This window comes from Platalea leucorodia (genome assembly GCF_965183815.1).
Source record: "Platalea leucorodia genome assembly, chromosome: 7".
Classification (NCBI taxonomy): Eukaryota; Metazoa; Chordata; class Aves; order Pelecaniformes; family Threskiornithidae; genus Platalea; species Platalea leucorodia.
Window position 1 is genome coordinate 47,801,628 of NC_138829.1, and position 1,153,433 is coordinate 48,955,060.

The following is a 1,153,433-nucleotide window of genomic DNA, read 5'->3' on the forward strand; positions in this document are numbered from 1 at the left end:
AAGACCTCTAATTATCCACAGGAGAATATGGCATAAAATTGCACTGTACATTACTAACGATTAACTTGCCCTTGTATGTTTCTATTAGAAGTGATATATATTGCTTATTCTTTTTCTGTTTCTTATGCAACTACCAGTGACAGTGGCTTGAGATTAGATTGAGACTGTCTAAACACTTTGCATAGTTCACCAGAAATATTTAAGATGATATCCGCTGTCCTTTTGACTTAACCTGGTCTGAATTCCAAATCAATAATCAGAAGGTAATTTTTTGTGTCCATCTATTTATGCTATTTTGTACTGTTACAGGTGGGAGAAGATAACCTCCTAGTAGGGAAGATTTGCTTGCTAGTTTTTTAAACCACACCATGGATATGACTTATCTTAGTGACTATTCGTTCTGTTTTAAGACTATTAATTACCTGTATTTGCATGCACACATAAACTTTGTCATAAGTAAAATTTTATGTCAAAAGCAGAGATTTGCACCTGTCCACTTGTGTACGAAGAAACTGTTCCTTGACAGGTTCTACAAACTATCAGTCTTATGGGTCAAGTTAATCCATACTAATTGCACCAGTGATTTTAAGGGAAGCACATCCTGATGATGCTACTACTGTAACAATCTGATGGAGACCCATTGCCATAAATTCCTAGGATTCCTATGGTTGTATCTTTCTCTGCCTGGGCTCTCATCTGCTTTGTCACTAAAAACAGAGTATTGCATACAGCTACTGCAAAGCTAACCCTTGCCATCAGACTGCTCAGTTTCTCCATCTGGTATTTTATGTCAATTAACAAATTAGAACATGAGTGACAGACACAGAAATAATAATTACATCCTATTTTCCCTCTCTCTGGAAGGGTTCAATTAGTTTGTAATGAAAGTGCATACACTTTAAAAGCACTTTGATCATGTTAGCTAGATGATCTTTCCAGTATCTCTACAAGGTAGCAATTTCACTTTGTTTACTCATTTTGCACATCAAGAGACTGCCAAAATTGGGTGTCTTTCTCATGGCCTCACACAAGGTATGGGTAAGTGATATGTAGTCTGCAGCGGCTTGCTTATGCATTGAGGGCTTTATGCTACCCATGCTAAACTTAATAGTCAAATTTCCAGGGTACGGCCAGTGGCATTACAATGTAAGTTTGACTCAAAGATATATAATCCTTGCCCTTTCAAGAAAGTTTTGCAGAGTTTCTGTGTACAGTTGTTTGTTCTTGTGTGTAGTTTCTCCTTTGCTAGTCCTTTACTTTGGTTACCTCTGCCTTTCTTCAGTTAAAGCTCCTGGATTGCTTTAAAAGCAAAAGGTCCAAAGTATGGTAAATTCAGCAATATTCTATATCTTGTCTTCTCTGTTGTAACAGCCACTTTGTCTAACTTAACTCTCATTCAAAGGCAGCAATCTTGTCTACTAAATGAGGAAGACATTCATCTGAAGATCTGCAGGCTATATGCATCTTCTCTGAACAAAGGTAAAGATCAGGATGGTATTGGGAAGATAAACCAGGAGGACTAGATGTGTACTCACTGAAACTCACTGTTTCAGAGGAGAACTTCAAACTTGGTCTCTAGCCTTCCCTTAAACAATCCACTCTAGGATCCCAACTCCAGACACCAAAAAAAAGTTTTCGCTGGTTCGTTTAAGAAGCTATGTGCGGGGAACTGAAATATGGCCAGGGATTCACCATAAGAAAGAGCTCCTTTCAGCCTTCTCTGTAATGCCCCCAGTCCTTGTCACTGTCTAGTTTCTCTGTCAGACAGATTTAGTGCAACGAACTTATAACTCTCGGTGAAGAGACCAGGCATAAACCTTCCAGTTTGTTGCATGATGGAATTACTCTGTTGTAAACGAGCAATGAATAAATGCACTAAAGGAAAGCATCACTTTTTGTGGGTTGGTATAATATACAATAAAAATATATAGTTCCCCAGTTATAAAATCTATCAAAGTTTTTCAACAGTCCCATATTTTTCACATGCCTTCACAACTGCGAGCAGCTGCCTCTACATATGTTCCTTGATTTTATGCCCACATGACAATGGCATCAGAGCACTCCTAGCTGTGCAGACACATTTTTTATCCACCTCCAGCCTTCTGTTGCTGGGACGGTAAATGCATTTGATGGAAGAGGAATGGGGGCATAGGGGTAATATAGAGTATGTGGCACAAAGCCTTTGATGGAGGTTGGGAGGATTAAATCATAGATGTTTCCTACCCGAACTGTGGCACAGTATCCTTATGAAGCATTCAGTCAAATATATTCAATCTGGCAGGCCTGGTTTATAAGAAGGCTCATTTATCTTTCATGATAGGGCCACAATTTTATATAGTGGCTTTCATCTGAAGTTCCCAAAATAATTAAATGGATTTGCTATAAATGAGGGCCACTTCTGTCATAGCTGAAGCATAGTCACCCCCATAAAAGAACTCCGCAGATGCTTTGTAGTGGAGTATGTGGGTATACAGGGGGTATCCTCTTTCAACAGTGAGGAATTTGGGGACCCCTCAGTGGTGTTTAGTATGCTCCTTACTCTAAGAGCCATCAGAGGCAGTTAGAGTGAAAACAGTGCTTTTCAGGTCTCATTCACACGTTTTTAGTAAATAGACACAGTCCTGACTAGAGTGGTTCCTTCAGATTGTTGTGTAAAGAACAAAAGTCACAGCAGTTAAGGACTAGAAGTGAAGGCATACTGTCATCTGCAGCAGAAAGTAGTGGGCAGAATGCAAATAGTTATTGGAATTTAATTTGCACAGTTTGGTAACATCCTCTTCTTTCTTTTTTAAGGAAAAATATTAAGTAGCCTGCGTAGTTTCACAGGCAGGGTTGACATAATACAAAAATGCAACTATAAATTATTCTGCCTCAATCTTCCTAATGTTTTCAAGTTTCCTATTAACTGATCCTACTTAATTTGTAAACTTTGATGTTTTAAGAGAACAGAGTTAGCATGCCATGCTGTGTCTAAGACAAATATCTGAAAAAAGGAGGCCTTCATTTAGGAAAATAATCAGAGTAATTATTTAAAGTGTTATACAAAACCTGGCTACAATTCCAATCCAATATCAATTACTTCTTCCCATGTTTCCAAATCACTGTAATTTCTAGGCTCTAGAGAAAAAATGCTGATTAATACTTCTGGACCACTGTAAACACTAAACACAACTGGCCCCTCATGACTCAACAATATGAACTCAGTAGGAGCTGAAGGACTTTTCCTGCTGCTGTCCTCCATGATGGCAAATTCAGGGCTTTGTCTAGTTGAGTTTTAAACAACTGAAGTAACGAGTTTCCACATATTTCTTCTTGAAGATAATCAGAACCTAATAGATATCTCCAGTAGGAAGTATCTCCTGAAGTCCAGCCAAAACTGTATAGCTCTCATCTGTTGACAAGGCCAGAAAAAGTGGAGTGGTTTTGTCTGTCTCTCTTTGAGCATCAGACAAGTAGACATGCTTCCTTGCACTCTTAAAATTATTTTAATCCCTGCACAGAGAGGCAAGAGAAAGCAGCATTACTCTAGCAACAGAACAGGCTCAGACCCTAACAGTTCTTATGGTGGGCATACAACCATTCTCTTTTAGTCAGACAGCTTTTGGTAAGCTTAATCAGAAGCAGGGACAGATGAATTAGGGCAGATATGTCTATCACTATATCCTGTATGATACAGGGGGTTAGAACTGTTGGGGAGTTTATATTTCACAGTGTCAGGAGAGCACATACTCTGGCATTTTGTATTGCTCCACTGAGTTGGGTTCCCATGTGAATTCTGCATCAACAAAAGGCTGAGCTGGGAGCGAGTAACATCAGCACTTCTCTCCTGCGCTGTCTTCCTTTGCTTAACCTTGCCTTTGCTTAGCCTTGTCTATGGATGAAACACAGCAAAAGCTCATCTGAATTTCATATTTGTGACATCTACTAGACTGAAATTACATCTTGTCATTGAGTTTGGATGGATAGAGACACAGAGGGTGGTACAAAGCATATAGAGCAGTAGGAGTTGCTGTAAGCCAAGGAAATTTTCTGCTAGTGTTCTGTGGCTGAGCGCTTGTCTTTTTAAGCTAGTGGAATAATAGAAAAAGGCTGTATCCCAGCACAGGTCCATTATGGCAGTCCCCTCAATAAGTGTATTTTTTGTCTAACAACTAAATTCATCCCCCCTTAGAGAAGCCCTACTTAAGGTTTTAATCATGAAAACACATCCAGATGTCTGCCAATCTTTGTTGTGTGTTTATCTTAAAAGGAGTTAAGAATAAAATGAATTAAGGGAAGAAAAAACTTGGTAGCACAAGAATCCCATTTAAGTTACTGCAATTGAATCTCATCTCCTGAGCTAAATAGTGCAGTAATTAAAGCAGTATTTACAATGCAATAAAGACAAAGCTAATTACTGGCAAATGTGAGCTAGATGATGCTTTTTCTCAGGGAAACTAGTGAAGGATCAGGCCAGAACAATAAATCCTTCAACAACCTCATTTGTTAATTATCTTCCTAATCCTCTTGCTTGTAATAATTATCTAATTTATTACCACCAAACAGGAAAGCAGTGTGAGGTGAAATGACTGAGACAATCAAGTGAGCTAGAGTTTGTAGGCCTAACTCTGCCAGCTGCATGCAGGATCCAGGTCTATAGGAAAGTGATTTTGTGTATTGACTAGTGCCATGACAGTTGAGACTGGGGCAGAATGTGTCAGAAGGCAGAGGCTGGGTCTTATAGGGCTGCATATTGGAGAGGGCTGTGAGTTGCTGTTACACAGCAGACATTCATGGAGATCTTCTTAGAAGGCCTTTCTACCACAATTAAAATCATGGATTTCTTAGCTACACTGAGTTTAAAGGTTTTCAGGGAAGACTGATAAACCAGATGACTCTACCAAGCAAACTGATTGATAGAAACTATTTTAAGTATATAACTAGCCCCTAATTACATATGGTACATTGCTTTTCAAAAACCACACCAAATAAACTGCACATGGAGAATATTACAGTCCCATACAGATGTTGTCTTCAATCCTGAAAGCAGCTTGTGTGCATTAATGTGGCATTGCGTGTAGGCTAACCAGTTCTGCCTATCAGCTGAATTTTATTTGCGAAGGTGCAATGCCATGGTGACATGGTTATATAGCATTAGATGTTGGTCTGTGCTAGCCACAGTACCCTTGTACCAATTTCCACTACATGTAAATCAGACAGGACTTGGGAGAACAGAAGGCAGAGATCCCCATCTCTGGAAATCAGTGTGATGACTTAAGACCCACAAGTATGTATTTAAATCTCAGTAAAAATCTAAAATGAAAAAGGAAACACAGGGCAAATTAGGAAGAGAATTACAAAGCAACCAAGAAACATCCCCAGCAAGATGGTTTTGAGTCATGCTTTTGAAGCTCCTGAGAAAAGCATGGAGTTGGTTTGTTATCAGTCGCTGCCCCTCAGCCCCAATCACCTCAGGCACGTGCTGTAGCTGTCAGTCACACGCCTGAGGAAAGCTTGCAGCTGGTGAGAGATGTCTGCAAATGTGAGGCTGAGTGGGACCTGGTGGTCACAGATGGTATCTGGTACAGTGCTCAGGGAAGGAGTAAGAGTGGGAACAAATAAAAATGGAATTAAAATAATTTTTACAGGTCTGAGAGCTGAATGACTGATTCTTTCCCTGAGCTGTGCAGACATACCGGGGCAATAAAATATATTTTCTAGGGATGACATGCCAGCAGTGAATCACCGCTGATGGTGGCTATTTTATTCTTTTCTGCTTTCTTAGCCCCACAACATTATTACCCTTTTGCATTGTCAGATATTAAAATCATATTAATGATCAGGAACTGTATTAAACTGTCCAAAAATGAAATAATATGGTAGCACATTTGAAGGTTAGAGACAGCCCTTGGGTGTAATTCACTAAACCATAATCTACCTGCCTGGTGCTCTGCAGATGAAGCAGAAAGCATTGTTTCTGTGAAACTAAATATCGCTAAGATATACACTCCCCCATCTCCAAACATGCACGCAAACAATATTCTGTACACCTCAAGCTGCTGTTGAAGCTAGACAGCTGGAAAAGGGTAGTCATCCAACCACAAACCAGCTTAACAGATGGTTTTCTTCATTGCACCATCACAGTCTTCCTTAGCACAGCCATAAGGAGAAATGTGTTGCTCCTATTACATGCAAAGGTATATAAAAGGGGGGAAAATAGTTGTCTAATGATCAGAGAAAGAATTAGAGATACAGCCCATTCCCGCAGCAAAAGAGACAGTTACCAGGAGCAGATTAGGAGCTATTTGAGAAATGACTGAAACCCCCTAGAAGGAAATATTTTACTGGAGGTAACAAGACTCGCAGCCAATTCTGACTATTTGTGTTCCATAAAAAGAGATTTCTGTGCCCCTGCTCTTATATTAATGAAACAAATATAATTACGGTTTATACTTACTCCTCTCTGTAACACAGGTGAGTTGTTAATCTAGAGTCCAAAGAAAATATCACTCAATCAGGCCCTCATGGAAGGGTTGTACTGTGATGTGTCATAAATCACATAGCAAGGTGGTGCCCAAATCCTTCCTGAAATGTTATTATCTAATTTTGTCATCTCTGAAATGAAAAATATCTTATCTGGCAGACAATAAAATGAAGACAACTTTATTAATTATGTTTATAACACAAATGAAGCAAAAACATTTCTCCAGAATTTAAGTTTATGCTAAAAGGGCCAATTCATTTTGTACATGATTGGGAGGGCACAGTAGAGGGAAAAGGCAGGAAAGGAAAAATAACATTGGAATATTTGCCCCCCTATCTTGAGGTTTTTTTAAGCTCCTGCTCCTTCATGGGTCTGTAAAACTGAGTGACAAAGCCTGTAAGAATGAAATATTTTACAAATAAGGATATTTTACAAAAAAGCTTGATGCTACCTACAGACCCTTATTAGGTCTCATTGTTGTACAAGATCACAAGTTCCACAGATGCTACCTGTAGATAAGCTTGCCACTACATTACTGATCTACAAATAATTACATGATACTTTCTAAGTGACACTTAAAATGACAGAAATATTCATTATCATCTTATTTTTGTAATGTGGAGGTATAAATGTGTGAAATGTATTTCTCTGCAATGAAGCCAACTGCAGAAAAAGGACAGGACATATGAGGTTCACTGTAGAATTCAGAGACAAGAGACAAACTTATAAGTAAGGAGTCAGGACCCTCCCTATACTGAAGATATACAAACTTTGACAGGAATGACTTCTATGCATGTTACGCTACATTTAGCATTAGATATTTGATGTAAATAATCTAGACAAAGAACATCATCAACTGTCAGGACTACTTCCAGTTGCTAAGTCAATGAAAGTAATGTATGAGCATTTGAGATCAAAACTGAGAGCACAGTACTTCAGTAAAAAGATTTGCTAGTTAATTGTGACAATTCTTTGTGTGGCAAAACAGCATTTTAATTTCACTTTTCTCTGTTCATCAGAGTGCCAGCCAGAGATGTATTTCTTCAACTAAGACACTCAGCTATTCATGGATAAATACTACAATGGATAGTACACAGGCCTCTCTGCACTTGCATTAATCTTTTTGGCAGTATTGGTACTACACCTTACTGAGACAATATATATTTTTCTGAGTGAAAGATGTCGCAAAATAGCTTTTTCAGGCTGAGTTGCTACCATTCTGTGCTGTTTCCTACACCTGTCAAATCTATCAAATTGGTCAACACTTGTGTCTGCCTGGGTACTCGTATCAACCTGATACTTGTATTGACCCTGGGTCTCCAGTACAATTGGCTCACGCTGGCTAGCAAAAAATGCAGAAAATTCCAGCAGCGCTCTTTTTGTTCATCAATAAAGTCCTTGATTATTGTGTAGCTGCTATGGTGAACCCCATGGAAAAAAGCATTTATCTACTATTTCCACCTCTTGTACCATGGGCAGCTTCTGTAAATCTGGAGTTATTAAAAGACACATCCCCTGCTAATAGAAGATTGTGGTATTATGGTTATGCTAAACAGAGATAAGCATCTTAAAAAAACCGAAGTGTATCACTTTTTAATGAGGAAGCATACACGTCATTATATACTGCAAGTGAGAGTCAACCACAGGTTATGAGGTGGAAGATTTATGTGCATTAAGGCAAGGATCTCCATTGTTCTGTCCTCTCCAGGAAACTTTATTTTATGAAATCTCTGAGATGGCATATACTGCTTAGTAGATGTCAAATACATTTGCTTTCAGTAATCTCAAAATACATTTAAATACTTCTAAAAAATAATTGTCCTTATGGGTAAACTTTGCATTTCCTAGCTGAAAATGAGAATTTTAATTCCAGCTTCATTAGAACACTTAGAATGAGAAAAAAATTACGTTGCTTTTCTGTTTCATGCAGATAATTGGACTAAATACTGAAGTACTACTACAGATATTGTTTGGGTCTTAATTGGGCTAAGCTTTCACTGAGTTCAGTGGGAGATTAAAGCCTCAGTTCTGAAAATGTCATCTAATAGCATGTATACAGCAAATGGATGGTCTTGTAAGTATTTGTAAGATAGGTGCCAGAGATACCAGCCTATGTGTTTGATTTCTGCTTCATTTCTTGCTGTTGAACGTCGTGCTTCAGTTAAATATACAAATATTATTAATATATGAAACAGTTCATAGTTAGAGGGATATTAATAAGTCATTCCAATTAATGAAGGATCATTTGCGATATAACAGCATTTGCAGATTAGGTTCAGGGACAATTTACCTGTCTATGAGGAGTGAAAACCCCTCACATAGTCTTTAGAACTGCAGGAGGATCCTGGCAAATCAGTTCACCTTTTGGCAAAAACCCGACATTGAGTGCATGCTTCCCAGTCAGGATTAGGGTGCTGGGAGAGACTTGCTTACACCATGTGAAAGAGCATCTCTGGGTGGTGAGGTCCTAGGCAGCAATGAACAGATCTCAGGGACATTTAGTCTCCCACTCTGCCATCAACAAATTCAACAACCAGGAGGCTGGTGGAATAACAGTGGGATGTATGTAGAGAAAAAAGCACCATATATATTAGATCAAACACCCATTCTAACTGATAGCGCCTGGAATATTTTGAATGAGACATGCCTCTTCTGCCTTTGAGATCATGGTGTAATGCTGTTTTCTGCAATCACCAGAGTAATTAACACTGGTTGATGTAAACTCTCCCAATGTTTCTGCTGTATTCACAATTCTGTTTTTTTACCCTTTTCGGAATGGTTCATTGGCAGACACTGCTCAATAGCTGCTGCATTGCACCCTGAAGTAGCTTCTTTTCAACAGTGTTTGTTCAGTAGTTAGTTCAGGCCCCTACAAACATCATTTACTTTATAGTGAACAATTGGTATCTTTTGGGATGACAGCAACAATATAAATCTGAGCTTTCACTACTGTGATATTTGAGTCAGAACTGTCCTGTCTTTTGAACATTTCATTTTATGCTGCTTCTCTTATCATTATCAACTAATACTTTTCTAGTTACATTTTGCTTTTAATAAAAATGATTATAAAATAGATAGAAGTTATAAGTGCCAAATGACCATTTTTCCTATGTGCTAAAGCTCTCCATAGTTGTTTCCTCTGTGGGAACATAACCTGGAGGATTTTTATGTTGCTTTGAAATTCTAGGTCTTCCTGATTTGAAATTAAAAAAATATGTAAAGATCTCATTCCTGTTTAGTTCAATTTAGACAGGTTCAATGCTCTATTGAGCAATTCAGCATTCAACCTCAGCATTCAGAAGGTTAGGGCTTTGGTGTAAAGGCGACTCCAAACGTAAATGTCATTTCATCTTCCTGAAATATACTTGCAAGCCATGAGTTCTGTCAAATATATAGTGCTGTGTCTCTCTCATGAATCAGTGTTAACAAAACATGATATATATAAAAAAGAAAGGTATAATTCTTTGCCTGTCACATGCTTAGGAGAGAAAGCAACACTGCATGAAGAGAGGCCTAAATAGAGTACTGTTTGCCTGTGCTGTCCTGAATCTGTTGTATTTACCAGCTGCCAAAGAAATTATAACAAAAAATATAATTAGTGGCTCTTCCTCCCGGTTGGTATGTTTGCCTTTTGTCAGCAGCAAAAGGCTGTAGTTGAGACACAAACCCTGATCTTGATACAAAGAGGTGCTGTCAGCTCTGCTGTTTGAGCCTTTTTTTGCTTAGGAGCCATGTGGAGTTCATCCCAGCAGGAGACTGTGCTTCACAGATTTTGCAGGTAACATCTGCAAAATTGCTAAAAAACCAAATAAAACCAGACACGTTGTGGACTCCCCTCTCTCTCTTTGAAAAGGATTCCAGGGGGCATTCACAGCTCAGTTGGCCATTTTGCACAAGCACAGTCATCCTGGTGCCATGTGACCTGCAACATCTGTTCCTTCACCAATTAGACCATTTCTTAAGGATAAATTAAAAACAATTCTAATTAAACACTATAATGGAACTATCAATCTGTGTTACTGAGGCAGAACAAGGATGTAATTAGTTATTGATACAAAAAGATTTGTTTAAACTAGTTTGGTTTGCTGTCAGCCACCACAGGCTTTAAGTGAGCTTATACAGAACTTGAAAATAACCACCACTGTATCCTTCTTTTAGGCTAAAGATACACATGGGAGCAGATTCTTGTAAACTGCCCAGTCAGTTGTTCCATGTTCCTCACTATTTTAGAAAAGAAATTTGCACATTTACTTGTAATATTATTTCTTTTGACTGACAATGCATTGCCTCCACTTTTCAGATGATCTATTTAACATATATTATATTCACCACTTCACTGTATGAGCAGCCTTTTCTTTAATTATTTTAAGAGCTAGAGAAGAACTCTTTATAATTCAATGTTTACCAATCATTGCTACCTCTGTTACTAGAGAAAATGCCATTTTAAACCCAGATGAAATCCTGCATAACCAGACTTAAAAGGAGTGTGTGGGGGAAACATGATGACAGGGGAGGTGGGAAGGTTTATCTGAATGGGAAATGAATACGAATGTCTCTTCCTTGTAACACACAAGTCTAGTGTTTTTTTTGGTGGGGTGAACTGTGGCAAATGCACACTTTGCAAGCTTATTACAAGATTGCAATGATCAAAATCAGAGGTCTTACCAAAAAAGAGCTACAGAAATAGTTTGAAATGAGCTAGCTTTAGTGAATCAGTGGTGCATTTTATTCCATTTTCATTTAATGGTCTTAATTAGTTTTCCTTCAGTATTTGCCCTATAGCTTTCCATGATCTTATGGTAAGACTAGTCCCTATAGTTACCCACATTATGCTGCTTGAACTCTATTAAACAAAAAGAATTATGCTTACTCCTCAGATATTGTACCAGTTCTGAAATTATAGATTTTTATAAAACTGCCAAACTTGCACCATTTTTAAATGCATGCCTTCTGCATGCATCTACAGCACTCACAAGGGCTGGACTGTTCATCAAGGAAAGAAGGAGAGAGATTCTTCCAAGACTAGACTGGAAATAGTTTGTAATCTCTGCTGTAATTTGTGTCTTCTCACCCACTTCTGCTTCCCAGGCAGCAGAAGTGAGTTCTAACGGAAGACATAGATATTGCAGTAGTGTAGCAAATTCATCTGAGTTGATCTAACCTGGGAACATTATTTTTGCCCCAAATATCAGAGGATTAAACAAAAGGGGGGCATAACCTGGTAGTATTTTGTTCCTCAGTAAATAAAAAAAGCTAGTCAAAAAAGTTATTTAAAAAAAAAAATTAAAATAATCTTGTGTTTTGAGGTTTTTGCCTGACTGTTGTCATACGGATTTTATGCAACATTCAATTTGCCAGGTTGTCCATAAGGAGTTTAATAAAAATTTGGACATTTAGAAAATACAAATATAAAATTCTTTTGGAATAGATCAGAGAAATGGTTTGTAAAATGTAGACAGATGGGATTATTTTGTTCTAATGTACAGTACACCTCTACTGAGATGAACACTGTTTACTCCTCAGTCATATCCTTAATGGAAAGCAAAACCAGCACCAGACCACTGTTGCATGGAGTTGTTTCTTCTGCTACCAGAGAACAATTCACTTCTCTTTGTACAACATGGAGGGCTATTAAAAAGCATCCTTCCATCAACGTGGATTTATTCAGTTAAATCAAGACCAAACTGTTTTCCTCATATTTCTCTCTGTCAATCTGAGGGAGAATTACAGCTAATGTGAGAAACCTTTTCATTCCCAACCCCACTTTTGGCACAGAGTCTTACCTGTAATCCACATATAGGAAGCCAGAGAATGACAGATGCATCATACTAGATTTGTGGCATGGTCAAATCACCAGCCTGTTCACTGGTGTTCATCTATAAAACTGTCAGATGGTGACCACTCTGGCCACAGACAGCATAGGCCTGATTAAAAAAAAATGCATCTACAAAGCAAAAGGCTCTTGTTACCTTTTTTAAAAATCAATTCCACTGCTCAATAGCTTGTTTAACCCACAAGTGTTCCCGTCTGTGGGCACAATAGCAATTGCTAACACATTAAAAGAAGAGCATGTCCCTGATACAAGGCCAACAAAGACCCTACTTTATTGTATTTTTCATTTTGTTTTGCATTCCTCTTCCTTCAGTGAGGCTTAACTCAACCTGTGTAGAAAAAATGACATGAAAAAAGGTCTACATATGGCTTAGATCGAGACAAAGATTTATGGCCTTATCATTGCTTTTTATAATTTAATTCTCTGAAGTTCATTCTCACTTCTTTCAGGTCTCCATGTTCAAGAGTAAAAGGAAAATTTCATGCTGGTAAATTTACTCTGTCACAGTTTAATCCTTAGGCTGTGATGAGAAATACTAAAGAATAACCAACCAGCTAATGTGTCTCAGATATCATTTGTTTTATTCATATGAATACATTTATGCAATAAAAACTGTGTTTTTTCCTGCCTACTAGAGGATAGTTGGAGGAGCATAATAATCTCTCACATTAACTGTGAAAACAGAATCTAAGATCCTTTCTTTTTACTCAGTTTCTAGGTATAGTTTGCTATACGATTACTTTCAAATTTATAATTGTACTTGGAGACAAGAAAATAAGGGATCATCTCACAAGTCACTGCAGAGGGGGTGCTTGAAAATCTCTGAAGAATGTTAAATAGGTCAGAGTACAAGAGTTACATGCGGACACGAATTTACACATTTTGAGGGGGGGGGAATAGTCTGTATCAAAATGATATTAGACCACTTGACATCTTTTAGAGTCAAGCCTTCCAGGAACAGCCAGCCGGTTAATGCTAGAGGTCCAGATTTTTAGAAGCTGATGAGATTCTTTTGTACTCATTCCTAGTTATACTTTCATGTACTTTCTTGTGTTTTTAAGGAATGTTGATTTTGCTATTTTAGACTCTTACTGCACCTACTATTATTTTGCATAGAGATAAATTATGTTTGCTGTCCAGAATTGACTGGACGAGCAGCAGAGGAATTAATTCACACATGCTAACTAGCTGTACAGCTATGCCTATGTGACTTACGTGACTAACATGCTTCTACTAACATGTTTTGTGCTAGCTTCCTTGCATATTGTGACAAATGTGATGTGCTATTGTCCCAAGGCCTACAAAATGGTCTCCATTCAGGTATTCATAAGGCAGTGCTTGCTGCTTACCAGAACTGGTGGATGGAGATTTCAGAGGCTTAAAATACAATGTGAATGGCACAAAGAAGCTACAAGTGTTATTTCCATCAAGCGGCTATAAGTATTAGTCTAAATTCTCCTGCCTCCACCTCCTGCATATTCATCTGTATTTCGGGGCTCATTTGTATTTTATTCTATAGAAGATGAAAAGAGCAAGCAACTGCAGCTGAAGGTTTTGAGCAATTCTCTGCCCACACACACTGATAAATAGACTTTTCTTCACTAAACAAATTTCCTATATTTATATTGTTCAGGGCTTCTCTGTTTAGAAACATAGAGGATATACAGCCCTAGAAAAACAATACTGCCCTTGTTGGAACAGGGTATAAGTTTCATAGTTGAGTTCTGTTCCTTTACTAACTTGTAGAACTGTAAGTTGTAGTAGACGGAGCAAAACGTCAGACCCACTGGGGACTTTGTTAGTGTTTACAGTCAGCTGCCATTATCACATTCCCTGCTTGTTTTACCACTACTACAGCCTAAACTAAGAAAGACTAGTATTTTGGAAAGTACCAGTTCAGGTAAAAAGCAAAGTACAAGAAAAGAAAGATAGAAAATCACAGATCTGAGGTACTACTATACTGGAGCTATTGCTGAGTGTCCTGGGCCTTCTGTAGATGAGAACAGTTTTCCTTGGAAGGATGAATAAATAGAAATAAAAATTTGTCTATTGCTCAGTGGCATTTTTTCAGTGGATATTTTCTCTTTTTTTCAGTGCTGGGCTATCTTCATTACCTGCAATGTGATTGGCAGATAATTTCAAAGGACGAACTATGAAATGCAATGCTGACGCTGGGAATTCTGTGATGACCCACACAAGCCCTAAAAAATGTCGCCATACAAGCCTGGTAAAAAATGTGCTATGAATTAGGGTCTGTAGAAGTACCATGAGGTGTGCTCTTGCAACTATTATTTATTGCAAATCAATAGCGTGGTTGGAACATTACAGAACATAGATGAAGTGATAACACTTGCTACAGTGAGGTTAGAGTTGAAAAGACAAGTGATTATGTTGCAGACCCACAGTCTAGTGGGTAGCCAGAAGATAAGCTTACTGCAGATTGGTACCATTCTTTTTCCTGAGATACTGTCACATTAGAAATAGCTAGCTAGATTAGCTAGATAGCTAGAACTTAATTATTTGGCTGATAATTATAACAGGACTGTACAGAATAGTATGTTAAGTAGGAGGTTGAATTCTGTATTAGAGGCCCATTTTTGCATAATTCCTTAACAACTGATAAATTATTAATAGATACCAAAAGCATGTTATAGAGAGGAATAGCAGGGTTGTAGACAGTTAAGTCCTCCAGTTGGAAATACAACAGATTATTTTAAGCCATAGTTCTAAATAGTGAGTTGGCCTGTTTGGCTTCGTATCAATTGAATAAACATCCTGTCCTCTTGTTTGCTAAAGTACTGGAGTTTTGCTTTGGTAATTTTCTGTATACTTTCCATTGACTTTGTAATGACTTACAAGGGAACGATAATAAATTTTGGCCCGCAAACTCTAGTGAGAATAGGGTAAACTGGTGATTCAGGCAGTTCAGAGACCTTTTGTATTAAGGATCACCTACAAAGAACTGCAAGTGTAGCCTCTATTCTATTGTCTCCCCTGGAAAGAACACCAGAAGATCCTAGAGCAAAACTTGGCTGCAAAGCTGCCAGGAGTATAATGTATGTTGAGTTATGATTACCTTATGAGACTTCCTCTGTGATGTCTTCCTGTAGAATATATGGGAATTTACGTGAAAAATCCATGGCAATTTGGCATTTGACGTTCATTTGCAGTTTAGAATTCTATTCTGAGAAGGTAATTTGCTGTCATAAAGCAAATTCTACACTTGAGATAAGTACAACCTACTCCCACTTACTTTAGACATTATCTAAGCCTCAGTGAAATGAGTGGATATATTTATACCATATTGAAAAAAATTTGGATGAGGTCCTCCTGTTCCTGCAAAATTCAGAATATGAACAGACTGAAAGGATTCTGATTTAATTTCTCTTTAATTACTGACATCCTTGTGATAGCACACCCTTCTCTCCCTTGACAAAACAACCAGGAAGACATGCAATATGTACTTGAGTTCTCTGCAAATAAGGATCAGGCCTGTTAGTGCTTCGATTGGAAATGATCTGGAAGATCATGTTTCCAAGTACTTTGGTGCTTCACTAACATTTTGGCTTATAGTCAGGGGTGTTTCAAGATCATCAGCCTGCTTTGTACTCTGATATGTGATTAAAACCTTTACTATGTACTCTGATATGTGATTAAAAAGGGAATTCTTGTAAAATCTATCATATAATTTCATGAAGACAAAGTTCTTATATATTTTTTCACTCTTCCTACAATTCTGAAAGAGGATGTTTTAACATTGTTGCTATTTATTATGACTGTAAGAGTGCCTTAGGGGCCTCACCTCAGATCTAGACCCCATTGTTTTATGCAGTGTAAAAGTACTTAGTATTATTTTGCACTCCTTGTCTTAACTTGATATCTAGTACTGTCTTTACTGTTTAATATCGTACATATACCACACCTGAAATGGCTGTTTTCTAGTACTTGTTAAAGTAATTTCCAGACATATGGTTTGAAAGTGCTTTGGAAATCCATATGAAGGCATTGTATAAATCTGACATCATTATAATTTATTTATTTTGGAGATACTTTTCAGATAATTTATAAAATAAAGGTGTAAAGTGGGTTGAATTGCAATACTGGGTTTTGGCCTGGCGTACCTAGCCATTCACAATATGGAAGTAAGTTAATTTTGTGTTAGTATATAGCTTTAAAAATCCCCAAAGATAAGTCACACTGAAGCACTCACCACTTCTTCCAAGACAGAAAAATAAATCTCTGCTTCTTTCAGTCTGCTTGCTTCTGATGTCTCTGCAGTAAATATGGATCAGATCAACTAGTTGCAGAGAACAGGGCACAAAATTTCCTTTAATTCCTGTTTTAAAAAGAAATCTGCTTCTGTGGAAAAATTATGTGCCCTGGAATGCATGGAAAGTAAAATGCTGAATTTCTTTTTGAAAAATGCTTCTCTTTCTTTGCCATCACATTTCTGATATGTAAAATATATCCCTGCAGAGCACAGAACAGAAAAGCCTGCAAAGTACTCTGGAGGAGACTCTGCTCCACAGGTTTTTTTGGTGCAGACTCTGGTAGAAACTGTCTGAGGCAGATAAATGTAAGTGGGAGCTATGGCACAGAACTCAGCTAACAAACATCTAGGCTCAACAAAGAAAAATAAGTTTCTTAATTATATGGGATGGAATGCATAAGGGTTCTCACAGAGGAAATGTTTTCTGTCAAACCTTTATTACTTGAATTATGTAACTGGTTTAGATTAACACTTGATAACACACTGGAAATGAACTGTGTATCTCCTCAAATTTCTGAGAGACCTAATTCTCACCTCAGCTAGATTCCCACTGAGGTGAGAGGAAGCTTTGGTGTTACGTGTATGTTGCCAAAAGAAAGGCCCTGTTACTGCCTTATTTATTTAAACTCTTTAGCTCAGAAGAACAGAAGAAATGTATTAAATATAAAAACTCTAGTTCAGTGTAAACGCTTCTGTATTATCTGGAAATAAGAGGAAAAGCTAATTATTTTTAATGTGAAATTTTGAAGCAGAGCACTCTATCTCATTTCTTTTAAATGATGTTAATACCTAAATCCCACATAAAACAAGAAAATAAATCTAAGCAATGTTATGATATAGTAAAATCGATATTGATTATTAGGAGTAAAAGTGCTTTATGAGAAACGGTAACAACCTTTTAGGATCTCTTAGGAAAAAAACTAGAATAAATTACTACAATCTAATCACCTTTATAAATAACTAAAATTCTTTAATGGAATTTATGTTGTCAGAAGAGCTGTTCCATTTAAGCACAGAGCAAACAGCTGCTGCTGCTGCATGCAGCTACAGAGCATGCGGAAGTGCTATGTTAACAATCTACCGTTCTGATTAACTGAAGCATTTTTTCACAATTTTGCACTTTGTCTTGAGCCTTCTACCTCTTTCTGTCTAACCCAAGAGTACGCCCAAGCAGCCTGAGAAAGGTGGGGAAGTTCATGTGGATCAGCTCCCCTGGAAGTGGCCTTTGATAACACTTGAACTAATAAATTAGGAGCATTAGGCAATAAATTGCTGTTTGTAAATGTAGCTTGTCCCTTTGCCCTCCTTCTGTATAAGGAAGCCTGGAATGTCTTATTTTGAATGGTGCGTTACTTTTCTTTAATATATCTGTTAGAGAAGATAAATACATTAGAGAAGACAAATCAAAGAATTAAACCTTGCATTTGGACTGGAAACAGTGAGAGTTGCGATGGCCATTTTTTCCTGGGAGAGCTCAATAGTGGCTTTACACTGATTTCTAAGACAGTTCCATCTGCACATATGAACTTTCCCATCACTGGAAAGTGTTCAAGGTCCAAGCTGTCATCCCTGCTCAAACTTCAGGTATGTCAGGCCCAGACAATTGAGTGCTTAAAAGCCATGACCTTGAACTCAATTCAGTATTTTATAGTAAGCAATTTTACTGAGCAGAGGACAAATTTGATGTGCTTTCAGTAGCCTGTGTTGCTAGGGAGACATGTTACAATACTCTACAGTATTAGGAATGTAAGTGCGCAAAGGCATTGTGCCTTGGTCATCCTATAACTATCATTCAACGAAGAGGTGAGGAAGGTATGAACATGAAATCCCATTTCTCACCCATTCTAATGTGACTATTTGGAGTCTGTTTGGCAGACGTGAGCCCTTTTGCTCCAGAGCCCTGTGATTAGTTGCTAGTTAAAAGTTGCTCCTAAATAACTTTTTCAAAATCAAGTATGAATTATTTTGTTCCGTCCAGTACTCACAACAGCCAGAGATGAGGGTTGGCTGCAGTGCAATGTTATGTCATAGAGAGAGAGATTCAGGCTGTCCCTGAACCAGCTCATCCAGAATGGAGCTGGCAGTAAAGCACTCGAGCTAGTTAGTGCCACTTTGCCCATCTTCACTCTAACCACTGAAGCCTAAAGAAAAAGCTGTGGAGGGTGTCAATGTGACATATGAAATACTGATATTACAGGGCATTTTGCCTTACATACTTCTGACAGCATTGCTGAAGTTATGAAATTCTGAAAGAGTAATCATCTGTATTATTTATAGCAAAAAAGATCTTTGTTATTTTTACTGAAATGTTGTAGGATAAATTGAATATTCTATAGAACTGTTGTTTACCTTCAGTTACAGTCTCTGCTGACAGGACCAAATACTTATCTGTGGTTGAAAAAATGATACATTTCTTCTAGTTTGTTATCTGCCTATACTGTTTGTATATATGCACGCTTAGAGATGTGCACAAGAATGCATAGAGCTGCAGGTACGTCAGTGAAAGCTGAGAGGGCCGAATAGGTGTGCCATATTGCACATTAATACCAGGTACCTTCTGACTGGCTTTTCAAACCTCATGTAAGGATATCCTAACCTTGTGAGCTGCTGTAAGGAAATATGGCCACAGTATGTAACCAACCCTGGGGCATCATCTGGTGTATAGACCAAAGGCTCATTAATTAGTACTGAGACTATACCAGTCCTTGTGTTGTATATCTACACTTTGGCTCATTACAGTCATGGGCCAAGAAGAGGAACATCTTAAATAGTAGAGGAACATTTCCAGATTTTGAAGGGTCTTGCTTTTTCAGGAGTATAATTGAGTCAAATTACATAAGAACTGATTAAAAAAAGGAAGCTAGTTTTCTTTGAAAATGCCATCTTAATAAATTCAAAACATTTTTGGAAACAAATAGATTTTTTAATATTTTTGAATGAGAAAGTAGAAGATGATTTCTTCAGATTTCATTCTGGTTTTACACTACTAAAATAGTTTTAAAAAATTTACGTAAGTAATGTGCAGAGCTTAGTTTTAACTTCATAGCTTACATATTATTCCTCTAGACTTTTAAATTATATGAAAATATTTGTCTTAATTTTATAATGTGTATAATGCATTATGTTAAATTGCGTATTGTACTTATTTTCTCTTAAAATATTTCAACAAAGTAATGAAGTATGATTGAATGATTTCAATTTTATTACAAGTGTTTTTGAACTGTTGGCTTTTAGTCCTGACACTGAATTAGATAAAAATGGAACTTGTGGAATTTTCTATGAAATGGAAATGATGTCTTCCAACCCGCTGTATAAACGACAGATTTACATATGAATGGTCTACTGGTAATAAATGAGAAGGAACTGAGTCAATTAATATAAAGCTGCTTCAGTAAAGACCTTAAAAAAATCAAAAAGAATGTTGAAATCCACACCAAATTTAAGGGGGATCCTGCATTAAAATTTTCAGTGTGGGTAATATTTATAGAATCATAGAATCATAGAATAGTTTGGGTTGGAAGGGACCTTTAAAGGTCATCTAGTCCAACCCTCCCCTGCAATGAGCAGGGACATCAACTAGATCAGGTTGATCAGAGCCCCGTCCAACCTGTCCTTGAATGTTTCCAGGGATGGGGCATCTACCACCTCTCTGGGAAACCTATCCCAGGGTTTCACCATCCTCACCATAAAAAAATTCTTCCTTATATGTAGTCTAAATCTACCCTCTTTTAGTTTAAAACAATTACCCCTTGTCCTATCGCAACAGGCCCTACTAAAAAGTCTGTCCCCATCTTTCTTATAAGCCCCCTTTAGGTACTGAAAGGTTGCAATAAGGTCTCCCTGGAGCCTTCTCTTCTCCAGGCTGAACAACCCCAACTGTTTCAGCCTTTCCTCATAGGAGAGGTGTTCCATCCCTCTGATCATTTTTGTGGACCTCCTCTGGACCTGCTCTGACATGTCCATGTTTTTCCTGCGCTAAGGGCTTCAGAGCTGGATGCAGTACTCCGGGTGGGGTCTTACCAGAGCAGAGGGGCAGAATCACCTCCCTCAACGTGCTGGCCATGCTTGTTTTGATGCAGTCCAGGGTATGTCTGGCTTTCTGGGCTGCAGGCGCACATTGCCGGCTCATGTCCAGCTTTTCATCCACCAGTACCTCCAAGTCCTTCTTGGCAGAGCTGCTCTCAATCCCTTCATCCCCCAGCCTGTATTGATACCAAGGATTGCCCCGACCCAGGTGCAGGACCTTGCACTTGGCCTTGTTGAACCTCATGAGGTTCACACAGGCCCACCTCTCCAGCCTGTCAAGGTCCCTCTGGATGGCATCCCATCCCTCAGGCGTGTCAACTGCACCACTCAGCTTGGTGTTGTCTGCAGACTTGCTGAGGGTGCACTCGATCCTGCTGTCTATGGCATTGATGAAGATATTAAATTGATTAAGATATTACATTGATGAAGATACTATGCTCTACATACATACACTTGTCTCAGGTTTGGTACTGTTTTGTTTTGTTCCTCAACAAACTGAATCAGAACAGGCTGCATCCCACAGTCCTGATTTGTAATTCCCAAGTAATAATCCAGCCTTGAAAGGACAGGGAATATTCTGCACCATCAGCTTCAATCCATTTAACTGAGCAGGGGGTCACAGACAAGTAAGTACCTCTCAGATGCTATGATGCAGACTCAGTGATGGAGTTTGGAGATAGGTCCAGAGATAGATCACCGGTAACACTACATGCAGACTCTTAATGTCTCAAGCTGTGGCCAAAATGGCACTGCTGAATAGTATTACCAAGGTTGGATCCATGCCCAACAGATACTTTAAGCATATTAGTAAAATCTTGAGTTAGTTCAGATGTCATTTCTGCAGTAAATACGTATGATTTCATGCTTACACATTTTGGACATCATTGCTTTTATGAGCCAATTACTTCAATGGCAAGTAAAAATCAACACTGGATCTGAAATAGGTGCACCAAGTGTACATGTGTGCACATATTTCTTAGACAAAGCAGTTTAGCCCTTGTGGCATAATAAATATAACAGTGAACTCCATTGGAAAATGTGGGGATCAGGCCCATCTGGGCACCTTATATAACAAGCTTCTCCTCGTGGACTTTTTTCCACCTTCCCTGAGAGGATGCTGTACATGGTCATCGTGCCTGAAAACCTGCCCTCATCCACAGCATCATAATGCTGTGCGTTTCTGAACTACCTGTTCATTGTGATGCATATGATGCATTCAGAGCCTCCTATGTTTTCTGAAAAGCAGAGATTAAAAAGAATTAAAAAAAAAAAGATAGGTAAATGCATCTGTAATTTTCTAAATTCCAAACTGTATTTGCTGTTTTCTAGAGTAAGCAGACATTTGAAGAACACGCAATAGAATCTTTTACCCATTTTAACAGTGTCATCACTGTCTGGATGCATACAACAAATCTCAAATCAAAGGATTTTACTTAGATGAAAGTGTAGTTTGGCATAAATGAGATTACATGAATATCATGTTTCAGAATTCAATAAAAATCCTGTTTCTGGGGAATTAATTTGCTCTTGGAAGCTTCCAGGTCTATTTTTGAGTAAAAGCTGAGTCTCATTTTGCTTACTTTTCTTCTCGTGGCAAAGATGGCAAAAAAGAAAATTAGTACCTTGAAGTTACAATGACCTTCACACAAAAAAATACTTATAATAGCATTTAAATTGTTGATGACTTTCATAATTGTCTTTTTTATTTTATATAATTTTGCAATTACTTTATTATAAAACATTAATCCTTTCTTCACTTTTAGATGGGTCATTATGCATAATATTGCATATGAGTAAGACTTCAGTGGGTCTCAAATACTACATTATTTCTGTGTCGTTTTGATACTCAAGTTGGGTTCACTGAATTCATAATTGGGAATCTCCCATACGTTTTCAACATTAGTCTCAGTTGAAGACAGAGTATCATATTCTGGAAGACTATTGAGCTTATTATTTTTCATTTGATTTCTCTGTAACTATGAAGTATTTAACTTAGGTCAACAGTTTTATCAGCAGAATTGCCTCCTTACTACCCTTTTTTTCTCTCTCTAGCCCTGCTAAGTGAAAGACAATTCCCATCTGGAAATTGTTCCATATCATGTGTTAGAAGAATTGGAAATAAGAAAGAATACATTCATAGTCCCGTTCCTGTTGGACAGACAGTCATAGCACAAGCTGCCTACTCCTGAAACAAAAGCTGACCTTCTTCTTGGTGGTGCTGGCAGAAAGGTCACAGTCTCATTTGTCTCTAAGTCTAAATCATCTTTTCATCTTCAGCTGTAGGTCAGTGCATTAAATATATTCACATATTTGTAGGATTTCTTCAGCATTCCTAAATGTGCGTGAGCTCAAGTAAAATTGCATCTGTGTCTTCCACATAACATACTGGTTTGCTCATGATTGCAGCCAGAGAGAAGCACTAGTGTCTACAAGAGGAAGAGAGCAGTGAAAGTTCCACCTCCAGGTCCTAGGATGAAAAAAAGAGACCACAGCTTGTTTCTCAGATTCCTGCAAAGGAGAAAGCCTATGTCTGTTATAGCCCTGTCTCCTGAGGATGACAGTGAGAAAAGAAGGTCTTCACTGCATCAAGCAGAGGACAAGTCCCCCTGAAACTGGTATTATCATCAGATGGGAAGTGCTGTGCAAAAATTAAACATGTTCCATGAAAAAGGGTAATTCACACAGTTGAAGTTTATACCCTGAGGCAAAAGGTGAATATATGTGTATTTCACATAACCACCACGTTAATGCTATCCACTGAAATATCTAGGTGTCTTACTTCTAGCTAAACTTCACAGAGCTGTAATAACACAGACAATACAAAACAGTGGTGACTGAAAAATTGGAATTATGTTCCAAAGTACCTGATGTGCTGTAAGTCAGTTCAGTCTGGCATCTTAAAGCAGTTTGTGAAGTGTGTACCAGTTTATTAAAACTATGTTTATAACATCAGTTTATGTTTTCAACATGACAAAGTCATCTCCAATTACTTGGAAAAATGAGTATTTATAACATGCTCTACTTTTTGTAAAAGAAAATCCCACTGGGCAGTCATTGCTATGACTTCTTTATTATGGCCTCATCCACAACGTGACATGTGCAATGTTCATCAGAGGACAGTGCAAAGCTGTCCACCTCTCAGAATTAATGCTTAATTTTACAACCCGGGTGTTCAAATTAAATTGCATTGATTCCTTCTTTGCCTTCGGCTGGGGCTGCACGGCTAGAAAGCACGTCCCCTGGGTGGTGGATAGGGGATCCCTCTCTGGAGGGTGCACCGGATAAAATTGAAGAAGGTGCCGTGAACCAACGCAGCCTAAGGGAAGGCCACCCTGACACAAAAACCACTGGCCCTCCAAGTCATGGGGGTTGGGCAGGAGGCCAAGTACCTCCTCCTGGAAAAAAAATAAAAAGTTGCAGAAACGACGAGCATCAACTCGGAGATGGAGAAAATCAGTAATGAAGTGAGGAGGAGGAGATGGAACTGGATCGGTCATGTCTTGAGGAAAAAACCAACAGAAGACTGTGCTATGGCCCTTGGGACTCCAGAGCACGCAGCCGCAGACCGATCGAAGTGGAAGAACGATGTTTGCACCTTGTGTGCCTTCTGGCACTGAGAGAATTCAGATTCAGATTCAGATTCAGATTCCTTCTTTGACTTCTGCATTAAAAATTACCTTGAATGGTTTTAGCATAGTGACCCAGAAAGGTTTAAATCTAAAATGAATGACCAAGGGTTCAGCTGTAGTTCCTGTCATATTAGGAATTATACTGAAAACGCTCTAAGACCCTCCCTGTGAGTTTGGAAAAATCTTTCTAATGACACCTTGTCAAAATCCTCATTTTATTCTTACTAGTTTTACATTAAGTTGCTGTCTGCTGGAAACAAGTTTCATCACAGCAGGAGCGCAAACCAAGGTTTATTTCAGAAACCCCAAGCAAACAGAGCTGTCACATTTCTAGAAATAGGTGCCCTTCTGCCACTGCCCCACATCTTCTGTGGGTGGATCTCTGCCTGCATCTGGAGGGCAGGGGACAAGTTTCAGGCACTGTTGGTGGCACGGGCTGGTAAGAAAAACTTTGAACTACAACACAGTCTGCATCAGTCTGCATGGGCTGTCAGAGAGTCAGAGCCACGTCAGTGTCACAGCCTGACTTGGCAACAATATCATGTGACTGACAGTCAAGTCAGCCCGTCTGCAGAGACTGTGTGTTGCCTGAGCGAGTGCAGAATGCCCTTCTGCAATGCCAGCACCAACAGTCTGAGCCATGAGCAATGTTGTGGTCAGGGAGATCCCAGCCGGCTCCTTAGGCTGGGCACCCGGAAGACACTGGGGATACAGTGGCCGTAAGGGCTGAAAAGGGGATGCCTCTTAGTGAATTACCCCTTTAATATGAATAGTCACCGCTTCGCTTCTGTGGTATAGCCTAACCACATTCTCCCTTCTCAGTCAAAACTTAATATTTAATAGAAATAATTTATGTTACAAATATTTATGTAAATTATTGATTAAACTAGGTAGTGGCATCCAATCAGCTTCAGCTGCTGTTTGGATTTATGCAGCTCCTTTGAAATATTTGTATTACTGTTTCAAGAATCAGTAAAACAAATTCTTCATATATATGAAGAATATGCTCATATGTTTGTATGTTTTGAACCTGGGCTGCCATTGCTTTTTGTGGGTCTTGCCTCATTAAGGAATTCTCAACAAAACAGCCAACTTTGTATCCGTTTTGTCCCTCCCCTCCAGAGACTGGGTAACCTGTCTCTTTTTCCTTTTCATTATGGGTCTATCCAGAGAGAGAATCTCCACAAAGACAATGGGGAAACATCATACAACACCACCACTTTATGTTATCTTGGGCATCCACTGCATAGGAAATTCCATATCAGGATAGAACAAAGAATATATAGCAAAGAACTGTATAGCCACCCTCCTTTCTCTGAAAGCAGCCAGCGGGAAATTGCTAAGAAAGTGCACAAGAACAAGGCAAAAATACAGTAATTCTGCCTTCCAACCTGCAGTATCCTGTGGTTTACTGAACTAGATCTTTGTATCTAGTGTGTATGTTGTTGGTTAGTGGCTTCCATACTAAATCCATACTGAATTTTTTGTCTTGTCCCTCCTGAGTTGTCTACTTCCAAAAATCCTGAGATTTCTAGAATTCTAGAATTATAAATTTCCAGTAGTGCGGGTGATAAACCAGGTCTCATTGGTTCTGTTCTGTAGGTTCCTAAAGAAATCCGACTTCTGTCTTTTTATTGCTATTTATATCACTCCCAGTCTATTGGTGAAAACTTCACTGAAAACTTTCTGAATTATATATGCCTCTAAATAGCTCCCAATATCAGGTGCATAACATCTAGCAAAACCCCCAGATTTGAACAAATGGCTGTATATAATATTACCTAGTTGCAGTCTCTTGGGGAAGTAAGAAAAATGATCTAGAATGAGTACCAAGTTTTGTAGTTGACAGAAACAAATCTATGCCTACTTTGCTTCAGGAAGCAATTTTTTCATTTGAGACCAGTGTAGCTTTTCTGCTTTATTTTTGGCATTTGTATCATGCCAAGCCAGTATCTTTAGTGTTATTATTTATAAAAAGTTTCTGTACCTTTTTTAAGATTTTTAGTCCCTCAATGACCTGCAAGATCCTTTTTTCATTAGTTTGCTCCAATAAGTAATGTATAATGACCAAAGTAACATATCACCTAGGACTGGAGCTTTGATTTGGGAAATGACCAGCCAATCTGTGCTAATAGCCTAAATTATTTCCTGAAAGTTTTTAACCTGACCTGTTGTTGTGCAAGTCACTGTGCAAACTGGCATCTTTTCACATGGTTATTTTTAGTTAAGTATGAATTTCTCACCTCTGTTCCTTTTTCTTGTTTGTAAGGACGGTATTGATGATGACCTCAAAATTATCAGGATTTGTCTGTGCAGCTCTCGGTAATAACTCCAAGGTATACTTTTTCATAGACTTTTCTCTGGTTTGGGGTTGTTTGTTTTTTTTAATCTTTAACGCAACAGCCCTCCCTCTCCCCCAAGACCTGGCTGGTGTGTCTAGATGTTAGCTTTCTCCTGGATAAAAATGTCACTAAATCTTTTTAATGTCAATACTGTAAAAAATGTTTTATATTCCAAAGAAACAGCTCATGGCCCAAAACAAATCCAAACAACAGTCTTCAGTAAGTCCCTAAAGGAGTGTTAAATATTCTGAACATGTACACTGATCGTATAAGGGCACAGGCTAATGCATTTATTTTAGATAGTTGTTTGGCATCAGCCATATGGTCCAAATTTTCATCCTTGTTTGGTTATTGAAACATATTTTCTTTTCTACATCTTTATTCAATGCTTTTGGGTCTCTGTACTAGCAAAGCATTCTGTTAGTTTCTTCCTTTGCATTAATCAAATGTGTCTTCTGTGGTGGTTCCTCTATTTACAAGTCAAGAAACCTATTTAGTTTCTCTTCACCCTCAACTTTCAAGCAAAGGAAATTCAGGACACAAACTGTAGATTGGTTGTGCTCTTCTAGCTTTGTTCTTTATTCCATTGAAAACTTCTTTATTCCCTGGAAGCTGACCTCTAACTCCTCCTCAACTGCACACAACTGAACTCTATGCTGTGTGTTTATTGCTTAACAGGGGTAAGCTGGCCCCTGTATGACCTAAGTTTTAATTTTATTTTCCTACTGCTGGGTTCTTTCAGCACCATCTTGTTTCTGGCTACATATTGGGTGTGTCTTTAGGTTCAAAACCTCTTACAGGCTTAATTTTTGTGAAATCAATACTCCTTAAATAAAGGAGTAAATAAATACTGAAATAAATACTCCTTAAATACTCCTCATGATCACTCTGGAGCAACAGGAAAAAAAATCACGTACTAAGTGAACTTGTTAGTGTCAGAAATCATACAACCTGTTAATGGTCTTCCAAAACCTCATTGCTTCTTGATGCAGGCTTGACTGTTGCCACTGTATTCCAGACAGATTCAGCTCTAAAAATTTCAACAGCTCTGTTTTTCCATTCAGTATAATTCTCTTTACAATTTATTTGCTTCAGACACAATGCAGTGCTTGGTATAAAATGCCTGAAAGATATCAGCCTTAACTGCTTTTGGATATTAGCACTTGCGTTCCTACAGCCATTCTTCAAACTTTTGTGTTTGGGGCTACACAACTTAAAGGTATTATTCCCAATATTATACAAACTATGTTGTGCTGTGAGAAAGAGGTAGACACAAGGTATTCCTCTAAACAGAAACAAAGGGTGAGAGATCATTATGCTGCAGAGTCCTCCTGCTCCTTGAAGCTCTCAAAGCTCTCGAAATTAAATTAGAATTTAGAAGAAGAATATTAGAAGCTATTTCACATTGCTCAAATATTTAATGATATTCTTTTCCTTTTCACATCTTGGATTCTTAATCTTCTCCTATGGTTGCTAAATGCCTTCCTGACCTCTAACTTTGACCCTTCTCTGAAGTCTGTGCTCCTAATTCTGTGCTACAATACCTGGATGATTAATTGGCTTGTCAAATAAATCACTATGTGCACTCAGCTACCATTATTAATCAATTAATCACTTCAGCAAAGAAGATGTTAATACTATTCTATCACCTTCAGACAATTCTAGAACTGAAACAGGGAGTGGACTTGAGCTTGCATTCCAACCTGACCCTGCACATGCACACCAACAGCAATATAAAACACTGATCATTGATAATTTGGTATTTTTGTAGAGATTTGGATTGGAATCAGGCCACCAATAGTAGATGACATTAAGGCCTCTTAAAAAAAAAAAAGCGCTATTGCATACTTCTCTGCCTGGAGTTGACCAATGACATCATCACTCATGGTGAGAAATGAGGGTCACAGTGGCATTATGGAGATGAGCAATGTCTATGAGCAATAGCCATCGTCATTGACACAATATCATTATATCAGAGGGATGGCCCTGAAAGTGGCTTGTTTGACCTTTTGGAGGCGGACCTTCTTGTCTTTTAGCTTTCAGCTCTGGGTGCAGCAGGATACCTGCTCAAGGATCCTTCCTGTTTTTTGCTTTTTCTGAACTTTCTTCCTTGCTCTAGTCACTGCTTAAGCCCTGCTTTTGCCTTGATGCCTTATTTCAGCTCTGCATCAGCTCTTGGCTCTTCTACTCTATTCACACTCGTAATCCACCCCCATTAAGGCTAATCAACAATTAGAATGTTACAAAGATTTATTTACAGGGAACTAATTCTTCTATTTTGCCTTAAAATGAAATAAAATACTCAGAAATAGATTCCCCTCCTCCCCCTGAAAAGTAATTAGGCTTATTCTTATGTTACGTGTATTTGGAGATGAGGAAGTGAAATTTATGGGTTATACAGGTTCACAGTAAATCCACTGACTTCAGTGGCACCAGGTGAGATTTACACTGTAGAGAGAGAGAGTTTTAAACTATGGACTTTGTTTCCATTCAAAATCAGAGGGAGGCACAGGAACTGTTTAATCTATCTTTTGAGCCAAGTATCTCCTCTCAATTACACCAGTATAGATCTGACGTAGAGGGTTTGGGATGACAAAATGGTTACTTCAGATTTAGATGGGCTTAACCGGCAGCAAGTTTTGGCTCTTTGTCTTCTTTTGTGTATCTAGCAAATTACACTTTTACTAGGAAGATGCCTACTGCATTTTGGTGTATGTGCTGGAGGAACAAGAGGCATATTGCTTTGATTCATTTTTATAACCCTTCCTAAGAATGTTACATATTTCTGTATTTCTATTTAGCCTGACTTTTTACAATTCTCAAGAGGGTGTATGAAATTTCAGAAGAGAGATGTTGAGAAAGACATTTCTGAAAGGCTGAGTCTTTTCCACTGAACAGCATTAACTTTGATATTGCAAAAGAAAAAGTAGTTCTATTGATTTTCAGTAACTTTTTCATCCTCTAAGAATAAAAAGTGCATAAGAGTTCCTGAGGTAGCCAGATACTTTTATTAATAGCAAACATTGAACTATAGAGTTGGTGCAAAAATATGTATTGCCTATTTCTTTTCAATAAAACAGAGCTGGAGGGATGGATATGTGTGCACGGTAGATTGGGGGTGGTTGGGGGACACTGGTTTGGATGCAAGAAATAATAGTAAAACTAAAACAAAGAACATATTTTATGCTGAATGACTGAAGTGTCTGTACTTGACTCCACTCTTTAGTAAATGGAGTACCAGGAAACACTCTTCTTGACCTGAACTGACAAATCGCAATTGAGTCGATAGTATGATCATACCCACATTATAAAACAGATGCTTTTGGATTCTTCAGTGCCTGGTTTGGGACTCTTAAGGTAGGAATAGGACAAGTGCAAGAAATTGGTTATAACATCCCTTTTATTTAAAAGCTGAGACACACAACTTTTCTATTATTTAAGGCTGAGACAGACCACGTTGCATTTGCAGTTTGACTTGCCTTTTTTGTTTATTTGTTTCTACCATAAACTTGTGCCCAACCCAAGGCACCAGCAGCACAGCACTGCATTAGAAACTCATAGGATCTGCTGAGGCAATTGTATTAGCAGCATACAAAGAACAGAACTGACTGACAGTGCTTGGAGTCAGCACCAGGCCTTAGAAGACCATCTTTAAGAATTCTTCTAACCACTTCTTGGGTCCTGATGGTTTCTTCTGCCTACAGAGCACACAACATGAAGTCTAAGAATCCCTCAATTTTTGTGATGCAGAAAGATAAGATGGTTTCACCGTGCTCCCTCAGGCACGCTAGACCAACTGCAAATAACTTTCTGCCAATTAAGAAAAAATAACAACAATAAATACATAAATAGAATGACTCCTCCCAATTAAATAAATAATAAACAAGCTCCAAGGGCAAAGGTCTGTTTTGAAGACTGATAGTAAAATCCTACTGGCAGTGTTGGGGGGAGAATGTTAAGAGTTGTGCATATTTTTCTTTTCTTGAAAAAACCTTCAGAGCAATATTATTTAGGCTATAACATGAAGCATGGAAAAGCTAAATAATACTTGATTGACTTGGAAAGACTTTAATTCAGCTTTTCTTTGTAATATAGGTATGCATTATAGAAGAATCTTTGATATATATTTTTTTCTATATAGGACCTTTGCCTCATTTGATATCCAGAATGAGTGCAAAATGGTACAGATTCAGTGTTACGCAAGGAACCATGCTACTGACATTTTCCTCCGTCTAAATTCTTGATTTATCAGCTGGAACAAAATGCTCCTCATGTAGCTTTTCTGCATATCATATTAGATACATGAGAGAGAAGTAGATACTGGGATGTCTACTGGAGTGAGTATCTGCTGCATTCCAAGGCTTTCAGCTGTGTGCACTGATCTTAGACTGCGGGGCAGGAAACAATATCCTGACTCCTCTAGACCTTTCTGTTCTCTCTCACAGTGCTAGTTATTTCTGAGGATTTCTTATATCAAGGGCACATATACATGCTATGCACTGCATTCATTCTTTGCAAACAGGTAAGAGAGTCCACACATAGCAAATTAGCTCAAAAGACATTGCCAAAGTATTTATTGACCTGATTTTTCCAGTTGCTAACAAGGTAACCTTGTCTTATTTTCATATAAGAAAGCTGCCACCTTACATGTCAGCTGGGCCACTGTGCAAGACAACTTGTAAATGATACAAGAAAATTTAAAAAATATGAGCATGCTAGAAATACAATCATAATAAGATAAGAACAAAATAAGAAATTTAGAAGATAATAGAAAAATGAAACAAAAACCTGTCCATTGGGATTACTTGGGGCTGATAAAATATAGTTTAAGAGTCTTTATAGATATAACCTGAATAGAGATTCCTTAGAACCCACAGAAAAGACTTTGGGGAAAAACCCCAACTTTTTAAAATGGATCCATTCTTTTTTTTCTACTAACATTTAATTTTATAAAGATTTTTCTAAGCTATATTGATAAAAAATTCATTACAATCAGTGATTCCCTGTGGTTTAGATGAAGCAATTTTGCATTTATCATTGTTAACCCAACGTGTTCAAAATGGTACACCAGGCTACAGAAATCATTACTCTTGAAAATGGGGCAAAAGATGACCTCACTACATGACCTCATATTACTACTCCACCTCTTAAGGCAGAATCAATGAGAGCTTAAACATTCCTGGGTAGAAACCTGTCCAGTTTGCTCTTAAAAACCTCCACTGGTGGAGAATCCATAAGCTCTCTAGACAAACTGTCCTACTACTTACCTATCCTTACAGCAGAAGGTTTTCTTAATGTTTAACCTCAATCTCCCCTGATGCAATTTAATCCCATAAAACTGGTTTAAAAATCATGAGATTTTAAAAGTAATATCCCTTGGGATCTTTATATTATTTGACTTCTAGTGTTTGATCCTTTCAGATTAACCTTTCCAAATGTCTCCTAGCAGCCCTCAGAACTTGAAGCTTAATTTCTGGGGAAAAAAAAAAAAAAAGAAAACAAACCAAAAAAACCCCAAACCCTGAAAGTTGGATTTCTTGTAAAATAATATAACTCTGTAAACTGGGATTTCAAGAAAAAAGCACCCAAAATTGCAGGGCTTGTAATAAAAATGCAAGAGCAAGAAACTGTCTGTGAGAAATACATGATGGTTGGTGTGCAAGATTCTGTTAGTCTATGTCAGAATTAGCTATGCATTTGTATAAATGAATACAAATTTAAGGCCTGGTTCAGGGCTCCCTTAGACTGGTGAAAATAAGGTGAAGCATTGTTAAAGTCAGTGAAGCGTAAACTGATGTAAGAATGGATCTCATCTTTAAGAATGCAAAGTTGTTTTTCTTGTAAAAGAATGACTTTTTAAGATGTTTTCTATGAACTGTTTCCACTAAAAAATGCAAGGCAAAAATAAGCATACTGTGCATGTTTAACTATTATTAAACCCGATCAGCTGGAACAAACAAATTTGGGGCTAGATTAATTTTGAAAGCATTTCTAATGTTAACTAATGTGTGTTCCTGAAACCTGTTTATTAGACAGCATTAGTGGAAAGAGGTAATCTAACTCTGCTACATCTCTGGGAAGTTATATATCTCTTAAGTTTGTTCTCAGTACATTTAATTACAACTTTAATTGTTTTAGATAAGGGAGAAAAAATTTTTAAAAATCAAGTTTCAATAGCACTTGAAATATGCAATTGTTAACCTGATTAAAGGGCTGTGTCTCCCAGTCATGCATTCATTGCATTGTTAGGGAAGTAAATTATCAGTGTAGTGCATTTCTCTGATTTTAGCAATCCCTCAGCTCATTAGTGTTGTGTGCAATATTTTCTTTATCTGACATAGGACTGAAGATGAAGGGCTGTAAAATCCTTAGCTGCACTTAGATCTTCTTATGCCAAAATTACTTTCTTGTGCATTTGCTCCTGGCTGGTAGACTGCAAGCAGTTCTTTCAGATGCTAGGACACTGCTGCTACCATCCATGCCTGAGTTACTTGGGAATTGGATTACTGCAATACATTGTACATGGAAATAAAGCATAAATCAGATAAGAGGCAGAGCTGGTACAGGAGGCACTGAGCTGAAACATGGGTACTGTTTTCCAAGTGCAATACAGATGATTGGTTTTGACCTATAAAGACTCCTGTGGCTTCAGATTTGAAGACCAGAAGGACTTTGCAATAATGTCACAGCTGCAATCAGCAAACATGCTAAAGCACCCTTGTTTTAAAGGATCTTCCATCAATGAGTCCTCAGGGAGGCATCCTGACTATCAGCTACCAATCCATTGATCTTCAGGACAAGCTGCAACCCATCTTTTCTGCCATGCAGTAGATGCCACTAAGGTACAGCAAAAGAAGGTAAAGGGAGGTAACAGACTAGGAAATGGAAAAAAACCCCCAATTGTTTGTCTAGTTTTGCCACTGACATACAGGCTGGAGAAATCATTTCCTTCCTTGTGCCTCTATTTCCCTCCATATCATTTGCCTATGCAACTAAGGCCAATTATTTGACCATCTACAGCTGTTATTTTTACTTTTAGAGTGGCTGGAACAAAAACAGTGATAGGAGAACGTACACAGACACTCCTTATAGAAGTTTATCCTTCGTTGACTGAACCTTGATGCTCTTTTGCCCCAGTACCTTTTCCTTGAAATATATGCTCCTCCAAACGTAAATCTGACACAGCAAGGAGTGACTGAGATACAGACTGAGTTTATAAGATTTGATATCCATGTTGGACTGCTCCAGTAAACAACTGGTCTGATGCACTTTCCATGGTACATCCTCCCAGCTTCTGACAGTCAATAATCCAAAGACTCCGAGTGCCAGAGTCTGTATCCTGACCTGTGTGGTTTTTTGCTATTTGACTTACCCTCAACACAGTTCTGGACCCCTTTTTGGAAACATTCCTGCTTTTGGCTTCCACTATGGCCTGAGAAAGAAAAACACAGTATATGTTAGTACATGTTGTTAGAAACAGTACTGCCTTTTATTTGTTTTAAACTTCCTGCCTGATAATTTCATTGGGTCCCCTCCAGTTTTTTCTTTATAAGAAAGATAAATAATTCTTATCTTTTAACTTCTCCCTTTCATGATTTAATAGACTTACATTATATTTCCCTATTACTCATCTCTTTCTCTAGCTGAATAATCTTGTCTAACATTTTTTTTTTTGTATGAAAGCTGTACTTTTTTCTCTGTCTTCTCAGATTCTAACAGAACTCAATTACTTACAATGAATTTATACAAAGCATAGTCGCATCCCTGTGGGAGCATTATACAAATGGAGTAAAGCCCTGGTTTTGGATCAGGTCTATGCACATTACAGTAACAAAACCAATTATGATACAAGCCAGTGTTTGTATGTATGCCAGTTGATAACACTAGGGTCGATTAGACTTTGGTTTCATTCAGACCATTTTTGGAAGACGATGTATTGAGTTTTGTTCACATTAGTGCACACATTTCTAATAGATGACAACATTGCTGTGAGCTCTAGATCTTTGCTTTAAAACTAGTGTTGATATAAATCCAAATAAATAAATGAAATAAGAAATAAATTATTTTCCTTTCTCAGTCCTCAACAAAGTGCTCTGTTGTGCAAATTACTAAAATGCACTGATGTCAAGGTTTAGTTATTCTGTGGAAGGGTATTTATTCTACAGAATCCAAACTCTTAAGAGGTGTGCCATACAGCCTATACTGTGAGCACCACGCACAGGGGGATATTTTGGAAAGGAAGTTAGTGACCTGAAATTCGTGCCAAAGAGTCTTTCAGATGAAATATGACTTCACTGTAAATTTTTGCACACTTTTGACCCCCTTGAGGCTTCCCCAATACCAGACTTTCAGAACTGCAGAGTTAGTTAGAGAAATGTGGGAGTTGTCTTTGTGCTTCATGCTTACCAGAATTAAAGAAATCAGTCTGAATGAAAGGCATAACTGACCAAGATAAAACCTACCAGGTAATCCCACTGTATGAAGATTCTAAACACACTGCAAAACATGCACACAAGTGTGAGTGCCCACACACACACACAGAGGCATGTGCATGGACACATGCACACATATAACACGGGACTACATGGAGAAGGGGACGGGATTACAAAGTGTGACAGTCTCATTTTGTGTTATAGTAAACACTCATTTTTCATGAAGACATACACCTAAGCTGAAGGTCCAACACAGCCAGTATGTAAAATGAATATCTGTGTTCCTTACCAGATGCCTAGCATAGGAATATGCTGGAAAGCAGATTTGATTGCTAATACCCTGCTGTGTCTCTTGTCTCTACCCAGTAGCTTATTTGAGAGTAAAGGCATAAAGGAATAAATACAGTGCCTGATGTTCTCCCTGTGTATTTGGCTCTTTCTTAGCAGTGATTCAGAGTCACCAGCAAAACATAACCCAAACAAAAGCAGATGCTCAAAAAGGAAGAGTATGATTGATTTCCATAAAATGTTCTAAATGTTTTTTTTCTGCTGGAGCATGCCTGTGACCTATACCACATAATAAGCAAAGAAAAAACTCAGGCATCACAGGTCAGGTAACCATTTCATTGATAGTATTAAACCAGTAGTCTTGCTATACTGCATTTATTCATAGACCATGATGCATTAATTCCCTTTTTGCTGGAGATGTCCACTTTAAATCAGGCATTAATAGATTGCAGGACTGCCAATAAAGGACTGCCAGGCTGGAATGCCTTCCAAGCATTACTTTCCCATTTTGTGTTAAAATAAAATAAACCCTGCTATTCTCACAAGCAACTCGCTGCTCTGGGCCACTAGTGTCTCATTAGTATAGAAAATTCAAATACTTGTAGTGATACTTCATTCTGGACTTTGTTTGTTCATCTTGTTTCAAAAAAAGCAGAGCAAAAATGACCAGGACTTACACTTTATCACTCACAACAATATGACAGAGACCAACTTCTTTGACATTAAACTAACAGGGAAACATTAGTCCGGAAAGACCCCAGCAGAGAAGTGAAACCCCTTCTCTGCTGGAGCTATTAAAAATAGTGAGGCAAAACTTGATGTACGCCAACCTCCTTATGTACAGGCACACTCCATTTGTTATGAAAAATAGCCCAATTATGCTCCATTTCAGCATGCAGAAAAATGATCCAACCACATAACCATAGATAATAAATCCAACATGTATAAATGGTCCCAGTGCAATTAGTTGCTAGACTGAGGTAATTTAGCCCAAAAGAAAACTAATAGTTCTAGCACTCACTGAAGAGAGATCTAAGACATTGGTGTAACATGACTATATCCTAGTTCAAACCCCATTACTGAGAGGAGCAAAAGAAAAAGAAATGGATTTCTTGGTAAATGTGTGACACAAGCAGAAAAGCTCCTAGGTAGCATAGGTAGACAGGAGAAAAACCCCTAGCCTATTTGCTTGACATATCCTTCAGCCCTCAGAATCACAGCTGGGCAAAGTGGATAAAGTAAAGGCTTCCTGAAAGGGCCATTGTTTTAACCCTTAAGCTTCCAGTCCTCCTCCTCACTTTTCCCAGGTACCTGTGGCCTTTAACTAGCAGAAAGCTAGGCTGCTAATCTGAGGTTATAAAGCAGTTCACATCCTAAAGCACACATGGCATTGCATTCCTATAAGTAGAAGCTACCCTTTCAGTTCTGGGTCTCAGCAACCATCCAGCTCCCTATAATGAGCTAGGAGCTGAAGTGTGAGCTGGCTTCTCTTCAAGGATAAAAATTTCCTAAACTGAATAGCAAAATGAAGGATGCCAGAGGTTTTATGATGTGGAAGAAGAAAGGCTATTACGGTTTATTTCTGGCTTTCTTACACAGTTTGTCAGTCACTGATGTGAGGTGTTCTCTTACCATTTTGAAGATGCTTTCCTGCCTAAAGATTCTTTTCTGAAAAGGAAAATAATATGAAGTTTGAATATGAAAGTGGTCCATAGTCATATACGTTATGAGTTAAGATTACTTCCACTTAACAGGCAAGAAAGGAATAGCCTGAAAAAATAATGGGTGCCGTACTGCACAGCAGAGTTGAATTAGACCTTATGTTACATGGTTGCCAGTTCTGCAAACCATGCTCAGCAGAGACGCATTGTTGACAGCATAACAAACACTGCAGAGATTAGAGTCTTGTTAAAGTAGCAGAGATATAATTCTCTATAAAAAAAAACAAACCCTGACATCTGGATTATAAAGGAAATGTGACCAAGTGATAGATTCTGCAAAGCATGGAAGAACTAAGAAAACTCTCATGGCCTCTCCTGTCTGATACGGCTCTTGCTGCTAAGTGACAGGAGATGACCTAATGTATTGATGGCTGTAGACCTTTTGCCATATATCTGAGAGAGCCAGAAATAGAATGAGACAGAAAAGAGCCCATCTGCTGCATGTTGATCAGGTAGACAGAGGAGGTCTGATGCTTCTGTTTAAGTCTAGTGCTTCTGAAGGCACACATTTAATGGTTCTGATCTGCTATGACCCCCTGGAGAAACATTGGCATTTCTGGGCAAGCACTTATAGCCATGCTTTTTATGTTCTGTCCCAGTGCAGCAGTTACAGTAGCACATCAAATGCTACCAAGAACTTGGATTATCAGTGTTTGAAAAATGCGTAAACTTTGCCATTTATGACAGGAGTGCAAGTGGTGGACATGTGCAGAGAACTGGAATGTCATGGAACAAAGTGTGCTGAGGTGCTTGAGTTAGCCATAATTTTGCCCCTGAATACTTAGTAAGAAGTTCTAATTCCCTTTTGCTGTAAAGTAAAACAGACTACAATCCAAGCTATTGTATGCACCTTTGAAAAGTGCTATATGTAATAGACTAGCTTCATTGCTGATGACCTCTGTCTGTAGTATTTCCACGGAAGGCAGGAGAAAGCTCAGTCCCCTTTTCTTTCAACTTCATTTAAAACCAACATTAGAGATATTTTTTTGTACACTGCATTGAAAATGCCTCTTGATTGTCCCATCATGATGTAGTTCCCATGGATGCAGTAGAAAGTAATATCTTCTAAATTAGTGTCTTAGCTCATAAAATTTCACTCTATAAACATTCTGTATTCCTTCTTACTCCTGTTGAGAACTATATAGATTATCCTGGTAAACTAGGTGGATGTACTTTAGCACTATCGTAACATATTGCAGCACTTTCACACAATGGCCATTGTGCTTCTCTTCCTATTTGAAATTTCAGTATCCTACAGGGAATTGGAGCTTGGTTTCTTTTCCTTCAGGAGTGGAAAAGTGCATTGGGCAAAGGAAAAACAGCAATAGTTAAGACAGTGCAGGTCACATGACAGGTGTAGATCCCATTGGGAGAGTACCTGTCTGGTAAAAAAGGAATGTTCTCCATGCAGTTCAGTACTCTTGCAGAAGCCCAGATAAACACCTTTCTTTCACCTTTGACATTTCACATTCAGGGATCCACTTCAAGGCTATGAATTAAGTGTGTGTAATATAGCACTTAGGAGCTTGATGTAAAAAGCTATCTTGACAGATACTTCCACCCCATACATGACAGCTCCTGTTTTGGTCAGTTCATTGAGACTGAACCAGTAGTCAGTCTTCATAGACATCTGAGCCTCTGCAGATTGAAATACAGACACAGTTTAGTAGCAGAAACTGGAACAGGCTTGAATCTCTGCAGATGGGGTTCAAGGGACCGATAGGCTAGTTATGTGTATACCAATGTGTTTTTCTTAGCATACGTGCTGCAACTTTTTGTACCTAACAGTGGCTCAATTGTGTTGTTTGTTGACGTTGGATGCTAGCTTCAGTGTGCCGTTACTTACATGAAACAGTTGCAGACAGACTCCACACACAGCATCTCTTTAATGCTCCTTTTTTGTCATTTGTTTTTTGCTATGCTGCTGCCTTGGCCCTTATCACATTAGTTATATCACACATTCCACTGAATTTATGTGGAGCTACTCAATGAGAAAAACCAAATACATCACAAAATGTATTTAATTCTCTAAGATTAGCTGGATTTACTATGAGTTACATAGTCCAGTCATTTTTCTATTGCCTCCATTTACACAATGATCTCCTGTATTACAGAGTTCACAATTTAATCCTAGTGTCAAAGGAGAAGCTGCTGCCCGAACATTCACACACCATTCAGGGAGTCACACACATACCACCCAAGACTTTAACTGCTAGGACCGGTTGCAGCGGGCAGCTCCATTGAGCTGACAGGTGCCCCTTTTCAACTCCTCATTCACACACATGCTCACCTTTGGGCGCTTCCTCTCCCCTCAGGCTTGACTCTAGGTTTCCCTGAAGCAGAGTCTCCAACACGACATATGCCACATGAATTTATTGAGTGGTACAGCGGTGAAGAAGAGCTCGAGCTAGATGCCTCCGGAGAGGGACCCCAAACAAAGAAATCCCTGGGCAATTATACCCTTACTATTTAAGTTCCCCTCCCCTCACATGATGGTTCGGCCTAATATTGATATTTAGGTGTGGGGTCTTCTTGTTCCTCATTGGATCCTTTCTCTGTCTCCAGACAGGACATTCCTTTTCTTATCTTAATAGATGCAGCTTCTGCGGATGGTTGTGACTACCTTATCTTTCTGGCTTGCAGTGGTTTCAGGGCCTTCCTTCATGTAGCTATGTAGAAGTTCAGCATACGATCAGCATATCTAGGTGAAAGTTCACAGCTTGCAGTCTAAGGTTTCAACAGGCCTTGCTCCTAATGCTATGTATTGGATTCTATTTGAGCTAGAAAGTGACTTCTAGAACACTAGAAATCAATGGATAATCTTTTGTTGTTTTGCTGTTCTACATATTGAAAAATGTTGGTAATGAGAAATATTCTCAAGATTTCCGGAATTATTATTATTTCAAGCAGAATTTTAAAAGTATATAATTAAAGGAGACATACTGTTTTGCAGATAGTTATCCTCTGGGTGCAGATCTTTTCTCACTAGTTTCCGATGAACTTTGAAGTTCTTATCTTTGCAAAATGAGCTTTCCTATTTCACAGAACATGTAGTTTTACTGGAATAGAGCTTTGTTCTACATATATTTTTAAAAAAAAAATCCTTCTTTTCTGTTTGAATTTGCAACAAAAAGTCTACAGTTTTTCTATTGACTGACAGCTAGAATATTTAAGGAGAATAAGAAGCATAAATTGATACCTTACCAGGCTGAACATCTTTAAAAATTAAATTTGTTATGTTTTTTAGTCATCTGTTGTGATTTTTGGGAGACTTCCAAATACCACACTCTGATGGCACTCTGTGCCTCTCTCTCTCTCTCTCAGTGGCACAGTTTGACTCAAATATCCTTATTCTAAAATCTTTTGATGTGAACTGTGATAATTGAAGTTGTTTGTGCTGTATTAATCTAGGAGGCTACAGACCAAAACTGCCAGGATGTGAGATCGAGCTGACTTGGAAGAAATGAATGCTACATGACCAGCTGCCAGAATTGCCATAGAGGCATTAGGACTACAGGCTATGAATATGCCCCATCTGATATTTTTTCTTGTGAGGCAGAAGCTGTCATAGAGTTAGTTGTGCTGATTCATGTCTAACCACTTTAGTGTTCTTTTTCTCATAGTATTTTGTTCACAGACAGACTGACATCCTTACAGTACAAACTAGGACTACAGCCTCTTAAAGGCACTGTTGTGGAGTTTGGCAGAACTTCTTCCATGCTGTTGATGTAAACAACCTCTGTCATCTGCCCTAAAGTCCAGTTAACACTTGGGGCCATGGGATATTATTGTCACCTGGGCTGTAAAGTTCAGTTTTCCTCTGTGGGAAACCAATAGTGTCTAGCATCACAATGTTAAAAGGAAGGAGTATCGATCTTCATTTCAGTGCTTACTGCACCTAATGATAAGCAATTGTCTGAAGATGCAGACAGCTTTTAGGCAAGTTCTGAACTTGCAAAGGTTGCAGCTGCAGTTAACCAGATTCCCAGATTCCTATAGAAATACAAGAAGTGTTGCAAATAGCTGAATCTCTGTAACTAAATTATTCCTTTTGGCTATCTGAAAGTTTTAAAAATTAGGAAATGATACCTCTGGTCAAAATGCTAAGCACATTTTCCAGAATTTCATGGAAAACTGAAATGTTTAAATATATTTGGTTTTGAGCTTCCAAAGCATCAGGGAAAAAAAAGCTCTTTTGGAATAGAAACAAATTTGAATTAAAAATATCAACTTAAAATTGAAAAATTAATGTTTAATACTGAAACCTGAACGTCAATGCTCTGATTATTTTTTCTTGCAGCAACTTGATAAAAATCAACCTGAATTTTCATTTTTTCAGAGATGAAAGAGCCAACGTTAGGTTTTTCAGCCAGGTGTTCTTCTAGTTTTATAAATTGAAGATGATAGTATGATTTGGGCCCATGTAAGCTTGCAATGTATCAAAAAGCAACTGGACAGCTCTATGGAAGAAAAATTCCCTAGGGACTATTAAAAATAAAGTCTCCTGCATTGGCTCAAAAAGTATTCAAGCCAACCATCAGGGCCCTGAGGGCATTAATAGGCCTTAATAAGAGAAATCAGCCTCACCTGGGGCTTCTCCCATACCCCTTCCCAGCGCTTAGACCCAGGGGCTCTACTTAAGCTCACCCTGGGGCATTCAGACCTTGCCTGAACTATGATGGAGGAGTGTTTGTCTCCAGTTTAGCCCTAGATGTGCCTAGTGTAGTATCCTCTTGCTTGTGATTTGTCCTTATCAGCCTGGCCTTGTCACTGTGGACCTGCATGGTGATCACCGGACTGAGTCTGATCCTGGTTACCCTCATTGCGCCTGAACTGTGGGTTGAATTTCTGAGTTGGCGTTGGACCTGTCTCCACACTGTGGATGTGCCTGCTGGACTCCTGGTTGAATTGGGCTGCTGTCCCTGGCTCTCTCTTGCTTGGGTGCTGTGGGGCTGGGTCCTGGCTGGGGAGGTCCTTGACCTGCTGGCTGTGGTATCATGTTCCCAGCTTCCTACCCTTGTGCAGCAGCTGATCCTTGCTGTGTCCTGACATCAGTGAACACTGGATGTTGAAAATACATTAATGGCATCATAAATAAATTTTTGTCCTTGTACTCTTTCCCTGCTATCTTCCATTTTCTATGGTCAAGAACAAGCTATTGCACCAGCTGCACCATTAGTCTAGCTTTTAGTATTCCTGTAATGTAACCAAACAAAAGTTAAGGAGCAGTTAAGTGGCAGGTAGTGTTGTCCTGCTTTCAGTTAATGCTGAAGTCAAACATGGCTCCACTTCAAAGCCAATTTAGGCTGAAGAAAATCAGTCAGGCTCACAGACAGACACCTGGAACAGCAGGCAAAAATTTCTTATGTTTCGTGCAAGATCCGTGGCTTGACTCTAATCAAAATTTCTTTTGATGGGTGGTGGAAGACAACAGGAAGGGAATTATCCTCTTCGATGACTTGGGAAGCAGCATTTGGATGAGATACGTGTCCCCTTCACAAAATCAACAGCCACTGGAAGCCTCTGGAACCTCCCCTTTATTCCCCATATGGTTTAATCATTTAAGCATTCTAACTTTTAAAAATGTTACAAGAGGTCTTTCTTTGTGCTTTACATTACCTAAATTTTTCAGTACCTTTTTTTCTTTCCTTCCTTCACCTTCAGATGGGAAGAAGCTGTTGGAGTGAATACCTGGAAACAGTAAGATATACCGAGGCAAAACTGAAAAGGCTTTTCTTACAAGGCAAGTCAATGAGTAATTTTATGGTTGAAGTGTTTAAATATAAACCTCTATATCTGGGGAAATATTGATTGGGCTAGACTATAAAATCTTATTTTACTTGAATGCACTCTTATTTTTCACAACAGCTCCTTTAGAGACAACATAGTCCATGTACGTTCATTAGTGAAAGCTCTGTTAGAACCCTTCCTTTCTGGGAGGACATGTCGGAGAGTAGTGACATTGTCTTAAAAAACACAGCTAATCTGCAGAGTCAGCTGGGTCCTGCACACTGAACATCAGCTGGGGTCACAAGAATCCTGGATGAATGCTAAAAATCAAAGCTTAATAGATCCAAACAAAGGCATTATGGTATCATTGATGAAGGAAATGCCCATAAGTAATAGAATACAGAAGTTTCAATCACAAACATTTATTAATAATATATAAATCCCCACTCTGCTGGTAATAATGGAGCCTATAGAGACACTTTGCTAGTATCCTGGGCCTTGCTGAAAGAAATTGAAATTCACATTAAATTTTGTTGACCTAGGATACAAAAAAGTCTATCCATCATCAAGATTGCAGCTACTTTAAACATTTCATCAAAGTATTCAGAGTTTTGTCTTCAATTATTTAGTGTCATTTCCAAATGCCCGTTTCCATCAATTCTTTTCACTTTTTCTTTGGTGTTTTTCCTTTTATTGGTCCTCTACCCTCCTCCTCCTTTTTTTTAAACAATAAAATTAAAAGACAAAAATGGTAGGCATGCAATATAAATCAGGAAAGGCCCTTGTAACAGAATTGCAATCAAGGAAACAAAATGGTTTTTTGGGAGGAAGATGAATCATAAAAGACTTCTCACATACAAAATCTAGGAGAAAAATTAAAATATATTCCTTTCTTTTTTTAGAAATCACACCAAGTTGTTAACTTCCCATTCAGACAACATGACAGCTGTGAAATGTGACAGAATGGCCAAGAGGTAGGTGAGCTGGGGGAGCCTACAGGAGATGTGGAGTTGGTTGTCTTTGTGATCAGAGTTACTTCATCATGAAAACACTGGGGTGACATTTTTTGCAAGTTATCCTACTGACAATTCTCTAGTGTATTTCCAGAATTCCCAGAGAGCTTAAGTATGACTTCAAGTGGCCTAGAATATCTTCCCTATCAATTGTCTGTAACCCTAGGACCTTTGCCCCAGAGTTCATGTGTTTTCTCATAGGACTGAGCTCATGTGGGTAGCTAGTGCAGTTCATGAGAGAGATTTAAACAAGCCCATTTCAAAAGACGAAACCTTCCAAAATAGTAAAATCTAATGTAGTAGTTTTGATCACTTTGGTAGGACAGCACTGCCTGTAGTTTAAGAAAGGAGGAAAATGGGGAGATTTCAATTGATTTTTTTACACTTTCTGGAACTGGCCTTTTTGTACCCATTTTTGTGTCCTGGTCTCCTCCTTGCTAATACAGCAAGTCTAATTCTCTGTATTCTCTCTCTCATACAGACCTAATTCAATTTGTTTCCCTGGGAGAGCTAAGCACTCACCTTATTCTATTTCAAAACTGAAACTTAAAGGATTCATCGAACTGCATCTGGGTCTGTGTTTCTTGACCAGCCCCACGATCCTTTTCTGTCTCCAGGAGCAACACAGTGAGAGTTACAGATCCAAAAAGGATGGCCTAAACTCTGAGTTTTATTTCTACATATCTATGTTTATCTATCTGTATAATGGTGTGTGATAATGAATTAAGAAATGTGCATTCCAGGCTGAATATCAAGCAGTGGGTGAACTTTTCAAACAGCATGTTTTAGAAAACTATTTGCCTGCGTTTACACTCACCTAAAGTATTGCTTTAGAGTGATTTAATGTTCTATTAATAAGAGTAATTTGTACAAGAACACCTCTCCCTCCTTTGACTTTTGGATTATTTAGTATTGCTCTAACCATTTGAAGTCAGCTTTTCAGGTTCCACCATTGTACATCTTCTGAATAAATCTCCAGTTCAGTGGGGTACTCAGAAGGCTAATGCAGGCTAATTCAGAAGGGTTTAATCAGAACAGAACAGTTAGAGCACCTCTTCTCTTTCATATTGCCTCATCTGCAAATGTCCAGCCTGGTCAGCTTATCTTTCATTACACAGCCTTGAGCCGGCAACCTGTCCTGATAACATGCTTGGGCTGAAAGGTCAGAGGATAAGTCTAAGATGTAAGTGACTTCTGCAGCGTTTGGCTAGTGGGGTGCTGCATATGGTTTCAGATGTAGGACTATCTTACAAGACAGACTACCTTGTAATATCCAACCTCCTTCAAATCTGGAACTTTAGGCAATAGATGGCAGTGTTGCACTAAAAACTTTGGCTGGCAAGGGAAGGTGACTTCAGGGTCCTGCTAATCGTACCCTGTATCACTGCCGCAAGAAAAATGCACCTCCTCCATCCTCAGTGCACGCACCCCCCGCGATCCCCACTCCGCCAGAGCTGGGAGGCTGCTTTGTGCCCCTCCCTGGGTTCACTGCCTTCTTCAGTAGCTGCATCAAGGGAGAAACAGGCTCATCCCTTCTCCTCTCTCCTTTTGATCTTTTTTTTGTTGTCTGATGATTAATAGCTCCGTGTGAGTAATAACAAAAGAGAAAAGTTACTTGTGTGTGCTGCTGTTATTGAATAGCAGAGATTAAATGCTGCGTGGTGCTGAGTTTCCTAATGAGAGTATTTACTCGAATTTGTTTCCCTCTGTTGTATGTGTATTTTTTTATGCTAGTAGAGAGACTCCATTAATCAATAGATTTTGCAAGGGACTATGCATTTTAGCAGCAAATTGTCAGTTACAATTCTTCGCTACTTGGTTTGTCCTCCAGCGCTGTTTATTTCATTGTTCCCTATTAATCAAAGTAGCGGAGGTGAGGACAGCTAGGAAAACTTGTGCTGGATGTTTCTGTTCATTCATTTATGCTGTGATTTGTTAGTCTTCCCATCCCTCAGAGCCTTCCTGCACTTACTCAAGTGGATCTATGTCATCATCCCTAGGGCCACGAGAAGAAAGTGCTGATTTTTAATTTTTACTGAGCTGAAGTCTCAATTTTTTAGTTACAACAATGAAAGCCTCTATTTTGCAGTTTTGAGTGGTTCTGTACCAAGATGTTAAAAAATTGAAGCTCACAGCCCCCTCAAAGGCAGGTCAGCCTTGTCTAATTTGGCAATGGAAGCAATAAGGCATGGATGTTGTGTCTTGTCCAAGGTCACACAGCAGCTCTGTAGCACAACAGGGACTAGGACACAGACTCCTCACCTCTCCATTTTGTTTCTTCTCATCTTCTTTCCCCGGATTTAGTCACCAGACTGCACTAGAAAACCTGATTTTCAAGTAGAATTAAATCTTAAAAGCTGCAGGCAGAATGCTGGTTCAAGTCCCAGTGATAAAAACAGTCATTGAGCGATGTTGATCAACTACATTTCCCAGATGGAAAGATGACATTTCCCTGATCAAAATTTCTCCCTTTATAAGAAAGACTTCAATGGTTTCTTTACATTCTTACTGGCTTTCCAGATGCTTTATTCCTTACACTCTCAAGCAGCAAGTGCTGTAAATGAAGAAACTTCATTAGTGAAGTATGGACAAAGTTCAGATTCTTGAAACAGAATAGTCATACCAAAACATCTTAGACTTTGGGCTTTAAGCATTTTTGAAAGGTGATTAAATGCCATGGTTCTTTATTCAAAAAGAGAGCTGACAAATATATTTTAGGTTAATCAAGAACTCAATAATTGTGCAGTGGTACTTTGCTACCATTGTTATTTCTCTCTTGACTTTGTGCGCTGGCCTCAGTCCTTGAGAACAGAGGAAATATAACAGCTCACTGTAACTGTCCGTTTGGAAATTGCTTTGATGTAGCCCATGAAAAACGTTGTCTGGGCTCCTGCAATGTTATTGCTCTCCAAATCCATCAGAAACAGATTGAACAAGGATGACTGGTAGAAGGATTCAGATGCATAGCTGTGGAGAGAGACTTATGGTATCAAAAGAAAGTATTGTGCCGAAAGCTACCGTAGGCCAAAGTTCCAACAAACAAGAGTGTGGAAAGATTAGAGTGACTGAGAGAAACGTATACCTGTGAATATGTTGAAGTTTGCAAATCAGTATTTTCACCCATATTTTAGCCCACTTTTTCCACATCTGTGACCTCCAGTTCTGACATATAAAATCATGTGAAGCAACCAGTGCTACATGACTTTTTTCAATCTGTCACAAAGTAGGCAGCGTAAGTATTTGTGATCAACCAGAGATTAACAAAATTTAAAAGATATTAAAAGTGTTCAAGTATCTAATACAATTCGGATCAAGATCTTCTTGCAGGTAATCCCCAAGTGGAAAAAAGCCTTGAGTGTATTAATCATTGCAAATTACTTGCTCAGCTCTAAAGGCTAGGGTGAAAAGCTACCAACATGGCTTGGTAAAGGAAGCATTAGAAATGTTTGGAAAAGGGGAAAAAAGAGGGGAAAGGAGAACACTGTGGAGTTGTTACTGCTTGTAGGGAAATAACCAAAATGTTGTGTCTATGTGTACAAGTTAAAATGGCTTTTGACAAGTGTGTTAGGAAGGAAGAGGAGGATAGAAATGAAAAATATTCATAAAAGAAAGAGATGAGATTAGTAAGGCTCTTCTAATGTCTGATCTATGGAGCTGCCTTTAAAAATTATATTTAATGATGTACCAAAGAAAATGGAAGAAGAAACCAGAATCTGAAATGAAATGTCTTTTATAGCTCTTTAGGAAAACTAGGGAATAGTGTTTTTTTCTCATTGCCCTAAAAAGCCTGTCCAGCTAAGTCCTGAAGGGCAGTGGGTCTCTCTGAAACTACTTTTGCCTTTCTTCATGGCCAGAGTGATTGTTTAGAATTGAACTGTAAAACCTACTCAAAATATCCTTTGCCACTGAAGTCACTAGCAGCATAGGAGCTGGAATGCTGGTTTAGACAAGATTCTAGTTTTTCTGTCTCCTTTTCAGCGGTGATCAGTAACAGATGCGTCAGAGAAAGACGCAGGATACTTGTTCAAGCACTGTACGCTGTAGTACATGCACAGTGCAAAGTTCTTTTCTAATCCAGGGCTAGCTAAAGATAGGCTTATGTCCCGAGGAGTGCAGCTTGAAATTTATAATATCTAGTAGCACTAAGGATATTAATCCATTTTTATCCTACCAGGTTCTTTGAAATGTAATGTTAAACATGCCCTGATTCTCCATACCTGCAGTGGGGCTATTCATTAAAAATTAAACAAATGTGTATGTTTGTAGGCTGGGCCTGAGGTCTTTGAGAGATCAGAGCTTTGGAAAGTCGTTCTGCCATAACTGAGTTAGAGGCTAAGAATAATAAAATGGATATTAAGTTGCAGAGTGGCATAGCAGCCAAGGAGAAAAATGGGATTTTGCACAGTATATGTTCTGGCAAGACCTGCCAGTCTGAGCATGACTGTAAGAGTGTATTAAATTTCTTAGCAATATTCCAGAAGTTACTTTCCGTGTTATCTTGTATCAGGAACTATCTCAGATTCCCCACCTCTGAAATAAAGAGCCACCTGTTCAATTAGTGAATTCCTTTTTGTGAAGAGTTCTGATAAACAAGAAGTGCTTCATATTGGCAGTAAAGGCTACAGAATAATCATCTAGGAGATTTTGCTGAAGGTCACATTGATTTAGTCATTTACAGCCAAACTGGACAACACAGAGGATATTGTTTTCTCAGCAACACTGGGATGAAATACATGGAGGATCAGAACAAAACTTAAGCAATCAAATGTTGTTTGGAGATGCTAAATGGAATCGAGTTGAGGCATAGGAATTGTGTGGCATTTTTATGAAATTCACAAAGATTGTAGGGAAACCCAGCCAACAACTAACCTAGAATTACTGAACTTTTTCTTTCTTCATCTCCATTAATGATCATGGTAATATTAGAGGGTCTAGTGATTGGACAACAATTACTGTAGGAAGAAGAAAGAAACTTGAAATCACTATTGAGCAGGAAACAAACATTTACATTCATCTTGAAATACAATCAGTTGATGTCTCCACTAAAAAAATGCCTCTTCTTATTGTGTGTCTAGAGATCTAGTCTTACATTCCACATTTCTGTCTCTTTAACATTTGATTTGACAAATCTAAAGGAAAACTGAATGGTACTAGCTGTGTAGTGGCAGTAGCTATTGACAGCCAAAAAGTTAAACCCAGCTATTCATGTGAAACATGAAATAATAACTGTCAAAATCTCTTTATTCTAACATTGAATCGGGGCCTCAGGCCTTCTTATTGTAGGCATATATCTCACTTGGCTATATAGCACTAACAAAAGACTTTGTATACCCTACAGGTTCCTTGCCACTTTGCAAAGCATCCAGGTACCCTGCCACCTCCTCTTCTCACCACTGAAATTCTTCAGAGGTACACACTGCACCCTACCCATCTCTAATATAATTTCATGCAGTATAAAGAAACACTGCTAATCTGAAATACCTTTCTTCAGGACAAACTGTACTGCAGTGTTCCAGACAGGTCACTGTGTTTCTGTCCCTGCCTGTTAAAACACACATAGTGAGTGCCCATTTCTGCGAAAGACAGGTTCTATAGGTGTAAGGATGTGGAGTAAAAAACAAGGATAAAGACATCAGTTATATAGCTAAATCCATGATGCTGCCTTTTTCCTTGATTAATGCTTTTGAGGTCTGCCAGTTCTTGACACTTATTTGCCCTTGGAAAAGAAAGGTGGCTTGATTCTCTCACAACAAAAATGCATACATGCAGAGATAAAAGAAGTGTGATGGATGGTAACACAATACCAGCCATTTTCACCCATGCCAGAGAGATGAATCTTTACCTTAAGATAAGACAAAACTGTAAGTTTTCTGGGATCAGTCCTTCCTGTGTAGCCTGGAAAATGTCTACCACAGTGGAAGATGCCTTCATGGCCTGAACACAGACTATAGTTCTGCTATTCAGTTTCAGCTATGATTGTTCAATTACATTTGATATAACATTCATTTACATATATGCAGGAGGTGGGGACTGTATTGCAGGCAGAAAACCCAAACATACTGTGTCAATAGCATTTAGTAAGTCAGTTAATAGCCTCATTCATCACAGACTGATTACCAACAATGTGCTTTTTAGGTTCGAATGTCTGACTAGACACAAAGCAAAGCGCAAGAAAACTGTCAGATCTCTTGCACAGTTTACAAATGCTCTGGTTGCTCTTTTGCAATTCACTAGTTTACAAAACTGATGGACAAGTGTTGTGATGTGAAAGGTGAGAACAGATGTGCTCATGGAACTATGGTTCAGGTTTGCATGTGTAATTTCTGGCTTGATCCCAAACTTCAAGGAAAAATACCTGATTTATGCTTCTACCTTACACCCCCTGAATGAGATGTACCTTTTCCAAAGTTTATTTTTTTTTAATCAGTACTCACATATATTAAAGCAGGCTTTGTTTATCACTGGCCTGTACGTGTTCTAGTACCTTGAAGTCCCAGTATGAATGCTGAGTGATTCAAATCATAAGGCAGCTAGAAACTTCCAGATGACATTGTTATATAAAATAAGGGCAATTTTTGGTCTGACATAAGTAATCATAAGAACTGTATCAGAAAGCATTGCATATTACCAACGGTAATGTATTTTCCCACTAATAACTAAGAGAATGATAGGACTGTCTCTTTTAAAAACAATGCTAATTCTGTTGCGGAATTTTATCCAATGTTGCAGCATTTTATCCAAGAACACAGACAGAAGGTGAAATTATCACAAATTGCATTAAAGCAGAAATCAACATCTGTGATATCAGCAATTTTAAAAATAATGATACTTTTCCCCTTTTTTGAAAAATATCACTTTCAAAATGTTAATGGTCAATAGAATCCTATTTGATTAATAAGTATGATTATCTCTGGTTTTACAACTGGAGAAACAAAAATCTTGAGTTTCATGCAAATCACTGAACAATGCTACTTCTTCTTATGCAAAGAAGAGCCCATCACTCTGCTTCTTGACTGCGAAAAAGACTCCGTGGCACAGAGATTCCTATATGAGAAAATAAATCTGTGGAATTTATATTTCATCATGAAATTAGCCTAACTATAATTTCTGACTTCTGGGTAAATCAGCTTCTGGCAGCAGATTTCATATTTCATATTTCTACTGCCCCTCTGTTTGTAAGGCTCACCTTTGAAAGCAGTTTTGCTAACTGAAATACCAAAAGAGACAAAAACTTGGCCTGAAGCACCCCAGAAGACACACATCTACTTCCCCAGTGAGTTTAGAGGATTCTGTGTCATAATCTGAGCCAGTGGGGTTTTGATGATTGAGTAATCCTTCTTAGCCTTGTATCCTGCAGGGAAAGGGGCTTGGAACAACATCTAACAGCTCACAGAAACCAAAAGACTCACTCAAAGGCAGACAAAGCTGTTCTCTCAAATACTTCTCTTTTCTGAAGTTCTTACTTTTAGAAGAACAGAAATGGTATATTAGGGCATCTAAATCACATTCCTTCATGTTGGTCCTCTTTAAGTTGTATAGAAATTCTTGAAAGAGGAAAAGCTCGTAATAAAAGATATAGTGATTAGAATGCACTATAATCCAAAATAGTAAAACCAATGCATTGCAAACATGAGTGGAGAGGAACAAGTGATAAACTGAGCTAGTAGTATAATATTTTACAGCTCAGATTCAAAATCTATAGATTTCCCCAGATGAAGTGAACAGTCCCATGTGTCCTTGAGAAGCTATACATTGGGGTTGTATGCGCTTCTTTTTCTCTCTTCCTCTCCCTGACTTTTTGTCTTAATTACATACATTGTTTTCCTTTCAGCATTATTAAGGATGGAAGAAGTTCTGGCTCAGGAGCTCCTAGTGTTTATTAGTGTTGCACTTCAGATTCTGGCATGGTCCTGAGAAGAGGTAAGAACAAGTCATAAACTTCCTGCTTGTATCTGGAAGCAGTTTAAGAGTTTCAGAGGTGAGATGCAAATTTAGTTTCTTTCCGTTTTCACCCAATCTCCCCAAAATGCTAGGGGAATCCTTCAGGAGACTTATTACTGGTTATTAAATTAAATTTGGTTATTAAAACAAAAGGATGCAATGAAGGAAATCTGCCTTCAGGGCTTGCTTGCAGCCTTTTGACCTTTTTGAATGAACATATTCATGTTTTGCTCTTAAAAATAGAGTTTATCAACAGTGTAACCATTAAGCTTATACTTGGTGAAAGACTTGCTGGTAAAACTTTTACATTAAGTATTGTATTGCTGACTGATGCCTGCCTCAGATTTTCATTCAAAAAAACTTAAGAAAAACAAAACAAAACATTCAACAACTCCAGAACCTGTTGATTTATTGCCTAAGCTATTTTTGATTTACAGCAGTTTTCAACTGAAAATTAGTTCTGCTATTGTATATTGCAGCTTGAAAGTTAGCAAAAAAACTTTCAGAATATATAAGAGGAAATAGTTTCAGATCAACCCTCCTTAAATAAGAAGACATAGCTCCATATCAACTCTCCTTATAAAGGGTTGTCTATCCATTTTAAATATAATATTTTATCTACTTGTTTGTTTTTCTGGAGAATATTTATACTAACATGGCTAATTATTAATGGAAATTAGTGGTCAGAAGACAGACTTCTATTTAAAATGATGAAAATTTTAAATTTTCAGGAATTGCTGAAAACAGCAAAACTAACATCCTAACTTTTAGCCTAATGTAGCAAACATGACTATGGTAAATATAGAGGTATCCAAAAGTGTCTCGGTATGCTAGAAATGCAAGAGTAAACACCAGTAAAGAGAGAGCAGTAAAAGCCACAGTTTGGAAAATACTGAGTGTGTGTTTCTTAGTATTAAAAGAGGTAAGAGCAATTCTTTTATTTATGTTGTATTCAGGTACGTGGGACTTTTTATCACATATTAAGAATTTACATAGATTGCATCAAAGAAATGCTTAACTGCCTCTTCTCTACTAAAACACAGTACAACACTGACTAGTTTTTGTGATTGTGAAGAAAAGTTTGAGAACAGAATCCAAGGGCAGCTGAAACCGAAATGCAAGCGCTGTGATTTTTTTTGTCTCAGATATGTTAAAAAGCAGCTCTAGGTGAAATGGTACTGTGGAGGTATGGTGCTTTGTCCTTGGAGCATAAACTTTGGCTGTGTTCTTACAGGGCCCTTCCAAACACAGGAGGAGAATACTGCACTGGCCAGCCAATATGGCACTTCATAAAAGAGACAAATTGAAAATCTCAGAAAAATATTCACTTCATGTTGAATCCAAAGAAAAATGCAGAGAATGGAAATATTTGGGGATACCTCCCGCCTCCCCTCCCCCCCAGTAAAGCAGAAAAATCTCTTCGGGTCACCTTCCTGACATTTCCCTTATAGAAAACAAAATAATTTGTGTGTTTGTATTTTAAATAATTTTTAAAATTCTTTTTGCAACAAAAGAATTGTTGAAAAGTTTTATTGTCAAATGCCCATCAAAGCATTTCAACAATCCTAAAAATAAAGGAGTATTTCTACATTCTTAACATATTTTCCCCATTTATTTGAGCTGAAAATATTCACAAAAGTTAACCTGAATTTTGCAATTTCTAGGGGATTGGAACTTCATTTTACTGTTTGTGCAAAAATGTCATCGAACCATAGTCTATAGCCTTGTATTCTAAAAAGTGGTTGCAGCCTGTCCTCTGCCAGCAAAGCCTGACATGCCTCATATCAAAGTAAAGGAATGCCAAAATGGCTGAATTAACTACTTACAACTTTCTAAGATTAAACAAACTCTATTTACTGAAAAGCAGAACAAATCATATTCAGGAATAATATAAATGAGCAGTGGTTTTCTTCATTTGTGAGATGCAACTAAAAGTGACTGAATTGTGCCTAAAACTACTCCAGTGTGTGTGTCTGAGGAAAATGCCATTGATTCTATTAGAGTTTTCTTAGCACTTTCTTCCCAGTTTGATGTGTTTAACTATAATATATATCTAGTTACCTGTAGAGGTTAACAGTCACTGACAATCAACCAGTGCAATCCTGTTGGTTGATTTTTTTCCACATTGAAAATACATCAATATTTCAATGAAATCTAGTGGGAAAAAACTATCAATCAATCAGGTAAATTTTTGCAAATATGTTCTCCTTTTTTGTACACACAATTCTACTAAATAAATGGTATGAAATCCTGTCCCCTAAACCTCAGCCCTTCTCCTTATAATCACAAGGTCACATTTCTTCCTGAACTTCTGGCCTTTCTCCAGCCTCATAAAAGTGGACATCTTAAGCAAGTAGTCTGTACTTGCAGGTGTAAGATCAAACTTCCATCAAAACCTGTAGAAAATGTTGGTAAAAATACCATTCCTTTAATAGCAAAATTGGCAATTCTGCTGGCTGCTAAGTTTCATTGGCAAGAATTAACTGAAATAAAGCTTGAATACATGGCATATATCAACAACAATGTAGTGTAATCAGAAATACAAGCTAAGGAAGGAATGTCCAGATTAAGTTGTTAAAAAACCCCCATATTTCTGCACAGCCTTTGTAATTGCAGTGCTCCTATTATCCTGGACATATCTGACTGACTGATTCATTTTCATTAAATGAGGCATCAAAAATTTCTCATTTAGTAGCAGAAACACATCTTGAAATTTAAATACAAATACCTTGATGCTCATTAGCAAGTACACTTTGTTACATAAATTGTTAGCTACTCCACATAAATTTTGTAGATGAGAATTACCGAACTATATTTGTTTGTGCATTCTACAAGGAACTAGATATTCATATTTAAATTAAAAAATGTGTTAATTAGTAATTTGATCTAGTACTTCACACTTTCTTCAAATCTAGAAGTTTACAACATCCCATAAGGTCAATAAGTATTAATATCTTTATTTTATAGAATAAGCAAACGAGGCAAAAAAAAAAATTAGCTATAAACATAACTTCTGATGAACTCAGCTCTCACATTGGTATCTTCTCTTTCTCTACTTGACCCCACTTACTATATTTTGATTGGCAAGCTGAGTTTTTTGAGTGAAATAACTTATCACTCAAGTTACAGCTAATATGTGTGGGGCAGTGGCTGTAGTTCAGATCTCCTAATGTTTCATTCCAAGGAAAAAATTAGGACCTTGTCATTTGCCATAGTAGGTTTGAATTCTCCATGTGTTTCTATAATAAAGAACACACAGTTTTAACTAGCAGGAGAAAATAATTTATGAACATCTGAGGAAGAAGATACAGTCAGATGTTCATTAGTATCCTCAGAAACACACCTCTCTGCCCAAGGGAACCACAGAAAAAGTGCACCTCAGTAAAGCTCCTGATTAAGTGTTGTGAATAAAATGAAATATGCATGCAATTTCTCTTTCTTAAGCTGCTTTTGGAAATCCCCAAGATATCCTACCAATGGCCAGAGGAAGTTTACACTCTGTATGTTTTGGATAAAGAAGATCTGATTTAAGACATAAATACAGGATTGTTTATGTCTTTGTTCTGAAACAAAACGTATTTGGGAAAAAGGCTGAATAGACAGGCACAATGGATGAGTAATTACTGTTGGTCCTACACTGCCTTTTACAAATGGCATCACCTTTATCCGCTATGCCTGGAGAAAGCATCGTTCTCCTTTCATTGTGAAAATGACAGGGAAAATAAGTGGTGACTCAGATGCCAGAGAAATCTGTTCTAAATATATCTTGTCAGAACAGTGCATATTAGTCTGAGATGTGGGTGCATATGTCTCTTTTCCTCTCAACATTCTTTCTAGTCTACAGTTTTTCTACAAAATTAGTGCAGAAGCTCCCACTAAGTATTTACAACATCTTTCTTTTATGGAAATATTTTTTAATTGGGATATTGCTCCACCTAATTAATGATTAAGCAAAGAAACATTCCACAGGCCAATGACTAAGAAGTAGTCTGGATAGTTTTACAAGTAAAAAGTAAGTGGACCTACTCCTGATATACATTCGTAGCACAGTAGTCATTGATCCAAGCACTGTACAAATCCTGTATGAAATTTTAAAACCAATACCCTCTAAGAAGAGCTTAAATTTCAAGTAAAGAAGATGTTTCTGTCTCAGTGTCTTCTACAAAAAAAGCTTAATGATTTGACCAAGTTCATCTAAGAGTTCTCTGACAGCGAACTTTGATTTTTCCATTTCAAGTTTGACTTCTTAAAGCACAAGATAATACTCCATCTACAAGTAACACAAGTGCAAATTTTACTCAGAAATTAACAATTTAAGATGACTTTTCTCCCTAATGAACACTTTCCCAGGGGGCAAAGGGGAAAATCAAAATGCTAATTAGATTAACATTCTTACATATAGCTAGAACCTAGAAGCAAACAACAGTCCTAAGTGTGACCACTTTGAAGTAATTTTCTTGTGTTTAGCATGTTTGTTAAAGGTTACAGGAATCCAGGGCACAGCTCTTTTCTTTTTTTAACAATGATTTAGGGAATTAGCTAACAGTGGAGAACTTGTTCTGCTCCTCTTTTTCATACACTGAGTACCACTGCATTCTCTGAGCAGTGTCAGTGATGCATGATGCTTGAATTAAATGCCACCTTGGCTGAGGCCATATGTCTCAGACTAGACATTTAGAGATATAACCATCCTATTCACTTGTGCAGTAAAAAAAAAAAAAAAAAAAAAAGAAATTATCTAGTTAGATTTAAACGACAGATTAATGTTAGAATGTGAGTGCTGATTATCCTGAACTTCATTGTCAAATTCCTAACTTTACTCTTCTGGTGAGCTTACTTATGAGAGGAGAAATGCTGGGCCCAATTCCAACCATTTTTATACCAGTAAAGTCCATTTGTGGAATTTCAGCTGTCTAAATCTAGTGAGAGAATTATCTCTTCATACATGTCAGTTATTTAGTATTTGCTTCTATCAAGACTATATTCTCAAGCACATCACTGTTATTAATTATATTGCAATAGCCAGGCTTCCTTCAATGTCGTACAGCACACACTGATTTGTCACCAAGTTAAGGGTTTCCTCTTCACTACAGTGCTTGAAGGAGTGAAGAGGTTAATTCATAACTTCTTGACAAAGAGCACCCTGCATGATTTAAGATCAAGATCCCTAGGGGATCTTTTCCCTTAGATTCAGAGGCTTATCTTTCTTCCTTTGGGCAGGAGGGGGCTCAGACATGCTCATGTAGCTCTGCAGTATTTTCCTATCCAAAGTTGCTTTCTGCATACTGTGAGAGTCTGTGGGGAAAGAAGAGGTGGAGTTCCCTGAAGCCTGAGGAAAGGAAGAGGTTCAAACTTCCCACCCTCCAGATATGCAGGATGTGACAGATATGGGCTGGGCAGCCCAAGCTTCCATGGCCTTTCAGTCGTGACTTCGGTGGCTGTGGACTTGAAAGCATCTTTAAATCATCCTGGAATCCAGATTATGGTCACGGAGACGAACAGAACCCAAAGGAGGCCTTTGAAAACTCTCTGCACCTTCTTTTTTATCCCCTTTAATCAGGTGAAATGAGAAGATATGAATTTATCATTGATTTGCAGGTAGCCCTTGGATATTCCTTTGCCAAGTAAGACAATTTTAAACCTGTATTGATGACTACACTCAGTAGAAAGGCTAGATACTGCACTGACATAAGAAGAAAAGCCTTTCACACCTCCTCACTGGAAATGAAGGCCTACTTGAATGACAGACTAAGGGTAATTTGCCCTAGTTTGCCTCAGTCTACCACTAAATTTGTACGAAATAGATTTCCTGAAAATCCCTGTATTCACTGGGTTGTTCACTTTTACTTTTCTTATTTACTACACCATTTCAGTGAGAGACAGAATTATTTCCAAGTGATACACTGACATGGGTACTCTATGTAAATATAGAGCCCTAACCTGACACTGCACAAACTTGTCACCTGCAGTTGCAGTAAATGCCCGTGAGGAGCTGTCACCCTGCAGCTCTGTTAAACTTTGTGTGTGGGTAAAAGTGTGTACAGACACTTACTGACCATTGCGTCCTGATTTGTGGAGATGCTTAGAGTCAGAGGGTAGTATCTTATTCTGATGACGAATGATAGAAAGACCAGTGAAAAAGAGGTGGAGACATTTCTGCACACACGCAAAGGCTGACATACTATCCATAAGTCCTATCGCCTTTGTTCCTAATGATATCTGCCTACCACCATCGATATTAACCTAGTCCTCATTTTAGATTGTCTTTAATATATCTCAGGTATTATAGGGATGCTCAGCTACAGCTATACAGCTTGAGAGATATATTGAACTACTATTTTTTATTTTTCAGTCATTTAAGACAAATAGAACAGCATTGTTTTGGTGGTTTTTATTTTAACAGCCATAGGAGGTCATAGAAAGAAAGAATGATCCCTGATTTGAAAAGGTTTGGAAGGCTTTTAATCATCTTCCTCTGTGGGATCTAAAGATTATTGCAAAAAAGGACTATGGAGTTGCATTACTATTTCTATAACAACATTATGTCAGTATTAATCACAAAGAGTAATAGTTAATGGAGAAGAAGGCTCTGAGTATTGAACAATTTCAGCCTTGTTTTGGAAAGTATAGTTGGCTTTTGAATGCATATATATACACACACGTACACAAAATAAGACATTTTAATACTCACACCTTTTAATTCCACAATTAAATAATCCAAAATGTATGGGAGGTTGTCATGACAAATGCTTCTCATTCTTCTAATTTTCCTATTTCCTATCTTCCTTAGCTATCCAAGAATAAGTGCAGCTGGACATGGAGAATAGCAAAGAACAGTACATTTTCCCAGCTTATTTATGTACTGCAGAAAACTTTCCCATATAAAAATAAATAACAAAATTAATAGACCCATAAAGGCTTTGTGAAAAACCACAAATTAGGAAAAAACAATCATCTTCTCTGGTACTGCTGTTTTAAACCTGTGTGAAGTTCCCTCTAAAGCAGGGAGAATTTTTAATTTCTTTTTCTGCATCACAATGCTACTTAAATGCCTGGGAGTTGAGATAAGGACTTTGTTCCCAGAACTGGCCATTGGTAACATACAGTCTGTGCCCGAAACCACAGGTTAAAATAATAGACTGGGGAAAAAAAAACTGTTACTATTCCTCTTTGACAGAAAAGAATTAATTTATCTGTCATCAGTCATGAACGCTGCAACAGAAACTGAACATAAGTCTTCGTGCTGTGATTCATTTTTCTGGTCAGACAAAGAAGGGAAAAAACTTGCAAATAAAGGCCTGAAAGTACTGGACTGTGTTACTTGGAGTAATCAGGTTTCTTCTGAGGGAACTGCTAGAAAAACTAATTTCAGTGTAACATCAAGGATTCTCTGAAATCAATGAGTGTTTTTCCATTTAGAAATCAGGATCTTTCAATGGGTGAGTGAATATATGTATGGGAAGGAAAATATTTGGGCAAATGTTAGAGAATTTCTCAAACTCTACTTAATATAACTTTTTTTGCCTTCATTCCTTTGGGACAGAGTTTAGTGCTCAAAGTTTCTTAAACATTTCAAAGTTGATTCTTTAACGGTTTGTTCTTTTCTCATTTGTATATGTTAACAGTCCCACTGCTGTCAATTGGTACAAGGTACATGGAGCAAGATATGTTTCCAGTGCTGCCCAGCATGTTACAAAGTTTATTGTTAAAAAGCCAGCATTGATCCACTGTAATTGAATCTCAGATAATATTACCACTGGATCAATGGTTGACATTTTAGTGACAGCCATAAAACTCTAGCACACTGTTTGAGAAATATGTTGCTAACCCCCTGTTCTGGGCAAAGTATATCTCAGAAACTATAGTAGTTACCTTCAGATAACAAAGGTTTTTTTTTTTCATCTAATTACTGTACAGACCTTTAGAAGTATTAATGCTACATGGAAGAGTGGCACTCAGTTTTACCACTGCTGAGAACATCTTCAGTCCACCTAACTATATTACTAAAAAAGATTTTTGGAAGCAAGAAATACTTCATGGAACCATAGCTGTTAAGGAAGTCTCCTATTACTGAGATTAGAACAAGAACTTCACAGTGAGCAAGTTGTCTCACAGCTATTTGGACTTGCATAATTTATGGCAACAGTGTTGGAAACATCTAGGGATGGTAGGTGCTGGGGATAAGAGACCTGAGTAAAGGAACCATGCTTCAAATCCAATGCAGCAATTCTTTAATTCTTCTACTGTGTTTATATTTTAAAGGGAACTCACTGATTTTACAGACATTAATAATTCTGGCATTTACAACCAGAACACCTAAAACAGGGTGATAAAATCTTATGTATCAGAGTATTTTTACAGGTAAAGAGGTAAGGAGTAGTTACTCAGGTGAAGCAAAATGACCTCACATTAGAACATAAGATAGATAGTAATTATTGCTATTGGTGAAGACAGAAACATCAGACTTGATAGTTCAGTGACCTGATAAGGTACAAGAAATTATATATTCCAAGAGTTTATTAAAGAACTTAGATCTTTTCATAATATGTCAAGCTTAGCCACTGTTAGGTTCTAGTGACTGGGAAAATGAAGAAGCAAATCAAGAGTCTTTGTTATCCATTCAGTTGTACCTGCATAAGATTTCATTTCATTTATACCATCCCTTTATCACAGCAAGAAAACAAAGAAACAAACAAGCAAAAAAGCCAACAAGAACCATGAAATAATAAAAGGGTCACTCTGTAAGTATGTCATATTTGTGATTGTGATACTCCTTCCAATTCAACCAGTAGTCTTAAAATACAACTACTGTTTGCTGGAATAAAAATCAAAGCTGCAATAAGAAAGGCTGAAGTGCTGCAGAGTAGGAGAGTTTTGCTGCTAAAGAGTGCCAGTGATCATTTTTCCTGTTTCCTATGAGTGAATTTTCAGTTCTGGTAATTGAAATAATGATACTGTCTTTGTGTTCACCCAGTTAACAGACCCCACAAGAGATGGGAACTTATGTGATCATCTGCCTTGTTTTTTCAGAATGGATTGCAAAATATTCTTCAAGGCTCAACTATTATCTAGGCTAGAAAAGAGAATGCAAAACATTTGCGTCTTTTTAGAAATCAACACTGGCACCCACTGAGGGACAGAACTAAAATAAAGGTTTGAAATGTAACATCTGAGTCTCCCTTTCCTTCTGAAACTACACTGTCTGATGAGATATGACACTGATGTCTCCTAATATTGACTGAGAAGCAATTTCCAGTAACAGTAATAGATTCATCTTGACAACGTGTTATTCAATGTCAAAACCAAGCCCTTGGCTCTATCTGGAGGGGACTTTCTGCTGTTTTGGGAAATCAGCACCAGAGAGAGAGTCAGGGTTAAAGTGGGTGTAAATGTGTTTAGCAGGCTGATCTGGATGTTCTGCCTTATTAGTTCTCCCTTTGCCTCAACAGACTGGAACAGTCAGTCTCATGTGATATGGAAAATCCTTGTGCACATAGAATCCGCTAAATATGGAGAAAAACTGGACACAGTGCTGCAAGTGTGGTCTCACATGTGCTAGAAGGAAATAATCACTTCCCTCAAACTACAGTCTTGCTAACACTGCTTGGTATGTGGCTGGCCTTCTTCGTCTAAGTCACTCCTAACTCATGCTCAACTTGTTATTCATGAGGACCCCCCTGCCCATTTCTGCACAGCTGCTTTCTAGCAACTTGGCATGTAGCCTGTGTTGTTGCTTGAGGTTATTATATCTGAGGTACAGGACTCTGCGTTTGCCTTTTTTGAACTTCATATGGCTCCTGTCAGCCCATGTCTCCAGTCTGTTGAGGTCTCTGAATAGCAGCTGTATACTCCACTGTATCAACAGCTGTCCACAATTCATGGACGTGCTGAAGGTACACCCACCTCATCATCAATATGAGTAAAAAAGATGATAAACACTATCAGCTCCAGTACTGACCCCTGAGGAATGCCAAAAGTAATGAGCTACCAGCTGGTAGGGGAAATAACTGACATAACAAGCAGAGAATCAATCCATAATTCATTGTAAAACTTGTGAATTGTGCCAATAGAAATGTCTTGAAGTTCAGGAAGGAAAAGTGCAAAATTCTGTATTCAGGGTAACCCCCTGCATCACTGTGGGCTGGGAACCACCTGGCTGAATAGCAGCCCTGCTGAAAAGAACCTGGGGCTGATGGTGGACGTAAGGTTAAATATCAACCAACACAGCAGTCTCACTGTGAGTAAAGGAAACCACATATTAGACTATGGGGGATGAGGGGACTACAGGGGATTAGGGGACTATAGAGGACTCTTAGGGGCTATATGCCCATAATATATAGGAAAAGCGTGGCAGGCAGACCAGGGGAAAGTATTAGCCCCCTCCACTCAACATTGGTGATGCCACACCTGAAATACTGTGGCTAGTTTTGGCCCTCCACTTCAGGAGGGGTGTGGAGACACTGGAGAGGTTCCAGTGGAAGGCTGAGAAGATAAGCAGGGGACTAGAGTGCATAACTTATGAGGAAAGGTTGAGAAAAACTGGGTTTATTTAGTTTGATGAAGAGGAAGCTAAGGTACAATCTAATAGCAACATGTAACTATCTGTGCAGTAGTTACAAAGATAATGAAGCCCACCTTTTCTCATTAAAGCCAGTATAAAAAGGGGCAAAAGCCACCAATTGTGTCTTGGTATGTTCAGGCTGGACATTGGGAGAAAAAAAATCACCAGGAAGATAGATTGCACTGGGAGGAATTACGCAGAGAGGCTGTGGAATCTCCATCTGAGATTTTCAAGACAAAGCCATGGCTAGCCTGATCTAGTGTTAAAAATAGTCCTGCTTTAGATGGGTAGTTGGACTATATAACCTCTCAGAGGTTAATTCCAAACAGAATTTCTACAAGTCTTTAATTTTCATCACACTGTAATTATGAAAGTGTATTTTCCTTCTTAGTGTTCATTACTATAAAACTGGCAAAATGAAGGGTGCTAATGGGACTTTCTAGGTCACATACCAGTCTTGGAAATTTGCAAGGGCAGGCTGACCTTCAGGGAATTCTCCGGAAGAGGCTATATCTGCTATTTAAGAACATAAAAAAAAGACAGACTTCTTCACTCATCACATCTAATTCTTATTATCATAGGTAACCATGTAATGACTATATTTGACAGATTTGCTGTCTTTATTAACTGAAGATACTGTCTATACTGAACTTCTCACAGGTACAGTATTGAGGTCTTCAGGATCACTGAGACAGGAGCACAGTTCATAGAAAGTAATACTCTGTTCTTAAGACTCTGCATGCCTCCTAAATCTGATGGATTTGCTTTCTGTTCCTGTTCCTGCATAGACAGAAAGTATTCTAGTTAAAGACTTGTGGGATAATTGCATTTCATTCATTCATAGTGAGTTTGGTTTCACAAAGGTTTTCCCTGGTTTTTTCCAGGGAACCAGGTTCCTTTTGCAGATATTCAGTGGTTACTTGCTCCTTCTTTGCTTTCTGAAGGGATGTTTCAGTATCTCATAAAGCCATTAATTCTTCCAAAGTTTCCAGGCATTTCTAAAAAACAGTCTTATAGGTGAATGTCTTACACTGGAGCTCAACATAAACACTATACCCAGATTCAAAACAAACTCACAATTTAGAAGAATACAGATCTTAGTCCTGATTAACCTTCACAAAAGACTTTTTCATTTTAGAATTCAATAGCAACAGAACCCCTGTGCTGAATACCATTTACTTGGAGAACATTTAAATTCTACATTTTTCATCTGAGGTTCAGTGTTGTGATATCTCACTTTATATGAAAAATCTAGAGACTTAGTTAAATGACTTGGTGCCACGAAGTATGTCAACATAAAAAGTTCAGCTATACACAAATATAACAGGATTTTTACTGCAGGGACCAAAGAGTCTATGATATTTACCACACAGCAGTCTAGCAATTCCAGTTTTTTATTTAAATAAAAACAGAAATATAACTTAAAAATTGAATTTTGTATGACACTTAGATTTTCCAGTGACAGATCGAGTGAGAAAATAGAAAGACAAAAAACATTATTTTGCTAATAGTTACACAGCCAGGTAGTATTGCCTGTCATAGGAACACACCAGGTTTACATACTTGGTTTAAGCTTAAAATAAAACAGCAAGAGAAGGAAGCATTTTTGCAAAATAATAATAATAAAAAATATTCAGTTCTCCCTCTAATCCCTTGATGTGCATTTACCCCCCAAAATTGTGAAAATACATGAGAAAAAAAATCTAACAGAACAATTTAGGCAAAGAATCTCAAGAGGATGACTAGTCACCTCTGTTGCTGTGCTTGTGTCCTTCAAGTATTTGCTACAGATAGGTGATAAGTAACTAGAATACAAGGCTAATAAAACCTGTGTTATTTACTCTGTAATGCAACTGTTCTTTCTGGGGCATATTTTCTTAGAAGATTGATTAGTCTATTTATTGTGCAAGCTTGAAAAATGCAAAATGATTAGTCACAGCAATTTTTTTAATCCCCTTCTTTACATCAACAGTGGCATAGTCCTCTTGGTATTGCCTATACTGGTATGAAAAGTAAATTTCACCCACCAGCATATAAAAAAATCTTGAAGGGCAATTTGACTGCATTATAATGAGGACTGGGAAAGAATAAAGCTTTCTGCCTTCACAGTGACTCACAAAGTTTAAAGAAAGTTCTACATGAGAGATAAAGGCTGCTTAATGCACAGAATATTGCTAGGTAGATTAACTACAACTCCCTTTGCGTCCCAGCCTGCTTAAACTGAAAAGAGTGGCAAAACTCTGATTAACTTCATGGTATTTCAGCATGAGCTCACACAGATCCAAAAAACTGCTGACAATGTATCTATGTGAGTGTTGTGTAGTGAGCACCATTGGGAGTATGCAGGAACTGTGTAAACTGTATATCTGAGATTGGAATTTCTCTGAAGTATCTACTTAAAATACTGGGGAATACCTTCTTAAATTTTGCCCAATTTGGTTTTCACAGGTGCAGGAGTACTTACGCTAACTTAATCTGGAGTTGTGTTTTCCCTTCACATCTAAGGATCAGCTAGCTATACTGGTTTTTGTCTCTCAATATCTTTTTTACAAAGTAGGAACCCTGCATGACTATGTTTTGAAGGCAGCTAGCTAAGCTGTATCTGGAATAATAAGGCAAACAAATGCACTCCTATCTGGAAACCATATTCAAATGCTCATCATTTGCCTAGGAAATCCTACCAACTCTGGTGATTTAGGACTTTATTCAACAGTTGGTAAACAAAGAGATAACCAAAGTGCTTTTCATCCCTTCGTTTTCCTCTTTGGGCTGACTGGGAAATGAATGCTTAAAGATGTCATAAGGGCAATCTGCTTTCCAGACCTGTCATTCCTCTCAAGCCAGAACTTTGAACTAGTAAACTTCTTGCAACAATATTAGCAATACTTATGCAAGCGAGTCTAGAAGCAGAGTCTAAAAGAAGTATCATCAGGTGATACTTAAAAAGCAACTACTGAATTAATTACATGTAACTTAGTTTCTGTTCGGAAAAAATACTACTTGCATTTTCACTGATATGTTTTCACCTAAAACGTAAGTATGGAGTAAATAAAAAATGAATCCTTTGCTCATTCCTGGAAGACAGAGTTACAGGAGTTGTGACCTGTACTGTGCCTTAAAAATTATGACTGTTGCTTATCTCTAAGCGTCTATTCCAAGCAGCAGAAATACTATGGCTGGGCTATGGAAAGAGAAAGGACCTAATGACAGCAAAGTGGGCTAGGTCCTGGAGTATTAATTTTGCTTTAAAACCAGGAAGATATCTTACAGTAGATAATAGCATAGTCTGGCACTCGTTAGTGCCTCTTTCCAGCTCCATTCAGTTTAATAGGCTTTGTTGATCAAAATATTCCCCTAATGATACAGAGAGAGAAACAAGAGGAAGTGCCATGACATGGCTGAGCCTGATCCCACCAGGGGTTTTGAAGAAAGAGACCAATGCCTTAAGCAAGCTGACACAGCACACAAATGGAGCTTTAGTAATTTCTGATGGCTCAACGTTTGGAGTTGATCTCAGTTAACAATGGTGAAGATAGCAGCACTGAAGTCCTGTGTCCTGTCCCTGTTCATTTATATAACACCAGGATAGAAATACATTGGCATTGTAATGCATATCCTGCTTAAAGGACCCAAGCATTTGACATCCACTTCTGTGAGCCTTTTAGAGGGCAGGAGCACAGACTACTACTCAGTGCACAAGTAGGATAAGGAGCTCCATGCATGATTTCAGCTCTGCCACTCCCTTTTTACATGCTCTGACCTTGGACAAATCATGTTAACTTTCTCTGCTGATATTTAACTTTTCACAGGTACAGTGAGAACCTTGTAACAACACAGCTACAGTCAAGTGTACAGCAGTCTTTTCCTTCATGAAAAAACCTCAAAACTTCCTTTCAGATATGGGTAATAAAGACAATTTCTGACAGTAAAACAAGAAAATCCCTTGAAAGTACAGTTTGATAGGAATTTACAACTTGCTTGATGATTCATTTGAGAGATGAAAGCTTTTTTTATTATAGGAAAAAGTGAACTTAAAAGACAAAACTACTGAAAAATAAACCCAAAAAGCCTTAGTCCATGGCTTCCTCTTCTTGAGTTCTAGAAAATAAAATATTCTGAACACTCCTCTTATCAAGGCCTCTTAAATGGAATAATTTAAGGGAAAAACAAACAGCAATTGTATGATTGTAAAGAGAAATTAGCATTTTGCTGAAAAGGAATGGCAATTAGCAATGATGACATTGTGATTTATACTAATTGAGATTAAGTCAGACAAAATGGCAACATTAGTAATCATTTGAAGTACTGTATTACTCATTATACTGTGCTTTGTAAACATCTCTCTTGAAATTAAAAAGTAATTAGTAGCATTTTAGTCATTTAATTCACTATAATTAGGATTTTAGGGAAACTACAGCCCTGCTGTTGGAAGCCTTTAAGGTTTTGAATTGAGGGAATGTTTTTTTTTTTTTAAATCAGCTTTTAGTGAAGGCTCATTTTCTGTAGTCCACAGAGGCAAATGGTATCACTGGAAGTAATAGGAAGGTATTCATTAGAGATGGCTTGGAACGGACATATGCATCCATCTTAATGCAGTGATGTGAACTGACTGGCTTAGAGAAATGCTAAGAGGATTGCAGAGCCAAATATAGATCTCAATTCAAAGTCAGTCTGGACAATGAATAAGCAAAGTTGTTACTTCCAAGGGGAACTAAGCATGTTCAGTGTGAAACAGGTTGTTATCCGAGCAGAACATGGGACACAAAATTATCCTTCTTAAGTAACATCCAGTAAAAGGAGACACCCAAGTCATATACCCACGAAGTGCTTTAAACAGCCAAGCACTCATCTCTGGGGGCAGTGTCTGTGTCTGCAGAACTAGCTTTCTCAATGATAAAAAGATACATTGTGTGCATATGTGTATGGTGTATGTGACACCCACTAGTGTGGCTAGTCAACTGGTTCAAGGAAGGTGTGAAGCCCATACCCTAATGTATCCCATTAACCTTCATAGAACCTCCTCTTGCTTGTGCTTAATGGCAGTGCATTAACAGACTGTGAAAAGACAAAAATGTTCCTAGTTTGATTTATCCACGCTGTCTATCTACTCAAATAGGTACCTGGAACAATTCTGAGCTTCCACCAAAATCTATGTCAATGTCTATATAGCATTTTGATTATACACATTCATAACTAAAGTTCCTTTGTATTCACACTGCTAAGCTACAAGCTCAGAAAGAGGCCTGAGGGAAAATTTTAGAGAATGTTACAGGACAAAAGTCTGTACTACTCACTTATTTATCCTGCCTTTTTTAGAACACCTTTCATTTGCCATTGACACAGAACATGTCAGGGACTATCTTGGAAAGACCCTTGGTCCTCTGATATCACCTCAATGGCGAATGAGATCCCACTATTTTACACGTGGATATCCAGATGGAAGCTACCATAATAAACATCGGGGCATTAGCTGACACCAGAGCTGAAGCATCTGGCACCAACTGCTTCAGTCTTTTAGTGGATGATAGCTTCAGCCCCTAACCACTCCTGTCCAAAACTGCTAGAAGACACACCTTTGTGCATCCCAGTCTGATGGTTGGTTGGTTTCCTCAAGGATGTCTATGATCAGGACATATTCAGTCACTTCAGGTGACAAGTTAGTCACATTTCAGGAAGGACGAATTTACAGAAGGTTGATAAAGGTATACTTTATACCAGACTTTATTCCCACTGCAAGTTCCCAACAGGCTCCTAAAACCACATCCATACAGCCTATGCTGGCTTCATGTTTCTCCCTTCTGTTGTCTTATATCAGCCTTGAGAATGTAATGGTCTCTGTTAGCTGTAACAATCTGGAAGATAGGGCTGGCCAGAGCAGGATAATTATGTTTCGTGAAAAAATTTTGGAAATTTGAGATCTGTTTAATTCTAATGCACAAAACCTCATCTGTGTACAAAAGAGAGTGGGAAAATACAGAAAATACAGAAAGACTAGCCTACTAACAGCCCAGTGGCTGCAGCACTGCAGGAATGCTGGTTAAGGAATTCAAAGCAGGACCTTGAAACCCAAGTGCTGCACATCTGACTCAGACCTTTTGGTTTAAGGAGACAAATGTTTATTTTTCTCAGTCGTCTCTCCTGTTGGGGCTGTTTCAGTGGTGCTCAATAATTTAGCACTTACTGGGGCAAGAAACTGACTCACTACTCTGAGTCATACACATGGGAGGGGAGAAGAGTTCAAGATTTGCAAACTGGGACTTTAACAGGTCTCACTATTGTAACTGAATGCCTGAACAACAAAACTGTTGTTTAACAGGTCTGGCCCTCTTTCTGTCCCACTAAAAATTATGTAAGAAGCTCCAGATCAGTAACTTCTGTTTCTAGCAAAAGAAATAAATATATCATTTGAGTCGAAACTACAACCAGCTATACTGAAAACACTGTGATCTCAAAGTATATTAAGTTATATTAGGAAAAGAAAAACTAATTGTAGGATTGTGGAAAGACAAAGGAGCTGAAAATCTAGTTCTGTCTGTCCCCACAGGAGCATTAAACATGGCTCCGAAATGACGATTCAGCCCCACTCTTCATTATAAAATAATCACAATAATGGAACAGCAGTGGTTACTATTTTCTCTTTTTAGTTTTTAAAATGAAAATAGTGCTCGAGACATTTGTGTAAAGTATATTTGCCACATCTATATATATGTTTACTTAGTGAAGCATTATAATTTCTTAAAAATATACCCAAAAAGCATCATGGTAAGTGCCTCTGACATAAGTAAAACACAAATTACAAAAAACAGATTTATTTTTTTTTCACAGATGGGTTGCAGAAAAGGAGTGGCAGAACAGGGTAAGACTGGAGGGGGGAAAAGTGCCTGTCAAGCTGGAGGGTGTCTATTTTGACATGACTTCTAAATGTAGAAACTGGATTTTAGCAGCAGATTCTTATATTTGGAGCTGTACAACTGAAGTTGTGGCAAGCAGAGAAAATAATTTATTCTAAGAATCCATACTCCTTCTCTTTACCAACTAGATTGTTGTCACATTCTCTACTCTTAATTTTCAAAAAGTCATCTGCAAGGGTTACTACTACTGATCTACTTTTCACTACCCTTTTATAGGTCTTTAGTTCATTCTCTTTGGTCAAATCTCAACAGTTTTGTTCTGTCTCTCAGTCTCCATGTCTCCTTTATGCAATCCTTGCCCAATTTTCCTCCTTCTTAGCTTCAGTGTATTTTTAGCTATGGGACAGAGTGGAAGGAAAAGAGTCTAATCTGTGGGGCTCCCTAGTGCTGTGATCACAATCTTGTGCTACTCTCATTTTAGATGTGATCCCTTTTTACACTGCTATTATACCTTTATTGTTTCTTCACAAGTATTTTTTTTTTTAATCTATCTAATCCTGCAGTTTCATTCCTCATTCTGAAATCTGCTCTCAGATGTCTTGTCATCAGTTTAAAATGTCACTTGTGCAGAATCAGACTCTTAATTAATAGTTGGTTAGAAATTTTACAGTGGGCTATTATTGCAAAAAGGAAAGTAAGGAAGGAAACAGTACTATGACACCTATTTTTATACCTGAATTGATTCTGATACCTATAGAAGCGAAATGACGTGGCATATGTTAAAAATGAAAGGTTACTCTTCTTTCTTCTGGCATTATTTTGGTTATTGTGGCTTTAAGCCATGAAAGAATGTCCCTCTGCCAAGGGACTCTTCCATTTACGGCAGATGTCTACCTGATTTTGCAGCAGTCACTGGAAGTGAGATAAGAAGTTGACCCAGAGTGTTTTATACATATCTGCAGGATTTCGTAGGAAGCCAGGAAGACTGGGTAGCAGCCCAGGACACTGCAAGGAAGCATATTTAAGCAGATTTATAAAAGGTTTCAGTGTCAGAGGCTCCTTCTATTGCTGCATTCTTCTGGTTAAAGGGATATTAGGACATGTTTAATCCCCATAGAGAAGGTAGAGCTTGCATGGGTTGACTATGTATTAGTTACATAAACAGTTTTGTCCTGATTTTGATATTGTTTTGTTACACCTAAAAGTATAGACTGACTTATGCATACCATCCACTCTATTTATTATTTAGATTTCTTTTCTGCATTATCTCCTACTTCAAATTAATTTTCCACGTTTTATTTCTTTAGATGCTTGGTTTTTACCTCTACATCTTCTCCTTTGTGTTCATTTCCCACCCAATCACTTAATTCTACTAGGTGGAACACAAGATTTACAACTTGAAATCAAGCTACCCCATCCACCATGTTCAAGTAGCTTCAGAATTAGAGAAAATTAATCAATCTATGTGTTTTCTTAGTGTGAAAGAACTATTGAAATTCTTCCTGATTCTTCTGAAAGATTGCCTTTCTAGAAAAGAGATACAAAATCTGTAAAAGTTTGCTGCTCTTATGTATAGTAAATAAACAACCACACCACACAGTTGCAACCAGCTTTGGAAAGAAGATTCATATAGTATGGATGAAATCTGTCTCTCTGTTAATGTGTGCCTTATGCATCTGTGAGAATGTGCCTGTCTTTAGCTGGAGGGCTTTATATAGAAAAATAATGCCAGGAAGACAAAGGTTTTATGATCCATCAGGGTCATTCCTCAGGATAAAGAATTTGGTAGTTAGCATATTGATACTGCATTGGAATTAATGAAGGTTGACATGCCACTTTAATTGACACCATTTGTTTCTGTAATCACTAGTGATTCTACTGTCCAAATTGGTCTACTAGTTCCTCAAACTCCATTAAAACACCTCCTTTCTGCAGCACAGGTAGTTTCTTTTCTGCTTTTCCTTCTTATGCTAAAGGCAATAGTCATTGGCAACTTACTATCTAAATAATGAATATAGAGCAGGATGGGCCCCAGCTCACTCAAGGCTTTAATGGTCTTTAAGTCAAACTATCTGTTTCCTTCACAAAAGCAGTACTCTTGTTATTGTCATTATGCCAATTAACCAAGGGTTCACCTTTCTTCCAGTGCTTGTGGGTAAAAGTGCCAAACCCATTTAGCAGCTGCCAAATATGCGCAAACACAGAGCACAAATAAATACACAGGTGAATGATACTGGAGTACTGGGAACTCACCTGAGAAGCTGCAGATCAATGGCATAATATGAGGTTAGGGGGACTGTGAATCTCTCTTTAACAAAATGCTATTTGTGTTAATTTTAAAAAGGAAACCAATAGCTGGTATGTGATGATAGCTTTGGGAGGGATCCTAATGTCCCCCTTATATTCCACTCCTTTTATGCCTAATTCTTCTTCCTTAAGGAAAGTTCTTTATATTACATCTGCCTTCCTTTATGTAAGAAGAGCTGGATACAATCCCTAAGTCAGGAAATTTCTAGGTCAGCTCTGCTTTACTTCTGTCAAGGAATAAATTGTGTCATCTGTATTCCAGTCGGTACACTAGTCTCTTTTGGTTTGAAGTGAACAAGGCTCCCCAGGCAACAGTTATTAGAAAGAGACTGGGCGGTACTCTTTCCATGTAACTTTACAACAGATGCCCCCAAAAAAGCCAACTTTGTCTTGAAAAAGAGTTCTAAATATGACTTGAGGATGATATGCGTATGACAAGATTTGGGTCTTTAAGAAAATAAGGGAGTGGGCTGGATTTGAAAAATACTCCATTTCAAGTCCTAAATTACTATTCTAAGAAAGATTGTAGTTATTTCTTTAGAACAGCCAATTTTATGAGACTTCCATTATACTAAACTTCTATTTTTGTTACCTATAAAATTTATTGTTAGTCTACTGAACATTGTGTAATTACTCTGCAATTACAGTGATGTTAAAAATTGTAAACCAGGCAATTAACCTTATGACTACAGGAGTGTGTAGTCAGTACAAGTAGCAAAACATGTTAGTTCAGAATAATGACACTGCCATGTACTGAGTATGAAACTCATGGGATAATGACGAAGAATTCATTTCTGTAGTTAACCTCCCTGTTACATGAATTAGCTGCAATTACTGATATAAAAAAATGTATCCATTATATAATTACATAGCAGTTGAAGAAAAAAGATCTCATAAATTTAAGATTCAGGGACACACTCTTGCAACCTGATTTACCTAGTAAAGCCAATTAATCTCCTTCTATAGGCAACAGAAAGAGAATCCCCTTCCTGAGAGCCTTTTTAGGACCTTGCCACAGTTTAGAAGACTGGGGCTCTATGTTTCTGTCTTAAAATTTCAGAGCAGAGAGATAGGTGGACACAATGTGTACTATTTGCATATGTGCTCGTTTTGGCTGGGATAGTTTTCTTCATAGTAGCTGGTATGGTGCTATGTTTTGGATTTGTGCTGAAAACAGTGTTGATAATACAGAGGTGTTTTTGTTATTGCTGAGCAGTGCTTACACAGAGTCAAGGCCTTTTCTGCTTCTCACATCACCCCACCGGCAAGTAGGCTGGATGTGCACAAGAAGTTGGGAGGGGACACAGCTGGGACAGCTGACCCCAACTGACCAAAGGGACATTCCGTACCATATGAAGTCGTGCTCAGCATATAAAGCTGGGGGAAGAAGGGAGGGGGAGACATTTGGAGTGATGGCGTTTGTCTTCCCAAGTAACCGTTACGTGTGGTGGAGCCCTGCTTTCCTGGAGATGGCTGCACACCTGCCTGCAGATGGGAAGTAGTGAATGGATTCCTCGTTTGCTTTGCTTGCATGCACAGTTTTTACTTTACCTATTAAACTGTCTTTATCTCAACCCACAAGTTTTCTTACTTCTGCTCTTCCAGTTCTCTCCCCCTTCACACTGTGGAGGAGTGAGTGAGCAGCTGTGTGGTGCTTAGTTGCTGGCTGGGGTTAAACCACAACAGCATAATAAGACCAACAGCCCAGATCACAATGTGCTGACTGTTGGTTCAGTGCATTCACAGTAGATTTGTACTTTGATTTCTGAAGGACAAGTAACTTAGTCAAAGCTCTGCCTTGGCTTATCTGCCTGGCATGGAGACATCTCAGAGAAATGATGAATCTTCTCTTCTTCCTTTCACAAAAATGCAAAGCAGAATGAAAGGATGTGTCTGGAAATTCCAGACGCATAGTAGTAGTAAAAGAGTCAGCTACTGACCCCTAGCTCAGTTATATGCTTCAGGAGATAAAAATTTTATTCATTTGGTATTAATTCCTTCTAGTATTCCATGAAAAAAAAAAAAAAAAGCAACACAGAAAAGCTGAAAGAATTTCTCCCATGGCAGAGAAGCCAGATCTTGGAGCTTACAATTGGATATGAGCCCTCTTGCAATGTGCATGGGTTCATGCCAGATCTAAGAAGTAACAGTACAAAGCTGTCAAGGGTTTCTTCAGGAAGTCTGGCCCACCCATTGCAGAGTAATGTTCTGTTATTATCAGTAAACTATATATGGTGCTTTGCTTAAAAAATGTCTCTCCACTGTTTGAATAGAACTACTGATACTAGTACAGCACAACTGCAGCTGCTAGCATTTCTCCTCTGTTCCCAAGTCAAAATCTTCTCATAGATTAGGAAGTCGTGTTTGCTTTGTTAACCATAATTAGAAAGGTAAACTACAAACAAGTAATTATATTTTGTCTCCCTAAGTTCCCTCCGAAGTTTTAATTTCTCAATTGCTAGTTTGAAGTATTCATGGTGTTACCATGTACTGTTGCACAGTTATCATCCTTCATTTAATTAGCAGCTGCTTTCTAGTCATGAGTAAAGCTTTACCTTGTATGATATAAATAATAAATAATATGTTCGTTTAAAATAAAACACAAATAACACCAAGTACTCTTAATCAGTAGAATGCAAACTATTTTCCAAAAGAACTGCCCTATTTTTCTCTTGAGGAAACTAAGTCACAGACTTATGAAATGAATTCCCATGATTTTCAAGAATGGCAATAATAGCAAGTGGCAGATCCAGGAAGAGAAGCCCTCTCCCTTGAGTTCAGGGGCAATGCTTTGTTCACCAGTGTTCATTATAAAGGTATAATATAAAATACTCTGTTCAAAAGCAGGAGTAAGTGTATAAATCTTTGACAAGAAGAAATATTTAAGAAAAATAGAACTTTACCAAATCCTGAATCCTCCTTCTCTTGCCCGTAGTCAATGAGGGTAGCAACATGCAAAGTCAGTCATTCATTTTACATTAAGTATGCTGTGCTTTTGATGGCAAAAATTATTTGAAAGAGGTCTAATCCCTTAATAATCTAGGAACCTGAAGGAAATGAATATTTAATGTGGTCTCTTTCTAATCACAGTGGAGATAAGAGAAGGAAGAAGCTTTTCTGTTTTTCACAGACAAGAAACTCCTCAATCTTAAAATTCCTTTAAACTTTTTCTACTAATCCCTACCAATCACAAAACAGATCACTGAAAACAACCTCTAACAAAGATATTTAGTCTCTTCATATTATGGACTTCCACTGAGTCTCTTTAAAATATGTAAGTAAAAAAGAAAGGAGCCCATTATACACTAATTTAATAACTGCTAATGGCAGAAAGCCCACGAGGGTTAATTAGTTAGGTGGATATGTAGGATTAAGAACAGATAGAATAAAAGAGTGGTAAATTTGAAAATATAACCAAAGGTGTCATGAGGTGTACATAGTCCCCTGAAGATAAAAGTTAATAGGAAAAAAAGTAGGAAATTGGACTTGGGAATTATGAGAGAGAAGATAAAAGGGAAAGGCAGGCCACAAACTCTTAAGCTACATAGGTGATTAAAATAATACTGTGTGAAGTATGTCAGAGGAAGCACAGTCCCAGAAACACACTAGTAAGAAGTAGTAAGAAATTACTGCATTGAAAGCCAAAGATTTAGGAGAATAAATGCAAAGAAGAAAGCTTGCCAGGAGGGATTCTGTGGAACAAACAATTTCAGTTGAATGCAAAGTCAGAAACTATATATAAAAACGGCTACAGAAAACTCAAAGATAACTGTATTAATATTCTAAAGGATATAACTTGGTTTTGGACTTACTGGAATTGTATTTTTGGTAAAATGGGTAAAATAAGCACTGCTTCCTGGAAAAACTGAAGAGAATGGGAAATAATTAAATTAAAGTTCAGAAGTAAAAAAATGTAGATGAGAAGTACTTTGAAATTTTACTTACTCTGGGACACTTGGAGGGAAGTACACAGGCTAACTAACAGTCACTGAAGTTCTTTAATGAATGACTTAAAATAACATCCTTGACTTGGAAGATATTTGAAAACTGATAGGCCAAAGATTATGCCCCCAAAATACAGGTCCTTAGAGAAGGCCTAAAGTATTTTAGCTTTGGCAAGGTCCCTGTGTAGAAGGGTTAAGGTAAGCAGATGGGGACTTTTCTCTAACACACCTTTATTCTAGATAAGCACTGCTTCGCTTTATGAAACTTGTTCAGCTATGAAGTAGTCTTTTCATTATCTTGAAAAGCATGCATTAGCCCTTTGCGCAAGTTGAAATGAGCTCAAGTCTTCTGGGGATCTGCAATGGAAAATCCCATCTAGAGAAAGTTAAGTCGAAGTTTCTTCCATAGAAAACTAGAGACCTGAAACTTATGCATGGAACCTTCAAAAAGGAAGACGACATTCAAAGACATGGTTAATTGTGACGCTGAACTATGGGAATGCTGGAGAAAAGACATAAACCAGTGAGCACAGAAGATGAAAGGTTGGAGGAAAGCAAATGGTTGTTTTTGGAGGTAGGATATTACAGGAAGGTTTGTGACACGGCACAGATGGACTGGAGAAGAAGACATATGAGACAAATGAGAAAGAAAAACTGAAGAAAAAGAAGTTCTTGAGATAGCAGTGGCAACTGAGCCACTTCAAAATCAGAATAAGAAAGGAGAAAGGTAAAGAAAGGACAAAAAGGGCACAAGTGCTAGATTCCATCTGCTTCGCATAGGCCATACCTTCTCCTTAAGAAGCCATCTCCCACTGTGAGTATGCAGTCTCTTTTCCCAGTCTACTCTCACAGAATTGTTTCAGTGGCAAAGGGAATGTCTCTTTTCAAACTTACCATGCCTTGGAGCTCAGCAGCTAGGAGACAATACAGAATTTATTACCTTGCCCTCTTGTAAAGCCACAGCAGTTCACAGAGTCTGATTGACTTTATTTTAGTTTCATAGCAGGACCTAAGATAAACAGCGCATAAGCTGTTCAAGGATGTGCTGGGCTTCTTGCTTGTTTTCATATGTTATATTGATTAAAACAGCAGCAGCAGCCTCCCAGCACAGCCCCTTCAGTCAACTGCTCAACGTAGTAATGACTTGAAATATATGAATTACTGGCCAAGAAAATACATACCATGGATGGCAGATGAAGAGAAATTGTATTTAATAATTTTCAAATATATTTTCTCTCCCTTTCCTACTGCCTTTTCTGTTCTGTTCTAGGCCGTTGTACTATGCAGCTCATGTGATTATCTGATTAACTAGCACAAGCAAACTTGGTACTTGCCTTTTATTTCTTTTAATTCTCAGAGCAAATACAAGTGGTTTTGAAGTAAATAAATCATTGCTTTTATTCTTCAAAATAAGCTAAGGCTTGCAGACACTTATTTACCTCTTCTCCTGTTTGCCCAGGGATAAAAAAGGCAACTTGGGACAGTCCTCTGATGGACAAGTCATTAGAAGTCCAGTAGAAGACAGAGGAACAAGTTAGTCTAATTTAAGAAGTAATTTCCATATCTTTATTACTGCACTGTGATAAAAAGGTGTAGATACTGAAAAGAAGGTGTTCAAAGAGCCAGTGGAAAGACTATCAAACAGAAATAAGTAAATCATGGAAAAGAACACTTACACTTTTCATAAAAAAACCCTTTTCTTAAGAAGATATGACAACTGGAAAACATCAACCTTGTAAACTTCTTCTGAACACTGAATAACTTTCTTAAGTCTAAGATTTAGTTGTCTGGAAGCTGTTTTTTCCAGCCAGCTGGAAGGGACTACCTTACCCCTCTCCCTAGAGTCCCACTTCTTGTTCACTTTTGCAGTGTCACTTTTGATTTATCACCTGCTAAAATGGTGGAAGAATAGAATGCAGTTCCTGAGGCCAGAATCAATACATGTTTCATGCTGAGTGGCAATAGAGTAAAACTTTGGGGAACAAATGTCTCCAAAAATGTTTGTGTTGGAATGGTTTGCTTATTGTGAAGTACATTTTCATCTTCAAAATGGGGTTTTGCTAAATGCATTGAAAAACTGTAGTAAAAATTTGTATAAGATAGCAAAACAATTTTTAAAATCAGGGAGATTTTAAGAAACCTATAATATAGAAGGAAAATATTGTGTGAGTGTTTTTAGGAAACATTTTCAACTATTTTATTTGTATCTGTTGTTAAGCTGTGAGAACCATAGATGTGTTTTTTGATGAAAGCTTTATAGGCGTTACTGTCATAAAAGTCCAGCAAAAGTACAAAGTGCAAAATCCCTCTTCACTGATTTTCCTCCCATAACTTGCAATACCATACCTTTTCTGGGCCAACACCTCCAGGGACTCTCCATTAGCAGCAATATCAAGATTCAATGTCCCTACCTCTATTATGCACTCTGCTCCAATTAAGCCTTCTCCTATCTTTGCACTTCAGTAAAAATGGAAGCCACTACATCATTTAATGTTTTTTGCCTCAGTGACATTTCTTCTGTGTAATGCCATCTACAGAGTTCCTATATGTTTCCTTGTCTTTCCCTCATCTTTTACATATGCAATACAGTCTGAAAACTCTTTGTAAGAACTATTCTCCTTGGATCATATCTGAGTCAAACTGGTGAATGGTTTCAGTTCGTCTTTCAGCTACATGAACTATATTGGTTAACTTGCTATATTGGTTAACTTGCTTTCCCAACCAATTCTTTACATATGAAACGAAACAAACCCATTCCAGTATTGTTCCCTTTCTTTTCCTCTTCTTCTGTGGGTTACCTTCATTGTGTGTTTCCAGATCACAAGAATTTTAGAAGAGAGGTCTTTATATTTTTGTAATTAGTACTGGGCATACTAGAAGCTCTTATAAATTAATAAAAAGGAAATAGAAGTTCAATCTTTTTACACAACTGAGAATATATAACCATATGTTTTAATTCCTTCTCCAGAGAGATAGGGAGAAACTAGGATTGAACTAAATGTCATTAAAGTCTCAGTGGATTCATCTGCCAGAACGTATCCTTGTATGTGTACATATATACATATATGTATGTTTCCCATACATTTCTACCCAGATGTAGTATTTGAAGTGAAATATAAATCCATATGCTAGTTTCTAAATCTCAGGAGATTTCACAGACAAATTGATATCTAAAGCCCTGATAGAGGTGAACCATTATGATGTACACTCATAGAAGGATCCCGTTTGAGCAAGAACTCAAGAGGAGCTACAGTTGCATTAGCTTTTCTATGTACTATCCTATAGCATTTGACAGGCACAGAGAAAGCTCAAGACATTCCAAATTTAGATGACAGACTGAAGGAGGGAACCAAATCAAGTTGCAAAGCATCTTTTTAGTCCTGAAACTTTAACTGGGGTTGTTTAGTCTGGAGAAGAGGAGGCTGAGGGGAGACCTTATTGCTCTCTTCAGCTACCTGAAAGGAGGTTGTAGCGAGGTGGGGGTTGGTCTCTTCTCCCTAGTAATGAGTGATAGGAAGAGAGGAAATGGCCTCAAGCTGTGCCAGGGGAGGTTTAGGTTACACATTAGGAAAAACTTCTTCACCTAAAGGGTAGTCAGGCATTGGAACAGGCTGCCCAGGGAAGGGGTTGAGTCTCCATCCCTGGAGGTATTTAAAGAACGGATAGATGTGGTGCTCGAGGACATGGTATAGATGGACTTGGCAGTGTTAGGTTAACGGTTGGACTTGATGATCTTAAAGGTCTTTTCCAACCTTGACGATTCTATGATTCTATGATTTTACTTCTTCTAGTTTTAAATAAACTCCTTGAATAAAAAAGCTTCTTAGTGGGCTGAATATCATCCCTATCAGAAAATCTGTGAAGCCTGTGCTCTCTAAAAGGCACTGCATGGATGATAAAAATGAATCATGGAAAAAAAAAGTCTTTACATGCAAGCAGCAGAAAGCATGACTATTTTAATTTCTAAAGCAGAACTTACAAAGTATCTTAACAAAAAAATCCATAAAATGTACTATCTATTTAATTCAAAAGCTCTATACTAAGAAACTTATTTAAGAATAAAAACTTTTAATAAGCAAGGTCTTTGTTTTGAAGTGCACAGACTAACCATCCTAAAGCTCAATGTATTACATGAATTCTCATGTAATTCTCATATTACATTCTCATCTGCTGATGTTCTCATGTTTCGAAGGCCATGCCAGAATACTACTTCTCAATCACCTGGGTATAGTGTGTCTGTTGTAGACCAAAGGACAATTTTAAGGTCAACAATAGACTAAAAGGGAGGCCAGAAGTCTAATCTTAAATCATAACCTGCTTTGTGCAGCTAATGGTGAAAGGATCCTTTAAAATTCTTGAAAATAAAATCAAGTTCCTCAGTAGTATTTACTTTTCAATCCAAAACCCCAAAATGGGCTCAATTTTCAGTTCTGTTTTTTTGAGGTATGACAAAAACCTCATTCATTTCAAGAAAGATGATAGTCCAGGATGTTAAAAATGTGGTTTACCTAGTGAATTTAGCTCTTACTTTGAAATTCAACATGATGGATGTCTTAGAAGACTCATAGCTTTTAGAAGGATGCTTCAGTTTGGGGCAGGAAAGCTCAGGACTCCATCATAAAATAGTCTTATAATTTGGATAAATGTTTGGATCATAGCTGTCATAGAACATGCAACTGGTTCTACTTCATTGATCATATATTACTGCAAAGAAAGATGGATAGATGCAATTTTGAAAATTAATATTATGCGACGTGTTCAGCTACCTATGGCAGAATAAAGAGGAAAAAAACCCTTCCAAATGTATAGAACTTGTAAATTAGTCCTTCTCCAAAAAAACTGTTACTGCATTTGGAATAGAATATGGAAATAGATGGCATAATATATATTTTGTTGCTAGTTTAATGCTTCAGAGTCTGATTCTAAGTGATATTAGATAGTCACCATATACTCATGACACCAAAGAGAACCAGAAATTCATTCCCCACAGTTTGATTTTATTACAGTCAAAAGAACATGTACCCATGAAAAATAGCTGAGTTCCTTTTGAAATTATAGTCTGTTAAAGAAAATCTAGAGCCAGAAATCTATCTGTCAAATTTAGTGCAATAGCACATGATTATTACTTTAGCTAATGCATTTCAGGTTGCCACAGCCAGTTAATACAAATATTCCCAGTGCCAAGACTACCATGTTTTACATAGTCAATGTTTTATTTACCTGCAAGGGAGGAAGAGGAAGAAAGAACAAAAGCATAGAATAGAATTAATATTTTTTCACATAGAGAAAAAATCTTATTAAGATATTAAAATATAAAGAATTCATTAGTAAAAATGAAGACCATGTATAAATACTCAAAATCTTAAAAAACCTTGAGGGAGGTGATTCTGCCCCTCTACTCTGCTCTGGTGAGACCCCACCTGGAATACTGCATCCAGCTCTGAGGTCCTCAGTACAAGGAGGACATGGACCTGTTGGAGAGGGTCCAGAGGAGCACCACAAAAATGATCAGAGGGATGGAACACCTCTCCTATGAGGAAAGGCTGAAAGAGCTGGGGTTGTTCAGCCTGGAGAAGAGAAGGCTGCAGGGACACCTTATTGCAGCCTTTCAGGACTTAAAGGGGGCTTATAAGAAAGATGGGGACAGACTTTTTAGCAGGGCCAATAGCAACAGGACAAGGGGTAATGGTTTTAAACTAAAAGGGGTTAGATTCAGGCTAGATAGAAGGAAGAATTTTTTTACAAAAGGGTAGTGAAACCCTGGAATGGGTTGCCCAGAGATGTAGCAGTAGTATGCCAGTAGATGCCCCATCCTTGGAAACATTCAAGGGCAGGTTGGATGGGGCTCTGAGAAACCTGATCTAGTTGTAGATGTCCCTGACAATTGCAGGGGGGTTGGGCTAGATGACCTTTAAAGGTCCCTTCCATCCCAAAGCATTCTGTGATTCTACTTAATCCAAATATCCTTCAGCATGCCATACTAACCATCTGTCTGCCCTCATGTGCCACGTGCCTCCACCATCAAGCTTCGAAAACAGCCATATGGAGCCAAACTCTGCTCAGAGGTCCTGGAGGCAGACTGCACCTCCAGCTGCCACTGCTGCATTCCCTGTATAACCAGTATTACCATCCTGTCAGGTCTGCCACTGGGTCAGCCTTGTCCTCCTACAACCAAGGTCAGTCTTAGATATAGGACGCAATAGGAATCAATGATTCAGCTTTCTCTTTCAAAAATACCTTTGAAGAAGAAATGAAGAATGCAGTTGTTGGTTATGCGTGGAGACACACTATGTTGCACTGTGCCTCAAGGAGCCCAAACTTGGACACAGAACTCCAGGCATGGTCTTCTCAATTGCTGCATGGAAGGATCACTTCCGTGGACTTCCTGGGTTTTTTTGCTGCCAGGGTGCACTGCTGGCTCTCATTCAGTTTGCTGTCTGCTGGAACACTTATGTCCTTTTCTTCAGAGCTGTTTCAGACAGTCAGTGCACAATTTCTGTGCAGGGTTATTTCTCCCCAGCAGCAGGACTTTGGATTTGCTTTTGATGAACTTTTTGAAGTTCCTGTCAGTCCATTTTTCCAGCTTGCCCATGTCATTCTGAATAGCAGCTGCTCCCTCCAACTTGCTGTAACCCCCAAACTTGCTGAAAATACAGTCCATCCCATCATCCAGATCATTAACAATGACAGTCGCAGTATTGATTCCTGAGGGTAATCCCAGTGAGGTCACAGGTCTGCAGCCAGTTTCTTGTTTGTTCCATATGCTATGAACATTAGTGTACAGCTGTTTGAAATCAGTCCTGAATCATCCTGCTTTTACAAGGGATGTGTGAAAGCCTGCCTGTTCTGCTGTCCCCCAAGACAGAGCTGCCCTGTCCCTTGTTCCCTTACTCCTCTTCAGGTTATGGTAACCATTCCCTGGTTTATCTAGTTTGAAGTCCTCCTCACTAGGTTAGTAAGCCTGTTTGCTCCCTAAATTGGCTACTGAGTAGTCCTTGCTCCTTAAAGAGTCTGCCTGCGACACCAGCTGTGCAGCCTGATGTTGACCCACTGGATATGCCTACTTCCATTTGAACTTTTCCCCTCACCAACAAGATTCTTAAGAGGACCACCAGGCCACCTGCTCTTCACCTCACTCTTAGAGCTCTGCAGTCACTCTAGATGGACTTCAAGTTAACCCTGGCAGCATTGCTCGTACCCATACAAAAGCACAGCAAACGTAAGATTTGCCAAGCCTCACTAGTATTTCTGCAACTTCCCTGATCCTGGTCCCTAGCAAACAGCAAACCTGCTGAGACATGAGGTGGAGCCTGCAGGTGCATGGTCCCCTAGAGCACGGAATCTCCAAAAACCATCACTTGCCTTTTTTCCTTTGTGCAGGAACCAGAAACCAGCCCCTAGGGCTGCAACACCCAGAATCCCAAGGTGCCCTAAGCATCTCCTAGCCAGGCTAGAAGTAGAGCCCAGAGCTGCCATGTGCACTGTAAGCACCAACCGCGTACTGGTGCCCTGTATGGACCTTGCCCTGCCACGTGAACCCCAAGAGCTGTGCCACCTGCCTCCCTCATGCACCACATTTTCTACGTAGCCCCAACAGCCACAAAACTGGCACCCCCGCCAGCAGCGTCCAGGTGGTGGCTCTTTTCTTCCGAGCCTACCCCCTCGCTGCTTGCAGCTGCCCCCACCTTTCCTCCCCTGTGGGTGGCAGCCCACTGGAGCTGTTTCTGAGTGGCCATAGCCTCGGGGCAACATGGAGGAGCCTCACAAGGGAGCTTCTAACAACTGCTGAGGTGTGCTGCCCCAAATACCGGACATGCAAAGTCCTTAGGAACCAACCTCATACGAGGTGGAGACTGTGGCGAGAGAGGGCTGGAAAAGACACGCTACTATGGATGGGCTTGTGAGGGGCAGCTGGTACTGGTTCCTGCCTCTTGTGTGCCACACACCTGCCAGGTATGAGCAGGCTGGTGGGTGGCCCATCTGGGGCTGCTCCTAGCTACCTTGTGAGCCTGTCACACCTCTTCTGTGCCAAGCAGGAGCTCCTGACTTGCTGAGGAAACAACGCTTCTGTGAAGCAGCGGTGTTGGATAAGGCTCTCAGCTTTTTTCTTCCTGAATCCTTGGCCCACCTTAGTGCATGAGTGTAGGTTGGCTCCTATCTGCCCCATGGCCCCACTGGGAGCACAGACTCCTGCCCCCTCTCTCTGCTGGGGTGCCATCACGGCCAGCTGGGTCCCCCCAGTCATGACTGGGTAGCCTGCAGGCTGCTGGGAAGAGCCACCCTGTGTGGCATCTTCCTAGATTTTCTGGGGAAAGGGAGATTTTTGTGTCACTCTGTGAAATCACAGAGATGCAAGAAAAAGGGAACTACAAGGGAGAAAAAAGGAAAAGCACGAGAAGGTTTCTTGGGAGAGGATGTGTAATTGCTATTTTACTAAGGAATGTGTAAGACCAGAAGGCTTGTTTCCTGGTGCTTCTGCGTGTTGATTCTGAGATTGCAAGAGGGAGTAGGGGGGAACAAAGTCTGTTTTGTCACTCCATGCAATGACATTTTGAAAAGTCATTTATTTTCTTCATTAGTAGCTGCCCTTATGAAACGATGATTGTTCTGTTGTTGAACCTGCCAGTTTAAATTTTATACATCCAGTCCAGCAAAGGATTTCATTTTTAGACAGAAGTGTCTAGGCACTCACTGGTCTTATCTGTGAGTATCTGTTGTTCAGTATCTTACAGAGACAGGGACAGCAGCTATTTTTTTTATTTTTTTTTTTAACATGGTGCACTTTCATTTTGCTGGCAGAATTCTAATCTTCTGGGCCCAATTAGGTTCTCACCTCTGGAGAAGTTTGCTTGAATCCTCAATCATCACCATCTCAAGAACAAAGTGAAAGGACTATTGAAGTGACCTGACTTAGTCTGAGGATTTGTCAGCAGCTGAAAGGGACGCCTATTCTCTCAGGTCTTGGTCACTAAAAGTGTCAAAGGCCAAAAACCTGTTTGTAACAATTATCTTGTTTTCATATACAGTATATTCCAATTTGGATATAACTTCGTCATTTAACCTTACAAATTATGTTCTGCATTTCAGTCTCTCACAGAGTTTTCAAAGAAGTTTCTGTGACATTAATGATTGTATGCTATGAGTGACAGTGTTATTACAAGCTTTACTATATTCAGGGTATATATGCATATATATTAACTTAGTATAACACCATTCCCTTAATTTGCAAAACCTCACGTAGCCCTCCCCATCTCCATATCAAAAGTCTATTGATTTTATACTGGAAAATATAGTTGGTTTAGTTTATAAAAGCTTGTTTGGATTAAAAAAAGATATTTGTTTGGCATATGTTCTTGTCCCAAAACTATTGAAGCATTATATTAGCAGCACAGTTCTTATTTATCTATTCTTATATCCATTTTATTTATCTTACTTATCCATTTTTTTCTGATTTATTCATTTTTCTTAACTATCCTGTTTTTATTAATGCTGATGCTGTTTGTCTTGATAACACAAAAGAGCATCTCCAGAATGGTCAGATAGAAAGGAAGAGGAATGAAGATGTTTTAAAAGGAGCACAGAAGTTTAACACCTCAGTAGAGTGGGGACCTGTACTGGTTTGGGCTGGGATGGAGTTAATTTTCTTCATAGTAGCTTGTATGGGGCTATGTTTGAATTTGTGATGAAAACAGTGTTCATAACACACCAGCATTTTAGCTATTGCTGAGCAGTACTTGCACAGAGTCAAGGCCTTTTCTGCTTCGCATATCACCCCACCAACGAGTAGGCTGGGTGTGCAGAAGAAGCTGGGAGGGGACACAGCCAGGACAGCTGACCCCAGCAGACCAAAGGGTTATCCCCTATCATATGATGTCATTCTCAGCAATAAAAGCCAGGGGAAAGAAGGAGGAAGGGACATTCAGAGTTACAGCATTTTTCTTCCCAAGTAACAGTTACACATTGATGAAACCCTTCTTTCTTGGAAATGGCTAAACATCCGCCTGCTGATGGGAAGTAATGAATGAATCTCTTATTTTGCTTTGCTTGCTTGTGCAGCTTTTGCTTTACCTATTAAACTGTCCTTATCTCAACCCACAAGTTTTCTCACCTTTACCCTTCTGATTCTCTTCCCCCTCCCATTGTGGGGAGTGAGCAAGTAGCTGTGTGGTGCTTAGCTGCCTCCTGTTTGGGGTTAACCCAAAACAGGAGTTGTTTTAAAAGGAGCACAGGAGTTTAACATCTCAGTAAACTGTGGAATCAGTACAAGATTGGACCTGAGAATACTAAAGCAAGTTCTTCCTAAAAATGATCAGTAGTGAAATACCTAATACTGACATATAAATGGTCATTTTTATGTTTCAAAGTTAACAAGCAGTAAAATGAATGAGGCAGTTTAAGTCTTGCAGAGACTGCAGTAGATTATCAGCAGAATTTGAATTAAAAAAATCTATGTATTAAAATATGTAATATATCTATTATGCATTCTGCAGGTGTTCTTCAAAACAGGAAAGCTATCAACATAGTTGCTATGTTCTGAACTATTATTCTTAGTGTGAATCATGAATACTGTGATTAAGTGTCTTGCCAACAACTTGAAAAATATGCAGGCCTGTTTACATCTTACAAATAGAGATCTTTTTTCCTTTCAGTGCCTCTCTTCATCAGTTCAGTTAAACTGCAAGATTGGATTTTATGGATCTGTAGTTTACCAGAATCTAAAGTATTATGTAAGAATTTTGTTCTATTTTTGCCAATGTCTCTGGCTAAAGATCCAGGTTATCTTCATTACAATTCCTGGTAGGATTTTTTCATAAAATACTCCATAACAAGAAAATTTCAAAATGAAGTGTTCTTTGGAGACCTCATAGTCTCCAAGCCCTCATTAAATTCCCATTTATACAATATGCTTCCCAGCCACCAGGGTCACTTTGCTGTGAAGGTACAGCACAAAGGGAAAGCAGTAAATCTCAGTGAATATTTCACAGCCCTGTCTGACAATTAAAGTTTTAAATGGCATCTTCTCTGCCTAGCCAATAAAATGAGACTCAGAAGGCAACTGCAGGACAGCCCAGATAGAATGAGCCAACTGCTGTCTCATATTATTTCACATTGAAAGAAAAAGCACATACTAAACTGAAAGACAATATGCATTATTATGGCACCCAACTGTGTAGCAACAAAAAGTTCTATGGAGTTCTGTTGGCTAATAAGGCAAAATATATTTAGGAACTAATTTCAAATATACTGAATTTCTTTATCTTCTAAGCATTCAGAGAATGACAATCCATTTTCTTTCTGTCTTTTTGAGAAATGCAGTCTGTTGCTGAGGATCCTCTCTCTTACTATGAAAGGCCATCATTGAATTCAGTCTGGACAATCTCTTCAGTGCTTCCATTTTCCATTAACCTGGGAACAGGATTATCTGGTATTTCCAGCCAATTTTAGAAGTTTTCAATCCACTGATCATGCTAACAGTTTTTGTCATAAGTATATATCATAAGTGACATTAGAGTCTCAGAAGCTAGAGGGCTGAGTTTTTTCTGGAAAAGCACTTTTGCTCCTTGCATTTCTGATTCTTAAAAAATCTACAGAGAACTGTGTCAATGCATCTCTGTGTTTCAGCACAGAAGGAAGATAGCCCAACATTGTATCCAAGAATTTTGTATCCAGATACTTTTCAAATACTAGCTAATTCTCATATCTTCTGTAAAACCTAGAGACATTTTAGAATACCTTTTGAAAAATAGGGAAACTAGGGTGGAAATTCTGGAAGTGGTTCAGCAAGTGTAGAAAAAGGAGTCACTATCACATATAGGTGGATGAATATATGAAAGATGCAAAAATCTTAACTTTATTACACAAAAATGGTAAAGCCACAGGTGAACTCTTAAGGTGCTAGTAATGATAATCCACCTGTTATTTATTCCAGGTATGGTATTAGTTATTTCTTATTTAGAGACCATTTATTAACTCCTGTCACTGAATATTATCTTGCTACAACAGTAGTCCATATGAATTAGTAAAAACAGTTATTTATCAAGTGAGAACTTGAGGAAGTCAAGAAGTTCAAAATTTGCCTATTTAGAAAAATAAGTGATCAAGTAAGGCAGTCCGAAAATTACCTGCATGTGTCTTGACAGGCTTAAGAGAACTTAAAAATAATGATCACTGGTATTATGAACAGCAGAAATGTTAAGAGTTATTAAATATTCTATGGCGATTGTTCCTGTGATGGCCCACTTGCAAATTGTGTATCTCCCGTCATAAACTTGTCTATTTAAGCAAATCCATTGAATCCTCAAGGCATGTTAAATTTAAAAGGTTAAATGAAAATTCAGTTTTCAGCAATTATTTTTGATAGTAATATTGTATTCCAGAGTTTCCTAGCTTTCTTTAATGTGTTGCTTGATTGTGTAATAAGGTATCACTCTTTGGAATGGCAAAACCCAGTTATTTTCCTAACACCACCAAGATTATGAAATAGTCAATAAAGCACTACCAGATAGTGCATGCTATTAGCTTCACATACATGATTCATTTCATATATATGTGCTCCTAGCAGTGATGATTGTAGCCATATTTTTGGAAAAGCAATCAAGCACTTACTTACATTAAAAATCAATAAATAGTGTCATGAAGTGGTATTTTTCATGCAATCTTTATGACCACAAGCACCTAGGACTCTTTAAATCCTTTGAAGATCCGTTTTAGAGTCAACATACTCTTTCCCTCTCCCTGCCACAAACTTTGAAAAAACCCTGAAGAAGCAAAAGGGGACAGGAGGAAGAAAAGGAAGCACATATTCCCATAAGAGATATTCTAGTTTTTACCATCTTGTCTCAAAGGATTAATGGCGCATACTGATAAGTGTAATACATATCTATGTATATTTGAAACACCAGAGATAACATATACTCTTGAATTTACTCTGTGTTTCAAACTCCATGACAAAGACATGCTGCAGAGACCAGATGTGTGCTGAGTCCCACCTGCAGTGGACCCCAGTGATTGATAGAGGCTTAAATGTCATGAAAAATGAGTCTTTTTCTTCATCCAGTAAATCTGCAGAGAATGTTGAAAAACACCGTTCCAAAAATTGTGAAACAAACAAACAAACATAGTGCTGAAACAGACAGGATATTTCTCAGTAGAAATAATTAATGATTTCTTTTAAAATTATGCTTCAAATGGTGAAGTTTCACTCATCTGCATACTATGACTCAGAAAGTCCAGTAGACTCTGAACTGTCAACGCTTGCTGAACCACCAGACACAAGGAATTCAGGAGACAAATTTAAATATGGAAGTCAAACCACAGTAGTTTAGCATTCTTTACTTGCAAGTTTATTTAAACTGGTTTGACCCTTAATTGTTGAAAAACTTATTACTGCTTCTAGTTGTGAAAAAATTGGAAAAATTTGGTAAAAATTAGGAAATATTATTTTACTTCATTTTAACCCAAAAAGGCATAGGCATCAAGGGCATCTGCAAGCCAAGTGGCAGGCTGACACATATGCAGGGACTATTCCTCAGTTGTCTTTCTTTATGCCCTTTCTTCATGTAATGTCACTGACTACATGGATGCTCCAGAGCAAAGTAGGAGCTAATTAAGTGCTCATCAAATGTTTCTAGGGCAGACCTTTCTCTACCTCATTCCAGCAGCATGCTGGTGTGATATATTAGAGGATAATAAATATGCTAGGGAACAGCATTATTTGGAAAGAATGCAGCTAAGTTTGTTCTGGTGGTGTTGCATTAACCATTTATTGACACTTACGTATGAACTTTTATTTACTTAATTCGGGTTTTTTTCTTGTGCGCTGGACTTTTACAATAACTTCTTCATGTGCTCGATTCAGCAGCTTTTGGATTTTCAGAGCTCAGGGAAATATGTCAGAAAAGACTCCTAAGGAGTATTTTTGTTCTTCTTTAGTTTTCTTTGTATAGAATATGGAAAAACTTTCTGGCAAAAACCATCTCCTCTTTGAAGGTGGAAAAACACATTTAGTCTGACACTATAGGGTCCCGTGCTCTTGCAATATCTCAAGTTTATTTTAACAGTTAGACCAGGAAATTTTTTTTAAACTTTTTTTTCCCCAATCCTCTGCACCTTTGACAAGCAAGACTCTAGAATTTGCTTTACTTCTCCATTCCCCAGTGGTAGTTCCTATGATAAATTAACTGATCTAAATTTCCTTACCATAGAGGCTATGACTGTGTTAAGCACAGTGTCCAGTCTCGCAGCCTGACACTTGGCGATCACTAAATCTGCCATCTCTAAGCAGAAAGTAAAGGCTATCATTGTCATTTAGTGTGACTTTAAGTCAGCTGAAGTTGTTCCTGTGTGAAAATGCTATCTTTTGGGAACACTCAGGAACAGTTGGAGAGACAGAAGAATTTCTTTGCAAAATGGTTAATCATTACTGCTTTTGCTTGCCTTTGAGCATTTGCACAAATAATTTGGTAATTCGCAGATTTAATTGCTTTCTGACACTGAAGATTAAGTAGCCTGCCCTGCTCTCCACTCTCAGAGCCATTAGTGTGCATGTCACCAAAGTCAACTGAACCCATTTCAGTACTATTTCTCATCTATTTCCCTTTTACTAAGTGAATACTCCAGGATGCCTAAGAACAGAGCACATCTCAAGGGTTCCTAAGGCCCCTTTTTGTCTCTACTGTCTACAGTAGATAATTTCAGGACAATCACACCCAGTTCTTTTACTTTGGAAGATATTATTCATAGTAAAATGTAATCAACCAACATAGTTCACAAATTTATCAGTGCTCAATATTTTTTTTCTGACACAGTGGCAATAAATTCTAATTACAGAAAGCATGACAGAATCACTTGAACATAGAATCAGAAATCAAATTGTGCAGAATTCAGCTACAGTGTTAAAGCCTGTGAACTCATGTGGGTTTTTTAACTTTTCTTTAATTTCTCAAGTCAGGTGTGACTATTTTTACCTCTTATATACCCTAGTATTTACAGTCATTTACATGTTATTTTGATCAGTCTTGAAGCCACTAGAAGCTGAAAGAAAAATGCTGCTTTTTCTGAATTTCTGTGGTTTTCTTATTGGTCTGAAATTCCTTATTACAGTGGTTATACCCACATATATACCCCTATGATGTGCCATGCTCTTTCATATTACCTAATACATGTACTGGAGTTGAATATTGACTAGCTAAGTCTCTTACAATCAGTTATTGTCTATGTGGTGTCAAATTATACTATAACAAGGGCTATTTTCCTCATTCTGAAACATATCAAAACACAAAGTATTGAAACAAGTACTTTCCACTGGAACAAGACACCATAGATAGTGGTTTAATTTAACTCTCCAAAAGCCAGTTTGAATTTGCACTAGGGAAAACTATGAAGGATTTATTATTTCAATGCATCATTTAAAGTGGCAAGGGCAAAAACAACAGCAACAAAGATATTCTTTGCTCACAGACAGAAGGGCAAAATTTGATCAATTTTTATTATTTTTTTTTCCCCTTTTGTCTCCAAGGTGGGTAAGTGATTGCACCCTGGGCTTGTTAAGGAGGGCTGTGGATGGTGAAAATGTACGTGGATTTGGAAAGTAAACAAATTAATGGAAGAAAAATCCATCTGGAACTTTTAAATACAAAATCTCCTTCTCTAGTTGCAAAAGTCCCCAAACGGTAATCTGCTGGATTCTGGAAGAATATTCAAAGCATTCCTTCTCTTCTTGCTCTGATGTTATGCTCTTGCCAGAATACTGTGGATTGTTTTGTTCAAAGAATGCTGGTTTAAAGAGGACCAACTGTATTTTCCACACACTTACAAATGACCTGGAAAAGGAGAATGAATAGTAAGGTGACTAAGTTTGCTCATGACACTAGATTTTCAGAATAGTATAAATGAGGACCACCTTCACAGAATGACAGACTTTATAAAACTCAGTGGGTAATAAAATAAAAAATGAAGTTTAATGTAGATATATATCAAATAGCATCAAACAAAAATAAGACTTATCTTCATATGTAAAATGATTGGTTCAGAGCTGACCATTACCACTTGGGAGTAGAGATCGTAGGGTTATGACTCACAGCTCCATAAAAGCATCGGTTTAGTATTTAGCAATTGTGAAAAAGCAATCAAATGTTAGAAATTATTGGAAAAGAAATAGAGAACAAAACACGGTTTAACTACTTCTTGAATACTGTGTGCATAATATAGGAAACAACACTCTGATTGTCCTGTTCTTACACTTTTCTCTAAGCATCTTTGTTGGCCTCGTGGAAGAGAGGACACATAATTAGAAGATGTTTTGGTTTGTCCCAGTAGTTCCCCATATTTATGATGTTACGTTTGGATATTTAGATTAATTCACATAGACAATTACTTAAATTAACCTCAATGAGCAATCAAGAAAATTGTTGGCACAAGTCACTGCAGTAGTTAGTAATGTAATGAAGAAATACTGAAACTCATTTTTAAATAAGCGGTAGAAATTTTCACCCTGTACATGCTGTCTGATTAATGTGCTTTGACTTTAAGTTCATAAATCCTCTGTCTTCAAACTAGGCACAATTACAGTATAATGCAACTTTTTTCTGTTTTGTACTTTTGAACTTTTTTGAGTTCAGGTGTATTAACTATCTGACTTGTGACTGTCCACTTTGACTCATCTGTTGGAAGACTTTCATATTAGAACTTTCAGCTCTGCCAAATGTTGCCCTCACTATAAGAGCAGCAGCATGTGGCCACTGTCCTACCAGTCAAGATAGAGGCTGTTGGCTAGCGTTTGCCTAGTATGTTTGGATTTTGACAGTCTCTTTTGACAGAGCCCTATGTCTGGGCTTTCCTAAATTTAAGCCAGTTTTCAAGCTAATATTGCAGTGTAAATAATTGGATAATACAGACTTCTGTGCAAGCTTGACTATGAGTTAACATGATAGCAAGGGCACATTCTTTATAACCAGGAAAAAAGATTGCTTTTACATTGCCAAACTCATGCTTTAAACTATAAACATAAAACTGGAGTTACCTCCCAAAAAAGCACCGCATTGTTAATAGATGTATTATAAATATGGAAGCTTTTACCTTTCATTTTAGACACTGTCAAAGGCAGGTCATAGGCATGACAGATATATGGTCTGATTCAGGATATTCTTCTCTGTGAAATATGAAGACACATTGCTTCCCTATCCCACCCACCCACCTGCAATGGTCTCTAAGAAGGAGGAATAGCAACACTGTAAGAAAAATACCATGCAGAGCATTAGGAGATTCAGCTGATGTTAGTAAACAATAGTTTGCTTTGTTCCTACTTATTTCATACACTAACATGTTTAAGGCTGTTGATTTTGTCAATAAACGGATGATTTGATATTGTCTTTGATGTTAACAACCATTTTTATTTTGCTCACAAAGTTATAATATCACAAGAACTCAAAGATAAAATTTCAACCTCTTATGTGCAATTGGGTGTATAATCCCTCCATTATTATTCTGATTATTATTCTTATCCTGTCAGCTTCTTCACCTTGAGCTAATATGACATTTCAGTGCTATGGGAAATCAATGGGGCAAAAATTTCTCATGCTACCACAATTACTGTTGATTTAGGTACAAAGACTAAATATCAGATAGATAGTATGGACCAAGAGATTAAAGAAAAGAAAACTCATCTGTTATTGGATATTTGCTAAGTTGTTTGTAAAAATGGGTGTGATCTGTAGGGAAGAAAAAAGCTTGTTTATTGATTGCATGTAACCTGAATAAAACTTACTTTGAGCATAATTAGCTGTAGCCCTGCATCTGATACTGGCTGCATACTTCAGACTTGACCAAAGCTTTATATTGTCTTCCACTTCACTATTTACTGCCTGATTGTACATGTACATGTAAGTGTATGCTTCTGTTCCTCAAATCCTTCCATTAATTTGATTTTGTAACTCTTGTCATCTACTGACAGGAGGCATTGTATGCTACAAATAATATCCACATTCTGATCAAGAAGATAACCAGCCCTTTTGCCTGAGGAGGGAAGAAGATACGAGGGAAGGAAACTCCTTGATCAGACTGTTTTTCCATTGTCCCTCAAAGAAATTATGTAATTATAGTAAACAACAGAAGAGTTAAGGAGGGTGAGGGTTGTAAGGTGGAAGAAATTGCATTTAGGAATTATTTTTTTGAGATCCCTCTATTGTTTTTATTTGTTTTAGCAGAATACATTCTCGGAGGACCTTACATCTTCTGAGACTTCTGGTTTATATTTAGTTTAGAAAAATAAGATTAAACAGCATTTTAAATGTCATTTTCAGACTCTAGGTTTCCGATGGACTCGAAAAGTGTCAGAATAGCTGGAATAAATTTGGGTGAGTTTAAAGAATAAAATTTCTGACTAAAGATTTTTGCGAGCCCTTAGTTAAACATAAGGGGCTAACAAGAGAAACAGGATGCCAAATGAATAACCCCTGGAGAACCTTTTCCTCTGGTCTGTGGCTGAGGGGCCTTGATTTCATTCAGCCAAATTTTATATCTACACTTAGGGTTGGCAGCAAGACAAAGTGTAGAGCTGCAGTTGTAGTCAGGTTGTAAATCGACTTCAATGGGAATTCATAGGCTGCCAAAAAATTGTCACCTGAGCCCTTTTTCCATGGCTGTGGGTCCTTGAGATAGATTCAGTCAAAGCCAGGCCCTAGTTTTATGGTAATTATCAGGATGGCGACAAGCCCATGGCCCAGAGAAACAAATTCTCATCTGTCATTTCATTTTCAACACACACTTTCCCTTGAGAGCCCTCCTGCAACCTTACTGCAACTGCAGCACCAGACTTTGTCTCCTTCCCAACCCTTGTCCTAATCCTAACCCAGTGCCCGTTGGCTGAGCCTAACCCAATAACTCCCAACTACTGCTCAGAGGGAAGACATCTCAGGGGACAATTCTTTTTCAAACTTAACCTGTCCTTTAGGGAGAATGGTTAAGGCTGGCATTTATAGTTAGGGTTTTGAAGACACAAAGTCTAGTACATAAAGACAGGAAGTGTACTATTTGGCTTAGTAATATCCTTGAAGAGGTGACCTAAACTCTGTAAGGTCATGTGGTTAATTGTGTATCTGCCTGGATTATCCCTTTCATTCTTTTACCCTGTGTTTCCTATCTTCATTTGTTCTTGTGGTTTTTCTGGAAGCTGTTTAGGAACTCCGTCTATGTGTTTGTCTGTGTATTTGAAAGAGAGAGAATCTGAGAAACAGTAAATATGGAAAAACCTAGAGATTGTCTCTGACATTAGATTTATTTCCATGTAACTGCATCCTAAATGAAAAATATAATACCCCTTTTCTCTTACCAGCAGCTAAGAATGAGATTTTCTTCTCCATTTTGCCATGCAAAAATTTTTTTCAAGGTGAGAAATAAGATTTGTCCAAACTTGACTTGGAGTTTCCATAGTTCCTTTTTCATTCTTGTTGAATGTGAGCTTCTATGGCTATCATTTGTTAAATATTATTTTGGAGATGACCACAGTGGAACTGGCAGGGAAAATTGTCTCTCCTATTGCTCTACAGCATTTAGATAACATTTAATAAGGTACAACTGATTTTTATACACAAAGTAATTATCTGATGGAGGTCCATGGAAATACCCTTTATATGGATCAGTATAGTTGGACATGATAGAACCCTATGCTAACACAAACTTTTACTGTATGTCTAATAAACCTTCAGTACTTTAAATTTGAATAGTTAATCATAGCAAGAAATTACTTTTTAGAGGACTGCAGGTAGTACAAATGACAGAAGTTCATATTTCTGAGGACTGATTTATGTTATATAAACATAGTAAAGGTAACATGTTCCCTATGTATCTAGCAAAAGGAGTGCTTCCTTTCCTGAAGTGCAGTTTTCTGACACATTTGCTTTTAGAAAATTTTAGATTTTTTTAGAAGAGACATCAGTCTTCTAAAATGCTTCTGACATGTTTCTTATTAGTCACTGGTTTGGCGAATTGCCATTCCCTTCTTCTCCCTTCCTTCATCCTTATATAGAAGGCTACTTCTCTGTTTATTTTTCCTGTTGGAATGTAAAGAGAATGAATTTACACCAAGAGAATGAATTTCATCTCCAAGTGCTATAGCAGTCCTCTTCATGACTAGAAAAGAAATTGTGTCAGGAAATGACTATCACAAATATATTGCCTACCTGAAAACTCCAAGTGGCATCAATTAATGAAACGACTCAAATAAACATGATGGTTATTAACATTTAATGCAGGCTAGCAAGGAAGGACAGGAGCTTCCTTTCAAAAAGAACTTATTTTGGCTTTCATGCCAACTGCTGTCCGTAATCCATTATTGCCAGTGTTCCCTTCTGAGTCTGCTAATCCTAAACCCATGAATTGTTACAGACAGGTGAGCTATTTAGACAAAACAGCATTACACACAAAAAAGAAACTAACCACTTAATAGGTGTTCAAGATTAGGCCAGAATCTCAGCAGATCAGCAGTGTAGTATGAAAAGTGATCAGAGTATCCGTAAATCCAGGAATTAGTACATGAATGGAATACTTGAAATCTTTGCTTTTATTATAAATGCTGTTCAAACTCATATTTTGATGTAATCATGTATATGAGAGCAGACAAAGTTAAAGATGTTGTTTGTTCTGCTTTCTCTGAATGAGGCAGAGATAAGTAGGATTACAGGAAAATAAGAATCTGTACTAGCTTAGGTGTAGAAACATTATTTATTCATATCTTATATATTGGTCTCTACTGTCTGCAAATTTGGGTTGGCTACTTAATGGAATAGAACCTTCTCAAAGCTGACCCGTGTACTCCATTTGGGTAGATATCCTGATTTATTTCAATCTCTTGTTCTGTAAAAAAAAGACATGAAGAAAAGGTACGGAAGAAAATCTTGTTGATGGGTTGTCATCTTTCTTAGCTTTCCAGTACTCTGTGATATTCCTATGGTACTGTAACATTACATTTTTTTTTCTTCCTCTAATTTAACATCTCTTTTTATTATGCAGTTTATTCCCTAATTAGCATAAGATTGTTCTCTAAATATTATAATGCATTTGAAAAAGCACAAAAGAAAGTGATTCAACTGGTGGAGACACATCAGAAAAAAATAAGCCTCCCAAGATGCACTTCATCCTGCTTCAGATAAGCTACTTAGTTGTCACTCTTTCTTTCAAGTTTCCCAGCTTGATTTCAACACCCAGTATAAATAGATAACCTTGGCATATCCTCAGTAATTAAGCAATGGAAGATATTTTCCTTTTATCATTTTAGCAGCATATGCTACCTTTAGGCCATCAGAAACTGAAGGGGCAAACAAGGGTGTTAGAGATTTCCTTACTACAGGAGAATTCAAGCACCCCAGAGTGATGCATGCTGAGAGGCAAGACAGAGACTGGGCTCAGAGATGACAGAGGTAGGAGGGAATATTTTCATAGTATGTGGTCTATAGAAATCCTACCTTCCAGGCAGCCTCTAGATGACTATAAAACTACCATAAAATTATAGCAAACCTCTGGTCTATTCTAATGTACAGAAGTGGCTCCTGCAGGTCTAAGCCTGTCAGAATTTGAACAACATAAATATAATTTGATGTTTCTTGTCATTCTGTGTTCTAACATCATTCAGGTGGCAAAGATAAAAAGAATACAGGAACTTCAGGGTCTGTGTCTCAGTTTTTTGTTTCTACTCATCATTTTGCTACTGTGAAGGTGACAACTGTGATTTTTTTTTACTGACATTAAACATTCACTTTTTGTCACAAATATTTGGAAAGTGCAAGTAAGTTCCTCCTTTTGCATTCTTATGTTTTCATACTTGGGCTGGCTACATTATTAAATAACTGCTCATGTGTTTTGAGAACAGTGTGCATTCCTTCTTGCAAATCACAGGGAGAATTAAAGTTTTAAGCTGTCACCTTAGAAACTCTCAAATGGGTTTTTAATCAGGGTAATTGCCAGCACACAGAAGCAGTCAGAAGAACTACGGCACCAAAATGCTTTAAAATGGAGAGAGTGGAAAATTGTCAGTCAGGAATTTGGCTGTAAAGATTTCTTAACGAATGCGCTTGTCCAAATATGCAGGACCTGATCCACCAAACACAAAGTTGCACCAAATGTAATCATTAAACACTTCCTGGGGGAAAAAAAAAGAGTATGTGATAGCCCCTCTGAGTGTTTCATCTCAGCTACTTGCATTTTCAGTCTCGTTAAAAGATTAGTTGTAATATTTCCCGTTACATGATAAATTAGGAAATGGAAAAATCAACAGATTACTGATATTTTTTCTTATGCTAATCCATTTGTCTGACCTTCCTAGTACACAGATATCAGCATTTTCCCCCAGCAGCCCTGATTCAAAAGTGGATTAGAGACAAAGCACCAGAGTTAAGAACCCAAAGCATCAAACCAGAACATTTATCAACTAAACATCCCTGTGACCTTGCCCCTCACAGAATGCAAGTCAGTTCATTACATGTCTCAGATAGGAACACAGAGCGTATACTTTACTCAAGATCAACAGTGTGACCTGTGAAAAACAATGACATTTATAATGGAGCCAAAGGCAGAGGTTTTTATATTTTCCAGTGAAATAACAAGCTAAAATTCAGATGTCAGGATTAATGTAGGGGTATGATCCTCTCTCTCAGCAGCCACAAAATCTCTCGGGAAGTTTTCTCTGATAAGTACCTGTCTGTCTCAAGATATGAACAAAGCTGGAACAGCAGAGCATTTGCAGATGTGTTTCTATCAGATATTTGATGTGCAGCTAGAAATTAGGATAAAGGAGTAGTATTAATATCAATGACAATTTGATTTTCTCATTGTCTGCATACCTGCACTGCAGATGGGAGTAAGGACAAGATGGTTTTTCTGCATCACAAGAAATCAAACCATTGCAACTATTTAAAGAGTACACTAATTCCTGTTGGATATTTGAATGTTACTTCTCAGGCAGGTAACTACATATTTTTGGGACTACATCTGCTGTTCGGAAGAACAGCTTTTTTGACTCTGAGAGTGGTGATCTCTTACCTTCCCACCTATTGCGAAATCCAAAGGCAATGACACATAACATCTATTTGTTTTAAATGTGAAGTATTTTATGAAGAGCGGAGAAGGACATTTAGCAGCTAGGTTAGGACTCTTGCCAAATCATTTTACTACATCTCTGAAGTTAAGTATTTCTCTCTGTCACTGGGTCTTAGTTTACTGAGAGTAGGAGAATAAGGGAGAAAAATAGATACATGAAAGTAAAGGAAGAGTCTCTCTACTCCTTGGGCTTCCACTCAGTGGGTGATGACAATTTTGTAATGACATCTAGTTTCATATTTAAGTTGTAAGCTGTCTATGTAAAGGGCATCTTTTTTTCAGTGTTTGCAGCATCAATGCAAATTTATTCATGAAAATAACAAGTGATAAACAGCTAAGACATTCGAAAGGAGCAGAGAAGCTAGTCCTGCTGATTATCTAGTGTCTGAGCTAAAATCTAATGTACATCCCTTATTTTTAGAAAATTTCTTTAAAAAGGAGATTTTCTTTGAGAAAATACCAGCGTGTGTACTTGATCTTACTTAATTTCTTTCATATTGTACAAACACGCACAGATACCCCTTAGCATCATCAACCTTTCTTTACATTCTGCATTGCTTGAGGGCACACACAAAGACCTCACAAAATCACCTGATGTAAATGCTGCTGAACTGTCCTGATACTTGCATAGCTAGAGGCAGAGTTTGACAGTAATGGACTGGATGATAAACTTTAATGTTTTCACGCTAAACCATGCTGCCAAAGGTGTTAAGATCTTCTGGGATCTGTATTATAACAGTCTATAATGGCCATGTCAGAGGCATACACATTCTCTGATGTCATAACAGATGATTCCGGCTTTAGCAGCTTGCCGGTAATAAGAATATGAACAGAAATACAAAAAAGATGAGCAGAGGTCAGCAGACTTGACCTATAGGTGCAGAGTATCACCACTGTTCTTCACATTATGCCTGAGGGAGCTGTTCAAGTGATTTAATTAGATGCGTGGGTATATGCAGCATCATAGAATCATACCTCTGAGATCATCGAGTCCAACCTGTTAACCTAACTGCCTGGTCCACCTCCAAACCATATCCCTAAGCACCACATCCACATGTTTTTTTGAATACTTCAAGGGACTGCGATTGATTGTACCACTTCCCTGAGCAGTCTGTTCCAATGCCTAACCACTCTCTCCGTGAAGAAATTTTTCCTAATATCTAATCTAAACCTGCCCTGGCACAACTTGAGCTCATTTCCTCTTGTGCTATCACTCGTTACTAGGGAGAAGAGACTGACACCCACCTCGCTACAACCTCCTTTCAGGCAGTTGGTAGAGAGCGATAAGATCTCTTCTCAGCCTCCTCTTCTCCAAACTACACAACCCCAGCTCCCTCAGCAGCTCCTTGTATGACCTGTTCTCCAGACCCTTCACCAGCTTCGTTGCCCTTCTCTGGACACGCTCCAGCACCTCAATGTCCTTCTTGCAGTGAGGGGCCCAAAACTGAACACAGTATTTGAGGTACGGCCTCATGAGTGCCGAGAAGAATTAGAGAAATCCATTCCATGTCTCCATTATACTCAAAAGTTATGCAGTCATTTTAGGTTACATTTTTCTCTGCAATCATTTATGAGGTGAGGTCAATGAACAAGAGATGGGTCAAAAGCATTTTTACCACCAGTAAAACAACAAAAGCCTCCTTTTTCACCCGCATTTGGGCACTGTGTAGAAATATGAAATTTTCCCAATTTCCAATGTTTGAGCTAAACAGCACAATTTAGAGATAAGATTGCTGCAGCAGAATCTGGGATCTTTTGAAATAGAAAATGCCATATCCCAAGGGTAATCAAATACATTCTTCAGAAACATTGAAGTTAAAACAGCACCCCTGCCACAGATAATCTCCAAAAAAGTGAGCAAACTGATAGAGGCAAGTATTGCTTTTTAACTCTTATCTGTGGCTAGAACTGGCTTGTGGTTTAGGTAAGAGGGAAAGTATCTGTGAAAGTATGAAGTTATACATTCGGCGTGATTAGCCCTGCTTGATAAGCAGGGCAAAAAGCAAGCTTCCTTTTTCCTTATGCCTCCCAACAGAGGGTGCATTTTAGCATCTCAGCTGCAGAATTGGTTTTTGGCAGACTTGTTCAATTTTCTTGCCTGTGCCAGCTGTCTCTAGCACCCATGTGGACTGGACGGTATGAGCAGCCAGTACTTCCATATCTTATTTTCCCAGAAGATTTTCTGTCCCTGGAGAGTCTCCAGGATGGATTTATTCTGCTAGAAGTCTATCTTATACTGCAAAACAATGTAGAATGAAAATAGCCATATGATGACGGAGCTGCATAACTCAGGCTTTGAATGCTTGTTCAAGCAAGCTATGGTTCTTGGTCTAATTCATGTAGTCTACAGAATGCTGACTTAACACCTGGTGATGAGAAAATATTCTCTATAACTGGTAGTTCTCCAGCTATCTCTATTGGAGGTTAATGACAGAACAATAACCCTCCTCCTGGCACTACGGGGATAGTACTTTTGGTGATTATCCCAGACATGAAGAGGCTTCTGTCTCACTGCATGGACCAGATTGATTAGTGTAGTTTTTTATTAGCTGATATTTGTAGAAGGGTGATGACAGAGAAATTCAACATTCCTTCTCCCCTGACTATATGTATTCTGTCTTTGGCTATAAACATTCAATAGTTTCCCTGTCTAGGAATCTGTTTGCCCTTACCTTTTTCCTCTCTCCGCATTACAAATCTCTCAGTGTACAACACTGTACTAGTCTGTGTAGACCATTGTGGGCATTTATCAACCTCCTGGCAATTTTGCAAGTAAACCATTGGCTCAAAGACACTTAATGCATATTAAAGAAAACCATAAAATTTGCCATTTTATTGTCTTTGTGAGGTTGAAATTCTAAGTCCACAGTACCACAACAGCCTCAGCACACAACAAGACTCGATGCTAAAAAAATCAATACACACTATAATTTGCCTAAGGCATCCCAAAATAAACATGCAATTGTTAAAGCTGGTAATAGCTGAGCTCTAAAATCAGAAACTTCCTCTTCCATCAGAGGGGAAGCCTGGATATCTCAGCATTCACTCAACCTTTTCACTGAGATTCATCACTTAGCAGCTTGTGCTTGGTAGAAGGCTGACACTGTATGTTTACATCTGAATTAAGCATTATAGCAGGGAAATACATGTACATGAAGGAAAGACTTTATTTTGGGACAGGAAACCTCTATTTTAGTCATGTATGATTGTATGTCTGATTGATTGTTCTGATTGAAGTCCTCACAGTAGCAGATTCTTTGACTATGTTTGACTTAGTGTGACAACCATACATCTGTGTTCCTCTTGTCAAGCTTCTCCTGTGGCCTGGAATGCAAGAAGGTAGATCAGGACATCTTTAATAAAAAGGAATAACTCCTTGGTATACAGGGATTGAAAATGCCATCTGTCTCACTTCTGCATATTCAAGTGGCTCTATAAATGCAGGATAATGTAGGTAGTCTAGTGACATTGTAACATTTGGTATTCCATAGCTAACCTTCCTGATATTAAGGTAAATCTCTCAGTCATTATTGCTCTCCTTAATGCTTAGTTCCTCAAGTATTTACCCTATTAGGAAGAGACTGGAAATACAGAACAAAACCCATGGGCAAGTAGAGAAACTAAAGAATAAAATTTCATTATTTTTAGTGTTGTTTTTTTTTTTTAATGTGGTTCTAAAGTCTCTGTAGTATCATAGATTGTCTGCTACTAATGTAATTGTACAGTGTACACAAACAGCTGCTTATTCTGGTCTCTTGAAACCATCAGCTTTTCTCTTTCTTTTCGCTACCTCACCTTTACTTTCTCCCCTCTCACACTTCTATTCTCTGAGGGAGTAAAAAACCACTGTTGCTTTTCCAAAGTGATTGGCCACCTCTGTATCATCTCAGGTAAGTTACTAGAAGCAGGTGAAAAGAAAAGTGTTGTAAAACGACTTGCATGTGCTTGGTAAAATAAAACTTGTTAGTGGGGTATATACTTAAGAGACTACTCTGGACAATTTTCCCCACCTGTTCTGTTTCCACTCTCACACTCTCAGACACTTGTAGTAAACAAATACTTATCAAGGTGCTTACAGGTGCTTGCTGTTCTCTCCCGCAATGTTAGAAGAAAGATGGAATATTCTTGGGCAAGGGCTCTGGCCTTGCTATGTGTTCTTCCCCTCTGTGTCCCTGACAGCTGGACATAAAACCATCAAAACAAAAAGGCTGACTAAATGATTTTCTAAGGCTCAGTCCTATCAGGAGGAGTTTTCTCAGTATCTCCAGCAATAGCAAAATCTACTCTTTGACATGGCATTTTGGACGCTGTCCCTACTTCTCATTGCTTTATGAATTTTGGCTCACTCAGCCAAGTAAACACTTCTAAGATAGCCAGATTATCTCTTTTGTGTGCTCCAACAATTAATAACACAGTCAACTAAATCTCCTAGTCTTAATTCATTCAGAATGTCTTTATTAAATGAAGCAGATAAAAATAGTTGAGTAGACCTGACATTCTCTTCTCCCATTAAAAATTAATGTTTAAAAATGTCAAAGATTTCTATCCTTACTTTAGCAACACATAGACATGATAGAGCAAGACAAAGTCAGGATTAGCTGTCATGAAGCTCAGTGCTTCCTCTATTTTAGATTTATAAGAAAGAAACAGAAAAAAGAAAACTGAACTTTGTAGGAAGCTTGTTAGAAACTTTAGCTTCAATATAGAGAAGACATTTATTGGGTATTTGAGAAGTTGGCATTTTTTAAACCTGGTTTAGTTTTGCTAATCTATTATTTTAATAATCTAATTTTCTTCTTAGTTCTCAACCATAACTTTAGGAGAGATGACTTTACCCCAATTGGGATTTCTTCTTACTTTCTTTTTTTTTTTTAACTAAAATAGCGGTAAACCTAGTAATACAGGGAGAAATATAAACTGAGACTAACTCCAATTTTCAAATGAAATGAAAAACTAATTTCTTTGAAGTATTAACTTCCATTGCATTTATTCATGATTCTTATTAATTCACAGTATTTATGTAATTTACAATGGCATCCTTCAGTAGTTAGTATTAATTATTGAGATTTATATTCCATAAACAAGAATGCTTGTATTACTCTGTACTGCAGCTTACATCCCCTAGACTTCTGATTTTTGTAGCTGTACCTTTAAGTACTTTGCATGTGCTTGGAAACATGGCAGTTCTTTCCCAGTGTACACAGTAACATTCCAGAGCTATTCAAAGCACCAATTTGATGGAAAGAAGTGAAAAAGAAGAGGAAAATTAATATGCTTGTCATTGGAGCAGTTTCCAACATATTTTTCTACAAAAAATCCACAGCGTTATGTTTTATCACAAAGATACCTTATATAGAATTGTATTATCTTAACATCATCTTAAAACATTATATAAATACACAGCCTCTATCAGATCTCCTGTACCATTGCTTGTGGTCTCGTGTCCAAATGATATTTGGCCTGTTGGAATAGAATCATGATCGAGAATGAGAATACCTGCTGTTTAATTACAGAAGAAGGGGCTAACATCAAGACTAGCCAAATGGAACATAGGCTGGGGTGAATGATGGCCTGAGTGGACCTTTACTTTCTTTACCTTACCAGTTTATTGATTTTATCTATCATCTTACCTCCTACTGACCTGAACACTAATTTTTCATCCTGAAGACAGAGGCTTGGATGTGAAATTCCTTACAAATAGCACAGAGAGTTCTGAAATCTTTTTTTCTTGATATCACCTTGGAGACAGTTTGTGCCTAATGAAAATGTATTGTAGGCCTTAATGTAGTAATCACTATCAGAGAGTTGCACATTTTTAATAATTTAAAGATGTCATTTAAATATTATCTATCCTCTGTGAATATTTGATGCTCATTAAATATTCCTTGGAAAAGTGAAAATAACACTTACATTTGTTAAAGGATTTTGGCAGCAGTAATATCACCAGAATGTTTTTCATTTCTCCTAGAATTAGTAATATATTCTCTTTCTGCAGGCCCATCTCACCCCTAAATACTAGAAAGATATATTCCCAAAGATGGAGGACAAACTATCTGGAAAAGGTCAGAGGCAGCAGAATCAGAAGTAAAGCTACAAGGGAGAACTATGGGAAATATTTCTGTCCTATTTCTTCTGTAAGAGAAGTCTGTTGTGAAATTCTACATTAAGAAAATGTGTTCTGTGTTCCAAAGGGCTACAATGCCTAAACAAAACAACGCCCCACTTCAGACCGCGGAATATTTGAAAAATGAGATAAAGGAACAGAACGCAGTGGTCAAAATCATTATGAGTATTCCATTAATACCATTCTCTTCTCCTTCCCTCATCCCACTGTTGGAGATATGCGAGAAATAAGACAAAGGGTGTTAAGGCAGAGGATCTTAATCAACCTCTGTAAACTGTTAACAAGACCTGGCCTGAGAGAAGAAACAGGAGTACACCACAAAACCGTCTAGCAAGGAAATACCAAGATAAGCATGAGAAAACAAGGCTGCTGATAAAGCTGAAGTGAGAATCACTTGAACCATGAGTGAACTATCCTAATTAACATAGTCAAAACCACACCTCCAGCAATGAAGACCCCAGCCCAAGCAAAGACCCTTACCCACTGAGCATGCTCTGCAAATTTAAAACACACTGTACCTTTATGTGGAGACAAGGCTTGTGAGAACCAATAGAAGCAAGGATGAATAAGTGGAATTGTGAAAATACTGATAACAGCTACTCAGAATGTATAAAATGTCACTGTATGTTAACCAGGGTGTGCTAGCTTTGTGGAGTTACCACCTAGCACCCATCTCTGTGCAGACATGAAATAAACAAGTATCTCAACTCTGTGTGATATTCGGCTTTTTGCACACCAGGTAAAAGGACCCAGCTTTTTTTGGACAACACCACTATACACATGCATGTAGATCTGTAACAATTGCTGTGTAAATCTGATTTATATATATATATTTAGGCCTGTTAACCTTTTGTCTCAACAATTTTTGTAGCTCAAATCTCCACGGGATAACTGTTTTAAAAAAAAAAGATTTTTATTTTGTCATTATAAAATGTATTGCCCTTGTTGTATTCTGACGCTATGTCAAAAGGACTCCATTTAAATTTACATAAAGTTGTTTATTATGTTGTGTAGGGCTGATGTGACCTCTGTTCATTCCTCTCTAATGATAACAAAAAAGCAGTAGTTCTCCCATTGCCTGTTCAGTTACTGACATCTTTTCTACTGAATTATTCATCTGCCCTCTGCTTTTAAAATTGCTTTCTCATGATAGATCTCCATCCCAAGCAGAGTAGCAGTGTTAAGAATTTCTTAGGTGTTCTATCAGTTAAGGTTTTTTCCCTTTTAGAGTCTCGAAGAAGCTGTAACAAGCTTTAATACTCGCAGTCATTAGCTGTGTGTCTTGGGTATGCAAACGCAGCAAAGCTGCTATTACTCTCATAACCTTTCCTGCAGGGTCTGTAATGTGAGTTAACACTTAGTTATATTAGTGAAGTCAGGGAAATGGTATGTTTACCACTGCAACTCAGGAAATTTATGTTTAAATGTCAGTTATTAACATGGTCATAAACCTTCTTTGCAACGTCAAAAGATGGCATTTATCACCTCAGGAGAAGGCTAATTAAGCTAGAGGACTTTGTTTAAATTCTCAAATAGCTTGTACTGTGTGAAGATCCCTTATGCATAATCCATTCTGATTCAAAATGCTACAGGAAACAAGAGCAAGGTAGAGACAGGACTGGAGGAGCAATGGGGCCATGGATTAAAGGCACATACATTATTCAAATTTTTATCTGATACTGGCTTCAGTGGAGAAGTGAATTAAAAGTTTTTGAGCTTTCATTGTTAAGATATGAAATAGAGTCCCTCCTGCCTGGAGAGGTAGGAGTGTCCTGTCAGAATGGTAATCAGCCAGTATGAGTGAGGTATATATGTACTAGAATTAAGTGAATACCAGCATGACCTTGTTCTCCTTATCACTTGATACATAACAGGCTGAGACCACAGAAGGCCTTATTTTTTTTTTTTTTAAGGTACCTTTTATCACTCATGTTTCTGAAAATCATGGCTGTGTTTGTTCTGCATGTATGAATATATGAGTAGTTGTGGCTCATAACTTTCACCAGTGAGTGTTCCAATTCTGATGTGATGCTGGAATTGTAGCTGCAGTGAGCTGTACAAAGGCTTACTTATGGATCTGGAAAAGAGAGGGGCAGTCCCAGAGTGAACACAGGAGTCCTATAGCAGTAAGAAGAATCAGAACCTGTGCTGGGCCCAGTACCCGGAAAGGACAAGAGATACCACAGTTTTTAGAGCAAGAAACTGCAGATAGTGAAGAAGTCAGACATTAAAAATCTTGTTGATAACATCATATGATACAGTAGCTTTAGTAGAAAAGGCAAACTAATAATTTTATATGAAGTAGACCACCAAATTTTTAAAGGAGCTGTAGAAATGTCTGGGTTTCTGACAAGATCTGGGCATAAATTGACCTACCACCTATACGACGGGTTTTGAAGCAATACCCTACCTAGAACAAAGAGTTGAGAATACGCAGATTTATTTATAATAGAAAGAAGCAAATAATCCATGGGATCATATTCTGATTAACAAATAATTATTCCTATTGGGAAGGATATATATATACACAGATGTGTACATACAAGTGTATGTATATGATATATATGCTTAGTTTGGGTGGAATACTTACCGTAATTCAGATTTTCCTGCCCCTCCTATAGGGCACATCCAGTTGCAATGACTGTCAGTGTTGATGCGATGTGAAATCAGACCAATTCTGTTACAAGAAAAGAAGCTGAATAATGCACATTTGGGAAGGTACTGTCTCTTGGACTAGGTTAGGGGCAAAAATTGTTAGATCATTGATGCTTCAAGGTAGTGTGTAAATATTTCAGTTAATGCATTCATTGAACTATAACGAGAGTTCTGTAGGATCACACTTAGGGTGAGGGGGAAAAGGAGGGCTTTACCCACCAAGAAGAAACAGGCAGGAGGGTCCTGCCATTTGACAAAATAATGCAATCTGGGGATAACTAAAAGAAATGAGAGGGAAAAAGTAAAGGAAAAGGATATAAATTAATTCTAAAGCTCAGTAAGGCAGTGAAGTTTCCTGTGTTTTGAAATAAGATTTCAAATGGTTGCAAATATGAGTCTAGGCTGGGAATTCTTTCATAACTGTTACCTTTGCCCTCCTCATAAAGATACCCTTCTTCTGTGGGAAAAGCATAACTTTCCTTAAGAGCAGCTGGAACTATGGATGAAAATGAGTGCTTTTCTGACATATTCTGAGATGACAGCAGCTGTTCACTATACTTTATTATGAGTTACAAATAGGTAACTCTCAGTGATAAGATCTATACTAGCTAGTAATTTGGTTCAGTAGCAGAAAATCAGCAGACAAAAAATGGTGTTGAGGCCCCTACACCAACATTACAGACAGTCTGGGGGTCTTACTCAGGACTAGATCTATTCTTTTCTGCTGGATCAGTCGTCTTCAACATGCATATGGATTGAAACTATCCAAAAGACCTGTCTTTGATTGTGACCCTGCTGTCCCTGGGAAGGGCTGAAGAATGTTTGGTGCAGACTCAAACCAGAGATTCTGGTTTAGTTCCCTCCCAAAAGAATCTATTTAACATGTATCAGAATTTCTCTGCAAAGTGAACCAATACAAGATAAACTGCGTTAAGTGAGGGATTTACTTCAAAAGCACACTATCATTGCACACTAAGGCAACTGATGTAGCCTAGTCATGCACTACGTGACATGGGCAAATGCTATGACTTTCACATCCAAGTTGAAAGCCTCAAAATCTCTCTTCTGTCTTTGAATATAAACCTTGTGAGTTAGTTGAAGGAATGACTGAAAGAAGGGGCTGATAAAGGCAAACAAATCTTACACAATCATTTTCTCATTTTGACAATGTTTTTCCAGCTTTTGTGCTGTTGCTGACATAAGGGAAAATGAATTGCAAGCTAATTGAAGAAATCCTCTTCATAACTCTTCTGTGAATAACATGTTAAAGAAATCCACTCCAAGTTTTAGTCTTCTGGAGAAGACTAAGAACATTATTTGGTGCTGTTTGGATGCCCATACCACATAGGCGAGATCAATAATGCGGATAATTATTTTAATACTGAGCCATAAAATATTAACTCAAAGAGCAATTCTGTTGGGATAGATTTCCAAATCCTTTCACTGCTGCCTTTTTCAAAGAATTATTTTCTATGTTAGTTCATCTGCAATTTAACACATAACTGCTACAAGTAAATGAGCTGTAACATGCCTTCTTTCCCATTACGTTTGTCCAGAGACATTTCTGTTATCAAAAAGTTTCTCTCTACTGGGTATTACCCCTACTGTAAGGAAAAAAAAGGGAATTTTGTTTGGTCACAGTGGCTTCTTCTGAGAAAACTGATTTTTCCACTTGGATTGGAAATAAAGCATGTGTCTTCAATTGTTAGTAATAGTTCATGGTATAGAATATATATCTATATATAGATAGCACCAAAGACATACTAATGCTCTTCCAACATGAAAAGGTCTTTATCCCAACTTTATCCCAAATTGCATTTAGAGGCTTTTTGGGGAAAAAATATAGCCACCTGGAGCTACATATTAGGCATTCCATTTTGTTCTTCAGCTACTTCATCGTGGTAATACTTAGAATCTCTGACTGAAAAAAAATGCATTAGCAAATAGAGCTAAAGGCTTTTTACTAGCTCATGTTGTTCTATCATGGTTCTAGTATAGAAGAAGGAATCAGATGAGTATTGTGTTTATTAATCAGAATGCTATAGATTTCCTAAATACTTCTGAAAGATGATACTTTTTTAAAAGTTTATTTCACTTCTTGCAAAGCTTACAACTTCTCTGCTGAAAGAAATGAGTACTCTTCAGAATACTACATAAGGAATTAGATGAATACAGAGTGAGATGCAGCAAAGCTGGATGGCACCACTGCACTCCTGGTGATATTACACTGCTGGTGCTCTCTCCTCTCACCACAGGACAGGGAAGGGGAAGGCACAAGTGTATTATCTCAGCTGTTGTGATAGATTAAGCCTGACATGCTGCCAAATCTTATGTGTATTAATAAGTTTCTCTCACTGATCCCCAATGGCAGTCAGATGGGTTCATTGGTAGATTGTGGTGGACATTTAAATGTTTGAGCTGGGCAATTTGAGATGAACTGCCATGATTCATTAGCCCTGTTGAAGGAACAGTGCCAGGAAGTATCTGGCTGATGACTTAAGAGACACCTAGTAAGCAGAATAAAACCCCAGCTCACTCAGCAAATCTTGCAGCAGTGCTAAGGGGTCTAAACCCAATGACCAATACTGCCACTTGTAATAAGTCAGGAATTAAAAGCTGTTGTTATTAGGGACTTAAACTTAAAGGCTGGCAAACAATATGCTTCCAAATCACAATCTATCACCAACTGACAATGACTGCCTCCCCCTTGCCTGCAGGGTGTATCTGTGTGTGGAAACAGAGACTGAAAGTTGATGAATTACTGGTTATAGGAATAAGCTGTTCCTAATTTTTTTAAAAATGTGTTTCTTCAGTCTCCCTGCCTCCCTTTAAGGAGCTCATCGTTGACAGCAATGCAGAGCTGAACCAGTTTGCAGGTCTTAGTAAAAACTATAGATGGAAGGGTCAAGGTGACAATGGGACGACTGACTGCTTTTGAATCCAGCCTGTTTTCTTTCACCTTATGTGTTGTAAGCAAAGGGAGTTCAATTGTTTTACCTTCTTTAGTTTCTCAGGTAATACTCAGAATCTTCAGTATGGAGACAATAAATCCTTATACAAATTCCTAGAGGTTTTGCTGTCCAGTAGGTTGACTATCATGGAATGTTGTGTTTCTATATTAAAAAAAACCCAACCAAACACACATTCTCTGCTAGAACAAGAAGAATGCTAAAACTCTGGGGGAGAGGAGATGGGAGATTCTTGCATGTATCATATTTGATTTATAACTTAACATAAGGAGAAGCAGATACAAAATAAGGCTATTCAGAAAGACAGCTATTAAGAACTTTGCCATTCATGGGCAAGAACTGAGAATCAGCTTCTGTATTGTACTATCTACTGTTCCACAGATCTTAGTCCTGCTGAAATATGATCTGTTCTTTATGAAGGCATGCTTTTTAAGAGACTTTTTTGTTGTTTCTTTTCTGGATAATCAAAGCTCTCAAGTTTCTTTACCTGTCATTGTAATTACAAATGTATTTACATACTTCTGTGAAGAAATGTATGAACCATTTTTACCCAGTTCCTTCTAAAGATCTGTAATTAACTCTTCTTTACCACCAGGACTGAATCTACTGGCTAAAGGTGAACCTTCATAAGTTTACAGTTGTTCTTTTCCAGTCATATTTTCAGGACCACTTTGTTCTCTTCATTCTGCTGCTAGTAAGGCCTGCCATGCATTGTGGATTGCTGTCAGATGATCTTCAAAGACTATAAAATAAATAGTATTCCTTCAAAAATATTTTCTTAAATCTCTTATCTGTCATTTGTTCCCTCATATGTATGCATTTATTAAAGACCTGTCAGAATGAATGGTTAGAGATGTGATTATTATTTAGCCTGTTTGGTGGAAGAAAAAAGCAACTAAAAATACCTGAGGAGCAAATCAAATGCAGTAGTCTTTCATATTTGGATACATACTTAGGTCATTAGAGGAAATGAATTTTGTGACCTTTCCTACTGCTATCCTTTGCTGTGCAGAGTTCAGTATGAATGACAGTTTTTGCTTTGAAAGTAAATTGAGTAAGTTAACAATAGGGTACACAGCTGCCTGGGAACCATGGTGCAGAATAACAGAGGGCAATGACAGTCAGGAATGAAAGGCATTTGCAAAGCTACTATGGACAAAGGTATAATTATGTTGCATTATGATTCTTTCGTGCATCTCCTAGTCTGTAAGTGCAAATACACCCATTTGTCTTGTCCGGATAACGCTTCGGTTTGAAAAGCCTCTTAAGGAGTCCTGTCATCTATCATCTAGCGTTGTAGCACGATGATTTTGTATTTAATACCTTTCAGTGTTACAAAAATGGAGGATCTAATTAAGGCTCTATAATGATGGGTGTGTTAAAAAATGTAGTATAGAACAATTTTAAATCTTTATATTGTAAAAAATATACTACATGACAAAATGCAAATCACAGTGTAAATATCTGGAGAAATCTTTGGGGTTTTAGGTTTTTTTTTTAATAAATGAATAGATACAAATATTTTCTTGTCAATTTATCATTGGATTCTCTACTTTTTGGTGTTTTTTCTTGCAAGAAATCAGACATACCTTGGGACCCATGTTTTCATGGACTTTTTTTAAAAATGCTGATTCTTACAATATCAGCATACAGGCTAAAGAACAAATGATAATTTTTGTCCAGAAAAAAAACCAAAACAAGCAAAGTAAAAATGTGTACCAAAGACTGTGTGTTTCAAAACAAAATTCCCCAAAGTATAAAATGTTTGACTCTGAGATGTCCTGCTTATTGATGTAATTAATACAACAGCGTATAAGGTCAGTGCTAAGGTGTTGGATTAAAATTCATGTTTGATAACACTGGTTATCTGCTTTTTAGTATCTCCTCTAGGGGAAGAGAACCTTACATATATTATCAATTAGTGATATAAACAGTAGGAAAATAGAAAAGAAAGACAGACTTTCCTTTAACTTATTCTATGCAATCATGGGAAATTTTAGGTTGAATGGGCATATATCTAGGTGCCATCATACCTGTGATTAGATACAATGTTAATTTATCACATCTGTGTGAAAATCTGACATACTCCAGAAATCAAAAAAATCAATAAAATAAAGTTAATCCTGTTCTTTTATATCTGCAGTCAGGAGTGTGAAGGAGGTTTCTGCTTGATCATCAGTTTAATTCAGATCAGATCAGAAAGAATCAGAAAGAATCAGAAAGATTACCCCCGATGGTTGCTTTAGGACATAATTTGATAGTTTTGAAACTAGTTTCTAAGGAAATAAATGTTTGACTTTCAGACCACACCAGGGTAACTAAAACTGATTTTTACCCACTTTAGCATTCTCAGGCAAAAGACTGGGGATGGAAATAGCTTATAAAAATCAACAAATTCTATACCCTGCAGAGGTGGTATTTTTAGACCATGACACTTCATAAGTAACTGCTTAGGAGAAAAGCTTGTAGTGATTCTGGGTTTTGTACAGAGGATCCACTGTTCAGGACTGTTAGTTCAGAAGACCAAGAAACCATGATAAGCATCTACAATTTTGAGCTGTAGGCAGAAGTGGAAACACTCCCTTTTGGGACAATGACACTCTTAGAAAATCATAGAATAGTTTAGATTGGAAAAGACCCTTAAGATCACCAAGTACAACCATAAACCTAGCACTGCCAAGTCCACCACTAAACCATGTCCTCAAGCACCACATCTATGCGTCTTTTAACTACCTTCAGGGATGGGGACTCAACCACTGCCCTGGGCAGCCTGTTCCAATGCCTAACTACCCTTTCAGTGAAGAAGATTTTCCTAATATCCAATCTAAACTTCCCCTGATGCAACCTGAGGCCATTTCCTCTAGTCCTATCGCTTGTTACTTGGGAAAAGAGACCAACCCCGACTTTGCTACAACCTGCTTTCAGGTGGTTGTAGAGAGCGATAAAGTCTCCCCTGAGCTTCCATTTCTCCAGGCTAAACAATCCCAGCTCCCTCAGCCACTCTTCATAAGACTTGTGCTCTAGAACCTTCACTAGCTTCGTTGCCCTTCTCTGGACGCACTTCAGCACCTTGATGTCCTTCTTGTAGTGAGGGGCACAAAACTGAACACAGTATTCGAAGTGCAGCCTCACCAGTGCCGAGTACAGAGGGACGATCACTTCCTTAGTCCTGCTAGTCACACTATTTCTGATGCAAGCCAAGATGCTATTGGCCCTCTTGGCCACCTGGGCACACTGCTGGCTCATATTCAGCCAGCTGTCGACCAGCACTCCCAGGTCCTTTTCTGCTGGGCAACTTTCCAGCCACTCTTCCCCAAGCCCATAGCGTTGCATGGGGTTGTTGCGACCAAAATGCAGGAAAAAAAAATTAAATAAAGAGATGTAGAATCCATTCCTCATTCACAAGGTGGGTTAGTGAATGTGATTGATAGCATTCATTTAGACTCTGGTTTTAGATACACTGTGACTAGGTCAAGTTGTACAATCTGTATTGCACAGAAAATAAACATGACTGTTCAGGATCAGAACACATAAAACTGTTCAAGAAAAATAGATTAATGGGTCTTACTCTTCCCTAGATAAATGGAGTACAATTTGGAGAATACTCCTGATAATCCAAAGGACTTCCTGTTTTATTCTCTTTCTCCTACGTATAGGAAATATGAATTCATGTATAGGCACAAAGGGGCTAGTTGTGGTTTTTTTTTCACATGAACTCATAACATCCATCCATCCAAAATCTGCCACTTCCTCTATTCATCAGTTTTGCCTTTTCATGCCTGTTTTGTACACACAGTCACTCGGAGTGAGCATAACTCCTCCATTCTGAGGGTTTTGTTAAGTTATGTAGAAGTGGGCATAAGTGTGGCTTGTACAGAAAATACATAGTAAATGGTAAAAGAAGGTAGGACTTTTCATCTCTTCCAAGGTGTCTGTTACTTTGAAAGCAAGTATAATGTCTTACATCTTTTTCTCATTCTTTTTTCTTTCTCACTTTCTGATCACCTTTTTATGAATAGAGAAGAAAGTTATTTATGAACATCTAACTAATTTAGTTTTGATTTGCATGTAAACTTTTCTGTTTTAATTTAAATCAATAATTGCTTACCACATGTCTGACTGAACATTCCAAAACTGTTTTGCAAAACAAATCTGTATTTGATAGTTTGAAGTTTGAAGTTTTCTGACCATCAGTAATTTTTTGGGAGTGTCCTGCTAAGCCGCATAACAGTAAATCAAGATTCTTTGCCATGGTTGATTCCCTCTGTCAGAGGATTTAAATCACATGTCCTGACTATGCAATAGTATAGATTTGGGCTGAAAGATGTAAATGTGTTTAATAAAATCCATTCAAATCCTTTTTGTAGGCCTTAGGATTACTAAAAGCAAGACAAATCCTCCTCTTAAATGACATCTTAAGATCTCAAACTCTGTCTGTTACAATATTACCCTTAGTATATACAATTCTATTTTATTCAATAATGAGCCCAGCTAGTGTAGGTACTCACTAGCAATGATTAGATGCACTCAGAACTCCTCAGATTTGTCATTGTTTTTTTGCTTCTATACTTGCAACAGTAATAATGTTGTTTCTTTATATTCAGTGACAAGTATTTGCGGTTTTAGAGCACAGGGGTCTGGTTTCTATTCTTGTTAATGAAGTTCCAGATGACCATGAAGTGCTGCAGAGTGACAGCTGTGAAATCCTAGGTGGCCACAGATTCATTAGAATGCAAAATAGTCAGTAATAGGGCACCCAATGTGAATAGTCTTTTTTTGTCTTAAAAGGTACTAGATCTAGACACAACTCTGTCACCTACAGTGTCAAGAAATAAAAAAAAAGGTTTTTTTTAAAGGAGAATACTGTAATATCTAAGATCCACTGACAGCTGTTTCAGTTATGTTTCAATGTAAATATTTTTTAAAAATCACAAGTGTTAAACTGAAGTAAAAAATTACCTTACATGTCCTATGTATGAAAAGTGCTCAAATTCTAACTGTACACTGGGGTGAAATAAACAAGTCATAATGGTTATCCTTTGGTAATCTTTAGCTATCAATATAATGATTAAGGCTGTAAATCACTAGGTATTGTGTAAGTATGTATTTTGCCCATATAGCAAAGTTATATACTAATAGAAAATTGTTGGAACTAATTGCTGATTTCCCTCACTCAAAAGCCATAATCATAAAGAAGGTACCCTCAAATTTTCCATGTCATATTGCACAAATTTAAAAATATCTCTGTAATTACTGTTTTCCAAACAGAGAAAATCAGAAAGAGATGTCAAAACATTTACTAGGCTTTAATTTTAAAAAAATAAGCTATTGCTTTATGGTTTTTTTTAAATCCTGTCTAGCTATTAGGGTTTTCTTTAATTTTCACAGTGCAATGACAGGATAGGGACTTCTCATGCTGTGTAACCTAATGTCAGGGCATTGAGGGCAATAACAGCCCATACTGGCCCTGGAGTCTCCCCCAACCCCTGATCATGGACCAGGAGTCCCGTTTCAAAACAGCTCAGGGCCATCAGTCCCTGTCCGAGTGATGCCATAGGACTGAGGATCTCCAGCTCCACCACAGCCCTGCCCTGCCTAGCCATGGGCCCTGCTGAGATGGGCCCAACCTGTAGGCTCACATCCTAGCCTGGTCTCAGCCCATCCTCACCCTCATGGCCCTGCCTGGCCATGCTGGGGCTGGGGCTGTCATGGCTTTCCCTCACCAGGCCTGATCCTGACCCCACCTGTGGGCTGACATCCTGGTCTGGCTTTGGCCCGTCCTCGTCACTGTGAACTTGCCTGATGATCTGGACTCCTGGTTGAACCTGGCCACAGTCTCTGGGTCTGCCTTGCTCACCTTGCACAGGTACTGTGGGGCTGGGCCCTGGCTGGTGAGGCCCTTGCCCTGCCAGCCCAGGGATCCTCTGTGGTCCCTGGCTCACTGTCCGTCAGGGAGCAGCTGGCTTTTGCAATGCCCTGACACCAAAAGCCAATTGTTTTTTAGTCATTAGCTTTGCAGTACAGGTGATGTTTCAGTGCTTTGTTAAAAAATTGATAGGCTTAAGTGTATGCTTTAGGTGAAGCACGTTTGAGTATGTAATTAAAATAAGGATGTGTTTATGTTGTTTCCTGAATTAGGACAGTAAAGAGAAGTCAGTCATGGCTAACCAAAGAAAAGTTATTCCTAAGAAAGCAGCTGACCATATTAAATATACAAGAAGATACAATATATGTCTTCGGGCTATACTTACGTAATATACCATTATTCATTTATTCTGATTTAGGTAAAGAAGGGCCCACTGCTCGTTATTTTGTCAGTCTTAACAAAAGTATCCTTACCACTCCAGCACAAAGGAGAACAGAATTGTTATTCTTACATTTGAGACAGAGAAATGGGGACAGGGAAATGAGGTGTTGGAAGGTTGAACTAAATCTAAACTAGTGGATCTGGGAATGTATCAGAGTCCCTGGTCCAGTTAAGTGTTCATTCTACTGACCACCACTTGGATCTACCTGCTGTCATGGGAGCTGTGGGTTTCCACTGGAAAGAAACACAAGTGTGCAAGGGACTTCAAGAGTGATTTGGTGACTAGGACAGTGTACCAACTATGACATATAATCACTGCTAGATACAACCACAAAGTCTTTGGTAAAGTCTGAAGTAGATGTCTTCAAAGTCAGAAGACATCTGCTCCAGTTACTAGACCATTCCTTTTGCTGTTTTATTAACATTATGCTCCATCTCTTATGACAAAAAATTAAATGGTCAGCTGGATTGTTTAAATTACCCTAAATGGCGTTGTTTCTATGTTACAGTATAAACAGTGATATCATTATTCATGTTAAATAGTACCTTGTGTCAATGGCAGTTATTGAAGAGCTACACTGTGAAACTGAAAAAGCAGTATAAAATCCTGTACCACCTTGCCATTTCCAAGTCGTCCTAAACTCTCATTGGATCTTCCTTTTCTATCTCAATGAAAAATACATGACTCCTTCATGCTCAGAAATTAATCTGCCCACCTCACAGTGGCTACCACCTCTGAGAGAAGCTATGCAGTTTTTGAAGTTTGACAATTTCAACAAATTTCAAATCAGGGAAGAGGAGGGGGTAGGATGGTAATTTTTGTGTTCTTATCTTTGTGTTTGAATTTACAGTCACATCGAGTGAACTTCCCTCTTTCTTTCTCACTCAGCATCTACATATTATGAATTACGTCTAAATACCAAAGTGTTATTTAATGTAGCCAGAAAAGAAAGGAATGAATGATAGCCCATTATTGCTTTACATCCAGACATCATTCTCAGAGTTCAGGGCTATTCTTTTAGCCATGCCACAAGAACTACACAGGCACGAATAGTTTTTATAATCCCCTTAGGCAATGCTGAAACTATAAACATGATGGGAATGAAGTCTCACCGTGTGTATCTAATAGCACCAAAGAGAGTAACTAGAATTGGTGCTGACACAGCATTCGGCTTGTATTAAAGGTTTAACATATACACAAATCCCCTTGGCTGCTTGGTTTTAGGCATTTAGATCATTAGGAGAGGCTGTGTGGAGGGACTGTCCCAAAATACATGCCAGTGAGACGTCTACTGGTGCCATAAAAGCTATACATACCGAGGCGTTTTATTCAGTTCTGGACAGGGATCTGGGCAAATAACACTGGGAAAATTCAGGTACACATATGCCTAACTCTTGTTTATGCAGTAAAGGGACAGCATGGAACAATGAAATGTATACAGAAGTAATGCAAAACTATATGAGATAAGTATATATACACACATACATATGCACGTATCTGTGTGGGTACTACTTAAGTTTTATGAAATCTGTGTACATTGACACACAGTTTCAGTCCCATACAGAACTTTGCTTTCCTCCCAGTTAACAGATGTAAGACAGGAAAAACACCACTGCAGTCAGAAGTTACAGAGGGATTTAATGAAATCGAAAGTATGAAAATTAGGCCCTGAAAAATAGATGTAGTCATACATCAGAACTTCTCTCTTTTATTAATTACATTTAAAAATTTTGTTACAAGAAACATTTTGTTACAAGTGAAAGATATTCTAAGAATTCTACCTTAGAAATTTAAAATAATTTTCAGAAAATATAGATTAAAAAAATATTAAACTTATTCTAAATGTTACCTTCAAACAGATCATTTCTCCTTGCAAATATTTCCACTGAACAGTTTTCACTGGATTTTCTTTCTTGTTTGGATGTACACTACATGAGGAATAGCTTCTTTTCTTCAGCGAAATTTGTCTACCTGCTAGGAAGTCTAATTCGTTTGATAAGCGTTCAGCAAAATTAGTCACTCAACATTGAAATCTCAGGGAAAGCAATTTATACACTCACAGACATAGGACTTACAGAAAGTTTGCCAATAACTTTTGTGGGTATTTGTTCAGATTTAGTGCTAGCATTTCTTACTCTTCTGCTTTCCTAAATGAAGATTTCTTGATTTCAGCCTCTTTCCTGTGGAAAATTTCTCCTATTTCTAACATTCCTCATTACTTTCAGTTTCTTTGTTTAGTTGCTAGTTTATCTTTACTATCAATTTTTGTTACTGGAGTTGCTTGAGCATTCAAGTAATAAGCCTCCCACTGTTTTTTTAAATTACTTCTATAATTCATGTTTTTAAGCAATGTTAGCCATGTCTTAGTTAACCTGTAAAAGTGAGTTCTTACTCCTCCCTACTCCCTTTGTTTGATAATATAAAACCTAAACTCAATACAGCCCTGAATCAGGAGTTCAGGTTTTGTCCCTAATATAAATCACTGTCACCTTGCCAGCCATACCAGAATATTCCTGTCAGATTGAATTATCAGTAAATTGAGGGTCAGACAGGTTTATTACTTAATATTTGTATTATAGTGCATACTGCTTAATGATACTTTAGCCTCCAACAGTTCCCCAGGCTTTAGTATATCCCACTTTCCTCAGTTTGTATGTTTCCTGCTAGCCATCAAATGTACTTAAGGATTAGCATTTAAAGCTTTTTTCTATATTACTGATAATATTTTCTATAAAAGAAAGATATTCAGAGAATGAGTGCATAACTGTGTACCTAACTAAAATTCTCTAAGATGTAGATAAGAGGAATTCAGTAGAAGTGTATACAAACAGTGCTTCTGGTGAATGATAGAAATAGGTTTTTTATGATTATTATAAGTATCCCCACTGTGACAAAGCATCCAATTTAAAAGACTAGTAACAAAATAGGTATAACATCTGAGTATTAAAAAAATCACAGTCAAGAAAATTGAAGAACTTTCCCTCTTTCCCATGAAAGTTTCCCTAGATCCTGTATGACATCAGTGTCTCTGGTGGTAAAAAGCATCTAGAAAGGCAATTAGCCGACTGTGAATTTCCTGGAAATGGAGGAATCCACAGGGAGCATAAAGAGACTGCAGCTCCCAGCAGAGGACATATCAGCTCATATTGTAGCTCTCATGAACCAGAATGGCTACATTTTGGGTCCAGGCAAGGAAGAGAATTTCAGACAAGAATCTCTTATGTCACAGTGTTGAAAGTACCTAGAGTGTCATAGCTTTCACCTGAGACAGGCCATATTTCAGAATCAGCCTTCTCTGTAAGGGTTGTGACATATTTATTAAGCATCTCTTAAAAATCTTATTTCTGTGTAATTGCTGCCAGTGTTTTTTAAGCCTCATTGCAAAGACAGAGCAGGGCAGGGAAATCAGACTCACTGGTGACAGCCTGCATTAAATAACAAGAGCTAGTAGCTAGCCTTATACTCTCTTTGTTGTTTAGGACTAGGTTTTAATTTAAACACTGCTAAACAATTTTGGAGGATCTCTAAAACAATGCCATCATACCTGCTGGAAATTGAAATCCGGTACACAATTGCATCTTTTTTATTATGTTGTCCTAATTTGAACCTCATATTTTCCAGTCCAACTTCTACTTCTTCCCTCTGAGAGCTTGTGGAGTCAGTCCACATTGACAGAAAGACCCAAAGGTCAGTTAAAAGAAGAATGAGAAATTTTTCTGGAAAACATTTCTGCAGTCATTGTCTACTGCAGTCACAGACTTATGCTCTGGGGAACACAGCAGTGCTCTGCCTCCAGGGCTTTCATCTCAGGAGAACCGTTAAGAACCAGAATTGATCTATGTGATTTTTTTTTCCTTTTTTTCTTTTTTTTTTTTTTGACCTCTATACACCAACACTGAAGGGTTCTTCTCTTCATCCTTTCTAAGACTACCCCCTTGAACAAGTCTTGGTCAGTTTTATCCATCAGTGGGTAACTCTTAGATGATGCTTGGGTAAAAATGCTATCGTGTAGCAGTAATGGAATGGTTATTATGTCCTTAATTTCTTGCAGCTCAAGCTGCTTCATCCCACCTCAACTGATTCACAAGTGCAGATGTGGAGGGACAGCCATGATCTTTAAATATTCCTTCTTTTGAGTCCAATATTGCCTACATTTTCCTGTTCAAAATTTATTCCATTTTTATAATTTTAAATTTCCAATGGCATTCAAACATTTCCTCTTTAAATTTGTATCAATCCTGGCCATTTTGTTCTAAAGTTCTAGATGTCTCATAGTAGCTATACTTTGGGAAAGCTCTTGAGTTCCTTAAACTTTTCAAATGTCTTAAATTGACAAACTTATGCTAGAAGTCTGGTAAGAACAAATCCTCTGTGAGAGCTCAGATACTCCTGAAAAAGTTCTGTTCTTCCTGTCAACAGTGTGCTCTATTATGTCCATGAAATAGAATCATAGAATCATAGAATCGTTTAGGTTGGAAAAGACCTTTAAGATCATCTAGTCCAACTGTTAACCTAGGACTGCTAAGCCCACCACTAAAATATGTCCCTAAAGAAACAGTCAATTATATTGTCTGGGGTAACTGAGGAACTGAGAAAGCTTAAGTGACCTTCTCAAGGACACAGTGTGAGTCTGTCCTAGTTTCAGGACTAGAAATAGACATGCAGATCTTAGCCCTATGTATTAAACCTTAGTTATAGCCCAGCTGTTCTGAGTAGAGGGCCTTAGAAAGCCATGTCAGTGAGAACTTTTGAATTCAAACAATAAATAAACGATCATCAAGTCTCAGCTAAGATCCAAATTCAGAGGTTTTATTGCCAGTGTTACTGTCCAGGAATAAAGGAAAATGCCTGCATTTTATGTCATAAGGGAAGTTTATAGATCTGGCAGCTAAAAAAGAACAGCTTTTGATTTTCATACATTTTGGATGCACACTGGGATCATAGTGAGAGAACTAAAGTAGAGTTGGATTAGGTGATTACAGAAAGCTATTTATTTATTAATGATAAATTGTTCAAAGATAGGGCTGGAAGGGACTTCAGGATGTCATTCAGTTCAGCCATCCTGAACAATGTAGAGCAGATAAACCTGCACTATCCCATGGTGGGTTATAAACAACAGTCAAATTTATTCTTAAAGGTAGCTAGCAAAGGAAATTTCGTATCCTGTCTACTCCTTCTGGTAAGCTCCTCATTCTAGTGCTTCACTACTGTTATAGTTAGAAAGGTTTCCTAAATATTACTTACTACAAGTTGAAGCTATTTGTAATCACAATCACACTGTCAGGTTTCTAAGGACCTTTAGGTTTTCAGAATGGAGGAGAGGGAGTCTTTCAATATCTGTATGTCAGTTAAATTTCATGCAGAATCACTAAGCAAAATTATCCTTCTTATGCCTTAATAACCCTTGAGGATGAAGTACCATGAGGGACAAGGTCATGGTGAAAACTGTAATTATTTCCTACAGCTATTGATTTTATGTTAATGATTTTAAATGATGCATATAGCTTACATCTAATAATCTTACCTAGAATAGCAGGTGCTGTTTTGAGCTTTCTATGTCACTTGGGAGGAGGTTTCTTTGGACAGATATCAGTGTGTCTACATTGCTTATTGCAAAGGTTGGTGTGTGTGGGAGAGGGAGCTCAATATCAGGTCAAAGGAAAAAAGGTTTTTCAAATAAAGATTCCAGTGGCTGAAGGCAGTTTCTCCTAGGAAACTCCCAATACAGAGCTCATCCCTGAGGTGTCATACATCAGGATTCCTTTCTTGTTTGCATATCTTCTAAAGGCCTAGCCACGGAAAAATATATTTCTCTAAATATTCTAGTATATATTATCTTACTGATGTTTATCTTAATGACTTCGAAACTATGAGCTATTGATACCGTCTCAAGAGATTGTGTATTTCGCAGTCTTTAAGGTGCAAGAAGAAGGCAAGAACAGATATATTCTATGTGTTGTGAATGTGTTGATTTTGCGACTCACAAAGTCTTCCCAGCTATCTGTAATTTAGATGAGCACCATGTTTATACTCTGAATGATTTTACAGTGTTATTTTTTATTGATAAAAGCTATAAATCTGGGTATTCTACCTTAGAGAAGCAACTCTTTTCCCAGAAGAGCGCGAAGAGATTCTCTGGAAGTGTTCATGCTATTATAGTTTGTGTATATCGCAGATGATGGCTGGAGTTTCACACAATCACATAAACTGCTATTGTAGTTCTGTCTTTTAATGTGTTCAGGTAATAGCCACTAATGTGGGATCTTCTATAAGTTAAAAAAAAAAAAAAAATCAAAAAAGAAAGGGATCTTAATTTGTATATAGTTCACATTCACCAACCTGCACCAAAACATTACAGGATGAACAGTCTACCAATATTAATAAGGATTGCTCATCACAGAGTATCTTGCCATGCTCCAAAGGCACACAGAGTGTTTTGCACTACATTCATGACAAGGCTGAAGATCACTTTTTAATTTACAGGGTTTGCAGTTGCCTGCATACATTTAGTCTCATTCTGCATTGACCACATCTATCACCTTGATATCTCTCTTGATATATAGTTTTTATTCTAACTGAATCCAGAAAATACATATTTACAGTAAATACTCTGCCTTCCTTAGCTGTGGTTGAAAGGATTAGCTTGACCAATGGAGTGAAACTTTCTCACTTTCTAAGAGATTTGATTTGTCTGCAACACAGATGGAACAGACTGGCAGGCAGTAGCAAGAAGAAATTTTCTTCATTTGCTGCCCATGCTGTGCCTATTGGAAAGACTAATATGGACTTCAGTCACTGTATCTGTCAATCTCACACTTCACACCAGTTCACAAGTCAAAAGAAAGGAAGTAAGTAAATGAAGCAGGTAAAAAGAAAACATTTTGGAAAATAATGGGGATGGGAGAAGAAAGCACTTGAAATGATGAGGAGAATTCCAATGTACTGATTACTTACCTGCCAGGTTTTTACTCACTGGGTGGTCTTCACATACAGATGCTATAGCTGAAAATATTTTTAGTATCACTTGTGCTTTGCTTGTTTTTTTTTTCCCCACATCACCCACATTTCAGTGTCTGTATGTCTCTCCTTAATGACTTAGTACAGTTTAATGTCTCTGCCATTCTCACTAATCATCACCTCCAATTACTAATGGCACCAGGTCTCCCTGTGATTTGCCCTTTGTGGCCAGCTACTTTTAATTTGGTCTGCAGCAACTGCAAAAATAGCAGAGAGCAATTACAGAGCAGACTGATGCTTAGCTATAGACTTAGAGGTGCATTATTTTTGGTGGTTTTAATCTTTTTTTTTCAATTATTTTTTAATAATTCGGGAAATAATTTAGAGATATTATAACTCCACTCTGATTTAATCTGCCACTAGAATGAGAAAACACCCAAGTTTTATATGAAGCTTTTTAAACTGATGATCAGAAATCCAACAGCCTGAATTGCTATTCTAGACACATATTATGAACCTTTTATGATACTTTATTTACATGACATGAAATAATACTGCTGCAGTGTTTATGTGAATAAATGTTAATCAAGGAGTAAAAAGAGTTTTGATAGAAACTGTTCGTTAACAATCATGAGGCTTTCTTTGTAGCATTGTTACTAGATTAGACTGCTACTAACCTTTGGATGTATAGTGTCTGCTAAAACCCCAGAAGACAATATTAGGAAACCACATGGTGTGAATAACTGATATTAGTTCTCATGGAAATGTAAGCATTTCTAGTATGTACTATGACTGTTATTTAGTGGTTTAAATAGCACAGCAATGTTGCATAATAATTTCAGACAAGGAGAGAAAGAAACTTGTGTAAAATTCAAACTGCAGAGAAAATTTACTGTAGTTTTACTCCTGTTTTTTCTAGTAGCCTTACATTAGTAAATATACATGTAGTAACATACATGTAGTAACGAAAAGGGCACATGATCTTTACTAAGCAGGAGTCACTAGGTAGGTCAGTGATTCTTTGCATCCCAGGCAGAACAGCATCAACCACATAAGGATTAATGTAGTACTTAAAGAAGGAGTAGACAAGTATGACTTTAAATGATAGATCCTTCTTTGCTCATGCCTCCAACAGATTTGCTTGGAAGCAAAAAACACTACTCTTCTACTTTATAAGAGCTGGCTTTCCGTTTTGCTCCACAAGTGTAAGTCCTACCAGTTTACTCCCTCACGTGCATGCACACGCAGTCTTCCTTTTGTACTTTAGTGTGACAATGGAGATGCTTAGATAATTTCTGCTCATTGTGTCATAGATATTTCTATGGTCTGATATTTTCTAAGGCCAAGCCTGAAGGTCTTATAACCACCACCTCCAAAACTAGTCAGTGAAATGCTGGCAGTAGTTTCCTTTCTTTTACTGAAAATTATCTTTGATCCATCCTTTCAATGCCCTGTTATCTGTTCAAGGGAATAACCAGCCTACTCTCAGAAATGGCTGTGATATGTCAAGGCATGCTGACAATTAAGTCTGAAGAGCAGTAGTCAAGCTGTGGAGGGAATGCAGAACCAGAAATAACAGATAAGGCTGCAGGTTGTAGTTCAGATGCAGTAAGATGACTTTTGCAACATGTTTACAGGCAAGGAATTCTAATGGACCATGTGAGAATTCATTGCTAGTGTTCCTGAGAGAAAAATGTGCCTAACTCCTTGCCTACACAATGCCTGCCTAAAGCTATAATTCTGATTCCTTTTAAATAAAATAAAATAAAAAAGTAATGGACATTATCTCTTGGAAAGCAAGTCAATAACATCATGTGGCACTTGTGTTAAATTTTTATCAGTCTCTTGCAAAAAACACTGCAAATGAGATCAAATAATTATCTGCTTTCAAAGCGCAGTCTGTAATGCCTAGCACTTTTCATTATTACAAAAGCTCTTATGAGGGAAACAAAGTCTCTGCCAGATAAGAACCAAACATAATTCTTCAGTTATTAAGTCCTAAACTAAGATGATGCTTTCAATAAGAGGATATTAAAGTGCATCAGGTGATGGTAGTAGGTGATATATGTATATGTTCTTGGGCACCCAATAAGCCTCAGACACTGAGATGCTACCAAATAACTTTGTGTATATGTCAGGTGATATTGATCTCCTCCTTACTTGAAATAATGCAAGTGAAATTTTTAATATATATTTTATAAAGATTTTAACACTCTGAAAGGTACTGAGAATATTTACCATACCTACAGGACATTACAGTTGTGTCTTCTTATGTATATAAGACGACTCTTTTTGCTTCTGCCTTGAAGGTGCCAAACTGACGACCTTAAAGACTCCGAGCTCTAAGCACTCCTTTGCTGAACAGCACAGAACAGGCAGAATTACTGAAGGCTTCATTTGAACTGCATCACCATTCCTCTCAACTTTCAGCCTCCAGGGATCTGCTTTAAGTAGTAGTAGTGGTGCACATTCATAAGGATGTCACTTTTGGTAGAAATTTTTATGAGAATGCCTGAGGAACTAGTTTATTTCATGTAAACTATTGAAAATATCTCTGACAGCAGCAGCCTTGGCTACTTGTATGGTTTTGAATATATTAGCAGAGGCATGTTACCTAGAAGGACATCACGTAGCACAGAAATACAGACTACTATACCCGCTCCTCTCTAAAAATTACCAATACATTCTTGTAATATATAACCCATTTACTAATTTTTGAGTATTCAAGGCAGGACACTGATTTAGCTGCAGAATTCTCAGTGCACTAAAATACATGAATCTTTAAAAGAACTCTGTCAAGAAATGTAACCACTAAAATTCTGAATAATGCTAAAAAATAAATGAAGAAGTGGGCCATTGCTCACAAAATCCATTATAAATTGAAATGCTTCCCATTTTACTTGAACCAGGATTAAATTTAAAGTAGGGAGATTTTTAATGTGTTTAAACTTCCTGCTTCACTTTGAATCAAATTTCAGTAGTCTTACAAACTTGTCCAAAAGTGAGAGTACAGACAGTGTATTTAGCCAGTTTTGTCTCACTGAACATCTGCTTTACTCATCCTGGCATGATATAAACAATGAAATACGAATCAGCCTTTTAAAACTATTTTTGTTTCAAGAAATATTTTTGGAGCTTGGAGAGAAAAATACATGAGTGGGAAACCTTGTTTTCTGCTAAGGTGCAATAAGATGTTTAATGAACAGAGAATATTCCTTGAAATTTGATGCTTTATATGCAAAAGATCTGTCGAGATAAACAACATCCACTACTCTCCCCTCATCCAGCAACCTAGTCACCTTATTGTAGAAGGCTATCATGTTGGTTAAGCATGATTTCCCCTTCGTATACGCATGCTGAGTTCTTAAAAATTAAATTGACTAAATTTAATTTTTTATTCAGCTGGCCTACTGACCAGATCTCCAGTGGGAACTGCCAGGAGAAACAGTCAATATTTTGATGACTCACAAAAAAATCCTGAGCTGGAGAACTTTTAAAAGGCATTTATCTTTTTTTTTGTTCATTTTTCCTGATTAGGAGGTCTATAGCGTATACCCACTACAACTGCACCCATGTCAGTCTGCCCACTAATCTTGACCTGTAAAATCTCTATGAAGTACTAAAACATTGAGCTATCCAGATTCATAGAAAATCCAGTTTTGTATTTCTTTCCTTATTTGGACTTCTTTCCTCATTATTCCAGTAATTTTGTTCATGAATGTGATTGATAGCTGACATAACATTAATATCTCACAGTAATAGACAGGCTTGCCAATATTGAAAGGATCAATGGCCTGAGGATGCAGACTAGGTTGAGGTGGTCAAACATTTTTAGTACTACTGATATTCTCCTGAAACCCTGAACTATTTGGTCAAAAGTACAGAGAGATATATCAAAGAATTTTAATTGCAGTCAGTCTGTTATTCATAGATTTACCCTCTCCTGGGCATTCTTAGAAGCTGACTACATTTTTTTTCAAAGTCCACAGCTGTACTTCAGTTGGTTCACCAAATCATTTGGGAAGTTCAGCAGAGTGTGGCTTAACATTTATCAGAAGAAGAGTATTAATATACCAACACTTGTCTGGCATGAGAAGCCACTTCGGCTGAAGAAACGGTAACACATTTAGGCACTGAATCCTCAAGATGTGCAAATGAAAAAGGGAGAATTAGTGCAGATGAGTAGAGACTAAAGAAGGCTAATTCTCAGTTAAAAGAGACTTGTTAACACATCACTCACTGATTTTACAAGTTAGAGGCAGAGCTTGAAGTAGAACTGTATCAGCTCTTCTTCAAGACTGAATTTATATGTCTAAGAAAGAGAAATACTAGTGTGCATTTCCAGCCATTGGGAACAAAGTAAGCAGTGCTGCAGTGACCCAATATATTCTTTAGAATATAGAGGAAACCAGTGTAGTAAATAAGTTAATAACTGAATGCATTGATATATTAACAACTCATCCTATGAAAATTAGCGAAATCATATAAAAGAGATGGCAAGCACCTTGGAAGTCATTGTCTCTCCTCATTGTCAGAAGGCAGGGCCTATATCACTCCTGACAGAAATTCTTTGACTTGTTTAAAACCTCTCATGGTCTCCAAGCAGACTAAACTAGTGCTCACTATCCTTACCATTGAAACATCTAGCACTGACATAGTCTCCCTTGATGTTTTACAATTAGTTTATGTACAGCCTCCTTACAATCTGTGATAGGCTCATATTCTATTTCTCTCCTCACAGAATTCAGCTACTGTATCTGATTATTTTCACTGACCTTTGTTTTCTCCACATGTCTGCTTCCTTCTTAAAATCTGCAAAACTAGATAGGACTCTTGGAAAGGGCAGCTTTACAAGGGTAGAGAGGGTTCAAATCATTACTTCATACATGTAACATAATATTTCTGTATATACTTCCTAGTGTGATGATTATTCTTTGCAGCAGCATGATCTTGTTGGCCCATATCCCACTTCTGAACCAGTGTAATCCTTAGATTGTTTTCTATAGAATTGCTGCTCACCTAGTCACTCTGCAATAGCAATAATTTAAATACTCTATAGTGTGTGTCATACACTTCTGTTTTCAGCATAGCATTGGCAGGCTGCAAAAAGAGCCTTATCTATTTGCCCTTCACTGAGGACTTTGGTAATGTTTATACTAGGAAGAATCATTAAATTGTTCCCCTTATGATAACTAGTCAAGATTTAACTTCTAAATCCTTGTTGCTGATCCATCTCTAAAGGATTTATTTGGCTTTCAAAAACCATTTAGCTTTGGGGATTAACTAGTTTCTTCAAATTGTACTTTGTGTTTTTTGTACAAAAAATGGTGGGAATATAAAGAAAACCTTCTGCACTGTCTGTACAGAAGCACTGTACAATTTGGAGAAAAATGGAACTAGTAAGGCTGTACTTTAAAACCAATTTTACATAAAGGCATTGAGTTTTCAAGTTGCTAGAGTAAGAGCTGAAATGATAGGTATCTGCTATATACACAAATGACAGGAGGGCATCAGTGATGAGCTATCTTCATCACTCCCTACTTATATTTAGTGTTCTTCCTAGCGGAGAAAAGTATAATTGTAGAAAAGACTTTTTTCAGTGTTGCATCAGTCAGTCTGAGAGGTTAGATTTCTTACATGCTGTGTCCCACTTAGCAGTTTGGGACTCCTTCCACTTGCTGGCTTGATTCAATGATTGTCAATCACTTTTTCTTATAGCCAGTAACAATAAACATGATTGTGGTTACAATTAGCTGCCAAAGCCTGGAATGGTAAATACATGGGACTAGAAGGAAGGCGAATACTCAGAAGAGATCAATTGAAACATAAATTAAAGAGTTAGGACAAAAGCAATTACTATATTGAGGAAAAAACTAAGAGCTCATTCAATAGTAGCTGATTTTAAGGAAGCGTTGTACAAAACACAGAAGTAAAGAAATGACAAACAGGATGGTTATCCAGTGACCAGATGGGGTATGAAGCATGGGGGAAAGAAACCTATCAAGTTAAATTTGTGCCAGGAAATCAGCTTTCCACTTGTGTTAGAACCTCACAGATACCACTGTTGTTGATTTTTTTCCTTAAGATATTTGGACTAGGTATTACTGACTGCATCCAGCTTATGAGCAACTCTTTTCTTATAACAATGGGCTTCAAGTTATATGCTGATTTGAATTTCCTTTAGTATCTTGTCAAATCACTCATTTTTTCACCATTTCCTCATCCAAGATCCAGTACTTTCTATAACAACATTCAAAAATTACAATATCAATTTAAAATTATATTGATTTTGGAAAATAAAATAACATTTTTTCCTTTCTTTTTTGTACTAGATAATTACTCTGGATCTTAAAAAGAAATCTAGGATACTTATTTCATCACTTTATTGCAGAGTCTGTCTTAAAGACCATTGCAAGACTTCTGATGGGAATGTGAGATTTTTCAACACTTGTGTCAGTTTTTGCAGCAGCTTATCATTGCTGCTGCTCATCTTGGGATCTTTTTAATTTTATCATCTTACAAACATTCCTGAGCTAAACAGTAAAGGTGATTTCCTAAATACACAGGTTTTGTAATTCCTTCCTTGATTTTCTGCAGCAGCCTACTGAGGATTACAACTCATTGACAGAGAAGACTCTTGTTAAGCAGAAACTGTTCCTTTCAGGCATGCTGTTAAATCTTTCTCATGGCTGGGTCTAGACTCCATTTTTTAGATCTTTTTCATGAGCAGTGTGGATAAAATGGGGATTGAGTCAAAGGGAACAGCAGTGCAAAGGCTGTTGCTAGCTATGCACTGTTACAATGACAAGTATTTATTTGGCTGTCAGTGTAATGTGCTGCTTTAATAGTCATTTTCTGTCTTCTCCAAGGCTACAGCAGAAAAGGCATGGGATGGATGGAATAAGCCCATGGTCTGGGCATAGTCTATTTAGACTAAATAAATGTAAGCAGTGGTAACAAATGGGAGACAGATGAGGGATGAAGGAGCCTAAACAAAAATGGAAGTAGGACCAGTTTTTACAGCACCAAATTCTAATTTGGGAAAACTAAGTTAAATTTTCTGTCTTTGTGGTGGGTTAGTCTTGGCTGGATGCCAGACACCCACCAAGCCACTCTCTCACTCTCCTTCAATAGGACAGGGAGAAAATAAGATGAATAAGCTTGTGGATCACAATAAAGACAGATCAATTACCAGTTACCATCACAGGCAAAACAGACTCGACTTGGGGAAAATTAATTTAATTTATTGGCATTTTAAAATATAGTAGGATAGTGAGAAACAAAGACCAAACTAAAAACACTTTCCCCTGTCCTTCTTCCTAGGCTCAACTTCACTCCTTCATTCCTGACTTTTCTACCTCCTCCCGCCCTGAACAGCACAGAGGGATGGGGAATGGGGGCTGCGGTCAGTTCATAACACTTTGTCTCTGCCTCTCCTTCCTTCTCATGCTCTTCCCCTGGTCCAGGATGGGGTTCCTCCCACAGGACACAGTCCTTCATGAACTGCTCCAATGTGGATCCTTCTTCAAGAACTGTTCCAGCATGGGTCCTTTCCATAGGCTTCAGTCCATCAGGAATGGACTGCTCCAGCATGGGTCCCCCAGGGATCACAGTTACTGCCAGAAAACCTCCTCCTGTGTGGGCTCATCTCCATGGGCTGCAGTTCATGCCAGAAGCCTGCTATGGCATGGGCTTTCCACAGTCTGCAGCTTCATTCAGGGCATGTCCACCTGCTGCAGTGTGGCATCCTCCATGGGCTGCAGGTGGATATCTGCTCCATCATCAACCTCCATGGGCTGCAGGGGGACAACCTGTGTCACCATGGTCTTCCCCATAGGCTGCAGGGGAATCTCTGCTCCAGCACCTGGTGCACCTCCTCCTCCTTCCTCACCTTGGTGTCTGCAGGGCTGTTTCTCTCACATTTTTCTCACTCTTCTCTCTCACAGCTGCTGTGCAGCATTTTTTACCCTTTCTTAAATATGTTATCACAGAGGTGCCACTAGCATCTCTGATGGGCTCAGCTTTGGGGACCCAAATGGGGGAACTGGCTCTGTCCAACACAGGGGCAGCTCCTGCTGTCTTCTCACAGAAGCCTTCCCTGCAGCCCCCCTGCACTCCTGGTGCCAAAACCTTGCCACATAAACCCAATACAATCTTGAAAAAGATGTTATACCTCAGTTCTTACTGAATTGAAGTTAAAAGTAGTTCTCTGCTTTTTAAGGTATTTATGGAACTAGGAAGTAGGAGATGCCCATATGCTAACTAAGAAGCAGCAAGCTATTTTTACAACAATGGCACATAATTTATTTTCCTGAGGACTGTGGACATACTATTATGGTATTTAAACCTTTTTGCTTAAAATACCTCTCAAATTTTATTGTTATCTATATTCTGTCTATAAGAACCATTTCAAGTAAAAAATTGCAAAAATCAGTTGCTACAGATAAAAATCCTACACATGTAAGACTTTTTCCACTTCAGATGTGAACAACACAAGCATTAAAAGCAGGCCTTCAAATTAATATTATAGCTTAGGTTTTTTTTGTTTTTCACAAAGTGTATAATTGAACCTTTTTTGATCTCATTTTCCTTTTATTTACTTCAAAATGATAAAAAAATCAAATGCTACTGGATTCTTCATTTCTTCCACCTGAATGATATAATCACTGTGTGCCACCACAAGGTTTAAGGAAGCAGATGCAGCAGTTTCCATACGATGCTTGTATAGCTCTGAAACAGTAGGGAACAAACGGTGTTGACAGGTAGGTCAAGTCTATGAAACTTGTAAAACTTGCCCTCAAGCATTGTAACCAAATATAGAAAGAACTCACATATTTGACAGTTATTTTTAAAGATTCTTACAAATTCCTGTAATGTGAGTCTTGTTACCTTTGAAAGCAGATAAAAAGTGGAGAAAGACGGCCGTACACACAAAAAGCTTCTTCCTCTGCTGGACTTCTAAAACTGACACCATGTTTTGCAAAAGATTGATGAAAGATTCTTCCACTTCACTATAAATGGTCTTGCCCTGTTTAAAATATGCTTTTATGCCAAACAATTCACTGAAACTGTGAGAACTGTGTGGTCAATTAGGAAATGTAAGACACTACATCCTACCTATAGAGAACAGGGAGGGGTTTCTGGTTCATATGTGCTGCTTGGAGAATAGAAGTCAGCTGGCACTTATCAAGGAACTTTCTCTTGTTCTTTCCTGTTGTATATTGTCTAAAGTTTACTATCATATTTTTAAAAAGGTGACTTGTGTCAAGGGTTTACAAATCACCAGGGTCTCTGTTAACATGTCGGCACTTTCCAGCTGTTTTTCTCTTACTGAAGGACAGGAAGTAATAGCTATGATGTAGCTATGATAGCTTTGTGATACCTGTTTTCCACTTGTGGCCTCTATAAAAGAAAAAAGTTCTATTGCCTCCTGTAAGAACTGAATTGGGCAGTTAATATTTCCAATAGCTACAGCTGTAGCTGTAGAATTTGCATGACCTATCATTCCCCGCTTGATGCTTTATCATCTATATCTATACACATCCCAGTGCAGCTCAAAGAAACAAAAGCAATTTGAATTCAGTGATACAGAAATTGAGTGATTTATGCAAGATAAGCACCAAAAAGCTTTGGATGCTTTTCCAATTCTTTTTGTCTTTGTAATCTCGGACTGTACATGTTACCCAGGAAAAGGTTTTCTTAAGATTGTTGAGTCCTGTTTTTTTGTGGACGAGCAGAAATAACAGCTGTTTGTGTGAGTAAAACTGATACAGAAAAAGTCAACCAAGTTTGTTGAAGAAGGTTATGTCAGAGTTAGGAGATTAATCATTCCAGTTCCAGAAGACAAGTGATTCTTAAGAAATTCACCATGTTCCACATTATATGAGTTCTATAAGTTTATGCAAGATTGCTGTCAAGGGAAACTGTGAATATGCAGGTCTATAACATCATTTGTTTCTTATGCAAATTGAGGACAACACATCCCAGCAGTACATGCAAAAGTAGATTTTGCTGCTCTAAGGACTCAGACACAGAAGGAGTTTTGCAGTTTTGCAGACCTTGCCCAGGATTGACTGAGCGTGGTTTTTGGTCACAATTGCCTAAGGCAGGCTCCTGCTACACAGCAATGCTCCCTGTCAGCATCCCGTAGGACCTGGAATTTATTTTACAGTCTTGTTATTTGCCATCCTAAGCATGTGTTTTCAGTTGCTTAATGCCTAAAGCTGTTTCCGTTTTAATGTTGCATGGTTGTCTCACCATACTGGGAAAAGTGAGGCTTCTGAAAATTCAAGGCACTTCTTTTTACATAGGTTCAAGTGCTTCTCTGTCCCAGGCTCTCACTGCATTTGTGTGCATCTGTTTCTTTGCTACATGAATTACTGAAAATGTCCAAGAACAATACAATTAAATAGTTTTAAAATGTCCATGTAAACACAATGAAGGAAATGCTTGAGAAGAAGTGTATCTTGGAAATATTTTTTAAGTTCCTCCTGTACTAAGCATTTTACAGAATAAACAGAGACATGGCTGTTGCCCCAAGGAACCCTGTATGTTTTGCAGTCTTAATATGAAATGAGGAAAGGATGGAATCAGGACATTTAGTTTATATTTTGGCTTCAACCCTGCTGTTCACTTGGTTAATGAAGTCAGTTTTCTTTGAAGAAAAGAAAAACATTATACCAGTTATTTTTCTATCCTTAGCTAAGCAACAAACTCTCAAGTATTTTTAGGAACATGTATATGACAATAGCCTCCAGATATGAAGGCTGTTAACAAGCTGACATGGAACATTTCTGCTTCTACGTGATACAAATGGAAGTAGTGAAATGAGACTGCAAGAATATGAATACATTTGAAAAAAAAAATTACAGAAGAAGCAAATATGACCAAAAAGAAAAGCACTAATATGACAGTTAAACCAACTGAGACACCCTCTGAATTCATAAAGGATTTTATTATGGTGAAACCAGAAGCCCTATATGATACTATCCTAGTTTAAGCGTCATGTCAAAAAGAACATGTTAAACAGAGCTAGTATGCTCACTAACTTTTCAAGATGATGATGACGGGTTAATTTTAAATACAGACATATTGTAAATGGGTGTTTTCAAAAGCCATTCTGGTCAGAAGAATAACCATGTGAAAATGCCTTTCTCCAGCAAAACAGGTCTACATCCTCTATTTAATTTGACCTATTTTCTTTTGCATCTGAAGTATATTTTTAATAATATTTACACTGTTTAACAATTAAAGATTTATTTATAGATCCTATTTTATTTTTAGCTAGGAAATACTCAGCAAAACTGTAGACTGAAATATATGTGAAGACATTAAGGTTCTAATTATATGACAGAAAAAAACCTATATGAACTTATTGTTTGAAAATCATGAAGAGGTGATAAAGTTGATGAATTTCCAAGAATTCAGTAGAGTAAATATGAACTACTAGCAAGCCACCAGCTTTACATGACAAAATGGGCAATCGTCTCACTTCATGTGCCATGGAACCAAAGAAATGCCATACTGATTATGCTGACACTGTGGCTATGGAAATGCTTTGAAAGGTGCATCAGATCAGGACCTATGTGGAGAGATCATTTCCCTTGTACATCTGGACAGCTTCCAGGGGTTAATTGTTACGGAATTGTTATGAGACTTTTTAGCAGAAGTTGAATCTGCACTATAATGTCCAAGAGCTACTGAGGGAGCTATCCTCAGTAAATTTCTCTAATCCCATTTTTAGCTCACATATATTTCTGTGAACATAGGAACCTAGTGCAATGAGTTCCATGGATTAATATGTATCACACAAGAAAGTACTTGTCTTTCTTGTCAGTAGTACTGTTTCCTGACAATGTTCCTGAGAGCCCTCTAGTTCCTATGCTGCTGCCTTCTTTTTCTGCTTTCCTTTTATAATTTGCAGGCATCTAGGACTTAGCCCATCCCAGCTGTCTCTTTTTCAAATTGAATGGTTTTATTTAGTCATTCCTCATATGGTAGCTCTTTCCTACCTGAATTATTCTTCTTATCCTCCTCTATATCATCTTTGGTTTTACAATAACATTTTTAAGATGAGATACCAGAACTGCATGAATATTCACAATGTAGAAACATCTGGCACAAAATGATCTAGTTAAATGTTCTGCTTTGTTAGAATTTCCTCCCTAAAAATACTATGATTTGAAAAATCAAACCACTGCACTTCTCCAGAATACAAGGAACATGCCCAGTGATGTTACATTTGGTCACTTGTTTTAAAAATAGTCACTTTGTTAGCTACATGGGAATTTAAAAACCAAAGAGTTACCATTGCAAAAATTCATCCTTTATTTAATTTCATTGCCCTTCTGAGCTTCGGCAAATAGCTTAAGGATTTTGTGACTTTGTGAATGGCTGCTGTGATATAATTGACATGTTAATTCTGAAGCCTAATGACAAGGTAAGCAAAACTGTTATACTACTCACAGTATGTCATTGTAGCAGAAATACTGAGATGCATTGTTAATATGAAAGAAGACAGTACACAAATCAATATTCTTAATTCTCCAAGATCCATTGTAAACATAAGATTCTATAAGACATCTACTCTGGTGTTTTATATTCCATTTAAGATGTATTTTTAAGACATTGCGTGATTTATTTTCGGCAGGTTACGCATGTGTCCTGCTTCAGCTGATCTTTTGCTATTTGTTAGAATTTTGTTAGCTGTTTCTCTAAGCATATATTTTAATACCTGCATAGAAACCTCTGCTTTTCATAAGCATTGTCATTGAAAATGTTCATTCTTAAAGTGTTTCTGACAAAACAAGGCAAAGTATAGAAACTGTTTCAGCATCAGTGGCATTACTTCACACATGCCATGGACATTAGTGATACGACAGCGATATCATGTATGAAGTGTGCTGAGGTTTGATTCATTCTGTAATGATGTTTTGGGTAACAATTTCTTCTGCCACCTAGCAGTTCAGCTGTTAACTCATACAATAAAAGTACAACATTTGTTTTGGGGAGGAATAGAAGGGAAAAAACCTATGTGTTGCTCACAACACTTATGAGCACTGAGAATGTGGTTTGTAGGTTTTTCCTGTCAATTCCTGGATTGTGGTTTACATTCATTGTCTCTCTGATGAAAACATACTGAAAAGCCATTTCACAGAGACAGTGACAATTGGTTTTGTATGCCACCATTGCTGCCAAAATACACTGCAACCCATCAACTCATTTTGTATTGAGTTGCCTATAGAACCAGTGTGGTCTAGCAGATATGAGTCAGCTGACTTTGCGATCATGTAACATTAAATGCCTGTTTTTCAGCAGAATAAAGTAAAATATCAAGCTGATCTTTCAAACATAAACTTTTGTCTTTTCAGTAGAAACCAATTTGCCAACTGATTTCAGTCATTGGGCTACTGAAAAACTTTTGCTAGCTGCAATTTATTTATAATTGTTGCTCACGAACATTCAGTATTTGACATACATGTTGTAGCAAGTAAATTGAACAGCTGAGATGATAGATAATTTTGCAAGGCAGCTGTATTATCTGTATTGAAAGGTAATCAAGTAGCTTACAGAAAAAACAGTCCTTGATTATATATGTTACCTTTGGTATAAAAAGATCCTATGGCTTGAAGTTTCCTTCCATTTATTAAGATCAAAGGTGAGATGTACAACTGTGTTAAATTGCATCCAGAATGCCGCTGTCACTGATGGCTCACTGAGTAAATGAAAACATGCACTGACAGAAGACTCGATCTTGGACAAATAAGAATTCTTAAGCTGCATTAGCTCATCTTCATCTGTCAGTCCAAGGTCTGGCCATCCTTGTCTCTACTGTCAGTCTAGGCAGACATATTTGTCTGACCTTAGCAGATTGCCTGTTATCTGACTGTTGAAGTATTCCTAATATTGAGCTTTTCCTCCACTTTTATTACTCATATGCCTGTAGCCCCCAGCAGTGATCCTTCCCCACGTATGTTTTTCCTCTTTAAGTTTCTTCTCCTTATACTTTGCATAACAGAAGTACTGTGCATTCCTTAATGGACGTTTATAATGAAGTCCAGTGAATTTCAGTTATGAAGTAGTCTTTAACTAATCTTAGGCTGAGATAGTTATCATGGGATGTTCTTGATCTTTCCACTTTAGAGAATAATTCAGAGCTGGGTATCTTGGGTTCAACTGCTATTTAGCAGAAGAGGAACGAAAAAGTCATGAGTAGTTCCCTTGGTTTACAGCACCAAAATGTCAGTTGGCATCTTGACCTAAAATCAATTCCCAGGTTCGTTTTTTTTTTATTGTTTTTTATTGAGTTTTTTTGTTTGTTTGTTTGTTTGTTGTGTTTTTTTTTTTTTTATCATCTTCCCTGTAAGGTCATATACATGGTTCAGGCTGGATTGAAATATTCTTTGTTTCTATGTGCTCCTTCCCCTTCTCATCCAGAGATAATGTTTCAGTCACACTCAGCTTTTACCCAGTGTTCAAGCAAAGTTCTTCTGTCTGGATTTTCATATTCTTGAATATGTTTGCGTAAGGATATGGGCAGAAGTGTGTCTCTTTTAAAAGAAGAGACATCTAAATTTAACAGTCTGCACAAGATTTAAGCTCCTTCATTACCTAATGGGTAATTAGAATCCTAAACAAAACAATCCAAGTAAGGAACCAGCCTAATTCTGGAGAATCTCTTAAAACCACAGGAATTGGATTTGCATATGCTTAAATCACCTACTACCTATCTGCTAAGATAACATTCAAAGACCACAATTGTACAGAATTCTTTGCAGAATCTCACAGTTAAGAGATGATGTAGATGAAATAAGCTAAGTACTTGTTGTAAACACTGATTATTTTATAGAAACAGACTCAAAATCTTATTTCTGTCTATGCTATTTGGAGCAACTTTGGTCTAAATACTCCAGTCACGCAGTTCCATGTTGCAACAACCATGAAATTGCAGTGCACCAAGTTGCTCTTTCTCAGCTTCTGTTAGTAGGACTCCTATTTCAAGATTTTCATATTCACAAACCAAGCTGTGACATGCAAAACTGTTTACCCAGTGCTTTCAGGGAGGCAAGAGATGATGCCTTTTGTTTTCTTGCACCAACAAATCAGAAATACCACCACAAATCAGAAATAAACTTTTCTATTTCATAGCTACACACTGAGGGGTAGCTTTGAAAGTTACTGCAAAATGCATGCAGAGGTAGAGGAAGATCTATGTACTTCATCTGAAACCATTTTCTATATAAATCAATATTTATACATAGCCCTATACAATTATAGAGTCTGGTATCAATGCAGTTGTAAGTATGGGATATAAATGTTCAGAAAATTAGGGATTCCAATCTGCAAATTGGTGGAGCATGGGTGACAAGTAAATTGACAAGAATTTCTCTTCCATTTAGTTGAAGGGGGGATAGTATCTTGTGACTTTCCTTTCATTGTCTCAGAGAAATGTCCAAGATATCTCTAATTATAATAGATAATTATGTCTATCTAGTATCTGCTTCATGCTATGACAATCAGATCATGTCTTATTTTGATAAATTTTGCATACTAACATAAGCTAATGCTAAGCATTCTACAAATTATTTTAGACCGCAGCAGTTAAAAATAATCTCTTTAAGTAAATGGTCCGCGGTGTTTGCCTTTTCTGTTCATTGAAGATGCTTGAAGTTCATAGCTGCAAAATCATTTGTGAAAAAGTCCTATACAAAATAAGTGCTACTCTAATATTAGGAGATACTGGGGCTAAATCAGTAATGAAGTGGTTCAGATAAAAGACCAAAATGTTATGTTCTATCCTTAATATTATTTAGCAATGTAAGGTGCTGAATTTCTTCATTAGCTTGTTCTGCCATCTGGGAGTACCTTCCTTCTCTCCTCATTGTATATAGCACCAGAGGAGTGCAAGATGGTTTACAGACAGCAAGGAAAAAGACCTATTTTAAGGAGTTATTTTTTATTTTTATATATATATATGTAAAACATACATATAAAATATAATGATGCAGAGTATTATTTGAAATCAGAAACTGTTTCTTAGGAAAGACAGGAGATAGTTCTGCGTAAAATGATTTATCTCTATGCCATGTCTAATAGGGGCCAAGCAAAAATTGTCAAAGTAAAATGGAATCTGAAAACCTCATCATCTAGTTACTATTAGATAACATTGACGTAGCAAATTTGAGGTTTTGCTCAAGTTGGTTTTTAGAAAAGATTTTAAGGAAAGTGAGGGCACTTGTGAAACACTGTTAAGGAACTAGTTCTAAGTTTATTATCACACAATTCTGTTTTCCTGTGTACATTCTGTCTTAGTCCACCTTTTTTCTACTATCTTGTTCACCTTTCTTATCCCCTAATCTTCATTTTCCAGAACAATTATCTTTTAGTAGTATTTGTAGTCTGATTAGAGCCTCTAAGTGTTGACTTGCTCTGAAAGAAACATATTTTCGTTTCGTATATACCATATTAAGACAGTAGTTATCAGTGTGTACTTTTAAAATAGAAGAACATATTGAGTGGAATTGTTTGGCAGGCTTTCCTGGATTTGCTAGTCTTTAATTATTTCATAAATGATGCTATGATAGGTTGCTTAATGAACTTTTAAGTGACACCAAATCCTGGGAAGAACTACAGGTAAATTGGGAAAGGGACTACAGTGCAAATGATTTGCATAAATTAGGGACTGTGAGAAAGTTAATGAATATAGACAGGTACACCTGTATTCCTGTCAAGGAGAGAGCAATAAGAATGATCAAAGATCTAGAAAATAAGACCTCATGTAAAGTGCAAGTCCTGAAATAGTCTAGAAGAAAAAAAGAAAGAGTGAAGATATTACTGTCAGGAATTGCTACAGAGGAAAAGAATAATCTGTTCTCCACAACAAGAATTAATGAGCTTAAACTGTAGCAAGTATTTCAAGGTAGATGATATTTTTTTTCTAAGTCCAAGGAAAGCAATAACTGCAACAAATGGTCTGGAGAGACCATGGAGTCTTCCTCATCAGGTGCTATCAAGAACAGGTTAGAAAAGCACTTAAGAAGAATGATATAGGCACTCTGATTATTCCATCGGTGAATGAATTAGAGGACCTGTGAAGGTTGTTTTCTGCTTTGCAATTTTACTATCAGACATTAGCAGAAGCAATACCTGTCACTTTTCCCACTTCTTGTGCAGTCCTCCACATTTTGCTTGGTAACAACTGTAGAGTCCTGAAGATAGTGCTGGGAAAATGGAGGCAGATTTCAAACAATTTTGGTTGGAGAATTTGGGACAGGTTTCGGGGATAAATCTTGGCCTTTGCAAACGAAGTACTAAATGTAGAATGATGTCAGCTAGATATTAACATTGTAATATGAATCATATCCTCTCCTAGCAGTGCCATTCATCAGTGCTCACACAACAGAATGAAATATTGCAATACATTGGCTTTGATAGCCAGTCTTTGTGGCCTAACAAGTGCCAAAAATCTGTATTATTTTTTCCTCTTAAGTTTGATGTATTTACAAAACACTTTGAAAAGCTAAATAACAAAAAGCTTCTGAGTGCTTAGCAATTTGTTCCTCTAAGAAGAGAGAGCAGGTTTAATGTTTCTTATTTGCAGTAATATAGCACCAACAAATAGGAAGCAGAAACAATGTCAGCTTAATGTCTATTACAAAGAGAAATGCAAATGGAAAACTCCTTTCCACTGCTGCCGCCCCTACGGGCAAATGCCAGTGAAATAGATGTCAGGTCAGGCAATCAGTGATGATATTGATCACATTTTGTGTTGTTTAAAGACAATAAAAAAGAAAGGTTTCACCTCTTGAAACATTCATGTTGAGTTAGGTAAGCTTTAAAGCACTGTAGAATTATGAATTGTACAGCTCCAACCTTTCTTTCCTATCCTCTAATATTGTTTAATTCTATACAGATCTGTTTTGACTTTGGGTAGGGTTTTTAATTATACCTAAAAATAAACATTGTAGGAGTGAGTGAGTGTTATTGTGGGAATTCAGCAGAGACAAAGAAAGGAGCAAGAGGATAGCACAATAGAGATCTTGATAGAGTTTCTATTATCAACCCAAAAAGAAGCATAACTGCAGCTGGAAATTCTTGCATTTTAAATTGCACAGGCTGCTTCATTATAGGTATGATTATTTTCAAAGAGTGTAAGGTTTCGATCGATCTTTAAACAGTCTGCTTAGCATTTTACATGGGACTATTTGACTGTATTCAAAGTAGAAAAAGTAGTTATAGACCTGAAGAACAGAATGTAGTCAACAGCTGATAGAAAAATCCAGAGAAGTTTATTCTGGTAAATATAGTGATCCGCTTTCTCAGTGAGCATTAAACTAGATAAACAACATGTGATCAATAACAATACCACCTAATGAACAATTAGAAGCCCAACCCCTGTGATCATAAAGATGCTTTGGCTGCATTTTCATGAATAGTACAGACCAGACCTATGTCTTGGGAAAAGAGGAAAGTTAATTCTAAGTAGTATTTCGTCTTCTCTCTAATTTCACTTGAAACTACTTCTGTCGTCATATTTGATACTAAATTTCAACATATATTGTGATGTAATAAACAGCTGCACCACAGATGTACTGCAATTTACAGAAGGATGAATTGAAGTGATTTTCGCACTTGATAGAAACAAAAAGTTTTACATTCATTAAGCAACCTCATGCTACATCAGCCTCAAGGGAAACTTCATCAGAGCACCCATTAGGATGTCGCTATAATAAGGTATCATTTACAAATCTTGGGAAACAACAAAGGATTCCTTTTTCAAGAGATTATTCTATTCCTGTTTGTCTATAAGTGATATTCAGCGAGGACCTTTTGCATGACTGTGCAAAACAAAACTGAGTTGCTTCAGCGAATGTTGGTCAATCATTTCTCACCAAGAATATACCTCCTTTCCTTTAGCAAATTTATGAAGTTATAGCATCATGAAAATGCTGAACAATGATATTCATGGGGACTGAGCAGGAAAACAAAACATACATCAGTAGTATGTTCTGCTAGTATCAGATGGTGGAAGTTCTTCAGTTAAATTGTTTTTGTTTTTTTTTTTTTTTTGGCCTAATCACAGCAAGGTATGACAGTCTGCTTCAACAGTAACTACTTTTTGACAACTGCTGAGGGATTGCACACTAAAGCCTCTATATTTTCCAAGTACCAGCTGAAATAAAGATGATTTGTCAATAGCCTTGAAGCCAGAGGTATCCATATTGCTATTTTAAAGATTAATCTTATTTTTAAAAGTTGACTAATAAGATAAAACTTTCATATATGTAATTTTATGCTTATGCATAGACCTATAATTTTTGTTAGAGATAGTCTTTGCACCAACATGTATATAAAGGATATACAAATTATTAATTCCATGGTATTGGTTCACAGGGATGATTTTGTAAATATGGCAGTGATATTGGTTTGGATTTATATGCAGTCCTTAATTACTGCCCAGTTTCTAATAAAAACAGTGGTTCCATACACTGAAAAATAAGATAGAAAGGAGAATTCACCATGTGTCTTATTCATTGGGGATGGCTCAGGGTATGAATCAAATTCCCACAAAACAGTTTGAGATTTGATAATTAAAGCTGATACCTGGGTGCATATATTTATGAATATTGAATTTAAGATTCTATAGGAAACCTTAGATGAGTTATTTCTGAAGTTCTGTGTGCTGTGCTTAGTAAATATTTCTGTAAGGCTGACTTTAGAGTTTTGTTTGTCTTTTTTCTTGTTCTGACTTTTAATATATAGTACGAACTTCAAATTCTTTAGAATAGTGGACACTTGTAAATACACATTTACTGCCTTAAATATTTTGCTCTTCTAACAGGCAATAACTTCAAAAGAAGTTATTAGATTTCCTAGAGATCTACCCCAGTTTGACTTGAGTATAATTTATTTTTATATCATTGTCTGATACTTAATCTGAAGTTATTCTCAGCTACTCTTTCTCTTTCCTTGTCACAAATGTTTCCTAACTAGAGTAACATTACAAAGCAGCGATTTGAATAAAGAAATAGATTCCAAAGCATTTATTCACAAGGGATTACCTGATATAAAATAAAAAAGCAACAGGGTAATGAAAGATGGAAAAATGCCTAGAGAAAAAAATATGTATTTTGCTTCCCAGGCTGTGAACTACTAGGAATATATGTAACGTCTCAGGTAGACTAATTGTGTAAGATAGTTTAAGGAAAGACTCCATTCCAGTAGCTTTTGCCATCTAAGACAATATGGCCTATTAAGAGGCCAATGGAAACCTTAAAGTCACCAGGAAACCATTGCTGAAAAAAATTTATTTTCACGCTTTTGCAAGCATCCGTCATGAAAGGCTTCTTATGTGATATTTTTATGTGAGGTTAAGAAATTTCCCTTATTCCTTGTAACTTTTCCTTTTTCCCGCACACACACTTAAAACAAACAAACAAAAATCCTTACTCCCCACCTCTTCCTATCAGGGTTCATCATTCCCATGAGAAGACAGGAGGGCCTTGGTCTCTTGTCGGAATAAAAAAAGTTGACTCTCTCTTTTTCTCTCATCCTTCCTACACATATGCAATGTCTTTCAACATCTCTGTGCTATGCACAGGTAACTGATGACCTTTTGTGTTCTATGATCAACACAATTCTAAGACATTCATAGCAGTCCAGAACCTATCCATGCCATACCTCTGTCAGTGTTCTAAATCTAAACTGACTTGCACACCAAAGAGGAAGCTCCAAACAATACAATTATTTCTTTGCCCCCAGTCTCTTCCCAACCTGTGAACTTCAGAATTTTTTGAGACTTCTCTCAACTGAAAATGCCAAACTCTGCTGCATGGATGTTCTCCTAAATATGGCCGCCTGTATGCATTAGTATTGTCACAGGTCTGTTGGAGTGTGCATATGACTGTGTGCCAGTCAAGGGGGGCTGGGGGGAAGGACGGATATTTTAATTGGTATTTGCTACAGATGAAGCTTCAAAACTTGTTGCAGCTAGTTCTGTCCTAATTTAGAATCTTTTGTTGCACTGTGGCTTTTTTCATTTGCTCACTGCCCACAAGAAAGTAGCATTCTTATGCTCACCTGAAAATATCTTTCCAGTGATGTGGATATGATTAATGATTTTGACTAATACTCAGGTTTACCTTTTTTTTTTTTCTTAAGGTGTCAGCTGACTTGCAGTTTTGAAATTCCAATGTAGCATTTCATGTATATGATACATATGACTGTCTTGCTGTGTGACAGTTTCAATTGCATTTTGGCTTGGTGACTTTTTAGAAAGACCACATATTGGTCTTGAAGCAGGTCCAATCCCCCACACACAAACATGCTGTTTGTTTTAGAGGTCAGTGAGTCTGCCCATGGAGTTTAAAGCATGGTTACTGCTTTGCAAAATTAGAATTACTGTAGTTTGGGTAATACTTGGTTTAGACTATTCCTCTGTTCTGAGGTTTTGAGTATAGTTATCTATGGTCCATAGTATCATTTGTGGATTCAGCACCACTATTTTCCTTAGTCTTCCTGCTGTCTTATCAGGCTTTGTGATAGATATCTGTGACACAGAGGGAGAGACATAACAGTCAGTAATTGCCAGTTGGAAGTCTATGTGATTCACAGTTCTATGTAAATCTACTGCTTGTCAAATATGAATTTCATGTACCTCAGATGCTGCCATTTATTATGTTGTATGTTCCTGGGGGCATTGCTGTACCTGATTGTGTGTAATGCTGTCCCGGTTTCAGCTGGGATAGAGTTAATTTTCTTCCTAATAGATGGTATAGTGCTGTGTTTTGGATTTAGTATGAGAATAATGTTGATAACACACTGATGTTTTAGTTGTTGCTAAGTAGTGCTTGCACTAGTCAAGGTCTTTTTAGCTTCCCATGCTCTGCCCCGTGCACAAGAACCTGGGAGGGAGCACAGCCAGGACAGCTGACCCAGACTGGCCAAAGGGCTATTCCGTACTGTATGACGTCATGCTCAGTATGTAAACTGGGGGGAGTTAGCTGGGGGGCAGGAATCGCTGCTCGGGGATGTGCTGGGCATCAGCTGGCGAGTGGTGAGCAATTGTGTATCACTTGCTTTCTATATTATTATTGTATTGTTATAATATTATTATTATTTTTATTATTACCATTCTATTTTATTTTACTTCAATTATTAAACTGTTCTTATCTCAACCCACGAGTTTTCTGACTTTCACCCTTCCAATTCTCTCCCCCATCCCATTGCAGGGTGGGGGGAGTGAGCAAGCGGCTGTGTGGTGCTTAGTTGCTGGCTGGGGTTAAACCACAACAAATGTTTGTTACTTTTATCTTCCTTGGAGGGCAATATAAGATGCTTCTCTGAGTCAAACTCATGAGATGATAGTGTCTCTGTAAATGTCCTTTTCACCTGTTATAACACCTTATGTACAGTATGTGCTGCATCTAACGTCATATGCTGAATGAGTGGTGGAGTGGTATCTCATAAAAGATTGGTCAGAATTGATATAAGCTGTATATTTTATTCTTTCACATATAACAGATATAACAGATGTTAACAGATATACGCTAACATACTTTTACCTTTTCCTCACCAGTGATGAGTGGTCCATGAGAATGGGATAGTATGCTGTGTTTAGGAGCTCTCAGGAAAATATTATTCCATCATTCATGAATCTTAGATTCAGGGTCTGTAAATTTTTATGTCTAGACCATATAAGAGCCATAGCTAAAACAGACCACCATGCTGTTTATTTTCTTTAACTTTGTTTCACTCTCTATGAAACTAAACAGCCATCACACACCCCAAACATTTACAGAACTGATAAGATGAGCCCAGACCTGTTCCCACTGACTTCTGTTGAGAAGTTTCAAACAATGCAAAATACCGAGTTTGAGCAGAGAAAAATTACTGTTTCATGCAGGTAGATCATTGCCATGAGACGTTTATTTCTTAAACTACCTTTAAGATTAAAAGCCCATTGACACTGTTTGAAAGTTCATCAAGCAAAGAGTTTGAAAAAATTTATAATGCGGTATTAATCCTTATTTCTTATAGCTGGAAGGCTGTTATGGTACAATAAATAACAATAATTATTTTGTACTGTCTTGTCGGAATGTGTTTTGCAAATACATTACTTTTAGTTATGCTTTAACAACAAAGGCAATGTTTTTGACATCAACCACCGCTTTATGAAATGGAATTAATATTAGACAAAATAATTTCCTAATGGGTTCTGATACAGCAAAATTCTGTTTATGCCAGAATATGAGGTGTCTTAACTTCCAGTTACTTAGAACATGCTTCCCTGCAGTTCTTATGATGCTCCCTGTTAGGAAACACATTTCTCTGGGGAAAAAATGTAGATCTGTCTCTTGGCCATTCCCATTAGCAATTTATGTGACATAGAGAAGAACAGATAAGGATTTAGGAACGATGGTGAAAAATCAGCTCTCTTATTGCTTTTACTGACTTGAAATTAGCCCATGAGCTGTGATTTGGCACAAGATTTGTTTGGATACTTAACTCTGTTTTTAGCCTATGCTTCACTCTATATTTCAGGACTTAAAATTTCAGCTTTGTTGTAGATTTTAATTGTATCCTGGCTTTGTCTTTCATTAAGTCAATTTCCATTTTGTAAAATAGGACAATAATAACGGATGAAGTGATCCAAAATTAATCACAAGTTTAAATAAAATCTCTATCTCTAAAATAAAAAATTCTCACTCTAAAAATGCTTTTTGCTCTGTTAATATAAACTGCTTATTAAAAAATTAATATTTGAAATGCTATCTTCCTATCACTGCTTGTCTAGGTCTGTTTAATATAAATATATATGTCAGAATGGATGAACCTTTATTTTTGAACTACCTAGGTATTGCAGTAAAAGAAGCCATTCAAGACCTAGATAGATTAAGACCTTAAACACTGAGAGTTGTTGTTGTCCTTCTAAGTCCAAAACCGGTGTAGATCAACAGTTTTTGATGAAATATTGTATTTTAAGAGAAATCAGTTTGGTGGAAGGGCTAGGAAAGTAGAATGGAAGCCAGTAGATTCATTCTGCTGAGGATGTGGGTAACAGGGGTTTTCTGGCTGCTTTCTCTACTGTCTTAAAAGTGCTGTAGTTCTATGATTGTCTGAAAAAGAAAAGGTGATAGAAAATGTATACAAATGCCATCTAGCTAATTAATTGTTAAACTGCAGGCTGTTTTGTAGGGCAAAGGCAGAAAACTGATTTACCACCATACTTTTCTTTTTTTCACTTTGAGCCCACTTTTCTAGGAGAAAATAGATTTTGTGAGGACAAAGCAGATGTGTTGTGAGCTGCCTCCTTGAGAACTAATAAAGCTTCTTAAGATTGTATTGAGATGCCAATTGTCACTTTTTCTAACGGAAAATGGGTTTTAACTTCTGATTTATGTGAGCATTTACATCAACAAGTCTGCTGGGCTTGTTTACACAGTCAATGTGCACTTAGAATGTGGCCTTTTGTGAATCCATGCAGAATGTAATAACTGATAAGGACATTAAATCTACATAACAAGTCTCACTTCTGCAATGTAATAAACAGAAAATTGGTACTTAAGGTGTTGTTCTGGTTGTCACTTTACGCATAACACCTCAACATTTTGCTGCAGTAGCTAAAGGAAACTCTCATGTTTTTTTTCCAAAAGCACAAATATATGTATTATTAGCTGGTAACCATGGGAAGCCCGTAAAACATAGTTAAGTAGTCTTCCATCCTGAAGAGGGTAGTAGTACACACAGTTAACATGTAAAAATGGTAAGGACCATTTCTTTCGCAAGAAATGTTCTGGGATGCATGGTGACACTGTGAGCATAATTGTCTTATTTGACTGCATGATTATGTCTAAAAGAAATCAAATGAAGATAACGGGAGCTCTGGTGGTTGTTAGAACTGGGGAAAGGAATCATCAGCATGTCTATTTGCCATAGACCTCAGCCTTCTGATTCCTTTTATATGTACATTAATTTACATCTGAAATGAGAAATTGGGAAGCTTGACGCTTTCTACCTAGAGAGTAGGCACTTTTACATTCTGACTACCCTGAAACATCAGCTTCTTGCTTGTTGCTCTCATTTTGAGCCTTCCCTGGAACACTTGTGACTTTACAGCTTGAACAGTTTGGCCTGCCCCTGGAATCCCAAATCTTGATGGTGGAATGTGACAACAGTTTTTTCCCTAAATAATCCTATCATACTTAAGGGAAGTTCTTGGCAGTGGCTTGTCTCTAAGTAATTCCATCACACAGAAATTCTTGGCAGACAGTCCTTAAAAAAAAACAGAAAAACTTAGTTTAAAATATTAAACTAAATAAATAATATGATCACATTAAAAAAATAAAACAAGAAAGGATTAAGTGAAGAGAGGGAAAAGACAGATTTGATGATTGGATTTTTTCCATTGTAAATTAAAGTACAGCTGCTTGGGGCGGAGGCATGATGCTGGGTTCTTCTTGCAGTAATTAGAAAGGCAGTGCTGCCAAAAACTGTTTTCCCATCTGCCACTCGGTTTGTGGGATGTTCCTAAAGCCCCTCTCAGAAGGCTGATGTTCACTGATCCCACTCAGCCATGAAACTGAACCTGCAGCACACATTATATCAAGAAAACAACCCTAGAAAAATAAACTGGGAGAGCAGTTCACTCTGTAGTCACTTCACAAACTATCTGAAAATCTCAGAGAAAGCGAAGCCTTGATCCTGAAAAGAAAAAAGCATTGTCAATGTTAGTGGTTCCCATAGAGAGGGAGGAATGGTTGCCCTTTCAGCCAACCTTTAAAGCGTTGCATGGCATTTTTTGATCTTTTTCTCTGTTTTCAGTTGCTTTAGTAACAAGTTTAGGATGTTTTGAAATCAGCCAGATTTTGGTTTTGGAAAGCTGTATCTTGTTTTTATTTTCAAAAGGTCAAGATTCAAGATTATAAAGAAAAGGTACTGATTAATTTCCATTTTTGTGATAGGGAAATGATGGGAATGAACCGAGTTTGGTATTGGTTGCGGAAGAGTAATAAGGGAGAAAATCTCTCCTGTTGGCACATATAATCTTAGAAATGTCTAAGGCCTCTTTTTCTGCAAGTGCAGTGTCTTCTGTAATACAACTCTTATTAGCTATTCTGATTTTATATATGTTAGAAGATGAAATTTCTGTTGGATCACTCAGTTGTCATACTGATTTCTATATTTCCCATATGGATTAGAACCACTTAATAAATATTCAGTATGTGGAAGTTAAACTAATCACTTTTAACATTAATATGGTATAATGAAGCAAAGGAATATTCAATCAATGTTATATATAATACTTCCATGTGTTTTTTTGTTGCACATGAGCTTAAGTTTTCTTATATGTAGGGTATTGATTTTTTGAGAGACTGATATGGAGGGCTATTATTTTTTAAATCTCTGATAAGCAGAGATTTCAGATATTTCAGAGTCATAAAGAAAATGCCCTATAGTTCCTTAGTAAAACTAATACTGAACTCCATAAATATTTAACTCTGTGAATAGTATAAGGCCTTCTAATTTGAAATGTAGATTGTTATTGATAGATTTTAAGCCAGATGTAGTAGGTATGAATCTAATGGTGTTACTTAAACACATTTTTACCTGGTTACCATTACAGTTTTTCACGCACAAAGTTGCAACAAAATATTTAACTCTGTTCTCTAGCATGGACAAGTAAACCCGTCCGGTACTCATGCCAAGGTGGTCTCTCAGCCTATATGGGACATTCAGATTTTGCGGTGTGTGACAGTTAGTTACACTATTTGGAGCTTTAAAGGAGTGATATGTCCTCACAGTCATCTCCAAATGTTTCAGCACTCTGCAAGTAAATAGCTAGCAGCACGTCATCCTTCAAGTCAATAGCTGATTGAACTCTTTAGTTCTGGTAAGACACATGTTGATCCTGAACCACCCATTGAGTGAGCTGGCAGAGCTTACCACGACAGGCACAGCTCTTAGTAGAGCAGTGGGAAGAGGTCATTGAACAGCATGCTCATAGTCATGGCTTGCTAGCTGCTTTTGGAAACATTTCCTTAACATGTCTGCTATCCAGCAGCACTATTTTTGTCTGTTTCTGAGCCTTTTTGGATGAGCAGATGAGTCCAGCAGCTCAAGAGTAGAAGCAATCCTGTGACCTTTGCTGCATCACATAAGCACTACCACACACATAGCGCTCAGTATTACGAATACAGAGAGACAGAGAGAATAAACTTCTTTCAAACGGTGGCTGAAATCAACTATGCAGAATGACAAAAGTAAATGTATTCCTTTGGCCTTTCTTACTTCCTTTTTGCTCACATCTGTGCTACAGTATAAGTCACATGGGTAGACAGAGCACATCATTAACTATAGCTATACCTTCTGGTAAATCGTAGCCTCCATAGGTAAATACGAAGAACTTCTTGTTATTGAGCAAGTGAGTATAATAACTGCACAAAAGAAATATTTGTAAAATGAAAAACATCTAATCATAATTAATAATTAGAATATATTAGTACAACATGCTTAAACGTGTCATATACAGACAAGAGGTTCAGTTGGATAAATATTAATAACCGCAGTAACATTGTAACAGACTAAACATCTAAGAGATTTTATGATCTGAAGATACAGTGTGTATTTGGGAGGATTTCTGAATTATTTTAACAGGTTTGCTACCAGCTCCCTACAGGATTCTTGGCACATCAGCTAATATCTTTGAGCTTCAGTTTACTCCCATGCTAATGATGAAAATCAAGCATATTTAATTGTTCTGAGAATCACACAGAGCTCTGACATAAACTGAAGGTGCAACACTAAATGCACAGAAAATAATCTTTGTCTGTCTATATGGCTATTAGACTGGCTGTTACAGAACTTACTGGATACTTGAAAGTGGTACAGTGTTACAGAGCATGCTACATGTAATAAAACTGAAATAAAGTGTGGTTGAAAAAAATGAGATACACTTCATAGCAAAGTGTTTTATCATTTGTCACAATGGATATGACATGAAAGAAAATGTTTACAGTACATATTGCAAAAAATACAATTTTGCCAAACCAGCAGTAAAGTCAACCCAAAATTAATCTCCACTCATGATACGGAAGCAATGCAACATGAATATATGTTGCAGAAAAGTAAGAACACAAGAATGCAGGGTGGCTTGATTTATGACATAAATAAATGTAAAGCGTATTAGTAAGATTAGTTTATAGGAATGTTAGCACAAATCAAAATATGCATTACCAAATTGGATTGCTTGCTGCACAACAGAAGAACAGCAGTCTAATAGAGAAGATATAGTATGTCATAAAAAAGTAGAGTAGTTTCCAAGTATTATATAAATATATTGATATTATTAATAATAGGGTAGTGCAGGATCTTGTGCCTGTTCTTATTAAACATCCTCATTAATAATCTGAACCAAAGGGATAACATTGTTATTAATGAAATTTGCTGCTGCTGCTGACTTCATAAAGTTGCAAACACTCTAAAAGGCTCTTAAGGCACCTGAAAAGACTAGGAATAAGAACAGAAATTTAATTTAGAATCAATCTGGGAAAAAATGTGTTCTACAATTTTGCTGTCTTCACTGCATAATTAACTGAAGTTTAAGAATTCCTGAGACATACATAAATACAAACATGTATATGAAAGGCATCCAAAAATGTGGCTTGAATTGGAGAGAAAAGCCTGTGAAGCAGGAACCTTAAACTGTAAAGTGTGATAGAAGATCCTGTTGAAAATTATTTTACAATGCAATACGGATAGATTTCTGATGTATTTTGGGCTGCACATACATATGTACCATATAACATGGCAGGAATGTGTTTATCTACAAGTCTATGGCACCATAAGACCCCTACCTTCAATATATGTATACCATCAGAGTCATGCTGAAGTAAATGATTTGGAAAAGAGGATATGATTTTTGGATATTAAGACATAACCTAAATACAGAGTTATAAGTTAAGTAAATTGTTCTAGGGAATCTGCAGAAGCACAAATCCAAGCAAGCAAGCAAAAAGTTCATAGAGCCAGGAAAGTCTAATCTGTGACAGAAGTCTAAAAAATATAGGCAAATTTCCATAGTGCTTTTAAATGACAAAGGGCAAATCTCTATTTCAGTCACAGAAGTGTTAAATGTGATGGTTAAAACTTGGGTGTTCTGTATGGTTATATGGTCTGAAGCCTTGACAATAGAGATTTCTTTACGTGGAAAAAAATCTCTCATGAGAAAACAGGGAATCATATCATCTGGCACAGTAAAAAACAAATGACAAAATAATAAAGAGTTTGAAAGCAACAATCCTTCGAGTTGTAAAGATAGCTCAGTAGGTTATGATGGACTTAGACAACTTCCCCAGCTTCCATAAATATCATCAATATTTATACCCATCAATACCAACTATCTGCCAATATCTGGTATGTTAAACATATTACTGATAAAGTATGTTTTTTTTAAAACTTCACCGAAATAAGCCACACATACATTTGTATTTTCAGTTTTTCATAAAATTAAAATAAATTATGATATCTTAAAATACTGTATGATAAGTATCAAAGCCATTTAAATGATTTGTCAAGAGTTCAACAGGAAATAATCACATATTTCATAGGAAATATTCAACTGTTATTTTCCTTTGGCTTAGATCTGTGCTGTCATTACAGTACAATGCATGATATGAAGAATACTGATTCTCACGTTGCACCAAAAAGTCAGTATGGAAACCCTCAGGATATATAAACAATATCTTCACAAGTACTCTGGTTCATTTTAAGAGAAAGGATATATCTGCATCCCTTGCAATGCTATGAATATCTCAGCTCTAACTCATATCAGTTTGAGAAGCTAGTTAAGTCTTCAAGTATAGAAATTATAAATGTGAGCATTCAAAACCAGCCATTTCTTAAAAATCATAAATATCTCCTGCTGAGCTGCTGACAAAATAGTTTAACTGCTGTTAATGCTATAGGGCCAAGAGAAAGGAAGGCATCCACTGGATTTTATTCTTATGTGTTATCAAAACCAATCAACTGAAGAGCCTTTTTCACAGTAAATAATTTATTTGCTGAATTAGGCACCCTTCTCATGAATCACGTTAGACAAAATGTGTTGAATGTTCTCTACATATATGTTAAATCCATAAGTTGCCAGTTATGCTGACTTTGATGCAGTTCTGTTGCTGGTTGCCTATGTCATACTGAGTTTTTTTCAGTTCTTTAGTGCTGGACAAGTGAAATTTTCCTTGGGCAGTGTGAGCATTTCTGGTATTAAAATAAATTGTATGTTGTAAACTGACATTGCTTGCACGTGAATAAACATTGTAATGCCAAGTTTAATATTCAAGTACAAAAGCCATATACATCACTGTTTCCAAAACAGAGATGAAAAAGTAAACCAAGTTTGTGAAACGTTCATAAATGTTTTCAAGCCTCTCAATTGTGTTGCAGTAATTATGACTGCTACATAAATGAACACACCTTGCTCAGCAGATCAGAAAAACATTTGTAGATCAGGTATTAGCAGGTTGAACCTGGAAGTTCCAAGGAAAGTAAAAGTATAAAATTCTACAATGTCATATTCAGTCTCCCACTGCACATAAAAAACAATATACTGGCATTCATGCTAACAGTAACTACTGTAGTATTTTAGGTAAAAGAGTATATGTCTCTAAGGGATTATACACTCAGTTAATTAGGGATCAGAATCAGGAATAGGTTCTCAAATAATTTCTGCTTTTCCCCGCAAGATAATTTCAGAACTGTCAGTAATATAGATGAATAACAGTAGCAACACTATCTGGCACTAATTATAGCACTTATCCATACTGTGATAGTAAAGATTGCCTTCTGTAATGGTAATAGCTAACATTTGAATGATGCCTTTTATCTCCAAAAATCCCCAAATACTCTACAAATTAGAAATCTGGTCTTTCTGGGTATATGTAAATCCTTGATGAAGAAGGTCCAGGACAGAAGGACTATAGCTTTTTTATCATCTATATGTCTGATGATCCTGTAGTCTTTATCTAGAAGCCCACATCAATTTCTGGAGGTTAAATTACTCAAACAGAAAAAAATCACTGGGACATCAGGAATAAAACCAAGTGTGCAAACCACATCTCCAAACCCCCAAATATTTACTTATTGATAAAAAATGTTCAAAACATTGTACTTTGTAATGGTATTTCTTTTTACTTCCTCCATCTTTGCATTTCTTTCATAAATGTCATTTTCCTTTACCCAGTTACTCACATGTAAATATACAAAACTCACATGTAAACATACAAAACTTGTAGCAGAGGCATGGCTTACTACACATATTGTTATACTTTTTACCAGTATTAATTGTACGATTACCACTCAAGGATAAGTCCCATCAATTACCTGACACATTTAGAACTGGGAATTTGGTAAACAGAAGTTCTTCATTCATCATAGAAATGTGGTAACTCTGAGCTAGCACAGAGGTTAGGAAAATATATAAATAAGCTATTTTTCTAGATTGAAATAACTGAAGAGAAATGGGCTATTTTATCAGGCTGAATGTGGTTACTAACAGTGACATCTGGGCAGTGTGCTGTGACTCAGACACATACTCTTATGAATAGGTTGAGGGGCCTTTACTGGTCCCAAGAAGGGAGAACATCTATTTTCAGGCTCAGCTGTAACTCAGTGGTGCTGCGAGTGCCTGTGAATGGTACATTTCTGCACAACTGGTCTTCATTACAAGCATGGTTATTCACCTTGCTAGAGGAATGAAAGCTCATTTTCGACTTAGCATTTTGTAATGTGGAAGAGATAAGACTTTACTTCTGATTTATCTTTTTAAATGTCAAACTATATTTTCTTCATCAGCCAATAAGCTTTCATATCGAGGAAGAAAATGTATTCATTCATTGCAGATATGTTAACACATAAGTAGGGGCTCCGAAATTCTCAAAGATCTCGAAAGAAAAGCCAGAAGTGAAGTGTTTCCGAATTTCGGCTTTAATCGGGATGCTAACCCAGCTTTAGCACAGCACTGAGGTACATTTTTGAGATCAGTTTACTTTGATGGAATATAAGCACCTGCTTAAATTGAAACACATATTTAAATAAGCATCTGCTTAAGTGATTTGCTGAAATGGAGTTTCCACTACTTTCTCTGGGAGAACCTTTCTGCCCTTCTCAGCAGCAAGCATCAATAAAGAGGCCTGATTACATTATACAATGTGTAACAAATACTGTTTAATGCTGACTTTTTAGGTCATCACTGCTGGGAACAGCAAATAGTTTTTACTTTGCCAGGTGAGATTAATTTCTAAATAAATGAGGCTGCAAAATACCCTACACAGCACCTGTGGGCTGTTCTGCTCCTATGACTGGAGAGAAAAAAAAATAATAATGCTTTTTTAAAGCTTCCAGTTTGAAATATGTTGCAATATCTTTTGTTTATTTTCTCGCATTAAAAAAAAAGAAAAATCCCAAGTAGAAAGATTATAGGTAAACCAATGTGCAATAATTTCTTCTTGTAGCTCCACTTTAAAACAAAATGCTGATTTTTTTTCTGTCTGTAGTTTTAAAATGTGCTGACATGGATGTAAATGAAACGTACAAATAGAGGAAGACTGACCAGCTCTCTTGAGAGCAAGCTGCTAGTTTCCTCTAAATACCTTCACTGTTAGGAGCTTTGTAAAAAGAAAAAGAAAACCATAGTAAAGCTTCAGAGATGTATTTCGAATCGGGAGAAAAGAAGCAGGCTTTATTAGCAAAACCTGACAGCTGCCAATACAAGTAAACTAGAGCTAACCTACTGTATTCAAATTGAATGGTGCCTAATATGAGTCTGCTTTGACAATCAGTGAAAGTTATTCAATTATAATTATACAACAAATACTATGTATGTAAAATGTTTTGCTCTGGCAGTTTTTATGCATTTCTTCAGCATTGCTACCACCTACTAGTATGAGTTTTTTAGAAGATCTTGCTTTGAAATGAAAGGGGCATTGTGAAAGAGGCTGACAGTGGTCTGGTTGCTGGTTTGGGATCTTCAGATAGGGTTCAGATCCTCTTTCTTTCATAGACTGCCTGTGCAGATAGGTCCATTACTAGATTATGCTGAAGTTCCCTTTCCGCTAACAGGAAGTTACTGTGCTTCCTTGAGTTATTGGGCTATTATAAATCTATAAACACAAAGCTGCTGTTCCAAAAACAGGGAAAGAGAAGCCTGATGGAGATAAAGAGGATAGAGAGGACTGACTGTCTTTCTATGGGCTGAATACACACTAGAACCAAAATGGTCTACTTTTAGGACAGATTCATCTCTTACCATTTCTAATCCATCCCCAGAAGAATCTGTTCTACTGGTGAAAACAACAGCTGCATGACTACTGTCAGCCCATTCAGACAGCCTTACCAAAGGCCAATGTTACAGTTAGGATTTAATCAGGGTTTCTCTGCTAAAATGTATTTAGCTCTGTCATACGAAATTTTAGTTCATTGCAAAAGAATGTTTAGGACCTCCCTAAAAACTTCAGTGATGTATACAAGTATAAAAAAGTTGTAATCCTTGTAGTCTGAAAAATTCAAGTATGAGTCAAATGCATCCAAGTGGGGCAGGAACAAGAAAACAGAGAAAAATACTTACAAATATATATTTCCAAATCTCAATTTGAAATTAAAAAATTTGGGGGTAACTCACCTGAAAATTTTGCTTGGAAAGAGTATAAATCTTCTATTTAACACATTGCTCAGTCCTGTATCAGAACACCCATTCTAAAATTAATCCTGTGCAATAAAACTAAACTAGAACCCCAGAAAGTGTAGTTCTCCAGTTTGTAAAATATCGGAGTTTGTAAAATACCCAGAGAGAATAACCAGTTAAAACAGTAGAAGGAAGACTGGAAGGCATTATGTGTTTCATGGCAGCTGGCATTTCAACTAATTATTTTTACAGTATACTGTTAAAAAGTTTTTATACTAAGAAACTATGTTTGTTCAATGTCATTTACACAAAGGTAAATCATATTGCTTTTTTTTGTACTGTTGATCCATTGGAGGCATGTAGACCATTTAGATTTTAACTTCCCTTCCTGCCCCCTAATCAACTCTGGTACACCAGAAGGTATTAAAGTTTCTGCAGAAAATCAGTTTCCATTTGCTGACCAGTTGGAAAAAAAGTGGGTTAATTATTTTTATTCTGTTCAGTAGATGTTTTCATGGATTCTGCTACATGCTTTGTTGAGACACTCTATCCCTTTAATGATGGGGAAGAATAGAATTAGTAGAGAACTACTTCTGCTCCTCTCCAGTTCCAAACTAGGGGACTGACCTCTTTCACAAGTACCTGATTTTCCAGAGGTGGTTTGTGCAACAAGTACTTATATAAGTTGAATATCCTCTTTGACCTTTTTTATCATGTTGTATGACCAGAATAAAAGTAGAATTAGGAGAGAATTCTGTGAGCAGGGCCCATAAGTGCCTGAACTCATAATCAAGATCAAGAAGGTAGATGTCTGCATTTTCAGTTGTATGATTAGAACACAAAATTGCAGTTTTTGTGGATAGAAAAAAAGATTATTATTTTCACTGTCTTGATTCTTGCTACATTTTAGCATAATTTCAAAATGAGATCAAAATGTGCAAGTCAAAAAAAGAGAAATAAGGAGAAACTCATCTGTTTCTTTGAATCCCTTATTAAAACATGTGGATGTGAAGAAAAATGGCCTCCTGATCATCTGAGTGTTTCATCATTGGTGCTAGCACTTTCTAACTCTACAGTCATATTTATAGCTTTGCAAGATTTTTGAAGAACCTCATTAATCGCTTTTCAAGCACAACAGTGCATGACTTTTCCTTCTGGAGAATGTGGTAAGAAAATTATCATTTGCAATAGGAGAAATATGGGACCTTCTGCAGTCAAAGATTTCAGCAGCCATGTTCATCTGTGGCATAGATTTATCCTGCTCAGAGCATTAGTAATTAACATGGTGCTGTGAATAGCTGCAGGTCTGGACAACTGCAGAAGTTTTCAGCATTGCCAAAGGTTTTGCTGAAGTCTTCTATGGTATGCATTTCAGATTGCATATGTAATGTGGTTACCGTAAAGACATTTTAATGCATTACATGTTTTCTAGTCAGGTATTAAGTCTCTGACACTGAACAATACTCAGTGTTTCAGCAAAGGGAAAATAAATTCTAATGTATTAATTTGTGATCTAAATCATGAGATCTGGCAACCTGTATTACTATCATGCCAGTGCTGTTACCTCTCAAAAATCCCCAAATCCCAGCTGTAAATATTTGTGTTGAGTACACTTTGATTTCTCTACTGCCTTAGATTCCGAAAGATCAAAGCACCTTCCTTTTTTTCTTTTTTTTAATCTGTCTGTGTTCATCAAAATAGGCTGATGAAAGGCAGTCTGATGAACTGGTTGGTTTTGGAGGATGTCTTATGGTGCAGAATCTAATACTCAGGGTTGCTTTTGGTTGTTTGATTACAACAATGAAATCTCAAGGCTACAGGCTGCAAAACAAAGTAAGCCCGTTATAACCTGCTGCAGCAATGTTTTTCTCTCTGTGCAAGTGCCGAAAGAAATATAAATGCCTCAGCAGGGTGCTGACTTTGAAGCCTAACAAATAATTATTAAATTGTCCAATCACAGTACTGTTACTTTCCCTGCTGTCTTTTATCTGATACTTGGCTTGTAAAGTGTCTTGGGCAAGGACCATTACACAGCTGTCCTATAGGCAGTAACCCTTGATCATAGGATATACTGCAGTAAAAGTGTGAATTAAAAGTGTGAACACCGCAATAATAAAGAGAAGGGGAGACAAGGGGTTAAGGGTAGTATTTTTTTTCACTTAGTTGTTATGAAGTATCTAGACATCCACTCTCCCTCTATAACCTAAAAGAGAGTAGTTCTTGGCTTACTACAGACTATAGATGAAACCAAGACAATTAACACAGATTGGAGCCTATTGTTAATAAGGCTAGAGGTAAATGAAGTGAAGTGTACCCAAATGTAAGTTTCAAAGCTTCTGTCTGTAGGTTTTGTTTAGAAAGGATCACTGCACTAGGAATGCTACTGTAGTTTATCAGTGGTAGCTCATCACAGTGCCTGAAGAGTGAAGAGCTGAAATTGCTAAAGCTTGAGGGACCCAATTTTTTTTCTGTATGATACTCTACTCAGCAGTGACAAGCAATTACCTCTGTGTTAGAACTTTGGAAAATGCAAATTCAAAGTAAGAGGATGAGGTTAAAATGCAGAATGATCTTATGTTCAACTAAAGGAATAATTTAATCCTCATAAGTTCAGTGATAACACAAAACATCACACGAGTCTTATTTCCTTTTACGTTTTATAAATAGCTGTTATAGCAAAATGAACTCTATAAGACCATTTGTTTATATATTTCTATAGTCCGCCTCTTCTCATTTTCATTTAAGAAAATATAAGCCTAGCACCTCACATATCTTCAAAATGAACTTCTAACTCAGAATCAGATTGCTCTATGCAGAAAAGCTATCAGCAATACAGAAAAAACCTTACTCATCTATCCAGTATTTGCGCAGCTGTATTTATAATCTCATGGGTTGTATTGTGTGTATGATACAATTGATTTCTTAGCCAGGATATATTATAAATCACTGTGGTGAAGACTGCAACTCTCAATTTGTCATGGAAATTAATAAACTATTTAATTCTGAGCACTGATAGTTCATTCAGATAAGCACCCCATACATTAGATCACTTTCCATTGCCATTAGTATATATAGTATCTGTTTCCTTCCTGCCTCCCTGCCTTTCTCTCACTGTCTCTCTTCCATTCACTTTTGTTATGGGGATAGGTAAGCAGTTTAAAGTATTCATGGTATATGAGAACAACACAATGGCACTTCAGATACAAAAGCACTCCACATTTGTAGATCTTGTCTCACAGTTCTGACTCCTGAATTACCGAAAGTTCTTACCTTAATGAGTTCAGGATAAAATCCAAACTCTGCTTCCTCTCTTCTGCCCAGTAAATGTATATACTTTTCATATAAGGATAAAACTCTTAACAGATTTACTTCCTTGTGGAGGTAAACATCAAAACTCCACAATTACTGGAGGAAATAACAGGAAATTGAGATTTCAGACTGCTTTCTCAGTCACAAATGCTCAATTCAAATATTCATGAGTCTATGAGGCAGATAAATTTTTCTGCTATGTTATAAAGTATGTCTCTGATCTTTCCTTTATGTATGCATGCAGCAGACATTTACTGTCACTTTGTGACCTAGGCAAAATTATTCATTTCCACTTGAACCAGCTGTTTTAAACTATTTTTGAACATTGCATTTACGAAAGGAAATAAAACATTTTCTTTTTTACATTTTTTAAAAAATGTGTCATGGAGTAATTTTTACACTGATAACTTTTCCTTTGATTGCCTGGATTTTCTTCACCTGAATGAAAGGCAAGTGTTTTGAGAAGCATAAAAGTCCTTGACTCTATCTTTGTAAGCCCTGGGAGGCATGAGTGCTGCTTGCCTTTTTCCAATTGTTTGTTCTTTCTTTGCTATTTCTTTCTGCAGTGTTTTGACTGGAGCTTCTGTGCTTTTGCTGAATCTCCACCCCTCTTGGGACTCAAGATGACATGAAATTGCGGTTGCAATGCTTTCAGGTAAGAGCATGAATCAGTGTCTGAAACTCTCATGTTCAACTCTGAGGAATCCAACAGGAATACTGTGATTCATGTTACAGAACATGCCAAATAAAAATCAGATGCTTGTCATGATGCTGCATTAACATTTTGTGACATTGTGCTGCTCAGAAATAAAGCAAGTCAGCTATGTCCCTGTCCAGTGCTCATAAGAACAGGTATTCTAATGAACTTATCACTGTAGCACCGTGAAAAGTGGCTATCTCCCCTTGTGGCTTTCAAAAATAATTCCATCTTTCTTACAGGAAGATAACTTTGAGGAAAAAAATGAAGGTAGCTCCTTTTTTTCCTTCACACAACCAATTCAGCAGAAGTTCACCTCTAAACTGAAGCACAATTTTATCTATCTCCCATCAGGCTTCCCTTCTCCTGTTTTTGGAACAGCAACTTGGTAGTTTTTTATATAATTCTCTTCCATGTTTTACCAGAATATGCTTCCTTTCATTTGTTAATAAAGGTCAAGGCCAGTGTGCCTCTGGATTGCATGCTAAAGCCTCAGAAAGTAAGCCTGACAATGCAGTGTGCCTGAGTCTGATCAATTTGACCTGTGCAATGGCATGTACTTACTCCCTTCATCCCCGAGAACTGGTAACTGATGCCCTAAAGATAGCCATTTGAGTGTTGTCATTGTTTACTTTTATCATTTTGTCAACCTGCTTCTCTTTTGTGCTCGAGTTTACAAACAAGTCCCAAAATGTCGGAAGAAAATCCCTTGTAGAGGAAGTAGAGTATTTTCACATCTGGGAGATATTATGAGCATAAAATCATGTAAAGCTGGAAAACTAATGAAAGATTGAAATATAGTTAAAAACAAAGCATTCTTCACTTTCTTTGATGATAAATATTTTAAGAGTAGTTTCAAACTGGAGTTTTAGGTGGATCGTTGCTTTCTGCAAATCAGCTTCCCTACACAAGTAGAACATTTGCTCAAAAAATCTTTCTTCTTGGTAGAGTACCTCAGTTCTTTCACTCTCTACTAATGAAAAAGAAATCAAAATAAAGGCTATGCACACTTGGGGAGTTGATCTACTATTAAAATCTTGAAAGAAATTTTATTCATAAAAGCAAGAAGCAGCTTCTATTTGCTCTGTTACTGTTACAAAATGGTTTATGGCCAATGTAATTGAAGGCCCATACCAATCATTAAGAGCCTATCTCTCAAACTAAACAGTTCTGCATACGTAAGATCTGTCTGGGAAGACCAAATAACAGCTTGAAATTAATGATTTAGCTTCTAGTGGTGAACTTATGGTACTTTTAATAACATCTAAGCAAGACTGCATGCAAAAAAGTGGAAAGGTGTATCTCATCACTTCCTTTTTCCAAGTTTTTTGTTAGGAAAACCACTGCTGGAATATGAGAGAATTATTCCCATGCCCTAAGTGACATCTGATACTAGATGACATTTTGCTACAACATCTGCTGACTTCTTGCTTGAAAAGGTTCGCACTCCTGGATTCAGGGATGTATCTGAGGTGAGGCCACTGGTGAGGCCGCACCTCGAGTCCTGTGTTCAGTTTTGGGCCCCTCACTACAAGAAGGATATTGAGGTGCTGGAGCGTGTCCAGAGGAGGGCAACGAAGTTGGTGAAGGGTCTAGAGCACAAGTCTTATGAGGAGCGGCTGAGGGAGCTGGGATTGTTTAGTCTGGAGAAGAGGAAGCTGAGGGGTGACCTTATTGCTCTCTACAACTACCTGAAAGGAGGCTGTAGTGAGGTAGGGGTTGGTCTCTTCTCCCTAGTAACGAGTGATAGGATGAGAGGAAACGGCCTCAAGCTGCGCCAGGGGAAGTTTAGGTTGGATATTAGGAAAAACTTCTTCAATGAAAGAGTGGTCAAGCATTGGAACAGGCTGCCCAGGGAAGTGGTTGAGTGTCCATCCCTGGAGTTATTTAAAGAACGGATAGATGTGGTGCTCGAAGACATGGTATAGATGGACTTGGCAGTGATAGGTTAACAGTTGGACTCGATGATCTTAAGGGTCTTTTCCAACCTTGACGATTCTATGATGCTATGATTCTATGATTCTATGATGGAAAGGTGCCATCTGCAAGACACACACCTTTTACCAACAGTGTGTTTGTAATGCAGTTGATTGGACTTTTAATTTCTTGTAAAAATGGACAGAATTAGAAACTCATAAACAGCTTCCCTTTCATCTTCAGTTATCTGGAAATAGATTTATTTGCTGAAAAATACTATATAGTTCTGTTAATGAAGCCTTAACATTCCCACGTTCTGCTACTCATTTTAACTGCACAAAGCCTCATCTTGCAATATGTGCAGTAAATTTTTTGAGTTAAATCTCTTGAGCACTCGGTTTGACCAAAATATTAGGCTTAAGAGGCTAAGGCTGGAGCAGAAATAGCCACGTTGCTGCCCTAGGAAAAAAGATGACTGGTGTCTTCCTCCAACAGAGGTGGTTTGCACTTCTGGCTGTTCTCTGACCCACAGGCAATTTGGAGCAAAGGCAGAAGGAGCTTCTCATGGATTCATGGTTCTGGCAGTGACAAGTGTCCTGTTCTTGGCCACCATTTTTTCCCAGAGACTTATCTGAGCACTTGAAAGTGTGTAGCACAGGAGCAATGCAGCTCAGAATGATGGAAATGGCAGCCAGGAGCCCTCTGTCACCATCAGAATAATTTATCTAGCTTAAAGTCTGCTGCCAGACACCATCTCAAGAAAAATGGCATTCAAGAGCAAGTGGAGGGACAGGTAAGTAGACCTAGTTGACCTCCTATAACCTCATATAACTCATATAACCTATGAGTTACAGGCTGAGTGTGCCCAGTATTAGAGTAGGTGCTCATTTTCCAGCCAGCACAGAACTTATTTCTAAATCACTTTTCCAAGTGTTCTCTTCAGTTCATGTTTAAGTCTTTAAGAAGAGCTAAGAAATAAAATTATAAATTATCTCTCTCCCATGGGAAATTTTGCTATTTGCACATTTGTTTTCATCAAAAATCAAGCTGAAATACTGAAATACCAGAATTTCTTGTGAAACAAAATGTTTTGTACATATTTTGAAATGATAATATTGATATATCCCCTTTTCCCATAACATTAAGCTATCTGACTTGCTGTGTTAATCTAACTGGAAGTCCTCCTTCAGCGGGTTACAGACATGGGATCAGAAATACAGACATTACCCAGAGGCATTGTGACTACTTAGGCCAATAAAGAGTCTGAAGGTAGACTGACCCCAAAATAAACATTTTTGTTTGCTTTTCCTGATAGAGAAGTGAGCAGTTTGCAAATTTTGCTGGAAATGTTATGCTGTGGAGGCCTACATTTTCCATGAAATCATCATTGTTATGGAAAACTGGCCATTACTTACATTTATAACAAATATCAGTTCTGACCTGAAGAAATAATCATTTATATATTATCACCTTACTAGCTTGTTCATAAGTCTACAGGTGTATATCCGTGAAATGTGCTATGTGCTGATTTAGGAGTACCCAAATAGGCTTCAGACATGTTTGAAAATGAGATGCAAAGTTGGATGTCGATGAGAGATGATGCACAAGGACAAATTAACTAACAACTGCAAGTTCAAAAGAAGTTTTCAATAGGTCCCGGTGCATAATAAGTGTGGTAATAAGAAACAAGACAGTCTCTATATTCATTCACTTCATTACTACAAATGATAATTGGACTTTTTTTTGACAGACAATTTTCCAGGTGTCCTCACATTATTCTTACAGCCCTATAAGAGGGAAAAATGTGGTAGTCATCACTAACTAGCCACTATCTAATACTAATGTAAAACTAGGTTGGTTCTAGACCAGTCCCACTGAATACATAACTGCTTGATGTTAAGCAGCTGTGTAAGTGCTTTGCAACTTAGGGCTCATAAATGGATTTTTACTAGTAATTCAGCAGTAAAAAGAGTCTTAAAGTCATTATCATGACAACTAATCATACATTCTCTGCAATACTTGGTGATTGTCGCTTATGCCATTGCCTTAAATAACAATTATATGTATACATAAGTACATACACACACACAACCAATGGGTTAATCTTCCAGACTGGGAAAGTGTTTAAATTCCCTGGCTGCAAAATGCCATTTTTAGTAGGGTATGTAGAAACTGTCTTTAAATGAATGAGCCTGTTTCTGGATATCAGAATCCAAATGGGAAATGCTATTTAGCAGTTAGAATAAAAGGTCTATATGGTGAGGAATATATTAGGCTGCCTCACAGTGACTGAGCAGAGATAATAGGAGATTATATGCATGTAGAAAAAGTAATTTGCAATGGGCCTTGTAACACTTGTAGCATGTGTCTGAACAGTCAGAACATGGTAGAATGGTTCTACCTTTCCTTGTTTAATAAAAGATGTGCTCCAGGCATTTGCCTGACTGAGCCTTGTGCAACTATATGTTTGCTGACTCTTCTGCTCTACTGTTCTATTTAGGTCAGGTTATTTCAACAGTTGCATTAAACAGTGTCAGATTTCTTTGAACATAGAACATGCATCTTTAGCCAAATTTCTGAAAATAGCAATTCTGGCTTCTCAGTTTTGTGACATGCTCTGCACTGTTTCATTTGACTCTCAGAAATAAAATTCTTTGAAATCAGTGACTTTTTAAAAAAATATTCACCAGTATATTTGAAGGCATGTTTCATAGGGTTGGAAGATGGAGATCTAAGTTAGTTGCCAAAAATAGAAGTGAATAAAAAAGGTTTATCTGTCTTTGTCAATGCTACAATATTAACAAACTCGGCAGCTTCCCTGGGGATAGCCTGTTTGGGACTGAGACATTGAGTGAAACTGTGAATTTTTCACAGTGTTGCTAAACATATAACAAAGAAAGCCACTCTGACAGCCAAGCTTCTGTCTCCAGACATTTTTTCTCAACAGATGATGGCCTGAGCAGCCAGCTGGACTTAAAGTTAGATCCAGATTTTCAAAATTCAAGAGTTGTGAATCTGAAGATTAGTTACAGCATGTTATTGAAATAGTTTTATTGATGAGGTGGTGCTCCAGATGCATCAGAGACTGATTCCATCTTGTCTTTTGTCCAAAGAAAAAGAATCATTGAAGAAATTGAACACATGGAGTTATGACAATAATTCCATCAGTACCAAGGTGGTGCCAGAAATTTTCTCACAAAAAAGAGAAAAAACATGACAGGGGGCTCTCTGCCAACTGTGGCAGCCTGCATGTTTCTCTGACCTGCCTATGGAGAGGGACGCTTGAGTTGTGGTGCTTAATCGTCAGTGATTCTTTCATGAATTTTGGACTTTTTTTTAAAAAAAAAAAAAGTTGCTTACAAGCCCTTCTTGAGTTTGAGTTCTCTTCAGAAAACAACAGGGAAACGAGGTACAAAGTACCTTTCCTGATATGGACTCATTCTATTTTCTGGGTGTTAAGAAATAGAAGGATATTCAGCTCAGTTTTATCTCTCTTAAAAATAATGTTTTCACTCACCATATATGTCAGAGTGTTGTCTTCAATAACCTGGATTCAATATTGTCTAATTCTGTGCTACTTCACACCAATGCAAAGGGAGAGCATAATGCCATGAGATAAGAACAATAGTATTTTTCATATACATTTACACTCTCATTGTAGGAGAGTAAGTGATAACATATTGAGGGCCTTAGTGCAAATTTCTTTCTAATCTTATACTTTCTTAAGAATGAGCTATATTTAAAGATGCGTTAAATCTTAATTTTGTGTGGCCTTTTCCTTCTGTCATTATTTTCCATCTGTTGCTAGTTAATCTTTGCACAGTTCTTTGGAAGAGCAAGCACCAAGTCTTGTTTTTTCTTTCCTTCTATGTGAGGAGAAAAAACCTGACAGCCCTGTACATAAAGATGAATGAATGACTTATAAATAATTCGAGCAATGACTGCTGCTGTTTTATCATTCAGTTATAACCTTTTCATTGACTAATATGGAATTGCAGGGAGCCCTGTATATAAAGAGAGCCACGTACCTTCATCTTCTTTAAGCAGCAGAGGATCTAACTGCTAAGTATATGTGCATGCAGATACAAAGAACTATGTAAAGACATAGAATATGCCCTAGGTGACTTGCCTAGGCTTATTGGCTTGTCATTTCTTTCAGGTAGGGTAGACGTCAGTGAACAGTGCCGTGGAACAACAAACACAACAGGAGAACATTTCTTGGAAGAGAAATGGAGAGGAAAACAAAATCTGGTTCTTCTGCTGTGTGGGGAAAAGCTGATACCAGTGTAGAAGGCCTTCTCCGAGGAGATGACATGATGCTGGTGGAAACTGGTGTTAACTGGGGTGTGAAACAAAAGGGGAATAGAAAGAACAGGAGGTAAATTAAGCGTGACCAAGCTGGTGTAAAATTGTTTCCTGAGCACCATGTAATGGGGGCTGCTCACCACCATGGGTTTGCTGCCGGGGGTGCTGAGGTTGCTGTGACTTTATTGCTTATGCAGCAATAAAAATCAGGTTTTGGGGGAAAAAACACATGTTCATCCAAGACGGCTTCCTCTCTCAACTGGCCTCTTGAGTGTGATGGGTGATGGTGTGTTTTGGGGGCTCTTGGATGTGGTGCAGGAGATGGATGCTAGCAAACTGAGAAAGAGCAAGGTAAGTAATATAACGGTTGGATTTGATGATCTTAAAGGTCTTTTCCAACCTAAACAATTCTATGATTCTATGATTCAGATAGCTCAGTCCCCACTGACCACAGTAGACCTGGCAACTCGTTATGTCTGTTCTACAGGTGAGGAAACTGAGATATCAGGATGACATTAGCAGGGAAAAACGTTTTGCATCTCTTGAGTGTTGAGCACTTCTGTTCATTTGGCTTGAGGTTTTTTGCGACAAGCAAGAATGAGAGGCTACTTTTGAAAATTGGATTAGCACTTGCCCTAAGATTTTCTGTACTATCATCTCTTCCTCTCTCCTTGAATAGGCAGACTACCTCTGAGATGCAATTTGGGGGCAACCTTAAAAAATCCACATTGTGTTAGTAGTAAGTGTCACCAAGCTTTCTCCAATAGGAGTAAATATTAGTTACTGAACATGAACAATGCCAAAGGAATTTTCATTGTGATTAATCGTGTGACAGCAAATAACAGAAGAAGCATTAATAGTTTGCTTCTTGTTATCAGGGATTACTGTTTGTACAGAATGGCAATTTGTCAGGGAATGACCTGGGCAGGACTTAACAGCAAAGCTCCAGAAAGCATGTTCATATGATAAGGAAGCTGCAAGTATGATGGGCTTTTCTAGTGGGTCAGATTGTAGCACTTTGCTGGGCAGCATGCATAGGAAGGAGGTTTCTTATGAGTCCCTGATGAAGCAATATGTCATAGGCTGCCTCAAAATCAGATTTGGGAGTCAGTCACACCATAGTCATTATCACTACTGATTTTGAAAGATCCAACCAGCAAATCTCAAACAAGAGAGGAAGTTCATGAGCTGCCATGCATCTGCAGATAACACTTCCTGAAGACAGGCTCTGCAAGCTATTTTAGCTATAGCTTGTCAACTGGATACTGAAAGAGGAAGAGATATTTTATACTTCAACTTTGAAGAAGGTTAAACATGGCTTTTTTTCCTTTTCTGGTGTCCATGTCCTGTTAAAATCTTGTAATGTACTGTCTATTCTTTTCTTTTTCTTTTTCTTTTTCTTTTTCTTTTTCTTTTTCTTTTTCTTTTTCTTTTTCTTTTTCTTTTTCTTTTTCTTTTTCTTTTTCTTTTTCTTTTTCTTTTTCTTTTTCTTTTTCTTTTTCTTTTTCTTTTTCTTTTTCTTTTTCAATAAATTCTGTTACTGTTTTTATTTTCACCTGGCATGAGAAAAGGATCATTTCAGGTTCCATGGCTGAAATCAAGTCACTCCTCTCTTGCAGATATCATTGTTCACTGAAACGTTAGTAGACTGTCATTCTATTACATTTCCCCGGAGTACCCAAAGAAGAGCAAAATGCAGCTCAACTGAATGGCATAGGCTCTTTTAGGTACTGTACAGTAGTGGCCTGTAGAGATAGCATTACTCAGCATTACCCAGGAAATTTCATGGACCTGTCACAAGAGAGGCTGTGAACCGCAAAGGTCACAAATTACTTTGTACCACCAGATAATCCTGGAAAATACAGGTGAGGGAGGTTGCAGTTCCCTTAGTTTCCTCCACTGTCTGCAAGTCAACTGTACTGCAGGAAGAGAGTGAAATATGAGACTCGCATTTCTTCCTTTCCTCCCATTTGTTTTATCAGGTATAACATTCAGCTGTTCAGGCTTCTTCAGTGACAGTGGCACTTACAGAAGGCACAACCAAGACAACAGGGAATGGAAGTTGTTACCTGGTCAAAACTGTGTAAATGAATATACTGAAATCATATTCCTCTTGTCAGTACAGCTGCATAGAGGCATAAGAAAATTTTGTCCCAACTAGTGGGAAATAAATATTGGAACAATAATCCATTTCCTGCACTGATACAGAGATATATTGCCAATACTTTGTTTTCACTGGGAGGTATTGAGTCCTCACAGAAGTTTGTTATTGCTTGATAGGAGTTCAGATTTAACCTGATACTAATAAATTTTGATTGCATCTGTTGCAGAAACTAGCTTTCCAGTGCTTTGGGATTTTAAAAGAAAACACTTTAGGAATATACTTGCCTCCCAAATTCTACTTTGCCTCCTTTTTTGTTTCAGCAAGTATAATCTCTGTGGCAGACACAGTACTGAGTTCTTCCACAGGGAGTTTCATGGCGTAGCTAGAAAAATTTCTAAGAAATGCAAAGTCTTGACAGCTATGTCATGCATAGAATCACATAGGTCATTGGCTTCTTCAGTCTCATTTAATAATGCCATGTCCCTTACACATTTGCAACAGTCTGCTTTGATAGCTATTACAAGCCTTTAGGTGCCAGATGAATCTTAGGAGGGCTGTACTTGCCAATTTTTTATGGAAAACACTTCATTTCAGCAAGCTGGAAAAGTCCACTCCCTCTCTCCCAAAAGTATTATTAATTGGCCATGCTTTGGCATGACAACATGTGCACAGAGAAGAGAGCAGAAGCTGCTGAGAAGCAAGAGCACTTTGTACAAGTAATTCCAACCTTTATTCCTTCACGTGCCATGAAGGAATGAAAAAAGGGGGGTTTTGTACACACAAATTACACAGACTCTTGGAGTAGTTTGGTAAGATGGTTATAGATATTCCACGGTATTCTTTTTTGCTTTCTGTAAGTTAAAACCTATACAGAATATCTGTCCTCTCTGCTCTGCTCAGGTGTCTTCTGTCAGAAAGCAGTTGTACAGAGCCATGTGATAGGGAATCCTTCCTGAGGATAGTATGGCAGTATACCAAGGCACATATAATGCTCAGTTTTCCATACCTGTGGCTTGGAAATAGTTAGTTTTTACCATTAGATTGAGAAAAAATGCATCCACTGAGCTCTCTCACCATGCCTTAGACAGTCTGTGTTAGGAAGGTTCCTAAGAAGGTCTGAACTTGTCTGCAGACCTTACTAGGGGAACATGATAACAGAATTATGTCTTGGTTTGCTTACCTAGTAATGATTCAGTCCTCATGGGGGTTTTATGGGAGTCGTTGGGTCTATTTCTTTGAACAGTCTCTAAGAAGTTATGCTTACGGTACACTGATTGCATACTTCTGAAGATCACTGTTCTACTGGAAGTCACCCTCCAGGAATCAAGCAATACAATTTTTATTGCTGTGAGTTAAATTACAATAGTGTGAATACTAAGCACATCTTCATGGACCCAGAGCTCTGTCAGTACAGATATTGCAGCAGTTGTCAAGCATAATTATATTAAGTATATATTCCAGCATTTATTCCAAGTCTAACCACTCTTTGTCTTTTACTTTTATAGGACTGTTACATGTACTCTGTGACACTGAAACAGACTTAATCAAAACTTCCTCTCCTCACTTTGGGGCAGCCAAACAACATGTTCTAAAATTGCAGATACTTGCATGCAAATCTTCCCCAGCCTCTCTGATTTAAAAATCTGACATGAGAAATCTCCTCTGATATCAGTTCATGAAACTTTAGTTCTAAAACATTTCTTTCTCATTCTGTTTACATCCTCCTGTTTGTAGTAATGGACAATACTAAAAATATAGCATATGAAAAATTAAATTAAATTTTTAAATATACACAAGAATACCTAATGGGTTGAAGATAGCCTTGGGAAGTCATCAGTTCCCACGTTTATGAAACTAGATAGTGACTGTCACAGCTCAGCTGCCAGAGATGTGACCTTTTGCCTCATTTTCACAGATCCTATTAATTATTTGAAATTGATGTGAAATGAAGATGCTCAGATGTATGTTAAATCTGGACATGCATGGCTTAGACTATGTGTTCTCGAATGGAGACAAAGACTGTGCCCTAATTTTTATCTATTAATGATGGCATTTTTGTTCCGCTAACTCTAGTCAAGAATTTGGAATTTGGATCCTCTATTCTCTTGTATAAAATATGTGATATTGTCCATCTTGTTTATAAAATAGAGCTGATGAGCTCTGTCAAAACTGAGTCATACAGATTAGTAAAGCATAAAGTGTCATGCTCTGGTAAATGACAGTGGTAAAATAGCTTTGCTTTTTATTGATATTCCACTACTCTGAAGCAAAATTGCTATTAAGCAGGAAAATGAGAAAGGTGGTTTTCCCCTCCCATAACTTACTCCACTAGGCAGACATCAACCAAGACCAATAGAGAGGCTTGGTTCGTAAACTGAAGTTTATGATGCTTTGTTCACTGGCAAAAATTGCATGGTGCCTTGAGATCTCTTGATGATGTATGTGCAGTGAGTGTCACACTGTTTCTTAGAACTGATATCATACACAACATACATAGTACTGTGAGGAGCAGGTGAGGCACAGAAGCACAGTGCTTCTAGGCTTGTGGCAAAACAGAAAAGGGAGAGGGATAGTTAGCATATAGAGGACAAAAGGAGAATTGAAATAGTAACAAAGTAAATAGGAACTGACTCATTTTTCCCATCTCACATTTTCAGCTATCTAGTCTTATGGGTGTGACCTTATAGACATAAATGTTAATTTCACTGTCCTGAATACTCTTCTTCTTTCCTCATCTGTCATATGGGTACCAAATGGAGATATAGACAATAGATAATGATCCATGCAAACTCAAAGTTAGTGTCACACTGAGCATTTTAAATAGAGGGGCTCAGATATTTCAGTTATGTATGCAGAATTTGATGACATGTAACACAAAACAGAAGCTTAGCTGAAGATGCAGAGTGGAAACCTCCAGACAAATAAAGTCCTATTAAACAAAACTCACAGATTCAGCCTGATGATGTCTTAGTACAGCTCAGGTTAATTTTCTCAACTTGTGGGTAGCAACTACTATTGGAACAGTGAAATGCAATCAGGACTGGGGAAAGTGAGTTTCTGAAAATTTTGCTAGAACCTAATATCTATTCTTCTGCTCTGCCCTTCAGGATTAAATGTTCTCTGATAATCCATTGTAAAGCATACACACTTGAATTGTGCATTCTTGTCAATGACATTTCATTCTTATTTAACAATTCAAGGGGGTTGCCAACCTGAGAATGATGAAAAAAAAGCTGTCTTGAGTCACTAGTACCTCTACCTACTGGTGACAAAAGACAAAGTAAACAGCAGGTAAAAGACAGGGTGCTTCATTTAATACACAGTTAGCCTTGAAAGTCTTCTCTATCCTTGCCAAAAGGCCATCATTCTATAACTTGCAGTTCTTGTGAAAACAAACAAAAATATTTGTTTTCTTTTCCTGAAAGACTGCACAACATGTTTGGCCTGTCAGCTAACACTCTTTGGAACTGAAATATGGCCTTAAGCACAAGTATATATAGATTAAGCAAGACACACCTTCCCTTGATTATACTTTGTGTCTGTCATAACAAAGCAAGAAGATTTTTACTGTTGAATTAGAAAATAAAGTAGGGTTTGGGGGAGCTGAGTTAGTACATTTTGACAAATCTCTTCTTTCTTATGCCAACTAAAGCATCACAATATAAATTAGTTGCTTGAAACTGCTTACTACCATAATTAATTCTGCTATGCTCTAGGGTCAGAAATAACTGTTTTATAACAGTTGCAAATCAAACTGTTCTGCCATAGAAGTAGTCACTTGCCAAGAGACCATGACACCTCATCCTTTAGATGGATATTGCTTAAAAACACCCCCTTTTATTTGTCCCTGTGAGGCTGAATGGACATCCACTATAAAATTGTACTGAGGGAAATGGGAGTTGAATCAGCAACACTTTTAACAATGCATAACCTTTATTATTCTGCTCCCAGGAGCACTGAAATTTGCATGGCTTAGCAAGTTGCAAGCTGTAATGACAGCACTTAGAACGAATATCAGTGGCAGCAATAGAGATCCAGTGAGAAGAGCAGACATAACCCAGCTTCAGAACTTACAGAGATATTGCAGAGCTGTTCAGCACCTGGCTAACAGCCCTTAATTCATTAGGTATTCTTTGTAAGATACCATTCTCCATGCTAAGGCTATTTGCTTTTAATATGGATGTAATGTGTAACACTATCAGGAAATCCAAGTGATCCAGCCATTACATTTTCAATACTTTCTATCTTCACTCCTATGCTTTATCCAGTTGAAAGGTAAGAGGAAAAACATGCTGTGTGATAATGTAACTACATCTCCAATAAAAAAAAAATTCCCTAGCTCTAAAATAGTGGTACAACGTCTCAGTTAGTAGGTATATCTTTATATGAGCAGATGCATATAGAAAGATAGTCTGGTTACAGTTAAATATCTTTAAATCAACCTAAAATACATAAGTATTTTCTCTAGCTAAAATACTTAAGTATTACTAATATGTATAAAGTAAATTTATTTCATAGTGATGTTCATTAGATGGTGAAATAATATTTAGCATATCGAAAATATATAGCATATGAAGTAAAAAGTGAAATAAGTTTTTTTTTGTGGCTCTGTTAAATAGATTTTAAAATTTGTTACAGCAATATATTCCATGAGAATATTTTGCACTTACCTATTAGCTGAGCCTTTTTGGATTTCTCATGGTGAATAGGGCAGGCAGATACGTGTATGTGCAGGGTATTATTTTCATTTGATCGCTGGGCAGGCTTGGTGGCATTGTACACTATTTTAAACATTGGAATAGTTTTCACCAGTATTCTTTTCTGACACTGAAAAGTCATAGGAACTGATAGGAAAAATCCTAGTGCTTTGCTTGGGGATAATAAAATATGAGATGTGCAACCTGTGATGGTACATTCAAATACTGCATTCTTTCAGAAAGAGATGGTCATGACCAGTGGTGTATCAGTTTACCATGTCTAAATGTTATTGGGACATGGTAATCAGGTAAAAGATCACTGACTGCATCTGATGACAGAAGGGAACTGGTGATTATAAAGGTGAGAGGAGGATGGGTAGAGGAGAAAGAAAAGAAGATGGCTGCAGAGTAGAGTGATGTCATTGGCAGAAAAGCACTGGGGTCAGCACATCCTGCCAAATAAAGCCGTATTCCAAAATCCAAAGATAAACCCAAGTTATGAGGTAAATGAAGTAGTGAGATTGTGTTTAGTATTCTTACAGCCACCTGGGGTTTGTACTGTCTCAAATGAAGAACAGTGTATGTTTGAAACCAATGAAAATGAAAACACTTTCACTGTCAGGGAGCAGCAAGGGCAGGGGCCCTTGTGGGGTGAACAGAGAGTGGCAGTGTGGCAGCACAGGGTGCCCTCCCTCCCTGCCAGAGCACCTTGAGCACAGCAACTGCTGATGGTAGCCAGGGCCATCTGGAAGCCCTGATCACCTGGCAAGTCTGCAGTGACGAGGCAGTTCTGATCTCAGGCTGGGAAGTCTGGCCCCCAAATGGGGGGCACAGGCCAAACAGAGGCCCTGCTGCCCAGAGGCCAAGGTGAGAGCTTCAGCTTAAGCAGCTCCCAGGGGAATGGGGGGTCAGCCTTGGCTGAGGCATGTTCTAGTTCTTTCTTTCAAGGCCACTAGCTGCCCAGTCTCTGTGTTGGCCCTGAGTCCTCGAAGCTAAACTCTGAAGAGAAGAGGGATGTGTTCAGGGTCCTGAGACTTTGAGGTCTCTGAAGTGTTAACCCCAACCCAAATTCCTCATGTATGGTGCTCCAGGAAGAGGCATGTTTGCAATATGGAAGCTTTTGGGGCCTCAGCTGTGTTAGCAGAGCCAACAGCACAAGGCAGCAGTATTTGACTTCCTGACAGGGTATCATACAAAACCTCTGTGCCAAAGAGCTAGTGTGGGGAGAGGTGAACTAGAGATTGGCAATGACTGGGGTCAAAGTTTCCCAGGTAAGAGAATCAAACACAGAGGCCTACTGACCATCCTGTTTCAGGAGCTCCACATGGGCTGCAGCAGCTCATTACAGATCTTAAATAGTTTTCATGAATTATTCTGAGTCACCCAAATGCAGATGATTCTTGTTTTGCTGACATCAAATAATGTCTAATACAGTGGCTGCACAGAATTAAAGGACTAGTCAGTTGAATAAGAACTTACAATATCAGACCTTAAAGGTCTTATTCAAAGTCAAACACTAAGTCAGTGAGAAACTGAAGAAACATAATCTATTTCAGGTGGTGCCATGGAAACTAAATGCCAGTTTATAGAAAGACTGTATGGTTATGTATGGACATAGCAGGTCCCACATGAACCCTCTAGAGTCTGTATAAAGGAAATCCAGACTGATAGGGGCCGGTGGAGTCTTAACTTTGCTTCTCACGGTGACTGAGCTCACGCAAGTGCCATAGTAATCTCCTGTCTGCATAGACCAATTACACAAGTCACAGGAGAAAGATGGAATAAGGAAAGGATTGTCTGACAAAAGCTGTGTCATTATGTCCTTCCTTGTAACAAAGGCAATGTGACACAGCCAAAATTAGCTTCAAAGGAGGAAAAGAGTAAGGCATAGTAACAGTATGTGTCAAAATGGAGGCAGATGAAACAAGGCCTTATGATTGACCTTTGAATTTTGATAAAAGTGATTTTAATGGAGCAGTGAGAGCAGAAGGTGGACTGGTGATTTTACCAGGATTTTTTTTATAAATCTACTAAGTAATAAGAAGGCATAAGAAAATCCGTTTATCTTGAAACTGGTAACTTAGCTCCTTTCAATCTGTTAAAATGTCAAGCAATGGATTCAGATTCTTTTACTTGGAACTATAGAGAAAAAAGGTCAATGAATTAGCAGTTAGATGGTATGCACTGTCCAGTAAAAATAAGCCAGTACCTAAGTTAATAGAATGAAATACTGTTTTTCTATTATAAATTGCATTCTCTAGCAGAAGAAAGTAAATAACTTCAGTGTATCAGCCTCTGGAATACACCCAAATGTTGTTCTTTAGCTAAGGCATTTATCACACTGAAAGGATAATTCAAAGCAAGGTCCCTAAACATGTACAGGTTAGGTTTTCATTGACCTTATAATCATTTATTATTAGGAATTATAATGAATTATTATATTTAGAGTAGGTATACAATGAGAAACTATATATAGACTAAGAATCCAGTTTGGGTTACTGGAAAATATTATAATAAATAAAAGTTATTAATAAAAAGCAATGTGTAATAAATTATGGTAGGTTGAAATGTAATTGTAGAGCTTTGTGGATATTGGGCTGAATTTAAAGTTACGTGTACTGGAAATTTAATGACTCCTGACGTTTGAACAGGGCTGCACTAATTAATCAATTGGTAATTACAACTGTGATTAACAGCTGTGATCATGATTGGTAACAAGTATTGATTAATTCCCCAATAATTCTGGCACAGTTTAGAATAAGAAGCACTTTGCAGGATGCAGGAAGCATGATTAACAAAAGCAATAATAAAAACACTTCACTCTCATTACAGAGCTGTCTCGGAGGAACAAGATTTGTGAAGGTGGGAAACCTAGGTAGATTTGCCAAGGTAAAACAGCATTATGCCAAAGATTGTCTTAATGAAAGAGAATTATTGGGAAAAGTGGGTACATTTTTTCATAATGATAAATTTGCTCCAGACTTACAGTCATTATGTCCCCACTACTGAAGTCTTTTTTCATTACAATAGCATGTTCATTTTCAACTGGACTCAGAAACTCTTTTTATTCCCATAAAAGATAACATTTATACACTTTCCAAAGTGCCATATGAATAGTGGCTCATTATATACTCCTACAAAGAACTACTAATGAAGGGAATGAGGAGAAGAAATATGCATCTGCTAACCAAAGCTGACAATTCCATTTTGTGACAATGATGTCTTCAATTTTTATTTTCTTTGTTCCACAGCAGAACTGAAAAGAAAGCTTTTGAGAATGTTTGCAAAAAGCAGGATTATGCTAACATTTCTATTCAGAACCAAAGTCTTAGTTTTATATTGTCAAAAAGAGGTAGATCTGTATGTCATCTACTGGCTAAGGCATTGACATGTACAGCAGGAAGCCAAGGCTCCTATTCCTTTACAGTCAGTACAAAGATTTTCATCTGAGGCCACTGTGGGCCAGGTGCAGAATGGACTTGAATTTGGATAAGTGCATTCTGAATCCGTTTCCTAACCATCATAGTACAGAAAGACTTCTGGTTAGCAAAAGAAAAAAAAAATCAAATACTACTACACTACTATTGTTAATGCTGAAGAAGATGCAGATGAAGAGAAAAATATTTTTGAGTATGTCGTTTACTGCGTATCAACTTAAAGCACCATTCCTTTCTACTATGAATTAAAAGTAAGTATGAACTGTTATATTTCCCATCTGGAAAACTATCATCAGTGACAGGATTTTTTTTTCAGTGAGCTTCTATCACTAGGAAAAAAAAAAAAAATTAAAATCAAGGACTTCTCTCCCAGCTCCATAATCTTCCAATCCAAATCAGAACAGAGACTTCTGAGTCAAAATAATTTCAATACTCTCAACTCTCGCCATTTTATTGTGATCTTTATTGTTTATTATGATATTAATGTTTCGACTCTGGGAAGTTCAGTCAACTGAATATATGAGAATTTAATAATTTAAAAGGAAAACTTAGTATTTGCTAAAAGGAAAATGAGCTTATTCACTCTCTTGATTTTAAAGAATAGTGTGAATGGCATGGGTGGATGGCAAGGCATGGTTGACTTCTAAACATCTGAAATCAAGAGACAACACATCAAAAAAAGTTTTAGTTCTAACTTTTAAGCCTATCCAATGATTTCTGAACATGCCTCACCATTTCAATCATGTGCTGATTCTCCATTTCAGGTAATTTTGAGAAAGAAAATCTCTGCTCCTGGAGGTCTCTTGTGCCTCTGTGAACCCCTTTGTCTCTATACAGTGCTCCTTCAATTTTAGTAGACTTACATAGTGTGCTGTTTGTACTACCCTTTAAGATGGCCAAGGCCTTGCCAATGCTCTCCCCCACCCCAGACTGTTTTTCTGCCATACTTATTATGATAAGCAGTATTAGGTGAAGGAAGGAAGGAAAGGAGGTAGGTGGGGAAACAGAGAGAGAGAGAAGCCTCAAAGTTTAGCTGTGGATTTTTAACCTCCCTGAAGTTCTGTGTGTTTGGGTTTGAGCAGAGTTCTCTTTCAGAATACATAGCAATCTAACAAACAGAAGCAAAATGTCCTTTTAAAATGAAATTGCAAACAAAGCAGGAAAAAAATTATGACAATAAAATAAGAATGTGATCTGAAAAATTACCAAAAAGTTTAGCAAAAAATGCAGCACAATGAACAACACATCCAAAGCTCATAGCTGTCTCATATAATATTTGTGATACCAAGAGGTAAGAATTAAGACACTTAAAGATCCATTTTAGGGAGTATCTGTACCTGAAAGTCATTTTGAGACCAGTACCAAATTCAGAAAAACATATGACTGATTTTGCCAATAGGACAAAGGACTGAATTTTCTTTTTCTTAAAATATATTAATTAAGGTTGTTAAACAAGGTATGAACGTAAGAAGTGAACAGATGCTTTTATTCCACGGAGTCCAGTTCCATAACTCTACCCTTCTATCCCAGTAACTTTTCAAAGATCTGTCTTCCTGGTCTTTGTTTCTCGCTGCTTCCCACCCTTGATGGGTGAATACTTTTTAAAAGACTATAGTGACTCATCAAGTCTAAATGGCGTGATGCACACATTTTATGCCATTCTTTAGCTGCAGCTAGAGACTGCAGACAATAATAATAATAATAATAATCTAAAAAGCTTCATGTTGTAAATGTAAATAGCTTTCCCTAATGTTCTTTAGAGCATAAAAATGCTAAAAAGCACTTTTGAATTGTGTAGTGCTGCAAAGAACATTTGTAACATCAGTTGAGAGGAAGTCATTGTTCTTTTCCAGAGTTTTACACATGCATGAAGCCACCATCCTGCTGCAGGTGATATCAGATGTTATAATCCTTGTCAAGGATACATTGTTTGTGCCATCTGGTTACCGATGACTAGAAAGTACATTTTTTTATATATATATTTGATAGAAAAGGGACTCCAAGGTGCTATACAAAATGCTGAGTTAAGTATCAACCACAGAGCAGGCAAATATGCCATTAGTCTGTTAAAGATCACAAGGGACCTGAGCATGTTTACTTCTGTCCTCCACTCTCTTGCTTATTTTCAGGACAGGCTTAACTCCAGTTATAAATCATATGACTCCTTCTCTTTAGCTGATACCATCCTCACTTCATGTAGTTTGAATACAATTTTGCAACATGTTCTCTCAAACTTTAGGCTGCCTACCTCAAGTATGTCTGAAAACAGCACAACTCCTTGGTAAAAATTGAGGGCAGGATCTATGTAGTCATTATTTCAGTAGTAAAAATCAAAGTAGTGTTTGATAATTGTTTTTATCTCACTCTGAAGTATAGCTCCTGGTACCACAGATTACCGCACTGAGAACTTTCTATGGTAATATGTAGTTAGAGTTGACTGATGACATAAGAGTAAAAATTGTAACTTTTTTTTAAAGATTAAAAGTTGACTCTCAGCAATCCTCAAGTGTTACTGAAGTAAATAGAACAAAACTTTGACTGACATAGTTACATATTAAGGACATTCCAAAAATTCCTACAGAAATATGGAAGGTCAAGAAATCGTATTGGGTTAATGTCTAGGGATATATACTGTACAATAAATTTCTCTCAGGTGATTAACACTTTTTCTGCCTCAAAATTCTTAATTTTAATCAAGACTTTTTCACATGTAGCAGATATTTTGCCACCAAGGCAGTTTTAATGATACTATGCAAGTACAAGTTGCTACATTTAGACTCTCCTTAATGAAGTCTATATTCAAAAACTACCAAACACTGTCAGTCTTCACATCTGAGATCATGTAAGTGACGGTACAGTATCTAAAGAACTAGGAATCAAAAGTAAAGATAGTTAGTTCCTTTATGACAAATGCATTTTAATCAGAAATTTTGATTTTTCAAAAAGAGAAAGGTTCACTGAAAAAGCACTGCTTAGTTTCCTGCAAGTTTGCATGGGAGTCTGGTTTCTACTGCAGCTGGGATTCTGTTGTCTGTGGCTCACATGGTCATCTGCAAAACTTAAGCTCTAGGTATGGGCCAGGGGTCCATGGTCTTTGTCAAAGCACCTGAAAGTGGTTAGAGGTCTGTCTGAGATGAGGCTCTGCAGGTTATCAGGTTTTTATCAGGTTTTCTGCCTTTGGGATCTGAGCTATATCTTGGAATGGGCAGCTAGGATGTGCGTCACTCTGGATCTGATGACCTCAAGATTTTGAAATATTCTAGCTCATTTGTAATCCAGCTACTATCTCAGGACTTGTTGCAGGGTTTCTACTCCTTTTTCTCCCCATTAGCTATGGGGAGTAGCTTGGAAATTAGAAGTACTGGAAGGTACAGTTGAGATTGAAGGCCTTGGACTTTGGGTTCCCACACTCCTTTTTTGTTTAAGTGAAGCTTCCGGTGCAATATTTCTATAATTTTGTTTTGAATTTTATTTCTCTGTAGTTGGAAATTTTAAAAATTCCTTCTATTCCTTCAAAACATAGACAGCTTTATTTCCTAGAAGGCAGAATTTTCTTGCAGGGCAGACAACCACTCAACTGGCTCTGCTCATGAAACCTGAGTTCTACTTTCACCACCTGTATAGGTGATCACACCTCTTTTTGTTTCAGTTTCTTTATTTCTAAAACTATATCTATAATAGTCCTGCTTTTATTTAAACTTTTTGAAACTGATATCCTAGAGCTGAGCTAAATACTGCTTGTACGACATCATAAGTGAGCCCATTGCACTACATGTATGAATATTTGAGGATGAATTCAGGTTCAGATTCAGTCTGACAACATGGGGATCAGATTTCCTCGATACAGATAAGTTTCAGTGTTTTGGTCCTCTAAGGAAAGAAACAAACTAAATACCCTGCTTAGGTTAAGTGTAATGATTGCTTAACGTGCATCAGAAAGGTTCAAACCAAAAAGTACAGAGGGTTCAGAGGCCATATAGCTTCTATAAAAGTTATGAAAATATCTGCATATTCTAGTGAGCATAACTGATGATTTGTTGCATGGCAAGGTTTCTTACTATAAAAACTAAGTCTCATTGAATGACTTCTAGCACTATTGCAAGGAACAAAGTGAATCTTTATATGTTCAAGTTTCATTATTCAGTGGTCCCTTGGAATCTTTTTCCTTTCATCTGAGGGGTTATCACATCCTTTTCTATATCATTTCCATCCATCTTGCATTGAAGCGAAGAAAGGAAGAGGAGGGTGAGGGTGATCACCTCTGTGTCAGATATATGCAGCAAAGCAGCTAAACTTGGCCAAATCCATAAATCCTCCCCCTTAATAAAGCAATTTAATATCCCTGCAACAGGCAGAATCAATCAGAGTGTGCTTTCATATGCTAATATCTAGAGACTCACTCTTCCAGAAGAGACATGGTAACAGGATCCTTACACACAGCAGAGGGGAGAGGACAACAGGTCAGGAGGAATTATTAGATCTGAAAACATTACAATTTAATGAATCATTATACAGTTGCCCTGTGACCACCAGTAAGAATTCCAGGCTATGCTATGATTTACCATGCTTGAGAGACCTTGTTATCTAGTTAGTGTTACACCCAGAAAACCTGGATCAGCTTCTTTTCTAGTAGGTCTATTTCCCTTGCCATTATCTGATTTTATTTTTATTAGTCAAATGGGTTACATCATACTGTTTAGGATTTATTTACCCACATGGTGTATTGTGTACCATGTAGGAGGCACATCAGGTTCAAATGCCTTCTACCTTTGCTCCAAGAGAGCTTCAGAGGACAAATCTGACTCTTCCTCAGCAAGTGACTGTAGGAAAGCAGATAGTGTGTTCATGCATCTGAGGATGTACTTTATGGAACCAATCTAATTAAAACTCTGTCCAGAAACAGAACAGACAATTTCATATAACATTTTCTTAATTTGTCTTTCCCTAGTATCACAAAAGTCTGCACATTTGCATTTGTTATCATCTTAATTTTGTGTAATTAAAAACGTGAAATATATTTTTCTCTTTAGCAAGTGTGTAACTTTACTTAGGAGTAGCATATGAATACCGTTTATCTAGCCCATAGGTGCCAAGAAACTGTAGTAGTGCTATGTTGTCTGCATTATAATGATGTGTAGGCAAGACGTTACAGGAGAACTTTTCTTTCAAATGCTGATTTGAAACAAAACGGACAACCAAATGTTCTGCACTTCACCCAGCTCTTGCGGTCATTTGCAATGTAAGAAGAATCAATGTGAAAAGATATCTAGAACAGACCAAATGCTTCAAAGGGAGAAAACATAAGCAGCTGTGGAAACAGAACATAGAAAGGCAAGAGACTTGTACACATATTGACAAGATCTACCTGTAAGGAACTGTAAGATGTGTGGTGGATCAATCTCATAGCTATTTCCTTGGGAGAAAGCAAACTTCATCTTGCTGACAGGATGGCAGGAAGAAACACCAACAGAGAAATTGCGTGAAGGTTTTCTTCCTGGAAGATAGTCTATCTCAAAAGAAAAATTATTTACTGTTCTTAACCAAAGCCCCTCTTTTGTATGTCAGAAGATAAAATTGGAAGTTCCTCATATTTGGGAAGTATTTCTAAACACTGAAATATATCTGTGTGTTTCAGGCATTAAACTTTTACTTAGAGACGTGTCAGAAAACATCATATACCTATAAAGGTGTTTTTTTTTTTTCTTAACGCTTTTAAACTATATAGGGATCATGATCATCCAACTCAGTTCCTGATTCTGCCTACAGTATGCCTATTGTGACTTTTTTTACAGAAAAAAAACCCCTTATGATAATTAAACTCAAGAATTGATTAGTGAGAGAGAAACACCATGAGTGATGTTCTTAATATATGGCATGAAAGAGGTGATACAACAAAGTATTGTTATTTTCTAAAGCTGGTGGTTTATTCAGATGAATGTGATAACCACAATAATATCTACTGCCAAACAGTGGAAGTTTGCAGGCATCTTTTAAGTGAGGAAACAGCACTGTGATTCATTGTCAACTGGAAACCTACAGGGAGATTCATGAAAATATCCCATCAAGCTTTCAGTAGATAGCACTAGAGGTAACAGTTTAATAAGAATGCATTTAATTTTTATGATGCTGTTCAACAAAACCTTCTAATTACCTCACAACCATGCAGTTAAAATACATTAAAAACAATAAAACTGCTCAGAGTAATACATAATTAAAATAGTCGATCAAATTAAGAAGGAATGACTTTGGGTTTCCTGAAAAAGTAGATGAATCTGTGAACCTTCTACATAGTTCTTTAATGGCTGTGATGATGACATACATTCCACTTATATGATTCCTTTGTGATTCTGTGGACATTAAAGTTCTGTACTTACTTTCCATGAACAAAGTTAATTTAGCCCCTGACTAGAACTTCTGAAAACATAAAACACCATCTGTTTAGCTGGTAAGAATATAGACTATTAGTCTAGAACAGGAATGGAAATAGCAATCTCCCTTCTTTTGACATTATTGGCCAAAAATTTTGGAATTGAAGCACCTGAATTTGGACAACATTGACATTAACTGTAATGAAACTTAACTGTTATGGAAATGCACCTTTTTAACAGACAGGTGTCAAAATCCTAGATTTCTTTTGCCTTTTCTGCTTTCAACACAAAACTACCAAGGGAGCAGCAAGGGTGCTGCCCCACAAGGGAAGGCCAGCTGACAGCGAGGCAGTGCAGGGACCTCCCTGACAAGGGGACCATCCCATGGGGGTCCAAGGTCAAGCCAGGGAGTCAGGTCAACAAAGCAAGGCCAGGACTGGCAAGGTACATGGCCAGGCATGGCATACCTACAGCGTAGCTCAGGCAAAGACCAGGGGTCAGGGCCTGAGCTCAGATGCTGGTCTGGAGCCAAAGGGTGTAGGGTGCACAGATGGAGGCTCAAGGTGGGGCTTCTCTCAGTTTTTTCTCACAGCTTAGCTGTTGCCGCAGAAGCCTGGTTCAAGGTACACTGTAGCAGGGCAGACTCCAAAGATTGTGATGGGAGAGGGGAGAAGTTGCACAGGAATACTGAAGAAGAACGCAGGTACAGGCTGGTCAGGGCAATTAGACTCTGTTGATGCACTCAGGGCTTTGAAAAAGACCATCTCAAATGTCATGCCAAAATGTAGCTTGAGGACTTACAAAGATGGGCAATAACTCTAAATCAGGAACTTCCTATGCTTCATCCATATATTTACCCCTAGAAATGAGGGAGAATAAAATGAGCTACTGTGACTTTAACTTCTGTAATAAAATTAAGTATTGCTTAAGATTCACCTACGTTCCCATTTTAATTCATTGGTGGCTGTTTATAGTCTTCTTTCATGCATGAGCAGTTAGATAGAGATATATGTCAGTGTTTAATTCTCCATGTGACTAAATGATCATAATATAACTTATTCTCCATGATACAGTGGTGTGTCCTACTGAATCTCTGAAGTGAAATGCATGTCCACAGAGAAGGATTAAAGTCACAGAATCACAGCATCGCTTACGTTGGAAGGAACCTCTTGAGGTTATCTGCTCATGTCCATTCAGGAATCAAATACCTTACATTTGCTTTCAAACAGCATAAATCTAAGCAATGATGTTTTTCCTTAGGAATACTTGTTTCTTGGTTATTTTTTGTCTGTGCAAGGCTCTACTTTTATTTCTGTTCTTAGTTTTATTCTATTCCCCATCCCTTTAAGAGAATTCCAATGGTTTTTTTTCATCTATGCTAGGCACCCAAATGATGAACCATCCATCTTTCCTCTGGGAGACTCTTCTTTACACTTACACAGTTATGATGATTTTCTCAATAATGTTCCTAAAGTTCTCTTCACTCAATTTCATCCCATGAATTGTAATATTTTTTTGGGAGGAACACTTTGAAGTTATATTCCCTTCTGTCAGATGCTTCTGACATGTCATTCCCAGCTTCCCAATATAACCAGGAAGACATTCAGCATAATAGCCAGCTGAAGGGCTTCATACAAATTCATTTAGAAGTACTTTCAGCTGACTACTTCAAATAATATTCTCTCTGTTTAACTAGGATGTCTAACATCAAGCAGCACTAGAGCTCAGAATTTGGCCCTGTTGTTGTAATAAACTTTCTTCAGAAAAATCACCTTTCCTGTCTCCCCCAAATTACAGTTGTTATTAGAATTCTCTCTAGTTTGCCTCATATTTATTACCTAAATAAATGCAAAAGAAAGTGTAAAATAGGACAGGATATCAAGCAGGGTATTATTTTAGTAAGAAAAATAATTCTCTTAACAAAACGGTGATTAAAAGTATTCAAGAATGACTTCTGTGCTGAATAGAGCTGAGCCAATAATGTATATAAATTTCCCATGAATTTTCATTCATATTTTCAAATGGATTCATATATTCATGTGCCTTCTCCTCTTGAGCTCACTTCCACATACATTTGTGGAATTAAACCGAAGTAACGTTAATTTCCAAGTTGTGCATATGACAATGTACAGAAGCAGCAGATTGCATTGACCGTGGGATTACTGCTTGTACAAATGCTTGTATAATCTCTGAGCAGAAAAAGCCACCACAAAGCACAATTAACAATTAACAATCTTCATTTTACATGGGAGTGGGTGTATATATACACCCTACTGAATTCTTATTTGTCTGTGTTCTGTTGCTTTCATATCATGTTCGTAGAAAAATGAATTTGTATGAGTAATGTTAATAAGGAATTCTTGCTCTATGGTTCTGTCTTTGGACAAATGTAAAAAGGTAAACGAGAAAAGAGCAACAGAAAAAAATGGATACTGGCAGCAACTGAAGCCAGGTTTTGTATTTATGAGATGTTAAACTGGCATAATTGCAGCTAGAAAATTAAACAATGCCTTGACTGGTTTTGTCTGCTGGACTCAGAACTGTGTGTGGGGAGCTCCATCCAACCTCAGTGCAAGGCAACTTTGCAATGCCTCCTTCTCCATCCTCCAGCTCAGGTCCTTCATCAAGCCATTACCCTCTTCAAATCCACCAGCTGTTTTCTGGGCAGGGAGAGCAGCACTGCTAGAGTAGAGGTATTAGGCGGATGATAGCTCAGGACAGAAACACAGGTAAGGGAAAGATGTGCAGTCACAATGCAGACCAATGAAGAAAAACAGGATCTGGCAAAATCATAAAAGGTTTATGAGACCATAGCACGGGACTTCTATTAGAGCTACAATCTTGCATGTGTGATGCGGTGACTGGTGTGATGACATCAGCAAGTATTAACTTTAGTGTAATTTCTTATTGTACGCACTCAGAATCATGACTCCACTGCAGTATCAGTAAGTCATTCATAGCTAGTTTTATCTTCTGTATAGGAACTTTAGTTTGGTTTAGCTTAGGGTGCTCCCAAAGTAATGCAAGTTAAACTGGAAAAAAAAAGACATACTAGAAGAAGTGAGACTTTTATCAAGATAACTCAAGGGCTTTATTACCCCCATACCTTAAATTTTTGTAACTTCTGATATAGGCAATATCATCCTGAAAATGCCAAAAGTCCACCAGTGGGTATGTTTATTTGCATGCAGAACACCATTGTATTGTTCATCATTAACATCATAGAAGGATCCCATGAAACACACCAAGTTTCCTATAGGGCTTTTTGCATTTTTACATGAACAATTTACTTAATGATGTCACACAGCAATGCTAACTAATTACATTTTTAATTAGTTTCTGGAATTAAAGTGGGTTATGTTTAGAACTTATTTAATTAAAATGGGCAAACTATATTTCATGTGCATAATGTAGATATTCTCAGAACTTTCCACTCTTTCCTCTACCACAGATATAATTAATAGGAAGGTTTTCAGTGCATTTCCAAGAAGAAAGAGCAAAATATCTTTTTCCTTTCTAATGATAACCAGCAGCCTCAGCTCCTTGCACTTTTAAAGTGGGTAGGTAAGGAATGTTTATTATTCAGCACAATATGCCACAGTGCATGTTTCTTATCATTACAGCATTATAGGACCAAAGAGTTCCTAAATAGTATTTGCTTCCTGACAACTTTATTCCATGATAATATCCTTTTGATGTTGGGGCTGTGCACAGCTGAAAGAACCCCTAGGCTATCTCTGTACTTCCAAAAGTTGGTAAACTGTTCCTGGAGAATATAAATAAATAAATAAATAAATAAATAAATAAACTAAATAAACAAAAAATGCAATGAAATTAAAGGTAAAATTAAATAATTACTGTATTCATTTGACTGTAACAAAAGCAAAAAATATAGCTTAAAGGTTACAAGAGAATCACAAATGAAGAATATTGTCCCACAGATTCTTTTCTAACTGTGTATAATTATACTAAACCCCTGAAGATATCCATGAAAAGCACTTCAAAACTCGTGACTTATCATTCAAATAATATAAAGCCTACTTTCCTGAAATTCTGAATACATCCAGCTCTTTCTGAAGGCAAAATCAAAAATATTTTGTATAAAACCCCTTTTTGTACTGCAAAGACAGAGACTTTTTAAAATCTGTCATTTGTCTTGACTTCAAGACCAATATTATTTATCACCATTTTCAGAAATGTTCAAGCACCTGTTAAAGGAAAAAGGACAAGATTCATGTCCAAATGTGTTCTCAAAGAAAGGACCTGATTCAAGGCATGTTAAAATTACTAAGGACTGCAATTATCTTGTGCACAAGGGCATTCTGTGCAAGGCTTTGCAGTCTGTGACCTCTGTCTCCCACTTGTCTGTGCAGTCTCTGGTCCTGGAATTCCTTTCATAGAAATCAGGGCACAATGAAAGAGGAGAGTAAGTGGCATATTTCTGGGTCCACTTCTAATAAAAATTTGGGAAGTGTGTGAGGCATGATCCCAGATTGCCTTTCCATGAAGCACCCACAGAAAATCTGTAGCTAGAAAGACTGTCATGTACTTGGAGTGACTCAGAGTATGAAATCTCTACCCTCAAAGGCCACAATGCTACAACACTGTATTGGCCTAAATGGGGCCAATTTTTATATCAGTTGTAGAACATATCTGCTGAGGTAAAACCATGTGAGGTTATGTGCAGTTTAACAGTTGCCACCCTCCAGGAAAGAAGTGTGTGTGCCTCCCTAACTGGCTATGTGATTCTTACATATAGAAGGAAGTCTGTGTAACAAGAAAGGTTGTTACGATGTGAGACTTAAACATTGTGAAAGTTGATTTACCTTAGCTCCTTGGAAGGCCCCTTAAACTGTGAGGTACGGTGATCATCCCAAATGGATGGAAATTAACACTATAAAGGCAAATACTTCTGTTGTACTGCTGTTGATTTCAGAACCAAGCATTTACAGCATTTAAAAATAATTTACACATAACTTACTTGGCTTCTGGTTTAGCTCTTTTGCATCACTTTGTATGAACACCCCTAGGAATTTTTCCCCACACAAAAGCTAGCAAGCAGCTGTTATTCATGCAAATACACATATTCACAGGCAAGACAGGCTGCTTCAGCTGATGATTTAAAATAAAACCCTGCATTTCCTGAAAATATTCTCTCTTATTCCATTAAGTATAGAAAAGGCAGCTTTTTCTTTCCTTTTCCCTTCCCTTCCCTTCCCTTCCCTTCCCTTCCCTTCCCTTCCCTTCCCTTCCCTTCCCTTCCCTTCCCTTCCCTTCCCTTCCCTTCCCTTCCCTTCCCTTCCCTTCCCTTCCCTTCCCTTCCCTTCCCTTCCCTTCCCTTCCCTTCCCTTCCCTTCCCTTCCCTTCCCTTCCCTTCCCTTCCCTTCCCTTCCCTTCCCTTCCCTTCCCTTCCCTTCCCTTCCCTTCCCTTCCCTTCCCTTCCCCTTCCCCTTCCCCTTCCCCTTCCCCTTCTCCTTCTCCTTCTCCTTCTCCTTTTCTTTCTTGTCAGTGCTTTGTCCCCAGTGAATACTAAGGTGCCTTCTCTCATAAAACAGAGGAGCAGATCAATGCAGTGTCTTCATTTGTTGTCTTTGCATTTGTGATTATAGCAAACCTAAAAGTGTCTTGGGGCAGCCTCAAAGCTTGCTTTCTACTCAAAGAAAAATTGCACAAGACAAAAAAATGCCTTTGAGGTTTAATTATCCTTCTCCATTACCTCTCACTAGAAAGAAATGTACTGTAGCTGTGAGTTCTTCCATAGCCAAACTACCTGTACTTATTGCTTTTTTGTTGCCAATGGTAAATAGGTCTTTAAAAATTAATTGTTCCTGCTGCCTTCTTTTGCCCATTCTCTCAAGAGTTTGTTTCTTGTGCACAGACATGCCAATTTGGTGACGTAGCCTGGGAAAAAATTCATCTGATACTCCCTACCTGTGTTTGTCAGTTGAAGTGTTCATGTCCGATGCCTGATTTTTCTCTTACAGGCATGGAAGCCTCAGTTATGAAATGGTTTTCTGACCCATCAGCTGTTTCTTTCATTGGGCATCAAATTCTTCTTTCCTTCTTGGCTGCCTTATTTCCTCTTCACATCCTGTTAAAATAAAAAAAAACCAAAAAAAACCCCAAAACCTGCTACGTTTTTCTTGAATTTTAAAGTGGCAGCCTTTTGCCTGACAAAATAAACATATTAGAAAAAAGCTTCCATCCTCTCATCTTCTGTGGAGTTGCCTGAGTCACCTTAGGAACAAAACTGTTAGAGGGGCAGTTTAGAACAAGCTATGTCCTCATTCTGTGATGCTGTTGAGTGACTGATACCTTCTGGTCCTTCTCCATCTGGTACTTTTAAAAATTTTCCTGAACATACCTTATTTAACTACACAGTTCCCACAGGGCAACATTTGCTTCACCTGCATAAATGAAAAATGAAATATGAAAATCGACCCTGTCGCATTTTGAGAGTCTGATGTAGCATTTTTCACTCCCACTACATTTGCTATTCCAGCTGACTGGAATCTTTCCAATTTTCTGCATAATTTGAGGCTCTTGAAATTACTGCATATACAATTATATTTCCAGCCACATTATACAAGGCCAGGACAGAGGCCTCATTACTGGCCTGGAAATGGAGCGTTGATCTTTGACCAGTTTTCCAGCTGTTATCATAGCTTGTGATACAGAGATGCAGAGTGTTGCACAGTGTGTGCATTGTCAAATTGTGAGAGGACTGACCTCACCACCAGGATTTACCAAACATAATTACCACATTTCTACAAAATAAATTCTGTGCAGCTTTATGAGGCATAAATAAAGGATATATGTTCTCCCACAGGTTTACTGAGAGAGCAGCTGACTATATCCTATGTGGTCTTTCTAGAAGTGTCTTTCTGTTATTATAAACTAGCACTAGCAGCCTTACCTTCGGCTGGGGCTGCACGGCTAGAAGGCGCGTCCCCTGGGTGGTGGATAGGGGATCCCTCTCTGGAGGGTGCACCGGATAAAATTGAAGAAGGTGCCGCGAACCAACGCAGCCTAAGGGAAGGCCACCCTGACAGAAAAACCACTGGCCCTCCAAGTCATGGGGGTTGGGCAGGAGGCCAACTACCTCCTCCCAGAAAAAAAATAAAAAGTTGCAGAAACGACGAGCATCAACTTTCAAAAAAAATGAAATGGCAGGGATGGAAAAAATCAGTAATGAAGTGAGCAGGAGGAGATGGAACGGGATCGGTCATGTCCTGAGGAAAAAACCAACAGAAGACTGCGCTGTGGCCCTTGTGGACTCTAGAGGGAAGAAGAAAGCGGGGTTGCCCAAAAACGACCTGGCATCGGATCGTGGAGGTTGAGAGGAATGGTGCAGGCTGGAACTCTTGGGAAGCGGCACGGCACGCAGCCACAGACCGATCGAAGTGGAAGAACGATGTTTGCGCCTTGTGTGCCTCCTGGCACTGCGAGAATTCAGATTCAGATCAGACTAGCAGCCTTAAGAAATCTATAATGCAGTCACAGGCAACAGAAGTCATATGAAGTAACTTTCTGCCATAATTTTCATTCACACTGAGAGTTTTAATGATAGATGACTTCATAATCTACAAATGTCTTAAGACATGCAGAGCAATCAAAGAAGAGACATTAATTAACTTTGTTCAGTCATTTTTTCCTCGTACGCTTGATTTTCTTCACCTGTAATATTAAATGTAGAGCTAAGAAGACATTTAAGGTCCTCAGCCCACCAGAAAGATGATGAAAAGCTGAAGCAAGTCACAGCTCAGGCAGATTATAGCAGGAAAATTAAGGTCTGGGTTTTGAACCCTTTTCTTACCCCTTTTTTTTTTCTTTTTGGCCAAGAGCTAGTGCGATCCTCTCCAACTGCTTTTGACCTAATTGGTCTTTCCCTACTTGTGGAATAATTTTGCCCTTTGCTGGATGATTTCCAGCCTCTTCCAGCAGAAGTAGCTGAATTATATATGCTTGGAGGGAGAAATGAAATGAAAATGTCTAGTACTATAAGAAACAGCAGCATGAAGAAAGGAATTTTACCTTAGTGTTTATTAGTGTACAACATAGTAGTGATAATTTTTGTTTTGCTAATTAATGACAGCAACTTTTTGAAGTGGAACGGAATAATGAAAGTTATTGAGCTGTTTTTGTCCATGGTTCTGAGGCTGTTTGAGTATAATTATCTACTGAACAGGAGAGCTGGCTGGGGTAGAAACAAACTAAGGAAGGTGTCAGGCCCGTGGGGGTACTAATGGCCCTGAGTGGCCCCACCTGGGACCCGCACCCTACCCACGACCCTGCAACCCCTTTCAACCTTGGCCCGGGACACTACCATCTCTCTTAGGGCAGAGGCTGGTGAGCACTGAGGGCTGTGGTGCTGCCAGGAGGGGCTGGGTCCTGTCCCAGGTCCTGGTCCCAGGGTGGCCCTATGTTCATTGGGCAGGAGCGGGTGAGGGCTTGTGCTGGTAGGGGGCCTGTCGAGTGGCTTGCAGAGGGCAATGCACAGTGGCTGAGGGAGGAGCAGAAGCGCGAACCAAGGCTTTAGACAGCCATTTTCATTTAGTAGCTCTTTTCGTTTCCTTAACCTATTGGTTTGATTATGTTGATTTTACAGTACTCCTCTCAGAAACAAATGTGTTCCAACAACACTTGATATTTTAATGTTTCGGAGACAATACATATTTTCTGGAGGGGAAGGGATAAACTGTAATGACTTCCAAGGTTTAATATGACATTCTGCTACTTAGTGATTACTTTCTCTATTTATATAGTGCCCAGATATACAAACCCCATTTGTAGCTCAAGTACATATATCTAGTTGTATTGTTTCGATCTTGCCTCACAAGAATGGTGGTTGACAGCGAGTGTCAATTTTCAGAAATGTGTTGTCTGTCTGTTTTCTTTTTGAAGAACAAAGCAAAATGCTGTTTGTTTTGTTTTTTTTTTTCCCCCCAAGCCAAGCATAAAGGCTTCATATTTGTTTGGGACATTAGTTTCAAGGAAGGATGGGAGCCCTGTGGAATTAATTATGAGGCAAAGGAGAAGCATCGCATAAAGAACTTCTTTTCTTGATACCCTTTACCATGTGTTCTTCAGTAAAGAATAATAATTTCAGAAGTCTTGGCTGGAAAATGGGTTATAGTGACAGAAGAGAGTAGTTCTTTTATATTTGCCAAGGAAGATCTTGCACCTGAACCACACACCAACCGCATCAATGGAAATACTTTTAATTTATGGCCTCTTCTGTCAGTGTTGTATAGAAAATGTGGAATGATAGCATAAGATTGAGGAAGAAAGATAAAAGGAGACTATTAAAAATGGACTGGTTAAAAGATAAGCTATGTACAAACACTGTGTCCACCAAAGTAGATGAAGAATTATCTGTTGTGGTTTAATGAGGTTTGGCTATCAGTAACAGAGATTTAGGATAAAGATCTAGCCTGCATATCAAGGAACCTTCCCAACCATAGAAATTTTTTGGTTGTGGAAAACTTTAAGATTTTTCTCTCTGTGGTCTTTTAAAATCACATAACAATAGAAACTGTAACTTTTGGAACAATTTCTTCCTATGTTTAGGAAAAGTGATATGTTCTTCAATAACACTTTTCATGTTTAGCTTCTAGGTTATTTCTAAGCACTTGGTAATTTTCAAGGGTGCTGTTAATGAGTGTACTGGGCTGGGGGATCTGACCGTAGTGAGTCTGTAGCTGTTTCATTCAGCTGCACTGTGTTCTAAGATTTTGTGTGTGCTGACACCTCTAATGAGGTGAAAGAAAGAAAGGAAGGGTTTGTGCTTAGGTGGCACAGGTTAAGACATAAAAAGGTACAGTGGAAGACTTGCAGATGCCAGGGATCACATGAACAGTCAAGGCTGCTTGTCAAATTCTTTCAAAGATGAGGTGCAATATGGATCTAGTCTTTACTGTGATGGTGGAGAATCTGGTCAAACAGAATGCCTTGTATGATAACTGCTCTCAAAAGCACTTGTAACTTTTGTTTCACTTAGGCATAGGGATTATTCTCTTGATTGCTGGTAGTGACCATTTATCTTCAGTGCCTGTTGATAATCACCTGCTGCTAGTAAAGATGCAGTTAGATTAAAGGAATACAATGGATTCTTTTCATTTGGTCCTATGAAACTGTGTGCGGATTTATATTGACAAACACACTTGCATTGGTTTGTTCTGCTCAAAAGTCAAAGTGGGTAGGTGTAACCTAACTCTCATCCAGGAGTCATATGTAGTACAGTGCCTGAAAAAATATATCTTATTTAGAATTTTTAAGTACCCTGTTAGAATACAGCAGAGGAAATGCATATTCTGGCCACAGTGTTCTGATAATGTGGGTGTATATGGCTTCTGGACTAGAGATAGCTCACGCTAGCCAACTGGAAATGCAACCAGAAAGAATTCATATCTGTATGCATACCTTATAAGCTCTCTGTCTTTAGCTGTCCTTAAAAGTCCCATCAGATTACTGAATAGAGGCAACAATTAATGTATCAAATATTGATATCAAAGACACTGAATCTTAATTTCAGGTTAGAGACTCAGCTGTTTCACCTCCTGTTTCATGAATTATCAGCAAAATAGGGTTCCATTTTGCTGTTACTTTGCTGAAGGGGGAAGGGATGGTAGAAGAAGAAAGAACCAAGTGATTATAAAGAATGTGCAGCACAGATAGTTATAGTGTCTGCGTATGTGTACATGTCTGTGTGCATCTTCTGGCTTCTAAATTCAGCCAAACTGTATGCAGGATCACTGGGGAAGTAGAGCTTCATAATGTTATTTTTATGGACTGGGTTTTGTAACTGGGCTTGTGCTTAAAAATGCATAGAGTATATAGTGTATACAGGATGCCTGAAAAGTATTAACTTTTCCAGAAACTTCCTACGCCATGTTAAACCTAATGTAAACAATTTTGGCTTTCGCATCATCATTTTAAATGGATATAATTAAGTATTTTTCAAAGGAAAATACATGCTGATCTCTGCATAGTATTAAATAATTAAAATGCACATCATTGATGAAAACTTTGTGATGGAAAATAATTTTACCAAAGCAGATCAAATGAGCACATCATGTCTCCCTTGTAGTAAGTGTATCCTGCTCTTTGAATTATTCACCACTATATATCTATATGTACATAAAATATACATGCAGTAATTGTACAAAGCAGAGCCTGGGTGAGTCTGTTGAAAGCATGCCTGGAATATGTTCTGTGTCCAAATCTCAGATCAAGCACAAAGCATACTTAGCTCTGTGTACTCCATGGTAAGGATTTTCCTGAAAATGACTGAGTGCTCCAAGCTGTGGTGAGAGGTATAATGGCATGCCGTATGTGACTGGCGCTTGGGGAGAACTCAATTGAGCTAGTATGAAGGGAGCAAAGGAATACTGTGTACTGCTCATCTTAGCCTTGTTATCATGTAAAAATTTTGTTATGTAAAGCATTGAAACAAAAAATGGTGAAACACAAGTTTAACTCGACTTGCAAACACCCACCCATCATTGTTGGCAGGCAGGTAATGTTAGTCACTGAGACAAGCAAACTGGTTTAAGAAAATCACATATGTATTGCATTTTTATCCTATTTTACCTCTTTTTTTTATTTGTCCTGTGTTTGGAGTTAGCACTGTGAGCACTCTCATTCCCTTTACTCCCTCTTGCCTTCCTTACTGAATCTTCATCTTCAAAATCCTAGCTCTCCAGACTTTCATATGTACAGAATGCTATTGCTAGCTTCATTCAGGATCTCCTTTTCCACTCTAGTGCAAGAAGTATGTTGAGGCCATTAATTTCTATGAGAATGTACTTAGAAAGCTGGAAGGAGTGGAAACAAGAGAGGCCACATCCAGAGAATACAATGTGGACGTCAGTTATGGGAGGTTAGTGTGCTGTGGAAACCTGTTTTGTGATCCCTCATTTGTATTTCTAAAACTCCTCTCTAAGCATAGCACAGAGTCTTTAGGTGAGCCATTACGTGATCTGCCTCAAATGTCCTGGATAAACATATGCAAGTATCTAATCTTTCTGGTGTGGAATCATGTCTGTAAAATAGGGATGATAATATTTCTTTATCTTGTAATGAAATTGCAGAGTTCATTAACATCTTTGAGGTGGTTGTGCACTTCATTAATAGGAGCTATCTAAGCATGATGTGAACAATTACGTTGCTTTGCAGATTGTTTCTTTTTAACATGTTTCATCTGATTATTTTAACACTCTGTCTATATCATTTAAAATTGTCTGAAATACAGCTTATATGAAACAAATCATACAAAATAGTGATAATGAAAGTACTCTCAATGCCCTTTTCTGCTAGCATTCCGAAACAGCTAGGATAGACTTGTAGCTGGTATGAATACCAGGCATTGCAGAAGGAATTCTGTTATTCTCGGGAAGTAACACAATTTTTCCTGAAACCACAAGGTTTGTCCATGTTTTAGATAACTGTCCTGATGTTCATATTCTGATATTCTTTGAACTTTGAACCCTGAGGTTAGCCAACCAATGTACACTGAGTACTGGAAAAGTAATGCTTAATAGCTATGGTAGTTCACTGAGTCTAAGGTGATAATCTATTCTTGTTTGTATCGATAAGCGTACTAAAGATGACCTTTCTGTGCCTCAGTTTCAACACTGTAGTGAGAAACAATGGGAGTGACTTTACAAATTACTTTGAACAGTACTAAACAAAACTAGGAGGTCTTACTATTATTGCAGTCTACTATGATAAGTAGAAATACAAAGCTGCTTTTACTTTGATACTGTATCTTCTAGATGAGCACTCTGCATTGCATATAGATAGTAGCTAGCTGGTTTGTTTTCAGCAGCCTTATACAGCCATAGCTTAAGCAGACAGGCTGTCAGGAAATAACTCTGTTGACTTGTTGAAACAAGTGGCAGCCTTTCCCAATGCATAGGATACATTTATTCTTGGCTTTGCCTAGCAAATCTAATCTCTGAAAGAAAGATGGATAAACTCTCCTGGGTTGTGTAACCTCTTGTAAATATGCTTTAAATTGAGCAGATGTTAAATTGTCATGCTTGTACTGCCATATGTGTATGAAACTTTGTGGCACGCGTGACAGTATGCTCCAGCAGCAGAGCTAATGGCATTAGTAACACAGTAGTCAAACAGCCCTAAAGTGGAAATAACAAAATTGCTAACAGGGATGTGCGAGAGGCTGATCATTTTAAAGCAATCCCATCTCACGTGACATAACAAGGCTACACAGTTTTAGCCCTCCTTTAATTTCCTGCTTTTCTAGGTCTCACCAGTAAAAGGGTGCATCATAAGAAGCAAGACATGTCTTGAGGCTTTTTCTTAAGCAAGGAAGAGAAAGTCTTATTCCCCCCAGACCTACAAAATAACAGGAAGATGCTGACCTTGGTAGCTGTGAAAAGGAGTTTGGGTAATACCACAGTTACTCAGTTTGAGTCATTCTAAACTAAGTAATTCTAACAGGACACTTGAGACCACAAATAGAACTACGATGGTCTGTCAGATGTGGATATAGAGGCAAAAGTATCTTCTGTGCCATTAGAGACACTGTTTAGTGACAGATAATGCTCAGAAACTTGTTAATGGTGAAATGTGCTCTTTGTACTTAATTCTTGTTGGTTTTTTTGATCTGCATCAGTTTTGCAGTCAGCTGGGAATGATGGCATCAGACTGCAGGAATACCAAAGGAAAGCAGACAAAGTCCAAACCATCTAAATGCAGCCCATTAATTCTGACTCAGCAGGCTTAAAACCAGCAGTATTTTTGTCCCTGCTAACTTGCCCGATCTAGCCATAACACTCATCACATTAGTAGCTGGATGCCTTCCTGATGTCCCCATTATAGATAAATCATCCTAACTTACACCTTCTGACACATAGTCATTGACAGCATGACAATTGGTGGGAGGCAGTGTTGTGGCTTGGCAGCTGTTAGATCTGCCACTGCAAGGCAAATTGAATAGAGCTAGTTTGTAAGATTTTGTCAGTGATGTTTACAGATTTGATAAAGATCAAAGAGAAGGACAATGAGTTTTATGCTTTGATGTTTTTTTCAGTCCAAGCCCTTTGTTTTAGTATGAATCTGCAAAGAATTTGAAACCTTTCCCTTAGACTTCCTACAAGCATGTGGATAACGAGAAGTAAAACTTGTCTCTGAGAAGGTGGCAATTTCATTCTCCTCAGTCCATGCTTGGATTCTGGCTGTCTGCTATGAGAGCTGTCAGACAGCTGAGCATCAGAAACATCTCATGGTGGCCATACTCATGATAGGCAGGTACCGCATGTCACCTTCACTTTCCCTAGTACAAGGGGACAATGTCATGAGGAGTGTCAGTGAAGATTTATAGCCCATTGAGATCCCTTTTTCTCTTTCCCAGGAGCTAATGTAAGCAATAAAGTACACAAGCTCATGGAGCTACATAACTCTTTTTGTCAGCTGTGTCACTTGGATTCAGTATATCCCTTACTAGGTGACAGGAGTGTCTGCTGTTGTGTGGTGACTGTTCCAAAAAAACAAACATAGCTCTCACCTCCTTGCTTACCACAACCCAGCAAAGCGAATCAAATCTTTGCACACTAGCAAGACAAGTCTTGCAGATACATTAATCTATTTGTCTTACCTCCTGATTTCAGAGTTTTGCTAGCAAGTTCTGCTTCTTTTGCTTTCATGCATACTTTCTATTTTTTCCTTCTTTCTCTTTTCCACTCTCCAGGTACAGAAGAGGCAAAGTGCTGTCAAGTCATCTGTAATTCTCGACAGCATAATTTCCTTAGGTCAAAAGCAAAGCAGTGTAACTCTGAGAAAAGGTGTATTCCCCTCATTTCCATAATGGTGAAGTGAAAGTTCCAAAGAGATTTGTCACCTTCACGAAATAAGAGCTTGTGATGAGTGTTTATATAACTTTTTATTTAACTTTTTTCAGTGGTTTTTAATATTTTTCAGCACTATTGCTAGCATAAACACCTTTTTAATCTTCGTGTAAATTGCAAGGTCACACATGTGAGATTAATGGGCATGTGAGAAAAGTAATTCAGTTATCCACTATTGAAAGTTGGGGCAAATTGGCAAGTGTGTATGTATTTCCTTTTTCCTGAAATGGAGTGAGGTGCTGCCTATCATAAATCAGCTTCACTGAAAATTAGGAGAGGGTCTCTTTACTTGTGGGGAGTTGTGAAAGAGGAGAATTATGCTGGGGAAAAAACAGTTATGATGTGGCAGGTGTTAGCATTGCTATGGGTAAACTAGTTTTGGAAAGTTCATTTCTGTCCTAGTTGTTACTGCAGAGATTTGAGTAGCTAATACTTAGGTGACCGGAGCTTTGTCACAATATTGCGCAGGCTGACAGATGACTTTGTGCAAGAAAGGTTTTCTGCTTTCTTGATGATATTTCAGGTGACATTTATTAGTTAAGTAATAACACAATGCATTTATACAGGAAATACCATCTGTGGGAAATTATTCATAGAGCTGCACAGCAGAATCAGTTATTTTTTCCAACAGAATCCATGCTTACTACATTGTCCAGAAGTTAGGTATCCTTGTTTATATCTAAAGGGGAAGAAGCAGAGAAAAAAGTTTGTTGTTAACCATAGACAATGGGTGGGTAAAGGAGGAAGTATGCTATAACATCTGGACAGATGTCATCTTAATACAAGAGACTGATGTAACTGGTCACATCTGTTGTCTGGAAAAAGTGCCTATTTTTGATCTTTGTTAACAATCTGGGCTTGAGAAATTCAATAAGAATAAGATGCTTCAAGGCTATTTTCCCTAGATCCGGAAGATTCATGAGAAAATTCAATTAGCCAAGTCTATTCTCTGGCCTTTTAGACTATACCAAACTCATAAACACTTCTAAAATATTTTCATCCTGTAATATCTCCTCTTCAGTCTCTCTGCATGTATACAGGCCCTTTGCATCTCATTACTTTGTTTGCCTTGAAGCAAGACTGAAATTTTTAGCAAAGGCTGAAAGGTGAGATTTTTTTGAGGTAATGAAATCTGTGTCCAAAAAAAACCCAAAGCAACTAGAAAAGGTTTCAATTAGAAAAATTAATGTGCTGTATGCTTAACTAATTATGTCAGGATTTTTGTATGGTTTCTTTTTAATCAAGCACCAGCTAGAAAGCTGTGAGCTACTGCCTTATTTTTCCTTCTCCATTTAGCACTTGAAGGAATGGAAATTAGAGTTCTAATTTTGCTTTAATTTTATTGGTTTTTTTCTTGTACTCATAATTAATATATTCTGTACTGCAGGATGGTGAAATTTTATGTTCGTTATAGAATTAATTAAAGTCAGATTAAGTTAATTGATTCCCCCCCCGACCATCCCTGCTGTGATAACACTTTTTGGGGCATTTTGCCACTAAAACATCATTACATTCTCTTATTTACTCTGGAACTAGGTAGGAACTTCTCCCTCATCCTAAAAGAAGAAATGCAATTGCACTTATTTGTTTTCAGTTCCAGTAGATCTACTCAGTTTTTCAGTCTTGATTAAGACTCGGAAAAGTGCATGAGTCAACCTGAAAGCCAACTTTTTACTTGGGGTTTTTTTTTTTTTTTTTTAGTTTTTCCTGACAGAGTCGTCCCAGGTATTGTCTAAGAGCTCTCTGATCCTACTGAGAGGGATACCTATGTGTAGTATAAGTAAATCATGTAACTCAGTAAAGAGCTTCCACAGTGACTCCATGGACTGCTCCCCTCAACCTCTCTGCTCATCTCTCCCCTTTGTAATTCCTGGATGAAGTTCAAAAGCCTATGTCAAAGAGATGACTATACCACCTCATTGAAATTTGAACATTTGCACTACTCACTGCAGGGAGATAACAGTCCTGATTTCATTGTTTTACTCCAAGCACAAACAGAATCTACCATGGATAACAAGAGAAGTAATTAGGATTGTTGTAAATGTTTATGGGTTAAAACATATCCAAATAAGAAAAAAGAGAAAAGAATATTAACATTCCCTACAGAAATGTAAATTGAAGCACTGGAGTTCTTATTTGACTCCAAGACTGGGAAGAGCAAAGACTAAAAACAGAATGTGCAAGTAATGCATCTACTTTTACAGTGTGAAGTTCAAAAAGCAAGTGAGTAAGCACTTCTCATGATATGATGGTGTAGGCAGAAAAGGCAAGGCCAAAGTCTTAGAACTGGTGTGCCTTACAAGTTCCATACTGAAATGAAGTCAGTGAGCTGTGGCTACTCTCTGCCTTCTAGAACTGGAGCTGTTTAGTACATACGTGAAGCTGTACTTTCCCAAACAGTATGATGTTTCCAGTATGACAATATCATAAGGAAAGATACTGAGAATAAAGATAATAAACTTAGAATTCTTAGAGTATTAAATTACATCCCCAGTACAATTACCCAAAGTTCTTCACAAGTAAAACACTTTTTCTTTTAACACAATTCTTTTCTGTTTAAAAAATTAAAAACCAGCTTAAAAATATTTAATGAAAGGGATGTCACCTGCTGCAACATTAGCAAGCACTTCCCAGCTGTGATTCTTCTGGAGCTGTTGATGTGGGGAAACTGTTTTCTCAAATTATTATATTTGTACAGTATCCACCTTGTAGTTTACTTGAACATTTTGTTGAAGGTGCATTTCTTAGGCTTTTTGTCTTTGCCTTCTTTGTGCTGATCTTTATATCCTTTTAATAAGAAAGTTATTCTGCTCTGCATTTGCCAAGGGAGTCATGCAGGTTCATTCTATTTTGTTGAAGTGTCTTTTCTGTTAGAACAGCAGATAGCTATCTACTAATTAAAGTAAATGGCACACATTAATGGCTCCATGGTGCTTTGTTTATTTCAGATTGATATTTCTTGTGCAGCTATTTCTCCCTTTTGATAAGGAAGATATTTGTGCCCTTCATTTACTTGTGTAGCATGTAATGTTTACTCTGTTATATGGAATATCACTGGACTATGGTGAGATTAGTGATCTTTGACCTGTTTTCTCATTTCTGACGCTGGTTTCCAATGTGACCTGTGTAAGTCAGTGACAAGTAATTGCCACTTGCATTGGTAGTTGTGGATATTCAATACTGCTAAAAAAAGCTACTGAGATAGAATTTTAAGGTGTTTACATATTTTAGTACAAATCATGCTAAAATCACTGGGATAGTTAAGCATCCTAATTTAAGCTTGCCTAGCTACCTTATAAAATAAATACTATTAGAAACAATGCTTTGGTGCTGCTTTCCAGCTACTGAGTTGTGAAAATAATCCTCCTTATTAAAATGGTTTTCCTAGTGAGGTTACTAAGGTGATGAGCTACTTTGGAATAGCCAGTTTCATCTTCATAATTTTAACACTTACTACACTGCTGTTTCAGAGGCAAATATGATGGAAGGTGTCATGAGTTTAATAGGCTTTTCATGGTAACTATTAGTCAGAGTTGACAAGGTAGATGTATTATTAGTCTGTCAGTAAGTACTACAGACCTATTAATAAGTAAGTTTACTTCAAAGGTATATTTAGTATATTTGTTTCAGGACATTAAAGAACCGTGATGAATCTGACATATTTGGGAAAAATAACTTAAGCCTACCATTCTAAAACTTATTCTGGATGACCATAGGAGTGTTTTACTGACATGATCGCAACTAGAATACTGGGTTTTCTCATTTCTCACCAGCCTTCAATGTCTTCACTTTGCAGACAGGCAACTGAAGTTCAAAGTGATTTGCTCAGTCTTAAGGAAGTCTTTGATGAACAAGAGTTTCAACATAGATTGCCTAATACTTCCTTACCTCAGTGTCTCATATCAGCATGTGCAGGTACCCTTAAAAAAAATTGCCACTACCATTAAGTGTATTTCCATTTATTAGTCTACCTTTAATTGGGTGTGATGCAAAAGTGATTAAGTTTTTAGTTGCTACAGGGTGAGCTATAGCTTGGAAATCCTGACACTGATTTTCTATTCCTAACCATTGTGTTTCAGAAAGGGATAAAATCTGGAGACCCGCAAGATTCATAAATAACAGAATTTCTTAACTGATCCCAGCTCTGTCAGGTCCTGATTGCAACTGTTTCTCTTCAGTGTACTTGTGTTTCTTCCCCATTGCTAGATCACTACCTTATTGTAGTGAATCTCTTTTCTACTATTATTAGGCTGGGAGACACCTGACAAACCTGGCTAGATTCCAGAACTGAAAGAAATAACTCCATGCCAGCAACTCATCACAGCGTAGAATGAAAGGAAAATATAACACTGTCAAGGCATGAAAGTCTAACAAGTCTTCTAAACTTACATATTGAGATTTATATTCTCTTTTGATGTGGATACAAATTGTCTGACACGCTGTTCCTTGTTCAGGTGATCTTGATGAATGTAGCTAATTGTTCTACTGCTATCTGTTGCCAGTTGCCTAATAAGTCTTCATAAAATACCTGTGCTGTTACCCTTTTAGCCTTTGAAAGGATGCTATAAAGTGAAACTATTAGACTCACCCTTTGAGGTGCCACACTGAAGACTGATAACTAACAATACAGTATTAGGTGAAAGAAGCATTAGAGCTGCTAGCAGGAATGACATCAAGAATTGGGGAGCTTTTATTTTTTATACTTTAAAAATGATCAAACTCTTTGGGCCAAGAGGGAGGTAACAAAGCTTTTCTCCTTTTTTCCTTTTCTTCTAGCAGTATTCCTACCTGATTTTGCAAGGCCTGGAAGGTTTAAGGGGGAAGGAAAGGAAAACAGGTTAAACATGCTGAGGACTAAGGATAGGATTTGGGTTTTGTTTGTACTTCGATGATGCCAAGGTACAGCTGAGCCTTTGGTTTTGATTTAGCCTTTTGGACACAGTCAGAAAGTTCTCTGAATTAAGGTGTACTAAGGAGATTACTACTAGATCAATCCTGGAAGAGTTAAAAATAGTTCTCTAAGTGGGTGCTGGTACAGAAAATAAAAAAGTAGATCTCAGAAGAACTTAGATCTGCTCTTTAGAAGATTGATGATGTTCTCTTAATAAAAAAAAAAAAGGCCCTTTTATTCAGATGTTACAAGGCAGGTGTGAATCAAGTCAACAGAAGGCTGCAGAGGGAAATCAATGCTACTATGCTGGTCAATAGATTAGGAAACTAAAATATGCATAATAGTTAAATTAATTCTCCAAGGCCTTTGGTCTATGAGGATTTCAGGGGAATTGCATGTAGTTAATGAATTACCTGAAAAGGAAACTAGGGACTACACAGATTCTATCAGTATATTTTAATAACAAGCCAGGGCTTACAAATGCCCTAAAATTTTTCAAGGAAAAAGCATATGTAAGTAAAGGACCTCATTTGACAGGTATGTGAAGACTACTCAAACCTGTCAATATTTCCTTGGAAGATTTAATGATAACAGCAGTAATTACTCAAAGTAAGTTTTTTTTTCTCAAGTTGCTTTCTACTACAACTAAATTGATCTCCAGCCATAAAAAGGATTGTTTTAAATACTAATCATTACATTTGGTCTTTCTGGATTTTCTGTAGCTAAAATGAGCTTGATTTTTAAATAGATATTTTGTATGCACCCATGACTTCTGGACATTAGCCTCTGGATGTACATAGCTGAACAGATAGACAACAGCTCCAAATAATACAAGTATTGACTCTTCAAGGTCATGATGAAGGTATTTTCAATGGCACTATTCCCAGTGTAAAATTTTGTCAAATAAGAGGCTTAGAGCTTATCTTTTCTGTTAATATAGATATATTCTTTTTTGGTCCTATCTAGGTATTGACCTTGGTGATTTTACTTTCTGGGAAAACTGAAGTTTATTGTCTTTACTGTGTTTTTACCTCACATATGTCATTTCCAGAGGTTTAAAAAGAAAAAGCTACTTTTTAAAGTAACAGAGCCTTTCATTTGCTAAAGAAAATCTTCAAGAATATCTCATTAACTTCTGAAGGGGCTCACTGGCTTTGTAGAAGTTATATGTTGACAGATTTTTGGTTTCAGATACTGGAATCTCAGAAACTTTCAGATAAAGAAACATAAAAGTTAGCCTGCAGGTATTTATAACTAACAGGGTGGCTTTATCTAGATTGCAGCATCCCAAATAATATTTGACATTTCTGTAACACATTCTTGATTTATGAATCCTGAGAACACCTCAGGAAGGTAGGAGGATATTAATCTCCCCATTTTTATACACTTAGAAACTAGGTCATGTTATTCATTTATTTTATGAAAAGATTTTCCTTCTCTTGTTCCACAATGATGTACATTTTTTTTGAACTGTCAGTCAAAACAAGGTGTAAAGACCACATTGCAGGACAAATGGTGTATAAATGGATTTTGTAAATTCTGTCATATCTATGCAAACATGACAAAAAAAGGCTTGAAAGTGTGGATGGTTTAAACACAGCATGGTTCACAAACTGATAGAAGATCAGTTTTGTAAATGTCTCTCAGTTGCAGCCATCTTCAATGTATTGCATCTGGAAGTTAAAACACATGAGAACTTTTCTCCCACTGGAAGTTAACCCCATTTCACTACAGAATGGGCCAGAACTTGGGACTATGGTAAGTCAAGACATGCAAATAGGTGCTTTTAGCACTGTTTCACAGCTCTAATTCCAGTGCTGCTGTGTGCCAGAGTCTAACTGTTAGAGAAGCCCAAGGGCTGCCATGGTCACAGGAATGAATAAGCATAAACTAAGTATGAAATAGCTGGCAAGTTCTTATCTTAGCTCCATATATGCAAAGTGAGCTCCTTCAATGAAATGATCTTCTCAGAACTGATTAAGATGACATGTGCAGCTATTCTAGGCACTTAAACACTTCTTTCCTTTGTAACCTATATTCTGTTTTCGTCAATGAGAGCCTTATGTGGGCATGCAACTTTTTCTACTGGCTTTACAAGAAGCTAATAAAAGTGTAGCAGAGTAATTTTGTATTATCTGGTCTTATGTCAGGTTGTCCTTAACAAATGTCATTCTCCTTTAACAAAATACAGGCCATGGATATAGCATCTTTCTACCATTAAAAGGACTGCTTTGACAAAACAGTTACTGTCACTGTTTTGTCACGCTTAATCACTGATTTAACATCAGTGTGGCCAACTGACCATGCTAATAGGATTTACGCATAAGTTGAAGAAATTTTGTTCTTTTCTATATTCTCACTAAAGAGGATCTGAGCACAGCTGCCAATGCAACAGCTTGTGACCTCCCTGTTGCACAGACCCTGATCCAGGATATTGGCATCTTGAAAAAATCCTAATATGTACAGTAAAATTTAATGATACAATGAGTACAAACAACTGTCCTCTTTGTTGTCGCCTTTTCCATGGAGCATAAGTGAATAGGTCTGGAGTGCTGGAGCATCTATCTATAAAGGAAGTCCTTGACCAGAAATGCCAAAGAGAGAAAAAGACAGATTTTTTTTTAATATTTAACTTTGAGAAATCCTATCATTTAAAAGTAAAAGAGGAGCAAGGATATAAGCCATCTACTAATCGAGTTGATAAGAAGCCTAGTGGATATCAGAGATAAACAGCTTTATTGTGTATTTATCTTGTAGCGAGCCTGAATTTTATCCTTACTGACTTCTCTTTCTACATTTATCTTGGAGTTTCTTTACAGAACAAAAGTTTATTGAAAGCTCTGTAAGGTTGCACAGTTCCATAACCTGCTGGGAACTTTTTGGCATATCATTTAAACATGTGGACGTACAAAGTGTAGAGCCAGGAACTGAACAAAATCAATGAAATTCAGTCCAAGAGGAATCAGATAAGAACAGTGCAGATTCTAATGTTTGAAAGAGGAATGACTCTGAGTGCCAGCAGCTGGTGTATGGGTGCAGCAACCCTTTCTTATTGGTGCTCCAGGAAAGGTATTCTGAGCCCTGGAACAATGCTGCTTATGGTATAATGGACTGTAATTTAAATCATCTTGCTAGGGAGACAAATGGAGCCATCAAGAGATGAAAAACCTTGTCTTTTTATACCCACCCCCAAGGTTTTGGGCAAGCTGAAAACTGCATAACTAACGTTTAGATTCTGTCATATGACACAGTCATTAAAAGTTAGGGCAGGTTAATTAGAATGGTAAGCCAGCATCTGGGGAAATCTAAAGGCAACAATTAATGTGCCCTAAAGCTGCTGAACATCAGAGAAACAAAACTCTTTGGTAGTTGTTAGTTTATTGCCTCCTCACTCTGCTTTTGACAGAGCAGGGACAGCTACCTTAGGCATCTCAATGTATGACTGTGTGTTCTAACATGGCTTTTATCACCATCATTTGGAGCCCCATAAGGGCATGGAACCATTTCTCGTGATGTATTGTGGAGTAGTCATAACCACCTTGAGGTGACTCTGAGGGCTGAAGCAGAGGTAATGAGACAAGGCAGGCTCATTTTCACCAGAGCTCAGGGAGTGGAAGACTAATTAGTTGGAATAGTCTCCCCTTGGACACTACTTTAAAAGGCAAAATATGTTGAAATAAAGTCTCTCAACTTTATCCTTCAGTCTCAGTGGCCCTACGTATTAGGCAAATAAGTGTTACTTTCCTGATTAATCAAATAGGCAAAACCAAAGTATACACATTATGTAGAGTTAGGTTATGTATTTTGGAGGGATCAGGGTTTAAACTTACCATTGTGACTCATAATCACCTATATTTCTCGTGTTGTTTCTGCTATAGCAAAATGACAGCACCATGGTGGCCTTCATGCCATGCTGACCATGCTATTCAAGCAGGATGGATCTTGCTTGTTTTCCCAGTGGATGCAAATTTTTTCCAGCTCCTGTGCCATGAAGACTTGGTCAGCAGCTACACTTCAGATCCAAGCTTAGTAGTGAAGTTCTTGCAGGGTATGCAGAAAAATTCAGACCTGATGTTGTGTTATTAATATTTATACTTTGGGTTTTATATCTCTTACTACTTTTTCCCTCTCAGTTGAAGACCTGTCTTTTCACTATGCCAAGTGAAGCTCTGCTTCTGAGTTTGCAGAGCTTTCACAGACCCTGGGGCCAGCACAGATAGTGCTAACTCACAGTGACCAAGTAAGCTGAACACAGTAACTGCTTAAGGAGCTGAGATGCAGAGTCATCCTTTGTTCAATTAAGCATTTCTTCCTATTGGAGCTCTGTCGAATTCCTGAAAACTTATTTGCTTTTTCATTAATTTCTTAATTCAATTGCATGGCCTGAAATTTTCTTTCTGGGACGAGAAAGCTCTTCCTTACATGCCATTTTGAGCTTTGGGGACTCTACCAGTTTGTTTACTGCTTGTAGCAGCAGCCAGCTTCACTCCTGTTCTTCCCAATTAAAATACACAATGCTTTCTATGCTTTTTCATTTCTTCCACTGTTCTGTACAATGGATTTCTCTTCTGATTCTAATGCTTCACATTTTCATTCTTGAATTTGCATTAATCTTATGTTTTTCTTAAAAAAAAAAAAATATCCAGCAATTCATAGAATCGTTTAGGTTGGAAAAGACCTTCAAGATCATCAAGTCCAACCATAAACTTAACACTGCTAAGTCCACCACTAGACCATGTCCCTAAGTGCCACATCTACATGTCTTTTAAATACCTCCAGGGATTGGGACTCAACCACTTCCCTCAGCAGCCTGTTCCAATGCTTTCAGTGAAGAAATTTTTCCTAATATCCAATCTAAACCTCCTCTGGCACAACTTGAGGTCGTTTCCTCTTGTCCTATCACTTTTTACTTGGGAAAAGAGACCGACACCCACCTTGCTATAACCTCCTTTCAGGAGAGCAATAAGGTCTCCCCTCAGCTTCCTCTTCTCTAGGCTAAACAAGCCCAGTTCCCTCAGCCATTCCTCGTAAGACTTGTTCTCTAGACCCTTCACCAGCTTTGTTGCTCTTCTTTGGATATGCTCCAGCACCTCGATGTCCTTCTTGTAGTGAGGGGCCCAAAACTGAACAGAGTATTTGAGATGCGGCCTCACCAGTGCTGAGTACAGGGGGACGATCACTTCCCTAGTCCTGCTGGCCACACTATTTCTGATAAAAGCCAGGTTGTATATGTTTGAGGTTCTGCGAATTCCATTTACTGCATATATGGTTGGTTTTCCTAGTACAGATGAAATTTTGGCAGGAGATAAAACGAGAATGTTTATCACTTGCTCCTTCTGAACTACTAAATGATATGTACACTTAAATAAGCGGTTAAACTCCTTTGGGAGCGCCATATTATAATTTGTCTCTGCAGATTTGTACTCTGAACACAAAGTTTCTATATTACTAGCCAAAAATTAAGTAGTTAGTAACTAAAAGACAAGATAACTCGTACTGGGTAATAATGTTTTTGTGCTACCACAACTTTTATAATTTTGTATTAACTTATTTATTGAGGGAATATTTAGGATGAGAAGTGTGATCCACATTAGCACTCCTAAAACCAAAAGATTCCTGGATATGTTTAAAACTTTTGGTGCTGTTTTGAGTTGCGCCTCTAAGATATTAAAAGCCCAGTGCACCAAATGAAGTGTTCCAAATTTTCAAAACTAAGTCAAGTCAGCATTTTTTCCTCTGCAGATCTACTGTTCCACGTGTTGTATGCAGATCCACAACATGCACAGGTTCCTTCACAAATAACACTTTCCATTGAGGTTGAGCTGTTTCATTGCAGTGTTTGGCAGTGCATACATTTGCCCTGCACAACACTTCAGAATAAGCTGAAGAACAGTTTGTATAGCTGTAACATACAGGTAGTTCTTATAGCAGCTGTAACACCTAACTTGATTAATAAGCTGGTGATGGCAACAAAAGCAATGGGTAAGGGCACCAGATGGTTTTAAGAATGTCTAGGGAATCTATATTAGCTTTTTCTGTTATCTGAGATAACTGGAGACCACGTGGCCTCCACACATCCTTTGCAATCTAAATTTTTCTGTGTTTCAAAACTAGTCTGTTTCAACTGTTGGTCTGATGTAAGCATTCATGTAAAATACCTTGAATACATTCTTATATGCATTTAGAACTTCAAGTGTAAGTTCTTAGGGTGTTTTCTTGTTTTTCAGAGCTTAACATGGTATTTTTCAGTGTTAAATGGTAATAACCACAACTATAAACTATAGGCTTCCACTACTGTTACTACACCCACTTGCATCCTGCCTCTTATGTAGCATTGTCCAAACAGTCCTGGAAGCAATCACAAGTGCCAGAGCTGCACGGCTGCATGTCATCAATATTCACGTTCCATAGCATGTGATAAGCTTCAGAGGGTTTTTTTTTGTTGTTGTTATTTGGTAGCTTCCTTTCAGTCTTTACATTAAGATAAATCATTCTTGTGTCTAGGAACAATTCACAATAAGTTTTTAAAGTATTGGCGATGAGAATACTCATTCTTGTTTTGTTTCTCTGGTAACTACTGCTCTGAGGTAACTAAAATAACTTTCTAGGCAAAATTGGGTCTTTAGTAAGCTGCAGCTTTTCAGTAGTCAAAGTCATCATATGCGGAATGTTCAAAACAAAATCCACACAGTGGCTTAGCACCTTTTTTGAAACATTTTGCTCTTTCCTTGACTTTTAGTCCTTGATAGGGACTGATGGATTTATGTGCTGAGCAGCAAGTGCAAGAAGCAAATGTAGAGGATCCCTTGAGCTCTTGCCATGACAAATTAGTGACTGTGAGCTCTCAATATGATCTCCTGCAATAAGCTGTTTCTAACTTTATCCACCACATCACAGACTCTGTGCACTATGGAATTTAACATCTCAGCCCTTTAGCTGGTATCCCTGAGCAAGTCAAAATGCCAAAAGACTATTATGTGTAATTCTTGATTTCTTATCTGCTATATCCCAAGATTATTGAATCAGCAAGCAGATGAACTTTAGTTTGTGACCCTTTGGCGTGATTCCAGGTACTGTAACATCTGAGATGATTTGCGAGGCATTTGTACATTTTAAATATGGGGAAAAATTCTCCAAACAACTACAAATTAGCTGAAGAACAGAAGGAAAAAAATCCATGAATTATTTACAAGAGAGCATATGCTCCTTCCTATTCTTTTTTGCACACATGACTTGTCAAACACCTTTTTTTAGACATTTGGAAGCCCTGAGGAAAATAGTATTGCTGCAAATGTATGTACATCTAGATGTATCTAGGCAAAGCCAATTGCAGCACAGTAAAACCTCCAATAAGATACATCACAGAGAGAATGTGCACATTGTGATTACATGCTTAGGATTGATGGTTTTCTAATGCTACTTAATCATGTGTCTGAATCTGTGAGCGTATACTGAGGGAGCTGTACATAAGGATAAAGGTTTTCACACAAGCGTTTGGTCAGAGAACTGCTAACTATCATTATTTGTGAATATTAAAGAAGTTTTTCCATTTTCCATTCCATTTTGTGAGGGAATAACATTATGTCGTTTCTTTTCTCATTTGGGTAATAGTTTTTTTATAAGTGTTAAATAATCTGAAGTTCCTTAAAGACTTAGGCCTAAAATTCAGTGCATTGCAAATAACATTTAAAGGGACACTGTAAAAACCACCAAAAAGTCACAAATTTTCCTGGAGAATCGAAAGCCTCACTTCCTTTTGCACAGAGGTTTCTGACTTATTTTTTTCTGTTGTTGTTCAGCTTAGCCTCAAAAGATTTATCCTGATATATGTCCACATAACACAATGCAGTGCTGTACTAGGGTCACCTGAATTATCTGTGGGACAGGCAGCATGAAACAAGCCATAACACGGGATAAGAGAAACTGTCCTTCATCCTTGAAGCAATATAGCTCTATGTTAATTAGCTGTGTCTCCTAGCAGAGTGTTTTTGAGCCAGCTCATTTGGCACCAATGTAGTGTCTCTGTTTGATCCTCAGCTCATGCTGTAGACATGCCAGTTAGGTATCTTTGAGAATTTCACTTTTAGTCCCTTGTGCTTCAGGTTCCCAGTCTGTAAAACAGAGAAGGTAAAAATGGAATAGTACATTTTATCCTTTGGCTAACTGCTCTTTCATCTATTAATGCAGAACTTATGTAAATAAAAAACATTGTTGTAAAAAAAAAAAAAAACACACACAAAAAAGCTCCCAGATAAAGGCATTGTAGCCATATTCATCTGTAGCAAGTTTCTCCACAGCTGCCCAAGACCTGTCATCATCTTTCAGTAGATTTGCCTTCAGCAAAACACTTAGATTTTTCTGCTTCTTTTCTGAAGGCTTTGTTGTGTGTGCCAGTAATTACAATTATTCTAGTAATGACAGCCCTTTAAGAGACATCCTAGAGTTCTCAAAGCCTGCTAACATAGCCAACAGCCATCATAGCACAAGCACCACATGTTAGCTTTCCCAAGTGAAATGTCAGTCAAGTTCCCTTCTTGCAGTTTACCATTCCGTCTTAGGTATGTGCATGCACATGTGCACACACGTGCACACACAAATTCTGGGAATTGACAAAACAGACCCTTTCTGTTAGGTGTCCCAAAAGAATTTCACAGCAGCGTTCCAGGACACATATCAAAACAAGTCCCAAATTTCCCTCTCTCTGGTGGCCACCTGCTCCACCTGTTTATTGTGGCCTGCATCTGGCTTGGGGAAATGTAGGGACTTGGTTATCAGTCAGAACCATGCACGCTGCACCTGGCAGCTGGTTTCCTAAAACTTGGAGAGCTGTCTCCAATCTATTGGTAAGCATTTGTTATGATAAAAGTGCTGACATAATTGCAACATGAAGCATGTTAAAAGTGTCAAATAACATCAAGAATGTGAGTCAAATGCTTTTGTAAAAAAAGAACAAAAAATTTTTGTGATGCTTTGATTCTTCCTATCCAGTATTAAACAGAAACAGTAAGTGGTCTTTGGGTAAAGCTGATTTCAGATTCTGTTGCAGAGCAAAAATATCTTGTAATTTTTGCAATGACATTGCAATTTCATAGAGTTTTTCTAAGGAAATATCAGAATATAAAATCATTAATTTTCATGTTTCCATGGATCACTATAGATAAAAAGCAATTATTAACCTTGTTCTACAGAGGAGTTGGCAGAAATAATGATGTATCTTTTTTGCAAGTAAGATTGTTTGTATGAAGTAATTGCTATGTAGCAACCTAACTTCTTCATGAAAATAATTACCATCTTATTAAAGTGTGAATAATTTCTATATAAAGTAAATAACTCATTGCTAAGAAAATTTATCAAAACCATTCCATGGAGTACTGCCTTACCATATTTGTGTAAAGAATTAGGATGCTTTAGTGTTTATCTGCAGCTTAAATGAATGTTAATGCTTTATGATCACCCCTTTCACTAGCCACTGAAGAAAACAGATATGTATTTGTACAGTACTAAATTTTTATAAAACACCTCCCACATAAACGTTTTATGGAAGTTTAGCCATTTATTCATAACTCTTACAACTGTGCAAATCCAGGGCAAAATCATAGAATCATAGAATTGTTTAGGTTGGAAAAGATCTTTAAGATCATCAAGTCCAACCGTTAACCTAGCACTGCCAAGGCCACCACTAAACCATGTCCCTAAGCACCACATCTGCACATCTTTTAAATACCTCCAGGGATGGGGACTCTCAGCAGCCTGTTACAGTGCCTGACTACCCTTTTGGTGAAGGAATTGTTCCTAATATCCAACCTAAACCTGCCCTGGTGCAACTTGAGGCCATTTCCTCTTGTCCCATCACTTGGTACTTGGGAAAAGAGACTGACACCCATCTCGCTACAACCTCTTTTCAGCTAGTTGTAGACAGCGATAAGGTCTCCCCTCAGCCTTCTCTCCTCCAAACTAAACAACCTCAGTTCCCTCAGCCGTTCCTCATGTGACTTGTTCTCTAGATCATTTATGAGCTTCGTTGCCCTTCTCTGGACACACTTCAGCACCTCAGTGTCCTTCTTGTAGTGAGGGGCCCAAAACTGAACACAGTACTCGAGGTGAGCTCACCAGATCTGGGTACAGGGGGACAATCACTTCCCTAGTCCTGCTGGCCACACTATTTGTGATGCAAGCCGGGATGCCATTGGCCTTCTTGGCCACCTGAGCACACTGCTGGCTCATATTCAGTCAGCTGTTGAGCAACACCACCAGGTCCTTTTCTGCTGGGCAGCTTTCCAGCCACTCTTCCCCAAGCCTGTATCATTGCATGGGCTTGTTGTGACCCAAGTGCAGGACCTGGCACTTAGCCTTGTTGAATCTCATACAGTTGGCCCCGGCCCATTGATCCAGCCTTTCCAGATCCCTCTGTAGACCCTTCCTACCCTCCAGCAGATCAACACTCCCACCCAACTTGATGCCATCTGCAAACTTACTGAGGGTGCACTTGATTCCCTTATCCAGATCATCAGTGAAGATACTGAACAGAACTGTCCCCAATACTGAGCCCTAGGGAATACCACTCGTGACCAGTTGCCAACTGGATTTAACTCCATTCACCACAACTCTTTGGGCCTGGCCATCCAGCTAGTATTTTACCCAGCAAGGAGTATGCTCGTCCAAGCCGTGAGCAGCCAGCTTCTCCAGGAGAATGCTGTGGGTGACAGTGTCAAAGGCCTTACTAAAGTCCAAGTAGACAACATCCACAACCTTTCCCTCATCCACTAAGCAAGTCATCTTGTCATAGAAGGAGACCAGGTTAGTCAAGTAGGACCTGCCTTTCATAAACCCATGCTGACTAGGCCTGATCCCCTGGTTGTCCTGTATGTGCTGCATGATGGCACTCAGGATGACCTGCTCCATAACCTTTCTTGGCACCAAGGTCAGGCCTGTAGTTCCCCGGATCCCTCCTTCCAGCCCAGTCATGTTTGCTCACCTCCAGTCAACTGGGACCTCCCTGGTTAGCCAGGACTGCTGACAGATGATGGAAAGTGGCTTGGTGAGCACCTCTGCCAGCTCCCTCAGTACCCTTGGGTGGATCCCATCTGACCCCATAGACTTGTGAGTGTCTAAGCGGTGTAGGAGGTCACTAACCATTTCCCCTTGGATTATGGGGGTTTCATTCTGCTCCCCATCCCTGTCTTCTAGCTCAGGGGGCTGGGTACCCTGAGAACAACTGGTCTGACTATTAAAGACTGAGGCAAAGAAGGCATTAACTACTTCAGCCTTTTCCTTGTCCTCTGTCAGTATGTTTCCCCCCCATCCAATGAAGGATGGAGATTCTCCTTAGCTCTCCTTTTGTTGCTAATGTATTTGTAGAAACTTTTTTTTATGTTTTCCATGTTTAAATTGTTAGAGAAAACCTATACAGAAATTATGTGACTGTTCATTTGGGGGGAACTCTTTTGGACTCTACAGACCTTCATGATTTTCAGAAATGTAAAACATTGGCAACTGCAAGAGAATTTAGGCAAGTTCCAAAAAATTCACTTCAAGATGTCTCAGGTTAAATATAAAAAAGTAGAGACTTCCATATACTAGAAATGGCATAAGTGACTTATCCAAAAATATACAATAGAATTGATTTAAACTGAGAATAGTTCCTAAGTAAGTGTTCTGACTCCTTTTTGTACACCTTGAATTAAAACAGTTAGAGTTTTCCTTCCTCTCTTCCTGAATGACTCAGTAAAGAGAAAGAGAAGCATGTTAACTGAGAAAAGAAGGAAGACCAAGATTTACCAATGATGAAAGCCACCTGCAGTCATGACACAAAGAGTCTGAACTTAATCAGTGTTTTAATGTTCAGTGCATCAATGAATCATACATACTGCTCCTAGCCCCCTTTTATTATGTTTTATCCTAATCTACATTGGTAGATTGCTGTGCTTTCCACCAGTGCTTTCAAACAGATCAAATTTATTTCAGACTAAGGATTACTAGTGAAACAATGGTGAAAGTAAAATCTCTGTGAGCGAATGTGGAGTCCTGTGTTGCTCCTGGAGAAGTGTACAGCATTCCCAAATACAAAATAGCATCCAGCTTTGGAGGAAAGCAGACAGTTTCATATGGGCACTCACCATAAGATCAAAACCATACTGGTATGCAGAAGCTATATATGCGTACCTTGGACATGTGATGAGAATCACTCTAAGAATAAAATTAAGGAGAGGTATTGGGCCTAAATGTTTTGGGGAGTTTTAACAACACTGAAATAGCTTGCAAATTCATCTTGATTTTTGTCAAGCTCTTCATGTCACTTTTACGGAAGCCTACATATAGAGATTTTATCCATGCCTACATATGGAGATTTTAACAGGAAATAACTGAGTGAAGGATCTAAATGTAACTAAATGGTCCAAAATAGTTTTTCCCTTTCCAGATTTGGCAGAATTCCCTGGTAAAGGGAGACTTTATGCTGTATGAAGAAAAACAATCAGAATTGACAGAAGGTTAGAAAAATTTAATTATATAGTTCTAGATAAAGTCTAAGATGCAATACATGGAGTTGTGTCACAAGTTGTAAGATAGCTGTAAGTTTTGGTAACAACTGTGACACTGAACAGAAAGAAAAAAGAGATGACTTCAAACTGTACAATAGAAAGTAATTTAAGGCCTTTTGGTCATCAGGGGACGCTTTGGATGGTTCCAGTGTAACTGCTGTGATTTTCTGCATTTCCTTAAGGCAGAACTTCCAAGGTTAGATAATTAAGTTTGCAAATGTTGCAAAAGACAGCTTAATGTCAGTCAGCACATCCAAGTGGAATTGGATTTGTCTTTCTAAGCAAGGAGCTTAAACTCAAAGTGGTACTCAGGCACCTTTTGATTATATATGTCTCTAGTGCTTGTTTTTTCAGCAATGATAGGTAGGCAACTGGTATGAGTAAAAAAGTGCAGAGCCATCGATCTTGTCCAAGGATATCCTGGAAAGCTTGCCTCTATTCTTTCCTCTCATTTAAAATCATGCAAGACTGGAAGGTAGCAGAACTAAGCAAAGGAAGATAAATACTTCTCTTCTGAAAGCTAGAGGTATCTGAGGAAGGGAGTTAAAATAAAAGTAACTTAGTTCACTGTGGAGCAGCTGTGAGCTAACACAAAAAGACTGGATCTTCCTATAAGGAGGATCTGAGACGATCAGAAACAGAGAAGACTGGGTTCTAACTCAGTCTTTTTGGTTATATCTGCATTGCTGTCTCAGAACATGCTCAAAGTCAAATTATCAGCCAACTTGTATTAGTATTTGCAAAAGTGTCCTCCTGGCTGGTCCTGGGGCATCCCATTTGAAATTCCCTGGAGGAAACTCAAGCTGTATGCTGTACAGCCTCCACTGTCTTGTGATGATGCCAGACAGAAAACATAAGCTGGGACCCCTCCTTAGAGTATACTACGTTCTTCACAGAAGGTAGTTGGCATGATTTGTTATACTAGTGAATGGGACTCTTGGGTGGTCTGAATGAAGGGTGTCTACAACAGCAGTTTTGATGCCCGGGGTGGAATTTTTTTCTGAGAGTTCTTTTATATTGCCAGAAAGGTTATTATTTCTATTATTGTTATCTAAAGTGATGTTATTACTGCTTCTTTCCATCAACCAGGATCTGAGGGAAGAGGAAGCGGAAATCTGTGGCAGAACCTCTAATGCAAGTCCATCTTCACCTAAGAGTAAGCTTAGAAAGTTCTTATCTTCCTCAGTATTTTAGAGATCACTGTAAAGGTTCTTTAGTGAAGGAGCAATTATCTTATAACAGAATGAATTTTCAATTTATGCAGTGCCAGTGCAGTATTCCCATCAGAAGATCCTAGCATAACACAAATAATTAGTATTGTGCAATTGCTTCCATTCTTGGATCCTTCTGTTTGGGTTTTTCAGCATTCTGACCCGTTGGCTTTCCATTCTGTTCCTGCTTTGCTTCTTGGACTTGATATACATTGATTGCTTGGCTTGCAGGGCCTTAGTCTGGCTTCTAATGCCACTCATGCTGTGCCTGTAAGAATGGTGTCTTGCTGCTTCCTTCCACTCCTGACCAAGACTGTGACTCTTAGTTCCTGCTTCTTTCTCCAACCCATATGAGACCAGTAGGAATTACAATCACAATTCCAGAGACAGTAAATATTTCATTCCTATACTGTCTTTCATGTTTCTTAAATAATGCCTGTTGCATTAATAATTCCAGTAAGAGCTTCCAAATCATAGGCAAGTAAGTTTTGGGGTTTTATCAGTTGCTTTCTTTCCCACGCTCTTTTAATTAACATCTACCATCCAGTCAGGCACATATTCTACCATTTTTGTCAATTTATGCTGAGATGAGCATGTAAGCTTCCTAAACACTTTAATCAATAATTGTGAATTCTGTTACTTTCTCATGCTTTCCAGTTAGGTATTTTTCTCAGTCGTGTTCATATATCTCCATGTACATTTCCGGTTGCTTCACTGAGCTTCATACTAGACTCAAACTTCATTTTTGTCAATCCATGGTGACTTTTTATCACAGTTCTCTCCAGAAAATCAGTCAAACGTTATTCATTTGTCACTATATTTTTCTCATCCTTATGCTCCAGCTCTCTGAAAAAAGGCTTGTCATTTTCTAACTACTTTGCTTGTAGTATTGTTGCATCTCTATGTATGTCTTAAGATTTTTTGACAGAACCAAAAGTTTCTGCTTAATTTCCTTTCAAGGTGCTGGAATAAAATCTTAAACTAAGATTTTTTTTTTTTTTTTTTACTTCCTGCAACTCTTATTACTTGTCTGCTTCATAGTTCCCCATTCTTCTCCAACAATTACGCTTCATTATATTTTGCCTATAGTGTTTCCCACTGATGCCTTATGTCACAGTGGTTTCATTCCTTTTTTCCATATTTTCCCAGTTTTGTCATCTTCAAGTTGGTACACCAGTACAGATTTCACTCACCTGTGAAGTATTTAATTATCCCAGAAGTATTCAGTAATATTTCTGTGAATTAATATTCTTTTTATTCATAAAACTCCAGGTAGCCTTACCAATTTAATCAGTATCTTATATGTCTTTTACACTGTCTATATAATTCTGTTCCCTTCCTGTAGGTTGGTATTTTCCAGTTTGTTTGCATCAATAATGTATTTTAAAGTAAGATACATAGAATCATAGAATCATAGAATGTCCGGAGTTGGAAGGGACCCACAAGGATCATCGAGTCCAACTCCTGTCCCTGCATAGGACAACCCCAAAATTCACACCATATGTCTGAGGGTGTTGTCCAAATGCTTCTTAAATGTTGTCAGGCTTCGTGCTGTGACTACCTCCCTGGGGAGCCTGTTCCAGTGCTCCACCACCCTCTGGGTGAAGAACCGTTTCCTAATGTCCAACCTAAACCTCCCCTGGCATATCTTCCTGCCATTCCCTCGGGTCCTATCATTGGTCATCAGGGATAAGAGATCAGTACCTGCCCCTCCATCCTTGCCTTGTGAGGAAGCTGTAGACCGCGATGAGATCTCCCCTCAGTCTCCTCTTCTTCAGGCTGAACAGACCAAGTGTCTTCAGCTGCTCCTTGTACGGCTTCCTCTCTAAACCCTTCACCATCTTTGTGGCTCTCCTCTGGACACTCTTTAGCAGCTTTGTATCTTTTTTGTACTATGGAGCCCCAAACTGGACACAGTACTTAAGATGAGGCCACACCAGTGCAGAGTAGAGTGGGACAATCACCTCCCTCAACCGGCTAGCAATACAGTGCTTGATGTACCCCAGGACATGGCTGGCCCTCTTGGCTGCCAGGGCACACTGTTGGCTCATGTTCAACTTGCTGTTGGCCAGAACCCCCAGATCCCACTCCACGGGGCTGCTCTCCAGCCTCTCATTCCCCAGTCTATATGTACATCCAGGGTTGCCATGTCCCAGGTGCAAAATCTGGCACTTGCCCAAGTTTTGGCATTGCTGACACTGTACTTGCACAATTACTCTTCAGTTATCACTTTTATTGCTGTGTTTTGAAGCTGTATATGTTAAAAATGTCATTTTTTTATAAAGCCAAATTAGATCAATTAACTGTACTTCAAAAAAGTTATCCTGTTTCTTTAGGCAATCTCTTCCTCTAGCTACCACCTTTTTTGGGATATGACATTTTTCACACTTCATTATGTTGGATTCCTCTGCCTCATTTCATTGCCACCTGCATGTATGTGTACAAAGTGGTATCAGTCCAGTATGGATTCCAACTGTAGAGATGCACTTCTGAATTTAAGTGCAGCACTGCTCTTAATTTCAGGATCTTTTATTTGTTTGTGAATCAACTGTAGTTAGACTGGTTCTTGTCAGAGTACCAGGTTTAGGTTTTGTAATTCATATACTGGATAAAGAAGACTTTGATTTTTTTTTCATGGAACACTTTCACTAACACCTTTCCTGCTGATTCTAATAACTGAGGCAAAGTTCACCAAATACCAGAGAGAACATAGCTGGACTTCAGGATAAAGAAGCCAACAAGTATTATTGAGGGTAATGAAGAAGAAGAAAACATTAGCATCAGTAAATATGAACACTAATGCTTTGAAACCCACTCACATATCTTAGGGAAGAGACTGAAAAGACGCTGAGGAGGCTGCTGTGACAGATATGGGGGCTTCAGGAGATTGACTGACAGGTTGTTATGAAGGATTATAATTGAGCTTGATGGCCTAGTAAATGGGAACCAAATGTTGCAAACCATGGGGAAAGCACTGAAATAGTTGGTTTATCCAATTTCTTCTTGTTTGTCAGGGTAGCTAGCAAATTGCTGTCTAATATGAACTAACTCCATGTGTTACTAATCAGAATTAATACCAAAGCCAAATAGTTACCTCCTATAAGGGTATGAACTCATCCTTCTCTAATATACTTTGTCTCTCTAAGGCAAAAAAGCAAAAACTTATATATGTGTATGTATACAAGGCAACTAAGTGAACAATGATTTCTTCTAGGGAATTAAGTTTAGTATGTCACCAACAGAAAAATGTATAGTTCTGAACTTTAAAAAAAACCTAACCAGCCAGAAGGAACAACACACATTAAAATAACATACCTTAGATCCAGCACTCATGAGATAAAAACTGTCAGGGGATGAAATTCCATTCCACAACAGACATATCCCTTTCAGAGTCATGCTTCATCATGTGTGAAAGTTAAATCGGTATATTTTACATTTTTCTGTTAAAAAAAAAAAACAAAACGTTCCTCTTGAGCAAAATATTTTAGGATCTTTGCACCATCATATGACATAACAGAATATCAAAGTATTTTAAATAAGTGATTTCAAAATACAACCTGACCTGTCAGGATGGCTTTCCTCCAGAGCAAAAGGTTTACATCATTGATTCTGTTTTGCACAATAGGTAGTTGCTTTAAGTAGAAGCATACATTCTAATGCCATGTGGTTTCCTCAAAGTGTTAACACTCAGCTCTACCAAACATTACAGAAACTCAAATACAGTGACAAGCACCATAAAATTGTCAAGAAAGGAAGAAGCTATAAAGAATAGGCAACAGAGGTATTTCAGCATTTTCCTATTAGATGAACCTGTTAGGAAAGACTGTGGGCTAAACATTGTTTGAGTGTAAGCAGAGGAAGAATCAGGTTATAAAAACTGTTTTTAAAACTCTCATGGTGTTCCGAATATAGGCTTTATCTTTTTTTTTCATTTAAATCACATATCAAAGGCAGATTTCTCCTAGGTTTTTTTTCCGTATGGGATCACTGAATATGAACACAGGATTCTGCCTTTGTGTGTTTTTGAAGTTTCTGTGAGTCTGAATCCTCCTTCCAACTTAAAATAAATAAATGAATGAATTCTGGAAATATCAAAGTATTAAATTTGAAATAATTTTTGAAAATGTGATTTTGAGGATGATTGATCTAGGAAGAGACAGATGATCAGATGAAAGAAATGTGTTATGATTTCTCATCTCATAATTTTTTAAAAAAATCAGTATTGGAAAACTAGTGTAACAGACATCAGTATTAGACTCTACACTTGTAAACCTTATCCCTTTCTTCTTACGCTCATTTATGTATGATATTTTGGTTTTGATGTTTAATTGAATGTTACATGAGCTGCAAAAACTTTTGAGATGTAAGAAAAATGCAGGAGACAAACACTTGTCATTTAAAAGTGTTAACACTGAATTTTAATTGTGGCTTCCTCCAGATAAGCCCACATGCTGCTTGTTTAACTGTGACTTTCAAAATACTAGAAATGTACCATGAACTGAGGTTTTATCCTCTATACTCATTTATAAAATTAGTTCATAGCATCTGATTCATCTTTGAGGTTTTAAATACAGCCAGATGAAGCTACCAATTCAGCAAGTTTCTCCAGAAATAAATTTTAATTGGAATGAACTGGGAATGAGATGGGATGGGAAGGACACATATACTGGTGCTTTTTTGTTTGTTTGTTTATCCCAGCCGAAACCGGGACAGGAGACTGGCAACCTTAATATTCTTGTTTACTTAAAAATCTGTGACTTTTCTAATCTAATGACTATGAGAGAAAACTTTTGGATCCTATGGTTATACCTGTGCTGTATTACCTGATGTGTTCTTTAAGTTGAAGGAATCTTCCACTGTCTGTGTCAGCCATATTGAAGTCTGCCCTGTGCACATAAAGTTGCCTAAATAAAGTCTTTGTGGGGATGATGTATTTAGTCATTGGGAAAAGTAAGGAAGAACCATTTATATGAGCATATTTTTGTAAGAACAAGCATATACAAACCATTTACATTACAACATACACCTAAAAAATTGAACATATTTCCAAAGTCATACCCTCTCAGGTAAATATACCCATCCAAGGAATTGCCTAGTGAATTTTGAGGTGAGTCAAGGTTTCTTTAAAAAGATTTGGTTTCCCCTGAAACAAAAGTACAAGTATCAACTGTATGCAAAACCCTAGCTTTGTTTCAGAAGTCATTAGTGTCTGAAAATGAACATGCAGACTGGTACACAATAGTAAATATGGATTTACGGGGGGAGAAAGGGAGGGCGGGTTGCAGTTGTACTTCCCCTCCGTTAACTCTGTAACAGGGTCTGGACAGCTTTTCAGCCTAATATAGTACAACATTAGGTCTTGATGACAGGTAGTGATTCACTTTTCAGAGTACTAGAGTAGCCTGAGTTATAAAACATTGACCAAATAGTTGATGCTAAGAAAGCTTGTTTCTTTTACATGCAAAGCTTCTCAAATGTTTGTGTATTTTTCTTTTGTTGTATCCCTACCTAGCAAAATCTAATCCGAAACCAAGTAGAAGGGTTATAGCTCTGTAAACCGTATACAATAGCATCATGCTCATATATGTTTACAAATCATGTCAAAGACATTGCTATAATTAAACATCGCCCAAAATTTGTGAGTGGCATCACATTACTCACTCAGGTATTTTCAGGTATTAATGAACAACTAGCAACTTCATTTGTGAAGCTGCTAACTAGCTAATATTGTCTATCTGTAACTAAATAAGGTAGTATGAGGTGTGCCTGCTCTCTTCTTTGCTTTATCTTTCTCTTGTAGTTTAAAAGAAAACAAGTTGGTCTTTTTTTTTCTTATCACTTTTGACAAAAATGCAAAAATGCTGATATTTCATCTTTTTGGAAATATATTGTATACTCAGCTCTTTCCCAGCTGATTTCACATCTACTCTCCTGAAATGTTCTTTATGGTAATACAGACTACTGCTTGTGCACTTACCATGTCATTCTTCAGTGCAGTGTATGTCAACTAGCTTTTTCTCTGTAGTCTGCAAAAAGCAGTATTTTGATAGTGTCTGAAATCAACCTCTGTGTGTGGTTTGTTTTTTTATTTATTTATTTTATTTATTTATTTTTACATTTGGAAATGGAGCAGTATAAAGCACTGGCTCTTCCATTCATTCCAGACCTTTTGCATTTTTTGATGAAGCACTTGGTCGATCACTTGTTTGCTTATTTGCTGATGATGATTATCTAATGGGGTTAACAGCTTCCTAACAATTGGATATAGCGCTTTCCCGTTTGGTGTATTACTATTCTATATCGCTTACTATTTGTCAGGTAATTAACTTTTAATTACACTGTTTAAAGCAAAGGGCAACGTTGATTGGAATACAACCTGGCAGACAGAACACACAATGGAGATATGGAAGCGGGCTTTTCTCATCTGAGTTTGTTTTTGCAGCAGTGTGGGGCAATCATCAAGCACCTGGATACTGTAGTCATAACAAAACATGCTCTTGGGATTTTTAACTTAATTTTAAAAATCATTTAGCTTCAAGCAGCATTACCAAAATGATAGATCTGAAACTAAAGTACTCTTTTTAACTCCTCCTCTGTTTAATCATAAATGGAAGCTCTATAAATTTCCCCTTCTTTCCTGTCATAGCTTCAACCTGCCTGGGAGAGAATGCCTCCACTGGTGAAAGTAATTTCTTCTCTGATTCTGTCTTTCGGTCCTTAGCTAACCTGCTGAAATTGCTAAAGGACACTACCACGTTATTCAGAAAAGGATTTTCTTCCGATACAAATGCTTTTTCCTTGGAAACTGGTCCGAATCGATCAACTTTTTCAACTTTTTTAAACACAGTGAACAAGAATATTATTGTAATATTACTGTAATATTGTAATATTATTGTAATATTCAGATTAATTCTAATCTGAACCAACCCAAATTTCCAAAGCATTTTTCATGATCAAAACCAAAACCTTCTGATTTGTAAAAAATACGAGCAAGCAATATATATTACTGGGAGTTTTTGGTAGAAAACTCCAACCAAAAAAACTTAGACAAACATCTAAGTCTTTTTAATCTTCCAAACACAAGATATTAATCATCCTTTTGGTCCAACAGAAACTGGTTTTGTTGTTTTTTCACTGCTTTGTTAGCTCTATTAATTTGATATAAAATTTAAAAATACCTTCATATAATAATTAATACATTGTTTTCTACTTGAAGACATGATAAGCTAGAAGACAGATCATCTCCATAGAATCAAAAAGTAAGCAAAGCCTGGAGGTAGTTAAAAAAAATCCTCACACCATACTCCTTGTGTAAGTGGAAATCTGGTCTCGAGCCAGGTAAACAGGAATTTCACTAAAGATCTAAACAGAGAAAATAATTTCAGAAAAGTGAACAATCCAAAATGGACCAATTACAGGGTTGTGATTGCCATAGTTACTTATGTCTGGCAACAAACCGGTAGCTGAAAGATATACAATTATTTCTAAGTCCAATGTTGACAAATGCTTACAGGTCAAAACTGGTAAAACTTGCCTCTGTTTTTTCTGAAACCTGATGACAATAGCAAAAAATCCCATTACAGACCTGTCGGTCATAATAAGATGCATTATGCTCAAGTGATGTAAAAAACACAAATAAAAACATTCAAGAATAGCTACAGAAAATGAAAGTGTCTTCTGCCCACATAGAAGCCCTTTCTGCCTCACCCATGTCTGTGCTAATGAAAACATATTTAAGAGGTGGGGTATTATGGAAGCAAGTTAAAGAAAAGAACTTGTCAGTTTGATGGAAGATGTTATTTGTGAAACAAAACCAAAACATGATATAAATTGCAAGTACACCTAACTCAGGAAGGGTCAGCCCTGCATGGGTAATAGGTATACTGTATATGGGTAATAGGTATATTTCTTCTAGTTGATGTAAATAACTTGTTATCATTCCGGACTAAAAGGTAACAGAAGATTGAACCAGAGGAAATGGCTGTGTGGAACATGTCTTTTATAATACTTAACAAATATATCTTGCTGTGGGTGAGAAATTAAATTGTTCAGTATGGCCTAGCTGACATCATCTTGGAAAAAAAGATTTTTTCCTATGTGAAAAGTATTGTGGAGTTTATCCTAGCTTTACCACAGAAGAGCAAGTCATTCAGTCATTTGCTGGAGTGTTTGAACATTAGTCATCTATTCCCTCTTTGATGTGTGAAAGTCAGGTCAGGCTGGTCCTGAGCCTTGACTTTTATGGTTACTAGTAGTACTTAGATGGATTCCCAGACTTACTTCTTCCAAAACAATGCAAGACTCTACAAGACAAGTGATAATATTTTAGAACTGATTCCTAGTTTGTATGCAAGACTGATGTACTGATTTTTCACTTGTTTACAAGTTTGTAGAGAACCTGCTTCCTGATTAAAAATCTGAAGTCCTGCTGAATAAATCTATTGATTTTATCACAAGGCTATGCTCTGTGAATGTTCTTGATTTAATGGTTTATCAAAATCCATCATAAAGTCTTTGTCAATATGAAAAAACTATGTACAGAGTATAAAAGAAAGGAGGGGAACTATTTGTTAACAGAAGTCAGTTTAGAATGGATTTCAACTTACCTGGGGAGAGTATTCACATACTAATGAAAAAACTTATGAAGACAGAGCATACAGATAACTGATATGAAGATGCATCTCTGCTATATTTTTGGTGTAAGTCAATCAGGAGAAATATAAGTAGGACTCAAATTTTTACTGCCATCATAAAAATTTAATACATAATTTGCTAGACACTTTCAATCATATGAGAAAAACAAACAAACAAACAAACAAACAAACAAAAAAACAAACCAGCTTTCTTCAAACTTAAATAAGAAAAGGCACCTAAACTAACACAAAACCATTAGAGTAAATAACTAGAAATAAACTTCAGTTAGGCATATTTGCAACTTGCAACTGCAGGTTTAGTTTTATATATCCTACCATTGCCATGTTTCAAAAGGCAATAAAATCTTTTCCGTGAGAAAAAAAAAATCTGTTTTTAAAATATATGCATTCTGTGTGTGCATAATTATTTTAATTACAACTGATCTTTCAGTAACTGTGCTAAAAAAACACCATGAAATACAGGTAAACCTAATAAAAGACAGTAAGACTGTATTCCCGCAACTGTCCTTCTCAAAGTCAATAAAGACTTCAAGGTAGCTGGCACAAATGTTTGAATTAAAAGGAATGCCATTGGAAGATAGGAAGTTTTGCTTGGATAAATTCTGTTGTTTATCTTGGCAAAAAAAAAATCATAATATTACTTTTCAAAGATATTATTTATCTCATCAAAACTAGCATTAATTTTATGTTTTCAGTGGGAATTTGGAGAACTCATGGGACGTGATCCACAGGCCTTAAAAATCAGAATAGTCAGACCTTAACTTTCAGCTTTAAAATAGGAAGTTTTCTGTTCGCCTTGCACAGTCACATAATGTTAACTGGAAATTTTAGGGCCTGCTTCTCTTTTATATTTGTATATTTAGTATTGTTTAACTCTGCCAGAGAGCCTTAGCAGGTGTCATTAAAATTCCTTTCTGTACAGGAAATGAAGAGGAGTTGTGTGCAAATCTTATTCCACTGGCAATATGCAAGTATATTATATACTTTGGGTCTTTCTAAAAAAAAAGTTTGTTGTATTTATGATTGACCCAGCAACTTCATTAGGAAGTAACATGAGCAGATGGCTATTAGAAAATGAAAGACACCAAGACTAAAAAACTTATCTGAATATAGAAAAAACACCTGGTTTAATTCTTGAAAAAATACTTACCAGGAGCCAGCTCCACGGGTGGTGAGCAGAGTGTCAGTTAAAGATAAGCAAACACAAATGCTGAGCTAAGTACAGAGATACAGATCTTAACTGTCAGAACGTACAACAAAAATAGTTTACTAAAATGTCTACAATGTTTTCCTGCTGAGTTAAGTCCTGAGCACAATCCTGCAAAATTAATTGTATTTCTAATTTATACTTCTTTTTAAATGAACAGAGGCATCACAAACATAAGAACATTTTATCTAAACCCTCTCCCAGTGTTAGGGATTCATATCATCACACAGCTTTCCTCTGAACAGCTGTGTGCTGAAGAGCAAAACTACTTTGAATTTTGTCTATCATTAACTGTGTGAGGCAACCTCAGCTGAAATCAAAGCAGTGAGAGTACAAATATGCCTCTGACTAGTCTGGCATGAGCTGAAGTGAGAGGAGGGGACACTATTTCATGACATAACCAATCAAAGGTGTTAGCAGGCCCTCTCTACAGCAAGTCTCCACTCTGGTACTTTGCCTATGCAAAACTCTCTGTGGTCAGGGAGATATGAAGGCGTGAGCAACTAGAAATCCAGTAACCAAATAAATATCTAGATAAATCAGAGAAAATTTTTTAAAGATAAACTAAAAATTTTTGTAGGGTAGGACTAGGAAATTTGCTGGAGGAAGAACAGGTAGGTGATTTATGGGTAAATCATATGGGAGAAGGAACGCTCTTTCTGACAAATATTTCATATAATGAATGTCAAGCAAGAAAGGATGGTTATATAAATATGTCCACTTTTCTGTATTTTAAAATACCCTACTGAGTAGGCTTGGTGTGTTCTGTGAGTTATACCTAAAGATACTTAAAAACCTTTCCTGCTGTATATTAAAGAGTAATAAATAACTTGAGGCAAAGTTTTAAGAAAAAGGTTCTCTGCACTTCATTTTTCTGTTTATTGGATTAGATGAATACTTAGCACAAAAATAAAACAACAACAAAAATAAAAAAATGCCTGTGATATTTGTGACTTTTAACTCAGTAAACAGTAGAAACATAGCAGCTAAATTTAAAGACAATACTAGTACAAGGGAAAGCTGTGTCCATTCCCCACAAAAGCAGCAATTCTGACCTCCCAAGACTGCCTTGTAACTGAGGTCAACTTTGGGTGCAGATTTTGTGTGGGAAAAGCAAGTACCACATGAAGTGTTGGTGGATCTGGATTGAGTTTCATGAAACGTGTCATTTCGTTGAATGAATATCAGTGAGGGATCAATGCATAAGGTGCATCGGGTTGATGAATATGCCAACTTTAAATTGAAATGGAAAGCCGAAGTCTGGATTGTGCTGTCACCTTAATATTTTTCACAAGATGAGGAAGTCTCAGGTTCATGTCTCAGGAAGCCTCATGTCTCAGGTTAAATCTCTTTTTGGGGAACCTGCATCCTACTTTCATAGATAGGATATACCAATACTAGTAGCTATTCCACTTGCTAACGCTCAAAATCCCCAGCTCACCTTTTTATTTTAAATACATGAACTTGCCCATTTTAACAAAGAATTTGTAAAGAAAAGAAAATGGCATGCTGGCAATGAAAAGTATTTCTATCTTTCAAGCACTGAAAGTTCTCAGTTTTATTCTGCCCGACAATTTGACATGAATGGGATGGAGATACTACAGTGGATCGTCTCCTACCTCTGGGTAGAAATCAATCATCATCACTAAATATTATAGATCAATTCATTTCAGGCACACATTCTGCATGTTATGAATGGGTTCCCCTTTAAAAGGATTTGATGGCCTGGGTTTATATCACAAAAGTGGATGTTTTACACTGTTTGAGTTCCATCAGTGCTAGCTTGGTGGAGCAGAATCACTGTTCTCATTGATAAAGTAGCGTCAGGTCAGCATTAATCTAAAGCAAAGCAAGGATGAGCCGAACTAGGAAGCAAGGAGCCAAACATGCCTCATTCATCCTCGAACCGTTCAAAGTTCAAATAAAAACTTGGATGCAACTCTTTTGCATCCTGCTTGCTCGAGGAAGGACTAAACAAAGAATTCGAACCAACACATTCTTTACTTGTTCACCTTCAAAAATAAGAGTTAAATTATATAGGATTGACTTTTGCCAGAATTGCACCTGGAGGGGCAGGGCACTGAGCACACCCTTCCTCTCCTGGGGGTCTGGCTGTGGGGCCCAGGGCCAGTGCAGCCCAGAGCTGCTCCCTTCCCCCGGTGGTCTGGGGGTGAGGCACCCCTGGCAGCACTGTGGGGAGGCCTGGGCCAGGGGAGGCTTGTCCCGCAGGAGCTGCTTTAGGCCAAAGCTCTAGTTCTGGAGCTCCCATTCCTGCTGCCTTGCAGCTGGGCCACTGCTTGGCCCTGGGCTCCTGGTCTGGACCCCAGAACTGACCTGCGATTATCATAATCTTTAAAGATTAAGACCAACAGAACTGTTCCCAAATTATATGAGGATTCGTACTTGGCAGAGGAAAGAAATTGAGAAAGAGCCTTTGTTCTCCGTCTCACATACATATTTTGGTTACAGGTTTAAATGGCTCTAAACATTTCAAAACTCCTAGGTTTACTAAGACATATAGGTACATTGCAAAAAGGGCTTTAAAGCATTCACTTCAGACTTCGGATGGAATTATAGTATGCATCAGGCTTTTTCATTTTGTCATGTCATTTTTAATCCCAGTACAGCAATGAAAGTGGTATGGAGCATCACTTTAGGATCTGGGGACAGTTCTGAAAAGAAACCTAACAAAAACTAGTTGTTTTTTTTTCTACTTAAACTGGTCAGGACTAGGCTGGCACACCAACTGTATGGCTATGAATCCCATGTATGTGTCTGGAAATCCCAGATCAGCAGCTAAGAGAGGACCGGATCTCCAGCCATAAACTGGGGCTGAAAATTCCAAAGATCAGTAAAGAGACTTTTAGCTCCAGAGCTGTGCATTGGATTTGATCGCAAGCAGTGGAAAGGGAGCAGCAGCTATCAGGAGTCATTCTACAGTTATTCCCTACATGCCTTGTGCAGCACTATAAGCCATTATATAAGTACAAGTATTAATATTAGGTGTATCAGAGCACTCAAAATTAGATTTGTCATGATACATAAAAGGGGAAGTGAGAATCGGGATCTAACCTAGCTGCAGTTTAGGAAGTAGATATGTCCCAGGAGGTGTTCGCCATATGAATGTTCAGCTGATTTCCGTTTCCAAAAATGCCCTGTGTTTCCTTACTGTCAAAGTCTGTCTGTGCTAGCTTAGTTGTTGCTGTCTTATATACGCAAAGAAGCCAAGCACTGCAATATTATGAATTCAGAGATGATTTACCCACACTGCCATCTACAGAATGTTACACAGATCAGCAAATTATGAGAGATGTTATGCTAACAGATGTTCTCTTTTTCTTTTTTCTTTTTTTTTTTTTTTTTTGGACTGTACCTCACTCGCCTAAGTTTTTACATGAATTTATAATGGTAAACTACAATGATGTGCTGTGAACACCTTTCCAAGTGTTACTGCCTAGCAGTCCTACAGCTCATTTCATATTATTAAAGTCTGGTTTTTGGCTGTTGTACATTTTGCTGCAACTTTCCCAGTTTCCTTGCGTTACATCAGGTCATAGTGTGTTACCTTAATGCATAGTCTGTTACTGCACAGTACTGTAGTTCAATGCACAACTCCAAGGTCCACTGGAGCTCACACATTGCTGCCTATCTATCTGGTTAGTTATCCTGTGAAGATCCCAATGAACCGCGCTTTAGTCTAATTGTGATAATAGTACTGACATATGTGGCCCACTTACTGAGCAGCTGAGAAACTCCAGTTAAGTGCGTTTTTAGTGTTTGGTCACTGGCTGGTAGATGCAGCTCTGCTGCTGCTCCATTCAGGACCCAGGCAACATTTAGAACAAGTAGAAGAAAAAGCTTCAAACTGTTTCCTTTTCATTCAAAGTACTGCACTAGGGAAGCAATAGCAAAGCATGCAATCTCATCAGCAAGACTTGGCAGTTATATGGGGGATAAAGAAGGCTGAAAAGTATTGTGTATGTTCAAGAATTCTCTAAATATACTATAAAAATACTCCACTTGTCATTCTTAATGATTCTCGGCTGCCACTTATGGTGATTGGAGCTCCATTTACAGTTTTTTTCATTTGAAAGCATTTCAGTCTTGGAACAAATTGAATTGAATAGATCACAGAGAGTTCACATTTCAAAGTGCTGAACAGAAGCTTCCCCGTTTTGGATGCTTTTTGTAATTCTTCACTTCTGCCAAGATTTTTCCCAGGCACATAATATACTGTGTTGCTGGTATACAAAACTTTGACTTCTGTAAATAAATAGGCCACAGGAGGAACTGCTATACTCTCCTGTTTGAATGATTCATGTACATCCAGCAGTAGGAAGTAACATAGTATACAGAATCTTGCAGAAGCAGCCTGTGTTGCTGGCACAACAATGGGATGGGATACCTACCATTGAAAGATAATGAGATTTCCTGTGAGCTGAATATATATGGTAAGCCCTCAGGATTCAGTAAAAGTGTGAAAAGTAGACAGAAGATTATGAGAAGAAAGAAAGATGAAGATAAACTTTTAAACTTCAAAAAAGTGCTTAATTTTGAGAATTTACAATACATCCTCCAGAGAACTGTTCAGACATTGTTTTTCAAATGCAGGAAGTATTACCTCAATCTTGATCCATCACTCTCCCCTGATCTTTTCAAAGGCTGCAGGATTTCTTTCTGTCCCCTCAAGAATAAATAAAAGGAATGAAAACAAAATCTTCTCTGACTTTATGCTCATTCTTAGATGCCTTACCAGCAGTCATCTTTTGAAGCATATATTGTCAGTCTCTCATTTTAGAAATGACGGAAGTTGTTCTTGTGGTGACGTTCATATTTTGTTTTGCAAAGAAAAGCAGCCTTCAAAGATTCTAACACACCAGCTTCTTACAAAGGTATATAAGAAAACCCACTGCAGTCAACAGAGAGCCTGACACTGACTTTAGAGGGCCCCATGTGGACCAAGGCCAGTGGTTAATCTGCTGTGAATGGATGAGGGGGTTTGGGAAACAGGAACTTGTCTGAACAGTCAACCAAAAGTCAAATCACATTGTTTTTAATTAATTAAATGTGAAATAGTTAAACAAATTTTTGTGTTCCCTTTTTCCCCACTCTCTCTAGAAGAAGTAGTCCAGGAGTACACTTTGAGAAGAAACTGTTCTTCTCATGCTTTGAGAAGCCGAAGTGCCTGTATTTCCTTCCTGATGTAAGCATCACAGGCATGTTTGTAGCTACATTTAAAAGGACTCTGGAAAGATCTGTGGGCTAAATTGTTTAGAGACACCCTCTGCAAGTATAAGCTGACCTTACTCTAATTAGATAATTTTTTAGCAGCTGAAGATCAGGGAAAGGAAAAAGAATAATTTATTTATCCAAAGACTAATTCATCACTAAAAGACCTTTCAAGTGGAAAAATGTTAGGAAAAGTCTATATGATTTCTATAAATGTTTTTATAAAAATATTCAAAAGCAACTTTTTAAAACTTATGTTTTGTCAGTTTTAAAACAGAATGAAAGTGAAACATTTTATCAACTATACGGAAAAAAATTATTTTGAGTCTCTCCAGGAGGAATTTATTTTACTATTTTTTATTTGGATTTGGAACTAAAAGGTCAAAATATCCATATTTTACAAGCAGGCAGAGGCATCATAATAAAAAAGCATCTTAGAGTGTTCCTAGAAGGTTACATGGCAAAGTTCAGATCCCTGGAAAGGCAGCGAAACCCAGGAATCAGATGCACAAAAAAAAAGGGATCAGATCTCTCTCTTCTGTCATGTCTTTTAATTTTTATATCTGTTCTCAATCCCTCAATTTTTGAAGCTTCTTTAAAAACCTCTTGTAAAAGTTGTTTCCTTGATTTGAAGAATGGTAATGGCAATGTTATTGGAAACTTTTAGTGGGCTTTTTAATGATTACTAGTAGCAATGCCTACAAATGGTAATCCTCTTACAACCAAAAATAGATATTTTTAGTCATACACTGGGAAATGAAGCAGCAGGCAAGTGATTTAAGTGATTTGCCTTTGGATCCATGTATAGCTGAATTACAGACTCATTCTCTAATTTCTGTGTTACATTATGTTGGATCACCATGTTTGCTGGACAGCAGTTTTTCCATGCTGTGTGCTACAGAATGTTTCTGGGTTTGGCAAGGAATGTTCCCCATGTCATTCTCCTAATAAATGCATAATCAATAAAACAATTCAGTTGTTTATTCTGAAGAATATTAGTTATTTGCTTGAATAAGCAGTTCTTCCTAGAAGATATTTATAACCTCCCAGAGTCCAGCCACTCACTTCATTTCTAAGGAACCTAAAAAAAGAACAGAAATCTCTTATGGAAAATGATGAAAACAGCCTTTTTTCCCAAATTCTGCTTCTTCACCTGTCATCTGTGCGTTACTCAGTTAGGACAGCTGTTTTCAGGGCATGAGGAAAGAGCTTGATTACCAGAAATAATTTTATTTTTTTCATGATAACAGAGTAATTAATGAGTTATGTGGTGACTTAGCAATAAAAAGATATTTTGAAATAAAGGGTGTTAATCAACAGAGTAATTTTCATATTCTGGAAAGCTGCACTTTCTCAAGGAGAAAAGATTCTGAAGAATCCATCACATGGATTTGCTGGGCTTACTGTTCCAGCTTTCCAAAATAAAAATTTTCACCACAGGCAATATTGGTGAAAAGGATAAAAAGAAGATGTGTATTTTCCTCAAAGGGCATCTTAAAGTTTGTCATATAATGGAAATGTACTTCTTTCACAGAAAAAAAGTCAGTTGAGAAAACTGTTGACTTTTTTCTTTACATAAATTCAGAAGGGCTGGCTGATTTTCTTTCATAAGAAATCTGTCATAAGACTATCAATATCTTATAACTGAGAAAGTCTGTAGTACTTATGAAAGGGTTAGTGGTATTATACACTCATCAGCTTAAATGATTTTAATAGGATAATTTAAGGCAAAAGCAGAATTAGACCCTTGGTATTCAGTCATGGTGCTAGATCATAGCTCATCATTGCTTCTGATCTTCATTGCACACTCCGATCCCACAGCAAGTACAATGACACTTGGTCAATTCCATTCCCCAAACATCACTGACAAGAGCCTCGTGTCAGAGTATTCTCCATAAGTGACAGGCAGAAAACACTGACTATTACAGCTGGAATAGCAGAGCCACTTCCAAGAACTGGGAAGGGAAAGCAGGACGTTCCTGTTAGTGCCTTTTCCATTCCTTCATTCTGAAAAAGGTAAAGGAACCATGATATGTTAGACTGCTGGAGCCAATTTTCATCACTGGTTTTGCTTTGCCTAGTTCCTTGAAAACAAGCTGGTTGCTGGGGAAAACTTTATTAAAAACACTGTGAGATTTTTCTTCTGACTTTTATTCTGACCTAAAAATGCTACAGAGATGAGATAGAGAAAGCTTTAAAAAGCTGGTTTATTCCCCCCTCCCTCTTTCCCATCACACATATACTTTTCCCTGATTATTCAGATCTCTTCTGTGTCTTCAGAACTTGCTTTCTTGTGAAGGAAAAGGATGCACATCTGGAGCATACAATCAGTATTTTGATAAGGGCACACAGGATGGATAGACAAATAGGCTCGTCCCTGATACTTCTTCGCAGCTTCTTTCTTTTTCTCCACTGTACAGCAGAGGCATTTCACAGAATCTACTCTAAAAAGAGCTAAGTGATTTGGAGGTTTGTTTTATCTTCTTTTTTTCTTTTTTTTTTGGCTAATAACAAACTTGCTGGAATCAGCAACCCCAGACTATTTGCAATGTCAAAATAAGTTCCCCATGTCATTTCATCTGATTACCAAATAATGGTAATGAAGGATAAAGTCATAAAATAGGAAGTGTTTGGATTTTTTGTTGTTTTGCCAACGCTAAAGATAAAACATTTTAATTTTAAACTGTATGGACTTCCTAATAGCAGGGAGGGCAGAAACTGTCTAAGTGAAAATAAGAAAAGAAAACAAGCTACATTGTGTTCATATCAAAAGGTGTGTTTTTTTTTTAAGTTTGTCTGCTGAACTAAAAAAATCAATTATTTTCACAGCTCTTCCTGAAAAGCAGTATCAAACAGTAATTTTCTGACTGAACTGAACTTTTCCCACCATGGAAAAGCCTTAATAAATCCTAAAAAAAGTGGTGGTTCAGTATAACACCAAGACCATCCCTGGAGGTTTTTTGACAAGGCTGTGAAACACAATTCCCTGCCTGCTCTCTCAGTGCCCAAAGGCGGACCGTGGACGTTACCATTTTTCAGCTGCAATTGCAAGGATTTCCTGGCACAGCTCAGCCAAAATGGCCATGTGCCCAAGAGGGGGTCTGTGGCGGTGGTCACATCAGGTGCGGATAGTGAATGGCGAGAGCAGCCCTGTGCTCAGGATGGGCAGGCAGCCTTCAGATATGTGTAGAAGGAAGCTAATTGTTGTCTCTTGGACTCCTATCATCTAAGTCACAGTTTAGGACTAAAGAACAAATTCTGTCTTTTCCAACCTGTGCTTTGGCTGTGGCTATTGGCTGTTTTATCTACATGTTGAGCTACAAGCCATGCATAAGCTGATGCTGCTTATCAATCTACATTTCAGGCACTGGTGTGACAAGACATGGGCACCTGGTCACATAACAGCTAGTTATAATTGTGGGGAGACTGAGGAGGAGAGGAAAAAGAGAAGTGATTCAATTTGTGCGGACTGAGCTTTATTTGGTTTCAATAACCAGTGGTTACCAATAATCACCACTTTGTATCAAATGTGCTTCACTATGCACTTCATATAGATGGTGGTTGAATGTTAAGTAAATAGTGAACAACTATGAAGAATATCAATATATTAGAGTACCTCAATTATGTAGAACAGAATTTAGAATCATATTTTACTAATTTGGAAACTGTCACAAAATTCATTTAGAAACTCTTCTTAGCCTTACTTTTTTCAAGTGTGCAATGCATGCCTGGGAGCTACTTTCCTCTGGCTCCTTCAGCACCACGGGCATAAAGAGTAACCACTACAGCACTTATCGTGGAAAGCGTAGTCCAGATTTACATTGATGCTGTCCACTGGCTATGTGCAGTGCAGGCCTGGTAAGGATCTCAGCAAGTCATAGCAGTACGAGTCCCCCATCTGGCAAAACAGCATCCCTCCGTTAAGCCCATTTTGAATATCAACTTCTTCCCAGAGAAATATTTCCACAGCTTTAAAAGGAAGAAGTTCAGAGACAGCTGAATTTCAAAAAATGGCAGTACTGTATCAAGTACTGAAGACACATCAAAAATCTTATTCATCCTCCATCCACACCAGTGGTTACACTTGAACTGGTTTATCAGCTGCTAAACACTTGCTGGCTTATTGCTGGTCTTCACATATACTGCTGCTGTTCACCATCCTGTCTTTTGCTTGAAAAAGACTCCCAGTTGCATCTTCAGTTTGTGAATCTGCTGATTTAATGCTAAGCTTATATTAAAACTACAAGGTATATTTTGAACTGTTTTAGTGTTAAGCAGCTAGCTTTAGGTGAATTATCCATGTAGCAGTTAAGGCTGTTCTAAGGTCTGCCCTAAGCTGGATAGGCGTGTTGATCTCACACAGTAGTTAAAGCATGTGAGTGTTTCTAGGCAACAGCCCACCCTGAAGTGATGTCTCCAGCATCACAGCAAGCTGCTCTGACCTTTCTTGCCCAACGACTGGGTGCTGACAGGCTGGCCAAAGCCTCGTCCTCAGTGTGCACCTGGAGTGAGGCTGAATCCAACCACAGTCACTACTGCCCCATATAACAACCGCATTAGGTAATCCAGGAATTTTGTAGTGGAAACAGAAATAAAATCCAGGTGTCCAGACTGAGAGTACTGTGCTTTACCTACAAGATCACACATACTTTTTTCAACCACTTATAAACAGAGCAGACTTTGTAAGAATATAAGTCTGGTTGGCATATGGATCTCAAAGGACAGCAAAGTTTGGATCTCAGATTTGAACTCAGGGCTGCCTAGGGTTATTAAAGTCCTTTAGAAATATTAGGGGTACTGAACACAGCACAGAGCACTGCTGTGGCTGTTAGTCACACCACATGTTTTCTATTCAGAATTCAGCATACATTTAATCTATCAGTTCAGAGACATGCTGACAACAAAGAGTTATTTTCATCTGACAGATTAATTTGTCTTTTATTACCTCTTCAGAAAATCCTACACTGGTATCTCATCTTCTCTCTGAATCATCCAGAGAGTACAGGGAATTGGATATATCTATGGTAAACGGTTGCAGAAATCTAGTTTAGAGCTAAGAGCCATCAGAAAAACGTGACTGAAGATGTTTGTATAAAACATTGAGAAAAAAAGGCACTGGAATGAATAGAGTTGTAGGAAAGCCTTTTCAGGTCTGTGTACCCCTCAGTGATATTAGATGACATATTAAAAGACAATCCTAAATTCTCATAGGCATTAGGTAATATTAATGTTGTTTATGGAAGTTTATGAGGGCAGGACAGCAAACACATGATGTTAAATTTTACCAGAAAGTAGGAAGTTCTTCTTCAGAGTCGTTTGTGTTTCTGTCCCTGAGGAATGGGCTACCTCTGAACTGAGGAAGATGCGACATTCAAGAGTGTGTCTTCAATGGGTGCTGTTTAGTTTCATGAATAGAAATAAAGAAACTATAGTATTAGTAGTACAGTCATCAATACAGTAGTACAGACAATTAAAGCCATCAACACAGTATACAGATCTAGAGACAGCAACACTATAGCAAGCAAAATAGCCCAGTCAGGCCTCTTTTTTCTCACACAGAATGCTGTATGTCTGTGAGATTTGCTAATGTACATACTGCATTATGTCCTTCAATTCCTCTTACAGTGCACTGTGGTGCTGTGAACTAATTCTTGCCTTCAGCTCCAAAGAAAAACAATTTAGGTAGCAGTAGTAATAAGAAGTAATGCAGAAGTAATACTTTTACATAGCTTCGTCAGCAGTCTAGGAACCATCAGGACGAAAATATGCAAGTTAGGAGACAAAGTATTTTAAGAGCTTCTAAGTCTCTGGCTTCTACTACAACTTATTGACAAATTTGGCCAAATATCCATGACCACGGCCTTAGGCTGCACCTCAAGATTGCTAAAGCTTTTCACACACAGTACTGGAGGCATCAGTTCACATAAAAAGTGTCTAATGGACCTGTGAGTGCACTGCTTTAGGGTTGAGAAGTGCTGAAACAAAGCAAAATCAGTGCCTAGGCAGCACTACTGATTCCCGGTGGCATAGCATGCACTAATAGACCAGAATCGTGGTGTTGCATAGAGAGAGAGAGTTGGAGAGAGGAGAACAACTTTATTAAAGATGACTGCTCCTGTGAGAAGAGAAGAGAAGAGAAGAGAAGAGAAGAGAAGAGAAGAGAAGAGAAGAGAAGAGAAGAGAAGAGAAGAGAAGAGAAGAGAAGAGAAGAGAAGAGAAGAGAAGAGAGATTAGTGGAGCTGCTGACTGTGCACAGAGAGAACAGATGTTGGAGGTTAATGGAGCATTAATAAAAGAAAGAAAATCAAAGTCTCCTCATACCTGGTATGGTTATTTTAGTCAGAGGATTCTTTACAGAAATGCACAAGGTTTAATCGTAGTTGAAATTTGAAATAAGACACTGCATGGCCTTGTTTAGCATAAAGGGTTTCAGCAGAGCCATACTAAGCTCCAGGATTGCCCTCTGTGAATTTCTCACTTAAGAAGTATTACCTGCTGCCATTGCTATCAACCTTATTTAACTGTAATCATCATTTCTCCGAGTATGAATAAAGTTTGGAACCCTCCTTCTAATGAATTATTTTGTATAATGAGGATAACAGATTAAAAAAGAAAAAGGATACTCACTTTAAAGAAAAAAATATTTATGTAATACATAAATATATCCTGTGTTTATGTGGTACAGTTACAAGGCACATAAATTAACAGCTTGTTTGCTGTTTTACCAGCAGTAAAGGACAGAGATAAGTGTTTTCAAACTGATTTGTATAAATGACTTTCTCTGGTACTAATAAAGACCCCACCTGACACTGTAAAGATATAACTTATAATGTCAGGATTCTGTTTTCATTTGATAAAGAGACACTTAGGCCTGTGAGCTCCCAGACTCTTTCCGAGAATAGTTTAAAAATCACCATGCACACTTTATTGCTAGCGAAAGGAACTATGTGCTGACAGACTTAAAAACTGAAATCAATTTCTTATTGAAAGAAGCCTCAAGGTAGTGGAAAAAGATAGCAAAGTATCCTCAGGCTGCCCAACTGAAGTGTCTCAGACTCCAGCCTAGCTAAGTGGCCATATATCCTGGCTTTTCAGTTGATACTTTCTCCCAGGAACTGTTTTGGGTACTCTGGAGGTGTTCAGGATTCCAGTTCATTAGTGGAAGGTTTTTGTTTTGTAGCTACAAACTGTTGTCTTTTTGCTCCACTGAACATTAATGATTCTTCTTCAGTGTCTCATGAAAAATTCATTCAGACACCAGGTTAGTAGGAAAATTCTGTATGCTGAGAAACAGTAACAGTTGAGTTATGGCAGGATGGCCATAGTGGTGTTAGAGCATTTGTTTTAAAGGCACTTCTTCATGACTATTGCATTCATTTGAAAATATCACCCAAAGTGAAGTGGGTTTTTTTGTTTGTTTTTAAAAAGCCTTTCCTGAGTAGTAGAAAAAAAATAGGCTCATTTTAGTATGCGTGTGCAATGGTCGGTCTGCCTGTGAACCATGAGGCTAAAAACTGAATGAATGAAACTACAAGCTGGGTATAGACAATGGGGTGTTGGTATTTAGCTTGCTTTAGAATTAATGTTTAACTCAGATGGTACAGTGATGAGCCCAGTGTAAAGTAGAAAGAACGTGTTTGTGCTGTCAATGTATTTCTCCTCCCTTCTCAGTCCAGAGCCTTGGTGCCCATATTGTCTCTTCTGCACATATACCAGATTGCTCCCAGGTTCCTTCTGGAGGGACCCAGCTTGGCTCCTGCTCGAGAAAAGTATGCATAACTCACAGGACTGTTTTCTCCAGCATCAAGTCCAGATAGATTGTACAAACATGGATTATAGTGACTTTACTTAGCCCTATGTAGGACAGTCTTCTGGTGTCATCCCAGAACACTTGCACACAACACACAGCCTCAGCATGTTTTAAAAATACCACTCTGATGGCTGCAACTAAGCCTTCTTTTTATTTCTGGCACTTGGCAATAGAAGCACACACAAACACACAGATGGTAATCATTCTGCCTCAGGGCCATCAGGATGCCTTATGGGGCCCAGAGTCTCCAGGGCCGAGTGTAATGCTGTATGGATATGGGCAATCTACTTGCACTGTGAGAACAAGCCAGGCTGTGCCAACCGGCCTCAGTCCAAGAACTCACTTTCTGGTGAGATCAGCAAAGACAGTTTGGATGTAATATAAACCACTCTGTGCTTCTCATGTTTCTTACACTAGCTAAGCCATCAGGTGTGAGCATGTTTGCATGTGATGTATATATATAAAGTTACTGAGGAGATGTGTACTCAACAGCTATGGACAAACTGATGATAATTTGACATTTCAATTTTATTTCTTGCTGAATTGGCTCATCTAATAATATCTTCATTCAGAAGGAGCTTGTAAAAAGAAAAAGAAAATATTAGCATGATATTTCTGCCTGTTTCTCTTTTCAGTTGTATTTGGTTTCATCTGGGATCTTCCATATGACTTTGTTGTGCATCATACAAGAATCTTTTCAGTTCTGCTTGTTCTGCCTTGCTCATTACTAGGGTATATAATCACTTTTTATTCTTGTTTTTCAACAATTTTCCATCAACTTTCATTTTTTCTAATCACAGCTGAAAATAAATAAGGATAAGTTCTCAGTGACTTCAGTTGAAGGCTGCCAACTGATGACAGCTGAGGGTCTGGCCATTTTACTCTCCATGGCTTGCCTTTAAACTCACAGTTCCTCTGCCATTATTTATTGTTTAACAACTCCCTCACTGTTTCTTTTAACTCTAAATATTTGGGGGATACAGATTGCAAAAGAAAAGATACAAAAAAAGATGTTGATGTTGTATTGATGTGAATTACCTGATATACTGTGCCTGACAAATATTTTTTATAAATCTAGGTTTAAAACATGAATACCAAGCTAAACATCTTATGTTGCTGCTGAACTTCTCTTGTCTGTGAAAAAGCCCCCAGATGTTTTTCCTTTTTTGCTTCTGATGTTCCTTTCTGAGTCTTGAAGTGTTCTTCTGTCAGACATGCCTGTTTAAACACCTTAACTAATTATGATTCTAAGACTTTCAAAATGAATTGAGAAATGAATTCTTTTTTTCTTTTTAAATTAGTCTTTGAACTGTAGTTATTCTCCCTCCCATGGAGAGAGAAATGTTTATAATTTGTTGACATCTCAGTCCCAATATGAGAGAGGAAAGGAGATAGATAGTTGCTCAGTATATATAAACTCCTAACTAAATTGTGATATGTTGTAAGAAAGACAGCAGTCTGCAAGTATTTCAAGAGTATAAAAAACAACAAAGAAAATGAGTTACAAATGTCTGGGTGTCTAAGTGCAGATAACAGATTGAGAAAAGAAAAATCTAAGCTGAATAGTTACAGAATTTTCCTAAAAGGGAAGCATTCTAGACTGTGAAGGGAAGAAGCAGAAGCCTCATCCCTTGGGGCTTTAAAAGCAAACCAAAGCAGAAAAAATGTTCAGAAATACATTTTTGTGAAAGGCAGATGTATCTCATAAGGTTATTTCAATGAGGAAACACTTTGGAGAAAAACGCTATTAGTAGAATAACAAATAGGATTATTTCGTAGTGCTTTCCACATGTAATTTCAGGCTGTCTTTTACTAACAGACAGTGCTGTAAACTGAATGTTATAGTGTCCTCTATACAAAAGCAATTTATTTTGTTTTGCTCTCACACCCTCCATGGTAATAATGTAGGTATTGTCAGATAAACTAATGGTCCCTGCTATTTCCATCTCTGCACTAACTAATGTCAAATCCTTCAGAAGAGTATAGACTGCCACACTGGGCTAGACCAGGATCCTGTCTCAGAGAATCATCAGCAGAATATTTGTTTCAGAATATTTAGGGAGGATAACAAGAAACCACACAGCACAACAGTATGAACAGTCCCTTGAGACACGGTTCCATGTCCTGTTACCTGAGCTGGCAGCTGCCTCTAGACCAGAAGAACGAGCAGGTGAAAATAATCTTTTCATGTCCCTGATCTGATATCAAGTCTCACAGTTGATAAGTATGAAAACTTTCATTCTGTTAATTCTAACTGCAGATATGAATCCTATTCATATTAAAAAGGAATGATCCTTGTTCAAAACTTTAAGGTAATTTAGCTCAAATTGTGTATTTTTTGTATTCTTCCTACTTTTAGTGCTCAATCTCATGATAAATCTTAATTATCAACTACAGCACAAAAATATTTTGCATTATATGTTTCTTAGTGTCAGCAATATCTTTCAAAAGAAGGTATTATATATAAAAATATATATAGTGTATGTATGTGAACATATGGTCAATAAATGAAGCAGAGACTGCAAAGAGGCAGGTAGACAGCATGTGAAAGATGATTGGTAAATTTAAGACTTTCATATGTCAGACTTTAATTTTTTTTTTTTTCAGATAATAGTACCCATTAGCAAAGAGAGGAGATGATAAGAAAATAAGTGGGAAATTATATGAATGATGGAGACAGTTTAATTTTTGCAACTGTCATTTCAATTCAGACTTTGGACTCCCATATTTGTCTAGTTACTGGTGCTCGCAGCTCTGTATCAAAAATTGCACTGAATGATCAAACAGACAATCCCAGGTGTACAAAATTCCCCAAGAAAAGACTTAAATTTTTTGTCATGCCATTTCTTTTACAGGGAAGTAAAACTGTTCAAAATAAACTGTGCTACGTAATATTATGCTAACCATTACAAATGCTAGTAGTTACCTGTAGCATATATGACTTATGAAATACTTTCCTTTACTAGTGAATTAAACAGTGACCTAGTTATCTTTGCATGCATATCGTGGTTGAAATATCAATGATGTGTCAAGCTGATAACATCTGTGTAATGCAGATGACTTTTCAGTAAATTCCTCCAATTGCCTTAGCCATTGCTGTTCCCCATTTTTAGCAATGATCAGTTTTTCACTGAAAGCAGAACCTCAAGCATCATCATATAAACTATCACATTTTACAGGATTGTCAATGAAAAGCAACACCAACATTCTTGCTATACAAAAGCTTTAAAGACAACAAGGGATTTTGTACACAAGTAGCAGTGTTAGAACCTCATCTGGGCAAACTGTTGGGTAATTATATTCTTTTCACATAAATCTTCTTGCATTTGGCCAGATACGCTAGTCTTAGTCACTTCCTGTCCTAATCAGTTGTTCAGAGTGGTTGCAAGAAATTAAACAGCTGCTGTTTTCTGCCTGCCATATTAAATGGCTGCATTGCATTAGTGGATGCAGTCATATGTTTCACCCACTCACTCTCTCCAGCTCTGTTTTTCATTGTCTGCTACAGGGAGATTTTCTCTGAGAACATGAGGGAGAGGTGCATGTTTAATTTTCTGAAATGCCAGGCTCCCACAAGTCCAAAATGAAGTCCCCATATTTTTTTTCAGTGTACTTTGGCTTCCTATCAAGATGGAAGATTGTGTATAAATGCGAAATTTATTATCACATTTGTTTCAGCAAGAAATCAAATAGTTATTAGATGGTCTGCGACATAGTCCTGGCAGCTGAAAGGAGGCAGTGTTAAATAAAGATGAATTCTCAATCTCTCTTAGTTTAAAATTACTTTTTAGAAAGAAAACTGCAGATTCAGGAAAAAAGTTTAAACTGACTGTTAGTTTTCTCATATGAGCTCATACATCAACTGTGACGGAATGGAGCTGGCTTGGTGGAGTGTATCATTAGAAGAGTCTCTCACATATACTTCACTCCTCCAAAATGCTCAGCTGATTTTCCACCTGGCACTGGAAAATCACCACATAGGGAGTGATTACTGAGAAAGAGTGGGAGAAAAGAAGACATAGTGCTGTGCCACTCTTAGGTTTTTGACAGAGTGGTAGGAAATGACAACAGAAGGCGGTTAAGTAGAATAAAAAAATTAAGAAATGAGAAGGGGCTGTAAGGAACAGTTTGGATTAAGGACTATCTGAAAGCTGATATCTGTATTGTCATTCCATCCACTTCACACAAAAGGGCTTCACAAAAGCTATGGAGTACAGACACAATTGTTCTATATGTGACTGTCTCTAATGAAGATATTATAGCTCAAAGTATATTCCATCACAATTTCCCCAAAGTCAAGAGACTGCCATAAACTTCCTTACAGGGAACTGTAGCCAAATTCCTTCTACTGTTCACATACACCCTCTTGATATGAGTGTAATTAAATGTAAAGAACAAACAACACAAATGTGGATCATGTCAAGATTGGTGAACTTGACCAGTCATGGTGCTCTCACCACAATCATCAATTACGTTTTGCCTGTACTATGGTCATGCCTAGGACAGCTTAGTTCTGTGTGAAAATGAATTTTCCTCCTTGAAGATTATTCTGGTAAATTGTGCTACAAATGACATAGTCTGGTACAGCTACTGTGGTTCTTCAGGGGAAAAACAAAACCATGTTCACAATAGCGAAATCTTGCTGGAAGTATCTGTTACAAGATGTGACTCCACATCTGTGCCTGTAGAATGGATAGTATAACAAAGAAGAGAAGGAGGGCACTTCTCAGTTTAAATTGACACAGTGAATCCCAGAAAGCCTATTTCAACAAGATTCGATGACTCCAGGACAGAACTCTTACGACTACATTTCTAACTTTCTCTTACTTTCCACTCAGTCATCAATACTTGCAGTATTTATATACCTTTGCTGTGAGTAGGAGCTGATAACTTGGGAACTCCATGTGGGCTTCAAAGTCAGGCCTGTTGAAAGTCTGCATCTGCGACCTGAAAGCAGTGCTCACATAAGTTGGCCTGTTTGAGCACATGTTGCCCACAACAAGTTCTGCTTCCACATCAGAAATTCAAGTTTCTGCTGAAGCTTGCATGTATTTTAGATTCAACAGTTACAGCTGGCTGATGAAGCACCACTAAGCGAAAAGGTATAGAAAGGCAAAAAGCTGAGAGCAGTAGGAGGAATTTAGAGGCAGAGTCTCAGAAGCAGATGAGGGGGCTGTCAGCACAATTAAAGTTGAATTTTTATTTAAGAAAACCGATAATATTTCAGAAGTGAGGAGTTTACTCTCTTTCTGCTTTGCTTCCCCTCCTTCTTTTATCTGCCCTTTATAAATCCCTTCTTGCAGACTCCAGTGAACAGGAACAGGAACTCCAGGAACAGACTCACTTTTGCTCTAGCCTTTTAGCAATAAGGCTAGCAATATGAATTGCCAGTCACATCAGGCTATTGTAGTAATCCTTTGTAAGAAGAAATTGGACCAGTTTTGTAGGTCACATCACTTTTTTTAAAATGTAACCCAAGCAACACACTGTTTTATGCTAGCATGAAAACACAGACTAAAGCCATTAAACCAAAATGACAATTTGGTGGATGGAACCGAGTCAGACAGGGGTTGGAGACAAAAGATGATTTCTCCTGTTCTGTCTTTAATTATGAAGCATCAGTATAAAATCCTTTGTAGCAAGTTCAATGAGAAAATCTAGTGGGATTAGCAATTAGCACCACCAGGGTCATTTTAAACACTGCATCATCCACACAGTGCCTTTGGGGTTCAGAGAGGGAAATCTGAGTTCTTGTTCATTGTTGGAGTCCCAAGTGGGGAAATTAGCAAGTAACACATACTCATACGCAGTACCACCACTTCACAATGAGCCAGCCTAATAGCCCACTCACTGAGATGACATAATATGCCAGCAAGAGTCTGCTCCTAAAAGAGACATTGCTGTGGCTGCTGCTGTTGCTGCTGTCCTGTTAAAATAACATGCAAGGATAAGAAAGAGCAAAGTAACCCAACATGCCAAGCAGTAAAGTGGGATACAAGTTTATACCTTTAACAAAAGTTTTCTGGAGCTTCTTCACTGGTAAAGGCTTTACCCAGATAGACAAATATATCTTCTCCTGTGCAATAACTTATCATGTACAAATGTGATATCCTAAAATTAGAAAACAGAAACTTTGTCTTGGCCAATCCATGGTGGTGGAAACATGAAATTTTTGATAATTGTATAACAAAAGATGCTATATAGGACTGGCAAAGATCTAATATTTTTCTGCTTTTCTAAGTGGGATTTATCAGAAGCTGAATCCCACTTAGTCCCTTATTTGGATAGAAGAATTTTTAAAAACAGTGGAGGTATTTCACAACTCTCGGTTTCTTGAGTGTAAAACTACCATGTAGCATTTAGGAGTCCAGGATTGCTGCATTTCAAGGATTGAATACAGGGAGAATCAAGGGGATATTCTAGTGTAGAGACCAGAGAAAGAAACAGATATAGCCTTGATTCCCTCCAATTCTAGGGCTGCCAAGGGTCAGTGTGACAGCTGTGATAACATCTTAATTGGCAGGAGATTTTTGTAGTGCTGAACTGTAGAACTTCCTGCATGAAGACTGTTCTCACTGTAAAGGGTCTTGACTTGCCCCTTTTATCCCCTTTATACCCCACCTGCAAAAGCAGTTCCTGGACCTTCTGGTTGGTCTTGGTAGGGAGGGGAGAGACCGCATGTTTCACATTATCTCAGCCACAAAGCATAGGAAATTGTAGTGTTCTGAATACAGCTGTCATCTGTAGTTACACTTAGCAATCTTTGACATCAGTTTCTAGATATAGATTATCCTAAATGTTGAATCAAACAGATTAGGGATGCTAGAAATTGTTCCAGTGCAAGTGTTAGTTCTTTGAAATGTCATTTTCAGCCATGACATTTGAGTTTGCTTTTGCTCTAGGATCATGACACATGCTATAAAAACTTTTTCTGAAGAAGGAGTTATGGAAAGAGGATGGGAAAGTGCCAGTTCTTCTGAGTCTATCTGTCTCCCAGGCATGCATATTAGGGCATTTTTTCTTTTGTATTTCATAGGTACTGTCATCTTTTTCATAATTATCTAGTTTTGTTTCCCAACTAAAAACACTGTTGTTCTAGCGACCAGGCAGTAGGATATGAGGAATTAATTAGTGTGGAAAGTAGCTGGTGGAGAATAAATGCAGTGACATTGAAATTAAATAAATGGTGCAGGAAGAAGAAAATAAAATGAGAGTTAAAAAACCAGTAAATCTTGCACAGGAAGCGAGCAGGGCTATTGTGAATGGGTCCAAATACTCCCTTATAACTTCTGTGATGACTGCAGGTGGTAACAAGGTAACATTTTATGGTTGCCCTCCTGACCTAGACATAAGCCAAACATTAAGGAGCTATTTGCAGAAATTGTCTTTCTCTTGAGGCTCTCAGCTGCCTCTCCGAATGCTTTGTCCCTTTCTCCTTCCTTCACTTTCTGTTCATATAGGCCAAGATGATGAGTTTTATACCCTGCGATGCTCCTCTGTAGAATGTCAGCCTCAAAAATTCAGCTTGAAAGTTTCTCTTCCACCCGTCTGTCTTCTTTTTTCTGTCTCTGGGTGACATTTGGCATATTGGCTGAGGTCTCCAGGCAGCTTTGTGGCAGCTCCAGACTCGCCTAGGGCAGCTGGCTAGAGCAATCAAAGGGGACAACTGGGCTGTTTTGTCCTTGTTGAACGTCGGTTTCTTTAAGTCACCTTTGGGTTCTGGGAATTTTCAGAGCAGCTTTTTATTTGTGACTCACTTGCATGCAATCTTAACGTTGGATGAATGAAAGCAGATTTCAAAGAAACCTACAGTTTTCTTTAGTTCTTGAAATGTGCTCTCCCTCCCCATCCTCCAATAAGCAAATAACTAAATGGAAGAGACTTTCATCTTGGAAACAATGGTGGTTCTTTTTAGTGACGTGTTCTGTTCTGTTCTGTACTGGAGAGTCAATAAATGTTCTCCACGTTTGGAAAGGGGAAATGTCAAACTGCCTTTGTTGACAGCAAAGAGCATTTTCAGCAGAAGTGAAGCAAATTTAGTATACTTCTTATGTGGAAGACCTAAGAAAGAAGAATGTGTATAGATTAAATTTTTGTGATGACGGTGAAGTTGCACTGTCTTGCCAGATGATTGTCTTCATCTTTTATCCTAGCTTACTATCATCTACTCACTTGCTTGTTTCCTTGACATAAATACGAGTGACACCAATCTTTCCAATATACAGTTTCTAAGATAAAATTTTTCAGTCTCTTTGTATTCTTCCCTTAACTCCTTTTCCCCTGTATCAAACTCTTCTTTTTTTTTTCTGAATAAGAGTTGTTGTTGTTTTGCCTTCACTCACAAGATCTTTTCCTATTCATCCACTCTGTCTCTTTGGACTACCACATCTGTTCTGTCCATGATGCTCAAACAGCTGCTCCTTATGCCTACTGTTTTATCCTGCACCTCATGCCCCTTAGCCTATTCCATCTGAAATGACCTCTGAAGCTAAAGCTCCTTGATCCTTTGCTCTAACTGGATAGGAGGCAGGATGGTGACTGTTGTGAGATAATCCTAGTTCCAAATACCCTGAAGACCAGGCAGCCAGCATTTGTCTTTTGCCGAGAGCCTAAATGCCAGAAAAAGACCTTTTCATGCAGAAAATCAAAGTACAGAAGCATTCTGCTGACCATCTCTTCTAATCTCGGGGGTAACTGTCATAAGAGACAGCTTTGTCACCTCTGCCAGTTTTCCAGGAACAAAGCATTTCTGTGACCAGGGAAATTCTTTGGATGGATATGTGTCTCAGTGTTTCAAGGTGTCTTTGTCTTCAGTTATGTACTGTTTCAAGGCAGACACTCAGTTTATGACTGTCTTATAAACTCAGAGGATGAACTCTGGATTTTGCCATGGGCTTTAAGTAGACTTGCATAGTACAGTCTACCTCTGCTGAGATGTTCTCAGGTTCTGCAGGAATCTGGCCTTTAATCAGAGCTACAGTTACTTTATTGAACTCCAAAACATGCACAATAAACCTTTTCAGTATTTATGGAGTACAGTCTCACAACCTACCTTAGGGTTTGTAGCATTTTGAGAACTGGTTAGTAGCAGAAAATCCACCAGCCATGGTGCTCATTTCTATTTAAAATGTATTTAATCTATTTAAAATGTATTTGTACTTTAAAGAGATCCTGATCTCACACAGTGAGATGTCACCCAGCTACCTCACCTTCCAGCCTGGCAGCCCCCAGCGTTCCTCAGGACACTTCAGACATCCAATATACACCAGAAAGTAATCAGTTATGGGTACATGAGCCTCTAAGCTCCACTGAATATCACAACCTGAAATGCAAGACATGCCTGCTAGTTGTATTTTTGTAATTGCTTAAAAGCCCAGTACAGTGTTACTGTGTGTTCAGAGTGCGCAAAATCATTAGATGAGACATGACAAACTGCTCAGTCATTCAGCCAGAGGTATTAAGGGAGCTGACGATAGTGTACTTCAAAGGAAGGATTTTCCTTGAGTATCTAAGATTATCTCTCTGTTAACAATGAAAACTCTCCCAAGGAGAGACTGAAGCCTTTGCAGGGTCCAAAGGTGAAGGAAAAGAACGTTGGTAAAGGCAGTAAAAATATTAACTGGGAATAGAAGTGGAGATTTAAATTGAATAAAAAGAAGTTCCAGTAATCAAGTTTACTGGTAACTTCCCTGGTAGTTGAGTTCATCAATGGAAACTAAGATCTGCACTCCTATTGTCCTATTTCAGCCTAGTAAAAAGCCAGGCCTCTTGCTTCTACAGAGAGAAAATAAATAAATAAAAATGTTGTTTAGGAAGCCCTGTTTTTATTCACTCTTACATACATGCTCTGTTTTTAGAGCAAATTATATACCTTTAGTCAATAGAACAGCACCCAAAACCCATGTTTGCAAGTGCAGCTGGAAGGATGTTTTTTGTTCAGAAGGGTGATAAAATCTCAGTGAATCCCAAGGAGCTGGTTGTGCTTCCAAGGACAGGCTGTAGCCTGTTTTCACACATCATGCAATAAAAATAAAAGAAGTCAATAAAGCAGCCAGTTGGGGAAGGAAGAGCAAGGCTTACAAACATGAGAAAATGTGATTTATCAAAGGAGACATGTGCAAAACAGAGTCATCTTTAAAAATTAAAAAAACAGATCAAAATAACTGAAAGAGACATTGTCTTTATAAACAGTATACTTCAGATAAAAACAGTAGTGGGTTTTTTTTAGACACATTAGTCAGTTATCTCCTGAGGGGCAAAATTCAAATTTCCTTTCATTTCAGGTACTTCCCACATTTCCATTGCCATAGAAATTATGATTATTGGTTTTCCCCTGGCAAAATCTTATTTATGAATATTTCTAAAGGAATTAAACATTTTTCTTGCCTCGGCAAAAATGCTGATTATTCCCATTTCAGATGATTGTTGTTTGCAAATGATTCACAAAGACTAGTTTTTCTGCCTGTTCTAGTTACAATTAGTTGTATTGTAGTTGTATTATTCAACAATTTTAAGCTCTTTTTCAGCTTTTAGCAAGTCTACAAACATTGTATCCAAATACCTTGCTTAAGTGTGTTCTGTGGGCTTTTCTTAAGTTACTTCCACTATACTTCAGGTAGGTAGTTCTTAGGATTAGGAAATGGTCTTTAACGAACCCACTTTTATCTGCCTAGGCAGTAGGGAAATGGGAGTGGGTTGGAGAGCATTGTAGAATTACCTGAGTGTGTATTGTTCCACGTATCACTTTTATTAAAACTAAGGGACTCCTACAGTTGTTTGGCATCGTGTGCAGTTTCAGTTTTGACCTCCAAGATGCTATTCCTTCAAAGTAATTGCCTGGACAGGAAAGTTCCCAGCTGAAATGTTTTCAGTTAAATCCCTGTTTAGCTAATTTAATGTTTCCTGGCCTGACTCAAGTGAGGTGTGGCTTTTTGTTGCCTTTTTTTTTTTTTTTTAATATATCAGGAAAAAATTACTCTTACAGTTTTGCATAAATTGCTTCCTACTTTAATGTTCATGATTCTGTTTGGATTCTGATTTCACATGTGCTTTTTCCGAAAATCAGTTGCTTAGCTGTGCATAGACAGTGCTGACAAAAGAAATTGTATTACTTAAGGGAAATAATTTGTTCTGTGACATTTATGCAGTCTTTTCTCATAAAGCATGATTTCTCACAAGAAGTGTGACATATTTCAACAACCAGTTGATTAAACACATATGAGACAAGAAACAGAGTGTCGATTTTCTTGCTGCAGGTTTTTGACCAAATGGGAAAAAGGAGATTTTTCATCAGCGCTCAGTACTGGTAAGAGTTTGCATCATTTTTGCAAGAGTCAAGCTGCTCTAAGAAAAAATCACAAATACCTGAGCAGAGCTATTTTCATGCTGAAGGTGGCAGTATTGAATACAGACACCATCCAGCTCACTGCAAACTAGCTCTAGGTCAGCAATCTTACCACAGCTCAAGGTTTTTGATGGAAAAAGCAGTGGTGCATATTAGAGAAAAATGTCCAGATTTGCTTTAAAATGCTGCTAAACTGAGGAGCTGACATGGGCTACAGTCTGGCTGTGCTGAACTGTAACTACTTCAGGAATATTAATAAGGTCAAAGCAAACAGCATGAGAAACTAAAGCAAGAGTTTCTCCAAAATGCCTTGCCTTGCGGAGGTAGAAACTACGTCTCAAGATGTGAAAGGAATTTAATGCGTTATTAATCCTAGATCATACTGATGAATGATGTTAGAGGAACCAAGTAATGCCAATTGAGACAAAGGGTTTTCTGGTGTGGGTATTTGGATCCAACACACTTTTGTCTAGATTTATGAGATGAAGAAAAGTTTGACTGGTAAGAATGATCACTAGTGTCAGTGACTACTAAGCACTCTCTCGTGACAAAAATATGCTCTCTATTGTGGATCCAGTTCAAATATGTGAGATTAGATACAGTTTTGCTTCTGACTACTGTTCTGATAAGGCGTCAGAAGAGAACTCTATGGTAAAGGCGGAAATCAAGTCACCTGTAAAGGAATTTGGCAGAGAAATAAAGAAATGTCTGAATTTTCCTGGTGGCATGTTTTATTGCAGTGCACCAGTGTACATCTGTAACTAAGTCTTGCACACGTGTAAATAGGAAACTTGGTTATTTGACACTTAAATTGTCAGTCTGGCTTACCAAGATTCTTAATACTGCACAATGAACAGAGACATAAATTAATCCCTCTGTTGTTGTGTGTCAAAGGCACTGGAGAGGCACTGGAGTTTTATGATATATTTCATTAGAGCCCAGATAATGCCAGCTACTGACATTCAAAAAACAGAAAGAACACTTTCATCTTGGCAAGAATGGCATTTTGGGAAAGTTATTTTCTTTGCAAAAGAGAAGCAATCAGGTGAACCAATTGACTCTCATGTCACAGACCTCAAAAACAAAAATCAGCTTTGTGAATAGGAACACTTGTTAGGATGAAATAGTTTGTGTTATATTTGAAAACATGATCAAACAAGGGTTAAGAAATAGATGTGACAGTGTAAAGTAGGGATATTTGCCAGACTTGTAGAAAATATGCCTCCATAAATTCAAGTTTTAGTGTGCTTTGGAGAGAACTCCTAAACATCTGCGCAAAAATCTGCATCTAAACCTATAAAATGAATCACCATCAGTGGCCACATTTGCCTACAACAAATATGGAGTCATAACTTGTTACGAAATTTCCAGTCAAAAGGATGCATTGCCATATATATCCTAACAGCAACCATTTTTACTAGAGCATGGTTCTCAATACCAGTTACAAGAGATGTAAAAGCAAGATATATCTATAAATACAGAAAATCCAAGATGTGATTTTGGAAAGAATTGACAGACTTGATCACTGAAAGTCTGAATTTGTCTCAGAGATTTGAGGATATGTACCTTACTAAAGCCAAAGGAGAAACCTACTTTCTTTCCACAAAAGTTTGCCTATTCTTCAGAAGCTCTACCAAGTCCTTGATGAGACATTGCTGTAAAATTTAACTTAAGCTGTTTGTGGATGAGGGTATTTATGTTTAGGAAATACAGAGGTTTTTTGCCCGTCAACTGTACCTCAACACCAGGTACAGTAGGAAAGATTCTTCATCAATAGCAAAATCGCATATAAAGCATGTTTATCAGTCAGTCAATTTTAAATTAAAAATAAAACAATCAAACATCTCCAGCTTTAAGAATTTCTTGCATTAGTCAGCAGCAAGTAGAGCAGCAAGTAATGAGCCAGAAGCACTTATGGCAAATTAAGACATTTAGAAGATCTCATTTAAAAAAACCTACGTCTCAAAAAATCACCACTGTTTAACCAGATAACTGTGAGGGATATGAACTACCATCCTCAATACTGTCTTATCTGTCTCAGAAGCAACAGATGCTTCAAAAGTTATTACCTGCTAAGTGGAAAATTACAGACCAGATGGAGCTAATTAATTTGCAATTAAAAAATTGCCACAAACCAAATAATATAATTAATTTTCTGCAAGATATGGTTATGCAAAGGATTGGTCTGCCACTTTTAAGACATCCAAAGCAGTCATAACAGTTACATAAGCTGATGGATGCTATGGAGCTGGATAAGCACCTACAAATTCCGATGTGCAGTAAATTTGGATGGGAAATTGCAAATCTGGACAACAAACTTTCAAAAAGCTCTGAAACTTGGTGTTAATCTGGCAGCTTTTTGATCTCAGCTGAAACCTCTGCTTGGAAAGAAAAAAAGTAAAAGTTTGTCTTTGCAAAGCTACAAGCCAAGTTACAGAATTATATTTTCAACTTGGAATGTGCATTGTTACAACTTATGTGTTTTTCCAACTTGGAATGTGGATTTCTACAACTTATGTGAAGCTCTGAACCATGCAGGAGCTTGTGCTTCCCTGTGAGATTCCTGTTGCTCTTGTTTTGACTCCTCAATGTATCAAAAAAGCTTTCTTGCTGTAGACATGCACAGCAAAGACTCAAGTGAATAGAGAAGGGGACTCAACCTCCCAGACTTCATTAATAAACCTAGAGCTATTTTGAGCTTTTTTTCATGTGTGTATAAGTGTGCCTATATATCTATGTATGCATGCATATGTATAAATTAAAGTTTCAGGATCAAACCTTGCTGCATAGCTTTAAAAAAGATATTTTTATCCCCTTGATTTTTGCTCAGTTTGGATATTTTTCATACAGAAATAAATTCAGTCATGTTTGTGAAGCCATGTAAAACCCTGCTAGCTAAACCCTGTGGGATAGAGAGACGAAAGACTTAAGCTATTTCTCCTAAGAACAATGTGCTCGGGACTTTCATCTTACCCTTTATTCAACAGCATCATCACTTTTTAACATGAAAGAAATAAGAAAACATCCCCAGTCAGCTAATGCACTTCACACTTGCAGAGACCTCCTCTCGAAGGCAGACAGAAGTACAGAATTGCTACTGCTTCTCTCATCACTTTTTTGCACAGCTGTGGCAGCTACTTCACCACAGTGCACCCTGCTACTGGGCACTGGTGAGTCATGCTGTCACACCAGGGCTCTCTGGCCACTCCTAGGAGCTGGGGAAATCAAAACCTCTCCAGAGACTGATCACAAGGCACCACACACAATAAGTGCATCTAACAGAATAGGGAAAGAGAAGTGAAAGGCTAACATGCAAACTCTTCAACTTAACTAGGCTCTTTTTTTGATGTAAACATTTTTGTAGATATCAATGGGACCTGGCAAAACCTCTGGATATCATGCAAAGTGGGAGATAATCTGAATAGCAAAAAACCAAGCCAAACCAAAAACCCCTAAAGTAGCAGAAATTCCTGAATTAGGGGTCCTATGTTAGCAAAATTTGCAAAATGGCTGTTACACATATTCTTAAAGCTGTAAGAACCATTAGCAAAACATGGAATAACGAAGGTATGGCCACACTGTTATCTGTTGTAATTTCTTGTATAAATTTAAATAACTTCACAGATAATTCAGTTGCTTTTCACTTCTGTGTTATGGATAGTAGTATAAAAGCCTTGTAAGTGCATAAACACAAGAAAACCTTTGAAACTGCAGCACGTAACACTTCATGTTCCTGTATTTGCAATTTATGTTGTACCTTCTTTTCATGGCACCACATAGTAGCCAAGAATTCCGTGTTCTGCTGCTGCAAGGATGTTACAGACTGACTCTACTGAAGGGAAAGATGTATAGGTCACTGTACTGTACTGCATCCTTTGTAATGTTGTTCTTAAAAAAACAGTGTAGTTAACCTTCACCTTAATTAAAAAAACAGTGTAGTTAACCTTCACCTTAATCTTCATTTTCTTTAGCATCTTTGAGAATAAGTGGGTGTGAGAGTCTATCTCACTAAATCCTGACCACAGGCTGTGGTCTAAGGACAATCTAAATCTTCTTGGGAAATACCAAAGGGCATTTTGCAAGGGTGGAAAAAGACCTGACCCAGAGATTCATATGCAAAATCATTATTTTGTAGAAGTCTTCCCCCAGAAGAGGTACTTGGGGGACTTTTCAAGCACTTCAGTTCACATAACCTTACTTACAGGGAAAAGGCAAGAAATAGCTAAGAGAAGATTTAAAGTATTAAGGATTGCAGGATCTTAGGATCACGGTAAAACTAGGCATGAAGATGTCTCAAATAAAATTTCCCAAATCTGAAATGTTTACACTTTCTGACTGCTTTTGAAAGTGTTGCTATGTCTGAAGTTCTCTCCTTCTGCCTTATCCTTTAATAGAATAATAGAGACAATATCTGCCTCACAGTGGTATGTTCATACACCCAAATGCAGTTTAAATAGATGGGAATTAGTTACAGGAAAAACCTCTGCAAATTTTTGAGTGCTCTTTATGGCTATTCAGAAGCATTTTTTTTTTTACCTGATGTTTTCAAGAACACTTACAATGTATTAGTCATTATTTTAGTCTTATTAATCATGTACTGTAACTATTAATTTCCTTATTTAAGAAAAAAGAAAAAACCACAACACCATAAAGCTTATTTCCAGGTGTTATCCAGTGAATCCAAGGAATAATCTCAGACAGAAGCTGATGATTAAGTATCAAAATAAACAGAAATATTGTAATCAATTTTAATCATGTATGCTTCTTATCCAACATTAAGGTTTTGGGTTTTTTTTCCCATTTAACCCCCTCAGCATATTCTGAATTAGTGTATTAAAAGTGGAATGAAAGATGATATACTCAGTAACCAAATATGAGTAGGACATTTCATCTTACTCTGCTCTCTTGCATTCCTCTAGCTCAAGAACAATACAACACCTCAGAAACTTTGAATGGACCTACGTACCCAGAACAGACTCCAGTGATTATTTTCCCCCAGGTACCATTTAGTAGGACGTATGTAATGATATATACAGGAACCACCTGTAATAATTCTGAGGATAAACATGCCATACTCATGACAGCTAAACTTCATAAATGGGCCTATCAGATTTTAAACTCAGAACCATTGACTCAAAACAATGAAGGATACACTTGAGTAAACAAAGAAAGAAATTGTTTTGTTTCAGGACTAAAGCTGTTCTAAGTGTAGCTTGGTCAGACATGACAAGAGCTAAAACAGCAACTTGTGACAAAATCAGACCTGTTCTAACACACCCATCTCTGACCTTCAAGAACTTCATTCTGCAAGAAAAAAGGAATATTCTGATCCCAGTCATTTTAGAGGATTTAGATGAGGATTTATCCTCTAACACATCCTCAGCTAACAGATCCATCAAGGATGGCCTCTGAGTGAGCCCATCATCAGGGAGCTCAATGGTAAAGCAAACTAAATAGAGATCTGTACCCACCCTGGTGTTTCTGGACTCCAGAACAAACACTTAACCTCAGCTTTCTAAAAGCTTATAGGAAATATTTGGACTATGTATATCCTTTTAAAAACATTTAGAGAAGCCTTGCTACTAAGCCTTAATCAGTTTTTCAAGATAACCACTGATGAGATTCTGCATCTCAGCTGAAGTTCCCTTATTTCCTCTTTTCATCTTATAAGTGGCCACTTGCCAGCACTCTTTTGCTCTTGGCCAGTCATGTGGTGATGATTAGCTGACACTGATGAGCTATTTCTTTCAGTCCTTTTGCCCAGGACTTCCCAGCTGAGACAACTTTAAACAGAACAGAAAGAAATAGGTGAATTATTTCAAGAAGTGGGAAAAGAAAATACATTCCTGAGTTTTTTGTTTATGATCTTCCTTTTGCAACAATTGTATTAATTTAGTTCCATTAAATGCATATATTGGAGGCCATGCCTGCTTATTTATGATTTTGATAAGAAAAAACATCCTGGAAAGTCAATGACAGAAATAGAATTGCAGCACAGGATGAGGGAAATACTTGTCAAAAGGAGCCTCTAGAGGTCAGTTAGTCAACCGACAACCCACTCAGAGCCAGAATACTGTCAACATAAGATCAGCTCATCTTTCACAGGATCTCAGGATCTGTGTTCCCACATTAGCAATACATCAAAAATGGAAGAAAGGCAAGGGCTAAAGAGATGGAAAATCCTTCAGCCGGTCTTATTCTTTCCCATTTGGTACTGTGTGCATATCCGTTCCTTACAGACCTAACTAAATTTGTAGACAGAGAGGTGTCATGTGTTAATATTCCTGACAGAGGTGGAAGAATAACTGGGATGTTCATTTTGGTGGCTGCCCATCCTTAAATCCATGATCATAAATCATAGATACCTACACTGAAATTATCAGTCTGCATTGTTTTTCCTACCACCAGGGGAGTGCACTGTTTTTTTCAAGTTAATACAGATTCAGGCTCATGAATTCCAAATTTTCAGTGTGTGATGAGAAAGAAATCTTACATCTTAAACTAACAGGAACTGATAACTGAAACACAGGAATAGAACTGTGGCTAAGTAATAATGCATTTTTTTCCTGACTGGCACTGATTTCCTTTATGACTCTCTCTCTTTATGCCATGCCATAATGATGAAATTAATGTCCACCTTCACTCTGTAAAAGGTCAGTGTGTCCAGACAAAGAACACCCTGAGGTGAATCTGTTCTAAATTTATTATCAGGCTTCCTGAGAATCTCAATTGTAGGATCCAAGAATGGTCCTGAAGTCAAAGGCAAATCTGAGCTAAATATTTTCTCCTACATATTGAAGACTGTCACAGATTTGCACCTCTGAGTGTTTTGTTCTATTCACAAACTGTTCATCATCTCCACGAGTTACCCCAGTTCAGCTATAACTTTTTATTGCCCCTGTGTAAGGACATGCACCCCAACTTCTTTGACTCTATGCGTAGACCTGAGCTCCTTAATTTGGTGATCCCTCCAGGCTCTGCAAAGAGATCCAAAGCCTTCACAGACATTTGGATATCATCTGGGCATAATATATTTTTACACAAAGCAGCATTTACTTGTCATCTGGACAGAGAAGAAACGGTCCTGAGCAAAAATGCCTTTTTGTCAGAGTCCTGGCAGTTGCACAACACAATTACTACAGTACTTTCCTAAATCTATTCCTCCCTCTCTCACTCTCCTGCAGTTTCTTTCAAGAGCTGTCTTTCACATGATTCATCTGATCAGCGGCACAAGGCCAGTAGATGTTCGGTTATTTCTGGAAAGGTGTTTACCTCAGGTTATTGCCTCATTCAGTTTGTGAACAGCCATTTGGCTCTAGGTTTAAATGAAGAACCCAAAGCAGTATTTTAACCCATTCCTCTTCTTAGAAGTTGTCCTCTAGGGCAATTAGCTGTGGCAATTATTGTGTGGCAACTGCTCTACTCTACATTCAAACATCGCAAAGGATTCTTAAAGTCAACATTCTCAAATGCCAAGAATTGCTAAACAGACAATGCTTCTATAATTGGTTTGATTATTTTGTGTATATAAACCCAAGAAGTTTTCAGATATTACAATTTCTGGAGAAGCTGAGGTTGTTTTTTTAGGGAGCATATATATGGAAAATTATGGATAAAGGTAAATCAAAAATTTATATCTCATCTGGTGATTAACAAGAACTACACATTTGAGTTGGGTGACAGCATCACTTGCCCTGGCTTTGGGTGGTTCAAATGGAGATAATGCTTTAAGTGAGCTGCACATGCTGTATAAATTTTCCACGCAAGATTAAATATTTTTTGTAAATAAATACTCTTGTAATGCTTAAACAAGTAGAAACTTTCAGAATTTGACTAATACTCACTATTATGTTTTGCAGTATCCTATAACTTCTTACAGAAGCATAAGAGGAAACCTGGTTAGGGAATGGCACATTGTTAGAGCAGGACTCTTCAGTCTCTCCAGCTATAAAAATGATTGTAATAAGGATAATTCTTTATTTGTGGGGGAGTGCAGAGTGGACTTTGACGGCATTGCAAAGCTTAAGTGAATTTTTTTTGGCATGTCAGCTTGTTGAATTGGGAGAAGGAAGAAGAAGAGGCATTGATGTTGTACGAAGTATTCTTATGATTTTTGTAGTAATTTATTATTTATCACCTGCTATGTGCATAAAGGTTTTTTCCTACTCCACCTGGTTTTGCCCTGTAATAGTCATCAGCCTCCAAGTCTACAATTGTTCATGCAATATTAACATTCATGATCTTGCCAAGATGTTTAGAACAAGAAGCCAGAATACACTTGCACACTTGTACACATCAGGGATGGCATACTTTCAGATCACAGAGGCATTATCCCAAGCATATGAATGCACTATGTAAGCAGAACTTGAGGGATTAGCAAAACTGGAGAACTTGGCTGCAATTGACTGTATGAATAAAAGGTTAAGTAAAGCCGTTCCAGTAATTTTTCTCAGCATAATTACTCAATGCACTGCATTTCACAGGGTGGAATGCTTTGAGCAAGACTGCTTCTGAATTGGAGCTGTAGTTGCAGTTCAAGGTGATTTTTCTTTCAATAGAAGCCAGTATATTTACAGAAGCCACAGAGATGATATATAAAGTTATGTTTAAAATCTTACCTTGTATTTGGAGGCAGAAATATGAGCCAGATATTTTAGAGAAGGGAGAAACACATCTACTGTTTGCCTGAGAGCAAGCTACATGAGTATTATTGTAATTATAGCAGATATTATTTTTCTCATGTTTTACATCCAATGGAATCATTGGATGAACAGCTTCACTTCAAGCAATATCTGCTAACTGATGAGAAATGTCAGCACATATAACCTAGGGAGCTGTGAACCATGTAAAAAAGAGGTATTCCCATTAAAGTACAATGAGGTTGGATCTAATCCTGCAAGTGTCTGGTGAGGCTACAGCCATAACACTGAGCGTTTCAAATTCATGGAAAGCCAAAAAAATACAAGAGGCTTGGCATGAGAAAGGGTGTTTTCACTTTAAAAGTCATTGAAAGTTCTAATTATACTTTTCACTTTTATAAAATTATAAATCAGATGATCTCAAAAGGCATTACAATCCCTGATGTACTTAATCTCATAATGCCCAAGAAATAGAAAGCTTCTTTAAATTATATTTTCCAGGGCTTACGGGAAACTGTTAGCTCAGCCAAGCATAAAACCAGATCTCCTTACCCTTTTATCTGTGCTTCAGTCATCGAAAAAACTGTCTAACTAATGGCTCTCACATTCTCATTTTATTTTCTTAATTTTCTCTTCAATGAGATAACTGGTCTTCTTAACAGGCATCAAAAAACTGTGACCAAACAAAGCCAGCAATTAATTTGCTGGAAAACCAGACTAGTTCTCAGCTAGATCTCACTTTTTCAAGTTTCTTTATAAAAGGTTTATGCTCTAATTAAAATAAATAACAATAAATTGCAGGAAAATATTGACTTCTTTTATTTGTTTAAGAAGCCAAACATAATGAATTTCATATTTATTCAGTGAAAACTCGCATTCAAGTAAATCTTGGGTGACTTCACTGAATTTGATTGCTGGAGATCCTATATAAATTCTTAACTAAATTTCTCTTTATTTTTCTTTTTTCCCCTTTTCTTCCCACCTTCCCCCCCCCCCCCCATCAGTGCCTTAAGGAGAATATTCTTTCTTACCCTTCCTTTCTGTTTCACAGAGAGAAACAGAAGAGATTACATCTTTTTTATGGTAAGAATAGATCTTCTTTAATACATCTGGAATTTCTCCTTTGTGTCTCAAATCAGCAGAATTTGAGAGCCATAATGAGAAATAACAAGCTGAAGTTTAAAGATAAATGCTTCAGACATAGAAACACGTGTCCCACTGTCAAAAGCTTTCAATTCCCTGAGCAGCAGAATTGAAGGTGAGGCCTGCTAAGTTCTGAGTTGCAGTATAGATCCTTTGTGGAAAAAGGGAGAGACCCAAGTAAAGAAAATATATAGACAGATCAGGCAGATTTAAAGGAAGAGGGAAGCTGACTGTGCCTAAATATAAATGTTGAGAAATAAAATCAGAAGAAAACAAATCTCTGAAGGAGGAACAAACAATATTTTTTTCTTTCAAGTAAATTAATATAATAATAGGAATAGGTTAACGAGTCTTTTTTTCCATTTACAGGTGAGATATGAATACTGTTGGTAATCGAGATACAGTCAAGCTGTTAATTGTTATTACTTTATTGATAGGCTGTGGTGTAGGTGGCAGATGTGATTTCATGATGTATTGAGTTATTTTCATTACATCTTTCATTCTCAAGGGATGATAAAATTTGAAAATGCATTTAACCAACACATTTGAACCTCAGTCGTTTGGGAGCAATAACTGCAATTTAGGTTAGCTGTCTGCATTCTGTAACTTGTGCAAAAATTCCAGGAAGGACAAAAGAGGTTTAAAAGGGACACCTATTGTAACTGCCAGTCCTAATGTCAAGAAAGTACAAATTTTTCCAGTGTGTTTGTCTCATGACTTTCTGTAAGTCATCCATATCACATTGAATAGGAATTAAATGCTGTAGTTACAAAATCTGTGGTGTTTATCTGAAAACTGAAAGCAAAATTAAAGGCTGGTGTTGTTTTGGTAAGCCAGAAAGGGTAGCACGTACTATGTGGAAAAGAATGTGCACCCTCAAGGAGAGCAAATCTTTTTGCTGTGAAATCTGGGCCATTACTATTGCTATGTGTTACAAAGGTGTTTAATTTCTGACAGATGCTAACTGATAGGTTGCAGCTTTTGGTGTCCATATCTTCATAACACCAGAAACAGTCTGCTGCCTGAAAAATTTTCAATGCAAAAGAACAAAAATGAATATATAATTTGGATAAAGGTAAACACTGAGTATCAATAGGGATCAACACAGGAATATTAGCTTGAACTACTAGGTTGAACATAAAAGGAAGAAAAATTAGGATGTATTTCATCAAAAAATACAGTCTAATAGTGAAGTTTTGTTAGACTGTGGAATAGTCCAATGTGGCAGCAATGGATCTATATCAGGCATTGACAAGTAGCCAGGATAAAGTAGCAGAAGTAAAACTATAGGAAGCAATTCTTTATTTATAAGGTGATGTAACCTATTTGTTGATTTCTCATTTCCAGAAGTTCTTTCAAGATTTCCTGGAGCTTGAGCTTACAAAAAGTCTTGTCCTATCCACTGTGTACTGCACATGTAACATCCTGGTTGACTTCAATAATTCATATTAATTCCATCTCTAGCAGCTCCTTTGCTTCCTATTGTTCCTGAATTGTTGGCTCATTGTTTTCAACTGCTGCCCATTTGCTATTGCAAGTGTTCTCCTACCCTTGTGACCTTGGCAGGTAGTGAACACTTTTGAGGAGCCAATCAGACTTTTACAGATTTCCACTGAAGAGGCACTGGAGTAGCACCTTATCAGAGAATGCTAGGTGGACAAGCCTTACTATTTTATTATGCTTTTTCTATACTTGTTTTGACACAGAGAGACCTTTGTTCATACAGCTGATACAAATACCTACAAGGAAAAGTGATTTATGTTTAATTAAAATGCTTTCTACAGCTTGACTGAGCGTAAAAGTCTTTCAAAAATACAGCCCCCAAATAAGGACTCTAGGGAAACATTTACAAAATGAGATAAAAAAAGCACAACACGATTACTTAGTAAACCAAGTTACAATTTAATAATTCATGCCATTCCTCTGTGCCATTAATTGAGATGAGGAAGCAGAGATGATGACAAAGTGTTTTGCAAAAGCCTTCAAAATGTACACTTTGAGCTTTGCTGATATTTCAGCTTTCTGTGTGGGTCAACAGAATCAATGCTTTGAGGATCAGTGCATCCTTATCCTAGAAATTATCTTTTGATTTATTAACCATTCAAGCTAACTCCCAACTCTAACTTCTGTAATTCATTAGAGCTGTAATTTTCCCCATGATTTGTCCCAGTATATACTTCAGTTTCACTCTTTCCCCCTTGGTTCACACTCTGTTGAAGAACATGACCTTTTTTTTCCTTACATCTTTACCTATATTTGTATGCTCCTATAAACCAGCATAGAGTGTGAAACCACCTGTCATCTGAGTCTAATCATCACCAAAATGCAAAATATATACGCTGCTTTATCCACATTTTCCCATAATAAAAACTAAAAGATCTACTTTCTCTGTTTCACAGGTGCAGAAGAAATTTGTCAGGTAACAAATCTCGCTAAACCCAGTCCCAGTTTCCCCATTTTGACTGCTGAACAACACTACTTGTCTTTTAGTATTAAATACACAATGTCATGCTGTTCCCAACTGGCATTACAGATATGTCATCATTAGTTTTGAACAAGGGAAGCATGGTAGCTGGTTAAGGGTCTGAGATTACTAGTCTACTATGTATAATATTCTGGTACTGGAAATAGAGCTGATTGATTGATATGTCCTGGCTGATGCTTTGTTTCTCATTATACAGTGGGTTAATCATGTGATGTCAAGCATGATGGAGGAGAAGAGGAAAAGTAGACTCATTTTTGCTCCTCATGGTATGTTTTGACACTTCAAACAGAAAAGATAGCCAGAAAATATACTTTTATGTCATTTGAAACAACTATGAATTCAGTAGGGATTTACAGGACAGGAAAACAGTGAATGCTTGTCATATTTGTGTGTAGAATAAGGCTTCATACAGAGGAACAATGTCAGGGGAAGACAACTATTCATTGAAAATCCAACTCCTTTTTTGCCCGTTAAGTAAATCTGAAAAGAAATGGGAAGTCTTGTTATGGTACTATTTTAAACTGCATTCATATAAAACTACAGAGGGCTTATGGTAAAGGGATTATACACTGAAACTGTAAGAACAAATACATTTATTTAAAAAAATGTTTTTTACACCATTTCACTGTAGTTACCTATACTTATTTTATGAGTGGTAAGAGCACAATCAACTCCCATCTTGAGACTGTAAGAGGTCGCACTCTTGAGATTGCAAGAGGTTGCACCAAGCATAGTAACTCTGCCACAATATGCCTCACTGTGTCCTAGTTTTCTGATTCATCTAAATAAAACAGTTATTCTCAATGAAGTTTAGGGTGAATCAATGTCTGTTAAGAAGAATTTTCCATCAGCCTTAACACCGTAGTGTGTTATTGCTGTTCTTTGTCACTGTTTTCTTTCAGCCTGCTGGTAGTTGGCTGTGCTCTGTGGACAGTTGTAATACAAGCGTTAGGATAAATATGAATGGAGAATGGAAAAAAAATCTGGGTGTGGAAGGCTCTGAAGAAAATGATGGCAGGGAGAAGCTAATGAAAATAGCAGGTGTTGATGATACCAACATTAGCAGGTCAAGATCCCGGCAGAGGGGAGAGAAAAGGCAAGGAGTAAACACTGATGACTCGCAGCAGTGGACAGGATGGAGAGACTAATCACTCCCTAATTAGGGAGTAATCAACCTAAAAAAAGCAGGAGAGATTGTAAAGTCTTACTAGCTGACATCGCTTGTTTTCTTTCTATCACAAAAAATGCTGTACAGATTACTTGGATACAATCTTCTTGGTTTCATGATTGATGGACAGGCTATTTGGATGCACATGTGTAGTGCTGGGAGCATGTGGGTATAAATGTGTGAATGGTAGTGAAATCAGTTTTGTTTCAAAATGAAATTATCCTCTCCCTCTTCAGTATAGCTTATTGAGCTTTGCTACCCTGTTGCTACAACGCTGCATTGCAGTTTCCTACAAGTCAATAGCTGTCAAAATACAGTAATATAGCTAGGCAGTGTATGTCATTAAGATGGAGGGCTGGGCAAAGAAATCTATCCCATAGAATTAAAGAAAATACCAGTAGCAAAGGTGTGAGTTTATCACTTATGCTGCAACAGCATCACTAAACTATTTTCTTTCTCCCCATGTTGAGCTTGCCTCTACCTTCCATTTTCTAACGAGCAGGTACTGTGTCACATACAGTCAAGTTATGTTTTGTGGCTGAATGGCAAACATGCTTTTTCTCCTAGAACTAGTGAGGAATATGTTAAGAGTCTTAAACATCATTATATTATTATAAAAGCTTTTCATTCCCATTAAGGTCTGCTCCTCATTTTTAAAATGCATTTACAATAACTGATTTGTATCTTGTTCATTTGAAATAATTCATCTGAGATTGAAAATAATAATAATAATAAATAGTGGCATAAATGACACTTATTCTTTAACAGGTTTACTACTACAAGGCATTGGTCTAAATGGGCTTCAATGTATTATTGATTTTCTATCATTGCATTTTCTAAAAATAGAATTATGATTTATTTTATTTTTCTCATCATCTTATTTGTGTTATAGCTCTCTGAAATCAAAAGTGCCTTACACTATGGATCTCTATTTTCTTATATTGCTGTGGTAGCATAAAGCTTTCCTTTGCAGCTCAGACTTCTAACTTACTATCTCTTACCGAGCTGTATAGAATTGTTACATGGGTTGGCAGAGCCAAGTAGCAGATCCAAATCAGCTAGATGAAGGTTGACAGAAACAAAGATGGAACAAGGAAAAATAGGGGGCAGGAGAGGACAAATAGAAGGACTGAAGAAACATAACATCACCATGTAGCAGTGACAGCTGAGGATTCAGAGTCCTGCAATTTCTTATTCTACCGTTGATTTGCTGTGTGAATGTCTTAAACTCCAATAGGGTGTTGGTGGAAAAGGATCCCAGATTTTCATTTTACACATCTCCCTTACAATTCAGACGGGGGGTGGGGAAGGATGACCAAAATCCATGTCCCAGATGATAGATATATTAGCCAGTTAGATATAGCTTTGCCTGCCTGTTAACCTAGTACGAAGAAACAGACGAGTTAAACCTGGTATCCAAGAAGGTTGTAAACATGAATTCCTAAAATGCTGTTGACTATATTGGTCCTACCCTAGTAATTAAACAAGATTAATCTCTGGGTCATCTGTATTTAATAGACAGCTTTTAATATTAAAATTGTAGAAAACATTTACGTCTAATGACACTTATTAAAGTTTTTGCGGATACCATAAGCCAAGCTGCACATAATTTTTTCTTATTTTTTTCATTTCATGCATGTAAGTCTTCTCTAACTTTTCATCATCTTCTTGGCTTTTCAGATTTATCTCAAAATGACATCTTATTGTCATTCAAACCCATTTAATAAGCTGGGAAAAACCTCAACTGAGATTTATAATTGTCATCATCAACCTTCTAAATAAACATCTGACAGGAAAAATGTTAGCCAGAAGACTGGAAAGTGAGGAATGAAAAAGTTCCTGTTCAGACAGCGGAGGAACACATTAATCAGTCCCTTTGTGTGCTTTTCCTCAGGTCTAGTGCATACCACCATCTAGTGGCTCTGAATATGATACAGAAAATGACACCTAACTTTAATATAATTTGTTTTGATGTTTGAAACTGAAAATCCTCAAATAAACTTTTACAGGAACCATTATCGGTAATGTAACATTTCCTGCAGTGTTACAGTCCATCAGAATATTAGAATTACGTGTGAGACTGCAGACTGTCTTGGCCTTGACTAATACAGAAGTGCCCTGCCAGAATACAAGGCAATGGAGGCAGGAGATAAATATTCCCTAATGCTGTTCTTCTCTCTTCTTGGCACAGAGAGCCACTGAAACAGAATATATAACACCAATCTATAGAGGGAGAGAACTTCTGCCTTTAATAAAGGGGGTTGCAAACACATCTGAAATTAGCGCTAATATTGTGTGAGTTGTGTAGTCAATTAGAAAAAATGACTTTGTGTCTATGTCAGAAGAATTCTTTTTCAGAAGTGTTTCTGTGGTGTTTAATGGTAGAACTTTCTGCTGTAGTATAAGGCAGTAGGTAAAAGCAGTGTTGTAATGTGGGGTCTGCAATTATGGACTTCAAGATCCGAGGTAAATGGCAGCTCTTTGGAATCAGGTTAACCAAAACTGCATACCTGAGCATAATTTAAAGTGTATGAGCTGTGTAGATCCTGAAATTCTTTCACGATCAACAAGGTTTTACATAACAGCAATAGATGTTTCCCTATGTAAAGGTTGTTCATCAAAGTCTGATCTTGAATTCAACAATGCAAAAGTAATCTCGTTAGACCAGATGCTGAACTGTACATATGGAAGTCATGGGACAGAAGATGGGGACAAGACAAAACTCAAAGACTAGATGCTGCATTTTTGTTCTGTCAGTCAAGTGGTAAATTATAATTTCTTCTTGTCAGTTCAGACTACATTGGACACTACAAATGCCTCATTCAAGAGAGCTGGCTAGAAGAGTGACTGGAGGCATTGTTCCACTGTTCAGTTAAGCGTTTCGTGTGGTCCAGAGACAGGAGTTAGCTTGGCAGGTGAAATTCCCATACATATTGATAAATAACCTTACATCATGAAAGTGGGCAGAATGCTGAACAATAACTAGGGAGCAGAAAATAAAGTAAAAGGAAGAGATGAGGAAGACATACAAAAATAAAATGAAGGTCAGATGGCCTCTGTCCTGTCTAAGTTCATATCTGTCAACCAGTTAAAGATTACTAAGTTGTTCATAACATTCCAACAAGCTCAGGCCCTCTTCCATAATACATTGAAGTCACACAAGCTTATTCGGAGACATATTTATTAATGACTTTGCTCAAACAAATGAACAAAACATTACAATAAAAACCATGACCTACACACTCCTAGCAGTGTGTATATATTTTATTTTGTGGATGTTGTCAACAACTCCTACCTACAACTATTTGTCTGTGGGAATCATAGGCTGCGGCTGGACATACCAGCCTTTATTTCCATTAGTGGCAAATACTCTCTGTGGTGATAATGGAATAATAATAAAAAAAGAAGTCAGATGGTCTTCTATGCTTTATCAGTTAGCTTTTCAGAAAGCAATTTTGGAGAGAATTTTCCTATCAGGATCACATGTAGATTTGTGAAACAAGCGTATTTTCCAGCAAAACCCCTGTTCTGCATTACATTTATCTAATTTTTTGCAGTTTCCCCAGCAGAAATCTTCAAAGATGCTTTGACCAGTGCCAGATATCCTGCTGGTTACTCATAAAAAACACAGTTTAGGAGAAGTGTTATAATAGCATTTTAGCCAATATTCTCTCTCTCTCTGTCAAATTATTTTTGGTCCTTTTCAACACACTCAAAAGAGTTTAATATGTGATGGAGGTTGTGACAATGTGTTTAATACCTAAAACTGTTCATATTAATAGTGGCCAAATCAGCAATTCAAACTTCTTTGAACTCTTGGAAGTTTCTTACTGTAAGGTTATTGCACAAAAGGAAGACATAAACTTTGAATACATAAGAAAGAGTAATTATTAGAAGAAAATAAATTATTTTACTACTGTGCTTATCACTCATGAAAGTAATATTAAACATGCCTTTTTTAAAAGAGAAGCAGTTGGAAAGAGTGAAGAAAATATAGAACTTGAAGAATGAAAGGAATAGAGAGAGAGTAAAAGAGGTCATTTGTTTATATTATTAGGGAAAAAAGCTGAGAGGTGATCAATAACTGCAGATCATCTTCACTGACAGGAAAATACTAGATATTGAAGAAGGTCTACAGTATAGTCCAGACACGTGCAACAAGAAATTATGTCTATAATTTTAAGAATTAAAATTGGAGATATGGCCTGCATCTTTAGCTGTGAGGGCAATGAACCGTTGCAAAACATTACTTAGGAAAATTGTCCATTCTTCACCACTTCAATAAAGACCCAAATTATTGGGCTGCAATCAGGAGTGACTGGATGGAATTCAGTGGTCTGTTAGACAGGAGGTCTGATTCAAATGATAAAATCGTGTTTTATTGACCTTAAAAATCAATAAAAGGTTTGTAAGTTTAAGCCCTAAGAATCATAAAGAAAACTAATCATGCAAATCTGATTTGTCTGTATTATGGTGAATCTTCATACTGAGAAAAAGCATCAGAATAACATAGTGCAAAAGGAACATTCCCTTTTGCTGCTGCTTCTACCTGTCTCCATATGGTCACAACTCCGGGGCTTGTCATCTTATCTATTTCTTCATGACATATAAGAGTTCTGGATTTGACCTGGAAATAGTTATTTACAGTCAAACCTAATGCACTGGAATTAAGTGCAGTGTTTCCAGTCACTAGATCCACAATTTGTGGGCATTTGTTATTAGCTCACAGCAATACTCTGGCAAGATGGGGTGGAGGGGCAAGGTGGGGGTAAAGTGCTGAGTACTTACTTAACTTCATGTGTGCAACCATAGTATTTGCTTCTGATACTGCTTCAATCTGCATCATACCACAAAGCACATCCCATGCCAGCAGCAAAGCAAGTGCTGTCCTCTATTAACCCATCAGTAGAGTACTGATCCATTAGATAACTCTATTTACAATATAAAAGCACACTGTATTATAAGTGGATAGAAACTATCTCCTCCCCCTCCTTTTTATATGACTGCTTCAGCAACAGTATAAGAAGTTACACATAATAACACAAATTTGGGGTGGGGGGTGCTGCATATGGCTGCAAATGTATGATTGCTTCTGTTTAAGTCCTGAAGAAACCTATCTATCTGTGATGCTCATAAATAGTTATAGGGGGAGAAAAAGGCATTCCTAATTTCATTCCTCAGGAGACGGGGAGAGAGATGACTTATAAAGATAATCAAATAGAGAAGGATCAGCCAATATTAGCATCCTGACTAATAACACAGAGATTGACCAAAGAGATTTAAACACTTCAACACACCCTGGAAAAGAAAATCCATTTTTCTGATAACAGTTATTGAAGTTGAGCTATTGCAAAACATAGTTTACAGAATGAATGAGTGACTACAGCACAGGAATGCAAAATAATTTAGTATGCAATATCTGGAATGGTCAGATGCCCTTTTGGGGCAGATCTTGTTACCCAGCAGTTCAGTGGGTATCTGTAATACCAGTCTTAATCATGAAAGTCAAGATCTGTTTCCAACCTATTTGCCCTGATAGCAAATTAGTTATTCTTCAGTGACTTCTTTTGTAAACTGTTTTGCTCTATTCAAGGTATGAAAAATGTTTGGTAGGATCACAATATTCACATTCTGCTGTGCAGGTGCTTCTTACAAATCTATATCTAGTGTCTTTTATTCACATGAAGTAAGTTCTTATTGTTTAGACTGTTTAGACTCCAACCACACCAAAATCAAATGGACTACGTCAATTCAGGGCACTTTTTACATATTACATGATTTTTTTTTTTTTTTGTCTCTGATAATTGCACTAACTCTGCAGCACAGATAAATGTGTCAAACATTGATCATCCTTAAAAAAACTCCACAGAAATGTTAGACATGAAATAATTTGCACCTCCCATTGACAGTTGCACTCATTTCTTAAGCATTCATGCACTTTAAAAGCAAGATATATGGCTAGTTTTGAATTTGAACAGTACCTTCTTTGCTTTTGGGCCCAGCTACATGCTACAAAGTGCGTCAACCAACAAATTTAAACAAAGAAGATTTTGCACTGGCTGCAAAAAATTATTCAAGCAAATATGGTGGCCGTAAAAATGCTTTATCTTTAGTCAGGGCAGTGGAACCATAATTACTGAGCAGCCACCAAAGACTAAATGTACTCTTAGTCTAAACAGCTGATTTCTAGTTGCCAAGACTGTAAGAATCTTGCCAATTTATATTTGATTTTAATTTATGATGAATATCACAAAATATCCCTAAAAATCCTAGCTTTTGGTAAGCTAAAACTCACCTCATCAATAGCCTATTTGATATAATGCACTAGAATGATATGAATCATCCAGATACAGACCGGGTTTTTAATTGCACAAAAATCCTGGCTCATCACAAATGATTCATAGAATCATAGAATGATAGAACACCAGGTTGGAAGGGACCTCAAGGATCATCTGGTCCAACCTTTCTAGGCAAGCGCACAGTCTAGACGAGATGGCCCAGCACCCTGTCCAGCTGAGTCTTAAAAGTGTCCAGTCTAGCAGAGTCAACCACTTCCATGGGGAGATTATTCCAATGATTGACTGTTCTCATTGTGAAAAATGTACCTCTCATGTCCAGTCGGAATCTCCCTGGGAGTAACTTGTACCCATTGCCCCTTGTCCTCACCATGTGACTCCTTGTAAAAAGGGAGTCTCCATCTTCTTTGTAGCTCCCCTTGAAGTACTGGTACATGGTGATGAGATCACCTCTAAGCCTCCTTTTCTCAAGGCTGAACAAGCCCAGTTCTCTCAGCTTATCCTCATATGGCAGGCTTCCCAGACCTTTGATCATCTTGGTGGCCCTTCTCTGGACCCCCTCCAGCCTGTCCACATCTTTTTTGTATAGTGGGGACCAGAACTGCACACAGTATTCCAGGTGTGGCCTGCCAAGCGCTGAGTACAGTGGGATAATGACTTCTTTATCTCTGCTGGCGATGCCCTTTTTGATGCAACCCAGCATCCTGTTGGCCTTCTTGGCCGCAGCAGCACACTGTTCACTCATGTTGAGCTTCCTGTCCACCAGCACCCCCAGGTCCCTTTCCACAGAGCTGCTCTCTAACCAGGTGGATCCCAGTCTGAGCTGCACTCCTGCATTATGTTTTCCCAGGTGCAAGACCTTACACTTGTCCTTGTTAAACTTCATAAGGTCTCAGCCCACTCTTCCAGCCTATCCAGATCTTTCTGCAGGGTGGCTCTCCCTTCCAGAGTGTCTACTTCCCCACTCAGTTTGGTGTCATCTGCGAACTTCATCAGGCTACACTTGATCCCGTTATCCAGATCACTTATGAAGATATTGAATAGTGTTGGGCCCAATATCGATCCGTAGGGAACCTCACTTGTGACGGGTTGCCAGTTTGAAAAAGAGCTATTTAAAACCACCCTTTGCATGCGGCCTGTCAGCCAATTCTTCACCCACTGCACAGACCACTTGTCTAGGCCATAACACATCAATTTCTCCAGGAGGAGGCCGTGGGGAACCGTATCGAAAGCCCTGGAGAAGTCCAGGTAGACAACGTCCACCGCTCGCCCCATGTCAACCGAGCAGGTCACTTTATCATAGAAGGCCACCAGATTTGTCAGGCATGATGTGCCATTAGTGAAGCCATGTTGGCTTTTCCCAATCACGTGCTTCATTTGACTCGTGATGGCCCCCAGGAGGATTCGTTCCATAATTTTCCCGGGGACTGAAGTAAGACTGATGGGCCTGTAGTTACCCAGATCCTCCCTTGAGCCCTTCTTGTAGATAGGGGTAACACTCGCCTTCCTCCAGTCCTCTGGGACATCCCCCGATCTCCACGACTTCTCAAAGATTATGGAGAGTGGGCCTGCAATGACATCAGCCAGCTCTCTCAACAACCTCGGGTGGATGGCATCAGGGCTCATCGATTTGTAGGGGTCAAGCTCCTGTAATAATTCACATACTAACTCCTCCTTCACTGATGGCGGGTCTAGGTTTAGATCATCCTGGATTTTCATTCCCAATGCCTGGGACCCAACAGTGTTGGTAAAGACAGAGGTGAAGAAAGTGTTGAGAACCTCTGCCTTTTCAGCATTGTTGGTGACTGATTCACCTCTGCTGTTTAACAGCAGGCCTATGTTTTCCTTCTGTTTCTGCTTGCAACCTACATACCTGAAGAACCCTTTCTTGTGATTTTTGACATCTCTGGCCAGTTCCAATTCAAGATGAGCTTTTGCTTTTCTAACTGCATCTCTGCACATTCTGGCAATGCCCTCGTAGTCCTCAGTGGATAATCTTCCACTTCTCCATCTCTGGCACGCATCTCTTTTGGTTTTGAGCAGACCCAGGAGCTTGTGGTTGAGCCAAGGGGGCCTCTTGCTCCACTTACTTCCCTTTCTTTTATAGAGGATAAACTGGTTTTGTGTTTCCAAGAAAAAGAAGAAGAACTGAGCAGGAAGAGTGCTGAAGAACTCGCAGCACTCACTAGCTCCTTTATCCTCCATGGAAGCTTCCCATGGAATCCCTCCCAACTGAGCTCTGAGTGAGCTGAAGTTTGCTCTTCTAAATTGGTATGTTTGGATTAAATGTTTTCACCGCATTTATCAGCAGGTTTAGTCAATACCCACAAAAAATGCCATCACAAGGACCCTCATTTAGGGGACACTTTTGCATAAGGTATTGATGTTTAATTTGGGGAAAAGGAGCAATCTCATGTTTCTTCAGTTTCTATAACAAGGACAATTTTGGCCATTCATAAATGCCTTAGGACTGAAGAGCAGTGTGGAGGTCCATCACCCCACTGTTTCTTTGTCTTGCGCCGGATGCAATGACACGGGGCAAGTTTTACTGTGTTTTTCTGCTGCCTACCTCTCTTTTGTCTAACTCATTATCTTTGGTCTTGGCTCTAATTTTGCAATGTCATTTTCAGTTAGTGGCAGTTAAGATTTTTTCAGCTTTCTGGAGCTTTATTGCCATATTAATGTATCCTTACGATGTCTTAGTACATTTTGGAATTTTACCACAAGTATTTAAAGAGACCTCACGTTAGTTTTATATAAAATGGAATGATTCATACAGAGTATGCATCTGTATATATAAAGCTATGTGTATAAAAATTGACTGATTAACAGAACTTTTGGAACAATATGATTTTGTTAGTTTTAGCATGATCTTCTGTTGTTCTGGTTGTTGTCTGTCTGGTTACACATACAAGAACAGGGATAACCCTACCTTGTCAGGAGTTTAATTATTTTCTCATCCATACTTGGTTTTGAAGCTTACTGGAGCAAAGTACTGTGGGCAGCGCAGCTGTCACCATTGTCACTGTAGCTCTGAATACAGTAGTCCTGATTCCCATTGTAATGCAATTAATCTTCTGCTTTGCACTAATGGATGAACAAGCATATTTACTGCAGCATAAAATCCTAATTATTTCCTGAACAGATGCATAAAGGGAATTTAAATTAATGGCAAGTGACAAATGTGATAAATGTAGATAACATCTTTAAATACTAACATTCTGAATTGCAGACATTTTTTCAATACTCACAGTTTCTAAACCTTCACAGGATGTGTTTTTTCCCTGTAATGAAGCTGTCTCACAGACAGATGTTTCAGGCACCCAGTAACTCCCTCTGAGGACACCCCTACCCAACCGTAGGTTCTGTTGCATTCACCAAGGTTGCAGTCCTTGTTTCTCCAGTAATGTGTTCAGAGTCCTCCTTTCATTCCAAGTCCATTGCTTTATAGTCATGCAGTATTTCCTGTCAAAAACTCATAAGTGAGGTCTTCGTCCTCCTCTCATTAAACTGGCTTAAAAATTTGTGTGTTACATAGAAATAAAACAGATTTGGGTTTGTTTACAAAATTCTTTACAAAGTAAGATTCCTAGAAGACCATATGCAGTGGTCATACTAGCAATGTGAACTTTAAGAATGTAGTACTTAATATTTGCCATGTCTCCAGAGAAGACTAACCTAAAATTTAATCTTCAAGGCTTCCAAGGACCATCACTACGTGATGTACAATTCTATCTCATTCACAGAGCACAGACATATTCTAGGATCTGGACACAAAGAAAATGTCTTCTGCTTCTCCAGATCCATCAAGGTCTGACTTGACTTGACAAAGCACCTCTTTGTATGTCATGTAGCTTCTGAATTCTTTTCAGGGCAAACAAATGTATTTATTCACTACTTTATTTTAGCAGAACAGCTAAAAGCCTGTTAATGAATGCATCTTGCAAGCTATATCCCTTGACAAAACAAGGGTAGTGTCTGGTCTGTGCAGCTGTACTAATGCTCTCATAAAAATCATAATTTTTTGTGGGACTAACAGCTTTCAAATTTTTCATATTGTCCCTGTTCCAATTTTCCTTTGCAGTTATTCCCATCTTCTTTCATTCAGTCTAAGGTAGCCTTTGAGATATCCGTGACCCCAGAGCTTCACATAGCTTTCCTTTTTTCCCAGTATCCACTAATTTTTTCCTCACTCTCTTAGCTCCCCTTGTCCTCTTGATACTGCATTTCCATGTCATCTTTGTTGCTTCCCAATTCTTCTGTCTTCTGTGTCTGGCCACATTACTGCTCTATCTTGCCCACTGCTGTTATCAGCTCCTGACAACTCCTTTCTCAAGTGTACATTAGATTCAGATATCAGTGTAATGATACAGCAGGGACTCCAAAAGTGCTTCAAATTAGATTTGAATGAATATATTAAAATGAGCTCTCTCTTTCTCTCCGTACCAAGGGGGATATTAGGAGAAACTAGGACAACTAAACGTTTACCACTGCCTGGAAATAAACAGTACAGGCAGCAGAACAAAAGTGCAGACGAATACAAAGGGAACTCAGTGTAGTGTACCCGTAGAATGAATAATATAAAAACCTAGGTTTAAAGCAGAATATATTTAATTGTCATAGAACTTTGCTAGAGGCATTCAGGCTTCTACCTGTTAGCAGTTAACTTCTGCGCTTAAGTATGAAGGTTTATATACTAGTAAATTTTTATCATGTCTAAATTCTCATTATCCATGTAAATGTATAATTTTTTATTAATTTCATTTAAGCTCTTAAACTCAATTATATCCTGTGGCAGAAAGTTCCACAGGTTAATTATGCATCATGTTTAAAAAATTTCTCCTTTCATCAGCTTTATATTTATCTCTTAAAAATCCTTTATGACCCTATTGCAATTTATGTAATTTCCTAGAAATTGCCTTTCTTGTACTCCAGCTTTGTTTTTTTTATTTTTAATTTTCTCAAGAGCAGAAGAGTTTGACAGCTTATCTTTTTTATTATTTTAAACAAAGCAGCTCTAAAATAATTAAAATATGTTAGACCAATGTCAAAATTTTTTCTTTGACCTCAGGGTCACCTGACAGAACACCTTCCAACATTTTGTTTGAGAAATAGAACTAATCCAGAATGTTATCATGCAATAAAATGTAATTTCTGAAACAGACACTTTGTGTAGAGGAAATAACTCTTCACTCAAACTATCGTGCTTGTTAGCCAACTTGAAATTATGCTAATTTATTTTTTTCAAGCTGAAACTGCAAATCATGAGTAAAATAGCAATAAAATCACCTTGTTTCTCAAAAGCCTAGCCAAACCAAAAGACCATGAATGCTATTAGGAGAGAACTGGATCACTACAAACATTTAATCAGGTTGTGGAAATATATTTCTCAGGCTATATTTTCCAAATTTAGAAACACCCAATGTGCAAAGATAAAATCTGGGGAGAAAAACTTTATGGAAGTAGTGTCTTTTCTAGCTTTTTAAGTATTAGGTATAGCCATATACATAACCTGCTGCCTTTTGCAGAATCATTGACTGATACACTCAGTGTAGTGGAAATGTATGTTCTAGATATGAGAAATCAATGTTGCCAAAATACTATTATCTTTCTAGTCCTCTGTTTCCTAATTCCCATCTTCAGAAAAGCTTATCAAAGGAAACATTCTGACATATTTAATGATTTAACTCACTTCTGCCTGATTAATGCATTCAAACCTTTTTATTCCAGTCTTTCCATATTATTTCTGCTATGTTATAGCTGCTGAAAGATTGTGGAGCAAGCACAAGACTGGCCACAAAAACATCACCTACATCAGAATTGTTCCTTGTGCTTCTTCAGGCCCATATGTAGATCTAGTAGACACAACAGGAAAGTTTGTAATATTTATTAGACATGGAGCTCCAACACAGTTCTGCAAGAGATGTTAAGCTCTTCTTTACTTTGTTTGCCCTGAGCAGAAAATGGAAGTTCCATTTTGTTTGACTGAGTTCCTTCCTAGCACAAAACTCTGTAAAAGGGCTGGTGGAATTTCGCTTTGCCAAGAAAAACAACTGGATTTGCTGAATCATTTGTCATCAGGATGACACTTCCCTCCATCAAGCCTGCCCCAATGTCTGTAGGGTACTCTATAAACTTGGAGAGGTAAAGAGAAACAAGTAAGGAGAGGTAGCTCTTGTGGCCTTCATCTTCTACATACATAAAGGAATAACTCCTCCTTGACTGGTCCCATTTGATCTGGAACTGTGGGAAGAATCAGTCTGGAAGCTCACTGGCCCACCACTTCTGTGACTGACACATCAAAGAAGAGTTTCAGTTCAGTTCTCCAGCCTTGCCAGTTCTACAGTTACACAAATACAGAAAAAGAAATCCTTAAAAATGAGCTGAGACTCAAGTTTCATGAATCCATTTTTCTGATACAAGTTCCGTGGACTGAGTTTTATGAAAAATGCAAGAAGAATGAAAACGGATGGGAAGGTTCATTTTTTATCCATCTTTCTGTGTAGCTTTTCCCAGTCTCTGTAGCCTCTGCTACACAAAATTCCCAAACAACTACTAGGGTATCTGAGATGTGATGACCTTCTTCCTTTTACCTCTATTCTGTATAATTACAAGTAAATTCTGGAATGTCATGTGCCACAGCTCACAGTTTTTTCAGCACAAATCCTCAAAGAATAAGTATCATGCCTTTTGGTATAGTGCTTAATTGTGGATGCTTCACTAAATCTCACTTGGTAAAATAACAGGAAGTTTAATGCATCTAATTTGGTAAAATTTACAGTAGACTTACTAGAATTTAAGCCTGGCCTCTGTATAAAGTAAAAATATTTCTTAAAAGTAGAGTAATATCAGTAATTCTATGTTGGATTTGTGGAACTGTAGGCACAAGGAAGTCATCTGTCCTCCCTATAGTCAGGCTCAGACTATGACAGACCTGGGAACAGAACCAAGTTTTCTGATGTGTGATCCCAGTGACAATATTGCCTGCGTTCCTTGCATGCTTTGTAGTGCTCTCAGGCTTTTGGTGTTCAAGGAATGGTGGGTGAGACCTTTCAGACTGCAATTATACCTAGAACAGAGTGCTGAAAATATGTGACACAGTTATTTTCTCTTAGTAACCTGTCTCCAATTACTAATTGTAAGGAACAGTGCTGTAAATAAAATATTTCAATTTGAGAGAAATTTTTCATGATAAAGTTTTTCTTTTTACTTCTATTAATATAAACTTTAAAATGAAAGGTCATGTCAATATTAAAAAAAAAAGAGAAATATCCTGTTCCAAAAAGATTAGAATGAAGCAATTTCCCTTATGAAGAAGCCTTTTTCACTTTTCCTTAAGAAAATGCCAGTCAAATGGACATATTCATGTTAATAATGATTCATGTTCTCTTTTTAAACAAAAAACTATTTTCTAGAAGAAAAAGAAACCAGTTTCACTAGTTCTAATAAAGATTTTGTGTTTGAGACTTGGATAGACATTTCAATAATTCACGAGGTAAAATAAGATCCAGTTAATTCTAGCTTAGTGGTTGTGTCCTTCAAAGCTAAAGGGAGGAAACTTGTTCAGTCACAAAGTCAGAAGACAATTCAAAGGTACTCTAGCAAGTATGTGCATAGGTGAGCAGCTGCTTTGTACAGGTTTGTTTTCTGATCATAAATATACTTTAAAACTACTCTCCAGTACACTGGGCAGTTACCAGTTACAGCACTCTTATCACTTACAGCTGAACACAAAAGGTTGTGATAGACTGGGGGTGTCAGAATAATCTCATTTCAGATGGTGATTTTTACACAACTCGGATTGTGCTACATGACACTCTGTAGCATGATATAAAGGAACAAATGTAAAGTATTCATTACGTGTTATAACTGAGTGAAAGTGACAGCAGGTTATGAATAGACCATATTGCCACATACAAAATCTTTCTTTACTGTAAGTGAAGATTTGCCATGGCCCATTATGGATCCGCCTGCACTGAGGGACAGCTGTGTATTGTGGCACAGGTGACAGTGGTGTGTCTTTGATCATCCACAGCTGGAGCTGTTGGTCCTGGCTAGAGCATGCAATGGCTTTTTTTGTGGCCTAAATGCAAAAACCTTTCTTTGGGAGAAGAGGAGGGACTCTACTAGTGCCAGTGTGGATTTTGGACTTGGTGGTGCCATAGTATGGCTTTGGGAGACCAGAAGGATGGTCTAGTGCGAAAGGTCCATTGGTGTGGATACAGCCAAAGACCATATTGTTCTACTTCAATAGCTCACAGGTGACTCAGGGTAGCCAGTACAGGAAAAACCTTGGTCAGGGGCACTTTTGGTGGCAGCCTTGCTTCAGGCAATTTCAGGACTTGTCATGAAATCTTGCAGTGAAAAACTCTCTAGGGAACCAGAAGAACTGCAGCCAGTGCAAAAGCTGCAGAAGTAACCTAGGAGCTCAAATTTTCTCTCAGGCTGGCCAGCTGATCATAAGTTTTCATGGCTCCCAGTGTCTGTCTTTTTCTGACAAATATAAATATGTATTAGAGCACAATTTCAGAACTGAAGACCCCACTGAAAGAGAAAGGCTGTAAGTCCCCTAGTATCTTGTGAAACAACTCTTCTTTCTCAGAGACAGATGGTAGAACCTTTCTGTGCTAAGCGTCCAATATCAGCCTTAACTGTCTTTTTTATTCATCTGCCCTATGATGACAGCTAAGAAAAGAAGTTATTCATGTAAAAAGATGCCAGCACCTGACAAGCAAAATCTGTAGCTTATTAATAATTAAAAACTATTTCCATGTTCTTTTACTGATGGAATATTTAATCATTTGTTCAGTCAATACCAATGTCTCATTTATTATTCGTTAAAGATAAATACTGTGTAGTGCTTCTGGATTGAAATATGTTACACCAAGATTATTAAGCACACCCAGAGTTGATTCATTATTTAGAAATTGATTAAAATTTTGTACAGAATTTAATGACTTAAATAACCCTCTAGACGTTTAACGTTAACAATAAGTTTTATTTAAAGATTGGTTATGTGAGCACAAGCAGTTATGGGGAAAAAAGAAGCTCTCTGACCTGAGTTTAACAATTAAACAGATCATTTTGGAGAGAAACACATCACTCATACCAGGCCTGCCTCACACATCCACAATGACTTATATTTCTAAAGTGAAAGTACATACGCACTTGCTGTGCTGTGTCACCATAACCTTGTCACCGCTTAGCCCAGTCCCCTGAGGAATCAGCAGGACGCCTCTCCATCCCCCCAGTTTTTACCCCCTTCACATTGGGTTACTTGACTTTTTTGAAGGGACTCATGTATGATTTACGGAGGTTGTGCTGTACCTCTTCTTAGTCTGTATCCTGAATAAAGCCAAAGATCAGGGAAGGAGAGATTCATCTCTTCACATCCTGTCAGTGGTAACTTACCACCTGAGGAGTATAAGGAGATGAGATACTTCTTTCTTCTCTGCAAGTGGACAGTCAGCCTAGCAGCAAAAGGTCTGCCGTTTCTCTCTCTAAAAGGGTTTCTAACTTGACTGGTAATGACTAACTACTAAGTGAAACCAGTTTTGAAAATGAAAAGTCTTTGATTGTTATAGCTCCCTAATTGCTGGGGCAAACCTGGAGGCTGCAGCCCAGGTCAGGGAATTGAATTTACTTGAGGAGACTAAGAAGAGAATAAGTCGTTACCTGAGTGGATCAGGTAACAACTGTGGTATCTATTGCTTATAATTTAAGATTATAGATCTCTGGCTAGAGTATGTTATGCAAAAATTTTGGAAAATATAAAAAGTTCTGTTTATTAGTTTTTAATAAATAAACAAAAAATAACTTGAGGTAACAAAAGAAAAAGTGAAGATTTTTCTGTATTATTTCCCTTTCAAGCTTATTATTCAAGGTTTGGAATTCTTTTCCTTCCCTTCAAATAATGCAGGACTTCCCAACCTCACTAAAAGAAATTTTTCAGGTCATTCTTTTCTCAAATATGGGGAACAGCTTGAAACAGTTCAACTACCCAAAAATACATATTGTAAGAACTTACAGGCTGTAAGGGTCATTCATGTGGGTACCATATGCTTTCATTCAGCCTCTGGTAGACCATAATTCCTGAAGTACCTTTATTTCCCCATGTTTCTCAGTTAAACACATGCAGATATTGGTGTTGGACAAGGCACCAGAGGAGGGAACCTTGATAGATCATAGATGTCCCCTTCGTCCCCCTCAGAGGAGGTATAACAGTGCAGAGAATAAAGTATTTATTAAAATTCAGAGATATCCTCTCCCTTTCTGGCTCATCCACACTCAAGGGGATGCATCTCCTGGGTAGATTTCCTCCTCCCAAAAGCAGATCTTCCTTTTTCCCTTGTATACACATTGCTGAGATTACTGACGTATGCATTTTCCATGGATGTATTTTTGGGAGAAGGAGGATATTTCTCTGCACATTTAAACCATACTTTATTCCATGATAGTGCGTGTAAATTTCAAACAGGACAGGCAGCAAGGTTTTGGATTAATCATTGAAAAAGCAGTCCCCTAGTTGTTTGTGCAACAAAGCAAGGGGTCCCCTGTGTCCTGTAGCAGAGCACCAGGGCTGACAGGAGTGATGGAGGGCGCTTCGTTATGGAAAGACTTGGTGGAAAATGGAGGCTTGAGGAGAAGGAAGTTTTCTTTTAGAAAAGAATGTAGCCTTCGGCTGCATCCTAACAAACTAGACAATTAACAGTGGGTGCCCTGCTGTGGGAAGGAGTAACACCTTCTCATCTGTCATATGAGACAAGTGAAAATAACTCCTACTTCGTAGGTGTCCACAAAGGCTTGTCACAGGCTTTACCCTGGAAGCATTTCCTCATTAAAAGTGAAGGGTAGAGACAGAGTGTAAATATCACCACTTTTCTGTAGTTCTGCCTGATGTTGGCTTTATTGAATCAGAGCCCTGCTTTTCTTTAAATTCAGATCCCTGGAAAGGGAGGGTTTCTGAGCTGAGAAATGCTGCTTGGCTGTTGTGGTTTATCCTGGCAGGCAGCAAAACACCGTTCGCTCACTCCCTCCCAGTGGGATGGGGGAGAAAATCAGAAAAATGATAAAACTCTTGGACTGAGATAAAGACAATTTAATAGGACAGAAAAGGAAGGGAAAATAATAATAATAATGATAAAAGAATATACAAAACAAGTGATGCACAATGCAGTTGCTCACCACCCGCTGACCGATGCCCAGCCAGTTCCTGAGCAGTGACCATGCTCCCCTGGCCAACTCCCCCCAGTTTTTTTGTTCAGCATTACATCATGTGGCATGGAATATCCCTTTGGCCAGTTCGGGTCAGCTGTCTTGTTTGTATCCCCTCCCAGTTTCCTGTGCACCTCCAGCATCCTCACTGGCAGGGCAGTATGAGAAGCTGAAAAGTCCTTGAGTCTGTGTAAGCACTGCTCAGCAGCAACTAAATCATCAGTGTGTTATCAACATTATTCTCATGCTCAATCCAAAACACAGCACTATACCAGCTGCTAAGAAGAAAATGAACTCTATCCCAGCTGAAACCAGGACATTGGCATTGCTGAGAGACAGTGTGGGACTGGATAGAGCAAGGTGAAATTCAGGAGGAAACGTGATCCAGTGGTAAGCAGACGATGAAAGTGCTAGGTCTGGGGAGGTCTTCAATGAAGACAAATTTGCTAATTGTTATAAATCTGAAATATCTATCAGCATGTTTCTAAACACATTGTAATTAAGATTACGTTACCTATGCCAATCTCTGTAATTAATTTCTTTATGTTAGAATTATAGAAACCAGAAGAAAATTGTGTGACTACAATATAATTAACATAAGCAATCACATTAAAAAGACACTCTTGTGTCCTCCAGGACCAAATCTTGGGTTTAGGTAAAGATTTTTTTACTGTTTTTTTAATTTCTAATAAAACCTAGAAAGGTGTTAACTCCTTAGTGACAAAATGATTTCTGTGTTCCAAAACAATCTGAATTGTTCCCAATGTGTTGTTCATATGGTATATCAGAAAGAAAAAGAGTCACTAAAAAGATAGAACTTTGACACTTTTAGGTTTGACTTTTAAGTAGCTTTTAGTGAAGAAGACATAACCGGCTAGGCAGAAGGAAAAAAGAATTTAAAATAAAGAAATCTTTGGAAATGTAGAGTAGATTGTGTGCTGTAGAAAATTCTGGTAACTTGAAAGCTTTGCACTTACAGAGACCCATCTTAAAGATTAATCACATCAAGAGAAACACTTTCATCTGAAAATGACTTTTCTGGGTCTATTTATGACAGACATCATGGATCAAAATAACTGAAAATATAGTTAAGGAGATTTTCAGTGGAACCCAGAGCCAGTATAGGACTTGAAAATTATTTGAAATCTTTTATGTGTTATAGCTGGAATTTTTTTTTTTTTCCATGTAATTTTAAAGAGAGACATGCTTTCTATCAGTTCATAACTGATCAGTTCACTAGCAAGAAGACAGAGCTTTAGGGCTTTGTACTGTTTGGCATTTATTTTGCCTTTATATATATTGTGAGAAGTGTAATTCCATTAATAGCAAAAAAGGATGTATTTTTAAAAAATGTATTTTTTACATTCTTAGAAACAAGAAAATAAAGCAATGAAGACATCCTTCTCTTAATATGATGAACTGTTCAAAAGCTTTGATTTCAGTTTGTGGCTACAGCAGAAACTAACATATTATGATTTATATGTGTATCTCAAAGATGCTCAGAACATGTGATGTGACTAATTTAGTACTGCTGTCAGACATCTATTGCGACTTCACCCAGATCTGAAAACTGCTAGTTCTGGGCACAGTGCTTACACTCCTTACTGGTCCTACTGTCTCTGGGAAATATTTTTGCTGGGTAGGAATCTTTATTTTATTTATCAGTCTGCAAAGTTAACAGTTTGTTAAATATGTTTTTTAATAATTTTCATTATCTCATTGAATGGTAATGATAAGGTTGAGTGCTTATGGGTAAAGATCAGGGGGAAGGCCAACAAGGCAGATATCCTGGTGGGAGTCTGTTATAGACCACCCAACCAGGATGAGGAAACGGATGAAACATTCTGCAAGCGGCTGGCTGAAGTCTCATGATTGCTAGCCCTCGTTCTCATGGGAGACTTCAATTTACCAGATCTCTGCTGGAAATACAATACAGCAGAGAGGAAACAGTCTAGGAGGTTCCTGGAGTGTGTGGAAGATAAGATAACTTCCTGACGCAGCTGGTAAGCGAGCCAACCAGGGGAGGTGCCCCGCTGGACCTGCTGTTTACAAACAGAAGGCCTGGTGGGTGATGTGGTGGTCGGAGGCCGTCTTGGGCACAATGACAATGAAATGATAGAGTTTTCAATTCTTGGAGCAGTAAGGAGAGGGGTCAGCAAAACCACTACCCTGAAATTTAGAAAGGCAGAAAGGCCTGTTTGGGAGTCTAGTTGAGAGAGTCCCTTGGGAGGCAGTCCTGAAGGGCAAAGGAGTCCAGGAAGGCTGGACATTCTTCAAGAAGGAAATCTTACAGGCACAGGAGCAGGCCATCCCCATGTGCTGAAAGACGAGCAGGCAGGGGAGAAGACCGGCCTGGCTGAACAGAGAGCTTTGGCTGGAACTCAGGAAAAAAAGGAGAGCCTACCACCTTTGGAAGAAGGGGCAGGTGACTCAGGAGGGCTACAAGGATGTTGTGAGGTTATGCAGGGAGAAGACTAGAAAGGCGAAGGCCCAGCTAGAACTTAAACTGGCCACCACCGTTAAAGATAACAAAAAATGTTTTTACAAATATATCAGTGACAAAAGGAGGGCCAGGGAGAATCTCCATCCTTTGTTGGATGCGGAGGGAAACATTGCCACAAAGGACAGGGAGAAGGCTGAGGTACTTAATGCCTTCTTTGCCTCAGTCGTTAATAGTCAGACCAGTTATCCTCAGGGTATTCAGTCTCCAGAGCTGGGAGACAGAGATGGGAAGCAGAATGAAGCCCCAATAATCAAAGAGGTAACAGTTAGCGACCTGCTACTCCACCTGGATGCTCACAAGTCTATGGGGCCAGACGGGATCCACCCAAGGATACTGAGGGAGCTGGCAGAGGAGCTTGCCAAGCCACTCTCCATCGTTTACCAGCAGTCCCGGTCAAGCAGGGAGGTCCCAGGTGACTGGAAGTTAGCTAATGTGACACCCATCTACAAGAAGGGCCGGAAGGAGGATCCGGGGAACTACAGGCCTGTCAGCCTGACCTTGGTGCTGGGAAAGGTCGTGGAGCAGATCGTCTTGAGTGCCATCACACGGCACGTGCAGGACAATTGGGGGATCAGGCCCAGTCAGCACGGGTTCATGAAGGTAAGGTCCTGCTTGACTAACCTGATCTCCTTCTATGACAAGGTGACCCCCCTAGTGGATGAGGGGAAGGCTGTGGATGTTGTCTACTTGGACTTTGGTAAGGCCTTTGACACTGTCACCCACAGCATGCTCCTGGAGAAGCTGGCTGCTCACGGCTTGCATAAGTGCACTCCCTGCTGGATTAAAAACTGTCTGAATGGCTGAGCCCAGAGAGTGGTGGTGAATGGAGTCAAATCCAGTTGGCCTCTGGTCACGAGTGGTGTTCCCCAGGGCTCAGTATTGGGGCCGGTCCTGTTTAATATCTTCATTGATGATCTGGATGAGGGGATTGAGTGCATCCTCAGTAAGTTTGCAGACGACACCAAGTTGGGTGGAAGTGTCGACCTGCTGGAGGGTAGGAGAGCTCTACAGAGGGATCTGGACAGGATGGATCAATGGGCCGGGGCCAACTATATGAGATTCAACAAGGCTAAGTGCCGGGTCCTGCACTTGGGTCACAACAAGCTCATGCAATGATACAGGCTTGGGGAAGAGTGGCTGGAGAACTGCCCAGTGGAAAAGGACCTGGGGGTTCTGGTTGACAGTCACCTGAACATGAGCCAGCAGTGTGCTCAGGTGGCCAAGAGGGCCAATGGAATTCTGGCTTGTATCAGGAACAGTGTGGCCAGCAGGACCAGGGAGGTGATAGTGCCCCTGTACTCGGCACTGGTGAGGCCGCACCTCAAGTACTGTGTTCAGTTTTGGGCCCCTCACTACAAGAAAGACATTGAGGTGCCGGGGCATGTCCAGAGAAGGGCAACGAAGCTCATGAAGGGTCTGGAGAACAGGTCTTGTACGGAGTGGCTGAGGGAGCTGGGGTTGTTTAGTTTGGAGAAGAGGAGGCTGAGGGGAGACCTTATCGCTCTCTACAACTAGGTGAAAGGAGGTTGTAGCGAGGTGGAGGTCAGTCTCTTCTCCCAAGTAACAAGTGATAGGACAAGAGGAATTGGGCTCAAGTTGTGCCAGGTGAGGTTTAGATTAGATATTAGGAAAAATTTTTTCACGGAGAGAGTTGCTAGGCACTGGAACAGACTGCCCAGGGAAGTGGTACAACCACAGTCCCTGGAAGTATTTAAAAAACGTGTGGATGTTGTGCTTAGGGACATCCTTTCCAACCTTAATGATGCTATGATTCTATGATTCTAGTAATCTTACACTTTGTTATAGAATGTGGAAAATTATTATAATAGTTTATATATACTTAAATATTTCAATATAACACAATGAAATTAGAAGGTGGCATTGAAATAATACAGTCTTTTTTCCCCCACAATTTCTATATTACATCTTACTCAAAATCATAGTATGGGAATGTGTGTGATATAAATGGGTTTCCTCCCTGTCTTTATTTTAGTTGTAAAAAGCATCTTCCACTAACTGTGTGGGATTTCCAGTTTGGGGACTGACCATTTTTCTTGCCTATAACTGTATTGATCCCTGTGCAGTTCAAAGTCCTAGAAATGATAGTTATAAATTCCATGAGGAAAACACTAGAGGCTGCCTGCACTTCCCTCCTATGGAAGAAAGATAAATGATCAACAGGAAGTGTAAGGTTTGAGGTCTTGATATTTGGTGGGTTTCTTTTATTTGACTCTTTTCCTGGCAAGGAAACTCCTATAGACAGGACTGTACAATGAAGAAAGACTAAAGGAAACAGAGATTGTTGCTGGCTTAAACCATTAGAAGATCTTTTTCAGCTCTGAGGCAGGGATTTTACTCTCCTAAAGGATGAGGAGACAGTGATTTAGATGGCCAGTTTATTCAAACATACTGAATGGTTTATACCTGAAAAAATTTTATAGCGTTACCATCACGTAAGTTATCATTTAGCTTGGCGGTGTAACAGACCTGTGAAAAATAGTCTGCAGGGAGTCTTCTTTCTGACTGATAATGGACACAGTGGACCACAGTTCTGGATCTTCTTCCAGCTTTATTTGTTGGGAATCTGTAAGAAGCCAAAAGACAATTGAGCATGCAGAATTTCATAATTCTGCCTAAGGCAAGCTTCTTCTTTATTTAAGTGTCATAGTCCATCAGAAATTCTTGACCACAGTATGAAAGGGTCAGATAGTAATCTTTTGGAGGCAGGGGAATGAAGACCTTTCACAAATGCATTTAAAAAAATACGATAAGTTGTTTTTTCCTTTTCTAAATTTGATCACACACTGTTATGCTGTAACCAAATTACTGGGAGGCTATTCTTCCCTGGGGAATAATAAGCTTACAGACCTTTCTGTCTCTAAGATCAGGGAAAGTCTTAACTAGGAGAGAGATCATCATATATACATATATATATATATGTGTATAATTTCTGGCATCTGAACTGAATTTGCATTTCAGCCTCTGAAGGCCTTATGGTTTGTGTCACCCACAGCTGGATCATTGTCAAGTGGAGTGAATAAGTGATGAGAAACAAGAGTTTTGCCTGCCTGCATTTGCTATTGACTTGCTGTGTGACCTTATATTTAATATGTGGGCCAGTATTTTCAAAATTATTCCCTTTTTGTTTTTTCTTTATGTAAGTCTCTGCATGCCCTACTGGAGGTATATATTAAAATTAAATGTACATTGGCTTGTGAGCTTGATTCTTCCCTTTACTATATGATTGCCTGACACATAAGATATCGTTAAAGCAATCTCTGACTCTTCTGTGTCAGTGGACCAGTCCTAGTAGAAAACATGCCTAATGAACAAGTCCAAATGAAATTTTCTCCAACAGCTTGCTACTGAAAGCATTCAGGTGTGTAGGGGTGTGACTCAAGCTTAAATGTCAAAATTCTCAGTTTTCCGTTAATGCCAAAGATTTTCCAGGGAATATCATGCCTCATCCAGCTCCAGACAGTGCTGGCAAAGGGAAAACTGACTTTCAGTATTTCAGTCGTGCTCACCTTCACACATGGAATCCATGGGATGAAAGCTCCCTTTAAAGGGATAGCTCTCAGTTTTCCAAAGTTTGTGAATAAACACTGTGGTGAGAGTGATAATTACATTTCAAGGATAACAGAAGTGCAACAGTTGGATGAAGAAACAGGTGATATTACAACAGAAGTTTATCTTAACAGAAACTCTATTTTAGCAACAAACCTTAATGCCCTATTGCAAGCTTAAGGGCCAGCTCTGTGTATGTCCATGTCAGTTATTCACCAGCGTTCAGGTGATTGTAGGCAATCCGACATTTCTCCTCTCTGCCTGAATGCTTTCCATGTGAGATTTTGTGGTAAGTAGCCAGTAGCCAGCCTTCCCAAATCCCTGAAACAGCTTCAGACTGTGCTAACCTCTGTGGAGCTGCGGAAAGCCCATCTGTTCATTCATTCAGTCTTCTGACTGTGGCAGATTAGCTGTGATGAGCTTTTGTTTATAGTCTTCCTAAGGTAATAGGTTGGATGTTACCCTTGTGTTTATATTGTTATTGCAGGGGGTTGCAGTTATAAATTTAGGTTCACTTCCTTTGCAGGCAGTTGTTGGCAGTATGATGTTAAATGGAGTCTAACTGCAAAATAAATTCACCTAGAAGGACCTTTTTTTTTTTTTTTTAATAAATTGAAATATACATTTAGAAATAGATCTTCATAACATGGAATTAGTTCACAGAACATCTGCTTACGGGATGTTACACATCACTGAAAAAAGTTATTTAACAGAAGTACTTTGCAGAACTGTATCTGATTTAGTTCTAGATCAGCAATGAACATTCCGATGTTGCCAGATACTTACTCTTTGATTGTGTATTTTCTTTTATTTCCTGGTGTCCAATCTGTTCTCCTGCAAGTTTGACATCAGTAAAACTTGGGCAGACTCAAGAAGGTTACTTGTCATTTGCAACAGTATGAAGTAAGAATTGGATCTTTACTGTCCAAAACATGTACAAGAGTCCTATCAAAATTATCTCTGAAGGGCTGCTGTGAATACTAGAGAAGATAAATATCACCTCTTAGGAGAAATCTTGCAGTTATGAGAATCCCATGCCAATTTACCCAAGATGCTGAGACATTCAGGCAAAGTTTGGGATAGTTATCTAAATCAAGCTGTTGTGGATTATCTCATGTCTCTCTATTCATTACTGATTCACCCTTAAATTTAAATGGAGCTTGTTCCAACCAGCTACTTCAGCTTTTGTTAAGAGTGATCTGCATAACTGTTATTTTGCTGTGCCCATTTTTCTCTAATAAAAGAACGGTGTTTAATTATTGCAGTTGAAATGTCTCTTTTTATATCATTTTTTTTTTTCTCCCTTCACATTTTTGGCTTATCACCACTGATATCATTTCAGATGACAGCCCCTCTTTATAATTTTGCTAATGCTGCCAAAGTCCAGTGAATTCATTGGCTAAGTACCAACAGCCATATTTCTTCCACTAGGTGCTACCTTTAACAGTGAAATCGCTAATTGGTGCTTCACACAACCCCTCTGCCTCAAGCATGTTAGCACTTGTTAGGTGGATAAAGTGATATAAAGGAGTAGGGTACAAATTACAGGGAGCTTGAAGGCTTTTCCCTTTTTTTTCAAATATTTTTGTTCTTTAGGAGGTGAAGCTCTGGGTTATCTGTGTGAAGAAAATTCATTCCTCTCTTGCAAGATCTTTCAGTCAAGTCATAAATTACCTCTGCCTGGCATTGTTGGGTCTCACCCAGCTCCTATTTAAAATATCTCTAAAAGGTGCTTATCACATCATGGCCTAGATTATGCTGAGGTGATTTCACTACCAACTTGGGAGCTACTTTCTTATTGCAGCCCATCTGTACCCAGTCTTGTACTAAGGATCTTATTGAAAGCTTATGTTTTGTGGATTACAGTTTGCTGAATGAAATCAGAATGCAACAGGCACATTCTGCATTTGTTTTTAAAAGGCTGCAGTCTGCTGCTCTGATCTTCCATATGATCATTTTTCTTCCTGTATTGAAAAAATGAGAAGTTCCAAAATTACAGAACTAGAGGTATGGAATAAAAAGTTGTTGACAAGCTCTACATTTTTGTAGTGATTTGCGACATAAGCCAATATGAATGAACAGAAATTCTGTAACTGCTTCTTCCAAGGTCTCTTGAACATTACTCTGAAACATGGTGTTGCTTCGCACTGGGGTCAGAGCTCTTGGCTACGTGGGAAACGGATGCAATCCACTCCCTTTGTTTCTGTGTTTCACCAAATGGATAGAAATGTTGCTGCTTACTGTAATGAGAGCACAGGCAAGCCAGATACTAAAATGTCACAACTGTTCCATTCTTTGAAACAGTCAGCTACACAAGTTTTCACTGCAGAAGTACATCTTGGGGGAGTACTGGAGGAAACACTGAGGTACACAAATTAATTCCACTAGGATTCCTAGTTAGGCCACATACAGTTTACTTCTCTACTACTTTACACCTTGAACAATTAAACTCATTCGCAAAGAGCAAATGGAAAGTAGATATAAAATACAGCTGTTCTACCCCCGGCAAAATCTTATACATTCTGTGCAGAGGCATATTACAAATGGCAAAACAGCAGATAATTTAGCCTACACACTTTACGAAACTATGTTTCAAACTGAATATGAGACAGATGGTGTTTTCAAAAATCTAGACATAGCTCTAAAATCTCCTAAGAAAAACCATCAGATTTATAGGCAGGATTCAGAGAAATTATAGTGAAGTATTGAATAAAGTATCTGTTTGTCTAGCAAGTCTTGACTGAATATTAATTCTACCATAGTTTTTTAGTTATGTATCAGCAACTCAAAAAAAACACAAAGAAGGCCTCAAAAAAAGCTTCCACATTTCAGTATCAGCTTAGAACTGCTGAGTAACTATACAGGTATTAGCATCAGCATGAATGCCAACTATTAGGCTTGTGCAGTTACAAATTTAAATCAATCTGAAACAGAATAGTTTACAGTAGTTCTGAAATGGCTGCTTGTGACAATGAGAAACTGGCATTTTTAGTCGTTTGCTGTAAGTGATTTTAAATCTTGATCACTGTGTTGTTATTAATTAAACAGTTTTTTGAGACATTCTAATGGACAATTTTAAAAATAGAAATACAAATTAGTTTTACCCATATGCCATTAATTCCTTACCCTTTCCAGGTTGTCATTGAAACTATCCCTGTCTACCTCAAACTGTCAGCCTGCATACTTTTTCTGAGGCCAAGGAACAGCAGCATTAACAGTTTAGTGATAAAGGAATACCCAAACAAGAAACATTTCTCTTCTTGATTCTTCAACAATTTTTTTAACTGCTCTGCAGATTATTAGCAGGGGTGATTGTCAAGGCTGTGCAAGTGACTGCAAGTGTGGAGGATGTACTACGTATTAGTGACTGAATGAAAAAAAGATGGGTAGAAAGGTGCTTTAATTCTGTCACTAATCAAAAAGTACTTCTACGCTATCATCAAGTCATCTCTTCAGCTTTGTTTCAATAAGGTAAACATTGATTCTTTTTAAATTTCTCACTGTAAACCATTTCTCTAATCCTTATGTCATTTCTGAGGTTCTTTTCTCCACCCTTTTTTTTAAGATCTTCTAAATATGTGAGAGTCTGAATACATATCATTTTCTGGTTTTCATCCCGTCAATCACATACAATCATGCTTTACTTGTGCCCACTACAACCTGTTCATCTATCCAGGGACCGTAATAGCCCATTGGACAAAACTGCATACTAGAAGCTCACCTTGAGTTGTTAGTCTGCTATGCTCTTTTTATGTTTACCTGATTCTTAAGATGAGGTTCTCATTCTATGCATTTGGCTGCCTTTGCTGGTTTGTTTTCTATTATTTTTTTTTTTCCTGAAATAATGTATAACTTTAGTTTTGACTGCATTAGAACAATGTCTTTAGAATGTTTAACTCAGTAATTCAAGCAAATTACTCAGTCCTTATTATTACTTAGCATTTCCTATGTTTTTTTTCCAACTTGCAATTTTCATTAGCAATTTCATGCTTTCCCTCATGTCATTGACAGAAACGTTAAAAGCAAGAGCATAGTAGACGCATAGTGTCAATCCGTGATTGAGCCAAGGAGAAACTCCCTTCTTGAATATGAGTATCATACTGAGAACTGTTTTTCAAGATCTTTTAGGTAGTCTTTATTCTAGATAACATATGTTTGTTGATAGATTATAGCAGTATTTTTTAATCAAGTAGCTTTGGCAAACATTTTTAATGTTTATTAGATGACTATAGATCTTTTACTGAGTACTTACTGAGATCTCAATCCCAAGATACTGTCGTTTATGATCATGTGATGCAAACTCCTCCCTCCTCTCCACAAAAAGCATGGTCTTTCTCTGACTTTAGTTGTGCTTTTATGGTAATTTTCTTAAGAAAACACAGAGAATGACATGAAAAATCCTTCTGAATAGACAGCATCCTTTTCTCTTCAACCTCTCATAGCTACAAATACTTTCTTTCCATTGCTGTCATTCACCATTTCCTCCATATCAGTTATCTGTTGATAAAAATGAGGAAAAAGTCTTTTATCATTGCTTCTAAGTGGTTATCATACAGAAGGAATGCTCTATGACTAAGCTACATATTGAGTTGTTTTCAGGATTTTTTTTGGCAGTAATATTAAATAACCAAGATTGGGTAGTTACTGAGAGAACTTCAAAAACAAAAGAGTAAACTTCTCTAAATAAAGTATCAGTGTACTCTACTTAATTTTGTGAGCAACTTCAATAGATTGCAGTTAATTCTTCAAAAAGATACTCAGAACTTTCTATCATAACTCCTGCATGGATTATTGTATTCACAGTGGGTAAAAAGATAAAGCGAAAGTAAAATATATGAATACGGAATGAAGCACAACTTTTTAATCTCCCCTTTTACTTGGGATAAAGTTTGGATAAAGCTTTTTTAATTAAAAAAAAAAAAAAGTTAAGTTTTCTTTTTACAGATTACAATTCCTTTAAAACGTTTATGTGTATTAGCAAAAATACCTCCAACCTTCACTTGTGTTTCCAGAGCAACACGCTCCGAGCCAAGCTGGCATGGCAGTGCTGTCCTCCTGTGTCTCCCATGGTCAGGCACTCCTGTTTTCTCTTTGCAGAGTTCGTTTTCTGCCAGTCTATCTCTGTGAAATGACTCGTTCATGATTAGACAGGCAACATTGCTGAAAAAAGAGAGGACACATAACTGAATCCATGAGCTAGAGAAAGAGAGCATGATACTCTCATTTGATTTAGAATGGGCTTGAACTATCATGGTACCTAAAAATTAGGAGAAAGGGAAGAAAATTTAGGAAAGAGAAGTAAATGAGTGAAAAAACCCTCAAAGTCATTAATTCAGTCTATAACTGTGTTATTTTTACAAATGAGGAATAAATTGTCCTACTAAGCATTAGAGGCCAAATTATTCACTCCTCTTCTGAGGCAAACATGCCTTCTAATTATCACAAAAGGCCTGAATTCCACCAAATAGCACATTTTCTTACCAAGTATGAATTTTGGACAGAAATGGAGCCTGGAAACATTGTTACCTTGTCTCTTTAGTATAACCTGGAGGTGAAACTGGCAGGAAAAGTGCAGGATTCACAGGAAAACCTATAGATTCTCAGAAACTCTCTTCAGCTGTTGTTGGACCCTAAGTTTCGATATTTTGTGCAAGGCTGACATAACTTGAGAAACAAGTTCTTTGCAGTCCCTGTTTTTATATATGGTGCATAACTTGGTATCAAAAATTGTCTACACTCAAATAGTAAACAATTATTAGTCTAAGGCTGTGAAATGCCAAAATCCATAGGGTACATGAGCAAACCACTAAAACAACTGATGTAGTTTCAGAAATCAAGTTTTGTTAGGAGATTATTCTCAAATCTAAAAAGCAGCAAATGAATTATTTTACAGAATTTATTACTTTCTTCTATTTTTTAATAATATTCCTGGCATTGCCAATAAGACACAGTGTAAACACTTTCAAGGAAGAGAGACTTGACAGCTGATACGCAGTATTCTGGTGGCAAAAATAGGAATGAAATACATAAAAAAATGATTAGAGGTCTGATGGGTTCCAGAAAAAAAGCAAAGAGGAAAAAAATATGTTTACAAGATCTTGGTGAGGTAAAACTAGAAATGCTGGTGCAAAATGAAAGAAAAAGGTTTGAGATACTTTTCTCTTGGAATATACAGCTAAAAGATTTTTCAAGGAAATTCTGACCATATTACTTATGCTGCATTACAGTCCTTCAAAATATTTGTTACTACCGAAAATATTGAACATGATACTACTTTATTTCCAAGTATATATGTTTATGTGTATATATATACACACACAAGTATATATATTTATTTCCGTATAAATATATATATATATGCACATTCAACAGGCAGAAATAAGTACTTCATTTTTACACTTTTAATTTTATTTTGAACTAGCTCCACTATAATGTCTATCCACCAGGATATCATGTACTTTTTCAAAACTTTTTCTCTAGAAACAAAAGTTTCTACATGTCATCTATATAAACATTTCTTTCTGTCTGAAAGTCAGGGATATCAATTCCTTTTCTTTCACATTTTTATTCTTATATTTTCAGGAATATGTCATCAGACAAAAAGTATGTGTCTGAGATGGTAACATAGTTCTGTCTTTAATAGTAGGTATATTTGTCATTATTCAGTATTGTAAATTTATGCTTACTTTTTCACAAATACATTAGTAATACCTCTAAAGTGTCAGTTATTTGTAATATGTTCATCATATAAAAATAAATAAATAAATACATTATTTGGCAATGAAGTAGTCATAACAGTCATTTCTTTTTCCCTTCCCCCAAAATCTCCAAAAACATTCTAAACCACCTGTGACAGTTCTTTGTCTTAATAATGTTTTATTGTCTAGCTCTTTATTCTTGAAGTTTCATTAACAGACTGCATCCATGCTATTCCGGTCATTAGTCCGTACAGCCAACAAACAGCTATTTGTATGCTCTCTGTTATTTCAAATACGTGGCATAAAACCATTTAACCCTAATGTTGATGCTTTCCCTGTTCATGAAACTAGAGAGCCCATAGAACTTAGAGAACAGTCAACAGTTAGGAAAGAAAAGAGGGAAAGGAGTTTTGCAAAAATTATGACACACATAATATATATGGCAAAGAATCATATATATTCATTTAGTCTGGAAAAAAGACATTTCATTTCAGTCTGAAACAACTGAATTCAAATGAGAGATTTTCTCATACATTTCTCACTTGAGTTCCATTTTGTTAGCAGGACTTTTAAGTGTAGGTTCTTGATCTTTTCTAACAAAATCTTCTAATACATCCTAAAATAGTTTCTTGCAAGTGGGTAGCAAAGTATTTATGAGAAGTATTATTGGCACTCTTTCCTTTGAACAAAGGGAATGGTCTTGCATTTGCCAAACAGGTCACAACCTTATCAGTGTTACATACCAGCTATGTATCTGATTTTCAAGACCAAGGTAACCGGAGATAATCATACTAACAGTTTTTTCTCTTTTTTCTCAAAAGATCATCTGACTTTGCCATCTTAGTTTACATGAGCATGTTACTGGCTTGATTTTCATTAAGGCTATCATCTTTATCTATATGCTAGAAGACTTCCTTTTGTTCCGAAAAATCATTCGTTCAGTATTGAAGATACTGAGGAAATCAGTCATGTAAAGCTATTTGTGTGTGCAGTGGAGAAGATGATGTATAGACACTTGCCCAGCCTCATGGTTTCTCCTGATTTGGAAATATTTACTGTTGGCTGAAGGGATTTTTACTCATGTGGAGCCACTGACCAGTTTCTGGTCATGAGAGCATGGAAAGATGAGCAGAAAAAAAATCAGCATCTTAAACTGTTGTGAACACCAGGTTTCATTGCTAGCTTTGGTAGGAAAACAGAAATTGTACTTGTCTGGAGGGTCTCACATTTTGAAAATAATTTTCATTGTCAACCAAGTAGAAAAGCTGACATTTCAAAATGTTTCATAGACATGTATTTTTTTAAAAAAAGATAAAACATCAAATATTGAAGTATTTTGTTTCAGTAGTGTAGACATAACACAGCAAATAATATAAACAAATGAGAAGTCAGCATAAAATGAAAGAATACTGAATTCAATACTGAATTTTTAAAGAAAGCATTATTGAATTTTTTAAGAAAATGTTTTGTAATGTTGCCAGAATTTGCACATTCTTGTGAAATAGTTTTTTACATGAAACAGCATTGCCCAAACAGAATATTATTTTTTGTAGCCTCTTCATATAATTTTCCTTCCAACAGCTGTATAATAAAATTAATTTAATAACTAAAGAATGATTGCCCTCTTCCTTCTCATGGATTTTTTAAAGAGATAATGAAATGCCTAAACATGTTTATCTGAAGAAGTTTTTACATGTTTTTCATGCTGGAAAATAATTTGCTCATTGATGTTCTCATAATTGCAAATAATATTCACCAGATAATTTTGAAAAACAGGTAAATAATAATAGAAAATGTCAATGAAACTTATAAACTGAATTGGTAATGAATGATGGCTTATCTCTTGTTAAATGTACCCAATTCAAAAACTCATATATTTGTTTAATTATAGCTACTTGTATAAGACATGTTATTCTTCTTCTTTCTTGAATGAGTCAGACTGCCATCCAGCATAATGTATGCGAACTGTTGCTTTTAAAATGAGCTTATGAAAATCTCATTTACATGTTCTTTCATATAAAATGTAATTATTCAGGCTTCAAATGTCTTTTTCGTAATATTTGTTATAGCAAAGCATGAGGACCTGATGCACACAGAATATATATCTGAAGGAATTTCAAATGCAATCAAACTGAAATTTATACTGAGATAACCACAAATGTAATTGCAGAAAAATTCCTAGTTTTCAGCTTGAAACATTTGCAGGTCAGTTTCTATTTGGATGACAAGTTGCTGACATACAGTATAAAGAATTTCTAAATGTATTTTATTTTAAAGGAGGTGGCCATCAAAAAGCAGATAATTATTTTGTAGTTTCAGACTGAATTCCTGTATTCAGTTTTCCAGAAAAAAACCTTATTCCCATAGTGTACTCTAATAGGAGAGATTAGGAAAAGGTCAGTCCTTCTCTCTCTTCAGCATCTTCCTTATCAAGAAGTTGCACTCTAAAAGCACATATACAATGTGAAGAGTAGCAATACTGTCAAGGTGAGAGTCTTATGATGCAGCATAACATCACTGTCCAACAATTCCTTCTATAATTTTCATAATATGCTTATTTTGCAGATTCATAAATTGAATCTCAGGATAAGACAAACATTTCCAAACTGAGGTATCTAAATTTTTAGTGATGAAACAGAGTTCATTCTTTGTTTTCCCCATAGCTCCAAAGTCAGTGCTATGGATGAGTACATATTTCCTTTAAAGTTTGGTAGCTTAGTTTTAGCACTCTTTTGATGCATACTGGTGTGTAGTATTTGGATATGAACAGCTTGCACTTCTATGGTGAGTGCTTATCAAAGTAACAGATGAAATGAAATCCTAACTCCAACATTACTCATAGGAATTTAAGCCATTGTTTTCAAGAGAGCCAATCTTGACACCCTTTTCTTGATCCATTGACAAGAAGAATTTATCTTCTGAGTACAAATCAGCTACCGTTACATATATTTCTATCATGTTCTTATAGTATTTAAAAAGAGAAAGTGAAGTGAATATATTTTTTTTCCCTGTATTTAAAATGATGAGCATCAAACAGGTTCACAGAATCTGGCACTCCTTTGGGTTGGAAGGGACCTCCTGAGGTCTCTAGTCAAGCCTGCTGCTCAGCACAGGATCAATACTGGATGTAAACCAGGTTGCTTAAGGTTTTGTCCATTCAGGTCTTGGAGACCTCCAAGATGGAGATTGCATTATATCCTCACAGTGATTTCTTTTTTCCCCTTACATCTGGTTGGAATTTCCCCTGTTTCAATTTACGATTCTTGTCTCTTATTCTCCCACCATTCACAAAACATGGGACAGTCACAAAATCAAGAAGTATTGAATATTCTGCTGAGGTGTAAAAGAAACTCAACACTGTGCTGCTCCTATCCTTTCACTGGATAGACTTTGGCTTGCCGATCTCAACTTGTATCAGTGATGGTGACATAAGAAGATGAACTTTCAGCAAAATGTGAATGCTTAGGACTCTGTTTATTTGTTAAAATTCCTCTACATTTTCATCAGCTGTAAATGTATTCCTCATGTAGGGAGAATAACATTGGGAATCTGATACCATAGGTGGAAACCCATAGTTTCATTATCATAGCATGATACAGCTGATCCTGCAACTTTAAGAAAAAACCTGTACGACAAGTCTTACATGTGGCAGAGGTCTAGATGTATATTGTAAATGGGAAAGGCCTACCTCAAGTAAAAGCAAAAAGGTGTTTATTTTTTACATTGCTTTCGGACTGTTCCATGAAGTATCAACAATATTAGGACATGCTACATTATGACATAATTAAAAGGAATTGTGCTATGAAAAGAGCTGTCTAAAAATGCATAAATTCCTTAGCACCAACTAATATGTTGGCTGAATGTTTAAGACAACATTCGTATTTTCAGTTTGAGTAACAAATTTTGAAACAGTTATACAGGGGAGCATCTATTCCACTTGGTTGGTTGATGTGCTAAAGCTTTCCCTTCTCCTATGCCCATAGTATGATGCTATGGTAAGCCAAAATATCCCAGTATAAAGTTGGTTTCAGGAGGAGTGGGGTTTAGAACAGGAAATACCACACATTGAAGCTGGACTAGAATAACTGATCAGATTTTGGCAGTTTTGTTGGAGACTTGAAGTCTTTTAGTTCCACTTACTGACAGGGGAAATGAGATGAGGAAAACTGAAAAATTCTTAGGCTTCAAGTCTTCATAAAACTTCTTGCAGGACTTCTTAGGATTTCTAAAACTCTACCTGCTGAAGTTCAGATAGTATTTGTTAAACAAGGATGGTTGCATCTTATTTTCAGTCACTACATGAAAATATTTGTAATTTTCATATCCTGTCAGATCAACAAATGGACACAATTTATTTGTCGAAATGAACACTGAGTATTTGGATGACTTGCTTCTGGACCACTTGCTTTCCGTGCATGGTAAATGAATGAAGCTGATCTGGTTATCAGTCTAGCTCAGTAGCTTACCTGTCTTCAGGTAAGTGCGTGGATGGTTGATTGGTTGTAGCAAGAGAATCCAACCCTTCTCATCTCTTAGAGTATAAAGTAAATATTATCTCAGAACTTCTCTTGCTCTGTGTCAGATTCAGTATGAGATGTAAGTTATATTTCTGAAATAACAATGCCAGTGTAGGAGGTTCTTTGACATCTTTATCTGGTACCGAAATAATACTGCCTACCACATGTTGTGATTTATGATACAGAAAGTGCCATAAATCAACATACAAGATGCTGGTTAAAATGGAACTTTTTTGTCAGAAGATGTCAGGTTGTACCATATTGATTTTTTTGTGTGCCATGTAAGACAATTTTCAGTTTGCTTTACATTGTATGGATGTGAATTAGAACACATGAATGCATATTCAGTGAAGGTTATTTCTTTGTATTTCACCTTCACAATTACTGATGCTTCATCATTTAAACTGCTCAGAAGATCATTGAAATAATCTTTTTATAATGGCTAAGTTGCATTCATTATTTCTCATTCTCCTATTCAAAGGAGATGGCTGAAATGTTCCTGCTTAGATATTTCTAGTATCATCATGTTGAAGATGCTAAAATTAGGAATATTTCAATCACTAGAGTGAGTATTTGAGGTTTTTGAGTGGTTGAAGCATGGAGTTAGAAAGAAGCCATTTACAATTATAATTTCAGTTGTCACTGCCCTCCTGTCTTTCTTGTAATATATTTATGCATCACTCAGCCTGAAATTCTTCAGATTCAGATATTAACTATGAGCTTGCGATGTATTAATATATGTACCTGTCACTGTCTCAGCATGACTAGCCTTTATATATATACTAGTGATCTAATGGTGGCTCACAGCTTTGTCTGTGTGGAAATCCAGTCATCTTCACAATGTGTTTGAATCACAGTGGAATTATATTTTTATCTGAGGAGAGGTTCCCATCTCATTTCCTGTAACTCAAGTGAAAAAATGTCCGGGGCTGAATGCAGAAATCAGCTTCTTTAATGCCACTGACACAAAACAGGGGTCACATTTGTTTACAGAGTGAAGGCTCAGTTAAATAAGGGAGAAGGATTTCAATTTCATCCTTGTTTGATATGGTTTTTTTTCTTTCTTTTTCTTAAGAGACAACCAATCTTCAAGTAAAAAATAAAAGAAAAAGCTCTGTCTATACTTGCATGTATATTCATAAGCAGACCTAAATAATTTAGCAAGAGCTTAATCCTTTTCATTTTAAAATTTATTACATTAATCCATTTATATGAGATCATTATTTCTAGCTCTTCTGTGAGGCAGAGCCTCAGTACCTAACATAGTCTTTTCAGCTAAAAAAAAAAAAAAAGAATAAAGAAAAAAGCGACAAACTTCCATGAATAACAGCAAATACAGGGTTTGTTCCCATTATAATTTGCATGCTGGTAGCTTTTACTCCAGCTCACAGATGATAAATACCAGTCCAGAATGTGAGCCAAGCTCGGTTTCAGTTTTTACACATAACATTGCCAGCTCAAGTTCTGCTTCTCATGCTTTGCCCTCCATTCAGTCCCAGGCATCCCCTGCTCTTGGTGGCTCATCCCTTCACCCAGAGTGTCTGTTAAGGAGGCACCTAATTCCAATGCAGGAGCATATCTACATCCTATAACTCTCATTTCAGGAACTTCTTTACAGGTATCTAGTCCCAGATAACGTACAAAATGGCATTTCTAATCATAAAGAGCCCATCACAGCAAATTCATCCTAAATCCTTTCCAAAGGCCAGGCTAACTGTGACGTCTCTTAGGAGCTAAGTTTGCCCTTTGCAGATCAGACTTTCTGTGTTCACACAATGCATAATTAAGCTGAAGCATTCCTTGCAACAGGGCACTGTGGATGCTTAAACATTTATGTAGTGTCAAAAAGCAATTAGACAAATTAGAATGGAAAATAGAGCCATGAGGGGGTTATTAACTACAGGGATAACATTTTTGGTTCAGGATAACTCTATGCCACAAACCCCTGGAGCTGGGAAAGTATATCAGAGAATTACCACTCTGTGACCTCTAGGCAGGCACTCACTTATGGTCATCTCTCATGGCAGGATACCAGGCTAGATGAACCTTTATGCTGATCTGCTACAGCCACTTCTCCAAACTGTGAGTACTGCAACATTTTTTAATGGATGCCACAGATGCAAGCCTATAAAACTTTCCCTGACGGAAGGTTAGATCTGGTTTTTGTAGTTGGTGACAGTTTTGCTGAAGTCAATGAGCCACTGGGGACATTCCATCTAAGGTGATTCCAGATCTGACAGTGGTGAAGATACTTTTTGTTTGAGTGTGACTAATCTATGAGAAAAGGGGTGAGTGTATAGCGGTGCTGATTTCTATAATTTTCAATGTATAAATGAAGACATATTGAAAATGAATTAAATCTAATCAATAACAAAAGGGCCATAGTTGGCTGATGCTCATATAGCTGAATAAAACTGCTGGAAGACTGCAGACCATTCTTAAGAGCTTTACAAGAACAATTGATTCTCAATCATTTTTATTTTCTTCTTTCTTGTTCACATGAAAAGAAAAAAAGTTTGGTAACTGATAAAGTTTCTGGGATTTATCTTGTCTCTTCTAACAATGGCAAAATGTGAAAGGAGGCTGAGTGGGATATCAGAAAACACCCACCTGCTAAGATATCTGTCTCGTGATAAATGAATTAATTTGTACTTAGATTCACTGTGTCAGCTCAATTTCTGTATCTCCTTTCATCCAAATATGTATTCCCCAAGTGCAATTCAGATTTACTTAATGGATATATAAATCACATACAGAAAATACTGGCATTTCTTTAACAGTTCAAAGCAACTCTACCTAAATCTGCACAGCAGGAAGTGACTTGTTAATATTCATTGTTCACATGTAGATAACATCTCCACTCAACCAAATGCTGTATGTGCATGTGTTCTTCGCAGTGAACTTTGGAGTTACATCAGCAGTTAGTTCTGCCCACAGTCCCAAAAGCGGCACAGAAGTGAGAGCTGATGAGAGTACTGGTGTTACTGATGCAAAATTTAAGGAATGATCAGAAGACTCCCAAATGACTGGTAAAACAATTACCAAGACCATCAGTCTGCATGCTTAAGGGCATTTAAATTGCCACCAAATAGCTCAGAAAAGATTTACGTATGTTATGTTACAAGGCTACTCCAGTTGCATTTTATTCTGCTTTCCACTGAAGCATTGGATAAAGGACAACCTGTCTGCCAAAATGGTGGAATAATTTTTTTCACAGAGGTATTTGGTTACTGAATTCATTTATTATATTTACATAGGGTATACTCAGGGACTCGTAGTGTCTAAGTTAATTGGTCTTTCTATATGTATATAAACCTGATAAACAATTGGAAAATCATACACAAAAATACAATCTGAAATTCTCCCCAGTAAATAGTTATGCTGCATATGTTACTAAATCTCTTTGCAGGTTGTTTCCAGCACTGGTGTAGCTACAAGTGTCATAAAAGGACACCGTAGGGCTCATTATCCATGAAACAAATGTCATGGCAGTATCCATTATGACAAAAAAAAGAAGGTTTTATCCACTTAACAATGTAACTGCAACAGCGAAATTGAAGAACAAGAGGTAGACCCATGAATTAAAATTATGTATTCTATTTCATCAATTCCATTGCTGTTAGCACGATCACAGTAGGTGGTCCTAAAAATATGGGGTTTTTTGTGCACTTCATTTTAAAGGATGAAAACATTCTATTTAATTCCACCAAAGAAAAACATATTTTAAAAATCTTAATATTCTCTTATTAAATTCTTTCATTTAAAAAGTCCTATTTCTTTAAAGATTACGGTGAAGGATAATGTGTTTTATTACAATTCTAAGCTAATACTATTTGGAACTGTTGTATGAACACTGGCATAAGAACATTTGTTTCACTTGCAGGGATTAGCTAGAGAAAAATGCTACATTTGCTAGATGCTTTATAGCAAGAAATACGTATTACCAATATTTGCATACTGTATTCCACTAATTGCTCTTGGTTGGTAGCTGGTCCCATTTACAGTAGAGATTATGTGCTGAAAGGCAGCGAGCAATGATCCATTGTAAAGACAGTGCTTATGCTCCAGACTGTTACAGTCTGTCTCATTATGTTTCAGTTAAACTGTTTTTCTTATTTTTCTCAGCACCGAGATGAAAAGCTCTAAAAAGACTAGAGATTATTTGGTTTTGGTGAACATAAATTGTCCTCCAGACTGATGGACTTTGGATCCCTAGAGAGCCATGGTGGGTTATTAAGAACATCTTTGAACTCAATGCAGCATGGTGTTGCCTTGTCTCAAAAGGTGAAAGCCTTGAAGGTCAGAGACAATGACCCTCTGGGAGAAGAACCTTTCTTTCACAGTACAGTATTGGGTGCTTTTTTTTTGAAGGGTTGAAATAATGTTACTTAATTGTAATAAACAAAAATACATTCAAAAATCTTAACTTTCCTGCAATTAAAAACTGTGAAATAGCCTATTTCTTTAAAGATTATGTGAAGAGTAATGAATTTTAGTGCAATTCTAGATGCATGGTTTAAGTTAAAACTACAGAGAGGGAAGAAACTAGGTCTTTTCAGTATTATTTCATCACTTCTTCCCAACTGGAATCAGACAGGCTAGATGTCAATGAAAGTGAAATCTGTTTGAATTTTTAAACCCTGAGAGGCTAAGTTTGCTTATTATCTTAATTAGATCCGTTCAGTATACCTACTGGGTCAAATCCTGCCACTCTATTTTTCTCCAATTCTAGTCACATCTAAATATTATTAAAGTGTAATAACATTAAAAATACTCAGACATGGGAGGTTGAAGCTAAACAGCTAAATTTAGGCAATACAGCTGCATGTATACTGTCTTTGGAAATTCTTTTCAAATTCAATTTACAGATGTGTCCACCATAGCTTTCAGTTCACCTCTGGAATGTCTGCACTGCACCTGAGGAGAAACAAATTTGGACAAACTGTATGACTTGCTTTTTGGGCGCCATTAAAAGGAGTTTTCTAGCACATATACACAGTGCCCTACCTCATCAGTCTCCCAAGACCCCTCAGCATTACAAAGAGAAATAGCTACTTGAGCACCCATGTGGGTGTTTATAGACATGCTGCTTGATGATGTTCCTCCTATCAGGCTGCACAATATCTGCAACACAATCACAAAGGCCCTTCATGGCTTTCTGTAGTGAAGCCACAGATACCAGGAGGTGGAAAGCTACAGCCCTGAGGAGGGAATGTGTTATAACTCCCAACCATACTGTTTATTCTAAGACCCACATGAAGGTGAACAGAGCTGCTAGTGTGTTGTTTTCATAGGACAGAGACAAAAGCAGCTGGTGGGATCATATTAATTCTGTACACCCAGTATTCCTAATAACGGATACAGGCTTTAGGGAGGTAAAGTATAACTTTCACTACATTGCTGGGGCTTACCTTTCTCCATTTACCTGTGATAGATTATGCATTCAGACCTGCTCTATACCCTTGTAAGTGAGGACTTAAATTTCTCTTTTCACAAGTAAGCCAGCTTGATGACAGAGAAGTTATCCAGGGAAAAGTTGAGATGCTTTCATATGCCAAATGATCAGTGAGCAGGTTGGCAAAGGATATCTTAGCACTTAAGGATATGAGAATGTGGAGAGGGATGCAAACCTACTGAGATTTCCAGTATGATACTGTGAGATGCTAGGCTTATCCTGCTATATCCGTAGCATGGAAATGAATGGTAAAATGAGTTACTTAGAAAGGACAGTGGCAGGATAACTTACTATTTGGATGCAAGCAGATTGGTACAATCAGAATCTTTCCTGTTTGCTTGTTTTAGATATTACTAGAAGATATGTTTGTTCCTTATGATCTCTGCTCTACTGAGAGATCCAAATTAACTGAAGCTAACGGAGCCACCTGATGCACACCAAAGGCTCTGCCTAGAGGCAATGGAATATGCATATATACTCATGGTTTTGTGTATTTGTGTTTTTATCAGCCACTCTGGGTAAGATCTCATATCTCATACCTAATAAACAGAATTCCATGTGCTGTGGTTATCTATCTCCACCCCTCTTATAGTTAGTCCCTGTATGACAGAAGCAGAGCTATATGTACTAATGTTAAGAATACTGAGAAGCAGCAATTTTTATGAACATTGTTAGCTTTTTGTGACTGCATCAGAGATGGAAGATACTGTATATTTGATCTTCTATGACTGTTTCTTGACCTGGCATTTTGAGAGGCTATGGGAAGTCAGAATGGTCACAGCTACCTTCCAATCTCCAGTGAAAATGCCACTGCTGGTTTGCTTTCCAAGTCTGGGAACATCTCTCAGTTGAATCCTAAAGAGCCAAAAGCCTTATGGAATGAGGTGAGATATTACATACTGTCTGAAAAACATGCTGACACAGAGAAATTCTGCAGAGAAAGTCTAAAGAATTTGGGACTACTCATATCCAAAGGATGGTACTCTTCACAGTCTAGACAGCCTATTGTAGAGTTTATCTCTTTTTCCCCAGAAATGCTTTTGGTCTAAGCAAAAAATATTTTACTTAGGGCAGGGACAATTTAGCCATTGACTACTATTGCAGGGTCCTGAAGGGAACAGGTTTGTAGGGCACAGACATAAGCAGACCTGCTGAGCTAGATAAGAACTGGTATCACAAGACTATATCACAGCTACTTGCCTAAGAAAGGAAGAATCTTGTGATTAAATCCCCAGATACAAGTACTAATTATAAACTGAAGAAAGAGACTCCATCAAAAATTTAGATAAGGTTTTCTTAGACAAAGCTGTTTTGCCTGCTAACTGATCAGTATTTTTAAGAATAAACTGTTTCTTCCCCACATTTTTTTTTTTTCCAACTTAGAAGAGGGTAGATGTTATTCTCTCTTCCTCTTGTTTTGTTTTAGGCACTTACTTCACCAAATAAAAGTTAGTATCCTCATCTGGATGTCGGTAAGAAAATAGGTGTTACCATATGTGACAATTGCTTTTTATCAGTATGAGGTCTTGAACTTGCTTGAAGAATCAGAGGAGTGCTGGAAAGGAATGGGGAGCCAATTTACCTTTCAGGGTCCCTGGAGTGAACCCTGCTGAAAACATTAAGAGCAGCTGACTTTTCAGGCTGTGCAGTGTCATGTGCATATATGTGTTTAAGGTTTTCCAGGAGACCAGATACAGAAACAAGAATTTCTTTAGGTGTTCTGATGGGTATTACCTGGTTATCAAAAATGAAACATTTTCTTTAGTATAGAGGATACAGGATGTCTTGATACCTAAGAAACATGATACATTTTCTATTGAAGCCATCTGATTTCAAGCCTTCAGGTCACACTGAATGTGAATATGATGTTTTTAATCTTGTCACAGGTCAGGATTTGAATGCATTAACCCATATGTGTTTAGAAGAGCTTATGTGAGAGCACATAGTTCATGGCTTTTTAAAGACAGTCTTATCAGGTTCTGATTTCTGAAATACAAATATTGCATCAATTATCAGTTCAATTGTGTTTGGAATAATCTTCTGTGCTTATTCAGGGAGTGGAAAGGAACAGTGGAAATTTTGCCACAATATTTCATATTCTGAGTTAAACTGTGGCATAGAGAAAACACAGAATGTAACCGTGATCGAGCAAAAAGAAAAGATGAAAATAGTAAATATATTTACCTAAAAATTTAAGAACATTTTATTTCTCTTGAACATTAAAGGAATGCAGCTATTGCAGACCTGGAATCAGGGACATATTTTCTTCTTCTGATCAAAACCATTAAATATCTAAGGGAACCTCCCTGAATAATTCTTCTGGAATTTTTTGGCACAGGTCCAACTATTTCCTGAGAAAAGACTTTGGGAATTTAAAACCTGAACAACAATGATTGGGAAAGGGATTAGAAGAAAAATTCCTCGAGGTATACTGGGCCTGGGAAGAAATAAAGGAGGGCTATTGAAGGACTAATGGATTTCAAAGGAAGAAAATATGAAAGCAATGGATATTATGATTTCATTGCGGTAAAGAAAGACTGTAGTCTAAGACTAAGAAGTTCACATACATGGTGAAAGAGAATTTTAATTTGAAAAGGGACAAAGAAAAAATTTGGAAGCATACTGTCAGGGTAAAATGCATACATACATGGGTAAAGCACTTGTGCATAACTCAGAGCTAGGTGCCTGTTCAGTACTCATAGAATCATAGAATCATTAAGGTTGGAAAAGACCCTTAAGATCATTGAGTCCAACCATTAACCTAGCACTGCCAAGTCCATCACTAAACCATGTCCTCAAGCACCACGCCTACCCGTCTTTCAAATACCTCCAGGGATGGAGACTCAACCACTTCCCTGGGCAGCCTGTTCCAATGCCTGACTACCCTTTCGGTGAAGAAGTTTTTCCTAATATCCAACCTAAACTTCCCCTGGCGCAGCTTGAGGCCATTTCCCCTCATTCTATCACTTGTTACTAGGGAGAAGAGACTGACACCCACCTCGCTACAACCTCCTTTCAGGTAGTTGTAGAGAGCAATAAGGTCTCCCCTCAGCCTCCTCTTCTCCAGACTAAACACCACCAGCTCCCTCAGCCACTCCTCATAAGACTTGTTCTCTATACCCTTCACCAACTTTGTTACCCTTCTTTGGACTTGCTTCAGTACCTCAATTTCCTTCTTGAAGTGAAGGGTCCAAAAGTGAACACAGTACTTGAGGTGCGGCCCCACCAGTGCCAAGTACAGGGCCACTATCACCTCCCTGGTCCTGCTGGCCACACTATTCCTGATACAAGCCAGGATGCCATTGGCCCTCTTGGCCACCTGAGCACACTGCTGGCTCATGTTCAGCTGGCTGTCAACCAACAGCCCCAGGTCCTTTTCCACTGGGCAGCTCTCCAGCCACTCTTTCCCAAGCCTGTAGCATTGCATGGGCTTGTTGTGACCCAAGTGCAGTACCTGGCACTTAGCCTTGTTGAATCTCATGCAGTTGGCCCCGGCCCAACGACCCTGCCTGTCCAGGTCCCTCTGCAGGGCCTTCCTGCCCTCCAGCAGATCAACACTTCCACCCAACTTGGTGTCATCTGCAAACTTACTGAGGGTGCACTCAATCCCCTCATCCAGATCGTTGATAAAGATGTTGAAGAGGACTGGCCCCAGTACTGAGCCCTGGGGAACACCACTCATGACCGGCCGTCAACTGGATTTGACTCCATTTACCACCACTCTCTGGGCTCGGCCGTCCAGCCAGTTTTTAACCCAGCGCAGAGTGCACTTATCCAAGCCGTGAGCAGCCAGCTTCTCCAGGAGAATGCTGTGGGTCACAGTGTCAAAGGCCTTACCAAAGTCCAAGTAGACAACATCCACAGCCTTCCCCTCATCCACTAGGGGGGTCACCTTGTCATAGAAGGAGATCAGGTTAGTCAAGCAGGACCTTACCTTCATGAACCCGTGCTGACTGGGCCTGATCCCCCAATTGTCCTGCACGTGCCGCCTAATGGCACTCAAGATGATCTGCTCCACGACCTTTCCCAGCACCAAGGTCAGGCTGACAGGCCTGTAGTTCCCCGGATCCTCCTTCCGGCCCTTCTTGTAGATGGGTGTCACATTAGCTAACTTCCAGTCACCTGGGACCTCCCTGCTTGACCGGGACTGCTGGTAAACGATGGAGAGTGGCTTGGCAAGCTCCTCTGCCAGCTCCCTCAGTATCCTTGGGTGGATCCCGTCTGGCCCCATAGACTTGTGAGCATCCAGGTGGAGGAGCAGGTCGGTGACTGCCACCTCTTCGACAACTGGGGCTTCATTCTGCATCCTATCTCCATCTCCCAGCTCAGGGGCCTGAAAACCCCGAGCATGACCAGTCTGACTATTAAAGACTGAGGCAAAGAAGGCATTAAGTACCTCAGCCTTCTCCTCATCCTTCGTGGCAATGTTACCCTCCGCATTCTCCCTGGCCCTCCTTTTGTCACTGATATATTTGTAAAAACATTTTTTGTTATCTTTAACGGTGGTGGCCAGTTTAAGTTCTAGCTGGGCCTTTGTCTTTCTAATCTTCTCCCTGCATAACCTCACAACATCCTTGTAGCCCTCCTGAGTCACCTGCCCCTTCTTCCAAAGGTGGTAGGCTCTCCTTTTTTTCCTGAGTTCCAGCCAAAGCTCTCTGTTCAGCCAGGCCGGTCTTCTCCCCTGCCTGCTCGACTTGTGGCACATGGGGACGGCCTGCTCCTGCGCCTTTAAGACTTCCTTCTTGAATAACATCCAGCCTTCCTGGACTCCTTTGCCCTTCAGGACTGCCTCCCAAGGGACTCTGTTAACCAGACTCCTAAACAGGCCAAAGTCTTTCCTTCTGAAGTTCGGGGTAGTGGTTTTGCTGACCCCCTTCCTTACTTCTCCAAGAATTGAAAAAAAAATTGAATCATTTCATGGTCGCTGAGCCCTAGACAGCCTCCGACCACCACATCACCCACCAGGCTGCCTCTGTTCGTGAACAGCAGGTCCAGCGGGGCACCTCCCCTGGCTGGCTCGCTTACCAGCTGCATCAGGAAGTTGTCTTCCACGCACTCCAGGAACCTCCTAGACTGTTTCCTCTCTGCTGTGTTGTATTTCCAGCAGAGATCTGGTAAGTTGAAGTCTCCCACAAGAACAAGGGCTAGAGATTGTGAGACTTCAGCCAGCTGCTTGTAGAATACTTCGTCTGTTTCCTCATCCTGGTTGGGTGGTCTATAACAGACTCCCACCAGGATAGCTCCCTTGTTGGCCTTCCCCCTGATCTTTACCCATAAGCACTCAACCTTATCATTACCTTCACTGAGCTCTAGACAATCAAAACACTCTCTAACGTACAAGGCTACCCCACCAGCTCTTCTTCCTTGCCTATCCCTTCTAAAGAGCTTGTAGCCATCCATTGCAGCACTCCAGTTGTGTGAGTCATCCCACCATGTTTCCGTGATGGCGACCACATCATAGTTTTCCTGCCATGCAATGGCTTCCAGCTCCTCCTATTTATTGCCCATGCTGTGTGCATTGGTGTAAATGCACTTCAGTTGGGCTATTGATCTCTTCTCCAACACAGGCATGCCACCCCCAGGCTCATCCCTAGCAAGCCTGGTTTTATCCCTTTCCCCCTTCAAATCTAGTTTAAAGCTCTCTCAATGAGGCCTGCTAACTCCTGAGCCAGAATCCTTTTCCCCCTTTGTGACAGGTGAACCCCATCTGTCTCCAGCAGTCCTAGTGACTTGTAAACTGCCCCATGATTGAAAAACCCAAAATTCCACCTCTGGCACCAGCCTCTGAGCCACGTGTTAATGAGATGGGTCTTCCTGTTCCTTTCCGTATTCCTCCCAGCTACTGACAGGATGGAGTAAAACACTACCTGTGCTCCTGATCCTTCAAGTAATCGCGCCAGTTCTCTAAAGTCCCTTTTGATTGTCTTTGTGCCTCTATCAGCTACCGCATCACTGCCAACCTGAACAACCAATAGTGGATAATTATCGGACAATTTTACCAGCCTAGGGAGCTTCCTAGTAACGTCTCTTATCCTTGCCCCAGGGAGGCAGCAGACTTCCCTATGGGATGGATCCGGTCGGCATATTGGGCCCTCTGTTCCCCTCAGAAGGGAGTTGCCTATGACAATTACCCTTCTTTTTTTCTTACCAGTGGCCGTTGTAATGTGTTGTAATCATAAGCAATTAATTTCTGCCAGTAGCTTTAAAATGCTTATTTCATGTTCATATCATACATATATGCCAGGTCCTCAGTTCTGTGCATACTTGACCAATGTTATAATATTTTCCTTTCAGCTAAGCCCAATTATATATGGAAAAATGCAAATGCAGGAATTTTATGCCTCTGGCCTGAATTTTTATTCTAACCAACACTTTCCTCCCCCATTCACAGTACACCGCACTAGATTTTATATGCAAATGTCTTGCCATGGTGTAGCTTCTTTCCCCCTCTGGTGGGAATCTGTAGAACTGCAGATGCTACAAAACTATTTTGTAGCAGATACTTGTCAGCTCAACTGTCCTGGAAGCATAGGTTTTCTTCCTCTTGTGAGCCTCTGTCTCATGCATTTTGTTTTGTGTTAGCCGTGCTTATTCCTTATGTATGTCCAGTTATAAAATTGCTTTGAAAACTAATGATTCCAAATCAAAAAAGGCCTATGGCATGTAATGAGATGTGCTGGTTTTGACTGGGACAGAATTAATTTTCTTCATAGTAGCTTGTATGGGGCTATGTTTTGCATTTGTGCTGAAAACAGTATTGATAATACAGGGATGTTTTCATTATTGCTGAGCAGTGCTTACACAGAGTCAAGGTCTTTTCTGCTTCTCATACCACCCCACCAGCAAGTAGGCTGGAGGTGCACAAGAAGTTGGGAAGGAACACAGCTGGGACAGCTGACCCCAACTGACCAAAGGGATATTCTGTACCATATGACGTCATGCTCAGCACATAAGGCTGGGGGAAGAAGAAGGAAGAGGGGGGATGTTCAGAGTGATGGCATTTTGTCTTCCCAAGTAACCGTTACACATGATGGAGCCCTGTTTTCCTGGAGATGGCTGAACACCTGACTGCCGATGGGAAGCAGTGAATGAATTCCTTGTTTTGCTTTGCTTGCATGCACAGCTTTTGCTTTACCTATTAAACTGTCTTTATCTCAACTCACGAGTTTTCTCACTTTTACCCTTCTGATTCTCTCCCCCATCCGAACAGGGGGGAGTGAGCAAGTGGCTGTGTAGTGCTTAGTTGCCAGCTGGGGTTAAACCACGACACAAGGACAGAACATTTTTATTTCTGTTAAGTTATTCCAATGACCTATAGAAGAGTGTAAAGAACTCTTTATCTTCTAATTCATAAATTCAATGGAAAGTGTTACTGACATCTTCGTTGTAACAAAACAAGTCAGCAGCAAGGTCAGGCCCAGAACATGGCAAGGGGAGGAGGTAGAGGAATGCTGCCCTCCTATCTATTTCTTTCACTATTCATCAGCAGTTTCCTTTTGAGAACAGTCCACCGGGTATTCATCCTATCTTAAGACAAAGTGAAGATAGCATTGACCTGAGGTTAAGCAACAATCATTTACTAAGCTAACTGGCTTCCAACAACTGTCCTAATTGAGGAAGAAGAACCTCAGAGGAGGCTCTTACCATACTCACAGTCTCCAAATCCTTGTGTTGAGCTCCAAATCCTTGCATTGAGCCACAGGGACAGCTCCTTCTCAATCTTGTGGCTGTTCTGTAACACTCAGGCACCTGTCAATCTTGGCAAAACAAGACAAGAAGTCAAACAAAGCAGTATCTCTGCAATAAGAAGGTATACAAGTTATGGTAGCCACCTCAGGTGGCTGTAGATACTTCAAAAATACATGAAGTAGACATCTTACGGTCTCATGAGTAATAGTGACATGAAAGAATGAACACTCCTACATTGTTTTAATATGAGTCCTCTTTATCATCTCCAATTATAAGATGATATCCCTGACCTTCACCTTTAAAAAGACTCTGGTAGAAATTTATGTATTTGGCGGTAGTAAGTGCACATCTGGATCCATTTTGAAAATACAGCATTTTTTTTCCTGTTATAAGTTTTCACAAAGAGTTACAATAAGAGAAATGTGATAAGACCCAATTAAAGGTTGCAAATAATTAAAGTTTCCAGAAAAGAGCAGATAAGGATCTGTTCTTACTTCATGCCGAGATTTTAAAGAGTTAGGATGTAGACTTAACATCAGAAATACTTGTTCAGCTGGAGATTATATAAAATAATACTACAATAATAGCATTTGGTTCTGTATATCATCTTTTACAGGACCCATATTCCTTAATAGCTTAAAATGATAAGTAATACAAGAGAAATCTTTACATGCAAAGTGAATTTCCAATTACTGTATTATGTAGAGGTTATACTGAAATTAATGTCTATCTCCTTCTTGAATTTTCAAAGTATTTTAGATTGCCTGTGTCTAGAAGTAAACATTTTAACCTCATGCAAACCTAAAGTTAAAATTTCATTTTTTTTTTTTTTTTTTTTTAAATTGGACCAGAGTTCTAATCCAGAGTTTTGATAATGAATAATGCTCCACGGATGCCCTAATCACATTGTAGACTTATGAAAATCAGTGACAGAGCGAAACTTTTGAAAAAACAAATTTCCCCCCCAATTTCAAACTTAACATCTTTTCTTCTAATTTGCCTTTTCAATGTTCCAAACTCACAACATTACTTTGAGAAAATTTTCTGTTAAATCCCCAAAATGTTTCTGTCTGCCTTTTCCTATCTCTGTAGTGCTCTGCAATCTTGTCTGCTCCTATAGTTATTTAGAACTAGTCTGAAAAAATGTAGGTGGTAGTTTAAAAAAAAAGAAAAAGCTTTTTTTAAAGGAGAATGGACTACTGGTAAAAACTTAAAATGTGATCTGCTCCATGCCTAGAGGAACATTGCAAGATTTGTATTAACACTGTATTTCCAGGGAACTGGCAGCAGAATATAATTTTGGCAGGAAGGCAAAGAACAGACATACTTCAGAGAAAATTACCATGCAGCAATAGGTGCTAGGCATAAAAAAATGGTAGGTGATGTTAAGAGAAAGTTAAAAAGAAACACAATTATTATAAGGTTAAGGATTGAATAATATGTCAGGAAACATTTTGTAGAACTAATCTAATGTCAGAGACACTGCATAATAGGAAAAGCTACTCAAGGCAAGTAAATTATAAACTGTAAGTAGTAAAGAGAAATTCTAGTAGATAGAATTAACTAACAGTGAAAACTTAATTCTTCCTTCAGCATCTAGGTTTTCAGAATAGGCCCACATTTGTCACCCAGTCAAGAGCCTACACAAGAACTGGAAAATTTTAAGAGCTAGAAAAACACCTGCCTTCTAGGCAGATTTAATGAACAATAAATTGAGTTGGATACAGGTTTAGCGCTCTTGAAAACTGAAAACCCAAGAGCTTTGTGGCATCTTCATGTGTGCATAGAGAAAAAGCTTATATAAGAATATCAAGAATAGCTGTACTTATTATCTGTATAATAAACTGCACATAAAAGGAGAGTTTTGATGCTCTTTGGTGATTCTGTGAGTACCAGTCATTGGGTGAAGTAAACAGAAAATGGAACAGAGAGTCATGGAGAGAGTAAGAGAAAGGATGGTAATCTGGCCCAGAAAAGGTCAAGTGGGAAAGTAAAAGAACTCCTGAATGCTCCTGCTTTGAAAGAGGGAGCAAATAAGTTGCCTCTTGTTGTTTGTTTCCTTCATGGTCTCTGCAAATAAACAGGACTGCATCAATGAAATATACAGTGCTAAATAGACGTTTTCTCCAAAGGAAAAAGATCACAAAATCTGAATTTTTACTGTTTTGTCTATCAAACAGTAATGATATTTTTCTCAGTGTGGAATAGAATTAATGTAGTTTCTTTTTTTTTAATGAAAGCTTCTGCTCTTAGAAGAAATATTCACCACTGAGAATACATGGAGCTTTGGTGTTTATAAAACCTATAGTAGTAGTTTCTCCAGGAAAAAAAGAAAGAATGTTTCCCAACTACAAAAATCTCACAGCGGAAAAGTTTGAGGGCAGTTATGAGCCGTAAGAGAATGTTCAGCACTCGTCCACCACTGGTCATGGACTTCATTTTTTAGAATACACAAGGAGAAGATGGCCTGGAAATGGCCAAGAAGCCCCAAAACATTAGGGAGTGAGGGATAACCTGAGCCAACAAAATAAACAGTAAGAAAAACTTCCTGGTCCTGGATTAAGAAAGAATCACAAACAATTGTGTACTCCTGTGAATGTCGTTCAGCACTGATAACCCTGCGTTAGCACTGAGCACGCTTGCTTTGGTACTGATGGCCACTTTAGCTGTGGAAGCTGAGAAATCAGTGCTTGCTGTAAAATTATCCAAGCTGAGTTAATGCCTGGGCTCTTAGCCCAAGCTAAGCTGCATGCTGCTATGCCTGTTCTGCTTGCAGAAGCCAGTTTACATGAATTATTTACGATCATCAGCATATTTTGTCTCCTCACTCCCTTTTCATAACTAGCTTTAGAGTAGCTCAGATATGCCTATACAAGCTATAAACACAGTTGAGCATACGTGGAAAATATATCCCAGGTCACAAGCTATTTCTTTTCCTGTTGTTGGAACAATTCCACCATCCCTTTCATATGGGATGGATTGAAGACTCTGATTCTTGCCTCTCTGATGAGAGCGCTGAGGACCAGGGCTCTGAGGGCATCCATAGGCTTTGATTGCCCTGACCACTTCACCTGTGACTCCCACTTTCTACCAATGGACCTGGAACCTCTCAGGTCTCTGCCACTAGGTTGTGTGTGATGATATGAAAATATTGATTTTAAATAACTCATATATATAAATTATTCCTGGCTATATATATCAGTGTGTCAGTTTCACCATTCCAAATGCCATATAACGAAGTCCTAAGAAGAATGACTGTTTTGGGAATTATGCATCTCAGACTATGTCTTACCATGTAAGATAGTATGCTTTTCCCCCAGTATTTTCCCAGTATTTTCTAATTATGATATAAGAAAAAATATTCCGAGCTAGCTAAATATTTACTTAATATTTAAGTAAATATTAGAATAGTTCATGGATAATGCAAAGCAAACTCTCAAGCTATCAAAATGTTTGGTGTGTAAAAAACCAAGATTTATCCTTTGCTAATCTAATTGCTATATTTCCTCTGTGATTTAATACTGACATATATAGAGAAAACAATAGATTCTAGCCTTGTGCTTGCTTTTTTTTTTCATTTGTTTTCCTTTGTTTTATGAGTTCATTCTTTGATATATAGCATGAAACATCAATAACAAAGTAAGGGAAAACAAATAAATTTATAACATTTTTTTGTTTAAATGTCACCTGTCAACTAAAAGATCACAAAGCACTTTAAAAAAAGTATTAAGTGTCTACTGAATACACACTGAAGTTGATGGGAGTCTTTCCACAGACTTCCCTGTGCTGTGCATCAAGGCTTAAAGAATTAACACTATTAGCAACCCAGTGGAGTAAAATATAGTTGGGAAAAGTTAAAAGTAGAAGAGATACCTTAAGAAGTTATACATGCTGAATTAATAATACTGGGAATAGAACTGAAAAATATTTTTATTCCTAAGGCATGTACCTCAGACAAATGTTGCCAGTCATTAATAGCAATCATTTTAAGACTTACAAGTACTATGCAGAAATCAGAAAATAATTCTGGTATTGGAAGAGTACTGAGAGTATTCTGTACTACAGCTGCTAAATGCAGCAGGATAGAACAAAGTTAACCTGTCAGTCTTCTGGTTGTATGTATTCATGTATGTATTCATACATGTGTAAGAGTGAGCAAGAAAGCAAAATAGAGGAATACAAGAAAAATAGCAAAGACTCCACCTCTTCCACTAAATGAAACTCATCATTTTTTATTGACCAACTTGAAGAAGAAAAATCACTGTTCCTCTTGGAGGAACTATGTTGGATAATTTAAAACAATATACTTGGAAATATCTGCGAAACATTAACGACAGCCTGAAAAAGCTTTCTACTCAGCATCCTGTCAGAGTTATCTGATTCAGTGGTCAAATAAGTTTAAAATAATGGCCTTCAGAAACATTTTATTTGATTTACAGTAATTTCCTTCTCTTTTCAACTCTTTAAAAAACAATAATGTATTGATATAGGTTAACATCCCATGGCTCAAAATAGTTCCAGGCATTCTATGAAATGGTCCTAATCTATAAGATATGGTCTTCTTTCTACAAATCATTACATCCATGAGTAACTTTATGTACATGAGTTATTCCAGGGATTTGCTGGGACTGTTTACATGTCCTCCCTTAATCGTTTGCAGAGTGTATACATTAAAGGCATACAGGTAGCTTTACCTGTCACTGTAAGGCAAATGCTTAAGTCTGAATACTGCATCAAATTAACAGGCTAGTGGTAGCAGAGGAGTGTAAACAGGGTGTTTCAAATCCACCTGTACTTTTCATAAAGGTACCATGAGTTTTTAAAAATCAAACCCACGATACTGGTTACAAGGCACAACAGAATTTGTGCAGCAAGTAGAAATCCACACAGAAAAGGAAGAACAGAGAAACATATCTTGAAATTATCAAGATTTGTAAAATGGTATGTGCAGTATTTGATATCCCAACTGTATGAGGGGTGTACCACCTTTAGAAATCAATTGTGTAGTACCAGGACTATGAAGAGCGAGGAAGACAGCTGGAAGTGGCATGCAGGAGTTGCTTAGAAAAAGAAGAGAGAGGGTTATTTAGTAATGCACTTGACTGTGAGAAGTGGTTCCCCAAGGAAGTGCTGTAAGCTGTTTGGAGGGTAGATAGCTGATGTGGCAATGCTGAACTATGGCAGTGACTGGGAGTGATAGATGCAGGAGCTCTTAGCACCACTGAAAGATAATTAGGGGAATTGGCAGGGCTTGAGGGAAGAAAGCTGAAATCTATTGTGAGCATAAAGAAGATGAAAACCTGTTGTTGGGAGGAATATAAGCACTTCAATGTCCTGTAAGTAAGGAGGGAATTGAAAGCTCTGTGATGAAGGTAAGATCTTCGTGTCAGAAGGTGGGGGATAACCTGAAGGATGACAATTTGCCAAACTTGAGTCTGCTGCCTTGTAGAGAGCTTGCCATTTGCAAATGAGGAGCTTTCGACATGGGAGCAATAGAGAGACAAAAATATCATTTGGTATCTGGAAAGGTGGATGTTACGGAGATTCATGGAAAACATTGGCAAAAAATGCAGTGTAAGGCTGAATGCTGTGATCTTTTTTAAGATGGCTTGGAACTTAATCTAAGTTAACCACAACAGTTCAGTGTTAGCTGTGATAATAATGAAAAACAAGGCAATATACCTTAGAGTGACTCAGTCAAGTTCTTCTGGACATCTCATGCCCTAGATGTCTGTCACTGCTGAAGTCCGCATTAAGCAAACTCACCTTTGGATCCTAGGTCTTTTCACACTAATGTATAGAGCCTCAAGTGGATAGGAATCCCCATGCAGATTGGAATATCAAATACTGAAAGGAAATACCAAGACTGAACACTGAAAGAACTCAAAATTAGCTGTCCTTGGTCAGACCAAAGGATCCTTCTAAAATCTAGTATCATGCCTCTTATAAATGGAGATAGAGACAGGGTTGCTGGCAGGCATAGGAGAGCCTCGAGATAACTGGTTGCTATTGCAGTGTTAAATTGAGTTGCTTTCAACCCTAGATTAAAGAGGAAAGTCTTTATAAGTGTGGCCAGGCTTTACTGCTACATATGTGCATTTTCTTCACTCACATGAAGAAAGTGTACTTGAAGGACTTCACTTACATTTCACAAGACCACATATTTATTACCTGGGCATTTGTCATCTGACTGATAATTATAATGACTGTTCTTTGTACTTGGATTCTTTAGGGAGTGGGCTGTAGGTAAAGTACCTTATACTCCTTAGGTGTTTATATCCTATTAATTTCATTGAGAGTTAGGCAACTGATTAGAAGGTACATGCCTGAAAACCTTTCATAAGGTAGGTCTGTCTCTGCAAACAGATGATATGCTGCTGATAGCATTGCAACAGAGTGAAACTACAACGTGGATGGTTTTTACATAAGCAAGGAATTGGACCTTAGAAAATTCAAGCTTGTTTCTTGAATGCCCTGCAAAGTACTCTGCAACTCAGTTAAGTTATTCAAGCTCACCAGGTCCCAGTTCTTCACTAGCCATTTTCAGTTACCAACATCTGTCTCTTTTCAAGACACAATAACGATAATATTTTCAAGATGTTTACAGAACAGCACTGTATTTTATACATTTTCGATTGATTTCTGTACAGTGTACATATACATTCTTCTTGACTAGGTAGGGAAACAAAATACTTTCTTGGGGTAATGTACATTAAAGATCCATTTTCATGACTATCTATATATCTTTGTCTCTTTCAGTAATACAAATCCATCTATACTGTATTCTAGTATTCCATAAGTCCAGACTGAAAATAAATCTCTCTGGAATTTTCTTTTTGTCTGTTATTTCTGGCTCGAGATAGCAGGGAGAAGTGTACTTTAAGGGAGAGTTTGGTTCTTTGGGGGTGATTAAATGTATAAGTCTGCCAAAACACACTTGATCTAAACAGTAATCCCCCAGGAAGCCTGTGAGAGTTTGAATTTTATTACTGAAGTAAGTCTACAGCTAAAATGGTTTCCTTGCCTCTTAGGTGTTATCTTCTCACAGTTACACTGGAGAGCAGAACCTGATTTTATGATAAAATTTACTTAGTATGCAAAATTCCGGATATGGAATCAATGAAGATACTTAAACAGAATTTAATGGTGATGATGAGTGACAGGTGAGAAATCAGCTCCCTCTTCTAAACCTGGAATAGCTCAATGAGGCTATTGAATTGTAGGTGTTCACTAATTTCAGAAATGCCATCAATTGTGAATTAAACAGGTATCAAGGATGAGTTTGTTTAGGGAAAATATGCCTTTCTAAATAGCACTAAGAAAAATAGTCTTTTAAAAAGTAATTTAAATAGCAGGTTTAAAAAATGCAATACATGAGCTTTTTTGGGAAAGAACTACCTCAGTGTTTCTTTTTTAGAGAATATATTGTCTGTATGATTGATTTAGTCAATACACTGTGTGAGCTGTGATCTGGGTGGCCGATCCACAGCCAGGTGTGTTGGAGATGCGAGAAGTAAGACAAACGATGTTAAGGCAGAGAATGTTAATCAACCTCTGTAAACAGTTAACAAGACTTGGCCTGAGAGAAGAAACAGGAGGACACCACAAAACAGTCTAGCAAGGAAATACCAAGATAAACACAGTAAAACATGATGAATAAGTGGAATTGTGAAAATACTGGTAAGAACTACTCGGAATGTATAAAATGTCACTGTATTTCAACCAAGGTGTGCTAGCTTTGTGGAGTTACCACCTAGCACCCATCTCTGTGCAGACATGAAATAAACAAATATCTCAGCTCTGTGGTATTCGGCTTTTTTGCACACTGGGTAAAAGAACCCTGCTTTTTGGGACAACAGGTGCAGACAGGTTAGTATGGATTGGTAGTGAGGTACACACAGTGTTATAAGTTCTGTCATAAGCAAAACAGAATCAACTTGAAGAATTTTTACTGTATCTTATTGCCAACTAACACAAACTTCTAATCGCTGATTTGAGTATTCAGAAAGAAGGAAAACACCTACAATGAAACAAACTCTGAGGAAAAGACTTTTCCTTCACCTTCCCTGGGCTCAGCTTAAGTCAAATGCCTCTCCTCCCCGCTTTCTAGGCTCAACTTCCCTCAGTTTTTGCCACCTGTTACACCCAGTCCACCCCAATTCCTTTGGGGAGGTGACAGGTGGTGCTATGGGCTGGGGTCAGCACAGAACTGTTTCCCTCTGCTGCTCCTCAGGTCACCCACAGCTGCAGTCCCTTGGTGGTGTCCCTGCCCCAGCATTGGTCACCCACCGCTGAGGTTTTGGAGCTTGATGAGTTGCTTACACCAGTATTGGAGCCATCTGGAACTGGTCATGACCTGGCCTGAGGCAGTTCATGCCCTCCTCCCACACCAGGCACCACTGCAGCTCCTGCTACTTAAACCAGTTCAGGCCCAATACAGTCTTCTAAACTTTAACAGGAACTGACATCTTTTTCATAGCTTTTTTTTTTTTTTTGCAGCCATCTGGTAGAATTTCAGAAAATTTAACTAGGAAATTAACTCCCCACTACAAAATGTCATAGGGTAGCTAAACAACAGCATACAAAAACATTAAAAAGGGATAATGTTGTGTCCTAAAAGCTGACTCTATTGTACCTGAGACAGGAAGTTTGGTGGCTTAGAATTGGTGTGAGAGCTCTTCACACAATGCATAGATACAGCAGCAAAAAGTTTCAGTGACTTGCTAATAGTAAGATTCTTTTTGCATCAGTGCTTGGAAAGCCATTTAGGAGACGTGTGCAGCGGGAAGTCCCACCTCTTGGGTGGATACAGGTCATGACAGTAAAATAATCTGTTGTTAGAGATCTCATTTCATTTTTTTTGAGAGTGAGAATGGTGGAAGTCATAGCTGCGGCTCAGATGGCAATGTTTACTTGGAAGATTTGGATCCTTTTATTTCTTCCTCATTTCATTTCCAAAACTTCTACTTCGGCTGCATTGTCCATTGCAAAAGTAAATTTGGACATAAAACTGAAATCCTAATGAAGACAAAGTGATATAAGATATTTATTCACTGTAGTCAGTTTAGGCAGATGAGAGGATACGTGGGGACAAAGCTGATTTTGATTAGTTAACTTTGGAGTAAAGTCTGCATCATGTACAATTCCAACAAGTTCGCTGCATCTGGGAATACATGGGAGATTTTTTTTTTCCAATTAAGATATAGTCATTATTGTGCTCAGTTGAACAATAGCAACTTTTCTATTTTAGGGCTGGTTTGGTTTTTTTTGTTTTTTTTTTTTTTATACTGGGGAAAATAATCTGTCACCTACCTCATTTAGAGTTCAGCCTGTTGATTACTCATAAAGAGCTTGGAGACGTTAGGATCAAGGTCAGTATGTGTGAGGCAGCAGCTTGCTAAAATAGCTCTTTTAAAAGCCTGAGGTTAAACATATATAACCAGTATTTTTCTTCTGTGAAAGGACAAGCATATTTCTCTTATTAATGAGAAATACAATCTTTCTGAACTTGAATTTTATCAACTGAGCATATAGCGCTTTTTTTTTTTTCCCTTGCCCTCCCCCTGCCCACATGTTATCCTACTTCTAGGGAGTTATGCAAAGATTTTGTCTTCATTTTGCAACATGTGACAATGAATAAACACCCTTACTTGGGTTACAGACCATCAAAAGAAATGATAATACCTTTGCATTCAGGGTTAGTCTTCAGTGAAGTCATTTCATCTGTAAAATTAAACATGTTCCTTCCCTCATTATCTGTATAAAACCCACTAACAGCCCTAAGTTTTACTAAATTACACTGATTTCTACAGTGACATTTTGATTATGAAACTTTTTCTGAAGAGAATTCTTGAACTAATATGATGTCTTTTCAAAGACAATTTGCCCTTGGTGTTGTGCATGTAGCTGAGATACAGAAGTCAGGTATACACAGTTGTATTGTGGCTTAGCAGAGGACAATGGATGAAAAATAAATTATTTTAGTTTAACTCTCACTAGAAGAGATTTAGGCTGAGGTATTTCACCTTTTATTTGCAATGGGTTTAAATATTTCTGCTCAGCTGTACTCAGTAACTCATTAAAACATGGTAAAACCCCCACAAGTCTGAGCCCTCGGTGACTTGCTGCTCCGAGCACCTCATTCCAGGTGTTCATATTTATAGGATAATGATCAAGCCAATGTCGTCACAGACTTAATTTTATATGGCTCCAGCTATGTGGCAAGGAAGGTGCTCATATATAGGTTCACAGAAGTAGTTGATAAATATAATTTTATATCAGTAAGTGTTAGAGACCAAAAGAAAAGCTTATACCAGCTTAGCATTACAGCTTGCTTAACAGCAGCAAACACCACTCACGGGAAACCAGTGCAGGTTTGTGTGTAAACAGATAGCAGAAACATGGACGTTTCACAGGAAACCCCTTAAGGTCAGTAGTGAGAAGATGATCATTCAAACATTGATTTCCTAAAAGAACAGAAATACAGATAAGTCCTAAGAATGCCTCATTAGGACCAGGTAACATTAGCTATTAACACATATTAATGCACAAGTGAAGCACAAGAAAGTTTGGATGACTTCCTAAGGCAACATAATAGGTGAAAGCAGCAGGCATAGAAAGTGTGCCCATTAGGCCACAAGTGACATAACTTTGAGTAGCTCTAACACCGCAGAGATGCCCAGGCACTTACAGGTTTCTGCATGGCCTAGCTGGAATTGTAGGAACAACCTTTGCTTGTTTTTATGCTGGTGCCTGCATGATTTATGCTTATTCAATATGCTGTTAAACTTCTGGTTTTGCTGTGCCTGACCTTGTGCCTTATTTACTGCAAATGCTTCAAGCGCTCTCCTGGGAACAGAATTATTACACAATAGGCTTTTCCATGGGGTCTATCCTTAGACCATCTGAGAGCTTCATGAATATTAATATTCCACTGCTATTTTCCTCTGTTCTTCTTTAATAAAGTGGTAATATGATCTCCATTTTACATATAGAACAGAAGTTCAGAATGTTTCAGTTTAAAAAATTAGAGCCACGATGCAAGCGGCCCAGGATTTTGGATTTCACGCTCTTTTGCACAAGCTCTGACGCACCCTGACTGCTGGCAGCTGTGAAGGATCAGTGTCAGGCTGGGGGAGCACAGGTATTTGGGGGGTACTTATGGCAATCAGTGCTCAGCTGGGTGGGGGCATGTGCAGCATTTCTGATGCAGCCTTAGAGGGTATGAGGAGTGTTAGGAGCTTGTGGTAGTCAAACAGGTTTAAGGTAATGGAGAGGGGTTGTTCTGTTTTCTTTTCCCTTCTGTTTTTGTGGAGCTGTGTCTTATTCAGGTCTAGGAGTAGGGTTACATGCTTCCTGGGGTTTGAGGGAAGAAAGGCTTCTGGTTCTGGGGAAGGTACTTTTTGATAAAACTAAGAAGTACATGCGGAGCCTGAATGCAGGACTGGTGAGGAATACATGTGTGATGTTGTATTTAAGTTGCTTTTAGCCAGCTAATGGGAAATACTGATTATGGATGATGTATTGAAATGAGGAAAAAAAAAAAAAAAGGGTGTATAAGATCCTTCCTCTTCTTTAGGAGTCTTAAATTTCTAAACTCAGGGAACCTTTACGTTGTTGGGAGCCCTCTTCTGAGGATAAATATTCTATGTTCAAAGATTGTTTAAGACTTTATTATATTTGCTGTAATGCAGTATCCAAAAATAACTGTGAAGAAATATCAAGTGGGAAAATGTGTGTCCTTTCTGTATGAGGATACTGGCTGGGTTAAGCATGCGGGCAGTAGGGGACCTGGGCTCTTTCTCACTGTGAGGAGCTTTTGTCTGCTGCTTCTAATTTTTAGAGGAGTATCCTAGTCCCTTGAACTTCTGTGACATTCACTGTCTCTTTCCCTCTTGGCACTTAGTGCAAATTCAGTTTTATTTTCCTGTAAATTTTGGTTCTCTTGCCCCTGCCCCCTTATTTCAGCCTGTGAATTTCTCCTAGCTAGTCTGACCTATAGTCTTTGGTAGCCCAGCTGCCAACTCATAGTAACTCTGTTGAATGGGTGTGAACTGAGTGCATTTAGGCTTTGCGTGTTTTACAAGTTCACAATGCTTTCAAAATATGGACGATAGAAATTTTCTGATGTTGGGGAGAGCTGCCTGCTAAATTAAGAATCTTATTCCAAAGTCCAAGTATGCTAGAAAAATGCAGTGGATTAGCTGTAACTCTGTTCTTACCAAATCAAAGTGTTTTTACTGTAGGTTTTGCTTTCTGAAGTTTCTGAATTAATTTTTCTTGAAACATTTAGCTTGAAGGAGCTACTTGACAGGAGATGTGTAATCCAAAAGTGCTACAGTTTTGTAAAATTCTAAACTGTCATTGAGAAAGTATTTTTAGGGTTCCTTGGTTGTGCTTAGAGTGAATAGTGTAATCAAGTAACCCTGATTATGCATAGTATAACCAACACCACCTTAATAGTTTGGCATGTAGTCCTTCTGAAATGGCAAATAGAAATGAACAACACTTTCTTGTCAGTCTTTCTAATACCCCATGTGGCAACAAAATCCTTGTTTTCCTTCTGTATTCATGTCTTTATGAAGAATGCCATTTGCTGTTTGGGTTTTCTCTGTTGTATCGTGGAAGCTACTGATGGAAAAATATCTCCTTCATTAGGTTACCAAATGCCTCTCGCTCTCAGTTCAAGATTATTCACTATTGTACTATTACTTTGTCCAGTCTCATTTAAAGTGAGACCTATGCTAGGGCTTACACTATTTCTTCTGAATGACATTTCCAAAGCTGAAAATTATCTAATTATCATACATGTTTTGTGCTTTACAATCTAAACTTTTATTTATCTTAATTTTATCTAACAATTCTTAGTGGAAACTTCTTTATTATGTAAAATAACTTTCAGCTCCTGCTTACAAGTTAGTCTATGGTTATTTTGTTTCCATGGTACATATGCCTCCAAGACGTATGTTTTTTTCCAGTCTTCTGTTTCCATCTAATGGATCTAAATCAAGTTTAAGTTTAAGAAGGTTTTCTCTTCTTGCTCCTGAATTAATCAAGACAACTTAGCAAATATTTTCTCCCACACAAATTATTTGCAGTTCGAGTTAAATTGTGAGTAGCTTGTATTTATTTGTTCTTGAGTCAAAGTACTGTTAACAAACTCTCAGTGGTAGCAACTGGGCAACCAGTGAATGTCAGTAAGCCTTAGAATGGATGTGACTTGTTTTTGATGAACATTATTATATGGAGTGGTGTGCTATGGAAGTAGGCAAGTTTTGATTGGATTATTTTTGAGTTATTCTAACAAGGATGTATTCCTAAAAGTTTTCTCTAAGATGTTTGCTTCCTCTCTTGTACCGTAACTTTCAAAATCATTAGTTGTGCTTTGTTTCTTGCTTAATCCTTTAGCCTTCTGTTCATGTGAAAACGGGATTTGGTTTTTTGGGGGTTTCACTTTTAGTCACAAGTTTTCAACCTTGTGGATTTGCTATGTGCTTCCCTATCTCTCCCTCCCCCCCCCATTTTCCCTTTTGATTTTTCTGTCCTACCCTACCACTACAATCAATACTCTCTGGTGTATTTTGTGTTCATTCAAAGATGGCATTACTCGTCTTTCCCAGAATCTGTAGAGCAGTTTTTCTGTAACAGCTTTTTCCTTCCTACCCCCGCTCTCTTTTCTTTCTTTCTCTCACCCATGGCAGAAAGAACAAGCTCACCACAATGGCTGCTAATAGAGTTAGTTCATATCCAATTTCGTCAGTTTTCATTACATCTCCAAAATATATTTGGTGAACTTCTTGAGGTTCTCTTAACTGTGCTTTCAGTAATTGCAGCAGACTCCAGGGCACGCAGGTGAGTGAGGTGGAAATGGGATGTGAGTCTGTGTATTGATTGCAGTACAAGGAAACCTTTATCTCTGGATCATCCAGGCCAAGTAAGTATAGACCAAAAATTGTCAAGCAGTGGAAGACATCATGTTTCTGCTCTAGGACTGACAACACGGAGGTATCATTAACAAAAACAGGCAATTACCTTTTTTAAACACTATAGGATTAAACTTTCAAGAAATATTCTTTTCTCATGGTTGGCACCAACAGTCATTAGACTTCTCAGTTTGTAGAGGGAGCTTATCTATTTGCAATACAATGTATATGGCAGGATATTTCCTCTACAATGACTGCAGATTAACCCTTGTTAACAATCTGCAAAGACCAAATGTAAGCACCTGTAGAAAGGTATCTGTGTCTGAGCTGTTCACTCAAACACTCCTGAGCCTTGGAGGGTCTGGTCTCCTCCCAAATGTAGATGCCTAAAATAGAACAAATGAATAGTGCCCTGAGGTATCAACTCTTTTTAACAGTGACTATAAAGCAAGAATGAAAGGACAAGCTTGCATGTAAGATAGATGACCACAAGTGAAAGGAGTGCTGTCTTTAAGAATAGTTAAATGCTATTTTTTCTGAGACCAATAAGAAAGATGCATCTGTAGGTATCATAATGTTACTAAAATTATTATTGCTAAAGCATGTACTTGGAAGTGCTGCACTAGTTTGAGTGCACCAGCCTTAGCTTGAAGTCTGAGACAACCTGCTCTTTTCTATCATCTGTAAGCTTAAAATTTAGCACAAGAAAAGCTAATCTTTTGTTGTCTGTTGCCCGTGGTGATATGTAGGTGTTAGTAAGAAGAGTAAAGGAAATTCTTGTATAGAAAGTGTTTCATTGCACGTGAGGGACATGGATGTAATGGCTGACAAAAAAGATGTTTAACAGGAAAATAAGTTGTCTAGGCCTGTAACAGCCTCTATCAGCATATGCAGTTTCAAGATAATAGAACTTGGTGTTCATGCAGTGGCTTTTTACAGCATTAACTTTGGAATCTATTAGGCTCTGGAACAGCTTCCTGTGAAAAGTAATGGAGATTCTATTGCTCAGACTTTTAAAATTAGACTGCAAGTGGTGAGCATACACTAGAGAGCAGTAACTGAGAGGTGAACTTGGTTGACATGGGCATAATAGATATGTTCTATTTATGAATTTCATGAGGTAACTGACAAGGTAATAATCAAATCTAATTTCTTGATCAGGCTAAACATGTAACTAATTTTCTTCTTTAGGTTTTCCCCATTAGTGTGTCAACTTCCTTCTTCATGGAGCACACTAACACTTAGAGTCTTGCAGGTGCAGTTGTGTACAAGGTTTGATTAATTTCTCTCCCAATAGATGTATTAGCATAGCCACCTCTCTGTTTTAAGGCTAAAGTAGCTTTTATTTTGCAACTTCTGCAGTAGCTGCAGATCTCTTAGGCTCTCACAAGCCTTTGTCTCCATTGTGAAATTAAATATCTTATTTCAGGCCTTGCTTGGGTTAAACTATAAAGTATTAAAATACCATATTTCAATATGACTTTGATATGTGACGGAGAAGGCTTGCTGTCACAGAACTCTTCTGAATATAGGCAAAACTCAAAAAGACTCAGGTCTTTTTGTCTTTCTTGTGAATCTTGAAATTAGGGTTTTTTTAATTGTTCCCCTTGTTTTGATTTGCTATAGGTTGTTTTTACATGGAAGGAAATCTTAGTGATTGGTGTGTCTGCTTGCAACTTTGTAAATATTCTAAAACAACTTTCCAAAATACTGCACAGTCATAAACATATGAGAAGACATTTTGACCTTTCCCGATGATCTTGGTAGTCAGCTAGAGTCAACCTGCAGAGTGTTCAGATAAACATAGAAAGCACACCTTTTTGTTAAAACGAAGCTAATTTTACTCTCATCCTGATATTCTTCCTCCTTTAGCAATGCATATCCCACTACCGAGTATCAAGCTGATTTGCTGAATTCCTCTGTACAGAAGTGAGACTTGAAAGGAAACCTGGAGTTGGGGCTGGAAGGAAAATGGCAGTCTTTCAAGAGCAGGAATATTGATGAAACTATCCTCAGGCATTCTTAATTGCAGTCAGTAAAACTTGAGTCAGTGTAAATAATAAACTGCTGATGGGCACAAGGGGTACAGAGAGGATAGTCAAAGCTCCTGAAGAATTAAAGCATCTGAGACTTGAAATATTGGTTTAAGATATATTGAGTAATCACAGCTTCTGATTTTTCTTTGTTTTCTTAATTTATTTTACGTGAGTGTATGTTAAGTTAAAGGTCATGAAGAGATGTATGACCAACTAAAAAAAAAAAAAACCAAACCCAACGACAACAAAAAAAATCTCAAACAAATTAAAATCTCCTCACTGCTTAAAAAAGAAAAATCTTCTAGGGAACTGAAATGTAATAGTGTAATACCCCAATTTTTTTGCTATCAGTGCTTCTTCAGTATAGGATAAATCAATCCAAGGTATTTAGTTTTAGTTTAGTAACTTTCATCTTGTTTCTTAAACAGTGATGCAGTGTTTAATGGTGCCTGTATACTTCAACAATCCAGCTGTTTTTAGTAAGTGCTCAGTGGTGTGAGAGTTCTGAGAAGACATGTACTGCACCCTTTAATTTTTGCAACCCATGTCTTTGCAGAGAGGAAGAGCGATAATAACTATCACAGATAAATGCAAGCAAATGTAAGAAGAATGGTCATATTAGCTCAAGCTGAGGATCTGTATATTGGAGTATTCTGCTCGCAGCAGTAGCTGTGAGTGGGTGCCTTGGTAAGAGGAAAGGCAGGGCAAACAGGCAATGTCCCTGTCCTTCAAGTATTTTCTCCTGTCTCTTGACCACAGAGGAAAAAATATAATTTATTTTGGGGGTGGTGGTGGTGGTAAGGGAACAGGTATATATTGGAATATAACATTAATGTAGGATTAATGTGGTTTGGAGTCTGTGGGCATGGTTTTCTGATTGTTTTGGGTTTTTTGGGGGTTGTTTTTTTTGATGATGATCTGTAAGCTTTCTTTTTGACACTTTCAAAATAAGGCTTTAAACCCTTTTTCCCAAAGAAAAAGGTAAGGAAACGTACTTTCTTTTTTAACTTCTGACTTTTGATCAAATTGGGTTTTCTGCCTAAGTCAGGTATAAGGTTTGAAAAATCTGTCTTCAAATAATACCAGCTAAACAGCACAAAATCAAGGTGATTACAATTTATATTTCAGCATTGCAGGATTAATTTGAAATCACAGGCTTGAGGCACTGAATTAGAGTAAATTTTTAGGCAGAAGGCTGGAGTCTGATGGTAAGCCTCTGTTGTAACTAAAAACATCTGCAATGAAAACTGCTCAATTTGCTAAAGAAGTTCTTTAAAAGAAGACTGCCACTATATGACATGCCTATCTTCAGTGTGTTTCTCAAACTCTGAGGAACTTGCTTGTGTTGCTCACTAGATGATGACTGTGAGTTTTAAGATGTAAAGAACATGAAGAATCTGTTTGCTGTAGTTACGCTCTTGTATTCTCTCCCTGGAGAAGAGAGGTTCAGGATGAAATAATTATTGCTATTATTCATATGCCTATTGCAACCAGAATGGATAGATCCTGACCCTATGCTTTCTACAAAATACTCAGCACAGGTAGAAACCTGTTTACTGTTTGCCTTGAACGTAAACTTTGCAAACATTTCAGGATTTTGCCAATATTAATTTTTACCCCTCCAGATAACGTTCTCTTGCTTGTCTGCTTTCCCACTTTCTTTCACTGTTTGTCTCCTGGAAATCTTTGTGGTTATGAGCAGGCTTCACAACTCCTGGGAGAAAGTACTGTGATCGCTTTTCAATAAACCTCTTAGTATTGTACAGGTCAGCTCTGAAGGTGCCTCAGTCAAACAGTGGCAGTGGTGCTGGGCTTCCGTAGGAAGAGCTGCCACTGCTCTCTAACAGAGACAGCAGAAGCCAACGTGTGCTGCTTCACAGTCCCTGCAGTTTGTAGGCCAGCATATAAATTTGTACCACCCATTGATCCTGGCTTTAAGTTAGGACTGGGCTGAGGAAAGTGGTGGCTGAGAAACTGGTATGTATTTGCTTCTGATGACTGCTACTAGGGTGTTCATCTGGGTACTGTAGACAGCTGGCAGCAGTAACTCCTCAAACTTCATCAGCCAGAGGTGCCTGGTTGTACCCAGTGACAGCCTTAGACTGTTTATACGAGCCTCCTGGAACATCTTTCACCCCTGCTGTGGTCTCACTAATAGCTTTCTCAGTGTGGAAATTGTAGTCTTAAATATGACTTTCCTTAAAAAAGCCCCTGAAAATTAAGAAGCAGCAAGGAGGCTGGGCTGACAAATAGCATATGGACTTGGGGTTCATGAAATCAAAACAGGTTAACATAATATAAACCAAGTGAAACACTGCAAAAAACTTTGAAGAACTTTGGAGGTTTTGTGTGTGTGTGTGTGCATGCATGCTGGGTCAGTAGTTTCTCTACTGAGGGCTTTACTGAGAAATAAGATCACGTGCTTAACTTGTGCTGAATTTCAGAAGTTTTCCGAGGTGTGATATTAACTGACAGGTCATCAAGTTCAGCTAAGTTAGGCGAGGGCCAGAGTGAGAGGGAGATGAAGTAAGGTTTAGGGTTTGGTGGTTTGTTTTTTTTTTTTTTTTTTTGAGGGCAGGGAGTGGTATATCTTTTATCATCATAAAATCATGATTTTAAGCATCATGTGGGAATATGAATATAAGATGCTTGTAAGTAGTCAGGGGAATGATGAGATATTTTGTCGAAAGTGTTACACATGCTGCCCCCAGGGGGGAAAAACCAAAACCAAAAACCAAACAACTCTTGGAAGTGCAAAGGATGATTCTGCCTTTTGATTAACATGAAAGTAATTAGCAGGTAGTATGGTTTTAACACAGAGGTAAGGACAGATGAGGTAGGACAGAGGTCCTTGCCTGCACCTTTAGGATTATGGTGAGCAATACTTGGAAGATACTATTAACAATAACTTATTCTTGCACAACTCAATCTCTTTTTTTCCTATTTAACGTGTAATCTGTCATGGAAATAGATATGAGGATGCAAGTCAGTTTAATTGTTTTTGCTGCTTTTCAAGTCCCATGGATTGTAAACATTAGATGTGTGAATTGGTTGAACTATCTTTGGTGTAACTTTTTTTTATGTACTCAAGAGATTCCAAACGCACCTATAAAAACAACTTTAAGTTGGTGGAAAAGACTATCCATGGTGAACTTTGGGCTAGACATGAGGTCTGTCTTACAAAAGCTTAGCTGACTAGTTAAAAGCTATAAATGTTATGTCACTGATAAAATCAATATTCTGAGAGTAGCCAAATTACTCACACCACAGTCTTAGAAAGTAGAATATGAACTGTTAGCTTCCTTAGCATGTGTTCTGGGATGACATGTTCTCAAAACAAAGTGTCAACGTCACACTATAAGTTCATGACATGCCTGTGGCATTTTGGACACTTCACGAGGTGGAAAAGGTTTATGACAAGAGTGTTCCAGTGAATAGAGCAAAGTCAATATGAAGGACAGCTAAATACATCAGGGCTTCTCAGTGTGAAGAAATTAGTCCAGGGTATGACAGAAGACTATGAAGCTGTGAGTGGCACACTGAATTGTGCAGAGCATTCCTGTCTCTGACCTTGCAAGTCTTTATGGCACAGATAATTAAAGGCTGGGACAGTGTACTTGGGAAATATCACTATTTACCACCCTAGATCTTATCGTTGTCTCTGACAGTGACCAACAGAGGCAAAATTTTGGCTAGATGGACCTTCAGTCCAAGCTACTATGGCTGCTCATGTTCCTATGTGGATAGGCTCAGTTATGTTCATGGATGAATGAGAATGTCTTTCTGTTTAAGCTCCATAAGTCAAGAAAACAGCAAGGTGTCATGCAGTGTTGGGAAAAGGATGGGTTGTGGAGAAGAGAAATAATTGCAGCAAAGAAGAAAAAAATCAGTTACTGTTTATAATGTATTCTGTTAGTTCTGTGGACTTTCTTATAAATCATTTTAGATTTAAATTATAATGCAAGTTAAGTTGAAAAAGTGAATAAAAGCCCAAGTGACATGTGATTAGTGGAACAGGGCTGGTCTTCCATCTTCTGAAACCGTTCCCTACAGCGCCCTATATTTCTCTTTCCAGATACCATGGACATCCAGGCTTTTTGTGCTGTGTGGTTTTGTAAGTTCACTGGCTGTCAAAACTGCAAGGTTTACTTACCAGTAGAAGGCTTTTACTCGGTGTTACTATTAAATATTGTGTCAACAGTGCTAATGGACAGTGCCATATTAGATTGCAGTCCTCTGTGCTAAAGTAACAGTAATACCGCCATGGCCAGTGCATCCAGGCTTCCTTATCAGCTAGCCTATGGATTGGCTATCTAAAACTACACAGACATTTCCATCTCTGTGCTTGTTCAATCACAGTTTAGTTGCTAGCTCTTTTTGTTATACAAAGCATCAAACTCATTTCACGTAGCTCATTCAATAGGGAGCTCTATCAAGTATATTTTGTTACTCAGACCTATGAACTGGTTCCTTACCAGTCCCACGTAGTTATAACTTACTGTAGTAATCCCCAAGCTGCTTCTGAAGAATGGTTTATTTTTGCTTTTACGTTTCTGAAGGAGTCTCAAAGTGTCATCTGCTGCAAGAAGCTGGAATTATGGATGCCAAGTGAGACAGCATTGCATTCTGAACCTGATGCATAGGTCTGAATTACCTATGGGAAAGCAAAGGCAATACAACTGCTTTCATATTTCCTGGGAGTGAATTACAGCTAGGACTTATACTTGCCACAACAGAATACCTGGGTTCACACACCAATGCAGATCAGCTACTTAAACAATACATGGAAAATCTGTTTTGGCTGTTGGATTGAGAACTCTGAACTCATGTCACAAGTGAAAGGTTTCAGCAGAACAATTCTCAGTACAGGAGGGAATTTAAAGCACCTTCATAAATGCAGTGCTGGATGTCTGCCTCAGCTGACTTCTTAAATTTCTTTTTTCCTGCCAGAAATCTTTTCTTTTCTAAAAATATTTACTTGACTCTGCATATTGCTGTCTAATCTAGAGATGGATAACACAGTGCTGATTTTAAAATCCTGACTGGTACAGGATATAAGAATGACTTCTAAAATAGTGCTAAAACGAGTTGCTTTGGAACAAATTTCTAACCTAATATGCTCTTCTGGGTGTAGTGGTTTCTACACTACCCTCCACTCCCTCCCCCCTGTAACCACTACTGCTATACTAATCTTCTAGACCATTTAGTACCCTCCTCTTATCCGAAGTAAAATACAGTTGCTGGCCCTGATATTCATTAAGTAAGTGATAATCCAGATTAATTCAGACTTTGATGTAGAAACAGGTCCTATTTCAGCTGCAAAGAAATCCAGATCTCCCCATGGAAAATGCACACACACATGCATATGCATGCATGTACACTCGCACACAGTATGTAGAATGCCTTAAAGAAACTGTAGCTAACCACCTTATTAGTATTCCTCCCTCCTCTGTGTTTCACTTGCAGCAACAGAGGGCTGAGCAAAATGCAGTAGAACAGGGACAGAGACAGAGCTGGCAATCATCTCGGTGCAGGCTGCTGAATGTAGGGGGTGGGGGGGATGCAGCAAAGCAAGATTAATAACCTTGCCATAATCCTGTGCACCCTGGAAGGAGATACCTCTGGTGACTGAGCTGTTCTTGTCTTGATTAATTGGACTGAGTGAATGAGTGGCTGGCAATCCACCTGGTTTGGAGGCGACCCCCTGGTTTTGCTGTTCTCTGAATCATCTACCCATCTGGGAAGGTAACAGTGAGACGTACCATCTGCAGCACACGCAGCAGCTATTGGAGGCTACTACTGACAGTTTGCACTACATTTTTTTGGTAAGCAAGAAGCCAGGTATATTGTACAGTAGGATATTTCTGTGCTCAAGCTACTGAATTTCACAATCTGGTCCTTCAGCAACCCCCTACGCTCCCTTTTCCAATTGCCTTTGAGTTCTGGGCTTACTTTTGGCATAGTCTCCTGGACACGTTTTGCTGGGGATAGAAAAGCAGTAAATGGAACCTCTGAAAACTAATTGTTTTGCTTCTGTGTGACTCAAGAAAGAGAAGAGCAAAAAGAATCAAATCCAGCTGGAGGAATTTAAATTTCTTTCTGAGAAGTTTACCGACGGACTGTACAAAAGGTAAGTCCAGGGGTTTGTCTACCCCTTCTGTTTCCTTGTTTGTTTCCTGCTTGCTTGTCTGAGCTGGAGAAAAAAAGCTAAAACATGAGTACTGGGTGCATATGGAGTGTGGTGTTTGTGAAGTCTGTGCTTGTAATTTGTATCCCCTTTTTACTTCCTTTTTTGTGTGTGGGGTTTTTTCCTTCTTTTCCCCCTGCCAATTGCACAGGAAAAATGCTTGCATAATAATGATCTGTAGTGCTGGAAAACGTTAGTTAAATAGCACTAGAAAGCTCTTTTCATTTCAAAGGTAATAGAATTTCTAGGGAGAGAATTCTTTTTATTAAACCAGCTGAAATATTTGGAAAGTATCTAGAATGGCAAGAAATATAGCTTATACAACATCTTCAATAGAAGTCTCCATATTCTCATAAATCTTGTCTAGTTTTTTTCTCTGCATTTCAGTCAGCTCTGGAATGATGAATATGTAAGTAAAAAGCCACTTCTGCTGTTAGCGGAAGTAGACGGTAGCAGAATGGAAATTGAAGATTTGTGCATCACTTACGTGAAGTTCATCTGTTTGCTTCTCATTAACCTTTTGAATGCTGCTGTTTTCTTTTTATTTCAGCTACAGAATTTATTAAATATGTAGGGCCAAACAGTAATAATTCATATGGAACAGAGTGCCAATCACAAATGAGTTCTTGTAGGCCCTTAATTTTTGGGATGGAGGTGCTACCAAGTGCTCAGGTGACCAAAGTAAATGTCTCCTCCAGCATGGTTCATGGCACTCCAGTATTTCTGGAGATCTATCAGTCATATGGCTGTGGTGCTACTCCGTGTTTAAACCTGGCACTTATCCTTCCCTCCCCCCTGCAGTTTCTGCAGGAACAGTATGACTGTTGTAGCCTTTCCCATCTTTCTATTAAATAATAGAAATAAAATACCATTGCATTGCAATAGAATCGGAGCTCTTGTAGTTGAGCTTTTTTTTTATTGCTGCACTGATAGTACTTAGCATTCCCAAGGAGGTGAGAAAACCATCTGTAAATACATTTCAAAGATGCTTGGTTCTCCAGATGGAATTGCTAGGTACTCACTTCTTCTCAGTTATATGAATATGAATGACTAATATTGAAGGATATGGTATCTACTTGAAAGACTGCATAGGTGGTTATTTAGTGTAAAAAGACATGGATCAAAATACAGCTCTACTGAATAACCAGATGTTGAGGGGCTTGTATTTGTATGTATACATATGTAATATATGTAAAGAAAAGGGGACTTACGTAAGATTTATAAATACAAGGACATATCAAATAGGATGGACCTTTGATCCACTTGGTACAAAGAAGTGTAATGACCCTTCTTGTAATAGATCCTGTGTTGTAAAGCTAAAAACTTAATGAAAAGGCTCTGCTTCAGAGTAATCAAATCACTTTGTGTTACTGCATCCTGTCAGTCAGTCCCTCTATTTCCCACTGGTTTTGCATAATAGCTTTAAAGAGGGATTAAGGAAGAAAGGAGAACTGGTTATAGGTGTGTTTCCCCTCGTTTTCTGGAAGTGATGCTCTGTGTTGCATATGCCTTTACTCTATATGATTATGACAAATCTCTTTATGGGCAGGATGCGGTTTGCTATAGTTTTCTCTCATTGTATTTTCCTCAAGCCCCATCGCATGTAGCACATGCATCTATTTCATCAGGCACTGAGCTATGCTCTCTTTTAACTATGGGGAACAGTCTGTGTGTAATGAGGGATCAAAAAAAAAAAAGGTGTGTGTGTGTGGAGAAATGACAACTTACAATTTTTAGACCCTTACCCTGGTTTTACAATTGAAGTATGTAATAAGACCATCAAAGCAGAGATGTTGACTGGATGAAAGCAGGGGGGAAAATGTTCTGCCTGGAGATGAAACAACTTTCATGTTCTGGGGAAAAAGATGACACATTTGCTCCACTAGTGTTTCTATGTATTCTGATGTGTAGGATATAATTTAGTAGTGTTGCATGCCCTAAACTGAGTGGGAGGGTAGTCACCTGTATGCTGGAAAAGATGTCACTGCTCTCTTGATATGGTGTCCAGATGTTAGTAATCATCTATCTCTGATCATCAATCCTACAGAAGTGAGACTAGTGTGGATTTTTTTGCATGTAGTGTTATCTCAGTATATACTGCAGACTAAAGCAAATGGTGGTTGTTTTACATTTTAACAGATTCACTGAAGAGGACAACTCATGCTTCTTCCCTGCCCCCCCAGCCCCAACCCTACCTAAATATTTTTATTGGTTTAGTAGATTTTCATTAGAACTTTGCCTCGATTTAAATTCTGATTTCCTAATTATACTGTCATATTTGGTATTTTTTGTTTTTGTTTGTATGTCTTATAATATACACAATATTGTATATAACATAACATGTTATATCATGGGATCAGTTTGGGTTTCTAATACCATTGCTATTCTTATGGCAAGAATGGAAATGGATAATACTCAGTGCTAGCAGGTTTATTGTAGGAACAGGCTTTAGCACCAGTTGGACTATGTGTGGGGTTTTTTTTAAAATGTTCAGTTAAAAAGAACTGTGAAAAGAATGTCAAGTGTTTAATTTTAGCGGCCATTCCATTTTAATTGCATTTCATGGTGTAATGCCCTATATGCCTTCAGTCTCACATGTGGAAAATGCTTTCTTCTCTGTTCTGTTTGGGTGCTTGTATGAGCTCAATCCACTATGCATTTTACATCTTGCTGAAATATGAAGGGAAGGCCTGCAAGGGTCTTGCAGTGAGAGTATCATAGGTGGTGTCTTTCAGCAGGAATGGGTACAATGAGATTCTCATGAGCTGAATTATCTAAATATTGTGTTAAGAATAAATGGAAGATAAAGAAAACTGAAATTTCTTTTTCACTTAGTTCCAGTTAATTGAGCAGCTTCCTTTTCTCATTGCTGAAGTCAGCCAACCAGGCACTAAGATTCTCCAGCACATGTTTCTGTGTTTCTAAGACCCAGGGTACTTTACACATGAGTTCCTCCTTCCTTCTGAAACAAGCTGGGCAGACAACTGGTAAGTCAATCTTGGAGCTCTTCAGTGGCATGCAAGCAAGGGGAGGATGGGAGAGAGGAGATGTACCAGCAACTCCAGGACTGGAACCAAAAGAACAAGCTCTGTGGGATGGCAGAACACATCGTTTTGATTGCTGACTCATTGTCTTGGTCTGCAATATTATCTTACACTAATGCGATGACACTGGGCCTGGCTTTGAAATAAGGAGCCAGAAAAGAGCAGTATATCAGTAAACACACGCTGCTTATGAATGTGTCCTTCTCTAATGGTACAATGGGCCAATGGTCTAATGGCCAAATTGTATGATCACTGGAAATTCCTGTGGGTAGAGTTAGTGTTCTTAAATCTCTTACTTTAAGAGAATTAATAGCCAGTAAAATTTACTGCTTTTAGCCACTTAAGAAAAAACTAAAGTTACAAATATATCCTTTCGGTTGACAAGTTAGTTGATTGCACTAAATTACTCCCTCCCCTTGCTCTCCTTCCTTCTTTTCATTCTGTGTCAAAGGATAAGGTTGAGGAATGAAGGAGACTCAGAACCCAAAATTCCAGTTCCTGGGCTGGCAAACAAACATGATAGATAAACTCAAAATTCTTAAGCAGCAGATTAAAACCAATTAATTTTCTGCTTTCAGTACTCCTAGTTGGAAGTGTGAACATTAAGTTTGTTTGGGAGATTGTTTAATTTCTTGGCTTTTCAAAAGGACAGTTACTCCAGTTGTTTAGGGAGGACAGCCTTTGTGGTGCTATGTGTTATTTGGCCTTTCACACACTGAGGTAGCCAAGAAGGCATCCTTTAGTAGTAAGAGTGCCTTATATTTTTATGAAATTAATGCAAACGATCATGTATTTTTGTTGCATTTTATAACAAAAAAAAAAAAAAAGAAAATGTTGACTTAGACACTAGTTTTCAGGAGTGGTCCAAAAGAGCAGTGTTGAGAGCATGGTATACATATGCGGGTATTTGCTTCTAGAGGCTGTTACTGTTCAGGTTGGTAAGGTAGTGATGGTGACATTCTCAAAGTTGATTCAAATGCCTGAGTGGTATGCTGAGTTTTCTATAGCTATTTCATACTGCTGAGGAGGAAACTTACCATATCTGTATTCTTAAAATCTGCAAGATGCTGCCGTGTAACAGCTCTTGCTGCCAAAGTTAGAATCGTTATGTAAGGTAGAATCCTATTGATCCTGGAGGAGGGTAGTGGGCAGAGATTTTTTTCAGAAACCGGAGGCTTTCTTTCTCAGAACATATACTGCAGAGGCAGAATGGTAGCAAGGAATCTAGGTGTCTTCCCAGTGTGTACTGAAGAAACTTTTTGTATGGACAACAACTATTTTGTAACTTGCCAAAGTTTCTTTACTCAACTGGCCATCTATGGTAGGTATTCTGTGTGTACTTTGTGCATTGCAAAGGCTAGCAGAAACATCAGCATAAAACAAAAGCATGCTTAAATGAGGGTCATAACTGAAAATATAAAGGGCTTCTGTTGCTGCATTTTTGACATAGCTTTGAGCTTGCAACCCATGGCAGGGAGATTTTTCCATGAAGCCCATTATTTTAAGCCCTTCAATTAATTTAGGATGTTGTTTTGGTAGGTTAAATTTATGTCAAGTGCTCATGAAGTCCAGCACGTACGAGTAATTTGAGACTGTCAGTTCCAGTCCTGTTCATCCTGTTTACAAGAGTAAGAACAGGGCGATATCCTTCTCTGTTTAGCTCCTCTGAAATATGGTATGAGGTAAAGATACCGACAAGTGAGGTGGGAGGCCAGTAACTTTTCTTTTTTTTTTTTTTTTTCCCAAATGTTTGCTTAATTTGATTTAACTCCCTGTCAGAGCAAAAGAGTCCTCCCCTTTCTATTGTTTAGTTGAAGAAAATTTTACCAGTGTAACATGGGGCTGTCGAGCAGTGGGCATGTTTTTCATATAATCTTCACTTTCTTTTTTTTATTTGTCTACTAGTATATAATCTTTACTGTCTTTTCTGCTGTCCCGGGAAGAAATTGGCAAATGAGAAAGAAAAGCAAGACTTCTGCATTACATACATGGTGGATCACCAGCTTATTAAACCAATAGGACATTTTGGTATTATTAGGTAAAGCTAGGGATGGCACTTCTTTGCCTGTGTGATTTCCCCCCACCCCTTTACTATTCATCAGTTAAGCATTCTTGAAAGCATCATGCAGCTTCTAGTTGAAAGGACAAAGAGAAGGTGAATGTTCTGAGATTCGTCCTCTCTACAGAGGCTCTCATATTGAGGCTGCGTTTGTTTCAAACTGTTTTTATTTATAGGCTTTTCTCTGGAGCTACACACTGTAATAACTGTGCATTTCATGTAAACCTATAAATCTTCACTATATCCTCAGTTATTTCAGGAAGAAAATGAGGCACTTCGAAGCTAAATGATCTACCTACAATTTACTTAAAACCTGTAAGAGCAGCCACCTTCTGGAAAGCAGAAGATTCAATAGTAAAAACTTGAGAGAATAGAGCAGAATGGGTGAACTCAAAGTAGGAAGGAAAAATAGTGCAGAGATTACCCCAAAGACAAAAGTAGTTTCATATTCTTGTAAGGATACAAGCAGGGATTGCATTGTACAGACTGCACATGGAAGAAAATTTTACTTTTGCATGCAGTGAAAGTGTATTTTAGTAGTTTGGGTGGGGAAAAACAGGTTGTAGAATGTTCTTTTAAGCATCTCAAGCATATGCTTCAGAAATGCCACTTACTCAAGTCCAAAGTCTGCATTTTTATTTTGAACAAGGGTAGATACAGCAAGGCTATTAACAGGAGTGGCATTATCAAAACTCCATAAGGGATTTGGATCTCTCTTGAAAAAGCTTTGAAAACTTAAGCCTTGGACTTTAGGCAATTTGAACTACAGTTCCTTAAGCAAAGGAATATATGCGTGTCCAGAGTGTCCAGAGGAGGGCAACAAAGTTGGTGAAGGGTCTGGAGCACAAGTCTTATGAGGAGCGGCTGAGGGAGCTGTGGTTGTTTAGTCTGGAGAAGAGGAGGCTGAGGGGAGACCTTATTGCTCTCTACAACTACCTGAAAGGAGGTTGTAGTGACATGGGGGTCGGTCTCTTCTCCCTAGTAATGAGTGATAGGACAAGAGGAAATGGCCTCAAACTGCGCCAGGGGAAGTTTAGGTTAGATATTAGGAAAAACTTCTTCACCGAAAGGGCGGTCAAGCATTGGAACAGGCTGTCCAGGGAAGTGGTTGAGTGTCCATCCCTAGAGGTATTTGAAGAACGGATAGATGTGGTGCTCGAGGACATGGTTTAGTAGTGGACTTGGCCGTGATAGATTAATGGTTGGACTCGATGATCTTAAGGGTCTTTTCCAACCTTAATGATTCTATGATTCTATGATATGTTCCTGGGTATACTGCCTCACTGCAGACTCTTCAATTATTGTATTGCAGTGGGGTTGTAAATATTAGTCATGTTGTTTATCTGTTCAACTTTGCAATCATTCTTCTTGGGTGGAAGTGCAATCTAACTCTGAAAACAAATGGATGAGAGACATAGTTTAGACCACGTTTGGGCGAAAGGAGTGTGTGAACTGGAGAAGGGTGCAGGCCCGGGAAAACAAGACACTTTGTATGCTTAGAAGTTTATATGGGTATGTGCTAAACTTGAGTTTAGATGGGATTGTTGGGAGAATTATGGGAGTGATGGGTTCACAATAGTTAACATTTCGATCAACTGAATTCAGGAAGTCTGAAGCAAACTGACGCATGCAGAAGAGGTAACTTAATATGTAGGTATGCAAGAGCTTAAGTATCCAGAGATAACATTCAAATAAAATGACTGATGCATTGAAAATTTGTATTATAAAGGAAGTATGAAGTAATTTAACTGAATGGGTAGGTATTTTAATTCATTTCTGAAAAACCAAGTATTACGATTTCTGGAGTTTGTGAGCTAGACCTTAGAATATTTGACTATGTGGCAATTTTTATGTAATCACCCACATGTCTTCCCGTGAAACATGTAAGTCTAAACTGTGTAAGCTTTGAAGATTTTTAGTGACTAAAAAAATTGTGAATGGCTTTATATTATCAGCTCTAGAATATGCAAAGAAATTTGGCTGAATTAATGTATGGCTGGATTAAAGTAACCTGGTTGTCAGGCAGTAAATACCATGCATTTTCTTTCTCCGCTTCATGTTTCATATCATGCCTGATCCACGTGGGTGTTTTGCCTCTGAAATTTCAGTGGATACTTGCAGTGGAGTGAGCTGCACATAGCAGCACTGCTCAGAGGCACCTCTTGTTTTCCTGTGACCTGCAGCAGTGTATCTGTGCTATTTACTGGAGAACAAAGTGGCCTCAGGGGAGCAAGGATTGCCATAGTCTTTCTCGGCTCTGTCCTGCCCTGCAACTACCATACGATATAGCTGAGTAGTAAGGGAGAGACAGTATAGTCTGACTTGTTAGTTTTCCTTTTCCTCCTTTGTCATTGATATTCAGGGCTTGCTGCAGTAACCTGATGCCCTCCTTTTACAGAAGTCACAACCCTTTCAAACCACAAAAGATCCCTTCAAACTGGGATTCCCTTGACAATCAGCTTTATAGTTTAAGCAGCTTTATGCAATACTGAAAACAGTGACAGTTGAGAGAGGTAACTAGGAGACTTCTTATATTATAAATACTTGGCTTGGGAATGTGTGCTTAAGGGTCTTAAGCTGCCTAAAAGAGTCTCTTAATCTGCCTTAATTCTTATTATATTCTTTTTCTGAAGTAGGCGGAGATGCAAGATCTTTCTTTTCATTTAGATGAATAGAGAAGTTCCACACCTGTCTTCAGATATATCAACTCCGTTCTGTAGTATGCAGGCTTGGGATAACACTTTCTACTATATGAATTGTCAAAAGTTGGGGATTAGTGCTTTAGATTTCTCCTATTTTTAGAGATGCATCTCTGCGTTTCTACCTACATCTGAACTTTTTTCCTCTCAAGGGGAATATTTGCCACAGGCAAGTGGTGTTAATTACACTGTTTTCCTGTATGGGACGTGTCAGATTAGAAGATTCCATCTTGTGAAGAATTGTGTGAAACTTTCCAAGAGTATTAGCTTCAAGGCTATTTATGAAACATCTCATTTAACATATGGAACGTGTATGTTCTACTAGACATGTTTACAGAATGTAGAAAGACAAGGGAAACGTAGTAAAAGATCTCTCCAAAATACTTATTTTTATGTAATGTAATTTCCCATTTGAAATCAAAGCTTTGCTGTGAATCATGAACTCTTCAGTGATTATTCTATCTGGAATTTAATGAAAGCTTTTGAGGTCTAGCAGTGGAGTAGTCTAAGTTATTTCATAATCTCTTATCTGTCTGACATAAACCTACCTCCTTGTCTCTGGTTAGGGATGAGCCAGTTTGCAGTCTTTCTGGTGTCGTCAGCACAAAGTATGCTTCCCCACCGCCACCTTTCTCTTTATGCTTTTGGATATGGGGAGGGAAACTTCAGGAGCAAAATGTTAAAGTGATGGTCTTGAGGATGCAGAGGAAGTAAAAATGGATAAAGCTACTACTCTGATATTTGTAAACATTTACTTTGCTAGTGGAAGTGAGTTTTGTGTTAAATATAACAGGAGGGAGGTGAAAGTGCATTTTGGAAAATCATGATTTTTCTAAATCTATGAATATTTGAGAAAATACCACATATTTCCAAATGTAACATAAGTAATTATTTCCTAAGGTTATTTTGTCCAGGTTAAATGTCTGTTGTACAATGAGAGTGCTCTCCTTTTTTTGTCAGAAACCATGCCTGAGCTTTTAACACTTAAATTCTTTTACTTCTGAATGTTGCTGATAATTGTCTCTTTCTTTTCATGTTGTTTAACTGTAACTGGTGTACTAGAAGGCTGCTTTCCTGGTCTTGTCCAGGCCCTCAGGCAATGGAAATAAGTAGGTAGTTCCAGTAAGGATGTCAGTTTATGAGAATAAGCATTTGGCCTCCAGTTGTTGTTCTACAAATTATTGTCTAAATAGTACTTTTCAAATGTAGGTGCATTTCTGCAATCACTTCAGGCTTAGGCATGTTTAATTATTTAAGCCTAGTGGTAAGCACTACAAGAAGCAGTGGAGGAAAAGTCACTGAAGGAAGAAGAGCATGTCTTCCACAAAAGGCCTTGATGTTGCATTTGATTTTTAGTAGGACAAAGCAGACACTAGAAAACATTAAGAATTTAAGGTTACACAGGCTTTGTACCATCGTTAGTAATGTGACTGGAAATTGCCCTCTGTTAGTGTAATACTTTGTTTGAATTTTTAATATTACAAAGGAAGGGAAACGCTTTAATTGTTCCAGTTTCTAAAACAAATGATGAATATGATCCTACTTTTTATGGAAAATATCTTGTTAGGAGGTAATACCTCTTAAACAACTTTTTGCTTTTTCCAATGGCATTAGCTATCACAGCTACACTAGTAGATCTGCCCAAAACATTTTTAGTGTAAAACTATAGTGTGGAGTGTTTTGTGTTTTTGTTTGTTTGTTTGTTTTTTTAACATCATATCTTAAGGTCTGCTACTTGAACTCTAGTGTTTTCCTTTCCCTGCCTCCCTCTCCCCCCAGAGTTTTCAATTTTATTTTTATGACTTGAGGTTAATATTGAGAAGGAGTTGATGTGTGGGTGATGTGAAACGAAACTAATGTGTGTTGCCCTTGCTTTTGCCCCAGATGGGAAGTCTTTGCTGAATTACATTGTTTATGTAGACTTGTCTCCAGCGAAAGAAAATAATACACCTAATCAATACTCTTGTTGCCTTACTCATTAGACATACTAAGCCACAGTAGAATAGGCAATACGTACTTCCTTTAAGTCAAGGGTAGTGCTCTGGCCCTTTTGGAGCGAGCGGGTGCTTTTTCTGTTTCAGCTGACATTACGAAATTTCAGGTAACAGCGGTTAGAAAACCAGTCTTATATTTGATCTACTATAACCATATGCAGATACTCTGTGATCTGTCTTGCTTTTGCTTTCTCTATGACCTGTTCTCCTGTAGGGTAAAGAATGTATAGATTTATATACTGTATAGTCTACTAAAATTGTTATTGAGCTATTGCATTAAGCTGGTAAATTGCTCCCCCAGTGCATGACTACTACCCCTCAGGACAGAAATGAGAAGCTTCCCTGCCACCACCTTGTGTACTCCTGACACTTGTGCTATTTCTGATTAACTTGCTTTCTCTGTATTACAGTAACAAATATCTTTAATGGCATTTCATTATACATACAATGCCCTGAGTTTCATAAGATGAAGAAATGCTTTTACTTGCTTGGGCTTTCAATCTCTACATGCAGGCACTCGGCAAGCAGTAATTTTTTTTTTTTTTTTTTAATTTATTGTTGAATGGCTGTTTAAAATTCAGTCATTTCGTGAGACAATACCTCCCTTCTGATATCATACTATTTAACTTGGCAGAACTGGAACAAAACAGGATGCACAATCAATGCAATGCAGTAGAGGGTCAAGGCTGTGGTTCAGATATATGATCTTTTGCTACCTGTGACCTTTAAAGCCCAAATTATTCTATTAAGCTGCTCCTCCACAGGCAGGAGTGAGGATCGGAATGCTGGTGTTGCCTTGCTGCTGCCTTCTGTGTTACCTTCAGTGGCCAAATAGGTTTAAAATTATAATTCAGTAGTGCAGGACAGAGATGACAGAGAAATAGGTCACTTTGGAGATGCCTACCTCTGAACTACCTGCACCAAGCCCTGGCTAGAACTGATGCAACTGTCATTCATGTTGGATGAGAGGGCAATAAAGATGGGTCACCATGTCAAGATAGTGGACAGCCTTTGTGTCATTTTAGGGTATAAGGAGGAACTAGACTATTAGCAAGGTTAGTTTTGGTTTTGTTTCTGAACATTGCCACAGTTAATTCATTCTTTTTTTTTTTTTTGCTTGCTTGCCCTATGCTGGTAAGGATGGACATGAAATATGCAAGCAACTTCTGACTCATTCTCTTCCACACCAGCTAGTCCAAGAATAATTTGAGAAGCATTAAGCAAGAATTGAGTCGCTAAATCAACCATTAAGTTCCGACTTGCTGTATTGGAGGTGATGTCTTGCTTTCCATTGTTTTGCGTAGCCCCTGCTTCACAGTGGGTGTGAAGCTCTAGCCATAGTCTGTACTGCAGCTTATGCTGATACATTATGTTACAAATCATGCTTGGAATTGCAAGGTTGATTGTGTTTCCCTCAAGGGTAGAAACAAAAGCAGAACTGTGGGATCAGTTTGAATAATACAGATGAATGTTACAAAACCCATGCAGGTGTTGTGCTGCTTTAATTGCTCTGTGGCTGCGTGGGGAAACCAGAGTACTGGCACTGATCTCTGAGGACACTGACAGGTAAAACTCAAAATAGTCGGACCTTGCAGCAGCACTGGGGCTTAGAGACCCTACAGCAGTCCAGCCAGCAGATCCCAGCAAAGGATCTACTTGCAGTGTTTAGTAAAATAACCCCTGTAGCAAGAGTTTTAAAGAAGGTAAGGCTATGGTGCGTGAATCTACAGTCACAGACTTAGAGGAACCTCTGCCCCCTGAAGAAGATCCATATGGAATTTAATGGATATGAAGATTGTAGGCTTCCATTGAAAAGTAATAGGACTACATGGTGATTACTCTTAAATTTATGGAATATAATAAAACATTAATATAGCTCTTTCATGTAGGACTTGTTGAACTATCCTATAGCATTTAATGTTTGGGATGTAGTTTTCTATTGAACTTGATGGGAGGATCCAAAAATAGAAAACTATGATTAAAAAGTAGATTCCTTCCCCCCCCCCCCCCCCGGTGCATATTCCTTACAGAGCAAATGTATTTACATTTAGGATTTTATCTAGAGTTGAAGCACAGAACAACAGTATAACTTTTTACTCCATCACTTCTGTTGTGGTACATTTAAAATGTTAAGTAAACTTGCTCTTAAAATTATTTCTATATTTAAGGCTTCATCTACATTAGGTAAAATGAATATTGCAACAGTGTAATCAGGAGAGGCTGTTTGTGAGTGTGTGAAATGGGGAAGGAAGGTTCATAAAGATGGTGGCTTTGACTTTGTGTTTGGAAATTAATGCATTAAGAACTTAAACGTGGAGGTGAGAAAACTATGGGGAGGGGTTAAAGTTTTCAATTCTCAGACATGATAGAGGCAAAACTGAAACAGAGTATATACATTCAGTAGTATGTATATATTCTTCCTCTACAAAGTTTTAAAATAAAATTTTTTTTCTAAATCAGAATGAGGAAGCACTGAATCCTTCAAGATAGCCTCTACCATCCTCTGCGTAAATGTAACTACAGTAACAACTTCTATAGGAGCAGATTTGAGTGGTGTTTCTTCTGGCCAGTCTTTTTGAAAGATTGTATCTGGAGCCAAGCATTAAAAGACAGCGTTTCAGTGCTTTAAATCTTTCAAGCTTTTCCCTTTGCTGTTTTTTCCGGACCTCTTACTGAGTTTTATCATGATTGAAAGTAGACAGTTTAAAAATCAGTTTGTTTTCCTGGTGACCTGGAACTGCTTTATGCATAGCTCTTAAAGAGGAGTGATTTCTAAATTCAATTTATCATGGTGCATCATAAGCCTTGGGAACACTAAGTCCCCAGCAGGACTCGTGAAGCACCTGTTCAGCATGATTTCTCTCACCTAATTGCAACTTCAGAAGGGAATGGAGTGGGTAAGAAGGCCCGAGGGGGATGCGGAGGTGGGTGCCGGCGCAGGTGCCGTGCTCGCCGCTGGGCACTAGGGGCTGCTGTGGGGCTGTGCGCCCCGGCGGGCGCCGCGGCAGGCGCTTCCCGCAGCCGGGCAGGACTCGGCCTCTACCGAGATCCTCCTAACTCTGCCTTGCTTACCTCATTAAAGCAGAGTTCCTCTAAGCAAACATAAGCTGGTGGTTCTAACAACTAATTATTTCATTAGCTGCGTGTATTGATGTGGCTTAATATGCTTACAGGAAAGTACATCAATCCAATAAAAACTGGGTAAAATGTGGTCATTACCTCTCCCAATCCCCCCTCCCTTTTTCTCATAACAACAACTTCTTTAATAAAGACATTTTAATTTCGTTGTTACCCACTTCCGACCTAAAAAGCTAGCTAAAGTTCAGGGCATTAAATACTCTGTTAGGAGGAGATGTTGATGAAAGTAACTTGACTTTGCTGAATCAGTTCACTGAGTAGGGAAGAAATTGAGCAGCAGAACAATAAGCTTATTTCAGACACTGATGAGTCAAAAAAGAAGGCCTTAATCTTTAGAGAAAGAGTCAGGAGTCTTTTGTTTGTGGTGTATGAGTTTTGATCACTCCCTCTGATCTTGTGTGTGTGTGTTACTGGGCTGACGAACATGAATAGTCAGTAAGCCATCTCTGCCCCCGTCTGTGTTAGAGGTGCAGAGGTCACTGTTTAAGGTACTTGATTCCATGAAGGAGACTAAAACAGTCTTGCGACTATAATGAATAATGGTTATTCACATCTCAGAACACTGAAAATGTTTTAAAATTATGCAAATTTCTTTTTCCTAGATGGAAGAACAAAGATGCTCCACATCCTCCCCCTCCCCCTTTTTTTTTCCCTCTAATTTTTTCTGCACTGTTTGCTCCACTGTAGGATTCTTTTGCCAGGATAGATTTGGCTAGTGTGGAGTGTCAGAAAGTAAATGACAGTACTTTGGATCTACAAAATGCTTTTCAAAACAGTGTCTTGTTTAGTTTATAGATGCACAATGAATATTTCCCCTTGAGAGAGAGAAACTAGATGGCTGCTTAGGCTAGAATAGCTAGTAGGCTTAGTTATCCTTAGGAATCAGAGTAAAATCCCATTGAGACAAACATCATGTGTTCAGAACCCTTGTTTCATGATTCACGTAGATTTTGGTGTGTATAATCACATTACTTTTACCTGGGTCATGTTTTTAAGGTGGTTCTTCAGTCATAAGGTCTTAAACTTGGAAGACCTGAAATCTTCAGTTCTATCCTAAATGAAAGCTCTTCACCAAAGTGCTATGGCAAAGGGCTAAACTTTGTGCAGGTTCCACAGCTGTAAAATATTGAAGTTGTCTTTACCTCAATTTTGAAGTTTTGACTATAAAAACAAAGTGTAAGTTTCTATCAGGAATCCGATCATGTCCAGTCTCTAATAATTTGGAAAACGATGACATATCTATAGTGCACCTCACTAGCAGTATAACAGAGTATGTGACTGAATAATTATCTTCATTTTTCTGTTAATCAACCTGGCTCTTGAAGTATGATACCTTTATTATTCTTGCCTGCCATATAGAACTACTCCTGCAGTAGGAAATTAAGTGGCTTGATTTACAGATGGACTAAGTGATTTTCTAAGTCATTAATACTTATGAATCTAGCAGTATGAAAAAAACCCCACTATTCTACTTATTTTAGTGTAACCATGATTAATTTTTGAATCAACCTGGAAATACAATGTGTTCTCTTTCTTGTCCCTCATTTAAAAAGTACCTGTACAATGGAAGTGTCCGTGAAGTTTTGTAAGCTGAGAGAGAGAGAAAACAGTCCTTGAAGTCTTTCAGGACTGTCTTGAAAAGCCTTATAGAAACAGGACTATTTTTCTTCTGGATTTCTTTCAACTATCAAAATTTCTTTGAGAACCACCAGCCTTTGCTTTTCTGAAAACACATTACTCCTTGTGGCAGCTGCTTAAATAGCAGCTGATGCCAGGACTTTATATGTATATGAAAGGCCATGGTGCAAATCAAAACCGCATGCATTGAGGACCATAATACATCTGTTACTGGTAATGAGATGCATTAACACAATGGAAATGATCCTAATTCTAATGAACACATGGGAAAGGGGGAAGATGGGTGCTCATGGTAAGGCATGCTAGAGATTTATCTCTTTAAAGTGCTTTGTAACCAATTTTGTAACCATTTAAAAATGTTTCTTTCAGCATCCTCATAATAAAAACCAGTAAATTTTCACTTTCCAGACAAAAAAAATAGTATTGAGATATTGGCAATTCTGGTATGTTTCTTTTGGGGTAATGCTGTAAGAGCTTCTTGCTACTAAGCTAATGCTCACCATTCAGTACGTTTTCATAAGGGTAAGCATCTTGACCATACAGGGTATTCTGTGAGCTAGAAGTCCAGTGCAACACTGAGTGTTTCAATTAACTGAATATTATAAATGCCCCTTCAGAAAAATCCTTCTTCATATTTAAATTGTGTATATAAAATAAACTTATAATGAATTGTGCCATGGTTTACCTCTATGCCACAAGTTAAGGTATTTATCTTTTTTTATTTTGTTGTTTTGTTTAGGATGTTTAAGAATGAAGAAATAGGTCATCACATGGCAAGCTACTTCCATATAACTCTAGGACTAGAACAGTATCTTCTCAGTTTTTTCTTTAGCTGTAAAGAGAATAATATCAGTGTCCAAAAGATGCAGTTTGCAGCACTGTAAATGATCCTTTCTCCTGCTCAGAACTGGGACCTTACTAATAGTTTGTGTAGTTGGCAGTAATTTTAGAGGTTTTTTGAAAGGTTATTTGCTTCTACTTCTGCCTCACTTTCTTTTCTTATCTGCGTAAACTTTGTACTTTTCTGGGAAGGCACTTTTCTTTCCCTCTAGAAATCTCACTTGACATTTAGCAAGGGACGTTTGTAAGAATGTCAGATTGATGAGAGCTGTTTGCTGAAGTCTCATCATGTTCATTCAGCTGAACAATATCTGTTGTTAACAGCCATAATTATTATGAACAGGTTTAAAAGGACAAGCTTATTGCTGTACTTTGGCAACATGAGTTTGAGCTGCTGGTTACACAGTGTAATACTTGGCACGTTATGCTGCTTGTTATCTTCAAAGAGCTTACAGATATTGACTAAATAAATGCATTAGAGGCTACCTGTAGGCCCTTTGGTTGGGGGGCAGCAAAGAACTGCTTCTTCATTTGTATTGTACAATTTTGGGAGTGTTTAGGTTCATAATGACAAGCAACAGATAGAGACATGAACCTTGAAGTTGAAGCATGACTCTTTAAGTTTTGCTGAAGACTTTCAGACTTGGTTTCACTTTACTGTATACCCTATGGAAATTCAGTAACTATAAAGCCTTTCTTCTTTGGTAAGAAAAGAGAGCACAGGTGTGGCTATGCAAACAAGCTGAGGCAGCAGGATCACCTTAGTGAAGGTGCTGGAAGCTGCTAAGAGTGAGTAAGAAGTTCCAGGGGCCTTGGCAAAATCAAATAAATTGAGTTTTGGAGTTACAAATGTGCAGTATTTGTAATACAAGCGACCTGACCCACAAGTTGCATTACTGAATCTTATAGTCCTTCAGTTTTTACCTAGGATCTCTTTCATCAGTTGAGTTCCTAGTGATGGCTATTCTGCAAAGAAAAATGGAAGCAAAGGCAGCTTACTGGGCATAACAGAATTGTCATGTGTTTTCTAATGTTTTAGTTAGCCAGGCATAGGATGTTTAAGAAACAAGAGATTCCTGTGCTAGATTGAGTATCTTTTACTTTATTACGTAGAGAGCTCTGGGAAGATATGTAATCAAATAGGTACTTGAGCCCAGGCTCTAGTGACTATTTGTGTTAATTGATAAAAAGATTGGTGCATAGTAGCTGAAGTGGTAATTGGGCCATATGTTAGGAGAAGAAAGCACACATTTGGCCAGCTGACTCTCAGTATTGAATGTACCCAACAGAGAATGGGACAATATGTCTTACCTATGTATTTCATGTGTATGATGGCACTAAAGCTAGAAATCATGATGTAGCTAAATAGATACTGCAAATGCAAAGCGCTCTTCCCTATGTTTTTGAGAGAGCATTGCATTTGTAGAAGTGTCTTTGCACTGGTCATCCTTTCAGTTTGTGGCATAGGGAGAAATATCTACTTTCCTTAAATTTCTCTTTAAGTTTAGAGGAAGGTGATTGCAAATGAGTTTCAATACATGAATTTAGAAGCACCATGAACTGTGTAATTTGCTGTTTGGGCATTTATATACATCATTGCCAAGAATTATGAAATAATGTTTAGTTGATTAATATTGCTAGTTAAGTGTGATCAGAATAGCTGTACTGAGCTTGAAACTGTGTGACGTGTTTGAGCCTTTTAGACTTGAAAGCAATTATCAAGAGATCTCAAAGCTGGATTTTCTTAGACCTTGTGTGCCCTTTTTGCATAAGCAAGCAGAAGTCACTTTTCAAAGTTCTCCACACTCGCTAATTCTTATTGTGGCATTAATAGCTACATTTGTTTCAAAAGGCTTGCATGCATAGGAGTTGACTTCATAATCTGTCCTTTATTTGGACACATGAAACAGAATTGAGCTTTTAAAAATTCAGGCCTTTGTTCTTTCTGGCATTGTTTAGATTCAGTTGTCATATTTTAGCTTTACACCCTTCCCTTCCTTGCTTTAGATATCTATAGTTTTGGACAAAGTGTTGCTTGTGATCATGAGACACTCCAGTTGTTCACTGACATAGCTGGGAAATAGAATGTCCTGAGTTGGAAGGGACCCACAAGGATCATCGAGTCCAACTCCTGTCCCTGCATAGGACAACCCCAAAAATCACACCATATGTCTGATAATGATAAGATCGTCCACCTTTCTGTTAGCTTGCTAGCTTCCAGTGGGCCTTAGTTCCCACTTCACAGCTCCTCTTTTGAAGAAATCGTCTGAACTGACCCTGAATACCATTGTTGGCTTTCTTTCTCTGAATTAAAGATATTCAGTTTGGGGGAGGGGGATGGTTCATAAACATGAAATACACAAAGCTTCAGGGTGTGCTTTTAGTGATTCCTGTCTATTTACCTATTCAGCGATGTCTCATATTATCAGGGTTTATATTCATTTTGGGAATGATTTCTGGTGAAATGGAGCTTATGGAGGGAGAGACCAACCTACTTTGAGGCTAAAAAGTAGGCAGATCAAAGGACAGCCGCATATAGCTGTGGGTTTGGAAGGATGTCAGAATGGTGTCTGTCCATATGTCTGTCCACAGAAAGATCAGCTATACTCATGTCATTTTTGGCAGATGTCTAATTTCTTTTTAAAGACCTCCAATGATGAAGACTACACAGACTCCCTAAGCAAATTTGTCCTTTACATGAAGCTAGTGAGCTGTCATTGAGAAGTTGCCTGTAGAGCTTGAATATTGTAAATACAACTGATAATATTAATGCTGTCAGTGCCCTCATCCATGCACCAACACACTTATCCTTTTTCCCATCAGCATGTGCCTGATGATTTCACAGATTATGGCTCTTTAATTAGAGCATGGCAAATTCTGCCAGAGATTGATGCTCCCAGGTCCAGTGCAGTTTTGTGTATTCTGCCAGACTATTGCTGGGAAACCTGGGGTTTGGTTTCACTCAGGGCTGTTTCTGGGGAGATTGCAGGCTTCTGGAACTTGACTGTCCTTAGCAGCTGCCTCTTTCCTCAATCATGTGAAGAACTTAGGGTTCTTCATGTGAAGAATTTAGGGTTTAATTTCTTCCTAGTATCTTGCGGTTTGCTATCTGAAGTAATTTTCCTTATAATCATGTGATCTTCCCTCCAGCCACCAAGTATGTTTTCATAAACAGAGCATAATGGATTTGATGATACTTTATGTGAGCAGGGATTAGTTTCCATTCCCAAAAGGTAGGGGATACCAGGTAAGTAATAAGAGCAGATGGCACTGTCATTATCAGAAGAAAACAGCTAAAGAAGTTGCTTGAGAGCGGGAAATGAATCAAAGAATACTGTGCATAAGCATGCTCTTAGCTATCTTTACATACTTACCATTTTAGATTCAGCAGATACCTTCTTATGCTCCTTTGCTCTGCTTTCACCTACAGGTGTGTCCTCCCACCGCACCCCTTACTTCTTTGCTCTGTAGACAAGAACCATGGTATAGCTGTTGACCTAGGAAGTGACTGGGCAGGAGGATGTAGGACAGAAATGTTTTCCTGTGTCTGGAGTCAGAGTCTGAGTCCCGAGTGACCAAGTTGGGGAACAGAGATGGGACAAGGTGGGAATCATGTCAGTTCTTGAAAACCTCAAGCCTTGCACAAGCATCTGGAGCTAAGCAATATCCTTGATTATTTCTCCAAGCGCTCTATTCGGTTTCATCTGCCGTATGTGTTTAGCTGCTTGCAGCACTTACTTGCTAAGATTTATGAAGTTTCCATAATGTAGCTGCATCTTGATCATCTTCCCTTCCTAGGCAGTTACACCAGCTAGATGATCTCTCTATAAGATGAATCAAGTCAGTGCTGAAACTTTGAGCCTTTTATCTAGGCTGTGGGGAGAAATGCTGTCCAATGGTCTTGGCTTGGGGCTAAAAACTGAAATTTCTGTGTGTTACTCACTGACTTGTGAGTAGGTTTTTGTCAGAACCCCTCCCCCCAAGAGGGGAGAAAAAAAAAAAAACAAAAACCAAACCCAAACAAAAAACAAACAAACAAAAAAACCAACCACCAACCCCAAACTTCTTTCTGTAAAGCTGGGTCTGGGAATGTAGTGTTCACCACTCTTTGTCTGTCTAGAGAAGTATTTGCTGGTTGTAAAGTGCTTAGAGACCTTGGTACACAACTATAGTACAAAATATTTTGTCATAGTGTCTACTTTGCATGTCCCACTTCTCATTTGTTTTAAATTTTATTTCTGATTATCATCCAGCTGTGGATTTTTTCTGATGTGAATCCTAGCTTATAGAAATGTTTCCTCCAGACTTTTTGCTTTGAATTTTAAAAATATAATTGAAAGTGTTCCTTTTCCCTCTCCTGAATCCTTATTTTTGTTCTGTTGCTGTTCAGTTGTCTGTTTCATATATCACGTTACTGGTTTTCTACTTGTTATTTTGTTACATTAGTTCTTAGGCTCTCAAGAATGTAATCCTATTGTGCTATATGCTGTGCAAATGTAGGACAAAGATGATTTCTCCTTGCAAGATCCTGTGCTTTCATGTCTGAGATGGGGGCCAAAGATTGTTCAGACACATGGATGAAAAAATACAGCATGTGAAGGGTGCTTAGTATATTAAACATGATGTAGGCAAAATATCTATTTTAGGAGTCGGATTCTCTATTTATAGTCCTTTGCACACCTTTCCAAGAGACACATTAAAACTGCATTACCTGACGTGATCTAGCAATCAGCTCCCTGGGAAGGTGCTCTTTGAATGCAAAGGGATGGAGAGTCTATGAAAGAGCAAGTTCCGCAGGGGCTCCTTATTGTGCTAATTAACCGAGACAAAACCCTTTTCCGCCTTGCTATTCTGCTTGCAAAAGCAGAACGGTGCTGTCTGCCTTTCGGATGCTGCTCGCAGCTCCCGCCGAAGCGGGTGCCCCGCGGCAGCGCTCCTCCGGCTGCGCTACGGCACTCCTCCGCAGCAGGGCCCTTTCCAGGGCTGTCAAGTGTCAGGATGCTGTTGGGAGCCTGAGAAGAGCTCTGGAGTCCCTAGTGGTGACGTGGGGGAAACAAACAGCTCTGTCTTCCCTCTTTATACCCAGCAAGGAACGAGACAGACACAGCAGCTCCAGCAGCTGCACGACGGTGAATGCTAACTGGCGGCTGGTATGGCATCGCGAGCTTTTCTTGATGCTGTTCCCTGACTACTTTTTTATTTTTTTTCTTTTTTTGGCATGCTGCCTTTACCACTTTAGACTTGTGGCTGCTGTTTTGTGTCATACTTGCAGTAAGTCCTCAGCAGGGCTTTTCCCTTGTCCCCCTCAATTTTCTTGTATAACTGTAAAGAAATGTCTTCATCTTGAGGGAACTTGTGCAACTGAAGAACAATGGGAGTAAGTAAGTTGTTTCCCATGGCTTGTTTTCCTTTTGCCTTCAGGTCAAGTTTGTAATAGTGCAAAATCAGAAAGTTTTCCTCTATAATCTGACAATCTGTGAGCACTTACTTTTTATGCTAATTTTTGTAATCTTAGTGAGACCCATGGTAAAACTTCTGACTTGGTTACTCTCAAAGTGGGTATCTTCTGGGGTAAATGTTTGTGAAATGTTGTTGTGGCCAGGCTGGAATATTCATGGTAAAGATGAGGATGTGAATCACGAATGCCAGCAGTACTGTGGGGTGTTGCCAGCTACCGCATCTCCTCTGTGGTTTTCCCCCCGCTTCAGCTGAAGTACCTTGTCTCTTACTCGCTTCTTGCTTTATGCTGATGCTTTTACGGAATCTCTTGCGGTTCTGAGGTGTTTGACCATTGTTTTGGTCTGAAATACATTCTGCTAGTTCAATACCTACCACCCCCTGCCCCTTGCTGGTGGCTTTACACTATGCAGAGCAAAGACCAGTTTTGCAATCTAGTGTAGGCCAGTGGTGCAAAGCCCTTGTAGAAATAAACAGCTCCAGTGACAATTAGTGACTTGATTTATGTAAGGTATTGAACAGGCAGGATATAAGTGTGTTGTGTTTTACCAAGCCTGAAGCAGGACGTAGCAGATTGGCAGAGTCTGCAGCAAAGGACAAATGTAACCTTAAGTGGGATTTGTATCCGTGTATCCAGGTTGCTTATTGTCATCCTGTAACCAAGGGCTCAGAAGTCACATGTTCTTTTCTGTGGTGTTGATGCTGTATGTAGAGTTGATTAAGGCTGTATATAAAACCTCACTACAGGTGTAATTTAACTATTCTCTCTTCAACTGCAGAAGAGTGAAGAGCACTGTCTCTGTACCTTGTCATCCCGTATGTGCTGCAAGAGATTTTTCTGTCGTATCCACACCTACATGTATTTCCTTCCTCTTGCGTAGGTCATTGTTGAAGAACTTGCATTTCGATGAAGTTGGAAGTTCCAAGAGTGTATTGTAATGATGAGAGAAATTAGGGCAGAAGGAGCTGACTGGGTGGGTTTTGTTTTTTTTTGACTTAGCACTTTCGCAAATTTATTTATTGTACAAAAACCTCTTAACTAAGAGGCAGTTGAACTGGTGCCAGTGGAATATTTCAGACTTTAACAGTGACACGACTCATTTATATTTTTACTTGAAAAAGCATTTTCTGAGCTGTCTCAGCACAAGGTGACCATCTGTCTGTGTCCCCTGCTGAACTGACAGTGCAGGAAAGCTAAGCCTTTGACTGTCCCTGTATACAGACAACCCTGCACCCTTTTTTTCAAAGTCATTAGTTTACTATGTCTTTGATATGGGGAAATGTCATGGGCAAATGGGCAATTGTCATGGGCAAATTTATGACAGGGAGACTTTTGTTGTGGTACCAGGTACAGAGCTGTTGTAATGGGTAATAATGTATGAGTAGCATATATTGAGAACCAGTCTCTAGTAGATGTGGATCTGATAAAATGCATAGAGCATACATTGGGATAGCTACAGTAATTTGAAAGTAGATTTCACTGTTCTTGCATAGCACTGTAAGAGGTGAGCATGTACGCTAAAGCATGCACGTTGCTTTCTTCACAAATCAGCATGTGAATATCTTTCATGTGGGAATCTTTCCTTTTGAAGCAGATGAGCAAAGCACGCTTCCAAGAAACTCTTTTGACTGCCTCTTTTAGTAACTCAGTTTATTTTAATGTATATAACACAGCATACAGCAACAAGGCTATAAAGCACTTAATAAAAGGAACTTAGAGAGCAGTTGGCCCTCACTGAGGGGCACTCTTTGTTATATGAAATCATCGGGTCATGGGAATACTAACTATTGTGCTAGTTCTCCCCAGTACCATCTCTTCTTTTTTTTCTAGGGTGTCACTCTAAAGGCTTCAACCTCTATTGCGATTTAGCACCACAGAATGTGGGATGGAAGCTGCACCAGGTTGGGATGTGGCTTATCACAATATCTATAATGTTATTGATGCCACATGTGCTGCTGCTTGACCAAATCATGCAAACCTAAAAGACAAGGTAATGAATTGTGGCTGAAAAGTACTAAGCTAGGAGAGAGAGCATGCTGAAAGGCTGGTATGACCTTTCCAGATCATCACACTATTTAATATAATTAATGAAAAGCTCCCTGCTGGACTGAAATGTCTAGGTGCTTTCCTTTGGGGAAGGGGAGCTTACGGAAAGATGAAGATACAGCTTTTGAAGAGCCCAAAGGACAAAATCGTGTTGTGAAAGAAGGAAGATCATAAAAAATTAGATAGCTCAGGTATGCACAGTTTCACTGTCAGATTATTGAAATTAATGTCTCTGTCACTGTTTACGTCACTGCAACATGTCTTCTGACACCTCTGGCAATTTCCCTCTTGACTGAGAATCATTTTTCATCTTCATGATGCATCAGGAATCTTTTATCACTGCTGCAGAAGTGCTGTATGTGTATTCATAGCTTGGCTTTGAAGGAGAGGTTTTTACAATAGGTTAAGAGCTCAGACAGTTGTAGTTTCCATTTTGGCAATGCTCTGTTTGATCCTCTTTTACAGGTCAAATAAATACACTGGAGGTCAAGGGAAGTGGTGAGTGTAGCAAACCCAAATACTGACTGACACATCCTAAAAGTCTCCTATGCTAGTTAAATCTTGTATTCACACAATGCTGCCACTGGTTCCCTGTTTAAAAACAAAAATGCCTTCAAGTTTCTGCCAACAACCAAAGCTGTCCAATTTGTATTTAATCAATTATTTGTCACTGTCTGGCATATTTTTCCTGAATGGTTATTATACATTTACTTGTCTTTGTTTCCTTCCCATGTTTTGCTGATGCAGCAATACCATGAAGACATCTGCCTTGCAGGAAAAGAATCTTTGTGAATCATTCAAACCTGTTTCCTTGGCTTTGTCATAGTAATCTATATGTCTGTGTGGGAAGTAAAATAGACCGGTCACTTGCTGTATCTTTCTCTTTTGCTGCTTCCCAATGGGTAGGTACAATCTCAAATTTCTTCCTCCAAGAAACACAAATAGTTGTATGATATTTAGTCCTTTAACAACCAGAAACATAGTGAATGTAAAATTGATGTAAAGTAGCCTCTGTTTAAAAATATTCAGCCACTGTTGTGTTGTGAATAAATTGTTCTTTTTAAGGCCTAACTGATTTCAAATTTTAGGAATAAGAGTAGGGTTTGGTTTTTTTGTTTTGTTTGTTTTTTTGTTTTGAGACTGCAAAGCTTGTAGAACTTCTATTTGTTTATATATATGTTTATTTTTAAAAACTCTATTTAGTACACTGGGCACTGTAGAGTTACTATAAGGCCAGATGCTCAGTAGAGCACAATGATTATGAAGTGAATTTCTCATCTCAGCAAAGAAAACTGCTTTCCAGTCATCCAGGGCTGTAGTCAACATATCCATTTCTCCTCACTTTTAAGAATATGGTTTCCATAGTTAAACACTCAAAAAGTGTCAGCAGGTCTTCCTCTACATGTGGTAGAGAGAGGTTGTTCTGGCCGTAGCTGCTTTTAAATCTTGAGTTACCTTTATTATGAATTGTGCTGTTAGTGCAGTGCTTCCTATGCACTTACTGCAGTGTGACTTTCTGGAAAATTGGAAAGTATTCAAAAATGGCTCACTTGGTTGCTTCTAAAATTTGCAGCCACCTTCACATCTTATGATGGAGACAGATCTGGATTCAAACTGCTGAAGAACAGTTTCCCATGGGCTGTGTCATATCAGTGTCCTAGTAGAAAGGCCCCACAGCATTTAGAGTTTGGAAGGCAGCAGATAGGGAGCTCAAAGTGTTTTGTTTTAAGAAAATGCTGATCAATTTTCAGTAAAATAAGCCATTTGTGAATACTGGCTTTTTTCAAACACTTCAAAAAGCAATAAACAGAGACCAATATAGAGACAAGATTTTATGGGTCTCTATTTTTTTTTTGATAGCTGTAGATATGAAAGCTGATGACATTTTGTGCAGAAGAAGAATCTTGTTTTGCTCTGAATGTTTATTCTTGTACACAAAGGGGCAGGACTGATGCCACTGTGAAGTCTTCATGAAGTTTTGGAGAAAGACATAGTGATAATTTTTGAAGGAGGAAAATTAACAATAGTAATCTTGCACAATATTTTTAGTCTTAAGCTCCAGTACTTAAGTGGTTTCTCACAACTCATGAAGGCTAATGCAAATACAACACTAACTTCTGTGGCTAATGTGAATCCCATAGAATTCTGCAGACCTTTTAATTGTGTGAAGTCCTGGAGCAAAAACATCATTACTTAATTTGAGAATAGAGACTTGCCTTGTTTTGGGCAAGATGTGTGGCCTCCTTTAGCTTTTCCATCTGTAAGGATATCAACACATCTAAACAAGTGAGTTTTTTAAGGAAGAGGAGATATTGTGCTCTGTTTCCACCAGTTACTGCCTGCCAGTGTTGTTCTGTTTGACCCAATTTGGAGATGGAAATCTGCCTTTTGTATTTGGTGATATACACTTTCAAGCTCAGCCTTTATGGCTAGTGGTGGAGTAGATAACAATTTTTTGGATGCCAATAGAGAGCTCATTTGTTTAATTGTCTCTCATCCTTCACTATTATCTGCCCTGTGGGATGCTTTAAAAAGAGCATCGTTCTGCATAGTTTGTATCAAAGAGTGAAGGTATGCTTGATGTAAAAATTATTCACTACATGTCAGCCATCTGTTCTTCCAGTCTTTAAATGCTGTATCTGATCAGTGGAGCCCCTCAAATTTTTGAGTAAAAAAACATTGAGTGAGAAAATGGCATTGAAGTTTTATGTCACCTTCTTTTGGCTCAATAAACAATAGTGAAGTACACAAAGGATTAATAGATCCTTCCTGCGGGGCCTCAGCTATATTATCTAGAGGAATTTTGTCTGCTAAAATATGAGCCTTATAGTACCTCTGCAGACATAAATTATTTGGTTTTTCTTCTTGAAGGATAGCCTGTCACCCTAAAGGCAATTTTTCATTTACAATGTACTATAATTTTCATGTGCTTGTTCCAGTACACACCCCCATATGCAGCATGCTATTTCCCTACATACATTAACATTGGTACCTTAACAAAGAATCAAATCTGTGCTTTTGTGTAGATAACTGAATACTGGTATTGCATAGAGCTGACCAACAGAAAATCTAAGATACAGCAATTTAGAACAAAACCCAAATATACCATGAAATGTTTGTCTTTCTCTTGCTCTCCATGTGGGATTAGGGTATCGCTGTAGAGTGTGGGAGCTTCAGATTCAGGTCTGTGTTTTGCATGCTGCAGAGTGATTTGGCAGATGAAAGCTGCTGGCCTCAATTAGGTAAAACAAGGACCCTAACCTGAACCTTGTGCCACAAATCTCACAGGTGGCCTCTTGCTGAGAAGGCTGTACCTTTGTGTTTTCCTTTCTCCAACAATCAGAATTGCTTACCAGAGTTTATCTAACATCTCTCAAATGTAATTGTGTCAGAAATTGCAGGAGGTCAGAGTGCGCATTGAATTTTTCTTTTCCTGCTTCTAGGCATCACAAGATTAATATAAAAAGCTTCACTTCTGCTGTTTCCCTTCTGAGACTTTGAGAATGAAATTTACTTTTGTATACAGTCAATTTAATTCCACTTGAGTATGGAGTGTGTTTACGTATGAGCACGTTTGCAGGGCTGTCTTCTGATCAAGACCTAAGTGAGCCTCAGGTACACTTGATGCTGGCTCACTCCATATAATTCTGTTTCACTGCACATAAAATTCAAAGTGCAGAAGTGCACAGAAGTTTCAGTCAAGTTAGATAAAGCTACATGAACCTCAAAATAGCATCTGTTTGTGGCATTGTATATCCTAACCAGATGTTGCAAAGGCATTGCTTTATCAGACTGCTGTCTATTCCTTCAGCATGCTGAAGAATTTGTAGCTTGCTGGTCAAATCAAATCTTGGAGCAAGAGCTGCTGTGGCATCAGTCTTGTCCATCATACACCAGCTCATTGTTTTTGTCAGGTCTTCATATGATCTGTGTTAGCACCTCTAGGTTGTTTTAGTCTATGGGTTTATAAAGCCTCTGAGGTGTTAGTGTTGAAAGTATTGGTTAAAGTTTCTGTAGACAATTTCAGACTATCTTCTGTTCTTACCTTTGTAAAGATTTCAGAGTTCTTACTGTTTTCTGTCTCTTAATCTTTTTTTTTTCTTGTCAGTGTGATTCCGTATCTCTAAATGTTAAAAGACGACTTCTGTGTACAGCTGCATTTCTGTGCTTCAGGTCAGCAAAGTTTGTAGAAGTTTCCTTTAGTAAAATGGAAAAGCAAAGCATGATTGCTTTGTTGCTCAGAGAGCACTGTTACATTTGCTTACCACCATCAACTTTTGTAAATCTTTGGGGAATGTAAAGAGGCTGTTGCTTGATTTAGATCACATTGATTTAATGCAATGTGGTTTGTGTCAAGAAAAATATTTTAGCAAGTCCATTATAATGTTTTTATCAGAATCAACACGCTAAAGAAAACAGAATTGGGGGTTATACTTTGGACTAAACTTCTTTATGCTTTCTATAAAGGCTTATTAGGGGAAGTGAATTACTTGCATATTGAAGGATAAAATTGTTGATTAGAAGCTGGTTGAGAGGCAGAATAATGTTTGGAAATGATCAGTTTTCCATAAACAAAAAAAAAGGCTGATGGCAGCATCTTGTCTCAGAGTTGTATAATATAGTGAGGCATGCTGTTGAATATGCTTAATAGGAGTTGTTATTTCTAATTATTTTTCTCACTTCTAAATCTTTGAAAATAGGAAAAAAATTGATAACTGAAACTTTCGTTTTCAGTAAAAAACTCACAAAAAAAAAAAGAAAGCAAAACCAAACTCTTTCCCTGTTATTTTAAGATCATTCTGAATGAGGAAAATGGAAGAAAGAACATAAGTGACAAAAGGCATCTGAAGTGGCAAAGATTTGAAGAATAAAAACCACTTTGAACTTAAAACTGTTAGATTTAAAGCTCTTTAACAAAAAAAGCCTCGTGAATTTGTTACAAAGCTAATCCAATACAGAGAAGTGCAAGGTAATGAACTTTAGAAAGAGCAGTTTGAAATGCTCAAACCCATTGATGGGTTCTAAATTAAATGCTGCTATTCTCTCACACAGAGTCTTGGGCTTCGTTGTTATTGGCTTAGTGAAAATATTTGCTTAGTGCTCAGCTGTGGTCAAAATTATTTAAAAAAAAATGCCACTTGATAATAGCCTTCTAATAAGAAAGGAATTGAAAATATACTAGAATATGCTGTTGCTCTGTCAGCTGAGGATATATACAATATTTGCTTGGGTTTTTTTTCTTCATTTCAGAGATAAAAGAACAGAGAAGGGGGCTAGGGAGAAAAGGTCGGAAAGCAATAAAAAAAACCCTGGATTTTTCTCTGGTCTTAGTGGAAAAGCTTCCATTGACTTCAGGGATGCAGCATCAAGGCTGTTATGGGGGAATTGTGATGAGCCTCTTAAATAGGGAAGAATAAAGATAACGAGAACACTGAGCTTGTAAGGGATCATAAGATACTACATGATGAAGAAAAGTAAAACAAATAATATAGACTATATTATCTGGATGTACTGATTTCTGCTTTTGGACAAATAGGGGTAACATGCTTATTTAATGAGGACAGCGGAAAAAATAGCATTTTCAAGCAACTGTTACGGTGAAATTAATTTTATTTCCTGTTGAAACATAGAAAGTTTGAGGATCTCATGTTTTCTTCTCTGAACCTTTTCCTAACAACAGCAAAAAGAAAATAAAGAAAATGGGTAGGAAAGTAGTATGTTGTTTCTTTCTCCCTCCCCCCTCCCCCCAAATGGAATAAATGAAACTAATTCATCTCGAAATTGGAGAACTAGAGAAAAATCAAGAGATTTATACTTTTTTAATTGTGTGTTGTGACTTTGTTTTTGTGGGCTTTTAAGGCAATCTCTAAAAGCAGTACAAGAGGATGAAATAGCTTTGATATTAAGACACAAGAAACTGCAACAGAATTTGATTGGAGAAAGTACATTTCCTTAAAGAATAACTTTATCCCCAAGTCCACGGATTTTATAGTGATGATAGGACTATGAGCAAGCTGTGATTTACCAATTTTTTTGTTTTCAAATATGTGCTAACTGCTGACCACTTGATTTAGGAAGATATTTTCCTCACAGAGCCAGTATTACTTAATTATCATTAAAATTCCTCAGGGAGGCAATGTATATGAAGGAAGCAATATTATAATTTCCTTACACAGACATCGAAGTGTGGCATTAACCTTTTACCTGATAATGCCTTTTAGGCAGGGTGCTGTTTTTGGTAAGAAATGTGAGACCACTGTCTTATTTTCCTTGTTTAGTCATGGGACACCTTCAGCTCTGCAGCCCACCTCTGCTTTAATCTAAAGGCCCTGTTGCTCTCAGATCAGGTGAAGCCTGGGTCAACAGCCACGTCTTGCACATCAGTAGTTTTGGTGGTGATTGCCTGTATTACGTGCAAGATTTTTGTCTAATGTTATTTGGCTGATCTGTATCTCTTTAACTGTTGTGTCAGTACCATCTTGAACATAAAAATACTGAAGAAAACATACTAGAGAACATACTGGGATATCTTAGAACTGCAGTGTTCTCTGAAAGATTATAAAGTAAAAAGAAAGGCTCCTGAAATGTGTTACTTTTCCAGTCTTAAAATATGCATAAATTATGGCTTCAATTCTATATCAGGCATTGGTGACACAACTCCTATGGTTTATGACATGAGTGGCCTAGGGCAACAGAATTAAAGCAATACTGTGCTCCATTATTCCCTGTAATGAATTTAGCACACAACAGGAGTGTGTACTAGTTGTTTGCTAGGACTGCAGTCTCCAGGGTACTGGGTAAGTATGCACTGAGGAATTCTATGAATTTCAGCTGTGTGCATTATAGGTGTTGAAATGACTGAAAATGGACTGTGTCAGCAGTATAAATCTGTGATAACATTTTCTTCAATATGAAATGTATGAATACTTATTTATTTGCTTTCCAGTGTTAGCAGTATGCTTTCAGCTAGTTATTTAATATTGTGGGTTTTTTTCTGCCAGTGGCAGAGTTGGTTTCACTTATGGGTAGGGTGGCTGTTACATCTGTTTGTATCCTTGGGATTTTTTTAGAGAAAGTATTCTCATTTGTCTCTTGGGATTTTTTTCTCCTTTCTCTTTGGTGAAAAGTTAGTTGTGCTGGAAATGTTGAAAATTCTGAATCTTGAATTCTTTGCTCTTTTTGCAGAACCTGATCTGCAAAAGCAATAGTAGCTCAAGCTTCTGAATTCACCCACTTTATCTACAAATTGTTCTGGAAAGGCTCTCTGGGACTGAATTAATTAGTTCAGTGTTGGGAAGGAAAAATATGGTAGACTTCTCTGTTAAGACTGCTGATTGTGATAGTAGATCTTTGAGCAGGAACAGGTTTTATTGAGTCTTACTTGGTTTTTAGCACTGGGCACAAAATACATAGAGGGAAGAAACTAGGCAGTTGTAAGTAAGTCATCAGAATGGCTTATATTTGCAGGAAGACTCACTTTCATTAGAATAATTGATATCTTTGGTTATCCTCTCTCCCCTAATTATTTTTCTCTGCTTATGGAAGAATATTTCTTGCCCAAAGAAATATTGTAAAGATGATGTAGTAATCTTAGTAGAGACGTGCTAATTGTTGGATTCCTCTGAAATATTTTGGTAACTTACATCTTGCTTTTTTTAGAATGTGTTGATATTTGCATGCCAAACATTATAATGGCAGATTACACCTTGTTCTCAAGTGTCACTTTTTGATACCCATGGGTGCTGTATTTTCATCTTTCTTTTCTTTATTTTTTTTTTGTCCAATGATTAACAATACATCCAAGACAAATAAAGGATGGCAGTGTGTCTTTGGTGCTTTTGTACATGGATATTGCCAGTCTCAGTACTTCAGTACTGTGGAAGTAGGTTTAAACTACACACGTATGTGGTAACCAAAGAAAAAACCCTAAACTGGGGAAGAACATGAATGTACAGCACAAAACAAAACTGTCTTAAATAGCAAGGAATTCTGTGCAGGATTACTATAACCTTTTCTCATTCTTTCCTGCTATATTACTTTTTCTGCCATAATTGTCAAGTGTTTTCTATTACCTCTGACTATTTAGAAGGGATTTTCACTATTTTACTCACAGCTGGGCAGGACTGGGAAATTCAGAGAGAACACAAAAGATCAGAGTACTAAATGAGGTCTGATAGAATAGGAAGATGAGATTTTTCTACATGTTACTCTGTGAAGAAAATCACTATTAGGCAACTTAGCTGTACAACCTTGAGCAATCTAAAAATGGAAATTCTGTATAGCTCCTTAATAACATGTTTAGAAAATGCAGTTTCAAAATGCTTCAGTTCTTGGGCACACAGAAAAGCAAGCAAGCTTCACTGCTTATTATTGCTGCATATTTGCATAACTCAGTAGTATATGGGCCTACATTGAAGTGTTTCTGGTTATGAACATAATGTATGACACTTATGCTAATTTTTAAAATATATTTTAGCTGACTAAAGTACTCATGTCGGTGGTTGGCACAATTAGAGATGTTCACAGTAACACTCAGTGTTAACTGTTGTACTGTAGCAAATTAGAGTTTTCAATTAATTGTCCCTCTGCATACATGATTACAGCACGTCTGATAAGGGTTCAACATCCCAAACAGTATTACTTCAACATGGGTAATTGTTAGGGAAAAGTAAGTAATTAAACTTTTCAGTCTGTGTTTGTGTGCTAATTGTTTCACTGTTGTTCCCCTGATCCAGTTATCTGTCACTAAATTTTTATTGATTTTTATTTTTCCAACTAAGATAGTAATCCTTTGTACTTTTACTTTGTAAAAGTCTCAGTGAAGTTAGGTGGGTAACGTCATTCATAAAAGCATCTGTCCAAAGGCACTTTAGCCCCCAATATTTATGTTTACTGTACCTAAACATGCCAGAAAAACACACATTCTTTCTACTGAATGCTTTATTAAAGGGAACTGTCTGTAAATCCTATCAGCTTTTAACATCTTTTTACCTTTATCTAGATCTCTTCTGTAGAATCACAATTACAGGATTGTGTTTTGAAACTTGTTTGCTGTGTCTGTTAATGAGCAAATGCTGTGTATTGATCATTATGAAAGATGCAGTAATATATACAGTCAATTGAGATTTTAGAATATTTTATTTGCTCATTGTAGTGAGTAGTTGAATATATTCTGCATATGGTTGTATGAATAAAAAGCATAGATATTAACACAGATGAAGGCAAATGCTACTTACATTTAATAAATTATTTAAATTTACAGTCCATAAATGAGTTGTGAAGGCAATGCTAGAGCTTAAGAAGCAAAGATCACGTAGGACTGTAATTATCTGGGTGTTTTTAAATGTTTCTTTAACCTTCCTGGAGCTGGGACATGAAACTTAAGATGCACTAGCCCATAGTGGTGGCATGTTCTCTGTATGTGCTTTTCCGTAATCATACTTGGTTTAACTCTGAACCAAACTGTAAGATGAACTCTAAAAAAGTATTTATTTTTAACTTCTAGAACAACGATTTATCTGGCATGCTGTGATTTTTCTGTATCAACTTTGATGAAAGCCAGTGTGAATCTCTTTAGTTATGATCATTTAGTTGAGAGATTAGTGTTAGACAATAGCCTTTATTGAATCAGAATTCTTGTGGACTTATTCTGTTACTCTGCATTATCCTGGTATCTAACCTGAAAGGAAAGTGCGAGTATGTACACAAGTATGCACATAACAGTAGGATGAAATTACAATTTCTCCATGACCCTAGCCAGAAAAATTCTTAGTGGAATCTGTTTACAATGTTTCTGTCAGGATGATGATTTTGTAACAAGTACTGAGAAGTAGCTTTCCTGCCCAGGCTTCAGAAACCCCAATCACATTCTTCACTTGGGGAAACCATGAGGTAGTATGCTATGGGAAGTGTCTGCAGCTACCCAATGTGGGGGGACCCTTTGCAGCAGCTACAATTTGATTGGTCATGGTACTTATTTAGTGTCAGTAATACTAATATGGTGTTCCAGATGATATTCATAGATATTAGTGCTGGATGTGTAAGTGGCATCTCTCCCACAGGCAACCTCTGCTCCAGCTGTTGTTTGGGGAAGATGGGTTCAGCCCAAGAAGTGGCATCAGTATTCCTTCCTTGTTCAATTTGTTTGCTTAAAATATTAGGCTTCTATTAAGCTCAGGTGCTAGAATTGTATGTTTAACCCTGTGTGGTTTGATAGCTATTTTTGTGTGCTGCTAAGACATCCTATCTGAAATACTTTCCCTAATGTACTAACCCTGATCTGAACCTGATCAATGTACGAAAGAGTGGACCAGACTGGATCTGTAGACTACCAAATGGATTTATGGTGACCTTCATTCCTCAGACTTTTTTTTTTTTCTCTCTTTAGAGTAATGCTTGGAGTTAGTTTGCAAGAAAGAGCTCCATGGACAACCAGCTGGGAGCAACTTGTGCCAGGGGAGCTGCAATTACTTACTAAATGTATTCTGCTTATATGAAAAGGATACATTTACTATCTTGCCTCTCTTGAAATGCCGTCACTGCTTTATAGGAATTAAAAACTGCCTGCTTTTTTTTAAAGATGTCTAAGACGATAAGCACCTGTGTGGGCCTCTGCGGTAGCCTGGAAGCTGAAGGCAATACCTTCAAAAATACTTAGACCACTTAAATAATTGTATCAAATTGAAATAGAAATGGATCCATACTGCTGTAGCAGTTGTTATTGTCTTGAACAAACTATTATATTGGGCAAGCATGGGAGGCTGTATGGATATACTTTCTAGTTCAGGGAGAGGATGTAGCCTAAATATTCTTCTGGCAGAACCAAGTGAAATTGTAGATTTAAGTGATAAACCGGGGATTTAATCGTAGTAGATATAGGGAATATATATTGAATTAAGCAAAAAAAATGCATTTTGCTGCAAATATTTGTATTAATGGAGAAGTTAACTTCAGAAAATAAAATTACTGGAAGTTGGAAAGCATGCAAGTCCAGCTGAGGTGCTCAGCCTAGGAGCTCTAGCCCCTTCTATTTTTAAAGTTTCTATAGATTTTATTTTAATTCTTTGGAGGAGGGAGGGCAAGTAATGCAAACTAATGTATGAATTGGAAAGTCTTGTGTACATTTTCGGAGGAAAGTTGTAACGGTAAAAAAAATGCAGCCTTCATATGGGCTTGGGGGTGGTGGTTTACACTGTAATATATGCAAGCCATTTTTTTGAAGTAAGGAGTTCTCTTTATGGACCTTTATACTTCCTTAGCGTTTTCACCAAATCCCTTTCTATTCATGATATAGCTAATTGGAATTCCATATACTTTCTTTGTTAAAATCGGATGTGTCTTGCACCATCAACAACATGCTAAGCACAGCATTGACTTGTGTGCCAACAATAGTCATCAGAAGCTCTTTTTTTCCATCACTTTCCCCTGATTGATTTTTTTTTTTTCTCCATGTATCTTTTTCTGAGTTCCATTCCCACCAAAAAATCACTGAAAGAATTACAGTTCCTCAAACATTTTTCTTTCTTGTTTGTGGGTTTTGGTGGTTCCCCTCCCTCAGGTTGTTTTTCTTTATCAGAAAAGTGGAGCAAGGAATGGATTGCTCTGTTTTCTCCTTGTGTTTTCATGGACCTTTGCTGCCACTAAGCTATAGTCAGATTTGGATTGCTAAAACATAATGTGGTTCAACTTTATTTCCATGAACTCTTTAAAATAAAATCCATTATAATTTTTCTTAAGCCTGGTTTCCTTGGGTAGGCACACAAACTTCCTTCCCCTGTCTGCATGTCTCTACTTCTCAGTCTTTCAGTTGGTCATCACTGGTATTAATTGAATTTAGAAGATTAGAGAGATCAAAGGTACTAGTTAATAGAGTTTTTATGGAAACGAGTGGGATGGATATACAAGTAAATCTGAAGAAAAACTTGAGTATTGATGGAAGTATAACATGTTAGGCAGAAGACAGTCCATCACAAAATGTATAACCATTTTTATATTTCTGGGAGGGGAAGCTTTGATCAAAGCTTGGGAGTTACTAGAGACAGGCATCCAGATATAATGTTTTTTGTTTTCTGCATATTGAACTGATTTGAACCTGTAAGAGTGCTCTGTCACAGACTATTTTGTTAAATCCATTAATGCATCAGTTTTCTTGCCTTGGTGACTTCAGTCTTCTCTGTTCACTAGTCAAGCTGTCTTATTTCCTTGCTAAGCTTTTGCTGTGTATCGTTGCTGTATTCGTTGTGATCCAATGCTGCAGGTAATGCTTCAAAAGAGTTTTTTAGACTCACAGGAGGTGAAGTACTTGCCTTGTGACTTCTTTCCTCCCTTTGTACCCAAAGGTATCTTCCTGTTCAGTGACCCAGTGAATGAGAAAGAGAAATGAAAGGTGACTTCTGTCTTCATGCTCTACTCTGCTGGAATGAAGGAAGCCCAGCTGCTTTAGACAGCAAGACTGAGGAGAGAACCAGATTACACACTGAGAATAATTGGAACAACATGGATTTAATATCATTATTGCCAGGCATTATTCTAGTCATTGCATTGCAACTGCTGTGTTCCTGGTTTCCCTAAATAACACTGGGTTCAGGGCAACCAGAGAAAACAAATTCAGATTCAGTTACCTAAGTTATTACTCATGTTCTTTTTCACCTTTTCTATTGCCTCTTCAATATAACCTTTTTCTTTGACCTAGATAATTTTTCATTTGCTTGTTTGAACATTAATAATCAACAACAGAAATGTTGAGAATTTTCTCCCTTCTTTTTGGAAGGCTTTGGAGATCCTTTTATTGATCCTCTTTCCTTATGCTTTTCATTTGAATTTCAATTTTTTTTTATAGCATGTGTGATACTGCCTTCTGAATGAAGAAAAGTAAGAAGCAATGAAGGAAGCATGGGGGGAAGGGGAGAGGAAAAAGAGACTGTATGCTTATAAAATCAGAGATGATGTTAGTGGCCCCAGTAATTCTGAAGGTCAGCTCTGTATAAATGTAAAATTCCAGCTTTTGTGAGACATGACAATGAGTGAAAAATTTGGAAGACTGTAATCTGTGGCATTCACTGATAAGCCACGGGACTGTGTGCGCTGAGTAGTGCAGTACCTTCTGGAAAATGGAATAATGGACTTTAAGGTGTGTAACGAAGAACAGAAAATTGGGACATAGCTTTCTAGAAAAAAATACTTAGATGGTAAAAAGTTTCCTGGTCATATTGTTGACTTGATGAAATTTTTCCATGGGAAAAAGTAAACATGGAAAACTACCCTTATAAAGTCAGTCTTACAGTGGAGATGGTCACTACATGCATTGATACTGCCGAGTCAGCTTTATTTATTCATTTATTCCTAAAGCAGACCATACCTGTGTAATTTGATATTCCACAGTGGATGAGGAATGTGAAATACTTCCAATAATTTGTATATGCAAGCCAGTGGCTCTGGAAAGCATACGTTTCATGACGCTCTGACTTTCAGCCCTGCATAAGCTGGCTACGTGTACATGTCTTCTGCAAGGGATTTGTTTACACTGGTGAGCTGATGTACACCAGGAGTGTGCTTTTGATATTGATGCCCCAATCATTATCACCTGCCTTGCTTTGGCTTGTCTCATAGATTGGTCATGGAGCACAAAACCTGACTTTTAGATGAGCCTACCCGAGGTGAGCACATCTCCTGTGTTCTAGCCCTGAATGAGCGCTCAGTTCATGGGATCAGACTGGGGCTAGTCAGAAGTACATCTTTGGCACATGTACCATCTGAATGCTGAATTGCTCTTACTGGACTGTAGCTCTTACTTGGCAGCAGTACTTGCCAGTGCAGGTGCAGCTTTTGGCACCAAAGCTGTAGGTTACTGACTCCTGTAGCAACAAATACGATGATCACTAGGAATGAGTTAGATTTGAACAGACAACTTCAGTAGTGTCTCTGTCTGACTTGGAGTGCTTGATCTAATGATCACTTCACATCTGCTTTTATAATGTGTGAATGGAAGGTGTTTTTCTCCATGCTGTGTAATGTTTTGGATTTTTCTTTAAGTGGCAATGATCTGATTTTTCACTTCTGTTTTCTTTTTACTGTAAATTCCCAATTGCTGAATTGAAGTGTATGTTTCCTTTTATCCCACAACACTTTTCCTGCTGTTTTTCAGTGTTTCTTTTGTGCAATTTTAATTTACTACTTTCTTCTTAATTAGATATATGGCTGTAACTTTGAGGGAAAAATCCTGGCAATTATTTTCTCTCCCTAACTATGTGTTTTGAATCTTTTAAACGTTGATACAGTGCTATTAAACTATAGTGGAGAACCTTAATATCAGCCTAGCTTACATAGGTGAGTTTAAGATAGCAATTGTTTTCTGGTATACTCTCTAATACTCTGGTCAATGTGTAGAATAATTCCCCAAGACCATCTGCTTCTAATCTTTGCGTGAAAGTAGAGCTGGATTTGCATATAATTTGCAGCTGGATAATCTCTGGTGGTTGCTGTATTCTGTTAGGGTATCAGCACCAGAAAAACTCATAAAACCAGCTGAGCTAGCAAGGTTAAGGAAGCAGCTACTCTGCATCTATGTAGTAATCCCATGGAAGTGATACTGCTTGGGAATCAAAAACATTTAGGGGGAGGGAGTCAAATGGAATAATCTTTTTTGAAAGAATACTTTGACTTCAGCAGCCACAGTACTGTGTACTATTTCCATGAATTCTTGCAAGCTAAGCAGGAACTGGTAAAGTTAGTGTAAAATATGGTCTAAGGTATTTTTCATACAAGACTTGTTCCCCAGAATGCTTCAGAGGATTCAACAATGTGGTGTTACTCTGGTACTAAACTTTATTAAACTGATGGGGTCGAGGGAAGCAGAAGGTATTGTGCAGCGGGAAGGGGGCTTGCAGATGGAGATTTTTTTCTTCTAATGGGAAGGAGAATTGACGAATCAAAGAGATACTGGGAAATTAATATGGACAGGAGGTGGCAAGATGTTAAGATTACTCTTCTGTACATGTGAGAGGCTGATAATAGGTAAAAAGGGAAAATGGGAAAGTAAAGAGGATATTGTGCCTGTGGACGAGGCTGGAGGCAGTGCAAGCAGAGTCTGCAAAAGCATGTTCTAACTTTAAGTAGAACATTTAAATGAATTACTTTAACCTCATAACAGAGGTTCCCTATAGTGGTACTAAAGCATTTCTTCTGAGCTAATACTGGACCAACATCTTCAAAGTAGTCTTAAGTGCATGTGGTTTCTACTTCAGAAAGTAGAGCAAACATGACAAAAATGTGCTTCTGTTGAACATCCCATTTTAGTACATAAATGTTTCTGCTGGTTTTGTTAAATAGTTACTTTAAAACAAAAAAGAACTTTTCACAACATCTTATTTCAGTGTTCTTTTTTTATATGAAACATACGGATTTTTTAAACTCTCCTTAGAAACACTGGAAGATCTTAAACTTTTTAAAGGTTAAACTATGTTTCATTTCATATTGAGAAAAAATTAATTTGATCTGAAAGTATTTTTTCTTTTTTTTTAATTACTAAAAAGAGTTCTTTATTGTACGTGACACCCCTTTTTATTTTAGAAAGTCAATGATTGAATTTTGATCTTGAATAACTTCATTCTTTCACTTTGAATTTTTCCATGTAGTACCTATAAATGACTTTTTTAATTTCCTTTTAATCTTGAGTACTTGTGCGCCATAAATATTTTAAAGTTTTCTTCTTAGAAGTGGTCATATTTAGTGCATGGGTGAAATCTGTTTGTGTTCCAGTTCAAATATTTTGCCAAGCTTGGGAAATTTCTGGCTGAAAACCACTATGCTAATAGTGTCTTCCTTAGCGAGGTATTCAGGATACCATGAAATAACAAAATCCCCCCTAAACACAGTTATTCTTATATTGGGACTGCTTTTGTATAGTTTTCAAGCACCAGCTGGTGGACCTTTTGTATAAAGAACACAAAGATAACTGCAGCACAATTTTCAACCCTACTGAAACAAATGACTTATGCCTTGGGGCAATGGTCTCTAGTTACTTGCATTTTAAACCTTCCAGTAAGGGTGTGCATGCTTACGTAAGTAATATTAACTTTCTCTGACACTTTCATTGCACAAAAGTGAAATCATACCAGTTCTTGTACCTTTCTGTACCTATTGAGTTGAGAAACATAGCACAACTTATGTTAATGTATTGTAAACAGTATGGTTTAAGCTTGTCTCATAGGATGTCTGAAAGGCCATACATGCTCACAGCTCCACTAGATTTTGATATGCTTCTCTATCCTCATAAATATTTACACCCATCCATGCTTCAGCAGCTGAGAAAAGTCTTTCCACACAAGCCTTTTGGCCTTATCAATGCAACCTAATAGAAATTGAGGTGCTGGAGCATGTCCAAAGAAAGGCAACAAAGCTAGTGAAGGGTCTAGAGCACAAGTCTTATGAGTAGTGGCTGAGGGAACTGGGGTTGTTGAGTTTGGAGGAGGTTGAGGGGGAGACCTTATTGCCCTCTACAACTATGTGAAAGGAGGTTGTAGCGAGGTGGGGGTCAGTCTCTTCTTCCTAGTAACAAGTGATAGGACGAGAGGAAATGGGCTCAAGTTGTGCCAGGGGAGATTTAGATTAGATATTAGGAAAAATGTCTTTGTGGAGAGAGTGGTTAGGCACTGGAACAGACTGCCCAGGGAAGTGGTACAATCACACTCCCTGGAAGTATGCAAAAAATGTGTGGATGTAGTGCTTGAGGACATGGTTTGGAGGTAGACCAGGCAGTTAGGTTAACGGTTGGACTTGATGATCTTGGAGGTCCTTTCAACCTTAATGATTCTATGATTTTTATTAAATTCTCTTCTGTAGTGTTAAAGGCAGAGAAAACTCCCAGAGTGCCAGCTGCAGAGGTCAAGTCTTAGCTGCCTCCATCAGCAGCAAACTCGCTTTCCTGTGATATGGTGTTGTGGTTTAACCCCAGCTGGCAACTAAGTACTGCACAGCTGCTCACTCACTCTCCCCTGGTTGGATGGGGAGAGCATCAGAAGGGCAAAAGTGAGAAAACTCACAGGTTGAGATAAAGACGGTTCAATAGGTAAAGCAAAAGCTGTGCACACAAGCAAAGCAAAGCAAGGAATTCATTCACTACTTCCCATCGCCAGGCAGGTTCAGCCATCTTCAGGAAAGCAAGGCTCCATCACACATAATGGTTACTTGGGAAGACAAATGCCATCACTCCATATGTCGCCCCCCTTCCTTCTTCTTCCCCCAGCTTTATATGCTGGGCATGATGTCATATGGTATGGGGTATCCCTTTGGTCAGCTGGGGTCAGCTGTCCCAGCTGTGTCCCCTCCCAACTTCTTGTGCACCCCTAGCCTATTCATTAGCAGGGTGGTGTGAGAAGCAGAAAAGGCCTTTACTCTGTGTAAGCACTGCTCAGCAATAATGAAAACATCCCTGTATTATCAACAATGTTTTCAGCACAAATGCAACACATAGCCCCATACTAGTTACCATGGAGAAAATGAACTCTCTCCTAGCTAAACCATACACATGGGAAGTGAAAGTGGGTCAACATTCATAATGGTCTGAATGAACTAAATGCTCACAGTACAAAAATCTTCTCTGATCTGTGTCCTACCATTCATTTGTTGAATCTTTAAGGATTTAAAACTGTAAAGATGTACCAATATCACAAATTAGAATAGCAGATCTTTATGGTGCTCACTCCTCTTCATCTGTGAAACAGTATCTCCTACTTCTTTCCTATGTTATACTGCTGGTGAGAAAATATGGGAGTGCTTATGGAAACTGTAATGGGGGGTGGGGTGGGGAACAAACTTGCTTTCTGTTCTGGGGAACATAGTGAATGGCTGTGAAATCCAGAACTGTAACAGTGAGAAAGGAGTAGAAGTTCCCTTACAATAAATTAAGGGAAACTAAGGAGAGGAGCTTAGTTTTGGACAACATACAGTACTTGCAGGATTTTGTTTGAAGGTTATTTAGCCTTTTTTTAGGGATTTAAGGATATCTGATTATTGTAGGCTCTAAAAATAACAGTAAAGGTGGTATAAGTTCCCAAGGGTGCTTGCTCCAAGGATGTGACTGTGTGGAAATATGGGTAGAGGACTCCTGTAACTCCTAGCTCTTTTTCCTTTTCATAATAAGGACCCAATATCTGTTGGAAGTCAATGAGTTTCGGATGCCTTTCTGTTTGAAGTAATTTGAACTGAGCTTTCTCTGATTAAATGTGTTGTTCAGATGTGGTAGGTGCCCTCTGGGTGTCCAAGTGCTGGTGAGAGGAGTAGAGGTATGAGCAGCCGGAGATGTTAGGCTAGCTGCAGGTTTTGCAGATGCAGGAAAAGAGACTGCATGTAAGTGAGCATGTAAGCACCCTCCCCTCTGGCAAGCTGTCAGGATTCATTTGGCAAACTGACGCTCAGCCTGAGCGAGGGCTGAGCCTGCCCTGGAGAGCCCAGCTGAGGCAGGTGCTTGTGTGCTTGCAGCAGTTTGGGCTCTGGGCTTTGCTGTTCTGGGAAGGAGGGGTCTGCCAGCTCCTGCTTGAAGCTGATAAATTGCTGTGACAAAGAGGTTCTTGTTCCTGGTGATGATGTTATATAGCAACTACACTGTAAAGTACCGATTTACGTGTGTATTCGGCACAGCTGGTACTGCATCACAGTGGTTTTTCTAAAGTACTTATGGGAAAGAATGTGTTAATGCCTCTCACAGTTTTCCTTAAATGTAGTTAGGAATAAATCTTTTTGAAACAAGTGCCAGTTGCTTAAGCTGTTTACTCCAGTTAGGTTCCAATAGCAGGTTTGAAGTGAGCCTTGGTTATATGACTTAACTATAACACTGTGAAGAGGTATAATATTACACGTATATAACATGGTAGTTGTGATACAGAAGACCTGAAGATGGAAACTGCCAATCAGTACTGAAATCATTACTGTATGGGGCATGATTTGTGCCATCGAAATGTATCTAGCTCAAAGTTTAGCATTTGGCCTAAGCTGTAATGCCATCCCTCTTCCTATTCCTATAGAGTCAAGGTAGGGAAAAGATTACTTCTGTCAAATGATTCACACTATCTAGATTTTTTTACACAACGAATTTTAGGGTATGGTGAATCATATTTTTGGCAGTAGATATTTCCAGAAATTGATTACTTAAAGTACCTTTGAAAATTTGTCTAGCCTAATGAAGTTAAATGAGTTGGATTCTAAATTGATTTTTATATGCAGGCCAACTACTGTCTTGCAACTGGTTTCTTAAAGATGTAAACATAAATGTCTAGTATGGCACCCACTAATGTTTTGGTGTTACACACCCCACCCCCCCCCCCATTTTCTTTCAAAAATACATCACAAAAGTAATTTTAAAAATAATTTGGTGATTTTCACTGGGTGTTTTCAAAAGCCAAAACAAATCAGAAAAGTTGAAAAAAGATAAAAGAATTCCAGTCTCTAAGTCTATTTACTCTTAATTGTGGCCTAGAACACTAAAGAAAAACACAGAAAAAAATTGTGATCTCAGTAAATGCTGCTTCTGTAGTATACTTAAATATTACTGAAAGGGTAATCTTATGGTTAAAAACAAAACAAAAGACGAAAAAAAAAGTAAAACAAGTGTCTGTGAGCTATGGATGTTTTGCATTTGGAAACTGGGTACATTTTATTCAAGTTCTTATTAGATAATATTAGCTACATAACGTTTTTCATATTCTTTACAAAGATCTTGCAGCATCTTTTGGCATATGATCAGCCAAAATAATAAAACTTCCACTTGAGTAAAATCTCTCTTAGACAACACTTGTTTGCATAAATTCTGCTTTGGATTTAGTCAATTGAGTGATGTGGCTGTAATCATTTTGCTTGCTTAAGCATGTGTGGCGTAAAAATAGTGATTATAATGTAGATTGTCATGTTGATGCAAAAGGATGTGCTAGCTCAGGGTGTCCGTTGCTGCCATCTGTGGAGAAGACTGTGGTTTCTTAGCTGCTTGCAGTGAGGGATATACTGTTAGTTAAGATTTTTCCAACAGATGTAATGTTTAGGACGTTTAGCAATGTTCAGGCAAGTCTGAACTCTGTCCCTATCGTTTTGATGTTCTAAATGTCCAGGAGCCATCAGCTTTGTACGTTTAAATGGCATGGGGGAATAGAAAGCTTATGAGTCTACTAATATAATAGCATGGCAATGGGATTAGTGTTGATCAGTCTGTTTGGGAGAGAGGCTTGATTGAGGGAGATGCTTGGTAATATTACGTTATGTTTCTGTGTAATCCACTGTAATAGTTGCTGTCAGGTCTGACTTTGGATGTTAATCACAGTTTGTCCTCCACATCTACTCAGCTGGGGTTGAACACCATTAGCCTTCCCTGTGTAGCTATCTGTGATTCAATATCAAATCCTAGTTACAGTTTGTTCCCCTGTATATCAGCAGTCAGGCCACATAAGACTGTCTTCAGTCACAGTTAAGTGCGGAGCTGGAAAGAATCTCTATTCTATACCTGTTTTCAAACACTTTTCCAACTCTTAACCTTGACCTAGATTTGTCTAGCTCTCCCAAGAATCTGTTGTTCATCCAGGAACAACATCTTATATACAAAACATTCCTCGTGTGCACTAAACCTATCTCAAGTGAATGTAAAATGAGGCCCTCACTCTGAAGGGTTATTTTTCTGTCTATTAACTTACTGCTGATCAATTATTATCTGAGAATTTGACATATTGATAATTTTTAAAATGAGAAACTAATTTATTTCTAAAAGTGGTCGTGTTCCATGTAACTTGCTCTAATAATCAATTCTAATCATATCCAATAACTACATGTGACACCTCTTCTACCAAGTCCAACATATCTTCATCACAACTTTGCATTCACACAAAGATCGCTCCCCAGGATTTAAGTTAGTTACTTTGTGTCTCGGTATGTGAGGCTGTCTGAGGAGCTGGGTGTACTTATTCACCATCTCTTTCCGCTTCCCAAAAATTATTAGTCAGAAGGACAGATAATTACAAGGTTGAAGATGAATGGTCTAATCCGCTGTCTTGAATTTTCTCATTTTCCTGAATTATTCATATTTTTTGATTGGGTGTGGGAAGCACAAGCTGAATGCTGATGCCTATGCTGCCTGCTGTCTGTCTGCTGCCTGCTGTCTGTCTGCTGCCACCTGTTTCTCTCCAGGAGAATATCTCCAGTGAGCACCTGTTCTTCAGCTCGTGATTTAGGGGAGTCACAGGTTTGAGTCTCTGGTATCTTTTAATTGTCTCCATACTACGTGCCTTTTAAAGTTTGTAAAGCAGAAAAGTTTTCTGACTCAGAATGAGCACATGTAGTGCTATTACCTGGGGTCTGTAAACCCCAGGGAACCTGGGGAGTTTACTTTCCTCTGCCTGGGAAGGAACTATTTTTGTCTGTCACCTCTTGCCTGTTTATGCTAATGCATTCCTGGTTGGCAAAATCACTCTTTTTTTCCTTCAGTTCTTCTGGAGAGAAACTCCTTTCTTACCATTTGAAACTGGTACTTTATTTTTCTGTTGCCACTTCTGAGTTAGAGCAGCCCTTTCAGACTTTGGTCTGTATCAGTTCCTCTGGTCAAAGAATCACTTTGACTTCTGGAACTTGGGTGAAAAGGGACAGGTCGAATTGAGAGACAGTTTCATGTTAACAGTGGCCACAGTAAAGGGTCCTTATGGCTCCTAAGTTTATCAACTTAAAGACTGGGGTTCAGTGCAAGGCCACAGTAATATGAAAATCTAAAGCCAGCAATTTGGGGACCTGATAAAGTTGTCTCTGTTAGTACCTCAGTGATGAGAGTTGGTAAGACTTTTTTACTCCTGATTCCACCAAGTGTTTTTTCTAAATCTAAAACTGAATCAGTTCAAGTGATGTTACAACATTTGTTTTGCTATTTGTTGTTTTCTTGCAAAAGTAATTCTGTTCAAAAGCAAAACACACTTCTGTCATGTGAATAAAAAACTCCAACATTGTTTTTGGATTTATTTTGTTATTTTTACTGAATAGAGGTCAGACTTTAAATACATTTGTGAGATGAAATTCCTTCTGGAAGAACACTTCAAGTACAAAATAGAGTAATGATGCTTTGGGACATTCAATACAAAGGTTAATGGAACAATTGTTTTTAATGGTTAACACTCTTTCATACAACTTAGGGTTTTATTGTATGATCAGGAAAATGTATGACAAAAAAAGACAGGGACTTATGTTGCTTAATTTGTAGTGACCTGTGTGTATTTATTTTGTAGCTATCTTTGTTAGTTCCACTGGCATCTGTACCAGCTGTGAAAGCTTCCTAACAGTTTGGAAAACTACATCCTAGAGAAGATATTAAAAAAATAAAACAAATATGATGTGAATTCTGATCTGTGCCATGCTAGAAGATATTTTTGCTTAAGAAACAAATTAATTGCCGTTTAGACTGTCTCAATTTAGAACATCTTCTGTTCCCAATCTTTAACTCTGAGATCTGTGCGATCCCCTGAGAAACAGGACTGGGTTTGTGAAGGCTTTCAAACAGAGGAAGTTTGAGATAGGCTGAAACAGGTGATATTCATGGCAGGATGAAACCTCAGTTTTTCTAGCCATACACCTACTCTACTGGGGAGAATCTTCCCGCTGTACAAGGTGACAGGGTGGGAGAGAAGTATGTCCAGCAGGCAGATAAGGACCTACAGCTCCAATCTCATTCTTTCCACACAGAGGTGCAAAGTAGATGGGAAGAGGTAAGAAACTGTGGATGAAAACCAGCAACAGTATCTCAAAAGTCACTTGAATTAACTATGGAAACATTGATTAGAAGATTGAATTAATCAAGGTATCAAACCAACGTGCCTGAGTCTGTCTGCCCAGGCAGACAGTCAGGCAGTCGGAATGATCAAGTTGTTTAAAATGCCAGTACAGGAGTAATGGAATAGGGGAAAAGGCACATAGTTTTTCTACGGAAAAGGAGGTTGTCCAGGAGGTGATGGTCAATAGTCCTTGGTCAGTGCTCAGAGGCTACGCTGGAGCTGTAGTTGCAATCTGAAAGTGCAACTGTATTTGCATGACTTACCACTTTACCAAGTGTTGGAGGAATAGTAGTTGGGGATTTCCTCACTGCTGCGGTGAGCAGGAAGGGTACAAAATGTGGAATTAAGCAAGTGACCTACTGTATCTGCTTTCAGTTTTGAAAATTAATCTAGACCAGTGTGAGTGTCCTTAATTGTTATCCCCGTAGCACTGACTGTGCTGCTTTTGCCATCCTACTTGAATCAGTAAAAAAAAAAAAGTTACAAGTTTATGCAATTTGTGTTAGTGCTGTAAAAGTTCTGCCTGCTGCTGGACGCTTGTTTTTCCCTGTGTTTTAATTCCATCCCCTTGTAGTGGCAGTTTGAAGCTTTTCCTATGCTAGGAAATGGAAATTTCAGAATTGTCATGTTCACTGACTTGTCTATGCTCGCCAACCACTGATTATTTTGGGTTTTCTCCATATGATACTTTTTCTCTATGCATGAGCAGTTTCAAATTCTGCTCTGCTTCTGTAAGAAGTTAATGTCGCCTTTGCACTGTCTGTTATCCCCTGGGACCAATTTTAGCTGCTTATTTCTACTTGATATTGGGTGGTTATTCTTTTGTTCTTTGTTGTGCGTGAGTTTTGGGTTTTTTTTCGTGGTTGAGTTTTTTGTGGGGTGGGTTTTTTGTGTGTGTGGTGTGGTGGTGGTTTTTTTTGTTTGTTTTAGAAAACTACCTGACATATTTGTTTGGATTCAGTTTGCTTAACGAAAAGGATTTTGTGGAGCAAATTTCTGAATTATCCTTCCCATCTCTCCCCTGTCCTGCCTCTTTGTCATGAGGAGCACTGCTCTTAGTAGTCCATTAAACATTAATGACTCTCATTGCAATTTCTCTCTAATGTGCTTTATTTTGGTACCAGTCCAAGCTGTGGAAATGAAAACCCCATCGGGACCTTATGTAGAATGTAATTTGCTCTGCAGTTTTGGCTGTAAACATGATAATAAATTAGAGGATGTAATGAATATTCATTGAAGCGCACAAGGTTTCTTTCTTCACCCATGTCTGCCTATTGGTTTCCCTCCAAATTGTACTTGGTAATAGATGCGCGTGGATGTTGACAGTCCCAGTGACTTAATGTGTTCACTGTGTTAGTGATGTTTTTGCCTTGGAAAAATATTTACTAAAAAGGGGCCAGAAGTGTCTTGTCCTTGCAAAATTCATAGAAGAAATAAAAAAAAAAAATCTCTTGGTCTTCCAGTCTGTTTAATGTGGGTTAATAAGTTTAGGGTCATAAGTTGTCTTTGTGTGTGGATGCAGCTTCACTGCCTTAGTTATCCTCGTATTGGGATTCAGGTCAGCTCCTTCACTGCAGTGAGAGGTAGTTTGGCAATCTGCTTGGGCTGTTCTGTCACGTCCTACTGCTCAGCAGGATTAGGCCAGGACAGTTCATAAAATGCAGTTCATAACAAAAAAAGTTCTTAATAGCAACAGTACATTTCTATGCAGTTTCATCCTTTCCAAGAAAATTTGCTCTATTTTCAGCAGTAATTATCACTGTATTGCTTTACAATACTAATTATCTTTTGGACTATTATTTGGAAACTCATTATTGTATGTGGGAAGGATAAAAAAGGGTTTGTAACATTTGAGTTACTTAATTTCTGAAATTGTCATAAGAGATTGTTAAATTTTAACTCCTAAATTAAAAAAAAAAAAAAAGTTGAGTAAACTGGCCACCTAACTATCTCTTTTTCAGTATATAACTACTTATACACTAAGTATGAAGCATGCTAAATGTACTACACAGGCTTCAGATGAGGAAAGCTTCAGTTTAGGAAAACATCCTGTAACTGGTCTGAAACTTTTTCTCTCTATCGAACAGCATTGAGAAACCATTATGAATCAGTTCCCACTTTCTTTAGTGGTCAGTACCTAACGCTTCTGCTTTCATTTAGAGATTGTATGAACTTTATCTATAAACCTTTTCGGTGAAGTAAAAAGTTTTAATGGAGACCTATTGTTTTTACTTTCATCTTTGTCAGCAGCTTTGAGAGGAATACAAAGTTCATTTTCATAGTCCATTGGGTAGTTTATTGTCTTGGATTTCTGAGAGAATCCAAGCAATCTGTGCTCTGATTGAGGCAAAGCAGCACTTTCAATCTGGATCTGTCACAGCCTGACCGTGGATTTTAACATCTGTCAGGCGATAGAGTGTGTATTTTTCCCTTCTGCTGGAGCATTTTGGAGCACAAATAAAGATGAATATTTCTCCATGCACAATAAGTTATTTCTTAACTCTTTTTGCTCACTTGATTATTTGTTATTCAGTTTGATGCTTTTTTTGTTGCTGTTTGAGTTTCTTTATCAAGAAGTTAAAACTTTATCAGGAGCTAGTATTTATGCTTTAAGACAGTTTTAGTGTGGAGAATATACATGTCTCATGGAGTCATAGTGGTTCAGTGGGAATGGTTAGGAAAACCAATAGATCAGTTTCAACCTTGGAAACAGCACTTCCTTTAATTGATGTTCATTAACGACGCACATTGCCACTGGCTACCTCTTAATCGTTATCACTACATATTCACACAGTTAGTCCATAACAATCTGTCCTAATTCAGCTGCAAGCATACAGTGCAGTAGAGGTGATGCCAATTTGTTGGCACTGATAGCTGCAAGTCCTTGATGGTCTTATTTGAAGGTGGAGATGATCTTGCGTACGTGCTCTTTTGAAAGAGGGAGGGTTGAATGGAAGCCAGTGTCATGTTGTCTTTCATCCCATCCTTTCTTGTTCATTATTGGTATCTTATCTTCCTCTTCCCAAAGTAAGAGTATGGTCTCATTTGCTAGTTTCGTCAAGCATTTTTCCTGTTTGTATGATGAATCCAAAATAGTCCAGCAGAATGTCTTTCCTATCTGTTTGACATCCTTTGTTACCACGCAGATTTTACTACTTGCACGTCTTACTCTGTCCCATTTGTGCAACTCCATCATAATTTTCTATTTGCTCATTTGCAATTCATGTTATTTATATTTAGCTGGGTTAGAAATGCTTGTTGCTGGTTATGCGATTAGTGGTGTAACAATGTCACACAGTACTTATCTGCTTTTGCTGGTTGTGCTATTTTAGTTTGCTTGTGCCTGTGTTTAAGGCATGTGAATATTAATTATGTCTTGCTGAGTATGATTTTACTTTGAGTGCAACAGGTCTCTCTGCTTCAGAAGCACCAATGGTTCTCTGCTGGTGAAGACAGTCTTCTGAAGCGCTTATGTTTCTTTGTCACACAGACGTCAAAGTTGCTCATTTATTCTTCTGTCTCACTTGGTGGTGTAAACAGATCTGACAGAGCATTGTAGGATTCCTCATTTGGTATATTGACTCATAGTTAGGACCTGACTGTCAGAAATACTCAAGATGCCTTCATTAGGAGAATACTATGGCCTTCATTAGGGGAATACTGTCGCCTTCTTAAAAAAAGTTTATGGAATGATTTTTAATATCATAGAATCATAGAATGGCTTGGGCTGGAAGGGAACTTAAAGATGACCTAAGTCCAGCCCCCCTGCCATGGGCAGGGACGTCACCCACTAGACGAGGTTACTCAGGGCCCCGTCCAACCTGGCCTTGAACACTGCCAGGGACAGGGCGTCCACAGCCTCTCTGGGCAACCGATGCCTCACCACCCTCTGAGTAAAGAATTTTTTCCTAACATCTAATCTAAATTTCCCCTCTTTTAGTTTGAAACTGTTCCCCCTTGTCCTATTGGTATCTGCCCTTATAAAGAGTCTCTTCTCCTCTTATATAAGGCCCCCTTTAAGTATTGGAAGGCCACTATAAGGTTTCACCAGAACCTTCTCTTCACCAGGCTGAACAACCCCAACTCCTTCAGCCTGTCTTCATAGGAGAGATGCTCCAGCCCTTTGATCATCTTAGTGGCCCTCCTCTGGATCCGTTCTAAAAGGTCCACACCTTTCTTGTGTTGAGGGCTCCAGAGCTGGATGCAGTACTCTAGGTGGGGTCTCACGACGGCAGAGTAGAGGGGGAGAATCACCTTCCTTGACCTGCTGGCCACGCCTCTTCTGATGCAGCCCAGGACACAGTTGGCTTTCTGGGCTGCTAGTGCACATTGCTGGCTCATATCCAGCTTTTCATCCACTAGGACCCCTAAGTCCTTGTAGAGAACCGGTACCAAATGCGGTTTTGTCTCGACATTGCCGCTGTAGCGCCATCCAGCGTCGCGCTTTGAGAAGACCGTCTTCTCCCCAGCTTTGAGAAAAAACAACCTCGTGCGCCTGCGCAGGGACTAAAGGCGCGAAAAGAGCTGAGGCGAGAACAAAAAGGCGCGAAAAGAGCAGAGGCGGGGGCAGCACGTCCGTGGCGAACGGCACGTACACATTTGTGATCTGCGCATGCGTGGGAGCCCCTATATAAGGAGTGCACGTGGCTCTCGGCGGGGGCGGCGGCGCGCGCGAGACCACTCCTTCCGTTCCTGCACCCTCGAGGCTGCCCCCCCCCCCCCCCCCCCCCCCCGCTTCGGTCCCCGACGAAGCCTGAGGCCACCGAAGACCCTGCGGAAGATCACCGGACTCGAAGTGGTGGTGGTAAACTCCTTCTCCTTCTCTCTCTCTCTCCTATTCTTTTCCTTTCCTCCCTTGCCCTCTCTCTGTTCTCTTCTCCCCTCAAATAAAAGTGAAAGGTTGTATGACATCTGACCGATTCCAGCGTCTTAATCTCGTCCTTGAGATCGTATCGAAACCTCTCCCGACATTGGATCGGGACATTTAATTGGCGTCACGGACAGGATCCCTTGAGACGAGAGTGTCATACAACCTTACGGTGTGCTGAGCGAGTGTGTGTGAACGAGACGTACGAGCAAGTACGAAGCGAGTGCGGAGTTCCGATCCGCGGTTCTGCTCTCCCGCGAGGGAAGCAGCCGGAGACGAACGAAGCGCAAGGAAGGAGTGGGTGTTGAGACCTTTGCACCGAAACGTGCGTAGCAGTTTGTGATTTGAGCTCCTGAGGGCGTATAGGGGAAACTTGAATTCTATGGGGTGAGCCCCTCAGGATGATATCCCCTTTGTAGGCTCTCCTCTGTCCTGTAGTTTGTGATTTGAGCTCCTGAGGGCGTATAGGGGAAACTTGAATTCTATGGGGTGAGCCCCTCAGGATGATATCCCCTTTGTAGGCTCTGCTCTGTCCCATACTAGTTTATGGTCTGGCCTCCTGGGGGAGTATAGGGGAAGTTTGAATTGTACGGTGCGACCCCCTCAGGATGATATCCCCTTTGTAGGCTCGTCTCTGTCTTGTAGTAGTGTGTGGATTGGCCTCCTGGGAGCGTATAGGGGAAACTTGGTTTTTCTAAAGCTTGACCCTCCCGGGACGAACTCCCCTTTGTAGGATATGGCCGCCCAAAAGGCAGGTGATTTTTGTGAAGAGACAGAGAAATTATATGAGTTTTTAGAAACATACCGCTCTCGCCCCTCACCCCCGGGACGAGATTGGGCACGGGACCACTGGTTCCAACTGCAAAGTGTTATGGACCGAACAGCGGTTTTGCATAAAGAAGCTAGAGCGAAGAAGGGGAAAGGGAAGGCTATCGTTTGTGCTGTGTTAGGAGCGTGTCTGGCAGTGGCGGTGGAGGACAAGAAACGGCGCCCTGCCAATCGGAGGCTGTGGCCGCTGCGTTGCAAGCGGCGATAGCGCCGCTGCGAGAGCAACTACTAGAGACCAAACGGGCGCTAGAGGAGGAGAAGTGCCAAAATATGATTTTGAAGGAGGAGCTGAGGGTTCAGCTCCTGAGGGAGGCAGACACCCTCGCTGAGGCGGAGGTAATGTTGGAGGAGAAAGGGGTACGCCAAATCTACCCCCAGAGAGACTTAAAGCAATTAAGGGAGACTGTGGATAACCCCCCGCATATGTGCCTGCTGGTAAAAACGGAATATATATATGAGAATGATAGCGACAACCGTCCCCAAGTTGTAACCAAAGAAATCCCTTTTACCGCCACCGAACTGGCTAAACTCCGAAAGGATTTTGCTAGGACGGCAAGGGAGTCCGAAACCGAATATGTATGGAGGATATCCCTGTTGGGGGGGGACGGGATCATGCTATTGGAAAAAGAAGCAGAAGGGTATTGGGGCCCCGGCGTCTTCCTCACAACAGGCAATCGCCGAGCCCCATGGTCTGTGACCCAGAGGGCAGCATATTGGGTGGGGGGGCTGAATCCATTAGAGAGGGGGGACCCCCTAGCTATAACTGGTTCGGCTGAGCAACTATTAGAAAATGTACAAAAGGCAGCATGCCTGCAAATGATGTATGACCGGGAACTTAAACCAAATTTAAGCTCTCCGATGTTGTTACCGGTAGACCCCGAGCGGCTGACACCGCTAATAAGAGGACTCCCCAACTCGTTAAAATCTATCGGGATCCAATTACAGGGGAGAATCCAAAACGTGCTTCACGAAGAGCGAATTGCAGCTGCCCTGGAGGGAACAGTAACCCCCGAACAGCGGCAGCGGGGGAGGAAGGTGTGGACCTGGGGGGAAATAGCTCAGGAACTAATAAACTACGGGAGGAAATATGGGCCAGTAGACAGGACTTACCAAAAGGTAGAAACTAGGGCCGTGCGGGCAGCGAGGCCGGCAAATAAATTGCTGGCTTTTTCGGGGGGAAGCCCTGACCTAACCCAAAGGGAGAAACCCCCATTCCGACAAGGATTGTGGCAAATGGGACTGCAAAAGGGGGTGCCCCGAGACTTGATGGATGGGCTCCCCACCAAAAAGTTGAAGCTCTTGGTGCGGAGGTGGTCCGGGCAAGGACTCCCTCCCAAACCGAACCCACCTTCTGCGCCAGCATTGGACAGGGAGGAAGGGTTTAAGAAGGATGAAAAGAGTGGTGGGAAATTAAAACCTCTGCCCCCTCAGGGTGAGGAGGGAGGCGGAGGGCGGATGTTTATCAGACAACTCACCTGTAATAATAAGGGAGATCTACTAAACCCCACCAACCGGGATGGGCCGAGCGGGTGGGGGAGGCAGTGGCCAATGTCAATAATCGCTGGGGTACAAACAGGTGCCCAAAAATTGCGGCATTTTGTCCACAGGCGCCAACCGTGGTACGTGTCTCTTGAAACCCCATTTGCCCTGGTGCATCATCTTACTCCCCCAGCCAGCCGGTTCTGGTCGAGCTTCCCACCGTGGGAGCTGTGCCTCTCATATTAGATACCCCCCCTAAACAAATATACATGGAAAGCAAAAGATACCAGTGGGAGAACCAACAAAATCCACACCAAATGGATTATTCCCTCCTTCTAACCCAAGGAGCAAGTTTTGTTCCTATTTCTGTTTTCTAAGGGCGGTGATATGACCGCGATGCACCTGCTACTTTGGATCATTTTAACTCAGGGACACCAACCCATTAGAATATTCCACTGTGTATATCAGTTTTTATAACTGGTGGTCCATATGTGTGCATACGTGTTTGTACTTAATTGCAGCTCTATGAATAATTCAAGATTAAATATTTATGGCAAACAGGCTAAATATTAGATGTTTCAGTGCACTACAGTCTTTAGGCAATAGTACAAAGACATCTAATTGTCTGGTGCATGTTTAAGCATATATATGTGTGTGTGCTTGTTTAAGAAAAAATACCCAATAACTTTCCAATGATACCTATTTATGTTAGACATCTCAAGGATTTCAACCCATGATTTACTACATATATAATTCTTTCTTTTTTTGATCTTCCTCTATTTTCATCATTAAATAGTCCTGTATATGGGAAAACTTAATAGCCAAGTAGCATGAAATGTTGTACTTCTTAGAAAATGTAATTGTTTAGTTTTCTTTGCAATAAGTAAATATTGAATGTTCAGTACTTATGGGGCTTGGCATTGTACCGGCCGAATAAGGGATGGGGCAACCGCCTTTTTCAGCCCTCTGGGTGACAAAGACACAACTTATTTTCAATTTCCACCAGGGAAAGATGGGCCATTTGCTCAGGGAAATAAAGCCAAAAAAGGGCATTATTGGATCTGTGGGAATACGGCATATAAATTCTTACCCGCGGGGTGGTCGGGAGTTTGTTATATAGGGATCATAAGGCCCCTATTCTTCCTCCTGCCAGAAACTGGTGGACCCCAATTAGGCGTAAAAGTGTATGATAATCTCGGGGATAGAAGTATTGCCCGTAAGACGCTATCTACCAAGGTAAATTTAGGTGGGACACAAAAATGGGGGAATGATGAATGGCCCCCTGAGCGAATAATTGAACGTTATGGACCAGCAACCTGGAATCCGAATGAGCCCATTGCAGGGGCAAGAGAACCAATCTACAATCTAAACCGAATAATCAGACTACGAGCGGCCCTAGAAATTATCACCAGCAAAACTGCTGATGCCATACCTATTAACTCGACAGTCTCAACGGGTGCGCGCGACAATCCTTCGACACCGTATGGTTTTAGATTGTTTGTTGGCCGAGGAGGTAGAGGTGTGTGGAAAATTAAATATCTCTAACTGCTGTCTAGAAATGATGACATGGGAGAAGTAGTTCTCCAATTGGTCCAAGATACCAGGAAAATAGCCTATGTCCCTGTTCAAACCTGGAGTGGTTGGAACGGCGATTTGTGGTCCTGGTTACCAGGGGCACCGTGGGTCAAACAATTAATATTGTATTTGCTATGTGCAACTGCCACCTTACTGTTCCTATGCTGTATAATTCCAGCTTTTATTCAATTAATTCGACACATTGTGTCAAATACGCAGTTTGTTCCTAATGTTCCACCTGATGGTGTAACAAAAATCTGTGCCATCCATCAGCTACAACCTACCTCAGTTAACCTGTGTTAAGACATTCCTTCATCCGAAACAATGTTATTCCCTTTTTTCCTCCCCACAATTTTCCTCCACCCTTATCCCCAACTCTCTCAACTCTGCGCTTTCTTTCGTTCTCCTTTGTTTTCTCTTTCTCTCTCTGTCTTATGCCACCAAGCTCATAACAACCTTGTGCGCCTGCGCAGGGACTAAAGGCGTGAAAAGAGCTGAGGCGGGAACAAAAAGGCGCGAACAGAGCAGAGGCGGGGGCAGCACGTCCGTGGCAAACCGCACGTACACATTTGTGATCTGCTCATGCGTGGGAGCCCCTATATAAGGAGTGCACGTGGCCCTCAGCGGGGGCGGCGGCGCGCGCGAGACCACTCCTTCCGTTCCTGCACCCTCGAGGCTGCCCCTCCCCCCCCCCCCCCCGCTTCGGTCCCCGACGAAGCCTGAGGCCACCGAAGACCCTGCGGAAGATCACCGGACTCGAAGTGGTGGTGGTAAACTCCTTCTCCTTCTCTCTCTCTCTCCTATTCTTTTCCTTTCCTCCCTTGCCCTCCCTCCTCCCTCCGTTCTCTTCTCCCCTCCAATAAAAGTGAAAGGTTGTACGACATCTGACCGATGCCAGCGTCTTAATCTCGTCCTTGGGATCGTATCGAAACCTCCCCCGACATTGGATCGGGACAGTCCTTCTCTGTGTGGTTGCTCTCAATGAGTTCTTCTCCCAATCTGTACTTGTGTCTGGGATTGCCTCGACCCAGGTGCAGGACCTTGCACTTGGACTTGTCGAACCTTATTTGGTTCATATGGGCCCACTTCTCAAGCTTGTCCAGGTCCCCCTGGATGGCATCCCGTCCTTCAGGTGTGTCAGCTGCATGACTCGGATTCGTGTCATCCACAAACTTGCTGAGGGTGCGCTCTATAGCACTATGTCATTGATAAAGATATTGAAAAACACTGGTCCCAAGACAGAGCCCTGAGGGACATGACTCATCACTGGTCTCCACCTGGACATAGAGCCATTGACCGCAACTCTCTGGATGTGTCCATCCAGCCAATTTCTTATCCGTCGAATAGTCCACCCTTCAAATCCTTATCTCTTTAATTTAGAAATAAGGATGTCAATATGACATAGTCAAGTAACTAATCTTACCATCCATTCTCTCACGAGTAGCTTATGTAAGTGGTCGCTGCTGCTATCATATGGGTAACTGGCCTGTAACAGCTTTGGAGGAATTGCTTCAGCCTCACCTTATCAGCTGCTTTGTTCGCTTGTCTAAGTAGGAATAAACTTTGTTATACTGGATTAAAACTGAGTGTCGGTGTTTTCTGGCTGTTGTAATGTCACCAGCTGGTGAGGAATCTAACCTCATTCCGAGAACATCATGGCTGGAGGATGTCATGGCTGGTGCTTCTGATGGACCCTGTTCTGGCAGTGTGAGTAATGCTTCCCCCCTTCTCAGCTCACATGTGTCTTGAAACGTGTACACACAGTAGTCTCACGTCCTTTTCCCTTGACAATGCCCAGGTCTCCTTCCAAATGCAGAATCATCCTGCACTTCTAGCTTCTGATCTAGCTAAGCCAGTTTCCCAAGCTCCACACTTCAACCTGTTTGGTTCCTGGATGCTTAGAAGGAGCTGTGTAGCTCTTGGAGCAGGCTGGGCTGTGCACAGTGCTCTCCCAAGAGCCCTGTGTGCCAAGAGTATTTCTGGACTAGTCTTGATGCCAGCAACTCTATCGTAGAAGTGATTTCTCACGGTTTAAACTGTATCAGCACATGGCTAAGTTATCTTCAAAGCAGCTACGTCATTAAATACAGATCTTCGTAGTCACTATCATCTAGTTAGATCATCTCACTTCATTTCTGTAGCTAATCTATTACTAATATTTCCCAGTATACACATCTTTCTCCCTAATACCTGTACTGTGGTATGCTTTTTAATATTTGCTGTCATAGTATATGATTTTTTTTTAAAATAAGTAGGTTTGTTCACATTGTATTTAATTTAAAAAATAAATCGCTTCTAGTATTCATAGTTTAAATAAACATACAAAAAAAGATATTTTTCTAATATCCTGCCTTGTAGAGAATGAAGACCCTGGAATAAAACTAAAACAGAAAAATAGTGAAACAAGAGTGGCTTCTGCAGAGACGTGAGGGAAGCAAGGTAAATTGGTCCTTGTACAAGCAGCTCTGTTGTACTTGTAAGAACATCTCTAGTGCCTCTGGCTATTTCTTATCAACTTAAACCACAAGATGTAGCTTCTTATTTGAAGTATTAGAGTGGGTACTGTGTCTCATTAGTCTGCATCAAACAGTAGAAATTTATTAAGACCACAGAGGGACATCTTATCTTCAGAGAAAATTATGTATAATGGCAATAATAATAATAAAGCCCCAAATTCATAAAACCCAGCATATGAATTGCTGTTTCCTGATTCAGTTCATACTCCTTGCATGAAGATATATCATGTCATGGTAATCTAAAACTTTTCAAAAATAAATTATAAATACATTTGGATGTAGTATTTTTCACTTGTATATATGTCAGTTTTATAAGATGTAGCTTTTACATTAAACTTTTCTGTATCTTAGAGTCTGTGTCACTTGGAACTGACTGCAAAAAGGTGATAAGGAGTTTGTGACTATATTGGCTGGTCTTTCAGCTCAGTCAGATTTGTGTGTTGTCATTAATCTGTGGTTAATTAGCAGATGACTTTAATGTCTATGTATAGCCTGGGATCTAAAAGGATTCCGCTGTTAATATGTTAAGTATATGATTTTGAGATATTAAGTCCATTTATTACCACAAATTATATTTGATGTTCAGCTAATATTCTGGAGGGAATTAAAAAAAATAAACAAAGCAACATATCTCTTATCAAAATGATTTCAAATATTCATAGAGTTTTTTGATTTGACAGTTATTTATTTTTAGGAAAGGATGATAAGATTAATCTGGCAAGACATGTCAAGAGCTATGCAAACATAAGATCTCTGAAGCTCTTTGTAGATTAATTTGTCTTCACAACAGTTCTGCTTTAGTGTAGGCACCTTCGTTTTGAAGATGGTGAAACTCAAAGAAGTGAAATGTTTTGTTTGTGTAAAGCTTCATCAGCAAGGGCATTGGAAGGATCAAAATTTAGGAATTACTCTTCCCAGTTTTTTTACACTGTTGCAACTGATTATTAAAAATCAAATTCTTTAATAGTTGACTTTAGTTAACAATCTTCTTGAGAACAAATAGATTTTAGAACTGGCTTTGAGTTAAATGCTGTGGTGAGCCTCTTTTTAAAAAAAATATTGATAATTCTAGAAATTTGATAACTCTGGAGTTTTTCATAATTTGCTTTTCCCATGCAGTACTGAAAATAACAGCACACCAGGGATTGTGGATATATTAAGAAAATTTAGTAAAAAAATATATTTGGCTATTTACCATTTCTTGTCACCTCCCACTTTTCTTTCTCCTTCTATGGTATGATATACTTGGACTAACTTCTTTTTACATAAAATAACGTGCACAGTTAGCCACCAATTATTTTTGTACTGCTTTCTAGTTAAGAAATTCAGGAATGAGGATTTGAAAGTTAGCAAAGGTAGTGATATTATGGGTAGTGTTAACATTATCACTCACTTATTTGAAAAAAAAGTAATAGACTTTTTTCACCAGAAATATATTTATAGCTTGCTTGTGGTCACAAATGGACAATGAAAATTTCCATTTAGAATTTAAAACTAGTTATCCAATACTGGCTTCAGGAATGTAAGTGAATGCTGAGTTGTAAAAAAAAAATTATGGTGCAAGCATACATAAATTGTTGCCTTTTTGTTTCTGGTGAACTAGGACCTTTTCACAGTATTTCAGAAAATGAGTGCACTTTTACCTCTTCCATTAATGGCTTGCATTAACTCTTCAATTATCAGCATAATAGCTGCTGAATATATAAAGCACAGGCCAACTACGCTGCCAAAAGAAATATCTGGGAAAGAGAATGGAAGCTATACAGCAATATTAAGGAATAATTCCATATCACAGAATGACTGTGTTGAATGACCTAGCAGTGCATATTTGCTTTGAAAAGTGACAGTAAAAGTAGGTATTTTTCTTTATCACACATACCAGTAAAAAGATTTTTACAAGTCAATGACTCTCTGTCTTCTGCAAGGTTATAACCACTGGAAGAGTTTGATTCTATAAATGAAACTTAATTAGATATGAAGCTGCATGAGTCAGAACAGAGTCCAGCTGGCTCGCTGGACTACAGAACTAATAGCAGTGAAACAAACAGAGGTTTTAGTCAACAAATTTATTAGTGGAGACTGTGACGTCTAAGAACATTCCTTTTTTATATTTTTTTAATTATTTTTTATTAAAACCTTATATTGGCCTTTGAATTAATGGGAAGAATGGATTGTAATGATAACACTTGATTTACTGTTTAAAGCATATTATGAACCCTTGCGAGTTGCTCGTTGACTTCTCATCACTTGTGTTCCTCCAGTGAGGACAGAAAAATACTCTTATTGCTACTATCTGTTCCTTTCATAAATAGCGCAGGACAAAAGGTAGCTGTTGACACTGCTTCCAGGTCATCACTTGACTGTCTTTTCTCATTTATCTCAGTAGTTAGATAAATAGGATGCAAGGTCTGGTTTCCCTATTTTGCGTAAGTACAAAAAAGGTACCCAGTGAAAGTCTGGGTAGGAGAAGGATAGCTCCTGTATATGGCAGTCAAACCAGGAGAGGACTTTTGGTGTTTGCTATTCAGATCTGTATGTTTAAGCCAACTCCCTAAGGTAGATGTTAGTGTTTTAGCCCTACTTCATACTACAGAGAAGTTAATCTTCCTGAGAGTGTTCAATTGTATCAAAGTATTCTTTTTCTTTCTCTTTTCTTCCCTGTTTCTCACATGTATTTTTTTCTATTGCTGACCTATTTGGAAGGCTGGTTAGTTACTATGGCAGTTCTTAGGGTGATAATGTTAAGTGATTGGAACAGTCATTTTAAAATCTTACTGTTCTCTTTTTCTAGATGGTTAATATAAAATAGAAACCCACTGCTGTATCAGTCTCTACTAGAGACCTTAAAATAGAAGAGGCCAAGTCAATGGCATGAATGTTTAGGAGAGGGAGAGAAGGGCAGGGGACTGTCCTGTAGAGAAGTTTGGGTGAGGGAAGGTTTGCAGAATGGATTTCTTCTGCTTGTATTTATTGGGACAGGGAAGAGTGTTGGGGGAAAAACAGAAAAGATAATTTAAAAGAAGGCAGAAAACCTATAGTCCAGAAAGAAAATCTTTTGCTTTGGTGAAAAAGAGTATGACCTTGTTCCTGTGATGCATTGCTTGCTTGCTGCAAGTTTATGTTCAGCATCCTCCTTGCTTTTTCTTAGAATCAATGACAAATCTGCATGTTTGTGGTGATGGTACCAAGTGTTATACAGAAGCTGTGTTTTAACAGGCTGTTATTGTAACCTCTCATCTCTTCCCCCCTCCCTATTTCCTTTTCCTTGGGAAAATGGGAAATAATTTGTGAATAGGGGGAGGGGAAATGGTACACATCACTCTTCATCTGGATCCATTTGCTTGCAACTGCTGCTAAAAATGGAGCACAGATAACTAAATAGGGATGAGGTATATGCTGCATTTTGCATTTAGTAAAATTTATTTGTATGCTAGAGTTGGGATGGACAGGACTTGCTGGGTCTGCTGTTATGGAGGACCAAAAATTGAGACAGAGATTCTCTAAATTTCAATATGGAAGTTGAGATGGATCCTGCTGTTGTTGTCACAGTCTAGACAATAAATTTGCAATAATAGGAGATTATCTTCTCTGATCTGCACATGATATAGCAATGGAGTGCATCTACCCATCACTTCTGAGTATATCCAAGTGCCATTCTTCCAGCAAGTGGTGGATAGGAACGTATGTGGGGTGTAGGGTGTGGCTTGGTAGGGTTTTGGTTTGAGACATGCCAGGGACAAGCATCTTCTGTAATGCAACTGCTGTTTTGTTGGAAAAATTTGTAAAGATTAGCTCAACTTTTAAAAAATAAAATGATTGGTGCATATACAATGAAGTGAACATACTGTATTCATCCATAATACGCTTTCATGAAAAAGAATAAGCAAGGAGTTGGGAGAGGAAAAGGTGGTCATGTGTGTGGAATTTAATGAGGTCTGTTGTTTTTGACCTGATTAAATACTCAGTCTACTTTATCTCCTTCTGCTCTTGGCCTCTGCAGTCATAAGTAGTCCTTGGGATGTGCACACTGACAAGGCTGCTGTATGCAATGGATTTATTGCCCTTGCTAACTATTATGATTGACTGTGTAATCTGTGAGTATGTTGTGATGTCATACTGTGTGTGTGTGTAGATATCTATGAAATTTGAGTATAGGCTTCTGACTATTGATAGGCAAATTATAAGCAGACTGGTCAGATTTTCAGTTTGTCCTTTGCAAGTCTTGAATGTTATCTGTATAAGAGCTTAAGCAAGATTTACTAAATAACTTGAACAGCACATACAAAAGGAAAGTCTTTGTTTTTTAGGAGCGTTTCAACCCCATATTTACAAATCCTTGTGCAGTTACAGTCATAATAACACAAGTGACACTAATGAAATCTGGTCGTCTGCTGTTAAGAAATGCAAGCCTCCACCCTGGGAAGTAAAGAAGAGTTTGCTTTTACCAGAGCTGGAAAAAAAATCCGAATGGCAAATTACGTTCCTCTCCTGGATGTTAAGCACTTAAAGATGGCAAATGTTCCAAACCTAGATTAACATCCTTTTTCAAAGTCTTTGCTATAATATGCCTCCCACCTTGATAACCTGCTTAATCTCTCCTGCACAGAGTGCAGTGCTCTTCTGTAGTCCAGTGCGTGTCCCATCCAACTTCAACAGATGGGCAACTCACCAGTTGGTTATGTACTGAAAGCTTTTAAGGAATTTTTCTGTGTGTCAGGCTGCGTTCTGTGTTTAGGCTATGTCTCTGTGATACAGTAATTGGTTAGATATGGAAAGCTTTTTTGATAGATACATGGAGGGGATTAATCAAAAAGCTAATAAAGTGCTTGCAGATCAACAATTGGTTTCTAAAAGGCAGCAGGAACTTGAGCCTCTACCAAGTCAGTTACCCTGTAGCTCACCTGACCACCCCATGTCTATGTACTCATAGATCTGCAAATCCTGACACACTACTTTTTCATTTTGGTTCATCTTTCCTTCTCAGCCATGCTGGTGGATCTGATTTTTTGCCAATGCCAGTGTAGCTTTATCGTTTAATCCTGTGATCTGTTTCTCCATTGATAAAAAATTACAAAAATACTCCTTTAAGTGTGCTTTGGATACTTTTTTTTTTTTTTTTTTGGAAGTACTGGTCATATTAATAGCTGGAGTAAGCTTTCATCGCTACAGTTTGCATCAGTTGAGACTCTCGCTGAGGCTGGAAGTAACAGTCCTAGTGATTGCTTTGCTTTCCTACTTGTTTCGGTATGTAAAGAAGTGCAAGCTTGTGTGTATTCTTTTTTTGAAATCTATTCTACTTACGTTTTGCAAGGTAGGTCTTCCTGAATGCTGATGGGAGCCACACCTGTTTGTTAAATTAAGAACAAAGAATGTTGTTTATTTACTGTTCATCAGAATTGATGCTTCCCTCAGATGAAAGCTTGTGTCTACTGGTGCCAATGAGAGCCACCTGCATATGTCTAACAACATAATGTAGTCATTGGTAATATGCTGCAGAATAGGAAACGAACAGGAATTACTGTACTCCAGATGGAATAAAACCAGAAAAACAGTAGTGTTAATGAGACAGATGACCCTGTATGATTAAATTGCCTTCTCTTCCACTTGGTGAAATGGTGTAATGTAGTCATTTCCCAGGTCCTTCTGTACATTGTCTCCTCTGCTTAGTCAACAGTAAGTGCTGCAGAGAATCATAGCAAAGTGTTAAAGTGTTCTAATGTAGATCTCTTCTTACAACAGGGATGTGCTCTTTTAAATGTAGTAATTTAAGCAGAAAAGGAATAGTTTGAGCATAATGCTGATTTTTTGATATTTCAGAATGAGTCACAAATGGCTCAACTTAAGCTCCATGTTTAAGAAACTTGAAAAAACTAAACAGGTCAAAAGCTGTTGACTGCTTTGCTATCTTTTAGTACATGCAAATAAGTCTCAGCATTACTGTTGTTTGCGAGTGCTAGTAAAGTGGCTGTTTCCATTAGCAAGAAACTTACCACTTCTAGCACAACAGTTTAATGTTGCAGATCACTTCATTCTCAACAAAATTGTTATGACTGAATTTGCAATTGATTGGTTCCAGTGATATCAAGTGGCGTACTTTTGGTAGTGAAGTTAAATGCTGTGTTGAAGAACTTAGAGGATCAGCTGTGTCGCTTTGATTCTTATTTGCCAGTGATTCAAAGTTCAGAGCAAATAGCTCATTTAAAAAGGGTTATTTTTTTCAATTATTAGTTTGGCTATTAAAATGTTTTGAATTTTGTCAGTCAGGTATAAAGAGATATGTTGTATTTGCTTATGAATGTGGATCTTTGGTTCAAAATAAAAAAAAACCCAAAATAAAGGGCTGGATGATTTTTTCTGAAGTCTAACTCAATAATGATGATAAAAAGTATTTAGGAAACTCAACTTACTCTGTGCTTTCATGCACAATAGTGGTGTCTGGCTCTATTTTCATCCTCTGAAGTGGCTTGTTATTTTGGCTGGAATGATCCTTATCTCACTTTGTATACTGACAAAGGCAAATTCTGAAACAATGTTTAAAACAAAGGGGGGAAAAAAAAATGTGATGGAAAAATTTTATACATGGTGACTGCTGTTTTTCAGTTATCAAAGTAGCCTTCTATTACCCTGAGTAACAATAGGCTTTACTACCAAAAGCAGTGATAGATCCTGTATAATGTAAATGTAACCAAGGTTAACTATAAGGGGGGTCATGGGAACTATAATGAACCACAGTGTTTATAACACTAAAATCATCCCTTTCAAAAGACAAATATAATCCTTGAATGTTTTATAAGTATTTAGGAAGGAAGGTCATAAAAGAAGGGTGGTTGTTTTGTTGGTTTGTTTTTGGTGGCTTTTTTTTTTTCTTTTTTTTTTTTTTAATTATTATAGTATATTTATCTTTTGCAGCCATAAATATGGCAAAACCAATGTAGCGGCTCCCCATAGGAATCACCAGGATGGCTTGATGCTGGAGCTGTTCAGTGCTGTCTTGGATTTTTTCTGTGTTCATGTGGTAAAGAAGAAGGGAAGGAGAATCAGTGAGTGGTAAATGGATGTATCCTTGTGAGCCCTTCTGCTGTTGAGTAAGGGGAGCTGCATGTCCACTTGTTGAACAAGATTAGGGAACAGACGTGGCAGGTAAAACAGTTTGTTTTCCTTGGTTAGCTCTCCGGTGGATTTGTTCCAGAGTCTGAAAGATGCACAGGAATTGGTAGGGCAGAAGCACATGGCGAAAGGTTGATTGCTACTTGACAGGTTTTATGTCAGCTTAAAGTGACAAACTACAGCGGTTGCACACTTAAGACTGACATGCAGCTGAAGGGTGGGCTCTCCTTTTTCCTTCTAGCTGTTTCTACTGTTGCTTTTGTGTAAATTTTGGGGGGTGTGTGTGTGTGGGGGGTTATTTTTAGTTTATGTGGCTGCACAAATAATCAGACTAATTTGCTAATCCAATAGCAGAGTAACCTTGAACCATTTGCAGCAAACTGAACTTGCATGTCTCTGCATTCTAAGTGTTTAGTCTGCAGATGAGTACTAACCTACTAAACCTACTGTTTAGTTGGCCTCAGGTAATTATAAACCCATTTTTAAAGACAACTTGCATCCCACTCCTGTATTTATTTTGAGATGCAGGCTTTGTTAGGTGATAGTCAAATGTGGGGGGTGTGTGTGTGCATGAGCTGGAGGAGCATAATACAATCCATGAGTCATGTCTGTTTGAAATACATACTATTTCAATAGCAAGCAAAACAGGGCTATTTATAAGCTTAGAACTGAAGAGCTTTAAAGTTCTGATTTGTTTTCATGAAACTTAGTTTTATGATTTTTCCAGTGAATTTTTATCAGATATTGATTTGGATATGAAAACACTACGTCTCATTTACAAAGTGTTAAGTTTAACTCTGAAGTTGGACCTTGCTGAAGACTTACTGTCCTTGAAGAATACAGACAAAACAATACTGTTTGCATCTTGATGCCAGCAGTGTTGGCTGAAACTAGGGGTACTGAAGTGGTTGTTTTCAAACAGTTTTTTTAAAAAAAAAAAAAAAAAAAGTTCTGACACTATGGAGGAGGGCTGAGTGCAAAGCTTAACAACCAAGCAGCTTCTGGATGAAGGAAGCTAGCCAACAGGATTTCCAGGGAAGCAGGCTGAAGGATTTTTAGAAGAAAAGTTTGAGAGGCTTCTTTAGGTGCAGGTCTGTGCCCAGTACAGTTGCAGCATAAATAAAGATCATGACTTCTGATTTGCCATTTGTGCCATATTTCTTGTTATTTTTGTGAGGAAGAGGGGTAGTGGGTGGTGGCAGGGTTTTTTTTGCAGGAATACAGGTTAATAATTAATGTGCCATATAGTAGTATTGTATACAATCTTCCAATTTCACGCCCAGAAGACAGATAATCCTCACCTGAAATTTTATATTCAGGTGAATGAAAGAAACCTTTTCCAAGAGAGTGATAGACAACAGGCAAAGTTGTTATCTGATGGATGTGAAACATAGCTTGCTTAAAGAATGGGGACTCCCTATGACTTGTAGGTGAGATTTAATGGATGGTGATACAAAACTAAAAGAAAATGTTTCTGGAGAAATGGATCACTTCAGAGACCCCAGAGGAAACAGGAGAAAATGTCCCAAATGTTCTGGATCTCTCTTCTGTTCAGCGAATAGAGGGTCATACTTAATGTGAATCAATGACTAAGCAAGCGCACACAGGGCGCTAATGTATGTTTGTTCATCTTCGATGGAAGGACGGTGCTGTATAACTTGTGATTTTTGCCCAGCATAGAGGAAAATTGTATTCAAAGAAATGAGTCTTCTAGATATATCAGAATCTCTTTAAACTCATGACTGAAGTGCTGAGGAGGTATGGAATGGGGCAGATACATGTTTTATTTAGCACGGAGTCAAAATGGAGAAAAGCAATGATCAGGCTGCCAGAATATGAAAAGAAATCATGTAATAGCCAAACTCAGTGTTAGGAGCTTAATTATTATTATTTTTAAGATTAATTGAAATTGCTCATTTCCAAATTTAAACTTGATGAAGTGGTAACTAAAATGTGGCTCTTTCAGTCCCTGGAATTGAAATGTTACAATAAATATTTATGACCTTATTAAGAATGACTAAGTGGGTGAAAAAGAAATGAAGTTGCACTCATGTAAAACAATGTTATTTATTTCCAAATTTCTGGTAACTAGGAGCAAACGATCTAGAATACTTGCAAGTTCATGATATAAAATGTAAATGCAGTATTATTCTCCTATGAATTCCCAAATCACACAAGAAAATGGAATATTCAATTCTTTGCCATCTATAAAATGATGGGAGAAAAATGCTTTAGCATAGATGGTTTCAGCTTGAATTGTATATGCTGGAGATGTCATGCTGCCAGTGGTGTGTGGTGTCCCCTGCCCCCTGAGCCCAAACAACTTTAGCACTTCTATAGAGTACAAATTCCATGTTCAGAAACCTTACATATAATGTAGGGAGTTTTATATTGGGCATAAATATGACAGAACTAAAAAGTATATGATATAATAGGATTATGACTTAGGTGCAAAAAGAAAACTCCAATCCAATAGAAACCATGTTAGGTTTTCAATGCAGCCAGGTACAGTTGAAAACCGATGAGATTCCTGAACTAAGAGAGGGTATTTGGAGAGAAGACTAACTGATGCCTGGGAACTCTTTTCAGAATGCTTTATAATTATGATCTTAAAAAGTGTGCTCTGTGGGTCAAAACAAATAGTTTGAAGAGAAAATGAAACTTAAAAAAAAAAAGTCTTAAAGTACTTGTACTTTTTTTTTTTCTTTAGGAACTACGGATGATGATATAAAATGACACAAAGAGGTATCTTAGGGTAATAAACAGAAGGATGATGTATAGAAATTGTGTTTAAATTACATGTATTATAAAATATATTACATACTTTTGTAAATAAGTTTGTATGTCTTAGGGATAAAAGGGAATACGAGAAGGTATTAATCTAACAACATGGAACCAGTGGTACTACCAATAATTCAGGAAGATGAATATGTCTTATTTTTGTTTTGGAAAAGTACCGATTTATATAGTTAACTGACAATGAGTTATTTTCCAGTTTCCTAGTAGGTAGTGTATTTGTTGAAGCAAAATGTTTTTAACTTTGGGTTCCAGATATTTGGACTGAAATTCTTGCAGCTATTTTAAAACTTATCTGGGTGAATCATCATTGGTATATCATAAATCTTGGGGCATTAGGGAAATTCCAGAAGAAAGTTGATAGTGTTGTATGAATATTTAAAAAGAACAAAGAGTGGATGAATTTCCAACCTAATACTTGTGTGTTAAGTGTAAAAAGTAATATTATTATTTCTAATGAGTAAAATTAAAACAAAACAAAAACAAAACCCCAAACCTGCATTGTCAAGCTAGCTTTTTATTTCTAACTAAATTCCAAGTGTATCTGATAGTGCTTTAACTTTGAACATTTTTAGGTTCAAAATCTCGTATTCACTCAGTCCCAGATGAGACTTGCATAATCTCTCTGGAATACATGATGATCAGCAGCAAATGAGATTCATAATTAACACCAAGTTAAAAGGTGTGCAAGGTATGGAGACATATGTCTGAAGCCTGGCTCTTTGGTCACCCTAGGTGGGTGAGTCTTGGATTCACAGCCTATGCTCCCTTCCTGACTCCAGTTTTGGGTTAGACCTTTGATTTCAAGGATTAGTTTGTTCTTCTAGTGGAAGTAAAATTTCTATAAAGTGTTCAGCTCTCCTTGCAAGGTTTATTGTCTTCGTGTGCTGATGCAGCAATGATGGTGCTTTCGGTGCTAAGATGGCAGTAGCCCAGGTGACTTGGTATTACATGTATTGCATGACAGAAACATGTCCTTAGACTTTTGTAAGACATTTTAGGGTGTTGCTTTTATTACTTTTTAAATAGAATAATAAAAAATCCAACACTGTGCTTGTTGACTCCATTAGAAAGGCACAACAATCTCAAAAGGTTATTGTGGATGTATTTCTAGTACAGCTCATTGGGGATCAGTTCGTGATCCCACACTGTTTAATGTTATTAACCTGGAGGAAAACTATAAAGTAGTTAAGAGCTCTGGTGACTTGGAGGTTAAAGAGTAAAATAAACAGTTTTTAAGAATTAAGTGAAGGTAATGATATTCTTAGGAAAGATAGATACAGTTTGTAAATGGAAAATTAGTAGAATTAGACATTTTCATTGTAAATAGTAACACATATAGGCTTGCAAAATTAAATGGTGAGAGACTGTAATAGTAGATCATACAGAAACTACAGTGGAAAAATACTGCTTAAGTGTGTTTCATTGCAAAACAAAAGCAGGAGGAAGACAACAGAATGGCAAAGAAATGCTTTCAAATGAGACTTGAAATTCCCTTTCAGTGAGGAAAATGTGGATAAAAGCTGCCACCAGACAACAGAAGAGAAAACTGATGAAGCAGCTGTGAAGAATATGGCAGAAGACTATCTAAGACTATTTATAGAGAAAAAGACTGTGACAGGGAGATAATATTTTCCATGTCATTGAAGCATCTGTTGCTTCTGGTTTTGTTCTTGTTTGTTTAAACTTTTGGCATCAGGGCATGTTGTTGCATAGAGAAGATAAAATGAAGACTAATGTGTAATTCTTTAGTTAAAGGACTGGAGTTAAATACTAGGTTTTAAGTCATTCTTCTTGCATGCTATTGGTAACTTATGCCTCAGTTTCCTCATCTGAATGAAAGGCCATGAGGGTATTTCTGTAAGAGATTGAGTTGAGTTATGAAATACTTGAATGTTTTGAGATACTTGAAGGAAGAGTCTTTCTAGATCTTAATTAGTAGTATGACGAAAGAGAAGCATGTATAGTCTTTTGAGATGTTTCACCATTGTATATTTTTCAATGTATTTTTTAAAGAGGAGGATCAGTGGAAAATCCATCTTTTATTGGGTAAACTTCATTAAAGACATGAATATAGTCCATCAATAATGAGATTCTCCATCTCCGTGAGCTTCCTTGTCTATTCATTTTTCTTTCCCACCTGCACTCACAATGGTGGCTGTTTGCTCCCACATACATTCAACAATGCATCATTTGTAAGCTGGCCCTCATTCATTTAATTCCTGTTTGAAAGGCCTGACAGAAAGCCCTGTGAAAAGCCTTTCAATGCAAATGTCAGTTTAATGACTTGGTTCATTCAGTAGAGGGGAATCTGAGATAACTTGACTTCTCCCTGCAAATACAAGAAAATGTTTTCATAAAGCCTTGGACGTGTCATGCTTTTTAACAAGACACTTTCAGTTTGCAAACAGAACCTGATGGCTTTAATTTTTACTTAAATCTCAGGATTTTTCTGCAATGTCAACCTCCCACACCTCTCCCTGTGCGTGAGGAGGTGGGAGGGTGTGAGCTGACCTTGCTTTGCAGCCTCAAAAATGCATCTGCCTTTGAAAGCTTTGATTTGCTTAATTTCTTCAGCAGAGCAGCAGTTCTCCTTGAGGATAAACCCTTGTTTGATTGGCTCTTTCTGAACATGTTTAAACATCAAATTATTGGGAAATTACGAGTGTAGTTACTCTTCTTAAAGCCAAAGGACAAACACATTTAGTCTGTTTCAACAGCCTGCATTGCAGTTTGTTCTTGGGACATGGATTCTTTCAATTAATTCTCTTTCATTTACTTTTGTTTACTGGATTTTCTCACAGAAGGATGAAATCAAAGTTATGATAATAAAATAATGGAACTCTCTAGGCAGCTTTTGGTATTTGGTACAGAATTTAAAGACAGTGGTTGTAGCATTGATGTTGTAAAAGAAATGAATGAGTTTTTAAGTTCACAAACCCACATTAGAGTTATTGGAAAGCTGTGAGGAAGTGACCAGGGATAGAACCAACATGGTTTGCACAGACTATGATAAAGTTTTATCAAAATTAGTCCTGATAGAGAAATGGAGTGACTTCCTTTTCTGTGGGTTTTCTGGCCATGATTTTGAATGTAGCAGTGGGATGACTTTTATGTGACAGTCTTCTATGAAGCAAGAACATGTATTTCTTGTCTTAAGTTTGACTACCATTCTTAGTGTTGCAGAAATGATTCCACTATAATATTCACTTAAGTTGCTGCATCCATTTGCACATTAGCCTTCCACAAACAGTATTAAAATACTTTGAATGGTATTCTGTTTTAATATTATTTTTAAAAGAGATATTTAACTGATGCTTTGGATTTGATGGATGCTCTCAAATCAATAATGGAATATGCCACAAAAGTAAATTCTTTCTCATTTTTCCAAATAAAAATAAATTAAGTTCTTACTATTCCTGGTGTATAACTCTAGAAGTAAGCTAACTTTCTATGAAGAGCTAGTGAGTGTACAAATATTTACTAGCGTACAAGAGCTGAAACACAGTTGCTTTGTGGTCTTGCAACAGCTGCCAGACTTAAAATTTTCTTGTCCCTGCTGACCAATGTTAGACACAAACCACTCATCCTGTCAGTAGCTCCTCTGGCTAAGTGCTTAGAAATCAGACTGGAAAAGTAGAATGTAAGACTGTATATTCTAGAAAGGAGAAGAGGGAAGAAAAAGAAGCTACTCTTGTTTTATCAAGTTCCATGTAACTGTTTGAAAACTCATTCCCTATTGATAGTTCTTAAAATCCCAAAAGCCAGGATATTGTAGGTGGCATACAACTGGGAATATTTCTTAGCATCATAATACATAGTAATTACATAATTATGCTTTTCATATTCACAGTGCTTTGCAAATGCGCACTGATTACAGAATACTTATAAGAAGCTGATGTTCAGTTTCATCTCTGGTTTACAGACAGGAAGACTGAATCAAAGAGGTTAAGCCAAAGAGTTGGTTTTGGAACCAGCAGTAGTTTGTGCTTCTGTGACCAGAAAACTAAACCTACCTGATGATACTGCCTGTCTTTAAAAATGGAGGGAGACCCCCATCTCTCTCAAGTGCAACAACTTCAAAACAAACCCCTTGAAGATGTTCAGTTATTTGTCTCTCTCGTAGAAGATTCAAATATGAACCTTTTGAATAAGCTATTCACTGTTTTAAAAACCCTTTTAAAATTAGTGTACAATGACATATCAGCTCAATTACCCTCAACCTTGTTAATTCTATTCTGTGCTGTAATAATTTTATTAGGATAAATTACAGAGCATGTACCATCATGAATACCTATGAATCATGTTCTTCTTTTGTGTGTTTTATTTGTGTGCCTTTGACACACACGCAAGCAAATGAAAAATGAAACACTGTATAGCTTCTAGTATTAAAAAAGGTGGAGGAGAGGTACATTAGGTGATAACATTCATGTGATGAATAGCAGAAGCATTTTACAAAATACATTATATATAACAAAAAAAGTACTGATATTAAAAGTGAATAGAGTATGTTAATTTTTCTTTGAGTCTAAACTTAATCATTCTAATATGAACATATCTTCTGTTTGTGGCTCGTGGTTTTTTTTGTGGTGTGATTTTTTTTTTTTTTTTTTTTTAAATCAAGCACTGGACCAATGGAGGCCTCATGTGACTTTCATTAACAAGTGATCTGCTTGTTGAATGGGGTTTTTGTCTAGTCTAATTTGCGTTACTAAACTATATTGAGTAATATACAAAAATGAGGAGCTTTTTGCAACAGGAATTATACTACCATGTGTGGGAGGAGAAATAGCTGCCTCAAATATTTAATTGACTGAACAGATAAATTTGTGCTGACTTGGCCAAAGTGGGAAAGCAGGCTACAGTGACAGGGCCATAAATACTCACTCTTAGGCTTATAACTTTAACTTGGTATTGGAATTCAATCTCTTTCTCTGCACAGACCACTGAGATTACTCTAAGGGAAGGGAAAGATGACCCCTGTGACTGAGCTGTTGCTGATGTGAAATGTAATGAATCTGCACATCTGAAGTAGATCTGACCTTCCCTAAAGCACATCTTGTGTGCTTTGGATGGGCAACAGGCTGCTACGAGAGCAAGTATAACTTTGTCATTTTGCTGCTTCCTCCTTGCTGAGTCTAAGGCAAGGCAGGTTTGAATTGGGCAGCTAGCAGTTTATCCAAGACTATGTGGCTGTAGGTATCTGTGCATTTGTGAGAAGAGAGTATGTGTTAAAACAAAAACTGAGCAGGAAGGCTGTGGGTTTTTCCTTGTTTGGCACAAATGATAAATGCCTGGGGTACGTGTCACTGTCATTTTTTTTATTCTCAGAATAACATCTGCTATGAAGAATAAAATAAACTTGGATATTAATCTAAATAAAATGATGAGAAAGCTAAAAGATTCACTAGGTTTTAAACTCCCCAGGAATGGGAGGATAACTCATAAAGATTTAAAGAGCTTTTTATTCTGTGGCTATTATCAATTGATTTTACTTGAAAAGTATATTTGATTCTGATAATACCTAGTTCTGAGACACTTTGCATTTTCAGTTGTTTTTGCTTTACTGAGAGGATGGTATGATACTGTATTTCAGAAATATAAACTCACTGAGCACTCATTGCAGGATTATTCAAATGTTGGACTTAAGTGTGGACCACAAGTAAAGGTTGTTAGACCTCACTGATTTCTCAGATGTTCTGTTCCTCTGTGACAGCCCATATTATTATTTTCCTGTTGCCTTAGGGTACAGGTAGACTTCATGCGGGCTTTAAACTGAAGGACTCAGGGGCTGGGGTCCAAAACAGAAATGCTCAAGCCATCACATCCAACTGGGGAGCAAGTCAGGCCAACCAGAGCAAAAAATGTTTCTTAGCTGTCTCCCAAGATGCATACTAGAGGAGCAACCACCTCAAGTGTATGTATACAAATGCACACAGTCTGGGAAACAAACAGGAGGAGCCAGAGTTCTGTGCCCAGTCAAAAGGTTATGATATCATAAGAGTAACTGAGACATGGTGGGACAACTCACATGACTGGGGAATCACAATGGACGGTTATAGGCTGTTTTGCAAAGACAGGCAGGGAAAAAGAGGTGGAGGAGTCGCACTCTATATTAAGGAAAACCTCGCATGTATTGAAGTCAACTATGGTGATTGTGAGTGCTCTATTGAATGTCTCTGGGTTAAAATCAGAGGGACTGTCTCCAAGCAGGACCTTACAGTGGGCATCTGCTACCAACCTCCAAACCACGACGATAAAGCCAATGAAGCAATATTTGGGACACTAAGGCAAACTTCTGGTCAACAGAACCTGGTTCACATGGGTGACTTTGACTACCCAGACATTTGCTGGAAGAACAATACAGCAGCTCACGCGTCATCCATCAAGTTCCTGGAATACGTAGAGGACTGTTTACTCCTACAAATGTTAGATGTGCCAACCAGGAAGGAGGCACTGCTGGACCTGCTATTCACAAACCAAGAAAATCTGCTTTGTAATATCTCAGTCAGTAACAACCTTGGCTGCAGTGATCACAATTTTGTGCAGTTTGGGATCCAGCTCAGCATGCTGAAGGTTAGCACCAAGACAAGGGTTCTAGATTTTAGAAGAGCAAACTTCAGCTCACTCAGAGCTCAGCTGGGAGGGATTCCATGGGAAGCTTCCATGGAGGATAAAGGAGCTAGTGAGTGCTGCGAGTTCTTCAAGAATGCTCTCTTGGAAGCACAAAACCAGTTTATCCCCTATAAAAGAAAGGGAAGTAAGTGGAGCAAGAGGCCCCCTTGGCTCAACCACAAGCTCCTGGGTCTGCTCAAAACCAAAAGAGATGCGTGCCAGAGATGGAGAAGTGGAAGATTATCCACTGAGGACTACGAGGGCATTGCCAGAATGTGCAGAGATGCAGTTAGAAAAGCAAAAGCTCATCTTGAATTGGAACTGGCCAGAGATGTCAAAAATCACAAGAAAGGGTTCTTCAGGTATGTAGGTTGCAAGCAGAAACAGAAGGAAAACATAGGCCTGCTGTTAAACAGCAGAGGTGAATCAGTCACCAACAATGCTGAAAAGGCAGAGGTTCTCAACACTTTCTTCACCTCTGTCTTTACCAACACTGTTGGGTCCCAGGCATTGGGAATGAAAATCCAGGATGATCTAAACCTAGACCCGCCATCAGTGAAGGAGGAGTTAGTATGTGAATTATTACAGGAGCTTGACCCCTACAAATCGATGAGCCCTGATGCCATCCACCCGAGGTTGTTGAGAGAGCTGGCTGATGTCATTGCAGGCCCACTCTCCATAATCTTTGAGAAGTCGTGGAGATCGGGGGATGTCCCAGAGGACTGGAGGAAGGCGAGTGTTACCCCTATCTACAAGAAGGGCTCAAGGGAGGATCTGGGTAACTACAGGCCCATCAGTCTTACTTCAGTCCCCGGGAAAGTTATGGAACGAATCCTCCTGGGGGCCATCACGAGTCAAATGAAGCACGTGATTGGGAAAAGCCAACATGGCTTCACTAATGGCACATCATGCCTGACAAATCTGGTGGCCTTCTATGATAAAGTGACCTGCTCGGTTGACATGGGGCGAGCGGTGGACGTTGTCTACCTGGACTTCTCCAGGGCTTTCGATACGGTTCCCCACGGCCTCCTCCTGGAGAAATTGATGTGTTATGGCCTAGACAAGTGGTCTGTGCAGTGGGTGAAGAATTGGCTGACAGGCCGCATGCAAAGGGTGGTTTTAAATAGCTCTTTTTCAAACTGGCAACCCGTCACAAGTGAGGTTCCCTACGGATCGATATTGGGCCCAACACTATTCAATATCTTCATAAGTGATCTGGATAACGGGATCAAGTGTAGCCTGATGAAGTTCGCAGATGACACCAAACTGAGTGGGGAAGTAGACACTCTGGAAGGGAGAGCCACCCTGCAGAAAGATCTGGATAGGCTGGAAGAGTGGGCTGAGACCTTATGAAGTTTAACAAGGACAAGTGTAAGGTCTTGCACCTGGGAAAACATAATGCAGGAGTGCAGCTCAGACTGGGATCCACCTGGTTAGAGAGCAGCTCTGTGGAAAGGGACCTGGGGGTGCTGGTGGACAGGAAGCTCAATATGAGTGAACAGTGTGCTGCTGCGGCCAAGAAGGCCAACAGGATGCTGGGTTGCATCAAAAAGGGCATCGCCAGCAGAGATAAAGAAGTCATTATCCCACTGTACTCAGCACTTGGCAGGCCACTCCTGGAATACTGTGTGCAGTTCTGGTCCCCACTATACAAAAAAGATGTGGACAGGCTGGAGGGGGTCCAGAGAAGGGCCACCAAGATGATCAAAGGTCTGGGAAGCCTGCCATATGAGGATAAGCTGAGAGAACTGGGCTTGTTCAGCCTTGAGAAAAGGAGGCTTAGAGGTGATCTCATCACCATGTACCAGTACTTAAAGGGGAGCTACAAAGAAGATGGAGACTCCCTTTTTACAAGGAGTCACATGGTGAGGACAAGGGGTAATGGGTACAAGTTACTCCCAGGGAGATTCCGACTGGACACGAGAGGTACATTTTTCACAATGAGAACAGTCAATCATTGGAATAATCTCCCCAGGGGAGCGGTTGACTCCGCTACAGTGAACATGTTTAAGACTGAGCTGGACAGGGTGCTGGGCCACCTCGTCTAGACTGTGCGCTTGCCTAGAAAGGTTGGACCAGATGATCCTTGAGGTCCCTTCCAACCTGGTATTCTATGATTCCATGACTCCTCAGATTACTGGCAGTAAAGATGGTATACCAACAGCAGGATGCATAGAGATGGTTTGTTGTTCCTTCCTAGGGGTCCTTAGCAAAACTGCTTTACAAGCCTTAGAAAAGTTATTAAATAGCTATTGTACAGTGAATAAAACGTTTGCATGTATTTTATCTGGGGAAAATAAACTAAAAGGCTCGTACACGCCTAGTGGTGTCAGGCTAGATGAAAACTCAGAAAAAATAGAATTAATGCTTAAAGGAAATAACATAACTGAGGAGTAACAGAGCATGCAGGTTGACTACTGGATGTTGAAACACTTGAGTCTCGGTACACAATGTAAGCAATTTAACTTATTTGTCCCTGCTAACAGTAGTGCATGCTCATAGCTTAAAAACAGACAAGTGAGTCTGTATGACAGAGCAAAGGGATTCAAAGTCTGCTCAGTTATAAATAGGCACATGTTTTTTATATATATACACACACACTTATTTTTTATATTAAACTAGGAAAATAAATGCAAGATATTCTGATACAAACCATGAGAAAAGCACTTTTGCAGAGGGGACTGTCATACCAAATTCTGATCCTGCATATTTCACGCGTGAAGGGAGGCACACGTGTGCGCACTTAGCTCTGAAGAGCCTAATGGAAAGTCTAATGGAAAAACCGCACAGATTTCACTTGTTTTTGTAATACAGACTAAAATATACTAGTATAAGAGACTCTGCTTTTAATAAATTTATCATCCATTGTGCTTTTGAGTTTAATTCTAAAAAGCTTTCTTTGTATAGAGTTTTTTCAGTTACAAGACATGTTGCTCTCGTAAGCCACCAGCTAAAGGCTTGGACCAGTAATCACAAGAAGGAAGCCATCTGAAAATCATGTAAATTGAATAAAGAACAATCTGTTGAGTGATGAAACTGAGTGGAATGGAACAAGAATGTGAAATATCTCAATAGATCGGAAAGGGAAGGGGGGAAATTTTTTTATCTAATGAAGAAACAAAAGTAAATCATTAACAGAAACATAATCCTGCCATTTGTTGTATGCACTTATTTTTGCAATGTCTTAAACTACAGAAAGAAAAGAAATGTTTGAGTGTAAATTTATTTCTGAAAGATTTCTGAGTGGCCATTACCTGCTGTCTTAGTGATGGGAGGTAGCATAAGGAAGCCAGAAAATTTCTTCCGAGTTTTTGTTTCCAAAGCCCTGATTTCTGTCAAACACTTCTTTACTGGGAGCTAGTTTAATGTGTAGTGCCTCATTAGGCACAATGCTTCTAACTGTAGAAGGCTTTAAGAAAGCATTTGTTCTGCAATAGAGAGATTTGAGTTTTTATATACGTTTCTCAATGAAAGTGATTATGTTTGATAAGGTGCCAAGAATGATTTAGGATATTTGGATAAGCCAGACACAAGGCTGCTTCTCACGTGATTTGGTTTCTAGATATTATTGTGGTTGACTCTCAAGATTGTACGTTGAGTGAGTGCGTTTAATCAAGTCTTCCTACCTAGAACTGGTTCTTTCATTTGGTGTAGGTGATGCAATGTTCTTGGGTGAATCCTTGGGTTTGATTCCTGATCCAACAGGCTTGATGGTAAATTTGCCAGAGCTATGTAATAACTTCATGGAAAATATCTAAAATGCTTTCTTTAGCCAAGTTTTAAAATTGTTTCTTGCTATACTTAAAAAACAAACAAAACCCCACAACCAACCAACCAAAAAAACCCCAAACAAGATATTTTTTCTAGTCAGTGAAACTGACTGTACCAGTCATGAATTTGAGTACTGTGTGTGAATGCTGGTCATTAGTATGAGGTAGAGAACCAAAGAGGATCTTGAAAATCTGAAGTTCTGGAGTCCAGACAAAAGAGAATTTTCAGGAAAAGTTAAGTTTAGGCAACTCAATCTGATTTTGTTTAGAGTGGGCTATAACTATAGTTATGATTTGAATAAAGCTCTTTTCCAATTCTCAGGCCAGGCTAGAGGAAAGACTTCGTATTTAAAATTTTAATACTATCAAATCCAGGTTAGTGTGAAAACACTGAATTCTGATCATTGTATTTTCCCTATATTTACATTTCAAGTATCTGCATAAATGGGACCTCTATTGAAAAGCTCAAGATATATCTGTAAGATTTTTGATGACGTCTTCCCCTCTAACATTAGATGCCTTCTAACAGCATTTTCTAAAGTCAAATATTTATTAGCTATCCAGTTTATCAAAGCTTAATAACCACACTTATTGACATTGTCTTCTGTAGAATAATGATGAACAATATATATATCTCCAACTGTCTTACCATATATGAATTTGTAACTTCCTAGGATCTGATCCTGTGAAGGGTTTAGTAGCCGTTAAGATTAGTGATAGCATTTACCTTTCCTGTGCGAGAAGAGACCACTAAGCGTAAGATTTTTAAGGGTATATATTGAAGTGGTTTTCTCCTCTTGTGTTTCTGTAGAAGTCATGCAGTTCATTTCCAGGATTTAAACATACTATTCTTTTTTTTAGTCTTCTCTGACATGTCAAGTGTATAATTTTCAAAACTTGACTGTGGCAGTATTTCACATTTGATCCTTTCCTAACTAAGAAGGAAAGCCGCATGGTCTGTTTCCAGATCTGATGTGAATATTTATACTTTGTCTGCATCTTTATAAATTAGAGACCAGTGAGATGAATGGAAGTAGTGAATCAGAGAGGACTGTGTGTGTAATGCTAGCAGAAGTTTACTATCCAATTTCTACTTGAAACCTGATGATTTAAAGGGGGGGGCAGTCTACATGCACTTCGGTCAGTCCGTTAATGCTCTACAACATTGGAGATTTAAGTTTTACCACTTTGTGGGGGCCTTTTGGTTTATTCCCAGACTGGTGTATTAAAACCATAAGAATACTTAGAAATACAACTGTCTAATTCTGATCTTTAACTTCTTTTCATAGAATCATAGAATCGTTAAGGTTGGAAAAGACCCTTAAGATCGTGTCCAACCGTTAACCTAGCACTGCCAAGTCCACCACTAAACCATGTCCTCAAGCACCACGTCTACCCTTCTTTTAAATACCTCCAGGGATGGACACTCAACCACTTCCCTGGACAGCCTGTTCCAGTGCCTGGCTACCCTTTCGGTGAAGAAGATTTTTCTAATATCCAACCTAAACCTCCCCTGGCGCAGCTTGAGGCCGTTTCCTCTCATCCTATCCCTTGTTACTAGGGAGAAGAGACTGACCCCCAGCTCGCTACAACCTCCTTTTAGGTAGTTGTAGAGAGCAATAAGGTCTCCCTTCAGCCTCCTCTTCTCCAGACTAAACAACCCCAGCTCCTTCAGCTGCTCCTCATAAACTTGTTCTCTAGACCCTAATTTGTTCCAATATTTGTTCCAATAGTGCCCCTCTGGCAGTAAATTGCACTGTTTCCAGTATTTTTCTTTTAGATATGTCTGGTACAGTTCAGCTTTGTATAGAAATTTGTAGACTATAGTGCAATAAAGACAAAGTTATGTGTCTAGCTCAGTAATTATATCATTAGAATGAATTCAAACTCTTATCCTTATTCTCCTTTCCCTTAGTCTAGCTCTGATTCCATTTAACAATGTTTTCTCTGCTTTTGCTCTACTGCTGTGACTCATTGTGTCCTGCCTAGTGCACCCTGAAGCTCAAAACTTGATGCCAAATTTATTTATCACAATCATGCATTTCTAAATACTTGGTTCTGATGGTTTGTCAATAGAAGGAAGGCTAAAGAAAAAAAGTTAATAATTGAGAACAGCTTTGCATGAGCATTGCTGTCTTTGAGAATCATCTTGCTATTGTCACTTTGATCTTTCTCTTCTTATCTTGTTCTCTTTTCTTAATGATGCTCTGTTGTGTAATGTCAGATCAAGATATGTGATAATGTATCTTCTTTGCTCTTATTAGCTTCTTGGAACGTTTTCCCTAATTATAAAAGTGCTGATGAATAGCTTATATTAAAAATGTAGAGAGATCCCATAGCTGTAGGAAAGTTACTCTGATAATGTTGAAATGGAACTTTGAATCACAGGTACCGAAATTTAAAATATAACAAAAGAAAACATTTTGAATATTACATTACATGTAAAAAGCAAACTGGGTCAGCGTTCAGCATTTCCACATGCTGTGAAATGACAAGGTGAAGATACACAACTAAAGTACTGAATGAGAAAAACCTTGATTTAGGTCAGCTCTGTGTCATTTATGTTGATTTCATGAATGAAAAACACTGAGCCTTAGAAGTAAATTCAACCATGACCTAACCATTAACGGGTCAGAAACAAGGGCATTGAATAGATTTCTTCCTCTCCATCCCTGTGACTGAATTTTTTTAACTGTTTAATTCACTCAACTAGAGCATTACATTTACCTTGGATATTGCTTTATTGAGCAGTATATGCTATGCCCAGCTAGTATGTTCAGGAACAGTGTTTTTACATGTCTTTGGTCTTAATGTAATCCTTTATTATTTGCACAGACTGAAGAACAACCATGGTATTTTCAAATCACTGTATCAAATTGAAGATTTTTTTTTTCCCCCAGAAAGCATATTTACAAATTTCTTGTACCTTTTCTGATTTCTCCTTAAGGCAAACAAACTGAATTACGGTGAGGAGAAGGCACAGGTCTTCAGCAGTGGGGTTGGGACTCGTATACATTATTGCCACTAGCCACTTAGTACCAACTAAACTAGTGGATTCTGCAGTTGGTCAGTAGTGCTTCCTTTTATACTGGATCCCTCTTTTGAGGTTGAATAAATTATCTTAAACCTATGTAGTGAATTTGCTCTTCTACTTTACGGAGAGGGAGCAGAAAGCAGAGGAAGGACTGCAGAATCCAGGTAAACCAGGAATAAAGTGTAAGGTTATAGAATATGTTCTTTACTCCATGTGAAAGATAAGGCTTGTGTGCTGTCTCCTGGGGGAGTCCTTATTTTTATGAGAAGGATGTAATTATTTTTAAAAAGATGTCTCTCAAAAAATGTTTTCAGACTGTGTTCAAATGTTATTGAAAGGTGTAACTTTTCTCCTTGTTTTGTATTGTCCTGCTTTGTAGTTTTCAAATATTGTGGATTTAGCAGGGTGCGTTTATTAGTGTGCAAGCAAAAAGTCTGCAAAATGTTAATAACTTATCTGGCAAATAAGTTATGCTGACTCTTACTACCCAGATCTGCAGAGAGTTGAGTCAGGTTTTGTTTATCTGTGGACATTTCTTGTGCGTTTTCTACTATCACATCTGATAACTAATGATCAGTAATGGGGAAACAATACTGTTGCTATTTTCAGTCTGGAGGATAGAGGCCCAAGGATAGTTCAAACAAGCTCTTCTGACTTTCATGAAAAGAGGCATCTTTAAAAAAACTGAAAAATGACTAGGATTAGATCAGTTTCCAACATCTGCATTTCCGTTCCAAGGCAAACACTCTTCATGGTTGCTGTAAGATTAGCTCATTGGTCTCCTTTGTCTCTAGTCTGGTTTATGAGGTCATAATAATATAATAAAATTTAGTAGTAGATTGGGTGAGTTCATGGAAGATACTTAAATGAAGGCTACTTAATATGTTGGCATCACATTCATTTCAGGAACTGTCTCAGGTGAAAATATTTGGAAGTTGGGAGAGTATTGGCTGGAAATATGATCTATGCATTCACTGAACTTGTTTTTTCCTTGGGCAAGTGTGCAGCCACTGCTGGAGATTGCTGCGTTCGGTAGAGTAAAGCCCTGTTGACTTAGTATGCTATCACTGTAGTGAATTTTCCGGGGTGAGGGAGAGTAGTTTCTCAAGATAGTCAAGTAAACAAAAATCTCTGAACCTATGAAATCTAGGATCTGTGAAATTATGACTGTTAAGACTGAGTAAATAAATTTAATGAGATCTTACAGTTATTGTCTTGATACCTTTCACTGTTTGAACTCATTAACTGGAATATCCATGTTGCACTTGAGATAAGTATGAGTAAGCCCCTACAAACCAAGTAAACTTTCAGAGCAGATGTTTTTGGGTATCTTGAAATTTTAAACTCCTGGGCTGACCAATCTGTTAAAATTGTTTAAGAATGACAAATACTGTGGAGTTAGCTCCAGCACTGCTCAGACAGTGGGACAGTACTGGAAATCCCTGCAATATCAAATATTAGAGAAAATATTTATTCTGAAAATAACTAGAAGAATTAACTTACTAATGAGTGGTGTTGCAGGGCCTTTTGTCTTGCTTAAGACTTTTTGTAATTTATTTTTACGTTCTTATACTAGTAGGGAAAAGAGAAAGGGAGACTTAATGGCAAATTCAATTCTGATCAAACAAAGGTAGTCAATCCTACCATTGTGAATTCAGGAAGACCAAACTTGGTTTTCATGTAACAGTCAAGAAACGTGTGTGTTAGACACAGGAAAGTTTAAGGTTGAAAATAGAACTGAATTTATGGCATTTGGTGGTTTCTTCAATGGACTTTGGTCTTTGGCTCAATTTGTTATGCTTACTTTATAAATACACATATGTATATAGGTGTGGGTGTGTGCATGTATATAAAACAAACAAACAAAACCACAAACAACCCTACTGCTTATTCAAGAGATGATAAAATATAAATAAAGATCCATATCCCGTTAGAGGAATGTCTTATGATGATGTGTGCTTCTCTGTGTTCTGTGCAATAGCCAATTGATCATTCCTGTTAAAGCCTTTTTCTGGCTAAAGTCCTGTAGAGCTTTTCCCCCTTGCTTAAAGAGTTTCTATTCCTTCACTGGCCAAGGATTCATCAGTAGGACTGGGGGCAGTAGGCCCACTTTCTACTTAGTTTATTTTCTTATGTAATGTAGGAGATGCACATGAATGCAGCTATTGTTCAAGCTTTATAGAATTATCTTTTCCCTTAAAAGATACTGTAGCTTTTCTGAGCATGTTTGAATTGCACATTCATATAGCACAATCTGAGAGGAGTGTGAATATACCTCTAGGTCAGCTTTTATGTACAAGCCAGCAGAAGGCACATGCAGTGGCTTTTGAGAGCAAGTTTAAGCCCATGTTACATCCAGTTAAAAAACTCCAGACTTGTTCTGGCTGAAATTTCAGAGAAACAGAACTCTCTTTCCTTGTGGCCTGTGATAGAGAACTAAGTTTTGTATCGATAATTAGAATCACTAACAATATACAGCAGATAGGGAGGTTCTGTATGAAATCCTTTCATGGGAGGAATAAAAGGTGCCACCCAGAGTGTCAATACAAGTGTAAGCAGTACCTACTGTAGACAGATTTTTTTTGCCTTTGTGGATAGAATATGCTTGGTTAATGCTTCTTCAGTGAATGTAGCTGCTTAGAGAAAAGCAAATAGAGAAAATAATGACTTTTCATGCTGATATAAAATGCAAAACATTGTGCCAAAAAAGGCTATTTTTATTTTTCTACAAATGCTCTCAACTTTCAGAAACTCTTTAAATTTAAAGAAGTAACAAGCAGCATAAAATTCCCAAAATGTCCAATGGGTACTAGAGTTGGCTCCAGACTTTGTGTAGGTTACAACTACACAGGTTGGCTTTACTTATACTCTCTATGGTTTTACCCATTTTTTAGAATGAGCACCTCAGACCATATGCCTGTGTTTTGTGAATAGAAATGTAGAACACTGTTTAAAGGATATGGTTCATATTGCAGTTGCGTAATTTTTACAAACGATGAAAGCGGAGAGCCATGGAGCTCTGCCACCCACAGCACCAATTAAATTTATCCATGTGAAACACAAACATGGTCACAAGCTACTTAAGGCTAATGGACTGCTATTTTATTCTATTTATTTTGTTTTCAGGAGAGTGATAGGTGATGGATGTTTTTAGGGTGCTAGTTTAGAATAAGCTGAGAAAAATCTTACTAAAAGATCCTTCTCCACATGAGGAAACTTTCTCCAAAAAGCCTATTTTTGAGTTGAAGGTTGGGGGAACTTGTTTAACATCCTCAATGCAAGAATTAGCTGTGAGATTTCTAGTGCTTTGAGTGTATCTGAATATCAGTCAGATCATCTGAGTTGATCTTAGGAGGAAATTGCTTACTGAAAGATATTTTATGAGATACTTTTTTTTTTTTTTTTTTCTTCTCTCCTTTGAAACTTACTGCCAGGGCACAATAAGGCTGGGGGCTCCCGGGAGGTGGGGGTCTGTGGGGTCTTGCCAGCCAGGGCCTGTCCAGGGAGTAGGGTCCCTGCCAGGCAGCAGGGCTGAGGGGCTGGCTAGGGGCAGCCCCAGTCCTGGGGCATCAGGCACCTCCATGGGACGGGCCACGGTCAGGCTGAGATGTTGGCCCATAGGTGGGGGTCAAGATCAGGCTTGGTGAGGGGAACTGGAGTTAGATACGGCCACGGGATGGCTGGGCAGGGCTGTGGGGTTGGGGTGGAACATCAGCCCTCTTTTGCTGTTTCTCTTTGTGTAGTTTGAACGCAACAGTTGGTGTCATCTTCCGCCCTGGTCCTGCATCAGACAGAAATGACTGTTTTGTCTCTTTTATTTCACAGAAATAAATGCCCATTTCTCCTTTCAAATTCCCATTGTCAGTGGTCTTTGCAATTTAATGTTCAGCACTGATTCTTTGCTCTGTTGGCCAGGTAATTGAGTACACATCATTACTGTTACTGACAAAAGTGATTGGTTTGAATGAGCTGACTATGAGATTTGTTTTCAGTCAATGTATTGCTTATGTCTCAAGAAAAAAAGGCTCCCTGATGTCAACCATGTATAATTTTTCAATTTCAATGAGAAAGGTAAATATCCCTGTTCTCACAAATAGGCAGAACTTTTCATAAATTGATAAAGATCATTGGTATACTCCTGCTGTGCCAGGTATCAGCTTTTTTGTACTTCGTGTTTATGTTTGTAACTTTAGCCATTAAATATGTTCTTAATGATATTGCTGAATTTTAAAGATAGGCTCTAATTTCAGGGATTAGTATTGGTAATTGGATATAAAAGCAAACAACTTTTCTCTTAATATAACATTTTGTAATATATAGATAACTTTGCACAGGAGAATTGTATAGGCTGAACCTATAAATCTGTAAATAAGGAAAGTGTCTCTCTGTGGAAGAAGAATAGGAATGAAAATTAAAGGGAGTCTGAAGTTGAGAGCCCTGATAGCAGAACTGCAAGACTGGAATGACTTTGCAGGATGTCCTGCCTTTTCAAAATGCCTTTCAGAATGTCCATTGCTCCTTTCCAGCATTTTATTTTTTCATCTCCAGTGGTTGTTTTCACAGGTTTAATATTCTGGGATAAATACATGCTTAGGTTTATAGACGATTTATTAACCCAATGGATGGTACTTAACAAAATGTTCATTTTGAGCTTAAGGGATGTATTTGAGCAGGTTTCATATTTGGTAGGCAAGTATCTGCCTATTTCTAACAGAAGAATATGGAGGATTTTTCTCTCTTCTGTTCCTAATTCACCAAATATACAATATAGTACATTAAGAAGTACTTTTTGGGAATTTAGCTTCTCCCATTTTCTAGATATGACTATTATCTCTAGCCTTTAATTTCCACAGATGAATGGTTTGCTACGTATAATTTCAAGGACACAGTACCTGGACATTAGTGGAAAATGGCTCAATGTCCAGATGGAGAACAGTGATGAGTGGTGTCCCTCAGGGGTCTGTACTGGGGCCAGTGCTGTTCGATATTTTCATCAATGACATAGCGGGATCAAGTGCACCCTCAGCAAGTTTGCAGATGACACCAAGCTGAGTGGTGTGGTTGACACACCTGAGGGATGGGAGGCCATCCAGAGGGACCTGGACAAGCTTGAGAAGTGGGCCTGTGTGAACCTCATGAGGTTCAACAAGGACAAGTGCAAGGTCCTGCACCTGGGTCCCGGCAATCCCCGGTATCAGTACAGGCTGGGGGATGAAGGGATTGAGAGCAGCCCTGAGGAGAAGGACTTGGGGGTACTGATAGATGAAAAGCTGGACATGAGCTGGCAATGTTCTCTCGTGGCCCAGAAAGCCAACCGTATCCTGGGCTGCATCAAAAGAATCGGGGCCAGCAGGTCGAGGGAGGTGATTCTGCCCCTCTGCTCTGGTGAGACCCCACCTAGAGTACTGCATCCAGCCTTGGAGTCCTCAGCATGGGAAAGATATGGACCTGTTGGAGCAGGTCCAGTGGAGGGCCACAAAAACGATCAGAGGGATGGAACACCTCTGCTATGAGGAAAGGCTGAAAGAGCTGGGGTTGGTGAGCCTGGAGAAGAGAAGGCTGCGGGGACACCTTATTGCAGCCTTCCAATACTTAAAGGGGGCTTATAGGAAAGGTGGGGACAGACTTTTTAGCAGGGCCTATAGCGATAGGACAAGGGGTAATGGTTTTAAACTAAAAGAGGGTAGATTCAGACTAGATATAGGGAAGAAATTTTTCATGATGAGGGTGGTGAAACCGTGGAATGGGTTTCCCAGAGAGGTGGTAGATGCCCCATCCTTTGAAACATTCAAGGATACAGGCTGGATGGGTCTCTGAGCAACCTGATCTAGTTGAAGATGTCCCTGCCAATTGCAGGGGGGATGGACTAGATGACCTTTAAAGGTCCCTTCCATCCCAAAGCATTCTATGGTTCTATGACTCCTGCTTAGCAATTGGTCTAAGGCTATCTAAAGTGTAAGTCAGCTTACATGCAAAAGTATTCCATTACCAGCAGCCAGACACTTTATATTTTTCTTCTTCCTGTCTAAGGCGTACTTTTGCTGAGAGAAGTCAAAGACAAAATTAGCATCTGTAAATTGAGAATGCTGGCATTAAATTAAACAAGCAGAACACAAAGAAAGTTTTTGGTTTTGAAAAGCTTACAAAAAGCAGTTGCCTATGATTACCACAGCTGAGAAGCAGCAGCTGTACTGACTTACTGTATGAATTTAAAGAGCTATACTTAACTGCTCTCAGCATGTTCTCAAAAAACCACATGCATTCAGTGAATGTTGACTTTGTCATATGCTTATAAAGTGCTTAGTTACTTCTGGTAGATCTGTATTTGTTGCATCATGAATTGACTTATGGAATGGAGTAATGACTTGGAGCAATCACATTGTATTCATATTTTAAGATCTAATCGATATTCCTAAATTATTGTTAGATTTGTGGATTAGAGAGTCTATGGTAATGAATTTTTATTATATGGAAGAACTGTTGAAGTGCTAGAGGTAAATAAGACTACCAACAAAATGGCCAGATGTTATTGTATGAACAGGTTGTGATTACAGTTCTGTTCTTTCTGTAACTCAGCTCAACTCCGTGAAGAGTAAGCCTGAACTCTGCCTATTCAGGAGTTTTCAAGAACATTAAACTAATACTATTGTATATGCAGTCTTGATAAAAAGGTAATGATATTTGCTAACAATCAGCATTAAAGACTGGTATGGGGTGCCTGTGAACTGACATCTAGGATTAGGTGAAAAGAGTACAAAAAGGAGAATTTTACCATTTTGTGGGACAAATAGTTAAAACATAATGGTCTCTGATCTGTTGGATGCTGACGTTTTCTGAGTGGCCTAGTTCGAAGAGGGTGGGAAGATGTGACCTGCAAAGTAGTTTGCTTGTGATAAGGTTTAAGCTCCTGGAGCTTCTGAAATCCTTCTGAAGAAGTTGTTCTCAGCTGTTCCCAGCAAACATGCAGAGACCTGGAGCACTCGAGCAGAACTCCAGCCTCCTTACCCATGGCCTCTTTCTTTTCTCTTTGAACTGAATCCTTCCAAATACTGCTGCATGAAATGTGAATTAATAGATATATCTGGAAGTAGATATTAACAATTCCAAGTGTAAAGCTATTCATATTAAGACCTTACTTGCTTTTATGCCTGAATTGTATTTGAATTTCACTCTACACATGATAGTTTTTTGATTTTGTGTACATGCACCTGGTATCATGGCCTTTATTTATTGCATGAATACTGAGAGTGAGGAAATGTCAATGGTCTTCCAGAGGTCAAATGCTCAAATCTTGTTAATGACACTTTAAATGAGAAAATGCACAATGAGAAATGTCATGCTTTAAACTTAAGGACTTCAGTATTTAGCTGTTGAAGAGTTTAAAAAATTCAGTTTAAATAATTTTCTTACAATAATATTTATCTTTCAGATTTTCTCACTACGATCTTTTGTTTGGATGCCTAATAGAATAATTTTGTAAAGCTATTTTGTACTGAGGATGGTATTCATGTATGTCATGTGGAGGACAAACAGTGATTGCAGCTCATACGGGTGCATCCATGTGGCCTTTAAAATGTCTGTGTATTCTGGTGTAACCTCCTCCCTGTTCATATCAGTCTTGTTTAGATACTTTTTACCACTGGGAAACGGATAGGATATATAAAATGTCTGCAATATGTATTGGCTAATATGAACAATAAATAGGTAGCATTATTAGATTTGCTGACCCTGATGGGACAGCTGATAAGCCTTTGCTGGCCAGCAGTCCTCCTTGAGGTGAGGAAATCAGCCTTTATTTTTCTTTGAAACAGGCCAATCTTCTATCATCTTTCAATTTTTTTTTTTTTTAATTCTTAGCTTTTTATGTCAATATTTTTTCCTATCAAATCTTTAAGCTGATAAGGATCCCTGTATCAAAAATTACACTTCTTTGCTTTGACTTTTTCAGTCTTTCATGGTCTTAGCTCATGCACTTCCTCACATCTTGAAATAACTTTTTCAGCAAAACTGAGCCAAGGTCACACATTTGTTATGCACTAAATAGGCTTTGCATCACACAGTTGGGCCAGGGCTGAGGGTTACAGTCAGGCACAGAACGGAGCTCCAAGTATGACTGGGGTGCTAGTGAGACAGCAGCATGTGTTGAACCAACTGCTCTGTGGCTACTTTGTCACTGGTACCGAAACTAACTACACTAAAGCAGCTTTGGTATTTCTACGTGGGCTACAAATGCATACTTCGTAGGTTAGAAACTATTGTTTAAATGTGAACATCATTCTGAAAGAACCGGTTTAAAAATTGAATGCCTTAACAAGGGATAAACAGTTTGAGTAAAAAAAAAAAGAACTGTAAATGATATTTCATAAAAATCAGATGTGTTTCTAGTATTAAAAATATCATTTTCAAATTGCAAAGTACTAAAATGAGGATTTCATTGATGTAGTTTATAGTATTTAAGTTTACAGTCTTTAAGGCTGTTTTTATTTCTTCTGAAAACTGCATCTAGGAATTAACATTTGACTTAAGCTAGTCACTGATAGCAAAAGACACTAATTTTAAATTATTTTTTGTATACCTCGTAATAGTTGCTAAGATAAAGCTAGTCTCTCTGAATAGTTTTGAAGTGTTTCTGCAAAATAAGTTACTTGGGCTTAGTGGTCATCCAGAGTCCTGTTCAGTTGGCATTTATTTTGGGATTGGGGTGTCTCATGAAGGATACTTAGCAAGTAAAGCTGAATTTTAAGAATAAACTTCAGAAAGTCAGCAGCAAATAAGTTCTGAACACTAACTGACAGGTAGAATGCTTCTATTAGATCTGATTGCTTAGAGCGAAGCTCTGGGCTATTAACTATGCATAATGAGTCATTAAACTCAATGAAATTGACTGTCTTAGGTCAATAGTGATGTTAGGTCATTCTTATTATTATCACAACAAATATTTCATGGTGTCCTTCAAAATTAGAACGCTTTCACTGTAATTTTACCCCTTTCATTTCATTATTGATAAGCAGGAGCATGTTTGTCATAATACTATTCAGAATACTATGAAGTATTCAGAATACTATGACAGAATAGGTATTTTGTCTGTAACGTTACCTTCATGGGTTGATACTAATGCAGAATATTTAGTGGATTGTGGGAGTTATTTTTAGGTGAGCTATTTTGGATGTTTTAAATTATCGCTACCAATGAGCACGTCTAATAAATTTGCCAATAAACAGCAGCTAGATGTTTTTTGGTGTGTATTTAAAAACCTTCCTTATAAATGTCATAAAGATTTTCACAGTAGTGTCTCAAGCGCACTGGCATGTTTGTTATGCAGACTCAGTGGCTGTCAGATTGCTTTCTTCCAATGCTCCCTTTTCACTGGTTGGGCATGAGCTTTCTTGGGAGATAAAATCTTCTTTAAGAAATATCTCTGTTGTCTCTTTTATGTTTGCTATGACATAATGCAGTGAAACATTGCCACATATAATTCTGTAGCCTATGCTTCAGATATTGATGGTGGAACTATATTTTAGTTGACCCGTAGCTCTGTGGCATATATATAAATACAACGCTTTGTTTATGAAAGATGCCACTGAAGGAAAGAAACAGTATATCAGGAGGAGCTGGGAATATACAGCAAATGAGCTCACAAGAGGTTAGATTTTGTCTGTAATGAATATGTTTACAAACTCAGTAGCAGTGATTAGCAATTGTCTGTTCCAGCCAAACTCTGTTTAGTACACATTAGGTAGTGGCATGACAAGAACTGGCTGACCTTGGTGTCTCCCACTTCCTGTGCTATGGGAAGCCAGTACTTACCATTAGCAAACAGTTTAAAAAGGGCCCCTAAAGAGTAGTACTGTATGTTAACATCATGGGATAAAAAGCAGTCAAAGCAGAAAGCTGGTGATGGAGTACACATGGTGGGCACATCCCAGAGGGAATGTTGGAAGTTCTTCAGAATCACAATGTGTTTTTCCTGTGCAAATGCTGGCCAAAATTTCTTTGCAGTGTCTGTTAGGTCTAAGTGATGAACACCTAGAGTAAAATCTTTGCAGGGAAACATGCAAAGTGATAAAATTGTCACAAACTATCCTGATAAGCTTTACATTTCTCTTATTACTGTGCTTGTTTTATAGAACTCCATGTTGAAATGAATTATGACTGTTCTGCAGAAATGCAGTTCACTATGGGCTTCCATATTATCTTCCCCTGTTATAATGCTGTATTTGTTATTTCATCATCAGTGTAAGAAAAGCAATAATTTCAGTTAGCCATGGCAGAGAGAAGACTACTTTAAAAATACCAGGCTGCTTAGTAGTAGACTGAGCTCTAAAAAGTCTGTGCTTTTTGCTTCACTCCAACATTTATTGTATTATCCATCCTAGTGCTTTTCTAGTAGGGTATCACTGATGTAACTTTCTGCACCTTGATGAGATTTTTAGCTACTATATAGCTGTTAGAATAAAATTTCGCATGTATTATTTAATCTGTTTCTTTCATGGTAAAAATGAGGCTTAAGCTGTTTTATCTGCTTAGAGTGATTTGGAAAAATTAAAACCCGAGGCTTAAAAATTTCAGGATTAATGACAACATTATATTATATGCTTGGAAATACATGTATTGCTTGGCATTTAAATATCATTGATCAACTTTTTCCTTGTTGAAGTTGGGGATGCTTTCCAATGACACTACTGAGGTGTTCAATTTGAGCTACCCTCCACTGATCTACTTCCAAGCAGATATTCAATTGTATGAGTAAGATAAAAGATCTACTTTAGAAACTCTAAACTGATCATATTCTCCAGGAGCAAAAAAAATAGGATGTCCAAAAACTTAGGTAGCAATTCACCTAATTTGAATGTCTGCATGTTATTCAGTTTACCCACTTGCCTGATCACGTGTATTTTGACTAAAATACATGTTTCAGAAGGGATCCAGCTTTGATCTCAGCATACTTGAGCATCAGATGCTGCACAGGTTTCCTGTTAGAATATCTATGGCTTCCCAAGTATTGAATGAAAATGTTAAATTATTGAATGGAGGTGTTGAATTGCTTACTAGCTTTTCTAGCTGAAAGCTTCAGTAGATGATTTGATATGTTCTGTTTCCATATATGTTAGAAATAGCATAGTAAACTTGCTTTCCGCTTCTTTCTCCCCTCCATTGAGAAAAAGTGAAAGCAATTATAGGTACAGTAGACCTGAATCATAACATTCAAATTTAATTGAATTGAATCAGCTGGGTTGGTTCACTGATTTGTTTGCTCTAAACTGTTATGATGCCTTAAAGGAATATGCGCATGGACTAGACTCTGACTGGACTACATCCAGAACTGTGTGTGCCAGTTTAACCTTTGGATGAACCACTTTGTCATATTATAGGAGATACAGCTCAAAGGTAGGATGGCCGGCAGAGGGGAATAAGTTATGGTGCACTACAGCGACTCAAGCAGACTCCATACAGTCTGAAATCAGGCTGACACAGGTGGTGTTGCTTGGGAATGCTAAACTCTTCATTTATGATCCAAAGATCTTTGTCTTGGCGTTTCTGGCATTCTTCTTAAATGTTTTGTTTGTAAGTAAATGGTAATCTTGATGGAAAATGAAAATGTAGTTTGAAATGCTGGATTTTCTCAAAGGATAGGAATTATGACTTTTTACCTACTTGTTTGTCAATTGTTAGGCTTTCTGGATAATTTTTAGAGCATTAATATCCTGAGAAAGTAAAAACCGGTAACAAGTAATCCTGGCACCATGCTGATTATACATCACTTTTGTGGGCTTTTTAAGGTACCTTCAAAAGTAATAAACATGCTTTACAGTTATTTGGAAATCTTAGCTGATGTTTTGAGGTGAGAAACTTTCAGATTAAATGTGGCACTTCAGTTGCATTTCTTTTTATGGTTGGATGGCTGTAAATTAGACGAAGAAAGAATGGGTTTGGAGCAATTGTTTAGGTGTGGAAATGTGGCCACATCATGTGTTTGAAATGTAAATGCTTGATAAAACTAGGGTTAACTTCACCGAGGTGAAGAATTTTGTTAACAAGTTTGAGTCTGCACCCTTATGGAAATTGGATATAATTGGCAGTGTCAGCTGTAATGCGGTTTTGCTGGTGGGGATCCCCTGTGCAAGGGCTGCTGCACAGACGCAGTATATGTTCAGCTCCCACCTGTGCTGCCTCCTCTGGTATCGCTGCAGGGCTGTGCTTGGTGCTAATGTCTGTATTGTGCATGCTCAGTGCAGGTGGGAAATAAAAGATAGAAAGAGTTGAAGGAGTAAAAGCTTTGATGGAAGTAGACCTACCTGTCCTTACTGAAACAACCATCCCTGGTTATTAATAGTTTGTAGTGAATTGTCTCATGATGGGTGTTGATGGTAACTGTTCTCTCTGCATACAAGAAAAGGACATTCAAATGGGAAGACGCAATGGAAAATTGTGGTCTCTTGGTAGTCATATAATTTTTATTTTCTCGCAGTACTCATGTTTAAAATACTTGGAAGGTTATTTATTTAATAATGCTATTATAGAATTTATTTAATATTTATTCTCCATCATAATAAAGTTATTGCCCATCTGTACTCCATCTTTAGTTGCATGTAATGACAGATAGCTCCACTCCACAGGGTATTTGTGGAGGTGATTGTTATGGATAGTTTTCCAAACCTGCGAACTCACAATAAATAAATAGACAAGGAGGGAACTGCAATCTGAAAGTTTTATGTCCAAAATAGTCTCTGAATTCTTCCAAAACAATTCCTTGCATGTTTCCCTTCAATTTCTCATGGAAAAGCTGTGCGCATGTGGCAGTCATACAATTTAGTCTAATCTGTAGTGTATCCTGATTATTTTTTGTATGTTAGCAGTACTTTATAATTTACACAGTCTTTCTGAGGGGACTCAGGCAAGACAAAGTAGACTTGTGACCACTTAAAGTGGGAAAGGAAAACGGGAATCTTTCCGCAGCAGTGCAACACTGGGAACTTCTTTTCTCTCCTATTGCTTATGCACATCTATTTTGAAAATGTTTTTCTGTTTCAGAACTGCACATATCAGTATCAGCCATTTACCTTACACTTCAATGCTTAGCTTGAACACAGGAAAGATGTTACTTTTTGCTTTAGATGTGGCTGATAGTTAATTATACTTGACAACTATCCAAGATGGACATCAAACACTTCTAGTTTTCATAAACTGCCTCTTTAAAGAAATTGTTTATTTGTGTGGTGTGATTTAAAATAATCTATCCACTGCTTACTTATGCTGGGTTATAGCATAGCTATGGCATTGAGTCCTGCTTCATGCTAACCTTTTTTAGTATAGTCTCCTCTTTTATTACTTGTGTTATAACAAAGTTAAATCCTTCTGCTTGTCTTTCAAGCAAAAGAAAAAACAATTAAATTTAACTCTTCTGTTACTGAACAATGTATCTCTGTATGTTGCAAGGGTTAAAGTGCTCTGGTATGGCTGAAACTGAAAGCTCCTCTTAATTAGGAGTTACTTTAAATACATTCTCACAGGGATTATCCACAGTTTAATGGCAAAGTTTTTTTCATTTCCCTTACCAATACCTGGAGTTGTACGCCTGGCCAAAGTTTTTCTGACTCTTAGTTCCTGTGACAGTGTTGCTGAAAAGCAGTATTTGGTTTATATGACTCACTACCTTCAAATAATTCATTTCTTCTTTGTTTATATGTATTCTCCTAGTAATTTAAAAAGATTTTTTTTCCTAACCTTGACTAATTCATTAGCTTGCGTGTTTTGAGCCAGTGAAAAATCAGACAAGTTAATCTATAGCTGAAGGAAAAAAACCTCATACAATGAAGAGAAGGGGGAAGAAGGTACTGTAATTCATGGTACCTTAGTTCCCAGATGGGAAACAAATACACAGAGCAGTTGACATATAATGACTTAAAATGTAGGTACTTGGTTGTGCCTGGTATGTATGTATGTATCTCTGATGTTTGTGGAGTAAAATGTTCTCCATGAGGGTTGTGCAGGATGTCTCCTGTGAGCTGCTCCAAATACGATGGTTACTGGGTGTCAACCTGCAGAGTAGGAGCTTCTTGTGAAGCAAATGTGCATAACTTCAGATAATGTTTCAGTCAGTGTGGCTGTGGGTGGTAGAAGCAGAGACCCTGATACATACCGAAAAAAGAACTATAAAAAAAACCTGCCAGCTGAGGTAATGTAGACAAGTCCTATATGATTTAAAACAACTTACTGAACTGTGAAGATTGACATTTGCATCATAAAATCAGGCTTTAACTAAGTTAAAGCATTTTAAGCTTGTTCTGTCTTTTGGTTTAATAAAATAGGAGCAATGAATGATTTCAGAACTGAAAACAGATTGGCTCCCATTTTAAACCATGTCAGGTTTAATTTAGTAGATATATTAATTCTGACTTTTTTATAGTTGAAAGCAATGGAAGGTTTTAATGAACAACCTGAGTTTCCCTGTGCTTACGGATGGCACCAAGTTTGACCTTCAAATGCAAGTAATTTTAATTGTGCATTTCCTACAAAGCAATTCTGGGATCCTGAATGAAGGGAGTGTCCCTTCCTTCCCACCTCTTTTCCTTCTACAAAACTAAGGGACCTTTCCTCCCACCATTTCAAAGTACTGGTTTACACTGTTGCTATGAAATTACAGGATTGCTTGGGAGATGAGAACAATACCAAATTCCACTTCTGCTTTCTCCTCTCCCACTAGTTCATCCACCTCCGCAGCAGCCATTTCACTGTATTTATACTCCCTAATCTTTTGCTATGATATAGCCCCTTTTCTCATGAAAAGCCATGTAGATTTTTTTTTTTTTTACTTGGGCAGAAGTTTTTTCTAAACTAGATTATGCTAATGATTCATTAGGTGATTTTTCTATGGTGACCCTGTTTCACTGATAGAACGTGTCTCACATGATGAGAAAATGAAGCTGAATGCCCAAAGTAGCTAATACTTCAGTTGATTGATCTCTTTTTTTGTTTCATTTTATTAAAAAAAAAAAAAAAAAAAAAAAGCTTGACACAAGTGTCCCTTATCTTCCTGTCCCTAGTGTCGTCATCAAATGAAAAAAATAAAGGACTTTTACGAAGAGATCTACTTTATATTCCACTTAAAATGTTGCACTGAATATACGTAGTACATTCACATGGCAGTGCTCTATCTAGAGTCACTGTGCTCTCTGGTAGCTAGCACCAGCCATGCTGGACATTGTGCCACCTGGCCTTCACCACCTCCAGCTAAATGCGGTTTTTCTTCATCTTAACCTGCAGGTGCCAATGGGGCAGTAGGAAGTACACAGTCACCATAAGGATCTCTGTTGCAGGGACATTTAATGCCTGTTCCGGTCTCATCTCAAAATGAGTAATATCAGGATTCATACTGTCTTTAAATAACTCCTCAGAGAAATTTTCTGTTACCTAGGTTGATTTTTTACATTAATCTGTATTAGCTCTTTTGTTCATAGTGGTAACAAGCAGATATAAGCCTCCAAGTAGAGAGAATATTTAGGAAATTCCAGCAAAATAATTGAAAAGATATCTTGTGGGACAGAATAAAATGACCAAAGGGACACATTTTATTTCCTACTTAAAACCAGTATTTTGTGGCTGTACCCGTCAAAGATCAGAAGTTTATCTTTTGCTTCAAGGTTGGGATTAGTCCTGAAAAGAACTGTGGATCAAATTAGCAAAATCTGCAAATGATCATGCTGGCTAAATGATAGTGATGGCCAAATGCTTAGAATACAGCTTCAAATGTTCTTAAATTTGCTGTGTTAGTGGTTGTCAACATTTTTAGACGCATACCTTGACACCAGGATTTTCTGCTGACCCCGTTAGTATACTTTTTTCCTGTTCTGTCCTAGAGTTGTTTCATTACAGGTGGTTAATTTTGATAATTGTGGTTTGGTGTTTACATTATTTAGGAAATGTGTAGCATTTAATTAGCTCAAGTAATTTTTGAAAAAAGTAGTTGTTAAAGCACCTTTTTTTAAATATGTGTGAGTATGTGGAGGTATGTGAGTGCTGTAATGCTCATACACATTTAATTTTAATGATTATAAAGCTTTTGGCTACCAGAGTCAAAACCATTGTGATAGGGTTCTCGTTATATGAGCTACCTCAGAGACTGCAGGAGCAGTAGTAGTCTACACCTATGTAACCATTGGTGAATTTTCGGCAGACAAATTGCAATTACAGTGCTTGAATTTGTTTAGGGTTCTAGGGAAGACATCTTAACTCTGTGAACTTTTTAATAAATAGGAAAAGTTTTAATTCTGTTGTATACCTATAACCAAAAGATAAATCTGCCAGTGAAATTACTTTCTTTTATGTGGTGGAGAACACCATGTTCTGCATCTTTGGCATGGCTTCCTGTAATTTAATTTAACCTTGCATCTGCCTTGTGTAGCAGTTCACCAAGTTGTGTTTTGCCCAGCTTGTATACTTTAGCAAGACCAATACCTGAGACAGTATTGGCTGTGTTTCTCTCAGCTATTTTAACCTATGTTTTCCTGCCAAACTGTAGTCTTAGGGCAAAAGCAGCACCTAATGTCCATTTTCCATAGTTATTTTAAATATTTAACTTCTTTCTAGTGACTCTTCTCTACTCTTTTTTTCTTTCTAGTTTTTCTCCCCAGCAGCTTCCTTTCCTCCCCAGCAGGTGCCAACTTGGCACTGTGCAGGCTTCCTCTGAACTTGGTGCTGTGGCTGTTTCCAAGGCTGTTGAACAGGGAGCTCTTATGTGAGCAAGTGCAGCTGGAATTTTGCTCTTCCTCCTCTCCCCCCTGCTTTCCCCCAGCTCACTCTGCAGCAGTGGTGCCCTCACAGCCTGCTGAGCTGGAGAGTGAGAGCACTTTGTCTCCTGCCAGGAGCAAGCCTCACACACGGCTAGGCAGCATGCCACAGCTAGCTTGGATAGATGCTTGGTTCAATTAGGATAATATTCACTGCAAAGATCTGTAGCTGCACATAGCGGCTATGCATCTCTTCCAGCTGAAATGACACACAAAACTGCCACTAGTCTCCCCTCTTACTTGGATTTCCTTCTGCAGGAGCTTTAAATAAAATCCATCTCTCTCATGAACTGCATAAGAACAGTTTTTCTAACTTTCTTCTGCCATAGCTGATGGGAGAGCTGAGATAATTAATCTATTCAAGAAGTAATAATAACAGTGATCTTGGAACTGTTTACTACTTTAGTGTTAAAATGTAATAAAATGGCACTACTGCCTGTTGGAATTTTACTGTCCTCTTACTGTATCTAACTATATAAAAATAGCACTGTGAAGTTTATCTTACTAAGGAAATAAGCTGTTCAAGCAGAAGAAAGATACAAAAGGGGTATATTTTCACTTGTTGCAAACTGGCTTTATGTTAGAGCGAAGTTTTGTTGTGCCTTAATCATTATTAAGTAAAATATCTTCACAATAGACCTGCAAATGCTTATTAGGAATGTGTTAATATTAGCTTTAATATAAGCACTAATGTTAGCATGAATTTAGCATTAGCATTTAATATTAACATTAATGTAAACTTTAGTATTGAGTTTTGGAGATGATAGAACAGAAGTTGCAGGGATGTAAATGACTTACCCAAGGCTTTGTAACATATCAGTGGTAGAGAAAGAACAGACAAGCATCCAGACACTGCTGGTGCTCTTGTACAAAGAGACTGGAGAATGTCTGGAAAGTCAATCTTTAAACAACCTGTTTCTTATCATCTCTGACCCTTGTCCTTTTCTTTCCCACACAGTAATTAGGGGAGAGAGACTGGGGAGAAAACGAAAAGATCAGTAACTTAAAAACTTTCTCAGACTGCACAGATGGCAGTATTAAGCTTGCATAGATGTAACATGGGGAACCAGTGTAGTCTCAGTGAGATAAAATCTGCAACACCAGGAGAAGCCCCAATACCCACAAAAGCGTATGTTAAAGTGCAGCTCATATATATGGTGGGTCTCTGTGTGTATTCTGTGTCTCTGTGTGTAAATATCTGTATATATTGTTGTTAGGGATGGAGAAAGAATAGGACATGCAGAACCTCAGCACGGTATCTACTGCTCTGTGAAAGTGCTTGTGCTGGAGATGTCACCTAGACTTAGCCTCCTGGGGTGGCACGCACCAAGTGTCAGAAACTGATAGTTGCATCCTGTTGAAACAAAATGCAACTGTGTCCTAAAAGTAAGCAACACACTGGCACAGTCAGTCTGCCATCTGAAGTGTTATGCTTTAGACATGCTCACACTTTCCCAAGAAACAGGATCACTGTAGTGCTCAGTTATTGTTGCTTCCTTGGCTGCATGTGCAAATTTGATCCTTTGAATATTTAAAGGAGCACAGTGTGCAGGGAATCACATAGAGGGGTGCTGTTCTGGGCTTGCCAGATTACTTCCTCAGATTGCACTTCCCTCGCTGCCACCCTTCACCACTGCTCTCTTTGATTTTCTAGTTTTCTTCTCTGCCCCTGATTAAGAAGCGAGGCTTTCTTTGCAGAGAATTTACAATGCTATATTTTAGCCTTAGTGTTGTCTGAGCTGCGTGTTTAGAAATGTGTGGAAAGTTAGAAGTTAAGGATTTGCATCACACACGCTGTACTATTTTAACTGTGCAGTATTTCAAAGAAGTTGTATAGTTTAAAGCAGGAAGGGATAAATTGGCCTTTTAATTTTACTTTGTTATAGGCTATTAAATTTTGTCCAGATAATCCTATGGAGAAGTCAATAGCTTTAGTTTTCTGAGGACTATGATGTTACAGTATAACTAACCTGTTTTGTGAGACAAGCAAAGAACAGGAGAGAACGTGGTATCACCGTTATGCAAGGCTTTGCCATGACAGCATGTTGATTAACTGACAATTCATATCCCAAAATGAGACAAAGGGAAAAAAACAAGAACAAAACAAAATAATTTTTCCTGCTGGTGTCATCTTACAAAATCTGATGATAAACTTAATATCGGGATACGTAACTGAATGATTCCGTTCAGTTCAGAGCTGGGTTGCACTTGAAGATACAAGTCTCAAATGAATTGTGGAAAAGTTAATGATACTTACCAGAACACAAAGCTGATGTCGTGAGCATGGCCAGGGCAATGCACATGATTGTAAAGACAGATAAACAAGGAAATTAATAGATTCATCGATCACAGGCATGGAAGATACTACTCTGCCTAAGCATTTTTATATCTCAAAAACAAATCGAAGTGTTCCCAGAAAGCATATTCACAGCGTGATAGTTAAGTCCCTAGAGTCTGGGGACAGAAAATGGTGGAAGTATCTTCCTTCACCTCAGACCATTTCAGTGTTAGCTCCCTTATTCCTAGGAAGTTGTGTTTTGTTTCAAGACTTAATTTTTCAGTTGTGCTTTGCTAGTAAGAATAGAAAACCTCCATATGAATGTTGTTCATGCATAGGACTGTCTACAGAGACCTGAAACCACTTCTCAGCTTGCTTTTGGATCAAATGGGCTCTATCATTGCATTATAAGACTTGTTTTTCAGTCCCCAAGTAATTTTTTGGTGCTTGTTTTACATTCGGAACTTATTCATTTTTCTGGGAGGTTTAATACCAGCAGTGCTGGTCAAAACACCAGTACAGTGTATTACTAAGATCACTTCCACATTTAATAGTCTCCTTTTACACACTCCAGAATCTTAGTAACTTTTCTTGGCTTAATTTGTAGTAGGTAAAGGTATGTGTTGACCCTAAATGTCTCTGAGTCTGCAACTTCAAGGCAAACTATACTTCTTATCAAATATTTGAACCCATTGTATTATGCTAGGTTGTATTAAAAAGTGTGTGTGCATGGGGGAGTTTGCTGAATTTTGATATTCAAATCTCTGTGTAAAAGTACCTATTCTCATTATTACTATCCTGTTGGTGTGTATGCTGTCCTGAGACTCTACCTGAAAATATTTTTTTTTTGTCTTTGGTTCACTTATCAATTTTCAATTATTAAATAGAACTGCACTGAATAATTCCATATCAGACTTTATTTGGAATAACTCCAGAATATCTGCCCACTAATAGGTACGTTATAAGACATCTGTTAATCTGTGTTTAATCCATGTACTGTGAGAGAAGACTTGCATAGGCTTTCAGCAGTTTTACAGTCGTCATGAAGCATATATGGGTCATGCATAATCCATGAGGGAATAGAGAGAGGTTATATGAGTATAAGGTACTATTATGGTATCATACAGCGGTGTTTCAGCTAGGCTTTATAACAGATGTACTACTTGGTTAAAATCTTATGCTCTGTTGAAGTAGTTGTAGCAAAGAAACTGTTTTTACAACTCTCCTGGAATTTTCTGAGAGCCAGAAAATACTGCACTCCTTTATCACTGCTGCCAAAGAAAGAATAGATGTCACTGATCTTGATAGTGGGCATCACTTACTTGAAAAGTTAATAGGTTTTCCCAGTTCTTTCAACACCTGTCAGGAGGACTGCCTAAATCAATTCCTAATGGACAGAACCTGACCAACAAGTGAAAATTATAGCTTATTTGATTGTTCTTGCTGTGTTTCCTTTTTCTCTTTTATATGTTTCTCTGCTTTCCTTCTTGCAATTCATTACTGCCATGGTAGCAAATGGTTTGAATGAAAGGACAGTTCACTCTGATTTAATTTTCTAGAGGACTATGTACTTGTGTTTTCCATCTCACAAAACAAAATAAATAATAAAAAATATATTATAATGTGTTTGCAATAGATTGAGTCCCCACTGTAAGAATCAACCTTGTTTCCCAGCAGAAATCTAACCTACTCTTCTTATAGACATTGTGGAAGTAGACGGTATTGTTGTTGTTATTGTTGCTATTATTATTATTTTATTAGATGTTTTGTGCCTTAGGGACAGGAGTATGAGGTGGCAGTTGCTACGGAAACTAGTTTGAAAAATGTTATTGAGAATCAGTAAATCTGCTTGTAAGACAGCTGTCACTGGACATAAATTAGATCTATTCTCATTAGTTTTGTGCTGTCTTTGGGGGGGTGGTGGTGGTATTAATCTGACATTTTCTGTATTTGAGAGAGAGATTTTCTTGTGCAGTTCTCTTATTTACAACAACAGTATGGTGGTTAATGGAGTCAATGCTTTCACTAATTTCTTCTTGTTATATATCCTGATGCTGAGTAAAGTTTGTTTTCCCAAGATGCTACTGTAGAAAATAAGCTTTTTGTTTGTTTTTAATTCCACAAATAATGGTGGTATATATTCTGCAAATACAAGGTGGTAAACTTATCTGACAGAACACAGACTTTTTTGTGTGTGACAGAACTCTGCATCCTTATGGGTTGGTCCTTGGGGTGATAATTCAGCCTTACAGTTGTTTCATAGCCATAGCTGTTATGCCTCATTAGTCTTATACCCCAGTCTACTCTTCCTGTAGCACCTCTATGCATAAAATAGAGAATCCATTTTAATCAGCCAGTGTCATCTTGGCCAATTGCTGCCTTTGGGGAACTGAATGCAGGCTCTTAATTCTGCGTTTTTCAGCAGTTCCTCGCAAGACATTTCAACAAGTATACGGTTTTCTTCATAGGAAAGGGGTGGTTACTCTGTCTTCATGTCCTCGTGTGGTCTGAAACTACTTACTCATCTGCTGCTTATTTTTTCCTTTCCAAATACTCTCTTAAGGAGCATTTTTTAGGACTCAGCTCATCTCATGTAACCTATAGATGATAAGTTTCCCCTACATCTGCTCATTCCAAGAAGAGTTCTTTTGGTTAGTAATTTTTCATCTTGGCCAGCTGGAGAAGTATTTCCTATGTGATTTTTTGGTGTATTTTCAGTCTTTCATCATTCTTCATTCTTTTCATCATTTCATTCATTTTTCATCATTTGTATATTTTTTTCTGGTTATCAGAATTGGTATGTTGATCATCAGAAATTTTCATCGGGAGGGGAGAAATAATTCCTGAACTACCCTCTAGTTAGAAATGTCTTGTTACAAAATACTGTAGGGCTTTCTAATCAAGCTGGGAAAGGGAGCAACTGCTTTCTCCTTTTATAAGGAGATAAAAGGAGATAATTATCCTAGAAAGCTGAGGCCAGCCAAATTTAAATTAGAAATGGGTACTTTTAACATGATTAACTGCTGGAATAAACTGTCATAGAAGGTGTATTTTCTCATCTTTTGATGTAATTTATATCACTTTTAGAAAATATGCCTTAGCCAAATACAAGTTAAACTTTCATTAAATGCAAATTAATGATCTTAGTGTAAAGGCAAATTGGTGACAGACAGGAAGTTGGACTAGACTGAATGCTCACTTCATCCTCAACTTAAATAAATCAATCACAGTGCAGTTTTCCCTCATTTCCCTCTCATTTATTTTATAATTCACAAGATGGAACTGACCATAAATAGTATTTTGGTATAATAGTTTTTGTTGCTAGCTTGAATATTAAAAATATTTGATACTGTTTGTAAAAATTCATGAGAATTGAGAGAAAAGTACTTGAGTTGAACGTAGAATGACACTGTCTCTACATTTCTACAGCAACTCCTTAAATGCAGATCTGTAGGCTGTGAACAAATGGCACTAGCTTTACTGCTGTGCTTCCACTTTAATAGACCTGTGTATGTCTTGTTACTGTATCTTGTCATCCCAGTTGAGATTTCATTCCTGTAAGCAGGATGTGGTGTTGCGTATGATGATTTTTTTCAGGATGTGGATAGCTTCTTACTTGAAGTAACCAGATTTGGCAAAGTAATTTCATTATAAATGAGCCAATAGTAATGAGATTCTTAAAATATTTTGTTGCTTGGTAAAGGACTGGACTAGGTTAACTGAACCTGAACAGCTCTATCTGTATTCCTGATTCTTTCTACTAATGCAGTCATCTTGTTTCGGTTTTACTTGCCTGAATAAATAAATGTACAAGTCTTCCTACTCTATTAAATTTTTTTCTGTGCTGATAAGGTTGTGGGAGGAAAGCATTCTAATTAGTAAAGGGTGGAAATTAAATAATAGGATTAATGGGATTCAGCAATTTGTTACATTTGCATTTTAAACCTTTGTGTTTAATGACTATATGAGCAGATTCAATTTCATTTTGATTCAAGATGAAACTTACCTGTTTTGATTGTTCAAATGCCATTTCTCTACACCTGTGTATGCATGATGTTAGCTGATATAGTTGTTGACTGAATTTTGATCACCAGACACTCATTTCATTCATGCTATTTTTCATTTTAAAATAGATTTGAATGATTCAGACTTGGGGAGTTTGTTTGCTAAACGTAGTTTTGGTCATTCAGTTCTTGGACCACGTTATGTCAAATGTTCTTAGAGCTGCATACCGCAGTTAGAAATCTGCGTCTGACTGCAGCATGCTTCTGATACCTGCTTCAGTGCAATGTACGTCATCAGGAAGATTAGCAAGCAAGTGAAGCGAGAGATCTGTTCATTATATTGTATACCGCACAATAATTTTATTGGATTTTTACATCCGTAGTTGTTTGAAGAACAATAGAATCCAAATAAGGAACACTGCTGATTTGAGGGATAAATACAAACACTAAATAAAAGTTTTCTGGTGTAATTTTAAGACAAACTTAGGTAATTGCTTTCAGCTGATCTTTGCAGAACAGCCTGAGACCTTTGTGAGTCTTTTATTATAAATTTATACCCATACAGACACACACGCGCACACACACACATATGCACATAGAAATATGATCTTTCAGTTAATACCATTTCTTGAATACTATTTTCAATGGTTTAGTTATGTATATGTTTTGAGGACCATGACATTTAGGAATATTTTTGTGAGGGGAAAAGACCCAAAAATCTACTGTTTTGCTTAAAATATTTTCTCAAAATAATTACAAAGGACAGGCAATGTTTATCTCTGGCTTTTATTCAAATTGTTGGTCTCAGGCTTTTTATAATCTGTTTAACCAATGATCCATGGTCCTTGACATGTTTTGTGACTTACCTCAAAATCATCCACATTTTCATCTGGAACATGAGGCTAGAAAACCCCTGAGTACAACCCTTCATCTACTCTGTGCTTCCTATTAGTAAAATTATTAGGAACAGCATTTACTTCTATTGTAGTCATGGGCTTAAAGCACTGTAGAGACTTCCTGTATGATTCTATTTACACGATTCTGGAGGGTTTATAAACCCAAATGTCACTGGAATTCTGTAGAAGTTGCTGAGAATCTCAACCATCTCTCTATGACCCACTTCACAGTCAGTTTAAAAGGAAGATAAAGAAAAAAAAGGGAAACAGAAAACCCCTCACACTTGATGATTTCTGCTTAGTTACTATAGTGATGAATCCTGTATGAAAACCCACACAGTTCTGACGGGAATCCAGACTTGCAGATACTTGTGAGAAAAGAAAACAGAGAAAGAGAATAAATTCAATAGTATAATATTGAATGGTGGTGTGAACCAAATCTATTTGGATGAAATTATCGTCTGAATTTTAATCTGGATCTTATTGGTTTAGACACTGATGTTAAATAGTTCTTTCAGACTGATTTTAAGCACAGAAAGCATGGGCACTCAGTGTGGCATGGTGCAGGAAGGCTGAAATTAAACTCAAAGTACAGTCCTGGCTGACATTTTCAGGTGGTGTGACACTTTTAATATTTAGTCTTCCCTCTAGTATTTCCCCTTATCCAAGTGCAGGGACCATAGCAATTACATATTTTCACAGTAGACTCCCTTTGTGTCTTCAAAACGCTAAGACATTTCTCTTCTTGGATTCTCAGTTTCCTTTTCTTCCTAGTAAAATTAGTTCACCTTCTCTCAGAGTAGCTTCTGTACAGGCCGTGAGGTTGTGTTTTGCTTTTAGACTCAACCCTGTAGCTTCCAGGTCCCCCCATGTTAGGCCTGGGGTACTTTCAGTTCCTCTGCCAGCTCTGAGGATTGCTGCAACTTGGCCCCAGAGCTTTTTATTCCTGAGGCAGTGACAGGAACTAGATGAGTCCTTTTGCTTCTCCTGCAAGGGTATCCTGTCCAAATTCTTTTTGTTCCTATTCAGTTGAATTGGGAATTTCTCTCCAATTTTCATTGTCATTCTGTTCATCTTTTCTGAATGCTGGTTTTTAATAGGGTTAGCTATTGAGTTGTTCATGAATTTTCCACTGTTAAGGTTTTTAGCAATAAGTTACAGATTCTTGTATTCATGTTTCATAGAAATACAGTAATTTTGTTGAATTTGTGATTAAAAATATGCCATGAGAATTGTATTGGTTTGCTTCCCACCTGGTAAACGGTGGGGTCAGAAGGTGCAGACAGCCTTGCTGCCTGGACTGATTTGGACTCTGGAATGTTCCAGACGTCAGTGTTTCTGGGTCAAAGGGAAGCACTCAACCCAAAGAAATTCTTCATTTTGTTGGGGAGCCAGGACTCTATTTAGCCTGGAAATCCAAATATGGTCTTTCAAGGCTTTTAAGCTTCCTGATCGACACTAGGATATCAAAAAGTGGTGAGAAAACCGTAAAGGAGATCCCTTGATGTAATCTGATGTGTTTTTTCTCATACCTTGTTATCGAAGTTTTTGTGATGTCAGACCTGTCCCTCTGACCCACAGGTGGGTGCTCTCAGAGACCTCAGAATTAGGCCATGAGTAGGCATCCTGGCTCCTGTCTGTGTGGCGCATCCCCTGGCAGGCCTGGCAGCCCTGGCTCTGGGTCCTCAGGGTCTAGCTGTCCAGCAGCACTGGAAGCATGGAGAGACTCACCGTAGCCCAGGATCTCAGGTCTGGGCAGTCAGCTCCTCAGTGAGGACTGCTAAGGGTGTGATACACCAGTGATTTCAACATATTATCCATGAACTCTGAGTTTATAATCTCTACAGTTCTGAGGTCATCCCAGTTCTGGGTTTAAAATATATAATATTATCTATTTCAAATAGATAATAAAAACAAAGAGATCATGAGATTTCAGATTAAAGTTCACAACTAGCCAAAGTGTCTCATTCACACTCACTCTAATTCTCTACTTTGTCATTGTCATATCTGAACTTTTTAACAAAGGTTTTACACTAACATATATTCACAGTATATGCTATACAAACTTACTAAACCTCCTGCTCTGAGCAGATGACCATAGTGAAACAGAGACCATTCACATTTTGAGTGTTTTAATTTATATGTTATCTCAAGTCAGAAAAATAATCTCATTAAAGATGATAATAAATTGAGATAATTATTGCAACCCTATCTATTAATGACTACTATATTACATGGATCAGAAGGCTGCCTTTAAAATTTTTATATCTCATTATTAATAATTACTTTTATTAAGCTTTTGTCTTTAATGTTGTGTCAGTGCCTTACCTGAGTAATGAAAATGCTTGAAAAAAAAAAATGGTAAAGTAATTTCACTGTTATTGTCTATAAATACAGAAAATACCAGTCTGGCTTTTAACAGTATTTGCAAAGCTTGGTTATTACTGGTAACAGCTAGACAGTGTAGATCATGCAGAACTTGAATAGATGGCTTATACAATGTCACATCCAAATGATCCAGACCTGCATTTACTGTGAGGTAACATGTACTTGTACAAAGGTACCTCAGTGGGATTCAGTGATGACCCCTTTATCTTGAAGCTGGTGTTGCTGTGGCTGTAACAGTTCAATCTTCCTTTGTCACTGCACTGACAGTGTCCTCCTCTGTGGTCTGGAAAAGTCACTTGTAAATGAGATTGGCAGTTTCCATCTACTTGAAGCTCTAACTAAGGTAGCAACAGTGGTTACAGTGAAATTTGATTGAAACAACAAGCTTCCCTCAACAAACCCTCATCAATAACAGCTTCCTCCCTGCCCCTCCCCCAGGCAAGGCATAGAAAAAAAGCTGGCAAGTCCCCTCCTTTTTACGGTCACTCAGCTAGATTTAAACTAGGAGCATATCTAGGAGCTGCCATATCTTGTCAGACTAGTAGCACATCTACCTATGCTGTCTGGGGGCAACTATAATAATTGGTATTTTTCAAAATCTGCAAACTACCTCAAACTAGGTAGTTAATGATCTTGGGAAAATTTCTTTCTGAACTCCATGTTTAGTTTCTGCTGTGAAGCATGAAAATTGAACTGCATTATACCCTTATATTTATTCTGTATACTGAAATCGTTCATTCAGTTCTTTCTTAAACCATATTTTACTCTTGCCCTTAGATGGTATCTGTAAAGTATGTAACTGTAAATAAAATTAATTTTCCTCTTACCCAGTTTTTAGGTTGGAAATGAAAGATAATATACTTTGCCACCTAGAATACATTTTGATATGTTACTTAATTGAAGAAGTTTTGCCAGTGCTGGGGGAAGCCAGTTGTTCTAGGTGTAGGTTCACTTTGCCACAGCTGGAGCAGGTGGTATTACAGCCCCACACTGTCTCTTCTGAAATTCTGGTAGATGCTGCACCCCAAAATCACAGTCAGCAGGACATCACTTAGGAGGGCTCTTTATCAACTGAACTGAAAGTCAGTCATTTTAGCTTAAATAAGCAAGTAATATGGTGTATTAGGTATCTGAAGCAGTTAAAATATTTTCCTGTTGTGTTTAACTGGCTGAGTTGTGAAGCTGGTAGGTTCTGGTTACTGGCTGACTGATGGGTGAGGGAGACTAATGGAGTCTTCAAAAAGTCTATTAAGAGTCCAGATAGGTTGTAGAGAAATCTGTTGGTCTGTTTTAAGAACATGAGTTTTATTTGTTACTGTGGCACAGCTCGAAGGTGGTAGTTCATTAAGCTACCATACTTACGGTAAGTGCCTATACTTTTAAGCTTCACTTAAAGTAAATTAGATGAACAGTGCCTTCTGAAAATGGGACTTAACAGCTCATATCTTGCTTAGGGACTTGTGAAAAATTTACTTTTTTTTTCTTATTTATTTTTTTTCTTCAAGCAACTCTTCATGTGATACTAATTAAGTATTTTGGTGGTGGTGAGTCATTTAATAGAGAGGTAAATGTCCAGATGGTAAAAGCACTTGGCAGTAACTTCCAAGTAAAAGGAATTGATCTGAATAGATCTCTCTTTGCCAACTCAGTAGTTTGCTAAAATTATAATTTAAAAATAGCCAATTAAGGAAATTAAGTGAGTTTATTAGAGAGTTAACCAGCTCAAATAATGAACTAAAAATAGTCTTAAATGATGGTAATAACCAATTTCTTGAAGGTTATAGTTTCATTAATTATCCCATTTCAGCATTTCTGTCTTACCAGAATTAAAATGTTCTATATGAGACTGTTGCTACAGATATGTACTTGTTCTATATTGAAAAAATATTGTGCACTGTGCAGATCTTGTTTTTGAAGCATTGAATCAAAAATTAGAAGGTTTGGGTTCTGTTCCTAACTTCCCTTTTCTGTATTGGAGGCAAAGAGTGTTCAGGGGAAGATCTCACTCAAGTTTTTGGTTTTTTTTTTTTCTTCAGACATCAGTCTTTGGCCACTGTTCAGAGATAGGGCATAGGGTACATAAAGCTGTTCTCATATTCTTAATATGTGACCTGAAGCAAAAGATTTTCATTGCTGCTCTTGGCTTATGTTTCCGTCTTCCCTTATTTCCTGCTAAATTTTTTTTTAAGATAGTCTGTATGCTTTCAAAGCAGATGCTGCTTGGGCAAAGTATTTCACACTGGTGGTTTTGATACTTGTTTGAGCCTCAAGGAATTTTTTCAATATCCATAACAACAGCAAAATTATTCCTTCCTAATAATTACTGTTTTGTAATATCTCAAGAAATGGAGATGATTAAATTTAAAACCAATGGTATATGATAAGAAGGGGACCTCTGGAGTCACAAAGATCAATTCTTGCTCTTACATAATAAGCTTGCTTGAAAATAATTTTCATATATGTATCATTTTTTTTTTGTTAAAAAGGACGCCTTAGTACTCCTGCTGGAAGTCTGTTCTAGAATCTCACTTCTCTCATGATTAAAAAACCTTTTTAATATATATCCTGTTACCAGTTTATAGAATTTCTTCATGATTGTATCTTGTAAGCCTAACAGTTGCAGCATCTTATTTGGAAAGACAGGCAACTTTGCTTTAAAGACTTGATGCTGTGAAGGATTTGTTATTTCCCCAGTAATCTATCTCAGTGTAGTTTCACTTACCGCTACCATCAATTTGCATTGTTCCTTTATTTTTTTTTAAGGTTTAAATTTTGCTAACTACTACTTCCAACTATTGAGGGTTTTTTTATGCCTTTCTTTGTCAGACTGAAAAGGCTTTGTAATATCAAATGTTTTCTGGTTTTGTACATCACCAGACTATTAGCAAATTGACTGTGTTCCTGCTTTTTTTTAAGCCTTTCTCGAAGATTATAGAAGGGTGTGCATCCTTGGAGGAGGAGCCCTGAAAGGGGACTCTCTCCTTCAATTCTTAGGCAATGAAGCCATATTAACTCCAGAATGCAACCAGTCTGGGGAGGCACAGGGTTCCTCTGAACCTATTACTGCTGCACAGGAAAGCCACAAATTAGGATAAATAAAGCTGATGCAAACAATTGTGAAGCCTAGCAGATATTTTTAAGGGATCTGCAATTCTAGTGTTCTAAGAAAACAAAAAAACCCTTCAAAACAAAAAAAAAAACAGGTCACTTGGTCTATTTTGTTGAATTAGTGTTTAGGGGGTTGGTATAGACTAATGAAGAAGAAAATAGTGAAGTGCTGTTTTTAAGGAATATTTCTCATTTATTTTTTTCTTTGTAATCATATTTGCATATACTAATAAGGAACCTTGAGCCTCAAGGACATAACTGCAATCTAATAATGTATTTCCCCAAATTTGAGAATGTGTAGTTTGAAATTGTTTTTGATATTAAGTCCTGGCCTGCTGTAGAGAGTGTGATATTATGAGATCCTTTTCTCACCTGGAAATTTGACGAAATTAATGAGTCTTGCTTTAGTGTTGCTATGATTGTTGTTGTTGCTTTTTAAATTTTATTTGAAGAAAAAAAAAAAAAGATGTGTTTGCAATAGCCTTTTGCTGATCCATATAGCTGATAGGAACGATCTGCTTCTATTACAGGCAACACAATTGTTACTGCATGTCAAATAATAATGGCCTGCAATTTCTGGGTAAGAAGTTTCTTTGCCTTCTTATCATTAGTGGACATACTGAATTTATACTCATCTTAGAGATGAACACCACCATGTTAATTCTATAAGTTATTTTTCTATGAGAGGATTAAAAATGGATATCAAAGTACCAGTTAGGAAACAAAGCAGATATTGGGCCATAAAAGGTAATATTATTAGTGTTGTTTAGAACGTTACAATCTTGAGTGTGTGTGTGTATAATCTGTCTGTTATCAATACTCTCTCTAACACCTATTATACTAGAGGTAACACCTATAACACCTGTCTATATAAATTATAGTTTATATATATATATTAGTGTGCTATATTTCAGGCTGCATGTCAGGATCTTCTGACTCAGTGAGACAGTGGGAATTAGATGCCTAAATATTTTTGTAGATCTCATTTCAAGTTATGGAAACAAAGCAGTATTTAGACTGTACATACTATTAATCCTCAACATGAAGAGAGATTTATAGCCTCATTAAGATAATTTAGTTGAGTAATTACTGTTCCTGAGAGTGTGATCAGAAATGGAATAAAAAAAAAGTCATGAAGAAATAAATAGTAACGGGATATTTGATTGTCACTCAGATATTAGTATTTTAGATAGGCTCCCGATATGTCTCAGTTAATTCTGGCTAAAAGTGGAGAAAACAAAGCAGTTCCCTGGTTTTGAGAATACTTATGCTTCTACTACTTCAGTGCATCCAAGATGTTGCAGGTAAACTAGAACAAACTTAAAAATAGGTGTGAATCTCTTTGAAACAGTAATCTGCCTAAAAGGCACTGACGGGGTTAAATATGCTGCTGCCACTAGGTGTCATGCTGGGATCACCTCTTGAAGCATGAGCTCTTATCAAAGGTGCTGAATGAAGGAACAGAATCTCCTTTATGTATTTTAGTATCTAATTTTGCAGGCTGTAATTGCCATGTGCCCGCCCAGTGTATCAGGAACCTTTGCAAGAAGCCAGATGTGCACATTGCTGGGTGAGAAGGGATCGGTGCCACACAACCTAAAGCAGCACAGTTGCAGAACATTTCCTCTTTCATTTCAGATTATAGAGATCTGATTCAGAGATCCTCAAGTCACATGGACCTGCTTAGGAAAACGTGTTTAAATTTCTTCATGTGGGCGTGCTTGCTAATATAGGGAAAAAAACATATGATGTTTTTTTATCCTCTTCCAATGTTTCTTTCATATAAAGCTCAAATGAGGCAAATTTAAAAAACAACAACAACAAAAAAACCCCTAAACATAATGCAGCTTTTTATACAGAAAGACCCTTGCAAGAAGAATTTGGTTTCATAAGCACTGGACACAATGTCAAATAATAAACTTTCTGTTTATTGCAATTAGTTTTGTAATATGGAAATTGTTATGGGAATTGAGAATACAAAATCAGTATGAGGGCAACTATTTATTTTTTTATTAAGCCTGCTGCACTGTGTTCTTCCTGCACTTCATTCCTGCACTCACTCGCAAAATTGTCACATTTCTTAACAGTTCCTTAGTAGGGGGATCTTACCAATATGTATCAATACTTGATGGGAGGGAACAAAGAAGATGAATCAGACTCTTGTAGGTGGTGCCCAGTGAAAGGGCAAGAGGAAATGGGCACAAATTTGAAATACTGGAATTTCTCATTTTGCACAAGAAAAATCTTCGAACTGCAAGGTGATTGATCCCTGAATGCTTTGCCCGGAGAGGCTGTAGAGTCTGCTTGGAGTTACTGGAAACCACCTGGACGTGGTTCTGGACAACCTGCTCTAAGTGGCCAAGCTTGAGCAGGGGGGTTGAATTCAGATGATCTCCAGAGGTGACTTCTAACCTCAACCATTCTGTTGTTCTAGGTGTTTCCATTCTTCACATTGATCCAGCATTGGGAATACTAAAACAAAAACAAAACAAGAAACAAAACAAAAAACCAAGAAACAAAACCCCAACACATAATGCTAAGCATTGTGACTTTAATTGTCAAGTAGCAATGAACTACTGATAGGATTTTTTTTGTTTTTATAGAAGGAAAAGAGCTTTCTTTGCACCATATACTATATGCTTCAGAGGTGATGAAGTAGATTCTATCTTTTGAATCTATTAAACCCAGTTTTGTCCCAGGCTTGTACATAGCTGAAATAACTTAGGTACTATGAATCATTTCTCACTGTTCTGAAGTTGATTTATGCTAGTCTTCCATACACTAGCAGTTTCTGTACTGGAAATGGAAGTATTACTAGAGTGTATATATAAATATCATCATCATGATGTGTGCAAATTTTTGTCAGATGTTTCAGGTATCATAAACAACAACCTTACTATGGCAAGTTTGAATTGACCGGAGATGAAGGAGTATATAGCCCACTTACAGGATAGCACGTTGTGTGGTATTTGTCAATCAGTGTGATGTTTGTGCCTCAAAAAACTCAACTGTATCCATGTTAGCAGAGTTGTGCCTTCCATCACACAAAATATGCTTTTATTTTAGTGTGTGCTATCTAACTGTTACATAACTGCTGGTCTCAGTCTCTCACCTGAATTCTCCATTTACAAATGTGAGGCAGATTTTCTTAGAAGTTTTTCACAAAAAAAATGAGCGCATGTAGGCCAATGCAGTGTGGTAACAGATATGCTGCAAGTTCACACAATAGCTTCTCTTGAGTTTGTTCTGTACATGTGAATTTTGTTATCTCAGACCAGTGATGTGCTGAGATACAAAAAATTTAAAATATGCTTTCAAAGATTTCTTTTTTTTTGGCTGTTGGTCTGTATCCATTTGTTGTCTTGGTGTATACCTATACTAAATGCTTTGTTCCAGGCACTGTCTGTTTGTTGCATAGTGTTTAGCACAGTGAGACCCTAGTCTATGTTCTTTGTGCCTAGTCAACATGGTGGTGAAAAATATATTACAGGTAATTAAAGAAGCAGAAAAGTTTCTCATTCCTTTGATTCAGTATTTTCATTAATAATGTGTGTGAAGTAATAATGAATATACTTGTACGTGAGATCATCTTGGGAGGAATATTGGATGCTTGGGAAAGACAGGATTAGAATGTAACATTTTCTTAACATTTATGGGGAGAAATGACCTAAAAAGAAAAAATACAAAATTGTGGGAAGATAAGTGGTAAGTGCTACATGTAAAGGAAACACATCCATAGGTACAAAATATGTAAGAAATGATTAGGCAGTGCAGCATTTAGGAGAAGTACCTTAGGAGTTAGAGGAGACAAGATACTGTAGATAAATGAGAAATATTTTGCTGTTGCAGGATAGTCAAATCTGTTTGTGTTTAAGGAAGAATTATGAGGTGGTTTGACTTCATCTTGCAGTGATGAGGATGGCACCTCATGGAGTAGTATATCCCCTTGTTGGCAGTGCAGTAGAGAGATGCAGGCAGCTTGGAGAGGGTCGTGCTTGGAATGTGCTAAACACATAGCAATGCATGTTGATGGTATCTTGGAGATAAGGAAAGAAGGGTTAGATCTGGATGGAAAAGAAAATATGGGAGAGGCCAAGGCTTTAAAATATTTTCATTCCAATAATGGTAACGCCTTAAAAACAAGATCTGCACAGTACTTTTTTGATATAGAACAAGTATGTAGCTGCAGAAACAGCCTCATATAGTACATTTTAATTCTGGTAGGATGGAAATGCTGAGATCTAATAATGAAAGAAAAATGCTCAAGAAATTGGCCATTACCACCATTTAAGGCTACTTTTAGTTCCAACAATATCTCAAAATATTAAGACAAAAGAACAGCCCCTTGAGTAGCTTGGTGACTGGGCGCCTGTCTGGATCGCCGGCTGTCTGCCAGCCTGGGCTTTGGTTTCTGTCAGTCTTGCCTGTTGTTGGAGCATTCTCATTAATAAAAATAAATATCCCTTCGATATGATTCTGTAACTTGAAATTTAGGTTGGTAATGTGAATAGTGTTTGCTTCGGCTATTTTTACACCATCTGATTAATAGTTGTTAAGGGCTGTTCCCTTTTTGAAATTTCACCTTAGAGCAAAACATTTATTCCCCCTCCCTCACCGCCGAGGGTGCATGTGGAGTGTATGGGATTGCAGCTGATAACATCTTAAGCTGTTATTTATTTGTTCCTTCTCATATAAAGAGAGTATCTTCTTAATAAAGATGTGTATTGACAGTTCACCATACACCCATATAGTTTGTGTTCTCCATTAAGATGATAACATGGGATTTGTGTTGATCTTCCTTTGAACAGGTGACTATTGTTGGACAAGAATGGTTAATCCATTTTCTAGTGTAATGAAGAATATCTGCACAAGTGGGTGGTAATTAATGGTATTGCAATGTGACAAAGATTTTTAAAAAGAATTTTTAAAAATAATAACATCCCTTTTTGGACAGGTAAATACTTGGCCTAGCATTTTAAACTTCTTAGTAGCTGCTACTATAGTAGATTTAATACTCCTCATTATGATGAATCTTAAATGTTTTTTAGGTACCTTAAGCTCTGAAATCCACAATTAATTTAAGCTTTTTTTTTTTTTCCTAGTATTAAGGCTGTTGTCTAGAATCTTTCCACCACAGAATTTAACTTTCTTTAAAAAAAAAAACCACAAACATGTAGAGTGGAAAATTTAGTTTATATTGTAGGTTCTATGACAAAAATACAGTATTGGGCTAATGAAGAGTTAAATATTGTACCACTATCCTATGAGTTAATAGGAGGAAAGAAAGCTGCTTACCAGTATGTTTTATCTTAGCTTAATGAATGAACAGATAGACTGAGCAATGGTTCACTTAACTAATATTCTATTAGCTGATTTTTTAGCTGTCAGTCATTGGAAAGTCCCCATTATCTCATATTCTGGCTGCTTGTGGTTTATCCTAACAAGCTGGAAGCAAGTTTTATAGAGCAAGATAAATGATGTATATAAATCCAGTTTCAACCATTTAAAAAAAAAAAGACAAACAACTCAGGAAATGGAAAAACGTCTAATAAATAATTTATATTTTCCTGGGTTTGTTTTACATAATGCTGATTCAAGTCGTTGAGTTGACCACGGTGTCCTCTCTTTAGGGGTGAGGAGCTCTTCCCATCTGTATCCCACCCTCCCATCCCCCAGGTTTTAGGTCACCTTTCTGTCCAAGATATGCAGAATATGGTTGGGTTTTTTTTTCTTAAAAACATGGTTAGTTACTCAAGTCGGAGTTTCTATGTTTCCAAGCTGTAGCACAGTATTTTTCAAATTGTGAATTTCTGCCTGCTCTGTCAAGTTGATTGGTTTCTATGACTTCACTCAATGTTTTTGAGCGTACACTGGAGCTGAGGTCTCACTTCTGAAATAGGTCTCACTTTAGTTATAAAATGGGTTGTTATAAAGGTGACAGGTATGATAATGACCTATTACAAAATACACCTTGGTTGCATAGTTTTAACCTTAAACACAATAAACAATAAATTTTTCACTTGTGCATTTGGCTGATAGGCTATCGGTTCTTGTGCAGTTACAACTACCAAGGCAAATATGATATGAGAAATTCCCCATTTGTGGGGAATTGTGTTAGTAGAAATGACTGGAAAAGATGCAATTCAACATGAAATTAAACATAGCTTATTTACCATAAAATGATAGAGAGTGATGAAGTAGATAAGGTATGTTTTTGTGTATGACTGTTGACAACACTGAGATAGAGATGAGAGAACAGATTTAGAGGAGGAGGTAGATATTTCTTGGAAGATCAATGAAAAGAGGGTTGATGACACATGCTGGCTTAGGGCTCTTATGTCTAAGTGATGGGGGTGAGAATAATATTTATAAAGAACAAGGTGAGTGGGTTGCCTGCACAGTACAGAAAAGCATTGTTTTTGTTGGCATTGTCACAGCATGTGTAGTTCCATGTGCTGTTTGCATGGACTTTGACTTCTGGGCTTCACAAATTTTCTGTCTAGGTCTTTTTCTTGCATCATTTTGAATTCTGTGTCATGACAGATCGTAATCTATCCCATGTAAGTTACCGTTGGAATTGAGTCACTTTCTCTCTTTAGAAGATTCCTATTGCTTTGTTGATAGCTTATTGTGGATTTTTCCGCAGTTTCTTTCTGAGTTTTTACTCTCAGATTGCAATTACAACCTAGTATGTTACGCTTATCTCAGCCTTTGAAATCAGCAAGGTTGGTCCTCAGCCTTAGATCATTTACAAACTTTTCATTTTTTTGTTCTCTCATATAAACCCCATGTTCCCTTTGCTCTTTTTAACATGAAAAACTGAGAATTTGGTTTCACAGTCCCTTTTACCTTGCTTTAGTACTGTTCATTGTGAAACAGTAGACGTGGGTTTCTTGCAGCCACACAGTGCCTGCAGATACAGTGAGCACTAATGTTTGATGTTCTGCCCTGATCATATAGAAGCTTTATTGTATGGCGGGACCAGTAACCACTCCAGCCCTTCTTTCAGGCAGTCCTTTAACTTATTTTGCTCTTGGTATGATGGCTCTGTAGGGAGAACAACCAAAGGGTATGACTTTGGTTCTAATTAACTGGTGTTGTAGAACATGTCTACCACAATCATTCTGGATGATTCTTAACAAATCCTTCTAAAGGTGTGATTCCTTATAAGCAGCACTACCAGATGCCCAGGTTTCATTTATAATAGTCTGCTACTCTTTCTGAAAATAATTTCTGAATGTGTATGTATGCAAATCAGCTCTACCATGTGTGCACAGTGATTTCAGTTCATTGGAGATATATCAAGCCTGTTAAAACTCTTCCTAACAGGAGATCTGCCCACAAAATGTGGTGGGACCACTCACTTCCTGACCAGGAAATCCGAAACTGAAATAAAGGGCATCTGCGCCCACATTTAGATACAACAGAGGCAGATTTTAAAACTTGTTTAGGTGTAGAATTCCCATCGATATCTGAGAGAGATAGTACCTTTAAAAAATACTGATTTGAAATGTTAAGTATCAGAAGTCCCTGGGCAGGGATAACAGAAAGTAATTCTGTTGTGTCTGTGCCATTATTTCATTTTGGGGACCACAGGTGTCAGGAGAGTGATTGCTTATTTGCTTTTTGCTGCTTCCCTCTCTTTGCCTAACAGCTTGCTCAAATAAATATTCTCTTGGTAGTTTCCCCTGCTGCAGTTTGGAAAAGATCAGCACAATATCATAGAAGAGGAAGAAAGAAATACGGTCAGTTTGATGGCAGAACTGAAAAATAATGGAAGGAAAAAGATAGTTTCAGGATCGGCCAAAACAGTTCCACCCTCACACATGAATTGAGACCTGTAGTGTCAACTCATTTTTAAAAAATATTTTTAACTACTGAATTTAACTATTTTTCCTTTTGATTTAGGTAATTTTCAAAAAAGTTCTGTTATGAATGAAATACATGATTTAAAAAAAAAAATCTCCTAATGCAAAATATTATGGTGTCTCAAACCCTCTTTTATAAACAAGACAATAATCAGTATTTGAAATGTTCCCTTTTTATCTCAAAATCTTAATTTAATTGAATTTTGAATTGAATATTTATAAATTTAATTAAGATTAACTTTTTCTCCAAGAATTGCTTTTAATAGATGTGCTGCTTATCAGCAAATCTCTAGCATGCAGGGTGATATGAGAATTAAAAAACGAGGACAGGGAGGAAATCCATGTTTCTGCTGCGGAGAGGATTAAAAAAAAATTTCAAATTTTCATGTCAGAATTTCTTTACAGATCAAACTGAAGATAGAGGAATTGCATCTGTTTATGGAAATCAGTTGTAACAGTATTGAACATGAGATACCTCACAGTGGTTTAAATTGCAGGAGTATGTAGCACACTGTCTTCTGACATTTCAGATTGTTATGCCATCATCCAGGCTGTGCCTGCCATGGGTTAACAAACTTGCTGCCAGCCTAGTACCTATAATTATCATGCAACAAATAGGAAACCTCTTATACAAAAAAATGAAAGCGAGGCATATTTACTTACAGTTGGCATTTACAATTGCTGCAGCTTGTGCTGAACAGGCTTAACTTTTCTATACTGCACTGTTTGTGTATTAATGACAGAAGTTTTAATCTATACAACTTCTGTAATTAGCTTACTTCCAAAAGTTGTCCTCTTCCTCCTTATTTTCTCTCCTCTGTTTCTCTTTTCTGCTTCATCATTGCTCGTGACTAACTTTATTCCCATTCACTCTGAATATACACTTCAATGTCAGAGAACTGTCTCCTAAAAAGCCGGTATTTTTGCCCTTCCTCTTTCCCTCTTCTAGATACTGATATCAATGTCAAATAAGCAGCATGTGCTTTTCTGATGCTGAATTCAGAATTCAGTTGAATGCAGTTACTGTCAGTGCTCCTCCTTACCCCTATGCCAGCAATACAGTTTAAGTGTAGCCAGATCTATGTGTGTTATTCTTGGAAGAATGCAATGTGGTGGAATGAAAGTGGGTAAACAATATTTTTCCAAGATCCTCTTATAGTATCCAAGCAGTGTATAAGCACAGACACTGAAGCACAATGATTAGTTTAATACTTTCATTCCTTTCTTCTGCCTGCAATAGCTCTGAGATGATGATTATTTCACTTGCTGAGGTAATTTGGTTTGGGATTAAATTAGTAGTAATATAACATCACCTGGCTTTGTATATTTCTTCGCAATTCAGAATTTATTTACTTTAAAGCTTTCCTATGTCGTTTATCGCTGGGCTGTGTCAGATATTATTAAGAATAAAAGAGAGTCAAGGATTCAGAATTTTTGAGCATCATAACTTTTGTTGTGTGCAACTGGAGCTGTGTATCCTCAAGCCAAAGCTTTGAAAATTGATGTTTATAGAATTTACGAAAGGTTGTGCACTCAGTCCACAGCACAGCCAGAAATATAATCAAAATTATTTGATGTGTCCTTACATTTCTTTCTACAAGGCATCCTTTCCTTGCATAAATTTACAAAAAGCGTATGTTCTACTTGAAAAAGATTGAGTTTAGGAGCAGATTAGGAATCCGTCTATGTTGTCCAGACAGAGGTAGACTTGTTTTCAATTACCACTAAATATTTTATTGCCTTTTTTGAAGTGCTGAATTTTCAAAAGTTCTTCTGAAATTAATGGAATTGTGAAACATGCTGGCACCTGGAATAAAGCTATTAATAATTTTCCAATTTCTTTTTTTTTTTGCTCTGTTCCGCTCCTGTGTTTTCTGTGGTTTGCATTATTATTATTTGGTAACTCCAAAATTTGAATACATGCATGATAAGCAAGACAATACCACTTTTTGAATGTAAAATTGTGTGTGTGTGATAGAATAGGTTTTCTGGTGTAATATTTTGTGAATGGACACATTAAGCTGATACTTTACCCTTAGTTCTTTAAGAGGAGTCACTTGTCTTTACTGGTTGGAAGGCTGTTTAGCTAAGACAGCATTTCGCTTGGCTCCTGGGAGTCTGAAATGAGTTCATTTTTTCTAAGGCCGAAGCTAGAAGCAAAAGAATACTAAATGAACATGAGAGAAAATAGATACTGAAAGGATGGTGCTGAGCCAGAATGGTTAAGTGCTTCGCAACAGCTCCACAAGCACTGATAAGTAGAAAAACAAGAAAGAATTTCTGTGCACTTTGTAATGCACAGTTAATGATAAAGTAAGACATGGTTTTGAAAATTATGTTCTGGAGTCTTTCATCATTGTGTCAGTCACAGGATGAACTTTCACAGGACAGTTTTTGGACCTGCCATCAGAGCTGAGAAGACATGTGGAACATGTAGTGCGGGCTGCAGTCAAGCAGACTGGTCTCATTGACTGAATTGCTGCTTTCACTCAGGGGAAGGTGAGCAGAATCTCTCAGGGCTGCAAGACCTGGGCAGGATTATAATGGGTCTAAACCTCCTTGTAAACGGACATATTTTAAGTGTCTTTCCCGAGCCTTTGTTCATGTGCTGTTCGCTTTCACCTGGAGTCTTGTGATTTTTGCATTGCTTTTGCCTTATCCTTCAAGAATTTCACAAATAAATTGCAAATAAGAAAATGTTACTCACAAATAATAATGCTCCTGTTCTTGATTAATAAATGAAACTACTTGAGGAAAAAACTACCACTCAACACAAGTAACAGCCTAGATGTGATCCTTGAATTTCACCCATTTTGGCAGGAAAGCAAAGGCAGTTTAATGTTTTGAGATGGGAAGGACACTAAGCCACTAATTTAAATGTGGTGTGGGATCTCTAGAGTGTAAATCATGAGGAAGATGAGCAAAACATCTGCTGTGGGAAGGAGACAGAAAATACAGATTTCAGATGATGGCAAATGTTACTGATATTTCATAAACTGATAAAACCCTACTTACAACTGAATTTTTCAACTACCTATAAATGTAGTTTAGCAAAAAATTTCTTTGGATCTGGATCAGGGCTTAATTTTCTAAACTTATCATGAAGCTTATATGTCCTTAAGAATAAAGGAAATGCCAGAATGAAAAGACTATAGCAGAGTTTCAGCTACTTGACCATTAGGGTCAAAAGCTGAAGGTGCATTTGATATGTAGCGTACATGGCTAGGTTAGTGTACTTATGAAGGCCAGTAAGCAGGCAGAAATAAATAATTTAACAGTGCCACCTCTTACAGCTCAGTGCTTACTTGAGTAAAGTGAGGGGCAATGTAATCTGCAAAGGGTTTAAAGAAAAATGAAATTAATAAATTAAAACTGAACATTTTGATTATGTAAAGCCCAATGTCTTGTTATAAAGGGTTTAAAGAAAAATGAAATTAATAAATTAAACCTGAACATTTTGATTATGTAAAACCCAATGTCTTGTTATATTAGAGACAAAATAATAGCATACAATTATTTTTATCAGGTAGAGGAAATCTTTTAATAACAATAATACCTTTAAAATAGTAAACTCAAATATATTATTCCATGAAATATCTAATCTGTCTTCCTTATATGGCTAAAGGGGCCAATTACATAGCTGGAAATTAACTTTTAGAAACTAAGGATTTGAGAATTCAGTGAATACAGGAATAATGAGGCTCAAACCCTGATTCAAATCTAATGAAGGATATAAGTATTTTATTATATCATAGCTTTAAATTTATTTTTCTGTTTAGGATATATCTATCTTGCACAGACTCAGAGTTATCAAATGCAATCACCTAAAAAATGGCAGATCTTCATTCTGGGACTATTATTTTATTAAAATAATTTTTGCCAACAAATTCAGGAATCTCATGAGTCATGACCTTTACTCTAGACTCTGTGAAATTACAGACAAAATCAGTTTGTTCTTAATATCAAGATTTTATAGTACAAATATATATGCTTGTGATGAAATGCAAAGTAAGTATGGATTGCTGTTGTTCTGTCCATTAGGTGTGATATAAGCACACAGTGGCTTGCTATCAATACATTTCCTTTACACAAAACAAACTGCTAGATGTCAGAGTGGATTTTTAAACAGGAATGTTAAGCTCACTAATGAAGTGATGTTGGGAGTGTTTCTGACGAGTACTCACCAAAAGGGGGAAGGATAGCATGGGAAAAAATGATCAATAGGCACAGTTGGAAATGTGATAAAATTGGTCAAATAAAGTAGGGAAACAAACCTCTTCATAGCACGTGGAACATGAGGCAGTAGGAGGAAAGACGACAAAGGATATTAAGCATGTGGTAGCATGTGCTACTGGTTATGTGACAGATGGCTGGCCTCGTATCTGTGTAGTAGTCGTGTCTTCATAGTGTCTGCTTCTGGCTTTGGAGATAGGTCTGGTAATATGAAGGACTGGGAGTACAGGCTTAGGATAATGGTTGGGAAAGAAAATAAATTAGAAACACTGCTTTAGTTGTGTTGAGCTTCATGGGTGTGTCATACTTCCACACATTGAACAGACAGGCCAAGACTTCATTTTGGAGAGAAGTCAAATTTGAAATAGAGAGGTAGGTAACAATTGTTGTTCCTTACAGTTAAAGCATCTACAAAAATCCCAGTGAACACCGGAGATGTGGGTGACGGCTAGCTGAAGGAAAGAATAGAAGAATACAAAAGGAGAACAGGAATTCAGAATCACAAGACCTAAAAGAATAGAAGGATGCAAAACTTTGGACAAAAATGTTTTAAGTACTGGCAGACTAAGCAGGATGAGGGTGGAAACCTTATTCTAAGCTTTAAGCAGGAAAAGATTGTTCAGAAGCATAGCTGGAAAGTGCCCTCTGTCTATGCCACACGGGGATGTTTTGTGCTGATCTGGGAAGGAACTGGTGCCCCAGGTCTGTAGTAAATGGAGTCTTTGTGTTCACTGCTAATATCACCAGTGGGGAATGTATTTGCATGTTATGAACAGGTCTAAAGCCCCTCATTCATCTCAGAAGTCATCAGATAGTCTTTAGTAATTGCAGTGTCTTTAATAACTAAGATAAATCTTGAATAGGTCCTGCTAGAAGGCAGGCTTGAGTTCAAATCTGTTTCAAAAACATATATTAGGGGGAAAAAAATGTAAGCTATCCTCCAGCCTGAAGCAAAATACCTTTATCTCTTTTCTTCTGACATATCTAAATATCTGCTGTGGATCTTTGGCACTGAAAACAACTCTGCCAATTTAGATAAAAGCTTTACGATTTTTTCCTTCAGATGCTTTTAACAAAATTAACTACTTGTTAGGGTAGTGGAACTTCTTTTAATTGAGGCTTTCAGAACATATCTACCACTGAAAAAATAACAATAGAAATGATTGTTTGATAGCTTTTGTAGAGCATTTAAAGATGTTTGGTTCTGTTCCTGCACAGACAACTAGAACTTTCTCAATATTCATCAGGAAAGAACATTTGAGGAAGAGAGTTTGAATATTTCTCCACAATTTGACTCCAACGGGTAGAGCTTCGAGGAAAACATTAAGGCACACTGGCAGAGCTCACGGGGAAGAGTTTGACCCTGTCATGGCCTCAGCCACATTTTCTCATGAAAAATTCATTCTCCATTCCTAGCACTTTTTCATTGACAGAGAATGTATTTAAAGAAAACGTATAAACTTTTCTATACATACAGAAAGTAGGATAAATATAGTAAAAAGCGTAGTAGAAACACATTATCCTATAAAAACTGTGCATGTGAAACAGTTTTGATTTTCTAATGCTTACAATCCTTAAAGTTATTTTTTTTTTGTAAATGTAAAGTGTGTGCAAAACCATCTCCAAGAATAATTGCCACATTTTGCCTGAAATATTCATAACAAAGTTGTTTTTCTATTGAAATGTAGGGGGTATGTCCACTATATCTACTAGCCTGGTTTTTGAAGAATTTTGATTGAAGTACTGTCTGATTGTTTTCAGAACTATCTTGTTCTTCACACAGGAAGGCCTCAGGCCCATTTTTCAACATGATGAGAAATTCCTATTGTCTTTTTGGGATGGATGGGATAATAGACTGTTTAAAGAATGGGATTAGACCTGCAGCAAGCTTACAGACATTGATGTGCTGATAAGCAAGACCATCTAAACTCTGCCTGGCAGCTAATGAATTACTCTTAATTCATTCTGGTTTTCATCCATCAGGGTTAATACTTTAGTTTGGCAAATATTTGCTAAAACTGTCACTGGTACCAGTTGAGAAGAACCTGCTTTCTGTTTGCAAATATTGCTATAGAGATGCATAGCTGCATAAGATCTCAATATACAACAAATCATCTAGACTTATCCCAATGCAAAATTGGGTGAAACTTATCCATGGCAATAAGGAGGCTCAGACACTCAAGAGGAAGTCCCTATAGACACTTTCAAAAATTAGGTTTAAATAGGATGAGGGAACCTAGCAATGTAAATGGGGAAGACACAAATATCACATACACAAACTTCCCCAGAAATGGAGAAGACATAAATATCACATGCAGAAGCTTAAATGAAACAAGTTAACCTTTTTATTTTCAAGTTGCCTCAATAACTTGAGTTTGAAAATTATTTTGGAGTTCTTTCAGTCAAGCAAATTATATTCCCGTTTCATGTGCATTAGTATATTATCATAATATCCTACATAAGAAACTAGAAGATGGCTAAATATTTGCTGCTTCAGGAAGATTTTTTGCCAATGCCTTCATAATATGGCCTGAAGAGCATCCATGACTTGACAGAAAATTCATATTAGGTGGAGTGTCCATAAGGTTCCTTGTCAGAGAGCATGGTTATTAAAATATGGGGTTTTTTTTGAGGGGGGGGGAGGGGACAATGTGAAAACAACTTAAAAATCAAGCAAGAAAATGCTACAGTCTCCTCATCTTGGTATCTGAGTAGGTGGAATAAGCATTTTCTGAAGTGATTTTATGTGAATGCTGTCTTCCAGTTTGATGTCTTTCTCTTACCTTGTTTTCACAAGTTAAGGCTAGTGAAAACTTACTGTATGATGCCCTTGACCTCATAAGAGTACTGTATCCAGAGCGAAAACTGATTTCACCAGTTTCTTCAATCCCTTATTTCAGAAGGGTGCCCTTTAGCTTACCCCAGTTGCGGTCCCCTGTCAGAGATCAATGAATTGTATAGCGATTTCTCGTACCAGGAAGAATACTGTCTACACTGACCCATATGGTAGTCCCTAGTCAAGATAGGCAGTTCTGTTTGAATTGCCTGATAGTTTTATGAGCCTCGTTCTGGGAAGCAGTTCATATCATTAACCTGACTGAACATGCTATCAACTGATATGGAACATAATGTGTGAGCTTTGTGAAAAGAAAGGATGAGTTGTGGTGTGACCTTGACACAAAACCCGCACCCTTCCCTGGTGTATTGCCTGTTACTAAAACCACGAAAGCATATACATACCTTTCTAGGAATTACAGATATTAAGTTTTTCATTTTGCTAGCACAATTACCAGTGTCAGCCTTCCTGCAGTATGGTACCCTGAGAAAGGTATTTTGGATAGATGCCAGTGTAAGGCTTCCTGAATGTGCTTTTGAAGTTTCTCTGTTCACTCTTTACAACAGTACCTGGATTTCAGTAGAGCTTCATGCTCTAAGAAAACACATCGCAGGTGGTAACGGGTGCAGTGTGGACTTAAAAGAAAAAGGGAGAGGAAAAACCTCCAGTATACTGAAGTCAAAAGATATTTCCATAAGTGGAAACTATTTGGATATTGAGAAAAGAATGTGTAGCAGCAAATGTGCTGTTCAGTTGCCAGAAATCCTGTTTACTTGGCAATAGCTTTATATTAATTGCATATTAATGTAGATGTTAATGCTCCATAGCTTCAGATGAAATGCAGGTAAAAGATGCAAATGACAGAAATATGATGGGCTATGCCTTCATGTAGCTTTATAAATTTAGAATCCAGTATTGCTCATGTTTAAAAAAAAATAAAAAAGGGGAGTGGGGCAACAAAAAGATAAGTAAACATTGACTTTCTGTGAAAGGAAGAGTCTTACTATTCTTTTGGATTTGGGAGGGCATTTTTGCAAATGGCAGGTGTTAGCTGCAAGGCTCATTTTAAAAAGAAATCCAAACAAAAAAAAAACTTCATTCAGGCCTGAGACAGATCATAGAATAGAATCACAGAATAGTTTGGGTTGGAAGGGACCTTTAAAGGTCATCTAGTCCAATCCCCCTGCAATTGGCAGGGACATCTTCAACTAGGTCATGTTGCTTGGAGGCCTGTCCAGCCTGACCTTAAGTGTTTCTAGGGATGGGGCACCTACCACCTCTCTGGGCAACTGTCACAGATGAGTGGTTAGGCCACTCAAAGAATTAGTGCCAAAGATATTTTCAAATAGAGATTTTAATAGAAATCTATAAAGGTGTGATTTAACAAAGTTCGATGGCAAGGTTCACTCTATTACTTATTAAATGAATGGAATATATATATACATGTATATATATATAAAGAGAAAGAAAGAGGAAATTGAGTTTGAAGAAAACACAGGGAGCAAAAGGCGGCCCTCCTGTTGAGTCACGAGGTTCAGAATCGACGCCCTTGTTTTCTAAACTCCTTCTCAGAGAGGAGCCTAGGTGTGGCTAGATCCAATCCTAGTCTCAGACTTGGTCAATGGTTTATGTCTAAGGATTATATATGTTTAGCAGTAGTTTATGGTTTGTTGGCAGCAAGGAGATAATCACAAGAATTTAGCAATAACTAGTCATTAATTAATCTAGCATCTACAAAGTGATTAAATGAGGTTTACTACAATATTTGTATTGATACACACAATCACACAGTAGGCCTAAATACTCATTATATGTGCAGATGAAGGTACCTATTGAAATATGTGCAGTTAAAGGCACCAATAAAATTCCCCCCAGGTTTAGTGAAATACTTACTTTAAATGACTGTCTCAACAGGCAAAAGTCGAACCTTGAGGAGTAAAGAGCACAGGAGACCAGGCGAAAGTTGAACCTCAAGGAGCAAAGAGCACTGGAGATGAGCTCAGGTCCTGTTGCTAGGCCTCCGTATGCAAACTTAAGAGTTCGCAGCTCTGAGAGGCGTCCCACTCAGAGGGAGATTCTGGTGCAGCCTGCTGTGGTCCAGGAGAGCTCAAAGCGTGTCACTTGGTACTGCTGTTTATAGGGTCACGAGATGATTGACTTTCAGCATCAGTAAATTTCCATTCCACTTTCACAACCTGTGTTGGAAAATTACTAAAGTTCTCAAAAAGTGCTCTGATGCTGGTACAGATCCTCCCGAGTTACAACCCAGATAAAATAGGCCCAAGGCTATGAGGAGGCGATTGATACAGATGGAAAATATGTTCCAAGGTTGTCAGGGCTGCCTCCCTGGTAGAGATAGTGCTGCTCCCACCTTAGCCATGTAAGAGTCAAGGGATGCTTCACCGCCAAACTCATCACACAAAGGCCAAGTTTTGATGGGAGTTACCGAGATTGTAAAGCAGCTTTGCTTCCCATGCCCTGCCAGGTGCACAAGAAGAAGCGGGGTGGGGGAGTGCACTACTACAGCAACCTGTTCCAATGTTTCACCACCCTCATTGTAAAAAATGTTTTCCTTCTATGTAGTCTAATCTATCCTCTTTCCATTGAAAACTATTACTCCTTGTCCTATCACAACAGGCCCTGCTAAAAAGTCTGTCCCCATCTTTCTTATAAGCCCCCTTTAAGTACTGAAAGGCTGCAATAAGGTGTCTCCGGATCTAAATTTCCCCTCTTTCAGTTTGAAACTGTTCCCCCTTGTCCTATTGGTATCTGCCCTTATAAAGAGTCTCTCCCCCTCTTATATAAGTCCCCCTTTAAGTATTGGAAGGCCACTATAAGGTTTCTCCAGAACCTTCTTTTCTCCAGGCTCAACAACCCCAGCTCTCTCAGCCTTTCCTCATAGCAGAGGTGTTCCATCCCTCTGATCATTTTTGTGGCCCTTCTCTGGACCTGCTCCAACAGGTCTATGTCTTTCCTGTGCTGAGGGCTCCAGAGCTGGATGCAGTACTCCAGGTGGGGTCTCACCAGAGCAGAGGGGCAGAATCACCTCCCTCAACTTGCTGGCCCCGATTCTTTTGATGCAGCCCAGGATACGGTTGGCTTTCTGGGCCACGAGAGAACATTGCCAGCTCATGTCCAGCTTTTCATCTATCAGTACCCCCAAGTCCTTCTCCTCAGGGCTGCTCTCAATCCCTTCATCCCCCAGCCTGTACTGATACCGGGGATTGCCGGGACCCAGGTGCAGGACCTTGCACTTGTCCTTGTTGAACCTCATGAGGTTCACACAGGTCCACTTCTCAAGCTTGTCCAGGTCCCTCTGGACGGCCTCCCATCCCTCAGGTGTGTCAACAGCACCACTCAGCTTGGTGTCATCTGCAAACTTGCTGAGGGTGCACTCGATCCCGCTGTCTATGTCATTGATGAAGATATTGAACAGCACTGGCCCCACTACGGACCCCTGAGGGACACCACTCGTCACTGTTCTCCATCTGGGCATCGAGCCATTGACTGCTACCCTCTGGATGCAACCATCCAACCAATTCCTCATCCACCGAGCAGTCTGCCCATCAAATCCATATCTCTCCAATTTAGAGAGAAGGATATTGTGGGGGACCGTGTCAAAGGCCTTACAGAAGTCCAGACAGATGACATCCGTAGCTCTTCTCTTGTCCACTGATGTAGTCACTCCATCAGAGAAGGCCACTAGGTTGGTCAGGCAGGACTTGCCCTTGGTGAAGCCATGCTGGCTGTCTCGAATCACCTCCCTGTCCTCCATGTATCTTAGCATAGCTTCTAGGAGGATCAGATGGGTATCACTTGAATGAACTGTTCTGCTTAGAAAGCTTGGACAGAAAAAGAATGATTAGGAAGCAGTGATTATGACAAGGCTTAATTAGAATTAGAACAAGTATAGGGAGAATAACCTACACTTGTGTACATACATAAGAAGTACAGAAAGTGCACGCTTATCCCACAGTTTCTCCTTGTTGTCCCTTATAATATACCCAGTGTGTTTAATTTTTTTAAAAAAACTTTAATTAAAATGAAAATAGTTATATAACAGTATAACAATTCATTTATTTGATTTATAAATGGATCTGGTTGCTGGTTTGACAGAGTGAAAGAAGGAAGCGGAAATAGGTGAGGATGAGGGAAAGCTCGTAACTTACATGTCACCCTTAGGAGTAAAGGACATTTACAGTATCACAGTAAAAAGAAATACTGTATGTGAAGGAATGAGCAGTTTCTCCACAGTACTTTCAATTCAGGGAGGTGTGTCAGAATTTGAATTTATATTTCAACACATTTCTTTCTCTGAATAAAGAAACTTACTCTGCTTTTCTCCATTTGAATGTATGAACTCTGACAACCACATTTCAATTTTATAAATAAATTTAAGTAACGAAGCACTGAAAAAATGTACTTGTGCTTTTGTTCTGTTTCTCAAAGAAAAGCAGGGAGGTAACAGAAGCGTGTTATGAACAGTGGGGTTAAGTAGCAACTTCATGGTTTTGCTGCTTTACATTTTATAACTGAATCCAAAATGCTCTTGGGTGTTCATCCCTAACTACCCAAAGAGAAGGCTGGGTAGCCCAGTTAAAGGGAATAGCGCACTGCTTTGATCATTAGAGACTCATAGGCATTTGAACAGCAGTCTGACCATCATTATTTCTTCCAGCCATTCTGGTTATCAAGTTGGAAATGGATCATTGCTTCATTTTGCATCGCTTCATTTTGCATCACTTCACAATTTATAGTGATGAATGCTTTTTAATGATCAAAGGTGTTAGGCTATAATAATACCATGGAAATAAATTGGGGCAGTGAGCTTCTAGGCTCGGACTCCTAAGGTAAAGGGAAAACAGAAACACTATTAAGCAAGATGTCCCTTTATTCTCTCAGTGAAATAAAAGCTGCCTGCATGCCCTTTCCATTTTACCTTGATTGCCAATTGATTTCCAGTTTTTTTTTCTATATAATCTCTGATTTTATGAACAGAGTCAGTTCTGAATTAAACCACCAAATCTAGGCATGTCTGAATTTCATCCTCTGGGCAGCATGATTGAACTCTGTGCCTGGGCTATTTCCAAAAGTGATATGAGAGAGAGGTTGTTTACTCTGTGACATGCTTCAGCATTACTGTACTAAAATACCAACTATGGAACCAGTTTCCATGGTGTTGCTTAGGTGGTTACCTTCCTCAAAATAGCTAAGCTTAGCTCAGTATCTAAAGTTACTAAGCAGAGTCCTGATATTCAGATACTAAAAGTACAGCTTCACATAGGTGAGTTTGAAAAAGATCTAAATCCAGCATTCCCTGGGCCATCCAGCCCAACTGTAAAAACTGATTGTCAAACATATTAAAAGTATAAATTCCCACCCTTTTACCCCTACCCCATTCCTGGAAGTTCCACTGAATTCCTTGACCAATTATAATTCCATATACTTTTACTTAACATCTTCCTCCAACACAATAATTAGATTTCTCTGGCTCTGCTGAGTTCTTGACTGCCATTTAATTTCTGGAACTAAATTTTGAAACGGAACAAAATGAAGCATCTTAACTGGTGCTGTGTTGATCAGTTCAAGATTGAATCCTGGGTTTATGACTCTTGTATTTCCATTTCCTACAGGTAAATAAAAATATTAGTGTTGGAGTTACTCTTATGGTGTTACTATCTTTTTTTCAGGCCTTTTAATCTAAAGAATACTTGATTCTAGAGAAATACAACTGAATGCCACAAAAACTTTCTCCCAAGATTAGGCTGTGTCTAAATTTCCCTTTGTCAGTAACTCCTTTTCAAATTGTAGTTGTTACTGAATAAGTACTACTCCTGCATCTCTTATTCAAAAGTGGATTGATAAGCCAAAAGGTATCAATAAATGTGTAATACTATCGCCTGCTAATGATGGCAGGTTCCAGGAGAATGATAACATCCTACTGCTCTCTAACCATTCCAATTATGTTTCGGAGCTCCATTAAGTATAAAGTCAGAATCTATACTATTTGAATGCTCACAAGCAGTGTCCTTTTCCAGAAAACTTTTTCAAATAGTTGGTCTTTTATTTCTTACCTTCAAAAAAGTTACTTCTGTTAACTCAGGGAGCAAGAGTAGAAGAACAGAATACCAAAGAGTAGAGCAAGTAAAATATATTTATAGTTTGTTTTCTTGTTTTTAAACCTCTCTTAATAGTGCCTATAGCAAAAAGACAATGGCCCAGAATCAGGTAATAAAAGGAATAAATAAGTGGGCAAGTAAAATTCTGAAAAATATATAGTAGAGACCTTATTATGATTTGAGGAGCAGATCACTGGCTTACCAGACTGTTACTTGATTTGAGGCTATTATATTTATCTTTCTAAAAAGTCAAAAGATGTTGCCCACTCACTGCTCGTATGAAATCAGTGGGAGCTGCAGATATTTAGCATCTAGAAAAGTCCTTGTGGTTCTCAGGATTTGAAACTCTGTATGGAAAACAAATTTTCCTTGTACTGTGCATTTGATAATAAAAATGTGGTAGTTACTATAGCCAAATTATCTTAAACCTTCAGAGATAAATGACCCACAAAGTTCAAATCACAAAATTGTTCATTTAGCTTAGTGGATGATTTTCCCTTTGAAATTATACGTGAATGAACAGATGGCAAACAATCCAAACCCCTGACTGTTAGTGGACTACTGTCATTTCAGGTCAAGATTGCAGTTCATTAGCACAGAAGAAATAATTTTTTCTCTCTGTAATGGGACATCTTAGTATCAGGCTTAATCAGAAAGATTCATTAAACAGGAAAAGTTGCAAAAGGAGTTTCTGTTGATACTAACTGTTGATATGGAAGCATATAGCCTAATAGATATAGTAGGGGACTTGGGTTCTGTTCTTGAATTTGCCACTAAATTACTTCGGACAAGTGACTCGATCATTCATTCTTGATTCCTCCATCTGTGAAATGTGAAATTCTTCTCCAGGGTAGCATAAAATCTAATGAATACTTCTAAAGCACTATTAGTTTCTGAGGCACAAAACACTTGCACGTTGATATGTGTTGTGTGCTGTGTACTAATCTGGTAAAAACCGACGGAGCAGGAGCCTTATAGCCAAAACTTAGTGTGCTTTCTTTTTCAACAGTGGACAAAGACAACACAACGATATCTGACAACAACAAATATTTCAAAACACATTTTGCTTTGTGTGTGCAGGGAAAGGAGTAGGGTAGAAAGAGTAGCGACTCTGTGTGGATAGAGGCAAGAGATGGACTGCTTTTTTCAAACCTACTTATAGGTTCAGATTCTACTTGTTTGAGCAATCCCAATTTTGTGAAAGACAAAATGTCTAAGTAAATAGTAGGCAGCAGAAAACAGGACCTCTGTGAAGTGGACTGTGTCTCAGTACAGCTCGGTTCCCATAGATGTTGAAATAATCACAGGACAGTTATGAATCACGTAGAATAACTGTGTTATGAGATGGAGGAAATGACAGAGGCTGGATTAGAGATGAGGAGGAATATTTTTCAGATTGAATTTAGAAGAGGTTTTGTAATGGGTAGGTTACTGTTATTGGAAGTTGAATGTGAAAGAAAGGTAAAGCAAGGATTATTGCTACTTCCTTGATGCTGGCTTCCTTTTTTTTTTTTCCTTCACTGTGATGTGTGGAGGCCTCATGAAAAATCTAGTAACTGTGGGGTGGTATATTCTTTATGCAAACTTATTTATATTAAGAACTTGAAGAGAGGTTAAATTGAGGGGATATTTTGGTGCCGTTAAAGATAACAAAAAATGTTTTTACAAATATATCAGCAACAAAAGGAGGGACAGGGAGAATCTCCCCAGTTTGTTGGATGCGGAGGAAAACATTGCCACAAAGGATGAGGAGAAGGCTGAGGTACTTAATGCCTTCTTTGCCTCAGTCTTTAATAGTCAGACTGGTCATGCTCGGGGTTTTCAGGCCCCTGAGCTGGGAGATGGAGATAGGATGCAGAATGAAGCCCCAGTTGTCGAAGAGGTGGCAGTCACCGACCTGCTACTCCACCTGGATGCTCACAAGTCTATGGGGCCAGACGGGATCCACCCAAGGATACTGAGGGAGCTGGCAGAGGAGCTTGCCAAGCCACTCTCCATCGTTTACCAGCAGTCCCGGTCAAGCAGGGAGGTCCCAGGTGACTGGAAGTTAGCTAATGTGACACCCATCTACAAGAAGGGCTGGAAGGAGGATCCGGGGAACTACAGGCCTGTCAGCCTGACCTTGGTGCTGGGAAAGGTCGTGGAGCAGATCATCTTGAGTGCCATTAGGCGGCACGTGCGGGACGACCGGGGGATCAGGATTAGCCAGCATGGGTTTATGAAAGGGAGGTCCTGTTTCACTAACCTGGTCTCCTTCTAAGACAAGGTGACCTGCTTAGTGGATGAGGGGAAGGCTGTGGATGTTGTCTACTTGGACTTTGGTAAGGCCTTTGACACTGTCTCCCACAGCATTCTCCTGGAGAAGCTGGCTGCTCACGGCTTGGATAAGTGCACTCTGTGCTGGGTTAAAAACTGGCTGGACGGCCAAGCCCAGAGAGTGGTGGTGAATGGAGTCAAATCCAGTGGGTGGCTGGTCATGAGTGGTGTTCCCCAGGGCTCAGTGTTGGGGGCGGTCCTGTTCAACATCTTCATTGATGATCTGGACGAGGGGATTGAGTGCACCCTCAGTAAGTTTGCAGATGACACCAAGTTGGGTGGAAGTGTTGGTCTGCTGGAGGGCAGGAAGGCCTTACAGAGGGACCTGGACAGGCTGGGTCATTGGGCTGGGGCCAACTGCATGAGATTCAACAAGGCTAAGTGCCAGGTACTGCACTTGGGTCACAACAACCCCATGCAATGCTACAGGCTTGGGCAAGAGTGGCTGGAGAGCTGCCCAGTGGAAAAGGACCTGGGGGGGTTGGTTGACAGCCAGCTGAATATGAGCTGGCAGTGTGCCCAGGTGGCCAAGAGGGCCAATGGCATCCTGGCTTGTATCAGGAATAGTGTGGCCAGCAGGACCAGGGAGGTGATAGTGGCCCTGTACTTGGCACTGGTGGGGCCGCACCTCAAGTACTGTGTTCACTTTTGGGCCCTTCACTTCAAGAAGGAAATTGAGGTACTGAAGCAAGTCCAAAGAAGGGTAACAAAGTTGGTGAAGGGTCTAGAGAACAAGTCTTATGAGGAGTGGCTGAGGGAGCTGGTGGTGTTTAGTCTGGAGAAGAGGAGGCTGAGGGGCGACCTTATTGCTCTCTACAACTACCTGAAAGGAGGTTGTAGCGAGGTGGGTGTCAGTCTCTTCTCCCTAGTAACAAGTGATAGAATGAGGGGAAATGGCCTCAAGCTGCGCCAGGGGAAGTTTAGGTTGGATATTAGGAAAAACTTCTTCACCGAAAGGGTAGTCAGGCATTGGAACAGGCTGCCCAGGGAAGTGGTTGAGTCTCCATCCCTGGAGGTATTTGAAAGACGGGTAGGCGTGGTGCTTGAGGACATGGTTTAGTGATGGACTTGGCAGTGCTGGGTTAACGGTTGGACTCAATGATCTTAAGGGTCTTTTCCAACCTTAATGATTCTATGATTCTATGATTTTCAGTCCTGATGTGCTTTAGCTTTGATTATTCATATTCTTAGGAAGAGAACTATGAACTAATTTTTCATTGGTGCCAAGAAGCACAGGAAAAAGTTGTTTAGTCTTTTATATATTTCAGCTGAACTTATTTGCAGCCACTGCAGTATTCAGTGCCAAGGTTGCTGTTCTTCAGCAAGTTAAGTGTTACTTCAGAGATGAAGTTTTCGAGTTGTTACAAGTAGGAGGTTTTGGTGAAACAGAGGACAAAGTGAAAGACAGATGTTCCGTAGGACACATCCTTGGTGGATATAAGTGGGTCTAGAGTCTGTGAAACTAGCAGAAATATGATGGGTTTACAAATTAACAGAAAAATGCTGGGTTTACAAATTGAGTCTTAAGAGCCTCCTGGGCTAGCACGCATAAATTGTCAGGAGTTTTCAATCCTTGTACTCAGATGATTAAAAAAAAAAAAAAAAAAAAAATCCATATTTTATGCCATGCTATTATGTGATTTGATGTGCTTTTGGTGTTTACAACTTCCTCTCAGCATCTGTTGCAGGTCTCACCTATTATCAAGTAATTTGTGTTAAGGAGGTCAGGGATATCTTTTGGAGTGGATACTACCTTGTATCTTGGTGGAACTGTTGGAGTTACCCTTTTAAGGCCTGCTTCTCTAAAGCTTTCCAACTGGTCCCTGTTATTGGCAGGAATGGACTTTGACAACTTATGCTTGGTCCTGAACTCGACAACGTATTTGTTCCTATTAATGATATCTTGTATTTGTTGATGTCTGTGTACTTCTCTCACATATCCCAGTGTCTCACATGGAGTGAAATTATTTGGTGACTTTTAAAAATGTGGTTTTTTTAATCTCTCTGTATATCTGTGATTTGAGAGTTGGTAGGCCTATTAGCAGTACAGAGATTTTCACTTTTTTCTCTGTAGTATGCTGGAAAGTTGTTAGAATCAGCTTAAAAGTTGCATTGATTTGAAACAAATAATTAAATTTCATTTCCTAACAAATTGATTTGAGCTGAACAGCCCCTGAACTACTACAAATTTCACTAAACAAAGTGAAGACACAGTGAGTTCAGCTATCAAGCTTTTGTCATTTATCAACAAGCTAATCTGAGTCATCATTTTTTGCTCAGTAATAATTGCTCTCATTCATCCTTTGTTCTGCCTTTATTGTTTTTCTCTTTCACTTTTTGTAAACCGGCCTCATCAAGAGAAATAGTTGCTTTTTTGCATGTTGAAAATGTGCCTTGGAGCAACCCATGAGCGATGCTATAGCATAGCATAACATATAGAGCTGTCATTGCTTGGTAGTGTGCTCCCTGTAGGAACCTATATCAGAGCTACTCTTAGCTTGCAGCAGGTGATTAACATGCCACCTGTGGAGCATGAAGGATTGGTTTGTTCATTCTGCAATGAAGCTTCATCAAAGCTTTTCTTACAATGCATTTCTCCTTCTTTGAGGTGCGAGAGTAAAAGAACCATAGGACTGGCTTACTTGTCCCACAGGAATAGTAACTTTTGCCCTAAAGAAAGATGGATGCATATTCACATTACATTTTTTTATCCTGATTTTTACTAATATTACTTGTTCACTGCTCACAATTTTTAAAAATGCTACTACAAAATGCTAATGATTTCTATGGTTTAATGTGACTTATATCATCTTTCTGTACTAAGAAAGAAAATTATAGTATCTGATGAACTTAGAGCATGTGTGTGTGTGCACTCATATTGCTATACCCATAAAGGAGTAGAAGTAGTACCCATTTACATGCTTCCCTACCCCCTTCCTCTGCTGATTTGTTTACCAAAATTGCCACTGTTCGCACCACTCTGGTCGGGGTGGCAGGACTGTTCAGGGGAGTATTGTTGTAGTTTAACTGGCAGGCAGCTAAACACCACACAGCCATTCTCTCACTAGCCCCCAGTCAGTTGTGGGAGGGAATCAGGGGGAAAAAAAAAAAAAAAGTTAAAACTTATGGGTTGAGATAAAGACAATTTAATAGGACAGAAAAGAAAGGGAAAATAATAATAATGATAAAAGAATATACAAAACAGGTGATGCACAATGCAATTGCTCACCACCTGCTGACTGATGCCCAGCCACTTCCCAGGCAACGGACCCCTGGCCAGCTTTTCATCTAGTTTATATACTGAGCATGACATCATATGATATGGAATATCCCTTTAGTCAGTTGGGGTCAGCTGTCCCAGCCATGTCCCCTCCCAAGTTCTTGCATTCTCCCAACCTATTCACTGGTGGGGTGGTGTGAGAAAAGGCCTTGATTCTGTGTAAGCACTGCTCAGCAGTAACTAAACCATCAGTGTGTGTTATCAGTGTTATTCTCATCCTAAATTCGAACCACAGTACTATACCAGTGGTATATACCAGAAAATTAACTCTATCTCAGCCGAAACCAGGACAGTATCCACCCCTTATTCTATACCATCTATGTCATGCCCAGGTCCCACACTTTCCAATACATCCCCATTAATCACCACCACTTTTCCTGTATTTTGGTATATATCTCTCTATATATCATTCCCTTAGTGTATGGGCCATCTTTCTAAAATGTCCGTTGAGTTCATTTAGTCCATGACTTTGGGCTCCATCTGTCATAACAGTCCTTCAGGGCAGGAGAGATTGTGTGTGGTGTTGGATTGTTGCATACTGAAGGCAGTTCCGGTTCCATCACTGCTGCGCTTGTCCAGTTCTATCATCGCTGCACTTTGCTCGGTTTCATCGAAATTCATTCTTCATTAATCTGGGTGATTCTTACTGTAATACCTTTGATATGGCATATAGCGACCATAGTAGTGATGACATACATATATACCAGTTAACATCATACAATTCAAATCATTGGCTATTCTCACCCCAAATCAAATCCCCTTGAGGTACACATTGGACTTCCCATCCTCCTGCATTACCCACCAAGTGCACCCAGGTTCTTGAGCAAAAGCAATCCCATGGATGGGTTTGTCTTTACCCGAAGCAGGCATAACCCAGACTGTCTTCCCCAGCATGTTTTTTACATGCGCTACAGGGACTTTATCCCCTTCTGCAGTACGTAAAAGTTTTGATTGGGCAGGGCTAGCTCGATTGGCAGATACCCTAGTGTTGACTCATCAGGTGGCTTTTTCTGAATGTGTATCTCAATGTATGAATATCCCAGCACCCATTGCTCTCAGTGTAGCTTTTAACAGTCCAGTGTATCAGTCGATTTTCCTGGAGGCTGGTGCATGACAGGGGATGTGATATACCCACTCAATGCCATGCTCTTTGGCCCAGGCATCTGTGAGGTTGTTTCAGCAATGAGTCCTGTTATCTGACGCAGTTCTTTCTGGGGTGCCATGTTGCCACAGGACTTGTTTTTCAAGGCCCAGGATAGTGTTCTGGGTAGTGGCATGGGGCACGGGATATGCTTCCAGACATCCAGTGGTTCCTTCCATCATTGTAAACATATGGTGCTTGCCTTGGCGGGTTTGTGGGAGTGTGATATATTAATCTGCCAGGCCTCCCCATAATTCTATTTCAGCCATCATCCTCCATACCAGAGAGGCTTTAACTGCCTGGCTTGCTTGATTGCAGCCCATGTTTCACATTCATGGATAACCTGTGCAGCAGTGTCCATGGTTAAATCCACCCCTCGATCGCAAGCTGGTCTATATGTTGCATCTCTTTCTTGGTGGTCTGAGGTGTCATGGGCCCACCGAGCTAGAAATAATTCACCCTTATGTTGCCAGTCCAGATCCACCTGAGCCACTTCAATCTTAGCAGCCTGATCCACCTGCTGGTTGTTTTGATGTTCTTCAGTGGCCCGACTCTTGGGTATGTGAGCATCTCCGTGATGTACTTTTACAACCAGGTACTCTACCTGGGCAGCAATATCTTGCCACAGTGTGGCAGCCCAGATGGGTTTGCCTCTGTGCTGCCAGTTGCTCTGCTTCCGTTGCTGTAACCATCCCCACAGGGCATTTGCCTCCATCCATGAGTCAGTATAGAGATAGAGCACTGGCCACTTTTCTCGGTTAGCAATGTCTAAAGCTAGCTGTTTGCCTTCTGCAAACTGACTCAATTCACCTTCTCCTTCAGCAGTTCCTGCAATTTGTCTTGTAGGAGTCCATACAACAGCCTTCCACCTCTGTTGCTTTCCCACCAGACAACAGGGATCCATCTGTGAACAGAGCACATTGTTTCTCATTTTCTGGCAGTTTATTATATAGTGGGGCCTCTTGAGCATGCGTCACCTCCTCCTCTGGCAATATTCTGAAATCTTTGCCTTCTGGCCAGTCCATGATGACTTCCAAGATTCCTGGGTGACTGGGGTTTCCTATTTGAGCCTGTTGTGTGATTAGTGTGACCCACTTACTTACTCCGTGTAGCATCAGTTACATGATGTGTACAGGGGATCCTACCTTTGAGCATCCAACCCAGCACCATCAGTTGGGGTGCCAGGAGGAGCTGTGCTTCAGTACCAACCACTTCTGAAGCAGCTCAAACCCCATCATATGCTGCCAATATCTCTTGTTCAGTTGGAGTATAGAGGGCCTCAGATCCTCTGTATTCCTGACTCTAAAACCCTAGGGGTCGACCTCGAGCCTCCCCTGATGTGTTCTACCAGAGGCTCCAGGTAGGGCCATTCTCCCTGTCTGCAGTGTAGAGCACATTTTTTATATCTTGTCCTGCCTGGACTGGCCCATGGGCTACTGCATGAACTATCTCCCATTTAATTTGTTCAAAGCCTTGTCGTTGGTCAGGGCCCCATTTGAAATTGTTCTTCTCCTGGGTCACTTGATAGAGAGGGCTTACAATCAGACTGTAATTTGGAATATGCATTCTCCAAAAACCCACAATGCCTAGGAAAGCTCATGTTTCCTTTTTGCTAGTTGGTGGAGACATAGGTGTTATTTTGTTGATCACCTGCATTGGGATCTGATGACGTCCCTCTTGCCATTTTATTCCTAAGAACTGGATCTCCTGTGCACGTCCCTTGACCTTTGTTTTATGGCAAAACTAACCTTCAGAAGGATTTGAACTATTTTCTTCCCTTCCTCAAAAACTTCTTCTGCTGTGTTGCCCCATACAATGATGTCATCAATGTATTGCAGGTGTTCTGGAGTTTCACCCTGCTCCAGTGCAGTCTGGATCAGTCCATGGTAAATGGTAGGGCTGTGTTTCCACCCCTGGGGCAAGTATACTGGATTCCAGGTGTACTGAACACCCCTCCGAGTGACAGCAAACTGTGGCCTGCACTCTGCTGCCAAAGGGAATGAGAAAAATGCGTTAGCAATATCAGTTGTGGCGTGCCACTTGACTGCCTTTGACTGCAATTCGTATTGAAGTTCTAGCACGTCCGGCACGGCAGCACTTAGCGGCGGCATGACTTTGTTCAGGCCCTGATAGTCTACTGTTAGTCTCCACTGTTCATTAGACTTTCGCACTGGCCGTCTGGGACTGTTAAAGGGTGAGCAAGTCTTGCTGGTCACTCCTTGGCTCTCCAGTTGATGAATCAGCTTATGGATGGGAATCACTGAGTCTTGGTTGGTGCGATATTGCTGTCAATGCACCATTGTTGTAGCGATTGGCACCTGTTGTTCTTTGACCCTCAGCCACCCCACAACAGAACGGTCCTCCAAGAGACTGGGCAAGGTGGGCAGCTGTTTAATTTCCTCCATCTCCAAGGCAGCTATACCAAAAGCCAATCAGTACCCTTTTGGGTCCTTGAAATACCCTCTCCTGAGGTAATCCATGTCAAGGATGCACGGAGCCTCTGGGCCAGTCACAATGGGGTGCTTCTGCCATTAGTTCCTGATTAGGTTCACTTCAGCCTCCAAAACAATTAGCTGTTGGGATCCCCCTGTCATTCCAGAAATACAGAGGGGTTCTGCCCCTGTATAGCTTGATGGCAGTAGGGTACACTGTGCACTGGTCTCCACTAGAGCCTTATACTCCTCCAGGTCTGATGTGCCAGGCCATTGAATCCACACAGTCCAGTAAACCCAGTTGTCCCTGTCCTCCATGTGGCTGGAGGCCGGGCCCCTTCTTGTAAATGCAAATCAGAAGTCCGTTTATTAAGATTGGAAGTAAAATCAGCTCTTCTGCTCTTTCTGGGGAATTGTCCCCTGGAAACTGGAGCAGCAATTTTCCTAGAAGAACTGTCTTTTGTGATTGTTTTTGCTTGCAACTCACATACTCACACCTCTAGGGTGGGGGTGGGTTTTCCATCCTGCTTCCTCATATCCTCTCTGTGGTCACGCAGGTAAAACCATGTGGTGGCCCGTGATGTGTACCCACTATATCCTCACTCTTGAGCAGAGGAACGCTTACTCGTAATGGCTGAGATACTGGTCCGTACAGGTGGAGAGTAGGACATATTCTCTTTGAGTTGCTGGAACTCCAGGGACAGTTTTTTAGACAGTTTTTCCACAGCTGAGACTCAGGCCCATAGGGAGGAAGAGAGACTTTCTTCGTATTGCCAGAATTGGCCAGCCAATTAATCCACCGTTTGTCCCTCTCTGTCTTTCCAGGTCATTACTGCCAATGAGTTTGCATGTTATGATGGTGTAGTCTGTACAAATTTCTGTCACATGCGTCGTGTGCACTTGACTTCATCTGGGTCCTTGGATAAGTGCTTGTTGTTGAGGTCATCATGAATCACCTCCAGCATGGCTAATTCCCTCAGGTACTGGACACCTCTCTCCATGGTGGTCCACTTGCCTGGGTGACATATAACATCTTTCTTGAAGGGACACCTTTCTTTCACGCCTGACAGGAGTCACCTGCAGAGGCTGAGGGCTTTTGCCCCTTTTCCAATCGCCTTGTCAATGCCCCCTTCCCTAGAAATGGATCCCAGCTGCTTGGCTTCCCTACCCTCTAATTCCAGGCTACTGGCCCTGTTATCCCAGTATCAGAGCAACCATGTGACAATGTGCTCACCTGGACAACAGCTGAAATCTTTTTGCATGTCTCACAGCTCACTCAGGGACAGGGGTTGTGTGGTTACCATCTCATTTATGGGTTCTGCCTCTTCCTCCTCCTGTTCTCGTGATGGCCCTGGTTCGTCTTCATCCCTGACTAAATAAGTCGATTTTATTCTGTATTTCTTCTTGTGTGTAGAGGCAACTGATACCGGCACAGGTTGGTTCTCCGGTTCAGTGGCAGTGCCTGTTGCAGGGGTTGGAGTAGCTGCAGTGTCTGTTGCGCGGGTTGGAGTAGCCACAGTGCTTGGCTCCAGGGTTGGAGTAGCCACAGTGCCTGGCACTGGGGTTGGAGTAGCTGCAGTGCCTGTCTTAGAGCAGATCTGTGGATGGTATTCTGAAATAGTTGTTTAACCCTAAGCAAGACCTGAACCACATTCAGGAGACATAACAACAGGGCTATGCTGGTTTGAACATCCCAAGGATATTCAAAATTCTCAAGACCTGTTGTAACTAGCCTGAAGGAGAAAGGGAAGGTGAAAGAGCGGGGGAAGGTGTCGCCCCCTGTGTCCCCCATAGATTGGTTCTCCAAGGAGAAGAGATGAAGAGTGTAATTATTAATAGTTTCTGAGAGATGACTCCCAAAGTACAGGGATGACGGTAGTGCTGAGTACAATGTCATGACCAATAATTTTATCATACCGTAAGCCAGTGTTACACAGTACAGCAAAGCGGTAACTTTAATCCATCTCCCAGAGGTAATAAACAACACAACAGGGAGTGCATATGGCAAGTAAAGTGTTACGTAACACAACTCTGAGAGCAATTACAGCAATTCTGAGGGCAAGTAAATCAACATTGTGACCAGCAACTATTAAACTAATATAATGAGTGCTTATGATAAATTTGTTTTAATACGCTCTGGTCAGATCTCTCATTATCTTGAACTCTTCATGCCCCACATTGGGCACCAAAAAGGACTGTTGTGGTTTAACCTGGCAGGCAGTGTGATGAGGGAGAGAACTGTGGGTGGGGAAGTAAAATTCATGGGTTGAGATAAAGACAGTTTAATAGGACAGAAAAGGAAGGGAAAAAAAAATAATGATGGTGATGGTGATGATAAAAGAATATGCAAAATAAGTTATGCACAATGCAATTGTTCACCACCCACTGACTGGTGCCCAGAGAATTCCCGAGCAGCAGTCGCTGCCCCCTGGCCAACTCCCCCCAGTGTATGTACCGAGCATGATGTCGTATGGTATGGAATAGCCCTTTGACCATCTGAGGTCAGCTGTCCTTTCTGCGCCCCCTCCCAGATTCTCACTGGTAGGGCATGAGAAGCTGAAAAGGTCTTGACTAGTGTAAGCGCTGCTTAGTAACAACTAAAACATCAGTGTGTTATCAGCATTATTCTCAACCTAAATCCAAAACACAGCACTATACCAGCTACTAGGAAAAAAACCCCACAACTCTATCCCAGCCAAAACCAGGACCATTTACATGCTTCCTTACCCCCTTTGTCTGCTGGTTTATTTACCAAAATGGCCACTGTTGGCACAACTCCCGTCAGGATGGCAGGACTGTTCAGGGTAGTATCTATCCTATTTAAAGGATCTCCTAATCAACTTGGAATAGATCTATTGCCAGTGCAAGGGTGATTTGTTTAGGGGGAGAAGGGAAGGAGGAAGGATGCTAGTGCAACTCCTCATTATTAATCTTCTACTTGGAAGAAAGAATCTCTCTTTCATTCATACTTTTAAATTGTATTTTTGTATCTTTAATATTTTTTTCTACCTGTCTCTTGATTTCTGTTGATTTTATATTGATTTTCCTTTGAAATTAGAAGTTACAGGACATTATGATAATGTGAGTAATCTTTAGTAACATATTTTAACATAACCACTTTTTTTTTTTTTATGTTTTTTCTTGTACCCTTTGTCATACACAGGTCAAACAAGATGTTTACTTTCTCATAGGTCTGTCAGAGGTGATAGAGGTTTTATATCAAACGTTGCTGGTATTTTAGGCAAATGTCAAGTAATAACAAACTTTGATAGAATCTAATATAATTGAAGTCAACAGAGTCAAAATTAGCCTGTTAGGGAATCTGGAAAAATGTAGGTAGCTTTGCATGTTCCAGCTGATGTGTCCTTTATTATGGTTGCTTACTGTCAATCATTGCGGCAATTACTGTGCAATTAAGTGTGAAATATTGTTAGGTTTTAATCCTATGTTTTCTTTTCCTTCTTGTGAGAAGAACTGAAGGATTGTTTTGGGTGGTACTAGGCTACATTTTGCTAAAAGAAGTATCATTTCTCTGATGCATTGAGCCACTAGAGGAGGTTATGACTATACTGAAGAATCCCATTTTATTTTTGACCCTTTCCAAAAAGAAGTGTGTTACTTGTGGAGCTAGAGACATCTATGCTTTAATCAGAGAAATATTACTGTTTCTACTTTTCTGGTCAGGAACAGACACAGAGCAAGTGCTGAACATGGCAGTGGTGGGTGGGGAGGGGAAATCCTGTGGCATACGTATGAAGTAAGCTTTCTGAGACTCAGTCCAGCATCTTAATTGGAAGACTTTCTTCTTGCTGGCAATGGGTCTTCTTACCTTGCTCCTCCAGCTTTCCATTTCAAATTGTAGTATCCTTGCTATGGTTGCAGTATGGATAACTGCTATACTAGAAATGTAGTTTGGGGCAAGAAGGGCAGTTTATCATTCGAATTTGATGAGGAAGCTGCAGCAGTCCTCTAGATGCTATCACCAATAAATCATGGATTTGACATCAACTTCACGTTTAGAACTCTAATTTTTAAGTGATAAAATTGTTTAAATCATTAAAACCATCAAATAATTTTTATTAAGACTTTTCTCTGAAAGAAAGATTTGGGGGGGGGGGTGGAAATCCCTACATGTAGCTGTATAGACTTTGTTCACTTCAGAATTAAGCAGGCTCATTCTTAACGTCTTCTCGATTAGCATAGAAAAATAATTCTGGCACTTAGCCACAAGATTTTCCAAACCCTTGAGGTCATTGAAATCATATCAGTGAAGAATATAGCATTTACTATTTTAAAAACGTAGCTTGAATTGTAACTTTTCAGTGAAACCAAACATCTTTCCTCCTCTCTACCTGCTTTAATCCAGTGATGCCAAAGTGTTAGCAAGCACCTTGTTATGGACATGCCCTCTCCCCTCAATTAAATTTTTAGAAAAATAAGGGGGTTTTTGTACACTGTCTTACTGTTATTTCTTCTGGTTCAATGTATCTCATGCAAATGTGAATACACAGCTGGTTCTACCACCCCATGAATCCTTGTTTATAGCTTTTGAATTTTTTTGTTAATTGCCAGAATATAGGCAACCTACGCATACATGCATATATGCAGTACACATACTGTCATGATTACCTTTTGACAGATGTGTGTACGTTCTCACTTTAGGAAGACATTTGAGTTCATTTCATGAAGACAGGGTTCATTCAGATCATTAAATCCTACGCAGTTCTAGTTAATAAAACAGAAAATCTGCCTGCACAATGTTGAATTCTCTCTGTGACTCAGACAACTCTTCACCTTCCCCCAGTTTGTTGAGTCATTCAGCAGATTGTTTTTTAATACCAAATTTATTTGGATAGCCTTGATTATATTCAATACAGATTGTATATGTGAGGTAGATGGTACATTCCCGTAGAACATTTTATTTCAAAGGCAATGTCAGGATACTGTATTCCTAGGACATAGGTAAAGTTGAATAGTAATTGGGTAATTATTTGTGCAAATAATAAAGCAAAACCTTACTTGTGATCAGTTTTGAGGACTTCAGAGTGCCTGGTTATGTGAGAAAACACAGTTCATAGGAGAAAGCCTGTATCTTTTCTATACTCGGTTTTGCCCTACACAATTTTTTCTGCCTGTATCTAATGTCTGATTTAAAGGAAACTTCTGTGTGTGTTTGCTTCGAGCTTTTCTTCCTCCTTGCCTGGGTGTTATCATGTTGTTATACAAAGTCCTGCATTCTGAGACATCCTAAAAAAAATAATTGAATGCGCTGATCAATTAATTTGAAGTTTCTTTCTTATAGACCTTTTAGGAGGTCTCCATCACTGATTTCAAAGGCTCCCATTTCAGCTATTTCAGTTGTTAATAATGTGACAAGTCTTGCCTGGTGGTCTGTCTCTAGTTGTAAGCAACACTCTGAGGAAAAAAGGCAAGTATTCTTTTAAATATTAAGTATTAAAATAATGGAAAACATAGTACAGCTTTTCTGACCCTTGCTTAATTCCAACTGATTCCTCAGCACAGTTTGAACTGATTTTACTTGCTGCTATGGCCCACAGTAATGCTTACAGAAGTAGTATTTTGAGCTACACATTATGAATTGAACTTTGTTTTGCTCCCGTTTTCCATGGATTTTCTCTTAATGAGAAAGGAAGTAAAAAAATAGAGAGCTTTTCTGGTATGTTTGCTCCTTTTTCCATTGCTGCAGTTTTGTTTCATCTGGCCTCTCTTTTCCTGTTTTGCATGTGATATAGAACAGTAAACTAAGAAAGCAGAAACTTAAGAAGGAAGAGGAAAATAAAATAAGCAAAATTGTTGTTTTTGCAATGAAAAACAGTTAGTGTAATTTTGGGGTAAAAGTTTATTTTTTATGCTAAAAAGCATTGATTTAAAATGCTCAATATCATAGATACTGGCTTTTTAATAGCACTGTTAGATTCTTTTCAGAACAGAACTGTGTTCCTACAAATACTTTATCCTTTGAAAAGGTCTTTGAGGATGTAATGGAGTAAGTAATCTTTTAACCTCACAAGAGATACAAATAAAAATGGACATGTTGGTTTTATTGCATTTCACTGAGTGATCTCCTGGTAAATACCATATGTGAGCAAATCCCAGTCTACGTATGTTGCTCTTTGAAAAGCTTTTTATTGGTCTACCCTTTCCCTTGTTATAAGTATAGAAGCATAACGTTGTCAACCTGCAAGCATTTTTTGACTTCTAGACATAATGTGCTCCAGAATCACTAGGTGGCACCGTAGAAGGCTGGGATAGAGCTGTTGCTTAAATGTAGCTGCCTTGCCAAGTGAAACCCTGTAAAGGGGTAGGCCTATTCTGTGGATAACATTGTGAAAATGGAAAGTGATATATAAATATCTAGTTTCCTTTCTAAGTGAATTGGAATCATTACAAATTACATGAATGAGCTGAAATCCCAAATCAATAAAGATATATTAAAAGATGACTAATTAAAATTGATTGAGACCAATATAAGATTTCCTGGTTTTCTTTACTAGATTCTTTTCTTATCCGTTGTGTGACCTGGAGCTGCCTGTGTTCATCTCATACCATTTGCTTCTAATTGTTTTTCCTTGTGAAGTTATTCTTGCCAAAGTATCCACGGAAAATGCATCACTGATAAAGTATCCCAAATTTTTCTAAAATGATCAGTGAATCTACAATTTTTCCTTCATCTTCTGCTGAAAACATACTAAAAATGCACTTTTTCAGGCAATTGCACAGTTGGTTCCTAGGTTTTTGGTGGAAATTCTCTTGCTAATTATATAGATGTCTGGGGAAGGCTGTAGCTCCCTGCACTAAGGCTTTAAGGCAGTGGCCCAAGGCTTTGCCATCTGTTGTACAGGTGTATGATATAACCTAAGGCTATAGGGAGAAAAAAAAGCTCAGAAGTTGGAGCAACACTGGTAAATTAACCTGTTGGACTGTTGTGAGATTGTAGATACCTACATTTTAATCCTGGCTTTTGCTTTTATGCCTACCGAGTGAGTTTACTTCTTATTTTTGCATTTCTTCCCCCTTATGTGGAAAAGATGCTATTTCTTTTCTTCTATGCAAGAAATGCTGTTCCAAAGAGCAGAATGGTTCTCAATATGTGTTTGAATGCATATATGTGTGCATGCCTGTCTGTGCCCATTTGGTTATATGTATGTTGGTATATCAATTCAAAAAAATATTTTCACTTAAACAGCCATTCATGCATTCTGATTAACAGGCTTCAGATATCAGTGTAAGAAAATGCTACTGCAAAGAGATTCACATCTTGGTAAGAAAAATGGCACATGCATCTTGTATTCCACTGCTTAGGACTATAACTAGAGCAGAGTTAGCTTTTCTCTTGTTTTTCTGTAACTAATATCAGTTGCATCAGTATTGAATTGCATTAGCAAAAATGAAGCTAAATACTGAAATTAAAATTGGAAACTTAAAAAGAAAAGCAATCCAGTAATGCCTCTCAGACACTTGCTTCAAGCTTCTATCGTATATTTATGGATCAGTCAAGATTGGCTTAAAATTTAAAGCTGTTTTCTGCATTCATGAGGTTTAGAATCTATGTTGACAGAAATCACATGAACTCAAAAGGGTTGTGTGTTTATGGGGACTAATTAAGTCAAAGGTCTGCTGTGCTTTGCAGTAAATCCAAGCGATTAATTTTAAATGCTAACTCTAGAACTTTTGTTGGTTGGGGGAGAATAATGCAAATTTTAGATTAAACATTTATTACTTAAATCAGGTTTTGAGCTTTGATGTCAGGATGTATTTTTATATCTGTGTTCCTCTATCAGAACAAAAATTTGCCATTGTTTTCAGAGCAGTTTCTTCACTTTTGCCACTCCTTTTTGCAGCTAGAGAAACAGTAAGGAGGGTGTACTGAAACTGCCCATTTTCCTGAGTGCTTCTGCAATCTGCGTCGAAAATTTTGTATAGCTTTGGTTTCTTCTGCTGAAATGGTAAGAACGTTCTTTCTGTGTGTGGCTGGGAGGAGAGAGGAATAAGAAAAGAAAGGCTCCCATATGTCTTTAAACTCCTTATTCTTCCTTTCTTGATTTTCTATTCTCTGTTGTTTCTTCAGATTCAGAAGAATTTTGTCTCCTAACAGGCTTGTTCATTTATTTTAGCTGCAAGCAATTTTAAGTCAAATCCCAAAGTACTCCCTAGTCTCTTTTCATTTGCATGCTGTCCCTTTTTACATTGAACTTCATTTCCCTAAGTATTTTTCCTGTGTGAGGTAATTTTTCTTCTTAAGAAAATCGTACGCTTACTTCAAGTTGCACTGGAAACTGATAATAAAATACTTTTGCTTACAGTAATCATATTCCCCATCTGGGAGTAGCTGGTGATTTACAAGGAAAGGTTTGCTCTTTAACTTCAGTAACTTAAAGTTTTTTAAGGATGTAGATTAGGTCTTGGCTCCTATAGGAACTCTTCTAGATTCTATATGGTCAATTCTAAGTGTTTGAATTGCACATTCAAATTTAGGTTTCAGTGAATATTTTTTTCTAATTTCTTACTTTGAAAAGTTTCTTTTCACTTGTTGTTGTGGTAGTGATGGTAGAAATTATCTTTACCTATTATTTGTCTGCGTGCTTTATTTTACATGAGTTGTTGAACTTCAGAATCTCTCACAGGAATATGTAAAGTGCCTTGGGTATTTGTGTGGTTTTTGGGGAGCATTGGTTAGGACGGCAGCTGGGTAGTTCTAGCGTATGATTCCCCATGTGCATATCTGTGCATTCCCATGTGCATACTTATGTGCATGTACATATTGCACAGATGGGATTAATGAATTCTCTCTCAGCAGGGAATGGAAAGTTTTAGGGTGAAAATGTCAAAGGTGCCAGGTGAATCCAGAAAGGTCTTGGAATAGTGGGTTCACTGAGTGTCAGATTTTTTTTTTTTTTTCTTTTTTTCATATCATGATTGGACTGTGAATCTAATCCTTGTTATCTATCCAGCTAGGTCTCCTGACCGCTATTCATATGCCATCTTGGAATGTAATTTCACAATTGATGTTTTTGTTCCAAGTTTTGTGCTTCCGTTGAGTCTGTTTGCACTGTTTGCACTCAAAATATTTGTTTTTAAGCAATTTCTCTTTTCTCCTTGAGAATATTGATATATGATTAACTGTCTTGCTTTATAATGTTAATTTTGTTTAATTGAGGTTTCATCTGCTAATGAGAAATTATTTTGTCTCTCACTGCTTTTCCTTTGTTTCTCAGATAACTTTTTTTCTGCTGACTTTATAGTGTGAATAAAAAAAAATTCTTTCACTTTGGCTAGACCTTAACAGAAGATTAGAAGAAAAGTCCTTGGTATCACATTTTTCATATTTCTTCTTAACTAGGTCATCATATTACAACAGGCAGAAGGATTCACAAATTATTCTCCATCCAATCATTTCTCATTTAAACCACTTGTAATTCTCTGATGCAGTCTTCAGAAGTGAAATGGTAACTATAGCTAGTTCGTTCTTTTTGCTGTCTTTTGGCAGTTTACTCTCTCATATCTGGCTCAAGTTCAAGTACTGAGACTTAAATCATGTTTGCTTCCTCTCCTTTAGATTAATCTTTCTACTTTTTCACATTTTCTCCTTAAGTTTGAGAAAGGTCCCTCTATCTCTTTCCCGTTGGGTCAGAGCTTTCTTCTTTTCATCTCTTTCATCTGATTGTTCCTCCTCTGTCAGTTTTCCCTTGTGCAGCGTTATTGCAGGCATGAAAAGAATTTTTAAGTCTTGCTTTGGAACAAGCTTTCAAATATTTGTGGATTGAAAGTCATGGGAAAAAATCAGAAATTCTAGAAATACTTTTCACCCCTCAAAAACAAATGCAGAGGGATGTATGATACATTTGGGGAAAAGAATTTGGAATGTCAGGATTATTTGAGAATTTTCTGAATTTCCATGTTACACATGAATAATTATGAGTTTATGGAAACAGTATTCTTAGAAAGAATATCTTCTGAGAACAGGTTCACGAAAACTGCTATGTAGAATAAAGAGAAGTTTGACGTATTATATCACTGTTATTTTGCTATCAGCCTCATATTGATAATACTCAAAGAAGAAATTTGACCTTTTCTTTAAGAACTTCTTGCAGGTGGCTGAATGGAGGAAAAATGGTAGTATGGTAGTTCATGTGAGTGAGAGCAAAAGCCCACACCATTTCTAACATGGAGAGTGGTTTTTGCTTTTGTTTATCCTATTAAACTGACACCCCCCCCCCCCCCCCCCTTTTTTTTCTTTTTTTTTTCTGGAAAGGAAGAACCAAGCTAGTTCTCTACTTTTGAGCACAGTCAAATGTTATAAATGTTTGCTAAATCTTGTATGACTACTAGGAGAGAAAACTATTCTGAGAGCTTTAGAAATCTCTCTTTTAGGAAATCTTTTGTTTCAGTTTCAAATAAAGTTTAATTACAAAGGAAAGCTTGAATTCTCCCTTGAGTATTTTCTTGTAATAATCTTCCTAATGTAATGGTCCTCTTACAAATAAGAAATGTTCTTAGTTTTGGAGCGTGCGGGTATTTATTGAAATGTGCACACTGCCACTGGGCTGTACAAAATATCTGTTCAGGACTGAAAATTTATATATTCATGAGGCCTGGCATCTGTTACGATTGGATATTTGCAGTTTGTATTCCCTTGATAGCCCTCAATGGAGAAAACTGCTTTTCCCTTTTTGTTTGTGTGCATCTGTAGATGGGTAGTACGTTACAAATATATTGTTGCTACTAGTCATTGTTTTGCTGTCTTCAGAATTGTTGCATCCATTAAAATGTAATAAATGGTAGATTAGTAGCTACACTTTATAATTTTGCTTCATTATTTCTTGCACTCGGTAGCACTTTCAGTAACTGGTATATATTCTGTACTGAATAGTATCTGTTGTTCCTCTGGAAAGGCAGAGCTTCAGTGGGTGTGCTGTGTACATGACTGTGAACTTCAGGATATAAAATAGTGCTATTTTCAGAACCAGCTGGAGAAGTCAGTCATCCTCATGGTTAAATCTTATATGTATTCACCACTGGAAGCAGTTCAGTCAGTAACTGTTCATCTTCTGCTCAGTAGCTTTTAGTCCCTATGTTTGGCCAAGTTGCCGTGCTCTACATACCCTTCTTAGCTTTGGCTCAACAATGCTAACAAAGACTGAATCTGAAGCGTTTAACAAAGCAGCCAATACTCTAGTGCTTCCCTAATGATCTATGCTCTGGAAAGCAATGTACAGATGAAAAATTTGAATGGTAAATGTGTAGATCATCACTTGATACTTAGCCTCAACCTTCAGAAGAATCTGGTCGTGAAGACCAAGTAAATATTAAAGCAGTTCAGAGTGAATACCATGGCAGTTTTCATTGGATTAAAGAGGAAAACACAACTCTCTTGTCAGAATGTGGACAAGATCTTTGAAGAATGCAATACACTTCCCTGATGTTATTGGGTATTTTCCTTTTCTTGTCTGTCCTGGAAGATAGGTGAGAGGGTAATCACAACAGACATTCAAGCTTTCAGGAGATACTGGCTATGATTGTGAGATGGGCCTTCCTTTCTTTTATAGGAATTAATTTCCCTTTTCTCCCTTTTCCTGGTCTTACTCTCAAAGGTGAGGTCATGCTGTTCTCCTGTCAACAAAGACGTAGTTGTAATTAAAAAAATGAAAGGACATTTTTATTTTTGGATCTGAGACAGAAATTCAGTTCTTGGCTATGTGCCTTGTTCTCCTCTGTACTTCTGTAAAGTTACACCTTTATTAAATCTTATGAATGGAGTCCATATCATTATGCCAAGTGCCAGAGATGCTTCAAAAATGTATAACACTTTTATCAGTTTCTTGACATTGAAATGTGTGTTCAAAGGAGTCTACTAAGCTATGTTCCCAATGCAATTTACATATTAAAAAGAATATGTTCTCACATTAGTATGTGCAAACGGGTACTTAAGGGCACAGATGACCTCCTGCCTCCCAATTCAGCACTATCCTAAGAACTGTGTATCTTGTGATCTGCCCACTAGATTATGCTTATACTTGAGGATTTTCTGTGGAGATTTGATTTATGAGTACTATATATACCAAGTGAAAAATCATCGTGGATCATTAAGTGGGTAAGTGAATATGTAATTATGGTTTTCTTCAGGGGAAAATACTATGCAAGATACTAAAAAAAAAGTTGAAGTCTTGTATTTTTCTTTTCATTTGAGTGGTTATGATGAACAGTCTTTGGCGTAATAAATCATGGAATTGCTGAAGGTTGTACAAACAGATTCAAAATCTTGATTGGAATGTCAGTGCAAGATTAGAAATTGTGTGGTACATATTAGGTGGAGAAATGAAATTTTGTTGAAATACCCTGTTTCTGAATTGTTTTGAGTTTACCCTACTTTTCTGGAATAAGTTTTCCTCACTTTTTTTTTTTTTTTTTTTTTTTTTTGGTGGTGGCCAAGTTATTAATCTAGTAAGTAATCTACTAATCTAGTCATGTTGGTGAACCAATTTTGTCTGTTTAATGCCACGGTCTGCATAGTAATGGTTTTACCTCGGTAAAGACAGAATATGAACGTGTCTCTGTATCCCAGCAAACATACTCTTCATATTTCTTCACTTAATAAAACAAACAAAATGCCACCACCATGCAATTTTCTATTTGTGCAATTTCCAATTAAAAAAGTAATGTACTATGTTTTATTTTCTTTTTAGTGAAGAATTACATTGGATTTTTTTTTAATTCAGACCTCTCCCACACACAGAATACAGTTATTCTCTGATCCAGGTGTATAAATGTGATCTCAATTCCCAGAGACTTTAGGATTTGCATTGTAAGGTAATATTCTGTGTTGAGTCTTATAATAAAATTTCCAATTATAATCACTGAAGAGGGTAGACCCTTCTGATAAAGGGTCTTGCCTACTGAGCACTAAACCTCCAATGATTTCACACCTCCCTGATGACTGTTTAAGAGCGCAAAACAAACGAACAAATTAATTTAGGTTTAGATGTAGGAAACATTATGTATGTGGTGGGGGATTAAATCGTTTGGTATGAAGGCAAATAGCATCAATTTTTAATGGTGCTTTCTGTGTAAAATATGGGGTTTAAACCACCTTTTAATTTCAGATCTAAATAATAACATTTCACAGAATCACAGAATGGTTGAAGTTGGAAGGGACCTCTGGAGATCATCTTGTCCAACTCCCCTGCTCAAGCAGGGCCAGCTATAGCCAGTTGCCCAGGACCATGTCCAGACAACTTTTGAATATCTCCAAGGAGTGAAACTCCCACCACCTCCTTGGGAAACCTGTGCCTGTGCTTGGTCACCCTCACAGTGAAAAAGTGTTTCCTGATGGTCAGACAGAACCTCCTGTATTTCAATTTGTGCCCATTGCCTCTGGTCCTCTTACTGGGCACCACTATAAAAGGCCTGGCTCTGTCCTCTTTGCACTCTCCCTTCAGCTATTTATGTACCTTGATAAGATCCCCCCCTGAGCCTTCTCTTCTCTGGGCTAAACAGTCCCAGTTCTCTTCAGCCTTTCCCCATAGGAGAGATGGTCCAGTCCCTTCATCATCTTCATGGCCATTTGTTGGACTCTCTCTAGTGTGTCTATGTCTCTCTTATACTGAGGACACAGTACTCCAGGTGTGGCCTCACCAGTGCTGAGAAGAGGGGAAGGACCACCTCTCTTGACCTGCTGACAATACTTTGCCTGATGCAGCCCAGGACAGCATTAGCCTTCTTTGTGGAAAGGGGCACATTGCTGGCTCATGTTCAACTTGGTGTCCACCCAGACACCTAGGTCCATTTCTGCCAAGCTGTTTTCCAGCTGGTTGCCCCCCAGCCCTGCACTGGTGCATGGGTTCTTTTCCTCCCCAGATGCAGGACTTTGCACTTACCTTCATTGAACGGCATGGCATTCCTGTCAGTCATTTTCTCCAGGCTGTTGAGGTCCCTCTGGATGGCAGCACAACCGTCTGGTGTATCAACCACTCCTCCCAGCTTTGTGTCATCAGCAGACTTGCTGGGGTTACATGTTGTCCCATCATCCAGATCATTAATGAAGATGTTGAACAGTATTGGACCCAGTACTGACCCCTGGGGTACACTGATAGTTACTTGCCTTGAACTAGACTTTGTGTCACTGATTACCACCCTCATTTGCATCTATATTATCTTCTGATACCTAGTAGGAGCCCATGCAGCGTGCAGGGGAGGGGCAGCACACTAAGTGCATATGTTTATAAAGCAGATTCTCTGAACTACCACAGTGAAAGAGGAAGGAAATTCTGTAGCTGAATATACATTTTACATATACTCAGGACTGAAGGGCAGAACATTATTTTAATGTACGCAGAGGACAGGTAGTAATGCATTTACAAGACATTGAGCACCTTTCATGTTCGTCAAAATTTCATGTTGAATTAGTGCAAGTGGTTTAAAAATCTCGAAACATTCATAGACTTTTAAAGCTTATAGCACTGTAGCTCTATTTTATAATCAGTCCCTCTCTTCTTTTTCTTGTACATAGTATTTTGCAATTTTTTTACCTCATTGTTGAAAACCTATTTCAAAAGACAGTTTTTATAGTCACCAAGACAGTTAATAATGTATTTAGTCCTTCATGAAATGTGAAGGTAAGCAAATCAAGTACAGAAATGGGATGGTATTAAAGGCAATACAGAGGTAGGGTTCATAAATGGGAGTTAAATGGGAGGATGAATGACTAGGAAGCATATGAGAAGGTAATGAAAATTTTATTTGCAGTCACAGATGGAGGGCTTGGGGGAAGGGACGGGACATGGTGACAGTTTGGTAATTAAGGCTGAACAACAAAGGCAGCAGGTTTGAAATAGGAGGTCAGGGAAGCCATGTATGAGGCAGAAATTCAGGGTAAAAGTACAGATGTCTTTGTGAGGATTCTTGCCAGGAGGTATAAACACAGCTATCTGAAAGGCTCCTTGCCCCCTGAGAAACGAGGAAAGAAAAAAATAGTACCTTCTTAATTTATAAGCAGATTATGTTCTTCAAATACCATGAAGTTCAAATCCAAATGAACAGTAGGAAGATCAGTCCCAGCACATGGCTTCTTTAGCACTTAACAATGTAGTAGCAGTTGAGATTTGTAATTCCAGAGAAGTGAGTCCAGTCAGCTTAAGAGTGTAAATTGCGTGCTATTTTTTTTGGCTGTAGTTCTCTCTATTAGCCCTTGATGCTGTCAATTTAGGCCATGTCACATTTTCTGTGTGCATTTAGAAAGGCCCACTGAACTCTAAATTGTAACAATGTATTTCAGAAAAAGAAGCCATCTCTGCAATGATTTTCCAATAATTTTAACTTTGGCAGGGGCATTCTTTGGGAATTCATTATCGTACTGAATTCTTTCTGTGAAAGGAAGCAAGAAAATCAGTTATCTCTGTTAAGATAACAGAAAAAGCCTTAAGCTTGGATGAAGTATTAATACTTTGAAGATGAACTTTGACTTGCGTATGAAAATAACAGAGATCTTTAAATCCATGTACAAAAGCAGACATTCCTCAGCTGACACTGTAATTCAACTAGTGGTAGATATATAGTGGAGTAGTATTTACTTCAGCATGTGACTTCTAAGCAAAATGTAACACTTGTGGGAAATTAGACCTTATTCAAAGGCCATTGAAATCAATGAGAGAAATCTCATTCAGTTGATGAATAGGTGAGTTCTTATTTTTGCAGATCTGAGACAATACTTTACCTCCATAGCATCTCTCTGCTTATAGATCTTAGAGCACTTTACAAGCTTTAATTAAATGAGTTCAGACATAATTTTGGCAAATGTTTTCAGGAATAAACTCATTCAGCAGAATACCCAACTGGAAAGAAATGTAGGGAATGTGAACAGAGGGTCGATGTTTTAAATTAGAATGAAGGCTTATTTGTAATTAGCATTATTTGTTCATCTCTGCTGGCAGAGAGTTCTACTATACTGACAGTTTTTCTAGTTTATTTTTATTAGAGAAATGGTAGCACACCAGAATCCCAGAAATTATTTGTTTCTCTGTTGGCAAATTCAATACAATTCTGCTCTCATGCAGCCTCTCATTCCTCCAACTTTTTGCACTTTTATTACTATCAGATCATTTCAGAAATTCTTTTTAAAGTACATTCCTATGAATATTTGCTTAAGAGGTTACTAATCTGTATTAAGAAATATCAGTGAGTGGCTGGAATTCCGTTGAACTCTCCTAACCTGCATTTGTCAGCTGTGAGATTGCGGTAGTTGCAAACCAGCTCTACCATGTGTTGAGTGAACAGGACAAAACTGGTTTCTTCTCTGGTTGCTTCTAATCTAAATAGCAGATCAATAGCACTGAGAGTGGGAACACAACATTATGCTGAAATACTACTAGTTGATTTGATGGCAGTACTGGTTTCAATCCAGTGACAGCACATTGACTATTAACAGAAATTACTGATTCTGGAAGCCCTGAAACTAACAGGATCAAAAGAAAGGGAGGTAGTAACATAATGTGCATTATCTCTTTTTAGGAGCTTAGTGTTACGCTATACCCACACTACCCACCCACTTTTCTTAGACAAGAGGAGCTTGTTCGTGTTCATTTGCTAAGTTATGGGAAACTTTCCAGTTATTGGTTAATGCTCTAAATCCCAAAGTCTTGAACCACATATGCTGAGTTCTCAGTTATTAGTAATTCACTGGCATGCATCAGCATATCCATATTGTTTTTTATTGGATGGCTGGCTGAAGTTGGAGGCTTTTTGTATTAGATAGATAAGCTTGAACTCCTTATAAGCTTAACCCTTCATTCTTACAAGACAAATGGACTGAACCCCATACAGCCACTTTTTTGCATGTTTTTTCTAATGACACTTCAAATACTTCCTTTTGGCTTTACTACCTATGAAAAGGAAAAAGGCAGGTAGCTCAGGAGAGCAGGCAAAAGATTAAGTAGGGAGGGTTGCAGCAGTGTTGCATTTTGCATTCTGTGATACATTCCTAATATAGTTAGCTCTTACCTTGAAAATAGTAGCATTAATTCACAATAATTCATCATACCTTGCACACACCATATTCTACGTAGTATTAAAAGCATTACACTTCTTGACATGCTTGCTTGTTTTGAAGGGATCTAAATTCCGGAGCCAATAGACTCTGAATGTTTCCATCTTCAGCACAATATTTCTAGCTGTTTCTTCCCTTCCAGAAGTTTTGGGCATTTTTTCTCCTGAATAATTAATGCTCTCTATTTTTCTGATATTACAGGGATGAAAATGCAGAGCCAAGCCTGGTGCAGAACAACGATGACATATTTGGTTTTATCAAAACATTAACTTGATTTTAGTCAGCCATAATCAACTACATGTAATTTCTAGTATGTGCCCTTTAAACCATATGATGTCTAGAACCAAGCTGGATATTACAAATTAAATGAGAGCTGCTGTCTGAGGTTTGCTAATAGTGATAATTTCAGAAAAGAGAATACCAAAGCATGTTCTTAGTGGCAGAGCCCTGTATAATAACAAATAGTATAATTTTGCTAGTCATCTTTATTTTACATTTTCCTGAAAGTAAGCTATTCAAATGAACTGGATTTTTTTAATGACATTAAACTAAGAAATTTATGAAAAGTACTATCAAATACAGTATTGAAAACTCATACTGTGGTTGAATGTTAGGAAGACATGTAATCATATTTTGGTGATGTTTTTCAAGATTTGACTGGAATTTGATACAAATCTTATACTAGACTTTATGATGATCCACTGTAGAGAGGTGAATGTCGTCACCTTCCTTCATGACCAAGTAGTTTCCAGCTGCACAGAATGGTCACATCTTGGGATTTCAAGCAGATTGCATGGGTAGGCAGTTGAAAGTAAATTTACAGCATACCTGAGGAAGGCTAAATGAGGAATCATTTTTCCCTTCTCTCTTCTGTAAGCACCAGTGTTTCTGATGGGGAAGTACATGAGGGAAGTACAGTACCTACAGAAGGCACCTTATTAGCTCAAAGCCATGAACAGGTCAGACAAGACAAGTTCCATTGCATCACGGAAGCCAGGCAACTTTTTCTTAAAGGTACTGTTGTGGTGTAACCCAGCAGTCAGCTAAACACCATACAGCCATTCTCTCACTACCCCCCAGTTGGTTGTGGGAGAGAATCAGGAGAAAAAAAAAAAAAAAAAGGTAAAACTTGTGGGTTGAGATAAAGACAATTTAATAGGACAGAAAAGAAAAGGAAAGTAATAATAATGATAAAAGAATATATAAAACAGCTTTTCATCTAGTGTATGTACTGAGCATGACATCATATGGTATGGAATATCCCTTTGGTCGGTTGGGGTCAGCTGTCCTGGCTGTGTCCCCTCCCAAGTTCTTGCATTCTCCCAACCTATTCACTGGTGGGGTGGTGTGAGAAGCAGAAAAAGGCCTTGATTCTGTGTAAGCACTGCTCAGCAGTAACTAAACCATCAGTGTGTGTTATCAGTGTTATTCTCATCCTAAATCCGAAGCACAGTACTATACTAGCTACTACAAAGAAAATTAACTCTATCCCAGTGCAAACCAGAACAGTTACATATTGTCTCCATCCTGTGGCTGCAATATTTTTCTGCAACTGCCTATCAAGAAGGTAAAAGTTAGTTACGGGGGAGTGATAGCAAATGCTCCTCTGGGCCAGAAGAGCAATGGGCAATCTGGCCTAATATTCTGTGTCTGAAAGGGTTCATGAGAGCCCAGGGGATGGGTAGAACTGCATGAAGAGCATGCCGAAACCTGGATGCTTTCAGTGGTCCTCTCTCTTGTACTTGCCCCCTCATTTAGAATTTAGGGTGTTAGAATGTATATTTCTCCTGTTCCTAGGCATATCAATGCCTAATGATTGTTGGACTTGCATAAATTTAGAATCATGTTGCAACTATGGCATCGATATGCTTTCTGAATTGACAAAGATGTTCCTTTCTTATAAGTAATCAATACTTAAAGTAGATGTGTGTTTCATCATTCAGTTCTGCAGTGCTCAGTATGGCTTTTGGTTAGAGAATAGATGATAAATAATAATTTTGTAGGAATGCATTAATATTTTCTTCCTTCCTCAATACTATGTTTTTCCATTAGGAGAAATCAGATATTAAATCAGAATTTTCATCAGTATCTCACATATTCTAAACGTTTGGCACTGTAATGGCAAGTTTTCTTCCTAAAAACAAATGAGTCTTTTTCTCCCTATTTCAGGTACTTTTTTTAATCCTTCACATGTGTCCTGGTTTTATTCACTCTGTTCTAGTCTTTGCGTTGGAATTTATTTCACACAGTTTTCTCATCATAACTGAAAATGGCTTCACTTTGAGACCTGAGGAGTAATATGTGACCCAACTCTAGATAATGGATATGAGCTTTGACTTGTATTTATTTCCCTTAACTTTAATGCCTTCTGAAGGCACTGATATGCTGTATTTTTGAAGCAGGCAGCTTGTTGCACTGATCCATTACCAAATGTTCCTGGATCAGGATGCTGCTAGAGAGGCATGGCAGGGAAATAGGGAAATATGCAAGCTGTAGGTTCTCTTATTAAGTAATAATAATATTGAATTTGTATCCTGGTAAGTAATAATAGTAAAAAAAAAAAATCATGTTATCTTCTGCAATGTTGATTCCTAAGTGATTTTCAGAAGCATCTTCTACCTCTGGCACTGTGTAGTAAAGCCATTATCCTACCATACAGTGCAATAATGACAGAACACATGCTGTGTAATGTAAACTTACAATCCGATACTAGGCAGATGTTATTAGGCTGTCATGTCTTCAAGCAGTGGTAGCGGATTTAAAAAAAAAAAAAAAAAAGGAAAAAAGAAATACCCTTCTCTCCCTTCCACCCCCTTCAATAGCAATAAAACCTGTATTCACATCTGCCAAGTGATTTTGCATTGATCGAGGCTTTTCTTCCTTTAACAGATTCTTTTTTATTTAGTTTCATTTCCCTTGCCTCACCAAGGAAAGCCAATTCAATCTAGATCATATGTAATTTAGTGAATAATTTAACATCACTTTTTTCTTTCCTTTTAGGGGGGAATTTGTTTGCTTTCGAAACTGTCCATCTTGAGTAGAGGAGAGCCTCTGGAAAATAGATGTTAGGAATGAAATGTATGCCATAATCCTTTTGTGCACCTGTATCTGACTTTATAAAAAGGAGTGAACCTGCCTTCCATTTGGTCTGTTTTAGATTATAAACTAGGACTCCATTCAAAGACTTAGTGAATAAATATTTCTGAGCCTCTAACACTTTTTTGTTCTATGGATGTTTGTGAGTTAGGGAAGCATTATCATAGCAGCCATGCAGATAATGAAGTTCCTTGTAAAAAGTCATTCAAGGCTCTGGGGAAGTGTATTCAGCATTTTTGAGCACTAGCTTGATCCTCATCTATAGTTTCAAAGTTTCCACAGTTTTCAGTGATGCAACTTTGTGGTAAGAGAGGACGGCACTCTAAGGAGGGGCTTCTTGCAAGCCCTCAACATTTAGATGAATTTCTTTTTCCTTTGAGGTTCAGATTCCCTTTACTTTAAAACTCAATTATATAGTCCTATTGACAGAAAATGGTCTATTTCTTGGTGGTTTTGTGTAATATTGTGCTATTGCTTCACATTAAGTGAACAGTTACAGAAACTGAAGGTCTTTTTCTGAGCTCATTCTGTGATTATCACAAGACTGAGTTTTCTCTTAGCTTTGCCCTGCAGGCAAGATAAATCTGGGGCACCAGAAAGGGGCATTCTGCCTGCTTTCATGCATGTCCATCAGCTGACAGCCAGGCTATATCTAGGGTGCTGCTTGTTATGATTGCCCCTTGAGATCCTTAGCAGTCTGTATGACCAAGCGGTAGACAGAGACAAGCATTTCAGTCTCTTCTTGCTACAAGACAGTGACGTGACCCTCTGGTTACAGCAGCATCACATTTTATTTCTTCATTTTGCACACAACCTTATGGATTTTTCAGCCTGCCTAAAAATATCACCCCACTCATCAAGAAATTGAGGGGAAAAAAAGTCTGCTTTCAAATTTCTTTTTATGCAGCTTGTTTTTGATCATAATTTGCTACAGCAGTAACATCTGGTACTTTTTTGGACATAGAGAGAGAGAAGAGAAAAAGTAAACAAGAAATAAGGAATAAAACATCATTCATAATGATAAGCTTTCTTTTATACTACAGTAACTTTTTTTTTTCCCATAGGGGATGACCTGTGAATCTTTCCATCTTGAATGTTTGATAGGTACCTTGCACTACAGAAATAAATAAATCCATCAGCTTGGTTTAATGTGTACCCTTCAGTTGAGGCACAAGGGAACATGCTGGATATGTAAATAGTTGCATAGCAATTTTATACTGTTCCTTAAATAGCCATTATGTGTACATCAACATTTTGGTTTTGGAAGGAAATTTTCTGCTGCAATTTATATATGAATAATAATATGAATAATATGAAGGTCACATCATTGTTCAAAGGAAATCCTCCCTCTGTCATGTGAATGGCGTGTATCTTGAACGTTTCCATTGAATTCTCTCTCCTGTAGCATGCTGAGTGCTTTTCCTACTCTCATAAAGACGAATTCTCAGGCCCACAAGAATCATTGGCTAAAAATCATATCCAAATTTCTTGAGAATGCAAAAGCCCGGAAGGCTTGATTTGCTCTTTCTGAGACTAATTGCTAGAGGACAAAGTTTGGATTTGGACTGTTCCCTGCCACACTCTAGTTTACAGTAACATTTCCCTGCATGTTTCTGCAACGGGCAGGGTTACATGTGGCTTCCCTAACTGGAACATAAAAGGGAGCTGCAAGTGCACTGCTTGAGGCTGAGCTCTTTAATGGGACATGTGGCCAACTGAGCAGCCTGATGGGCCAGCAGTTGTAGGTACTTTACACTGAATGCTAATCAGGAATTAAATCTTTGAAATCAAAGATAAATATACAGGGAGTGAAACAAGCAAATTAGTGCTACCAAGGGAAGATTTGGTAGCCTGTGGGATTTGTCAATAATTTTTGATAGTTTGCCCAGTAGCAGGAAAGAAACAGACCTTTTAAAATGAGAAAATCCTCTATTTGGTAGGGAGACAGGAAGAAGATCCAGTATTCTGCCCTGAAACAGTCAGACTTCAACAGTGCTAGAGTGAGGGAAAAACGTTTATTATAAGTTTTTTACTGCCATGTTCTTAAACGTTCTTAATGTTCTAAATTACCTGAAGAAATAGGCCAGGATATAAAGCCCTATGATAAAATATTTACAGTTGTTGGGCCAACTGAGGTGTATGGGGGGTGGATAGAGTGTTGTATGTGACCTAGATACTTTTGACGTCTTGCTAGATGGTAGAATATGATCTGAGAGGGACGATCCCTGAAGATTTCTATCACGTGTCAAAACCAGGGTGGTTGTGAGATGTTTCTCTTACTAAGAACATCATACCTGAAAAACCACTTCTCAAGCCCTTCCCAAATTATTTCCTAAATCTAAATGACTTTGTATGCATTTATGCTGCTGGTGCATGTTGCATAATATTCTATGGACTGCAATAGCATGATTGTCTTTAGTTTGTCTTTAGTGTTTAACTAAACACTAAAGCAGGGGACCTAACCCTAACCCTAACCCCTAACCCTAACCCTAACCCTAACCCTTAGGGTTAATAGTGTTTATAGTGTTTCCTGTGTGCTGTACAAGGAAAGAGAGCACAAGGAAGTGGAGAGCCTCTGAGACATAATACAATTGAGGCTCTTAAAAAATTACTGATATTTTCTTTCTTCTTGGGAGATGTGACTCTTCAGATTTCCTTAATCTGAAAAAGGTTGTCTTTGTGCAAGATGATTGCTCAGTGGCTAATTTTGAATGGGCTGTTAAATGGTAAGAGGCTTGTGAACCACCAGTTTTACCAAATATAGCTGGTTTATCTTTCATTATAATTTAAAGTATTCCTACAGCTCCCCTCCTCCTTTTTCAGCTACTCTTCCGTATCCTGCTGCAGGTGCACATGGTTTTCTATGTCCTAATAGGTTGTAATCCTGTAAACTGATCACTTGGCACACCTGAAGAAATGGAAAGCTTTGCAGAGGGAGAATAGGAATGAGCAACTGGATGGTGAGGGAAGAAGGAGCTTCCTCCAGTGACCAGTTGCTGGTGGACTAGAAAGTTTTGGTTAAAAAAACCCCTGTATTAGTGATCTTTCTTTCTGCTTCCTGTCTTATTCTTCAGTGGTGCTGAGAAGCTTATACCTCCACTGGGAATGAGGTACATACCCCCTTCATTCCTCCAAAAGTAACTGCTAACTGTGTTTACAGCAGTAAACGAACACTTCCTATTATTCCGAACAATATTTTTAGAAGACATAGGATTATAATCAGCTCTCATGAAGAATTTTTCAATCAATAAAATAAAAAAAAATATTTTACTGAAAAAATTAATACTGGAATGATTTGTTATGCAAGCATCCTGTTTTCACTATTTCATACTTTTAAAAATGCATGATCTTATATGCCATAGTTCAATTAAATTTACACTAGAAGAAAGTTAAAAATTGGGGAAAAGAAATCAAAACCAAATGTTGAAGTTGAACCAGTCTGTTTCCATTTTCCAACTGACTTTTTGGTTCATTAGTAATATCTAATTTCCCCCCCCACAGAAAATAAGGTGGACTTCTTTTTTCTTTAAGAATTTCAGCATACAGAAAAGTTTTACCTTATTCTTTCCTTATGGATGAAAGTGACATAATTCATTTTATTGAGTCCCTACAAGATCAGATTATGGTTCCTAAGGGGAAAAATATAAATAGGTTTTATTGAATTATTTTGGGGTGAAATGGAAGATACAATAATAGATTCCACATTTTTCCCAATGACAGCTGGATTGTTTTGGTGAAATTTGATAGACAGTAGTTTCTACAATGATTTTAGTTCCTTAAAGATGCTGAATACCACCTCCATTCATGTCCTAACTCACTGAAGTGTGGAAAAATAGCTTAAGCTGGAATCTGATGTAAGTGTGCACTTTCCAACAACTTCACAGAACAGTAGTGAGCCAAGATGGTTGAAAAATTATAGATATTCATAGGCTGTTTTATATTAAGCAGGGATGCTTACTTAGGTATCTATTTTAATGTACATGCTTATGGACGTTTCTTCTTTATTAATATTTGAATCACTCGTCATGTTTGAGTTCTTCTGTCAAAAGAGTAATTTAAACTTTTACTGGCCTTTGACTTTGCAATTTACTTAAAACACAAAAAGGAGTTTTATCTTCAGCCAGCAAGAGTTTATCATGTATTGATTTTTTTAAAAATTTGAGTAAGAATTTCACACAAATATGATAATATTATTTTATGTTTTATGCTTTACATTTCATGTTTCGAAGATAAGTAGGTGGGGTTAAAAACAACCCCGAAATACAGCTACAGTGTAACCATAGGCTATATGCTGTATACTGATCTTTTCAATTGCCGTTAAACTGTAACACACGAAATGTTGGTAATACACACTTTCAGATTGTTCATCGATTCTGGTCTTTTATGTTTATAATCAATAAATGGACAGAGTTTAAATGAATTGAGTTGTGTTGAATTGGTCTTCTAGACATTGATACAAATTATAAATGAAAACTAATAGTCAACAAAGTTAAATGAAAAATTTAGTCTCTTGGTTTATGAAAACTCTACTAGCATTTGTGGTTCTGATCATTTTGCTAAAGATGCAAAAGATTTTACAATATCAGCTGTTTCACTTTTGCATAAGTTAGAGAATAAATATAAAGGTATTTATTATCCAAAAACTGGCAGGGAAAAGAAAGAGGAAACCAAATAGCGCTCAGTTATTTCAGATAAAATTGTCATTATGTGTCTGTCACATCTCCCTAGTCTTCTGGGATGGGGTGCATTTAAGCCAAAAGACAGAATCAAGCATCAGCTCAAGGCTCAAGGGACAATAGGATTGTTGGGGATAATGTGAATAATGGGATTACGTATCTCAGTACTCAGAAACACGTACTAGAATATCCAAAGTATGCTGTGTATCCTGGGCTAAGAACAGAGCCTGGATTTCAGCCAGATGCTAGATGTTCAAGGGACCAAGTGTTGAAACTCAGCCTGAGAGCCTGCCCCCAAAAAGGGCACATAGCCAGATCTGTGAAAGCAGCATTATTTGTCTCAAAGCATTTCTGGCATTTTTCTTTCTACTTCACTGGAGGAAGATGGGTATAATATCCCTTACTCTCCCTCTGGTCTAACAGCAAAAGCTAAAGATAAACAAGGTTGAGAAATGGCTCAATTGTTTGTAATGAAAAAAATGCGCTCAGTGGACACTTTCATTTTACAGCTATTACCCTTAGGACCCTCCTTATTCTCTCAACTAGCTTTTGCTGATGATTAAAGTCTTGACTGGTCGTAATTCTCTGAGGTACTTTGGTAGGATTTATGGCTTTGAAGTGGTTGTCACATATGCCACTAAAGTACTTCACTCCTTTTTTTTCCCATCCTGACACCTCCCACAACCAAAAAGCCTTGGCTGGGCTGGAGTTTTAATGAAACTGAAATCATAGCAGCATTGCCAGTGTGAAAGGGTTTGAGAGCAATTTAGTACAAAGGCAAGCTATTAAAAGCAGAATCACAGTGTTTCAGATAATTATTCCTGGGTGAAATTTAATATTGCTGTTTGTGAAAGTCTTTTCTGTTTTTTGTGTTACTGTTCAAGTGATTAAATCTTGATGAAATCTGTAATGTTTGTGCTTTGTGCACACAGCATAAGAAGGTACAGATTCTTTGGAAGACTAGCTTTAAGAAAAAAAGTAAACCAAAGTATTAAGCTGTGCATTTATAGAGCTGTTACGTGCAGAGAAGAATATTAGAGGTGCTACATCAGGTCAGTGGAAGATACTCCTGCCCAGTAGGGTTAAACCAGACGAACTCAGATGTGAAGACAATAAACTGAGTCACAAGAGTATGTAGGGCTGAGGCAAATCCTTAGTGGGAGAACTAAGCAGGTCTGCCATGATCAAAACCATTACTCCTGCAACGTAGACCAATGAGGCATAACATCACTGTTGAGTCAATACCCACTGTACGAACTGAAATGGGTAAAACGCTAAAAGTACTGACAAACTTTTGATGTCTTCAACTAAGTGAGAAAAGCTCAGGCAGTATGAAATGACTGATTTGGAAAAGCAGTTATAATGAAGAACAGAAATTTTACTGTAGTCTAGTTTCAAGTTCTTCACATGAAAAACAGTTGAAACACAGGCTGTTGTCTTCTCAGCAAGTGGAAGAGAAAAGGTATCCAGGCTGCAGGACAAATATGAGTCTGCTGAACTCAGGGCAGAAACTGGCATTTTCAATCCCATTATTGTCAGGGTACTGTGTTTATATCTATGTGATAGTTTAGCTAGATCTCAACTCCAAAAAGTGCCTGACATTACCATTTGAGGGTCAAAAGGAAGTACTATGTTCTTGATCTTACTTTGCCCTTGTGATAGTCACTTAAGCAAGCAAATGCCAGTGTTATTTCTCAGTGTAGTTTTGTGATGTTTTCTCTAGCGGTTGCTCAGTAGTTTCTCAGCTGAGTTGACAGAAGTGATTGTTCATGGGGCTGTGTTGTATGGCATTGAATGATCTAAGTTAAACCAGAAAACCTCTTTCAGAGGCAGTAGGGCTGACTTCCCTCACAGAAGATAGTTGTCTACCACAGGTGTCTATTATTAGCTCAAGTGGTAGAGGTGATGATATGTGCTCGCTTACCCTTGTGGGAGACCAGCAAGCAGTGTTACCAGTTTGCTTTTACTGTGTGCATGGGAAACGAGGTAGCTTTTTTTTAAGATAAGAAATAATAGTTAATATCACAAATACTAAAAACGAATGTAAAGAATATTTTGAGGATTTCATGATCAAATGTTCAAACAATGAATGCCATGGCTACAGTTGCCTGTGATCTTAGAGAGATGAAACAGTAGACAGGATAAGATTTCCCTATCCAGTATCTATTTCTCATATTTTTTCTCACAAACCACCAGAGTACATTTTGTACCAGTCACAGTGCCTTAAGTTAGTATCCAAGATCATCTAGTCATTTGGTTCCCCACTGAGACTGCAACTGTGTGAACTGGAAAAAAAAATAATGGGTTTCTGTCCTGATCTGATACTGGGAAACCTTTTAAAAATCTTGGGTTTTTTGACTGCTTAGGAATGACAGCTTTAGTTTTGGCAGTTTCAGGGAAAGAACAGGAGAGAGAATTACCTGTTCCCTTGTCAAGTCTCCTCATACTTTAAATGTACTTGGTGCAGCCATTAAGAGCTGTAACATCAATATAGCTTCTTTTGTTGTCAAAGATTCCAACCCAAATGAAGAGGTGAGCTGTTACATACTCTAGCTGATCTAGGTTACAGGCTTTACCTTTCTCCTGTAGTACATCCCCCTCTCCGTTCTTCTTATCTTGTTCCCTGTGTCAAGTGATGTCTACCCAGACTCCCATTTCTTTTTCCTTTTCCCTCGACATGCTGTCTGCCATTGACACCCCCCTAAACAAGGCAAGGCTCAGAGATGCGTTAGTGCAACTAACTTGCAGGCCAACATAACAACTGCAGGGACAGAAGCACCATGGGGTGGCCAGCTAAGAGGCAGCCAGCTGCTTGGACTAGATGGATGCCATCTGGCTTCCCTGTCAGCACCTATCTATTTGCTGGCCAAGACACATGAGCTATCTGACTGCTTAGCTGTTCACCCAGAAGGTATGTACAGCTTTTTTAACTCTCATGGAGAGCTAAACATCTCAAGCAGCCCATCTGCTTTTGGATTGTATTTTGTCTGTAGTATGCGGCCTGTTGTTTTCATTTTGTTTATTTGGATTACATTTAGGGATTGTTCTTCAGAATAAGCTCTGTCTTGTCATTATTATCGGAAGAATTTTCAGCACTTCAGTTTCTTCATTGTTGCAAGTCAGACTTTGATGCAAGACCCTATAGGGTCTTTCTGTCTCTTTCCCCCACCCTCTTCCCAATAAGTTTTTTATAAAAACAAACAAACAAAAAAACAACCACAAAACACTCATTAATTCCTTTGAGGGCGTGGGACGAGACAGCATAGAAAACTGAACATTACACCTTCTCCTGACCATCCAAAACTATTGGATTCTTTAACCCAGGAAGCTTGATGAAAACTGTGTCTCAGTATCCTATCCTGTCACAAAGGACCTGTAAGTACTTTTGATTGCTCCTGTAATGAGTCTTCCTCTAGAAACAGTGCCTGTGGTTAACATTTTTACTATTAAGTAGCAAAGTTCAAGGACAGAAAAACTGCAGTGAATGTGGTGTGTGAATTTCAGTCTCTGTGGTTTACCTTGTGCCGTTGGAGAGATTCATTTTCTACTATTTGACACACGCTGAGCCCAGAAACATTCCTGAACATTCTTGTTCTCCCTCCGTTAACAACCTAAGATAGCTTATTTTATTATTAAAAAATAATAATGAAAAAAGAAGAAATCAGTGGTTTTCACTTGTTTTTCAGATACCTAAGCATAAAAGCTTACCTGCGTCAGCTGAAATTTGTTGTTGTTCTGAGATGATGAATCTACGTACATATGTGGAATGAAAAAGGCAGTGTGTGTGTGAGGAGGTGCTAATGGCATCGTATCTCACGGGGTCTATGTTCTTTCCCTCTGTAAGGTTTGGTAAAAGGGAGGTGTTATTAGTGTCACGGTATAAACATCTTTTCATATCAAAAGTGTAGAGATATGGCTAACTGCTACATATATTTTATGACAGAAGATCCCTGCAGCAATAATCCTCAAAAACATGGTCGTTACCAGGAATTAATGACTGGATTGTTAGTTAATGCACTAGGTAGGACAAAGCAGAATCATTTGTGTCCTACCTAGCCAGTCATTAAATATGGTAATGACTGTGTTTAGGAAAAAGTCTGTTCCTGTTATAATCATAACCACCATTGTTATGGGAGAAATTCAGTCTATTCTTGCCTGTTTGTATTTCTGAAGTCCATCTAACCTGTGCATCTGCTTTGGAAAACTGGTTCTTTGTCAAGAGATAATTACCAACTTTGTACTTTAAAAAGAAAAAAAAAAAATAGAAAGACCATCAGGAGGACTTCAGAGAATACAAATTATCCTGCTATAGACAAATATCATTGTTTAGACAAGTATGGCAATTCAGGAGGAAAAAAAATTAAGGATGGGCCTGACTAGCTGAGTGGCCTAATACACTCTTCTCTCACTGTCCCTATAGAAATTTAATTCAAATGAAGTTTTCTTTTGGCACTGCCTTGTTAAGTTCATCAGTTTACCTGAATTTAAAGGACACTAATGAGCAAACCAAACCCTCATACTTTGACATAATTCACAGCATTTCAAGGCCAGTACTAGAATCTAATTTTGTAGGACAGATTTGGTGGAGATGCTGTATGTCAGTACCAGGATCTAGGGCTTAAGGGGTCTGGGATAGGGCCTGGAAAGGTTCTGCAGCATTGAAGTCAGCATTTTGCAAGCTAACATTTGAGTTTTGTAGAGAAACTATATGTTGCAATGAGGAACAGAATTACAGTATGAATGAGAGGGCTACTGTGTGTTGAAATGGATTTAAGGTGAGTCATGCATTAGAAGAAAAAGAATTAAGAATAGTTTATATTTCTGTATTGCTGTTTTTGCTATTAATTTAATAACTTTGAATAAATTTAATAAGATACCTCTGTTAACATTAAAATACTGTGTGTGTTAATAGGTTTCTGAATTACAACAGAAAAAAAAGTTGGCGTAAGGCCTGTGCTGTAAACTGTATTGTTCTGCTATTAAGATACTCCCTTTTCGTCCTGTTGCTGCTCTCTTGACTAACTTTCCTTTACAGAGAATGTGTTTACAAACAGTTGGTTTCCTTCTGTGGAGGAAAAGGAAATATACCTTTTGTCAGTGGACTGTATCTTTTCCCTTTGGTTCTGAGGATCTTGTTTATATTGGAAATATTCTTTGTTCTGTGCTATGTTAACAGAGTTTTAATCAATCTAAGGCCCCCAGCCATGACCCCTTTTTAACCCTTGAGAAACATTTCAGGTTCCTTCAGCATCTTGATGTTAATTTTTATCATGTCTTTTGGAGATAATTGTAAACCTTTGTCTCTTTCATGGAAAGTTACTTTACCCAGTCTTCCTCTGTTACATTCCTCGAATATTCTACATTGATTTCTAGACCGTTACCAGGTATTTTCATATTCTTTTAACCATTGAGTATATTTCCTCATGTCAGAAAGCTAAAAATTTCATGTGTTTCTTCATATCCAAAAATTAAAAATAGCTACAAACCCAGAAAATTAAGTCAGAGAAAATAGGAGAGAAATTACATTCCTGTTATCATAGCAGATATCTGCTAAAGCACCTGAGCAGTTGCTTGCAGTTGGAACTATTCAGTTCCGGCTGACCATTGTAACATTCCCCTTAATTGTTTCTGCTTATTTTCTAAAACTTGTTTGACAGCTGAATGTTTTAGTTTCCTGACAGCTAATAATAAGAATTAGAAAAGAGAGGACTGGTATTGTGCTCAGAAAGCCCTGCAGAACAGTGGTGAAGTCTGCCATGGGGAATACAGACTCTGCTGTTGAGATACTTAGACCCTAATGGTAGTAAAGGGAAAAGGAAAACACGGGGGCCCCTGTTAGGGACTTGGAGTCAGTTAATGGGAAAACAAAGATGAAGACTGAGATGATTCAGAGATGAACAGGATGAAAATTGTGTGCTGGGGAATAAATACGGGAAGTGAGAAGTATAGCAGAGGAAGAACTGAGAAACTGATACATCTGTTTGCATTGTGGGGATATGGTTTTGGGGAAAAGGAGAAAGGACATAACTGGGATCTGCAGTACTGTGATTGATAAGAATAAAAATAAATAGGCTATGGAGGGAGTGGAGGATAGGATGTCTGCAGAGAATTACAGGGCTTGTAGAAGTTAGGTCCTCCCTCCATCATGGGCAAAAGGCTAGCAAGGTACTATAGCTATTAGATATACAGGTGGTATAAGCACACACATAGAATAGAAACGAAAGAAAGCCAATAATTGTATGGACAGAGTCAGAGCCCTTTCATTTCTTTCATCTAGACCCACGTTGCTTGTCCTGTATCACTTGGGAAGGGAGGTTCTGGGGCTTCTGACATGGAAAAGGCCAGGACAGATGTGTCCAGAGAGCCGAAGTGCTGGGGTAGCAGGGAGCATGTCATGGGATCACTGTGTGTTCAATGAATTTGCTTTCAGAAATTTTGAAAGTTTGATTTCTCTGAAAATCTTTGTCTTCTCTGAAAATTTTTGTCACCTGTATGATTTTTTAGCATCTCTCAGAGTAATGGGTTTGTTCTGATACACAATTGGTACATTTCACCAATATTTTGATGCAAAGAGAGCATTTCTCTTACCAGTGTGTGTGTTTGTTCTCCTATTCGTTAAACCAAAAGATCATTAGTGATGTCGAACCTTTGAAAAATTCAAGGAGACATCTGGAAACATAGGTCAGAACAGTCATTTCCACTTTAGTAAGGCCTTTGACACAGTTTCCCACAGCATTCTCCTGGAGATACTGGCTGCTCATGGCTTGGATGGGCATACTCTTTGCTGGGTAAAAAGCTGGCTGGATAGCCAGGCCCAAAAACTTGTGGTGAATGGAGTTAAATCCAGTTGGCAGCCGGTCACGAGTGGTGTTCCCCAGGGCTCAGTATCGGGGCCAGTTCTGTTCATTTATCAATGATCTGGACGAGGGTATCAAGTGCACCCTCAGTAAGCTTGTAGATGGCACCAAGTTGGCTGGGAGTGTTGATCTGCTGGAGGGTAGGAAGACTCTACGGAGGGATCTGGGCAGGCTGGGTCCTGCGCTTGGGTCACAACAACCCCATGCAACACTACAGGCTTGGGGAAGAGTGGCTGGAAGGCTGCCCGGCAGAAAAGGACCTGGTGGTGTTGGCCAACAGCCATCTGAATATGAGCCAGCAGTGTGCTCAGGTGGCCAAGAAGGCCAATGGCATCCTGGCTTGCATCAGAAATAGCGTGGCCAGCAGGACTAGGAAGGTGATCATCCCCCTGTACTCGGCACTGGTGAGACCGCACTTTGAATACTGTGTTCAGTTTTGGGCCCCTCACTACAAGAAGGACATCGAGGTACTAGAGTGTATCCAGAGAAGGGCAACGAAGCTGGTGAAGGGTCTAGAGCACAAGTCTTATGAGGAGCGGCTGAGGGAGCTGGGGTTGTTTAGTCTGGAGAAGAGGAGGCTGAGAGGAGACCTTATCGCTCTCTACAACTACCTGAAAGGAGATTGTAGAGACGTGGGTGTTGGTCTCTTCTCCCAAGTAGCAATTGATAGGACAAGAAGAAATGGCCTCAAGCTGCACCAGGGGAAGTTTAGGTTTGATATTAGGAAAAATTTCTTCACCGAAAGGGTAGTCAGGCTGTCCAGGGAAGTGGTTGAGTGTCCATGCCTGGAGGTATTTAAAAGACATGTAGATGTAGTGCTTAGTGACATGGTTTAGTGGTGGCCTTGGCAGTGCTAGGTTAATGGTTGTACTTGATGATCTTAAGGGTCTTTTCCAACCTAAGCGATCTATGATTCTGTGATTAGCTAAGGGGTGGCATTAAATTCACCTATGTTTCCGAATTAGAATTTGAATATCGGTGAAGCAGAGTTGTAAATTGCATAGATCTCTGGTCATATTAATGTAGTGTTGATATATTATGGCTACCATAAAAGTTTTATAGGGCTAGTGGTAGAGTAATATTTTGTTCCTTTTGCAAACATTTGTCATCCAAAAGAGTGGGGAGACACAATCCAAATGCAGAAGTATTTTAATCTTAATGCTTTGCATGTTTTACATCTTCCAAAGTGGAAAAATAATTCAGTTCCTTACGATACATGCTTTGGGTTTGGAAGCCTACTTTAAAAAGGCTAATTTTGAAGGCTTTTTGAATGACATTTTTATTCATACATTACCTGATGTCAATGATGTGTGTGGTACTGACTTACCCAGCTCTGTCAAGATCAGCAACTTGGATAGCACATTTCTATTGACATTTTAGTGACCTTTCTTTTAAACATCTTCAAGTTTGGCTGATGAGGCTGAACATTCAAAGTTCCAGCCACACCTAATGAGAATTGCATTTGCAGCGCCTTTTCAAAACTGGGCTCTTAATTGGATATGCAGGTTGCATTTATCATAGCAGCTCATATTCAGAGTCAAATTGTTTATTTCCTTATCTTTTGCAAATTCACACTATCTCATTTGGAGATGGTATGTAGTATGGAAATGATATTGAAATCTTTCCTATGAATCTGTGCATGGAGTGATTGAAAAAAAAAACAAGCAAATGGAGTTTTTCATCTAAACATGAAAAAGAGGACATATATGCAGTAAATGCAGGTTGGAGTGTGATAGAGAGGCTGTGATTCTGCAGGGATGCTTAAAACGTTATTAGCAAAAACCTGCTAATCTTCATGAGAGGAAAATTATTACAGGTAGAGGTTTTGGAGACTGCAAGGATGGCAGTTTCATTTGATCTGCTTCTAAAATCCTGTGGGCAATGAGATAACCAGCAACGATTTCAAGTTAGTTTATACTCCAGCATTTCTAATCTGCTTACTTTATGATGGGGTTTGATGCAGTAATATACTTACCCTCAGTATTGCAAGCTGCTCAGTTTGAGTCGTTACAATTTATACTTTGGCATGAGGAAACAGAAGAATGCTGTCTCAGCTGTCCCATCACAGTCATTTTGCCTCTCTTTGTAAAAAAGAGAAGTTAGAGAGGTCTGCTGAGAAGGTTTCGCAGTAAGATAGTGGCAAGGGTTATATTACTCAAGCAAGCAGCAGCATAAAAAGAAGAAAAAGAATAAGTTTCTCCCTGTCCTTCCAGAATAACCTTAGCAAACCCAAATCTGAGTACTCTCTCAGTAAAGCCTGGAGTACTAGAACAGTGGAGTGCGTTGCCCTTTGACAGGTCATTAACCCATCCTGACTGTGAAAGGCAGCCAAAGGTAGAGGTGTGATATGACAACAGATTTTAGGAGAGTTAAAGTGCCAAGTCTTGTGTTAAAGAAAAGGGAAGGAGGTATGTGCTGTCCTTCTCTCTACTAATTTTGTGTCAGGAACTTCACAAATAGCAGTAGCTATTCCTTCAAATGTATATGTCCTGTAGGAGTAAACATATGCAAAAAGATAAGCATGGTTGAATAATGGAGAAGTGACCAGGAGCACTTGTAACTGAGAACTGGTTGAAAATCAGGACTCTTTCTCTCAGTTCTAAGTTGGATGGGTTTATGGAAAAAAAGAAGCAGGGGTTTGTTGTTAGCTTTTGTCAGACTATTTATTGGTTTTGCTAAGTTCAAAAGTAGTGGCTTGCATAAGTCTGAAACCATTTGAATTGTGGTTTAAATGTATTCCCTTCATGTGCAGAACAAATCTAAAGGGCTATTTCTGGTATAATTTGTATTTATTCTAAATTTCTTATGAGCTATCTTGTCTTGAATGGATGTATAGTAATTTAGTTATGTGTACAATTCTTGTCAGTTTACAATTGTATTATAACTAATTCCTGCCCACATACTTCCTGTGCCAAACTTGTCTGCTTCTGGATTACTATGCATTAATAGTTTTGATGCAGTACCCTTGAATATGATATTGAACATACATGCTCTCAAATGTTCACATCTGTTAGTCTCTGCAATCTTTAAATTCTCCCCTTCTCTGCTGTCTCCCCCAAAGAGCCCCCTGGAATGCTATTGTATTAAATGTAATTTCAACAATCACCAATAGACCTTGCCTCGTGTTATGCCATTATGCTTCTTTCTGCCCTTACTACACAAGAACAAGCATTATATAGAATTCACGCTAGTTAATTGGTATTGCTGTCTGCTACTGTGTCACAGTGTGCTGGAAAGCAGATCTTTGCAGAATGAACTTTACAGGTGGCCATTGTGGCAAAACTTACGGTTTTACATTCAAGGGAGTTTCCCAGATCCAGGATAAAGAAATTTAGCTACTGGTTAGTTATGGCGCACAGTGATCTGGAATAAATTCTTGGTAAAAAAAAATCACAACTTGGCAGTTCTGTTTTTGTTAAAGCCCTGTCTTTTTGTGAAATCACCTTGCAAAAAGATGTATTGACTGATGGCTGCATGAATTCATTGCGGAGCTTCATGTCACTTTCTGTAAAATTCAGTGAGGGGGAAGGTGTTGGAGGTATTTCATACATACTGTTTTCTTAGGAGTGTTCAAAGTTGGTATCAGTTGCGTAGCAGATTTACATGTCAACTTGCTCTTTTAATTGGTGGTTGATCATCTTTTAGATTCAAAAATGAGTTTAAGTGACTGCTTATATTTACCATAAAGGAAGAAGTATGGTATACATATAAAATTAAATCTGGAGACCTCTTTCCTATCCCTGAATCATGGAGCATGTATAAGGCAGCCTTCTGTCAGAAAGCCTGAGTACACATTATAAATAAATATTGCCCTGAAGAGTCATAAATAACAGTCGTAGCTTTTAATGCATAATTAACATTGAGTAGTAGCTAGTAACACAGCCGAATAATTATGCCACATTTTAACTCTATTTCTATCTGCTTCAGCCACACAGTCAAGCAGTTAAAATATGGCCAGTTCTTTGGAGTTTGGCACAGTAATTTTTAGCTAGAAATTCCCAGTGACCTCTTTAAAAATCTAATTAGTAACAACCATTATTGTTGGCTTATTCCTCTGCTTTAGACACTAAATAAGCAGCATGTTTTTTCAGGGTAAAGTCCTACAGTGTAGTCAGACTACTAGCTACAATGGTTCATTTTCCTACTCCTCCTGAACCAGAGCACCTTAAATTACCCAGTGGCTGTAAGTGGCTGAATCCAGTTATGAGTAACTGCCAGTTAGGTACCGGACTACTTTCATGTCCCGATCCCCTGTATGTCACCAGGAAACACCATCCTGCAGTAAGAGCTGAAAGCCCTCACTAGGTTCACGTATTTGGTGGGGACTGCCATCCTGCTAAGTGATCTGCTTAGAATAAATATGCAGAAAAGAACGATTAGTGGAGGCTGCCCATACAAAATCTGAATGAGGTTATGTAAGAAAACTGATCTGGGAGGTTAGACAATACAGGTACTCTCATGAGTTTCTCCTCAGTCCTCTACTTGACTACTTCATTAGGTCACAACATGCAACCTGGCCTGATTGAAAGCAGCAGACTATGAGCCGTGGTATGACATAATGTACGTAAGTGTACAAACATAGAGCTGATTTTTAAATAAAGCCATACAGCTGCATTTCTGGTGATTTAGCCTGTAAGATGCCTAAATGTTTAATGTGGTGTGTAAATTCATAAGTCTAAATTTAAAAGTCTTTGTGTGTCTTTCTTTCCTCATTTACAACAAGTGTCACCTCATGTGAATGTAGTGGGGTTGACCTGGTTTAATATTACAGCGTTCTTAGAGATACTTTCCAGAGAAGGTTTCAGTAAAAGCAGAACTGAGAGTTGTAGCAAGATGCATGTCTTTACAATTGTTTGATTCAAGAACTATGGAACAAAAAAATGTTGCATGCACTGGAGAATGATAGTTGCACACCAAATTGTATGTAAAGGCAATTTTATGCTCAATACCTGCATTTTGTCAATACTTTATAAGCAGCTGTTATGATTAGTATTATATAGGTATATTAGTAGTATATTTCATATTGAGTTTGCAAATTGTGCACACAATACGCAGCATAAGGCCACAGATACCAGTGCAGGTCTAGAAAACAGGAACCGTTTCAAATTCTAATTATTTTATTTTTAAAGTATTTTTTCTGGTGCAGTCAAAAACTACATAGAAAGGAACATTCAATACTAAATAAAAGTAGAATACTTTCAAGGCTATTTAGGACTTCTTCCCACCTGCCTTTTCTAGATAGAGTAAGTGTTATTAGAAACAGTTCTCTTCTATCTTCTAGGGTTTTATCCTTTAGTGATGCAAAGTCTCTTTTATTTGTGAGGTTTTAGATTTATATCGAACAGCAGTTGTCTATTTTGATTAGCTCTGGTTCTCAATTGAAGAGTTGATTTCCAAAATAATTAGATCTTATTCTGATTTCAGTATAGGTAGGATTTTGTGGCTATTGAGTTACCCTTCCTCTATGTATACATTTCTTTGAGATTTTGTTCTGCTCAAATCACTATCTAATGCCTATATGCTTACAAGGTTGTCAGTTTAGAGTCTGTATACATCTTTGTTATGTGTAACAAGTGTTATTGGGTCTTTAAAAATTATAATGATAAATCTTTTTTCTCAATGTAGTATTACCAGGGGATTTATTCAATCTATATCCCCACTATGTAGTTGAACTTTATATACTCATAGAAGTGTTGTAATAACTGTTGGACATACTGGGACATTGTAGTGAAGAGCTACTTAACACATACTTAGTTTTTGTGATTTTTTTTTTTAAAGAATATTCTTTTCCAGGTAGCTTTGAAGCCATGTTTTTACACGAGCATATATTATTCTTACTTTTAGAGTAGATCCTTGACTACAAGCTTTCTCATGCTCCTTGAAAAGTTTTGAATTGTCTTCCTTATATACTGAGAAGTTGAGACAGCAGGCTGAGTTGCCATTTTCTCACAAGGCAAAACTTCAACAGTAAACACTTAGCCTGATGATCAAGTCATAAATGTACCCACACCTTAGTTCTCTCTCCAAATACAGCTCTGTGTAGCTTATTTTAAGGATTTATCTTCTTCCCTACAGATAAAAAAATGAGGATAGCTTGAGTGTTCCTTTGTCTTGTACTTATACTATACAAAATTTCCAGACAGAGATCATGCCTTACATCTTGTTTCATCATATTTTTCCCCAGTCTTTAATGCTATTTAGTCTGCAACCATATTATTTTTTATTTTAGGAAGGGGAAATTGGGAGCATTGGCAGTACCGGGGTGAATCCTGAACACAAGAACACATTGCCCCTTTTTTCTAATTGAGCGTGCCCCTTTTTTCTAATTGAGCGATACTTTCTGAAGACAAATAATCAAAATCTCCCCAGTTGTCAATGTTTATAAACCTAATGGCAGCAGAGAGTATTCTGAGAGCAGCAGCATTCCAGCACTTACTGGCACTGGTAGTGCCTGCAATTTTACAGCTGCTGATTCCCCCACTTTCTGGTGCAGAATACGAAGTTCCCTTAAGGAGATCTTTTGTGACAGTGTTAGTAAGTCAAGCTCAGGACCATTTTTAAAAGCACTGATTTTCCCTACATGCTCCATTATTTCAATCCCAACCATTTTGGTTTTAGCATGGAAAACGTGTTTGAACGGTTTCCCTATTCTTCCTCGAATGTTGCAACTCATCTGTTCCTCACCACATCCTTGTGTAACTGGAGAGAAAGGCAATGTATTTGCCTGAGTTATTATCTGATCTTCTGGCTCTCAGATTGTCTAGCTAGGAGTTCTCAATTTTTCCCTGCTGTCTCTCTTAATTCCACCACTTAATCTCTTTATAGTACACTTAGCCCTTTCCCTGGCTTTGTTTATCCAGGCAGGTGATGGGAGTCACTCCAGCAGGGACACTGCAGACATATGTCCCAAGTTCATCACAGAAGGCTGAGGCAATGGCCTTGAAAGACATCTACTTCATTTCTGTTCACTGCTATGGATCCAAACAATTTTCCCTGCTGTAAAGCTCTGTTTGCTAATGCAATCCAATAACTGATATTTCTGGCCTGAATTAATCCTTGCTGGAAATAGCCCCTTTGCTTTCAGTAGAGCTATTTTAAGGATGGATTTAGTCATCTAGCTTGTTAAATTATGCTCCTTTCTGTTCCTTGATTTCCTCCTTTCCCACAATGTGAAATCTATGGTCTCCTCTCTTGGGTCAGCATTTTATTTTCAATGTGAAAAACAAGTCCTGGCTTCAAGGCTTAAAAAAAAATGTAGGGAGAGATTCTGTTATATTAAGGATTAATATTAAGTATTTATTCTGCTACTGAGTAGGAGGAGTTGAATTCTGGAAAGTCTACTATTTTTGCCAAAATGTGTTTTTTACAAGAAGGTGCCAGGCTAATAATGTGTAAGATTGCATTTATTCAGTGCTGTACTTTGAATGTCAAGAGACAACAGAAAATCAGGAGGGTAAGGAGGGGAAAAGATGCATATGGATTATGCAGCTGACATCCAGTGGACTTAAAGGAATCTGAGTAATAACAAAGAACTGGCTTACCATGAGTTATTTTGTCCATGTAAATTCTTGACTTTTCATGTCTGCAAAGCTATTTTGCCCGTTCTACTAATGATTTAGATTAGCTTCCTTATTGGTAAGGTCTGTTCTATTGCTGCTATGGAAATGTGCTCTAAAAAAGAACGGGTATAATTACCAGTCTGCGCATTTATCAGTCCTTTGAAGAATAACAGGCTATTCAGTGTATGTTGGAACACCGTTTCTGCATCCAACTCAAAGGAATTAAATTCAAGAAGATCAGTTTTTATATTCTGTGCCCAAAATTCCCATAGAATAGAGTTACAACACCTATTCAGAAAACTATCCAGACTGCTGAGATACCTTGTCAGGTGTCTGAGACCTCTCTTGTGATTAGTTTTTTTTTCCAGTTCTGAACAATGCATATGTGAGCCTGTGTCATACATTTGAAAATATATTACATGTTAAATCTAAAGTACATTAAAACTAAATTATTATATTCAATAGTAAAATCTTTTATTCAAATTAAAATAAATACCTTAAAGTATTATGGAAGTGATACAGACCAAAACATTTTTGGGTTTTTTTAAGGTCCCATCCATAAAAGTTAGCTGAGACTGATGGTCTGTAGGATCTGTTTCTGGCTTCATTAGCAACAGTGATAGTCGATACAAAATATAATCGAAGAACTTTGGCACGTGAAGCTGAAAAGAGAAACACCGGTTACTGATAACACTGTCCTTGTGGATAAGGTTTTGTTCATGTTTCAGGGCATGAAGTGATTGGAGCAAAATTCTTAGGATAAAGCAATCTAAAAATGGGGTTACTGTGAGACATGCTTTATTTACTTGCTTGGTCTTCTTGTGCTAATGACAGCTTTTGAGGGCTTAAACTGGATGAATGCTCTGAAATGTCATTTCAGAGCCTAAACATTGTCAGCGGTAGAGGCTGTGCAATGAAGAGATGAAGTGAACAGGCCAGGGCCACAAAAGAACTCAGAAGAAAAGCAAGGACGAGATAGCCAAACTACGCTATACATAACCAATAAATGTGGTTTGTGTGCTCTTGCTTCCTGCTGCCTAGGTACTTGAAGGCTATGAGATGCAAAATATAAGTTCCTAAGAGGGCTCCAGGAAGATCTGGAGAATTGTACACAGCAAGTTATTAGAGTCTGTGTCAAAAATAAAAGGCCTTGTGGATAAATACACTGAGGAATGGTCAGCATAACTTCTGTGAAGTGAATCACGCTGTACAGACATATTGGAATCATCTGAAGGAAGAGCAGTGTGGTTGATTAGCTCCATCTTCTAAAGGCTTGAGAGAAAGCCCTTAAGGAAGCAAGGAGCAGGGGAATAAAAAGGGAAGTCCTTGAATGGGGAAAGCAGTGATTTAAACATGGGAAACATGGGGCAGGAACAAATGATCAGTTCCCTAAGTCACCAGTGGAGTTCCAAAGACATTTGTGCTGGGACCTGGGCTATCCAGCATATGTACCAATGTGCAAGTAGTGGGGTAAGAAAGCTTGCTGATGGCTGTAAATGGAAATACTAAAGTTAATTTGAAGAAATGGAGGAGGATCTTATGCAACTTGGTTAGCTGCATAATAAAATAGGTAAAGGTAAAATTTTTCACATGGGAAAAGTACATTTTAAAGTTGTATATGAAATGATGAATGCTGAGATGATTTTTAGTAGGCAGAGGCAAGACTTGTGAAGTGATACTTTTATGGGACTTTCTATTGTATAAGTTCAGTACCTGGTAGCAAATCAAAAGAAATAGAAAAACAAACTAACTATTAGGAATTATTAGAAAACAGACAACTCATTGTATCACTGTATAAATCCAGAGCTTGACCATATTTTGGATATTTTGTATTCCCCTAGTCAACTAAATTTTTAATATCTACAAATGCGTCTGAGCTACGAATGGCTAGATGTTGGGAGACAGTAGGGGAAGTATGACATGTGATTGCTAACGACTTGCATTCATTCTGATGAGACCAACTTTTGGCTGCTGTCTGAACTGGGCTGGAGCATTTGGGCTGAACCGGTATGACAAATCTTACATTCTTTTTTATGGTATGGTAGAAAATATAAATAAAATGTCAGCTGACTTCTATTTCTACAATGTTACATTTTATTCTTAAAATGAGAAAATTAGTTTCTCTTCAGCATATGTGCTGAGCCCATTCTTTAGCACTTCACATTCACACACAATAGCCTTTAGTATCTTGGATTTGGGAGCTCCTCTAACAAATTGCCATGTCTAACAAAGTACCACGTTTTAGTCATAGTTTTTTGCCTCAGACCTAGAAGTATTTGATTCTAGTTTGTGAAAATACACATGCAGAATGTTTAAAAAGCTATTTTTCTTCCTTATTTTCCTCTTTTTATTTGTCTCTTGTTTAGCATCATGCTTTTGGTATCTCCATCACACTGTGAGAAAACTTTATTTGAAGTGCCCAGCACTTTGAAAGCAGGTCAGGAGAGAAGAACGTCAGAAGTTTCATCAGGTATCTGCTGAGATCTGCCTGTTTAGAAACTGAGGAGTACTAACCAAAAAATTGAGGCTTTTCCAGAAGGAATTTTTTGATCCAATGTGCAGTTGGTTTGCTTTTAAAGCTCAAGAAAACAACATGCAGCACTAACATCAGGTTTAGAGCAACACCACTTTTCTTTAGCTATACTTCCTGTGTGAACTAAGGAATGGAAAAGTCACTCTGCACAAAATAAAGTGTAACATGGACCATGACAGGACTGAGACCCATCTGTCACCTCTGCACACCTTTCATATTAGATGGTTGAAAACACTAGAACTTTCTGCATGCTGTGTAAAAGCTGTTGTTGCTTCCTGATCTGTTTTCCTTTTGTACTGCAAGGCATGGAGTCATCATTTCAGATAATTTCAGACTCAGCAAGTCTGGTCACTTGGAATAAAATGCATGACAGGTCAGACTCGTTAAACTATTCATTACCAATGCTATTAATTACAAATGCAGCCTCTTCTTTTCCTTACTTTTTAATACATCCTTATTTCTGTGATTCTCATATTCATTCATAAATATCTGCTATTTTTAGCAAACAATTTTCAACCAATGACATTAAATGAACCATTGAAAATGAGCAATTTATTTGCTTCAGTTATTTGTTATTTGCTGCTTGGGGTATGGATGGTCTCTACATCATTTGTTACTATTTTTGAATAGATGACTGAAAACTTTTTTGTCTCATGAATGATGAATGTGGTGATGTAGAGTTAACTCTTGTTCTGATTTCCAGCTGTTATATTTTTCACTTATTTAGGTTCTTATCATATGAAATTCTTTAAGTATTCTAGTTTAAATGTAAAAGTAAAAAAAACTGGAGGTGCACAGTTCTTTCACCAGTGGTGGATAAGTAGATAAGTGGTAGGGAAGATTACTCCTGAGGAGGAGAGGAGAAAGTCGATGGAGTTACGAATGGGAGAAGTGTGTATAAGACAACCCCTCCACTGAGGGGGTCCTACACAGTGACAAGATGCAAGAACTCATGTTTTGGACTGAGACTTACTTTAACAGCTGAGTTTCTATTTTATGTGTAGTGGATTTACACAAGTCCCTGTAGTGCTAAGTTATACCAAGAATAGACATACAGAATGCTGCATTTGATCTCCTTTTACCTTACCTTCCCTCTCTTAGCTTTTCTTCTCCCTGCTGCTCTCATTTAATATACGTCTGTTAAGAGAATGAGAGTTATATTTACTTATCGGTTCATTGTTTACTAAATCTGTTAATTTACTTCATCTGGCATATGATAAATGCAAGATTTGGTAGAATATCTGATGGATTTAGAAATGAGAAGAGATTTCCACCCCCCTGCCACCTTCTTCTGACGGCACTAAGATGTATAACAGAGAGCACTGCTTCCATAGGCCTCTTGGAAAACTAACTTAAGGTATAATGGCTGATTGGTGACACGGCAGTTTTCAGAGACATGATGTTAAAGGCAAAATGATAAACTATTCCTCCTCTGCTATGGAGTAGAGATAGGAAATAGAGATCAGTATGGCATCATCAGATGCCTTTTGAGAAAAATCAGTAATTGTACAAAAAATGGAAACAAAAGCACATGACTTTCAGAGGCAAACTAGGGAAATGGGATCTAAACAAACTCACCACTATGGTAATAACTATGCATATTTTATAGGCAGCCTGGAAAAGCATAAAAAACAGTGTCCTGCAGTAGCTGTGTTAATTGACACTTTTGAAAGGTTCTGTTGATCTGCATCTTCTATCCATATTCCTATTATTTTGATAGATAGTAATGTTAAAAGTGAATGTCTTAGTGAGATTGCACTTGCATTTGAAGCAGTCTTGCATTTTTGTCTCCTGAGTCTCAGACTAGCATCCTGGCAGTCTAAAATTAAGTGAAATTGTTTCTTAAAAAATGTTAAATTTATGTGTGCAAAAGCTAATGGGATATTAGACCATTTTAAAGGTGAGGAATGTGAACAGAGAAGATTTTCAGATGTTAACTGAAACTGGCAAATGTGATCGAGTAGCAGAAGTCTACTGTTAAAATTAAAATAGGTTTAATTTAGAAAGAATACTTCTGATAACAAGATGAGTTTGTGCATAGCGGCCCTCTGTGGAGAGCTGTACAGACCGTTGGCGTGTGGAGAGGAAACCATATGCAGACATGTGACATGATCTTCTGTTACTTCTGTTGAGATGTTCCATGTTGAAACTGTGAATCTGGGATTAGTCAAGAAGTGAGCTTCCACCTTGCTACCAAAATGCAAAGTGAGGGAGTTCCTTCCTCTTCTGTTAGACCTAGACCCATGTGCTAACTCACAAAAATGACTATGAACTCTCAATCATGTCTTTAGCTGAATGTTTTCATGCCACCCCATCCTGGAAAATAGGAGGGAAGAAAAGTACTGGATCAAACAGAAAACTTGGTGCTAATCCTTTCCCTTTATTCCCTTGGTATGCCTTTTTTTTTTTTTTCCCCCTTCTGTTGTCATTGGAGCTGCTGGCTTCCAATGTGCTCTGTAGAGAAGAGTCTGAAACAGGTGGCAGAAGCTCATTGCAATGCAAAGGTTCAAACCCCGCTACATGCAGTTTATAAGAAATTGTGTCACGGCTCACAGAAAATAACCAATCCATGCCAATTAGCACAAGATTGATTTTTTTTTTTCCCTTTTGTTTCTTTTTAAAGCTTGGGAAGTTCTAAAAGAGGCGGCAGCAAAGTTTACTATTTGTTATGTGCAGATTCACATTAAATTATGAAATATGCGTCAGCATGCAATTTCTGGTACATTGTATTCTCCATTAGCAAACTGGAGGCTTCATTTATACACTGAAAAACACAAAAACAAATTAGGTGGGTGACTGCACAGAAATATTAGAGTGAAAAGATGGAAGGGTGCATCTGGGAGGTGCAATGAGGAAATACACATTATAAAATGAATGTCTCCATTTTAATATTTCCACCTACTCTCCTTATGGTGGTACCATGTGGTTCTTTTTCTCATTTTTGTCTGCCTTCATAGTTTCAAACTTTGGAGAAAAGGAATATTTAAGAGAATAAAAATATGAAGAAAAGCAATTTGTCAGGCTGTCCTGTACAAGCTGTTGTTCCTGCAAACATTTTGGGGAGAAGGTTAACTTTCAAATCTTTCTGCCCTTGAGCTTTGCATGTTTTTATTTACGTCCTGAAAAACACAGCTAGTCTTGCATTCCTTCCTTGTCCACTTGATCAGAAAATGGTAGTAAAGAAGTAAAAACATGTAGGAATGGCCTACAAGCTGTAAACAAAGAGTAGATTTTACCAGAACATTCTCTTATGGAAAAGAAACAGTGGATTCTGGAATTATTGACAACAACTCTAATGGAGACAGGTCTTAAATTATTGCCTTCTTTTCATGCACATGCAACTTCAAGTACCTTATCTGCATCTTTGAATGTTTCTACAAGGGAGTTTCCTAATGCTTTCTGGGATTTCCTAGTGTTTCTACATACTTCCAAAAGTTTTTGGGAGATGGTTTTGGCAACCTTTTCCTTCTTCCATGTACTGACTCTTAGTAAAAGACCATCACTACTAGAACAATTCAAACTCTGCCATCTGTCTTTTATACTATTAACCAAAATATTTTGGCTGTAAAACTGCAGTCTGGCTCACAGAATCCAATATAACAATATCGACAAAAGAAACAGAACAATATTGAAGAGAATGTTAGGAGGGAATGGAAAAGAAAATGCTGGGGAAGGGGGGGGAAGAGAAAAGCAGAGGAACGCAATGAAGAAAAAAGACACATGAAGAAAAGGAGTCACAAATTATACGTTCCTTCAATGAAGCAATTTTGAGTGAGAACAGCAATCAGCTGGAGTATCTAAAACCTCAGCAGATAGAGGTGCCTGTGTTTTATTTGCTGGAGTTATTTTTCTCTAGCAAAAAGAAAGCAGGAAAGCTAACTTACTGAAACCATGCTGTCATGGTTCCTTCTTTTTTGCTTTTCACTTCCAACTAGTTTATTCTCTTTTTCTGACTCTGGAGGTGGATGGGTCATGACTCCTCTGCAATGACTCCTCTCCTACTTTTTTTTAAAAAAAAAACAAACACACAAGCCCTCATTTTATGTTGATGATATCTCAGCAGAACTTTTGGGATGTTGATAATAAGAGGAAAAAAAAAAAGAGAGAAAAGAGAAGAGAAGAGAAGACGAAAGAAAAGAACAAAGAAAACCCAAAATATAGCAGTAATCCAAATAAAAACTGTAGACTTCAAACTTGAGAATCAGACCTCTGGAGTTCAGCAATATAGACCATATAGATATGGTTTGGAGTGTGGATAGTGGTCTATGTGTAAACTCAATACTATCAGCTATATCAGAAATGCGTTCTTTACTGTAACACAAAGCAAGTCAAAAAATATTAGTAGCAGACCACAGAAAAGTCAATTTAAGCCCATCTCTATGAGAAAGCAGTTACTCAGTTTAACATGTTGAAAGGGGAAAAACCCCTGTCTGTTCCTCTTCTCCGATATGATCTGCTTTTTTTATAGTCTGTTTTGAAAACCTTTCAGTTCTTTCACATTTATAGATTCCATAACTACTCTTTCTATTTGTGGCTTTTTTTCCCCCAAATTATTCTTATTATATTGTCCTGTTTCAGATGAAGTGTTCTTGAAACTGTGGGCATAGGTTGAGGGATGCACTTCACAGAATCTACATATTAACAGTTTTATTTGCTATTGTGATGATAATTAAGAGGGACAACTAACTCCAAATTAATCATAGAATCATAGAATATCCTGAGTTGGAAGGGACCCACAAGGATCATCAAGTCCAACTCCTGTCCCTGCATAGGACAATGCCAAAAATCATACCATATGTCTGAGGGCGTTGTCCAAATGCTTCTTGAATGTTGTCAGGCTTGGCACCATGACCACCTCCCGGGGGAGCTTGTTCCAGTGCTCCACTACCCATTGGGTGAAGAACCTTTTCCTAATGTCCAACCTAAATCTCCCCTGGCATATCTTCCTGCTGTTCCCTCGGGCCCTATCATTGGTCATCAGGGAGAAGAGATCAGCGCCTGCCCCTCCTCCTTCCCTTGTGAGGAAGCTATAGACCGTGATGAGGTCTCCCCTCAGTCTCCTCTTCTCCAGGCTGAACAGACCAAGTGTCTTCAGCTGCTCCTCGTACAGCTTCCTCTCTAAACCCTTCACCATCTTTGTGGCTCTCCTCTGGACACTCTCTAGTAGCTTTGTATCCTTTTTGTACTGTGGAACCCAAAACTAGACACAGTACTCAAGATGAGGCCACACCAGTGCAGAGTAGAGTGGGACAATCACCTCCCTCAACCGCCTAGTAATACAGTGCTTGATGCACCCCAGGACACGGTTGGCCCTCTTGGCTGCCAGGGCACACTGTTGGCTCATGTTCAACTTGCTGTTGGCCAGAACCCCCGGATCCCACTCCACGGGGCTGCTCTCCAGCCTCTCGTTCCCCATCCAGGGTTGCCATGTCCCAGGTGCAAAATCCGGCACTTGCCCTTGTTAAACTTCATACGGTTGGTGATTGCCCAGCTCTCTAATTTGTCCAAATCTCTGTGCAGGACCTCTCTGCCCTCAAGAGTGTCAACAGCTCCTCCCAGTTTTGTGTCTTTGGCAAACTTTGCTAACAAACCTTCAAGTCCTGCATCCGAGTCATTTATGAAGATATTGAAGAGCACTGGCCCCAAGATGGATCCCTGCAGAACCCCGCTAGTGACTGGTCGCCAGCCCAATGTAACTCCATTTACTATAACCCTTTGAGCCTGACCCATCAGCCAACTGCATACCCATTGCATTATGTGTTTATCCAGCTGTATGCTGGACATTGTGTCCAGGAGGATACTGTGAGAGACAGTATTGAAAGCTTTACTGAAGTCCAAAAAGATTACATCGACTGGCTTCCCTTGGTGGGTAATCTTGTCATAGAAGGAAATCAAGTTTGTCAAGCAGGACTTTCCCCTCATGAATCTGTGCTTGCTTGGACCAATGACTACATTGTCTTTCAGGTGTTTTTCAGTAACTCCCAGAATAATCTTCTCCGTGATTTTGCCAGGCACAGAGGTGAGAGTGACAGGCCTATAGTCACCAGGGTCATCCCTGTTGCCCTTCTTGAATACTGGGACAACATTTGCCAGCTTCCAGTCAACTAGGACCTCCTCAGATTCCCAGAAGCATTGAAAAATCATAGGGAGAGGTCTCGCTATGACATCAGCCAGCTCTTTCAGTACCCTCAGATGAATCCTATTGGGCCTCATTGACTTATAGGGATCCAGCTGGAGCAGCAAATCCAGCACAAGTTCAGAGTTGGTTGGGAGTTTGTCATTCTTGCAGTCATGGTTCTCTAGCCCAGGGCTCTGGGGGTCCCAGAGCCCATCATCAGTGTTGAAGACCGAGACAAAGAAAGCGTTAAATGTCTCTGCTTTGTCTATATCCCTGTTTGTGAGGTGACCATGCTCGTCAAGTACTGGGCCAATGTTATTTCTCACCTGCCTTTTGCTATTTGTATATTTAAAAAAGCCCTTTTTATTGTCCTTCACAGTACTGGCCAGCTTCAGCTCCAGTCGAGCTTTGGCCACGTGTATTTCCTCCCTACAGTGACGAACAGAATCCCTGTAGTCCTCCCATGTCACCTGACCTTGCTTCCACTGGTCATACATTTTTCTTTTTTTGTCTTAGTTCTAGCATAAGATCCCTACTCAGCCAAGCCGGCCTTCTACCTCGCCTGCTTGACTTCTGACATTTTGGAATTGCCTGGTCCTGTGCTCTTAGGAGGTGGTCACTTAAAAAGTGACCAGCACTGATGGACCCCAGCACCTTCAAAAGCTTTTTCCCACAGGACCTAAGTAGCTCCCTGAGCAGCCTGAAGTCAGCTCTCCTCATATCCAGAGTTGAGGTCCTGCTGGCAGTTTTCCTCCTGTTACCATACATTTTAAACTTGATTGCTTCGTGGTTGCTGTGGCCAAGGCAGCCACCAATCGCCACTTCATCCACAAGATGCTCTCTGTTAGTAAGCAGCAAGTCGAGGAAGGCACCTTTCCTGGTCAGTTCTCTTAGTACTTGTATCAAGAAGGTATCATCCAGATGCTTTAAGAATCTTCTGGACCTGCTTGTACTAGCTGTGTGGTATTCCCAGTTGACATCTGGCAAGTTGAAGTCCCCCATAAGGACAAGGGCAGATGACTTGGAAGGATCCCTTAATTCCTTAAAGAATAACTCATCTGTGTTGTCATCCTGGCTGGGTGGCCTCTAGTAGACTTCCACAACGACATCCACTTTATTTGTCTGTCCCTTAATCCTTACCCAGAGGCTCTCAACTGTGCCATCGCCACCTGCTAGCTCCATGCATTCCAGCCCCTCCACTACATACAATGCCACCCCTCCACCTCACCTGCCCTGCCTATCCCTCCTGAAGAGCTTGTAACCGTCCATCATGGCACACTAGTCACAGGACTCATCCCACAAGGTTTTGCTTATGCCTATGATGTCATATCTCTGGGACTGGGCCAAGGCATCTAGCTCCTCTTGCTTGTTCCTACAAATTAGTACAAAGAAAAGCTAGAGAAAACTAGAGAAAGGAGGAAAGCATTTTCAGTACCCTTAAACCAACTGTTGAACACAGGAGAAGTAGTTTAATATTTTTATCATATTTAATGGAAACCTAAATAAACTGTAGTTAACCAACTGTGCATTCAGGGAGAAACTGCCATTGACTGTATAGAAATACAAACTGCTCATTGCTGTTTTTTAGGTTTTATACTGCTGAAAGCTATTGATAGAGTTCCTTGTTTAACTCAGGCTATATGAAATTTGGCTTGTGTAGGAGTTGGGTCAATTCAGTTCTTAGTACATAAGCAGTTCATATTCAGTATTCTCGCCAATGTCACAAATGATTGTTGTCTTGTAAAATGTCATAGAATCACAGAAGGGTTTGGGTTGAAAGGAACCTTAAAGATCATCTAGTTCCAACCCCCCTGCCATGGGCAGGGATACCTTCCACTAGATCCGGTTGCTCAAAGCCCCATCCAACCTGGCCTTGAACACTTCCAGGGAGGGAGCATCCACAACTTCTCGAGGCAACCTGTTCCAGTGTCTCACCACCCTCACAGTAAACAATTTCTTCCTAATATCTAATCTAAATCTACCCTCTTTCAGTTTAAAACCATTACCCCCTGTCCTATCACCACACTCCCTGACAAATAGTCCCTCGCCATCTTTCCTGTAAGCTCCCTTTAAGTACTGGAAGGCAGCTGTAAGTTCTTCCCGGAGCCTCCTCTTCTCTGGGCTGAACAGCCCCAACTCTCTCAGCCTGTGCTCATAGGGGAGGTGCTCCAGTGCCTTGATCATCTTTGTGGCCCTCATTCCTTAATATGTGTAATGAAAACATAAATTAAAAATTTGAATGCTGGTCAGTTCCTTCAGTGACTTTGTTCCCTGCTCTTTATTGACTAATGACATTAGTATTAGGAAGTCACACTGTCAAAGTTGGTGAAACGACCAACTTTCCTTAAATATGCTAATAATATAACCTTTTCTATTTGATTCTCTTGTATTAGGGTAAGACTACTTTCACTTTGTCAGCTAAGAAGTGTGATCTAACTTACTAGCAGGTACCACAACACTATTTAGGTGGCATTAGAGGGATTTGTGGCATAGAAAGAAAGCGAGAATCCTCTGACGCTCTGCTAAGGCAAATACCTGGAACAGCCAGAACCTGCTGGGAAATTAGCATACAAAATGTAAATGATGCTGGAGACATGAAGCTGGATTAGCAGACTTAAGGGGATTTATAATGAAATAAAGAAGCAAGCTAACACCTTAGGGACTTTTTTTCCCTAAAACTGAGTGCAGCCACATTTTTTTTTTTCCTGATACTACTCATTTGAACATTTCACTGCTAAATAAAATATTTTTAATAATATTACAAAGTATCTTTTTTTCAGAAGATGTATCCAAATAAAATTAACAGCATGGTTATAGTAATGTTTCTTTGAAATGTTAATTTGATCTATATCGTAATTTGAAGTGTTAATGTTCATAATGTCTTGGCCAAAATCCGATCATGGTAATTATAGATAGTGGATCAAATTTCACCTGGCAGTTTTCAATGGAGAGTATAGGTTTATTTCTTTCCTGAAGCATTAACAGGTCTTCTTAACAGCTGTCATGTATAGCCCTGGAGATCTATTAATCAGAAAAAGTCTTAGTAATATACCGAAGTGGAAAGCGTAATTCAGGGATTTTAATTTTAATTTTGGGGGTTTTTTGATTAATGTTATTAATAGAAAAAATAGACTGTTCAGTAATAACTTATTCTGGTTTTCAGTCTGCATAGCAAAGAATTTCTGTATTTTTTTACTAACATACTCTAGACAGTGGAGTTAGATTAGACACTGATTTTGTAAGCTAGTATATGGCTTACTTCAGTGAGGCTACTTATGAACTCATCTTTCTGGCCTTGTATCTAGGTCTGTGTAGCCATACAGCCCAGTGCAGTTTCAGTAGCTGTATTGCTAGGATAAGGATTTAACTTCTGAGATAAGATCTGAGTTATGTTCTGTGGCATGAAGGTTTTTCTTCTGTCTTCTGCTGTTTGGTTCCTCTGATAGTAACTTTGCTACTCTTTTTTTCTTTTTTCTTTTTTCTTTTTTTTTTTTTACAGTCGGATAAACTGAGATGTAAGACGGGCAGTTTATTCTGAGTGATTCCATATGTATGATATTATAAGACAGAAAAGCAAATTAATATTGTTTCATAGGAGAACCCATGCAGTTCTTTCCAACAATGCAAAAGATCTCCATCTTTACCCTCAGAAATATAGATACCAATCACATAAATCAAGACCTCCTACAGAATGCAGGACAGCTATTGAGTGGATGACAAGAACCTGTGTTTTTTAAGGAACATTTTTGTTTGTTTTCAGTGAATCACAGCACCTTTTTGGAAGTGCGAACAGCTACTGCTTTGTTTTTCTTTTAATGATAATGCATTTTATGAGTATCACTGAGATTGTTTAAGGGCGAATTACTTTGTTGTAGCATCCATGATAGAGTCAGTTCATTGCAACAAGGATTTTAGTCTCCTGTGCTGCATTAAATGCAACTTGACAGCATTTTTTTAAAAATTTGGTAGTAAATATTTATACCTATGATGGAAAACATGACTTGGTAAATGCAGAAGGTCTCAATAACTAGCTTCGGAGGAACAGGCTGAATCCTATTCATATGAGAATGAGTTACATGAGAGCAGGAATTGGCTTCTCTCTCACCACTGACTGTACAGTACATGGGAATTCTAGGGTTACTCCGGGGCCTTCCCAGGTGGGAGGGCAAGGAGTGATTCTTTTGTACAGCTGGATGTGCTCTAGCCTGTAGAGAATTTAATTCAAAGCACGGGTTATCGTTCTTTTGAGCATGAATAACAGGAAAAGAATTTTTGTGAATTTTGTTTAGTGCTTTGGTTTCCTTTTACATCAGTACTAGGTGCCACTTCATCTTCCAGAACAGAACTTAATTGGCATGTAGTGATGGAGGCAGTGCTACTAGCTCTCATTACTTTTTTTGTGACTCACAATATTTAGGACTTTTCTTCAGATGCCAAGTTCTAAATTTCTACAGTTGCATGAGAATCACAACAGGAAGTTGAAATAAAAGCAAGTTTCTGATTCTCTTGGTTGCAGACATGAGCTTGATAGCTGAAAGTAAGTAAGCCCAAACTTTAGGCATTTAAAAAAATCTCCTGATTACTAAAACAACTTCTTGATTATTTTAGAACTTAACTGATGAACTCTGAACTTCTCAAGTTGACACCACAGTAAATGTGCTTTTTTCCTGTCCTATGTAAGTAATTAATTCTGCCTGAAGCCAATATCTGTGAAGGTACTGTTTATATAAACTTTTGGTCTAACCCAGCACTTAGAAAACACATTGCCAGGTGCATTTAAAGTATCTTTTTCTCTTCAATAAATAAACAACCAACCCCAAGCATAATACAGTCCTTCTCTTTTACACCTTTCTGCTCCAGCTGCATTGTGACCTTCTTCTTAATGCTTCCAATGCAGTGAGTATACAAGAGTTTATTATTTCATAACCTTCTGAGTACTGAGTTTTGGATTGTTTTTTTAATTAGCATCTTAATTGCTCATCAGAGTAATTGAAAACCATGTTGGAAAAATGGTGCATTTACTAATGCCTTTGGTACAAGTCAACACTAAGCTTTTCCCAAGCACAAATATGTGCTTGTGATAGTGGGAACTTTCTTTGCTGATGTGATGCGAAAGACTTGGTGGGTAGAGGTGTTTTTACTATGCCTTGCAATCTGCCTCTGCCTGTGGTGGGGGAACAAAGAAGTATTATTCTGTGCATAGCTACTTACGCAAAATTTGCTCTGGGAAGATTTATTACCTTATCGCTTATCAAAGCCAGACTTCACTTGTAAGCATACAAGATGAGTCTTAAGTGGTGAATGCTGGTAGAGAAGCTTTGATTTATGTCAGTGCTTTTGGATAGTGTGTGCACTCAGTGACGCTCATCCCACTGCTAATATATGCTCACTGGAATCTAAGCTAAGTCTCAGTTCCTGGAACTGTCTAGAGAAGACAGTGAATAGGCAAGGATTCAAGTAGGCTGGATCATATTGAGCTGGAAGCTGTATTAAAAGGCTATGAAATAATTGTTTAGATATTGTTTAAATAGGCTGTCTGAGCCCTCACTAATTATTACAGGAAGTAATGAAATGACCTTATTAATCAGTTTGTCTTACCTTCCTTTGAACGTGCTGTGGAAAATCTTGCTCATTGTCTTCTCTGCTCACGTTTTATGTTCTACCTTGCAATGAACTTGCCTGTCTTCAGCTACAAGATCCCTGCTGGGAGGATTCCAGCAGTCTCTCAACAGGGAGCTCAGTCAGAATATTGAAATGTTAGGTTTATCTATTTTCACTTTAAATTTGTAGTTTCAAATAATTCATGTACTGTCTTGGGACTTATTTTGCCATCCCACTTGTGTAAAGGCAACTATGCTTATTGTTCTGTGGTCTAAAACTTGGTGCCTGAAAAGTAAGAAATGTGAGATGAACCCATCCTCTTCTGTGAATGTCTCTTTTCCACTTAATCTCCCCAGATTTTAGTAGTAAGTACTTGACAGTGCTCTGTTGAAGCTGGTGGAAAAGTTCCCTTTTGTTCATTCCTTGTCAGGAGGATTTGGGCATCACAGTCTTTATAAACTCTATTATATGTCTTCATGCATCTTCTCAATGGTTTTGTAGGATTTTTTTCTAATTTTTTACTAAAAAAGTTTTGTTTTGAAATGTGTTAATACCCATAAAATTTCTCTGAGGGATTAAAATGGAATGAAATGGAACAAAAGCTTTTTGTTTCAGAAATAGATTTTTGTTCAAATTTATGTTGTATTCTAAGTTTATTTTTTATACTACCTTTTTGTTTTTGCAGTATTTGTGGTTTGTTGCATAGCAGAGTTGCATAATAATATTAGAAATCACCTGTGGAACAAATTCCAGGTCTTGGCAAACTCGGGTTGCTTTCCTCCAAGCCAGCCCCAATGTGTGAGCTGAAGATGGACTATTTGTTGGTTAACATGTAGAGTTTTTAATGTATGAAAAATTGCTTAGATAAATTGTGTATTTGAAAGTATTGTGCTTTCAGTGACAATTTATTCTGATTTTCAGAGCTACTAACCAGTCACAATGCTTGCTAAAGTTAGTGGATGTTGTTTTAAGCCCATATATCTCATGTTAAGAATCTATTTTTACATTTATTTTTAGAGATAGGCCTTAATCTTTTCAGTCAACCAGTTTTTGAAGTGGAGGTGTACTGCAGATTGAGCAAGACGAAAAAAAACAGAATCGTTGCGCTAACTTTGATGAACTTTTAAAGCTCTTCGGGGCATAATAATGGTCACAGAACATCTGAAGTCTTAGGAAAAGCATATTTTACTTTGTGCTCATTGGTAAATTAGGATTAATTGCTAGCTGATCTTGCAGTTGATATGTAATTGGCTCATTGTCACTGAACAGGCTTAAGAGGGGTAACTACACTGGTTATTGCTTTGGAAGTTTAAAAAGGAAGTCTCTGTTATGTTTGAAATGAAAATAAAACAGCTAGAGATTGACCCATTGAAACACTTCATACTTTTCATTGCTAGCAGGAGATCCTCAGTGAGGCAGATCAAATGTAATTATCGAGAGAACATAAAGAAAACATCTTTTTTTTTGCCCTGTTGTAATGAGGACAGCTCAGCAGGATTGGTCCTGAGTGTGCTGGATTCTGACTGGTGTACAGGCTTGTATGCTGCAGAGTTAGCAGGGGTCTTGGTCGTTTAATTACATAGAGTTATTTTTGCTTTTGCAAACACTAGTAACTTTCCTTTAAAAAGAGGTAAGAGCTTGCAATACCTAATGCGTACTTCATATCCTGAAGGTGCTTTACAATTATTAAGCAATTAGTGTGAATGCCACCTGGGTGTACTTCTATCCCTTCATATGTATGTTGCAGTGATGGATATAACCTTAACCCAAAGCTATCCATTTACAGATGGAGAAACAAGTAAGTTCTTTTGACATGTCTGAAATCAGGTTCCGAGAGTTTAAAAGAGTTGTTTCCATGTGATAGCTAATCAACAACAAATTTGGAAATATGACTTAGTAGTCACCTCCTGATCCTTTTAGACTAGATGAGGGTTTCTTAGCTCTATGGCGAATGTCTGTCTCCTGAGCCTTGGCTTCCAGTTCTTGTACCTGTCTTTTTCTTTTATGAGTAGGAATTTGAACATCATTTAAACTGGGAGAAAGGGAGGGATATTTGCACTTCTTTGGTTTAGGTGAGAATGTTCCATTCTCAAAGGTATGTTAGTCTAGTCTCTGAGAAGTCTCCTATACCTAAAGAGGATAAAGAGAATCTTTCAGCAGGTGACTGTGAACAGAAACCTGGTGGAAGAGGTCTGAGTTGTTCTCTGAAAAATAATCTTTCTCACTGTGGACTACAGAGGGACCCAAAGGAGACTAGTCTCCTAACTTCACTATATCTAATGTTAGGCAATGTAAATATGCTCTCCTAACTGTCTTCCTGAAAATCCAGGTATAAGTTTCTTATAAGAAAGAACTTCAGCAATGAACACCTGTATACATAAAAGACTATGACTTTTAAATATGAAAATAATGAGTGATATATGCCAAGAATATATAAATAACATAAGTAAAAACAAAGCCATCTTGCAGTACAGTTGATAACATTTCTTAGGGATCACATTTGGACATTGCTTCTTTTTGATACAGACCACCACTGAAGCTGCAAAGGGTTTATTAGTGGCTACAGAAGTACTGAGACACCCATATTTTACATTTGTATATGTATGTATATCATAATTTTCTTAGGTTTCTCAATGTGTAATATATTTATCCACAAACAGCCCTTTAAAATTACAAACCACTTTGAATTATCTTTCCAATGGTAATCCCAACAAATTGGCATTGTTTTGTTTCATTTACAAGTTGAGATGAAAAGCTGAAATTTTTGTTTCTTAAAGAATTTTTTTCGGTAATACCAAAAGATGTTAGTGCATACAGTTCAAATAATATCTATAATGTCATAGTTCAAAACAAAGGAGATATTAAGGATTAATATTGAAATTAAATGGGAATGTGTAGTAATTAATGTTGACATTGCTCTGTATGAAATTCTGCACGCAACAATGCATTCCTGCAAAATGCTGAATTTTCCGATGGAAAACTGTCTTGTTAGTTTTCACCAGTTCTTATAGGAAAGTGCTGTTCTCAGACACGCATATAATTTGTACTAAATAACTTTTCCCTGAACACATCAGGCATTGCATATTAAAATGATTGCAATCTTAATTTTTCTCCCTTTGCATAAAAATCATCTTGGATCAAATGTGGCTGAGGTTAGGAAAAAAAATGAAGTAGGGAAAATTGGATGACTTCCCCTTATTTCCTCAGATTAATCTGAAATATTAAAATATTGCTCCATTCATTAAGTAAAATTACTTTTCACGGTAATAAGAATGATTGTGAGCGGGTCATTCACTGAACTGCAACACACTTCTAAAACTTGTGGCTTGTGTCTTAACCTGGCTTACGTGTAGGCATGTATGCCACAGGTTCACTGGTGTGTTCTTCCCAGTCCTTTCAGCCTCCCTCCAAAAAAATGACAGATGGCTGAGTCCTTGTGTCCCACATGGTCAGTACCAGCTTATAGGTGTCTAGTACTTGATCTTCCTAACTTATTCTTCCTCTTCTAGGTTGTCTTCTTGTGACTACAAGTATCAGTCAGGATCCCTTCCCTTCAGAACAGTTGTGTGCTCTGCATTTTCAGTTTTACTGAGCATGGGATCAAGTCCTTGTGGAAGAAGAATATTTTGGGGAACTGTCTTTCTGCATGCAAAACATGTTGTTTCTTCCTTTGGTTTACATTCTTCAGAGATGTAGTTTTCTTGATTGATACTCTGTGTGTTTGTGTGTGTCTAAAGAAAAAAAATACAGCAATCTCTTCTTTCCAGTTGTATTGCTATTGTCTTCCTCTTATCCACTCACTGGAAATAGGAAGGAAAATCTTACAAGATCTTAGCGATAACAAACCTTGTATCTAAGAAATGAAAATATCAATGTTAAGATAAAAATAATAAAGTTATATTTTTTTTCTTTAAGCAAAGGATGAAGAAAGATGATAGTTCTGTGTTATGACATATAAAATCATTGTGTCTTGATTCACCATGGGTACAGAAGCTTGTGAGAAAGGGTATAATCACTAGGGTCTAGCTGTTTAAAAAAAAATCTTAATGTACAATTCCAAAGCATGCAGAAACATTTCTTTTGTTTCCTAAGATATCTTTGTGTTCAATTGTATTTTCACTGTTTCTGAATTTAATCTGAGAGTTTGGGGTTTTGCTGACCAATTCAGAAACTTGACCTTATCCCTCTGATTGATAGAATATTCTCTCCTAATCTGCATAGTCTTCCACTATGTCACTGCAATATCCATGTGCCTTAAGCAGTAGTGACTAGCATCTGTCACACACTTCCTCAGGCAGAAAAGCATGAAGAATCCTTTCTTTTTTGTAGAGTGTTTCCCCACTGTCTTCTCTGGTTTTTCTTCTAAGCAGAAGGCAGCACACAACTATGAGTTGGGATGTTTCGTAGCATGTGAACTTTGCACTAATTTTTTGGGATATAGGTTGGTAGAGACTTACGGTTTATTTGGGGGATATTTTTTTTTTTTTTAACATGAGTTAACATGGAGAGAAAAGTTTAAGAAAAGGATACCATTGTTGTGGTACTCATACTTTAATTAGTACTCTAATCACTGGACTGTTGCCTATTCTGGAGTAAATATTCTCTCTTTTTTCCTTTCAGAAAAACCAAAAAATATGACATTATCAGCAGAGACTGATTTTTGGTGGTTTGTTTTTGTTTTTTAAATCTTCTGTTTCTTAGGATGGGAAAACAGGTAGATCTGCTTACCCAGGCCTCAAATGCTCCAGTATTCAGCTATTAAAAGGATTGGTTTGATTGTTAAGTCAGCCTGACTGTACTTTAAACGAACTATACATGCTTTGCTTCCATATATACTCCCTTCCTTTAAGTATGGGATGGATAGGGAAGGGCTGGGTGCAGACACCCTCCTGACAGGTAGTAGAAATTAGTGTTTGACTGCTAGAGTTAAGGTTGTTTAATGCATTGGAACAAAAACGTTTGTATTGATGGGGAGATCTAATTATTTTATGTGCCTTAAAACCAAGGATGACCTCCTAAAGAAAGTATGTGGAACATTATACCTTGTATGGGTAAAATATGGCAATAGAATTAAATAGATAACAAAACTATCGAGTTGGGAATATTTTTTAAAAATTAAATTTCTTCATATACCCTTTATTAGTTGATCACATATGTGATCATTTGATGTGCTCTGTTGATACATATAGCAGTAGGGGTATTCCTGGTATTGTTATATGAGTAATTACAGTAGCTGTCTCCAAGGCAGGGTCACTTCCTGGGAGCAACAATGTTAGAGGAAGTATGAGCTGCTGCTGTCCGTGAAGTAGTTGTATTGCATAGAGAGTTTTACTCTTCAACTTTCTTGCATTCTCTCATCACCCTCAAAACAGTTAATTTCCTGATTTTGTGTATTTTTCCGTTTTTTTTTTTTTATTTATGCTATTTATTAAATACTTCAGAGTTATTAAATACTTGATGCTTTGTTTTTCCACAGACAACTGTGGAACATGTTTTCAGCAATGGGGAGATGACTGAATTTGTCTTCATCCTGGCCACATCTGGATTGCAAAAGGAGACTAGTGTGCTGTTGATTTTCCATAAGAAGGAGGTAGTAGTGTGTGGGCAGGAAAAGAGCAGCAAGATACTTCAATGGCATTCAAACCTTAACAGCTAGTACTCCAGATGTAGCCTAACCAGGGCAGAGTTCAGGGGGAGAATAACCTCCCTCAACCTGCTGGCCACACTCTTCCTAATACACCGCAGGATACCAGGATATTTGAGTGCATTTAGCAGGCAGTGTAGACACAGCCTTTATGTGCCTCAGCCTCTAGACAGAATAAATGATGAGCTGCACTAAATATAAATATAAATATAAATATAAATATATATATTTATATTTATATTTAATATAAAATAAGTAAATAAATATAAGTAAATATATTAAAATATAAAATATAATAAATAATATATTAAAATATAAGTATAATAAATATAAGTTAATATATTAAACAGTGTTAAGACTGGATTTGTTAAATGGGAACATCTTCCTCTATGTCTCATCCTCATTGTCTTCGGTGTAAGTAAACCATAATAATACTAGAGAAAATGAAAGTCAAGGAAGGAAAAAAAGAAAAGATATATTCTAGAACATAGCCATTTTGTCTGTATGTCTGTCCTTCTCTTGGACAGCTAATAGGGAGGGAGAGAGTTAGAAAAATTATTTTACTTTTCAATGATAATCAGGAAGTAAGAAATTTTATATTCTTTTTTGTTTACTTGGTTTTCTGCAAAATGAGGAATTTTCCTTTTCCAGACTGGAAGAAACAAACACTTCACCAGTTTTACATGATTTTGCATTTCCTCGTGGCTGATCTTTTATGGTTTTTCCTCTCTGACTCATGCGAAGAGCTATTTCAGCTTGACATATTGTAAATACATTTTCTGTCTATAATGAAATGGAGAAAGGTGAATGATGGATGAGCAGTAGGCTTGCTCACTCCTGTATGCCTTGCTATCAATAAGTAAGCTTAGGTAGCCAGAAATGAACTTGTATTTACTTCAAATCCATCTGGGCTCCCTTCATTCAAGTTGTCTGTAGCACCGTGGGTGTCCTCTTGTCCTTGGAATGATTCATACCTCTTGCTACAGAATATTTCCTCTTTCCTCTTTACCTTGTTCCTTGTAAATAAGTCAAATAAAATAGGTCACTTCTTTACATGGCATCTTTTAAATGTATGAACTTTCCTCTTCCACAGACAGCAGGAACTGTTCTCTGTAGCTTTATTAATTTCAAGTTTAAGAGCACGTATTAATGATTTAATTTGATTTCTATAGAACTGTTGTGGTTTAACCCCAGTTGGCAACTAAGTACCACACAGCCACTCCCTCAGCCTCCCCACCGCCCCGGTGGGATGGGGAAGAGAATCAGAAAAAAAAAGTAAAACCCATGGGTTGAGAAAAAGATGTCATGTGGTATGGAATAGCCCTTTGGCCAGTTTGGGTCAGCTGTCCTGGCTGTTCTCCCACCCAGCTCCTGGTGCAACTGGCAGAGCATGGGAACCTGAAAAGTCCTTGACTACTTTAAGCACTACTTAGCAACAACTAAAACATCAGTGTGTTATCAACATTATTCTCATACTAAATCCAAAACACAGCACTATACCAGCTACTAAGAAAATTAACTCTATCCCAGCCGAAACCAGGACAAGTACATATATACTGATATTACTATAGCCAGAGTCTAACCTGTTGTGCCTCAATTTTCCAGCTGTAAAGTGAGAATGGTATTTCCTTGCACCATAAAGATTGTTTTGTAGCCTTGGTAATTAGTATCAGTAACATTTCACATAGCGAAGGTCAGTTACTGACAGAGCATGAGTTGAAGCTCAAGCTTGTCTGCTTCTCCATGGATAACGTCTTTATGATTTTATATTGTGCATTTCACATGTCCTCATTGATTCACTGGGTTTTTTATTCACAGTTAAGCGTCCTCTGCCACTGTTATATGGCATTTTAACTTTGAGTTCATTATCTGGCTCCTGTTAGGGGAGGCTGGCAAGAAGGTTATGAGTACTGTCATCTCACTTCTAAGTAATGGCAGTTCAGTTTGGGTGGTAGATTTGTTATTTCATACCAATAGGATCAGATCTCTCATTCAACTTCCATATCTGTGTGAGGTTCTTATTTCACAAGATGAAGGTGAAGCTGACTGAAGAGTTACTATACCTTACCTCTCCCTTTGCTTCAGCTACTTAATTTCAAGGTGTTTTAAGGTCTGACTCAACTTCTAAATGCCTGAATTAGACAAATCTGTAATATTTTTTCCCTCTATTTGAGATAAATTATGCATTTTTGAAATCAATCAGGACAAGTAAATCTCAGTCATGCCAAGGAAATAGAAATATTCCCACGGGTAGAGTTAGCAGGTCTAAATTCTGACCTAGTCTTTCTCTGGATACAGGCTTATTTCCCACTTGCTTATCAGTGTAAGGAGCTCAGAGGTGTGCTGGGCATCGAATGGGACATTGGGAAATCACAAACCGACTTGTGAGATCCATGGATTCTGTGGTATGCAAGTGGAAATCCACAGTCACATTTCCATGCATTCAGCAGAAAACTTTAAAAAAAAAAAAAAAAAGAGAGAGAAAAGAAAAAAAAAAAAAGAGGATTAAAAAGGCTTCTTATCCACTGTTTTATTTTGGGAGTCAACATGGTAGTATCCTTAACAGTGACATTCAGACCTGACAGAGTTATTTTTCTGGCCACCTGGAGATGTTACTACTTGGGCCTTGGTTCATGCATTAATGTTCATTTTAGCAATCATTAGATCTGAAAAAATACATTGAGCAAGATAGCCAGAAGTTCTCCATACCTTCAGCTGGACAGAATCTTCAAACTGAGAATGTTAGGTGCTAGTTATTTTATATAGCTGCTGGATTTTTAAGAGAAATTAGCAATCTACAGTCCCCAGTAGGAGTAATGAAGACTCTTGGTTTATAGTCTTTTCTTATATTCCTCTACTCCTTCTGCAGTAGCTACAGGAATTTAAAATCTTTTAAAGGGTCTAATTGCTTTGCGCTTTTACTTTCTATTACAGATATTAATTTAAAAATGATGGCTAGTAAATTAACCTTCAGAAGCTGAATAGTGGAAATTGAATGGGCACATAGATACGGGCTACCTGGTACTCAGTAAATACTCAGTTTCTTATTTCTGCCCTTGATGATAGTTTTTTCAGCCAACAGCTGTGGAAAGAACACAATAAATCTAAAGCTGTATAATAAATTATTTTTGTTACAGTATTTATTATTTTTTAAACCTACAAGCAGCTTGAATCTTGAGCACCAATATTGTGTTGGGGAAACAGTTTTGAAATAAGACCTCGTTTAAATTGAAGATGTTGCTTATTCAGAATTTAAAACAGAATTAATAAGTTATTAATATAAAAGTTCAGGTCATTAAATGTGCGTTTTCCCTCACTCTTCTCTGGCCTTTAAAGTAGATCATTGCCTGCCTTCTTTCTTGCTGAGATTCTTAGAATTCAACACAAAAGATGCTATCAGGACTTTCAAAATTTTAAAAATCTGACTATGTTTACAGTTTTCTGTGGGATTCTCTAATAACATTTACACACAATTGTCACCTGCTGTTAGATAATAGTGATGCCTTTATTGATCTGAATCTTGAAGAACTCCTTGTTGTCCTGTCAAGTGAATTTTAAGGTTATAAAAATTTAATAGCTTGTACAGATGCTCCAGTAAACATCTTAGCTTGAATATTAGGCATCCACATTTTGATGCAGAAGTGATGAGGTGAAGAAAAGCATTTCAAAAAGAATAGTCCACACTCCATCATAAGAAGCTATTTCAGTTCTGCCTTGGATCTCTACAGGTCAAAACCTGGAAATGCAAGTTTCTTTTGCCTCGGTCTCCTTTTTGGGTCACATAGTCTTTGCTACCTTCCTTTGGAGACGTAGTATGAAGATTTTTTGTTTGTTTGTTTGTTTAATTTTAATAGCTGGTTGTTGTAAAAAGTATGTCAGCTAGATGCTTTTAAAAAGTAGAATGCAGCTTGGTGTGAAGTGCAAGCAAAAGTGAAGTTTAGCAACAGTTAAAAGCACGCTTTATCAAAGAGACAGGCCCTGTTGCCTCAAATGCATTACAAATAAACAGCCACATGGTGTTTTCAGTTACTTTCGGAACTGCTGATAAACAGAGGAAGGTCTCCCCAAAGAGCATTTTAAGACGGGAATGTAATTAGAGTTAATAATTGAATATATATAAAAAGCAAATTCACAGTGGTTTCAAGGAAGTTTAGTCTTTTTAACATGTTTATGTGTCTAAGGTCTGGTGTTGCACGAATACTCATGAATAGAGTGTGCCAAAATACAAGTTATCTTTTCTTTGCCAGAGATTTGTATTGATTTCCAGGCCTTTAGACTTGACTGTTAGAGGTTAATAAAAGGGATTATGTGGTAGGTGTGAAGATCTAGATTCTCAGTGTGAGGAACTGCTACATGGGTAGAAGTACCTCAAGTTTTTCTTTATTGATCCAGTCTTAAGGACATAATTCTGACAGAGATTTTTCCTTGCCACTCCACAGGTTCAATGGCTTATTTATTTTTACAAGAAGTAATGATGGCATACGTTATTAAATTTTAACATGCAATTAGTATATTTTTATTCCATTCCATATATTTTTGTAACCCATACTGTACACTTAGTATAATTCTGAGCTTTGAGAAGATAATTTCAGAATTGGCTGTGTTCACTGGGAAACTAACTGTATTGAGGACAAAAGAGATAAAGGATTTCTGTTCAGATTTACTTGGTGGCTTTACAGAATATCTTTATATCAATCTTATTTTTAGACCTGCATAAGGATGTTTACTTCAATTTGTTTCAATAATTCTATGAGAAAATATGAAACAAAGGAAAGCAAAATAGTTCGTTAACTTCGTAAACAATTAATAAGCTATTAGGAAGCTTTCACATACCACATGTAAAGTAAATAACATCTAATCTAATACTGTCTTAGCATATTTCTACCTGTGTAACAAAATGCAGTTATTCTACCCATAATGAGGAGGTGACATTCAATTTATATTTTGAGCCAAGTCTGCTAATTCCAGGGAAGCTGAAAGATCCCAATATCTACAGTCCTATGAAGGAGTCAGTTTCCTCAGATGATAGTGAGTGAAAACATGCCAACACATCTGCACGTATATTTCCGTCTGTCAGGATGCTCCACAGGAACAGAAACGTGCCTTTATAGCAGTCTGAAGATTCACTGTCTTAATGATTCACAAGAAGACACAGGATGTTAAGTGCAGTTGCAAAATGCTTGTGGCGTTCACCCTTTGCCTGTCTGGCTCATTGAAAAACCATGATGTTTCTGCTGTCATGAAGAGAGCTTTTCCAGGGGTTAGGATGCTAGCCAGGGTATTACTGATACCCAAGTAAATTTTCTGCTCTGTCTCAGACAGATAACAGCCTGTCTGTGTGAAATCCACAGACCTTTTGACAACTGCTCTGTGGGCCTGAAGAGGTCACTTCTACATGACAGCACTCTGGAAGAGACTTGGAAGGACCAAGAACGGTAGATCACTGATAGCAGGTGAATTGCTTTGTAACACTTACATGGCAACAATACTGAGGTCCTTGCCTCTCCTGCCTATCCTGTGAGTTGAAAAGAGTGCAATAGTAGAAATAAAATGAAATTCATACTGTTCGTCTGCTGTCCATATTTTAGAGAAAAAAAAAAAATTCTCCAGATAATATTAAGCAAACACATTTAAACAATGTTGTATAGTACTTAGATTATGTGTTAATGCATTAGTGTCTTGCGGTTCAAAGTTGTTGGAGTAATTTATTTAGTGTTTTCCAAAGGTCTGTGCTTTGGTGCTGAAAGCCTTACATTTCAACACTGCTGATAATTAATGAAAAAATACCACAATAGGTTGAAAACACTATTTTTTGGTTACTGATTTGGTTTTGGGTTACAGTAGAGATGCCTGGGGGTAGATCTTACTGAGGAAGTTGTGTGTCTGGGAGCAAGGGAAGTGAATTCCATCTCCATGCCACATTTCTTTGGCTAGAGTTTCTCATGTCCTGGGCAGTGTCATTCAAAATTAGCATAGTTGTTCTACTTCATTAGTGTAGACTTCAGTATGATTGCACATTGCTAGGCATAACTTAGAAAAAGTGTCTGGATTAGAATCACAAGATAAATCTCTTTTATGTTTATAAGAGCACATGTGTATCATCCAGATTTTTCAGTGAGGTCCTAATTTTGAGCTACTTTTTGCAGTGTGCATTGTGTCTGCATGTAATTTTCTGCTTATCTTTTCTGTGGAAGAGCTATGAGTGGCGTAAAGAATAGGCAGTTTGCTCAAGCCTTCCTTCCTTGATTTTATTAATGGATTGGTACTTCAGCTGCCCCACTGGCAGAATACCTCCAGGTTGATTTTTTGTTTATTGCATTGCAGTTTACAGTGTGCTTATAGAGCAACTCAAAAAGAGGTGGTTATTGATGCCTGAATGTAATAACATACCTTATAAAAGAAATGGGAACTGTTCATTTTGCTGATTGATTAAATACTTATTATTAAATGTCTTTTTAAGCTAAGATTTTCTGAAGAGCTATTAAATGATGTAGCTGAATACCGAATTTTGAAAGCACAAGCCTCTCTTCAGCTTAATCACAGGATTTCTGATCTTTTCATTATATTTTAAGGCCTCTCGAAGTGACAAGGTTGATATGAAAAAATAACATGCAATTACAAAATAACTGCATGTTATGTTTTCCAAATCACTGAGGTAGCTACGTAATAATTACTTTTGGAGCTATTACATGAAAATGCACAGCAATATTCAGGAATATGTGATTACTCAGAGGATTTCTTTATTCAACCTCTAACTTGTATTAAACAGTAGGTGCTCTCCTCCCTCCCTTTATGCAGCACCTTGTGCTTGATGATAGTAAAGCCTTTTCCAAATTTGGTTAAATTAATCCCGGTGGCAAATCTGCTCAAAGCAAAGGCATGATATCAGTGACTAAGCATGGACATTAGTCAAGACTGAGTAATACTATACAATAGGAGGAGGATGGACAAAAGACAGTATTACACTCCTTTTTGAGATGGAGATTTTCAGTGCAAAGAGAGATGCACTTCAACAATGGTATTGTCAGATTTGAATCCCACAGTTGAAGCTTGTGGTCTAAACATTAAGCAAGCTCTTTTTCTCTATTTTGCAAATATTAAGTAGGTTATTAATACATTGAAAAAATGTACTCTAGTGTTTTCCTGAACAGTTTATAAGAACAGACATTGAAGAGTTTAATGTTTCATTCTAATTTATAATCCTGATTATTTTAAGTTTCTAATTTGTCTTTTTGTAGTACAGCAGTTCATGAAGAGTTCATAGCATCATAGAATACCAGGTTGGAAGGGACCTCAAGGATCATCTGGTCCAACCTTTCTAGCACAATCTAGATGAGATGGCCCAGCACCCTGTCCAGCTGAGTCTTAAACATGTTCACTGTAGCGGAGTCAACCGCTCCCCTGGGGAGATTATTCCAATGATTGACTGTTCTCATTGTGAAAAATGTACCTCTCGTGTCCAGTCGGAATCTCCCTGGGAGTAACTTGTACTCATTACCCCTTGTCCTCACCATGTGACTCCTTGTAAAAAGGGAGTCTCCATCTTCTTTGTAGCTCCCCTTGAAGTACTGGTACATGGTGATGAGATCACCTCTAAGCCTCCTTTTCTCAAGGCTGAACAAGCCCAGTTCTCTCAGCTTATCCTCATATGGCAGGCTTCCCAGACCTTTGATCATCTTGGTGGCCCTTCTCTGGACCCCCTCCAGCCTGTCCACATCTTTTTTGTATAGTGGGGACCAGAACTGCACACAGTATTCCAGGTGTGGCCTGCCAAGCTCTGAGTACAGTGGGATAACGACTTCTTTTATCTCTGCTGGCGATGCCCTTTTTGATGCAACCCAGCATCCTGTTGGCCTTCTTGGCCGCAGCAGCACACTGTTCACTCATATTGAGCTTCCTGTGCACCAGCACCCCCAGGTCCCTTTCCACAGAGCTGCTCTCTAACCAGGTGGATCCCAGTCTGAGCTGCACTCCTGCATTATGTTTTCCCAGGTGCAAGACCTTACACTTGTCCTTGTTAAACTTCATAAGGTCTCTGTTAGCCCGCTCTTCCAGCCTATCCAGATCTTCCTGCAGGGTGGCTCTCCCTTCCAGAGTGTCTACTTCCCCACTCACTTTGGTGTCGTCTGCGAACTTCATCAGGCTACGCTTGATCCTGTTATCCAGATCACTTATGAAGATATTGAGTTATAACTTATAACTTATGAGTTAATAATGCATTCCTTCCCTCCTTCCCTCCTCTACTCCCCTCCCCACAAAGAGTAATCAGAACTCAAAATAGGACACTTCCTTGCTGAAGGACAAGTACATTTGTGGAAATTTCAGATGCCAAGCAGCATGTCTGCAAGAAGGATATCTGTATCCAGACAGGTTCAACATGCGTGTAGTGATGATCTGTAGTAAAGCCTATCGCAAACCAAGGAAGAGATATGTTTACATCTAAAAACTCAGCTTTAACATCAACACTTCCTCCTCTTTATTCTTATTTGTTGTATTATTATTATTATTATTATTATGTCTTCTAGCATCTGTTTTACAGAACAGTTGAATCACCTGTGGGAACTGCAAAGACAATAATGGATTGAATGTATCTGGATGTACATAATAATATGTAGTGGAAATGGAGCGCATGCAGAATTGGCACAAAAAGACACAGAAAGCTAACACAATTGTGCCTTACGTGTGGTATAAGAGTGAGTCAGAAGAGATGTTTAATCATGGATATTATCAGAAACAGAAAGGAAAATTTGCAACACGGGTAAAGAAGATTTTTAAAAGGCAAACTGTGAAGCAATTTGTGTGGTTGGGGTTACTGAGAGGACCATTTGTACCTAAGGTGCTCTAAGTTTAGAAAGGAACCTCAATCAGTGTACCAGACATACCAGGTGGAAGTAATAGTTGATGGCAAACATGACACAGGATTGCATTTGCTCTGGGTGATGCTTTTGGCACTGCAAAGTACTCTGGCAAGCATAGTTAAATCGTCTTGCTCAGTATTGAAAGAAATGCATTGAAACCTGTTTGTATAAGCAACTTTTCAGCATGGAGCTCTGAGAAATTCTTTCTGTGACTGAATTGTCCATTTTCATCAAATCTTTCAGGCATAGAAGGCCTCAGTTTTTGAATAGAGTATATAGGAAAAATGATGGGATTTGAAAATGAGAGCTTGGTTGCCTGTCTTCACCAAAAGTATAGAGGAAGTTATTTATCTTGAGGAAACTAAAGAGCTAGAAAATGTTTAAGTAACAAGTTTCTGGAGATCATTGCTAACAAAGAAAACATAATGTATTACCATAGTGGTTGAGAGTCTCAAAGTGAATGATAATTAAAAATGTTTCTTGAATTACAGGTTTTGTTATAAATGGCAGAGTTAGCAGGAAGATTAATCACTTTTGGCAAGAACCATATTTTTTCCATTTTTGAAGGAAGCACAAATGTATTTCCATTCTTATAAATTACCATGACTATTGAGAAGGTTTTTACCATTCTCTGAGCCTGAGAAGACAGACACATAGTGTATACATGAATTCCCAAATGCAACAGTAGGTCATAGATGCAAGTTTCTAAGGTATACATCTTTGGTATGAACATTAGAATCTTCATGCTGATTTTAGAAAAAATACTCTGATTAATAATTGAAGTCTTTAAAAAAAAAGAAAAAAAGAGTTCATAGAAAAACAATTCATTCTTTTCTATCAGTTCTTTTAAATCACTACATTAGTAAGTGAAAATAAAACAAGACATGAGACATATGTTGCATTATAGTTTTTTTTTCAGCTTGAAATAAATTCTTCTCCAAACTTTCCTTAGGTTAGAGTCATAAAAAAAAGATTACCCCCCTATCCCCAGTATTCTTCTTGCACTTTATTATTTACCGATCAGCAATATTGTGCTTTGTGGCATACAATACACAGATGAAGGCAGTCACTACCTGTATCTGTTAGGTCAGCAGAATTCAATCCACTAAGCTGATAACAAGGTTTCCTTTATATTTTCCAACATACAGAATGATAGTGTGTGGTCTCTATATTTAAATTCAGGAAAAGCTCAATCTCTAATAAGTCATGTGTTAATGGAATTGAAGACTTGAGTTTTCTCCTCCTCACTCAGTGATCTTTTTATTTTCTTCCTTTTTCATTCCAAATGTTTAATAAGACTATTTATTTGGTTTTTTCAACACTTACCATCTCTCAGATATTTTTAAGAACGTTTAGTTCTCCATTCATTGGCATAGAAAAGAAGTAACAATGAAGTATACCTCACTGGAGGTATACTGATCTTTTTTTACAAGATTTTTTTAGGACCGTGCATAAGTTTTCATCATATTGCTTTTGTTGTTCTGCACTGTGTCAAATTGGTGCTTTGTGGCAGCAGCAGTGGACCAAAACATTCATAAAACTGAGTGGCATTGGCTGGTCTGACAGTATAATTAGTCTACTAAAAGAGAAGTGTTTAACAGAGTATGTAATTGTTCATTCTAGATTCAGACAGAATATTCTTCTAACATTTCTAGCTTTTAAAACAGCTTCTTAATGACCAATACTTCCATCACTACATTCTATTCTGCACACAAAATAAAAAACGTGAGATGTCAGCAACCTTGTCCTTAGTATGCAGACATAGATGCAATTCTTGCAGCTTACTGTGAGGTGACGGGTACTTGATAGTGCAAGCAGCACAAAGGTATCTGGAGCTGTTACTGCATATGGAGCTGTCTGCTAACTGTCCAGAATCACAGTCTTCTGTTTATGAGACTCCCCTCCCTTGAGGTTTTTTCTCATTTTAACAGGAGCTGCTCAGTTGAGGCTGACAAAATTCAGCCAGAGATACAATAGCAAGATGGATAACATGTAATCAGAGAGTAACACTTAGGGAGAACCTGTGGTGTCCTCATGCCAGCATAATGACCTTGTGTTTATTAAAATAAATATCCCCAAGCAAGACAGTGTCAAGGAGTTCAATAACAGAAATATTTTTCTGTCCTCCTGCTGCTGAGTGAACAGGGTCTGAAGGTGCCACCTCTAATTGAAAGCAGTCTGCGTGCTCATACCAGTTAAGGCTAATTTATTTGTTTATGACAAATAACTGCATGCAGAATACATAGGAAAGGGGTGGTATAAAGCAAAATTGAGATAAATTTTCCAGCCGTGATAAGGAAAGATAGCAAATTCCCTGCATTATTATTGTAAGTGATGATGATGATGATGGTAAAAATAAGAAAATAAAAATGAGTCAAGGCAGTTGCAAGCGTTTTCCTGGTTTATAGGTACGTTCATTGTTCCAGTGACACTTTTATACGGCATCTTCAAATGTCTGTGGATCTGGTAGGAATATGTGTTGTGCAAACTTGACTTACCATGTGAGACCTAAACTCGCAAAACAGGAGGCTAAACTGGTTACCAGCAGTCTTCTGTTCTTGATATTATCTCCATCCTTGGACATATTCCAGATACTAAGGACTCAGATACATGTGGTCCTGAGTAAACTGCTCTAGTTGACTGTGTTTTGAGACAGGGACTGAACTTGGATGATCTTCAGAGGTCCCTTCCAGCTTCAACTATTCTGCCATTCTGTGAAATCGTCTGCTGATATATATTCTATTGTCAACAGATATATTCTCAAAATACCCCTGCAAGGTAGAAAATTCTAGAATTACAGAGCTGACAGGATTGCTCAAGGTAACGTAGTCATCCTTGTGACATCGGATACGATCAAGTATGCTTATATCATTCCTGATAAATCCTTTTTCAGGAGGACTAGAATCCATGGAATAGCCTGGCAGGAACCTGCGGAGGTCATTTAGCGTAGCTGCTACTCAGTGTACGGCTGGCTTGCATCAGGTTGTTGAGGGCTTTGTTCACCCAGGTTTTTAATACCTCCAGCGATGGAGATACCGTAATGTCTCCGGGCAACCAGCTGCAATATTTGACAGCCCTCATGGTGAATTTTTTCTCCCTTGCACCTAAGCAGATTACTCTTGCTGCAGGTTTTGTTAATTTCTTTCATCTGTCACCTGCACTGCTGAGGAGGGTCTGGTGCTCTCTCTGTTCTTGAAATCTTCCTGTTAGGCAGTGCAGGTAAGACGGCACATGAGCTTTCTCTTCTGAAGAATGAACAACCCTAGTTTTCAGCCTCTCCTTGCACACCGTGTACTCCAGGCTTTAAATCATATTGGTCTCACTTCAGTACATCAATGTCTGTCATGAACTTTGTGTCTTATACAAGAAATACACATAGACGACAGTTGAGTCTCACAACTGCTGTAGAGGGAAATAATCACTTTACTCAATCTGCTGGCTGTCACTTTGGTAATGCAGCCCCGTGTGCAGTTGGCATGGGTTACTCCATCCCAGCAGCAGGACTTTGCATTTACCCTTGTCAAACTTCATTAGGTCTCTGTCAGCCCATGTCAGTGGCATGCCAAAGTCCCTCTGAAGGGACTAATTCCAGGGATAGAGGCATCACAATTTCCATATTATATTTTACTGTATTATTTTCAACATAGTTAGATTTTTTTTTTCTTTAGGACTAACTTGGTTCTTCCTTTTGATGCACTTTAAATCTGTTACTATTGGTCGTGTAATCCCTAGGCATGGAAAATCAATTCATGCTATCCCGTTTGCAGCAGCTCTTTAGGTATTTGGAAACTTATCATAACCTTCTCTTACTCTTTTCTGGTTTTCTCTCCTCCTCCCCTTTTCACAAGTCATATTCCATTTGTATTTTTTCCTGTCTCCTCTGGAATACTCTGTGTGAGTCTTTATCCTTGATAAGTACAGTAGAGGATAATTTCCTACCTTTTATGGGCTGTGTATTAACAGATACATCCCAAATAGAATTTGCTGCTTTTATAACAGCATAAAATTATGTTTAGCTCCTGAACCATAAAAACTTCCAAATCCTTTTTTGTGAAACCCTTTTTCCACACTGTATTTGTGTAGCGTGTTACTGATCCTAGATTCAGCATATTGTCCATGCTTAAGGGTAATTTGGTTTGGTTCAGTTTGGTTTTTCAAAGCATGGTTCCACATTGTCAAGATAGCTTTCAGTTCTAGGCTTGTCCTTCCAACTGGCTGTCACGTTGTATCTTTCAGCTTCCTCGTCATTAATGAAAATACTGAGTAGGCCTGAATCAATAGGGAACTTCAGTAGATGTATGGTTTCATTTTGATGAAATGACATTGGTAATAACTTTCTGAGAATTGTTCTCTAAGCAGCTTTGCCTCTGTGCTAATCTATTTTCATCTAGACTGTGTTTTCTCCCCTATTTATGAGCATATCAGATGAGGCAGTGTCAAAACCCTGAACTCAAATGGTAGTACATGAAACTTCCATAAAACCTTTTATCTTGTCATAGAAAGAAATCACTAGCTGTTACTCATTTCATTGTTTTATTTTTTTTTCAGTATTTTTCTGAGAACTGAAATTTAGTTAAAAATATGAAACTCCTCGGCTTTCTTTTGTTCCTAAGTGTAGAAACCATGTTTGCCCTCCTCTGATTCCGCCCCAGTGCTAGGTAGAAATATTGTCATAAAATAGGATGTCAAGCATCAGAAAATTGTCATAGGACACTGTATATGTTGCTTAGCAGTCTCACATAGTAGTCTTTTCCTAATAGCCAGCTGTTTAATTAAATTTCTTAATTATCACATGGCCCAATTCTCTCTGTTCACCTAATCCTCTTAGTTTTGTAATTTATACTAGGCAACTAGGTCCTGCTAGAGATCTGAACACCTTTATAATATTTGGATTAGTATGCGATTGGCTTAGTTGCTTGGCATGCAGACTCATTGTCCTTCCTTTGTTCCTTGCTGTGACTATTCCACTTCTTCATAAATTTTTAGGGTCAGTCATAATTTTTCTGTCTCTCTATGGGTTTCTGTTACTGTCTCCCCTCAGTCATGAGGAGGCTTGTAATTTGGTAAACATAATATTTTTTAATCTATCTGGGCTGTATTACGTTTTCATGAAACACCATCCTGTGGTCAAAGGAGTCAGACCCTTTCTGGACCCTCCTCTGCACAAGCACACATTGTCTTAAGGACATACCTGCTTTCACCTAAGCCCTGTACCTTTTCCCGAGAGGACTGAAAACCCCAAAGCTGTTTGTGTCACCCCTTACACCACTACTGTTTGCTTTATAGGCACGTTTTATTTTCTTAGAGAAGTCCCTGGCAATATCTGCAGGATTTTTTTTTACATTCACCAGATGAATTCAGTACCTTTAGAGAAAATTTTCAGATACAGGCTCTTAAATGACAAAATATCTCCCAAAACTTTGTGTGGGTTGTATTATGAATGTTTCAAAATGGGACTTTAGAAGTCGAAGTAGCCCAATTTCAAAAGGAACTGGGAAGCAAATTTCAATCTGATTGCTTTTCCACCCCAGATTTCTATATGGCTCCATATTGACTATGGATACCTGCCAAGCTAGCATTTGGTTAGGTCATCTCAACAATAAACACTGTCCTTCCAGGAAACTACTTTAATTCAGTTAATGTGGCAAGTCAAGCTAGGTCAGAATTGAAATTCAGTAGATATTTGTATTGCAGAGACATTTGTTAATTACATACAGTTTTACATAAGGGACCTCATCAGAGAAAGGCTTTAAAGGGAGAAACAATTGTAATCAAGCCATCAACACACATTCTGTGAAGGCAGAGGTAATTAATAGTATGTGTCTGATATTCTGTATGAAATTAAAAAAAATTAACCCGGGGGGGAGCGGTCTAGTGAATGGTATTTAAGTAGAACTTCATTGCTGAATACAAACCCCAAATAGCAAAGGTAATTGAAGAAAAGAAACACTCATACCTTCAATGAAATAGAGTCAAGATAAAACTCTGTGTATTATTACATGCAGTAATTGCTGAGGAAATACTAGAATTTAATGCAAGCCATTTAACAACAGTATTTGAGAGACTATCTCTACATTTCTTCCACTCTTCATATTTAATATATGAAAAGCAGGCAGGCAACTGTACTTGTGTAAAGTACAAGTGAAATTTTAATAGCAAACGTCTGACATGACATTTTAAAGTCTGCCAAATTTAAACAGAAAGATAACTTAATAGAGAAGAAAATAATGTACATCATGTACTTTTGTTAATTGACAGCGTAAGTAGAATTAGACAATCCTTGGTAGAGAGAATCACAAATTGTTGGAGGAGTGAATGGTTAAATGAGTTTTGTATGTTCCAACGTGAGATGAAGCAGGAAATATAAAACATTTTGATGTCTGAATTCTTGATTTTTGCAAGAAATATTTAAATAGTTAAAGGTATTTTGCTTCATGTTTTACCTCATGTGATCTCATGCTGGTTTCTCATGAGCTTGTTATTGCATTGAAAATTTTTGGGTTAGAAGGCAAACATCAAATAAGATCCTGAAGGTGATATTGCTTTTCTGTACAAAATAAGTGTAAATGTTATATGTATTAATGGCCAGATTAGATATGCTTTTATGAGAATGTAAAACATTTTGAGATGAATTCAGAGAAGCATTTCAAGAATGGCCTGTAATCTAGGAGCCATTACCAGTGAAAGACTTCAGTCTGCTGAATTTATCAAAGTGATGATTAAGATGTCATCAATAATAGTTTTCAAGTATGTTTGTAATGAAGAGATTGCACATAGATTGTTCTTTATCAAAAAGTTGCAAATGTGGCCTCACAATCCAAATATGAAATGAATTGAGGCTAGAAATAAGACACATGCAATATATCATGGCACAGTAGAGTTTCTTCTTTCTTTACTAGTGTTGTACACTTGAAGTTCTCAAGGGTTTGCATGGAAGACAGTAAGACCCACTGATTCCAGCGTCCCAGTTATGGTAATTAATGTATTTAGAGGATATCAGTAACCTAACTGAGTGAAGAGTAGCACTTTCAAGAGCACTGAGAACTGTCTAATCCTTTTCAGTACCTGATTTGTTAGCCTTGCTGTTTCCGTACATCTTCAACTGAAGATGCAACTCTTTGAAACATAGAGCGTTTAATCAGTAACAGACCTTTGCTAAAATGAAGTTGGAGTGGTTGGTAATACTGTGAGATTTATAAGCCCATAAGAAGAGGCAGGTGCTCAGACAGTTTTATTGATGTGTTATAATGATGTGAAGTGAAGAAACCTCAGCGGGAGAGTAGAGACCTGCTTCTTCTGTTTACTGTAATGCAGTCTCCTAAGGAAAATACCACATTTCTGAATTTGGGTGGTTTTATTGACACAGTTGCTACCTGAATGAGGTCTGAATTGCAGCCACCAAACTGATTTGTTTTGATAGATTTTGAAACTCCAGTCTCCTTTAACAAATAAAACATAAAATAAGATGGGGAGGTGCTGGCAATGTCTTACTGCTCTGTTCAACTATTACTGCTGTGAGGAGATGAAAAAAGCCAATATCCAGGTAGGTGCCTGGTTTACCTTGATTACATTTAGAAGCATGGCACATACAGCCACCAATAAAAGATATGATTATATTGTATTTTGTGAATCCTACATGGTAGCAGAAAAAATAGTTGTTTGTCATCACAGTGATTACCCCAATGCAACAGAAACTGCAACAGAAGGGCCAAAATAATTTCAATAGCTAGAACAGAAGAGTAGGATTGTTTAGGCAGTTTAATGACTGATTTAGGCAAGCTAGCATTAAGTGTAGGGCAATAACGATTTTCCTCCTAGGATGGTTTTTTTTGAAGTTTTTTGCTTTATAGTAATGATGTGTGCTGATGCCAATTTTTATCTAAATATATTCTTGATATTTTCAGAATGGTATTTAATAAAAGCAGTTATCATAATAAAATTTAAGCACATTTAAAAAAATGTATTCTTAATTCAAAAATAGGCTTTTTTTTGCATAGCATCTGATTCAAACGAGCTGTCACAGTTTTTCAGTCTTGAAAGAGAAGCAATCGAGATGATCTATGGAGTAACCAATGTGGTTTCTGGACTATTATAACACTTGGTCCCATCTTTCTGCATGTGAATTCTAACAAACAACTCCTTCCTACATAGGCCCATTTTATCACTGAAATCTTCCTTAACCTATCATCGCTAGTAGTTTGCAGTTGTAAAGTGCAATGGACACAGTTTCAAACATGAAAAGAGACTTACACATTGAAATACATTCCTTTAATGTCATATAATATTCAGTAAGCCTGTGAAAGTAATGAGAATATTAATGTGGAACAAAGCTGTGCTTAGGGCTCAGGTTCATGGATTTTATGGAAGAATAACTTCATCCTGAAGCTTGTGAGATTTCCATACCCCTGCTGCATTATTTCCAAGTAGACGTGTTCTTAGCTGCTAATTTGCAATGCACATGAAAGAGTGCTTCTTCTTTCAGTCTTTTGCCAACAGCTTAAATTTTTGTTTAAAACAATGTTTAAGAAGTGTTCAGAAGATAATATCGCAGAACTCATTAAGACTGCTGTGTAATACACAGGGTATTCTAATTATTACCAATAACTACAAAGAAAAGTAAATACGAAAAAAATGTGTTTTCAAAACTGTCTTAAATCAACTGAAGTAGGACTAATACAAAGTGGGAAGATTCCAACTTCTCAGAAATAAGATAGGCTTGAAAGAATTGGTAGAATCTACTAGAAAGGATCTTCAGGTTGTTATGAAAAAAAAAAAAAAAGAATTTTTTGAAGAGAAGAAATTGTGTTTGCTTGTAGCTGTCAGTTGAAGGTGTGGTGCTTGCATTTAGAGAAAACTAACAGTTCTTTAAGTCTGAAATAGAATGTGATCTCACACATGCTAAACGTGTAATGACATTTTTGCAGAACTAGCGCAGAACTCACTCTTTAAGGAGAGAAGAACAATAACCTAGAAGTAATGAATCTCCCTCCAAAACGTAAAGAATTTTTCTCCAAAAAGAATCCTTCATCTCAGCTTAAGATGTGCCCACTTCTCATCACAGAAAGGGACAATGAAAGCTCTCAGACTGTTTCAGATAAACCATTAAAGGGATGGGTCTTGTAGAACTTATATACATATACACACATATTAATATAATGTATGTAATATAAAAATAATTCCAGGTATATAAAACATCATAGAGTAGTTGAGGTTGGAAGGGACCTGTGGAGGTCAAGCCTCCTGCTCAAAGCCAGGACAGCTATGGGGTTGCTCTTGGCTTTACCCAGCTGAGTCTTGAAAACCTCCAAGGACACCAAGACTCCAGTTTCTGTGGGCAACCTGATCTGATGCTTGATTGTTCTCATGGTGGAGAAGTCATAACCTCTCTTGTTTCGGCTTATGTCTGTTGTTTCTTGACTTCCTTCCTTGCACCACTGTGAAGATATCCTCCTGTAGGAACTGCCCCTGCCATTCCCCAGCCCCCCAAATAATTTATTCTCTAGGCTGAACAAGCCCAGCTCCCTCAGTTTCTCCTCATAGAGCAAGTGACCCCTACTGTGACCCATCTCGGGGCTCCAGTTTATTCTTGTCTTTTTTGTATTGGGAAAGAAAAGAATGTGTTGTTTTCAGTAACTAAAAACTAACAAATCCTGCTTTTGTGTAAAAGTCCTCTTGTAACTATATTTGGAGATATTTTGAATCAGACCCCAGTTCTTTGGGGACACACTGCTTCTCACTAAAGTCATATGACTTCCTGGGGGAAAGAACAGACTTGGCAGTTTGCCTCTTCTCTTCAAATTTCATGGGAGATCTCATAATGGAATATAAAAAGGGACAACATATAAAAGACCTCACTCTCCTCTCTACTGGAAATCCTACCATATGGTACAATTTTTTTTTCCTTAGGTTAAAGAAATTTTTCTTTAGAGGTTATTTGGATCACAATTTTTATTTACTCAAGACTGCAGAAACACATCCTACTGTGACCAATCAGCTACTGTGGTTTGCCTTGTAAAAGTGTAAAATCTACTTAGTTTCAAGCAAATTTATTTTGATGTGATTGCAGTCCCTTTTTTCCTCTTCTTTATGGCAAGTTGTTGATGTTGATAGCAGAGGAAGCTTGATTGAAGGAAGAGGAAGCTTGATTGTCCAGTCCTAAAGCTGAAAGCCTGCCAACTGTAGGGTATGACAAAAGAAAGCAAAAAAGATACCTTTGTTACCATAGCAACAATAAAACTCTTCCCCCAGCCCCAGTGAAAAACACCAACTTTCTCTCCTCTCCTCCTATACCGTTAAGAAATCAGATCTGAAGCATTAGCTGTGGGATATTCTTCATTGAACAGAAAAGCGCTTTTGCTTATGAAACTGAGACCTTCACCCCCAAGAAATCTGCATGTTCATGCAGGGATACCAAAAAACTCTTTTTGGTTTCCACTGGAACTTTCTCGAAATTGAATTTAATTAACAATGTTTTGTACAGAAAAACATAATGAAAATCCTTACTGTGCATTGTATTCCACTGTATTTTTTGTCTGTTCTGTTCCAGAAAGCATAGTATGGTGAGGGAGAAATTTTTGCAAAACCTAACAAAAGTCAATGCTGGTAGTGTGTTAGGACTAGAAAATGGACTAATTTAGTTTCCTACTGAAGAATGCCAATTGTCAAAGTGACTAATACATTTTTTTTATTATTATTATTATTATTATTATTATTATTATTATTATTATTATTATTATTACAGTCATTGCTTTTAAATAAGCCACACTTTTGTTTTCGATATCTTGAAATTATCAATCTCTTCTGATGGGAGGGACAGTTCAAGTATTGACTGTTTTGGAAATTTAACTTGATCACAAGACTAGCCCTCCCACTCCCTCTTGACTTTCATACTATTAAAATTTCATGTGCATATTTAGAACTGTCTGTGGTCACTGACTGTGTTTCCAATGTCATGTTGAGTAGCAATTTAAGAGAATTGTAGTTCAAAAAAGAAAAAGCGGGAAACTCTGATCTCTGTAAATGCAAAACCAGTAAAATTAATGCCTATCCATACATATACCAAGATATCTGTGCCTACATCATCAAAGGCCTTCTATGGTACAATCAGCAACAAATTTACAAAATTTTTTTTTTTTTATTTATTCACTACAGATGTCATAAAACACATGTGTATTCTGCTTGCTGATTAACATGATGATTTATACCTGTACACAACTATAAATGTATTATGCTAGATTTTTAGTACAGTATGTATGTCTGTATCTATGACTAGACCATTTGATACTCATAAAAAACCCTTTTTAATCTCTGTAATTACCCCAGATGTTAAGAAGACTGTTGCTGTATTTTTTCATGTATAAAAATATCAATTTATACAACATTTTGGAAAAAGTTGATATGATGTTGCCTCCACGTATTTTTGAGGCATAAATGAATCCCACAGACCGTATTGTCTTTTTTTTTTTTTTCTCTTGCTTCTCTTGTAAATCTAGTGTCCTAAGTATGAAAGATCTTACTAGCCTTACAGATACCTAGCCAGTATCTAGATATCTGGCTGTGTTCTTTTGGCTTTAGATACTATCACTACTCATCATCATCAATGAAGTTATAGATTTGGAGCTAAGATGCCCAAATGAAATCAAGCTTTACTTTGCCCTTGTTATACTGTCTTCTAATATATAAAAAAAAGAAAAAAAACAGAAAAAAAAAGGTTTTATCAGTAATCATCTCTGACTCAAAATGTCAAAAGAAGTGTTGTTTTTTTCTACTTAGATTAATGCACATTTGATCTGGAACTGTCCTGTGCTCATGTGTAAAAGTCTCTAGCAAGTTTAAAACTTCAAGTACTTGAATGTTAAATTTCAGTGAATCTTGTATCAATACTTAAGAACAGAGTCCTTTAATTCCACATTGGGCCATATGTCTGTCCACAGTAATTGGGGCTACCAGTCTTCAATCAGAAACATTTCCCTGTGCTGTATTCATGTGAAAGCTAGATCTTCATAAAAGGGTTTATAAATCTGCCATATCTGCCTTATACACCTTACAAGTGACTCAGATTCTCACATTTGCTAGCTATAAGCATTGTGACTGCTCTGGCATCCAAGAAATTTTCTCTTTCTGCTTTTTTAGATGAAGCAGAATCTGAAAATATCGTCTTCTAAAATCTTATCTCCTTGGATGGACACTTAAGGTATCTGAAGATAAATAGTGACTGAGTGATTGCTCTTGTTATACTCACATGTAAATCTGGAAAACTGTGAGCTTACTGCCCATATAAGCCTCCCTGAGCAGATGGTGGGGGCATGGCATGCATTCTTGAAGGCTGTATATCAGCAATAATTTCAGACCTGCAACATTAAAATAATGAACCATAGAGCTAGGGATAAAAAGGAAGAATTTATTTTATGGTAACATGTAGTTAAAATAAAAAACAAAACAAAACAAAACCAAAAAGTGTTTCAGAACTAATTGCTGAAAGTTGTTTGATCTTAATAGCTGTGTAGACTTGTTTCTCACCAGAAACTGCATTGATAGGTTCTGCATCACACCTGTCAGCTACGTAGAAAATCGTTGCTTAGGCCCACCAAAAAATCTCCTGCTGTATGTATTGGCTTAATGCATGATAAATTCTGTTGCATAGAGGCAAATTATGAAGAGTTGTGTGATGTGTCTTGCAAACATAACCAGGTGTTTGCACCCTTATTCAGAAAAAAGGATCAGTCTTAATCCATTAAGATTTTGGATTGGTTATTAGAATTATGGCATTCATTTTTTCAATCATGGCCATCTTTGACAGATGTCTCCAACTGATATTTTCTTTATTTACTCTATACAAGCACCTTAGCATAGTAACTGTCATATATGTAGTGTCATGTGTATTACGTGCTTCAGTGGGATTCTGTAGGATGCTGATACCACACAAGTAAAACCCTTATGAAGGGACTGGGTGGTCCACTGAGACAGTGGGTGAATGTGGTGCTCAGTGGGACTCGGGCTGCAGTGGCAGCTTGAACTAACAAACAGCTCTGTGGGAGCATAACCAGACTCTGCTGAGGGGAGAGAAAGCACATGCTAGCTCTGCACAAACTCCCCTCACCTCTCTGACATGACATTTTTAGTTTAGGAAGAGGAGAGATGGAAAATCAGTCAGTAAATCTGGTTTCCTGTTGCAATGGTACAGTGGAGACCACTCTCTCTCCTACCCCCTTCCTTCCTCTCGTTCACCCTAGGTTTTTCTAAACAATCCTTAATGAACAATAAAGTTGCTTTAATTTCATTCTCAGAATTGTCTTAGTATTTGTGATCTTGCAATGTAAAGATGGAGGCATTTTCACTTTTATTGCAAACATAGTTTCAGTTATATTTCATTTGAGTTATGTTTATTGACATCAAAGTGGACACTGATGCTTTGGGAACTTTATATGGCTTCATACTGCCATTGAGTGCAATATGGATTTCAGAGCTCTAATGAGATAACAGCATAGAATTATTATACAGAAAATAATTTAGCAAAGCTTTAGAGCAGATACGCTTATGTTATGTATACATATATATATATGTATGCCCCTAAACTTTTTGTTGCAATTTCTTTCATAATTTAAATGAGCCAAAATTTTAAAAATTATGTATTGACCCTTTATTACAGTACTATTACAGTTCTTTTTTGGGGGGTTCTCTTTACTTTTAAGTAGGCAGTAAAACATCCTAAATCCAATTTTCACTTGCAGGTTTTCTGTTGGGGTCACTCTGTTAACTTAAAATCATAAGACTTGAGTAAGATGCCATTCAGTATGCCTTGTATTTCATATCAATTTCTTATTCTCGATGTCATGATCTAGTTCAATTGTGTTGTTTTGATGTGTAGTTTTTGAATAACTTGTAATATAGGAAAGAAAATCAAGGTAAAACACATAAGATTAAAAAAAAGCTTGTCTGTTTACAATAGATACGATTAATACTAGATTTTTGCTGAATTTTTACCTCTTTCTTACTATATTTGTTAAATCTTTTAATAATGAACTTTCTTTACTATATTGCCCATTCATATAAATAAAACTATCAAAACTCAGTAAGGATGTAGTGCTGAAAGGAACCAGAATGCGTTTAGCCTTTACTGAAACTGGATAGATCAATATATTGTATCTCATTGGAAAATGAACAAGTTAAGCAAGTTAAAGACATAAGTCTCAGATTCCATCGGTTTGGTGAATTGTAATTGGTCATGTAATTGTCCTTCTCTGTCTGTCCTTTTAGACTTACTATGACACTCTGAGCATGGCTTTTCTTTTTTTTCTTTAATCTTTTTTGTAAAAATGTTTTTACATTGCCAGTTCTTCATGCTATAGGGAAGTTCACGTCTCTGGAAAATGTCAACTTCAGTCACTCAAGTATTACACGCAAAGAAAACATTTGTGCTATTAAATTGGAATTGGTAGACACAAAAATATCCTCAATAGTCTTTGTCATTTCTTCTACTCACCCTTTGTTTCCCATTGAAGAACATAGGAACATAAAACCTAAATTAGCTTAAAATAAACATACAGTGGCTTCAGGACATAACTTGATTTACTCTTTGGTTTTAACCACCAACTGTTCATCTATATGAGGAATACTGAGAAATGTATAATGATGGATGGATATTTTCGCATAAACTCTAAAAGAAGAAAAATTATTTAATTGAGATGAATGATAAATGGCCAAGGACTTACACCTTTGACTTTCAGACTAACTTGTTTGACAGCTGCATATAATTCTGGTGTGTCCAGTCTTTTGAATCTTCTAATCCAATTTACTCAGATATGATTTATTAATTTTAGGTTTAGTTAAATTAATGAAGGGTACTTATTTTTCCCCCATGTGAGTAATTTTGATATTACAGACAGTACTGCTTTTTCATGAATTTGATCTCTTATGCTCTTGTCATGCTTGTTGAGGTGTTGCCTGTTTATACTATGTGTTACTATGTGTTACAAATTTGCAAAATGTTGTGCAATATGTTGTGGTTTGGGTAATGATAAAGTGGTGCATCCATTTAGATTAAATGCTTTTAGCTGCTGTGATTTCAAGGACCAAGCTTGATGGACCAGTCCTTACAGATGATCACTTCATAATCAGTCAAACCGAGGTAATATGAATTGAGCAACTTGTGAAGGAAGTTTTTTTCTGTTGTTTTTTTCTTGGTTGTTTTTTTTTTTCCCTTCTCTAGATCAAACCTTTCTCTTTATTCATATGTTTCTTTGACAGAGCAATTTCCTGTTGGAATACTAAGTGATGTTCAAATAAAACTGAGTCAGTTTTGTTAAATTTTGCTAGAAAAAGAGTTTTGTAAGCATCAAAATGAAGTTTCTGAGAATTGTTACAATTTTCTATTTATTTTTCTTTTTTCCTCTTTTAAATTTCATAGTGTGCTTATATGACTTCATACTCTTGTATTCAAAAAAACATTGAAGTTCCTAATTCACTTGGGTGATTTAAAAAAATAAACCTTTCTTGTATTCTCTTTAACTTTAGAGGACAGAGAATTACTGTGCACAGTGAATACATAGTAGAGTCGAGAATAAAGCTTTTTGAAATCTCAGACTTGCTTTTTAATCATTATGCACTGTGACATGCCACAGTATTTCACCTTTAAACAGTGTCCATAGTTAAAAAAACAGTCTTTAAACAGAATTTAATCATAATTTTCTGGTACTGGTATTTAATTGCTACTGCTGTGCTTTCGGATACTGTTTGGTTCCATTTTCAGTAGGTTGACATTGTGAAGTCAACCTTGAATCTACACATTTTGGTGAGATCATTCTGCTTTTTAAAATAGTTGTCTGCACTCACTTAAGGAAATTGGCTGGCACTCCTGTGCTGGAGTGACACCCTCTGCTAGAATTTACTTCCCTCCTCCCTACTCGTGGTAGTATTAACTTGAAGTTATAATATAGTATGTTTGCGTTAGTGAAATGACTCACCCTGTCTCAGAGCTGCACAGAAAAATGGCTGATACAGGAAACAGAAATGCACGGTTTTTTCTTCCCATAACTGCACTGTTTTCATTATCTAGAAGACAGGTAGGATGCAGAGTGGAGCTGCTGAGCAGCTTTTAGCAAGTGAGTGAGAAAGCAGTTCATTTCCACAGCTATAATTTTTTAATAAATTTACCTATTAGCAGAAAAGTGACTGTGTTACTGAGTTCCACAGATGTAGGATGTACAGGGTGCTGTTTTCTTCCACTACTTCTTTCTTGAACTGCTTTTTCTCCCCTATTCAGAAACTGTCATGCATTTTTATTAGGAAAAAATCTCTTGCTTCTGCTCTGTAATTTTATGAGCAATTCTTACCTAACCTGTAAGGTTTTAAGAAAAAAATATTATTTATCTATGTTAATTATAGGAAAATAAATAGAAACTTTCTCTATACATATTTGTTGCCTTGAATTGTGTGGTTTGGACCTGTGCTGTGGAATGAAAAATATGGGTTCAGACAGTACTGATTAAATGTTTAATGTGAATCCTGGAGGTGACACAATCGTTTTTCAGTATAGAACAAATAGAACTACTTTCAGCAGCTACTGCTCTCTGTGTTGGATTAAGCTTCTTTTGCATCATCTTTGACAAAATCCAGATTCCAGATTACTTTGAGTTTTTCTCTTTTTTTGTTTTTGCTGTCAGCAATGACTGTCTGCTCTTCTCTGCTGACCCAACAGCAAGCTCTGGCCCTCAGCCAGATAATCCCCTCTGTGGCTCTCTGTATGCCAGGACTACTGTGTCTTTGTTATTCAAGACATCTTCAAAGCATCAGAATTTACCAGCATCCTGGAAACACTTCTCCTGCTTCTCGTTCTGTGGGTTTTTCCCCCTTTACGCTTTCAGAGAAGTCCTCATCTTTTTTCTGATTGAAATCCTTTTTATTCCCTTAAAGACATTGCATGTTCTGAAACTTTCTTAATAATATATATACTGTTCCCATAACACTCTGTTCATTGGAAATCATATGCATTTTTGGGGGATTCTTTCAAACTCTGACAAAATAGTTTTGACAAAAACTAAAATGGTATAGTCAGAGTTATTTCTGCTCCAATTAATCTTTACATTAGAACGTGATTCACAGAGAGCTACAGAAGTGAAAATTCATCTCTGTGGGAATTTTCAGTTACCATCAGAACTGTAGCTGGTTAACAAACTGTTACTAGGGCATATAAAATTAAACTGAAAGAATATTTTTCCTGACCTTCAAACAAGCTAGCATTACTTGTTTCCAGTAAAAACACAGTTAATGTATTTTTATAGAAACAAATTAAAAAATGATAAATTTAGGCAGACTCAATAAAAATCTTAGCAATGGCGAGAGTTATTATGTTGCAGGACACTGAAATTTCTCATAACTTTTATATTTATCCTATCACTGCACTGGTCAACAGACAAGAAAATATATTCTTAGAGACAGCATTGACCAGAAAAATAGTAGCACAGGAGCTGAATTAGTCTGTTGACCTTGTGTATATATGTTTTAATCTTCTGTCATGAATTACTTGTTGCTGCTCTGCTGAGGCCAGCAGTGTGTCGTCATCTGATATGTGGGGTCTCTGAATACTGGAAAAGTTTGGTCAATTTGCAGGAGTAATAACCTCCACACTGTGCTATACAGCCCATCCATTTTGCCACATGCTGTACTGCCTTGATTTCTTCATAAATAATCCCTCCCAAAATGAAACACCTCCATTTGCTGCTTCTCTACCCAGTTGTGTTGACTAAAGAGAATGGAGTGTTTGTGCTCCAAAGTTGGTTCTGCTTAAGGAGTTTATTATGATGAATGAACTTAAAATCCTGGTAAATAAAATATTCTGATATAAAGATGCAGTTATTTTTTAAGATTTATGTAGAAAATCACAGAAATATTTTGACTAATGCATACTTACGATGCACAAACCTGATTCTTCAGAATACTTCCCGGTTGTTTATTCAGTAGAGCGTCCATGAGAGCTTTGAAAGTGGCCAGGTAAAGGTTCTTGAAAATAACATGCAAGAAATGCTGTTAGTGATGTGCACTCTCACAGAGATCTTGTCTGTCTCCCTTGCTCTTAAAAATCAAAGATTAGATCCAGTCTTGAAACATGAGGGTTTAGGTCTCTTAAACTCTCTGATACTTGCCACAATCTTCTATTACAACTTTGTAAAGAGTTATTTCTATAAATAAGAAAAATAAAAAGTTTCTCTTGTATTCTCATTCTTAGTGTGAGAAGATAAACACATTTCTATTGAAAGCGTGGGCACATTCTTTGGCTCTTATCTCCTTCCAAAGCATCTATTGACCATGTCCCACTGGCTGTTGTGGAGAGTTCTTCCTTCCCAATGTTTTATGCTCTCTGTTGCTGAAATAAGTAGTGTGTCTGGCAGGAGGAGGCAAGGGTGTTCTGCTCTCCTGATCACTTCTATATTTAAATGCCTGCTCAATATACAGTCTTTACTAGTTTGAATTTGAGTAAGCATTCATCAATTTTCTGTGTGCTTGTCTGAAATTTCAAATTATACGTCTTTAGGAAAGACCTCTTTTCAGGTCTGAGTATGTAAGTATAAAAGTTATGATTTGTGTCTTTGCAGTAATAAATGAGATCCTGAACTTTTGAGTTTTCCTTTGAAAGAAATACATTCTGTTACAAAGTATTCTTAGAAAAGTGTGGTGACCATGGAGGCACCCTGTGATGTAATCATAGAATAGTTTGGGGTGGAAGGGACCTTTAAAGGTCATCTAGTCTAACCCCCCCTGCAATGAGCAGAGACATCTTCCAACTAGATCAGGTTGCTCAGAGCCCCGACCAACCTGTCCTTGAATGTTTCCAGGGATGGGGCATCTACCACCTCTCTGGGCAACCTGTTCCAGTGTTTCACCACCCTCACTGTAAAAAATTTCTTCCTTAAATTCTAGTCTAAATCTACCCTCTTTTAGTTTAAAACCATTACCCCTTGTCCTATCGCAACGGGCCCTACTAAAAACTCTGTCCCAATCTTTCTTATAAGCCCCCTTTAAGTACTGAAAGGCTGCAATGTCTCCCCAGAGCCTTCTCTTCTCCATGCTGAACAACCCCAACTCTCTCAGACTTTCTTCATAGGAGAGTTCCATCCCTCTGATAATTTTTGTGGTCAGTCAGATCAGTTGACTACAATGCTGTCTTCTGGCCTAAAATTTAGAGTAACATGGGAAATTAGAAATTGAAAAATGCTGGAAACTTGAAGTAGTTGTTATATAATGTGTTTGCTATGTGTGAGTCATATATTCTCTCTATAATCAACAAATAGTTATAAATGTGGATACAGGAGACCAACAGCATGGGGTGGCAGTAAGTATCGGTAAGGTTGGTGTCAAACATAAACAGAGAGAAACTAGCAAAAGACCAGCCTTCCCAAACTAGAGATTCAGGAGCTGATGGTTCGATCTTGGTTAGGTTTGCAGCTATGCCTCAGCGGAGGTTGTAAGAGTAATTGAGGCAGGGCTCTCAGCACTGTCCTGTTGGTGCAAGAGTGCAGCCATCCTCCTTGGGACCAAACAGCACCTAAGTCACCCATGCACATATTTCTGGTTCTTCTCAGTATCTAAATCAGTATCATTCAGTTTTCATATAGGAGGAGATGGTACTTTTGTAATGAGCAGGAGATAGACAAGAGTGGAGCGTTGGTCTTCTGGGTAGGCTTTTAAAAGTCTATCTTGAAGGATGAGGTAGGAAGTGAAAGTGTTGAGGTTGACTGTGTGGTATTTACCAACTGGTTGCTGCACATTTGGAGCTCTGGTCTTCATGGGAAGTTAGTCACATACGTGTTTAAAGCCTTTGTGCTGAGGTACCTGAGCTTTGAACCAGGAAACTCCAGGTCCAGGTCTTGTCACTGGTTACTTCTACTGAAGGAGTTTGACTGAGCATGTCTTGGGAAATCACAGTTTTCTCTTGTGGGTTGCTACTGCCAGGAATACAGGTTAGTCACTGTAAAAATGTTCCTAAGAATAGATAATTCATACCTTTGCAGTGTTGGCACTGAGAATTACTGGCATACTGTAACCTTAAAACTGTACAGAGTTTAGAACATTTGTCTGTTTGACTACTTGTGCTTCAATTATTGCATTATAAGTGGATTCATGGCCTGACATTTGCCGCTCGCATCATAACAACTATTGTTGTAAGAAACCAATATTCAAAACTGCACTGGTTCAATGCCTGACTTCAGAGAAAACAGAACTGCCACTAATTCTACAGTCTCTACTGGCAATTGCCATTCTTTTTACTAGTATTTCTCCCATCTGTCCCCTTGAGGCAGTAAGAAGGGAAAGAAACACAGTAGAGAAACTGATATCTGTTGTGGAGATATAATCAATTCCTAAAAGTATTCTTAAGGCCTTTCTCATGTTTTGGATATTCTGGATTGAATGCAGTAGGTATAAAGAGATCAGAGCTCTGTTTCATTAATTTACTTTTTTCCTTTAATTGTCAGTATGTCAAACTGATCTGATTTCCAGGGTTCCCCTCTTCACCCACCATAAGAAATTAATCAACACTAATAATTGTAAACAGTTCTGATTTCGATGTTTCTTTAATTTTGAAACAATTACCAAGTATTTCCTGTTCATTTCTACTTTCCTGCTTTAATCTAGCAGCATTATTTGAGTCCTTAATTTCAGTTGTTCTTCCTTTTAGTCATCATCATTATAATCCTGGAATCTACATCTCATTTTCCCCTTTTTAAATATGCTTATCATATGTATTTTAAAAGTATCTTCTTTGTCTGAAAGTTTTTCTCAGCTTCCTCAAAGGATAGAGGAAAATTTAATATAAGTAAACATTGAAGTCCTAGAGATTGATGTGAAATAATTATCTGGGTCTGTATCATTTCTATCACTTCAAGGTCTCAGCTTGAGATGGATGTTGCCTTGGAAGTGAGAACCAGGAGAAAGATTCTCCCTTACTAATGACATAAACTTTCTATTTCCCACCCTTACCTTGCTCAGTTGCATACATTATTCATAAAACTTCAGGTGTTTTCTATGTCTGGAGAAGCTGGTCTGACAATTCATAATCCTGGTTGTGAGACCAGAGTTAAATATTCTCATAAGCATGTTTAAACAGAAAAGATAAAGCTTGCCAGGATTTGTCAATATTAGTCATGGGGAAAAAATAGATAAAGTGATGGTCATTAAATTACTTTAATGTGATTATTAACCTTTTAGAAAGTATTAATGCAGAAAAAATGAGTATATCTATAACTAGATCTTGCAATAAAGTCCTACGTTTCTCTTTCTCCTGTAAAGTTAACTGAAACCAGAGGAACCTGCTCCAAATAGAATAAGATTTCAAATGTGATAGAATATTGCATTTTCGTAGTAAATCAATTACACCAAATTTAAATTTCCAAGTGTTTTCAAATATTTTAACACTCCTGAAAATTCACGTTGTTCAGTTTGTTTGGATTTAAAGGTCTTTCGATTTATCTATTCACATATACTGTAGTAAACTTGTCAAAATACGACACTGAAACTGAAGATCAACAGATTTGAAAAATACAGAAGTTTTTGCTCTGTGTTCTGTCCTCAGAGTATGTTTGTAAATACAGAAATGAACTATGAGGGTAAAAAAGACAGATGTTACAAGTTCTGGACATTATTTTCTTCTCAGATATTGAGAGACTGTATGTGGGTTGATGAAAGTATATTATTAGTGTCACATTTAGTTTTGCATCTGATGTCAGTCTCAGCTACGAAATCATGCTTTTTGGTATTGTGGATTTTTTTTAAAGTTTTTACATTTTTTCCCCCCATTCTTAATCAAAGAAAGCCAAGGAAGAAAATGCAGAAAAGTCAATAGTTCATTAGCACGCTGCTGATTTCTAATGTGGGAGTTTCAGGTTCAAGGCCCTGCTTTACTTGTTCCCAGATCCCAGGTAAAAATGTTTAAATTAATTGGGATGTTGAATATTTGTCTGTCTGGTTTTGACCAGAGAATGTATCTTTAACATGAGCAATTTTTCAAAATAGAAGTTTTCCTTGAAAATGTTTTTTTCTTCTCAAAAATTCAAAGGAATGGAACGTACAAATAACGATAATTACATTACGATTATTAGCCTAGATTCTTCACTGAAATGGCTTTGAATTTGCCAACATAAAATACTTATCTGTGGCCATTTTGTTCTTTCTACTGTTAGGAAAGAAACTGAGAGAGAAGTCTGTGCTATTTCATCCTGTAAGTGAAAATCAGGTGGAAAAAGCATGTGAAGTTCTTTATCCCTATTTGCTGGTGATGTTGGATTGGTCCCTAACAGTAAAATCTGTATGGAAGAGGTTATTTCTAGTTTCTATTACGCTAATCTACAGCAAATCTTTACTGAAAACCATGCTTTCATTATTATTCTTTAATGCTATCCAAACTAATTTTGATTCATTTTGAGATAAAGATTTTATTGGTTAATGATTTTCTAAAATCTAGGTATCTGAGAACCTTGCTTTCTTTCCATCCACTCATTTTAAAATGCCATTAAAAACAGTCAGGATCATCTTTTAGAATCTGTTTATAATAAGTGTACACATTGTTTGTAGTTTTGCTGATCACTGAAGTTGTGGGGCTTTTTTCTTAAGTCTTATTGTTTGCTCCATTATTTTTCTAGGAATAGAGTGGATTTACATGTTTGTAATTGCTGTTAATGTATTCTTATGCTCTACACCTACAGAAGTTATTTCCCTTGTACTAGAGCACCTGAGAAAATGTAGTTTTATATAAAAATCTGTATATTTTTATATGTATTATATTCCTAAGGCCATTTTAACAGCTTGTAATGAGGATGGGGGAATGGACTATGTTTATTCAGGATAAGATCATGACTCAGATAGGATAATCTAAAACCTGAATGACCATTGTGCTGTAGTAGTGGGGCAGGAGGGAAGAGTGGGAGGACTTACAAGTGAATCTGAATTGCAGAAAGACTGATGTGCAATAAGTGTGGACAGAAATTCAGAACAAAGAGCAAGTTGTCTTCTCCACGGATTAGCTGCATCCTGTAAAAATAGTAATCTCAATTGATATTCTGCTGATGTAATGCTAGCTAATTCCCTTTATGACCAGTAGGTCTCTCAGGGGTTATATGCTGAAATCACTTCCCTTATTGTTTGACTAAATTCACCTCACATCTTCTGTCTCAAATCCCATCTGTTCTCTAGCCTTATACAACCTGAAGTTCATCTTCAGGTCACCTTCAGAGCTCTTTGCAATTCTTAACTTCCTTTTTGTTTCAGTGCTCAGGTCTTTTAGTTCTTACCCTCTGAAGTCCATTGTACTGGTTTCGGATGGGATGGCGTTAATTTTCTTCATAGTAGCTTGTATGGATTTGTACTGAAAACAGTGTTGATAACACAGGAATGTTTTAATTATTGCCAAGCAGTGCTTACACAGAGTCAAGGCCTTCTCTGCTTCTCACACCACCCCACCAGCGATTAGGCTGGGGGTGCACAAGACATTGGGAGGGGACACAGCTGGGACAGCTGACCCCAACTGACCAAAGGGATATTCCATACCGTATGACAATCATGCTTAGCAATAAAAACTGGGAGGCTGAGAAAATTTGCAGGGACTGCTGTTGCTCAGGGACTGGCTGGGCATTGGTCAACTGGTGGTGAGCAATTGGGTTTGGTCGGGGTTTTTTCATAACTTTTTTTTCTTGTTTGGTTGTTTGGTTTTTTTTTTCCCTCTTCACTTTTTTTCTTATTAAGCTATCTTTTTCTCAACCCATGAGTTTTCAGTTTTACCCTTGCAATTCTCTCCTCCATCCCACTGCAGGGGGAGAAGTGAGCGAGCAGCTGTGTGTGCTTAGCTGCCTACTGGGGTTAAACCACAACTTCCATTCAATTCCACATGTAATTTCCTTCCTTTGTTTCTTTCAGTTTCAGCTCTATGCCTTCTCTCCTGTTTCTTTTAGTACTTGGGATGGCCTCTTGCTTGTGTTAAGTTCCCTTTCTTCTGATCATCTTTCAAAGTTTCCTTACATATTCCTTTGCAGAGGCTTCCAGTACGGGTTTTTCTCCAGCTGTTGTGACTAAAAATCAGTTAGCAATAAAATGATTCCTGTTTAAATTAAAGGAAGATGACACAAAAATATAGTGATAAATATTATTCCATTTTGTCAAATTGTTTTATTTGTTTGACTGTCAGTCTGGATTAGTCAAGATTCTGCTTACCTGCTGCTACCGGGTTTCATGCAGTGCTTTGTAATGAAAGTGCTGATAATACAGTGTGGTTTTGTGAAACTACAGATGAATAATTAGTTCTTTTTGAATATGTAAGTCAACAAATGTGAACTCATTTTTGATTAACAAGTTGATAATTTCTTAATAATAATATTCTAGTAAGGATTTGTTTATTTAATCTTCATAACAGTTCATCTGTAGATAATTCACAAATACTTTCAAGCTCATAGCTGACACTTGTTAAATTTTGATTAGTTTCAATTATCTACATAGTTTATATCTGTATTGAAAGGTTATATAACTAATCAATGCAATTAAAAATTTTCAAGTGTTTATTGGAGGAGGGTGGTAGGTGTCATTTAAATTCTTGATATTTTCTATGTGATTTTCAATTTACTTCAGTGTATATTCTAATATTTGCTTTTTGATTTGTTCGTGATGGATAGTTTCTTTCCTGAAAATACTGATATAAAATACCCTCAAAAGTGTGGTAGAATTTGGCCAATACATCTAAAACACAAATATTTAAATACAAATTTAAATTAATATTTAAATAAAGATAAATAAACATCTACAAATAACTATGACAGTTTGCAGAAAGCATTTATTCTCAAATGTAACCCCTTTCTGCTTTCATTGATATCAAGCCACCTAGGATTTCAGTACAACACTGTATTTCAGTACAACACTGCGCCTTTCCTCTGGCTCTTTTTTCCATGACTGATATAGGAAGCTCTTACGCCTATTCATAAGACCATTTCTATTCTGAACATTAAGATTTTAATTCAGTTTAAAAGCAGTAATTAAAAGCAAAATTTCAATTATATTTAAGGATAAATTTTAACTTAAACAAATGTGTAAGTTCTGAATATAATCATCATGTGCAGGCACTTATATGCACGGGTATGAGTATAATTAAGTTAAATGGTTGCAAACATTGTACAACAGAACTATAATTGATATTTGATAATTGATTTTATGAATGTTACAGCCTTTTAGCTACTATTATGAAAAGCATCTGTCTCAGCAACTGGCAGAAACTTTTGAAAATAATCTGTAGTTTTTATCTTTTGGTTTAACGTAAGTCACATGGTAACCATAAGCCTATGAGATCTGAAGAACAAATCAATGTATGGCTTGCTGCCTCAGATTTGTCTCCTGGTTTTATTATAACTGACAGTACATTGTTACTTTATTGCAGTTCCTACAGTCATGTTTCTTATTTTTTAAATACTCCATCCAACAAATGTACATGATTGATATTGAGCCGTGGCATTGCCTGAACTGCTTTAAAGTTGTCTACTGTTTTAACGCTGTTTGTAACTTCTTGGAAGTATTTTGTATTAAGGAGGTAATCAATGTTTGAAGACCTGCTGGAAAAGAAGCACTTTGCAGCATTCACAAAATTCTAAGCAATTGCCAATGATTGGATTACATGTTTACAAACACAACAAAGAGAAATTAAGTAACATCTTACATTTTAATTATGAGACAGTCTCAGAATTGAAATGTAACATTTATGTATTGTTTTCTCAATTCTGTTTTAACTGATACAGTGCAGCTCTCCTTTCTACTTGCTTTTGAGAGTGTAGAAATATTACAACCAAACTGGCTTTAATTTCTTTACATGCAGAGCTTCAGTTTCAGGCCTGAAAGCATATAAAGCCCATTTAAACTTATGCTCTGACCTTATTCTTTCTGAGCTGTGTACCTATTTACCATCTGTAATCGCCAGAAACTTTTATTTCTCCTTCACTAAATTGGAAGATTAAGTAACATGACGAAGTTCATGAGGGAGATATGGAAAATGCAGTGAATCTTGGATGTATTAACTTGTAAATTCTGAGTGTTTCTTGTCAGGGCACCTTAAAGTCCATTGATTTTAAATAGCTCACAATTCTGTGTGTGACCAGGATTCACAAATACCTGGCCTCTTTTTCTGTGATTTTTTTTCCCCAGTAGCACATGCAGACTGCCAGAAATGAAGTAGAATTTCCTTTTTTACCTTCTTTTTCTCTCCAGAGCTTTGATCCTTCGCTTTTGAAATATGGGAAATACTGCAATAATGTTCAAAAGAGAATTGTAAAGCATTTGGCTAAAATGGGGAAAACATTAGCTAATGCCTATATTATTTGCAGTATTCCCTCAACAGACAGTGTGCCAGCTTGAAATGGCTCTTACTGGGAGGCAGCAGCACTGTGCTGGGCTCTGAAAAAATTCTGCAGTCTTTCATGATGTTGATAAATTCTGAAAATAGGTTGATTGGACTAAAAATAATTTCTTGCCTGGGCAGTGCTTGGCATCATTCAATGCATTTATTTCATGAAGAAAAGAGAGGGTGAGGTTGTACGAGGAAAGTGTAAGTCTATCCAGTGGTGTTGCAAGAGGAAAATTCCTAAGCCTTTGTAATTTAGTTGTGAGATTAAAGCCCCAAACAACACCACCCAACGTTGTAACTGTCCCTGCAGCTGCAGCACTTTTTGCAATAATTTGAGTCATTTCTCACAAGCTCTGTAACACACCTGGAAGCTTAGAGTGCTACTCAGTTCACTTCTTATGAGCAGCCTTCAGTAACTGTTCCTTATGCTGCAGTTGTAAAACAAACAAAACATGTAAGGAGATAAGCTTGTGAATTGTGGGCACTGCTCTTCCCTAATGACTCTGTATTGAACCAGTGCTTTAGAAAAAGAATTTGAAGCTGTCACCTTCTCTTCTGGATGAAACATAAAACTAAAGCTGAGATTTCCTGTAGTAATTACATTATCTATTGTTTGGCTTTTTAGCAGTAGAAATATTGACCAAAATCTGAGCTCTTACAGTTAATTCTGTGGAGCTGTATAACTTCTGAAATTTCTGTTTGAATAAAGCCAATGCTGGCTTGAATTGTTTTGTACTGCTGTTGTGTTCACTCTTAGACAGTTGCTGTGTTCTGAATTCCCAGAGGGATTTTGATTAAGTAGTTGTCCATGGCACTGCTGTATTGGCATTCTAATTTTTTTTTAAGGTAAAGAATTAATTCTAAATGTAAGAGCAATGTTATGTAAGATCCAGGTACACTAATCCATTTTCAAGATGAAAATTGAACCTGAAGCTGAGTCCTTAATTGGCCCTTCAGTTTCCCCAGCACTGCTGAAATTAGGCACAATTCAGTTGTTTTTTTCAGCAGAGAAAGCTCTGTTGTTGCATCTTCTTCCTATTTTGCTCATTATAAGCATTGTTTTAGTCCTCTCTACACTATTACTTTATGCTCCTCTAAGTTAATTTAAAGGGACTGACTAGCACTGAACGGTGTAAATCCAGATGACATTTTAGGCTTTGTTGTGGGCTAATTCATTGGCCCTGCACCAACTCAGTTGCTCTTTCTGTCACCCAGAAAAGTTCGTTTACTTTGCATGGTAGTGCTATGGGTTACCTTTGTGGCAAAAAAGAAAAAATAGTGTGTGGTAAAAAACCAACGTGGCAGCCTCAGTTCTTAAGAATCTAAACATCAAAACAGAAATTCTATTAAGAGCAGAAAGAAGTTGTAGCTACATATAGGAACAATGTCTATATAAGGATGAAATTGGAAAGGCTGGGGCAAAATGTGAATTATAACTATCAAGAGAGTTATAAAACTTTGTAAGGGAAGGCTTTAGAAAAATATTAGATGTAAGAAAATACGAAAGATATTGTATGATATTGTTGGGGTAAGTGGGCATATAACAAATGTCTGAAGAGAAGATGAAGTATTCAGTGACCTTATTCTATTAATCTTCACCAAAAAAGTGAATTACAAGCCTATTTTTAATAGTTAATACAAAGAAAATAAATACAGGCAAGAATAATGGAAAATGAGTTAACACAGATGTCTGTAAGTTTTATATTTATCGTATCCTGATATCCTGGAAATAGCTAAGTAACTAGGAAATGTTAATGTTGGAGAACTTGCAGGGCAGAGGGCTCAAAAAGGATCAGCATTGCACCTAGCCGGGCCTTATAGCGGACTGTAAAGTAAATGCATTTGATACATTATACTGCTGGTGAAGAGGCAAATAAAAATTAAAAAATGAATAAATATAACAGAAATGTATGTATGACATACTGTTTCCCCTCCACCTAACAGTGGATGGGGCATTTTGTTTACATCTGGGTACTGGAGAAGTTTTGACAAATATGAAAGTTCTGGTAGCAGAAAAAAAATGAAGGTGAAATCTCTGAAGGATTTTAGTGTTGGTTGTTGCACTGACGGCTGTGATCAGTGGTATGCATGCTCACTGTAGGTGAGACAAGAAGTTACTAGTTTTATTTGGTGCTTAGACATTGGGAAAATGATATTAAGAATAACAGAACATTGGAAAAGTAATGTCACGGATGCTTTTTGCTAATAGTTTCTAGGAGTAACTAGAGGGCAAGTGGGCAGAAGTCTGTCTAAAGATCCTTGATTCTGTTTCAGAAAATTAGTGTGTGTGCTAGATGATTAGTTGAATTCTCCTGAAATCCTGTATTTGTAGGATATTAATAAAGAAAAGTAAGTGGCATTACTCTGGGGGTATGGTTATTGGATAAATCTTACATGTTTTGCTAAGTCTCTAGACTTACCACATACAATCATTATTCTTCTCTTACCTACAGTTTTTCAAGTGGAAGTCCCTCAGTGGTGTAGACATCACTAATTATAACAGCCTTGACTGTTTGTGTAAAATATATTGGTACAATAACAGCACAAAAATTTAATGACAGCAATAATGCATCATGCTGATTAAATGTGTTTTAATCTTTAGATTATCTCACCTTCATTTACAGTACTCTTCTCTTACTACTTTTTCTACTATTGCTATTATGAATGCCACTGTTAAACCTTTAATTCGTAGTACCAAACTTGCAGAAATGTTTATTAAGGCTTAAAATGTTCTTACATAAGAAGATCATCAGTTCCAGCTCTTTATGTTCAGTAGTGATGATTTTGGTCACTGTTTGAGAATGAGCCATGAGACAAAGTATTTTGAAGGACTTCATCTTTCTACTGTAGATTTGTTTCCTAAACCCATTATACTCTTCCTCTTCTCAGAGCTGTATTCTATGATGCTCCATACTGATGACTTCTTAAATGTCAGTAAATGGATTTTTTTTTCAAATTTTTACATTTCTCTGGTTTCATCTTATTTTTTTCTCTCTCATATTTGTAATATTTTTATTCTAGTCATCTTTACTTCCATATACTATATATGCTTCCATATACTCTATATTCACAATATGTAGATGATACCAGCAGCTAGATATTTCTGTGTAGTCATCTGCAGGCCCCAGCCACACCTCTACTCTTAGGTGGCAGTCCTAGTACTACATGGCCACATACACGTCTATGAAACAAAACTTAATTATATCATCCAGGGCTGCATCAAACTGCTGCATTCTGACAGGAATGTTATCTTCTACCTGATCCTGTGGAGACATGTCTATGACAGTCAGAGGAGGTGAGCTGCATATGAATTAGTCTTTGAATTTTTTTTTTCATAGGAGACATAGTTTGGTGAGGGAAAGGCTACAGTTATCTAGCTTAGAAATTTAAGGATTATTTTACTGTGTTTCATATGATGCTTTTCTCTACTCCCTGTGAACCCATATATGACTTTTGAACAACTGGGAGTCATCAAACCAGGCATGGGGTTATTGAGAATATCCTAAACAGAAGAATTAAGCACTATTTCTATCTTTTTTTTTTTTTTTTTTTTTTTTTTTTTCCCTCACATATTAAGAAGTTTTACCTACTGCCTCACCACCTGGCTTTTTCCACGCATTTAAAGGAATGCGTATTTCTGTAGGACTAAGGTAGTGAAGAAAAGGCAATTTGCTTTAGCAGATTCTGGAAGAACGGTCTTCTTTCCTGTGGTCTGAAGATGACTTCTGTCAAGACTGCACCTTTTAGGCAGGCACTCTGATTGCTTTCTGCCAACACAGACTGGCCAGCCTTACTTTTCACATATGAGATATATTAAAGAGTTCCACTATATCACATTGGCTTTATAATTTGCTTCTCAAATATATGCCTTTGCTTTCAAATTTTTGCTTTGTCATCACACTGATTTCTAGTCTTCAGTGCACAATTGTCAAGGAACTGAGCACAAATTAGCCCCTTTTAATTGGCTAAGTAATAAGAGTCACTGAGCACCTTCTGAGTAGAGCAAATAGTTCTCCAGGTATCTGGCAGGACTGAACTACTGATGACAAATAATTTGCATACCCTGTTATCAGCCTGTAGATGTAAATCTGTATTTTTTATGTTTTTAAGCTTCTAACATTTGTTCTCATTTGCTTAACTCCAAAATTCTTGAAGTGTGAGATTTGTTAAAAGTCCAGATCACTGATGTGTGCCTGAAAATTACCATGAGGAGGTTACTCTTTTCAGATGTTTCTAATCATTTACATTGTACTGTTGCGTTTCTATATCTGTATTTGTAATATTGTAAGCCAAGCTAAACCTGGCCACGTGTGCTTACAGCCAGTCTGCATTTCTTTATGGCTAGATAAATGCAATATGTCAGAATCACTGTTCCATGAAGGGCTGACAAAACTGGAGAGCTCTATCATGTTACCTGCACTCATTCTGTGAGCACCTGTGTGCCATCACTTGTTTCTTTGTAAGTATTTGATGAGGCTTTAGATACTGAGCAGACGTATTAGACAACCTAACAGATTCTCTCACTGCAGCTCACGCCCAGTAGTATTTTTCTCTCAGTCTTGACAGGTTTAAAATTATTAAAAGCTTCTAAGTAATTTTTTTCCAAGTATTTAGCATTCCCATCTGTAGGATGGCTTGAGACCTGGTTCACAGGGGGTCACAAGGAGTAAGTAAGAAACCCAAGCCTACAGTCACCAGCTTTAAATTCATAATTCAGGAATCTGCAATACAGTCACTTATCAAAAATGTTTGAAATACCCTGTTGACAGCAAGGAACATTCCACAACACTGACTGGAAATCTTACCATGTTTTGATATTTTAGAATAAGAAAGAAATAAAACTTACTAACCACGCTAACTAGAAGATACTTGTTTACAGGTGCAAGAGGCAAAAATTTTTAAAATCAGTCTTATTTCCTACTAGAGGAAATGTTAAGCTCTCTTAAGCTTCTGTCAGAGCAGTAGGAATGAACTGGATCTCCTAAATTTTACTATATCTACCTATAGATATTCTTCATTTTCTTGGGAGTCTACTCCACTGTTAAATTGATTTCACTATAAGAGTCTATTATTCAGCCTACCTGTTTCTTTTCTTCATGTGTTCTCATTAATAAATATTGAAAAGGGATAAAAGGAGGTACTCTGGGATATAATCTACAGGATTTCCTTCAAATCCTTCTACCATTAACATTCAAGGAAAATGTGATTTTTTTTTTTTTTTTATAAGAACAATGTTTTTTTGGCTGAGATTCCATTTTCTTTCTGAGTATTTGTGAAAGGTATTTTTGGTTGAAACTGGGAATGCATGCTTCCTGAAAAGCAAAAACTTTGTTCCTGGCAGAACAAAATAAAACAGAAATAATAAAGGAACTCCCTGCAGCTCAAGTAACTTTTTACCTATATATGAAATATATTCTTGACTCTTATAAAATGTTAATAGCATGTTCACACTCACATATAAAGATTTAATTATGCAGGATTTTTGATGAATTGGTAGCATGTTCCTGTAAATTTCCCAGCTGAGATTTTACGTTTTCGTATACTACCACAGCACGACTACTGAAAAAAACTGCCAATCATTTAACCTCATGTTTTGTTTTGTTTGGTTTTTTTTCTTTGTCTTTTCAGAATGAATTTCTTTATTGCGAGAAATCATGATTATTCATTGATGCTGAAGGCAAAAGGGCTGATGTTCTACTGGGTGTTCTGAACAACGTGTAAGTGTAATACATTTACTGTAACACTGATTACATGTTCAATTAGCTAGTGATTATGACTTGATTTTAACAAAGAAACCACTGGTTAGAGATGTTTCTTGATTTATTTTTATTACAGCAGCAGGTAAGATACTATGACAGATTGTGTCTGAGGTCATAGCTTTCTGAAGGTATTTTTGTCCCCTAGTTTTACTCTGCACATTAATCACCATCAGACTCTTCTACACATTCATAACCTTTGCTCAGGAAAATCCATAGCGACACAAGTCAAGATTAATGGTAATTGATAAGCAAAGCTCTGAAGAAAAATTATACAGGGCCTACCTGGTCAGCAAAATGACCTGATACTAGATAAACTACTTTATTTGTTAGCCTCCCCCAAAATAGCAGTATTGTGACCTTTTATAGTAGGAACTGCAAAAACAAGACTACACAATGGCTGACAGAAATGTAAATTCTGATTAAAATCTTCAGTTTTGAGAAGACACTAAGTAATATTAATGACCTTCTCAGACTTAATGCAGTAGTACACAAGGGAAGGTGAAAAAGGTCATTTATTCTTTCTCACAGCAGTATGTACTGAGCATTGTTGCTGTTCAGTAACAATATTGTTTCTGATATTGCTAGTGGGATGACAGTCTTAAATTTTCTTCTGTTTACGTTTGATTTCATTGCCATAAGCATTTCCTGCCTGATAAAGGTCCAGTTCTTTAGATTGATGTTGGATCTCTGAATATTCATCTGACTTTTGAAAGGCTAATTGATTCAGCTTTATTCATGATGTTGTTTCAATCTTTGCTGTGCACAAACATTTGTGGGGATGATTTTATTGGCTCCAGTATTTGGGGATTGAATAGCTGTCATTCAAATAGTAATGCACTTGCACAGAAGCAGAACTTTGAGCATCCTATTATTCAGTATTTTCAGCATGATTCCTGTCACTGTTGTTAGAAAAGCTCCAATCCAAGAGTAGAAATGATATCAGCTGACTGAGGTGATGTGTCATATAGACTGACTAGTGAGAGCCTAAATGTGAGGTTTGCCACACAGCTATTCAGCTTGTCTTTGTTCATGTGAACTTTCCTAACAACTCTAAATAATAAATTACTTAATAAAAGATGGTCTTTTTGCAAATAACTTATCAATTGAAGGAAAGTTTGAATCTGCCTGTTCAACTGTAGAGTAGGGCAGAGGTTCCCAAACTGGGATCTAAAAGCTGTGCAATGTGGACTGCAGCATGTCTGTGTTCTCTGCTGAAAGACTGACAAGAAGAAGATGGAAAAGTGGTCCTCTGGTCAAAAAATTGGAGGTGTGGTGTACCTGTGTAGCTACCTGTGTAGCTATTGGCTGTAGCTGAGCAGGAAGCTTCAGCTTTCCGTATATGACATCCCATCATTTACATTTCCTGCTATTACAGCCCTTGTAATTTTATGATGCCCAGTTCTCCTCCCTGCTTTCTGGAAGGTACTGACTTCTAGTCCCTGGTTCCATAAAAGGGTAGCAAAAGATGCCCTACACAGAGTACTAGTATAGTTATACGTGCCTCAGTATAGCACTTAACGAGAACTAAACACATGTGCAGTGGGTGTTTGATTTTCAGCACATTCAGCAATCAAAGGTATTCTGTCAGCAACAGGGTGATGCTGCTACCGATGAGAACTGATCTGCATTTTTCAAGAAAATTTTTTGCACATCTGAAAATGCAAGTTGGAAGAAATGAAAGTAGGTGTCCTCAGTCTTTCATCACAACAGCCCACCTGATAACTTTTAGTAATACCAGTGCTTTTGCAATATGTGAGAAGCCAATTAAACACAGTTCTGTAATGAAAGCTGTCTGCCACAAAGCCTGGAGGGTAGAAATTGGGCTGTGCTCCTAGCCGTGCTTTTTTGGTGCTAGGCTCCTCCAGTATGAAGAGATACCAAACCCTAGTAGTCCCTGTTCGAACTAATGGTTCCCTATTACCAGTTCCCTGCAGTCTAATGTGAGTGTTTGGCAGCCCTGGAAACCCAGGTCTAAGGGGGACTGGCAGGCCCTGGAGTAGCTCTGCAACAGGAACCCCAAAGGCTTGGGAGATGGGGTTGGAACTGGAACTCTGAGTGCTTTGAGAAGGCTGGTCCTGTACAGGGAGCTTCATTTCTGGGGGTAGATCAACCCCAACCCTCTGGATCAGCATATGGGATTTTTGAGTACTGACACTGCATTGAGGGTCCACGAACCTGAGGCAGCTCCTGATATTTTTTCTTTTTGTTTCCTTACTGTCTTTAATGCCTTTCATTTTCTAGGCTTCTTCCTGATTCAGAGAATTCAGTGTTTTTACAAAATATCATTATTTTATGGAATAGAAATTCTGTGTTAGGAGTTTTATTGCTATGTAATTTGGGGGGAAAAAAAATAATGATCTGCGTAGTGCTGATAATAACCCAGGTATGTATTAAAGGGGTTTTATGTGATAGTATTCTTCAGCTGAAAACAGTGTTTGGGAATGATTAATTTATTTCTTTCTCTTCTTAGAGAATTGACTGCTAACTGGAAGCATTTTATACTGCGTAGATACTTGAGGCACTGTTATTTTCAATTCAACAGAAAATGGCTTTAACTAAGAGCAGAGAAATGACTGACAATATGTTAGGGGACTGTGTATCACAAAATACACAGCTTCAGCTTGCATGCAAAAATATAATTTAGCTGTGATAATAGAAATTAGATTTCAATCAGTTTGCTCTTTGTTATTAATCCATTTTTCTCCTTTCATCTAAAGAGGTCCTAATAACATGATAGACAAATCATACTCTTTAAAAACTGATTTGAAATAAAAATGCTTTTGAATCCTTGCAATTTCAGGCATGCATTTTGTGATAATAATATGTTCCCTTGATGCTATGTATTGATGCATCCTTGTAAGTGTATGCAGTGTTGTACTTCTATTTTTGGTCCAAGTTTATTGTTATGAATGAACTTATTCTTCCTATTTAAGCAAATTTGTGAGGAAACTGTGGGAGGTACAGTAAGAACATTGAGTTTGAAGACCTAATAAAGATTTTAAATTATAAGGGCTGATTATTAATATCTAGGGTTGAAGTACTAAGGTAAACTTTTTCCTTTGGGGCAAAAGGGGTGGTGTCTTAAGTAATTTTAAATCTTTGATGTTTCATCAGTTTCAATTACTCTCTGAAGCTGAGGAATTTGTAGTGTGTGTACCCAGGCAAACACTTCTCTGTGTATTCTGCATAGCAGAACTTCTGTATAGGTGAGTACTATTAGAGTCTCAATTGAAGATCTTTATGAAGCTTCTTTCTAGTAGCCACTTTTTGTGATACACAGAAAGACACTGATCTTATATATGAGGGCTTTTGGTTGGCTATTGTGGTTATCTTTTTGGTCTCTATGGCCAGCTTAAAGAACAAAAGACTTTAACTTTATTGTCAATGATGTTGAGAAATTACTGCTAATTTAGTAGCATTTCTTAGTTTCTTCTGCTGCTTTTGGTCTGGCTGTGACAATTTTTAGCTACCTAATATCACCTTTTAATATCACCCTTTCAGAGGGGAGGAAAGAGAAAACAACCCTGTTGCTTTTGTATGAGTTTATTTTGTTGAATTATAGTCAGAGATCCATTACTTTGTAGTCTGGAAACTTCAGTACTGTTCTTGTTTCATAAAGGAGCACAGGTTGGGCTTGGTGGCAATGGCTCCTCCATATTTAGTGTCTACAAGGTATGGCCCTAACATGCTCATGATCTAACACACAAGATGCTTGTGCATGATGCGTGTTGACAGAGCATTAGTACAGTGTTATGCAGGCTTCCTGAGACCAATACAAAACATGCATGGTTTCTGACAGCCCTTTTTATACAGTGATCAAAAGTTATCAGACTACACATGCATACTTTTTTGGACATGTATATTCCATCTCTATCACAAACTATCAAGTCACTTTATGTTCAATAAATGTCTGCTTTATGTCCTTTTCTTTCCGTTATTTTGGAGATTTTTTTTTTTGTTATTTTGATAGTGTTTATCTTGCATCATATTTTTGTGTAGACACTTCATTTATTTTTCACAGCTTCTGTGGGGCCTACTTTGATTAACGCTTTTATCAACTGTATCTGTATAATACTAAATTCTAATCAATTCTCCAGCAAAACCTACAACCACTAAAATGTCACTCAAGAATGAAATAAAAATGTTCATAGAATACTGGCATCATCTGTTGCTGTCAGTGGATTCTAGGAAGTTCATAAAAACATCAAAAAGAATAGCATCATATTTTGAGATTGAAGAGGGGCCTCAGATTTGGATTTTTTCGCATCAAAGATAATCAAGGCAACATTCTTGATTTTCATCACAAAATAAATTCTACAGATTGAAATAATTTACGTGGTGATGATCTTTGTGGAGTATTGAGAGAGAAACCATTCATTTTTCAAGAAGTGCTACCATTTCTTTTTCAAGAACGTTCCTAAAGGAAGCTGTCTGAAGAAGGGGAGCTTTTCCACCTGGTCAGCACTATTAATAGCTTGGTTTTGTTGCACTACTGTAACTGCTTACCTTGGGCTCCTCAGCAGAGGAGACCACAGCAGGAGCTGCAAGGTCTTTGCTGTCTGCTGACCCTGTAGTCTTTTCTGATAAAAGTTTATTCATGTATTTTGATTTCAAACAAAAACTTTTCTATTTATTTCATGCAAAGATAGCCTGGCTTCTTCCTACATGTTTATAAGTGTGTTACATAAAACACTTTTAATTTCTTTTTTCTTCCCCAAAACTACAAATGTTTCTCTCCAATTGGCTTATTATCATGCATTACCAAGGAGGGTGCCAAATGAACAGCTTCGCTTGCTTCTGTAGTCATAGCAGTAGTTTGCTTCTGAGCTTGGTCAGGAATCACTGAAGAGAACATGAGATTTACGTTATTAGGTCCAAATATCCCATTGAAGAAACCTTCGTCTCTTTCTTGATTTATTGCATGAGAGTTTACCAGTTAGACCCTTGAGACAGCCACTGTGGGCTAATTATTATGGTGTGGAAGAATCAACAGGACTAATAATTTCCAAGGCATTTAGGGTTAAATTCATCTTAATTAATTTAGGTGTCTGAAACTGTCTAAGATTTAACTACGTAGTATCCTTCTGTATGAGAGGACAGAACCTGACTTCTCTAGAAGGTATTTCCTATATGAGTTTTTAAGACAGGTACGATGAATTTTCCAATAGAAATGGGTATTTTTTTTCCCATTAATTTTAAGGAGAGTCTACAGTGACTATTTTAGACTTAAGCAACATACTTTAGATATTTAAGTTTAAAGAGGAAACCCCATCCTTTGTGGAAAGCAAATTTTCCTTGACAGATTGATAACACTTAAGTCAGGATAAGAAACCTCTTTTACCTTGTGATCTACCAGGACACTTAGTTTTCCAAGTTTTGCCCATGATGTAATTTATTGTGGCATCTTGTGTACAGTATGTGAATGAAGAAAAATGCTTTTTCTTTTGTGCTTCAAGGTATAAACTGTGAAAAAAATCATCACATTTTATTATGGCATGATAATTATTCCCAGAGAGTGGCACTAATAGTTATGCAGAGCTAGTTTAAAATTGAACCAGTCTTGCCTCTTCAAATGTGTGCTGTCAGTTAAGTGCCTGTAATGCCATGTGACATCATCTCTGTGTTGCTTCAATCAAGAAGTTTTTCTGTGGTTTGTTTTTTTTTCCCCAAATCTTTCACTTTATTGCAGAGTGACACCAAAGATCTTCCTGATACTTTGCCTCTTGGTCCACTAATTCTCATACTCTGAGTTTGCAAGCAAATTCAGGTCTGGGAGCATGCAATTATCAGTGGCACAATGTAAAGCTTTTGGAGGTATTCTACTGGTATTGTTTTAGAAAGAAAATATACTCCACTTTATCAAGCTTTTATGTAGGTCACCTAAAATATATATTTTTCAGCAGCATGTCGATGGAACTTACAAATTTTTCAGGTTGTTTTTCCTCATCCACCATTAAAGTAGATCCTTTTAAACTTAACACAGGAAAACTAATGGCCGCAAGAGTTTGTTGCTCTTGTACCTTCACCACGATCTAATCTAGTTATGTGTATGGGTATAGGAAAAGCATTCAGGTGATGGAAAAATGTGATATTTTAAGCGTGTTCTCGGTATGATTCTGTTAAATTAGTCAGTGGTACATCTGTAATTTCCTGACAAAAAAACATGCTTGCCAGATTACAAGAGGACCTGGATGTGTCTGTTGATGTACTGGGCTCATAAAAAATCAATTTGAATTGTTTCAAGCATTAATGTTGTTCCCAACAAAATATAACTAATAATATTTGATATCTGATCCCCTTCCACACATCCAGGGCAGGAAGTGAAATAATAAAAAGAAGTCTTTGATTAAATTACATCAAGACCACATTCAGTTCAGTCTGGCTATCATAAACGTACATGTATATTAAACACAGTGGAAGATGCAGCAATATTTATTTATGTGTTTAAATTACATTAACTTTAATATTATTAATGAAAATATTTATGTTTCTTAGATGCTGTCATCCTCAGCAACCTAGTACACTGTGTATTACGTATACTATGTATTATATATTAAACACAACCCTATTCACAAAAATGAAAGGTCTATTGACTCATTTGTATGCTTTCAGTTATCAGACTGCAGATCTGTCTGACAGTGAAGTTAGTATGGAAGTTGTCTTGTCACCAAACTGAAGGTCCCTTTGGAGCAGAAATAAGAATCTATCCTGTGCATCACCGGTTGTAAATTTAAAATGTTGTGTCTGGTAGATATGGCATGATTGATACTGATCAATTAGCTGAAGCTACTCAAGTTACACCCTAAATGTTGGCAAATGCCAAGCTTTTTTCATAAAGTCCTTAAAGCTTTCATATATTTACATAAATCTTACAACCACCTTCTGAAGATGAAAAATAAAAACATCCAATCCACATTTACTTTCCATGACTGTCCGTTAAAATACCAGAACAATAATTCTAGGTTTGAATTTGCCCCAGTCAGAGTGTCCTTGGTTTTGCAGACAAGCTTGAAGGAATATTTAGCTGTGGACTCTTTTTCTTATATTGTCCTGTGATCTCTTAGACCAAAGAATTAAAAGCTCTAATGGGTGACTGAAAACTAAGAAAATACTATGGTTTTGTATATACTTGTTATGGGTTCTTTTTCTGTTAAACAGAGAGAAGCTTCCTTGCTTGCAGACTATAGAACTTGCTGCCGTTCACTTGTTTTCAGAGTTGTTGTCACCCTGGCTGGGGCAGAGGTGTGGGGCTGCTGCCACGCAGTTGCCAGCTTGGCCCTCAACGCAGGTAGCAGCTGGCCGGGCATGGTGTGCTACCCTGAGAGGCTGCAGTTTGTTTTGGAGGTGAGGTGTATGCCAAGACCATATACGTGATGAAATGATCTTGCTTTGAAGGAAAATTTTGCTAGAAAGTATTACAATACTTTGAACGTTGTACAACAGAGTTGTACAACAACAGTTGCACTTTTTACCAGTACCAAAAGTGCTGTTTGAAATTCCCCAGTTTTGAAGTATTGATATCAAAACAACTGTTGTCTTGGTGCTTTGTTGTTGCTGCTGTTTTACTGACATCCTGCCAGTCCTTGTGTTTGTTGAAGTTTCAATCTGTTACAATTCTGCTTGGTAAATGTTCCAAACTGCTTTATTAAAACAAAAACCAGATACTCTTATGAGGTATATCCTGCATTTGTTGTTAGTTGAGCAAAGGGGCAGAATTGATATGGTAAAGTTGTATCTATGCTGTGAGGAATGGATACTAAGATTTTTAGCCATGGTTTTCTTCTCTACGAAAGTGCATTATGCCTGAGAATGATTTCCAGCCTACTTTCTGCATTTATGTTGTGACCATAGTAACTATTCTTAATGTTTTTCTCATAAACATGATGACAAATATATGACTTCATATGATAGTATAGTTTGACATTTGCTGTGCACAGTTATTTTTCTAGCAGATCTGCTTCCCTCAAATACAAGATATTGGGCTGTGATTTATCTATATGTCTGTCTTTCTTACATAATCTAAATATCGATGTCATAGAGAAGACGTATCACTTCAATTCTAGAACTCATTGCCAGTTTTGTTAGAGAACTGTCAGTTCTGTAAATGGAAATTCTTAAAATGTAAGGAAAGAGTAATTAAGCATGGGTAATGCTGTTTGGCTAAAATAAAACTAAGCCTATTTCTTTCTTCACTAAAGTGAATTCCAAATTTTTTCAGAGTTCTGAAATGTTAATTTACCAATATCCTCACCATCACACACATACTCACTCACTCCTGTTCTCCAGTCAATTCTATTTTGTGCTTTTGTATAACTCTGGATAGATACTGTGTGCAGTTAAAAGTATCTGTCTCTCTTCATTTATTCTCAGTCGTGGTGGTCTGTGTCCAGATGTGTATATATATTTGTTCTTATTTTTTAAGGCAACAGGTCTTGTAACTTGAGAAAACAATACTTTTAACCATGTTATGGCCATGACCACATATTTCTGCCTGAAGAAGCCATACGCTTTCCTTACATTGACTCCAACTGTAATGAGAATAGTATAGAGGAAAATAAGAGCTAGTAAAAATGCACGTTGTGAGAAATAGCAGCTGCTTAAAGCTTCATTTGGAATATTAAAACAAATTCCGGTGAAGTAGGTTCGTTACTAGGTGATGTAGTTAAAAATACATGGTAAATCACAAACAGTTGGCTAATGAATAAGGCATATGATTGATAAATAAAGCATATATTTCTCTAGCTTATCTTCTTGCATTTATCTCCATAAATATGCTGTGTAAATATGCAAAGAAAGGCAAATTTGTATTAAAATAGGAAATATCTGAAATGTCACGAGATGTTCAGTTCAGCACAAAAGAATTAAGTGCTATAAATTGTTTTAATAAACACGCATTTTATTAAACAGTCAGTCCAGTTCTGTTGCCAGCCCTACGTAAGCTTAGATCGCATAAAACTCCTCATTGGTATCTACTTCATATGCTATGGCTCTGAAGTCATGGTGGGACCTGTGACTAGAGTAAGCTCTGAATGCTATCAAACAGTGTGAAGAATACAGCTATTGTCATCCTAAAGACATCTGAGATGAATCAGAGCAGCAGTGTAGCTTTAGATATCTGTGCTATTGCACACCACGAACCTGACAATGGATCACTTCCGCTCCCCAAAACACGATCAAAGTGGTCTTGACAAGGGAATTAAAGAGCTGCCACAAGCTGTCTCAAGGCACTAAAGGTGTAATTCTTGGAAACCTCCTTGACTGAGCCGGGAGCAGAAAACCTCAGTAGCATTTTCTGTATGGATCTGCAGCAGTCGTTTTCAATCAGCGTGCAAGCTTTGAGCAGATACTAACGCAGGGACAGAAGGCGTTTTTGTATCATAGGACACAGTCGGTAGGGGCACCCTTTTGTGCATATAGGCCTGAATTAAGTAAAATAACAGAGCTGACCAAACCCAGAATTATAACACTGCTAGAGATATAGGATAGGATAGGATAGGATAGGATAGGATAGGATAGGATAGGATAGGATAGGATGGAATGGAATGGAATGGAATGGAATGGAATGGAATGGAATAGAATAGAATAGAATAGAATAGAATAGAATAGAATAGAATAGAATAGAATAGAATAGAATAGAATAGGAATTCCACCACCCTGATCTGAATTCTGGGAGCTGGACATCTGAATGCAGGTGTAATGGTAGCCAATAGGTATTAGATATTCTTAGATCCATGTCTTGTTTTTTCTCACCTTCAGTTCCATTTTAGATCTTAAAAAATGTCTCATAAAAATTACTGTGTTTCTGTGAGTTTTGGTCTGTTTGATTTGGAAAAAAAAAGGTCAAAAATTTTAACTAACCTCAGAAAAATGGGTGTTGAAGAAATCTTTTTGAGGATCCTGTGATTCCTCCTAAGGGAACAGTCCTGTTTCACAGTCCTGTAAGACAGAAGCTATCACTTATCAAAAGATTGGATTTTACACAAGCTTCATATTCTATGCATCTCCATTAGAAAGTACTTAGATGATTTTTCTATTGCAGACACTAGCTGTTAACTTGGATAAATGCCCATGTTTTATGCTCCAATTACTGTACGTGTCTTTTAATGCTAATATCCTAGTAAAACACTTGGTAAAAATAGTGGTATAAAAATGGTGAATGCTACTTAATTCATATTCCCTAGATAAAAAAATAGAAAGTGTAAAAGAGAAGCATTTTGTTTCCCATTCACTGTATTAGTACCATTTGGAGCCACTTTTCAAACTTCCATAGAAGCATTCAGCCAGAGAACTTGAAAAGGGATCAGAAATATGAGCAGCAAGCCCTGACTTCCCGCACTCTCTATGCACTTTCTGCCAAGCCAGAGCAAATGTTTATTTGTTACTCCTCAATGCATGTTATGAATCAGCAGCAAAAAGGAGAACAGATATAGAAAGATGTCATTCTGGGTGAGCCAGAGTGATATTTTTGTAATCCTTGTGTTATGCTTTCTATTTTCCTGTCATTAGTGTCCTTGTAAGTCCTAAAGCACTTTAAGGAACAATACAAAATAGCTTTGGTACCATACTGACTCAATTTCTATGTCATTAACTCCTCCTTCATCTTATAGAAATTCTCTCATGGTATTCTGAACATGACTTTTTCAATTCTATTTCATTTTTACAAACAGATATCTGAATGGCCAACAGAGTGCAAAAGTCTCTCCTTCTAATACATATAGCCAGAAGGTACATAGACATATATAAAATGGACAGAAAAAGTCTATCCAGTGACATTAAGTGTCAGTCGACCAGACAGAAAGATAAAATTCTGGTTGATACAGTGATGATGGAGATGTATTACACAACATAGCCAGAATTAAATCCATTGATCCTCACCTCCTTTACTCCTCATTCGCAGTATATGTTGTGATTTCAGTACTGGAAAGGCCTTGGTAATCTTTTGCTCTGTTTGAACAGAGTAATTGATGTTTTGAAGTGATATTTTTACTCTCTTTAGAAAAAACACATTCCTGAAAAATATTTAACATTTACAGAACAAATAAGACATGCTTTACAGAGTGTTAACTCGTTACTTATACTGACATTTTGTCTATGTTCCTGGTTTGTGTAATACTTCCCAGATGATAATTATTTATCAAACACTAGCAGTTTGCTTGATATTATCCAAAGAAGACTTTATGCTTATTGCCACAATGTCATTATAGGATTTATCTTTAGCTATGCTTGGTTCTGTGCATGCTTTCATATGCCTGTTATCACTGCTGAAGCACAGAAGGTGATTCCTTCACACAGAATAAAAAAAAAAACCAACAAAACACCTTTAAAAATAGTCACATGTTCTTTTTGAACATGTGATCGACTGTATGTGTGTCTCCCCATAATATCCAGCATTTGCTGAGGTTAAATGTGGCTTGTTCAGCTTACTGTAGGCAATTCTGTTACAGAGTCAGGTGGCGGTTTAAGGCCAGGAAGGACTGCAGATGGGAACCTCTGATTTTGTGTTGAGGATACCCTCCCACCAATGTCTTGACTTCTACTGGCAGCATAGCGGTATTAACTGTCCCAAACATTTGCTTCTATACAGCATAGGAAGAGAGATGCATCATCAATTATGTGTGTAATATTCTTTAACATGTGAACAGATGCTGAAGAACCCTTTGTTAAAGAGAGTCTTCATATCCATTTAAATATCCTGCATCAAGGTAACTTCATGGACTGTGAGACATGGAGGTTCTTTCCTAGATTACAAAAAAGAAAAAAAGCAGTGGTATATGCAGAAAGTCAAAGAAGTTAATGAATCGGTGTCTAAAATTGTATTTTGAAACTGTAAAAGACTGAGAATCCAGGAGAACTTTAACTGTCGTAGGTACAGAAGGTTTCAAAGAAGCCTGATAAATAGGATGGTAGAAGCAATTGAATATACTTAAGGGAAAGAATTGGTGTCTGTCAATATATTGACAAACTGGCACACTAATTCATCCATAAAATGCTACAGGAATAGTAGGATCATTATATGTACTAATAGATTAGATTGTCCCATCTTGGATTTTTGGATCTGGATATGTGCAGAGGACCTTCACCATAAAATAAGCTTACAGAAATAAATCTTAGAGGAAATAAAACTCCAAATGAAAGCTTGATGAACAAAGCAACAAAAGAAATAGTAGCAAAAAATTTTTGTAGAACATAGTATCTGGCTCTGAAGAAATAGTGTATGACAAGTGCTTTGCAGTTTTTCCTTATGTTTTGTTTTTAACAAGACCTGAGTGTTTCTTTCCTGGTAAGGCTTGCTGGGCTCCAGAGCCCTCCCCGTAGGAGAACTTTTGTTTTTCAGGCAGAGGCTATTGAACGGGAGCTTGATTTTCACAGGACAGATGCAAGGCTTGTCTGCTACTGTAGGGAAAAAGCTATAAAACTTGATTTGTCCCTCCTGAGGAGTTTTCTTCTGTGCTGCCTTGTGTGTAGCTTCTGAGCAAATCAGAACAACTATTTTTAGTGAATACAAACATTCCAGCAAACTTTGTTGATGTTACTTTTTAGGTCAAGGAGAATAAAATGAAAAGGGGTAATACCAGTAAAAGTCTCACTGAAAGATCACAAAGAATTAGAGAACACAATGTTCAAACTAGAAAAGTAAAAGCTAGATACCATTTACAAATCAGAGTAGTTTCATTACTAAACATAAAAATAAGCAAAAATAAAAAAAAAAATAATTTCCAAGGAGAACAGTTTTAACTTTGTCTGGTTTTTGAGTGGTTTCCTGATTTTGGGGGAGAAGAGTTTTCCCAGTCTTCCTGGCAAACTGTGTATGTGCAAAACTTTGCACTACCAGGTTTTCCCAAGGAAATATGTGTAATGTTTTAAAATATATTCTCACTTCTTATTACTTTGTCTTTCTGAAAACTTACAGTACTAGGCCTGATTACTTTTTAAACTGGACCGTGAAACACACAGAAGGTATAACATCAGCAATAATAGCCTAAGATTCAGGACATTTTCTAATAAATTGTAATTCCTGGGAAGATACAGCTAGATTTTCTGAGATAATTTGTCATTTTGGGGCTTTCTGGGTCCAGGTGATTTATCGTGACGCATTTGCTCGATGCATTACTTGTTTTAATGTTGATTAGGCTACCAACACTAAACTGATAGAGAAGAGAGTATTTAATGGTTAGAACAGTATTGAGAGTTGCTGTTTGTTGGTTGTATCATTGACAGACTGCCTGAACATTAAATATTTCTTTTCCTTGTTTGGTACTTGTAAGCAAGTGTTAATCTGTTGCAGGTCAATTGTAAGAGAACCTTTGAAATTACACCACAAACTGCTGTTGAAAGTAAGTGAAAACAATACTGCTTTTCTACTTATAGGATAAAATGTTCAATATTTATATATAAAAATCCGTTAAACAGAAACAAATTGCTTAAGTGTATCTTATAGGCTGCGTATTGTTAATAAATGAGGGAAGGTGGTTGAATGTTCAAGGCAGGAGTGCAACAATATTCATTCTTTCAAAAATAATTCCTGGAGGAACCAAAAAAACTGGTAGTTACAGGCTTATTGCAATGAAACCTTGAAATGGTTATTGGTACCACCAGAATGGTTCTGGTAATAACAAGCTATACTTACTATATGCAAGAGCAATTTGGTAACAAATTATGTGAATAATCAGCCTATTATCTTTGCACCTACTCAGTAACCTTTGCAGTGTATCAACAAAGCTACACCACTTTTACATGAAGCATTCATAAAGGTGAAAAATTGTCTGACATTCTGGTAATATAGTCTGCGTAAAATGTTCTGAGACAAGAAAAAGAGAAAGAGACATGTACTTCTTTCTAGAGAGAGGGGTAGATGCAGCAACACATAGCTATTAGAATACTGGTAGGTGGTAAGACACAGGAACAAGTAAATAATTATGTACATTTTTATAATTTCTTTTTTATTTCTTAATTTAGCTTTTTATGTAAAGCTATGAGGTATTGACAGTTAATTTCAGAAGTCGTCTTCATTCCATCCTTGAAATGTTCACGTTTTGCTAATATAATGAAAAAAGAAATTGTGATATTTGAAAATGAATAATTCTTCTTTACTTAAATTTCTTCAGTGGTACAGAAATACAAACCCTTCAAGATTATTGTGCTGAAAACCAAGAGAATGTTCAACAGATATATCATGGCTTCAAAGATTTTATCTTTTAAAAAGCCTGCATATATTTTGTGTATATGCAAATAACACATTTCTGATATGCCAGGTTTATTTTAGGAGTACAAAATTCTTGGCCTGTGCATTATTTGAATTAGCCATCAGTTTAAAATCCTAGATAACAGAGGCCTGAGCCAAAAAACATGTAAGAGCAATCGGTCAGCTTTAGACAGCAGAAATCAAATAAGTTGATAGACTGAATGCAGCTCATTTATCATTATTATCCTCATCGTTCCTCACTTCCTTCAGCTTTAAAAATGAAGATTATAATTACTGATACTTTTTTATTAGACACTTTGAGATGAAGAATTGTAGGGAAGCACAAAGACTTGATATGTATGTTTCAAGTAATTCTCCAGCTTCTCTCCTCTTTGGCCCCACTACAAACTCGTTAGGAACATAAATAAGTTTTTCTTATAGTTTGTTGCGTAGTTTAAGAGACCTGAGATTCAACAAATCATTATTCTCCAGTGAGGCTTCATTGTAGCGGAACATTTCTGACCAACTATAAATTAGATTATTATTTTATACTATTGCTAATATTTTAACTGAGAGAGCACAACTACTTTTTTCCTTTGTCTGCTTGTTATACTTATCTAATTGCATGGTACAGGTTATGATCAGTCATAATTCAAATAGGAATTTAGGTTGTTTTCCCCTTCCTGTTGCCTTCAGTCTGACAGCTGCTCCCTTGACATATCCCCAAACTAGTCAGACCTTAGAAGTAAATAATGACAGGCAAACTAAGAACAGCAAGGGATTTATCTCTTCACCCACTGTCTCTCATGCTGACAATCATTTTTCATTCCCAAAAAAGACTGTCAGTTTCTTGGATGACTGCTTATGCTTCTTGGACTGCAGCTGCATTTGTTTTTATTTTTGAGAAGTTCAAGAAATGGCAATGTGAAATGAGTGACCCTTTTCATCCTTCATCTTGAAAAAAGAATGAAAATGACAAACTTGTTCCATTTCAGCATAAATTTAGCATTTTCTTTTCCTTTCTTCAGATGAACAACGTGAAAGGGTTATTCCATTAAAAATATTTTGAGTAACTTAATCTACTGATTTTTTGCAGTCCTCAGAATGGGCAAACATGGCACCAAAAGTATTCATTCTTGCAAATGCAGCTTGCTAATTTCTTTCACTGGTATTTCTTTCACTGGTATTTATTACTGTCGATCTGCTGGAGGATAGGAAGGCCCTGCAGAGGGACCTGGACAGGCTGGATCGTTGGGCCGGGGCCAACTGCATGAGATTCAACAAGGCTAAGTACCAGGTACTGCACTTGAGTCACAACAAGCCCATGCAATGCTACAGGCTTGGGGAGGAGTGGCTGGAGAGCTGCCCAGTGGAAAAGGACCTGGGGGTGTTGGTTGACAGCCAGCTGAACATGAGCCAGCAGTGTGCTCAGGTGGCCAAGAGGGCCAATGGCATCCTGGCTTGTATCAGGAATAGTGTGGCCAGCAGGACCAGGGAGGTGATAGTGCCCCTGTACTTGGCACTGGTGAGGCTGCACCTCGAGTACTGTGTTCCGTTTTGGGCCCCTCACTACAAGAAGGACATCGAGGTGCTGGAGTGTGTCCAGAGGAGGGCAATGAAGTTGGTGAAGGGTCTAGAGAACAAGTCTTATGAGGAGCGTCTGAGGGAACTGGGGTTGTTTAGTCTGGAGAAGAGGAGGCTGAGGGGCCACCTTATTGCTCTCTACAACTAGCTGAAAGGAGGTTGTAGCGAGGTGGGGGTTGATCTCTTCTCCCTAGTAGCGAGTGATAGGACGAGAGGAAATGGCCTCAATCTGCGCCAGGGGCAGTTTAGGTTAGATATTAGGAAAAACTTTTTCACTGAGAGGGTGGTCCAAGCATTGGAACAGGCTGTCCAGGGAAGTGGTTGAGTGTCCATCTGTAGAGGTATTTAAAGAACGGATAGATGTGGTGCTTGAGGACATGGTATAGTGATGGCCTTGGCAGTGCTAGGTTAATGGTTGGACTCAATGATCTTAAGGGTCTTTTCCAACCTTAATGATTCTATGATTCTATGATTCTGACCCCTTCAAGTAAGTACTGTTATGAAAATTAGAAACAAAGGAGAAACAAGTCTGTTTAACAAAGTAATCATGGGATGTCACTAAATAATTCTTGAACTGAAACCAGAATTCTTTCTGCTCTTACTATTTGAATGAGAGTGCAGTGCCACGAGACCCATGGAGCCAGTGATATGTACATAGAAACTCACAAATACTAGGAATAGAAAATACTGACTCATCAGTTGAAAGTTGTTCAACAAACCTTTAAACAAAATAGATAAATCACTAAATAGTGTCCTTTTTCAGTCATAGAGAGAAAAACAGGCAGTGTGCATTTTTCCAGTGAAAGTGGAATGAATGAAATGAAATGTCCAGTAGCATTGTCCACAGAGGGGCTGGAAATTAAAATATAAATAAAGCACTTCCATGATGACAGTGCATCCAAAAAATCCTTTGAATTTAGGCCAAACAGCTCTAGACAAAATGAGAAATTCCTAATGCTTTCTGCCAAAACAAAACAAATATGTTTCCAAACTAAAACCTGTGAGGACAGTTGCATATTTCTGGTTATGTTATGCAGTGGAAGTATTGTTTATTGTTTGATTACGTGAATGCCGATTGTAGGTTGTGGTTTTTAACCTCCAATACAAACAGAAAATATGATGTCTATTGATCTTGTAGCCTCATTTCATGACATTCCATTTTTATTTTTCAACTTAAGGTACATGAAATCCACATTTTAGAGTTATTTTAAAAAAATTGAACTACAAATTTAATTGTGTTTCATTCAGCAAACATACATAGGAATTAGTGTGGCAATACAATTTAAGTGTGCTTGCATCTTTTGTTGCTTTCTGAAATCACTCCCTTGCAATTCTTTTTATCCCTTGGGCTATATATTTTATCTCTTCACAGATGTAAAGTATATTTTACTTAATTTCTTTCCACAGGTATTTAGAGTTTTTAGTTCTTCCTTATTAAATAGTAAGCTGATTTGGAAGTGTCCTTCTCATTATATGAGAAGCCTTGATAGGATGTCTGTTTTTTTCCTCAAAGCAAGGTATCCAAAACATCCTTCTCCAAAAGCTCATGTATCAGAAGAAGTAAATGCGCTATGTTAGTAATGGATGTTAAACTGAATGGAGAAAATAGCATTAAGAAGGAAATACCATTGTATTTTGTGCATAGCTAACCTGAATAATCTATATAATTATAGAAATTACAGAAGTTAGGTATTCAGAAAGGGATTAGACATGTAAAGTTAATACTGAGAATATCTACAATGGCATTAGTTAAGAGCCGATCTGTAAGGATTATAGCATTTAATATTTCAGGACATAAATCAAACACATCCTAGGAATTAGGGATAAATGTGCTTCTTTGGTTAGAGTATAATTGTAAAATACTCTCATTTCACTGTAATATTAAGGATAAAATAATGGATCATCTCAGATTTAACATGTCACTTTCAAAATCTTGGATTTTTTAGTATTTTGGAGTTATAGAAATACTGTAATGGCGAAGGCAGCAGAAATAGAATGAGGGAAAATTCTAAATAGGAGATGGAGAAACTTCAGTGATGGATGTCTTTGTCTTGGCAACACAGAGCATCGTCTTGTTTTTGGTTAATCGCTGTACAAATTTTATGGTCTCTAATTATATTTAATTATAGGGATACACAACCATTATTATGCTAAAAGGAAGATGATAGGTATGCACAGTTGAACAACCTGTAAGTTCTTATATATCTTTTTATTTTCTGGAAAGCAGTATAGGATTATAATGCTCGTAGGTGTTTCTTCTGTCAGTTTTGGAGCAGTATACATAACAATTATTTCTATTACCAACTTTCATCGCTCATTAAACAGCTTTGCAGAGCTGGGAGAAATATCTTGCCTTGGAATTATCTGTCAGTAACTGGCAAAGGCAAAATTGTAGAACAGCAGCAGGAAAAAGATGAGGCTAGAACTGTATTGGTATCTCCAGAGTCGTCATCACTCTCCAAATGATCTAAGGCACTGGTCTATGACTGCTGGGGAGGGTGTTCTTCTGTCACCCAAAATTTACCATCACCACCTCTCAATCAGGAGTAACTGAGTGGTTTCAAGGTCAGGGAGGTAATACTGTTAACCCTTCAGAGCCCCAAAACAGGCTTGGATGCAAGCAGTCTGGAAACGTGTCTGCATACTGCTCTAATATAGATTTGCAGCTCCCCGATGGAAAGAAACTTCTTTGTGCCTGTCGGACCATACTGAGACCATTCTTAGTGCTGTGAAGGTACTTGATTACACAACTGGAAATGAGTTGCAAAAGGAAAAGCAGTACACCTCATTTTCAGGATGTAAATGAGATATTGCTTCTGACAAGCAGGAGTGTATCATGGAGTATATTTCTCTCCGTTGAAGCTGGTAATGTAGTTCCAGATCATTCTCCTGAGTGTTATTTCTCAGAATAGGCTTCCTTCTGGAGTCAGCACTCCTTAATTTATCAAACATCAGGTGAAAGGAACATATCAGTGATATATAATCTGATGATGATTTGCAGTTTTAATAATTGCTTGCTTTGCTGATATTTCTTTTTACTGGAGGAGGAGACTAAGTAAAGGGAAAGTGAGAAATTATATAGTAGTATGATTAATTGTATATTCTTTGAAATATCTTTATTATATAACTTAGGTATAAGTCCTTTAAGATTGAGGTCTGCATGTCTTATAAGAGCTTTAAAATGAAAAGGAAGGAGGGCACAGAAGTTTAGAGAGATTTGTGCATTTGTATGTCTTGCTTTAATATACATGATGAGTGTATAAATATAGGCCTAACAGAATGTTACTGAAGAGAAGGTAATCTCAAAAAAGCAATTGTCAGTAAAGTTAATTGTTGGTTACCTTGCATATGTAGAAAGTTATTAGAAAGCTAAGTATGAGTGGAAATTGTGTTCTTATGGAAGACTTTAACTTCACAAATAGAGACTGGTGAAAAAAATGTTACTAATAATGGTAAGCCCAAGGTCTGAGAATCAACACATGTGTTCTCCAAAAGTCACTAAATCAGAAATTATGCAGTTCTGTCATTCATTTTGGTGTTTTGCAAACATAATTTTTAAAGAGGTGGGCATAGTATATAACCCCTCAGCTGAATAGCAATTATTTGCTTCACCTTATATTGAACAGAACAAATTTAAGGAGGGCAAAGACTGGAATTTGTTAAATGGAAGCATAAATCTGGAGAATAGTCATTATTTGGGATCTTCAAAATTGGTCTTTCAGTGTAATTATATTTAACATTATTAATAGCTTTGTCATAAAAATGCTAGTGTGCTAATGATATGATGATGACACAAAATTAGAAAAAATGTCCATCTATTCAGCGAAAGACTGATTTAATATACAAAAATAATTCAGTGATTTTACAAACTGGAGAGACAGAAATGGGATGGAATTCATGAGCATAAAATGCAAGTCCTGCACTAAGGTCACAGCAAATATTTTTTGCTAAAGCTTTTAGTCAGTTGTGACAGAGAAAGATCTGGCTCAGTGTGAACCATCTAATATGAGGAAGACTTTTATGGGACATTGATGAGATCATATTTAGAATATTGTACAGTTGTGCTTATCACGAGCAATAAAAACTAACTATAGTTGTCAAATTCCTGAAGTTAAGTCACGACAGTAAATAGAGGAAAGGAAAGCTTATTTATGGTAGCAATCTAAAAGAACTTGGCTTTTTTTTCTAGCAAAGACTGAGGAGGACTAAGCCATAATGGGAGGTAAATTACTAGATGAGAGCTAAGAAATAATGCTGGCACAATTACAAATGCGTATATCCTGGCTTTAAATAAGTTTAGCCTGTCGAAGCGAAGAACATTTCTAACTGTCAGACCAAAGGGAATAGCTTTTCAAAAAGACTGACATGACAAAATCGAAACCCAAAAGACATGTAAATATTTTACCTCTTGCTGTGCAGTTTTGGTAAGGGATTACACAACGTGTTTGCTGTGGTAGGGTAGAACAGGACCATATGGCACAGGAGATCCCTTCCAGTCTCATGTTATTCTATTGAACTACCCTGTTCATTCTTTGCTAATTAAGTTCATATCAGTAAAGAACATTTTTTTTCATGGTTTTAATTTCTCTGCATATGAAAAATAAATTATTTCCCCCCTTATTTTAAATACAAATAATTGAAAAATAAGGCTACAAAGCAATACATATGCCATTCTACTGAAAAGAAAAGTCTTCAATCTGGAGACAAACTGTCAGAGGTCTTGAATCTCTTTAAGAATTCTCAAAGCTCTCAAAGATTGTTGTCTTTTTTTTTTTTTTTTGGCTGCTATTTACAGTTGTCTCAGTTAATTCACATACTGCCTAGTACAGCTCTAGATGTTTAGTTAGTCTTGGAAAACCTTAAATTTCCAATTTGCATAAACTGCACTATTCAAAGCTGTTGTGTTTTGTTTGTTATGTTGTAAAGATTTTGCAGTGTGACGCAATTGACAATGGAGTCTAAAAGGAGCAGGGTCCAAAACCTTGAATACTGATTAAAACTCCATAGGAAGACCAATACTATTCTCAGAAAACTATTAGAAATGAAGTAGTTTTCTGTAGCGTCAATGAAAATTAATAGCCAAGTTCAAACCATAGTAGTGCTGAATTTTTACAGGGAAAAGTCCCACAATGACTCTTTAGATTAAATTATTGCCACTCAGTTGTATCTTCTTTGAATATAGGTAAAATGATATCCATTGGTGTTACTGGAGGATTAGGTCCACAACCATCCTTAAAAATGGAAACTGCCTTCTGCAGAGTTTTTGACTGAAGGAGCATGTGATACTTCTTTATGTGCATCCTCTTTTGCATCTGAAGGTAGGTTAACACTAACTGCTTTTGAAACTGTCATCAACTATTTGTCCCATCTGGTTGTGACAAACTGTAAATAAATGCTAAAAAGAGTGAGGAAAACAAGATAGAATAGAAAACAAAGAATACTAAATAAAATCAGATAATGCAAAACTACTTGGTAATTATTTGGGAGGAGGGGCTCCTTTTAGTTTCTATTCCTATTAATCATAGTAATTCTAAGAGTTAAGAATGAAGGAAATAAGACTTAAGTCCTGATGGTGAAAACTGTTTTGATGCCATCAAACTAATATCCCTAGGAAAGATGAAATATAACGGGACTGCTGTCCTGAGCTCTTTTAAAATGGAACTGTACAAAACCTTTCAGAATATACCACGGCAAATACTGTTTTTAAAATTGACTAGTGATTTTCCAATGTCTAATGACTAGGCAGAATTAACAGTTTCAGAAAGCGAGAGCTTGGTGTAAGAGAACAGAAACTTGATTTGTCGGCAAATTATGCCCCTTTTGCAGACCTGTTAGCCCCAGGTAGCTTGAAGAAGTGTCTATTTCTTGAAGCACTATCTCAATGTAACAGCTGGAAAAAACACATCTGTAAAATGAACAGATCTTGTGTTTAAATTATTAAAAGTAATAGAGAAATCTTCAATGCAACCAAGATCAAGAGACTTAGAGGTACCCAATGCATTTGTTTTATAAGTTGCCATCAGTTAAATAATAATCTTCAAACAGAAAAGAGGGAAGAGAGTATATTTTGTAGAAACTGCAACATTCATAAGAAAATATACTAAAAAGTTACATGTCAACAGCTTCATGTAATGGAGGCCTACCCTCTTTGAATCATTCAGTTTCTCAGGAAATTTATTCTTAAGGCTGATTTTCAGAATAGTAGATAGGTTACTCACCCACCCAGCATTTTAATTTCTTTTTAAGTAGGTGCTTCTTTATATTTTGTAAAATATGAACACTTGTAGAGATATAGGACTTGCTGAATGATAGAGGTTTATGTAACAAATTACTTTTTCCATTTTTAGAGTTGAATTAATCATTAATGATGTTTCTTACATGGAATAAAACAGTATACGAAATCCCCAAAAATCTTTTGCAGCAGTTGCTGTGTTTAGTATTTAAGCTTTGTATGTCTGAAGTGTTATGTTTCACATCTTTTTTGTGGCTCTGAAAACAAATACTACAGTTGGAAGACCATGTGGGTGGATAAGATGGCAATATGGAGCCACTGGCAGTTCAGCTCCATTATTTTTAATGGGAGAACACTAAAAGGCAGTTTTGTGTTGTTTTACAGGTCAAAGAAGTGCATTCCCCCTGCTTTCGATTTCAGATCACCAGCACCCTTCTTTGATCACCCCACTTTGTCTTTCACTTGAAAGACCTGATCAGAGAAATACTCATGCCATGTTCCCTTTTCCAAGCAAAACTGGAACGTATTAAAAACCTTCTGTTGATTCAGAGGAAAATTGCTGATATAAGGGCAGAGATCTGGCAGCTTCCCAGTGGTTTCCTACACCTTGTTTCTTGTCGTCTCCCGTGTGGAGTACAGGGGAGTGACTGCTCTGTCACGGCAATATGTGTGTAAAGACCAGATACGCATCAGGAACTTGAATGTTGGCAGGCCTCTACATGATTAGATTTAGGTTCTATCTAAATGCTTGTCAGGTTGGATTTAAATCTGTTTTCAGTTTCATCTCTTGATGCTACTCACACGGTTCTGTATAAAACTTGACTTAATGCTGTTAAGAAAAGAATAAAATTAAGAAAAAAGAATAAAATTAAGAACTAGAGGGATCAAAAAACCCTACACTATTAATAAATTTGAGAAAGGAATTTCTGTGACAACTGATAAGTATTCTTTGCTTTCATCATGGTTGCATTATTCACCTGAGAATAGATGTGGTTTTGTCCTTTAAAGGGATACTTTTTTTTTTTTTTTTTTTTTTTAAAGGTGTGGCATTAGGAGCCCTGGAGACATGCATAGCATGGCTTCATGCTTTCCCAACCACTTTGTGTCAGAGGCACTTAACTGTGGTTGAGGTTTTGTAATTAGAGGAAATTTTACATAAATGTATTTCCAGGTTTTGGCTTTTGTTGTCTCCACAGACACAAAATGAACTTTGTGCTCTTTGTGATATGCTGCTTTGGTGGTCTTCTTACTCAAATGTCTGCTCATTTTGGAAGTGCTTACTACCGTAAAATGCATTTCATGGAAACAGCTAAAAACCCTTAACAATACTTTCTGTTAGCCAAAATAGACCCAAAGAACAGCAGCCTCGTGATTCCCATTGCTCTTCCTAACTCCTGAATCACACACTTTTTCTCTTGCAACCTAAATTGCCTGTAGATTACAGTAGCTGACCAACTTTCATATCTTTGCTGAATAAAACTTTTACTTCATAGTACCGTACAATTTTTCTAGGGCAATTTAAAAGAATCCTGGTTTAGGCAGTCGTTTCCACCATTCTTACAGAGTCATCTTTTGAATATTAGCTATACCAGGTAATTGTTGTCCAATATTTCTTTTTCATTTATAAGATTGTTATTCACTTATTGTTGAAGTAGGCAAAGATAACATTACAATCTGAAGTATGAATACATTGCATGATACACAGCAAAGTCCAGCCATTCTTGTCAAGAAATCAGTGTTAAGGTTATATACTTACTTATGGCCATGTATTGTTCATAAGGGTATAAATGTTTAGAAATTCTACTGCTTTGTTTACTTAATATTTGATGGAGAGTTAATACTTCTTTTTTTTTGCTTTTCTTTTTTACTCCTTTTTTCTTGGCTAATCTCAAGATGTATATATAGGGCAGCAATTTTGAAAATTCTCACTTCATTGAGTAGCACTTAGGTGATTACAGGATCACCAAGGGCACATTGAATCTTAAAATATTGTGGGCAGTGAAGGAGGAATTTCCAGTGGAGGTAGGAAAATACAAATTCAGTAGTATGTCTATATTGTTAAGGTCTCTTCTAGCTGTTCCATATTCACATGATTATTTCAAATTAGAGTAAACAGTAACATCAACGATACTCAGAGGAATAGTGGCTTCCATTACGAGGGAAATCTAGAAGATGATGACATATTTAATGTAGAAAAATGAGAAGTGAGAAGGGAATGTGCTTGTTTTCTCTAAATGCATGAAGACACAAGCGCCAGAGCAGGAAGAAAACTATTAAAGAACAGTGCTGGCAGATAAATAAATGGACAAGTTAAGCATGAATACATTTAGGTGGAATATTTTAAAAAGGAATTCTATATTCTAGGTAGCAAAGAGCTAACTTTCTGAAAAAAGGGAGAAATCTAATAATTCTTAACACAGTGCTTGACAGCCTCTGATAATTATGACTGTGGTTGCTTGGCAGCAAAAAGCTTGATCCACTGTCCTCTGCATTCTCAAGTATATTTCTGTTGTCTACTTGCCTCTCTTCCTCTAACCTCTGGCATCTTGATATGCACAATCTTGTCTTCTGGCTGTCTGTCTACTTTTCTGAGAAAAAGAGAGTTTTTCTTCATTTTTCCCTTCAGTCAGCTGGTCAGATTTATCTAGGATAACTGCAAAAGGCAGGTTACAAACATGAATAAAACCAGTTGTTCTGCTGAGTGCTCTCATTGAAAATATCAGAACAGTTGGGATCGACTTAAAAGTATATCTGTTGATGATTTTAAAAGTTCAGGAGAAGTTCTTGGTAGACAGACTGTAGGCAAACATAAATGGTCTTACAGTCCTCTGTGGGTTCAGCCAACAGGGCATGGTTTGGAAAGAGAATGTGGTGAATCCTGTGGAGCAATCTCTATTCCATATAGGGAGCATCCTGGGAGCATCACATTTTATTAACTTTCTTTTATTCTTGATGTCCAAGTCACTTACGTTAAATAAAATTTTTAAACTAAAGAGATAAATAGCAGAAATGGATGTAACAAGCTGATACCATGTAAACGTCTTGTATTTCAGAAGGGGTCAGTCTTTAAGGACTTTGCTGTAAATAACTGTAAAATAACTCTAAAAAATTGTAAATAACTGTATATATAACTGTGTATGTATAAAAAAGTTAACTGTATGTATATAACTATGTATATGTATATAACTGTAAATAACTGTAAAAAATTATTATGCTACAGCAAGTCCATTATCCAAAACTGAAGCATAGCTATTCCTCTGGGGTGATGTATGGCAGCTCTTCAATAACACATACAAACACTGGAGAGTAAAAAGTGGTTAAAAGGACAGGATTGTAACCATATGGTCACCACTGAAGTAGGTATATAAAAGGGAAAAACTGTGTCAGCTCAGTGCTAGAAATGTTTTTCGTTACTTCTACTTGCAGAGGTTAATAAGCAGAACTGAAGGAATCCTCAGAGAACCTGTTGTTACACAGGGCTGAATTATTTTACAAATGCTGAAATTCAGATTTCATCTGTTAATAATTCACTTCAGAATGCACTTGAAAAGGCCTCGGATGGGGTGAACAGCTAATTTTGTTCTTCATTGATAACTCTTCTGAGGGCTATTGGATTGTTGGAATTTTCAAAGAGGAAAAGGACATTTTTAAGTGCCAACTCTGTGTATTATGGCTATCTTCCTTGGTATTTCCGTGTGAATATTGGAGGCTTTGTAGGAGAGCAGGATCCTATATGGTCAAGATTTCATGTTCTGCCTTTCTCATGTTGAGCATACTTCAGCTAATCTGAAATCTGCTGAAAAGGTGCTTGAATTCAGCAGTACCTGAGAATTAAAATTTTTACTGGTTTTAGCTAATTTGGGAAGGCAGAATCAAAGATGCACCTACCATATGTCATATATCAAACAAAGGTCTTTCCATAATAGTTCTTCTGAGATTGAAAAAGAAGAAAGCCCACTGTTTAGATTCGTTAAATACTGGAGTGTGCAGAACAGGCTGCTTGGAGCAGAGAAAGGAGATGGCCTATGCTTGTGCTCATAACATGAACAAGTGATGTTTCATTCAGCCACAGCCACAGATGCGTATGCTTTACAATTTTCTCTCTTTCGTTATGTTCAGTAGTTCTGTAATTGTCCTTTCTTTTATGATGACTTTTGTGCTGGTGAAAGCTATCAATCAACAACCCTGAAGACTATAATCCTTTCTCTATCTGCAGATCAGGTGCAGAGTATACAAATGCAATGCAAGTTTTTTGAAACTGTCAGCACACTTCAAACTTCACCCGTTGAAACCTTGTTTATAAACTAAATTTAGCTCCTTCTCCACAACCAATTTACTGCAGAGTTTATAGGCATTTTAAGAGGAAGTATTCTTCATCCCTCTGTTTTTCCTATTTAAGCAGCACTGCAATCACCAGATGGTTATAATATCTTGTTCCATATAAATGAGGAAACCAAGAGGTAAACAGTTGATTGATAGCCTAGAGCTCTTCAGTGTGTTGATTGTATTCTTCTAATACTACTGTACTGTGTTGGACAATTTGCACTGTTTTTCTGAGGGCTGAACTTCAACTTAATTTCACATTTGGGCTTTCACTGAATCTGACTTTGTTGTGGACTTTATTTATTGATTTAAACAACACACACATCCTTGCCTCTAGCAAATTTGTGCTATGCACAACCATTCAAAATTTTGAAACCAATTCAAATTAAAAACACATCTCTTGTTTGTATACAATATTTATATATCTGTTGTAGTGGTTTGCATTTGGTATTTGAATTTGTAGCTTATGTTATCTGAGTTCAAACAGGAAAATCACAGTTTCTGGCATTGTAAGTGTTGCCAGTTATTTACAGATATAAAAAGATCACTGGTAAAGTGCTGTTATGATGTAACTCATAGCAGCTGGCTGGTGCATTTCAATTAATGTTTTAGTTAATTTGATTGCTCATCAAATAAACAAGATTAATGATTACAAAGCCAGTCGTGGTCCAGTGTAGAAAGAAGAACTATGCTAGAAGATGTTTTAGCCAGCTTTTTTTAGCTTTTGCTAAAAGAGCTGAGTTGGACTTAAATTCTTTATATAAATCCTGGCATAATTTATTAAGTTACTGTGGCTTTAAGATGTTCAAATTGAAAAAAAAAAGTAAAAAAATGAAGTTTATTGTTCTAATTCTGGAATGCACTTTTAGACCTTGAAAACAGTTTATACATGGAGTAGTACTTTCTTTCCTGCATTAATTCTGTAGAGAGAGAGGGAAAGGCCTTGCCGATTAATAATAATAAAACCACAACATTCAATTCCTTTATAAAAAAGAGCAACAGTACAGCATAAATAGTCTGTAGAGCAAATAATCGAATAGGCCATACAATATTTCTAGGGAAGAAGAAAAAGTTTCTAAAGGAAAAATATTTTCAGTGGAATTCATGTTAACCCAAATACAAACTGCAATAAGCAATTAAAAAAGCAACACTAAGTTTTAATTAGAAACTCTTTAATCCACAAGGAAAGTCCTTCTAGAATTGGGTCAGAATATTGGAACAGTTATTGTGTGTGTGCCTGTGTTTGTGCAGAAGATAAAAGCACAGACACAAATGCAGTTCCTAGTGCGATAGACTTTGTGGCCCCACTGAACAGTGCACGCTGCACTGAAGGATACCGATGGGCAGATGAATCATCTCTCCTGCTGCTCTCCAGCAGCAGGTCTTCACTGGAAAACTTTTCAGGGTATTGGGGACCTTTTACGGGGCTCTGTGTTGTTCACTCTGCTGGTTTCCTTCTTCAGCACTGAGATGTCACTGAGATATCTCCTAATTAAAACTTTCTCCAAACCAGGAAACTTGTCGTTGATGGTAGGTTGTTGTTTTGGTTTGCTTGCTTAGCTGCTGTTCATTCTCTGCACCACATCAAAGTTAGCCTGAATTTCTGTGTTCAGTATTAAAGGACATGATACAACATTCATTCCTCAAAGTGAAAATCACTGCTCTGAGTTTTTGAGTTGGTGATGCATTTCTCCCTAAAGACAGCCTTCTACGAAAAGCAGTCCAGGTACTCAGGTTACTTGGTTATACGTATTTTTGCTAGAACCAAGGATAGGATATATTGAACAACATAATAGGTAATGCACTCAGCAGTACACAGTTACTGCATTGCCTCTGTGATCAATTTGCAACATTTTGCATTTAAAATATTATCTAAAGATAATAAGGTAGCTAAACATCATTGGTCTTTTCATTTTCAAATAGGGCAGTTGAGGTGCTGTGATGCTGATGTACCCGTTAAGAGTTTACACAGGGAATGAATATCATGTTTGACTGCTAACACCCTAGTATAAAATGACCAAACCCATTCATGTCCTTCAAAAATATACATAATTGTTTGTTTGTTTGTTTATATGTCCACCTGAGAGTAAGTTAATAATCAAGCACAAAATCTTAGGTAGCTTGCTCAGATTGAACTGCATCAAAGATATCTCCATCCCTTACTAGAAAAATAGTGGGCAATAATTTTATTAAAGACATATATAACTTTTAAAGAGATAGGCTTTTTAAAAGTTTCTTTTACAACTACAGTGAATTAACACAGCCTATGGGAGGAAAACCAGTTGTTCTGGGACTTTTCCATAAATGAAAAAAAACCCCCACAGTTTCATGGTTAAGTAGTTTGATTGCCTAAAGATTGATGTCTATATGCATATTTTACCATACTTTTTGAATGAAGATGTCTACATCTTTGTCATCTTTTATCCAATCGATTTATCCATTTCAAAGGTAAGACAGATTATTGCTAAATCTATTTTTTCATATCTCTAATTTTAAATTTTAGGAATTATTCTAGCACAGTAAAGAAGTATAAAAGTATCTCATACCCACTCTAGCTATTTAAAAAATGTTGCATCTTAAGTGTCACATACTAAAAGAAGTTTTTACAGATAGAATACATATGATGCACAGTATAGCGAGTCTGTGGGAACAACTTCTTATTGTGTCATCTGGTCTTTCTGTTACTCTATTTTCTTATAGAGGCAGAAATAGGAGAAAAAAGGTGTTGAATGACTCAGACAAACTAGCTCTTCTAAGATATTGAAAAGCAAGACAAAAAAAAAAAAAGAAGATTCTTATGTAGCAAACTAAATCAAACCCAGACTGCTTTGTCTTTCATTGTTATCACCATATTTAATCTAAGAACATAGGTTGCATGGCTGAACAATGGACTGCTAGTACTTTTCCAGTATTGTCTTCAGATTAGCAACGTTTAACTCTTAAACCTCTTAAACTGTCACAAAATAGGAGAATATTAATTGTATTTCTTGTATTAGTTATAATCCATGTTCAACTGTCTTTGCAGAATGATTAAATTGAAATATTAGTCCTTGTGGCTACAGTCAAATACATATTAAGTTTTGCTGTACTCAGTTTTGAAGTGGTACTTACCAGATTAGTTTACCAGCTGATACTTGTAACATCTGCCACATGACAAATATCTGTACAACATTAATCTATTCCTACTAATTATAAAACTATGTCTGGATAATTATAATGCAAACTAATATTCTGATTACTTAATTTGTCAAGTACGTGTTTTTTAACCAGACCTTTGCCAGTGACATCTGTAACTTCTAACAGATACACTTGTAGGAAGTCCTTCCAGTCTCTAAAAACAAAAGAAATTTTTATGTTGGTACGTTCATAATAATTCCTATTTATTTGTATCACTAGATAAGATGGGCAGAAATTGTAGAAAAGAAATGGTGTATGTAGCACCAGCTTGCTGCTTTTTAAGAGTTTGCAGTGGAAGCTTGATTTGATTGCCTAAATCTAGCCTCCAGCTGCCTTTCCAGATGGGCGTGAGTCTCCCACAGATCCTGTTATATCTGCCAGACTCCTGACAATGTCTCACATAATCCTGGAGTATGCCAAACGGCATTAGACGTTTATATTTAAGCAACAGATTGAGCCCTGCACGTTTGTCCTGGTTTCAGCTGGGATAGAGTTAATTTTCGTCTTGGTAGCCGGTATGGGGCTGTGTTTTGGGTTTAGGATGAGAACAATGTCGATGATACACTGATGCTTTGGTTCTTGCTAAGTAGTGCTAAGCTGTCTCTAAATAGGTGCTAAGTGGCGCTCACACTGGTCAAGGACTTTTCAGCTTCCCCTGCTCTGCCGGGTGCACAAGAAGCTGGGAGGGGGCACAGCCAGGACAGCTGACCCAGACTGGCCCAAGCGCTATTCCATACCATATGACATCATGCTCAGTATATAAGCTGGGGGAAGAAGAAGGAAGGGGGGGACATTGGTCATGATGGCGTTTGTCTTCCCAAGTAACCGTTACGCGTGATGGAGCCCTGCTTTCCTGGGGATGGCTGCACACCTGCCTGCCGATGGGAAGTAGTGAATGAATTCCTTGTTCTGTTTTGTTTGCGTGCACGGTTTTTGCTTTGCCTATTTAACTTTTCTAATTTATTTTACTTCAATTATTAAACTGTTCTTATCTCAACCCACGAGTTTTCTCCCTTTTACCCTTCTGATTCTCTCCCCCATCCCACTGGGGGGGAGTGAGCGAGCGGCTGCGTGGTGCTTAGTTGCTGGCTGGGGTTAAACCACGACAACGTTTAAATACCAAGAGTATACATCACTTAAGCTTTACTGAGGGGCATTAAGCAGCTCTGTGGAAAAGTAAAATATTTCTGAGCTGGGACCCGAAAAAATTCACTAGGTTTGTCCAATATGGATCAGGATTTCACTGAAGGTCTTCAAAGGAGAAGCTAGTATGAGTTCAGTAGATGGAATTCATTTTGCCTAGACTCAGATCAAATCCACTATTCATTTGGAATAAAGATACATCTGCTTTTATGTTTCCCTAGTAATGTTTCCTAGTGATTCTACATTAAAAAACAAACAAACAAACAAACCAACACAAAAAGCAACACACCTCCAAAGAACAGGGATATTATTTCTGGTTTCTCTGCTATTTAGAAGTTTGGCTAATTTTACTCTGTCTGTCTCAAAGCACCCTATGGTTTTTAAGTGGATAAGATATTTACATCTACCTACTATTCTAAAGGGCTGACAGTGTTCATCTGTGCAGTTAAAACACTGCTGTGTTCTGTCTCGGAGTTGGCTGCAGTTCAGTAGTAAAAGGAATGATTCTATTATTATAGAGTTGTGAAGTGCTTTGAGGTCTGTCAGGATGTAAAATACTTTGTGACTGCTTACCATACAGGTAAATATCTCAACCATTTTACCCTCTAAAAAAAGAGACAAAACTTAAAATGTGTGTTGGCATTTTTATTAGCATTATTACTTCTTTTTAGCTCTTTACAGGAAACAGAAATCCTGAGGAAGAAGTGGTACACTGAGAATTATCTTACCGCTTTTTTTAGAAATACACAGTAGGTGTTTGAATAGCAAGGAAATGAAATGTATTCACTTGGATTTTGGGGGGTTTTGGCTCCTATTTTTGTTTCTTTTTTAAGGTTTGGGCAGATGAAGAATTAATGTGGCATTGTATGACTTGGCATAGGAACTTCAGGAAATTTGGAATTTTGAGGGTCTTTTTCACTGTTTTGTGGGAAGGAAGTTCAGCACTTTTCATGAAACTAAAAAGCAGAAACAATGAAGTCTTTCTGTCTGACATGTTTTAGTGACCTCAGTAGTGATATCATACACTAGCATCCAATAATAATTTATGTACAGGCTTTCATAGAATCATAGAATCACAGAATCATTAAGGTTGGAAAAGACCCTTAAGATCATCGAGTCCAACCATTAACCTAGCACTGCCAAGGCCACCAGTAAACCATGTCCCTAAGCACTACATCTAAACGTCTTTTAAATACCTCCAGGGATGGGGACTCAACCACTTCCCTGGACAGCCTGTTCCTGTGCCTGACTACCCTTTCACTGAAGAAAATTTTCCTAATATCCAACCTAAACTTCCCCTGGTGCAGCCTGAGGCCATTTCTTCTTGTCCTATCCCTTGTTACTTGGGAGAAGAGACCAACCCCCACCTCGCTACAACCTCCCTTTAGCTAGTTGTAGAGAGCAATAAGGTCTCCCCTCAGCCTCTTCTTTTCCAGACTAAACAACCCCAGTTCCCTCAGCCGCTCCTCATATGACCTTTTCTCTAGACTCTTCACCAGCTTCGTTGCCCTTCTCTGGACACACTCTCCAGCATCTCAATATCCCTTCTTGTAGTGAGGGGCCCAAAACTGAACACAGTATTCGAGGTGCAGCCTCACCAGTGCTGACTACAGGAGGACGATCACTTCCCTAGGCCTGCTGGCCATATTATTTCTGATGCAAGCCAGGATGCTATCGGCCTTCTTGGCCACCTGGGCACACTGCCAGCTCATATTCAGCTGACTGTCAACCAACCCCCCCAGGTCCTGTTCTGCCAGGCAGCTCTCCAGCCACTCCTCCCCAAGCCTGTAGCATTGCATGGGCTTGTTGTGACCCAAGTGCAGGACCCAGCACTTAGCCTTGTTGAACCTCATACAGTTGGCCTTGGCCCATCAATCCAGCCTGTCCAGATCCCTCTGTAGGGCCTTCCTACCTTCAGGCAGATCAACACTTCCACCCAACTTGGTGTCATCTGTAAACTTACTGAGGGTGCACTCGATCCCCTCATCCAGATCATTGATATTGAACAGGACTGGCCCCAACACTGAGCCCTGGGGAACACCACTCGTGACCAGAGGCCAACTGGATTTGATTCCATTCACCACCACTCTCTGGGCTCGGCCGTCCAGCCAGTTTTTTGCTCAGCATAGAGTATATTCATCCAAGCCATGAGCAGCGAGTATGTCCAGGAGAATGCTATGGGAAATAGTGTCAAAGTCTTTACTAAAGTCCAGGTAGACAACATCCATAGCCTTTCCATCATCTGCTAAGCAGGTCACATTGTCATGGAAGGAGACCAGGTTAGTCAAACAGGACCTCCCTTTCATAAATGCACGCTGAGTGTGCCTGAGCCCCTGGTTGTCCCGTACATGCCATGTGATGGCACTCAGGATGATCTGCTCCGTAACATTCCCCAGCACTGAGGTCAGACTGACAGGCCTGTAGTCCCCCAGATCCTCCTTCTGACCCTTCCTGTAGATGGGCGTCACGTTTGCTAGCCTCCAGTGAACTGGGACCTCCCCGTTTAGCCAGGACTGCTGACAGATGATGGAAAGTTGCTTGGTGAGCACTTCTGCCAGCTACCTTAGTACCCTTGGGTGGATCTCATCCGGCCCCATAGATGGTGTGTCTACGTGGTGTAGCAGGTCACTAACCAATTCCCCTTGGATTATGGGGGCTTCGTTCCGCTCCCCATCCCTGTCTTCTAGCTCAGGAGGCTGAGTACCCCGAGAACAACTGGTCTGACTATTACAGACTGAGGCAAAGAAGGCATTAAGTACCTCAGCCTTCTCCTTGTCCTCTGTCAGTATGTTTCCCCTTACATCCAATAAAGGATGGAGATTATCCTTAGCCTGCCTTTTGTTGCTAATCATAGAATCATAGAATCATAGAATCATTAAGGTTGGAAAAGACCCTTAAGATCATTGAGTCCAACCATTAACCTAGCACTGCCAAGTCCATCACTATACCATGTCCTCAAGCACCACATCTATCCGTTCTTTAAATACCTCTACAGATGGACACTCAACCACTTCCCTGGACAGCCTGTTCCAATGCTTGGACCACCCTCTCAGTGAAAAAGTTTTTCCTAATATCTAACCTAAACTGCCCCTGGCGCAGATTGAGGCCATTTCCTCTCGTCCTATCACTCGCTACTAGGGAGAAGAGACCAACCCCACCTCGCTACAACCTCCTTTCAGCTAGTTGTAGAGAGCAATAAGGTGGCCCCTCAGCCTCCTCTTCTCCAAACTAAACAACCCCAGTTCCCTCAGACACTCCTCATAAGACTTGTGCTCTAGACCCTTCACCAGCTTCGTTGCCCTCCTCTGGACACACTCCAGCACCTCGATGTCCTTCTTGTAGTGAGGGGCCCAAAACTGAACACAGTACTCGAGGTGCAGCCTCACCAGTGCCAAGTACAGGGGCACTATCACCTCCCTGGTCCTGCTGGCCACACTATTCCTGATACAAGCCAGGATGCCATTGGCCCTCTTGGCCACCTGAGCACACTGCTGGCTCATGTTCAGGCGGCTGTCAACCAACCCCCCCAGGTCCTTTTCTGCCAGGCAGCTCTCCAGCCACTCCTCCCCAAGCCTGTAGCATTGCATGGGCTTGTTGTGACCCAAGTGCAGGACCCGGCACTTAGCCTTGTTGAATCTCATGCAGTTGGCCCCGGCCCAACAATCCAGCCTGTCCAGGTCCCTCTGCAGGGCCTTCCTATCCTCCAGGAGATCAACGCTTCCACCCAACTTGGTGTCATCTGCGAACTTACTGAGGGTGCACTCAATCCCCTCATCCAGATCATTAATGAAGATATTGAACAGGACCAGCCCCAGTACTGAGCCCTGGGGAACACCACTCGTGACCGGCCGTCAACTGGATTTGACTCCATTCACCACCACTGTCTGGTCTCAGCCGTCCAGCCAGTTTTTAACCCAGTGTAGAGTGCGCCCAGCCAAGCCATGTGCAGCCAGCTTCTCCAGGAGAATGCTGTGGGAGACAGAATTTGTGGTATTTGTAGAAACTTTTTTTGTTGTCTTTTGCATCAGTAGCCAGTTTAAGTTCCAGCTGGGCTTTGGCTCTTCTAATACTCTCCCTGCACAACCTCACGACATCCTTGTAGTCCTCCTGAGTTGCCTGTCAAAGGTCGTAAACTCTCCTTTTATTTCCGAGTTCCAGCCGAAGCTCTCTGTTCAGCCAGACCAGTCTTCTCCCCTGCCTGCTCATCTTTCAGCACATGGGGATGGCCTGCTCCTGTGCCTGTAAAATTTCCTTCTTGAAGAATGTCTTGCCTTCCTGGTCTCCTGTGCCCTTCAGGACTGCCTCCCAAGGGACTCTGTTGACCAGAGTCCCAAACAGGCCAAAGTCTGCCCTCCGAAAGTCCAAGGTAGCAGTTCTGCTGACCCCCCTCCTTACTTCTCCAAGAATCAAAACTTCTATCATTTCATGATCACTATGCCCAAGATAGCCTCCAACCTTCATGTCACCCACCAGGCCTTCTCTGTTCACAAACAACGGGTCCAGCAGGGTGCCTTCCCTAGCTGGCTCCCTCACCAGTTGTGTCAAGAAGTTATCTTCCACACACTCCAGGAACCTCCTAGACCATTTCCTAGACCGTGATAGGCAACACAGGATGTCAAGGTCATGTGCACAATGGTTTCTCTCAAATGCTCTTTGCTTTTTCCTGGTTTCCTCTCCCACACTTTTGTTCTTTTCCCTTTTCTCAGATGCTCTTTGTTCTTTCATGTTTTCCTGCAGTTCTGCTTCCTAGTGTCCCTGCCACAGCATGGGTCACCCATGGGCTGCAGTCCCTCAAGGCTGTTCCTGCCCAGCTTGATGAGACTGGTAGAATGACTGTGTCCAAGTTTCTTGTGATGCTTTGCACTGAAGAACCACAAAAAAAGATCTCAACATATTGTTGTGGGATTTACTGAAATAAGTGCAAAATAGATTTCTACAAGCAAAACCAGAGTGGTGACAGAAAGACACTTTTCAGAGCTATAGGGAACCCAAAGTCCATATGGCTTAGCAAGAAGTTTGAGAGAATGGAATATGATCCCATACTAGTTTCCTCTCATAGAGTTACTGCCAATTTAGAACAGAATCTAAGTCCAAATTTACAGAAAAAAAAGACTTTTCAGACATTCAAAACTATTCATTTATTGCAAGTTGTTGCTTCGAAAAGACGCTGTGTACCTAGACATTTCCAGGAGATCGGGGGAAAAAAAAATCAATAAAAATGCATATTGAGTGCTGATATGTGCATTTTGTAATCAAAAATGTGCATATGTGATCACAAATGAGTGAAGAGGCTTGTGGGTTTTATAGCTAGCTATGTTTTTGTTTTCTTTCATTAATCTCAGGGTTCCAGCTGAACTGTGACCCACACTCTATGTGCTATTCAAATCCATTCATAATCAGCAGTTCTCAGGAGTTAAAAATGGAATCAGGGAAGAGGGGACCTGTTTGGAATTCATGCACACATGTTTTCCTTTATGTTTGTCAAGAGATTTTGAAATGGCTTTTGCTAATCGAAATAACAGCTAAAAATGTACTTGACATTTCACTTATTTTTCAGTATTTGTAACCTTGGTGCAAATGTTTCATCTCTTAGATTATCTTGTATACTGGGGTGCAGTTCATGAAAAATTTATCCTCTGTGTTGCATCCAATATTTGGAGACTATACCACCTGGAATCTATTGATTCAAACACACCTGATGCTGTCTCTCTTTTTAGCCTGTAATACAACTTAGCCTTACCACTACCATGAATCATAATTTTTGGGCTGTAGAGAACCTGTTTACCTCTTTTCCAATATGTTACATAGCAAATATTGTGGAAAATTACTGAAAATTCGTGGATACCATGAACTCCCAGTGCCATTCTACTGGAGTTTCTATACAAATTTGAATAGGACTTTTGTTTTTACTTTGTATTTTTTTTTGTTTGTTTCATAAATGCCAGCAATGGTGAAAAGGACGAGGGACTTTCAGTGTCAAAAGCCAAACTCTTGTTACCACTGAGCATCTGTATTGTTTTGCTTACTGTTTAGTTTTACTCTTCTCCAAACACTTCCTCATCAGTGCACTTCCAGAAGAAACCACAAGCCCTGAAATAAGAAGGGGGTTTTCTACAATTACGTGACAGAAGGTACTTAAAACCCTGTGCACCTTAATGCAAGTCTTACTTTGGCAGCTCATACAAATCCCCTCTGCTAGAATCTGAACATCAAAAGAAATATTTTAAATGGGCTCATGGTAGATTCTTCACATGAATGAAATCATTGTTTGAAAGCCAAATACCATAAAAATTGCAAACCACATAGAGCTGAATATAATGTACATCATTAGAAGCAATACTAATCCATTTATCATCTGGTGATTCATCTTTGCCCTTCATTTCATTACAATAGAAAATGATCTGTGATCCTTTTCCAGTACTCCAGCATTGTAAAGTCCATGCTACAATGTTTTAACAGTCTACTTTTGCCTAGCCAATTGTTTTTCAGATCATTGAGTAAAGAAGTAAGTTTTATTTCAAAATTGCCAAATATTCAGTATAAAGTAAGAGTCCAAGGAATGAAAATACCCTGTCACTGCTACTGCCCAAAAATAAATCTTTTACATGCTATTTTTTGAATCATTCTTTCTGTAATTTGTTTCTATTTGTTATGCTGTCTCTCTATATTCTGGTTTCAGCTGGGACAAAGCAAATTTTCTTCTTACTAGCACTAGTAAGTGCTAATTCTCTGCTTATTAGCACTATAGTGCTGTGTTTGGGATTTGGGATGAGAATAATGTTGAGAACACACTGATGTTTTAGTTGCTGCTGAGTAGCGTTTACACTAGCCAAGGACTTTTCAGCTTCCCATGCTCTGCCAGGTGCACAAGAAGCTGGGAGGGGGCACAGCCAGGACAGCTGACCCAGACTGGCCCAAGGGCCATTCCATATCACATGACGTCATGCTCAGCATATAAAGCTAGGGGAATAAGAAGGGGGGGGGGGGAGGGAGTGTTCGTAGTGATGGCGTTTGTCTTCCCAAGTAACCACCACGCGTGATGGAGCCCTGTTTTCCTGGAGATGGCTGAACACCTGTCTGCCATGGGAAGCAGCGAATTAATTCCTTGTTTTGCTTTACTTGCACGTGGGTCTTTTGCTTTACCTATTAAACTGTCTTTATCTCAATCCACGAGTTTTTTCACTTTCACTCTTTCGATTCTTTCCCCCATCCCACCAGGCGGGAGTTAGCGAATGGCTGTGTGGAGCTTCATTGCTGGCTGGGGTTAAACCACACCACTCTGCTATTGGTTTGTCTGAAAAAGAAATTTAAAAACCTGACAATTCTGTCCTCTGTTTGTTCATGAAAATTTAGCAATATGTAACAGGTGCATCTTGATCATCCATCTTGCAGCAAGTACAGGATTTTTTTTCCTGGAATATTCCCTTAATGGTCTGGGTGGGGAGTTTTGTGGGTTTTTTCTTCTCCCCTCTGAATACCTAAGGGGGTTTCCAAAAGCAATTTGCGAGAACATTCCAAGGTTAGTTATTTGGGGCTAGCCTTCCTAAAATACTAATGCAAAGTCTTAGTAGTAACCTACAACATTTTAACATCCATTTTCTTAGTGTATCACCACATCTGACTGTCACACAATTCAAGCATGTTGAAAGTTATCATAACTTAAGACCTACAATTTCATGGTTACTGCTCCTATCAGACTTCACAAGCCTGACCACTTCTTCCTTATTCAGCACTAGCAGGTCTACTAGAATGTCCTCCCTGGTCAGCTTACTTACTGCCTGTCAAGTTGTCCTTGATGCTCACCAGAGACCTGGGCTGTAATGGTGTCTTTCCAGTCAAGTCCACAGTAAGGATCAGTGCTTGTGATCATGACACTTTCTCCAGATCTCCAAAAAGAGGCTTCATCTACTTTTTTAGAGATGACATTTTCTTTTTCCAGGTGATCTTATTTTGTAGAAATGCCCTGTGAATGGACTTACGGAATCAAAAAATCATTGTATCCATCTCAAAAAAGAAAATAGCATCGTAAGAAGGTAAAGAGGAGCACATACGTAGAATCAGGCAGTTTAGAGTCACCAAGCTAAAATATTATTATGCCTTCCCTCTGTGTATTCTATGGTAGTGTTAATTTTCCTAAGAGGTAGCTTGACAGATTAAAAATACTAAAATATGCAATTCTTTCCTCTCTCTTAGCCTATTTTCTATGGTTTTTAATGAAAATTATAAGAAATATCCTGTATTTCAGACTCAAACCCTGTCTTTTCTATGAAAAATACATAAAACTTTGCATTTTCTAGTGTTGCTTTTAAATTTTCATTTCCTCTATGTAATTGCACACAAGCTATTGCTTTATCTCATATTTTCTTCATACTTTTAGTATAGGACATAGAATATGAGGTTGAAGCAGTGAAAATCTTACTGCGTCCTATGCTGTCGCTACCCTAATCACTACTGTTTCTTCTAATATTCAGATTAGAGCTCTAAGCCACTAGAGAAGACTGAAAAACAGGGTTGGGGGTAAAGAAAAAGCATGCAATATATATTGGAAAAGGTGTAAAATACAGGTCATGAGATGTCAAGCTGAAATGTAGGAAATGCTGTACAAGGAGAACTCTGGCCAACCTGCCAAGAGGCATGCTGAATGTGAATGCATTATAGAATATGATTTAAAGATGCAAGCTGCATTTTAAACTTAGCAGATAGTGGAAAGAAAATCTAGAAATAGGCTACATGTTTTTGTTAAAAGTCTTTTCTCTATCTGATATGATTCTGTTATAATTGTTTACAAAAAATTCAATTTCTATCATAGATCTTGCAGTATGTATGAAAGAACATTGTAAAGACAGTATTCCAATTATTTTTTCTCCTGGATTTGCAGACTTACCATAACCTGGTACGGATTATTTGTCTCCCTTCATTATACTCAATTCTAGTTCCCTCTGGAGCTCTTCTAATTTGTTATCTGAAAGTTACTTTTCTAACAAACTTACAAATACAGCTTTGCAGAGAGTTAAATTATTATTTTAGCTATAAGTTAACTACTCTGCAAAACATAGAAACAATATGAGTATTTTCTTACTGTTTTCTTTTGAATGGTATATATGTCATAAATTTGTCAAGCTAAGTCGGCACTGCTTAGTTGCATCTCATAAGTCTTATACTGCTAGTAACTAGGGGGGATTTACCTTGGAGATCATTTTTTAGAGACAAGGGATCTGAGCTCTATTTGTACATTACGCCTGAGAGTCCTACATAAGTGTGTATCTGGTATTCCTTATTTTGCTAAAGATTTTTTTTTTCTTTTATGGGAGAAAAACCCAAACATTGTAGCATATCAGGTAAAATAGAAACTCTAGCAGTGATTCTTTGGACATTACATATGTTGCAGATGTATGATTCTGGAGGGGTTCAGCAACCCAGCTGAAATGGGCAGCAGGTGTTTGAAATTTGGCTGCTGTGTCATTTCCTACTGTTTAATCTGCTGGATTTAGTGTCAAAAGGAGTTACAAGATAGACCAATCACCTGAGTGACATTAAGAAAATCTGTTCTTTTTTTTGCTCTGCCTGACAGTTTAGCAAGTGAATTGTAGCAAAAATTATTGCATTGACTGGAGCAAGCATTAGGGTCATTGCAGGGTCAAGTTTTCTGTCTTTGACTGAACGTGCTATATTGCTTTCTGAACCCTCCAAATGACCTAACACCTCCCTCACTTATCCCTTCCAATAAAGCATCTTTTTGACAGAAAATGAAATCTCAGCTTATTTCTCAAAGGACACACTAGAAATGCAATGGAGTACATGCCTGCCATTCTGTTGAATTATCCTGTTTGTAAGAAGCTGGTGATGTCCTTAAGTGGCTTCAATAATCTACCTGTCCTCACTCTCCCTGGCAAAACAATTTGGGATTATTCTGCTCTGGAAGAGAGCAGAAACAGCTAGAGCTTGAAACAGCTCTAAAGTGTTGGGGTTTTGTTGCATAAATCCTATAGAAACAAAATGCATACTGATCTCTTTAGCTTTACTGAATCTGCAAAACTGGATGTGGAGACAGCAGTTGAAGTACATCGTGACTTTAGGACTTTGTTTACATTTGAAGAAAATGTAAACAAAGAATAATATGAAGCAGATTGTGATGTGAGAGAATGATGTTGATGAGAAAATTCAAGATAGGGCTTTAGTTGGTCTAATTATTTCATTTTAGATAATTTATAGTAGTATAATATAATATAGTATATAGTAGTATAGTAATTTTTTTCTGATGTTATTATCTCCAGTTTACCCAACGAATGAAAGATTAGGAAAAAGATAAATGAAGACACTGAACTTCCGCCAGAGCCTTGAGGAATAGCAAGTTTAGGCTAGTTGGCAACTTGCAAAAATGGGAGTTGAAAAGTCAAAGCTTCCATTTTTTACTCTGCCATAAATCAAACTCACTTCACTGTTTCATCATACCTGGCCTTGGTCAAATCACTTAACCTTCTACTTCCACCATTTTTCCATTTATCTCACTGCTTAAGGATCTCAGTTTTCATACATTAATACAGACAATCACTGACAGTCCTAACTTCTGGGGCCACCTATTATTACACAAGCATGTGAGAAATTATCTACTTACAGTTTGTGTATATTGACACACAGTTAAGCAGAAAATTAAAAGGTGACTAGTCAGCACAGATTTAATGTATTTATGAAAATATGTCTTTATGAACTTGATATTCTCAATTGCCAAAGCATGTTTAGAAGCCCAAGCAGTACATAGCATGCCTCAGAATTCAGATGTGGGAGAGGTTTACGGAGAAACTGATGTGGTTCTGCTTCTTGGAGGAGGAGGAGATTTTAGAGAGATAACAGGTTTTAAGCAATGAATTTCAAGCAAGAGTACAGCATTCTTGATGAGTATATCACCAGAAGATTTTGATTTTTGATATCCATAAGCATTTGAAACAGGTAATTAGCAGTAAAAAGTCCCTTCTATACAAGATGTATAAAATATACAGCTTAGATGCCATGGATCTTTTGTTGAACTATTAAGAATCCTCTAGTTGTGAGCTGTTATCTTCAACCCCTTTATACGTAACTGGAAGTTAGCAAATGTGACACCCATCTACAAGAAGGGTCAGAAGGAGGATCCGGGGAACTACAGGCCTGTCAGTCTGACCTTGGTGCTGGGAAAGGTCATAGAGCAGACATCTTGAGTGCCATTAGGCGGCACGTGCGGGACGACCGGGGGATCAGGATTAGCCAGCATGGGTTTATGAAAGGGACATCCTCTTTCACTAACCTGGTCTCCTTCTAAGACAAGGTGACCCCCCTGTGGATGTTGTCCACCTGGACTTCAGTAAGGCCTTTGACACTGTCTCCCACAGCATTCTCCTGGAGAAGCTGGCTGCTCACGGCTTGGATAAGTGCACTCTGTGCTGGGTTAAAAACTGGCTGGACGGCTGAGCCCAGAGAGTGGTGGTGAATGGAGTCAAATCCAGTTGGCCTCTGGTCACAAGTGGTGTTCCCCAGGGCTCAGTGTTGGGGCCAGTCCCGTTCAATATCAATGATCTGGACGAGGGGATTGAGTGCACCCTCAGTAAGTTTGCAGATGACACCAAGTTGGGTGGAAGTGTTGGTCTGCTGGAGGGCAGGAAGGACCTACAGAAGGATCTGGACAGGCTGGATTGTTGGGCAGAGGCCAACCGTATGAGGTTCAACAAGGCTAAGTGCTGGGTCCTGCACTTGGGTCACAACAAGCCCATGCAACGCTACAGGCTTGGGGAGGAGTGGCTGGAGAGCTGCCTGGCAGAACAGGACCTGGGGGGGGTTGGTTGACAGCCACCTGATCATGAGCCAGCAGTGTGCTCAGGTGGCCAAGAGGGCCAATGGCATCCTGGCTTGTATCAGGAATAGTGTGGCCAGCAGGACCAAGGAGGTGATAGTGCCCCTGTACTTGGCACTGGTGAGGCCGTGCCTTGAATACTGTGTTCAGTTTTGGGCCCCTCACTACAAGAAGGATATCGAGGTGCTGGAGTGTGTCCAGAGGAGGGCAACGAAGTTGGTGAAGGGTCTGGAGAACAAGTCTTATGAGGAGCGGCTGAGGGAACTGGGGTTGTTTAGTCTGGAGAAGAGGAGGCTGAGGGGCAACCTTATCGCTCTCTACAACTAGCTGAAAGGAGATTGTAGCGAGGTGGGGGTTGATCTCTTCTCCCAAGTAACAAGGGATAGGACGAGAGGAAATGGCCTCCAGCTGCGCCAGGGGAAGTTTAGGTTGGATATTAGGAAGATCTTCTTCACCGAAAGGGTAGTCAGGCATTGGAACAGGCTGTCCAGGGAAGTGGTTGAGTGTCCATCCCTGGAGGTATTTAAAAGAAGGGTAGACGTGGTGCTTGAGGACATGGTTTAGTGGTGGCCTTGGCAGTGCTAGGTTAATGGTTGGACTCAATGATCTTAAGGGTCTTTTCCAACCTTAATGATTCTATGATTCTATGATTCTATATTTACTAAATCATATATTAAAATAAAAAATAGATTGACATATTTCCTAATTCTCACTTTCCTTTGAAAAAAATGCATGTGTTCAATAAATGTTCAATGCTCATTTTTTTTTTTTAATGGTGTGGAATGTGACAATAAAATGCTGAGAATCCTGGTTTTGATTACATTACAGTCCTTTTTCTCTATAATAATTTCTAATCTAATAAACTTTTCTAACATTGCTGGCAATACCCTTTCAGATATCTCTCATCTTTTTGTGTCTTTGTAATAGTTTCTGATCTCCCTTTCATCAGAGTGCATGCCATCCTTAGCTGTAGAATTGTGACACCTCTGTCCAATGTAGTATCTCATCTTTCTTGTATTTATCAGAAGGGAAAATTGTTAAGAAATGCTAGTAGTTTTCACCGTCTCTTTTAGAGGCATTATGTGCTCTGTGGAGACTAGCTCAGAGATGGAAAAGAAATGTTCAAGTTTTTGCTGCTATTCTTAGAAAGTTTTCTTCTTAGAAACATGACAGCAGGAAGTTATGAACTGATGTTTTGAAATGCATTAAGATGTTGCCAGTAATGGCACCATGATATGTATATGTTATTATTCACCAAAAATCAGTAAATAATACTATTTGAAGTTAAAAATGAAAGACAGAGATAAAAAATGCAGAGCCATGGAAAAGCTGTGGTAAAAAAACAACGCATGGAAAAGGTAGTAAAATATGCTTTTCTTGTTTTATGAAACTTGTCTACTTTCAAGTGTATTTAGTTTCAAAGACAAAACAGAGAATAATAATAACATACAGAATCAACACTTCCTTCTTTTTGTGTGCTAAAAATAGGTGTTTACTGAATCTTCATTTAACTACAGTGAAATAAAAGCAACTTTTACTCCCCTGAGAGTACCTTCATAGGAAACAGCCCATCAGCATGAGCATGACTGTACTGGACACAGACACATGCACTTTTCATGGCAGCTAAAGAGGCCCTCTTTGCAATGCTTGACTTTCAGTTATGAAGGACAGTGTGTTGGCATGGATACTGAAAGACACAGTCTGACATGCTACATTTGTCACTCTTGTTCTAATGTTTCTCTGTGGTAATGTGAGTGTTAAGGGAAGAGTGGTTTCTAAGTATAATGAAAATATTCTATGGTTAGACATTTTCGTGGATTCTGTGACAGAAGTCAATAGTTTCCAATCAAATGTATCCCATAAATGAACCTATTACTTCAAATAGTACATATATCTGCTTAGAAAATACAAATAGTCATAAAAGAATCATACCAATACAGTACCTTTTGTGCCCTCTAGCTGGAACTGTATTCACTGTAGGAAGGTTTTAATGTTGCTCAGCACTGAACAGTGTTAGTAATTATACACTACTAGGCCTAAGGCCTATTTTAAGAACTAATAATAGTACAAAGAAAGCTTGTGGTTCGCCGGAAAGTTTTGTAAGTTAAACTATTTGCTACTCTTCTTTCTTTCAGTGAACATACTAAATGACAGAGTGTACACTAGGGAAAATAAATGCTACCTCCTTCATGATCTCAGTGGCTAAACTGGTAGAGATTAAAGATGAGCATCATTGTATTGGATTTGTGTGGCAAGGTTTTGGTAGGAGGGGGGCTACAGGGGTGGCTTCTGTAAGAAGCTGCTAGAATCTTCCCCTATGTCTGATAGAGCTGCTGGCCAAAGCTGAGCCAATCAGCAATGGTGGTAGTGACTCTAGGATAACGTAATTAAGCAGGGGAAAACAAACCCAACTTGCTGCAGAACAGCAGCCAGAGAGAGAGGAGTGACAATATGTGGGAGAAACAACTCTGCAGACACCAAGGCCAGTGAAGAAGGAGGGGGAGGAGATGCTGCAGGCACCGAAGCAGAAATTCCCCTGCAGCCCACGGTGAAGACCATGGTGAGGCAGGCTGACCCCTGCAGCCCATGGAGGTTAACGATGGAGTAGTTATCCACCTGCAGCCCATGGAGGACCCCATGCCGGAGTCGGTGGATGCACCTGAAGGAGGCTGTGACCCAGTGGGAAGCCCGCGCTGGAGTAGGCTCCTGGCAGGACCTGTGAACCTGTGGAGAGAGGAGCCCAGCCTGGAGCAGGTTTCCTGGCAGGACTTGTGACCCTGTGGGGGACCCACGCTGGAGCAGTCTGTTCCTGAAGGACTGCACCCTGTGGAAAGGACCCATGCTGGAGCAGTTTGCGAAGAACTGCAGCCCGTGGGAAGGACCCATGTTGGATAAGTTTGTGGAGAACTGTCTTCCAAGGGAGGGACCCCACGCTGGAGCAGAAGAGTGTGAGGAACCTCCCCCTGAGGAGGAAGGTGCAGCAGAGACAACATGTGATGAACTGACCGCAACCCCCATTCCCTGTCCCCCTGCACCTCTCGGAGGGGAGGACATAGAGAAAATTGGGAGTGAAGTTGAGCCCGGGAAGAAGGGAGGGGTGGGTGGATGGTGTTTTAAGATTTGTTTTTTTATTTCTCATTATCCTACTCTGATTTGTTTGGCAATAAATTAAGCTAATTTCTCCAAGTCGAGTCTGTTTTGCCCATGACGGTAACTGGTGAATGATGTCTCCCTGTCCTTATCTCAACCCACAAGCCTTCTGTTATATTTTCTCTCTCCTGTCCAGTTGAGGAGGGAAGGTGATAGAGCAGCTTGGTGGGCACCTGGCATCCAGACAGGGTCAACCCCCCACAATCATTTAGAGTTTACGAACAGGTAAAGAAGATGAGACTACCTTTCCACCCATGTTTTCCTGTTACGGTACACAGGTGTGTGAATTCTCAAGGTTTCTCTAAATTATGACTGTTTCGTAATTGTTCCACTAGTGCATCCTAATTCATCACACTATAGGAAACCTTGATGATGAAGGATGGCCCCTCGTAACAAATCATAGCTAGGAGGCTAGACCAAACGCTAAGATGTGAGTTTCCACAAGTCACTACTCTAAACAGCAATTGATATTCTCAGGGGCCTGTAGCTGACAGCCTAATGTTCAAAAAAGATGATGAATGAAGATAGATAATTGCAAGTAAGACATTTGGTATTTTCATTTACTTAGAATCCTAACTGCAGTTATTTGGAAAGATCACAGTTTTTTTCTTTTCAAGGGGTCACTTTCGTGCAAGAGGAACCTCAGTAAAAAAATGAAATTCCCAGCTACTCTGTAGGTAACTTTATCTGTGCCTGCTTTGCCCTGCGGCATGGGTAACATCATACATTTTACCAAGAAAAAGGGCTATACTAGCACTGTATCACAACATTTTTTAGCTTTGCTGAAGGTTGACTTTAGATTCAGATTTGATTTTCATTTTTACAGCCAATCCAATTCTCTATTGTCTTCTGGATATATTTGGAGGTCTGGACTTCCCTAGAATAACCCAAAATGCATATATGAATTGACATTACCCTTCCCCTCCCTGTTCTAAAACTGATTGGATCATTCAGAGTCTGAACTGGTATCTTTGTTTAACATAGCAGATTCTGCTATCCCTTGAGGGATTGACTGTGGACTTTCCTATTGTGTGTTTTGCTGTACACAGGTCAGTGTTATGTTGCTCTCAGAGTGGGAACGGCTTTGGAATGGTGCTGGTTTTGCTGTATGTTACATTTTACCCTGTGTAAAGCATTATTCTGAGATAGAAGAATGTGAACATCCAGCTGTTACACAGCACTTGAACTGTCTCAGGGACAGTCCGGTCATAGGGATGGGTTTCACCCTGACTACTTTTGAAAGGTACTATTACTGCTTTTCATTACTATGCAGGTATTAGTGTATTCATTACTTCTAGAAGAAACTATGTTTCTTTCCTCTTGTAATGCAATCAAATACTTAGCAGGGATCTTACTGAATATAAATCGATAGCACTAGTGCAATAATGCAAGTGCATCTTTTTCCTGAGAAATGGAGAATGGCAAGGTTAGAAGGGAAGGATACAAGCAGTCGCATCTCCTGCATATCTCAGTGGATGTTGTATGCAAGCACTGCATTTAATGCTTCTGCTCATTTGTCATAAATGTGGATTGTTGCATTGTACTAAGTAAATCCAGAGATGAAATAAAGCTGGGAAATGCATTAAGAAACCCTGAATTTCTTACACTGTTTTCAGAGAGTGAAGAAGTGAAGACATTACTTTAAAGCCCTATTTTTTTGAAGGGAATAGGTTGTTAAAAGGAAGGTATACATTTCAGAATTAGTAGTATGATTGCATTAAAATGAGGGGCCTTGTTTAACAAAGTAGAGGAACAGAGAATGAGAGGAGAAAATCTGCCCTGCTGAACTTGCCAAATTTCACTTTCTGTCTGAGACTGATTTCTGAGACTGATTGCGGAAAATGAGATATAGTCAAACAAAAATTACCTTTTAAATAACATTTTAAACATCAGAAAGAATTGCTGTCTCACTCATAAAAAAGTACGAAAGGATACCAGAAGATCCTCCAGCCCATCTCTGGACATCTCTCTATCCTTCTCCTCTAGAAGAGAACACCTGCACTATATAACTCCTGAAACATGATCATCTAACTGGATTTTAGAAAATTAGTGATACAGACTAGGCTATGTGTTCCAGGGCTTACTTGCAGAAATTCTCTGCCACAAAGAAGTCTTTGTGGCAAGTATGTAATATTTCTTTTTGATCTATCCAGAATGCTTACTGAGAATAGTTTAATCTCTTTAATGGTCTTTTACATTCCTCAGTCATGTTTTCTCTAAACTGAACAATGGCTATTCCTTTCATTTACTGCCACAGAGTATGGATTCTGGATCAATGTTTGCTTTTTTTCTCTTGACTCTCTCAAACTGATCGACATCTTTCTAGTAGCGTGGCTTCCCATTACAGAGATAATTCTGAGCTGAAGCCTTTACAGGGCAAGGTAGAGTAAAAATACATTTTCCTTTGGCTCACAGACAATTTCTAGTCTATACATTGAGGTTTCATAATTACTTTTTTCATTAAGGCTACTGATTTTGACTTGGGTTCAGTTTCTGATCCATGATATTCCCTTTGTTGCTGATCTTTATGGGTCGGTCCTTTCTGAGAAGATTTATGTTTAGTCTGAATTATTTAACCACAGTGAATATTCTGTGTTATCTGTTGGTTGATAAGATTAGGCTTTATGCTCAGAAATGTGATGAAAGACTTAACAATTATTCTGCATATAAGAGTTGAAGCTTACTATCCATTAAGTCTTTCAGTTACCAGGAACTGTTTTACGTAAAGTGACACATAGACTGCTGCTATGAATGCTGTTTTTGTGTTTAGCCCTTTAGAGGCAGCCTGCTAAGGCACACTCTCTTCCATCACTTCATTTGAAATAACTTCACTCACTGACTTATGTATGTGTTTCCTGGAATGGGCTGAGAGTATCTGGTAGTGTACCAACCTGCCTGCGGGCTTTTTGTAACACATCTTGTCTTTTGTGGTTGGCTTCATCTCATCATTGTCATTCATGCAGTATGTCAGTAAATGGATATGAAGAAGTTCAAACCCTTTTTCTTTAAAACCCACTGACTTTTAGTCTCCTCAAATAACACTACTGTAAGAATAAAACTAAGGCCTGATTGGAATGAGAGCTTCAGGTTATTGGCCATCTATACTAGAGACATCAGTTTTTTGTTTTAGCTCTGTCAGCTAGTCTGTGGAGAAGGCAAGAAACACAAAGTGTAATCTATATATATGCACAATTGGAATTCACTAGCTTATGCTTGTGATTACATGTTTTTTATCTTTATATTCCTGTTCTTTGGGGAGAGAGCTGCTTTTCCTCTGGTTGGAAACTATCATATACATAATTGAGGTCCCCTGAATATCAACAATAAATAACAGCAGAGATTCTCAATTTTGGGATAAGGTTGCTCATTCACTTTGCTTTGTGTGTGTTTGTGAATAGATTATTCTCCTAACATGGCATTTTAGGGATTTATCAAACCTATCTTGAATATGTTAAACTAAATCAATTTTGAGAAGTTATATTTCTTTTATCATTTTCAAAATTGAAACATTTTGATTTTTGCAACTTTTCACTTTTTTTTTTTTTCTTATTTTTATTCACTGATATTTATTTTCAGGAATAGAAACACTCCACAATGAAAAAGTGGGGTTTTCCTCCATTTCAGTGAACTTCATATTCACTTAGAGGGTTTTTTTTTTCATGCTAGTTGTTTTGCAAGTTCTACATCAAACCAAACAAATCAATATACACAGTTTCTTTCCTAAAACCATCGCTGAATCATGTGTGTAATTTTTTTTTTTCACGTATGTATTGACATAAGTAAGAAGCATTAGGTATTTAGAACTTGTGAAAGTCCAAATAGTTTTTATGCTAAGAACCTTGAGTACCCATATGTGGGTAAATAAACAAAAGTGTGTTGATTTTCAGTGTTTCTACACAACAAATGTTCCTACTGACTAGAGTAAAAAAGACCAAGGTGCCACCCTGAACTTCTAGAATAGTTGCTACCTTTGGTTGGTTGGTTGGTTGTTTACTGATTTAAGTGCTTAACTGTGCATTGACAAGAAAAATACAGATTTTTCATAGTAAGTATTAAGGTTGACATATGTTCATATTTTATGTCTCAGATTCCTGCAGAAATGTATTCAATTTTTAAAAATGGTGAGAGAACAAAACCAGCTTACTGTTCTGATAGAGAAACTTTAATTATAGTGCTTGCAGGTGGAAAGAGAGACAGTAAGTCATGTCATTATTAAAACATATCTAATTAAGTAGTGTAGATAACTCTTTCCCTTCTTACAATGTGCCTCCTTTTTGATAGAAATCTGACAGCTGATTGGTCTGGAGTTAAAGAGTAAGTTTCAGGTCAACCAGTGCACTCAGATGTTGCTTTCCCATTGAAGCCACACTCAGCCAAGGCAACAGGAGTCAGTTTTAATGAGCCTGGTGCTGCCTAAGAAGGAGATAGATCATAAATTAGTCAAACAAGAAAAAGGAGACATAAAAGGATATGCAGAGGAGATAAAACAGTTTTAGCAGACAAAGAAAGATGATTTCCTGCTGAGGTCACTCACAGGTCCTTTGAAATGAAAGTAGCAGATAGCAGGGGTATTGTCACCAAGCTGGGACAACAATTCTTTAGAAACTGATTATTGTCAATGATATTTCTCTGATGAAAAATCAGAGATGGGATTTTCTGAATTTTGGTTGACGGTGTCCCATTTGTTCTCATGGAAGACAGACCACTTTGGACTGTGTCATGGCTTGACTCACCCCGTGGCAGTGATGTTCATATTGTGTTTAAAACCATATGCACAAATGATATGTCACAGTTGTGAATTTTAATGAAAAATCTGAAGCCTAGATTTATGGTAATTAAAATTAAACCCTGAAAGCAAATCTCTTTAGAGAAGTTGGCTTCTTATCTGTGAAGGGGTTGACACTTCTGTGGCTTTCTTTCCTACTTCATATTGGAGCACAGTGTGTGCCCCAAATGTTAGTAAATTTATCCTCATAATGAAAAGATAATTTAAGAAAATTTTGTTAAGTATGTTTTCCCAAAAATAGCTGAGACAAAACTTGCGTAGACAGGGCTTAGTGCCTGTAAATTTCTTTTATTATATTACTTATAATTATTTATTATTTATTATGTTTTAACTAACAGCTCCTTAGACCTCTTAAAAACCCAGTTGCATATTTGGAGTGTGTATATATTCGAAGGGGGAAGGGGATACAACCAGGCTTGCTAGGGATGAGCCTAGGGGTGGCATGCCTGTGTTGGAGACAAGATCAATAGCCCAACTGAAGTGCATTTACATCAATGCACACAGCGTGGGCAATAAACAGAAGGAGCTGGAAGCCATTGCGCGGCAGGAAAACTATGATGTGGTCGCCATCACGGAAACATGGTGGGATGACTCACACAACTGGAGTGCTGCAATGGATGGCTACAAGCTCTTTAGAAGGGATAGGCAAGGAAGAAGAGGTGGTGGGGTAGCCTTGTACGTTAGAGAGTGTTTTGATTGTCTAGAGCTCAATGAAGGTAATGATAAGGTTGAGTGCTTATGGGTAAAGATCAGGGGGAAGGCCAACAAGGGAGCTATCCTGGTGGGAGTCTGTTATAGACCACCCAACCAGGATGAGGAAACAGACGAAGTATTCTACAAGCAGCTGGCTGAAGTCTCACAATCTCTAGCCCTTGTTCTTGTGGGAGACTTCAACTTACCAGATCTCTGCTGGAAATACAACACAGCAGAGAGGAAACAGTCTAGGAGGTTCCTGGAGTGTGTGGAAGATAACTTCCTGATGCAGCTGGTAAGCGAGCCAACTGGGCGAGGTGCCCCGCTGGACCTGCTGTTCACGAACAGAGAGGGCCTGGTGGGTGATGTGGTGGTCGGAGGCTGTCTAGGGCTCAGCGACCATGAAATGATAGAGTTTTCAATTCTTGGAGCAGTAAGGAGGGGGGTCAGCAAAACCGCTACCCTGAAATTTAGAAGGGCAGACTTTGGCCTGTTCAGGAGTCTGGTTAACAGAGTCCCTTGGGAGGCAGTCCTGAAGGGCAAAGGAGTCCAGGAAGGCTGGATGTTATTCAAGAAGGAAGTCTTAAAGGCGCAGGAGCAGGCCGTCCCCATGTGCCACAAGTCGAGCAGGCAGGGGAGAAGACCGGCCTGGCTGAACAGAGAGCTTTGGCTGGAACGCAGGAAAAAAAGGAGAGCCTACCACCTTTGGAAGAAGGGGCAGGTGACTCAGGAGGGCTACAAGGATGTTGTGAGGTTATGCAGGGAGAAGATTAGAAAGGTGAAGGCCCAGCTAGAACTTAAACTGGCCACCGCTGTTAAAGATAACAAAAAATGTTTTTACAAATATATCAGCAACAAAAAGAGGGCCAGGGAGAATCTCCCTCCTTTGTTGGATGCGGAGGAAAACATTGCCACAAAGGATGAGGAGAAGGCTGAGGTACTTAATGCCTTCTTTGCCTCAGTCTTTAATAGTCAGACTGGTCATCCTCAGGGTTTTCAGGCCCCTGAGCTGGGAGATGGAGATAGGAAGCAGAATGAAGTCCCAGTTATGGAAGAGGTAACAGTCACCAACCTGCTCCTCCACCTGAATGCCCACAAGTCTATGGGGCCAGATGGGATCCACCCAAGGATACTGAGGGAGCTGGCAGAGGAGCTTGCCAAGCCACTGTCCATTGTTTATATCAGCAGTCCCAGTCAACTGGGGAGGTCCCAGATGACTGGAAGTTAGCTAATGTGACACCCCTCTACAAGAAGGGCTGGAAGGAGGATCCGGGGAACTACAGGCCTGTCAGTCTGACCTTGGTGCCGGGAAAGGTCATGGAGCAGATTATCTTGAGTGCCATTAGGCGGCACGTGCGGGACGACCGGGGGATCAGGATTAGCCAGCATGGGTTTATGAAAGGGAGGTCCTGTTTCACTAACCTGGTCTCCTTCTAAGACAAGGTGACCCCCCTAGTGGATGAGGGGAAGGCTGTGGATGTTGTCCACCTGGACTTCAGTAAGGCCTTTGACACTGTCTCCCACAGCATTCTCCTGGAGAAGCTGGCTGCTCACGGCTTGGATAAGTGCACTCTGTGCTGGGTTAAAAACTGGCTGGACGGCTGAGCCCAGAGAGTGGTGGTGAATGGAGTCAAATCCAGTTGGCCTCTGGTCACGAGTGGTGTTCCCCAGGGCTCAGTGTTGGGGCCAGTCCCGTTCAATATCAATGATCTGGACGAGGGGATTGAGTGCACCCTCAGTAAGTTTGCAGATGACACCAAGTTGGGTGGAAGTGTTGGTCTGCTGGAGGGCAGGAAGGCCCTGCAGAAGGATCTGGACAGGCTGGATTGTTGGGCAGAGGCCAACCGTATGAGGTTCAACAAGGCTAAATGCTGGGTCCTGCACTTGGGTCACAACAAGCCCATGCAACGCTACAGGCTTGGGGAGGAGTGGCTGGAGAGCTGCCTGGCAGAACATGACCTGGGGGGGTTGGTTGACAGTCAGCTGAATATGAGCTGGCAGTGTGCCCAGGTGGCCAAGAAGGCCGATAGCATCCTGGCTTGTATCAGGAATAGTGTGGCCAGCAGGACCAAGGAGGTGATGGTGCCCCTGTACTTGGCACTGGTGAGGCCGTGCCTTGAATACTGTGTTCAGTTTTGGGCCCCTCACTACAAGAAGGATATCGAGGTGCTGGAGTGTGTCCAGAGGAGGGCAACGAAGTTGGTGAAGGGTCTGGAGAACAAGTCTTATGAGGAGCGGCTGAGGGAACTGGGGTTGTTTAGTCTGGAGAAGAGGAGGCTGAGGGGTGACCTTATTGCTCTCTACAACTAGCTGAAAGGAGATTGTAGCGAGGTGGGGGTTGATCTCTTCTCCCAAGTAACAAGGGATAGGACGAGAGGAAATGGCCTCCAGCTGCGCCAGGGGAAGTTTAGGTTGGATATTAGGAAGATCTTCTTCACCGAAAGGGTAGTCAGGCATTGGAACAGGCTGTCCAGGGAAGTGGTTGAGTGTCCATCCCTGGAGGTATTTAAAAGAAGGGTAGACGTGGTGCTTGAGGACATGGTTTAGTGGTGGCCTTGGCAGTGCTAGGTTAATGGTTGGACTCAATGATCTTAAGGGTCTTTTCCAACCTTAATGATTCTATGATTCTATGATTCTGTATTGAGCAGCTTTGTTACGTTGCTGTTGCTGTGTTATGTTCAAGCCATACAAACCCAGCAAAATTCTTGCAGAAGCCAATTGTATTTTCACATGGACAGGATTTCAGGAAACTGAGACCCAATGTAATGAAGCCACTTGCCTAAGGTTGCATGAGTAGTCTGAAACAGAGTACAGATGTGAAGGAGTTCCATGACAGTACCGCAAGCATAAGACCATCCTCTTTCCTTGTAAGTAGTGGCTCCGAATAGAAATGTATCTGTTTAGTTGTTGTAATTTTTAGATAAGAAAATGGAAGTGTTACCAATACATATACTTTAGCAAAGCTCAGAAAATATAAATCTTGGTATTCTTTATGTCTATAGACTGTCATTATAAAAGCTATGCCGATTATATCTTTTCAGCTAATTTATTGGATTGATTCATCATAAATCAAATAGCTCACTAGGTTTATTCACTATAGGCAGAAATAGTTATGGTGTTCTCAACTCTTTCAGTGCAGCTAATTCTTGCAATGCTGCAAACATTAACTACTGTGAGCAGTTCCAGCTAAGTCAATTAATTTAATGAAGCTTACTCAGAGTAATAAGAATTAAATCACTGCTAAAAACTAAGCTATGATAAACTATATTCTTTGGGAGAATTTATGCAAAAACCATTGCTGATTCTAGGGATATAGTTGCAAAATATTTCAGTAATTAAACATGTCAGGAAAAGCCATATTAAACTGTTTCAATGAAGAACTTGTTCCTGAGATAAGATAACATTTTAATTTTTAGATTTTATTTGAGTATATAGAAGCTGGTGGCAATCTGTCCTCAATTGGATTAACACAATTGAACATTCCCACCATTTCAAGCATTTAAAACCCTGAATCAGATCCTAAAATCCTCTCTTCCCTTTCTGAATCTCTAAGTAGCTGGATAGTATTTTCAAGTTTGGGTTGTTTGTTTGTTTGTTTGTTTGTTTTTTCTCCCTTCTATAAATGTAGCATTTGAATCTGGTTACTAAGAAAAGTGTGAAAATTAAGATTTTGCAAAATAAATTCATTCTTGGAGTAGTGCTTTAAAGATAAACCCAGCATAACAAAATATGTGCTAAAACAATAGGAGCTGTCAGCATTACTAATGATGTAAGACTCATGCTTTCTTCAGTCTGCTGTCTACAAAATGATTAGTAAATTTGGTCATTATATGTAATTAATAGTCATTTGAATGAAAGACAAACGATATATTAGATAGCAAGTGTGAGTCTGTCTGTGCCAGTATGAATTTTAAGAAAGCAATCTCAAAGTATTTTTCTAATAAAACTTGTATAGAGTGACAGCACATCAGTAATGGCATGAATCAGTTTCTTAAGGTGGCAGGGCTAAGAAGCTGCAGACCTCCCAAAGACAACTGAATATTTCCTTTCTGTACTGCTGTTCTGTTTTACTTTACAACTTAACAATATATCAGAATGTCTTGACTTTTCTTCTGACTACCAACACAGAAGTTCCACAGAGATAAAAACCCCTGTTGTTAAGAGAAGTATGCACCCATCAAGAAAACCCAGGATATATTATCGTATTTATTTGTTCAGTCTTTGCTCTCTTACTCTTTCTGTTGATGGTGTTTCAGAGATGATAACTTCAATGTTAGCATCAGTGAGCTATGAAGCTGTATATTTCCAAGCTTTCCTCTGACCAGAGAAAAAACCTAGAGGATGATATTTTTTTCTTTACTCTCCTGAAAAGTTGAGTTTTAATTCTTTGGCAGGAAACCAACATGTTTACTGGAAGAAAGTAAACTTCCATAAACTTTGCAGACCTTTTCCCCTATGTTTTCTTTGAATGCCTGATTATTTTATACTACTTAGTAAATGCACTAATTTAACATGGAAATCTCAATTTCAAGAGAAAAACATGAAACAGGAAGAGTAAAATATCTGTATTGCTTAGCTATAGAGGTAAACTACAGTTAATGGTTCATTGCAGCATATTCTGTGCCATCTGCACACACTGCTCTGATTGTGTCTGCCAGGACAACTGACTGCCTCCCTGGTTTGGCAGATCGCAATAGGCCTCCTGCTCAGAGATGTATGGGGGGATCAAAATTAAGGAAGACTCCAGTATCCCCACAGATAAATTCAAAATCCTAAATCGAAGAGAATGATTCTTGAAACCCCTGCCCGGGGTGGCTTTGGTTTTGATCATGACACTTCCCTAAACAACTGAAGTTTTGCATGCTCAAACTTCTAGTCTGTTGATAGGACTAAGCAGTGTCACTTCTGTCATATGTGCTAGCAGTAAGGAAATATTTTGGGGTGGGGGGAATGTGAAAAAAGATTAATTTTCCTACAGGAAGGCCTGCATTTATTAGAGAAGTATTTTAATTCTCATGTTCTCTTCCTAACATCAGAATTTCAAACACACTGGTACATTTTAAATATTTTAAACAAAGTGAGAGGTAGAGGTCTAAAGCCTAGGTTGATCTGAAAAGGTTGTTGAACTAAGGTTCCTCACTTCCTGGAGGTTATTAAGGGCATATTAAATAATACCAATCAGGAATGTTTTAAGAATAAACATATCTTGTGAAGACAGACTAGATGATATTTTGAGGTTTTTCCCTGCCTTATTTTCTGTGTGTAATCAAGTATTTAACTTCCAAAAAGAACAGTCACACAGTCTTTTAGAAATCTTAGATATCTTCAAGTATGCTCCCCAATTACGCTGTCAGAGAGCTTTCCTTGTTTAGCTGTTTTTTGAGATGTTTCTTCTTTTTCTTCTTAGACTTTCAAACAGGCCTGAATAGCTTATATGGAAACATACCCACTATATCTTTTAAATGCTCAGGAATTTAAAGAGTATGTAGGAGTTAGGGTCCTGCTTGATTGCCCTAATAAATCACTTCTTAAGATCCCCTTGATCAGCTGTTAGTTAACTTTAAAAAAACCACAGTAATTCAAGCTGAGTTAAAGTGAAAACTAGCAAACAAAAAGTGGAGTTTTGCTTTGTTTTTACCAAGTATGAAACGGGGAACACAATTTCTGCAGTTTGGTAAAGTCACAGATTTACACAGTTGTAAAGAAACAAGGCTGTCTTTGTGTAGCATTTAGATTAGCTTCAGAAGTTCCTATTTGGTTTAGCTGACTCCTTATTTCTTCTGCTCTGTGCAGCTCTGGTTCTGTGGAGGATCATATTATGAATATTCGTCAACTACTTCTTCGCAGTCCTGTTCACAAAAAAACACTGCACAAACCTTGGTTATCTCAATCAGTTGAGACACTTTTATGTACTTTTGAAGTTTCCTGTTGATTTAATCTTATTTTTCAGTTGATTATCAAATGTATAAATCAACAATCATTCCAAACAAAAAAATAAAACTTTTCCATTTGACATATTGTCCTGGTTTCAGCTGGGATAGAGTTAATTTTCATCTTAGTAGCCGGTATGGGGCTGTGTTTTGGGTTTAGGATGAGAACAATGTCCATGATACACTGATGCTTTGGTTCTTGCTAAGTAGTGCTAAGCTGTTGCTGAATAGGTGCTAAGTGGCGCTCACACCGGCCAGGGACTTTTCAGCTTCCCCTGCTCTGCCGGGTGCACAAGAAGCTGGGAGGGGGCACAGCCGGGGGGGTGCTGACCCAGACTGGCCCAAGGGCTATGCCATACCATATGGCGTCATGCTCAGTATATATAAGCTGGGGGAAGAAGAAGGAAGGGGGGGACATTGGGCGTGATGGCGTTTGTCTTCCCAAGTAACCGTTACGCGTGATGGAGCCCTGCTTTCCTGGAGATGGCTGAACACCTGCCTGCCGATGGGAAGTAGTGAATGAATTCCTTGTTCTTTTGCGTGCACAGTTTTTTTGCTTTGCCTATTTAACTGTTCTAATTTATTTTACTTCAATTATTAAACTGTTCTTATCTCAACCCACGAGTTTTCTCCCTTTTACCCTTCCGATTCTCTCCCCATCCCACTGGTGGGGAGTGAGCGAGCGGCTGCGTGGTGCTTAGTTGCTGGCTGGGGTTAAACCACGACACATATTGAACATCTACTAATAAAGAAGACCTATGTGCTCAATTGAAAAGAGCTAAAATATATGCATTGGCCTGAGTTGATAACAAGTTTATAAACTGTAATGCTGCTTGTATTTAATTTTTTGCTGATATTCGATTGAGTGTTTTAGGGGCTCTGAGTGGCCAAAAACAATTAAGAGAAAGTCACATTGGAAAGGCTGACATTTTAATGCCAACCAATACCCTTATCATATCAGAAAAATACAGAAGTTTAGACAGTATGCCAGATTCTGTGTGGAAGTAGTGTCTTTTTGTAAGTTAGACAAGGCAAGTCTCTTAAGATAGTTAATGTTCAGCAACATTGCTCTCAGAAGTACTCTGAGGCAGTTACGGAAATAGAGCTGAACTCAGTTATGTTCCCTTGGTGCTTTCCTATAGAAAATTTATTCAACTCAAGTGAAGCTGCCTTTACAACCTTCGCCATTTGAAGTTGCAGATAATGCAATACTTTAAGTGCAAACGAGCTTCTGTGAAATTCTGCAAAGGTCTTATTCTTAGTATCAGTGAAGTGTGAAGATAAACTTGTGACTTTCACATCATATTTCTCAAGTAACTTATTAAAACTGACTGTTATGTTCTAGAGGTGATCGTTGATGTGAACAGCTCCGTTGAGATGAACAGAGAAAACATCTTTTCTCTGAGGTATCTTCACAGACTTTTTTAGGCCGTCTATTTGCAGCACTACCTTATATCAAGTTTGCATATGGAAAGTTATTTTCACAGTCATGAGGTCTAGCAATAGTTTATTGACTTCTTCCTGTGCCTGAGTTACAGATTCAATACTTCAAAGACTGATAAACTAGACCAGAATGAACCAAAAATGTCTTTTTATTTTTTCAGTTCTTGTTCTCATGGAATTACTTTCAAAAGGCAGCAAGTGCAACTAACTTTTAACTTGTTAGTCTATTAGTTTATTAGTCAAAATTTGAAGGGGAGTGGCTTTTCCACCAAATACTTAAAACACTTGTAATCTTTTGAGATCCTAAAGGGGAAACCATAATAGAATAGAAACCTGCTTTGTTTGCTGTCTGGCAGCAAGCAGTCTGTTTGTTCATTCTGATTCCTTACTATCAAATTTGATTATTTATTATCAGGTAGCTATCTCCTTCACTTGAAAAATAAACTCCTGGTGAAGCATACTCAAGTGGAAGGACCCCAAATAGTATTTTATGGTATGGTATTCAACTGTTGGCATGTATTCATTGCACCCAATTGAAAAATGCTTTACATTTGGTCACATTTTGATTTAATAACATGTCGAGCTATGCAGATAATTTATTCACATAATTTAATTCTTTGTTCAGTAGTCAAGCTGAAAAATAACATAATTAAATGATTTTAGGTTTTCCGAACATGAAAATTTTTCCTTTGTCGTGTCAGGTTGAATTAACCCATCAGAAATGCTTACTTTCAGACTTTTTTTTTCTGCAAAAGCAGTAGATTTTTTTTGACATGAATGCCTCAATTGCATGAAGACTTGAAACAGAGCAAGAAGTAATGGTTGTGCTGATGACATATATATCACCCTCCCAGGAAATGGTATTTAGAGAGCTCAGCTGACAGGTGAAATAATATGATTTAGCCTTTGTTGTGGTTTAACCCCAGTCGGCAACTGAACACCACACAGCTGCTTGCTCACCCTCCTCACCGCAGTAGGATGGGGGAGAGAATCAGGAAAAAAAAGTAAAACCCGTGGGTTGAGATAAAGACAATTTAATAGGACAGCAGAGGAAGAGAAAATAATAATAATGATAAAAGAATATACAAAACAAGTGAAGAACAATGCAATTGCTCACCACCTGCTGACCGATGCCCAACCCGTCCCCAACCAGTGATTGCTACCCCCTGGCCGGCTTCCCCCAGTTTATATACTGAGCATGATGTCATATGGTGTGGAATAGCCCTTTGGCCAGTTTGGGTCAGCTGTCCTGGCTGTGCGTCCTCCCAGCTTCTTGTGCACCTGGTGGAGCGTAAGAAGCTGAAAATCCTTGACTAGTATAAACACTACTTAGCAACAACTAAAACAGCAGTGTGTTATCAACATTATTCTCATACTAAATCCAAAACACAGCACTATACTAGCTACTAGGAAGAATATTAACTCTATGCCAGCCAAAACCAGGACAGCCTTCCACCTCTTAAAGTGTTTTTAGATTGGTATCTTACTTCTGCAAACAGAACTCTTTCCCTTGCATGATGTGCTGTATTTCCCCAAGTTGATGGATAGTTTGAGTTACTCTAAAACTTGATTACTCTAAATATAATGTTTTACACAACATTAATTTTACACACTAATTTGGAATAATAAACTTAATAAATTATTAACAATTACTAAATATACTTTAAAATAGTTTCATGTCAAAGATAAGAAATTAGTTTTGTTTTAAAAGTTATATGACTGGATATTTTTGTATTACTTTTAACAATATTTTAAACATCAAAAACTTCTCCCAAAACCAAGATTATTTTTTAAGTGAAACTTTTGGCTATCACTGAACAGAGATTTATATGAATATTTTTACCTAGAGCCAATTATTACTCATTTATGTTCATATATACAGCATACCTCTCTAAATGTTTGAAATAAAGTATTTGTGTCATAAAATGGTGATGGATGTATCTTGGAGGCTGGAAGCCCTAGTGCAGAGGATGAAGTGAAAGCATGACTCTTGGTTAAACATGAAGGTCTCATAATTTTACATATAACTTAATTGTACGCTGTTGAATGACAGAAACATATGCACATTCTGTATACATTTTGAATTAGGAAAATTAACGAGACTTCTAAACAGCTTCCTGAATTTGAAACAAATTAATTTGCAGATATATGTGTTAAAGAAAATAGACAAAGCCTAGTCCCTTGGTTTAGTTAAAAACGCTTTGGATGTAGCTATAGAAAATATAGTTTTAAAGACAATCTGGACCAAGCAAGGAGCAGTAATTAGATATACAGCAGAGGTTTCTGATCCTAAAATACATTCCAGCTTCTTTTATGTGCAAACCACTTAAAAGCAGGCCCTAATAGGTGCTAAGAATCCTTCTCATTGACATTGCTGCTTTTTAAAAGAACTCTTTTCTTTATCAGATCAGTACCTAAGGAACAAAATTGTATAATACTGAGGTAATTGAAAACAGATGTGAGAAAATAAGCTGAACATATTAAACCAGTACCTCTCTTATACCTAACATGCACTGTCTTTCCTAGAGTGGTCAGTTCAGATTGAACTGGTATATTTTTGTAAAGCAGGCATGCAAGCTGTAAATTTGACTTAAAGCCAGTGATTGCTACTTTCTTTGTATTCGTCAGCACAAGTGTTACAGTGGCATGTAGAGAAATTTCCCTTCCCATGCTAGAATTATCACCAGAAAGGGAAGGCAAAGGAAATGTAAGCTGCTTGGTTTTTTGCTAATGCTGAAATTCTTCATTTCAGTAAGGCCAAGAAAACATAAGCAATTGTCAAAATGGTTGTCCTGTATGTCTGTGTTAGTTCTGTGTTATTCCTCTCTGCAGCAAACAATATGCTTGTAGTGGACATTTCCTGAATGATGAAAAGAATATTTTTCAGTGGTGTCTAGAGTTCACTGTCTATATATATCCATTAAACATATTTTTCTTTTTACACTCTTTTCCCCCACAAACAAGCTTTTTTTTATAATTGGAATGAGCTATTCCAGCAAATTCAAATAGATTGCATGGATGAATTTTAATGTAATTTGGGAAGGAAAATAATTGCAGCTGTGGAAATTAGATTCATGATGATCAAATACACTCCATGAAGGCACACTTATGCATATGGACAGATCACGTACCAAAAGGGAATATAGTGTAGTTGACTATAGCTGTATTATAAAAGCTGTTTAGGTACCCAAAGCAGCACTTAGGAATCTGTAAAATTTTCATGGAAAGCAGGCATGTCAACTATTGACATATTTTTTAAAACTCTGTTCCGTACGTATCTTCCTGAGCACCTGGTGTCAGCTTCTTCACAGGATAAAGTCTAAATGAAGTGAAATGCACAGTAGCCTGGGCATTAACAGCAAGTAGTAAGTTACATACAAGTTGAAAACAAGTGGTCTGAGTTTAACTTGATTTTAAGCAATCTGCTAGGGAAATGTGGGTTTTTTTCTGTGTAGTAGAAAAGGCTGGGGCACATAAAGTGGTGAGCTAAGCGGCAGAAACTATATTGTGTCATAAAATGAACTGTTCTAATGAGTCCATGATCTTCATATTTTGTGGAGGTATGAATTTGAGTTTCTGGCCTATGTCTTTGAAGGTGTTTCATATTTTTCCCCTGGCTGTAGGATCAAAAGTTCAGATACTTGCGTCTCTCTTATTTTGGGGGGGGGAAGAATAAATGTATGTGGGGTGTTATTATTTTTGTACTGAAGAAAGTAATGATGTTTTAAAAACCAGTGCAAAAATTCTGTCCTCAATCCATGCTAAACTTGTTGCTGTGTAAGCCCAAGACTACCTGAGTATTTAAGGCTTTGGAAAGAATATTTTTAATTTACTAGAGTATGTTGGAAGGCAGTCAATAGATTTGCTGAATACCATTTAGTAACTGGCAGAGAGTGTGTGTCTGGGAAATGTGTTTGCAGTATTAAGGGCAGACAGTGTGAGGAGATTCAGAAGAAACTGTGTGCACTGGAAACCATTACAGGGTATCAATAGGAATATGTTTGATAAGCAGTTAATGCAAATGAATTGCCGAGCTGTACCATTTTACATAAACATGTAACTTCTTAAAACTAGGTCTTATGCTCTGGAATGTGCATGAAAATATCTTTGCCATACAAAAGAAAAAGGTACCTTAACACCCTTAATATGCAGAAGCATATTAAAATTACTCAGTTAATATTTGCTTATTTTTTTAAACTCTGTTGGATTAGAACTGAAGTATCGAGGCCTGAGATTTTTACCAGCTTTGTCATTTGATATGTCTTCAGTTTTCTCATAAAGTGAGATCCCAAATACTTCCTGTGTCTCGGGTTTTAAACTGATACTTGAGCGAGAAAAAAGTTTATTCAGGAAGATTTGAGGCATCCTGCTTATTTTATTGTACCTTTATCTTGTCATTTTTGGTGTGGGTGAATTCAATTTCCAACTTTGAAGAAAACCAGGATATACTTCGAGACAGGATTTTTTAATTTATTCTTCACTTGTTTTTTAGTAAGTCAGAGAGTAATATGCATATTTTTGTAAACTAGTTCTTTGTATAATGCATTTCACCTCATTGGCTCAGTTGTTTATAAAATGTGCATTCCTAGTGATTGTTTTTTATCTAGGATTCCTTTTGTTTGGGGTTTAGATAGGTTTAAAGGAAATGCTGAAAATGAAAGACAGAAAAAATAATTTAGTAAATGAATCATATGAGAAAACTCTATTGGAAAATTCAATAGTCCTCATTTAACTCCTAACTGGAACATTTTCTTGATTTAACTCTTAACTGGAACATTTTCTTGAAAGATCATCTGCCCCAATTATTCTAGTTTACCATAGAACAAATAAATAGAAAACTTATATGGCTGACTGTATTTGATCTGCTGTCATTAAAATATCTATACCCGAATGTAATTTCTCATGTAATAATACAGATTACAATGAAGTGAGAGAGAGCACAGAGAAAGAAAACATGAGGGGATAGTTTGGAATGGTCTGAAGATCTAAAATTGGCTACAGTTTATACAGAGTTATTTTTCATGGCTGCTAAAGAAATTGGAATAATGCAGTCATCCGAGCCCTAAAAATCATTCAAAGTTAGTTACCACTAGCAAGTAAAAAGTATACCATAGAATGATGAGTTATACTACAGCAGAGAAATGCTACTTATTTGACAAAAACAGATGCTTCTATGATACTTTCTTTTTTTTTTTTTTTTTTTTACAAAGTCATGTAGTCTTCAGAAGAATAACTATTACCTTTTTTTGAGGGAAACATTTAATGATATATTTCTTTGGGAGAATTAATTTTATAAAATCACATTTTGAGATGTTCTGGTGGAGTATCTCTCTTCTGTTGATTATAAAGTGAACCTGAACTTTCATGCCGCAGTTTAAGTGTCTAAGGCGAAGGATAAGTCTACAGTGAAGTGTTTGCAATGAGTTTCATAGAATCATATAATCATAGAATGGTTTGCGTTCGAAGGGACCTTTAAAGGTCATCTAGTCCGACCCCCTGCAATGAGCAGGGACATCTTCAACTAGATCAGGTTGCTTAAAGCCCCATCCAACCTGACCTTGAACACTTCCAGGTCTCAGGTTGCATTTATGTTATCAACATAAAGAGATGTCTTGGAAGTACATGGACTTCAGAATTTGGAGATCAACTGAGTTAGCTGCAGATAAAGTATTTTTCATCTTTTATGGCAGGAATTTCTGTAGCCAAGTAATTTCAGCTATGGAAACCCAGTACAAGAGGACTTAGGAAGCAAAACCAGACTGTTCTGGTTAACTGTGGATGTTTGGCAATGATGAATTAAAAATTAAAAAATGGAATAATTTCATATATTGCAAAAATGCAAGAACCTTAAGACAGAATCATGGTATCTGTTTAAAATGATGGGTCATAGCTCAGTGAAGGTGTATAAACTTCAGTATAAACTTCTACCATGTTCAATACCCATGAGATTGATTCATAAGTACAGTTCTTATGTACAATAGAAAGTGTTTGTCAGATTGAACTTTGAAAAGGAGTAATATCTATTTGCAACAGGCGAGGCAATGTTAGAAAAGAAGAATGCAATTACTTAAACTTGATTTGACCAAGCTGTGAAAAACAACACATATTGCCTCATAAAATCATGCAATTTTTACTTTAAAATGGTGCCTATTTGTCAGTAAGTAACCATCTAATTCTCTACTCTGTGTCATGAGGGAGCAGAAGAGTAACTCAAATTAGTGATGCTGCAAAAGCCAAAGAAAGAATGTGGGGACAGGAGGGAAAGGATGCAAAAGCAATACTAGTTGAAAAATGTGAGGCCTTTTTTTGGTGTGTATATATATATATACATACAAATAAATATTTATATACATATGTATATAAATGTGCTTGTGTCATGGTCAGGGCTTGTATCTGGGAAACCTAACATTTCCATTCAGAAGCAGAGATGAAACTTTGCGTAGTTCTTATCTCCAGCATTGCTAAATTGATTTCTAAGATTAAGGTTTAGAATCATAGAACCATAGAATCACTTAGGTTGGAAAAGACCTTTAAGATCATCAAGTACAACCATTAACCTAGCACTGCCAAGGCCACCACTAAACCATGTCCTCAAGCACCACGTCTGCCCTTCTTTTAAATACCTCCAGGGATGGACACTCAACCACTTCCCTGGACAGCCTGTTCCAATGCCCGACTACCCTTTCACTGAAGAAGATTTTCCTAATATCCAACCTAAACCTGCCCTGGCACAACTTGAGGCCATTTCTTCTCATCCTGTCACTTGTTACTTGGGAGAAGAGATCAACCCCCACCTCGCTACAACCTCCTTTCAGGTAGTTGTAGAGAGCAATAAGGTCTCCCCTCAGCCTCCTCTTCTCCAAACTAAACAACCCCAGCTCCCTCAGCCACTCCTCCTATGACCCGTTCTCTAGACCCTTCACCAGCTTCGTTGCCCTTCTCTGGACACACTCCAGCGCCTTGATGTCCTTCTTGTAGAGAGGGGCCCAAAAATGAACACAATATTCAAGGTGCAGCCTCACCAGTGCCAAGTACAGGGGGATGATCACTTCCCTAGTCCTGCTGGCCACGCTGTTTCTGATACCAGCCAGGATGCTGTTGGCCTTGGCCATCTGGGCACACCGCCAGCTCATATTCAGTTGGCTATTGTCTAACACTCCCAGGTCCTTTTCTGCCAGGCAGCTTTCCAGCCACTCTTTCGCAAGCCTGTAGCATTGCATGGGGTTGTTGTGACCCAAGTGCAGGACCCGGCACTCAGCCTTGTTGAACCAATGTTTAGTGACATTGGCTTTGGTCTTGCAGTGAACTCTGATCCTGATCCAGTGAAGTGTGTAAGGATATATTTAATTTATACAAATAACCTCCTTACATTAGTTTTATACTGAAATTTAGGTGTATATGTGAGTGCGTCACTGGATTGGCATAAAAATACTCATTGCTTTTCTGAACTGAGTGCACTGAGGCAAGAAATAACCATTCAAAGGTGTGAAGCAATTATCAGTGTTACAGCTTTATGGTAGGGTCCTGTGTAAATATGATTCAGTCTTATATTTGGCTCAGATTATTGGTATAGTTTTGATACTTGGGCTTGCAGCTCTGCAATTCCTCTGCCACAATACTACTTTTAGTTGTATTGTTTTGAGTAATTCCTCCGTTAGCAGACAAGGGGAAAAGTAGCTGATTTCCTCGCAACTTACTTAAGTTAGATGAGAGAATGGCAGGGTTGTTTGTTTTTTTTTTTTTAATTAAGTATGAATAAATGTGTCCATGCACTTTAGTCCCCTACCCCCACACGCTACTTCAGGGAAAGAAGTAATTGTTCAGGGCCACACTGACTTAACCATGGGATGTGACAAAATGTTATTGTGGTAAGGTGAGATGTGGCTAAAAGCAAATCTGCCAAAAACATAATTAAGGTAAATGGAAGCCTATATTAATGAAACTCATTCAGAAGCTGATGCAGGAAGAAAATGTGGTTTGAGAATAATTATTTGAAAGCAAAATCGTCAAGGCTTATTCTGTGAAGTAAAAAACAGTTAAGCATTCAATGACAGTTTGAAATTAAACGAAAGTAAAGGATTGCAAATCAATAACAATAAAAAGTGCACTAAGCTAATGAATCCCTTGTTTCAAATTGTAAGTGACAGTTTTGAATTCCAGAGTAAACCCTTAGTGATGGCCCTTTTCATTACAATGCAGCAGCACTGCCATTTTAGCTTCCACAGCTGTACTCACTCGTCTACGTGCTGCTTTGATCTATGACTCTATTTGCCATGCCTTTCAGGGGTAGGGAAGTGGGAACTCATTACTGAAAAACACCCAAATGATTTGGAAGATAGATTTTCATGTCACCAGCTGATCCCTGAGGCTCAGCATCCGCTCTTTGAACAGAAAGTTAAGTAAAACCTGGGAAGATGTTTTCCATGTTGCTCTTTCAAAAGGGACCTTGCTGACTAACTGATTTAATGGGCATATCTGTTTACAGGCAGTTCTCTGTACTCCAGTACAGTAAATGCTTTTCCTTGTAGAGAAGAAATAACTTGGTGGTTTTTAGTCCTGTCTTTTGCTTTTAGCTGTGTGCTGTTCCCATAATACTCTGGACCACTGATGCTTGATGTGTAGGAGTTGAAATTATCAGAACCGATTGGAATAATCAAGATAAAATAGCACAACATTATACTATAGGAGAAAATCCTGTAGACAGAGGTGCTTTAGTGTCCCCCTTCCCCCCCACCCCCCAATTTCCTTAAATGCTACAATCATCGTTTCCTGTAAGACAGTTCTGATAGTTTTTCCTCTTAATTACTTTAAAAATATCTTATTTAGGGAAACAATCAGGAGTACCCTATGTATGCTGGTATATTCATGCATATGTTTTGAGACACCAGCTGGGTTGTATGAATAATTAGTTTTGTTTCTCAATATAAATAAAGGATAACTCAACCAAAAATTATGCAAGGGTTCCTGTTTAAAAAAAAAAAAAAGAGAGAGAGAGAGAAAAAGATTTATGAATCAAATCATATGGCCAAGGCAGCTATTTAATGTAAAAATAGACAAACAGATAAACTCAATTTAAGCTACTTAACATTAGAGACAGTAGCCTCACTTGTATCTGCAATGACTGAGGCACTCCCTCATATTTTGAGACCTAGGTTCTATTTACATTTTTGTTTTCTTCATTATCACTTACTTTTCAGAATGATCCCCTAAATTATATGCTTTAAAGTGCTTTAGATATGTTACCTCCCTTTTAATGTTTGACTTCATATGAACTATATTCATTTTCTAAATCTGCCTCTAAGCAGAAAGAATGACTCTTTATATTGCTTTTTGTAACATTCACTGGAGAGATGAACACCTAAATTCTGCTCCAAATGAGTATATTAAAGAAAAAAGTATCAAAAAAGAATATTGAGAAACTCTTCCTGAATAGGGACTGGGCATTCACTTGCTTTAGCTCAGGAAGAAGTGGATTCAAAGTATATCATTTGAAGAAGTTAATCAAATCTGGAACTAAGTGAAGGTTAATGTGAATTCATTAAAATTTGGTTTTAGATTTTTGTTTGGTAAACAAATTAGCTGAAAAATAAAATGTAAAGATATCCAACCTGCTATCAGTTTTTCAGAAGAACATTTCTGTGTCTTCAGAGAAAAAAAATGACAGCTGTTAGAAGAGTAGGTAGGTGGAAAATGTATGTGGTGGCAAACTTTGAAGCCCTGCTTTTAAAAGCAGCTCACAAGAAAACTTAAATGTAGTTTGTTACACTCTGAAGTATGAAGCAAAGATTTTTAGATTTGTTAATATCCATCTTTTAGGCTTTCTTCTGTGAAAGAATTTGGGAAGTAAACAAATATGTTTTTCCTTAGCTAGTTGCAGTTTAAGACCTTACTTCTTTCACCTGTTCCATTGCTCTCCCTCCAATGTACTTCAATATTCTGTGGGAAGACACTGTAAGTCTCTCTGTGAGTGACCTTAGTTTACATTACCACAGACTAAAATCCTTGTAGTTCTTTATGCTAAAGCTTTTCTTTGCACTGAAACAGAACAAAAACAGTCACCTTCCCATTATAGCATTTCATATATGAGATGGTAGCTGTGAGAGTATTACTCGTGGCTAGTTTGTGCACTAGAAGCTTTATTGACAAAGCGATAAATTTTGCATCTTGGAAAATGATTGATGTATTTTAACATTATTGAAAATATTTTATTTATGTTTTTAACAAGAACGTCTAACATTTTTGCAGTGAAAACATGGGGAGAAAAAATGGTTGTGAAAAGACAAAAACAAGTTTGTATTATAAAAACATTAGAAGCCTTTGAAATAAATATTTCTATAAGCATTTTTCCAAAGTGTCTATAAAATAATAATCCACTCTGTACACCAAGCAGAATAAATCTTCTGTTTAATATGTGGTAAACAGCTGTTTTGTTATCATGTAAAATACTGGAGGAAGGAATAATCTAACGATTGGTGGAAATAATGGGAGTTGTCTTGATATTGTCTAAATAGCTTACATTCAGATCATTGGAATTATTTGGACATTTAAATATTGCTAAAATTGGTAGGTATTATATGCCTAATTCCTTCATCCTTGGATATGGGGTCTAATCCTCTGGCTTTGAAAGTAATGGAAAAAATGTTTAGCTGTAGTTTTGAGTTTTAGATTCTTCATGCATCCATTTGTCTCTTAAGAAAAAATTGACACCATAGCAAGTGTCTTGATCTGCTCAGAAGAAATCTGAGGCACATGTAATGCATCAGTAGATGCTGGGAGGCAACCAGTTGGAAAACAGCTTTGCAGAAATGGACCTAGGGGTCCAGGTGGACACCAAGTTGAACATAAGCAAACAATGTGCCCTTGCCGCAAAGAAGGCTACTGATATTCTGGGCTGCCATTAGACAATATTGCCAGCAGGTTGACAGAGGTGATCTTTGCCCTATACTTAGCACTGGTGAGGCCACACCTGGACTACTATGTCCAGTTCTGGGCTCCCCAGTATGAGAGACATGGACAGACTGGAGAGAGTTCAACAAAGGGCCATGAAGATGATGAAGGGACTGGACCATCTCTCCTATGGGGAAAGGCTGAGAGAACTGGGACTGTTTAGCTTAGAGAAGAGAAGGCTCAGGGGGGATCTTATTAATGTCTACAAATACATGAAGGGAGGGTGCAAAGAGGATGGAGCCAGGCTCTTCTCAGCGGTTGCCCAGTGACAGGACCAGAGGCAATGGGCACAAACTGAAACACAGGAGGTTCTCTCTGAACATCAGGAAACACTTTTTCCCTGTGAGGGTCACTGAGCACTGGAATAGGTTGCCCAGGGAGATTGTGGAGTCTCCCTCCTTGGAGATATCCAGAAGCCATCTGGAGATTGTCCTGTGCAACCTGCTCTAGGTGGCCCTGCTTCAGCAGGGGGGTTGGACCAGGTGACCTCCAGACCTTCTTTCCAACCTCAGCCATTCTGAGATTTCTGTGATTCTGTAATTTTATATTGTTCTCTTGATGTAGAGATCATCAAACATCTGATGATGAGTCCTCAGAGTAGTAATTTATCCAAATTTGAGATAGACATACACGCACATGAGGCCATGCATGTACACATTCATGCACATGCTGGCCATCTTACACGTTAAAATGTTAGCATAGTTTTGGAATTGTGTGGTGATACAGTTGAACTTTCACCAATGAAATGAGCAGTATTGCTATTGATTTCAATGAGAGAAGTACTGTGTTCTGTTAGGAGTTTTAATTAGTATTACTGTTATGCATATAGGATTAAAGGAGGAGAATTAAAACTGGGAACTCAAAGACAAAGTTGAAAGTGGTATTTCTGGTTTAACAGGTGGCTTGTTCTGTGACCCGGGGCAAGCTGTTTTAATTATTTGTGCCTTCATTTTCCAATTTGTAGAACCCAGATAATAAAATGCACCTACCTTGCAGGGATGTTGTGAGTTTCAATTAGTGCTTGTAAAGTGCCCTGAGCTCCACAGATAAAAGACACTATAGCAGTAGTAACTATTATTATTGTTATATCATTATAATACATGTTAGCGTAGCTCTGTGACATTAATCTTCATTTATCAAGAGACTTATAACTCACTCCTGGCTACCTCTCTTGTGCATTATAATTTTCTCTATATACTGAAGATATATGTCACATTGGTATATAACCATACTGCATTTTATATCTATATGCACTGTGTATTCATGAGAGAATAGATATTTTTTATGGCTGCTGGAAGTAATTCCTGTTCATTGATTGTAGTGATTTTACTCTTGACTGATGTTATATTTTTACGTATTTTTAAAAAGTATTATAATTAATTAATAAAAAACTGATTTCCTTGATTTTTAAGTGGGGCTCAAACACAGTCTTGTGTCATGTGGCATTACTGCAGTTTGTTGAAGTGTATCAGTATGAAAATCATAATGTGGACGTGCTTTGGTAACTGCATTATTGCGTATCAAACATTAGGACAAGTACAATGCTTCACCTTGAAGGATGAAACCTATTTACTGCTCACAATATCTAATATATTACCATTATTGTATCTGAAGTAGAGAAATTATACTAGCAGGGTTCGTTGCATAGCATTTGCTTGCATGGCTATATCCCTCAGTTAGTAATAAAACATATTGTGTAATGCCAAAAGAGTTTTGAAGGGAAAAAGCTATGTAAAGTAGTATTAGCAATAGGGGATGTAGTATCAACGGATTGATGTTCTTGCCTTATGTATCAGAGATCATCTTTAATGGCTGGTAACACAGATGTCTCCATCATATGTAAATCATTAAGTTTCAATAAGCATTATCTGCAAAATTATTTTCACTTTGTTTTGTTCCTATTTCCTCTAAATGTTTTACAGGTCATTTTTTTGCTAATGCTCTCCTATTGTTTGCAGAGTTGCTTGACATTTTGAGAAAAGTGAGCAGTCTTATTTTGATCTTTTAATATTGTTTCAGAGACTTGAGTTTACTGATGTAAGTGAATGTGATATAGAAATATAATTTCTATAAATATTACCTATTAATATTAGGTTAATTATTAACTAATATTAATTATTTTCAATTATATCATGTAAAATTATATTATTAATGATTACATATTGTTATTTAGATAATATAAATAATAATGAAAGTGAATATATAAATAATACATTTGATTGTAAAATCAAATACAATTTTTAACTGGTTTACTGTGTATATGGTTATCATACGGTGTATCATGGTCAACCAAACTTATTAGATTATAAGGACAAGTGGATGATGGTCAAGTAATTGCTGCAGAAACTGACAGGGATGTTTAAGATGTTCCTGCTTTAAGCTGTATTTTTAACAACTCTCTGTCCTCCCATCTCTTGGACCATGGGACAGATTGTTCAGTTAATCTCAGAAGCAGTTTGGTGTAGTTTGTGTGGTTTTACATTAAAGCACGCTATAGTGCATTCGTGCAGTGTGTCTAGTTTGCATTGAAGCAGATGAGGAATTTTATCTACACATTACTTCTGTTGTGAGGCAGAAATCTGTAATGAGGAGGTTGTTAGGGTAGAAAATAGAAACATAGACAGCCATAGAGACTTTTTGCAATTGTTTGACCAAAGCCGCAGTTCAAACTCTTTTGATTTAAAATTAAAAGTCTAGGTACATACCTGTGTTAAGATAACTGTATCTGTAAGTTTAGGTATCTAGAAAACAATCTGCATGGTGAAGATTAGATCCTGAGGTGGATATTTGCAGACTGAAGTGTCTTTTTCCAATCTAGATTAATTATTACACTATTTCACTTGTGAGAGTATGCTTCTTCATCAAAACCAGTGGCATTTTACGCACATGTTGAAGCGGTAATAGTGAGTAAAAGGAGAAAGGCATATTCTCTAATACAATTAAGCATTGCTTCTGTCACAAACAAATATACCATATGCTTTTCTTTAGTACTTCAGTTTCTTCTTTTCCATTTATTTGTTTTACACATTGAAACAAAAGCAGTACTTTAATGTGAATGTCTCTAATTGTATTCATAGAACCATAGAATCTTAGAATGCTTTGGGATGGAAGATACCTTTAAAGGCCATCTGGTCCATCCCCCCTGCAATTGGCAGGGACATCTACAACTAGATCAGGTTGCTCAGAGCCCCATCCAGCCTGTCCTTGAATGTTTCCAAGGATGGGGCATCTACCACCTCTCTGGGCAACCTGTGCCAGGGTTTCACTACCCTTGTGTAAAAAATTTCTTCCTTAGATCTAGTGTGAATCTACCCTCTTTTAGTTTAAAACCATTACCCCTTGTCCTATTGCTATTGGACCTGCTAAAAAGTCTGTCCCCATCTTTCTTATAAGCCCCCTTTGAGTACTGAAAGGCCGCAATAAGTCTCCCTGAAGCCTTCTCTTCTCCATGCTGAATAACCCCAGCTCTTTCAGCCTTTCCTCATAGCAGAAGTGTTCCATCCCTCTGATCATTTTTGTGGCCCTCCTCCAGACCTTCTCCAACAGGTCCATGTCCTTCCTGTGCTGAGGACCCCAGAGCTGGACGCAGTACTCCAGGTGGGGTCCCACCAGAGCAGAGTAGATGGGCAGAATCACCTCCCTCGACCTGCTGGCCCCGATTCTTTTGATGCAGCCCAGGATACGGTTGGCCTTCTGGGCTGCCAGCGCACATTGCTGGCTCATGTCCAGCTTTTTGTCTATCAGTACCCCAAAGGGTACTGACATAGCCCTGAGATAGCCTCAGGGCTGCTCTCAATCCCTTCATCCCCCAGCCTGTACTGATACCGGAGATTTCCCCAACCCAAGTGCAGGACCCTGCACTTGTCCTTGTTGAACCTCATGAGGTTCACACAGGCCCACCTCTCCAGCTTGTCCAGGTCCCTCTGGATGGCATCCTGTCCCTCAGGGGTGTCAACTCCACCACTCAGGTTGGTGTCATCTGCAGACTTGCTGAGGGTGCACTCGATCCCGCTGTCTATGTCATTGATGAAGATATTAAACAGCACTGGCCCCAGTACGGACCCCTGAGGGACACCACTCATCACTGTTCTCCATCTGGGCATCGAGCCATTGACCACTACCCTCTGGATGCAACCATCCAGCCAATTCCTTATCCACTGAACAGTCTACCCGTCAAATCCATATCCTTCTAATTTAGAGAGAAGGATATTGTTGGGAAGTATGTTGCCAATTTTATTTAGAATGTATGTTTTGCAGCCATTTTAACCTGAAGCAAAGAAGCTGTTGCACCAACCAGCCTTAACAACTAAACAGAAGTGATTAACCCCAATAACACTAATGTTTTCACGAACTTAGGTACATAATGAGATAGAGGGGACGTTCACATTGTGCAGATTATTTAACATGGATGTTAAAGTTTCTACTCACAAAATAAGAATTTTAATGATTGACAAATTTTGATCTTGAGAAGGCTTCCTTTCTACTTACAGAAACATTGAAACATTTTAACGCTCTGTAGCTATATCGTATTTTTCAAGTGAGATATTAGAAGAGAATTTTTAGTATATATGTAAAAAACAGATTGCGAATGCTTTGAGGCAGAGGAAAGTTTTACTAAGATCCTCCAGATTGTTTAAAACTTGACAGAAATTTTCTTCTTGGTAGAAGTTTTGCCTTGGATTGAAATGGAGCCAGGGTTCAATTTCTTAAGTCTCAATATTTCTTTGCATTTTATCAGAACTGGGAAACTCAGAGGTTAACTGAAAAAAAATTAATAATTATTTTTTAAGTCAGACATTGGATTTGTGGTTTTGCTTTTTCTTCTAGCATGGCAAACAGTCTTTAGTAACCAAATTTCTTCACTGGCTTTTCTGGTATAGTTGTAAAATCAGTCATTAATCTTCATTGTATGTCTTTTTATTAAAATACTCAGCCTTCCTAAAAAGGAGTTAGTCTCCTCTCCTCTCCTCTCCTCTCCTCTCCTCTCCTCTCCTCTCCTCTCCTCTCCTCTCCTCTCCTCTCCTCTCCTCTCCTCTCCTCTCCTCTCCTCTCCTCTCCTCTCCTCTCCTCTCCTCTCCTCTCCTTCTTTCCTTCTTTCTTTTTCTTTTTTTCTTTTCCCTTCCTATTGCCAATCTTATGTCAAACTGGTGAGTTTCTTTTCAAATACTATGTATGAATACTTTGGCATAGTTGGCTTCCTGCAGTCTTTTATCAGTGCCTGCTTCCAAGTGAGTATTTTTCATAGGATGACAACAATAAGAATGCTATTCGCTGCTGACTTGTATGTGTCGTGTATGTGGCTTGCTTTTTTTTTTTTTTTCCTGCTCTCCCCCCTACCTATACTCAACAAAAAAAGATTTGTTAGCAAGGTATTTGATTGATTTTAAAGCAAATAATATAAAAGACAACTTATCAAGCTTAGCAGGTTTCTGAAAGTATTTTGTGGTGAGTTGCATGTGATAAAATAGAACTATTGAGAGAGTCACAAAGTCCCTTTCATTCAATCATAATAAAAAGATGTATTTTAGTTACACGTTGTCCATTAAGGAAAAGTCACTTTGCTGCTGGTAAAGCTTTTGTTGATGCATACTGATTTTATTATTTCTTTACAAGGATGGGTTTTTTTGAGACATTATTAAGCAAGAAATGCAGTTTTGATAAGAGGCAATAGCCTTTATACAAAGTAAGGATGCCAGCTTCCCCAAGATGTGAGAGATACTGAACTCATGCTCCAGTGTTACTGGATTTGAGCTCTGCTAAAGAAGGCTAGAAAAGTCACTCCATTCAAATTGAAAAAGAGAGCTATGGCAAATATGAAGGCAAGAAAAAGAGGAGAACATAAATGGAAGAGAGGATACAACGTATGCAGAGTTATTGCATAGAAAGGACAGGGAAAAGTTCAAATGAAAAACTAGAGCTTGTAAGATCTTTACATCTGTTAAAGTTAGTGAATTACCATCTGGCAGTATAAATGCACAAGTCACATGCAGGATGATGAAACAGATTTCAAAATAATGAGTAAAATTGTTAGTATAGCTAACTGCTAGTTTATCGTTCTGTTGGCACACGACTTTACACAGAGAGCTGGTGATTATTAAAATGATAATCAAAATCATGAATCATATATGCTTAATGAGAAATTTCATGTGAGGTGCAAGTTTGCATTGAAATGAATCTCCATATTTCAAAGAGTGAAGGGAGTAGCCTGCCATCACCACGTTTGCTTGAGAATATTAGTTAATGAAAGACATGGCACAATTCTGAACATGTGGTACGGTCTCACTTATTGCAATTAAATTCATTGTTACCTTGGAAGGAAGTCCCTGTTTAGAACTATAAAAAACCAGCAAAGAAATAAAATCTTTCAGTGTATTCCTTCCTTCCATTTAGGAAAACTTTGCCTCTCCACCCCACCCTTGTGTAATATGCTATCTATGTTTTTCTCCTCTTACATTGCTGCTAATTATGCCAGCTAGAACTTAAATACTTTTTCCTGCTTGTTTATTCTTTTGACTACTTCTTTTGTGTAAAACTCCTTGTTCTCATTAATTTAGTTTTACATGTTTCCTCTCCTCTGAATTCCTGATTACTATTAGAGTCCATTTTGGAGGCCCACCCCAAGAAGTGAAAAATAGAACAAACTTCTGTCTTGGAGAGTAGACACCAAAGTTGTATAGGCACTCATTTTCTTGAATTGTTTATGTGGCCAACAGAAAGTACTGCAACTCTCAATTAAAAACATTAAATTAAAATTAATCCTGGTTTAATTAAATGATTGTGTTATTGGAAAAGCATCAGGTTGCTTTAGCTCACAGAAACATGGTCATGCTCTTTAAAGAATGCTTTTGTCCACATTCGTGAATAAGTTTCTAATCTTCTTTAACAGGATATTTATTATATTATTATTATATATATTATATATTTATATATTATTATATATTATTATAATATATAATAATTTATATATTATTGTTATATATATTATATTATTATATTATCTAATCTTCTTTAACAGGATATCCTGATCCTGAAAAGTGCTGATCTGCCAAAAAGTCCCAACTATTTTATTGGATTTTGATAATCTAAATTCATGACAAGATTAAGCTTTTTTGGTGGTGAAATGGCCTTTCCATAGAGTATGTACATCTAAATCCCTCAAGATAAAAAATTAATAAATTCCTATGGAGTACAGAAATTTCCTTATGGAGCATTTTTGTAAGAGACTACCTCTTCTGTTGACTGATGGAGTATTTTGGTTTCCATGTTAAAGAGAGGATATCTGTTAGAATACAGTCTGTGACACCCATTATATATAGATATGGTAATGTAATTATTGTTCCTAGAGCAGAATTACAGGAAATAGTTGGATCCTGACAGAAAGGAAGTAGATTTGCAGTTTCCAAATTACGCATGCCAAATGATCTATATAGGCTAAGAAAATGAATCACTGGTTTCAGTAAAAATTGCTTTAGGGAATTTTCAGATCATCCTGCAGTGTGTGGGTCTGTGAAAGTACTAAAAGCTTCAGAATATTTATTTTACTTGAGATTTCTATGACATTCCACCATGTAATCAAGGATGCTTCTGATTTTTCTGTTGTTATATTTAATAAAACCTGAAGCCTCCAGCACAAAAAGCATGCATTCCTTAAACAGGAGATTTGTTTAGAAGTCAGTAAGAATGGTAGTTGTGGTCAGTAGTCATTAGCAGCAGACAATGGCAATTCATTAGTGCTTCTTTGACTTTTTGTTGTTTGGAGGTTTTTTTTGTTTGTTTGTTTTTTCTGTGTGTTGGTTTTAAATGGTGAACAACAGCTACATAGATGAATCGGGTTCATTTCTATCATTTGTAGAATTGGTCAAACTCCTGTGAAGATTCCTACATACTGTTAATTTAGGTTATAATTCTGAGCTGGAAAAAAAAAAGAAGAAAATACTTAATAGTTAGCTGGAATGTCTGTGAAATATTGTCAGATCTTTTCATATATTTTGAATGAAATTTTAAATAAGTCTTCAAAATTCAGGAATTGTTATCTAGTTCTTATTTTCTGTTCTAGATATTGTAAAAGTATTCCTGTTTCACCAGTTGCATTCAGTAGGAGTTATCAGATTATGTTTTTCTAATGTTCACTGCTCTCTGCCACCCCCCATCCCAAGATTCTGCTTTCAGAACTGCTTTCACAACTTAGCTGACAATAATGCGGATGATTTCAGGAGAGGAAGTTTGGTACAACATACTTTACTCTCCAGTAGTGATATTTGCTATGTAAAGTTCAAAGAAGCAGAAAATTATTGTTAAAAATGGTTGAGATAGTTCACTGGAGATAGGACGGGAGCAATTGCATTAAATGTCATATTTTCTGTTATCACTTTTCTGAATATGACAGCACTATAAAATACTGACAACATTTGTATGGTACTGTATAATGTATCTAACAACTGGCCTTCATCTTTTCTTATAACAAGACATGAATTAAGTATGTTTACAGTTGGCAGCAATCCATTTCAGTACTAGGATATAGCACTGGAATTATGTGCTTCTCCCCAGCCCTCTCTTCTGCCTTTTAAAGAGCATGATGACATTCTCACAATTTAAAAGGTATTATATGGAAGAAAATTGTAAGCCTTTGTCTTCTGACAGCTGAAGGGAATTACTGACCATTTAAATAGCTTATGTGTTTTGTCCAAATAAGTGATTCATATTTGAGTTTTCATAATGTCTTCTGTTAGTTTTTGTGAAAGTGAAAAACAGCATGCAAAATATGGAGACTCACACTTTTAAAAATTGCTATTAAATTATATGTTTTCGAGTAAGAGCAACCATCCATCTTTGTTCTTCCTTCTCTACAGTGTTTCTCTAGTAATTCAAGCCCAAAAGAATATAAACAAAGGAATAGTAGGTAGTTGTCTTAGTTTTTACGTAGTTATTCAGGTACATTTTGTGTTACATCATTATGTTGGCTCAAATCGTGAAATGCATACTTTATTTAGGTATTTATACTACAACAACTTAATTAATCTGCAAAAATTCCGGTAAAATTTTCGTCAAATATGGTCCAGTTACTGTAAAAAATTGGGATCGAATTATGATGTAATGACTGATTAAAATGTTTACCACTTGAGAGGTGCCATGGAAAGACTGGTATAATCTGTATCAAGAAGACAGGAAAAGGTCCATTGGAAATAGTGTTACACTCTCTGGATCAGTCTGGATGACTTTTGCTACATACAAAGAGACTGCAAGCGGGATATGCTCCAATTAAAACTACAAAGCAATAATTTATTGGCTGAGACACAGAAGAAGTAGCTAGAACTAGCAATCTACTAGGCTAACCACTAATATGCTTCATCACCCTCGATGAGGCACTTGGTGAGTCCTTGCTGACCAGGTAGGGAAGGGTCAGCTGCTGCTGCTGTTTGGAATGGGATGATCTGTGATGTTGCTGAATTGCCATGTTCCAGTTCTGGTTTTCCCCTTAGTTTTTTATATTGTTTTTTACATCCTTGGTTTTTCTCTTGAATTCTTGAGCTGCTGACAGTACTTTTCTCCTCTATTTTATCTCTGTCTGCAGTTTTACCTTTCACGTCTTTCATGGCTTTAGGCTATGTACTTTGTCACAGCTCTTCCCTGTAACATAGCAGGTTTCCAAAAAGTCCTAGCCAATGTTATGTACCTGTGCTGTGTCAAAACTAGTGTGGGGTCACAGAAAACTGAACCCCTCTGGAGAGAGACAGAGGAGGATTTTTTTGCTGAAGCATTTAGGGGCTGATCCACAGCTTGAACCTGAAGTAGTTTTGGTTCCATTACGTCAGTACTAGTGTTACTGTTGAACTAAGGAGGCCTAAAATTTCCTCTTAAGTCTTTAGATGCTCATTCCTGAGACCTTTTAGCAATTATTCACCTTAACTGCATTTTAATTAATAATAGTGATTTTATTTTGATATGCATTTAATATGTAATGCTGCTTCTTCAAAGAAGATGTGATGCATATCTTTTTAAAAAGTATGTACATTTTGTTACTCATTTGACCAAGAAACAAGGTCACCTTTTTGTTCCAAGTACTAACCTAATTTATAGATGCAGGATTCCATGAACATTGTAGGTTCTTGAAGAGTCAGAGGAAAGTAGCATAGACATAAACTTAGGTTATAGTGAAAATGGACCGATATGTTCATAAACAGAGATTTGCAGTAGCTTTTGACTAGGATGAAGCATGAGGATTCTGTTTTGCATCTTTCCCTTCTGATATTCAGAGCACTATAAGAGGTGCAGTGGTAGGGTTGCCAAAAGGATCAGTCTTTTCCTTGTCTTTCATTTCCAACTCTACACATGTCATCCATTGAGCGTTTCTTCAAAATTTCTGATGATACCCTTCCTATCTTTCTCAACTTTTAAATGGTACCAGGAACTGAAAGAAGAGATTGAAGAAGACAGAGGATTGGGAGATTAACAACAGAGTTTGTAGGAGGATGCAAAACTTTTTCAGTCTCTCATCCAGCCATGACCTGCTTGTCGCAGTGTAATGCCCTTTCTTCTAATGTGCTGACTCCAGTGTATCTGTATGAAAAAAAAAAAAAAAAAAAAAGGAAAAAAATGCTTTAAGCCCTGGTTTTGGAGTCCATCCAGAAATATTTTCCCCTAAGTTTGTAACAAACAGCTGCCAGAACTCCATGAGTCCCTTAATGTACAGCAATGAGTACTCCTCATGAACGTTACATTGATAATGTGCTTGGTCAACAGTTTCACAGAGGACTGATCCAAAGATATACAGAGAAGAAACAAGATCTTCAGGGACATTGCTGTACTTTCTGCCAAAGAAAGAGTGAAAACAAAAATGTCTTTGTTTTAGGCTTAATTTCCGCTGCTCATTCAACTGAACATTTGTGGAAGTGGAGTATGCTGTCTCCAGTTTCAGTTTTCTTTCATTTTAATATATTGAGAACTCTGTTTGCAAGTTCTGAACTTTACTCCTCTGTTATAAACATATCGCTGGACAAATGTGACTTCAAGACTTAAGCCTCAGATGCATATTTCTACGAAGTTTAAAGTCATCAAATCTGCTTTTAAAAAAGAAAATAAAAATTATACTGGTATCCATGGTATCTGAATTTTCATCCATGCAAAAACAGTTAACAGGAAGAATTGGGGCACAAACAGGAAGAAAAGGGTTATTAAAAAATGCTGTAGACTTAATTGCCTGACCTGAACAAGATCAACTTTCATGTGTGTACTGGAAAGAAATAAATGGTGTATTGCCTTGTTTTCTAGCTTATACAAAAAACACCCAGGGTTAGACGTTGGATGATGAGACTTTAAAGAGAACTAAAATTTCCCTGTTAGTGGCATATGTGATTCAGCAGGTGGTGCTCTTCCCTCTGCTTATCATTTATGAATCAACCATTGGGGCTGTGATAGAAGACTGCCTCATACAACTAAAGAGCCTAGACATCTGTGGTTATTCAGTTATTCAGTAGACAATGTCACAACAGTAATGACAGTAAAAATTAAGAGCATGTTTCAGATGAAGCCAAAGCGTACTTTTTCCTATGTGCACACCCTCTCCCTGCCTCTTTCTCCTTCCCCTGAAGTGTAATCATGGGCTGGAGCCTGAATATTCTTTTTGCCCTGTGGCCAAAAGTTCCTCTGAATCGAGGAACTATGTTGACAAGTTTCTGTCTCATTTGCCCTGCAAATATTCTTAATATTCTTATATTTTCTTCACCTGAGGATCAGCCTTTCTCCTCCTAACAGTTAATAAACACCACTCCCCCCGCTCCCCACCCCCCCCAAAAAAAAGGGGTGGAAAACCAGAAACTGTCACAACTGTCACAGCTATGGATCACAAATGGTGCCAATGAAACAGTCTTCTGGGTATTTTCAAGTGGTCACCCTTCTCTTCAGCTATACCTTCCTTGAAATGTTTTCCCAGTAATAGCCCCTCCAACATAGTCTTCAGAACCCAGGGCATAGGAAGGCAGGACACTGCTGGTGTCTCAGCTCTTCCTATACCATTAATGCATTTCTTTTTAATTCCAGATACTGGTCTATTCTATTAAATATTCTTTCCATCAGTCCTTTCTCAGACACCTCAACTTTGCCTTGGTCTAACACATAGGACACTATGGGCTGTTTCATGTAGTTGGGGAAGAGAGAGCAATAATGCCAGAAGACAAGCTGCGGTGCAAAACTACCTGGGAGTCTGTGCATTCCTGTTGACCCTCTTTTGAGCGCAATCACAGAACACCCAGTTAGCTGTGCTTGGCATCTGGAGTCCCAAGAAGAATGATCGGGCACTGCCAACTTCCAATTTGGAGGTGCCAAACAGGTGCCATTGAGTAAACTATCTACAAGAATCTTGAGTATTGTCAGATCTCTTTTGACCTTACCAAACCATGCATCAACATATAATATTGACTCAAATTTTTCTGCAGCAAAGCGTAACTTTAAATACAAACATATGGCAGAATTAAGTAAGTTAATATTCTGCTCTCGTGTCTTTTTCACTTCTGCTTCAGAGTCTCTGCCATTGTGGAGAGAGAAACTGCTTCTGTCCAGCAGCTAGAAGTGAGCAAGACTTCACAGGCTTGTCTGTCAGTGTAATGCAAACTTTTACATGTAAAACCATATTGCCTGTAGGCATATGAACATTGTAACAATAGGCTTATATGGACATCATTGTTAAAGGACAACTGAAAGGGGTTTGGTATGAGGTATATGAGTCTCATTTAAAGTTTGATTTAAATAATGCACAGTGAATATAGGTTGCTAAAATGCTTTAACATCAAATGAATCCTGTTTGTGTACAGTGGTCATCATAAAAACGTCAGCTCTTGCCAGCAAATCATGCTAGATTAAATTTTTGTTGTCTAGGGACATTCTGCTGTATTGTTGGTATTCATATATCTATTGACAGTTTTTGATTTTTACTAATTATTTCATGTTTCTACTTTTTATCATAAGGTACTTTTGTTTCGAATCTACTTAAGGCATTATCATGTTTCCATTAATGTTTCTTTTATTTGAGACAAGATGTCTAAAACCAGGGGAAAAGGTAAGTAGAACTTTAAGATTATTCTAAGCTTTTGTTTTGTATGGTATGTGGTATTAATAATGCCCTACAGGGAAATAATTGAAGAACTTTGTTCTAATACTGTGGTTCAGAAAGGAAGCATGACATCAGTACATTATGGCTAATTGAATTTAATGAGCTTCTTAGCACCATGCAACTGACTCTTTGAAACAGAAGCTATTCAATTTAGATTATTTGGATTATAATTAAATAATTTCACATTTACCACAGGAGCAACTTTAATCTTAATTAGACCTTTTTACAAAAAGGTGATGCCATATATCTTTGCATCTATATAGATGTATGCTTTTGAAATACTTATATTAATCAAAGTTAAATCTTGAAATAGATAAATATGGCAGCATTTTCTCTAGGGAAATTTTAGTCGTGATGCACTTCCCGGTTTTGAGATAATGAAAACATATTTTCTTCAAAATATCGTTATGTCCACAATTTTAACAGAGTGATAACAGATAATTTGCCTAACTGAACGATACTTTGACTTCAGCACAGTTGCAAAAGAGAGGAATCAGAGAATAGAATCATACAATCATTTAGGTTGGAAAAAAACCTTTAAGAGAAGCTTCAGTCTGTATTGTTAAAATTACAGAAAATTTGTGAGACTTTGTTACATTAGCCGATTGAAGTGAAGTTGGGCTTGAACTTGCTTTTCACTGCTATTATTTTCTTACATTCCTTTAGATCTCTCTGAAATCACTTAACAGTGAGTAAGAAATTGTCCACATGTTAAATAATCAATATAAGTAATTGGTTAGTTGAACTGACACTGATAAAATATATACGTTGGTATTTAAGTCTTCTTCCCCTTGGTTACAAAATTAATATAATAATTTTCTTTTTCTTGCAATATGCTTTCCAAAATCTTGCAATATGTCTTCCTGGTTTTGGAGTATTAAGTACCTAATAGCAATTACTTGACTGACTTTGTTTTGTGATCTCAGTTGAGAAACAAAGGATATATTTTTTTTACAACATGATTGCTAATTTATGTTCCTAGAATCTGAGGTGTCTCACTTAAGTAAAACAAGGAATTGCCTCTCCTCTTTCCATAGGTTCAAATTGCCCTTAATTTCCTTGAAAGTCAGTTTGAAATGCAGGTGCTTATCAACCCTGCAAAAGAGGCCATAGATGACTCAAGGCTGTAGGCATCATTCTGTAAAATTGAGAAGTCTTCTACCTTTAACAATAGTCTCTCCAAGTGGGGGGTGGTGAGAAAGAGCTTGTAGGACAGATACTTATACTGTTTCTGCTCTGTGGATGAAGAGAAAACTGAAGTCTCCAGGGCTGTCAATCCAGCATGAAATTCAGATATTTTTACAATTATTACTTTAACTCTGTGAGTCATTCTGTGATACGTAAGGATATGTGCAAGAAATAGATAGTGGGTTAGATGTAGCCAAAGTGTTTCAGTGTGATACTGGAGATACACTTGTTATAGTTTTTTTTTATCTCTGTGTCATTTTGTAGTGATATTTCTAGGTATGTAAAAGTAATGATTCAAGCTTAGGTAATAACACTTTAAATTCTGCTCATTACTTTCATATTTTAAAAAACAAAAAAAATATAGCAAGAGTGTGTGATTGTAATTTCAGACACACACACTCATGTCTCAGTCTCTTGATTCAGTTCCACAAGCCATATCTGATCCGATATCTCAAAACCAGCCCTCCAAAAGAACTGATAACCCATAATGCTGTATGGAAACAGAACTTATGAAGACCTAAAATTCTCCATAATTCTAGTAGCAGTTTGTTTGCTGCACAGACAGGAATGTTGATTATCCTTGATTTAGCCTTAATGAACACAGATGTATTTAGGCATGCAGTTATTCAGCGTTTAGATATCTAGCCACAATATTTGACTCAGTGATATTGTCAGCATTGAAAATGCTAAACACAGATGAGTGTACACAGATGTAGTGTGTGGAAAAGTTTGTTATTGGTTGGTTGTTTTTTTTTTTTTTCCTCCCATTGTAATGTGTTAAAGGGCAATAAGGGAGAATAAAATATATTCAATGCATCTCTCTTACTGTTTAGTACCTTGTGTGTATGTCTTGACATACAAAAATTGTACCTCTCAAACCTTCTTCATGTGCAAATCTTGAAATCACATACAAGTCTTCCACATCCTTTATAACAGTTTCAAAGGTGATTCTCCATTGCATATCAGCATACAGGAATATATGATAACTACAGATGAATTAAAATCTGAGCATATACAAACAGCAGAGGTACTTAGATTTTAGATTTGGATTCCTCTACAAATTTAGGAGATTAAGCTGAATTTAGGAACATGACTGTATGCCAGCATCACTCCATTGAGCTTAAAAATTGTTTCAACAAAGTGCAAGGAGAAGCAAAATCAAGCATTTTTACAATAAGAATTTGAACATACATTTACCATGCTCATCAGATTAGTATTTCTCTTCCTTTACTATATTGAAAAATATCAAAGGTCTTCCTAGTGACATTTTTCTTCATTGCTCCCTTTCTTTTTTGGAAGTTTGCATAATGGGCCTAGGACAGCTAGTTATTGAAAGTTGAAGCCATATAAACCTGGCATGGCCTGTGACACTCTATGTAGCAGGCATCAATATGACAAAACTAATATTCCAAACTGATACTATCATATTTCTGAGCTAACTCAGTAAGCAGAGTAAGTTTTGAATATGGAATTGGTTTGACTTCAGCTTCATGCTGTAGAGAAGTCTTGTTAAAGGCAGGTGCATGGTCATGTCATATATTGTTCTGAGAGCAAGAGGAGAAGACTTACTTCTGATTTAGGGTTAACACGGTTAAAGCCCATCAAAAGAATGAGCATATTACTGCTAGTGAAGAGGACTAAGAGTTACCTATCAAGGAATGGTATCTGATTTTAATATCGTGTCATTAATATGTACTTTAGAAAGTAAGTAAAAGTATGTAATATGAATGAATGTTTCAAACAGTACTAGGGAAATGGAACAATTTAATGGTTAAGCTATGCCACAGGTGTTCGTAATATCCTCTTTCTTTATGATGGTATCTATACTTGAGTTTATCCTATTTCAGGTAACAAAGTTTCTGCCAAATGGGTAAAAAGAACATACTTGACAGCTGACATCCTTTCTTTTCCCCAATTTTTGCTATATTTTTCTTTAGGAGGAAAAACAAACATGCAGTTGTATTTTTTCATTCGAATATCAAGAATTCTTATCTATAAGTTGTGTTAGTTTTACCCAGACAAGGTTGTGATATATAAACAACGCATCTAATCCTGGTTATTTTTACCTTTAATCTCTGTACTTGCAAAGAGAGATTTTTGTTATTGCTGTTGTTTTTTTCTTTCTGTTGTAAAATAACTTGAAATGGTGGCCTTATAATACAACTGTTGCCAGAGACTGTCATCCCAGTATATGTTGGGGCAGTGGCAAAACTGTAATTCAGCTAGACACAGCAGGGCTTTTTGACACCTCAGCCTGGCGTATTCCTTGGAGGAGTACAGACTATGCCATCCTATCATTTTAGTTCACATTCTTATTTTCCTGTATTCTTCCATGACATGAAGAGTCTTGAGACACTTAATCACTTCTCTTCTTTTGCCCATGGCACTTAATATAAAGATTCAAAAACTTAATATGCTGTATTTTTGGGGAATCTGTTTCAGACAACTCTTTCCAATGTGGTATTTAACCAAGATACAGGTGCCATATAGGTGAAGAGATCAAGGTCTGAGGAGTGGAGGGGTTTGACAGTGTTGCTATGTTTTTGTGTTAAATCTCATTAATGCTTAAAAGTGAGTTATTTTTCATTGAGTTGAATAGGTGTGTTTTCATTTGACCTGCGGAATTTGTTCACCAAAGGTTATTATAGTCTCTTTCCACCACCAGCCCCATCTATTTAGGAAAAAAGCACTAGAGTAAGACAATCTAAAATCCTTAGCGTAAAATAGTGAAGGACTCCAAAGCTACATTCCACCTTTTCCTTCCCATCCCAAGGAATATAAATCAGAGCAGCAGAATGGAGTATCTTCTCAATGCCATAAGCTGTAAGATTTTCACAGTACTTTAAAAGCTAGTTGTTTTTATAGCAGTACATAGTTACAGATGGACATGGCCCTTTCTCTTCAGCATCCCCTTGGTTAACTGCCCATTCAGAGTCCAGAGACATTTCCAAAAAACTTGGATAACTTTTTGAAACTATAGTAAAACTGTTACTATTTAATATAAATATATATATATATTTTAACAAAAAGTAATAGGAAAAACCATTACAAGTTACATTTTATATTTCTTGTCTCTGTCACATACATTATTCTCTAATACAAGTTTTTTGGAAAGTCTTTTGCAGGTGAGTGGATTGGATGCTTAATAGTATCTGATAATGGGATAACTGGTGGAAGGTCTGTACATACTCCTCAGACCTACTGTTCCTGTTTCTTTGGAGAACTGACCAATCTTCACTGCCTTGTTTACATGTTCATCCTGCCATCCACTATACAGTAACTGAACTGATAGGAAAACATAAGCTGAAAATAAATTAGTAAACAGTTCCTCAATACACTTGGTAATGTTTTGGTTAAATTGTTCAAAATATCAGCCTGGAGAGTTCAACTGTGTCTCTAAATTCTCCAGACTCTTTGTTATGGATGGTGGGCATTCATCCATCCAGCTCTTTTAAACTTGATTTTTGGCTAGCTAGGTGATGGTCTGAATGAAAGGCCAATAAAGTGATACATATATTAATTACATATCACTAAAATGTTAATTTCCATTAATTAAAATTATCACTCGTGTCATTGATCATGAAAAGGAGCAGAATATGCTGATACACATTGTCAGATTCCAAGTTAACTGGAACCAGTCAAGAGAAAGACACCTGGGTATTGTGGTAGACAGATAATGAAAATATGGAAAGGCTTGATGTGCAGCAGAGAAATTAAAGTAAATAGAGGGCTAGTACACATAAGAATAAGGAAATATATTGACAATGTTATGCAATTATATAAAGCAACAGTGCTCTTTCCTTTGGGTACTGAATTCAGACAGGGGTAGGTATTTACTTTTGCAAAGTCAATAAAATGAAGCCCTGAGATGGAACATAAAATAATTCTATTGCAAGGAAAGGAAATGACACCCTTGTTTCTATCTGCATGTTGTCTCTGAGAAATTACTAATATGACCTTCATAATCTTATTTGAGCAGAAATATTTAGCTGGATAGATCATTAAGTGCTATCTTTGAATGTTGACACTGTGGCATGTCTGTATTTAGTGTTCACCGAACTTTCAGTGCAGATCTGAATAATATGTTTCCAAACCCTGTTCTGTTATCCCCCTCAGCCAAGTTTCTGTTCTGGAGAACGTTAATATTCGTGTCCTTTTTACTATGTTTTGGAATTGCTAATGTAGTTCAGCTGCACTGCTATTTTGAAACATTTAGAAGAAAATAAAGAGAAAACAAAGTCTCAATGAATAAAATCTAGTAAAAATATGTTTCCATGTTCAATTTTCACTGTCAGGTAATCAGTAAAAGAAAATGCCTGGAGTATTGCAACACCTACTCAGTGTGCATGCATATCATTGTATCCACCCATAACAACTCCATCAGTAAAGCTGGGCGTGATGAGGAATGACTAGCAGTAGGAGCCACTGAAATAAATAACCATACAAGTAGGAATAATTGTAGAACTCCATTTTTGCATGTGTTTCAGGCTGTTTTGAGACCATTTATATTTTAATGTACCTAAAGTACCACTATCTCTAAACATTGTTTTCCTTCTGAAGGGGAAATGAGTGTCAGAAAGATTCTTGATTTCCAAAGTCAATACTGTGCTTTAAGGGTAATCCTGTGAGCATCATAATGGAACATGAAGAGAATTTTGTGAAGTGGCTTATGTCACTGACTGATTCTCAAACTGAAGAAATGTGTATTTCTGGAAGTTAATCATGGAGAACAAGTGTCTGAACATGGCCTGTCAAAATAAGTCCTACCTTGTGTGAGAATACAGCTGACCAGAGATTAAAACCAAGTAAAACAATGAATTTGTTGTTGTTGTAATACTCTTTATTGACACTGTTTCCCCCTTCTATAAGACATCATGTATTCCCTTTCTTAAAATCAATTTAGCCTGTCTTAAGAAACAAAACTCTCTGAATTTAGTTGACTATAGATTAGAAAGGATGGTTGTCCTCACTTCTCTGAGTGTAGGGCTATCACAGAAAATTCACTATTTTAATGTTCAGAAGTTTTCTTCTGGTTTTATGATTAAATGTGTTAGGGTATGCACATTTGATTTTATGACGCTGTCCTTTATATTAAAAATTCCCCGTATCTTTCTACTTTTAACCCGCCGATATATTTATAGGCTCTAATGATATCTTCTCTTAACCTTCATTTTGCTAGTGTAAATGAGCTAAGCACTTTCCAATTCCTCTTATAAGATTGGATTCTGTTCTTTTGATGATGATCCTGTTATCTTCTACAGCTTGAATTAATATTCCTTGCATGTGGATGGTCATCTGCTGAAGTCTAATGAAGTTTTGTACTGATGCATTAAAAGTGGAATAATACTACCTGATACATTATGGCGAAGTTGTCTTGGTTATCCAGTAACTGTCTAGTAGCATTAAACTTTTCACCTTAGTCCTTCCATATGCAGTTTATAAGATTGAACTATGTAACTTTATATAACCTTTTTAGTCAGTGAGTGAAAGACCTTGGATGTACCATTAAATGTCATACTGTTTCTTTTCTCCCTTTTCAGGTGCTGAGTGAAGACAGATAAGATAAACAGACTTTATACACATGGAAAAAAAAAAAAAAAAACAGGTGTTTTCTTATTAAAAATATCTGTCAGGTTAGGGATGGATAATGTATCTTCAGTCAAACTACATTGCATTGTGTTATGTTTTTCACGTATCTGCATCTTGGATTATTTTTTTCTTCAGAATTTTCTCTGAAAATTCCCAGATCTGCAGCTCTTGGGAGCATTGCTCCCACTTCTTTTGAGTAACTTTCATAGTTATTCATCGATAATCAAACATATATATGCCTGTGCTAATAGATTATATAAAGATCTTTGATCTTCCTTCCTTTTTTTCCTTTTTTTTTTTTAGAGAGCTTGACTTTTGCTATATCAAAGTCAGAAATCATAATAATTACCACAAAAGAAAGTTCATGTTTTCCAGCTGAATCTACTTAAATTCCTATAAAGACTGCAATAAGAGGGTAGAATGATCTCCTGCACTCCTGATTAATGGACTCCATGCAAAGCAGCAATGTATAGTTAAAATTCTTATCCCTCTCCAGGGCTGTCTTACTTTTCACTGTTGTGAACACCTCTCCGCACAAGTTTTTCATTGGTGCAGTGATATAAAGACCATGTCACTGCAGTGTTGATTATTATGACTGAAAAAAAAAAAAAAGAGGCTGCTTTTATTTTCTTTCAGAGTTGCTATGTTTTAATACAATTGATATAATTTCTGATGCCCTACCAAGGTTAAGTTTAAGGCTACTCTAAGTTTACTGAAACAGAAAAAAACTAATCTTTGTCTTTTATTCCATCTAATCTCTGTATATATTTGTAATACTTTCTCTCTTTGCTGCTTTGCATCTATCTCAGACTGTAATTTATTCTTCTTTTGTTTTTCTTCTTATGCAATGTATTTATTTAGAAGAGTCACGTGAAACTGGCATATTGGTGGTTATATAATACTCATGGGACCTTACAATATTTACAAGGATAAATTGGGACTGTAAGTCCACTGTGGGTTTGCTGACTTCATCTGAATTTAATTAAGAGGTGAAGATGAGTGTAATAATATTAATTATTACAATAAGCTATAGTACCATTTGACAAGGTAGAAACATTTTTCTGATGAACAAAGTGTTTTCATATCAGCTGTGGTCAGAAGGGCAAAGTGATCACAAGGGAACACAAGTGGCATACATTCCTTGATCTGTGGCCATCTGGCCATGTGTGTGACTGAAGGGGGATGACTGTGTAAAGCAGAGATGGTTTTCATCGTATCTCCATCTTTTTGTCTCCCTGTCCACTTAGTTGCAGAGGCTGAACTTCACTGAGATTGTCAACAAAGCCATTATTCCACTCATTGGTCAATGTGTGTTCATTTTCTGCTGACGGCTTCAGGGATCGATGCACTCTATGCTGATCTTTTTCTCAGGTTCATTTTTCCAAGGGCAGTTATGTGTAATCCTCAGTTCATCTGTGTCATGAAAACATCATGATTAAGAGGTGACAAATCATTGAAATAATAATTCACCTGTGGGGAAACTCAAGGACAAAGGAGTGACAAAGTCTTTCACCTCTCCTATATGAAACTACCGTAGTACTTGTGACAGTTGTTATGGTTTGTGTGCTATTTTTTGCTTTATTTTTGTTTGTCTGGTAACTTCGTTTTTTGGTTATTTTAAAATTTATTAAAGGAGCTCATATTTGTGTTTTGACCCTCTTGGGGGGGTTGCTGTTCATAGATGGGTCTGGATGGAGGAGATGGAAGGAAAAGTAAACCAGTAGGTTCTCAGGAAAAAAACAAGCTTTTCTCCTCCATTTAACCTAATCTGTAGCCTACAGGGATGCTCTATTGCTGAAATAAAGAAATACTGATAAAAAAAATATCTTGGGTCTTTCACCAAAAGTGTTCAATAGTATTTTATGATACGAGAAATGTCTTTTAATTGAAATGAATCTCTGGAGGGTGGGAAATGACCTAAGGTAGTATTTGAAAGAAGTGTCTTGATATCACACTCTGAACTGCATATTATGAAGTAAATACAGCCATACTGAGCATAACAGGTTTAGACTGATGCTTGCTTGATGTATGCTATTTCTAGTACACACGGATTGATTTTACTAGGAAATATAAAAAACTGAATCTGTAAACCTGAAAATGACAATAAGGAAAATATACTTCTCTAAAGATTTAGGTTACAGGTTTTCAGGGGGTTTGTTTGTTTGCTTGTTTTGCTTGCTTGCTTGTTGTTTTTTTTTTTTTTTTCATTTCAGTCATTTCTAAGTAATAATGATAGCATGATTTCTTTTGACTTTCTCAGGGATAGGAACTTGTCTTATATTCAGAAATTGCAGAATGTGTTTCAGCTTGTCTTTAATTCTGAGCACACATTGCTCTAAGGGAGGGATAATACACTACTTTTTATAATATCATCCTACTACGAGGCTCAAATTCTGTTTCCAAGACATTTGTAAAATATAATAGCAATTCCTATAAACTCAGGATAATCTGATTGTAGGATGTTACTTATTTAAATAGCATTTATCCATATCCATCTGTGTATGATAATAGGATAATTCTTTTCTACATAAATTAGGTATGGACTAAGATTTTTAGATGTTTGTAAATTCTACGTGTATGCAAATAAATTCTGTGACTTAGATTGTTCAATTGTTAATGAATAAATATAAAGCTTATTTTTTCAGCAACATAAATATAAAATCTTTCTGGTTTAGCCACCTTTACGTTCATGAATTCTGATTATAACTAAATATTGTCCTGTCTTGAAAAATTAATCATTTAAATTTGTCAATCACAGTGTGGAAAATAGTGTCTGTTGCTGCGTATATAAAGAGTAGTTATGGTGTGTCTTTTCACTGTGTCCAGAAGTTGCTTTCCCCCTTTGTGGTAAGGGAATTCATCTATATTGCCTTTCCTAAGTGAATAGCATCTGTCACAGAGTATATGAAGATGACTTAGGTCCAGGTATAAATCTGTACTGAAAGCCAGTAATGACTCATATCTTAAGTTCTTTAAGTGTAAGCGCCAGTGTAGACTTTCATGTTTCAGAATAAGTGTCATATTTGATTTAGTTTAAAAATTACTTAAAACAATGACTTTAAAATGACTTAAATCAATATAATGCAGTGTTAAAGTTAGGAATGTTCACAGAGAGACTTAAAATAGGATTAGTCTATACATTGCAATTTCATGCAAAATGTATATGTAAAACATCATTTAAAAGCTTTATAACCAGAAAAAGCTCCACTGCACACTCCTGTTTCCCAGTCTATCTCAAAGCCATAGCATCTCAAGCTGTTCATGTTACATTTAGGAGCTGAAGGGACAGATTTGAACATGATGTGAGAAGGATTTCCTCTAAGGAAGCCTTTTCTGCCTGGGAGAGGGCACTCTGAATCAGCTGGTGGTGCTCCTTCCCATTTGTCTGGACCATGTGGCTTCCCCTGTAAGGATGAGGGGGCAGCTCTCCTGCTGCTGTTGTCCTTTGGAAGTAAATGCAGTATCCTAGGCTGTAATTGGATATCCCCATAATTAAATATAGCAATTCTCACTCTGCCTTGCAACACAGGTAATCTTTTACATCTGTGTAAAACAGGTATAAAATGTTCCTATTCTGATTTGCCTGCAGTGTACACTTGTATAGTATTCATTCTGCACAGGTGTTAATGACTCCACCAAATGCCAGACAGTAGAGAATGAATTGAAAGAGGGTGGTTCATAGCAGTGAAAGTTAGCTACCATTGTGTTGACATTACTTTTTATTTTGTTAGGAATGGAGTAGTAGCCAAGATTTTATACAGGAGGGAAATGAAATTATCATTGAGAATGAAGAACTACACCCTCAACCCCTCAAAAGAAATCAGGTAGTTTAAAGCAATGGCAGAATAAGAAAACATCTTTGAAAAAAGTGCCTGAAGTTTGGCCTATACCCTATGCCATGGTAAAGAAATGGTTTATCCACCTGTTTTTAATTAATCTGTTTTACATTGCTGGAAATGATATCTCTGAAAATTATATAGTGGTTCATGCATGCAAGGCATTTTTTTGTGTGAATACATGAATGTTGTTTAAGGAAGAAAAAAAAATCTTAATTTAAAACATTTTAAAAAATCTTATAGTTGAATGCTGAGTGAATTTACTTCAATGAGTGTACTAGATGTCCATGTCAGAATTACAGTATACGAAATATTTTAATCTTTTTTCCCCCAGGTGATAAGCAAGAGAAACGTGTGCACATTTTATGCCACATTCTGCAGCTGTGACTATGCCAACAAGTTGCATGATTTATTGTCTTAGTAGGAACAATGGAGTGATTTCCATAAAAGTCCCAAGTATAAATCCAACCAAGATTCCTACAATGTGGTACTTTGACCCAATCTATCTAGGAGTCCAATTCTTTTCAGCATAGAAGCATCATAAAACAAGGAAATTGCCCTGCACAAGGTGCTGAAAATTTATGTCATTTAGGAAATTCTGGATTTGAGCTTGCAGAATACGTTTTGTTTCACAAATACACAGACATGCATATGCAAGGAGAAGGAAAATCCAAATAATTCAGTCTCAGTCACCACTCATCAGGGAACAATAATACCATGGATTTTTTCTAATTTGTCTGTAAAAATTTGTAATGTGAAATAATTTGACCTTGTTATTTCTGTGAGGGATGATCAGGACTGTGAAAATAAGGTTTTATTTAAATACAAAATGGCGATGGATGAGAGCATTTGTCCTTACTCAATCATGTAGTCTTTGCTGTAGAAACAGTGGAAAGATGAGCTCATCAGATTGAGACATAACATTTATAAAGCAGAAAATAGAATGTAGTGATACATCCTGTCAAACTACCAGAAAACAGAGCCCAATCAGACTTCAAAATTAAAGGGTCAAAAAATGAATTTAAAATTTTGAGACACCAACAGGTTGTTGAAATACAGTAGAATATGGGAGGTGTTTTAACAAGAAAATACTGTGCTGCTGGTGGATGAAAGACCAGTCTTTTCTTCAGTGGCTGTTGTATTGTAGGAACATGATCAGGAAATAGGATTCTGTGATGTTAGGGGAAGTACGAGAAACAAGCAAACTAAATGTTCACTTTAATATCACTTCCTCAAAATATTATAGATGTCTCTTAAACCTAGCTTCAGGAGAGACAAGAGGCAATGTGCACAAATTGAAATATAGAAAATTCCATTTAAGTCTAAGGAGAAAACTTTTACTGTTTGGGTGGTCAAACAAGGGAGGTTGCATTAGATGGTCTTCACAGGTCCCTTCCAACCTCAAAGATTCTGTCAGTGATTCCTAAATATAGAATGAAAACTGTTTAGTAATTAATCATATATGTACTTGTATTTATACTCCAGGCAGTTCCTCAATTGCAATTATAAGGTAATACTTGCTTAACTATAAAAAGATTACTGTTATTACTTTTATTATGAAAACATCAGTGTCAGGTTGCTATCACTGTTATATGCATTGTACAACAGTTCTGTCTATTGTTTACAAGTAAAAAGATCAAGTAAATTATATGCTGAATTACTATTGCCATTTTACATATGGAAAACATAGACTGAAAGATAAAATCCATATGCTCAATGCCTTTCTATGCATAACGCCCATTACCACCCTTGGTGACCCAGTTTAAACGTGTGGCTGACTTAGAAACTGAACCTCAGTTGTCAGTGTCCCAGTCTCATTGGTGACCATTACATCATCCTTTTCCTGAACTGTGTTTGAAAGCAGAACAGGAATTGAACAATGATAGGAGTTACTAGTATATACAGTGAATATGTGAGCGTGAACTCTCTGTTGTTGTTGAAATACCTCAACTAACTTTCAGGAATTATTGTACTGGTAAAGCTGGATTATTATTAGGTGCTAATTAATTCTGTGATATATTCAAAAAGACAGGACAGATTAAGAAAATTTTTCATTAAAGCAATACCTTAACACTTTTAATACCAAGTGGCAGTTATTTCTGTAATTATAGAATAATATTCACTATCTTTGTGCAAAGAGGGAAAGGATGTGATCTGATTTGGAGACTGGAATGCCATCTGATCCATTCCTGTACTGCTGCCAGAGGTAGTTCATAACATCCTTGTGAAGGATAAGATACTGATGGCAGGTTATAATTTGAGGTTCATTTAAAATTTAGTAAAGCATTATTGTAAGATGAAATGTACCTCCGGTTCTCCTTTCGTAGAGTGGCTCTCATAATTTTAGTGGTAACATTAGGCCAAATTCCAATCTTCATGCAGCACATAAGTAAAATCACTTTCTACAGGGGTGTTCTTGGAATAATCCCGGTGATTAAGTTTTAGAACAGCAGTAGTCTCTGTAGCTTTCCTTTATAAAATAGTAAGTTAAACTGTGGTATAATCTGTGACTGTGAATGTGTCTGATGCATTTGTGTCTGTTGTGTCTATTTTTGTCCCCTGATTATTCTCATTTGTGATGGAAGATGAATAATATATCAGTGGTGTAGGTGTATGTATAAAGTTTTTTTTCCCGCTTTAAAGAGTAACACTTTTTTACTTTTATATTCTATTCCCTATATATTACATTAATATATTTTTCTATAAGATTAAGTATGTTTCTATTTTGTCCTGGTTTCAGCTGGGATAGAGTTGATTTTTTCTTCCTAGTAGCTGCTATAGTGCTTGTTTTGGATTTAGGATGAGAATAATGTTGATAACACACTGATGTTTTAGTTGTTGCTAAGTAATGTTTACACCAGTCAAGGACTTTTCAGCTTCCCATGCTCTGCCAGGTGCACAAGAAGCTGGGAGGGAGCACAGCCAGGACAGCTGACCCAGACTGGCCAAAGGGTTATTCCATACCATATGACATCATGCTCAGTATATAAGCTGGGAGGAGTTGGCCAGGGGGCAGCGATCGCTGCTCAGGAATGGGCTGGGCATCAGTTGGTGGGTGGTGAGCAATTGTATCATGTATCACTTGCTTTGTATATTATTATTGTATTATATTATTATTACTACTACTACTACAACTATTCTATTTCATATTGCGTCAATTATTAAACTGTTCTTATCTCAACCCACAAGTTTTCTGACTTTCACCCTTCCAATTCTCTCCCCCATCCCACTGGGATGGGGGGAGTGAGCGAGCGGCTGTGTGGTGCTTAGTTGCTGGCTGGGGCTAAACCACGACATATTTCTATTTTTATATTCTATAAATTTGATGAAGAATATGGTTTTTTTTTAATATCTGTGCCCAAATTGAAATTATTTCTGATGGTAAGAAACTATTAGATCCCTCCAGTTGTGTTAAATATCGGTTTATTGCTTTTCTAGATCCTGAAGCTATTTTTTCTTCTATACATAGAAAGCAGTCAGCAGAGACAAGAAGCTGGCAATAGAATAATTTAATTGCAGTTAATTAATAAATCCACTGGATCACAAGAAGTTAATAAAAGCAAGTGATAATATATCTTCAGGATAGAAAATCACTGTTTGGAGAAAACATGACTGATGTGATCAAAACGTTCCTTGTATTTCCATACTGCATATTAACTAGATACATCATTTTCAGTTGTTCAGAAGTATTATCTGATGATATATTATACACAATGGCTAGTGATGTGCACTGTTGTCGTTTCTGAAATTCACAGAGAAACTGCAAATATTACAATATCTCAAATTAAGCTCAGTATTAGTTATAAAGGAATGTTACCATATTTTTCTCCCTGAGTTTTCCTCCACACATTGCCTTCAAGCATAGAAGAAATGAGCCTTCTAGAATTCAAGTGACATATATTAACCATATTTTCTATGGAAGTATGTGGGTTTTGGCATAAACTTGTCAGATACCATACATCTGTGATCTGTTAATTAATTAGGGATCACCATTATATTTACTAGCAGATGTTTTTTACTTCAAAAGAGAAATTGCATTTCCAGGTATCTGAACAGCTGCATCATGTGCAAAATTAACATAGGTTAACATAGTACCCACCTGCCTTAGAATTTTGGTGTTCTTCAGTGGAATAACATGAAGTAGTTTCAGATTAATAAAATATATAAATAGCCGTTAACAACTGCAACACATATATAAAACCACAATAGAAGCAGATTGATGAAAAGGTTGTCCTAGGGAATAAGAAAAGAAAATATTGTTCAGATCTGTAGTTAGTAGGGAAGATTTATGTATGTCATGGGGATACCTGACTTTTAATTCATGTCAGGAAGTAGGTCTACTGTGTCAGAGACAGTTTCTGCACAAAGAATACCCAAGTTCACAGGTGCTCTCTAGCATTGTACATTTGGCATTGTTGAATGTGTAGTTCCTGCCAAATGCTATAAAATGCTGTAAACATTGAAAAAAACCCCTAACCCACAACAAAATAACCAGCTGCATTTCAATGTATGCAGTTCAGAAAAGCATGATGATTTTTCTGTGTCATTGAATCATGGTGTGAACTGGCACTACAGAATGTGGATATTTTGTCTGGTAAATGGGATAATGGCTGTAGTATAGACTACCCACTCTGTGGTGTCTCAAGAACAAGTTCCACATTGTTATTAATATTATTGTTGATGAAGATAAGCAGAACAGAATATAACCTCTAGTTAAACCAGATGAATTCTCTTTTATTTTCTATGTTTCTAAATTGTATGTTTTAGATGGCCTGCCTAAGAAATTTTAAGTACTTGTACTTCAGAGGTATTTCTATTTCACAATTAATCACAAGATTTCTAAATATGTTCATTATAAAGCACTTCATAATCTGGTGCTCTGTCAGCATGAGACACATCACACCATAAAATGTTATCTTTTTTCCCCCCAACACACCCAGGTTGACAGAAAAAAGGAATGTGTAATGGAGATTGTTAATATGGAAATATCCTAGGATACGGCATACCATTTGAGAAAATAAATACACTACACTTCAGCATGAAGGATAATTAATTTTACCATCAATTACTGAAGACAGGTAAACTGAAAATCACTTTCCTTCCATTCTTTCATTGATTAATATTGTGTGTATACTGAGGTCTGCTGTTCTCTTCTTTCCAAACTTTATTTTTGGCTGTTCGTCTGTGCCTTTTCATATAATCACATATGGTTCTATAAGAATAAAGTGTTTAAAGGGGTGATTGGTGATCAATTTTAGGACAGATCTCAAACTGACTTTTAAATCGGTAACTGTAGGCTCTCCATTGGTAGCAGAAGTAAATTATAGGGAATGGATTTCTTGGGACTCGTCTATGTCAGTCTTGTAGTCATGTTTGTGCTTAAAGCATATTCTGGATCTAGATACCTGTTGCATCTATAATGAAGAAAGCATTTGGAAAACTCTTGTATGCTTTCTTCTTCTTTCTGACTTTTGCAGCTTCATAAAGCAATTAAATGAAGCCAAGGATGGATACTGTTGAGCTCTAAGCTAAAGAGAGAAAACATTTAGCAACACAGAATGAATTTTAAAAAGCCACAGCGTCCTTTCTTTTTATCATGTTAATATTAGAAATATACTCCTAAATATAGTATGTCAGGAGAGTAGTACCTCAGGCATCCCTGTAGCAGACAGGGCGCTCTACCAGAGTTTGTAAATTATGTGATGTAACAGAATCACAGCAACTAACATTAAACATAGTCAAAGCAATAGATGACCTTTTATTCTTAAGTTGATTATAGTATCTAGGAAGTGTAAGTATTATTCATTAATATTCAGAAAAGTCTGCATGCAGTCCAAGGGATGTGGGTGCCAGCAAGCCTGGAGCCTTTTATTAGAACATCAAAGTATGTTGATGTGAGCACAGTCTTTTATTTTGTATTTGTACAGAGGAATACTGAATCATGAGAGAAATTTAGGGTACAGAAGATCTTTCAGTACTGTGGGTCTGATTTTTCACTTCTTTGCATCTGTGTAAAGTCATGGTTGTGAAAAGTGAATTCTGATGGCTACCAGCACTGGAATGGATATTTTACATTTTCACTTGTCAAATAATTAAGTGGATTTTGAAACCTTTTGGTGGTGAAGAATCAGTTCTAATTATGTTTTTCCTTGTGCTGGAGTTTTCTGAGATTTTTTCCTACATGTGAGTATGCTATTAAGTGAGAATTATTTTGAGTTCTGAGTTCCACAACCATCCAGGTCTTAACAAAATCTTTCCAGATGAAAAACTGACAAAAATAGAAATAATGGTATTATAAGAACATCAGGGTTTTTTTCTCAATTATCTTTTTCCCCCCAAACAAAAGCAATCTGTATAAATCAAGGAAGAGCATTATTTTCTTCTAAAGAATAATTTGTTTTCTTTTTGGTACTTTTCAAATGTATAGAAAATCATTGTACTGAAGAGCAGTTTTTAGTATGCCTTATAGTAGAATGTTACTGTATTCTGTGATACGCTAATAGAAATTAATGGGCAGTGATGAATGTCATGTGTTTTGGAGACTGCTAAGAGGAGTTTTATCAAATCCAAAAAAAATCCACTGCAATATAATAATGAAAAAATATGGTAGATAAGCTTTCACATGCCCCAGAAGGATCAGACTGATCACAAATGTACTACGCTTTAAAGACTGATGTTTGAAAAATCTTTGAAATGGTGGCCTTGCAACCATAAATCCATATATCCTGCACTTCTTGGAAAACTGTTCTTCCTGCAAAAGGTTTTCTAACTGACCAATGAAATTTAAAAGATTGTTTTAGCAACAGCTTCTATTCTTAGGTGAGAAATATTAAAACCTTCAATGTTAGACTATTGGTACTCTTTAACTTCTCAGACTTAGAAACTGGAAGAGACTAATTACTGTGAGACTAATAGGGGAGGGCAAAAAAGCAAAGCACAGAAGTCCAAATGTAAAAAGCAAAAAGCTAGAGCAAATATATTTAAAAATATTTGAAACCCTTTTGGATTACGGAGTTTTTATGTGACCTTATGTGACATTCAAGAGGAAGCTGTTATTCCAGAATGATGAAGAACTGGCTGGAAGTGCTCAGAGTTAGTCGTCAAGGAACTGATCTGCTGTCAACAGGTAAAGGTAGTTGGCAGATAACAAAAACTCTTGTAGGCAGTAGCTGATGACAACTGCTTCTTACTCTTCAGCTGTAGAAGATGGAGCTGCTTTCTAACTGGGGGCTAGGTCACTGCTTTTACTTGCACATTTCACTGAAATGTTTGCAGGATTGTGTTCTCTTGAACTTGCACTTTCTTAGTAACACTTTGAAGTGCTTGATCCAAGCAAGTAGAAGTGTTGCCAGAAGTGTAATATTTTACCCTGGTCCACAAGACATCATATATTTATGGTTTAAACTTTTCCCTATGGGTTTTCTTCCTTTCCAGAGATGTCATTTGCCACTGAATCCATGTTTCTCAATATGGTTTGAAAATCTCTGGAAACTTGGCCTGCATTTGAATTGTAATGAAACCTGAAAGCAGAGGAATTCTGATAGTGTTCCAGGGTATTTGAATTTTGAACTTCATATCACTTTTAAATTAAAAATGTAGTTATAAGAATTGTGTCTAGAAGAAATGTCTCTCAATATGTAAAAATATGTTGGATTAAAGGGTGTTATATAAATACTAAAATTAATTCTTTTGGAAGAAAATAATTAGAGTGACAGAGATTTTGTAAGTATCAATATTTTTCATCCATCTTATTTTCCATATAACCCTGATTCTATTTTTAATGTGTGCTCAAAGAGGAAATTTTCACAAGTGAAAATTTGAGCACAAGTACAGTTGAAATATATGAGAACCATTGGTCTCATATCCCACAGAGTCTTTGAAGTATTTAGTATAAATCTGTGAGTATTGTGTCTTCCCTGAGGCACAGGGAGTTTATGGACAGTTCTACTTCCAGTTCAAGGTGTGGACTATATTGCCTTGCTGTCTAAGCAAACAACTCTGTGACTCAAATGACTGTTTCTCGTCACCCTTCCTGATGCCACCACAGGTAGTTTCCACTTGAAGCTACATCATTATGTTGCTGACCAAACATTGCACTGAAAATCTCCTACAGTTTAAATTCCCTGTGGAAGGATATGACACTGTTGTTATAGAAGAATGCTTTCAAGTTTGCATTTGCCCGGAAACAAATAACATTGCTTGGGAAAATGATCAGTACTGCTAAAGCTACTGAATATACTGATATAAGTTAAGAACTTTTACAGTTCTTAATAATGCCCCATTTCTTTCATTTACTTGAAATGGATAACTTCTTTTTTCTCTTTTGTCTGTTTATCTTTTTTATTTCTTCTCTCTTTTTTTTCCATAAAGCTTCATATTTCCAACTCTGCAAAATTATAGGATATCAAAACTCAGAGATTCCAGAGTGAATATTTCCCACATCATGGGACAGAGGGTGAGGATTACTGAAATAAAATAAAGAATATGAGGCTCTGTAGCAGCTCACGAGACAGAAGTATAGACTGTGAAGATGAATTAATGAGCAAAGTGCAGGGGAGGAGTGAAGATCGAAGGTTCATGGTGAAGTGCATTATCATAGGAACATCACACAAAATGGTAGTTGCAAGGCTAGAAAGGTCTTTAAAAATATTATCTTTTACTGTCTTGATTCACATATCTGGCTTAATATGTATGATTTAATGAAAATTAAGCACTCTTAAATTACTGATAGCAGCAAGTCTCTGTATTTTATATAAGTTAGTGTGTGCTTAACTGCATGTTAGAACTCTGCATTTAATTGAAAAAAAGTAGGAATTACTACAGAAATAAATAGTGCATAATTTTCAGTGAACACTAGATGTACGTGAAGAATTGTTCGAGCTGCGTATGAGAACCCCCTGAGCAAGGCTGACATATGGCTGGTGATATCCTGTAGGGAAATGTACAGTGCAAGGAGGTAATAATAATCCTTCTCAGAAAATAAAGGTCACAAGTGATAGCAAATGCCAAGAAATCATTGGGGATTTTTTTAGAGCCTATTGGGTCAGTAAAACCTCAGTAGGCTCATGTATTTCTTTAACTGTAAAAAAGGATTCCATTTGGATCAGGGAATATAAGGGCTTGTGAGTGAAGTAGAGAAAGAACTTCTTCCTAGCTTGAGCCAATGGTTGCTTCTTTTAGGAGCATATATTGGTTTTAGGAGGTTATGCTTTTGAGCCATTGACATGATTTCCAGCACTGTTGACTTCCTGAAAATTCAAAGTCAATAGAAGCTAAGGCACTAAGAATTTCAGAAGTTCAGTTCCTATATTTTCATATACGGATAGTGGTATGGATAAATAAAATATATTTCTGGAAATGTATATTTTAAATGATCATATGTTTAAGAATGTTCTGTGTTAACAAATGATTGATTGAACTATCCAGTAACCAGAAGCTTACCTTTTTCCTTCTAGATTATCCTTTTCGTTTCATATAAAGAATTTTGAAAAGTAATTCTGTTTTTTTTTAAAAATGGTAGTGGTGATCACTCCAGGTTCTGAATGATGGATGTTCATATGGCAAAAGTTATTTTTATGAACAAGTTATCTCTGACTACAACTGGCATGCACTTAGCTTTTAGGAGTATGTTCAGAAGGCAGGAATGGAAATAAAGTCATGTTGTTGATGCAACCAGATAAGTGTTAAGACACGTAGGCAGAAGAAAGTATAGCAGAAGTTAGCATGACCATTAACTATTCGCTACATGCATAAATACAGATTTTCAATTACCATCTTTGCCAGTCTAACACTTATTGACCTATTAGCTTATTTACTTCTCTATTATAATTGATTTTGGAAATATACATATTAATTGATGTGTAGCTTGTGCATTTACATAGAGAAATATAAGAATGCTCCTGTTCATGTTTGTGGTACGCAGAGATTTCCAGAAAAAAAAAATTCATTTTGAAGAATGCATGTGATAATAATGCTGGCAAATTTTTGTTTTGCCATACTCAACTTTATTTGGAATTCAGTTACTGTATTCTGTCTCTCTGTTAAACATCAGCTTGTCTGTGCTTAAAAATATTTACCCCTGCCTTACCGATTATAATTCACTACTTCTGAAAATATACCTGTTTTGTTAGCATGAGGTTGCTTCTTGGGATATTTTTTTTCTCCCAGACCAAACTTTATGCTTGCTATGAGTTCCTCACAAATGTCTTCAGAACTGACTTCTTTAAAAGCTCTCTTGACAGCTTTTTCTTTTCATGGTACCTGTAATAGTTTTCTATTGTGTGCAAACTGCTGTTCTACCAAGATCAACACTTCTCTAGATCAGTAGCCTCTTGCTCTTTGTCTGTCATATTGTTGTGTTCTTGTTCCTCAGCATTTACCATCCAGTTAATCTGTATTTGCAAAAAGCTAGCACGATGCAGCTCTCATCTGAACCTGCACTATGGGAACAACTTGCTACCATGGCTGTCATCAGAATTAGAATGAGTATTATTATTCATTGTTGCTGATGGAGGTTTTCATATTTCTAATTTTTACATAAACTGTGCAGACTGACTTAATTTGGGGAATTTGATGACTCCATGATAGATAAGCTTATCAATACTTTCCTTTCAAAATAGAATCTGTCTATATAGTTTGCTGATATTCCAGTATAACATCCATCCATTCAGACCAGGCTTTATGATGAATTTCAGCATTATGGGAATCAGTATACATGAAAATTACAGGTTCTTTTAGTAGACAGGTAGATAACAACAACAAATTGAACAACAAAATAACAAATTACGGAATTAAATTCAGTGAGTTCTGTATGTCTGTAAAAATACTGAACTCTATAGAAATATTTTATTATCCACTAATCTATTTGTCCTGTTTCCAGATGTAAGATTTTAATCCACTACACTTTTTATGTCTAAACAATCTGTCACCAGATTACTTGAGAAACCCTAAGAATATAATTTTCTATTTCCCACTACTATCAAAATACAGTGCTATATTATACTTTAGTATTACTATTAATCTGGTTCCTTCTATTTCTTGGCAAATGAGAGTTACTTGTAACTCAGTATGATTAGGATACTGAAGTAGCAATAGTTGATAGCATTAGATGAGTCTATGATTCTTTAGCAATTGCGTTAACAGGAAATTCTCAGATGTTTGTAGCTTTCCAGATTTGGTCCATAAGAAGTTTAGCTTTGTAAACAGGTTTGTAAAAATAAATAGGAAAACTAAAACCATGTTTACTATAGTGCTTTTTCTGGAATACTGCCAATATAATTGGGAAGATCAGTCATGAGATTATTCCAGCAATTATACAAGGATATAGATCTAGTGAAGTGCATACTTTATATAACTAAACAATAAAAAAGCAAAATAGCAAGGGGGAGAGAAGAATGAGGGGAAGTCATTTAACTGTGATTTTGTCAAATGCAGCACTATACTCACCCACATCCAGGTGCTTTTTCTCCATGTCATCTGTCCTTCACACCAGAGGCATGTGCTTTATGAAGAGAGTGTGTGAACTTAGTTCAACTCCTGATGTGCAGGCACTTCCCCAGGTCAGGTGGAGTCTGCAGTTTGTGAAACTTCTCTTTTCCATGAAGAAAATATTTCCTCTTTTGGTATTGATTCTAAATGTGTATTTAGAAGAAATAACTCCGGCTTGTTAACATTTTCTCCATTTTCTTATTTACTTGTGATTGGGATGGGGTGGGTTTTGTTTGTTAGTTCTTCTGCTCTTTAAAATATTATATTTTTTATGCTAGGAGACATTAATTTGTGGGAATGTCTGTACCTAGAGCTTACTAACTTCTAACAGCTAAAACTTGAATTCAGTTTGTACGGAGAAGAACGATTGTTAGGCTCAGAGTAAACGCTCTGATGTTTTTGAAAATGTGATTTGATACCAAGTGGTATGTAATGCTAAATGACATATTTGTTGGCAGATTCACAGTGAGCTCAAAGAATCAGTAGATTTGTATTTTTTGTTTGTTTGTTTTTAGGGGAGGAACCTTACTAGCAGTGCTATCTTCAGGTTGTGCCCAATCAAACCAGGTCTGTTGATTTACAAGGAACACCCTTGCAGCATTCTTTGTGCTCTGCTGCTTAGCCTCATTAATCCATGAAATGCCTGAGACTGAGGCAGGGCAGGGAGGTAATCTTTGACTACTCGTAGCTTGTTTCACTGAATTCTTTGAAGTTTTTGAGACTGGTTAAAGCACAGTCAGCTTGAGCTAAACTGGGAAAAGTAGGAAAAATGGAGAATAAGATTTGACCAGAGGCATGTTACTTCATTGTTGAAAGGGATTTTGTTGAATTAGCAGCATACTTCCTTCCAGCAGAGTTTCACTTCAGGAATTACTCAGGCAGATTAGACAAGCAAGCATCTTACGGCAATTCTCCAGGTGGAGCCAAGTCAGTATTCTTTATTTATTATCTTTTTAGTGCTTTGAGGAACTGCCCTCTCATTGAATTAGAATGCCTTCAGTCCTCTAGCCTCCAGTGATACAAGGAAATAAAAAAATGAGTGTAATGCACTCAGTGACTGCAAAACTGAGTGTAATTACTGGGGGGCTGTGTGCACATGAACCAGTTTTTTAATGTTAGCACTCCTTTCAGAGTACCAAGCAGGTACGATCATGAGGAAGAAAGGAATGGTTTCTGTCAGCTTTTGCATTTGCATGCTCTTTTACGTTAGATGTGTAAACATTGTGGAGATGTAAATTAAGGATTGGCTTTATGGAACACATACATTTAGCTTAATAAACAATCTGTACTTCCTAAATGCTTTCACATCTTTGCAAGTCACATGAATGCAAGATTTAAGACCATTACACTTCCCTAAAACCATGAGTTTTGCCTTCCCCCCCCCCCCCCCCCCCCCCCCGCCTAAATGCAGGTCAGATCTATCAAGGCCAAGTTTAGTCAAGTTTCACTGAACTTTTATGCAATTCTTTGACAGAGAAAGGTTCCTATATTTAGAATAGTGGGGAATCAGGGTGTTCTAAAGGAAAAGCCAAAGCATGAGAGGAAGAGAACAAAACTGCATGTTTTGTCATGGTGCAGACTGTGGTAATGGCTTTTAGATGTCATGCTGTCAAAGTGGATCCAAATGTAAGGAAGGGGGAGACAAGTGTAGTAGCATCTTGTCTGGGGCTGATCAGTCTGTCTGTTTAATTTCCCCAAAGTTTCTTCAGTCATATTCCCATTTCTGTCATTTCAGAGAGAGCTTAGAAGGTTTCTTCCTCCCAGCTTCATGCTGCTGATGTAAAGTGTTTTTGACTTATTGTTCCTGTGTACAAATAAAGAAAAATGAACGATGATTTTAGAAACTCCTAGATTCTGCGCACAACAAAAAGTAATTTCTCCCCTTTCTCCAATGCTGCTCTGTAAAAAGGTGGAAGGGTGATCAGCTTTGAGAAGGAAAATTGCTATAATGCTACTTGATTTACAAAAGGTTTGCATCACATTAAAATTTCCATGTTGTTACTGTTTGGTTTTTTTTGAAGAGTGTGGAGAATAAAACTGTGTAACACTTTTTTCTACCTTTAGCCTCCTTTGCCTTTAGATATAAGGAGGAGCTTCTATGCAGCAGTAGTGCTGCTGTGTTATTTTGTGGTGGAAGATAGTGGTAACATATGTTTTGAAAAACTCACTTACTCTGTAGCAAGGATCACAAGTTCTCTGATTGTGTGACCTACAGTGCCAAAATCTTCATATGGCTGAGAGCTGCAAGATGTATACTGCATACCTCAGAAAACTAGCAATAGCGGAGTAGTTCATAGGTGGAAGATGATAACAGCTTCTTAGGGGGTCTCAGTTCCCTGTTAAGTGACAGGGTTCAGCCTGGAGATGCAACTGGACTCCTGAGCAACCCTATGACATGAGCTTCACAGCTCCTTTCACAGAGATGTGTATTGCTCAGCAGCACCCCGCACCATAATAGCTGGGCACTCTCTGTGGACAGAAGAGAAATAGTGGCTTTGATGGATTTAATGGCCATCTGGAGAGGTACCTGTGCTTGCCAAATAAGTGTAAAGGCTGCCTAGGTAAGTAGTTTAGACCAGTTGTCTGACTTTTAGATAGCTAAAGTCAGATGAAATAAATCCCACTGCAGGTGACCCAAGCAAAATTCAGTACCCAATTCCATCTCAGTTTGCTTAGTGGAATCCTTCCTATTGCCTGCTCTGAGGGAAAAACACCATACAATTGGCATAGCTATACAGGAACAAATAAAAAGTTAAGGTGGTAGGTAACTACAAATATTTTTTAAGGAATGTCATGAGAAGTTTTGAAAAACTAGAGGTGAATTTTCAGCTTCTGAAAATTAATATAGCTTTCCTGAAGTCAATAGAGCAGCACAGATTTAAGCCATCTGAAAATTTACTCCATATATTTTAAAAACTAAAATTATTTGTAATTAAAAAAATTGGCTTGACCATGGTTTCATTGCACAGATGGGATTCACATCAAGTTTCCCAGGACACTTTCCCTTCAGCAAATGCATTGTAGGCCTCTTCTGATCTTACTGTGCCCATTTAATCATTAATTTTTGCTACTATTGCCAAGAATGGTGCCAATTTTAGTTTGACTGTTGACAGTGATTTTTCTGAACATCAGTCTGCTATGCACTGTGCTGAGATCCACCAAACTTATTTCAAATAACAAGTGAGAACATCCCCCCTTTACTCCTCCACACACTGCTCTTAATATAGGGATTGTATTCACATCAAAGCTGTCAGAAGGTTTCTGTGATCTCATTAGCTATACTTATTTCTACCTACAGAATAAATGAATCATCAACCAAAACAGCAGTAAAGACCAACTGGTAAGATTCACATGGCTATATGTATATCCGTGCTGAGAATAGATATCCTCTCAAGTCTGTAGATTCAAGTTGTCCAAATTGCTAGCTTTGCAGACCTAAAAAGGGTTAAGTCATTTCTGAGATGAATTTAGTTCTAAAATCTTTAACATGGAAACAAGATTGTTAAACCCCTTAACAAGTAGGTTTATAATTTCATATAGCATATGAAAAAACCCCCAACCTTTCTATTTATAGAACACTGAAGGAACTGAACTGAAAATATATTTTACTGAACTGAAAATATATTTTAATGCTTGTGGATTTTTTTTCTTTGTTTTTGTTTATGTAGTTAAAATTCAGAATCATTTCATTTTATGGCTGTGTGAGGTAAATTAGATAGGTGGTACCCAACAGAAATTAGCCGAGTTGATTCAGCCAGTTTAAATGCTTATGAATATAAGCATGCACTGTAGGTGAGTGAAATCAGATTAAATGGGAAAACGAAGAGAGACTGGACATGGCTAGAAGCTAGGTGTTAAGTAAGTGATGTAAAGATAGTAGTAGTGGGTAATAGCAAGTATAGGACCTGCATAATGAAAAAGTAAAAGGATTCTGATGTCTAGCTACTGGTTACTGGTACTATTTGAAGATAATTTTAGAAACTAGTGGGAAGAGTGGCCACTGGAAACTAAAATCTGTAACAACCAGCAGCCATTTCTAGAGGAGCTGAGCAATACAGAGTGTGTCTGTCAGCAAGTTGAGGCAGGTACCTCTCTGAAGGCTGAAAACTCTCATTCACTCTTCATAGATGAGAGAGAGAAATAGGTCTAGCAGAGGAAAGATGGAGAATTCGGAGCTGGTTAGTCAGACATGGAATACTTCTAATTCTGTATCATCTTTCTTTACAGTTAAGGGGAAAGAGTTCTACAGACTTGACAAAGTGAGATTTATTCTGCTGATAAGGAATATAAAGTGAGGGAAAACATAGAACTCTACATCCTCTCTTTCTTCTTCAGTGAAACATAGATACCCAGTCTAAAAGCATTCTTTGTACAGAGGAGCTCCATGTGTCATTGCCTGACACAGCTCCTCTGTGCCTGTGCAGAACCAATCTAGTGGAATAAGTGAATGTTTGACCAATGAAAACAAATCTTACACCAATACACAAGAACACTCATATTCTGAGGTGCAGGAGAAACAGCTTTTCCTGACATAGCTTTGACAGGATTTTGTGTCTGCATCTATCTCATTTCCAGAAGCAAGAACAATAAATCTGAACTGGGATTAAGAATTCCAACCTACACAACTGAAACTTCATATTTCCAGAATTCTATGCCTTATTTTTTTCCAGAATTCAATGCCTTATTTTTTGGCAGTTATAAAACTCTTACAAATGGAGGAATGACTTTTGTAGATGGTCATGTGTACAGAATAGTGTCCCTTGTGATACTGTGGGGAATTTCCCAAACTATCAGTTTAAGATCAAAGTACATTGTATCAAAATTGCATGTCCTAAATAGTCTCTTGCAATCATTCAATCATGTCACCTTGTTATAGGATGCCGGAAAACCTCTGTAGATATTAAAAGGACAATTTTCATTGTTTCCACATCATGCTATGTTGTTCTGAGACAAATGTTCATAGGCCAAAAAGTGAAGCTACTAAGTACTCGGTAAAGTATCTTAGTAAAGATACTAAGTAACTCAAAAGGCAAAAAATTGCTATGTGTAATGGAGCCTTGTGAGACAGGAAAGCATTCTTCTCAGTTACATTGGCTGAATATTACAAAGATTTACATGAACAGTAACCTTCAAAAATCTGGTATTTCGGTATCATGAACTCAAGTAATAAATTATGTGACACAGTATAGCTGATTTAGCTGATTCTGTTCACTGCCAATCTGCATGTCTGTGTGTCTAGATCAAGGAACAGAGGAGTCCAGTGCGAAAGCTTTGAATGTCACGCAGTCAGCTTGCGTCTGGTCAGGTAGGCTGCATGTGGAAACCAGGAAGTAAGGAGGAGTTGGCAGTGGCAGCCTGCCAAAGGCAAATGAAGGCAGCAGCAGCACTAGCTTCAGGAGAGTATGGAAAGGAGTCTATGGGAGCAGCCCTGTGATAGAGAGCAGCGCTGAACTTTCCAGCAGTTTATTTACAATGGTGGCCAGCCCTCGTGATCTTGACATGACATGTGCCATGCACATCAGAGTACTGAGTGGCAAGGAGTGGAATGGAACAAGGCAGAGGTTCTCAGTCTCACTCCCCTGCAGATAGGCAGCCCGAGTCCCATGTGACCTCAAAGTGTCATTCTCAACAGCACCTCCCCTCTCTTCACAAACATATACATAACAGAAAATGGTATTGCCTAGAATTGCTCCTAGGTGGCTAACAAATGATCCCTTCCAAAGGCTCAGGTTGTGTGGTGCAGACAGTGGCATCAGCCAGTTGATTATATCTGAGTTAATGGGGAAGCTGTAAGCAAAAGCAATGCTTTTTCTTTTCCCTTTCCTTGGAAAGGGAGGTGCTTCCAGTCCCATCCACTCCTTACATATGGGAGCAGGGAAAGGAGCTACCTCTGATCTCTTCAGGGCTGTTGTCGTGGTTTAACCCCAGCCAGCAACTAAGCACCACGCAGCCGCTCGCTCACTCCCCCCTGGTGGGATGGGGGAGAGAATCGGAAGAGTAAAAGTGAGAAAACTCATGGGTTGAGATAAAGACAGTTTAATAGGTAAAGCAAAAGCCGCGCGCACAAGCAAAGCAAAGCAAGGAATTCATTCACTACTTCCCATCGGCAGGCAGGTGTTCAGCCATCCCCAGGAAAGCAGGGCTCCATCACGCGTAACGGTTACTTGGGAAGACAAACGCCATCACTCCAAACGTCCCCCCCTTCCTTCTTCTTCCCCCAGCTTATATACTGAGCATGATGTCATATGGTATGGAATAGCCCTTTGGCCAGTCTGGGTCAGCTGTCCTAGCTATGCTCCCTCCCAGCTTCTTATGCACCTGGCAGAGCACAAGAAGCTAAAAAGTCCTTGACTAGTGTAAACTCTACTCAGCAAGAACCAAAACATCAGTGTCTTATCAACATTATTCTCATCCTAAATTCAAAACACAGCACTCTACCAGCTACTAAGAAGAAAATTAACTCTATCCCAGCTGAAACCAGGACAGCTGTTCATACTTACAGGAACAAGGGTTCAAGTGCTTGGATGGCACTTAGATAGATAGGCATACCAAATTGAAGTCAGTAATATGCCGCTAGTGCCATGTATCACAGGGACGCTCTGACAGGTAAAAGAATTTAGAGATAAATAATTTATTTATCAGACATTGTGTTTGTTTTTTGTTTGTTTTTTTTTTCTTTTTCCCCCAATAATAGGTATAGTCATCTTTCAGGAAAAGTGATTTTATATGTTATGTTCCATTATAAACAAATGACTTAATGGTTATGTCATAGTCATAGGTCCTGAAATCAGTCAGAAGGCAGCCCTTTTACATTAGTTCTTGTCTATAAAATGAAAGAAAGATTTACACATGCTGCACATTCACAGTTTGAGCTTTGCAAAGAAGTCCTTGCCAGAACAAGATACTTTATAATATAGTAATACCCTGGATTTGCTTTACTTTATTTTTCACCAGCTTTACTTTATTTTTCACCAGCTTTATAAAGTCTTGCATCAAGACAGAGCTTGAAAATAACATAATTTTTTTCTTATTGTCTAATTTATCTCATTTATCTATCTTATCTCTTTCTTTCTTATTTAGCTTACTTCTAACTGTTTTAGTGTAAGCAGAGAGGCTGTAATACTCAGAAACACAGCATGAGAGACATAGTCTCGGCCAATATAAATCAGTGTAGCTCCTTTGAAGGCTGAGAATCTGGCCATTAATATAATATAAAGTTACTGGGTTTTGATGTCCAGGAGAGTTGACAGAGCACACACATCTCCAGGTAACGTAAATGGAAGAAACAGGCTCAGTATCTCTGAAAATCAGGCCCGTGATTTCTAATAGGTCATAGGAATTTATAAACAAAGGATTAAATTCTGCTATATCTTACAGTCTGCAAGCCCAGCAACCTAGCCACAGTTACACAGTTGTGTATGGTACACACGTGTAATTCAGCATATGGAGAATCCTGGTTTTGTTTTTTGGTTTGTTTTTTTTTTTTTTTTCTTTCTAGTTTCATTCTGAAAACATGTTTGCTTCCAGATATATTTTCTGTGTTATGATCCACCATGTTGTTTACAATTTCCATTTTTTTAAAAATATGTTGATGTGTCTGGTAAAGAAACACAATGCATTAGGGCAGATGGGAAGGGCTTGGTAATGCCTATGAAACATTTGGGGAAATTGAGCAAGATCTTTGCTGCAGGGATCCACTGAAGCTTTAAATACCAATTCCCTTCCAGTAGGGAGTAGGCAAAGGCTAAAAAACTATTTTGGAACTTACCCCCTTTCTCATTCAGGCAAGTAGCATTAACAACTGTCAGGTCCAATTAAATTTTGCCTGTGCTATGATCTGTCTGTCCTCGGGGCACACACTGCCCATGAAGGTGACAGAATAACAATTATTTTCTCCAACTTCAAGGAGTTTTCACACACATTGGGGATCCTGCTGACTCACTGTACAGATTATCACTAAAAGTGAAGTGCTATGCTAAAACCAGGTGGTTAATTGTGTTACTGTGTATGTTTGTATGGACAGGAAAAAAGGAAGCATGGGGCAAAAGTCAAAAACCTGAAGTAATGTAAACTTCTGTTACACTTGACATTTGAGTTTTTCCAGTGAGTTCTTTGTGTAAAAGTCCATTCCTGGGCATTACTGTCACTTCTGCTTTCACTATGGAACATTAACTCTGTTTTCATTGCTCACATCTAGCAATGATCAGATGAAGCGTGGCATATCCAAGCTGATAACCTATCATTTTCTTTTTTTTAAATATAGACATACACAAATATTTCAGTACCATCCTTTTCCTGCTGGCTTCTTTTGTTAAAATGCTGGTTCTTCCATGTAGAAGAAGAAAAAAAAACCCCTAAACAACAAAAAAAATATTTTTTTCCTTTGCTGATGAAATATTTAAAGATGTGCTTGTGAAATGATAAGACTGTTCCATCAGGCTGGATCTTAACAGACCATAAGGCAGCTCAAGCATCACACCCATTATCTGCTATGCAAGTTGATTCAACTTTCGGGAATAAGTTTAGTTTAGGATGAAAAGAATTACAGAAGGGATGTACCTCTGCTATGCATGTAGTTGTGTTTTTGGGGGTGGCTAGTCAAAATCCTTGCCTTGGGAACTAAGGGTGATGAAACAGTACTCCGCTGATCTTCCATTTCTGGACATATAACTGTACTCTGAAATACCAGTGATACTTTCATGTAGCCTACTGTCAAGATGGATTTCCTAAATGCTGCAGCCCATTGAAAACTGTTCAGATAAACTGTTATGCAAAACTGCTGGTGTGGCAGCTTGAAAGAAATGTGCATAGCAGAACTATCTGATGTAGGCAGAGGGGCTGTGTTGGCAGAGCAACTGGAGACTGAAACAATAGGAAAGTTGTTGATCTGGGATGCAGTGCAATCATTTAATTACAGAAGCCTACAAGATTTAGTTTTACATAACTTTCTGGTTTTGCAAATTATCTTTTATTACATCAACTGCCCTGTTAATAACTCTTATTAACTTTAGGGTGATCTGAACTAGGGTGGTAGGATAGAAAGTTTGGTCCTATATGCATTTTAAGTGTTATGGTATTTTCTGCCTCATAGGGCTATCATATATCTTGTGACATAGATAATAACATAACTATGATAGAGAGGAGTGAGACAGTCTGGTAGGCAAAGTAAGGAAGAATGTGATGGGGGCAGAGAGGTAGAAAGAAAAGTATGGAGATTGTAAAATGAGAATGATTACAACCATGTAATTGTATTACAACTTTTGAAGTGCTAATTTTCCCTTACATATCTGCATAAGAAGAGAGGGCAAAGCTAAAACAGGTCATACAGAGACTCACAGAGGCAAGGGAGAGTTAAGCCATTGGCCACAAGATTTGATATTCCAGTGATTAGTATGTTGAAATACAGTGAACTAAGTAAGGGAAGGCGGAAAAATCTTGTATTTGTATTTATTTATGCTGTATTTCTTCTCTTGAGCTTTGGGTGTTAGGTGACTAACCTAGGTGACTAAAAGAAAAGCTGCAGGTTTGCTGCAGATTCAAACATCTCCTATACCTGAAGTCACTAATTTACTAGAAATGTCTTCTGTCCACTTGTGATGGTCATTAATTTTCAGAATTACTCAACTCTTCATGCAGATCTGTGGCATTTTCAGATTTAGAGGCAGCCAAGTGCATGAATTTCACTAATTTCCATGTACTGTGTGGAAAATTATCCAGAATGTTTTACATTAAAATTCAAGGTTCGTACAGCACACCTTCCGTATAGCACTGTTGCAAATTTAACTCACTTATACATTAGGAAAGGTGCCAATGCAATCATAATAGAATGCTGAAGTCCTAAAATGATAAAGTAATTCTTTTGCTGCCTTCCTTGGCACATGTTCAGCACCCCACTTCGATTCAAACATCATACCCCATTTGGTAAGACTCTTGAGAGTAATAAAAAATTATGTATTATGGACCTGATTTGTAAGGAGAGGATGTGAGGCACACTGGAAGTCTGGTACAAAATAACTGTAGGTTTTTCAGATCATGCATGTAACAATTGTGGAAATTTGGTTCTTATGCATGTGTACTTCTGAATGAAGAACTTCCTAACAGTGACTCTTCAATAAATGTCATAGGAATATAGTCCTTGTTTGGACATTTGCCAGACTGAAGAGCAGCCAGTCCCCCATTCTCATCTGCTGGATTAAGCACATTGAGTTACTTTGTTCATGAAGCGATGTCATCTGTGTCAAAATCATGTAGCATGTAATTTTTCTGTGCACTCAGACTGATTGATCAGTTCACAGTTGTTCTAAATGTATTTCTGTTAAACAGTTTGTAGAGCTGATTGCTTTTGAAATGATTTTTTTCATTGAAAAAGGTCATTAATCTCAATAACACTTTTGAAAGGAACTTGCTTTTGGCATTTTATTTTTGTTTCAGCATTTTCCATAGATATACTGTTTGCATTATTTTTTATTGGAAATTTTATGACAACATTTATTGGCATTTCTAATTTGTGGCTGATATAATATTCACTAAATGATACAGAATATTTTGATGACTTCCTAAAAATCCCCCGAATACTTAAAAGGACAAAAAAGGCATTGCTCACAAACACAATAACATGAAAACTATATTTCATAATGTTTAGAAAATGTTTTATTAATTTTATTTTTAATTTTTTAAATTTCTAATGCATTTTAATGCTAGAAAGCATGTTTTCCTCATCAGTAATTTCAATGGTAAAATAACATTTAGAGGCACTCTGTTTAAGTTTCATGGGAAGTTGTTCAAAAGATACTGTGTTCCACCTTCAAGTTGTAAGGATTGTGTTTGTTGATGTGGTGGGCCTTTTTAAGTATATAAGTATACGTAAATACATATATATGGGTGCACAAGTAGTCCTAATAAGAATGAGGTCATGACTTGTTATTAAAGCACAGATAAATAATGGTAATAACATAAAACTTGCACTTCTTTTTTTCTGATTCAGAGCTGGAGGCAAAAATATGACAATATATTTTTAAATAAGATAAACGATTTCTTAGACAAGGCTGTATTCAAAAGTGTGAGAGCTGTCATTAGGCACAGATTGATTGTATCATTCAACAGTGAAAACCAGGGGGTGATCTTGTTCTGAATAATTGCTCTAGATTGAAATCCAGTAGTAAAGTCTGGCATGAAGGAACCTCTACTAGAAACTTAGGTATAACCTGGGGACTTTCCAGTAGGAGGTGGTGGGAGAAGGAAGGAATCTGAATTTATTGGTCAGTTAGAGAATGACTATCTGCTGGCAGTGTTAGGTAGCAGGGAAATGCCAAAGGAGATTCTAGAAGGCACTAACTGAGTATTATTAGCAACTTTAGAGGAATATTAGCGCAATTGTTTAATAAACAATATGTAGTGTGATGTATCGGATACTATTCTAAGAAGAAATAATGTGATTTGGAACATGCTCAGGGTAGGGAGAGCTATAGTGCAGTTCAGAGAACATGAGAAGACATGGCCTATGTAGTGTAGTCCAGCTGAAATTGAGAGGAGATGAAGGGAATTTTATAAACATATTGGAGGGGAAAAATACTTTTGTTAGAGGGTAAGATTAAACCCGTATAAATTATTATTAACTGGTCATAAATAAATTGAGAGTAGATATGAAGGAGGTCTGCAATGAGATGTGAAGTGAGGTTCTAAAATGATTTCTCAGTAGAGTGGAGTCAAAGAATCTAAATAGTTCTAAGGTGAAGCTTGAAATAAGCCATTGAAAGTGGTTGTATAAATATATCCAAGAATTCTTGGCATAAGAAGTATGAACATATTGATATCTGATGTTCCAGTATATCTAAAGGGTATTGAAAAAAGTCTTGGCAACCTCTGATTTCCACTTTTATTTGTGTTAATCTTAAACTTCAAAGCTTTCCTGGTCATTTGCTGAGGCCAGGGAGGTTTTTTCCTCCTCTCCTTTGTCTTCTGCAGTTGCAGAATTCAGTTTTTAAATGACTAGAACTAAAACCCAAGGTGAGACAATATGGTAGCAAGGTGCACTGGAATTAAATTCTCCTGACTAGTTCATTTGTGTACCCTACTCATATTTTTAGATTTAAATTTCTCTCTATATTTAAGTTCAGATGGAAATTTAATCTCCTCAGTTCAAGTTAGTATGGCTGTCTTTTTTTGTTTTCTCTTTTTTAAAATTGTGGCAGGATTTTTTTGCCTTTCTTCATTCCCTGTACCAGGGGGGTATAGGTCCATTTTCTAGGGTGATATGGAAATTGTATTTAACGAATTCCTTTGTTTCATTCTTATATAGAATATGTATGGTATTACAGTAATCTTTGATCTCTTCTGTTCTCCTTCTGTGGCACATCATAGTTGTGGAATTTTGTCTTTTGCTGTGTGTCACAGGGATGGCCAAACCACCTTAACAAAGATTTAGAGAAATCACTGGGAAAGAGTTTTGTCAAAAAAGCCCTTCTTTTTCCAGTGTAGGATTGGTTTCTCAGTATATGTGAACTTACAAGCTGCTGAAGGAAGTTTCTACAATATTAATTCTTCACTGGGAGAAAGGCAACTGGATAAAGAAAATTCTCTCCATTTTGTTTGTACAAATTAAAATGGTAATTGTGTGAGCCTGGTATAAAGGGCCAACTTGAAAGGAAGAAATTTACTTTCAAGCACCATAAACAAAGCTAGGTGAAAACCGATAAAGCTTCAGAGAAGACATAGCACTTTCAGAACATCTGTGTCTCTTCATATGTGTTCCCAGGACCTACTCATCCCAGTAGACAAAGCAGATAATAATTGTGCTTGTGGGGCTCTTATTTAGAATTTGCATATGCAAACAGTAACAGATGCTTCTACGTGCAAAGTCTTGTGCTTCTATAATTGCATAGTCTAGATGTTCATAGTTTTCAGTCTGATTTGTGTATCAGAATTGAGTTTCCCTTTCCCCTGAGAATTCTTCCTACTCAAAGGGGAAAGACCCATATAATAGGCAGGTAGGAAATTATGAAGCTCTTGATAAAGCCCATGCCTGGCAACTCAGAAATGCTGGTAATAACATAGCAGCAGATTATTGTTATTTCACAAAAGAAATACAGTGTACACTGTCTGGATCCACCTTAGGCTGTGATTTCTCAGGGCTCTGTAATCTGGGAGGCAGCAGTTGGTTTGACTTAGATGTGTCTCCAAGGGGCTCTGGTAGGGTCATGTAAGGAGTAAGAATGGCCTGGGATAAAAGCTGTGTATGAGATCCTTGCACTGTACCCCAACTGGAAGATGTCCTAGCTTTTGATAGAGTTGCAGTAGCCTTAAGTGGACAATGGACCTAACATTTATACTCAGAGAAGCTTCAAATGAGAAGTTGGTCTTGAAACTAAAAGTGGTAATGTTGTAATCAGGAAGGGATCGGTAGGTGAGTGAAGGACCTGAGTGTTAACTAGATGTTCCAACCAAAATTAAATCTGTAAGTTACTTAAGCAGAGAAAGCAAGCTGAGTAGATGTAGTGGGAGTGGAGGGCTTCAGTCTGAATGGACAGTTATCATTTTGGCTGCAGTGCTTTTGGATTTTGCCATCAATTTATTAATTTCATTGCTCGCTTAGAATGTGGAGAGTGTTTATCTCCATCCCATTTAATGCGAAAAAGGAGGTTACTGTAGGTTTGTAAAGGATGTCAAGAGCAGCAGGTGTCTATGTACTGAAGTGTACAGACCGCGATGGGCCAGTAGGTGGCAGCGCGGGGTAACACCGGCATACCGCGCGGGGTAACACCGGCATACCGAGCGGGGCGGAGTCGGGGGTAGCAGCGCGGTAGCGTCTTCTGTACAGTTTTTTTTTGACCTCGTATTGCTTTTGCTTGCTTTTCACTACTTCAGGGACATAAGGCTGCAAAAAATCTAGTCTAGTCAGGGTAGTGATTTGCTTTGTGGCAGTCATACTGTATCTTCTGAAATCTCTCTGTCTTGAAAATCTTGAAGTATTTATTGGTTTTCCTTAGTGTCGCAGTCATGGGGGTGAATGTAAGTCTCTCATCTGCTAACAACACCTAGTAATTAGGACTGTAGAGTAAAAATATGCAGATGTACACTAAGTGCAACCTGATGTTCAGAAATCTGAATCTGAATTCTCTCAGTGCCAGGAGGCACACAAGGTGCGAACATCGTTCTTCCACTTCGCTCGGTCTGTGGCTGCGTGCTCAGGACATGACCGATCCAGTTCCATCTCCTCCTCCTCACTTCATTAATCGGACGCTGAGCTTCCCGAAGGCTTTGACCCATCGTCGTCATGTTGCCATTACTGGCGATCCCCGCTTCACCCTGTTTTGATGCTCGTCGTTTCTGCAACTTTTTATTTTTTTTCCGGGAGGAGGTACTTGGCCTCCTGCCCAACCCCCATGACTTGGAGGGCCAGTGGTTTTTCTGTCAGGGTGGCCTTCCCTTAGGCTGCGTTGGTTCGCGGCACCTTCTTCAATTTTATCCGGTGCACCCTCCAGAGAGGGATCCCCTATCCACCACCCAGGGGACGCGCCTTCTAGCCGTGCAGCCCCAGCCGAAGGAATGTTCAGAAAACAGCAGATAAATAAAAAAGACAGTCCTGTAATCACACAACAAATCAAATATACTGATATTTTCTAGAATTTCCCTATTTCATATGTCTGACATTTATTATATAGAACTGGTCTAGAAATTTTTATAGGTAAAGTAATTTTTTTGGGTTTTAGTTTGAACTCTCCATTGGATGCTCCTCAAAATTTAGAAACAGTCAAATAATATATTCCTGGTTTAGTTTTTATCTTCAAAATATAATGGGAGAACATTTTGAAATATAACAAAGATAAGGTGGATATCTGTGTATTAAAATAGTGATTGGTTGGCTCACCATAATCTCTAAATTTTAATATAAGATTATTTGAATTTTCCTGGGATACAAAATTTTTATAGTGATGGCAACAGATCTATCCAATGTATTTAAAACATAGCATGTGTGTGTGTATGCATAGAAGAGTAAAAATTATATATGCAAATGTGTGTATATGAATGTGTCCTCCCATTCTGTTTTACTGTGGTCTTAAATTGTTAATGCTATGCAGCAGGCATTATGATTTCCTAGGTGTTTGTATTTTTGTAACATCTACTATTAAAGGTAATTAGGTAGTTGGACAAATAAATACCGATTTCAGTTATTTATTATTGGTGAATATTTTCATTCACAGTTTTGAAGTGACAATTTGTTTGGGTTAGGTTTAGAATGTGAGGACATTAACTTTAGTCAACTCTTTAACAAATTCATATGTGTTTTCAAGTTTTAGAGACACTGGATGACGTACAACACAGGATATGTATAAAATAAGTGTTCGTAAACAAGGAGATAAAATTCTATTTAATGCATTAAATAATCAAGTGGCCATTAAGAGAGTGAAAGTTAATTATAATTAAGAATATAATTAAGAATATAATTAAGAATCTGTGTAGGAATTTAATCAGGTGCTCATAAGAATGCCAGGCAAACAAGATGCATTTTATAACAATTTATAACAATTTTCAAAATTTTAACATAGTTTCTTACTTTAAATTGGGACAAAAAATAAAATTTCCTAAATTTTTTCTAACCTGTAAATCCAAACAAAGTTCAGAATAGGTTTTCTGAAACATGTTTTAACTATTTATTTCAATTTTGAATTTTAAAATAATCTTGTGTTTATTCTTACAATTAAACTTAATAGCAATTTTTTTTGGTGAACAGAGGCTTTAGAAACCTTTCATAATAAAAATTTTAAATAAATAAGAGCTTGCTCAGGACCAACCCTCCCAACCAATAGTTTCAGTGAGTCAACACTTAAAAATCATTAAGAAAGTTCCACAGCTGTTTTTCAGTTAAGTACAGATGGGTGTTTCCTCACACCAGCTATTTGGTTCCTAATGTAGTTGAGATGGAGAAGTTTACAGAAGTATACAAAAGGCTTTTAAAGCTTCAGCTCAAGCAGTATTTTTTGCATTCATGTGTGTCTCTCCTCTCATACAGACATCATTTTTATTCTTCCCTGAGCACAATTTCAAAACCTTCTTTATAATGTCTCCTATTTTTCAGCAAAGCGGTTGCACAGTAATGAACAGAAACCATATGTAATCCTATGTTTTTCCTGTCTAAAAGACATTCGGAAAAGCACCTTTGCCTCAAACAAGCAGCATGGTGCTGATGTGAATGACAGTGAATTGAGTGAAGGGAAGCTAATTTAAGTATGTAATCTATCAAAGTGTCCCTTTGGAGAAGACCAAAGTAATTTGACTTTTTAGTAATCAGTAGCAGATGGTCATGCAAAGAGAAGAAGAGAAGGGAAAGAAACTCCAATAGAATCCTACTGATATCCTCTTGTGGTATTCTGCACACATGGGGCTGTAATCAGCTGGGTTTTCAGGGCCTATAGAAGAGCTGCTGATCAAAATATCAGGTTCTGGAGAGGAAGTCTTAGTCTGCCATAGCTACCATGAATATTAGTGTACTAAATATCCTACTGCATTAAGGGTTGAAATGGGTGTTATTGCAGAGATGGCAATGGCAAAAGAAAGATCCGGTGACAAAGTCTCTGATAATGTTTTTACATCCTTTTGTTTCACAAGAACTGTGTTTCATAATAATTCCCCAGTTTAGCTTAGTTTTCAGAGGTTTACCAGTTGTGCATATCTGTGTGAGTATCACATTTAGATCCATCATCTACAGATAATTTAATAATTCAGACTATTTGCATATTTCTTTAGTATTTTCTTTTTTTTTTTTTTTTTTTTTTTTCCTTTTGGCTGTGGTGGTTTTGGTGTTGTTGTGGTTTTGCTTTGGTTTGGCTTGGTTTGGTTTTTTTTGTCTGAGGGCAGGGACAATGGATTTTAATGTTAATATATCACCTTTAGCTGTACAGCAGGCTGAGACAGCCAATGTTTGGAATGGAGGAGTAACTAACATTTGCCATAATGCAAATTAACTGGGCATAAACAGAGAGATATTTTCCTGGTGTTTCTTTGCCTCACAGTCAAATAAACAACCACTAAATATTATGTTATTTTAGATTCTTTAGTGTTAGCTATTCTACTTTCTGTGTCTTAATAAATATTAATCAGGATAACTTTTGAAAGTTAAAAATGTTCATTTAACTCACTAGGTCTCCTGCTTCATTAATGCCTTCAGTGGTGTCATTTAGAAGAAAATGCTTCATCAGACAGTAGTGCTTCAATCATAAAAGGATGTAATAGCACAAGCATTAGAACTTACATGATCCAAAGCCTCTCTCAATTGTTCGCATCTCATTTTCTAAATGGGACCAGTCATTATCTTTCTTAGCTCATTTCAGACAAGCAAAATAATCCCTTACTTTCCTATAGAACCTTTATTCCTTGAGGGTACCTAAGGGCTGTGTGTACAACATTTATTATTTTACCTTCAAATATGCATTCACCTCTGGGCTGGAACAAAGTGGAATGTTTAAAGACTCAAAATTTCCTGCTCTTTCTAGATGACAGTGGTTCTTTAGATTGCCTTTGTAATGAGAAAGCAAATGGTGCAATCTGTTCTAAAAGCCACCCCCAAGTAATGCCAATACTGGAATCTGCAGGCTCAGCATCTCTTGGGGAATTTGATAGAAAATAACTATTTGTTTTCTTGTTGCAGCTTTCAGCTGAGGACTTTCTAATATTTTCTAGCTGATAATAAAGTTGGCTTCAAAAGCCTGTTAGCAATGTATGCTCTTATTTTTCGACTTTACCTGTGTTGGTCTAACAAATATATCTGAGAGATATCAGACATAATCCTTAAACTGTACGTGGCTATAGGATAATTCCAGATACTCTCAAATTATGTGTTGTGTCCTCTTTTATAAATTTACATATGTGATTGTCCAGCACTTCTGATAAATGGTGAAATGTGATCCAGGAGTTCTCATTCCACGCTGTCTTCTCAAATGATGAGCTCACATTCTCCAGCTTCTCTGTTAATCATATAGTGAGCAATCTGAATGAAGGCTGAAAATAAGCACCCAGATTCAGTTGGTATAAAGGGTATAACACTACTGTTAAACAAAGTCTTCTAAGTTTATTATCGGGGAATATAGAGGGAAAAGCAGCTCTTCTCTGTGTGGTTTGGATTAACCCCCAATTCCAGCATTTTGGGGTTAAACTCTGTAACACTCTGCCTTGATTTTATTTTCATTCTTCATCTTTTTTTATTCTCTCTCCCTCCTCTTCCTCCATACTACTCATGCAGATTAATACAGCTCAGAGCAGCCTAGACTGTTCTTTTCTGAACTGTTCCAGCTCAATTTCAAATCCCAGCCTCACTGGGCATCCTGGGATTTATACTCACAGGTGCTACAGCTGCTAGGGGATCAATTTGGCTGTAGTGTCTTCTAAGGCATATGCAAAACCTTCTTTTATGTGTGATTTATTATACTATTTGAGACAGATAAACACTTCCTAGTATCTTCCTGATACTAGGTCAGCTGCATTTGTACTCCAGTGAATGGATAGCAATTGGGAATTTATTCCTATCATCTCTGACACTTTTGCTTTACCACCTCCACTCTTCTCTCTAGTTTTTCTGCCCACTATGTAAAATCTCTATCTTCTCTATATTATTAGAAGAAAGAGTTCACATGAAAACCTGACTCTGCTAGTGCTCCTGGAGTGAGTGATATTTGATTCCATTATAACACCAAATGGCTCATCCAGGGAGGGTACATAACTCAGCTATTATCTTCTGAGGGGCTTGAAATTTAATAAAATATAAATGAGCCCTGCCATGTAACTTTTACAGTAGGTACAACAGCTTTCAAAGGTCTGAAATTAATTGTGTTGGCTTTTTTTCTGTATATAAAGCAAAAGTACAAAAAAATATAGTAATGTTCTTTTCCTCATCATCCTTTTTCTATATTGAGATACAGACTTGGGAATCAATCATGAACAGTCTGTGAATTCTCTCTGAGACTATGTATTCAATCCACTATTACTGTTTTGCTATATTCTTGCCCCTTATGTCTTGTATTCAGAAGACAGAAAACAGGCTACATAATCTGGAGACTGGAGGACCATTGAAGACTGTTGAAACCCAGAGAGCTGTTGCCTAAATGGAACAATGGCATGCTGTATGCCAACTATTGTTATCCAGCCTAAGTGCAGAGAATTACTGTTTTAAGGGTTAATAGTCTTCCAAAAAATGGAGAGAATGGAGTTGTTGATGTGGGAATCTAAAAGTCCAACAGAGAAAGTTTGCTGAGCTAGCCAAAAGAAAAAACTGAAGAAACAAAAGGGAGGGAAGGAGGTGTGTTGAGAGTAGGATTAAATACAGCTAAAACCGAAGACTACCAAGGTTAGAGAAGATTTCTCAGTCTGAGGATGTATGAATGGTGTAAGGATGGCTACCATAATACTGTAGATAGCTAAAGGGCAGTAGTGAATCTAAGGCAAGAGATAGTACATAAGAAGTTAGTATTTTATCTGGATGAGTAAAAGTCCTATGTGTTTTAAAGATTAAAAAGATGCTTAGTGTTAGAAAATGTTTACAAAATCTATTCCTCTTTCGTTAAACTATCATTTCTGTCTGAAATTTTATACTGTAAATCAGCATCCATGGGCCTAGAACTCAGGAAAAGCTGGGTGTTTAAACTAGTGGCATTTGTTGGTTCATCATTTAGACTTCAGTCATCATTTTGTGGTTGGGAACCTCTGTAGACTAAAATTGAAACTGGTTTATGAAATCACCTTCAGATCAATGAACCTGCAAGAAATCACATCCAAACCTTTTTGTGATTTTTCTCAGGGACCATGTTTTCTGAGTGCACAGTTCTGGGTATCATGTTCTCTCAGGTGTGTTGGGAAGAGACGCTGTTGCACTAGAATGGGAAGCCATGCAGTTGTCTAGGAGCTCTGCCTCATCTGCTCCTTGACTAAAATGGTGGATGAAGTTTTACAAAGTTTCCACTTCAGTAAAGACTTTCCTGAGATTTAGGGAAATCTATTGTGCTTCAACAGTAGAATTGATGTCTAAATTATTTTTTCCTCTTTTGTTTTTTTACTAGTTGAATCTGAGTATAAGCCTAAAGGTTATGTGCATTTATCAGGCATGAATACATGCACACACACACAAACTTTTATTTCTCTATACATTCTTGAAAGATAAAACAATTCCCTATTTTTTTTTAAGGGAGGTTACAATTTTAGTGCAATGAAAAGGTGATAGTTATAATGAACAGGAAAGGAAGAAATTTAATTAAGAAGGTATTTCTAAAATCTTTTGCTCAGCAATTTTTTGTTAAGAGCAGAAATCATGACATACAGATAGATTTCCAATTTTTTAAATGGTTACTGCACCTTCAAAAAAATTCTATCAATTTCCCTGAGGTTAAGGATCTACCTAACTGAAATATTGTGTAAGCTTTTCTTCTCCTCCTTCTCCTCCTTCTCCTTCTCCTTCTCCTTCTCCTTCTCCTTCTCCTTCTCCTTCTCCTTCTCCTTCTCCTTCTCCTTCTCCTTCTCCTTCTCCTTCTCCTTCTCCTTCTTTCTCCTTCTCCTTCTCCTTCTCCTTTCCTTCTCCTTCTTTTTCCCCTTTTTCCTTTTTCCTTTTTTTCCTTTTTTACCTCTTTTTACTTTTTTTTTTTTTAAGACTTGATCCTACCTTTATTAAAAGCAACAACAGGTCTGCTCAGTGGAAGTGGTGTGGCCCCTTAATGATCTTGTGTGTTTTGTCCCAGTTGAGGCTGCCTTTCTTCTGTTTATGAACTGATTCGTATATAATATTTTGGGATCTTTCTACAAGAAAGATGCTATATTAGTGTATGCTAATTAACAGAAAACATTTTTTGTTCATATTCAAAAAACTATAATTGAAAAATTATCAGCAAATGTTTCTACAGCTGTTAATATATTTTTCTCAACTTTTCAGAGTTACTACCAGGCACACTGTGAATGAATTCACAGCAAAATTAATAGAAATTTAGACTTTACTCACCTACATGTGAACAGGTCCCTTGAGTTGCTACTGCATGTGAATGAAATAGTATCCTATTGCATATCAGTGACATAACTTTTTTATCCAGTTATACAGTTTTAGGTCCTATTCTTCCTACCTAAAAAGGAAATTAAGCCTGAAAATAGTGAAAAATATATTCTCATTTAAGGCTGTTCTTTCATCTGACTAATACTGCCATCATCTTCAAATCATGCAAAAGCTGCCCTTTTCATACTGAAGTATGATATGTATGTATTTAATGAAGGCTTACAAAAAAATTGTACCAGAATGCAGTAGTAACAGCAAAACATTAGTGTGCCAATATCTAGTGCATATACTAGCACAGTAGATGCTGTATATGGACATAATTAATGTAGTCATTTAGCACATGTACTGACTTGGTAGAGAAAATGCAGCCACATTTCTGGCACTATATATGCAATAACATGCTAGCCATTTTCAGAGGGGGCATACTCCAGTTTTCAGAACTAAATTAGTGGTAATGTTTGGTTGTACCTGATCTTGAAGCAGCTGTGTTCTGAGGTAATGTATGGAGTACATCCAGCATCACAGCTGCTGTGCTGTGCTTAATCTGGCAGTGAGAAAGAGCTTCACAGTAATAGTAACTGTTTGCCGTAAAAAAATAGTATATGATATGTGGTTTGCATTTCAGAAACCATGGACAATAAGACTTTTCATTGACAACCTAGCCTTTACTATTCATAGCTACATTTGTGGTATCTAATTAGGAATCAAACCTGATTTTCAGTAATAGCATTACAGTCCTATTTTTTGGTGAGTTTTGGTTGGGATCTCCACCTACTAGCAAGACTAAATAACATAGTTTTCTGATTATAACCGGTTTCTACTGTGTCAGAAATTACTTTTGCCCTCTGCCAATGTCTGGAGGAGCTGAACTGGAATAGTCTTAGCTGTGCGTCTCTCTGTGCTTATCTTTCAAGAAATACTTAATGTAAAGCTTGTAGCTCCTTATGCATTTAGTACATTCTGTCTGCTAGCATTACATGATAATGTAAATAAGACAAGGTTGTTTGGGAAGTGGGGTTTAGAAATTTCAAATTACTTTTTTTCCTCAGCCTTATAAACATTAATTAATACTCACCCATCTGTCTCCTTGCACTTCCTGCTTCTCTACTTATGCAAAAAAGACTGTCAGTTTAGTGTGGAGGCTGATAGGCCATTAAGGCGTGCTTTGTGCAAATGCGTTGCGAAAACATAGACTTCTTGTTTCTTATAGTTAAGAGGCCAGCTCTGAGAAAGCTTAACTCCAAGTATGGAAACATAAATAAAATCTAATGCCAGTTCTTCAGAACTATCTATTTCAACAGTTTATGGGAGTTGTGCCAGGAAAGTATGAGGTATTTCTGCAAGGGTCTGGATCGTGAAATGAGTCAAGGAGCTGATTAAAAGTCTGACCATATAGGCTGTTGCTGAAGTCAACACAGGATGAAGATCACTTTGTTATGGCATTTTGCAGCCCAAACCAAGCACCAGGTAGCTTCCTAAGGTTGAGCATTTCATGATTCTCTGATCTTAACCCCCTTGTTGAAAATTATAAGCTTTTCTGTTTTGTAGGTGGAAAGGGGAGAGTAAGATAATGGTTGAAAGTTGATCATTGGGAGACTACATGTGCTCTGCAGAATCCTAATTGAACCCTGATTTATCGTCTGCCCTAATTTCTCTAACATCTGCATCCCTCACAATCTTTAAGATATTCATTATACTGTGAGCTAGAAAGGTGTTACTAATGCTATTGCACAAATGAGGAAATAAAGCTGAACGCTAGATGCACAAAGAGGAATTCCTGACTCTTAGACTAGCAATGAAGTTAGGTATCTGAACTGTAGGGTTTATATATATGCACTATCTGGAGAGTAGCCATAGTTATGATGACAGTAAGTATGAGAGGAGAACTATAAAAGCCATCCAGCATGAGAACAATTCATATTGGACATAAGTTGTTCCTTTTACAAACTGAAGAGGGCTCTTTGGTTTCTCTGAAAAGACAAGAGGAAGAAGAGGCACCAATCCAAACCTTCTACATGCGAAGTAAACGTTAATAAGGAGGCAAAGCTCCTGTTCTGGACAAACTTGAGCATGAAACAGGTGAATACAACTGCATTTTCTTTTGACCTTAATTCTGTAGGTATTTCTTAGGTAAACATTTGCTTACTATTTTGGGCCTCCTGGATGGTACACTGAAGAAAATACCTCATCTGTGAGTTTCAGGTTTAGGCATGAAAAAAATGTGAGTGGCCTCAGTTCTGACATGATAGAAACAATACTTAGCATTTTCAGAAACAACAGCAGTGCGCACTGGGCTTTACTGGTTAAAAGTCTAGTGCCTGGCACACATGTGATGGGAACTCAAGGCTCTACAGAGGGATCTGGACAGGCTGGATCGATGGGCTGAGGCCAACTGTGTGAGGTTCAACAAGGCTAAGTGCTGGGTCCTGCACTTGGGTCACAACAACCCCATGCAACGCTACAGGCTTGGGGAAGAGTGGCTGGAGAGCTGCCTGGCAGAAAAGGACCTGGGGGGGTTGGTCAACAGCTGACTTAATATGAGCCAGCAGTGTGCCCAGGTGGCCAAGAAGGCCAATAGCATCCAGGCTTGTATCAGAAATAGTGTGGCCAGCAGGACCAGGGAGGTGATAGTGCCCCTGTACTTGGCACTGGTGAGGCCGCACCTCAAGTACTGTGTTCAGTTTTGGGCCCCTCACTTCAAGAAAGACATTTAGATGCTGGAGTGTGTCCAGACAAGGGCAACGAAGCTCATGAAGGGTCTAGAGAACAGGTCATATGAGGAGTGTCTGAGGGAACTGGGGCTGTTTAGTCTGGAAAAGAAGAGGCTGAGGGGAGACCTTATTGCTCTCTACAACTATCAGAAAAGAGGTTGTAGTGACGTGGGTGTCGGTCTCTTCTGCCAAGTGGCAAGCAATAGCACAAGAGGAAATGGCCTCAAGTTGTGCCAGGGCAGGTTTAGGTTAGATATTAGGAAAATCTTCTTCAGTGAAAGGGTAGTCAGGCATTGGAACAGTCTGCCCAGGGAAGTGGTTGATTCCCCATCCCTGGAGGTATTTCAAAGATGTGTAGATGTAGTGCTTGAGGACATGGTTTAGTGGTGGCCTTGGCAGTGCTAGGTTAATGGTTGTACTTGATGATCTTAAAAGGCTTTTCCATCCTAAATGATTCTATGGACTTTGACTGACTTTTCACTTTTTTACTTAAGTACCTATATTGAGGAGAAGTTTGGATCCAGGTATACTAAATCCAAGGCAAAATCTTACCACTGTGCAACTTTTCTAGCCAATTTTCTTTCACAAGCAAGTGCCTTCATAGTGCTTGGGTTTACCCATCATGTGAGGATCAGTATGTCTTTTTTATTTCAGAGGAAGTGCTGTGAGGCTTCATTAGGTTCACAAAATGTTTGAGAAATCCTGGGATAAGCAGTAAGGACCAGTAAGGTTCTGTAATATCTTCCTCTACAGGCTATGAACTACAAGTGTCTCTTCCAACAAGAAACCAAGAATTCTTGTTTCTATTTTCAAGGCTCAGGCTTCATCTTTAATTGCATTAACGTTTTGTGTATGCACAGAATTGTCTGTGCCCTGTTATACTTTTTGATTTCTAAACTTAGGCAGAAACTTTTCTGCACTCTTGTATTTTCTATAAAATATTTCCTTTTAATACACACAAATGCAGGGAAGTATGTAGGTGCATAAGATGAACTAATTTCTGGTTAAGGTTGAAAGTCAAAAGAGCTGTACATACATTTTTAGGTCAGAATTTGTCCTGATAGCTTATATGTAAGTAAAGCCATAATAAAAGTAAATAAATAAAGGCAAGAGTTCACACTGGATCAAACCTGTGATCAAGTGCTCATTTCTGATCGTGCCTGTTCTGAAAAGTAGATCATAATGGAACGAACTTTTTAACCTCTCGTTTCCTGGTTGATGTATGCCTTGGAGCTTGAGGATTTGTATCTCTCAAAAATTATTCTATTATTTCACATGTTCTCATTAAGCCTATTAAGTCTAATGCTTATCTGAATTCTACTAAGCCCCTGTTTTCTGTACTATGTTAGCACACCTGGCACTATAAATTAAAGATGCTTTATGTTTTAAATTTAAAAAAAAAGCTTTTCTAAAAAAACTTACTTAATTTATATTTAATTGAATATTGCCCTGATTGTGTGCTTATGTGAGTGGTAAAGATAAGTAAAAGTGTATCTATATCTTCACTGCAGTTTCAAAAAACTCCAGGGAAGCTCTCCCAGTGAGGATTACCTAGACTGGAGTTCTCTTTTGCATTGGCAGAATATCTGTATAATTATGGCAGATCGTTAGGTTATCTCCAGATCATGAACAGGTGGCCAAGAACATCCATATCGGCCTTGAGTGCACTAATAGCTCTAATGGCCCTGACCAGCCTCACCTGGGGCCTCCATCCACATCCCTGCCCATAGGCCCAGGGGCTCCATTTAAGCTCAGCCCTGAGTGTTCAGTCTCTGTCTGAGCTATGCTGTAGGAGTGTTGGTTGCTAGCTAGCTCAGCTATGTCTGTGCCTAGACATGGACCCTGTTGATCTGGGCCCTAATCCATGGACTGACTTCCTGGCTTGACCTGTCTTGTTCCTCTGAACCTGCTCAGTGATCTCTGGACAGTATCTCACCCTGACTACCCTTAACTGGTCCTGACCTGCGGATTGTTTTCCTGACTTCATCTTGGACCTTCCTTATCGCTATGAACTTTCCTGCTGATCTGCACTCTTGGTTGAACTTGGTCATGGTCCCTGGACCTGCTCTCTCTGTGGGGGGCCCTTGCCCCACTGACCTTTTTATTGCACTTTGTTCCTGTCTTCTCATCATTTAGGGAGCAGCTAACCCTTGCTGGGCCCTGATGATTATTCTGGATGCAGGCATGTGATGAGGAATGATAGGAGAACTGCTGTCTCTGAAAGTTAGCTCATCATGCTTTGTGACCTGATGGTCAAATGGAGAGCAAGGAAACAAAGAGTTTAAAATACAGACATCTTTCTGTGGCCTCCTTACAATATTATGAAACCATTCTTCACATTTAAATGATGTCCTTTCTTGCATGATATGTAAGCAGAAAAGAAAGAGTGGGAGAAGCCTCTCAAGTTTCAGATCTTAAAATAGCCACGGAATTTAAGTGGGGCTCTATTAGCAAGCTTGGAATTTGACTGAAAACAAAACAGGACTCAGATGTTCTACCTTTTGAAACTGGGCTGCAAATCAAAACTGATAGCTGACTTGAAAGTAGTCTTTTAAAATATCAGTTTTGTTAAAAATAGTGACCTCCTCTTGTGGAACAGAATTTTCATGTAGTGTTTTGTGACCACTGGGTCACCAGCAGGAGACAAATTGCAGGTACTAGACAAAGGGAGAAGTAGGGACTAAAGGCAGATCATTGCTTACTGTCATGCTTTTGGCTGCTTTCTGTGTTGAATCTGTTCTCTGTGTGTTGAGTCTGACTATCTTACGGAATGCTTTACTATGGAGCTAGGATTTGGCTTACCATGCCAGACATGAGAATAACCAGGACCAAATACCATTTGCACAAGTTGCTGTCTTGCACAAGTATATCCAAGCTATTTAGTCAATCCTTATTCAGGATTGGAGAATGTCATCAGGAAGTAGTTCCTGAATCTAGTTATTGGACAGACTGCCATCATCATTACTACTGTGTATAAGGCCAGTGTTAGCTAGTGCCAAATCCTGATCTGGAAGGTGGACAAGGGAAATCTTGTGGGTAATAGAAATGCTAACATTTTAGTTACTTGTCCTCCTGGTAGAAGCATTATGAATTTTTGGGGAAGAGTTCTTGAAAGTGTAGTCCCTGGTTGGTGGAAGGATTTGATATGATTTTGCTGCTCTTGTCAGAGTGTTTCTTGTGGTAAGGCCCTTGGGTATTCTGCAGACAGGACTTATCTTGTTCTTCCTTTCTATTGGAAGTGCAGTATATGACTGTCCACTTAGTTGAGACGTCTTTGCTCCCAGTACAGGGTTTCTAATAGACAGTATAGCATAGTCTTAAAGAATAAAGGGCATTGCTCTTGCTAATGGCTCTTGTACTTGTTGACCATTACAATGACTGTCAACCACAAATTTTCTGGTGCTAGAAAAGCAGGCTTTGATTAAAAATGTATCATCTGTGGTATAAATTTATGGTATAGTATCTGTGGTAAGATATATGTTAAAGATATATACCTTCCTAAAGTGACAGAAGAACATAAAATTCCTCAGTTGTCCAGTAGCTGTTCTGGCTGGTGCGCAGCTGCTGTCTCCACTTGGTCAGACAAGTACATCTCAAAACTGTTTATAATGCTTTCTCATTCTGAGTTTTTTGAAGATTCTTATCTTTACAAAAGAGATAAGACTCTTACTGGTGAGATTATCATTGAGAATCCTTTCTAATTTGATACAATGAAGATAGTTGTATTTTCTGTTATGTTCAATAATAAGTTTGGAAGGATGGCTTGGAGGTTTTCAATATCACTAAATGCTAGGGTACGATGTCTCCTGAAGTTGAAAGCATTGTAGAGGAGGCAATAATGGTGTTCTTCAGACTGCATGATGTGTGAGTTCAGTATGCTTTGGCTTTAAAAATGTTTTTAGAGGGAGGAGGACAATGATTCTTTTCCCTCCTTTTTCTCTTTCGAATAATTTGTCCTAAAATGCTTTTGAAGCTCCTCTGATACAGTGAATACTTAAGTGAGACAATCTTAACATGCTCAATGACACAATCAGCAAAACATTTTGTTGAAAATTAAAGGCTAAATAGCGCAGATACTCATCTTCATTAGATAGTTAAATATTTAAATAATTAAAATAAACTACACATCTGAAAGTAGCTTGGACTTGCAAACCAAAATGGGTTACTTGTTTGTTCATCACTCAGGTATAAGGTTTGCTCATCAGGATGGTGTCATGCTTATGCTATGTTTGAGAGAGCTGATCAAAGCATATTGCACAACATATTAGCTGAAATTGTTGACTGCATGGTTCTAGAGTATAGAATTCCAAAGCTCAAGGGTGCAATTTTGTCAGTTTATTACACTTCAGTTTATTACATTTATTTTTAGTAGCTGGAATGTTCCCTTAGGCGATATCATCAGAAGACAAATGAGACTGTTAAGATTAGAACATGAGTTGTAAAATGATGCAGCGCATTTTGGGACTTGCAGCTCTAGTTTCTTATCTGCAGAGCCACTTAGCTTGCTGGCTTATAGTACATGTTCTTGAACGTTATGAATCCTTCATGTTTTTTTCCTCCTTTGCCAAATAAAGGAGATTAGAGAATGCATCTAATGTCTGTTCTTCACAGATTTAAAAAAAAAAAAAAAAAGAAAAAAATCAGCATCAGCTTTTCATTGTCTCTCACATCCAAAATGAAACCTCTACAAGTCTCAAGTGAAAAAACAGTAATGGATTTTCAGTTAGCACAAAAAGCTACTTCAAATCAGCATTGGAGGAAAAGGGCTCTTAACAAAATGTTTTGGTAAGAATAAAAATTCTTTTAAAGTGAGTTGCCAGAATGAAGGACAGATCTAGACTAGGCTTTTGAAATTTATTTGAAACAGAAGAAAGTTTTGTAAAGTAGAGTTTATTCATTGCTTAGCTGAAAAGCATATTGTATACAGAAATACCCATAAAGGAAGTTTCCGCTTGTAAATAAGCATCCTTACTCCTGAAGTACTTATTTCCAAAGATAGATTAGATATTTTAACACAGGTTTTAGACCCACTTGACAGCTGCACTAAAGGGCACTGAACTTTTTTGTCTATGGAGCAAAGAATTGTGTTGTTAGTAGAGAGCTAGCAGCTACTTCTTGTTTCACTTCATTTTTAGTCTCTGCCTTTGTGTAATAATACTTTTGGGGTATGTACAAGAAAAGGAGACAGTTGGAATATTAATGCAATCTAGCATTTTACAAATAAAACCAATATAAAGTGTGCTAAGTGTTAGTGCCCTTACTTAGTGAAAAACAATGCCTATGTTAGAAGTTCAGGCATCATTCAGGAAAGCTTGCATGCTGCATTGTATGAAGTACTCTTCATACATTGAGTACACAGAGTAATATTAAGTCAGATTGAGCCTCTAGCTCAGTGTCTGAGGCCAAATCTGAAAAAAATTAGTTTTGTGGTTTTCCTGTTCTTTTGTGATCTGCTGCCCGGTATAGTTTCAGAACAACCTGTTAACCTGAAAATGTTAACTCTTCTTTTTGTGTTCAGGTTATATTCTATATAGCTTAGCATTTTGGCTTACCTGTCACTGAGGATTTGGAAGAATTTCCTCCATATTTCTGACAGCAGAAAGTCCAGTCAGTATTTAAACTCACTTGGCCGTAACAATGTGAAATTCCACTATTTAAAATAACGTGTCTATAAGGAACTATCCTCTGGTGGTCTGGAAATTATCTTGAGCAGGCAGCTCTGAGTCACAGTTAACTGTGTTGCTCTGGTTCCTGCCCTGGAAACAGCCTTCAAAGAATTATAGATCAAGTCCACGAGTGCTAATGGGCTCATTCACTGCAGCAGACACTACAGCTTACATGAATCCTGGCTTGCACAAAACTTGTGAAAAAATAAGCTTTCATGTGTTGGGATAAAAAGTGGAAACAAATACCCATAGCTTGTATGACAAAGTGAAAGAAAACAGCTTGCATCAAAATATCAAATGACGATCACTGTTTGAAAACTGCATTCTTTATTACTATGAATTTCATTACTCTAAGTCTAATATGCCAAGTGACATGTACAGCAGCTGTGCCTTGGCCAAGAGCTGAGACCAAGGGAAACAGTGTGGTAAGCCATTGGAAACAGGGCAATGCAAACAAGACCTGAAGGTAATGAGCTGTGATCTGAGCTATGGACCAAGAACTGAGAGAACAATACCTGAAACTGCTGGAAAGATGTAGCACAAGATCACTGTGGGTGGCTTGTGCTGCCAGCCTGACCTAACCCTGGCTATATACCTTGCTTATTCCACTTAATTCATTGAATGTAGTGTCTTTTTGCTTGGTATTACTTTTGCCACCATGAAAGGGTCAAGTAAACTACTTAACAGTGCACAGTATGACCGTTCATGCTTTTGTATATGCAAGAGAAGAGAATTATATTTAGACAGTAACTGAAATCATTTTATAATGCTGACAAAATCCATGACTGCCTAGTTGGTATCCATGTTGATAGTGTCAAACTGAAAAGGAAGAAGGTGAATCTAACAGGCTGTGGGAGAGTAAAAATTCAGGGGCATGAAAACCCTCCAAGTTTAGGTTGCTTAATTTCCTAGAAGAGTTCTTCAGTTATTCTTTTGAAAGTAAGAACTGTCAGGGCTATAGCAGTATGCTGAAATCTAATAAGTCTAGTGCTGGGAGAAATAATAATAAAAAACCCCTTTCAGTTCTTGTCCTTTTAATTTTGCATATGTTTGGTAATTTATGTTCATAAATAATTAGATTACAATGCAAAACTTGCAGCATATGAGGACATGCACTCACATGGTTATTGAACACATAGTGAAGAGGAAAACTTTCAGCTATAATGTTTGGCTAGAATAAACAGCATGTTCCTAAGATGATTTCATATATAAAAGACCGTGTGACAAATTATAACTGTCATGTTTCTGAAACAAAGGCATAAATCTGAAAAAATTTATCTCAGGGAGTTTGGGGTGGAGAAGAATAGTGGGGGTGGGAACAAAAGAGAAAAAGGAGAGAATACACTCTGTGTGAATGCATAAAAGGATAAGTGATGGGCTCTCTCTGATCAAACGGAACTGATAGGGGATCTGTACCTTTTTTTATTAATTCATTATGTGAACTGAGGGTAAAACTCAATTTCAGGGGCTGAATTTCCCCAGCAGAAGTAATTTTCCTATCTGAAGGATTTTAAATATTCTTAAAAGAATAAAACATTATTTGTAAATTGGACCCAAGGATTGCAGGTTGACTCCTGAGGTTGCCTCATGCCTCCACATCTGTATATTAATTCATGTATGCTGTTATTACCAGGTGCAAAGTTATTGATGGCTAGAGGTATCCTGGTCTTCAGTGATAGATTTTCCATTACCTATGATGGCTAGTTTCTTCCTGTGATCAGGGTAGATGGCAGCGTTGTTGCCTGATCTGTGTGTTTACCCAGCTCTGAGTAAGTAATTAGCTTAATATCCCAAAGCACTTTTTGTAAGTTTGAATTTTCTTTCTCTTCAGGATTTTTCAAAATATGTATGCGGGGAGTGAGATGGGCATGTGGAGAAAAGAAATCTCTATCCCTGAGTAGTCTAATAGGCACAGTACTTGTATAGGTGTAAGATGTCCAGATGAAGTAGTGCCAGGGCCCTGAGTGTGTCCCCCCTCCTGAGGGTCTGGCTGCGGGGCCCAGGCCAGAGCAGCCAAGAGCTGCCCCCCTCCCACTGGTGGCCTTGGGGTGAGGCTGCCTAGCAGCACTTGGGGAGGCCTGAGTCAGGGACGACCCCCATCCTGCGGGAGCTGCTCTAGGCTGAGGATCTAGTTCTGGGCCCCACTGGAGCTCAGGTTCCCATTGCCTCACAGCTGGGCCACTGCTTGGCCTGGCCCAGCCCGGCCTGGCCGTCCCTGGCCTGTGGCTGACTCTGGCTGCTCTCACTGGACCTGCCTCATCACCATGGGCCTGTCTGGCAATCTAGACTCTCGTCTGAACCTAATGACCCTCTGTCCTGGCCTGCCCCATTCTTTGTGGGATGGGCACTGGGAACCCAGGGTGCCCCGTGGCTCCTGGGGCTGGGCTGCATCTTGCAGCACCCCAGGCAACATAACGCAGCCTTTCACATCTGAGGTAAACACCCTTAACGGCTTTTTTGTCAAAGGTTTTTCTCAGTGATTCCTTCTGGAGATGTTTTACTCTGTTTCTGCTTTGATGAACAGTTATTTTTAGTGAGTCTCGGAATCCCGTGTCAGATCCGGATAGTATCCATGTTAATCTCTTTGTTCTAGAAAGCATTTACATAACTTGATGATTAAATCACAAGCATATTCTAGAAAACTCTTAGAATATATATTGAAGTGAGATACTTGGATCAACCAAGGTAGGAAAAAACACTGAATGAACTATTTCATGTGTATGTTATATGGATGTAATACTTTTAGACATTAGGTGTATAAATCAGGAAGAAGTCATTGGTGGTAATCTAGTGCTTTTTGTAAGCACTCAGGACTTTCCACCAAATGGCAAAAATTATTATTATTATTATTATTTTGTGTGTATATTTGTTTTAGAATTTGCAACAAAAATCTTGTGTGATTGCAGTTGAATGCAGTCTGGGAAGTCCCAAGCTGAATGAGACGTTTCTTCTAATAAAGTAACTGAAACTCTTTTCAAGGTAGTATAGTTTATTCATACCACAATTTCCCTCCAAAGATCAACTTAAAAGGCTGTGAAGACTGACTTCATTAGTCTGGCTTTAACTCTGAATCCGAAGGACCTTTTACTTAGCACTTTAAGAAATACCAAAGGGACCTTTATATTTACAGTTTTTGACAATGCGGTAAGCCTCACAGGCCTTTCTTCCTAAATCAAATAAAATCTGCAGTGCAAACTATGCAAATGTGTTTTGTCATTCTCTTCCCTAAGTTGCCTCTTAGCATTTTATCACAGTGAGCATGATTAGGTTAGAATAGTGGTTTACCCACAAGCACCTGTTGTACATCTAAAATGAAAGGAAAGAAGAAGGGAAAAAAACCCAACCCATGGCCTTGTGCCAGGGAAAATTGTGTCTATTTTCTCCTCAGAGAATGACGTTAGCACTGACAACTATAAATGTGAAATCACTTAAGATATCCACCATTAAAAGAGTGTTTCTGCTAACTTCACGTGTGTGGTTTCTGTAGCATATCCTAAATTTTCTTTTTCTAGTTAGATATAAAAGTTAAGATCATCAGCACTTGAATTGACTAGAACAGTAATTCCTGTAGCTCAGATGGCACTTTTTCCAAATGGAATCTAGGGCTGAGGGGCAGAAATTTCAGAAATATCTTTCTTTGGACTTCATCATTCCCTAGCATAGAAATTAGTTGTGGAAAAGGTAATGCCAGCTCCCATCAGCAGGGTCTGAATCTAATTAGCAAAGGAGTAGATGTTACAACCTGTGGATTTTTGATGAATAGATGAAGTGCGATAAGCAGGAAGAATGCGTTACATCGTTTACTGACAGCAGATATGTACAGAGTGATTAGTGCCCACGTCAAGTACCCAGGTAATGGTGTATCTCACTGCCACAGATGCATGATTTTCATCATGAAGAAATCATCTAAGTGCTTCCCATTCTCCACATTTAAAAAAAAAAATTGTTTCATTTTTACTTTAATCTGTCATCTATGAAGGTGTCAAATCTTTCCATATTGGGACTTGTGTTGCATTTTAAGTTTGTACATAGTTTAACACCTTGTAATTTTGGGGGGATCTAAATCTAACTCAGCTAGAGAAAATGAAGGTAATAATGAAGTTACTGAAACTACTGAAACCTTTTCTCAGGTATCATTTTTTTTAATGAGGCCTCATCAGTCTGGCTTCTCCTCAACCAAGAACACTCAGCATTCTATCAGAATCATTACAATTAAGGCAAAATATTGATCCCCTTAGCTAGCAGAAGCAATAATCTGTCATTTAGAGACTGTGTCATACCATAGTCAAACAAGTATTGCACAAATAGAAAGTGGAATAATATAGCCATAGATTAGATTCAGCTCTGAAAATAATGAGAAATACCACCTTAGATGATGGTAGACTTTCTGCAAAGATAAGTAATGTAAACGTGTATGAGTATCAGGAGAGTTTGCTTAATATATAATGATGTATTATTGAGAATGGAATTGTGTAAATTGAAATGCAAGGAAGGGAAGAAAAGGATAAACTTTAAAGCTGTTGCAGTGGCGGAAGTGGCTGGCGCCTGTAAAATATGTGAGATTAGGGCAGGAGAACAAAGATGGAATGGCGATACTATGGTCTAGAGAATAGCTGAGAGATGAAAAAGCAATTATCTGTGAAAGAAGAGAAGGAAAAGCACTGGAAGTAAAGGCAAAGCTTATTTCCTCTAGACAGCTTTTGGAAATAGGTACAAAACAGCTACTGAGAGAATAGCATCTGAAAAAAACCCAAACCAAACCCAAACACCAAAAAAACAAAACCCAAATCAAAACAAAAAAAACCCTCACCAAACCAAAACAAAAATCCCTCATAATTTTCAGGTTTTTATTTCCTCTAGTGAGCAGGGCCAGGCTCCTTCACGCAGCTAGAGAGCAGACAATTACTGTCCTCCAGGGTCCTAGCTCAGCTCTTCGTTGAAGAAAGTGCGCAAGCTGTATGTGTAGACTGTGACCTTGGGGTGGATACAGGCTGACTGCTTGTAAATATGGCTGTGTTTACTTTTCTGTTGGCAGGCAACACAGTAGGTGTTTTGTCTATTCATGTCCTACAAATATTTTTTTCCTACATTTTCTTTTAATTTCCATAGGTAGGTGCCCAAACAAGTCAACCATGAAAGGTGTACCAGTGCAGTGAACAAGCGAAAAGCTTGAGCTAGTAAATGCACAGCCTCAAGCAATGTGCCTGATGCCTTTTTCTTTAGTGGTCTTAGTAGCTTTATGTATCTATGATGGATGCTGTGATACAGGATACTGACAAAACTGTGGGTGTGAGATATTCAGGCATCTCCAAGACTGCAAAAGAAGTGGTATGTGTTTGTGAGTACACTTGCACTAAAATTCATATTGCCTGGGGAGCATTTTAATGCTTTCATAAGGTGGACCTGAAACAGTATGGGTCTAACTTTACTTATGATAAAGAGATTATATATATACATGGGTAAGACATGGGTGTCTGGTTGTTTTAATGCCTACAGTTCCTCTCTTGCATAGTGTTTTCTAAAAATCCTGGGGAAAACCTTCATCTATAACAAAAAAAAAATCTGTCAAGATTACTGAGAAACCTAAACTGAGAGATAAAAGAAGGAAAGATCATAAAAATAAAGATCTGTAGGTATCCATGCCTGCTTATCCTAGAGCTATTTCCATACTTTCTTTAAAAAACAAAACAAAACACAACAGAATATCACCTATTAAGAAATCGAGATGCTGAGTAAGCGATTACAATTAAAGAAATAATTGAACTATTCAGGATTTCAGAGGTATATGCTCAGTAGTTTATGGACAATTGCACAGATTTGCTGAGACTTTCTTGAAAAAAGGTGTTGTGATTGTGTCCCCACCTTCCCCACGTCATCTTAAGAGAAAAGGAGTTTTGGAACTTATTCTCTACAACCAGATGATGAGTGACACTTTCTGTGAGGTACCCAACTAGGAACTGTGGAAACCTTTATATATATATATATACACACACATGTATACAAACCTTCATGTGTGTTTTTATATGTGTATATATCTCTGTGTGTGTATATATATAGAGTCAAACACAGGCATGTTTGACTGGACATCTCTAGAATCCCTTCCACTCTCAACAATTCTTTGAGAGATACAGCTTGAAGATGTGAGAACATTTACTGAATATAAATAACACATTGGAGTGTGGTGCTTCAAAAGATGGTGTAGTATTTAGACAATTCTGGAATTGTTGGCTTTTTTTGTAAACTCAGTTCATTACTTGGAATACAACAGTCTCTCCATAGAAAAATGGCCTCATCTCCATGCAAAGTATTACTGTACTTCTCCTTAAGCATTGGGACCTTATTCTGCTCTCACATGAAAGAAGTTAGAGTAGCTCCATTAAAATGCATTGAGTTCCTCTATTGTACACTGACTATAGGACCTCACTGAGATGTGCTGTTTCTACAAAACTTAGTTACTTTGAGGCACTGAGTACTCAATTTACAGTGGTTGAGCATCCCTGAAAGTGATGTCAGATTTCTGTAAGAAGATAGTTTTCTTGTGTTCTCTAATTTTGTAGAAGCCAGTGGAAAATTTTTCATAAGGGTATCACAGGGAATCAGTGCCCAATTAGTTTTATGGGTGTGTGGGGTTTTTTTTAAATGTCACCTTTCATTGATAAGAACAAATAACACATAAGAGGAAGTATTTTTTTTTAAGTGAGGGGAAAACAAGCAAACTAAAACTTCGATGTGTCATATTAATTCAGTCTTAGAAGACAGGCCTGTGCACTGCAGAACTCAGATAAAAACCAAGTACCACGTGGAAATTAATGGTAGGTTTGCTTTCAAAATACAAAATAATAATGTACTAAGAAGTTTATTCAAAAGTGTGGTGGACTCAATAAAAATTATCAACAAATTCATTTGAAGTACTGGCTACTCTGGGAGACTTATTTATATGCGGTGGTCAGTGGTTTTGTTTTAGCTTCAATATTATTTGTTTACAAGAAGAAAACAAGGTTTTCCACGATATCATTATTATCCTAGCAAGAAATTTATTTTGTAACTGTTAGTTTTTTTCTCATCCAAAGGAAAACTAATATTTCTTGTTCATTGTTTTTCTGAAGCACTTTTCTTATGTTTTCTTCTTCCTCATGTTTCTGACTTAGTTGAAATTAATATAGCTAGTTCTGTGTGACCCTACCTTTCAATACAAGGTTCATGCACCCAGAATCTTCTCTTATATCAAAAAGATTTAGCTTGTGCACCTGTTATTGATTTCATCAGTACTGAGGAAAAATATTGTGGTCTGATGCACGTGGAGTTTTTCAGAATTGCTATCAAAAAGATCTTTATTGACTGGCTTTATTCCCCAAATATTCACTAAGTCTAACACAAAAATCAGTGTGGCACTCAGATTGCAGTAGTTTACAAAGAAAGCATGTATTACCTAAGGAAAGTATAAAACACCTGTCATCATGCACTTCTGATGTGTCATCTAAACAATCTAAGTATCTAAACAATACTTGTATGGTTCATGCTGTCATGAAAGCTTTGTGCAAGTTGGCTCAGTTCAGCAGTGGCTTGTCTGTGTGTTTCTGATCTATATGAATAGTAGCGTAAGTAGAAAATTCTTGCCATGGTTTTAGAATTAAAATATTCTTTATATATTCAGGTTGTACATGTTACACTTGAAGGCATACTTGCCAAAATGGATAAATGATTTCTGAAGAAGTTTACAAGGAAATTATGACTAAATCAATGATAAGGCTGATTGGAAAGACATGTGGGGATGGCAAAGCTGCTGTTTTTCCCTGGATCTGTCTTGTGCCTCTGGCGCAGAGAAAATGAAATGTAAATAGTAAACAGTCTCCAAATGGACCCAGAAGATCTCTGGTATTTTTGTAATCCAGTCTCTGGATTTGGAAAGTTACTGCTCCCAACATAAACCGTAATTTCAAACATTTTACTGAGTTTATGTGAGGACAGTTATTTGTACATGCCTGCCCTTTCGCTAATGAAATCTGAGTGCTCTGCTGAGACAATGGCCTTTTGTATCTGAGCTTTCCCCAAATAAAGCAGGGTAAACTGTCAGAGACCACTTCTGTGCCAGATTAGTGTTGGTTTGTAAATATACTGAGTTGAGGGGAAAAAAACAACAGAAATTAAACTGTTTCAATTTAGTTCAGGCAAATAAATATAGATGTGTTAGTTCCTTCTTTAATTGTCTTAAATGAGCTATCCTATTGGCTGCTCAAAGCCAAGAGAATAAGCTAAAACCAAAACAATAGGACAGTTGATGTAAGAGAAAATTGAGAAAAGTGTGTAAAGGGTTGATTTATAGTTCTGAGGCCTTTGGGTTTTATTCCCCTTCATTTCTTTCATGGGTTCAGCAGCCACGTAGTGAATTGATTTATAATGCAGAATTGTTTCACTTAGTTGTTCTTGGGGTTGCTAAATTCATAACGTGCATGCAGCCTTGGAATAGATATTGTCATTATACTACGTACTGTGAGATTAAATAGTTTACAGGTAAAATGGCTTAAAATTAGTGTCAATAGATAATCTGGTTAGATTTTTGAATCCTTGACTTTGAAAATAGGATACATCTGCCATATAAGCCTCATACTACTTTATTCAGAAAGTACACTTTTCTCTTGTCACTGTTCTTCACTGTCATTCGTATGTCATTCAGTCTAGCCATATCTATTTCAGTGACATTTCCATGTTAAGCTAATAAAATTGTTCCTAAATACATCCAGGTAGGCTTTTAATTGAAGAGGTGAAGAACATGATGAAGAACACACAGCCACGGGTCTCTTAAGTCTGTGGAGCTGAAGTCAGGAACCTGTGTACCTCTGTGAGCTATGTGCTGAAATCCTGTTGGGCTCACTGCTAACATACGTACTCAGTTTCAAATCCACACCTGGCTTTTTTGTCTGTTTCAGAGAGGGAGTTTAGATAAAGCTGATAATCATGGTCCAGATATGACTTTGTTCTAGTTTCCTATATTTATGAAGTAGAACACAGGTCATAGTCTCTGAAGTTATATGTAAAAGGAGCTTAGTACTTCAGTAAGGACCTTGATATTATTGGGTGAAAACTATGCGAGAGAATCAGCTTTTACACAGTGGAAGGTTCTACACAGAAATAACCAGTTTAGAGCTTCTTCTTGCCTAGCAAGATCCTTTTCTTGTTTGTATGAACTACTGTACTGCCATGGTTAAGATGCAAGACCTGCCAGATGCAAGAGATGAACTCTTTTCTATCATTGCCCTATTTTGTCTTCATCAGGTATAATGGATTCTGCATTTCAAACAGGATTTGAAACTCCAGCTCAGACTATGTGTTATACATGTTATAACACCTTTTTTCCCCTCAGCTTTACTTGGTTGGTGAGATATTTATCAACTTTCTATTGTATGATGTTGTTACATAGTCACTATGTTTTCATTCAGTGGTAGAAGAAATTATTGTAACATACATCAAGTGTGAAAAGTATGCTGGATCTCTTTAAAGTGAGAAGAGGTATTAATGTCAAGAGATTATCATAGTCACATTTGTTAACTGGCTTGTAGAACTATGAAAGTTGATTTTAGACATTACTTGTAGCAGTTACATTTTTTTCTGCCTTCCTAGAGAATAAAAATGCTTATTCAACACTGATATTTTTATCATGCTGACATGACAAGAGGAAGGTAAGCATTGTTTATTTTCTAAAGTCATGGAGAGACTCAACTAGGTGTCCAGCCTAACTAGTGAGATATCGGGACTGCACCTAAGTGTTGTCATTACTGGTTTAATTACATCTGCATGTCCTCAGGTTCACTTAGTCTCAAATTTAGCACCCTGATGATGTCCACTGTGTGTGGTGGAAACAGTTCATAGAATACGGTTGTGTTCTTCAGCTAAGATCATTCAGCAGGTCTGATTTGGGTCCAGGCTCTACAATTCCCTTGCCCCTTGAATTATGACTATGATAGTCTATAATCAAATAATTTCATCAAGACAAACCTATATTTGTTTAATGCTAAAGTATTTTGAAAAGAGTGTATCTTAAACAATTACCTCTTTTCCAAGTTCTGATTTGCCTGTAGGTATCTTAACATTTATGTGAGAACCTTAGACTAACCTTCCATAGAGACACTTCCAGGCTTCCCTCTCTCTCCGCTTGTCTTCCTGTCAGAGCTCACTGATATCATACCTTGCAGACCCTTGGAAATCTTACTTACTGGGAACGAAGTAACTTTTTAAGTATTTTCGTGCTTTGCTCTGCTGTGGTAAAAGACAGCTTTTCCATTCTGTGAATTAATGATTTTAAAACTTAATAGCTTTCTCATTTTTTAAACAACTTCCAAGGTTGGGTGTTCTTGTATAGGAAGTCATTCTGTGCCTCTTTTTTCCTCCAAGCCCTAGTAAAACTAAGGTGCAAAGACATAAAGAAACAAATGTACATAATTTTATAATATCTTCTGCTCCCTAGTCCAACCATGTATGGTGTTTATAAATTTATTGTATCATTGTATTTAGTATTACATATATACTATCCATTTAAGATCCAGGTTCCACACTACTAACACATAGCATCTCTACTGCTCTGTTGCTATATAACAACCTATCATAGTTTGTAACTGTATGTAGTAGGAAGTCATTATTGTAAGAAAGGATATGGCATTTGTGAAAGACCTTTCTTCTTAGGATGAAGGAGTAAAACGGTAGTTAATGTTCCCATTGGCCGTTTGTCACTGACTGCTGAAGCAGATAGTCTAGACTCAAGCAACTTGTTTCTCTAATTACTTATAGTTCTATTCATTACTGAGTGTTTCAACAATCACTGGGAATTTACATGGAGTGAAATGGGCTAATTCAGTAACATAAACCTTAGAGAAAATTCTTTAGCCTACCTTCTCCTCTCTTATGTTTTAAGGCAAAACTCAGATGAGAAGCAAACTGATACACAAAACCTTCATGCTTCCAGCAGCTTGTTACTTCATGAAAAAAATTAATCTGGTAAGGGATCCTACTCTGTTTAGGTAGAATTCTGCTGTGAGATAGCATTCAGAATAGCACAATAATAGGGATCGGTGTCTCAGGGAATTGCAAAAGGCATATGGAGATGCTAATTTTTTTTTGTTTTAGTCACTAGCACAAATCCATTGTAGTTGAATAGCTAATAGAAGTTAGCAGGTCCTAGCAAGTTGTCTCAGTCCATTTACTCAGTAGACATAGACATCATTGATGCAATCAGTCATCAGTTGCGCTAGGTGGCCGCATCATCTGGAAGTCACAAAAGGGTAAAAGAAACAACTTAGTGTTTCATAAAGACTAAGCTATGGTTTAATTTCTAAAAACAGGTTCTTTTAAAAACAGACTGACTTGAGAAAAAGTTTGTGAGACACCGAATAAACAAAGAATTGGGAAAAGTGGGAAAAGAACTACTTCAAACCAGTGGCCTTCAGGAATATGCTCTAGTTCACTGAACTGGACCAAATTATCCAATGAACATATTCAATAACTTGTCGTGACTAAGGGCAAAACAGAATGTTTACAAGAAGTGAGCTTCTTGAAGAATAACAGTTGGCTTAAATTGAGGAAACAAGGAAGATGCTGGTAAAAACAGAAAACACAAATAAAAGGACAAGTTGTTGTCCCTAGCTTTCATGAGAGTCAGAGTCCTCATTAATCAAAGTATTGAATTTCAAGCTTCCCACTTGATTCCCTGGTAAGCTTTGATGTAAGCTTTGGTGCACCATCAATTATGATAACTTTTATGCTTTATTTCAGACTTTTAAGAAGTTTTAACCTTTCCTCCAGGGTAAGATTCAGACTCCAGTAAGCCATATCCATCATATCCATTATTTCTAAAAGTAATTAATCTTCATTTCATCAAAGACTACATTTGGCCCTGTAGGTTTCTCTGTGGTCCCCCTGTGAACCACTATGCAAAAGGCATTCTTAGTCAGAGATTTGGCTTCCAGTGGAGTCCAGGCAAATTCAGTATGCCATTATAATTAGGAAAAGGTGTTTCTCTTTCTTTCTATTCTAAGTTAGGCATCCAGCATTGCTGACAGTGACAAGGAAAAAAAAAAAAACCCACACCATTTTTGTCTCAACTTTGTTGCATTATCCCTTCAAACTGAGTTTTAACCTACAACAGGATAAACAACATCATAGCCATGCTGGAATTTTGCTGTAGCTATTGATTTTTCTGTCTAAAGTCCTTGGTGTGGTGAATGGTGACAATATAAAACACCAAAATAGTTGCAAAAGAGTAAGGTTTTGTCCCTGGTGGAATTAATGTATTATACTGAATGAACAAATTTCTTTATGTTGTTTCATGGGACATCAGAAACAGAGAGAATAGGGTGAAATCTGTTTAATTCCAAAGGCAAACACAGTGCTAAATCAGAGATTAGTCCCCAAATGGTGTTTAAATAGGGTTAAAATCATCCCCCTGTAAAGGTCTAAGCTATTATAGAAAGTTCTGGCTACTCGTTTCCTGCCATCTGTAAGTGAGAATTGTTTCATTAGGTTTCTGAGTGTATGTTGCTATTGGCCAGAGCACGTGGATATTTTTAGCAATTCATTTTCTGTATCTCATGTCTGTGTACTATGTTTACCAAGACATCCATCCCTGGAATAACAGAAAATTATACAAAGGACTATTTACAATGACTATCCAAATTTCTTGAGGTTTTTATACTCATTTCAACAGAAACTTCTGAAGTATTCCTTACATGAAGAAATGGCAACCAGACACCCCAACTATTATCATATCCCCATTACAGGTACAATTAAGATAAACACTGTCCTTGTCACAACAAGCCAACCTGGTGTGTCTAGAGAGATTTTCACCTTTTATTGAACTATGAAACAACAGCATTACTGACAGGTATCTTACCTGCCTGGACTCTACCTCATCCTTCTTTGGACAGTTTGTAAAAAATTTCAGTCTGTCTTTCCTGTTTTCTGTCTTGCAATTCTTTCTTGGAAATGGGAATAATAGGATCCTACTCTTTCTCCTCAGAGGCAGTCTCATTTTTAATGAACTCTAATGGGTTTCTTTGAACTCCATCATTATATAAATAGTAAAAAATTGTTCCAGGACACTGATATTCAAGGATGGTGAACTATGAGTAAACCAGGTAATCCAAAAGCAGCTTTTCTGTGACAGTCTTTCTACAGTGTGCTTTGCACTTTCCCCTTGTTACCACCTGCAGTGCAGTAGATGATAAGATCATAATTTGATACAAATATATCTTACTCTGTCACAAAATGCATTTTCAGAAAGGTTTATTTGTGTGTCCTTGTGAAACAGAAGTTGTAGAGCTGTTGCAATTCAGTGAAATCTACTTGCTCTTCCCTGCATTGATGTAACTCATCTACTGTCTGGACCCTTTCTGCTATTGCCAGACAAAAGTGTGTTCATAATTTCTGAAGCATTCATGGGGAAGAGCATAAATCTTCTTTATTTCTCCTCATAAATTTAAAAAAACAAAACAAAACAAAACAAAACCAACACTCGTTGACCACAGGAACAAATTGACTGACTGTTGGCTTCTCATGTGAGACTGAAGATGTGGGTCTGTTTCTGTCAAGCACTAGAGGAAGAGAAAGTAGTGTTGAGGAAATGGCACTAACAGCTTGCTTTGGAGATGAAATGGAGGAAACAAAGACATTCAGTATTAGCCATGTAGAATGTCTGGGCCAGGAATATTGAACAGGATGGAAAGAGGATTATACAGCTCACATACATCAGAAAGGGGGTCATACTACAGGTTCTTCTAGAGACAATCACAATTGCATTAGCACTGCTGAGCTTGACATTAAATGTCATGTTCAATTGCAGCTTATTTAAGGTGATGCCTGTGGCTGTAAGAGTGGTGAAAAGGCAGTTGAATATTTTATCTAATAATAACTGGGAGATCAATGGGAGTTTGGCCAAACACTGCTGAAAGCAATAGAGAAAAATTTATCTACAACTGTGTTATTAAGCTGTGCTTTTCCACGTGAATCTTTAATTTAGTTTCTCTCTCTTTGCCTGTATCTTATTGTAACAGAAATATGTAAGTTCACAACTGAAAAAAACACTTGAAATAGCCTATAAGGAACTGTATTTGGTGGGGGGTTGGGGGGCAGGAATGGATTGAATGGCATAATCATTCATTTCTGTGTCTGATGGTTATATGGAAAGAACTTCTGATTTGTGGTTTACAGTCAAAAGATTCTTTCTGTATCTGTTTCAGCAGAATTTATGTGTGGTCTGCATCACTGAACACTGCAAAACCACTGCACTAACATGTAATTTGACACCTGTTATCTTTGTTTGTTGGCTTATGGCTTTTAGCCGCTCCAGATTGTTACAAAAAGTATTCTTTTCTTGAATAGGTCCAAGACAGAAATAAGTATAGTACTCTATATTTCCAATTAATATTGGATTCCTTATGAATGAATTATGGATTAGATAGCTACATGTACAGCAGATGTCTCCAGGATGTCCAGAAGTCTCTTAGGAGTCTCTGCTACAAAATTGGACATGTAGAAATCCTGGGCAAACACAAAAAAAAATCCTTAAATTATTCTTGGGGAAATTTTGCAATGGAAATAGAAAAATATTTCTGTAAACAAGGGATGTAGACTGGCCCTAAAGGAAGGTCTGCAATATGGTCCTAGGTTTGATGTTAGTGATCACTCTGCCAGGGCTCAGCTACTTTCATGACAAGCTAAGGCAAGATAACTCATTGTTTCTCTCCATTTCCCACTGAAATAGTGAATAAGTGGCAGTGTAAGGTGTGAATGGATTCTAAAACTTCTTCCAAGATCAGCTTTGAGTAGTCATTTTCAAGTTTGTGGTGCTGGTGGTCAGGCAGAATTGTTGCATGTTATGTCATCCCTCCTGAGACCATGTTATTGACTTGTGTGCTCATGATTGTAATTGCTATGCAGGCACCTTCATGAGTGCCTGAGTATGATTCAGAAATAGGCAATCATCCATCACCAGCATGGAATTAGGAGCATCGTTATTACTATTTCTGCTGAAGTATTGATTGAAGAATCAAATTCAAAAAAAGGCTTCATTATACTAGGTACCGGATAGGCAGAGAATAAAGATGTTCCCTCCCCAAAAGAAATCCCAGTCAGAGCTTTAGATAAAACACGAGAAGAGACTAAATAGGCAAACAGGAAAGAGGCAAAAGGTTAAGGTTACAGCAGTAACGTGGGGAATCCATAATTACTGATAGCGATAGTCTCTATGGCAACAGGTGCTACTAACCTAACTGATGCCAGATGTTAGTGGTCTGTCAGGACTATGGATAAGGCAGGTTATAAAAAGTTTTTAAACAGATAAGATGGCACTATGTATATGTGTGTGTGTGTATATATAAATATAAAATGTTCTGGAAGTTATTTATGGGAAACATGAATGTACAAAGCATCATTGGGGGAGAGAAATCAGGGGAGTATAGCAAGAAAACTTCAGATGTTGAAAGATCTTTAGGTGCTCTAATGTGAGAAAGAAATTTGTTTGATGCTGTGTAAATGATGAGAATAAAGGTAAAATGGAAAGGTGAGCATGACAAAAAGCTATGAAAGTAAGATTTGAAAGAATGTCCATATTTCATTGCAATGAGATCCAGGGATCAGGATGGAAGAATTCAGTGATCAAGAGGTGAAATGAAAAAGCTTCAATAAGAGCATTACTGCTCTATACAGGTACAAACAACCACATCTTCAGTAAACTGCAAAGGAAAAAGACGACTGACACCTGATTGAGTGCTTTGGCCAATCAGCACATTTTTGTCCAATAGAATTTGTGTCTAAATACTCTTTCACTGCAGCTGAACTCTACAGCGGAACAGAATTGGTTTCAATGAAACTTCCATCAAGAAAGCATGAATATATGGTACAAAATTAAAGATTTCAGGTGGGGATGAGATAGAGATGCTGTCCTGCCTGATTTGAAATACCCTTGGGCAAAAATTTATGCCCCAATTCAGATGGAACAGGACTTGACCATAGTCATGCCTGACATGTCATGCCTGTGTTCTCATCAGGAGGCCACAAATTCTTGATAACCTACTTTCTTCATTTCTGTGGAAACATTTTAAAAGCTCTTCCATTCCTCAGAAATGCATTAGAGCATTCTACAGTTTGCTGCTATGAAGGGTGAGTTAGAGAGAACATCCAGATTATGAGTCTAGATGATGGATAATTTCCTATATCCTTTATTCACATCTGATTGCTCCCAAAATTCTCCATGTGAGCTTCATGATCTAAATTAGAGGCAGGCAATGAAATAACTCATTTTCAGGGAATCAAACCAAGAAAATTCTTCAGTTCAAGTTTATCTGTGACTGAAGCCGTTGTGGTTCAGTTTTAGTCCTGGCTAATAACAGTTCATTAATATATATTTGATTAAACTAGATTTGAACCAGATCACTGTAGAAAGTACATCATTAACTAAAGAGTTGTGTAATGAGCATGGAATTAAAAATGTGACTTCATCTAGAGAAAGATTATGGCTCCCTACTTAACCTGCTGGAGCCTGGTTACCATTTGCCTTTCCAATGCTGCACCATCACGTCTCTCCAAGTTTCTCAGACTTGCTAAGGGCTGGACAGAAGACATTGTGACATGTTGCAATAGAGATGAGTGATTCCCCCATGGTAGCTGGAAACTGAGGGAGAGTGGATGGAAAAACTAACACCCACTAAGACCCTGTCTTCCTCTTCTTCTGATAAGTCCTGTACAGACATGCATAAAACAGAAGTATGGCGATGCATACATACAGACATAGTCATGACATGTCTGCAAGTGACCTTCATCAGTGGAATTTCTGGAAGGTCTCTCAGAGATGAGCACTTGCAGGCACTTATGGGATGTTGTTAGTTACACAGCTCTTCACTCTGTGATACAGGAATGAAGACTATGGTTGTCACATCTACAACAACAGTTCAGTAGAGTTCATTTTAACAATGAAGAGTCTTCAAAGTGCAGATGACCTTGAAATAATTTGCAGAATAGCATGATATGGTATAGAATGGTGAGCTTGTGCTGTAGGTGATGGTGTCTACTGGGGAAGAAAACTTGTTTCGTGGTGGTGTTCTGGTTTTGTACAGGTTTTTCCAGGGAACAGAGCTTTTTGTTCAAACTATTATTCTCATCCAGAACTGAAAACATTAATTTTTTACCATAGAGTTCTAATCAGGGTTTAACAAAGTCTTCAAAAGAATAGCTCAGATTCAGTAGTAATTTAAGCCAGGTGGGAGAGGCTTGAAACAGGTACTGTGGTTCTTCAGTTTGTCAAAACCAATCAGTTAAAAATCTTATTTCCCTTGCCAAACTGTAGCTCTGGGATTTATTGCTTACCTTGTTGTTGCGAGAAGAACACTAGTCTCCTGTAAAGGATATGGCTCCTGGCCCTGTTGGAAGGAAAGTACAACTGTTGGAAGGAAAATAAATAACAGTAAACTCCAATTAATTACAGTAAATAGAATATCTGTAATTTCACTTCTAATGTCTGATTAAAGAAGATCTAATTTTGTGACATAGCTTTGAGCAAAGAATGAATCTGTTTAAATCAAAGATGCTTATGAGCACACTTCTAATACAAAATAGTATGTTTGATGTCATTAAACAAACAGAATCCTGAGTCCTACTCAGAAAGCCATAAGTTGTGAGGCCCAGGCTATAGTCCTACATCAGCAAGTCCTTTGATTTTTATTTGTAAATATTAAAAATTTCTGTCTCTGTTCTGTACCTTCCCTGCCTGGTTCCCATTCTTAAATAATGAGGTTTTCAGTTTTAAATCATTAACTCGTAAACGTAAAAAAAGATTTAAGGACAAATCAGATTTAAGGACCAGAATAACTGCACCTGGTTAAGAAGGAAAATGGCAGAAACAACAACAAAAAATGATGAATTTCTAAATTGATTAAAAAATGTATTTTCTCTTTACATCCTTAGCTATCAAATTCCATCTCTCATTGCTAGGACTTCCATGCAGATGACACCAAGCTGAGTGGTGCAGTCGACACGCCTGAGGGATGGGATGCCATCCAGAGGGATCTGGACAGGCTGGAGAAATGGGCCTGTGTGAACCTCATGAGGTTCAACAAGGCCAAGTGCAGGGTCCTGCACTTGGGTCGGGGTAATCCCCAGTATCAGTACAGGCTGGTGGATGAAGGGATTATGTGCAGCCCTGAGGAGAAGGACCTGGGGGTACTCATAGACAAAAAGCTGGACATGAGCCAGCAATGTGCTTTCGCGGCCCAGAAGGCCAACCGTATCCTGGGCTGCATCAAAAGAAGTGTGGCCAGCAGGTCACAGGAGGTGATTCTGCCCATCTACTCTGCTCTGGTGAGACCCCACCTGGAGTACTGTGTCCAGCTCTGGGGTCCTCAGTATAAGAAGTACGTAGACCGGTTGGAGAGGGTCCAGAGAAGGGCCACAAAAATGATCAGAGGGATGGAACACCTCTGCTATGAAGAAAGGCTGAGAGAGCTGGGCTTGTTCAGCCTGGAGAAGAGAAGGCTGTGGGGTGACCTTATTGCGGCCTTTCAGTACTCAAAGGGGGCTTATAAGAAAGATGGGGACAGACTTTTTAGCAGGGCCAGTAGTGATAAGACAAGTGGTAATGGTTTTAAACTAAAAGAGGGTAGATTCAGACTGGATATAAGGAAGAAATTTTTTACACAAGGGTAGTGAAACCCTGGCACAGGTTGCCCAGAGAGGTAGTAGATGCCCCATCCTTGGAAACATTCAAGGACAGGCTGGATGGGGCTCTGAGCAACCTGATCTAGTTGAAGATGTCCCTGCTCATTGCAGGGAGGATGGACTAGATGGCCTTTAAAGGTCCCTTCCATCCGAAAGCATTCTATGATTCTATGAACGTGTCTTTAGCTCAGCAGAAATTAAGTTTAACCTTTAATAATTTTAGCCTGCTGACGCCCAATATTACTATATGCTTTTGTAAATTCTTTGTGATTAAGTTATTCATGACAACTGACTTCATTTTATGAAATTCTTAGCATAGAAGGAAGATTTGGAATGAGGAACTTGTATACAAAACAAAAATCCATTCCCAGATATGACTTGTCCTTTATTTTAAAGTCATGTAATCAAGAAAGAAAAAATACAACGTGCAAAAATTTCTGTGGGATTTCCAGGTAAATCGTGTTCCATATTGCTTTGTGTTTGTGGTTTAACAGCCTCTTGTTTGGAAGCTTTTTCACTTTTACTCTGAATGAGACTATCAGTGCTCCTTACTGACCTCACTGCCTGGGCCACATTTTCAGTGTTCATGCTCAACCCCACTCTTGGACAGGTGGCTGTGAAGTAGCTGAAGAGTTAGAATCTTCGGTTTCCTTCCCCACAATCCATTTGTGATTCCTTTCTGTCTGTCTAACAAAATCTCTCAGCACTTTCCTTCTTTCTGAAGCAAAAGAGAAAAATTCACAGAAGCAGTTGGAGTAAATTAAAAGGATAGTATTCAAAATGTAATTTCCCTCTCCTCCCACATCCCCCAAGTAATTTAGCCAGGGAGAGGCATGCATGCGGCCAGAGAGACACTACATGTGTAGTTTTCCCCCATGTCTAAAGAACGTTGTCTATAAAAAAAGTAATTCCAGGAAAACATTGACAAAACCTCTTGTTTGAGAACTAAATCCATCTCGCTTAAGGCAGACTTTCTCCATATATTCTACCATGGTTTTCCTTGCATAATTCTAATGGATCCATATAATAAACTTGATGGACTATTCAGCATTCTAATTCAATCTACCCAACACCTATTCTCGTCCTTACACTAATCACATCATAGTGTTATTCCACCAATAGCAGATGAATTAGCTGTGAATTTCATTAAGATTTATATTTACTCGTGGGAGGTTTTGTCTGATATTGAATTTGTATTGAATATCAGAATGCTTTTCTGAAATGGAGTTTGAGTGATTTTTTTGGCCTCAGTGAGGCAGAGAAGCAGTAATATTGACTTCAGTGGGGAACAATATGAGCCAGGTAAGCATGTTTTGTGTCACTAAATGCTGCATACCTTTACCTACAGAATTACTAAAATTTTTTGTCTAGAGAGTTAGTTTTAAGCTTGGCTAAATATGTTATTGCTTCCTTTTGTTAGTATAATGTCCTTGTTTCATTAATATGCATTTTTTCTTAATGCCTATGTAATGCACTGCTAATTGCTTTTATGTGTGGGAAAGTAATTTTTCAGATTTTTTTTTTAAAGTTTTAAAGCTTTAACTTTTTTTTCCCTTTTATTCAGTAAATTTTCAAAAAAAGGTAACAAAAAAAGTTATTTTCATTTCTTCAGTAATGAGAGAAATTGAAATTCAGGGGGATATCCTTGCAATCAATTTTAGGTTACTCAGGCATCTAATTAATAGACTCTAATGTGAGTCAAAGCATCAAAATTTAAGTTCTAATCTAGTCTGTGGAATCAGTGAAGTGCATCCAGAAGTTGATTTGGAGCATTTAAGTTATGTCAGAAGGCAAAATACCCTATCTATCTGACTTGAATAAGACCAAGTAATTTTGTGTAAAGGTACTCACACTTTAAAACTAGGTAGTTTTTTTACTTAATTTCTTAAGCCAATCTTTAAATTATGATTCTGTGATTCTATGAAATTAAAAGTAACCAAACACAAATTATGAAGAAGTGATTCTGTTCTTTGAGTTTGAGGAGACAATAAACTACCAGTTTCCACAGCAATGTAAGTTATTTAAATTTAATTAGCTTTTTGTATTTTGAAAGCAGTACATGATCTTGATTTTACTTTCTGATTTTCCATCTATGGTAAGAGTTTCATAATATGATGCATTAGCAAGTTTTTTAAAAAGCAAAAACACTGCACTAATCAAAGTACGTTATTAAGAATTCAATAGAAAAACATCTAGTAAATACAGCTACATTTTAGAAAACAGAAACTTTTTATCTCAATTTAAGGGTTATGTTAGTAAGAGGAAAAAGAACTTAGGTAGTCTCCAATATGTTTTGCAGAACATTTAATAATGATCAATATTTTATTGAAATGTAAAGGCCTGAAAGAGCTTAAACAAAAATATTTTCCACATGAAAATCTTTTGCACTTCTGACTGTTTTTAAACTGGAGACAAGTAAAAAATAAAAGCTTTGTTTATAATATTCTTTGATTCATAATAGTATTTTTGTATTTAATGCCTTCAAATTATATTAGAAAACAGAATAAGTGGACAAGTGAAAGCATGATAAAAATTATAAAAACCTGCATTTTTTAAGATTCTGCATTTAAAAAAAAAAAAGATACTCTAGCCAACAGTCATTTTTTGACACTTCATGTTTCCCAGTAGGTGACAAAAAACAAAACCCTCTTGTGATCTCTTAAATGAAACTATCTCAAGAATAGAAGTAAACAAACAAAGAAAACCGCTTCCCTCCAAGAAAACATTTTAAAATTGCATAATCAATGGTATACTATTCAAGGATTGTGAAAATAGTTTGCAGTGAGCTAATGTAACAGGAATAAACCCATAATTATTTGAATAATAAATACATTAGTGAAATCTGGGGTTTCCTTCTAAGTAGTGTTTTATTTTGGTTGTGTTTCTCCATTTCATCTCACCTCTACTTGGAAATTATAAATGATGTATCTATACCAGCGGAACATCAGTGTTAATGCCATCAGAATTGGACCCTCTGACATGAAGCATTGAAATAGTACTGAGAATGAAAATATTACTATTATTGCTACTTTGAACCTAAGCTAAAATAATCTAAAATACTTTGGAAATGTTGACAGAAAGTGGTGGCAACAAGCTTCTGATTTCTGAATCCATTGCAACACTTAAAATCAAACACGTATATGTGGCATATTGTGGGCAGACAAAAGTAAGCTTATTGCTTTTGTATTAATTGGAAACCACGTGAACTTAGTATGATGTTGAGCCCAAACTGATGCAATGTACCTTGACTCTCAGGAGGGCTTACTCTATTAGAATCAGTATCACATTCATTGCGTTTTCATAGCTCCTGTGTGGGAAGAATGAGACACATTTTTATAATCGTTGGTGTTTCTAGAAAGAGTTTTATAATGCTGCTGACATTCATGTGTGAAAAACAATGCCTAGAACAGGGCTGTAAGTGGGAGGAAGGGGGTTGAAGTGAAAGACAGAAGTGTGAACACAGTGTTATGCTCTTGGGTCTGATGTCTCATAGATGATATTGCCTCTGTATGAAGGCAAGATACTCCAGGTCAGACAGCAGCACCTGATCAAACCTACCCCAGAATTCCCTCAGGAACAAAGAAGGAATGTCTTGCCATTTAGTAAGTTCACATGCTCATACTCAGAACAGCAATTTTTGTTTCTTTTTTGGTTTTGTTTGTTCGGTTGGTTTGGTTTTTTTTGTTTTTTGTTTTGTTTTGTTTTGTTTTTTTAAGATGAAAGCGTTATGATCAATTGCTGCCCACTGATCCGATTCATATTCTGGATAGAAAGGGGAAAAAAACCTCTTTAGCCCACAGCTATGTCTGTGAATCATTCATATCTGAGGGTACAACCTTTGTTTTGCAGTTCTTCCTAAAATGGTGATTGTTGGCGATGTTCTTTGACTGTAACACCCTGGAAAATGAGAATCCTACTGACTCTTCTAGCATGTTTTATATAGTCTGAGATGCTTACCTACCACCATGTCAGCCTCCAGCTGAGTCACTAAACAGAATGATCTAAGATTCCATGACTTTTTCACAAGCTTCCAGTCACTTATATTTACATCACATTTTATAGTGAGACCAAGAATGCCCAGATGTCTTGATTTAGATTTTAAGTTCTCCATACTGAACTGTCATCATTTCAATAAATAACAAGGCTTAACAGCTCTGAAAATCAGACTACATTCATGTAGGTACCAGAACATTTAGTTAGTCTGAATTCCAGCTAGAGGTGGGACAGCTTTTTTATGTGCTTTGGTAAACAACGCTGGGACATACCTACAGATGTGGTGATTCTCAATCACTTCTTTAAATGAAGATATTTTGTTGCAATATAAACTGGAGCTGAAATAAGACTGTGGTGCAAAAACACTGGGTGAGATATGCTAAGATACTGTGTCTAAGATGCCATGGTACATAATGATAACAGTAACACCTGCTCATAAAGTCCTTGCTCACGTGGCCATCACTTTCACATCTGCGTGTTTAATAGTTGTCATAAGTAGATCTTATCAGTGAAGGGCTCACAAGATCTCAAGTAAGACTTTCTTTTTTATTTTTTTTCCCCCGGTTGATGACTAAAGTAATTAATGAACTAATTGTGTAGATTGAGGGGGATTCTTAATTCATGCTCTAGAGGTTTTTTTTCTTTGTTTCTTTGCTCTGGTTGCAACAGTACCTTGTTCTGCAAAATTTATGTGTTTGGAAGGAGGTCATTTAGAAGAAAACAGACTGGCTAAGAAATGTGCAGGTGAAATAGTCTTGCCATTTTAAGTAAAGCTGTGCAAAAATGTTGAAAGGCAGATGAGGCTGGGAGAGAAACTGAGGGTTGTTTAGTGGAAAGTTACTACAAAGCTTACAGAAAAAAAGGTGGAAGAGTCCTATCTCCGGCTGAAATGGCAGGAATTATTTAGGGTAGGCTGAATGTTTTACCAATGTGCAAATTTGTCAAAGACAGGAATAGTTAATTGGAGTCTATCTGAATCTGTGAGAGGTTTGAAGAGATGTCTGTCTGTGGTAATATTTTGTCAACCTTTCTGCAGCGCTGATGTCATTCACACAATATGTTTGCTCCCAGTGCACACAAGAAACAGTTACATGACTAAGAACCACTACACCGATTCTATTCAGTTCAGTGTGTTCTGGAGGGGAAAAAAAAAGAAAACAGCATATTTCCTATAGTACCTCAGCAGCATGACTGGAACACACATTTTATACAATACAATTTGTGAACATAAATAATGTTGTATACAGGAATAACACTACTAAAATCAACATCGCTGCATAATCTGAACTCCAGACAGTTCCTAGCACCAAAATCTGTCCTTTCAGGCAGGCTGCACTTAAGACTGAAATTAGATTACTGCAAACCTGATCATTACTTGTATTTGGGGACATAGGTCTTCCTTTAGAAATCAGTATAAGGAAGGCCTTTGATGAGAAGAACCAGTCGTTTTCTTCAGCCTGAACTTAATACTAGAGGATGCACAGCATTGGCTCTGAGGTGAGCATTGGGAATACCCATTGTTTCTTCTTTTAAATATGAACAGGTATATGCCAGATCAGCTCTGTGGATTTTCCTTGAGTGAGCAATGCTGGCAGGTGACTGCTTGGCCCTTCAGGCTGCACTCTGGGCTGCCCTACACAATGCATTCATGCATTCTGTGATGTCTCTGGTATTTAAAGTGAAGTACATGTTTAAGCATGATGTTGGATCAGAGCTGCAGCACAGTGCCACTCTGTGACACACAGCACTCTGAAATGCTTTGCTGCAGACCATGCTGAAAGGAAGAGAGGTGTGGTGAGCACAGTAACAAGGATATTACTCCTTGATTCTGTTTACCAGGTGAAACCTCACTTGTGCAGAATGACTTGCAGCAACACACCTGTGTGCCTTGCTGGAATGCATGCATGAGAAAACTGTTATGAAGCGTCCAAATCATGATTAGACCATATTCAGACATGTGTTGTAATTGCAAAAATGTCACTTTTGGAGTTCAGAAATTTTGCCTTTTTGAAATTTGCATTGTGTATTTGTTCGGTGCCTTTTATGGTTGTCTTCCGTTCCTTTCTCATTCATGTTCCTGGTTCCATCTAAAGTGTGCATATGAGGCAGGGAGAGGAACAGACTTTTAAAAGTACTTAAGTGGGGGTGGGTTGGGAGGAGTAAAATGTGAACAGTGTTTGTTGTTATTTTGTGTTTGGGGTTTTTTTCCACAAGCAGAACAAAACTGCTAGGTAATCTCTCTGTATTTGGCACCCAGATAATTCAGCTAGCTGTAATTAACTCACACCACTTGCTGCCTTCAGACGCAAAGACATCATGATTCTGATGAAGACTGCATGCCTTTTGTTGTGGTATTTGTTTGGCACAAGCTAAGCCTCAGTACGGGAGTTCTAAAGATTGCTTTGTGCCTAGAATGAAATAAATATTTATAGCAGGTGATGCAAAAAGGGTTGTGTTCGTGTAATAGCCAGATGAAAACTGAGAAGAATGTGCGGGTGATTTAGAAGCAGCTGTACTAGATGAAAACACCTTCTGGGTAGCTTCTATGCTCTAGGGAATGCAATAAGAAGTATGGCATGGGGAGAGTGTCTGAGAAAGCAATATTCCCCCAAATACTCTGAAAGTGCTCATCTCTTCTGTGCTGGATACTTCTCCATATATTTGTTTCTTGCCTATTAAAAGTCCTATAAGCAATGTGATGTTGGAAGCCAGATACGTTATATCTCACTGTCTGAATCTTCTAAGCTTCAATTTTGACAGCAATAAATTCAGAAAAAAAATATTAAGTATTTTTTAAATAGTGGTTGTTTTTCTCTGTTTTTTAACTTTAAATTGTTAACTTGTGACATCTAGTATTCCACTTGTGTTCATCTTTTTTTTTTTTTTTTTTTTTTTTTTTTTAAGGAAAAGGAAAAGACAGAGCTTTGCGGGTACATAAAATCAGAGGTGAAAGCCTGTGATGCTCTGGGAGTAGGACTTAAAGGTTGCAGGGAATAAAGGTACTAAGGCAAGTTTTAGAAACCTTCTCCAGCTCTGGACTATCTTTGTGTTTTGCAAAGCACCTGTGTCTTCTGTGGTGCTGCTTTTGTATTTTGCTTAAGCTCCATATATCAGAGCTTGTGGGGAAGTTAAAAAAAAAAAATAAAAATTCCTTTCATTCCTGTAGAGCCACTAATTTCCACTTAATGTGAATGTTAGAGGTCAGATGTGTGTAAAGAGATCAAGATTGTGCGTATCAATAAATACTCAATACAGATATATCCATTGGGTGAAATCCCAGCCAGGTCAGAGCCAGCTTTTAATCCTTCAAGTAAAACACATGAGATTTTACATTTTGTATGTGAGCAATACATCTGTGCTTTGTGTACGGTAAACATTCCAGGGTAAGGTCCTTTTTCAAAGTGAAAAGCCTTGCTTGAGTACTTCTGAATAGTATTTTTCCCATTTATCTTGTGCTGTGTATCCATTGCAAGTTACTTTTAAAGTTATACTTAGAAAAAGATATCAAGAAGTTAAAGGCTATTCAAAACCAAAATTGATAAATTCTGCAGCCACACACTGTGGGAGGTAACTAGCTTAATAAGAAATTAACTGCTTCTTTTGTCTGAATGAATGGTGCTAGGTTGATAGCCTGCATTGTGGAGCACGTACCATTTACTGGTTTTGGTTGCTTCAGTGTGTTACTTACAAATGGAGGGTCTTCATAAATAACAAATAATGTGCATGGTATGTGCACTATTCTGTAGCAAAAAAGTATGTTTGTCTCTTTTGGCTGTCCAAAAGGATATTTGGTAATGTCAGCTTTAGCATATGTGGTTGATAGATAATGATGGCCCAAATGATGCAGGGTTAAAGGATTATTTGTTTTTCACAGAATATAATTAGCTATTACACAAAAGTGTTTAGCTTGGAAAGACAAGTTATTGACAGGAAAATGTATGTATAAAACTAGCAGTAATGTTTATCTGGCAAATTTTGCTTTTATAATTAAACCATCTGGTGTATCTAGTAAGATTATATAAATATCAGTGTATAGATGTCCTAGAAATACATGTTTATAAAATACCTGTGGTACTTATTAATAGAAAGTTTTCAGGAAATAAAGATCTAGCAGGAAAAATCTTGCAGAAATGATTTCCAGAGTAGATATAGCTCTTTGAAATTAATAGGTAACAAAAAGTATCTATGTGGTGGGGTATCTACAGGTAGTCTGACTATTGGTCACTGCATCAAAAACCAGTCACAGGAGTAAACCAAGTAGGCATTGAATGACAACACCTCCTCTGTGAATGACCTATAAGTGTCACCTGTAACAGTTACATGGTTAAAACACCAAACCTCTCCCCTTTATGTATTTGAGTCTGTGGCAATTGTTTTGAATTAAAAAAGAGTTGTATCAGTGTAGTATTGAGCTCTAACACAAGGGTGAAACTAGCAAGCAGCAAATTGCAAGTCATACAGAGAAGTGTAGGGTGCCAGTTAAATGATCTGATGAGAACAGTACAGTAATAAGTTATACACAGTTGGTGTTTTTAATCTGTTTCAGAATGATTACTGAAACCTTGTTATTACTCATTTCATTCTTGCCTACAAGAAAACTTTCTGATCTTGCAATTCAGAAGTTCTGGTACCTTTGGGAGCTGGACTCTGGATTTCTCACTCAGCAGTAAGTTTTAGATCACACTTAATCCAACTTTACTTTCCACTGAATCTTGTGTTGTAATGCATACCAAGCAAAATGAATGTGAATTGAGTATACAATGCTGCCAAAATCAAATTCTTTACTACCTTGTGTTTCTAACTGGGCTTGCACACACATTTCATTCATTCTGACTCTGGTGATTATAACAGCTTAAAAAATAAGGCATAAAAATGCTATGAAGGTGAAGACTCAGACCTTATTTATTCATTGATATAAATAGCTAGTTTGAAAATGAGCTTCAAAACTCAAAGGCTATCGTGAGGTATAAACAAAACTCTTCTACCTGTGATGTTTATTAGGTGTGATAATTCTGTCTACATTCTATATAATAACATATAATCTTGGGGAATTTACGTGGGTGTTCTTAGATTACTGACATCCTACAAAAGCTCATTACTTGAATGCACTTTCTGAATAGGAGATTTGAACAATGCCCGTTGTGCTCCCACAATATACATTGTACCTAATATTGAACTTAGATGCTGTTTTAATGAGAAATAATAAGGAGCAGTTGAAGATTAATTGCTTTCATTATAATCTAACATTTAAGAAACATAACTTTTTGCTTTTCATCTTAGAAATGTGATACTATCAATCAGAAGCAGAAAAGAGCTCACTTGAATAAAGTATTTTTGATGTTCAGGTCTTAGTACTTTTTAAAATAAACAAACAAACAAACAAATAAATAAATAGAAAGCTCTACCAAAAAAAAAATCCCTGTTGTAAGAACGTTATAATGTGTCCTGTCATATGAGAGGGACAGTTCTTTTTTATCATTGAAGATATTTCAAAAGGAACTTTGATTTCAGATACTGCAAGAAGCTTAGACTCAATAGCTGTTACTTGTCTTTCTGAGGATTTACCAGCTGACAAAGTAATGACTGTTTATGGTCATTACAGATTGAATTTGACCAGCAGATGTTTCACAAAATCTAGTATCAAGTTCAGATTTCAGCCTACTTCTGAATCCTGATGATTGTATTCTACATCCTTAAATTTGGCACCTTTCTGTTCTTGTACTGAAATGGTAAAAAATACAACAAAAAACCTAATTCCCTTCATGCCCTCTCCCCCTCCCCCTAAAAAAAAAAGCAACACCACCCAAACAGCCCCCAAAACCATCAAACCCTGCATTGTTCCGTCTTTGAAAGAGTTATACTTTGTCTTTGCATAAAAAGACTTCTACACACATAACTGAGGGACCTTTATGATGAAGCGCTCTGATTCTTCAAGGTGAAAACAACTGTATAAATATAGTTTTAGGCCTTCACCAGCTTAAACTTCTGAAACCATCCAAGTCTTTTATTCTGTCCTTCATTTGTTGACCTTTGGCTTCTGTTTTTCCCACTTGAGGAATCTGTTCATTATGGTCCACTTGTCATCACTTTGGAAAGCGAAGATGTCTTGACCCACAAGAATCATTTGTGCATTGTGTTCCTGATCGCCGTGTGTCCAGCATGCCTGTTTATCATGGGACCTGCCCCTATGATTGGGAACACACTTTGGTTTTTGCTTCCTGACTTACCTTTTTGGGGATATGTGTTTGAAAAGGTACCAGCTTTTCAATATGCTGATGTAGTAATACTACAGATTTACTTTCTCTGAGTAGTGATATTGAAGAACTTTGCAAAGAAAATTATACCTTATACAGTTCTTTGTCATTTACAACACATTTGGAGACAAGTAAACAAGTCCGGATGAAAAATTAAAATCTTCCCCACAGCACTTTACGTTGATTTTTAATTATGAAGTATGGCTTGTAAAACTGGGATTAGAACCAGCTTTATCCAGTATTAGCAGGACAACTCTTTGCATCAGGAATTCCCAAACTGCAGTTTGTTTGCCACTTACGGCCAATGAAGTATCTTGTGTATGCCACAAAGGACCATTTGCACAGCAGCCATCCTCAGCAGAGCATACTGATTGTCAGGGCTGTAACAGCTGCGATATTTCTTCCAGCTGCTCAGAGAGCTGGAGCTTTCTGCAAATGAGATGCCAGAAAACCCTTCAGCTGTACACTCTTGGTCCTGAATTCTTCCCAGACCAAGCCACAGTGTTAGTATTGGTTATGTGTTCATTTTTGCCTCTGGTTCACTAGTGCCCTTTAAGTGACCAAGGTGAATGTAACAAGCGAGAAGCAAAGAAGGGTGAAATGGTGAAATGCAGCTAAATAAAATAAGGCATTGCACACCACCTCTACGAAAATAATTTTTGCCAGTGAGATGAGTTTTGTGGTCCTGTACTTAATGTCTCATCTTTCAGTGGCTTTCTGCTTTAGGAAGGATACTTCACAAAAAGTCTACTGGCTTTGACTGTTCAGTTAAAGGTATAGAGTGAGGGAGATGATGTAGGGTATTTGGCACCAAGGAGGTAGAAAGGCTTGTTCCAAATAGTAAGGTTCTTATCAGTGTAACTGAAGGTAGGACTTCCCTTTTTTAAAAACAAACAAACAAACAAACAAACAACCACAGAAAACCAAACCAAACAACCCCAAACACTTTAGAATCAGAAATCATTTATTTTCACACTTTGAGCTCCAGAGTAAGCTCCAGTCGATTTGCTTCCTCAGAGAACTGTGCAGAGAGAACATGAACCATATACTGACAGAAGTTATGATAATGCATATAATAGTTGAGAGTAAGGCAAAGGAATGAAGAGAAAACAACAGCAAAAGCAAACAGCTTAAGGAGTAGGCAGAGAAACAGGAGAAAATAAGGACAGTCCTAAATGGAGGCACTGCACTTACTGTGAAGATTAAGGGCTTTGATAAAAATTTTGTCTGTTTCTATGATAGTAACTTAAAAAAAAAATGCTCTGAAAGGCCTCACTTACGTGTTTCCCTTTAATATTTTTTATTATATTGTTCTGTGGTTTTTGGTTACTGGAGCAGGAGACTAGAAGTAACAAATCATCAGGATAGGATGTTTTCATGGGATTGTTGGAATGTTTATAAGAAGTACCTTAACGTTTCTGTTGGCAAGACTTTTTGTGCAACTTCAGGTTCATACTACTTGACTCAAGCACTTCAGCTAAACATCTACACTTTTTTGACCTTATCCAGAATAACTGTCTATGGTCAATCAAAATAATTACATTAATGACTGTGTCTAATACATACACATAAAGAAATAAAGCAAAATGTCCATAATACAGATCACACTGGATATGCCTTCTCTATCACCAAGTACAGAAATTTAAAATGGTTATTATTTGCAGAATTTCTTAGAAATTGAAAGATGCAGTGCACAAAATAATTAAGAAAAATCAGTCGTGTTAAATATGAGTTATTTTTTTTCATCATTGTCCTGTGAAATACTACAACCAACCTCCCTTCCCTTCAAAAATACTAAAATGCTACAAATGATTTAGTAGTTACAAGAGAGAATGTTTTGTTATTATGAAGCTATTTATTCACGTAAACTAGAGAATTAGGTCACAAAGCAGAAGTCATATGTCTCCATCCTTTGGACATGCTTTGCTCTTCAAAGTGCTATCATTTACCTCAACATCTGCAAGTTTAGGGTATCTTTTCCTTGAAAGCCAATTGAAGATGATGAATCTAGCTGAACATTTATGCACCATCAAGCAACAGGACAGCCATAAATTATCATATATTCATTAAGTAAATTAAACATGACACCTTCAGGGCTGTGACTTGAAAGTGCTATAATGCAAATGAGACAGATACAAAGAAAGTTAGTGGGAGAAGAGCAACAAATGTTCTATGCAGAAATAAAGTAACCCTGTCATATGGCATAGAAGGTAGGTGACTTCCAAAATTCCAATAGAAGCCTGTCTGCCTCTTCAGACATAAAAATAGTTTTAAAATCATGCTCCACCTAACTGGAGAGTAAGTACGAAGACTAGTCCAAACATTTGTTTAGAAAAACTTTCTGGTTTCAGATCTACAGTTTGTTTTCTGAACTGTTACACAAGAAGTGCCTGTTACCAGGAAAGTGTTGGCCAAAGCACTTTTAGCAGAAATGTAAATGTAATAACAATTTCACAAACTCTGGAGGGTTTTGTCTCTGGGATGTAATTAAAAAAAAACCCAACCCACAACCCTTGCCAAAGAGGAAAAATTAAAAAGCTTGGAGAGGGGGCAAATCAACTTCTTCCCTTCTTTTAAAATAATCATATACATTTATATTAAAGAGTTTTGCCAGTGGCTCCAATTATATTGCCAGTCTAGTTTTTTCTGTAAGATATGTTTTCTGAAATCAGTTTAAAATTTTACTTTGCTTAACAAACAAAAATCAACAAGCAACTCTAAAAGGTAAGTTTCTGGATTTATCCTTGCAAAGACAAGTGTCAGATTGCCACCTGGTAGAGAAAAGAAATGTTTTATTTATTGCTTTCAACTTGTGATGTACCTGTACTTCTCAGAGGAGACTAATGTGATTTGTTTGTTTGCTTTTTAATGTATAGGGCAATATATACAAAATGGACAAGAACAAAATGGAAAGGAAGTTCCTTCTGCTAAAACTTATTAGTACCTTAGGACATAGCTTCAATGAGCATGAAAGTGCCCCAGAAAAACCTGACTTAATGCTGACTTAGTTCAAGAACCTAAGTATGTGTAGCTGCATGGGCATGGTTTTGCATGTAAATTTACCTTCCTAGCTGAGATTTTACTCACTTGATTGGCACGACAGTAGTGTCTATATACTTTTGAGATGTAAGGCAGGGAGGGTCCCAAGGATTTGCTAGTAAATACCATTTTACCAGCTGTTTAAAGCTTGCTCAAAAGTTTTTGCATTTAGATTATGCACTTAAAAGCACAACTCCCCATTGGAGTGTGTGGGTCATAAAATCCAGCACCTGCAATTGTAAGCAGTCAAATCATATAATCCCTTTCATAAATATTGTGCATGTGGGGAAGGGCAGATTTGTGAAGAGTCAATGCAATGATTAACTGTATCTGCAGTCGGTTGTTCTATGGAGCTGGCAAGAAAACTGGGTATCAAAACTTGGATATTTTCCTTTAGCTATCATGTTAATGTGTCAGAATTTTCTAGCAAGGTCATTGCTGTCGGGGAGAAAATTATTATCGTATGTTTTGTAATGGGAATCTAGATATGCTTCCTGAGATATTTTTATGAGTTTCTGCTCCCTTTTATAAATTTCTGTCTTGATATGCTATCAACTACTTGAAATATTTGCTCACTTAAAGCCCAATTACAAAACAAACACTCAAGTCGACCATTGTATCTGGCAGAAATCTGACTAATTTAATTAGGATACATATAAGCAGAGATGTCATCCTGTATAGAGTCACTTTTACACCAGCATCCTTTTAAACCGTACTCCTGTGCCTGAGAATTGAGAAATGTAGTTACTTTCTCCCTGAGTGGCTGTAAAAATAATTAAATTTAGATTCTGTATAAATAGAAAGGATTTTGAAAAGCCACAGGAGGTTATTAGCCAGTTTTGGTTTGGGATGAAGGTTCTATTTGTAATGTCATTTAATAAGGCATAATGTTTTCTTTTTGACACGTGGTGACAGAGTATGGGAAGTTGAACAAGGCTGACAAGTCCCTGAGAAATGACAGTGGTGATTTGTGTAAATGAAGATGATTATGCTGCAAACTTGTGTCAATGAAAACAAGATATATTTAAAATAAATTTCCAAGGGACATAACTAGTTCTTTAATGTGAAAAAGATCTCATTTTTGGATGGAAGACTAGCTTGCAATAAAAATATATGTTAAATTGCAGGCTAAAGAATTTGGTCAAATTATTGTTTTTTTCTTTTAAAGATAAATATAGAGTAGCCATTTCTGGCTTCACATGCTAAGTGTTTCTAATATTCAGATCCTGGGTATCACTTTGAACTTACTGAACACGTCAGAACTGAAATTTTGCTTTCTCTATTATGTGTGCATGGGAAGACTCAGTTATTAGAAATTATAGACATCTTTCAAGATTGGTATGGATTTGATCTCCCACTGTAAAGTGTGGACGTTGATGACCATAAAAATTCACTGTTGTCTTTGGGTCTTTTTATATCTATTTCATGTATTGCAGATGAGTCACACTTGCTTTGCCTGTGCCTCAGTAAAAAAGAAGCTTTGTAACTAGTATGGTCAAGCTAAAGCCAGGTTAATAAAACTTTCTGAATATATTAATCTATAGGATGGGGATGTACAGTGGATCAGCTACAGCTGCCTTTATTTCAAAATGTGGCTATGGAAGAAAGTAATGCACTTTTTAAAGTACAGACGGATAGCTAAAATACTCAGTTCAGATAAGGGCCACCGGGGTCTGTACCTGTTGGATTTTATATCCATTTCCATGTTTCCCAGGAGAGAGGCTACACGGTAGCTGAAAGAGTCGTAATACTTATGACAGTTTAGGTTGATGTCTATCTGTGCCTGCTATTCATTTTTCACATTCATTTTGATCATTTACCCTATGACTAATAACAAACCAGATTCAGTTAGTGATTCTTTGGAGACGTTGAAATACAAAGTTATGGTCTGCATCTGCTTGAAATTATTCCAGAGCACATCTTCAGGGGTTATATGGATTAAAGACGACCCTGGAATGTCTGGAACCATAAGAACTTGACGTGTTTATCTTTTTCTGTGCTTCTGAGGGAACAACTACAGAACAAAACAAGATATAGTTTCCCAGATAGATGGGGGATGGCAGGTGATCATGCATTTTTATTTAAATTTATTGTTCACAGGAGTTTTGAGGATTATATAAAATCATGATCATCAAGATAGATATAGATCATGGCTTCTTTTAAAGTAAAAGTTAAAGTTAAAGTGCTTGTTACCAAAATGCATCTAACCTGTCCTGTTAGGAAGTTCATTGAATAATACAGTGCAATGTATCTGTAATCATTACTTCATAACAGACTCTTATGTAATGCATGAAATCTTCTACAGAAACCAACACACAATCCTAATTGCTGATCGTCCTCCTTAAGTTCTACATGCAGTGTGAAAGAAGACAGAATATGGGCATAAACGTCTGATCTACTACTGGAAAATTTTATAAAGACTTAGTAAGTACCTACCTCTTGAGAAATTTATAAAAATAGTCACACATTATGAAAGGCAGTGTGAGGGAAGCGGATTGGGGAGTGGGAAAATGACATTAACTGAAGAAAAGGAATATCCCTCCTTTTTATTCCGTGCTTTTAGCCATCCATCAATATCAGTACTGCCTTTACATAGTAACAGTGCTATTAATATTCATCACTGCATTGCTTTAAATTTGCAGATAAATTTAATTGGCCAGCAGAGACCAAAAACACCCCCCAAGTACATTTGTGCACTTCTTATTTCAGTTACAGACCTGAAGAAAGCACTGGCATTGCATAGAGAAGAGCTTTTGAAAGCAAGTTGTACGTATAGCTTGTTGTGGTTTAACCCAGCAGGCAGCTAAACACCACATGGCTGTTCACTCATTCCAACCCCAAGGAGATGGGGGAGAGAATTGGGAGAAAAAAAAGTAAAATTCGTGTTAAAGACAGTTTAATAGGACAGAAAAGGAAGGGAAAATAATGATAATAACGATAATGATAATGATAAAAGAATATACAAAATAAGTGATGCACAATGCAATTGCTCGCCACCCGCTGACCGATGCCCAGCCAGTTCCCGAGCAGTGGTCACCACCCCCTGGCCAACTCCCCCCACTTTATATACTGAGCATGATGTCATATGGTATGGAATATCCCCTTGGCCAGCTTGGGTCACCTGTCCTGGCTATGCCCCCTCCCAGCTTCTTGCTGGCAGGGCATGAGAAGCTGAAAAGTCCTTGACTAGTTTAAGCACTACTTCGCAACAACTAAAACATCAGTGTGTTATCAACATCATTCTCATCCAAAATCCAAAACACAGCACTATACCAGCTACTAGGAAGAAAATTAACTCTATCCCAGCCAAAACCAGTAAATTTTTGATGAATTTTTAAACACAGAATTTACTGCCTGAGTGAATGATGGGGAAATAGCAATTAGACAACAGTTTACCCTCCCATTTACCGGTGACATCAGACTGGGACCAAAAGATTTCCTGTGAAACTTGTGAAGACCAAAGACACTTATTACATGGGGATAATCCACTTATGGGTTCATGAGTGAGAATCAGCTTTTGAGCAATTTCAGCTACAGCAAAAAACCCCAACAAAACACCTAGAGGAGGCTGATGATTAACATTACCTTGTTGCCTTGTTATCCCAATATATGTTCAACCCAACAACATCTTGTAACACAGCAGGAGGACCATTGTTATATCCTGCTTATCAACTGCTCCCAAAGCTCCCTAGCTACTTGCTAAATCTTTGGAGCCATGATCAGACTTTGAACACCTTCTAAGAAGTGAGATCCTCACCAGAAGACACTTATCAACTTTGGCTTTTCTGAAGTCTGGTGAGCCCAAACCCAGTGCCTCCAGATTCTGTGGCTCTTTAAGAAGGTGCTCCACCCTCCTCCTTTCCCTTCCCCTTCCATTCCTGCACCAGAGAATGGATTATATTAAGAATTAAATTAAATTGATTGTTTCTAGGATTGGAATTTGGTTTGTGGGGTATTGTTTTTGTAGGCAATGCTTTAGTTTTAGCTTAGCTGTCCCCCTGCTTGAGGGACACAGTATGTCAACAGCTCATTCTGCCAGTGCTGCCATTTTCAAGAAAATAGTGATGACCTTTGAAAGCATTTCTTGCTGGAGGAATATAGGAAAATGTATCTGATACAGCTAGCATGTGAGTACAAAAATTGAACTGCCTATTTGACATCAAATCCCCAACTGGATATCCTTATTCCATACCTGGAGACTTTATGTCAATTAATAATTGGATTAATCCACTGTAATGGGTGTAGAGTGTGGAGAGATACCGTGAAGGAGCTGTTCAGCAAGAATTATGGCACTCTTGCTGTTTTGTTCTTTTTGCATGGGTGATTAGCCAGAAAGTTTCTGTTCATTTATATTTCCACTGAAGAGCTATACTTCAAAATCTGAAAATGCAGACTTCCCATATCTTTCCATTTTAATCTGGTGACATGTAAGACAAAGCTACTGCTGAACTTGTTATTGATTCTGTGTTGTCCTTGAATCAGATGTTTTCACAGTGCCAGAGAAGCAGAAACTGGATGATTTGGCCAGGAAAATACATTTCTGTATAAATAACAGTGGTCAGAAAATTTGAGGTTAGTTAATAATGATATAAGTTGACTGTAAAGCCAGTTTCCTAAGTACTATATTTTGTCTTATCACGAGACAACCTATTTAAGGAAAAGAACTTTCTTTTCATAAAGGCAATGTGTCTTATACACTCCTTTATATACTAAGGGTTAAAGAGTAAATTAAGGGTTAGGATTTTCATCCCTTTCTCCTCTTCTTCCTTATAAAAGATGGAAAAAGGTAGCAACAAATGTTTAGTTTCAGTTTCTGAAAACCTGATTAACTTGTTCCTTAGGATGTCCTGTGGCTTTCATAGAGGATCACTTGATGCCCACATTGATCATTAGATCAGACACAGCTTCCATGTGTCTATGCATGCTGCTTTCTATAATGGCATGAAGGGGGTAGCAGTTGGGTAGCATATGCTGCTAGTCTGTGCATGGTTACAGTGGATTTGCTCATTAAAGCTGTGCATAAATAAAGCTCCATGGTGATTGATGAGGCTGGACAGTTTCTTACAACATATGGCTATAGATTTCCAGGTATTTTGATGTGTTTGGTTTTTTTTTTCTTGGACAGTTGAGAAAAGTAATCTAGTTCTGATTCAATTCAACATATTACCCTAGAAGAAGCTATGAAAGGTTCATAACCTTCTTGAGGGTTAAACCATATTGATACCTGAGATACCATATGACTGAGAAAATACCTATCTGGTGTTTTTCTGAAATTGCTTTTAAAAATAATATATAATATATATACTAATAATATATAATATATATAATAAAATATTATATGAATTCTAAATGAGATTTAAAGCCAAGGCTTTGTAAGGAGTAGGAGTCGCTTGTGTTCATTAATATTTTTACACAGTTTTTGTAGTGTTTCAGTTGTTACAAATTATGGTATGAATTCTGTCCAAATCCCAATTTGGCTAATAACTGTATTCTTATTTCCTAAGTATTTCTCCCTATATTTTTCCAAATGAGAGATTCTTCTTCATTTTTGACCTGTAATTGTTCTGCAATATTGCTATGAGTACTTTTCAAAACTTTTGCCTTTATTTCAGGACCAATACAACAGTAATTGAACTCTTGCTCTGCACTTTGTGAAGTCCTTTGCAGTGGTTGAAATGAAAACATTATTTAAAAAAAAAATCTCAAAGTGATCTATAGTGATATAATTTGATAGTATTTTATATCTACTTTGAATAATTTAACTTTCATTATGTCATGAATAATTGTTGAATGATAGTACTGTCTCATTTTGAAGTACTCAGTTTTCTAGCTAACTCTGAGTGCAGACTTAAATTGTGGGGGTCCCAGAGAAGGGAGGACACTATATGCACCCTGACAGGTTCTGGCTGTGACAGTGCAAATGGATTTTCAGCTCTTCTTCACCAGTCTACAGAACTGTACAAATCATGGGGGGCCAGTGCACAATAATCAAGAAAGGTGTGGGACAGGAGGAGCATAAGGGTCAAGTATGCAGTCAACTGTGACAAAAGCTGTTTAGTTAAATTGTAGAATGTTATCTGAATGGGTGAAAATTCATGTCTTGGCTATAACTAAAGTTGGTCCTACTGCCTGGAGCTTATGCTGATTAGAAACTCTTAATGGTCAATTCTTTTAAATTAATGATCATCTGGAAGACTGGTGGTTCAGTCTCTGATAGGGATAAAACTAGCCTGCCCAGCAATGCTTAGCTTTTTTAATAGAATATGGACTATTTTTATGGATGCTACAGTTTCAAACTGGTATCCATAAGGCATAGCTAGAAGCCAGATTCCATAACTTTAGCTCTTTTTATTGCCTGTGTGATCTGTCTGCATTCTCTGTTACTGATTGTGGGGACTATGTCAGAGCAGCCCTTTATTTTGCTTCTAAAATCCAAATTTGTTCCAAAATACTGCAGAGCTCTATGGTTTACTACTTGTGTCCATGCTGGAGGGTGGGGGAGAAAGGGAGAAAAAAAAAAAAAAAAAGAAAAAGAAAAGGCTGGTAGAAAATCTTAGTCATGGTAAATAAGCCACTACATTAATCAACTTCTCTCATCATGACAACAAACAGGGCTTCCTGCTTTGAGTATCTACCTTTGCCTTTCATAAGAAAAATGAAAAGAGAATCAGACTCTGATAACGCTGCACTGAGCTCTCAGGCTCATCTCCCTTTAAATTTTTAAAAGGCCATAAAAGACCACAGTGGTGTTAAAATTCAGTGACCCTTAGTCAAGCAATAATAACATGAACTAATAACCCAGTGCCAGCCTATCATACAAAGAATGGACTCTCCTACTCTCCTGCTAGCTTCAAAGCTTAAAGGGTTCAAAGTGGTTGATTTGTCCATGTAGGGTTTTCTTTTGCAAAACAGAAAAGATGCAATTACTGCACAATGACAGAAGGATGGGTGTTCATAGAAAATAATAACACAATGAAGAAATCAGCAACAGTTTGTGGCTCAACTCTGCTTACTCTGTTCTTTACCCAGCCATCCCCCTACATACACATAGACTTGCTCTGTTCCTCTGCTTTGCCCACTTACACCATCAGTAACTGTGTAATGGACACCATGATAATTATCAGTCACTACGAACACCACTTGCTACCCTTACCACACAGCTGTATGTTTTAGGATAGAGCTTTGGAAATGTAGGCTTTGCTGCTCAGATGGAGTGAGGTTTTCTCCCAGTCCAGGAGGAAAGGGAAGAGTGTTTTTTGTGACTCCAGATCACAGTCTCTTTCCTGGTGGGACAGTGTACCCAAACTCAAGGCTTGTGGGACACCCATAGCTAAGTCTTCATTTTAAAGGGTTATACTTGGCATTTAGACAGATACTACTGTATATGAATCTCAAGGTCATTCAGAATTAACAAAGTACGTTTCACAGTAATCCTGAGAGCAATTATTGTACCTACGTTATTGATAAAATGAGGTACAAAATGGACAGTCATTCTTTAACAGAGCATTAGTACAAAGTCAGTGCACCAACTAAGAAATCAGTCAGGATTTAAGTCGGCAGTAGTTCCATGCCCACTCTCAAATAGGGGTGAATTTCTCCCCAGGGAGACCAAAGTTTAAAGTTTCAGAAGTATTTACTGACCCTATGTGTCTGTACTTAACTAATTCTGGATTTGTTTTCAGAATTGCTGAGTATCCACAGATTTATCTGCAGATAGTAAAAGCAGCATCTATTTTGTACTCGGTGAAAGATATATCAAATTGAAACATTGTTATGCCACCAAGTTGCTATTTTGAAATGATCTATAAAGATAACTTTAGGAACATCCTTTTCTTGCCTCCTTCAAAGCAGTGATTAACTGAGGAAAAACTTGTTCATGGTTAAAATGAAAGTACTTTTTCCCTCCAATGAAAAGGTATCACTACTCCTTCTACTACCTACAGGACAATACACCTCCATTTGGTAATGAAAAGGCTTTTGTTATACTTAGTATGTTGGATAAAAGGGAGATGTCTACCTCATGTGATTGATTCTTTGCGTTTATTTCAGAGTGAAATTGTGGGGAGAGACTACTACTGAGACAGCCAGTGTCGCTTCAGCTGTTTTAAATAGAAATTTTTCTTTAACAGAAGGGAAAAAATGAATACTATGTATTACAATACAGTAGTACAGCTGCCTGTTGTTTCTGTAACACCTTGGAAAACAAGAGAACTGAAATGGCATGTTCAGTATGTTGGGCAACAGGCAAGGCCAGAGAACAATGAGCCAACTTTATTTCTGAGTGGATATAGTACAGAAGACAAATAGCAACAATACCAGGTTTACCCACTACATGGCAGAGTGCTTACTACTGCTGTATATGCATGGTAATTTACATTCATGCAGCACCATTGACCTAAGGTAATCAGTGTGAATGTCCATACTGTGGCCAAGGATGCTTACTGAGGTCAGGAACCATAGGACAATATGGAAGTAAGAACCAGCAGCTTTGTGAGGTTTGGATGGCTCGAGTTCAGTTCCTGTCTCTGCAACAAGTTCTCTGTAGGTTGAGACAGGTCATTGTGGCTTGTTTGGCTCATTTTGGGGGGACACAGGGAGAAGCATCCATATTGTCTACTCCAAATGAATAATCAAAATATATCCAGGGTAGAATATATTGTCATAATAGCATAATCATAGAATCATAGAATCATTTAGGTTGGAAAATACCTTTAAGATCATCAAGTCCCACCATAAATGTAGTACTGATAGAAGAAAATCTGCTAACCCAGGAGGTAGGGTTTATCACAGTGAATTCAATATTGCTTGAAGTATTTTGATAAAAGAATATTTATATATATATACACACCATCAACATGATTTAAAAAACTCTACTGTTATCTAAAAGTGATTTTATCCCAACTGCCCTCATCTGACCTTGAAAGAAGACCAACATAAACTTTCAGTGGCAGTATAAAAGCAGAGACCACTTTCCTTTGTATCTATCATTTAAGAAGAATGTCAAATATTTACTGTTTGTCATCAGGCAGAGTATCTGATCTAGTAGTTCAGAAGCCCAGAGAAGGTGAAAAGGATGGCTGTTCGCTAGGTTTGCATGACTTAGCGCAGGTATTATCCTTCTACTGTGAACTTGAAATGAAGGGTGTACACACCTTTACTATGTTATGCAAGCAGACTCTCCCTCTTGTGTAGCTGCTGCTTTGGAGGTGACAAATTAACTAATATTTCAATTTTCAAAGGTTTCAAATTTTCAGAAGCAACAGGGCAGATATACAAAGGTATTTAGGGCTCCAGGAAAATAATATTAGTAAACGACTAATCCTATTGATCTCGTCAAGGTCTTAGAGGTGTTAATTGTTTTGGATCTTTTATAAGCCTCACTGGCTTCCTCTCTGGTTTTAGCTGACTAAATACATTTGATAGTATGATCCTTATGTACTGAAGATCTGAAATTTTTACTGATCCCCTGTCATGAAGTTGAACTAGAATGAGCTTAAAAGCAGCTTTTGTTATTGTTACATTCAGATTACAAAGAATATATTGAACATGGAAACTATATGGAACATATTATGTGTATTGTTTTAGCTGTTACAGTGGTGTCTAATATATGATCCTGGAACATTGTTCATTATTTTCTCTTTTTATACTTATTTTTCATGTGCAAGAAGGTATTGTTTAAATTTTTGTGGTGGTTACTACATTTCAAACACAATTTACTTATTTTTTGAAGTCAAAATTTTATGTTGAAGATTTTCTTCATATAGAAAAAGTTAATTTCTTCCCTCTGTTAAATTTTAAAAAGAAACTCTAAGAGACTAAAAAAAAAAGAAACAAAACAAAAAAACCTGTCAAAACTGGTAAAGGAGAAAGGACAAGAATATGTTGTTAGTAAAGTGGTAACTACATTTTATTTATGACTGATTGTATTAGTACTTGCTAAATAATACATTTTTCCAGATGTGATTTAAATAAAAAAAAAAAAGATATTTTTGTTACAATTGATTGGAAAACTTCCAAAATAGAAGAAAATAAAAAGTTAAATAAATAAAATAAATAAAAAGTAAAAGTAAAGTAAAAGTAAAAATAAAAGTTTAAATAAAAAGTAAGCAAAAATTAAAACATAGTTGTCTGGAAAAATATATATACCCCTACTAGATACCTTCTAAATCTCCCTGTAGTCAATAGGTTCGGTGGAGCATATAAGCTCTTTGGTTATTCTGGAAAATCTTACCTTTTTCATCAAAGACAGGGTGCCTGGTCAAAGGTGAAGAGTAATGGTGGGTGCAGCAACAATTAGTCCATTTGCATCAACTGACATCTGGGCAACTCTGGAGGAGTTCTCTCTCCCTTTCTTCCTTCTAACATTTTCATCTCATAATTTGACACCTTAAGACAATTATAATTTCTGCCCTTTTTTCCCCCCAGTAAAGCTCTTTTGACACAGATCAATGCATCTGAATGTCCCTTTATTTTTAATGGTGCAGCAATGTTAGATACTGACAGCTGGAAATCTTAATTGGGCTGATGACAGGAAAGTAATGGCTGTTTGCAATCACTTAATCTGTCTGACCTTGTATTTCATGTCAAAGGGTAAATGTTCATTTTTATTGGAAACCTTGAAGAAATTGAGAGAATGCAAAGGTAGGTGGGAATGTGATCTTTCTTAGAGATACCAGAATATTGTTACAGGAAATATGCATGTCTCAAATTTCACCTTGCCTTTTAAAAAAAATAAGGATGGATATGTCCTGCTCTGTTTGTGGTGATTATCCATAACATTGTGTTATGGATGCCTACCCATAATTCTTTTAACCCTATAAAATACTGTAACAAAAATGAAGACAAAATAAGAGAAGATCGTGAAATTTTCCTGAATGGAAATTAGTGGTGCAACTATTAAACCCGCAATATTCCATCATTAGATTTCTGTCCAATCAAATACCAATATCACGTCTTAAAAACTAAAGTTTCAGATTTTTAGAGCATTTTGGTATTTTCTTGGTTTTGGGGTTTTGGTTTGTTTTTTTGTTTTTTTTTTTTGTTTGTTTTTCAGGTGAAGGTAAGATTCAAACATTCCAGCATCTAAATAATTCACTGTGAGCTGTTGTCGTGGTTTAACCCCAGCCAGCAACTAAGCACCACGCAGCCGCTCGCTCACTCCCCGCCAGTGGGATGGGGGAGAGAATCAGAAGGGTAAAAGGGAGAAAACTCGTGGGTTGAGATAAGAACAGTTTAATAATTGAAGTAAATTAGAACAGTTAAATAGGCAAAGCAAAAACCATGCACGCAAACAAAGCAAAACAAGGAATTCATTCACTACTTCCCATCGGCAGGCAGGTGTGCAGCCATCTCCAGGAAAGCAGGGCTCCATCATGCGTAACGGTTACTTGGGAAGACAAACGCCATCATATGCAATGTCCCCCCTTCCTTCTTCTTCCCCCAGCGTATATACTGAGCATGATGCCATATGGTATGGAACAGCCCTTTGGCCAGTCTGGGTCAGCTGTCCTGGCTGTGCCCCCTCCCAGCTTCTTGTGCACCCGGCAGAGCATGGGCAGTTGAAAAGTCCTTTACCACTGTGAGCGCCACTTAGCAACTACTTAGCAAGAACCAAACGTCAGTGTATCCTCGACATTGTTCTCATCCTAAACCCAAAACACAGCCCCATACCAGCTACCAAGACGAAAATTAACTCTATCCCAGCTGAAACCAGGACAGCTGTGTACTTCTAATCCCCACTGCTGCTCTAAAGAGGCTTCTTTATGACCAGCAGAGATTACGAGTTATATTGCTGAAGCGTGAGAGACCACTACTGTAACTTGCATGGCTACGACATTCCTGCTTTGTAAATCAGCTTCAGTAATTAGGTTCTATAGGTTGACTACACATGGCATATTTAAGTATTTTCTTCTTTCGTATAGTATCTGTAGTGCAGTGTATGTAGTAAAATTAATAAAACCAAACTTGCATTTTCAAATCTTAAACAGGTCTTTAAGATTCTGGTGCTGCTATGATGGTAGTTTCATACTTTGTTTATATTTTCATAGACTAAATATGGATTTATTCTAATGACACATAGAACCAGTTCTCATTATATATTAATGCTAATGATGTGTCTTATGTCTGTTATGTCTTATGTCTGTTCATTCATGCATGAATGTACATAATTGAGGACAAGCTTTCATTTTCTTTTCTTTGGGTGAAAGCACTTGTCTTTCAGTCCAGTATTCAAATACTGATTGTACCTGCAAATATTATCTCCTTTATTTCAGTGAGAGTACAGTTAGGAACTTGTTCCATGCTGGAGTTTTCTGAATGACTTATTTGCCAAAAGAAAGCACTGGAACTGGGTGAGGAAATTAATGAGTTACTATTTGGTATGATCTTGATAAATGTTCTAATTGGGAGTTCAGGAGTTGTCTTGCTTGAAATCAGAGATGTTGCCTAGAATCTCAGTTATATGTTGGACAAACAAAAGATGACATAGGCCTACATGACTTGGGATAGAGGTCAGTCTATAAAATAGTAAAAGCTGATCTTAGTTGATATGACTTTTACTGTGTCAGCTACAATAATTTCTCTACCAACAAGAAGGGCATAATGAGAATGTGAAGCTGAGCAGGCAAAACCTGGATAATAGTTGAAAGAGATACAGGGCGGTGAAACCCAGACTTCTGGAAGTGGCAAGGATATTTCTAGGAATATTTCTAAAGATATTCCTGGAATATTTCCAGGACGTTTTATTTTGTGCTTCTAGAGATACAGATAGAGAAGATGTTGACCACACTCTGTGTTAAAGCTCTAAAATAAGACTCTGACACTGTATATGTCAGATTGGTAACATTTGTGTCATGGTCAACTTGGTTAATTATATTTTGCCCCTGTAATTTTATTCTTCTCTTTCCATTGGTTACAATGAGTGGCCTCTTTCTTCCTTATGCAGTCTGCGTGGCCAATGAAAAGTGAGTATAAAAGACTTCCAGATCAGAGCAGTAGAGTTTTTCCCTCATTTTGCTCTGATAGAAATGTCTATGTAGTTTAGAAGCTAATGAAGAACTACTGTAGCCAGAAATAGCTGGAGCAGTCCTGAAAATTAAAGGGATTTACTTGCCTTTGCCATGTCTAGAGCCTCAGTTGGAAAAAGGGCACTTTTTGATAGCTTGTTCTCTTCAATGCCTATTACCACAATTGAGGCACATGTTGTGTTGTCTCATGCCACCTCTAGGATATAGGCCACACCTTACTGTAGAGAAAGAGAGTTTTGTATCTTCCTAAAGCATTGACAGGGACAAAGTACCCTTCTGGTTGCATTTTTACCTTTTTCTGTAGAAACGGAAAGATGTGTGATTCTATGAGCTCTAATAATCCTGTGTTCAGGTCCACAGCCGCATGGCTGTGCAGCTTCACTGCCAGCCCCTGCCCCTCTGGGACAACTGAGCCTTTAGAAAATTAAGTACCATCTCCAGAATTTCCTAAAAATTTTTCTTATACAGGAAGTGTGTCTCAAGCAGGTACTTCCTACATCTCCATTCTTATTGTTTCATGCACCTACAGCTGTGGAGAAGAATTTGGCCAATGGCCTGACAAGTTTTGGGAAACTTGTGGGAGTCAGGTAGCTATATAGTTGTGAGATGTTGTTATTATTGCAGTAGGTCAATTCATCTTCCCTGTGCAAATGTATGTGTTTGTTTTACACTTGTATCTATAAAGGTTGAACAGAATCCATTTGTTAAAATCTAAAGAAGTAGCTAATGCTCTGGAGAAGCAGAGAGAAGAGCCTTCCATCACAATTTTCTTCTGAAATGCATCACTGACATGCAGTGGAGGGAATAAGCATTAAATTTAATTAATAATGGATTTTTTTCACCTTTCAGCTTCCAAAAGAGAATGTTTCTCCCATTCTGTAGAGTTTTATTCTATTAGCCACACAAAGAGAGATAATGCTTCATTTAACTATGTCAAAACCCATCTAAACTCTCTGCTATTTACTTTCCTTTCTATAAATTTTAATGCATTTTTAATTCCACCCCACTGGTTGGCAAACCAACCATTGAAGTTATTGCTGCCCTGTAATGTATTTCAGTCATTTCTAATAAACTTGGACTTTAAGATGATTTATTATTATCTCTGTACACTTTGAAAATGGATTTGCTGCCTGTGCTGGGTTCAGCCTCTTCGTTACTAGGGGTAGATATGTATAAGATTGAACAAACAAACAAAAGTAACTAATTGGAATACAGACAGTTTCTAATCTTGCATTCTTTTGTGAGAAAGAAGCATGTTTGAGGGAAAAAATGCAGACGATGGATGAGTATTTTATGCATTGAAAGGAACGTTATCCTGAAATTAGAGCAGCTAATAAATTAAAAGTTATTTTTAAAGGATTTTTTATTATAAAAGCCATTTTTTTTCCTGTTCAAAATTAATCCTGAGGTTTTCTGTGGCTTCTTTCTTAAGATATTGTGGAAATGTATAAATTTATTATGTAAAAGTCTGTACCTTAAAAATTATTTTAAGATTTCAGCAAGAAAGTTGGAAAAGATTCAAAAGTAAAATTACTCAAATATAATTAAAATATCCTATCAAAATGCCGTGTCATGAAACATCCTCTTCCTTTGAATTTGTTTGTTCAAATACAATAAGAATTCACAGTTCTCATTTTCTGGAAGCCCCATCAAAATTACCTTGTTCATCATATTTATTACAGAAAAATAATTACTATCAAATAAAAGCATGTTCATTTATATTGTTTTGTACAAATCAGAGCAATAGACAATTGAGTCCATGTTATTCTCGTCCTTGATTTCTTAAGAGTTTCTTTGTGTCCTTAACAGTTTGTCTGTTTTTAGAATTGTTCTGTTCCTTTGTGTGACTGTTCCTTGTAACCCAATATCTTCATACCGAATATTTTTCATGGGCAGGAAAAAAGATTTTCAGCTAGTGTTATGACTGGCAGCTGAGCGGTTTTTTCAATCTCTCTGCTTCAATCTGAGTTTACTTTATTCAAAAATTGTCCAGGGAATGTCAGGTCAAAGTGAACAAATTTATCTATTCTTTCTTTATTCTTGCTTGTGGCTAGAGGCTCTCAGTTTCTAGAGCAGATAGTATTTCAAATTCCTGCAAAGTCTTTTATAATGAGTAACCTTTCTTAAAAGAGCTAACAAAGTCTTTAAAATGACTTTCAGCATATTTTGAAGGGAGGAGATATTCCAGTAAATGATGTCCTGCAAAATTTCCTTGAAATGTTCACTTTCTGTCTGTACTATGCTAAATTAACAGTGTTTGTCTTTAATAACTACTCTGTATGGCCTGTTTACTGGAATTTGGCTTACTTCAAAGATGTCATTAGGCAAGCTTGTATTGCTTCTTAATAGCTCACATATTTTAAAAAATTAATTATTTTGTCTTTACGATGTTGCTTTACTTTACAAGAAGTCACAGCCTGCACACGGCCAGCTGACACTGAGGACAGTTTTTGTAGGGACTGTCATATCTTTATGCATCTTCATCTATGTAGTAAGTCTCATTTGTGTAGGATTTGGGTGTAAAGTACCAGCATGGTACATTGGAACAAATCTGTTTCATTTTGGGCTTGTAAAAATACACTTGGCACTTTATGACTCAGCTTATCTATTTTTAAAAAGTAGATGATGACAAGGTATGCTGATCATTATTTTTTGCTTCTAATATGAACATTATTTCAACTGCTAACAATAATTGTACTAGATAGGTATTTAAATATATCACCTCTTGTGAGAAGTTCACAATCTAATAGATGTTAATTTGCTACGGTTTTTAAAGCATCTCGAAAGGTCATGTATTGTGATTAAGTCAGTCCCTCTTCATGATATTCTGCAACTTCTACTCAGTAAGAGATATAAATGCAAGCTAGATTGCAAATGGAATGCAAGTATAAGCTAGATCACAGAGGAGAGGAATCTCATGCAGATTTTATTGATATGTGTCAGGTGGCTTTTTCATAGCAACCATAAAAATCAAATGACAATCCGTATTTTCTACAACAAATTAAAGACTTCATAAAGGGGTAATGGCTAATTTGTTCATTTTTTATGCTACCTTCTTATTGTTCTGTTAGGTTTTCTTTGTCTTTATTACTAGGTGTAATTTTCAAAGCAGATGGCAGTAGTGGTGAGGGGGAACCTCCCCCTACATTTCTGCAAATGTTTTTAGAGTCCTTCTTCACATTGGTGACCTATTTCCCCATATGTTGAACTTGTTCAGTATCTGACCTTAAAATCTCAGAGGTGGTAGGAGCAGATAATAAAAATTTTTAAGATGTGGATAAGAGCAACAAGAATGATTAGAGGCCAGAGGATTAATTTACAAGTAAAGATTAAATGAGCTAAACATATAGTGTATAACTTAGTGGAATAAATTGAGTTGGGGAAAAAGGATCAAAGGGAGAGGCATATAACCATCTTAATATCTCTAAAGGATATAAACTGCAATGCCTGAAATGTGCTAGTTAGTCACAGACTCAATGTGGACAGCGCAGAGAATTATTTTCAGATTTCAGAGCATAGAAAGAAAAAAGTTATTCTGTCTTTTAGGAAATAGAAGATATACAAGGTCTGTTCACCTTGACATCAAAAGATGATATGGAAAACAGCAAATGTCAGACCTTTCACACTGGCTAACTTGAATAAAGACAACTATTCTGCTGTTCTGTATTATGAGGCAGGCACAATCAGGCCCGAATATCAAAAGAGTTTAACAGTGAAACTCGTAGGTAAGTAGGACTGCCAAATAGCCTGACAGTGGAACATGATTGTGATGAACTGATTTATTGGATCCTTCGGAACTGGACGTAAATGAATTAAGGCCCAAATCTGGATTCAACACTCCAGACTTTGTGCAGAAGCTTTATGTCAACTTTCAGGTTCAAAACCCTTCCCATACTTGCTATAAGACTATTTGAACACCATTCCTCTAAATGTCCCCCCAATAAAGTCAGTTTTCGATTCCAAATTTGATTACTATTTAAGCTCAACAATTAACCTTATTTCTTCACATTTTCTGAAGATTTTGAAGCCATCAAGGCCACTTTTCTTCCTCTTCCTGCCCTACAGCGTCTTTCTAGCTCTGCAAAATACCATTTAAACATAAGAAAAAAAAATGTACTGACAGGGTGGTCAAACAGTGGAACAGGTTGCCCAAAGAGGTTTGGAGTGTCTGTCCTGGGCAACCTGCTCTGGTTGACCCTGCTTTGAGCAGGGAGGTTAGATGAGATGATCTCCAGAGGTCCCTTCCATCTTCAAGTATTTTGTGATTGTTTGGAGTTCGGCTTCCTTAACTAAATAATGATTGTCATGTTTTGCAATATAAATATTTCTCTGAACAACACTGCAATAAATCCATTGCAACCTTTGCTTAAAAAGATTTTTTTTTTTTTTAATTTTTATTTTTTAATTCTAGGGACTGGTTAAACTTCAGCATATCTACCTAAACATTAATTGGACAGTCCTATCTTTTAATACCCTGTTGAACTGTAACACAACCATCATTCTTATTTTGTCTCGCTAATTAACTGGTCTGTTTTGTTACTGGATTCTCTATATTAATTGAATTTGCACATTGGAATTGTTTTCTTATGTCAAAGTAAAATTATAAAAGTAGTGCTCCCTACTAGTTCTGTTTTAATTTTATTCTTAAAGTAAATAATGCATGTACTTTTAGCTGATAACAAGAGATTGAATTAATTTCTCCCACTCCTCTAGCCCTCCACCCATTTTCTTTTCCTATCTCCCTCCAGACTAGTGCAAGTATGGAGAAATACTTTTTGCAGTGAATCTCTAGTACTGCTATTTATTTTGGTAGAAAGAGAAGCAATCTAATAAAAATGAATGACCAGTTTTCATTAAATTGATGAGTTGTAGAGGCTTCCTTTGATCCAGTACATTGAAATGGTTCATTCCTGAAGAATGAATTTAGCTGTTAGAAATCCAGAAATGAATGCTGCACACCTCAATCAATCAAAGGAATTTAAATACCTCAAGGGTAAGTTGAAATGAAAATAGATAGGCTGTTTCCAAATGCCGACAAACAGTAAACTCAATATGACAGGCTTGGGGTTTGCCTCCACTAAAGTTGCAGTGTCTTTAGCAATCTCACTAATTATCTAATTGTGCAGATGATGTGGTGATTGTGCTTTGGTTTTGGTTTTGTTTACTCTTGATTGACGTACATGGTTGGTCTCAGCATCTTCATAACATCAGGTAAATCTGCAAAGATGTCTGTCTTTGTATCTATAGTAGACGTTTCTGTTTTGAAAGTCTCTGTATCAAAGACGTACACAAATCATTAAGTCATACACTAACTCAGATGGCTGGTGGTCTAAATAGCCCTTTGCAAACAAGCAGCAAAAGGATAAATCTATCCAACATCCATCATCTTCAGTGTGTCTCTTATTCCACATGCATACTTTGCCAGGAGTAAGGAAGAACCAACTAATATTGATCCCTTCATCTGTCTAGGGACAGGACTCTAAAATTTGTCATTTGCAATATTTTATGTCTCAATGTTGCCAGCATAAGGACAATATCTGGATTAACTAATACAACATAGTTATCTTCTAGGTAATAGTGATAGTTCCCATCCAAATAGGAGGAAAAAATGGAATTTATTAAGTCCTTTAAAATACTGTCTGGACAAAGAGATTTTTTTTTTTTTGGTATTTTTTTTTATTATTATTTTCCATATGCTTTGTGAAATATTTTAGGTTTGAAAAGTCTTACACACAGAGCTTCCCTAATATCTGATAAACCACACAAGCCGGCATGTTGTAATCCTATTGGAGTCTTGTATGCATTTAAACTATTTTTCAGTATTATAGGTGTTATAGGAAGCTGGTTTAAGACATCAGTTTGAAGACTGTGTCTCATCTCATCTCATAATCTCCTTTCCTGTTATCACTGGAAAAGTGGAGACATTCTTCCCAAATGTCTGAAGTCTAAGGATGCTGATGACAGAAAGCTTGCATCGTTCTACAGTCAGCTTGTGTATGCATTTCCCACAAGAGCATGTAATCCAAGAACATGAGTAATTCCTATTTATTTAGAAAGTAATTGTTTTTAGACTGAATAACTTCTACAGTAAAAAGCTTCCTTTCCCCTATCTTCTTTACTCAGGATTTAAAAAAAAAATATTGATTAGTTGACTTAATTTGTCCATGATATTTGTTTGAATGAATAGGCTGAACTAATATTTTTATAGTTATTGAATACTTTAACTGGGATTGTATGAACTGGTTGAGAACTCCAGGTGTTAGTTTATACATATGACTCACAAAAAGCCTTGAGTTTCTGCCATTCTGCAGCTCTAGTCTCAGGTATTAACCAGAATACTTATGATATTGACTTTGATCCAACAAATCATTTCGGCCCTTGCTTAACTTTAAAAGCATGAGCAGTCTTTTTCATGTAATGATACTGCACATCTACCTAAATGCTTTGCCAGATTGGTACCACTATTACAGTAGAGTAGAATGAAAATTGGTTTAGATGCCATTACTGTTAATCCCAAGAAATAAACATTGACTTCACTTAAATTTTCCTCACATCTTTAAAAATCATACATTTGACTCATGAGACTTGGAAAAAATCTCCCTTTTGTCTATGTATTTTTGTTCTCTTTGAAATGTGGTTACTGACAGGGTACTAGACCCACATAGGAAAATAAAAGGTAAAAAAAATTAGCAGGATTCATCTAGTTCAAAAAATATTATTTCTTCTAGTACTGTATAAAACTGGACTGAGTTTCATCTTAAATATTTACCAAAGTTTTGGAAGAAAAGGGTTGAATTTTACATTTATGGAGATTAAGAATTAGTCAGGTCATGTATCACTGCATAACTCAGATTTTCCTCCAAATTAATTCATGATTGGAAGACCCAGCCTAATCTGCTGGAATAAACATTGATATTTTTTTCACAAGCCCCAATAGTAAACCTCTTCATAAAGGACTTAGTTATGTTTTGCCTCAGTGATTTTCTCTGCACACTTATAATAGACAGGTAGATTCTGATTACACTGAGTGGGTAAATAATAGTTTATTTTCAACAAGTTTTCACTTGTGGTCTGAAATCAGATTGGTGTCTTCTTCAATGTATTGGTTATTTGCAATTGTTTGATGTTTAAATTACAGTAATAATTCTTCTGTAGTTCAATAAACAACAACTTACTGTGAGTCTTTGAATGTTAAAATATTAAAAGAGGTTGGTCTTTTCTGATACAGCAGAGAGGTGAACTGCTCCTACCTTATAAGTCTCTGACTTCAGCTTCTGCTCTTAATAAATACAGAGGATGAATTGAAAATTTCCTAGTGCAAATATTTACAATCCACCAGTTATTTCTGAGAAAGACATCTCCTAGTAAACCAATTTGCTAGACTATTTCCAGAGAGAAAAACAGAAATGAGCCTAGAGGTAAAAACAAAAACAAAAACAAAAAACAAAAAAGATTTGGGGATGAACACTGATAAATCCGAAGGCACTAATATTTGCCTCACATTAGTAATGGTATTATGTTGTATTATCTGCCAAGTGAACACACGGATATATTTTCCCCTGAAATACCTTTGTCTGTACTAAAACACAATATAAACCTACACAGTTTGTCTTGCTCACTGTGCTACAGAAATGTTCACAGTCTCCTATACAGTGGATAAAACTATTTCAAAGACCAAGGTTCAAGTCCTCCCTTGTGTTTAGATGATGGAGAGCTACCTTCATCTATTCCTGTCTTATGCAGAAGAAATAAAGAGAAAAGTGTTTCTCAAAAAGCCTGCCCTTCTTGAAGGGAGGGAGCCATCTGTCAAAGAGCTGGCTTTGCTGAGCATAGTTTCCATGAATGCTGTCCTACTGAGCAACAGGATTGAATCTGAGAATGATAATGACCAAGATGAATGTCCTTTGCCCTGCTTTAAAACTGCTTTTTCTAAGACCAAGATCTCTGAGGATGTAGGCACTCTTACTGGTTTAAGTAACATCTATTGAAGCAACGTGCTAAAAGATTTCATTCCATTCAGACTGAATTAAGCAAATGGAAAAAATATACAAAACACTGAGAATGCGCGTTCGTCTTGGTCTTCTTGCTGGAAGGACAATATTTTATATAAATAATTGGATCAATTGATTGTCCTGCTTTTAGAGACCCTATTATTCAATTTATGAGAGAGGGAAGTAAAGCAGCTGACCATTGTAAATTCCTGAAGTGGAAGGAAATGTAGGTAACTCTGGGAATATTTAAGTTGTCTTTTGGCTCAGTTCACACTTTCCAACATGTGATACTGTTTATTTCATTTTATATTTCTTCCCAAGAGAGTGTATAAATATCTTTCTTCATATAGAATGTGTTTACAGGAAATAAAATAATGGTTTTAAGGAATTTGGGGAAATAGTTTTCGAGGTAGGGGGTTCCAACTGGAGTTTTCAGGGTGGAAAGTAATTTTTTTTTTTTTCAGGGCTGTACATCTTTGGCTTGTATCCCTCAGCTAGTAACTACTGCCAGATCTGTGGCTGTGTAGTGGCTTACAAAGGAAATGTCAAAATCTACAATTGTTCCTGTTGCTTTCAATAACTAAAATCAAGAAGCAAGGCCACCGTTTTTGCCGAGAAATAAAAATAATTAAAAAGGTGTAGCAACTGGCATTTGTATTTCAGTAGACAAACTCTTCTCTCCAAGTCATTATGAAACCAAGACATTTGTACTAGAGAAGATGCTCTGCTTCTTGTGCCATCTTTCACATCAAGTGTAAATCTGAACCTCAGTGTGCTGTCCAAATTCCAATCTGGTAATTATATTCTGCCCATTTACATTTGCTTTGCAGTTTCAGTAGACTGATTTTTTTTTTTTCACCTTCTGTCCAGAAGTCTTCTAGTGTGATCAGTGCCAGTATTCTGGTGTCTCTGTGTTTTCCAAATTAATTTCAGTTTAAGGTAGCATATTCTTTCTTTGCATCCCTGAACTAGAACCTTAAAACATCATTGGTCTTCATAAAAGGAATGCTTTGTTATAGGAGCTCAATATTACTTAGGGGAACTTGTTCTGCATGGGAAGGATGAACAGCTGTCTCCTGATAATTTTGCACCACTAGTTGTTGCAAAAATGCAACCATACCCGTCAACAATTAACACATCCTAGGATTTTTGGTGGTGTTATTAATTATATTTCTGAAAAGCAGGATGGTTATGAAAGGGCGACTCATTATTTTGTCACATTGGGAGGCTTTGAACTGGTTCATCACAGTTGAATACTGTCAGGTCAGTGATTAGAATAGGCTGTCCATCTTCCTTCTGATTTTGTGAGCTGAATATTTGTGATAGTTTCATTTCTATACTATTACTGCGCAAACAAGATGAATTGACAGAGAAAGCAATCAGCACATAATGCACCCACTGGAACTTCTAATGTAAAATGTTGGCTGCTTCTCTGAATGTTGCCAATTATCAAAGGTTCTCAAAAGAGGAACAATACTCTTTTGCAAAATAAACAGCCGGCATTACGGACCATACTCCACATACCTATTACTGTGTGTGGCAGAAGTATAACATGTTGAAATACCTTATATTATTGTAGGCATAAATTACATTCACCTGCACAGTATCAGAAACAATACATGCTGATGAACACATTGCATCAGAGTTTACAGCACTTTTACACTAGAGATAGACACAATAATATTTCTTTTTATGGCTTGGTCCCTTCATTCTCCTCCACCCTTCTTTCGTCCTCTTTTCTGGGCAGTTGTTAGTGCTTATAGTGCCTTGTCTTGCTGATGTGTGTAGAATAAAATTAAGAAAAAGGCTAGTGATGGACAAAGAATATAAAAACTGACTGAATTAAGAAGTTACACAAATTGATCTTGGTTAAAATGTCTTAACATTAAACAGTCTTTTTTAAGAATATCAACAAATTAATCTCTGTCGTCTCAACAACTTCATCCCATCAGGACATACATCTTCAAAACAAGTTGCTAGTTGCAGGTGGCATTCAAGAGTGTGACAGATGTAACTTGAGAGTGTACTTCTTACAAAAGTCTCTTCCATGTATGAGAATTATTTGTGTAGATTCTCCATACACACACACAGATTAATTTTTTTATATATAATACTCTAACAATTTTGGAGTAGGAGTTTTGAACTAAAAAAAGCTACAAGTTCTCACCTAATGGCTCTGACATTTATTTTTTACACTGTAGATATGCAGTTAATCAAGATACACAGTAAGTCCCTGATAAAAACATTTCTTCTCAAAATGTTGAGATTGCACATCAATTATTATCAATCTTCCTAAGGAGAAAAAAGCCCTGAGTTTTCTGTTGCTAAGGAAGGTTGCAATGCATATGTTTAGTTTCTTATGTGGTCTTCGTTATTGTAGTATCTGAGCATTCTCAAAACAGATGAGGAGATGAAGTATGGTGAAATTAAATTCAAAATTACACAGGAAGTCTATAGCAGACTTAGAAACTTAAATGAGTCTCCCAGTTTCTTCAATATAAAATTGTCCATTCATTGTAAGAAAGATGCACTATCTGAAGTAAGGAGCTGCTGCATAACCTTTTCAGAAATCATAACAAGCTGTTGATACATGGAAAAATGAAGTATGGTCTCATATAATTATCAGGGTTCCCTGCTTGAGGATTTGGTCATTGAAGTTGTCTTGAAGAAACCTCAAGCTACCTCTTCAATTTTTTTTAATAAGTACTCTATTAACTAAGAAAAACTTAGCTTTATTTCTTTATTCACAAATACAGAGATTTTTTTCAATCATGTTGAGAAATGACCCTGAAATTTGCCACCCCCTAAGTCCTCTCTCTCTTAATGTTGGTTCTGCTAGCCATACTAGGTATTTAAATCCATGAAGTAGTTTGCATCTGGTATTTTGCTATTACTGGAAGGTTCTTGTGCTTTTCAGCATTGTTATATTTTTCCCTTATGATCAGGGTTAATGCAGATCTTGATTTGTAATAACAGATAAAAAATTACAATTTTAGTAACCCATCTGTATCCTCATTGTCATCTCCATTTCTCCTTTACCTTTATGGCATGCTATTTGATACACTGTGGATATGTTTTTTTTATGGAGCCTTTTACCTTCAGAGGCTCCCGCAAAGATTTGCACACATATGGACTGGAGACATGCTGGGGATCCCTTTGGATCATAGAGAAATATGGAAGCATATCCCAAGAACTGGATTTTATGGATCAAATCTAGTACAAGAAGGTAGTTATATTCTGCAGCCAAAATGCTATTAGGGCCAATACTTTTGAATTTAAGGTACCAAATCTGTAATCAGCATAAAACATTGCCCCCCTCAGGCTGCAGCTAATTGTAGCTATTTATCATTTGCTTAGCAGTTAAATGAACTATTTCTGTGTTGGAATACTGTTTCATAGCACTGAATATTTCAAAATAGTTTAAGTGAGGACATAGAGAAGAACCTGATGAAAATGTAGTTAGTTTCCTCAGACTATAATGTTCTGGAGACTCTAGAGCTACTAACAGACATATTTTCTCAAAAAGCATGCCATTTCAATAACTACATGTGGCTAGTGATGAACCTGAGATGAGAGGGTTGTGTACATCAGAGGTCTTAAGTGCCAAGCTTAGACACTGGCTTAGACAGTTTCTTTGAAAAAAAGACTCCAACCTGGCTAGTATGTTGCTGATACTGCATTGAGAAATACTCAATGTTTTTTGTGAAGTTTCTATCCAAGTACAGTTGAGCCTCCTCTAGCATCGTTTTACAATCAGAACCTGAGACTGTATTGCAATGTGATGACAACAGTCTGCAGAAAAGGTAGTATATTTTTTCTACAAAATTACTTAGATTTTAAGTCATAGTGCAAGCTAAAATGCTATTACAGCATATCTAATTTTTTTTTTCCTCTTCCTGTTTATGACATTGTTTTAATTTGGTTAATCTGCATGCCAGTTATATTTTCAGTGGCATAATTCTGTTTCCTAGACCTTTAGCCTAGTAGATATGCTTGAATAGTAGTGTTTCCTTGATTCATTTTTGGCACCAAGGTTTTATCCTATCTCCAGTTGTGATGTTTAATCAAACATGGTAGTGTGTTTTTACAAAGCATGGAGACTTATGTGTGTTAGTGGGCAGCATCAGGCACTTCAGAATTTGGAAGGTGTTTCTAGAATCTCCACCTTATGTTGTCTAAAATGGAAATGACTTTATTAAAAATAACTTGTTTCGCCTCAGTGCACCTGTTTCTATGCAACAGCAAAGGCACCTGTGTCCTATTAATACTTACATTATGCAGCACATTTCAAAATGTTATAACTCAGGTGGATTATCCTCCTGGGAGCCACATACATTGCTCTTGCTTCAGCTCTTTCTCTCTGTATATGTCAAATTGTCAAATGATCTTCAGATTGCTTCAACATGTTTGCAGCTTGAATCCTTAAAAACACATTACTCAGGCAAGTAAGAAGAAACTGATTCCAGCTGGATGGTAGCAGGTCTCCATGTTTTTCTATATTCTAGTTGCCCAATATCTGTTTTTAACTGTTCCATTCTTTTGCACTGCTACTTAAAAGAAAAGAGATACATAGCTGGTAGGTTGTCACATTTGCTTGTCACTAGCTTTGTCTGTTGTTCAGCTGGAAATAATAGTGTTTCTCATGCCACTTCTTGCCTAGGTCAATTATTTTTAGTATCAAAGACTGTGGAAATATTTTTAAGAGGATTAGATATTTTGTGACTATAGCAATGTTAATTTAATATTCACATTAACATATGGCAATTGGATCTCAAGTTGACTCCCATGGAAAAGACAGAAAAAATTATACTTCTTTTGCCCAGAATCTTATTCAATTTACCCTAAAATGAGTAGTGTAAATTGACATCAAGGCTATGGACCAGGGTTGCATATTACTTTGTTAGCCAAATACACTGTGAAACTTTTTATTTTCTGCTGTGGCATCACTATGCATCACCACAACTGGTATACTAGGAAATGGCCAATCTTATGTTACATTTCATGTGTAGTAGCCAAATACTGACTGTATATAATGTGAATCTTGTCTAAAATATGGAACTCAATGGTTATTATCCAAAATTTTTATTTCCATTGATTTAGAATAACATATTCCCTTAGCTACTTCATCATTTTTCTTAAATTAATATTTTAAAAGACAGTGACGCTCACTAAATAGGTTTTTGCTGTGTTATACAGCAAGAAAACCCACTAAGAGTGGTATAACAATCATCCAGGATGAGTGGAGCTCTGTTGAAAGAGACCTAAAGAGGTCAGCTAGGCTATCTCTGTCTTCAAAAGTAAGATGAAATATAACTAATTCCTGACATGTATTTATCTAACCCATTCTTAAAAAAACCTTTCTAGACTTCACAGGATCCCTTGGCCAACAAGTAGGTCATATGAAACCTCACAGAGCCTGATTTTGATAACCTCTTTTTTTAACGTTTGGGCCTTTTTGCAATTGTAGCTTTTTCATTGTTTCCTATGTTCTAATGACATACTAAGTTGATGAAAGTTTGATCTGCTGATATCCTCAAGAAGACTTGATCATTGTCTATTCACAGTGTTTTTATGATATTTATTTGGTTCTAAGCACAAATTAAATATATTATATCCCTACAGACATGCTTTTTAACCTGATGTCTTGGGTGGGAGAACATGGGCTATTGTGTTTTCCTTCCTTTGAAATTTAATAAAGTGTCTCAGTCTGGAATAAAACGTATGGAAAAAGTATTACTTGTGATAGTTAAAACTGAGATCAATGTTGTCAGGGATATAGATATATTATATATTATAAAATATATTATATATTTTTTTTATATTTATATAGTTGTGTCAGCACTAATGAGTTGTGTTCCTCAGGGGTCGGTATTGGGAACGGCGCTGTTTAACATCTTTGTCAGTGACATGGACAGTGGGATTGAGTCCACCCTCAGCAAGTTTGCCAATGACACCAAGCCTTGTGGTGTGGTTGACATGCTGGAGGGAAGGGATGTCATCCAGAGGGACCTTGACAGGCTTGAGAGGTGGGCCTGTGCAAACCTCATGAAGTTCAACAAGGCCAAGTGCAAGGTCCTGCACATGGGTCAAGGCGATCCCAAGCACAAATACAGGCTGGGCAGAAAATGGATTGAGAGTAGCCCTGAGGAGAAGGACTTGGGGGTGTTGGTTGATGAGAAGCTCAAAATGATCCGGTAATGTGTGCTTGCAGCCCAGAAAGCCAACTGTATCTTGGGCTGCATCAAAAGAAGCGTGACCAGCAGGTCGAGAGAGGTAATTCTCCCCCTCTACTCTGCTCTCATGAGACCCAACCTGGAGTACTGCGCTCAGTTCTGGAACCCCCAACATAAGAAGTACATGGACCTGTTGGAATGAGTCCAGAGGAGGGCCACAAAGATGATCAGAGGGCTGGAGCACCGCTCCTACGAAGAAAGGCTGAGAGAGTTGGGGATGTTCAGCCTGAAGAAGAGAAGGCTCCAGGGAGACCTTATAGCAGCCTTCCAGTACCTGAAGGGGGCCTGCAAGAAAGCTGGAGAGGGACTTTATACAAGGGCATGTAGTGATAGGGCAAAGGGTAATGGCTATAAACTGAAAGAGGGTATATTTAGATTAGATATAAGGAAGAAATTCTTCACTATGAGGGTGGTGAGGCACTGGAACAGGTTGCGCAGACAAGCTGTGGATGCCCCATTCCCTGGAAGTGTTCAAGGACAGGTTGGATGGGGCTTTGAGAAACCGGATCTAGTGGAAGGTGTCTTTGCCTATGGCAGGGGGGTTGGAACTAGATCTTTAAGGTCCCTTCCAACCCAAACCATTCTATGATTCTATAGCAATCACTAGTTAGTGATTGAGGTTAGAAAGGAATTTTTACCCAACGTTAGAGTGATAAGGACCTGGTTGGTTGGTTTTGTGCCACATTCTGTAGTATAGAGCCTGGACCACTCTCTGGGGTCATGCAGTGAAATGATTGCAAACGATTGTTGGGAGAACTGTGTAAATAGGAGAACTAATGTAAAAGATCTGTTATAGCTTATACAATCCAAATTCTGTTAATATAGTGTTCTTCTTAACAGGCTTTTTAGGGCCTTTTGAATTAATTAATGTCTGTCGTCTCTGTAAAAGGTTCATTGGAAAGCTTGTGAGACACTCTGCTTGCATTCTGGCTAAAGAAAATTATATCAGTCTCCAGGGCTGCCAATTTAGATAGCATTAAATATACTAACGACCACTGTTTTGCTTTAGAAGTCAAGCTTATAAAATATTTTATTTTTATTTCTTTTTAAACATGCATTTTCACCTACTCCCTCTTTGCTCTGTGTGAAATGGAAACTGATATTATCTCTGTAATGCAGATTCCTTTATTTTTCAGGGTTGTGTTTCAACTTAGATCCAGATGTCAAGTGCTTACATGGAGCAAATAATTCATTTTTGTTTCGTGATGCTTTCCTAGATCAGCCCCTTGTCAAATCCTGACAACTTGTGAAGATTGTAGATTTTGGGACAGAAGGTATAGCCTTGATCTCATGAAAGTGAAAATGTGTATGACAACTACAGCATATGATTTATTAAAAGGTTGTGTTACTCTATTAAGTTAATGATGACATCTACAACCATTACATCCACTTCTACTATGTTTCTGATGATACTTATTTTTCTGCTAGAAGTAGAGAAATTATACACATAACTCGAAAGTATGAAGTCAGTTTTGACTAAATATCTGTTTTGAGATGAAAAATATTTAAGAAAGGTTTATGACTTGTTTATAGAAAAAATCTCTTTAAAGGATAATTGTTCATATACAAACATCCAGTGTTTTAGAAAATAGGATTTATAAATGGATGAAGACAGTACTTAGGGGTACAGGATTTTAAAATCTCAGTAATATGTTCTTGTTGTATCCAAAGCAGAAAACTTCTCTTACTGTTTATGTGTATGTTCATACATGAGATTGCATGATGACTGGTCTTCCTGCCTGAATCAACGACATTGATCTTAATTGCAGAAATTAACAATTTGAATGTCAGTTACTAGTCTTCCTTTGAAATTTGTCCTGAGCCCCATTCCTAGCAAGTGTTCAATCATTTAAATTGAGAAGTATTTTTTATTGGTATAAGGATAAAGAAGAAAGATAGTAATAAGATTTACTGGGATGTGCGTTTGTTTTTGTGGTTTGTTGTTGGTTTTTTTTTTTTTTTTTTTTCCTGTAGCCTTATATTTGGCTAAACTAGAACTAAAAGCTGAAAGTTTTCACTACTACAGACCACTCTTTCAGATTTTTATTTTGTTATTTAGGATTCCTGTCATATCACTAGGCTGATTTGAGTCTGTAGCACATTACAGCATTCTAAATGACATTTGGTGCTGCCATATGTCATCCTGTGTTGTGGCACACCAGAGTAATATCATGATTTATCAAGTTTATCAATACTTAATTTATCCTTAATACAGTTTTATCTAATCCATCTATTCATTTGACTTACATTCTTAGTCACTAATTGCCAAAGCACAGACACATTGTTTATCCTGGAAGATGGTATTTTGAGGTAAGTTCCTCCTTATGCTGCAGTTAGAAGTTTAGTAGCAGTTTAGCCAAAAGGCAGTTGTGTTGCATTATGGCATTTTTCAGATAAAATTTCAAAAGGGTTGATTTGGAGATTGTACCAACCAGTTCTAAGGATTTACCTAGAAGATTAAAAGACTAGGGCTCAAATGTGTGAATTAAGAGAGTGAGTTTCTTGGGCCAAGTTAGTTGTTTGCTATCAATCAGTGCTGCTTTCATTTAGCTGATAGATACTTTATTATGCCATTAACGCTATTTGTGTGCATTTGGAGTCTAATAAAGTCAGGACAGGGAATCAGAATATAATTCCTCAAGAAAAATGAGGAGGCATGGCTGGTTAACGGTGTCTGTGGCCCCATTATTTTACAGAATATAGCAAAACAGTGTTCAAAAAATGCATTACTGAATAAAGGTTAAGGGAGCTGATAGGCAACTACAACAGATAGAATGATGTTCTGTAGAGATTCTGTTTTTACTCATATAAAGACCTTTTTCTTTTCTTTCGTATTGAAAAAAAAAATAAATACAGGTTAAGGCGTCTAGTTACGAACAGAATATGTGAAAGAACATTTCTGGGCTGCAATGATTTGCCCATTTAATCACGCTGTACAAAACACTAAGCATAAGAGCTCAAATAAGGTGGAAAATTTCTAAGGGAAAAATAATTGACTCCATGGAAATGAGGTTGATTTTGCTCATAATTGTCTGGAGGTTGGTTGTTCACTTTGTTTTACTGATGCATTGCCCACAATAAGTCATAACAACAACAAAAATGAAAACTTGCAAATACCAAAATAAAAGTATTTGGCTAGAAAATAAGATGTATATGCATAGAAGGGGGAATACATAAAAGGAGAAGAATTTTGACTTCTGGAATTATTATTGTCACCTCTAGTAAAGTCATGAATAAATTGCTTCTGCTGTGCTTTTCATTTGCTCTTTGCATAGAACAATATTCCGATTGAATGCTGTGGACTGTGGAGGGAGTTTGGTGTTTCCTTAGAACAATATAGTCAAGAAATTTTTCTTTCTGTGTCTCTGGTTTTGAGTTAATGTAACCTTTAAAATGTACATATGTACATGTACTGTGAAGTGAACTATAAGGAAGGAAGTTTTGCAAATACCACATGAATATGTTTTCATACTAATTGTTGCAGGAGCCTGAATTCTTAACATAATACATTATATTCTTTCTTTTACCCACTGGTCACTAAAAACTTAATCTAAAGCCAGTGGAGGCAGTTGAAAGGATCTACTACTGCAGAATTTAATTTAGTAATGGCTGTTAACAAAAAAAAGAAAGCTGGAAAGCTGCAGGAGTCTTTTCCCTTTCATCTTCCCTCCCAGGTTACATATACAGTCACCCGAGTAATGGAAGGGAGTGAGATTTTTTTATATATGTTGTATAAATCTAGTGACTAAAAGATTTCAACTGTTGATAGCTGTTCTGGCTGTATATTTTGATCTGTATGGATCTTAGCAGATGCTAAATCTCTAGTTTCCTTCATCAAAACCTGGAACTTCCTTTCACTTCATTGAAATCATCATGATAACTACCATTGCTGTATCATCTTTCTCTCCTCCAAAGAAAAGCCCTATCGATAAGATCAATAGCAGATAGTCTTAAATTCCATTGATATGATAAAATCATATTTATTCCTAGAAAGTTTAATACTTGGGAATGTTTTATATGGAAGTGATAATCCAGAGACCAGAATGGAGGTGCATCAGCAGACAACTACAAGCAGTCCTTACTAATAACTTTTCATCCCTTGGTGTATCTGTCACGTAATTGTTCACTTAATCTTTGTGAATTTAATTATTCATGAATCTTTAGTAGAAACTTGCTAATGGTTCTTATGTGACTTAGGAGCAATAAGTCTCATAATCATAAATTAATTACATAAGTAGAAAACAGAGCCTCATTATCAATCAATTAGTTTTAAGTCTGTAAGTGCCACTGTCACTTTGGAAAACAGAACTTAGGCTTATAAATCATTTAAGTACTTGAATATTTTTATGCTACATTTTTGCTACAAAACAGGCATAACATTTTCTGCTATCAGCTATTGAATCTGAGATAAAGATATAGGTGTAACTATTTAAAAAAAATAAACTTTACATGAATGAAAACAACAATCATTCTACTCAGTAAATTTTACATCCAACGGGAGTAAATAGGCGAGTAAATACCTGTGCTCTAGTTAAAGGCACTACATCACAAGAACCCTCTGATTATGTAGAGACCTCCCAGCCCCAAAAGCCTTACACAGCATCAGGTGTTTAGCTTTCCTAAAATGAGCCTGACCAATAGGTCAATTCTGAATTCTGCTTCAAAGTAAGGGAAGGGATACCAAAGAGGACTAAACTACTGGAGAAGCTCCTAGAATTGCCTGCACATAAATTCCTACCAGTTTCTTTTAATAATGATCTGAATAGTAGCATGCTTGCAGGAAGTTTGCATGCTGCTCTTGTGACTTCTTCTATTCTTGGATTTCTTAGTTATAAAGTTTCAGATGTCACTAGCATCAAACAGCAGGAATGAACATCTGCTGCCCTCATAAACTTCCATTAGATATCTTCCCTGATGTCTCTGAGTGCAAGCCTGAGTATGGCCTTGGAAATATATTATACTGAAGTATTTTTTACGGCAGATGGCCAAATTAAAATTATTTACTTATATAACACAGACACACTTAAATCTACATGAATTAGTCCAATAAAGTACATACTACAGAGGAGGGGGAAGAGAACTATGGTTTAATTTATAAAAACATGACATTGAAATAGCTTATTTTAAAAAAAATCTGCTTAAGAGGGAATATCTGAGAATAGTAAACTCTTTAATATTAGTGTACTAACATCAGTAGTCATATCTGTTACTTTTTGCACAAATGGAAGACTGATGTATTATGCTGGTAACTATATGCATCACAACATGTAGTGAATATATATACACACACATACACAGAGTCTGTGTGTGAATTACAACATATGGGCTATATGTAATGATGGAAGAATTAAAAAAAGCAACTGTATATGTTTGAATGTTTTGTTCTGGAGGGCTTTTGCTTTCAGAAATGTATCTACTTCCCTCAGTCACGAATATAAGTATTGTTATACAATTTTAAATCTTAGATTATCAAGCTGATGTAGAGCACATTATGAAAAATAGAAATGAAAATACATTATAAGTAATAGTCTTGACTAATTCTTGATACAAAAAACATACAGGTGGAGATGAAATAAATAGCTATGTATTTCTTTAATTATTTGCACATTGTCTTCATCTGATAACAAAAATTACTATAAATTTAACCAAAATAATGTTCTCAGAGAAGGTTCTACACAAACAATCTGAATAGTTTTTTTTTTTTTTTCCCCCTAAGAAGATAAATATGAGATTTTAATCTTTTTCTGCATCTCAGAATTTGAGATATCAACAGATAGACAGGGGGGATTGTCATTGATTTTTAAGTTTAAATCAATTTCATGTGAAATGGGATAAATATCAAAGCATCCAATGTAGTATTTATCATCCTTATTCTTTACTATGTAGTTTCTTATTGTCTTATTTGGAAAGGTTAGAGAGTTGCAGTACATTTAACAAAAAGATTATTGGCAATATTTGGCTTAGTGTATCTTCTTTCTAAGCCTCTTGTGTAGTAAAGAGAAAGGGCAGGGCAGCCCTCAATGAAAGGCTGCTGAAGGATCCTATTGGATCTGCATTGAGTGTGACAGCATCTCAAATGACAGCATCTCAAATTAATAAATTCAGGTAGCTCAGCAATTTGAACCTATTAAAAATTAATCGAGTTGTTACCTGCAAATGTCACAGATTTCAGTGTTTATCCAACTTGATCTGAACAAAAGTGTGCTTGGAACAACACAGAGCATAGCATACAGACATTCCAGGACTTCTTAGTCCATTCTTCTCTAGCTAATTAATCAAATACTGTCTTTTGGAGAGAGTATAAATCAGCTCTTCAGAGAAATGTCTTCTTTTCTGATTTACAAAGTGCTTCCCCTGACTAAAGCTCCACATGAAACTGTTTAACGTTCATAGTCATCAGCCACTCTCCTTAGAGAGAAAAGTCTCTAGTTCTTATGCAAAAAATCCTCCCACTCCAGAGTGTTTTACTGTGTCATTTCAGAAATCTGTCTCTAGTCTATGTATTTTAATGTCAATAGAATATGCTTCTGGTTTTTATCCCAAAACTTTCTGGCAAACATGAAAGTTTTCAGTTGACCATCTGATAGACTCAGTCAAGTTGCCTGTCAGACTTCTCAAGTTGCTGACTCCATCTGGTATGAAGTCAGGAAAACTGACTGAAAACAAGTTCTAATTTGACTTTTTGACTCCTTAACCTTTTTGGTGAGTTCCACCCATGAATTCAAACCAGCCTGAAGAAAGGCCAGGTAATTACTTTGTGATAAGAAGAGCAGCATTGAAGGATTTGCCTTAGGCTCAGAACACTGATGGTCGGATAAAATTCAACAAAGTCCACGGCCCCAAAAGGCTGCTGAGGCTGGATCTGCTGTAGGCTAATATGCTTAGAGGAAAGGTCAGGCAGTTGTGGAAGCCTGAGCAGCAGACTGCCTCTCAGCTCTGTGGCTGGCGGTGTTCAGAAGCTGAGTGGGTAGCAGAAAGGCATTGATATAAATGAGTTAACTGATTCCTCTTTTCTTTAGGCCCATATTCCCCAGCGTGCGAGCAGGTGTCTGTGCTGTCACTACAAACAACTGGAGCTCTAATGTGAGCCTCCTGCATAATTGCAGGAAGACCTGGAGGTCTGAGGCCCCAGGTCTAAAAGTTTGCCCTCACCCTTCTTTTAAATAAAGTCGTACATTTATATTAGAATGAGTGTTCAGAGCATAAAGTATTTCTTTCTTTCTTCTCCTCTTGATGCTAGCATATTTCTAGGAAGAAGAGTGTTCTTGGTAGTATCCTATTACATCTCAGCCACCCACCCTGATAGGAGTGGCTAATTGTTTCTGTTGGCAACCACTGGAAAATCAGAGAAGCTTTTTAGCTTTGATTTATGACAGAAACCAGAATAACACCTGGGAAGAACGTAGTAGTGGATTCACTTTCAGTAATTTACATCTCTGCCTTGTTTCATCTGAGTGCAGTCAGGAACATAGCCAGGTACCTTCTGTATAGCCACAGCCTTCAATAGTTGTTTCCACAAGTAGTGATTATACACTAAATGATGGAGGACTGCTGGGATTCTTCTTGAACTTGTTGTAAATACAGTAGCTTTCATTTACTTGAACATCTTACTTCTAAGATTATGTACCTAAAGAAGAAGGATAGACTAATTAGAAAGACTGCCAAGTCAGTTATCTTTTAAGACTTGTCCCTACTTAATAACCTTACTTTGTTACCAGTGTGGTTTTTTCCCAAGAGATATAATGGCATTGACTTAAAACTACTGCAAGAAGTAAACGCTTTTCACATGGGGACAAATTTGTCTTCTAAGTAAAATTAATCTATTGACTAGGATGGTCTCATAGTCTGAAATTGCATTTATCTTCTTAATCCTCTTAATCATGCTTTTAAATATGAATTGTGCAGTTACGCATTACAGAAAAAATAGTGGGAAATTCTGTAAGATTTTTCAGTATGCTATTTGAATATGGCAGTTGGTCAGAATTTTCTATTAGAACTGTATTAAATTCCATTCCAACCATAAACTCATTTTTCTTGAAAGAAAGACGGAAAAAAAAGGGGTTTATGTACTACTATTTTCCCTTTCAATAATCTCAGTGTTTTCAAGCAATTCTGCATCTTTTGTTGTTCTCTGTGTCCTCTTTCTTTATATGAATCATAGGAGATATTTTAAAACCTATTGGACTGGCAAACTAGAAACTGAAGAAAGCTTCCTTCTCTACTGAAATAACTGAGTCAGAAAGAATCACTTCAGTGGGTGAGTTGCGATCCAACCTGTCACTGGCTTCTTTACTGAATCAGCTAAATAGCACATACCTCTTAAAAATGTTTGGAAATCATGAAGTTGAGATCACCACCTGTTTTCATGTGAGCTACTAAACGGCCACAGGCTGGTAGTATTTTATCTTCCATAATTTCCTGACTAATGGTTATGAATGTAACTGGGAAAGCACCTTCAAATGGGTTAACTAAATGAATGTTTGTTTGTATATTGCACATCTACTGTCTAGTCCTACTCTGGCTTTACTTCTTGATTATGTTTTGAGGGATGAAGTGTTTACAGTAGGTTTTATTTCTTTGTCTTTAAGTAAAGACTGAATTATAGCTTCTGTTGCCAATTAAAATAATTTCAGGATGAGAAATATGAAAACAATTAAGTTCCTATGAAGTTCTCTGAGTGCAAATGAAGGTAGAATTTCGATAAATCTTGTACAGCTTCCATTTATACATCAGAATTGCAGTTTTACTACTATCATCTCAACATGGAGCTCTGAGAAAAACTGAACCTACTAGAAAGATATTGTTTGTGCCTGACTTAGGAGAGGAATTGAAGTCACTGTTTTCACATAAGAATAATATGGGGCAATGACAACAATATTCCGCAAAAGAAAATTTGCACTTCCTTGGAATCATATTATTTATGTTTGAAAAATGTACTAATTATTCATGCAAGGTAAAGATTTGAGCTTCAACTAAATTTCAAACTTTTGTTCTCATTGCCTTGCTCTGACTCAGAAAGCTGTTGTAATTAACTTGTATGAGGAATCTGTAGATGACCTAAAATGCTGTTTTTCTTCTGGGTAAATGAGGCATAGCAGATATGTGGGCAAGGCGAATGGCCCTGTTATGCTCCAGTGGTTGGAGGTTGTTACAGTATCACAAAAAATATAGGTTGATGTGACCATGGATTTGCTTATATGTCAGTAGATGAAGTGACAAGGTGGGTCTTTGAAATTGAAATTGTATATCATATAGGTTTTAGTTGTATGTTCATGGGAGATCTCACTGGCCAGAGTGGAACATATGGCTTCACTGTTCTCTTTTGCACTGCTGTAGTATATATAGGGAAAAAACAAAACTTAGGAGGAAAACCATGTCTTATGTAAAATGTGAACATGGCCAGAGGTGCTGTCAAAATAACAGAATTGTAATCAAAAGCAGCCATGGGCAATGTTTTGTTTCTGTTGTTTCCTCTAGGTCAGTGTATGGAGGCCATTAGTAACTTTTTTCTGATAGTGACTGTGTGCAGGTACTTGTGGTCTCTGGCATTCATGCATACACAGCAAAGGTTTTAAAAAGTGCTCTGGTGCCTTGAAATGACTTCTTCTCGGAATGAGCATCTGTGGCAGTGCTAAATGTTTCCTAGCAGAGAAGTGCCATAGGCACTTTTAATTGAATTTAGGAGCTGATAGAAAGAGGCAAACTGTATGCTGAAATCCTGCTGTCTATCTGCAGCACAAGTCTAGCAGACAGGAACAGCAAAATCTGACATTCAGTAAACCCTGTCAGAGGTCTCCAGAGGCACTGCTTCTAGGAGTTGAACCATAACCTTTTTCTCTGTGGGCGTCACAGTTTTTGTCTCACTGCAAAATATGCTAGCCAGTGCTCTAAGCTTGATGTTGCCTATGACACTGGCATCTTTCCCTTGAGAGGTAAGATAAACATACTAATCTATTTCATATAGGTGATAAAGAATGCTGTCTTTTTGCTGGCATAGATGGAGCATTTCCTCCCACTGGCTTACTAGTAAAGGGTTTTCTATACTGTTACCACTGCAGCCATGCATATAACGTACCTCCATCTATCAAAATAGAATTGTTGGCCTGCCAGTCCATATGGTAAATTGTTTGGGAGAAAAGCACTAGTGTTGCTGCAATTGTAACGGGAAGAATGAGTGCCATCCTAATTGCTGCAGGTGACTTGTAAGAAAATAATAGAATAATGGATAAGTCTTTGCCTGCAGGTAGTTTTTGGTTGCCTGAAATTTTGTTAAAGGGATTGGGAATGTTCTCCCAGGAATATTTTTTGTGGATTTGTTTTTAATTAAATTGTGCACAGCTGAACACAATAGTTAGCAGTATTTACCAGATACTATCTGTGAAATTTTTCAAAAGCAGACTTTGGAAATTTTCAAAATATAGCTGGCATTGTTTTGCTGAAATTTTCTACTCCTGAAAATGAGGAAGGATGTATTTTTACAGGCTGCACTATTGAGTACAAAATGTGGTATTTTGATGAAGGAGATAAGGACATTATTCATGTCACTTATCCATAGCAAAGATACATGCAGGGAGCTACTTTGCAATGAAAAGGAAAATATTTTTATGTTATCTGCAAAATTAATGTAACAGTGTCTGAGAAGTAATTTGCCTGTTCATGACCTGCAACCACTGACCCTGGAAATCTAGGGGGATCCTTATCTCTGAGGCCTTATATCAGGCAGATCTTATTAGAATTCATAAAAATGGAATGTTTTCCATTAAATGTTATAATTTTGACAAATTTATTAACACCAGTAACAATTTGAGCCATCTTTTTGGCCCTGTTTGAATCAAACCAGTCTATGAGAATAGAAGAATTAACTTCCTATACTTATAATACTTTTCAGTAAAATTGGAAAGCTTTGTTATTGGCCCATCTAGAGACCTCTCAAGATTTTCAGAACAAGAAATGACAAATCTTCCTAAGTGGACTGCAGAAGTCTATTTTCCTGACTACGCTGATATAATTTTGAATAATTGGAAGTAGAACAGCTGGATATCAGAATAGCCCATATAGTCTAAATGTCCATGTACCAGCTGGTATTTACTTTTGCTTTAAGCCACACACTACTCACCTAAAATTTTTTACTTATACATTCTGCTGTTTTGATTGTAATGATTTTGGAACATTTGCAGTCTCTCCTGTTCACTTCAAAGTTGGTAACCTTATCAACTCTATGTACGCCAGATACTGCTCTACAGCATCTGGCTGTTAGAGCTGTTTAATCTCCCTGGGAGGATCTTGGTTTAAATCCATTACTAATAATCATATAAAAATATGTCCAAGACAGATGCCTTTCAACTTGTGTAGCTTTTGATATTGGGGTGTATAATGTAGTCAGTCTGCTTCTCAGAACTCTCCAAGTAAAGGTTTTATTTTTTTTTTTCTCCTGAAACTTAACTGGAAACAAGCTTGTGGTTTAAATATATAAAATATTTAGTTGGCTTCTTGACCTCTAGGAGAGTTTGAAGATATTACTTATTTCTGTGGTTTCATCTTGAGATCTTCAAGGCACAAGATTTATGGGATCAGTTCTTTCATATTTGAGAGTCTTGCTGCTTCAACACTTGTGGTTGTGGAGACCAGAACTATACATGTGTCTTGAAAGGATAGTTAAAAACAACTATAAAAAGCTAGTATATATACATGTATTTGGCTAAATCAGTAATACTTTAAGTTGCTGAGAAATTATATGAACATAGGAAAAAACTAGTCAATACCTTTCTAGTGGTAGTTCTTAAAAAGTCATTAAAGCTGAAACATTTTCCTTATTTCTAGATTCTAAAATTTCATTTTGCTTTTTAAGAATAATCTTTATTGTTTTCCTAACTGTGTTGCAAAGGGGCTTCTACCTCACTGGAAATAGCATAACTATTTGTTTGGGAATGCCAGGAAAATTAATCTATTCTACCCTTAAAAAAACTATAGAATTTAGTTGGGGGGAAAATGAATACTTTTTATATAAAAAAAGGGTTTTTTTATTTAAGAATGTTTGAATTTTAATTATCTCATTTATTTAATTTAAAAATTTAAATTTCAATTTTATTTTTTTGAAATAACTAAATGATTTTTTTAATATGTTTATCTCTATTTCTAAAATTATGCAGCTTTTAAATTTTTACCTCCTAGTTGTTCTCTGCCTTGTTTTTTGTTTCCCCGAAGTAAAGGAAAAGTTTTGCTAAAACATTTCTTTTGCAAAATTGCTTTTCATTTTTTGAAAAAAAATCAGATTTTTTTTAAATTTGAAATTCTGTTTTTCCCCTTATAGAGGAAACCTCTTCCCTGCAAAAATGAACAAATATCCATTGAATAAACAAATAATTTAGACACTATTAGTTATATGATCCAAACAAGGAAAGACATGTTCAGAAACATAATTAATTATATCTGGAATCCCACAGTAAGTTCTTTGTAACAGCTCTGAACTTCTAGCTCAAGACTACCATGTCTGTCCTTCTTAATGTATTTTTGACCATTGCTTGACAGTGCTCCTGTGTACACAATCAGTAGCAAGTAAATACCAATGGGTGCAAAAATAAAGCAAAACAAAACAGTGGGACATTTGAAATATGTGTGGCTTTAGATTAAATTAGACAGCGCTGTATGTCCCAGCCCATTCTGTTACTTGTATGCTAAAGATTTGAGTCCTATGGTAATTCTCTATTCACCTATTACACATAATGTGCACAGATAGCTCTGACATGTCTCTTGAAGATGTAATAAACAAAGCCAAATTCTAATGAATGCAAATATTCACCATTACATTCTATCATCTGATTTGTTTTATAAAGGATGTTGGGGTAAAAAAAAAAAAAAAAAGGAGAAAACTAAGAAAGGTGTGGTAGCCTTTACTAGTACAGGTTGTTGGTGGACTGTAACTACCCAAAATGGCCATGTGACCATACAATGAACCTTAACATCTTTTCTTGTAAAAGGTACTGCAGTTTCAGAAACTGCCTTTTAATAGTAAGCGCTCCTGATATCAGGACACAGATCAAACAAGCACTAAAAAGACAACATGCTAATTACTGCAATCATGTCTTCTCATTGCAACACACTACATAATAATCATGAGTTTGAAAATTATTTGGTTGTCACAGCATTCCATTTTGGGGTTGGGGGGGTGTGGACGACAACACACAGAAAAAGACAGTTTCTGTGGTACCAAAAAATTTCAAAGGGAAACTTCACCTCAGAACTGGTCAGACCACATATTATATAGGTATTGAATGATAATGACAACATACAGCTGTTTATTTTGTGTAAACATTGTTTTTTCATGTATTTAAATTGAGAACATTTCTGTATTACAAAAATGTTTTTTTAAACAACACAAATATTTTTCATATTGCAGCATTTCATATTAGGCATTTCATATTTCAGTTGTTTGTCTTCATCATGTCATTGCTGCTTCCCATGTCCACTCACCATTACATTAGTGTCTTTTTCAAAAGACCAAAGAAAAGAATGAAGGTGAAAGGCAAGAATGGACAAAGACCTCTTACTCCTTTACACCAACAGCTTTTTGGTGGGTTGTTTGTTGCTTTTTTTAAGTTGGGTGTTCTACCAAAAGCTTTAAAGAAAATAAGCCTTTTGAATACTCTTGTAAAATATTGTTACTCTATTCCCACTGTGATGCAATATTTTTTACTGTTTTGTATATGCTAACAGAGAGAGATATCCGTTTTGTTACAGTCACCAGCATTTGAAGTGAAAGGTATGACCTCAAAATGATTGTTAAATCAGTTATTCTTGATCATATTAGAAAACATATTGTTTACGGGGTATGCTGTAAACATTTTTAATTCCCTGAATGCCAGCTAAAGATAAAGAAAGCATTTTTTCTTTTTTCTCATTTTATGTATTTCTATGATCTTTTTATGTTGTTTTTTCTATTCTTATATTTATTATCAGTCATAATAGATGTTACAGATTTGTGTTGTGGTATTAGTATAAGACTTACGAGGCTCATACTAATGCTGTCTAAACTGTATCTATTTAAATTGTGAGAATGTGACCTACTTTCATCTCTGTCATTGCATCTGCAGATTCTCCTATTCATGTCATATTAATTCGGCCAAGTTTAATGACTGTCCTGCCTTATTAGCTGGAATTGCAGGACACATATGGGAGACCTCAACCAAGCCAAAACTCATTTCTCAGTCATGCCAAGAACGTGTCACCGTGTTTATTCAGCCCTTTGTGACCTGATGATCTCAAGTAAATATTTCTTCTAGTTATTATTGATGGTTGCTGAGATATATTTCGCAAAGTTTAACAAAACTACTTAATGATGGTCTGTCCATCTATACTTTTAATGATGCATGACTAATATCCATTCTTATGCATGCAGATGCAGAAACAAGAATTGAATTTTAATTCTGACTCATTTTTTCTTAGAGTATTGAATAGAATATCTTTCAATTTGTGTCTTGATGCTGCATTTGATTACAACTTTTGCCAGAGTTTGATGCCATTTGTTCCTTTGTAAATGTGGAAGTTTCTTGAATCTTGTTCATTGCTATTTGCTGTTTTTCTTACCATCTATTAGCTAGTTAGTAAAACAGAAAGCACGTCAACATATTTCACTAAAGAAAACTGGAGTGGACATAAGATGTTTCATGTAGCTGTCCACGAAAGCAACTGGGTTTGTCAATTCAGTATTTAGATCCTCTGGAATATCTCAGCAATTTCATAGTGAAATTCCTTCAAACTCTTCTTAAAATAATGCAGCATTATCATCTTCAATTCTCCTATTATTTTCATAAGCACTACTGCTTTAAATATTAATGGCTGTGTGGTATGGAACATAATATTTGTTAATTATGACTGGAAAAGAAGATAAAAATGCCTTGAGTTACACAGTTAATAGGTTAACAACAATAAAGTTTTATGGGTAACTCTTTATTTGATCTTTCTGCCCCCAAACTTATCTGTTCTTATTTTATATACTTAGGGGTGGTTTTCAAGTGGTTGAAGAGTGAAATTATTGCATCTTAAGATGGTAAATTTGGCTTTCTGACTTAGTTGTTGAAGTGTTGCATGCTATGTGGAGATTATTGTTTCACAGCAAGATTTAGTTGCAGTTTATTGCTGGTTATTCTTGCCACACTACACTTCAGTGAAATTGAAACACAATACTTCTGGTAAGGAGCAGTGTACATGCAATATCAGAAAAATGTCCCGAAAGTTAGGTGCTTAGGCATTTACCTAGTCTTGCTAAACATGCATACATGGATTGGAAAAAATTTGAGAATAACACTTTTTGTGACTTGAGTTGTACAGAAAGCTGAAAATATAAAACTGATGTGGAGCTTCAGAAAGCTGATTGTGAGACATAAATACTCCTTGCCTAATCAGATGTTCTAGGTGTGGTCATTAATTACTAGAATACTAATTTAATTTACATGCACATCATTCGGATATAGGAGTTATTCAACATATAGCCTGCTACTAATTTATCAATAGGAAGTCTTCTTTATCTCAGCAGATGAAATAGTCCTCTGTACAAAAGATTCATACAAGAACTATAGACTATTTAAACCCTCAGGTAGAACTTAAGTGGCTTGTGGTTGCGAGGCCTTCTGTTGGGTTTCTACACCACTGTGTATTGTACTGAAGGGATAAATTAGGAACTTTTATAGTAGGAGTCCATGTTCAGATTGAATTTATTATATAATTACTGAAATACATACTGCATTCAGCATACAGTTGTCTTCATTGCTTTAGTGTTCAAATAAAAGAAAAAGCAGAGGATCCTAAAATTAGAGAATTAGCAAATTCTCATACAAATGTTTTTAGACGTTTGGAATCTAAGTGATTTTCACTGAGATTATTAATTCTCCTGCTTAGATTTTTGTTTGTTTGTTTTGGTGTGAGGAAGTGCATCTAATGTGAATATTTTCCACAGAAATCTTTTTGAATATGAAACAGAGCTGCTATGAACATAAGTGTCTCATTGTGTGAGGGTTGTATTTGGACTAGATCTTCCAAAAGTGAATGTACATTTGCAATTAGCTATGACTCACAGAGCATTGGAGCTCTGCAGTGAATTAGTTTAATTGTATACAAAACCCAAGAAAATGTAAAACTTAGAATAACTTTTCTAATAGCAGAAAAAAGCTTTCCTCCTTCTTAGTCAAAAAGTTTCTGTCATGTTAGAATTACCATACTAACCAAACAAACAGAAATCTTTAAAGCATATATTTACAAAACTGCACTTGAAGTTGAAAGTCTCCCATTGACAGGAGATGGGACTGAACCCTAACAAGTCTAAATGATTCATTCAAGTAGTTCAAGAAAACTGGGATTTAGTAGGTAACTGAAGGATTTCCAAATGCAAGCCTAGGATGCTAAGTTATGTTTTTTAAATACCACAGCTTTCAATACCCTGACTGACCTTTGATTTATGAGTTAGCTTTTGCAAAGTTTTAAATTCTATTTTGAAAGTATTATTCAAAAAGAGTCATTGGGATAAACTTGATGATTTTGCAGTTAATTTATTGTTTAGGATTACAGGTACTGAAAGTAATGATTTAAATACTAGTGCTTTTGAAAATTGCATAGAACATAAGATATTCAGAATTCCTCTGTGCTTTTTTGGAAAATAGTCCTTCCTTCATTTTTGTGTCAAGCACTCAGCCAGTACCAATATCAGAAGCTTTTCATAACTGCCCAGAGCAGCCTAGAGTGGCTGAGTTTACAAGGATATATTTGTTTTCATTAATTCATTTTTTAAAGACATCTACAAAAAGGTGCCACGCAGGGCCTGTCGTTTGTGAACAGAGAAGGACTGGTGGGTGATGTGAAGGTTGGAGGCCATCTTGGGCATAGCGATCATGAAATGATAGAGGTTTTGATTCTTGGAGAAGTAAGGAGGGGGGAGTCAGCAGAACTGCTACCCTGGATTTCAGAGAGCAGACTTTGGCCTGTTTAGGAACCTGGTTGACAGAGTCCCTTGGGAGGCAGTCCTGAAGGGCAAAGGAGTCCAGGAAGGCTGGACATTCTTCAGGAAGGAAATCTTAAAGGCGCAGGCAGGCTGTCCCCATGTGTCGAAAGACGAGCCAGCAGGGAAGACTGGCCTGGCTGAACAGAGAACTTTGGCTGGAACTCAGGAAAAAAAGAGAAGAGTTTACAACATTTGGAAGAAGGGGCGGGAAACTCAGGAGGACTACAAGGAGGCTGTGAAGTTATGCAGGGAGAAAATTAGAAGGGCCAAAGCAGAACTGGAACTTAAACTGTCTACTGCCGTAAAAGACAATAAAAAATGTTTCTACAAATACATTAACAACAAAAGACAGGCTAAGGAGAGTCTCCATCCTTTATTGGATGTAGGGGGAAACATACTGACAGAGGACAAGGAAAAGGCTGAGGTACTTAATGCCTTCTTTGCCTCAGTCTTTAATAGTCAGACCAGTTGTTCTCGGGGTACCCGGCCCCCTGAGCTGGAAGACAGCGATGGGGAGAAGAACGAAGCCCCCATAATCCAAGGGGAAATGGTTAGTGACCTGCTACATCACTTAGACGTGCACAAGTCTATGGGGCCAGATGGGATCCACCCAAGGGTACTGAGGGAGCTGGCAGAAGTGCTCACCAAGCCACTTTCCATCATTTATGAGCAGTCCTGGCAAACCAGGGAGGTTCCAGTTGACTGGAGGTGAGCAAACGTGATGCCCACCTACAAGAAGGGTCAGAAGGAGGATCTGGGGAACTACAGGCCTGTCAGTCTGACCTCAGCCTCAGCGGGGAAGGTTACGGAGCAGATCATCCTGAGTGCCATCACGTGGCACATACAGGACAACCAGGTGATCGGGCGCAGTCAGCATGGGTTTATGAAAGGCAGGTCCTGCTTGACTAACCTGATCTCCTTCCATAACAAGGTGACCTGCTTAGTGGATGAGGGGAAGGCTGTGGATGTTGTCTACCTGGACTTTAGTAAAGACTTTGACACCATTTCCGACAGCATTCTCCTAGAGAAACTGGTTGCTCATGGCTTGGATGGGCATACTCTTTGCTGGGTAAAAAACTGGCTGGACGGCCGAGCCCAGAGAGTGGTGGTGAATGGAATCAAATTCAGTGGGCGGCCGGTCACGAGTGGTGTTTCCCAGGGCTCAGTATTGTGGCCAGTTCTGTTTAATATCTTTATCAACGACCTGGACGAGGGGATTGAGTGCACCGTCAGCAAGTTTGCAGATGACACCAAGTTGGGTGGAAGTGTTGATCTGCCTGAAGGTAGGAAGGCTCTACAGAGGGATCTGGACAGGCTGGATTGATGGGTAGAGGCCAACTGTATGAGGTTCAACAAGGCTCAGTGCTGGGTCCTGCACTGCAGAAGGACATTGAGATGCTGAAGTGTGTCCAGAGAAGGGCAACGAAGCTGGTGAAGGGTCTAGAGCACAAGTCTTATGAGGAGTGGTTGAGGGAACTGGGGTTGTTTAGTCTGGAGAAGAGGAGGCTGAGGGGAGAACTTATCTCTCTACAACTACCTGAAAGGAGGTGTAGTGACGTGGGTGTCGGTCTCTTCTGCCAAGTGGCAAGCAATAGCACAAGAGGAAATGGCCTCAAGTTGTGCCAGGGGAAATTTAGTTAGGATACTAGGAAAAATTTCTTTGCTGAAAGGGTAGTCAGGCACTGGAACAGGCTGCCCAGGGAAGCGGTTGAGTCCCCATCCCTGGAGGTATTTAAAAGACGTGTAGATGTATTGCTTGAGGACATGGTTTAGTGGTGGCCTTGGCAGTGCTAGGTTAACAGTTTAACTTGATGATCTTAAGGGTCTTTTCCAACCTAAATGATTCTATGATTCTATGGAAACAGAAAACAGAAAACAGTTTAGACTTCAGTTGTGTACAGGTAGAGGAGCAGCTTCCTCAACTGCTACCATCATAACATAAATGTGATGCCAATTGAATGTGATATATCATTTTTCTATATGTGCCTGTTCAGATAGTATGACCTAAACAGTATGCTCATGTTTTCTAGATTTTTTTCTGATCAACGATGATGTAATGAGTTGGGTTAAGGCCATTTGTATTTTCCACTTTCTCTCCACAGACATTTTAGTTATTAAAATTCAGTTTTAGAGAGTATGTGCTCCTCATTCTATTTAGGATTAAAAGATTCATGTATTGTAAGTGCTGAAAAAGGTTGCACTGTAGGATGATACTCAGCACTAATGCTTTTATTAAACCCAGCAATATACTTTAAGAGATTTTCAAACAGTGTTTTTTTTTTTTCTCCTAATAAAACCCACACAGGCATTTTTATGGGAATGACAAAGACATCGTTGCAAGTAATGGTTATTTGTACCTTGTCATGCGTCAACATTGTCACTTTTCAAACGCAGCATGAAGAGTTGAAAATCATCAGTCTGAGTCATATACAGTGGCATTTTTCTCTCCCATCTTCACTTTTTGCTATAATATATATTATGTTTGTTTCTCTCTTTCCTAAATTGCTGATCCAAATTACAAATACTAAGACATCTGGAATACATTGTTCAGAACATTAATACAAGCAAGGATATGAATTTAAGCAAGTGTGATTAAAGGGGTGGTATGTGGTCTTTCGTCCTTGTAAGACCCAGTACTGTGTTTAATACAGTTGTTTCAAATGAGAAAAAGGAATGGAAACCAAACAAAGAAAAGTTAGGTGGAAAATCATAATGTTAAGTACAGACAGAACCACCTGAATAATAAACTAATAGCTGTGCTGCTGGAATAATTTGACACTTACTTAATGCTGAATCTGACAAAGCATTGCAGAATATGATGTAGGAAATAACCATGAAGTACTTGAGGATGTGGACAAAACATTTATAAACTGATTGACATTTTCAAAAGTAGTTTTTAAATGTGTACATGGCAATCTTAGCAAACCAATTTTTTATGAATAACTTATTTTATAAGTGCAGATTGTGTATCTGTTAATAATTAGGATATTGAGGTTATTGAAAGGGTTTACTTTGTGCAAAGTTTCCTCATTTTGAAAGACACAAACCTTGTAAGAGATACAAAAATAATTATGTTCCAACTTATCCCTTTAACTACAAAATCAAAAGGAATAGTATACTGTGTTCAAATTAAAATAAATTTTTCTCTCTTCTCTTCCTACCAAAACCAAACTTGAAAAAATAATTTCAGACCAAAATGCACATTTTGTTTGATCTGAAATATATGTTATATTTTGTTCAGGTTTTATGATTTTTTTAATGGAATTTTAAATTCAGTGACCTATTAGATATGATGGCAATGAGGGGAAAGAAGGTGTAGAAAACTAGCATTTCAGAAAGAACTGAAACAACTGACATTGAAAAGAAACAAAGAATGAGGGATGGAAATAGGGGAACAATAAATTTTTCAGCACATGAAAAGTTGTTGGAAACAAGGGTAATCCATGCTGACTGTGGGCAGGGTATGTAGTGGGTTTACACTGTAGCAAATTTTTCTATATTTAGTATTGGGAATCACTTTCTAATAAAAACACTGAAGTATTGGACTGTAAGACAGTGGAATATCTATTACTGAATTCTTTCTGAACAAGTTAGAGTGCCTATCAAAAAGGATGACAGTTTACCTTGTGAGAGAGGTAGAGTAGTGAAAAAAATTACCTGCTGAAGGGCCTAATTTTCTAAATACAAAATGGGATAGGTGGGTTCTAGAGCCAAGGTAAAGTCTATTTTTACACTCAAACCTCATAAACTTACTTTATTTCTAAATTTTAGTGTTTCTTTTTGTATTGGTATTCAAAGTACAAACCTTTTCTTAGTTTTGAAATTGTGTACAGACTGGTTTGTACTACCTCTCCCACTTGAAAATAACGATAATGTATTTTTGCTTTTTACAGCCTCTCTTCAGACTCTCACAATATAAAACAGCAGTGATTTTCCCATAGATCGCAAGAATGACTTGTTTTCCTTAAACAGTAGCTATAATAAGATAAATTAATTAAACTGTTGGCTTAAACTAATGACAATCACTTTCAAGAGGCAAATAAACTGTTTATGGTCATGTGGGAGCCAGTCCATGAGAACGAAGTGCAAGAATGTCACAAAATCACTCTGAGCTAAATATTCTGAAATTTTTGCCAATGCAAATGAATTGATTTTTCCCCTAGGACTTCATGCAGATCATTTGAACATGGCCAGTCCAACAAGTAGATGTGTGCAAATCAGAGATTTTTCTCCAATTCTAGTGGCAAGGCAGCTATTTCTAAATTCAAAGGGAAGTTATTGTTTTGCACAGAGGGAAACAATTGCACGTTTATGAGATATTCTTAAATGTGTTTTCCCCCCAGCACCACATCTTTTTCATTTGAGTGACAGCTGAAGTACAGAGTAATATACTGAATTAAGTGAAGGGCTAAATGAAGCAATTAACTGTTCTTTCCAAGACAATGAAGGCACCAAGCGTGATTTAGAACAGCTGGATGTTGACACTTCTTTTGTATGTGAGTCAAAGCAGGAGAGGCAAGTGTGATCACAGAAGGTTTATCTCTGCTCCTTTTTACAGCCCCTTGAGTTCATGTTATGCAAATTCATGTAACTTTCACGTGTGTGAAACATTTGAGTTTCCCATTGGGAAATTCTGGGGAACCTAGGAAGGAAGGAAATATTTTTCCCTGCCTAGCCATCTTGTTACTAAGATAGCTACCACAGCTTTATGACTGTTATAGGCCATGCTTCCTATTTTGACATTTCAGACTTTCCCTTATAGTAAATTGCAAGAGAATCTGACGTAGACTAGAGTTTTTTGGTATCATGCAGAGCACAAATTTCCTGGGATTGATTCCACAAGTAAAATTGTTCTGGCTTTACAGCTGTAAAGAAGCAGTTAGGACTTCACCTACATGTTTCAGGGGAAGTATATACATCCCAGGGATGGCAACAGTTCAGCTCATAAAGTTTTACAGGGCAGCTTTCATTTATATTAATGTGGTAAAGATGGCGGATTCTCATATCTGGTAGACAGGCTAGTCTGTGTGCAAGGCTACTAAGCATGGACCTGTAGGCTTCAAAAGGTTTGATTCAACACTAAGAAAGAGAATGACTGAAGTTTATTTTCCTCTTATACAATGTGGCTCTAAGACCTTGTTGCAGAGTAATTGTATAGCTCTTAACAGTGTCATTGATAAAATGGTTTTGTTTTCAGTCTCTGAATTTGTGGCAAATTCACATGGCATTAGTATTTCTTCATTTTGTCTTGTACTTTTCTAGTAACTTGAGAATTATTCAAGGATAAATTGATTGGCATGTATCAGAATTTAAGATAAGGCTGGAAAATGTAGGAAATGCATGCATAAAATGTGTACTTTCCAATTTGAGGTCATACAAATACAAATGTTTGGAAAAGTCTGTGTACAACCTTTTTTCTCCTGCAAAGTGCCATTACATAGCAACAGATTCTAGTGTCATTAGAATGGTTATTGAGGGCATGGAGAAAATCAAGAATTGCCTCATGTATTTGCTGAGTTTACCTGGAATGGAGGATGTGGAAGTTCATTTATTTCTGTTAGGTGATTTGAACATTTTGGAACTTGAATTACAATCAAGGTTACTGTGCAGTTTGTAGAAGTTTGTGGTTACATAAAGCTTGAAAGTTTTCTCCCCAACCCCCTCCCCGCCCCCCCAGTTTTCTTCTGTTGCTGTGAATTAAGCTGATTTTTTGCTTTAACTCATGCACGTGCCAAGATCGATTAACAGAGGTCAGTTTATAATGATATGCATGCAAGTTAGTCTTGCCTATTTTCTCCTACCAGCTGTGTTCTGGAGGAGGTACAGGACTGTCTTTTAGAGTTCTGATTTTTTTTTTTCTGTTGGGAATAATTAGTAATCAGTCTTGCTTTTTTAAGACCTCATGTGAAAATTGTGATTCTATTAAGGGTTTTTATTAACTGTTATTTTGAGAGCTGAAGACAACACATCCTAATACTTTAAATAAGCCATTTAGTATAAATCATGTACAGTCCAGTAGCCATAAGTCAAAACACTGCTCTGCAATCTCACAGCTAGTCTTCCACGGTTCTGTCGTCATGTCTTACATACATGGAAAAAAAGGCATACATGCCCAAAGTATATTCTGCTGTATTTTCTGTTAGTGTCACCTTTATTGAATCCTGTACAGATAAAGTTCCTATATGAAATAACATTAAATAAAAGATCCTTTTGGAGGTCTTTAGAATAAACAGTTGTTCTTGTAAACAGGTAAAAAGAAATGAAACAATTTGGTATCCTTTTGTTCTAGTTTTCTAATCAGTTGGTTCTGTTTCAGTTTCCTTAATGTTATGATAGTGCTGGCAGGCAGCATAGAAAGACTTTGGCAGAGTGAGACATCTCTATTTCTTGCCTGAACTTTGGCACAAGAATGACAGTTGTCAGGAAATACCTCAATCTATATGCTGATCCCTAATAGAGTTTTCATGTCTTCTGATAATTTCATTTTCTCTTTCCTTATATGAAACCTGTTAAATTTTATCAGTATCTCCAAGTTGTTTTCTCTAGGTTAATATTTAGAGCCATATTTGCACAGAAGATTATTCTTATTCTGCAGACAAAGGAGCAGACAACGGAAGTGTGTGTGTATACACATATATGTATGTATGTATAAAACAAGTAGGTGGAAGTATATCTGACAGTCATTTTATATAGGTGAACAAATAATTCAGCTTTTCTAATGAAGGTAATCTGATGAAGTAATTGTGTATACTTGCTTGAGCAAGTGAAGTAGGAACTGGTCAGTAATAGCTAGAAATATCTGAGAATTAATCTTTGGGACACATTTGGCCTCTCATTTCAATAGACATGCACCATGCTTGGCCACAGACTATCTTACACTTTTTCCATTTTTTCAAGTATCATTTGAAAGCAGAATATTTTGATAACCTCAGTAAATCTATTTCTTAGTATATTCATATTCTAAAATAACCTATGACTAAATCTCATAGAGTTTCTATCATTTTATTTGGATTAAATCTTTTGCTTTCTCAAGAAAAAGAGACTTATTCTAGCTTACATATCAGTATATTAGAAAAAACTTTACATATTTTTATTAAGATTAAAAAAAAAAGTTGCTGCATCTTTATCTTTTATGAAACTTCTTTTTAGCCTGACTTCTAATAATTCAGAAACATGTATCATATCTAATAGCAACGTGAATTTATGTAGGTCAGATTAAGCCAGTTTCATCTGGAATGATCCAATGTCATTTGAAATAGAAAATGCAGATGCTTCTGGCAGATTTAAATAATAGTTACACTGTAGCAGTCATACTTTATGTGTATTTTAAAGACTGGAATTTGAGATGAACTTTTCTATGTTGGATAATTTTATTCCTTCTAACTTGATTTTCAATATTGAATATGTCCTGGACACCAAAGGATCACAAAGAACAACAGAATATCAATAAAACTCACAGAAAGTAACTAGATGTCCCACAATGCCCAGTTGATAATTTTGCATAATGACCATCACTTCTCTTAGCTAATGTTGCTGGGATACTGGAGATACAGCTGTTCTCTGTTCATTCTTAATTCCTTGATCCCTCCTTTTCTGTTTTTAGAGTTACCTTTTCAGTATTTTCATTCTACATTTAAAAGTATAATATTTCGTTCCTCATGAAACATTTCTAGTGCATAGATTAGCACAGCTGATGCTGTTTTTTCCACTGACATCCTGTAGTAGGTTCCCACTCAATAGACTTTGTATGCCATCTTCGCGACGACGAATTCAGCACCAAGGACAGCAAAGACGGCGTTCCTAAGCCACTCCTCTCTCACCGTTAGCTCCCAGCCTTCGCATTAATAATAGGGGAAAAAAATACAAAATACTGTGGGGGTGGTTAAATACCAGAACAGATTGGCCAGAGAGATTGTGGGCTCTTGTAGGTGTTCAAGCCTCCACTGGACGTTTCCTGAACTACATGCTCTAATTAGACCTGTTTTGAGCAGGAGACTGGACTGGACGACCTGTGGAGTTACATTACAACTGAAATGTTGACTCTGTGATTTAATTTGTCCCTTGTAAAGATTAATGAAAAAAAAAACCCAAAACCAGAATGCTGTAGGCAGAGCATCACATACTGAAATAGTATATTTTCTCTCTCCTTTATTTGTCTTTATCTTGCTTGTTTGTTCCATAAAAAGTGTAAAGATGGGGTTTTTTAAATACCAAATTTTGCTAGAAGTCATTGGATAACAATTCTGAATGTTATGAAAAATTAATCATAGGTGGTAGAGGGCTTGCTGGAAGAAATGGATTTGTTAATGAAGATATGAATATATAAATGCTTTCTAGTTTTCAGTTTGATGTTCATCCCGACCTTCCCATACCACCTTTGCCAGCAGCCACGTTGTCCTAAATTGCTAGCTTACTGTTGTTCTCAAAGTATTCAGTGAGGTAAGAAAAGGTCACACTATGAGGAACATAGACCATTAAATTCCTGATCAAATTAGAAAGTTTAGTTCAGGTCCTTTGATATCACTGTCTTTTGTATAATGATAAAAAAATGACAGTGCAGTGGTCGAATTCTACTTACATGATTGTATTTTGCGTACTAAAATTTTAAAAGAAATTGAACAGGAATGCCAAATCTTGTTCTTGGTGTGAAAATTCTGTGTGGTACTACTGGTAATCATTTACCAGAAGTGATGAGGTGGGTACATTTTGGTGGTCTGTAAAATGGTTCCTATGTGATGATTGTAGACACACTGTGATGGAAAGACTTGCATGAATGCATCTTGATTTTTTTTTTTTTTTTTGTTAATTTAGATGTAATAAGTTTACAGGGTTTTTTATATTATAATATTACTAACAAACTGATATTATTCATAGCGGGGCATGATCATTAGCTCATCTGTTAGTAGTTTGCCAGGAAATGATATACATTTCAATTGTTATTGCTCAAACTATTGCTCTAAGAAGGAATGTTACAGTGTGGTTTGTATCCTGTTATCCACTATATTCTAAAAGAAGCATATTGGCATGAGTGAAGTTTAGGTAAGGTTTGGAAGTGCTGATACCAGCTGCTAGAAGGTCTCACTCGGGGCTTGTTTCAATGGCACTATAATAATGCTTCCTGACCTGATAATTATGTTTAAGAATTATTTCTCTGAACTTCTGCTAAAGTCTGACTTTGAGCTTTTTTATTCTTAGCTCCCAATCAGAAGTTTATTTAAAAAAATAAAATTGTAAAAAAAAAAAAAACAAACGAAAAACCCTAAACAGAGAATGCTCTTGTATATGGGGAAAGAAGACAGAGAAAAATTGCAGAAAATTTGAAGAAGTTATCTCAACATTGCAATCATTTTAAAGACGGGGGGGGTGAGTGGAAAATGAATTTGCTCATTGTGATTTCATTTTCTGCAAATACTTGAGGAAGCAAATGTTAGTGGAAATAACACATATATGGGTTTTTTCATATAAGCTAATTTTCAAAGATCTAAAACCTGGTTTTAATTATTTATAGCCATAACTTGAGATTTTCTTATTCAAGAAATTCAGACTGCCTTCTTTGTCTAATTGACTCCTCTTCTGTTTTGTGTATGTGTTTAAATCTGATGCCTCTATCTGATCTCCTTACTTTGCTGCCTTATTTCTTTATGTTCTTCCTGGGTGTTTTAAAATTTTTATATTTATGCCTTCTCTGACCCTGCAGATTCTATCTTCTCTTATTAACCTTCTTCCTCCGTGCAAAGTGTTGTGCTGACACCCATAACCATGCAACTGTTTGTGCATTTGACTTGTTCTTTGTTCCAATCACTTTCTCCAAGACTAATAGATGTGGTTGAATAATATTTAGTGAATACTTTACATACAGCATTCTGACTCCTTCTCAGGAAGCCTTTACAAATATTGCTTGATTTGTAATGAATGAATTTTGTTGGTTGTTAGTAACCAGTTGATGATCCCCTAGCTTGTGCTGCCAGATCCATTCCACAAAGAGCAGCAAACCTGTGCCTGGATTGTGACAGAGGTATTTCCCCAAAATGACCTGTGCCTCTGCAATCCTTCTCAGTGTTGCTCAGCACTGATAATGTGCATGCTCTCTGCTGTGCATTATGACAGTCTGAGTGACAAACCACGCAATGAATAATAATGTGTCATAGCTGCAAGTAGTTAGAGCTTCCCTCTCACTTCTAGCACCTTGCCTAACAAACTCCTCTACTCCCACAGAGTTTTGTGTCAAAGGGCTGGGATGTATTTATATACTTGCTCTCATTTAACCAAAGCAGAAATCCTTGCCATTCTAGAGCTTAGCATACAAGGTCTTCATCAGCATCGTTGCCCTATAAATATCCCACTTAAATACCGTACAGAATCAAAGGTGGGCATGGGTATAATACAGAACTAGCCCAGAGTAAACATCAATTAGTTTTCTAAAGACGGAATGTATAAGATGCAGGTGGTTGAAGTTTTCTGCAGCAAGTTTTCTCTGTCTTAATATTGGCATATTCTGGAAATAAATTTGAATCTATGTGTATATTGTCTAATGCATTTTCTCTCTGCATAGAATCACTCCAGTTGTTATGACAAGTTTTTGTTTGTTTTGGCATTTCTTTTTTTTTACTGACCAGCAGGCTTAATGACTGACTCATAATCCTGCCATACACTGCCTCCCACCTAATACCATAGTGACAAGCTGCTGATTTTCTTCTGTTCAAAGGAAGTAAGAATAGAAATTGTCTTTTGAAAAACGGGATAGCCACCGGTATCTTGGTATGATTAAGCTGACATGAATCGTGCTGACTACCTGTAAGAAATACTCCTTACCCCTGCAAGGTTGCACATGGACCTTAAACATTTAGCATGTGTTATTTTATGTCATATTAGTAACCAAACAGTGTTCTTGGTTGAAAGGCTTTTAAAGATGGAGACATATGGGAGTTAGGTGATTAATACACTTAGACAAAATCTGTAAATCACAGAATGTTCCAATCCACATGTTTAAGCACCTGAATACCTTTTAAAATCTATCCTAGAGGCTTTGTTTGTAGAATAAAGTCAGGTTTAGTGATGTTTTGATGTTCAGAAAAGTTTATATTGAAGAATTTCAGCAAGCTCAAGTTCTTATGTGAACAATAAGAACTTCTTATCTTAAACACATTAATTTAATGGGAACAATGCCAATGCCACTCTGCCTATAAACAAGCAGAAAATCCTAGATCGTCGAGTTCAAGGACCAGTCTGTGTCTACCTCTCATTCCAGTGTATTCTTTTGTAGATTCAACAAGCATATAGTTTGTCATAGCTACAAGCTACAGTATTTTAGAATAAATATATGAAAATTTTTCTCTACATTTTGAGTCACAGATGTTTAAAAAGATCTTTTGTGAAAATATCCGTTCTTACAGTGTTTTTGACCCTAAAAAAGTGCCAGTGACAACATTTAAGCATTACCATATCTCATGATAAACATGTATGTACAAAGATACATATATGTATCTGTATAAAAGGCAGAAACAAACCAATTCTTGATCCTTATATCTGTGGTAATCACACAGGAAAAGAAACAGCTATTTCAATGTAATTCTGCGATTTTAATGATTATTTGAATTCTTAAGAGAATGCTAAGGGAAAATACTTGTGTAAAAAATAATCACTTTGGAACCATTTATTTATTGGTTTTTTTATATCAATAAATATCAATTGATATATTGATGTTTTCTTTGGTTTTATATTCCTAAGAAAACAGAGGGGAGGGGCAGTAATTAAAAAACAAACAAAACAAACCCAACAAATTATCAAAATAGGAGTAGTTAGATATTATCAGTATTTTTGTTTTAAAACTATAATTATCATATTTCAGGGGAAAGTTTTTAATATGGAGTTGAAACAGCTTTGTAACCCTACTCTTGGGAGAGATTGCATTAGATTTGTACTTTGAACCTAAATATCTCTTCTCTTTTAAATTTCTCTTCCAGAAAAAGAATTCTAGTAAAATGTACTGTATGTACTTTAGGACCACAGATGGTTAATTCCTGCTTCTGTATCTATGCCTTCATATATGGAGTTATTAAATGTGTTTTCCAAAACTGATGATTCATTTTAGTTGGCTCATCTTTGGAGAACGCATTTTAAATGGGGCTGGATTTAACAAACATTGGTGTGCCAGCTTTTGAAAATAAGGCCTACTTGAAACATTTTAAATGAAAGTCCATACCCCTTGACCTCCTGATTTTCACCAAATGTATTTGTGAGCAATTTTTAGAAAATTTGAAAACTTCAGCTTAGTATTCGAGTTTTCTTAATATTACTCCTACTTATTGTCCAAATACTATCAGTACTGTAAACTTCGATGCTAATACTACTTCTTATCTCTTAAATGATAGGTATTTTTATTAGTATGTTGAAGATAATTTCCACCTACATGCACAAAGGAGTGTAAAGCAAATACAGTTGTAAGGAAATGCAGTTTCAATCTAAGCTAGTGGAAAAGTGAAAGGAGAGAAAATAGAAGGTCTGAAAAACCCAAAAAAGCAATTGGTACAAGTGTTGACCAAATCCAGACTCCTGTGTATCACCTCTTGGGGTTTTTTTTTGTTGTTTTTCTTTTTTTCCTGCTCCCAAACAGTCCTATAGTCATGATGTGCAGCTTCTTAAAACAATGTTTTGTTCCTTGCAGGTTTTGTATCCTCTTCATCACCGGAAATAGTCCCCTTAACAAGAAACTCTTCCTTAGATCTTGAAGATCAGATCTGATTCAGTAAGGTGAGTTTTGATTTAAAACTGTACCATACCCACTGGGAATGAAGTTTGGAGAGATGTGAGGAAAACTGAGTCTAAAGTATCATTGATTAAAAAAACCCAAATAAATATACACTTTAATTAATCATTATTCTTGCCATCATTTTCACCAGTTGTGACTGGCAGGATTTCTTAACTTCTTATCAGGATTTCTAACATGCTGTCAATAAAGAATGAGAAATGTTATCAACCACAAGTTCCTTTTAGAACTTCTCAAAGGATTCTATCCTAACGGGGACAAAGATGTTTATTTGTATTAAACCTGTTTCCTCTTATTGTCTCCAAAAGATAGCGTTACATTTTCCCCTTGTAACCTTTCCAGGGCTTAAGTGCAAATCCAATGCAAATGGATCTGGGTTATTCTTCCACTTATACCGCTTTATGAAATGAAAGTTGTGGAACTACCTGTTATGGAGTAATCCTGTATTCTCTTTAGAAGTGACACCATAGTGGACTAGACAGACTATTGGTCTGTTCTGGAGTGGCAGTAGCCAAGTAAATTCCAAAAGAATTTCAAGAGGCTCATTATAGTCTTAAAGTTTTTCATCTGCCTCTTTAAGATGATACTGAAAGATGATTAGACATCTCACATTTCATATGCTCTTTAAATGATGTACAATTTTAATGGGAATGTGGAGATAGAAGGGAGAGCTGAACAATGGATGAGAAAATCCAGAGAACTCAAGGTGAAGACTGGTCGTTTAACTAACTTATACCATATTTCAGAGCACTTGTGAGTATAAATACGGTGCCTCCTGCCTTCATTCATTGCTAGGTCCTAAGTTGTTCCCTGACTTTTTCATCCATCTAGTTTGAGTCAAGGTCTGTCAAAGTACATTTATATCACAACGCATTCAGAGATCTTAAATTATTTAATATCAGGTATTGACTGCTAGGGTACAAAAAAGAATGATAATTATTTAGAGGGGTGGAGTTTTACCCTTTCTGCTACCTTATGTTTTCCCTATTTGCCTTGCCTTGTGTAGTCCACATCATATGGTGGTTATGGTGTCACATGGTGCACTGACACTTTGCTCTCCCTAGTCCAATTAATGGTGAGTCCATCCTGTTTAACACATTCAGTAAGTATTATATCCATTTTACAGGTAGGGTGACAGGCATGCAGAGAAATCAAATAATCTATCTTAAGATCATGCAAAGACTTGAAATAAATCCCAGTGAGTCCTGGCTATAATGCTTTTGATGTCCTCACCACTGGCCACAGTCCTGCAAGCATTGACGGTAAGAAAATAGGTTCTTATGGCTATTCTATGCATTATAGTATTTCAATCCATTTGAATTTGGATAAATCTAAAAAAAAAAAAAAACCAAAACCTGTTGTTTTCCGATGGCCAATGATAAGCCATTAGTGATTTATGAGAAAAAAAAAAAAAGAAAACAAAAAGAGCTGATAAAATTCACTATAAAAACTACATGAGTTTTCTTCATATTGACCAATAGGGGCTGAGTGGAAATTTGTCTGATATGTAAAAATGATGTCCAGATTTTGGGTACAGAAGATGCTGAAGATATTTAGTTGAAGTAATTTATTTAGAAAATTATAAGTACCTGAAAATAGATCTTGAAAATGAAAGTTATCGCCTTGACTAATGCTATTTGTCATGAACTTTTTTTTTTTTTTTTCCATTTTGGCAATTATCTCTGTCAATGATTGCTTTGCACACATTTCTTTTCCTCCCCAATTTATTGAAAGCTATAACTTTCTTTGGGATCTTACATGGCTAAAGAAAGCCATTATCCTTTTTGCTATGAAAATTTAGAAATCTGTTATGTTACTTTTTCCCTGGCTCAGAGGTTAAACTGAAAGTCTTTGCCCCATACCAGAATTTCACTTTAAAGGTATGCTAAACATGAAGACAAGGTAGAACAATATGTCTGCTAGGTTGTTTCTCAGTAATATCTTGAAGCATATGTAGTTAAGATTTTATGCTCAATAAATGCAAATTGTATTTTCCAGTCACAATAACTCCACAGGAGAAGAAATTAAGATGTCTGATACATTCATCTCTATGTCAGAGTATCATACTCTTGCTATTTAAAATTCACTGAAGAAAAAAAATAATGCTGTCACAGTGTAAAGATATTATTTCCAAAGTGATGCATCATTCATGTCCAAGTCTAGTTGTCTATATTCTTAAATTTTACATTCTTAAAAATGCAATTTTTAAAGAAACAGTCCTTACTTTTCACTCTGCTGACATTTTCCAACCTAAATGATTCTATGATTCTATGATTTACAAAACCAAATACATATTAGATGGGGCATGAATATAAAATGAAGGACCGTGCTCTATTCTCATCTACACCTGCATTAATCTGGAGACACTCCATTGAAATCAAAGGAGTTATTCCTCCCTATAGAGTGAATTTACAACAATTTAATGTCAGTGGCACTCAGTCCTGGAAAGGAGAGAATTTGTTTAGATTCGGAGTCTAAGCCTGAAATTAGTGCCATAGGAAAATGGCAGGATTTGGGCCATTTTTCTCAGGACTGTTTTAGAGTGAAAACACTTGAAGTTTTGTTCTAAACCATTTTGTAAGTCAGATTTTTTAATGTTGAATAAAATAGCTAATTTCAGTCAAAAATGTTCACATTTTATAGGAAGTTGAAAAACATGACCATTGCCAAGAACTAGAAATTGGAACAGAAAAAATACAAAATCTTCTTTATTATTATTAATTATTGTTGTTATTATTAATATATTCATATTAATTATAAATATATTATTAATAATTAATGATAATAATTGTATTGCACAGCTTTTGGTCTTTGCTAGGGTTACTACCCATGAAAATCACACTTTGCAATTTGATTTTGTCATAGGATAGGGGTTTTGACATGCACTTCTCCCTAATCTGGGCTAATTAGTTTAAAAAAAAAATTGGAATAGGATGTGAAAAAATAGTACTGAAGGACTACATGGCTACTGTTACAGTAGAGATTAAATATGCCCTGTATTGCAGGGAACAGGTCTACGGTCTATTTCTAACCGAATGAAAGTGAGTTAACAGTGTTTTTGAGCAAATGCATTTGTGCGTGTGCATGTTGTGAGGAGCTGTTTGTGACTCAGAAACAGAAAAAGCTTGTCCTTCATTGTTTTGGGAATAACTGTAGCAAAAAAGTTAGAGTGAAGATTAATGTTGATCTTCAAGATGCTGAGCTCAGAGTTAGGAAAGGAAGTTAAAATTTAAAATCACAAGAAAAAAGATGCTCTGTAAAATTGTTCTCTTATTTAAGTCAGCAGAAATTTTGTCATTGACGTCAGTGGAACCAGAATTCTTCTGCTGGGTACAAAGAAAGCTTTTGCTTTTTTTGATATGTAGTTACTTTTGTGAATATGTGTATACTCTTAAGGTTTAACACTCTAACTCTATTAAATGTTAGGTACCCTAAAGTCATGCTGCAATAAATTTAAAAGTGATTACCAACCCTAAAGAGTAAGCTCCTGATAGGGACATAATTTCATAAATGTTCTAACACTACCTGTGCATATATAGAGAGAAGCCCTAGTCAGAATTGTAACACAAGTGTCCCAAGAGTGAAGTTAGGAAAAGTTTAACTTTTTTTGTTAGTGGTTTGTCTTTTTCATATTTTTTTTCCTCAAAACAGCATTTGTTTTAGAAAAAAATCTCTTCTGCTAGTTCTGAGTTGAATGCTAGGCACATAATTCTCCTAGGCACACAGTTGAATATGAGAATCTGAGAACAGATTAGAAAAAATATTTTTACCAAATAAGTGTAAGGCTTCTTACTTTCCTTCTATGTAAATACTTTTATGAACTATTAAATTACAGAATCATAGAATGGCTGAGGGTGGAAGGGACTTCTGAAGGTCATCTGGTCCAACCCCACTGCTCAAGCAGGGTCACCTAGAGAAAATTGCCCAGGACTGTGTCCAGATGGCTTCTGAATATCTCCCGGGGGGGACGCTCCACAGCCTCCCTGGGCAACCTGTGCCAGTGCTTGGTCACTCTCACAGTAAAAAAGTGTTTCATGATATTCAGAGGGAAATTCCTGTGTTTCAGTTTATGCCCATTGCCTCTGGTCCTGTTACTGGGCACCACTGAGAAGAGCCTGGCTCCATCCTCTTCACACCCTCCCTACATGTATTTGTAGACCTTAAGATTCCCCCTGAGCCTTCTCTTCTCCAGGCTAAACAGTCCCAGTTTTCTCAGCCTTTCCCCATAGGAGAGATGGTCCAGTCCATCATCTTCATGGCCCTTTGTTTGACTCTCTCCAGTGTGCCCATGTCTCCCTTGTACTGTGGAGCCCAGAACTGGACACAGTACTCCAGGTGTGGCCTCACCAGTGCTGAGTGGAGGGGAAGGATCATCACCCTCGACCTCCTGGCAATGCTTTGCCCAGTGCAGTCCAGGATACCATTAGCCTTCTGTTGCTGGCTCATGTTCAGCTTGGTGAATTGGTTGTCTCTGTTGTAATGGAAACACTGACAATATGGGATTCAGTTCCATAAGCAGAAGTTCTAGAAAGTCTTTCTAGACAGCCCGTTGCTTTTCAGTTCAGTTCAGGGCAACAAAGCTGGTAAAGGGTCTGGAGCACAGGTCTTACGAGGAGCAGCTGAGGGAGCTGGGGTGGTTTAGTTTGGAGAAGAGGAGACTGAGGGGAGACCTTATCTCTCTCTACAACTACCTGAAAGGAGGTTGTAGCAAGGTGGGGGTTGGTCTTCTCCCAGGTAGAAGGAAAAGGCCATTTCCTCTCAACAGGATGAGAGAAAATGGCCTCAAGTTGTGCCAGGGGAGATTTAGATTAGATATTAGGAGAAGTTTCTTCATGGAGAGAGTGCTCAGGCATTGAAACAGACTGCCCAGGGAAGTGGTGCAATCACAGTCCCTGGAAGTGTTCAAAAACATGTGGCTGTGGTGCTTAGGGACATGGTTTAGAGGTGGACCAGGCAGTCAGGTTAACAGGTTGGACTTGATGATCTCGGAGGTCCTTTCCAACCTTCATGATTCTATGATTGTTAATGTTGAAGATGAAAATTTGTAGAACAACTGTAGAACAATTCTAAACTTGTCCTGTTAACCTGATTGGACAATGAACATACAGAAGTTCTGAGAATATGGTTCCTTTCAAATGTAAACAACTTAATGAAAACACCATTCAGTTCCACCTTTACCAAAACCAATAGATATTATGATATTATGGAGAGATGTGTTTATTGAACAGTCACTTAAACTTCCCTGTGCCAAAATCACATGTGCTGTGGTTTTACCCAGATTTTCCTGAAAGGAGGATATATTTTCTTTTACTTCTTCCAAGCCTCTGTGACCCAACAGAAATTACCTACAAAATAAAATTTCTCACTAGAACTGTAAAAATCAGAACAAAAATATGTGAATATTAATAAATGAGACAGTATTATAGTCAGCTTCTAATTTTGATGGTTATGCACCTGATTTTAGTGTTTTGTTGTATTAAAAGAATTGAACAATAATCAGTGAAATGGCATATACAGGAAAATATGTACCATCATCTTCGATTACATTGCAAAAATCACAGTCTCCCTGTGAGATTGTTTGACACATTTTATACAGTCTGAGATTTTCAGGATCTCTCTTGAATCCCTAAATTGATTAGTGAGCTTGATCCTAGATCCGTGCAGTCAAAAGTATGTTTGTCAGCATTTTTTTGTTCCCTTTTGAAAGCAGTAAGCTATAAGAAGATTCAAGTACTGTCTCCGTATGCAAGCAGCTTCTTGTCAGCAATGCTTAATAAAATAGAAAGAATAATATGTTCCACAGCTTCCTTTATGATTTCTTCATGTTTATTTAAAAGGAAGGCCGAGCTGTCACTGACTTAGAACAACTTGAAACTGCTTTTCACTTCACTTTGTATAAGCAAAATGGTCTGGTTTCACTCTTTTCCTTAAACTTTGGTTATACTTATTCAATTTTAAAGTTCCTCTACTCCTTTATCTACAGGTCAGAATTCTCTTCTTAGGCTTTAGTCATGTTTCTCTTCCACCAAATGACTGGCAATTGTAAATATCTAGTCTTTTCCGCTGGTCTCTTTCAGTGTTAATCACACACAGAACTTCAGTCCTTTAACTCACATCATCTGTTAAGAAGGAAAAGGTGTGTTATAATAATCTGTTGTTGTCCATGTTTGTTATGTGAAGATTCGCCGGTACATACATTTGAGTTTTGTTATCCTCCCATACCAAGGATCAGGCAAGCTTGTCCTATTATATGAAAAATAAAGTTCCCTTGCCAGTCTTTGTTTAGTTTTCTTCACAGTTCACCCTTTTGACTCATGATGATCTTGGTCCATGAGAGGGACCAGGACCCTGTGACCTCCGCTCTGTGTGTTCGGGATTTTGTACCATAGCAGCAGTGACTATTCTGCAAGCAGTATGGTAGCACTGCCAGGGCAGCTCCCAGGCAGGGAGAAGACCAGGTAACAGCTGCTCTTAACACTTGCTGTCCACCTGAGTGTGGCCAGTGGTGAGGAATGGGCCTGAAGGATAGCAGTTCCCTAGTTTAGGAACTCAACAGAAGGCCCCAGGTTATTTCCTCTGTCTCACCTTGTCATTGCTTGTAAAACGTTGCATCATGTGTATCATCCAATGTTTTCCATGGTGCTTTCATTTTGAGTATCAGCTTACCATGGTGGATGGCTTGTGAACTGATATGTAAGGAATCGTTTTTCTTGCCCAAAAAACCTGCAAAATAAAAGATTGACGGCAATATACAAACAATATTGTTTGGAGGCAACAACATACAATGTACTACAGGAAAAAAGTCACACAAACAATTCTGTTGATTGCTAATGATACCCTTTTAACATTTGATTAGTGAATGACATTGTGATAATACTAAAATATTTGTTTTAAATAGGTTTCACACATAGGTGGCATGCATGCTTGTAAAACAGATAATAAAATTATAATTTTTATTTTGTTTAGTAAAAGGACATTTACCTTTTCATATAGCATGCAGTGTCATCTCATAAATATAGCAAATCAGATTGCTTTAAAGTTATGTTCTAAGAAGCTAATCACCTTATCTTGTATGTTTATTAGGTGATAAAGCATAATTGGTATATTAAAAATAACAAACTTTAAGAGAGAAGATTATATCATACCCTACAGCATATTACAGTCTTGATACTAATTTTGTGTTTATTCACATCTATGCTAGCAAGTGTATTATCTTGTATATATGTATATTTATTTAAGTGCTGGCGTCTGTTAGAAATGTGTATTTTGATATAATTTGAATGACATAAAAAAATACAAAATGTGCAAATTTCCATCAAAAGCAAAATAGTAGTTTGTATCCACAGAGATACTGTAGCTACTGCAGATGCTTGTGTCTTCGATTCTGATTAGATCCCCAGAAGCTGTGTGTCTTCTGTTTTTGATGCCCATATATTTGTTTAATTCAGTTATAGAAACCTTCACTTTTGCTCACAGACTCTTTAATATTAGCAGGAAATTGTTCAAGCATTTTTTAAAGAAGCGGTGGAGCAAACGTATATTAGGCTGTGATGTTTTTATCCTTCTGGGAAAAGGAACAACTTTGTGCTTTTTCAGATTTTAAGTAGTAAAAAGAAAAAGACTCTCATAAGACGTTTGTAGGCCCAAAATACACCAGCAGCATCAATGAATCAGACGGTAACAAAATAAACTCACCAACTGAGAAAAAGATTGTTACTTGTCAGCAACTTCATCTCCTACCACACTTGCAGCCTTCTCCAAAAATCCCCAGTCTTTCTTAGCATTCTTGAAAGACCATTAGGTTTGGGTTATTCATTGTTACTACGCACTAAGTTTTTCACCCATTGTAGGTAATTTGTGTTTGCCGTTGATTTCAGCGATAGTAAGATCAGATGCTAAATGATCTAACAGTGATTAAGGACCTGGTTCCAGTTGCTTAACTTATATTTGGTAGAACTTTCTCACCAGAAAGCCTGCTGAGTCAGTAGAATAAATCTGAAAGTTAATGTTAATGATTCAGTAAGTGTTATTTGACTGAACTCAGCTAGCTTATGGATTTTATAATTCCAGAAAAACTTACAATATGACATGTAATTTAAAAATTTATTTTCTTTTATTTTTAAGTATGCCGGTTTCACACCGATGTTGAAAGCTAAGTAAGGATACCAAGCATAACTTGATTATTTGATTATTTGAGAGAGGTCTGAGCAAAGACCTAGCTATATTATTGCATGCATGGAATAACTCAGAGTTACTGCTTAAGTTTGCTATAATTACCATGAAAGCGCCTGACATTCTTTTTTGGGGGGTTGTGTGGAGGAGTTAAATCTATAAATAATTTATTTCTGATTTTGAGAGAGACAAGTGCCAGCACATACATCATCCGTATTCTGTTTCCCTTGATTCTGGAGAGGGTAGTGTGTCTAACTTTATACATGCAAATTTTTCCGTAAAATTTCTATTGAATTTAGGTCCCTGAAAAAACAAGACATAAGGCCAATTTTGAGCATTTTAGGTAACATACATAAGTACTTCTAACATACCTTGGTAAGTAGGTAAGTACATAACAAACATGTCAGTACTTTACTAGCCCAAATTAGGGAGTCAGTTTAGAAACCTCAAAAATCCTAGTCAGAAATCATTCTAATCAAACTGCGGCATATTTGATAGGTGAGCCTAGACATTGTACTGTTCTATTGTTGTCACTTTACAGCTCACTGGAGCCATCACTTAAACCCACTGAAAACTTGAAGCACTTCATAGGGCTTTTGGCCTGGAACATCTGCCAAAATGGAGTTTTAGGTAACTTCTATGTGTATACAAGTTTTAAACAAACATTTATTTTAGTAATTAGAAAACAAATTGTTTTTCCATGCAAATTATTTCCACTGTTATATTTTTTGCAAAGATAACTTTATACCTCTTTTCATGTTATTGTCATTCCTCTGCATCTGTGGCTAGAGATGGTACCTGTGAATACTGGTTGTTCTGTACTTCTTTTGTAAAGACAACTTTATACCTCATTTCATTTTACTGCCATTCCCTCTGCTTCGACGGCTAGGCTGGTACCTGTGAATACTGGTTGAACCGTCAGAATCAGGCAGGCTTTTAAGAAAATGAGTTTTGACATTCCTTTCCTTAAGATGATCCCTTGTTTTTCAATTACTGCTTTCTGACTTGGAGATTTCTTAAGGTAGCCCTGACTTTGTTCCCAGGCTGTCAACCAGGTGGCAGCAGTGCCACGTCGGAGCAGCTCCCATACCCTTTCCCTGACATCAAGTGTTAATGCAATTGACCAATCAGTGCTAAGATGATGGGAGGTAATTGGGTAATTGTATTTTACTGATCACAAGCAGAGAAAAAAAAAGGGGGGGGGGGGGGGGGGAGAAGGAAGGAAAAAAAAAAAGAGAAAGAGGGGAGAGAACGGAAGGGGAGAAGGAGGAGTGTAGCCAGAAAGACTGGCCCTGGGACATTTGTAAATCCTAGGGTGCCACTGAAAGGTGGGGAGTAAAAGACAAAGCGACAGAAAAGCGGAGCTACTCCCAGCAGCAACAACAGCAGCTGTCAGGAACTGGATATATACATACATGCGTACGTACATGCACACACAGGGAGAATTCACGCTGAAGCTAATGGGAGGGAGGAAGGGTTTTGGCTGTGCAAAGGGCTATGCATTTCAGGGATGAAACTAAAAACTGAAAGAAGCGGCTGCGCTCTTGGGAATGTGTCATCTTGGAAGGGAGGGAGGCAGGAAGGAATGAAGAAAAGGGGGAAGCTATCTGGCATGTTGAAGAAGATGGGAGCCTAACTCACTGCTGTGCAGAAGGGAAATCCAACTCGTAGATCTAAAATACACCAGGCTGAGCTTGGAAATGAGATCAGACCTGCATTGAAACAGAGAAAGGGAGGAAAAGGGAGGCAGAGACTGGAGAGCTTTTATCCTTCTTCCTCTCTCTCTCTTTCCCTCTCTCTTCTCAAAGAAGAAATAGAAGTTTATCCGTCTCGGTGCTGCTGGATCAGTATAGCTTCTGGACAAAAGGAGAGGAAGCTGAAATGAAAAGCAAAGGGTGCTTGTGAAATTTACAGCTAAGAGGACAAATTACGCCTCCCTGGGCTTCTTTTGTGCCCCGTTGGGGGAGTTTTAACATCAGAAAGATTTTGAGAAGTGCGGGGGGCAAAGGGGAGAGTGGGCGTTAAAAACGCCCGTCCCAAGTGTTTAAAAAATAACAAGGGGATGGATTTATTCTTGACAGCTGGTGGGAACCTTGAATTTTTCTCTGCTTCCTCCCTCCTTCATTCCATTTAATGTGAGATTATGAAAATGCAGAGGAGTTGGAGGGAAGGCAAAAGGATATAACGTGGGGTTTGAAGCAAGGAGAGGGTGCTGATGCTGTGGATTGCTGGCTTCTTGCTGAAATCAAAAATCCAATTGCGCACTGGGTTGTGATTGGAAATCTAATCAGATCTTTGGAGAGGGGGGAGAGAGACTAAAAGTTTATTGTTTTGAAAGACAAAAATAAAAATTTAAATGCAAAAGGCGATTCTTTTCTAAAGGAGTGTGGGGGATAGAGAAAAAGAAGAATGGGAATCCCCGTTCTAATGTGGAGACACACGGATTGGATAATTGATAGTGCAGCAAAGAAGGGGAAAGAAGAAAATTGCCTGGCAAGACCTGGATCTTAACAGTCACAACAAAATTACATTAAAAGAATACAGATGGAGGGTTGCTTAAAAAGAAATACAGCCCTTTCTGCTCTCCAGAGAAAAAACAAATAGCGAGCAATGGAGAGCAGTGGAGCCAGAGAAGCAGAAAACCTCAGAAAAAGGAAACTAGGCAAAGGATCCACAGTGGAATGAAAAGTTTCAGAAAGGAGAAGAACCATTCATCCTCTGCAAGGATTTTTGTTTTTTTTTCCTGTTATTTTAAACCACTCTTCTTCAGTGAAGGCAAGCATCGATGTTACCACTACAGCAATTTTAAGCAGAAAAGTTGAAAGCCACAGAAAAAATAAAGGACAGAGAAGAAGAAAGCAAAATTGCCGGAGGGGGAGAGTTCAGCATTGATGGGTTGGATTGGCATCTGTATGGACTGAAATTGCTGGAAAATTGCAATTGGATATCCTTTATTTTTATTTTCTTTCTTGTTTTTAATTTTGGTTTGGTTGCTGAAATGAAATAGTTTTCTAACCCCTCCCCCACCCTGGTTTTTCATAACCACTTGGATTTCCAGCTGGATAGTCTTTGAGGATACAGTAAGTACACTTTCCATTTTATTAATTTTTGGAAAAGGAAATATGCACCATTGCCTCTCTTCTTTCTTCCTTATCCCTCTTTTTATGGTCTTTTTCCCCCACCTGAATGAAGAATCTCACTGTATTTTGATAATGGCTGGAGGGGGGTGGTTGGGAAGGGAGAAGGGAAGGAACGAGGACAGAACTGAATTCTCACAGTAGCTCAAATGTTCCTGTTAGTAAAACTCCAACCATGGTAGGATGTTGCAGACACCTGCCTGCATGGCTCTATAGCATTTGTAAATGTTCACTAGCAAAGAAATATTTTGAGAAAGCCCCTGCAGTGAGTGGGGGGAGCTGCCTGATTGCCCAGTCTGTACAAACGGATGCAAGTTGCATAGAATTGAATGCACAGAGGAGGTTTATTTATTTATTTATTTATTTCATATGTGTTTAAAATAGAGAAATTCTCTGATTTCAATGCTGGCATCCAGTCTGACATTGCAGATCAATATGCTGTATTAACCGTAACATTTTATAATGAAGCAGGGAGGTGAAGGATGGCTTTTGGCAGGAGTCGGGGGGTGTAGGACAAGGGGTTTTAATGGATTTTGAGGAGGCAGCTCTGATAGAAATGGCATGTTTTACACTCCATTGCTAAGAAAAAGCAGTAATAGGCAGAGAGAGGACATTCTATTGAAGGGGAGTTTAGGAAACTGCTGTACTAGCCACCCGTGCCCTCCAGATCTCCTAGGAAATTCTTTGTGATTTTGTAGTGAATCCTTCAGGCTCCCTTAGGATTTTCATGGCAGTTGAAGGAGATTTACTTTGATTAACAAGCGGTGAGAGGATACTGTGTTGTTAGGAAGTTTTTGTTATTATGCTGATAATGAAAATAATTAAAAAGTGGCTTGTAGATGGTGGGGTTCACAGATTAGCGATGATGTGTAACAGATGAGTAAACGTCTCTCCCTTCCTGAAGAAATGCGGTGTGGGGGTGAGGAATAAAGGGAGGATAACATGGTGTTTAAAATAGAAGTCCTTGTTTTCCTGTGGGGAAGAGTGCCACTTTGGTCCCCTCTCCTGTCGTGACTGCTTAGCTCATAGATAGGGAGTTTTATTTCTCTTTCTCCCCCCCTTCTCCCCTTCCTCCTCCCTCACCTCTGCCCTCCTCAACCTTGGCCTTCACATGTAGAGGCTTCAGCTGAAAGTATTAGGCCAAAACTAGTGGAGAAGGAGAGAAAGAAACAGTTAATTAAATGAGCCATTGAACAGATATGGATATTTTTTGGCAGGCAAGGTGCAGAACTAGCTTTGCCACTCATTTTACTTTTCTCTAGCTGCAATATTCTGGAGGAGGGGAGAGAAGGCAGGGATGGGAGAGGTGTTGGCAGAGCCGGATTTTAACGTTTTTTCCTGGCAACGTTTCCCTCTTCACAAGCTTCCTGAGTGAAACAACAAAAACCAGAGCTCTAACTTCCCTGGATAAATACATAAATAAATATTAGCATCTTCCTTTTTTCCCTCTTTCTCCATTCACTCATATCACCACTGGTACTTCACGTAAACATCCTGAATCTTTTGGCATAATGGAAATGAGACCTTCTGCCTCTCAAATGTGTCCCATGTGCTTCTGTTTGGAGGTCATGCCTCTTAAACATTGACTACTTGTAAAGGATTAAGATTTAGGGTGCAATTCTGTTCCTAAGGAAATCTCTGGGATTTTTTGTTTGTCCACATGAACAAATCAGACCCATTTTACTGCTGTGTTTAGAAAAAGAAGGAAGCAGGCTCCAATTACTCTCATCTTTCTCAGTATAGCTAAATCGGTTTAGTATGAAGTGCTTTAGCCTCATTTATTTCTCTGGGCACATGTTCCTGCTGGGACACTAAATGGGTAATAAGTTTGTCAGCATCTGAAAATAACTGCAAAACTCCATTCTCCATTCCTTCATGTATCATTATAAGTCTGTGCCCTATTGTGGGCTACACTTAGATCAGCAGTTGCAGTAATAGAGCAGCTAAATTTATGTTAAGCTGCTGCTCAGTAATTACAGAAGGAAAAAGAAGCTGGCTAAGGAAAAGTCATCTCCAAGCTTTTCCCTGGATTGCTGTCAAGTGAACACATAAACAGAAAATTTGATAGAGCAACTCTGTTTTTTGACAACAGAAAGCTGCCATAGGTGCCTCATTCATTTTGTACAATAACTAGCAGGAGGATTTTCTTGATGTGATAAGGAAGCATTGGGAAAATTTAGCCACCAGTTTGGGCTGAAATAGGCAAACCTTGTCAACATTAAAAAGCTAGGGATGTGTGTCTGATTCTAAAGAGGCAACAGTTTCACACTTCAGTGAATCATTCACTTAATACAGTAGCCAAAAGACATGGAACAACCCAGGGTTTAACTCATTCAGTCTCAAAGTGGGAACAAGTATAGCATTTCTCAGCATTTGTGCTGGGGCTTATCCACAGCCCAAAGGGCTGATCATAAAATAAATGGCCAAAAATGTCAATCCAAACATCCAGCTAAATGAGAAGCAACAAATCTCCTCAAGAAGAAATAAGAGCTGACTGTCTCTGCTACTTCCCTCTCATGTGTCTGAGTATAGATGTATCATTCAGCAGCATATGCTGGTCCTACAGGCTGTCTCCTCTTCAAATCCTTTTGGTAATGACCCCAGGCAGTTTGGATTTTGGCACTGTACAGGAAACTATTATGTTTAAATTTGGGCACCAAATGCTTGTACAGAAGGAAAGAGAAAGCTATATTGGAGGATCCAGCTCCATTTGTTCTAGTTGTTCTCTAGAAGGTCAGAGATCATGCATCTCAAACTTCAGGTATTCTTCGCAAACTGTAGGTTAGTAATGCAAGGGGGTAGCTAGTCCATATCTTTTCACATGTCAGAAATTATTTGCACTGATCTAGAACAGGAGCAGGTTCAGTTTGCTGGAGCAGCAAATTTTGTGTCACAGTGTCTCCCAGCCTGGTAGCACTGATGAGTGAAAAATGGACTTTCAGATTGGGCGAGACCCAAGAAAAAAATACTCTAGATGTGAGCCAATACAAGCAATCGTGTGGGACTGGAAGAGAAGAAAGGAATTCCTGAGGTGCTGCCATAGCTTCGTACATATAGGCTTTAAAATCATTTGCCTGTGACCTAAAAAACTGTCTCCCATTTGACATGAAGATTCTTGCTGTAGCAATATGAGACAGGAAGATTTTGAATGGGGCTCAGAACAGGATTTTAGCACATTTTGAGAGAGCTTGGTGCTGGTGAAAACTCACAAGCCAAGCTGTCCAAGAGTGAAGTTGCAATATATTCACTGAACGAGTGCACTGTGCACAGCAGCAGTGTGCGAGAGCTTCCATCTCAGTCTTGCCAGTGTGCCTTCACTTTTGCTTGGAGATATCTCTTTGTTTCTGATTGCTAGCGAGGGAACGAGGAGAGAGAGAAGGGTGCTGGAATTAGCTCCCCTCGCAGTCTGGGAGGAAAATTACTCTGAAGAAATGCAATTAGCACCCACAGACTCATTTCTAGAGTAGTCAAGCTGACTGAACTTTGGGCTACTATTAGCAGGGGCCCTCATTCTGCATCCCTATCCATGCCCTTGCCAGCTGCTCTATGAAATCATAATGTAAAACAAACTTCTTTTTCAGTTATAAAGTGCTGCCCCTACAGGACAACCCAGATGAGAAGGATTTAGTAATAGCAGGAGCCACAGTGGTCTGGAAGGCAGCCTTGCAGCGTGCTCAAGTGTAGCAGCATGGGCAAGGACTGCCCTTAGAAAGGATCCTGCCTTCACTTCCTGTAGTGGCAGAAGACATTGGGACTTGGCTTGTGACATTTTGAAGTGGTTTATTTAATGATGTTATTCAGAAAAGAAGGGTACCTGTTATTTAGCTGTACTATCACAGTCATTTTTTCTCTTGGGAGATAGAAATGGGGACACAAGAGGGGAGATGAGTGTGCTAGTGATGTGTTTTAATTGCATATTCACAAGCTGCAATACATGGAAGTGAATTAACGTGTAGTTCCTGGTAGGGGGCCTGGATACTTTGCTATCTGTTAGAGGAAAAGGCAAAAATCAGATGCTTGTGCATGCACACAATGAAAGAGAATCGGGATTTACATTTGGTATCCAAGGAAGCGAGAGCAGAATCCTGCAGGGCTTTCTGTTCATTGTTTAAATGTTGCCATAGCAATATCTCAGGGCACAAGTTACATGTTTTTCACTTCTGGAGTTGAGCTTTTCTTCCCTCTCTCTCTGTTTTTCTCTCTCTTGATATACACAACAACCAGGGGTATCTCCACAGAACTTTGCACAGCAATAGGAAAAGGTGTTTGAAGGGTGTGTTATCTGTTCGGATATGTTCGTTTGCATGTTCTTCCCTGTCTTTTGCTAATATGTTGGAAACCAAATTAGGAGGAAATTGTTGTACAGAAGTGGAGTGTGAGGCTCTTGTTGTTAGGACATCAAGCTTATTACAATATTTTGTGTAGTGGTGATATGTTAATTGGATAGCTGCAGGCAAGCAAAGTGTAGCAGTCACTGACAATTAGAAACAACAATGAACTTCCCAGGACTGAATCTATTCCTTGGGCAGATTAAAATGCATTTCAGGTATATACCGTAGCTTCTGTAAATTTAAATACTAACACCACTGTAAGAACTCTTAAAATTCTGTTTTCACAGTACTGAGACAAGATTTACCCTTGCTGCTTGTGAAAGGGAGAGAGGCAGCATCAGACCACTGAATAAAATCTCCCATAGTATTTGCTGCAGAGCTTGTACTTGTTATGTCAGGACTGTGGGGGAGCAATATAACCAGGAAACCAGGAGGATGAAAAAGGAAACCAACCAACCCCAAAACAAAGCAAAAACCTCCAGCAACAATGCTTTCACATGCAGCTAGATAAAGCTTACTCAGTAGTATCATAGCAAGATAAGTTCAGTGAATGAGTTTTTGTGTGCAATTTGGAGCATTTAGTAACGCTCTTTGTGTTTGAGGGATGTCTTTTCAGTTATTTGACAGCTAGGGGTTCCATACAGTCCTGTGCATTAAAATAATCCTCAGAAATATGGATATGGTTTCCTTTCATGTTTGTATCGACAGTATAGTATGAACTGACTTCTAGAAGGCCCGGGAGCTGGTGATTTTCCTTCACTATACATATAAGAATGATTGCTCTAAGGGTCAGACCTGATCCTGAAAGCCAGTGGTAGTAATTTTCAAAAAGTAGTAGTGTAGTTCAGATCTCTAGCAAGTTTTATTTTTTCTTACAAATGTTTCTTCACTTTCATGTCAATAATCTCTTCACTCACGTGCCGTGTTACACGGGAAATAAAGCCAAGCATATAAAGAGCCTGTTTATGGATGAGGGGAGTGCAGCATGAGTAATAACAGTGCAGGTTTCCTCACACTGCTTATCATTGTACCTCAGTCATGATCTTAAGCAAAAGACTGCTTTAAGGCCTTAAACAGGCACTAATTCTGTTCATGTACCTTGAACTTTCCCAAGCACCTTTGAGATGGCAAAAAAGGTGGCTAGCAGTGATGGGGATGGGAGGTACTCGCCTCACTTCTCATGTGCCTCACTTCACTGTGCTACTGCCCACTCATCAAATTACTGAAGCCAATCAGATTCCATTGTCTTGACTGGAATTTAAGTAGGGAGCTAGTGATGAAAGTTTCATCATTATTGGGTCTTCATCAGCTGTAAACCAGCATTTTACTTTCTTTTTAATCTCTAAAACCAACTATTAGTGGACTGGTGGAAGAGGCTGAGATGACAGTCTCTCTGTAAACTGGTATAAGTGAGAATTGTGTCTTGCAGAGAATTAATTAAAAGGATTGTTTTGATTTGTATTTACTAAAGCCCATTTTTCTGTTCTAATGCAGCACTGAAACATGTATGAGCTAGTCGGTTCTGTAGTAACTCTTCCATTCAACTAGTTTCATTCCTTTTACATTTCTTTCTCTTCTGTCATTGTGCAAAGATAAACCCAGTTCTGCTCCAACTAATCTCAATTGGAGCTTTAGTAATTACTTCAGCAGGATTGATCCTGTTCTGTGGTTTTTTTTTGTTTTATTTTTTCATTCTCCTAAATGAAGTACAAAACCTGTTTTAGTTCCAGAAATAAATAGGGTAAATATTTATATCTACAGACATAAAAAGGTGATCCACACACTATTTTGAATTAATATGCAATAACTTGTAAATTTCTAAATGTTCCATATTCCCTTTGCAGTCCCTGATGATATTCCAGGTATCGATGCTTCTTTTTCATCTTTGTATAATGTAATAATTGATGGATTAATTAAGTAATCTGGCCCTTGTAACTGCCACAGCAAAACCTCAATCTATATAAACAAAGCCAGATATTTTGTAAAATGTCATATTTTAGGGCTGAATTCCCAGTCATGGCTAGGAGAATTTAGTGATGGTGTAATCTCCGTGCATTGACTATTTACATCAATAACTGATTATTGTGACATGTTATGATTAGTTTAACAAAAAATGTTATAGTTAAAGGCTACAGAAGAGGATCTACAAGGACATAAAAGGGTTAAGTTAAGGAACCATAGTTTTCCCTCCCTCAATGCATGCAAGTTTCAAATGAAGTGCGCAAAAATGTATTAAATTCCATGTGCTTCTTTGCCAAAGGGCATACATGTTATGTTAAGGTTTTTTTACTTAGCTGTTTGTTTGTTTTTACAAGAATTTTCTCTGCCAGTTCTCTATTTATGACCCGTTATTGGACAGGCAGGTTCTTCTACAAGTGGTTATATATTGTTTTTCCAGAGGCAAGCTTTTATATTTGTTACATCATTTAAAGAACTGAGGTTCATTTTTGTTAGGGTTGTTGATGACACAGCTACTAAAAGGGAAGGATGGTCACCCCATTAGCCTTTCAGGTTGTTCATATGCAGTGCACAGTCTACTACTTCAATAAGAGTTTTATTGCATTTAACGCCCATGTGAATTTTGACTGTATATAGTGCAGGGAATTAAAACCATAATGGATTTCTCTTTTGAACTGGAAAGAGGTCGAAAAACCTCACCTTCAGTGAATGTTCATGTTGATATCCCTCTCTCTGTAATGTACATTTCACTGAATAGTCTGGCCCTGAAGACTGAGTTATATACATTAAGTAAAGGCCTGGAGGTATCTGTTAAAGACTACTGAATCAAACCATAGCAGAGGATGACTTAGTCCTTAAGTAACTTTCTATAACATGTGGAAAAATAATTGTATTTTTAATGGGAAATTTCAGTTTTGGGGATATGTATGAAAATCTCATGCAGCAGTAGTAGAATGTCATTAAGAGTTGCAGAGAAATATAGGTAATAATTTCCTATCACAAAAGGTATTGCATCTGAATTAAAGTATCATCTAGATAAGATTTTTTTTGTGGCAAAGAAAGATGAAGTTGATGATTGCCTATAGCAAATGAAAGATAAAACGCAGCCAACGATGCTGTTTCAGAAAGACCTATCTTCTAAACCTGAGGAAAATTATGAGAAAAATTGATTGGAGAGAACATATAAACAGAAGGCTGTGAATATAAACTGGACAGTTTCTAGGAATATATTGTTTTGCCAGAGAAAAACCCAAATCATAAAAGAGTTCACATTTGACTATGAGTCTGTCTTTGATATAAGGGAAAATGAAGCCCAAATTTAATGATTAAACCAAAATCAAAACAAACTAGTATATAGTAGGTAAAAGAAAGAGGAAAACAGATAAAAACCCCTACTAAAAATAAGGTATAAAGTGAATACAATTGATCTGATAGGAGAGAAATGTTGAGGTTGGGTGGTGGGCTTAGAACATACCAGAAATGTGGGACTATTGCTGTTCTTATTGCTGCTTTTATTGGAGACATCCTATGAAGGGTTATTTGCAGTAGTGCTGCAGAACTGACAGAGTTATTCAATTAATATTTCTATTCTGTATCTGGAAAAATCATGATTAAAAATTCTTATCATGAAAAGAAAAAGCATGTGAAAGGATATTGGAAAACATCTATTAGGGATAAATATTTTTAAATCAACAGTCATGTTATACTTTTCCAAAGAGTACTCCAGAGTATATATCTAGAAAACATTCCAATGATAGAAGTGCAGTGAACTTTGTAATCATTGACCATTTAATCTGACATAAATTTTAGGCAAAATAACAGAAAATCCAACACAGGATTCAGCTGATAGAGAATTAACGCAGGGGAAATATTTAATGGCAATAGTATGGTATTATGGGAAGTATTTTCTATCAAGCAAACAATTTGACTCTGATGATACTGCAAGGTTGGTAGATAGAAGTTCCCATGAAAATATAGTGCACTTAAACTTTGAACTACATAGGATGCTTAAGTAGCTTAGAAGTACTGGTCAGATATTAAAAACGAAGTATTGTGGGGAAATATGTTTGAATGGATTATACAGATATTGTAACTCTTTTTACAATATTTGTATCAGTGATCTAGACAGATCATTGACAGAAAACTACACTTATCATAAGTGCAGGGCCCACAGTTGGCAAAATGATGTGGATAAGAACGTCTGTTAGCATGGGAATGTGAGGGTAAACTGTGTGAATAAGATAACTGAGCTAACTGAGAGGGCATTTCCTCAAACTGATAATGCTAAAGAGGAGAGTTTAAACAGAAAAAAAAAAAAAACCAAAACAAAAAAACAAAAAACACAAAACTAAACCAAAACCTTCTGAAACAAAACTTGAAAAATAGGATAAAAGAAGCATGAAAATTTTTAAGTGTGAGTGGCTGGGCAGGTGAGAGAAACAGAGGAAAAAAACTTGCTTGACACTGCCAGACATTGACCCATTTCGTTGCAACCTTTGGCTTGGTCTGACCAAGCTGCCTCTGCACTGGATACTGTGAGGAGCCAGGATCCAGCTAGTGGAGTGACCGCACAGGGTGCAACAAGCAGGGACCCACACTTTGTGAGTGCATGCGTGAACTGTGAGTGCTTTCTTCCCAGCCTGTGCATTAGCGGATAGCATGGGACCACACAGAACTGGACCACCCATGTCTTGAGAAGAAGAGTGAGCAAGCAGGGGAGCCTGCACTCCCAGAAGTGGGGATGTGCTTGTAACCCACATAGCCTGTGAGGATATCTGAATGATATTACTTTAGGGGATAAATTACATAGGGGTGTTTAGAAGTTTTTAGGTGTTTAGTGTCATTTTGTAAGTATCTAGTATTGTGGTTTATCTATTGTAGTGCTGATCCTAAGCTGACAGTGAGTGCCGGTTAATTAAATGTTGTTGGTTATAGTGATGTGATTTAAATCACATGAATTGAGAAGTTTTTCCTTGCAACAGTTAAGTATTGGCAGCATGGTAAATAAGACAGGCATGCAGAGTGATACTGGATGCAAAATGTTACGTATAAGAAAGACAGATACAGGATATACCTTCAGAATGAGGGACATTCATCTGTGAAAGCAAGTCTGAAAAGGATTTGCGATCATAACAGGTAAGAAATTCCACATGAGCTCCCACAGTGATAGTGGTAAAAAAGGCTATGTCGTACCACTGGATAAATAGGCAGAGAAATAGAATACTGATTTTAACAACGTCAATGGGAAAACTGGAATGCTGTTTACACTTCAATTTGTCCACTTCTTGAAAATTATGTTGAAAGGAAAGAAAAGCGACACAAAAATACTCAGTGCTGAAAAAAAGGAAAAATTCAGTGCTCAAATTTTAGTCTATTGATTAAGAACTTGAGAACTGATATGATTAGTATATGGGGGAAAAATAGATGTTTAATTGTTTCTAATATAGCAAATAAAATTCTAAGAAGAAGCAACAGCTGGAACATGAGTCTCATAAATTCAGATTAGAAATTAAGGTTAGATTTTTTTGGTGAAAATGATTCACCATTTTAAAAATTGATTCGAGCAGTTGTATTTTCTCTGTGTCTTGGAGACCGTGTACACAGGTGGGATGTCTGTGCAGAAGACTGTTTTAGTGAAGTACGCATTATTGTGGTTTGTATATTTTGATATTCAGAAGGGTAGAGTAGATGGTTCTGAGGTCCTTGTACCCTCAGCCTGTGATTCTGCAGGTAGTAGGAATGTAGCCTGGGCATTCATAACCAAGCTTCCAATCCCGTCATCAACAAACATGTCTAGCTTGCAATGCACAGAACACCCCAAACGTTTTCACTATGCGACGTTTTCACTATGCGGTCCATCATTGCCTCAATGCGGAGATTGCTAGCAGAAGGCCCAAGAATTTTGTGGATTATCTGCTTCTTTGTGGCAGTACTCTAACTCAATCTCAGTACCTCAGACTTCTATCTGGTTAGCTGGAAAATGTCTTTTGAAATCTGTTAATTTGTCAAATCTGAAATGTTTTATAGAGATTAATTTTTAAGACTGTGCTGAGGGTGAACAAATACTCACCGTGCATATTTACCCATCCACTCAGTAGCCTATCCACTAACTTATTTGTGTGACCAAGCTTCTACCTCCTTCATAGTTCTCTTCATAGTGGAGAGATTTGCAAGCTTTGGGTTGTTGTACCTCTGAAACACTGGCTTAGCAGCAGCCTGGGCCTCCAGCCTGAAAAAGTCCATTTGTTTAAGCTGACACAGGAGTTCAACACCTAAATCAAAACCAGCCAAGATGTATTGTCTCAGGCTTTTTTCCTAGCTTAGGCTTCCAGATATGAATCCGGGTATGAACTTCTGTGATAGTTGATCTTGGTGCCAGGCTTCGTTCCATGTCTGAGATGGACCAAATGTAGAGGTGTCAAAGTTGGTATATCCTTCTCTCTCTTTCTCTCTGCTTACAGGCCACTAAACATTGCTCTGTCCACATTTATTCTTGCTGTGAATGGTTGTTAAGCATTTTACACTAGAAATGTATTTTTCTGTCTTCATGAAAGAACTCCATTTGTGGACTTGGTTTTTCTTGTTTACTTCTTTTGCTAATGCATGCACTTAGTTTGGGAAGACAGAGAAGAGGAAAGAGTGAAGTAAGCTTGACCCTACATCTCTGCATAATAGCTTTTGGTAGTGTAGGTTGCAATCTCAGTGGGCTGTCTTCTCATATTTCTAGTTACTCTTCACCTGATTTCTTGGACATGGTTTGTTCTAAACTCTTCTGAAAAAATTACTGATGGAAATCTGAAACAAAGATATATATTTCATACCTACAGGTGAGGCTGGTGGTCACTTTCTCTGTTTAGTTTTGAGTTTCATAGAGTGTTTCATAGGCCAAGTCAATGTTTTGTGTAAACTGTGTTTCCCGCATTCAAGAGCTTTCCTGGAGTAGTGGGCAATTTCATTGTTACAGCTGACTGTAGTTAGCCTGAGAGGTCATGGACTGTGAGAAAGTATTCTCTGATGTAGCAAAGGGCATTCCTCCAGAGGTAACTACATTCAATTGCTATCAATTATAAATTGTTAACAGATTCTATGTCTTGAGATATCCAGTCCTTATTTCTTTCACTTTTTCTGAAAAACTCACCAAAATTGCAAGTCTTAGGAGATCTTGACCTAATTAGTGCTTCCAGAGTGTGTTCTCCATCTGTGATGCTTCAGCAGTACTCATGTGCAAAAGGCATATTTTGAAGTGACAGGTTGTAACAATCATACTTTCTTTTTCATCTTTAACCTTGCTTCCCTTACCTGCTGCTCTCCACCCATGCTGTATATATCAACTGCAGCTAATGAAAATGTAAAACAGTGGTATATTCTTTGGTACTCAATTTAATTGTCTCCTCATTACTGTTTAGGCTGTCACTGAATAAGATAGTAGGACATCTTCTAGTAATGTGGCTTCATGAGATGCTGTTCAGAGTTACTCTGTCAGTGTATCCAAACGGAAACTAAGACTTACTAGGTCTGATTCTCCTTGTGGCTTGTATTGTCATTTATGATGTGATGTTGGAATTCAGACAGTACAAAATCAAAAGTGTAGTATTTTATGCTCTCCTAACATAGATGGAAGTGGCTGTATACAGGACAGTGGGAACTTGAATCCTTTGCAAGGGGAGTCACCCCTTTTCAATACTGCAGGGACCACAGGCCTGCTGACCTTTCAAATATTCCTAATTTTAGGAAGCTTAGGATGAGGTTAGAGACAAGGTTATACTTCTGACCTTGCTATTTTATTCTGTATTGTGCTCCTTTTTGCGCCCTTTACTGTACCCTGGCTTTTGGATAGATAATCTTACTTTTACAGAGATTGTAAAAATGAATTAAGTGATCTCACATGCTTACTTATGGGAGAAAACAACGTGGATGGCATGAGTAGAACACGCTAACCTGGACTGAGCTTGCAATAAAAGTGCTGGCATAGCTACTGAATGTTAGGTTACATTATATAAAAGCACTGTTAATACTGACTAAGAATGTCTGTCTGGGTAGTCAGTGTAGTAATCAGCATTTTGAAAATTCATACCCTACCTTAATTCTCACTCGTTATTCCGTATGTATGTTCCATATAGTGTGGTCATGGATTTTCAAGGAAGGAGGTTACATGTCCCTTACTGCTCCCTTACAGCTCCCACAGAAGCCAGTAACTTCCCCTACTGTTGAAATCCGATGAAACTGATCATCTAGGATAATTTTTATAATGTTTTTATTTGTACGCTCAGCTCCTCCAGCATTTTGTAATTTAATGAGGCACCCTTGTCTTACATATCCCTCATTTTCTTGTGCACGCTTTATGCAATGCTTCATTCCTTACATTTTAAATCAAATAAGAAATGAATTAAGTGTAACTAAAATTTTGCATCATCATTCCATTAAGTTATTACAACAGGTGACCATTTGGGAGTTGGAAAAACAAGGCCTAAATCTAGCACACACTGTCTGGGATGGTGCCTTTCTCTTTTCTCTCTCCCAGGCCCTTCCCCAAATTCCCTTGTCAGAGGTTCATGTAACCACTTCTCAAACTATTGACCTACTGTGGGACCAGCCAAATGACTACAGAGGCCAGCATGGATTCAGTTTGTTTACTAGGAAAACTAACTTTGGCTTGACTGCTCCTCTCTCCTTGACCAGAGTTCCTTATGGATGTTGTCTGTCAACAGCTCATCCCCTCCCAGTGGCAGCAGAATTCAGAAGCTCTTTTTCTCATGCAGAGCTTCCAAAGAGACCTTTGGTGCCAGACGTCTCTTGAAGACTAGGACTATCATTGGATGATCATGGCAATTGGGAGAGGTGTCTGAGGACTGCAGGAAAGATAACAGTTGCCTGTTTCTGAGCATTTCTCTAGCTCTTTTTAGTGAAAAGTTAAAAAGCTTGCAAGATACAATGCTCTTCTTGCCAGCTTTTCTATGCAGATGGAGCTGTGGACCAGAATGAAGCCTCACTGAAACTAAAGCAAATTCTATATTGATGAAAAAATGTACTAGAGGAGCTGTCAGATTAATTTCACTGGAATGAGTTGAACTACTTCTACTAATAGAAGTGTAGTGAACTACACTACTAAAGCTATGTATTCATATAAGTGAATGTATGTGTGTTTAAGAGGGTAGATTGCCTTTGAAAGTTTTGGAATGCATTTGGCCTTATGACATATTAAAGACATGATTCTTTGCACAGGTAGTTGCATTATAGAAAAATAGCAGGGAAATAGTTTTTCGATATATTTAGCAAAACACCTGCTTCCATATATCTCTCTGTGTAGGAGGGGGATAGAAATCTCCACACATTAGTCATGTAGATCTCAGAAGAATTATAACATTGACTATATGGCAGTTAGGTAAAGAAGTAACTGCTTTGAGAAAGGTGTAAGAATGAATAAGTTTTTTTCAAAACAGGTAATGAAAATAGCCGCCACCTCCCAAAAGCAAGAAAAAAAATATCAGATCTTGTATCACATCTTTCCCCCTCTACCATTTCAAATGATGTCTTTTAAAGGGAAAACTGCAATTAGGAGAGGCATTTCAATATAATAGAATGGACAGTCTTGTGTACTGTAGTGGTCACCACTAGAGATTCCTTGACTCTGATCTTTGTGTGGCCTCTGACTCATTGTCTGAAATAAATCACACAGATTTTATGTGCTCCATTTTACCTCTCCATAACTTAAGAGAAACTGCTTTTGCATATTGCAAGATAGATCCTTCCACAATTTATGCAGCCAGGACTCTATTTGTAAGGGTTCAGACATCAAAACCAGTTTAATATAATTTAAGAAGTGGGAGTGGGATTTAAGAAGAGGTTTTGTGTATGTAAGCTTTCAGTTGCATGAAAGGTCCTTGAATAAAAGGCATTATGTAAGCACAATTTTTATTGCAATCAGTATCGCCATACATAAAACACATACATAAAACTGTTTCAGTGCAGACTAAGAAAGGAAAACCAAAGAACACATACACCTTTTATCCTTAAATATTCCTTTAGTGAAACAATTCTGGAAACATAGGTCAAAAACATCTTTCTGATCCTTCCATTCTAAAGAAAGGTTTTTCCTGATTTGCCAGCAATTTCATGATACTGCTAACTATTTTGTATTCAGACTCTTAGTGATTTTTTTCCTCCTGACTTATTTTACCTCAGGCATAAATTGAATTGAACAAAAAAACAAACAAACAATACCTTCCTTAAGGTTAAGCAAGATCACAAGCCTGCTAATTCTTACTCTTAAGAGTAAATACTTGCAAACATGAGCTTATTCAAATATTGTTTTGATATTCTAGCTCTAACCAAGTGAATAAGGAGTATTCAAGTAAAACCTATTCAGGCTTTCTACATATCTTGCACTGAAATTATTATTCATTTATTTTCAATTTATACACTGGAATGGTTGAAAGACATAGTGCCCAAACTCTCTTTTCCCTGGACACGGTGAAATTTTACCTGCTCTGTCAATGTTGCAGTAGTTCACAAGCTTTAAAGCTATAAAGTTCTTTTTGTCATAATTCACAACTTTGGTTGCTTCCATTTGACTTCTTGATGTGTCAATTTGTTGTGCATTTAGTAGATGAACCACTTCCCACTGCTGGATGAAAGGTTTCTATAGTGCCCCATGAATATATCTTTTTTCCTTGAACCCAGGGAACTGATTTCTTTACTTTGTCTTAGTGGAAGGTTAGGACCAATTCAGTGCCAAAGATCTAGACAGCTAATTGCCAAGTATAATATATATCTGCAAGTGGCTGTAAGAATTTTGGCTATGTTAAGGGCTAGGACCTCATGCAGCTAACGTTAACTTTTGTGTGAGGTATTTAGTCATGACAATACTTGCTTTGCTTCTCTTATGTTGAATTTTCTTATCTAGTCATAGCAAACATATATGGAAAGGTATAGTCAGCAACTGGCGTTATCTGTAGTTTTTGAAACGGTAATGAATTCTTTGATATCCAGTCATCTCCTTTCAACCTACCCTCTACTTACGCAAACACTCATCTGCTCCTTCCTCTGCAAATAAGCAGACAGAGAGCCTGGGAGAGTATGTGGACTTTGAAATGTGACTCAGAGGTCAAGAGATTCAGAGTCTGAGGAGGAAAGTGAAATTCACAGCTAAGGACAATTTACTGTGACCAACCTGCCCCTAGGAACCTCCCAGCACAACCAAAGGGCTTGGTGATGTCTCATATTCCCACACTGTCTGTTGCCATGAGTTTTCATAGAAAGGCATGTCTCCTACTGAATTAGAAATACTTTGGTGAGTGAAAACTGTTTATTTGAGAAAGGCTTATCAAGAGCAGATCTTTGGCTGTATTTAAGGTTCCTACCAGAGTTTCTAGTTCCTATGCATGAATCACTGCTTATAAATCACAAATTCAGTAAAATGAAATTCAGTCGGGTGTCTGGAAGGGGAAAAACATAGTGCTAGGTTCCTTCCTTTTTTTTTTTTTTTTGTTTCTTTTTTCCCTTAGAGCTGTCTGTGGAGGTAACAACACAATTAAGACACCCAAATCGATATCACCAGTGTGCTTGCCTTTGCTTGGCACATTAAGTATCTTTTAAGAATTGTGTTTAACATAGAGTCTTTGTCTTTTTGTTTTGAAAGGTGCTTTGAATAGCTTTGGTGGATTGCTTAATTGTTTATTGATCTCATAATTATTCAGTTTGTTATTCCTTTTGTTTTTTTCCCCCTAGCATTACTTCACCCTCTTTTAAAAGTCCTCGAAAAAGTTTACATTAATTCAGAGTTTCTTATCAAAGTTTTGTGCGTTGCTTAAATTCCATGTTGCCGGAGTGATAAGGATAGAAGTTATACAGAGATACCTCAACAGTTAATGAACCAAATAAAGGAGAAATTGTCCACATGTTCAGAATTAATTTCTCACGTTGCAGTCAGAAGATAGTTATGGTGAATTTTGCAGCAGGCTACTCCCACAGGGTCATATTTTATTAAACTGAGTAAATTGGATGAATCAGAGCCATGACTGTCTAGGAATTTAAAGCAAATAATTGACACTGTCTCCCAAACATACTGATTTTTCTTTATTTTTGTGGTGGGTGTTAGATTAAGAGATGTCTGCATAAACTCCAGTTGATGAAGAGAACAAGATGGTACTCTCTTTTGCATTTTGCTTTGGTTTGCATTCCACAAAGCAGATCTGCTTCAGACATGACTCTCCTACACCCTATACTCCCTTCCTTTACTCTTCATCCAGAAATCACTGACATTGTTCATCAATTTTTCAAATCCATCTGATTTGCCTTTTCTGTAATAATAGAGTTGTTCCACTATTATGGTAATAGTGTATGTGTAACAGTGGACTGAAAGTAGAAAGCTAAAAGACTGCTTCGAATTTTAGCATGGCAGGTTTCCCTCCACTCTCTAAGTCCATAAATGAAAATAATTGTGCTGCAATTCCAAGAAATTAGTATCCTACCACAACTCCAGAATGCTGTGAAAACATAGCATTGCATAACTGTGATTCCACTGAATGTTATCATTATGACTAAAATTATCTAACGTTGTGTTGCCTTTTTGTTCATATCTGGCAGGAATCAGACTATCTCACCATGGTACACAATACGTTTTCTAAATATGGGTGAAAAACTAGAACATTCTTCAGAACAAATATTGCCTAAATACAACAGAAGTGAATGGAAAATGCTGTCCCTAATTATTGATATATTCTTGTGTTGAAATGTGATCAGCACATCACTCTTCTTTAGAAGGAAGCAAGCTCCTGTTACCAGATGGAAAACAAATTAAATTGAACATTTCTCATCCCTCAGAAAGCTGGTGCCAGACATATAAGTAGATATATATATACATATTTTAAAAATCCTAATCTGCTATGTTTTGAAAGAGCTGAAATTAAAAAAAAATATTATTTTTTAAAATGTAAATTTCCTTTTCAAGATCATTGTATTTTGCCTCATGCTACCAATAAACTTACCCAAACAGTATAAGTTGCTATTCCTAGTTAGTTTCATTCTTGTCGAATAAATGTGAATGAGATGTGAGCAAATGAGACAGCTGTTATGCACCATGACTAAAAGCAAAAAGTGATGGTTTGGGTTCAATTCTCTTCAAAGAACACGGATACACAGTATTAATGCCTTGGGACAAAGAATCCTCAATTTAAATTTTACAGACTTTATTTTTTGAGTTTCTTTATTGCCAATATTCCAGAAGGCATGGGACTTAGCTACCACCATTATCTGTGATAGCAGAGGGTATAAACTGAAGCCCTCAAACTTCAGTTCTTTGGGTAAAACAACTAAACCTATACCTGAACACATTTACATACATAGTCTGCCTTTATCAAAGGATCTCAATAGCTGCAGTTCTCACAGACTTCAGCTCCTGGAACACCATAAAAACTGTTGACTCCTAACATAAAGTAAATCATATATTTAATCAGACCTGTCTTTCAAATGAAAAAGAATTTAGTATAGTTTGATTTTACGTTTGCCTTTTCAAGGATTATGTTGCTAGATTATATGTGAATGTGCTTGAATAGACTAGAAGATGAATGATCACTTTGCAGTCCTGTGGTACAGGCTCTGCAAACACATATTAAATAGAACTGATAAATGTAGTTTAGCTTAACTGTGCAATTGCATTTATTGCTAGATCCAATCTATATATAAACAACACATGTACCCTAAGTCCAGTCCTGCTGTATAAGAATATATTAGAGTGACATGCACAGCATTTCCATGGTGTGCTTTATCTTTATTCCTTACCTGATGCTTTTATAAAATCTACTTTAATTTTCCTAAGATCAGAGTATTACAGGGAACATACATAGTAACTGACTTGCTGTGTTAGTAACTCCCTGCTTTGCACTGAGCAAAATGTAACACCATTTAATATCAAATATGCAACCAAGAAACAGATGGGTTTCTTTTGCTGTGTCCCAGACCTGGCCAAGACAGTTAACTCAAAAGTCATTGAATAATTGTTCTCATTGTTCATACATTAAAAGAACCATTTCCCCCTTTCCTCCCTCATCTTCCAAAGGCATTAAATACACTGTTAATTCTTAGAAAAAGTTGTCATTTTCTGTAATTTTTTTCCATAGCTTCTACTACTGCTCTGAGTGGTTGTACAGATGAAATGGACTGAAGGAGTTCCAAAGTCACGAAGATGCAGTAACCCAGAGATACTAATGTTAAATGGTGCCCTTTTCCTAAAAGGAAAACATTTCATGCTTGCTTCTGTGTAGGGCAGTATAAAAGCAGCAAAATCTAGTACTGCTGTTACATGTATTGTCAATATTATATATCATTATTTGGCTAGAAACCTATTGTTAATTAATAACAAATGGTGTAACAAACAAAAAATACACTTAAGATAATGGTAAGTTAAATATATTTGTATAAGGGAAAAAGTGTATTAAAAAGCATAATTAGTTCATGACCATAAAACTCATACCCATGTGAACAACCTAGCTTGAAAATTCAAATTATTTTCTTGTGCATGACTTGACAATACAGATGGGAGTAAATTAAAAGCTAGACTGAACAGTTGTTCCACTCCTTCAGTAGGGGAAGGCATATCCAAGAAGAATCCCAGGAAGGGAATTGTGATTTAGCTACAGTTCCAACTCAGACAATGCCTTGATCCATAAGGAAAACAATTTATTGCAATCTGTTCATCTTACTACCTTCTTTACATAAGACTTTTTCAGCTTACTTTTGTGTTAGGAAGCAGTGTTCAGACTCTTTCTTCTACTCACTTCTTTTATCATCCTTACTGAAAAGGAAATATCTAGAGACTCCGTTACCTGGATGTGACCTGCAGGAGTCAGGATACTTTACTGGATCAGGACTAGATCTCTCTGCCATGCAGGATTGAGCCATAGAAGAGAAATGCAAGTTGCTATAATAAGCCAAGTGCAAAATTGGATTACAAAGTCATTAGAGGCTGTGGTTGTTCGGCACCTTTTAGGCCCCTGGGAAAGATTATTAAACAAATGAAAATGGTTTTAGAACTAAGCATTCTGTTCTTTCCAGATAGTGGTTATTATTTTTTAACTTCTAATTATTGTGCATAATACTGGATTATATCACATATAAAATTTAGTTTATGACACCTATAAAAGTAGATCCGTGCCTATGTAAAAGCATTAACGCATTATTTTTTCCCCTGTCTCTGTTTCTGTAAGTTGGAAGATTAGATAACAAAAAGCTTTTTTTTTTTCTTTTTTTTTTTTTTTTTGTTTTAAGATATCTGGACCTTTTTTTCAAACCAGAGTGCCTAAAAAGACCCTTCAAACTATCTAAAATTGTTACATTTCTACTTATTTTATTTTTTGAATATTTTAAGTTATTAATTGATTTTATTGTGTATTTAAGAGAAAATATTTGTGAATAAGTCTGTGCAAGTGTTTCTACTGTTATAACTTCATAGAATCAGGAAAATATTGTTTGGAAAGGACCACTGGAATTCATTAAGATCATTTGTCCACCTGAAGTGGGTCTATCACTAGCACTGCATCAAATTAGGCCTTGCTTTGTCTAGTTTAGTTGTAAAATCTTTCAAGAACAGATGTTCCACAGCCCCTCTTGCTCCTCTGCTGCATCACCCTTCTAATGTCCAGTCTTAAATACTATCCTGCAAAAAAATATCCTGTTGCCCCTTTTTTGATCTGTCACTCCTGAAAAGAGTTTGCTGTGGTCATCTTTGTAAATCCCCTTAAATGACTGTAGTCTGCCAGCAGAGGAGCATCCCTTAACCTCCTCTCTGCCAGACAAAACCAGCCCTACTACATCAACCTTTCCTCCTAGAAACATGCTTTGGACCCTGACACTCTTGGTAGCCTTCCTCTGAGCCCTCTTCAGTTTCTCCACATCCTTCTTGAAATGTGGGGCCCAAAACTCTATCCAGTATTTTAGGTGCAGCCTCACTGGTGCCAGGTGGAGAAGGACAATTAATAACTTCCCTTGATGTGCTGGCCATTGTGCTCCTAGTGTTCCAGTACATGGTTTGGCAAACTTGCAATAACAGTGGGCAGTGCTCAGTGAAAGTGCTTGTATTCAACCTGGCATCCAGTATGACCTCCAGGTTCTTTCCCTCAGGGCTGCTACTCAACCTGTCACATCTCAGCCTGTGTTGAGCCATGGTGGTTGCAGACATTTGCACTTTCTGAACTTTCAGATATTTCTGTTGACTTACTTCCTAAGTTTCTCAGAATCCTCTTCTTCCAGGAGATGAAATAAGTAGTAGCATTTGAAGATACGGTTCTGGGTTTAGAGTGCTTCTTTCTAGATTCAATAGTTTAGAGTTCACTTTCCTTTTTCACAAAAGAAAAAAAATCTGTGATTTTTTTAATATATTATTTTCTCTGTGTTCCTTAGTAGAATCACATAATTTCTCTGTTTTGCAGATGTATGATAAATGTATTCAGTATTTTTATATGACTGACCATTCTAACAGTAAGCATACCATCAATGTCAATTATTATTGATACCTTCAACTCTTGGCAGGAGTTGAGTGCCTAGGTCCAGGACATGACAGCAGAAGGATCCAAGTGCAGGGTGCTCTGCTGCTGTGGTTCTTGTTTGGCTCCTTATGTCTACTAGAGCAGGGCTAGGTTTGAATTGGGACTCCAGTTTTGCCACTCATGTATTTTGCTCTGAGGACTGGCTTTTGGCTGCCTGAACATGCTGAGATCACCTGATTAAAAAAAAAAAAAAAAAAAAAAAAAAAGCCTACCAACTTGGCATTTATTACAAAACAGCTTTTTGAAGTGTTCTCCATGTTCTGTAAGGAGAGCAAAAAACCTTTTTCCTAGAATAAAATATGGCATTTTGAGAAAAATTCCTCCTTGAACTATACATAATAGGCATATCACTGTGCATTATGCTCCCTATAATTACCCTAACATGAGCCTAGGTGAAGGGAATAATTTCTTACTTAACTGTCCCTGACAAATGACTAGGCCTTTGAGATAAGTTAGGCTAAATCATTTGTTTTTCTGAGGCAATCATTCACTTATCTCACAATACCTATCCCAAGAGGTGGTAAGGGTTATGTGAATTACCAGGACAAGAAAACCAGCAAATTCTACTTGACTATAGCAGACTGCCTTATCTTATCCATTCTTTGCATCTTCAGGTAAAGTATGGTTTCTGTCCCTCAGTATGAACTCTCACATTAGTTCTGTCTTGGTGTACTTTCCACAAAATTCTGTCTTGTAGATGCATCAGGTTTTGTTGTTGTAGTAGATGTGGAAAGTATTAGGAAACATAACTGCCATCTCTAAAGATTACTGTATTTTCTTCAAGCTTTTGACTTACAGTTTTTTCAGAAATGTGCTGGGCTGCACGGGAAGAAACAGCAGCAAAGTTTATCACATGAGAGAATAGCTCATCTAGCCTAGTATGTCAGAATGAAATAGTAAGTGAATGCTTCTGCTTTGGTTGCAACGTCATTATCAGGTGAGTGCTACAGCTAGTCAGTATTATTTGACTGTTTCTTCCTCTCCCTTCCTCCCCAAACAGAAAAAATGTACAGACCAGAGCAGAATAAAACATTTACTAATTTCATGTCAAATTCTGTGATTAGTTTAAATTTTTAAGAAACATTTCTTCACATTTATCAAAAAGAAATAGCTTTTTAGGGATACACAGATTCAATTCCAAGTACTTTTTGTAAGTTCTTCCCTCCAGAGTTCCTGCTTCATGCAGGTTCCTATGATACAAAGTATCTGTTGCCTATGAGTTTGTAGCACTACACATTTATTTTTTACTTTCTTATTACCATAAACACTTTCTATCACATCTTCTTTCCCACATATACACTATGCAGCTCAGTCCCAAATATGCAAAAACCCTGCTATTCCATTCTCAAGTGTCTTCAGTGCAGTCTGCCAGTTGTTGATTTTCACCAGATTATGCAGCAATTAAGATGAATTTAGTAAAGTGTGCATGTGAGAGAGAGTGAAATAGATAAGTTTAAGTCATACTTTCAGACTATCAATCAAAAAATATTTTCCTGGAGTTGAAATGGAAGGGAGGATAAAAGCTCCTGAGAATTAAAAAAAAAAAAAAAAGTAATGCTTAAATTATGCCTCACATTTTATTGTGTGTGCAGAAACAAATGTGGACAGATTTACATCGTTTAAAAGATCCTGCTTTTACACACCAAACACCATCAAGTCAGTTAAACAACTGACTATGTATATATAAATATTTCTGTTTCATGAGCCCTACCAAAAGACAGGAGAGGCTCTTGGGTAGCCCCCCAATTAACTATTTTATTACAGACCACAAGTAAAATGCAAGTTAGGCAAACTGAATAAAATGTGAAAAGAATTTTTAATATTATTTGATTTTTCATTTGTTTCCTTGGGAACAAAATCTTTGGCATTTTGCTGAATGACATGAAGTTCCCATTTGTTAAGATTGAGTGTAATAATAAGATTGTTGAGGGGACTGAGATAGAAAAATCTTATATTTCAGACACTTGTTGCGAGAGACTCTGAAAGTAGATAATGATTTTTGTATTGAAAAAAATGATAATATAGACATTTCATAAGAGTTTCAAGAGGGAGAATTTAAATATTAACAGCTATTGACAGAAAATACAGTATTAGGATACTAGTGACTATCTTTGTATTTTCCTCATTTTGCCTTTGACATTTGAGAGTGTTTGAACAAAAAGTATTAAAAAAATATGAATATGACTAAAAAAATCCTAGAAATTCACCACATTTCCCCTTTAGAAGATACAGAGCATTTCAACAAAGATTTACAAACACATATTTCTGGTATTTAAAATACAGTTTCCCAGTAAAGGCAAAACTGTTTTGATTTTTTTAAAATAAGGAGAGATAATTATTTATTTTCTTCTGGCATCAAAAGCTTCTGAATCCTACTTTTTAGACCTGTGTTAGCATTAAATCTTTTCTATAAAATGCTCTCAGACTTGTAGGCTTTTCACTCACTTTGGAAGAGCCTTGGTCTACTCTGTGAATGAACTCTGTATGTGGATGTAGGGATGTGGTAAACAGTCACGATACTTAGCATTTTCTTCAGCCCAAATCTTTCTTCATCCATTCATCTGTTTTTTAACAAGGTCACTGAGATACTATCGTGATAGGTGACCTTATAAAAATCATGTGGCTACAGAAAGCTGCATTATAAAGGAGGAATGTAGAACACTGTGTCCAGATGTTGCTTAAAATAGGTTTTCAGATGTAAAGAATCAAACATGGAAACATTAGGGTAAACATAGTGATTATACAAGTTCTTCCTTTAAAGCAGAAGGAAAAGGAAGGGAAATGAGGTCACATCTATTTTGATAGCTCTTTTAAAAGGAAGAGGAAGGGAGAAAGAAGACAAAAGAAAGAGGTGTTAAAATCTAGTGGTGCTCCAGAATGATTGACTAGAAGAAGTAATCTCAAAGACCAAAAAGGCAAATATAGATGTTTTAGCCTTCCGTGTGATCAGTATACAATTGTTTCTTGCTGTCTCATGCTTTGTCTACTGTATTTCCAAATGTTCTTGCCTTACAGAATTATGTCTCTGTTGGACAGATTTCAGTCTCATGAAATGTTTTGCTACTCTTCAGCTTATTACCTTCATTTTGTACTATTGTTATTTTCTTGGAGTTTCATTCTCCCTGTACCATGCTAAATAAAGATTTTCTTCCTCAAGATCTGTAATCTTCAGATATTCATAAAATCCCTTCTTTTTATTTCACCATGTTGGACTAATCTGTCCGCCTAAAATAAGTTTTTCTTATCACTCTTCCATCTCTGAGTATCCTGTTTGTCATCATCATTTTGGTTACAAGATTGCTAGACTTAGGGTGATTTTGCACCCATGATTCATCAGACTCATGTAGTGTACATTGGGGGGCTAGGTTAGTCTGAAGTATACTGGTAAAATTTCTTGGTCATCCAATACTGCTTTGAATCCAATATTCCTTCAGGTGCAAGAAACATACATGATCAAGGCTGTGGCGACTGATGGTGTCTCCTCCTCAGAGACAATCATTTCTTGTCAGAGGAATAGAACAGGGGCAAGGGACAGTTATTTGGTCCCCATCTGCCCTGAAGGCAAAAAGTTGCTGAATTTGAGAGAAATTTGTATTTTTGTGAATTAGCTTTAAAACTTTCTTCTACATATTTTCTTCTCAGTGAGACTGCCATTAATGCAACATGAGATTCAGTGTATCTGTATTAGGAATGCATATTTATTTTAAAGTTAAAAGTTTTAAAGTTATTTAAAGTTTCATACCTGCTTTATTTAATTTTGATTAATTGAAGTAAAAAATAATATGGGTAACAGCATAATAAAACTTAGCAGTTCTGTAGTATTCCATTTATGAAATATTTTATACATGTTCACTAATTATGATCATGCAACTTCTTAGAAGTTGGTTAAAAATATATAATCCTTTTTTAAAGGAGTGGATTGCCCTACATTTTTGTAATGGTCTGTGTTGGATATGTTGTTATTGGAGTAACCAAGTTTAAATTCCTGCAAAGTCTGAATTTACAAAATGCTGAAGATATATAACTTTGAACTCACTAGGAGTTCAGTAACCCTGAAGTTCAGGCCATAAAGTTTCCATCACTGGGTACCCAAAATCAGAAGTTAAAAAAAGCACCTTAGTTATTTTTTTTTCTTAAATAATCCCAACCAACCAAAACAAACAAACAAACCCTTTGACTATAATTCAGCCCTTTAGACCCCTGGACTTGCAGTATAGCACCAAGATAAGATTACAGATATTTCATTTATTAGATGACATTTTTTCATATAATAATGATTTTATGTGTTCAGATGAAGAGTATTAATTGTGAGACTAATTGGCCTAAGCTGCAGTGTTTTTTCTTGTAGCAGTATCTGTAATGTGATAGATACTTTCCAGAAAGAAACAACAAATTCAGTCTCTGCTAAAAAAAATCGCATAATATATATTATCTATCCAGTAAATTGCAAAAGAAGAAGGACAAAGTGTTAATATTTTTCATCTTTCACAGAAAAATAAGAGAAGAAACAAAATTAGCAGTGTATTAAACAAGTGACCCAAGAATATATTACGTATGCATATTCAGAGTGTTGTGCTGCCATCCAGAGGGACCTTGAAAGGCTGGAGAAATGGGCTGACAGGAACTTCATGAAGTTCAACATGGAGAAGTGCAAAGTCCTGCACCTGGGAAGGAACAATCTCATGCATCAGTGCAGGGCCAGAGGCCACTCAAGCTGGGAGCTTGAGCAGGGGATTTGAACCAGATGACTTCCAGAGGTCCCTTCCAGCCTCAGCCATTCTGTGATTCTGTGATATTCCAATACAATGCTCTGTGTAAGCACTATATTAATGAAATTACGATGGCCCAAATTTCACTGTTTTCTTTATGGAACTTACAGTAACTATTATCATCAGGTCAGGCATTTCATGGCAGCTGTTGACCATCTGGAACAGTTGAAGCCATAAGTATATTTGACCAGTTACAGAGAAGAATAGCCAATCTAGAACTCATTTTGATGTTAGAAACTGTCATAATAAATTGAAATTTAAAAATTAATATTTTTTTTCCTTTAAGTCTTCTGTGTCTCACAACTTTAAGTTGCTGTGGTATTATAAGGTTTAATTTTTATATATATTTATGTGCCATGGACAAAAATAAAGGAAATAATAGAAAAGCATGTTTTGTGTGTTCTATAAAGCAGCATCACCACATGAAGTAGTAGGTGATAGATTACTATCATAATATATATGTAGCCAAAGGATGATAATTATTCCATTATTGTTACTGTTGGAATTAATGTCTCTCCAGCAGACCAATAACCAGTAGGTGAGAACAGTTGTCACAGATGTCATTGTGCACACCACACTGTTTATTGTGAATGACATCCTTATTATTGCAGAAAAAGTAAATGCTTGCTGGTTTTGGCTAGTAGATTACTTTTGTTCTCAACTTTAACAAATTGTTTTTTCAACTGGAATCAGGAGGCTTGACACATCACTGTATGTCTCTGAGACTTACTTGCTTTGTCTTTGTCTTGCTTTATATCACAGGATCAAGAAATGCAAGAGGATATTTTTCACGCAAATTTATTCTTGTATTTTTGTGTCCTTAAGTTGATGGATGAGATTACTTACTGCATTTCTAAGTGAACTGTTGTTTTTGTCATACCCTTCTCAGGCAGGGAACAGACACTTGTAAATTCTCAAAAGCTGCCTTTGGCATGGGAAAGAGATCTTTTCCTAGATTTCTCTATTCTGCTACTGATCAAACTAGCAGTTACCTTCACGTATCCAATTGCTTAGTTCTTATTGGCTCCTTGGTTGTATTTGAGTGTCATTTGAGTTTTGCTTCTTTTTTTGATTGGCATGTTTCTTTGTCATGCAGGCCTAGTTTTATGTGATACATAGATCCCAATTTAATTTTTGCATCCAACTTCCTGTGACTTGATACTCCTGGTGGGAGTAACACAGATGTCATTAACTTGCTGAAACTTGGTTTTCAATTTTTGTATTGTTTCAAACTCCATTGATTATGTTTGCCTGTTACACTAATAGTTGCTTATATGGTATATGTGTTGAAAATGTATCTGAATTATATGTATATGTATAGAATTGGCATAGGTATTTGTATATGGATATAATACAGTTAAAATAAAATATCGGAAAGGCATGATGAAATTCAGAACTTTGATCTTCTGATTCCCAGTTTGGTGACCAGTCCAGTGGAACTTCTATAAAACCAACATTATTTTTAATACAGAGATTTCCTTTTTAAATTAAATTAGTTTTGACACTGTGATTGCAGTAAGTACCTAAGGACTTGCTCTTCTTTTGTGCTAAGTATACTTTGGTCTACCTGATTTTAGGGAGCATTGAGGGCTGCTAGGATTGATCCTGAGTAATCAGTTTTATTAGGAATTTAATTCTGTAGAGTGCTGAAAACTTCTCTTCCCACTGAATGTTACTGAAGGTTGCTAGGCACCTCAAAGGGTTAGTGACTATCACAGCTTGCTTAGCACATGGTACTACATATGTCACTTGCAATCTCTGTAGAACAGACTTCTACTGCTGTCACTATAGATTATTCTGTGTGATTTTGGGGCTGTTTTGCTGTGCTTAGAATGTGAGTCCATCCCTTATAATATGGTAACATTCTGTGGATGGGGACTGCTGGATCCAGCAAAAACAAGTCGCTTAATATGTGGGAAGAGGAAAGACTTGAGATTTTTGTATAATAGCGATAAAAATAATTAGTCCCCTGAACATTTAATAGAAAACCTCTCCAGCACATCAAACCAGTCAATGACTGAGGCAGTATGAAGTAATAATAAATCTTAATTTTCTTACCAGCTTTGTTAGGTCCTTGTTCTCTTAATATTGTTTGTTGTGACATGTCCATTCACACATACTCTGTGTAATGCCAGCAGTATACAGGATGCACTTACCACAAAATAAGCCTATCCCCAAAGCCTCAGGGCATTGAACTGCTCTTTTGTTCCATGTAACCTATTGCAGAACTACTCACAGAGTGACATGCTTTATTGTGTGTCACCTTACTGCTTTGTTATTAGCCTTCATAAAGGTCAGATGGGCCTGACTCAAATTCATGAGGAAACAATGCTGTATAAAGTTGGTTTTCCTCATTTTCTCTCTACTGGAGGACCTGCATATTTTTCTGAGGTATGCAACAGTATTTTTGATATCATGTGGAAAGCAGAGAACTGTTTTGAATTTCTATTGTAGTAATCAATGAGATGTAAAATTGCAGCAGTTCCATGCTGCCTAGCACCTCTCCTGACAAACCTCGTTTGGTTTGTCAGAATGCATAAAGCACTCATAAGACCATAGCATTAACTCTATTTCTCTCTGATACAAATGAACACAGAAGGAAACTAGCTTTTAAGGAGAGATTTTCATTTGCTTAAATAACCCTGACATGTCTGCAGCACAGCAAAATCTTTCTGTGCTATGCATATTTCTTAGGATAGGAATAGGAACCATTACCTGTATGTGTGATACAAAAAAGCAATAAGCCCGTGGACTAGCTCAATAATTATTTCATTTCTGAAAATGTCATTCACACGTAGAAAAAGCCAGTCAAGGTAACAGTCCAGGTATGCTGTATTTTTTAGCATATTTGTGACTACTCAGGAAACTTACATTTGTTGCTGTGCCGCTGTCTGTGATCATCTGGAACTTAAGGAAGATACAATGTAGAACTTGCATTCTCCTTTTACAAAAACAGAGAACTCTTTTGCCTAAAGTAAAATAAATTTTTCTAGATACTAACAACTCTAAGCTTTTGAAAGAAGTAAGCAGTCAGGAATCAATTGAATTAGGACTATATGAACTTATTTGGTGGTTCCTTAGAAAATATTTTACAGCATATTTAGGAGGAAGGAAAAAAAAAAAGAAAAAGGTTTAGCCACAAAATATTTTCCTATGGGTGTCATTAGAGATGGAGTGATTGGGTAGCTTATGGCATTAGCAAGAAGCAAGAAGCTTCTTGTCTATAGCTCTGATGCAGATAACTACAGTCATCCCTTATCAGTTCCTTGGAGGAGTTTATAAAATGTTCTGTTCTCATTCCCTTTGCTACTGGAGCAAACATCAGTTTTGTATAATGACATTTCTCTTGACTACCTTAGCTGATAAGCAAAGAGTTGAATGAATGTTTGTAAATGCGATATTCTTTCTCTGCACTGGTTATTCTTTCAGCATAGAAATCAAGGTGTTTGCAAGTCTCTGTCTCATTCTAGAACTGGTTTCCAGAACTAGATGTCCATTTTCTTTACTTTGCTTAATGTTGATTTTCTAATGCATAAATATGAATAAAAAGGCAACAGCATTGACATTTCCAAGCTTTCATAAATTGTGTTAAACTTCTTGGCAGTGACAAAAAATAATAATCCTGAATGTCATTTAAAATTGGGATTGTGTCATAGGTTAGGGATATGTGTTTCAAGTATACCAGCTACTCTCTCAACTAGCAAGTCAGCAGAATATAAGTTTTCACCTCATGACTGGATTGCATGATATAGATTTAGGAAAATGCAGACTTTGGAAATAATAACATGTAACATCTGCCAAGAGAACAGATGAAGAGCTGGATATGTTGGAATCCTCTCTCCATGTGATTGTGTCAGGCGCTCAGTTGCTGTAACTCAACACTTGTGAGTTCTGGGCCACAGGTTGGTGGAAATGTATCATCAGGGAAAATGTGGAGAATGATCTGAAAAGAAGAGGTCTGAAATTCTTCCTGAGAGAGTTTAAAAGTTCTCTTAACCACTGAAACCAGTCTTAGACAAAGATGTGTCACAGACATGATTAGCAGCATAATTTGTTGAGTTTGTGTTTTTTAGGGATTTTTAATTGCTTGGGTACAAAAATCTGCTTCTCAAGTTGAAACTTGGCCTCATTATACTGGATCTCAGCCAAGGAATACATTTTATTTCTGGAGAGCATTTGAAGAAAGGGGAAAAATCATGGGGTTTTTTGGTTTTAAGTTTCACATTTATAGAGATATTTTTACAGCAAAAATCAGGTTCCTTCTTTAATACTTTCATAACTTGCTGAAATTTTGCTGCATGCAGATAGTAATTTGAATTAGTGGTTTGAATGGTTTAGAAAGTTCCATCCCTTTTTGTTCCTAGATGCATTATTTTATTCTTGTTGTTTGCACTCAGGACTTCAGTATAGCTATTGTGGATTTTCTTATGTTACTGAATAGAAGAGTAAAATATGGTCCAGATTTTATTTTATACTGTGTGTTCTGAACTCTGTCCACTGGTCCTGTGTTCATCCTGCCAGACAAGTTAAGCAGGTCTACAGCACAATTACCTGTTCAATGGAGAGATTGCCCCATGAGTTCATGTACAGTACAGTCCTGTACAACTGCAGTCACACAAGGTGTGATTATTTTTTCTTCCTTTTTTACTTTCCCTAATCTTGGATAAAAATAGCCTTTCACAGGAAATGTTATGAAAGTTCAGACAGGAATTGAAAAAGTGATAAAGCTTATAGCCTATAATGATTTAGGTAGTATTTATAACAGTCTTTTTAGGAGGTTAAAAACACTGAAGATATGGTAGAGCTCAGTGAGGTCTTCTCTTCACTGTTCTCGTATGACTAGGCAACCAAGAATAAAAAGCAAGGTTTTTGTCTACTGTAGGTTTAATTGAGCTTGAATGTCTTCTTGAACTCTGTTCAAAAGTATTCATGCTTTGAGTATGCTTTTAAGTAGAACATAAGTGTTGTTTTCTGGGGTTTATTCCAGGATACTAATCAATATCTTATGTCTAGTATCCATAGGTACTTTCAGGTCTTTGAAATACTCTTGTGAACAATATCTAACATAGACTGTAAAGACTAGAATTGGTTTCCAGACCAGCTTTGGATTACTGATCTTGAAGGGGTTGTACCTTTTGTGTGGTGTGGTTACAAAAGTATTAATAAATAAATAAATAAAGGAACCAGAACCCAGTACTACCTTTTCAAAGCTGGATCTCCAACTTGTGTGCTCCTTTTTTTCCTTCTAGCCCCAGAAGTTTTACATAGCTAGCAAACATGGCTCTGCTTCAGGCCTATGAAGTCTAGCAAATAGACTTCTTTTCTGGAAGAGCTGAAGTTCAGCCCATTAAGCTGAAGCAGGAATCAAACTGAGTTTCCCTGTTTCCTTGCAAATACTTTAACCACTAGACTACATGCAAAAGAAGAATGTTTGCACTCCCGGTCCTTTAAATAACCAGCTTAGTTCTCTAGGATGTGTTGGTAGCACGGACTTTTAATTATCTTAAGCAGAATTTTCATGGATTATTACACATGGATTGAACTGGATCTAAAAAGGCAGACAGACTAAATATAAGTGTAGAATAAAAATAGGAAGAAAAAAATTAGGACATTCCTGCAAGTATCGCAGTTCTTCATTTGTAATCAAAAAAGCGGGCATTAATGTATAGAAAATTCAGGTACAGCTGTCATTCACAGAAAATATAAATTAATACTCTGGATAGTAAATTCTGCTTGCAAAAGTTTCTAAAAGGCTGAACCAGATAACCTGCTTGCAAAGTCTTAAGTCTGCTATGAGACTTTATAAGGCCTACTAGATGCTAACTTTACTTGATTCCAAATTTACAATCTGAAAATGCCTATATATTAGGGCATTGCATTTTCTGGAGATAAAAATTTACAAGTTGAGTCTGTATATCTTAATGAGAACTCATAAAGCTAGGCAGATAGTGAAGATAGTATTTTCAAAAATGTCAGCTCTGCCTTTCATTATGTTTGTGCCATTTTCTATCAGTTTGTTTCATTATGCTTGTGTGCGTACTTCTTTTGCATGAATCTGGTTTTGGTAATTTTTGAAAACTGTGGTGTTGAGCTGGAAATGATAACATTTTTCACATCATGGTAATCAGTATAACAGGAAGAAAGCAAACATCCTGGGTAGAGATGTGGTAACTATTCCCTTCTTACCCTTCTGAGGGAATAGAACTAATTTTAAATTGGAGGTCATTTCCAAATCATGTCCTTTTTAGAGGAAAGAAAAGGATTTTGATGTTCTTTCCAGGTCTAAAGCCCCAGTTTCTTTTCCCAAAAATGTTCAGAGACTTTTCTGTCCTGTTTCCATCTGTTAAAGCTGGATCATCCATTCTGAACCACCAACATTGTACTAGGTCACCTACATGACCAATGACACATAATCAGTCTGTCAATGTATAGTTTTTCATTATTTTTAGTTATATTTAATTTTGGGAAATTGTTGAAAACATCATTATTAGCAGAGATATATGTCATTCTTTTATGAACAATTTACGGACAGGAAAGCAACTGACATTTTTAACTGCTTTTCTGTATACCAGTAGACTACACTGTTGCAATAACCCTCAATGAAAATCTTTTGATCTTTAATCTCTAATGGCTCTATACTGATTGTTTTGTGGTTTTGTTTTTGTTTTTTTTTTTTTTCTTTTCAGTTTTCAATAACAATTTCAGGATTGTTCCTTGTTCTTTTACAGGTAACAGTGCATTGCACCTCCCAGTAACAAAAGCTTCAGTGATTTCTGCTTAATATGTTGCAGGGAGTATCAGTTATGCATCAGTCCCTGCTTGTCAGTCTCCACCTTATATTCACGTCTTTTCATATAAACTTAGAAATTAGTTTAGATGTAATACATGCAACTAGCTAGTGACACACTGTTGATATTCTTATCAGTGCTTTTACTTAGCACACTCTTGTATTTTCTTACTTGCTTGTTTATTAAAGGCAACAAGCTCTCATTTAACAAATAGTATATAAAACTCACTTTGAAATCCAAGTCGTATATACCTTCATATGATCTATGAATTCAACGTTGTGAACATTTCATAAGGAGAGCATTTTTTGTATCATATATGATGATGTGTTGATAGTATAGTAAATTACTATAGGTTGAAAATGAGATTTTAGTTCTACTAGACCCAATACAAATCTTATTGAAAATCAACATCTGAGGATTTTGCTATCTGAGATTGATATTACTAAATACAGCTTAACACTTCATTAATATTCTTCTTAAAATGTGTATTTTGCCACAAATTTACAAATTCAGGAAACAATATGCTTCATGCATGACTGCTGGACAGTATGTGTAATGTCTTAAAGGTAAACGATTTTGTGTGTTGCCCTATGGCAATCATTCGATCAATTTAGCAAGAATTCATATCATCATAATGACTGCATAGGTGTGTTTTATAATGAGATGTACAGTTGTGGTATGAGCATCTCTCCCTCTGTTGGGTGGAACTGGAATTACTCAACAGATGTCCCACACAGTAGTTCCACCAGATAAGTGAAGTCATATTTACTTCCAGAGTATAACTATCTGAGTTCTAGTTTGCCTCTCCTGTTAATTGCATGGTGAGTCTTTTGTGCAGAGAAATTATTATCATATAATCCCTGGACGTCCAAATGATTCATTAAGTTAAACAGTAAGCTATCAACTGAAGTTGTATTATTCTTGATAAATAGGGCTCCACCGTTTATTCTGAGTTGGCAAAAGCATGAATATTTAGTTATTTCTCTGCAGTACCTATTGAATGTAGTTCATTGCTATCCCCTTGCTACGCAATCTTGTGAATTTCTGAGAAGACTTCCCTTTCCTGGAATTATTCTCCCAGGTATAACAATGATGTGTAGGTATGCCCATATAGTATAAGACAAATAATTTTCTTCATTAATATAAGAAAAATAATACCCTTCTGAAGGAAATCCATCAACTAAAAAGCAGGCATCTTTGAAAATATTTCTTTTTGATACATCAGGGAAGATTTTTTTCTCTATGTGTAACACTAGCAAGTGATGTTACCTTCTTTTGCAATACCTTGAGGGTACAAAGGGCAGAAAACAGGTTAAATAATGGTGTAGGTCTTTTGCATTATTAATATATTTGAAACGCTCTCTATGTGGAAACTCTCTGACTTGGGAAATGCATTATGACTAGGAATTGACCACGTGAACTATTGAGTAGGGTCATCCTCTAGCTCCTGTCAAGCTGTTAGGTTCCGTGCTTTGTTTTTGATTTTCATAAATTCACTTTGAATTAATGATCGAAAACTCTAGGAACTGGGCATTAAGTACGTAAAAAATTCCTAAAATGATGAGATAAGTAACATATACACCAGCAGAGGAATAGTATTTCATAGAAAGTAGGAATAATTCACTTTATGATAATAATTAATAATTATTATTAATAATATAATTATTAATAGAATTTTAGTTTTAGTTTTCAAAAGAAAACCCAACATTTTTAGATGCTTCTCAAAAAAAAATGAACTTGTGTCTTTCTATGATTAAAACAGGGCTCTGGAACTCAAAATTGCTTTCTGAATTTTTCTGTGGCTCTTGGTCTTTTAAGGCTGTCATCTTCCTTTTTTGTAGAGATAATGATCCTTGCCTACTCCTTTGACGATCCTACATTATGGTATGGCAAAACTCCTTATAATTATTGCTAAGCTGAAACTATATCAGATACCCTAGTAGGGAGGGAAAATCTAAGTCTAAAACTTAGAGTTTGGTAGAATTCAGTAGCACTCGTCCTATTGCTTTGTAGACAACATGAGTTGGTTTTTCACCTAAGATTCACTTTTTTCTCTCTGGCCCACTCTCTGTTTCATTTCAGCCACACTAAATTTAGCCGTTGATGAAGTTGGCATTAATTTATTTATTTTGCTGTAATTAAAATGCTAGGTGACACTATCAAATGTTCTTCACTTCAATCTCTTTTCTTTCTGTTTGTGAATGTCACACTATGTTGTATAAACATAGCAGGGATGAAAGCTAACACAAATGCATATTTGTGTCTACAGCACAAAAATATGTATTTATCTTTCATAGTAAAAAATAAATTAAACAGCCATTTGTCAGGTGAGTATCTGGTGACTATTATTAGTAGTCAATATAACTGATCATAAAATGGGGAGAATATTGGCAGGAGGACATATTTTTAATGACATTTTGTGTTTATAAATGCACACACAGATACTTACATTAAAAAGACACTAGACCTGTTTTTCACACTGTATTGTTGCTCTGAAATTAATTACTCACAGCTTTGTATTAGTTAGGCTGAATAAGACAAATAGTCTAGAAGATTGGTTCAACACGGATTAACTTCTTTGTTGATTAGATGTACAAAAACATTTCCAATCAATAATATAAATATATGAGTGAATTTCTTTGTTGTAGCAGATCACACAGAAAAGCTGGGAATATGATTTTAGAAATTGATATTTATACCTTAACTCAACTTGTTTTGGAGAGATAGCTATGCAGAATTACCTAATCTCCACCTGCTTAACTCAAATACAGAAGTATAAAAATATTAGCATACCAGATATGCAACTATTCTTTGTTTTGTTTCCATCTGGCATTCCTGAAAGAAGAAAAATGAGAAGTGCAGTATACACAGAAATTATAGGTCTCATGCAGAATTTCCCTGAGGAGGAAATCCTTACTCAGAATTTTAGTAAACTAAAAGATCAAGAAAAAATGTAATTATAACCTTGCAATAAATAATCAAGTTTTATGGAGGTTTGGCCAATTCTTTAATGTAAAAAAGTTCTATTCTGATAAGCATATAAAATAAAATAGAGCTCTGAAATAGCAGAATATGTTAAGAACTGAAGGGAATGAAAGCCGGCAAGAATGCCTTTTCAAATCGCCAAGAAAACACCAGTAGTTAGTTTTATTGCACAGTGAGTCAGCAGTTATTCAGAGGTGAAATTTAACTTAACTTTTTCATATTTACTGGTAGTACAGAATTTGTATAAAGATATCTTTCTTTGTTTAAGAAGCTGTCTGGAGTAGCATTTTCTCTCTGTACCTTCTGGGACTGTTGAAAGTCTTATGTGGACATAGCACACTGCAATTTTCCTGTTTTATTAATTTTACCGTTACTTGTTACCTAACATGTAAATACCCAGAACTCACACGCATTTTTACTAACAGCTTGCAAGTGATTCGGATTCATGAATAAAAGCATCTAAAGCTATTTCATATGTCCTAGAGTGTCCAAGACTTCCACAGGAGAAGGCAGACAAGACATAGGATCTACAAGAAACCTATGCTCTTCTGGCATGGCAAATCAGGGCCATACGTAGTAACACAGAGTATCTAAAATAACCTCCTTTCTTTTGGCAGTTGAATACTACCCTGTTAGTGATATTTATTAAAAATAGCAGGAACTGTGTAGCTCTTTGTTCTCTTCTGCTTATTTATTTTATTTACTATTTATCATGGTAGCACATGCTACTGTGTTTATTTTTCCTTTAATAAGTCTTCCTTTTACTGCTTTTTTTCGTCCCTTTGAAATCTATCCAAAATAACTGCTGTGAGAACAACTACTAAAGCCTGATTATAACTGCAATGAGTTTGTGTTACTTATTGCCATAATAAATTTTCAGAAAATATTTAAAGATTTTAGGCCAAATTTTGATCAGTTACTGGCATAAGTCTGAGGTAAAATCAGTGCACTTGAAATGAGAAGGTGAGCATTGGACTATTGATTGTTTTCTTGCAATTCTTGGTGAGATATTCAAGTAAAGATTATACTTTTATATTAACAATAATGTTCCTTTCATCTTTTTCTTACTAAAACTTCATTTTCCTTGTAACGTCCTTTGTCCAAAAATTCTTTAACATCTCATTTTTTTATAGTCCATATCCAGAAAACTAAAATCAGTCTTTTTGGTATACCTCTTCTTTTGTAAGCATAAAAGCATGGCAGGTGAGATTTTCCAGTGTAAATGTAGTAGATTTAGTACCTAATTATAGTCTTTGAAATTTAGGGTGAGACTGCTTGCAACTTATTTTTCCATATATCTGAAGAGACTTCATTTTCTCTAGTTTTCACTTGTTTCCAAAAGATTTCCTTTGGTAGCTGCTTTGGTACAATTCCCATTTTATTCCTTCTGTAGGAAAGCCTATTATAACAATTTTTTATAAAAATGCATGAAAAAAATTCTTTCTCATCTGTTGCCTATTTACATGTTCTTGAACTTATTAAAAACAGACTTCTCACAAAAATAAGTGAGAAACAGACATGTAAGTCTATGCTTCTGGCACTCTTCATTAGGTTTATTTTCAGAAACTTTGGCTTAACATTGAAGAGCATATGAAATCATGATCATACTTTGCAAGGGAGAGAAACACCATGCATTCAATTTTTGCTTTAATAATCGTACTCTGAAAAATGAACATATGTATGGGGAAACTGCTTCTCAATAAGCAACTACTTACTTTTGGATTATACTTGGAATTTATTTGTATCACAATAACTCTCAGGAGTACAAATTGAGAGATTTGCTGGGAACTACAAACTTATGTTATTGTGTAGAATGGCAGAGGTAAAGCAACTTAGAAAATTGTTTATAGTGAGTCCATGAATAGAAAAAGAAATCCCAGATCTCTGTTTACTCCCAGTAACTTTCTTTCTCCTGTTTAATGAATCATTTTGCGTGTTTCAGTTTCCATGGATGTTTTCACTGCTCATAAGTACCTCTGAAAAATGAAGCTCTTTTAACAAGCAGGCTATTTTTGAATAATTTTCTATCATTCATGTTGTTGCTTATATTTTATTTCATTGGACACTGATATACCATCCAATATATTTTTTGTTTCCTGTTACAATATTAAGGAGATTTTTTAAAAAATATATTTATTTCATACTATTAAATTTGGGATAAGTTAATATTGATGCCTAAGTATATGTAAACACCAAGATTTACAAATGCTTCCATAATCCTGTAATTGTTGTCATGTTTAAAACAACCTTATCTTTATGTATATAGCTCTGTTGGTAAGAAACAGAAAGTGGAAGTTAGGAGACCTGTTTTCAGGTTCATGTTCTGTCGCAGATTCCCTGTGTGTTCCTTAATGACAAAACACAGCTACAGATCATCTTAATCAGAAAGAATTGTAGTGAAGTGATCAAGGCATATTGCTATGTCTCATGACACATTCGTTTGTTATGTTTCAGGCTTCAGTTTGATCCAGAAGTAAATGGAAACTTTTCCATATAAGTTCAAGAGTCAGAAGTAGTGAGACACAAAAACCATATCACCGCCATGTGACTGCAAGCTATGAACACTTGGCATGCCTTTACCACATCATTTAGAAGAGTCTGTTAGGATCTTCAGGACATATCTTTGATCATCTCTTTATCTCTCTTTTTTTTTTTTTTTTTTTCTTTCTGATTGGAGGAGAAGGCTGTGTTGATCACGGCATAAAGTATTTGCAAAAAGTGCTGTTTGAATAGAATTGGCAAGAAAACAAGTATTTTTTTATGTAGCATAGAGAGATTTTCCGTGACATCCTCAATTTTGCAGTAATAGTAAAGGAAAAAAGACCCTGAGGAAATAGACTCTTCCACGACAAGCTGATGGCTGGTTCAGGGAGAGACAGTCCATATCCCATTTCAAACTACTCATTATAATAAGTTGTCCCATCCATAACTTCCAAACTGTCCTGCTTTGAGTCACAGACACAGCAGTAGACCAGTTTTAATCTCCATTTCCCTCCAGTGCTTGGATGATGCAGGAACTGCTGGTGACCCAGTACAGTAGCACAAACTCTGTCTTCATGGATGGGTGGGGGGAAATGGACTTGGGGGGGCGGGTGTGCAGGGGGAAACATAGTGACAAAGGGTGAGGAAAAGGCTGAGGTACTTAATGCCTTCTTTGCCTCAGTCTTTAATAGTCAGACCAGTTGTTCTCGGGGTACCCAGCCCCCTGAGCTGGAAGACAGGGACAGGGAGCAGAATGAAACCCCCATAATCCAAGGGGAAATGGTTAGTGACCTGCTACACCACTTAGACGTGCACAAGTCAATGGGGCCAGATGGGATCCACCCAAGGGTACTAAGGTAGCTGGCAGAAGTGCTCACCAAGCCACTTTCCATCATTTATGAGCAGTCCTGGCTAACCAGGGAGATTCCAGTTGACTGGAGGTGAGCAAACGTGATGCCCACCTACAAGAAGGGTCAGAAGGAGGATCCGGGGAACTACAGGCCTGTCAACCTGACCTCGGTGCCGGAAAAGGTCATGGAGCAGATCATCTTGAGTGCTGTCACATGGCACGTACAGGACAACCTGCTCAGCCAGCATGGGTTTATGATAGGGAGGTCCTGCTTGACTAACCTGATCTCCTTCCATAACAAGGTGACCTGCTTAGTGGATGAGGGGAAGGCTGTGGATGTTGTCTACCTGGACTTTAGTAAAGCCTTTGACACTGTCACCCACAGCATTCTCCTGGAGAAGCTGGCTGCTCACGGCTTGGATAAGTGCACTCTGCGCTGTGTTAAAAACCGGCTGGACGGCCGAGCCCAGAGAGTGGTGGTGAATGGAGTCAAATCCAGTGGGTGGCTGGTCATGAGTGGTGTTCCCCAAGGCTCAGTACTGGGGCCGGTCCTGTTTAATACCTTCATTAATGATCTGGATGAGGGGATTGAGTGCACCCTCAGTAAGTTTGCAGATGACACCAAGTTGGGTGGAAGTGTTGGTCTGCTGGAGAGTAGGAAGGCCCTGCAGAGGGACCTGGACAGGCTGGATTGATGGGCCGAGGCCAACTGTATGAGGTTCAACAAGGCTAAGTGCTGGATCCTGCACTTGGGTCACAACAACCCCATGCAACGCTACAGGCTTGGGGAGCAGTGGCTGGAGAGCTGCCTGGCAGAAAAGGACCTGGGAGTGTTAGTCAATAGCCAGCTGAACATGAGCCAGCAGTGTGCTCAGGTGACCAAGAGGGCCAATAGCATCCTGGCTTGTATCAGAAATAGTGTGGCCAGCAGTACTAGGGAGGTGATAGTGCCCCTGTACTTGTCACTGGTGAGGCCGTGCCTTGAATACTGTGTTCCGTTTTGGGCCCCTCACTTCAAGAAGGACATTGAGATACTGGAGTGTGTCCAGAGAAGGGCAACGAAGTTGGTGAAGGGTCTAGAGTACAAGTCTTATGAGGAGTGGTTGAGGGAACTGGAGTTGTTTACTTTGGAGAAGAGGAGGCTGAGGGGAGACCTTATCACTCTCTACAGCTACCTGAAAGGAGGTTGTAGTGATGTGGGTGTCGGTCTCTTCTGCCAAGTGGCAAGCGATAGCACAAGAGGAAATGGCCTCAAGTTGTGCCAGGGGAGGTTTAGTTTGGATACTAGGAAAAATTCCTTCACCGAAAGGGTGGTCAGGCATTGGAACAGGCTGTCCAGGGAAGTGCTTAAGTCCCCATCCCCTGGAGCTGTTGAAAAGATGTGCTTAGGGACATGGTTTAGTGGTGGCCTTGGCAGTGCTAGGTTAATGGTTGGACTTGATGATCTTAAAGGTCTTTTCCAACCTAGATAATTCTATGATTCACCTTAAGTAAAAGCTCCAGGCTGCATGAAAACAGGAGACTTACATAAACACCTAGTATTTCAGGGTGAAAAAGCTTATCAAAGAATCAAATCAACTGGGAGGGCAAAAAATATCCTATGCGTCTTACATCAGGAGCTTCCTATAGAGACTCAGCTTTTGTCTCACGGAAAGTGGGATTTGCTCAGTTCCCAAGCCATTTCAAGCAGGTAGGTACCTCTCTTTGCAAAACCAAGGACTGTATCCTTCACTGAGACACTGAGGCGACATGTTTGGAGTCCAGTGTTAGAAGGAAGGAACGAACAGCTCTTTGTTTCTGTATCCTCCTTATAGACATTCTCATAAATAAATATGTAAATGAAAACTCTCCAGAATTAGTGTAGACTAAGTAAGCTCTGTGGAGGTTGCTAGGCAGCCAAGGCCAAAGGAATAGAAAGCAGGCAGGTTTCTGAAAAACAGAATCAGTGACTTATGGGTTATCTGGTGTCACCATTTACTGAATTGTTTTTTGTCATAAACAAGAGACAGTAGAATTTGTTTTTCTTTAGTAAATGAGCAATGTTTTTAAAAGATTTGAAATAAAAGGCCTGTTTTATATCTCATTCCTATCAGTATTTTCAAGCTGCGAAATTTTCTGTATGATTATTATTTCTAATGTTTATTTATTCATTGACTGAAACAGGAATTTGGTGCATTATATCCAGGCTGTAACTTGAAAACGATTTAGAAGCATAATTAATTTTTAACTTTTGTCCAATTTTCTTTTTTTACCACGATGTACATATAAGGCTCTAAATGAAGGAAGTTCCCAATGCTGGAAGGTATACCTTGCCCTCAAGAGGTGTCCGTGTTTCACTGTTGCTAATGACTGGGAAAGACCTAATTTCTACCACCATACCCTGTATGGTGTATGATGAAGCTACTCATTACAGAAATATAGCAGTAACACACACCACCTCCCTATTGCTGCTAAGCGTGCAAAAATACAGGCATTTCCAACAGGCAAGGTTTTCATGTGCAAGATTAGGTGATCACATTATTGATTAATTGCTGCCTTTGAAATGTCTCCTTTTATTTGTGTCTTAAAGTCTTCTTGAAATTAACTGTGCCTTCAGCAGCTGTATTATACATACAAGTACATTGAGGGAATACTATAATCCTACAACTCCTCTCCCTTCTCAGATAATGTGATGACATCTCTATAGCATGTTTTAATCTACTTTAGTTATTCTCTCCCAATGTCTTTAAATTATGGCTCTAGAAAATTTAATTGCTGCATCATAGTTTCTCAATATTTCTTTCTTCCACAGGGTGGATTCTGTGGGGGGGTCCAGGCAGCTCTGTGGAACAATCTTCAATGGGCTAGTAGGATGAGAAGGTCCAGGGCTAGTTTGGGAAACGAGGAGAAGCATCACCTCCCAAGACGGTAAACCTACCGAAAAGGTAATTCATGCTAGGATGTTGTTATGCAGTCAGCTTTTCAGGCTCCAGGGATATCATGGCTGGAATGCATGGCAGAAAACTGGTAAGGAATGGGAGTGCATACCTTTGACGCTGTCTAAGTGTTCATACAGTCTCCTGAAAATCTTTCAAGAGCTTCTTAAATTGCACTGAGTTTCAGTTCCCTTTCCTGTGTGAGGGAGAATTTGGAGGGCATATCTTACAGGGTTTTTCTTGTCTTCCTGTGGACCTGTTAGAGAACACAAATCACAAGTTTACAGTAACTTTCCATGAAATTCCTTATAGGACTTAAAACTCATGCAAATGCCAGCTTATCAGCCATATAACAATTTAGCATAATAAAATGTTGTTTCACAGGGAGAGTTAATGGCTTTATTTTTAACTATACATAAACTTGTTTGGTTGGTTTATTTCAATCTCACCTTCCAGGCTTAACTATTGTGTTTGTGGAGACTCTCTTTCTCCCCTGAAGCCTTAACTATGGATATTTTTGTTGGTAGCATTTCAGAAGACCAAGAGAACATGCAAACTAAATATCTGTCATCCCTTGGCATAACTGTAATGCTTCTTCCTTATGTTAAGAGGTAGAGTTGAGCCATGAAGTACCAGAACATTAAGTTTCTCTGCTGTCCCAAAAGCTCAGCTATATGGTGTATTTCTGAGCCCAGTTAACTTTCAGTATGTCCATGCTATGCACACATTTATTGGTCCTAAGCTAAAATTAAGTTTGCTGAGCAAACAGATTTTGTCCACTCATCCTAAACCAATCATTTCCCATGGTACTTTATGAAATATCTGACAGGCTGACTTGCTGCTTTCATTTATTAATATGCCTTAATAAATTCAGAGTGTAAGAATATTAACAATGGAAAATCACAGTGATGGAAAACAAAATGGGATTTTTGATGCAAAATTTTTCATAAGGATCTATTCCCATATCTCATGAGACACCAAAAAAGCACAAAATATCATTTAATTAGGAAAGCTTTTTTCTTTGCTCAGGAATATAGATGTTTTGGCTGGTTGAGTACTAGGTTAGGCTTTCAAATATCTCTGGGAAATACCTTCCTTTTTGTTGCTGGTGACCTCCCTCCAGCTCCCTGGCATTCATTAATTAAAACCATTCAGAGATTCCACTGCCGTAAATTGCTTCCATGCTTCACCAGGCTTGGCAGCTGCCAGAAAACAGGCTAATCTGCACTCATATAACATTACTGAGAGTTATGTCTCTATATAACCTGTAGAGAGTCTAAAGCCTTCCCATCCAGAAAGAATAGAACCTACTTTATTACCTGGAAGAAGTTATAAATACATTTGTGACAGAAGAAAGGTTTGATATAGGAGAGTAAGCATAGGTCTTACCTCCTGCATTTATACAAATGGTGATAGTTTTCAGTTTATAATTTGCTTTTCAAGACTCTTCCACTCAAAGTTGTTGCTAATCAGTTCAGCCTAGGTTCTCCAGACCTAATTTGGTTTTCTGTTATGTAGAAGAAATGAGTTAACATGGCTTTTTGTTGATGAGGGTCCAGTAGTCTTTACAAAATATTGCACCAATTCGTTTTAGGTAATTTACTGTAAACAAAAGACAAGAATAGCTTGCTTATGATTGGAACTGGCCTGAGATCCAGAGGATCTGGCATCAGTCCCTAGCTGTGTTTCAGGTGTCTTCTTGGGCGCATTTTTCTACATATAAAATGGGTAGACTGTCATGGAAGTTCTGTAATGTTCCTTTTTAGATGCTTTTGTAATAATCCTTTCTCAAAGGGGGAAAAGGATCTTTGCACAAGAGTTAGCAGGGCTCATTGAAAGAGCTTTAAACTAGATTTGAACAGGGAAGGGGATAAAACCAGGCTTGCTAGAGCTAAACCTGGGGGTGGCATGCCAATGTTTGAGGGACAGTGTGCTAGCAAGGTTCTTCAGTGTGCTCCACAATGTACTGAGTACACTGGAGCACATTTGAAGTGTCTTTATAGTAATGTGTACAGCATGAGGAATAAACAAGAGGAGCTAGAAGCTTTGGCCCAGTCCCAGAGCTACAACATCATTGGCATAAGCAAAACCTGGTGGGATGATTCCTGTGACTGGTGTGCTGTGATGGATGGTTATAGGCTCTTCAGGAGGGATAGGCAGGGCAGGCGAGGTGGGGGGATGGCACTGTATGTAAAGGGAGGAGTTGAATTGTATGGTGCTTACAGTTAGCAACAAATGGTTGAGAGCCTCTGGGTAAGGATGAAGGGGAAAGCAAATAAAGTGGATGTTGTGGGAGTCTACTACCGACCACCCAGCCATGACGATGACACCAATGAATTATTCTACAAGGAATTAAGGGATATCTCTGGATCAACTGACCTTGTCCTTGTGGTTGATTTTAACTTCCCAGATGTCAACTAGGAATATCATACAGTGGGCACAAACAGGTCCAGGAAATTTCTGAAGCACATTGAAGATAACTTCTTGGTGCAGGTACTAAGGGACCCAACTAGGAAAGGTTCTCTCCTAGATTTGTTGTTTGTAAACAGAGAGGGACTCATGGGCGAAGTGGTGATTGGTGGCTGTCTTGATCACAGTGACCATGAAATAGTGGAGTTTCAAGTCATTGGTGATAGGAGAAAAACTGCCAGCAAAACTTCAACCCTGGATATGGGGAGAGCAGACTTTGGGCTGCTGAAGGAGCTAGTTGGTAAGGTCCCCTGGGAATCTGCTTTTGAAGGTATTGGGGCCCATGAATGCTGGTCACTTTTTAAGAGCCATCTCTTAAGAGTGCAGGAGCAGGCAATTCCAAAGTGTTGGAAGTCAAGCAACTGGGGTAGAAGGCCAGCTTGGCTGAGCCGGGATCTTCTTCTAGAACTTAGGTGGAAAAGGAAAGTGTATAGACATTGGAAGCAAGGACAAGCAATGGGAGGACTACAGAGATGCTGTTTGCCACTGTAGGGAGAAAATTCATGCAGCCAAAGCTTGAACAGAGTTCAGGCTGGCCAGCGCTGTGAAGGGCAACAAAAATATGTTAACAGCAAAATGAGCATCAGAGATAACATTGCTCTGTTACTTGATGAGGTTGGTCACCTCACAAACAGGGACGTAGACAAAGCAGAGACATTTATGCCTTCTTTGCCTCTGTCTTTAACAACAACGATGGGACTTGAGACCCCTGGAGCCCTGTGTTGGAAGACCATGAATGGAGGGATGATAAACTCCCAGCCGACCCTAAACTTGCTGCTCCAGCTGGATGTGCATAAATCTATGGGGCCCAATGGGATTCATCCCAGGGCACTGAAAGAGCTGGCCGATGTTATCGCAGGACCTCTCTCTATTATTTCTCAATGGTCTTGGGAGTCTGGAGAGGTCCCACTCAAATGGAAGCTGCCAAACGTCCCAATTTTTAGGAAGGGTAAGGAAGGACCTGGTAATAACAGGCCTGTTAGTGTCACTTCAGTGCCTGGTAAAATTATGGAGAAGGTTATTCTGGGAGTTATTGAAAAACACTTGAGAGACAATGTAGTCATTAGTCATAGCCAGCACAGGTTCACAAGGGGAAAGTCCTGTTTAACTCACTTAATTTCCTTTCATGACAAGGTCACCCCTCTAGGGAAGCCAGTAGATGTGGTGTTTTTAGATTTTAACAAAGCTTTTGATGCTGTCTCTCACGATATCCTTCTGGATAAAATGTCCAGCACACAGCTAGACAAGTCCATAATACATTGAGTGAATGATTGGCTGATGAGTCAGGCTCAAAGAGTTATAGTACATGGGGTTACATCACGATAGCAGCCAGTCACCAGTGGGGTTCCCCAGGGCTCAATTTTAGGGCCAGTGCTCTTTAATGTTTTTATAAATTATCTGGATGCAGGAATTGAATGTACATTAAGTTTGCTGATGATACTAAACTAGGAGGAGCTGTGGACTCCCTGAAGTGTACGGAGGCCTTACAGCAAGATCTGGATAGACTGGAGAGCTGGGCAAGTGCCATATTCTCCACCTGGGATGGGGTAATCCTGGTTATATGTACAAATTGGGGGATGAGAGGCTGAGAGCAGCCCTGTGAAAAGAGATCTGGGGGGTTGATTTGATGGCAAATTGAATATGTCAGCAGTGTACCCTGGCAGCCAACAGGGCCAGCCGTGTCCTGAGGTGCATCAAGCACAGCATAGCTAGCCAGTCGAGGGAGGTGATTGTCCCACTCTCCACTGCTCTGGTGGGGCCCCACCTCGAGTACTGTGTGCAGTTTTGGGCACCTCAATATAAGAAGGACATCAAACTATTAGAGTGTGTCCAGAGAAGGGCGACCAAGATGGTGAAAGGTCTTGAGGGTAAGACTTATGAGGAGGGGCTGAGGTGTCTTGGTTTGTTCAGCTTGGAGAAGAGAAGGCTGAGGGGCGACCTCATTGCAGTCTACAACTTCCTGAAAGGGCCCAGCAGAGAGGGAGGTGCTGATCTCCTCTCTCTGGTGATCAGCGACAGGACATGAGGAAAAGGAATGAAGCTGCATCAGGGGAAGTTCAGATTGGACATTAGGAAAAGTTTCTTCACTGAGAGGGTGGTTGGTCACTGGATCAGACTCCCCAGGTGGTTATGGCACCAAGCCTGTCAGAGTTCAAGGAGCATCTAGAGGATGCTCTTAGTCATATGGTTTAGTTTTAGGTAGTCCTGTGAGAATCAGGGAGTTAGAGTTGATGATCCTTATGGATCCCTTCCAACTTGAGATATTCTATGATTCTGTCATTCTATGAATTTTACCTCAGTGCCATAGAGAACAGTTTGGATTCCAGGCTTTACACTTGGAAAAGAAGTTACAACTCTTCAGGGAAAATATGGAAAGAAACTGAAATTAGATGAGATGACATTGTGATATCTTCATCTGCAACATACTAAATAATGTTTGAACTTCCCCAGCCCTACGCTTAATGAGAAGCAGGAAGCTTAATAGATTGATGTTTCAGTCTCTGATTCATGGCTTAAATTGTGTTTCATGTGAAATGTTGGAAATGCCATTTTGACTGAAAGAAGGGGAAGATAAGAATGCCGTTTTAATATAACTTGAAATCTTGATGGTAAAAGATAACTTATATATTCAGTAAGAGTCTTTCATCTTCATTGGAGTCTAATGATATTGATCTGATATCAGTACTAAGTATATATTCTTGAATTCTGACCAGATTCTGCTTCTGGTAGGAACCACAAATGTTTCACATTGTTTCAGCAAATGGAGCTCTTTCTGTGCATTTCTTTGGCTGGTTAGTTTACAAGTGGCTACATTTTGCTGTTCTATGTGATAAATACTTTTTTTTGATCTATTTTAAGGTGAACGGTTCTAAATTTTTTATTTGTGGCAATTACTGTGCCCCTTCAAGGGTATTTATAGTAAAGTCATAGTAGTCAATGCTGCATTTGTTTTTTGTTTTTTTTTTTTTCCCTTTTCTAACAACTAAGAAACCAGTTGTGTTCCATGATTTATGAAAAAGTTCAAACCTTTCAAATTAAGTGAAGGGTATACAGCTTCAGAATGAATTATGTTTTTAAACATAATGAAAATCTCCATTTGAGAATGAAACATGTCGCAGATCTTGGAATGGAACAGAAGAAATGAGATATTCATATCAAACCAGAAGTTCTTTTCAGCTAATAACAATTCACATAGCCCTGTTTAGAACAAAGTTTGTATTTTGAGTGGCTGTAGATACTGACCTGTGTATGCACAACTAGCTCTACACAGCTGACGATTGACAAGACTAAAGTCACAAAGCATGTGCATGCATAATTGTGTAGGCAGTGCCCATTGGTAGCAGGCAAAGGGAATGCTCAACTAAGTTATTTTTTATATTCTTTATATCTATAACTGAAAACTGGGAAGCTTCTGTTCAGTCTCTTTCTTTTTTTTTTTGTTTTTTTTTTTTGTTTTTCCTTTTCACCAAGAGACCTCTAGGGTTTTATCTTAGATGAAAGAACCCTTAGACAGAACCAGAGTCAATAACCCTCAAGAGACAAATGGAGACAGGAGAACTCAGCAGCGATTCCTTCAATATTTCACAAAAGACTAAAGACTGTGACATGACAAGAAGAGACCATTGGATCTCTGAAATGATCTGAGAAATCAAATACAAAAGAGATGAGTTACCAGGTAGCCTTCACCTGCATTACTCAATGCCATATACATTGCTCTCTCCACAGATGATAACACTATATATAATGTTTGGTAGGTTTTCTGGGGAAAAGTGCTGTATTCTTTTTGTTTAAACTTACTGTGTGAAATTCCTCCTTCATTAAAAACTGGTAGAAAAGCTGGCCCCTTTAGTGTATCAGGATGCCAATGATTCAGTGTCTCAATTTACTTCTTTCTTTTCTTTCTCTCTCTAGGGTTAGTTTTTGTTCACCTGCCACTTTTCTTTTCTATTGTTATTTCTCCATTATTACTTAATTTCTTACCAATTATGCTTCTCTTTATGATTTCCCATTTCATTCCTCAAGTTCTATTATGATAGGTGACAGAAAACTGGTCATCTGATACTGAAGGAGAACAGTTTGGGGTGTTTACTCTTTGTAAGACTGAATGTTCAGGCACCTTCCTCTGAATGTTCTGGTTCCTGTACTGTTCCATGATCCTGTCCTGAGATTTTTAACACTTACTTTAGTGGAAATTTTGCTTTGACTACAGTAGAATAAAACTGGTGGTAGAAAAGCTGATCTGAATATCAAATAGTAACATTTCTTTCCTTAATTCCCTTGATGTCTTGGGAATTGCAAAGGATTAGCTGTTGATTTGGCAACATATAATAGATAGATAACAAAAATTCAGTTCTAAACTACTTTAAATCTCTTCTGACAAAAGAAACCATATTAAAGGAGGGTAAAGGGGAGGGAAAGAATTTACTCTCAAATGCATCAAACAGGTCACTTTTTATTGATGTGACATTTGTACGTGTTGTAGTAGGTGAGGTCTCTGTGAGAAGTTGTTAGTATACCAGAGATCAGATGCATAGCAGCTTTTGTTTATATCCAATGTCTGATATAATATTTATTATGATGATATTGAAATCTGTAACAAGAACTGAAGATTACCAAATGAACAGCCTGGATTAGGCAATATGATTATTAAAAAATCAAAGTGAAAACAGCTTACATACACAAGGTGTCTGACTGCAGCTAGAACTCCCTAGGGCATTTAAACCTATATCAAAGTAGCTGGAGATGGAAGTTATTCTTGTGGAGCCTCATGAAGTGGGGGGAAGGGGCGGAATTCATGACTATGTGGCCTTTGAGCAAAAGCACACTGAAAGAAATTTGCATGTAAGCATAGATTAGAACAATATTTTATAGGGTTTTTTGGTTTTTATTTTTTGCTTGCAATGCTCTGTTTGCTTGCACTACGTAAAACCTTAATCTCAATTTTTGATAGGTATAGCTTTTTTTTTTATTTTTAAGCCTGTCTTGTGTTGAGGAGCAAGATGCATCACAGTGAAACAGTAGGGCTGTCTACATTGCTAGAGGTAAAAAGTCAGAAGACTATGTATGCAGGTAGTGGAAAAGGAGCTGCACCTTGAGACACAGGGGCTGAGACTGCTTCCTACTGCTCTATTAGGCATCAGTGCGGGGACTGTGGCTGCCAAATGTCAGCCTTTGGGAAGGAATTCCCTCTGGCAGAGCAGTCCTCTGTTATTCCTGCTTAGAAGCAGATGGCAAAGAGGCAGCCCACATCACCAGGCAAACCTGGATATGTTGTGCCTCTTCAGGATGAAGATTACTTCAATCCAGTAAGTCGTTTTTCATTTCAGTCATACAGACATTTGAACCGACTTAAAGTAAAATAAAAATTATTTTGGGGGTAATCCCTACATTTTTTTCTATAAAGCAAGTGAGCAGTACAAACAAGGCTGATTTTATACAACATAAAACATAGTATCTAACATATGTGAACTAAAGATAAACTGTGAATATATTTCTAATATATTAAAGCATTGTTTTATATTGGCCAAGTAGGCTGTTATATATTGTCATAATATTATTTCCAATAGTTTTCTAACATTGTTATATTATGGCAGTGCCTATGATAGTTTACAAAAAGAGCTATAGGAGCACCGAATAAAAGAGAGCTCTGCATCATTCAGATGCTGCAATGAGAGAAGCAATATCTTTATTTAACCCTCTTGATTTATAGCTATGATTTTTTTTTTTTTTTTTAACTGGGCTGGTTACAAGAGTATTTGACCACTTGACAGTCATTAAGTCCTTTAGATGCATAAAGTAACAAGAGATGCCTCTGAACACAGTGAGCTGCTGATCAATACTTAAAAATACAGTACATCATAATGAAAATGGCAGCACACTGGGTAATGTGTTAAATAACCAAGCAGCAGAAAAGTGCTCAGCTTCTCTGAATATTGCACTCAGAAATGGAATTCATGTTTAGAAGCAGTAGATACTGAAGGTGAGTAGGTCATTTGTTTAGCTTTGCAGCTCCTGTTGTTTGATCATTACTCCAATTTTACAAAGAAGCTGAGGCACAGAGATGAAGCATTAAGAAAGTTAGGAGTTAGAACCTCTTTCCTACTGTCTTTGATCTGGAAATCTGAGCCTTTTTACGCACAGAAAGCACCGCATTATCTATTTAAATTCATTATCACATATCTTTATAGCTCTTTGAGGATCTGAGATACTACAATTGAAATTCATCCTAACATGTCTAAACAGAGAACAGCTGCTTTAGTCATGGGAGTTAAATATAGAGAGGTAGTGATGGTCCTGCCTTCAGTCCTATACACTTTCTTAAGGATAAAGTATCACTTTTTATAGCAAGGGGTTAATAGCTAAACTAGACAATATTGTCCAGTTGCACAAGTATCCCTATTTAGTTTTGCTAGGAATACTAACGTTTTGGCACTGCACAGTCTGTATGTTTTGAGCTGTAAACAACAGATCTTCCTATTTCTCCCATCCTGGGCTCTTCTAAGTATATATTAAGCATTGCAACTAGTTGCTGAGTTTCACAATAATGGGTAATGTTGGCAAATATCCACTAGTGACAGATCTGAGAGCCACCGTAATCCATTCCTTTACTGCAGCTAAAAGTTGAATTTAAAATTACCAGCATGAAAAAGAAATGTTCTTTTAGTAGCAATTGTAACTTGATACTGAGTAGGTGGTTGTTTAAGAATGGAGTTTCAAAAAGAAAAGTGTGTCATGGTCCAAAAAGAAAAAAGTGAAAAATGATGCTTACACACCAAATTGGATTGATCTGTGTTACCGGCAGGAAGATATGCCAGGGGAGGTTTAGGTTGGACATTAGGAAAAGGTTCTTCACCCAAAGGGTGGTGGAGCACTGGAACAAGCTCCCCCAGGAGGCAGTCATGGCACCAAGCCTGACAACATTCACGAAGCATTTGGACAACACCCTCAGACATATGGTATGATTTTTGGGGTTGTCCTATGCAGGGACAGGAGCTGGCCTCGATGATCCTTGTGGGTCCCTTCCAACTCAGGACATTCTATGATTCTATGTTTCCATGATTCTACCAATAACAAATTCAAGCTGCATATAAACTTTATGCATCCTGCATGGCTGCAGAGTGAAAACAATGATTATTCACTTGCTTAAATCAAAGTTCTAATTAACATGATTAGCAGCAAAAATGTAGAAAGTGTATGCCAGGTTTAGGAATTTGTGTCAAAGTAATGACATCATTGCTGTAACTGCCATACAGTCTTATGTCACAGTCAGGTGATCAGGCAGTGCTAGCTAAAGAACCTCTTAAATATTAATCCAAGACCAAATGATAGCTTGCACCTTTCCTTAACTTCATGTTTGGGAAATCTGTCTTTCTCGCTATTTTATTCTGTAATATTCCTAGGCTTTTTTTCTTCTAGTGGTTCTGTTTCAGACAGAATGCCACCAAAAATGTTTTTCGAATGACCTTTCCACTGTCCCAGTTACCAGGCTGATGAGATTCAAATAACAGCTGAAGATTGCTAGAAAAATCTGAATAAACGAAACGTACAGCCATTTACAACAGTTGTAATTTTTCTCTTTTTATTTCCATTTCTCTCTGATTAAAAACACAGTATAAATAACGTTTTAGAAGCTGAAAAGTGAAACCTGATTTTCATGGGATTTAATCTGATGTGTGGGTAATGTAAACCTAATCTCCTATTTAGGAGTGCTTTGCTTGAACGTGCTGGCATGCATTTTCAATTCCAGTTTACTGAATGTGTTCTTCAGTTTCCTTAATTTATGGATGTGGTGAAGGAGGAATATTAGACATTACTTATCTTACTTGCCAAAGTTTCAGATTTTCCTGAGCCAAGTGTGAACAAAGAATTTCCTGTAGGAGAGCCGAATGTGGAATTCAGTGACAATTTCAGAATTAAAACTGTAAGCTATGCTGTCTGCAGAAAGAAATAACAGGGAGTTTTTATTCCATCATGCTTAGAAATGACTTCCTGAAAAAAGATACAGTATTCTAGGTTCTCATAGGGTATCACGTTATTCATTCCTGTATTTTCAAGTTAGGCACACACAAAAAAAATGTTGACACAAGTAGCTATAATCAAGAAAAATGTAAAAACTAAATTAGGGATCATCCAGATCAGAAAATTTTATTACCTTCTTCATAATGAAGGATATAGCCTCCATTTTTAGTCTCAGAAGCAGATTTTGGTGTGTTTTTCAGCCATTTGTTACTCCTGATCTCTGGAGTCATCATAGAACAAGCAAAATAAATAGGAAAAAAATGAACATTTTCTGAAAAGAGAGCACTTTTGTAAATATAGCCTGATCTGAAACCTCTTAATTCTGATGGAAAGGTGCTCTCTGACTTTCGAGAGGCGTGTTGGAGCTTTGCCTTAGTAATAAGTTGCCTGTCCCTTCAGCTATGTGAAGATATATATACTCAAATTTTTGTTTCTTTTATTTTCATACTAGCTTGGACAGAACCTTCTTTAGTGTTGATTAAATTGTATGTATGTATTTTGATGATTTACACATTACTACAGATAAAATATAAACGTCAGAAGTGTTGGAAACAACTGAAATGAAAGAGGAGGACTGACTTAGAATGCAGAAGAGCTATTTGTTGGCTGTAATAGTTAAGATTTATTTGGAAAATAAGAATTAAATTACTTCAATTCAGAGGGAGGTTACAGAGCCGTTGACGTATGGTGCTCAGAATCATGCCTGCCACAACTGTTATACCAAAAATGCCACAGTTATCTCTAATGCCTTGCAGATGAAAAGGACAAATTCAGTCTCATTATTATATATTATGTTCTCCACTTGAAGAGGCTGCATATTCCCTAGTCATGCCTATGAATTTAGTGCAAGAAACTACATTGAACAGGATATGTAGACAACTCTTTTGACCCTTATGCTTCTCTATACATACCTATATTGATTATAATGAGTATTAAAATGAAACTAAATTTGTGAGGGCTGTAAAACTTATCAATGGTAAATTAATTTAGAACTTCTTAGCTTTATGATTTTATTCATATTTTAAGAAAATTTTTATTATTTTTACTGTGTTACTCCTATGACAATTGTAATAAAAGTGTGCATGTGCAATCCATTAACACCTCTACTTTTTACTTTCTTCATTTTCTTAGACAAGCCTCACTGAAAGAGGAATTTGCCTTACTTCTTCACCTCCTTTTTCTCTCTTCAAAATGAATGTAGTTCATATGTAAGAATGGCTATGGTAGATAATCTTTTTTATTTCCAGTAAAATGTGGGAGGGATGGAATGGTTGTACTGTATACATCTACATAAATATTATGATGCTATCTTCAAGCTCATGATCATGTTTTATTCATTCCTTCCCTTATATTCACTGTCCATCAAGACCTTGCCTCATTCATTGCACAGGATGGGTTAAAAAAGGAACTGCAGACAAAGAAAGTCTGGGATATTTTTTGAATGCTTGCCTTTGCAACTGAAAGAACTTACTTACATTTTTTTGAGAGTAATGTGTTTAAGATGTAATACATATACAATTTTTTTCCTGCTATTATTAGGAAGTTTAAACTCTGTCAGTGAGTACTCAGAACTCCCAGTAAAAACAGATGGAGATCTGTATATGGAGCAGAAGCAGACTATCAAGTTGAGCTCAGCAGTGCACCTGAGAAGGGAGAGTGCTTCCCTAGACCTATTTTCCCTGGCAGTAGGTAGTGTAAAGAGGAGGGATGTTAAGGACTAAATACGCCAGATGCCCTGACTTGTGCTGCCATTTGTATATTTTACACTCCTTCAGTTTCTCTCGAAAAGAAACAGGTATGCATTTATAATATGGCTTTTGTTTTGGTTTGTATTAACTTGGTATTTTTTATGTAAATTAAAAGGAGAATTGATTAACTTTCCAATTTTTCCTCCCTCAGCTCTGAAGAGATGTTTTTGGTCTCCTTTGATGTACTCTCCTCCCTCTGCATTTAATCAATGCTTCTGTATTCACTTGGTCTTGTAGTTCTGTCCTTGCAAGCTTCGATAGCCTCATCATATTTGGTTCTGCTAAAAACCTCATGGAAAACACTGAAAAACATTCTTCTTGGGAACAATTCTGCCAATGTCTCATTGATTTCATTTGCACCAAATCATGATTTTTTTGTTTCTCTTGTTGCTGAGTCACCCTGTCCTTCTCTACCCCAGATATGTGAAGTGGTTTCCTGACACCCTCTGTCATTCTGTTTTCCAGATTGGTGTTCTAGTTAGTAATGAGTCCTTGTCTTTGTGTCCCTTAGCTCTATTCCCACACTGTCCTGAGACAGTGATTCAGTAGCTCATTCTGCTTAAGTTGATTCTCTCCCCGTTTTTTGCCCCTACGACTGTTTATGGGGTTGCATGATGAAACAGATAGATTAATGATCTATTTAAAAAATATTCTGCCTTTACAGGGACGCTTGTTATTAACCTGGGAGTTATAACCTGGTTCCCTGGAGATCTGTGCAGTGAGTGGAGTTATACCAGCACAACCGAACATGTGTTCAGGGTTTGGAAGCACATGGCTGGGGACACAGGAGGCAAGGGCTTCCCGAGAAAGACACAGTTGCCAAGAGAAATGGCTGTGGAACAATGGTCTATTTTCCTTGTCATCTCTCCCTAGATCTTTTACTTTAATGATTACATTTAGCCAGCTTTCTGAAAGTTAAAGACCCTTTCAGCTCATCTGTTTTGGAGTGATCGTCGCCAGTCAGTATTAACCGCTCCCTCCAGGACAGGAGAGTAAAAAACAACTCTGCTTATTGACTTCTTCATTTTGAAGGAGCTGAACTGTTTCCAGCAATTAAAGGTAATTTGAAGTTTTCTGGGAAGTGTAAAAATTGGAGTAAGTAATAGTAGTTCCTCTTATTTCCCAGCCCTGCAGGGACTGAGCTGTTGCTCACTGACAGCTCTCTTTTTTAACCTTTGTATGGCCTCCAGGGGATTTATGACCCTCAGTGAGAGAAAACAGTACTAATCTAGTGCCCTTCCTGGTCTCAGATGCCACCTTTCTGTGAATAAAATGTGTCATATGCTCTTCTCTTATGACTCTTCCCTTTTGGAACACCATCATTCTTAGGAGAAATGCAACATGCAGTATTGATATTACTAGATTTATGGAAGGAATGTGAAGCTCTGTATAAAGCTTGTTAAGCAGTTCAAGTTAACTAGGCACAAGAAAACAGTAGATGGAAGCCCAGGATGTAAGATCAGATTGGACAGAACCTCAGGGCCAAGGGATGACAAGGGATGACATAAAGATGGCACTTTCTTACCTAGTATTTGCTCTTAGTTGACCTTTGCAGTCTGTTTTACTGACAGAAATATGTGTGTTATAAAATTATGCCAAACCAGTGTTGCTATAGGAGGAGCTGGCTCCTGTTCCACTGTAAGCATTGTGACTTGTCAGGGATTTTATTTTTGGTGAGGATGATGTGAGGTGCAGAAAGTAAGTTGTTGGGCTGGCTTTCTAATGTAGAGTTTGTGGTCCTGTTACTTACAAGGCATGGCGTCGTGGTTTAACCCCATTTGGCAACTAAGCACCATACAGCCACTTGCTCAGCCTCCCCTTTACCCCCCAGTGGGATGGGGGAGAGAATGAGGAAAAAAAGTAAAATCTGTGGTTTGAGATAAAGACAGTTTAATAGGACAGCAGAAGAAGAGATAATAATAATAACAACAACAACGACGATAAAAGAATATACAAAACAAGTGATACACAATGCAATTGCTCACCACCTGCTGACTGATGCCCAGCCCGTCCCCGAGCAGTGATCGCTGCCCCCTGGCCAACTCCCCCTGGTTTATATACTGAGCATGATGTCATATGTTATGGAATATCCCCTTGGCCAGCTTGGGTCACCTGTCCTGGCTATGCTCCCTCCCAGCTTCTTGTGCACCTGGCAGAGCATGGGAAGCTGAAAAGTACTTGACTAGTTTGAGCACTACTTAGCACCAACTAAAACATCAGTGTGTTATCAACATTATTCTCATACTAAATCCAAAACACAGCACTATACCAGCTACTAAGAAGAAAATTAACTCTATCTCAGCCAAAACCAGGACACACAGGTATTCTTCCCCATCACTGGACAAACAAGACCGTAGTTTCTCCTCTTCTCATTTTTTTTTTTCTTTGTTACTTACACTGGCCAGCAACAGGAAAGTTTCTGCTTTCGCTGGAACTCAGGAAAAAAAGGAGAGCCTACCACCTTTGGAAGAAGGGGCAGGCAACTCAGGAGGACTACAAGGATGTTGTGAGTTTATGCAGGGAGAAGATTAGAAAGGTGAAGGCCCAGCTAGAACTTAAACTGGCCACCACTGTTAAAGATAACAAAAAATGTTTTTACAGATATATCAGCAACAAAAGGAGGGCCAGGGAGAATCTCCCTCCTTTGTTGGATGCGGAGGGAAACATTGCCACGAAGGATGAGAAGGCAGCTGAGGTACTTAATGCCTTCTTTGCCTCAGTCTTTAATAGTCAGACTGGTCATGCTCGGGGTTTTCAGGCCCCTGAGCTGGGAGATGGAGGTAGGATGCAGAATGAAGCCCCAGTTGTCGAAGAGGTGGCAGTCACCGACCTGCCTCTCCACCTGGATGCTCACAAGTCTATGGGCCCAGACAGGATCCACCCGAGGATACTGAGGGAACTGGCAGACGAGCTTGCCAAGCCACTGTCCATCATTTATCAGCAGTCCTGGTCAACCGGGGAGGTCCCAGAAGACTGGAAGTTAGCTAATGTGACACCCCTCTACAAGAAGGGTCAGAAGGAGGATCCGGGGAACTACAGGCCTGTCAACCTGACCTCGGTGCCGGAAAAGGTCATGGAGCAGATCATCTTGAGTGCTGTCACATGGCACGTACAGGACAACCTGCTCAGCCAGCATGGGTTTATGATAGGGAGGTCCTGCTTGACTAACCTGATCTCCTTCCATAACAAGGTGACCTGCTTAGTGGATGAGGGGAAGGCTGTGGATGTTGTCTACCTGGACTTTAGTAAAGCCTTTGACACTGTCACCCACAGCATTCTCCTGGAGAAGCTGGCTGCTCACGGCTTGGATAAGTGCACTCTGCGCTGTGTTAAAAACCGGCTGGACGGCCGAGCCCAGAGAGTGGTGGTGAATGGAGTCAAATCCAGTGGGTGGCTGGTCATGAGTGGTGTTCCCCAAGGCTCAGTACTGGGGCCGGTCCTGTTTAATACCTTCATTAATGATCTGGATGAGGGGATTGAGTGCACCCTCAGTAAGTTTGCAGATGACACCAAGTTGGGTGGAAGTGTTGGTCTGCTGGAGAGTAGGAAGGCCCTGCAGAGGGACCTGGACAGGCTGGATTGATGGGCCGAGGCCAACTGTATGAGGTTCAACAAGGCTAAGTGCTGGATCCTGCACTTGGGTCACAACAACCCCATGCAACGCTACAGGCTTGGGGAGCAGTGGCTGGAGAGCTGCCTGGCAGAAAAGGACCTGGGAGTGTTAGTCAATAGCCAGCTGAATAGGGGGGGTGTTGATTGACAGCCGCCTGAACATGAGCCAGCAGTGTGCTCAGGTGACCAAGAGGGCCAATAGCATCCTGGCTTGTATCAGAAATAGTGTGGGCAGCAGGACTAGGGAAGTGATTGTCCCCCTGTACTTGGCACTGGTGAGGCTGCACCTCGAGTACTGTGTTCCGTTTTGGGCCCCTCACTTCCAGAAAGACATTGAGGTGCTAGAGCGTCTCCAGAGAAGGGCAACGAAGTTGGTGAAGGGTCTGGAGAACAAGTCTTATGAGGAGTGGTTGAGGGAACTGGGGTTGTTTAGTTTGGAGAAGAGGAGGCTGAGGGGAGACCTTATCACTCTCTACAACTACCTGAAAAGAGGTTGTAGTGACGTGGGGGTTGGTCTCTTCTCCCAAGTAGCAAGTGATAGGATGAGAGGAAATGGCCTCAAGCTGCGCCAGGGCAAGTTTAGGTTGGATATTAGGAAAAACTTCTTCACCGGAAGGGTAGTCAGGCATTGGAACAGGCTGTCCAGGGAAGTGGTTGAGTCTCCATCCCTGGAGGTATTTAAAAGACAGGTAGACGTGGTGCTTGAGGACATGGTTTAGTGGTGGCCTTGGCAGTGCTAGGTTAACGGTTGGACTCGATGATCTTAAGGGTCTTTTCCACCTTAACGATTCTATGATTCTATGATTCTCTTGCCTTACGGTCATACATAGACAAATTTTCTATCTTTATTTTAATAATTCTGCATGTCATCAACAGAATATCCGTGGCCCTCACTTTGGACCTGTGTTCACTTTTAATACGTTGCTAATCTACCTCAGTGTAATAGCAACATACCAGTAATGACCATTAGATCCAGTGCTGTAGTTTTTCTTGCTAGCACAGTACATCTGGTGCTGTAGAGGATTTTTGCCTTTTGTCTTTCTCCCTTGCTGGTGCCATGCTTCTGGCTTTTTAATGGTTACTTTGCTATTGAACTCCACAGGTGAATATATCCCCAAACATTTCTCTAACCTCATCCAGAGAATTCTGAGAGCTCTTCTCCCTATGTTCCCAGCAGGAGCTTCCTGCTTGCTTTTTATGTTTCAGCTACTACACACACATACTTAGGTTTGACTCCTTTGGTAAAAACTAACCTAATGAGCTATCACAGAGAGCAGCTAATGGCACTGCAGCCTCATCCCCTTTCCCTATATAATTTTTCTTCTCTACTTATGAATTCTTTCTGCACTGTGTGATTAATTTTGCTAATCTCTGACTTTTAAATTAATCATTAATTATTACAGTTGGCTGGAGTATTTGAGATCTGCATGGCCTTGTGCTGTCCATACATTTTTACATCAGTGTACTTAAATATAGTGCTATAAGTTATTAATTGGTAAACAACCACTGAAAATTTACTTCACACACAGGTTATTCTTAGACTACTATTGTCCTGGGGAATAGCTGTTCCATCTCATTAAAATAATCTTATTTCCTGAGACATCACATATTTGGGGAACAGTGGGTCAAACCCACGGAGGGATATAGACCTAAAATGCATGCTTAAATTCTTTCTCAGCATCTCTCTGGAGCTGATCCCAAACTGGCTCCATCCCAAATGTTCTTCCTGTTATTGCTTATTGCAGTAAATGATTCCCACCAGAAATTCTAAGCTGTTTCCAGTGCTTCAATATCAGAGTGTGGGGTTGGTATGATGAAATAAAATTAGGTATATTCACTGATTTTTTTTCAAGTTTGTAGCAAGGTAAAATTTGATACTTATGTGATATGACAATGATTTGATATAAGCCGTTAAATGGCTGGTTCAGTCATGCAGTATTTGCCTTCACCTTTCTAGAGAATGGGAGGGATTTTTCTTCTCTTACGTTTTACTTCCTGATTTTTTTTCTGTCAGTGTGTTCAGTCACATAATATGTTCAAATAACAAACGAATTTGACAATTGATTTCTGCTATTATAATCCATATGATGTGGAAGGTGTTCAAATATAACTTTGAAGGAACAGGAGAAAACCCCAAGAAAATCAGACAGAAAGATTAAACCTTAGACCAAAGTCAACTCCTGCAGGGCACTGTACCTCTCCAACACATCCCACATCTTTGGACAAGAGTTCATAGAATCACAGAATCATAGAATCATAGAATCATAGAATCATAGAATCATAGAATCATATCGTTTAAGTTGGAAAAGACCTTTAAGATCATCAAGTCCAACTGTTAACCTAGCACTGCCAAGTCCACTGCTAAACCATGTCCCTGAGCACCACATCTACACATCTTTTAGATGCTTCCAGGGATGGCGACTCAACTACTTCCCTGGGAGACCCGTTCCAAAGCTTGACAACCCTTTCAGTAAAGAATTTTTTCCTAATATCCAGTCTAAATCTCCCCTGGCACAACTTGAGCCCATTTCCTCTTGTCCTATCACTTGCCACTTGGCAGAAGAGACTGACTCCCACCTTGCTACAACCTCCTTTCAGGTAGTTGTAGAGAGAGATAAGGTCTCCCCTGAGCCTCCTTTCCTCTAGGTTAAACAACCCCAGTTCCCTCAGCTGCTCTTCATAAGACTTGTGCTCTAGACCCTTCACCAGCTTTGTTGCCCTTCTTTGGACACACTCCAGCACCTCAATGTCCTTCTTGAAGTGAGGGGCCAAAAACTGAACACAGTATTTGAGGTGCTGTTCCATTAACTAGCTAATTTTTATGAGCCCCAGAGCACTCACAGAAGTTTCATTGTACCACTTCAAGTAATAAAAACATCTGATACTGTGAGGGTCGAAGTATTCTTAGGTTCAGTTTCAAGTTATGAGGCTTTTGAGTGATCAGTCCTTTCCAAAATTCAGACCTCTATCTTAGTGCTGCATTCCATAACTTTTTGTGTCTGAAAGCTCAGATATTTGGCATAATATATATATGAGTAAAAATTGGCTGCATTTTGAAACCAAGATTGTAGAAAATTATTTTTGAATAATCCTACCATATGCATTTCATTCTCTCTTGACATAGTGCCTATTACACTCTGAGCTCATAAAGCACCTGGACGTGTACTTAAATGACAAGTTTATGTGTAGTGCTGCTTTATTCATGATTCTCACATGCAAAGAGCTGATCATGAGGGAATTAGACCTTCTAAGAAAAATGATGAGAAAATAAAAGGTAATATTAAAAATACGTTTTACCTTTTTTCTTTTGGATGAAAGAAAAAACCTGGTATGGAGACTACTTGATTTGGTATTGGTGGCTTAATGGTAGTCTGCTTTAATGTATGTCTTCAGAAAACATAGGGTTCTGAAGAGGAACTATGCAGATGGTGACCAGGCTTATATGGACAGTAAGCAGCAAGTGATCAATGGTGAATATCCAGAATTTAATAGAATGGGAAACACTGCAAGTACAGGAAAATAAGCATCTATACTGTTTCTTAAAGAGCTCTGTGATAATCTAGGTTTAGACATCTGGAATTTTAAAATTTTAGCTCCTTGCTTAAGTGATATATGCAGTGTGGGAGATGCAATTACATTGCTGCAAGCATAGCTACAGCAAAAATATATGCTGTAGACAAGTATTTAATATGACAGTGGTGCATACAAGAAACCTGACAAGTTGTGAAAAATTGGAACTATATCACTTCTTGCATGGTATTCCAGGAACTATGTTAAAAGGAATCAGGACTAATCCTAATGAAACATGACCTCTCCACTGTGCCAAACTACTGTAAACTGAATCTGACTGGCTGCTGCACTGGTGACATTTCCCAATCCAATTTAATGGACTCCAGCACTTGCCTGGGTAGTTGAAACCTCCCATTGATTGCAACCTATGTCATCTTTTCATCTGCCTGTTCTGCATTTCAATTATCATCTCCACCTCATTTTGACTCTTCTGATCAGGTGGGTGTCTAGCAAATATCTACTGTCAAAATAATCCCAATATTGCATGCAATTTCCTGTAATGATTCTATGCCACCTCCAGTTCACATTAGGCTCTTTTCTCAGTTAATAACTAAATCACACTTCACAGATAAAACTTTTTACTCTCCATGTCTTCCAGGCTCAGCCTGCTCATTGCTCCTCACTGAGTTTTGATTCTTTACTGCACTTTCATTTAAATCTGTGATGGTCAAAATCCCTCCTCTGTGCATAGAACATACATTTTTCCTTACTGTATTCTTCATAAAAGAAAGTTGAAGTCTCAGCTCTTAGTTTTCAAGAGAACTAAGATGCCTGAGTTTTTCTTTTACCACCTTTTTATATTGTATGCTCTTGGGTATGTCACTTAAGCTATCCATGCCTAAGTTTAATGGTCTTTAAAATGAATACCATAATACTTAATGCATTGGATTATTGTGATGTAATTAATCAATCCTTTGAAAAATCCTTTGAAGTTCTCATTTGTAAGGTGCTTTATAAATATGTAATAGTCATGACAAAAAACTCATTTAATTTCCTGAGTTTCAGCCCTATATCATACGGATTTGGGACTTCGGTTTTGTTTTATTCTCCCCACACATAGTGCTTAATTTTGTGGGTCATAACTAAGTTATTTCACATCTCAGTTCTACCTCTAAGTAACAATTATTTCTTGTGCATACATGTATCAAAGAGAACTTTAAAGATTCATTATTCATATTCCATATGAACCACTGGAGTCCTTAAGTATAAAATAAGCCTCTTGAAAAATGTAGATTATTTTCCTTTCAACCTTGTCTGCAGTTTTGAAGCATGCAGTGAAAATATGGTGTTTACATGTGAGGCATCGTTCCTGGAGTGAGAGTCTTAAATGGGGCAAAACATGTGGAGTATTATTAATACTTTTTGGTACTGTGAAATATTTCAAAGAGGGTACCAAAATCCCAACTTACTTTTTGACCTTAGCTTCATGCTTTTTAGTGGGGAGAAAAAAAACATACCATACAAGTGCTGTATATGTGCCGTTGTCTCTGAAACAACTAAATCTAGGGAAACCATATAACAGTGCAGAACATAAAATTGTGACAGGAACTTCTGAAGAACATTTAAATCCAATTGTAATTGTAGTTTTAGACTGATGTAATCTGATTTTCAACAGGTTCCTGAATTTGAAGGCATCATTCATGTTCTGCTGAATGTTACAGGTTACTTAAATGTCATAAGTGAAGAATTCATAGAATCATAGAATAGTTTGGGTTGGAAGGGACCTCTAAAGGTCATCTAGTCCATCCTCCCTGCAATGAGCAGGGACATCTTCAACTAGATCAGGTTGCTCAGAGCTCTGTCCAACCTGACCTTAAATGTTTCCAGGGATGGGGCATCTACCACCTCTCTGGGAAACCTGTTGCAGTGTTTCATCACCCTCACCATAAAAAAATTCTTCCTTATATCTAGTCTAAATCTACCCTCTTTTAGTTTAAAGCCATTACCCTTTGTCCTATCACAACAGGCCCTGCTAAACAATCTGTCCTCATCTTTCTTATAAGCCCCCTTTAAGTACTGAAAGGCTGCAATAAGGTCTCCCCGCAGCCTTCTCTTCTCCAGGCTGAATAACCCCATCTCTTTCAGCCTTTCCTCATAGCAGAGGTGTTCCATCCCTCTGATCATTTTTGTGGCCCTCCTCTGGGACCGCTCCAACAGGTCCATGTCCTTTCTGTGCTGAGGACTCCAGAGCTGGATGCAGTACTCCAGGTGGGGTCTCACCAGAGCAGAGTAGTGGGGCAGAATCGCCTCCCTCGACCTGCTGGCCACGTTTTGATACTGAGGACTGCCCCAACCCAGATGCAGGACCTTGCACTTGGCCTTGTTGAACTTCATGAGGTTCACCTCTTGAGCAAATTATCCAAATTATCCAAAATTTCCTTCCTATACTAAAATCTACTCCAGTTTTGTATGTGACAAGAATCTAGCCTCACAATGTAAGTAAATATCATATATAATTAAAAACATGGTTGTATTAAGTGCTTCTCAGATCAGAACTCGGGAACAGCATCCTCCTCCTGTGTTATAGCAAAATACTGCATTTTATTTATATCTTATTTATACTTTTAGCTTGCCTTAATTTCAAATTATTCCATTAGCAAGATCATGAGAATAAAGAAGTAGGACAATTTAACTGCTGAAGTGGCTTTTCAGAAAATTGCACAAGTTATTGGCATCATTCACAATTTGCCTGGCACCATTATATCTAATGTAAGATGACTAAGTTCATTAAGGCTGAAATATTAGCTGTAGGAGGGGCAGCCAACTGAGACTATAGTTCTCTACACAACTGTTGCTTAATCATTTCTATTTATCAGTCAAGAAAGGATTGCTCCAGAATTAAAGAACATTTACTTATCTATACAAGTATAGACATCACCAATTGTTGTGAGTTTATGAAACTAAAAGAACAGAAGAGGCAGAAAGTTTGTAATATGTCTGAGAAAAATATTAGAATTATTTGAGTTTAGAGAATAAAATAGGGAAAACATTAACAGACTGTCACATAATAACACTTGTAATATGATAGTAAGAATTACTCTGCATATCTTTCACACTCTTTTACAGCATTTGCAAACTTTATTTAAATCCTCACTCATCCACTGAGATTTAACATTTTTAACCCTGCTGTAATGAGAAGCTGTGTAGTAGTATATCTTTTATAGAATTAGAAACTGTCTCCTAATCTTGAAAAAGGAAAAAAAATATGAACACAGCTTTTTTTCTATATTTATATTTAACTTATAGTAGTACCTCAAGCATGTAAAAATTTATTTATTTATTTAATCATATTAATCACTGAGATAAGTTTATATCATGATCAAAATAATTATGAAGTCATGAAGTCTACAATTTAAGAAACATTTTATAAAAGATAGGAATAAGTTTTCAAATCTAACTTTTTATCCTTTAGCTATATAGTGTGCACTCACAAATGGCTGCTTGCAGGTGTAATGCAGGTTTATAGTAGGAATAGAATTATCTGTTTTTGACATGATGTTCACACAATAGTTTCACCTTTGTTGTTGAAAGAATATATGTGATATTACAGTTTTGAATATTTTTCTCCGTTTCCTGTAATTTGGGAAGCAAACAATGAAAGAATAAATAATGGATTGATTTTATTTTTTTTAAGATCTGTCAAGGCTCTCATTTCTGAAAGGGCTGATATAGCAACATCTGTAATGGGTGCCAATGACTGGGCCTAGGCATAGGCATCTGTTTTGAAATTCTGGGCCCTGGTTAATTCTGCCCATGGGGATCGAGAGACATTAGATTTACTGTAGCCTGAACCTTGATCTTTTACATTTTTTATTCTAATAGCTCTACATTAAACACAATTACTGTACAAATGTTCTTTTTAAATGGAAAAATACTATTGAAGATATAATAGATATTTAAAAAATAGAGAGCATGAGGAAATGCCATGCAAGTGGTAGTCTGATTCCTAAGCCTTTTTGCTCTGTTTTTGTTATTCTCTGTAGTTAAATATTAATAGAGTCAGTGCCACTTCAGCAAAGTCATTCATATCATCTCACTGGCCTACATGGAATTAAGAAAGAATGAACTTCAGCTCTTTAAGTGAGCAGGAGATAACAATGCAGCACGACACAGAAATGATTGAATTTGGCAGCAGTGTTTGTGCAATGCTTGCTAATTTACAAGGGCATTTTCAAGCGATTCATTGGCTGGGATTCCTTGGGGGCAGTTCACTTGGGCACCGAAACTGAATCAACATTTAAATGGTTTTACTTTTAGAGTGGTTTAGAAAAATCGTAAGTAAATAGATGTTTTCTTAATTAATACTGTAACTGCAAATCATGCAAGGATCATTTGCTTTTTGAAATGAGACAAAACAGTGTTCTCATTTGTCTGGGCATCTTGCACTGTTTGTTAGAACTGTGAAGAAATGTAAAATGCAGGTTGCTGGGTTAAGACAAGACCAATTACTGATCTGGATGAATCCACTCCCTCTTTAGCAGATAATGCATCTGCTGTGGAGGAAATAAAGTGAGCTGGAAGTCAGAGATCTGAATTCTTCTCTCTGCTCTGCCACTGATGTGCCTGTGCCAAGGCATCCCACCTTTCCCTGCTTCAGTTCCCCTTTGGCTAGAAACAAGAGAGGCAATGACTCCTTTCAAAAGAACATCCAAGTACTTGATTTTCAAGACACGATGTATTATTTCCACCCTATAAGTTATATTTCCACCCTACAGGAACTCCTCTTGGTTTTTTCTTTTGTAACATCCCCAATATGTTTTAAAATATGACTGTTAATATTTTGCTGCAGTGATAGCATTTCATTAGAAGAGCATAAGGGAGATCGCTTTGCTCCTGTATTTGTACTCTTTCTGTGTATTTACAAAGAGGGACAGGCTGCTAGGCCTCTGCCATGTTGATGCAATAAATACCTGCTCTCACTTGATTGCTGTAAATTCTAAGAAAACAGGAATTTTGGGGCTGGATGTCTTTTTCTGTGACAGGAAGGAAGGTAGCATTCTGGCAAAGGCATAAAGTGGGAGCAAGAGATAAGTCTTCTGTTCCTGCCTCCTTGATTTCCTGCATGTTTTGGAAAGTCTAGACAAAGTAAAATCAAAAATCCTTTTTAACTTTTGTGAGCAATGATTTTTTTTGGTAAACTGTTGGCTTCAGTAAAACTGCTCAGGCTTCATCATTGCTAGTTGCCACCCTTGTGTCTATACTAACTTTTTTTTTAAAACTTTTTAAACTTTTAAACTTTCTCTTATCTCATAAGATAATATGGAAATAGCATATTAACGGAGTACTCAAGGATTTAAATGTCTTTCTCTTGCAAAACCTCTGGAGAGAAAGATATAAAATGCAATTCTAAAAACCTAGAGGTTTTAGATGGAAACCCCAAAATGGCAATCCCTTGTCATCAAAATGAGGAAAAAATATTTTTGTCTCGGGCTTCTTTCTAATGAGCTCTTGAGATTTCCAACATTGCAAAAGGGGATCCTGGAACAAACAAAGTTGGCAGTTGTCTAAAGGAGCACACTGGTGAAGACAGAAAAACAGCGATGCTTCCTCTGTCTTGTTTATATATAGCAAAACATTAGAAAGTGAAGCCATTGTTCTTGCTAAAGAAGTAGTTCAGGCTCTATGGGATGAAGACTATTGCTTGACTCTTAATGTTGTTGCTGTTGCCTATTTTACCTGCCCTTCCAATTCCTTGAGTTTGCCTTGACTGCCCTAGTTGTGCAGTAAAGAAAAATTCTCACAGGGTCTTTTGGCTGAATCTGGGTAAGGCCCCTCAGCTTCTCCCAGTCTTAATAAATTAGAGCTTTATAGATTTACCAGATGAAGCTCCTTCCCCAGATCTGTGTCCTTGACTCCATCCAGTAGACTCTGAAATTGCTAGCTGTGCTAAACTTTTGGAACAACAGGCAACTTCTGTTTCTGAACTAATGCTTCTTTTTGCTGAGATTATACTACCTAGAGAAAGGTTGAAAGATTTTTTTTTTAAAGCTTTTTTACACATACTTGTTAAGATATATTTTATTTTTATTCTTTAACTTTAGACAAGGTCATTCAGTTCATTTCCTTATAAAAATAACTCAAAAGTAAAACTAAAGAACTGAAAGGACTGCTGGGGAATGAGTAGCACTGGTGATTAATGGCCTGCTGCCTCTAGAAACTGCAAGTCAGACATGAAATTTCTTTGATAACATAACTGGAATTTCACATTTTAGTTCATATACATATGCACACATATATGCATACTTTCTTCCTGACGTACACATGAACTTTCCATGGATATTTTTGTTGAATGCTAAAATGTTTTCAAATAAAGGAGTTATGTTGTAATTTCTGTTTCTGTAACAGTCTTTGGAGCATATGAAATGGCACTGAATTTGACAGGAGACTCAGATCTAGTGGCTAGATATTCCCACAATGGTTGAGATTCAAATCAGAGTATGTTGGTCATGTTTGGGGAGCTGGTAGTAAATATATTGAACTAATCTCAGAAGGAAGTTGGTTTAAAACCAGCTGATGCTTCCCATAAGGAACAATTACCATGTTTGAGAACATAATTAAAGGTAGAGTCTCTAAGGTCTGGCTTGACTGCAAAGTCTGTGTAAAAACATAGGCTTTTACTTTTTCTTCCTTCCTATTCTTACCTCCTATTCTATTCACACTGAAGTGAATTTCATTAGATCTTTACTTTGGAACCTGCTTTTATTTAGTTCAAATTTATAAAACCATATTATCTATTTCAATTTTCTGTTTAAGAGGCACAGTGCGAGATCCATCCTACTTTGACTTATGGAAATACTTCCATATGAATTATTACTGGAGATCTCTACTGTACCCAGACAAATGGTTGCAAATCACCTCTCCGACAGACGATATTTCCCTCTATTGGAGGTTATTGCTACATATCTTTCATAGTAATTAGAAGTTTGAAAACACTCCACCAATTAATGGATATGTGGCAAACTGTGTGTGAACAGCATTAGTAGCCAATTTTGTCCATTTTGGAGATGCCACTCTATAAAATAAGGGGGAAACTGTGCTGGGCTCCAGGGCAATCTACACTGCAGCAATGTACAGTTGGTCACTAACCAGGAATGACACCAGGCAGAGCAATGCCTTAGAGTTTTTATCCACATCATTAAACAACTGGAGTTTTGCCCACAAGTTAGAGCAGAAGACTGATGCTAGTGATTTTGTGTCATAGTTGTGCTCCTGATTTATTGTATGGGATTAAGCAAATCATCTTGCATCTGTCCTCACATTTAAGGTCAATTTTGGGGTAGGATTCTTTCAGCATTACCATCATGGTTTGGACTTCCAGATGTTACTGCAATATATGTAATAACTGTAATGAAAAATAATGTAGTTCACGTTTGCATAAGAAACCTTTGAGTGCAAAGTATATATTATCCTTGATTGAATAGATTAGTCTTGAATTGGTAATACCAGCCTGTTATTGTTCAGATAGACCTAAGCATATATTACCCCTGGCTCCAACTCATGTTATCAATCATAGAGTGTTAAATCTGTTTTCAAAGGATACAGTCACTGTCTTTGCCTTATCATTTGAGTATGGAAAAAGTTCTATTCATGTGGGGAATACAGTAGCTTCACCCCTATCTTCTTTTCTTTTTAGACGAGTCATAGATATTAGCAGACGCATACAGATTAGTCAGCTGCTAGTTTGTATTTTCAGAATGGGGATAGGCCTTAATGAAAAAGAAAATGCTACTGGCTGTAGAGTGAGGAGAGAGCATAAGGCAGTTTTGCATATACCGTATTGCAGCTCATTGCTTTTAAACAATAGAATCAAGGGGGTTTTTATTGAACACTAGAGATATACCAGATTTATATGTCTGACTGACCATGGAACCATGAAGGAGACCATTCACTTAGATAATTCAGCCCAGATTTTACAGTAGCCTCATATGTGCTGAGTCAAAACTGTAGGAGCCGAGCAAGCTTGGCAAGAGCAGTCATGTGAAACAGAACTTATCGCTAAGTGCAGGCACTCCCAAACTATGGTCTTACATATCCAGGGCAACATAAGATACACAGCCAATTCTCTCTGCTTAGGCTCCTTTGAAAATCTTAGCTTTAATGTAATTAAGCAACATAGTGAACTCCAGTCGCCTTGATCGTTTGAGTCTCATGCACCTAGCTGACAGTTTCACTGTGTTTCTGCATTATGTCTCTACTTTGATTAGGCCCAGATACATTTAATTAGCAGGTTGTGTGATCAATTAGATAACGAACCCTAAAGTCACCTTCTTGCTTAGATGTGCTTTGAACAACAATTTTAATCTTAGTGACAGATCCTCTAGAAAGAAAAGAGGAGAAACCAATGTAATTAAGACTGTGCACAAATTAAGTGCACAAAAATGTCTATGTGACTCTGCGGCATAAAACTAAAAATATTTTGAATGCTAAAACATAAAGACAGAGAGTTCAGTGGTTGTAAACTCAGGTTTTCAATTGAGTTATCATTTGTTTATATTTAGGTCTACGATGAATATGAGGGAGATATTTGAAAGCATTTGATGTTGAATCCTCTTTGCTCCCACTTCATTGATTTCTCTAGCACCGGAGTTAGGCTAATACTGAGTGGAAATTTAATGTTGTCTAGTGCCTATGTGGTACATAAAATGCTCCTAAGTCTCTAATGAATAGGTAAAAAAAAAAACAAAAACAAGAAAAAAAAACATGAGCACTTACTAGAAAGCATTTACTAGAAAAATTCTGAAACATTGGGATGGAAATAAGTGGAAGTTCCCCTTCAGACAATCAGAAACTGCCCCAGCCTTGTTGGATTAGTGAAACTGGGAACAAGGATGGGTCAAGGTTCATCTTGGCTGGTGAGATTATGAGAAGGCCACATTATGCCAGAAAAATAAATACTAGAAAAATGAAAATGTAAGCTATTTTGAGAGGCTGGCTTATCTCCCTACCTTTAGGTTTTGCTTTGCTTCTGTATGTGTGCTCTGCAATTTCAACTGTTAGGCAATCTAGAGGATGTTCGCCTATGTTGAATCCTGGGGTATAAGTAAAGAATTAGTATTTAATGCAAAATAAGTTGCAGTGGCAATTAACATGTCCATTTTTTAATAATGACAGTCACTAAATCAAGGATTCAAACACAGATAATTCCCCTGCTGGCATCTAAACTTTGGCCGAATACATAAACAAGGATCAAAGGAAACATTTTTTCATCTGTTTAAAGTGATTTAAGAGGTGAAAACTTGGTCCAGAAGGGGTGGGATTAAGAAACAAGGATTTGTATGTGTGCACACCATGCAGAGGTGCATATGTGTGCGTGTGTTCAAATATATTTGTCTATACCACTCATGTCAAATATTTCTGTTCATTGTGTTTTCTTGTCATGAAGGTTAACTTTGAAAGATGTTTTGTGGACAAAGAAATCCACTGTTTTCTATTTGTCTTCTAATTTTACTGTGTAGCATTGATAGGATGTAAGCTGTTCAACAACAGGAAAATAAATTATTTCTGTCTGCACTAGTGGTGAATAATGTGGAATCCTATTGTTACTTAGATATTTTGTTTGTACTACAGTAGTGAATGGTGTATTGTCTGGTAGAGTTCCACTGGAGATACTTGATAGAATTTTTCTTTCAGGCTCCTAGACAACCTGTAGAATTGTATATTATTTTACTCTGTTATTGGAAAACAACTCCAATGACTCAACAAATCTTTCTACACTGCTTGAATTAAGAGAGTTTTCTTGAGGTGTGGGTTTATTGAAAAAAAAAAAGGTACTGGATTTGTTAAAAGGAAATTATTCATTTAACTAGCTAGTACCAGCAACATTCAAACATCCCACTCGGTATGCAGATACCAATCCAGTTAGGACAGGGTTAATTATGTTCTCTTGACTCCACCACCATTAATGCTAAGTATTTAAGAGTTTTGTCTTGAACATTATTCACACTCTGTGGGATGTGTTCTCCATTTTCTTTTTGTGCTTTAACATGCACTTGTTTTTGGATTTAAGTCCCAAATTCATGCAGAAATGCAAAATCAAAAAGGTAATCCTCCTCATATCTAACAAAGTCAGTTTTGTATTCGCTCTTTCTATTTTCTTCTCATATCACTGTGCTATCTCCTTTTTCATTTCACCAGGAGGTTTTTTGTTAGGAAGATTAGTCCTTTGGAAGATCTGATCAACATGATCTGATCAATCTGATCTAATCAACATTTTCACTTTTGACATCCTTTCTTAACAAAAGGAAGATAAGAATGGTCTTTCCAAGTCAGACCATAGATCCATGTAGTTCAGTATCTTTTTCCTGTAGCACAGAGTAGATATGTAGGAAGGAATATAGGAAAACAACAAAAACATAATGACAATTTATTGATTTACTCTCCCATATTTTCAACTTGAGGCTTCTTTGGGATGTTATTTTTGTGGTTTTCTTGATAGTTTTTCATTCTATTATCTAATGCTGAGTTTTTGATGCAAGGTCACCCAGGTAACTGCTTTTATCATGATGAATGCCTCTTAACATAAGGATGGTCATGCTGGTTCAGTATCACCACAGGATTGTGTGTGCTGGTATTCTGTTTCCAGAAGGAATTATATGAACACACCAAAGGGCTAGAGCTGGTCAACTGTTCATGCTTCTTCCCCAGCTAGACTCTTCAGTCTCTGACTGTTTTCAGCTCAGATGAATTTCTGAGCCTGAAGTAGATTTATATTTAATAACTCTCATTGGATTGCTCTTCTAAATACTTGTCCAGCATCCATTTGTTTAACTACATGCTTTCTGAAAAAGTATTTCCTTTTGTGTCCTAATACATTCACTTTATACTTTCTAATGCTTGTATAGAGAGAAGCAGCAAAAACTGGTCAATTCCTATATCATGTGTTGTTTTATAGACTTCTATTATTTTGCCCTTCTTTATTTCTTTTGCAGAATTCTAGTCCATTTTGTCATGTCCCATGTAGAATCTGTTCCATGTCTTTCATCACCTCTGGTACTGTTCTGTAAACTTTCTTCAGTTCCACTATATCCTTTCTAAAATGTGGCACAGTGCTCAAGAAGTAGGAATGTCAAACATTTAAAGAGGGAATGGCAATGTTTTTGTTTTCTATTCTTTCCCTAATAACTCCTGATGTTAATGTCTTTTTTGACTGCTATAAAATTGTTTTTGTAGAGTTATCCATTATAACTTCACAATCCTCTGCGCAGCTTTTTCCCTGCATTACGGAATGCATTTATCTGCATTATCCTCAACCTCCTGCAGACTGTTCCATTCTTCCTACATGTGCCCATCCCTTTATGCAGTAAAACTGGCTGATGAAACTCAGTACTGCACAAATAAAAAATAAGAGCAATAACATAATAATCGCAGCATGAACTTCACAAATTCTGTGTGACCTAGGAAGTCTGAGGTATTGTTTCAAGCAAACCGAAATAAGAAAAAAAAAAATTAAGATTCCTGAGCTGTTGAGGAAACCAACATTCCTTCTTTTATAAGACTTGGTGCAAAGATGGGCCATAAGAAACTCTTGAAGAACCAGCTTAAGCCAGACTTCCAGAGGTTCAAAGGAACATGCTCCAGGGCCACCAGGTCCCTCACTGAGAAAGATGGGCAGAAAGATGGTCTTAGATATTGTCTCCAAATAAGGCTGACACGCTTTCTGGGCTTCCCACTCCACTGGAAGCCCTGACAAATTTGTCTTATTGCCAAGGATTTTGTGAAAAAAAAATAATGTCTTGTAAAATTCCTGACCAGCCTTATTATTCAGCCCACTAAGCATAAAATCAAATCTAGGAGATGGCCATTAACTCTCAGTGAAGCCTGGCTTTATTTTATTAAAAACAGCAAAAAGCAGTGGATATTTACACATGGACTGTAGCTGCTTCTGCAGCAAATCCCAATACAGAAATGTGGCCAGTAGCCATTTCAAAGAACAGAAAGCATCATGACTGACTGCAGGACAGTAATACAATTTGACACTTAAAAATAATATCTCATTATAAAATCATAAGGATTGTCAATAGCAGCACAATGACTCACTGAGTCAGGTAACTCATTATCGTGACCTAAATATAAAGGAAGTAGGAATGGCTCTGTTGAAGAGGAAAGATTAAGGCATCCTGAGGGAGGAAAACTACCAGCAGCTAAGTTTGAGGACGTCTATATAGAAACAGTCATAATTTTAAATGTTAAGCTATTTTGTTATTTTTCATGCAATAATAAAACCTAATCACAGGAAAGACTTGAATTTTGGACTCTGCCTTGTGTATAGAGAATCCTGGGAAACATGCCTGCTCACACAGTGTTACTAATAATAACATAAATTATTAAAGCTGACAGAATTTTTATAGCTAATGCATGTGCTCTTTGCACTCTGCACTTTCTTCAGCTTGGACAATGAATAAACACCAGTCATGTTTTGTTTCTGCAATTCGTGTGCCAACACAATGCTGTTATTTGTGCATTGCAGGAAATTTTTAAAATATAAAGAAGAAAACATGAAAAACAGGCAAATAATCTCTTGGGTTTAAATTAAATCTTCTGTTGACAGTATATTCTTGTAATATTCCTTTCTTTAATTGAAAATATAAATATCTAAACAATGCAAAATTTAAATATGTGTCCAATGGCTTTGATAATCTCATTATTAGATTGACATCGCTCTTCATGATCTTTCTAATAAACAAAAATAAATTTTTGTTTCTACGTAGGAAAAAGCCATATTTTTAAACGAAGATCTTAAGCTCTAGAGTGATTTATGAAAACAAGTGATTAAAAAAAATGGTTTGCCTTTGAGCTCAAAAGAAAGGGAATTAGCAGATACAAATATAATTTTGTCAATCATTTCTATATCTTACTAAATTTTTGAATGCTTAAATCCTATTGATATGCACCATCAATAAAACACAACTTTAAAATAAATTTTGGGCATGCTGTGTTCAGGCACTTGAGCTTCCATTCTAAGGGTTAACTTTCTTTAGAACAATTAATAGAATAGCATTTGGGAGCTGGCCATTGATTTTAATGAAATCAGCTGACTAGGGTAAGTATACATTTGTAGAAATGCTAGGTAACTTAGAAAATCTAGAGCCGGACTTTGACAGCTGTGGTCTAGAGAATTTTGTTATAGTTTTCTACAGTTCTTGTGTATCATATTTTGCTGAATATTTCTGGTTCTATTTAAAGAATATTGCCAATGCAAATAAAGTTGCAATGTATTCACTGTGTATGCGCATATACATACTTATTTTTAAGTTTGGTGCAGAAGGAATGCCGTAGATTTATTTTTGGACTACGGTCACAGGAGTTGGAATTGCTTCTGTAAGCCAAAAGGTTTTCCTCAACAACTTTAGAACATGTCTTGTCTTCTAATTACTCTATTTGCAAAGAATGGCCATGCTCAGAGTTTCTCTGACTGCTTTATTCCTTGTACTCTCTTCCCGCTTTTGGGGTATGAATAGCTGTCAGTACATGATTTTTCTCTCATATCCTGCCAAGGGAGGTCTCTACTGTGCACAGCAATGTGTTAGCAATTTAAAAGAATCCTTCCCTGCAGGAAGCAATAACACTAGAAATGATTAAAACAAAACCTAAAATGTCACCTTAAACTAATGAAATTCCATCATCAAGCAATACAGAGTTGACACTTCTGTGAGACCCTTTAAAACTCAGATTAAGAAGAGAAAATTAAACTTGAAATGAGAGGAAACAAAACCAGCTTTCCTTTCCCTGGCAAGAATTGAGTACAATATGTTGATTATTCTCAGACAAGCTGATCTCACAGACAGTGACCCTTACTCAGCATAAAGAACAGCTAACAACATGGCTTTAGATGGCTAGCAATGTTATCTATTGTTCATAATCTTAAAAAATCAAATATTCATCTGTCTGGGAGCTAGCTGATCTGTAGCTTCACTTCTATATCCCCTCATATGTAGGGAGACAGTTGAGGAACTGCCTTACTAGCTCAACCTTGGGATTATTCTCATCCATTTTCCCATCCCTGAGAGTGGGCAGTACAGAGTGCTTCAGTGGAAAGTATATGATTCCTGCACAGATGATAGTTATAAAATAACCTGTGAGTAACGGAGTTTTCTTTTAAATTCATCTAATTATACATATATATATCAATGCCTGCTTGGAAACGCAGGGTTTTGTAGCTTTTAATTCAGTTCAGTAAAATTGTGGTTTTAAGCCACTTCAGATGTTCACAATAGCAACAAACACCCTCCCTGACTTAAATCTAGGTAAGCCTCTACCCCTGGTGGTACCTCTTAGTGGTGAATAGCAGAGACCAGCTGCTTTTTTGGGGAGGACACCAGTGCTTATGTAGGTTCCTTGGTTTTAGTGGAGCACAGATGTGAAAGCACAGCACTGGGGAACTGTTTCTGTGAGCTGCAGCTTTCCTGAATAAAGAGTTTTAAGTCTTCTGTAGGGGCACTCCTGCATCACTTTACAACACTACATTTGGCTGCACAAGACTGCCAAAAATATACATTTATAACATTTAGGCTGAATCCTGAGGTTGGAATCTTCAGCTGCTTTTAGGATCAAGTAGAAATGGGAACTTAACTCAGTCCCTGCACACTCCAGCATTTCTCTCTCAGCTGCTCAGCTGTGTGTGAGAGTTTAGATGTAATTTTGCCTTGGGCACAGAGCCAGTCCCTGCAACACTGAGAGAAGTGATAGTTCAGGGCTGCTCTTTTACTTCTTTTCATCACTGCTGAGTGTTGTTTTACTTTCCTCATTTCAGAAAGAAACCGATCATCCAGTGTGTGGGCTGTCAGCAGCTTCCTTGCTCTCTCATTTTCTTCTACAGTACAGCCCAGCGGGGACTGCCATCCATCCACAATGTTTCTGCACCCTGGCTGCTCTGCCTCCAGTTGCCCAGCCTCCTTTGCCTGCAGTGCATATCCATAAATTTCCCCCAGCAGACACACTATTGTGTGCAGCATGATCACTAAGGCAGCAGCTGAAGTTAGATAGAGAGATCCAGCAGTCTGCTGCCTACAAGGAGAGGTTTTACCATATTGGATCAGGTCACACGATCATGAAGTCCAGTATCTTGCTTTAAGCAATGAGCAATACCTGATGTTTCAAGTGAAGCTGAAAGCATCTAAAAATGTAACTGGAGAATTGTGTGTGTCGGAAGAAAATAGTTTGTTTTACTGGCTCTGTGTGCCTATGAAATGAAAGCACAACTACTTCTATTATAGACCAGAGAGCCATGAGTCCCTTCTGTGTCCGGAGTTGGACTTCGGAATACTTCAGTAATAATGACAGACTGTCTTTAATTGGTCTGGGGAAAATCCATGGTGAGAGCCAGAGAGGACGTGCGACTTAGACTTGGTGAAAAATGTCTTTTCTATCTTTCCATCTGAATTTACAGACCGGTTGGAATTTTCTTGGCCAAACTAACAAAACTCATTGAATTACATGCTGGTCAAGCTAGCACACTGTGCTGTTAATGTTGTTTCATTATATTTTATTGCTGATTGCAGGCCCACTGGTGTGGAACACTGTGTGTTCAGATAAAGCTCCTCTGAAGCGCCAATTTGTTGAAATAGTGGAACCCTGATAAGCATGTACATATTAAGATATCTTTAAAGGGTTATAAAAGCACTGTCCATCTACAAGTGTTCTTAGAAACTGATAGTGATTTCTATGTTTTAGTGATTATGTAATTTTAAAAACAGTGATCTTTGCTGGTTTTTATTGGCTGTGATAATTTTAATTGAATTGAATATGCTGGTGATGATAATAAGACTAAAATGTTCTGTGTTTAATGTAATTTGATTTTCAAGGTTTCAGAAGGACCAAAACCATGGGTGCCAGATTTTTAGATGAAATCTTTGATGATGCGGAGTTTCAGGAGGTCTTCTTAGTGCATGCTGAATCCCAGCCACAGTAAGCTGTACATCTTTGATACGCTGCTGGATATCTTTTCAAATGAAACACTAAATCCAGAACCTATAGCATTTTGTGGACATAAGGATATCAATTACGTCATAAGAACTCTTTTTTAAAAAGAAGCAGGTCTTCAACAAAGAAAGACTTTCCAAGTGATTGAATCTTAGAAAAGTCAGGGTGAATTTTAGGTAGACTATACAGATCTTTGTTCCTTTGTTGGTAGACTTCTTTCCCAACGCTGTTCAGTCCAAAGGATGAACTAGAACTCAAAAAGTTCTTCAGCTACTGTAATTAAAAAATTGAGGTAGCAACTTCTTTTTTTTTAAATGTGAACTTTTTAGTCACATAGGAAGATATGTTTGCCAGTTCCAGAAGACACATTTGAAGGAGATTTTGATTGATGCTGGGGACTGGAATGGAATTCTCTCATGTTTGTGTCTGGCCCAATACAGACACCACTAATTAGGAGAATGCTCTTTTGGTTCACTGTGCAGAGATTAGCTTCATTTCAGTGAAAGCAAAATCTTAGGTCCTGATTTAAAAACAGGTACTGCAGACGTTCCACAGAGGAAAACTCTTTGAAATGCCTCCTTAGGTACATGCAGTTCCCTGCATTTGTGCTTGGTAGTAGAGCATAATTAGAATTTAAATTAATGGATCACGTGACTACCCTCAACAAAGGCTAGGTTAGGGTGAGTCAGTAGGCAAATGAGTTAGTTAATTTCCTCTTTTGAAACCTTAATTCCAGTCCCTACCTTTTTTTTAAACATGTGTGTCTGTGAAATATATATGCTTTGTATGTTTATACATGTATGTATTCATCTTTCAACTAACAACAGAATATATAGTCATTTGGGCTAACGTCCTTGGCAGGATGAAATAACATTTGTAAATGTCATTATTTGTCTGGAACCTCACACTGCAAACAAGTATCTGAGGAACTGGTCTTAGCAGCTTTAAGGCATGATTATTCTATGAAACAGAAAATGGTAACAAAGACACTCATCTTCCCATTTCATTACTTCTCCCCAGAAGCAATTCTTTTTCATTTGCATGGCACAATATTCAAGTAGTTGAATCCTAGTCTCTCAGGACTGTCTCAAAGGACTGGTAATGGTTTCAAACCCTCTGCATAAACATCCATTGCACACTATGATTCAGTACTTCCTCAGGTCCATCATTTTTCTTATTTCTATTTGGAGTTCAGCACTAATAAGAACTTAAAAAAGGATGAGACTAAATTAGGGATAGAGGACATCACAACATGGTTCTCTTTCTAACTTAGAAATAGGTGATCGATATATTACTCAACTGAACCCAGTACAAAAAGACATTAAAAACTCCAGGAAAATGACAATAAACAATGCAATAACAAGCCACAAAGAGTAGCTCTGGCTCAGATCCTCAAAGCTAGGTAGATACCTTACTCCTACTTCAGGGATTAAGGATTTGATTATCATGAAGTATGCTGGCTTCAGTCCTTTAAGTCTCCAAGTATCTATGCTTATCTGTAACTGACCCACAAGAAAATACATATGAGTGAGAGAGGATCAGGATGTAGCTTTTAACAGGGAAGAAAAGAATAGAGATCTTGTAAAAATTGAACAGGACTGCATTTCTTTTCTTCTAAAAACATATGCAGTATAATGAACCTCTTGTGGAAAGAAAGTGTTTTTCTAATGATTTTACTGGGACCAGCATTTCCTCCTCAGAACCTAATTAAAAATGATTTCTTTTAGATAATGGTTTGGGGTTATCTTGTAGGATGGATGAAACTCTCTTGTAAGGTCTGTAGAAATTAAATTCTTTAGATTTTTATCCCCAGGCTCTGCAAAAAAGCATTTTCAGGCTTCTGAATAGTTTATTATCATCAAAACCGCTGTGTACATTTCAGTGTATTGCATAACAGGCTATTGTTCAGTAAATTCTATTGGAAGTGGTTTTGGAAGGGGGGAGGAGATGAAGAAAAAATAATAATAATAATAAAAAAAGAATAAAAAGAAGGCAACTTAAAAAGTAAATATGGCTTAAAATTATTTTTTTCTGGCAAGGCCTATGTTTTTTGCATTGTGTACCTATTTACCCCTTAAGTTATAGATATATCAGATGGTCAAAGAAATAATTAACCATAAATCAATAATTCTATTTCATTCATAATTACAAAAGAGCATTTTTCATGTTTAGTTTGCTGGGGTGCAACCTTTTCAGTTGTTTTTTCACACCACATGAGTCAATGGGACTAATGAGCCAGATATGGCTGTAGTAATTAACTGAGATGAGCTCTCCTTTTTTTTTTTTTTTTTTTTTTAATCTGACCGTTTGTTGAAACAGATTGTATAACTCTATGATCTTGAGTCAGGAAGCTACTCTGCTGAGTTTCAAGATCAAATCAGCTTTGGCTCAGACTAAGTAATGACCCCTCCCAGCATCTTTCAGCAGCAGGGTGTAAATTTATAATCTTCAGTATTGCAGCACAAAAGTTCTGCTACATGTATTACAGGAATAACTCCATTAGCTGTGTCACAGGACTATTTTCTTCACCTAAGAGTTGCAACTAATGGCAAATGTCACATACACCACTCAGCTTTGCTGTGAGTGAACAAGTGATAGGGTAAATAATCCCAAAATTGCTTACAAAAGCCAAGTTTTAATTCTGTTTTTCCATAACATGTTTAAGTTTAACTTGTGAAGATAGATCGTTAGCATTGCTCAGGTACAACAGGTATCTGATACTACATGTAGGCAAGTATAGGAAAAAAAAAATCCCTGAAAGAGTGGCTTGTTTGGGCAAATGCCATTTTCAGGTCCAGAAAACTTTGAGTTCTACCCTATTAAGTAAATATGAATACTGTATTCATACATTCTTCCTACTCCGACATTTTGAGTTGTACTGTAAACTATATCAAAACTGCATTTTTGAATGCATTTTGGACAATAAACTTCAGGTCTTCAATCAACTATAAAATAATTTTTGAAGTGCAATCTCTTGGCAAAGCCTTTCTGCAGTTTCCAGATTTTGCAACCACCTGCTTTGAGTAACAAGAAAAATTCTATTAGCTCATACTTGTCTTTGTGTGACTAAGAAAGGAATCAGACGTCAAAGATTATGGGTACTGTTTTCTAATACAGTCCTGATTGATAGTTTTATACACTTTGTTCTAACTCAATTGAAGTGCTATCAGGCCTCATTAAGATCAAACGTTCAAGATAATGGAATGCTGTGATCTTCTCCAATATACGTTGTTAACTTGTGTTTAAAATAGATCTGTAACTTTAAACCAAAAGGCCAGATTTCTGCATATTGCATAAGAGAATGTGATACTGGTAAGAGGTATGGCATTTGCCTGAAGTGGCGAGTGGCAAACAGCAATGTAATAGAAACATGTAGAAGCAATCATCCTAATTTCCCTTTTGAAATCCTCTTAATCACTTCATTGGTCAGTGGCACGTGAGTTGTCCTTGAGTGAGCTGACTGGGCAAATAAGGGAGATAAAGTCAACATTCATTTGATTTATGCAGTTCAAAACAATTGATCATTTAGTACCTGATCACGTAAGTAAACCTAAGGTGGATTTAATACTATCGAGAAGACAACATTGGTTAGACAAAAAGAAGAAAGTAAGCTTCAACTTTGGACCTTTGAGTACTGATCCTGAATTTGTTTGTATGGTTTTGGCAAGTCATAATTCATCAGGAGAGGATTAAAAAATGGAATTTAAATACTTATATTCTGCACCCTTTAATGTCTTCATTCCAGAGAGAAGACTGTCATGTGTATCAAACACTTAATTCCTCATAACCATCATCCACAACTCCTAGAAACCTCCCTTTGCTTATTTCTTGTGACAGAAATCAATTAGTCATTGTAAAGAACAGAGACACAAAAAGTTGTAAGGGATTGTTTTGACCCTGCTGTTGATTAAATTCAAACATTTTTGAGAAATACTGCATTAAATATAATTTTCATAAGAATATAATGAACTAATTACCAGACAGATATTAAAAGACTAATCTTCATTCTTGTTCATTAACAATGAAGAAAGAGATGTGGTATCTTTTTTTGTTGTTGCTGGTTTTTTTCTTAAGTGTATGTCCATTTGCCCTCAGTTGTCTGTCACCAGCACTTGGATAAAACTGTAGGATCACGAGTTTGAGAAACTATCTAAATGGATGCAGTGAGCCAGATCCTGTGCTAGTGAAGCTACACTGATTTATACAAGCTGTGGATATGGCCTGTGAATTTTATTTTTGACAGTAAACACTATTACAGCACAGTCAGGACTTTCTACAGGCGTTCTTCATGCTATAGAGCACTGGCTCAGCACCCATAACGGTAATTTTGTGTTGAATGTCCTGATCTTCATGTACTGAATTGAAATGGAAACTTCCATTGAAAGAACATTCCAAGATAGCAAAATTCAGCATGTGTTCTGAAAAAAAAAAAAAAAAATTCCCAGGGGGATGAAGAATCAGGTCACTTTAGTTGAAGTATGAAGTGTGGATCTTTGAATTTTATTTATGTTATTGATGATTGCTCCACCACGTAATGGGCAGAGTGGCATGGCCAACGACCTTCGTAAGACAGAAGGTCTTCACAAGGCTACTCCCTGGGATAGATATGCTAGTTCATATTAATGTATGAGAGAAAGGAAAGACTGAATGCCCAAACTAATCAATAGTGATCCCTCTGGAGTTTGTGTCCAGCTATAGACCTTGCATCCACAATATATAGAGAGAAATTAAGTGAAAGTGTTTTTGTTGCAAATGAAATCAGCCATTAATCCTTGCAGTCTGCAAGGAAGGTGCAGCAAACCCATGTTCAAAATCCTTGAATCAATAGTCTGAGAATCAGAATTTCAAGAAGAGGACAGTAGTAGGCCTATGCCAACTTTCAGGTACTCTCTACTGTGTCTGCATTGTCTGTTCAGCAATCACTAATGAAATTATTCCTCACTCCATAGTATGTTCGTACTTTGCCTTTCAGTAAAAACTGGGAGATAAAGAATAGCAGTGAAGAGCAATTGAATATGGTCTAGTAAGTGCCTTTCTTACTCTTAAGTACTGCTTGTTAAATTTCATTTTGAAAAATGAAGCTGTACTTAGTATAAATGTGAGGGATCCTAGTGAGAAGAAAAGCACCCCAAACCATTAAAAGAAAGATCTGTTCTTTCTGCTGCTGTATAATTTTGAAATGACTTAGCATTTTGTACTATACTTAAGGAAAAAAAAATTGCTGACAACTTGGACACTAGACTGCAGGTAAATGAAATTTTAAAAGGAGGATTTAGCACTCTTTAAGAAGGAAAAATGAAGTTTGTAAGTTCCTGGCAGACCCTTAATTAAATTGAAAGGTGTCTTGCTATGCTACTTTTATACATTAAGGAGAAACTATTAAGGCTGTTTTGCTGACTGCAGTATACTGCAGTCTTGCAGGTCACATTGCTGGGCTGCTATGTGGAGCAGCAGCAAACTCTCCCCCCTTAAACATCTGTAAAGAATTATGATAAGATTTTAATACAGCTTTGCTCTCTTGTTCTTGTGGTTACCTAGAGGGGACTTTAAATCCCAGTATTTGCCACTGAGTATTATTTTGTTAGCTGTTTTAAGTAAGAAAAGAAGCAGCACTTGCTGAAGGCAGTCTAAACAGCAGATACTGAATGTTTATAGATCCCACCAAATGATGGCTACTCTCTTGCAGTATTTGTATTCACTTTTAAGAAGAGGTAAGATAATTCATGGCTCTCTTTCCCAAGTAATCTCTCATGCCCTGGCTCACTCAAGACAAATGTCAGGCATAAGAGAGACTATCTAGCACATGCTTCTGCAAATACTCATAGATTATCAGTATGCATATGTTACTCTTGACTAAAGGATGTGGAGTACTAGTCTGCTCATATTGGATACCTAGCTTTCTGTCTGTCCTGAGAAAGATCTGTTGTATCTGCTGAACAAGAAGCTATTTTAGCAATTCCATAAAAGCAGATTGTTCTTCCAAGTTAACCCTACAGCAGTGCTCTAGTGCTATTCTGACAGAAATACTGTTCCCTAACATGATACAAGTGAATGAGAAAACCACTCCACCTGGAGTCAAGCCTTCTTTCGAAAATGCACTTTCTGAACCAGTAGGGAAATATACCCTAATTGTTGTTGTACGTCAAATTTGAGCATAGATATATACCCCACAAGTTTGCCTTTGAGTTTAGCTGAAGATAGCAGTCTTCAGTATTTCTTGATATAACATGGTAAACTATAAAAAACCTGCTATGTTTCTCTCCAGAAATAGCTAGATTTCAGTGGAGAATAAGGTAATTCTGATAAACATATATATATATATATATATTTATATACGCTGTTTGTCAATGTAGGATTTAAAGCTCACAGGGAAATTTCTAGATAAAAGTCAGTACATAACTGTAAGCTTTTACCATCTATTAGTCAATGTAAAACCTCCTAAATCCCATGTATACCAGACATAACACATAATAAAGGTTGGGGATAAAGACCTCTCTTCATTCATCGTGGGGTACGCCTACTGTTTTTATTTCATAGCTACCGTTGCAATCCTATATTTCATGGTACTAAGGAAGAAAAAACAGAAAAAGTAAGGAGACAACTTATTATTTAGATAAAGGAAAGTTTATTTTTTAAGAACTAAAACTAAATCCATTCTTAATGTATGATTACCATTCTTTCAACATTTCAGCAATCAGAAGAGAGGTCTTCTTTATTACACAGTTGAAACAAAAGCATTTGTCTTATCGTTACCATTTGAAGCCTATTTTATAAAAGCTGCATTTTCATAGCAATTGGCTATCTGAACCTTCTGATATTTCTCAAGAATGGATCAGTCTAGTTTAGAGGGTAACAAGGATCACAAAATTCAGCTGCAATAAAAATCATTCTGGTTTCATTGACTTGAATAGAGCAATGCTAGTTTATCCCATCTAAGAACTAGACTAAATTCAGACAGTTTCTGTAGAATTACAGAGAAAAAGATTGCCTTCACACTTCTGGAATGGAAATAATTATAAAGAAAAGAAGCCACAGGAGTGTGTTATGTATATCACTTTTTTTTCCCTCCTCAGAGCCATAGAGGAGCTCACATATAAATTTTTTTTTTTTTCCATCATCTCTTCCCTGATAGTGATAGCTTAGGTTTAGATCTATGGCTGCAGTATTAGAGGAAGTTCTTAAATCTGTGCATGCTCCTTATCTCTGACACCCAGCAGCTCTCCTGTCTTCTATTAAATCCTTCTGAGATTTAGATCCCTGTCCAGAAATCAAGTCTAGTAAAGGAGATCTCTGTGCTTCTGTGTGAAGAATGTGAGACACAACTCCCTGTAGTCTTTGCTAGTTCTAGCTGTTGTTATTATCTTGTCACTTCCAGAGCTTTCTCAAGTGTTGAACATATGGACAGCAGTATGAGTAAAGAAATGAAGGCGTTTTTCCCAAGATGCTTGAACCCAGGTTTTAAAATCATTGTTGCAGATCAAGGCCAGAAGTTGACAGCCAATTACTTGGTAATAGCTTGGTAGCTATTACCAAGTGGATATAGCTAGAAATATCAAGCAAATAGCGAAATCTACTCTAATTATGTAATCTTCCAGACTAAACGGTCCACTATGTGATGTAGGTCTGTAAGGCAGAGCAACGATGAGTATATATACACTATACAGTGTCGGTATTTGAATGCAACATTAACACTTACATTTATCATTGTTCTTAGCAGCCACATGGAACTGGTGTGAAATATTCTGGTAAGAGAGTGCCTGATGATGCCAAAAGTCTTCAGAGGCATGCTTCATGGGAGGGCTGCGTTATCGATGTATTTGTGCACTTGAAGTGCTTACATGGCTCACTGCTAATGGCTGCCTGAAAATATTTAATGTACTTATCCTCATGCATCATTCTGAAGTAGAGAGTATAGATAAGAATCCAGGAAGTAGTTCTCAGCCAGAGAGGTCTGGACACATTAGCACTTTTGTCATTCAACTGTATTTTTGATGTACTCAGGTTGGAGCAATAGTTAGAATTTAAAAATTCAGAAAATATTTTCCTGATAGGAAAAAATTAGTTTTATTAGAAATAGCATTGAACTATATTTTACAAAGTGTATTAGGTATACCTATGCATGCATAAACACATGTATTTGAATGCAAGCTTCATTGGCTGCTTTGTATTTCAATACTACCTTTAACTATATGACCAGATCATATTTTTCCCATAGTAACCCTGTGTCTTTCAATGTACAGAATGAAAAAAATGACCTGAATTCAGTACTTGGGCTTATATCAGTAACGTTCTCCTTTTTTTGTAACTATTTGTTACCATAAAGTATGACAGCTGCTTTAAAGCTGCGTTGAGTGTCTCTGTACATCTTTCAGTGACTATATTACAGGTTTATCCCTGGCATGGAACATTTCATCTGTAAATGATTAAAATTTTACAAAGTTGTAAGAAACTGAAAACAGCCTTTCACAATGGCAGATGTTGAACATCCTTAATAATAGATGGTATCACTGCTGTCTGTGATAAATATATTTGTATTGCTATACAAGTCAGTATAGTAATGGAAAGCTTTACTGCAAACAGGCATATTTATATCCTTGATCTTTGATGATATTTATACCACCAGCTATCAAACTTATTTTAATTTGTACAGATAATTTTCAAATTTGTTTTGAACCTCGCTCTTTTGCTATACATTTTTAAAGTAGCAGAGTAATTTCTTGGAAACTTTTAAGAATCCAATATGTTAATATCTTGACATTTTAAAATATTACATTGCTTTTGTTTCATAGCATGCTTTCATATACATGAACTCTGTCTTTTTAGCAGTCTCAGTTACTACTTTTTCTTTTATGTTATGTGACAGTTTTAATTAAATGAAAGTTAAATTTCCATCTCCCTGAAAACTATTCTAAAAGAATGGCATCAAACCCCTAGTGCTTACATCAGCAAGAAATCTGTATAGCAAATTCTTATTGACATGTGAGATGGAGTCCTAACTCCACTGAAATCAAAGACAAAACTCCCATTAGTTTCTGTAGGAGTCAATTTTTATCCATGATTTTCGCTCATGGATCTAGTTAAAAATGAAAGTCTGTGGTGGGCTCATGAACATAGAGTACTGTATCAGCACCTCAGAGTCTGAACAGCTGAGCAAGCAGGCAGCACTGCTGATACTGGACATTGTATCCTGTTGGTTAACTTGAAGCAGATAAAGAACACTTCAGTGAAAATGATCATTTGCTAAAGAAGTATATGCCAGCTTTCCTGGATCTGATATGAATTTCATATTGATGTAATAATACTTTGAATTTGGCCAGTGATTTCAATAACCAGGCTGTAAGCAGCCTACATAGAGAAGATATTCCATTGCATCAGTGTATATTCATCAATTTAAAAAACATGTCTGCATGAAACCATGAAGTAATCTATTATTTTTCTCTATAAGACTTATCACAATGTAAAGTTTCAGAGAGGTAACAACTTCTCTATCTTTATCATTTATGATTCTTGGATTTATAGATGGTCTGAACAGAAAAAGAATGACTCACATAATTTACCACTGTTTCTTGCAAACTCCTTTGGAGCCTTTGATTTTCACCAAGCTTCATTCAAACCTTTCTTTGTTAATGATAACTTTTCCAGGCAGATCTAAATTATCAATTCTTGAATCAATCCATATATTCTGTGAAGATATGCACTATGTTTTGGATACATCAGGAGAACACGTTGGGGTGGATGATACGGGATTGCGCTAGTGCCTCATTTCAGCCCATATAGAAAGAGAATGCTCCAGTATTAACAAGGTCCTTCAGAATTAATTTAACATTTGAATAAAATTAAAACAGTTTAAAATAAAAATACATAATTATTTTTGTTTGCAGTGTTCAAAGTAGATGACACAGTTATAAAATTAGACTTTGTTAGGTCTTTTTGGTTTTGCTTCCAGTGCTTGACTAAGCTGTCAAGGGAAATGATGCTTTTTACCTGTTAAGGTAAAATTCAAATGTAGTCTTATAAATACTTGTATGACCCTATGACTATGCTTTATACAAACATATTTGGGGGTAAATGCACTTATTATTGGAATTTAGTAATTAAAACATTAGTAATTAGTCACTTTAGAGTGAAACTGGTTTTGGAGCATGCTATCTGTCAAAAGTACTGTGGTCCATGAAACATTATCAGTCCCTTACCAGATCAGAAACAGATGTTTGTGGCAGAAGGACCACCACTTGAGAGGATATGGTTATTGCAAATGGGAAAGGTGAAGTTCATGTTATCTTGGTGCCAGAAGATACTTTGCCTAGTTGCATGTGTAACAGTTATGAACCTCTTAACTATTATCCTCTTCCCTTTCCTTCTTCAGCTAGTGAGGATAGTTCCCTGAATGTGAACTGTTGTTCTTTTTCAAGTGATTTACATCCACCTAGTTGGATAGCCCCAAATGATAATCAATTTGAAACATCGCATTTTGCCACTTGTACAGTTCTATGGCAGGAATTTTCTTTCAGGTTGTTTTAAACATTTATATTTAAAAATCAGTTCAGGGCTTGCCAAGACCCTGTCTGACATGAGGCTTAAATGAAAGCTTTCCTGTGGCCAAGGATCAGAAGGTCATAGCACATATATTGGAGACCCTTGCCAAGAGGAAGCTTTGAGAACAGTTCACAGGGAAAAGGTGACAGTAGGTCCCCAGGAGTCCCTGCCCATTCCCATTGTAGGAAGGATTGGACTGGGTCCCAGGTGATCCATACTGGTGTTTGTGGCCTGTTCTCTGGGTAGAAGAGACAAACACTTCTCATGAGATGTCCAATGAGTTTCAAGAAGGAATAACATGGCAAACATCATAAATTGTAATTTCAAACTCACAATGTATTTCTTCAAACTTGCCATCAACAGCTTGCGGCAGGTACTTGATAATATGTACCAAACCAGAACAGCATCTGAATACAGTCCTGTAGGAGAAGGAATGAGAGAAAGAATACGCAGATGAAATGACAAATTTAGGATATTTAATGCATTTCTGGAAGGTGTACAAATACTATGATAAGAAGAGTAATAAAGGAATCTGTAGAATAGGACAGAACAATTTCTAATATTTAATCAAATATAGTTTTAAATGCTATGGTGTGTTGGTCTTCTAAAACTTGATGATCACACCTTTTAATATGTACATAAAGTCCACATTCTGGTGGAAATGTGATTCAGGAGTTCTGGGTACCTGTCCTGCCTCTGCTGCTGACACCTTTCATTATAGCACGTCCACATGGACACTTGTGGACTGCTGTGAGCAAGATTCATCCATGCTCCGCTCAGATGCAGACTTTTTCTTTGTGCTTTGAGGGCCAGGCTAGAGCAATGCTGTGAGGTGCATTAGCTTGGGGTCAACAACAAGCTAACGGTTACTACATGACTATCATTTGGAGCAACATACATTGCATCTAGTCAGCATGGAGTGTGAAGCTCATATTTGCAAAGTATCATATAGACACATGCTAAATTTTGCCAACTGATTTAATCCATTATTGCCTCAGTTTCTTCAGCCATAAACTAGAACAATATTACCTATCTCCTTTCCAGAGGCCTTGCAAGGATGTGTTTATGTTTCAAGTCTTATTAAGGCGATCCAATCAAGGATGGATTATTGCCAAAACTCCCATTGTATGCAAAGGGCCCTAGGGTCCCTACATTCATGCAACTCCCAACAACAGAAGTATCAGGTCAAAGTTTGTTGTTCAGATCCAGGAAAATACTTGTAAGTAGCTGTTATAGTCCCCCTGAATCATCACATAGTTTCACTCTTGATTTTATTTCACTAGCTGCATCCTAAATTGAATCAAAACATTTTCCCACTTGTAATATTTAAAGGTGTACAAATACGGTATGCAAGAGCACCTGTGACCTATTCATAGCCCAGCAGTGATAGATCTGGTAATAATGTGCTTGCTGTTCTGGCTGTGCTGCACTTTGGTAACACCTAGAGTTTAATTGAAATACACCCTGACCTTGGTTTTGTTCATGAAGCATAGAATGGACATAATTACTATGAATCTACTGAGGGATATTATGGCAAAATGTCATATTACTAATTTTGGCTCCTCACACCCTTCTGGAAAAAAAAAATCACAAATCTCAGTAAAAAACAATGTGCTGCAGTTTCACAGAAGTCCTAAAACAAGTAATTTTCCAAAAAATTAACTTCTTACATTTCTCTGTACCTATTTTTTCTCTCAAAACACTATCACAGTATGATAATTGCATTGCCCCTAACAGTTTCATATTCCTTCATAATTAAATAAACAGCTTGTAAATTGCAGACCACAAAATGCCTGTGTTCCACTCTTACCTTAAGGGGTTTCCATAGTTACCAAGGACAAGAAGTTCAACCATCATTTGCCAGACTCGAGGCTATTTGCAGCCTTAACTTTTTTATCTCATGTCTCTTTTTCTCTTTGTCTCTTTGTTTATTAACAGAATGAGGGAGTAATTTGGACTCAGTTAGCCACTACAAATGCAATGATGCAAAATGGACTCAGTGCTTTAGTGTGTTATTAGCTGGGTATGTTTCTCCCAGAAGGTATTTTAGAATAATGCATACTAGCAATACAGCCTATAGTTATCAAGGTTATGAAATACCTATCAAGCACTTCTCCAACTCAACATCAAATAATTCAGACTTTAAAAAAGCAAAATGCCTTTCTTGACACAGCATTATGGCATAGAAGTATTTAGTCAGATACTTATTTTAATTCATACCCCAAAAAGCATTGGTGCAGATTTTGCATGGCTGCTTTAATATAATTCCCTTTCATCCCTCAGTCTGCTCTGCTTTACATATTACAAAATTCATTTGGAAAAACTGCACTTGTCATGGCAAAAACTCGATTTTTTATGCCACTGAAATGGACAATCCTCTGATTTGCTAATCTCAGAATAATCTTAAAATCTTTCTAAATTACTTCAAATTTTACCAGAGCATCTCTGTTGCCAAAGTATAGAAACTACTACTGATCCACAACTGCATTATATGTTCATCAGACTGAAATATTTCTGTCTTCTCGTTTATATTATCTGAGGTCAAGAGCTCAGCAAGGCTCAAAGAATGATTTTTATGGGTAACAAGAATATTCAGCGTTAGCACATTCAGTAGACAAATGCATATTGTAATTTAGGAAAGGATGTTTTGGGCTTTAAAAGCTAGAATCCAATTTTCTAAGATTAGGATGAAACTTTCTTAAGGGCAAGTATATACTGTAATTGCCATTTTTTTTGTTGCTTTTCATTGTACTGGCTACATTTGTATATGCATTCTTAGACTATGTGGTGTTCTGATCTGATATTTCCTACATCTGTTTTTATAGTTTGCTAGTAAGGAGAAAATTTTGGAAGGAATTGGGGCTAACATCTTGGATTCCATCAGCCTTGCACTTTTTTGCCTTTACAACTTTTAAAAGACACATTTTAATATTTCATATACCTAACCTGCAGATTTTTACATGCTAGTTTAAAATCCTATAGTATGTTGTTGAAAAGGATGTTAATTTATAAAATTCAATGCTTCCATGTAAAAAATTTGATAATATCCTACCAGACCAAAACTAGTTTGTTTGAAATGAAGTATCGTTCTAGTACCTTTAAATAGATGTTTTCTTAAATCACTACTAGTCTGCTAAAAACAAAGAAATACTATAGTGTTTCAAAATAATGACCCCAGTGTGATAGGAGTGAAAATTGCATTGTTTTGGAGCAGTGCTTTAGAACATCATATAATTTTCTATTAAGGGTTGTTTTTATATTAATTTTGTTGTGGTTCACAGATGCCTTCCAAATGGGGATCTGTGATTTTGCTTTGATAATAAACCAAAAAGGGATTAAGAAAGCGTCCTTTCAGTAGTTAAGGATATACCTTGGTTTAATTGTTGCTCACTGAGGTATTTCTGGCACAAGATACTGAAATCCTGAAGGTGCTTGTATGACTTCCCCTTATATCATGGTTGGCACATGAGATGTAGTGACATGTTGTTGTAATGAAGAGAATTTTGTTATCAGGGCTATTGTAAAACTTCTTCTCTACAGTTGCCTGTTTCCCCTTATATAAATATCTGTCCAGAAAAATATAGCAGATGAAACAAATGAAAAAGGTTCAGAGAAACTCTGTTTTATCAACTGAACTAGTGAAGTGAGAAGATCAAAATGGGACTTGAATAACCCAAGGGATAAGTGATGAGGTAGAAAACCTTTTTACCTGTATGTAATTGGTTTGAATCGAGCCCAAGTCAATACAGAACAAAAGTTCCTAATGTCTACATGGGGTCTCAAGAAAATGAATCCAAATTAACTTTGAAAAGGACTAGCTAAACTACATTACATTCTTTTATGGACACTCTTAATTGAAATTACAGTGGCCTTGATTCAATTTAGCTTAAATTAAATTCTAAATAAGAGTGTCCACACAAAGATTTAATGCAATATAATTAACTCACTTTAAAAGTTAATTCCAATTAAATTTCTAGAATGTTTCTGGGTGGACTACTACCAAGCTGTTTTCTGGTGGCTTTTATGAAAGAATTTAAGTTAGTTCATCATGAATAGTTCATAGATTGCTCCTTTTCATACCACTGTGAGCAGTCTGACCAGAAAGATTAGGACTGTTTTGTTCTCTTCACCCTTTGAGTGACATCTATGGAAAGGTCAATAAAAAAGCCAAATAATTCCTCTTAATAAAAATAAGTATGTCTAAAGAAATATCCATTACATGTTGTCTGATGTTTCCTATGATTTTCCTATAAAATTATGAGTTGTACTGAGGATACAAAGTGCAAATGACTCTTGAGAGTAAAAGAATATTTATTTCTCAAGAAATAAATAAAGGGATATACCAGACTGATATTGTTTAAAACACTGTGAAATGTCTTAATTTGCAGCTAAAATGCAAATATTTTTGCCTGGACCAATGCACACTAAAATTCTCATATTTAAAATGTCTATTTCATGTTCATTTCTGTTACCTGAAGTTAAGGAGAATATTTTAAACCTTAGGAAGACATGACAGAGGAAACATGAAATCATGCTGCAGAATGAGGGGTGTGAAATAAAGCTGTTTTCTGTGTAACAAAATTAAAGAAAAGAAGAAAAAGGCAGACTGGATCAAACTCATCCTTGATTGAGCTCCCCTGAAATCAATGGTGATTCAGGAGGATTGAATGTGTCCAATCACATTTAGGTCTTTCAGGTCAGTGTCTTAGTGAGTCAGCTGAGTCTTAAAAGGCTTGCAGAAAAGAACCAGGAAGTATCTGTGGTACAGCAATATCCACTCTGCCTGCTACACTTACATGCTTCAAGGGGCCATAGAAAATCCCGACTATGTCTCAGAGTGAAACAGTGAAACATGCAAAGAGAATAATTTGCATTGTGAGTGTTTTGATTTATCTGGTCTCAGGAGTAATCAGTTTGCATTGCAGGGCTGCCTATCTAGCCCTCTTTGGCCTCCACTGTATTTAACTAAAAATAAAATAAAAACCAAATAGATAAAAGCTGCTGGGCTTTGAAACCTCCAAAGTTTTTAGTCATTATTGCAATAGTTCCCTAAACTGTTATTGAGACTTTTAAAGTCCTACCACAGTGAAAAGGGAAAACTGATTTTTAAGAATGGAGGAAAAGATACACTGCCATATAGTTGCAGTGATGGGTTTTCACTGTAAAACAGTCTGTTTAAAAAAAAAACCATACACCTCAGACAGGAGCTAATCCACGAGAAAAATAAAAAATAAGATTAGAAAAAGAAAGATATGAGATCTACTGTAACCCAGTTTACTGATTTTGCATGATGATTATTGTAATGCTCTATTAAGAACATAATGTATTCCTTTGTTGGTGGCAAAGACATTCAATAGAGAAAAAGAATGGTGTTATTGTACGGCATGCAAAGTGTTTGTACTTCTCTTGAACTGAAAGCTCTAGTTCTCGGGGGTTCAGCCAGGTGGAAAGGAATTTCAGGACAGAAAAGGCACAGAGGGGAGCAGGAGGGTATGGTGAGTGAATCGCTAGCAATGTGGTTCCATCAGCCCAACCCTTCACAGCCATATGGGGACATGCATCTGAGGCTGCAGGAGCATTTGCAGAGCAGATGTTGGTAGAGGATTTCTGACCCCGGTGGAGCTCCCTGCCCACGGTTCAGTCTCTGTTCTGGCATGAGGGTTTACCCTCATGTGTTTCAGTATTTTGTGGAGCTAAAACAGATTGTGTGTCTCCTGGTATCTACACTGAAATTCCCTTGGCTTCATCTGCTGGCATTGCTGCCAAAAGAGGATCAGTCTTAGGCCCTGAGAGCATTCAGAGTTCCTGAAAAGAGAGTCAAAAGACTCACTTCTGCATATGGTCATCCTGGGAATTAGACCTATTTTTATTGCTGTACTCCATGCTCTGTTCCGTACAGAAACTATTTTCAATTCTCTCGTGCTGATACTACTGGAAGAGACTTCCCAGCATAATTAGATGCTTGATGCACCTAGCTCCTCTTCATATGTTTGGAAATCTGCCATTTAATTTGCAACTGTAGAGTGGCTTGTTTACTAAAAATGCAGATATCTTTCCAAAGGGTTTTTCTCTCAAAAACCTCTCTAAAAGGGTGTGATGTACAGCATACATAACTGCGCTATATAAAGTGAAGCAAAGGTGCATCTTCTGAATGCATTCACATATTTGTCAACTTGAAAAAAGTTGTAAAAAGTGATCTGAATACTCCTTATCCTGAGATTTTTGGCACATGGCTGAGGGACAGTTGTGATGATTTAACTGTGCTTTAGTTGAGATTTAACTGTAATGTACTTGTGATGATTTAATTTTACTGTGATATTTTAATCACCTGATATCTGATAGATTCTGTCTATATTTTCAGTGCAGTGACATATAGCATCACATCTCATTTTTTAATGGCAGATGTACAGCATCAGCCAAAGTGTGTTAGATCATACTGTATCATAAACCGTATATTGGGATAAAGCCATGGCCTTTGCACTGCACTGCTCCACTGCTGAGACAGTTATTTATAGACCCACAGACTAGACAGAAAGCTAAGCATGAGTTGCCAACAGCAAGTAAACTGCCAGTGATCCATCTAAGGGTCACAGGAGCTTGGGAAAATATCTTTGCCACCTGCCATACCTCATTAGGCAGATCTTTGGGAATGGTGTAGAAGTACTCTTTTGTAATCTAAGCCCACCATTAGAGGAAAATCCTTCAGAGATCAGAGTGACTATCGTCAGTTTCTCCTGGTAAAATAACAAAGAGAGATCAAAGCACATCAGGCCTAAGACCTAATTACAAAAAAATAGAAAAATCAATTGCATGTTCCATTACAATGCCCATCTCTGCATACATGTTTGGCAAAGTTACCTTTCAATAACATAACTGCTGCATCCTTCAAGCTGTCCCTAAGGAAGGCTCCACTGTGCATATCTGCAAAGGTAGATTAGCTTTGTCATTCCTTGCTTTGTCTTCTGCATTAGATCTTCAGAGGGCAATGCTATTTGCTCAAAGCAAAATGTGTAGTACATCGAGACTAAGTATCGGATAAGCTATAGAGAAGAGAACATGCATATCAAATGTCAATTTGAGAGAAGATTTTTTAAGTTCTGTGGAAATAGAAAACAAAACAAATAACTCTCCATATATGTATATGTATGTTTCCATGGCCATAAGGAGAATATACATTACTGTACTAAAATGACAGATGATATATTCTTTGGTAATGAGCGCAATGCCACAGACAAACTTAAGGTTATGTTTGGAAACACATTTAATAATTGTCTGGGGAACTGACTGTGCAGTAAGGAAATTCTTAGCATTTTAAACTAAATTTTAAATCTATACAGCAGAGGGCACTAGTGTTATTGAATTGACCATAGAGTTGATATTTTGGTACTAGAAAAATAAAGGAAAAAAAATTGCTTAGAAGACAAAGAGTTGTCAACAAAGACTAAAGAAGCTGGTTGATGGTCTGTGTTCCATGTGTGGATTTATAAAGCTAAACCTTCATGTGTCTCTAGCATAACAGATAGATATTGAATAGCAAATCATTCTAGTACAGAGTTCCAGATGGGTCTTTATGTAAAGCCCATTAAAATATTTCCATAATGTTCTTCAAGGCTTTAAATGAATTTTCCACTGTGTTTTTGTGCCAGCCAATTTTTTCCAGGGTATTTCCAGGGTATTTATGATTTAAAATTACCCTGATGTGAAACGACTGCACCAAGACTTCCCAAATACTTAAGCTCTGAGCTGTGGAAGACCACCAATATAAAAGAAAGGACCTTTTTAATACATTCCTACTGCCACTAGGAATCTCACTGCAGTATGTTAGGCTCACGCAAAGCTCATCGGTTGGAAGTGACGACTGGCAAGGCATTGCCTAGCATATTTTCTGCTGGTCATGGTGGCTTTTTTGAATCATTAGCTCCCCTGTACTTTAGCAGCACCAAGTCCAGTTAATGTGGTCTTATGCTAAATACTGCATATTGCTTCCCGTATTACCAAAGAAGAGGGAAAAATCCAAAGTTAAATCAAAAGGTGGCTACAAAAGCTAAGATTTGCTCTCACTGCCTCCCAGAAAATGTTCCAGAGGAATGGCAGTATAGATTTATATATTAAACAAGATACAGCTTAGACACAGGAAAATCAAACACAACAACACATGAAAACATATCTAGAGCCTTCCATCCACATCTCACAAAATGGTGATCCTATCTTCAAAATTATACGCTCACAGCAGCTAATAAGTGACCAAGCTGGTATTTGAAGTATACACAGATTTGAATTTTGAGAAACCTGAGGGTTGCAGAATTCCCTGATGGTCTTTGATAGATCGTAGTTCAGAGGCATATGTTTGATTGAGACATCCCTAGCACAAGACTGGGGAAAAAGGTAAATGTAAAAGCCACAGGCAATTTTGGCCTTCAGCACAATGAAAGAGCTGTTCTATGTGACTGATTCATTGTTTGAGTCAATAACCAAAAATGGGAGGAATATAGGGAATTTATTTTAAGAATATAAAACAAAAGCATTTCTTTTAAAAATCTTTTTGCAGCTGAGACATGGAAATATTTTGGTTTGTGTTGAACAATTTTTGCTGGTCAGTCTCAAAACTGGATAATTTATTTGTTGTAATGAAGTACTGTATTCAAGTAAAAAGTTTTCATCTTTTTTTTTTTACCCATGGAACATAAGTGTAGTGACGGAAAGGGAAGATTTACTGGACAAAGCAGTAGGTGAAGGGAATGGTGGGAGATATCATCAGATGCAAGAAGCTGGAACAGGAGGGAAGTGCCTTGGAGAGCTTGCAGCATGGTTTGGCATCATCAGCTTTATGGAGGCTGTCAAAGAAACAACTGAAGGGAGTTTATGCAGACACTGGCTGATGTTGAGGGCACTTGCTTTCTCATGACCTTTCTTCTTTTCCCTATATTTTCTTGTTCTACAAATCCCATAGTTTTCCTGGTCCTTCAGGGTATCCAGGATACAGGAATGAGAGTGGAAAGTAGCAAAAAGAAAGGTAGAGAAACCATATGGCATCTTGCAAAGCTGGCCTTTGAGTGAATGGGTCTGAGATGGAACAGAAAAGATTCCTCGTATCTCTACAAGCCACGTGCTCCCAGTGCCACATCAGCTACACAATGATAACTGGCAGCTCTGAAGCTGGATATAGTAGACTGAGTTCTCATCTTGGTTCCAGTGAAGACAATAACACTGCACCGGTGCAAGGGTAAAATAATTGGTTTGGTGTTTCTGTATCTGTTTTATTACTTGTTAATGGAATTCATTATTCAGTCCAAGTCCTTAGGGGATAAGTTTTAGAAGAATTTTAAAAATTAGCAAGGAAAGAAAAGACAAATCTACTGAATAAAAAAAAACAACTAGTGACAAACAAAAATGCTAATACAATCACATTAAATATCACAGAAGATGGTTAATTACTATTCAACAGCAAAATTAATGGATCACAGATCTTAACTAAGGTGCCTGAGATTGATATTAGACTCATTGATATAATTTTTTTGACCACAATGGGCAGATTCTTCTTCATGACAGCATAAGAAAGATGGGAACCAGGTCCTTTTCACCCCCTTTTTGCAGATAGTTTTACTACAGTTGGATTTTTGATGTAAGGGATCTTGAATCTTAGTGATTAGTTTGAGAGTGTTTCTCCATATATTGTGCTCAGCACCTCTGAAGAGATAAGTGACCTTGTAAGCCTGCAGTAAGGAAGATGTGTACAGCAGCCACCCCTTATCTAATCTAGTACATTACCCTAAACCCATGAAGCTGATGTTCAGAAGTACAGTTGTTGGCAGAGGGAAGGGATGGAGAGGTGCAAGCAGTAACATCTGACACTACAGCCACAGGGTTCTCCAGAGTCATATGACAGAAGTGTAAGCCACAGAAAGAGAGGTTGAGTGATTTGTTCAAGGTTGCAGAACACATTAGTTTCATGAATCTTTCACAACAAGAAATGATGTTTTATAAATAACACTTACGGAGCTGATCAAATAGATACAGACCAGACTTTCCAATTCCCGTTTGCAGGTTTTTAACCATTATATTGGCTTGCTCTGCAGTAAATTATTAAAAGTGAGATGAGAGCACTTGCTAGCTCTGAACCATTATAACAAGTTTTTAAAAAAAGCAGAAATGAATTCTCAAAAACACATTGTCTGAATATATAATTAGAAAAAAAGTATTTCATTAAATGAATTGCTGTGATATGCAAGTTACTATATTTTTTCCTGTATTTTTTTTTTTTAAAGAAAGATGGCTTTTTTACACAAAATGAAACAATTTGGATCCTAGAGTGGAAAACTGTTGCCTTACAGTGTTTTGTTTTACTGAATATATGTATTATGTATCTGGGTACTCTAGGTTATAAATATGCTTTAAGCTTGCTGTAATTTATAAGACTTCACTTTTGGCTGATTTATAGGAAATTTCATTAATCTCTACAGCAGAGGGACCTTGCACTGAGCAGCAGATTGAAAATGAACTGAGGGCTGGGGGCTTTAAGAACTACCACAAATGAATCAGTACTGAAATCCTTACAATGGTAACGATAATTTGTAGTGTACAGGTCTTTTTTTCCCTTACAGTGAGATCTGTAAGATTTTTTTAGAGGTGCCAATGAAACTGCCAACGCTGAAGCTACAGAGATATTTTTCAGCATTTAAATGGCTATTCTTATTTCTGTGTTCAGCACACATTTACTAATGAGTGTTTCTCTGCTGCTGGTGCCAAACAAAAGAATTGAGGAGGAAATATCATGAAATTGGATGATGCTCTTTAACGGTAGGGAAGAATTGATGCTCAGCATGTTTCCTTCGTATTTTATTTTTTTAATTTGAAATAGGCAAGATCTTGCCTTGACATTTGCATGACCTGCTACATTCAGTATTAAAGGCTTTACTTCTAGTTAAACTTTGATGCAGGAATCACGTTTGTATAGACAAAGATTTTCACCCATACAAAACAGGAGTCTCCGCTTGCTTTTCATATTATCTGTTGTCTTGTCTTATAATGTGTCAAGAAGATTAACACCTTGAATATTCTGATGATTCCTACCTTACTCATTTTTGCCTTTTGAGGCCCTTGTCACTTCCTTCAACTCTCCCCCTTGAGTTAGAACATTTCTTTTAGGTATCAACTGTGGTTTAACTTTTTATCTGCCATCCAGCTACATGCATTATACATTGGAATGAGCAGAAAAAGCTGGTGTCTGTCTTTTTCTTATCTCATTGCCAATTACAGCTCACATGCATAGCTGTACAGGAAACAATATATTAGGATTTCTATAGCTATTCTCACTACAGAGTTTCATGAAATTGGTAGAGTTGACTGAAAGGACTTGAGAAGTCTTTGTTTAGAGAGCCCAGTTAAATATTTGAGATTAATTTAATGTTTTCCTTCTCCCTTCTTTCTTTCTTTCAGGCTATTCAAACTCCAGAAGGACCAACACCAAATAAATTATGAATGTTGAACAAGATGACCTTACATCCACAGCAGATAATGATAGGTCCTAGGTTTAACAGGGCCCTATTTGACCCCCTGCTTGTGGTGCTGTTGGCTCTTCAGCTTCTTGTGGTGGCCGGTCTAGTGAGGGCTCAAACTTGCCCTTCTGTCTGCTCCTGCAGCAACCAGTTCAGTAAAGTCATTTGTGTACGGAAAAATCTGAGAGACGTGCCAGACGGCATCTCCACCAACACCCGGTTACTCAATCTCCATGAGAATCAGATCCAAATCATTAAAGTTAATAGCTTCAAGCATCTGAGGCACCTAGAAATCCTGCAGCTCAGCAGGAATCACATCAGAACAATTGAAATAGGGGCTTTCAATGGTCTGGCCAATCTCAACACTTTGGAACTCTTTGACAATCGTTTGACCACTATCCCAAATGGGGCTTTTGTATACCTGTCAAAACTGAAGGAACTGTGGTTGAGAAACAACCCCATTGAGAGCATCCCTTCTTATGCTTTTAACAGAATTCCTTCTCTTCGGAGGTTGGATTTGGGGGAATTGAAAAGGCTTTCATACATCTCAGAAGGTGCCTTTGAAGGTCTGTCCAACTTGAGGTATTTGAACCTTGCCATGTGCAATCTTCGAGAGATTCCTAACCTCACCCCACTTGTAAAACTGGATGAGTTAGATCTTTCTGGGAATCACCTAACTGCCATCCGGCCAGGTTCTTTCCAAGGGTTAATGCATCTACAGAAATTGTGGATGATACAGTCCCAGATTCAAGTGATAGAAAGGAATGCTTTTGATAACCTTCAGTCACTTGTAGAGATCAATCTGGCACACAACAATCTGACACTACTGCCTCATGACCTGTTCACACCACTCCGCCTAGAAAGGATCCACTTGCATCACAATCCTTGGAACTGCAACTGTGATATCCTTTGGCTCAGCTGGTGGATTAAAGACAAGGCACCCTCCAATACTGCATGCTGTGCCCGTTGCCACACACCTCCCAGTTTAAAAGGAAGGTACATTGGTGAGCTGGACCTGAATTACTTCACATGTTACGCTCCAGTCATAGTGGAGCCACCAGCAGACCTCAACGTCACAGAAGGCATGGCTGCAGAGATGAAATGCCGGGCATCAACCTCCCTGACCTCTGTATCCTGGATTACTCCAAATGGATCTGTTATGACGCATGGGGCATACAGAGTTCGGATTGCTGTGCTCAGTGATGGCACATTAAATTTTACAAAGGTAACTGTGCAAGACACGGGTTTGTATACATGCATGGTGAGTAACTCTGTTGGGAATACCACAGCTTCTGCCACACTGAATGTGACTGCCCTGGATAACCCTGGCTACACGTACTTTTCAACTGTCACAGTAGAGACTGTGGAACCTTCTCAGGATGAGGCACAGACCACAGAGCAGGTTGGGCCCACACCAGTTACCAACTGGGAGACCACTAACATGACAACCTCACTCACTCCACAGAGCACAAGATCAACAGAAAAAATGTTCACCATTCCTGTGACGGACACAAACAACGGGATCCCGGGAATAGATGAGGTTATGAAGACTACCAAAATCATAATTGGTTGTTTTGTGGCTATCACTCTCATGGCTGCTGTGATGCTGGTAATTTTCTACAAAATGAGGAAACAGCATCACCGGCAGAACCATCATGCTCCAACACGGACTGTAGAGATCATTAATGTGGATGATGAGCTTACAGGTGACACACCCATAGAGAGTCACTTGCCCATGCCAGCAATAGAGCATGAGCACCTAAATCACTTTAACTCTTATAAGTCTCCTTTCAATCACACAACAACAGTTAACACAATAAATTCAATACACAGTTCAGTGCATGAACCGTTATTGATCCGAATGAACTCAAAAGACAATGTACAAGAGACTCAAATCTAAAACATTTATGACATTATGGGGTGGGGGTGGGGACAACAAAAGATGGTTTATAAAACAAATGACACAAATGACTGGGCTAAATCTACTGTTTCAAAAAAGTGTCTTTACAAAGAAAAAGAAATTTATTTATTAAAAATTCTATTGTGATCTAAAGCAGACAAAATTATGTGTATTCCTCAGAACCTGTTTTTGCTGCACTTATTTACCCTCCTCATTCCCTTTTTCCTCCCCAACCTACCCTAATTCCCATTTGCCATATTTTTCATAGGAGATCTTGATTCCCTAAAAGAACTGGTCTAGGAAATTTTGTAAGAATTCTGTTACACTTTGGGAATTTTTATGGTGAATTCTAGTGGTGAGATTCGGTCTATTTTGTCACTTTTTCTCTTTTTTTCTTTTGTTTTCTCATGCCATTTTTGAAATTATTCAATAGAGAATGAAATAATAACATCAACTTTACAAGTGAGAAAAACAAACAAGCAAAACTTTTTTTTTTCCATGTAATGATTTGCTCTGTATTTACCGAAAGCACCATTCTGTGAAAAAATGGAAGAAAAAGTAAAAAAAAACAAAAAAACAAGAAATTAATTTACTTGTGAAAACCTATAAAACCCATGATCTTTTAAACAATTCTAGAACCAGAATTTGTAGTTCAAATGCTAAACTAAGATTATAAATAAAATATTGGGTTTTTTTTCTGTATTTGGATATAGCTCATTTTTAGTGTGGTTTTAAACATCAACTATTTGTTAAAAGTCTTAAATTTTTGCAATATTTTACTGTGATGGTCCGAAACAGAATCACTTTAAAGAGAATAATTAAATTGTTTTGGATCATTACTGAAGAACAACAGTTTTCATTTTAGTTTATGTAAGCAGCATACTGGCAAACAAGGGTGTTTGACTTTTAATGCAAGATCAAGACCATACCTTCTAATGATGGTTTCAATTGTCACTATTATATTGCAAGATGTATTTCACAATGTCAGGAAAAGTTTTGCAAGGAGTTTCAGCTATCACTGAATTTATTAGACAAAGCTGAAAAGTTTGTTCTGTTTTTTGTTATTTATAACTGTCAATGACAAAATTAATCTTTATATCAAAGCTAGTGGTTTCCAGTTCAGTTGTTCTGGTACTCCTAGACATAACTATGAAATATGCTTAGCTATCTATAATATGTATAATCAGAGCTGTATCCCTATGTGCAAAAGGAAATCAAAATACTGTTAACAGAGTAACTCGCAGGAAGTAGTCCAAGAATTTTGGTGTAAAAAAGTAGAAAGAACAAAGTCAGCCAAATCAGAGGAGAGTATAGGTTACTGTAACTTGCATGACAATGAGACTCCCTGTAGAGTAACCAGTTTACATTAATTTAAACTCAGACTCATTTACCAATAAGAAATATACACCATTTTCCTTTATATACATTCTCTGGATTTAGCTTATTGGTATAGGAATGGTGTATACCTTGCACGCTGAAAGCTAAAAGGAAGGGTTTGCATAAGAAAACCAGCTTCAGGACACTGTGTTCTTCCAAGTAGAAGTTCTGCCAATTTAAACTTCTTTATGCATTGGCAACTGAATAGAAGTATTTTAAGATGATTTAGATTGGGAAAAATATATATCATCTCTGAATGTCTTTTCACCTATTTTCTTCCTTTACCACCCTTATTGTGAGTTTTTAGGGTCCTGTGCCAGGTAAATAATGTTCTTAGTTGTTATCAAAATCTCTTTGGAACTTTCTAGTATGCAACAGCATGCAGGATGAAGGCCCTACTGAACAGTATAATTCTATTCTGTAAATTTAAGAAGGAATTTCTGCCAGGTTGAGGGAGTGAATCTCTCTTGTTGGATGCACAGTTCTCAGTATTGCAAGTGAATATTGTAGTAAGAAGGCCTGATGTAAAGAGGACACAGTGGAGGTAGGTGATGATGAATCACACCGTGCAAGGAGTCTGATAAGTATAATACAGAATGAAACTCAAAGTTCTATAATAATCTCAAAGAAACATTTGGCAAGACATTATCCTTTGATGTACTACATGAAAAATAATATCTACTCTAAGGGAATTTTAACAGAGGACAAAGATGGACCTGAATGTAAAATGTTGCAGTTGTGATTCCTAGCTTTGCCTATTTCTTCAAAGTGCATTAGGGCATTTCATTGGTGATTTCTTTTAAGTGTTGTGATAGAATCTGTACAGAAACATTGCAATTACACATTGCTATTTGTACTTTGCCCATCTGGCTAGTACCATTGTGTCCATGACCAATGCGTATCTGAAAACTGAAAAAATTCTTTTCAGGAAACCTAAATCTAGGCCATCTGTAATCAACAGGTTTATGTTAAAAAATTATGGCTACTCTCTAACCAGTATTTGTGAAAGCACTTGTGGTCACCATGGTTTTATAAACAGGTAGTTTTTACTAACTCCTAAAGGTTATGCATAGAAGGCCTTTAAGAAAAAAAGTTATACCTATTGCCAAGTGGCACTCTGGGTCAGTGACAATCTTTATTCCTCTTTGGAGTAATACCAAATAATATCAGTGCCTGTTTTAAACAATATATACATTCTTACTGAGTGTTAAACCAGTTTTACTGGCTAATCAAAAAAATCAGATATTCCTGCTTGCTCATAATAAGCATAAAGAAAAAGCATTTTGGTGTGTTTGGTTGAGTGAGTATATATGAGTTACGTTGAAACCACATTAGTTATGATTTTTCCAGCATCTTCCTTATCCTTCTTGGAACCACAGAGATTATTTCTTACTCCTTTTTACTTCTATAGAACACCCAGTACTTTTGCAGATTAATTAAAACCAGAGTTAAAGGACATCACAGTTTAAATTATGAACTGAGCTCTGCAATAAAGTGAGAGGAGTGCTGTGCTCTCTTGTTTTGGTGCCCAAATCACAGGCCAATGCAGCCTGTTACTACTCCAGAGACTATAATGTTAAGTATGAAGCCCAGGTCTCCTATATGGCAGAGCACAACTGAGAGAAAGCTCTAATGAAATTTCTCTTGCAGGTGACCATATTGTAGATGGTGTGTGACGTAAAAAAATTGTGCAAAAAAATTGTGATCTTGATTATGAGCTATCACTTTCTAGTCGGCTCATGAGAAAGATGAATAATTCTTCAATTCATTTGGTAGAGTTTGAAGATGTTTGCCTGCTGTTCTGTACAAATACGAAGTGCAAACCATTTTCTTTCTGGAATTGTCATCAAGTTTTGCAAATCTTGCCATATGTAGAAATAACATGTGAAAAGCAAAGCAAGTGACTTCCATTCAATTCACCATACAAAATGGACATTTTATTTTACTTTGACAAGGGCTAAATGTATGAAAATTATTACAGTATTTGTATTTTTTGCTAAAATATTCTAATGCATTAAATATTACCTGTAATGATTTTAAGCTTCCCTGTCCACACTGATAACATTATAGGTTGATCACAGCATTAGAGAAAAGATAACTAAATTAACATTGTACTTAGTTGTACTAGCTTCATAGTCTTGGGAAAATATTTCATAACAGCGGTTTTAAGCTTCTATATGTCAGATATGACCATTACTGTAGTCTTTTCAGTGAGGAGAATGGAAAGTCTTTTCAACTTATTTGCCCTTCTCTAAAGTTTATATTCCATTTTTTACATGAGCTAAGTACAGCATTTTTGAAGTTTTCACTTTTTTTCTAAGTCCAGGTGGTGAAGGTCTAGGAAATGTTAGCAGCTACCTTGCAATTTCATATCAAAAGTAAATGAAGAAATAATTTATCCTTCTCTTCAAGATATAATAAGAAGAGTTAGACTTCGGTGTCTGGGTTTCTGTTTTTCTTAGCAGAAATATTTAGTGCATCTTTTTCTCATTTGTGCAGGTGTTGCCAAAAAAAAAAAAATCTCATTTCAAACTTGGATCTAAAATTCAATCTACAGGTAGTCTGAAGGTAGTGGTGGACATTTTATTATGGAGGTGGTATTATGTATTAGTATTGTAGTAGACTAACACCCAGAGCCATCACTACTGAAATAGCAAGGGTTCATGAGCAGGGGATGAGCTTGGGGAGATTCTGGGAAACCTACTCAGTAAATCTGCAATTTCTGTTGGCCCTGCAGCCTCACTCTGTAGTGGTGCCCCATGGAAATATTGTGGTTGTGTGTAGTTTGTGGCTGGAAGACCACCGCAGGGCAGAAGAGCTTTGAGTTGGGAACAACTTCATTGGCTGCTCCCCACTTAAAAGCATAGATGCAGAAGTAATTATGCTGTAACAGCTCAGCTTCAGACATGCAGTGTATGACTAGAAATGAGGGAATTTTTTTGTTTGTTTGTTTATCACATTTAATCACAAATAGGTTTTAAGGCTTAGTGCACACTAAGCAATTGGAAACTTGAATAAAAAAAGATCTACAGATCTACAGTGTAAGTTTCACACAAATGGCAAAGTCATATTTTGAAAAAATGCTCATGCTTGTTTGAAGGAGTCTGGGAAAGTTTTTTCAGTATTAAGAACTCTGTTAAGACAAATGAGATCTGTACTTCAACAGTTACATGCTATTTACTTCAATAAGTCATGATTTTCTTAGGCGAGAGCTGTTAAACAAAATATTGTGTTTAATTTGTCTTGGTTTTAGTCCTTGCTTTCATACATTTATAACTTACACTTAGACTGTCTGTTAATAGGAGTGCTGTCTAAAGGGGTGAATCAGAGAACCCTGACTGACTTTCATAAGAGAGAAATCTTTCCTATACTGTAACTCCAGTGAAGTATGGAATTTTGGAATGAGGAGGAGACACTGAAATGATACATCATCAGCTGATTTTATGTCTATCTTTTGTAAAAAAAGAAAGAGGAAAATAAAGTCTGTCATTTTTGAGAATTTTGAAAACCAAATGTTATGTGAAAATAGGAAAAATTATTAAAAAAATAGAAGAAATTAGAACATTATTGGAATTGAAAGTAACAGTAAGATGTAATGATTAAAGTAAAAAGTGGGAGTCATATATCCCAGCTAATCTTTACATCTTTTCTAACACCACAATTTGCAAACTCAAAAATTAGAGTTACTTTTCTATGTATCATTTGGCTTGTGCAAGGATTCTGGCTGCCCTATTCATAGTTTTCTGTTTTATTCTTAAATTTTGCGGTACATGTGTGATGTAATCTGGGCTTTCAGCTCTGGAATTTTCCCAGACAGAGCATGCAAGGGAATTCTCTGCTAAGTTATCCAAACTCCACCCATTGAGGGTTCATGTTTAATACTCTCTGAGGCTTTTTTCAATCTACTTGAAATGGCTTGTGCCGTGAAAGATTCCTTAATTTGTTTGATCCTCTACTACAATAGCAATATATGATTCATATCCTAGTCTGGAGAAGATGGTTTTGCATGGATTATATTTTCATCAAATTTAAAATATAAAGTTCAATTGTATTTCATTTCAGTAAAAAATTTTGATTTCTGTTGACTTGAAAAGTACTTCTGTTCCTTTCACAGTAGCTCAGTTAAACACAACTAAATTACAAAAAAAAAAAAAAAAAAAAGAAAAAAAGAGAAACTGCATCTTGGAAAGGTATGCATGCACACATGTGTCTGTATATGTGTGTTATTTAGAAAGTGATTCTACAAGTGAGATTAAAGGAATAAAAAAAGAAATGTATAAAAAAGAGAAACATGGAATAAATGACCTGAGAGAGAATCTAGTAAAACAGAACCAGAGTTAGTGGACCACAGAATTAATCCAACCCATATGACTAATTTAGTTCTGTAACGTGTAATTCAATTTGATTTAATTTGCTCATTTAATTCCTCAAAAGGACAGTTGTCTGAGCGAGGATGTGGAAATCTGAGTTTTTGACAGTACCCACATGATATCAAGCAGGTCTTCCTTTTCCCTGTCCTCCTTGGCTTGCCATTTCTGTCTAGCTATTCAACTATCATTTTCTGAAACCATCTTCCTGAGGCACCCATCTCTCCGGCCTGTCTTGGGACTGAATTCCAGTGGTCAATGAGGCAGAAGACAGGTCAATGTTGTGTTACTAAGTAGAGCCTCTACAGATCTGGGTACTGGGTGTTTAAGTCCATTACCTCCTAAACAGCTAGTTCCTATTTGATACTGCAAGGCAGTTTCATAAACCATTTATACGTTTTTAAATATTGTATGTAATATTAGGGTTGATGATCACCTGCCATGTGTTAATTAACTGTCTTTCAGGTTGAAATAGTCTTTTTTTTTTTTTTCCTGTTGGAACATACCTTTCTTTGTGATGAAGTATTTGATCAAATTCTAGAGAGTTGAAGAAAAATTATCAATGTCTTTGGATATTCAGACTCTAAAAGGATTCCAAATTGTATATAACTACACTTAAAAAAAAAAAGACAATAAATAACAATATTCTCAGATTCCTAGAAAGCAAATGCCTAAACAAACAGTGTTTTCTGCTATTTTTTTTTAATTTGGTTAAGAACAGTTTCTCTATTTGACTCAGCAAAGTCATCAAGGCCTTATCAGACTGAATAAAGCAGAGGCACTGACAAGTTCCATGGCTTTTGCTAAGACTTCCATGACAGAGATTACTTTGTTCTGCTAATTTTTTTCTTATAAATTCTATTGTCTATGTGTTTCCATCAGGATGGATATGAGTAATTATTGTTGGAAATATTGTCACCTCTTGTTTCTACCTGGAGAAACATTGGCTCTGCTGTTTATCTTTTCAACTCCCTGCTGATTTCTGATACTTCTGTGGGGAAGCAATCAATTCTGTACTGAAAGGGAAGCTTTGGCTCACCTAATACAACAATGAAATAATAAAGGGCTGAATCAGGCAAGGAAGAATAAAATAAAATGCAGTGATAAAGGGGAGAGAAGAGTCCTGAGAAGATAACTAAGCATTACAGGGAGAGAAAAAAAAAAAATCACAAAGAACAAGGAAGTTGAAAAGGAGCGAGAAGCTATTCTCTCCTTTCTTCCCCTCCTTTTCTTCTCATTTCATGCATTTTGTTTCCAAGTATAGCTGGGTAATAGTTGAACACACTGATGAATGTGTTCTAAATAAATCACATTGGAAACTGTCTGAGGGATTATTTTAAAAGTTATAAAAGCAACAGTCTTTAGACTTGTATGGGTCAAACCAGTCTCAGAGGACTATTTAGGATGTTATGATATTGTGCTAAGACACTAAGAGATTACTGTAGCAAGAGATTTAAGTCAGAATTCTGAAAAAAACTATTCATACTTTGAGTAGGAAATAATTTCCCAGGAGAAAAAGTAGAAATTTGCATTCTGGGAGCACCCAAATGACAATTTCTGCATGTAAATATCATTTAAACATTAACCTCTGCTGATTTTAGAATTGGTCCCTTAAAATGAATCTGGAAGAAGCATTAAAATGGACAAGGATGGTAGTAGTCAAATCTTTAATTTAGTAGAACTTTCCATTTCTGTCCTCTGGGATTATTTTCAGTAAAACAGTATTTTTAATTAGGAACTAAGAAGAGGTTTATTTGTACATGTTCTCCCCCTTTCTCCCCTCAAGTGAGTATAACATTTTTGGCTGGCTAATACAACTGGTATTAGAATTTTGGGAAAAAAGAAAGATACCTTGCGAAACACCTGATAATTTGGTTGTATGCTTTCGCATTTTGTTTTAAGTTGCTTTTTCTTGCCTTTAGAAACAAATATAAGTTAAGGAAATGAAATGGTAAGATAGGAAACTTGACTCTATGATGAAGCTTGTGAAGGTGCAAGATTTGTATGTCCTTACTGTTTTCTTAATTTCATTCTAATTTACTGTCACAAAAGGGTAGGAAGCTCAAGTCCTCCTTACAATTTTTTCATGATTTTTTAGGTTTTGGATATGCTTTTTCCCTCCACTGATCAAATAAATTTTCTATGGATTTTATTATGTTTCAGATCAAAAACCTTTTTTTCTTGTCTCTATTTACAATTTCAGCTTTTTTCTGTATCTTCAGTTTTCACTCAACATAGTTTCTCAAAAGCTGAGACTTTTTTAATTATATATTTTCTTCATGATACACAGTTGTAAGATTTAAATCTGCATTGCACCACTATGCATCCTGCCTAGCTTCATGGCAGTATCTGCTCTCATTCACTACCTTCATAGCATTATTTGGTTGTATCACTCTTTGTGTCTAATTGAGAGTCAGTCCGTAAAGTCATTAGGCATCTTTCCTCCACACAAACATGAAGTGTTCCTATTAAATGGAAGTGTGGAAGAGTATGACTGTCCAGCACTTGTTTCAAGGCTTAACACGAAAACACTGTAAACTCAAACTTTTCAGGCTTCTGTGGCAATTGGGGTTTGGCTGCAGAAAATCAGTAGAACAGTCTGACTGGTGTGAGGTAATTAATCTCTTGTGTATATCTTAACATGGGAAGATGTTATCTCCTCTAAAGTTTGTTTGACAACCTTAGTAAAAAGGAAGCTGATTTTTTTAGTAAGCTGTTATTTAAAATTTCTGAAACCTATTGGTGGTTTAGATTTCTGCAGTTGTATTTCATGCATGACTGATGGAGGTGCCTCAAGACTGGCATTCAGTCAGCATCACTGAAGGATTAGATCAGCCTGTTTTTAAATGGATTATCCTTCTGCTGACCACAGTTAATTATGGGTCTTTTTTGGAGGACTGTGAATTACTGATAGCATGGTTATGGAAGCACATTACTAGGAATGATGCCAAAATTTTACAGTTGTGCGAATTCATGGCATCTAATCCACTGGTAGTGGTCTGTTGCTCTGGTTTAATTTTAAAGTTGTGATATAACATGTGCTGCTATAATGGTTCAGTAGGGGAAATTATTTTGTTCTTTTAAATGTTAAGTTCTAAGAGAATTGTTGGGCTGAGAACCAAGTACTTCACATTGCTTCACTGCGACAGTGTTGCAGCTTTGACTTTAAGGGTGCACCAGAAGTGTATGAGAAGTGTTCAGTTTCCATATCTGCTCTCTTGTGACTAGTCTTCCGTGACAAATGCAGTTCTCTATAAGAACATTTAAGCTAAGATACAAACTCTATCAGACACATTGCAAATAGACCACAGTATATTCATCATGGGGTAATAAATATAATAACTCTTCCTCCTCAGTTTAGCTTTCTATACCACCACCTCCTTGTGGTTAGCTTTCTATATCTTCATTCAAGTTTCCATCAAGTGCTCTATCTTACTGCAGCTGCAAAGTGTTTGATGGCTAAGAGTCTGTCTTTGGAGGGTAAGTAAGTTATGCAAAAGTAAATGAGTTGTCACTATATGTCTGTTGTTCAGATACAAACTGCTCTCTGTCCATCCCTTACAGAAACTTCCTGTAGTCATGTTTCTCTGCAATCCTAATTGATAAAATTAATTCTCTTTATTCCATTTCATTTCTCAGGGTGTTTCCAAGGAATGGCACAAGTAAAGGCGAGAAGAAAGAAGCTGGTGATTTTGCTTCCAGGACATATATGAATACAGATAATGTTTGTGTAAAGAGCCCATGAAAAAAACTATTAGAAGAAATAGATGAATCAAGACACAACAGATTAAAAACAAATATAAATTCCATTCTTTTCTCTTGTATACACACACACACACACACGTAGATATATATAGATATATACATGCACTGTCTTGTGGCTCTGATGCTTTTCAGCAGATCTGCTCTGGAAAGCAGTGCAGATGCAGTGGAGATGCAGTGCACTTCTTGTTGGGTGGCTAGCTGCCCACTGGCATGCATGGCAGAGGAAAGTAAGACACAAAAAGCTTTCACCAAAGGTCTCAAAGGTAAAAGTTCTGGTGTGGACAGGGCCGTCATATCCCTGAGGTAGGAGTTGACCCCATGCATACAATGCAGTGAGTATGGAGGATCTGCTATACAACAGGAAATTATCTTTCCTTATTTATAAACAGGGGAAAAAGGTAAGGCTCTCCACCAGGCAATTCAGAGTACTCTAGGTATCTCAAAGTGGGAGAAAGTGAATGTCCCTCTCTGTAGTAATTCTGGTTTTGCCACTGGTCTATGTAATCACCATGTAAAAAACTCTTTATGTGACTTTTTGAAGCAGTTTCCCCATTTGCAGAATGTGTTGGGAAACACAAACACAAAAAGAATGAATGCTGGTCATTACTGCTGTTGCTCTTTTTGCTGAGGTTGGGCTTTTTTTTCATTTGTGTTTCTCAAGCATTTGGCACTTCTCTTTGAGAATTTCAAATGGAAGGATCAACAAGTCATGATCTCTGTGTAAAACAAATACATGATTTTATGGTCTTACTTGATGGATACATCACATTTTGGGCCTGTGGCGCATCTGTGACAGCACTGTCCAGGTTTGTGGCCAGTGACAGCACATTCATATGGTTTGAGATGTGACCAAATAATACAACACACCCCTTGTTTCTCTTGTAGCTTTCTCAAACTTTAGCTTTAGGAGAAAAGGCAAAACAAATAGGATTTTCCATCCTTTAGAAAGAAAGTGAAGGGATGCAGGAAAGGTACAGGCACCGATGCATGAAACAATCAGAAGAGACACAGAGTTGGGGGGATAAAATTCACCTAGAGAAAACTGTAGGAAATGGCTTCCCATCTTCCTCCCAGAGAAAGGCTTCTCTTGAGTAAGTAAGCTTTCGCAGATTGTTGTGGGTTTTTTCCTTTTAGAAGCACATTCAACTTTTATCTGTTTCAACCTTATCTTAAATATGGACTGTAAATTGCCCCATCTTCAGGAATATTGATTCTACTAAAGGGCAGAAAGCCCTTATGGAAATGAAACAACACATTAAAGAACCAGGAATTAACTGTGTAAACAGAGTGGATATTCATGCTGATAGGGGTAAGGAGAAATTGCTATCATTTACTGCTTCACCAAATCTTTCCGTTAGGGTCTTTCAGGCAGTTTACAAACACTTATTCGCAATCCCCCTCCTTGTCATCTGTTAGAGGAGGGAAGTTGCAATAAAAGGTGTCCGAGTTGTTTGTTTCCAGTGTGTGAGTGCAGTGAGCACCTAGGGCAGGAATTGCAGCCAAGGGAAGAGCTTTTCCCCAGAACGCAGCTGGGCACATTTGGGGAGGGGAGGCTCTTGCAGACCGTGGATGGAAAGAGAAACAAGCTTACTGAGACTCTGCAGGGATGTAGTATTGAGCTTTGCACTTCTGTGGTGGAAAAAGAAATTTGCTAGGAACTCAGAGGTGTCCCAGAGTTTGCAGCTAGCAGTGAGTTAAGTGCACAGTGAATAAGGGGAGGGAAATTGATTTATAAATAATTCCAGTTTCAATTCTGTTTGGTTTCATCTATTTAGAAAACTAATAATTTTAGTGTATATACATATATTTAAAAGTCTCTGGCTTTTGTGTTTAAAATAATTTTTTATTATCTTTGGTCTCAGTGTGGGGAGTGGTCTTGTTATATTCGTCTCAAAGTTCAGGCTGCCTTTGGTTCCCATTAGTGAAACATGATATGTATTTTATAATGGAGCAATCTGGGACAAAGATCAGTTAAATTACATTGTGTCACAGGTAGAAAGTAATCCTTCTTCTTTTCCCTTTCACTGTGTGAATGCTGTATTTACTTCCTTCTGGGCCTGTAGGGTTTATTAACTGTTTCGCATACTTCTCACGGTAACATAGTAAATTAACAAAAAAGTCCACAGCTTGATGTCTTAGATTTTAAAACAAACAAACAAACAAACAAACTTGTATGTATATGTGAAAAGGAGATAGAGAAGTGTGTGTGGGGGTGGGAAGCAAAACTCTGAAGTTTCCTAAAATTCCTAGAATTTCCTTTATTAATTTCTCATGCTGTTATACGCAGAGAGCAGAAAAGATGCTCGCAAAAACATGCTCGCTGTATACCGTCCCTCCTTACCCCCCACCCCCCATGTGATATTTGTTTTGCAAGATGATTTTTCCTTAAAAAGCAATATTTACTCAGGGTTATGTAGTTAGGTCTTTTGAAATCAGAATCTGGCTGCTCAGGGAACCATGACCACATTTTAAATTGCTTGATTATTTTTCTGTGGGGGATGACCATTTTATTGCCTGAAATAACACAATTATGTTGCATTCCTCAATGTAATGGCTGTCACAAAGAGTAGATAAAGAAATAGATTGAGCTTGTTTTAAGGACATTTTGGATGATAATTATTTGAGGATACAAACAGGAATTGTGAGGCAGTACCCAAGAGACTGGAAATCTCACTTCTGAATAAATAGTCAGCACTTAGAATGCATTCAAGCTTCTAAGATTATTAACCCTCTTTTGTGCTGTAGGCCATATAGAAGCGATTAAATTGCACATATTTGCCAATGAATCAATCTAGTTGCAATATAGAAGAAAGAGTGTAGCTCACCCATCAGAGAATGTCTGTAACCAAAAAGAGTTGAATTATGCTGTAACTGAATTGTGCTGTGAAGAGCCACATTCACCTCTGATTGAAATCCAGTAAATTAAATCTGTACATTTATTTGAATACATAAACGTGTTATACCTTCTCTTTTGTAATGGATGTACAATGACTTCCAGTAATAAAGCTAGGGCGACTTTGTAGTCCAGAGAGCAAGATATAAGAACTGTATTAATTATGCATGCCTTGCATATTGGAAAGGGTTCTCCCTAATCTTTGTAAGAGTGTTCAATTTACTTTTCCTTCCAGTGCTGCAAGGAGTTTGCAGCTGGAGTTTGAAGGGGAGTAGTGCCAGACTAGGTCCGTGATGAGGGCTGCTGTGCAATTCCACAGGTGTTGCTTAGTCTACAGGAGGGTTACAAATGTTCAACTTGGCATGGCGATGCTATCTGCAAAGAATTAAAAGAATTGGTATTAAGGGCATATAATAAATTTTATTGGGAGGTGTGGGGGTGGATTTTTCAAAGCTAAAAATTAAAGTTCCCACCCTTTGCAGAAAATAGGTTACACCTTGGTCTCCAATACTTTGATTTGTTCATTTTAAAATATTCCCTACTAATAAGGAATTACAGAAGAGAAAGAGAGTGGTTCAATGCAGCATACACCTTTGATCTGCAACTAAGCTTCTCGTTTCCTTACAGTTATCAACTTTTTTTTTTTTCTGCATCCCACCCTCAAATCCCTGTTTGGCTGTTTATACATATATATACACATATAACTATATAGTTATATAGTTATATATTTATTTTTGCCCCATGCATCTTTAGTTTCCTGAAGCTAATATAGCTTGAAGTGTTTATGATTAGAGTTGCCCAAATTAGAAAGTTCACTGCAGAGTACAGTTTCTGATATGTACATGAGAACAAATAAGGCTATGATACATTAAATAGGTAAACAACATAACATTGGGAAGTAACAACCAAATGGAACAAAGCCCTGTGAGGACGGCTGCATTTGGATGGTTAGTATGGGCAGATTGTTAACCTAGCTTTGAAAAGAAGCTAGGGTTAAAAAGTACTCAAGCAAAAACTGAATTCCTAAATGGTATGAAATTTGCTAACTCCATTCTCTGAAGTATGAAGTTAGGATATGGGAGAGGACAGGTAGAATCATAGCGAAGGTGGTGAGATCCAACTGCATGAAATCATGTCTGTGGTCCCACTTCTTCCAAGAAGCAAGCAACTGAAACATGGAGAGGCATAAAGGCACACGAAAGTCAAGGATCTCGAGAGGAGAGAGGTACCTTGTATATAGCTCATTAAAACTGGAACAGCAGGTCTAAAAATATTACTTTCTGGTTTAATTAAGGTATTAGGTAACATTAGCGAGTTTGGCTTCATAATGAAGGTAAGTTATCGGGTGATTTTCATTGCCAATGTAAATTTGCCTCTCGGAATACTGGGCTTTACAAATTTTTCTCAACGTATAAGGTGTTTGTTCTCAGTCGTCAGTTTGTGAGTAAAATTATTAATATTAGAGACTTTTAATGAAGAGCACTACCATGAAGAGCACTCGCACAGATTAAGTTTATTGTCATATATGTTTTTTTGAGTTGAGGTTGACGATTGAGCCTCTTTGGGAAGAGGCTGAGTGTGAGTATGTAGATGTGTGTGAGAAATTGCATTCATAAATGTCTTCAATGAAACCGAATACAGTCTTATCAACATCCTTCTCTCGCGTACACAGTGTGTGCACTGGACAACAGTTTCCATTTAATAAGCTTCTAAAGCCCTTGGGGCAAATCTGTAGGCCTTTATCACTAAGTGAGCTCAGGCTTTTAAGTGTAAATGAAAAAAAAACAGCTTGGGCTTATTTATTTGTTCTTTTTAAAAGCATACTCTTGGGAGATAGCAAGTACCTTCAAATATCATTAGAGAAGCAATGAAATAGATATAATATTTATATATCTTAATGGCTTGATGAGAGACCTGAATTATGCTGAGGGATGTGTTAACACTTTCATATATCATAAAAGAAGACATTAAGCCCCATGTAAAATTCATCCCATGTTGACTCTTTTAAAGCTTATCAGGAATTTTTACTGGCATGCTTGTTTTATTTATTTTTTATTTGTTTTGGTTTAATTTCTTTGTTGTCAATGGAATTTAATTTTTCTTAGAGTTTTTCAGTGGAGCCAACATCAGAAAAGTGTAAAAAAAGGCATATGAAATTGTCTTCCCAGGGTATTTACTTTTGACGGCAAATTCTACTACTATTTAAAGTCACTTCCAATGGGTTCCAAATAAGTATCCAACTTTGAACAATCCACTGAACTGTTTTCAAGATTTTCCTATCAGAAGTTGTTAAATCAAATACTATTATTTTCTTCTGCACAATTCTAGTAGGAAATGGCTTCAATTTAAAGGAACATATTATGCAGACTTAACCCTTAATGTGAAATGCAAAATATTGTCTCTCATTTTCAGAAAATGTAATTGAATATGCAGTATTTTTCAGTCTTGACTCCTAGCTATGGCAGCTACCATGGGTGGTTTACTGGAACTTGCTGGAAGTTTTTTGTTGACTATAGGAGGGTTTGACAATTTTGTAGGTTTTACAATTTTTACCATGCAAATAAAGTGCTGCTCTCTTTTGATTTAGTAAACTTACTCTTGGAGGCGGTTTCTGTTCTTTATGAATTATGTTATCATTTAAGACCAGTGACTTTTGAGAGTATTTTATGTGAAATTTACCCCTTAGCTATCTTACAGTATATAATGGTGAATTCCACCTCCAGAATATATTCATCTAAGTATACGGACGTAGCAATGTTCATGCATCACACATGATGTATAGTTTAAATACAATGATTAGTACTTTCACTCCAGAAATCTGTTAAGGGGAGTAACATAGGGATTGTGCTCAAAGAGATGCAGGCTTTTTTTCAGCTGATGCAAATGAGAAACTGCGTAATATTCGGTGTCTTTCTCGTCATGTGTTTTGGAAGAACCTGGGCTGGTGCTTACATTCATTCACACTACTTCATGGATTTTCTGGAAACAATAGTTAGTGATGTATTGTTTGGATTAGTTTTGCTTCGATTAAAGGAAAAGTTTAAATGGAAACTCAAATTACGATGAAGTGAAATCACCCTGTTGACACAGTGCTTCTCAAAACCTCTTGACAGGTTTATGCAGTTTCTGCGCTGGAGTTAGAAACACCTGTGCTGGTATAAGTCCCAAACACCAGAGCACTGTGTTGCATAAATAAATCATACTTACCTTGCTCTTCACACCATATTTACATTGCTCTTCACATCATTGCCAATTCAGCAAAACCTTCCCCTGGAGATCGCTGAAGTTTTGTTCGTACTTGGTGGTTTGTCTGTGCTGAAGCCAGACAGGTAATACCAGATGATCAGCGAATCATAGCAAATCTTTACGTTAGAAAAGACCTTTAGGACCATGAAGTCCAATCGTTAACCTAGCACTGCCAAGTCCACCACTAAACCATGTCCCTAAGCACTACATCTACACATCTTTTAAATATCTTCAGGGACAGGGTCTCAACCACTTCCCCGGGCAGCCTGTTCCAGTGCCTGACTACCCTTTCACTGAAGAAGTTTTTCCTAATATCCAACCTAAACCTGCCCTGGAGCAACTTGAGGTCATTTCTTCTTGTCCTATCACCTGTTACCTGGGAAAAGAGACCAACACTCACCTTGCTGCAACCTTTTCAGGTAGTTGTAGAGAGATAAGGCTCCCCACAGCCTCCTCTTCTCCAGACTAAACAACACCAGTTCCCTCAGCTTCTCCTTGTATGACTTGTTCTCTAGACCCTTCACCAGCTTGTTGCCCTTCTTTGGACACGCTTCAGCATCTCAGTGTCCTTCTTGTAGTGAGGGACCCAAAACTGAACACAGTATTCAAGGTGCAGCAGCCTCACCAGTGCCAAATACAAGGGGACGATCATTTCCCTAGTCCTGCTGGCCACACTATTTCTGATGCAAGCCAGGATGCTGTTCTTCACACAAAGAAGCAGCAGGCACTTACGTTTTGTCACAAGAACTTTCTAAATGTTATGCTGTTGCTCTCTCTTTGATATTTTGCCGGTGATGCAGATTTCTCTGTGCAGATTCTCAGAATGTCTGAGTTGAGTATGTCTAGTGACCTCACAGGAGCTGCACTACTTGAGTGCAATATCTCATATGTGATGCTAGATAAATCATCCACTCTTTCTCCATTGTACATTTTCATTTTCAATTTTGCTCTGTTCCTCCTTTTCTATGAAATAATAAACAGATCATGGAGCATCATCAAAAGCTAGATAGGCATTCATGTCTATTCTGAGTACCTGCAATTATACACCTTCAGGGTAAGAGAACTCTGCATCACAATCCCCCTGGCAACTGCATCTAGGCAGTGCATAGTTTACATCATTCCCAGCCCAGAACTGGCTACTCAGGGTCATATCTGAAGAGAAACAATTCAAATGACAGTCAAGGATGGGAAATACCAGAAAATATAGGGGGTTTGTTTGTTTGTTTGTTTGTTTCCTTAGGTAAATAGAGAATTCTGTTCCTGATTTTAATTTAAAGACATTGAAGACTGCAAGATGGTAGGGTCAATAAAATCATACACGCCATGCCATTTTTAAAACACAACATGTTGAATGTTAGGTTCTTCTTTTAAATCATGTGTGATCAGATTTCCGGGGTTTGAAAATGTTTGCTGTTGTCAGTTGTGCAGGGATGTTATTTTAGCTGCTTATAGTATCTTCAACAGCTAAGAGGCAAATGTGTAATCCTGAGCACGGGACTTAGATAGCACTTACATATTGTTTAGCATCACTACTATTTGCATGGTACAAACAATATAGAGGACTCAGGAGGAGCATCATATTCTTTTTTTTTTTTTTTCCTGGTTCCTGATTGTGCCACGTATTGAGTGCAGGTTTGTGGATTGGAAGAATTCTGTCACTGCTGGTCTTCTCAGTGAGAAGAGAAAAAGTCTAATGGAGTCAAAGGGAATATCTTATAAAGAAATCTTAAGGGTCTTTTCCAACCTTAACGATTCTATGATTCTATGATTCTATGATTCTATGAAATGTGATGTTTTAGTGATGAAGTGATGGGATGTAATGAAAGCCAGGTGACTAAGTGAACAGTGTTATGTTATCACACCCCTTAGAAATTCTGTGATTTGCAGGCAGCTGTCTCATTTGCACCATCATGTGATTTCCTAATGTTTCTCTGGGAGAGAGCAAGGGGGTAACCTTGGGCTATATGTCTTTTGGAAAACGTATCTTTTTAAGGAAATGCCTGAAATAGAGCATGAAAGACTGGGACAGGAACAACGGTCTCCAGGCTCCCAGGTGTTGTGAATTAGAAAGTTCAATGGCAAGTGCTGTAGCAGGAAAGTCAGAAATTAGTTATGAAGAGAGTAATTATGTGGAAAGGAAGGAGAAGATGATGAACATGATGCATGTATACCTTCTCCAACTGAGTAATTGAATTGGTGTAAAATATCTCTTTCTATAACTATAGAAAGGGTGGTAGAGAGATTAATAAACTTTGACGTTGCCATTGTAACTCTTTGTGACTCTATCATGAAGGCAAAAATATGCCGTGACCAAATTTGTTGTAGGGGGTTGATGTCCTTAAACACGTGTACATATTTTCTGTTTTTCTTTTCTCAAAGGTGCTGCTGAATCCTGCTAGAAGTGAAAAATCACATACATATGCATTAATTCTGTATTTTCACAATACTTTGAGGTATTCTTAAATGAAGTATGATGAACATATATACAGAAACATGTACTTATCTGTGTTCTGTTACTACATCTGAAGCTTTAAAGCATGTTTGACATATCAGCTATTGAATAGCACATTGTTCATAATAGCCTTTTGAAATTCTGAGAAGGTACATAATGTTCAGATAGGAGATAATTTAATTTTTTAGCAGATGGCTGCATCTGATAACCCTGTGGAATATATGGAAAAGGCACGATGGCTTTACTCTGACAAAAAGACTCTGCTTCCGTAGACAGCAACACATGTGTACACACATACAAACACACTCAAGATGTAATTTTTCCATCAGCTAATGAATTCTGATTTCTGTATTTGCTAGTTAGCAAATTACAGAAGTTCATGCCCAAACCCAAAAGCCAGTTTTGGACTAGCTTACAAAATCCTTCCGGTTCCCTAGCAATGAACAGGAAGGATGTAGTGGAGCAGGAGGACTCTGAGTCAATACATGGCAGCAGCAGTGTCAGTTCAGCAAAGCAGACTTTATATAAGTCGCTGTATTTATCTAGGTAGCTCTGTAAATTTAATATAGTTACTGAAATGCAATAACTGTGGGTGTTTCGTGGTCTGACACTAGTATCTCCTTACATGAGTGGCAGCTTCTATGCCCAATATATTCTCAGATCTTTAGAAGAATAAAATATCAGCAGAAGGGGACAGTGTCAAGGCAGAAGAACAGAACAGAGCATTTGACTGGAGATTAATTGGGTCTTATCAAATATGCAAGGATCTATTTTTTTTCATGCCTTTTAAAGGTAGCATCTTGTACAGACGAAGAAAATTCCTTTTACAGTTTATGTCTGTGCTAGAAATGTTAAATATATTTCCCAAGGACTTCAGTATGCTTTCATCCATTCAAACATTTCTGACTTCTGTGTCTGAAAGGGAAAAAAACCCAAACTAGTAAATCAGCGGTTACATATAAAATAAATTCTGATGTAAATATGTCCAATAAAATTATTTTCCTATGAGTGTTTGAGCATACACATTAGAAAGGGGAAAGGAAAACAGTTATGGAACTGTTTGAAAAAAAAATTATATTAAATTTTCCTGTTCATAAACTCATTCTGTAAATGTAGGATAATAATGTTTCTTTTTAACATCTGCTTTTCTCATGTCCCTTGCAAAAGCCTCAGGACAGGGGTTCTTCCTTATTGTTGTAGAGATCCCTAGCACAGAAGGACCCTATTCTCAGTTAAGTAAAAGTTTGAAAGAATCGATTTGAGCTCTAGGAAGAATGTAATTATTTCAATTTGAAAGTAAAATCCTGATTTTATTTAAAAAATATAAACTTGTTAATGTAAATGAAAAATATAACATACTTGAAGTTCTAATTCTGAAAAACTTATTAATTCACTGACACTGGTCAGAGATTTTCTTTGGGAGAATTAGAGTTAAATGCAAAGAAGAAACTGAGCCAGTATAGTCATTATCCGTAGTCAGAAAAAACATAATTTCTCCATTGAACTCAGAATGCTTTAAAGGGGGGTTGGGATGTTCTTATGTTTGTTTGGGTTTTTGTTTGTTTTCTATAAACAAGGAAACAAAGGCAGATTTCAGTATGAACTCCTTTGATTACAAGGGTGGCTTTCTAGGGAAATTCTTTAGTCTGATGTCTACAAAGTTGTATCAGGATGACTTATTCTTCTATTCATAAGAGTAGCCGTATTATAAGCATCTTTATCATAGGACAGTTTGACCCAGCAGGGAGCTGGTATGGCACTGGTGTGATAGTGTTATCAGTGGAAGATGAGGGTGCATGCAAAACACTTGAAATAATGGCTGAGGGCAGTGCCTGTCACAGGTGATGTAGCTGCTGCCTGAATATGGTCCTGACTTGCTTTCCTTTACTATAAACACAAGATATAACTTATTATTACTGTCTTTCACAGTAGTGGGAGAATGACCAGCTTCTCCACATGCTGGAGTTACTATCTCTAAGTCTTTGCTTTCCTTAGGAACTCATCCCTATCTGTCTTTTCCCTCTTTTCCCACATATTAAACAGTATGAGAGAAATTTCTCCACTGCAAGTAATGGATCCTACTGCTTAAACATTTACAACTTCTTCAATATAAAATGTTCGACAGTTATTATAAATTACTTAAGGGGATGTCATAACCTAAAGATACAAGTGATCCCGTCTAATCCTCCTCAGTGCCATCCTCCTGCTGCTGTAAAACATTAAAAGCCTTCTTGTTATGTGTTAATTGGAATTAATGGGGTTAATCTTTGCAAAGTAGAGATTATCTTGCTTTAGTCAGACGTTCAAGGGAGAAGTTTATTAACCGAAGGCAAAAACATATGGAAATATAGAAAAGCTTACATACTGATGCAACCTGTTTTCCTATTCCATAGTCACACATGCAGGTGTTGAGCTGCATTGTCCATTTTCAGAAGTGGGTCCCAAACCAGAACTGCACTGTCCTTGCACCCCAGCAAGGAGGGATATATTGAGGGGAACTCTGATGTCTTTATTTATTTCATTTTCCTATCTTCATAATTTCTTAAAATCTATGAGGTGAGATTTTTGTCTCACTAAAAGAAGAAAAGAGCGAAAAGAAGGTGCATTATTTATGTGAATTATTCAGCTAGTCTGCTAGATAGATACAATCATAATAGAAGGCCCAGAAAAGTTTATCCTATCAAAAGTGAAAATACGATTTTATTGAATGTGAGTAATTACAAAATGGGATTTGTTGCCAAATATAGATATATTTGCTGGAGATAGATAGCATGTCCACAAAGGGGGAAGTAATGGTTGTAGAATATTCCCTAGTCAAAAAACTTTCCACTCAGCCTTGTGGTTTTTTTGGCCCTTTTCATGTTCAGTCTTCATAGTCTCAGTGCTCGCTATCTGTTGGTTTGGATTATCTGTCATCTTCACAGCATTAATATCTGCATTCTCTTTTCTAAGATCTGCAGCCTCTGGTGACTGGAATTTAAGAGAACATTTCTGTAGAAGTTAAGTTTCACACTGTAGTCAAGCTGATTGGATCTTTTTCCTTTATGATTGTGTGAAATTTCAAAGTATAGCTTATCATTTTCTGAAACAAGTTAATCTTAGTAGCTGTTTGGGAAGCTAATTGAAGCTATGTACATGATTTAGAAAGAATAGTACTGTTTAACTATTCATTAATGTGTTAGTATTTGTTCATTAAGCTATTTGGGGTCAGCATAAAGTTTCTACCTCCTTCCCTTGAGCTAGGACTTCTATAACCAGTGTGGAAGAGATCTTTGGGAACAGCCTCAAACTGGTTTTTGTCAGTTGTTAGTGGCTTCCCATTGTTATGGGAAGAACCTTGAGTTTGGTACTGATCCTCTACTTTTTCTGGGTTTTCATAAATATGGTTAAGGTCCCTTGTTTCTTGACAGCTAGGAGAATTAAAAGCTTCATGTTAGCTTAGAATTTAACCAGGAATGCATATAAAAAAAAAGTATTTTAATAGCCTTGATGAACAGCTCCCAGTGTCTGATGAGTTCAGAGATCAGGTTCAAAAATAATTTCTCGTGATGCCTAACAGTACTTCAAATTAAATAGAAAGAAATAACAGTTAAAATATCTTCCATCCATTATGTGCGATAATGATCCAGACATTCAAATTTGATTACTACAATAATGGAAAGTTCTATTGCTTTTACTAGTGTCTTCCTGTAAAACTGCTGTATTTTATTCTTCTTTTCCTGTGAAAATTCTGGATATAGAAAGTTAAATATTCATCTGGATATGACAGTTCAATCTGAATTGTTATTTTATATTTGTTAAGATTTTGAGCAAAAATGCAGGTGATATGTATGAATGTGTATGGCTTTCATACAGAAGATGCTGAAGAATTGATCGAATTACAAAACTGGTCCTGGTTGCTCCTGCCGCCATTGCCTTAACTCTTATTACGATGTCCTTTTTGTGGACTATTTGCTTACTTCCAAGCAAAATGCAGACACTTTTTTGTCAGATGCTTGAAAACTATTTGAAAACACAACCTATCGATTTAAAAGAAGAAAATGATAGATGCTTATATATGATAGACTTACATGCAAGAGCACACAAAGAAATAAAATTAACTGTTTTGTTTTTTTTTTTATACTGAGAAACCAAAAAGTCCAGGGAAAGTAAGTACAGAAGCAATATATAATGTGTATGTACGCGGCTGGTTCCACAGAACCAGAAAACGGCAACTTCCTCTATAACAAATATGGGAAAGAATTCTCATTTTGAAAATGTAGTGTAAGAAAAAAAAGCTGTAATACACAATTCCAATTTATATCAAGAACAGGACAATCTCACTGTGAATAGAACTTCAGATCCATCTCTAAATTACAGTATATGGGATGCTACAGGAGATAATTTGAAATGAGCCCTTACATTCTTTAGGATTCTATAAAATACCAGCATTCAGAAAATTAAATTTGAAGGAAATAATTTTTGTATAAAGTACAAAGATGCTGAAGATTATTTTTCTTTTTTCTTAAGTATTAAACAGATTTCCCCTTGAATTTGATGTTATTATTCTAATAAATTCACCAAATATTTCTCAGTGTGCATATTCAGAGATATAATTGTTATAATCCTTTTGAATTAATGATAAAAAAGCAGCTGCATTTAGCGCTCACCCCCCAACCAACAAAAAAACCCTCTAAGACGTATTTTGCCCTTGGAGCTTGCTTCCTGTGCTCATTTTTATCACATGCTGGATACTTTTTAAATACATTTGCCACAATAAACTATTGGTTGTTTGCTTTGATTATATTCACAAAACCAATAAGCAAGTAGGACTTTTTAGACCATTGTAGAAACGGCCATACTATGTAACCTAGTAGCCTCTCTTGGCAGAGCTAATAGTAGATGCCTGGGAGAAAAATATTGTTTTTTTTCAGAAAACAGAAGAATAGTGGTAGCATAGAAAAATGGTTCCCTCAAGCTTATATTCGAAGCTACTTGTAATCAGCAGCTTGGGCATTCCAGCACCAGAGGTTGCAACTGCATTGCGTTAATTATCTTTGACGGGCCTTACCTCCATGAACCTCTCTAACCACTTTCTAAACACATTTGGATTTTGTAACATCCTGTGGCTATGTATTCCATAATTTAACTATGTATAGCATGAAAAAGTACATCTGTTTATTTTATACCTGTTGCCTAATAATTTCATTTAATGCCTCCTAGTTTTTCTCTTATGTGGAAAAAATGAATTAACATGCCAATTCTCCCTCTTCATGCCATTCATGATTTCACTACCATTTTTCGTATATCTTCTTCATTGACCCTCCTCCAAACTAAAGAATTGTCTAATTAATCTTTCATAGTTTTCAATCAGTGCCATACTTCAGATCATCATTGCTCCCTTGTCTTTTCTAGGAACTTTTCTAGGAACTGTTCTAGATCTCCAGTATTCTTAAGATGAGGCAATGAAAAAAGAAAATAATATTCCAGGTGTGGATCTAACATGGATTCATACAGTGAAACAATGGTTCTTCCTGTTTTCTCTGTGTATTTCCTAGTAACTTTGAACATCTGTTTGCCTTTCTAATTGCTGTTGAGCTGCGTGCTTTGAGCTGATGATTTCAAAGAACTACCAACACTGACATCAAGATTTTTCTCCTGAATAGCAGCAGATCCTTTGGAGTCTGTTACTGTGTATTAGAGTAGTTCCTTCCTGATGTGGATTACTTTTCATACTACTGTAGTTTGTCTGTGCATATTCATAATTCAGGCTGACTACTGATTAATGTTGATTTCTATGAAGTGGCTGTGTGACCCCACGGAGATGCATGCATTAAACCCCAACAACTCATTTTGTGTAGGCTGCTGAACAGATATTAGATGAAAATGACTCCTGCTCTCTGTTCACCTGTGCTAATTTCAAACCAATGTCATAGGAGTGAAATGCTCTGTATCTTGTTACAAGTCCTTGGAGTTTACTCAGTCAAATCCATTTGTGATTCAAAATTTATTTATCTTGAAAGATGTGCTCTGCTTCTTACAGAGCTGAAAATAAATAAGAGATTTATACATTTTTTTCCACCTGAATTCTAAAGGAAGATAAATTAAAAGAAAAAAATGTCACCAATCCTGCTGTCAAGAAACAAACCCATTTGTTATTTACAGATACCAAAGCATCAAGTGAAACTACTCATTTCTTACCACAACTTCATGTACACATGTAAATTAGCATTAAAATAAAGCTTAATTTGATGTTCCATTGACAAAACCCTGTTGGCAACTGTCTGAGTGCCCTGGGTGTTATTTCAGCCTCTGAGCACAGCACAGGAGACGTAAGTCTTTGAAATGATTTTTACTCTCTGAATGAGGCAAAGAAGCACTATCTGACCTGAATTTATGATGAGTGTTGCTTATCAATGTTAGCATTAATTTTCTGAGACTAAACAAAACTGCAAGAAGTAGCACACAATCATGTTCCCAAAGGTGTGTTGGCATGTTCTGCCACTTTCTATTACGTGCATTTAGGCTGCATTGCTTTAATTATAAAAAATAATATCAAAAAGCTTTAAAAATATATAAATCCAAAGAATTTATATATTCAAAGCTCTGTCTCAGAATAATACACTGCCACTGTTTAACATGTAAGTACCTCTTAAAATGCATTATGCATTTGCTCCTTCTTTATCTGCCTTTAAAGCACTCATGTCAGAATTTTGAAGTCCCTCTGCACTAGACACCATTCTGCAGAGTACTGAGTTCACCCTGTAACAAAAATAACTCTATTGCCTGCTCCTTGATTTCAAATTATCTGTCTCCCTGGTGTTAATCATTATAGTAACCAAACATATCACGACATTTAAATAGTGTCTGTGGCAGAGAAGTATTATCTTCTTCCACTTCACAAATGTTAATCTGAAGCAGTTGAAAATATCAAGAAACCTAACCATGGCCCCAGGCTGCTGCTGTAACTAAGCCCAAAGCTTCTGAAATCACTGCTCTGGGACGACTGTCCTCCAGCCCAGGCTTGAAGCTGGGAGGGACCAAGCATACATCTCAGTAAAGCATAAAATGTCTCAACTAACTTGGTCTTATTGGCCAGCCATCCTTAAGTCAGCGGAGATGAAATTTTAAGCGGATGGTAAACATTCTCGATGAAGTTGATGCAAGATCCACTGATAACTTAGATAGGAAGTGAGAATGAGATCAGGACTGGTAACTGATACTATAGATAAATGGTAAAGATCAGATCAAGCAATTAGTTCAGTCTTGCAAACACTTGTGCAAGTGATCAGTCATCTTTTTGTTATGAATGGTTTCTGTAAAGCCCAAAGGCTCCTTCGGGTGAATTCAGAGATCCTGCTGTATAGGGACTGGACTTGTCTTCTAATCTTCAGCATCTTTGATTGCTAAAAATTCTCTTTTCCTCTCTTTTCTCTCACGACTTTTCCATTTCAATAGATTTCATATTATCTATACTCAACAAGACCACTTAGGTTAATAGGGTTTATTATATCAAATATAGTGTACACTTGTAAATTGTTTAAGGAAATTCATACTCAGGAAGGGAGGAAATAATTAGGAAACAGGTATATAGGAATGTGAAAAGGTAAAATGTGTGTTTAAAATAAAGCCACAGTATTTTCTTTTATAGCTTCAAAATTATCTATTTTTTATCAACCACTCCCAAAGTAAATGTATCACACTGAGGTAAACGGGAAGCAGGGTGAGTTAGTTAATTCCAAACTTTTTATATAATGACTGCTTCAAATTGATGGGAAAAAGTAGAATAAAATGGGCAGAGTCTAATACTTTTGAGAAGTGGCACCAAAACTTTTTTTTCTTGTTAATGTTTTCATCGGATTTATGATGAATGAACTGGCCCCTTTTTACCCGTGCAGGTTTCACTGTTGTGGTCAGTTAGGAGGCAGTGGCACAGTGTAGCATGGAAGGACCCACATGGCAGTGGCCACCACTGGAGACATGTGATGGAGAGCTACATTCTGAACAAACCCTGCCAGCTTATTCTGCTTACATGCTCCAAGTAAGAGTCTGTTAAGTTAATTCAGCTCCAAGGTTTTACCACAATTTCCGTGCCTATCTGGGAGGGACAGAAGCCCTGGACAAAATGCTGGAATACCTTTTATAACTGGCATTTTTCAATCAGTCCTGAGAGTTATCAGAGAGTTACCAACAGTGAAAATTTACAGTATAATTGGAAGTCTGTGAACTGATTCTGTATTAACACAGTGGCTTAAAGTACTTGGTTTTGCCAACACTATCAAAAATATCCTTGCCTTTAGCTGCTTGAGCCTAGCAATAATCACTGTTCCTGTACTCAGGCTTCATGTGGCAGGAGACTGCTTAATATTTTGCACTGTGTTTTCTGGCATTCATCAGTTGTCCTTAATAGGTATTAAAACTAGGAGGCTGTAAAAAACTGGTATTTCACTACTCAGTTATGTTTTTATTACAGTAGATGCATCAGTCTAATTTTGTAAATCTTTTCTGCCCCAAAAGCATGTCCCCAAATGTATATACTGAGTTTTATAGGTAGTAATACATAGATTCTAAAATAGATTTCAAGTGCTCCACAAGTTGTTATGGACAGGTGATGTCTATTTGCAATGCAGGTTTACGGACAGAAAAACTGAGGTTTGGGAGGTGAAATGAACTGGAGAGTAAGTCAGTGACTAGACAGCATATGTTCTTAGTTCAAGCTGAAATAAGGTGAAAAAAGATTATGGTGAGTTCCTCTACATTGTGAATACAGACCCGCAAATATGTATATATGAAATCTATACATAAGGCAGTCTCTCCTGAGATAAGAACCATCTATGAAAAAATTAGAAAACTCCCATGTTCCTCTATTATATAATCTTTTAATAAGTTAGGTATAGTGCAATTAAACACAATCTGTTTGTGTAGCTACACATAAACAAAATGCTGGCATAGTGATAATTAACCTTACTTTCACCCCAAATTTAAATTAAGTAAATGCTTTGTAAGGGGAAGCCTGTCTCCTGGCTTGCCTGCTTTACAGCTCCCTAGGAATGTCTGTTTTCTTCTGCAAATGTAAGTCAAAAGGATATAGATCCTGGGCTGTTTGAGTCAGTAGTATCTTTAATCAATTCAAAGAAGGTCAAAGAAGTGTTTCTGCAGTACATATGGCAGATGCTTTAACGAATAGTTATTAGAGCCAATGACTATTCATCATCAAGGTTTCACTGGGGCTTGTGCTATGGAGAAGAAACAGCAGGTTTTCCTATGCAGCTCATTGAGGTCATTCTTGTTTGCCCATTAACCCGTATGACAGCATAATATTAAAGCTGTCCCAAAAGTAGAATGTATTTTGCAGCATGTCGTGCTCTTTTGGAGTATGTGCTTGTCTTTCTAAGGTATCCTAATATATTACGTTTTGAAACTACAGGTAAGGTGGGAACAATTCTTATTTGAAACCAAAGCATTTATATCACTAAAAACCAATAGCATGCTTGACATTGTAAAGATACATACAATTCCTGCTCAGGAAGGATATGGATTTTGTTATCTAAGTCCTGAGCCACTACAGGTATGATTGACTCGGATGTTAGGACCAACGCCTTAGCTGTCACAATTTCATTTACCTTAGGAAGGTAGGCAAAATTCCCGATGGAATTTTGGCTTCAAATCTATTGTGAATAAACTCTGTGTGCTCATTCTTTGGCTTTTGATATATATTTTATCATTCTGTACTGAAGATAACTGATAAGAATATGTTCTTAGAGGGTAGAATGTCATGGCTGCAAGGTGTCAAGCTCTCTTGTTTTACACTTCCTCTATAACAACTTATCCATCACTTTGTTGCACAATGCAATCTGGACATTGCTGTATATTTAGCCTTGTAACTAAAAGTAGTGTCTTTGTTACATGGAGATCTCCAATACAGACTTAGTTTAAGTATGTGTCTACCCTGTCATTGCAATTTGGATCATGAATGTGATTTTGAAGACAGTATCTCAGTCAGTCCCAATTTCAGAGTAAATTCAATCAAAAGATGTTCTCCAGGAGGAAACTAGTAACTCCAGCTGCTCATGGATGCTCAATCCCTGGGACAAGCCTAGAGTCAGTCCACAGTAAACCCATTTGTTATGTCACTGTGGATGCTGAGTCCTCAGCACCAACTGTTCTGCTCTACAGACTCTGCTCCTCTTGCCAGCATAGCATGAGAGCCCTAACAAGATCACACACAGTAGGACATTAACACAAGGTTTTAAATAGATTTTTGAGTGATAAAAAAACTTCTGACATGAACAATACTTGAGGTAATGAAAATCAACATGAATTTCCCAAGCTTCCTTTAAAGATAAATTAATTATTAAAAAGTGTTGCAGTACTTTGATCCAAAGAACTGTAGCTAACAGAAGTGTTAAAACCATACTGACAAAAGCAATATAATAAAATATTTTTTAAAAAAAAACATAAAGCAAATCCGCTCTAAGTTTTGTCTGAGGGTGGACATTGCATGTTGTGCCAAATTTGCTGAGCATGCATTGTTTTTTCTCAGTGATAATTTAACAACTTGATTTAGGTATATTATTGTTGTACTGAAAAGAAGCTGCTTAACGGTTTCATATATTATGTAAGTAAGTTGTTTAAACACGTGCTAATACAGTTTCAGACCTATTACTTTTCAATCATAGTCAGATTAGATTGTTCCACAAAGTGTATTCCAACAAGGGGGAATGCAGTTAGAAAAGACCGTAACCTATTGAGGTGAAGGGGTATTGAAAAATCACATATGATTTCAGACTGTAGGAGGCAAAGTAGTTTCAGAACCAGCAGAGTAGTATTGATATGACTGTACAAATCACTAATAAGAACACCTCCAGAGCAAGCGTCCATAACTGCTAAATTCAAAGAAGAGCAGGTAAAGACAAGAACAAATAAATGATCAAGAGAACAGAGGGCCTGTTTTACGGACTAGAAGAGCGTGATGTTTAACCTAATAAAACTAAGGCTGAGAGGGGAGATGAGTGCTCACTATGAATGTCTAAGAAGATAAACGTCAGAGGTGAAGAAAGCTGTTTAAGCTTAAGGGCAATTTCAGCACAAGAATAAACGGAGATAAACTGGATAGGAGTGAATTTAGCCCATAAGGAAGTTGGAATGAGGATTCCACATGTTTGGAAAGGAGAAGCAGAGAAAACAGTGTAGCCGATTTAAAGATAGAGCTTAAATTATTTATGAATAAGAAGCCACAAGGAAGTCATCTGTCAAAGGAGGAGACAAAGTTTAAATCACCCCACACACACCTTCAATTTTCCATCTTCATACCTTAGAGGATAAGGACAGTCTTGAGTTACGCAGAACTTTATAGAACTTTCCTTGTGAATACGTTTTTTCCATAAACATTTGTACCAGATTGCTTGCAGCCTCACAAAGCAGTAAAGGATTTTATTCAGAATTCACAAAGATTCTGAAAACTATGTATAAACTGGAAAATGATATGATTGAACTTAAACGTGTCATGTATTTTGAAAATAAATGATAGATGACATTAAATGGTTTAGGGACTTAAACATTTCCATTTCATTATAAAGAATTCTAATTTAACCATATACTGTCCATAATACTCATCTGGCATTCTCAGAAAAGGTAATTAAATATGTAATAATAAAAAGATGGTGATTAATATCTTCCTAGCATCTCAGCTCTGCATGTAAATGACATCAAAACATTAAGTGGGGAATGATGGCAGCAAATGTAAGGGATTCTGCTCTCAATAACAACTTCATAAATTTGATGCTGACTCCTCTAAAGTTGATCTTGATTTACAACTGCATAGTCAAGAGCAAAATGTGTTTCAGAGTCACTTACTCAATTTCAATACATCTTAGATCAGTGAAAAATTAATTATGTAAAAGTTCATTGAATTAAATGGCATTAAGTAATCAGGATTGTACTAGTATAGATTTACTCAGGTCTAGGCTGGAGTTCAGCTCAGCTGATTTTTTTACTACTGATTTCAAAAAGTTCTAGTTTTCATTAATTTTTGTTATTGTTAGTCAAAAGCACTTCTTTTGGATATGCATTTCTTTTTTTTTTTTTTTTTTTTTTCTTCTGGAAAATCTGCACCATAAGATCAAATTCCTGAGAGACAATCTGTGTAATAGCCCTCGTTGGAGAGATCCTTTCTCACCTTTACCTCACTTTTTTACCATGGATAGTTGAAGTACATTCACTGTTTCCTTCTCCTTTCATTTTTACCATTCTATTAAGATTACTTGAAAATTTCATTATTTTGCTTCTAGTGGGGCGGAACACACGTTGGAATGGCAAATTCAGTTAACTAAAAATTGGAAAAATATCAGTTAGCCAAAGGATTAGATATGATTTGCCCTGAAATGGTAATGGAGTCTTGTACAATGATTGAATTATTTCCCATTAGAAAGTTGTTTTAGTAATTTTTAAAATTAAAAATTTTAATTTTAAAAATTTTAAAATTTTTAACTTTAAAAATCTAATTTTAAAAATTAGTTTTAGTAATTTTAAAAAATCAAATAATTGTCTTTCAGATATAGTGAATATTGAAGTTAGTTTAGTCTTACAAACTGATATATTTCTTAAAAGAGTTGAGCAATCTCCAATAATTTGTTGTTGATTGTCAAGAACTTTATGCCTGCAAAATAAAGAATAGACTGTGAACCTGTGTTCTTACATTCAGTGATAAACTACAAAAACAAATCCAGCTTTATAGTTCATTGATTTTTATACTAGTTATGCCCTTCTGAAGGAATTTTTTTTTCATACACATAAAGTGGGTGTGGAATAAAAAAGAATTATTCTTTTCACAGAATTATTGACACTATTCATTGCAAGTATTAATTTTTGCCTTGAGGGAAAGGTCTCTGGTTTAAAGGTACCATGGACAAGGCAGAACCAAGGAAATCTGTTTCTGTATTTCAGGTATTACTACTAGAGTATACCCGTAATTTCCATTTGTATTAAATCCTTGTAGTCCCAAGCACTTTCTAAGGCCAAGTACTGAATTCACTGAATTTCTGCGAGAAGCAACATAAACAATTTCCACAGTTCAATGAAAGGAAATAAAATCCTTGAAGCACATGATGCAACAGCATTATCCTTTAGGCTATCTGTTGTTTCTGAGTAAGGAGGTACCTACTGACTGTGTTTTACTAATCTTTGTTTGCTTTGCTCATAAGTAGTGCCTTAGAAGTAAGAAAATCAAAATGTCTTATATTTTGCTGCCACTCTGGGGACCAAAAAATTTTTTTCCTGATTATTTTCTAGTGCAATGAATTTACAATGAGTGAGGTAATGTACAGTAGATTGCTTCAAGCATGATTTTCTATTCATCGCTACCTGTTAATTTGGTATTGCAGCTAGTGTGATTCTAATGCATATCATATTTTAACTACACTTAGAATTTATTTATCATAGAATCATAGCATCATAGAATCGTTAAGGTTGGAAAAGACCCTTAAGATCATTGAGTCCAACCGTTAACCTAGCACTGCCAAGTCCATCACTATACCATGTCCTCAAGCACCACATCTATCCGTCATTTAAATACCTCCAGGGATGGAGACTCAACCGCTTCCCTGGGTAGCCTGTTCCAATGCTTGACCACCCTTCCGGTGAAGAAGTTTTTCCTAATATCTAACCTAAACTTCCCCTGGCACAGCTTGAGGCCATTTCCTCTCATCCTATCACTTGTCACTTGGGAGAAGAGACCAACGCCCACCTCACTACAACCTCCTTTCAGGTAGTTATACAGAGCAATAAGGTCGCCCCTCAGCATCCTCTTCTCCAAACTAAACAACCCCAGTTCCCTCAGCCTCTCCTCATAAGACTTGTTCTCCAGACCCTTCACCAGCTTCATTGCCCTTCTTTGGACACGCTCTAGCACATCAGTGTCCTTCTTGTAGTGAGGGGCCCAAAACTGAACACAGTACTTTAGATGCGGCCTCACCACTGCTGAGTACAGGGGCACTATCACCTCCCTGGTCCTGCTGGCCACACTATTCCTGATACAAGCCTGGATGCCATTGGCCCTCTTGGCCACCTGAACACACTGCTGGCTCATGTTCAGGTGGCTGTCAGCCAACACCCCCGAGTCCTTTTCTGCCAGGCAGCTCTCCAGCCACTCCTCCCCAAGCCTGAAGCATTGCATGGGGTTGTTGTGACCCAAGTGCAGGACCCGGCACTTAGCCTTGTTGAATCTCACACAGTTGGCCCCAGCCCAACAATCCAGCCTGTTCAGGTCCCTCTGCAGGGCCTTCCTGCCCTCCAGCAGACCAACACTTCCACCCAACTTGGTGTCATCTGCAAACTTACTGAGGGTGCACTCAATCCCCTCATCCAGATCATTAATGAAGATATTGAACAGGACCGGCCCCAACACTGAGCCCTGGGGAACACCACTCATGACCAGCTGCCAACTGGATTTGACTCCGTTTACAACCACTCTCTGGGCTCAGCCGTCCAGCCAGTTTTTAACCCAGTGCAGAGTGCAATTTTTTTGAGTGACTTTTGGAGATGCTTGTTTATTCATTATTTCTGTCCCCTTTGGTGTCCACTACACAGTGCTGTTCTATGTGTCATTTTAAAGGCACCTTCTGAGGCTCTCCTTGCTCAGTAGAAGTTATCTGATGTTTGCAACTTAATTTGTAAAGGGAGAAAACTGCAGTTTGTTCCTTTAGCCTCCTAAAACTATCTAAACAATGTTTTCCCCTGTCTCAGCATGTGGGTCTGTATGTGCACGTATGTGCATGTTTCTAACTCATTGCAAATGTGCTTAATGTTCAGAGACATCAGTTGATGGCTAATATTGTTCGTAGAGGGAAATCTGAAGTGAAAGCTGCTGATTGCCACTGTTGGATATCAGTGTGAATGTAAATTCCAATAACTCTCTCACCTGCAGGGATGTGAGTTAAACCAATCTGTAAGCTGATACATGACAAGTTAGACCACCGCTTTTTGTCTGACACTAGAAAAGGAACATATATCTCTAGTAAAAAATGAAAAAAAAATTACTTTAATCTTTCCAGAAATAAAGCAGTAAAGAATATCAAACCGTTAATGAATTATTTGATACCTTTAATACCTTAATATGAGTCAAGAGTTTAACACTGTTTTGCTTTAGAAGTATTAATTATACTTGATTTGAAAAAAAGAAAATGTGGGAGAGTAAAATTAGTGGTTTCAAGAGACCTAATATCACCTGTTTTTAATATTAAAATAATTATGACAACATACTAGAAATTTGGAGGAAAATGTGTTTTTGAAGTTACTCTTCCTAAAATAGTAGATCATATATTTTATCAAGAAACCTCATCCTTCATTCACAGATAGGAGCTCAGCTGGCCACACAGGGGTGACTCAGTCTGTCCACTGCCTGCTTCTTGCAGTTTTTTCCAGTTCCTCACAGTGACATCAGCAGCTCTAGAACTAAAGAGGAAACACCTACACATTAAAAAAAAAAAAAAAAAAAATCATAGGACATGAAAAGGCTAAATGATCCCCTTGTTTTCTTTATCAACTTCTCTCTCTGGATTTCAAGATGTTTAAAAAAACCACCAAAATCAATTTATTTTAGCAGCACCCTTCTATTCTCACTTTCTGCTTAAAAAAAGTCAGAGAAACTACTAGGCATCTAAGAAAAATGTCTAAAGTTTCACTTTCAATTTTGCACATGTGCTTCTGTATCTATAAATCATATTTTTTCATTTTGCATAAGTTAAGAGTTATGAATTTATTTTATTATTACCTGATGATAAACAACTTATTTAATGTAATTCATTTAAATTAGAAATCTTCAAGCTTTACAATGGAGTACTGATGTGGGAGTCTCTATTCAGGGCAGACACTTTTCTAAAGTGAATAACATTTTTCAGTTTCCAGTTTCAGAAGTTATAGAAGAGATAAAGAGGCGTTTCAGAACTCTAAATCCAAGTACTTTCTAAAGATTAGGCATCCAGAAATCAACCTACCAATAATCTCTGTTTATTATAGACAGCTAAGCCAAAAGTTTAATAACAAAGTGTACTTCTCATCAGAAGACTTATTTGTAAGCAAGTCTATAACAAGATACATCTTTAGTCACAACTTTGAAAAGAATCCAAGTAGATTGCACTGAATTAGAAAGAAACTAATTAAGAAGAGTCAAGCAGGAATCCATCTCTCTTGCTTCAGTAAACTGGTATCACTTTTTCATCTTTTTCCCTTCCACAAGCTATTTTAAGTGCCTATTATTTTAAATATACCTAATTTCAATTTCCTTGTTTGCAGCAACCATATGTGTCTCACAAAGTATAAAAAAATTGAACTACAGAAAAGAAAAAAATATATTTTATAGAATAGCCCTAGTCATTCTGTTCCTATTTTGTTTGTATATAGTCTCAAATTCTCTTCCACTACTATTTAAAGTGAATGTAAAAAAACTTTTTTAATTTCAGGTTAAAAGAAACAAAGAAAGATTATTTTTTTTTTCCCTTTGCTGAACCAGACCCAAGGTCTATTCGTGTGAGTGCGTGCGTGTGTGTGTGTGTGTAATGTCAAAAAAATCCAATAATGTCCAATATCTAATGTTTCAGATAAAGCTGTAGTTATCCACATCCATTCTTGTCTTTGTTTTTAGTAGTTGGAGATTTTCTAAATCAGAGATTATCCTGAAGTTTAATATTCCTTCCAAATTTTTAAGAGTTGATTCTTATAATTCAGGATAACTCTGACTTTCTTAAAAACCTTCAGCCTGTCTTATATTCTTGACCTCAGAACTTCCCATTGGCAATGAGTACCACAGCTTAATCCTGTAGTATTGAAATAAGAAAAAACCTTTTTTTTAAATTTTGAAATGTTCATATTTTCTGCAGTCTTATTTGAAGACTTCAAGAGATTTCTACAACTTTAATTTCCCATTTTCTGCAGACATACGGATATGTGACCATTTGCCAAACTTCACTATAGTAAATGGTGGAAAGAACTACTTTCCAGTTTGCTCAGGTAAATATGCATATGTGAACAAAAAATATTCCCTTTAATACTACAGTAAAGTAAAAAGCAAATTAAGTATGATCTTAGACCACTTAAGTATTCTTTCATTGTGCTAACTTTACCAATGAATACTGATTTCAGTGGGTGACAAAGGGATCCTTCAAATTACTGGATTTAGTAGAAATACATTGCAGGACCAAGCTGCTTGTTTGTTCCTCTGTCTAGAAGTATTATTATCACTGTGTATAATTTCTGAACATTTTTAACACCTCCTAATTCTCAAATGCTTTTTTTTTTTAAATCTATTATTTTCAGTGTGGAGAAAATGTATTTATGGTATCAACAATTATAGTATGAGATAAAAACGTAAACCGTAGCAGAAACAAACAGGCAGAATCACCTCATTTTTTATGTATTTTTCAGTCTGTGATCACTTTCATGACATGAATCTATGGATTTGGGTCAATAGAGCATAATACTATAAACTGCCTCAAAGTAATTTCAGCTATCTAATGGATGAAAAAATGAAAATTTGTAATTTTTAATTTTATCTAAGTCATATTTTATTTTCTGTTCTAGTGAAAATAGTAATGTTGCAACATTACTGCTATTTGCTATGGAAGAAAGATGTCTTTACTGCTGCATAGAGATAATACCTGCAGATTACTTTCTGAAAGAGACAAACTGCAGAGTGCTAGACACTCAGGTGAAGATAGGCAACCTTCAACAGAGACATAAGGCAATACGAAAAAATCTGTGTAGCTGTTAACAATACGGAAGTGATTAGTGTTTGTATGCTTCCAAGACCCACAGAATAGACATGGCACTTGTGAATCTGTGTTTTGGTATTGCTGTTTTCCCTGGCCTATTAGTTAGCGTGTTGGTCGCAAAAGCAAATTCCAGCCCTTTCTCAAAGAGCTATCGAACTATTTTATAATAAATATTGATCAAAGTAAGAAGTTCAGAGCTTTGCACTCCTGTGAGAGTTCCTTGTTCCTCAGGTGTAGGCCCACACATTCATCAGCTCTCACTTGTTGAGTCTCAGTTGGACAGTGAAATTTTAATTACCCCATTCATCCTTGGAACAGCTTCAGTATGAGGGACCAAAAGAGCGTGACAACCACTTGTTGTTTAGGAGAGTGCTAGCTGGGTTAAAAAGTGCATGAGAAAACATTCTCAGAAAACATTTTGCCGGATGATCATGTTCCAGTGTGCTGGCTCTGGTGACTGTTCTAGCATGGGTATAGGTCTCAGTGTCTGGGGACCTCAGTGATGGGAAGTTAAAGGCCGAAGGATTGTGGGTGCTTCTAGACAACAGCTGAACACGGGCCTTTAAGATCAGTGTTGTGGTGGAAAGGCATCCATTTATATACAGAACTGTATATAAAACTACGGACTGCTTTTCTGTTCCTATAATTGACTTGAACAATATCTCCTGACTACATGACTAAGGTGGAATAAATACTGCTACTAATAAATTAATGCTAATGATAAATAATAAAACTACTGAATGTCACAAAATTATGTAAAGCCTGGCACAAAATTTGCCACAAGCACTGGTGACTTACTAGAACCGCAGTTTAGCAACAGCTGATTATGTCATTTATGAACTAGAACAGGCTAAGAACAGTAAATTAGAGAATTCACAGTAGATTGATGAGAGATCAGAGAGTTTTTACATCTTCCATTAGGGATGTTTTGTTCATCACAGTTTATCAGGTGTTGAAACTTTGGCAGAACTGGCCTTCGAAAGAGCAAACGTGACTAGCTCTTGGTTTTGGGCAATACTGTTGAATGTCTTCATGTTTTGATATAATGTATATGTTATGAAGTCTGGTTCTTATAATGAGCATTAGCTACAGGTTTGAATGTATAGAATGGTGGATGACCACTCACTACAGATTTTGGGGCTAGGCTCACATTTACACGAAACCCAGCTTTGCATTTACATTTCGTATGATGCATCCTCATATCTTTCAGGTGCAAACCAGAAATATATGTATGCTTCTGAAAAATAGTCTGTGAAAATGGTGGCATTTGTATGGTGCAAAGGACTCAGGAGTTGTAATATCACCTTTGATGAATGTAAAGCAATGTGATAAATTTAAAACAACAGTGCCTTTTTCCAATTTCCAATTAAAAGAAGCATTGCCAGAGGTAAATTGAACCTTTAATGGCCCTGTAAATGAGGCTATGGAAATCCTCAGGACTTCTTAGACAGGTTCTTCCTTAGCCTCTTCCAGCTGGTAGATAAATTCCAAATGTAGCTTGCTTTCTGATTTCCCCAAATCTGTTTTCTTTCTACACTCTATAGCGTTTTGCCTTTTCTCTTCCTACCCTGGAGTCCTTGAATTGTTCCAGCAGTGCAACAATTCTCTCACAGGCTGGCATCAATATAACATGAATTCTACACCTGCTGTTTGTTTCAACAAAGCTTGCTACTCATTTCTGATTTGTGGTTATAAGTCACTCAATTTTTCACTTTGTATTCCAAGAGCAATTTTTGGTGACAAAAATCTAAAGAACGATGGAAGTAGAGTTTAATTACCTTTAGTAAGGTACTCAATAAAAACCAAAATATATTAGATTAATAGAAGTTGAAAGGGTAAGTATGTTTCACATGCAACCCAGGGGTAGCAGACTTACTACAATAAGAAAATTTCTTTGGTAATTATTTGAAATCTTTCTGTTGAGCACAGTAATATACCATGCTATAAAACTGCATAGACAGAAAAAAAAAGTCCATTTGGGGAAAATATTGTCCAGAAACAATGGAACAATTATGGGGCAATATATGATTTTTCACTTGAGTCTACAGTGTACAGAGAAGATGACAGACTGATATTTTCATATTAACTGTTGTAAGAATTTTCCACTTGAAAACCTTTTAGATGAGAAGTATTCACAGAGGGCTCTATGCCTGGACATGGGGCTAAATATTAAGTTGTGCCAGCTTCTGCTCACCTCCCTTGCTTCTGCATTCTATATTCTACAAAGATGGTGTTACATCTCCTAAGTCATCCTTTCCTGTTTTCTGAAACTCTGGTTAGGTGGCTAGGGAGGCTTTCACCTGCTTATCAGACAAGGTAGAGCAATGGGAAGGTGTCAGAGCTGTTTGTAAGTGCTCACTCTCTTGGAAAGAGTGAGGAGTCATTTAGGGGTAGAAGCAAGGCTGACAGGAGTGAAACTGTATGCTACTGGGGGAGACAACATAACCAAAAGACAGAAAGTTGATGATACCCAAGTACCGTGCATAGTAAAATTCTTTCCTTTCTCATATAAGCAATGATATTGCACGACATTTTATTGCCTTGATTGTACAGATCTCTGAGTAGCTCAGGGAATTAGGGAGACTGCAGTTTACAGATTTTCTTTTGCCTTCATATAAGCTGAAAAAAGTTCCTAGTAAGCTGTAACTATTTAAGCAATAGAAAGCCTAAAACTGATTATTTGAATGACAATAAAGACAATACAGTATGCTTACATAAAAACAAATTGTTATTAATTCTGTAGGCACCATTAAAACCTCTGCATTGGTCCTGCACAGTAATGTGGTACTGCAGCAACTTCACATTTTGAGTATGCCAATATGCCAGTTATTAGGTACCTGGAATGGAAAATTCAGGGATTTTTTGATCTTCACTCCTGTACCTGACTTCAGTCTGTGTTCATATCACTGCACACATGAAATGACCTACTTAGCTTCAATCTTATAGTAAGCTTTTCTTTTTCAGATCCATTAAACCCAATTTTTGTTTATCTTATTGTACGTTTTGGCACTTAGAAAGTATCTAGCATGCTGGTAACCACTAGGAAGTTTGCATGTTTAGTATGTTATACTTACTTCCTCCTCTTTGACTTGCAGGGCTAGCTTTCTATTAGGATCTTCAAAATTCAGTAGCTTTCAAATTTTTTCTAGATAAATACAGATTAAAACAATCTTTAGTCTCATCTGTTTGTGATGTTTCCAGCAGCAGTTCATCCTAGCTTTGGGGTTCCCATACCCATGTTAATTTGCTATGTTGGCAGATGTATAGCTCCTTTAAATCCAGGTTTATAAATAATTTATTAAAATTATTCATAATTAATTGAGTTTCTAATTTGCCTTTTGATGAAACACCCCTGGATGCCCAGCATTAAAGGCTTTATTGAAGTGTGGCCTGATTAACTGATTAATAGATTTTGCTTTTTACAGGAGCCTCTTACATATGTGAGCATTATTATATTCTATCACATTCAGGGGGAAATGGAGTAATTTAGGCAGAGAAATGCTTTGGTCTTGTTATTTAATTAATTTAATGTTGTGTGAAAAGGTCAGATTGACAATTCTGCAGAATCAAGTTCTCTTTATTCATAGCACTATCCAGCATTGAACTTCCCCCCTCCAGATTCCCATAACTCCCTTCTGCTTACCAGTGTGCTCCAATCTCAAGCAGAATTATTTTAGAAGGATCTACTTACTGTAGAATGCTGAATTGTCTTGAATTTAATTATTCAAATTCATGCAACTAACATTCTTGTTATTTTCTAGCTCTTTTTCTTCCTTCTAAAGTCCTTTGATTTCTACAGTCTTGGGTATCTCTTTGTGAACCATATTTTGTTTCCCTATGCCATTTATTTTTTCTCTAGAACAGGTCTTTCCTGTGGTATTTGTATAGAATGTCCCTTTCCACAGTATCTCTGAACGCTTCAAGTCTCAACTCCTTTGTAAGAATAATGATGGTCTTGGAGTGCAGTAAGATACTATTCAACCCTTGCAGTGTATGTAAGATAAAAAGACCACGATGGCTCTACTTTCCTTTTAGGAAAGGAGGCTAAAAAATCTCTAACAAACATTTGCTAAAAAGGTGGGCATATTTTTACAAAATATCTGAAAGTGCATTCACTTGCATATCTGGTGCAGGGTTCCCTGGAATATTCCAAAATCTGTACACAAATAATCCGAGGACTGATATAGGTATTTTATATATCACTGGTGATAAATATTTGTAGGCGTGACAGATTTGTGTGTCAATATTCCTTTTACCTGTAAATAGATTTCTATTTGTAGAGCACCTGCAAGAAAAAAATTAAGATTAATTTCATCAACTTCAGATGAACAAGAAAAAAATATTTCAAGCTGGGCTGAAAATTACAGTTGCTTTACAGAAAGTAGCATATCAGTTCCTATACAGTAGCATTTGAAATGAAGAAGAGACAAGCAAAAGAACAAAATCACTCATTACCATAAGTATTGAAGGCTGACTAGGCTTGATGGGAACAGCCTCATTGCCAGTACAGCAACAAGCTTATGTATAGCAAGCAGCTAGTTCCACAAAGCCTGTAAGAAAAAGACAGTGCAGTTCCTTCTAATGAAAATTGTTTAGGTGCACTTGTATCTTATTTCCCGACATGAGCTGCGGTGTTGTGCATGTTGTTTTATCACTGGCTTCTGAAAGTATTTAAAGCTAGACATTTCTACATCTTGTGGCATACCTTAGCTTTTACTGTATTCAACTCATCTTCTAACACTGGATTTTGTTATTGGCTTGAAACACTTCCTGAAATTTTATTTTTGTGCCTTTGAGACGTGTTGCTGATGCACGTTGGTCCTTCACCTTCTTTCTGTCTTTGCTAGGACTTTCTTTAACAGAAATGCATATATGTAAAGCTGGTATTGGTATTAAGGTCTCACAGTTTTACTGCTGCTGGAGACCTACATATCATCCCATCCCAGTTTACAATGACCTTTCTGTTCTTCAGTGGCTATTTTTACTTTGGTTAGTCTCAGATCCTGAAGGTTGTGTTTGTTTATGCTGGCTGCAGTTTGAAGGGGCTACAGGTAGAGTCAAGTGTCAGTATAGCATTTCCTTGCTCTGTGGTCCTTGCTTGGGACTTCCCTGAAACATTCTAGACAGTTAAGATATTTTTCATGACAATAAACAGAGCAACTCATAGGCTAGTGGATATTCACATTCTAAAACATTCACTTTGGAAAATGACCTTTGGGACTTTTTCCTTCTCTGCTTATTGAAGTTCTTCCTGACTAACTGCTTCATGAGGAAGCTTGCCAAGTGACTACAATATTGATGCCAACTTTTAGAGTTTACAAGTACACAGTTCGAAAATAAAATAAGTTCAACTACCTGTATGCAACAGTGATGATGTTTTTTTCTAGTGACAAAAATAAATATATTTCCTAGCTTTAAAAACTTTGATGAGCTGCATTGCTGCATTGTAGAGCTGAAAGTGCCTCTGGCATTTGCGGCCAGTATGAATAAATCTCTACTATATGGTGCAAAATAACTCTTACAAAGAAAACAAACCTGTGCCCTCTCTTTCCTTGAGTGAAAGATTTTGAGCTAATTGAACAAGCAGCAAAGTTTTAACCCTAAATAGTGTTTACTTCTAAAATGATATATTTCAACCATGACATTTCAGTCCTGGAAATGCCTTTGTAGCAGAAGATTGTGAGAGAGGATCCTTCAGCTGTTACTGTGATTCACTGCAGTCCTAACCCTTGATGTATTTGCAATGTCAGGACTCACACTCGTTCCCCTCTCCTGTATTTCACAAGCAGTAGTAATTGTTATCTGTAGTTCTCTACTATTTCAACTTAGCATTTTGATCTTGGCTTGGAGCAGTTTCTAAAATAACTTTCCTATACTCCTGAGGCAGCTTTGTCAGAACACCTCAGTTGTGATCTTCCGTATTCCTTGGATCTGGGTCTCTCTTGCACAGAAATACAGAGACACTGGAAAATTTCTGTGGTGCTTTTGAAATGTGCAAAAGTGTGAAATGAAATATGACCATTCTAAGGAATTTTAACAAACTTTAGACCTGAGCTGAGATTTAAAAGGGCACTGCCTTTACATTCTTTTTGTTGTTGTTGATTAGTACTACATCAAATCAACTCTTTCTCTTTGTAATATCTATCTCAATGTTGTGCAGTTCTGGATGGAGACTTAACATTTTTTTTGAGTCAGGGTAGTCAAACTGGTATGTCAGCCTCATCGTTTTAAGCAGTTTTGAAATAAAATGGGAGATGGTAAGTAATGTAAAAAGAAAATCCCGAGTACTTTGACTCTAAAATGTTCTCTCACACTCTTTTTTTTTTTTTTTTTTTTTCCCCAAGAAGATTAAATTAGTTCAATACAGCTCTGGTTATAATGATCTGATTCCTGGTGCTACTGTGATTAAACTGGGTGCATTAAACTAAGCAATGATAAATTAAAAGCACAGTAGAAATCTTTGTGGGTGTGAACAGATGAGTAATCTTAATTGGAAATAAGATATGCCCATTATTCTGTGCTATAAATGGACTTCTATATTATGCATTGAAGAGATAAAAGCTTGATGTGTGGTGCAGTGCCACATTAGAGAGAAGTTCTGTACAAGTGTACAGAGTAAAGCCTTTTCTTAGATTATTAAGGACAAACACAAGCTTTCACAATGCCTCAGTAGCATTTCTTTGCATGTGCAAAACAGATGCAAGCAGCAACCTTTCTGTTGAAGATTCAGATTTTCATGATTCTTTTAGAAAATTCCCTGTAAGTACTTTTCTTTAAAGTGATAACACAGTATATTCCCATTTATTTTACTTCCCAGTATTTCCCAGACTAAATAACATAATTGGTACTGTTATGAAATCCACAAAAAATGGCAGAGATCTGAAGCTGCAAAGTAATTACTTGAAGCTCAAAGAATCTAAGAAAAATCTGTGTCTTTCAGTTTAATGGTTCCACGTGATCAACATGTATGACAGGACTCTCCACACAAAGTATATGGATACATACTTGCTATTTTACGGATAGCACTTGCTATTTTCTTGCTTCATTGGTAAAGTGCCTTGTGAAATTTCTGTTGCTTCTCAGTGGGAACAGAAGAACGGGCTGTGTGGGCTGAGTTGCCTATTGATAACACAAAAACACATTTGAGCCTATTGAATCAAAACTTTCTGATCCCTATCAAATTTCAAGAGCCTTTTACATATGATGCCCGTTGTGAACAAACTCTTAGACAAGTGTTTTGAGGCTCTCCTTTTTGTGATTGCTGCGTGTGGAGCTAAATAGATCCTTCACTCAAAAAAGAAATTAAAAAATCCCTCTCTTCTGAGAACCTAAGTATTTCAGAGCATTCAGAGCTCTAAGAGGCAGTCTAAGGTGTAATTTGCACTTCTACCACATGTAATATTGTTTACCTGAAACTAAGTGATAGTCTTAAGAGTAAAAAAAAAAAAAACTTCTGCCATTAGAATTATGAATGAAAATTAGATTAGTCCCAGTGCTCATCTCTATAACCCAAAGTTCCAAATTTATACAAATGAGAGAATTTTGCTTTTCAAAGTAAGATTTGATCCATCTAGCCAAATGATCAGTGAAAGAAGTGATCCTATAACTTCTACTATAATTAGACTGCAATATAGCAATGAACCAACCTAAATAATTAACCGAACAAAGAATAACCATGTCAGCTCTGAGTGCTGACAGCTGGTGCTCTGTGTTTGCCAACATGCCCTGTTGTGTTAAATTTAGTTCCACTAAAATAACCTGCATGTATTGTATTTGTATTAAAAGGTTTTATTTTGCTTATAGAAGCACTGCTCTTCATGCAGTTCAGCAATCTGAGAGCTGAAGGTTACAGGGACAGAGAACTCGCTAAGTTGGAGACTATGATATAATAACTTTGTTCTACTTTACACCTCTGAACCTCATTTTAAAAATTATTCACATGCGGGTGGGTGACTGACGAATTCTTGCTATGTCTGCTTTATGTAACATTTCCACTGATCCTAAACTGCACAGGATCTGAGACAGTCACCTTATGAGCTCATATATCACATTTATAAGCATCTCTAGAGACAGCTAATGCAGAGATACAGATAATGCAGAAAGATATTCCATGGACTTCAAAGTTTGAGGCCCTGTAATCTTGAATTGCAAGTGGAAAACAAGGAATGTTCTGGCTCTAGCTCATGTTTTGCTTATGCCAGCCCAATTTCACTGAAGCATAATTTATTTGCTTCTTTCCTACATAGTGACAGAATAAATCTGTGGGTTAATCCCAAGAAAGTATGTGGAAATTGATAAGGATCCTGCTTTAGAGTCACTAATGCTGGAATTAGCTTTTCTAGTTGGTGCAATGAAGCCCGAGTATGTTAATCCTCACATTCAATACATGGTGTAAATCTTATATATCATTTCCATCTTCTTTCTATACCAGAGGTAACATAGTGAGAGGACAAGGCTTAGGGTCGTCTTTATGATAAGTTTGTTTTTCAGTTAAGTAAATTATGTCACTGTGTCCAGAATGTGCCTTTTATAAATCTAAAATGAATACATATCTGCTACTCTCCAAGACTAGACTAATATTAATTGAAACCTCAAAGTATGTTATTCTTTTTCCCCTGTTACATCTATAGATCATAGAATCATAGAATTGTTAAGGTTGGAAAGGACCTCTGAGATCATCGAGTCCAACCTGTTAACCTAACTGCCTGGTCCACCTCTAAACCACGTCCCTAAGCACCACATCCACACATTTTCTGAATACTTCCAGGGACTGTGACCGCACCACTTCCCTGGGAAGTCTGTTCCAATGCCTAACCACTCTCTCCTTCAAGAAATTTTTCCTAATATCTAATTTAAATCTCCCCTGACACAACTTGAGCCCATTTCCTCTCGTCCTATCACTTGTCACGTGGGAGAAGAGACCAACGCCCACCTCACTACAACCTCCTTTCAGGTAGTTGTAGAGAGCAATAAGGTCTCCCCTCAGCCTCCTCTTCTCCAAACTAAACAACCCCAGTTCCCTCAGCCTCTCCTCATAAGACCTGTGCTCTAGACCCTTCACCAACTTTGTTGCCCTTCTTTGGACACGCTCTAGCACATCAGTGTCCTTCTTGTAGTGAGGGGCCCAAAACTGAGCACAGTACTCGAGGTGCAGCCTCACCACTGCCGAGTACAGGGGCACTATCACCTCCCTGGTCCTGCTGGCCACACTATTCCTGATACAAGCCAGGATGCCATTGGCCCTCTTGGCCACCTGAGCACACTGCTGGCTCATGTTCAGCTGGCTGTCAACCAACGCCCCCAGGTCCTTTTCTGCCAGGCAGCTCTCCAGCCACTCCTCCCCAAGCCTGTAGCGTTGCATGGGGTTATTGTGACCCAAGTGCAGGACCCGGCACTTAGCCTTGTTGAATCTCATACAGTTGGCCTCAGCCGTCGATCCAGCCTGTCCAGATCCCTCTGTAGAGCCTTCCTACCTTCAGGCAGATCAACGCTTCCACCCAATTTGGTGTCATCTGCAAGCTTCCTGAGGGTGCACTCAATCCCCTCATCCAGATCATCAACAAAGATATTAAACAGAACTGGATTTTACGCCTTTTTTTACAGCATAATTACACTGGCTGCAAAATAAGTGAATTTGAATGAGTGAATTCCTACACAATCAAATTAAAAGCTAACTCAGTATTTAGTAAAGATTCAATGCATTTGCAATACTTTGGACTAGAGTCTTAGTAAAGCGGCACTCAGGCCTGCTGTCTCCTAGGGATATTTTGGAGTCCAAGGGTAGAAATATGCCCCTACTCTCAGCACAGCACATGGAGAGAATTAATTGCCTCTGTATATACTGATAATAACTCAACTTAGAGCAAGATGCCTCATAACCCTTTGAACCTATTCAAAGGTGGATGTGTCTAGGATCCTACCTCCCCTTTTCCTTGCTCCCTAGAGCTGAGGAGTTTGCAATTGTAGGGAAATGCTACTCCACTTCTAGTGTACAGTCAGGAACCATTTATAGCCAGAAACAAATTATTCTCACCAATTGTAGGATAGTTATTGCCACAACTATCAAACAAAAAGAGGTCAAAATTCAGTTACTCTCTTAGCCTAATGGGGCTAAAATCTGTCTTCTAGAAGAAAATCTTAATCACTAGGTTCTAGACTTGAAGACTCTTGAACTTAGTCCAGAAAGTGTTTGCGGGCCCTGTATCAAGCAGCATGGCTCATCTTGTCTACATTCTTAAACTTTCTTGTTGTTCCCAAAATTATGTTTCTGCATGCAAAGTGCTAACTGGGAACAGGCTTTAACACATTCTGTGAGAGAAGTTTGACCTGTGCTGGCGAAGTCAAACATTTCTTGGACATGATCAGGATAGATCATTTGCTAACTGTTAAGTAGAAATGACCTTTCTAGGCTTAGGTGTGAACTCCTTAGCTTGGAGCCTTTCTCTGTATGCTCAGAAGTGGAACTTGAAGAACCATGGACCTTTGAAACTGAGCACAGGCAGAGGTTACTGATCTACCGTAGGTTAGGAACACACATATGAATGATTTTCACTGATATGGGTCTAGCAGTTTATGAAATGCCTAACCAATATGCCATTTCCCTATAAGTTTACAAGTTATAATGTTAATAGCAGAGTCCTTTTGTCTTCTGTAATATTTACTAGTAGATGTGTGCATGCCTTTGGTGCTGTGCTCTTAGTAATAAATTGACAAGAATAATATGGTCTGGCAGGGATTTAACACTGAACATTCAGCTTTTGATTGATTCCCAGAGATACTTTTTAACATAAAGTTGAGGAACTCCTAATTCTTTATTCGGATTTTTTACTCTGCTTTTTTTTTTTTTTTTTTTTTTTTTTTTTTCATTTGTGCTGTCTTTAGTGGATAGCTTCAGTCCAGTAATTTGGTATGAGGCTGTCAGGCTTCCTCACTGGATTTATCAAAGACAACAACACAAATGAAGAAAGTTCAAACTGACATTCTGTGAGGTTATAGAGTTTAAACAAATTCGCATTGGCCTTTTATTGACAGTAACTCTCTTTACACACCTTGTATTGCCCTCTTCTTTTATGCTCACCTTAGAGTTAATTACCACCCTTTAACCTGCAGTGAATTTGATATTAGAACTCTATTCTAATACGGTGGATGATTCACAGAATTTAGGACTGTGGAGGAATTGGAAGAGGATAAATAGGATTTTCTTCCTATGTTTTACTCGCTGACACAGCCACCCTGTGAATTCATGTCCTTCTTCCTAAACAGATATACACATGTCCATTTGGAAATCACACCCTTTGTGTTTTGGTCTCTTGGCACTCAAGATAATGAGCTGAAACTTTAGTGAGCCTTTTATTTCACATACACTGCTTTATTTCATTTCATGTACCCTAGCATGACTTAGAAAAAAAGTAAAAGTAAGAAATACAAACTATTTTGCATCAGATTTTGCATATGAAAATGATTACCCAACTAATGGTTCACCAATTATAGGCTTCCAAGAAGGCTGACTAATATATCTTGAAATAGATTTGATTTGATCAGCTATTGGAAATTACATCCTTTTCAAGGAGCTAAGTTTAGAAGATTGTTCTCATATCAATATAATGCATTTGCCCCACTAAACATTTTTCCATCTTCGTATTAGCAGTTCCTCAATATTAAGGAAGTACTTCTTACACATAGAGTTTAATTTTTAAACTAAGCCATCTAACTACAAGAGTTTATTCTGTATAGCTCACACTAACAGCTCGTAGCTGCCTGTTATGCAACCAAAGCTGTAAGACACCCTTGGCATGTTACAGGTTTTTCATAAACACTGGAATAGGATCCATTATCATATCTGTCAAACCATAGTGTGAGTGAAAAACATAAGCTGTGTCTTCTAACTTATTGTAACAAGAGAGTCCTAGAAAGGCATCTTTGTGGCTGTCAATGCAGTGTGAATGTATCTCTAGTGTAGTTAAATTCTTTTTATAACTCTCCAGCATTTTATGTGACATCGTTACAGGAAAGGCTGAGTCTGTATTTAGTTGGATGTTTTCTCAGGTTCTAGTGGAAATCAGTGTCAGAGGTAATCAGTAGCTTTGCGCACTAAAAGGAATTAATTCTGTGAAGACGTAAAGACAGCTACTGGAAGCATATGGGCTTTTTAAATATATTCCAAAGGTTGCAGATCAAATGACTTCTTCAGCTTGTAAGTAGAAGAATATTTGGAAAAGAAGGGGTCTGTTGTTCTTTTAGTTTGGTTCTTTAGTAATTATAGTTGTTTTTTTCCCTTGAGTCTTAAGGCTACAAATGCAATTTGCGGTCTGCTAGTCATACTGAATGTTTTGTCTTCCACACTCATTGGTCATAAAGATTTGGTGGCCAAATTCTGTTCCCATGATGTCTGTGCAAATCTGGTTATTCTCCTGGAAGTGGGGAGAAGTCACAAATGTTGTCCTGTGTTGGCTACAGTAACACTGACAAGCAGTATTAAGAACTGGGTGTTTCAACTGCTATTACTCATATCGTTCTTCTTGTCTATTGGAAAAAAGGCTATAATCTCCAAACAGTCAAACAAATACTTTTCTTGATAGTTAAATTCACATGGAAACAGGGGAGAAATAGTATTCCTCTAGTAGAATGAATATTTGACGAAACTAAGGTACCAATTCTAAAACCTTCAATAGTGATCTTGGAAAAGTCAGGCAATGTAGTACTGAATGCATAGCTGGAAACCTTCTTCTAAATGTCTTTTTGTTAATAAAGTCAAAATTCGTACTGAAATGTTTCTCTTCTGAGCTCCTGAAAGTAGTAGAAGTTCAGTGAGTTTCCACATCTTTTAACCTGTTAAAACAATCTAGCAATCTATTAAAACAATTTGTAAACAGGGCCTTCCGTAAAAGGTTGCACCAAAGGACAGAGGGCATAGTGGAGCCACTTACCTGGTGTCAGTTAAGATAAAGCAGGCAAACTGGCAAAAAAGAGAAATTCCACATTTCTGCAGTGTCCTAAAAGCAAAACTTGTCTTAGTAATTTTGGCTTGATTTAACCTGTAACACACTGTGATATATTTTAGTAAGATACAGAGCATGGCCATTCAGCTTTCTTTATTTCAAATACAGCTTAGAGTAGGTGAAATAAGTTAGCTAAAAAAAAATGCAAGCATCTCTGGAATATCAGGGTCAGGGCTTTTAAAGGCTTCGATGTAACAGAATTATTCAGTGCTGAAGAAGTCTATTTTGCCTACACCATTGCTTTCTAAGTTACTTTGTTAGAAAAGGTCAGTATCACTATTGTTCTTAGTATCTAACTGCAGAGTAGGTTATATTGCCTACACAATTCCAGGTGTATAGATGGTAGAGTATATGAAGATGCTAATTATTAAAATGTATAGAGGTATTTTCATGATTGCAGAGTACTTTGTGAATAAAGTTTCTCCATGTCTATGTGGCAGAAGTTTTTCTGGCTTCAGTGAGGAGCTAAGATATTACAGTGATTTTACTGAGTTTACCTTCTCAAAAGAGTGTCTTCAGAACACGCAGATGAAGATGAAAGAGTCAATACCCAACTTTTCATGCAATATTCATCCAAGTGGTTAGAATAGTCATGTGGGTTGTGAACAAATTAATTTCAGATCTGTCTTTCTGTACTGAGAGAAATTTGATTATAACATCACACTTCTCAGAAAACCATGCCAACAATTGGGTGATGAGGGGTTCTTTTCAGTGCTTGCCTGTTTAAGATGAACGATTTTGAGTTAATATACATTCACTGGTGACAAGTTTCCACACATAATTTACAGTATTTAGTAACTAGAGCCACCTTGAAGGATACATTGATTTGCATATGCTTCAGAAACTCAGAAAAAGGATTAATACATACTTTGATAATAAAATGCGTATATGATATACACATATAACTGCATATATATAGTTATATAAATACCCTGATTTTCCTCATTCCTGATGACTGTGTTAAACATTAAACAAAGGAAGGGCATTTGTTTCTGTCTCCCTAATCAAAGTCAGAAGGACAAATTTTGTTTCAGGTTTTGCGAATCCCAAGTAGAGATAGCATCTTCTTCTAGTCTCAGTTGAGGATTCTCAGTACCTTTGACACAACGTGGGCATCTCCCAGACCTTAATATTTCCTACAAATCTGCTCAGTTTGCTATCTTGGGGGAATGAATTTTTTATTTCTTTTATGCCTAATTGTTGCTCCTAATGGCTGTGTTGTATTAAAGACCCTGCTGTTCCTCTGGGCATCAGGATGGCTAAATTTTACATTGTGTTTAAGTCCTAATGTTGATTGTAGCCTTAGGAGTCCATTTTTCATCCTAAGTGTCTGTTAGAATGCCTCCACTCAAATCTTAACGTTTAAAAAGTTATGTGGATATGCATTCTCAAAAAATATTTATTGTGAAAACTGAACTGTTCTCAATATGTACTGAACCATGATGAGGGGCCAATGTAATAAAAGCAAAAAGCTCTGATTGTATGTGGATACTAGATTTGATTTTTTCAGGCATTTAGGTAGACAGGTTTCAAACTGCTGCTAATCTCCAGCTGATATTAGAAAACATAAAAATACTTAAATAATCTTTTAAATAGTGATAAAATGTTAAAAACATGGTGGATCAGTTAGTGTGTTCCAACTTACTTGACTACAATGTGAAATACATAAATATATCCAAGGACATAACCCTACCTTTGAGGTCTGAAAGCTTGATGATGCTGTACTTTTTTGGACACAAAAGATGTTAAATAGTTTCAGAGACCTGAATGGACCTTTAATGAATCTCAGTAATGGAGAATTGACTCAGAATGAATGGAGATAATTAACAGATTGAAGTTCTGAAAGAAACAAGTAATTGGATTATTGGTGGATAATTTGTTTCCACAGATGTTTTTACTATCTGGCCACATGCATTCTTACCTTTTTATTCAAGAGAAAATTGTCTTCAAACCTTGGATTATCCCCAGTATGATCTTGGCTATTAAGTTACTGGAAGAGAAAGGTACCATTTAAAAAATATTCTTTTTAGTGATTGTCCATGTCTCTCATTTTAATTGTAAATAGCAATTGTTTCTAATTCCTTATGATGGCTGTACCATCAGGATCACATAAGGGTTGACATAAGGATAGTTTCTATTTTTCTGACACTAAACATACTCCTAGTAGTGATGCTCTTAAGTAAGGGACTATGGTAAATTCATCAGCAAAGACAACAGGAAATTGTATAGACGTTCATAGGATCGAACAAAATATGTGGGCAAATGATAGATTTGAAATCTAAAATGATTTATTGAACATGTATTTGTGTGGGCATTGCTGGGCTTTTGTATAAAGATAACCCTGTAAGATAGGATCATGGTCAGTCTGATACAAACCTCTCCAGTATTTCCTTCCTTCATGCACAGTAGAATAGTTTTCTCCTTCAGTCCTATAAAATGTCTTTAACTTTTGTCCCCCTCTGCAGAAGAGTTGAAATTGCCATTCTTTCCCTTCCCTCCTATTTCGCCCCCATTACTGTTCCATAGTAGATTCACTCTCTACCAGATACAGTGTGCCTTCTTCTGCATTCCAACATTCACACATACATTTTCTTTTCTTGTCTTCTTTCTTATCTGGCTGATTTTTAAATAGGCCAAGAACTAGTCCTAATGATTTTTAAAAATACAGGTAGTCAGTGCCTCTGGCTAAATTAATTTGATGGGTTTTTTTCAAGATTAATTTTAATGTCAATTGTATTTTTTTTCCTTAGGAATTGTTTTAATGACTCTGTTGCTTGGTAATCCATGGTCCTTGAAACCCAACCGAAGAACATTGTTTTTCTGTGCACTAACTCAACAATCCAGTCAGCTGGAACAGACAAAAAGGAGCACAGGCCTAACAATATTTGCACTGATTGGATGTGAATTTCAGTTCTTACAATCCAGCTGTCTAGATGGATTGGTAATTTGGTGGTTATTTTTGTGTGTTTTTGTTTAAGAGAGAGAGAAAGTGAAAATAATGTGGTTCTTTATTGACGATGGGTACTTATAGAAAGCTTCTCTAATTTCTTCTCCAGGGTTGCTTTAAAATTCCCCTATCTTAGCAGAATAAGTACAAATCCATTAGGAATGGGACAGTAGAAATTTCCTACTAATTTGATGAAGATGGACAATTCTCTATTTTTATGTTATGAAGAATTGTGGGATCCTGTCATCTCTGACAGCCTGTCACTTAACCTGACTGTCATTTACTGATGAGAAGAGCTTGTTCTATTTCACCTTTTATCCTCTCTAAATGAGAGCAGTTGACAGACTTGATATGAAAAAGTAAACTATTTTTCACGATTATATGAAATTTCTTTTTAGCTACAGAAATCCAATTAAGCTCACACAATCATGTCCTCCAACATAAAAAAAAAAAAAAAAAAAATTGTAGTCAGAGGTGACACCAGTTAAACAAAAGGCATATTTAAACTATCAAAATTTGAAAGGATCTTGCTGGATCAAGGCCTGGCTTGTTAAAGTTTGACCGTTGGTGCTGTGCTTGGTAGTCAGAAAAGCAGTGATTTCTGTTTGTTTGTTTTTTGATTCATTTATTATGGGTTGTTCCAAATCCATGTTTCTTTTTGCAGGTATCATGAGACGTATATATCTTCTCTGGCAATGATGGCTAGCAGCGTTCCGTGCTCCTGGAAACCATTTTCTAATCTGATCTATGTTACTCCAATATTGGGCTCTAATGTACATGTTGTCTATATCTTAATACCTATTCAGTAAGTTTTCTTCCTTTACAGCTTTGGAGGCTTTTGTTTCCTCTGCAAACTGTTTCCATAATTTGGTAAAGAATGTTTAAGAGGCAGCATCTTTTATTTAGAGCAGACATTGATTGCTAAATTCTGATAAAGGAAAAATAAAAGTTGATGACTTAGTAATCTAGACCCCACTTTTCCAAGCAGGTCATGATGTCAAGTCATCCCTTTCACGGATCACTGCTCTACAGAGGACAGAATGTTAGAACTATATTATCACCAAAGACATTTTAAATGGTGATATTGCATCAGGAGTATTTTCCATCCCTTGAGCTTGAACAAAACCCTTGTAATATTACTTAGCTAAAAGAAGTGCTAGAATTCAGCATTGAGCAAGTAGGCAATCAGTAGAGGTTCCACCATCATCCTGTGGAAAATGACTAGTTAAAAATTTAATAGGGTTGGCAAATAGGTATTTGGCTTAATTGTCATATAAGTACATTGATAGTTATTATACCATATATAAATGGATAGATAAAAAGAAGAGGACATACTGTGTCATTATTTGAGGCTTTATGATTAAGTTCATAAGCTAGCCTGGCAAGGTACATAAAAAATGATCGTTGTGCCCACTTATTGTCATAGTCAACAGCTTATCAAATGAATATCTGTGCTCAGGATGATTTAATTGGTTCATTGAATTCTCTTCTGCTCTGGTTGAAAACTGTCATTCTGATTTCACAAACTTTACAGGATAGAGTGCAACTGCTAAGCAAGTGTCTGTTTGGTTGAATCAATCCAGAATGGTAAAAATAGGTTGCTAACAGGCAGATTTGGCCTGTATGAATGTATAGAATACAGTGTGAAAAGGTTAAACTTTAGGCTTCAAAACAAATATGAAAGCAAGGAAAGATACTTTTGGACAAAATGGACTGAAGAAAATATAGTTTTAAGAGTCTGCTTACATCCCCTTAGCACTGTTTCTGATGCTGGTGTGACAGAAGTTGGAAGCAATGCTTTTTACGCTTTTACTATTGAGTTGTGTAGGCAGCATAGCAAAAAAAAAAAAAAAAAAAGATTAATATAACTGGCAGTCTTGAAATGACATAAGGACATATGGCTTCAGGGCAACAGAGAGAAAGGGGGAGTCCTGGGCTCAGAGTACTGGGCAAGCCCAATGAGAAGTCCATTATCACACGGGAAGACTGCAAAATATTGTCTAAACTGTGTCAAAAAGGAGTGGCACAATATTACTGCCCAGGGCCTTCTTTTTAACCAGCTATGGTTTCATATTGAAGTGCTTTATTGAGACAGAAGACACTGAAACAAAATGCAAAAGTGAAAGATGAAAGATTTAGTTCAAAATTTCAGTACAGAGAGATTATATGAACTGGAACCATAATTCATCAGTGGAATTCTTGGTAATCCAAAGCCTGAGAAGTTACTCATTTATGAGTACATATTTGACAAATCTGATATTAATGAAGCTTGATGGTGTGATTCATATGACCAGAATACTAGCATCAGTGGTAAGAGAACAAAGTCAGGTGACATTTTATGAAAAAGGCCTCTTTCTGAGTGAGGATGAAAGAAGAGGATTGGCTCCCTAAAGATATACTTGTTATGTTTAGAAAAAACAAAATAAAACACCTATGTTATCGTAGGGGACTTCAGTCTGAGAGGCTTGCTAGAAAGTATATCAATAGTTAAATATCGCTAGAATTTCTAAAAATTAGAGATTACATCTTCATCAGTCAAAAGATGCTGCCCAAGGCATAGGAAAATTTTATATTAGGTATGATTTCATTATGAAAAAGAACTATGAGCTAAACAATATAGAGAAAAAGTACTGAAGAGGAAAATGTAAATGACTTTTGGGAATCACATTAAGACCACTTTACTATATAAAAGGAAAAAGTTGACAACACTCATATTTTTTAAACTATATATTGGTTAAGAGTAGAAATGGAAGACAATTCATAACAAACCAAGAGAAAAAAGGAAATTTATAGCATTGATTATAATAGAAAAGAACTAGATCATAGAAAATGGATAAAGGAAGGAAAAGAAACCTCAAAGAGAGATCTTTGAGAAAAGCATTAAGACTAAAGAATTTTCACTAATATAGTATAATACTACTATAATATAGAACTGAATGGAAACAGAAAAATGTCAGTAATAACATACAGAAAGCTAAAATATTCGATAACTATACCTATTTTGTATTTGGGAGGAAGGTATGTCAGAACCAACCCTAGAAGAAACTAGATGCCTGCTTCTGGACATAGTAATTGAAAAGTTAAAGGAAGGTAGTGTATAGAACCACTATGAAGTGAGAAGATAGATATCCTCTTTCAGAAGATTACGGGTTTGCTTGAAGAAGACAGCAGGATCAATGTTACATTTCCATAAGGTATTATCTTTTGCCTCACAACATTTTGATTTAGAGAGGAGAGTAAAGCAAAATCAATGTAGCACGCATTAAATAGCAAAGAAATAGGTCTGAAAAAAATACCACAGAGTTGCTGTATTTCTAGAGAGGACACAAAGTAATTATTCCTTGGCCTATATGCTATTTAATACCCATGACTTGGAAGAGGCGCACCAAAGCATAGCTGATAAAGTTTGAAAGTGATACAGAAGTTTGTGAATAATAAGAAAGACAGGTCACTGCTATGAAACCATCTTGATCCTTGGTTAGCTGGCATAACTAAATGAAACATTTTATTATTACCAAATAGAAAGGAATTCATAAAGAACAGGAATGTGAGCAGTGTTTTCCAGGCAGGAGACACTAAACTGAGACTCCTAGGTTTTCCTCCAAAACAGTGCTCAGAAGGACTAATATGATAACAGTATGTTTAGATAAAGTAAGTATAAGAAGTTTGTATTTGTGTGTGTTGCTGCCATGACTGCTATTGGAATACTTTATCCAGTTCTTATGTTCACACCTGAGAATAATAATGAAAAATGGCAAAGGTTCAGATAAAATCTATATGTTGGTAGATGAGGTGCTTGAGGACATGGTTTGGTGGTGGACTTGGCGGTGATAGGTTAATGGTTGGACTCTTAAGGGTCTTTTCCAACCTTAACGATTCTATGATTCTATGATTCTATGTTATACCACTGCTGATTAGGAAATGTTCTTTTAGGGACTAATATCTTGAAGTGTGCTCATCGTAGCTTAGGATTTGCTGTTGACTTCTTTCTTACTTAACTTAGTCTGTTTTTTCAGTCATTGTGTTCCTACATCGGAGACCAGAGATGACTACAACTAGTCATGGGAACACAGATCATATGGTTAAAATGTGGTAGAGGGAATAGGTTGGCATTTGTATAAATCATTTGTTGTGATTGTTAATTTTACTCTTTTTTATTGTAGTTTGCTCCTACCTTTGAGCACGACACTTGTCTAAGTAATACAAGTATGTTTGAAGGATATGCATTTCTCCCTGACTACCATGTTAACCAGGAAATTTGTCATTTTTTAAAATTCTAGTGAGAAGAAAATAAGAATATGATAAATGCTCAATTAGATGAGACTAAAGGTGAATCTAGCCCAATGTTCTTCCTCCAGCAGTGACAACAACAGATTTTACTTAGGGATAAGTAAAAATCAATATAGTATATGCACTGGTAAGCCAAAAGTAACATTCAAATGCAAAGAATAATCCACTATTATTTGAAATTGATACAGTTCCTTCATCCCTTGCAGAGCATGAACATGTGGAAGAAATGTCACTTCTTACCAGTGTGGTATAACTATAAGGTGAGGTGGGGTAAGGAAATAGAATAGCAGTGTGGATGCTTAGTCCACTGACTGCCTCCAAACTTGGGGCTGTGCTGCTCTTGCCTCAGGAGAGGAAGCAAAAGTAGGGAGGAAAGGTGGACCCATCCCTGACATCAGCTGCAGTTTCTGTCCCCGCTTCTTCCTGCCCCAGCAGAGGTAGGGAGCTGTGCTCCAGAGTGAGTGTCCTAGAGCTAGCAGCTGGGCACCACCTCTTGCCTCTATGGCCCTGTCCCATCTCTTCCCCTCAGCTGGAGCAAGTTTGACCGAGTTTTTTCCCACCTGCCCTTCATCAGTGCTGTGCAGAGTGGTACAAGAAGAGAAAGGGCTGCCAGAAACAGAGGAGCTGGGCTGCTTGGCCAAGAGGAAAGCATAACCAAGGAAGGAAAGAGAAGAAAGATATGAAAAGAGATAAAAGACCTTCCCATATGCTTTTCCTATAGAGTCCCTGTTCCCTCACACTTTGCTCAACCTCCCCCGCCCCAGCTCTCCTCCTACTCTGTCTTCACCACAAAAAGAAATTTCACAACTTCCCCAAAATTTTCAACTTGTCGGAAAATTAAATTTTGCCCTTAGTCCTGTCAGCATTTTTGAGCTATCTTTGTTTCATTATGAATATATGCAGAAACTGACTGATGCTTAAAACAGTAAACTGTATATTAAAATAACAAGATACTTTGATAAATAAAAATAAATCCCAAAAGTGAGCCTGATATAGGTTGTTTTGATGGCTCATTCCACAGAAATGACGCATATAAAAGGGAGACAAGCTTTTTTCCAAATGAAGCATTGTTGACTAAAAGGTAGAAGTGGGGAGCAAAACAAAACACAACACAAATCCACCTGGGACATCTGCAACAGTGTAACTGAGGAGTTACTATACATTCTTCTCCAATATTTAAAATAAAACAAAGCATTTCTTTATTCAGGTTATATGACATAATCAGATACTTCTTTGTAACAAAGCAAAGAAGCAAAACTGCATAACTAAGATTTGAGTTGAACAGGATAATACTGCATTAAGGTGCAATCTACTGCTGAATCAAAATTGGGTAGTAACGACTAGTACTGGACAAACATAGCAGAGAAGTATTTGAAAGCATTCATCCTCACTTAAACAATGAATTCACTTTGCAAGCCTCTCTTTAATTCCATGGTCATTTCTGTAAGCCAAATTTAACAGTCTACAAGTATGCATGTGAGTTTGTATTTACATTTGAATGACTTGAAGATTATGTTTTCATAAGTCTTTCCAGATCACAGTACAATTTAGCATAGGAGAGAAAAACACATTTTGAGATATTACAGACCTCGTTTATTAGTTCAATACTTCTTTAAAAACCTTTCAGGCATGTGCTAAAATGCTTATTTCTATGGAGTCCCACTTCTGTGATTCCATCATGAACTGCTGTATCTGTGACTAAAATGTAGCATTAGTTTTGATGTGCACATGATGAGCAGTTACAGAAAGTTTTGAATTCTGGAAAGTGTTAAGAAGCTCTTTTCTATTTATCTCAAATAAAAGTCAAAGTGATCAGAAAGAATTATTTAATAATCCATGGCTCTCTAACATACCAAGAAATGGCACCTCTAGAGGGTGAAGTCTAAGTGATGTAAGTTTAGACTGGAAGTGTGGTCTATATTTTCTAACTAACTGTTGCAGTAAAAGCATGTAAACCTGTATTCTTCACTCAAGGCCTGATATTTCATGCTTCATGTAGGAATTATTGGGTGAGCCTATGTGATATGTCAGAAGATCTCAGCCTTCTGATTACAGAAGCAGTGAAACTGGGAAGAATTACCCAATCCACCAAAACCTCACAAGTCATTTAGACTACTCATATGTGTAAAGCCAAGGCTTCAGTGTTCTGCATTTTTCTTCCTCAGGCTCAAGTGTTCTATAATTTCAAGACAGTGCTCTCAGTTTTTGCTCAAGAGCAGTGAGCACACTTTCCTGAGCTGGCAACAGGACTTGTTCATTTTCCTGTATGAATCATAGTACAAACCACATATAACACAGGAGAAGTTGTGAGCCAAGTGAACATGATGTTATTTTTAACTGGGGGAATAACGTTCACACAGTATGCCAAAAAAAGTGAAACACACAGAAGTTGCAGGAAATGCTTATCAAATAGGTAGTAAAAAGGAAAATTTCCTTTGTTTGTCAAAGCTTGCTTGTGCTTCTAGGCTGCTTCATTTCTGATGTTGAAGACAATCTCTCTTCAAAGATACTTAAGACAGGAATAAATTTTCCAACATCTAAGGAATGGAAAGAACAGTGAATAATGAGGAAATATTTGTGTTGCTCCTCAAATCAAAGGGAAAATTGAAAGCATTAATAAAAAAGGCACCCTGGGTAGCTAAACCTGTATTAATACTACAGGGATGACAGGATGATTTAAAACATGGTTCCAATTCATTTGAAAGTGTTGAAAAGGATAATCTCTATAACTGGAGGTGATCCTGACTAAACTTTTACATCCTTTTTATTTGCCTTTTTCAGGGTCATAAGAATGTGATTTTTCTCTCTCAAATTGCAATGGGTGTATGCAAATACAATACTTCTTATACTGAGGGCAAACCTAAAAGGCTTGCCTACAGAGACCGTGTTTTTCATGACAACACATATCATTTTTAATTACCATGAAGCAACTGAAATGGTGCTAGGAGGTCAGTGTAAGATATTGAAATTGATCATTTTTCAGCTGAATTTTATGATCCAGCAAGGAATTTAAGCATGTATTTTATTTATGTTATATATGGTTACATTAACTGCAGTGGAATGTACTTACTTACTGTACTTAAACATTATTGTGTGCTTAACAGTGTTACTGGATAAATGCCCATTTCCAGGTCACTAGTACTGAACACCTCTTCTTTAGACCTCTTGAAAATGTCATTGATGATCCTCATATAGGCTCTAACCCTCTAAGTGGGTCAACGGGTGAATTTTCATATATTCACAATGGCTACAAATGTAGGATGGAGGTCACAAATCCTGATAAACAGATATAAAAAACACATATACATTGAGCAATGTATTAGCATGAATTTGCCCTTTTTTTGTGATCTTAGAAAACATCTGAAAAATTCTAATTACAAGGCTTGTTTCTCTGAAACAAAGAATAAATTTGGGAAAGAGAATAGGACAGTATTCCTATTTTTATACTGGATTTTCAAAGAGCTTAAAGCTGTTGGATACCAATTCACTGATGCTAACTTCACTGCAAAAAAACAAAAGCAGGTAATGGTACCTGTTCTGCAAAAATGACGTTGGAAAGACTTGTTAACTAAATTTCCTAGAAAAGTATTCCTGCATGCTAGTATTTACCTCACGATTCTTCTCTACAGGCATAATTTTTCTATACGTTAAGGTCCAGTTATAAACCTGTCAGTAATTTTCAATCTTAGATCAAATATGACCACAAGGATTTTCATTTCTTCCTAGTCTTCAACTTCATTATTGAGGACTTAATTGTGATAACAAGAACAAAACTAGTTAAAGTCTACTTTTGGACCTGCCTTCTGTGTGAAGCAATGATCCACACTAATTCTTTAGCTTCCATGTGTTTCAAAATAGCCTGTTCTCATTTTACATTTATGTTTGTTTCTTTCTTTTTCTTTCAGATCCCTAGAATGTATAATTTTATGCTGTTTTCCAGCTTCTGCTCCATCTTCTTAAAATGCATTTGCATTTTGACCCAAACCACAGTCACTTAGATGTAACAAACCTTCATTTCCAAGTGCAGTAGTACCACACAATTGCTCTTCATATTTCAAAGAGCCGAAAATTTTCATTTAGTTTTGATTCCTGGGATTAATTTTTAACAGCTTTTAACCTTTTTCTCTCTCTGTTGAGAAGACTTCTTATTAATTTTTGCTCTCCACAGAATACGAAACTTACATACATTCTTTCTGCATTCATAACTGTAATTCTTTGTGTTGACAACATCAGGAGTTATACCATTCAACAAAAGAAGATCAGAATAATCACAAAATCTGGGATTTATCTGCTGATTCTTAAAAAAGGTAAAGCAGAGCTATCAACCAGAGCTTTTTGTTTAAAAAAAAAAAAAAAAGAAAAGAAAAAAATGCAGGAAGCCTCACCCCTCAACCTTAGAATGCTTCCCACAGTAACAAAGTGGTCATCCAGCTACATTTCCCAGACTGCATATAACTCTATTTCCAACCTGTCCCCTCCTTCCGTCTGTCCCTTCGTATCATATATCAATGAGTTCCATGTTTCAGATCTGAATGTTAAAGAATTACTAAAAATGTAATTACGGATACATATTTATACTTCAAAGTTTAAATATGAGCAGCTTACTGCTCACAAGTATGAGCAGTTTAGCAACAAATTCAAGTCCATTTTCTCTGCCTAATCATAGGAATCTTTTTCCTAGCTATGAATCTTTGTAAATCTTATCTACAAACGTAGAAATATATGAAACTACCCTCTAATCAACTTAAATTATTAATCATGAATAGAAGTGATAAGAAATAAAAAAAGAAATAATGGAAATTATTTCACCCTAGTTGGTTTTCTTGGAGTTTCAGAGGTGGCAACTCCAGTTCAGCTTCATTCTTTTTTCATACATGCTTGAAGTGGCCTTATGCTGTAGATTACTCATGCATTGTACACCATGCCAAAATGTCATTTGTTTTCAAGGGTGTTTAATTTCCGATTTTTTTAAGGGTTTTCGTAGTTTTAATGTCTATCTGTATAAAATATATATAAACCTGGAGCTTGGATTTTAGTGGGAATTAAACACTTAACTTCTACATGTTCCCTTGAAAATCAATGTCTCACTCTCTTGCCCTCCCCCATTTTTTCTAACATTTTTATTACCAACTATATAAACCTTTAATATTATCTTAAAGCCTGAATTTTGGCCTTACTGGTATCTTGTGGGAATGACCGCTGCAAGTGGACTAGAGATTGTATATGATCTTTTTATGTGTTTTGTTTTTATTGCTTACACCACTCAAAGCATTAAAATCTTGAAAGCTGCCTGCTTTAATAATATTTTACATCATATTTATTCTTCAGAAACAGAGAAGCAGTTTAATTATTTTTGTTTGTTGATATTCTACCAGCAACTTATATTTCAGAAACTGCATCTGTTAAGCAATAACATCAGTCATACACACCATTGAATTAAATACATCTTCCTATCAGGGTTATTTTATATTTCCTCATCAGGAATACTATTTTATATTCCTGTCATAAAATTTTTGTTCCTGTAAAATCACTACTCTTGAATGACTTAGATGTCACAAAAACCCATCAATGACCCAAATAATTGAAATTTCATGCTTCAGTAATAATTCATTTCAATGTTTTTAGAATATTAGCATTTGAAACCTTAAGACATTTGTCAAGTCATATTGGATAAGTCTTTTGTAGACAGCATTTCCAGGTTTATCTCAGCCAACAATAATCCCCTTTGGAATATTTTGCAGAGAAGAACATCTTCAAACCTCATCTCAGCCAACAATAATCCTCTTGGGTCTGGAGCCCAGAGTGTAGCAGGCTGTATCATTGCTGCTTCAGTCTGCAAAATCTCTCACAGGAAGTCAGACAATCATGAGTTTCTTCACACAGGACAAACAGTAGATTTTGAAGGCACTGAATTGCCAGGGCAGTATCCCTTTTCCCTTTTATCATACCTGTCTACATAAGATGCACAAAAATTTCTGCTTCTTTCAGGTGTTTGTTGATGGCTATGTGAAATGACAAACACAAGTATTTCATTTTATAGATGTATGAAAACCTTTGAGAAATAAAAAGATAATAAAAGAGACAAGAAAAATATCTAGACCCAAAATTAAAATATATGATCGGAGATTAATAGATACAAAACACAATCTTACATACTTCTTGCCTTAAGCAGGCAAAACTGCCCCTGAGGTCAAACTATTTTAACATCAAATCACTGTAGCATTGGTCACATAAGGGTCATTCCCCTTTTACTTTTACTTTTTTTCCAGAAAAAATGTATCTCTGCCTCAAGTTTTAGTGTTGTGTTTTGGTTCTTCATCTGAAGCAAGACAAAATGAATTTCTGAATGTTTTCAAGGAAAAAATTCCCACTTCACACAAATTGAAGGGAGAGGATGGGAATTCTGACCTCACTGCAATCAGTGAATATTTTGTCACTTACTACTGTGCTCGGGCAGAGTAGAATATCACTTTCAAAAAGTGATTGATGATATTTGTACTTTCTTTTTTTCCTCACATAAAATATGTACATGCTCATTCCAGGTGATCAAATAAAGGGTAAATTATCTTTTGAAATAAAGTTTTGCTGCAAATAACCAAAGGAAAGGAAGTCAGTCTGTAACTCTAGAGAAGAGCAAAGTATAATTCTGTGCACTCTGAGAAAGCACTAGAATCAATGTGATTCAGAAGTTTCACAGGGAATAATAAGTAATGATGTCTGCCTGAAATAATCACTATTACCTGTGAGTGGAATTCAGTTCTTTGCTTTGTGCTAGCTCTTTGTACAACGATGATCTTCTTCCTAGCATAACAGAAAACCTTGTGCTTTTCAAATACAGCATGCCATGGCTGAAGTTCAGAGTAATTCATGCCTGTATATTATTGGAAGAAAATTTTTCATCATGTGAACACAGTATGTATTCAGGAAGAGATAGGTAAGTTTTCAGGTTTGAAGCCATCTTGACAATAGAAAAGAGACCATTTCCCCTCTGTGCAGTTCTGAACAGCTAGGAAGTGGTTTATTTCAGATATAATCCATTTTTGAAAGGATGGAACTACTATTGATGGGTGTATTTATACTTTATACTAAATGTCATCCTGAAACTGTGATCATGAGCAGATTCACTAGCCATACAAGTTGCAAGCCTGAGGAAACAACCCTTGCTTTTTGTAAGCCATCCAGATCTTCCAGAGTAATGTAGAACCAACTAGTTCTGGATCACTCATCTGATTATCTGGTGTTATCTTACATATTTAATATTGACATTAAAGATTAAACCTCCATTTCTGAATGCTAGACCTCTTTGCCATTACCAGCTGTCCTATTAAAAGATCCTGGGAAAAGCCAGATCTAGCACTCTTGAGCTAGGAAGGGACTTACTTTGATAAGGCTTTTAAGGAAGAAACTATCTATCTATCTGGTATGAAGTTAAAAGAGTCACTAGATTCAGAAAGTATAGGTTACTTTCTTGTCTCAGCCACTGGAACAGTGTGTAACCACACGCAGGTAACATTCTCCCATATATGGTTATTTGTTAATGTTTCTGTTTCTTATACAGTAGGTGAAAACATGTGGCCAAACTCCTGTCTTTTCTTCATTTCTGCTCACACAAAACTATTTCTTAAGTAAAATGGGTGTTTGTATTAAGGAAGAATTATGTAAAAGTTGTTCAAGTATTGATTTTTAATTGCTAGTTCAGCTGACTTCCTGAAATTGAAATGTGGACTCTTTTGTCTCTCTGTGTATTTACTCTTTCAGAATGTGAGAGCCATGGTAGCTGCATGTGACCTGTATTAGCAGACACAATTTAGAAAATTAATGTACTTTAACTATAAATATCTGATTTGTGACTCAGAATGAACCTTTGGATGTTCTGCAATAGGTGTTTAGTCTAGGATTGTGGTCTTCATAACATCTGGAAAATTATTCTGTAAAAATAACTAATAAAAATTGGTTTTGTCTTAGAAATAGCTTGTTCTGTGTTTCTTATTCTGGAAAGTTGCTGAGTAGTGCAAGCAACCCTGATGAGTTTTGTACTTACCAGGAATAAATGGAAAAGGCCTTGGATGGTCCATTTGGGTTGTAAATGAGAAAAAGAAAGTTCTTTAATAGTAATAAAAGTTCAGCTGTGAAAAAAAAAATGGCAAACAGCACAGGGATTATGTTATACTTAGATATTCACTGATGCAGGGAGCACAATGACAGTCTTCCAACAAAGTATGCTGCTTCATTGGCTACGCAGTCATTTCTATATACTTCTTGGCTCAATGAATATTTAAATATTTTTTAGAAAGTGAAGAGTTTCAATGGAAGTGAACACATCTCAGTAAGCGTAAAGGTTTATCCCTCAGTCTGCTAATATTCTGACTTACTTGACCATTTAGGAAGCAGCAGTATTGCTGTCTTTATATAGGCATAACTTAGATTTCTAGCTCCAGTAAAAAGACATGACCATGAGTACTAACTGGCAGAAGGTACCCCAGTGGTTGAAAAAGTGAGGCAAAGCACTGTCCTTCTCATTGGCATTTTGTGCTAGGGAACTGTTCCTGTGACTTCCAGGCTTGTAGAAATCTTTTTTTTTTTTTTTTTTTTTTTTCAATTAAGTCACTCCATGCACTATATGGGGACCCTGAGGGTCCACCTCAGAAGTGTAAATACCCTGACAGGGCAGGGCAGGTTCCTAGAAATAGGAAGAATAGGAAGTAGAAGTCCTATATATTCTAGTTTAAAGAATACAGATGTGACAGAAGAGAATGTCCTTCTGTGCCTGAAATGTCCTTCCACAAGTGCATAATGCACACCTAAGCACACCATAAAATTGTCATCTGAAGAAAAAAGCATAAACACTGTGAGAAATGATGACACAGACTCTCATCAGAACCTAGTGCAATTAAAGATCTGCCCACAATATTGTATGCATTGTTAATGATCAATTATAAACAGTAGGGGCCTATTCTTCTCTCAAGGCACAGATGCATTTCCTGCTAATTCTAAATGATTTTTCAAATCTTAACCCATTTACATATCTAAATAAAAGCAAAGATAATGTGAGACAATCAGATTAAGTAGGACTTTTACAGGTAATCCATTTCTTTCCCTTTTCTGTTCCTTTGATTCAGAAAAGTGCTGAGTATCTTCTGTATTTAAATTTTTATTGTATTTAACAGCAATGGAAATTCACTGTAGTCAGGAAATATACCTAGTGTAGACTACATGTGTCATATTATATATGAGCTTGCTTTTTTCCATTATTGTTAGAGTTGTGTCTCCACAATGGTTTGCAATAGGCAAGACCAAGTGGTGGATACTGAAAAGGGGTTAGACTAATGTAGAGAACCGGTACCAAATGCGGTTTTGTCTCGACATTGCCGCTGTAGCGCCATCCAGCGTAGCGCTTCGAGAAGACCATCTTCTCCACAGCTTTGAGAAAGAACAACCTCGTGCGCCTGCGCAGGGACTAAAGGCGCGAAAAGAGCTGAGGCGGGGACAAAAAGGCGCGAAAAGAGCAAAGGCGGGGGCAGCACGGCCGTGGCGAACTGCACGTACACATTTGTGATCTGCGCATGCGTGGGAGCCCCTATATAAGGAGCGCACGTGCCCCTCGGCGGGGGCGGCAGCAGCGCGCGCGAGACTCTTCCTTCTGTTCCAGCACCCTCAAGGCTCACCCCCCCCCCCCCCGCTTCGATCCCCGCCGGAACCTGAGGCCACCGAAGACCCTGCGGAAGATCACCGGACTCGAAGTGGTGGTGACAAACTCCTCCTTCTCCTTCTCTTTCTAACTCTCTCTCTCCTATTCTTTTCCTCTCCTCCCTTGCCCTCCCTCCTCCCTCTGTTCTCTTCTCCCCTCAAATAAAAGTAAAAGGTTGTACGGCATTTGACCTCGTTTGCGTCTTAATCTCGTCCTTGGGATCGTATCGAAACCTCTCCCGACATTGGATCAGGACATTTTAATTGGCGTCACGGACAGGATCCCTTGAGACGAGAGTGTCATACAACCTTACGGTGTGCTGAGCGAGTGTGTGTGAACGAGACGTACGAGCAAGTACGAAGCGAGTGCGGAGTTCCGATCCGCGGTTCTGCTCTCCCGCGAGGGAAGCAGCCGGAGACGAACGAAGCGCAAGGAAGGAGTGGGTGTTGAGACCTTTGCACCGAAACGTGCGTAGCAGTTTGTGATTTGAGCTCCTGAGGGCGTATAGGGGAGACTTGAATTTTATAGTGTGACCCCCCTCAGGATGATATCCCCTTTGTAGGCTCTGCTCTGTCTTACAGTAGTTTATGGTCTGGCCTCCTGGGGGAGTATAGGGGAAGTTTGGATTGTACGGTGTGACCCCCTCAGGACGATATCCCCTTTGTAGGCTCGTCTTTGTCTTGTAGTAGTGTGTGGATTGGCCTCCTGGGAGCGTATAGGGGAAACGTGTTTTTTTTAAGGTTTAACCCTCCCGGGACGAACTCCCCTTTGTAGGATATGGCCGCCCAAAAGGCAGGCGATTTTTGTGAAGAGACAGAGAAATTATATGAGTTTTTAGAAACGTACCGCTCTCGCCCCTCGCCCCCGGGACGAGATTGGGCACGGGACCACTGGTTCCAACTGCAAAGTGTTATGGACCGAATAGCGGTTTTGCAAAAAGAAGCTAGAGTGAAGAAGGGAAAAGGGAAGGCTGTTGTTTGTGCTGTGTTAGGAGCGTGTCTGGCAGCGGCGGTGGAGGACAAGAAACGAGCGCCCTGCCAATCGGAGGCTGTGGCCGCTGCGTTGCAAGCGGCGGTAGCGCCTCTGCGAGAGCAACTACTAGAGACCAAACGGGCGCTAGAGGAGGAGAAGCGCCAAAATATGATTTTGAAGGAGGAGCTGAGGGTTCAGCTCCTGAGGGAGGCAGACACCCTCGCTGAGGCGGAGGTAATGTTGGAGGAGAAAGGGGTACGCCAAATCTACCCCCAGAAAGACCTAAAGCAATTAAGGGAGACGGTGGATAATCCCCCCCATATGTGCCCGCTGGTAAAAACGGAATATATATATGAGGACGATAGCGACAACCGTCCCCAAGTTGTAACTAAAGAAATCCCTTTTACTGCCACCGAACTGGCTAAACGCCGAAAGGATTTTGCTAGGACGGCAAGGGAGTCCGAAACCGAATATGTGTGGAGGATATCCCTGTCGGGGGGGGACGGGATCATGCTATCGGAAAAAGAAGCAGAGGGGTATTGGGGCCCCGGCGTCTTCCTCACCACGGGCGATCGCCGGGCCCCATGGTCTCTGACCCAGAGGGCAGCATATTGGGCGGGGGGGCTGAACCCATTAGAAAGGGGGGATCCCCTAGCTATAACTGGTTCGGTTGAGCAACTACTAGAAAACGTACAAAAGGCAGCATGCCTGCAAATGATGTATGACCGGGAACTTAAACCAAATTTAAGCTCTCCGATGTTGTTACCGGTAGACCCCAAGCGGCTGACACCGCTAATAAGAGGACTCCCCGACTCGTTAAAACCTATCGGGATCCAATTACAGGGGAGAATCCAAAACGTGCCTCACGAAGAGCGAATTGCAGCTGCCCTGGAGGTAACAGTAACACCGCAACAGCGACAGCGGGGGAGGAAGGTGTGGACTTGGGGGGAGATAGCTCAGGAACTGATAAACTATGGAAGGAAATACGGGCCAGTAGGCAGAAGTTACCACAAGGTGGAAACTAGGGCCGTGCGGGCAGCAGAGCCGGCAAATAAACCGCTGGCTTTTTCGGGCACAAGCCCCGGCCCAACAAAAAGGGAAAAACCCCTGCTCCGACAAGAATTGTGGCAGAAGGGACTGCAAAAGGGTGTGCCCCGAGACCTAATGGATGGGCTCCCCACCAAAAAATTAGAGCTCCTTGTGCGGAGGTGGTCCGGGCAAGGACCCTCTCCCAAACCAAACGCGCCCTCCGTGCCGGCACTGGATAAGAAGGAGGGGTTCAAGGGGGATGAAAGGGTGGCGGAAAACTAAGACCTCCGCCCCCTCAGGGTGAGGGGGGAGGCGGAGGGTGGATGTTTATTAGACAACTCACCTGCAACAATAAAGGGGACCTCCTCATTACCGTCGCAGTAGGGCCGAGAAAGAGGCCCATGACCTTTTTAATTGATACGGGGGCCCAAATCACAGCGATAAAACAAAGCGAGGCAGAACGGTGCGGCATCTCAACTCCTTCTAAGCGCCTGATAGTATTAAACGCCCTAGGGAAAACCCAATCTGTGCCCATGACCCCGGTAACCTTATGGCTACCAGGAGATGAGAGTCCGGTGAACACCATGGCAGCCATAGGACCCTTTCAAATGAACCTCTTGGGCATAGACGTTTTAAAGGGCAGACAGTGGCGCGACACCCAGGGAAATTCGTGGTCTTTCGCAGATCAGGCGGCTGGCCGAAGCCCCCGGCGTGGGCGTGCGCCTGTTGCAAGCGGCGCCTGCCCTCCCCCCTTCCAAACTGACAAACGTGAAACCCTACCCGCTACCGATAGGAGCAAGAGATGGAATCGTGCCAGTGCTGGAGGACTTAAAGGGGAGGGGGATTATAGTTCCCACCCACTCCCCCTTTAACTCCCCGGTATGGCCTGTCCGAAAACCAAACGGCAAGTGGAGGTTGACAGTAGATAACCGGAGGCTGAATGCCAACACAGGCCCATTAACAGCTGCCGTACCGAACATTGCCGAGCTTATAGCCGCCATTCAAGAGCAATCACACCCTATTATGGCGACTATTGACGTTAAAGACATGTTCTTTATGGTCCCCCTGCAGCCGCAGGACCAGGACCGCTTTGCTTTTACCTGGGCGGGGCAACAGTACACCTTTACACGGCTCCCTCAGGGATACAAGCACTCCCCCACCTTAGCCCACCATGCTCTAGCACAAGAGCTGGAAGCAATTCCCATAAGGGCGGGGGTGAAAGTTTACCAATATATAGACGATGTACTCATAGGGGGAAATCAGGTGGAAGAGGTTGGGGAAGTCCAGAAGGACATCATCACCCATCTAGAGAGCATAGGATTGACAATCCCACCTGAGAAAATGCAGACCCCTTCAAGTGAGGTGAAATTTTTAGGAATTTGGTGGAAGGGAGGGATGACATGTATCCCACCAGACACCCTTTCCTCCCTCGACCAAATTAAGATACCAGAATCAAAAAAAGACTTACAGCATGCGTTAGGGCTGCTTGTGTTCTGGAGAAAGCATATCCCCGATTTCTCAATTATCGCGAGACCCCTATATGATTTACTACGGAAAAGGGCGCGATGGGAGTGGACCCCGGTCCACGATGAGGCGCTACGGCTGTTGGTGTTCGAGGCAAATGCATACCAAGCCCTGGGGCCTATCCACCCGACAGACCCGGTGCAGATCGAATGGGGGTTTGCCGCAACCGGGCTATCGATTCATTTGTGGCAACGGGGGCCGGCAGGGCCCATCCGGCCCATTGGCTTTTATTCTCGGAGTTTCAAGGATGCAGAAAAATGGTACACTACGTGGGAAAAGGGGCTGTTTGTAGTCAGCCTGGCTTTACGAGAAGCAGAGCGCACCATTCGCCAGCAACCAATAGTGCTCAGAGGTCCTTTCAAAGTGATTAAACCAGTTTTAACTGGGACACCTCCCCCTGACGGGGTGGCACAAAGGGCTTCAGTGCGGAAATGGTACGCGCAAATAGAACATTATTGTGGTATTTTTGAAGTTTCTGAGGGCGCTGCCAAAAATTTAGTTATCCAAGAGGGAGTGGCCCCAGACCGGGAAGATGACGTGCCCCCTTCTGCTGTACAGGTAGCCCCCCCATTTTCAGAACAATTACAGAACGCTTGGTTCACTGATGCCTCTGCTAAACGAGAGGGCAGAACTTGGAAATACCGTGCAGTCGCCCTACAGATAAGGACCGACCAAAAAATAATTACTGAAGGAGAAGGCAGCGCTCAAGTAGGGGAATTAGTGGCCGTATGGAGTGTCTTTCAACATGAAGCCCAATCTGCCTCTCCAATCTATATCTACACTGACTCCTTTGCTGTCTTTAAGGGGTGTACAGAGTGGCTCCCCTTTTGGGAACAAAATGGGTGGGAGGTTAACAGAATACCTGTATGGCAAAAGGAAAAGTGGCAAGATATTTTAACCATTGCCAGACAGGGGAACTTTGCGGTAGGATGGGTAGCCTCCCATCAGACGGGAGAAGATCCGTCCGGTCATTGGAACAATAGGGTTGATGAGCTGGCCCGCCTCGCCCCCTTGCAAAGTGATCCAGTAGCGGAGGATTGGGAGCGACTCCTGGAATGGTTGCACCTTAAGAGAGGGCACACTGGAGCCCAAGACCTCTAACGAGAGGCTCAGGCCAGAGGCTGGCCGGTTACCCGAGAAAATTGCAAAACTTGCATTTCGGCGTGTGAGCAATGTCGTATCCGCTTAGACAGGCACCCCCTGGAAGACAGTCCCCTACATTTGAGAGAGGGAAAAGGTTTGTGGGAGGCCTGGCAGGTTGATTACATTGGTCCGTTCCGTAAATCAGAAGGAAAGTGCTATGTATTAGTGGGTGTTGAAATAGTATCTGGCCTAGCACAGGCTAAAGCCTGCGCTAAGGCAACAGGGGAGAATACGGTGAAGGCCCTGAAAGAATGGTTTGGGACCTTCCCTAAACCGCAGTTGATACAATCTGACAATGGCACACACTTCACAGCCAAGATGGTCCAGGAATGGGCGACTCGGGAGGGGATTTCATGGGTATTCCACACTCCATACTACCCCCAAGCAAATGGGATTGTGGAGAGAACAAATGGCTTGCTGAAGCGCTTCCTGAAACCACATGAACCGCGGTGGGCTGAGCGGGTAGGAGAGGCGGTGACCAACGTCAATAATCGCTGGGGTGCAAACGGGTGCCCGAAAATTGCAGCATTTTGTCCACAAGCCCCAACCATGGTACCTGTCTCTCGAAACCCCAACTCCCCCGGGACACCATGTTATTCTCCTGGTCAGCCGGTTCTGGTCGAGCTTCCCACCGTGGGAGCTGTGCCTCTCATATTAGATACCCCTGCTAAACAAATATACATGAAAAGCAAAAGATACCAGTGGGAGAACCGACAAAATCTACACCAAATGGATTATTTCCTCCTCCTAACCCAAAGAGCAAGTGTTGTTCCTATTTGTTTTTTAAGGGTGGTGATATGACCACAATGCACCTGCTACTTTGGATCATTTTAACTCAGAGACACTAATCCATTAGAATATTCCACTGTGTATATCAGTTTTTATAATTGGTGGTACATATGTGTGCATACATGTTTGTACTTCATTGCAGCTCTATGAATAATTCGAGATCTAATATCTATGTCAAACAGGCTAAATATTAGATGTTTCAGTGCACTACAGTCTTTATGCAATAGTACAAAGACATCTAATTGTCTGGTGCGTGTCTAAGCACGTATATGTGTGTGTGCTTATTTAAGAAAAAATACCCAATAACTTTCCAATGATACCTATTTATGTTGGACATCTCAAGGATTTCAACCTATGATTTACCGTATATATAATTCTTTCTTTTTTTGATCTTCCTCTATTTTCATCATTAAATAGTCCTGTATATGGGAAAACTTAATAGTCAAGTAACATGAAATGTTGTACTTGCTTAGAAAATGTAATTGTCTAGTTTTCTTTGCAAAAAGTAAATATTGAATGTTCAGTACTTATGGGGCTTGGTATTGTACCGGCCGAATAAGGGATGGGGCAACGACCTTTTTCAGCCCTCTGGGTGACAAAGACACAACTTATTTTCAATTTCCACCAGGGAAAGATGGGCCATTTTCTCAAGGAAATAAAGCCAGAAAAGGGCATTATTGGATTTGTGGAAACACGGCATACAAATTCTTACCCGCGGGGTGGTCGGGAGTTTGTTATATAGGGATCATAAGGCCCCTATTCTTCCTCCTGCCAGAAACTGGTGGACCCCAATTAGGCGTAAAAGTGTATGATAACCTCGGAGATAGAAGTATTGCCCGTAAGACGCGATCTACCAAGGTAAATTTAGGTGGGACACAAAAATGGGGGAATGACGAATGGCCCCCTGAGCGAATAATTGAACATTATGGACCAGCAACCTGGAATCCGAACGAGCCCATTGCAGGGGCAAGAGAACCAATCTATAATCTAAACCGAATAATCAGACTACAAGCGGCCCTAGAAATTATCACCAATAAAACCGCTGACGCCATAGACCTATTAACTCTGCAGTCTCAACAAATGCGCACGGCAATCCTTCAACACCGCATGGTTTTAGATTATTTACTGGCTGAGGAGGGAGGGGTATGTGGAAAACTAAATATCTCTAACTGCTGCCTAGAAATAGATGATGTGGGAGAAGTGGTTCTCCAACTGACCCAAGATATCAGGAAAATAGCCCATGTCCCTGTTCAAACCTGGAGTGGTTGGAACGGCGATTTGTGGTCCTGGTTACCAGGGGCACCGTGGGTCAAACAATTAATATTGTATTTGCTATGTGCAACTGCCACCTTACTGTTCCTACCCTGTATAATTCCATGTTTTATTCAATTAATTCGACACGTTGTGTCAAATATGCAATTTGTTCCTAACACCTCACCTGATGGTGTAACGAAAATCTGTACCATCCATCAGCCACAACCAACCTCAGTACCCATCATTTAAACCCATCCCCAATTACTTCTAAAGGAAGAAACCGCGTATTGCCAGTTATTGTCAACCCTATTTCTAATGTTTACCCTTCAAAGTTGAAGAATTGTTAAAGTCGTTCAAGAATAAGCTTGCATTGAGCAATACCTCAGTTAATCTGTGTTAAGACATTCCTTCACCTGAAACAATGTTATTCCCGTTTCCCTTCCCACAATGTTCCTCCACCCTTATCTCCAACCCTTTCAACTCTGCATTTTCTTTCTTTCTCCTTTGTTTTCTCTTTCTCTCTCTGTCTTATACCACCAAGCTGCAATGTCGAGCCACGGGGTGGTGTAGAGAACCGGTACCAAATGCGGTTTTGTCTCGACATTGCTGCTGTAGCGCCATCCAGCGTAGCGCTTCGAGAAGACCATCTTCTCCACAGCTTTGAGAAAAAACAACCTCGTGCGCCTGCGCAGGGACTAAAGGCGCGAAAAGAGCTGAGGCGGGGACAAAAAGGCGCGAAAAGAGCAAAGGCGGGGGCAGCACGGCCGTGGCGAACTGCACGTACACATTTGTGATCTGCGCATGCGTGGGAGCCCCTATATAAGGAGCGCACGTGCCCCTCGGCGGGGGCGGCAGCAGCGCGCGCGAGACTCTTCCTTCTGTTCCAGCACCCTCAAGGCTCACCCCCCCCCCCCCCAGCTTCGATCCCCGCCGGAACCTGAGGCCACCGAAGACCCTGCGGAAGATCACCGGACTCGAAGTGGTGGTGACAAACTCCTCCTTCTCCTTCTCTTTCTAACTCTCTCTCTCCTATTCTTTTCCTCTCCTCCCTTGCCCTCCCTCCTCCCTCTGTTCTCTTCTCCCCTCAAATAAAAGTAAAAGGTTGTACGGCATTTGACCTCGTTTGCGTCTTAATCTCGTCCTTGGGATCGTATCGAAACCTCTCCCGACATTGGATTGGGACAACTAATATCTTACAGATAGGAGCTAACTAAATAGTCATAGTGAATATTCAACATTAATTGAGCACTTTTTTTGCTCTTCTTCGAGAACATACTTATTCACTATTTTCAGCTGATGTAGCAATTTACGCTTGTAAAAAAGGAAGACAAATTTAAGGTATAAGTTATTTCCATAGTAAGCTGTTTCACAGCTCTTCTACATGTCTGGAAGTATCATCAAACTGTAAGTAAGTGGAGATTCAGATCATCTGTTATCTGGAACTTAGACATGTGATATATATTCTTCTCTAGAAATGCTATTTAAATGTTAAAGATTGTGGGCTCTTTCCTGCATCTTCTAGATGATTATTGTACTATAGTTGTACAGATAATGGAGTATTTTTAATAAAGAGAATTTTTCTTACACAGATGCTTTTTGTCACCTATGAATATAAGACCTGATATACTGACTGGACAACTATCATCAGGATTTATGAGAATTAAAGCTTCCCTGCAAAAATATACATGAATAAGACTTAATAAGAAGGAATGTGGATGAACCAAATAGCAATTAAGTGTTAAATAAATATTCATAGACACTGTTTTGCAGTGTTCAACCAGCTCTAGTAATCTTATGTAAACCAACTTCCCTGTCAAAGTTATCTGCCGCACTCCCATGTATTCATCACGCTGAATATGCTGCTTGATCTATCTCACCGCACGTAACACGTAACTTAATGGGCCTAGAGTTGTACTTGGTGCTGCCATACCACAATGAACCATGAAGAAGATGCAAGACATTTTTTAAAATCTTGCAATCTTTCCAGAAAATCACAATAACTGATAACAGCTGTCTGATTCATTAGTTATGAAAGTGTGCGTTAAAGGCAGCTGAAGAAATGTCATGAAAATAGTCTCTCATTAGGCCCTGTTTATGCTTCAGTGGTTCATTAAATGCTATCTTGTCATGTGGTTAAGCATATGCTTAAATACTTTTTTGACTACATGTACTTTACTGAATGAAGGTCTTAAATGCGTGTCTACTATACTTCTGATAATGTCTAATTATGTATTTTGGATAGATTAGACTGTAGTTGTTTAAACAGTGGCCACTAAATTTTCTTGGAAAATGGTCCTTGCATCAACATGGATACAACTGGGTCAAGGCAGAATTTGTCCAGAGAAAGGATGTGATGGTAGCTGAAATGTAATAATAACTTGGATGGATGTTGTAATGGATAAAACGGGTTATGTTTTGTTACTCTTACAGAAAAACAATTTTCGGGATTTTGGCATAGCTTATCCATGAAGCACTGCAGAGAGTCAAAGATGATCTTCTTATGTATCTGAGGGACAGGCAGAATATCACAGGTATTCACAGCTATCAAGGAAGATGGTAATAAGTAATGTTTCATGGAAGGGAGGAGTCAGAGAATTGTTTCAGCTGTATTCAAATAGACATCCATGAGGAAAAATTACGATTACAGTCTGGAGATTTTTTTGACAGAAAAGATGAGACTGAGACATTTGGGAGTAACTCATATAGAAACAGAAGACAAATTTGTATCAATAGATGACACAAATCCAGACTGGAAAAACAATAGACCATGTGGTGGGTTGACCCTGGCCAACAGCTAAACTCCCACCCTGCCTTTTGCTCATTCCTCTATCCCGGGAGATGGAAAGAAATGAAAATTGAAGGAAGGCAAAAAGACTTGTGGGTTGAGACAATGACAGTTTAATAAGAAAAGCAAAAGCTGTGTGTGCAAGTGAAGAAGAATAAGGAATTCATTCACTACTTGCCATCAGCAGGCAGATGTCCAGCTGCCTCCTGGGAACCAGGGCCTCAGCATGCCTAATGGCTGCTTGGGAAGACAAATGCCATAACCACGAATGTCCCTCCCTTCCTCCTTCTTCCCTCCAGCTTTTACTGCTGAGCATATTGTCATATGGTATGGGATATCCCTTTGGTCAGTTGGGGTCAGCTTTCCCAGCTGTGTCCTCTCCCAGCTTCATGCCCACCCCCAGCCTACTTGCTCTGGTGAGGCGGGAGTGGTGAAGAGAGAAACAGAAGGCACTGCTGCCATACCAGCACTGCTCAGCAGTATAGTGGTGTGTTATCAACCATGTTTTAGCCATAAATGCAGAGCACAGTACCATACAGGCTGCTGTGAAGAAAGTGGACTTCATAACTTCATCTCAGCAAGACCCAGCACAGGCAGAAAAGAGATGATGAACATTAGTGTCTTCCAGTAGAACTGGAGAGAAAGCCAGAGGAGAGTACACAGCAGTTGGGGCAGAATATCCAGCAGCTGTAAAGAGAAGGGAATAGGCAGAATTAGGAAAGGACAAAGAATGGGAACTAGACAGGGGTCAAGACTACTGCAATGAGTACGCAGAAATTTAACTAGAAGACTTTATGCAGGTAGTTTTAGTTGAGTCCACTTTAAAGAAGCTAGAAAATCTAGGACAAAATTTACTTAGGTGGAAATTGTAAAGAATTCATTCAACTATTTTAGCAGTAAGGAGAAGAGGCAAATAGGGCCACCTCTGTGGATGTTTTTATTGTTTCTAAACATGAGAAAGACAAGGAGAGGCACAGAGAGGGAGAGGCACAGGCAAACCTTAAAACATGCAGTCATTTTAACTATATTTGCATGCTAATATTTTCTTCCAGCTGCAGAGGAGGCTATAGACCATAAACATTCAGTTCATAAGCTTATATTAGAACAAACACGCAAAAGAACTTTTTTTCTTACAATGAAATCAAACCTCAAATTCTCAATGTTTAATTTTCCTGTTCTGAACTATAATTGCGTTAATGTTGCCTACATGGTTCTTTTTTGTCTCATACACATTGTTACTGAGTTTAGAGAAAATCTGTTTATCCATTTCTTTAACAGCTCAAAGAGCTGAAGTTTGATAGAACATGTTAATTACATTCTCTTCCACAAGAATCTCCATTAGCTACTTTCTGTTTAATTTATAGCAAATTTAAACCAATTTAGGAAGAGAGTTTCCTTCAGTCTTTTATACTCAAATAGCCATCACAAGTACATTATGGGTGTAAAGACTGCATTGGCTTCACAGAACATTGGATCAAAACCTTAATTCCTTGACAGTGATATGTAATGTCTGATAAAAGTTTATATGCATACTAAACTTTAAAGCATTTTGTAATAAAAGAGTTTTGTGATGTATGACTACTTGTTAAGGAAATACAGTCAATATGAATGTAAAATACTGGGTTTCAAGCCTTTACATATTATACAAATAATTTTTTTTAAAATATAATGTTCCTATTAATTTTGAAAAGATGTGCCCAAAAACAAGTTTTTTATTCATCCTGCATTCAAACAAGAAACCCTTATTTATCTGAGCCCTTACATCTAAGATGCAAGTAGATATACATCCAAAAAAGTTGGAACTACCAAAATATTTCAGTATTGAGTATGAGCTGTGTAAGATATTGTTATTTCTTCTAATGTTCTCTATATATTCATAAAGCTTACATTAGAGTCTAAACTAATTGGATTTTTCCTCCTTTTCAATCATCTTTAAAAAACCAGGTCAAATTCTCATTTCAGGCTACTCCAATTTACTAACTTTATAATCTAGTGGGGTAAATGAGAAAGGGGATTTTATTCCTGTGATTTATGGTAGTATAGACCATACAAGAGAAACTAGGTCTCTGGAGTCATCAAACTAGAACCAATTTAAGCTGCTAGTAGAATCATTTTATTTGCCCTTATGGGGTACAGCAGAAATGGGATCTTTCCTAATCAGGAGATACAAGTGTATAGGTGCTTGCAGCATTTACAAACTAGTGCTTTCCAATGGATAGCTGTCTCTCAATAAAATCTGCTTGAAATATTGATTAATTATTCTTGAGTAAGCTAAGGTGGAATGGAGATTGGACAGTGGTGATGATAGGAAGATAATATAATAAACAATATTGCTTGGTAGATCTTCTGAACAAATGAGGATATTTAAAATATAAGTATTTCCCAAGATGGAGGAATGAGTTTTATTGGTAGAAAATATAAATAGCAAATCAGAGTCAAATGTTTTCATTATTGGGGACTAGCATAGTGGGGATGTATGCCATAAATGCTCTCCACTAGCAGAGCCAGCTTGAACAGTCTTACTACTACAGTGATATAATTACAAATGTGAAAAAAAAATGCATTGAAAACATTGTACAGACTGAGCCAATTTTTATAATGGATAAGAATATAAAATCATGGTATGCTGATAAGAAACATTACCATTTGGAAACTGGAATATATTTATATGTGGATGAAATAGTCATTGGATGTAATTCAAATGTAGAATTTCTCTTTTAGTTTCCTGCCTAATGGTATTCTACTTCATATAATCTTTGTGAGATTTTTAAGTATTGTAATATATACACATGTATGTGTTTATGAATGTAGTCTTCTTAGCACATACATAGAAAAATACTGAAAATTTTTCTGTAAAAGTTCTATAAAACCTTACATAGTGACTTATGTTTGACTAGTCTACTTTGTTGAAGATATTCACCTTTTGTTTAAGGAGAATGGATACTGCATTTCCACTACATTGCTGTGAAAATCCTTTTCAATTTCATTCACACAAGCTGAATAAAATTCTGATCAAGGTTTTTAAAGATGGATTCACATGGAGATAATGATTTCAATTCACTTAGATCCTAGCCCAGACTCCAAAAAGGACATATTCAAGTTTTTGCCTTGATCTGAAGTGTATTGTGTGCTTTAATACTTACAAATGTATCACACAACACATGAAACAGTGCAAAGAATTCCATAAATGGCACCAGAGGGTACAACAAGAGATAAACCATTAAAAACCAGAGAACTTCCAATACATAAAATTGATGATGTTGCACTGTATATATGCTTCATGTTTCTACATGAGCATGGGCCATGACTTCTTAGAAACACTGAGTAACACTGCGACATTTTTAAATACTAATTAGGACTTTTGTGTAGGTCTTTAACAGACAATATAGTCATAAGGTGTCTTGCATTTTCTGTAACTAGCCTGATCAGTCTTATATCCTTCATAGGAAAGCGTATTAACTAAAGCAGGAAGAAAGCATCTTGCATAAGCTTTCATGGTTAGAGCATCTGCAAACAAAATAAAATATGTGAGCTGGATAATGTTCAGTCTAAGAAAAGAATTAAACCCATTCTCCCACTCTTTGGATAAGTATCAGACTCATACGGTAATGATTTTCAGCAGGATCTTCTCCATCAGCAGTATAATCAGCGATGTCCTGACTGCTAATGTGCATTTTGTGAATGTACACTAGTACTGCACAGAGCAGCAGACTTGCACATTCTCAGGGTGTCCTGATTTTCACAGGTGTTCAGCAGCTCTGAAAAATAAGTCTCTACCTTTGTGTTTACCTAAGATTAAGACCCTCAACTCTGAGCAACTATTTATTTCTAAAACCTAACTAAGGACTTCTGACATGTATACAATTTTATGGAAATCTACATGCATTGCACATTTAAATAGATGTTTGATCTTTACTAAGCTTCCAGAATGTAGCTTGTCAACAAGTTCATCCTCCCATACATCTTGTGTGGTAGGATTGTTAGCTAGCAAATATAATTTTTATCCTCTCTTATAAGTAGGAAAACTGACAGGAGAAAATGAAGTCATTGTTGTCTTTATTTTTGGGGATGCCCTGACAACAGAAAGTGTTCCAGGTTTATGTAAGAATATTGGATGAACAGCTTATGAAAGAATAAGCCTACCTGAAAATTGTCAAGAGCTACCCACTTTCAATCATTCCTTCTTTCTTAAGTATGTAACAAATGACAGAAGAAAAATCCTTCCTACACAGTATTAAAGGGCAATATGGTACTAAAAAAATATAAGACAAAATGTATTCAGTTTTGTCATTTTTGTCTTAACCAGTATAGTTCCTGAAGGACAGAATAATTATACCCATAAGACTCACAGAGAATAGCAGTGCTGGAAACGTGCTGTAGTGGAATCAAATCAATAACTCTGAGACTACTTTGAGCCCATTTTAAATATTAATCTCTGCTCTCCCTAGATTTGGGCTATTGATTATAAAAATTGCTGCCAAGTCTTCTTTTCTGTGTAATTATATCCTATACTTGTTTTTGTTGTTTGTTTTTTTTTATAATGACACTGGAAAATATGACACTTGGATGAATGCATTATTGAATATGAAAGGGCTTAAGTCTGATGCTGGGCTTTCCCACTTTTTCCATGTAATTCTTGTTTTCATAAGCATAAATGTATTTTGGAAAGCTATATGGAATATCATGAATTAACTGTGGTATTTTCAGGTGTCTTTGGATACCTGAAAAACTTAATACACATATATGCAAAAGAAGATCAACTCGATGTTTTCTTAAAGATTTTGTTTTTATTTTATCTAAAGAATTGCATTGAAATATAAGTGGAAATGGCTGATCAAATGTACTAGCTTGAGACTTGATTCTTGGAGGTGCTGAGTATCCTTCATTTTCATGGAAGGAAGCCGAGGCAGTTTAGCATTTCACAGATATTTGCACTGAGTTGTTAGAAAAACCCTTTTTTTAAGAAACAGATATATTTGCAGAATTTTATCTTTACCAGAGATGCTGCTCAACCATAGAGATAAAGCTTAAAATCCTGCAAAATGTAATTAAATCTAGCATTAAGATGTACATACAGGTTTACATTCCTGCCCCCCCACCTTCCCTTGGAATATGAAACAGCACAATTTTCTTCTATGATTAAATGTTCCTATTAATTGGCTAAAGTGCATTGAGTGGTGATAGGAAATTGTTTGATTTGCATTTATTTAGAATAAACTCCAATCTACCAAATGTTAGCTCTGCAAAAATTAAGAGAAACATAAATATTACACACTCATATGAAGACCTTTACATGCTATATACTTTAATTACTAATTTTTACTGGACTAAAACATGGACAGTTCATGACCTATGAATGGAAAAAGAAATGTTTTGCCCTTCGAGGGTTGTGTAACAGGGTTTGCACTGTCATTTCCTGTAGCTTTCATTGATGCAGGATTTCACTGTTACAGTCCAAAATCTAATGAAACCTATGGTAAGAAATGACCTTTTCAAGGTGCTTCTGTGTTTGTGTGAATACAACATTAGTTTCTGAGTCTTGAAGTCTTACAGAGTCACAGCACGGATTCTCTGATTGAAAGAGCAAATCATAGAATCATAGAACCACTTAGGTTGGAAAAGACCCTTAAGATCATCAAGTCCAACTGTAAACCTAACACTGTCAAGTCCACCACTAAACCGTGTCCCTAAGCTTCATATCTACACATTTTTTAAGTACCTCCAGGGATGGTGACTCAACCACTTCCATGAGCAGCCCGTTCCAGTGCTTGACAGCCCTTTTGGTGAAGAAATTTTTCCTAATATCTAACCTAAATGTCCCCTAGTGTAACTTGAGGCCGTTTCCTCTTGTCCGATCACTTGCTACTTGGGAGAAGAGACCAACACCCACCTTGCTACAACCTCCACAACATCCCAGCTTTTCCCTCATCCACTAAGCAGGTCATCTTGTCATAGAAGGAGATCAGATTAGTCAAGCAGGGCATGCCTTTCATAAATCCATGCTGATCACCTGGTTGTCCTGTATGTGCCCTGTGATGGCACTCAGGGTGATCTGCTCCGTAACATTCCTTGGCACCAAGGTCAGACTGGCAGGCCTGTAGTTCCTCAGATTCTCCTTCCAGGCCTTCTTGTAGGTGGGCGTAAATGATCATAATGATCTTCCATTTTTTATAGGCTCTTTTTAATCCTTTGAATCATAAAACGCTCTGCATACTTCACTGAATTACAAACTATGGACCTGATCTTTCTGTCCTTGCAAAAGAGTGGGCTTTTGTTTTCTGCTGCAATAGACCTTCTGTTTTTATTCTCAATGAGTGATAATATATCAAATTTCCATACTTTAGACAGTCACTGGTAATGTATTTAATGTTTATAATGAGCCATGGTCATCTGGAGGCTAATGTATGGCAAAAGAGGCAAGAGATTTTAAAATGCTTTTAAAAAATGGCAGACACATTTGAAGTCATATGCAGTATGCACAAAGGGCAGAAGATGTGAAGAAGGTGATGCATCACATCATAATTGTGCAATTTGCTACATTAGTATTACCAACATGCAGGCAGTAGATATCTGTTCATATAATAAAAGCTGGTAAGTGTTGTTAGTTGTTAAATTTAGCTAGACAACTGAAGTCTAAAAGCTAATATTTTAGTGCTATGTAAATTTAATTAGACTAAATTGGACCAAAGGGTCATAGATGTTTATGCAATCCTGTTACTGTACAATGCAGAAAATGAGGTCAAGGTTTCAAGCAAAATGAGCAGGAAAACAGAATTCCTCATCTTATGATAGACTAATAAATCCTAGATAGAAGCTCTGAACTGCAAACCCAATTAAATTTAGGCTCAGTGCTTTTTTTCTAGAAATGACTTCTGCATGGCCTGTTTAGGTCCTTTTTATTCTGTGGTTATTCTCCCCTCAGGAAAGGAATTAACTTACAGAGAAAAGGAAACAGCAGGATGGAGACTGGGAAGGACAAGAGGAGGACTATCCCATGTGTGTCAAATTGCATTCATAATAGGTCAGGATTGAACACGAGCTACCCTCACTATACTCCAAATAGGCTGATAACCTCCCCCTTATTTAAGGTGTATTTAATTCATTTGTTCATTTGTTCAATTCATTTGTTATATGAATAAAGGGAAGGCTGAATCCACTGAGTACATCTTTGCAGAGCAGTAGTATAACTGCTGAGAGTGTAGTATAACTTCTGTAAGTGGTAAGCTTTGTTTTAGTGTCAAATTAAGCTTGAAGAAACACAGTATTCAAACAAAGTTAATCTCGGAGCTTTGAAAGAGTTAAATCTATACTGACTTACTTGTTAAAATAGTTGTACTGGAATTTAGAGTTTTATATTTTCATATACAAAAAAAAAAAGGAAGAAAACAACAGAGGAAGAAAGCTTCTAGTGATGGCCATTAGTAACCACGGTAATTATCACTTCCTTCAACATACAGATAATATTTTTAGTTGGGGGAAAAAAAGAAAAGTAAAAAAAACCAACAGGGAGTGCTGTATGCGACGAGTACTTTACGCGATGAGTATTTTACAAAGAATAATGGAAATCAGCTCCTTCTAATATGATCTCAGTGGCTTACCAGAAGCACGTGGAAACATTTACCTATGGTGAGGAGTTTGTGCTGAAGAAGTATTACAGTTACTGGGGATTTGGCTATATTGCACTGCTGGTCTGTTTTCAGCTGCCAGCAAGATTTCAGAGTGTAGCCTTGGAACTTGTAGTGGAGCTGGAAAAAGAGATGTGAGTTTCTTATGGCCTAGGTGAGGAATTTGGGGAAAGAAACAAACTTTAAAACTGTTCTTATAAAATATGAGTAGTATTTCCACTAGATCTTGCCACTGACACAATCCTGGAGAACCATAATAAGTCAAAGAACTGGGAACAGGTTAAAGAAATTTTATGAGTTGTCACTTGCCTGAAGGCTGAAACTGCATTTGGTCTTAAGAATATTCTGGTGTAGATTGTAGGAACAGAATTCTTCAAAAATGTTATTAAAAATGAAACAATTTAGAAATCTAGAAAATATGATGGCCAATGCAGAAGCAACAATAAGTTACTATAATTTTGTCAGATATCATCCATTTAGATCTCTTAATTTACATTTTTCCAGCATCTTGGTACTACTTGGTACTACAACAACTATGTGAATTTCCAATACAATAGAAATCTTTCTTTCAGTGAAGAAAACGATTAACAGTTTGCTAGGGGTGGGGAGGGATTGTGTGGGTTTTGTTTTTTTTTTTTTTTAATTGTTTATTTTAAAAGGAATGTATTTTGTGTGCAAGCACTCCTCCTTCAAGCCATGAAAATAGCAAAATGTTTTCAATAGCTGCTTGTTACCAGTCATGAAAGAGAGATAACCTATTGTCTGTTCATGTATTTTCAAGTCAGAAATGAAACTGCATTAGAGACATGAATTACTGTCAAATGGTTTGAAAATTGACAGTGAATCACCATATGAAGCTGTTAATGGCACATCTAACTTTAGGCAATACCACTTCTTATATAGCAAGGAGAAAGGAAAATGAATGTTTTCACCTACCTAATTGTCCAGTTCATATGTTGTACAACAGAGCAAAGCACAAGACATATAATTATGACTTGACTCTCATGGCTGCATAGCTAACATTCTCAATCACTTTTCATCTATCAAAAAGTTATTTCACGATGTCCTAAAAATGTCTTTTAGTATAATTTTAAACTAAAACAATCTAACTGTACATGAGTTACACTTAATGATACACTTAATCATAGAATGCATTAATTGAAGGTTACTTTTCAAAAAGCAGTATATGGCAAATTCTTTATTATTAAATTATTTTTTAAAATAGTAATGCTAAACAAAGTAAAACTATCTTTTTCAGCATTATATGCCTGAATTGAATGTTGGAGTTCAAATGTTTTTTTCTGGGAAAAAAGAAAAAAAAGTATTTTTTCAGGAACATTGTGTTTTATTCAGAGATTAAATTTTTATAAAGATTGAGTAATGTGAGCTATTTCAATAAAGAACTCTTTAATGAGTCAATCTAATCTGTAAATCTTCTTCAGGAGTCCTGTGTTACATTAAGGTCCAATGTTTTATGATCCTATACAGGTTGTCTCAATTTCTCAGAGGTCATGAAATATATTACATTACTTTCTACCTTAAAACCATGGCAACATTACAAATACATATATTGTTTTTATGTAATCAGATTTGGACAAGTTATAGAAAATTAGCAAGTTTTGTTTTTCAGTCACTTTAATTTCATATTAAGTTCATTTCAGTTATAAACATAAAAAACCTCATTTTTTAATAAAACACTTGAATTCACTTGGTATATAATCAGTCATATAAAATTAAATTGAATTCTATTTGAATGTTTGAAGATACTTGATGGAAAAATCATTATATGGTGTCAAGAGGTGTTTCTTTACAACAAATCTAAAAGTAAACCATATCTTTTTTTTCATTAGGTCATTCCCTACCTGCATCCAAGAGAGGGAGTCTTAATTCTAATGATGGAGGACAGAAGCAGAACTGAATCTTTGGACTAAGGTAGCAGTTGTCTGCCTTTCTCAGAGCATCTTTTAAAAGTATCATCTGCTCTTCTGGGTTTGACAGTCTTTTTAGTCTCAAAATAAAGACTGTAGATTAATAGATTCTGCCCTTTGATTTGACTTTACTAAGTTTCAAAAACACTTTTCACACTATTCTTTTACTATATCTTCCTGGTTTCTACTGGTTATGATCCTCAGTGCACTGCCTAAACTGAAGTAAAGCCCTACTACTTTTTGACTAATTCTGTATTAATTTTCTTTTCTTATATCCCCGTCTATCACTGTTTGTATCTCGATGTTATTGTAACATTTTATGAACTACTGAGGTGTGATAAAATGTTTGCTCAAGATTAGGTGGATAAAGAATAATGATCTTATTAATTGTTCTTCCTAAAAAGACGAACTTGCATGAGATTCTAAATGTGAGAGTTACATCTTTCTTGAGAGAAAAATACATAATGCTCATTGAAAGCTTCACAAGTTTGAATTTACAATTAAATAGGGCTTGATTCAAGATAAAAATAAAGACTGAATACTGTAAATACTGCAGCCACTTAATTGCAAAACTGCTCTGCCTCTTTAGTTCTTGGAAAAGGCTATGAATCAATGTCAGTATGAGTCAATGTGTTGACAAGACAAGCAGATCCCATTCATATTTCAGGTTTCCTGAACAGCAGCAGTATGGTCACTTGATAGGGCAGGGACAAGGAAGACTAGCATAACTCATTAGTGTAGCATAACGAGTCATGTCAGGTTTTATGTGTGATTTTGCTCTTTACAACTCAGAACTAGAATTCCTCTGGCTTAGCCTAAAGCATAGTCTAGACAGAAGGCATCTTGATGGCATTTACTAGTGGCATCTTGAAATACAGCAGTGGTTTTATTGACCATTCTCTGCTGGGTCTCTAGTCTGTCATCTGTGCTGTTGTGCCCTAATGAAAGGCCACTGAGGCTGCAGTGGAGCACAACTGACCCTTTGCTACGAGAATTGCATTTTTCTCAGCATACAGGGTCATGGCTAACCGTTTTTTAATGGTCATGGTTGATGGTTTAACGGTTGGACTCTATGATCTTAAGGGTCTTTTCCAACCTTGACGATTCTATGATTCTATGATTCTATGGATGAAAAGCGTGCAGTTTTGCTTTGTGACCTTTTAATGTCATTGAAGTATTCACAGTAACCTTACAATCATCTTCAGTATCCAGAACGTTCTCAGTGCTGCAGTAGTATTAATGATTTACAAACACACGTAAAAGTTGTTTGTAACGATCTGCCTCTAGGGACAGTGGTTTGCAATGTACATCTATACTCATTCTGCAAGTAAGAATGTCAGCAATAAGCATTAAAAAAAAAATTGTCATTTTGGACCATATCCTCAGCATCCTTCACGTGACACATAGTGCCTTGGTCCTAAAGCCATCCTAATGGAAAGTCCTGTACAGTGAAATACTCTAAGGATATAGAAATCAAAAGTTGTCTTTTTAAGATTAAGATTTCAATCTAAACCCTAGGAAACTGAAATTCACTAAAAGAAAAGAGGAAGAAGAGAAGGAAAAGAAAAAAAATATCAAAGACGACATGTATTTTTGTCAGCCAGTGAAGCAAAGGAACATATTTCTGTAAGGCAATTGCAAAGAAAGAAAATAGCAAACAAGGAGAAAATCCTCATACAGAAAAGAAATCACACAGCACTGGTGCGAACTACAGCTATGGTTTCTTCAGGTTGTGTTCTCATTTAATTTGAATATTTGATGCATACCTATATTAAATCAGTGTTAATTTCATTGATCTGATGACAGCAAAATTGAAGTTTTCATTACAGAACTAGAGTTTGAAAACTACTAAAAGAGGTATAGTAAAGACTTCTCAGTGGTTCTTTTATTTATCAAGAAAGAAAAGTGTGTGTTCTGCCCACCAAACTGAAAATCAATACTGGGAAATATGGCTGACTGGTTGATTCGTTCCTCTATATCCAAAATTGTGAAAATTCCACCTATTTTCTACTACCTACAAAGTTTTCATGTCTTCTGTTTTGAGTCTCAACTGAGTGAGAAAATATGGCTGTCCTGCTACTGAAAATGAAATGTTCCCGCACAGTACAATTGTGTCTTTGAGAATTAATTTTCTATGAAAGCACTTAAACACTGCAGTCAAGCTGGTAGAGTTATAACACAGGACTTTAAAATGATGTCTTTCAGCCCACTTTCAGTGTATCCAATAAGGTTAACTGTTAAAGATGTGTGTTGGAAAATACTATGTTAAGTAAGTAGTGCATTGTTGCTTCATTACATTGCTTGGTACAGACTGAAAAACTATTTCATTCCTATTAAATAGGATTACTAAAGAGTCCACTTTCCAAAACAGTCATCCTAGTTCAATTACTGGTTCACCTATTGCTGGTTGAATTCAAAACATTGGCAGTTTTTGAAAGTAAGAAGGTGCTAGAAGAAAATCAACTGAATCTGAAACCATAAAACAGATCTAGCCACATACAGGAGTGACTACTATACAGCCTCAACTCTGGCACTTTACGAAGCACCTTTCTGGGGTTTTGTTTTGTATGTACAGATATCCGCATAGTCACAGATTGTTGTTTGTTAAAGGATTCGTTTAGTTGATTTCATTGTATCTTTTGAAACAAAGCATATAAAGTTCATGTAAATGACAGAGGGAAGGAGGTGCTATGTCTGAGCTCCTCGGAAAGTCTGTCTATTTAGATAGTCATGTGACTCAGACCAGTGAGGAAGAACCGTATGTCGGGATTGAGCAGCGGAGTTCAGGACTGGATTGTCAGGAGTATTGCAGGGTATCATGAAGTTTTTATTGTTAAAGAGTATTGTGTGGAAAACTATTAATCTTCTCATTTTCACCCCAATCAAGATAGTCTGACTAGTTATTGTCTAGTAGGCACTAAATTCATTCTCACATACATGTACAAAAACACGGTTTGGCTTTACAGAACACGAATGAAGAGCCTTAAACACTGGCATACTAAGCATCTTGGCTGATGTGATGGATAATGTCTTGAACCAGCTCAAGACTTATTTTGCATTGCTATTATCATCCTTTTTAATCCTGAAAGATCAGCTGTCAGGAAGAGCCAAAGTTTACCACAGATCGCTGTGACCACAGATTGCTATGCTGACCATTTTATCTGGTGGGCTCCTCTGTTTCTCATCTGTTGTTGCTTGTCTACATGAGAAAATGAAAGGTGCTCTCAGAAGCTAAGACATTGAATTAAACTAATGCATTTTAAGGCAGTGATATATGAATGTTATTGTATTATATTTACTCTGTGATTAAAAAAAATAATTAAAATAATTAAAATACCTTTTCTGATTATTTTATGTTGCCTGGAAAGTAGTTTTGGCTAAACTTGAGTCATTTGTATTCCAAGAAGAGGGTAATCACCAGGGGTGTATAATAAAGGAATGTAGGTGATGAACTTTTCCATGGTGATGAGGAATTAGATGGTAAGCCTTCAGACAGAGAGAGGTTATATCTTTGTTATGCTTGTACAGCTGCTATCACAGATATGTCTCTAATCCTGAGAGACATCTTTGCCCACTACAGTACTGTATGTAATAAACAGCATAGCAGTTGCATTTGCCAATGTGTAAGTGGTGATCAGAGAAAGCAGTTCTGTTCTGCTCTCTTCTATTTCTGTTAGTACAGCAGCTAAGAAAAACTGTGTATAAGTCAATTTATAAAACCTATTTTTTTTTCTTCAATGAAACACAGAACATGTAATGAAAAACATTCAATCTTAGCTCATCCATGTATCCTAATCATTTTTATATGGTCTATTTTTATATACAGGGCAAATGCTGTGAACCTGAGCTTCCATTCCTTAACAATTTGTACTGTCTTTTACTTCAGTATAAGCAAGTGTTGAACTTTCTGAACAATCGAGCAGTATTTTGCACAGGTAGAAATGCTGGCACAAGCTACAAGCAAGAAAAATATCAGACCTTAAATATCCATTTTGAGCCCTCTTTCTCCTTGTGCCCCTTAAACACGAGTCAGTCTTGGCAGGAACAGCCAGACCTCCACATGCACACAAACGGTATTCTGTTTTGACTGGCTGTGCTTCAGTAAATGATTTATATATTAACAAAGAGTCAATGACAGCCTGATTTGGGATCTGGAGCCCTGGACTGAATCCATTGCAGGCTCTGGCAGTGATGATTCTTGATTGCTAATGTTCACAATGGCAGCATTGGCAGGGTACTAAACAAAAACTTATTTCTGTCTTCTGAATTGCTGTCTTCAGCAGTTCGTGATCTTCTTTTTCTGTTGATCACTAAATGTAACAGATGAGAAGACAGAAATGGGGAACAACATAAGTCAAATTACCTGAAAAATCTCTCTGTACACTTACTAATTAGTTAAAAGTGTGAGACTTACCGTTGTTCTTGGAACCAGCAGAAGACCAATACACTATTTACTTTCCAATTAAATTCTAATTTAGGGGTGTAAATGAGTTATAATAAGTAGTTCATAGGCCTTATGCTACCTATCTACACAGACATGAATTTCACTTTGAGATAGATAATTCACTGGAAAATAAGGACTATATATTCTGGGACCACATCAAAATGGTTGTGAAGGGACTTTTTGGATTATTGGTTATCTGTTGCATAAGATACTTCATGTTATATTATTGAAAATTAGAACATTTACATAGCATCTTTGATAGCAGCTGTAGTTCATTATTAGTGTTTCACTGGGGTCTGATCTGAATCATGCATAGTCAGTGCATAAATGTTCAGATATTCTTTGAGTTATATTGGCAATACATTGTATATGTTGATATTCAAACAGTGAGAACAACAAGAAATATATATTTCTGAAGACAATAATAATCTCTGATACCTCAAAAATTAGATCTATTAAGGTATTTCACAACATTAAGTACTATATCACCTACTTTTCAGTACACGGTCATAATAATGAAGCCATGTGTGTTGCAGTAGATATCTAACCACAAGAATTGTGAAAATTGTAGTCACTAAGAGAAGGAAATACCAACAGGAACCTTATTTCTTAAATACTTCTCTCTCTCTGGGATATAGGATTTAATTATGGTTTGCAAGTCAGTTGCTAATTCCACTAATGAACTTTTCTATTGAGATCATTTTATGGAAGACAGCAGAAACTGTGTGCATGGAATAGTCATGTGTAGGCCAAGAAACCCATATTCTGCTCTCTCTCTAAAAGTATTTGGTCTTCCAACTTTCAATAGTCAGCTGTAACTACAAGTTGTAAGAAAATCTGAAGCAGAAGATGTTGTTGAAGATGACACACTCTGCATGTATTATTTATGTATTATTGTAACAGGAAGAACCCTTGGATAAGAGGTACAAATTCCCAAATAATTAATATAAAAGAGCAAGCAATTATATTGAAACTTGGATTTCTCTTTTCAAGAGCTCGTGAATCTGGTGAAATATAGAATCAGACTCCTTTTCTTGTGCTATTCATATTTAATGAACTGACGAATAGTATGAATGTCTTTAACTGGGAGAGCAGCGGACACATGCTCTGCCTCAGAGCACCTTGGAAGTTTACAAATTTGGAGCAACCACCTGAGCTGTGAATTGGTGACTTCAAGCAGACAAAGCAATGGAACATAGATCTGTGTCCTGAGTAAATCCTTTTCCTGTGCTAGATTTAATAAATAAATTTTAACAATACGCAATCTAGTAGATGCTACACCTTAGTGCAGCTATATGTCATAGAGCTATGTTCCTTTGTTTTGGTATTCTAGTCCTTCAGCTGTCCCCACTGTCTACATATTGGTATAAATGCTGAGATTCTCCCTGATACATAGGTAGTTCCTTTGGTAACAGAAGTAGAAGAGCTGATGTACACTCGAGTGCTTTCCCTACGTGTAGAATAGGTGTTTAATCCAAAATTTAATCCAAATCCAGAGAAGTTATACAGTGTAGATACAACTTGTTTTCACCACTCAATTCCAAACTATGGTATGCAGGTATACGCTTCTTCCACAGATAGTATTACTGGAGCCTCTGGAAAGGCCTGTAAGAACTAGGTCTGGAGAATAAGAGGAATCATGAAAAAGGTTACCTAAAGACAGGTCCAAAATTATTCTGCATCAGCCTAGAATGACAACTAAGGAATTTTAATGCTGGAAATGAAGGAACAGCTATACTGTGCAAAGGAATACTGTACAGATATCCCAATGCTAGTGAAGATTTGAGTCACTAAGTTCACATGACAGAGCTCTTTATCAGACCCAGCTTGCATATGGAGGAAATACAATAATCTTTTAACTTAATAACCATTATATCTCCAAGAGGCATACATGAAGAGATCAACAATTCAGAAGTCTCCGACTGCTGCGAAAGAAAGAGGTGTTACTTAGCTTGCTTTGTTAAATAACAATTTGCTGACATCACTGAACAGTAAGGAAGGTAGTTCTGTTATTCAGATGTCCTACAATATGAGATAAGATTGCAGAGAGATACATAGCCTGTCTCAATATTGTCTCAGTTTCAGTAAGTAACTGTTGCATGAAAGCTCAGTGTCATGAGATTTTGCTTTTGAAATACAATTTTCTATTTGCCATGTCAATTTATTATCATTTTTATAGGAATATTGAATTGCTCGTTGGCACTGATGCAGAAGACTTGTGTCGAAAATTGTACAAGTATATCAAGATATTGTATTTTTTTGCAAATGAAAAAATTGTACCTATACATCTTTTTCCAAACATGGATTAAAAATTCTTCATGAGAACTCTCTGAAAACACAGATTTCAGTTACAGCAATATGAACTCAAACTAACATTTTTCAGAACACAACTGAATCTGTTCACTTTGCAGTTCTAAAGTTGATTTCAAAACTTCAGCAGGCCCCCAGTTTTCTCGGCTGTAGTGTGGAACCGCCATGCATGCTGTCGTGGTTTAATCCCAGCCAGCAACTAAGCACCACACAGCCACTCGCTCACTCCCCCCGGTAGGATGGGGGAGAGCATCAGAAGGGGAAAAGTGAGAAAACTCATGCGTTGAGATAAAGACGGTTTAATAGGTAAAGCAAAAACTGCGCACACAAGCAAGGCAAAACAAGGAATTCATTCACTACTTCCTATCAGCAGGCAGGTGTTCAGCCATCTCCAGGAAAGCAGGGCTCCATCATGTGTAACAGTTACTTGGGAAGACAAAATGCCATCACTCTGAACGTCTTCCCTTTCCTTCTTCCCCCAGCTTTATATGCTGAACATGATGTCATATGGTATGGAATATCCCTTTGGTCAGTTGGGGTCAGCTGTCCCAGCTGTGTCTCCTCCCAGCTTCTTCTGTACCTCCAGCCTACTTGCTGGTGGGGTGGTATGAGAAGCAGAAAAGGCCTTGACTCTGTGTAAACACTGCTCAGCAATAACAAAAACATCTCTGTATTATCAACACTGTTTCCAGCACAAACCCAAAACATAGCCCCATACTAGCTACTATGAAGAAAATTAAGTCTATCCCAGCCAAAACTAGCACATATGCCTGGCCTAGGGCTGGCCATTCTGGACTTTCCATCTGTCCCAGCCCTTCAATGGGTCAGTATACAGCTTGCAGAAAACTGTAGCTTCGATATTCCAGGTGCTGGGACAGCTCAGCTAGATATTAAAGCAGGATTTCTTCAGTGGAGTTCGTAAACAATAAAAAAAAATATTCCCTTTAAAGTACTATTTGGGCATTTCAAGCCTGTTCTTTTAAGAGCATTATTCATATGTATTTTAAAGGGAGAAATGGTGCAACAGAGACAAGTTTCTTGCCAAATGTCATTTTGTCAGCCAGTGGCAGAGGCCTTAGTAGTATACTAATGAAGCAGTGTTTTGTTTTGTAAGGTGGATATCTTAATACTAGAAGCTATCTAAGATACAACTACTTCTACTCTTCATAAGCATAAATGCTGCAAAATTTAGCCATCAAGCTCTAGATTAAATTATCAAATGGAAATAACCAAGATCTCAGAAAAATGTAAAATTATCCTTCCCATTATTATTCATATCTTCTCCTAACAGAGTTGGTGGAACCTTCAGGAAGTGTAGATATCTGTAGCTACTCTAAAAGTCTATGTTTTGTGTCTCCAGTTTGGACAGCTGTGAAGTTTTAGTACATAATATGGCTATGCTGATTGGCATAGGTTAGTTTTTAGGATCACATCATCAATGTGTTATATAAGTTAAAACAGGGTAAGTACAGTCCTTACCTGCTTCTGTCTTGGAAAATAGAGCATTTAACCTACTTTTTTTATCTGTGATTCCCCCATTAGACAAAAAGTTTTCTTTGGCACTGTTAGCTTTTTCACTTCATCCTGTTAGTATTTCCAGATTCACATATTGTTTTACCACTAGCTCAGAAGACTTAAAAACTGCAGCAGACTTTGAATTAGTCTGGTAAATGTAGGAGAAAAGGATGGAAAAGAGATGGCATTGCCTGCAACAAAAGTATTTTGTAGTGAATCATTTTTTATAACTTTTTATTCCAGTCAGCTCAATATTATAGCTGAACCACGACTGAAACGACAAAAGCTCAATCATAAATTTGCAAAAGAAGTTCAATGTTTTCAGAGTGAAAACTACTGCAATGTACGAAAGGCAAACAGATGTTTGTCTTGGTCTGAGACTGAAAAATATAACAAAACTCTAAGCATAAATAATAAGAATTCTCAAGGTCTTAAATAGTTTTTTTACTTCCTTTAGCAAGGATAATGGAAAGGACTACTGAAGTTCTGCAACTTTCACCCTTAGCAAAAATTTGAAAATTTAAACTGTATAAAGCAGGACTTTTCTGGTAGAATAATCAGTCAATTTACATAAGGCTAATATTCACTCAGAACCTCAAAGGCTGGACTTTGTTGGTATCTCACTACAACACTCACAAGAAAAATCAAGGTACGGCAGGAAGCAATATCAGCGATTTAGTCGGTAGGTTTGTTGAATTAATGGCCTGACATAAAGTTCAAAATCTTCAGACTTTGTGTTCTACTCTAAATGCTACCGACCAAATCCTTGTAAAAACAAAGGGTGTTGACGAGGTTGTAGTACTGTTTATTGTGGTGTAGGAACGAAGCACAACCTCCACATCCTGCATCTCCTCTTAATGTTAAACATTATATAAACAAGCAGCAGAGGATACAATCATTACTTCAGAAAGCTTGCAATCTATGTGTCAGACTGGTTGTGACAAGCAGAGGAACAAGTATGTTTTGTGAGCAGAAGTAACAATCTTTTGTTGGTTTGGGTTTTTTTCCTCCTTTTCAACCTAGTAGTGAAATGAGGGTCTGACAGCAGAGGAAGCTTTTCAAAGAGATAGTAATTTTTATGGGGAATTTTTCTTATGCTGTAAAGGTAGCTAATGGAAGGAATTGTGGAGGTGTTTGAGTAAGCATCAGAATTCTCCCACAAGGTTATTTATATATTTTTAAAAGGTAACAGAATTAGCCCCAATGTTATACATGGTTAAACTCCATAGCTTTGGCTGGTTATCATGAGTTTCTACATGTTTTGTCCTAAAATGTGCTTTAAAGCAGTTAAAGAAATTACTGTTTTCCACCTTACATCAGCCTTTATTTCACTGAGGGCAAATTGAATGTTTGGGAATCTTTCAGGGTGAAATGTATTATGTCAATTTAAAATAGAATGAGACTCTGAAACTGCCTCGTAAGGTCAAAACCCAATGATTTATAAACTGAACAACAACAGAATTCTTCAGGAATTTTTACTGAGCACTAGACATTCATGACATGAAACCAAAAACAGCTCATAAAATCAAGTACAGTAATTCCTTATTGGTATTTACCTTCCCTCTTTTCTCAAAGGTTACCAATTCAATGCAAGTATCTCACGTAGTTCAATGGAAACACATTCACTGAGCTGACTCTGAATCAGCTTTTTTTTTTTCTTTTTTTTGTTTTGTGTTTTTAATTTTAAAAAGGACCAGAGGGGAACTGAAATGGGTACCATTGAGGTGTCTTAATGTTATGGAAAAACAGGTGGATTCTGTGTTTGGTGTTTTGGGTTGAGAGGGTTTTTTTAAAGGTAATACAAACCTGGAGCCATGATGTCAGCCAAAACAAAGTACACAGCATTTCTTAGATGTCTCCTATAAAATATCTAGTCCTTAGTGAGTTGTGAGTAGTTTAATAGCCTCCTTCTACAAATTCTCATTCACACAATTTTTTTAACAAGAAGACTTCAAATGTTTGCAACTGGAAAACTTATTTGTACAAACTATCTGTCTAGATATTTGGAAGATCAAATCTAACTTGCAAGGGGTCCCATGACTTAAAACTGTGTAAACCTGAAGAAAATTATTTAACTTATGTGGATTTTTTTTCTTACTTGCATGTAGTTGATATCAGAATTGAATCCATTTTTTCTTTCCCAACATCAGAAGGATCACTATATCTGGAAAGCAAAAGCCATCTTTCAAATCAGACAGGAAAAACCCACAGTTATTAACATTTGGTAAAGCTGCTCATGTGCCACACAGGAAAGTATGATGGCTTTTGTGACGCCTGTGCAATGCACCATGCAACTCTGCTCAGTTTTGCACTGCTCTTTTTGGATTGGCTTTGTCTGACAGAGTGTATTCCTGAGGTTTGAGTACAAAAGGAAGAGAAGTAGGATTATTGTGTGCTTTTTAAGCATAAATGCATCCCCATAAAGAGTTGATTTTGCTATTTCCAAGTATGAAAGGGCTGAGAAAATGCCTCCTGGCAACTACAGGTATTTGCAGCTTGGATTGGAATAGGTCCAATCAATCCCTAGTTTTCTGCAGTTCTGCAAAGAAACAACTGCTTACGTGGATGCCTCTGAAAAAACACCTAAAGGATTCAGTAGTTCATCTCTTAAATAGAGGAGACTTCCCAAGAAGCCTGTTTTTCTTAAATCTGGTAACTTCTAGCTTGAATTGAAGTATGATAGATATAGCAAGCAGTCAATAAACTAAGATATCCAACAGAATGATTACCTTTTTATGCCTTGTCAGAGATTTTTCTTTTTGCTGTTATCTTCTAGTGGATTCTTGAATATTTGGTAAGACATGTCCATTTCTCTGCATTTTGTCTTTGTTATTCTTATATAATATGAATGTTGCAAGCTTCAAGATATGATATGAGCCCTACTTCTCCAAATGCTTGAATGAAATTCAGTGAGCATGCAAAAGTAGTTTTCAGCAAGCAAAAGTACTGAGAGCAATGGCTTCCTATCTTATGGTAAAGGGTATCACAAGCAATAAAATTTCCACTAACCTAGGTTAGCAGGAGTTCCATTTCCCATTTGCACTTCCACAATTACAGTAAGTAGTATATGCAGCTTTGTTATAAGGCTCATTGAAGAAGGACAAATTATGTTCCATGTCTGGGACACAGACTTTGAAGTTGTTTTCTTACTCTTATTTCTCTTACAAAAATGAAGGTATGAATAGCTGTAACATGAGAAACTTCATACACTGGAATTTCATTCTTGTGTTGCCATCTCTTAAATCCACAGTAAATTGTTAATTTCCATCTAAATTTTCCCAGGAGATTTCCTAAGCAATTTCCTCACAAGTCTTGCCACTCTTCCATTCCTGTCCAATGCGGTATGGACACAGCTCTTAGACAAGAACTCTCTTATTCCTGGAAAGAACTGAATAAAGATTTGGATTAAACCAATATAATTTCAAAGTTTTATAGAATAATCACTGTAACCATAAGCTGATTTTCCAGCTTATGGTTATAGTAAGTATTCTATAAAGCTTTCATTTTTTTTTCAGTTATGACATACATTAATGAAACTTTGACAAGCATCTTCATTTGGGGGGGAGAGAGAGAAAAGGAACAATAAGTTGTAAAAGAAGAGTTCTCTGTGGGGCTGTGTGTTGTTGGGTTCAAGGCTGGCTGAATATTAGTTGCAGTCGACTCATCGTGCTGTTGATTTAAGATTAAGGACTAGGCTCATAAAATGAGACTAAATGGTTTGCCCCCTGCTCTTGCATTGTTATATGAAAATTTTGTAAAAATGAATCAATTCCAGAGGAAACACTTGGCGTACCGGAAAGTCTCAACTCAAAAGCCTTATGGAAAAATGCACTGAATAGCTCATATTCAACAAATTAAAAAGTAATTGTCTAATAGCTCTCAAAATGTACTTGCTAATGGGGAATCATCATTGATGGGTGTGTTTCTATTTAAACTCCTTGGGGGCTTCTTCTCAGCTTAATACTACTTAGTATTTTTTTTTTATAAATCATCTGAAGGAAAAAATAAATTTACTCCTCAAAGGGTCTTACACATTTGGATCAAATCCTGAGAGATTACAAGCACCAGCTTTACAGGCTAAATCTTCAGTTATTCTCTTTTTATTGAGACTAGACTCTTACTGAAAATGAATAGCATTTGTCCACATGTAAGGCTTAGTTCAATCCTAGTGGTTTCCCCACAGGAAAATGTGAGTAGGGGGAAAAAGGACTGACTACAGATAATGGAGCCTGATAATTCTTAAGTCTTAGCTTTTCTTTAAACTTTAGGCACTAAAACACTAGTAAAATCAATACAGGGATTTATGCAGTTCTAGAAAGGAACATAACACATCATGGAAGTGCCTGAACAATAAAGACAAGACCACACAGGACTGTTACATGTTTCGTTCTTTTCTTCAATTATTAATGGACTTCATTGATTTTTCATAATTTTTAATTAACATATCTGGATCTTACGGATTCTTGGAGTCCTGAACCCCTTTGAGTTCCAGAGAACACAGATAGGTTTGTTTTATTAAGACACTGTACTCCAATTCAGTAAAAACATTAAAAAGTCAAACATTTTAGAATGTATTCAGGATAGAATTTAGAATCTAGCTAATTTACTGTCTTAGTGGAGTATCAAAATATTTTTTTGTTATTCTTTCTTACTAAATATCTCATGAATTATTAAACAAATAAATAAAAATGCACTCTTTTACCTCCGTTATCTCTGAAACAAAAGTAATGTTTTATATTCAGATTTTAAATAATTTAATTTTACTCATTTTTTTAAAATATCTATACAGAGGTTGTGCTGGAATACCTGCATTTTTCAAATTTACATTTCTATCCAATCAAAATCAATGGTGCATTGCTAGCATAAAACTACAGGCAGTGGGAACCAGCTGAGAAATTCCTATTGCATGAAGACATTTTTAAGAGAGCTACTGCAGAATTTTCTGGGTAAATATGTGCTGAAACACTGAAGTCAACAATAATCTTTGCCTTTTACAGTGTAGAAACTAAAGTTAAGGAATCACATAAGGAGTTCAGGAGAGATCAGGTTTTTAGACATCTTTTTCCTTTTTTCTTTTTTTGGTCAGGATATAGCCTTTTTGCAAACTTGGACTTCATATTATTTGAATAAAAGATGGAAATTTCAATCCTACTGGTGCATGGGGATAACAACAAATCTATTTTGTTCATTCCTGTGGACTTGCATCTTCACTTATTTCTTCCTCCACTAGTCAAAATGTCAGGTCTTTGATCAGGAGCAGATACCTATTTTTCACAGAAAAGAAAAGAATGTTGGAGGATGGGTTTGGATCGTTTTGGTCGTGTCAAAAACATGAAGCAGCTTGTTAATCTAACATTGTCTAAGAAATAGAAAAGCTTTTTAATTCTTTTTTCCTTTTTATTTATTTATTAAATAACATGTATTTATTTGGAAGAATTTAAAAAAAAAAAAAAAACAACAGGGGAAAGAGGCTGTACTATTAGCTGGAATATTTCTTCATCCGAGTGAACAAAAACAAGTGTCTGCCTTTGATAACCGTGCAGACATTAGACTCTGAATATTAAAGAGGGTTGGCAGCTACAGTATAAACTGGGGCACTTGCCATTTCTGGACAAACTGTGTCATTCTTACAGGAAAGTCAGCTAGTAAATGCTCTAGCCTTTTGCCTGCTGTGTTTCTTCTTTGGCAAAACAGAAAATGAAGAATAAATGAACTGAACTGGGAATTCTTTAAGCTAGTTATTTTCAAGAGATGAGTTTCCAATTTAGCTTTAAATGTGCTATTATTTAGTGGAATACCAGTGCTCAGAGGGAGTCTGATTTGCCAGTGGTTTGTTGTACATATAATAAAATGCTGGATAAATCGCAGATAGTAGCCAAAAAAGGCTGCTCTGGTCATTAAAAATCCTCCAAGTATTTGGACAAGCAGAAAGGTAAATCAGTCTGCAGTATCTCCCTGACAATCCAGATGAAACCACCTAATAGTCTGTATACTAATATAATATAATACAATGCACTGCTTGTATAACTTCTGTTAGAATAGACGCCATTGTATTCCTGAAGAAGCTGCATGCCTGTGACTGGTGAAATTACTGCCTACTTTTCATTTAGATAGTGCACATTTTAATCCTCAGAGGAGCTGTGGTTGTTTGAAGGCACTGTCTCTCTGCTGTGGATTAAAGTTGGCATGGAGATGGTAAACACTCAGTGCAGCTAAGACCAAAGCTTGAGCCTTTTTTTACTGATGTCAGATACAAAAAGTCAATTGACTTTGGTACTTGGAGAACTAGGCTGCTAGTCTGGAAATGCTGGTAGCTCTTACCACCAGTCTGCCTCCACTAATGAAAGGGACCTGTGCTTATTTTCTCATCCTAGTAGTGTTTTGCACACCTACAAAGCAGCAATTACAGCCAACCTTAGGTGGATTATAGTATTTATGGTTTTTAAAGTGCAACATCTTTGTGATCTGATTTTTTGTGTGTGAGGGAGAGTTTTACAGTTTTGGTATTATGCTTTCTGTCTGTAGTGGCTTAGTTTCATGCCTTTGGTATGAGGAAACTTTTACTCAAGTGCCTGGCACAAAGAATTTCTCGAGAGCAACAAATGACTGGTATATATGAAGCAACTAGACGTGTTCTAGTTTAATGAGAACTATGTGTGAAATCCACATATGCAATTAACTGTTCTTTGAGACATTCATTTATTTGATATTGGAAACAATGATGTTTTTTATAACACTTGCTTGATCTTTTTAAATTGCATTGCATGTGTTTACCAGAGTTTCTTGAAGAAGTATGATGGGTCAAAATTTTAATTTTGAGATTTGGAGTCATTCTGACCGTGTTTTCTTTTTGTCCTGCTGAGCAGGATGGGTCAAAATTCTACCTTGTGAACAAACCTATTTCAAGAATCTTGAGTAACTTAGAATAATTTCATCTTTACTGTCACCTCACTGCTTTTATTTAACTTTTGTTCCTGCCTCCTTGTTGTGCTGTGGGATTTTAATGATCATATTCAGAGCGATTTACACTTCTATAGCTAGGTTCTCAAAGTGCTGATCAAACATTAATAAAGCTTCACAGTGGAGCCACTCAGGAATATTTTGATCACCTTTTTTATGGAACACACAGATTCATAAAAACCAGGAATCTGTTTTGATAAATTTTCTATTTTGAAAACATTCTGACAGAGTTCTGAAGCAGACAAACCCCACATATTTCAACAAGAGTTCCACATATTTTGGAAATAGCCCTTCATTAGGATGATAATTAATAATTTTAAAAAGTGAAGCATTTTAGAAGCATAAAAATGAAAAATTTAGATTGATGAGATTTGAATTGATCAAATGTTTAGTTCCCAAGTATTTGTAAAATTTCAGTTCATTGTCCCATTTGAGATCAAGGAAAGAAATGCAAAAGGAATGTATGTACCAGGGAAATTGAAGCACATGAACAAATCACTGAACTGTGTTGCATTACATACCAAGTTTTGTCCTGACAAAAATGCCAAGAAAGAAGACAGTTTGAATAATCTAATGTATGCTAATGTATAATTAGTAAAATCTCAGGTCACTTACAGATGTCATTGTTCTTCTTCTATTCGCAGGAACACACTCCTTTGGAGAATAAAATCAGACAGTCTCAAGAGCAGTGTTCACTTTTCTGTTTTCTTCCTGCTATACTAACCTATAGATGACATTGTCGTCTCGCACCAATTAATACCTTTAGTTAGGCTAAGAATGTGAGAATCACTAATTTCCATTGGCTAAATTAAGGTTCGGGGAGATTTAACTTTAATGAGTTGACTTGCTAACCCTGTAGATATTTTTTTCTGTTTTTAACTAATTCATATGTATTAACACAGTTAAGTGCTATTGTACAGTGTATTGTACAGTGTGATAGCATACTATTTCAGAAGCAGCATGTATGAGCACATAAACAAAGGCCGATTTAACCTGTATGTGCATTTATATCACACTGTATATAAGCCATATGATATACAGGTGGTATATACATGAAGAACTTAAGGTAGCAGTCAAAAGAAAAAAAAAAATCACTTGAAGGTATGGTTTGAAATTGATCTGATAAGGTTTATAGACAGCTGACATCAATGCTAAATGCTGAGGAAGGAGACAATACACAGTAATTAGTCCCAAAACTGTTGTCTAAGCCCTGGATAGAAACCTCCATTCTGCAGGGTCCTGGGGGTCTATGAAAAGATGCTGGAGGCTTTCAGCTGTCGATTGGAAGATGCACACAATCCGTGCTTCATAGCAGCACTCAGCATCTTCCAGGATGAAGCCCATCAAGATCAGTAAGTACACTGATCCGAGAGCAGTCTGATCCAAGGTTTTAATTTCATTTCTGCTCCCCAGAATCAGGAAGTTCATCAGTAAGATCCGCTGTCATTTGGCACAATAGGATTATAGGGTCAGCAATTAGATGCTGTCATGAAGACAATATGCTTATCACTGTCATTTCTTATTCCTTTCTCATTTAGAAATTACCTTCAGCATTTAGTTGATTTTTCTCAGCAATTCAATGCATAGGCTTTAAATAATTGGGCTTTCTTAGCTACCTCAGAGTTACAGTAATAAGCTTCATTCAGCTGATAACCCTGTGTGGGTCCAAATTTACAGTGAGGAACTTAAGGAAATACACTGTTGTGGTAAGTAGCCTGTGCCTGTAGCTGTGTTTGTTGGGGTTTTATTTGTTTGTTTGTTTTCTGAATATTATATTCAAGTAATGCAAGAGGCTTTGCCTGTGCTGACAGTGATTTGGTCAGTTCTTCTCACAGATTTTTCCCAAAGATAGCAGTGTTAACTTGCTGCTATTCTTCTTTCTTGGGGGTTTGCCACTCTATACTCTCTGTTGTGCTAACAAAACGAAGGTAATGCTCAAAGACAGCTCAGCAATGGCAATCTGTTATCTAGGACATGCAAATGTCTCCTCTCTTTGTGAAGCAGTGTCACTGTTGGGCAAACAATTCAACAGAGAGGATGAACAAAAAGTTGTTGGACTCATGGTTGACAAATTTATCTAGAAATGGAGAAGACTTTGCTTCTAATAACTAGTCAGCAAAATTTTGCAAAAAATCAATTTTACATGGATGTGACATACAGAATCAAGCCTAGGAATAAGGGCTAAAAATCAGTACTTGATTGTCTTTCCTCTGCTTTTCTCTCAGCCTATAGCATGTGCTCCAAATATCAAGGATCATTTTCATGTATCTTTGGAAGGTTTTAGCTTTAGGAGGCAATGGTTTGGGGAGGAATATCAGATGGTTTTTATTTTCCAAAGCGGCCATTTCTCAGTTTTTACTCAGCTAGCTCTAAATGTGTCTCCTTTCAGTATTCTATTGCTTTTTTATTTTGCTTTGAGATGTCTTGCATAATGTAGAGAGAAGTACATGCCTAACATAGCTTTCTGTGCTCCACTTCAGGGAAACAGGAGAGTAATGTGGGTGGGAGTGAGAAGTTATCAAAAGCTACCAGGATCTACCTTTACCTTTCTAAGTTTTTTGTATCTTGCCTAAGGCCAAACGAAAAAGATCTGTGTCATGCTGAGAACTGAATTCTTTTTCAGGTCTTTTTTTCCCTGAAGCATATGTCTATTCTTCCTAACAAAGTACTGACCTAGCATAACTTAATTTATGAAATCTGATGAGACCGCAATCCTTCATGAAATAAGTTCAAGCTAATTTACTTTTTATGTTATTGTAGAACTGCTGAGCAATAGTCAACATGTGATTTTGCGATTTCAAATTTTGCATGGAAACATATAAGAGTACCTACTAGCAGAGGTGTTCCATATAGAAAAGCAAAATATTTAATGGCCCATCTGTATGCCTGGGATGTGTAGGCTTCACTGGGCTTTCCTAGCAACACCAGAATTCTAGCAGGGCTAACCTGTGCCCATTGTACATGTAACAACTTTAGAAACGTCTTTGAGTTTCCAGCTTCTGAATACATTGTATTTTATGACAAACTTGACTCCTGCAGTCTTCGAAGTTTGCAGAACTGGTACCAATAACACAGCACTCAAAAATATGCTGCATAAAAATTGAAAGTTGAAAACGATGTACTGAAGTCTATCTACTTATAATTTTTTTTTCATTCATTGAACATGCAAATGGTCTAGTACCATCCAAAGATATTATTGCTGTAAAAGAGATATTCTAGCATCTAGTTATTGGTCTATAGAGAGGACACCTATACTTTTGAGGGTGGTTTTTTTATAAAACATTGCAACTACTGTGTTTATGAGCACTTAAAGATTCTCCAGTGTTCAATGTTTTATATTTATTGTGCTCTAGACTCAAGAGAACTCCAGAACAGTGAAAAACAACAAAATGCTTGATTAAAAATAAACCTCTTAAAGCCAAAACAATTTCTGGCTTTTCTTCCTCTGCAGTTTCCATGGAATTCTTATGGTAGTTTGCTAGAGAGTGTGATTTGGGTTTAAGAGTTTTTTAAAGTCATAGTTTAAAGTTTAAAATAACTCCGCTTTAATTCTGGGAGTAGTTTTATACTTGCAAGGGGAAGAAATGGTTGGGAGACTTTATGGTCTACAGCTGAAATGGAAACCTTGCTTCCAAGTTCTGTTTGCAAAAAGAAGCAGATAATAACAAACTTTAATGACTGCAGTCTTTTGAACATTCAAAGATTAAAAAGGGAAATAATTCTAGAATGACCCTCTGTGCCCAATAGCTCTGTAGTCCCGAAGGACAGATTTTCTTTTTTAGATCTGACTACAGATAGGCTAAATTACTAGCTGTGGTCCCACTTAGTTTCTCCTGAGACTTTCTCAAACTTTTAAAATAACCAGTTTATGTTACTTTCTATGTAAATCTCCATAGAAGTAATAAGCTGGACTAGCTCATCACTTATCAGTTTTTGAGAAGAAACAGTATCAATCTTATGAATCTGGCTTTTCCTGTGCTGCAAGCTGAAAGCGTCGTCAGCAGGAAAACATAAACCTATCTTCCCATGCTTTAGCTCTAAGTTAATAACACCTATCATACTTGTGGCACCAAACATTTCCTGTAAAAATGGATCCCAGTAAATAAGACTCTCTTGAGGCAGTTATGCTACAGTGCCTGGATCTGAAAAGTTATTTGTATGCAACTTGCAATATAACTTGGCAGTAAGCTGTCTCTTATTTTCTGTCTTCATCCCGAAAACTAGTTCTTCATGTTGATTTGGGCTCTCATTTCTGTTCTTCCTGATGTTGTCTTGTCTATATGGAAAACAGTTCCAGTAAGAAGCCAAAGCTACAGGCTTAGATGTAGGAAAAATGCATAAAACCAGAAGAGTTTCATGTCAGACACAAATAAGTTCCTGAATTAAGTGCATCAATTGCTAATAAGGCTTAAGTTGCTAAAAATACAACAAAGAGATGAAGAGATTCAAATAAGAATTGTATCACTTCATGAAGTTAAGTGAAACTACTGAAAAAATGAAGTATATCATTCTGTCTTGTTAATATCTGTGGGATGAAAACACTAGTATTTTTTAATAGCCACGGAGAAAGAACAGGCCAGTTATCAAACTGATACACAGAAGTTTGGGAAACACTGCACTGCCAGAAAGATTCTCCTTTGTAATATATCAGCTGCATATGAGGAATAAAACAGAGGAAGATTTGTTGAAAAGCTTTTCATAATTTTGAGACCATTAATCTGGAGGACTCCTAATTCAAGACTAGATGATTGAAAGTCTGCAACTGAGATAACGGTTTATGGAATTTCCTCTCTCAAACTTAAAATAGCAATCAAAATTTTCGAAGTTGATGGAACATTTTGGATGGAGTATTGAACAATCTTACAGTGCAATCATTTAGCAAATTAATAATTTTTCCTGTTTATGGAGATATTCCCTTAGAAACTTTGAAATGTTACAAAAGTTGAGAAAAGCAGAACAGTCAGTATAGCTGAGAGGGAGGTTAATTGAATCAAATTTTGGTGTCTCCCTTAGGACAAGATGAGCTGCTTTTTAGATTACTTGACTGTATTAGGTCTGCATTGACTAAAGTGAGAGACTGGGCAACTGTCTTGGATAGAAGGATTTACATTGTAAACATCAAGACTGGGTGAAATGAATCCCATCCTTTTAAATTCAACACATGAAGGAAGGTTGTAAGAGGAGAATATAGTACTTGAATACAGGCTGAACTTCCTAGAAGTGTGGGGAGCAAAGAAAAATGTTCAAACAAGATTTTTGTCTCTTCATGAAGCCTAAACAATGTTCTGCCTTTGTACAAAGCTGATATGCTTATTAGAAGGAAAAACATTTTACAATATATAGAGAAAAGTAAAATCCAGAAAAGAAGAGTACATGAGAAGAGCAAGAGGAATTATTGTCAGGAATGTGTAACTACTAGGAATTGTTCAAGAGGCAGCTGGCTAGTGGAATCGGACCTCTGACTAAGCAGGACATATGAGCAAGACATTAGCGCATGAGACAGCATACTAAATACCTTAGTTAAAATAATGAGGAAAAATAAAAATAGAACATAGACAAAGACAACTGATTATGTACTGGGTAAATAATCTTTTATTATATTATGCAAACTGGGCATTTAAGTAAAATAACCTTGAAAAAGTTTGTTATTGTTTTAGAAAATAGAGGATGGAAGCTAAAGTTGGCATGTCAGATGATGTATCCTTTTTGAGAGAAAGATAATGATGAAGAGCTTGAGCCCATGAAAATATACTTTTTGAAGTAACTAGAGAAGTTAATAAAACAACAAAAGTAAACTCAAGAAGGTATGTTTGCTCTGTATTATTATCCCACTAGACAGAAAGAGCATTATTAAAGAATACAGTTGCAGGACATGTCTCATATATAAGAACTGTGGGAAGCCAACTATAGTAATGGTAGACAAGCTATCATAATTTGGTTTTGTGCATTTCTATATTTTTTAGAAGAGTATCTATCTAAATACAAAACTCTAAGTGCAGGGTATCCACAGTCTAATGACCTCATAGAAAATAGTATCATAACTACTAAAAAAATCCATTAAAAATTTGGGGACCAATTGGCAAAACAAATTTATGTAGCAATGCTCTTGAGCCTGGGATTGTCACTGGCAAACATACTGTTCAACAGGAAGTTTAAAAGGAGACTACCTGACTGTAACCACCAGAAGATATAAACAAGGATACTCTAAATTCTTATGAATAGTAGAAAAAGGTCAAAGAGAAAATATAATGTGATAAACCACCATGCGTGACCCTTTGCAGCAGCAAGGTAATGTGTGTGCAGGATGACTAACAGTGAAAGAAGAAAAAGATTCATGTGAAAGTATTCTTTGCTCCTGGAAGATGACTGCTAAATGAGAACAGACCTAGAAAGGAGCTGAAATCTTCTTCTACAGTAGGAGGACAGGGAAAAAAAAGAAAAGGATCAAGCCCTCAAATGCTTAAACTAAACAGGAGAAGTCAGTAGATTAAATAGTACAAAGTAAAGTCAAAGTAACATGTCAATGCAAAACCTGAGTAAAACAGAGTGCTGATCCCATGAGTTGAATCAGAGACCAGCTGAGAGACTGGTTGTGAATTATGTATTACAAATACTTTTCCTTTAGAAAATAAAGGATGCAAGGTACTCACCATTACAAGGTTTTGGACAGAAAGTTACATGCTCCGAACTGTTCTGAGTAACACTAATGGTATGAACATCTTGAGTTCATATGTCCCTAACACAAACTCTTGAAAACATTTGTTAGTGTACCTATTATAGTAAAGATTCATTGTAAATATAAAAGCACATTGAATACACATTAATCACCACCTGTGAAAACTGCCTGATATCTGCTTCTTGTCCTCTGCCCACTCTCTCCTCACTGCTTATTCCTCTTTGTCTGGAACGTATTTAACAATTTCTCACATCTAGTTCCTGTTCTCATTATTGAAATTCTTTCCAAAGATTCAATTTTTCTTCAATTCCATCAAATATAGTCCTAATATCTTCTCTGCCATGTTGTTTTGACAGAGGAGAAAAAAGGCACATAGAGCACCAGTGCTATGGTCCCACTGTCAACAGAATTAATTGTAGATTTAAATGGTGTAGATGAAGCAGGAATCAAATCTGGAGAAATTATAAGAATTAGGAGACTGGTGAGCTATTGGTGAGAATTCTATCTGGCTGTTATCTGCTTAGCTGCTTTCAGGCATCATTAGTGTTTTGTGCTGGCATGTGCTCAAGGAGGGCAGGAGGAAACACAATCCGCCATCAGGGAGGACCACAGACTATCTAGCATCTCACTTTCCAAATAAGGTATAGTTCTCATCCCCATGTTTGGATACAATACAAGCCCTGGTTCTTGTGCTGATCCTTAAACTAACACAGGTGGTATCTCTGATATAAATGGGTGTACTAAACCTCTAGGAGGTACTGGAGGTATTCAGTAAACCACTAAATTTAACCTTAAAACAATGGAAGTTACAGGGCCTTTACAGTTTTTTTGCTGTGAATTGGAAACTGAGGTGGACAAAGAACAGAACTCATACCCAGAAGCACATATATAGTTGGCATTTTTTTTTAGGTCTATTCTTCCCTCTTTTCTTGTGTGACTTTCCTAAATTAGGCCACCAATCCCAGAAATCTGAATTCTTGAAACAAGTTCTCACGTAAGGCAAAACAAATTTCTTTGACGCTTCTTGCTAAATTACTCGTCTGCTCCCAGAAGCCATTGTAGAGTGGCTACATATCACATACCATCTTTTTTTAATAAAAAAATTCCCCATTCTGCAGAATGTGTTAGGTTGAGCATAAATTATTAGCACACGTATGTGAAAATATAAACATATACTACTTCTTAACCTCTTCCTGCTTTGGTGAGCAGAAGATGGGACAAAAAGAACAGAGAATTCACAATGGAGATGTGAATTTTGGGTTAAAGCTTTGTAAGTTTCAGGATGAAGCAATGCTTTTGTATAGGCTTACTCCTTGTGCAGTCCCCAGCTGCCACGTTCCCTTCTGTAAGTCACTGAAGTTTTAAAGTCAGAGTGTGAATGCCACTTTCCACTGAAGTTCCATAGATTTGGTTTGTAGTTTTTTCCAAGACTTTTATTTACTTGGTTTTACTATTGAAACCTCAGGATTCCTTCCTTTCAAATGAAATAATGACATTTTGTTGACTCGTGTTTTGGATAACCAGTTAGAAACACAATAAAGGAGCATCATTTGAGAAAAGTACTGATCACCAACTCTCCAGAAGTCCATCACCTGTAAGACTCTTGCCCAAACATTGAGGAAGGCAAGCCACAAATGTTTTTTTTGTTGCAGTTGTTGTTCTCTGCTCTTCTTAGTACCTTGTTCACTTACAGATTACACATTGGTGAGCTTTCTGTAATTACTAGCAAATAAATAGTGACATACATATGTGAAAAAAATATAAATCACCCCATTTTTTGATAGTTACTGGCTTCACAAAGCAAGCTAACTCAGCCAAAAGTTCCACTAGTAATAGGCAAATAATAGTTATTTTCATTCTATGTAGTTATATATAAAACTAAGAAATGAAAAGGAACATTTTTATGTATGACATGCTAAACCAAACTGGGCAGAGTACCAAAATGTGTGCTGTGAAGAAAAGTGAGCTGAAAATAAGCATGCTGAAAGCATGTGAAAAAGCATGCTCAAAATAAATTCCTAATCTTTTCTAACAGAAAAACTTTGGATCTGAAATTCATGCTTATTTTATCCAGAAGCAGAGATTGGGTTTTCTATACTGATCCCCTGTATAAATGATCATTCATCTCAAAAACGGTAATAGGACAAAATCCAAACATGCAAACAATTGAGGGATAATAAGCTGTAGAAAGAAAAATCCCACCTGAGCTCTGGAAAGAAGATCTATATACAATTCTTGGACTAATTTCTCCTCTCCTTTTCTAAGTAAGAAGTAGCAACAGAAGAAAAAAAAAATTGCAAGTTCACTATTTATTCCTGCTTTGTTCTGAAAGTGTTGATTTTTTTTTAAGAGGAAGATGTGCTGATTCATATGACATAGAGAGCAGAAATGTCCTCAATTTCTGCAGAGTGAAAACATCAGCAATTTTCCAGCATGAGGAGACAGAAAGCTTCACTAAAAATACATAAAACCGCATTTGGAATAAGGGGAAGAACAACCTAAAAATAGTACTTGGGTGAGCATAACCTATTTAGGTGTTGTAAAACTGCTGCCAGATCATGTGGTCCCATATTTCCAGGGCTCTTACAAGGTCATCCATTAACCCTACTTTCTTTTTGAAATGGCTTGTACCAACTGTATTTAGCAGAGTTGTCGTTTAGATGCACACATCTACTTCTGTCTATCTCCTCAGTTCATTTCATCCCTTGATTATAATCCTCCTATCAAGTGAGTGCAGCATTTATAGTGATTGAAATTACCGCTCTGGGAATAGAGTCAAACGCTGAGTAAACATTTGCGTTAACTTGAGAGACAACATGCTGAATGGCATGGCTGGTTTTTTAATCCTTTCCTTACACAGTAAGGAAAGTGTGGACTTACATGTGTGTTAGCACTGAGAGACTGGGATCAGTTTTCAGTATTGGGGGGCCGTATTACGTGAGTAGATGAATACAGTTATATGGATTTTCTCATATTCCTTCTTTCCTCCATCTCTAATACCAATGGACACATATGTTTACAACTATAGATGATCTAGTGTTGTAGAGGAAAACAACTATATTGTTTGTGTTTGATTCTTTCAATACAAAATAAATCAATTGTCAAGCACCATCAGAGCTGATATCACTTCTAATCTCCCATTACTTTACAGTGAGCTACACAAACCTCCTGTGCTGCACAAATCTTCAGAATACTTCTAGGATGTCCAAAATGATGAAGGACAAGATAAGGTAAGGATTCTGGAAATCCAGATCAGGAAGTTCTAGAAAGCCAGCTGAATTTCTATGAGGGAGAGGAATTCTGGAAGTTCTGAGACTGTCTTTCTGAGTTGGAGGAGCACTAGGAGCCTTGAAAGCACCTGGTCAGACACTCACATGCAGAAAGATACATATACTGGAAGCTCCTAGAAACTAAGACCAATGTTCCTCGGTTGTCTCCCAGCAGAAAAGCTACTACCCTGAACTAGGCCATGCTCAAGCAGACATTACAGATCATCTACGCCCTGGCAACCCTCTTGATGTTACTGTCCCAGAAGATGGTATAATCCCATGCTTCCTAGAAGTTCATCATATGAGACCAGGCCTGAAAGCATGAAGATTTGAAGTAGTTTTCAGATGCAGATCATCAAATATGAAATCTTTGTTATCAAAAGTTGTTATGTATTAAAATAATTTCTGATTTTAAAAAGTAATATTGTCTTACAAAAACTGCAACAGCCAGTGCTCTTGTCAGCCAATGCTTCCACTGACTCCTGTGTACAAACACTCTAGGAAGGCGGATTGCCAATGAATCGTGATACACAGAGGCAAAACTAGATCATTTGGGGTAAATCTACCCATTTTCTCCTCATTAATTAATCTGTTTATTAGGATGATACAGCATTTTGTTTGGAAATGTTAAAAAAAAAAAGGAACAAACCAGATTGCCCAGTGTCCAAGGGGTGGATTCTAGAAAGACCTTTTATCATTAAGAATAGTCAAACTATATAATTGATTAACCCCACATTGTTGTAGTGTGGCACTAAACTGAGAGAAAACAAACACAGGCATAAAAAAGAGTGAAAGTTATTTCTTTCTCTCAAGGCATTTCTTTTTTTCAAGTATAAAAATGCAGAATTTTCTTACCTAGGAAGGAAAAATGAGGAAAGATGTCAAAATCATGATAGATACAGGCATTTCATCCCTTCTAGCACTTAATAGTTCCTGTCTTACAGTGATAGGACCAATCATAGAGACACACTTTCAGTCTTCACACAGTGCCAAGTAACAAAGCTTCAGGTTTTTGCTGGGAGATTGCCAGCTCCTCAGGGGAAGGATTATTTTGCAGAATAGACGGGGAAAGCCACCTTCATGGCACTGAGGTGACATATTCAGAAAGTGAGAGAAACTTCGAGAACTTACAAAGGCTTGCAAGTGATATTGTGGAGCTTTTATATTTTTTTTTTTCTACAAAATGTTCAGCCAGAAGGTACTGTACAAGTTTCATTGAACCTATTTCACTGAGCCTCCCAAACCCCATCCCTCCAACCTCCATCTTGGGAGTACAGGAAACAGGGAGTCCCTTCATAAAAGCTAGGGTCCTTATTCAATCTCAAGGCATAAGTTTTCCTACTACAAAGTCAGGATGGATTCCACTGTGTAGAGAATATGGTCTGGAGAAAAAGGTCCTTCACAGAGCCTCAACTATATCAATCCAAAGCACTTCTGCTTTTTTCTGATTTATTGTGGAAGTAACAGTATCATAGAAAGTACAGAGATCAGGCATCTTCCTTTATCTCCCTCAGGCAAAATGTGAAGAAGGAGAGCATAAAAACACCCACCAAAAAACCCCAAACAAATTGCTTTAGGCATTTTCTGCTAGCAAACCAGTACTAAATGCAGTAGTGGCAATGATGATCAGCCATGGTGAATTTCAGAAAGTTAAACTTAAAAAAACCCCAAACAAACCCTAAAACAGAAACCCACAAAACCTGAGCTATTCTCCAGAACAGGTCAATCCTAACAGAATATTCTATTAGACACCATACTGTAAGACTTAAATCTCTACATATTCTAGGGTAAAAAAGGAGAAAAAAGCTGAAGCAAGGTAGGAAGAAGTAGAACTAGTGCAAATTGACCCCTCCATGAGATGTATATACTGTTACAAACACAGTAATACCTAGGCATAGAATTTTATATCCTCAGGGGCTTTTGAGACTCTGGGATCAAATAAAGTTCCCCTGACAGGTTTCTGGGTTGGCAGTATTTTTGCTAAAGACGTGCTCAAAGTTTTATGCCTGAGTCTCTTGACACAAACAGAAACATGAAAGGAAGTAAATAGAACTGAAGCAAGGGACAATTGAGGTGATCAAGAAATTTTCAGTGGAAATGTTATCTTCATGGTGCAATCCTGGCTTATGGGAGCTGTACAGTAATGTTAAGTGGCAAACCGTGATGGCTGAACCCACTTCTGATTGTCAATTGCCAACAAATTTGCTGGTGACAAGAGGAATTCAGTCTGATGCTTTCAGTAGCATGACTGCTGTTTTTGTGAGAAGTATGCTTTTCCCTCCTAATCCAGAACTTTATCTGCTGTCCTTCCCAGACAGGCCAGTTTCAATAAAGGTCCGGGAGGATCTCCTTCACTGACCCAGTGCTATTCACCTGTAATCCCCAACAGGTTTTTCTGGTCTTGCTGGATATATATCTATAAACATCTAAGTATGTATAACATTTAAAAACAGATTGCACTTATATTTAGCGCTCTCATATTTCTCTCTCTTATATTTACCATTAGGAGTCTTGGAGTGGTTTGTAGAATATTCTCCTCCAACTATTAGGTAAAATCTGTTGAGCAGATCAACATATAGTAGAGCAGATCAACATATTACTCTCTGTATCTGCAATTCTAAAGCTGAAGGGAGGTATTCCAAAGCATGTGTTCAAACGAACAGTAATAAACAGCAAGGCAGCTATATTTTGGATTTTGATTGTTTAATAATTGATCTACACTTCTGGCACACACTTTTCCCCAAATCACGTGTTGTCTTCAGGTCACTTATACCCTGCTCTGTGGAAATCCTGAAAGTGGAAGATGGATGGGTCATAATCCATCCACAGATTTACTTTATGGAGCTTGCTTAGCTGATATTCAGCTTCCACTGACAAAAGAAATTCTAAACTGTATCATTTCATGCCAAACCATTTGCTTAAGGGATTCTTACCAGTGGCAAATTTCCTGATATCTCACTTTAATTGTGGCATCTGTTAAGGATTTTCTTTTTTTAAAAAAAATTAGAACATCTCTGGATGCTGTTGGATAGATATTTTCAAGATTCAGCTGGTATGAATATTTACTGGAAATGTTAATAAACCCCACAGAGGAGTAATGAAAACATATGAACATATCTTTCTTCATTTTTAACTCAAAATGTCATGTTTTTACATATTCACAGATTGAAAATTATCAAATGATCCACACATTTTATTTATCATTACTCTAAAACAATTTAAAATTCTTTCCCTTCTTTTGACTGTATCATATGTAAAGTAAATTTTATTTATATTTTTTAGCTGCTTAAATGTGTAGAATGAGTAGCACAAAGGAAAAAGCATATGAGCTTGCCAAAAGCTATCAGATCTTGATATTTTAAAACAATTATGTCTGCAAAAAATAACACATAAGACCATATGCAGGTTTATTTGTGGGCAAAAGCTGAAAACTATCATGAGCCAAATTCTTTGATAGGGTTTTATGGGGATAGAGGGCTTGGAGGAAGATAAGAGAGAGAGGGTGGTGGAGAAAAATCTGTTATTTGAAAAGATGAAAGTATACCAGGTCTAAAATGTTTAAAAATATGACATCATTTTTTCCTGACTTGAACTTTAGACAGCATATTGACATTAAATCAATTTGGTAATATGAAAGGGCTTCACTTAAGAAAGGATCTCAGAAATCTAAACTGAGATTAAAGTCTCCCTAGGCCCAATCTTCCTTTATTCTGAAAAGCAACAATGTCAGAAAGACAACCAAGATCAAAATCCCAGGAGGGAGTAATTTTTTTTCCTTTGAAAATTTCTATGCTTATGAAGACATAGTCTGGGTTTCTGCCTTTGGAATATTAACTAAACTTTCTTTAGAAGGAAGGCACAGAGTGAGTGTGCCAGGAAACAGGAATGAGTCTCTTTAGTCACAGAATTTGTTCAGTTGCGGTGATGTGTGAATTTGAGGCAACTTATCAGCTTTGGTCAAATTGAGACAGAGCGGAAGTACCACATTCTCAGCCTCACAGCAAACATATGGCAAGTAGAAATAGTTTGTGAATAATAGCTAATACAGTATGCTCAGGTCTCTTATTTCATCTGCCTCCTGGTGTTATAAATCCACACTGGCATGAATATCATATTTTATTTGCTAAGCCCACTGGGGAGGGGAAATAAATAAAAATTAGTATTTGAAGAAAAGGATGAATTTGAGATCTGCATTAAATACTTCGTATTCACTATGTGATGGATATACTGCCTCTTTCTTGCTGCTTAGAAGTTATTTAATGGTCCAGCTGAAATGAGTTCCATAATGAAGGCATACATGAAAACAAATACAGTAAAGAGCCATTGTGCTGTGTATCTATCTGACTTATAGAAGTAAATGTATTAAAGGGAAATATGAGCAGGAGGATGCTACTGAAACATTGACAGTAAGAGTAAGAAGTAAAGCAAGACTATCAATAGATTCTTAAGAAAACAATGACAGCAGGATAGGCAGCAGTACAGGCCCTTCACATTGTCTTTTTTTGTTTGCCAGCAGGAGTTTTACGTACTTAGAGGAGTTTGAACATCCGAACTGCTGATCGTTCATGCCTTATAAAAACAAGCTCAAATATGAGCGCAGTTCATTGCATTAAAAACAAGGAAAGGTCTGTTAGATTTTTTCATATATTTTCCTAAAGAAACTGCAGGTTTATTTTTTCCAGGACACTTTTTAACCTTCACAGGTAAGGTCCAGTTCTACATGATCTTCATCTACGTTACTGGAGTTACTGTAGCTGTACTAGCTGACAGATCTCAAAAAAAGAGAAAGAAATTAAAATCATGAGACATCTAGAGGGAAAAAAAATCTAATTGCAAGAAATACAAATTAGATCTTCAGTCATGTTTCCTATAGGAAAGATGTGAAAATCCCTGGGAAGTATCCAGGAAAATGCAATTACCCTAAAAAGTATTTATCAAACAAAATACTCAGTCTCTTGCTCAGAAAAAATGATGGTAAAATACAAAGTGAAGAATGAAAATGTATGAAATAATTAAATAAATTAATAATTTTCATCTTTCTTTCCCTTCAGTAAGAGAAGCTTGAGGAAAGAAATAATGACAGAATGGTGACAAACTACCCTAAACTTCAGTGATAAAAATAAAGCTTAGTCAGAATGAAATGATGTAAAATGATATTACAGATTAATATATAAATCTATTCCCACTCGAACGTACTAAACCTACATGTGCGAAAGACAATGAATGGACTAGCAATAGAGAAAGACATAAGTTGTACAAGTAATGGCAGGAAAGTCAGGAAGACTCACCAAACACGCAAGTAGAGAAGGCAAGGATTTATTGGAGTTGGGAAGGCAGAAGGCAGACCTGGTGGGGAGCAGCGTGAGTTGTTCATCAACCCCCACCTTCGCAGCTCTACATAGGATGATCCAGGGGCATTCCCAGGACTGAGTGATCCCAGGAGCACACACCCACCCTGTACACAAGTGCTGCTGCATGTCTCTGTCAAGTCACATGGCAGGGAAGGAGGCTCAGTCCTGACTTGTGTTCTAGTCTGTGGTGACAGGAAAAAGAACAGAAACTAAAATAAATACAGATTATACTTTCTGAGAGCTGAAAGTGATAATGGAACAGGAAATGGAATGGGAAATCCAGATACTATCTTCCACATCTATTTGTTTCATTTTGAAATAGCTGGACTGAGAAGGCTCTTCAAAGATTTCATAATGTGCCTTTAAGAAACCAGTGGCAAGAGTTGGAAAGTATTTCCAGTCTGTTTCCTTTAGGGTGCTACTGATGTGATCAGCTCAGCCCCTTCCCACCAGGCACCCAAGACAGAGGGCAAGGATCAAGATCACATTATTCCAAGAGGGTCATTGTAATTCTTTCCAGCACATTAGTCACAAACATTATCTTTGCAGACAACTGCATAATTGCAGAATATCACTGAAGGGTTCACTAATTAATGTAAAACCCAAACTGTACTTTGTTAATAACATACAGACTGTAGAGTTTCTCTTTAAGCAAAAGTGGAAAAAGATTTGTAAGCTTTTTATATCTATGATAAAAAATTTTCAGTGTGAGGTTTTACTGGCCTAAATAAGATGCGTAGGGATGGAAAAAAACCAGAGAATGAAGTACCTTTGCCATTCCCATTGGAGAATTTCCTGCCAGAGGTAAATATTGACACAGTGGTGACCAGAGTTACTGAATACAATAAAACTGTTGTGCTGATCAGTTTGCAGAGAATGCAGTAACCCACCCCACCCCCAATTCCATGAGAATCTTCATCTCCCATTTTAACTTCAGTGGCCAAGACCATGTTCAGACACTTACATGGTCTATCCCGTATAGTCTGCCTTAGCAAATCTGTGTTAGGCATAAACTGTGGGTCAATTTTTTCCTAACACAAAACCTTAAAAGGCTGCACTAGGAATAATATTTTAGAATCACTATTATTTAGGTATAAAAATTATCTAGTAGCTTGATAAATACTTGTAAATTGTTTTCAAAATAACGTACATAAAATTGCAGTTAGTTTACAGATGTCAGTTTACAATTGCTGTTACAAACCATTCACTTAAAAAATCACATTAAAGTACATTCTACCAGTGCAGAAGCCCTAGCAGACAGAAATATATATTAAATGGGGAAAACTAAAGCTTTACTTTAAAAAGAGAAGACACAGTGCTTAGTTGCTGTTACGGTATCAGGCTAGTCATGTTGATCAGTGAGTTGTGATCTTCTCCTCATCTGCCAGGTCATATGCTATTTGGTGTATGATACTTATGGAATTATGCATGACAGTTTTACCAGATGCAAAAACATTTGTTTGTGCTTAACATGATTTCCATGGTTGTCAAAGTAATTACCACTTATTTTAAGGATTGATGCCTTTAATAAAGCTGAAAAGAGACAACTTGAGTATGAATCACATATATTTCTGATCTGTAACTTTCTGACACTATTTCCATTGCTTTTCATGAGTTTGACATTTTTTTCTTCAGTTCTTTCCCTGCTACTGGTTTCAGTGGGTTGATGTCAATGTATCTTTTGCCTGAGTACTGTATATCTGTGCTGATATGATAACTTTGGTGGTTTTTTTCATAATGATTTTAAAGATGGACAAAACTGGGGGTTGGTAAATACTTCGATGAAGCTGATCAGACATTAAGATGTCCCATCCTTTCCTATAGCACCCTGACTGGAGGCCGTGATTTTTGTGTTTCTTTGACACTTTTATTATTTTTCTTTCCAAGCTGACAAGCTCTAAATTTATCACAGTGTACAACACATTCAAATCACTTTTTTGGGATCACTGGAAAGGATATTACTTTAGTTTTACAACTAAAAGAAAAGCACATTCCAACTATTTTGCAGGAAAATATAGCACTGAAAGTGGATGTGTAGCAACTGTCAATCCCTTTGGAGTTCAAATAAAGTTAGAATCCTAAAGACAAAACTAAAAGTACATTAAAATACGCAAAGATTTCTTTAGCGGGCAGCTTGCAACTGCTAGTGAACACGCCTTTGTGTATTTGAGGTATTCTTATTTATGGTGAGAGCTGTGAAGTCACAGTCTCTCCAGGCAAAAGAACACTTTTAAAGGTTAAATCAGGTCTGTCTTTATTGTGTTGCACTACTCTTATGACTGTAGTATGGACATATTCCCTGAGTTATTCTTGGACAAACTTCAGTTTTTGAATGATACTTATGCTTGCATAACTTGCTGAACTGTGCCACAAAACCTTATATGGAGTTGTCCTAGAAATGGAGTTGTAGATAAACTATGTTACAGCTGTATCTTCAGCTGTTTAATTCTATGATGTTTCCCTTCAGTTCTCATCTAGGTGTTGGTATTCATCTTCTGTCTTTGAACTTACTTATGCTTTAATTTTAAGCTCCTTGGAGCAGGAACAGCATTTATTATGTGTTTATATGAGTGAAATTGAATCAGGTCTTATGATGGGATCTTGTAGCCACCACTACATTTCAGAAATATTATAAAGAATTAGAAATAGTAGTAATCATAATAAATAAACAGAGTGATTAAATTGTAATTCTACTCTAAGATTGGATGATGAACATTTTGTAAGTTGATTGTGGCATTTCCTGAAGAAATAACAGATGCCACGTGTATATCCAGATGTGTTCATTTGAATGCTACATACTGAAGTGAGAAAAAACTGTTCCCAAAAGTTCATCCAGAAAAACATCATTTGCATAAATGCTCATAGGTCAGTAAAGGCATAAACAGTAAGCAAGCATATTTCAGAGCATAAATTCCTTAAATTTTTATATACCTTCAGTATTACTGTATGGTATTTGAAAATCTGTCTATTTTATACCTGTCACATGGTGCTTGAATATCAAGAAGAATATTCTGCACTTACAAAGAATATTTTTCTCAGACATCTTTAAATGCTTTACAGACATTAAAGCACTGGATTTCTAAGATGTTGTGTGAGGCAGAGAATCGTTGTTATTTCAATTATCCCCCACATTTATATTATACTTGTACAGTTTTCACAGAAAATCTGTAACATATTAACAGTGGAATCTAATGATCTAAACTGTTAGTCCTGAACTTCTTTTCAATAAAATGTAAGTTCTATATTATTATTAATAATAATATTGTTGCTATTTTTACTATACTTTTAATCATAATGTATGTAATGCAGAATGTGAAGCAAATAAATACATGAACACTAACTTGATTTTGGACTGAGAGCTGTCCTTTAGTCGCTGTCCTGTATTGATTTTTTTATGAGTAATATAGCTGCATGTTTTTGTACAGCTTCAATTTTTTTGTTTGCTTGTTTTACTGTTAATGAATATCAAGCAGACTTTTTACATACAAATTCTGTATACTACATTTTCATTTAAAGACAGTACTAGAAAGCTTGGAGTGGTATTGAGAAAAAAAAGAACTTGAGTTTGATTACTGTATTAAGAAAGCAATATGGTTATCTAGTCTTTTATGTCTAAGATGGAAAACAGAATAATTTTCAATCATTAAAATGGTGGCAGTGAAAGAATATGAAATAGCTCCTGCTTATTATAGGACTTTTCTCCTGCCGTTTCATTTCTTTATGTTATTCGCCCTTTCTACATTTAAAATTGTGTGCTTTGCTTATTCAGTTTAATCCTACCTGCAGAGTTGTGCGATGCTACCAGTAAGCAATGCATCTGCTAAAGAACATACCTGTACCTGAAGGTTCTCTTTCAGGACTGGGAGCTGACATACTGCTATTTTGAAAAGAGGAGGATCTGCCATAATGTGTGGTTCAGCCTTCTGACCCTAACCAATGCCGTAAACTTCCGCTGAGGGAAGTTATATAGGCCCCTCTATTTCCTAAAACTGAAAATCTTATATTTATCATTTGTTATCCTGTCTGAAAATTGTCTTTTCCCCATTCTGCTGAAGGAAACAGGAGTCTAAAAGGCTTCAAGTGGCCTCACCACATACTGTGAGACTGAAAAGTCCTGATATTTGGTGAATGTAACATGTGCCTGTTAATGATAGCTAAATTTAAATACTCTCTCCCTGTTTCAATACCAGACTTAACTCCCTTACTCAGCTTGAAATCAATTAATTTCATTAACTTCAGAACATTAATTTGTAATTTACTGGAGCCTTCCTGTGATATGAGTGAAGCCTGGATTCCTCCTCACTAGATGGTAACATCCTCCTCCTCCCAGTGGTAACAGTCTCAGGCTTCTGGGTTACCTTGTGCCCTGAATGATTTGCTATACTTTGGGGTTTATTGATGTTTCATTAATTTTCACTTTCAAACCCAAATGCTCAAAGGTCCTGATCCTGCAATACCTACAACCTTGGCTTTTAAGAGGTTTAAAGAACTGGGGACTTAAGAATTGAAAATCACTTCAGGTGGGACAAACAGCAGGTCACCAGCTGAAGCAAGACTAAGCTGCATCAGGCAATGCATTTTGGCATGGTGACTGATGTCTATGCTTCTCCATCCATCCTCACAGGTTGGATAATAAGTACAAAGTTTTGTCAAGGCAGCATGACCTTCCCTGGCTATTATTGTCCAAGTAGCAATATATGCAGCAGCTGGTAAAAGTATGGATACTGAGAACCTTTTTAATAAACAGTCATGTTGCATAATCACAAATGAGCATCTTGGCACTGTTTGCTAACAGTTACTTTTACTCTTTCCAATGTTGTTTTTCCTTCCTGCTTTTAGTCACCACCTTTTTTTCTTTGTTTGCCTCCTGAGACAGGTAATGACAGTGGAATCCATGTCATGTTAAAAAAAAAAAAATAAAAAAAAATAGCCAGAGTAGGTGAATCCATTTATTTGTGTCTTATTTTTACATTGTCTTAGAACATTGTTTATGTGTATGCAAAGAACACCAGAACACAAATTTGGGGATTACTGTAATAAAATTTCAGTCCACTCTGGAAAGTCTATAATTTGGTTTCTCTGCTATAGGCAGATAGATGTGCACAAGACATCTGTCAAAAGGGTGTTGCAAAGCTTAAAGAGTTAATGTTTTTGTAGTGTGTAGAAGAAGAGGTTTTTTTGTAATAATCTTATGAGGAAATGTAGTGCTATCACTATTTTTAATGCTTTAATTTCAGAGAGATAAAATAGCTGTTGCGAAACTTGACAATTTTTTGCAAAAATGTCTTGTATTTGTTCTGTAACTATTACATTAGCAGCTTAAGGACTAGAGACTAGAATACGCACCGTGTCTTATCTTTTCATAGCCGTTGAGGAGGTTTAATCAGCATTGTTTGTGCCAGTGTACTATGACTCCTTAGTGATGACTACTGAAGCATCATGAAGAGGTGTTAGATATACTTCTCAAAAGGCAGCTACATGCATGATTTCTAATTTGTTAGGTCAACATGTAGTTACAGAGGCTTCTGGCTTTTGCATGTGGAAGATCATACAGGCAGGTGTTTAAACATCCATTCTTGTTTTTATTGATGGGAGACATCAACAGGCTCAGACCTCTGGCTGTAATCAAAATATTCTTTGAGGTGAAAAATTGCACTGACTGGCTTTAAGCTTCTCCAAGTTGTCTCATCCTGAACCTTTACTGGTTCCCATCTAGCCTAGGTTCAGTTTCCATCTGGTTCCCAGGATACCTACGATTTTGCACAGTACAGCCTAAGGTTTTATAGCTTCAGGGGACTTAAGGATCATCAGTATTGCAGGGTCTTCCTGTTCGTATCTTCTTTTATCTGACAACTGTCTATAATGCCATCTTGAAGGAGATGCCACCACACCCACTGTTGTGATCCTGTGACATCTGTTGATTCCTCATTGCCAGTTAAGATAGCCTTGAAATATCTTTAAGTACTACAGCTCTGTAACTCTGCATTATGCAATAGAGAATCTCACCTTCAGGTTAGAGGCCAGATTGGGATGACAGCCATTGCATTTATAAATCCAGAAAAAAAGTTCCAATATTATTTATGTTTTTGTAACTGGAAAAAAGCATAATTAAGATCTGAAGTATACTTTTGGCTAATTTCCATAAAATATTCTAATGGTTTGAGATCTGTCTCCACTTCATATTCAAACATTGCACTACGATCTAGTTGCAGGCACATTAATTTGCTTTAGAGACATGGCAATTATTAACCAAAATCAACAACTGTTATTCACCTGAGCAATTATTTGCATGAAAATGATTTTGTAAAGATGGTAAATGATATTTGTTTGTATTTGTATTGAGGAGACATTTGATAGAAAAAAGCTCGTAGCCATAAGCCCAAATGTACAACTAGATGAAAAATACTTCCATAAAAATATTTGGTAGTTCAAATGCAGCTGTTTAGAGGAGCCATGTGAGACTTTGTACAAATTCATGTATGTCCTTAAAATTCTTCAGAATAGTCATATATTAAAAGGTCTTTATGGGAACTAGTTAATTTCAAATTACTGTATTTTTCCAGAAATATACCTATGTAACCTAACAGGAGATATAGATATAGCTATAGATTCATAAAATTTAAGTAAGGCTAGGGCACAGTATTAGCAAGCTATTCTCCTCACTATTTATTCATGTCTTCCCTGTTTAGCTTTGCTGTGTGTGAAATGGTGCTCTTCAAGGCAATACGTTTGTATGGCTAAGAGGACAAAGCATTCTGAACACATAGTATGAACAGGACTACCGCAAGTTTTGCTCCCTTAATTATTAATTTGCTTACATTTTTACTCAATGTTATTGGAAATTTTTCTCCAGCTAACATTATAAGCCTTCATACCACAACCCATAACAAGCAGCGCTTACCGTTAGGTTCTTGCTATTAAAAATATTCTAATGCACAGCAACAGTGCCCTTATATTGCTACACCTACTAGACTAGAAGAGTAAAATAGGACTAACAATAACTTAAAGCCACAGAAGACCCAAGACGAACTTCTGTCAAGCACAGATACAATCTGTGCCACTTGGACTTAGGGCCAGATAACAGTGCCTGGCCCTGTTTTATTTGTCACTGTAGATATATTCTCAGGTATACATACCACACTGTTAATCCCATACTTAAAGGCAGTCACTTGTGGACTAAAGTTTTGCTGCCCTGCATAGCAGAGAAATAGGAAACACTCTTCAAATGAATCTACAGCCGCTACTTCAGGAACAAAGCATGCATGCTCCATCTGGTTTCTGGTATGGTCTTTAAAAAAATCACTTGCTCTTTTATGAAAACCATAGAAAATTATGGTCTATTAAGGGAAATAATGTATACAGTCAAATTTACATCTCAGCCGAATACGGTACTTCCAGGATAACCATGAGTTACATGTTGCATGGAGTCAGAGTCATTACGAAAACTATATTTTCATTGATTTTTTTTAAAACATTAGTTTTCTATATATATTTTTATGACAAGACAAAAAACATACAAATCCATGTATTTATGTAAATTTTTGTCTTTTTTTCTTCAAATTCAATAATGTTCTGTCATTTTTAATAAAGAAATGCCATTATTTATGTCCAAATATTCTACTGAAATTAAGTGCCATTTTCCAAGCAGACACGTAGTAACTGAAGAAAAGCCTCAACCTCTTAAATAACCATTTTATCATTTGGGGTTTCATTCCACCTACGTGCTGACCTAATTCAACCCTACTTAATTTTTAATATCTCATGAAAACACTGCCTGGGGTGGTATGGCTGAATACACAGTGAACAGCTGAGCTGGACCATGATTTGTGATTAAAATTATACTTAATGGAAACAAGAAAGTACAGACGAACTTGATCAGAAAAAGAAGAATGAATAGATCAGTCTTTAGTCACTCTCTGAAGTGAGAGAAATCTTCCAGCTGCTCATCATGATCTCTGGGCTTATAATTGATTTTCTGACTAATTTACCTCAGCTTTTAATTGCAGCACAAGGTAATATTCCAAAATCCTTATTTATTGCCTTACTCTGAAAATAGTCCTACTGATTTCCATAAGATTGTACCTATGGTAGAAAAACATATATCAGAAACAGTTCTAACTACTATGGTACATGTATCAGAAACTACTATACTGTATAATTTTGAGATAGCCTTCCTGTTGTTAAGTCATCAGAAATTTTACAATAACTCCCATCTTCCCTTTTCATAGAAATGTATTTAATGTAATGTCTGAAACTTAGTACCATTGTCACAGTTAACACTATGTGTTACTAGATAGAGTTGGGTATTATTGTCTGCCTGTATTTAAGATTCAGGTATTGTCCAGAATAGATAGCTATGATTAGGTCTATAACAACTTTATGATGCAGGCAGTGGTTTTGTTGGAAGGTGGTCAGGGGAGGCTTTGGGGAGGGAGTTGCATGGAAATCCAGGGTTGGTTTGCACAGCTATTTTCATGGCCCAGTATGTGTCTCCTGTACATAATGTAAGTGCAGGCAATGAGCATTTTTTGCCCAATCAGTTAAAAAATTTATTTGTCTAAGAGACTTTGAAAGAAGAAAAGAGGAAAGAAAAAAAAAAAAAGGGGACCTTATTTCTCATAAATAAATTGATTGGAAAGATGAATTATTTCTTATCAATTCTCTTTGAGCAATCCTGGCTTTACATGGTCCATCAAGGTCTTCCCTGCTGGCATCTGCCTTTCACAATACTAGGAGAGAGAAAGGGTGAAAGAAAATCAAACAAGCAAACAGGCTTCATGCTAGTCAGAGGCTAAAGTAAATGTATTTTTAAACTGTGCCCAACCACTGTGACAAGAGCAGTGTGCTGTAAAGAGGTTGGCAGCATCCAGCTGGAGAAATTAAATCTTATTTGTACGGCAAACATTTAATAACTTTTTGCTGTGTTGATGGAAATGATTAATGCAGATCCGACTGTAGGATTTCTGTAACCAAGAAAGGTATATTTAGCAAGTGTCTTTTTGTCTCCAAACCAGCAGAATATGTCCTGACTGCAAAGAAGTAGAACTGCAGAGCACAATGAGATAAAAGTTCTCCAGTTTTGTCGTAGAACTGACGCCTGCAAACTCTGAGATACTACACAGTGGTAAAACTGGGTATCTTTCACTGAACAAAGCACTTGGATCACGGATCAGAGTTCACATCATTGTATCCTGAGCACTTCCTTTGCAATCATTTAATAACATGAGAAAATGCAATTATTTCTACAACCCTTAAAGTGTTATGTGATTTCTCTTCTTGTATGAATCTTAGATAATTCTAACAGAAATACTTACTTATGCATTGTAAACCGTGAAGGTGAAAAAAAAGGTTCCTCCAGCTTGTGTGGTTAAGACATTTTCTTTTAGAGCAGATGACTTTCCTAATACAGCATCATTGCAAAAGTCATATTCTAAACATTGGGGGGATGTAGCAAAGTGTCAAAACCCCAAAAATATCTGTGAAGTATTTGGCTAGCCAGGTTTCTGATACTTTTATCACAATACTAATGTGCTGCAGGCACTTAACTTTAAAATAGGTGCCTTTGATTTTCTTTCCATTAGAGTTGTAGGAGTTTGGAAAAACAAGCTTGGTGACTTGCTTATCTTTATTAATTTAATTAAATGAAGCTCATAAGACCTAGCAGCAGCTTAATTAGAATCAATGGAGAAATTAAAAATTATTTAAAATGGGGTCAATGTGAACATAAATCAGAATGAAGACACTACGGAAAATAGAAACAAACATCCCTACAATAATGCAAATTTTAGGCTGAGTGTAGCTAATGCCAATCAGAACATGCAAATGGTAAGATCACATTTAAACTGCCCCTGAGCTTGAAGTTTGGAGCTCATAATGGTGAAGTGGGCCAACAATGCAACAACGAGCAATATTTGTGCTGAGCTTTGGGATACATATTTAAACAAACATAAATATGGATTTTTCTTTCCTGATATATTCTTTGGAAGGGAAAATACTGTGACAAGGATTTATTACAGACTTTATTTAGTACAGAGTTCCACTGCAAGCTGTACCTAAATTCAGATCTAAATCCTCAGGGTAGAAAGGAGATCTCTGTTGTCCGTACTAATGCAAAGCCCTTTAGCAAAAGTTTTGCAACATTTCTTTTCAGACATATTATTTAGTTAAGTAGGGAAGTGGAATTTGGGACTCTGGAGTTTCATTGATAGATCTGTCAGTGGGAGGCCAACTTAATTTCTGTGAGTCTTAGTTCATGCAGAATTTAATTGCTTGTTTTAAAAAAGTGCTTTGTGAACCATAGTTCTTATGCCTGGTTGATTATTTCTGGTCCTCCAGTATGATTTGCAGCCTATACGGTTGTGTCAGCATAGCTGTTTGTGGGATTGTGTTGTAAAGCAGATTTAAGAAATGATCCAGGTTTAAAAAAAGTCCTCCAGAAGTGTGTTTGTTTATTTAATTCTGATCATGATTTCAGTCATCTGGTTTATACTAAGGCTCTGCAAACTGTTGTATCAAAACAGCTGAAGGGGCAATAAAGTGCTACTGGGATAGAAGTGAACAGTTGGGGGTAAGATTACTGGGAATTTGTAAAGTTGACTTACTTTGCTACAAAAAAGGCATTGAGTAAATATACAGCAGTCTCTTTCAAAGTCACTGGAAAGGATATCACTGTCTTCCACTCACGTTCCATCAGGTGTCAGGTTGCCACTTGTAATGTTAATTTTTGTGTATTACCACTGAAAAGAATGCATCATGTTCTGAAAAAAAACAACCAACCAACCAAACAAAAACCCACAAAAAACCCCAAAAAACCCTCAAAAAACAAAAAAGGATGATGTTTCATTTTCCCTATCTGCAGATAAATTTTGAGCTGATTAATGCTATTTTTAAAAATCCAAGACTTGATTTGATTGCAGCTTTCAGTGTCTCTGAAATGCAAACAGTTGTATAATTGTTTGCCCTTTTAAATTAATAAATAAACTGATAAGTACATTGTTACTCTTAAATATGTATTTTTGCAGCCATGTTTTTCCTCCAGCCAGACCCATGGGGAAATAGAACTGCCAAATTGTTACATTGCATCAGAACATCATCACATTCAGAAACAAAATTTCAAAATAATGCTATTTCACAAGTCATGGAAATCCCTTAAGCTTTGCTATGAAGTTTGTGCTCATTTTTCTTAAAATGGAATTCCTGAAAGCACTAGGACAGGGGGATTAGCAGAGAACAACATTGCTGAATAGAGCTATGGTTGTCTAGGACAGGGGAGTGGAAAAAGTAGAATAGAGGAAGGAAACACAGGTTAGATGTGGAATGGAGAGACAGCAGGCACACTGCTGAAGCTGGCAGAGAACAACCAAGCCCCAAAGGTTTTTTATCAGTGCTCTGGAGGACCAAATTGCTGATCTGTGATCCATTATTTGTTCAATTAAAACTAATAATGAGATGCATCTGTGATGATATAAAAGAACATTGAGATCTGATGATATTAGTGCCAAAAGAGACATATGGATACTAATGGTAGAAGTTCCCCTTTCCCAAGTTACTATTTTACATGGCCACCAAGAGATTCTTAAGCATGTTTCCCATTAGGCAGCATAGAAGACACTCCAGATAATACTCTTGGTAGAAATGAGTTAGGCAGGGAAATAATTCAAGGAAGTAGTTTTTTTGTTTCTGTCTCTGTTAATTCCTTCCTTGTACTGTTAACTTGAATTTCAGATCTGAATTAAAGCAAGATCTCAAAGTAGAATTCATTTGAAATTACTGTGTTGCAAAGCAGAAACCAAAAATTGTGTAGTTTTCATTCTGACTGATAAATCTCTTTAGATTGCCCAAAGCTCAGGGCAAGATGAATGATTTGGCACATGGTATCTGTATATATCTAGTCTGCTTGTTCAGACCAGGTTTGAGATTGGGTTTGTACCTGATTTTACTACCTGTTTGCACAGCCAAAGCACTAATCCTGTCTGATTGTGCTTCTTACCTCTGTAGTGCTTGGGTCAGTGAAAGGCTGGGACATGGGTGCAGGAGTAATAGCTCTGGTCTTTGCAGGAGTGAACTGAAGTGGTACTGTGTTGATGCATCCCTGCTAAGACTGTTGACAGACATTTGCTCTTCTTTTCTGTTCTCCAGAATAAAGTCAAATAGGTCATGTTAAACTATGGGTAAAGAGTAGTGGGAAAGTGTTCACATACAAACGTGTTGCCCTGGCTGGCAGATCATGATACCAAAGCCATCTGTATGAGAACTTTTTCTCCTCTGTTTCCCTTTGGAGTCAAGAATTTTAAACTAAACCATCTGTGATTTCCATTGATTTGGCAGATTATACTGGAATAGAAAGAAGGACAAGGCCTCTGGCTGGGAGGCTAATATAGTGCCTTTCACTTCTCCTCCAAGACACAATTTGTGCCCTAATCTCAACAAAATAAGTCTAGGACTACAGGATCAAAGTGCAAGTATCAGATCCAAATTATACATGTCAGCAAGATCTCTTTTTTAGATGATGTATAATTACATAGAAATAATACATAGAAATACATAGAAATATATAGCTATCTATTCTTTGAAGACCAACCTTTTACTCTAATATAAATGTGGCATTTGTCACATTTGGCTGTCATTTCTCATGACAGAATCTCAGATGTTGAACATCAGCTTCCTGGTTCAAAAGAAATCAAATACAGATTCTGGCTATGTTTTGAGGGTCCACTTGCATGAGATATTTATTAATCTAAACCCTAAACTATATAACAAATGTACTATTACTGTAGTTAAAAATACAAATGAATTAAGTTTAAAAATAAATCTACACAGGGAATTATAGTGGTGTAATGATACCAGTCTAATTATGATGGTAAATTTCCTCACATAAGCCCTTAGTACTACTTTTTTTATTTATGTATGTAAACAAGCCCTGGAACAAATGAACTTAAAAGCAGCACTTGAACAATATGCCTTTCCAGGAGTCTCAGACCACACACACAAATGCCCAGTTCCCAAGTAACTCCATTTTATGCACAGATTGCCTCTAAACATAAAGAATGAAAGCCGAATTTGAGTTCTGCTGTATGGCTTGGTTTATTTCTCAGAGCTATTCTTAGTAAAACCCAACAACAACACAGTTTTTCTTCAAAGGTCTGCAGCACAATCATCTCATGTTAAAATCAACACAAATTTTAACATTGAATTGTGATGAGGAAAAGCCTCTTAAACCTCTAAATTCTAAGGTCTTCACCTGCTTCTAATAGTGCTCGTAGTAATTATCTAAATAATGAAGGAGCAGGAAGGGTGAATCCTTAAGGTCTAAAGTGTGCTCTGAGAGCTACAGCAGTGCAAAAATTTTTTTGGAAGTTGATATGTTCATGTTGTGAGCTTAAAAGCTCTGGAATTGAATATTGGTGTATCTTCCTATACTTTTTGATGTTAAAATCACAATAAAGAATACCAGAAATTGTGGGAAAAAATGTGGACTGGCAAATCAAATTGACCATGAATTGTTTACCTAAAAAAATGGAAAGATAACTTTTAATAACATGCTGCTTACAGTACAGTCTAATCAGAACTTTGTTTTGTGAGACTTGGAAAATAAGAAATGGCTCATGATGAATCTCACATTTCTTTATCTTTGTTTATAACCAACAAAGCGATGCTATCAACGTAGTATCTTTGGACTTTAAATCTACTCAGCCGCTATATAAATGGATTTCACATGTGCGTAATCGGCTGCTAAGATTTATAGTGGACATTTATTAAGGGACTAGGGAGCAATGAAGCTGTTCATGGCTGTGTTACTACATGTTTTTCTGCATATTTACCAAAAAGGAATGCATAAACATAGCAAGGATTTCAGCAACTTAAATTAAAAATACTTTTTTTCCTAATTTTTGCTTTGCTTTGGAAATTCTTACATGAGCTAATTTGGGGGGAGGGTGGGGAGGGAAGAGGCACATTCCACTATGATAAAGCTTAAGCTGAATATAAGTGGATTAAAATATTTGTTTTGATATGGATACCTTCCATACTCAAGGTATCCGATATCTTAAAATAATCTATGAATTCAATATTCTGAGCTATGCCCACAAAAAGATTTAGGCACCTAAACCTGAGATAGTGATCAATTCTCAGTTTAGCTGCTATATGGCCCTGGGAAGTGCCTATAATCCAACAGCATCTCATTTTCCTGTAAAATTCCATGAGCACCTAAAAATCTGCTTCTGAATGCTCCCAGAAACATCTCAGCCTGCACCATACTAAGCATCTAAAGATGAATCCGTTCTTACACAGTTTTGGGGGCAAGAAGTTAAACATTCATTCTTCTGCCTTATTTAGAGGTTAACCACTCTGTCTGCAGCTGTGACTGCTCATGGGTGCCTAGGACAGCCTGTAAGCATTAGAGAAGTGGACGTTACCATCTGCTTTCCTGCAGTACTCACCAGTTCCTCAGCGATTTGAGGTTCAGAGACTTCCTGAATTTAATAATGTTTTGTATTCAATAGTTCTTGATGGATATTTTTTCTTACAGTTATTTGTTTTAAACCTATGAAGGGTTTCAGCACTCAAAACATTCACTGGTAAACTATTTCACCAATTAAACAGGTACTGTATTAAGGAGTATTTCTGTTCGTTCTTTTTGAACCCTATGTTAGTTTTATTTGCTGCTTTCTACTTTTTCTTTTGGAAGAGACTCTTATTTGCTTTTTCCATGCCACTTCCAATTTCACAGACCTTCATCATATTCCCTGCTCATCTTTCTCTTTTCCAGGTTGAAAAATATTAAATTACTTATCTTTTCATCATACAAAAGCCATACCATATCTTTGAACATCGCTTCCAGCCTTCTCTGCATCTTTTCCATTTTTCATATTCTTTTTGAAATAGAAAGGCCAGAACTGAACAAGTATACAAGATTCAGATATACCATGGATTTAACTATGGCATAACAAGGCTTCCTCTTTTGATTTCTATTCCTTTTGAAATAGTTCCTGGCCTTCTATTTGCTTTCTCAATAACTACTGATAATTAACTTGACACTTCTTGGAATTCATTATTATAAATCCAAATCTCAATCATGAATAGTAATAATCAGTTTAGATCCCTTTTCTATATAAGTAACATAAGAATATCTTTTTCTCTATATGCATCACAACATTTATTCGTATTTAATTTTGTCTGCCCTTTTATTATCAAGTTACTTAGTTTTGTGAACTCCTCCTTTGCTGCAGACCATCATCTTTCTTACCTGTAATAATTTGTTATCATGAATAACTTGGCCACCTCCCTCATTTCATCTCCTTTTCTGATTCATTTGTGCTTATGTGAAGCAACACAGATACTAATGCAGAACCACATGTGAGACATCCACTTTAAAGGCTGACTGTATGCTCTTGCCGTATTTCCTTTATGTTACAGATTTCTTTATCCATGTGAAAATGTTCCTTCTTATTCTATGACAGCTTAATTTCTTTAAGAGGCTTTGGTGAAAGACTTTGCAAAATGTTTTTTGTAAATCAAAGCAGACTAGACCAACTAGATGTCTCTTGCCAGTATGCCTATCGACTCCTTCAATGAATTTCACTAGATTTGTGTGACGTGCCTGCTCTTTAACAAATCATGATGATTCTTCACCAATATATAATTTTTAAGCCAAGTGGCTCTTAAATTTCATTTTTAGAAAGCATTCTACCAATTTACATGGTAAAGATATCAGGTTTACTCATCTGTAGATTAGTTAAGGAGCCTAGGAGGCCATGGAGGGACAGAGCTTAAAAGTGTAGTGTTGTAATGCTAAAGCCCTTTGTGAAATTAAGCCATATTTGCAGGGAAAAAAAAAAACATGCAGGATATATAGATATTTCAAACCTGAAACTTGAAACCAAAGTTTTGATGCTGATCTCTTGGAATAATTCGTGATTCAGACTTTTCATACCAGGGTCTTAGCTGGTCATTAATATTCTAACTGCCTAACTGTGCTTTCTCTTTAATTCTATGTATGAAACTTATGTATTATCTTGCCTTCTTGGCTGCTGAGCAACTGTAATAATGCCTATCACAGGCAGCCTAACAGATAGCCGTGACTGCTGATTACTTTGTCTATTGGTGGTAATAGTACATTAATATAAATAGGAGATGGCAGGCAATGGCAATAACAGAACAAATTTCATTGACTTTTTTGAGAAATGCTAAGTTAAAGCTTAGGCTACATGGGTAGTTGAGAGAGTTTTGTGGCAGGGTCTGAAATTGAAGAAAGAGAAACAATCACTGTTGTGGGAGTGAGCTGGCAACTCATTAATTGTAAATTAATTTCTCTATTTAATAGCTTATGAGCAGTGTTCATCATATTAGTGTCTGAGTTATTATAACCAGCAGTGGATTTATCCTCAGATCACCTGAGTTACATTAGAAGTATTATTTATTTCCCTTGATTTACTGGGGCACAAAAAAGACAAGTAGATCTTGCTTAATGTAGCACCTATGTAAACCCCTATTAGTGAAGAATTAAGATCTTAATAACTTCCATCCCCACCAAACAAATAATTTAAAATGTTAAAAAATTAATATTGTGCATAAAGATGTTTCTTAGGTGAGACCAAATGGTAAGGAATTATTTTCCATTGACCTTAGCCAATCAACCTTCAATCTCATGACATCATGATTTTGGAGTATAATTCTAACACAGTAATTGCATTGTTTGTTATTAATAATTTCCTTATTTTAATGAGCTAAGCTTTCCTTCAATGTGAGGGAAAGTTGAAAAAACTTGAGTGTTACCTTTTGCTTTTTTAAAACACAAAACCCCATACATACACAAAAATCCCAATAAATTTCATTCTTATATAAATTATTAAGATCTTAGAGCTGTAAACTATGCTCTTTTAAAGCACAGTTTCCCTTCAAAAGGGAAACTGAGTGTGTCCACACTGAAACTGTGCAGATCACCTGCAATCCACACCAGAAGATCAACACTGAAGAGCAAGAAAGTACTCAAATGTGCAATGCTTGCTCAGCTGTTGACATAAATATCAGGACTATTACCATGATAGTTCTTGTTATCCGGCTCATTCCTTACCACTGAAATGAAGCCACCAGTTTATAAACAACTGAAACACTATTAGATGATAAAAAATTTTGTCTAATAATATAGTACTTAGTGGTTATACATAGCACTTTTCATCTTCTGAGTGCTTTCCTAACTTTACCAGAAGAGGCCAGAATTGAACCAATGACCTAAAGGTCAGATGCTCTTTCCACTGAAAATAAATTCTCAAAAGGAAAATCAAGGAGCACTAAAACAAATTAAGAAAGAGCAAGGTGCTAATAGAATGAAGGTAAGATTTCTTTCTACAGAACATAAACAAAATACAGCAAAGGGATCAAAAGCAAGAAGTGCCTGATGGCGAGAACACGCTATTGAAATACCCTGTGTCTTGCTGTTTATTTGCTACCTTAATGTCTGATTTTAAACAAAACTTTTCTCACATTTGTGTCTTATATTTATACCTACCTTGTGACAGAAAGATCTTGCCATCTACACATTTTCAGAAGGGACATGGTCTGTCTATCTCTTATATTAACAGTGGGGTAAGGACTCCCTTTTGAAGCAGGTCATGTTAAAACAAAGTTTTATATCAGTGCTCCAAAACAGAATAACAGGGTAGCAAAAATCTTTATATTTCAAAAAGTTATTTCTGACTAATAATGATGAAATGCCAACAATGCTTTTTAAAATAAGTGATGTTCTTATATATGGTAATTATCTGATAACAGGTACACAGAAACATGAAAAAATGAATTACAGTGCTAGTGTATACTTTTAAAATTTGGGACTTAGAACTACAGATGCAATATCACCTTCAGTAAAACTCCTTGGCAGGCCAGTTTGTTATTGTCTTCACATGTCGTAATAGGTGACATACTATTTTGCGTGTGTTGGAAAGTGGGAGTAGCAATTTCATCTTTGGAAGTAATTAGGAAGTCCATGCAACATGATCATTCCCTATGTGCAAAAACTGATAGAAGTATCTAAAATCTTTTTAAAAGGTACTGCTAATGTTCAACAGAGTTGTTAAGGGAGTCTGTTAGAGAGAATAAAGAAGAACAATTGAGAATACACAAGGAGGGAAATTTGGAATATTTTTCGTATACAACGTTGTTTTCAGCAGTGAAGACTGGGATAGTTAATAGCTTCATGGAAACCTATGGGAAATGGACTATATGTAAGTGAATGAGCTTTTAATAAGACAGATGATTGTAATTCTTATACAAATAATGGTCCTCTCATCACATAAATGACATTGGAAAAATTAGAGGGCATTCCAGCAAAGCCAACTAGAATAAGTTGATAATTGGAGAATACAGCTTACGGAGAAAGTGCAAGGGAGCTTACTTTAAACACTAAAAAAGACATAAAACTTTTTCTCTGTAAGCTGCTGATTAGTCTGGAGCAATACTGAACACAGTAAAGTCAACAGAATCTGAGGTATTGAGAAGTTGGAGAGATAAAATCTACCTGATTTCATCTGACAGCAGTTGAGAGGCAGTGTATGCCGGATGGTGTATAGCCTGACTATGCATATCAATTCCTTTTATTCCAATTACAAATTAAAAATATAATATAAATAAGATAGTAGGAGTCTCAACATTGGTCTTTATTATTGCTACAAGTTTTAATCTATTTTCCATCCATGAAAAGGATGAAAGGTGGTTTTTTTTCCTTAAACTACTCAGGTTATCTGTCTACAACTCGGTGCCTAATGTAAAAAGATACTAGATAAAGCTCACTGGAAATTTGTCTTCAGAATATTTTTTCTAGGAAAAGAATATGTTCAGCAAAGGAACCAAAGTTTTCATGGGAATTTTTTGTAGAATTGAGCTGGAAATAAGATCTACTCCATAATGGACTGGTGATTATAGCAATCAATTGCATTCAAAGCTATCCTTGGCCTCATCCCACCTCTTCCTGACACAGCTAGTAGTTGCAGTCTGTGTTTCAAATCATCCCCGGCAGATGCCCTAAACCCTCCCTTCCTCCAGCCCAGGTTATCAGCAACTTTAAGATGTTTATTCTTTTTCTAAGATAATCAGTCTCTGAAACCTAAGGTTTTGCACAAATCAAACTTCTGCCTCAACTTTTTGCTTACTAATCGCTAGATCCAAGTGAAGAAAGGTGCTTCTGGGTTTATTTAGCCTCCATGTCTTTCACCAGAAGTATGCATGACTGAGTGCTCATCTGCAACATTTTCTTCTGTTGTTATATTTGTCTATAAAAGTGAGAGAAAACTTCAGAACTCGTTTAGGAGTGTTTATTTTTAGACAGCTATTGACAATGATGGTCACATAAAGTAGCAGAGTTCATACAAAATGGTGCAAAATAACAATTGGTGCAACTAAACGACACAAACAAAAAACAAAGCTCTCACACCGTAGGAAAGAAAGGAAAACCAGAAATGGTTTATTTTGTCTATTTTTTAAAAACAGAGCTGATGCAACAGATCATGCTCTAAAGCACTTTGCTCAGTGCCAGAGCTACAAAAAATAAAAATAGAATCATGTTAATGTTAAGCCTCCAGGTTCTCACTCCTGGGGTACTATGCTCACCAATGATTAATTCAGAAGCTTGGCAGACAGTAGTGTTTTGCCTGCAACTGTGCCAATAGGAATTACTCAAGCATAGAGACTAATCTCAAATAAAGAAGCTGTGAGGAAAAGTCACAGACAGAAGGCAGTGTTGAATATTTGTCTTTTAGGGGCATACAGGCGAATTCCTAGTTCTTGTCACTTAGCTAACACATCACAACATGAGTAAAGAACATATATATCCACACCATCAATTTTCCTCACATCATGTTGTTGGTTTTTTTATGGTTAAAAAAAGAGTAAATTATATTTCTATGCAAAGTACTGTCTCTGTACCGTGGAAGACTATTTTTTAGGTTATATCCTCAGTAGTGGAAATTGACATTTTCTATGGAGCTATGATGATAATTTTTGTTCATAGCCTGGCCTCTTTTTTTCAAGGTTGTACTCAAATAGCCAAAACAATATAGGCATTACACGAGGTGTTTCCTAGCAGAAGGTAAACAGAGTTCAAGCTGATTGTGGTGCACTCATTCCATCTGGAAAACGTTTTCTCTAGCTGTTCCTACAAGAAAGAGATTGACAGAGTCAGAACTCAGCATGAGAGGGAAGTTTTTGAATTCTCTTGCATTCTGGAGAGCATGTAGGTTAATCACCATCTTAAGATGTTGGGCAGGTAGCACAGCCAGACTGTGAAGCACGGAGATCAGAGGTGACTTCACCCCATGTGAGCTGAATGTAAAGAAAAGCAGCAATAACATCTGAAAATTTAGGTTAAAGCGTACAGTTATAGTATGCATTGCTACAATTTTAAGGAGGAAGGGAAGTTAGAGAAATGAATAGAGCTACTAACTGTTTGTCTCTTCATGTGTTTTCAGAGACCATATGCTCTTAGGCAGTTAAAAAACGACTTTCTAACAGTGTTGCTATCAAGGTGACTTTGATTCTAGTTGCCCTCTGTGGTTGCTTTCTGCAGCATTTTAAACAGATTGGGGTGTGTGACTTTGTTTATTAGAGAAACTGCTGGGTTTTGGATTCTTTTTGCCTGCTTTAGATCTTTGGGAAGATAGTTCAAAGCTGTCAATCCGTTTAAGGAAGGAACTTAGAAAGGTAAAAGAAAAAAAGCAACAACCCACAGAACGACTGGAAGGAAGTAGATGTCAGGACTCTTTTTTGAATTATACAAGGCATAGATAATTCAGTACGCCTGCTATTTACTGCAGGATAAGACAAGCAATCAGGTACATATCCCTGTGTAATTTTGAAATGTGTGAATTCAATCACTGCTTCTTCGTGACTTCTAAATACATCATGAAAGCTCCTCATGCTGGTTGACACTACTCCTTCCCCCAGTTCAGAGGCCATTGCACTATCTGTGCCTATAGATTATGTCATTCAATCAACAAGGAAGCCTTTGCATGTGAAATTGGACCAAAGCCTTAATAACTCTCAGGCCCGTTAAGTAAGGCTCCAGTGCTTACTGGAATATCCTATTCCCATAATTCTCTGTGCTGACTTAGTCTATTTTACATGGTCCTGTTAACTTTTAGCAAATCTCTTCCACAAGGCATAATGAAACTGTGTTTTCACAAAGGTCACAAGAACAAAGTCACATATATTGAGAAAGTAATCAATAAATATGCCTTTTCTCTGCAGTAATATTTAACACTTCAGGGGACAGATGGAATACTTTAGCATAAAAATAGAAATTAAGTTATTTTTCCAAGCATGATATTTTCAGTTTTGCTTACTATCTAACTGCTTCTCACTGAACAGTGGTAGTGGCCTAAGCACACTACTTCATAACTTTTTAAGGCTTTCCTTAGTATCGTACAACATTTAATGATTGAAAGTAATTTTTAAAGAATGGCTTTATAAACAGTTTATAAACTGAAAGGAGAGATGGATAACATTCCTTGTTTCTACCTAAAATGATTAGGATCAAAACTAATTTTCAGCATTCATAATGTTCATAATTCAATATATACAGACTATTTTTGGATTAATACAATTTTTAAATGCTAATAAGAGATCATTGTGGCTTCAGCAGAGATGATTATGTTAAAGACACTCCAGTTCTGATTCTCCATAGCACATTGGGAACCTACTGACATGCCTTGCTCTTTTGCATAAGCAGAAAGCCTAGCCTACAGCACTTTTATTTCTTTTTACCATTATTACAAGAGTGTAGCTATAAATATTAACTGTCATGAAGTATATTTTTTGCAGAAACATGACTGAAAAACATCCCTGTCATTTCATGTTAAATTATTACTTGCTTTCTACACCGGATGTTCTTACAGCCTGTGAGACTGTTCTTGTTTTGGGAGAGAGACATTTAGGACCACAAGGACTCTGATATAAAGGTGATCATAGATAGTGAAATAGTGGGGGGGAAATATTAAAAAGTTTCAAGATAGTCACAGATCAAGAACAAAAATATTTTCTCTCTTTATAGAAAGAGGCTTAGATATTTTATTCTACATACACAATGAAGCTACTGTGGTAAGTGCAGGGATGATTAATGTTAAATTACAGATAGTAGCTACTGGTTATCTTTTAAATATAACTCAGTTTGTGTAAACCTCTTCAAAAGTTCCAAAAGAACATATCTATAGGATCTTTAAATTACATTGCTTGGGAAGACTTTCACTCTCTGCCATACAACATGCCTGGTTAGGCATATTTAAGGCAATAGTGACAAGTTAAATATCATATAATGTGTCACAGCTGTGTTGTCTTATATGAGATCATCAAGGAGTGAATGACCATAGTGTTTCTGCTTAAGATCAAGGTGTATCACCAGAGCAATGTGAGAGCCCAAGCCAAATACAGTAGAGCAAAGACAGCAGTATTTTGGCAGCACTTTCTGTAGGAAACCAGTTGAGTGCTTGCCAACTTGTGCACTTGCATGAAAAAGCCATCTTTTTCCTGTACCATCTTAGGAATAGTATAGCATAGCATAGCATAGCATAGACTAGACTAGACTAGACTAGCCTTAAAAGCAGTGAAAAGTCCTGAAAGTACTGATTCCCAAATCTGAAGGCTTCAGCTAGAGAGGCCAGGGACCTGAATCCTCTTGAGTGCACAAGTTTGACAAAGGAAAGGGACACTTGACACAAGGGTTCCTAAGCCTAAAGCTTGGGTAATAGCCAGCCCTTCAGCCCCACTCCCCTCAGACCTGGCTCAGCAGCTGGCCAAAACAGCTCCCAAGAAAATGGGTGAGTGTTAAGCAGTCAGGTATTGACAGAATTTTGGCAGGCAAGATTTCTTTGGAGCCTTCCTGACCCTCTGGCAGAACTTTGGTAATGTTGAAAACTCTTGTAAATATTTGATTTTGAGGAATCTACATTCTCCAACAGAAGATTTTTCAGCTGAAGGATTTCTGTCAGGTTCTTGTCAAACTTTTCTATACTTGGCACATTTGACCTTTCAGCAGCTCTCCTACTAGTTCTGACACATATGGCTCAACTCGGTGCCATGAAGTACTTCATTTTTACTGACACGAATTTTGTTCCTTTATAGTGAGAGACGGTAACATGGCATTTAAAATCACAGTCTTCTCTAACTCACAGTATACTTCTGTTCAGCTTAAGTGTACATCATTCCATTTTCACCATTACCCACCAGGAGTCGACTGGGGCATCAATCACAATTATTTCATTTTCTCAGGTGACAAAAAACAGGCAGACATATTTTCTTGCAAAATATAAATATTATCTGCAAACATTCATATTGTTTGTTAATGTGTTTTGAAAAAAACAGCGACGACAACCTGGCATTGAAATAAACTTAATTTTGTTTCTAATTAAGCAGAAGTAAGTACTGAAATTCAATTAAACCAAGCAGTAACTGGGGGATTGAGTGAATTATTTTTTTCAATTATACTATAATCATGTTATACAGAGAGGCTTTCATGACCTTTAGAGCCACTTGAGAATCTAATAAACAGCATCAGGCCCAATTCTGTCAGCAGCAAAGACTTTTATGAAGATAGTACTGTTACTTCCACTGTACTGGGCTTTTGTGCTTTTATATGTCATTTTTGTCTAATCTAGAATTTTAAAATGTTCTAACATTTATTTTTATACCATATATTAAGCTGTTGCTTAGTGAAGTAACTGCACCATTCAACATATATATATAGTGCATGGAGTTCTGCCACTAACCTTATCTTGTTTCCATGGTTTTCTGTTGTTCTCCACATATCTAGTCTGTTTTTTAAATTGTGTGTTATATATATCTTTGGGAGGAGGAATTATCAGGCAATCACAAACAGACACTGGAGAGCTGGGACCTTAAGATTATATTGCTAGCTCTTTGGGAACAGTCAGTTAAAACAAAAAACTGAGAATCTGGATGCTAGGAGTCTACTTATGTTTCTGTCACCAATGCATTATATGAACTGAGGCAAATCACTTTACCTCATTATAAAATGGCATAGAAAAATTTATTGCAAAAGGCTTCTGCAGAGACACAGGCAAAAACTTATTTTTTCATGCTTATTTCTGATGAAGATTTTTTTTTGTTAGAAACTCGTCTTTAAAAATAGTTGTTTTTCATTTGTTTGGTAAAAACAAAATCCGAATGGCCTTTAATGCCAAAAAGTTGCCTTGAAACTGAAAAAACATATTGGTTTTCTCCCAGTAAAAAGGATACTTTTAGAAAAAAAAAAAAAATGTATTGAATGAACCATTTTCTGCTGGGGAAAAAAATGCTTAGAAGGAAATTTTTTTATCAGTTCTGGTACTGTGTATCTGAGATATCTTCCCAAAATAGGCAGCCTAAAATAAAATGCAGGCAGGTGGGGTATGGGATAAACCATCCTTCTAAATGATGCCAGAGGTGAATTTGGCTGCTATTGTTACCTTAGTTCATTGCTTAGGGAAAGAAAAATGTTTATGGCCCAGCTGATCTCTAAGATTCTCTCTACTCACTTTAAAAATTGTTATAATGTTTTAATAATAATATTTATGTCCAACAAACATAAATAATATTTATTACCAACAAACATTTGTAGACATTGTGTAATAAGAATTCAGATACTTAGTTTACTTTTGGGCAAACTATTTTCAAATATTAGAAAAATGTAAGTCCACAATTAAATATCTCTTAAATAAGGCTCTCATTGAGAACATGACAAAAATGTCTGCTAAAATAAGCAATCAAGTGTTCAGGAGATGTCATATTTCTCATCTTTTTTATTTAGGTTTTCCCACTACACTTGTGCATTTCTGTTTCATTACCTTTGCCTGATATTTCTGGATGTCTTGCATTCCAACAGTGATTGCTACCTGTAATGTCACTGACATAGCATTTCCTTTTCCAAAATTGAAATAATGCAACCATTGACATTTTAAATGACAAGAAAAAGCGAAAAAGGCTTAAGGGAAGAATTTTCATATATTTCTACATCCGAGCCTGTAATCCTGGCCTACACCATTGGGACAGATATCTGCATGACATCTAGTGGTAGATGAAAGAGATCCATTGATCTCTGCTATCACGGAAAGATTCTTAAATTACTGCATCTGCATGTACCCAGCACAAGGGAAAATTATTCTTATCAAAAACCAGGTGATCATATAAGACAAATTTATTCTTTATGCATCCCTGGACAATACCTCCAGAGAGACTGACAGTCTGTTTTCTATTTTAAGGGACAGGTTTTTTTCATCATAAAGTTCTGTTTCCATTGAAGAAATTTCTGAGAGGCGTTTGTTTAGATACATTAAAGGTTTTTCAACCAATAATCATAGGAGGATTCATCAAGAATAGCACATAGAAAATAAGGGTTATATAATAATTAGAAAGCCCTTTGTTTTTCTGTAAGAGGTAAAATGTTCTGAGGTGTTATAGGTAACACAGCAGTCCTGTATTTTCCATAGAGGTATCCTGGACTTCCTTGACCTCCTAATACCTACATGATATTCTCCACTGTGAATTATAGTAGGAATTTCAACCAGATTGAGGAATAATAATAACTAAATAATATCAAAGTATTCCTCCAGCTTTAGACTAAAGTTTATTTGGAAAGATGGAGTGGCTGTGTACAAAGTATCTGTTCTGGGGATATATAAAGCTTTTCACATATCTAGTTTACCAAACTACAGTTTTAAAAACTGGATAGTTCTTTCCAAGTTTAGAGCATGTTCAGGCACCGTACTGGGTCAGAATCTACCTGTTTAACCACACTAGAGAATCCATTTCAAGTTGTTGGTCAGTGTTCTCAGCAGAGGAAAATGTCTCAGCTTTCTGAATTCCCTTCACTACCTTTTTTGCTTCTCCCTCCCCTTCACTTTCCTTTTCCCTTCTGGCTAACATTGTTCCTAAAATGCTTTGATGTTTCTTTTCAGAACTACTTTTCCTGATAAACTGACACTTTATTAAGAACTTTTCTTTCCAGATGTAGTTGTAATTTTTCTAAACGTAAAAAGACTTCCCTGATTAAAAAAACAAACAAACAAACAAACAAAAAAGCAAAAAAAACCCCAAACAAACAACAAAACCAAACCGAAATTTCTTTCTCAAGCCTACAGCAAGACATTACAAGTTCAAAGTGGGGAAGGTGGAATAATGTTTTACCTGGACAAAACAAGATACATGCTCATAAGGCACCAGATTGTCTTATTTGAAATGAGTTTCCAGATGAGTTCACCTGATAACAGAATGTTTAATGGAAATTCTCAGCCCAAATTATTAAAATCAGCAAAAGTATCGGTAACTGAAAACAGGATTCTTGTAAAAGAAATTTGTAAGCCACCACGACTGGATAGTGCATAACTTCATTCACAGCCATGCCATGCTAAGTCAGCAAGTATACCTGTTTTCCATGTATTTCTCTAATATAAATGCATTTAAGTTCTTTCAAAGTTAGCATATTTGGAAAACAGTATATCAACAGCTGGGGTGGGAATGATATTTTTTTCCTTTGGATATTTGCATGCTTATCCTGGTTTAATCTGACATATTAAACAAACGTAAGAAGTTCCCTGAGTGGAAAATCTGAACTGAGGTGGGTTGATAGAGGGAAGCAGTTGATACTCAGCTGATATTCAGACAAATGTCTACATAAATAGGTATGGGCATGAATCTGAATTATCATTCTGACCTCTGCCTCTTGTACCATATAGCAGTAATAACCATTAACCTTTTATAAGGTCTGAATACAAAGATCGTCCATTTAACGTAATGGCAAAGACGTCACAGGGACAGAATACAGCACATAAAGAACAGAAATGATCTGTGAAAGGACAGTGCAGAAAGGAATTTCTACTGAGTCTCCTTCAGTAACAATGACCTTTGCGGAATCCTTAGCTTCATTGAGAGCTCATACAGTTGCTAAAGAAATGTTACAGAAATATTTGTTATATAATGTGAAACAATAGGACAGAAAATTTCTTTTGGTAAACAGTAATGTCCAATTCAGCTGCAATCAGCATGTCTTTTGACTCATGCTTTTTCAGGTGCCTCTGCAAGACAAGGCATTAAAAACTCCTTATGATGTCCTGTTTAGAAAGGGGCAAATAATAATAGTCAAAAGATGCCTGACCTTTTGTACAGAGCTACCGTTGGAACTGTTGCCATTACCCATCTGTATGATGGGAAATTGCAGCAAGACTGGGTAAAGGAGAATAAAGAGGTCACCCTGCATGTAAAATAGGCTAGAAAATGCTTGTTCCTGAAGTTCCTCCCAATTCCTTCCTTCATCTACTTCCTCACACACACACACTTGTGCGCGTGGTCTCTCTCTCGCTGTCTCCACGGTAACAACAGCATCGGGATTTTGCTGCTGCTGCATGTTTTGGAAGCTGCCTTTGCTCAGGGAACCACTCACCCAGCCCTGCTTGTGCTTGGATGCAGCAGCATCACCTGCTGGAGACTCTCCCTGTGTGCGAGGGGCCACCAGTAGTTAGACACACTTGTCTGCAGTACCCTGTGTGCACTGCTATTTCTTTTGGCCGTGGGTGGTTTTATGCTGACAAGTGCTAAAGCGCTTTGTAACATTTGTACAATAGGCAGAGGGATTAAGTGCATGCAGGTGTATTTGTGCAGGGAGCTACCAACTCAGGACAAAAAGTGCATGGTATAATGAGTCCCTAGAAACAGGAGTGCCCTGTTTTCGAAATTTTGAGAAGAGGTAAATTCCGACTGACAATGTTGCATTTTTCAGTGTCTCCAGGCAGTAGTCATACTACTTACTACACTAGCACAAATCCCCAAAGATACAAAAGTCAACTCTGGGGCACTGTGAAAGTCAAACCTACAGGGGGTAAGCCAGAATCTTGCCCACTTTATGCTTTTGACAGAAGAGGAAGGAGCTAAACACATGCGGAGGAGGTGTGGAATGGAAGCTGATGAGAACTCTTCTTACTATCTGCTAGTAAGCACTTGTCTGAATTGGGAAGTGGAAGCCTAGTGATAAGTCCCACATTTATCAAAAGATCATGGTTAAAGTCGTTCATAGAAGATACAAAAAGAAAGAAATCCATTGTGTTCTATATTTTTTAATAACGCTGAGCACAAATGTGTACCTGATGTAGGTCAAGAATTTTTGTGCTAGATATTCCTCTTACACAGTGAATTTTTGCTCAGTGGTGGTATATTACCAATTATGTTATGTTAGCTAAACAGTTATATAATTAGCCATATATCAATGCTGTTCTATTAGCTTTAAGTAATAATATCTTTTTTTTCTTTTTAATGTTATACCTTCTAAAGAGGAGAAAGATCAGAACTGTTGCACAATGGAAATTTGACCATGCACCTAGAAATAGAGAAGGTTTGAATCTGTTCCCCAATAGGGTGGTTTAGGCTTGTAACTTTAAGAATCAGAACAAGAACACTGAATCACAAACATTGGATCTTAGAACTTGAGTGATGCTAGCTGGAATTCCAAGTTCTGTGTTTATGACATAATAATAGTAATAATAATAACAACAACATTTTTCATTCATAACTTCTGTATAACATTTTTTCCTACAGCTGTGTATCTACAGTCATCACTGAAATTTACCTCTGTGATACATGTTGGCAAACAAACAGACCAGGGAAAATCAGCATGCAGCACAGCAAGAGAGGGGAAGACAAATTTTGGTCAAGGACTCAGGGACAAATCCTGCTGACAGTGAAATTGCCGTAAGCTCTTTAATGTCCATGCAGCACAGAAAGACCAATGTGTAGTAAATGTCATGGCATTCCATTTATTTGCTCTTTATATACTGTTTAAATTCTTCCCATAAAACACAATCCTTCCAATAGCGCTCTTCTTCATTTACCATTCTGGTGCAGAGATTCTTTTTTTTTTTTGTCTGCATGCTAATTGCCCACATCAGTCTTTTGCCTATTTCTTTCACATATACCTTTAGAATTTTTTTAACTCTTTTGTTATAAAAGATGCTCATGTCCAGTCAGTCAGCAAAGGTCACTAAGTAGCCTGTTCACTACCTTTGTTCTTTTTTTTTCCCTATTTCTACTATGATACCTATTATTGAAAGCAAGTTAGCAAACACTTGTCTGGTGCTTAAAGAGCTAGGTCAATATTTCATATTCTTATGTTCAAAATAAGATTTGGCTCAAAATCTTCAAATCATAGCTGTTCATTTAATCATATGTTTCTATTAGTGTTAAATCTCTCTTGCATGTTTTGTCCACTTATTCACAATTACACTCTTCAGTTGCATGTTATCATTAAAGTCAAGTAATACTCCTGAGTCAAGTGATGCCCTTTAATAAGGTTATAATTCTATTGAGCCCCAACTTCAAGGAAGGCATTAAGGTGTAAATAGATTTAAAAAATCATCATCGTGGTTACTTCAATGTATGGGTAGTGAGGGATTTTTTTTTCACTGGTTTTCTTTGTTTAACTTTCTTTTTTTTTTTAACTTATGGCTTTTTGTAAATGAAATCATTAGAGAAATATCTCTCAAGTTTAAATTCCATGTTACAAAAACATCTGACTTTTGAGGAAATGAATTCAAACAAAAAACAGAGAACAAGAGAGGCAGACTTCACTGATGTGGGCCCACTGGGAAGTGGCGGGACTGTGAACAGGAATGCAGTGAGCCTGGATTGTGGCATGAAATAAAGAAGTAAAATCTAAAAGGAAAAAAAAAAAAAAAGAAAGGAAAAAAAAAAGAAATAAAAAAAAGGCAAGAACCCCTGCAGCCATTGCATTTGACTTTCTAATAATGTCAGTCTCAGAGGAGAGCAGAGATGGAAATGAGAAAGGGTGCACTTGTGATGCAGTCATTCTTGCTGTCATCGCCTTTATGGCTTTTCAGCAGGCCACAAAAGGCCAATCCACTAGAATATGAATGAGATACAGTCATGGCCCCACAAAGTAAGTAGGAGGCATCAGACCTGTTTGGGTCCTAATAGCTTTTTCCAGCTCAGTAATCTCTCACTATAAAGGAAAAACAAGACAAGACAAACAAACAAAAAATGATCTTCTATCCCCATACCCTGTCTCTGCCCACTTCCCTCTTATTATTGTTCTGAAGGGCTTCAGAGAACTGGAAGATTTAATAGTTTACAGGGATTTGGTGAAGTAAACCCCTCTTGGGGTGAGTTTTATTCCCATCAACTAGACTTCTAGTTTAAATATGCAATATTGTTATTCAGTTATGTATGGAAAGATCTGACAGATAGGCATGGGGGAAAAAAAGGGTTAAAGGGACAGAGAATTTAAACAATGGATGTTTTCTTCTGTATTATGTATCTGAAATTCCTTAAGAGAAAGGTAAGATGCACTGGGTGGAGGTATTTTAGTTGATGCCACCAGTGCATAGAAACCATATCTACTCTCCCTTTCCTAACAGTTATACTAACGACTCCTTTCACTGATTTCAGCTGCGATCTAGACACATTTCCAGCCCTATATTGAAGATTCTGATACATTGTTCTGGCTCTCTCAGGACTTGCATGGGTTTCAGCCACAGTAAAGCATAAAACCAAGAAATTTCAGGTGACAGAGGGGAGTTTTGTGTTATTCAGCAGAGCACTGTGCGGGGTACCTCAAGCAGACTCACCCTGGAACCAGTAGTGTAGCCACAGACGGAAATAGTTTTACTTACGAAGATTATGCTATTTTAATTGAGTTAGAGAAAGTCCTTCCTGTTTAAATGTATACTGTACCATATAAATTTGCCTGTTCAGTTGAAGGTAGCTCAGGGATACATATGGGCTCCATTGGCCATGGTCTGGTGTGGTATGGAGGTATGCAGAGTTGACTCTGTAGAAAACCAAGCATCCTCTGCTGGCAGTACTAACTCAGGAAGCATGGAAACAAGCTGTGCTTTAGCCCACATGCTCCTGTTGACAGTAAGATAATGGTATACTAATTGCAACATTAGCTAATTAATTCTGTCAGATAAGTAGCCAAATATTACTAGTTCCATTAATACCAAAGGAAAATTTGGACAACAAGGTTAGGTTATTGGATCAAGGCCATTTCAGAATGTCAGAGTAATGTTTATAACACAAAATACTTTTTGCTGGATCACGTTAACTCTTAGTCTCTACTGCTGATGCCCTTATGAACTAGTTGGAAGTAGAAGTGGCAGAGCTGCAGACTAGACTGAATTAAGCGTGTTTCCAAAAAACAGCTCTTCATTGAGTGTTTGAGATACATGTAATTAAAGTATTGCATATACTTCAATTATATTTATTTCATTACGCATAAACCTTGTGCCTGTGAAAGGCAGAAATATTCCTTGACATATGACTTCAGCTAATGTTATTGGCAGAAAATCAGTTAAGATTTTTTTTAATACAGTTTATTTTGCATCTTTAAATTACTTGAAATCCGATGCTTGAATGAAACATTTTTGTGCATTTGTTTTACTTAATTGATCAAGAAGATAGTGGTGTTGAAAAAAATGAATCTTTGGCAACATACACTACTCTCGGGTTTTTTGATATTATATATTTTTTGGACAAGGAGGATTAATTTGTTTGACAAAATACCTTTTTTGGACATTGTGAATATTGATTAAGGTGATTCCTGCAGGATGAGAGTTAAATCAGTTTAACCTAGTTCTAGGGAAAATACACTGAGGAGACCGATGTATATTTTAATAAAAAGCGTTCTGAGGTGCTATTTTTTATGTTCACTGGCTGAAACTAAGAGGAGTTATTATTATCAACATGGCACAAGCACAGGCTAAAAAATGTGAGTTTTGCATTTAAAATATAGGTCTTCTGTTCAGCCTAAGACCTTGCACAGGACCCATTCACTGTTTAAAATGTGCAAATAAGTTCTTTATCACACTCTATTTCTGATGGATCCAGTTTTTAGCAGGAAAAGTAGAAGCATATTGATCTTTCCTGGTGCACTCAGTACAAGGCAGAAGTGGGAACGTAAGATACTAATCTGTTCTTTTAACAATAATTGTCTCCCCAACAACATTGAAAGCCATAATCTGATTCTGAAATCATCTTTAATGAGGTTGTATATATGTATCACTGTGTTCTAGGAAAACATGCTTTGAACCACTGACTTTTTGCCTGTCTTTAATACTATCTGTTTATCCTTTCTGTTATTTCTGTTTTCCCTCTTCAGTTTCATCTCCTTATTTCTGATATAAATTAGATAACAATAATCTATCTTTCTTTCTCTCTTCTCCTAGATTGTTAAAGCTATCCATATCCTAAGAAAGAATTACAAGAATATTTTCTTTTCCAGAGTTTAGATGCGCCAATGCATCACTTTAATCTCTTATCACCTTTAATCTTATTTCAAGGAACTAAACTTCTAAAGGCTGAAAAAGAAGCAATAAAATTGTAAATTATCCTTATTCTAAGTTCATATCTCCAAACCATACTTGTTCTACTTCAACACCTGCCCTCCAGCACTGTCAGGGCAGGACTGAGGCACAGAAAAACAACTGTAGTAGTATGACAACTACTTGATAAAAATTTCTAAAAGTTACGAGATTTAGCACCGAACAATCTTTCTTGCTGACTTTAAAATAAGTGACTTCCTCTGTTGCATGATGCTATTGAGAAGTTTCACGTACAACTTCAATGGACAGGATGCCCATTTTGTAGCAGTAACATCTCATATCCAAACCTGTTTGATTTTCTGTCCTTGAGTTGCCATGGAGAACTTATATATCCCCATCTTTTTGTCTCGCTGAATCGTGCAATTTGCAAGATAGCTGTAGTGTCCATTCATGCTCTCCCAATATATAGAAATTCAGGCAACCTACTAGTACATACATAACACAGTGTACCCTGAAGACAAATTTTATCAATCCTCAGATCCATAAGAATAAAACTTTGCTCCCTCAAATCAGATTCTTGACCCATGAAGGCTTGGCCTTTTGAAGAGATTTGAAGAGAAGATTTTGAAGAGAAATACAGAGTATTTCAGAGTGAAGATCAAGAAAAGAAAGAAGAAATACTAAAATAACTCAACTGTAATAAGAAGCAACCTTCAGTATTGAAATCAGTTACTTTGGCGCAGAGTAATCTGGATTTATAGCATGTTCACTGTAGTTCAAATGTACCAGTGGTAATGCATGAGCATATACTTCCAGTACACTTTATGACGAGGTGAAGAAAAATGTTTAAAAGCCTTTGTCTATAAAAGACCCTGGGTAAGTTCCAACATTGAGAAATTAAACTGTTCAGTTTGATAGAAATACTAAGTATGGATAAGTTTGAGATAAACTTACACTTTATACTTAGTCAGTTTTATTTTAATATTAGAGGAACAAACCCTGAGTTGCAATGTAGGGAAATAACTGCTGAGTGAATACTTGTGAGTAAAACTACCAAATTCAGTGATATTCTCTTTCATTTGATAATAATAATTGTTACTGACAAGTGTTTGGATAACATCTAGAAAAATACATACAGTGAAACTATAAGCTTTGATTTTTTTGATGACTCCTTTCATCTGAGAATTTCTCCCTGAAATGTAATACTTGAGGTTCATCATTCAGTATTTACCTGTTCCAAGTATCCAAAATAAAGATGCATAACCTAAGTAACCAAACACATCTGAAACAGTGAATACTACATTGCTTAATGTGTATTCAGGGAAGTATTTCAGAGGTTTTGATGAACAACTTTCAGTCGACTTATTGATTACTTACAGATATCTAAGAAATATAGGCAAAACAAGGCTGGTTTTCAAATAATTCATTCATCAAAACAGGGATGTTAAATTCATAACATTATTCATTGAGAGCAGTTTGAATAATTTGACCTGAAATGCATTATTTAACAGGAATAAATATTTAAAGCCAATGTATCTAACCAAAGGTGATTTAACAACTGCTTGTCACCAAATAATCCATTGACAATTGTCCTTTCCTGTTGAATGAATCAACATAATGAGCGACTGCTGAAGCAAAAGGAATGATAATTTATCATTAGAACAATATACTGTATGTGTGAGAATGATAACTTGATCCTAGAGCCATCTCAGTTTTACAACCAGTGTATTAAAGAAAATGGAAAAATAATTGTAATAATAGAAAGAACAATCATTTAAATGTTATTAAAACAATGATTAATCATGGAAAAATTACTACATCAACAAGTCTCTACTCACATCAGGCATTTTTTACCTCCTGTTCCTTTTAGGTAATCAAAGACAGCGCAGAAACTAGAGAAATAAAACAGAGAAGATGGAAATTGCTTGAAAAATCAGTAAGTAGCAAAAGAATACAAAGTTAAGATTTAAGTTTGTCTTTCAGTGCATTTCAGTTAGTCTCTGGCAAGTTTTGTATGCTCTAAGGAAGACAAAACAAATATCCAAAACCCGCAATGTATAACTTTTGATTTTTATTAGTGATGCCTTCAAGTTTGGAGCACTGAAAAAAAATTAATATGAAGTTTATTTTAGCCATTTCCATTATATAACCTATATACATGTAAGGTACATGGATATGTATACAGGTCACATTGGACCTATGTATACTGACTACGGATGTGTGTGTGTGTGTGTGTGTGTGTGTGTAGTGTGTGGGAAAGAGAAAAACAAACTAGAATCAGAAACAGGTTTTTTTCTGAAATAAGCAGAAAAATAGTTACATCAATAGTGGTGGTATGCACCAGCCTGTGTTAAACATTTCAAGAAATGATTGTTTTTAAGATTCAGTCTTTCTCTGTCTCCTTGACTACTTTCCCTTCTTGTCATCTTTAAAATGGCTGGCAAACTTACAGTTGAAAACCCTGCCCTATGTTCAGTCTGTTAACTTTCTAAAATTTCACTTTAATTTGGAAAGTAAATGTGGCTGCCTTGTGACAGGTGTAGCAAACATGTACAGAAATTATGCCAGAGAAAGAGCCATACTAGCTAATTAGATATCTGGAAAGTGATTTAGATGTACATCACTTGGATGGTTATGTATATGATTTGTCTTTGCTCTTTACCTCTTACTTTTTTTCCATTTCTCTGTGTGTGCATAAAGACTGGCAAATGGCAAAGGAAAGGCATATAATTTAATGATGAGAAGGCCTCAGTGCAATCTCAATGCTAGTGGAATTAGAAACAGTAAGGCTACATCTTTAAACATTTTAAGAAGAAAAAGTCCTGTAACACTTACAGTGCCTTTGCTACTTGAGGCTAAAAAAACCCATGGACAGTACTTTGAGAAAATCAGAAATGTCAAATACATCCCTGTTTTGTACCTGAAATGGATATTGGATACTATCCTACAGGAAGGAAGTGGGCATGGAAAATGATCTATAGCAAAAGAGCTGGCAACATATACTAAATTTAAAGAATTTCAAATCTGCAGGCATGAATAATATGTAACTGAAGAGCTAGAATTAACTAGCTGAAAAGCTCTATGAAACTTTAATGTTAATATTTAGTAAGTATTGGAAAACTGGAGAAATTAAAAAGAACTAGAGGACTTCCATTTCCATTCCATTAACAGTTAAAAAAAAATGGGCAGCTTCAGGCTGGTTAGCCTGGAAAAGTAGTTGGATAGGTAATTCATGACTCTACTGAGATGTTTGTACACATTGTACTTTTAGATTTTTTTTTTCAAACAACTTTTAGGGCATAATGTCATTATTATCAAAACACAGTTCACCAGTGTTGCAGGAATACAATGACATTTCTGTGGAGTTTAAAATTGGAGTACAAGATAAGGTGTTTATTTATGTTTTTTTTGCAGACTTTATCTTTTTCAAAGGAACAAGATGATAGGTTATGTCTTGATTTACCATAAACACAGAATGGATTCAGAATAAAAATAAAAACTCTGCCATCAAGTTCTGTTGTTCAACATTAACTTTTCTTTTTTGTCTTTTTTTTTGTTTTTTTTAGCAAACCTGAACAAGAACAAGTATATACTGAAAGTGATTTGCATCGGAGAGCTGTGAGTGGTGGCTATGAGCCGTGTAGCTATGAGCTATGAGATAGCAACTATGATGAAATAAATAAAGTTGTATTTATGATATTGTTGTATCATAGTCTGAAGCATCAGACACTGGCTTCAGCAAATCAGAGAAGGAAATCAAATATTATGGTAGACGAGGTTTTGGATGTGGTGTGAAAATCTCTGTAGAGTGTCTAGTTGATTTGTCTTGCTTATATACTCAGGATTATATTGTTCACTTAGAGTCAGACAGGAGTTTCCCCCTTGATTAGACTGATAAAGTTCTGATGCTGCTTTTGCTTTCAGTTTCTAACCTTTCTCTAAAATATAGAATATAGTAAACTTCTTATGATCATATGGATATCACCTCTTGATAACACCTCAGGCTTCTTTCTGCTGATTTTTCCCTCAAAGTCTAGTAAGAATACAAAAGCACAAGCCTCTGAGACATAAAAAATACAGCCAACATTGTGGTAAATGGAAAAAATAGAATGTTGGCATGTCTTTTTGATGATAGCTATGTATGTTCCTTAACATAACACCAACCAAACATAGACAGGAAATGATGTCACAGCTGTTCCAGGTGGGTGCTTACTTCAAATTTTGTCTAGTGAGAATCTGGCTTAATTAAAAATTTTAGACTTAATAAATTGCATTATGTACAGTGAGTGATCACTAATGGTGAAACTAGGTGATCTAATGGTTCCTCCTGACCTTGAGCACATCTGAATGCAGGACTGAATATGCTGCTTGAATGAGGGAAGAACAGCTCATTTCCTTTTCCACACAGGACAGGGTCTGGCTGATAAAGACGTGTCAGATTTGAGACTTATTCTTTAAGCATCTAAGGTCTTTGTTTCTCTGCTCTCTGAATTCAGAATACCTTGTCTAGTTATACCATCAAGAAGTTTATATCTTGATTTGTTTATCAAACTTTTCAGCTCCATTTTCTTCCTTTTTTCAAGCCTTATTCCACTAAAATTGTGTCTCATTTCATGCAGGCAAACTTAAAAACCTGTCCTAAAGAGACAGATTTTCTTCTATATGAGCCAAGACAGAATTATCTGCTTCTGGTACATTTTATTACCACTAAGCTGCCTTGAAGGATCATCAGGGAGGAACAGTCACCCAACCCAGCTTTACACACTTAACTCAGTGTACTACGGTGGTTGCCTAAAGTCAGCACATGTGCACACTTGCTTCTGTTCCACCTAGTTGAGTGACTGAAATATAAAGCAACACCTGACATTTGATGGGTTCAGTCAGTGGCAGGTATTTCATTGTTGCAAAAAAGATGTATGTGGTATAGATGAACAGAATTACAAGAATATGTGAAAGACAAAAGGAAACTGTTTATTCTTAATAATCTAGATGCTCAAATCTTCTCTTCTGAATTTCATGGCAGAAATCAGCTCATTCCCCAACAACCTCTCTAGTCCCACTCTAAATTGTAACATAAAAAGGGCATTTCAAAAAAAGAAGCCTGTACTTTTATTATGCCTTCATACATTCACATGTGAAATAGGCATCAAAACAGCTGTGATCCTTTTGTCCTTGGCAATTATGAGAGAGTTTGTCTGCAATTTTTGATTATTTTCATTATTTCTGTACAAATCTGGCTATATGGCTGAATTCTGTGTGGGTGAGACTACCTTATAGCATACATGAAAGACACAGATCTACAATGGAGCATTTCAGTACTGTGGCAAGATAGCACTTGCAGTAAATACTTGCAAAAAAAGCTTAGAAGCCATCCTAGAAAATCATCAAGAGATCTCTGTAAAAGGTAATACAGATGCTTTTTACTCTCTTTCTGTTATGTACTTTTGTTCATTAAGCCAGGACTCAAAAAACAGTAAAACTGGACATTACAGGTGGGGTTAGAGCAGGAGGGTTGCCATAACAAAATGATGAACATGTTAGAGTCCTTTTCTCTCTCTGATTTTTAACCTCTGATCAATAAGGTCCCTTTCAGGAATTCAGCTGCATGCAAGAGAGAGTCCTATGACCCATTTCATCCATTTAAAAAAGGCGTAAGAGATGATTTAATGCTGTCATACATTAATTAAATAATTCATTTTCTCAAAGGTGATTCTTCATATGAAAATAACATTTCTGTAATATATAGGTACTAGATAATTTACACTGAAGAACATCATATAATTGTATCAATGACAAATTTTAATTACAGAGTCTCAGTCTAAGTCTTTCTGACTCCTGATCTCTCTGGCAATAACCTGAAATATAATTTCAATACAAATTTGAACTCCTGTTTTTGATTTGGAGATTAGTTAGGACCCCTGCCCACCCCTAAATCTACACTTCTATATTTTTAGTCCTATTTCTAATGCAGCTATCATCAACTAAAATGAATGAACAATTGACTTGTTCAAAATTATATTCACAGTTCTACCTGTTTCTGTCATTTTAAAGTATTTGAAAAATATCATTTAGGAAAAATAGTTTTCCTTGATCTCCAGTCTATAGAACCTCAAAGTTATTTGATTTCAGGTCAGATCATAATGTAAACCCCATTCTAATCCAGGTCTATAAACAGCAATTTAATTTTTCATTTGTGATGTTTCTATTCCATTGTGAGGATTCTATTGTGGTGGTGGGTAGTTGGTCTTGAGGCAGCCTTAGAACAACTTCATCAATATAATTTTTTTTTTTAATAGAAAGGATTAAAATTAAATTTACTTATAAAAGAAAATAGATAATTAAGGATTTTAGATGTGTTCTCTTATTTGTATGAGCATATAATTATAATGAGCATTACCACTTTTTCAACTCTATAATTAGAGATTCCCCAGAGAAACTTAATATTCTGGATGGCTTTCTTCTTCAAAGATAAGCCACAAAGTAATGGAATAAAGTGTTGCCATCCCCTTCGTGTGAGGAACAGAGGGACTTGTAAAAAGCCAAGAGAACACGTGTGCTTTTTTGAAGCCATTAGGTGGAATTTTCTGTCTCTAGTTGAAAGAACAGTGTATATCTTCATATAGACTTTGGGAAACCAAATTTCAGCCAGAATATTCCTGGTCACTAGTCTTTATAGTCAATATCTTCTAAATTAACATGCTGTACTTCCGTTTACCCAAATGCTGAAATAACATTTTTTTTTACATGGAAATTAAAGCAATACTGGGGATAGAGAAGGTGTAAAGATTTTGTTTACAATCCTTATAAACTGAAAGAACCATTTATAAAGTGAAACTTTGTTTTTAAACTTTTAAATTAATTTGTCATACATGAGAAAGAAAATTTGTCAAGAGGGTGCTTATTCTCAAAAACAATAACAATGCAAGTGCTCATTTTCTATTATTTGAAAGAGAAATTTTAAGACCTAATTTGGGAATCTGAAGTATATAATTTTTGCCTTTTTTATTATTAGTTATTCTCTATCTGTTTGATGTATTGACAAGTAGCTCAAGAGGACCAAATTTCAGTGATGAAGAAGTATTACACATGACTCAGTCATGGTTTGATGGGCTAATAAATTTAGACAGCAAACCTGTGAAGAAAAGATTCATCTGTTTATAGCTACATGATTACATGCAATTAGGCTTAATATAGACAGAATGAATCCTTACAGTGGATTTTTTAAAATATAAAATACTTTAGTAAAACAATCTCAGCTCCGCTGAGGAGCAAAAGCACGTTGGTTCTTGCAGAGGTGACATATCTTCTGTGACAGAAATGCCTGTCCACTGATGGTGCTTTGGACTGCAGTGAATTCTAAGATGGAAGATTTTGTCTGAAATGGAGTGCTGGTATGCCTGACGCATCTGTGTTTTAAAAATATATATACAAGCATACAGGTTTTAAATTATGATTTTTTTCTCTTCAGTATTGAAAGCTTTAAATCATTACCATGGAAACAGTTTGCATCAGAATACTGCTTTTCTCTCCAGCTATTTCAGTATCATTAAATCCTTGCTAATACTTTATTATTCACTATCTTTTAAGCCCATATGCATTCCAATATCTAATTTACTTAACAAATTGTGTCTGACAAAAGAGAAAAACTTATAATACAATAAATAACACTATTAATTACTCTGTGGAGCAGGGAGCCACTATGTTTGTCAGCAACATTACGCCTTCAAAATAATGGCACCAGTAATTAAGTAAGAACATATTCTATTATTGGGGCATATATCCTTTTTCTTACATTTATTTATAATAAAGAAAAGTGAAGTTGCATTTATTATAGCTGTGGCCTTTATCCTTCTAAAACAAAGCAAGAGGAAAAGAAAAAGGCATTCAGCCTGGGAACATATAAGGAAAAATATGTCACTATGGCAACCAAAATGTCATTTGTTATACTTTACTCGTTAGAGCATTGGAGATTACTTTATTAAAAGATAGAAAAAAGTCCTCTAAATTTAAGAAGGTCATTAATTACAAAATATGTATTTTTCTGGAAGGCCAGTTTGGGTGGTTACAGTTTGAGGACTGTATCTTAAACTTCTTATTTACACGATGAAGTCCTTATTCATATAGGAATTTTCATTCATCTTATGAAGTCTTTCTGTTCAAACAATTCCTACACAGAAGACATTAGGATCAAATTCTGATCTTGGAAATACCAATTTAAAGAAAATGTAACTTAACTGTAATTGTCTTCAACATCACACCAAAGTAACCAAGATGGGATGTTGACCTCTACTGGAGAGAAAGCTGAAATTGGCTTTAAGTTTGCTGTATAGTGAATCTTACATATAATAGGAAGAGTGTCAGTTCCTTAACTAGTTTTCTGCAGGCTATGAAATCAACCTCTTTCTTTGAAAATACAACATTTACTTTGGAAACAAGTTGGATTGTGTGTTCTGGGATCTGGCTGTACAGCTAAAGAAATTGGAAGGAGACATCCTTGGCAAGAAAAAGAGAAAATGCACCAAACTGTTCAAATTTGCTTTTCAGAGTCTTTGAAGACCTTGTGAGTTTAATTTGCCAGTTTTATTCTGCTCTAGCATGTACCTGAGCAATGACAGAGTCAAAATGCAGTGACATTGAACTGGCTTACATGATTTATAGCCACATGATTCAGGATGCTGCCTTTCCTTTAAATTACTGCTATGGCTCCCGTATTGGTCAGCAATGTATACTTCAGCGTCTCCTTTCAAACTATGCAGGCAGATATAAAAATGGCTTTTTGTGCTTAAATTACAACTCATAAGATTTTTCCCATTTGTTTCCTTCAAACCACCCCAAATACTGAAAATTAAAGAACAGTTGAAGGCAATTTCCATACATAAAGAACCTCTCTTTTTCATTTTATTTTGCTTGTAACTATTTTTATCTATCTAATTGTTTAAGGGCTACCTTGGAACTGTGAACGAAGCAAATATTTATGCTTTGATAATTTAACTTGTCCTAATGCATACAGGATATAGCATGTCATAAGGGGTTCTTTTAACCAATGGGGCAGTAACCAGATGGCCAAAATACTTTTGGTGATAACAAGACCAGTTTATCCTTATATCATTTACCTGAATTTCTCTCTATCATGGTATAAAATGCTCAGCTGCTCGCTTCTGCAATCTTTAGAGCCAACCTCTGTTACTAGAAGTAAATTTGTGAAGAAATCTGTATGCACTGCTGATCATCATGTGTTACAGAAACATCTGATCACACATGTTTATGATTCAGTAACTATTTCTCCAAATGCTTTTGCTGTAGTGCATACACACTTATGTAATTATTGTTATCATATTGTTTTGCTAGCTTCTCTATTCCTTATCACTATGATAATTTCTATCTTATGAGTTAGATACTTCATATGTTGTGATATTTTTGTTTCCTTTAGAAAAAGATTATTTTAGCTTTTTTTTTTTCATAGTTAACAAAAATAAAAATTAAATAAACATTTAGGTTTGTATCATGAGCCCTGGTACTGCTGAGAGCAATTCTGCTGGCAGTGTGATTCAGGCCTCATGAGAGAACCTTCCCCTTCAGACATCCTCCTACCTTTAGTGAGCCACCTTTAAGAAAGCCAGTTAAATTGGCTCCAAAGCAAATGACCTTCCCTGGATTCTACTGATAGTGTCACTGTTCAGTATATATCCCAAACCTTTAAGAAAATAAAAAATATCATTAGTGTGCTGTTTCTGTTGTGAACTAGGAATGCCACTGTTCACAAGGTATGAATCATTTAATGCAGAATTTTCTCAAAACACGTGTCTGCTCTTTTTTTGTGCCTGTATGGTAAAGTCCTCATGTCCCCCTGGCCACCACTAACCTCAGGGAGCAGAGAGCAGATGATTACGTGTATTCATGCAGTTTACATTGTGCTCTGACAACACAGAAGAAGAAAAGTAATGAGGAAGGAAGCTGTCATAAGCTAATTTGCTTAAGCTGTTATGTTCCTTAGTGCTTAGCCACCTCTCATGATAGTCCTAACCACCTAAATACTAAAATGAACGTAATTTTCTAGAAAGACTAGTGCCTAAAGCTCCGAAACTATATGTTGGTGCCTCCATTGATTTGTTTCTCCTTCAAAGACTAATGTTAGATGTGTAAGCACATGTCCTTAAGGGAAAATGCCTTTTTCCAGATCCTAAAGGTTTCCCTTAAGTACTGTCAGTTTTGCCATCTCTATTATTGTAGTATGTTCTTACACAAAAGGAATCTTTAAAGTGCTCAGGCACTAGTTCATTCAGTACTTTAAAGAAAACCATCTGGTTCCTCTACTGTATTTCAATGCCAAAAACACTAAGTTGGCCTTGAAGTTGCTGTGTCTGGTCTAGTGATTGGCTAAGCCGAACTCCAAATTATGGTAGCTGCTACTGGTTACAACTACAAAGTACAGAGAAAATTGCATAAGTACCATGTGGTCATCTGTTCACTATCATTTGTACTGCTTCTGATCTCTTCATGTTTCACTTCCAGACTTTATGCTACTATTTTGGGGGCAGAGGTAGATGTCACTAGAAAAGCAATGATGCCACCTCTTTCCGTCCTTCTTGGGTATGGCAGAGGATAGGGCTGTGCACTTGAAAGCTGATTTTACTTTCTCCTTTTTACTCTGGGCATGCCTGTATCAGCAGTCTTGCAGAAGACTTTGTATTTGAGGTGCTAGTTATCTTGGGCAAGCCATGTCTGCTCTATTGGATCTTGTACTTAGAGCTTGAAAAGCCCTTACATTGGAAGTATTGCCATGCTAGCGATCTGTACGTAAATCCCTCTGGTCCAACTACTGTTACAGGTAGAAATGGACTTTCAAATAAGAATGCAGTGCTTTGATAACTCAAAGTGCCCATAGATGGACACCACCACTACTTTCCTCCAGATGCTTTTGAAGACATATAAGCTCCCTGTCCTCCCTGGTCAATAATGCTAGAAGATAGACATAAATAAGAGCTTTGTTGTTCAGCAACACATAGCTGACATACTTGTGAGCAGTGCTGGATAAAATTGTCTTGAAAATTCAACACAATACTAGACATATGCATTGTTCATTCCAAATACCATCCTTGTTTCTACAGTAGCCTGACACACATATAAAAATACTTGGACTCAATTATGCAAGTGTCGTGAGGATAACGATATATGAGCAATAGAATTTTATTTTGAAAGAATCAATTAATCACCTATAACAAAATGAAGACTTGCAATAACACAATAACTATAATAAGCACTAGAGTTGGATCAAAATTTCATGTGAAATTTTTATCAAGTTCATATATAATATGAATTAAGGTTTTTTATCAAATTAGCTTGGCCAGAGAAGAAAGCTGTTTTTCAACTTCAGTTTTTTAAATTAAACAGTATTTTATTTAGAAATTTACATTTTTAAATTATGACCACACCCTCTAAGGTAGGCATTTAAGGTGGGATTCATTGCATTTAACTTTGGCCAAATAAATAATATGGTTTAGATAAACAGTATCATCTGGTCTATTTACATCTCTAGAACACTTATTTTTAACACTAGCCCTGAAGCTACTGAAAAAGAAGCAAGAGTGAGAGACTTATCTCTAAATATTTTTTATCTTTATATAGGTCTTCATAAAAGCTGGATGAATCATCTTCTTAATAAACCTGTTTACACTGATTATAGATGGAGCACATGTTGCTCAGTCTAAGAATTTCACTTTTTAGAAGGTTAAACAAGAAGCATTCAGTCTCAGTTTGCATTGTTTGACCTGAAACCTCTCCCACCTTTTTTTTTTTTTTGTTTGTTGGTTTGGCTTGTTCAGCCAGCAAGCCAGAAAAAAAAAATCAGTTTTTCCTACAGCTCTACGAATGTTAAATATACTAATATTCCTATCAATCACAGTAATACTAAGGGTCACAATCAATTCTAGGCCTGTTGTATAGGGCTATGTACAAATTGGTTGAGAAAAATAGTCCATTCCCCAAACTGTTTATCAACTGTTAGCTGGGACATAAGTCATGGATAAAATAAAACAAGGAATAGGAAGGAGTCGACTTCAGTAATAATAACTGAGTCTTTTAGTATCAGCTGTAACAATAATCACAAAATAAATAAAAGCAAATTGACTGATCGGATCTTTGTTCAACAGAATGCAGGGGGAAAAGAGAGAAAAAAAGCAAAGCAAATAACATAATACAAATGTAAGATGAATGACGGCACCATTTATAATTAAAAAATATGAGATCCTCATACTACAGACATGTAAAATTTTTACAACATAAACCTAATCTGAATTCAGTGAATCTATTATTCCACCTAGCCTAATCTAATCTCATCTCATCTCTCACCAACACTCGTGATTGTAGTAGGCTAGCAATCCTGAAATCCAGAGCTTTGACTTAAAAAATTGCCAGATTTCTTAGCTCCAGAGTATTAGAGCATTAAAGGTATATTTCCGATGAATCTGAAACTGAACTTTCGATAACATGAAGGCTGAGAAACTGGAATAAAATGTCCTGTAAAAAGCCCTGTAAATCAAAACTCCTTAATTGGACACAGCTTTAGGCACAGGAGGACAATGCAAATAATGCCATGAGTTAATCCCACTGATGGCTATATGTATTTTATCAAATAAACCAAATGTTGACAGCAAAACACACAAGAAAGTTCTCATCCACTTATCATAAATGTGTTGAATTTTCTCCTTCTGACAGTCTGAATGGATGATTGTGTCATCCAATTTCATCTCAGGGAATTATTAAAAACATCACAGCAACAGATGCCATCTGCAAGAAAAACATGAATGATACCATGTGAGATTGCCCTTGGGATATTAAGGATATACTAGAATCCTCTGGTGGTACATTTTTCCCTGGCATCCTTGAAACAGTGCAACATGTAATGAATGAAGCAGTCAAAATATCATTTCAACACAAAAGTTTGTGTGGAAAGAGGATTTTTTTTCCACCCCACAGTGCTTTTCTATGCAGAGGCTATTTCATTGAGGTCATTCCTCTTTCTTTGTATCCCATACCCAAGGGAGTGTTATGTACAACCACAAAAAGACCCTAATATCCTTGCAAGAAAGATCTTAATCCTTACTGAAGGAGGCTTCTGTATCAACTGTGTTTGTATGATCACACAATTGGCATAGTTTCTTCAGGCGATTTCTCTCTTTTTTCCTCAAAGTCAATAAAACCCTGAGAACAATTCTATATGAACACAAACCTTGCCTCTTGCAACCGTGTGCACAGCTAAGTACAGCCACAAAGTTTGGGCTTCCCTTTCTTTGTTGGTTCCTGGGACTGTGCGAAGATTGTGAGAGGTGAGATGTACTGAAAATGGTCTCCTCATGAAACAGATAGCTAAACTGGTTCATAAAGAGCAGTAGAGAAGACATTCTTTCCAATGTCTTTTTGCAGGGAGTAACTCCAGAGAGTTACCAGAGAGGACGGTATGTATAAGAAACTATCAGTTTTACATAGGGTTTGTACCTAGCAGTCCAGAAGTTTTCACCAGAAACAGATCCTATCATCATGCAGTGTGGTGGTGCATTCCCCGCTCTGCCTTTTCTCTTGTGCACCTGGCAGAACACAGGAAGCAAAGCTGCTTTACAGTCTCAGTAACTCCCATCAAAACTTGGCCTTTGTGTAACGAGTTTGGCAGTTAAGCATCCCTTGACCGTATCAGAAACTCTTACATGGCTAAGGTGGGAGCAGCACTGTCTGTACCAGGGACGCAGCCCTGACAACCTTGGAACATATGTTTCGTCTGTATCAATCACCTCCTGATAGCCTTGGGGCCTATCTTATCTGGGCTGTAACTTGGGAGGACCTGTACTGGCATCACTGGAATTTTTGAGAACTTCAGTAATTTCCAACATGGGCTGTGAAAGTAGAATGGAAATTTACTGATGCCTAAAGTCAATCACCTCACAATCCTATAAACAGTCGTATCAAGTGAGACCCCTTGAGCTTTCCTGGACTGCAGCGGGCTGCACCAGAATTTCCCTCTGAGCAGGATGCCTCTCAGAGCTGCAAACTCTTAAGTTTGCATACAGAGGCCTGACAACAGGACCTGAGCTGATCTCCGGCACGTTTCACCCATCGAGACTCAACCTTCACCCACTGAGTTAATCACCTGGTGTGAGTATTTCACTGAACTCAGTGGGAATTTTTACTAGGTACCTTTATATATGCATATTGTGAGTATTTCACTAAAGTCGCAACAAATGACTAGGCTTTGTGTGTGTGTGTGTATCGATACAAATATTATAGTAAACCCTATTTAATCACCTTGTAGGTGATAAATTAACCAATGATTAGTTATTGCTAAATTCCTGTGATTCCCTCTTAACTGTGAAGAAACCTTAAACTGCTGCTAGACATATATAATCCTTAGACATAAACCGTTGACCAAGTCTGAGACTAGGATTGGATCCAGCCACACCCAGGCTCCTCTCTGAGAAGGAGTTTAGAAAGCAAGGGAGTCCATTCTGAATCTCATGACTCAACGGGAAGGCTCCCCTTTTCTTCCTTGTATTTTCTTCTAATTCAATTTCCTCTTTCTTTATCTTTATATTCCATTCATTTAATAAGTAATAGAGGGAACCTTGCCATCGAACTCTCTTGAATCACACTTTTATTTGCACTATTTGCAAATTATTGCACACTATTTGCAAATATCTTTGACGGTGATTCTTTAAGCGACCCAACCACTCATCCGTGACATGCAGACATCATCCTTACAACTTCCTTCTGTGCCTGTGCCCTCCACTTTCTACTGGACTTAGAGAAGCAGGAACCAGCAGGATGCAGCACTGCCCTTCTTTCACTTCTGAGTCTGATCTGATAGTCTAATGCTCTCTAGTATGATGCTAACTTGGTCAGGTATAAACTGGAGTCTAATACACCATAGGCTTGTCAAAATAGGTAAACTTCCACAAGCTTTCCAAAGTATATAAACTTCCACAGGGTCAGTTTAAATTACTTGTAATTACTAAAATCAACCAACCTACTATACTATAAAGGACTGGGTGCAGAATACATACAAAACTTGAGTTTAGTCTTGATTTCATTGTTACTAATGAGGTAATTTGTATTTGCAGATGAGTAGTATAAGTACTGCTACAGATCACTGAGCCCATTTCATGTTATTGAATTAGTGTTACAAAGCAAAAAGCCACCTGGTGATTCAGATGATGGATTGGTGCTTGAGATCTGCTGGAAAGGATGAGGAATAAGGAAGTAAAGTGACTTAGCAATTGTTTTATTATTTATTGGCATTTTGTATTGTGATGCATATTATCAAACATCAGTTATGGGGAAGTAGAGGTTATTATCTCTGCAAATGAGGAGAAGGACAGTTCTTACTCATGGGCAGCTAAACAGCACACAACTCAAATAAACTGGTCAACTTTATTCAGCTTATAAACAGAAACTGTTGGCAAATATAATTGATACCTCCTGTTGAGTCTTAACCCAATTTAATCCCAACTTTTGCACTCCCCTATAATCCTGAAACATTCATGACGGACAGTTGTACCAATTTTATACAAGCTACTGCTCATAGTCTAGAGCTACCAATGTAAAGTCTTTCTGACACACAGTGATCAGACTAAATGTCCTTATATTCAATGGGATCTGGCTCTAAGGAAATATGACAATAAATTAGCTATTAACTTTATTAACTAAAATAGTCACTCTGATGTAAAATAGGAGGCTCTAATTTTAAGCTCTTTATTTAGTGAACCTATATTAGCCTGTTAAGCTGGGTAGGTTCCCTCTGCAGCCAAGAGAAAGTCAGTTCCCGCCAGAAACTGATTTGATTACTCTGAATTTTAGTTCAGAAGAGTTTCTCCCTTTTACTCACTACAAAGATTACCTATGCAGATTAATCTCCTAATTTAGGTACCTAAATGATACGTTTAACATAAGAATACTCCACAGCATGTGATTTGTACCTGTAACCACACTACAAAACCAAGATCAGTTACGCAATCAGGACCAACCTATAGATCCGGAGACAAAAATAATATGTGTCTGCATCAAATATGTGTGTAAGGGGCACTGGAGTCCTAAACTGTATTTCAGTCCTGACTGAAGCACTGCATTGCTGATGAGAAAATTGTGATGCTTTCTGGGCTTTTCTTTTCAGCCTTGGTCTCTCTTCTGAGACTACAAATTGCAAGCTGTTGGCAAACTCAGTGGCAGGTTTTTTTGTGAAGTGGACGCCTGTCAGTTAACATCTAGGTTGAAATGCAAATAGTTTTATACAGTCCATCAGGTGGTCTTTTGGTAACCCCTATGCTTAGTCACCAGTAGCTGTCTTACATTAGAACCGAGGACCTAAGTGTGACCATTCTACACTTTGTTACCCATCCAGTCTGACATGGTCATATTTTCCCACATTAAAATGCAATGTAAAGCTCTCTGCTTTTAAAACTATATTTCACAGTTGGTCACCTCAGAGAATGAGTCAGTGATGTGTAATAACTGTTCTCCCTGGGGTGAAAACCCAAGCACACCAGATGCTGTATTAATAAAACACAGAAAATTATTGGCTTTCACGTTTTGCTGAAAACACCTTATTTTTTTACCTGTGGAAATTTGACTTCTTATAGGTACATAGGTGCTCTAAAGTATGTATTACTAGGCTTTGCCAAGAAAATTTTCAGCCTAAAAGACAAAAATAAATAAAACGTGAACATCCTGAGACATTTGTCAACTTGGAGTTGAAAATTAAGAATACTCTTTCTTATTTCTCTTATAATATTTCCATATGTAGAAAACTTCTGTTTGACATAGAGTTCTTCTCTGTGGGAAGACTGAATTTTATGAATTGTTTTCTATACATGGGACTGCATGGCAGAATTCCTGAAAATGAGAATAAGAGAATAAAATTAAGAAGCAGTTACACCAGTAACTACAGCAGCACAAACAAATGAGGAGGGATGTAGTGAGGCCTGAGATATAAGGCCACATAATGTTCTGCAGAGCTTTGGAGGTGAAAATGAGAACTTTAATATGATGCAAAGAAGGAAATGAAGAAAGGAATTACAAGACTGAATTTATAGATTATGACTGATAGGTGAAGAACATTATTACAAATGCCAAGAACAGAAGATTTATTTTCAAATATTTGCCTCCTATTTTGAGCATACAGTTTTGTATTTCAAATGTGTGTACTTTCTTTTCAGTATTTTTCACATGCAAGTTGTTAGAATGATGCCCAATATGGAAAAAGGTCATATGAAAAGTGATCAGATTTGTGTATTTAGTGTTACTTAAATTGCATGCGGATGTCACAGAAAACAATAGAATTTAAACACTTGTGAAGGGAGAGGTTTGAAATTAAAAAAAAAGTACAAAGAACTACACTCTTTGTGAACGAAAGACTGTCTGATTTGTACTGTAGTAGTTTGTTTTGAGCCTCTTAAATGATGTGTAGCTTGATTAGCACAAATCACCTGTCATGTATGTGGTCTGGAATTGTGAACAGTCTTGTAGATGGTCTGACATGGTGTTTCTGCTCTTGTCCTGTTTTACCCCAGTAAAGTTAAGCTCCAAGACAAGAACAGTTCTAAGTTCCGGACTATGGGTTCTGGTTTGAATCAAGTTAATTTCTGTCATGGGTGTCCTGCATGATTTTTAGTCATGAAAAAAGCCCACCACATTTCTTGAATTGCACCAGATCTCTCTTAATGTACCTGGGCAAGGCAAAACAGTCACAGTGTGTAAGTGAGTCTAATTTCTGTGATTTTGAAAAACTGCAGTTTTACTTCAGTTATATCTTTTAATATTTTGTCTATGCAATAGAACATAAGCAGCTAAACTTCACTGAAAGGCTTAGTCATATTGTTGTGATTTCCATATGCACACACACACATGCTCCTTAAAGTAGCAGTAGCACCTTTCTGTGTATTAGCACATTATTTGCAACAGTGAATTCTCCAAATACCATTATTTAACCTAATGACTGTCATTTTTATCCCACCCAAGCCTACGTGATCATTCTGGCTCAAACACCTACATCTATTGTAATAGATACGGTTTAAAAATGAGGACAATTCAAAATACTGGTGTGAAAGGGTCAGCATGAAAACTTCATCAGCACCAGGGCTCAGTGGATGAGAACTGCTGGTCACCTGATTCCAGTTAGAGGTTAGCAAAAATATTCTGCTTTGAAACAGAGAAAAAAATCCAGTTTGAAAACTTTGATGAAGCTGTCAGGCTCTGAAAGACATAGACTACCCTAGGGACAAGATAATATTACTGAGTAGAACAAGCCCTCTTTGGTAAAGATTGATTCATTCTCTTAGAGGTGTAGGCAGAGGATAAGAAGTCTTTTAAGTGATTTTCTGATGGAATTATGCTGGCAGAGGTTTTGTCTTTCTGGCTTTTAAAATATACATGGAACAAGGACATCATCAATACGACAAATTCATAATGAACTTTTGAACTGTGTCTTGTTCTCAGCTGAAGAAGGGCAAAATCCTGTTGCTTAGCTTAAGTTCAAATCCACTCTAACTTGAATGGATGGTAATTTTACTTGCTATTTGAATAGACTAATTTTTCTTCTTTAGAGTGTCTGAGGGAATAAAAAAGAAGATATGTAGAACAGTTACAGAGAGGTGTTATATAAACAGATCAGAAAGAAAATTTTAAAGTAGATCAGTCATCGAAAATAAGTTTGGAAGAAACTTTAGTAGATTGTCTAGTTCGGTTCATATTTCTACATCTTGACAGATAGGCAGTGTAACATATGAAGGACAACATTACCTATGCTTTGATGGTGGAAGGCAGTATTTCCTTTCTTCCTTTCCCTTTTCCTCAAATGCATGATCTGTCATGTAACCAAATCTTCATCTGTGATACCTGTCATTTCATGAATATTTCTAATCTTGGCACTTAGCATACATATCTGAAATTCATCTGTATTGTAACTGTTTGTTGCAAGAAATAAACCAAATCATAATCTTCTTCTCAGTTTTCAAAACTGCAGTGGCTTAGATGAACTGAGGCAATATATAAAATTTTCCTAGACTGAATATATTTGTGTGATGTTTCAGTTGCTCAGCCTGATAGGACAGATATTTGTTACTATAGAAATACTGAAGGACAGGATTTGTCAAATTTCTTGCCAAAAGTTCTGGTAAAAACAAATGAAGTTTCAGATTTACTAAAGTATACTTTTTGATGGACTGACTATATTTTTTTCTTAAAAAATGAAAGGGAAAAAACAAAACACCTATTCTTGTGATTAATACAGGGTTAACACTGATTTTTTCATTACCTGATATCCCCTTTGTATGCCAGAAGAGATCTGATACTATGAAAACCAAATATTTATTAAATATATTTGTCAATTATATTAAAAATTACTAACGGGATTATACCTAGTATCAAGATTTACAGATGAAAACTGAAAAAGAGTATCACAAACAAAACCACAGCACTTTCAAATTACAGTAACAGTTTTCTTGAAATAAGCTTCAAAAGATGGTATCTCAAGATGATATCTCAGACTGATTAAGGCAGGAACCTGGATTGGAATCAGCAGGTTCTACAACACAGAAAGAAAAGAGAAACTGTTTAAATAACTAAAGTTTTACCATCACCCCAAGAGAGCAAAATTAAAAGATACTCGCTTTTCTTTCTGATAAACTATGCTGATAGCTGAATGCAATATGAAATGTGCTATAATCTAGAATTCTTCAGGTTTCATAATGCAGTAGCTAAACTACAGAACTGCATTATAGGATAATAGAACCTACAGGTTTTTCTTATTCAAGTTTTAAAAGCCAGTAATAGCATAAATACTTTCACCCTGATACATCCTGAATCGTCTATCCTAGGCTACATTGCATATTAATTAATATATTCTTTTTCTGTCACCCACTATGCAAAGTTAGTGACATTTCATGATACTTATTTAGTGAGAACCTTTTCTAAATGTTTTGGTTTATCAAAGATACCAGTAGCAGTAGTAACAGTGGTACTGGCAAGACAACAAATGAATCAAACTTTTTCAGTCTCTGCATTAGCGTAAAATTCAAATCAGTTTGATAGTAATTCCCTTTTTACCGAACTAGTTGTCTGTACCTTCCATAAGGGTTAGTTATGGATCCATTTTATAGGTCCTAAAAAAGCAGTATGATTCATCTTCTTCTTGCAACAGCATAGCACGTGATTTATTCAGTGCAAAAATGAAAATCAAGCATTAACACACGTCAAATGATAGAGGATGATATAACACGTAGTCTAATTTTATATATACTTTGGTTTTCTCTGGAAAGGATAGAAAACCTTATAAATCCCCTTTTATGGATGGTTCTGTCCTTTTTTATCAAATTTAGACTTTTTTTTTCAGTTGAAGTGGTGTGATGAAGCCCACCTACTTGAGACATCTATTTTAGAAAGAGATGAATCACTTCTTGTTGTGCCTCTCTTTCTGTTGACTATGGATGAAGCATAAGGGAGTAGTCATCTGAAAATAAGACATCTAATCTAAGCTAAAGTTAGGCCAGAGGAATCCTAGGATAGCTAGCTAAATATGTAGCATCATTTAGTGCTTAAAAAAATAAATCATATTGGAAAATCCGAACACAAGAGACATGTTTTTAAAATAGATATGTCGGCAGATATTAGACATCTAAATACCTTTTGAAATGAAAAGGCATCAGGAATGCATCCAAAGCTAAGATTTGTGACACCTATAACATTTAAGTGCATTACATAAGATGCAATTGGTATTAGTAAGCCTTGAACTTAAATATAAATGTATGTTGTTAATAACCCTATATAGGTATTTTACAACACTGTGATGGCACAGCCAGCTGCAATCTATAAGCATTTTACATAACTATGAGCAATGTGACCACCAAAAAGGCAAAGACAGACAGGTGTATTTGCACACAGAAGGCATACAAGTGACAAAAGCTGCCAGACAAAGGAAAAGATGACAATGGACTGCAAGTTGGTGGGACATCTACCTGAAGAAACAAAAAGGATGATAAGCAGTATGGGGAGAAGAGGAGACCCTGTGTTTTGGGAGCAGAGAGCCCATAGCATTAAAAAGTCAGACGTAAGTAAGGAAAATCAAAGGAGAAAGAATAAATTGCCTGCCATTATTCTAATTAGGTGGTTGGGGTTTTTTGTTTGTTTGTTTGTTTGTTGTTTGTTTTTTAACATTGGGAACTTGGAAAGCAACATTTCCAAAACATAGATTACTGCATGTTGCATAACAAACTTACTCAACAGAGTCTAAGTTTAAAGTGTCAATAAACTGTAGTCATAAGGAAGCATATGGTAGATGTTTGACAGGATGGTCATTCTGTTCAGTAGCAGGTAATGAGATACACAAAGGCATACATATATTTTATATGAAGACAAAGAGGCACAAAACATAGTGTGTTCTAGTTTTATACAGCCTTCCAACAACTCCTCTAAAGCGATTGATGACTTAGTTAAGAAGCTGAACACACAACCTCCCACTATGCTCAGTAATTTGGACCTTTGCTGTTGAGTTGTGCCTTAAAATACTAATCAGTTTAAAAATGTGTGAGGCTTTATTAAACACATTTTTCAAACAGTTGCAGCTGTAGAGGGAGAGCATTCCACATCCCTAGTGTTTACAGAATAGCCACTTTCCTATTTATTGGCCTTCATGCTTTGTCATCATTCATGGCTGCTAACACAGACAGGTAAGAAACAGTAATCTTCCTTACCATGTACAGTTGTCACTAGCAGAAATAAAAGCTCTTCATTTCCTCAAAGGTAGCCTTTCTTAAAGAAATCTGGCAGCAATACTATCCTGACCTAGACAATCTGTGACTGAAGAGTTACTAGTTAACAATTTTTTCTATCATCTTTCCTATTATCATCATCACACCGCAGGATAGAAAAGAGACTACAATTTTTGTTGCACTTTTCTGCCTGCAGTAGAACCTATTATTTTAGTTAACCGTGTTACTGCAAGGGAAGGAAATATTCATTTGCCATTCCTGAAAAGGAATGCCACTAATAACGAAATGGGAAGGCTAGTCCAAAAAGCACAACTCTAGGTTATGTTCATATTAATGGCCCAGTGTGAAAATACAGATAACTGATTAATGTAGTTAAGTGGCTCAAACAGGAAGCAGAGAACAAAATGTCTCTTGACATTTTTGTTGCAAGCAAATATAAGTTAGGTAATGTATGTATCAGGGAATTAGATAACACTGTGATGGAAGTGTAGAGGACTGATACATCACATGAGTATTATATTTTAAAACAAAATTTACTAAATTAATTCATTACAAAACAGTTATATGCTAAATTAATTTGAAGTATAGAATACTATATGACCTTGTCCCGATCCAACGTCAGGAGAGGTTTCGATACGATCCCAAGGACGAGATTAAGACGCAAACGAGGTCAAATGCCGTACAACCTTTTGACTTTATTTTGGTGAACGAAGGGGTGAGGACCGGGTAGGGAGATGGGGGGAAAAAAAAAAAAGAAAAAAGAGAGAGAGAGAAAAAGAGAGAAAAATAGAAAGAGCGTGCTCAGGCGGGTGAGAAAAGAGCCACGTAGGGGAACTAGCTACCGCCACTCCGAGTCTGGTGTTGTTCCGTCGATCAAAGGTCCAGTCGGTCCAGTCTCAGTGTCTGCAGGAGCAGCTTCCAAGGAGGTGAGCGGTGTAGGACGACAAGAGAAAGAGGGGAGCAGAGGGCGAGGAGAGAGGACCTCAAAAGGCGCATGCAGTCCTTTTATGTGGCCATGCACATGCGCAGAACGGGTCTGCATACATGCAGTTTGCGCTTCTGCCTTTCACACCCTGGTCTCTGCGCAGGCGTGCGTGCAGTTCATAGTCCCGCCTTTCGTGTCCTGGTCTCTGCATGGGCATTCATCCTGTGGTGGTTTCATTGGGGGCTGGATGTCGAACCCAGAAGATAGCGGTAGAACGGCAATGTCAAGACAATTCTGGTTCCATAACAGTCTTCGACAGACCTGATATGTGGTCCTTGATGATTCACACTTGACGGTGGTCACGTTGTTCATATGCTTACTTAAAACATTTATCCATTGTGTCTGGCTATGTCATGACAGGCTTATGAAGTACTTATATACCGTTGTTAGTAACACTACTTTAGTATGCTTATATTTAAGTTCAAGGCACATGAATATTAATTATACCCTGCTTAGTGAACTTATAATTGATAGATGTCACAGGCCGCTGCTTTGGCTACACTGCAATTTAAACAGTGCAAATAAAACCCCCAAATTTTTGAGGTACACCAGCAGTTCAGTTGACTCCTCAAAACTGTATTTTCTGGTAGTAACAAGGACTTGGTTTACCAGTCACTATGGTAAATTCTGAAGATTTAATGTTGATGATATTTTTGCCCTGTAGCTTAGGTGCCACCTGGATGTGGTAAATGTAGAAATGCAGTTTCATTGCCTTACACTAGCAGTCCTACATTTTTGATCGGTGCTATAATCACAAAAAAAATACAATGGTAGCAATTTCAGTCATACATTACCAGAATCAATCTTCTGTTAATTTTTTATTCCAATAAGTATGTAGGAATTATGGTCTGCATGGCAAGCAAGGTTGCACTGTAATTGATTTTTTGTACAGATACTGCTTCACTGTTCTGAGCTCAGCTCACTAAATCCTACAGAAAAGCAGTTTCCTGAACCACAGGTTGGAGACTACTGCAAATTCTCAGGTTATTGGCTCCTTTCTAGTGAATGGTACTGACAGAAATTTGATCATGTGTTAAATCTTTCTATTTGGTATCACAACTCAGTTATTCCTCTTAGGGTTGTCCGTAGGATCTATGTAGGAATGGAGCAGATGATTAGCTGCAGGATACTGCTTAGAAATGTATGTCTGTAGGCCTGGGATAAACATCTTTTTTCATATCTGACAGCCTGTTTGTTAGAGAACACGTCTAGATCTGACTAAAGCATAGTTCTTCAGCCTTTCTGAAAATCAATTGCCCACATGCAAGAAGCCAAGTAAGTCCTGAGTCAATACACCAATAATCCTGCCTGAGAAAGTGGCCCATCCTATCACATATAGACTCCCATCATTGACTATGTCTGAGTATTACAGTTTTTCATTAGACATATACCAGTAAGCATTCAGAAGAAAAAGAGAAAATTGAGGAAGAGCAGTAAAACAATTCTATTCTGAGCTATACAGGTCCATTACTGTTGATTTTGATCTTCCAGTTCTAGAGCTGCCTTTCCATTTTTATTTTATTGTCAAGCTTTCTTGCCCTCAGGGTTCTCCTATAGGACTAGCATTTTGTGACATTATAATGTATAAAGGTATCTACATGCCTTGACAAGGTATTTGTAGCAGTAAGCTTGGGAAGCTAATGTGCCTGGAGCAATTCTACAGCTAAATAAGAGACACATATGGGGTGCTCCAGACTAGGAGTTTTAAGAACTTGCTAAGTGCCTCCACTCTGCAGGATGTATACTCTGTACTGATTCATGAGAGACTTGGCACCTAGACTACTTTCCCCTCTTTCTTATCACCACTCACTTTATGTCAAACACATACACTCCTCTACCCACTTTTCAAGACACTGGTATGGCTATGGATTGCAGTAAAAGCCAACTGTGTTTCTGAAAATTTACATTAATATTTTAATAAACAGTAATCATAAAATCAATCCTACAGCAGAAATATGTCATGCCTCAGTCAGAATTTGCTCAAGCTCAGTTTGGCTCTGCCAGGGTCTAAAAAATACACTGATTCAGCAGCAGAACTGACATCAAAGTTTTTCCACAGCATTCAGTAGTAATGGTTACAGGACTCAATGTTTGAAGTATAAATTTTTTGGGGAACACATCTCTGCCATAATACAGAAAAACAACTCCTCCAGCCCAAAATTTCATTCAAAACACATCTAAAATTAAAGTGATTTACAATCAAAGTACTGGAAAATATTATATTTTTCTTCCTATAATCAATAATTCTGCTTGTCCCAATAAATCAAACTGACTTGGAATGGGACACTTGATTACCCCAGTACAACATGACAACTCTAAAGAATTATTCTTTTTGTGCAGTCCAGATAGGAAACATCTCCTCATCAAAGAAAAGAGAATGCCAGATGCTCATAAGGTCAGTGTCTTTTAAAAAAAAAAAAAAAAAGAAAAGAAAAAATACATTCTCTTGTATATAAAGCTTGCTAGCTTGGCAATGGTACAACATATGCTCTTATGATACAGAGAGGAAACCTGCTTGTTTGTCTCAGTGTTTATATTTATATAGTCACTGCTCAGCCCTAAAGCTGTTCTTTAGATCTCCAGCTAAAATAAATGTCACACACTGCTGAATTATTATAAAAATAATTCTGTTTATTTACAAATATGACAACAAGCTGGTAACTTACTGAGATTCTCCAAAGGATTTTCAGTCTTTACAGAGATACATTCCAGCCAGCATATTTCCACTCTCCCTGAATATCATATTCTAAATTCAGCTATTAACCACTCACCAATAGATGTGTTGAGTCTCAATAGCTAAGTATTTGATGGATATAAAGGACATATTACCAAATATTGGGAAAAGACTCTTTATGAAAGATAAAATTGCTCTCCCCCTTTTCACTTTTCATGACTGTATTTGGCAGCAACTTTTATCCCATCTTCCAGAGTGTAGTGGGATTTAAACAGGATGAGGAAATGAGAAAAAAAATTGAGAATGAGATTTAAAATTAAGTAGTATATGTTAATAATGTAATATGATGACAATGAAATGCAGGATAGTTTTGCCTGATGGCAGTATTTTTGTTATGCAGGATATATTTTTTGCACATGTAACAAAGAGGATCCCTCTCCCAACACACACACACACACACATACACAGACACACACAAATATTTTCCCTTTCAAAATCCACAAAACCAGCAAAATGTTTTTCAGCTCTACTATCAATACACAAATAAATACAAAAGCATTCTGTTCTCTTGAAAACAAATCTATCTATTCTGTATTTCTCATGGTAATTTTTTCTTAATGATGTTAATTACCGAAAAGAGATCATGAGATTGGAAAAAAATTCTGAGTAAATTATTGATTGCCTAAACATTTTGGAATATTCAGTATGGTTTTGACTACAGATGACCTGTTCTGAAATAATTTCAGCCAGTGAAATAATTTCATAAAATATTTCCTTGTGGTAATCCCAACCAATACATGGATAAAGCCAGACTAAATCATTTAACATATCAGCCATTATTGATAAATCTCTTTTGCAGTACTTGGAATATAATATGTGTATTCATAAACAGGCAAAGTAAGGGTCTGAGAGAGTAAGGTAAGTGGAAAAGAAGGGGGGGAACATACAGCTTGCTTTCCTGGTTTTTGTAGCCAGAAAATGCAGCTTTTGTAAATTATCAACACATGAACTTTGTCTGAAAAATATATGAATTGTTATTAAGTTTGAGGCTAATTAAATCTAAATGAAGGAGATGATATATTAATAAATCTAGGTACATAATCTTTATGTTGAGTAAAAGCATATCTACAAAAGCTTTGTCCAGTGTCAGTCTCTCTCAATATATATATTCAAATTTGTCAAAAGGCAGAACTTATGAAGGGATTAGAAAATCTATTCAGTATGAAAGCTCTTCAGGAGTTCAAAACATTTGGCCTTGAAGAAAGTATGGGTAGCTGATTATGGAGTATATGTGTTCAAGAAGAGACACAAAATGCATTTAAGTTTTCTTTTCCTTTACAGCAAGATGGCAAAAGGCATAAGGTATGTCCTCAAACTTATAATGAAGGCAGTTCAGTGGATATCAAGGAGGGCCTTTTCCTCCAAAAGTGATATGAGCGTGCAGAAGTCACAGAGGAACAGTGACTACATTGCATTGGGTATTCTTATTTAGAACAAGTAACCAGGAGCAATTTTAAAAGGTGAGGAATGCATATGTAACATCAGCCACACGTTGAGCTCTTTATAGTGTTATGACTAAGGACTTTATATCACAGTGCCCAATAATATTAGTAAAGCTGTTTGATGAAAAGTAGAGATTTTTATCTAATGTCAAGGGATTTTAGTAGAATGGATAATAGTTTCTCTTCTCCTTTTTTCTTTAATGAACTCATCATCATGATACCTGATAGCTATGTTAAAAAACGCAGAAGTCAGAAATGACAAAAATCCTGAAGTCAGATGAGTATCCCTTCAGTTTCTGCCTCCAGCACTGGTTGATGGCTTGAAGATTGCAGGGAACAAGAATGTAGTAGATATAGATTGATTAAGATTTGCTACTTTTAATTAATGATATTAGCCTATCTTTTAGTCTATTGAGGGGAAACTTAAGCAGACAGACCAGAGTCACGTGTAAGAGAAGAGAAAGGTGCGGGATCACTGCCAGCAGGAGAGAAGGGATGGAGAACATCCATCTCTGTCTCCAGTCCCCTGGGAAGAGGCCAGCCATAGAGCATGGCCCCACTTCTGGGGCAGCATTATAGAGCAGGGATATGACCAAACAGGAGACACAAGGCCAGGGATAAGCCTAGCAGTTTAGGTATTGGCACCCAATAGCTGTAGAAGTTTTGGTAACTTCTGCAGATAGAATTTTTGCATTCTGTTTTCCAGACTTAGTGGATTGCTACAGATCTCAACTGTGTAAATTAACAAGCAGCTCTTTTCTTTTCATAATGCAACTGTTCCAATGCAAGTGTGGAATTGTTGAGACAGTGTGTTAATCTTCTAAGCATTGAAACACAATATAAGAAATAATTTCCTGCAGAATTCAGAGAAGTATTGATGAATTTCTGTGAGATCTAGTTAGGAATAAACTAAAGAATAATGCTAGTTACTAAACTGAACTCTGGGCTCGAGGAGGCAAGGAAAGAGATACCATACGTATTTTTTAATTAGATTCCATATTATCAAATATTTAAACAGTCCAAAAACACAATTACACTTCAGTCTGACTAAACAAACAAAAAGCTTCTTTCTAGGCAGGCAGAATTTTCTCTTTTAAGAGGAATTCAACACCCTAATTGAATATCTTTGGCTTCATTTAGCTTAACATTTTAACTGTCTTGCCAAGGAGCTTTGAGTGCTTTGTCCAGACTACAGTCTTCTAGTAAATTTATGTCTGAACTGTATGATGACCACTGATACTTGGTACTCCATTAAAAATGAAAGAAGACAATGTGTCATAAATATACTTTTCTCTCCAGAAAGGGAAACCTGAAGGTGGTAGTAACTCAGAGTTGCTCTTTCTCCATATAAAAAGACTATAGTTTTCTATAGCTTGGCAAATAATAACATCTAAAATAAAATACTTAATATATGAGAAAGGACAGTGCATTTAATTTGCTTCAACATTTTTCATTTTTCAGAGAATGACTGAACAATTTAATTCTTTGTGTGGTATAGGTTCTTGTGTGGAGAAAGGAGAAAGAAATAAGCTTTTTAACTATACTAGAGTACAGAAAGTCCACATGCACTTTAAAATCAAGAAGACAATATTTCATGAATGCCAGAGGTACCACTGGAAAGCAGATGCTCTGGGATCTGCCCACGCATCAGTAAAAACATCAGGTTTCCAGCCGCATTAAATTACTGGTGTTAAAGTAGCTTGAAGGGGAGAAAAATCCAAACTATATCACTTACCTGTGCTTGTAAGTTTCAAACCGGATTTTCTAAGGTGGCAGAAAAAGTCATCAGCACAATGAGACAGAGTCAGAAAGTGCAAGGATAAGTGCTTGTCCCAAGGCCTCATTAAAAGAAGTTTGAAGACAACACAGAACATTTTCTCCTAGTTAGGCCAGCTTTTCAGCTCTGTGGTTGAAATTTTTGACACTATACAAGAGATCAGACTATCTAACTGTTTCTCTGTCTGTAAATGTATGAAATATAACCTCTAGAAGTGTTCAGACCTATATTAACAAGGAAGGCAAAAGATATAAAACATGATAAAGCACTTATTTTTATAATAACTGAAGTCAATTACCATCTTGGTTGTATTAACTGAAAAAACAGAATCAAGTAGATGACATCTTAAGTTTTCTTATGATGTCATTAGAAAATGTAAAACCATTTTAAACAATTCTGTAACGTAGCAATTACGTGAAAGAGAGACATGGGAAAAGGTACTAGTTGATCTGATGAACTGATACTAGTTCACCTGATGAAAGATACTAGTTCATCTGATGAGGGAAGACACAGGAAGAGCCAGCAGATCAATACCTGGCTCTGAGCCTGGTGTTAACCACAGGAATTTGGGTATTTTGATCATGGGTCAGTTTACATCACACCAGGCCTGCTGGCAACAGATGGGGTACACCTGTCTCAAAGGGGGAAAGGATCTTTGCACAGGAGTTAGCAGGGCTCACTGAAAGAGCTTTAAACTAGATTGGAAGGGGGAAAGGGATAAAACCAGGCTTGCTAGAGATAAGCCTGAGCCTGAGGGTGGCACAAAAATATTTGAGGGATGGTGTGCTAGTGAGGTCCTTCGGTCTGCCATCTCAGTGGAGGTAGGGGATGGAGATCCATGCAGCAGCAAAGATGCAAGGGCTATGGTCTGTTACAGACCACCCAACCAGGGTGAAGAGGTGGACACAGTATTCTGTAAGCAGCTGGGAGAAGTCTCACTATTGCTAACCCTTGTTCTCATGGGGGACTTCAACTTACCAGATGCCTGCTGGAAATACAATACAGCAGAGAGGAAACAGTCTAGGAGGTTCCTGGAGTGTGTGGAAGATAACTTCCTGACAGAGCTGGTGAGGGAGCCAACTAGGGGAAGGCACCCTGCTGGACCTGTTGTTTGCGAACAGAGAAGGCCTGGTGGGTGATGTGAAGGTGGGAGGCTATCCTGGGCACAGCGATCACGAAATGATAGTTTTCGATTCTTGGAGAAGTGAGGAGGGGGGTCAGCAGAACTGCTACCTTCGACTTTCGGAGGGCAGACTTTGGCCTGTTTAGGAGCCTGGTTGACAGAGTCTCTAGGGAGGAAGTCCTGACGGGCAAAGGAGTCCAGGAAGGCTGGACATTCTTCAAGACGGTGTTGTGGTTTAACCCTAGTCAGCAGCTAAGCACCACACAGCCGCTCGCTCACCCTCCCCACACCCCCAAGTGGGATGGGGGAGAGAATTGGAAAAAAAAAGAAAAACTCGTGGGTTGAGATAAAGACAGTTTAATAGGACAGCAGAGGAAGAGAAAATAATAACAACAACAGTAATAATGATAAAAGAATATACAAAACAAGTGATGCACAATGCAATTGCTCACCACCTGCTGACTGATGCCCAGTCCCTCCCTGAGCAGCGATCACTGCCCCCCCGGCCAAGTGCCCCCAGTTTATATACTGAGCATGATATCATACAGTATGGAATAGCCAGCCCTTTGGCCAGTCTGGGTCAGCTGTCCTGCCTGTGCTCCCTCCCAGCTTCTTGTGCATCTGGCAGAGCATGGGAAGCTGAAAAGTCCTTGACTTAGTATAAGCACTACTTAGCAACAACTAAAACATCAGCGTGTTATCAACATTATTCTCATCCTAAATCCAAAGCACAGCACTATAGCAGCTACTGGGAAGAGAATAAACTCTACAACAGCCAAAACCAGGACAGAAGGAAATCTCACAGGCACAGGAGCAGGTCATTCCCATATGCCAAAAGACGAGCTGGCAGGGGAAAAGACTGGCCTGGCTAAACAGAGAGGTTTGGCTGGAACTTGGGAAAAAAGAGGAGAGTTTATGACCTTTGGAAGAAGGGGCAGGCAACTCAGGAGGACTACAAGGAGGTCATGAGGTTATGCAGGATGAAAATTAGAAGGGCCAAAGCCCAACTGGAACTTAATCTGGCTACTGCCATAAACGACAACAAAAAATGTTTCTATAAATACATTAGCAACAAAAGGCAGGCGAAGGAGAATCTCCATCCTTTATTGGATGCCAAGGGAAACATAGTGACAAAGAATGAGGAAAAGCCTGAGGTACTTAATGCCTTCTTTGCCTCAGTCTTTAATAGTCAGACCAGTTGTTCTCGGGGTACCCAGCCCCCTGAGCTGGAAGACAGGGACAGGGAGCAGAATGAAACCCCCATAATCTAAGGGGAAGTGGTTAGTGACCTGCTACACCACTTAGACGTGCACAAGTCAATGGGGCCAGATGGGATCTACCCAAGGATACTGAGGGAACTGGCAGAAGTGCTCACCAAGCCACTTTCCATCATTTATGAGCAGTCCTGGTTAACCGGGGAGGTCCCAGTTGACTGGAAGTTAGCTAATGTGACACCCCTCTACAAGAAGGGTCAGAAGGAGGATCTGGGGAACTACAGGCCTGTCAGCCTGACCCCGGTGCCGGGAAAGGTCATGGAGCAGATCATCCTGAGTGCCATTATGCAGCACGTGCAGGACAATCATGGGATCAGGCTCAGCCAGCATGGGTTTATGATAGGGAGGTCCTGCTTGACTAACCTGGTCTCCTTCCATAACAAGGTGACCTGCTTAGTGGATGAGGGGAAGGCTGTGGATGTTGTCTACTTGGACTTTAGTAAAGCCTTTGACACCATTTCCGACAGCATTCTCCTGGAGAAGCTGGCTGTTCATGGCTTGGATGGGCATATTCTTTGCTGGGTAAAAAACTGGCTGGATGGCCAGGCCCAAAGAGTGGTGGTGAATGGAATTAAATCCAGTTGGCAGCTGGTCACAAGGGGTGAGATTCGGATTGGACCTAGCTGCACCTAAGCTCCATCAGGAACTTAGAAAGCAAGGGGGTCTACTCTGAACCTTGTGACTCAATAGGAGGGTCTTCCTGAACCTTTTGCATCCACAGTCTCTCTGTGAATCATTCTAAATTGAGTGTAACTCAATTTTCCTTTGTATGATTCTTCCATGCAGTAATTAATAGGGGGAACTTTGCCATTGAACTTTGTTAAGTTGCATTTTACAACATCATATTAAAACCACTTTTGCTAATACCTTAGTTGGTGATTCCTTAAGCATTCTAAATCACCCCTTCGTGACACAGATAACACCAACTTGGCTGGCAGTGCTAATCTGCTGGAGGGTAGGAAGGCTCTACAGAGGGATCTGGACAACCTGGATTGATGGGCCGAGGATGATTGTATGAGGTTCAACAGGACTAAGTGCCTTGGAAAGTGTAAGACCTGGGCATGACCTATATGGCATGGAATAAGGGGTGGATACTGTCCTGGTTTCAGCTGGGATAGAGTTAATTTTCTTCCTAGTAGCTGGTATAGTGCTGTGTTTTGGATGTGGGAAGAGAATAATGTTGATGATAACACACTGATGTTTCAGTTGTTGCTAAGTAGTGCTTACACTAGTCAAGGACTTTTCAGATTCCCATGCTTCGCCAGGTGCACAAGAAGCTGGGAGGGACCATAGCCAGGACAGCTGACCCAGACTGGCCAAAGTGGTATTCCATACCGTATGATGTCATGCTCAGTATATAAAATGGGAGGAGTTGGCCAGGGCACAGTGATCACTGCTTGGGGACGAGCTGGGCATTGGTCGGTGGGTGGTGAGCAATGGTATAGTTATCGCTTGCTTTGTATATTATTATTGTATTATATTACTACTACTACTACTACTACTACTACTACTACTACTACTATTCTATTTTATTTTACTTCAATTATTAAACTGCTCCTACCTCAACCCACGAGTTTTCTCACTTCCAACCTTCCAATTCTCTCCCCCATCCCACCGGGGCGGGAGGTGGGGTGGGTGGGAGAGGTGGGCAGTGGGTGAGCAGCTGTGTGGTACATAGTTGCTGGCTTGAAAGGGTTAAAGCCAAGATAGACAAAGCCACTACATCAAAATGCCTCCTGAAAGCCTAGGGACAAGGAGTATATTTAAATATCTTAGTCACTTAACTAAACAAAAGAAAGGCCTTTGTGATTTAGGGAGTAGTTAGAATGGTTGTAAGATAAGGGAGCTCCAGGATAATCCCATCTCAGACAACTCAGCCTTGGGAGAACAAACGCATGGAAGATAAGAAAGTTGCAAGGGGATGACAACAATAGCCTTGAAGGACACGGTCCCAGAACTGAAGCAAAGGTCAGTCAGCGAACACAGTGAAGACTACGAGCCTTCATCTGAAGACCCCAAAGACCACCCAAAGACCACCACGGAAGACGACTGCGCATGCGGATCGGACATTTGCATATGTTAATAAGTTCCAGGAAATCTCATGTTTATGTAAATGAATTCTCGGAAATCCTGTGAATATGTAGGACTTTATAGTATATAATCTCTGAAAGTCTACCAAATCGGTGGAGCACTTATGGTGGAGAATCCCCAGTGCTGCCCAGCTCTGCAATAAAGAATACCTGCTTAATAGTAACTTCGTTGCTGTTGAGTTTCATTTCAGGGACTCTCTGAATACTCCGTTTCCCCCTCGGGGAGACTCGAACTGTGAGGAGAAGCATCCGTGAATTTTTGTATCAGGCTGGGGTTAAACCACGACAGATTTCTATAAAGAAATCCTTGGATGAAATTCAGATACAGTCTATTGATAGAGAAATAGTAATTCATGCCAAAGCTGCAAAAAGTTTGTGTTGGTTTTTTTTTTTTTATTTGACTTTCTAAGCCCCCTAACTTTTACAACTCAGGACTTCTTTTATGTCTTTACAGATGACCCCAATTGGGATTTGCAAAGATGTATGAGAATTTCAAAGTCAAAATTAAAAATTTCTTTTCAGAGCTGGCGCAGCCCAAATATACAGAAGTCCATAAGCTTGTCTGTACTCCTTGTAGTTTTCTTATATAATTCTGGGTAAAGAATCCAGTGCAGCAGATTTATGATTCTCTAAGCCTCAGAACAGGCTTTAGTCTTACACTTAAGGAGTCAGAATGATGCTCCTACAAGTTACTACAGTAGTTCCTTTTAATTGTATCAGACGCTGCTGAAAAGAGAAACACAAAACAGGTTGGAGTGGTGCAAGGTAATCAGAAGCTTGCAAATACAGGCTTTTTGAAGAGATTCACTGTTATTGCCTCAACTACTTTAAAAATAAACAAGTGTACAAAGAATTAACAATGTAAAATCCTACATTAAAGCGAGATTGACTCATTTAGAAGCAGTAATACAGCAGGAAAGAAGCCTGCAGCCAAAAAAAGGGCTGCACAGTGGGAGGCTTATCCCAGCAAACAGCAATTCACACCTGTTAATTACTCTGAATAGGCTTGCACACAATGCTAGGCATGGCATTTATCCATTGTTTAGAAGCAATAGTAATGTAATCTCTTACGTTATTGTTATAAGTGAAATGAAAGCTTAACACGAATCATTTCCTTGCAAATCATCAATTAACTCATCATAGCATTTGCCAGAGGACCCATAAAGTTCCAGTGTATCCTAAAGCTATGTAAATAATGACTATTTCAGCTTTGCTGACAATTATGGTAAAGTTGTTGATAGTTGGATTACACAAACTCAGTATTTCAGGGAAATTTCTATTTAAAGCATCATTTGTTATTTGAAATCTAAAATACATGTTTGTATCAAGAATAAAAACCATAAAAACATCTCACAGGAGTTTCACTTACAATCCCAACACTTTCTAATTAGAAAGCATGTCAATCAAATTTGAAGATTTTAAAACAATATTGAAGTAATTTGAACACCAGTCAAAATCTAACCCTTTAACTTGACACACTTGAAAGACTTAAGACTTTTATAATTTCATTCTGCTTTTTCACATTAATGCTTGGATGAACACAAACTGAAGGCATGAAATATTTTGATATTTCTTTCTTTATTAGAATTATTTGACTAAAAATACTTTTCCTACCTGTACCCACCTGTGTACCTAAAACATTTATTTGAGCAGCATTAGAAGTCCTGTCCCTAATATTAAACTCTAGAACACTCACTCTGCTAGCAACTTCCAAGGGAGATTTCAGTACTGAAGGATTATAAAATATTGTCCCACTGCTATTTGTGTACTCAAAGAGTTCAGCCTTAATATACACCCAGGCATTTTGCACATTAAAAATAGTAGTCTATATAATCATATTGAGAAACTCATTAGGACAAAATAGAAGTCATAAAAGAGAAAACACTCTCATAGGGCTTTGATAAAAATTTGGTATTTATACAGATCCTGAATATGAACAGGACTGTTCTGACTTTTTAATAGCTAAAAGACAGTAAAAAACCAAACCAAACAACAACAAAACAGCAAAGTCCAGGAATTTCGGAGGGGGTGGGTAGGAAGAGAGTAGAGACATATCATCTGTCATCTAAAAGCATTAAAATTTTAAGATAATATAGTTTAAGCTCGTCTTTTCTGTTTCCACAGGAAGCAGAGATCGATGTCTCTGGAGGCTTATTTATGCTATCTGTATTTTCCTCCCCATCTATATTGGTATTAATTTGCCTTTAAAAACATTTCCCCACTGATTTTAGAGAGTCTCAATGACCCATTTAGACAAGGTCTTTAACTTTTAGACTGGTTGTGCCTGGGGAACAGAAATCCTTCCTGAAATGTTTGTAGTTATTAATCTGTTTCAGATGTACACATGAAAATCAAGGGATCCTAGGCCATATACTCACAAATATACCCACCATTGGTTTGTTTTTGCCCTTCTCTTGGACAGGTAGTGCTAAGGGGTAAGCCTGGTAGTCAGAGTTCACAGTCAATATGATTTCTTTTGCTGAATTATTATTCCTTTTCAGTTGTGTAACTAACAATGAAAAGGCCATTACTTGTTACTGATCACAGAATGGTTGAGGTTGGAAGGGACCTTTTGTGTTCACTTTCTCCAGCCCCATGCTCAAGCAGGGTCAGCTACAGGAGGTTGCAAAACACTGTGTTCAGTCGAGTTTTGAATATCTCCAGGGACTGAGACTCCAGAACCTCCTTGGACAACCTTTTCCAGTGCTCAACCACCCTTACAGTAAAAATGTTTTTCTTGCATTCAGATGTATTTTCCTGTGTTTTTATTTGTGCTAATGATGATTTTCAGCAACAGGTTGTAGTTCAACTCATGATCAAGTTTGTTCAAGGAAAAATTATATTCAGAAAACTGTAAGTGATCTTTATTCCAAGCGGTTTTCTGCAATGATGATGAACTGGGCTTGTTCTTAACTGTATTTATAAAATGTTCAACTGTACTAATTGAAATTCCCAATGCTAATGACTTCTCATAGTGCAACCTACAAGTATTAAGTAGATTTTTCTGTACTAATATCTTATTGATAAACCAATGTATAAATAGATAAATTCTCCATACACATTTAAACAGGCCAGTGGTATGGCTAATGGTGTTTTTTGCCTGTTGCAGTTATATTTAATAAGAAGGTAAAATCTCTAGGTATGTTGATACACATGTAGTCTGCATCAGATCACTTATGGGTCCAAGTAGAACCAGTATTTCATTTCCGACATAGAGGTTGTCAGTGATTTAAAACTTTTTTCCAAACTTTTGATTCTGGTTCTATATTTCAAGCAGGTTTCGGTCCCCCTGCAGAGGAAAAAAAGAGAGGTTTGTTCGTGTGCCTTCTCCTTTGCCCGTTTTTCATCCACTCTTATTTTCACAAAAGTATACCACCAGACACACTCATTATGGGGACATGAAGGGCTACAAATCACAGTAAGCATACATCTGTCTCCAAATTTAAGGGATTTGTTGCTTCATTTGATTTTTGAGAGACCTTATCAAGATCCTTCTTAAGGTACTGTAAGATTTGAGCTATCATACAGTCCGCTAACATAAGGGCGTATAATTTGAAGGAAACCTTTTGTTTTCAGGAAAGGAAGGAAACCTTTTGTTTTCAGGAAACCTTTTGTTTTCTTCCACTCACCACAGCTGATGAAACAGTAAGGATTCAATTTTCATTAGAAGTTTCCAAAATTAGTTTCAGGCAAAGTTGGACAATTGAACACTCTAGTTTGTTCTGCACTACCCAGTCAAGATGACCTCTGCTATTCCTAACAAAAAGGCAAAGGAAGTTTGAGAACGTGGTTCAAAGATACAGTGACTCCAAATTTAGGGGTACTAACCCCAGAATAAGAATGTTCCCATCACCAGTGCAGAACTTGTGAATGTTTTCTTTGCTAATTCAGATTTGTTAAAAAAACAGCATCTTTTGTGTTACATGTAAACATAAAGTTAATTTGAAAGCATAAAGTCAGTAGGAAATCCTTATTATGTGCCTTGGTTATTTAAACATAAATGCAGTCATATCTCTCCATCTGATATGGATCCTGCTGGGCAATACACCATGTAGAAAACTAGTATTAATAACTGTGGAAACATAGCCTGAAAGGATGCACATAAGAAAGAACTTGCTGAACATATAAGATGCTTTGCCTTAACTATCTTCTGTCTAATTTTGAAGAAGACTATTGGAAAAATTTGTAATGCAACAAAATAAGGAAAGAATAATAATACAAAAAACCTGATCAGAACAAGGGTACAGTAACATAATTGTTAGAATCTGTTTGTTAAATCATTCTGAGTTCAAATTTGATCTACCTAGCCTCACCAATATTGCTGGGGTTTCTTTCAGTCATCCCTTGGTCTTCCACTTCAATCTCTTCTGCTAAGGTGCCCAGGACAAAGGCCCAATAGCTTTCAGGGTTTGGTTTCATATACTGCCTGAGAAAGCATCATGCTATTTTAAAAAGCTGTGCTTGGTGAAGAACCCTTGGATGGATGAATTTTCAAACAATGCACAGCGCTCAGTATCACTTGCATGTCAATAACGAGAATGCCCTTGCAGCTTTTTCACAGTCAGTTCTGGTGTCTTTGTGCTTGGGGCATGGCTGCACTTTTGTGAGAGCACCCAGATCTTTATGCCAAAGAGTGCTGCATGAAAAAGCACAAAATCTGCCTATATATTGATACAAAAATTCACGGATGCTTCTCCTCACAGTCTGAATCCCCCCAAGGGAGAAACGGAGTATTCAGAGAGTCCCTGAAATGAAACTCAACAGCAACGAAGTTACTATTAAGCAGGTATTCTTTATTGCAGAGCTGGGCAGCACTGGGGATTCTCCACCATAAGTGCTCCACCGATTTGGTAGACTTTCAGAGATTATATACTATAAAGTCCTACATATTCACAGGATTTCCGAGAATTCATTTACATAAACATGAGATTTCCTGGAACTTATTAACATATGCAAATGTCCGATCCGCATGCGCAGTCGTCTTCCGTGGTGGTCTTTGGGTGGTCTTTGGGGTCTTCAGATGAAGGCTCGTAGTCTTCACTGTGTTCGCTGACTGACCTTTGCTTCAGTTCTGGGACCGTGTCCTTCAAGGCTATTGTTGTCATCCCCTTGCAACTTTCTTATCTTCCATGCGTTTGTTCTCCCAAGGCTGAGTTGTCTGAGATGGGATTATCCTGGAGCTCCCTTATCTTACAACCATTCTAACTACTCCCTAAATCACAAAGGCCTTTCTTTTGTTTAGTTAAGTGACTAAGATATTTAAATATACTCCTTGTCCCTAGGCTTTCAGGAGGCATTTTGATGTAGTGGCTTTGTCTATCTTGGCTTTAACCCTTTCAATATCACCAAAGAAACCTAAGAGACTCTTTGGTTTCCTGAGGTTAAACCAGTTTAAATTTGTTTTCAGTATTTTGCAGATTATCACTTGTTCATCTCAATAGGGTGCAGATAGATCTGGATGGCCATCTGTCCCTTGTTTCATCTGCCAGCAATCAGCCACTTGGCAGGGTTAAAGCAAAGAACATCTCCATTTTATTTAAAGACATACTGGACATTTTGCCATCAGATTCCTGCCAGCAGTTCTATATTTAGGAAGCATCTGAGTGGAAGGAAGATGCAAAACTGAAAGTGGGTGGAGTGCTTCAGACTCAACTACTTTAAGAATAAGTCGAAATAAACATTGAAGCCTTTCAAGGATTTTAAAAGGTTCATAAATTTATTTACAATGTATTTTTGTCCTTGCATTTTACAAGTCAAGCCAAATGTATAATTAGATTATTATTAAGTGAGTGGGTTCTCCCACCTCATCCTCAAAATAGATTGAACTGGAGTGATGTATATCTTCAGAAATATTCATCTTCTGACTCTGCAAACCTCCTTTCCAGAATGAAGTGAGGCTAAGTCTGAACTAGATCAAACACTAACCAAACAGTACAATTGATATTCAATTCTGAGCTTTGCTTCCAAACCTGCAAAAGAAAAAAACAGCCAACCTCTTCCACCACAAAAAAAAAATCCTCAAAATACTGCTGAATATTGCTGAAACTTCAGGTAACTACTTGACCATCAAGACATAATCCCAGAGAGCAATGTTTCCCTGTATCTCTTGTCAGAATTTCTCTTAGAGAGAAATGTATTCCTTATTGTCCCTCTAGGTTTCAAAACTACAAACAAATATAGATAACTATGCATTAATGAAAGATACAAAACTTTGTAATAGTTGGCAATAAACACAAAGCAAACACATTGGAGACTCACCATCCAGTAAGGTTTTAAGGGACCACTGTGTAGGGTTTAGGCATTTAAGTCACCCTTGTCTTGAGTAAAATTCAACAGAATTTTCCATGGCTTATCTAAAGCATTTCTTAGAGAAATGCTGCCTGTGACATTTAAAAAATGGCCCATTCAAGAGTTCCTCTTTCCACAATAGTCTAACTATTTCAATACATTTTCCAGAAAGTTCCAATCTAGTTTAAAATTCTTTCCCCAGGCACATGTGGCAGCTGATAAGCATAACACACTGTGTTATATTACTGCAAACAATATTTCTCTTTAAAAGAAAATCACACATATAACTTCTTGTAGCTTAAATTTCCTTACCATTCCTGGACATATCTGAGAATTTTGTTAAAGTTCTTATGAACTTCTCTTTGCTCCTGGAAGTTGCTACTTTCTCAATCTGATCAAGTTTGCAGAAAAAAACCCCATCCTTTTTTTTCTTTCTAGTCTTAAAGGGATTGGGTAAATTATCCCTGCTTTTTTAAAGTTACAACAACCTATGTTAGAGACTTTCCCAGGCATGATTATGTGATCAAAGGCGTGATTATGTGATCAAAGTTACCAAGGAAATGAACCACTGCTCAGTCACTAGAAGTACTAACCAATGAAACCAAAATTCCTGTTCATCATTTCAGCTCCTTAACTCATGTACTATCCTTCAACTTTTAATTTGTGAACACAGACACGTACCAGCCACCAGTGGTAAAGATCCATTTATCCCATACATTGTCTTACTTACTAATGAAAATAAAAATCCCTAAATGAAAAAAATATAATTAATTTTATTTTCGAATAACCTAAATACTAAAACCGTTCAACAGATGACACTTATAATTAACAGCATCAGAATGATACATGCTGGTTGATGGCCCAGAGAACATAAATTGCAGATTTATGCAAGGCTGATAAACAGTAAGTTTAAAGCCAGTTTTGATAAAATGGTGCATCATTACTGTATATTTGCTGACTATAATCCTATGAGAAGACTTAGAAAATTGATGACAAAATCTGGAATCTTCAGCCAATTTTAAACTCGTGGAAGATGAAATTAGCATTCGAAGGATGTTAATTTCAGATTCTTTTGAGTAATGACTTGTGGTTTAACCCCAGCTGGCAACTAAGCACCACACAGCTGCTTATTCACCCTCCCTCTCTGGTGCGATGGGGGAGAGAATCTGAAGAGCAAAAGTAAGAAAACTCATGGGTTGAGATAAGAACAGTTTAATAATTGAAATAAAATAATAATAATAAACTGTAATGAAAAGGAAAACAACAAGAGAGAGAGGAACAAAACCCAGCCAGTCCCCAACAGCGATCACTGCCCCCCCAGCCAAGTGCCCCCAGTTTATATACTGAGCATGACATCATACGGTATGGAATAGCCCTTTGGCCAGTCTGGGTCAGCTGTCCTGCCTGTGCTCCCTCCCAGCTTCTTGTGCATCTGGCAGAGCATGGGAAGCTGAAAAGTCCTTGACTTAGTATAAGCACTGCTTAGCAACAACTAAAACATCAGTGTGTTATCAACATTATTCTCATCCTAAATCCAAAACACAGCATTATACCAACTACTAGGAAGAAAATTAACTCTACCCCAGTCGAAACCAGGACATGGTTGGAGACATGTGGGAAACAAAACAAGAGATTTTACTCACCTCTGTAGATAGTTAACAAGACATGGCCCCGGGAGAAGGAACAGGAGGGCACCATAGAACAGCCAGACTGGAAAATACCGAGATAAGTGCAAAGGGAAGAAAATCACTGATAAGACCAAGGAGAATCACTTGAACTACGAGTGAACTATCCTAATTAACACAGTAAAAAAACCGGCCCTCAGGTAAGGAAAGCCCCCTACCAACAAAGCCCCTTCCTCACGGAACATGCACAGTAAAACGGGAGGACGCTGTGACTTTAAGTGGAGACGAGGCACCACAAGAACCAATGGGAACGAGAGTGACTAAGTGTAACTGTAAAAGTTCTGGTAACTGTTGCTTGGAATGTATAAATGTTAACTGTGTGTTAGCCAAGGTGTGCTAATTTTGTGGAGTTACCACCTAGCACCCATCTCTGCGCAGACATGAAATAAATAATATCTCGACTCCATGTGTTAATCGGCTCTTTGCACACTGGGTGAAGAGCCCTGCTTTGGGACAACATGACTGTATCAATTAAAACATCACCACTAATAATGGTGTAATCTCATCACAAAAAGCAACCATTTTTTAGATATGAAAACTAAATGCTGAACCTTAAATTAAGAGACAGCATTAGAAACTTAGTTTCATGTGACCCGTAGTTTTAGCTAAGTTAAAAGATCTCTTTTTCTAGCTTTCTTTTTTGCATCATTATAAATTAGCTGGACAACCTGTAAACAGTAAATTATAAGCTGTGCTTTGCTACCAGCATAAAATGGGCTTTATTATAACTAAAGTCCATTTAAAATACGGTGGTACAGACATTCTGATTTCCAAAACACCTTCAACAGTAAATAAAAGCAATAAACTTTATATAGTGAAATCTAATAAAACAATGCAACTAGCCTATAGCTCTTAAGATTCGCCATCACTAGCTAAACCTCCTTGTACCAAAGAGCTTTGGTTTGTGCATTGCAAGCATCAAGAATAAGTTTTAACAAAGGTGTTAAAAGTACAGACATGATGTAAATAGGTTCAGCAGCTGTCATGAAGAGTTTAAATTATATTGTTTTATATGTCACTGAAACAAATAATATGTTACAGACTTCATTTATTGAATTTTTTGGACAGGAAAAAATCACAGCAGAGTTGAATGGATTTTGCACAAGGATTCTTAGAGTCAGTCAACAGAAGAGAACGGAACATTAAAAGCTTTGAAATAAGACAGAAAATGAGAACATTTTATGATATGACCACAATTGCAATTTTAGCAATTTATTTTTCAACAACATAAAGGAGAAGAAAGAGGCTCCTTGTTGTGTATATATTCAATCCACATTTGTGTTATATCAGTTTTATGTTATTGAGTTAAAAAATGACAAGGGATTAAAAAAAGAGAGAATGGATTGCAGGAGAATACTTGGGTTGATTTGATGGGTGAACAGTCATAGCATTTACTGCATGATTAAATAACATGGGCCAAATTCATGCTTTGTGTAATTCCATTAGAATGGATATGGCTACACCAGGGATCAAAGTAGTTTGCTGGTGGGTAAGTGTACACAAGAGAAGCAAATTACCATGGAACCTTATAGAATCATAGAATAATAGAATTGTTAAGGTTCGAAAAGACCCTTAAGATCATCAAGTCCAACTGTTAACCTATCACTGCCAGGTCCACCACTAAACCATGTCCTCAAGCACCACATCTATCCGTCATTTAAATACCTCCAGGGATGCAGACTCAACCACTTCCCTGGGTAGCCTGTTCCAATGCCTGACTACCCTTTCGGTGAAGAAGTTTTTACTAATATCTAACCTAAACCTCCCCGGTGCAGCTTGAGCCCATTTCCTCTCATTCTATCACTCATTACTAGGGAGAAGAGACTGACCCCAACCTCGCTACAACCTCCTTTCAGGTAGTTATACAGAGCAATAAGGTCGCCCCTCAGCATCCTCTTCTCCAGACTAAACAACCCCAGCTCCCTCAACCACTCCTCCTAAGACTTGTGCTCTAGACCCTTCACCAACTTCATTGCCCTTCTTTGGACACGTTCCAGCACCTCGATGTCCTTCTTGTAGTGAGGGGCCCAAAAATGAACACAGTACTCGAGGTGCGGCCTCACCAGTGCCGAGTACAGGGGCACTATCACCTCCCTAGTCCTGCTGGCCACACTATTTCTGATACAGGATGCTATTGGCCCTCTTGGCCACCTGAACACACTGCTGGCTCATGTTCAGGTGGCTGTCAGCCAACACCCCCGAGTCCTTTTCTGCCAGGCAGCTCTCCAGCCACTCCTCCCCAAGCCTGAAGCATTGCATGGGGTTGTTGTGACCCAAGTGCAGGACCCGGCACTTAGCCTTGTTGAATCTCACACAGTTGGCCCCAGCCCAACAATCCAGCCTGTTCAGGTCCCTCTGCAGGGCCTTCCTGCCCTCCAGCAGACCAACACTTCCACCCAACTTGGTGTCATCTGCAAACTTACTGAGGGTGCACTCAATCCCCTCATCCAGATCATTAATGAAGATATTGAACAGGACCAGCCCCAGTACTGAGCCCTGGGGAACACCACTCGTGACCGGCTGCCAACTGGATTTAACTCCGTTTACAACCACTCTCTGGGCTCAGCCATCCAGCCAGTTTTTAACCCAGCGCAGAGTGCACTTATCCAAGCCGTGAGCAGCCAGCTTCTCCAGGAGAATGCTGTGGGAGACTGTGTCAAAGGCCTTACTAAAGTCCAAGTAGACAACATCCACAGCCTTCCCCTCATCCACTAAGCAGGTCACCTTGTTATGGAAGGAGACCAGGTTAGTCAAGCAGGACCTCCCTATCATAAACCCATGCTGGCTGAGCCTGATCCCATGATTGTCCTGCACGTGCTGCATAATGGCACTCAGGATGATCTGCTCCATGACCTTTCCCGGCACCGGGGTCAGGCTGACAGGCCTGTAGTTCCCCAGATCCTCCTTCTGACCCTTCTTGTAGAGGGGTGTCACATTAGCTAACTTCCAGTCAACTGGGACCTCCCCGGTTAACCAGGACTGCTCATAAATGATGGAGAGTGGCTTGGCAAGCTCCTCTGCCAGTTCCCTCAGTATCCTTGGGTGGATCCCGTCTGGCCCCATAGACTTGTGGGCATTCAGGTGGAGGAGCAGGTTGGTGACTGCCACCTCTTCGACAACTGGGGCTTCATTCTGCATCCTACCTCCATCTCCCAGCTCAGGGGCCTGAAAACCCCGAGCATGACCAGTCTGACTATTAACGACTGAGGCAAAGAAGGCATTAAGTACCTCAGCCTTCTCCTCATCCTTCATGGCAATGTTTCCCTCTGCATCCAACAAAGGAGGGAGATTCTCCCTGGCCCTCCTTTTGTCGCTGATATATTTGTAAAAACATTTTTTGTTACCTTTAATAGTGGTGGCCAGTTTAAGTTCTAGCTGGGCCTTCACCTTTCTAATCTTCTCCCTGCATAACCTCACAACATCCTTGCAGTCCTCCTGAGTTGCCTGCCCCTTCTTCCAAAGGTGGTAGGCTCTCCTTTTTTTCCTGAGTTCCAGCCAAACCTCTCTGTTTAGCCAGGCCGGTCTTCTCCCCCACCTGCTCATCTTACGGCACATGGGGAAGGCCTGCATGTTTTCATTTATGTTTTATTTTTTATGTTTTATGGTTTTGTTTATGTTTTATGGTTTTATTTACTTTCCTTCCCTGAAGATGTAAAATGTGAAATAGAAAGAAATTCGAAGGCCAGCAAAAAAAAAGATGTTTTATCTATAAAGCATTAACTAGATATTCAGTACTTGAAAAGGTCTGGTGCTCACTTTGGGAATGTTTTCGACAAATATAGGTATTCACATTTCTCTTTGGCCTTTTTTCTTCATAAGTACAGCATCAATTTAATTCTCCAAACAACACAGAAGCAATAAATTCATCATCACAGACATACCACCACCATCATAAAAGTGTTTTCTTTATATGCTCTTCATTGGGTTTACCTGTTATCAGCCAATTTTGGCACTAGACTTACACAACCTAGTTAAAATATAACATATAAAGTAGAGTGTTAAAAAGCAAGCAACTTTCCCTGAAACTCAGGTCTCATGAACTCAGTTAATAATTCTACACATTCACGTGCAGTTCCCATACCAGGAACTTTCTGTCATGTATGTATATAGGAAATACTGTTGGAGCATTTTATCAACAGTGTAGCAAATATCAATGAAAGACTTCAGAGGAGGGCACAGTGATTTTATTTAAAATGAAAATTGGAACAAAACATGTTTCCCTCACTCTCACTCTTTCTCACTGTTCCATACTCACAAACACCAGAAGTTTGTGTGGTGTCCAAGAAGTCTGTCCTGCTGCCAGACACCATGGCAGGGGTGTTCAGTCTGTCCAGCCACAGTCAGGCACCATGATGTTTGTGTCCACATGTGGGGTCCAGGATCTGTGACAATGACAAGGAGGACAAAGGATACCAGCTGTTTTGTTCCCATATGTCCTAGGTACTTCTTAGGTTGGTAACTATGCGCAGGTTTGGGATATGTCTTTTTGTACCATTTTGGAGCTGAAAGTGATAGGTGTGTCTGTCTTGTCTCAACTTCATCACACATCAGCAGTTCATGTTGTTCTTTGCTTCCACATCTGGATGTCATGTAAAACTTGATATATATGTGCTGGATTCTTGATAGTGTTCCATGGCCCTCTATTACCTAGCAGCTGTAGTCTGACCTCTGGTTACTTCTGTATTTAGCTTGATCCAAAATGTGTTAGAATCACAGAGAACTCTCATATAATGAAAGACTGAATCAGACCCACATTTACTTGTGAAAAGCTATTACTCGTTACCTGACTGGAATTAATTAGACAACTGATCAGTGTCATAGAGCAGAAACATTCCATAACCCTTTAAATAGGCTCCATAGAGTTATTGTTAAGCCTCTTACCTTAAATTTACGCTTTGACACTTGCATCTCATGTAACCTTAATTTAATTAAAGACAAACAAAACAAAACCCCTTTAGTTTCTTTCTCTCTTGAGCTGCTGATCTACTGCAGCTTGAAGAGCTTAGATCTTTTAGCTCATCCATCAGTCATTACCAGATTAGAATCATCACCTTGTTTCCACTAGTTGGCTATTCTAAGCATGATGTACTGGATGACAGAGAGAAGGAGACAGGCTTATTTTCATAAGCTATAACATCAAAAGTTGGAAAGAAATTGTTTTGTTTGTACAGAAACCGTTTTCGTAAATTGACATGGGAGAAACAAAGTATATGAAACTTCAGAGATTATTCTTCAGAATTCTTTTTTGAAGAGAGAGAGAAGAAAAGGAGAGAAAGAGCAGAGATTTAACTTGATGTTGAAAGTATGGGAGGGCCAAATATTTTATTGGTTTAGCTGGGCATAACCCGACTGAGTTTCAGCAGAACTCTGTGTATCCATTAATAGTAGCTACATTTCAGACACAAAAAATACTTTGTTTATTCTGCTTTAAATTCATGGGAGTAGATGTAGTACACAGTCTACACCAGAAAAAGTTAATAGTGATAAAAAAGTTTGAAGAGATACAAAGGTTACATAGCAGTAAAGGGCCATAAACCCTCTTTGTATTAGAGGCTGGGAAGGAGAAAAGAACTGCTAGCATGCCAGTGTTGCATGAAAAATGGATTATTGTCAGTGGGAATGAAACAAAGCCATGATCTCAACTCATTCAAAGTTCCTTCCCAGCTTTTCTCTATCTAATCTGTAAGTTTAAAGTTTTATATTATTCTCAGTCCGTTGGATCTTGTTTAGTAAGTTTTTAGTGCAACACAACTTTAGATCATGTGATCATTAAACAAATTTCTAGTTTATACTAATATGCTCATTAGAGATAGTTGAAAATGTCTACTGAAACAATTTCAGCCTGAAAATTATTTTCTGAAAAAAATTATAACTATACATTCACATCTATAGCAGTGCTACATAACGCATAACAAATCTTGAAATAGAATGATTTCTGAGAAATTAAAATTTGATGTCTATTTTCTTTTTCCATGTTTTAGATGCTTCATTTGTAGATACGTGTTATGCAGATAAGTGTGTTAGCTGCACTTATAACTATCGAAATATTGCATTTAGTTGAAGTATTTCCATATAATGATTTTTCTTGAATAAGACTTAAAGTAAACCATAAACCTTAGCTGCATATCCCATTAAGGACAGGAAGGGAGACAGTACCTCGATGTAGTACTTCTGATTACAGTGGAGTCATGATTGAATTTGACTCAAATTATGTGAAAGTCATATAGCATAAGATTCCCTGTTCTACCCTTTTAACATATGTATCAGAGATAGGGAAAAATACTAAGGGAAACATCCTCATCAGTTTTTATCTCATCTTTTCCCTTTCTTGGTTTGTTTTTCCCGCTGTTCAATTTATTACCTTTAATAAATGACAAATTTATCAAATGCAAGCCATCTGGTTTTAGGCTGAAACAAGGCTAACATCTTAAATGATTGGTGACCACCCGTGTCCATGCTGTTTTTCTATTCCACAATTTGAGGTAGTAGTAGAAAGTTATAGTAGGTAAACTGGCAAAACACACTTGATTTTTTTTAGGACTACTCAGCTGAATGCATTGACCCTTATTCACAAAGCACAAGGAGCCTAAAAAGCAGCTTTCAGATTAGGTGGGGTCAGCACCTGGCTGGCAATTAAAAGGTCTTATAGTTCGTGAGTTCAGGTAGCTCTTTCCTGGAAAACACTGCATTCATGTCCAAAGGGAATTCTTGTTTAATATGAATTTCAGATGTAGCTGCTTTTCAAAACTTTTACTGAGAGCTATCCAACATTAGTGTGTCTTTTAGCCCAGTCTCATTGTTTTCTCTTCAATTTATTACAGTCTTATGGAAATTACAAGTGAGATGTGAGAAGAAAGGGAGAAGAGATTTTTTTTTTGCAAGATTTAATATCCTGTTAGCAAGCTCTCCAGAAAGAGTTAAGAAATTTTGATAGGCTGGATATTCTTTTTTTCTTCCCTCCATCTTCTTGCTTACTAAAAATAAACTGTATGAAGATACACAGTTTCACAGAAAATCACTCTGCAATAAAAACTGCCCATTATAGAGTGTCAATGGATGTGATAACACGCATAATTTACCTCGGGGGAGTATGTAATTAGAAAATTAACCTTTTACATTTTTCTCCTTAATCAGCTGCAACAAATGACTAGAGAATAACACATTAGCAGCTGCATTTACTGTATTTGCATGCTATTAAGAAGAAACTGACTCTGCTTGAAGAAAGGAAAGAGGAGAATTGAGTCTGTGTCTATCAAAAGTACAGTGGTTGAGATGGCATGGTGGCTCTTTGTATTCTTTTTTTCTTTTCCTTTCATTCTAGCAAAGGTGCATTACCAACTCCAGATATCCTAAGGACATGTCCAAGCCTCTCAACTTTTTCTGTTTTCAGGAACAAATGTATTTGTCTTGTACTGTATCTTTCTACCATGGTGATCTCCGCTTTGAAAAGATTTAACAAAAAAGGGCTATTTAGTACCAATGATGTAGTGACTTCTTTTTAAAATGAGATTAATATTTTTCTATTAAGAAATGGATAGACACCAATTTCATTATGAAAGAGCTGTCTACAAGTAATTATGTATTCTAATCACTATAAACTTTATTTGAAATTATTCACATAACAAAATTAACATCTGACTTTAATATCTGACTACCAATTTCTGGAATATTTTTGTTCCTGTATAGTCAGCCATACAAAAATCTCAGGTCTGTGGCGGTCTCGGAGGAATTTAAGACAATGGCAGGAGATATAAATGCCAATGGTGCTCTCTTTCAGGTTGAGTTATGCGTTGTGTTATCTATTAGATACAAGAGGTATGAGAGGACCTTCTCTCTTTTTCCAAGTACTGAACCAAGGTAATTTCTGTCATTCTGAAGAACATTCTTGCCCTTCAACAAGAAATATACATATTAATTTTCACAGGAAATTTGATAGTTTTGATAGTGAGTGGAAAAATGTCAGAACAACAAGCAGCAGTCAGGTTCTGGAAGAATAAAGAACTGTCCTGGAAGATGTAGGGATCACAGTATTACCATAACTGAGATTGTCCCATGCCCCTCACAGTAAGGCAAAACGAATAATCAGGAAAAAAGCTTTGACTGTCACTCTTCAGAATAACTAATGTCTCACTAGTGATTCTTTCTTTAGCAGGAAAATAAAGACGACGGTAACAAGCCAAACTCAAGGGATGTACTTCTCTGCCTGGGTCATGTAATCATGGACAAATCATTTGTCCTCTCTGAGTGTCAATTTCCTTGCCTATAAAGTTAGGATAATTATAGTTCCTTACCTCACAGGGGTGTTGATTGACTGAATGCATTAATGTTTATAAAATGCGCAGTTATAACAGGGATCTGCATCATAGGCATCTTAAAAAACATAAATAAATTGCAGTTTAGACAGTAGTTTTACTCAGTTTTTCTGTCCTCTGTTACGCCTAGAGAATACTCCACAGAAATTCGTCTTTATGCAGTTATCTGAGACACCTTATTCTGATTTTGTACTTAACTCACGCTACTTCAGAGTTTCATTCTTAGAAACATGATCAGAGTCTGGCTAGTTGGGCTTGATGAACAGAAAAGGCTTAAATGTACATATCTAAGCTAGCTTTAGATTCTGCTGTTGAAGGTGTTCCACTGTGCATAAATCACAGTGACTAGGAAGAGAGGGTTCAATAGGCCCCTTTTCAGGGTTAAGTTCCCTCAGTCTTAGGATTTTATCATCTTGTTAATCAGTGAGGCTTAACATACGGTAAATGAACAGGAGTGTCTCAGACTGGACTGATGTCTACTGCTGCTAGAAAAAGCACAGTGATGAAGCACCACCATTTCTTCCTTCTCCTGTGACACAATTTTAAATATAAAGTAGCTACATTTGTGCTTTTCAAGGTGTCATACCTTGCCAGTGCATTGGGATGGGAACTAGATAAGGCTCCTCAGGCAGCTGCATGCGAAGGAAATGAAAGCCTTGTCCACTTTCCACCCCTATGGAGGCAAGCTTTCCAGAGTGTAGATGTACAGAAAGGCTAAGGTGGATCTTAAGCAGAGCATTTGCCGGTGCACTGACTTTTATCACAATTCTGCAATAATGTTGGTACATATTCACTTAAGTACTGTGTGAATAGACATGTAAGTACACTACATATACGTGTAAGTACATGCAGAATCACAGTATGTCTTAGGTATATGATGTGTGATACTATACATATGTGTGATATACATATATGCATGTATACATGCATTTTTGCTATTATCTCCACGTAAACAATACTTAAAAATAAAAACAACAATCTTCCTGTGCAAACATATGACATATTGCACCAGATTACAGCAACCTAACGTCGATCAGGATGTTGGCTTCATCTACTTGACAGGCCACACCCCAAACACAGTATGACAGGCCTAAAATAAATCTATTCAGTTTGGCTGCAGAATGTTTTTCCCCTGGGATATTTAAAGTAAATTGCTAGCATCGTATTCAAATATATTCAATATAGAGGATAGAAATGCAAAAATAGTGCTTAAAAAGTGATCTTCTGGACTGTATCTTATAACGTTCACGGGTTATGGAGAATTGTCACATTTTTTCATCAATAGGACTCTAGATGAGTCACTTCATTTAAAATGCTTTGGGTGAAAATAGAGCTTGTAGAATTTGATTTAGTGTGTTGTACTGATATGTATTTTTTAACTTAAACAAGTGCTTCAATTTAACCATAATTATTAAAGCACTTAAGCAGATGCTGACCTGTTTTTTGTCTTACAGTTGTGTAACAGAGAATATTGGCTGCTTTGTATCATTTTTGAAATTACAATTGGTCCAATCTATTTCCCCACATAACTTAAAGGTCAACCCTGATATAAACTGCTGTCTGCAAGGTTCTGAGAAAAATATAATAGTAAGTCCTATCCTTCAGTACCTAAACAATATAAATGCCTCCACTGAGACTTGTATTGCAAATTTAATTTTATGTAATTAACCAAATCAAACTAACAATCTGCTTCATTGAGACATCAAGATGAATAATCATCATAGTTGATAACGTATTTAGTAGCTTGTTAACAAATGGGCTATTCTGAGTGCTATTACTACTATTCAATTCATTGAAGTATGGAAGAAGAGTACATTTCATGTACAAGAACACTATTTTTGATCTAATACTGCATGCATCAAGTTTCCCATCATTATATCAAAGTGCTATGCTTTTTACTAGCATGAAAATCAATAACCTTGATGATAATTGTGAATGTTAAACATTGTAGAAGTTGAGATAAGCCCTTCAGTTTGTGATACCTTCACTTAGTTTATTATGACTTATTTTCTTTTCAGAGAAAGGTGAGAAATTGATGAAAACAAGCCATATCACAGGATATTAATTTCAGTCGTCTCCAGACCAAAGGACAGAGATACCAACGTAAAAAATGACACAAGAACACTACCTAGATTTGAAAAGGCTCCTAAAATTTATTATCTATTAAAACTTTGTTAATATATCCAATCCTATTTATCTAGTTACGATTAACCATTTTGTCAGACCTAGAAGTACTATTTTTAATTTAGTATCTTTTGCAGCAGTTGAGGAAACATTAAAGATCCCAGAAAGCTTAGTGTAAAGAACAGGCTCACAGGACATGTAAATGCAATCTAGTTCACAGCATATTTGAAAATTGAAGGTCCTTGTGAAGGACTTTTTTTTCCTTAGCTCATTCTGTGGTATTTGTGCAAAGGGAACAATGTTTTTTAACACTATTATGAGTCAAATGACAAACACCAATGTTGACTAATGTTCTACAGACTAAGAAGATAAAATTAAGGTAATGGTTTTGTTGTCCCAAAGCAGGGCTCTTCACCCAGTGTGCAAAGAGCCGATTAACACATGGAGTCGAGATATTATTTATTTCATGTCTGCGCAGAGATGGGTGCTAGGTGGTAACTCCACAAAATTAGCACACCTTGGCTAACACACAGTTAACATTTATACATTCCAAGCAACAGTTACCAGAACTTTTACAGTTACACTTAGTCACTCTCGTTCCCATTGGTTCTTGTGGTGCCTCGTCTCCACTTAAAGTCACAGCGTCCTCCCGTTTTACTGTGCATGTTCCGTGAGGAAGGGGCTTTGTTGGTAGGGGGCTTTCCTTACCTGAGGGCCGGTTTTTTTACTGTGTTAATTAGGATAGTTCACTCGTAGTTCAAGTGATTCTCCTTGGTCTTATCAGTGATTTTCTTCCCTTTGCACTTATCTCGGTATTTTCCAGTCTGGCTGTTCTATGGTGCCCTCCTGTTCCTTCTCCCGGGGCCATGTCTTGTTAACTATCTACAGAGGTGAGTAAAATCTTTTGTTTTGTTTCCCACATGTCTCCAACAAATCCCCCCTTTGAGATTTAGATAATTGAGACTTAGATAAATAATTCATATTTTAAATAAGTCTCACTTAGGTCATTTTAATCTGAAATCTCCATCCTTGGGAGGCTTGAAGACTTTCCAAAACCGCTTATAAGTTTCTTCACATTGCCTTACATCCTGCTGGAATTTTTTTCTATCCTTAATAGGGAGGATTTCAGTGTTCTCTTTTCTTTCCTGAGTTGTGGTTATCATTATGGGTGACGATCGTGACATTACAGCTCGGACAATTATACTCTTGATACATCCAAAAGTTATACAAACTACTACAATCAGTATTATGATCATAATAAAAGTTTGAAGTAAGCTCTATAATCAATCTGTTAAAGAAAATCCTATCCCGTGAAGTATTTTATTTTAACACCCTCTTTCCACAATGTTCTTCAGATCACAGCTAGTTTTTGCCTCTTGCTTCATTTGATCCAATTGTTTGTCCAAATTTTCAGTGATGTTTGGGATATGGACACAACTATCATTTTTTAAGTCCAAATAGCCACAGACTCCATGTTCATGGAGTAGAAGTAAATCTAAGGTCAAGCGATTCTGTAAAGCCATTTCAGAAGTAGCCTATAACTGGAAGTTTAGTTCTTCCATCCCAAGTCGTGTGGCATTTGCCAAGGCTTCCATCTGTAAACTTAAATTATGTAAAGCGAGTTTGTTTTTGAAAGAGGCTGCCCAGGTTGTAAACATGGATTCTAAAAGCCATCCAGTTATAGTTCCAGTGCTAAGTTGTTGCCACGGATCTATGTCCCATTTCATCTTTCCTCACCGGCTAGTTCCTGAAGGTGGCTTTCTCCATAGGGGACACAACCTTAGTAATCCTAATGTCCAGTATTGATTCTGACCCACAATAGGGAGATGAGTTGCCCATTTTCCTTTGTTACTAACCCACACCGTAGGTCCTAAGGCTGAATTCCCAACTGAGTGCCGTCTATGTCCGCCCAAGTATTATTAACTGTTAAAGTTTTACTTTTTTTAATACCTAAAATTACTAATATTATTAATACTGTATCGATACCTGTTACTGGAGCACCAGATAAAGGTGATTTGACCTGTAATCTGGACACATGAAGTAAATTCTGCCAAATTAGCCAATGCATGTTGTTAGAGTTTATTCTGACTAGAAGGCAGCAGCTGATCCCTGAAAAGTTACAGTAATGTAAACATAGTATGGTATAAATCTTGTTAGAATAAAATTAACCAGTCAAGAGTTTGGGTTTTTTTGTTTTGTTTTGTTTGTATTTGTTTAGGGTTTAGGTTTTTTTGGGGGGGGTTGGTGTTTTTTTTCTAATGATATTTGAAATTCAAGTTCAGCAGCCCTTTGCAACAGCTCTATGAGTTCTGTCAGTCTCCAATATTTCCTGTATACATCTTGAAGTGCATATTCTGTTGGGGGTACCTGTTAGCCTTCCCTGAAATTACCTCATGCAGGCAGTAGGTGAGCAACACTACCCCAGTATTGCCCATGAGGATATTATCTCAATGATAAGAACTTGCAGGAGAAATATTTAAAACTTGTGACACTGACAGAAGAGAATGAATTTTGGTTAATGGTTACTTCTATGGGTGTATATTATATCCCAGCACTTTCACAAAAAAGATGGGGTGTGAACTTTAAAAGCTGTATATAACAAGGTGATTTGCAGGCAACTGAAAGCTAAGATTAAATGTGAGTTGGTGGCAAATAATAACCCAGAAATACAGTTTTGATCTATTCAGTATTATCATAACCCTGAGCCAAAAGGGGATTAATCATCAAGAAAATATGACAGTATTCTTATAATCTTTGCATTTTATTTCCATTTACGTAACTTATTTTATCCTCTACCATATGGCTTTAGAACACTGAATCCAAACTTTCAGGCAAAATTCTCCTTTTGTACCAAGCTATTAATAAGTTTTTTAAATTCTGAACATTTCTAAATCAACGTTGAAAGATTGCAGGGGAAGGTAGGTCTGTCTCAGGGAATGTAGAATATTTTTGTTGGAAATCTGGTATTCAAAGCAGTAATGCTCTAGTGCCTCATAAACCAGAATGCTTCTGGGCACTTTGTGTAAGATCCATCTCAGTAAACATTAGACAACTAAAAGTTGTCATCTAAACTAGTCATCTAGTCTTCCTTTATAGTCAATGGAGAGAAATAAACATCTTCAGGGAGTGATTCATCTCATTGAAGATAAGCATCTCAGACAGCTTAGACAAATTGTCTGCCTACAAAGTCTAGTTCTCTCCATAAAGAGAGGTTCTACAACTAGCTTAGATTGAGACAATATTTCAGACATTTGAAATTAGACAAGACAAATCCCATGTTTCATGCCTGTTTGGAATCAAAGAACACAGAATAAGAGAAAAATAGCTTAGGCTATAAGATTAAATTGTTGCAAGAATAAGTTAACCAAATACTTAACAAATATTTTCAAACTATTTCTTTCAGATTCTTATTTTTAAGTATTTGACTAGTGAACAGATATGGTGTCCAGGAATACACTATTCATCTGTTCTTAACCAACATTTGTTGAAAGATCTTGTGATGTCTAAAGTTCAAAGCATAAGTTCACTTTTGTTTACAGGCATTAAAATGATGTCTTTACATTTTTAAAGGAAGTAAGTATAGATTAATAGTGTGCATTTTGACAAGCAGAACAGTTAGGGGAAAGGACTAAGGGTATTCTAGTAGAGCTGTTGAAACACAAATCACCAAATCATAAAACAAGAGGAAAAAAACATTCTATCTCCTTATGAATCCATATATTTTTGCTATAGCAAAAAATAATATCAGCATAAGATATCCAGGCATAATACAGATAGAATAAGTCTTAGAAGATATGCTAAGGAAGAACAATCCCATTACAATGCAGATTACCATGTCAGGAGGGCTGAATTAATCAAAAAAGAAATTTGGACTTGCTAAAGCTTAAGCAGTTAAATAGTGGAAAATGATTTGTAAAACACCATCATCAGTGGTATATCCAGTGGCATTTCATGCTAAGTTTTTATTTAAGTGTTCTCAGATTAGTCTTTCACTATACAGATGACAGAGTGAAAGTTATTAGCTATTTTACTCAGTTAAAATTCTTTGCATTCATATTATGTGATATTTAGGATCCCTTTTATTTAATATATAGATGATAATAATCTGGTCTGCAATGGTATCTAAATATTACTTGAACATTGAAGGCATAACTGAGTTTTTTATTTCAAGTGGCTTTGGTTTTGCCAATTTAATCTCTGTTGTAACTTATCCAAAAAGTTAATAGTACCTAAAAGTCAGTAAGAAAATCCATCCAAATTTTAAATTACATTTGAAAAAATCTGTAGCGAAATGGAATGCCGTATGATCAGTAAGTAAATTGTTTGCTTATGGAATGGAGAACAAAAATACAGCTTAAGTTACAGAAGTATTCGGGTCTTAATAAACACTTTCTACATGTGCCACAGGATGTTCATATAACTACTATGGTTACTATACTACTTAAGAGCTACCCAAGAATCTCTACACTTCAAATCCTCTTCCATAACCTCCCCTATATCATTCAATGCCTGAGTAGCAGTAAATACTTCACAGCAGATATATTTAGAGTATTGCTGCTAGAGGATATGTGGGAAAGCATGGCAAGTCTACCAGGACCATGTGCCCTGGGATGCTCATGTTTGGAGAAGATGTAAGGTTTCATGTAAAAGGAAAGAATATGCACAGACTCTGTCATCATTTACTGCCACTATTGAATGGAAGGAGGTTGAGTCTGTTCTGCAATGTCCTAATTTGTAAAATAATGACTATGGAGCACACCGCAAGCTGACAACAAAAAATACTCTGCAACTTAGCATTCATACTATTTAAAAAAGTGAGAATGATAAGGAAAGAAAACACTTTTTTCTTTTTTTTTTCTTTTTTTTTTTCCTATTTGTAGCATTTGCATGTTTGACAAAGAAAATTTTTTTTTTTTTAGTCCAATATGCTAGTTAAATCTCTGGGTGAATGAATTACAAAACTTATTTACATTCTTCTGTAGATTCAAACTGAGCAGTTGCTTTCATTTACTGTACCAAATTGCACAACAAATAGTGGTGGGGAAGGCTGCATTTTAGAAACAGTTAAAATTATCTCTTTAAGACTGATTTATTCAGTCAAACAGTATAATGGAACAGCTATTCATGAGCCATTCAGCCTAGCGTCTTGTTTCTGAAAATAGCCAGTTGTGAATGCTTAGGGGAAAAAAAGTATCAAAACAGAGAAATTTATACTGTAAGACTTCACTAGGTACCTTCTCAGCTTCCAGCAATTTGGAATTTAATATCTTATGTCAAATTCTCTCTTCAACTTCTTATTTAATAGCTCTTTATAGATATGGTTAAATGTAGAATGGAGTACTTTCCACAGAAGTTAAAGAAAACCAAAATGGCAAAAAGATAATCAGTGTAAATGATACTGTTCCTTAAAAAATTAGTATCAGCATAAATAATAGTATATATTACAGGACAAAATATAGTATGGAATCCAATCACACCAAATCAAATCAAATCGAATCAAATCGAATATTTCAGTTGGAAGGGACCTACAACGATCACCTAGTTCAACTGCCTGACCACTTCAGGCCTGACCAAAAGTTAAAGCACATTACTAAGGGCATTGTCCAAATGCCTCTGAAACACTGACAGAAAACTGCTTTTCATTTATGGATAGCATTTGTGAAAATATTGCAGCTGACAATTTATACCTCATTTTCCCATTATGTCTTTCTGTTTCTTTAATTATATATTATTAACTTTTCTAGGAATCAATATCTTCCTTAAATGACTTCTGTTCTAGTTCTGTGAGATACTCCAAAACACCAATAAGAACTAAAAGTTCCTGGCAAGTTGCAGAAAATATGCTCCAAGTATAGATGGTGACTTGGTTTGCCTAACTTCCCAAGACAAAACGGCCAATGCTTCACAGTAGGGTATTTCATCTCTCATATCACACTGCAGTTCCTGTTACGCTGGTGGAATGAAACTACCTTGTCTATGTACTCTAATATACAAGCAATGTCCTCTGTTGTCATGTATGATACAGATTTACACTAAACTTCAAGCAATAAAAACCTAGAACTGAGATTGTAACTCTTAAGTATCTCAGTCTGGCTCTTCTAGACATCCTTAGGATGTTTTACTAAACTTTCCTCACAAACTCTAAGGACTAAGCCCAGGCAGACTGATCCTCTTCCATCTTCTGTCATGAGAAGACTAACTTTAAAAAACATGTGGACATCCCAGTCTTCCACACTGGTCAGGTGGAAGAGGTGTGGACCATTTCCAGTTTCAGCCAAATGAGCTCTAAACTGGACACAATGGAATAGCCACAGACAGTTCACTTCCTTGAAAAATGGCAGAATATTTACTAAGCACCTTGTCAACAGTTCTTAATTTTGTTGTTGCTTTTAATGTTATGATTATTTCAAGCTAGTAGCTCATAATTGTGATTACTAACTTATTTGATAATGAGATTTAAAAACACAAGAAAAACAATTTAGAAAACAACCTCTTATCATACTATCAATTTAAAACTGTTAGCTGAAGGAAATTTCAAATAGAAAAATCATTTTCAAGGTAGGACACTGGGATTTTTAAACATGAATATCATGAAAAGCCTACCCTCTGTTGTCAGCAAGCCCACTGCCAGATCTGTATCTATTTATAAGACAAATTTTGACCATGGCACCTCTATTCACGTGTATGAGAATTCAGGGGGGCTTCACAGCAGAAGCAGTGTAAGAGCTTCATGCAAAAATGAGTATCAGAACATGGGAAACTCAAACCTGAAACTATTTTATCAAAACCACTGTGTTTTACAGAATTAAAACACAACAAGTTTCTATCCCCCATACTGCTGTACGCTGCACTTAAGGGTGTCCTTGCGGCCCAGAGGGTTTGTTGTTGCTGTTCAGACTTAACTAGTCACTAGCAGGACTGTGACTATACAGCCAGGTGGGCTTATACTCAGTCTTCCTTCCCTTCATACATCCATAGGAAGAGATATCTGATCTCAAGGCAGGTACTTATCCTAAGTTTTGCATTAAAATGGCCTTTCTCAGTATATTATATCATTAACACGTGAAATGTTAGGAACATGCTGGGGAAGCTACAAGGAGCCAAAAATCTTTTAAAACAGTTGATCTTCTAGGATTTACCGTATTTTATCCTTTAAGCATTGTCTACACTGAAAAAAATTGATTTCAGTAATGTTGTATCAGTGAATAGAAATGTATTCTTTTTTTTTTAGTGCATACTGATTGCATCTTCTATACCTTATTACTGCTGGTGATCAACCAGGACAAAAGGATCAAAAGAACTGACTGTGTATTTATGCCTTGCAGACGTTATCAGAGGAGATAACAGTCAAATTATTAAAATAATTTTAGAAACACCAAGAGTATAGCAAAAATTATCTCATACACACACACACAAAACCCCACACACAAGAAAGAAAATAAACTACTCAAAATAACATAAATGAAAAAAAACTCTTCTCTTATTCAAACAGCCCACAGAGTTTAGATTTTGAACTCTGGGTAAGTTAATTTGTAAAATTCCAATACTTAGCTTCAGAATACCATAGCAATTGCAAAACTTTACTTTGGATTTCTTACAGGATATAATCTCCATCAATAAATAACATTTACCAAGGACTATAAATTTTATTGGGAAATGAAGATTACTGTCAGCATATTCTATCTTTTAGCGAATATTCATTTCATTAAGAACAACTGCTAAAGCAAAAGCTTCTGTTTTTCTCCAGAAAACTTGTGAGTAGAGAAAATATTTTTTTCCTTAACCACTGTGAACTGTACTTTGTTTTCAGGAAAAAAGAAGTGTCAAATACTGTGTTAATACATCATGGAAAAAAATGGGGTAAAAATATTTGACCCTTTCTTTGCTGTGCAAATGTTATCTGTAAAATTTCTGGCATAAAAAATTCCATCCACTCATCCATCATCTTTTTTACATAGTCCTTTTACAAAAAGGTGTCTTTTGCTCTTACTTGTCCTTGAGAGAAAAAAAATCCACTTTTCTTTATGCTTCAGTAATAAGCAGAAGTAAAAAAATCAGAGTTATGTCAGACCTCACCTGGCTTGCTAAGGATCAGGGATACCTCAGATGAGCATAGAGCCAAGTGAATCAGCGACTCTGTCCTTCTGACTGGCACATCTTTGTGATCCAAAGAGGTTATGTTTTCAAGACATAATCCTTGGATAAGAATCAAGGTAGGGTAATTTCTCAGCAGGAAAAAGTGTCTACGAAGAAAAAAAAAAAAATTAAGATATTAATTGATTCCTACTGTTACAAAACCAAATTAAGAGATGCCAGTTTCAGGCCTTCATGATTTGTGATGCTGCTACCTACTTGGTGTCATATTTTATTATAGTGCTTTTTTGTCAATTCCATTCTGTCTTTCAGAGACTTGCTCAACTGCTGTAAAAGTTAGTCAAATATGCTGGCATTAAGCGGATGTGCCTTCAGTGGAGGTTAAACATCTAGTTCAGATTGGAAGAAATAGTCTTTATTTAGGCTTTGAATATTCTCTCATACTAATAAGCCCTAAGGTCTGACATGCAAGAGAAACATAAGTGTAGATATACATAATGATAAATAGTCTCCTACAGGTTCTCAGCTGAGAGCTTAGTCCATTTCTCAAGCTCTTTTGCTTAACTACAAATCTTTTCTAAATCTCTGAATTTAAATGAAATGTTTGTAATCTGTCTATGAACATTCTGAATATTTAAAGTAGTGAATAAACAGCTTTCAAAAGCAAAATAGGAGATTTCTGCCTCTTTAAGGAATTAATTGCATAATTAAATGTAAAACAGTCACAATATTTTTTGCAGAATGTTTAAAGAAATCTTTCTTTCCTTCCTGTCTTCCCTTGTGTCTGTCTTCCTTTTAGCAATTAGTAGCTTGGCAGAGCCATTCTATGATTGACATATGCATGAACTCAAGCTGACTGAGTCAGCACTGATTTCAATTGCATGTTATTTTTGTAAAATATATCTTCATAACACCTAGTGTTATTTTAATGCTCTGTAAAAAGAGAGCTTTTAAAATAAATGCATGCAAACAAGAGAAGGTATTATTAAGGAAAATACTATGATACAAATTTAAGGGCTGATTACTCATAACCCCTAATAATAGCTAGCACCATTGTTTTATTTATTTTAAACATTTTAGATTGCTTTTCCTCCTTCTGTAAAACATCTTTCTCAGAGACATTTTTATTGAGAAAGAGTAACTTGGTAATTTGCTTCCTCTTATTCGCTCCAGGGGTTACAATGGTGATTCTGGGAAAGTTGTTCTGAATTACCCTTATATTGCTATTGCTTTCTCACTGTTTCTTCTAAACTTCCCATTAAAAAAATGCAAATATTCAATTTAATTAGAAATTCTGGTGCCTCATAATTTACTCCATATCTGACATAATGTGAAAACAGAATGTGTGGCCCTACATTTGACTGTAGATTAGGAGAATAAAATAAGTATCTATCCAAATGTAACAGGATTCATATTTTCTTTATATTGTTTATTTTCATGTATTATCCTTTATCCCATTATACAATGTGAATACAAAGGTTATGTAGAACAGAAGCTGAATGATAACCTTTTATATGTCCTTTGCACCATTATAAATGCTGGCAGTAGGTGAATGCAAGAGTGTAGTTTAAAAATTTGATTCTGTGAATTAGATTGTGAATTAGATTCTTCTTATACTTTCAAAATTTCATGTTCAGATTAGCAACTTTCTTCTGTAGAAGGCCAGATGAATAACTTAAAACCCTACACTAGCTGTCTTCCTTCTTTGATCTTTAGATCCTGCTTTTTTAAAACAAACTATAAATAACAATTTTTCTTAATATAGCAACCTTCTCATTTCAGACTATTTCCATATTTTACAAGAATTTAGTCTTATGAAGAGCTTTCTTCCTTTCAAATTTTAGTTTTTTAAGGGACTGAAAATTCAGTTGATAGAAATCTATCCATCTGTGTCAATATTCCCACTACCTCTTGCTTACTTTGTCAAAAAGGTTTGACATTAGCTTAGACCAAGACTCTCATAGACTTTTATATGAAGACTCTTAGACTGAATCTTCTGATTCATTTACAGGAATCACATATCATTAAAACATGGAAAGCATAGAAAATGCGGAGGAAAGAGCTGTGAGCCCCAGAATTCACAACATTGAAAATTTGCAAGCTCAGATAAATTTTACTGGAAATTCTCATGAGGAGAGCAAGAAAGTGTTTTTGATAATACTAAAATGCTATATTTTGAAACTTTTAAAAATAAACAGTTTAAATATTTGTTTTAAATTGAAGTTATTTTAAATTTAATATCTGTTAACTTTTTTTTTTGAGCTCGTACTACAAATAAAAACAAAATAATTTCAATAGATCTGCTCTCTGAGTTTGCATTTTACTTTATGAAGCATTCAGAAATGTTGTTTCTCCAACTGGTAATAGTTTAACTTCAAAGTCTTGAAGTACTACTTAAAAATACAGACTAAACACAAATATAGATCTCATCTATCTATAAATAGTACAAAAAACCTAATGAAATTTCTAAGGCTTTCTAAATAAACAAATCTAATAAAACAAACCCAGAACCAAAGAGGAAAACACAGCAGAAACTTGGGCAAACAAGCGAAACCCATGTTAAAACGACGTGCTAAAACCATTCATTGACAGGATACTGTGAACTGTAAACTTACCTTAGTGCCCTTCATTGGAATACTAAATTGAATACCAAAGAAAGTTTGCTTCACCATCTTTCCATTTTAAAAAAATCAATTGAAATACATACAGAAATGGAAAGCTGTCAAATTAGGGTGTAGCATGTTGTTAGCTCACCTTCTCATGCTAGTATAGATCTTTAATACAATTACTTGTAGGTGGAAAGAGGCAAATGCTAGTTTTGAACTCCCCTTATTAGAGAATATATTGAGTGCTATCGGTTTCTTGAATCCTTTTGTTCCCTGTTGAACTTTTTCATTTGTTTTGGGACATCAAATGAATATTTTAATACCTACAAAAAGATCACTGTGCACAAAGCCGGTTTCCAGAGATGTCAACTGACTTCCATTGATCTTCTGGTTTAAACCACAGGGATCACAATCTCAAGCGAATGTGTAATGTTTCATAAAAAACATGGTATGAAATAAACTGTATTGGTTGGGATGGAGTTACCTTCCCCATAGCAGCGCTCATAATGCTGTGCTTTGTATTTGTAGCTAGAAAGGGGTTGATAACACACCAATGTTTTGGCTATTGCTGAGCAGTTCTCACACAGCATCAAGGATGTCTGCTGTCTCTACAACTCTCACTCCGCCCCCCCTCCAAAGGCCAGTAGGCTGGGGATGGGCAAGAGGTTGAGAGGGGACATAGCCAGAACAGCTGACCCAAGCTGACCAAAGGGATAATCCATACCATATGACAATGTACTCAGCAGTAAAAGCTGGGGGGAAGAAGGAGGGGAGGGGGTATTTGTTATTAAGGTGTTTGTCTTCCGGAGCAACCGCTACATGTACTGAGGCCCTACTTCCCAGGAAGTGGCTGGACATCGCCTACTGTTGGGAAGTTGAGAATAAATCTTTTTGTTTTCCTTTGCTTCTGTGCATGGCCTTTGCTTTTTCTTTATTAAGCTGCCTTTATCTTGACCCACAAGTTCTTTTTAATCTTATTTTCTCCTCCCCTGTCCTGCTGAGGAGGGGGGGAATAACAGAATGGCTTAGTGGGCACCTGGCAGCCAGCCAAAGTCAACCCACCACATAAACATATTACATGTTTTGTAGGCAGTATCTATTCAACAGGCAGTTTCCTATTTAAACTTCATCCAGTTTAACAGTCTTCGAAGCTATAAGGAAAATTAACCTTTACTGTAAATCATTACCTTTGAATTACACCAGCAGTGGATTTAGTCCATTGAATATAATAGTTGTCTGACGTAGATAATGAAGTTTATGTTTCCTATTTATCACTGACAAATGCATGGTTTTAACTTAGTGAAGAGGATCTAGTATTCACAATTTGGAAAAACTGAGTTTAGAAAGTCCAAGACACTAGTTTTCAGAAAACTGAAGTGATTTCCTCTGCCTCTCCCCTGCTTCTTTTGGATCTTTTTCATTAAATGACCTGCCTGCATCCAATACACAAGGTACAAAATAATATTGGTTAATATCCTTTGTACCTTATTGATTTCCTGTGCAGCACTAACTTAAATCCTGTGGTGTTTTTGTATTCACTCTGGTTGTACTGATCATCTTATAACTTGTATACATCTGATACTTCTGTCAGGTACTTCAATTGTATTTGTATGTTTTTGAGTTGTTGTTGTATCGATGACTTTCAAAAACAGTAAACGTTTAACAATAAATATTTCAAAAGGAAATGTGTCTAGTAATCCAAACAGATTATTTTCTGAAATATTTTAACTTAGATACATCTTGGTAGTTTTGGAATGACCTTTTTGACATTTATTGCTTGAAACTGTTGAAGAACTGTGATTATGAGAATCATAGCAATACCTGAGCAGGTAGACTGCTCGTTACACATCTGTGTCTCAAATTCAGAAATGAATGGTTTTGTCTTTACTGCCAGAAGTGTATTGCATACATGTACATATACATCTGTATACACAAGCATACATTTGCACACATGCACATATATAATATTTATTTCAATGTGAATGTGTAATTCTGAGGAATAAAGCCAAACTTAAAGTGATACTTTTCAGTTTTATCACAAGCAAACTAGAAAAGTTTGGAGAACTCTATCTTTATTGAGGTTCTGCCTTGCGGGGTGGTTCATATGTGTTAATTAGCCTGAGTTTAAAAGGTGATTTTTTTTTTTAAAGCTCCCAAAACAAGACCATTGCTGCATATTATCAAGCATCAATAAGATTATGAAGTTTCTACATCTAACATAATAGTTTGAACTTTATAAATACTTTCTGAGAAATAATAGGGACATAGCAAGTTTAGGATTAGATTATCACATCTGTAGCTCTAGGTTGATTCTTTAAATGATAAATTACTGTAAAATATTAATGCACTTTCTTTTTAAGATTGATTTAGAAACAAACAGAAAAACCCTCTGTAACAAACAAACAAATGAATAAGTAAAAGCAGAATTTCAAACAGGTGCAATACAGATAGTTTTAGACAGAGACATCTATTTATCTCCAGAAAACTTTTGTCAAGAACTTTCCAAATGCAACTTTGCAGAGCATTGCAAGAGGAATTCAAGCTTCTGACAAACATTTCTTCACTGAGCTTTGATAACAATAATGGTGATATTTTTGTGGTGTACATAATTAGGTGTGCACTTCAGGATACTTTTCTTCATTCACAGAGATATTACTCTTTGGCACTTCTTTTGACATGGGCATCTATAATGACAATTTTTGAGTTATTTTTTTTGCCAGGAGATTACATGAACCCAGTTTAAAGCTAATTAAACACAAAAAACTGAACAATTTTCATAGAATAATGGCTCTGTCATTAAAGGCTCTGGAAAGTTTTAAAATTTGACCTTAAGATGGAGGTTTAGCTCATTAGTGTCTTCAGAGCTAGATAGTCTTCCAAAACCCAGGTTGACCAAGGTCTCCTTCAGCCTTTTAAAATAAATAATCATCTATGGCATTTTCATAGAAGGCTAGAAGTGCACAGTCTAGATCCTCAAAGCATCAGGTGGTGTCAGCTATTAAAGGTTACTTCAAGCAGTAGCCAATTCAAGTACTCATATCAGCTCAAGGTGTGACCCACAACATCTAGCTATTCTAATCTAAATCAGCAAATCCATGAGAATACTAATCAGAAGCAAAGCAAACCTACAGTTTGTGTTGTCAAGGGAATTGTCAAGACTGAGACTGTTCTGAGTGCCAGTTATCCCTACCAGTTCAAATGCTTGCAATATACGTTCAAAGTTAGTATTAAGTTTACTTTTCTCACAATGACCTTGAAATAGCGTCCCTCTCATTTTAGTAGTTTTCCATCACATTGCAAAAACAGAAATAAGAAAAAAAAAACTTCACAGTCAGCCTCTCAGAAGCAGCCTCTGGTCACAATAAATCCCATTCTACTTATTTGTGCCACTGGATTTAGACAACTCCTTATCACTGAATGTGAAAAAAAAAAAAAAATTGCCCTGATATTACCACTAGAGAAGTAAAGAGAATAACAATTATCCAATTGCAATATATCATTTATGCACAGCGATATACACTATCATTTATATTAGTGTGATCACAAAGTATTTGTATTCCAGAACTGTATACAACTTCTGTCGGGAAAATAAATAAATATATAAACTCTGAGCCTCCTAATGATATTCAAAACCTAGGGCCAGAGGTCCTGAAGTCAGGCGCAGAGACATAGATGTATCACAACTAATCCCTAAGGACTTTGTCCACCAAAGGGAATCCTTACATATCTAGCATCACTATAGCCATTCATTTGCCATCATTTCTGGCCTCAGCTATGCGGGGTGTTGCTGCAAGAAACAGCCATGCAGAAATGTCTTTCTGGAGCAGTGTGCTGAGGCTAGAGGCAGGCAGATACCCTGTGGTTTGGTTCAGCCCTCAGATGGTCCCAGGGTCAGGGGAGGGTGATGGGGCAGCACAAGCGGATGTCTCGCCTGGGGAACCCAGCTGGTGGCAAACAGGGTGGGCAAGACCACAGCCTCACCAGCAAGGACACCAACCTGTAATATGTGAACAAGCAGAGTGGGGAAGGTCCAGAGACAGTAACCAGGGCCAGATAGTGGTTGCCAAAGTGATCAGTCAGGTCCAAGATCTATCTGGGGAGCCAGGTCAGCAGGTCTAGTCAGGACCAGCAAGAGACACAGACAGGTACAACAAACCTGCCATGCAGCTCAGGCAAGAACTAAATGTCACTCTGGAGGGGAGGGAATGGGAGGCGGCCCCCAACAATGCTCCTCAAAGCTCTCCCTCAGTCAGCTCATCACAAAGGTCTGTCTGATGCTGGTTGCCTGGCTGTGATGTGTTAGAGCTGGGGGAGGACAGGAAGCTCAGCCCCTAGCAGGGGCAGGGGGAGAGGTTGCAGTGACTGTTGGTGTCCCTAGGGCCCTAATAAAAGTATCCACTCACCTGGGAAATCATAGAATGGCTTGGGCTGGAAGGGACCTTAAAGATCATTTAACTCCAACCCCCCTGCCATGGGCAGAGACGCCACCCAGTAGACCAGGTTGCTCAGGGCCCTGTCCAACCTGGCCTTGAACACTGCCAGAGATGGGGTGTCCACAAGCTCAATCCACCTTAGTCTGCACGCACCTCTGCAGCTTAAACTTTTTGTGAGCAGTGTGATGGCAATGTCTTTCTGTTCCTTTCCCTTTCACTAATGCTTGAAGGGGAGAAAATCCCAAAGGGATTGTTAAGGACTTATTTAAAATTAACAAAGGTGACTTCCATATATTAAAAAACAGTCACATATCTCTGATGTTACAAATAATAGGCAGAAACAGCTACAAAGAACAGAATAAATTTGATAACATTTAAAGTAGATTAGCCCAAGAAGAACATATTGTGTGCTTGCAAGAAGGAGGACAGGACAACCAGGTGATCAGGCCCAGTCATCATGGATTTGTGAAAGGCAGGTCCTGCTTGACTAACCTGGTCTCCTTCTATAACAAGGTGACCTGCTTAGTGGATGAAGGAAAGGCTGTGGATTTTGTCTACCTGGACTTTACTAAAGCCTTTGACACCATTTCCCACAGCATTCTCCTGGGGAAACTGGCTGTTCATGGCTTGGATGGGAGTACTCTTTGCTGGGTAAAAAACTGGCTGGATGGCCGAGCCCAAAGAGTTGTGGTGAAGGGGGTTAAATTCAGTTGGCAGCCGGTCACAAGTGGTGTTTCCCAGGGCTCAGTACTGGGGCCAGTTGTAATATCTTTATCAATGATCTGGATGAGGGGATCAAGTGCACCCTCAGTAAGTTTGCAGATGACACCAAGTTGGCTGGGAGTGTTGATCTGCTGGAACGTAGAAAGGCTCTACAGAGGGATCTGGGCAGGCTGGATCAAAGGGCTGAGGTTAATTGTATGAGGTTCAATAAGGCTAAGTTCTGGGTCCTGCACTTGGGTTACAACAACCCCATGCAATGCTACAGGGAAGAGTGGCTGGAAAACTGTCTGGCAGAAAAGGACCTGAGGGTATTGGTCAATAGCCAGCTGAACATGAGCCAGCAGTGTGCCCAGGTGGCCCAGAAGGCCAACGGCATCCTGGTTTGTATCAGAAATAGTGTGGCCAGCAGGACTAGGGAAGTGATCGTCCCCCTGTACTTGGCACTGGTGAGGCTGCACCTCGAATAGTGTGTTCAGTTTTGGGCCCCTCACTACAAGAAAGACACTGAGGTGCTGAAGCATGTCCAAAGAAGCGCAATGGAGCTCGTGAAGAGCACAAGTCTTATGAGGAGTGTCTGAGGGAGCTGAGGTTGTTTAGCCTGGAGAAAAGGAGGCTGAGGGGAGACCTTATTGCCCTCTACAACTACGTGAAAGAAGGTTGTAGGGAGGTGGGGGTTGGTCTCTTCTGCCAAGTAACAAGTGATAGGACAAAAGGAAATGGCCTCAAGCTGTGCCAGGGGAAGTTTAGGTTGGATATTAGGAAAAATTTCTTCACCAAAAGGGTTGTCAAACATTGGAACAGGCTGCCCAGGGAAGTGGTTGAGTCCCCATCCCTGGGGGTATTTAAAAGACGTGTAGATGTGGTGCTTAGGGACATGGTATAGTGGTGGCCTTGGCAGTGCTAGGTTAATGGTTGGACTTGATAATCTTAAAGGTCTTTTCCAACCTAAACGATTCTATGATTTTATGATTCTAAGAAGAATGCAGAGGGAGAGAGGGGAGAGTCTTCAAAAGCAGTTTTATGCTCAGAGTGCCAGAAGGTGAACACTAGCACTTGGAAAACTCACGTTTGTCTGTTCACTTTATCAGGTTTTTCTTAAGTTTTCAATGACATAATACATCATGAAATTTAAGCTGGAGTTTTTAATATTCAGTTAATGTCTGATGTTATAAGAAAAGAAAGAGAGGAGTGTAAAGTATTGTGAAAGAAAAATGCATTGCCCCCGTGTCCCTGGACAAGCAGGCAGCAGCGTCCTGTCACTGATGTCTAACATCTAATGTACGAAAACTATTGGTAAAGGCATAGTAGGTGCTCTCTTCGTCTATATACTTACTGCAGTGCCAGAAGATGAAAAGCTCTTCTTATTTATTTATTAAATGCTTTTTTTTTTTTTAGATTGCCTGAATAAAAAAGGCTCTATGGGAAATGATAATTCTGTTCTTTTCTGTATATTTCTGGCATATGGATAAATAATTGAGAAAGTGTTTTCTTTTATCAATGTCAAGAAGTTAGGAACGTCTCAGGACTGCAGATTTGTAAGAGATTTTTATATAACAGAGTTTGTGAAAGTGCCAGACTGAAAAGTTTCTCTCCACAGGGAAGGAGTAGAAAATGACAAGTATGTTTCTACCATTTTTGTCCAAACTTCTTTAAAATAAACCTGAAAATAAACTCAACAAGTGAAAGGACAGCTCATCTGCCACTAATCTTTCAGGTTTTGACCTCTTTATGGAGGCTGCCAGCCAGGTTGTTAGTAATTTAATATTGTATTTTCCACTATTAGCTGAATTTGGAATACCAACTAATTTTATTCTACATCTGTGACAGGGAAGCAACATTTAGTACTTCTAGAATTTAGTCATTATATGAATCATCAACCCTGTGCTCTTCCATTCTATAAATCTGAAATAATGGCCATTTACAGTGCAGGTATGTGAACTTGTACAATGAAGTTACCATACAGGTTCTTCCTCTCTGTAAATACCACCACCGGTAGTTGAAGTAGTTATCTGTTTCTGCTGGATGTTTTCTGACCTATGCCCCTTAACTTTGCATGCTGAAATTGTCATCTTAACAAGGCTCCCAGAATTGTTAATACTGATACAGCTGTACCACCAACAGCAACAGTACTTTTAAATCAAAAAGTCACTACAGGTAAGATTTTAGTAGTCTCTTCCAGAAGACTTGCTCTTGAAAGCTGTGTTTGAAATATGTAGTTAAACCACTTCAGTATACCTAAAAGGAAATAGAAATTCATTCAGATTAACAGTTCAGTCTTACCTTTTTGCCTAGTGTCAGCAGAACCTTTCCATCTGTCAGACAGATGCTGTGAGCCTTTAACTCTATGGTGGGTAATGTTAACACAACATGCTCCCCCCAATATAGCTGAGCCAGTGATCATACCACTGAAAAATTTTGGTTATCTTACAGAGGCCAAAACACTAGACTTTCCCCTTAGTGTTTGAGAAGGGGAAATGAAGGATAATTCTTGTGCAGGACAAAGCAGCAGAACCTTTCATGCTCACTTGCTATCAAAAACTATAACTGTTGTCTGTATCAGTGGAAATTTGTCAAGAAAACTTGTCTCTCTATCTTCTTTCTGTCAGAAAACTGCAGACCAATTTGAATGTTTACAACTGTTCACGTTAGAAAAGACAACAGATAAAACCCCCAAACCCTTAAACACATTATTTGCTTTTTTTCTAAAACACTCATCTGCTGCTTGATATTTCTGCCTAGCGCTAAGTGCATTCTCAGCTAGTTCAGCAAGATAGGTCATCCCTCTTAGCCTTTCTAAGCTGACACAGCACTTAAAATTAATGAAACTAAACAAAATTAGGAAGGTAATTCTGGTTTGCCTGTGTGTTTTTCACTCCAAAAGGTGCTCTAGCTCTGAAACTCTAGCAGACACTTCTGCAGCACCAGTAGCTTGTTCGTGTAGTGTTGCTTATGCTAATGAATCCCCACAGCTCCATTGGCCTTCGTGGGTAGTGTTATGATTTTTACTGGTTTCAATTTTTAAAAGCTACTTTTTGTCTCCTTGTTTTCAGTTGGATTGCTTGTTCTCCTGATGAAAAGCTAATTTAACAAGCACAGTAAATGTCAGATAGTATTGGAGAACTGATTTGCAACAGATATATATATGTGTTTTTCAGAAATACCTTGGAAAACAGTTGCTTGCCCAAAAGGTTGCAAAGTTAGAGAAATATTTCCTTTTCCTTACTGTTTTGAGTGCCAAATCAAGGAGATAACCCTGCAGCAATTTATGAGAGTGGCATACATTCAGAAATGAGCCACCATTTAGCAAAGACTTCTGGTAAAATAAACTGTAGGATCCTCCAATTCCCAGGAACTCCCTTTGCTTGAAGAAAAAGTTCAAGTTAGAAAATAGCCAGGGCCAGGCTATTTTGTTTTCCTTTAAAAGGCTGTTATATCTTGGGACTTAAACGTGCACAACTGATTAAACAAAATATTATTTGTCACCATATTACATGTCCACCAGTGTCACTCATTAAAATCTCCTTTCATGTGCAGGTTAGGATGAAATAGTTGGAAGGACACCCCTCCATGCTGCCACCCCCTCGCAAAGAAATCTCATATGGTAATTGGTGATATTTTCCATCCTTTTCTAATAAATTAATGTTTGAATTTGAAGAGCCTTTTCTTGTCTAGGTGAGCCATTTCCTGTTTGTTTATTGTGCAGTGATAGTATCTATCATTAACACAAAGAAGAGGATTATCAATAATATAAAATCTAACTTTTCTCAAGATAACTAAGGTTTCTAGTATGTTCCAGTCAAATCCAGAATTGACACAGGATGTTTTGTTTTTAAATGTCAACAGATGATAATGGCAACTTCATGACATTTCCCAAAGTTTATACAGAGTCTCAAGTCTTAAAGGAATGGTCCACGAACTGTTAAGGCAACTGAACTAGTTGTGGTTTGGCTTTTATCAGACACAAGTGGTGTCGCATTTGAATACGTTTATATGTATTTCCACAAATAATAAAATCCCATGGATTGTATAGCTCGTAGGAAAATACTAGACTATCTCCTTTCTGAAACCATTCTTACTTTTTTTGTTCTTTTCTTCATCCTTTCTTACTCTGCCCATACTTTCTGTCTCATTAAAACCTGTTTTTTTCCCTATATTTATTAGTACCTTTGGCCTCTTACAATACTGTATATACTGCCTTGGAAGGTCTCTGCTTTTCCTGGACATACCTCTTGCTTGTTCTCTCTCACTGTCCCAGATCTGTGATTTCATCTGACCATACAGTTCTCTATATCTCATCCGAAAAAAATCAAAGTTTGGTTGAAAAAAAAAAAAAATTGAATTTGGTTTACAGCTGCCAATAAATCAATGAGGGTTTGTTTTAGATTTTATTTAAGCTTCATCATTAAACAATGCTTATTCGAGACTTAGTAGGCTATTTATGCTTTACTGAAGGTGATTTCATAGCTTGCTTTCCAACTTCTGCAGAAATCTAACCAAACATCAGAACTCCCCAGAAGATTTGCAACAGTATGGACCTGAAAAAAATTATTAGCGTTTGTAGGTCTTCCAAATTTACATTTCCATACCAGGGTGTGTGGAAGTCCTTTAAGGTCTGGATTTCCTAGTTCTAGGTCACACCATATGAATAGTATCTTCAGGTCCACATGCTTAGGGACAGCCTGAAGCATGCTCTCGGAACTGTCTGACCATTTATCTCTCTGGGGCTGCAGATTATGAGAGAGCTGGGGATTATGTCGACCGATTTTGTCAGGCTGACATAGCAAAGAAGCCAGGGGCACTTCCAAAATAGACTCTCTTTATTCCTGTCAAAAAAAAGAAAAAAAAAAAAATCTGCATATTCTCAAAAAAATCTGCACATTCTCACAAGTATTTTGATTTTTGCAAATCAGCATTTTTCAGTACAGACTGTCTTCCATATGAAAATGGTATTAAGTCAACTAAACAACAAATAAGGGCTATAGACTCAGTTCCATCATCAAAACAGATTTTTTTGACAAATGTAATATAGCAGGAGGTTTTCAACTTCACTAGCATTTTGTTTTGTTGAGCATTCGATGTAATAAAATATTCAACCTTGTGACGAAAAGACGGATTACAACACTCAGAAAACACATGGACCAAACTCTTGTGCTCCAGCAAGGCTTTATTCAAATGAATTGTCCCAATGACATCTATAGTAGTATGCACATAAAGATGTCTTTCACAGGCACACGGACATATGAGAAGATTTGAGAATCTCAAATAATATGAGCTTGTCCATTTTCACTTCATGTTTTAAAAAGTTAATTCCATTTAGGATTGGTAAAAAAAGTGATCAGTAAAACATTTAATGACAAAGTGAAAAATATTTATAAAAAACATTTACAGATATGATATTTTTGTTAGTTTTAGCAAAACCTTCCTTTCTTTTTACTTTCCTTTTCCCTCCATCTTTTTATTTCTTTTTTTTAATCAAAGAAAAAAGTGACAGGAGGATGAAAATAAAATTTAAGCAATGGAAAATATAGATTTTTTTTCTACACTTTTTTATTTTCTGCTAAAAATGAGATGGTAGAGAAGAGTTTATCTGGTCTGAGCCGTCTGTAAGGTAATAGTTACATTTTTCTATGTCGTTCAGTAATTACTCTGAAAGAAGAGACACAGCTGATATTTACTTAATTCAGTAAGCGCACCGGAAGGATCAGCATTGCACGCTATGGCACAAAGGTTCCCACTGGCTCATGCCCAAGCTTGTTAAATGTTCCCCACATTTCTTTGCAACTTCAAATAGTATTTCTCAAACTTCAGGAAAATCGTAAATGAAACAAAACTTTTATTGAAACAGAAGTGAAACTAAATTAGTGATGAAGTGAAGTGTGTTGAAAATTTGGGTTGATGACAGGTCTGGATAAACTTTAGAGATCTGGCAGCTCATCTAAAATTTATCTAGACTATGTAAACAACCACATGTAAACCAGCAGAAATTATGTGTTGAAACTGTCATTAATTTTCAAATTATCAGAGGAGCTGAAGCTTAAATTCTTTCCCTTTCAGCTGGTGCCATTAAGGTCATAGTTGCTTGTCTATTTAATAAAAAAATCCAAATATACAAGCAAACAAGCTAAAACTCAGGAAGACTTTTCCAAACCCCAACAAAATTTGTCTACATGGTGACTATTTCTTCCCCCTTTCACACTCTCAGGCTATGTAATTTCTGAGGTTTACCTTGAATTTCTACATAATTGCACTATTTTAAGTTAATAAGTTCCTGAACTGCAGAATTGTTTTCAAAAGAAGGTCAAAAAATCGTTGAAGATGACATGAAAAACAGAGATAAAAGGACTTTGTATAGTGCTCCTGAAATGAGCATTTCACTATAACTTTTCTAATCAAAAAGAAAAAAAACCCTTCACATAGTGCCATTTAAACATTGGTTATAATACTTGAAAATAATTTATGTGGAAATCAGTTTACTGTCACATATAAATTAAACTTGTAATTTTCTGGATTGTCTTTCCCTGCAGCAATTTAATGCTTCTTTGAAAAATAAAACTGACATGGTGAAGTCTGATAGAGCTTCCTTATCAGGAGGGAAAGTCTTGCTATGGTTGCAGGAGATCTAGTCTTTCCTTTCCGAATTAGCATGAGAGTAAGTTAGTTACCTGTAATTGATGTCTTGTCTTCTGAGAGAATAAAAGAAATTAAAAATTAATAAAGGTGATCTTAAGGAAAATAAAAGAACATTTTAACTGAGTTTATCAAGCCTAAGGCTCAGTAACAGTGTCTGCAGCTATTAGCTTTTTGTAAGACCAAACTTGATACAATGGCCTCAGAATAAAACAGCTTTTTTAGAAAGTTTTATTTTGTCCCTGTATTATACTGTTGATGATTTCTCAAGTTTTTCTTTATATATCTGCTAAACTGAAACAATTGTCATGCACATTTTAAATTTTTAATCAAGGAGAGACCAAATTAATGTATGAAATCAGGCAGAGATAACACATAATTTTTATTTTTTTTTGCTTCTTATAAGCAGTGTTACTACCATTTATCACTCCATTGGTTAGTCAATACTTTCAGGGAAAATTAAAATTGATTAATATTGGAAATCAGTCTGACCAGTCATAGATTTAAGTGTTGGAACCATTTTTTTCATGAGAGCATCAACACAAGAAAAGTGAAGCATGTTGCAAACTTACAGTGTGGCAACTACTTTGTTTTAACTTCCTTTACTTCTCAGTGAGCTTGCACAATATGTATCAGTGACAGAGCTAAGGGTTAAAGGAGAATCAGGCCTGAAATATTGAAACAATTAAGTAAGTCAGATACATTTAGGTTTAAAGTTCACTAAATGTACGCCAGGTGATTAGATCCAGGTCCTGCTGTATCATCCGAAATGAAGACCATGAAATTCAAGTGCAGTTTTTACTTCAGTTCTGCTGTCATCTTCTAATGAGAAAACTATTTTATCTTTCCAAAACCTTGTCTCCAAAACAGGAATGATATTGGGAGGGGTTTTTTGTCCTTTGTTTTTCTTGACTGTTTATACAGTGAGCTCCTTGAGGTAAAGACTGGTATTCCTTACAGGTTTACATGCTTTTAATAGAATTATGGTGTTGCATTGTAACACTTGATGTAAGAAAACAGACATCTTACAAGACACTACATAGTCCTTACAACATTTGAAATCAGACATTTTTCTATATCTGTGTTACTGTTTTCTCCTGAAAGAAGAGTGCCAGAAGCTGGGTTGAAACGTGTTGACTCAAGATCAATCATTTTTTGTTTCTATAAAAGTATGAAAGTAAGGTAAAAATCCAATCTCAAAGGGTAAGCAGAAAAACATGTATGCATTCCCTTCAGTAACCTGTTGCCAAATTATTCATAGTGTCAAATATATCATATGCACCTATAAACATAATTTAATTAAATTATGAAGAAGGAGATTAATCTTCCAAAATAAAATTATTAGTGTAGTACATTTGCTGCCTTGTTCAATTTTGAAGATCAGCAGAACCTTTGAATTTCACTTTGTGGAACAACTCTATATATCAAAATCTGTTTTCATTCCTATTTAAGATAAAAATTAACAATCTCATTTTAGAAGTGCAGGTAAAAAGGAAACTCCACAGACATCTACTTCCAGGGCTTCATTTCCCTAATATGGGCTGTCTGCCCTACAGAGATGATATAGATTTGGAAAGTAAAATGGTAGTTCCATATCTATATAGTGATAAAGTTTGTATCTTGTGGCTTTTATTTATAAAATGGTCAATGACAGAGCCATTTAAGAATAGTCCTGTTTCCCAGGCTTTTTCATTCACAGTAGTACTGCTGCCTTAATGGTGCTCATACAAGTGGATCAGAGTTGGTGCTTTGAGGAAAGGACTGTCATAAACCAGCATTGATACCGATGGTCAAGCTGTGCATTGGGGAACACTGGCCTGAAGTAGCGTCCAGCTGACAAATTGCTAGCAAAACAGCCATTAGACAACACAATACTTTAGACCTTGTGAAGATAACCTCTTCACAACTTTACTAGAAAAAATAAAACAAACAACTTCTTATTACTGGTCTCTTCCCCAAAGTTAGTCTCCTCCTTTGAATTTGTGTAAGTACTAGTTTCACAACCTGCAAAAATGCCTAGCACAAATATTTAACCTATTCTTGTTGCTTTAGCCATAGAACAACAGAATAATTGAATCAAAGGGAGAGAACAAAAAAGCTGAAATGTGTCTGTGGGAAAAGGCAGATAACATGGAGATTTGAGAATGATGAAAGACCCCCTGTTTGGCAGGAAAGTGGTTATTATGTTGCCTGTAATAGTCTTCCCGGGTCACGTAAAGTGTAAAAACTCAGTTGTAATATTTTTGCATACTTCAGGAAAGAAGTCCGTGGTGAAGACTAAGAAGAAACCAATGCAAATGCTCTGAATCAGCCTTCTGATGAACTTATCTGACCTTATATAGAGAGATTAGCCTCATCAAGTAGCAGACAAGTGCCACAGGTTTTGCACATTCATTTGCTTTACCTAAAAGCAGAACTGAAGAGCAGACCAGATTTGATGTGCACTCAAGGAGAAAAGAAACAAGTGAAATTAGCTAGGGAAGATCAGCAGGCAAACAGATTTTCAGGTGTCCTATAGGACCCCTTACACTTTCAAGCAATTATTAAAAAAGTAATGAGAACAATTTCATGAGTCTTTATTCTTGAAGGCTGAATTGTATTAATAAAGTTAATCTTAAACAAAATCAAGTTAAAGAGATACTAACAAGGCTCTTTTCTTTGGACAACTTTTCTGAAAGACAAAACAATTCTCTGCTGAAGTTTTAGTCAAATATTTATTCATTTACTCTTGAAAAGCCTCCAATAAGACACAGTTTCACACAGATGAACTCCCTCACTGTCACATTTTTCATTTTTTATTCCTTACAACAATGATATCTGTCTTAATATTGTGATTTTTTTTTAATGCAGATAGAATTATTTTCTCTGATAACACAGCTGGCTAATGGATTCTTCAAGGAAAATGTGTATAAAAAGTCAACAATAGATAAATACTGGAAATATTCAAAGAGACAGTCTCATCAGAGTCCCGATCTCTCAGTATTTCACTCTGCATATGAAATGCCATTACTTTTAGGAAAACAGGTTATATGTTCAGTTGAAAACAGTGACCTAGAAGCTTGGTCCTTGCTTTGAACAAGTTTTAATTTGACCCATTGGAAGGGTGAAATGTGAGTCTGAAGCAGACTGAATTAGACATTTTCACTGCAGTCTACAGTTCATCTTGCAGGAATGTCTTTGTGCTAATTGTGTGCACATCATCTGGGCCTCTGGGGTAGAGAAAGAAAAAAAAGAAGCTGAAAAATTGGTCTGATAGTAAATAGGAATTGCTTCTTCTCAGAACTATGACCCATGCCCACAGAAGGATTTATCTATATACATTCCTTGATCCATCTAGATTATATATAGCTGCTCATGTGTGGATAATTTTTATTTGTTTTAAGTGGGTTGCCTGACCTAGAATAGAAAGAAGGGGAAAAAGCTTTAGTTGGAATAAATAAATAAATAAATAACCATTTCCACCTACATTTTCTAATTAACTTATGAGCTCCCCAGACCTGTCTTTTTATTTATTTACCTGTAATATCATTTACAACATATTAACTTTTATTTCTGAAGAGGCCAATTGTTTTTCACTGATCAGTATGAAAAGCAGAACTATGTTAGAGGTCAGTACTAAAGAGCTTTGTTGAAGTAGCACAGAGGTTGCCAAGACTGGAGTAACACAAGATTATCATCTTTATAAGGAAAAGACAAAAGAATAATTTTAAAGGTTGGGCCAAAAAGACATCAGCCCCCCTATGACTTGTAGCTTTATAAATATTTTGTGATGAGCTGTCAGTATGTGCTCAGCTTTGAAAGTTTCTATAGATTGACTCAAGCATTGTTCCTTATTATATCATCAAATATCAATATAATTCTTGCATAATAAGGACAAAAACCAGTGCCTACAAAGCCTTACAAAAGTACAACTTTGCTGTCTTATAGCAAACATACTTTCCACTGAAGCAGTTCAGTGGACTGAGTTGACAGTAACATGAGACAGCATAACATGAGAAAAAGGGGTGGAAATGTTACATATGCTAACTCCATTATTATTCTTACTTTTTCTGTAACAATTACATCTGGATTATTAATTACTAGACTTCTAAGATTTCAGTTATACTAATAATAAATTCTTGGCTTTAATTATATATTAAGTGTGCTTCCTCTTTGTCCATAAACAAGATTGAGTGTAACAAAGTCCAGAGTATTTGTTGAAGTATGATACAAATAATACTGGTATTTTTGAAATGGTGAGCTATGGTTTTATGACTTCAGTTAAGTATCCTTACTCTTATAATCTAATGATTGAGAAAATGGAATGCAATGCTTTATTCAAGTAGTCAGCGGGGGGAAAATGTTGTGCTTTTTTTTTTTTTTTTTAAATCTACCTTGTTCTCTTGCTTGTTACGATGTTTTCAATAGAGGCAATAAATTTTATTTCATGTTTCTGCAGTCAAACTGCAGTGTAGTAAATACTAATACCTTACTGCTTTGAATTAAATTCTTTTGGCTGAGCTGAGCCAAGGCCAGAGCAAAACATTAATGTTCTGATTTCACAGAGAGCAGAAGAGGAGTATTCTGTGATTCACAAAGTAGCACTGACACTTATGTACCTTTTGCTTCTGGGGGAGAGCTTTTCTTAAGAAGACATCAGTTTGAAGGTGTCTGCCTGGCTTGTTTATTCTGCGTGCAGTGCTGTGAAGTTACTGCTTCTGTCCCCTTGCATATCACTACTGGAATGTTTGTGCAGCCACCGCCCACACTGCCTACATCTCTCAGAGAGGCTGTGACTGCACAGCCATGTTAGAAATCACAATCTACCTGGGCTACTCAGTGATAGAGCCAAATGTGCCATCACCCAAACGGATGAGTTATTACAACTCCTGGCTCTGCAGCTTCTCAAGAGACTCCCAATGGTTTATGACAGACAACTGCTTCTGAGCTCCTGTCAGGAGATGCCTTCTAAATAAATGGACTGTTTGTTAAATGCAAATGGTGCCTGAAGAAAAGGAGAAATGAAGAGGAGAAATGGGTTAGGAGTATTTCAAAGACTTGGAGTTACCTTAGATATCCAAAAAAGATTGTGATTTTAAAGAACTGTAGGTAGGTTATTTTCAGATTCCAAGGAATGAAAATAATGGAGGGAGGAACCTTCTCTGCTGAGCTGACTAGAGCCTGGCAGTTCCAGAAAGCAGGTATTTAACAGTGATCTTGGAAAGGGAAAGAAATAGGTACTAAATATCTTGAATTTAGATTATGGTGTAAGTCACTTTACAAAAAGAAAAGAGAAAACAAAAAAAAATTCTTGGAAATTTTCTTATCATCAGCTTAGTTAATATTACTAAAAATTACATTTACTTAATAAAAATACTAAATATGGTTACACGTATGAAATTACAATGGAGTTGTTTTCATTCAGCTTCAGCTAAAACGCCCAGATCCTTGGGTGTCAATGGATATTGTAATTCCCAGGTGTGACCAAGAGGCATATAGGCATTGCTGCTCAGAGAGTAAGAACTTATTAGTCTATGCCCTGTTTCACATCAAAAACTGGTGCTTCAGATATTTTGGCTCTTACAAACTCTGGGTTTTGTTTCTTTATAAATAAATAATACACATAATAATCCTGGAAGCCAATTAAATTCTGGTCATGCTATTTATTCAAATTTTAGTGACTACAAAGTCAGCAAGTTTGTAGAAAGTTAGTTTCCTTGAGAATTTCTAATTCCTCTTTGAGCTTGTGATGTGGGGAACAAAAGTGGATTTGGAACAGCAGTAGGATTTTAAGTAGCAATACAGCAAATCTTTAACAAATGTTATACTAGGAATATGGTGACTTCAGCTTCAGGGAGGCTAAAGTGTTGTCAAAATTTCACCATTGATTCCATTTAAACTATGAAATGGGGCAATGCAAACCTCATATGATATAACACAAGAAAGATTCTTTGCCAAAAAAGCTGGAAGAAATTCCTGAATCACCTGCTGGGGACTCTTCTACTATACAAACTAATATGTTTTCACATAACTGTCCGCAACACTGAAACTTCTAGAAAAGCATCCAGGCTTGAGAAGACTTGAAAAGATTCTGAATCCCTTATTTCTCTTTGCAGATATTCCAAAATTTAATTGTCATCATTGTGAAAAGTGCATGTACTACTTTTGATTTCAATTTGTCCTAACCATTGGAACCTTTGGTTCCTGTAGTGCCTTTCTTTTCTAAACAAACATTGATGCATGCCACCATAGAGACAGTGCGAATGAATGAATGAGCATATCCTAAGGGAAAGATGATTATTATTCATCAGTACTCAGAGCTGCTGATTAATATTTCATGGGTACCACTCAGAATACAGAAATGAAAAAGAGTCAGTGATGATAACATGACCCATATCAGAAATATTGGTCAAAAAACCCAGGACAATTATTATTATTATTATTATTTTAAACATATTTGTCTCATGCTACTTAGGACTGCTCAGAGAGATACATAATTTCTTTCTTTTTATAGCCACAATCAGATAAAAATATGGCTGTCACATGTTTACAGGCAGAAGAGAGTGAAAAAACCCAAACAAACAGGAAGATAAATAATAGTTTAAAAAATAATAGAAAGATTTTGCAGCAGATTTCCACCTCTTACTGTGACTCAGACAAATTAAAATGAGATATAACCTTAGTATGAAAGCTATATATCTTTTATGCAATGAATGTAGTAGCATTCTCTTTCTTTGTACATTTTTTGCTAGCACTCTGAACTACTCCACAAACCTTTTTTCCAAGTTGCTGTTTTCTTTTTAATGTCAAAGTTTATATAAGTTTTCTCAAATTAGCTCATGCAAAATTTCTTGTGCAAAATAATTTGAAAAATACACTCATGGGCAACTTTTTTTTTTCCCCCCTCACATTATGGGTTGTTTGTTCTGTTTTGCAAGTGTTTGATTAAAACTAAAACTAGAAAATAGGTGGGTTTGGTGTTTTTCTTACCAGGTATTGTCTTTCAGAAAATTGAATACTCTTAAATTTTAGAAGTGAGATAAGGCTGAAGAAGGCAGAGAGAGAGAGAGAACACAACATCATACAAGGGAGTCTTAGATTTTTTTTTCTTGATTTATATTCACCTGCCTAATATGCATGTCTTTCCCAAGATGTTACGTTTCAAGAAAAAGAAACAGCTATATCAAGATTAGCTGGTTGGATTTGCTCTTTTCACACATTTCCAAAAGAATGTGTCCATTTGTTTACAGTTTTAGCCATGGTATGTTGAGAGCAGAGCAAAGTTCACTTAAAAACCTATTTACTGGGCTTGAGCAAATTCTTCATTACCTCTCTATAAACAGCAACATGTAGGAGTTAACTGGATTGTTTTTGTCCTACTGTCTGTTCAAAGGAAAACACCTGAATACTGACCAAAAAGTTAAAAAATTGATTACTTCAATGTTGGCATGTCACCGTAATCCTTGACAGAGTTGCGGTTTGTATATCTCAGACTCCTATTTGTAGTCCTGGCACCTTTGTTTATTTGCACTGACAATAGTATACCAGATTCAATTTTTGGAAGGCTAATTTCACAGTCAACTTCTCCTACATAGCTCTGCTGCATCATGACAGATGAAATCTGGAAGGGGATCTTATCCCTTTAGACTGAATGGAAAGTCTTAATAAGAAGGAGTAAAAAGAAATAAATTTGCTGGTATAGATGCACAGAGAATACATTTTTTCACACTCCAAAGAGAAAACCCCCAGACACTCATGGGGGTGGGGTGCTCTTTAATTTTTAGAAGAAAAATTATATGAAAAGTGACAAACACATCATTCAATTCAAAGCCAGCAGTTTTGGGGTTTTTGTTGTTGTTTTGTTTTTAAAAGGACGTTAAAATTATTTCCAGTTTATAATTAATTTTTGCTGTGATTTCTCTATGAAATTACAACTATCTGAGTTGTAATGAAAAGCAAACAGCTGGGATTCAAGAATGGTTGTGTTCTATACTGTTTAAAATTTGAACTAGTACTTGCAGTAAATGTATTTGAGTATTAGCCTAGTCCTATCAAACATATATTACAGACAAATCTTAGCAGGAACACTTGGACACAGTCATCCAAGCTTTACTGGAGCTATAGCATCCCATAGCAGCTAAATTTGGGGCCACACCTTAGCCACTCATTTCCAAAGGAAGCTCTAATACAAAATTTGTTTTACTTCTGCTCTGGTTCATTATTTATTTTATTTGAAAGGGGTTACTAAAGCTTTGATTTCAGAAGCACATTCCAAACACAGAAGGCAATGGTGTACAACTTTTTTAAAAAACAAATCACATGTCTTTTGAGGTTTGCCTGTGAGAGATTTTGTTCTTGATTAACAGAAGAAATATACAAATGAACGTTTTAATCCAAGCCCTGAAACTGAGCAATTCTTCACAGCCCTGAGGACACTGTATCTTAATTACCAATAAAACAAAAAAGAAAAAAGAAAAAAGCACAAATTCTGCCAAAAAATTTAAAGACTTCCCCCCCCTCCCCAAAGAGACCCTGAGGGACTGGAGTCAAATTCTTAAAGTGGATGAACAGAAGGAGCAGAATAGCCAAATAACCAGTTCTGTTCAATTTTTTATTACAAGGCCAAAATTCAGTCCTGAATAAAAGTTAACACTAAAAGATGAAAAGTTAAATAAACATCAAAATTAAGGGATATTACATATGAAGGACTTCAGTCTTACACAAAATATTTATGACAATAAATGAAGTTTGAAGAGAAGGTGTTTTACTAGAGAAACTTGTCATATTTTTTGGAACACAAAGGTTGGCATCCAAAGAATATGCAAAACATTAACATATCTTAAAGTAGCAGATTGTCATTGATAAAAGACCTAAAAGTCCAGCAGGACCAGATGTCATGGCTACAGTTTCCTTTGCTTTCAATTCTTTACTTTTGCTTTTGTTTGAAATAAAAAAATTATATCAAATCCTTGCAGATCAGTAATATTATAAAGAGAAATTATTTCCAAATGAAATAATATTATTCACTAAGATATGTAAAATATTTTGGGACTTGGGCTTTTTTTTTTTTTTAATATATAGAAGCACACAATTTATTAGATTGGGAATTGAGAAGTAGCTATTAAGCTAAGGGAAATTGTAGGAAGAACAACATTTCTAGACAACCAAACTCCGATGTCAAAAGACTTATTTTCTGGTTTATGCATGAAAGACAGAATAAAAGGAACAGAAAGAAATTAGATATCTCATTTTCTTGCCCATTCTGTTAAGAACATCAAAATACATTATATTTTATGTAAAGAAGAACCTGAAAAAACTCCAAGGGTTGGTGCGAAGTTGAAGTAACATCCAGTGCAATTTTGTTGGCATGAGTTAGAGAGTTGGGTTGGAATTTGCTAAGTGAATACCATATAGTTTGATGTGACCTATTACTGAGATCACTTTTCTCCAAATGTGGGGGTAATCACTGTCATCTATATAGATGGGGAAGGTCATCATCTTCACATACCTTCTCATCCATTCAGATGCCGAAAGCAACATGGACTTAGGACAGGGTTAACCATCCCAGAATCCCCACCCCTAAGCATATTTAATTCAAGCCTGCAGATAGCCTAGAAGTCTAATTCAGATGGATGCCAAACTCTTCCCCCATTCAGTGGGATGCCTTATTTTTCATATCCTGACACTGCCAATATTCTCTCTTTTCCAGATAGGCCTGTAGTAGGAAAATAGTTACTTGACGCATCATGGGTTAACTAACGTAATCTTCAATTTCTCTACTGCAAGCCTATGCAAAGCTCACTGCCCCTAACTGATTTATTGATTTATTCATAATGAGAAAACAGTGTGCATAAAGCAGATGCTAAACATAACGAGCCATAACTTTAAACCCAAACGGGATCAATAGCATGGCTAACAGAAAATTATTGTTGTAATTTAATAAGTTTTTAAAGGTGCCATGGTGGTAGGAACTGGTTCTTTCATTAATAAACTCTGCAGTGCATGAAGATAACAGGGCCATCTTCTTTCCCTAAAGTATTCTGCAGTGGCAGGAGGAAAAAGGTTTGGTTTTTTTTTTTGGTAAAAGAATGAGAGTGATGAAACCCATACAGGGTTTACTGTCTGTTCAAAGGAAAACACTAAGCTTGTTGATAATACACAGTGTGGCACTTCAGAAATTCAGTGCAGTGGGACTGCCCTATTGAACGTATCCTATTTCAGAATCTCTACTGGTTGCACTTACAGCACATGAAACTGGATTTCCTCAGTAGTCACATCAGCCTATTCTGTACCACGAGGAAAAAATGTCCATCAAGCAAAAGTATCTTTTAATATGTTATTGCTTCTCTATTCAAGGGGATTATATTCTTTTTCTTCTGTGTATAAAAAACCAAAACAAACTGATTTTATTAGAGATGGGGCTAACCCCCCAAGAGTGAAGTTCAGAAGGACTGACACGCAGAGGTTCATTTGACCTTAATGTAGAGACTAGATAGAGAGCTGGACACAGCTGATTTCCACTTAATAATAGGAGCCAAAGCTTTGGGGTTTGTTCTGGCTCATCTTTAATTCTACTGCCGTTTGATCAAAATAAATAAATAAATTAAACCAACTCCTTTTTAGCCACAGGCAGTGCACAGAAGAGAATAAAAGCAGGCTACACTCTAGCAAAACTCAGCTGGAAAGTACCACATAGAAAGATGTGGGAAACCCAGGGACTGCTAGCAGACGGAAGCATTGAACTGAGCTGGGGCTGGCAGCCTGGGCACAGGCTGTAAAAGCCAAAGAGCTCCTACAGTGCTGAACCAAGGTTACACAGGGCAAAAGTGAATACTGAAGAGTAGTTCCAGCTTCACTTTTGAATAAGCTGCTCACTTTTATTCTTTCTTCTGGCCATTTTGTCTTCTCTCTTTTTATTTATTTATTTATTTTCTTTGAGCACAAGCAAGTCAAGTCCCTGGTGTGTTTCCTCCTCCTCCTTCTACAGGAAATTCTAGTAAATTACTGACACAGAGATCCTGGCTCTTTCTCTTCACTTTAAGCATTCATTGACTATGGTAGAAATACAGCTGTGCTTTTGAAGCTCAGAGTTAGTGTAATTTTAAGAAGAAATTTAGGCAGATGTGGGTTTTGCTGGGTGTGATGAATCTCAATACTTTCAGAAAGATACAGATATAGCAAAGATCTTTCTTGCAATATTTGGAAGTCAAAATAAATTTCTTTTAATTTTAAAATTATGATTTAGATTATCTGTAGCATTTGTCTTATAGTAAGTCCTTGACTAGTATGTAGACTTTTGGCAATATTTGACCCATTTATTAGAACAATATATATAGACAGCATTATGAACTGCAAGCATTTTCTATCAAACAGCAAAGAAAGAAGAAAGAGAAAGCAGAGCAAAGGACAAAAGGGAGAGAAAGTGATAATAAAAAAAAATACTCTAAATAAAGGGAGTTACAGTGATTGTAGTTTATATATTATACATGTAATGTAATTCCATGTAGACCTGTATGGAATAAAGGTGTTCTAAATTTCTATCTGTACAGATTTTTGCACCAATAAGAGCAACAATTTTTGAAAAATAAGAAAAAAGTTTTCATCTGTCTTAAAAGAATAATCCCCATTTTCTCAGCCTAGAAATTTTTGAATTGTAGAAGCAAGAGGCATGTCTGTCCATGGCTGTGAAATGAACTTTCAAAACAAGTGTGTACTTTCACACTTGTGAAAACTGTGTACTTTCAAAACAAGATTTTCAAATTGGCGTTTAGCCATCAACTGGCTGTGGCTACCATCTTTCTTTAAATGTTGCTTCAGCAGAGACACTTTGATCCTGAGCAATCATGCTAGAGCCTGTATATACCACTGTGGTTTTAAAGAAAACCTGTTCAACTATTGTTAAAAGACAAAAGAAAAGTACTTTCAAACTGAATATTTACATAGCACTGCCTTGTGAACTTTGTACTCTATGCATCATATATGTCCTAATAATACAGAAAAAAAAAGATCTTCATCTTCTTCCCGCCCCCATGCATAGATCTGGTGTAGCTGCAGTGATGTTTGAACTCCAATAGTGTCATATGTGAACTCCAATAGTGTCAACAGAACAAAAACAATCATTCACTATGCATTTTGGAAGGCATGTGTTTGTGGTCAGATACATGGACTGTTAAGTTGGAGACATAAAACAATGTAATAAATGCTTACTTCTGAGGACAGCTCAACACGCCCGGAAATTTTAAGAGGGTCTGGATTACAAAAAATGGGCAGTACTGATTTCAGTTTAGGCTTCCCCCTCAGGCTGCTTCATCTTCTCTACAACATATAAATGATAAACTTTTAATAGTTTCTTTTTAACAGATATGATGTTCTGGGGCTTTAACCACTGTTCTCTGAACAGCATGAGCACATGAAAGTTTGAATCCTCTGAGAATTAGGAATAGTAATCATTCTCTACCATATAAATGAAAAAAAAAATAAGGCATGATCTGAGGACAAGGCTAGAAAGAGTGCTTTGCAAAGCTAGAAATTAACTCAAATTTCCTAAATGTAAGTCCAGCACTTTAATCGCAATAGCATCGGAAGTCTTGGAGCACTGCCATCTAAGTAGAGCAGTAAGATCTAAAGAAACAGGAGCATTTAATTTTTTCTTTTCAGTAGAAGAGTTTTATAATACTATGGGAAAAGTCTAAAAATACCGTAGGATACTCTGACCACTCTGTTTTTGTCATGTCAAAGGAGGATGCCACTGAAAGATCCCAGGGAATATTGTGTAAGAAGAAATGTAAATATAAGCATAGGAACACATCATATTTTCAGGGTGTAATGAGATAACAAATAATAACATTAAAATCAGTTTATTTGCAACTAACCCAAGAGTTTATATTACCTCAGCTGCCTGACATAATTAGGATCCTGCATTCTCTATATGAAACTACATTTCTTCACATTCACTGAAGCTGAAAGAAGTGCGGGAGTAACATATAACACCTTTGGGCTCAAAGGAAGAAGCAACAGCCTGGGATTTGAGTTGGTACTTTTTAAGTCGGCTACTTCCTCCAACACTGCATTAATTTGAACAGAAAACCAAGATGAACCGAAAGACCAGCAAATCCTTTTTCACTGACACCATTCTACCAATTACTGTTAGAGTATGATAATCTCAGGAGAAGGCATTTTCCTTACAATTATTGCAAAAGACATAGACACTCATTTTTCCTATAAATAAGGGAAGTTATTATAGTTGTAAGGGAATATTTTAAGTAGTTAAAATGTTTAAAATACAATCAAATATCAGTAATCATGCTTTTATGTTTTATTTCTACTGTATGTCATTATGAAAGGCATAGAAATTTGGAGTTGAAAATCTACAGGTCTGGTAAGGACGTAAGGCCAGATGATCATAAAAATCTCTCATGGTCTTAAAGACCTACAAAGATTGATTCCTCCTGGGAAGGAATCTATAAATGTAGCACTCTGGTTAATAATGAGCAGGTGTCAGTTTGGTTTGGTTTTGAGAAAAATAATTCATGTTATGTCATGAGCATCATACTTAAATTATTAAAGATGGGTAATTTTGCCTTGGCCAGTTTTGTTGTATGCCTTACTTTCAAATCATTCACCTCTTTGTGTTGGCATTCTTACTTTGTCTAGCTGATCCTTATAAAAGTATCATTTTTTATCTGGTATTGCAGCATACTAATCCATCTGCATGCCTCTACTGGCAGTACTGCAAGAACAGCCCCATAAGCTACATCAGCAATTATCATTTCACATCAAATTTCAGGTGTGGATCACAGCTCAATTGTATACAAGAGCTGCTGACTTGAACAATCTGATCTAGTGTGGTTGCCAATGTAATGAATACCTTGGATCAGATATTAATGGAAATAACAAGCTGAGAATAACGGCTAAGACTATGATGCCTTGAAGAACAACTGTGTCAGGCTAAAGAATTGAGATGAACATCAGGATACAAGACAGTTATCATTTAAATACCAGATATGAGCGAGACTCTGCAGTTCATTATTCTTGGAATTTTAGACAGGAGGATTTACAGTTGTGTAGGCCACATGTTTGAAAAAGTAGAATATTTGAACAAGATTCAGAGGACAGAAATTACAAAATGAACAAAGTTAGTGTCTAATTTTATAGGGAAAAATGAACTAATAGAAACAAATAACAAAGTTTTCTTCTTACTTTTAAATCTTAAAATGTAGAAGCTTTCAACTTCTGTAAAACTCTGCATTTATTTTGTCAACATTCATACAAAAATAAAGAAACCCTGACTAGACTGGAATTTGAAAATTATGCTTTCACAAATAGTGATGAATACACACTATGTTATTGTCTGCATAAAATGTTGGTTTTGTGAATCTCTTAATCAAACTGTAAAGCTATTTCCTTAAAAAAAAGTGGAATGAAAATAAAGAATATAAAGTTTTTTGCCTAATCAAACATCTTGTTATTTTAGCTATACCTTACTCCTTTTCTTTTTAGTGTGTTAACATAAATTATGCCATAATAACTTGACTAGTTCTGTACCTGGAATCATTCTCCCATAATTCTAGGCCGATACATAATGCTGAAAGAAGGAAATATCCATCCCTCTGTCTTTCCCCCGCCCCAAATAACGTCAAAATAAAATGAAACAACAGGACTATATCTTCCAAGATATCTATCATGAGAGGAGAGTTACGTACATTTTTCAGCTCTTGCATTGGTCTGCGTATACCCAGAAGCACAAAATATGATTATCTTGATCTGATCATGGCTAAAATACATTTTGTATTAGACCTGGAATTATCCAATCCTATTAAAATTATTTTGTGAAAAAATATGAGTATCACTTACTGAATCCTTCTAGCAAAGAGTTCCACAGGGTATGATTAGATGCATACTTTTCCCTTCTTCCTAACTATAAAAAAATATGCCTACTGTTATTTACTGGTCTACTTGCATTGATACAAAATTTCTTTCTTAGCTCAGAAAACACAACCACAAATACAAGACGGCACATGAATCCGCAAACTGCATGCTGACAGACTCTAGATGGCATATTTGCTAAGGCATGTGTCCCTGACCTTTCTCAGTGTTACCAACATAGAAGCCAATCATCAGGGTTTTTTTTTACCAGATAAAGTCCGCCATCAATTCAGTACTGTTAACAATAACGGGTTTAATTTGATTCTACAACACATACAGTAATGTCTATACAATGGTATAATTATAAATAAAATAATTCTCAGGTGCTTGCCATAATTCTCTAGATGCACAATATATATAATAAGTTCTTAAAAACTAATTATAAAAAATCTATCAGTACTTAAGGCAAAACAAACACAACTATCTCAAAGTTAATCACACACAAAAAAGGAAGATACTTTTGTTTACCTTTATAGAGACACTTCTGGTTAATTTTTTTTTATTGTTTCAGTTCTATCAGAACATCTCATTTTAATAGAAGTACAACACCATCAAATATGAGAAAAAACATGACGTATCAAACTATGACAATTTAAAATTCCACCAGGGAGACAAATGGGCTGTAGACAGCAGAACATAAGTATTATTCTGAGATCTCCAAATAACTGGAAAATGACAAATTACACTATGCAACATACATGATTAATTGGCAAATTCACTTCCTATTGAGTATACATCTGACTTGGACATGACCCTCTTCAATATGGTTCACCCTTTCTAATGTTTTTTGCAGTATTCATGCCTTTGAGCACATTCCATTTACGCACATGGACCATGCGCCAATTGTAGACATTTCTCCTGTCATAACAAAAAAAACCCTCTGAAGCTAAAGTTTGCGTTAACCATTCCACTCATTCCATTTCAACCAAAGCCTAGAGCCTATAGCAAAGCTAACCCAGCGAGCCATGTAGAGCCTAGAATTCATAAACTGAACTCTGTTTTTCAGTTAGGAGACTCCTGTTGGTCTCTTCAGTTAAGCAAGTTTACTGTTATAAAACTTTATGTAGCAAAGTTTATTAAAAACTGTTTTAAAAGGAACAATTATGTGAGAAAGTCAGGATTATTCATTAAATCAAGTGCACTTTAGTACAGCAGAGCCCACATGACTATCAGGAACTTGAAAGAAATGAAACCTGCTACTGGTCCAGATAACTTATTTATCTAGGAAGCAGGATTTTGTTTATTTGGGTTTTGGTTTTTTTTGTTTTTTAAATAGCAATTCATTCTTCTTGGATGAAACTAAACTTCGCAAGTACTGCTTACTTACACTTTTTTTTTTTTCTTATAATTGAGTGAAAATTTCATGTTTAAAAGAATCTGAGAACAGAAGTTAGCCAAGCATATCTGGTTTTTCTACAAATTTACACAAAATTTAGCCAGAATTCACTCAAAGCAAGTGGTAGATAAAGACTCAGACTCAGTTTAGTTCTCACTTGCCTAGAGAAACATCAAAAGCATGATCTAGATATTAGGTCTCTTTGCCAAGGCATGAAGAGAAGGAAATGTGTTTTTCAAAGGCGCCTTACAATACATCTAGTAGAACTTCAGGAAGAAAAAATATTATATTACCACAGCATGGTATATTCTTTTTAGTTCCATGGTTATATAAATTTTTTTTCATATATAAATTTAACACTACAAATGGCATAAAAATATATTAATCACTGTATGGGAAGGTGTCAATGTTAAGAAAACAGTTTATCTGTACTGAACTGCCACTTAGCAGAAGTTGCATCTAAACAGCATTCATAGATAAGACATCTTTAAAAAAAAACATCATTTAAGTTTACTGCCTCGGTGATATCACTAGCTGGCTGTATGATTTTTGGATCGCTGACTATAAGAAATATAATCAATTATGATGATTTTTTTCCTTCAAAATGGAGATACTCCCTGAGTTGGAAATTAAGCTGAAAATCCAATACTGCTTCTGACAAAGATTACTAGGAACAAATACACCAAGATGGGAAATGCTTACTTTTATCACATTTCTTTTTAGAAGATGCCCACCTAAAAATCACATGTGGAAAAGACGTAAGGACTTTAACAGCTGACATAATAAGATAGATAAGACTCTCATCTCTATTAGTGACCTGTCATAGTTGTTTAGGAAAAGAGCCTAAGCAACAGGTTATAACCACCACATCAGCTCTTAGCATATCAGTGGTTTAATAAACTCTCAGTTAATACTTTTTTTGCATATATTTCTGTAAACCTCTTCTGAAACCCCTTGTAATGCATTCTGCAACATATTGTGCCTGTGAGTACTAAATTTTTTTTCTTTTTATTATTTTTAAAGTTGAACTTGCTACCGTCTAATGGGGCATCCTTAATAAAAAACAATAGTAATAGTCTTATTTTTTTTGTTGTTATTCATAATTTTAAAGATTATATCTCCTCTCATGTGTTCTTGTGTACAGAGTTCCTTATTGTAAAAAAGCAACCTCATACCTCTGATTATTTGTGTTGTTTTCTGTCTTTTCTTGTTCTATTATATCCTGTTTTGAGATGGGATTAGCAAAATTTTTAAAGACCATCATAATAATGTTTCCCTGTGTTGTTTATTTCGTTTCTTCTGAATAGTTCCTAATATTCTATTTACTTTTTTTACTGTTCCCACAGACTGAGCTCACTGTTTGAAAGAACTAGTCACAGTGATTCTGAGATCTTTCTCTTAAATGGTAATACCTAATTTAACTCATATCACTGTCCAAGTTATTTTTCTTATACACATTACTTAACAAAGAATTAGGAAAGGATTATCAGATTATCTGTTATAGGACCGTCTTAGTCGCGATTTGTCTTGACATCAGGCTTTGCTCTCCCAGTCAAGAACATCATCCTTCTTTTCTTTTAAAAGGAAACCACAGCAGCAAGATGCCTGCCTGGATCCAGAGCAGCTTATAATGTCACAAGTCAGATGTATAGGCAGTGATCTTTAGAGACTGGGATATTCAAAATTAGATGTTACAGAGAAGCAGGACATTCCAGGAGGAAAAGGAACAGAACAGAGAGAAGAACCCAGAATCTGGAATGGCAAAAAGGAAACATAGCTGAGAGTAAAGGAAAAAAAAATCTTGGAAGGTAAAGAACCCAGAAGAAAACAGGAAAGTGAGAAGAAACCAAGCTTCTCTTTGTTTTTTTCACAAGCCTCACAAGCCTCACAAGCCTCACATTTTGCTAACAAGAGTTAGCAAAATGCTTCATGCACTGAGCACAGGTGTAGGTTATCTACAGGTTAAAAGTTGTCTACAGAATATGTTGTGAGCTGAGGAATAAGGAAAGTGAATAAAGGAAGGATCACAGCATTTCTGGTGAAAGTGTATTTTTGAATTGCTTAATGGATTATATATATGGGCAATACTTTTCATCCCACTTTATTTACTTTCAATTTTTTTTCACATTCTCTTTTTGGTTTTCTGAAAGGGTTTTTGAGGGAAATTTAAATAAGGTATATCTGTCACGTTACCTGTATTGAACATTTCAGGAAAAGTGAAAGAATGATCATTTGATCTTTCTTTACAAATAGTGTTCCACATACTTCCTGAAGCACCATTGCTGCCTAGATATCATAAAATTTTATTTTAAGATGATTGTTTCTGAATGTTCTTGGTACCCAAACAAGAATTTCCGGTTAAACAATATGTTGCCTTATATTTACAAAAAAACCCAAACATAGATATGTTACTAAAAATAAAAACCATGGCATCTATGCTAGTTGTATGTTCACATACTGAGAACAAGAAGGAAAGTACTTGATAAAGAATTAATGGATTTTTTAAAATTAAATTAAAAGACCAAAATAAAAGCAAAATATGACTTGTTTAGGGCTATTTTTTAAAAATAAAGCAAACCCAAAATAAAATAAGGTTTCCATATAGTTTGAACTCTTTCATGATATAAAAGTTATTTATTGAAGTTAGTTATCCACAGATGAAAGTGGATATACCCTTTGTCTGTCCACTGAGATTTCTGTATCAGACAGGAAGACTGCTAAATTGAAACACTCTTGTGAGTCACTTCACAGTTGAATAGTTAAAGTAGAAATAAGTATAATGTGGTTGAGCAAATAATTTTCTGCTATGAGGTACAGGACAGTTTAGTGGTATTACAGGATACTCAGTCACTCTGTGGCAAGAAAGTAAAATTATGTAAGCTGCATTTATAAAATGATTTGTCTACTGGACCAAAATTATTTTAATGGTACCCAACTTCATAAGATATAGTCAGGTTATTTCCAAAGATTGGAATAAGTGCTGAGTAAGAATTTTATTTGGTTGTACTTTAGCAATATTGCCACAAAACATAGATTATTCATAAATAAATAAAAACTGTATCATAGAAATGTACAAAATACCCGTATGCAAAAATTACTCTTAGTCATTGACAGTCTCCATTATGCTCATCACTAGAATAAATTTTCAAAAGTGAAATTAGGCATAATATTTTCTCTCAGTTTATTGCATAGATTAACTGGACAGTGTTTTGTGCACCATATTTTCCTGTCAATAAATGTACTTGCATTATGCCATCAGAAAATTAATCCAACATTTTTTTTTTTTATTTTCAGCTACATCCTCCCCATTTCACCAAATCCATAGATTAGAAAGGTTACATCTTAGCTGAGCTAGCTATTTCTGTGATAATGATTATTTGAACTGTTTTGTAGTGGCTTCTGGAAGCCATTGTAGATTATTGAAGCAATATAAGGGAGCTGAGAAAACATTGCACTTTTACCACAAATGGTAAATAGACAATATATTTTGTAATACTAAAAGAAGAGTCTTGCAAACAGTATCTTCTTAGAACAACTGTTACTTATAACATTGGTATAATACAATAGTCACATGGAACTATATAAAAAATTTATTACAAGACAAATAACTTACATGTATGCCCAAACAGTCCCATCTCATGAAGCGTTCCACCATCCATGGATCTGTTAATGTATCAGTTCCCACATTTCAAAGCCTGATAAGCTGTGCAGTACTTTATGTTCCTATAAATAATTCACTGAAGTACTTCTCTTCGCATCTGTGCACAGGATACCTCTACCTACATATCACATCTCTCCATATGTCTCCCTAACTTTGTATCATGACATGCTTCTGGTCATTCTCCATGGTTCAGCTCTGCTGACTTCCCTTTCTCTCCTAGGAAATTTTTTTTATTTTATTTTAATAATTTTTCCCATGTTACTCCATAGCCTACCTGTCCTTAAGTGATTAAATCGATACATAGCCTTTCAGAAAGCCATCCTTCCTTTTCCAGTCTCTGCCTGGATAGTGTAAGCAATTCTTCTCAGCCATCCTGACGTTGTTTCATCAACTGTCTTCCCCAGCTTCTGATCTGTCTGAATAATTCTTATAACTCTCAAAATTTTTTCAACCCTTATGGTGGGGTATATTTCAGTATGGTTCCACTTAAGCTTAAGTGCTTCTATGCACAGCTTTGTAAATCCCATTCAAAAGTTCAATCCAGGGTAGAAACCTCTGATGGTGTTATCTCTTGATCAAAACCTAATTCTTGATTGAATCTGAACAACTGTATTGGAATATAACTAAATAACAGAAGGAAAATTTTCTTTTTGAAGCCTGATGAGCAATTCAATTTACCAAGTAAAAAGTATAAATCTGTGGTTAATACAAACTAAAAGTGCAGTTAGAAATGTGGTAAGAAAATGGTAAGAGGTATATTTGTCCTTCCATACATGACCAAAAGTTAGCCCAGTATACTAGAGAAGAATGTATGTCTACACCGTTATATAATAGTAAGAAAAAAGAAATATTATGGAGTTACACTTTTCTATGAAGAATTCCAGATTTGCCACAATTGCAGATGAAATGTAGGATTGTAAATATATGGCTTCTTTTATGTTTTTGTAAAGAGTCCAAGATGTACATATGAAAATGAGAGCTATGAATGATGATTTTAGTGCCCAAACTAATTCAATCTAAGATCCTAATTAAATTTTGAAAGTGTCTCTCTCCATAGATTTAAGTTGTCAACAACTCTTAATACATGCACACAACTAAAATTTGGTGCTGTAATGAATCTGTTTGTAGCTTTCAGATAGTTTCCTTCTACAATGTGATCTGTCCATTTCTTCCTTTTGAGTTTTGGTATTTTCATGTTTGCATCCAATCACACCACATTTACATATAGCCTAACCTGCATTAATGCATTAATGCATTTCTTAAGTTTTTTACAAGAGTAGCAGAGACTAGAG

General features: G+C 37.5%; 1 protein-coding gene across 1 annotated transcript; it reads left to right on the forward strand.

Annotated features, from left to right (window-relative positions):
• Nucleotides 1–908,616: 908,616 nt before the first annotated feature.
• Nucleotides 908,617–910,533, forward strand: LRRC4C (leucine rich repeat containing 4C; the record flags this gene model as incomplete). Its single annotated transcript, XM_082318623.1, has 1 exon — nt 908,617–910,533. The coding sequence occupies one exon, from the start codon at nt 908,617–908,619 to the stop codon at nt 910,531–910,533; it is 1,917 nt and encodes a 638-aa protein (XP_082174749.1).
• Between the last annotated feature and the right edge of the window lie 242,900 nt (nt 910,534–1,153,433).